General features: G+C 44.4%; 2 protein-coding genes across 6 annotated transcripts; both read right to left on the reverse strand.

Moving 5' to 3' along the window:
* Positions 1–151,609: 151,609 nt before the first annotated feature.
* PLXNA4 (plexin A4) lies at positions 151,610–690,592 on the reverse strand. Of its 2 annotated transcripts, XM_054177999.1 has the most exons (32): positions 690,335–690,592; positions 654,590–655,853; positions 628,977–629,159; positions 422,779–422,910; positions 335,176–335,276; positions 287,005–287,128; positions 283,497–283,650; positions 281,298–281,397; positions 278,901–279,015; positions 260,740–260,940; positions 248,375–248,471; positions 244,585–244,775; positions 237,253–237,404; positions 236,006–236,123; positions 230,048–230,184; positions 227,774–227,941; positions 220,964–221,057; positions 218,004–218,243; positions 217,072–217,218; positions 209,957–210,191; positions 209,465–209,607; positions 204,944–205,212; positions 202,306–202,372; positions 199,832–199,978; positions 191,826–191,985; positions 182,088–182,191; positions 180,093–180,192; positions 176,850–177,040; positions 172,611–172,780; positions 168,604–168,816; positions 154,907–155,057; positions 151,610–154,113 (listed from the first exon to the last, which is right to left on the reverse strand). In XM_054177999.1, the coding sequence occupies exons 2-32, from the start codon at positions 655,766–655,768 to the stop codon at positions 154,018–154,020; spliced, it is 5,679 nt and encodes a 1,892-aa protein (XP_054033974.1). In that variant the 5' UTR covers positions 655,769–655,853; positions 690,335–690,592; the 3' UTR covers positions 151,610–154,017. The 2 variants fall into 2 exon arrangements, with proteins under 2 accessions (XP_054033974.1, XP_054033975.1); XM_054178000.1 differs by lacking the exon at positions 227,774–227,941.
* A 111,524-nt stretch (positions 690,593–802,116) lies between these two features.
* On the reverse strand, positions 802,117–993,051 carry CHCHD3 (coiled-coil-helix-coiled-coil-helix domain containing 3). 4 transcript variants are annotated; one of them, XM_054178807.1, is made up of 9 exons: positions 992,896–993,051; positions 990,935–991,013; positions 958,636–958,720; positions 931,186–931,330; positions 881,496–881,510; positions 878,747–878,830; positions 840,170–840,240; positions 810,127–810,262; positions 802,117–802,843 (listed from the first exon to the last, which is right to left on the reverse strand). In XM_054178807.1, the coding sequence occupies exons 1-9, from the start codon at positions 992,977–992,979 to the stop codon at positions 802,820–802,822; spliced, it is 723 nt and encodes a 240-aa protein (XP_054034782.1). In that variant the 5' UTR covers positions 992,980–993,051; the 3' UTR covers positions 802,117–802,819. The 4 variants fall into 4 exon arrangements, with proteins under 4 accessions (XP_054034782.1, XP_054034781.1, XP_009898541.1 ...); XM_054178806.1 differs by having other exon boundaries at positions 802,117–802,846; XM_009900239.2 differs by lacking the exon at positions 881,496–881,510.
* Between the last annotated feature and the right edge of the window lie 65,456 nt (positions 993,052–1,058,507).

Here is a 1,058,507-nt window from a genome sequence, read left to right on the forward strand (position 1 = left end):
TCATTTCCTTTGGTCCACCTAATACTACTAACTGTTCTCATTTCAAGGCTCTTTCAAAAGCCTCTGAGTATTATAGAACATCAGCGTGAAGAAGAACTTAGATTGGAGGCCTTGGCTAACAAATAGACCACCAGTGTTTTTGTGCTGCAGGGACATAGAGTTGGCAGAAGGCAGAAGTTCTGGTAGTGAACCTTTCCAGTGCAGACATGGCCAAGGATAGTTGAGGGAAACAGTTTCCCAGTGGGGGACATCAAGCTTCTATACATAGCAGAAACTCAAACTGCATAGGAATACAGACCAACAGTGAAGTGAGTTGGCTGTAGGTATCATCTTGGCATGCTGAGCTGTCATCTTCTCCGCAGCCTCATCGTCTCTTCACTGTGGCAGACATTTTTGCAATGCCAAGAGGCTGGTCACAGCAGATACTGCTAGAGGCGTAAAACAAGTTATAACCCCTCTCTGTCCAGCCACATCCAGTTCACAACATCAGAGAGGGGGAAATTTTGCTCCTGTGGGCTTATGGTAGCAAAATGCAGATTGTTGAGGCATGTCAAAAGTGTGTTGTCATCTTCAGCTGCTGTTGCCAAAAAAGCAGCAATCATAGTAAGTAAACTTCCCTCATCCACCTGTGGATGAACTTTTTCTTGCTCATAGAAGAGGTGAGCAAGTGTAATTCCCTGTATTTATGCTTATGTACACCTCTGCTTGGGGAAGAGGACTTAGGATGTCATTCCTTATAAAGACCTCACCACAAAACTCAGATTAATTCCTCTTTGGTGTAGTATCCTCACAGCCTGCAGAATCACAGAATTGTAGGGGTTGGAAGGGAACTCTGAAGATCTTCTAGTCTAACTCTCCCTACTAAAGGAGGTTCACCTAGATCAGGTAGCACAGGATCCTGTCCTATTTGATTTTGAAAGTCTTTAGAGAAGGAGGCTTCATAACCTCAGGGCAGACTGATCCAGTGTTCTGTCACCCTTACAGCAAAGAAATTTTTCCTTATGTTTAGGTGGAACCTCCTGTGCCCTAGTTTGTACCTATCACTGCCCCTTGTCCTATCACTGGGCACCACTGCAAAGAGCCCAGTCTCATTCTCTTGACCTCCACCCTTTTGAAATTGATCAACATTTATAAGATCTCATCTCGGTCTTCTCTTCTCCAGGCTAAACATCCCTGGGTCTCCCAGCCTTTCCTCATCAGAGAGATGCTCCAATTCCCCCATGATCTTTGTCTCTCTTGAATTGGGGAAGTGGCCTCACTAGGGTGAAATAGAGGAGAACCACCTCCCTCAACCTGCTGGTCACACACTTCTTAATGCACCCCAGAATACTTTTGACTTTCTTTTCTACAAGGGCACGTTGCTGGCTCATGGAGAACTTGCCATCAATCAGCATTCCCAGTTTCCTCTCCACAGAACTGCTTTCCAGCAGGTCAACCCCTCACCTGCCCTGGTGTAGTGTGTTATTCCTCCCCTCTACACTTGCCCATGCTGAACTTCAAGAGGTTCTCCTCTGCCCAGCTCTTCAGTATCACAGAGTGAGACAATGTCTACAGAAAAAATGGGACTGCCATAAACCTGGAAAGAAACTTCTTCTCTTAAAATACAGCAGCATATATCTGAACTCGCTCCATTCATTTCAGCCCTTTCCAAATGCCTTTAGTTGAAATGGCAGCTGCTGTCCTTGACAAGTCTCTCTCCCACTGCCAAGCTTCAGCTTTTAGCTGGTGTGACCATAGAAGGTGAGGGTAGAGACAGGGCAGCCTCTTCTTGTTTGCAGGGATGTTTTTTATTTTGTCATCTTGTCTTCAGAAGGAGGTGACTCCCCTGCACACATTACCTGTCCCAGTGATTTGCATCTGTATGTCTTGCCTGGAAGATGTCACTTCAGAGTCTGCTTCTTACTAGGCAGAGGGAGCAGGGAGAGACAGGAGAAAAAGTGAGCTTTACTTATTTAATGTGTGGAAGCAAGGACAGGGATTATAAGGATTTAAGATGCTACAAAAGGTGAATGCGAAATTGACACATGGTTGACTTAGAACAGGAGTTGTCCGAAGAGGATTAGCAATGCAAGGACACCAGCACCACAGGGAAGGAAACTGGATGGCAACAAGCAGATAGCAGATCCAGTGTCTTGCCCAGGAGCTTCAGCCTTGCACAGAAATTGGCCACTTCTAGCAGCTAATGTAGTGAGCCATCAGCATGGGGACAGCATGGATCACATGAATGTAGCAGTGGTTTGCATAGGGGAATTTGCATGGGAACTGAGTATAATGGGTCAGGGTGCAGAGAGAGATGTGCTTTATGTTTAAGACACAAGAAAATAGTGAGCTCTGAATCTCTGTCCCCATGATATACATCAAGAAGCCTAAGAAGTTAGGGGAGCTCTGGGGCAGGAAGAAGCCACAGATGGAGAGGTTCTTTGCAGAGCGCTGGGGCATGGGTTTCTACTCCTTTTTCCCTCTGGATTTTAACCCTTCTTGCTAAGGCTGGGTGATTTGATGTCTTTTTTAGGCCAGACTGAGTGCAAAAGCCAGAATCTCTCTCCCATGGTGGGTCTCACCTATGATAACCACAGAGTTAAAAATAAAGGTTTCCAGCTTCTTTCATAACCAAGTGGCACTTCTAGTTTGTAATGTGTCTCCCTGGGATTCTGTGATCATCAGGATCATGGTTGGTAGGTAAAAGAAACACATCAGAGTGCAAGCCTTATAAAGAGTAGCTGAGGGAACTTGAGTTGTGCAGTCTGGAGAAGAGAAGGTTGCGGGGATACCTTCTTGTTCTCTGCAGCTACCTGAAAGGACGTTGTAGTGCGGTAGAGATCAGTTTCTTTTCTCTCAAGTAAAAAGCGATATAGACAAGAGCAAATGGCCTCAAGTTGTGCCAGGAGAGGTTCAAGTTGCACATTAGGAAAATTTCTTTGGTTTGTCAAGCCCTGGAATAGGCTGCCCAGGGAAGTGATGGACTCATCATTGCTGGAGGCATTTTAAAGCCGTGTAGATGCTGTGCAGAGGGACATGGCCTAATGGTGACTTGGCAGGGTTGGGTTAAAGGTTGGAGTTAACAATCTTAAAAGTCTCTTCCAGCCAAAACAATTCTGATTTGATGACTGGTGGGAAGGTCATCATGAATTGTGCATCTAGAGAGGTAGTTTTTTCTAACTCTTAACCATCTGTATTAACTCTTAACCATTCTGTATTCTGTATCTGCCTGAAAGCCTTGCACACTGATAACACAGTAGACATCCCTGTAGAGCTTTCTACATGCAAATCTGGGTTCTGCTGCACAAGAACAACAAAAAGAAGGAGCAGCATTATCATCCAGTATGCAGTAAACAAGAATCTCCTTATATATTGAGCTGAATTATTTTGTCATGGGTACATTTTTGGGCATAAACTGTCATCTGATTTGAGTAAACATCCAAATGCCTACCCATACATTAATGCTCAAGGTGCTATTGTTTTCTTCACACCATTTCGGAGCTGTCTGTAGATTCAGTCAGGTGTCTGCCTATTGCTGTGCAGTCACTACAGGCCTTTGGGTGGATGAAACATTTAAATCTCTTTTCTTCCATCTCTCTGCATCCTGCCTCCCTCCTTTGACCACACCTTAATAATATACAACATCTTAAGTTAATCCCACTCAGCCACTCCTCTGTTTTTTCACTCTGTAGAAGGTGGGCTGTACTTGGTTCGTTTGAGCTGCCTCTTTTTTTCCTTTTCTTCCCAGAGAGGCTCAGTGGGAGAAAAAAACAGCCTCCAGTTACAGAGTGATTTGAAGGTTAACACAACGACCTTCATCGGGGTCCTAAGAGGGATAATGATCTCTCACTCTAATCAACAATGCAGGCTCTTTTTGGTACTAAAATAGCAACTGTGAAGTAAAGCTGTTTTTTATCCCTTCTGTTTGTTTGTTGTTGTTTTTTTTTCCCTTCTGTTTTTTTTTTTTTTTTTTTTTTTAATTCTCCTTCCTATTCTTTGCCTCTTTCTTAAATCTGTGAACAGAAGCTCAAAAAGCAAGTTGGGAAATAATATGATCTTGAAATGGATGCGAGACGGTCTTCAATTAGACTGTTGATCATGCTCCAATTCAATTAGACAGGAGCTGATGCTAAGTTTGTTATGGAGGTCCTGGGGGGGAAAGGTGCTGACCCTGTTAAGATGATCACTTGTTGGAGTGGTTCCTAAGTGGTTCTAGATATGGATACACACAGAGTGCAGCATGGAGATAATGGGAAAGCTTTCCTTTCTGGTCATGCTCTCACTGCTGCTGCTGGAAGGAGACCCAGTGCAGGAGCCGTCTGGCTCTGTGATATGAAGATACGGCTGATGCTTAATTGCCATTTATCTGTGCATATCATAGATGATCTGCAATGCCAACTGCCAATGGAAAACACAGATAAACTGCCCATAAATGATATATTTATTGATGTTGTGTGTCTATATGATATCATGGAGTTTGTCCCTGTTTACTATAGTGAGGTGGGCTAGATGACCTTTAAAGCTTCCCTTCAACCCAATAAATTCTATGATTCTATCTGTAGTAGTTGAGGTGCAATAGCCATTAAAGTGACACATATACATGCCCACAGAAATACTCAAGGTTATTTCTCCCTCTGATTGCATTGTTAAGGCCACATCTTCAATATTAGGTTCAGTTTTGGGCCCCTTACTTGAAGAAGGACATTGAAATTCTTGATCCTGTCCAAAGAAGAACAACCAAGCTGGTGAAAGGTCTTGAATATAGGTCTTATGAGGAGTGGCTAAGGGAATTGGGATTGTTTAGTCTTCAGAGAAGGAGACTGAGGGGTTATCTCATCACTTTCTACAGCTGCCTGACAGGAGGTTGGAGTGAGGTGGAGTTCAGTCTCTTCTAACATGCAACAAGTGACAGGACTAGAGGAAACGGGTTCAAGTTATGCCAAGAGAGATTCAGGTTATATATTAAGAAAAATCTCTTCAGACAAAGGGTTATCAGGCATTGGAACAGGTTGCTCCGGGAGGTGGTGGAGTCACCATCCCTGGAGGTATTTAAAAGACACATAGTTATGGCACTTAGGGATGTGGTTTACTGGTAGTACCTTAGCAGTAGTGGTGGGATTGTGGGGTCTAGGTGAGCAGTTGGACTGGATGATCTCAAAGATCTATTCCAACCTCAAAAGTTCTATGATTCTATGATTTTATGATTCCATAATTCTATTTTATGATTCCACAGGGCTATGGCATAGTTTTGTCAATCACAGAATCTTGCACAATGGTCTGGGTTTGAAGAAACCTTCAAAGGTCATCAATCCAGCTCCCTTGTCATAAGCAGGGACATTTTCAACTAGATCAGGTTGCTCAAGTTATTTTTATATAATTATAGCTTTTTTTTTCATAATCTACATGGAACAGTTGTGTTGTTTCTTAAAATCAGTAGGCTGCATATGGAGGCTCTACCTAAATGAGCAATAGGTCCTCCAGCTAGTCCTTGTTACACCGTGTCACTTTCAACTGAAAACAGAAAGCACTTACACTGCATCGTATCTTCTCATCCCAATATTCTCAGCAATATCAAGTGACAACTCATTAGAAGCCTGCAAGAGACTTCTTCTGCTCTTTTTATCCCAGCTTCCCTGGTTTGACTGAAAAAAAGGTAAGAAAAGTAAAATGTGGCACTGCTTAGGGCAGATTGCATGCGATGTAGGGACTGGCTTGTTTGTGATTAGAGGAATCATAGAATCAATAAGGTTGGAAAAGACCTCAAAGATCATCAAGTCCAACCTGTCACTCAAGACCTCATGACCACTAAACCATAGGGGAAGAAGACTGTTGTCCGCAATCAAACTTCACAGTCCCCAAAACTGATGTTCTCACAGTCTTAGTTTCAGTGCTGTAATTGCACAACCCACATGCCCAATTCAAATGTAGACAGGGCATGAACCCAATGTCTTGTCCACTTTATAGTTCAGTCTTCTGACCATTCACACTTTCATGACTCCCTGAGACATAGTGCCTGGGAGGCAGTTCCCAAAAGTGTCTTTGCTCCTGGGTCAATAGGTCTGATCGGAGAGGCAGTGCTGAAGCACTGGAGTCTGTCTGATGTACTGTCTGCGTCTTTTATCAAATGTATCTAAAAATTAATTACTTGGGGGGGAAAAGGCACAGCATCCAGAGGGTTAGTTTTCTGCCTGGACAATGTCTGGTCTGGACTGTTGAGATGGAGGATATCCGGATTGAGGTGGTTTCGGTCAGTTTGGCTCCAAGTGTGCGACAGGCCACTTTTCCTGCTGCTGCTGAGTAACTCTAAGCACACTCCTTGATGCTTTCAATAGAAGGTAGTTCCTAGCACATGAGATTATGGTTGATTTTGTGCAGATATGAGCCTCATCATCTCACCCAGTAGACTCCATCTCTCTATGGTTCCCATCCTCAGTCTCCCATCAGGTAATACTTCCTGTTAGGTACAGAGGCACATCTCGGGGCTCAGCTTACCCTTGTGTGAGTGCTGGTCTTTCCACAAGGCTATGAAGTTCATTCCTTGTGCGCACCCCAGCCACTGAAACCTGCTTCCGTATTTTCCTGCTGTTATCGCAGAACATCATTTGGAAATGATGTAGCCTTGATTCCCATTCAAAGACATGGAGGAAAGAACTATGAGGAAATTAGAAGGTAGGATATTCTCAGAACAGATACCCATGGAGTTGTGTTGTGTCACCAAAAAATGACTGGTGACCAGTGGCAAAACAAAACCAAAAACAACTTTAAAAAAGTGAGGCTGGTATGTAGAAGCATTTTTACATCTTCCTACCTTCTGGGGGTAAGAGACAGGGCTCACTTCGCTCAGTCACAAATGACATTTGCATGTTTAATACCACCTATTAGGTTTCTATTTCACAAGTTTCTTAAGCTCAGTTTTGAACCCTATAGGTGTCCAGCAACCACAATATCCTAAGGCAAGGAGTTTCACAGACAAGCTTCATTGTGTGAAGAAGACATTCTATCCAATTATTCTGAATCTACCACATTCTACACTCAGCTAATGCTTCATTCCTTTGCAACTGTGAGCAAACAGACACTGTTTCTCTTTCTCAGTAGTTCACACTCATTAACAGCAATGCAACCAATGTCACAGAATCATAGGATCATAGAATAGTTTGGGTTGGAAGGGATCTTAAAGATCATCTAGTTCCAACACCCCTTCCATGGGCAAGGACTCCTTTCACCAGATCAACACATCACGGTGAATAGGTCTGTAAACCACATACTCCATCACACAGGAAAGTGTGGTTGCTGGGATGGTATAAGCCCAACATGCTTCCCTTAATAAAGGAACTTATATCGAAGAAATGTGGAGAACAGCCTTGTAGGTCTTCTGCAAGAATGAGTCTGTGCAGTTCCAGTGAAGATGGAAGTGTAGTATTGCTTTATACCACTGGAGATGTCTCTTAAGTGTCATGCATATCTGGTGTGGAAGGATGGTTGTGAACCAGGAGATAATGTAGGAGGCAAGGCAGAGCTACCTTTGCTATATATGTGAGCAATTCATGATCACCACCACATGAAGGCTGAGTGATAGATGATGATTTAAAATGTTTAACATTCCTGCTCTGTTGAAGGGCATTTTACATTTGGATAAAAGAAACCATGAATCTCTTCTGGCAAGTGAAGCTTTGCTCTACCATTCTCACACACCCTCCCTCCCTTTTTTATTGATATCTCACCTGGAAAAATGGAAAAAAAAAGGAATAATAATAAAAAAAAAAAACAGATGAAGAACTGTTGATGAATCATAGCAGCTGTGGAAACAGCCCAGATAAGGCACGATTTGCATTTTCATGTGATAATTCTCCTCTCTTGATGCTTTCAAATTACCCTTAGAACCACATTAATTCTGTCACCGCAAACTTCAGAGCAGGGAGAGAGTAACCATGAGAATGGCAATTCAAGTGACAGCTTTCTTGACTTTTCTGGGCCTTGAATGACACCTAGCATACAATGTCCAAGATTTGAGAGGTCACTTTGGTGGGTTTGTAATACATCTTTCGTCCATTCTAGGATATCTTCCTCCTCTACTCTGCCTTGGTGAGGCTGTAGGTGGAATACTGTGTCCAGTTCTGGGCTTCACAGTTCAAGAGATACAGGGAACTTTACGGGAGAGAGTACAGTGGAAGGCTGTACAGATGCTGCAGGAGACTGGAACATCTCTCTGACAAGGAAATGTTGAGATACCTGGGGGTGTTTAGCCTGGAGAAGAGGAGACTGAGAGGAGATCTTCTCAGTGTTTATTGATATCTAAAGGGTATCAAGACAGGGCCAGACTCTTTTCAGTGGTGCCTAGTGATAGGACAAGGGGCAACAGGGGACAAACTGGAACTCAGGAAATTCCACCTAAACATTAGGTAAAACTTTTTTTTCCCTTTTACAGAGCCCAGAGAAATTGTGGAGTCTCCTTCTCTGGAGATATTTCAATCCCACCTGGACATGATCCTGCTTTTAGTGACCCTGCTTTAGTAAGAGGGTTGGACTCGATGATCTCCAGAGGTGTCTTACAACCACACCATGCCAGGATTTTGTGCCTATGGTCTGAAATGAGTCAGTTTTCTCAGCCTAGTCTAGGTTAAGTTCTGGAACATTGTCTTTTCTTGTGGTGTATCAACTGTGATGAGACCTAGAAGAGGACGGTTGCCTTGGAAAAGCAGAGTCATAACAGTCAATAAATTCTGAAGGAAAATCACTATCTCTGCCTCTTGTTATTGGCATGAGGATGCACTTCAGTGTTTTTAAACACCAAGAGTGACAAAAGAGAGAGTGGATTTGCTGCAGGAGCAAGTTGGTTAAATAGCTGTGCACTACTTAATGCTCTGTATGAAAGAAACATGAGTGGCCTGAAGAGAGTGCTGCCTCTGCCGTAGTCTCAGCTGGAGGCTGTCATCACCTCTTACGTATTCTAGCTGCATACCCTTCATCGAGCTGCTTGTGAGCTTGCTCCCTATCGTGCTACAGCCAAAGCAAGCCAGTTTGCTTTAAACAGTTTCAAAAGTACATTTCTGCTAATCCAGTTCATATCAAGTGGAAGTGAGGAAACAGTCACAGGAGCACTTCAGCTGATTGACAGGAGGAGGAAGCATGAGAAAGGTGATAAACAGTTGCAGGTGCAATGGGGAGCAGTAACCACTTCAAGAAACACAGCTGGAGCTAGAAGAGTATCCTGAGGTTTGGTCTCCATTCGGTGTTCTGCAGCTGTAATAACAAGGCTAAAATTAGCCAGGCTTCAACTTGGTGATGGTGGTGGATGAGGTACAGGTTGCCTGAGAGTAGGTTCTGCATATAGATTTGAGATCATTTGATCCAAGTTCTTCAGCAACAATACTGCTACAGTCTGAAAGGAGTCATCATGGGGCGGGGTGGGAGGCAGAAAAAAAATCTTACTGCAGAATCTTTAAGCATTTTGCATGTCTGTAAACCTTGGAGAGGAGATTTGGAAGTCAAAATATTCTGTTTCTGACCTTTACAGGGCAGAGCCAAAAATGTTCACTGGTATTTGGTTTGGCTATTAAGAACAATTTCTTCCCTGAAAGGGTTCTTGAGACCTGGAACAGGCTTCCCAGGGAAGTGATGGAGTCACCAGTCCTAGAGGTATTTAAAATCCATGTAGATGTGGTGCTGAGGGACGTGGTTTAGACTTGGCAGTGTTGGGTTAATGGTTGGACTTGATGATCCTCAAGATTTCTTCCAACCAAAACAATTCTACAATTCCACCCCCTTCCCCCCCCCCTCTAATAACTTACTGTGGATATGCCAGATAAGAGGCTACGTGAAATAACTAACTACAATGAGATAGTCCTTAAATCAGTCTTGACCCTCATTAAAACCATCCCCACCATGGCCATCTTTCTTCTTGAATAATACATTACCCATATGGTTTTACTGATGATTATACAAGCTGGCCAACCTCATCTGTTTTATGTGCTTATCATTCACTATTGATTAAGTGCCTTCTCTATTTCCCTTCAAAGATGAAGGCACATCTCTACATGGTCTGAAACAAGGTAGGATCAAACTCTAGCATAACATTTTCTAAAATACCTTGTCCATGAAATGCAATTCTGCGTGCTGGGGGAATAGGAGGCTTCCCATCAACTTTCATGACAGATAAGTGAAGGTAACACTGGATTCTGACCTCTCTTTTGTATCAGGAGAAAAATGCTCATGGCATCTGAGACTTCTGCTGATAAGAGATGCTGGGCATAGAGAGATGAGAAACAGCTTCAGAAATGGAGTAGATGTTACCTTATTTCAGCATTAGTATCAACCAGAGGTGTTAAAGGAAAATGCTTCTCTTCCAGAGCAACTTCATCTAACATTGATGTGAGAACTTTCTCTATTGACCCTAATGATGTGTTGGAGCAAAAGGTGTCATAGGTCACTTGCAACCTGAATTATTACATGATTCAGTGAAGGAAAAAATGAGAGGGAATTGCTGAGGCACCTTTTAGGCTGGCAATATGAGTATGCTATGGAGATGACAGTAGCTACCCCTAGGGTGGGGAGGGTGAACAAGAAGTCAGTGCCTTGTGGCTAATGTCATGAGGGGCATCTCTCTCTGCCGACATTTGCAGCCCAAGTAGTTTGAATTTTGCTACTGGTTATAAAAGGCCACAGAATGGGCACGAACTTGACATGACAAGGTCTCAAGATGGCTTTTGGTTTGCTATGACCTGAGCTGGGTGCTATTGTGATCAGAAGAGTCCCCTGCACAAGGACTCTGCACAGCCTGCTGAACTCCATGCTGGGGACACCCTGCAAGGGTACTGAGCAGCTCTGCCAGTGGAGAAGGGAGTGGGTGGTGGGGAGAGGGGGGATGAAGATACTCCCCATTGAACCCAAGAGTGAGGAGGAAGAAACCCCAACATGACCCTCACACTCCTGATGGAGAAGAGCTGAGGATCATGACAACTGACAGACCCATGCTAGTGCCGGTTTGCTGGCAGGACTTGTGACCTCATGCTGGAGCAGTGCATTCCTAGATGACTGCACCTCGAGAGAGGTGGGCAGGAGGTGTTTTGGGGATTTATTTTTGTTTCTTATTATCATAAAATCATAGAACATTTTGGATGGAAAAAAACTTTAAGATCATCAAGCCAAACTACCAACTCATCACTGCCAAGTGCACCCCTCAGCACCACATCTGCACAACTTTTAAACCCCTTCATGGGTGGGGATCCCACCACTTCTCTGTACCATGAAGGCTTCAAAACCCCTTTCAATCCTATTTGGATTTGAGTGGTAACAAATTACCTTTCTTTCCCTTCCCCCCCAACCTACTGAGTACGTTTTCCTGTGACCATAATTGCTAAGTGATTTTTCCTTGTTCTTGTCTTGACCCATAAGGGTTTTTATTATTCTATTTTCTCCTCCCTGTCCTAGTAGGGGGAGGAGTGAGTGATTTGCTGTCTGGTGGTGTGTTTCTGGCTGGGGTTAAACCAAGATATTGCATAATTTAGTTTAGACTGTTAGAACACTTATTGACCTAAGAATAATTTTTTTAGCTCATATATAAAGTTGGACTTGATAATCTTCAATTTTCCAACCTTAATGGTTCCATGATTGTAATGGTCTTCCCTTTTCCCCATACCAGGATTTTGACAGTGTCACTAAGTCCTTTTATCATTACTGGCGAGAAATGTGCCTTTCTGGTGTGTGGTGCATCTCATCTTGAGAGAGACATCTTAAAACAGGGCAGACAAATCTCATCCTGCAAGTACTCATCTCTCTCTCCTGATTATACAGCACATCAAGACAGCTGGTTCACAGGGTGATGTTTGCACTCAGATGGGAGAGGTTAGGTGAGATAAATCCCTAGCTGGGTGAATTTTCAATTTGAGTTCAGGAGAGATGTTAAGAACACTCTGGGGAGCCTTCCTGATGGAAGTGTCATTAAATCCAGCATGTTGGAGTGCAGATAGTCTCAATACCTCGCTGTCCTCTTGACCTCGAGTATCATTGAAAATACCTATGTCCACCTTAGGAGCCTCTACTGGTGGCCTATAAATGGCCACCCATTTTTCTAGCAAAGGGAAAGAAGTTCAGCTGATGGCAAACACAGTCTTTGACACAATGCCATGGAAGTGCCTATAAGGATGCTTTTATTAAGGGAGAAGCCACTTTGGGTTGTGGGTTTTTTGTTTGTTTGTTTTTTTTTTTAATTTAGAGGATGTCTGTGGCTTCAGAGCAGAAAGTGAGATATTGTTTTTGACTTCATTCCTGTGCTATTGCACCACATGGGGCAAACCTCTGCACTTGGCTCCACTTCACGAGCCTTCCCCTGGTCAATGAAGTCAGGGAGAGAGGCCATGCATATGATCACAGAATGGTGGAATGCTTTGGGCTGGAAAAGACCTTCAAAAGTCATCTAATCCAACCCCCCTGCAGTGAGCAGGGACATCTTTCATTTGATCAGATTGCTCAGAGTGCTATTCAAAGTGATCTTGAGTGTTTCTAAGCAGGGGCTCCTATCCCCTCTCTGGAAATCTCTAGAGAGCAAAAGAAGGGATCTAAAATAACAGATAATAATGAGGATGGGCATATATCTTATTCTGAGTATTGCAGAGGAGGCTAAGTCTCTTCCCAAGTGAGTGCAGTAATGCAAGAAACTAAACGCTGAGTTTGGTTAATCCATAACTAAGTTATGGGACACCAGAACACCAAAAAGACCGGGAATTTAGGTCTTGAAGGAGAACTTGACTGTGAATGAGAAGAATGGGAATTTCTTTAGGTTGGACAAGTGTAAGGGGCACAACCCATCACTGCTCTATCCAGGGATGATGGAGGTATTTTACAGCTTGGAAAGTCTTCATCCTTAAGACTTCTCATGTTGTCTCTGAAAGCACCTGGAGGATGTAGCTACCAGAAGCAGGTATTGTGTCAGTATCAAGCACTCAGTGAAGTCTTTATCCTGGCAAATTTTACATCCCTGAAATATTCCTGCTAGATGTTATTTTAAAGGGTGAGCAGGGAAAGCAAAGACATTCGCAAATTGATTCCATAGAAAGAAATCCAGCAGAATTAGCAGAAGGGGAAAAGGCAGTTACCATGACAACCATCTTCACCACCAGCAGCAGCAGCACCACTAACTGCAGCGTGTGAAAGTGCAGAGAAAAGGAGTAGTTTGGGGTACACACCTCTGAGTATGTCTGGGGGAGAGGGTGCTTGCCTAGTAAAAAGACCAGAAGAGCTATGAGAGAACAGAGCAGTCTGCCACAGCCAGCTCTGAGCATCTCTTGGGAGGCAAGGTGAGCTGGAGATGGTGGACTTGGTTCTGGAGAGGTATGTGTCCATGGGGCTCAGGAGGGCAGTGAGGATGTGTGCATGTGGCCATGTTGATCTGGCCTGGAAGGTATGAAGATCTTCCCAGGTAGTGCTCCTAAATGTGTGTCACACTGGATGGTCTGGATGCTCATCCTCTCTCACCCCAGAGAGAGTGTCTCAGCATTTGCTGAGATTTACAACTTGATTCAGTTTTGGACCCCACTCTACAAGAACATTGACGTGTTGGAACATGTCCAGAGAAGGGCAATGAAGCTAGTGAGGGGTCTGGAAAACAAGCCTTACAAGGAGAGGCTGGGAGAACTTGGGCTGTTTAGCCTGGAGAAGAGGAGGCTGAAGGGAGACCTTGCGCTCTACAACTACCTGAAAGGAGATTGTAGCTAGGTGGGTGTTGGTCTCTTTTCCCAAGTAAGCAGCAAGCAGGATGAGAGGAAATGGTCTCAAGTTGTGCCAGGGGAGGTTTAGACTGAGTATCCAGAAACATTTCTTTATTGAAAGAGCAGTCAGACATTGGAACTGGCTGCCCAGGGAAGCGGTGGAGTCACTCTCTGGAAGTGTTCAAAAGCCATGTAGATGTGGCACTTTGGGACACGATTTAGTGGGCATGGTGATGTAGGGTTTGCAGTTGTACTTGATGATCTTAAAGATCTTTTCCAGCCTTAACAGTTCTATGATTCTATGAGTCTATGATTCTATGATTCATTCTGCACACAGCACTGTGATCCCAATTAGATGCACTTAGCACTAAAAATGCCCCAACTGCCACCATGGCCAACTGGCCATTCACTGATCACCCCATGAGGATCTGCGGCTGAACTCTTGCCTTCTCTCTGAGGCAACTGCATGGCCTGAGTCTCTTGATCAGCAATATCCTAAGGGATTTTGATCACCATAATTGTGAGGGGTTAATAATTATACAGCAGTACCTGTGGGGCTGAAGTAAATCATTGTCTGTGTATTGTTTGGATGTCATTGTTTTACTGCCACATAAACACATATATTAGAGGGAGGGAGAGCCAGCAGCTGTAAGTAATACACAAAGGTTTGTATAAAAATGAATTATGCAAATATGAGCTCTCTTTTCTTGTGAGTGCAATAATAAAAATGTAAAATAAATCTTAATAACATGTCTCTGACTTCAAATGCTGAGGGGCAAAAGGGGAAGGGGGGAGTGTCAGGGCTGTTGTTATTATTGAATTCAGTGCTGAATCCAACACGCCTAATGTTCTTGGAGAAATTGAAACATCTAATGTCAAATAAGATCTCCATGGTCTAATTCTTCATTCAGAGCCCTGGGGATAATGTATCTGACGTGACAATCCAATAAGCTTTCACATCTTCATCCATTTGTTTTCAGGGAGCCCTCACACCTTTGCTTAAAAAGTAAAAAAATATCTTTAAAAAGTCATTACTTCTTATAGTGTAATACATTTTTGCTGGAGCAACAGGAGTAATTTTAAAAAGGGGAGGGAATAAAAAAAAGGAGACCAGATGATAGATTGTCTGCAGCTTTAATATACAGGATGCAGACTATCATCTATCTATCTATCTACATATCTGTCTGTCTGTCCATCCACTTATCCATCTTCATTATTGTAGTGACTTGTACTCCATTTTGAATGGATGCTGTAGAACCACAGCCTTGCTGGTGAAATTTCACTTTATAGCTTACTGCCCTGCTTCAGCTCTGAGGCTTTGCAGGGAGGCCTGAGACTAAATTTAAAGCTAGATGAGGCAGGCCAGCATCTTCTGCTGTGGACAGTACAATCCCACTATTGAGTCATCGAGAGATGATTGTCCCCTTTCTCTCTATACATTTCTCAATTAGCCAGTGGCATAGTGGGTTCATCCCTTGGATGGAACTATCTAGAAGTGGAAGGGGAACAGCAGCCTGCCATGGGGTAAGAGGAAGGCATCGCTGGAACCAGGATGATCTGAGTTGAATAACATAGAATCATTTAGGCTGGAAAAGACCTTTAATATCACCGAGTCCAACCATTAACCCAGCACTGGCATGTTGCCACTAAACCATGCTTCTCAGCACCACATCTACACAGCTATTGAATATCTCCTGGGATAGTGACTCCACCACTTCCCTGGGAAGCCTCTTCCAGGGCTTGACAACCCTTTCGGGAAGGATTTTTTTTTCCCCAGTAAAATCCAACCTAAATGTCCCCTAATGCAACTTGAGGTAATTTCAACTTTCCCTATCACCTATTATCTGGGAGAAGAGATTAGTCTCCACCTCAATACAACCTCCTTTCAGGGAGTTATAGGGAGCAAGAAGGTCTCCCTCAGCCTCCTATTCTCCAGGTTAAAGAACCCCACTTCCCTCACGCACTCCGCAGAACACTTTTGCTCTATATCCTCCACCAGCTTTCTCGCCCTTCTCTGGAGCTGCTCCAGCACCTCAATGCCCTTCTTGGAGTGAGGGCCTCAAAGCTAAACCCAGTATCCAAGGTGTGACCTCACCAGTGCTGAATGCAAGGGGAAAATCACTTCTCTGTTCCTGCTAGCCATACTATTGCTGATACAACTTAGGATTCCATTGGCTTCCTTGGCCACTGTGCACAAGCTGGCTCACCTTCAGTAGGCTGTTGACCAACATCTCCAGGTCCTTTTCTGCCAGGCAGATTTCCAGCCACTCTTCCCTAAGCCTGGAGCACTGAATGAGGATTTTGTGACCCAGGTAGAAGACTTGGTACATGACCTTGTTGAACTTCATACAACTGGCCTTGGTTCATCAATCCATCATGTCCAGATCCCTGTATAGAGTTTTCCTACACTCAAGAAGATCAATACTTCCACCCAACTTCTGTCTGCAAACTTAATGAGAATGTACTTGATACCTACCAGCACTTCTGGTATTAAGGGGTATACAGCAGGGTCTGGATGAATGGGTCTGTAGCAGCCTCTGATACAAGGGGTATACAGAGAGCTCTGATGCAGGCTTTGCTACAGGGTAGTGGGAAGAAGGATGCTAGTGTAAAGACATCTGGGAACAATAGTCTAGGATCAGCTTGGGGATCAGCTTGGGGATGTCAGACATCTTTGAACGTTCCCAGCTGGGCTTTAGATGCAGAGTATACAGGTAAAAATGGTTTTGAGAAACTTGCAAAAACTCTTTTATACTTTGATGGGGAATTGTATCGTGTTTGGTGGCAGCAGCATCACAGGGTACCACTGGCAGTCTGCAGCCCCAGATGGGTATACATGTTAATGACTGGTAAAAGCAGCAGAGATCTGAACAGGACCTGAGTGTCCCTTAGGGGTGGCATTTGGTGTTGTCCCATGGAGCTGAAATCCAGCCCCCATTCATCTATTTCCTGCCATGAATTTTTACCACTTCTGTTGCTGCAATTTGCATTATTATCTGCCAGGTAGGAGTCAGACTGCAGGGTTCTGTGATGCCTTTATCTGCTTTTCCTGCTAATGGAGAGGATGAGAAATTAGAGGAGGACCTCTCATCTGTCATTATGCTTTAAGGCTTAAGAATATGCTCTGCTATCAGAACTGTCCCACATTAGCACATACACATCAAGGTAAACAGCAGTCGCTAGTTGCCTTTGGCCAACATGCAGATCAGTCTGGTTTTGGCACATTAACAAAGTGTTAATTGTTCTTTTCAGACTCATTTTTCCTGCCAAATGCAGGAGTAATCTTGACACTGCCTCCCATCCTAGGCTTTGGGGCTTAGGTCAGACTCTAAAAGGGCTGTAAAACAATGAACTAGCATTGGGCTTTCATTTTCAAACCCAAAGCTCTTCAGAGCTCCAGGATGCAGAGATGTTGCAGCAAGCTTTGAAACAGAGATGAGGTTTAGTGAGAAGCTTATTAAAAAATGAAGAAGTTGAGGATGTACCCATGGCCTCTGGTCTGAAGAAGATCTAGCCAAGGATTTCAAACAGAAGCTTTGGATATTTGGAAATCAAAGCAAGTTTTTATAAACCTAGGCAGAATGAGACATTTGCAGAAAGGGTGGGGGGAAATTCCAGACTTCCTGAGGAGTTTTGAGGCTCAGTCCAGGGAAAATTGTGTTCATGATCCAGGGTGACAGTATGGTTTAATGTTCAAAGCAGCTCAAGACTGTGGAAATCAAGATTTATTTCTCAAGATTTGGACAGGGTTTCAAACAAGTCCTGAGCATTACATGCTCTGCATAATACACTACATTCATGATCAATCAGGTTTAGAGATAGGTCCTCTATCTTTCATAAGAGTAAATAAGGGAACTGTTACTGTGGAACTTTCCCAAACAAAGATTGATATCTGCCTCCATGGTGAGAACTGGGCAGTGAGGAGCCCTTTGTAAGGCCATGTGGTCTGAAGGTGAAGCTGGGAAGAAGACACAATGTTTCTTCAGTTCCCGGTGATAAAACCAGTGCACAGAGATTCACAGAACCATTTTGTCTGGAAAAGACCTTTAAGAGCATTGAATCCAACTCTTGTCTAAGTCTATATCATCTAATATGCTGGAGCGTTCTCTTATCCATGAGCCACCAACTTGGGTTCCTTAGGCACTGCTACATTATTTGGCCTCTAAATACACATGGGAACGATGGAAGTAAAAAGTAACCAAAGATAAGATGACCGAGACAAAGGAGATGTTGTGTCCTCATCCATTCTCCCAGATAGGAGAGGGTATGCGTCTGTTGTCAACTTGGGTGATGCTTGAGTGAAATGTCTCCTGTTCCATGAGAAGAGCAAGTTGGTTACCCTAAGACATGCTTTGCTGTGAGATTTTGAGGTTTTCTGGTTTTTGGGGTTTTGTGTTTGGGTGGTTGATTGCTGGTTTGGTTTTTTTGTTTTGTTTGCTTTGTTTTGTTTTGTTGTGTTGTTTGTTCATTTGTTTGTTTCCTGGGAGAAAGGGAAATCCCAGCCTCGACTTTCCTACAAAATGTTTATTTTTGAGCAATCTAACAAACACTAGTGTTTTACAGAAGTAAGCACAGTGGTATCACCCAGGTGTCTGTCTCAGCAGAGTTCTTCATATCAAGAGATGCAGGCTTGTTTTGCTAGAGTGGGAAAGGTAAGCATTAGAGCTTTGTCTCCCTACACCCACAACGCCTTGTCAGGTCCCAAGCATGATAAGCACAAACTGAGCCCATCCATAACATATTAATAACTCTTCTTAAGATTATTTATCAAGAAAGTCCAAGCATCTTAGAGTTTTCTCTTTGCACCTCTACTTCTTGTTGCTTCATGTGAGCTGTGTGTTCTGCAGTTGACTGAAAACCTGGAGGAATAGAAGACGACAGCAGGGAAATAGCCAATAGGTTAAAAATAAAGCACAACTTTTCTAGATCAGAATGAAAGGCTACACCTGGACTGTCAAAGAAGGACAAGTAGTTGGCATGGGCACAGCTAGACTGTTATCCTCTTCCATGAGGATAACAAAAATTGATGGGGTTCACCTGAATGGTGGAGGAACTCCCCTGCATTGTTATCCCAAAGAAGCAAAAACCAAACAAGAAGTCTGGCCTCAGAATGAGGTCTCTTGACTTGCATGCTCAGCTTTGCACTTTGCCTGCAACATTTCCTCTGATTTCCTAAGAATATGAGCAATATCAGGAAGACAATGAAGGAGAGCTGGAAGTACTCCTATAGTTCCTGTGGGGCTAAGCATGTTTGTCAGTGCTGACAAAGGGAGCTGAGGTGGTTGAGGAGTGGGACCTCATGCACAACTGCAGGACTGTGGATGCTTAATAGTTATGACTAGAGACCCTTCTGCCACCTTAAGTATACCAGGAAGGAGACTGCTAGAAAAATTGATGAACCAAGAATCTGCATGGCTGAAGGAACCTTAAGGATGTCCTGGGCCTGTTAAAGCAGTTGCTTTCTAATCATATCTGTTTTCCTTTCTCTCATTGCCTTTAGTTTCCTTAATTTGCCTTTTGTTTAAATCTTGAAGTGTGTAACTAAGTTAGTTGTGCACAGATCATGGCTGATTCTAAAACTGCAAAGGAACCTGGATTTTTGTGATGCATTCTTCTACAGACTCTGGTCTTTGTTGTCCCAGAAGACAGTCTACCGACTCATAACATGAGGAAGTGGCCTCAAGTTGCACCATGAGAGGTTTAGGTTGGATATTAGAAAAAAATTTCTTTGCTGAAAGAGTGGTCAGGCATTGGAACAGGCTGCCCAGGGAGGTGGTGGACTCCCTGACCCTGGAAGTGTTCAAAAAAAGGGAGGCATGGCATTTTGGGCCATGGGGGTTTCAGGTTGATGGTTGGACTTTATGATTTTAGGGGTCTTTTCCAACTGAAACAATTCTAGGAATCAATAATTCTATGATTCTTTGTCCCAGGCAACCCTGGCTGGTGCTTGGAAGAAAAAGGAATTTCCCCTCACTGACAACGCACAGAGAGAATGAGAATGAGAGAGAAAGCCAAGATGCAGACTCACTGAAAAAGGAAGTAAGTTTCAGGCCAAGAAAACATTTCAACTTTGCAATGCACATTCATATATATGTATGGACTTCCATCATTTCCACATAATTTAGCAAAACCAAGAGCGAAATCCAGTGGAAAGATTCAAACATGCAAAAGAGCTGTAATTTTCCTCTGAATTGTGACTGAATAGTTATTATTTGCTTAGGAAGACTTTTTTCTTTCTTTTTCTTTTCCTTCTCCTTTAACATCTCATTAATGTTAATGCAACCCTAGCTCGATAAAAATGGGAAGATAGGGCAAGAGCAGTTTAGCAAATTTATTTTGCGAGAGTAATATCTTTGGTCTGTGTAAATGATATTCATTCTGAGAGGACAGCTATGCAAAATGAGCATCTCCGGGTCCCATTAACCCAAAATGAAAGGATCTGGGCAAGGATGATCAATGGGAGATGATGAAGGGTTTTGACTGTTTCTTTCTTCCACAGAGGAGGCTGAAATGCAGCTCCCAATGTAGTGAAACCATCAGATGGGAAAATGAAGCTGGAGAAAGGGAGGGCAATTCTAGGGACCTGGGGGTGCTGGCTGACAGTTGGCTGAACACGAACCAGCAGCGTGATTAGGTGACCAAGAAGGCAAATGCCATCCTGGCCTGTATAAGGAATAGTGTGGCCAGCAGGACCAGGAAAGTGATGCTGCCCCTGTACTTGGCCTTGAATCCTTTGTTCAGTTTTGGGCCCCTCACCACAGGAAAGACACTGAGGTACTGGAGTAGGTTCCAGAGAAGGGCAACAAAGCTGGTGAAGTGTCAAGAGACCAGTTCTTACCAGGAGTGGCTGAGGGAACTGAGGTTGTTTAGCCTGTAGAATAGAAGGCTGATTGTTGTACTGAGGTGGGTGATAGTCTCTTCTAGTCTTTTCACTACTAGTATCAAGTGACAGAACAAGAGGAGATGGCCTCAAGTTCCTCCAGTGGAGGTTTGGATTGAATATTAGGAAAAAATTCTTTACTGAAAGAGTAGTCAGGTGCTGGAATAGGTTGCTCAGGGAAGTGGCAAAGTCACCATCTTTGCAGGTGTCCAAGAAATGTGTGGACATGGCTCTTTGGGACTTGGTTTAACAGCCATGGTGGTTTTAGGTTGATGGTTGGACTTGGTGATCTTAGAGGTCGTTTCCCACTGAAACAATTGAAACAATTCTATGCTTCTGCTGTTGGGGATGCAGGGCAAGAGGAAGTAGAGGGTTCGAGGGGAAGAGTCCTGCTCTTTCCTTCTGTGTTTGGACATTAATTTTTCATGGTACGTGGATGTTTGGTTCACTGTGTCTTAGGGTAAGCTGAGGCATAGCTTTTTCTCTGGTCCCAGGGCATGCAGGAGACTGGATTTCTGAGAATCTTGCTCCCCACCGAATGAGAACCTGCACAAATAGCATTATGATTCCTCTTTGGGTCACATACTTTTCCTTCCTTTTCATGAAACTTCAGTGCTGGGTAAAGACAACCTTGATGTGGATTCAAATGAGACCTGGACCATCTAAACCTGAGCAGTCAGACTTTTCCCCCAAACTGTTAAATAAGAATTGGATGGGGTTGTCAAGGAACTTTCATCTTTACTTTTTTATGGGCTGGCAATCTCTAACTAGCTGACTCCCAGCTGACATCTGGCCTCAGCTCTCCAGTGGATATTTGCTTATCTTTCAGGTTTGAGTGTATCTCAGCTTTTAGAATTCACTTTTCTGTGGTTTCAAGTGGCTCAGGACAGATATTTGTGCACACAGAAAGGTTAGGAGAGCACTGGACGTCCCAAGAGTGATTCATCTGCCACCATCAGCAGGCCTCCTTTCTCCCTCTAGTTACAACCTTGCCTTGATTTACAGCTGTGAAGAACGTTCAAGCTCAGGGCATGGTATTGAACCCACTGAACTTCATATGGTGTAGGCACCTCTGTCTGAATTAGCCTCTCTCTTTATTTTTACAGTCAATGGAAGGGTATGGGTACCCAGAGGTAAAATTTGTCTTCCCAGCATATGAATCGCTGCATAATTAAGGATGCAAAAGACCTTGGGAGGTTTCTATTCCACCACCACCCACCCTACCAAATGCAGTGCCAATCACATCTGGTTCCTTAAGGCTTCACCCAGCCAGGTTCAGAATATGTTCATGGATGTAGAGCCTGCAGAGCCCTTGGGCACCTTCCCCAATTTTATCTGTCACACTTAAGACAAAAAGAACCACTTTTAATGCTGGCTTTGAAGTTGTTAGAACATCAGCCTTTGGCTGTTTGATTTGATGGAGATGTCTGTGCTCTGGAGGTGAGATTTGGTTCAGATTCAGATGGCAAGAGTGTCCACAGTTCAGGTGTCCCCATGTGAGCTGAGTGACTGAGCTGTCACTACCAATGGAGATTTAGCTAATAGTCATTGTAGGTTCACTGATCAAAACAGGTATCCACACTGGAGTGAGGTGGATATTTCCCTGAACTCTCACAATTTGATGTGCCTGAAGATTTTCAACAGACTAGGATGGAACTAGCAGATGTGAAGCAAGACTTTAAGATATTTCTCCTCCTGCTACGGCAAATGGAGGCCAGGTGGGCTATGTCTGAGTTTTTGAAATAATGAAACACCCCTGCTCTTACCCAACTGAATCCCACCCCTGCTGCTTAAGCAGGGATTGGTAGAGTTGTCTGCACAGAAGCAACCTGTGCCCCATGAAGTGACCTGGGGCATAAGAGACATCCATCCATGCAGGGTTGGCTGTTAGTGAACGAGACAAATAAATCATCCATGACCTTCTAGGATAACCTGGTAACTCTGAGACTTGATTGCCAAAACATTGGCAGATAATTTCTTCTCTTTTGTGTATGAGGAACTGAAATTGCCCAGAGGTGCATACAGTAAAATCCCTGTTCCACAGATTCTGTTGCATCCTTGTGACATTGACAGATGGAGGCCCCCCATCTTGCTTTACCTCTCCATTCTTAGTGTCATCCATCAGGACTACAATATCATCTTCCTGTGTCAGAACCACATCCAGTTCTTCCTCTCTACTTCTGAAGCCAGTTACCATTCTCTTTAATAAAAGAAAGGAAAAGGAAAAAAAAAAAAAGAATGAAAGGTAACAATTATCTTTTTCAATCAACATTCATATGAAAGGTCTCTAATAATAATAGCACTTAGCACTCTTGAGCTCCAGAGTGCTTTTCAGACATTAACTAATGAATCAAGGATTCAGGCAGGAAAGGCTTGGAGCTCATCAATCTTGGGTTTTCCAACTGTCATGGGATTCAGGCTACAGTACAGGAGTAGGAGAAAACAGAGATGTCTGTTGAAGTCAGAAGAGCCTTCAACAGTCCTGGGAAATTTGAACCCTGATTTCTGAATCTAGACTGTTTCGAGAGCTTTCCATTTTATTCTGTGGGAAGAAAAAGATCAGTTCCACAAGGGACAGTGTTCATGTGAAAGCTATCAGAGGGCCAGCCTAGAGCATGTCTCTACATACTCATATGGCTGTTTCTCAGACTCTTCTACTACTGCTTATAACTGTGACTGTAATTGTGTGCTATTATGTCATTCAGTTTGGGGTGCATAAAGATGAGTGCAACCAACAGGTTGAGGGAGGTTCTCCACCCATGTTACTCTGCCCTAGTGAGGCCACATCTGGAATATTGTGTCCACTTCCAGGCTCCCCAGTTCAAGAGAGAGAGGGAACTATTGGACACAATTGAGAAGAGGCTATGAAGGTGCTGCAGGAGACCAGAGCATCTCTCTGAAGAGGAAAGGCTGAGAGACCTGGGGCTGTTTAGCTGGGAGAAGGGAGGTCTGAGAGGAGATCTTATCATTGCTAATCAATATCTAAAAGGGGATAGAGGTCAAAAGGATAGGGCTGGATTCTCTTCAGTGGTGCCCAGCAACAAGGCAAGGGCCAGTGGAGACAAACTGGAACACAGGAAGTTCCACCCAAGCATGAAGAAAATCTTTTTGACTTTGAGGGTGCCAGAGCACTGAACCAGGCTGACCAGAGAGGTTGTGGAGTTGCCTTCTCTGGAGACTTTCAAAACCTGGGTGAAATCCTGTGCAACTTTCTCTAGGAGAACTTGCCTTAGAAGAAAGACTGGACTAGCTGATCCCCAGAGATCTCTTCCAACCCACTGCATTCTCTGAATCATTTTCACTCCTGGCCTGATCTTCAGCCTTGCTGAGTGTCACTGTTGAAGCCATGAAGAGAAAGAAAAGGGACCGCTGATCCAACACAGACAGTTAAGTGTTTGGTAGTGAAGTGGTCTCCATCCAGTAAAACAGACCTAACAATTCCAGGACAGAGGCATTGTACAGGGGGAAAATGGGGATGCACAGGAGGATTTGTAATCTGTGTAGACAATGGCTAATATAGAGAGACTTAACTCATCAAGGGACTGCCTTAGTCACTGAAAATGAGGGCTGCAAAGAGTAGAGAGATAAAAAGGCAAGGTCATTTCCACCTAATTAGCTCCTGGCAGATGCATGTCTTTCATCTTTCAGGGGTGGCAGCTCTACCCACTGCCATCACCTCCTAACCAATCTCTACAAACATGCCAGTGCCCCTGAAGACAGTTTCTTTTTCTGAACCATCCTTGCTCTTCTTTAAAACAACTGTTTCTTGCCTTAGCCAACACTGACATGGGTGAGAGATTTTTTTCCCTTTCAAACCTGAGACAACCTTCTCTGGAACATCAGGTCCCAGCTTCACTTATCTCCCTTCTTGTCTCATTTTTAGGAGCACCTCTCTTCAATGATGTTTTCCAAACTTCTGCTTATATTAAAATTCTGTGACAGCAACAGGGATAAAGTAAATTCTTCCACCTTTATGTTCACAATCTTGCTGAGCCTTTGTTTTATCCTTCTGCTTTTATCTCATGGAGAAAGAGAAGCTGGAGACACCAAAAACACTCTTTATGTTTCCATACTTAGGTAGTTATGCCATTTATTGTTCAAGAGAGAAGGAAATAAAGAAAAGGGGAAGGCAGAGAAAGGAAGCAGGGGAAAGAAAAGGAAGTACCACATCTTTAAGTGACTGCTGTAAGAAAGTATTTCCCCATGGATGGATATTTTACAAGCAATAGACCCAAAGTCTAGCCACAAAGTCTGTTCAAGAGGAGGAAGCAGGCAGAAAACCCCATTTTCAACACTTTCATGGTTTTGTATTTCATAGTCAATGGAAAACAATAAAACCAGACCAGGATTGACAAGGTTGCCTTGATTTTTGTGGGGAAATATTGAAGGCATATTGAAGTCTTCATCACAGAGAAGGGGTATTTGGCAGGAAGGTAGACAGGGGGAAAAGAAGAAACAAAGCCCTTTAAAAAGTGAAGGAAAGGAAGAAAAACTCAGTCTCTCAGCTGATGAGGATAAAGCTGAGAAATGATAAACCCTCTAAAACAGCCTTTAGTTCACACCATAATTGGATTTCATGTTTTGGCAGCAAGATGTGATTATTCCATCCTAAATAAAACATTCTTCCTGCGAATGATGACCGTGTAGAATTACCATGGCTAAGGAGTTTAGTGAGAAAGATGCTTTGCTCATCTCCCAAGTTCTTTCACCCCTGGATCTCAAAGCATGTTGCATGTGGCAATTGCAAATACTTCTGATTGGTCTGTACTGCTGTTAGGGAAAATAGGGAACACCACTTACTGACATCCCAAAGCTACTGTAACAGTTCAGAGAGCCCTGTACTCCTAACTGCTGTCCAGTCTTTCCATCGTGACTGTATCACATACCACTGAAATACTGATCTTGCTATCATTGAAGATCAGGTCACCACTCCTGATAACAGATTATCATGAAGAAGGTCTCAGATGGGTTTGGATCTCAGCATTGGTGTTCTTGACTCCAAAATTACCTAAGCACTGTGTAGTTAATGAGAAATCCAACTGTTGTATTAGGGGAACTTGTTTCATTAATATTGAGTATCTTTTATTGAGCTCATTTCTAAGTCTTTTGTGCTTCTATAAGGCACAAAATGGTGGGGGTTGAAATGAACCTCTGGGGATCACCTAGTTTGACACCCCTGCTAAAGCAGGGTCACATAGAGCAGGTTACACAGAATCATTTCCAGATGAGTTTGGAATCTCTGCAGAGAAAAAGACTCTACAACCTTTCTGGGCAGCCTGGTCCTGTGTCACCTTCAAGTTCAAGAAGCTTTTCTTAGGTTCAGGTGGATCTTTCTGTCTTCCAGTTTGCATCCATTGCCCCTTGTCCTGTCACTGGGCACCATTGAAAGGAATCTGATCCCATGCCCTTGCCCCACATTCTTTAGATATTGATTAGCATTGAGATCCCCTCACAGTTTTCTTTTTTCTGGGCTAAACATCCCCAGGTCTCTCAGCCTTTCCTTGTTAAAGAGATGCTCCAGTCCCTCCATCATCTTTGTAGCCTTCCAGTAGGTGTACTCTCTCCAGGTCCTATGAAGGGGTACACAGCCATAGTGTAGAGATTTCCCACTATGACCCAGTGTGCACAAGTCATTTTTTAATGTCACCTGGTTAGTGTCCTTCTGGAATCCACAATTCTGAGCTTGTACTGCAAGGAATTTTGTGCTTGATGCACTGTGGAAGAAATTACTTAAGTAATGTAATAACAGCAATGCAACAATACTGTTGCCATTACCATCAACTTTTCTCTTTTCATGTTTACTTGTTGGCCCATCCCTAACAAATCATCCTGGGATTCTGCTGGATTAACTCCAAATGCTGCCATTCATGGCTATGTGGAAAGATAAGGAAATGCACAGCTTGCTGAACTCAATCATAAACATTATCTCAAATAACAATAACTCAGGGAAATTGGTCAAGACATGACATGGTCAGAGCGATGCTCCAGCACAGTCAGCGTAGAGATTGTTAAACACTGCAATCACCAGAACAAGTCTATTTCTTGGCCAAAATTATGCATTATTTCTACAAAATACACATGGAAATAATTCAAAATGAGGTATAACAGTGGAAAGCCATGATAACATAGCCCTTTGTGAAATACTAATGAGATTAAGGAAGGCAAAACCAGCACTTGAACAGGTACCAGGCTGGACTTGTACATGTCAAGCATATTAGACTCTCTTTATGGTTGACTTCCAGCCCAGATATGAGTATTAAGCTTGCTCAGCCAGAAGAAGAAGGCAGTTTTACAGGCTGGAAAATTGACAAACAGACTGTCCTGTTTGGTGTAGATTCTACCTCAGTGAACAAGCAATGAGTTTTTCCTGTTGAGATTTGGGTCTGTGTTAGTCCTCTGCTCTGTCTCTGCAGTCAAGTCTCCACAGTGTAAACAAGATGGTTGCTCCATTGCTCCTTGTTTGTGCAATACACACCAGCCTTGATCTGGCAGGTCAGTATTCCCCCTTGAAATCCTCTTTTTTCAGCTAATGGCCACTTTTGGATTCACCTTGGGTATTTTATCCTTATCAATACCTAAAGGGTGAGGGGTCAAGAGGACGGGGGCCAGGCTCTTATCAGTGGTGCCCAGCGACAGGACAAGGGGCAATGGGCACAATCTGGAACACAGGAAAGTCTACCTAAACTTAAGGAAAAACTTCTTGACTTTGAGAGTGACAGAGCACTGGAGCAGGCTTCACAGAAAGGTTGTGGGGTTGCCTTCTCTGGAGAGATTACAAACCCACCTGACCATGATCCTAGGCAACTGGCTCTGGGTGATCCTGATAAAGCAGTGGGGTTGAAATAGATGATCCTCAGAGGTCCCTTCCAAACCTGAGCATTTTGTGATTTTGTGCCCTATAGAAACACAAAAGACTAGAAATGAGCTCAATAAAAGATACTTAATATTCATGAAACAGTTCCTCTAATATAGTCTGATTTCTCATTAACTACACAGTGTTTAAGTTATTTTGGAGTCAGAAACACCAACACTGAAATCTGAACACATGTGGGACCTTCTTCATAATAATCTGTTATCAGGAGTGGTGACCAGGTCTTCAATCACATCAAAATCAGGATTTCAGTGATTTCCCAGAGAAGGAGTTGGCAGTTCAGGTCAGAAAGTGATGCATGGAATCATACAATATTTTAGCTAGAAAAGATCTTTAAGACCACCAAGAAAACCAGATATCCCAGCACTGCCAAGTCCATCACTAAATGTTGTCCCTCATCACCATATTTACATGTCTTTTAAATACCCCCAGTGATGATGACTCCATCACTTCCCTGGGCAGCCTGGTCCAGGTCTTTACAACCCAAACATTCTCAGTGAGCAGAGCTACTTTCCCTCAGGACTGAGTTGGGTAAATAAGCCTAGCATCATGGACAGTGAGAGTTACAACAGTTCAAAAGGTTTGCAGCTCTGTTTCTGAACCCAAACAGTCCACCCTGTCGGTGCAGCAGCAGCAACTTAAGAGCAAGATGATAGATAATAGCTTAAAGCTGAAAATGTGGATGTAGAAGGAGAAAATCACCCATGCAGACTATAAATCACTGAGATAAAATGAGGGTAGTATAAAATCTTAACATACATTGTCTAAATGAGAACAACCTACAGAAAAGCTAGAAATAAAAGTTCAGTAATTGAAATTTCAGGAGAACACAAAGAAGCTGACTGTAATTTAACATAGGTCAGCATCCTCTCTCCACTTACAAATCACCCCTGTGACACACATCTTGCAATCTTTACAGGTAGGAGCCTGGCAGTGAGAATCTATGGGGGTGTGAGAGCGAGAAATCTCACCAATTGTTTTTCCTCCCAGCCCTAAGCACTGTTTATAGGATGGATGGGGCAGAGAGTAGAGCTGCTCTTTGGATTTCAATTCCCTGAATTTGAAGTATTGAGCTGCATAAATCAGGTGACTGTTTTGAAGGTCATAGAATCATAGAATGGTTTTGGTTGGAAAAGTCCTTCAAGATCATCAAGTCAAGCCACTGTCTAACTTTACCAAGTCTGGTGCTAAACCATGTTCCTCAGCACCACATCTCTGTGTCTTTTAAACATCTCAAGGGATGAGGATTCAACCGCCTCCCTGGTGAGCCTGACCTGGTGTTTGAGAACCATTACAGTGAGAAAGTTGCTTCTAATGTCTAGTCTAAACCCCCATGGTGCAATTTGAGGCTATTTCCTCTTGTCCTATCACTTATTACCTGGGAGAAGAGACCAACAATCACCTCACTGCCATCTCCTTTCAGATAATTGTAGAAAGCTAGAAGGTCTCCCCTGAGCCTCCTCTTCTCCAGGCTAAACAACCCCAGTTCCCTCAGCCACTCCTGGAAAGAACTGTTCTCCAGACCTTTCACCACCTTTGGTGTCCTTCTCTGGATACACTCCAGGACCTCAATGTCTTTCCTGTACTGGTGGCCTCAAAACTGAACACAGTACTCAAGGTGTGGCCTCACTAATGCTGAGTACAAGGGGACAATCACTACCCTGGTATTTCTTGTCAAACTACTGCTGATTCAAGCCATAATGCTCTTTGCCATCTTGGCTACCCAGGCACACACTGGCTCACCTTCAGCTGGCTGTCAATCAACACCCTCAGGTCTTTCTCAGCTGGGCAGCTTTCCAGACACTCTTCCCCAAGCCAGTATCATTGCACGGAGTTGTTGTGACGGAACCCATCTGTGCATTCACACCTGTAGTACCTGGCAGAAGCTATGTCAGTCTTGGTGCTTATTTGCATGGTTGCTTGAAGGACTGGAAAAGAAAGGAGAATCAGAGTTCCCTTTTTATTGAGTTTGAACAACTTGCCTCAAAAGAGAAACTTCAAGCAAAGATACTCTGGGCAAACTTGAGTCTCAGCCATGCAATTGAAACTCACTTCTGCCTGTTCCTGTCCTGAGCATAGTGAATGCAAAGACTCCTCCTGTCTTCTGAGGTCATCTCAACACAGGTGATGAGGTCATACAGTTTTGTTGCCAGGGACTGAAAGACTGCAAGTCACTCCTATTTTCCTGTGGGAAATAGGTTGCAGCCATCACAAATGGACCTGGAATATCCCATGCAGTTGATCAACCTCACCACAATCTGATTTTCAGGGTGCTTTGGTGCTGACTGTTTTTGATAAGATTTTCTTTGTATAATTTTTAGAACATTAGATGAAGGAATTTTTTTAGGAGACATAAAACGGTTAAGTGAACTGCTTGGCATATTATCTCTTCTGTGCCACAAGAGCTTGGTGGATAGAATAGAATAGAATAGAATAGTATAGAATTAACCAGGTTGGAAAAGACCTTTGAGATCATTGAGTCCAACTTATCATCCAACACTATCTAATCAACTAAACCATGGCACTAAACACCCCATCCAGGCTCTTCCTAAATATCTCCAGCGATGGTGACCCCACCACCTCCCTGGGTAGCCCATTCCAATGTCAAATCACTCTTTCTATGAAGAACTTTTTCCTAACATCCAGCCTAAACCTCCCCTGGTGCAGCTTGAGACTGTGTCCTCTTGTTCTGGTGCTGGTTGCCTGGCAGAAGAGACTAACCCCCACCTGGCTACAGCCTCTCTTCAGGTAGTTGTAGACAGCAATCAATAAGGTTGGAAAAGACCTCAGCAATCATCAAGTCAAACTTACCACCCAACACCTCATGACTAACTAGACCATGGCTTCAAGTGCCACATCCAATCCTTTTTTTGAACACCTCCAGGTCTCGCCCCTGAGCCTCCTCTTCTCCAGGCTAAGCAACCCCAGCTAGCTCAGACTCTCCTCCTAGGGTTTGTGCTCCAAACCCCTCACCAGCTTTGTTGCCCTTCTCTGGACACCTTCCAGCAGCTCAACATCTTTCCTAAGCTGAGGGTCCCAGATCTGGACAGAGGACTCAAGGTGTGGCCTAACCAGTGCTGAGTACAGGGGCAGAATGACCTGCCTGCTCCTGCTGGCCACATTGTTCCTGATACAAGCCAGGATTCCATTGGCCTTCTTGGCCCCCTGAGCACACTACTGGCTCACGTTCAGCCTACTATCGACCAGTATACCCAGGTCCCTCTCTGCCTGGCTGCTCTCCAGAAGGTACAGCTGAGCAGCTGTATGCTTGTGAGAGCTGCATCTGGTACAGGAATCATAGAATCATAGAATGGTTTGTGGTGGACGAGGCGTTTAAGTCTAGTCTAATCTCAAGTCATTTAGTCCAAACTCTCTGCAGGCACCAGGAATATCCTCAACTAGATCAGGCTGCCCAGAGCTCCAAACAACCCAATATAGGGATGGAGCATTTACCATCTCTCTGGGAAGCCTGTGTCAGTGTTTCACTACCCTCAGTGTACCAAATTTCTTCCTTATATGTAGTTTAAGTCTCCCCTCTTTTAGTTTCAAATCCTCACCCCTTGTTCTGTCACAACAGGCAATGTAATAAAGACTATCCTCATCTTTCTTACAGGCCCTCTTTACTCCTTTAAGTAGTGAAATGTCGATAAGCCTCGCTGAAGCATTCTCTTCTCCAGGCTGAACAATGCCAACTCTCTCAGCCTTTCATCATAGCAGAGGTGTTCCACATGGTTGTTCAGGTGCTGCGTGTGCAAGACCAGGTACACTAGTAAGCATTTCTAGAGATGGGAGCCAAAAGGACCAGGAGTGTTTTGTATGGTTGGGGAAAAAAAATCCTTCCTTGCAGTTTCAGCTGATGTTCAGGTTGCAGTTTGAACTAAGTCCTGTTCAGAAGCAAAATAAAGAGTTTGAGACAGACAAATCTGGAAAATTAATCTCAGTCTTTTCAGAGATGTAGGATGAAGATGTAAAACACTCTGTGTCCCCAGCTAGTTTCTTCCCAGTTGCCTGTTCTCACTCTTGGTTTGTCTTCAGGCAGCTGCTGCTTCTGTGAAATAACCATCAGTCCTGAAAGCAATGGTGGCCCTCCAGCTTTTCTGAAGAATGTTCTACAAGCTTGAAATAAGCAGGTTTTGCTCTGGTGAAGTACCACCACCATCTCTTGCTTTGCTTCTTCTCCCTCCTCTCCTTCCTTCCCACAAGTGTCTGAAACCTGTCTCTGACTTGTAGAGTATTTAGCCAGTTTTGATACAAGAAGTCAGAATCATAGAATTACTTCAGATGGAAAAGATCTTTAAGATCTCAAGCTCAACCATCTTGTCAAGAGATCCATAACACCAGCTTCAGAAATGGCCCTGACATTGTTTGCTGCTACTGAGGGTGCTTCTTTCCCTTTCAGATCACTGGACAAGGGCAGGGTAGCTTTGTGTACCTCACTCAAAGTCTTTGCATCTTCCTCCTCTGTCCAGCAAGGTCATTCACAGACATTCTGCAGATTTCCCACATCACCAGCTCTTTATCCTCTGTACTGAGAGGACAGATGATTTGATCAGGAAAGCTATTTTCTTGCAATGTAGATTATAATGGAAATCTGGAGAACAGTCCTGACTCTGAGCCTCCACAGCTTTATCCTCTTAAAAGCACAAGCCAATTAACCTCAGCCTGCAGGGAAAGAGCCCCCCTGTTAGCAGATGGGTCTTGGAAAATGAGACACAGGGGATTTAAAATCAGAAGGCTCTGAAACTCCAGCCCAAGTATGCAGTACTGCCCATGCCTACACAAACCTCTGCAGTGGTGCCACAGTCATGACGTCATGGGGTCATGAACTCAGGATCCAGAGTGGTTATCAAAACCCCTGAGGTTGTGAGGTTCATGCCATGGTCTCTATTGCTCACCCGATGTTGGTCCACTGCCCTCAGGCTGATGTGGGTCTTGAAGGGTCAGTTTTAGGGGCCAGAATTTCTGGGAATAGGGATGCAATTTATGTGGAAGCAGTTCCTGGAGGACTATGTCAAAAGCTCTCTCAACTGGAGATGTTCATGGATGATAAAAAACAGCCCAAGGCCCAGGCTCGATGAAGAAGTCACAGTAATGATGTTCTTATGATGGGAACTGAAGAGCACAAAGACTAATTAGGTCCTAAGGGTTATACCAGGAGGAGACAACTCAGCTTATCCTGAAGCAGCAAAGATGCTTGGTTCATGAAAATAACTACTTCACTCCCATTGTAGGAACTCTGATTAGGAACCTTAATGTTAGATGAATGTTAGCTAAATGTTAGGTGACACTAGATGAGCCAAATCTCAATGTCATTGATACCTGAAAGAAGTATCAATGGATACATATCAAAGGATCATGTCTTTTGAGTGACAGAGACAAGGCTTTTTCCACATCTTTGCTGGTCTTCCCCATCTGAGTGTTCTCTGCTTATCCCACAAAACTCCTCTGACATCTGATGTGCCATGTGCTACCCTGGCACAAACTGTTTCTCTGAGAGCTGGAGAGAAATGCACACAGAGAAAATATCTTCTCATCAAACATCTCTCCCACAGTCATGCTAACTACCTGTCTTTGCAAAAGTCTGTGTTCCTTTAATGACAACAGCTCTTGTTTGAGATGTTACAACATCTCCAGACATTTGACAAGCAGCTGAGTAAATGTCAACACCCTTCTAAAGGAAGTGTGGGATTTAAGTGAATTGTGCAGACTAGGAAATTGCAGTTGATTCTTGGGTGAGACTCATTGCTTCCTAACAGCTGAGCTAATTCCAGTGTTTGAGGCCAGGCAGCAAACACTTACGTACTCATGGAGATGAGGGATGGACACATAAACGTCCCTGCTCCTTCTAAGCCACAACTTACAAAGGTTTTTGATGATGATCTGGGGCTAGAGCAGTGTTCTAGAACACTGGAGAAAGACACTTCTCCTCCTCCACTTTACTCTGGTGAGACCATATCTAGAGTATTGTGCCCAGTTTCACGTTCCCCAGTTCAAGAGACATAGGGAACTACTGGAGAGATTCCAGTACAAAGATGATGAGGTGACTGTAGTATGTCTCTGAGGAGAGAAGGCTGAGAGACCTGGGGGTATTTAGCCAAGAGAGGAGAAGACTAAAGGGATTTTCTCAGTGCTCAGCAATATCTAATACTTAGAGGTCATGAGGATGGGGACAGAGACTTTTCAGTGGTGGCAGTGATAGGACAAATGGCACAAACTAGAACACAGGAGGTTGCACTTGAACTTAAAGAGAAACTTCTTAGAAGGTGACAGAGATGTGGACCAGGCTGCCCAGAGGGACTGTGGTATCTCTTTCTCAGGAGACTTTTAAGACCCACCTGAAACATTCCTGTGCAACCTGATCCAGGCAAACCTGCTTTGTCAATCCCTAACATTCTGTGATTCTATCACAGACTCCGTGAATATCCTTGGATGGTGCATTTAGTGTCTGTTGGTCTTAAACCCTTACCCAGAAATCCCTTGCAAAGGTTTCCTTGGACAGTTCTGATCAGGGACATACTGTACTGAGAGTAGTCCCCAGAGAAGCACACCAAAGAATCGCCTCAGCACAGCCTCAGTGGAAACAAATCTTCCTTGTTGATTGCAGTTTTTTCTTAAAATACATTGTTTCTACTGGCTCCAAATACTCTGTCAGGCCTTTTCTTGTGATCTTCTAGAGCTTTCAACCCACACTGCTGTGGTCATATCTCTATGACCATGTCCTTGCCACTTACATGGAACATGTGGGCTGGGGCTTGTTTTCCTGAAACTTGAAAATCAACACCTTCTTCCAAGATAGACTTCCTCATCCCTTCTTAAGAAGGAAATGATTTTATTATGGAGCAATCCATCTCATCTGGAAATAGATGCATGAAGAAAATGAACAGCTCCTGGACAATACCAGTTCTCTCCTTTAATATCTCCTATGGGCAAATAGCTTTGATAAATCTCTCTTGTTGCACCAAGCACCCTACAGGTAGGTCTTTTCCAATCAAAATAATTCTGTGGTGCTGTAACCCTCCAGTGTTTCCTTGACAGGCCACCTCCTCTATCTCACTAAGGATTATTCATCTGTCATGCCATGCAAAAGGGCCAGGGAGTTTCACTCAGCTCTCCCAGTCCTCCCTCTGGCTTGTGTCATGATAGTACTTACCTTCCTGACAGCCAGGGTGAGAAGTGGTAAGAGAAAAGCTGGTAATTTCCCTCGGTATGTGACCAAATGCTGGAACACCTTGTCCTCAGGCTTCACCAGGATGGTCTTGAGGTGTCAGGAAGGAGATGTGATAGACCACTATGTACAGATGGGAGGTGATGGGGACTGCAGCTGCTGTTGGTGTCACCACCATCAGAAGCAAAACACTGGCATAAGCCTCCAAAACACCAGCACAAGCCTCCATCCACGCACCCTTCCCAGAGTCCCAGACTTACCTATGCAGGGGAAAGGAGTGTCCCAAAACTCCAGATCCTTGCTGTGTTTACTGTGGCCTCCATCCCTGCCTCCAGTTGCTAAGCGATATCTCTGCTCTCCAAAGTCAGTGATACAGACCCTTGGCTACTGCATTTCGCTATTCAATTTGCAATTTAAATTCTCTGACAGGCAGAAGCAACCAAGCTGTTCACTTAAGATTGCAAGAAGTTATATTGAAATCCAGGAAATCGCCAATGCCTCAAGCTCTTCATAAATTTTGCTTTGATAGGAGTAGAGGCAGAGGTGGGAAGAGGGAAGGAGGGAGAGGAGGGAAGGGATAGATGCTTATGTTGGGGAGGAAAAATGGAGCAGGGACAATGGGGAGTGATCACATGGGAAGAGTTTTCCCTGTATTTGTGTTGGCTGTTGCATGCTTTGACATCTAAGACCACCTGGTGCTTCTTATTGGGTTGGTTAAAAGCCCTTCAGTAAACTATTATTTTTTTTTGACTCCTATTCTCCTTTAGTAACATTTCCTGGAGGAAAATTTCCCCATTCGAATCATCTTATCTTTTCCTAAACTCCTACCACAATATGAAGGACTTTGTCCCTCCAGCAAGGCAGGGTGCTCAGATCCCAGATAGCCACTGCCAGTCACCCTCCTGGTCATCCAGAGCCTGTAACCACTGCCAAGGATGTGGTTCAAACCTAAACTGTGCCCACAGAGAGAGTTTTGTGTTTTGTCAAGAGTTATGTGGGTCCTCCTTGCACATGTGGAATTTGTCCTGTGTGGAGAGGAGAGGGGCATCTCTAAATCAGAGAGAAGTATGTATGAAGTATTGGGGATGAATGGCTCCGGAGAACGTTGAGAAAGGACACAGAAAGCTTTGGTGCTGGTGGAGTAGGAGGATGCACAGAGGCAAGAGTCGAGGTGCTGCTAAAAGGGGAGGTTGGTGTCACTCCGAAGTCAGCTCTCAGCTTTCAGTCACATACAGACATTTCTCTGCACAGAAATCCTCTCCATGGGTTTTCAGGCCAGTAGAGGGAACCCTGCACCGCAGTTATCCCAAACCCGGCACTTACAGGGAGCTGGGGACAACAGAGCTTGGGGGGGCACTGAGGGTTTGCAGCCAGCTCCCTGACTGCAGCACGGAAAAGCAGTGTGTTTCATTCTCTTTTTTCACTCCAGACTACCAATGCCAAATCGAAGCAATCTCACCCAGCAAAGGGGAGCAGATCCACACATCTCATCCAGTGGATGAAAAGCAGGACATGAGCTGGAGAAGTATGCTTGCAGCCCAAAGATCTGACTCTGTCCTGGGCTGCATGCCCAGCAATGCAGGCAGCAAGTGGATGGAGGGGATTCTGCCCTTCTGCTCCTCTCTGCTGACCCCACCTGCAGTAAGGGGCAAGCTCTGGAGTCCTCAGCACAGGAGAGAAATGGACCTGTTGGAGTGGGTCCAGAGGAGGCCACAAAAATGATGTAAGGGCTGGAATGACTATGCTGTGAGACCAGGCTGAGAGAGTTGGGGCTGAGAAGAGAAGGCTCCTGGGAGACCTTCTTGTGGTCTTACAGTACATAAAAAAGAGTCTATTAGAAATATGGGGACTGTTTTGACAGGACAGGGGTTTTAAACTAAACAAGGGATATTTAGACTAGATCCAAAGAAGAAAGTTTTTATGATGAAGGTGGTGAAACACTGGCCCAGGTTGCCCAGAGAGGCTGTCAGAGAGGCTCCTTTCCTGGAAACATTCATGGTCATGTTGGACAGGTTTCTCTGAGCAACCTGGTCTAGTTGAAGATATCCTTGGTCATTGCAATTACATTGGACTAGATGACCTTTACAGGTCCCTTCCAACTCTATTCTATGATTCTATGGTCTCTTAAATGCTTTCTAGACATCAGCTTGTCTTTGGTAATTCTAGAGAGTGGTGATGCAGTGGTCAGCACTTGCTCATTATCAGGACTGACAGCCTCCCTGCATTATAGGGAAGATGTGGGACAGAAAGGGTAGGAACCATCCCTAAGGGCAGCAGCAACAGAAAAAGGCAGCTAGAACCTTTTCCTGAGCTGTGAGCCTCTAGCTGAGGAAGTCTAGCACAATGACTCACTGGAAGTAAACAGCAGAGACTTCACATCTCTCTGCAGGGTCAGGAAAATGCCACAGGTGAAAACGTGACCATGTCAGATACTTTCCAAGAGACTGCTATAGGCATTTAATAATTTACATATAATAATGCCCTTTCCCCCTTTGCTGTGTATTTCTCCAACTCCATGCCCTTTATCTGAGGCACAGGACAGAGTCTTAACAAGGAACACTAGAAGAAGAACACAAGAAGATCACAGAAGTTTATCATCAGGACTGTTACCTAGGCAAAGGCCACCAGTTACACTCAGGGGTAGGAAACATCTCTGAAGGGTCTTGATAGAGTTTTGATTTTCACTTTCAGCCTCCCAAAGTGTCTTGTTCTGGGAAACCTTCCCTTACAGTCTCTAGCCAAAGTCCCACAGGATTTGCCCTCTGCCATCTGTGGCTATAAGGGACAACCCTGGAGATGCAGGCTGCTTTACATCCATTGATGTGTAATGTCTCTCAGGAGACAATTGTGGGTCTTGGCTGGGACTAGGTAATATCAGGTTATAGACTGAATCTGATGGGCAGCAAACACAGCTCAGTATCTTGTGCTCTTTGTTTCTAAGAGTACCATGGGGTATCTGCATTTTTCTCTCTTTGAACACTTTGTGTCACTGAGTTACTCCGGTACCCTCAGGGCTGAATTAAATAGAAGACAAAAGAAAACTGAAAACAGCAGGATGGTCAGCAGCATGTCCCTGCAAAGCAAAGGGCCTTCCATTCTTAACTACAATGTTGCAAATATCATAGAAGCTCCAAAAGGTAAAAAAAAAAACCAACACAAAGCAAAAAAAAAACCCAGCAAAACCCAAACACCAAGCAAAACAAACCCAACCAACCAAAAAAAAAAACCCCAAACCAATAAGTGCTCAGCCAAAGGAAGTTAATTTCCTCTTCTAGCATCCTTCTGGGTCCATGACTATCTTGTTTTCAAAATTATGTTCAAAGTGAAGATTTCATGTTGCAGGAAGCGCAGTGAGATGCTGGGTCCAGCTTCTAAGGGTCTTCCCCCACCTTCCCAAATCCCAAAGAGGGAAACTAAGCTTTGCCTTGGTGGTGAGTTCCTACCTGGAGCTGCGGCACCCACATTCTTTCCTCTGTGCTGCTCACTCTTCATAGACTGAAAATGTCAGATAGCTTCAGAACGTGGACATGTTCAAGTTCCTTGCATGACAGCATCTCTTACTCTTGTCCCTCCAGAGCCCTGCAGTCCTGATTTATTTAGAATCTCTTGAGCCGCTCTCCCAGCACATCCTCTCCATGTCTTCTGCGTTTCCTGTCTTCTGTCTGATGGTGACCATGGGATCATTAGCCAGGTGATGCCCTGATGAAAATCATTGGGACATCAGGATGAATCTCCTGTCTGGCTTGGAGAAGGGTTAGGAAAGAGGCTGATGTTCATGCTTCCCCTTCCAGCAAAGTGATCAATAGGAAGAATAACAGCAGTGAATGGAGGCAGGGGTTTGTAGCCAGGTTCAACCACCTTTTGCCTTCAGTGCTTCAACTCTGGCATTATTTTCAGCCCTTAACCATCTTTTCTGGGCTTTATTACTCCTGAGGTCACTGCCAAGAGCAGTGAACATGGTGTACAGATGGCCCCAGGGCCACAGCCCAGACATATGTATGATTGCCTGCCTAGTGCTGGCCAAACCACCAGTTTCAGGTGGAGATCCCTTTGGAGGGTTTTGAACAGATTTTGAAAGTTAGTTGTCCTTGAGTGGGATGTCATTATGTTTCTTAAGTCTTGTCCATGGCATTTATTTCTGATGGACCTTGATGGCCAGGGTTGGCACCAAACACAAGTGAGCTGATGGGCACCTATCTACCTCTTGGAAGGACAGGAGGTTTTGGGTGATGCAACCCACCCTCTATGCTACATTTCTTCTCCATCTTTTTGCTTTTTTAGCACTTCTGGGTAAATTTTCAGCCTGGATTCAGTTGCTGTTCTCAGGTGGCCCAAAGCAAGCAGTCACTAGCTCTGAATGTCATGTCCCACCAGCCATCACAATTAGCTTCTTCCTCTTATGGGCCATCCAAAAGGTTGTTTCACATGTTCAGGTTCAGGGTTGTATCTACAAGAGGAAATTCCTACCCTTACAGACAGAAATGATTGATGAAATCTTTTTCTTTTTTCCCAAGCAGCAGTCTATGTGGTAAGGAGTGGCTGTCATGCCCACCCCTCCTAAACACAACCTTACCCCTCTGCAGGATGCAGCAAGCTGTATTTGAGCCAACACCTGGGAATATGCTTGTGTGGCATCCTCCCAGGCCATCGTGGTTATTGGGATCAACCAGGAGGCTCTAACTCCTTTACACCACCATCATCAGACTCATTCCTCTGCTCCTGCAAAAACAAACAGGACTTTGAGCTGCAGCAAATCGATTCGCTGCACTGTAACAGAATTACAAGCCTGAAATGATTCCTCTCTCTCCCTCTTTCATCTTCTTCCTTCTGTTCCCTGCCTTGCAAAGAGAAGGAACTTTCCTCCTAGTGAAGCCAGAGACGGACAGAAGAGCTGTCACCTGTCTCCAAGGGTAGATGGCTCAGCATCACCGCCTGGCCCTAAAGGACTTCTCCCCTCTGAAGTGGAAGGGAATGTGTGGTAGGTTGAGAGAGGGCTTAGCTCTCTCTCCTCCACAGAGTAAGAAACCACAGCTAACTCAGTCGAAGAGCAAAAGCTATATATTTACAAGCATATATGGAAAGCAGGTTATATATAACACAATATATACAGGTATTTACAATATATACACAGAAATACACAGCAAAGGCAAATAACACAACAAAAATCCCTCCCTCAGGGAGGGATCCCCTCTTTGGAACCCCCTCTCTCCCCCCCTTACCTCCCTTTTTCCCCAAAAAGGGGTTAGAGAGAGAAAGGCAAGTTACTAAGGAAAAGAGTTGTTAGCAAGCTTCAAAAGCCCATGCAGGATTAGTGTTTGCTTATCTGAAGGCCAAGTCCAGCAGTTCGCAGAAGAAGCAGGCAGGGAGAACAGGCTGAAACACCAAACTCCCCCAACTCCCAAACCGAACTGAACTGAGGAAAAAATTTTCCAACCGCTTCACAATCTAAAGCTGAATTTTTGTTTATCAACCAATGAAATTCGTTTAGAATATCAGAATGTTTTGGTTCTAGTACCAAAAACATTAGCCAGTGTGTTCCAGCAGTGTTTGTTCTTAAAGGCACAGCCTCAAACGACCACAGTCCACCCCTTTCTAAACAATTTCATTGGCTGTTCGTACTGTCCATCCAATCCAGAACAATATTTACAGTTCGTAAGTTAAGTTCATCGTCCATTCCGGCTATACTCAGATGTAGATGATTCAGAAGTCCAAGAAAATCCAAAATCAAGAAAATGGAAAACAGTTTGTCTCTCCGCAGACGAAGCGAAGAAAAAGGGAAACAGGGACTCAGGGACTCTCAGTTGACTCAGGGCTCTCAGGGTTCTCAGGGTTCGTGCACCGTAGATTCCTCAGGGACTCTTTCCTTTGGACGCGCTGTAGCTGTACAACATTCTGAAATCAAACTCTCTCAGCTAAAGTTAAATCTCTTTGTGGAATACACTGAATTTCACCATTCTCTTGCATTACCCAATAAGTGTGACCCGGACCTTCTGCTGAAACCACCCCTCGGACAGGTTTAGCCTCTCCTGAGGGCGAAAATACCCAAACAGTTTTACCTAACAGATTCTTTTCCCTAACAACAGGAACTCTATCACCTTCTACTTTCTGTAGCAGATCAGAATGTGCAGGTCCAGCTCGGTTCACTGAACCTCTACTGTTCACCAGCCAGGTTGCTTGTGCTAAATGTTTCTCCCAGTTTTTTAAAGATCCACCTCCCATGGCTTTGAGAGTGGTCTTCAACAAACCGTTGTAGCGTTCAATCTTCCCTGCAGCTGGTGCATAGTAAGGAATATGGAAAATCCACTCAATACCGTGCTCTTTTGCCCAGCTCTTTACAAGGTTGTTCTTGAAGTGAGTTCCGTTGTCTGACTCAATCCTCTCTGGAGTTCCGTGTCTCCACAGGATCTGTCTCTCCAGACCGAGAATGGTGTTGCGTGCAGTTGCATGTGGAACTGCGTAAGTTTCCAGCCATCCAGTGTTTGCCTCTACCATAGTAAGCACGTACTGCTTACCAGAACGAGAACGTGGTAGAGTGATGTAGTCAATCTGCCAAGCTTCACCATACCTGTATTTGGACCATCTGTCACCATACCACAAGGGCTTAATTCTCTTTGCCTGCTTAATAGCAGCACAAATGTCACAGTCATGGATGACTTGTGTGATGGCATCCATGGAAATGTCTATGGATCTGTCACGAGCCCATTGGTATGTTGCATCTCTGCCTTGATGTCCTGACGAATCGTGAGCCCACCGAGCTAAGAATATCTCACCTCGGTGTTTCCAGTCGAGATCAAGTTCAGAGTCCTTGTCTACTTGAGAAACTCTTGCAGCTAGATCTGCCTGATGGTTGTGCTGCTGTTCCTCAGTAGCTTTGCTCTTAGGAATGTGAGCATCAATGTGTCTCACTTTCACTGGAATTCTCTCGATTCGATCAGCAATGTCTTGCCACAGTTCAGCTGCCCAGATGGGTTTTCCTTTCCTCTGCCAGCCATTCTTTTTCCAGTTCTTTAGCCAACCCCATAGAGCATTGGCTACCATCCATGAGTCGGTGTAGAGATAAAGCTTTGGCCATCTCTCACGTTCAGCCACGTCGAGAGCTAGCTGGACAGCTTTTACCTCTGCAAACTGACTGGATTCTCCTTCTCCATCCTTTGCCTCTGCAACTCGGCGTGTTGGACTCCACACGGCAGACTTCCACCTTCGCTTGTTCCCGACGAGACGACAGGAACCGTCTGTGAACAAAGCATATTTCTTTTCATCATCAGAAAGGTCATTGTAAGGAGGAGCTTCCTCAGCACGAGTTACTCTCTCCTCTGGAGGTTTAGCACAGTTGGTATCTTCAGGCCAACTTGAGATCACCTCCACCAGACCAGGTCTTTCAAGATTTCCCATTCGAGCTCTCTGTGTTATCAGGGCCATCCACTTAGACCAGGTGGAATCTGTGGCATGATGTGGTGTGGAACCTTTGCCTTTGAACATCCAATTCAAAACTGGCAATCTGGGAGCTAAGAGAAGTTGTGACTCAGTTCCAATTACTTCAGAAGCTGCTTTCACTCCTTCATAGGCAGCTAGAATCTCTTTCTCTGTTGGAGTGTAATTAGCCTCTGAACCTCTGTAACCTCGACTCCAGAAACCAAGAGGTCGTCCACGTGTCTCACCTGGAGCTTTTTGCCACAAGCACCAGGTTGGACCATTGTCACCTGCAGCCGTGTACAAAATGTTCTTAATGTCTGGACCATCTCGCACAGGTCCCAGACCCACTGCTTGGACTACTTCTTGCTTTATCTGGTCAAAGGCTGCTTGTTGTTCAGGTCCCCAGTGGAAACTGTTCCTCTTTCGAGTCACATCATACAGAGGTTTCACAATCTGACTGTATCCAGGAATGTGTAGTCTCCAAAATCCCACTATCCCCAAGAAACGTAGAGTTTCTTGCTTGTTCGTGGGATTTGCCATGGTAGAGACTCTATTTACCACATCCACTGGAATGTGTCGGCGTCCATCCTGCCACTGCACTCCCAGAAACTGGATCTCTGTGGTAGGACCTTTCACTTTGTCTCTCTTGATGGCAAAACCTGCATTCAGGAGAATGTCCATGATTTTGTTACCTTTCTCGAAGACTTCCTCAGCAGTTTTACCCCAGACGATGATATCATCGATGAACTGGATGTGTTCTGGAGCACCACCTTCCTCCAGAGCATCATGGATTACTGCATGACAGATGCTGGAGCTGTGGATCCAGCCCATTGGCAGTCTGTTGAAAGTGTACTGGATTCCTCTCCAGGTGAAAGCAAACTGAGGCCTGCATTCCTCTGCTATGGGAATAGAGAAGAAGGCATTAGCAATGTCTATGGTAGCATACCATTTGGCCTCTTTGGATTCCAGCTCATACTGGAGTTCCATCATGTCTGGTACTGCTGCACTCATAGGCGGAGTTACTTCATTCAGGGCTCGGTAGTCCACTGTCAGACGCCAGTCTCCATTCGGCTTTCGCACAGGCCACACCGGACTGTTGAAAGGTGAATGAGTTTTGCTGATGACTTTCTGACTCTCCAACTGACGAATCAGATTCTGAATGGGCAACAAAGAGTCACGGTTGGTTCTGTATTGTCTGTGATGCACAGTCCGAGAAGCAACCGGCAACTTAATGTCCTGAATCTTGTGTTGTCCCACAACTGCAGATTCATCAGAAAGCTCAGGTCTAGCAGACAGCTTCAGTTTTTGTCCATCAATTTCTACAGAAGCTACTCCAAAAGCCCATTTGTAACCTTTAGGGTCTTTGAAACGCCCTTCTCTCAGAAAATCAATTCCCAAAATACAAGGTGCATCAGGTCCGGTCACAACTGTATGCTTTTTCCATTGTTTACCAGTTAAGCTTATATTAACCTCCACTTTACTTAACTCTTGAGATCCACCAGTGACTCCCAGAATAGTTATGGACTCCGATCCCTGATAATTTGATGGCAATATGGTGCACTGAGCTCCTGTGTCAACCAAGGCCCTGTACTTCTGAAAGTGTGAAGTGCCAGGCCACTGGATGTACACATCCCAATAGATTCTGTTATCTGTATTACCCCTCTCCTCCCCCTGGCGGGAGGCAGGGCACCCCTAGTTATGGGGAACATGTCCACAGGTGCAACGAGCACACTGTGCAGTGTTAGAACTGGAGCCACTGTTGGAGCTACTAGAGTTGTCCTGGGGAACTGTAGAAGTAACAGCTACCCTTCTGGTATTGCTACCTCGGGTTCTGCCACTTTGCAGTTCTCTCAGTCTCCTGAAAAGATTAGAAGTTGGTTGACCATCCCACCTGTTCATGTTCTCACCAAACTGATCACGCAGGGTAATCCAAATAGTCCTACGTGACTGCCTTGGTGGTCTGTTTTGGTTTGATCTGTTTTGGAATGACCTCCTTGGAGGATGTCTATTCCTCACAGATGAAACCTGTACCCACCTGGAGGAAGAATTGGAATCATCTCTTTGTGCCAATTGGGAGATGGTGTTTTTAAATTCATCCTTCAGCTCTTTCATGCAATTCTCCAGTTTTCCAGACAGAGTTTCAATGGCTGAAACCAAAGAAACACGTGTCATGCTATCATCCAATTGTCTCAATTGATCAGTGAATTGGCCAACCGTAAGAGGAGCTCCACCATAATTTCTTGCTACAATTCTGCTTGCCAGAATGTTTGCATAATTAGAAGGAGCAAGCTTGATGAGCTTTTTAGCAAGACCATTTCCTACAGGAACATCATCAGGATTCAGAGATTCATGTTCACCATAGAGTACCTCTCTAACAGCAAATTCTCTCAGACGCTTGATTCCCTCATCTATGGTAGTCCAGGGCTTAGGATTCCATGGAAGATCATCTCGGGAAGGGTATCTCATGAGAACCGCCATTAGAAGGCGTATCCACAGATTAACCTTACCGAGAGCCTTGCCTAGATGTCTATCTATTCCATTATCCTTTGAGAGAGTTCCTAGCTGGGCTGCTGACTTGTCTCCAACCATTAGAGCTGGAGCACCTGTATCATAGCATCTACCAAGCCAAGCGAGAACTGGCTCCTTATCTGCTCTGAGATAGTCTTTTCTCACATTTCTAAGCTCCTCACGGGGTGAAGAGCAGTCGGTTATGTCATCTTGTTCTTGCTCCTCTGCCTCCTGTTCCTCAACTTGTTGTCCAAACAACCTTTCTGTCACTCTCTCAAGGATCCCTTTAAGCTGAGAGGCACCACCACTAGCTGCTGTCCTACCAAGAAATGCATCTCGATCCTCTGATGATCTCAATAACTCAGCTATATTTTTAAGACAGATTTTCTCTTCCTCCCCAGCAGAAGAACCTTGCTGTGCATCCCCGTCAGCTCCTGAATCAGCTTTAGTCTTACCCTTCCTTGTTGTTAAAACTGCTACTTGCTTTACTGGAGCTGTGTTTGGGTTTCCAGCTGCCTTATTATCAGAAGCTGATAAGCTTTGAGACAGATTAGCTGCTTTGGAGGACGCTTCCGCTCCTGCCATGGAAGAAGGAGGAAATGACTTTGCCTCGTTAATGGTGGCTGCCGGGGACACGGGAGCCGCCATGTTTGGGGCAACTGCAGCCTCTGGCTGCTTGCCAGAATCATCACCATTGCTATTCAGAGCTGCCTTGCCGATTGACTTTTTAGCTTTATCTTTAACTGACACAGATTCTCCATTATCATCCTCACTGGATGTTCCTGAAACAGAGCCAGGGTGGCGTTTTCGTCTCTTAACCCTCCGTTTTATAACAAAACATGCCTTGGACACTTTTTTCTCCCGGTACAGTGCTACCAACAAATACACATTAATTATCATCATCAGCAGGACTACACACATCAAGAAAATCAGCTTTGGATCCCAGCCATCACTTAAAATTACCCTTTCACCGAGCGGAATCTTAAACTCTTTTATCTCAATAGGGAGTGTGCTAGATGTAACATTCCTGTACTTTTTAACATAAAAGAATTCCAGGCACTGATCATACAGAAGCCGAATCTTGTACTTAAACCACAAATATAATTTTTGCATTATATATTTACCTATCTTATCGATAATCATACCCAGGCAATACTTGTAGATCAATACACCAAAGACCGAGAAGAACAGACGCTCAAAAAGCCAAAACACCTTCATGTTTGCTCGTTCGACTTAAGCAAGCAATAAATCAAACTAATTTGTCAGCAAGCCCCGGGTTGGGCAGCCAATAAATGTGGTAGGTTGAGAGAGGGCTTAGCTCTCTCTCCTCCACAGAGTAAGAAACCACAGCTAACTCAGTCGAAGAGCAAAAGCTATATATTTACAAGCATATATGGAAAGCAGGTTATATATAACACAATATATACAGGTATTTACAATATATACACAGAAATACACAGCAAAGGCAAATAACACAACAAAAATCCCTCCCTCAGGGAGGGATCCCCTCTTTGGAACCCCCTCTCTCCCCCCCTTACCTCCCTTTTTCCCCAAAAAGGGGTTAGAGAGAGAAAGGCAAGTTACTAAGGAAAAGAGTTGTTAGCAAGCTTCAAAAGCCCATGCAGGATTAGTGTTTGCTTATCTGAAGGCCAAGTCCAGCAGTTCGCAGAAGAAGCAGGCAGGGAGAACAGGCTGAAACACCAAACTCCCCCAACTCCCAAACCGAACTGAACTGAGGAAAAAATTTTCCAACCGCTTCACAATCTAAAGCTGAATTTTTGTTTATCAACCAATGAAATTCGTTTAGAATATCAGAATGTTTTGGTTCTAGTACCAAAAACATTAGCCAGTGTGTTCCAGCAGTGTTTGTTCTTAAAGGCACAGCCTCAAACGACCACAGAATGAAACATATATTGATGGGAAAGGGTCAGGAGCAGAGTCAACACAATGGCATGGGCAAAGATGGCATGGGGTAGTGGTTGACAGCTGTCTGAACATGAGCCAGCAGTGTGCCCAGGTGGCCAAGAAGGCCAGTGGCATCCTGGCCTGCATCAGAAATAGTGTGGCCAGCAGGAGCAGGGAAGTCATCTTGCCCCTATACTCAGCACTGGTTAGGCCACATCTTTAGTACTGGGACCAGTTCTGGGCCCCTCAGTTTAAGAAGGACATTGAGATACTTGAACGTGTCCAGAGAAGGGCAGTGGGGCTGGTGAGAGGCCTTGAGCACAAGCCTTATGAGGAGGGGCTGAGGGAGCTGGGATTGTTTAGCCTGGAGAAGAGGAGGCTCAAGGGAGACCTTATTGCCCTCTACAGCTACCAGAAAGAAGATTGTAGCCAGGAGGGGGTTGGTCTCTTCTCCCAGGTAACCAGCACCAGAACAAGAGGACACAGTCTCAAACAGTGCCAGGGGAAGTTTAGGCTGGAGGTGAGGAGAAAGTTCTTCACAGAAAGACTAATTGGCCATTGGAATGTGTTGCCCAGGGAAGTGGTGGAGTCGCTGTCCCTGGAGGTGTTCATAAAAGGATTGAACATAGCACTGGAAGCCATGGTTTAGTTGTCATGAGGTGTTAGGTATTAGGTAATAGGTTGGACTTGATGATCTCTGAGGTCTTTTCCAACCATGTAGATTCTATGATTCTATGATACAAGCACTGATCATGTGGAGAAGCAGAAATGGACTTTGCCCCTCAGACTGGCATGGAAGGAATAACACTCTCAATATACCCTGTGATATAGTATCTGCACCTCCTCTGGCAAAACATACTGGCCATCACGGTAGAATAATCATTTCCCTGCTGTGCCTCTGTCCATGTCTTGGCAGGCTGATTAACTCCTGAAAATTCTCTGTACAGTGGTGGCCTTGCTGAAGGTCCTAGAGAAAGGTGTCTTTCCCTCCTGAACACTCACACAGCTGTGGAGCTGTTTAGAAAGCCACCAGCCTCCTACTCAGGGTGCAAGGGAAATAGAGAAAATCTGTGTATCCTCCACTGGACAAAATGTCCTGTGCCCAGAGCATTTTGCATGAAGTCATTGGGGAAGCACAGGAAACTCTCAAACAGACTTCCAGAAATTAGTTTATGGCTCTCATGGAAAAAAAACAAGACAAAACTGGTGTCCAGAATGAAGGCAGAGGAAAAGTGACTGCAGCTTGGACTCTCGGTGACTTTGTAGTTAGCATCTGGTCTAAGGCTGTCATCAAATTGCCTCTCTAATCAGCAGAGAGAAATCAGAGCTGCTTTAGGGTGATTCAAGTCCACTTATCTCAGACACCTCTCTCAGGAGGGCTGAAATATCCCTATCTCCTTCCACAGTGTGAAGATGGGGGTGAGGCCAACAGCTTAGAAGAGAAACTAAACTTGCAGGCAAGATGAGTTTGCAGAAATGCATCTGACCCTGGGAGCTCTGTTCAAGAGTTCTGCAGGCTCTGGAGCAGAATCTGCCACTTTGTTGATCCACTGAACAGCTACACAGATGCTGACCTGGTTCTTTGAGTTCAATCAAGATCACCACTTTGCACCCCTGAAATCTATGGGTTTTAGTGCTGCTACAATTCACCTTTGTCTGCCTCCATAAGACTTCACACCATCAGGGATAGAATCATAGAGTGTTTTGTGTTGGAAGGGACCTTTAAAGGCCATCTAGTCCAATGCCCCTGCAGGGAGCAGGGACATCATCAGGTTGCTTGCTCAGAGTCCTAACACAAAACTTCCAGTCCCCCAGTCCTGCTGTCTATAGCTACAGTGAGGTTTCATCTGAACTTGGTAAGGCAAAGCTGTCCAAAGTAAATGAGAAGCAGACTTGTCCTGCTCTCCATGCCCAAGGGGACACCACACTTAAAGTTCAGCTCCTGCATGCTCATGATAAATGGGATCTACCCAAAATAAATAAATAAACTCGGAGGCACACCAAAGGGGAGCAAAATCCCTTGGTTATTCCTGTATTACTCAGTCATCTCAAGGAGAGAGCAGCTATCTGCCGGCAGCTGGCTGAATCATCAGCTACCTAATGCTGCTTGGAATGAATACAGATGTTTTGGAATTGCCTTGTGTGAGCACCACAATAAAGACAGCTAAAGCAGCTTTGCTATCTCCAGAATGGTAGCTGACAAATTCAATCGACAAAGCGACTCTGAAAGCACTCCTGGCAAGGTATGAAAGGTGAATTAGAGGCACTGCAAGCCCTGCTGCCCGTTGCCTTCACATCTTTTCTTGGGAAAAAGGCTGGCAGTGCCCTGGCCAGCTCGCCTGCTTTGTTCAGTCAACACCACCTAATTCATCACAGCCACTTGCTCTTTTGGTGATTTATTTCATTGCTTTCATTACTTCCAGAGCCTTGATAGCATGTGAGTGTGCCTGTGTAGGGGCAACAGCCCCTCTTTGTCATATCTAACAGCAGGAGTGTGTCACCAGGGGCCTAGACAGGTGAAAGGAGTGTGGAAGAAGTGTTGGGATGGACTGACCACCTGGAACATTGATTTCTGATGTTGGCAGGAGGCAGTGAGCTTAACCTGCAGAACCAGCAATTAAGGATGCGATCACAGGATCACAGGATGTTAGGGGTTGGAAAGGACCTAGGTGATACTGCTTTGGCAGGGGGATGATCTCCAGAGGTCCCTTCCAACCCCTACCATTCTATGATTCTATGATCACTATTGCTTGGCTTTCAACAGCAATTAAGTGTCTCGAAGCATCACTCTCCCATGGGATCCAAATGGAGCTCTGCGCTTAGGGGTGAGAAGTGCCAGTGTAATCATGGCCATGTAGGTATTATACAGACCGTCTTCTGGCTTTGATTGGTCCCTAGGGAAATAGGAGTTGACTGGTGCTCAGTCTGAAGTGCCTGTCGTTTAAGTGGTGGATGGCATTAGCTTGAGTTATAAAATGACGACTACCTTTATTGCCAACTCATGGTCTCCTTACACTTGACAGATTTCCAGCCCAGGTGAGTCTCTGTGCAATGAATATCAGTAACCTGCAAGGAAAGTAACCTGCTTAACTTCTCTTCCTCTTTCCACAGCAGCTACTCTCTCATGCACTCTTTTATGTATATGCTCTTTTTTTTTCTCCACACCACCCCTCTCATCACACTCTCTCCTCTTTTAGTTCCTCAGAGTAGCTGGAATGTGGGGATGGCCTCTTGCTGAAGGACCATGACTCCTCTCATCAGCCTTACATTGCAATCCTGTAGCCAGTGGTGCCAGCAAGACCCATGAGTTGGATTAAACATCTTGTGTGTGTACCCACAAGGTGCAGAAAACAACCAGAACATGGGAGACTGCCCTGGATATCAAGCCCAGAGCTGCTGTGACAATTTGCCAAGATGCAATTTCCTTTATTCCAGTAAATTAAACATAATGGAGGCTGTTGACATGTCTTAGACCAACTTTTGCTAGCAAACTCCCTTGGACTCCAGATCAGGCTGGCTGCAAACACACTGCCTAATGGGAATGGCCAGGGATAAAACATTCTTGACTGAAAGAGCATCTTAGATTTGCACAGAGGATCAGACCCTCTTTGAGCATGGCTGTGAGGTGGAAGGAAGTCTTCAGCTCCATGATCTGCTGCAAAAATACTTGGACTTATGACTTGTGGCATTGTGACAACACCAGAGATGATATGGCTGGCCAAAGATTTGTTACAAGCTGGCACCAAGACATGTTTGTCTCCAGGAAGAGAACAAGCAGGACCTGGGTTCTGTAGAAACAGATGCTTCGGGTGGGAGGGAGACCAAGAATTTGGAACACAGGAGGAGCATTTTGGGTGCTTGTTCTCATCTGTAGCAGAGGAGGAGCATAGCTGCCAAGGGGAAAGTTTGGCAGCAGATGGAAGGGACCTCACAAGGCTGGGAGACAGGGCTTAAGCATTAGGTTGCCTGGCAGTGGGTTATAGGCACAAGAAATTGCTCTGATCTGTTCCATAGGAGCTGGCTCAGAATGAAGTCTCTCTCTGGCCCTTTAAGCTGATGAGAAGATTCAGTCCAGAGATACATCTCCTCTGCACCAAGTTTCACTTGGGATGCCTAAGTGTGGGCCAGATTCAGCCAAATACATAGACCTCCTCCAAGGTGAGGAAGATCGAGAAAAGCCAACATGATGCAATTTGGAGAAGAGACAGGTGTAGTAAGGAAGGAAATCACTCCTTATATCCAAGTTACATTGGCAAGCATCATAGATGACAGTGCCACCCGAGCTGGGCAGCACCTAGACTTTGAGAGCAGGGACCTGTGTTGGTCACTGGTGGGGTGTGGCAGCCGGTTGGCTGGGATGGCTTCACTTGACAGTAGTGGAGTTGATGATGTTTTTGAGATGTCCAGGAAACTCATAAGCTGAACTGACCCATCCCATACATCCTGTCCTAGACAGCATGGACTGATCTCCACAGACCATGCAAGACTCCAGTTGCCACAATGTCCATGCCTTTCCAAGCTCAGTTGTACCCTGTGATTGTGCATTAATTTAGAGCTAATTGCCAGGTAATGAATCCAGTTTTGCTCACTTCATTTTAATCCCCTTATGCTTATCACTGAACACTCATTTGCATCCCATTCTGGATTCTCTTTCAGAGCCTTTGCTCTCACCCCTGCTGCTGCATTTCAAGTTTATGGGAGGCACCAAGGCAAACATTGGTCCTTTTAAAGGAGCATCCCCAAGACATAGACATTGGTTTCCATGCAGATGGGTAGAAAGTATGTTCCAGGCACTTCCAAATCCTTTGATCTTTGGACTGAGAAGAGAACTGAAGCATCTTGAATTATGAGGACTAGTTTGGCACGTGGTTCAAATCTTTGCCTCTTTCACTGACTTTCGACATGTCTCTGAGAAAGTCTGCCCCTTGTATTCCAAGCTGGAGGAAGAGGTCACAGCAGCCTCCTCCTTTGTTGGACTATGTGGCTTGTTAAAGACTGCAGAGGCACTCAGGTCCTCTGAAATTTAGAGCTATTCCCTTAGCTAGACCATCATTCTGGAATGTATGATGTAGGAGGCTGTAGTAAGATTGGAGACAGTGCCTTCTCTCTAAGTATCCAGTGATAGAATGAGAGAAAATGGCCCCAGATTGTGCCAGGAGAGATTTGGGAGATTTATGTTGGATATTAGGGAAAATTTCTTTAGTGACAGAGCGGTCAGACATTGGAACAGATTGTCTAGGGAGGTGGTGGAGTTGTCATCCCTGCAGATAAACAAAAAAAGAGTGTAGACATGGGATTTTGTGATGTGGTTTTGTGGGCATGGTGGTGTTGGGTTGACATTTGAATATGGTGATCTCAGAGGTCTTTTCCAACCTTAATGATTCTATGATGAATCCATGATTCTGTTTAGGATCTGGCATTCTTATAGCTGACTATGTCTCAGGCCATTCCATGATTCTATGAATAATGACTAGAAATATGGTGAAAACCAACCACATGAAACACTCCTTCACTGAGATTTATCAGAGAAAACACCATCTGCATACTCTAAGTATTTCATAATCCTGCAGGATTTGGAGAAAACCTTTTCTGGAGGAAGGAAGGGAAGGAATAAATCTTTCTGTCCATCATAAAGTGCCTGAATTTGAGTTTGTTGGGGTTTTTAAGCCCTTGCCTCCCCACTGCTTTAAATGACAGCAGCTATCCTAGCAAAGCCTGCTCTGCACGGGAAGGAGCAGCAGGATGCCTGGAAGCCGAGGTGGCAAATCATGGCTTTCAAAGAGCACTAATGGGAGCACAGGGGAGAGCTTGTTTGCGTTCAGGTAGAATGAGTTAACTCTGTGGGGTGTATGGCAGCAGCTGCCTCAGGGAGAAGGATGGGGTTGCAAAGTGCCTGATGACTTTGGCAAGGACAGCTTGGGTGGGGAGGAGATGAAGGTGTGCCTCTGCCCCTAGATGTTCATCCAGCTTGGTGCAGAGCCCTGTTTGTTAGCCCCAGGGAGCTGCCATGCCAGGCTTGTGCTTGCTTCCAGTGCAGAGCCTCAAGGGGCATGAGGTAATGAATTCATGTTCTGCAGAATACAGCAGCTCATTTCCAATAGCGGTGAGTGCCTGTCAGCCTCGCAGAAAGGTTCAGCCTGTTTGGAAATGGTGAGATAATCCCCACAGCATCCTAGCACAAAGAGAAAGAAGGGCGGAATTAGACCTTTATGTTTGCTAATGCAGAAGGATGTGGCCTCCAAAAGGTTTTTTTCTTCTTTTGGCTACCCCCTAGCTATGGTGTGAGATCCAATAACTCTGTCTTCCAGCCTGAGTTTAACTCCAGTGAAGGGTAGGCAGGTTAAAGCTCTGTGATGTGACAGATTCTAGTACAGGTTTTGCACATACATGGAGGGGAGGGATCAGGCTGCAAAGGAGAAGCAGACACTTTGAGTGGCAAATAACATGTTCAGAGCTGGAAGGGAAGAAATAAGAATGGGGCAAAGCCTAAGACTGGAAGAATATCCTTCTCTGATCTGACTGCAGCTTCATTCAGATGTATTTGGAGACCATGAGACCTGGTGCTATCTTTACCACTCCCTTAGAGATCATAGAATTGTAGAATACCAGGATGGAAGGGATCTCAGGGATCATCTGGTCCAACCTTTCTTGGCAAAAGCCTGGTATATAGAAGATGGCCCAGCACCCTGTCCAGCCGAATCCTAAAGGTGTCCACTGCTGGGGACTCCACCACCTCCCTGGGGAGATTATTCCAAAGGCTGATTGTTCCTATTGTGAAAAATATTCCTTTTATGTCCATTTGGAATATCCCCAGGAGTAACTTGTACCACACATCCCGTGGGTTTTTGTGTTGACTCCTTGTAGAAAGGGAGTCTCCATCTTCTTTGTAACCACCCTTCAAAAACTGTAACATGGTGAGAAGGTCTATCCTGAGCTTTCTTTTATCCAGGCTGAACAAACCCAGTTCTCTCAGCCTTTACTCATGTTACAACTTCACAGCCCTTGAATCATTGTTATGGCCCTTCTCTGGACCCTCTCCAGTGTGTCTCAAATAACCTGCCTGTTGGAATGTCTGCAATGTCACCAGACACCAATGTTTCAGAAGCAGAATGAAACACAGAATACCCTGCCCAAGATCACTTTGCCACATGGCATGTCAAAGGGCATGCACATCCTGAATCCATGTCAATGCCTCCATTAAGGGTTGCAGAGTTAAATGATTGGTCAAACTTTTGTTGTGGCATGGACAGCAGTACACTGTGCTGGGTTAGGAACTGGCTGGAGGGCTGAGCCCAGAGAGTGGTGGTGAATGGTGCCACATCCAGCTGGCAGGCAGTTACTGGTGGTGTCCCTCAGGGATCAGTACTGATTCCCATGCTCTTTAGTATCTTTGTCAATGATCTGGATGAGGGGATTGAGTCCATCATCAGTAAGCTTGCAGATGACACCAAGCTGGGGGCAGGCATTGATCTATTAGAGGGTAGGAGAGCTCTGCAGAGGGACCTAGACAGGCTGGACAGATGGGCAGAGTCCAATGGCATGAGATTTATCACATCTAAGTACTGGGTCCTACACACTGGCCACAACAACCCCATGCAGTGCTACAGGCTGGGGTCAGAGTGGGTGGAGAGCGGCCAGGCAGAAAGGGACCTGGGGCTACTGGTCGATAGTAGACTGAACATGAGCCAGCAGTGTGCCCAGGTGGCCAAGAAGGCCAATGGCATCCTGGCCTGCATCAGAAATAGTGTGGCCAGCAGGAGCAGGGAGGTCACTGTGCCCCTGTCCTCAACACTGGTTAGGCCACACCTTGAATACTGTGTCCAGGTCTGGGCCCCTCAGTTTAGGAAAGATGCTGACATGCTGAAATGTGTCCAGAGAAGGGCAACAAAGCTGGTGAGGGGTATGGAGCACAAGCCCTATGAGAAGGGCAACAAAGCTGGTGAGGGGTATGGAGCACAAGCTGGGGTTGTTTAGCCTGGAGAAGAGGAGGCTCAGCGGAGACCTTATTGCCCTCTACAGCTACCAGAAAGAAGATTGTAGCCAGGAGGGGGTTGGTCTCTTCTCCCAGGCAACCAGCACCAGAACAAGAGGACACAGTCTCAAGCTGCACCAGGGGAGGTTTAGGCTGGATGTTAGGAAGAAGTTCTTCATAGGAAGAGATATTGGCCATTGGAATGGGCTGCCCAGGGAGGTGGTGGGGTCATCATCACTGGAGGTGTTTAGGAAGAGACTTGATGGGGTGTTTGGTGCCATGGTTTAGTTGATTGGATAGTGTTGGATGATAGGTTGGATTTGATGACCTCAAAGGTCTTTTCCAACCTGGTTAATTCTATTCCATTCTATTCTACTCTACTCTATTCCACTTCTATTCTATTCTATTCATTAAAAAAATCCATACAAGGCTGTTAAACACAAAAGCTCTTTCTCAAAAGTCATAGAATCATAGAATCAACAAGGTTGGAAAAGACCTCAGAGATAGAATAGAATCATCAAGCCCAACCTATCACCCAATACCTCATGACTAAGCCATGGCTTCAAGTGCCACGTCCAATCCCTTTTTGAACACCTCTAGGGATGGTGACTCCACCACCTTACCTGGGCAGCCCATTCCAATGGCCAATAACTCTTTCTATGAAGAATTTCTTCCTAACATCCAGACTCAGTTCTTTTGAATATTGCTGTGTTATGAAATGAGAGGCACAAACAAGGCCAAAATATCAACAGCTAGACTATTTATTACACCAATAAAGTGGATGGATCAGAAGGGGAGAGAGAGAAAATAGAAAGTGAGAGAGAGAAGAGAGACTAGAAAAGGAATTATTTTACCACACCCCTCACCCCCCAAGACAGTTTGAGTCTGTGGATGAAAGGTGCTGCAGGAGATGTTGGGTCTGTAGAGGAAGGGTGCTGCAGTTTTGGCTGTAGAAGAGATGTTGTCCTCTGGGCAGCCTCGTCAGCTCCATGAGTTGCAGCAGGCAGAACTTATGACATGGAGAGAGGGTTCCTCTTGGTCTGATTCTTCCAGGCTCCATGAAGATGTCTCTGTCATTTTTCCCTCTCCTGGTATTCTCTCCATTTTCCTTCAGAGCATCATTGCCCTGGGCTTTTCCTTCTCTCCTGTTTTCCTCCCCAGCAGCATTGTCCTTCTCCTGTATTTTTCTTCAACTGTGTTTTCCTTCTACCGAGCCAGTCATTACTCAAGTCTTTTGATACAGGTTTTAGTGTATGTGTCCAAGTATTGTCCCCCAGGAAATCATCCTTAGATGAGTGTCCAGGTATTTTTCCCCAGGAAATCTTCCTGTGTATTCCTTTGTGTTTGGACAGGGATCTGGAGGAAGGGGGGGGGGGGCTCTGCCTCCTCCTTCTCCATTTACCTGCCCACACACCCAATACACATCAGGGGCCAGGCGGTGAATCCGTTGTCTCACCATCCTCCCTTTCTGGGGTACCTGATGGATGGGGATGATCTTGTCAATGGCAGTGGCCCATTGTTGTCAGGCCAGCTGCAAAAGTGATTTTATCTTTGTTGAGTCACATTAGGAGAGATAAGATTTAGTCTCTCACAGTCTCCAAATTAGTTGCTTAAATAAGCTGAAGTTTGCCCTCCAGAAGTCCAAAGTGAGGGTTCTGTTATTGCTCCTCCCTATTTCCCTGAATATTGAAAACTCCACTATGTCATGGTTCCTGCACCCTAGACAGCCTCCCACAATCACATCTCCCACCAGTCCTTCTCTATTTGAGAACAGCAGGGCCTTACCCCTGGTAGGCTCACTTAACAGCTGCATCAAGAAGCTGTCCTCCATACACTCTAAGTCCATGAGTTGTAGCTCACTGGGGACAGAAAGAGTGTTTTGGAAGGAATAACTCCATGCTTAACATTTCTTTTAGAAAATCTCTTGACACATGCTGGCCACTTTTGGCAGCAGGACACTGTACTGGAGCAATCTTCTGCTTGATCTGCTGTGGCTGTCCTTATCCTCTAACTTTTAACATCTCTGTGATTGCTCCTTCACTAGTGTAAGCAGTGTCTTTTCTGACAATTTCCTTCTACACCCACCTCCTATCCACACAGCAGAGCATGGGATCTGTATGTTTTTCCACCATCTCATGGGACTGTTTGAGGATTTGTGATTGGTATCAGTCCCTAAAAGCAAAATGGGAGCTTTTGGATGGGTCTGTATTTGTGAGGCTTGCATGGAGCAGTGTGTATCTGGCTTAACGTATGATGGAGGTACCAAGGACAGAAGAGCCCAGAGCACATCAATTGTGGTGGTGCTCACTATAACCAGGGCATGGGGTGGAAAAAAGTAACCCATGGCCTGATTGCCATGTTGGTGATTTTTAAGAAGAGAAGATTGGATCTGCTCCTTTAAAACATGACAAGGAGCATGAAGGAAATGAGAAATGCCAATGGGAGCACTTGGAAGGGCTGAGTGGAGGGTTGCAGGAGGCACAGGTGCTCTTCCTTGGTCATGCAATGTTGGGGACTACAGGCCTCCTATGAGAACCCCATTTCTTTCTTCTATAAGCTCATCCACCCTATGAACAAAAGGATTTACACTCAGCGGGCAAGACAGGGCTGCAAATGTTTGTACATTCAGACACACTCACCAACTTCATGTTTCATCTGAATGAAGTGTTGTGTGAAATGACAGTGGACCAAGAAGGACCACTTCTTGGGAGTAAGAGTAACATTAATATCCAGCTACAAATGTGTTCTTACTCAAGGGTAGTGATACACAAGTCACGATGCAACATGTCCTTGTCTTAGTGCAAATGCACCAGGGACTCCTCTAGGCTCTCCTCGGGTTTCTCCTGAACCTTTTTCATAGTTTAGCTCAGTATCACAGTATCACCAAAGTTGGAAGAGACCTCAAAGATCATCAAGTCCAACCTGCCACTCTAACAATTTAAATAATGTGACTGTGCTGGCCATGCTTGTTTGGACCACAATAGTCTGAACAGTGTTCACAAACACTTTAAAGTGAATGTGAAGTTTTCTAGGGTACATTCAAGTTCACAAGACTTTGGACCAGTCTGGTCCACAATGTGGTGTGACTTAGTGACTTAGTGATGTGAGCTCCAGATGTCACTGTTTCTACATGTTCCTGTTTCCATCTCTTCCCATCTTGCACTTATGCTTGCACAACTAGTAGGGTCCACATGGTGGGCAAAAGCAGAGAGGGGGCTAGTTTAGGAAGAAGACACTCAGTAAGTTTGTCGGAAAAAAAGATAGATATTTTAGAGCTGAATCAGTTGACTGCTTCATAGCATGACCCATACACCCTTGAGTCAGTTTACCTAAAAGATAGGACCAGGTAGGGACAACCAACAAAGGGAAGGGATCCCTAGACCTCCTTTCATCTGCAAAGGCTACACATTGTCAATCTACAGCCTAAAAGAAAAAAAACAGAGGAAGGTGGGCATACCCTGAACACTTCGTGCCATGAATGACATGTCACCATTCTCCCATTCCAAATCCCTCCCACACCAAGTCAAATACTTTGGAAAACCACATCAGTGGGCAGTGGGCAGTGGGCGCTGGGCACTGAGCACCAGGATGGCAGGTGCTGGGGTTCCTTGTTACTGGGAGCAGTGATGGGAAGTGATGCGCAAACGATGAGTTGATTTTCACGGTGCTGAAGTCCCCAGGGGGTGTTAATCTGCACCTGGGAAATGTCAGATCCAGTCAGCGAAGCCCTAATGGATTGTTTGCTTTTCTGCAGTGAGGGAGTAGGAAATCTGTATCTCATGTAGGCTTGGTTGAGTCAGAAAAGAAACAGCTATTCCCCTGTGCCATCTGGGACAAGCAGGATGTGGTGATTGCAGGGAGGACTAAGGGCTGTGTTCAGACACTTGCTATTTGGGATGCTCTGCTTCATCTCTCCAAGGAGCCAGAGTCTGTCAGTGACTGGCAACAGGATTTATGAAATGCCTTCTCCTTGCTTGAGCTTAGATGTCCTTGTAGCTGCAAAGATACGTTGTCACAAGCCTGCCCTACTCCCTCTGCCTCCCTGTGAATCTTTCTGAACAACTGAGAATTTAATCACAATGCGTATATAGCTCTGTATACACACTCACATGTATGGATACACAGAGTAGTATGTATAATGGTACAGAGGCAGTAAATACCTTAACAAATATAAAGGGTTTGGGAAGAGTGGTTGGAAAACTGATGGAAGAAAAGGACCTGGGATTTTCAGTTGACAGCCAGCTGAATGTGAGCTAGTGTGACCCAGGTGGCCTGGAAGGCAAACAGCATCCTGGCTTCTATCAGCAATAGTGTGGCCAGTGAGATCACAGAAGTGTTCATTCCCCTGCACTGGTGAGGCTACACCTTGAGTTCAGTTTTTGGCTGCTCACTACAAGAAGGACATTCAGGTGCTGGAGCATGTCCAAAGAAGGGCAATGAAGCTGGTGAAGGGTCTAGAGAACAAGTCTTATGATGTGCAGCTGAGAGAACTGAAATTGTTCAGTCTGGAGAAAAGGAGGCTGAGGGGACACCTTCTTGCTCTCTCTACAGCTACCTGAAAGGATGTCATAGGAAAGTGGGGTTGGTTTCTTCTCCCAGGTAACAAGAAACAAGATGAGAGGAAATGGCCTTAAGTTGCACTGGGAGACATTTAAATGGGATTGAAACCAATGAAAGAGAGGTCAGGCATTGGAACAGGCTGCCTGTGGAAGTGGTAGTGTCCCCATCCCCAGAAGTGTTCAAAACATATGCATGGCACTTTGGGTTTAGTGGTGGTCTTGGTAATGCTGAGTGAATGTTTGGACTTGAGGATCTTGGAGGTCTTTTCGAGAATTAATGATTCCATGATTCTATGGATATATGAAGTCCAAAATTGTTTGTAAATTCACATTGACTCTAATGAGTAATTCAAAGCAAGAGAGAAGAGACAAAAGGGAAATTCATTGGAGGTTTTCAGGAGAAGACTTGATGGGGTGCTTGGTGCCATGGGTTAGTTGTTTGGGTGGTGTTGGATTGGTTGATGGGTTGGACGTGATGATCTTGAAGGTCTCTTCCAACCTGGTTTATTCTATGTATATGTATTCTAAGTTCTTCTCTAGCCATTCTATGTAAATTAAAAAGAAATAAATAAATAGAAATCCCCAAAGTTGTGCTTGGACGATTTCAAGAAGAATGTTTCTGTGGTTTTGAAGTAGAATTTTCATTTAAAAAAATACTCAAACAAGGAAAAGGATCAAAACTAAAAACATGAAAATGGAAGAAAATGATTAATTCAATGTTGACTGAAGCTTTTATCTTCTAATACTCAAAATGCAAACAAAACTGCTTAGTTTCAGGTCAGTGAGTTGCAAACATGATTTCTGCATTTTTTTTTCTATTTCTCTTTTAAAATATTATTCTGGGTCAAAAACAACCTGCTTGTGCTTTCACTTTTTGGGTTCTTTATCATCTCTTATCCAGAGTAAATCTATTTCTTCTGCACCTCCAGAGTTGTCAAAAGAGCTACCTTCCTCTCATTTTTCTCTTATTTCCTGGTATCACCTTGTTCTTTAAGTCCGTCTACACTGCCAGGCTCACAGCCTCTTCTCTATTCAGTTTGACCTGTCACCTCTGCTGGTGTGTATTCAGCCTTGTAGTCCACTTAGCATGATTTTGAACATCACTAGAAGGGTAGCTCATGGACTTTGTGCAGACCTGACACCAGGTCAGCTTGTGCCCTGAGCTGGATGTCCCTGTGATCACAAGTGTTCTATGGACAAGGGCCTCATGCCTGACCTGTCTGAGCTCAGCTCTGGGAACATCTCACGTGGCCAAGAGCTGCTGCACTGGAGGTGCACAATTCTTTGATGCAGTTGAGACTTGCACTACAGAAAGATTTTATGATGTTGAGTGATAAAATGGCAGATGAAGTCCAGTGTCAACATGTATAAAGACATTTGTCTGTCTTTGTGTGAAGAAGGAGGGAAGTCAAGTTAAAGCAGCAGACAATAAAAACCCAGTTCCAATTAGCAATACAACACCACTTGGGAAAGAAGCTTGTGAAATGGCTTTCAAAAGAATGTCCTAGATTCATCACTATGGTACTTAATCTGTTTACCTATATCTTGGGGAAAGTGTACAATTCAAGTAACCTTACCTCAGAAATAACTGAATGAGAATTTCCTAGAGAGGAATGGAGAAGAAGGCAAGAACTTTGAAATTACTTGTATATGACAACATTTTAGAGCATAGACCTTTTAGTTTGGAAGAAACAGATCTGAGGAGAGGTGAAGTAGTTAAAGGGGGGAAAAAAAGTAAAATATATAAAAGTTATCAAAACCAGAGAAACAAGAATTAATGTGTCAAAGGCTATTAATGTTGTTGGGATTCCTAGACATGGGAAATGTAGAAGCTGCCAAAATCAGGGATGCTCTTACCTAGGGAACTGTTGCTCATATTTTACTTCAGCTTTCATTTTTCTCTTCAACATCCTGTGCTTCCCACATACAGGAATGTCTGTATGGGCTGGTCTTATATGTGTCAAAGGGAGCTGAGATTTGATATTAGGAAGAATTTCTTTACTTAAAGTGGGAACTGCTTGCACAAGGTAGTGTTGGAGTCCCCATCCCTGGAGGTATTCAAAAGTTGTGTAGTCATAGTGCTTAGGGATATGGTTTAGTCAATGACCTGTAGCGTTAAGCTGATGGTTGGACTTGATGATCTTTAAAGTCTTTTCCAACCTAGGCAGTTCTGTGATTCTGTGATGGTAGTGTAAAGCAGAAATCAAAGGTGTCATTCAGGCAGTCTTAGTCCAGACTAGCACAGCAGCATGTGCTCTGCATTAGGATATGGGACCAATTTTGGAGCCTTCAAGTGAAGACATTTTGGAGATTGTAGTGAATTAAGCCTTGAGCACAATGTGAAGCTACAAAACAGCATTCCTCATTAGCAAGAAATCCTCAGGGCCATAACAGCTTCCCGATCACACCACACCAATGGTTGGGCATCCTTCTCAACTGTGCTGGGATGAGCCCTGGAGAATGATGCTAATACCACATCTATATAGATCGTATAGGCTTAAACTACCCCACCTAACACTGAGCTGATGATCTCAGACGTGTCACTGTATCCTGGAAAGGCTGTTATATTGCCTTCTGAATTTGGAGCAAAGCACAAGCTGGCTACTGAATGCCTACAGAGGACAACATGTAGGCCAGTCTGGACTTTGTGTACCAAGTGGACCTTAATTTGGAAACATTTAGGCTTAATTTAGATTCATTTTGGTTGAAGTCATAGCTGCATCTCATTGGCAAATGCTCCCTAACACAGAAGCCCTTTATTTTTTTGTGTCTCCTGACCTACTCAGTTAATTCACTCTGAGCCATGGGAGGTGACCTTTGCATACATTTGAACAGGTGAAAAGTCACATCTTCCTGAAAAGGGCCACTTCCTCTTAGCATCATCCTGGTATCATGGCTTTGAGCTTTTGAGCCTCTCAACTTTCACCTGTGAATCAAAATAAGCAAAGAGGAGTTCCTTTTGGAACTTGAAAGCCTCAGTCTTTGCTAACATCAAACATTTCCTCCTCCATCTTCATCAAACCCAGATTACCTCTCCAATCTCTTTGCTGATATTAACTAGCCATTCTTAGCAAAGATGTCATTTACTGGTACTTGAAGGCTTAAAAGCTTATAGAGCTACTTGAATAGGGGAATTTGAGAGGAGAAATTTTTTTGTTAATGAGAATGTTTTTAGCAATTATGATGTTTTTAGTTACATGACATTTTTCATCATAATACCATTGTCTAAAGGACTTACCAAGCAGTCAGCAAAGCAAGTTCAGCAAAGCAAAAAATATCAAATTCCTTGCTTAAAGACATTCCCACCACAAATCCTTTCTAAAGTAATAGTGTTTCCAACTCTTGGAAAGGAAAACACTGTCAGAAAGCTCGCTTCAAAGGGAATCCTTTTGCATGCTTCAGCCAGCCCCATTTATAGAATCATACAACAGTTTGAGTTGGAAGGGACTTTCAAAGGTCATCTAGTCCAATCCTCCTGCAGTGAGTAGTGACATCTTCAACAAGATCAGGTTACTCAGAGCTCTGTCCAACATGACCTTGAATGTTTCCAGGAGTGAAGCCTGTCTACCATCTGTCTGGGCAACCTCAGCCAGTGTTTCACACCCTCGGCATATAAGATTTCTTTCTTAGGTCTAGTTTAAATTGCCTCTCTTTTAGTTTAAAACCATTGCCTGTCACAACAGGCTCTGCTAAAATTCTACCCCCATCTTTCTGAAAGGCCTCTTTAAGTATTGAAAAGCCACAAGAAGGTCTCCCTGGAGCTTTGCATGTCCCTCTGGCATGCCAACTGCTGCACTCAGCTTGGTGTCTTCTGCAAACTTGCTGAGGGTGTACTTGATCCTTCTGTCTATGTCATTGATGAAGATATTAAACAGTTCTGATCCTAATACAGACCCTGAGGGACATCACTTGTCATTGATTTGTCTCCCTGATGACTCACCCCTGGCTCTGGCTCCACAATGGCAGTGGTGGGGGCATCTTCTCATGGTGGGATCTCTTGAGGTAGAGTTGTTACTCCAGCTCAGACATGTACAATGCAAGTCACAAAACACTGAAGGTAAAAAGTGAACAAAACCCTTGCAAAACCTTTCCCCTCTCTGTGAGCTGGTTCTGGTATCTCAACAGGCAGCAAAAAAATGTAGTCATTGCTTTTCCGTTCTCTTGTGCAGTGTCAGTGGCACTTCTCTGAACTGAGGTCCCTTAAGACTGCTGAGAATTTTCACCTCCTCTCTTGAATTCATCTGACTTCCTATTTCAGTGCTTTTCATATTATTTGCTGAAAATTTCTGGAGAGTTGGAACTGATTTCAACAAGAGCTGTCAACAGTTCTTGTTTAATTACAGGAAAGGTGGAGAGGGGAGGTCCTGTGAGAGTTTGGGGTGCAGAGGCTTACCCAAATCTATATGACAGGAAAGAATAAGGGAAACAGGGTGTACTCAACTTGGCATGAAGTTGGGCAATAGTTATCCTGGCATGGAGTGTGTCTAAACACTGTAAAGAAGCAGGCTGTTAAACTGTCAGCATGCATTTCTGTGATCCAGGATGATAGGAAACATTTCCTTACAGCCTAGGTTGTAGGAGAAAGGAGTAAAGCTGAGCAGACTCTCAGAAATCAGAGATTTACTGTCCTTTGTGTTTCTTAAAGTCACTGTGATTGTCTTCAGACCAGTTCTCTCTCAACCTGAGACCCCATCAATAAAGACCAAACCTGAGCCTCTTTCATGCCAGTTCATGCTCTTGGCCATGCCTGAATCCTAGCTCAGAAGGTTGTTCCCTGTGATATGCTAAGGGACCTAGCTTGGGGAATGGCATCCCCAAACAGACTTGGCAATCCTACCTTCTCACCCTGCCACAAAGCCATATCCCTTCCATTGACGTCTAAGCTGCACCTTTTCCTCACCAGGACCTAGACTCTGTGCCTACCACCTCCTCCAGCCCTCATCCATCCCCAAATGCTGTCTCAACGCAGGACTTACACTACTGCATCTGGGAGAATTCATTTAGATGTCTCCGGGGATGGCCTGGGAGCTCCTATATTGGCACAGTTTAGTTGTACCAATACTCCTGCCATCCATCCTGGCTTTTCTAGTCCCTGAGTACCTCTCTTAGGGTGGGTGAGAACATCCCATTTTGCCTTCTCACATCCCTGCAGGTGGAAATATACCATGGTGAAGCTGGAGGAGAAGGCCCTTCCCAGGGAAATTCTGGCAGGCAAAGAACCACAACCCTTAGAACCAAAGCAGATAATGACCATGTCCCCATGGCACATCAGGACACCTCCTACTTCCTTTCCTGCAGACCCTTCAAAAACACACATTCCAGCTACAGAAGTGATGACTTACTGTGATGTGATCTGCCTCCAGGTCCCTCTGTTGTCCCCTGACTGTGTGTAGGGCTTTCAGCATGGATCATTTGAGCCAAGCCACAAGGCACGTCTGCAAAATGCATGAGCATTGACTGCTCTGTCTGTTTAGCCCAGAAGCTCTTTTGGCCTCATTCCTCACTTAGTGCTCATATAGCACCTAGCATAGGCATCATGGCTTGGCATTTGGTGGGGGAGAGCTGCCACACTTCTAATAATTAATAATAATATGGAGCTGAACACATCACCCTAGCAGCGCATCGACTGCAAAAACAGCCACACAGCCAAAACTGAAGATTAAAAGGAGGGGAGGAAATCTGGCAGAGAATTACTTAATGTAGTACATTTGAAACCCAATAATTATTTCTTTTAAAATAGAATTTGCTGAAGCAACTTCTGGCTTTTCATTCTTTTCATTTCCTTTTTTTAATCACTGCATAATAAAGTAATTAGTAATTTGTGTCATTTCTCTAATTTTTTCCTCCATAGTAGATTCAGGAGGGGTGACACGTTTCCACAGAACACTTAAAGTAAAACAAAGAGTGGCAAAAATCAGAGCTGATGTTTGAACCCTATCAAAGTAATTTGTTCATGCTATGCCTCCTCTAAATGCTAATTGCATCACTGCTGGCAATTCATTAGAGAAACCCTGGATGGTGGAGTGGGGCAAACATTCTACCACAAATTCTGCTCACAGCAGTGCCCAAGGAAATCCAGCCACTCCCCCAGGGTAATGTAAACAGATGCATGGCTCCACAGCGATGACTTTTCCTTGTTTGTTCTTTATTTGGATGTACAAGACACAGCAAGGTATCCCTGTTGGCCTAACTGTTAGTGTTTGCAGTCATGGTGCAACTTTCTCTGCATAAGACCATGAAGGAGCGCCTCAGATACCTTCATAGCCTGAGAAGATGACAGATCCCTCTGCTCCTTTCTCCTCACATGCCATAAGGTTGGAGGCTGGCATAGGACTCTTCCAGAGAAGGACAAGACACCCCAAATCAGCTTTGCAACACAGCAGTAAGGCAAGATTCAATCCTGGCTCCTATTCCAAACTGCGCTTCTGGTTTTGTCCAGTGACTCACTCATGCAAAATGCATAAGCAGTGGCTAGAGCAAAGGTGAGCCCTCCAGACCTATTCCTCAACCCAAAATGGATGTGAAAGAGACTCCTGAGTGCTTAGGAACCAAAATAATGCTGACACTCCTTTCTTTCAGCCTGATTTATCTGCAGACCAAGGCTGGAGTCCTTGAATGCTGACAGAGTCAGAAGACATTAACTGAATTAATTTGGCTCCCTCCCTCCAGAAAAGCCCCAGCACATGCACTGTGGTCTTCACAACTTTTAGGTGACTTTTGTCTAGTTCAGGCCTCCCTAAGGCTGCTTACCTTTCCAAGAAGGTAAAACTATGCAGCTGCTCAACCTGCCAAAAAGAGGTATCTTTTGTTCCCACTCAGATCGATTATTATCCTTCCATAATGGTTGTTGTCCTCCCTTCCCTCTCATCCTGGCATGATTTTAGAAGATAGGGCAGTAATATCAACAAGCAGAAAACCCCTGAGAGACAGATTTTTCTCTCCGGCAATCCAGCTTTTCCAAAAATATCTGAGCCAAGAGATCATGGAGAAGCAGTGTCCTGCCATATAAATATTAATGTTGCCTTTAATCTCTCTCAGTTTGGAAGAGCTAAGTGGGAACTTCGATGTCCTCAGGCTGGAGTGTTTCTCATTCCTGTCCCTCTCTGCTTGCGCCCATATTAATACCATTGGCTCCAGGTTGCCCCTGCTGCCAGACACCTTCAGGTCACCTTGCTCATTCCCTGGACTAATTTCTTCAATACTAACACACAGTCACCCCCTAGCTTGCAGTGGGATAGGAGGGGAAGTTAATTTACCATGCTTCAAGACCACAGCTGTTCACAATCAGCAGGTGTTTCTGTTAACTAAAGATCCACAAAGCTGGCCTGTCAAAGAGCTCAAGGAGGGAATCTTATGAAGATAAGGTGGCCCTATTTTGGCTGAAACTGATGAAGCAAGGCTCAAATAACATGAACACCCAACTACAAAACAGATTTTAAGTGCCAGGGCGCCTGAACAATGACCTTTCCTGATTAACAGCAATTTTAATATTAAAGTTGACACCCCTCAATGAGGAAAATGAAATACATGCTAAACATATATGACTATATTACTCAATGTTCCTCCTAAATCAAGCTCAATGTCACCTAGAAGGCAGGGACAACCTGGGCTGGGGTACAAAACCCATGACAGGGATCTTTCATGGTGCTGCCTCTGGCATCAGGGAGAGCCTGTTCCACTGACACTGGTATGAGGGTCACCAAGGGAAGGGTGCAGCATAGGCCAGCACAAACACCACCACTAGCTGCAGTAGTAGCTGAGACCAGGGGAGAAGACAGAGATGGCTGATGGGCTGTTCCTCTTTTCCTCCACTCAAGACAGGGATGCCTTTCTTGGTAAGAATTGTGCCTTCAATATACGGCTGAACTTTTGCTGCATTACTGTTAGAGCTGCTGTGAAGGTTTGCATCTCCAGCCGTGTCAGATGTTATTCAGGATTTATCAATCCTAAGATCCACTCTGCTAACATTCCTGTTGTACTAGAGCTACAGCAAAGGTGTGCATCTCTGACTGTGTTGGATGTTACCCAAGATTTATTACTCCTGAGCTCATCTTGCAGTCAGTGCATTTATCGTTGGCAATCCCAAATTTGTTGTATCTGTCACTTCAGAACAATTAAACTCTTTCATTGTTTTAACTTCTGAGCTGTGTCAGCCTGAGTCCTTATCAAGGCACCAAAAACAGGAGGCAAAAGTAAATTTTGCCAAATAGTTCCAGCGAGTGGGCTCTGAGACAGGCAGACTTTGGGGTCCTTTATCTGAACATGACAGTCCTGAGCAGATAAATGAAGCATTTCTGTTTGGTTTTTTCTCAAAACAACAGAAGTCAGGGCACAAAGAGATTAATTAAGTGTCTTGACCCTTCAGGCCAAGTGTGAACCCAACCTGCTTTCATGACAGAGACCTTCATACAGGGTCACAGGGATCTATCACAGTGTCAAGCACTGTGTAAGGAAATTGTCTCTAGGCATGTGACTATACACTTCCTTCTGTAGATCCTGCAGACTGATGAGTGGTTACATTCTCAAAAAAGAACTTTATCTCCCTTTCCCGTTGATGCTATGCAAAAATCATTCATCTTCACTACTGATAAAACATAAGTCCAAGCTTAAATCCAGTTCTAAAATCCAAACATATGCAGCACTGGATTGCTGGGCAGAGATGGTCGGGCAGGGTCAGGGCTACTTATACCCAAACTGAGTAGCAGATACTCTGAGGTCAGCCCTTTCCTGAACCTCAAGTGTAAACAAAGTGCCAACAGCAGTGAGGACTGAAAGAGGAATGAAGCTAGATAACTCGAGTGAAAGCATCCAGCATCTAGAGCGCGTCCAAAGCATGACAATGAAGCAGGTGAAGGACCTAGAACACAAGTCTTGTAAGGAGAAACTGAGGGAACTGAATTTGTTTAGTCTGGAGAACAGAAAGATCAGGAGAAACCTTCTCGCTCTCTACAACTACTTGAAACAGGCTGGAGCCCGGCAGAGGATCGGTGTCTTCTCCTAAGTAACAAGTGAAAGGACAAGAGGAAACAGCCTCAAGTTGTGCCAAGGGAGGTTTAGATTGGATGTAGGAACAATTTCTTCTCTGAAAGGATTGTAAAGCTCTGGAACAGGCTGCCAAAGGTAGTAGTGGTGGAGTCCCCATCCCTGGAGGAAATTAGAAGATTCATAGATGTGGTATTGAGGGACATGGTTTAGTGGTGAGCTTAGCAGCGCTGGGTTAACTGTTGGACTCTATGATCTTAAAGGTCTCTTCCAGTTTGAACAATTCTGTGATTGTATGATTTTATAATTATATGATCTCTTGCAAACATTCCCAAACTCAAAGGCAAATGCAGAGCAAAAACAGGTAATTTTGTTTTGGAGGGCTGATGGGCAGATGGTGGGCACTTTGTGTAACTAATGAAGGTATCTAACACATCTTTCTATGCTGTATGAACTTGGTGGCAGAAATCTAAAACATTTCAGACAGAATACTTTCTTCCTACTAGCTCTGCTGTCGACAGTTGCCATGGGAACCAGCCCACTCACCAGCCAATCACGTGAATAGATTTGTTTTGTTAGTTGTAGTAATACTAGCATTATTTTTGGTACGAGAGACTGATCATTGCTGCCACTTATGTTCAAATAACCCTTTAGTGTAGTATCTGTGATGGGATGTGTGCCTGTGCCCAGTGCTGCCTGGATAAAGGACTGCTGGCAAATATGACATTGGTCCTCAATGGCTAAGGGAAACCTTTCCTTCATTAGGAGATGATCTATTTACTTCTTGCTGTTAGGTCCTGAATCCCTGTGCTATGAGGGAGGGAAGTGAGCTATAAATTTCAGATTGTCATCCCTGCCACTCTGATACAGAAGCCACAGAAGAGGGAAAACAGGAGTGGTGAGGAGGTGAAAGTGGGAGTGAGTATTGCAATAGCAACAGAGATAATGGGGAGAGTCGGGGGACTGAGGAGGAGAAGATTAATACTGAAGGGAAAAAGTGTGCACTGAAGTGCAGTTTGTCTGTCATGCTGTTTGCAGATCTGGTCATGCATTTTGCAGATCTGCTCATTGGCCATAATAAATTAAACACACCATACATCATATCTGGAAGAGGAGATCCCTTTGCAAGTGACTGTCACAAAGACCCCTTGTTAGCAGAGGAGGACTGGAATAAAAAGGCAAGTTGAAGTAAAGGATGATAAATGAACAGTTTCTCAGAAGCAGAATAAAAGGTTATGCCATGTTGTGCTGTGTGCTTCCTACAGAGAGACAGAGGACAGTGGGTATCTGATCGCTAACTCCGCCGATATGGATGGAGGTCACTTCTGTTCATAAAACATGTTGGTAGTACAGTCTATATGTACAGGAAAATTAGAGAAAGAATGGCATTCGGGATCATTTCACCTTACAGGGAACCATGAACTATTTCATAAGTGGTGCCTCTTCCAAAATGTCCACTGGTCTGCAGCAACACAGCAGGGATGAGAAGTCTGAAATGTATGAATTTTCTGTGCTTTGTAGTCATTGAGAGCTAAGGTGGCAGGCTGGTAATCCATCCTGTGCCTCCCAGATCTTTTTGGAAAAAGTCATAGAATCATTTCTGTTGGAAAAGCCCTTGAAGATCATTGAGTCCAGCCATTAACCCTGTTCTAAGAAGTCCTCCACTAAGCCATATCTGCAAGCACCACATCTACACAGCTTTTAAGCTCATCCAGGGATGGTGACCCAACCACCTCCCTGGGCAGCATGTTCCAATGCCTGACAAACTTTCAGAGATTTTTTTTTTTCTTTTTTCCCCCCCTGATGTCCAGCCTGAGCCTCCCCTGTTGCAGCTTGAGGCCATTCCCTCTTGTTCTATCACTAGTTACTCGATTCCCTAGTTGTGAGGGCCATCTATATATGTGAATGTGGGTAAATGACATTTGTATATGTGGGATGAGATAGAGAGAAAGCAACAGTGAGGTGACATAAACATCTGCATCTCTCCTGTCAGCTAGAAAGTGGGAGACACATACTTATCCCAAAGGTCCAAAGCATGTTAATGTCACAGGTGGAATTTAACTGTCCTTAGTTGTTGCCCATGACTCTTGAGCTCATGCTCAGGCACAACAGCATGATGTGTTGAGATATGGGATATGTTTTCAGGCTTCATCAAACCCATTATGAGCCTCTTATCCTGCAACAATTTTTCCTGTTGTTTGCAAACCATTTTTGGTATCATCAGCATTGCAGACATGAAAAGAACATCACTCAGGAAATGTATCCTACTGCTTTGCCAGTCTTGCCAAGGAGAACTCAAGATCTCTTAAAATACTTTCCAGGGCATTAATCCTTGACAAGGTCACAGATAGATTCCAAATATCCTCTGGGGTTTTTTTTTTGTTTGGTGTTTTGTTTTGTTTGTTTGGTGTTTTGTTTTGTTTGTTTGCTTTGGGATTTTTTAAATGGAAGTAGAATAGTCTGTAGTAGTGATGTACCAACTGAAAAATCCTGATAGCATCAGTGTTATGGGATACATAAGCTGGTGATTTACCCCTGCATTTGTTAGCCATCACAGCATCGTGTTTGTTGTTCTCATGCTTGGTAGAGTTCCCAGTGTTGTCAGACATCCCAGCCAAGGCTGGGGCAGTCTTGCATATATTCTGCCATCCAGAACAACATGGGATGCCCCAGTAGAACCTCATTTCCAGAAAAACCAGCTGGACTTCTGCTCTGCTCCAAGGTAGCAAGCTGTGACTTCAAGGTTAGCAGCTGCACTAAGGGTCTGGGAATTTTTTTTTTTGCCTGTAGCTGTTTATAATCAAAGACTTGAACATCAGCAGCTTGAATCCTGCTCTAGATCATGCATCCTGCAATGAGAACATTCAGTTACTCCTCGTATCAAATTCATATTAGTGCTTCCTAGGGCTTTGCCACAGATACTAATCAATAGCAATACTAACAAATATCTCCTCTGTCTAAGGAGGATACTGTCTTTCTTTTCCTTTTTAAACCCACAAACCAGATTATTAAAGTGTTTATTTTTTGTCTGTAACAGGGGACCTTAATTATACTCACTATTTAATTTGTATCAAGTGGTGTTCCCAGCTACATATCTCCCTTCGTTTGCTCCTACTGAGTGAAAAAGAAACCTCAGTAGGGTCAGCATGGTGTCAAACTATAAAATACAAAATGCTTTGGTTTTCTGGAGGAGCCACTTTTTGAGTTTGATGTCATTGTATTGCTCTCTTTCTACGTCTGTTGTTTGAAGCAGATGATTCCTCTGGTAGGAATTTATTCATAAACAAATGTAAGAACTTCATAGGGAAATGTAGAGAGCTTATGCAGTTCACTATTGAGTAGAAAGTTTTTTAACTAGGTTCCCCCCCCCAAAAAAAAAAAAAGATCAGCTTGGTGGAAGGATGGAGTTCATCTTGGCTAACTGCAGGTATCTACATGTGAACATCATGGAAATGGATGAGAATAAATGGTCTGAGCTTGCACCAGGAGAGGTTTAGATTGGATATTATAGAAAACCTATTCACTGAAAGGGTTATTAAACACTGGGACAGACTCCCCAGGGAGGTGTGTGAATCCTCATTCCTGGAGGTGTTAGAATCCCCATCCCTGGAGGTGTTAAAAAGATGCAGAGATGTGGTGCTGAGGGATATGGGTTTACATCAGATCTGGTAGAGTTAAAGAATGGTTGTTCTCAAGGGACTTAAAAACCTTTTCCGGCCAAAACAATTCTATGATTCTATTCTGTGATCATCATCTGAACCTCATAATCTGACTCTTTTACTTCCAAGGGAGAAAAGCTACTTCAAGGGAAGCATTCATCTGACTTATTCTAGATATCTGCTTTAGAAGATAAGGTCATGCTGAAGCACTTGTATCCTTCCATAGACTATAAGCTAGACCACTAAATCATGAAGAAAAGGCTACATCAAACAGCAGCCAGTGAAGTGAGTACCTATTCCAAGACTAGAAATATCTAACTATCTTGCTTATTAATAACTATCTCACTTGATCACAGGTTCATGCAATGTGACCTTGATCAATCCTGCTGCAAATCACATCATTTGATTAGATGTTGGCTGCCTTCACACTAGATGGACTTCATCTCCAACCTGGCATGATTTTGTTGTTGGAAAGAAATCGGAAAACATTTACAGGAGATAAATTTTTAAATTAAAAAAAAAATAAAAAAAAAGAAAAAAAATAGAAAAAGTGTTTAGGAAGGACTGATGAGTGGATGGCTCTTCTAAGAGTTCATCTAGACAGACAGATAGATGTTGGCGTGTGTCAACACATGAAATGATGAACAGCTGAAATTGTTGCCAATGGAAATGTTCCTGTAAAAGCCATATCTCTTAAGCAGGCTGAAAGGCAAATAATTATCATCCAGTAAGCCTAACTGGAATCTTCTTTAGGACAAGGGTGGAGAAAGCTATAGAAATTTCTTTAATTAATCATGTGGTCCACATTACAATTAAACCAAAAGGAGAAAAATAATTATCTGGGTAACTGCTGGTTAGAGGGTGTTTCTTTTAATGATTTTGCTCCATTCCATTTTTAGTTGTGATCCTCTAGATGAGATGAGCTAGATATGAGGCTTTCCTACATCATTTAAGCTAAAGAGTGCTAGATTGTCTCTGCTTAATGGTGGAAATTACAAGAGTGAGGAGAATATGTATCTACAAAGATGTGTTCCCACATACACACATTTTTTGTTCTCCATCCCCTGCACAGACCATTAAAGCAAAGTGCTCTGAGTCTGAAACAGCAGAGCATTAAAAAGCCATTAATCACTGCTTTGTATTCCTTGCTGCTAGATGTTAATTTCAATTTACCATCACCTATTCAGTTCCCCTTCAGCAGAGTGGCTGGCTCTGTTCCTAAAGGCCAGGACAATGAAAGAAGGGCGAGTAAGCCACCTCAGGCAAAGACGTGAAGGATGGAAGGGCTCCCCCGGGACACCATTCTTCTCCTCCCCCTTTTCTCTGTATTTGCATCAGGAATTAGATTGTCCAGGTGGAATAGCTTTCAAACTCTACTAAAGGAGACAATGACAATCCCCAGCTGTTCTTTAAAAACAGCAATAACAAGGGGAAAAATTTGAAAAGGAAGAAGAAAATTGCTGAGCAATCATGTCTGGCCCATAGGGTAACAATTATCATGGTGTTAATTGGGGAAGATTCAATAACGAGGACGGAAGGAGAAGATAGCCTGGTCTTCTGCAAGCCAGTTTCCAAGTTCTGTGAAAATGACTCCAGCCACTTGTGGGGACAGAGCCTGTGTCAACCACACAGGGAGGCCACCCTTCTAGATTTGCAGATGTGAGAATAGAGATCTTCAGTATGTTGTGCTTTATAGAATCACAACATGACGAACCCACTTGTGGTTAGCTTATCAGGATGCAAAACCGGCCCGTTTCAGTTGCAACAGAACCCCAGTCAGGAATACATGGAGTTGTATGAGAGCTCCTCCCCACAGTGCTGATTCCAACCCAGAGGTAGCACGACCATAAAACATCCATTCTGTGTTTAGGAAGGCTTGAGATTTGCACTGAGAAGTATCCCACTATCCTCCACCACAGAGGATACAAAATGCTTTTAGGCCTTCTGGAATCCCAGAATATATAGTTTTATATATCTATAGATATATGGAGATAGATATAGATGTATAGATATGTATGTATGTATGTATGTATGTATGTATGTATGTATGTATGTAAAATCTATCCAGCAAAATTGGGTGAGGTAGATAGCAGCAGGGTGTGATATTGAGTGTCCTCAGCCTCTTCTACTGTAGATGGATTGGTGGCTTTTATCTCAACAGTGACAGTGCAGTGAACAGGCAGATCACAAAGGAAAAGATGCATATGTTCAGGAGATATGAGCATGTTCATAGAATGATAGAAGCACCCAGGTTGGAAGGGACCTTCAAAAGTCATCTAGTCCAACTCCCCAGCAGTGAGCAGTGACATCTTCAACTAGATCAGGTCATCCAGAATCCTGTTGAGGCTCACATTGAACCTCAACCACCTTTCTGGGCAACCTGCTCCAGTGCTCAACCACCCTCACTGTAAAGAATATTTTTCCCAAGTTCAGAAGGTGCATTTCTTTAGGATGTAAAAAACTGCCCTGTGATCCACCTCTGGCTTCTGCTGAACTGTTTGTGGGAGTAGCCAGTGACATTGACAAAGTATTTGGTCCAAGTGAAGCTATTCTCTTTGGCAGCAATGTATGTCATGTCCCTCAATGTGTTATTTCCAGAGCCTGATGCCAAGGTATGTGTTTTATGATCTGGAGTGTGACAGAAACTTGTCTGAGTGAGCAAGAGCTGTTGGGGCAGCATTGGACACAGTTAGTACATCATGTGCATTATGTCTCTCTGGAGAGCATCCCAGCAGAATTATCCTGTCAGCTTGCCCAGATTTCTGCCTGCAGTGAGCCTCTGGCTCATTCTGGAAGGGTGCCCATGAGCACACGTGTAGGTTGGATGACCAAGAGACCAGACACTTTGAGGAGTGAGGCAGAATCTCCACTTGGCTATGTGCATGCTCTGCTCAAGAGGAAAGAGACGAAGCAGGACTATCTCCAGTGCCTCTTCCCATGAGCAGCTCTTCAGATCCAGCAGATGGGTCCAGCATGGTGCAAAAACAATCAAATATAGCTTTGGCACAGCTCCCTGAGTGATTTCAGACTGTGCCTTCTCTGGACATGTGGTCGAGCTGGAATAACTGTTGGAAAAAGTCAACTCTGAGCCTGCAGAGCCAGAATCTCATTAGGCATGGCAGAGAGGAGCACGGAAAACAAATACATGGCACTAAGATTTCTCTTTAGCAAGGAAGGCATAGATTCTGATCTAGAGGCAAACAGAGTATTTGCAACAGATCTTCCCACCTATCATGCCCTGGTGCTGATAGAAGGTCTCATTAAAGTAATCAGCTGTGGAGATGACACTATTTGTGCTCTCAGCTTAGGCTCTGAATTGGTATCAGGGTCTCTGAAATAGGCAGGCTGGTGAGGGTGCTGCAGAATGCATGAGAAGTAAGAGGGGTCCCCTATTAGCACTGACCTTTGGAGAAATGAAAGTGAAGAGAGCAGAGAAGAAAGAAAAGAAATATCAAGTCCAAGCCAGTGGAATGTCTCTTGCTTCGCCTGGTTTATTTGTTGCTGCCTGCTTCCTTATTTACTATTTATTTACTTGGAGGCGAGGTGACCTTCAAAGCTGCTGCTTGTCACTAGCAGCCTCTTGGTTGCAAGTTGCATGTTAATTTGGGTTTATACACTGAAAGCGAATGTCCTGGGTGTGCTGCAGTGGAATCTGTGGCTCTCATTTTCTGTGCTATTTAGAAGCAGAGGTATGCTTTGGGTAGCAAGTCTGGCTTTACAGGCTTAAGAGCTAAAAGGTTGTAGGGAACATGCTGGCCTGCTGATTCAAAACTCCCTTCATTTTTATTCCACTTCAGCCCACTCATAAAAGGGATGGTATCACTGGCTGCCATAGAATCATAGCAACATTTCAGTTGAAAAAGACCTTTTAGATCATAAAGTTCAGCCACTATTTAAATCAGCCAAGTCTGGTGCTAAACCATGTCTCTCAGCACCACAGATGTGTCTTTTTAACACCTCTGGGGATGGGGATTCAATTGTCTCCTTGAGGGACCTATTCTAGTGTTTGAGGGATGGTTTGCAGGTCCCACAGAAGATGGAGGAATGTTCTCTTCTTCCAGACTCTGGCTTTGCAAGGAACAATCATGTTTCCCACCAACTCAATGCAACAGAGTTTATTTTAATTTTTAATGGTCTGTAACACCAAGCATCTTTCTTCCATCCTTTTCCACCTGTCAAGGAAGTCCTTTCCACCTATCAAGCAGGTCTTCAAGGTGAGTTGACAACTCCAGAGCGGCAAGATCACCACAATGACATCCACAAATACATCCAAACTGTCTGTGGAATAGGATCTACAAAGTGACTATATTCCTAGTGGCATGATGAAAGGAGGGACCTTCCAGAGCAGAAGCCAAAGGAAAATATCAGATGTCTGTGGTATTTGCACCACTGCCAAGATGACAGCAATGATTTGTTGGCAGCCACACAATTCAAGCCAGGACCTTCAAGCCAGGCATCTTGTGGCAAGGTCTGTGGAGTGCCCTGGACATGTCCCCTTTGGGACATTTCTCTGTTTCTTTATTATTCTAAATAAATGCGGTGCTCTGCTTAGTGTCCTAATTAATGCTGCCTGCTCTGAATCAGGGGCTGACTCTGGGCTATTCTGAGCAAATAATAACATTTCCCAGTACTGCTAGACATATGCCATACTTCATCCAGAGATGGAGGTTTTGTTTTGTTTTGTTTTATTATTCCTGGGAGTGAAAACTTATTACCCTGGCACTCACTTGTACAAACAGAAATTTGTACTTCTTTAAAAAGCAGAGGAAAAGAAGGCAGGCAAAAAAATAAATAAATAAAGGCAGGAAACTGGTTGCTAGAAGGGGAGGGGTGTGAATGGTATAAAGTCTTCCATTTTTAAGCTGAAAAATGAATGATGGTGAAAATTATCCCAAACAGTGGAGATTCTTCATTCAAGATACGGGTGTCTCTTTTGTGAATACACAACCTTAACTTGGTGAATCCTATACATAATTTAGGATGAAAAGCCCTTTAGGAGGGACTGTTTCTTTCCCTTGGCAACAGGGTCTGCTTCAAAGACAAGAATAGACAGATGTAGTAAGGGAAGAGGAGCTCCACACTGAACATCACAAAAATGTGTTACCACAGATGAATGGCAACACAGACCCAGGCTGATTTCAACTAAGCTATGATTTCTTACCAAGATCTTGAGAGCCTGCTGCCAATACAGAGAAAGAGGGAATCTCCAGCAGAAAATCAGACTATTTTGGATGTCTCTGCTGACTACAGGACAATCATAGTGACTGGGCTCCCACGAAAGGCATATCATCTCCCTGCCTTAATTTAGGCACAATCCCAAGGAGGAGAGATAGCTCTCTGCAAATAACTGCTTTTCTGGAAAAACAAAAAAAAAAAGAAAAAGGAAAAAAAACCCACAACACCAAACCTCCCCAAAAAACAAACAAATAAAAAACAACAACCAAAACCAACCAAACAAAAAAAGTCTGGAGCAGGATGGGGAGAGCCTGTGCTGAAAACAGCAAGACAGCCAGGCTGGTCCAATGATTTGAAACAAGGTCTTCGAGCAATGTCCTAAATCCATCAGAAGAACTAATGCAATCCTTGGATGCATAAGCTGGGGCATGTTGAGTTAGATGAGGCAAATCATTTTTATTCTGGGTGTGGAGAGACCCAGTTCTGTGCCTGCAAGGGAACATCCAGTGCTTGGAGAGACATCAGAAGAGCACAACAAAAATGACTCAAAAGTCTGGAGGAAAATCTCTGGCCAGGAGACATTTCAAACTCTTACTCTGTCCAGTTCATAAGAATGAAGTCTGAGAGGTTGCCTCTTTATGGAGTAGGGAGAGTTTCAGAAGGAGGAAGGAAGAAAAGCATAACTCCAGTCTGCCTGGAGGAAATAAAGACTAAGGTGAAATAGGGAGAGATTTTTCATGCTGGGAAAAAACCTCCAAGAAAACTGATGGATTTTCATTTCCTTCAGAACAAACTCTCAAAATTAGGTTTTAGTTCAATAGAAGGTGCTGAACCCTCAGTGAGAGCAGGTGGGGAAAAACAAGTGAGTTAGGATACAAAGGTAAGATTTAATACACTTTCAGTCCCTAGTTAATTTTAGTTATGTAAATCTGTGAAATAAAGCTAGGGTTAAGGTCAACAGAAGGATGGTGGAGACCTTGCCAGGTTTTGGAGCAAGATAGACACTATTTGAACATATGGTAAGGCTCCAACACATTGCAAAATTAAATTTTGCGGCCTGCTCTGATAAAACAAGGGATAAAAGGCTCCAGGTATGAAAGGGAATGGGATGGAGCAGTCATAGACACAGAAATACAGGAGATCCTTGGAGACTATGCTGCTACTGCTATCAGGAAGAAGCACAAGAGCTCTCATGGGAACAGCTACACCAATTTCAAGATCTAGCAGTCCCCAAAACTAAGTGAAGGACATGACTATGCAGAGTCTGGCTTGTTCAGTGCAGGTGATGGTCTGATTTTCCCTGCTGCACAAGTTCTCTGCTTCACCTATTCCTGGGGATTGTCCTAGCAGTCAAGAGCTTAATTTTCACCCCTTGCCTTTCCCAGAATTCACAGAATAATAGAATGGTCAGAGTTGAAAGGGATCTCTGTAGACCATCTAGTACAACCCACCTGCTAAAGCAGGGTCACATAGAGCAGTTGAACAAGATCATAATGTCCAGGTGGTTTTGGAATCTCTCCAGAGAAGGAGATTTCACAATCTCTCTGGGCAGCCTGATCCAGTGCTCTGACACCCTCACAGGAAAGATCTTCCTCAGGTACAAATGGAACTTGCTGTGTTTCAGTTTGTGCATATTGCCCCTTGTCCTACTACTGGGCACTACTGAAAAGAGTCTGGCCCCATCCTCTTGCCCCTCTTTAACACTTGCTGAGCATTAAGAAGATCCCCTCTCAGTGTGCTCTTCTCTAGGCTAAACAGCCCCAGGTGTCTCAGCCTTTCCTCCTCACAGAGGTCTTTCAGTCCTCTCAGCCTCCACAGAGCTCTTTCCAGTAGTTCCCTGTCTCTCTCGAACTGGACAGCTCAGAACTGGATGCAGTTCTCCAGATGTGGACTCATTAGGGCAGAGTAGAGGGGAAGAAAATTTCATTCTGTCTTCTGGCCATGCTCTTCTTACCACTGGACTTTGTGGCCACAAGAGCACACAACCCTCAATTCATCTGGAATTTAGCTTTTACCTTGGGCCTTCCTATAGATGCATTTCTACTGACTTTTTTTATCCCAAATCACCAGCTCACCTCTCTTTCTCAGAGATGCAAATTCTTTCCCCACTCCCACCAGCTTGCAAAAATCTTGTCCTCCCTTTACAGCCCTGCCAGGCTCACCTAAGGCCTCATGATCTGCTGTCAGAAATTATGAAGATGTTCCCAATTTCCAGGCCGAGCAGCCAGGATCACATTTGCAATCAGTTTTAATCACAAGTGTAACTGAGTGGATTGCAAGTGATAAGCCCTGTCTGCAGACAGCTGTGATGTAATGAATATGACAGTTCAGAATTGGGTCTGAAGGTTATTTTGGAGGAAGGCAGAGAACCACAAAATTAGACTCAGTGCAGGGGAAAAAGAGAAAGATAAAAAGAGATTCAGTGCTTCAAACTCACATTGCTAAGAGATCCCCTTCCTGCCAGGCAAGACAAGCTTAAATAATCAAAATTAATTTGTGGAGGAAGGCAACCACTCAAAAAGAAATCAAACAGGTGACCACAGCTGGCAGAAAATTCCACAGGATGAGAAGGCAAGAGGGATGAAATGAAATCTCTACCAGCTGTCTCTGCCTCCATGAGCCTGGAGAAATCAAGATGCCCTTTCTCAAAATATTCAGATGCTGAATGCATGAAAAACAACCTTTTGGAAGAAGGGCCAGGAAAAATCACCTGGGAACAAACCTGGTGTCTTCAAATGCAGTTTTCATATGGATCTAGCTGCATACCAGATTCAGACGGTTCTGCAACCCATAAGCATCCTGCATCCTGCATCCTTAGAGAATTATGGAGCAGCAGAAATGCAGCAGAGCAGCATGGGGTAGGTGGTGCCTGCTGGGGAGTTTCCTTCTCATCGCAAGCCTTGGCTCATCCACAGATCCAGTCATCTAACCAGCTGTGCTCCATTGCCTTGCACCAGAGACAATGCTATTCACAAGGCCCTGAATCATGTTATGACAAATGTTCTTTGCTGGAGCAGAGATCAAAGTAACTGAGATTACTGATTTGCAAGAGAAGGAAGGAGAGACATTAGTCCGTCCATCAAGGACCAACCCCAACCTCTGGTTACAGAATCTATTGGCTTAGAAAAAGAAGGAACTTGTTTCATCAAATCAGAAAGTTGTTTGGATTGGAACAGACCTTAAAGAACATCTTGTTTCTTTCCCCTGCCATGGCCAAGAATGTCTTTCTCTAGACCAGGTTGCTCAAAGCCCATCCAGCCTGTTCTGGAACACTTCTAGGAATGGGGCATCCACAGCTTGTTTGGGTAACCTCTTCCAGTGTGTCATCACCATCACAGTGAAGAACTTCTTCTTCCTATCTAATCTAAATCTCCCTTCTTTCAGTTTTAAACCATTACCTTTTGTCCTATCACTATACTCTGTGACAAGAAGTCCTGCCCTATCTTTTCCGTAGGTCTTGTGTAAGTATGGAAACGCCACAATAGGATCTCCCTGGAACCTTCTTGTCTCCAGGCTGAAGAACCTCAACTCTCTTAACCTGTCTTGATAGGAGAGATGTTCCAACCCCTGATCATCTTCATGATGTCAAAAAATCTCACACCATAGATCTGTGATTGCATCATTAGCTAAAGGGGGTTATGTTGGATTTATGCCATTGAAGTGGGAATGCATCCAAACCAAAGGTTTTTACCCCTACATACCCTGCCCTTGCTGGGTCATTTCAGGCCATTGTTCTATCCATCTGAAACTTTCCTCTTGTCACAATGGATCATAGCATCACCCATATCTGCATCCCGTGTCCTGCTGTAGTCCTGGTGTGCTACCTTCTGACCTGTCAGATCAAATCACTGGCTTCTCCTGCCTCCAGCCATTGCTAATATCCAATGAGCCACAAAGGAGCTAAGATCAGCTTGACCTTCATCAATAGGCTGATGTCACATACAGAAGGAAAGATACGATAAAAGGTAAAAGCACCCCTCCTGATTTCCACATCCAGGATCATAAACTATGTTAGAAGTATCTCCTCTTAACAAACATTCAGATACCTCTCTACTGCCCTCAGTCTGCATGCTTTGCACTTGGAGACAAGCATCAATCCACAGAAGAGTGACCTGCATACAAACTCTCTAAGTAAACCCTGAGAGACTTGGGGCTCTTTAGCTTGGAAAAGCAAAGACTGAGAGGGGACCTTCTCAATCCTTATCAATATCAATATCTATCAGGTGAAAGTCACAAGGCCAAGGGGCAGCAGCTACATAGTGGAATACAGGAGGTATTGAACTTGAGAATCTTCTTTACTTTGAGTTTTGGAGCCCAGGAACAGGCTACCCAGAGAGGTTATGGAGTCTCTTTCTCTGGAGACTTTCAAAACCTGCCTGTACACATTCCTGTGCAGCCTGCTCTGCGTGACCCTCCTTTAGGGGTTGGATCTCCAGAGGTCCCTCCCAACCCTTACCATTCTATGATTCTGTCATTCTATTGCCCTATGATTGTGTGCTAAAGCTGTACTCAGTGAAGGTCATTCTGAGTGGAGGAGAGGAGAGAGACAACCAAAAAATTTCACTTAAATCATCTTTTGCTAAAAATATACATAGCTCTTTTTTTGTCCTAAAATGCCAGTAGTCTGTCCACTTGTCCTAGGGAAGTAAATCTGACCAAACTGTTAATGTGAATTAGGTGAACACAAGAAAGTACAAATATTTTCATTCAGAGTTAAAGTATTCTTAGGCTGACATCCTGATCCCTCTGGGAAGAGTTATTTTTCCCACAGATGGTGATGCTATTTGACTAGTCCACCTGTTCGCTCTACCAATCACAGGGTCTCTCTTCCAAATTTCTGTGTCCAGTCCCAGCTTGCATGTTGCTCTCCAGCCAAAGGCTGGGGAATGTTATAAAAAGGAAAGATAGGTCTGATGGATTGTCGTGCAGGACACATAGGTTGAATTTCCACTGAGTGAATGACCTTGAGGTTATTGAATCATCCTGCACCTTCTTGTCCCACGTGTCTAAACATAGCCCCAGCAACCATCTGTTTTGACTTCACATCCAGCCTACATGCTTCTAGGATGCTTTTGGCACAAGCCTGGGTGGTGCAGGCTCACTAGTGCATGTGTTCCCTCACCACCACTGCAGGGTTGAAGATAAGAGGGCTTTCCAGAGTTATGATGACAGTGTCTTGGCTTGAAACTGGCCACTGTGAATATATCTTAACAACTGGCCTCTATCTTAGCCAACACTTTGTGTGAGATAGAGAGAAGGAATGAGCGAGGGAACTTGCAAGACACCAAGACAAAGATCTGTCTACAGTATTCCTAACCCTAACTCAGCTGACTATGAAACTAAAGCTCTGGCATTTCTAGGCATTCAAAAGGCTTCTTTAAGCTATCTTCTGCCTTACCAATGAAAATGTTCAGTTGTGTCCTCAGCAGGCAAGCTTCACACTGATTCTTTTTTTGCTGATGAATGCCAGTGACATATTTCTGAATCTACCTGCCTACATTTCCCTAGACTAGCTCACTAATATCCCTCAAATGAATATTTTGCCCCTAGTATAAAAGAAAAGGAAAAACACTGAAATATCATTTCTCCTACTGCAGAAGGAAAAAATGGGTTTGCATCTTGGTAAACCTGTCCAAAACAAGGATGTTTCCACACTTGTGTCACCAGACTTGTGTCTGGGATCTCTGGACCAAGTCTGTTCTGGTTCAAATCCTTTGTAAAGACATTTCAGTGAGCAGGAACAAGCAGCTGACAAAACATCATCCACTAGATTCTTCTTTGTCTTTTATGGGAAAAATCCGAGCAAATGCCGACATCTTCTTTGCAACAACATAGAAATGTCATGTGAGGTCAGACTGATGGTCTAGCTAGTCTGTCTGCCTCAGTGGCCATATAAGAAGCCTGTTAGGAGTACATACAAGCCTAGCTATTGCCTGTAGTTCATCTCCTTGGCAACCCTCCATCACCCACAGCTGCTGCATGCTTGATTTTAGATACTTTTACCCTGCAAGGCCACAACTCAAATACTGTTTTCAGTTCTGGTTTTCCCACTCCAAGATGGACACTGAGTTGCTAGAGAGTGTCCAAAGAAGGGCAACAAAGCTGGTGAAGAGTCTGGAGAGAGATCTTAAAAGGAGCAGTTGAGCAAACTGGGATTATTAAGTTGGGAGAAGAGAAGGTTGAGAGGAGACCTCATTGCTCTGTACAACTCCCTGAGAGGATGTTGGAGTGAGGTGGGGGTTGGTCTCTTCTCCCTAGTATCAGGTGATAGGATGAGTGGAAATGGCCTGAAATTGTGACAGGTAGGTTTAGACAGGCTATTAAGAAAAAAAATCTTTACTGACAAGGTGGTCAGGCACTGGAACAGGCTGTCAAGAGAGATGGTGTAGTGACCATCCCTGAGGCTAATCAAGAAACATGTGGACAACGGCACTTCAGGACATGATTTAATGGTCATGGTGGTCTTAGATTGATGGCTGGACTCAACAATCTAGAGGTCTTTCCCAACTGAAACAATTCTATGATTCTATACTTATCCTATTTATGAGACTGTCCACCTGGAATGATCCTTCCTGACCACATCTGAAGTCAATGAAGAAATATTATTACTTTTAGGATGTTTAGTTTGGGTTCTTTATTCTGAAACAAACACCTTAGGCCAGATGTACTATGCCCATCCAGTTCACTCTGACTGTGAGAGGAGTGCAGGATAACTAGCTCACATGTAGACAATTATCTTATCAAACTTTGGTGAGATGTCTCATTCCTAGCAGGGCTGAATCTGTTTGCTCCTGCTCATTAACTCATTTATTCTGTAGAGGTGCAAGCTATTGTGTGTATGGAGTGATGATTGTGCTCCTTAATTGGATGCTTCGGTCAAGTGAAGAATGCTAGCTGGGATAAATTAAGAAGTCATAGTTTTCTTGACTAGTTCCATTTCAAGTGTGTTTTGGTGGTTTTTGATTTGGTTTTTTTGTTTGTTTTGTTGGTTTGGGTTTTTTTTTCTTCTGAAATGTCTCTTGTGTTGTGTTTTCTCTGGAGGACTTACAAATCCTCCTCAAACCTGGTCTACATGTGCTGAGACAGCTTCATCCACTGCCAGATTTCAGAAAGGTTCCTCACATCCTGTCATCCTGTACACCCAGCACACAAAACAGTCTCTATCCCTTTCCAAAACTAAGAATATCCATCTGGATTTGGAGAACATAGGTCTGCCATGTCACCCAATAGCATAAGGACTTTAAAAATAAGACCTCAAGGGATCAAAAAGGTCACGGCCTGAGTGTTCACTTTCACGTGAATGTCTGGTCCAGAAGCTGGAGATCAGCAGATGCTTCCTCCTGATGCATAGCCAGACTTTACACATCCACTCAGTGCCTTCAGTGATACGAGCTACTCTGATGTGTGCCTTTGGGTTTCTCCTCTGATCCAGATCACATCCTTTGTGACCCTAGACCCCAGAGACCCAACAAATCCCTTTTCAGACTGATCGTCCACCAGATGCTGGTTCTGAGAACTGTCAAAACCCTTTGGTCTCCACTGATTTCCTGGTAGAACCAAGCCACTAAGTTTTCAAAGTAGTCTGGACTGAAACTGAGGGACAATAATTTCTGTCCTTGTGGGTGGTATTAATATTGCCTTTGACATCTGTAGATGTGAGCTACACTCAGGCAAGAATGGTAATGATGTTATCAGTTTTGGCCATCTTTTAACTCAATTCTCCTGAAAGAGAGATAGCTTCACCAGGAATAAGGAAGTTCTGATATATATAGGGAAGCTGAAGTACAAGGAGCTGCTGTGCCATGGACAAGGTCATAGGGAAAAGGCAGCAGTGTAGATCTCACGTCTTCTCCACTGGGATTCTACATCTCTCACGGTCTCTTGTAGAGTTGAAATCTGACATAGCATTTTTTTGTTCTGTTAAATACTTCTCCTCTCCCGTTTTAAGACAAAAGCAGTGCCAAGTACATAACACAACTGCAAAGCAGTGAGGTTAGATTTGTGGTCATACCTCCAAGAAAATGTCAAATCCTGCAGAACATCACACAGCACTACTATGGTCATTAACATAATGCAAGCACTGATGACATCCATGGTAGATCACACTGTAGGTCTATCTAGCCCTGCAGTATAAGATCAAGCACAGAGTAACTTTGATACTTTTACAACCTCTAAAAGACAGGATCATAAATATTCCTAAGTTCTCTTTGTATTCTCTAGGAATTGCATGCACCCTTTTTCCCACTGAGTTGTTTAAAATTTTTTACATCAAGTAAACTTTTAGCACTATCAGCATCCCTTGACAAGGGGGGATTAACTGCAGATTAAGTGCACATTGTGTGAAGCAGGTTCTTTGTTCTGACCTGCTATCATCTCAAGCACTGCCTTTTGTCCTTTCAAAGAAACAAAAAATTGTTGCTCTCTCTCATCCTCTTTATGCCACTCACAATCTGATAGACCATTATCCTACTCTGCTTCTATCATCTCTTATTCAGATGAAATATTCCTGGAGTACTTAATTGTTCTATGCGTCTGATCAGTCTACTGCCCTTCTACATATCTTTTCCAATTCTGCTGCGCCCTTTCTGGGAGGGGGGACAATAGAGCTGCTCAAAATATTCAAGAAGCAGGCAGACATTGAATTTATCCAAGGGCATAATAATGCTTTCTATTTTGATCTCTATTCCTTTTCTACTAATTGTTAACATTACATTTTCTTTTCCTCACTACCTTTGGGCTCTGAGGTGACATATTCATAGAACTGCCTGTTATAAACACCATCTTACTCCTGAGTAAATAACAGTCTATTCAAAGCTCATCACTGTATGCAAAGCTAGGATTGCGCGCACACACCCCCACCACCACCATGTGTACCACCCTCTGCTTATTTCTACTGAACTTCAGCTGTGATTTTATCATAAAATCATTCAGCAGTGTGATGTCCCCTCTGCAATTCCTCCACATCACCCTTCATCATTGCTACTTTGTATAGCATCATTGGAGGGTATAAGTCACCTCATCACAGCACACCTGAGTTACATCTCCCTGAGGGGAATTTGCCCACCTTTCCATCATGATGGCCACTCTGTTGTTGCTGGCAGTAATGCAAACCCCTGCAGAGAAAACACACTTGTGCTATTTGTTTCTTGAAGTTCTCTGGTACAGGCAGGTAGAAGTGGCACAAGTAATGGCTTAGCCTTTATCTGTGAGTGGTAAGTGCATGTCCTGAATTCAGAGTAAGCTGTTTTGAATGGGCTGTGATTTGGAAGCCCCTGTGTGTGCCTCTGCTTGTGTATCCTTTCATCTCCTCCTTTCCACTGGTGCACATGTGACTTTGTGTGTGGCCTTCCTCTGAACGCATTTCACTCGCCTTTTTTTGATCGCAATAATAACACCGGTGTTAAAAAGAAACCTTCTCTTTTAAATTCCCCAGAGCCAAGAAATGAACTTTGAAATATGAAGGTTAGCAAAGACTTTGGGAACAACTTTGAAAGCAGTTAAGCTGTAAGCGATCGCCTTGTCCTTTAATCAGATGCTTGGCTTTGCAGCTCCAGCCATCTTCACGGATTAACTCCCATGAACTTTCTGAACTGCTTTTATGGAAAAGCACATCAAACATATGACACTGTAAGAAGGAATTCATCAATTAAGCAGAAGCAGAGAAGCTTACTCTCTGCTGAGAAACTCGTCTACTGACACCTTCCCTCTCCCAACCTCCTCCCTTCCACCTTCCTCTAAAATTTGTTTGCTTTGTATTAGATGAAGGAGATTGAAATTTAGGAGTGGGTTCACCCCACACACAGCTTCCCTTCCTACAATTTTTCTTTAGATTTTTTTTTTCCCAAGAGAAATACATTTTTTCTAGTCTGTAATTGTAAGCTCTGCAGCAACCAGTGGTCTCCAGTTATGATAATACTGCTGGTGTGCATTCCCTAGTAAGCATGAATGAATGGGCTGAATCATCTTGCAGTGCCTTCAGTGACGAAGATTTGTCTCACTGTGGTGGAGAGTGTTCTCTCTGCATCTCCAAGAGGAGCTATTTGCAGTAGGTCTACAGAAGTACAACAAAGCTGGTGAAGGGTCTGGAGAGCATGTCTCATGAGGAGTGTCTGAAGGAACTAACATTGCTTAGCCTGAAGAAAGGACTGCAAGGGAGACCTTACTACTTTTCACAACTCCCTGATGGGATGTTATAATGAGAGTATCTTCTCTCAAGTAACTAGAAATAGGATGGCCTCAGGTTGTGCCAGGGAAGGTATAGATTGGACATTAGAAAAAAATTCTTTACTGAAAGAGTGGTCAAGCACTGGAACAGGCTGCCCAGGGAGGTGGTGGAATCACCATCACTGGAGGTGTTTTTAACACATGCTGACATGTCACTTCAGAACATGGTTTAGCAGATGTGTTGGTGTTGGGTTGACAGTGGGACTTGATGATTTTAGACTTCTTTTCCAACTTTAATGATTCCATGATTCTGTTTAGTGTATTAAAATGGTTTTGGTGTTCTATCACCCTAGAGTCACTACAAGCATGGCTTCCAGGCCAAGATGTTACCAGGTGAAGATTTTTACTACGTTACACAGCAAAGTTATATACTCTTTTAGAAAGCATGTGTATAACATCATCCTACAAGGACAACACTGATTAGACATCTCTCAACTAAAGATTGCCAAGTATCTCCTGAAAATCTTAGCATTTGGTGTCAAGAGACAGCTATGAATTCTCATTTGTGGTGACATGCTATGGGCATTATTGAGGAAGCTGGGGGTTCTGAGATGGGAGCAGCCAGCTGGGGTGCATCTCAGCTCTCCACCTCTGTGTGATCATGGGTGAGTTGTGTAGATTTGGATTCAATGTGCAGCTTTAGCCAGTTAAGAGGTGTCTAGTCCAAGCTGGTTTTCTAAGGGCATTCTATTGTCAATGGAGAGAGAGATGAATTTCCAAAAAGAAAATTATCTTCCTGAATTAAGTAAGCAAGTCAGGTAGCATGAAGTGGTCACTGAAGTTGTGAAGGAAGGAACTCATGTGACTTGCCAGTCATCATGCTCCTATGTGTCATCACAAAGCTCTGTACTTATCTACAGCACCCACCAGTGTTCTAAAACTGGATTCACAGTATTTATCTCCTCTTCATGTGTCAATATAAAGAAACAAGGGATGCAATCTCAGATTTCCTTTCAGGCTTCTATTGACTTCAAAAAGGGATGATCTTCCAAGACAGGAAAAGTTGTGAAGTTATAGTATTGCTGCAGATGGCATTTAAGGGAAGTTCTTCCCATCTGTTTGCTCTTGATAGTGTTAAATTCCTGATGTTATAGGTTTTTGTAAAAGGCAAAGCATATTTCCAAGAACAGGAAGCCTGAGCTGTCATATCAACCTTCACAGTCCCGTGGACAATAAGCATGGGGACATCCTACAGAAACTTGATTATGGCCTCTCTGCCTTTCTTTTGCAAGGTGAAGTGACCTCCTCCCAGGATATATTTTTTTTATCTACTTGGACCCCAGGTCACAGCTTTTGTTAACTGGAGTGCTGGAATTTCTCTTGCAGAAATTGCATCATTGCAGCAGTTCTTCCCAAGAATAATCCTTGTAATCTGGACTAGCATAGACTGCATCATCAGACCCTTCTCTTCCCTGTCATATTCACTCCATCATATGCAGTAATTAGAAGACATCCAAATTATTCTGTTTCTTGTCCATGCTAATCACAGAAGGAGACTAATCTAGATGAAATTATGAGATTTTCATCTCCTTCCCACCCTAAAACAATTTCTGGTCTGTTTATCATTGGTTTTACTCATGTTAGCACTGTCATTTTTCTTTAGTGTTTTTTCATCCTCCCTGGTGCTTTTCCCAGGTGTATTTAGAAAAGTGCTTTTATAAATGGAAAAGATCTGTTGGTTTTCAGCTTGTTTCCAGTGGGGTAGGTGTTTGAAGTATGGCTGTGCAAGTCTCAGGTGGTAGGAAGACAGAAGCATGTCAAAGAACAAGTAGCATCAAAGCAAATTCCTCATAGAGAGATCTCTCCTTACTCCAAATACTCTTTTGTTAGTTTCTGTATGAGATCTCTTATTTCTGGGTGTCACAAGAATGGCATTGGTCTAACAACTGCTTCTAGCCATGTATGGCTACTTTCCTACTGTCATCCATGGACCATCTATGCATGATTCAGCCTTTAGGCTGTGGTTTGGGATATAACTCTGGTTTTTCAACTCAACCATTCTCTACTGAATATAACATAGATATGCTGGAACTTAGAGACTCATAGAATGGTTTAAGTTGGAAGGGACCTTTAAACACCGCTTAGTCCAACCCTGCTGCAGTGAGAAAGGACATCTTTAACTGGAGCAGGTTGCTCAGAGATGCAAACAAGCTGACCTGGAATGTTTCCAGGCATGGGATATCTACCACCTTTCTGGGCAACCTGGGCTAGTGTTTTACCACCCTCATTGGGAAAAAAAAAAAATCAAAAAAATCTTTCTTACATCTAGTCTAAACTTCCCCTGTTTTACTTTAAATCTATCATTCCTTGCCCTGTAGCAACAGACCCTGATAAAACAAATGTCTTTCTTATAGTCCTCCTTGGAGCCTTCTCTTCTCCAGCCCCAACCCTCTCAGCCTTTCTTCAGAGCAGCCCTCTGATCATTTCTGTGACTCTCCTCTGGACCGGCTCCAGCAGGCCCTTGGCTGTTGGGTTTTGACTGCCTGCCGAGGATGGAGAATTCACAGCCTCTCAGAGTAACCTGTTCCAGTATTACACAAGGGAAAAAAAAAAAAAAAAAAAAAAAGAAAGAAAGAAAGAAAGGATTGTTATATTATTTGAAACAGATTTTTTTTGTATTTCAATTGGTACCCATCACCACTTGTCTGGTTTTTTGAACACCATTAAGAAAAGTCTGTCTCTGTCTTCTTTACATCCTCCTACCAGGTATTAATACACATGGACAGTATCTCCTTAAGTTAAACCTACTACAGGGTGAACAATTCCATCTCTTTTGTCCTCTCCTCACGTACTACCTTTATGGTACTTTGCTGGGTTCTGTCCAGTATGTCCATGTCTCTTTTCTATTAGGTAGCACAGATTAGAACACTTCAGATCTGACTTCAGCAGGCCTGGGTAAAGAGAAAAGATCACTCCTCTCCACTAGTTGGCAATTCTGTTTCTTCAAAACATCCTTTTGTTTTCAGAACATGAGACCTGAAATCAAACCTGTGTTGTCTGTTTGAGAGCTACAGCACACAGATGAGTGGTTTCAATGCCCAAAACACTTGGTCTTCAGTTAATACATTTCTGTAGTGGGGAATTCTGCTAAAATTAGGGTGACTGCAGCATTTTTAAGGTCTGTCAAGATCACTACTGCTGCAGTAAACGCTGATCTAATGGCTCATGAAGAAATAAAAAGCAGAGGAAAAGGCATATTTTATTTTTGGATGGAGAGCTAAGACCTTTTAGATAGTTCTATTTCCTGACTTTAATGAGCAGGATATCTTGATCCAATCTTTTTCATTTTTTTTTTTTCCCCCCAACTGTAGGATTTTTATTTTAAAGGACAAAACCCTGTAAACATTGCACCCAGCTCTGCTTGAGCCTTCTGGAAAATAACACACCACTTTTGAAGACGATAGTGAAGAGTAACTGGCAGCAGTAAGTTACCCATGAGCCAGCTATGTACCCTCGTGGTCAAGAAGGCCAATGGTGTCCTGGGGTGCATTAAGCCATGGTCTAGTAGTCATGAGGTCTTGGGTGAAAGGTTGGACTTGATAATCTTTGAGGTCTTTTCCAGCCTTATTGATTCTATGATTCTAAGAAGAGTGTGGCCAGCAGGCCAAGGAAGGGTCTCCTCTTCCTCTACTCTGCCCTAGTGAGGCCACACAGAGAGTATTTTGTTTAGTTCCAGGCTCTCCAGGTCAAGTGGGTTGGGTATATCCTAAGAAAGTCCAACTGAAGGCTACAAGGATGATGAAGGGACTGGAACACCACAAGGATGATGAAGGGACTGGAACACCTCTCTTATGAAGATAAGCTGAGAGACCTGGGGTTGTTTAGTCTGGAGCAGGATGAAAGAAGATGTCCTCAATGTTTAGAAATATCTGAAGTGTGGGTGTCAAGAAGAAGGGGCCAGGCTCTTTTCAGTGGTTCTTTGTGTTAGGATGAGGGACAAGAGACACAAACTGGAACACAGGAAGTTCCACCTCAACATGAGGAAAAGCTTTCCTGTGAGGGTGATGAAGCCCTGGAAGAGGCTGTGGAGTCTCCTTCTCTGAAGACTTTCAAAAACTGCCTGGATGCCTGCGTGTGTGGCCTGCCCTAGATGATCTTGTTTTGGCAGGAGGTTGGATTCGATGAGTTCCAGAGGTCCCTTCCAACCCTTACCACTCTATGATTCACTGATTCTATGATAAGAGTGGGACTGTGATTTATATTTGCATGTCACTTTGGAAAACAGAAAGTCGCTGACCACAGCGAGGAGGTTCTGCAGGTTCTGTGCCCCTCCATTGTGTGACCCTGAAAATCTTGTTACTAATGGAAAAGACACAGGGCATCTGTGAAAAAAATAAATAAATCAGCTCTTAATTACACTATTAAAAGTTAGGACAAAACTTATTAGTAGTCCAGTGCACTAATGCTAACACTCACAATCCAAAATAGAATAGAAAAGCAAGGTAAAGGCAAAACCATTATGAAAAATGAAGTCTTTCTCTGGTGGGGCTGCTCACCCTGCCAGCATCCCTCCAGTGCTCTCCAGGCAGCACTGTCCTGCAGCAGAAAGTTGAGAGTTGTCACTACAGTCTTTACCACCCTGAGGTTTTTTCTCTCAGGAGTATAAAGTTCATGGTAGGGTTTCTTTCTCCTCACTCCTCCACTCACACTTGGATCCCTCTGAGAGGTAACTTGATCCCTCCTCCCTATCCCCTGCTCCCTTCTACCTAGTCCCCAATGCCAGCAGCAGAGCTACCCAGAACTCCAGAACCAGGCACACAAAGGGTGGGGTTTACTGAGCAGTGCCTGCCCGGGCAAGCATTCCTTGGTCATGTAAGGTGTCCCCAAAATGAAGCTCAGGCAGGCCAGACCTGAGACCCTTGTCCATTCAGACACATGATCCCAGTGACACTTAGCTCAACGTACGACAAGCCTAGAGACAACCAGAAACCTTCCAGTGTTGGATCAGTGCAGAGTTTATGGTCTTCTGCTAGTGATGACCAGTGTTTTTTCAAACAGGCACCAGAACACGTGTGAACTTGTTGCTGGGATTGTTTTCTCCAAACTGTTCCAAAGTCAGAAATAAAAAAGAAAGAAATGTTTCTTAGTAACTGCTGGGCTCAGAGGCTTGTCATCTTGGTTTCATGGAACATAATTGAAAGCCAGGCTGTTTTTCACTTCATTTTGTGTTGGGGCTCATCCCCTTTGCCACAGCTTCCTACAGCCCTTTTTAATGATGAGAACAAAAGCTTGTTTTCAAAGAACATCTTTTCCTGTGGTTTTGGTTCTGATCCTAAAGAAAGGAGGCACAGAAGAGCACATAGCACATCAGTTTGCCATGTGGTAATGACCTCCTCCTCTCTTCCTCAGTTTAACAATTTCTTAATTCTCCTTTCCCTTTCAGATTTATTATAGAAGATGAATGCTATAGTAGAATCATAGAATGGTAGGGGTTGGAAAGGACCTTTGGAGATCATCCAGTCCAGCCCCCCTGCTAAAGCAGGGGCACCCAGAGCTGGTTGCCCAGGATAACACCCAGTTGGGTTTGGAATCTCTCCAAAGGAGGAGACTCTACAATCTCTCTGGCACCCTCAAAGTAAAGAAGTTTCTCTTTAAGTGAAAGTGAAATCTCCTGTGTTGTAGTTTATACTTGTTGCCTGTAGTCATCTCACTAGCTAACACTGAAGAGAGACCAGCCCTATCCTCATGACATCCATGTTTTTGATACTGATAAATATTGATAAGATCCCCTCTCACTCTCCTCTTCTCCAGACTAAAGTGCCCCAGGTCTCTCAGCCTCAGGATCAGCATTTGCTTTCCTGCTGTAAAGCCAAGAGGGTGCCCTGTAGACCCCACAGATGTCTATAATCATGTATAGCTATCCAACACACAACCTGCATGTATTTATCAGTGGGGACTATAAATCTTCATGGAGGTACAAGCTTCCAGTCCTCATTTCTGAGCTGGTGGATGGTGTAATGCTTTCCCTGCCATCTCTTTTATTTTTCTATTTTTTTTTTTCTTTTTGAGTGTTTTCAAGCACTTTGACTTGTCTAAATAACTGCAAGGCTATTCCTATTTCTAGATGTTTGGAGGTTTTTGTTCTGATCTCACCCCTGACCAAGTTGCAGCTTCCCTCAGCAACACAGCAGGCAAATAGGAAAGTCCAGCTTGTTCTAAATGGCTGGGACAAGCTGAAAACAAAACTTCATAATAAATCATGTTGCCCCCAGTGTGGAATCCTGGGCAAGCCTTCTGTATTTGTCCTGAGAGTGAAATCCACAAATCTGAGTCCACAAATCTTCCTGTGCCTTGCAAATAATCACAGAACTGAGCCTCCCTGCTCAACACATGCTCATGGCATTTGATGGTCTTATAGCTGAAGCTCTCACCTAGCTTCTCCACAACAGCCTATTTACACACGAGGTGGGGAACCCTTCCTGCCTTAACAGGTCATATTTTGACCGGATTAGAAAGGTCTAATTATAGCTTGCTTTACAAGTGCTGCTTAGTTCAGTGACCACAGAAACTGAGAGGCAATCTTTTGCTCCATCTCATCTCTCACTAACAAGCTTTGTTTTGCTCTACTGTTAGGTTTGATGATTTGCCATGGTCATACCAATGCTCTCCTAGCTGAAGCATGGCATACATCAAGACCTGCTGACCAAAAAAATGGGCTGCCTGTGTCTAGTAGCATCAAAGCCAAGGACTTGTTCTTTGTTGGCAACTTCTCAGCCTCCACTGAGTTGAAGCAGCAAGTCAAAGTGATTCAATCATGGAGTCCCTCCAGCCATGCTGCACCAACCATTTGCTCTGAAGTAATGAGAGGGAGAATTACCTGTGCCTGCTGGGGACCTCTGAAAGCCCATCTGAAGAAGAATATAAAGCGATGGTGTTGCTGTTGAGGACACTTGCATACACAGTGAAGAAGTGCTAAAAAGGGGAAAAGAAATGGAGAAAAGAGGACAAAAAGTGGAGAACTGGAGAAAAGGGGAGAAATGGGGATAGAGTGCCACAACTTTTATTTTCAGATAGCCTTCTGCAGAGCCAGTGTTTCTAATTCACGTGCAGAGGTGTTGAGACATCTGGTCTGCACCAGGCCAGGAAGAGCACAGGTGTGCATAGAAAGGGTTATGACACAGTGATGAGACCTTTCTTGAATGATTCATGTCAGCACGGTGGACATCAACTGAGAGGTCAGTGGAGGTTGCAGGGATGAGAAGCAGCCTGTAATGTAAAAATTAGGAGCAAGCAGGTGCTGAGGGATGGGGGTTGTGTGACCTCAGCTCCCTCCCTTAGATCTGAGGAGATTGAACATGACTGCAGCTTGGTGAGGCATTGGTTTAGGAACTAAAAGCACCTATTTTAACACTTCTTTATTCCTCCATGAAGACTTTGAGAAAGTTAGGGTTTTTTTTCGGTTTTCACTTGCAGGGTATTATTTCTGATCTGATCTTGTGTAGCTCTCCCTGACTTATCCTCCTGCTGATAGTGCTGGCTGCCCAATCAAGTGGCCTTTCTTCTCACAAGCTGTATTTGGAGGCTGTATCCCAGACCTTATCATTATCCTACACCAGTGGTCTCCTTATATCCTAGATTTCCCCTTAATTGTGGTAGAGACTCTAGTCAGGTTTGATGTGAATGAATTACAGAATGGTGAGCTTCGTTCCATGATTGATTAACACCTCTCTGACCTTCAGCACTGGAGTAATTGTGAATCACAGACAATCTTGGGGGAAGGATTGGTTGAATTTGGGTTAATTTCTGTCTTACCTCCTCTTTCTTCCTTATTGTGGCAAAGAAAGAAGGGGACAGCAGAGGGGATATTAGTTTTCTCCTCTGACAGAATCCCTGGAAGGTCATGGGAACACAAGATCATGATGAGACTGGCATATTTTTAATTCTCATTACAGCCTCAGTTAATGCTACATTACAATAATTGCTTTAGTTCTGCTATGGTATCTTCAGGTCTCTTCATGTAGCTGTCAGCTCAGTGTGCAGGGAACCAGCACCAGCCAAAAAAAAAAACAACCCACAAAACTAAAAGCAAAGGAGAGGCAACACTGAACTGAAAGCCTGTTAAACTTGTTGTGAGGGTCCAGGACTGGGCCAAATTTTGTCTGACATTGGGAGGTCATTTCCAGTCTTGCTAGAACTGCTGCTCAGATCCTGCTGTGAAAGGACCTCTGTGAGCTGTAGAGAAGGTTTAGATTCTCACACCACAGATTCCCACAAACCCATCTCAGTTCAGAGAAATGTTAGAGTTTTGCACTCTAGAAGGTCTGGCACAATTGAAAGGTGAGTGACATTTTTTCATTTGCTTGCAATGTTTTGTAGCACCTTTTTCCAATGCTTGGGCCACTGTGGGACATTCAGTCTAACAGCCTTCTCTTTTGGGCACTAATCTGGATTTAAGACACCTTTATAATTTCAGTGCAGAATAGACATTCACCTACAAGACAAAGACCATAGAAAAATAAGATTAATCATCCACTTTGAGGTGCTCACCCAGCTCAGCAGCCCTCCTATGAGCTGTTTTCCGTGATTTCAGCCTTGATCCTTTTTGCAGCCACCCCTGGCGTTTTAGCTGCTGTCCTTAACCAAGTGAATCAGCTTCAGCTGTGCTGTCAGGGCTTGCAGTGCCCTGGCCGTCCCCCAGCACCTTAACTCACAGCAAACCAACTTTGCCTCCCAGTGCCTCATGCTCCACTACATCTGCAGCAGCTTCCACACCCCAACCCACAGCTCAGCAGCATCTTGTGCAAACACTCCCTCCTACCACAAGAGAAATACATCAAACTCCCCAGCCTCAAAAATGCTTCCCTGACCACTCACTTCAGAAACCCATAAATACACCAGAGGAAGACCCTTTACAAAGCAGACATTCATCATCTCCCATATGACCACACTGCTGCTGTGGGCAGCAAGTACACTTTGCTTGCAAGTGTACTTTCCTCCTCACATGTGCTGTTCCTTCAAAAGCACAGAATGGTAAGGGTTGGAAGCGACCTCTGGAGATCCTTAAGTCCAAACTCCTTGCTAAAGCAGGATCACCTAGGCCAAGCAACACAGGAATGTGTCCAGACAGGTCTTGAAAGTCTCTAGAGAAGGAAATTCCACAATCTCTCTGGGCAGCCTGGTCCAGGGCTCTGTCACCCTCACAGGAAAGAAGTTTTATCTCATATTGAGGTGGAACTTCCTCTGGGCCAGTTTGTATCTCTTGACTCTTCTCCTATGCCAGGGCACCATTGGAAAGGGACTGATACCTTCTTCTTGACACCCATCCTTGGATATTAGTAACCATTAATAACAGCCTTCCCTTCTTCACACAAATCAGCTCCAGATCTCATAGCCTCTTCTCGTAAGAAGGATGTTTCAGTCCTTTAACGCTCCTCATAGCCCATGCCCACCATGAAGGCATGACCCTTTTTCAAACCCACAGACACAAGCTCTCACACTTTCTCTGTTCCCACAGCTATCCCTTATCCATTACAGTCTCCACAGGATTTTTCAGCTCTACGAAGAATTGTTCAGAATTAGTTAACAAGAAAGAAAATAAAATCTCCTAAGCTGTCAGCAGTCCTCCAGAAAGCCAGCAACAGATCTGAGCACCATTTGGTCTAATTAGTCCAGATATTTCACACAACATATTTCTCAGTTTTCAGTGGAGAAAGGAATTTAAAAAAATATCTCTGAGGAGATCAATAGGAGTACTTTTGTAGAGGGATTTGGTGGCAAAGCTAAAGGGAAATCTGAACAAATGTGCATTTCTATTCCTTCACTGAATCTTTCACAACAGTTGCTTTGTCTTCTCCTTCTACGGGCATGTGCAGGCCTGCAGCGAGTCCAGTCTGAAGCTGGCACAAATCAAAATAGTTCTTCCCTCTATGTATCCTTAATTTTCTCTCCTATGATGAGGTTGAAGATCATTGGTAACTAGCTGGTACCTTCAATCCTTCAAGACGGTGATTCTGTTGGTGACAGTGTGCTGAGATACATAGCAGAGGATCCAGCTGTGTCACAGTCATCTCAACACAGAATTACAGAATCAGAGAATGGCAGAGGTTACAAGGAACCCCCAAAGATCATCTAGTCCAACCCTCCTGCATCCAGACAGGTTTGGAATTTCTCCAGAAAATGAGACTCCACAACCTCCCTGGGCAGCCTGGTCCAGTGCACTGGAACACTCACAGGAAAGAAGTTCTTTCTTATGTTTAAGTGAAATATCCTGTGTTCTAGCTTGTAGCTGTTGTTCTTTGTCCTGTTGCTGGGCACAACTGAAAAGAAACTGGCCCCATGGTCTTGGCACCCACCCTTTAGATACTAATAAACATTGAGAAGATCTCTTCTCAGGCTGCTCTTCTCCAGGCTAAGCAGCCCCAGGTCTCTCAGCCTCTCTTCCTCACAGAGGTGCTCCAGTCTTTGCACCATCTCTGTAGCCTCCAATGGATTTTCTTCAGTGTTTCCCTGTCCCTCATAAAAATAAATAAAACTCTTGCACAATCTCATACCTAGACTCAGTACTCCAGATGTGGCCTGACTAGGGCAAAGTAGATGTGGAGGAGAACCTCCCTTGACTTGCTTGTCACACTCATTTTAATGTACACCAGGATGCCTTTTGCCTTCTTGGTCACAAAAGTGCATTGCTGCCTCGTGGTTAACTTGCTGTCCACCAGGACTCCCAGGTCTTTCTTTGAGGAGCTGGTTTTCAACAGGTTAGCCCCTAAGTTGGTTAAACCCCAACACCTTCAGGTTAACCCCTGACACCTTCATTGTCCTCAGTAGACTACATGAAGAGTAGGGCATCTGAACAAAACTATACAGAGCAAGTGAAATCTGCTTCAACAGACAGGTACTTCTCAATCCACATATGGCATGTCTAGCATTCCTCACAGGCTTGTGGATGTCATTGGTTGAAAGACAGTTTTTGTGAGTGACCACCTCTAACTGACCACAGTGATGGCAGCGTCCCATGGCTTGAAGCAAATTCACAGGCTGGCTGTGTGAGATGTGCAAAAACAAAGGGACTACATTTCCTCTGGTATCTAAAGAAGATGGGTGTTGCCATCAAGTGAGGCATCCAAGACAGAGGCATGGACTCATTGCCTGCAGTACCAGCCTTGTCAGTGATTACTGAAGGAGTCTAGACTGTTATCCAGGGAAGCTATCCAGCAATTATAAAGCAGAATCTACTTCTTAGCTACTTCTCAGCCCTCTTAATCAGAAGAGACGGTCAGTGTGAAAATTTACTGTGATTCATCTCTTCCAGATGGCATCCACTTTTCATCAGTTGAATGACATCTTAAACTTCACTGATGATATTGACTTAACCTCAACTCTCTGCAAAGAGACTCAAGACACCTAGCTCAGGTGTCTGTAGACTTGGACATTAAATATACCTAAGGAAGGGAGAGGAATTTAGCTTTGTAAACAAAGATATTCAGTGGCATTTGCAAAGCTGTAGACAAGGGTGGATACAGAAATATCTGTGTTCATGTTCATGAAGACCTTATCACTAAAGTCAATAAAACCCAGAGCTCACACAATGCTCATATCTGCTATAAACTGGGATAAAGTTCTTATTAGTAGTATTAGGGTTTTGTTGGATTTGGCAGGAGAATGGTCACTCAGATCTTGTGGACATCCATTTTTCACAGACACCAATGCTTAGATGTTTCCATCTGAAGCTGACTTCCACCTTTAAAGTGAGACAAAGCCCACTGGTAGGAGATGCTTATGATTTAGATGTAGAGAGTTAGCTGAGATGAATTTAGAATTTGATGTGCAAGACAAAGCACAGTGAAGGATTAGAGTCCAGTAAACTGCAGATCTCAGGTTGCTTAAGCTTTTATTGTAGGAATTTGATGGATGGTGTGGGAAATAATCCAGACATACGTGAATGTCCAAGGTGTCCTGCTGACAAACATGCTGCCAACTTAAACACCCTAAGGTAGATGACAGTTCTGATGAACTCCCAGCTAAGAAACTCTAAATCATCATGGCCTGTATCAGCAATAGCATGGCCAGCAGAAGTAGGGACGTCATCTTGGTCTTGTACTTGGCACTGGTGAGACCATGTTTCAAATACTGGGTTCATTTTGGGCCTATCACTCCAAGAAGGACATTGAGGTGCTGAAGTGCCCCAGAGAAGGGCAACAAAACTGGTGAAGGGTCTCAAGAACAGGTGTTATGAGGAGTGGTTAGTGGAACTAGGACTAGGGGAGACCTCATTGCTCTCTACAACTCCCTGAAAGAAAGTTGTTGTGATGTGGGGATTGGTCTCTTCTCCCTAGTATCAGGTGATCAGATGAGTGGAAATAGACAGAAATTGCACCAGGGGAGGTTTAGATTGGATATTAGGAAAAATATCTTTACTGAAAGAGTGGTCAGGCACTGGAATAGGTTGCCCAGAGCGATGGGGGAGACACTGTCCCTGGGGTGTTCAAGAAACATGGGGACATGGCACTTCAGGACATGGTTTAATGGTCCCTAATAGTCTTAGGCTGATGGTTGAACTCTAAGATATTAGAGATTTTTTTCCAACTGAAACAATTTTACTATTCTATAAATGTCCCCCCAAAACCAACCTCTGCAGAAAGTCCAAGTAAGATCTATGAACTTCACAGCTCATATTCTCAGGGTTTCAAGAGGATCTGTGTTATACTCCCAAATGGGAGCAAACTTCATCCCGAACAAATGAGTCATGGCATGTACAATGCTAAATCTTTAAATGAAGAATAAAAGAAGATAGGTGAGAGATAAAACTAGCCTGCTCTCACCATCAGTGATACTGCAGGGAATTTTGTGCTTGTGAAGAGGTTAATTTGGATACAGACTATCCACTTGACTCAACCTCCCTGCTCCTCTGAGGTGGATATGATAAACTTTTCCATTTGCTGTCCTCAAGTATGGTATAGCACAGTTAGGGACCAGTAATGGATCTCAGCAGGAAGCAGTTTTGTCCATCTAGTGCTTTGTGGATGACAAATGTCGCCAAAAATATGCCAAAGAAAGGGAATCCCTTCTCACTACAAATGCTTTGTGACCTCCAGTGTTTAGTAACTGTAAGGCAACTTCCTTGGCTCTGGTGGTGAAGACCCCGAGGCTTGTAAGAGGAGAGAGAGAGCAGTAGAAGAGACACCATACTTCTGACTGGTTGTGGGTATCACCAAGAAATACCCACTATTGCACTTTTGCACACTCTATCCTCTGGCAGAAAAAGCCCCTTAACATCTGATGCTTCTGTCCCATAGTAGAGATGGTAACTGACACCTCAGAGAATGAACTGTCTGGGATGCTTTTCTGCATTTCTGCCACACATCCAGCAGCTATAATTCAAAGTATCCAGGGAGACAGTTTTCTGATACAGATGTTTCCTTCCACAGTCATCCAGAACTCTAAAAAATTAAAAACTATTGCATTAGCATAAAGGTCTCTTTACCTTTCCCTTCCCTTCCCTTCCCTTCCCTTCCCTTCCCTTCCCTTCCCTTCCCTTCCCTTCCCTTCCCTTCCCTTCCCTTCCCTTCCCTTCCCTTCCCTTCCCTTCCCTTCCCTTCCCTTCCCTTCCCTTCCCTTCCCTTCCCTTCCCTTCCCTTCCCTTCCCTTCCCTTCCCTTCCCTTCCCTTCCCTTCCCTTCCCTTCCCTTCCCTTCCCTTCCCTTCCCTTCCCTTCCCTTCCCTTCCCTTCCCTTCCCTTCCCTTCCCTTCCCTTCCCTTCCCTTCCCTTCCCTTCCCTTCCCTTCCCTTCCCTTCCCTTCCCTTCCCTTCCCATTTCTTCCTTCATTTTTATTACATTGTGTTAATCTTTTCCTATCCCCTATTCTCTTTTCCCCATCCCTCTTGTGTGTCCCATGAAGCATTCTCCACCAGAGGACATTGACAGTTGGCAGGGCACACCAGCTTTGCTCTCACCCAGGGATTTACCTAGTGTGAGGTATGTCTGCCTCCAGCACAGCTTCCTTGCACCATTGCCCCCTCCTTCCCCAGGGGGAGCAGGACTGAGTGTTTTATGTCCCCTTGTCACCAACAGATTAATGAAAGCTGGAAGGATAGAAGAGGGTCGCAGCATGCTGAACCATGACCAGACCTTACTACCAACCCACCTCTCTGATACAGCAATGATTTCTGGCTCAATCTCTCACCCTGCCAAGATGCACAACAAATGGTGAAGACTGTCAATAAAATCACTTTGTTCATTAAAAAGAAGGATTATCACAGGATGTATCCCTAAAATGGACTCAAGTCCATGGGTTTTTCCCCATGATGGGGTTGTGGTGCTAAGGGGACTGAGTACAGTTTGGGCTTTCCATACCAAATTGTTTAGTCTATCACAGCCTGCCTTTGTTTTGCAGCTCTCCTTGACATAGTCTTGGAAAACATATCTTCATTTGTAGTAAGACAAATGTTATATATTTTTCCTTGCACGACATCTTGTGCCATTTGAGATGTTCTATATTAGCAGCCTGTGAGACTCCTAGACCCTACAGAAATTGTGCTGGGGCTAGGTAGAGACTGGGATGTCTAAAATGGTACTCAGCATCTATTTGTAGAAAACTCTAGGGCTTCTTCCAGGATCAGCAGAGGTGTGACAGTTTTAGGCTATGTCATTAAAATTTGCTACAGATTTTGAGCAGAAAAGTAGAAAAATGTAAATAAATCACTATTGGGGGTGAAAATGATAACTAAAGATAATTCTAAACAACTTCAGTGGAGAAATATCTAGTATAAGACTAGATGTACCAAAACATTCTGGGGGCTTCTCTTCTCTGCTCACTTTGCGTGGGAGAGATTAACCTGCTTCTGCTGACCTGGGCTGCATTATTTTGGTTAAGCCTAACCACTGCTTCATCTCTGCTCCTTTCATCCTTTTGGACAGGGTGTGGGGGGGCAGAGGGACAGTTTCCCTGATCTTCTTGACCCGGGGCAGGTTGTGTTGTTTGTTAATTGTAAATATCTGTACAATATTGTAAACACTGTGTATTTTGCACATATTCCTTGCATTCCATTGTAGAGTGTAGTTTTGCTTGTAAATACAGCTTCCATTTGTTTCCAGCTGAGTTGGTCTGGCAAAGTTAACACTGGCGGGGAATTTCAACCCACCACAAGGGGTCATAGTGGAAGCTCCCCCATGATTTCATTTGCACAACATTTCTTCAAATTTCACAATGCCTGGCAGGAGGGAAATCAGAAAACATACCTGAAAGTCATGACAGTTTTACTCACTGAAAGAGTGTTGCAACCATGTCTCTCTTCAAATTTTTCTGGCAAAGAACAAATGAAAATATGAAGGACCAAGAAGGTCCTCTAGATAACTAAGGTCCTTAGGGGCCAGTCTCTTTCCAATGGTGCCCTGGCACAGGACAAGAGTCAACAGGTAGAAACTGGAATAGAGGAAGTTCCAGCTGAACATTAGGAAAAACTTCTTTCCTGTGAGGGTGACAGAGCCCTGGCCCAGGCTGCCCAGGTTGTGGTGCCTCCTTCTCTGGAGACTTTGAAGCCCCATCTAGACATGATCCTATGTGGCCTGCCCTAGGTGATCCTGCTTCAGCAGGGTGGTTGTACTTGATGATCTCCAGAAGTCTATACAAATCACTATAAACTAAAAGAGTGGAGATTTAGACTAGATATAAGGAAGAATTATATTACAATAAGGGTGGTGAAACACTGTCCCAGGTTGCCCAGGTTTGTATGCAATGTCACATCCCTGGAACCATTCCAGTTCAGGTTGTATGGGGCCTTGAGCAAGCTGATTTATTTGAAGATGTCCCTACTCACTGCAGGAGGCTTTGAACTAGATGACCTTCAGAGGTGCCTTCCAAGCTGAAGCATTCTGTGACGCTGTGATCATATGGGATGAAGTCGCAACACCTGTTCAGGATCCCTAGCCTCAGTTCCGAGGTATTGCCTGCACATCTTCATAGCATTTTTAGACTCAGCCAAACTTCATACAGAAGAAATGATCTGTATAATGACTTGGTGGAAAAGTGGAGAGACAGATGGGAAAACAATTGACATCTTGGAAATTTTTTTTTGGATCAAATGCTGCATGTTTGACCTTCCCTTGGCAATCTGTCGTTTATTACCTCTGTCCCACCTGTTGGCTATCTGGAAACCTGAGAAGGTATTTGGGTGTCTTATAGCTGTAGAGCAGGTGGATTTTGGAAGGCACATTGAGGTGACTGAGATGCTTTCAAGGCCCAGCTAAGCATTCTGGAAGCAGCAGGTCACATGGTCCGAGACTGATTTTTCAGTGGTGAGAGAAAGAGTACAGGGACCAAAGAATGTGAAATTGCAAGAGAAATCAGGTGAGGAAAAGGGAAAAAAAATAAAATAATCATCACAGACTTCCAAAGTGCACATCTCTTAGGAAGGGGTGTGGAAAAGATGATGATGATAATGATAATAATAATAATTAATATTAATAATAAATAATGGAAAGGAAGAAGGAGAGGGAGAGGAAGAGCGTATTTATTGTAAATCCTTCCCTCAGGCAGGAAAAGCTTGGCTGATGCTCTTCTCCCTGTCACATCCTGAGCTCTCCACAAAGAAGGGGAAGATTCCTGGTGACTCAGAGGCTTGCAAAGCACAGCCAAGGTGGCAGATGCAAAAGAGAAGCAGCAAGAGCAAACCAATTTGCTCAGCAGAGCGTCAAAGGCAAATATTCCTTCACCACTCTCATTGATTCCCCACTTTCTCCGGATGTTACTTACCGTCATTTAAATCACTTTATCCTGTTAATCCACAAAAGGCAGGTGAGATCAGGATGGGTTAGCACAGAATTGCAAATGTATTATTGGGATATTTTCTGTGAAGATAAATAGACCCTTAAAGCACCTTAATGTCTAATGCCAGAACGCTGTGCTTAATTAAGCAGCTACAGGGGCCATTTCCAAATGTGGTTTCAGGATTGATTATCTATAACTCTCTCCACAGTCCCTATTAACAGCATCCTATGAATAAGGTGGTTTCCTATAAGTGTCTCATCCAGGAAGATGGGGTGGGTGCATTTACCAAGCATCTTCTTCCTAAAGATCAACCTGAAAATATCAATTAATCAGCAACAAGTGTTGATAAGTGTAGAGAAAGAGGAATACATCTCCTTGAGGGCTCATGCTGGTCAGAGCAGTGGTGAACTTGCAGATTAAAAGTTTGCTGCATTACCCATTAAGACAGGGTGTAATATGCATGCATTGAGCCAGCAATGTGCCCTGGTGGCCAAGAAGGCAAATAATATCCTGGCGTGCATTAAAAAGAGTGTGACTGGTAGGTTGAGAGGTTCCTCAGCCCCCTCTACTCTGCCTTAGTGAGGCCACATTTGTGTCCACTTCTGGGTTCCTCAGCTCAAGAGAGACAAGAAACTACTGGAGAGAGTCCAATGAAGGGCCACAAAGATGATCAGGGGACTGGAACATCACTCTGAGGAGGCTGAGGTTTTTCAGCCTGGATAAGAGGATGCTGAGAGGGAGTCTTATCAATGCTGATAAATAGCTAAAAGGTGGATGTCACAAAGAAGGGGCTAGGTTCGTTTCAGTGACACCCAGTGATAGGGGCAACAGGTACAAAAAAGAGAACACATCTTCCACATTAATTTTTATGGAGCTATTCTTCCATAAAACATGTTTTCTGCCCTTAAATAATGAAGTTTTATGTCCCCACATGTGAAGAAGTATAGTCAGGAACAGAGCTTGTTCTTTGTCTTCCCATCAGTAACTTCTATCTACCTCCTGTTCTGTACACTTTGCAGAACTAGATTTAGAAAAAAAAAATGTGCAAAAGTTTATTCCTACCATAGCAAGAGCATCCAAGAAGAGAACCCAGCAGGCAAGGCATGCAGACACCTGTCTAAAGGACAATGGTAGTCACAGTTATGTAGGGATACGAACAACCAGGGTTTCTGTGGTGTTGCCTGCATTTCCTGTTTGCTCATAAGTGCAGCCAAGCTAGCAGGGTAGCTGAAGTTCTCAGATCTTACAATACAACTTTATCTGCCATTCTTCCCATTCTGTCTCTTCACTCACCTGCATTACATAGTCTGTTGGTGTCGTGTAGCTGCTGAGCAAGGGAGACTGGCTAGCAGGGATACTGTGATGATGAAATTCAGTGCATAAGCTGATGGCTTCATGGCAGAGACAGGCCAGAAGTTTTAGGCTAGACTAGAATGAATTGAATTGAATTGAATTGAATTGAATTGAATTGACCAGGTTGGAAAAGACCTTTGAGATCATCAAGTCAAAACTATCACCCAACACCATCTAATCAACTAAACCATGGCACCAAGCACCCCATCCAGGCTCTTCTTAAACACCTCCAGGAGAAGCTTTAAAGCAATGTGGCATTTGGGCTTCTCTCATGCTCTTCAAGGTCTCACAGGAGAGATCAAACTGGGTAGGTAAAGTGTCTAGGCAAGGGATGGTGGCTTTTCATGCGTGACACCCTGCTACTAGCAAGATGGCCAGAATCTCTAGCAATGATAATAGCACAAATATGTGCAGAGGAAAGCCTCCAGAAATTCAAAAGCAGTTTTACAGGGTGGGCTTGATGATCTTGAAGGTCTCTTTCAGTCAAAACAATTCTGTGATTCTGTAAAAAGCTACATACCATGGTACTCTGGGACACACTTCACTGGCCATGGTGGTGTTAAGTTAATATTGGACTTAATGATCTATGATTCTATGATTCTATGATTCTATGCTCTTCTCTGGAAGAATCAGACTTGTGCACACTTGGGTCACTGCAGCAAAGGCATCATCTCTCAGCTGTAAAATGGTTCCAGCACCCTATCCCGTGCTTTCCTCCTGGTTTTAGAGCAAGGAGGACCAGAGAGTTGCCTAGGAATTAGTTCATGACCTGTCTGGATGCATTCCTGTGTGACCTGCCCTAGGTGATCCTGCTTTGGCAACAGGGTTGGGCTTGATGATCTTCAGAGGTCCCTTCCAACCCCTACCATTCTATGAGTCTACAAGTTTATGTCTTGACTTTGCATATGCTCTGGGGAGGACAGTAAAACAGCAGCACAAACAGAGACACAGAAGAAAGGGAAGTGGAACAACAACAACAAAAAAAAGAAAGAAAAAGAAAAAGGAAAAAAAATGTCAATAATTTAAGAGACAAAGCTTCTGCCATGAAACCCCATCTATTTCAGGTGCCTGCAGCAGGCTTTGGACACCTTGATTAATCATAACTCCCTACATATTATTTCCCTATAAACAAACTACAATGTTACTGATATAAACATCTTTATCTCAACAGCTGCAAAACGCCAGGATTTAATGTGGAATGAACAGAGCTGCACCATATGGTACCACTCCAGGCCTGAGATGTTCTAATCCACAGCATATTGCCTCCCGGAAACAGCGATTACAAGGAAGGCTTCTCTCCCCTTGCCTTTTAATTGCATTTGTTGTCTCCAGTTCACATTGTCTCCTCTTTTTTCCCGACAGCTTAGAATACATCAGTCTCTCAGGGCAGTGCTTGGCTTGTTTTCTTTTTGCTTTTCTTTTTGGGTTGTTTTCTTTTTTGGATTGGTTTCTAGTTGCAAGAGAGAGAGGTCCGACAAGGCACCAAGGAGGATTTGGGTAGGTCTTCATAGGGTTGCAACACCCATCCTAGCTGATCTTATCTCCCACCCTAATAACCCCACAGGCTGACAGATCAGGAAGGGCTTCGTGATTATGTCTACATTAACTAGAATTGCCAGATGGTTTGTGCAGTGAGGACATTTCATCTCTTACTTGCTAATCCCCTTTTCTTTATAGAATTTCCAAATCCCAGAATAGGAGGGGTTGGAAGGGACCTCTGAACCTCCAATTTCCCTGCTAAATCAGGGTCACCCTGAGCAGGTTGCCCAGGATCTCAATGTTTAGGAAGGTTTGGAATTTCTCCACAACCTCTCTGGGCAGACTGTTCCAGTGCTGTTACCCTCATGGGAAAGAAGTTCTTTCTTACATTTAAGTGAAACCTCCTGTGTTCTAGTTTGTAGCTATTGTTGCTTGTTCTGTTACTGGGCATCACCAAAATGACCACAGTCCTATCTTCATGACCTCCACCCTTTAGACATTGATCAGCATTGAGAATAACCCCTTTCAGTCTGCTCTTCTGAAAGCTAAACAGCCCCAGGTCTCTCAAACTTAAGTTGTCAGAGAGACGCCCCAGTCCCTTTATCACCTTCATGGATCTCCATTAGATTCTCTCCATTAGTTCCCTGTCTCTCTTGAAGTGGGTATCCCAGAACTGGACATGATATTCCAATAATAATACTGGCCTCAATAATCTGGGTTTTGGTCTTTCATGGAAGAACATGAGATGGCAATATTAACTTTTGATTTTTCCTGGTTTCTATCTGAAACTAGAGGACCTGAATCAAGTACTCCACTCATGGGGGCAACACTGTGTTTTTTCTATAAGGAGATGTGAAGGTAGATGGAAACACAGACATGTTGGCTAGAAGGCAAGGCCTGAGTAGAAGAGCAGGCTATGATGATTGCATGAGAGCTCAGTTCACCGTTGGCCTCACTAGAGGAGGAATTTTATTGGTTTACTTGTGTCCCTGCCATGGTAGAATTTGTGCCTTGGCTTACTCAGACCTAGCCCTGTGCTGTCTTTCTAGACCTGGTCCCACTAGTAGAATGTGTGGAAGATACAGCAATACTGTTCTCTGGTCTTGGACAGGAATCAGATGATATCATCATCTGGTGTGCAACAAGCAAGGGAAATCCACTGCATCCTTAATTTTCCAGTATCAGGTAAGACAAGGTTAGAATTGTAAGGCAACCCCAACTCTGAAGCGGCACCCAGGGAATACATAACTATTCTGAAGTGACCTAGGCTAAGTGGAAACCAGTCAGTTAGCCACCTTACACACACAGAATTGTCAGGGTTGGAGGGGCCTTAAGGCTCATCTAGTTCCAACTCCCCTGCCCTGGGCAGGGATGCTTTCTACTAGGTCTTTTAAGTTGGTGGAAACCTTTAAGACCATCAAGTCCAACCCTAAACCTAGAACTAGCAAACCCCACTAAACCATGTCCTTTACATTTCTGTCTGCACATTTGTGTTTGCTGTGATTTGGTTCTGTGCAGGGTCCATGTGATCATCCTTTGCAACCAAGGAAGGCAAATTTTTGTAGTTTGGTATATTTTTGGTTTAGCACAACTTTGGTTTATTTGGATACATGATTGTTATTTTCAGCTGCTGGAAAGAAAGAATTTTTACAACCAAGCTATTACAACACCTCCAGGCTCTCTGAAGATTTGAATGCAGTTTCTAGTTCTGTTGCAGAATTCCTGTGAGACCAAAATTCATGCAATTTTTATAAGTTTCAGCTTTTCCCATCTGAAAAAGGAAAATAAACAAGATACTTGTTTTTCTCTGTTCTGTTGCTTTTCATTTGTACCTGTAGTGGTCCCTACTTAATTTTCTGGCAGTTGCATCCCTTTGGGGTGGCTATAACCCCAGATTTAGGTCCCTTTCTCTGACAGTGATAGCCACCTTGCAGACCTTTTTTATATTACAATGTTCTATGCTTCCCACTTCAAGGGAGGTGAAAGAGTCCAATGGAAGGCTACAATGATGATTAGGGGACTGGAGCATCTCTGTGAAGAGGAAAGGCTGAAAGACCCAGGTCTGTTTAGTCTGGAGAAGAGCACACTGATATTTTTCAATCCTAATCAATAGCTAAAGGGCATACAACAGGAACAAACTAGAACCCAGGAAGTTTCACCTAAAAATGAGCAAACACTTCTTCATTTTGAGGGTGGTGCAGCACTGGACAAGGCTGCCCAGAGAGGTTGTGGAGTCTCCTTTTGTCAAGAGATTCAAAACCTGCCTGGATGTGTTCCTGTGAAACCTGCTTTAGGTAAACCTACTTTAACAGAGGCTTGGACATGATCATCTCCAGAGGTCCTATCCAACCCTCACAATTCTGTGATTTTATGATTGTGTGGGATATTCATGATCCCAGGAGGAATGACAGGGAAGTCATGGGGTTAAATTGCAGCAGGGAGAGTAGCCTTGATATTAAGGCATACCTGTTAAGTGTAAAGAGAAATGAAGAGGGTTGTTCTGACCCTTGCCACAATTCTGGTCATCATCCAGAACAGAGCATGCACAGACAAATGGGAAATTCAATTCTGGTCCTGGCAACAGAAGTGACGGTGTGTCAAAGAGGGACAATATGTTTTGAGTTTCAGCAGAGAGCACCTTGTTCATGAAAAAAAAAAGAAAGATATTGCTCCATGCACAAAATTCAAGGAATTGTGAGGAATGGGACTGGGCAAGCATCCACAAACTCATCTATATCCCTCTTGACCTGAGCCAGTGTCTCACCACCCTCATGGTAAAGAACTTCTTCCTAATGGCTAATTTAGATCTCCCCTCCTCTAGCTTGGATCCATTCTCCCTACTCTTACCACTACCCAACAGCCTAAATCATCCCTCACCAGCTTTCTTATAGGACCCATTCAAATACTGGAAGGTCACAGTAAGGTTGCCTCAGAACCTTCTCTTCTCCAAATGGAACAACCCCAATTCTCTCAGCCTGTCCTCATAGAATAGGTGCTCCAGTGTTCTGAACATCTTTATGGCCCTTCTCCAGACATGTTCCAGCACTTCCATACCCTTCTTGTAATAGGAGTTGCAGAAATGGATGCAGTACTCCAGGAAGAGTCTCATGAGAGCAGTGTGGAGGGGGAGAATCCCCTCCCTCAATATGCTGGCTACATTTCTCTTGATGCTATGCTTCTTTTGATGAAGCCCAGGATGTGGTTGACTTTCTGGGCTGCAAGAGCACACTGGTGGCTCATGCTGAGCTTCTCATCCACCAGCACTCCCAAGTCTTTTTCTTCAGGACTGATCTCAAGTCAGTCACTGCCCAGCCTATATCAGTGCTTGGGATCACCCCAACCCAGATGCAGGACCTTTACTGAACCTCATGAGGCTGGCATGAAGTTTATTCAATTTCTTTCTGGATCTCTCTCTGGTGATTATGGGGCATTATACTGTTCCATCTCCCTTACATCCTTGTTCTTAACAAGTGTTAAGTGTAGGGTGTTTCTGTAGGGGCAGAATTTCCCCTGCTGCAACCTAAACCTAGACTTCTCTTTCCCATCCCCAGTTTCCATGAAAATGGTCCACATTGCTGCCATGAAGGTACCTGAGGGCAAACTGATACATGGCCCATTTTGTAAGTCAGAGTCAAATGATGGAAAGGCAGATAATAATACCTTGGGCTAAATAATTAACATTAAAGCACTTCTCTGTTACCCCTTCTACCACATACATTCAGAACTCAATGTTGTATGTTAATTGACCACTTGTCTAAGTGGAAAACCAATGAGATTTATCTTCCCCCCTTTCAGATGTCTAATGAAAGCATCCACAACTCAAATATATGTCCTTCATGGAAAGCAATTGCTGCACAGCTTATATGAGGAGCATGACACAAACATAAAGAACTTGAAAATCACTGGGACCATTTTTCTGGCAAAGAGGCAATGACATCTCATTATCCTCCCGCCTCCAGATGTGGTGCAATGGCATTATCTGTGCTCAGCATGGGAACTGCTTGGGTGGGAGCAGGCTGTAAGTTATGGCAGCTCATAATGTAGTATATAATCTGCATAACCAATAAGAAGTACCAATTTTAGGGCCAGTGGGATGCCTCCAGATCCTGGCCCTACATGATGTGCCTACTCTCCATGGGAGCAGCAGAGACCCAGAAATGGACAAGTAGAGGTCCAACTAGAGAAACACTTGAAGGCTGAAACATGACAGACTTATGACAGTAGCCACATCAAGATTTAAACAAGCCAATTCTGCAGGCTACAGCCAGAAGTTCATGCTGGGATGCAAATAAAACATCACATTTATGGATAAACATTACATCAGATTTGTGGTTCATCTGTACAATGGTGCACTAGCAACATAGTTGGACCCTAGTCTGGCTCTCACAGTAAAAGCCTCCAAGCACTACAGCAGCTAGCATCTTCATCACTGAAGAGGTGAGTCCTGCTTTTCTGTCAATGCTCTTAAAAATATTGGATAAAGAAGCTCTGCTTGACTGAAGTCACCCTACGTCACTTCGGCATTCTCTCTTTCCTCCTCTCTTTTGATCTCATTTACAAAGAGTAATTAAAATCCACTGCCAAAACATGAAATAGCTGGGACAGGATGACATTCTTCCCATTAGCAGCAAGGGGTGAAAGATAGTGAGAGAGGCTGACAGTGCAGATGGGGAACTGCAATGAGTCCAGAGCCCAGTCACAACCTGATGAGTTGCAGCTTGATGTCTCTGGACCATCTGGAGCTGGTCTCCTCCTGCCTTGCTGCAGGAAGCCCAGGGCCAAAAAGGGAAGCAGGGCTCATCTCTGAGAAACAGTTAAATTGATCCAAGGTTGTTTGAAGTGGTACTGACGTGTGGTGAGACCCAGACAACCACAGGGAGTGAAAACAGCCCTCAAAGTATGAATACCAGATAATGATTCCCACTATAGTGCAGAGACTGCTCTGGGTAGGGATGGAAACTAGGGATCACTTGATGAATCTGGAGATATAACTGCTGTGGACAGAATGGCAGCCCCATTACACCATAGCTCTGTGTGCTACCAGGTAAGAGCACAGACCTGAGAGCTCACAAACAGCCACAGCCAATGAGACCACCTTGCCCATATGCTTTGTAACCCTTGTAGTTTGCTGCTTAGCCATCCCAGTCTACTCAGCCTTGGGTAGCTTCCCCAAAATACTTGGCTTGAAAAGGTGCTGAACACACAAACAGCATCTGAATACACAAACAGCATCAACAATCAATTAGGCTGTAGCTCAGCACCAGGAGAAAGGAAGCTGTGTTATGGCTGCTGCTGAGCTGCTTGGGAAACTTCTATTTGTCCATCAGTCCCATTTTAATTACAACCATATGAACACAGAATCACAGCATCATAGAACCATAGAATCATAGAACGGTTTGGGCTGCAAGGCACCTTTAAAGGTCATTTAGTCCAATCCCTTGCAGTGAGCACAGACATCTCCAACTAGATCAGAATAATTAATGATTGATTCTTACAAAGGCCAACCCTTGCCCAGTTACTTGTACTACCCTTGTAAGCAGAAGAAAAAAAGGTTAACTTCTATACACCTTTCACTTCATCCTGCAGCAACGGCCTCAAGAGGAAATCACAAGTGGTGCCTTATGTGCTGGAAAGATGTCCGAGGGTTATTGGTTCAGACATAAGCTCCACTTTGTGGTCAGATGATGTCTAGGGTTAGACAAAATGAATTCCACCTGTAATAACCACGCTGGGCTACATCCAAACTTAGCCGCACTCAACACCAGAGCTGCTGTTCTGCCTATCCAGGCAGGCTGTGGATAATTGTCCAGGACTGTCTTCAAAAAAATTGTGCTTCTCTTTTCTCTCTTCCCAGCAATAGATAAAGTTATATTAAGCATAACACATTTGCACACAAATGTAGGTCCATGTTATGAGCAACAAATCATGTCTTGGCTTAACAAGAGTAAATATGCACACACCTTGTAACTGCTGTCCCTGGGGTATTCACAAATCAACAGCTGCCAGCTACATAGCAGTGTCTGTATTTGACTGGGGGAAAAATCCTGCCTGTGACCCACAAGCAGGGAATTTGTGTTCACCAGCATGAAAATATATTCAATAAAGTTCATCCCCCAATTCACTCGCTTTCGAGCAATGGATTTCACTGTTATTGAGAATATTAACAGCCATAGCAGCCTACAACCTGTTAAACTTTAATTAAAATGGAAAAAGTTGGGTTTTTTTTCATTCTTTGAAATGAATAAACTCTAAGCAGAGAATCCATAGAAGCTATAAATTACACAAAATATTTTGTGTCTCTGTATGTATATTTAATGGAATCATTATTACACCCAATTACCCTACAAAGTGTTTAATATTTCATTAAACAGGTAAACTATTTATACATTTTATGCATAATATAGCATTAATTCAGCATCAGCTTGCTCTGCACACATGCCTTCAGATTTGCTTTAATTTGCATATTCTTGAATGTACACAGTAAGTTTTGCTAATTAATTTTTATCAGGAACCCTATAAAGCAAGGCCTTATCCTCCCGCCTCCAAGGATGATTTGTGCACTTGTCCTTTCCCAGGGAATTATTTAATCAGAGAGAGGACTTTTCCTGAGGAAGTTAATGGGGCTTATAAATTCAAAGCTAAAAGCCTTCCTTATGGCTTGGGTGGCTTAAAAAATGCAAAAGATGTTCTCTGGCCTTGGGCCAGTACTTGGGCCAGTCTTGTTCCACACAGAGCCATAGAAATGCTGAGGTTGGAAGAGACCTTTGATATCGTCTCCATCAATGATTTTGATGAAAGGATGGAGAGTACCCTCAATTGATGATACAAAACCAGGAGGAGTGGCTGACACCCCATCAGGCTGTGCTGCCAATCAGCAAGAATTGGACAGGCTGAAGAGTTGGGAAGAGGTGAACCTCATGAAGTTCAACACAGACAAGCGTAGGGTCCTGCACCTGGGGAACAATAACCCCGTGCACCAGTGCAGGTGAGGGGTTGATCTGCTGGAGGCAGCTCTGTGGAGGAGGACGTGGGAGTGCTAGTGGACAGTAACTTGACTACGAGCCAACAATGTGTCCTACTGGCCAAGGAGCCCAATGCTGGGAGTGCATTAAGAACAGTGTGACTGCAGGCTGGGGGAGTTCTCCGTTCCCTTTACTCTGCCCTAGTGAGGCTGCATTTGGAGTATTGTGTCCAGTTATAGGCTTCCTAGGCAAGGAGAGACAGGGAATTACTGGAGAGAGTCTAACAGAGAGCTACAAAGATCATGGGGCAACTGGACCATCTCTCTCATGAGGAAACACTGAGAGACCTGTGGCTGTTTAGCCTGGAGAAGAGTAGACTGAGAGGGGATCTGATAATTCTGATCAATATGTAAAGGGTGAAGGGCAAGAGGATGGGGCCAAACTCTTTTCAGTGGTGGCCAGGACAAGGGGCAATAGACACAAACTGGAAAACAGGTAGTTCAATTTGAACATAAAGAAAAAGTTATTTCCTTTGAGAGTACCAGAGCCCTGGACCAGCCTGCTCAGAGATGTTGTGAAGTCTCCCTCTGTAGGGAGATTCAAAACCCACCTGGACTTGATCCTGTGCAACCCACTCTAGGTGACCCAGTTTTAGCAGGGGTTTGGACTAGATGATTCCCAGAAGTCCCTTCCACAGATTCACAGATTCATAGATTGCATAAAGTTAAAAATAATCTTCAAAGGTGATCTTGTTCAACCCCCCTGCAGTGAGCAAGGATTCCTCCAAATAGATCAGGCTTCTGGGATTCTGGGATTTAATACAGGGGTGAACATGTGTCCTTGTAAAGAGCTTCCTGTGACTCCTCTGATTGCAAAATTACCATCGCAAAGTCTGGATTTTTATTCTGATGTTGATAAAGCATTAGAAGTAATATCGGGTCAGACTGAGATATAAAAAGAAATCCTCCAGGTTTTTTACTTCTTTGTGTTGCATTTGGAAACTCTCAATGTGATTTCAGACTTTCAAGGCTGAATAGTCAAAAGAAGTTGCACATGTGTTAGCTTGTAGAGGTCAACATTGTAATCCTGTGGCATTTAGCTTCAAAATCATCATAAGTTCTAGGGGGAAAAAAATGCTTTATCCACCAGAAGAGTTCCCATTATCCTTTTCATAACCAGTTATCATACAGTTATGCAATAGCTTTATACTTTAATACAAGCTTTTTATAGTAGCTTCATCCTTAGAATGGAGTGTCATTTAGGTTGGAAGGGACCTTTGAGATCATTGAATCCAAATTCAGCTTCAGCAGACTCAGCTGATATCCTTGTAAACCAGAACAGTGAAGCTTTTGGAAAAGCATTCTCCTGCCTTTAATAGTGCAGTTAATTAATATAATGCACTTTCTGCCTTCCAAAATGTTAATTTTAACTACCCCTCTGAATTTTCCAATGATTCACCAAAGATTAATCATTAAAAGAAGCATTTCTATTTAAAACTGAACATGGCAGTGTTGGTCTAACCTCCCAAACACTACCATTAACTGGTGAACTGGTAAATTGAGCTGAGTCCCAGCATGAACTCTCCTCTTACAGGCAATGGAGTAAAACAAGCACCTGCCCTAATCTTAACTCTGCATCTGGGTGAAAGGAATCATATCCTGTCACAGAATCGTAGAATCACCTTAAAGATCATTTAATTCCAAATCTCCTGCCATGGGCAGGGACATCTCCCACTAGAACAGTTTGCTCTAGGTCCCATCCAACCTGGCCTTGGACAATACCAGGGATGTGGCATCTACAACTTTTCTGGACAACCTGCTCCTGTGTCTCACCACCCTCACAGTGAAAAATTTCTTCCTTATATTTAACCTAAATTGACTCTCTTTCAGTTTTAAACCCTCACCCCTCATCCTGTCACTATAGCACCTGAAAGAGAGTCTCATCCTGTCTGTCCTGTAGGCCTCCTTTAAGTACTAGAAAGCCAGAACCTTCTCTCTCTCAGCCTGTTTTCACAGGGAAGATGCTCCAGCCTTATGATCATCTTCATGGCCCTCCTCTGGACCTCCTCAAGCAGATCTGCATTCATTCAAAATAATCTTGCTCAGGTCTTCAAAGAATTTGTCCTCATTTTTCCTCATTTGTCCTCATTTTTCTCTATCTGAAATGATGAGAGGACCTTTGAGCAATGTAGTAATGTTATGTTGATGGTGGATATGCAACTGAGACATACTAAAGACCTCAGAATAAAAAGGGAAGCAAAAAGCCAATCTGTCCCAACCCCTGATCCAGACAAAGCTGCTTGATGTTCCTTCCATCCTGCTGAGCAGGATCATGCTGTGAAACACCACTGTTTTCATTAAGATCAATCTCTCTATCTTTCAGGCAGTGTGAGGCAGACACCCTGATGCCTGCTTCTCCTCCCCAGCCTACTCTCTCTAAACTTTGGTCTTTTCTATGCTTTCTTATGGACATTTCCCCTTGGGTGATCACTGATGGGAATGTTGTATTGGTGCTTTCTGAGAGCACTATAAGGCACAGCAATGAGTCACCTAGTTTTGGTTGTGGTGAAACTATGGATAGATGATAGTAGAATTGAATTTGGACCAGGAAGCAGGAAGTCAAGGTTATTTCTTTAGATGGCAGTAAGGAGAATGAATCAGTCACAATTACTTAAGGGACCTCAGGGAACAGTTCAAGCATATGTGATGCATGAAGGCAGATCTAATTGGGGTGACTTTTTTGGGGGAAGAGGTTCATAAAAAGTTCCTGTCTCCATGGTGACTGAGCAAATAGGAGTGCACTTGGTCTGGCTGATCACTGGAGTCCTCAATGTGTGATTGCCCCTCTCTCAAATGAAGCCTAATTGGTTGTTTCCAATCTTTTTTCTCATAGGCAGGCATCTGACTCTCCTACAAATGTCACACATGAATGATCTCTTCCATCAAAATGCAAAAAGCTGTGCTTTCAAAACAGATCTGGTCTGCTGAAAGAAATGCAGTGAGGGTAGTCTTGGATATTCAACCCTTTGGTCTCCAAATAAAACTTTATCTCACATGTTTATTGTGCACTAAATGTTGTCCAGATGTGGCGTATTTTCTAGAAATCAATGGACCAGCACATGCAGGGTATGAATCAAGGTAATCATGACCTCACATTGAATCAGTGAACTACATATAGATGTTTTTCATTAGTTAATTGAATTATATCCCCATATGGATCATGACCATGACAGGCTTAGTCTCCATCAATCATCAAGTCAAAACACACTCAGCCACTATCTCCTGTCTTTCCAAACAAATGGAACTGGCTCAATAAAGACAGCGAAAGAACAACTTTGCTTTTGCTTGTGTTTGTCCTACTTTGAGCTACAGCAGAACTAATTCTGGCAGTGATTTGACTCTCAGCTCAGGCTCTTCTCAAGAACTACACTTGCTGAATTTCAGGGCAGGTTTGCACACACACTGGCTGCTTCCAGAAGTGAGAATACTGATGGGCAGAGTCACTGTCAAGAGCTGGGCTGCAGAAAGGCCCTTGCTTAGACTTGCTCCTGTGTGCACCAAGGGCACTGCTAAATCTTGCCTGCCGTGTTAGGGTGCAGTAAGTCAGACATGGCACCTGTGGGGAGGAGCAGACAGGACAGGGAACTTTAAACTGATCAATAATTTCACCTATTTCATCTATGTCATATTCAGTATAAAGATGAAGGATCACAAAAGTCAGGTCTCATGCTCAATGCCTAGTGTCCAAGGAGGACTCTGTCCATTCTGCCTTCTATCTCCTGAATCCAGTTCCAATTTGCTGTTGAGTCCAGTCTGCGACTTCCCCAGTGCATTGGTGGTAATGGAGATATTGCCATCAGGGAGCTGGGTTCAATATTGGGTTCGTATGTATTTGTATTGATTTTATTTTATTATTATTTTCACAAAATCTGGCTTGGTTCTTCCCCAACACATCAGCCTCTCTCCCTTACTCCCTTCCTCTCCCCTTTAGGAAGGCAGAGACCTTCACAGAGCCCTGTGTATCTGGGGGCCAGTCCAGCCCTAACCCTTGACATTATTGTTTTCCAGTTACTTGTGGACTGGAAAACACAGAAAAACATGGAAATACAAAAGATGATAAAATTAGTTCTATTGCAGTCTCTAAAAACAAGACTCTTGGAACTTTTGTGTACTGGAGGAGCAAGAGAGATGCATTGCAGTATTAGCCATAGCTCTTTGCAGACATCAGTGAAGGGGGGCAGTTAATTATTTCTCAAGATTAGCCAATGGATAAAACCATATGGATCTAGAGGACAATGGTTTGTGTGTGGCCAACAATACATCAGTTCCTCTTTTAATTGATAAAATAATTAAGAGCTTGGTTGAAAAGGGCATATTACTCTCTGTGGCCACTGGTGCCTGAAAGCATGAAATTTCAAAATGTTTCCAATAGTTGTTCACTGAAAAGCCAATAATCCATTTTCTGCCTAATTATTTTCAAGAGAGCAATAAAAACGGTATCAGGAATATTTAAAAATGTAAAAAGTGCACTGCATTCAAACAGCTTGAACTTGGGCACTGTACCATCATTTGCAGATGATAATGGAAATGCTAACCTTGGGAGAAACCATTTTGTCTACAAATTAATGACAAATAAGAGGAGTATTAGCTCCAGACTAATTGCTTAGTTCATATACTGCTTGGTACAGCGAAGTGTGCTATATATATAGATATATGTTGTCATTTGGTTCTGCAGGTTACATAACTAAGTGTTAAATCACTTTTCCTCATCTGGCAAAGGGTTTCAGGATGACAGAAGATACTTAATAGCTCTCACTGCAGAATATATGAAAACACTGAGGAATGTCACTATGAAATGGATGGCTGTATAACCTGAGTGGGTCTGAAGATGTTTTCCAGTTATTAGAAATTAACTACTATGGCAGAAGAAGATTGTTCAATTATAATTTTCAGACTCCTGAAGAATGTTAAAGATGGGGATGATACTTTTAGAAACTGAAAGCTAACTGCTTTTTATTTCCTTTTAAAAAAAGTTAAAAGGCTTGGGGTTAGGGTGGTTTTTTTTGGTTGTGGGCTTCTTTTTATTTTATATTTTTTCTTTAATGGCACAGTCATAAAAGTAAAACCCTTTGATCTTATATGAGGATAAATTGATGATAAAAATGAGTTTGGTGAAGAGTAAAGTTGAAACAAAGAATGGTAAATCCTTTGGTCACACTAGTAACTGCCATCAGAAAACACACCATGACAAAGTAGAAAATACCAAAAAAGGATTCTAGGCCTCTGGTGCTTGACTTCACATTTTGATTTCAGCAAGTAGAATGCCATTAATCAAGCATCTATCTTTAAATCACATTACTCTGGAGCTATTTTCAATTCTCAGTACTCTTAGTGTCTTGAAAACTAATGGCATTTATGCTGTTCAGTTGTATCCTAAAGGCAGCACGGAAAGAGTATTTTCAACGTGCAGGAACAAAAAGCCCTGCTGTGGACTTCCAGAATCATAGCTCATAGAATTATTTTGGCTGGAAGAAGCCTCTAAGATCGCTGAGTCCAATCATCAACCCAGCGCCACCATGGCCTTTAAACCATGTGCTGAAGTGCCGTGCCCACACGTTTCTTGAACACCTCCAGAGATGGTGACTCCATCACCTCCCTGGCCATCCTGTTCCCATGCCTGACCACTCTTTCAGGAATTTATTTTTTTTTTTCTAATACCCAATCTAAACCTCTCCTGACACAATTTCAGGCCATTTCTTCTCATTCTATCACCTAGGGACTTGTCATGCCTTGAGCTGGGTGTCCCTGTAATGACAGAAGTTCCATGCCCAAGGGCCTCAGCCCAGACAGCCTGAGCATAGTGCTGGGGACAAACTACATGGCCAAGGGCTGCTGCCCCAGGCGAGTGCTGCCCAGTACACACCAGCCCTTTGTGTGCCTAGGCTGGGTGCTCAGCAGCTCTGCCATCAGTGCTAGGGACCAGGGAAAAGGGAAGAAGTGGTGGAGAGGAGAGGGATAATGATACCCTCTTGAGGATGGCATTCCTGGATACTGTGACTGCTGCACCTTTGCTGGGCTGAGTATAACTTTATATGTTGTGTATTGACATTGTTATCCATTTGTCTGTTTCATTAAATCTGTTTTCATTTCAGCCTCTGGGTCTTCTCTCATTCTTCTGATTCCCCTTCTTTGCTACCAGAGGGGTCCTCAGGTGATAGATCAACTGCTGTAGTTTAGTCTTAGACATGGGCTAAATGTAGATACTGGGCAACATAGGCTAGTTCTTCACCACCCTCATTGTAGAAAGTGTCTTTCTTATATCTAGTCTGAATCTCCCTCTTTTAGTTTAAAACCATCATCCCTTGTCCTGCCAGAACAGCCCCTGCTAAACAGTCCAACACCATCTTTCTTACAGATTCCTTTATGTACTGAAAGGCCACAAGAAGTTCTCCCTGGAGTCTTCTCTTCTCCAGGTTGAATGCCCCCCACCCAACTCTCTCAGCCTGTCCTTACAGCAGAGGGGTTCCAGCCCTCATGCTATTGTGTTGTTCTCTGGGTTAACTCCCAACAAGTCCATGTCTCTCCTGTGCTGAGTACTTCACAGCTAGATCCAGAACTGCAGGTGGCATCCTAGCAAAGCAAGAGAAATCTGACAAGGCTGCAGTGGAAGTTGATCCTTGGTTATGTACAAAGATATCTACTCAGATCAGGGTCTGTCTGCCTCAGACTTAGGAGTGGATTCTCTGCTGTTTAAACAGATGATGGTATTTCTTGTATGGCTGGGCATCATTTGCTCCAGCCTTCATATGGATCACATATATATATCTCACAATAGTCAAGCTCATGTTGATGGAACCAAGTGTCTTCTGCCTGTGCAGCAGCATGTTTCCACAAAACTGTTCAAGATACAGTGTCTGCAGTACTTGCATGTGTGAGCTGAGGACATCAGTATCCCCAATGTGAGACAAAGGTGCTTCAGAAAATGGACAGAGGAAATGTTAGTTTGTGGGAAAGTTTGAACTTTAGTATCCCCAAAGATGGATATGGGCTCCTTGACCTTCTGTCAAGGCACCTCTGAGATGTAAGGATTGTGTGAAAAGCTAGGAAAAAGTTTGTGCTGTTGTTAGATGAGCCATTCAGACTAAAAGAACACTTTCTGTGTTCAGTTTTGGACCACTCATTACAAGAAGGACACTGAGTTGCTGGAGCAAGCCCAGAGAAGGGCAACAAAACTGATGAAGTGTCTGGAGAACAGGTCTGATGAGGAGCAGCTGGGAGAGCTGGGGTTGATTAGCCTGGAGAAGCGGAAGCTGAGGGGAGACCTTCTTGCTCTCTACAACTGCCAGAAAGGTGGTAGTGAGGTGAGGGTTGGTCTCTTCTTCCTGGTATCAAGTGACGGGATGAGAGGAAATGGCCTGAAATTATACCAGGGAAGGTTTAGGTTGGATATCAGGGAAAATGTCAGGTGAGGCATTGGAACAGGCTGCCCAGGGAGGTGCTAGAGTCACCATCCCTGGAAGAGTTAAAAAAAGGTGTAGACATGGCACTTCAGGACCTGGTTTAGTGGACGTGGTGGTGTTGGGTTGACACTTGGACTCTAGGATCTTACCTGTCTTATTCCACAAAAAACCAATTATTCTATGATTTTCACATAGTTTAAATTCTAAGTGAATTCTTTGGGTTTGTGTGTGTGTGTGCTTGTTTTAGTTTGTGATTTTTGTGTTTGTGGGTTTGCCTTTGTTTTTTTATTATTATTATGATTATCTTTGTGGGGGATTTTGTTGTTGTTTTGTTGTTGTTGTTTGGGGCAGGGGTGTTAATATTTTTTTTTACCAGCTATGTTGTCTAGTTTAGATTTAATAAATTAATATTTTATTTATCTCCTTCTGGGGGGTCAGGGTAATTCTAGGATAACATCCCAGCACTTTCCCCTCAGAGACATTGTGATCTTAACATTGGGTATAAACTCCAAAGAGCCCAGAGCCTTAACATAGGCTATAAAATACTTCAAGCAATAATAGGATATGCATCCACTTTCTCTGCATGAATGAGCTGCTACTGCAGAGGTCAGAAGAAGGAGAAATGTCTTCTAATAACCAGCAATAAGCAGGAAAGCTCTGTCATGTTGCATCATAGACAGGAGCACGCCTAAAATGTTAGGGTGCTGAGAAAAGGCTTGACAGAGAGGTATAATAAGACTTTTATTCCTGAGGCAGAAAAGGGCAGTGGGAATGGTGCTGTGGGCTGGACTGGACGATGAATTCAATGACACAGCAAGAGAGAAGCTGACTCAAAGTTAATTGATAGCTGGTTGGTTTGGCATATTTTTCAGCCAGACCCTCTCGTGAAAAAAGGAGGATCCTTTCTCTCATAGACGTTAAATGACTGTGAGATTTGTGGCCTAGGAATTATGAAGTCCTCTCTTTGACTCCCTCTGGCTTTAAGCATTAATCAGATAATTGTCTGGGATGTGAGACAATTCTACCTGCTTCTTCCTCCTAAGCCTCGGAACTAAATCTTAGCTCTGCCTTGGGCTGACTTCACCCAGGCTGTGACTTGCTGCTGTAGACTTTCTGCTTCCTTTATTGTGCACATTTACATGGAAGTAGACAAGAGAGTAAAGCAAAGAAGGATGGTTTTAGGACCACAAGACCAGGTGAGATACCTTGGTCCATTATTATTATAAGAGCTATCCTATAGGGGTTGGACTATATGACCTTTAAAGGTCTCTTCCAACCCAAATCAAGAGATTCTATAAGCTTTAAAACAAAAGCATGGGCCTCCATCTACACAGTTTGGTTTCTTGTCCTATCTGGTCCTTTGATTGCATACTCTGAACTTTTTGGTTCTAGTGGTTAGATTATTTTTCCAATTTTTTAGCACAAATTTATTCACAGGTTCCCTGATCTCTCCTTATGTGTTCATGGTCTCTACTCTCTTATCCTGTCCTTTGTCAGTTGGTTTTATGGCCAGTGAAATCTTCCTGAGTGATAATTTGCTTCAGGAAAATAAATGTGGTGAGTCTTCTCTCCTAAACCAGGATCTGTTGCTCCTCAGTCATCTGATCAATCTTCACTGTGCTTGTTTCAGGGTAAGTTCATTTACAGAGCATGGATGTCCCAAATTGCATACTGCATTTACCTCCTTACCAACATGAGACAAGACTGTGCTGGCCTGCAAAGAAGCTCAATTTCACACCAGCTGTAGAGGAAGAGGCATTTATCAGGGTGTATATGGAAGTGGAAAACAGATAAAAGACACTGGATATTATTCCCAAGAAGACGCATGAGATAGGATCCATCGTTTCTCATACTGCAGTGAAGAATTGCTAGCACAACTTTAGCTCACAGCAGCTCCTTTTATGCATTTTTTTTTCTAATCAGCATTGAAGCAACTGGCAATCATGACATATAACATAGCTTGGAGTTAACAACCCCTTGAGATGAGTGAAGACAGCTGTGCCTCAGAGATGTGTATTCATGCTCTCTGCAGATGCTGCTGTCTATGCTTTCATCAGCTTCAAAACTGCAGGGTTTTTCTGCAACCCCAGTATCTGCCTGAAACCTTACTCACAGTGGTTTAGGTTGGAGGTAACCTTTAAAGGTCATCTAGTCCAACCCCCCTAAAATGAACAGGCACATCTGCAGCTAGAGGAGGTTGCTCAGAGTCCAAAATAACCTCACCTTGAATGGTTCCAGGTATGAAGCATGTATCACCTCTCTGGGAAACCTCTGCCAGTGTTTCACCACTGTGAACATAAAAGATTTCTTCCTTAGATCTAGTCTAAATATTGCTCTTGTGTTTTAAAACCATCACCTCTTACTCTGTCACAGCAAGCCCTGCTAAAACGTCTGTCCCAAACTTTCTTATAGACCCCATTATGTACTGAAAGGCTATGTAAGGTCCCCATGGAGCCTTTGCTTCTATAAGCTGAATAACCCAAACTCTCAGCCTGTCCTCACAGCAGAGGGGTTCCAACCCTCTTATCATTCTTGTGGCCTTCTCTGAACCTGCCCCAGCAGGTCCATGTCTCACCAGTGCTGAGGATTTCAGAGCTGGCCTCAGCACTACAGGTGGGATCTCAGCAGAGTAGAGCACAGGGACAGAATCTTCTCCTTTCACTTGCTGCCCATGCAGCTGAGGTTGCAGACCAGGACACAGCTGGCTTCTGGGCTGTGAGAACACGCTGCCAGCTCGTGTCCAGCTTTTCATCCACCAGTATCTCCAGATCTTTCTCTGCAGGGCTGCTCTCAATCACTTCACCCCTCAGCAGAAATTTTTCTGGATGTGTGCATCTATAGGATAGGAATCTCCCTTTGGGCTAGTCATCACCAGCTGCCTTTATAGCTGGTGGGATCAATGAGGCTCCCTGCTTTATGACCTAAAAGCACTTGCTGTTGACTATAAAGAGGACAAGATGTAGACAAGTGCCCTGGATCTGGCTGAAGACAAGTTGGATGAGGCCTGCTGTTACTTACCTGTCTGAATGAGAGGTAAGAGTGCAAAGAAAAATAGCAACGTCCCCAAAAGGAACCTGTTTTCTGGAGTCTCAGCAAACAGCACCTGTTGGAATCCTTACGCTTCACAGCTGACTTTCTCCATATCTGTTTTATCCTTAGATCTCAGAAATATGTGCACTTGGCATTTCTCACATCACTCAGCCTTGCATGCCCAGTGCAGTGTGTGGAGTAATTTTTCTCATCATTGCAGCTAAGATTTCAGCTCTGACAGTGGGATACACCTTGCTGGATATAATACAAGAAATGAGGAGAATTTTGAATGACTTTTTGTCTGCTGATCAGGGTTTGCATCTCTCTAATGCTACAGAAGTAAGTTCATTGTATGTGAGGAGGAGGAGCTGTAGGATTTTCCACTGAAGGCTCTTGACAGCTATGTCTGAATGCAGCTGGCTGACAAAGGCAAAATGAGATTCAATGGTAGGAAGGAGAAGGTGGAAGGATTTCAAATGAAAACAAGAAACAAACTCGTAATGCTTTTCTTGATGGGATGGTTCACCAGCAAAATGAATCATCTTGGACTGGAAGCAGCTTCTGCCCTTGAGATATTTATAGATAGTGACCTTAAAATCTTTGCCCTGCCTCTTGTACAAGCTCCTGGGCTAAGAGTGAGTGGTCAGATTTCTCTGGAGGTCAGATAGGATAAGATTGGTCCTTCTGGTTTTGGTGCCAAGGCATGTAGGCTTGCAGGGGAGAACTATCATAGAATGGTCTGGGTTGGAAGGGACCTTTTGAAAATCATCTACTCCAATCACTCTGCAATGATAGGTAGACCTTGAACTAAACTGGATTCCCATGAGGCCCTGAGCAACCTGACCTGGAATGTTTCCAGAGATTGGACATCTACCACTTTTCTGGGAAACCTGTGCCTGTGTTTCACTACCCTCAGTGTATCTGGTCTTAATCTCCCTCTTTCAGTTTAAAACCATACCCTTTGTCCTATCACATTGGGCCCTGCTAAAATGTCTGTTTCCATCTTTCTTGTTGGCTCTCTTGTTGGCTCCTTACAGTCTTGAAAGACCACAAGGTCTCCATGGAACCTCCTCTTTTCCAGACTGAACAACCTCAACTCTCTCAGCAGCAGAGGGATCCCTCTGACCTCACAGTAGAGGGATTCCACCCTTCTCATTATTTCTGTGGCCTCCTCTGGCCCTGATGCAACAGGTCTATGTCTCTCCTGTGCTGAGGACTCCAGAGCTTGACCCAGCACTGCAGATGGGGTCTCAGAGCAGAGGGGTAGAATCCCATCCCTTGACCTGTTGCCCGTGCTGCTGAAGATCAGCTTTAGACATGGTTGGATTTGGGGCTGTGAGTGCTTATGTCTTGTTTTTCATTTACCAGAACCCCCAAGTCCTTCTCTTCAGAGCTGCTCTCAGTCCCTTCATCTCCAAGTCTGTGTTGATGCCAGAAATTGCTTCAGCCCAGGTGCATGAGCATCCATGTTCATACACAGGGAAAGCAAGACAGAGGAGCAGTAAGTGGCAAACTGAGAACTTGCTCATCTTACTGTGTCAGTCACTGGCCCTTTCTAGGAAATGGCTTCTCCTACTGCTCGCTTGGTGTATGCTGATCATAATTTCCTATAGGGTGCAGGCTCTGTTCCACTGGAAACGTTCAGCTGTGCTTCCATGTCAGGAGGGACAATGCAAAGAAAGCTCTCTGGTTTTGTGTCAGTGCAGGACTGATGGTGACTTCAATGTTCTGCTGCAAAATAAAATTATGGTCAGGTCCTTTGCTCCCATCCTTGTGTATCTGTCACATCATGTGAAGCATGCTTCACTGACCCATTTTATACACCAGCCACAGGTCCTGTTGCTCTGATAAAACCTCCTTCCTGTTTCTTCTCCAGGAAGCTCCATACTGGGATGGGCAGAAAGGAGAACATCTTTTCCTGACTATCTGATCTACCCACATGAACTCTGCAACAGAGCTGATGTACGATTCAACCATATTGTATCCCATTAAGAATCCTCCCAGAAAATATCCAGAACCTTCCAGAGAGGAGGAAAAGAAATAAAAATCCAGCTGACACAGGCCTGGGAATCTGTGACTGTTATCTGCCTGGTAAAGAGTCCAGACCATGCAGGGATCTATCACTGCCAGAAGGCTCTTGAACATCTGTTGCCACTGCAGCAGCATCACAATGAGGAGGAAAAGATTAATCACACTCTGGACAGTACTGGCTAATGCATCTTCTCCGCCGGCCTGCAGTCTATGACAGAGGTGTCCTGAACTATGTCTTGCAGTGGGCTCAGCAGGGGTACCCAGACAGCTGGGAGGCTCTGGCCTTAAATGGCTTAGATTTCAAGTACCTCTTGGATTAAATGTTGCCAACTTCTCCCTTTGATTTTCCTCTTCCATCCCACCTTCATCGGGAAGGATGGAGCCTAGAATTGGATGCAAACAGACTTTGGAGCTGGTATGATGGCTAGCTTCAGCTGAACAAAGAAATCCTCATGGTCTAAGGGTCTCCTGTGACTTTTGGGAACGGAGAAGTGGGGTATAGGTGTGGAGCTGATGCATATAAAAAGTCTGTTTTGAAAAAGGTGAAAAGAAAAAGCAATTACAGCAACTACAAAACTCTCCCACGGTCGATCAGCCAATATGTGTGTGTTCAGGGGGAAACATTTCTATCCTGCTTTCACCATGCCTTCAGGGGCTGTGACATGGGGAGAGGCTGCCTCTGTGTGCAGTGATGCAAAGGGCTTCTGCTCATAGCAAATTGGGCTGATACTTGTGTCAAGGGTTAGGGCTATGCCAGTCACTTGATGTGACAGATACCCTCTATTAACCCTTCTCCCTTCCCAAAGGCAAGAGGAGGGGAATGAGGGAGAGAGACTTATGGATATAAAAATAAAAATATACCAATTTCAATGAAAATAACAACAGTAGATACAGACTCCTAATATCAATAGATACAATGCAATGACATCACCATCATCACTGATGCTGTGGGCAGGCACTGGGGAAGTCTCAGATCAGACTCGGTAGAAGACAGGAAGTGGTTTCAGGAACTGGATTCAGGAACACACAGATCAGGATCAAAGACAGAATGGACAGAGTCCTCCTTGGATGCTGGCCATTGAAGAAAAGTTGAGGGATCACAAAATTCAAGCCTTTATACTGAAGATGAAATCCATGGGACGGCATACCTTGTTGGACAGTTTAAGGTCACTTGTCCTCTCCACTTCTCCCTGCAGATGCCGTCTCTTCATGCATCTCGACATGGGACACAAGATTTAGCAGTGACATAGTTCTCCACTGGAGCAAGTCTAAACAAGAACCTCTCTTTCCCCCAGCCCTTTGCCAATAACTATTCCCATCAGTGTTCGCACTGCTAGAAGCAGCCACTGACTGTGCAAACCTGCCTTGAACTTCAACAAATGCAGTTCTTGAGAAGAGCTGAGAAGTCACATCACTGATCAGAGTTAATTCTGCTGTATCTCAAACCAGGACACTGTTTCTGTCTCTTCTATGAATTGCAGCTGTTGCTCCAGCATCAGCAAAGGAGGGGAATGAACCAAGTCCAGCTGGCAAGGTGTGTGTGTAGGCAAACTCCATCACTATGCTGCATGGCTGAGAGCTTTAGTGAGCTATATTCATAGAAGGATTTACTGCACATGGCTAATTTTTCCTTATGGTTTACAAGTCTTTCCTGATTCTTCTTTTTTAACAATGGTGCATGCCAGGATTTTATTTGAAGGTACCTAAGGATAGTGGAGAGTCTTCTATGGCTCATGGTAAGTGCAGTGGATGGCTGCTTTATGGACCCTTCTGTTGAATGGCTGGTGGGCAATGGAAGTGATGTTCCATCTAAACACAAGGGAAAACATCTTTCCTTTGGGTTGGACAAACCAGGCTGCCCAGAGGGACTGTGGAGTCTCCTCTGAAAGTAATGAAAAACCACCTGGATGTGATCCTGTGCATGCTGTTCTAGGTAAACCTGCCTTAACAAGGGGATTGGCCTAGTTGATCTCCAGATGTGCCTTCCAACTCCCATCACTCTGTGATGCAGAAGACCTGCAGACCCTGTCCCATTAAAATAATTTTTATACTGGCTCAGAGCAGCTGGATTTCAGTAGACAAGTACTGTGTGGAAAGCAAAAGTAATGCCCATGTTTTCACCTCACACACATATGATGAACTCAGTTCTTGGCATCCCGTAAAGGTGTTTCTGAAGAGGATGCAACTGTAAGGGATCAATCCCAACCTCATGCTAGGAAGGACCAACCTGTCCACGCAAGTGAGGAGCAGCAAACGCATCTGTGAACACGTCAGGGTAAGTGCCAGTAATGATGATTAGATAACCTCTGAGGTGTTGATATGATGGAAGGCAAATTTTTGGAGCTGAGGGCAGGAATAGACTGCTGAAGCAGTACATTTTGGTACCATGTGTTTCACAGCTTCCTCACATTTTTGCTACTTCACAGATTTGTGGCAAAAGTGGGGGTTTATTCAGTTTTGACAAGATCATTTCTCCCTCTGCAAGACAAGCCATTTAAGAAGTAAACACTCTAGAACAGTATTTATTTCAAGGCTGGGGAAGAAGGAAATAAAATAGGGAAGGAAGGAAACTCTTTCTGGCTGTCTTTCTGCAAAGACAAAGCTACAGACAGCAAAGATAACAGTTAGCTAGCCAGTCTTATGTCCTGTTGACGTTCCCTGCTGCCCTCAGAAGTGAATAGGCATCTAGAACCAGTGAGAGATATTGTGGGGTGTTCAGTGGAGGTTAGACACAATAGGTCTGACCTCAGGGAGAAGAGGTATTTCCACATATAGAGTAGGATGGTTTTATTCCAGACCCATGCTTAGTCCATCTTCTTTGATGAACCCAAACAAAGAGCCCACCCAGTTACTTGGCCATTCCACTGCTAGGGGGATGTGGTCATTCACTGAAAAGCTGTGGGTTTTGGATAGGAGCATAACCCCAAGCCACAGTTCTTATGGGGTGCACAGGAGTGATCTCAAAGTCATTGAATCTTGCTTGTGAAATGACTAAAGAGCTGCTGGCAGTTTTGCAGGCAAGCTCCACCACTGAGCATCTTCCTGCTCCCATGAATGACCTCCATCCTCCCTTCATGGAGGAAGAGTGAACTGCAATTAGCATCTGTACCTGCTCACTAAAGCAGCTCAGAGTGAAAGTGAGCATCGTTTCAGACCATTAGCCCTGGCACTGTGCCATGAAGTCCTTCCGCAGTGTGCCTGCCACCATGATGGATGGTGGCAGGTTTCAGAGCTCAGCTTGTTCCTAGCCAGTGACTTATGGTAACTTTCTCTGGGGGCTGAGTGTAAAGGAGGAACAAATAGTGCATGAAGCCTCTGTGGGGAAAAGAGACAACTCTGGGAGGAAACTCCAACACTGCATGAATGAGCGGTGACCTCACCCTGACCACCCATGGACACCAGCTGCAGCGTATCGTGGAGTTGGGAGAACAAAACTAGAGACGGTAGCCAGGAGGAGGATGATTCAGTGGGGCTGGAGATACAGACAGATGCTAGAAATGCCTGGCATAGAGAGAAGCTTTTGGAGATGCTGGGATGAAACAGAGTTAGGAAAATCCTGTGGGTAGGTGGAGGTCTTATCCCCGGGAATGTTCAAGGTCAAACTTGATGGGACCCTGAGAAACCTGATCTAGTTGGAGATGTCCCTGTTCACTGCAGGGGGATTGGACAAAATGACCATCAAGGGTCTCTTCCAACCTGATGCATTCTGTAATTCTATGCCAGGGATAGTGCAGGGCAAGAAATAAAGTGAAACTTATGTATCAATATTGTCTATTGACACAATATAAGGAAATGATGGATCTGACCCATTTTGATCATCACAGGAAGAAGAGGCAGGCAGGTAAATATCACCCTGGCAAAAGTCAGTTGCTGCAGATTGTCAGTACCTTGCTAAGCCAGAATCCCAAATAAATGCACCACACTTTGTGGTGCAGAAGATACTTCAAAGCTAACTGGTGCAAAAGGATCTGGGAGTCTTGGCCAGCAGCCGCCTGAACATGAGCCAGCAGCATGCCCAGGTGGCCAAGAAAGGCCAACAGCATCTTGGCTTGGATCAGCAGTAGTGTGGCCATCAGGACCACAGCAGGGATCATCTCCTTGTACTCTGAACTGGTGAGGCTGCATTTCAAATACTGAGTTCAGTTTTGGGCCCTTCACTCCAAGAAAGACATTGAGAGATTTAGAAACTATGTAGTTGTGGTGCTGAGGGACATAGCTTAGTGCTGGCCTTGGCAGTGCTGGGTTAACAGTTGGACTCAACGATCTTAAAGTTCTTTTCCAACCTAAATAATTCTATGATTTTGTGATTTATGATTCTGTTTACTTCAGGAAGTAGTGACCTTGATGCAGAAAGATCATGTTTGGGGAAGACCTTATCAGGTTATCACCTAGCATAACAGTTGTTATTGGCATTCCATGGCCTTAAGATAGATTTATTGGGTTTCTGTGCTTTTTCCAGTTCAAAGTGCATAATATATATCATGTGCAAGTGTGCTTGAGTGTTCGGGGGGGTCAAGAGCTGTGGAGATAGTTGAGGAGTTTGTGGTGGAGTGAGCCAGTCAAACCTGGGGAAATTCTGGGTATAGGAGCTCTCTTGAATGGACAGTCCTTATCTTCTTCATTTATGAAGAAACTGGAAGTGATTTAATACATGCAATCTGGGGAGAGTTTGGGGAATGCTCCCTCCCTGCATGTGTTCAAGGCCAGGTTGGACAAGTCCTTGAGCAACCTGGTCTAGTGTAAAGTGTGCCTATCTGTGGTGGGGGAACTGGAACTAGGTGATCTTTAAGGTCCCTTCCAACACAAACCATTTTGTGATTCTATGCTATTGTGAATCAAGACCTGGAAATGATCTTGGCAAACACAGAAACATGGAAGTCTGAAATTTATGATGTCAAGCTAAAGTTGACCAGGAAAATCTTATGCTGCTTCTACTCCTCATTAAACAGAGAATGCTTGTGGTGAGATGTACTCACACCATTTGTCAGTCATTTTCCCATCTCTTCCCTGTGAGACACACCGTACATGCAGCTGCAGTACAACAGCATCTTGCCACTCCTCTGTTTCAGCATCCCTGATGGTTGTTGATGATATTCACAGCACTTAGAGGTCCTAATCTGAAGCAGCGCTGCAGGCTGCACAGGATGGTTCCTGACCATATAAGCAGTAATACACCTCTTACACCTCCCTGCTCAAGTATGAAACTACAGAAAGGTGTCATTAATCTGACATTGACAAGAAAACCACTTCTTGTTATTTTCCCCCTTTTTTCCCCCTTCCTTTTGCAAACACTATGTGAGATTTGCCCTTCATTTTCTGTGCGCCACACATTTCCCTAGAGACCAAAAAAGCTGTTACTCCCTTGAAATACTACTAATGCTTCCCTGTGGCACCAGAAATGTGGCAGTTGTCAACTGCTATAAATTACTACCCAATATTTCAGCATCCACTTGATTTCTGTAATTTTATCAATTTTATTCTAGTTTAAGCCCCGTGAGTTATAAAGGCAGCGCCTGTGACGTGCTGTAAATGTGAAAGCACAGGAAACATTTGTGCCCAATTTAAGAGCACAATAAAAGATCAAAAAGAGTTTGCTGCACTGGAAACTCATGAAAGCTGCACAAAAATGAATTTGGGGGGCGGGGGGAAAATTGTAGATGGGGAAATTACATATGCATTATAATTCTGTATATAAACATATATGGGGAGACAACTTGCCGAGGTAAAGAGGGTGCTTTGCAAAGTTGTCAGAGACACTGTGTGTTTATCAAATTGTGAAATACGGCTGTCAGAGGCCTCTTGGCTGCTGAAAATACTCTATAATTTGCCATCTCCAAGCATTAGATGTTAGAGGGAATGGGCTCCATAAACCGCTCAAAGTATACACAATCACAGCATGTGGAGATTGGAAGGGACCTCTGGGGATCATCTAGTCCAATGCTTCTGCTCAAGCAGGGTCAGCCGCAGCAGGCTGCCCAGGATTGCAATGTCCAAATGGGTTTTAAGTCTCTTCAGTGAAGTAGACACCACAGCCTCTCTAGGAAATTTGGCCCTGTGCTTTGTCACTCTCCATGAAAAATGGGTTTTCCTTACGTTTAAGTAGAAGTTCCCATGTTTCAGTTTGTACCCATTGCTTCTTGTCCTGTTACTAATCAGCACTGAAAAGAGCCTGTCCCCTTCCTCTCGATCCCCACCTTTTAGATATTGATAAGCATTGAGAAGAACCCCTCTCAGTCTGCTCTTCTCCAGGCTAAACAGCCACAGGTCTCCCAGCCTTCCATTGAAAGAGAAATGCTCCAGTCCCCTGGAGCATTGGTGGTGTACCTTTTTTTTTCATTCTTTTTGCCGCTGTTTTTTTATTTTGTTGGGTTTGGGGTTTTGTTGTTATGGTTTTTTTTTGTTTGATTGGTGGTTTGTTTTTTTTTTTTTTTTTTTTTTTTTGTTTTGTTTTGTCAACCATATAATGAACAAAGTAATGGCCATGTAGAGGGAGCAGGGAAGAAAGAAGGAATCAGTTTAAGAGACAGGGAAGAGGAGAAAAGTGACATGCCCCAGCATGCTGAGGACTTGAAAGCTTTAGTACAAGGAAGAGTAAGCCCTGGAGCACTACACTAGCATAAATTACTCCCACTTCTCCATTCTTCTCACTTTTCCTAATTTTCTTCCATTTGATCTTGATGTGATACTGCTGAGACTTGTATAATTCCACCCTTGGGCAAGTGGAACAGATGCAAACCTTCTTTTTCCTTCCTTAAGAAACAACCCACTGGCAGTTTTTGATTTGAGTGCTTTTGGACTCATCTGCCTTCCATCATCAGGTCACCTCTGATCTGTGTTTTCCTAGGACGGACCAGGGAGATTGCCTCCAATGAAGCTGGCCTCAGAAGACTAGCCATGACAAGTACAGTGTGTCCACCCTATAACTGTGTGGCCCTAAGTGCCTGCTGCAAGGTGTCATAGAATCACAGAATACTTTTGTTTGGAAGTGACCTTTAAAGGTCATTTGGTACAACCACCCTGCAGTGTACTGGGACATCTTCAACTAGATCAGGTTGCTCAGAGCCCTGTCCAACCTGACCTGGAATGTTCCCAGGGATGGGGTTTCTACAACGTCTCTGTGCAACCCATTCCAGTGTAGGCATCTGCTTTACTCCAGAGGCCACTGTATATGGTGTCTCTATGACATTGATGGCTGTCAAGTTTGGGCTCCATATTCAACCATGTAGACATGGTATCTGAGGCTTAAGGTCCTATCTCAGTAACTTTCTCATATAGCCAAAGAAATACGTGCTGCTGTCTTAGAGCAAAGTAATCCATCAAGGTTGCTTGGACTTGAATTGAGTTTGAAAGGTGCTTCTATGCATTACTGGGCTCATGGCAGCAAGGAAAGGAGCAGAGATGAGGTATTTGGTCCTGTGAGGCTCACACTGCAGATGACGTACAGAGATGTGCATAAGACATTTTTGGGGTGATCTCTTGGAAGAATTAATACACATGGATAAAGGTAGACAACAGGAATTCTTTCCTGGGATCATGCTGTGACTGGGAAAGGACCTATTCCTCCACTAATACTTACAGCTTAGCAGCTTTAGAAAGAGTGCATGAGTATTTTGCATGGCACAAGCTAATCTGAAATCATCACCAAGGAACATTCACATCTCCTTTAAGCCTCTGGAAGAGATTAGCAGGGCCCTCCTCAGCATGTCCTTAACCCCAGTAGTGCTGAGGCCACTATGCAATTAACCAGCATTGTGCCACTGCATCAGATTGCTCTGAAGATAACCAGATGTGATCAGATAAAGGGGCTACAGAATTTGGGCCATGTGTGTCTTATCTCTGAAAGCCTTCACTAGCTTCTCCAGCCCTGAGTTCAAACAGCAGTCACAGGCCTGCAATGCCTCATGCCAAGATGTTTATTAGGCACCATTTGTGGTGATCTAAGCCAGCTAAACTTGTCAGGTGACTGGGAGAGGTCAGCAGTTTGAAGGTGAAGGCACAGTTGTGTCAGCTTCTTCTGATCACAGGACATCTGCTCCTGCTCATTCCTTTGAAGGTATAAAAGCATTCATAGACCATCAGGATCTCAGATGAGGATCACAGCAGCCACCTTTTTTGATAGTTGCATGCTCATTTGACTCAGATTGCATCAAGTATGAGGGCACTGCAGGATAGGGCTGAGTAGGTCCAGGTAGACCATCTGCCATCCATATTTTCATTCCTTGCTACTGAGGCATCAATGCTTGGGCCATGTGCCCCCTGCTCAGGTAGATCAGGGCTAAAAACATTGCCCCTTTAGCTGGCAGTATGAAGAAGGAGAAACATAGCTCATGAGAACTGGCCCCATCACATCAGTTCTTTAATATCTTTTATTATCCCTGACACTTATCCCTAAGATGCATGTATGCTGAAGAGAGCAAACACATCCTAAACTACAGATGCAGCAGGTTGAGGGACATGGTGATCTTTTCCCCAGCCTCCCATACACCTGATATCAACAGCAGTACCAACAATGCAGCACACTTCTGATTGACTATCAAGACAGTTAGGGCTTTTCAGTGGAAGCGTGTTTCACTGAAGACTAAAATGAAGAGCTGTCCAACCCATCAGAGAGTTTAGAGGCATAGGTGGAATCTGAAATCCCATACAAACTTTGAAAACTGTCCACCTCTATCTAGATATATTCAGTCAGCATGGATGTGTTGGTGCTTCTAACATCAACAGGGTCAGATGCAAAAATGGGGAAAGCTGCCTTACCTTGAAACTCTTGGGGGTTAAGAACCAGAAAAGACCAAATGAATACTTATGCCTATGAGGAGAGGCTGAGGGAGCTGGGATTGTTTAGCCTGGAGAAGAGGAGGCTCAGGGGAGACCTTATTGCTCTCTACAACTACCTGAAGGGTGGTTGTAGCCAGGAGGGGGTTGGTCTCTTCTCTCAAGCAACCAGCACCAGAACAAGAGGACACAGTCTCAAGCTGCACCAGGGGACTTTAGGCTCGAGGTGAGGAGAAAGTTCTTCACTGAAAGAGTCGTTCACCATTGGAATGGGCTGCCCAGGGAGGTGGTGGAGTCACCATCCCTGGAGGTGTTCAAGAGGGGATTGGATGTGGCAGTTGGTGCCATGGTTTAGTCATGGGGTCTGTGGTGACAGGTTGGACTTGATGATCTTTGAGGTCTGTTCCAATCTTGGTGATTCTGGGATTTTGTGATTCTGTGTGCACAGGGCATGGCTGCTCCAGGGCACATCTCAGTGTCCTCTATTCCACATGGGTTCCTGTATATTTCACAGGTCTCTTTCATCCCTCTCATGAGTGAAGGTTCAACAAGAAACTTTCAGTCATCTGATGAAAATATCCACCAAGTTTATCTAGACATATCCTTGGTCAATTCAGTAGTTTGGCTGTCCTTAATAGACCTTCTCTTTTCTTTTATCATCCTCTTTTGCAGTTGACCATAGTAATTCAATGAGCAACCCCCTTTCCACCCCCTTCATTCCCTCTCTGAAAGGCAAAGCGATTATTGTTGTGGTTGTTTTTTTTTCTGAAGAGTAATCTAAGCTTTACAGGACCTCTACTGTCAGGCTATTTCAGATATTCCATTGACAACTCCCAGCTAGATTTATCTCCAAGGATATTCAGTGCCTTCTGATAGCATTATCCTTCTGCTAATTGAAATTCTGTCCTAAGGAAGGAAAATGAAAGATTTCCAAAGGGGGTAAGAAATAACAAGGCCAAAAAGAAATAAATAAACTCAAGCAGGTTTCTGAGACAATTCCCCAGGCTAGAAATCTGGAATAATGTTTTGTACCTTTCCTTTACAACGAACCTCCCAAAGGGACAGAATTATCAAACATTACATGGGGTAATCTTAGTCATTAAAGAATTTACACATATATATGAAACACCACAATGCCAGTACCAGGGCACAATCCAGTTGGCAAAGTATTTTTCTGCTGGGATTCACCAAGATATTTGTTGTTTCATTATGATTTGGGTTTTTTTGGGGTTGGTTTCTGTGTTTGTTTGTGGTTTGGGTTTTTTGTTTGTTTGTTTGTTTTTAAGATTGGGATATTTTTTAATCAAAATAGATGTGGTGGGTTGAAGGGCTGATGGGATATGTTTAATCAAAATAGATGTGGTGGGTTGAAGGGCCGATCCTTCCTTGCCTCCCACCAGGGCAGGAAAAAATGAGACTCAGACAAACAGATTGCAGAAGTGGTGGAAAGTTTCAATGGAAAAGCAGCGAGTGTTTTACAGAGAACCACAAGCACAGTGACAAAAGGAGATCCCAAAGCATACCCAGAAGCATCCCAACACTTCCCTTTTTCCCCACCAGAGAGTATGCCCAAAACCCCCAGGGCTCTTTCTTCCCCGCCTCCACCGTTAGGTTAATCTCAGCTGGCCAGATCTGAGATTGCCCTTCCCCCTTCTCCTCCAGGCATTAGGCCTGGCCAGGCCCACAAGGTTGCGATGTCTCCCCCTCCATTACCAGATAGGGAGCATCTCCATAGGAGTGGTGAGGGAAGAAAGAGAGAGTGTAGGACTTTGCAGGTAGATTTATAGGGAGCAGGACATTATGGGATGAAATATGCATCTTGCCGTGTCCACCCACTGGGCTCGAGCCTTGGGACACCGGAGGTGTGTTTTATGTGGCAGCAGCAGGGGGGCACCCAGCCTGAACCACCACAATAGATTTTTCCTTTTATTTTTTTTTTTCCTCATCACGTTTCAGGTTTACTGTATGTGACCGTTTGACACTGTGCCTTTAGGGACAAACAGTGCTGAGACACTGGCTAAATGTTATCGGTACTAGAACCAAAACATTCTGATATTCTAAATGAATTTCATTGGTTGATAGAAAAAAATGCAGCTTTAGATTATAGAGCAGTTGGAATATTTTTTTTTTCCTCAGTGCAGTTTCGTCTGGGAGTTGGGGGAGTGTGGTTTTCAGCCTGTTCTCCCTGCCTGCTTCTTCTGTGAACTGCTGGAGTTGGCCTTCAGATAAGCAAACACTAATCCTGCATGGGCTTTTGAAGCTTACTAACAACTCTTTTCCTTAGTAACTTGCCTTTCTCTCTCTCTAACCCCTTTTTGGGGAAAAAGGGAGGTAGGGGGGGAGAGAGGGGGTTCCAAGGAGGGGATCCCTCCCCGAGGGAGGGATTTTTGTTGTGTTATTTATCTTTGCTGTGTATTTCTGTGTATATATTGTAAATACCTGTATATATTGTGTTATATATAACCTGCTTTCCATATATGCTTGTAAATATATAGCTTTGCTCTTTCGACTGGGCTAGTTGTGGTTTCTTACTCTGTGGAGGAGGGAGAGCTAAGCCCTCTCTCAACCTACCACACTGTATCACTCTCACTGGATTGCTCAAGCTGCTTCTTGCTCCGTCTCACCCATGCCTCTTGCTCCCTGAGTTTTAGTATGTGATTTTTGGAATGTGATTGCAGCAGAGGCGGGCACAGTCTACAGTTTACAGTCTACACACTACTGCAGTCATCTTGATGGCTTGGAATAAAAGTGAAGAAACCTCAAGTGAAGTGCGTGAAGACATTGGAGTTAGTCACAGAGGGCAACTTTCAGAGACAGACAAAAACCCAAAACTCAGGCCAACCAACCAAAGACAAAAAAAATCAACAAAATCCATCCCTCAAGGATTCCATCTGGCTAAGAAAGCAGAAGGTGAGATGAAAAACCTTAGCAGCCTGGTTGGCAAAAGTAGGAGGCAAAATCTTTAGAACTGTATTTAAGAACGAAAAGGTCTTCGATCAGAATACGTCTTTACCTGTTGCTGAAAATCTCCCTTCTCACAGAGCTCAGAAGAATCATCATTCTCATACGCACTGACCAATAACCAGTTTTCCTATTTCTGAACCTCAGAACTATGGCACTGACTTAAACCCCAGGTCTGAAAAGCTGGACGTGAGCCAGCAATGTGCACTTGCAGCCCAGAAAGCAAATGACATCCTGGGCTGCATCAATAGAAGTGTGGCCAGCAGATTGACAGAGGTGATTCTGCCATTCTGCTCTGGTGAGACCTTGCCTGCAATACTGTGTCCAGCTATGGGGCCCTCAACACAAGAAGAATTTGGACCTGCTATAGAGGGTCCAGAGGAGAGGCATAAAAATGATCAGAGGGCTGGAGCATCTCTCCTGCAAAGACAGGCTGGGAGAGTTGGAGTTTTTACTACTACTACTACTACTACTACTAAAAACTAGGTTGGAAGAGACCTTCAAGATCATCATGTCCAACCCATCAACCAATCCAACCCACCTAAACAACTAAACCATGGCACCAAGCACCCCATCAAATCTCCTCCTGAACACCCCTAATGATGGTGACTCCACCACCTCCCCAGGCAGCACATTCCAATGGGCAATCACTCTGTATAGAACTTCTTCCTAACATCCAACCTAAACCTCCCCTGGCGCAGCCTGAGACTGTGTCCTCTTGTTCTGGTACTGCTTGCCTGGGAGAAGAGACCAACATCCGTCTGTCTACAACCTCCCTTCAGGTAGTTGTAGAGAGTAATAAGGCCACCCCTGAGTATCCTCTTCTCCAGGCTAAGCAACCCCCTCCCTCAGCCTCTCCTCATAGGGCTTATGTTCCAAACCCCTCACCAACTTCGTTGCCCTTCTCTGGACTCGTTCCAGCAAGTCAACATCCTTCCTAAACTGAGGGGCCCAGAACTGGACACAGTGCTCGAGGTGTGGCCTAACCGGTGCAGTGTAGAGGGGCAGAATGACCTCCCTGCTCCTTTTCATACTAAGGAAGAGAAAGCTCAGAGAAGACCTTCCAGTACCTGAAGGGGACCTACAAGAAAGCTGGCAAGGGACTGTTTACAAATCCATGTAGCACTAGAAAAAGCAGCAATAGTTTTATTGTAGAAAAGGGTACATTTAGATTGATATTATGAAGAATTTCTTCATTATGAAGGTGATGTAACACTGAAACAGGTTGCCCAGGGAGATGGTGGGGGCCCCATTCATGGAGGGATTCAAGGTCAGGCCTGATGGGTCTCTGAGCAACCTGATCTGGTTGGGGATATCCCTGCTTACTGCAGGGAGGGTAGACTAGATGACCTTTAATGGTCCCTTCCAACTCAATACATTCTATGATTCTGTAACCCTACAAGTGTTTGCATTGGAGTATTTTTGCCTAGTGAAATAATGTGCTAAGACTGTCACACCCTCAGAATTTGCACTGCTTGTGGGGAAAAACCCTTTCCAGTGGTTCTGCAGCTGAAGTCTAAGTCACATGCAGCATGAACTCTTTGGCCTTTCAGCTTTAAACTCACATATTCATTTAAGTTTAAATAACCATGACATATATGCTACTGATTTCACTGTGGTTTGACATCTGTACAACTCCCTCCTGACTTAGAGGGAGTTTGTGATCATTGATACCATAAAATATATGAAGGATAATGAAAATGTCAGAGAAGGCACAGAAATCTCTGAACTGGTGAGACACAGTGCTGTGTCACTTCTCGTGTCTGGATGTGCAGTTCTTTGAGGTTGTGCTTCTTGATCTATCACATTAAATTCCCAAATTCAGCAAGTTCTGGTGGAAGGAGAAGAGGGGATATAAAGTGCTCAAGCCCCTTTTTTTCCCCATATCTATACACACTGACCAGATAGTCTATTAGAAGAGGTGGTGTTCTAGCACATGGTAGTGATCTGTGACCTAGCACATCACCTGAGCTTTAGACCAGGAGGGTTCTAGTCCCGACTCTGTGTCAGACCCTAACTAATCACATCCTTTCTGGAAGATCCAACCTTTGACTCAGATTAAGTTTCCTCTTTCTGAACTTGGGCTGAGAGTGTTTTGTGATGCCTGCCAGGTTTCACGTTCAAGGGGATTCACAGCTGGCTGTTTATTAAGCATTGCAGGCAAGCTTTGCCAAGCATGGGCCACCTCTGAAGTTCAGGCTGCCTAAAATGGCCCATAAACAGGCCAAGGTTGGAATCACTTAGACTTGTCTAACTTGTTATATTGAAATGCTCCAGACTGGCTATGTGTTTTGTAGTCTGAATGTCTGGACGTAAATGCCAGCAAAAATATTAAAGGGGTGTCCTCTCTCCCTCAACCCCTTATCCCCATAACCATCAGAGAATGCAATTAAGGAAACTACCTTGTTTGGTCCAACTTGAAAAAAAACAGAGCAGTCCTTTCATTCAGAGCATTTAACATGAGTTAGATGTTTGCAATATGGCTTTTATTGGAGAATGGTTTGTGGATAAGGAGAAGGGAGAAGCAAACTGAGTGTTGCTCTTACTCTCCAGGACTGGATGTGAATACTTGACTGGTGGATCAGTCTGTAAGACTGCTTTATGTGCCTGTTAAGCAAGAAAGGAAGGAGGAAGGGAATGACAGGAAAGAAGATAGAATGGGTGGGGAAAGGGAGGAGTCCTGGGTGCAGCCTGGAAGCACCATCCTGTGAAATAAGAGATAGAAGAATGGCAGGAAAAAGAATGGATTTACAGCCTGACACCCCCACAGATGGCTCTTTGCATTTGTCCTTTTGCAGACAAACATACCCCGCTTGAATTATGAGGCTATAATTCTATTTGTGGATGGTGGAGGGGAAAAGGCACGAGGTTGCAAGAACTGTTTGGTGGTTTATGATCCTCCCAGAAGCCATTGATGGAATTCCAGCCCTATAACTCACAGCTGCCTTTTCTGGATCTAATTCACTGGAAGTCTCTGATGTGGTAGTTGAGATCAAGTTCAGTGTTGTGTCTTGCCTGTGCTGGGGGCTTAATCAGATTGCCTTTGCTAATCCAAAGCAGGGAAGGTTTATGGGAAGTTTCCCTGGAGAGTGCACTCTGGTTTGGCTTGGGTACTGAGAAAGCAGAGAGCAGACTTAGGTGCCATTAACACAATCAAATCAGTTGCTGCAGCCTTCTTTCTTCTATAGCCATCCATCAGAAAGAAGATGACAAGACCAGAGCCACGGCATGGCCATTGTGGTGACTGGTGTTTTGAAGTCTGCAGGTATTCCATTTGGCTCTTCCTAGAGACATCAACAGGCTGTAAGCTGCCTGCAGCTCTGCTCTGCACTGAGGCTGGTCAGTGACACACAAGTCAGGGACACAAGACCAGGACATGAGATCTAGCTCATGTTCATGCCTGTAGGTCTGCCTCTTAACATTACAAAGAACAGCTCCTGACAGTACCTCAGGGTCTGTACTCTGGGACTCTGGTGTTCCTCCAGGAAAGGGTTAATTAAACTGGACAGGGCAGCACTTTTAGAACCAACTTGATGCTAGGCAGTAGTGTCTGAGGGATAAAAGTGAGATGTCCTGGGATGTATCACTTGCTCCAATGGATAGATTCCTCTCTGGTATCATCTTTCTACTACCCCCTCCCCCCACCCCCCCCCCCCCCCCCCCCAAAAAAAATAAACAAAACCAACAGAATTTCAAACTGCAAATCTAAGGTCAAAACCAACCACAAGTGTTTTTTGGGGATCATTCTTCAATCCCCATGGACAAGCCTGAGGAAGTAAGCATCAAACTCTCACAGTCATAATAAACTGAAGCTTTTAAGAGCTCCTTTTCCATTATTTTAATTACAAACATCTCCTGGCCCAGCAGAGCTTATTCTTAATATGCCTTTCTTTGGTCTAGCTCTGTATACTGGGCTGAATGAAGCAATTTTGTCTAAGAGAATAACACAGAATCACAGAATGGTGGATGTTGGAAGTGATCTCTGGAGATCATCTAGTCCAACACCCCTGTTAAAGCAGGGTCACCTAGAGTAAGTTGCATAGGGTTGCTTTCAAGCAGGTTTGAAATCTCTGCAAAGGAGGGGACTCCACAACCTCTCTGGGCAGCCTATTCCAGTGCTCAAACACCTTCAAAGTAAAGAGGTTTTCCGTAGCATTCAAGTGGACCTTCCAGTGTTCCATTTTTTGCCTGTTGTCCCTTGTCCTATCACTAGCCACCACTGAAAAGAGTCCAAGCAGAGAAGCCAGACTGGATGCAGTTTTATCCATGAAGGTAAAAAATCCCTGCTACATGCTCTCTCCAAACTGTGGCTGGGCATTCTCTAGAAAAGTCTTAGATGATATTGGTCAAAATTGTGCTGGGGAACATGTGACCAGCTAAGCATCACAATTTCACTGTAGTGCTTGATACTTCACCTTGGCCTTCTTTTATTTACCAGCACAGATGCAGCCAGGAAAAACAGAATTCCTGGAGGTGTTATCTGCTTGTTGTGTTCCTACCCACAAAATGTTTGTGTGTCATGAATTGTGACTAACTGGTGAGCCTGTGGTGCAGGAAAAAGGACTGCATCCCATATGGTATACCAAACAAAAACTGGCCTGTGGAGATGTCTTGGCATTGTGGTTTTAGGAGTTATAAGGTCAGTGAGTACATTTCCCGTTAGAATTTATAAGAAGGCAGGAAATTGAAAGCAGAAAAATAATAATAATTAAAAAAATTAAAAAGTTATCCTTTCATTATTTTTTTTTTCTCTTTGGTCATCTTAGCTAAAGGCAAAAGACTAAACTGGTTCCTGCTTTTCTCACAGATGCTTGCTGGGTTGTGGGAACCATAGCACAGAAGTGTTCATTCCTCTCCTACATGTACAGCAGGAGATATTCTCTCTCCTAAAAAAAAATACAGCAAGAAAAGTCAAAGCAGACCCACTGGTGGGATTCATACTACCCGGCTTCAGAAAGGCATGGTGCAACCATCCACAGCTGGGCTAGCTTACTCCATCCTCCCTGAGGGCAGCATGAGGAAACAAGCATTTCCCTTTATCATTCACTGATCTCTTTGAGCCATCTAGGCTGCAGTGAGATGAATCCTGCCCTGAACGGACCCATTTTTCACTGGTGACTCTTCAGGGAGAAAAACCAACCATCATGGAAGAAAACACTCACAGCTGTTCAGATAACTCCTCAGCATGTGGAGAGGTAATTTTGCAGTAATCCTGCTAGGAACATAGAATCATTTTGATTGGAAAAGACCTTAAAGATCATCAAGTCCAACCATTACCTAACTATCAAGTCTGGGGCTAAACCTCAGCATCACACTTCTGCATCTTTTAAATACCTCCAGGGATGAGGATTCAACCACCTCCTGAGGAGCCTGTTCCAGTGCTTGAGAAAACTTTCCAGTGTAAAAGGTCTCTTCTAATATCCAACTTAAACCTCTCCTGGTACAACTTGAGGCCATTTTTTTTCTCATCCTATCACTTATTACTAGGGAGAAGAGACCAACTCCCCACCTTGCCACAACCTTTTTTCAGAAAGGCTCTGTAGAGTAGATGGCTCTGAAGAAAACCTCCTTGATTCCAGAATCACTTTCTTGCCATGTAGTGTGCTGGCACACCTTCATGCAGAAGCTAGCAGGTCTCTGTAGGGCAAGTGGCTCAGAGCTGTGGGCCCCATCACTCTCACCACCTTGGTGAAGATAAAGAACCTGAGGAATTATAGCTGGAAGTAACCTTAAAAATATCTAATCCAACCCCCTTGTCACATACATGGACACCCTCTGCTATAGCAGAGTGTTCCAAGCCTCATCCAGCCTGGTCTTGAACACTTCCAGGGATGGAGCATCTACAACTTCTCTGGGAGCCTGTTTCAGTGCCCCACCACCCTCAGAAAGGGACAGTCTGTCAGTTTGCTTGTACAAGTGATATCCATGAGAGAGCTGATGCTGGAGTTACACCCTGCTGAGCCAGAAAAGTCTCCAGGAAGAGGACTGGTGAGGGGAACAACTTAATATGATGCAGGCAGCTGAACCTGTGAGATGTCAGAAAGCGGGTGAGGGAATCGGGAAATAATAAAGGCAAATTGAATGCTCTCCAAGTTTTTGGAAATAGTCCTTCTCAGCTGACATCTGGGATTGCTTTGGAAAAATGAGCTGCAGACTGGCTCCTAGTTTTGCCCTGAGAGCTGCAGACCAGCTCCTAGTTTTGCCCTGCCCTCACCCCTGCCAGATTTTCGAGGGGCTCTTGGGGAATGCTACCTACACAGACAATGTCACAGAGATGAGACAAATGATCACCATCTCCTTACTAGAGGATCTTGAAAGCAGGGTGGATTGAGATGCAATCTCAATGTTCTTTTCAACAGGCTGAGGAGCCACAGCCTTTCCTCATCAGGGAGATGCTTCTGTCTCATCATCTCTGCAGCCTCTGCTGGACTTTCTCTAGCAGACCTCTGAGTCTCTTGAACTGGGCAGTGCATATATGGATACAATACTCCAGAAGTGGAATCACTAGGGCAGAGGGCAGAGTAGAGGCAAAGGAGAACACCCCTGTACTGGTGCAGGTGGTTATTGCTCCTCAGGCACAGGACCCTGCACTTTCCCTTATTGAACTTCTTGAGGTTCCCCTCCATCCAACTCTGCAGCCTGTCCAGGTGTCACTAAATGGCAGCACAGCCTGATGGGGTGTCAGCTATTCCTCCTATTTTTTTTTCATCTGCAAACATGCTGAAGGTCCACACTATCCATTCTTCTAGGTCACTGATGACATTTTCCTCTTCACTCCTACACTTGCAGCTCTCATTGAACCAATAGGTAAATTCTCCACTAAACTGAATCAAGTCCACACTTGGAATCCCCTTGAAAGCAAAATTTTGAGCTTACAATTGACAACTGGAAGTTACCACAAGTCTATTACCTGTTTGGTTTTGTGTGCTAAGCAATTGCAACTCAATTTAATGCTTGGAAGGGTGGGTTTGTGGCAATAGTTAGTGGTATGTTGTGGCATATCACCAGTGGTGCTGAAGACGAGAGGAAACTGTGGTCCGGACTGTATCACATACAAGGTTTATGGGATCACAGCACAGGTCCCAACTGTACCTTGCTCTATGGAGTCTCACAAACATTAAATATGAATTCATACTTAGCAAAAATAGGCTGCAAAGACCCTAGCTTTTATTACCCCCATAGCTGGCACTGGTGAGGCAGCACTTCTAATCATGGGTTCAGTTTTGGGCCACTCATTCCAAGAAGAACATTGAGGTGCTCGACTATGTCCAGAGAAGGGTAAAAAAGCTGGTAGAAGGTTTAGAAAACATCTTATTGAGGAGCAGCTGAGAGAACTGAGGTTGTTCTGCCTTGAGAATAGGAGTCTAAGGGGAGGCCATCTCACTTTCTACAAATAGGAGACAGGTGATAGTAGCAAGGTGTTTCCCTGGTCTCCCAAGTAACAATTGAGAAAACAACTTCAAGCTGTGCCAGGGGAGGTTTATGTTGGACATTAGGAAAAAAATTCTTCACCAATAGTGTTGTCAGTTCCTGGAAGAGGCTGCCCAGGGAAGGGGTGGAGTCATGATCCCCGGTGGTATTTCAAATTCATGGGGATGTGGTTGCTGAGGGCTATGGTTTAGCTGTGAACTGGCAGTGAGGGGTTAACGGTTGGACTTGATCTGAAAAGTGTGTTCCAATCCAAACCATTCTATGAGTCTATGATCCTGTGTGATTGCAGGCAACTCGTTTCACCTCTTCATGCCTCAGTTTCCTCCCCACCTCTTCCTTTTCCTGCTGGTCTTGCTGAGGTTGGAAGCTGTTATGTCTACAGGGAGAGGCTTTCTCTCTCTGTGCAATGTCTGGCAGAGACTCAGCCTACAACTACAACTGTTAAATCCAACCACTTGATCTGTAAAGAAGCTTTTGTCAGATATTTTGGTTTAGGTTTGAAAAAGAACAAAATCTTTCTTAACTAAATGCCCTAGTAATTCAGAGAAGCTTAAATGTGAAGCATTTATTTGCACAAGAAATTTTGTAGTATCAGTTCCTGCAATTCACCCAGCTTCCTGGAGAGGTCTGATGAGCGATATCACTGCAAGCAACAGACTGCTGTGAGTGACTCACCTGAAGGTGTTGCCAGAATGATGAAAGCCCTTCTGGGAGAGTAGGACTTTTCTTTTGCTGTATCCCAGGAGATGTCTCATTTCCATGGCTGGATGTGGACAGTCTGTTGGTGTATGTATGCTGCTCATCTGCAGGTTCCCAGATACTTGCTAAGTGGTATCAGGCTGAAGCTTACTGTGAAAGCTGCCAAAGTTTACTCTGACTCTATTCCCTTTTAGAAATCCACTTTCTTGCTTCCTTTCTATGGTCTCCATTGAACCAGACTTGCAGAACTGAGCTGAACAAAAGGGTGTTTGCTTTCCACAAGTCTTCTGTTGATGCCATGGTTACCAGATCCTATAAAACCTGCCAGGTCTCTCTTTCTTCAGTAGGTGAGAGAGGCTTACACCTTCAGAGCATGGCAAGAGTTGCACCAGCTCCAGGAATGCAACCCTGGCTTTATTTTCCTCTCTCCCATGTGAAATGGAGGGCAATGGCACAGGACTGGCTGGGAGAAGGGAAACAGTGGGAAATTCCAGGGGCATCCATAGGCAGAGGAGGTTGGTAAGGACCCTGACGCCTTGTCTGGAGATGACAGTAAGGATGAAAGCTTTGTCCCTGATGTGTAGGGAGAGGGAGGATGGAAGTTATGAGGGAATCTGCTGGGGGATGCAGGACCCAAGGAAGAAGCAGGTACAATATCTCCCTGCTGTGAGTAATGCATTATGAAAGATGGTAGTTTCAGCAGGCCCCACCACCATGTCCCCTTTCCCCCTTCAAAGGGATCTGGCTCTGCTTATATGTTTGTTTTTTAAGAGCAGGGTCAGTAAAAACTGCCTTTGAGTATTTTCTTCTCCAATTTGCCTTCAGCTGAGGTGTCTCAGGTCAACTTTCCTGCCCTTTGGAGTACATAACGAGGCTGCTAAACCATGCAAACCTGCATCAAGGCAGTGGAAACCCCACCTGGGCCCAAGCCTGTCATCATTCCCAGGGAATCTGACCTCCTTCATCGCACCTCCTTGTGCCTCAGTTTCTATGACCTCCAGCCTCATGCTTCCCCCTTGCTTGAGTTCTCTCACTCCAGCTCCATGTGGGCACAGGAAGCAGCAATCACAGCCTAGGGCATTTTTATGTCTTTATTTTTATTTTTTTTTAATAAACTTTATTCTATATTACAAATAGTTGTTTGTAATTTTTTTTTTTTTTTTTTTTTTTTTTTTTTGTTTTGTCTTGTTCTGGACTGCAAAATAGGAATGCCTTATATTTACATACACAGGTATACAATTAATTATAACAAAGGTACAGAAGCTTTGCCTTTACCAAGTAACAACGGGATTCCAATTTAAATAGTATAGATTTTATTCTTTTTTTTTCCTTTTATTTTTATTTTTCTTTAAACTAGGATCAATTCAAAAGAAAATCAAACCAACAACAACAACAACCTAAGAAAAAGGATCCCAACCTCCTTTCTAATGCTGTCTTGACATCTCTTTGAGGCTGTTAGTAACACTGTAGTGAAAGGATATGTCTTTACATTGACTTTTGTAGTTAAGGTGGAAGCTTTAGCAAAACAGAGAATGAGACTTCTGGGCTCATGTGTATGTCCAAGACACAGGGTCAGACACTAGGAAGGGCTGTCTTGTGATGGTAAATAATCCAATTGCCTCTCATCTTGGTTCTTTGGGGAAAACACTAGGGGCATTTAGCTAGCACCTAATCTCTTTGCTTCCTTACCCCATTCTGGGCTAGAAAGTGGATTTTCTCCAGGGACTAGAGAAAGACAAGCACAGAAATTTTAAATACGTTTCTCTTAAGATACTTCAGAAATTTAGATAGCTTGGACACGTGCCTCAATTTCTCCAGCTGGCTGCTGTGACTCAGTGTCTCTGACAGTGAATAGCAACCTCTCCGAAAGGGAAATGCTGCCTTCAGAGACAAGGAGCCTCACCAGACCACACCAGCAACAGAAGGGAATGATGAGAGAACCTACATGTCCTCGTTTCTCCCCTGTCTTCCATGCCTAAGTTCACTTTACTCAGCATCCCTGCACACTGTTCTCTGCTGCGAGTGTTTTGGAGGTGATCTGTTTCCACGCAGAAAGAACTTCTTGAGGTAAAACTCTCTACTTTTAGACCAGGTTAACACCAAAAAAAATTAATAACAATGAACAAACAACAACGATGACAACAGAAATCACACACGTGACAGGTTGATCAGACTAAGCAGCTTTATATCCTCGCTGGGGGGTTTTTGGTGGTTTCTTTCCTTTTTCTTTTTTTTTTCCCCAAGTGTAAACCTATTTTTGCTACCTCTTTTTTTTTCTTTTTCATGACATCTTCCTACAAATTAACTCATTGCTGTAAGCCAGTGTCCCCTTGGGTACTTCTCTAATGGTGTAGTGGACTAAACCATCCCAAATAAAACACGGCTGACCAGCTCCAAAGCATTCCCTGTGAGACAACAACATTTCTTTCTTCTTCTGCCTTTTTTTTTTGCCTCTTCTTTTTGCCTTTTTTTTTTTTTTTGCCTTTTTTTTTTTTTTCCTGGAAGAAGGGTCATTGTACAGTGGCAGAGGTAAAGGATAACTGTTTGAATCCGTGGACCAAAGGACACTCCAAGATGGGAATAGCATTGGGCGAAAAGCAAGAAAATTCAGGTTGCGAATGGCCAGGAAGCTGAGGTTCACACTGTGATGCTGAGGTTCGCTCCCTTCATCAGCTGCCTGCCCCACAGCATAGCAAGGTTGGATGGCAAGAGTTAAGACATCCCAAGACCTGTGTGAGGACAACTCTTGCTACTCATCAGATATGCAGAACAAATTGGCTTGGCATTGCTGAGGCTATGTCAATACTTCCCTTCATCTATCGTGATGAGGTATCTGTCAACACAGAAACACAGTGTACTATGATCATATAAATGATCATAGCTCCCTGGTTTGAAGAAAGAGATCCATTCCTGGGTTCCTCTGGTTATCCCAAAAGAAGAAGTTACCAGAGGCTCAGAGGACTTCAACCAGCAACACTAATTTGAGAGTTTTATTTTTATACTGATTTCCTCATTCAAGGGTGAGGGATAGGAAACTTGGCTTCTTGGACGCAACATTTGGTGAGCTACCCAAAATTAACACAAACTTGATGGGGCCATAATACACATTTCTGCATAGTGCCCTCTTTCTGGCTTCAGGGAGAAGAAAGGAACTAAAACAACCTTGTTGGAACTGATGGAGTTCCAGAAAATTGCTTTTCTGGTCACAGTGTCTTCTCATATCAGCAATGGACACTATAGAAAGCAACAGGTCTCAATGGAGTAGCAAACCTCTAACACTCTAGAGCCTGCCTCAGGAGTCTGGGAAGCAGGACCATTTTTCTTCCTGTCTCTCATTCCTTTTACAGTGATAAGAAATATTTTCATACTACCAGATGAATCTACATCATGAGTATATTGTCTAGAGCCTGCTGGGAAGTGCAAGACATGGCTTGTTTTACTGATGTGGGAGAGTATCCTTCATCATCTCCAGCAGCCCAAGCATTTCCTCTTGGTGTGGGATGGACCTTGAACTTAAGGGTGCTTTGCTAAGACACCAATGTATGCCCCACTAAATGAAGCCCTGGGACACAGTCCTTTCAGGTCTCCAGTCTTCCACATAATAGTGTCCCTTTCCAAAGCATATGACTAAAGCCTTGGGGAAGGACAAGTCTATATTGTGTGGTCTGGTTTATTTTTACATGATTTTCCTCTTGGTGCTAGCTCTTCACTGCTTGAGTTGTTACATCACAGGAATATTAAGACATTGTGGAAGGAGTGTGTAGTTTTTGTGTTGGCTGACTCAATGGAGAGACAGGTCACTGGACTCTTAAAACTGCCTTAGTTTTCAATAGCATTATTAAAAGTCATGATGATAATTATGTCATTTACTTGGTCTATTTCCCTTCATGAAAAAACACCTTCCTGTGGGATAATTGCACAAGATCTGGAAACTTTGGTAATCACTTTTCAAGTGGTGGTAGATCTTATTCATGTCATAATTTTCATGGTCTCCAGTGTCAAAGGGGTATGATGAGCCAATTCCAGTGGTAATACTATAGATGAGAAACTGTCATGGCCTTCTTATGTAATGGAGAAAAGCTGGTGTATGATGGGCTGGACTAGAACATTAAAGATCTCTTCCAACCAAAACAATATGATGACTGCTGACAGAAAGAAGAGTAGGAGGAAAAGTGCTGGGAGAGGAAGTTGCCCTTGCATGGCCACATTTCTCCTTTTCAGTAGCTCTCCTGTGTTGTCTGTTCAAGCACTAACAATATCTAACACCTTTTTCCAGACAATGCAAACTTTTCCCATAGCAGTGCTTACTGGAAGGCTTGGTCTGCAGAAGCACATGACGTGATGGATTATGTCTCAGATTACTGTGTCACACTCAAAGGGATGACATGATGTGTTTGCAAAGGGACTGTTCATCTTTTGTTCCTCTAACACAGGGTCAAAGTCCCAGAGTAAATTCTGCAGTGAAGAAACAGTCTTAGCTCTCTCAATAGGACCACAGAGAGTCTTAATGAGTTCCCTTTCCCCATTTCTGATGGTACTTCAAGTATCAGCATTCATTATCTTGCTTGCAGTGTTTGAGAAATACCCATGAAGGCTAACTTATCACCTGACATATTCTGATTTTTAGCAGCCTGTCCATTGACTTCTAGGGACTTTGGCTCTAGTTGTCACTGTTTGGCTTGAAAACCAGTGTGGAATATCACCTCTTAGGGTATTTTTGGTCAAGTGTGGAAACGGAGGTGGGGAAAAGTAAATCAAAGGAAGAAAAAAAGACCGCATCCGTGTTGTAGTAGGGCTTATTCTTCTGCTTGTCTTTGTTTTCAGTTGTATTTTACATGCATTTTAAAAATAGTTAGCTCAACAGGCGAGGCTGGGAAGAAAGATGCCAAGACCTCTCAGACTGGGGGATGCTAGGACAGTGGGTGGAAATGGGAAGGGCACTGAAGGGGACAGAGGAGGAAGCCCACGCATTTACATCACAATTCTGGCACATTTTCCAAGCAAAAAGCAAAACCAGCTCAACCAACAAATAAAGCAAAACAAACAGAAAAAGTAAGGAGGAGATGAAAGAGAAGCAAAATACAGATTTTCTTTCAAATCCTGGGGATGGGAGAAAGAAGAGGGTGGAGAGAAAACATAAATGCCTAAATGGGAACTTGGGAAGGGTTAAGACACCGGTCTCATGACACTTCCCATTTTCCCTAAGTTCTTCATTCTCAGTGTCTCTGAGGTGTTCAAGTTTCTCTTGAAAACTATATATATATATATATACAAAAAAACAGATGAAAAACTCCGTACCAACAAGAAGAAATAAAATATGAACAATGGGAAACAACCACAATGAAACAAAACCACAGCCCTGAAAACATGGAAAAGAAACAGAGTGAGTCTCAAATGTCCCCTGTGGTGTTCCTCTGACTTCAGTAATAGTGCAGGGCTACACCAGTTCACTTTGTTAATATATGTTTTGTTTTTAAACAGCTTCTTCTTCCTTTCATGTGCACGCATGTCCAGGCAGTACAGCCCATCACTCATAACCACTTCCCTCCAAGCCAGCTATTTGTCCTTAGACTCCTACCATCCAGCTGTGAGTACAAGGCATGACAATAGGGTCCGTATTTATCTTTTGTGGCACTTTGTTTGTCAAAACCTTTGGTTTCTTCCTTTTTTTTTTTCCTTTTTTTTTTTTTTCCTTTTTTTTCTTTTTCTTTTTTTTTTTTTTTTTTGAAATGTACTTATAAAAAATATTGTGTTTGTGGTGGTGTTGCAATTTTCTTACTGCTGGCTCTGGTGGGACTTCCACCCCACTTTCACAGCCATAATCGATGGATCTGGAACATGCGCCGACATTACTAAATGGATCAACACAACCAAGGCAGAACCAACCAAACCCAAACCATCTCCAATGCGCAGGCCTCTTAAAAATGCTGAGATGTCCATAAGGTGCATGATGAGTCCATCAGCTCAGCAATCAAACAGAAAGCAAGCCAAAAGGAAAAGGGAACTAACGCACACGCACACACGGATACGCACACGCACACGCACAAAATCATAATCATTAGAATCAAGAGAGAAATGTCTGGGGCTTTAAAACCAAGACGTGTCCCTAAGTTTGCTGTTTCAATATGAATGTTGAGATAATTCTCTCCACAGACACATCCAGTTTGGGACTGCTGTTCTTTAAATGGTTTTAGAAAGGCTTGCCTACATCTGTATCTGCTTGGCTAAACGAAACCCGCTCGCTGACTAACTCCTATTTGCACCACATCCCCCATTAGAGTTGTCATTCTGAAGAGGTTCTGGTTTGCTAGCAAGAGGCATGAACAAAACCAAATGCACTCATTCTGTGACTGATTTACACACCCTGTCTTTACCCCTTCATCCCTCCAGGTGCAAAGTAGATCCAGGCTGTAGCTCTGAGAATGGTGTGAGATGGATGTGGGATGATTCTCTGTGGCATCAAGCCAGTCCTCCACCTTGCTAGTGAGCTCTGTTGGTTTTTGGTGAGATAAATGCAAAACCCATCTCATGCTTCCACGGGGAACAAGATGCAATGTACTGCATACCCTGGGAGGGTCTCCCATTCTGCTGAACCATGGTGTCATCCAGGCTGGCAGCTGTATGAACAACACAGCCAAATGCAGAAGAAACACAGGAACTCACTTCTCTTTGCCTGGCCATGAAACAGGTTGAGATGTCGTTCTGGAGGAGAAGAGCAGAAAAATCATCCACAATTGTTCTGTAGTGACAGTGATCTGTAAAGGGATAAGAAGTGCAAAGAGAGAGCATATAGTTCCCAGGTAGCAATTGTGCCTTCAGAAAGGCCTGTTGGTTCCAGAAATGGAGAATAGCCAAGGCCAGGACTTGGCACCAAAAGGCAGATGAGCTTTAGAGACCTCCAGAAGACATGAAGTTCTGCTGGGGTTATCTAGGTAGAAGCATACTTTGTAGTATTTCATTTGGATTTCCTCCAAGATTTCCTTCCAGAATGTATGGTAACATTTCCTCTCAGGATTGGCTTTGAAGGAAGGTTTTACCACCAGTCCTGTGCACCACCTCGCTTCACGGCAAGCCCTTCGGTATCCTTCTGATATTCAACTGTGAGATAACAATAGCTTTGTTCCAGTTGAGGAAACAAAATGGAAAGAGCAAACAGCTTCTAAAAAAAATACCTCTAGTTGGATTTGGAGGTCAAGCTCCTCGTCAGGAACAAAATGAAACTTCTGGCCCTTGCTTTCCAAGCTGAGGTGGCAACAAGGGAGATGCTGTGCTGTCCATTGCCAGAAGGAACAGAACCATCACTGACGGGATGCCACCAAGCAGAGAAAGCATTTTTGCTGCAGTGCTACAACCAACAGGACACAATGGGAAAGACAGAGGGGGACACAGGTCTCTTTGAAAAATAAGAATAACCATATGAAACACATGGGCAGGGGAGCCTTGGTCTCCTCCTCCCCTCTTGACCCTTCTTCTGCCCCAAGAGAGCAGCTACACTCCTGTTTGCCTGGGCAGATAAAAGCCACCATGGTCCCACTTTGGACAGAGCTGTGGCATTTGTTGAGAGCCTTAGAGTTCCTCTCCCAGTGGATCACTATCAAGAGATAGAGTTGCAATGGCTCTGCAGGAGAGGATCTCAATTTGCTCCTGCCCTCCAAGATCCCTGCAGGCAGGCTGCCTTCCCCTTGGGGAGACTTTTAGTAATACTGAGTTCATTTCCATGTCCACTCCAGAGGCTACAACCCTTGGAGGGTAATTAAAGCAGCATGACAAAAGTTGCCTCCCAATTTCCCATCTGCAGAGTGTGATGTGATGTTGGGGGAGGGTTTGCGGTGTTTACTTTTTGTGTGGAACAGTTTTTCTCGAGGGCAAAGGCAGAGAGGAAGCTGTGAAAAGGAGAGCTCCACCCAAATATCTTGATTCCTCTGCAGTCCTTTTCCTTTTTTTTTTTTTTTTAACCCCCTTGGGCTTTGTCTCTTTGTCCATAGATCTTGAAAGAGAAATAAATGAAAGAGAGAAGAGGGAGGAGCACAGTTCAGGTGACTCTGCTTACAGCCAATCAAAACTTGCACTTGGTAAAGATGATGATCTTGAGTGAGGCACGACTTGGTTTATCCCTCCCAGGGTGTCCCTGGTAGGACAGTTCTCAGCTGTCTATGCTCATGAGGGTTATGACTTGTTCAAGTTTGTAGGCAAGTTTCTGTTTCCCAGCCTGGTCGTCTTGATCAAGGGCTCCAAGAATCTGGAAAAAGGAGAAAGAAAGAAATTATAGGGGCTTTTTTTCTTTTTTTCCCCCAAAAGAATTGAGTCCAGCATCTTATAGAAGCAGCAGAGGGTTAGCTTTCTCTAAGGTAAGTCCCAGACATACAGAGCTGGTCAGCCAGCAGAGAACTAGGCAGACAGTTTAGGGTTGATCTTACTAAATGCAGATGTATAGATGGTAACAAAACAAATGGATTCTTGCAGATCAGTTATTTGGCAGCTTTATTCATCACCTTACCATGCCCCTTAAGATGCCCTAAAGGATCTCACTTAGCCTTCTACAAATAGAACCATGCTGGTCACCTTTAAGTCTTATGTCATGGTTGCTGGACCATTCTTGAGTGCTTCAGAGTATCTGAAATGGCACTGGGCACACATGTTCAAACAAATTTGGCATCATGTAACCCAGACCTCATGGAGGGCTTCCCTGCAGGAACCTAACATCTGACCATCAACTACTGCAAGCCAGATAAATCTGACTGACCAAGAGTAGGAGAGAAACATAGCAGAGATACACATAGAAGAGTTCTGGGGAGAGCAGTGATCTCAGATCTTCACTTTCCAGACCCCAGACCTTGCTTTTCATGCCTTAAATCCATTGTAATGGTTGGACTCAATGAGGTTAAAGGTCTTTCCCAACAGAAATGATCCCGTAATTCTATGATTCTATTCCTTTAGCCAGGATAGGTATCTGTGACACATGCTGAGCCCTGGGAATGGGTGGACTGTCCCATGGCCCTAGAGAACTGCTTTTCCCCCTCCAAGGTTCTTACCTCCTCGCTGTACTTGCCAACGTAGGAGTATATCTCTGAGAGTGCACTCATGGTGTTGAACTCGTTCATATGCATGCGAGACTGCTCAGCCAAGTATGCATTCATGTCCTGGTCACTGATTGCAGGCATTTTGGCAATGTCTGAATAGTACCTGAGAGAGAAAATACAGGATTTTTTTCAGGTGAGACAGTACAGTCAAGAGTTGAAAGTCACAAACAATAAGGAGAAAGAACACACTCAGCACTCCTGGGCTCCTCTGGTACATCAATGCTAACACCTGGTCATCCTCCTCTTTTTCTAAACCTCCTCTGGTGCAGCTTGAGGCCATTTCCTCTTGTCCTGTCACTAGTCCCTTGGGAGAAGAGAGCAATCCCCACCTCTTTACAGCCTCCTTTCAGGTGGTTGTAGAGAGCAATGAAGTCTCCCTGCGCCTCCTCTCCTCCAGATGAGCTCAAGAGAGCTGGGGCTTTAGCCAGGGGGTATGGCTCCCCCAGAACCCTTGCCCATCGGGCTTCATCAGTAGAGCAATGTCTCTTTAAGGAAGTTGCTATTTTCTATGTCCTTCATCCCCTGGGTAAGGCAGGTCTTGGAGGACAAGGTTTGCAGAAGGTAATCAGTCACTGTCACTCGCAGCTGTGCTCTGCTGTCAACTGGTTAATTAGACACCATCATTTACATTTTTAATTTCTGCAATTTGACATTTTGTGCACAAGGAAAGGGAAAAAAAATGTTTAAAAAAAAAAAAAAAAAAAAAAAAAAAAAAAAAAAGGCAAGCCCAGAGCTGCAGCAATCCACAATTTCATAATTAGGAGGCTGTGGGGACAGAGAGCCAAAAGAGCTGACAGGTGTCCTGTAAACAGCATTGAGACACCTGCTGAGAGGGAGGCTGTTTTCCACTGCAGAGAAATTGGACACCGAAGTGCTGTGTGATAAGGATCCTTCAGGCAGACAGGTGGGAAAATACTCTCTGTGACAGAGCAGGACAAGCAGCTGCCTACAAAGTCACCTATGAAATACAGCACATTGCAAGAGAGGGTGTCAAGAGGATGGGGCCAGACTCTTTTCAGTGTCCAGGAACTGGACAAAAGGAAATGAGCACCAACTGGATTACAAGAAGTTCCATGTGAACATAAAGAAAAACTTCTTTCCTGTGAGGGTGTCAGAAGGGCCTAGAGAGGTTCTGGACTCTCCTTCTCTGGACAGATTCCAAAACCCACCTTGATGCATTCCTCTGCAGCCTGCTCTGGGTGAACCTACTTTAGCAGCGAGCTTGGACTGGATGATCCACAGAGGTCCCTTCCAACCCCCTACTATTCTGTGATTCTGCAAAGAGAACTGGGAGAAAACTTCACTGTGCCAGAAGGTTCCAGTTTTGCTCAGTCTGGTTTTGTGACCTGTAGTCCCATCCTGAGTTTTTACAGTGAGTAGTTCTCAGTTGATATCTTAGATTTGCAGGATGAGGGTGATGTAACCCTTGGGAAAGAAAGTTGTAGGAAGCAAAGATCATTCTCCTAGCTCTGTGCAGTCTTCTAGCCTGACTGCTGACAGAGCTATACTCTGGTTAATCATAAAAACTCATGCAAATGTGATTAACTTCACTGTAGCTTCCAATATGCACAACAACATTACTCTCTCTGGAGTCCTATCATCTCTTCTGGGATCAAGACGAGACAAAAGTAATAGTTTAACCCAATCCTGTGGTCTAAGTGTTGCCCACTCCTAGTACTCCAATAATGAGTGGTCTTGATTTACACTCTGACTAATCATCGGTCCTCAAGCAGACCTGAATGGTTGTCTATGAGTAGAGCACGCATCTAGAAATCCTGTGAGGACCTATTCTTCAGAACCACCTCCAGAAGAAGATGGTGAGGAGAATGAATAAATACGCTCCCAGAAAAATTCCAGACAAACTCAAACAGAGCTCAACTTCAGCAACAGGACAAAATCAGCTCTGTGCTACCCAGACTTCCAACAAGGAGAAACATCAGGCATCCATGGCAGTGCTCTTGCACCATTTCAGCTCCTCAGAGCTAAAGCACAGTACTGAGAAACAGTCTTATGACCAGAAAACAAATCTTGGCATCCAAAGAAAGCTACATCCATGTGCAACCAGCACAGTTCATAGATTGATGGGGGGGAAAAAAATAAAGAAGGGAGAAAAAAAAAAAAGCCTGCATTGCAGTGAAATGCATTGATTTATGCTGCCTAAGAAGAGCCCATGGAGAAGAGCCCAGCTCCTCATGAATATTGCATAGGCACCCTCCTGCTGGGTGAAAGGAAAAGTGAAGGGGATTACATCACAGCAACAACAAATGAGGCTGGTGGAGTAGCACAGAAGTACTGCACTATATATGTGCCAGTCTGGCTCTGACAACCAGTTGAAATGTTTCTTTTCCTCTCTGCTTCAGCTACTCATCAAATGGTGACAGGATAGTAGGTGCAGGGCTGGGTGTTCCAAAAAGTGAAACACAGACACACATATGTGCTTGTCCAAGTTTGTCCTGTCTCCCTTTCACCCGGCAGCAATGCTCTTCTGAGTCTGTGACTCACAAGGGTCTGAAAGCTCTCCAGTCCCTTTCCAGCTATTTCCCCAGAAGTATGACACTCCTATGACTCATCTAAAGAACAAAAAGCAACATGCAATGCTCCTCAGAGCAAAGGACGGGATGCAAAAATCTGAGTTTCAGAGCTCGGAGGTCTTTCCAGCCATGACTAACTCTCAAGATGTGATCTCAGTCTTCTGGGTTCACAGACCATTACCCACCACCATAACAAACCGTCCTAGTCTCCCCTGCATTCAATTCCCCAGCCATCACACACCTGAGAAGTCATTTCCCATTAAAACTGAAAACCAAGATATTGTGGAATTGTGTTTCATGGGGAAAATACAAGGAAAAGAAGGGCAGAAAAGCATGTCCCAGTAGTCACCCCTAGCTGCTAGTATGGGAAGAAGAAATGTAATATCATTCCATCAGAACTCTGCCATGGCCAAGCCACTGATTTATACAGAAGTGTTTCTAATGAAGCCATCATTGTGCTATCTACAGAAATGATGAACATCTATATTAAAGCAGCCTAGCAGGGAAATGACAACATCCCTGCTGAGTCTTTATTTACCTTCTATTTGAGCCCACGTCCTCAGAGGTACTTAGGCCTTCTCTGCCATTTGCATACCCCTAATATTTTCAGAACCACTGAAGCTGTCACCAAACCCCAGAGGTCCTTGTATTTTCACAACTAGCGTCTGCAAAGCTGACTGTGTGCTGCTTCCCTTTGCTCCTGCATCTGACAACTCTCACCTACACCATCACAGAATCACAGAATGGCAAGGGTTGGAAGGGACCTCTGGAAGGTCATCTAGACCATGGCTGAATGGTGAGCCAGTGCTGGTGGAGGGAGATGCTTTTTTACCATGCTGCTCCTCTGAGAACACCTGAGCTGAGGGTCATCAGATGTCACCTGGGACATGGACAGATTAATGACTCACACCTCCACATAAGCTGCTTTTTACCAGCAGGAGGCTGGGGACACAAGGCTAGGACAGACTCCTTCTGAATGAGACAGAAAGGTAGGAAAGCAGCAGAACTAGCTTAGCCTACCTCCAAAGGTTCAGAATAGAATACATAGAATACATAGAATAAACCAGGTTGGAAGAGACCTTCAAGATCATCGCGTCCAACCCATCAACCAATCCAACTCCGCCCAAGCAACTAACCCACAGCACCAAGTACCCCGTCAAGTCTTCTCCTAAAAACCTCCAGTGATGGCGACTCCACCACCTCCCCAGGCAGCCCATTCCAATGTGCAATCACTCTTTCTGTATAGAACTTTTTTCTAACATCCAGCCTGTATCTCCCCTGGCGCAGCCTGAGACTGTGTCCTCTTGTTCTGGTACTGCTTGCCTGGGAGAAGAGACCAACATCCGTCTGTCTACAACCTCCCTTCAGGTAGTTGTAGAGAGTAATAAGGTCACCCCTGAGTCTCCTCTTCTCCAGGCTAAGCAACCCCAGCTCCCTCAGCCTCTCCTCGTAGGGCTTATGTTCCAAACCCCTCACCAACTTTGTTGCCCTTCTCTGGACTCGTTCCAGCAAGTCAACATCCTTCCTAAACTGAGGGGCCCAGAACTGGACACAGTACTCGAGGTGCGGCCTAACCAGTGCAGTGTACAGGGGCAGAATGACCTCCCTGCTCCTGCTGGCCACACTGTTCCTGATGCAGGCCAGGATGCCATTGGCCCTCTTAGCTGCCTGGGCACATTGCAGGCTCATGTTCAGTCTACCGTCGACCAGCACCCCCAGGTCCCTCTCAGCCTGACTGCTTTCCAGCCACTCTGACCCCAGCCTGTAGCTCTGCATGGGGTTGCTGTGGCCAATGTGCAGAACCCGGCACTTGGATGTGTTAAATCTCATGCCATTGGACTCTGCCCATCTGCCCAGCCTGTCGAGGTCCCTCTGCAGAGCCTCTCTACCCTCCAGCAGATCAACTCCTGCCCCCAGCTTGGTGTCGTCAGCAAATTTACTGATGATGGACTCGATGCCCTCGTCCAGATCATCAATAAAGATGTTAAAGAGCAAGGGGCCCAGTACTGATCCCTGGGGCACACCACTGGTGACTGGCTGCCAGCTGGATGTGGCACCATTCACTACCACTCTCTGGGCTCGGCCCTCCAGCCAGTTCCTAACCCATCTCAGTGTGCTCCCATCCAAGCCATGGGCTGACAGCTTGGCCAGGAGTTTGCTATGGGGAACGGTGTCAAAGGCCTTGCTGAGGTCCAGGTAGACTACATCCACAGGCCTCCCCACAGGATGGAGTGTTCAGTGGAACATGGTGACTGCTTGGTCAGATGTGCACCACTCACTGGCCTAGTATTGCAAATTTGCTATTCCTTCTGTACTCTGGGTTTGGTTATCTCTGTGGATCTTTTCTAAGTTGCTTCCAGAAGACTCTTAGCTACATATCGAAAGATCTTGCCTTACATGCTTGAGTTTCCCTTGGATCACAAGAAGAGCCTGAATTCTTACCTCAAGGCTGATCAGTCTCTGATGTGGCAAGAAATTTACTCATTAGACTGCAGAAGCAATAAACCCTCTGAGAAATCTGTGTAAATCAATCATTCAGGCACATCAGCAACTCACATTGAGTATGTGAGGTTTATCAGACCACAATATGCAACTTCATAGGTACCTTCAACACAGTAACTCACCATGGCCTGACTTGAGCAGTGAACAGGAGACCTCATGAGATCAACCACTGCCACTGTTGCATTGGGAGGGATGTGCCAGTATATCACAGAATCATACAATGGTAGAGGTTGGAAGGGATCTGTAGAGATTATCTAGTTCAACCCGCCTGATGAGTCAGGGTCACCCACAGCAGGTTGCACAGAGGTTTAAAAATCAGGAGACATTTAAAGAAGGAGATTCCATAGACCTATTTGTGAAAAGCAGCCTGTTCCAGTGCTGTCAGCCCCCACAAAAGATTTTTTTTTTTCCTTTTCCTGTTCTAGTTTATATCTATTGCCTCTTGTCCTATCACTGAGCACCACTGAAAATTGTCTATCCCCACATGCTTGATCCCTATCCTTTAGATATTGATCAGCATTGACAAGATCCTGTCTCAGTTTTCTCCTCTCCACACTAAACAGCAACAGATCACTAGCCACTCCTCGTAAGAGAGATGCTCCAGTTCCCTCAGCATCTTTCTAGCCTCTGTGTACACCACCCAGTAGCTCCTTGTCTAGGCTGGGCTGAGAAGCCCAGAATTGGACACAACACAGCAGGTGTAGCCTCCCTAGGACAGAGTAGAGGGGAGCAGAATCTCCCTTGACCTGCTGGTTACTCTCTCCTTACTGCAGCTTAGGTTACCATTGGATTTATTGGCCACAAGAGCACACTGAAGCAGTGCTCCCTCTTATCTTTGAAATATAATTATTCTTGCCATTTTCACATCCTTCTCTGTCCCTGGCTTCTCTTTCTTTTGTTTTGTTTTCTTAGGAAAAGCAGTACAACAGTGACCCAGGAATACATCTTGTCCTCTGCTTACCCAGGAGTAAATAATAAAATCAAAGAATGATTTGGGTTGGAAAGGACCTTTAACAACCATCCAATCACCCTGCAATAAGCAGGGATATCCCCAAGTAGATCAGGCTGTCAGAGCCCCATGAAGCCTGTCTTTCAATCGGTCCAGGGATGGAACCTTCAGCACATCCCTGGGCAGCCTGTGCCAATGTTCCACCACCATCATAATGAAGAACTTCTTCCTAATGTCCAACCTAAATGTAGCCATCTCTAATTTAAAACTATTACCTCTCATCCTATTGCTAAATGCCCTTGTAAACAGTTCCTCCCCAGTTTTCTTGTAGGCTCCCTTCAGATTTTGGAAGGCTGCTCTAAGGTCTCTTCAGAGTCGTCTCTTTTCCAGGCTAATCAACCCAATTCTGATTTTATAGTAGAGGTCCTCCAGCCTTCTGATTATCTTTGTGGCCCTCCTCTGGAACTGCTCCATCCCTCTTAAGTTCAGGGCCTGAGAGCTGTACACACTAACTGTTCTTGCTTCCATTATCCACCAAGAAGGGCTCCTTAGTGGATCTGTTTCACAAAACCAGTCATGCTGCTGCCCCTCAGCACCTCATTAGCTCATCAAAAGAGAAGAGAAGAGCAATGTTGCCAGTGCTTCCTCTCCAGTCTGAAATTTTCCAGCACTGCAGTGGTTTAGGCAGCTTAGCATGGATCTAATTGCCTTCCAAAAGATCTTTTTGTCATGGCTGTTGTTGTGCTGTGCCTGGGTTGGACTGCACTCATTAATAACAATTTTAGCATATGAAAAGCTTGTAACAAATCCATGTGCTGCAGACAGCAGACACAATTACAGCAATAACATAATTAGGGTTATGCAATAGCTGGCTGGATCTCGACCACTGAAGGAGGAAGAGATATGTGAAAGGGATAAGGGAGGGCTGCTAGAGCAGAGCAGGGCTGAAGGAAAGCTTGGGAACAAGCTAGCAGCTAGATGTTGTATGGGATGAAGTGAAGCAAGGAAAGGGCATGCTGTCAGTTCCTCTGTTGACACAAAACTGCAGTTTCACTTTTATGGGGGATAGCTGAGCTACAAATCCTGTATTTGTGTTGATTAGCTCCACAGAGAAGGACCTGGGAGTGCTGGTGGACAACAAGCTAGCCATGAGCCAGCACTATGTTCTTGTGCCTGAGGCAACCAATGGTCTCCTGCAATGCATTAAGAAGAGTGTGGCCAGCAGGTCAAAGGAGGTTCTCCACATGCTCTGCTCTGCCCTAATGAGGCTTCCTCTGGAGTACTGAGCCCAGTTCTGGGCTCCTCAGCTTAAGAGAGACAAGGAGCTACTGGAGAGAGTCCAGAAAAGGCTACAAAGAGGATGAGGGGACTGAAGCATCTCTCTGAGGAGGATAAGCTCAGAGACTTGGGGCTGTTTATCCTGAAGGAGAGAAAACTGAGAGGAGATCTTATAATTTCTTATCAGTATCTGAAGGGCAGATGTCAAGAACATGGGTCCAGACTGTTTTCAGTGGTGTCCAATAATAGAATAAGGGGCAACAGACACAAGCTAGAACATAGGAAGTTTCACCTAAACATAAGGAAATTTTTCTTTCCTTTGAGGGTGTCAGAGCAGTGGAACAGGCTGCCCAGAGAGTCTGTGGAGTCTCCTTCTCTGGAAAGATTCCAAACCCACCTGGACATGATGTTGTGCAACCTCATCTAGGTGATCCTGCCTTAGCAGGAGGGTTTGACTGCATGATCTTCAGAGGTCCCTTCCAACCCCTACCATGCTGTGATTCTGTGATTCTAAGTTTGCATCTCCTAGTGAGGCCAATGATTTCATTTTGAAAGTACATGGCTTTTTCTGCTGCTTTTAATCTTAGAATAAATGGTAGAGAATGGATGGACAGCACTGAGTCAATGGTTGAAGAATGAATCTGTGCACAGATAGTTTCTCCAGGAGAAGATACCATCCAGCATCATTTCAGTGCACAGCATGTGTGGCTCTAAGGCTGTACCCTCTATATATAGACACAATTTTATCTTGCCTACTGCATGTTGGTGCAATGAGGAGACAGCAGGAGCTTTTTGGGCATTACAATTTCAAAACAACAAAACAACAACAAGCAAACAGTCTTAAGATACACCAAAAGCTCAGCAGAGAGGCAGGGAATGAGATGTACCCCTTGTCCCCAGGGACAGAATGAAACAACATGGGCTTTAATTATAGCCAGGGAGATTTTGGCTGGCCATCAGCGAAAATGCTCTGATGGGAAGGACAAGGAAGCATAGGAATGGATTGCCTGAGGAAAGCAGAGGCTCTGTAGTTGGAGGCCTTTAAGAACGGGGTAGACAAGCATCTGTCAGTAAGGCTTTAGACAGAGCTGATTCTGCCCTGAGACAGGAACTGGTCAGGCTGACCTCCTGAGGCCCTTTCCAGCACTGTTTTTTATTATCTCTACAGACAACATCCCTCTACCTTGACCCTTGGTAGGCTGTATCTTGAGCCTTCTTTCGGTCAGGGAAAGGAGAGAGAGAAAACTGAATTTTTTAAAGCAAAGCCAGGATTTGCACCTGTCATTTGATGCTCTCTTTTAAAGCCCTTGTAGTCACCCCAGTGCTTCTGTTTAAAACCTCAATAACTTACAATGCTAGGATGCATGCAGTTTGTAATCTTGATTATGCTAACTAATCCAGTTTGCCTTGCTTTCTGAAGCTAGCTGCAAAGTGGCCAACAGATATCACAAGCACTGCATGGGAAGCAACCATCTATTGACCACAGAAAGAGATGAGACCACAGATGGCAGGACCTGGATACCAACGGCTTGGTCCGGTGGTGTTTGTACACTTATAAACTACAGATGCTACAATTCTGAATCCCACAGATTAGGTCACTTCAAAGCTCTTTTAGTCCTGAACCTGGAAAGTCCTTTTGCATGGTCTTCATCAGAAGATTCTCAAGGTCTTAAGGACACTTGCAACGTCTCTGTTGACTTTCAGCTTCTTTTTTTGAGGGACTACTTTTAACGCACAGTAAGCAGCCAAAAAGAGATCAGGTCCCTGCAGGGATGAGAAGAAAGCATCAGTTCATCTCCTTGCAGCTCTGCAGGTATTTTGGGCATTAGTGTGCACTGGAAAAACTCTTTAGCTTCCGCTTTTTTGTGCTCTGCCCCTTTTCTGTCTCCCACATCCCTGCCTCTATGCCAGGTTTCAGTAGGGAGACATTGTATTGATTGTGATGCAGGCAATTAAATGGTGTTAATGAAGTTCAAACAAGTGTTATCATAAGCTTGGCAGCGTGGAGAGAAATGAAAGGTCAGCCACAGCCCTTTGTCATCTTTTCAGTGTGGTTTTGAATGCTAATGAGGCAGTCCCAATTAGAACAGGCTCTCCTTTGTATTGCTTGGGGATTGCATCAAATGCTCCCAAGTTCTCCAGCTTTCTAGGCTCAAAGGGGACATTTGAAGTAAACTTGAAAAGATGCAGATCTGAAGCTGCTCTAATGTAAATTCAGCGAAGCCTATGGAGTTTTACTAACAGAAGTCAGATGAGAATCTGGTGTCCTGTTCCCATTCTTACCCTCTTTTTTTCTTTTTTTTTTTTTTTTTTTTTTTTTCTTTTTTTTCTTTTTTTTTTTTTTTTTCAATAGACTCATGCAATGATAATGGAAAAGTCTCCACCTTGTTTCAGAACTACAGTCTGCCCCTTCATGTCTTCAACAAAAGCCAAATAGTCTGTCCCCATTTCTTGGGTTAATTTTTCTGCCTCAGTCAGGCCTCACCTGCTGCAGGAACCCCAAGTGATGGCTGCACCTAGATAGCTCTTAGCCAATCACTTTCACAGTGAAAAGAGCCTCAGGTGTGTGAATTGAATGCTAAACCAGGTTTTCCCCAGAAGTCAGGATTTCTCAGTGGGATTGTTTCAGTAGGAAGAGTCCAGCTCTGCTTCCAATAGTGTTAAAAATTATTGTTGGGATCAGATTCCTAGCTGACTACTATGTGGAGGTAGGCATTGGTCAGGCTAAAATCTGTAGCTATTCCCTTCTCAACATACATTCACCATATAAAGAGGTGGAAAACTAATCCTTGAAGGATGGGAGGAAGGTACTTTCACCCATGCTTGCTTCTTATGCCAAGATCATCCTCTGCTTTGCATTTTCTGAATCCTAAATGCACAATCCACCCTGAGAAACCACCAAAGGGATGGCTTGGAGGAGCCCATCTCAGCCACCATTTCAACAGACCTCTTAGAAGTAAGGAGACTGTGTTTGCTCCTGAGTGCCTTCAAGTTGGCTTACAATCTATCACTGCCTAATTGCCCTCTTAGAGTTTCTTCTTCATCAAAGAAGTTCATTTGATTTCAGGTTCTTCTGATTTACTCAACCTCGTCTTAAACTCCCCAGCTGAAAATCTTTTTATCTTATGATTTGTTCTTTGAAGAAGTCTAGTGGTCTTGAAGGATGCCATCTCCAGCTGATGCTGACTACGGAAATAGTTCCAACCGGTCCTGAAAGCCTTTGGATTTGGATAACTCCCCCAAAGTGCAGTTGCCGACTGGAGAAAAGGAAATCATTAACTCAGGGCAGAACTGGAATTACATTTTATTCATCCTTGATGTTTTCCCTTTGATCTACCATGGCATCCAGGTGCCACTGCCTTGAGTCAGTGGAAAAGACAAACAAAAAATGTTAGCAGGGCAGAAGTTCTAACCACATTCCAAAACCCACAGCTTCCCCTTGCGCTTCAGTGCAAGCTGTCAGACATCAGCGCAGATAACAACCCAACACATGCTGGGCACAGAAATCCAGTGCTGTTCCCTAGCAGCAGGAAGTGTTATGTACCTCTTTTGCAAACCCAGTCGTTTGGGAAAACTTCCAGGGAAATGCATCACTTGTTGCTGCAGACCACTGGGCAACAGGATTTGGATCCAAAAAGTTGAAAATGAAATCAATACTGGCAAAACAAAATGGGCTTTGCAGCCTCCTGTTTATCCAGCTGATGGAAAACAGCTCTGTGGAGAAGGACCCGGGAGTGCTAGTGCACAGCTTCACTGTGAGCCAGCAATGCATTCTTGTGGAAGAAGATCAAAATGAGATCCTAGGATGCAATTAGAAGTGTAGCCTGCAGGTGAAGGGAGGGTTCTCCTCCCCCTCTACTCTGCCCTAGTAAAGCCACATCTGGCATATTGTGTCCAGTTCTGTGCTCTCCAGTTCAAGAAGGACAGGGAGCTGTTGGAGACAGTCCAGTGGAGGCTACAAAGATGTTAATGGGACAGGAGCACCTCTCTGAGGTGGAGAGGCTGAGACCTGGGGCAGTTTAGCCTGGAGAAGAGCAGACTGACACAGGATCTTCTCAATGCTGATCAATATCTAAAGGTTAGACAGCAAGAGAATGGGGCCATACTCTTTTCCACTAATGGGAGTGGAGAGAAACTAGAACACAGAAAGTTTCATTTGAGGTTGCTGGAGCCCTGGAGCAGGCTGCCCAGAGTTGTGGAGTCTTCTCTGGAGAGATTCAAAAGTCATCTGAACACAATCCTGTGCAACCTGATCTAGGTGAACCTGCTTTGGCAGGAGGGTTGGACTAAGTGATCTCTAGAGGTCCCTTCCAATCTCCACCATTTTGTGGTTCTGTGATTCTTTAAAAAAAACCAAAACAGGTGTTGCAGGAGGAAACAGCCTGTTCTCAACCTCTGTGCCACAGTTTGTCTCTCAGATGTGCCATCTCCAAAATAAAAAGCTAACCAGGGTCATATATAAAACATAGTATTTGTCCACAGAAACCAACATCCACTAGATGTAAGATTGCTAAAGGATCACAAGAGCACGACATCTTTGGGTCATTGTTGGTGCAAAGTGCATTTCCAACTGAATCTCCAACATCTCCTACCCCTATCCAAGTCAATCCAGCAAGCATTTCCAAGAGTTTTTAACCACATATAAAAATAATTGTCTGGACAAATCAGGGATGAATGGTATCACTGTTGTAAAAAATGTTATCTCATGCTGACTAGGAGACAGAGCTCTTTGATCAGCTCTGTTCCCCTTCCACAACATGAGAGAAAATCATCTCCACCAAAGGAAACACAATGGTTTACACCATACAGTGCCTATAGTGGCAGCGCTCTCATGCAACCTGCTTGGCATTATCACCAGTTTTAGACAGTGAAAGCATCCAGACAAATCATTGCTCAAAAATGGATGACATTGCCCAGGAATGATCTGTAAAATAAACCCATCTTTGTATTTACAGAGCAGCAATCATTCCCCACCTGTGGAGTTCCCAAACCTGAGCAAGTGTAGCATTTTGAACAACAAAGCACAGATCAAGGTTTATTCAAATAGACAAGCTCCTGCTCAACAAAGACCAAGATGTGCTATTTGCTTGCCCCACAGAAAATCTTAGAGAAGTCCCTACATATGTAGGGACTTTACTGTGTCCAGTTCTGTCCTTTAAGAAGGACATTAAGACTCTAGAACATGTCCAGAGAAGGGCAACGAGGCTGGTGAGAGGCCTCGAACATAATCTCTATGAGGAGAGGCTGAGGGAGCTGGGGTTGTTTAGCCTGGAGAAGAGGAGGCTCAGGGGAGACCCTCTCGCTGTCTACAACTCCCTGAAGGGAGGTTGTAGCCAGGAGGGGGTTGGTCTCTTCTCCCAGGCAACCAGCACCAGAACAAGAGGACACAGTCTCAAGCTGCACCAGGGGAAGTTTAGGCTCGAGGTGAGGAGAAAGTTCTTCACTGAGAGAGTTGTTAGCCATTGGAATGTGCTGCCCAGGGAGGTGGTGCAGTCACCATCCCTGGAGGTGTTCAAGAGGGGATTGGACGTGGCACTTGGTGCCATGGTTTAGTAGTCATGAGGTCTGTGGTGACAGGGTGGACTTGATGATCTTTGAGGTCTCTCCCAAGCTTATTGATTTTATGATTCTATGATATTGCAGACATAGTTACATTGGTAGTATCCCTTGTAGAGTAGCTTTACGAGACACATTCAGTACAGTAGATTGAACAGCAGAGCTACAATTCTTGCAGATGTGGATAAAACACCTGTAAAGACCTCTAACCTTTCAAAGAAACACCTACAGAGCTTCAGTCACCAGTCTGTCAATCTTATGGTATCTAATTCAAAACACAGAAAAGCCTCCAAGGAAAGTTGCTGGACTTGGAAGAGGGATGGGTAGTTGTATAATCCTAGGGGGATCTAGGTGGCATGGGGACTGTCACAATGATGACAACCCTTGCAATTGACTTGTTATTGCTAGCTTAATGCTGAACTTGATGGACTTAAAGGACTCTTCCAGTCAAAACAATTCTATGCTTCTATGATGCTGATAACAACAAACCACTTCTGGTCTGTGTGGAAAGACTTACATGCCCACGTACTTCACAGGGCTCAAACACGTTACCACCCCTTCCTGCCTTCCTCTGTCACTTCTCAACAGTTTCTCCTTCAGAGAAACAATGGCAAACACCTTCAGTTCACACCTCTAATTAAAGTTCCATCTCTTCTGTAAGACACATGGGAACAAAAGACTAATGTGGAGATTTCTACCTAGGCAATAACCAAAGAAAGCCCCAAGACAGCTACTAAAAGCAACACTGATGATGCCTCCTACCTCCATCCATGAATCACGGCCTTCTTGTATCACTTGCTTACGTCACTCCTCTTTCTCGAGTTAAAACTCACCTTTCCACCCAGTTCTTGTAGCTGGGGATGTCCTTGGCATACAGAAGCTTGTTGGAGGGTGAATCTTTGCCCAGACGGTGCTCTGAGGTTGAACAGGAGTCCATGAAAGTCTGAGCCACTACAGAAAGGCAGGCATCTGTGATGCTGTTCTTATGGATGTCGAAGACAAACTGCGGGTTCTTGATCATGTTAACCCAGAACCGTAATGGCAGGCTGCAAGAGGGGTGGGAGAAGTGGAAGATGTCAGTCAGTCAGTGCATGGTTCATAGGCTTTGTTATGTGAGCTTATAATGGTAAATGTTGGATGGGAATCAAAGATCATGGTGTGGATTTAAGGATTCTGGAATAAGCTTTGATAGACAATAAATTTCACTACCTGTAGGCCTCTAGGGACAGCAGTGGACTCAAGTGTGTCTTTTGTCCTTTTTATCCATACAAGCTAAATTTTGTCAGTCTTAAAGGCAATGCCATTTAATTGAAGTTGCACATAAATTAGTGGAAGTACAATGGGGCTGATGAAAATGAGTCCTAACTTCCCTACATTAGGGTACTATGTAAAGTTGACCCTGTTGGCTGCTTCACCAGATGAGGATAAGCACTACACCCTCAAAACTTATGGAGAACATTTGTCATTGGGGAACTTGGCTCTTAGCCTGAACTGCAACCTCTCAGGAAGAGAGGTAGGTAGAGCTTCCAGGCTGAGACTAGGAGTGGTAACAGCATGCACTGTGTGCTTTGGACATCATTTACTGTCATGACCCACAGCTCAAGTGCAAGTCCATATATGATCCCAGCACACTGGGCTTAAAGCAGTTGTTACATGACAGGGAAAACTCTGTTGCCTTAAAGGGGGGAAAAAAAAAAAAAGAAAGGAACTGGGAAACAAGTGCTGTAACCTTTGAAATGAAAATAAATCTGCCCTAACCAAGCAAGTGTTATTCCAATTACAATATAAAGTCCTTATCCCACCTCTCCTCCCCCCGCCCTCCCCTGCCTTTTTTAACACCAGAGCATTCTAGGATTCTATGATTCATTTTTATGAGATGCCCTGAGGTATCTACCTCCAGCTTTTGCCTCAAGCCTTTTTGTCAGGGCAAATGCATTCATATGAGATGTGTCACTGATCACAGAGTCAAACTCTTGTCTCTCTGTCAGGTAGACTGTTAAGGCTACCTTCAGTGTCTGCACCTTCCCAAGAGGAGATTAGTCCTCAGCTTAACAAATTCACCTGATGTTCAGGGTAAACTCCCCAGTTCCTCCATTGCTCCCATTTGCTCGTTACCTTCATGTATTCACAACATCATAATAAATTCAACTCTGGGTCTGACACATTTCAGGTAACAGCAGGCAGTTTATCATGTTCTGACAGAGGGATGACACCACATTTTCCTAAACCATTGTGTGTTCTTCCGAGCCAGCAAGATCACAGAACAAATGTAAAGAAAGCTCCACACAGATGATCCTATCAGCCACATTCAGAAGTGAGAGAAGCTGGCAATGAGACCTGAGGGAGCTGTGGAGGGAGAATATTTTACTCTGGGAATGGAGATTCATCTATTGGGTGATGAGGTGGATGAATTATAGAATAATAAAGGTTGGAAAAGGCCTCTAAGATAATTCTCTGCTCTGCTGAGACCTTGCCTGGAGTACTGTGTTCAGCTCTGGGGCCCTCCACAAAAGAAGGACGTGGACCTGATGGAGAAGGTCCACAGGAGTGCCACAAAAAAGATCAGAGGGCTGGAGCACCTCTCCTACAAAAACAGGATGAGAGAGCTGGGGTTGTTTAACCTGGAGAAGAGAATCATTTCAGTACTTGATGGGAGCCTAGAAGAAAACTGGGGAGGGACATTTTTGAAGGGACAGTGTAGCAATGGTTTTAAATAGAGAAGAGTAGATTTAGATTGGACATTAGGAAGTTCTTCACTATGATGGTTGTGGAACACTGGATCAGTTTGCCAGGGAGGTGGTAGAGGCCCCATACCTGGGGAGATTCAAGGTCAGGCTTGATGGGGCTCTGAGCAATCTGATCTAGTTAGGGGATGTCCCTGATGATTGCAGTGGTGTTGGACTAGATGACCTTTAAATGTCCCTTCCAGCTCAATACATTCTGTGATTCTACGATCATCAGGTTCAACCACCAACTCAGCACCACCACGAAGAACTTCTTCTGCAGGCGTTTGGATGGCAAACACAGCCAGAGTGAGGAGGGTCTGCCAGTGCATGTCTATGTGTCTGGGTGCGAGGAGGGGCTGGCAGCATGATGTCCCTAGCTGGGACTAATGAAGCCCATGATGTGACTTCAAGTAAATTTAATCTGATTGAACAGATTTCTTCAGACTGCCCCTTTTCCCACATACACACTCTGCCTTCCCCCACAATCCTTCCCCCCCCCTTAAATAAACCTCCAGCTCATTTAGTCTGAGTGGCTGCAATCAGCCTTAGATTAGTGCCACAGATAATGTTAATAATATGCTAATGTTTCATTAGTTGAAAGCCTCTTTGGTGCATGGGGTTTCTTTATGTCACTGTGCTGTGATGATCTGCCATCAGCATGGCTGGGAAAAGGGAAAAAATGCATGAGCTGGGAGCCCCATGGCTCTCCTCTGCGGTTCCTTTTATAGTCCCTCTATTTGCACAGGAGAAGAGGAGGGAGCGATTCCCCGGGAGACTCTTTCCAGCAGGGAGACTCAGCAGAGAGGAGCTGCGGAGATCTTTTCTCTCCACTGATCTTGGCTTTTCCCTGCTCTCCCATTACCTGTATGAGGAAGGGATGCTGCCTGGCAGCTGGAGCTGATGTCAGGCTGATGTCATGTGTTCAGCCCTAGTGAGGCCACACCTTGAACCCTGCATCCGGATTTGGGCCCCTCAGTACAAGAAAGACATTGAGGTGCTGGAGCCTGTTCAATGAAGAGCAACCAAGCTGCTGAAGGGCCTGGAACAAAAGTCTTATGGGGAACAGCTGAGGGAACTGGGGTTTTTTAGTCTTCAAAAGAGGAGATTGAGAGGAGACCTCAACACCCTCTACAACTAACTCAAGAAACGTTGGAGTGAAGTGGGTGTCAGTCTATTCTCACATGCAGCAAGGGATGGGACAAGAGGAAACAGCCTCAAGTTCTGCCAAGGAAGGTTCAGGTTGGATATTAGGAAAAAATTCACAGAAAGGGTTATCAGGCCTTGTAACAGGCTGCCCAGAGAGGTGATGGAGTCACCATATTTAAGAGACATGTGGATGTGGTGCTGAGGGAAGTGGTTTAATGGTACTGCTTTAGCAGTAGGTGCAGGATTGTGAACTCTAAGTGAACAGTTGGATGTGATGATATAAAAGCTCTCTTACAACCTTGACGGTTCTATGAGTCTATGACTTTGTCACTTTGAAGGAGATTCACATCCACCTTCACATCCTTTAAATGCTTAGTACTATTTGAGATATTTTCCTGGTCCCAGCCATCTGCCCAGGAGGGTACTAGTCTCCTGTGGACGCTGAAAATCCCCTGCAGATGTCTGTTACACCTTAAGATATCTCAAATGGCACTAGATGCTTATGTGTGAAGGAGGGCTGAACTTGATTTACAGCCAAGTTCCTTCCAGCCATTAACACTCCATGATTCTGTGTGGGCCATCAAATCAGCTCTATTTCCCTGAGACTAGGGTGGAAATTCAAACACCCCTTCTAGATGAAGACAGTGGTGCTGAATCCTACCTAGATAATTCTATGAGCATGGGCACTGCACCATTTTCCCTCATGAGGTCTCTCAGAAATACTGCCACCTCCATACAAAACAGGGCAAACTGGGACTTGTTTTAGCCAAAGAGCTCCATCCTTGAGAGCATCCTTTAGATTCTGGCATCTTCTGACTTCCCCATCTTTGGGAAGACTGAACTTCATGTTCTGAACCTCACACCAGGCTTCTCAGCTTCCACAGTAGCCAGATCCCAAATCACATGGCCCTTTAGTCTCCCTCTAGACCAGGACCTGGTGCTGGACTCTATTGTGGCATCTTACTCACCAATTACTCTTCCAGGTGTGCCGCACATGGGGGTCATGGATGTTGTGTTTGTCAGCCTGCTCATCCAGGAAGTCAAACATGTATTTGATAGCCAAGGGAAGTGCACTGCCACGGTGAGCAGTGCTGAAGATGGTCTCAAAGAGGTCATCTACAAATTTCTGGAGGGTGCCCTGTTGGGAGAAGGAAGGAAAGAAACATGTGAGATACCAAGTGGGAAAATGATATTGAATTTTGGTACCCACTGAGAAAAGATTCTATCTGTGGATCAGGCCCAGAAAGTGTGATTGAAAAGTGAGAGCTATGTCATATCTGTTAAATGTGACATGAGTTGAACCTTTTAATATAGATGCTTTCAATATGAACCCATTGGAGTGGGTCCAGAGGATGCCATAAAAATAATCAGAGAGCTGGAACCCTTCTGCTACGAGGACAGGCTGAGAGAATTGGAGTTGTTCAGCATGAAGAAAAGAATGCTCCTGGGAGACCTTATTGTGGGCTTTTAGTACTTCAAAAGGGCTTATAAGAAATATGGGGGAAATGTTTTTAGCAGGTCCTGTTTGACAGGACAAGGGGTGATGGTTTTAAACTAAAAGAGGGTGATTTACACTGGATCTAAGGAAGACATTTTTACACAGTTTGATGAAACACTAGCACAGATGTCCCAGAGAGTTAGTAGATGCCCCATCCCTGGAAACATTCAAGGCCATGTTGGATGAGTCTCCAAGCAACCTGATCTAAATGAAGATGTTTCTGCTCACTGCAGTAGGGTTGGACTAGATGACTCTGAAAGGTTCCTTCCAGCCCAAATAATTCTACAATTCTAAGCAGTTATCTGCATATTCACAACACCCACTACACCTGGTTAGCAGCCCATAGAAGATGTAATAGATCAAGATGCTACGGGGCCTCTCTGCCACTAGCATTCCCTGACAGGGAGGATGGCTGAGCTGTGGTGGGATACCTTGACCTATCACTTGTATATATGGTGGTGGATAGGTCCTGTTCTGTGTTCACTGAGATTCCTCTTTTCTGCATCCTACCCTCAACTGCTTTAGTGCATGCATGAGACAAAACCTAGCAATTTTCTATGCTGGCTTTCATCCAGGGCCAATTCCTGTGCTGGGAATAGAAGTCAGATGACTGCAGAGCAGAGCAGAAGGTGTCATTGAGACAAATGGGACAAGAGTACCTGGAGAGAGATGGCTGGTTTATATCTGTGAGTAGTGTAATAAATAACACAAACTCCTCCTTAATGCCCAAGAGGCTTCATTTTTTACTACCATTGCCATGCCACTGGGGCAAACCCTAGAAGCAATGCGTGGATTTGTCAGGTACTGCTCTGCAGACCTCAGTAATGTCTCCTTATGAATTCCAGACCCTGTGCTTGGAAAACCACCCTGGACAAGCTGGTGAAAACAGTTTACTTCTATCAAGCATGGAATATTAGAAGAGCTGGAATATTAGAAGATGATCAGCTTAGAGAAGAGGACAACTGAGGAGATGTGATAAAGAGATGAGCTGCAGGTGGTGTTTGAGGGGAAAACCAGGCAAGGCATTCTTTCCTTGAGCCCATATTTGAACCTCTGCTCTACCACCAGTGATTCATATGTGACCAAATCATATGTGTGCTAAAATAACTAAAAAGGATTCAGATCTCTAGAAAATCCTTCTTGATATGCAAACTTTCCTGTTCTGATAAATAAAACCCTCCTCTTTCTCTGAAGACCAGAGAAAGAAATGTCTCCTTACTAGAACCAAAGCACCAGGTTCCACTAGAGTGGCTCAAGTTTATGCAGTGCTAACAAATACTTAATTAGAAAGCTGGTGTCTCTTGCTGATTTAACACTTGATTTCTTCTTTGGGAAACAATAAGAGATACCTTTTGCATGTGTGAACCACTCCAGGGTGAATAAAGCCCTGCAGCACATGTCTGACTCAGAAAGGGCCCCCATGGGGGAATCTTGGTCTGACATGGATGAGATGCCCTCAGGTTCAGTTTCTTGGGGGGGAATTAGTTCTCTACATGCTCACCCACACAAACACAAAGAAAGCTTCTGAGGATTTCAGGAAAGAGACTCTAGGTCTCAGAGGTCAGGGATTTACCAGAACAAAAATCACTGTCAGTTTAACTAAGTATTCCCTGAGATTGTATTACCAGCTCTGTCTCCTCCTTCCCTCCCTCAAATGGTCATAATGAGAAAAGAAAATTGCCCTGCCCAAGAGAGGAAACAATAAACCTTCATCTTTTCTACACTGTCTGTTGCTGTAGTGGTTTTGCAGCTGCTTTCCTGCCATCTTCACAAAAATACCCCTGAGTGTTGAGCTTGTGATCTGTAAGAGAATGCAGTGGTGGGGTAGGGGACACATCCCCAGACAATGTAAATTAGAACTGGTCCAATGCTTGCTGGTTTACACCAGCTGGGGCTCAAGCCCTGGGGAGCCCCATTTTCTTTTTACTTTGTGTGATCCATAAAAGCATCTTGATGCCAGGGAGCTGGGCATGTACCATGGGCTAAAGACAAAGGCACATTATGTTCAAATCCCACTGCAGTGTAGACAGCTTGAGTGAAGCTGCAGGGAGAGTCAGGCAACAGAGGCAAAATGAGTTCTGTAGTACATGTGCAGGTAAAACTCTAAGGTAGGACTTAAGCATGTGAAAGAGACCCATCTGATGGGCAAACTCACATGGAATTTGTAACTACTAATATTCTGACAAGAAATTATAAGTCAGAACCTCAGACAAGGGTGGAAGATTGGGCTGTTTGATCACTGCTTGGTGTAACCCTGATCAGAATGGGATGAAATACCACCATGAACCACAACGCTTGAGCCACAGCTACCATGAAGTTTCCACTTCTGGGATGCATTGAGATAACTGCCATTTTAGAGAGATTTAGGCACAGAGTGCACTGAAGGGGAACAGAACCATGCAGAAAGCTTGTCTCTGGCTATATTGCCTTCCTCACCACCTGCACAAGTTCCTGCTGGGGTGCAAAAGATTTTTTGCAGCCTTGTCATTAATGGCAGATTCTCCAAGTAGGCCACCATCCACAGGGTAGAGGAGCAAATAAATGTAAACTCAGACAACTGCTTTCACCCATATTCCTGTAAAGCCTTTAAAGGTGAGTGGAGGGTAGTCTCAGTCAAAGATGAAAGAAGGTGAAAAGCCTGCGATTTTTTTGTCAAGCCCAGAGTGAGTAAACTGCAGCAAGAACCTGCCATCCCCTTCACAGGGAAGGGACAGCATGGTGGTGAGTGACAGTGAGCGGTTTCTGTGCAGACAGTGGCAATTAAGCCACTTTCTGTAGCTGTCCCAGAGCTAAAGGCCACTGCAGTAAGTTTTAGGCCTGTCAGCTTAAGTGATCTTGTGCAAGTGTCTTCCTCATGGTGCTGCATCCCCAACTACATTAAACATGTACATACTGCCCTGCTATGGAGGTTTTACAGGCAAGCTCCTACATAGGAGGTTTGTTTTCAGCATTTTTGAGAACATGGATTGAACAGATAAGGTCGTCCCAAATTCTTAAGACAGTCTTTGCCCTCTCTGAAGAGACTTGCCATGGGCCAATTAGGATGTGTGAGATGTGTCTGGAGATTCAGTTCAGGATGTGCTTGCTCAGCCTGCACCTATCTTAATCTTCATTTTCTGTTTGGAGACGGTAAGCTTTCCATGTCTCAAAAAGGTGGGCACCTAACTCTTCTTGTTGTCTTGGATATGGACAGCTATTGGCTGCAACATGGTCAGCTTAATCCCCTGCCAAGTCATTAGCATAAGAGTCATTACAGACAGAGGAAAGATGGGGAAGAACAACTTGTTGCACAAAATTTAGAGGTTTGTGGCAGAGAAGCCCATTTCAGACTGTGAGGTGTGACACATTTTAGGAGCCTGATCTGAATATGTTGACTCCCAGGTTCTTCATTTGCTCAATTCCAGTACAAACTACAAGCCAGAAAAAATCACAACCCCAGCACCTAGCCCTGTGCCAATATTCTCCACCAGTCTCATGGTCCTGAGTACTTCACTCCTTGTTGTTCTCCAATGCCCCCTTTCTGACTCTGCTTTACAAATTCAAGCTTCTTCCCTATATACTTAGAGCACTTCTCTTGCTCTACTTTCCTCCTGGTCTTTATCCCCGTTTGGCAACCTTTGAGCATCCTCTCATTTCCCATGGGCAAGTTCTACTGTAGCCTTGAAAAAACCCCACATTTCTCACCATCTTCCTCACCCCCACCACATACCTTGGTGGCAAGTAGTCTTGTCAGGTAGATCTCAGAAACCATCTTGCTGCCCCGGTCACCCTCTTTTTGGTCACCGTGCTCGTGGTTCTTTACCAAGTGCCACATTTTGACTCCACTTTCAAGGTCAGGGGTGATCATGGGTGTGCGGGAGCGGAGGCTGTCTGGGCTCCCCGTGTAACGGATCATGTTTTCTGCAAAGAGAGATTGTAGGATGCAATCACAGAACTAATTGGGTTGAAAAAGACCTTTCACTCAATCGAGACAAACCATTAAGCCAGTACTGCCAAGACCACCACTAAACTATGTCCCTCAGCACCACATCTACACAGATTTTAAATCCCTTCAGGGATGGGGACTCCAGCATGGCCCTGGGCACCCTGTTCCAGGGCATGAGAACCCTTTTGGTGAAGAAACCTTTCCTTACATCCAATTGAAACTTCCCCAGCACAACTAGAGGACACTTCCTTTTATCCTATTGCTTTTTACTAGGGAGAGGAGACCAAATGCCATCTCACTACCACCTCTTTTTGGGGAGTTGCAGAGTGATAAGATCTTCCCTCAGCCTCCTTTTCTCCAGGCTGAACAGCCCTAGGTCCCTCAGCTGCTCCTTACAAGACTTGTTCTCTATACCCTTCACCAACTTCCGTGTGTCAGCCCTAGTACCTCTTGCATTGAGATGAACAGATTTCATCAAGGAAGTATGCTAATGACATGCCACTTAACAGAAGTTTTTCAGCAGAGAGGCAAGAAGACCTCTTCTGTCTGCATTTAGTAGTAGGTACCTCTCCCATTCATTATATGGAGAGAATGCTCATGCAGATACTGATGCGGGACTGAGACAATCCCAGCTGCTGAGTCCTCCTTGAAAAGACATTAGTTTGGATCTCCAAAGTGGGAAGGTCATAGCTCTCAAGAGCTCCACATTTCCATATTAGTATTAAATAAGCTTCAACCAACCTATTCACAACATTAGGCAGCACAGGTATGTCTCCTGGTGGAATTACAATGTGAGATATGGAAGACATAAAAGCCGCTGTAGGGTCCAGGTCTTATTATCAAAGTATTGTCTTATGACTGAGTGATTTGCACAGCAAAGACAAGGGACATCAGCCAAGCCAGATGTGATGTCAATGTCTACACTTAAAATTAAACAAGACTCAAACATGCTCTTTCAGTTGTCCATGGAAAAATCCAACCTGGGATAACCAGGACTGTCAGTGTCAAACAGTTCAAGGCATAGTACCAGCTACCCACGGAATCATAGGATTCTTTTGGTAGGAAAAGACCTCTAAGATCATTGAATCCAGCCACAGACCTAACACCACCATGGCCATTAAACCATGTCTTGAAGTGCCATGTCTATACAGCATGGCTAAATGCAACTTGTTTTACTTGTGTGGATGTCAGCCACACCGTACCACACTGTTTGATGTAATGGCCAGAAAGTAACACATGGGTTTTTTATTCAGCAATGCTGATATAGCTAATGCGACCTCTTGTCTAGCTTCCCATCTCCAGACATAGGAGCTGCCTTCCTTCCCTCCTTTGGCATCAAAACAATCCAATAACTCCTGCTCAACCATTGCTTCAATTCCTGCTCCAAAACCTGTTTTGACAGAAAGTAAACTAGAATCTGTGGTGGTCCCATACAAATCTTCCAGTGGTGCCCAGTGGCAAGACAAGAGGTATTTGGCACAAACTTGAACACAAGAAGAGGAGAAACTTCTTTACTTGCTCTAGATGAACCTGCACTGGTTTGGGGCAGGGGGTGGCAGGGGATCCTGGACTAGATGACATCCAGATGTCTGTTCCAACCCCTACCATTCTGCGTGCTGTCATTCTGTGAAATTCCCTCTCCAAGGACACCTTTAGTCTCTAGATTTTATCACCCTTTGCCTCTGAGTGATGGCACAAGGCATTCCCCTCTCCCTGACCTTCTAGAAATGCTGCAGATAGTCTTTTCCATCCCTAATTAACAGAAGAGTGTTGCACCTTTCTGCAGCAAGATCTGAATCAGCCTCATTAATGCGTTACCAGTCTCTACATATTAATTATCTGATGGAATATCCTTTTTCTCTCTGGATGTTGTTTTCTTAATTGCAATTAACAATCACTTCTGACCCACCACATCTTCTCCTCCCCCTGCCTTCTTCCCCACTCCCTCCTCCTGAAAAATCAAATGGCAAAAGAATTAAAGAAATCCAACAGAAATTAACCTCCCTCAAGTCTTCCTTTCCAAAGGTCACTGTGTCTTTCAGTAATTGCAACAACATGGCAAAGAGGATGAATATTAATGAAGTCTGATGGATTGCTCATGTCCTTGGAGAAAGAGGAAGGGGGCTCCTCTGGACATTAAGCAACTGTGCTTCCCTCAAGCTAAAGGGAGTAAGAAGGATTGGAGATGCTTTCATAAAACAAAATAATAATCATGAATGGATATGACAGCTGCATCCAGGCTGGAGGATGGTTTGCAGCACTTTGGTTGCACATTAGAGATGTTTTGATTTGCCACCTGGCATCACCAGAGTAAGATATGTCCTGGGATACAATTCTTGCACAGAGTAGAAAGGTATGTGATGGTGGGAATAAGACTCAGGAGGTCTCAGGCTCTACAAAAGAACTTCTACATCCAGATCTTTCACAGCTATCTCATTTTGAGTTGTTTCATGAGAAGAGCAGCAAAACCAATATACTACCTTGAGATACACTGATGCAAAACCTCAGTAAATAATTTTTATTGTTTGTCCAGGTGCAAATTCCCTTTGGATGTGGGTGGGAAGGACACACAACACTCACACTGAGACATAACTGTAGGCAAGTTATAACCTATGTAGATTGTGGTTGCTCATCTACACCACAGATTCATCTTCACAGCAGACAATGATCTAAGGACTTTGTCCACCAAGATGACTGAACCCATACAGTGTGCAGAGCTTCTCCCTTGCATCTCCCTGTGCAAACTCTAAAAGTGAGATTCAGTGATCTAAAATGTAGACAGATGATTATATAGGCTTCCCCTTTCATTAATGAATGAGAAGTACTTCCCAAGAGCAACCATCTTGAACCAGATTCCAAAGTGTAACTTGCCTAAAACCTTTCCTCCTGCCATCCCTCCAGCAACCTTACCAACTAGTCATCTGCCTATGGTTTTCTCTGATGGTGCCCAGTGTCTTCTAACCACCATGGCATTCAGGATCTCTTCTTCAGTGCTCTCTCAGTCTATGTTAGTACATGAATCCTTACCATACTTGCTGGCTGACGTCCGTGAGACTGTGGAGTTATTGACTGCATTGTAGGCAGTGACTTGCTTGGAGACTAAAGCTACCACAGATCCATCTGGCACCTGTAGAGAAAAAGGGACATCATCAATAAGCATGTGAAATCTGACTGAGGAGCACATCAAGGACAGTAGAAATTTGAGCAGCAGAAATTGAAGTATAAACCACTGTCACTGTAGGCTAGAATAGAATAGAATAGAATTGAATTGAATTAACCAGGTTGCAAAAGACCTTCAAGATCATCAAGTCTAACCTATCACCCAATACCATATTATCAACTAAAACATGTCACCAAGTGCCTCATCCAGTCTCCTCCTAAACACCTCCAGTGATGGTGACTCCACCACTTCCCTGGGCAGCACATTCCAATAGCCAATCACTCTTTCTATGAAGAATTTCCTCCTAACATCCAGCCTAAACCTCCCCTGGTGCAGCTTGAGACTGCGTCCTCTTGTTCTGTCACAGTTTGCCTGGGAGAAGAGACCAAACCCCACCTGGCTACAACCTCCCTTCAGGTATTTGTAGACAGCAATAAGGTCTGCACTGAGCCTCCTCTTCTCCAGGCTAAACAACCCCAGCTCCCTCAGCCTTTCCTCATAGGACTTGTGCTCCAAACACCTCACCAGCTTTGTTGTCCTTCTCTGGACATGTTCCAGCAATTCAACATCTTTCCTAAACTGAGGGGTCCAGAACTGGACACGGTACTCAAGGTGTGGCCTAACCAGTGCTGAGTACAGGGGCACAATGACTTACCTCCTCCTGCTGGCCACACTATTCCTGATCTAGGGCAGGATGTCATTGGCCTTCTTGGCCACCTGGGCCCACTGCTGGCTCATGTTCAGCCTACAGCAGCTTTGGACCAAAACTTCAGAACTTTGGTGGTTCTTCTGTTAACTGCTAGAAGCCTGCACTTGGGCTATATGGGTCCCATATTACAAATGTTAACAAGTCAGTAGAGCTATATCAGGAATATCTGTGATAAATAAGACATCACAAAAAGAAGATGGATGAAAAAAAAAATCCCTGCTAACAATTTCTATCTCTTGTCTGTGTAATAATAATAATTAGCACCTGAATAGAGTTTTTCATCTTCAAAGCACTGTGGAGGCTAATTAAATAGCCCCTCAGTAATCATGGAAGGCAATAATTGCCTCTTTGTAGTTTTAGCCCCATACTTCAGATGGAGACACTGAGGCAACAGGAATAGCAGTGTCTGCCCCAGCATGCTCCATGTCTGCCCTCAGGATAACCAGGGTTAATGATGTAGAGCCCAGCACCCTGGCAGCTGAGTTCTGTCACAGCTCATCCATGTATCTGGGAGCTCATTGCCTGGAGCAAATTGGAAAAAGCACAGAAAGAAAGAAAGAAAGAAAAATTGGCCAGTTTGTTGATGAAATTAAATAGAAAATATTCCCACTCTCGCTGAAAAAAAACCTTGTTCTGGAGACAGCCAGCAACTCTTCAGTCAATCTGAAGTGAAAAGTTTGGTTTCCTTCTCAAATTATTGCTTGCTGCCTCCTCAGGTCATCTCTTAAATGAGAGAGAGGGGGAAAAAAAAAAAAAAGAATCATGTTATAAAACAGAGATTGCCAAGCTGTGATTGAGGAAATGACAACATTGTCAGCTTTGGATTAAACTTAATGAGGTGCCTTTTCTCCTTTTTTTTTTTTTTGGCAAGGTAGGAAAGGAGTAGGGGGAGCTTTGGAACAAAATTCCTTTTTTTTCTCATTAAATCTATCACTTGTGTAAGATATTTTTGGACATCTTTAGCCCTTTCTTATGAATCTCAAGGTCAGGCACAGATAGATTGTCAACAGAATGGATGTATCCAGGACAGAGGTTCTGTCCAAGTTTTGTTCACTAAGCTGTTGTTTATCTCTCTATCGTAAAAAATAACACTTTACTCTTCTCCTCACTTTCTCGGGTGATCTGCCTTCTACCCATCCTCTCCCACAGTTACCTGATAGTGTGCCAGCGTGTTGAGTCTCTTCCAGTCATTCTCTATCTTGGTTGTGATGTCTTCATCCTGAAGGATCATCCTTGCCCCACTTGCTTGTCGCCACTCTGTAAGGAGAACAGGGATGTTTAACTCTGCTGTGCAAAGTCTCTGAGATAGAGCAGAGCACTGTGTCCATAATGTGGGAAAGGTACATTATGCCCACAATTATGCCCCAGATACTGAAACTTGTCCCAGCCTGTGTGGACACATCCCCCTCCTTTCCTCAGGAGAACAAAGGCCAAGGTGTCAGCCAGGTGGCACAAATAACTCCATGCACCCATCGCATGGGATGCTCGTGCTAATACCAAGTATGGGCATAATTCTAGCTTCATGCTTTCTATAGGCTAAAGCTGGTTGTTTACAAGAGTGCCCATTGGTCAAATCCAGCCTTGAGAAACTTATAAGTATTACCCCAACTTGTAAACAAGTTGCCCTCTTTCTCTTTGCCCTCTCTGCCTTTTCTTGAGCTACCAAGCCCTCTCCCTACGTGCCATAGCCTTTGCTGTTAAGCCATTGCTAGTAAGTCTTCTCCCTCCCACATGCAAGCAAACTAATGACCTCTGCAAGACGAGGGGAAGCCAGCACCTGGGAAAGCCCGTCAAGCCTTAGCCATGAGAGTCTCCAGAAGAGGGACCCTTGCTGAAAGTCTGAGAAGCTACAGCATTGTATTGCCAGCCCCACCAGTCGGAAGAAGAGCCCACCGCGTCTTCAAGAGGACTGGACCCCTGTGGGTAAGATTGCCCAGTTGATGGGGAAGGGAATTAGCTGAGACCGGCAGCCCAAATGTCTGTCTCAGCCTTAAGTAGCAGACTAAGGAGCTGCAGAACTCTGTGTGTCAGCTGTGTGTGTCAGAGGAACTGCCACTTCATGCCCTGTGAAGCCCAGGGAAACCCAGAGCACTGTCAGTGCCTGTGCTCCAAAGCCGGGACCACTCTGTCAGGGTCCCACCTGCTCCTTCCAGCCAAGCAAAGGGGAAGCTGCCACTCCGCACACCTGCACCTCTTCCCTGGAGCTGTCCACGCTGGCCCCGAAGGTCATTGACGTAGGACCACTCTCTGCCGTCCGGAGGGAGCTGCCTGAGTCCTGCAAAGGGAACCTGCCTGCGAGCTAGCCTACATTCTGCCCCGTCTCCACTGCCACGGGAGGGACAAGGCTGCCCGCCAGCCGCTCTGCCGCAGCTTAGCAACTAACCTTGCTACAAACAAAGGACACAGTGCACCTTCCACGTGCTTTCCACTCACTAACACTCAGTTCAAAGCACCCGCGCCTAGCAGCGTAACATTTCCAGTTCAAGCCTCTGACACGTTGTAATACTCTCAGCCTATGGTTAAGCAGCCGCCAACGTCCCGCCGAGTCGCCGCCTGGTGGACAAGCGGCGGAATTGCACCCTTCCTTCCATGAACAGAAAATAATTCTGTAGATATTCTAATTGGGTCCAAATTGTAAATACTAAACCACTTATGGGATGTATTTCACAATCGTGCACTAGAATCTGTATATAAAATAGTGATTCATCAGTTATTAATAGTTTTAATAATTAATAAACTCAATATTTATATAATTCCTGTTTCATATTAATTAATAAGCTCTTCATCATACATAATCCATATGGTCACACATGTGCAGGCTGTAGCCATGGCAGTCATTTCCATCATTCTCTGTCAGATGCCTCCAGCCATGTACAACACACAAATGCACAAATGTCCAGAGAGAAAGAGAAGACAGAGGAACCATGAAAGGATCGAGGAGATAGGTTGGGTAAGTTCAAAAAAATCACAGCCATGTGGCAAATTTGGAGTCAAGCCCTAGGTTATCCAAACTGGTTTCTTTACCCTTGATAAAATGACATTGCTGTCACCAAACAGCTCTTGCACAGGAAATACCCATCCCTTTAAAGAGTGACACCATACAAAGATCAGAACATAGAGCAGCTGCCCACAGAGACAAGAGGTCCAAGGTAGGGCAGAGCAGCACACAATGGTGAGCTCTATACAGATAAATAAAGCAATGACCAGAAAGATGTTGATCCATTGGCAGAGCTGAACAGAGCATGGTTTGATGCTTTAGGACCTTGATTATTCACAGTTCTTGACTTTCTGGCTCTGTTCTTGCTCCAGTGTGGCTTTTTCCAAGACTAACCTTTCCCTGAGTATGTTAGCCATCACCAAGGGACAGGATAAAATAAATTTGTCAGGGAACTTCATTCCTGGCCCTCTTTCCTTTAGTGGTATAGATACAGTATTTATTGATACTTGAGATATGTCTAACTTCTAAGACGTAGCCACAGAGAGGACTCCTCTGGACAGAGCAGTGTCTGGTCCAGCACTGCACCAGATCCTGTACTGGGCTTAATTTATCTCCATTATGCAATGCTTCTTGCTACTCAAATTGAGAAGTGATGGAAAGCAAGAAGCCTTTAGCTTTGAGCACAGTAGAGGCACAACAGGGAGAAGAGTCAGAGATAAAACCACCACCCTGCTCCATGGAGCACATAATCCGTATGAGCCTTCAGTAGCATGTCTGTGGGCAGAAGGGCTCCAGTTTCTGACCACAGCCAGTTCTCTAGCTTCCACTCCAAAATGCTCATTTTTTCTTTTTCCTTCTGGAGGAATGGAGCGCCCTCTCACTTCTCAGGGTACCACCCTTTGCTCAAATGTTGAAGGATGAAGAACTGTCACAGATTTCCCCACAATGGGCTCACAAACTTGGCCATGGCAAAGAATAGAACAGCCAAAAGGAGAGAAGTGTATGGAATCATAAAATTGTTTTGGTTGGAAAAGACCTTTAATATCATCAGGTCCAGCCATAGTAGCACCTGGTGAAAGCTGTAGCTTAACCACAGACAGCCTGGACCATGCAAAGCTTCCTTTTTTGGTTGTCATGTCTCAGTCACAGTGACCAAGTCACATACATTTAGCCAAAGCAGAAAGTCTCTTCTTTTGCAGGAGTTAATTAAAATGAACTCCTGGACATGGAAACATCACCTGCTACCCCTGCTTATTGCTCCTAATACAAAAATGCAAGGACCGTTGCAAATTTCTTTTGGTTTCAGCAGTTTTCTTATCACATAATTAAAATGTCTTGGGAAAGCTGCCCTTGCCTTTATTATTCATTTAAATTAGCAGGAAGAGGTCAGCTACTGTGTTTATTGCTGGCTGTTACTTTGACTGGAGATAGAGAGTAAGCAAAGGTTACGTTGGCTAAGCACAGATCCTGCCCTTCATTTACTCCAGCTCCTTAGATGCTCACTTGCATAGCACCAGACTTGGTCGCTAGATAATGGTTGGAGTCAATGATTTTAAAGTTTTTTTCCAACCAAAATGATTCTGCGACTTCCCCTTTGATGTTCGAGGATGGAGCTCTATGAGCATTCCCACCTGGAATCGGTTTTCAGAAGCTCACCAGTCCCAGACACTGCTTGGAAGAGCACAAAATGCTGAACCTTAGGCTGGGCTGGAAATGGTGCTCCACAGAGTGACAAAGCCAATTCTACTGTCAATGCTCATACCTCTTCTGTGCTTTCCTCTTGGTCTCTTGAGAATGGTATCTCTTTGACCTCCTTCCTTCAGGATTCTGCATGTTCCTATGGTCCTCTTCACTCCATACCCATCTTTGGGGGAAGACACGCTCATATATTGTTTTGGGAGAGATGGACAAGTTCTCAGTGTGGCACTTGGCTCTGATCTGAAGGGCTCTGAAGCCGTCTGAGCATGGCTTTCCTCATCCTGTGCTTTATTTACATTCAAGAGCTGGACAAAGTCCTCAGAGAAGCAGATACTTTCCCTCTGCTTCAGGGAAGCTGAGGACATCAAGGGATGTCTGCTAGAGAAAGAGATGTCCCCTTAAGCCCTTCATGTTCCTTCACAGACACAGGAGATTGGCAACTCTTTCTATTGGTCTTCTTACCTAAAGGGGCTATGGGAGGAAGAGGAAAAAGCCAGTCTGGCTCTGGGTGGTCTGGGCCAGGCAAGTTTTGAAAGTCTCCAGAGAATGAGACTCCATAGCCATGGTTCAGAATGTCTGGCATCAGTTTTGAAGCCCATTTGCCCTGACCAAATACAAACTATTTAGTCATGCATCTGAGCAATGACATGGAATGGACCCCAAGCTGCGGTCCTCCAACGTTTCCTAATGTCTCAAGAGCACTGCACACTCCCCTTCTTCATCAGCACCATCTGAGGTGGTCACACACATGATCTGCAAGAAAATGCAATGGCTAAAGCAAAGGAATGGGAAAGGAGGGTGACAAGGAGGGAAAGGTGACCCTGGCATCCCTATTTACAGCACTATGTGGAAGCTGTTAGCTTTGTCTTCACTGGCAGCACTCTGTCCCCTCTCTCATCAGATCTGCATACTCCTCTGTGAGCCAGCACAAAGGAGAGACATACTCCAATCCAGTCTGTTACACTTCCACCTTCCAGAGAGGAGGAGGCAGAGGGGGAAGGAGGCAAAAAAAAAAATCCCATTATCTTTATCAAGCCTTCCAATCAGAAGCAGTGGTAAATGCAAACTCAGGAGACAGCTGCTGTGAAGCCTTTATATTTCATTCAGCAGATAGTGTATCTTTTTATTGCATGCAGGAATTACTTCTCCTTAAAAAATAAAAAGAAAAAAAAAAAGAAAAAGAAAAAAACAAAACACAAAAAAAACCACCAAAAAACCCCAAATACACACACACACAGACGAAAAACCCAAACAAAAATAAAAACCAAAACCCCCAGCCTTTCTGTTCAACTTGACTGAGAAAAAGGAAATTCCAGGAGCCTTTGACAAAGAGGTGCTTGCCCATGGCAGGGGAAATGGATTAGATGATCTTTAAAGGTGTTTTCCAACTCAAACTATTCTGTGATTCTTTGATTCTTTGAACTGTAGCAGTATCTAGCTAGGGAATGACTCTATGGGGAGATGTGAGATGGTGCACCTTAAACTCTATAGAAAATGTTATATCTCCCTTATGCTTTCTTTCTGATTCAGGTAACTCTGAAGATGCTCATGGAACAAGGGAGAAAACACAGCAGAAAGAATGGTTTTCAGGGGGCAACTGAAATACCCAGGCGGATGGAAGACCTGCCAGTTCACTCTGAGTGCCTTCATTTAAGCTTGCCACCATCAGTTACACCACAGGCACTTCTAGGTCATGATGCACACAGCCCATTTCAGTCAACTCTGCACGCCATATCCTGTGTTTCCCACCCTTCTCCTAAAGCCTTGCAATCTCCCAGGAGGGGCTGTGAGGTGGTTTGTGGCTGACTTCAGACAGCAATGGCACAAGGAACAAATGTATGTGGCTCACCCAGGCTCAATACCTATTCCATGCTCACTTCTGCTCTTGAAGATTAGTCTGAAGAGCCGAGAAGCTGTTTTTACTTTTAAGAGTATTTTTTCACTTCCTGATAATTTCCACATTGAGAGACAGTTTGGCATGCAAATCGGGTGAGGAAAACCTCTGTCTGTATGATGCAGGCAACAGCACAACCAGGTGGGGATCAAACAAAACTGGATGAATGTCTACTGTGTAGACCTCTAGGAAGAGAGGAGAAACTCAGCTTTGCTTCTTGTGGCCAAGAAGGCCAGTGGTCTCTTGAGGTGTATTATGAAGAGTGTGGCCATCGGGTCAAAGTAGATTCTCCTCTGCCTGTACTCCACCCTAGTGAGGCCATATCTGGAATACTGAGTCTAGTTCAGGGCTCTGCAGTTCAAGAGAAACAGAGAACCACTGGAGAGAGTCCAGTGGAGGACTATGAAGAAGATGAGGGGACTGAAGCACCTCTGTGAGGCAGAAAGGCTTAGAGACCTGGGGCTGTTTAGCCTGAAGAAGAGCAGACTAAGAGGGGTTCTTATCAATAGTGATCAATATCTAGAAGGAGAGTGTCAAGAGGAGGGGGTCAAACTCTCTTCAGTAGTGCCCAGTGACAGGACAAGAGGCAACAGGCACAAACTGGAACACAGAAAGTTTCATCTGAACATGAGGAAAAGCTTCCTTTATCTGAGGGTGACAGACTACTGGAATAGGCTGCCCAGAGAGTTTGCAGAGTTTTCCTCTCCGGAGACTTTCAAAACCCAGCTGGATGAGATCCTGTGCAGCCAGCTCTAGGTGACCTTGCTTTAGCAGGGGAGTTGTAGTAGATGATCTCCAGAGATCACTTCCAACCCTCACCATGCTGGGATTCTGTGATTCTGATGTGGAGAAGAGACTATAATGGTTGAGGTAGAACAGTTCTTATCAGAACATGTAGATGGAAGATGCCTGGGAAAGATTTCATCCTGTATATGCAAATGTTCTGCTTTGCTGTGTATACAGCAGAGTTAGACCCAGTTTAAAAGGCCCCAAAACTTGAATTCTCTCTCCCAGTACTGCACTGTTGGCAAGGCAGTGAAAGCTTGCCTGATGTAGTCCACAATGAGACAGCCTGGAGTGCCAGGTAGTCAACCTGGCAGCTTCCATCACCTCAGCAGGCCCTTTCAAAAAGCAAGTGAGAGAAGAGAGAATACCTCAGCAAGAAGCCAAATCCCTGTTTTGTGATCCTTACCTTAATGCTTTCCCAAAGATGGGCTACTTTAGTGATGGGAAGGGCTTAAAAAAAATAATAACAAAAATAGCCACTGTAGAAAGAAGCCTCTACTCAGAGGGCTGCAATTTGGGGTTTGGACTAAAATGTAACCTCAGGGTGTCCGACATAAGTGCTTTCAGCTGACAACCCCCTCCACGAGTTGTCTGGGCAACTGCAAAACATTATGACATTTGCAACACATAGGAGTCACTCTGCCTGTGGCTACCCTGCATTTAACAACTCAAAACAACTCATTAGCTTGTTGCCTTTCTTCCATGTGAGCAAGCTGGCCTTAGCATGGACAGAAAGCCCAGGAAATTGCAATTGTAATAGCAAATGGTGTTGCTGTTTAGAAAACCATCCATTTCAAGGCCAGATTACAGTCATCTGCTCTGATCTTCTGTGTAGCATGGGATGGTGAGGATGATCCAGTTGCCTTTGCAGTTCTGAGCTTTCAGCCTGGGGCAGGTTGATGCTGAGAGCTCTGTGCTGCTTCCCAAAGGACAACAGTAATTTTTGCTCTCCCTGTGCTCCCTTCACTGTTGCTGAAGGATGCTAGGTGCCAGCAAACCTTTTTTTCCTGCAAAAGAGGTTGGGCTGTAGCTGTAGCTGGACGTGCACATTCTTTTGTTCCTGCCTTACTCTGCTCCTTCCACCTCATTAGTTGGTGTGCTAAAGAAGCCTGTGACTATACTGCTGATGACAAGACTTTTCTACTAGATTGGGGGGAGGGGACTGTGTTTTGTTTTGTTTTGTTTTCCCCTTCTTCTCCCTAGTATCAAGTCATAGAATGAGAGGAAATGTCCTCAAGTTGTGTCAGGGGTGGTTTAGATTGGATATCAGGAAAATCTTCTTTACTGAAATAGTGCTCAGACATTGGAATAGGTTGCCCAGGGAGGTGAAGTCAGAATCTCTGGATTGTAGTCATGGCACTTTGGGGCATGGTGGTGTTAGGTCAATGGTTGGACTTGATGATGCTGGAGGTTTTTTCCAACTGAAACAATCCTGGTCAAAAAGCTGTTTATTAAGCAGTCTGGATCAGTATGGGCAGATCTGTCCTCTGGGGGGTGAACATGCTCATGAATACTTTCTGGAACTTGCTGGTCTTCAGCACCATTCAGCTTGTTAATATTTCTTAAAACATTAAGAGTCCTGGATGTAAAACGGTCAGGTTGGGGCCCTGCACACACACACTGCAGTTTCTGCCAGCTGTCAGAACTACAGTAAAATCTGGAGACTTCCATTTATCTCTGATATTTACAACATGCAGGTAAAATTCCAGCCTCCCATTATGGATGCATAAATCATCTCACAGCCAAACTAACTACTTTCTGCTCACATCTAATCTAAGATGTGAACATAATGGGCTCTGTGGCCACCATCCAGCACCAGACAGGTCAAGAGATCTGGCCACTCTGGCCACAATTCTTCCAGTCTGCTGTGCCTTGGCACCCTGCCCAGTCTGCCTTCATGCTCACCCTAGCTCCTTCCATTCCCTGGCTGACTCACAGAAGCTCCAGAACCATCTTGGGTCCTTTCTTGATGATGTATATGCTCTGTTCTTGACTGCTGATGATTTTGGCAGCTTCTTTTCGTTATTCTAACTGTCTTTCACAAGCAGGAATCTTGCTGCAATTTCTGTCAGGAATCTTCTCCTCCCCTAAACCTACACACACACACACACAGAGACACTTAACTTTAATCCCTGACCTCTCATTCCTGCCTCCATTATTGCTGTGAATTGTTTCTTGGCATCAATCCATTCCTCCTCCTTCTGGTTCCTCTTCTACTTTGCTGGGTTTTATAGACTCCATCATTTTCCACTCAAATCTCTTTCACTGGAGGTCACTGAGAGCAAATTCTGACAGATACAGTCACAATGTAGTCCCCAGCTCCCTACCAGCCATCTCAATGATGGTCTGAGACATTTTCCTACACAGAATCATAGAACTGTTTCATTTGGAAAAGATCCCTGAGCCCATGAAGTCCAATTGTAAACACACCACCACCATAGGCATTAGGCCATGCCCAAAACTACCATGTCTACATGTTTTTTGAAAACCTCCAGAGATGGTGATTTCACCACTTCCCTGGGCAGCCTGCTCCAATGCCTGACCATATCCATCTTTCATAGCAGCCTCAAGGTGTTATGTCACATCTGGTTTCAGACATCTGCCATGTAGACGTGGCACTTCAGGACACGGTTTAATGGTCATGGTGTTAGGTCAACAGTTGGGCTAGATGACCAAAACAATTCTATGATTCTATGGACTTCAACTTCAAACATCTCCCTCCTCCCAGCATCTTTGATCCCAATGTTGTGAAGAAATGGGAAGGTAAGAAATGGGAAGGTTGTTTCTTTGTGAAGAAACCCCTGCACTGTTACAGCTCCCAGCATGCCCCAGAGCTCAGCAACACAGCTGCCTAGAAGCACAAGTGAAGCTGGTGCTGCTCTTTCCATCCTCCAAGCATGAAGGAGCAAACCACTGAGGGGGAAAAAAAAAAAAAAGAAAAAAGGATGAATTTCACAACCAGAATTAATCTTTGCTTAAGACCTCTGCAGCAAGGAAACCTCAGAGCAGCAGCTCACAGCCCTGCTGCTGGTGGCAGGCTGCTGGCAAGAAAGGGAAGTGGTCAGGAATGAGATGGATGCAGCCCACTGAATGGAGGATGCTTCATCCCTTTTCCTGTGCCTGTATAACAAGTAGTTAATACTGTTTGGGCTGTGACTAACACATCAAGATCATATATATATATGCATATATAATCCAAACCTCCACTACTCAGAGAAGAGCTGGGACTAAATCTCTGCCTCCCAAACACTGTTGACAACATCAGCCTGGACATTTAGTACTCTTTTTTTCCCAGGGGTCTTTGGTCTTTGACCCCAGTCATGCCATTTCTGTACCCTTGTCCAAGCTGAATTCTTGTCTTTTTAGGTCCTCAGGACCAAAGATTTCATAAACCAGAAGCATATACTTGAGCTAACCAAGTTCTTCTGCCACCTCACCATTGCAGCTGCTCTGCCTTGCACAAGTACCAAGGGTTCAGTCAGTCTGGAGAAGTGGCACCTGCTCCAGCAGTGTCTGGATTGAGCTTGACTCTCTCCCAACTCCCCTCTCCTCCATGCCCAGGGGCATTCACATACCCAAGTCCATATCAGCAGCTTTGGGTCGGTGGGAGCAGGGCACGTTCTTGAAGATGGCATCAAGGATCTTCTCCTTGACCTGTGTGATGGTGTCACAATTCAGGATCTTCACCGGGATCTCGGAACTGTTCATGTTGTCAGGGTTCACACAGCTCAGGACCTGGGAGAGAGGCAATGAGACCCACCACACATTTCACAGCAGCCGTGAGTACCCTATGGCTGCCTTTCTTGAAGGTCCCTTTCTTCTACAAGACAAAGGGACCTAGGGTACAAAAAGAGGAAAACTGTGTATCAAGAGTATTCCCTCCCTCAAGAGAGCACTCAGACCTGGTTTCACACTGCGGGGTTCCATATATCCATGCCTGTGAAATTATTATACCTGTGGGAGAAGCCCCTTAGATCTGACCCTCATCTCCTTGGTGTTCTCATTATACCTAATAACAGAAAGCCCATTAATACCTGCTCAGATTCTGGTGCTTTCAGTAAAAATGACATTCACCCAAGTGGTACCAGTGGTCTTTGTCACACTTTTCATAAAGTCCAATCGGGCCTGACCCTGGTTGGAGCTGAACTGATATCCTAAGGGCTCTCCAGAGTTTTCCTTGGCCTCTGACCTATTTCATCCTCCTTAAAGAGCTGGCAAGGTGACCTGACTCAGTAGTGGCCTCCTTGCATTGTTACATGGCTTTGACTTTCAGCTAAAAGTGCTTTACAGTCTCTCAGCCTTAAGTCTGTCCATTTTCTTCAGTCATAGAACTGACCCACACCCTTCTCAGAAGAACAATCTTAATTTGAAATGCAAAGCTTCTCAGAAAAAGGAAACAGAAAACAACAACAACAACTGCTTTCACATACAGAACAAAGAAGTTTGGCCCAACTAGAGAGGCCTCTTATTTCTTAGGAGGAGAACATAATTTTCTCCAAAGACTCTGCCCAAGATTAAATGCAAAGCAGGTGGGGTGCACATACACACAGATTTTAACAGCCATCTGCCTGCAAACTCTTGGTCATGTGTATGTCGAGGATTTCGCTCTCCTCTGGTTTCAGGAGCATGAAGCCTATAAGCTTTTATAAACTTAATACAACTTTGCACTTGGAAGGAGGTGTTCAGTGATGCTCCTGGCTATATATGGTCATTAAATGTTCCCATACCACTCTGGCAAGTGCAGGCATGTTAGTTTTGGAGCCTTTAACAAATTCTATCTTGACCATAAATTCCCTTATGTAGTACGCAATAGGTCCTGGACTCTCCACCACTTTCCATTTTAACCTACTAGGACAAAGTGAGACCTCAAAGTAGCTCAAAACTGGGTGAAATCCTATCAGCATAATTATGTATTGGCTGAGCAGGTTCCCTTTGGTGCTGTTATGCTCAACTAAGAGGGACTTGTGAAGATACTGCTTACAAAGAGCTCTGTGATCTTCCTGGATGAAAGGGGAGATGTAAATATGAGATATTGATTAGATCATAATGCTATTATTTATATGTCACTTCCAGGAGTATTGAAGAAGCATCAATTCAGATAATAATAACAATAGCTCAGATTTACAGTTCTGTGCCATCTTTCATCTCAAAGGATCACAGAACTATACATAAAAAGAACTGTTGAAATGCAGGTTATTAATTGTCCTCTCTCATTACACATCTGTAGGGAAATGAAGCAGTGATGGCAGGCTTGAACAGCTCTTTTGAGGGTGCTAGTGGGGGTCACACATGTTTCTGCTGTCCAAGATCTCTCTCTGAGCATGCTGAGTTGAAATGACATGATGCCACTCAGAGCAAAACTCTGTCCCATGGGATGGTGCATGATTCTCTTTAAAATAATCTGGGTTACCCTACCAGGCTAACATTTGGCCCAGAAGATCCAATATCTCCTGTTGGTGCTGACTGTTGTCCATCACACTGGTTCCTGACATGTAACAAGGACTGTCATCCAACTAGAAGCTGATGATTTGTCTTATAACTTAGTTGTCTTTGAATTTCACAGGGTGCTGGCAGGAAAATTCTGCCTGAGTGCTCCATGATCATTCATCCCCATGATTACAATAGTCCCTGATTTCATAGAATCATAGAATCAATAAGGTTGGAAAAGACCTCAAAGATCATCAAGTCCAACCTGTCACCCAACACCCCATGACTACTAAACCATGGCACCAAGTGCCATGTCCAATCCCCTCTTGAACACCTCCAGGGATGGTGACTGCACCACCTCCCTGGGCAGCCCATTCCAATGGCTAGCAACTCTCTCAGTGAAGAACTTTCTCCTCACCTCCAGCCTAAACTTTCCCTGGCACAGCTTGAGACTGTGTCCTCTTCTTCTGGTGCTGGTTGCCTGGGAGAAGAGACCAACCCCCTCCTGGCTACAACCTCCCTTCAGGTAGTTGTAGAGGGCAATGAGGTCTCCCCTGAGCATCCTCTTCTCCAGGCTGAACAATCCCAGCTCCCTCAGCCTCTCACCAGCCTCATTGCCCTTCTCTGGACATGTTCCAATGTCTCAATGTCCTTCTTAAATTGAGGGGCCCAGAACTGGACACAGTACTCAAGGTGTGGCTTAACGAGTACTGAATACAGAGGCACGATGACCTCCCTGCTCCTGCTGGCCACACTATTCCTAATACAGGCCAGGATGCCATTGGCATTCTTGGCCACCTGGGCACACTGCTGGCTCATGTTCAGCTGGCTGTCAATCAGTACCCCCAGGTCCCTTTCTGTTTGGCAGCTCCCCAGCCACTCTGACCCCAGCCTGTAGCACTTCATGGGGTTGTTGTGACCAAAGTGCAGCACCCAGCACTTGGACTTGTTGAATGCCATCAAGTTGGACTCTGCCCATCTGTCCAGCCTGGCAAGGTCCCTCTGCAGAGCCCTTCTATCCTCTAACCAATCAACATCTTCTCCCAACTTGGTGTCATCTGCAAATTTACTGATGATGGACTCAATCCTCTCATCCAGATCATCAGTAAAGATATTGAACAGGATGGGGCCCAGCACTGATCCCTGGGGGACACCACTAGTGACTGGCTGCCAGCTGGATGTGGCACCATTCACCACCACTCTCTGGGCTCGGCCCTCCAGCCAGTTCCTAACCCAGCAGAGAGTGCTGCTGTCCAAGCCACAGGCTGGCAGCTTGGCCAGGAGCTTGCTGTGGGGAACGGTGTCAAAGGCCTTGCTGAAGTCCAGGTAGGCTCTTTTCTAGCTCAGCTGGAAAACGAATGGGTAGGGAAGGCAATATTTCGAAGTGCTGTGCAGAAAGAATCCTGCTTTTGGTTGTTTCAAGAATAGATGGGAGTAGCAGGTAGTTCCTGTAAATCCCTAAACTCCAGCATGTTCATTTCAGTGACAGTCAAGAGGCTCCTTTCAACATTATAGGGAATTCAATCATTGCTTACAGAAACCAACACCCCTCCCAGAGTACAGTGGCTTTGATGTACATATCCCAGGCTTCACATAACTCTCACTTGGTGTTTTCCAACTGTTCTCTGGTGAAGGACCAAACACTTCTCCATGCAAAGACATCAGGAGTTTTGCAGGTGCTTCTGTGTATTTCACACATTAAATAGCTGTTCATGGAGGTTGTCATGGGCTCTGTAGAAGTCATTCTTAAACTGCCAACATACTGAACTTCCAACATACTGAAGCTCCTAATCATAATGAGATTTTTGCAACAGAGAGATTCCTAACACTTCTGTGGGAATCCTCCCCAGGCTTCTATAAATTGTCCCTGATATGGCAGGACCAGAAGAAAAACCATACCAAAAAAAAGAAAAGAAAAAAATCTGATTTATCAGTTTAGCAGAGTTCAGGTTGCTCCAGTCTCAGTGGAAGAGTAAGGTTTGCCCTGTGCTTCCACCCAGAGCTGTCCTCTTAATAACCAGCGTAAGGTAGAGAGCTAACATCATTGTTCCTGCAGTGCTGCTCAGCTATGTCAACCCAATCTTTGATGTTAACTGGTAGGGAAGATACCCTTGAGATGGCCTGTGTTGTATTCCTACATGATTAGTTAGCAGGAGGGAAGTTTTGTGATGCTGATTTCCTGAATGTTTTCACTGACACTCCTCCATCAGCCACCACATTTGAGCTTTGTGGAGCAGGGATAGGTGAGGGAGAGTGGAGACAACAATATCACTGAGGGAGTCACTGAGTATTCTGCCACTGAGAAGATACCAGCATTTGGCACCACTGTTCTGTAATGCACTGGGGTCTGTGTCAGCATAGAGTAAGGATGGTGCCAGCTGTGGGGTCAACAGGAAAAGTTATGGGTCTAGGAGCAAGCACAGTGGTAATGTCTGGTCCCCACTCTCCCATTGGCTGTGTACAATCTTGGGGATATCATCTCCCTGGATTTGTGTTTACTGACCTTTATCGACATCCTTGGGCTTTTTTTTTGTCTGCCAGCCCTTCCAACTATGAGCTCTCTCTGAGGGTACACACATATGCAATGCTCAGCACAGCTAAACCCTCATCTCCACTACAGATTACTGGCATTTAAATAATAAAGGGACAGGTTGTGAATACTTGTCACTGCAGTTTGTGTTCCAGGGACAGACATCTTTCCTTCTAGACTTGGTTAAGGAAGATAAAGAGCTACCATATGGTGAGGTTTGGTAGCAACAAGAAAGAGAAAGAAGCACCTCCAAAAAAAAGCCAAATATAGTAGAACCTTTGGATATCCTGATAGTGGCTTCTTCCCTGCCACCAAAGCCCAAAATCTCCTGGAAAGCCTTAAACAAAGGCATAGGAATGGATCTTCGTCCATCTAAATTATGTTGTCAGGAGATATGATCCCATTAGGTTCTCAGAACTGAAGCCACTGAGGTGTGCAGGGACCACACAGAGCATGCCACTGTTCAATATGTACTAGACAGCTCCCACCTACCACCCCTAAGCATTAATTAGCCAATATTCTTGACAGCTTCCAACACACATCAAGGTTTCTGCTCTTCTAACGGAAATGAAGCTGTTGCAGGAGATGGATGGTCTTTCAACTCCCAGTGACAGCAGAGCAGTGCCAGCAGGCAGCAAGGTTTTTGCATCTGGACTCTGTTTTGGTGAATGGTTAAAAAATGGACAGGGGCAAAGGCAGGTGGCAGTCAACAGGGATGAGATCTTCCTGGCTCTCATAAATGGAATGATCTAGCTGGAGTTTTAATAATACTGCAGACCAGAGATGATGAGCAGACTGCTTGTGAAGACATTAACACAGGGTGTTTCTCTGAATTGTACATCTTGTGAGATCATCTACTGCTTAGTTGCAACACATTTATTTGGACAAATCACACTTGTAACTAGCTCAGTTTCTACTCTACTGAAAAATCCCTTGAAAGTACAAAACATGTTCTAAACAGCAAAGACTCCAGGACATTGAGAGTGCTTCCTCGGGGAACTGTAGGACTTTGGCAGACAGGGAATTGGAGCTGTCTAGTTTGGAAGGAAATTAGACTGAAACAATCTAAATTTAGTGAAGGAGTTGTGTAATGTAAAATCAGTAATCCCAGATGTTTGAAGGTGCTCTCCCTTTTTTTTTTTCTCCCTGGAGAAGTCAGTTCCTTTGGATCTGCTTTTCACTCAAATGATATTTGAAACCATGACTTCAAATATTTAGTCATGATTAATGAAGGCTAATGAAGGCAGTTGTCTTCCTCAACCTTGTCTTCCCAGAAAAATGACATTAATCAACGTGCCACGCTGTTGGAACTGTGATTTAACTCAGCCAAGCAATCATCTGCCTCTCAGGAAACATGAACCACTTGATGAATTTTAGCCACAGAACACTGCAAACTCAGAGTGGTGACCAGGCAGGTTCATTTGGTAGAGAGCAGAGGACATTGAGGGAAATCTTCAAGGAAGGTAGAGAGAGGACAAAATAAAGCAGAAAGAGAGAAACAGAAGAACAATCCTATTCAATATTCTGCTGCTTCTTAATCTTCTTCTTCGAAGCTGATCTCTGTAAATCTGTGATTCCTATCGGGATAGATTTGTCTGCTCTTGAGATGTAAGAGGGAGAGCTGATTAACATCAAATGACACAAAGTGAATGGAGGAGAGCTTTGTTCAGGCTGATGTGTAATTACTACCCTTTGCTGGCTGCTTTATATCGAGCCTAAAAGGATCGGAGGGATTTCCTTTGGTGAAAGTGATCACTGTGTGCCTGCATCTTCCTTCCTTTTCCTCACTCTCTCCATGTGAGATCGGACCTCTGAATTGTTAGACAACCATGTGTAATAGAGGAGCAGCATTGATTTCATAGGAAAGTCACATTTTTAATATGTAAAATGAAATTGTGGTCTTATTTAAAAATAAAGCCTACCCCCTCAACAGGCTTGGATTCAACCAAAGCTCAGCTCTAGACTGTTGGTACTCAAGAAAAAGAGGCATTACTAGCACCAGCCCACCTGAGCTAAGTTATAAAGCAGGTCAAAGAACTAACATTGCCTGGGCACAGTTCTCAAAACTAGCTAAAGTTAGGTAAGATGAATGTCCCTCAATTGAAGGTGCAAATAAGACATAGTAGTAAATTCAGAGCATCTTCTGACCATCTGAAAATCTGAGGTTGGGGTTTTCCAAGAACAACAAAAAAGGAAATAAAGAAATTACAAGGATCATTGGAGACTCAGAAAGTGTTCTTCATCTCACAGAGACTTAGGAGCTCAGTGGATTTAGTGTATCCAGGAAAAAGTGGAAGCCAAAAAAACATTAAGGAAAAATATCTAATGCTCTTTAACTAATGCTCTTTAATCAAGTGGGAAAAGGCTTTAATCTCAGAGTAGAAGCTAAAGCTGGACATATGTGAGGTATTTCTTTCACAATTGCACTTTGAAGCAAACAACTCAATAGCAAGGATTAATTTTCTTTCCCTTGAAATCTTTAAATCAAGTTCATTTTTCTTTGCCTTGTGCTTGCTCAAGAGGAATGGCTGCAATAGCTCTAAAGAAGGCCTAATGTGTCCCTCCACTGTGTGCCTCTAATATATTCTTTGATGCTGAAATATTCATTTGAGGAACAGGGTTTTGTTTCTGTTATTTCTGAGGGTGAGGATTATTCTGGAGGAGGTCCTTGCAATATACCATCATAAAAGCTATTTTTGCTGTCACTTGCAGAAGGCCATGGGCTTTACACTGACACAACACCAAAAGGTTTCAGGATGGCTCTGGGCTTTCCATGCCCTGAGCTGGATGTCCTTGTGATCACAAGTGTCTCAGGGTTAAGGACTTGTGGCTGACCTACCTAAAGTCAGTGCTGGGGACAGCCAGCTGCCTGAGGCAGGCACTGCCCCAGCAAACACCAGCCCTTTTTGTGCTCAGTCTTTGCACATAGCAGCTCTGCCACTGGTTTTGGGACCAGGGAGAAGGAAGCAGGTAGTGTGGAGAGCAAGGATGAAGATACTGTTGAAAGGACCCAAACGTAAGGGGAAAGAAATCCCAACATAAACATCACACTCCTGCCAGGGAAGACTTCATGTTGGTGACAACTTGCAGTAACAACCCCACCTTTCTGCCGTAGGAGAACTGTTATCTTTGACTTACAACTCAGAGGGACGTTGGAAGGGTGGGCATCGCTCCAAGGAAAAGAGAAGCTGCTAGGAAGTATTTTAACTAACAGAACAGATTAAATTGCCTGTACCTATTGTCTTCACATTCACACATCTATTGTCTTCACATGAGACAGAGTTCATGCTTATCCTCTAATGCTCCTGGACCTCACCTAATCCTAGCAATGGTAATGCTTGACACTGTCAGCCTACCCTGCAATGAGGGGTAGCTTCCAGTGAACAATCAATGTCTTTGGGATGCTGGAGATGCTCTGGACATAATGGAAGCAACTTGGAAACAGCTTGCAAACATGCTTCAGTGCAAAACCTTGCTGTGCTAGCGGACATGACTAGCCAGTCTTCAGTGGGGTTGTAAGAATAAATTGTCCCAGAGGGTCAGTGTGCCCATTGATGGCTTCCTTTCTCTAAATCCCCTTTTTCTAGAAGAGGGTGGACAGGAAGGTATTGCCAGAGCACTCACCAGTGTCTTGTAGTCAATCTGCTGTCGGATAAGCTTGTCCTCACTCAGGGAGTACCGAGCCTCCCCAGTGATTGAGTCGATTGGGCCCTTCTCCATCTGCTGCTTGATGGCACAGAAAAGGGAGAACAGAGGCTCCCCAGCACACTCCTGCAGATGTGAGAGACAACCATGAAGTAAAACAGGAGGATCCGAGATAAGAACCCAACCCTGCATCTCAATGACTACCACAGCTTGTTGTGACCAACTTCAAGAAATACACATCAGTAGGAATCATTCTATTCCATATAGCCTGGGAATAGAGATGACTGCCCACTTCCACTGAGTGCAATCAGTCTTCTTGAGTGTTCTGCCATGGGACAAAGGTTTGGGTTATCCCTGGTAGTATTTGGGCTAGCAGTAGGAGCTGTTCAAGTGATTGCCACCAGGTCAGAATCTTTGCACTGAAGCAGGTGGTGGGATGGATCCCAGAGCACCTGGAGACAGGTCTGAAAGGGCGATAGGTTGCTGGTGCCTCATTCTCTGTGTTTGAACAGACCCCACAGTCTTCCTGAGAACTCTTTTGCTGAAGGCAAATGGGGACACGCAGGCAGAAGCAGCTCTGTGAGATGTGCCCCTGCCTCTGTGCAGTTGCATTGGTGATGTCAGACATGTGGCCCAATACAGGACAGCAGCAAGCAGCCCACAGACAGGTCAAGCAAAGCACACCTCTCCCTAATTTCTCCTTCCCACCATCCCCACTCAGTGCACTGCTCTTTGCATACTTTTCCTTCTCTCCCCTCTGGACATTCACTGCCATGCTCTCCTCATTCTTCCTTCTGTTGCCTCTCTTCTCATTCACCTCTTCATCCCTCCTGCCCTGTTCCCCACCTTGCCCTTTCCTCTGGCATTGTGCTCCAACTCAGCAAGCCAGGTCCTTTTCCCACAGTGTAAATCCCAGCAAAAACAAGTTAATAATCTGAAGCAAAGTGGCCCCCTTTCTCCATTCCTACACCTGTCTCCCACTTAATTAGCTTATCTGCCAGCAGCATATTGCTGCTCTGTGCCTGTCTCTTGCCCTTATCAGGCCTCTGCTCAGGCTAAGGCAAGAAGACAAGTAGCTGAGTGGGGTGAAAAAAGCCTATTATAAAAGCAGCTCTTTAGAGAGTCACCTCTTATATCCTTTCCTTTCAGCTGAAAGAAGGGATCTGATACTGAAGTCACTGAAATTACCTTCCAGGGACCTTCAAAACTTTCCCCGTGCATTCATCTTTGGACTGGTTGTGCCTAAGGAAGGCTCTAAGGGAATGGGATTGATTTGTAAAGGCTTGAATTGCCAGGCACAGGGTAGCTTTTCAGTCCAAATGGGGCTGTAAGATGTAAGGAGGTTTAACAAGTGCATTGGGAGTGGAGGACAGGTGCAGAGCCCAGCTCCTTCCTAACAGGCTGACTCTGAGTTTGGACTCTTGGCAATTTCCATGCTTGAAGTTCAATGGGGGTCACAGAACCACAGAATGGGGGCGGTTCGAAGAGACCTCTAGAGATTGTCTTGTCCTAACCCTCTGCTAAAGCAGGTCAACTAGATCAGGTTGCCCAGGATCATGTTCAGGTAGGTTTTGAAAGTCTCCATAGAAGGAGACTCCACAATTTATCTGGGCAGCCTGTTTCAGTGCCCTGTGACCCTTACAGGAAAGAAATTTCTCCTTAAATGAAAGTGAAATCACCTGTGTTATAGTGTATAGCTATAGTCCATTATTCTATCACTAGTTCCCTCCTCATGACCTCCAGCCTTTGGATATTGAACGGCATTGAGAAGATCCTCTCTCAGTTTTCTCCAGGCTTAGCAGCCCCAGGTCTCTCAGCCTTTCCTCATCAGAGAGATGCTCCAGTCCCCTCAGTATCTTTGTAGCCTCCGTTGGTCTCTCTACAGTAGTTCTCTGTCTCTTTTGAGCTGGGGAGCCTACAACTCCAAAAGCAGTCTCACTGGGACTGAGCAGAGGGAGAGAAGAACCTCCCTCAACCTGCTGGTCACACTCTTCATAATGCATCCATGGAGGCCACTGTCCTTCTTGGCCACTAGGGATCTGATTACGATGTGTGTAAAGAAGATAAAGATGAAAGAGGCACTGGACCTCAGTACTGCCTCTGAACTGGGATGGGATGAGATATCCAGTCACTCTGCACTGAAAATATGAGTCATCAAGTGCTGGAGATCTGAGTCTGCTAGTAAAAGGAGAACATTTTCAATATAGGTCTCCATCAGGCTTGGAAGTCCTTCACATTTCAGAACTGACCCTTGGATCCCGCTTCTCCAACAAAGTGTTCCTCTTTCTTCTCCTTAGTTAAGAAAACAGCCCCTGTCCCATGAGGCAGTGAGCTCCCTCCAGAGAAAAAAAGTCTTTTCCTTTTCCTTTCTGGAAAATGCTTGCTCCAACTAAACATTCTTAAGAAGAAATTAATTAAAGCAGCTGTTCATCCAGGCATGTTGCTCCCCTTACCTTGAGGAACTTATACAGGAGGAAGGTGAACCAGTTGGTGAGCATCTTCTCAGCCACAGACTCTGTCCTAAAATCAGCCAGGGAGGAAAAGCAAATTGGAAATTAGTTGGTTGTGCTGGGCATATCAAAGGGCTAGTCAAAAGATGGGCTTTACCCCTCTTGCTGCCCAGATCTCTGAGCCCCATGGAAAGTGTGGGATGACACCAGCAGGATTAAGCATGTCCTAGGTACTATGATTTAGTTTTGGTTTTAGGAAACCTGAAGGCAAATCCTTACTGTCATGTTGGTTCTCCTTTAACTAGGGAAGTCCTTACATGGCTTTTTCTCAGTTTCTCCATCAATGAGGAGGAGATGACAAAGTTTGAGGGAATCTTCTCAGAGGAGCTCAGAAAGGATAAATCTATCAATATGAGGAGCTCAGATTTAGGTCATATGACAAGTAGGGTACATAAATACTTAAGACAGACAGATCTAAATCGCCAGAGAACAGTTATCTGGCACTGACTATCTCCTTGGCATTTAGGAGTGATTATACCCCTCAATATGTCAACATGGTGCATACACAGAGCTCATCCATTTGCCCTTGAGCACTCTGTCCTCAATCAAACTAAAAACCATCTTGAGTCTTTAGGGGACCTTCCTACAGTAGGTCCAGCTCAGACCTGTAAATGTGCTGTGGACACCAGAAGCACAGAATAAACCTGGCTCCAGTACACATACTGGCATTGCTCAAGAAGTAAGGAAGTGTCTCTACCTGGGTAAGGAAGTGTCTCTACCTGGATGGATTAAAGTGGGTCTTCCTTGTCACCAAAGCCAAGCAGGAGTTCTCACTTATGACTTCAACTTGCCTTTTATATTTCCTAGCTCTTCAGCATAAAGTTGATCTTTCCTCCTCTGGAGCATGAGATTTGCAAGGGAGAGGGTTTGCATTGCTGGAGCTGTATGCTTGGAACCCATCAATGGCCTTGCCTGAAAGCAGTGCCCTATTACACCAACACAGAGCAAGTGCTGGTTCCTTCCCTAGCTAAATACAGCTGATCTTCAGCCTGTTTTCTATAGGAACTTCTCTGCTCTTGTGGGAAAATCTCACATCAATACCAGGGATGGTGGGGAGAGGAATATTAATAAGAGTGACTAGAGGACTAGACTTAGAAAAGAGATGGAAGAAGGAGAAAGAAGACAAATAGGATGCTTAGGACAAGACAGGAATTAATAGCTAGAGAAGACAAATAGATGGAGAAAGGTAAACAAAAAAGAGAAAATGGTGGGAGGAGAGAGTTAGGAGACTATCCCATTCATCTTCAGAGGAGGAGAACAGAGAGAAAGCCTGGGGACATCAGAAGGGAGGTCACCAGCTGAGCTGTAGGGCTTTAATCACATCAAGGAGCCAACTGACACCAAAGGAAAGCCCAGTGTCTGCCTCTGGCACTGCTATTCTAAATGCCAGGAAATATCTTCTGCTTCCTTTTTTGATGATCCTCCATAGCAGGCTGTGTTCCAGATTAAAAGCCTCCCACTAGGCACCATATACCTCATCCCTGCCCAAGCTATCCATCAAAATCAGCTGAGTACTGTTCAAAGTTGGCTCTGAGCAGTGGCAAAGGTCATTCATCTCCAGAAGACTCCTCCTGTTTTTACTTAGGGTCCTTGAACCAGAAGAGTTGGTTCAGACTGTGAAAGGGAGATGAACATGATCCTAATGGGAGAAGAGGCAGCATTTTCCTAGTCAGGGAAAACACATTAATTATAGAGCAGTAGGCTTCTAATTCAACAGCTCCCACAGAACTGTAGAGTTTAGACCTCAGACCTGGCCAAGAAGTACCAATCCAATCATGTGGCTTATATGAAGCCAGTTCTGTTGTCCTGCTCTTATACTGTCTTCAACAAGTTCCCAGCATCATTACTCAAGGAGAGACAAGGAGATCAATCCTATAGCAGAGCTGAAGAACATGTGTCCACAGTTAACTCGTGAACAAGAATTAAAGCAGGATAGTCCATGCCCCAGACAGGAGACAGCATCAGGGTTGTAATATATTCTACTCTACCTGATACACCCGTAGATCCTACACAAGGAAACTGGCATTTCCAGGTTAAAAGGAAACATAAGCATAAATTAACATCTTAAGCACATAACAAGCCCAAAATAAGGATTATGAAACACAGGCTTTTGCTGCCCTTATGAAGCTTTCTGGAAGATCTACATTAATATCCAGAGGTGGTTTTGTTCTGTGACTTCTAATCATTGACTACTTTCTGGTTAGTGAGAAGATGGAGCAAGATCTGCAGACACACCTGCCAAAATGGTAGGAAATTCAGAGTAGATGCTGAGAGGAAGAGGAAAGTCCTCTAAGAGAAGGCAAACTCTGTCAGGAAGTCATGTATGAGCAGGAAATCATAAAGGGAGAGGGACTCAGTTCATTCAGCCCTATTTTCCTTGCTCAGTCCTCTCCCTGAACAGCTTCATGCCAGCCCTACTAGGTCATGTGAACTGTGGCTGTGCACCATCTTTGTTTCACCACCTGCTATGCAACAAACAAGCAGATTTGCCCCTTTGCTCCAAAGATGACTAGCAATCCTTATGCTGGACAGTGGAGTACAGGCCGCCCACCCAGCCCTCTGCAGCATCAGGCATCCTTACCTCCTGAGCAACAGCTTGGGGTGGTTCTTGCTCTCCAGATTTTTATCTATGAGGTCAGCCAAAAGCTGTTTGAGGACATCAGTAGCATACTCCAGCTTGCTCTGCAGCACCGTCATGATCAGTGAGGCCACATTACCACGGTCCCGCATGGAGAAGCTCCGCTGGGACTCCAGGGTACGGATGAAGGACAGCAGGAAAACCTTGTTGTTGATGAGCTGTGCAAAGAACTTCAGGCCTTTCTCCACCCGTTCCTGCCTATAGCCAGGGACCTGCACAAGAAGAAAGTGAATTTATACCTTTCTCTTTCTACCCACTTTCAGACCTACCCAGGCCATACAACCTTTGCTATCTCTCTGCCATCATCATCCATCCCTGGAAGTATTCGAGGCCAGGCTGGACAGGGATTTGAGCAACCTGGTCTAGTGTCACAGTATCACAGTATCACAAAGGTTGGAAGAGACCTCAAAGATCATCAAGTCCAACCTGTCACCACAGACCCCATGACTAAACCATGGCACCAAGTGCCACGTCCAATCCCCTCTAGAACACCTCCAGGGATGGTGACTGCATCACCTCCCTGGGCAGCCCATTCCAATGGCTAACAACCCTCTCTGTGAAGAACTTTCTCCTCACCTCCAGCCTAAACTTCCCCTGGCACAGCTTGAGACTGTGTCCTCTTCTTCTGGTGCTGTTTGCTTGAGAAAAGAGACCAACTCCCTCCTGGCTACAACCTCCCTTCAGGTAGTTGTAGACAGTAATAAGGTCTTCCCTGAGCCTCCTCTTCTCCAGGCTAAACAATCCCAGCTCCCTCAGCCTTTCTTTGTAGGGCTTGTGCTCAAGGCCTCTCTCCAGCCTCGTTGCCCTTCTCTGGACACGTTCCAGTGTCTCAATGTCCTTCTTAAACTGAGGGGCCCAGAACTGGACACAGTACTCAAGGTGTGGCCTAACCAGTGCAGAGTACAGGGGCACAATGACTTCCCTGCTCCTGCTGGCCACACTATTCCTAATGCAGGCCAGGATGCCATTGGCCTTCTTGGCCACCTGGGCACACTGCTGGCTGGAATGTGTCAACCCAGAACAACACATTACTAAGACACGTAACCAGCCAGATTTGGCACTTCAATCCAAACCAAGCTGGAATGCTTTAAACAACCAAGTAATGCACGACTCCTCTAAGAGTCATCACTTTTTTCATTCTGTAAATTAGAGCTTTTAATTCTTTTTGCATACAGCAAATAAATTACTTAGTAAATTGCCTGAGACAACCAACCAACCACCATCCATCCTGCCAATAATTATTTTTAACTCACTTCTCACTTGCCTGAACATTTAATATTGTCTATCCCCAGGTTATTACGGAGAATTAAAACAAAAACAACAAAAAATAACAAGAGAAGTATTTTGTATGGCATCTGGAAGCAGTTAATTAGCAAATGAACTGGAAATAAGTAAGACTTCTCACTGCAGGGATCTCTGCTGGGGCCTTCTGCAATAAATAGTAACTCCTTCTAGGTGCTACAGAGAAGGGAACAGAATGGGAATTGCCTTCCCTGATATGTTGGTAGCCAAAGATGCTGATGCTGAAATAGCTGTTGAGGCTTTGCAGAGGATTAAGGACAAAAAAGAAAGATGAATGAAAGGAAAGGAAAAGAAGAAGAGATCAAAGGTAGCAGATTGAAAGGCTAGCTCTGTATTTCTCTGTGTATATGTTTGGGACCATTCATGCTCAAACCTGTACAGGGGTCAGATGCTCTCTTGTGGTCAGCCAGCTGAGATTAACGCATATAATGGATTGAATTTGGCTGTGAGGGTGACAAAAGTGCTTGTGTCTATGTATACATGTGGGAGACATATACCTCCCCCCCGCTCATTTGCTGAAGCTGCTGAGCTGCACATTCTGAGGGAAGGTAGCTCAAGGCCATTCTATTTACACCTTAAAGGGAAATATATACAGTAGTCAACATGCAGATCATCCTCCTACTCAATCCGGTAAGTTCTCCTTCTCCTTGATGACAGGAAAGGTTTTTTAATGGATCTCTCTGTCTAAGGACAACAAGGAACTTGGCCTGTCTAGTCTCAAACAACTTGAACCAGAACTGTTGTGACAGGGGTCCTTAGAGAGATGGATGGAGCCCTGTGGAGGCAAATCAGTAGCTGCTTTTCTCTACCTGTGCTCCTGTCAAATGGATGGAAAACATCTGTTTGAGCATGCACTGGACAACAGGACAAATTTTGGTCTACTGTTGCTCCCATTAACTTTCTTGTCCAGTTTTTATTCCCGGTTATTCCCAGTTATTACACTGTTACTGCCACTGAACTCTCCTGAACACTTAACACACAAACACAAGAGAGCTGATACCCTGAAGATGGTCCTGGACCAAAAAAGATATAGAAGGGTGAGTGTATGTATTTGTCAAAGAATCATAGAATTGTTTCAGTTGGAAAAGACCTCTAAGATCATCAGATCCAACTGTCAACCTAAGACCACCATGGTCATTAAACAATGTCCCAAAGTGCCATGTCCACATGTTTCTTGAACACCTCCAAGCACCATAACTCCACCACCTCCCTGGGCACCACCTTTCTTACCACAATTTCAGGCCATTTCCTCCTGTTCTATCACTTGATACTCAGGAGAAGAGATTAACCCTCACTTCAATACAACCTCCTTTCAGGGAGTTGTAGAGAGCAAGAAAGTCTCCACTTAGCCTCCTCTTCTCCAAACTAAACAATCCCAGTTCCTCCAGCTGCTCCTCATAAGATTTGTTCTTCAGACCCTTCACCAGCTTTGTTGCCCTTCTCTGGATGTGCTCTAGTACCTCAATGTCCTTTTTGTAGTGAGGGGCCCAAAACTAAACACTGTATTCATGGTGCAGCCTCACCAGTGCCAAACACAGGGGGTACCATCACTTCCCTACTCCAGCTGGCCACACCATTCATGATACAGGTCAGAATGTTCTTGGACCTCTTGGCCACCTTAGCACACTGCTGGCTCATGTTCAGATAGCTGTCAACCAGCACCCCCAGGTCCTATTTTACCAGGCAACTTTCCAGCCATTCTGCTCCAGTCAAGACTACGACTGAAGACAGCACTGGATCCAAGGATGGTGAAATCTCTCTTTTTTGCTCTCTTCCCAGCCCCTCGCTTTTGTCTTGATTTTCTTCTATCTGTTTTTCCTTTTTGACAGATGTGACCTAGTTTCTTCTAAAGTAGTTAAGGAAAGAACTCCTCTGCAAAAGTGCCTTTATCCATAATGCTTGTTCATAGTTATTAGGAAAGAAAAACAAAACAACCAACAACAAAACAATAAAATGTTTGGTATTTTTCCTCAGGGTCATTGTTGTGACTTTACTGCTGTTTTGGTCCCTCCTGAGCAGGGATAGCCCTCATTGTCTACCAAGTGGGAGGAGGTATTGGACTTTTGTACTGTTCCTAAGAGCCACTGTTGTGACTCTTGCCACTGTTGAGGCCCTGACAAGCAGGGTTAGTTCATTTGAGGGATTAAAAAGATTCACTTCTCTCATTGTCCACCAAGTGGGACAAGACACTCTCCACACTGTTTGATGAATTTTGGTTCTCCTGAAAGGAAGAAGCAAATATGATCAGGCACTCTTATTGTGCAGCCAGCCAAGCCTGTGTCAACTCTTGCTCCTCTTTTCTGCCAACTAACCCCAGTCTTGGCCTCTGACAATCTCACCAGTCCATGTCAAAGCCTTTCTAAAGCTCAGAGCTTGCCAAAGACATTGAAGAAAGCTTAGCTAACAACCTCTCTGGCCTTGTCCATACTGTATCCCCCACTCCTCTTGCCCAGGTATCCTTAGAACAAAGCCTGCCCATCTGTCAAATCCTGAAGCAGTTTCGGACCTCACTTGGAATCTCATCAAACTCATTGTCACTAGTGAGGTAATGCAGGCTGTGTGTAGACCCCAGCAGTGCTGAGCAATGTTTTGCTGTCCTTTCACTGCCGTGGTGTGATGAGCTGGAGTGGAGGAGGCAGATGTGGACAGTGTAAGGGCAGATTGATGCTGCTGTTTTTTTCTGACCTCATTGCAAACCACAGAGGGCAGCAAAGGTGAACCTCCTTCAGTGACTGCAGGTTAATTCTAGAGGTGTTGCCACATGAAAAATAAAAAGGTCCTTGAGAAAGTGGAAGTGTCATACAAAGCTGGAGTGACACAGGCAAGTCTGCTGCTCTGCTACACAAATTTTTTTTTCCCTGGCAGTAACTAATCAACCCAGTCTAAAATCCAAACTCCAGCAGGATGAAGACCAAGGACAAGCTTTATACAGTAGATCTAATGCACACAGATCAATTATTCTCTTCCAAATAGATGGCTAATCAAACAGACTTTAACATCTATGATAGCAACAATCTTCATCCCTTTGCAACCTGGACTTTTAACAAGGTGCTGTTTCATCCCTGGTAGGACACAGCATGGTAAACAACAATGTCCTCACAACCCACAATATCTCTTGCATTGAGGACAGAGAGGGAAGCTTGAGAGGAGTTGATTTCTTACCTCCAGATCCCTCAGGACTGGGTGATCTTCAATGCCAGGGAAAAGCACCCTCATAGTGTAGGTTCGGTAGTCGAGGAAGGGGATCCCAGCTCCATCCAGATCACTTGTCAGCTCGTGAATGTCTGTCTGCAGCTCTGCAAAGGCTGACACAAAACAGGAACCACTCATGTAGTAATGACAGTCCAGAACTTCATCACCATGGTGAGAAAGGCCCACAGACATATATGCATGAGAGTAAGGTATAAGTGAAGATGAAGGTGGGCAAGAACAGCCTTTCCCCAGGGACACATGCCAAGGCTGTCTCTGGACTCTGAGTTAGCAAATGCAGTTAGTTCAGGGTGGACAAACTGAACTCACAGAAAAGAGACAATGTTAGACTAGATCCAGGCTTGAGCCTTACCCACAGGAATTCAACATTTCCTTTTGCTTGTGATATTTGGGCTCAAAGGCTAGATGCAGTGACAGAGTGTCAGTCTTACTTCTTCATCCTACCTTCTTTGCACTCCAGTGCCACCCTGGACTCCAGGTTGTCCATCTGCATCTGCAGGCGCTTGAGGGTGAGGTCACTCTCCCTGGATTTGCGCTTGTATGCTATCAACACGGCCACAATGAAGATGATGAGAAGGCCACCAGCCACTGCAATGCTGACAATAGCTGGCAAGCTGAGAGGGCTGTCTGGAGAGATGTAGACCATCCCTGGGGAGAATTCCATCCCTCCTACACGAGCCTAGAGGGAAAGCAGGACAGAGCTGCATTGAAACTGTTGAAGAAGCAGGAAAACAGAACTCCATCACACCCTGACTAAGGTTGTGTAACCTGATCTAGCTGAAGATGTCCCTGTTCACTGCAGGGGAGGGTGGATTAAATGGCCTTTAAAGTTTCGTAACAACCCAAATCATTCTATGATTCTCTGGTTGGTGACAACCCCTTTCCTCCCCAGCTAAAAAGATTGTGAAATGCTAGAAAAGAAAAAAGAAAAAAAGAAAAGGAAAAAAGAGAGAAGAGAAGAGAAAAGAGAAGAGAAGAGAAGAGAAGAGAAGAGAAGAGAAGAGAAGAGAAGAGAAGAGAAGAGAAGAGAAGAGAAGAGAAGAGAAGAGAAGAGAAGAGAAGAGAAGAGAAGAGAAGAGAACGTTTGAGCAATGGTTAAATAAAGATTGACTAAATCTCAGAGTCAAGTCTTTTCCAAGGAAAACAAAGAGGCATGAAATATTGCTTATTGCTGTCTACAACTACCTGAAGGAAGGTTGTAGTCAGATAGGGGTTGGTCTCTTCTCCCAGGCAACCAGCACCAGAACAAGAGGACACAGTGTCAAACTGTATCAGGGGAGGTTCAGGCTGGATGTTAGGAAGAAGTTCTTCAGAGAAAGAGTGATTTGCCATTGGAATGGGCTGCCCAGGGAGGTGGTGGAGTCACCATCACTGGAGGTGTTTAGGAAGAGACTGGATGAGGCACTTGGTGCCATGGTTTAGTTGATTAGATGGTGCTGGGTGATAGGTTGGACTTGATGATCTCAAAGGTCTTTTCCAACCTGGTTTATTCTATTCTATTCTATCCTATCCTATCCTATCCTATCCTATCCTATCCTATCCTATCCTATCCTATCCTATCCTATCCTATCCTATCCTATCCTTCCATATAGATCCATGGTCTCTTCTCCCTAGTATCAAGTGATAGGACAGGAGGAAATGGCCTCAAGTTGCATCTGGGAAGGTTTAGATTGGATAGTAGGAAACAATTCTTTACTGAAAATGTATTGGAACAGACTGCCCTAGTGGAGTCATCATCCCTGGAAGTGACTAAAAAAATTGTAGACATGGCACTTTAGGATACAGTTTATTGGGCATGGTAGTGTTGGGTTGATGGTTAGACTTGATCTTAGAGGAATTTTCCAACCTTCATGATTCTATGACAGCTCATCATAAAGCTAGGAAGAAGCCATGCAAAAAGCTTGAAGGCTCGTGGCATGGTAGTGAGCCCCATCACTTTACTACAGCTGACCTCTGTCAAGGAGAGGCATATCAGGCCCTGCTGAAAGGAAGAAATGCAGCCAAGATGCCAGGGCTATGTGCCTCTCACTGCAACTGTGACCACTGCAGAATGTAATTGAACCTTTTTCTTGCTCTTTTATGAGGAGCTCTCCCTTACCTTTCCTGCTCCCACAACAGCTAGTAAAAAGCATCCCACATCCCAGCACGGTGACTAAACTTGTCCTTCATTCCACTGGCTCTCAACTAATCAGTCTGTCTGCAGCCTGCCTGCATATACATTAATCCCAGTCCTCCCATGCCTCAGCTCAGGCACCTTCTTGGGTTTCCTCTCCAGGCTGCAGAAGGAAGAAACTGGCCCTAAGAAAGGTTGGAGCCAGCAGAAAAGACAATGAAGTAGAGTCATGAATTAATGAAATTTTCCCAGCTGCTCTCACTCCTCACTACCACAATGAATAACTGACATGAATAACTGTGACCTCACTATCTTCTAGAAATTATTCTGGACCCAGTTACAACAGAATCACAGAATGGCAGGGGATGGAAGGGACTCTGCAACCTCTTTGGGCAGCCTGTCCCAGTGCTCTGGCACCCTCAAAGTAAAGATTTCTTTTCTTATACCCAAGTTAAACCTTCTGTGTTCTAGTTTGTACCTGTTGGCCTTTGTTCAGCCATTGGGCACCACTGGAAAGAGCCCAGCCCCATCCCTTGTCCGTCAGCCTTTAAATATTTATACTCATTGATAAGATGCCCTCTCAGATGGCTCTTCTCTGGGCTAAAGAGCACTTTGCTGCCTGTTTAGCTCTAACACCAGCTGTAGGCTCTTTCTCAGGAAGTCCTGGACAAAGCTGTAACACTTACATCTTGAACAAGACAAAAGTGAATGCTTGGAAACATCTAATTTCCATCACCAACGTCCTGTCATGATGTTTTGGCATGGGTTCTAGAGAGATAACAATGTCCACAATGAGGAATGAAACCAAACCTAAGCTCGCCTGACCAAGTAACAGAGTTTCAAGATGACCCTTCCTGCAGTATGACATTGATGGATCTTCAGTGGCCAAGGAACAACCTACCACTCACACAGGCTGAGGACATAGCAGTAAGTAGTTTCTTCATCTATTTCAAGACACAAGGTCCCTGTCATTTATAAAGCCTGCACAGAGCAGAGGTTTGCTATTGGTACATGGGTGCTCAGCTGAGAATCTGCCAAACTCTTATGCTAATCACAGAATCACAGACTCACTGAGGCTGGAAAAGACCTCTGAGTTCATCAAGTCCAACCTACTCTTAACACCACAACAGGAGGTAAACCATGCCATCAAGTGCCACATCCAATCTTTTCTTAAAGACCGCCAGTGACGGCGACTCCACCACCTCCCTGGGCAGACCATTCCAGTGCCTAATCAAGCATTCTGTGAGGAAGTGCTTCCTAATATCTATGCACTGAAAGCTGTTGCCTTTTACCCTAAGCCTGTATCCTACATCCTCCAGCAAAATTTGCTCATCGGCTTGCACATTTTCCTTCCTGTCCCAGTAGATCATTAACTATATTGAACAATATCTAGAAACAGATACTGACCAATATCTATAGATCAATATCTATACATATCTATATATTTCTCTTTCTTTTATATTTCATGTTCTGTTTCCAACAGCAGCCCTTTTTCTCCAAGCCCCACAGTTTGATGAGTTTATTCCAGGAGTATCAGACTAGAATCAAACAACCCCATCCCAATCCCCAGTGCAGGTCTGTCCTCAAAGCTCACAGAACAGCCTGTCTCCATGGGTGGGATTCCTCTCACCAAACATTTGACACACACATCTGAGTCAGTCAGACATCACAACATGCTTCCAGAGTCAATACAAAGAAAAACCACTTTTTAGGATGTGATTTATGTGAGCTGCTTTTGACACCTGCTTTGACATTGGGATGAGTCATTTCATTCAGACTAAGTTCTCATTTCTCTTCATTAAGAGGATCTAGGCTCCTAGAGGTAGGAGTCCAACAAAGTTAGCCCCATGCACTCCTCTCTAAAAGTGGTTTCAACACTGGGAAGGGTCTCATAGTTCACCAACCAAACTGCCATGATCTGAGGGAATCTGTTGAAGCAAGCCTGAAGAGCCTGTTACAGTGAGGATTTAAAAGAAAAACAAGCAAATATGTGGATACAGCCTTACTTTATTTCTTGGGCCACTGAGCGTTTCTGAAAGAAGCTATTTATGACTTCCAGAAGGCTAAACATGAGCCTTCCATATTCCCAAACAAGTCTGAAGTACCCATGAAGTCCTATTAACCCTAAACTGATCCCAAGCAGCCCTATGGTAAAGCCCAGTTTTCTCCAGCAAATTCTTAGGGGCCACCTGTAGCGGTTCAGGAGTTCCTGTTGTGTAAAACTTGACTGTGGTTGCATCTTTTCTAGCACAATTTGCCCCAGCCCAACCGAATTGTCTACCTTAGGATGAGATGAATTGTGTCCTGAACTTCAGTTGTTATATTTGACCATCTCTCCATTCACTACCTAAGGAGTTCAGTGTGACTTTCCATATGTAAGTGCCTTTATCCTTCAATGGACTCCATTTCCTCACTACAGACCTTTTCCAACACAGTTGTAGAATCATAAAATCTCAGAACCATTTCAGTTGGAAAGGACCTGTAAGACCACTGAATACAACCATCAAACATCACCATGCCCACTAAACCATGTTCCAAAGAGCCATGCCTATGTATTTCTTGAACACCTCCAGGGATGGTGACTCCACCACCTCCCTGGGCAGCCTATTCCAATGCTAGGCCACTCCTCAGGAGAGAAATTTTTCCTGATATGCAAACTAAACCTCCCCTGGCACAACTTGAGGCCATTTCCTCCTGTCCTATCACTTAATACTAGGGAAAACAGGCCATGGATCTTCCTCATGCCTCTTGGCTTTCTTTGAAAAGAGCTTGCCTCTGAGTTTAAGTCACTTTTTTTTAACCATCGCTCAAACCTTTGTGTTATTTTTTGTTTTTTTTTTTTTTTAAACAACTCTGTCATTATATCAATGATAACTGAACTGGATCAAGAAGTGTTGACATCAATATGTGTCATTGTAACTGGTCCTTCCCTTAGAAATAATCTCAGTATTGCAATGCTTGACTCACTCCCGTGGTCCCCTCTCAGATCTAGGCCACCTCACTTTGCAAGAAAGGGTTTGTTCAGCAATTTTGTCAAGGTGACACATTAAATCACTGACAGAAACTGGAGGAGGACCTGGGAGAGCTACCTGTCAATCATCCTGGCCATCAAAGTGACATTCATGTGAAACGTGTGGATAGATTTTGTACCAACCCAAGCAACAGAGATGCCACGCCATGCCATGCTGGAGGAGGCATTTCCCAGCCCTGCTGTCCCCCTGTTAAGTTAAAGATGCAAAGCCCATCCTTGAGCATTGGCCTCCATTGCAGGTGACCTTCCCAGCAGGTTCCCAGCCCAGACACTGTCAAAGACTTGCCTCAGTGTTGGCAGCTGAATGAGAAATCTGTAACTTGCCCCTAAAACTGATGCTCATTAACAGGCTTCAGTGGGATCATCTTCCCATGTTTCCAGCAGCATCTCCTGTTTGATCAGCATCCTCAAAAAGGGATTATTTTTTTCTCTATGGCTTCACTTAATCTGTCCCAGGCTGCAGAAGCAGGGAAGTCTTCCCAATTAGTAAGACCTGACCAGATGTTCATCCTCGCCGATCCCCAGGGGTTGATTATTGCTCACCTGACTTTGAGTTTTCTCTCTCCCCAGGATTGGCTTTGCCCATCTCTGACTAACCATATGTTTAATTATATTCATGAAAATGACAGGGAACATATAACGCCTTGTTCAAAAGCTTTGGTATTCACACAGAGAAAATCTCCCACTTCATTACTGCTCCTCTTGGAGTGTCTTAATGTGCTTTATAATGAATCGAGAGCCACAGTATATTTGCATGGTTGAAAAGGATTATTACTTCTATTTTCCAGATGACAAACTCTGGCACAGAGAAGTTAAGTAGCCAGTATGAGATTTCTCAGCAGCAGTCACAGACAAGACCCAAAATGGTCACCAGAAGCTTCCTGCTTCCTAAAAGTCTCCAGAAAACTCTCGTTTTAAAGAGCCGTGCCAAGTCTCCGTCAACTGCTATTGAAATAAATATGTGACAGATACAGCTTCAGGAGGGCAACAGGGAGGTGGAAAAAAGTTGATCACAAGGAATGAGAAACATTGATCATCCCTATGTCTGATGTCAGCTGTTAGCTTTCATTGTCTTTCCACCCACAGCTCAGATGAGTTTGCTGATGTGCTGTTTATCAACCAACAGCACTGAGGAATGCAAATTACTGAGAGGAAAGCAAAGAAGGAGTGAATAAATCAATGGTGAGAGGAGAAGAAGCTCCCTCTGATGTAATCATTAAATTCATTTTTCACAAGTTCCAGAAAGGATGTGCAGGAGCATACTAAGCTGTCTAGACGTCAAAAACTCAAAGTCCAGTCACGCTATCATCCATATCCTTCAAAAATGCTTTCTCTTACATAAAGGAAAGTTTTAGCCACCAGCATGTTACAAATTGATAAAGACTGTGCTGAATTTAACAAACTGTGACATGTAAGAACCATGTTCCATATGTGAACTCGCATGAGTATACAGGCTGGGAGATGAAGGAATGGAAAGTAGCCCTGAGGAGAAGGACTTGGGGGTGCTGGTGGATGAAAAGCTGGACATGAGGTTGCAATATGTGCTAGCACCCCCAGAAGCCAACTATGTTCTGGGCTGATTTCCAGCAGCATGGACAGCAGCTGGGGGAAGGAGGGGATTCTGCCCCTCTGCTCTGCTGAGCCCCAACCTGCAGTGCTGGGGCCAGCTCTGGAGTCCTCAGCACATGATAGACCTATGTGATCAGAGGAGGCCACAACAATGATCAGAGGACTGGAACCTCTCTGCTTTGAGGACAGACTGAGAGAATTGTGGCTGTCCAGCCTCAAGGAGAAAAGGCCCCAGAGAGACCTTCTAGTGGCCTCTCAGTACTTAAAGGGGCCTGGAAGAAAGATTGGAACAATCCTCTTAGCAGGACCTGTTGTGACAGGGCAAAGGGTGATAGTTTTAAACTAAAACAGACAGATTTAGGCTAGATCAAAGGAAGAAATTTTTTATGATGAGGGTGGTGAAATACTGGCCCAGGTTACCCAGAGAGATGGTAGATGTCCCATCCCTGGAAACATTCCAGATCAGGATGGATGGGGTTCAGAGCAACCTGATCTAGTTGCAGATGTCCTGGATCACTGCAACAGGGCTGGACTAGATGACCTTCAAAGGTCCTTTCCAACCAAAATCATCCTATGATTCTGTACAGAGTATAAAAATAGAGGCAAGCTTCCCTAAAGAGTCTTGATTATGAAAGGTTTCTTACTGTTCATAAAGATGTCCATCTTAATTTTCTAGTTCTCCAAATTACTCTTGATGAGGATATCATGCCAGGAAGACGCCCTGATGTTTATGGGATCTACAGAAGACAAGTGGTGATGCAAACTCCTGGGAGATCCCTGACAGTTCTTCAGTGTGCCCTTCCAACCCACCCATGGAGGAAAGCCTGAGGTTTAAGCACTACTTACCATCACCTTGTGCCTTCCAGTGAGGTTTGGAGATTCACACAGTAGCTGAACATCTGATACGGTCACTGCACAGGGCTTCTCACCTACCAAAACGGTGTAGTTCAGCTTGGCATTCCCTCCTGCCACTGGTGGGATCAGGTTCTTGCCCTAGATAAAAAGGAATATCACCAACACCCACCCCCCAAAAAAAACCAACACATTAGGAAAGAGTTTGCCTTCCACCTCTACTTTACTCTTGTGACACAAGTTGTACACTGAATTTAATATCTGTGGTCTGCCTTTAGCTAACACAGAGAGGAAAAGCCAATGTAGAAAGTCATAGAGAGGACAGCATGGATGGATGGAGACTGCCATCAGTCATAACAGCCTGTTGTGTTCCAGTCTTTCACTGGAATAAAATCAGAAATTTTGCATAAGTCTTGCACAAACAGACTCTTCCAAAACATATTCAGGCCAGTAAACCAGACCTCTTTCCAAATGGGCAAGATGATGTTCTGCAGGCACCATCTTTTCTTCACACCTGTACCACTTACAAGCTCTGATATGGAAATGTTTGACCATAAAGTAGGACCAGTAGGATTCAACCAGGAATGAGAGGAAGAGAACCCAAGCAAGAAGATGACTTGGGTATTTAACTGTCAGCCCTCTTGCAGTGGTAGAAAATGTTCTTTGGTGAACAGCAGTGGGTACAAATTTGGGCTGCACACAGGAGTTTAGGCTTGTTACTTACAAGTATTGGAAGATGCTGATTCGTGTTTGTACATGGTGACTCAGATATGATTAGATATGGTAGGTGCAATTAGTGAAGGAAATTTCTGGGATGCAGTTGGGATTGCAGCAGGATACCACTGTAATTCATGAGGTATTGGCAGACATGGACAGGCAATAAGCAGCATGTGTTTGTCCTTCCTCATCCAATCCTTGGTCCTCACCTTCAGTATGATGGGACTTCCCGGCTTCAGCTCCAGAATCCCTGAGGGATTAAAAACCTCAAAGATTGGGTTTGGGTAGTAGGTGAAGTTGGTTTTGTTGAGTATCAGCAGAGACTGCACATTGTCAAGAATGAAGCCAAACTCTTCTGGACGCTCAGCAAGCTCTGAATGGTGATTTGGGTCGACAGCCAGTGCTGGAGCCTGGCAGGTCATCTCTGTGCTGTTTTGCACCTCACAGTTCTGGAAGAAGAAATCCAACATAAAGAAAGTTTAATGGAAACTGCCCCCAGCCCTCCAGGTGAAAAGGCATCTCCCAGTGAGATGAGACCCCACTTACTGCCAGAGGACAGGGAGGAGCAGACTTCCTTATTATCATGAGACTGGTTGGTGCTCCACTACTTCAAAACATAACCCAAACTCATCACACAATCAAGGCTGGGAAAGGATTAGGAAAGTTTCACTGGGAGTGTGTGGAGCAGTTTGCAACACAATTGACCATTCCATGTCTCTTCCCTGAAGAAGCTCAGCCTCTGGGGCTGACATTGTCAGCACCTTCCCCAACTTAATTTCCTTCTGGAAACAGAAAGTTGAGGGTTGTTTTACTTATTTGTTTGGTTTGTTTTGTTGTTGGTGTTTTGTGGGGGTTTATTTGTTTGTTTGTTTGTTGAGTTGTTTTTTCCTGTGTGTAAAGTGCATGGCCAGTGCATGTTCAGTTGTGCCCAGGATTCCTGTTTGAACATCAGGTTACCTAAAAGGAAGCCCAGAAAGCTGGAACTGTGAAGACAGTGAAGTCAGTCTCATGAGACCCTGGAGTTGTCTTCTAGCCCTGTCAAAGACCTGATGCTTTTATGTTTTAGAGAAATGGATAACAGATTGTGAAAGATACATTGTAAAGAATTCCCATTTTAAACAACTAGTAATTAGATGCCTGATTGTCCATTAAGATGTGAGCCTTCATTTTTCTACATCATGGTTGCTAGCTTGATGCATCCAGCTCTCTCCAGGAACAAGCAGGCTCCTTCGCAGCATAAAACTGATGGGCAGGTCTACAGAAACATCATGAGGTGATGAACAGGCTTCATCATGTACACAACACCATGGTTGTGTCAGGCAAGAGTTGGAGTCTGATGATGAAGCCATGCAGACTTCCAAGTCTGCAGGGCAGCTGGGTAAGCATTGAGTTGTGCTGTACCAGGGAATGGAATGTGTAACCAAAGTATATCACAAAATTAGAATAGAATAGGATAGAATAGGATAGAATAGAATAGAATAGAACACAACACAACACAACACAACAGAGTAGAATAGAACAGAACAGAACAGAACAGACCAGGTTGGAAAAGACCTTCAAGGTCATCAAGTCCAACCTATCACTCAACACCATCTAATCAACTAAACCATAGTACCAAGTGCCCCATCCAGTCTCTTCTCAAACACCTTCAGTGATGGTTACTCCACCACCTCCCTGGGCAGCCCATTCCAATGGCAAATCACTCTTTCTCTGAAGAACTTCTTCCTAACAGCCAGCCTAAACCTCCTCTGGTGGAGCTTGAGACTGTGTCCTCTTCTTCTGGTGCTGGTTGCCTGGGAGAAGAGACCAATCCCCACCTGACTACAACCTCCCTTCAGGTAGACATAGACAGCAATAAGATCTCCTCTGAGCCTCCTCTTCTCCAGGCTGATTATACAAATAATCACTCAGGCCAGGGTTTTCCCACAATTCATCAAGGATTTGAAAACTGTCAATCAAGAGTCGCATCAGGCCTAGAAACTAACCTCAGCAGATATTCTGTGAATCTAGTGAAGTGTGGCCATGTACTATTGGGTTGACAGTTGGACTCGATGATCTTAAAGATCTTTTCCAAGCAAAGCGATTCTGTGATTCCATGACAATTGCTTTGGATTTGGCTTATGAAGAAAGATACTAGTCCATGCCAGAACTTCAATAAACCTCAAATTTAGTTATCTCGACCTGCAAACTTCAGATGCAAATCAATCTACCCTATATCCTTCCATTTTCTTTTTGAATCTACCACAGCTTCACCATTGCTCATGTAGATGGCAGATTACCTAAAGTCCACAAAGTGCTTTGAGAATCTTGGGTGGAAAGCCTGTGCAATAATCTTAAAATCTCTGAAAAGGAGAGTCTGGACTTTCTGCCTCCACCTCAATTATCCCCTCTGCAGCTTCTATTTGTGGAGCCTCTTCTGGGATTCTCTTTCACACTTTGTCCCAGAAAGTGCCCATAAGCAGTCAACACCTTTTCAGATGCTTTTGCAGGGCCCTATCCTCCAACATACTGTAGGTGTCAGCAGGTGCTTCCTGTTCCTGAGTCTCTTAATTAGAGGTGCTAACCCCACACCTTTTACAGTTCTATCAGGGGCTGCTTGGCATCTACTGGCAATTGACTCCTTCAGAGAGAATTGCCCTCCCAATCCTTGGTAGAGCCTTGCTGACCTCTTCAGAATGGTTTCTGATTCTTTGGCAGACACTGAGAGTTGAATTCAGCTGTAAATCTAGAAGGTTAAACCTGGATACACTCTTGTAAGACCCTAAATAGTCCAGGGATTGGACACAGTAATACCAAGAGGATCATCCACAGTCTCTTCTGATTCCAGCATGCTTAACTAATAACTTAATTTGAATCTAATTATGCATAGGCATGGCTAATAAATACTGTAGGTTGTATGTGGGACAAGAAAAAGGACAGATATCCTTGAACCAACAGAATAAACAGGCTTCAGATTTGAATCACCCTTCATGATGCCTCTTTGTGTCCCTTCTTTGGTCCGGTGTCCCTTCAAGGAGAGAGGATAAGGGGATCTTTCTGAAAGTATGTCATCTCATCTTTTCTGGATACAATAGAAAATTTCAACCTCTAGAGGTGTCAGCCAGGTCCTGTCACCCCCTTGGACATGTCCCCTCTTGTGACTGATCCCCAGCTCAGCAGCTATACTCACATTGACGTGTTCCTTTCCACCATGCTTTGCCCGGATCTGAGGGTTTTGGATCAGGTCTAGGTGAGTTCCCCACACTGCAATGGGTGTGTTGCCACTAGAGAAGAAGAAATGAAAGATTTGCACAAACCCAGATAGTAGATATCAGGACTGATTGCACCAGCAGTGGGTGATTCGTATTCCTAAATGTTGATTGCAAAGTGTGTGACCACATTTCACATTCCCACAGGAAGGGAAGGAAAAACAAAACAAAGCAATTTTATTTTCCCTTCCATAAGGGGAGGGGGGAAAGAAGCAAAATCACAGGCTTGCTAAAACTGTCATATCAAACGGCATCTGATTGTCATTGTTAGGATTCAACAGTCACAACTGTCAGTAATGAGTGGGAAATTTAGCAGAGGCTTTCTAGAATGGTCCACATACTGCTCCTCTTCTATATCACTCAACGGAAGAGCCTAAAAAACCCCACCTCATAGCTATTGTTCTGTACAACCAGCTCCTCAGGATTCAGCTCTGTCTTGGTTGCTGCCTGTAGTCCCATTTTACATATTAAGCCTCCTATAAAAAGGTCACCCTAAATAAGATAATATCATCTCCATAAACCCACTTCGGTGCTGCCAAGAAAACAGGTCCTGCAGCATCTAGAAGAAACAGAGCCAGCCTTCAGATGTGGTGTGCATAAAGTATTTGCTCAGTTTTCATTTGGAGACCAAGACAGATAAGCTCTGTCATGTGTGTTAGAGCCAATATTTGACAAAATAGGTATTTCCAGTCATTCTGTCCCTTTGTGCAGGCAAGGGTTGATTTCCTGAGAAAGGTGATTCATCCAAGCCACAACCTTCAATTTGGTAGGTTTTCTTGCTCTTATAACATGTCACAGCCCGGCTCAAGATGGGGAGAAGATGGAGCCCTTCTTAATCCCTTCAATCACTGTCACCAGACGGAAACAGTTTTCAGAAACACCCTTCTTGTCTTTCCCTTGTCTCTTCCAGCTGCAGCCAGCAGTGCTGTTTGTGAGACTTCTGGGAGCGTGAGGAGGAAGGAAACTTCAAAGGAACATTCCCAGGCTTGGGTAGGAGCTGATGCATGGGTTGGCTTTGAATGACATATTGAGGAGAAAGGTTCACTGTAGGACACTTTGGCCGTCCCAAATCAAAACAGCGTTGCTATACCAGAGTGTGTTCTCCCTTTGCAGAGCTGTGGTGGTGGCAAGGGGATGCAAGGGTGAAGATTTATCTGAGAATGCAAAACCCTCAGCTGTCAGGGCTCACACAGCTGGAGGAGAATGAGGAAATGTCATCAAAAGACAGCTCCATCTCTGAGAGTTTCCCAGGGTAAGGAGCGCTCTCATCAGTTTCAGCACCTGCCTCCATAACTGCCCTTGGAAACTATCCAGGCTGCAGTTTGCTTCCTGAAGTAATCTGCTGAGAATGGAAGGCCACATGGAGACTGATGGGAAAGCTCAGAATCCCTTTCCTGCCTCCAGGTAACCCTACCATAATTGAAAGGTGAAACAAGTGCATTATAAATGAAAAAACACCAGGGAATATTCATATTGTAAGGAGGAAGCCTGTGTTGGTCAACAGATCTCCAGTTCTGACCTCTGTTTTCCATGTTTCCCATTTATCTTCCATTATTAAACAGATGGGGCAGGTGGGAATTAATGCAAATATACATCTCTGCTTGGCAGTGCAGCTATGAGGTTTCAGTGAGCTGGCCACAGGCAGCTGAGATTATGCTTGAACTCCTCTCTAGTTACTTCCACACTGATAAACCAAATGGCCAGGACACCAGCTCAAACACTAGCTGGTGGCCATAGATGCTGATAAACTGTTAAGAGTACCTCAGGTGACACCTAGTCATGGTTCAAGGGATAGCAAAGGCCACAGAGCACTCCCAACAAGCAGAATAGTTGAAGCTAAATTGCCTTTGAAGGAGGAAAGACCGTTGATGGTAAGAATGAGGGCTAAGCATGCTGGTTGGCTTCAGGACCAAAGAACAGATCTGGATGAAGTAGTTACTAGTTTAAACACAGATTGATAGAACATTTCACAGATTCATAGATTGTTAGAATGGTTTGGGATGGATCATCTTAATGATCCTTAATGATCATCTAGTTCCAACCCTCCAAACCTGGCCTTGAACATAGCCTAGGTGACCAAGGAGCCTGCAAATTTGAAGTCATGAGCCATGGCCTCTGCCAAAGAGTAATATCTCAACCATACTGTTCAGCAGATGCTCCTGTGACACTTTTGAGAGGTCTCTTGTGGTCTTCTATTCAAGCAATGCCTGCCCAGGCTGATCCATGGTTAGGACAACATTTGACCTTGAGATTTGCAGGGTACATCAAGTTCTTGCTGTCTGAAATCATCAGCTGCAATAGGAAGTTTCTAATGGGAATTTTTATGGAGGAAGAAACCACACCTTGCCATTTCTGTAAGACCCACTTGGATGGTTGAGTTTTCCTGAATTCACACAGGATCTCCTCTGAAGTCATACATCTACCAACAAACCTTGCATTACAGGGAAAATACCCTGTCCCCAGCATGAGGGGGTAGACTAGCTGGCTTCTAAAGTCCCCTCCAACTAAAACATGCTACGATTCTGCAGAAATCAGCTTCACATCACATATTCCTGAAATCAGCCAGGACGAGCTTGCTCACCAGAGACAAGAAAAGAACTCCATAAACCAAGTTGTTCTTCCTCCACTGTCCTGGTTCTTCTGGACTTCTGGCTGTGAGCTTTTGTAACTTATATTATTTATTATTATTCTTACAAATCTCTGCTGATTCGGACTAGAAGGGATTTTATATCTTTCCCCAGATGAAAGTTTTACGTGTTCCAGACGTATCAAATGTACGCACACACAGAGAGATATATGACTGTGTGCATGTACACAGAAATCCTGCTATTTAATCAACCAAGCCTGTGCACACAGCTTGAAACCCACGTGTCAAAAATTCTCTGTTTGGTTTGGAAACCAAGCTTGAAGGGTCAGATCACAGTTATTAGGCACGGCCACAGCTTTTCATCAGAAAAGCCTTTTGCCTAAAAAAGTCAAAGCAATTCTGTTTGCTAAAGACACAAAATCAGTCCCAAACCCTCTCTGGCTTGCAAATCCAGCAAATAAAACTGTCACTTGCCTTTGCATGAACACCACCAGCCATTGTCTCTTGTGTCTGTGGTTAAATGCTGGCTCATGGCCACTTTTTGACCAGGTGGGATCAGAGCCTGGAGACATGCTGCTGCCCAGCAAAATAGCAGAGGTGCCAAGACCATGAGCTTTCTTAATTTAACTCCTTATTGTTCCAACCCCCCTGAGTGTAATTTTCTGTTTGCAGACTCAGATAATTGCTGGACATAACTCAAATCAAAGCCAAAACAAAAGTATTAATGGAGCCTCATGAAATTCTAGTTACCTGCCAGCGCAGTGTGACTCTGGGTTTTGCAGTTTTCTTTGGCTATGGGAGTAAATCAGCAGTAATCTTTTCTTTATTGTCTTGGAAAATGGCACTTGAGAAGGTTTTAAGCTAGGCTGGGTGCATTCATTCACTAATTTTGCAAAGCTGGTTTAGTAGCAATCTATCCCTCAAAACAGCTTAGCCCTACAGCCAGGAGTGATGAATCAGAGAAGCAGAGTGGATTTGCTGTAATGAATCACACCACATAACAAATATACTGAGGAACAGCCTCCTCAGTCTATCTCCAGGTTTACGTGTCCTGACTAACTTATATCTTGCCTGATTCTCAGGACTGGAGTTGGCTGCATTTGGATACAGCTCTGTGTGGAGCCCTTACTCTAATCATGCAATAAAATCACAGAATTGTTTCTGTTGAAAAAGATCATCAGCTCCACCCATTATCTCATTCTATCAAGTCTAGGGCTAAACCATGTCCCTCAGCACCACATCTCTGCACCTCCAGGGATGGGGATGCAACCAGCTCCCTGAAGAGCCTATTCCAATGTTTGAGAACCCTTCCAGTTTCTTCTAATATCCAAATTAAACCTCCTCTGGTGCAACTTGATGCCATTTCCCCATGTCTTATCACTTGTTACTTGAGAGAACAGATCCACCCCCACCTGGATCCAACCTCTTTTTAGCTGTAAAGAGCAAGAAAGCCTCTCCTCAACCTATCTTTCTCCAGCTAAAACAACCTCAGTTCCCTCAGCCAACAATCATAAGACCTGCTCTCTAGACCCCTCACCAGCTCCACTGACCTTCTTTGGACACACTGCAGCATCTCAATGTCTTTCCTGTTGCAAGGTGCCCGAAACTGAACCCAGTACTCAAGGTGTGGCTTCACCAGTGCTGAATACAAGGGGACAATGACTTCCCTGGTCACACTCTTCCTGATACAGGCCAGGATGATGTTTGTCTTCTTGGCCACCTAAACATGTTTGCCTTCATTATGATCTGCTGGGCAGAGTTCTACAACTAACAGTTATAGTGCTTAAATTTGTCCTCAACACCCTGAACCACAGTGGTAATCCTGGATATCGCATCTTCTCTCTCTGCACCTTCCCACAAGGTTATGCACGTTTGGAGTGATTGAAAAGTACACAAGTTGAAGATGTCCCTGCTGACTGCAGGGAGGTTGGACTAGACGGGCTTTAAAGGCTCTTTCAAACCCAAACCATTCTGTGATTCTGAGGAAGAGTGAGTAGGCCTGCTTAAAATTAGGCACTTGCTAAAGCTCAGGTGGATTCTTTCTGATTTCAGATGCACTGAAGAAAGCAAAGGGTAGACATTGTACCTGAATCATGAGACAGAGTCCCAGTCATCCAACCTAGCAGCTGTGTTGGCACCCATTAAATAAGCATCCCTTAATTTCCTTTATGCTGCGATGCTGGGATGGGAGATCCAAGGCAGTAAGCAATGAGATGTAGAGTATCTGCACCCTTGTGTCAGGCAAAGCTTTGTCAATACAGCTGAAGCATCTCCTTGGCTGCTGCTTTGTCTCTGGCTGTCAGCTTTAGCATAGAAAGAGGAAAGAAGGAGGCTGAGGGGAGACCTCATTACTCTCTACATGTCCCTGAAAGCAGGTTGTCGTGAGGTGGACTCTGGTCTCCTCTCCCTAGGATCAGGTAATAGAACTAGAGGACATAGCTTCAAGTTACACCAGGGGAGATTTAGATTGGATACTAGAAAACATTTTCTTTCTTGAAGGAGGAGTCAGGCATTGGAACAGGCTGCCTAAGCCTTCTTAGAATGGAGGAGCATAGAAGTCAAGGAACAAACAGCCTCTGGAGAACTTCTCTCATCTCCCAGCCAGACCTGAGGTGAGGTGGAAGAAGGTCCCTGTGTTGCAGCTTCCCTGGGCATAATAGAGGAATTCGCTCTCCTATTCTGTCAGTACTGCACCTTTTAACTGGCACTGAATTCCCTTCAGTAAGGAAGGGATTGAAGTGATTTCTCATTTCCCTGATAACTTTGACTGCAAATAAAAACCCCAAATGGAAAATCCAGACACTAAAGCTTCGAGCCCAGTGTGTAAAGATTCAATCCAGCTAAATCGGTAAATTCCCTCACGGTAATTAAAGGCACTAATTGATTTGTGAAAACCTCTTCCGGATGGGAGCTGAACTGGGGGGATTTACAAGCCCTGCTCCTAATCCCCAGATACTCCAGTGAGTCCAGTTTGACAGGGAAGCAGAGAGCTGCTGTGGATGAACAAGGGGAGATGAAGATGTCTTATTTTGTATCTTTTCAAGGAAATACCAGTTCATTTAATGACCAGTTTCTCTATTTCTGAGATCACTTCTGCAGGCTTTGGAGAGCATTTGGGTGTTGCTTTGATGTCTTCCACAACCAGAGCACCTGTCAGACACCTTCATGTGAACCTTCTGAATTCACCAAAGCATCATCAATGGGGTGAAGAGAAAAAGGGATGCCTAACGAGGAGGAAGACTGTTTGATAGGGCAAAGATCAGTGCTCCATTTGTGTTTCATCTCAAGAGACAGCCCTGAGGCTTTCAGGTGTGATAGTCAAACAAGCAATGCTTAGTCCTAAGCCAGCAAGTCCACAAAGGCTTTGGGAAAGGTAGAAACTGCTGCTTTCAAACCCAAGATTCACTTCTATAAGCACAGTTATATGCCTGGGTTTAAGTGGCCAGTGACAGGCTCTACTGCCATACAAACCTGTGGCCTCAGCCCAGTGGGACCTGAAACACAGTCACGAAAAGAAGCACTAGGAACTGCAGCTTTTAGGGACAAAGCTGTGTAGCTTATCCAGCCTCAGTGGCCTGTAGTACTATTCAGGCAGGGATAATCTTGATATTGGAGATAAACCCTGGGCTGAGGGCAAAGAGGGACAAAGCTTCAACACTAGACTGAAGCCCTCCTGCACCTATCTTTGCAATTAAAACATGAAGTCCCTAAGGCAAGCTTCTGGAGAGCATTTTCAGCTGGATTTTGCAGCATTAAGCCAGGAAGCTTCACTTTGCTAGTGAAGGCAGGGTACATGATCCTCTAGGTTTGGACTACACAGAGTTTGTCTGAAGAAAGACCTCAGCTCGAACTCATCCCTCACTAGACTCTGTGGAAATTTTGTGCCAGGACAGGCACACATTGTGCATCCAATGTGTTAAATGACTGCACAAAGCACTGCTGGTCATTTGTCTTTCCAGGAGGCAACTCAGTGACATCTCATGGTCTTGGGCTCTAGGAAGTAGCTAGTGAACATATTGTTCAGAAACCACTTGTTTGTGGTTTTTGGTTTTGGTTTTTTTTTTGTATCATGGACCAATTGAACATGCCAGTGCTGCATCAGAAAACCATAGGAGGTGGTAAGTGGTGTCCACATGATGCTTACCTGAAAATGCTCCACTCTGGCTCAATCCTCAGGATGGTTGGATCCTCTACATATTCATACTGCAACTCCTGATGTATCTTGGCCTTGTCCACTCTCACAGAGACCTTCACCTTCTCAAAGCCTTCATCTGAGGCAGTGGTGTTACAGACAATGTGCTTGGTGGATCTCCTGAGAGCAGAAGCAAGTAAATATAAACAAGGTGCTACCATCAGCAAAACAAATGGCACCAAAAAGAACCCAGGTACTTAGTCTTACGTCCTGTGACCTGAAGCTCAACTGCTACATGAATAAGTTGTGAATGGTGCAATACATTTGTCTGAGGAAGGGACATTGCCCTTTCACTAGTTCCAATAAAACCACCAGAGCCACTGTTTCCTAGTTCTCTCAGTGAAAACTGAACTCCAAGGGAAGTCCAAACCAGACCTCTCTCCAGAACTATTTCTGTGTAATTAAATGCTTGTTTCCTTCCTGCCTGCAGACATATGCAGCAGCAGCAGCTCATAAAAAGGGGTGTTTGCACCTCAGCTTTCCCGCCTGGGGTAATAAAATTTACTTTACATGGGGACTGCGAGCTCTGTTTAAGTGCAGTTTGCGGCATGCCTGGGACCTTGGCATGGAAGGTGATAATACAGTGGAAAGCGTTTAATGATTATACTCAAAGAGGATTCTGCATAAACCTTTCCTTTTGGACAAGGCTCAAAACCAGGTCTAACTTTTGCAGTGGCTTTTACCTTCCTTAAAGAGACAAAAATCCAGGCTCCAAAACCCATCAGTCTTCCCAGTCTTGTGATTTGTGATGCAGCCTCATCTTATAGAACCACAGAATTGTTTTGGTTCAAAAAGACCTCTAAGGTCATTGAATCCAGTCATTGACCTAACACCACCATGGCCTTTAAACCATGTCTCAAAGAGCCTTGTCTATGCTTTCTTTTTAAACACCACCATGGATGATGACTCCACCACCTCCCTGGGCAATGTATTCCAAGGCCTGACCATTCTCTCAGTTAAAAAATAGATAAGTAAAAAAAAATAAATCCTAACATCCAATCCAAACTTCCCCTGGTTCAATGCTAGGCCATTTCCTATTTTGCTATCACTTGACACTAGGGAGAAGAGATTGACCCCCACCTCACTAAACCTCCTTTCAGGAAGTTGTAGAGTGCAATGAGGTCTCCTCTCAGCCTCCTCTTCTCCAGACTAAGCAACCCCAGTTCCATCAGTTTTTCCTCTTAAGAACTGTCCTCTAGATTCTTCACCATCTTCATTGCCCTTCTCTGGACACACTCCAGCAACTCACCTCTATACTGTAGAAAGGATAAAGCAGGGTGCATCCTTCCTTTGTAGTCACCTCCACTGACAGCACCCTCCGGATGCTCTCCAAATTCCCCTGACAGACCATGTTCAGTCCCTCCTAAACTACCTAATATCTTCAATCATCATCTCCAAGAAGCTGTGGTTCCCACTTGGCATTTTAAATCATAATCTATGACTTCACCCTCCTGAACTACAGATGTTAAATCACACCACAGTCACGGCAGGCAGCTAAAGAGGATCCCCACAGCCAGGAGAAGGAAGTGAATTGTCCCAAGTCAGCAGTCCCAGGTCTCCTGTGAATGAGCCCAGTTTCTGCCAAGGGCATGCTAGAAAAAATATGCCAAATTCATCTTCAGTCTCTGTCAATACTGGCAGCCAAATGTGTTGCACTGGGTAGTTTTGAGCTGTGGGAGCCCCTGGGAACAGGATTCAGGCTCATTCTCACAGGGATCAGGGAACATTCAGCAGGTAACACTGACATTAAGCCTCTCTGAACTACAATTGAACAGGAGCCAAGCCAGAGCTAAAATGCTGAAAATCTTCCATTTCTTAGCAATACAGGGATAAAAGGGAGGTATTTTAATGCTTAGAACTGATGTTGTCAGATTTTCTTTGTCATCTCTGCTAAAGCAGGGACATGAAAATGAATCTTTTAAATGACATTCTCCCAGAGCAAGTAGAAATGCACAGGACCATGAAGAATTGTAGTAAAATTTGACAAGGAGCCATGGACAAAATCACATCAAATACCAAACAAAACAGTGAAATAAATCCTATTCTCCCACCACAAAACATGAACAGTAAGGTTGTGCACAGTATGGAATGCAAAAGTCCCACTGCTGAGGAGACACAGGCAAAAGAGCACTTGAGGAATAGTGTCTGGGCTGCAGAAGTCACTTGACTATAATTGCTCACATCTTTGAGACTTGGGAATGTTCACCAGGAAGGATTCATCTGTACCTGTAGAAGAGACAGGGTTGTCTCCCAAAGGTCACAATGACATTGCTGCCTGCATTGAGGTTGTTGCCTGTAATTGTCACCTGGGTGCCACCTGACACTGGTCCCCGCTTCGGCTTGAGATCAGAGAGTGTCAGAGTCTGTGAAGGCAAAAGGTCATGTTGAAAACACTGCAGAGAAGCACAGCTATCTTCCCTCTCTCGCCTCCTCAGGGGTTAATCATATGTTAGCTGGAATTATGAAGATGACCAATAGAGGAAAATATGATGACACAGGTCCTACTATAGACATTGAGGAGCCTAGTATGATACCAGTCCTACAACAGACATAGAGGAACCTAGAATTATACCAGTCCTACCATAGACGCTCTGAGACGAGTCTAGACCTAATCCCAGTCTGTTCTCCTCACCCCTGAAAAGTCAAGCTTTTCCTTGTACCTTCTCAGAAATACTTTGTGCTTGCAAAGTCAGTTCCAGGCTTGCAGGAGCTGCAGCCATGTTCTCCACTGCTGGTTTCACACAGCTCAGGTGTCTTTTTGCCATCATGCAACACTAATTCTACAAGATAAACTGGGTCTTGAGCTGGCTGATTGGATGTTTATGAGGGCTCTCCATCTCCAAAATACGGAGATCACAAGCAATGAAAGTGTTTGGGTCTCAAAAAGATTATTCCAAACACATTGATCTGAGGAGAGCAGAGAACTTGCTCTATAGTTCCAGAGAGATGACTAAGAACTTCCCCTGTGCTCACAGGCTTTCTCCTGCAGAAGGAGGAGAGCTGTGGTTCAGCAGAGCATCTGAGACTTGCCACATGACCACTGGACCTGAAATCTTTCCCTTTTTCTTATCAGTCTTGGGTGTTGTGACAGTCTAGTACTCCATGAGTGCCCCACACTGATACAGCAAGGTGGTGCTCATGTTGAGATGTACCCTGGAATAACACTGTGACAAAAGGAGCACTGCCCAGATGAACACTTTTTCCCCTCTTTTCACTGATAAGCCTCTTTGGCAAGCATGACACGGAGATGTGATAATATATCCAAAAAAGGGGCACAATTTAGGGGCTCCAAATCTCAAGCCTCTTTTTCTTATCCTCCTGCTCTCCCTTCTTCCCAAAATCAAGATGAAACACTTGCACTCTGAAGGCACAGATCACCTGTTACCACAATGCAGAGAGGAGACATTCATTTTTCAGGGAGAAATTTGGAGTTACAGTTTATTCTTTCATTTGCATTTTAATAGAAAAACTTTCCATTCAGTCCCAAGTGAAAAGCTACTATATGCATTTAAATGAAGATTATTTTCCCCCCTCTCTTTAAGAATAATGACACAAATGCTTGAAGCTCTCCTCAGCTCCTCTGAACGAGCAGGTACATCATGCAGGCACCTTATTGAGCTTTGGAGACCATTAATCCATGTTTACAAAGCCACCTGACACACACCACAGCTCCCTCTTCCCCCCGCCAAAGCACACTCAGAGCCCTCCCTGTCCCTGTCCCCCTCTGGCTAATCACTTTGAAAAACAACAGCAAGGTTTCCACATTGTTTTTGTTCAAAATGCAGCTGCCACTTGGAGAAAGGGCTGAACATGAAAATCAGACATAGGGTAGATATATCTTTTGTCAGAGTTGGACACTTTTTGTGTTTAGACTTGGCTGGTTTTGACATGACGGTTTGGAAACTGATTTTGTACTTCTCTGGGAACATTCTTGTCCTGGTTTGTGCTAGAGCAGAACTAATTCTGGTTAGTGATTTGACTTCAGGTTCTTCTCAGGAACTGAACTTGCTGAAGTTCAGGGCAGGTTTGCACACACAGTGGCTGCTTCTAGCAAATGACAATGCTGATGTGGAGAGTCACTGCCAAGGGTTGGGCTGCAGAAAGACTCTTGCTTAGGCTTGCTCCTGTGTGCATCAAGGGCACTTAGACATCTAGTGTCCCATGTTGGGGTGCCATAAGTAAGAGATGGCACCTGTGGGGAGAAGCATAGAGGACAGGTGACCCCAAACTGACCAACAAGGTGTTTCATCCCATGGATGTCATCTTCAGTATAAAGCTGAAGGACCACCAGGGTCAAGCCTCTTCTGCAATGGTCGGCGTTTAAGGAAGGCTCTATCCATTCTGCCTTTGATCCTGATCTGTGTGTTCCTGAATCTAATTCCAGAATCCAACTCCTGAATTTGCTTCTGAGCTCAGTCTGGGATTTTCTCAGTGCCTGCCCCCTGCATTAGTCATGATGGTGATGTAATTGTCATCAGGGTAGTTGGGTTTGAAATCAGTTTGTATCTATTTGTATCTATTTCATTTTATTGTCATTTTCATTCAAGCTGGTTTAATTTCCTTTCTAATCCATCAGCCTATTCCCCTTATTTCCTTTCTCTTCCCTTTGGGAAGGGAGAGGGATTAACAGAGAGTGTCTGCTGCTCATTTTGTGGCAGCCCTAACCCCTGTCAGTTCTCTAACAGCTGTTATTGGGCATTATCCCAATGTAGACATTATCCCAAAATGCAGATGCAAAATATGCCTTTCAGTAGGCACTGTTCCTCTATTTCTAGGGTACCACCTAAAGCTCCGTTCGTGAATCCTCTTTAATCTCTTACTGATGCCCACCCTCACCGATGTAAATTACTTCTGACCATGCTGCTGCCGCTGCTGGAAGAGGACCTCCCAAATGGGAGAAAATGTGTTGAGCATGGTCAGTTTGGTGCACACAGCCTGCAATAGCATCTGCTTTACAAACCACAGAGGAACATTTGAGTTAAAGACCCAAAGCCCTTGTCCCACCCCTGGGTAGGTTTTCTGCCTTCTCCTCAGGGGTGGATAAACCAGCCATGCCCTTTTGAGAATCCTTGCAGACCAGAACTACATCAACAAATCTCATTGGCAAAGCATTGCTGTGCCTTGTGCAGGTTTTGTGGCTAAGCTCTCAAAGTTGTGATAAACCATCAATTATTCACCATGGCCTTCATAAATATTGCACAGCATGTTTGCAAGAAACCCCAGCCTCCAGAATACTTATTATTACCTTGCTGCTGAAAGGTGATGGAAATGCAAGGGGCTCCAGTGGATCTCTAGTAGGCAGAAGTGGACAGTGGCAATGAAGGAAAGATGGCAGAACATCTGTAGCTTTCTAGGAGTTTGCCTAATATCCTTTGCTCCCCAACCCTTTACTTTCCTCTGGTACGTCCTCCACACAGGCAGCCCACAGAGAAGCTGCCATCAGACCTATGTTTAAACTGACCTTAGGGTGCATGTCAAGACCTTGGCTGCCACTTTATTCCTCCTGAGGACAAGGGCAGAGCAAGATGTGACTCCTGCACAAATTGTGCACCTGGGTTTACTTTCTACAGGTTCAACAGTAGCAGCAGCAGGGAACAGATGGAAGGGAGACCTGTTGCAAATGCTCTCTCCTGGGACAAGGATATTAGGAGCAGACCCAAAGAGATGCAATCAGAGTCACTGACATTACTTTCACTAGTCACAATATTTTCATTCAAAGCCAGAATAAAGGCAAACATGCTTCAACATCTGAAAGATCTGATTGAAAATCCATGACAATAATCATAGCAACAAAACTAATAACTTAAAAAAAAAGGTGAGAAGAAATTATTTTCATTTAGATCATCATAAATTTAATTTCAGCCTGCAACCCAATGCATTGTTTCCCTTTTGGCTTATTGTACTCTCCAATGTAATTTACAGTTTTGATCACAGATGAGTTTAAAAGTTCTGATGCAAAATATGGAGAAGAACTGGCACCTCTAAACCTGTTTTAAAACACTGAAATTAAATACTTGTTTGAGTTCAAAATAACATCTCTTCCAATTCTTGCAGAAGAGGGGAAGATTAAACTTATTGGCCCAATTTGACCCTGTTCTGCTTCACACCTTTTGAAAAGCTGTTTTCCAGAGGATTTACTGCACATCAGAAAGCAACTTTTATCTACCATGTGATGCCCTTCCTTAGTTTTCAAACATCTTCCTTCCCTTAAAAGCTGCACCCACCACTGCAGGATACCAAAGCACGTTGTGATGCCTGCAATAACATCTCAACGCTCCTGGCAGAAGTATCAGATGAAGCCAAGCTGTGCCAACGAACATATCTCCTGCTATGAAAGCAAGGGACAGGGAGAAGGGTGTGTGGTGGGCAGGCTGGAGAATGTCTGTGTTGTTTTTTTCTCTGTCTAGCACAAAGGTATCTAGGTATTCAGCAGAGAAAACCCTTCATGCTCATGCACGGCTGGGATAGCTGGCAGCTAGAAAGCTGGCAAGCGGTGGGAAAAGCTGTCACAGATGGACACGGATGATCAAAATTGGACAGTAATTCAAGAGTAGCAAAGGTGACGTGTTGAAGTGTAATGTCCTGGAAAGAGCCCTTCTGGCTGCCTAGTGGGGGTTGTCTCTCAAGGCTTTTCTCTGTGCCCACTGCCGTAGCACCTGAGCGACATCAGAAAATACAGAGAACAAAGAAATTTCCCTAGCTTGAGGGGGAAATCTAACATATTTGTATTAATTATCAGCTCCCTTTGCAATAAGAAAATGCTTGGGCATGTGAATCATTTCAGAAGACCCATCCCTTGCAGGAGCTTTTGATGGGAACAAAGAAACCCTCTTATCTCAGACCTTCACAGATCTGCACAGATCAAGGCCAGAAAATGCTTGCATGTCCACAGCAAGGGGTCTCAGAGGAATAAGGAGGTCTTTTGGACGAGGAGTAGCCTCAGAAAGGAGTAAAAAGTAAGTTGAGTGTACAACATGTTTGTCTCTGCTCCTCTCTTCCATGGCACTTTCACCACAACACCAGTAGTAGTGAGGAATTAGTCCCAGAGGCCCTTTGGTGCCTTTAAAAGCTGCTGTCCCAGAGAGACAGCATAGCAAGGCAACTGGCCAGCCTCAGCAAGAAAAATCAGAGGGGTGTGGCTGCTAAGTGCCATCACCACACATTGAGTAGAAGTTGTGTGTGTGATCCCAACACTCGCTAACCCTAAGAGCTTATGAATTCATCTCCAAATTCCGTACGGCTAAGTCCTCTCTCCAAACCACCCACCCTTAAAAGCTAACTGAAGTCCAGACTTAACTGGTGTCTATCATTTCACCATGGAGCAAAACAATTCCCACTTGCAGTGAATCCCAGTCATACTCTACAGCTCACTTTCACCCTGGCTGGTGAACTGGTCCCTCCTGTTCCAGTGCTGCTGGGATGCAATACTGCTTCTCCTGGATACCTCTAAGACCAGCTAATGCAAACATGCCTTGAATTCTACAATCTTGCAGAAACACCTGCCACTGATACAGTGACTGCTTGTGGCCCAGTAAGTGGAAATTTTTCCCCTTGCTAGCAGAAGACACTGGGCAGCTCTGCCACTGGTGTTGGAGAGCAGGGAGGATGGAGCAGGTGATGAGAAAAGACAGGATAAAGATACTCTTTGGGCCATGGAAAAGTGAGGAGGGGAAAAACACAGCCATGAGCATCACACTCCTCCTGATGAATACCTCAGAGCAGTAATAACTGGTGGTAACTCACATGCTTCTTCTGGAGGGCACTGGTATCTTCAGTTGTAGGGCCTGGAGGTTTGCTGGTAGGGTGAACACCACACCCGGGAAAAGTAAGATACTAGGGAAGCTTTTTACTTTTTTAGAGAATTCTTTTATTCCTTTGCCTTTTTTTTTCTTTCCTTATAGCATTTTTAACTATTAATGAGGGTTTTCTGTACTAATTTGGACCATGTCTGCATGTAACTGGACTAATCATTTGGACTATTATTAGAGTGCTAAAACATAAATTAGGTGAGCTATTTTTGCTTATAACGAGTTTGAAAGGAAATGGAAGGAACAGATTGGTGAACTCAGAGCATCAGTGAAGAGCTCAGAGGCTTAATATGGTCAAGGATGATGGATAGATGCAGCAAAAGGAACTGAGGCCCAACAACCACCAGGGTCAAGGAGGAATCTTGCAGAAGCTTACCATAAAGTAGTAGAGCTGTGAAGATCTGGCCATGAACTCTGGCTTGCACTCAGTCACACAAATTTCCACAAATCCAGCATGCTGGCTGGGCTTGGCCTCCCCCATCTCACATACTATCCTGTGGAGAAAATATGAACCAGAAGACAAGTTTAAGGGATGGTTTTGTGCTCTTGGTAAGATGGGACTGGAGCAAACTGCCCACACTGCTGGGGAATGGAGTGTAGATTTAACCTGTCCTCTGCTTTCCAATCATATAATCATACAATATATTGGGTTGGAAAGGACCATTAAAACTCTTTCCATCCAACCCCCCTTCAGTGAACAGGGACATCTCCAACCAGGTCAGGTTGCTCAGAGACCCATCAAGTTTGACCTTGAATGCCTCTAAGGATGGAGCCTCTGCAACCTCTCCAGGCAAGCTGTTCCAGTAGTTCCAGTATTTCACCTCTTTATGTCCAGCCTAAATCTACCCTGCTCCAGTTTCAAACCATTGCCCCTTGTCTCTCTGTTGCTACAAACCCTTCTAAACACTCCCTCCCCACAATCTCTGTAGGTCCCTTTCAGATGCTGAAATGCTGCCATAAAGTCTCCCTGCAGCATTCTGCTGTCCAGGCTGAACAAACCCAACTTGCTCAGCCTGTTTTTGCAGGAGAGGTGCTCCAGCCTTTTGATCATCTTTGAGGCCTTCCTCTGGCCCAGTGCCAGCAGGTCTATGCCCATCTTGTCTTGAGGGCCTCCAGAAGCCAAACTGTGAATGGAGTTATTTTTTAGAGTGGTGGCTTTCGGCTGTTGGCACTTGGTGGGACAAATGCTTAGCAAGTGTAAATGAACAAAGCTTCAATTAGCTTCACCATAGCTGAGCTAAGGTTTGACCCTAGGGGTCTTTCTGTCCTCCAGCCTTGCATGATAGACAGCTTTGCAGATGCAAGGCTTAATGAACACTCCTGAACCTGATAAGCCCCTTCCTGGGACTGCTGACTCTCTGTAATGGAACTGAACATCCTTGTGGCGGCTCTTATATGAAAAACAGAACATAACCTCAGGACGTATACCATGAGGATTCTCTAAATACACAATCCAAACGTGGCAATAAAGGGATTATTATCTCCTGGGCTGTAAGCGAGGAATAGCATCTTCCATTCCTCATTTCCAAGGCTGGGTGGAGTAGACTTCTTAGAAGACCTACAGGAAGCAATGACTGTTATCAGATGTGCTGTAGCCCACTGTCTGCCACACACTCAACTTACTGCTCTGCTGGGATGTACCCTTCCACCAGTGGTTTGCACTCCACTCCAGCCACTTTGACGTGAGATGCAATATCTCTGAACTCCAGCCCCAGATTCTCCCCACGGATGGTCACTTTGGTCCCACCTTCACGAGGACCCGTCACTGGATTAATCTGGATAAACAAACCAAGAAGGACAATAATCAAACTACCTATGTAAAGGCATCAGCATCCTCTCAGGTGAAAGAAGAGGCAGTATCAGGTGTCTTTGTGACCACTAGAGACATTCCTAATTACGAATGCTAGACAACTGAGGAAACAAGCCTGCTCTAGGTAGGTCACTTAGTCCAGCACCTCAAACATCTCACACATGCCCCAACCTTAGAGTATACAAAATTCTATGCCCACAGCTCATTTGTTCTCATCTATGTGCAAAACATCCAGAGCCAAATAGAAGGGTTATTTTAGGTAGAAGCAGAGGTTTCTGGTGGTGTAGCTGAGCTCTGCACTTTATAGACCTGAGCCACAGAAAGGAGAGGGACATGGTGAAAAGAAATGGGAGAAAGGACAAGAAAATGACAGAAATGGCTTCAGCCAGTCACTTTAAATCCTAAACTGCCAGCCCAAAGCACATGCAGTTTTTGATCTGTTCTGAAGGTAGGTATTGGTCATCCATAACAAATTCAGTTGAAAATATTCACCTGAAAACAAAATAACAGCTGAGATACAAGAAAAACAGCATGTCAAAAGAGGTACAGAGTAGGTGGATGGTGACTGAGACAGCAGCTATGTGCCAGAATGTATTTCTGAAAAAGCTCTAGCTGCTCTCATGGGATAGCTAAAGCTGGGAGAAGGGCAGGCATGGGAGCATAGACAGCCTATTTGTGGGCTGGGACATCCTTGAATCCCAGCAGGAAATGAGTGGCTCTCCCAGCCACTGGTGGCATAATGTTTGCATCCCAGTCTGGACATTCACCACACCTCAGAAGGGAAAGGATCACTTTGTCTTGCCCTTCAGTGGCTGTATTGGGTAGCAGCCAAAGCACCACCCAGATTCCAAAGTTCACCTCTTGTTCCCATTGCAGAACTTCACCCTACACCCAGAGTTGGCCATCTCTGTGCAATTATGTCTGATCCATGCAAATGGGTTGTGCACAAAGGAAAGCATTTTGCATCACATCCATCACCAGATGGAAATTAGCATTGAAGTTGTCTCCTCAACATTGAAATGACACAAAAGTCATGGGGCTGGCCCTGGATTATCTCAGTTCTGTCCTTCCAATTATTTGCTGTGCCCAAATGCTTTGCCACACAACTGCTTGGTTGGAATGGGCTTCAAACCTTGCTTTCAAAGGGTATTCCCTGCTGTCCATTCAGGATGCCATGGCTGCCATCTGGCACCATTGGCAATGCTCTCTCTGTAGTAAGGAAGTGGGAATTCCTTGTCTGAGGTCTGTACTAGCTGGGCGATGGCTCTGCCAACTGGGAATCTAGGGCTGGCAGCTAGAGCCTCGTGTAGCAGTTGGACTGGCAGGGAAGGTCAAGGAACTGGCATGAGAAGGCTGCTCTTGATCACTTCCCAGCACCAAGTCTGTCAGCAGGGTTAGACTAATTTCCACCCAGAAGTCAATTTTCAGAAGGTCCATCTTTAATAAAAGAACTGAGATCCTGGCACTTTTATGGGATATTTTATTTGGGGGATATTTTATTTTAGGTCCCATGAACCACCTCCTGAATGAGTGTGTCTGCTCTGACTCTACAGAGAATCCAGGAAGTTTAACAGACAAATAGCACAGATAATCATAAACAAGTACTTTGACCTGTACGGTTGTGGAACATTGACACAAACTTTGCAGCACAAGATTCCTGCAGCAGAGTAGTTTCAGGTCCCCCAAACCAGGCAAATACCTCTTAGAATAGTGAAATCACAGACTCATTTTGGTTGGAAGAGATCTTTCAGACCATCAAGTCCAACTGTTAACACAACATGCTAGGTCACCACTAAACCATGCCCCTCAGCACCACAACTACAAGTCTTTTAAATCCCTCCAGGGATGATGACTACAGCACTTCCCTGGACAGTCTGTTCCAGGGCTTGACAACCCTTTTGGGAAAACAATTTTTCCTAATATCCAACCTAAACCTCCCCTGGTGCAATTTGAGGCCACTTCTTTTTCTGTTGCTTGCTACTTGGGAGAAGAGATGAGCAATAGCACAAGGCTTTTGGCTGGCTTGTGCCAACAAAATCAGAACCATGGCAGGCTCGTTTCTACTCTAAAAGTCAACAAGATACTTAAGTCCTAAAAGGAAAATAGCACAACATTCACAAACCTGACAAGTGAAATGATTATTTGGCTTGGCTGGAGATTTGACCTGTGAAGGGTTTATGTTGAGGAGATTGATAGACAAGTAGAAAATGGATAAAAAGATAAAGAAAGAGAGAGGCATTTGTGGTTATCTTCCAGGAAATGAGAAAGGTATCTTCAAAATTGAGAATGAAAATGAAATTTCTACTCCAGGGGAAACTAATAGTGATTGTCTCAGTTGGAGACTCAACACTGAAAACTTGAGCTATTTTCCAAAAATGGCAATTCCAAAAATATGTTTATTCTGCGTCATTAATAAATACCTATTGAAGCAAAGTTTTCTGCATGAAATACTTATTTTTCTGATGCCAGTTAATCCTCTCCTGATAAAACACTACATGAATGGTGCTGGAAGGCTGGAATACATCTCCATACCAAATGCAATCTAATACGTACTCAAAATGAAAAAGGAAAGCTCAAATAAATTTCCCATAGTTTAGTTTATTTCCTTATGTATTAGGCACACTTTGGAAGAGACCTGAGGTCCCCCCTGGAATATTTTGGGTTTGTTTCATGCTATTAAACTTGCCATAAAATACTTCCCCCCCTGTTCTAGTAAAGCAGGTGTCTAGTAAGGTAGGTCTATGGATAATTAGGGCTCACCTATGCCTGACAGCAGTTGCTAGCATAGGTGCCACATCTCATAGCAGGTCAAAAGATGACAGTTTTATTCCTACAATTAATCTCATTATCCTGAATTAAAAGAGGTGTAATGGTGGCAATGAACATCTTGCTAGAAAAGTTCTTTTCTTTAGTAGTAGACATGAGTTTGAGACAAATGTTACACTGCAGACATCACCAAAAAATCAGATGAAATATCTTCATCCTCCTTCTAAAGCAATGGATTTTTTTTTTGTTGCTATGACTCTGTCCTGGTTCTGGCTAGGAGAGAGTTAATTTTCTTCCTAGTAGTTGGTAGAGTGCTGTGTTTTGGATTTGGGCTGAGAATAATGAGGGTAACACAGGGATGTTTTTGTTATTGCTGAGAGGTGCTTACACAGTGCTGAGACTTTTTCAGCTCTTTACCCCACCAGTGAGCAGACTGAGGGCGCACAAGAAGCTGGGAGGGGGCACAGCTCAGACAGCTGACCCCAACTGACCAAAAGGATGTTCCAAACCATATGGTATCATGCTCAGCATATAAAGATGAGAGAGAAAGAATAAAAGGAGGGATGCTTAGTGATGGCATTTGTCTTGCCAAATTATTGCTACATGAGAGACCCTGACTTTCCTGGAGACAGCTTAACACCTGCCTGTGATGGGAATTGGTGAGCAAATGCTTTGATTTGGTTTTTTTTGTGTTTGCAGCGTTTGCTTCATCTATTAAACAGTTTTTATCTTAATCCATGACTTTTACTCTTCTGACTCCCTCTCCTATCCCACTATGTGGGGACAGTGAGCAAGCAGCTCTGTAGGGCTGAGTTGATGGCTTGGGTTAAACCACAACAGACTGAAGAAACGTCAACAGGAAACTTTCTGGAGTTAAGCCAGCACAACACCTCTGAACCCCTACCTATGAGATTTTTGAGTTGTAAAAGTCAGCTTCAAAACCTACTTTTTTCTTCTTTTTTTTTTTTTTTCTTTTTTTTTACTTTATTTAAAATAGGAAGGTTTGGGTTTCTCCAAGGAGCACATGGGAGATATTTTACCCCCAGCTCATCACACTGACATAGATTTGTACAGAAAGAATGTGTTACTGGGCTGTTTTCACAGAGGGAAAAAAGAAGCCTGTTCCTATAGAACTACAGAATTGTTCTGTTTGGAACATGCCTCTATGATCGTCAAGGCCAACTCTTAACCTAGCAGCACCAAATCCACCACTAAACCATGTCCCTCCCTCTGTTACACATACCTTCAGGTATGTGGACTCCATCACTTTGCTGGACAGTCTGTTCCAGGGCTTGACAATCCTTTTGGGGGAGAAATTGTTCCTCATGTCCAACCTAAACTTCCCCTGGCACAATTTGAGGCTATTTCCTCTTGTCCTATCACTTGTTACTTGAGAGAAGAGACTGACCCCCAAATGACTCCAGCCTCCTTTCAGGGATTTGTAGACAGCAAGAAGGTTTCCCCTCAGCCTCCTTTACTCCTGGCTGAAAAACCCTAGTTCCCTCAATCACTCCTCAAGGTCTATGCTCTAGATCCTTCACCACTGTGTTGGCCTTCTCTGGGCACACTGCAAAAACATGGAATGAGAACTGCCAGTCCTTGCCAGGACAAGGAAACAAACGCTGCCAAGAAGCCTCAGCTTTCTCTTTAAGACCTCTCTTTAAGAGCTTAACACCACATCACAATTTATGCCCTCTACTCATAACAGCCTAATGCTTCAGCTTGTCACTCTTACAGAAGGTTTTGTGGCTCAGTGAGTCTGTAAGTCCTTTAATTTCACTGAGTGGCAATATAAATGCAAGAGCTAGTAAATAAGTAGAGGCTATAGGAAGCTCTGTGCTGGGTATGTGTGTCTGCCTGTGCAAGTGTGAGTACCCATGGTATTTCTCCTCCTTCACCAGCACAGATACTGTCCTGGCTCCTCGCCAGAATATATGTGCTCCAGACCTACCATTAGCTGCAATATATACCCAGTCACTTGAGATTACTTCCATGCTAATGGCTCAGAAAAAGACTTTCCAAGAGCTCCTTATGATTGCACCAGACAGTTGGAATATTTCATGAGTGAATATTGCAATGATCTGTTTGAGCTTTGGGAGCTGTTGGAGGAAATGCCAGCAGAATTAGAAGTACGTTCCCTCTGGAGCTGTAGGGTGGAGAATGAGTGCTTTGCACTTCATAAAGAGATTGGAGATGAAGGGTTGGGCTCAAAGCTTGGGGGGAAAAAAAGGCAGTGGACCTTCAGAACATCATAAAAATGCATGGTTAGGTCCTTGTGTTTTGGACTTCTACATTTTCTGGTCATCCATCATCCTCCCATTACAAAATTCTATAAATCTGTGCAATATTTCTGAATCTTTCTAAGGTCTGAGAATATGAAAAGATTCAGAAAAGGTTCTTCACAGCTCCCCAAAATTTTCAAGGTCTCTAAGCTGAACTTTCAGATGGAGCTACTAATTCTGGCTGTCTGGGTTTGGTTTCACAGATTCAGGTGGTTTGGATGGGCTCAAAATTACCAGCCCAAAATAAATTCATGGTGGAGACCTCCCCCTTGGAAACATTAGAATGAGCCTGGCAGTCCATCAGTTTAAATGAGTGAGTACTTTGGGAACTGATGGGTGGCATGGAGCTGGGTGTAGCACAGTAAGAGGCATTCTTTTCAGTGGCATCTGGGGAAAAAACAGATTCTACCCAGCCTTTTCTTTCAGAAAAATTTCATGCAAGGACACTGGCTTAGGGCTTGACTTTAACAGCCACACTTTTTGATTCTTAACCAAATACAATTGAAAAAAACCTTTCTTGCTGCCTAGGAAAGTGACCCACCTAATTATTCATATTAAACTGCAACTGTGGAGGCTGGATTGTCCTCTTTTGCATTTCCCCTTGTTTTCTTTGTCACCTTATTTGCTGAATATGGCCCTAGACATGCTGGAAGGGTGTTCATGGTAACTAAGGCATGCTCACTGAGAAATGCTTAAAGCAGGAGGCAGTTGGTAAAGATGTACTTGCTATTTTCAAGGTTAAGATCTGTCCTGCTTCCTGTGATCCTGACAATGGTGCCATTATAACACAGGTACCATAAGTCATCAGCCAAAAATCCTTTCAGAGTTCAGGCCTGATTTCATAGAATCATAGAGTGGTTTGGACTGGAAGAGATCTTTAAAGGTCATCTAGTCCAGCCCCCTTGCAGTGAAGAGATACATCTTCAACTAGATCAGGCTGCTCAAAACTCATCCGACCTGACTTGGAATGTTTCCAGAGATGGTGCATCTGTCACCTCTCTGGGCAATCTGGGCCAATGTTTTACTGTTCTTATTGTAGACAATTTCCTCCTTATATCTAGCTTGAATCTCCCTCTTTGAGTTTAAAACCATCCTCCCTTGTGCTATCACAACAGAATCTGCTAAAAAGATTGTCCCCATCTTTGTTACAAGCCCACTTTAAACACTTGCCTGCTCTCCCTCTGTTCCATCTCTCTATCATGTTTCTAGTCTCCTCTGTGCACCTTTCCCCAGCTATTCCTTTTGCCCAGTCAACACAATTATTAGTAAACCTCCTAAACAACATCATTATTCTGCAGGTCCTTCTCTCCAGCCTCACCCTCATTCTCTATTTATCACTTAATAGGACAATTCCAGATTTCCTTTAGTCCAGATTTGATCCTGCCTCCTCCTCAAGTCTTCAAAGAGTGAAGCTGACAGCTATCCCAGGCTTTGTTTGCGCTATGGGGACTTCTTTCACCATTGCAGTGAGCTGGGCAGTCAAGATTGTTACTCTTCTGGAGTCAGTGGATTCTTGCACTATTCTGGCCATTGACTTTGCTCAAGTCATTCTGAAAGAAAGCACAAACTACAGCCTGCCCCCTCCCTTGACTTTCTGCCAGCAAATCTCAAACCACTCTGGGATCACTCAGCATTGTCTTCTCAGCCAGGATGGCCAGAGAGGCTGTTTCATGAGACAGTTTGGCTAGTTTGATTACCCTAAACCCACCCATTTTAGATGCCCCAGAACAGCTTATCTTCAGATGTTTCTCTAGAAGGCCATAGTCTCCTAAAAGATTCATGTCTCACCTTGTGTGGGCAGGTGAGATACTACGAGGTTCCTTAGACTGCACCAGCAGACTGTGTTTGTAAGACTGATTCATGTCCACATTGACTGTGGTGGGAACTCTGACACTCTGCCCACCCCTGTGTCATAGATACCTCAAGTTGTGTGCTACTTTTGAAGACCACCATACCCAAAGGTGCCTGGGGCTATGTTTGACCCAGCAGAGCTCAGCCCCAACCTTCCCCTCACCAATCAAAAAGCACATCAGGAAAATAAATCAAGAAAAGGGTACAAGAGAGAATACTCCAGCTTCTTGTAGACCTGTGACTTACATCTGTGATCTTGGGGTTGGTGCATTTGCCCTTGGTGCTGGACAGCTCCAGCCACTGGCTGTCCTGGGCTGGGCAGTGCTGCTTCAGTGTGCACTGGCTCTGTCCCTCACACCAGCCGCACTCGAAGTCTGGGTCAGCTTTCAGGCAGAGTCCACAGCTGTCCCGCATGGCCCCACACTTGTACAGGTGAACTGGAGGGACAGAACAAAAAAAAGAGGACCTGAGAGATACAGATAGCATGGGAGAGTGGTGGGATGTCAGAGAGTAGAATGAGGACCGAGAGAGGGAAAAGTGTTCTGGGCTGCTCATCCCAGAGGCAGGCAGGACCTCTGCGAGGGGTAAATAAATTGCACTTGTCAGAATTCATCCCTAGTACAAGATGTTTTTGTAAGCTGAAAGGAGAAGGAAGGATGTTGTCCCCAGTAGAGTGATGGGCTGCAAGAAGGAATTTGGGGACTAAAATGCTTGGGCAGTGATTTGGCCTCCATTCTTTTCTTTTTCAGAAACCAAACATCATAGTGTCCCCTACAACCACTCTCAGCATCAGTTCTTCATCCTACAACCATTTTCTAGACTTGGTCTACCACAACTTAAACTTTAGGCCTTTCCTAGTGTGAAACTACCCAGAACTGGATGCTAAGGTGACACCATCCAGGTTTCCATAACAGAAATCCTAAGAGATGATAAATCCACAATGTTCACTATGACGCTGAACCAGCCTTCCCTCCTTCTGCTCCAGAAATTCTGTCTGCTTTGCATTTTGAGGTTATGTGTTGATGCCCCTCTAATAACAGACAGCAATTGATTAATGCTTTAGCTCCACCTTGGGCTGCTGAGTGATTAGAAGCAGTCAAAGCTTTTTCCAAATAAAGCCTTGAGATGTTGCAGTCCTCCTACGAAATAATTTTATTTCATTTGGAAAAGACCTCTAAAATCACTGAGTCTAACTGTTGACCTATCACAACAACAGTCATTAAACCTGAAGTGCCACGTCTACACATTCTTGTAAGATGGGGCATTTTCCCTTTGGGCTTCTGTTCTGCTGTGTCTGTAGGTAACTAAAGTATTTTCTGTGGTTACAGCTATGCACAGTGCCAAAGCTCAAAGCCTTTGGATAAGCGTTCTGAAAAGTTCTGTCTGTCTTCTCATACCTGCACTCCAAAACTCAACAAGTATTGACCAACATCAGCTCAGAAAAAAAAATATTTTTCTAGGTTGAGTGTAAGAAAATTTTGCAAAGTAGCTGTCAATCACTGTGTGCTACAGGAGTCCAGAGATGCAGCCCTTTCCTTAATTTTCTGTTAGATTTCCTCAGCTTTGCTGAGTTCCTCTGCTTGCAGTTCTACCAGTGAATATCTGCAGGCACTTCAGTAGGCTTGGCTTAGTTTAGCTTTTCAGCCCACCAGTCCTAGCCCAAGAGATGCTGGCTATGAAAGTAGTGGCATCTTGTTTGTTTGAAGGCAACATACCCCGGTGCAACTGCCTGGAGAAAGACACTGGGTTGTATCCTGCCTCTGCCCCTCACAGCTCAGTTTTCCAAGGAAGAAGATCTGCTTGTTTGCAGCACTGTGAAAAGCTCTGCCAGGGTTTTATGTTTGTCTGTAGCCACTACGTTTACGCTGGTAAATGAAGCTGTGTCCTCAAGAGAATGTGATATACCTCCCTGTGATATATCCATAAGCACATGCCTAAGCTCTCTTCCTGACCCAAAACATGATATCATCATTTGGGATAGCCACCAGCCAGTGCCACTTCATAATTTTTTTTTAGTCATTGCTTAAAAACTTTTGGGTTGGAATAACACAAGAACTTGTGCTAAAGACTAAGCACCACAAATGTTTCTTGTGTTCACAGGATGGGAGAATCATTTAGGTTGGAAAAAACATTTAAAATCACCACTTCCAACGACTAACCCAGCACTGCCAAGTCCACCACAAAATCGTACCCCTCAGCACCACAGCTACACAGCTTTTTAAACACATGCAGGGATGATGAACTCTACAACATTCCTGGGAAGCCTGTTCCAGAGCTTGACAACCATTCTGGGGAAGAAAGTTTTCAAAATGTCCAACCAAAAGTTCCTTTGGTGCAACTTGAGGCCATTTCCTCTTGTCCTATCACTTGTCACTTGGGAGAAGAGTTCTATCCCTGGTCTGATTTTTGTTACTAGCAAAGAAATACCCAAAGACACAATCATCATAATTATGAGATAGATTTTCTCTCCTCATCAACTGGGAAAGCTCAGTACTGCCCCAAAAGGTTTACACTCTTGGTGTGGACCATGTTGCATCAGAAACACTCAGGCTGTAATGGTAGTAGAAAATTAAGCAGGACTGGGATTAGTGCCCAAACTCCAACCTCCAGCCCACACTGTTTAAGGCCGGCACAGGTCATGGCACTGTTTGAACCCATGAATATTAGCATTGTCCTGGCAATGCCTTGGCACAGCTTGGAGGGCAAAAGAGAGGGCAGACAGCTGGAGCATGGAGAAAGGTTTTCAGTATGAACATGAGCTGTGACATGCTGCTGGATGCCAGGGCTAGACAAGGCTCTCTGGCCTTGCCTGTTGTGTTTACTGAGTGGATTTAACATTCAACACACAAAAAATCCCCAAACCCACCCCCCTCAAAAAAAAGAGAGAGAGAGAAAAGAGGAAACAAAGGTGGAAAATTGGGGTTGGTGGGGGTTGGGGGTTAAGGGGGGCTTGGGGGGGAAGGGTCAGGGAGAAGAGGCAGTTTTTTGCATTCAAACTGCTTATTTCAACCCACTGGCTATTCAGACCAGCAGAGAAAGACATCACAGAAATGGGTGGAGGAGAAGAAGGACAGGAAGGTGTCATGTCATGAGAAAAAGAATTGCCCTCTGTATTGCTTTCCAGGTTCAGTGAGGTGTTGGTGAAAACCTCACCCACTACCCCTCAGTGTGAGGGTGGGTGTGAAATGGTGTGAGGGGTCATGTGAGTTCCTGATGGAGTGAGATGGAATGGGAAAATGTGTAGAAAGTTTCTGAGAAAAGGTAAAATGAGGGAGGGAGAAACTTTTGAGACATGGTGATGTAAGAAGAGTCTGCAGGTCTGAGCTGCAGATGAAAAGGAGGGGTTGCCTGAGTGGAAGACCTCAGGGTGGCTGAGGGTAATGAGGAAAACGTGAATGGACCACCATCTCCAGCAAAAATGCCTGCCCCAGGGTCATGGCTGAAGATGCAATATCCCTCTGTGAGGGGCACATCAGCTCTGTGACACTGGTGGAGTTAAACAGAGCCAGTCTCTGGGCAGGGGGTGGTTTTCTGTCCTTTGCCATTATCATTTCATTTTGTTCCAACTTCGCCCATGGTGAGCTGCAGCTTTTCTCCTCCCCCTCTCCATTCCCCTCCTCATTACTACATTGCCTCTGAGAGAGCAGACAGCGCCTGGACTCCTGGCATGTTAACTTGAAAAGCATCACTGCAGGAGAAATAAAGGGGAGGAAGAAAGCTGGAGAAGGCAAGGCATAAAAACAAGACACAAAAAATGTGGGGAGAAGCGGGAGGTGAAGATGATGAGGGAAGGGAGAAAGCATCACAAGTGGGAGGGATAGCTGTATTTCTCAGGTGTAAAGAGAGAAGTGTTGGGGTTTGAGGTGGGGAGGAACATCAAGCACACACCAAAAAAAAATGGTAATTTGTAGAGTGCAGAGAACAAGTATGCAGCAGGCAGCACGGGGAGATGGTGGTGGCTTTGTTAAGTGTAGGGAGCCATGCAGCCCGTTGCTAAGGTTACAGCTTCCAAGGACAAGTTGAAATAACTCTTTACCTTTGTTCTGTGCTGGGTTGTCAATGTTGAAATTCCCGTTCCACACGACCGTCAGTTCCACTGGCAGGCTGTTAATCTCCATCCCTTCGTATGAATACTAGAAGTGGGAGAGGAAAAAAAAGAGAAAGAAAAGAAAAGAAAAGGAAAAAATAAAATAAAATCCCAAACCCAGATTTAACATGGTGGCCACAGGTGGGGAGGGGATGCAAGGAGGCAAGAAGTGGTGCTACAAGTTGTGAACAAGAGAAATGGAGCTTTCGGCTACCTCCCTAACCACCACTACCTGTCAGAAAGCCACTGGATGCTCTCAAAGTTGTGGTTCCAGTAGAGCAAGTGCCCCCCTCTGTTTGGCACTGGTGAGGCAACACCTTGAACTGTGTTCAGTTTTGGGCCCCTCACTCCAAGAAAGACATTGAGGTGCTGGAATCAGTCCAGAGAAGGGCAACAAAGCTGGTAAAGGGTCTGGAGAACAAATCTTGTGAGGAGTGGCTGAGGGAATTGGAGTTGTTTAGTTTTCAGAAAAGGAAACTGAGGGGTGACCTCATTGTCCTCTAAGGAAGTTGGAGCAAGGGGGGGTGTCAATCTCTTCTCATATGCACAAGTTACAGGACAAGAGGAAATGGCCTCAAGTTGTGCCAGGGAAGGTTGAAGTTGGGTATTAGGGAAAAATTCTTCACAGAAAGGGTCACCAGGTATTGGAACAGTCTGCCAGAAGGGTGGTGTAGTCACTGTTCCTGAAGGTATTTAAAAGTCATGTGAATGTGGTACTGAGAGATGTTGTTTAGTGGGAGTGGGATTGTGATGTCTAGGTGAGCAGTTTGATGTGATGATCTTGAAGGTCTCTTCCAACTTTGAGAGTTCTGTGATTCTATAACCTACAGCCATTAGCCAGTCATTCCATGATTTAAGTGTATTTGCATGTGATGGGGCTTATATTGGAAACCTGCCTCTTGCTGAGCTGTTGAGCACAGCTCTGAAGGACCTTTTGCCAATTCGTGGGTGCACTTCTAAGGTGCACATCATGCATTGTGGGTCTCCCATCTCAACATGGGTAGTGAATACTGAAACAAGGTAATAGGAATAGGGTAGTGAAACACCCAAACAGATTGCTCAAGGGAAGTCAGACTTGGGGTCCTGCACTTGATCTAGTAAAAGATTTCTCTGATGATTGAAGAGGGGTTGGATAAGATGAGCTTTGAGGGTCCCTTCCAATCTGATGCATTCTATGATTCTATGAATAGAACTCTGCTGTGCACTTCATAGATGCTGAGTACATCCATAGATGCCTTGAGCCCTGGAACAGGATGTACAGAGAGACCGAAGTCACCTCTCAGGAGAGTGTCAAAACCAACTTGGACACATTCCTGTGTAACCTTCTTTAAGTGGACCTGCCGTATGAGAGAGGAGGCTGGACTAGATGATCCCCAGAGGTCCCTTCCAATCCCCACCATTCTGGGATTCTGAGCAAATATGTAAGGTTAGGTACGTCAGAGGTATTTTTTAAAACTTGGAAAAACCTGTTGAGTTCTCAGGAAGCAGGGAACAAGCATATCATGGAAATACCTTAAAACCAGGGAAAATCGAGGGTCTGTGTAATTATAGACCTGTCAGCCTAACTTGGCTTCCCAAGAAGAAAGTACATCAAATTATTAAACAATCAATTTATAAGCACCTGCAAGATGATAAGGTGATAAAAATCAGCCACCATAGATTTGTCAAGAACAAATTGTGTCAACCCAATCTAATTTCTTTTTCTGACAGGTTTAATGGCTTTGTGGATAAAGGGGTGGCAGCAGATGTGATTTATCTTGATTTTAGTAGAGCATTTGCTATAATCCTTACAGGAGATTCCCATAAACAAACTCAGGAAATGGGATCTAAAAGAAGCCACCCGCAGATGCATGTACAAGCTGCCAAAAAGAAGTCAAATAATTCAATGTCAGGTTGGGAGGGCATCACAAATGGAGCATTGTTCTGACTGCAGAGTTATTCACTATTTTCACTACTGACTTGGATGACAGACTAATGTTATAATGAATGGCACCAATGCAACAACATCCAAAAGCAGGGTTAAGAATTCAAAACAAACTTGACAAATTGTAGAACGGGGCCAAAATCAACAAAGTGAAATTCAATCCAGGCAAGTACTGAGTGTTCTTCAGGAGGAGAAATCAATGCAAACAAATATGGAAGTGGAGTGACTGGCCAGTGCTGCAGGAAAGTGTCTGGGGACTACTGAAGAGCACAGATTGTGTATCAACAATGCCATATTGCTGCCAAAAAAACCCAACAAAACCTCATTTGGGGATGTAGTAGATAGAGTTTGTTCCATACATAAGCCCCAGAAGGCAGTTGTTTTTCCCTACTCAGAAACAGAAAGGCTTCAGCTGTAGAAGGGGGGATTCAGTTTCCAGCAAGAAGAAGGGCATAGAAATCTTCTGAGAGAGTTGGACAGACCTAAACAAACACTTGTCAGGCACAGCTGAGTACAAAGATCTGATTTTAACAAATGAAATGGAAACTGATCTCTGGAGGGTCTCTCTGCTTAGAGAGCTCTCTGACAGAAACCAGTTCACAGAGGGTTCACCCAGTTGTCCACCTCCATCCACAGCTTCCATCCAATGCTTCACTAAAAGAGAAAAAGATTCATAATGGGAGAGGAGAGGGCTGCTTAAAGGACAGAATAGGAACAAGCCAAAAGGAAGAGACACATTTCATGTCTCCTACTCTTACTGACCACAGTGCACATAAGGATCTACCCTTCTGAGATCAGGAATCTCTGCACTGGGATTTACAAAGGGACTAGCTCCCACTTTTCATAAATCATAGAATGGTTTGGGTTGGAAAAGACCTTAAAGGTCATCTAGTCTATCAAAGGCCTTCCACTAGATCAGGTTGCTCAAAGGCCTGTCCAACCTGGCCTTGAACACTTCCACGTTCTCTAGGCAACCTGTTCCTGTGTCTCAATACCCTCACAGCAAAGAACTTCTTCTTTATATCCAATCTAAATCTACCCTCTATCAGTTTGAAATAATTATCCCTTGTCTTGTCACTACACTCCCAGATAAAGAGTCCATCCTCAACTTTTTTATAGCCCCCCTTTAAGTACTGGAGGGATGCAATAAGGTCTCTCTGCAGTGATCTCCATGCTGAACAGCCCCAGCTCTCCCAGATTGTCCTTATACCAAAGGTGTTTCAGGCCCTTGAACGCCTTTGTGGCCTCCTCTTGACCTGTTCCAGCAGGTCTATGTCTTTCTTGTTTTGAGGACCCCAGATCTGGACACAGCACTGCAGATGGGATCTCACCAGAACAGAGGGGCAGAATCACCTCTCTTCACCTATAGGTCCTGTTTTTCATAATGGAGCCCAGGATGCAATTAGCCTTCTGGGCTACACACACACACTGCTGGCTCATCTTCTGTTTTTCACTTACCAGCACCCACAAATCCTTCTCCATAAGGCTGCTCCAGCCAGTATTTGTGGTTGATACAAAGAAAAAGATGCTTTCCCCACTACAGGGTTAACTATAATTCAGTAAGCTGTCTGATTTGGTTTGGCATATCTTAGAGACCACTAAAGAGTTTCCCATCATTTAGAGTCTCGGAATGTTTTTTCCACAGAGATGCCAAAGCTCTGAGCCTTTTAGATGAAGGTTTTTCTGTATCCATTAATTGACATCTAATTGCAGAGTAAATCATATCTGGTGATTTCTGTCCATTACAGCAGAGTGAGTGCTAGTCGAACGGAAATTTCTCTGTGGACAAACTAAACACAATTAGCCACTAATATTCAAGACCCTGTGATTACAATCTAGTTATAAGGTATTTATGGGTATAAGCTTTGTGGTTACCATGGAAGTAAAGAGCAGCTGCAGGTTAGCAGAGCCTTTCACAATAGATATGAATCCAACAGTCTGGCTCAATATTAGCATTTTTGTGACACCATGTCACTGCCGGCAAGATGTAAGATGACGTGGAGTCACTTGGACTCACAGCATTGGCATTTCACAGCTTTTTGGAGCAAGGATGGGGAAAGTAGTGAGAAGAAGAGCACCTATGAAACACAGAACAATTAACAGAACCATGGAATTATGGGATTGTTTCTTCAGGAAAAGACCCCTAAGATCATTGAGGCCAATCATTCACCTAACATGGGCACTAAACCACGTCCCAAGGTGTAACAGCTACATGTTTTTAGAACACCTCAAGGGACTCCACTACCTCCCTGGGAAGCCTATTCCAATACCTGACCATCCTTTCAATATTTTTTTTTCCCCTAATACCAACTATAAACCTTCCCTGGTGCAATTGTCATTCTTCTCATTCTATCACTTGATACTGGGGAGGAGAGAGAGCAACCCACACCTCACTGCAAACTCCTTTCAGATGGTTATAGAGATCAGTGAAGTCTCGCCTTAGCCTCCTGCTCTCCAGATTAAACAACCCCAGTTCCCTCAGTTGCTCCTCATATGATTTTTCTCTAAACCCTTCACCATCTTTGTTGCTCTTCTCTGCACATGCTTCAGCAACTTAATGTCTTTCTTTCAGCAAGGGGCCCAAAACTGAATTCAGAAATCTTCTGCCACTCCAGAGCTTTGTGAATGCCTGCTTTGCGCAATATTTTGCAAATGCTGATTTGGAATGGGAAAGAGCATTTCTGCAGAGCCACTGATGACCCTGATGACACTGATGTTGAGTTTGCAGGTGCCTGAGAAAGCATTGCTTTCTGTCTCAGCAGAGCTGACTCATGTGTGTGTTGGGATTTAGCTGTTAGAGCCTAGAGAGGGAAGCCAAGGGACAGGCAGCTGGAGTCTCCCAGAGCTTTTCATCCCACTGAAGATCTGAGTGCCAGCAGCAGGAGCCCAGCTGGGATTTCAGATCTTATCTGTCTGCAGCACTGGGGGCAAACACATATTAGACTTGTTAACTCAGCAGACTTGATCCAGAATTGGAAACAAATGTGGGGGGATAAACAGCAGGATCCCCATGGAAGAGCTCCAAGGATGAAGCCAGCTGGGAGCTGGGATGAGTTTACTCCTACTGTAGTGCCCAGTCTGCCACTTGTAGATGTGGTGCTGAGGCACATGATTTAGTGGTAACCTGGCAGTACTGGGTTAATAGTTGGACTTGATAATCTTAAAGGTTTCTTTGTGTCAAAAGAATTCTTTAATACTGTGACTCAGCCATCTCGTGGGCTGCACAGCAGCCAAACAGCCATTTGCAAGGTACCTGTGAGCAAATTCTCTGTCCTTTTCAGACCACAGGAGCTGCTAACTTATTGTGACTCTTCACTCACTGAACTCAATGGGGGTCTTTGAAAAGGATTTGCCCAGCTCTAACAACAAGATGGAAATACATTTCAGAGAAGAGAAAAGGGATGATGTATCAATCTCTAGGACACCAGAGCTTCCTGGATACTACAGGTAAGAGCATCCATGCCATTAGGGCTTGTATGTACACATTGCCTTGCATAACTTTCTGTAGCATAGGCAAAACTGCTCAAAAGATGTAAACCTGACTATTAATATGGCCAAACCTGGATTCTCACCATGGAAATCAAATTAAAGCGGAAAATTACATGCAATTTAGAGGCTCACACTGAGAAAAAGAGGCTGCCCTTCCAGAAAGGCAGACTGACTCTCACCAGGAAATGCTAAAAAGCTGCTAGAAGGGGCTGTTGCAATCTGCAGGAATAGCAGAATGTAGTTTGAACTCCTAAGTACCAGCTTTTTGCCTCTAAAACTCTCTGCCACTATTGATACCCCTGCCACATGGCCTGACCCGATCATATCACTTGGCCACGTTAGTGGATTCACATACTGTACAAAAGCTACTATAAATATGTTGACTGTTTCTCTGATGGAAGTTCACTGTGCTCAGACTGAGAGGACAGCTCCAAAATCAGTGGCCAGTCCTAAAACAGCTATGCAAAAATAAGCTCACTTCATGGAATGATACTGAAATCTGCAAATTCCTGTCTGCTTTGGGGATCCTGTTACTACAGGCACCCTGCATTACAGGAATTCATCTTCACACACCTCTGAAGCCACATAATTTGTGCTAGCTATAGAATCATAGAATGTTTTGGGTTGAAAGAGACATTAAAGATTACATGGGTCCAACCCCTCTGCCATGGGGTCACCAAGGTTGCCACCTTCCACTAAATCAGGTTACTCAAAGCCCAGTTCAACCTGGTCTTGAACACTTCCTGGGATGCAGCGTAGACTCAGAGGATGCTTGGGTTGGAAGAGACCTCCAGAGATCATCAAATCCAAGCCCCCTGAAAAGCAGGATCACCTATGGCAGGTCACACCGGAATGTATCCAGGAGGGTGTTGAAGATCTCTAGAGAAGGAGACTCCATGACCTCTTTGGCAGCCTATTCCAGTGCTCCATCACTCTCAGAGCAAAAAACTTTTTTCATATGTCAAGAATTTCCCATGCTTGAGTTTGCATCCATTGCCCCTTGTCCTTTGCATCCACACCTTTCTGGGGAACTTTCTTGTCCCAATGTTTCGCCACCCTCAAAAGTAGAGAATTTCTCCCTAATATCTAATCTAAACTTACTTCTTTCCATTTCAAACTTATTCAATCACTACACTCCCTGATAACAAGTCTCTCTCCATCTTTCTTATAAGCCTCCTTTAAGTACTGAAAGACTGCTGGAAGGTCTCCCTGTAGTCTTCCCTTATCCAAGCTGAACAACCACACTCTCTCACCCTGTCCTGATATGGAAGGTCCTCCAACACCCTGATCTTTGTGGCCCACCTCTGGACCCACTCAGGCAGGTCCATGTCTTCCTTGCACTGAGGGCCTGGAGCTGATCCATATCCATGTCTGACATCTTGCTGCATCCCATCGGGATGCTGTATCAGAGGGTAAAGCCCTTTGATAGTTTGGCTTGGGCACACTTAGGACAATAAACCAAGAGCAGTTACATGATATTTCCTCTCTGTACCTCAGCCATGTTATTAAACACTGGAAAAGGCTCCCCAGGGTGGTGGTTGTATCACCAACCCTAGAGGTTTTTAAAAGATGCAGAGATGTGATGCTGAGGGATGTGGTTTAGCACCAGACTTGGTAGAGTGAGAGGATGGGTGGAGTTGATGATCTTAAAGGTCTTTTCCAACCAAAATGATTCTATGATCCTGTGTCCAATAGTAGGGAACCACCTGCAAACAGCATCATTCTAGCAACATTTCAGCAGTAGTCTATTTTCCCTGACACCACATTTGTGTACATCTCCAGCCTGCAGATTGACTCCCTGTACCTGGCTCCGTCATCAACTCCTTGTATGATCCTGTGCAAATTACAGAAACTTAGAATCACAGAATTGGTTTTGATTAGAAAAGGCCTCCAAGATCATTGAGTCCAACAATTGATGCAACACCACCATGGTCATTAAAACATCTCCCAAAGTGCCACGTCTACATGGGGTTTTTTGAACACCTATAGGGATGGTGACTCCACCACTTCCCTGGGCAGCCTGTTCCACTGTCTGACCACACTTTCAGTAAAGAATTTTTTCCTAATATCCAACCTAAACCTCCCCTGGTGCAATTTCAGGCTGCTCAATCCCTCTTTGCATAAGTTTTCCAGCCCTAAATTGTAGGTAGAAAACTTAGAATCATAGAGTCATTTTGGTTGAAATAGATCTTTAAAATCCTCATTAATTCAAGAACTTCTTGCCCAAGTCATCACATCTTTTTGAACTCCACTTCCCAAAGCTTGGACTGAATTTTTGTGTCTGGGTATCACCCAGGATAATAAAGCCCACATCACGATTGGGCTTTTTTCTGTGATATTTGAGTGTAGATAAATAATAATCATGCATCACAATAATTGAGGCATGAATTTACAGGCTACAGCCCTGTGTTTGTCTTCCTTTGGCCACCCACAAGTGTGTTTTCCCAAAATTCCTCTTTTTTTTTCCCCCAGGTCTGCTTTTCTGTTCTTTGATTTTATTTTTTGTCACTCTACTGTGTGAGCCAGCCACAGAGTCAAATGCTGCTGAGATCTTTTTGCACCAGTAGAATGATGTGACAAATACATTTACTTTACCTATCCCTAGTTAGGCAGCACTTCCTGCTGGACCACCCCAAGTCTCACAACACACAAACCTGGGATGGACTTGAGACAAATTATCTGAAGAGATTTTGCTGCTCAAAATCAGTGTGTGCTAAGGCCAGGCAAAGGGCAGGGTCACAGCAAGCAAGAATGTTGGCTGAATCATTGAAGCAGTTAATGGCAATGATCCTGGCATGGTAAAGGTGGGTCATCTCTCACCCATCTCCCTCCTCATGCCATATGTTGCTAATATTGGGCTGATTGCAAGTGCTGGGGTTCCCACTGTTTCCCACTGGGGAGGTTGCACTCTGCACTAATAGATCCTGCAATTTCAGCCATTCCTGCTGACATTTTTACTTACTTATTTATATGCCTCCTTACCTCTCTGCCTTTTCATTTCCTCCCATCACTCTGTGCCCAGACTGTCGGCAGAGCTATCATAAGTGCAATAAGGAATGGCAGGTAGGGTCTCTCTGAGTGATAATTGCATGCCTTGGGTGGTGTGATAGAGGACAAAGCCCAGAGCTGAGAGTCTCAAACCACTTGACAAGTACAATAATTGTCCCAGAGCACACTGCCTGCAGTGACTTATTGCTGTTATCAAATGAAATATCTCCAGGAAAGACAGGAGGAGAGACAGACCTGGCTATTGACTAGACCAAGCACCTAGGCACCATCAGTGCTGGCTATGACATTACTGACACACCATCAGATAGGCTGGTCCCACCTGGGTGTCCTTATAGCATCCTTCAAATGAAGTTGGAGACACTTAGAAAAGTGCCTGCTTAAGATGTTTCATGATCCCAGGTGTAAATGTTGAGGGATCAGGCAGTGGAAAACAAGAGCTAAAGCTTTTTCCTGTTCCTAGCCTGTGCAAAAGCAGGAAAAATCCTGTATTCTGCAAGAGCTGAATTTTGAGCTCATTGGTGCCTAGTGTACAAAGGGAGGGGGCTCATCTTGAGGCTTATAAAGGAAAACAAGCCAAGAATGATTGCTTAGTCTAGCATGCATCACCAACAGAAAGATCTGCTGGCAGAATAGCATTCCTTCAGGGACACACCATCACAACACGTCCTCCCACCCTCCTTTGGACCTTCTCCAAGTCTGCAATGCAGGTGCTACATTCAGTGTCTCATCCAGCAGCTCTGCTGAGTAAAAAGCGCTGTTGAAGGGGTGGATTCAATTTGCAAACAAGCTCATACAGCTGGTTCTAAAGCCAGGTGACCCTTGGAGCAGAGTCTCATTGTGTCACAGTGGTTCCCGACTGAATGCAAATTCAGACAGGGAAGGAAATAATCATGATGGAGACATATCTGCAGCACTCCTTCCTTATTGTCCATGTCCTCTGCCACCTGCTCTAACAGAGCTGGGGCTTCTCTGTTCCCTTTTTATATCTGTGTGAATGTTTCTCTTTTGTCTGGCTCTCCCTTCCACATCTCCCTCTCTCAGTATCTGGAAAAATTCAAGCTAACAATGAAATAACATTTCTAAGAAGAACATGAAAAGAAAAACTCAAATAAAAGAGTCAGAGTGCCTTCAAAAGAAAAGGGAAGAAATGAAAAAGAAATAAGGAAAGAGAAAGACAGGGAGAGGGAAGGCAGAAAAAAAATGATAGAAAGTAGTTGAGTTTATTCCAAAATAAGTCTCTTTCTCTGAAGAAAACTCCACCCGAGCCACACCAAACATAGGAACAAGTGTCCTACAGATACTGTGCAGCAGCGTGGTTATGGAGTGCTTTCCCATTAGCCTGAGACTCAACCCTGCCATTCTGCACAGCTCAGAAGTAGCCTTGAGTGTTCTGGTATGAAAATAAACACTAAAATTAACATGATGCTGTCACAGCACTCAGGCATCCCATAAGCAAATGCAGCTCCAGGAATCATTGAAGGCCATATCTTTGGTCCTAGGCACTATCAATTTCTTGCAGTATGCAGAGAATACTAATAATTATCTCTCAAAACCAGGGTCATTTATTGGATACCACAAATTCAGGTGCTGAAAGAGACCCTCCAGGACTACTAAGGCAATCAGTCTTTTCTCTGCTCAGCCCATCAGGTGGCATTGGCTGAATGAAAAGCTGGACATGAGCCAGCGATGTGTGTTCACATCTCAGAAGGTCAGCCATAGGTGGAAAGAGGGGATTCTGTACCTGCGCTCTGCTCAGACCCCACCTGCAGTACTGGGGTCAGCTCTGGAGTCCTCAGCACAGGAGAGAGATGGACCTGTTGGAGCAGGGCCAGAGGTCTGGAAAACCTCTGATACGAAGACAGGCTGAGAGAGTTGGGGTTGTTAAGTCTGGAGAAGAGCAGGCTCCATGGAGACCTCCTAGTGGCCTTCCTGTAGTTAAATCTATGAGAAAGATGGGGACAGACTTTACATCAGGGCCTGTTGTGACAGGACAAGGGGTGACGGTCTCCATGAAGGTGGAAGATTTAGACTAGATCTAAGAAAGAAATGTTTTACACTGAGATGGTGAAACACTGGCCAAGGTTACTCAAAGAGGTGGTAGATGCCCCATCCCTGGAAACATTCAAAGTCAGGCTGTTTAGGGCTCTGAGCAACCTGCTCTAGTTGAAGATGCCCCTGCTCTCTGCAAGATGGTTGGAGTAGATGACCTTGAAAGGTATCTTCCAACCCAAATCATTCTATGATTCTAGGTATGCCAGAGAATTCCTCACTGTAAGAGGTGGCTGCTCCCTTTCCCTACTAAGACTCTGCCCAGGGTTGTGTAATACCCCTTTAACCACAGGTTTTCACTATTGTAAAACAAATAAAATTAAAAAATAGAAACAAACAACCCCTCCCCCCCAGCCCAACAGGGTTTAGAATGTAATCTTTTCATAATTGCTGAAGTCATGAAACCTCAAACCTGCATGCTCACAGGCAAGTTACCAGCAATGACAATCAGAAGGAAGGAGAAGGACAAAGAAATAGGTAGAGAAGTGTCACTGAGAAGATGCTTGCTTGCCACAGATCATAAAAGGTGTGAACTGTCCATAACCTTCAGCACGTTGCTTAATGCAGCAGTAGATGTGGTGATGGATTTTAATGAGTGCTGCCTGGCATGGAGGGGCAGAACTGCAGTGACATGGCTAAAGCCTGTATTTAGCTCTTTGGTTAACAAATCATCCAGTAGTAACAGCAATTAAAATGACTCATCTTGGAGACATGAATCTTATGGAGAAATGTCCAGAGAAGCAGAGAGCACCATTGCACATATGCACAGCTCCTGGAAGATGCCAGTGTTTGCTCCCAAAACTGGCATTGCTGCAGTGACAATGCTGCCGTGACTCACACAGCCTCCATGGGAGGGGAGTTATTTGTCTCTCATTGTAGATGGAAAAGCACAAGTAGGCAGAGACAAAAAGACAAACCAAAGGTCGTGCAGAATCAGTGGCTGGAGAAAGGTTTATAGAATCATAGAATCACTGAATCACAGAATCATAGAATCATTAGGGTTGGAAAAGACCTCTAAGATCATCAAGTCCAACCATCAACCCAACACCACCATGCCCACTAAACCATATCCCAAAGTACCATGTCTACACATTTTTAACACCTCCCTGGGCAGCCTGTTGCAATGCCTGACCACTCTTCCAGTAAAGAAATAATTTACAATATCCAACGTAAACCTCCCCTAGTGCAACCTGAGGCCATTTCTTCTTGTCTTGCTAGTTACTTGAGAGAAGAGACCTACACCCACCTGGCTCCAACCTCCTTTCACACAGTTGCAGAGAGCAAGAAAGTCTCCCCTCACCCTTCTCTTCTCCAGAGTCAACAAATACCAGCATCCTCAGCTCCTCCTCATCAGTCATGTTCTCCAGACCTCTCACCAGCTTCATTTGTCTTGAGCCTTCAGCATCTCACCCATCTCTTGGCCCATTACATTCTGGCATCCATCACACTGTTTTCATGAAGTTTTGTATGTCCCATCACCAAAACCTCACATAGTGAAGTTAATTCACAATGTTGACATCAACACCTTGTCCCTTTGAATGCACACAAAGATGTGTGTCTGTGAGGATATGAGCAGGTTAATCTGGTAATGTCTGGGGGTCATGGCTTAGGTGCTCCAGAAAGGCTAAATACTGGGATCCAAGGGCAGAAGCAACTACTGTGTGGTGACACTTGGACTAGACAACCTTTTAAAGTCCCTTCCAACCCAAAGCATTCTATGGTTGTAAGATACCAGCCAGCCTTTCCTGGACTGTGGGCTGCAACACAACCCCATTTCCCACTGGGACAGTGCTGTAGGCACTCCTGGTCCTCCTTGTCCCCCAAGCATTCAGGGCTTGCTCACCGAAGTGTTCTGGCACTGCACACTGGAGCTGTTGAACCTCAAGGCAGGTACCCTCTGCTCATTGCCCTGGATGTTCAGGATGCACTCATAGCCTCGTTGGCCTGACTGTGGCTGGGGAAGGTTCTTGGCCTTCAGTGTGATCGGCTTAATCACTTCCACTGGCACCAGGATCTTCTCTGCCTGCAGCAGCTGGGGACAGTCCTAGGGAGAGAAAAAAACCAACACGCTAAATCAGCACATGGATTTCCCAGCCTCAGGTAGAGTCCTCTGATGCTTCTCAACCTTCTCACTTCACGGTTCACTTCAATTGATTACAAAGCTTTGGCACCTCCCAGGGCCTCAGCCCATTACAAGGGTATTCAAGGAGCATTGCTGGGAAGGCTCAGATAAACAGGTGAGGGAGGATTTCTTTTACAGACCATCCTTTCCTATCTTTCTTTTTTTGTGCTACAGGCTTTCAACCTTCAGGACCCAAGGAAGTTTCCTCTGGTGCTTTTTTATACCCGCTCTGTTAATCAGGTAGTGGAAAAGCAATCATGTTCCCTTTGGGGACTTAGCCCAATCACAATGCCATGACATGAGATATGAATATATCAAAATTCTGAGCATAATTCCTTGCCTCCTCAACAGCCAACACACCGTTGTACAGAAGGCACAGCTCCAGCTAGCTCCAGCAAGGCATGTTATAAGCTAGAGTCTGGGCTGTTAAAAAGAGAGTTTGTTTTGGCTTAGAAGGGGAACAGAATATTTACCATAGAAGAGAATCGGAAAATCATTAAGCTTGGAAGAGACCTCTAAGGTCGTCATGTTCAACCATCAACCCAGCACCACCATTCCCACAAAACTCTATCTACACATTTTTTAACCACCCCCATGGATGGGGACTCTACCACCTCACCTCCCTGTGCAGCCTGACTACTTTTTCAGTAAAGAAATTTTTCCTAATAGCCAATCTAAACCTCCTCCAACTTGAGGGCATTTTCTCTTGTTCTATCACTTGTTACTTAAGAGAAAAGAACACCTGCTTCACTGCAACCTCCTTTCAGGTAGTTATAGAGAGCTATAAGGTCTCCCCTCAGCCCCTTCTTCTCCAGAAACATCTATTATGGGTGAATCTAGTTCCCAAGAAACAACCACTATGCAACGTGGAGATCCTTCAGTAAGGCTTGCCACCATTTCACCACATTACGATCAGGCAACTGCCAGCTGTCAAATTCCAGTGTTCCAGGCAGCTACCAGCTCTCTAGGAAATGACTGCAGTGTTCACCTGGCTAATCCAAGGCAGTTGGATACAAAAATGGGATCCCTCAAAAAGCCATGACAACAGGCTACAAAATATAAGCATCCCAGATGCACAGACTATGCTGCCTTGATCACTTGTGAATGCCTGGCTGTCCCCTCTTTAAAGACTTTTCAACTCCTAGATGTCAATAGAAAACCTGTCTCCCTTTTTTCCTTTTCTTTTTCTTTTCCTTTCCCTTCTCCAAGAAGTATCTGGCACATTCTGTAGAACACCACAGCAAGTTACAGACAGGTCTAGTTGGTGCAAGCAGAAACAGGGAATTTACATAAGGAGGTGCAAACTTAATCTGTAGGCACAGGCAGGGGATGTCAGGAAGAAAATGACTCATCCAGGGCTGGAAAGTAGGGAAAGGGACTGGAAGGCTTGAAAGCAGAACTTCTGGGTTATGCGAGCCTGGGACTTAGTTAGTGTAGATGGTGGAAACATCTTACTGAAGTAAAGAGCTTAGGAAGATAAAGAAAAGAATTAGATGTAAAATATCTGCAGTTACACCAACCAGGAATAGAACTACAAAAGCCATCCATCACCACGCTGTGAGAGTGAGCTGATGTACGGCCAGGGGCAGGAAGAAAATCCAGTAATCACCCAGCATATCACTGCAGTGAAGTCCAGAAGCCTTCCTCAGTCCCCAAAGAGGATCTGTCTGTCCTAGTGGGGATACCAAGCTGAAAGGCCAGTTGGGGCAACTGACGGCGCATCTGCATTTATAGGCTGGTCCTAATTACTTGACACTTGCTGTTGGACTTTGATTGGCTTTGCTCAGGCTAACACCAGAACCAAGAGAGTCAAACACACAGTGGCTGGAGCTAGATGGAGACAAACTGTCTTGTGTCCATGTGCCCAGGCAAATCTGGCACAAGGCCGATCTTAATAAGTGTTACCAAGGAATGAGGCTTAACACACCACCATGTTAAGCTGGCTGACTGGTGTAAGAATTGAAGGCACTGCATTTCAGTGATAAGCTTCACCACTGTGATTCTCTGCTGTCTTGGGCATTCTGGTGCTGAGCAGTGCTTCAACAAGCAGATGTGAGGATGCTCCAGGAAGCCAAGTGTATGAGCCGTGGAAGTTGCCTTATACCTTATCATGTACAAGACACAGCCAAAGAGGAGTGAAAAGAGGAGTGCTTGAGAAGCTACACTCTGTTCCAACATTCTCTGCTCTTGCTATTGTCCTGTCCCATGACCAAACATCCCCAGGCAGCTGCCAATGCTGAAACACAACGGTCAGTGTCATAGAAGTCATCAAGAAAAAAGGCCAAGGCTTGACAGTCTGGAAAGTCTTCCCAACCTTGAGTCTAAGGAACCCTCCCTGTCAAGGCACACCAGAATTAAGGCTAGTTGTAGGGCTAAGTAGCTACTCAGCATGACAAAGTGAGGCAGGATCTAACCCTGAGTGGTTTAAACTACTAAAACCCAGAGGAAAGGGAAGTGAGGTGGACTAGCCTATATTAAAACAATAGTAAGAGTTTGCAGTTACGATCACACCAGCAGATACCACATCCAAATATCATTTGGGAATATATGGGTTCAACACCCTTCCTCTTCACTTGAGCAGCATATGTTGGGGCCTCTGGATCACCTCATTTTCCTTCTCCTGGCATTAGAAAAGACCTTGGCAACATCATCTCAATTTTTTTTCCCTCCCCAGCTACAGGAGTTGAGAAGGAGATGCATTGGCAGAGTGAATCAGTGGGACAGGAGGATGGGAAAGCCCTATCTGCTGCTGAGCAGCCATTTCCCAAGAGTGGGCATTTTGCTTGATGTCTGTCAAATAGAAAAGCTTCTAAAGGGGGCTGGAGGATGGGGGTTGGAGATAGTCCACTGTTACCTGCAGGCCAATCCCAGCTCTTCAGGCCAGTCTTTCTTCTCTAGATTTATCCTGTCCCCCTCCACCACTGGTGCTGTAACCTTTCCGATAACACTTGTTTCAAGTTCATTAACAAGCAGTGATTGCAGCAGCCCCAAAACAGGATTCGTTTGCATATAAAAAGCTTTGCAGTGCTGTGAGGAAGTTCATTATAGATAATTGAAGAGGCGAGCGCCATAAAGAGGAAATCCTCCCAATGTGGCTTTATCTGATTGACCTAATGTTCTTTCTAATTGAAACGGGGTGGGGGGCGGGGGGAGAAAAGCAATTTCATTGGGTGATGTACTGCATAAAATCTCAGAGCTTGGACTGGGCTCTGTGTTTGGATTCAAACATAGTTCTTATTTTACAGCTTGTGTCAGGCTTTGGTTGCCTGGTCAGGTTTGCATTTTTGAGGGTATAATATCAACCTGCTCAGAGGACCCTGCAGCAGGACCTAAGCAGAAGAGTCCTTAAGTGGGTGTTTGCCAGTGGAGGCAGTTTCTCTCCACACTTCCTCTGCGACGGACATCACCTAGTTTGGCAAAGCACAGTTTTCACATGATGTAGGAGAAATAAAAACATCCACTGCTAACAACTCTACCAAGGAAGAGCACAATCCCATCCCTTTTGTCTTTGGTGTATAGTAAGTTAAGCCTTTCACTGACTCTAAGAAGAGCTGCTTCAGATTCCAGAGGAGCTAAAATCCAGTTTAATCTGTACCAGGGCAACACATTTGAAAGCAGACTCTTGTTGACTCATTTTGTCTATGTACCTTCATTCTGTTCCTTAAATGCTTTCAAATGAGTCAGCCTCTTCAAAATAATATCCTCCACCCTTGCCAATTACTCGTATCAGCAGTGATGCACACCTCAAATCACCAAATTTTGCCAGTTATCAACTCAGAGAGCTTTTGCAGTGAAAAACACTGCATGAAATGGGCTGTACTCATTGGGTCAATGCTAGTTTAATTTTCTTTATTTATAACTCCTCATAGAACGCCTGCAAATGTGCTCTGCTGTAGCTTGCAGAAATAATGAAGTCTCAGAAATATGAGAACCCTCTCTCCTTTTCTCTCACATATATGTAATGACTCTCATCACAGCCATACACGAATGAGTCCCCAGTGAGAGCCATCATGAGAATTCAGCCAAAGAGGGTGATGAAACCTCTCTAAGGCTATGTGGTCTTAGCCCTGAACTAATTACTTTGGTTCCTTTATGGTGTTTCATACATTTATACTTAAGACTTAAAGGAGATTTCACCATGTTTTCCAGTATAAGATGGAAACTGACCAAATTATGTATCATCCTCTCCTAGGGATGAGGCATGTAGGGATCTTTTATAACCTTATGATAGTTCATGGATTTTCTTTTGACTATACTTTGTACAGTTTAATTCTGTTACAGTTTACAGCCAGGATCAGGAATCCAAGCCTCATCAAAGTGTTTTCCATTGTCCAAAAGAACATGGGTCCAATCTACTTTGAATGGCAGACATCCTACATGGGAACAGGTAGAACATCCATGAAGATTTAATACAATGACCTACCCACCTATGAACAATCTCTGCCTTATATTGGTGCACCAGTTCACTAGTCTTCCCTGTGCATCTCTTGTCATCCAGAACATTCAGATCAGGAAATCTTTCCTACTTTTCCTTCATACTGCTCCCTCATGTTCCCTGCTAGCATTGGTTGGATCTCCATTTTCTTCAAAAGGAAACTGAAGTTCATCTATTGCTGACTGCACTGAAGACACTTTTGGCAAGATAAACTCAGTTTTTGTCAATGGATTTTCACCCTTCCTTTCCCAGAAGAGTAGGAGTCATCTCCATTCAGGAGACATAGCCATCGCCACCAATTCTTCTGTTACCCATCTCAAAGCATCCTGTCACCCATCTCTTTGTACCTTATAGAAACCTCTTGCATAGAAGGAACATGACCCAAAAGTGAATCTAAGTGGGGACCATAACTTACTAAAGCCCTTCAGGATACCATAAAAAGTGAGGGAAGGGAGGAGAGGGGAGGGGAGGAGGGGAAAGTAGAGGGAAAAGAGGTAAACACAGTTAAAAGAAAATATATCTTTTTTTCATAATTGATTTCACCTAGACAAAAAGCAGGAAAATAAGCTGCCAGATGAGAGGCAGCAGGGATTGCCTGCAGTAAGTTGCCTGAACTTCTCTCTGGCACCTCAGCATGGTCACCCTAGGTCAAGACTATGACACCACTTGAGCAAAATCAGATGCTTTTTTAGAAGTTATGAAGCCCTGCTGCAAAGAAAGGGCTTCAAGCTCCAGGGCTGACAAGCTGGTTCCCTCCATGAATCACTTTTAAACTCTTGCACAAGCTCCCAGCCCCAGGATAATCTGGAGAAGGAAGCAGCGAGGAGCTCGGCATTCCCGGTGCAGGGGGGGAAGGGGTGAGTTACAGTCCACGATGTGTTTACATTATTACACCACTAATTCTTAGCATCATAAAAATTATATTTCAAATTTACACAAAGAGTGCTGGGCAATGTTATTAAGTTCTAAAGTGGAATCAGGTCAATGCTTTGTAGGCAGGACTCCAAGCTCCATAAATTTGTGGATATACTTGGCCCAAATTTACACTGGCACCAGCAGCAATCAAACCCGCTACAAAAAAGCTCACCCGGTCAAAGAATTTTTTTAATGCACCATATATTTTATCTGCACTCCCTAAGTTTACAATGTTGTTAGGTTGATTGATGGTGTGCTTATTTATTGGCACAGCAAAAGTAATAATACATGAAGAAAAAGCTCCGGACTTTAAAGGCAGCTGATGAAGAGAAAGCAACAGGATTTATGGGAAGTGCAAACATCTGCAGAGACAACAAAGGAATAATTGGGTTCTTGCATTGCTGCCACTTCTAGGGGCTCCTTTCTAGTTAAGAGTCTTCCATGCACTCCAAACAAAATACCAGCTCCCTTTTGTCAGATATAGCAAGTGATTTTGGTGCCTGGGAAAAGGCTGGTCCTCAGACTATGAAAGAGCAAAATGGCCCTCTTTAAGCCCTGTGCACTCTAGTAGCTACCGATTTCAATGGTGGCTTGCACAGATTAGTGTGTAGAACAAGCACTGGAGGAAGGGAGACCCACAGATCAATACGAGATCATAAGCTCAGCTGCCACAGCCTCTTGTGTCTCTGAATTCAGTGTTGTGAAGGTTAGAGAGTGAGGAGTGATGATGATCACCAGAGAGGGGATACTCAAAAAGCGGAGGCTAAATGAAGACAGCTAGCCACCTCTCACATGGCTCACTGCTGAACCCCAATGACTGGGAGCAAAGTGACTTCCTCAAGGCCATATAGGCAGTGATGGGAAATAACCAATATCTGCTGAAAGCTTGATCCCAGCCTAAGACTATCCTGCCTCTGAAGTCAGTCCACACATCACTGTTAATCAACATTAATGATTTTACCCTCCTTTAATTCTTTATTAATAAAGTCTTTCTCAGCTGGTCCATTATCTCACAGGGATCAAGGTCAGGCTGCCATAATTAGCCAAGTATCACATTTATCCTTTTTAATAGAGACACAACATTAGCTTTCTTTCAGCCTTTTCATGCTTTGACACCCTCTCAGAAGGAAAAGTAATGATCTGGAGAGCAGGAGCCTTCTGGTCACTGGATGAAGGGAGTGACTAGTGACAACAGTCATTAGGTACATCTGCTCAGAGATGTGCTGCTGGAGATGTGCTGGCAGTCTCAGCTCTGGTGTTTCCTGAGTAACTGCCCTGAGTAACTGCCTTGAAATAGTAAGAATTATGAACATGTGCATCAAGGAAGGTGGTGTATGTACAAGAGACAAGATAACTCTATAGCTACTTGGACAAAGTCTGTTGTTTGTTAAAGGAAAACCATGCTTAAGTAAGCTTCAGAATAACACATAGAGTAAAACTGGATCAAGCTGTAGAAAACACAGGGCAGTGCATAGGCAGCTTCCCAGGCTGCCCAGGTAAGGGATGGAGTCATCATCCCTACAGGTATTTGAAAGGTGTGTAGATGTGGTGCTGAGGGACATGGTTTAGTGGCGATCTGGCAGTGCTGGGTTAATAGCTGGACTTGATCTTAAAGGTTGCTTCCAACCAAAATGATTCTGTGATTCTATGATAAAACAGTAATTCCTTTATTCTCTAGTTATTACTATATAAATCTTCATCCTTCTACCTAGGCAGCTTTCAGTCCTTCTGTAAGGATTTCTATCTCCTTCCATTGAGAAGGGCAACAAAGAAGTTGAAGAACAAGTCTTACGAGGAGCAGCTGAGGGAACTGGAATTGTTTAGTCTGGAGAAGAGGAGGCTGAGGGAGACCTTCTCACTCTCTGCAACTGCCTAGAAGAACATTATAGCGAGGTGGGAGTTGGTCTCTTCTCCCTAGTATCAAGTATTAGAACAAGAGGAAATGGACTAAAATTGTGCCAGGGGAGGTTTAGATCAAATATTAGAAACAATTTCTTTACTGAAAGGGTGTTCAGGCATTGGAACAGGTAGTTCAGGGAGGTGGTGGTGTCATCATCCCTGGGGATGTTCAAAAATCATGTGGAGATGGCACTTCAGGATGTGATTTAATGTTTTTGGTGGTGTTTGGTCAACAGTTGAATGTGATGATCTTAGAGGTCTTTTCTGACCAAAACAACTCTCTGATTCTATGGTTCTTTCTGAAGTTCACAAGACCTTTCATCTGTATCAAAGCACTGTACATCTATGCATGGCTCTCCAGCAGCCTAAGGATGCTGCAAATTTTTAACATGGTCATTAATACCTCTTACTGCTCAGCCATGTGGGTACTAATGACATCGACCTAGTACTCCTCAACAAAGATATGTTTCTTATACCCTTGTGCCACAAATGGGCTTTGCATACATACAGGACCTTCTCTAACCCAGGCTCACTCAGAAGCCACAGGGAATCTCATTACAACATTCTTACTGATGACCAAAAATCTGTTTCTCCTCTAAAGCTGCCCATTTGTACCAAGTTAGTAGGAACTTGGTATCTTTTAGAGCTCCAGACTTTGGCCCAGATAGGCCAAGAATGACCAACAAGTTCAGAAGTCAGTAGAGGAGAGACAGCAACAGGTAGATGAGAAGTTGCACACACAGTGTATGTTGATGCAAACCTCCTTTGGAAACCAGGACAGAAGCCCAGAAAGTCGTAATACATTGGCTTGCACAGTGGAAAGGTTGGAACCATGATATCGTGGCTCTTGTCATTCTCCCCCTCACTGAGATCCATGACACCATGAGATAATGTCCAAGCCAAAGCAAATGGACTTCTGCCCAAAGACAATGAGGTCTGGGATCAGTGGCCCAGAAATGCCCCGAGAAGGGCAGAAGACACATTCCAGCCTCACTTCTTGTCTGCAGTTTCAACATCCTGAAAATATTTCTTCTTGGCCAGGTCTCAAACGCTCTCATGTCCCAAAGCAGTGAATGAAGTTGATAATACAATGGAGAAAAACAAAAATCTTCCTGCTTCAGGACTAGACCATTACCCTGGACTAAGTCTGAACAGGGAACTGTCTTTCCTCTCTCAAACTGCAGGGTACCAAAGAGATCCTAGCAGTCCTACAGGTGTCCAGGTATCCACAAAACCCCTGTAGCCACCCAAGGCATTACAATGACATTTCACTGAGCTAGGCTATCAAAACAACAGAAGCTCTTACTGGTGATATTTCAAGGATGCTGTGTTGGTGAGGACAGATGAATATTATCCTGTTGCATTTTCAGGTCACTTTGTCCTGTGGGATAAACAAGTTTCCACGACAAAGATGAGCAGCCCAACTGTTATGAGTGACATTTCTAAGGGCTGTGGTAATGGAGTTACATCTCCATTCCGAGAAATCTCCCCAAGTTGTTCCTAGAAATGACGTGAACATGTCCTTCATTAGTCACTTGCATTGTGGCTGAAGAAACTAAGCTCTAACAAAACCATGTATTAAGGTAGGATGGACCTCTCACAGGGAGAAATTTTTTCATCGGGCATCAGTTCCTATTGGAGATCTCAACAAGAGATGTGATGGAACTGCCCTGCACCAGGACATATTTCCTGCAGATCCAGCACTTGCTAAAATGTTCTGTGGAAGTTGAACAAGTTACCAGCCTTTTCCCCTGTGAGCTGGATGACTGTAGGGCAGAAAGGCTCAGAGATACCAAAAGGTATCCCAAAATAAAAAGCCACTTCACACCTAGGCTTTCCATCTTTTTCCTCACCTCAGTGCAAGTCGGTATGACCTGCAAACAACAGCAAATCCTCTGATTTGTTTGTACATGCTCAAAAACTTCTTATGAAGGACCCCCACTGTGAGATCACAGCTCTAGGTACGGAGTGCTGCACAAGCACCTATTCACAAAGTCATTACCCAAATGGGAAGAGGGTGTGAGAGGAACAGGGGCACAGAAAGGTGAATGTGTCCGAGTCAGCTCCCAGCCAGGAATAAAACTCTCATCTGCTGAAATAAAACCTGTCGCCTCATACACTACTTGACAGTGCCTCTGAGCAGTGTTTTCATGCTCTACCAGGACTCCAAGAGCAAGGGGAAAGCTTTCTGCCTGGCCTCCAATTTCTGTGCTTAATTTCCTCTTATTATCTCAAGCATCCTCTCTAAAGAGGTTGTACCCAATACATGATAACATCTCCATTTCTGGGTAAGGGCTTTAATGGTGGATGAGGGAAGAAAAGCCAGAGCCTGAAATGCAAACCAGGAGCCCCATGGCATGACTGGATGCAAACCATCATCTACAGTTTCCTCACAGATTAAGCCTAACTCCCTCTGGACAGGATGCTGTCAAGACTGAACTTTCAGAGAGGCTGTGGAGCCTCTGTCTCTGGAGTCATTAGCTACTTACCTGGACACCATCTTGTGCAACCTGTTCTAGGTGAACTTGCTCTGGTAGGAGAGTTGGACTTCATGATCTCCAGAGGTCACTCTTCCAACCCCTACCATTCTGATTCTGTGCTTGAAAGACTTCTAAGAGCTAAATACATAATAACCACCAAACCCCCATGTTGCTTTAAAAGCAGGTGCCATGAAATGCATGCATCACCATGCCAGATCCCATCTGCATGGGGTGGCTGCTGTTGCCCACAGCAGCTGCCATCTAGAGCTGCTCCTGATCTCCTCTCCTGTGGTCTCTCTGCCTGCTCACATCATTTGAAGACAGCAGGTTGCTTGCAGTTGCCATAGAAACTACAGCTCGCATCCTCCCCTTAATGATAGACAGGTGCCAGGATAAGTGAGTGGAAAATTGACAAGTGGGGAAGGATTTGACACTGGCCTTGCTGTAACTGTCATTAGAGTCCCTGGGAAATGAGGGACACATTAATTGGAGCAGAGATGGGTTTTGTCTCTTTTCTGTGCTGATGCTTCCAGCAGCCACCTCTCTGGCCAGGTTAAAGAAGGCTGGAAACTGGAGCGGGAGAGAAACAGCAGTTGCCACAGCAACAACTGAAGATGCATCACCAGAAGGTGATGCTGCAAGGAAGCAAGGAGTTGACTGTGTTCACTGGGTGGCCCTGCAGGTCATCTGCCCTCTCCCCAGTGCAGCCACCCAAAGAACTGTAAAATCATAGTCAGAGAATTGTTTTGGTTGGAAGAGATCCTGAAGATCATCACATCCATCCATGTTCCAGGGTGAATTTTGGGATGAGGTAGGCACTGTGGCCAATTTCTGTACCTTGCAAAGAGGACAAAGCAGGACATTTTGGGGCCCTGAACAACTGTCTGCTGACATCTGGAGGCAAGTCCCGTCCTGAGCCAAATAGAGATCTGCACTGACAGGGTGGGGAAGGGAGCTCTGAGTTTGCTACAGACAAAGTTCATGATGAGGATATGTGGGCATTGTCACAAGGGAATGGCATGAAATGGCATGGAGTAGAATAGGATAAGAATATTTTCATATTAATCCAACTGCCTGACCACTTCAGGGTTGACTGAAATTTAAAGCATGTTATTAAGGGCACCATCCAAGTGCCTCTTTGATATCTGCCAGTTCAGGCTGAGCTGTCATTCCCACTCCCTGCCTTCTTTATTCCACTCTCTTCTTCCCTGATGGGATGGAGGCCCCATCCCTGGAGATATTGAAGGTCAAGCTTGAGGGGCTCTGAGCAACCTGATCTAATTTGGGATGTCCCTGCTCAGTGCAGAGGGGTTGGGCTAGACCTCCAGAGGTGCCTTCCAACCCAGTGCATTCTAGGATTCCTTCCTTCCCAAAAAAACCCCATTCCCAATAATCCAATTCTGTTACAGTTCTTTCTCCCAAACCCAATCATCTTATATTTAGACTAGATAGAATGAAGAAAACTTTTACAATGAAGGTAATGAAACACTATTCAGGGTTGCCCAGGGGAGTGGGAAATATCCCATCCAGGAACCACTGCGGGTCAGGCTATTTGGGGCTCTGAGCAACTTGCTCTGGTTGAAGTTGCCCCAGCTGACTGCCCAGGGGTTGGACTAGCTGACCTGTGATTCCATGATCTTTAAAGATCCCTTCCAACTCAAACCACTCTATGATTCTTCGTTCAGTGTGAGACACGAGGAAGAGTTGGGCGAAGCTACACTGGGCTCCTCAGCAGCTGCTCTCCAGCATGCTGCTCAGATGGCTTTCTAGCACTTCTGACAAATTAATATTTGCAGCAGTTGTTTCTTTTATGTGGGCTTTACTGGCGTTAGCACGTACAACTCAACATAAAAAGGCTTTGGTGTGAGATCTTTTCTTCTCTTCTCCTTTTAGGAGGCAGATGAAAATCCTTCTAATAAAAAGCTTGTTTGGGGGAGGAAGGAAAACACACGCTCACGCAAATCGGCTGAGCAGGGGAAGATGAAAACGTCCTTCAAGGTAATTAAATGATTATGTATCTTTTAAACCCAGTGGATGACAGATTTGTTATCTAAGCTTGCTTTTGGCTTTTGCCAGTTTTTTTCTCCTTCTCTTTCCTCCACATAAAGCTAAAATCCCTGCAAGGCCTGGAATAAATAGTGTTCATCTTAGAGAATAAGGAACAAAAGATTTAATCCCTTATCCCATCAGCTCAAGGAGGTTACCCCAGCTTCCACATCCTTATACAGATGTCTGCAAAACATTGACATGGAAACTATCCACTGGACCAGAGCAGGTCTGTACAGAATCACAGAATGGTAGAGGCTGGAAGGGACCTCTGAAGATCATTGAGCCCACCCTATCTGTTAAACAAGGATCACCTAGAGTAAATCACATAAGATCACATCCAGACAGGTTTGTAATCTCTCCAGGGAATGAAACTCCATAACCTTCTTGAGCAGTCTGTTCCAGTGCTCTGCTACTCTTAAAGCAAATTTTTTTTCCTTATGTTTATGTGGAACTTTCTGTGTTCCAGTTAGTGTCCATTGCTCCTTGTCCTGTCACTGAACACCATTGAGACAAGTCTGGCTCATCATCCTGACACTTACCCTTTAGATATTGATGAGTATTACGATGACAAGATGGATGATGCAATCAGGTGTATTGGGTAACAGATATCAAGAGAGACAAGTGCTGCTTCTGATGCTTCTATCACACCAGAGACCCTCAAAGGAATTGTTTTATTCCTCTGTGCTTCAGTTTCCTTCTGCTACTTCTTGATTGCTTTACCCAATGGCAGAAGAAAATGACTAAGCAAGATCTTATTTGCCAATTACATCAACCAGCACCAGAACAAGGGGACACAGTCTCAAGCTGCACCAGGGGAGGTTTAGACTCAAAGTGAGGAGAAAGTTCTTCACTGAGTGAGTCATTTGTCATTGGAATGGGCTGCCCAGGGAGGTGGTGGAGTCACCGTCCCTGGAGGTGTTCAAGAGGAGATTGGACGTGGCACTTGGTGCCATGGTCTAGTCGTGAGGTCTGTGGAGACAGGTTGGACTTGATGATCCTTGGGGTCTCTTCCAGCCTTAGCTATACTGTGATATTGTAATTTCACAGTGTGTGAAGTAGTTTGTGGTGCAACATTAGTCCCTCACTACAACCTCAGCTATGGTCAGCAGCAAATGTCAAAAGCAGAGAGGAGATGGTCAAGAAAAAAAACAGAAATTTGGCCTGCTCCCCTCTATCTTTGAGACTAATTCTCTTTGCTTTTGCCACCAGCTTTCTTGGAGAAAAACAATAGCAAACCCAATCCACTCCAGTATTAAAATATTGTCTGTTTTTTGTTTTGTTTTTTTTTTTTCCTCATTCCTTCCCTTCCCGCCCTCAATAACAATAATATCAGCTCCTTTTTCTAAAGCAAGAATTCACTGAGTATATTTGAAGGTAGTGGACTTGGCTTTCCAAAACCTGCCGTAAGGGGAAATTATATGCCAAGGTGAAGTATTTCTGCCACAAATCATCCAGAGACATCATCAACCCTTTCTGATTGAGCTCAGTACCCTAATAATAAATAATCATGCTTTCTAACCATGCTGGAGTTCTTCAACAGGAGCAAAAATGGGATTTCCCAAGGCTCCAAAAGTGGTTGATACAGGTCTATCATAGGCAGAGTTGATTCACCGAGAATCTCACAAGTGACAGGTAAGAAAATCATGGCTTCTTGTTGATAGAGAGGGATGTTCCTTTTCTGTCATTTCTCCATCTCTGGTTTCATTTTGCCTTGTGGAGACAGGACAACCAGTTCTATCTATCCATTTCAAAATTCAAAGCCCTCCCTTGGATGGTAGATCACAGGCCACACATATAGAAACAGCATCTTGCCTTATGGACAGCATGGGTCATGGTCAAAACCTTTCTACTGTCCTGCTGGGTCAGTCTCAGATTCATTCTGCACTCTACACTAACCAAGAACTCACACCACAAGGAAAACAAAACCAAAAAGGTAAAAAAACAAAAAAAGATCCCCTCAGAGAACATGAAGAAGACCTCAAAGAAAGGCAGGTTGAGCCCATGGGAATACAGAAACACATGAGATGTGTTAAGGAAATGATAATCAGAAGTACATGAGACCACAAGCCTCTTTTCAAAGTGCTCCAAGATGTTCCAGGGTGATTGATTGGTACCAACCCAATCAATCCAACTGGCCCAGGGCATCTGGAGAGTGGGAAGCCTCTTCCCACATGATGGCAAGATGTTGTAGAGGCAAAGTGAGAAAAAGATCACCTGGAGGTGGGTGCATCAACATGAGAAGGTGAAAGCCATAGTGAGGGGGAAGGGAGCAGGTTTGACACGCCAGCAATGATGATTACCGAGGGAAGGAGTTTCTGGCAGTGGTCCATATGACAGAGTAACACCAATGTTTGTTTGCTTGGCAGAGTCTCTTGGTATAATCAGACCATATGATCCTGGAAGCTGGCCATGCTAATCTGCTCAGCAGACTCATGGGAGGACTGCAAATGGGATGATCCAACCATTCAACAATGGTAATACAGTTTCTCATCATTTCCTCCTTGACACTTACTGATTCAGCAAGTACTCATACCTGGATGGTAGCATACACTTCCCCTTCCTGATCTGAGGGTTCAACTGCTTGTAGAAGCAGGGATCAGAAGGAGACTTGCAAATGAAGATGAAAAACCAGTAAAAATAGGACCACTCAAGGTGATGGTACATTCTGAACACTGCTGATATTGGGATGGTATTAGGAGGTCTGTATATGGACCTCAGTCTTTCCAATCTTGCAAGTCATGTTATGACATTGACAACTGGGTGGAGGTCTGGATAGAGAGTGAGGAGCCAGGCTTGGCTTCAAGTTACCAAATGGTTTCTATTGTTCAAAGAACCTACTGAATGAATAGGCATGGGTACAGGACAGAAAAGGAAAGAATTAATGGTGAAAGTGAAAAATAGACAGTGGAAATTACAGTGAGCGAGATGAGTCAGTGAAAAGATGGCTTCTCAAGAGAAGCGTGGGAGATCTATGCAGCATTTGCTCAAAGTGCCATTTGACAAAACCTTTCTGGCCACAGAATGAATGTCAAGTTGTGTTTGTCAGAATGCACTTCTGATGCCATCCTCCCCCAGCCCTAGTGTCCTGGAGAGCCACAAACACACAGATGGCAATGAGAAGGACCCTGAACTACAGGACATTTCTCTCATTGCCAGGTAGAAAGCTATCTCCGGAATTCTGGGGTTTTGCAAGGCAGATTCTTGCAGATACTGTCCAGTCATTCCAGTGCTGAGAAGTGTTTATTCTGCACAGCAGGCAGAAAAACCAACTCCTGAGCTGAGCAGCTGACTGCCAAATGTTGTCTCCCATGGGAAGAAGCTTTGTGCCCAGAGATGCTTTTGCTGCAGAAGCCAAGAGGGCTGCGGGTTTCATTAAAAATGACCAATGTGACATGAATGTGTCTCGTGAAGCCTTCACTGCCTTGAAGAGCAACAGGTGTCTTCTGTGGGACTCTCTGCTGGCATGCACAGAGCAGCTTTGCAACATTGAAGAGGGAGAATCTGGACTGAATAGAGAAAGAACCATCTCTACTGACAGACAAAGCCCCCCAGACTGGAGCTGTCTCCTAGTCCGAAGAGAATACCTTTCAGAAACAAAATGAACAAGAGCAGATAAAGTAGCAATAGAGAAGGTATGCTAAAATAGGTAGATCTGCAGAGGACAGTGAGTTCACTGCCTCCTCCCCAGTTCTGCAGATCAAGACTGTGGAGGCCATAAAGACCAGGGTCTATGCCATCCCCAGTCCAGTCCCTAAGGAACTAGGATGACACAGAGCTTCTCATTATCTCATTTCTGATGGGACTAAGTGTCAGAAATACCAGGGATTGTTAGGGGTTGAGGGAGGAGGAGATGCACTGAGAGATGCAGGCACTTCACTTTGGGCAGAGGATTGGAGAAGAGCTGGGAACTGGAAAGGTGAGTCCTGCACTTTGTACATAAGAGACAATAGAAGGAGTCTGCCAGAGGTGATAAATGGTGGTGTCATTGCACAGCAGGGCACTGAGAAGAAGTGTTCTGGGAAATGCCACCTGAGCAAGAGATTGAGGTCCCTGCAGTTTGAGGGCACCGAGACTTGTGCTCAGCAGGGCTGGACAAAGTAAGCAGTAATTAGAGGGTAGAAGTGCTCTCCAGAGGGACCTTGACAGGCTGGACAGATGGGCAGAGTCCAACATGATGGCATTCAACAAGTCCAAGGGCCGGGTGCTGCACTTTGGCCACAAGAACACCATGCAGTGCTACAGGCTGGGACTTGGAGTGGCTGGAGAGCATCCAGACAGAAAGGGACCTAGGGGTACTGATTGACTGCTGGCTGAACATGAGCCAGCAGTGTGCCCAGGTGGCCAAGAAGGCCAATGGCATCCTGGCCTGTATCATACATAGTGTGGCCAGCTGGAGCAGGGAAGCATGTCCAGAGAAGGGCAATGAGGCTGGGGAGAGGTCTGGACCACAAGCTCTATGAGAAGAGGCTGAGGGAGCTGGGGTTGCTTGGCCTGGAGAAGAGGAGGCTCAGGGCAGACCTTATTGCTCTCCACAACTACCTGAAGGGAGGCTGTAGCCAGATGGGGATTGGTCTCTTCTCCCAGGCGATCAGCAAGAGAACAAGAGAACACAGTCTCAAACTGTGCCAGCGGAAGTTTAGGCCTGAGCTGAGGAGAAAGTTTTTCACAGAGAGAGTTATTAGCCATTGGAATGGGCTACCCTGGGAAGTGGTGGAGTCACTATCCCTGGAGGTATTGAAGATGGGATTGGACGTGGCACTTGTTGCCATGGTTTAGTAGTCATGAGGTGTTGGGTGACAGGTTGGACTTGATGATCTTTGAGATCTTTTCCAACCTTATTGATTCTATGATTCTATGATTCTTCCAAGGCTATATGTGAGGGAACAGAGCCTGTCGGGTTGGTATAACCTACCAGAAGGGCTGCCTTCCTTCACCACTTCATCACCAAGCAGAGGATGTTAAGCCTTCCAGCTCCTCAGCAAGTTTTCCAGCAGGTTTGCAGCAAATTCTGAATCCTGGTAGATGAACTGGCAACCTCCCTGCTCATGAATATTTATGGTTTGTCCCAATGCCACAGCAGTTCAGGATGTCTGCTCCAGATCACCTCAACCAGCATGTAAGTGACATCTCAAGCAGCACATAAGGAAGAGGTGGGAGGGAATGGGAAATGCCACAGAAGTGTGAAGACACGTGTGTATCATTTGGTCCAGCAAACTGGCGTGTCTGAGGCATGGGTTGGGGAACACTTGGAGATACCAGACCCGGAAGGCAGCACAGGCAGCAGTGGGGATTTCATCTTCTGAATGCACCACACATTACCAGAACTTTCAGCAGCCACCTCTGTGCCTGGTGGTTCAGCAGATAGCAGATCTCATAATGGGTACTGATCTCTTGGGCCAGGAAGACAACAAAGCATCTCAGGTCATTTACCAGACAGGTCAGGATGCTTTCAGGCCATTTCTCATCAGGAAGTAATTAAGCGGCTTCCTATTTGTATTCTGCTAAGCTCCACTTGTCTGCAAGTGTTTGTCATGAACCAGACAACATTTTCAGCCTAGCAGCCAGCTCTGCATTAAGCCCCTAGGTCCAGCTCAGCTCAGCAACTGGCAATGACATATTCCACAGCCTTGGCTGGAGGCAGTGCGAGGAACTGGCTCTTAGGCATCAGATCCAAAAAGCCACAGAGGTGCTCAAAGCTTGTCTGAAATCAACTGACGCTGTGAACATAGTCCTAAATCCTCCTCAGATCTCAGCAGCCTGGGGCATCTTTTCAGAGACAACCTCTTTCCCTCTGGAGGAGACACTTGCTCAGTGTTTCCCATCCTCCCTTGTATCTGGGAGCTCACAATGACTTTCTGAGGTAGCATACTCCCTGTAGCGTGTAGGAGAAAGAAAACAGCTCCTGGGACATCTGACAGAGCAGAGAGGAGAGGAACTATCTGTAAAGGAATAGGTGAGAGTCTCCTGGAGGGTAAGCAGAAGAGGGATGGGGTGGAACGAGAGGTAGAGGAGGATTCTGGAACGGTTGGTTTGACCGAGGCCAAGAAGTCATCCTGGCCCGGCGCAGCCCACATCAGAAACACATGCCTTGTGCCCCTGCCTACCTCAGGCAGCTTGACTCGTCCCTCCTGGAAGGAGCAGGAGCTGGGGTCGTGAGTGCAGACATGGCGGTACTTGCACCAGTGACACCGATAAGGGCTCTCCACGCATGACAGACACCTGGAGATAGAGAGAAATGGTAGTCACCTGGCCAGCTGGGCCTATCAACCAACAGGACAGACTTTGAGGCTGATAGTGTTTCTCGAAGGGGAACGGAACTCGGCAAATGTTGCTTTTGCCATCACTGGCAGACAGCAAGAAGCTTTGAACTGACCTGACACCATAAGGCTACAGGACAGTGCTGGACTTGCCATGTCCTGAACTGGTTGTCACTGTGATCACAAATCTCTCAGATTAATCAAATAATTTACATTGCCTTCATACTATTGTATCTAGAGTAATAATAATTATCTGCTATATTTTAGTTGTCCTGTTAGAACTTTTAATCAGACTATCGACAAGTTCTCAGATCTATAGATAAGAGGCATTTCTCCTTTTGCCTTAACAAAAACCTGAGTGTAACAAAAAATACCAGCTCAGGAGATGGGTGGAAACTGCTACAGCATTGCTGCCTCCACAAAGAACTGCATCAGTGCCCTGGGAGCTGCAAACATATAAAGAGAAGGTGGTCCAGGGACGTGCTAGTGGGAGAGGTGATGAGGGCAGTCCCTGTGCACCAGCAGTCCCATCTGGCCAATTCTCTCACTCCCACATATGATACAGTGGCAAAAATTAGGAAACACCAAAATCAGAGCACCAAGGGTGAGGTAGGGAATTTTCTTTCCATTGTGTCTCACAGGCTTCTTCGAGTGAGCTCTGCCCAGGGCTAGATGGCTCCTGCAAATAACTGTGTTCTTCTTTTCTATATCTCAACACAGAAGGGAAGACTATTGTAGCAGCTGCTTGGGAAGCGGAGGGCATATTTATGATGTCATCTGCTCAGAGTGTAAGAAAGAGCTATTCCATCCATCTTACAAGGGTTTGCTCTCCTATGCCCCATAGACCCTGTGGAGTAAGAGCTGCAAACACTTCTCCTGGCTGTGTTACAGAACTGACTTAAACCTACATCCCACTTGGGTTTGTTAAAAATTTAATATGATGTCTGCTCACCAACAGCCAAACTGAGCCATAACAAGCTCTCTGCACATAACAAACCCTGATGGTAGCAACTCCTGGTCACTCACACTGCTGGAGATCATCATACAGCTGTAAGTTCTGCATGACCTGGAGGGGATTTGAAGGTAGAAAATTTTCCCGGTCCTTCTGTGCCACTGTTTTTTTTTAATGGGCATGAGTGAAAAAAATTACCTTTAGTAGAGCTTGGCTGAGCCCAAGAGGCTCAGCACACCTACCCTCTGCCCTTGTCTCTGTGAAATCTTGCCCAGCTCCAACCCACTTTCAGCTCTATTGCAGTGAGCTACTCTTCAGATTGGTAACAAGTGCTTGCTCTGATACATCAAATTAAAAATGGATGGTGTATTATAGTTTGTCAAGTAAGAAACCAAAACATGCCATAAATATTTAACACCACCATCTCTCCTGCTCTCCCCCTCCAACCCCCTCCAACACTTGCTTTCTGACACTGTTTGTCAAAGCAGCAGGAACACAGAAATAGGATTTGCCTTTTCTTGTGAATTGCTGAGCCACAGTAATTATCTGCTTTTGGCACTTCTGATGGCTCAGTGGTGGGGAAAGAGCTGCTCATCCTTGTTCAGGGATGGATCATCCTGCTGGAAGAGCATCTTTCTGCAAGAAAGGTGCAGATCTGCTCTGGTGGGGAAGCACTTGAGAAGACCCACGTGCCAGCTAAACCCTATTAGGATGGGGTGCAGGGGAGTAAAAGAGCTTGCAGGATGGAAAGGATGGTCTTGAGGGAATCAGCTGTGTGTTTCCCATCAGCTTACATCATGGAGCAACCAGAAACTCCTGCCATTCCAGATCTGAGGGTCCAAGCCCATACTAACCACCTGGAACAGGCTCCTACTGGTGGAAATAACAACACGGATGAGGGCTGAAAATGTGAATGGATAGGCTGGATTCAGCTATCCACAGAACACTGCTTAATAGGAAGATGACAGGAGCATTTGCTGAGGTCATGACTCACTTTTGACTTAATTCTGTTGCAAACCCCCACTAGTGTGATGCTCCTCTGCATAAGGATATGCCACTCAACTCAATGCCTTCCTGCAAAGGAGGCTTATCATCAGAACAAATGGTCACTATACTACTCTTGGACTTCTCAGGAGAGACCCTACTGCACTGACTATGACACAAGCGACTCTACCCCTGGTCACCTCCATGCATAACCAGCTTCCTGAGGGACACATGCCCCAGGCAGCAGTGGGTTCTGTGGTAGATTCAGGGGTGGAATGGAAAGCAGGTATCAAAAGAACTGAACATACGAGTTGTGGACGCTGCAGTTGTAGAAGACGAAGCTGGTGCTGGCAAAGGTCATGCCCGTTTCCTTGGACTTGAGCTGAAGCTGAACAATGTGATGGTCTCCTGGGGAAAAAAATAGACACATTAGTGTATGATTGGGTTTTTTAGCCTAGTTAATGGTTGTTGGCCATGCCACCAGTCTGAACCTGGGGCTGTCTCAAGTACCTTGGCTAATCTAGCCTCAATAGATGCAGCAAGTGTAATAAAATCTTTCTAGAGGCCAGGTCTCCAATGGGGACATCTCCCACTCTTATGGTACTGAGGTGGTGGAGTGTGTCCTTACCACCAGAAATTGTCATACCCAGGATCAGTCTGGGCTGGATGATGAGAACAAGCCTGGACAATACCTCACTAGTTTAAAAAATATGGTGACTGAAGTTGTCAAATAGGGAAGTTAAGCTCAAAGGATGGATGCAGATGTTTGGGATTAGGAGGTCGTTGAAATGGAGCATGGTCCTTCAGGTTCTTCCTTGCTGCTGGTTCATTTGATGTCCCCAAAAAGAAGGGGCCTGTTAAAGATTTGGTTGCGGGGCCCAGATAATTGTGGCCTGTGCATACCTTGTATGAAGCATAAACACACCTGCTTTCCTAAGATAAAGAAAGATCTAGTTTCTTCTCACCCTCATTATTTGACATCTCTGAATAGGGCCCAATATGCAAGATAACCATGCCTGAAAAAAGGCCACCTCCAGATGCTGCCCCCAAAGACAGGTTTTAACTTCAGAAAGCAGAATGAAGGAATGAGCAAGGAGGACAGATAACATAAAAAAGAGGAAAAGGTAGGGGCTCCCTATCTGCAGCCTGGGAAATGCTGATGAACAGTAAGATTCCCAAGTAAACAGTTCCTCCAGGTTCACTCACTCCATTCACCCCAAAGTCCATTCACCCCTGCCTTTGGCTACAAAGAACGCACCTTAGTGTGAGACACATCCACAAGGCACTGCACTTTCAGCAGGAGCCATCCATTTCCATAGTGGACTCATCTGCAGCAAAGCCTGCCCCTCAGCTCCTACACAGCATCTCCTTATTCCATTTCCCACTGCTCCCATGTTGGGCCGTCAGCTGCCACATCTTAACGGTTGGATTCAATGATCTTAAAGGTCTTTCTCAACCAAAACAATTCTATGATTCTTCCCACAATGCCAAAATCCCTACTCAGAGCCCATCAGCTGTGGGTAATGAGTTGGTGCAGTGATTGCAGTAATTTGGTGAGGAAGGGACCCATGTTTAATTCAAGACTTGAACCTGGCTGGCCCTTTCACCTCTATTATTTTCCTCCTCACCTGAGAGATTCATTAATCAATCAAGCCAAAGCAAACCTGACAACTCATTGCAGTATGTGCCCAAATGCACACTCACCCATCTACAGGTGGACACACAGACAGATGCACATACAAACCACACACTTCACCAAACACATTTAGCTGCCAGGGTTGAGGGGATTTTAGTAAGTCCTTGCAATGAACTGCAGGTGCTCTTGGGAGTACCTAGAAAAGGTGCTGACAAAGGAAAATTAAAAAGGGCAGGAAGTTATGGTGGGGAGGACCACCCTTGGAGACAGGGTTATTTTCTGTGCTGGACAACTTTTGGAGGGGGAGCCAGTAGCAAACCTGGAGGAACTAAGGATAATAAAGCCTGAGGACAGAGACAAGGAACTGAGCATAGACATCTAAATCTGGGAGAAGCAGGATGAAATTATAGATGGAAATGCTCAGGTCTGCAGGACTTTGCAGCTGCTGCATGGATGGGATATGTTGAGACACCATACAGCCTCATTCCCTGGGTTGTACACCACCAGCCTGGGCAAAAGGTGAGTGAACATCCCACATCCATCTCTTGTCTTTGCTAGATATGTGCAACTACCACTCGGTGGCAGTCTGAAAACATAGTCTTACACATAGAAGCACCTCAGTGCAGGTGCTGATCTTGCAGCTCAACGCTCGCACACATGTGCACAGAAACACAAACATTCAGACAACTCATACTATGAAGTGCTGCTGTGCAGCTACACCAGCAAGCAGTGTCCCACCTACTCCCCATGCTCTGCCTATCATGTCCTCACTCTCCCATGAGCCAAACTTTGAGAGAAAGCAGGACACTGAGGTGTAGGGTGAGGAAGGGAGGGAGAAGAAGTGCAGATGGAGGAGCTATGGGATACCCACCATTCTCTGTGATGATCCGGGGCACCTCTTTGGCAGCTGGTGAGATGCATTGTATCTGACTGCCCACCACCAAGCCATCCATCTCTGAAAGGTCCTCAAAGGTGCAATTGACTCCTGCTGACAGCTCAGGAACATTGTAGGTCTCCAAGACGAGCTGCAAGCAAAGATGGAAGGAGGGAGGGAGGGAGGGAGGGAGGGAAGGAGAGAGAGAAAAGGACAAAAGGAAAAAAAAAAAAACAGAAAAGAGAAAATACTAAGCCAAACAACAGAGCTGGGTCAGCAGGAGAGAATTACACTGGAGAGGTTGGACAAAGAACCTCTTGCTAGAGAGAGCATCCTCCTTCAACAGAAAGCAGCAATTCAGGAGAGGGATGCGTGTGCGGAGGGGGAAGAAGATGAGATGCTGATGCCAACACAAGTGGTACGTGGCTATGCAGGGACAACTGCACTGTATCCCAGTGCTGGCTGGGTCAGTGAAGGGGTGGGAGTGCTCACTAACTGTCATGCAAGTGTAAGGTTAGGTAGGGAGTCTTTGGAGCCAGCCATGAAGACCAGTGCTTCGGAGGCCCCCAAGGCACGCGGTTTCTGAGGAAGGTGACCACTACTCACAAGAGGCACTCTGCAGACTACAGAGAAACTGTAGCGCTCCAGTCTAACTCTCTACGGGCTGCTCTCCTAGCATCAGCAGATGGGGGAGTACTCTGTCACCAAGTTCCTGTGTAAGGAGAGTCTAGTTACAGCCTTCAGTCCACCACAAAACAACCGCTGTCTCTAGAGGCACAAGCAAACCTCTCCTGCCCATCCCACCGAAGTAGCAGCTGGCTCTGGGGACATGCCACATTGGGGCTCCATACATAAAAAGTGCTGTGAAGGAGGAATTGCCCATGTTTTTGGAGTTCACAGCACCTGTTGGCATTGCTATGCCATTGCCCAAGGCCATGAAAAAAAGGAATGTCATGGCTGGTTTCCACCATGTTCATTGTCTACAGAAGGACCTTCATGCCACTGTCTCCCTGATGAGTTAAGCACTCAGCTAAGGTCCTCCATCATGGCTTTCCATCACCAGATCATGTGGCACAGAGAGGCATCCCAGTGTACTTCTAGCATCTGCTGATGACCTAGCAGTTACTATAAATTTAGCAGTTTTGTGACCAAACACTAGAGCAAATCACTTGACACAGGCACAGATGCTCTCCATGCTCGCCTCCTCCATCAGCTAGCTGGGGCCCCCTCTGAGGTGACAGCCACTGAAAGGAGTCACAGATGCATGCTGAAGTGTTGTTTCTACCAGCACAAAGCACAGAGGAGGTCAATTCAGGTGACAAAGCAGGAGAGGATAACATGACATAATGCTTCCTGTTCTCCCACACTGTGTTTTCCTCACTTTGAGAAAGCTTGGAGCTATTTCTTCACACTAGGCACCATCAGGGAGAAAGAGTGAGCTGACAGGCCTTAGCCCTGGCTGACATAAAGCCTTTGTGAGAGTCTGTTCATTTTTGCACAATGGGAATGGCAGTGGGGAAGGTGATTTTTTTTAATTTATTTTTTGTCTTGGAGTACGAGGAGTAGGAACAAGCTTTGGTTATTTGGATGGATTTAGCACTCAGGCTAAATCCATTCTCCTAGTTCACTAAAAACCTGCCAGCAATGGAGAAGAGGAAAGCTTTCTGCTTAACAAATCTCTTTCTGGCCATGGATGATGCAGAATGAAGGTGTGCCATGCAGATGATGACACCAGTGGATAGACCAGTAGTGCTTGGTCACAAATGTCATAAGCCAGTGTACACTCTAAGCAGACGAGATGTCCTACATCTCACACACTTGCTCTGGAGCTGTTGCAATGAGGAAAGAGCAGAGTCTTCCCCCACCGAGTGTCTCAGAGATCTCAGAGCAGCAGCCCTGGACTGAAACAGACTCATACAAATTTCCAAGTCTCTCTTAGTGCTCAAAATCTGGCCACATAGACACCATCTCTGCCTCTGTGGGCAAAACATCTTTTCTACAACCCAAGTGAGACTCGGTAGAGATACCATTAGTCATTTGTTCATTGGTGCTCCTTTCCTGGTTTGCCAAGAGACTATCTGTGGTGACTGTGGATGAGCTGGGTGACCAGACTACCTAGAACTGAGCTGAGACTCCTATGTTCATGCAGCTTATTAGGCAACAATCAGATGATGGCAACTTCTGATCTGAGCACCTCTGGGATATACTGGGGCTCCTGGGAGTAACCTAGAGGTAAAGGTCTTTTATTCTGTTATCATTTTCAATCACCCTGAGCCAGCTGGTCCCCCAGGATTCAATCCAACATGAAAGAATTCAATGGCTACTGAAAGAATAAGAAAAAAAGCCTTGAACTCCCAGAAGAACAAAGGACTTAAGATCTCTCAGATCAGCTTTATTTGAAGCCTAGGAAAGTAATGTCACAGCAAAGTTAAGAGGCTGAAACAAAGCAGCAATGATTGGACATTCAGGCTTTGAAAGGCTGATTTCATTATCACTGAAAAGACTTTAGCACTCCACAACCTGACACCTGGAAGATGTCTGGCAGCTGCACCCATTTAGACAATTCAAGGTGCAGGGTCAGTAACCAGCACATCCAGAGATGGAGCTTTTAGGGCCTGGGTTACCAACTTAATTCCAGTTTTAACTAATATGATCCTGGAAACCTGAATGAAATGGGTTCTTTCTGCCACCTTCTCAGAGCATGTTGGGATCTCACCACATAAGGTACTGCTGTCATGAGTCAGGAGAGAAACCACAAGCTGGTTAGATCTTCAACAGAGATTTCTTGCCTCGAGCCCAGGAAATGATCCAGTTCATCTACTGCTCTGCCAGCTTTCACTGTGTGGATTCATTGACTGTTGACTTGGGTAGCTCAAGACCGTAAAGGTTAAACCTTGTAAGAAGGTCACAAGACCTAGCAAGAACCTCAGCAGCCTTAGTTGCCTCTGTGCAGCATCTTGCATCTCTCTGTTATGCATACTTAGCACAGGAGCTGAAGAAAAACAGAGTTCTTGGTGGCTTAAGAAGGAGACATTTCCACTCAAGGTAATGGGAACTTGCAGTTTACTGAAATAACTCATGGTATCCCTCACTTGCCCTTATTCTAGAAGGTAATTTCTAATAATAATAATGTTCCTTGCCTAAAGTCCGTGCCCAGACATAAATAAATTCTTCTCCCAGGGATGTGAACAACTACACTGGGTGCACACAACATTGCAGAGCAGAGTCCCTGCAGACCTGATCTCAGTTACTCACAGCAAGTAGGGAAGCCTCATTCCACACTTCTAGATGGGAAATAACCAAGGCCAAAAATATCCTCCCATGACAAATCTTTCCTTGCGCCAGGAAAAATGCTGGGGAAGATCAAATGGAGTCTGGAGAACCTCTTGCATGAAGCTGCCAGGCCTTCCCACTCATGCTGAATCCAGGTTGCACATACCTGGGTCTGTCAGACTGCATGGGCAGGTTAAACCTGGGGTGGGGGGCAAGCATTAGTGTTCCTCACCAATACGTTGTACTGGGAGACGGAGATGTTGTTGGGATGCACGGTCAGCCGGACACACTGCTTCATCTCCGAGGCGAATCGCCGAGGCTCGCTGGAGCGCTCACACCGCTCCTTCCTCGTGCACCTGTGCAAAGGGGGACACAGAGGGACAGGTTTAACACAAGGACAGGCTGGGAGGGTGAGGATGGTCCCAAGAGGTATTAGAGGAGTCATTATTTTGAGTAGCAAGTAAACAATGTAACTCTGTGACTGCACTAGCTAGAAAACAACACTCATATAGAGATAGAATGGTTTGGCTTGGAAGGGACCTTTAAAGGTCATATAGTCTAGCAGAGACATCTTCAAATAGATCAGGTTGCTCTGAGCCCTGTCTAACCTGACCTGGAATGGTTCCAAGGATGTGGCATCTACAACCTCTCTGGGAATCTTCTGCTAGTGTCTCATGACCCTCACTGTAAAAAATTTCTTCCTTGTATCTAATCTGCATCTCCCTCTTTTTGTTTAAAATTGTCACCTCTTGTCCTGTCACAACAGGTCCTGCTAAGAAGATTGTCCCATGTTTCTTACAGGTCCCCTGTAAGTACTGGGAGGCAACAAAAACCTCTCCCCAGAACCTTCTCTTCTCCAGGCTGAACAATCCCAACCATCTTGGCGTGGCCTCACAGCAGAGGGCTTCCAGCCCTCTCATCATTTTTCTTGCTTCCTCTAGCCCCAGTACAAGTCCACGTCTGTCCTGTGCTGGAGATTCCAGAGCAGGGCCCAGCACTGTAGGTGAGGTCTCACCAGCATGAAGCGGAACAGCATGCCCCCGAGTGCTCTGACTCCAGTGCTAGCAGCCTTGGGATCATGCATCAGGCTGGAGAGTTGCAAGGACACCACAAAAGGAGGAAGGCTGATGGGTGAAGCTCCATCCCTTGGGTAAAATGCACAGCTGTAGGGATGCTCTGTCTCTGTACCCATGTAGCAGGTACAGAGTTATCTTCCCCTGAATAAACTCACAGCCCTGAAAACTATCCTGTCCAAGGGGAGTGAGACAACTCAGGTGAGGATACTCTTAAAGTAGCTGCTCATAGCCCAATCTCTTTGGTCCTGCTGAGAAGACTGTAAATCTCTGGCACTATGGGCTGCTGGTTCCTCTTGGCTGGGACTTAGTATCCCTGCAATCCATTGCAGGTTTTGAATTTCTCCAGAGAAGGAAACTCCATAACCTCTCTGGGTAGCCTGTTCCAGTGCTCTGTCTCCCTCACAGGAAAGAAGTTTTTCCTTATGTTCTTGACAGACTAAGAGGTTTTTGGCATGTGGTTTGAAAGTGTCTGATTAGAGGTGCCCAGGGTTGAATCTTAAAAATCTTGCTGTTCCCAGCTAGTGACAGTTCAGTGGAAGTGGTGGGTGCACAAGCTCAGGAAGCTTACACCACACATTAACTGCCCAGTGCTTCCAGCACTGTCACTGTCTCTCATCTGTCTGGTGTAACCACAAGCCAACAATGTGAATTTCTAGTGGTGCATCCTGTTTCAATCCAGATTTGCATTTACTTAGCATAAAACACATCTGTATTTTACTCCACATGCACTTCCAAGGCACTGCTTCAAGGAAGATGTCTGCCTAGAAATCCACAGGGTTAACACAAAAGGACAGCTTCAACTGCATGCCAATTACCTTTTGCCATTAGGCTAATGTTATGGACTTGCAGAGGGTGTCTTCAATGGATTTTGTTATTAGCAGTGCTATTACCCCCCATTAAAATCAGCTATAAAGACTAAGTGCTGTTGTTAAATTATTCACCCACTCCTAGTCTTAGTTGTGAGAGCACGTGGGGGCTGCTGGAGGGGTTAGCTCCAAGATTAGCCCTCAATGTCCTTGCTCCCTGGAGCAGAGATTGCACCTATAGGAGTGGGGTTTTGCAGATGGGGATACAAAAGCAACCCAAGGTATTGCTGAGCTGGCATGTTACAAAGTTTATGGACTAGCCTCAAAGTTTAAAGCTTGGATTCTCTCTAGTGACTGCCACTAGATATAATCATAGTATCACAAAAAGATTTGGGCTGGAAGGAACCCTCAAAGGTCATCTTGTCCAAACTCCCTGCAGTAAGCAGGGACATCTTCAGCTAGATCAAGTTGCTCAGAGCCCCATCAAGCCTGACCTTGAATATCTTCAGAGATGGGGTCTCCATCACCTCCCTGGGCAACCCATGCCAGTGCTCCACCACCTTTGGAGTAAAGAACACTCACATTTCAAACTCAGATTCGTCCATCTTTCTGGTAGAGGAAAGTTTTTCATTTCCAGTGTCAGGAATCAGATCATGACATCTCTGCCACTTTCAGCATGCTCTCGGTTTGCTTTGCAGATAGGAAAGAGCAAGAGCATCACTGCTGCTCCCTCTCTCTTTTCCCTAGGAACCTTCATCCCATTAAGGCTCCTGCAGCACTGCCACATGCTGGATCAGGAATTTTAAATGTGCAATCTCTGGAGGGTTGGATGGATAGCTGATTAACTACTCCCAAAAGTGTAAGCTCCCTCTCGTGGAACGAAAGCCACAGCAAAATGCTGACCTGAGATTTTGGTAAGCACTTCAGTAAAACAAATAGACACTGCAATCCCAGCAAAACTCTGCAGGGTGTGGAAACTCCTCTCCTGAGGACACCTTGGAAGGAAACCTTTTTGGGCTCAGTGTCAAAGCACAAGCACCCAAATTCATCACAATGTCCTGTTTCCTCCTATTTATTTCTTGCAGCTGCAGCACAACAGAAAATGTCTGGGTTTTCTAAAATTAAATGGGCAGATACCCAGGCTCAGCTCAAGGAAAACAGCACAGCAGGTTGCAAACACATGCAGCACATTTCCACAGAAGGACAACACATGAGTAAGCATCTAGGAATACAGTTTGTGTACTCAGGCAAACCACTGAGCAGGAATTTCATAGAATTATAGAATTGTTTGGGTTCGAAGGGACCTTTAAAGCTCACCTAGTCCATTTCACCTGCAGTTAGCAGGGACATCTTCAACTGGAACAGGTTGCTCAGAGCCCCAAACAACCTGACCTGGAATATTTCCAGGGATGGAGCTTCTACTACCTCCTGGAGCACCCTGGGCCAGTGTTTCACCACCCTCAGTGTAAAAAATGCCTTCCTTAGATCTAGTCTAAATCTTCCCTGTTTTGGTTTCAAACCATCACTCCTTGTCCTGGCACAATAGGCCCTCCTAAAGTCTGTCCCCATCTTTCTTATAGGTCCCCTTTAAGTACAGAAGGCTGCAAGATAGTCTCTCTGGAACTTTCTCTTTTCCAGGCTGAACAACCCAAACTCTTTCTGCCTGTCCTCACCGCAGAGGACTTCCAGCCCTTGCATCATTGCTGTGGTCTCCTTCGAACTCATTTCAACAGGTCTATGTCCCTCTTGTGCTGAGGACTCCAGAGCTGGACACAGTAAAAAAACAGAAAGACAAAGCAAAAGGCACATAACCATTTAAAACATGCAACTCTTCAGACCAAAACCTCACTGTGTATTAGACTGATGCATCTTTCAGGCTTGATATCTGTTGTTGTGGGTTGCCATCCAAATAATGAAATTATGAAAAACTGAATCAAACTAAGCCTGGGTTTAACATAATGTTAAAGTTGCAGTGTCAGGTGCTCAGAAATTAGGTACTGCTAGCCTGAAAGTGGCTTCTGCACTCTTAAATCTGCTCTCTGCACTGACACACTGCAAGCCAGACTTTAATTACAGGATTATTCCTTTTTTTCCCAGGGGTGACCTCAGTTCTGCCACTTCCATGTTTGGTTTTGAGCATCTGAATTTTTACGCAGGAGAAACACCCAAAGCACCCAACACATCCACCAAAGCTTGTTCTCGAGTCTGATGATGGGGGAAGCTCTGTCAAGCTCTGATGAACAAAGGAAAAAAAAAAAAAAAAAAGCTGGGTTCTAGGTCACCAGCAAGGTTCAGGCTCTCAAATCAACATCACAGTCACCTTCCTTGAGCTAGCAGCATAAATCAGCCCAGGTAATTGATGCCAGCTGCTGCATAAATCAAGACTAAAGGGATGGAGTCACCTGCAAGTGTGTTTTCCCATGCAGAAAGGAGTGATGGAGGCTATTCTCTTCCCTGGTTCAAGAGGCATAGGGAAATATTAGAGTGTCCAATAGAGGGCTACAGGATGATTAAGAGGCTGGAATATCTGTCTGATGAGCAAGGGCTGAGAGGACTGGGGCTGTTTAGATTGGAAAAAAAAGAAGATGGAGAGGGGATCTTATTAATGTTTACAAATATCTGAAGGGTGGGTGTCAAGAAGAAGTTGCTAATCTCTTTTCAATGGTGTCCTATCACAGGACAAGACACAATGGATACAAACTGGAACACAGGAAGTTCCACCTCCATAATAGAAAAAAAACACAAAAACTTCTTTACTGTAGGAGTGATGGAGGCCTGGAAGAGGCTACCCAGAGAGGTTGTGGAGTCTCCTCTGGAGATTTTCAAGACCCATATGGATGTGTTCCTGTGTGACCTGCCCTAGGCGATACTGCTTTGCCAGGGAAGTTGGACTAGATGATCTCCAAAGGTCCCTTCCAATTCCTACCTTACTTTGATTCTATGATTCTCCAGAGAGTTTTGACTGTGGTTTCACCCATGTCCTCTTCCTTGACCACTTTATCTACTCTGAGCTGGAACATGAGGAGCATCCTGTGGGTTTATGCACCACACTCCAAACTGTCTGCCCAGCATCTGCAGCTGTGGTCCTTCAGAGATGAAATGTGGTACCTTTTCACAGCAGCAGAAAAAAAAAAGATAACCTGCTCCCTCCAGTCTTCCTCTGCACTGTCAAAAATGTTCTGCCCTCCCCCAAGAGCTGGGAGGAAACAGCAGAGAAAATTGTTTCAGCATGTGCAGAGCAAAGTATTGCCCTCCAGCATCAGGCTCTCAAATCCCTGAATGGTGTTGGCTAAAACACAGAAAGGAACATGAGAAAGCACCCAGCAGCTGCCCACCGGGGACATTGCAGCCCCAAAAAAGTAAGTTCAGCAAATTGTAAATAAAGGCAAATGGCAATTTTAATAAGTAAGTACTTCCAGATACGAGTGCCTGCCTTAGAAAAATAGTCACCTGGAAGGCAGCTGCTTTCACATGGCAGCTGGACTATGAAAGGGATAATCAGAGAATCATAGAACCAGGGAATTGTTTGGGTTGGAGAAGACCTTTAAGATCATCAAGCATAATCGTTAACCCAGCATTCCCAGGTCACCACAAGCCATGTCTCTCCCCACCACATCTACATGTCTTTTAAATCACTTCAGGGATAGAAACTCTACCACTGCCCTGGGCAGCCTGTTCCAGGGCCTGACAACCCTTTTGGTAAAGAAAATTTTCCTAATGTCCAACCTCAACCTTCCCTGGCACAATTTGAGACCATTTCCTATTTTCTCTTGTCCTAGCTCTTGTTTCCTGGGAGAAGACACTAACACCCACCTTACTACAACCTCCTTTCAAGGAGTTGAAGAGGGCAAGGAGGTCTCTCCACAGCCTCCTCTTCTAGAGGGTGAACAACCCTGGTTCCCTCAGCCACTCCTCACAAGACTTGTGCTCTTGACCCTTCCCCAGCTTTGTTGCCCTTCTCTGGACACCGTCCAGCAACTCAAAGTCCTTCTTGGGGTGAGAGGCCCACAACTGTTCTCAATATTTAAGGTGCTGCCTCATCAGTGCCCAGTACAAGGGGACAATCCTTGCCCTAGTCCTGTTGGCCACACTGTTTCTCATCCAGACCAGGATACTGTGTGCCACCCTGGCCACCTGGGCACATGATGGTTCATATTCAGCTGACTGTTGATCAGTGGCTCAGGTCCTTTTCCACCAAGCAACTTTCCAGCCACTCTTTCCCATGTCTGAAGCAGTGCATGGGGTTGTTGTGACCCAAGTGCAGGACTCAGCACTTGATCTTGTTGAACATCATCCCATTAGCCTTGGCCCATTGATCCAGCCTGTGCTAACCCTCTTATAGAGCCTCCCTACCTTCAAGCAGATTGACATACCAGCCCAATATGCAGGTGTCACCTGCAAATGTACTGAGGGTGCACTCAATCCCTTCACCCAGATCACTGATAAAGATTTTAAAGATTGAATCATAGAATTGTAGAATTGTTTTGGTTGGAAAAGACCTCTACAGTCATGAAATATCCCAAACCCACTAACCATTTCTGATGTGGTACTTGGAGACATTGTGTAGTGGCCAAGGCAGTCAATGACTCAATGATCTTAGAGATCTTTTCCAACCAAAACAATTCTATGATCCTATGTGCTTCAAGCCCTTGGAGATGGCTGTTACTTCTGCTGTGTTCTCATCTCATGTGTCTGTTTGTGGCTCATGCAGGAGAAACACCTCGTACTGCCAGCAACTGTTTTGCTTTAATAAAATATCAGCACCTCGAACACGCTGGGTCTGTCAATATGCTGAGATCACTTTCCACTGCCACGCAACCTCATTCAGAGCTATTCATGCTATAATTAGTCAGTGTGTAACTCCCACCCAGTGGTATCACATTACACTTAAGACACCTAAAAGAGCATATTCTTCTCCAGAGCTTATTTGCATGAGATTATGGTGTAGGCACAGCACGTCTCTGTACGTCTTAATAACACCTGCTATTTCATTATCAGCTGCCTCTGGAACAATTGCAAGTGTCCTGCTTTTGTCCAACCCATTAATGCAGGCACTGAGAAGCTGGTCCTACCACTGAACCATGAGGAATGTTATTTCCTCCTCATGTCCTATTAAGAGTAAACACTGCTAATGCTCACCCTCTGTTCACCATGCACTAACCAATTATTTTAATAATGTTAAATTAATACTTCGTGCTTCTATCACATCTCTCATCTGCGGATCTCAAAGGGCTTTGCCTGGAGCTAATTAAACTTCATGACACCTCTGTGAGGTGGAAGCATTACCATGCAGAGACGGCAAAGTGAGGCATAGATGTATGCGTGCCAGAGAGAAAAGCAAAGCCCACATCTCCTGAGGATGAGTCTAAGATCCTAGTTTGGGACTCCAGAGATTATGGTTAAATCCCAGGTCGGCCATCTGGGAGTGCAGCTTGTTGGGGCCACATTCTGCAAACAACATCTGCAGAGGGGTGCTATGCTACCTCTATAATGACATACTAAGGGCTCTTCTGCCTTGCTAAAGCTTGGTCAAACAAAGTCCAGACTCATTACAGAATCAGAATCATAGAATCAACCAGGTTGGAAAAGACCTTCGAGATCAAGCCCAAACTAACACCCAACACCACCTAACCAACTAAACCATGGCACTAAGTGCCTCATCCAGTCTTATTTTAAACACTTTTAGGAACAGTGACTCTACCACCTCCCTGGGCTGTCCATTCCAATGGCAAATCATTCTTTCTGTATAGAATTTCTTCCTAACATCCAGCCTAAACCTTCCCTGGTGCAGCTTGAGACTGTGTCCTCTCGTTCTGTCACTGCATTGCACCACCTCCAGAGTTTTTTCCTTAATGTTCAACATTAGGAGGGTTATTATGAAGCCCAGAAATCTTTGGAGAGGCTGAGCACAGATCCAAGAGCTCCACAACCTGGACAGACCAGGTAAAAGAAGGGTCAAGCAGGGTAGTCCTCCACCTGCAAGCTCTTTATTTTCTCTGTGCAGTGCAGGAAACAGATCATGCTGCTGAAGTCTAATAGAAGGCATGTGCTGTGTGCATTGCTTCACCTGCCTTTAATACTCAGTGATGACACACCTCAACCATACAGTGGAAAATAAAAAGCCCAGAACAAACCCCTGCACACACACACAAAACCCCCCAAAATCAAAACCTTTATATTTCATCCTGGCCTGGTTTTGACTGTATCTTTGTTTGTCCATGTCCAGCATAGTGGGGTCATGCAGCTTGCTGCACCATCACCCTACAGCCTCTTATCCCTGTTCTGTCAGTTTACCCTGATGGGTCACTCTCCTACATCTCCAGAGCACTGCACCTCCCCTTCCTCCCATACTGCAGCTGTGTCTTTGCCATCCAGACCCCAGGTTAATGATGACAAAGTGTCTGTGATCACAACTTCTTCAGGGTATGGAGCTTGCTTCAGGAGGCTGAAGATGCAGGGAAGATCTCTTCTGACTCTCTAGAGGCTCGGGACAGGGAGAAACTGGGGAAAAGACGCTGTTCACAGAGGGAAGGGAGCGAGGGTGTTGTGATGCCAGAGTAAATGCTAACTGAGATCATCCCTCAGGAGAGCAGTTGAGTAGGATAAGTGGATATTTCTCCAAAGTGGATATTTCTCTCCCTGTCCAATTTCTTAATGGTTGAACTCAATGATCTTGTAGGTCTTTCCCAATCTAAATGATTATGTGAGTCTATGATTCTTGTTCATCTCTCCAACACACCACTGCCTAAAATGCCTGACTTTGCTTTGAGTGACTCCTGATTTCTTAGCAGAGGGAAATGAGAGGAAGGTGTTAGTGTTGTCTCTCTGCCCAAGCACGGTGCTCAGAGGTTGGCAGAGCTACAGATGCTCTTAAGATTTGAGCCAGAGGATATCTGCAGCATTGCAGCACCCATTTTTTGTACCAGGATGGAAACACATACTGCACAGAATTCTCTGCAGACCAAGATCTCTAGCCTTCTCCCTGATAACTCTTTAGGAACAAATTATTCCACTATCCCATGAATCACAGGTTGGAAAAGATCTCTAAAACCATGAAGTTCAACCATCAACCCAACACCACCACGGCCACTAAACAATATCCCAGAGTGTATCCCAACATGACATGTCTACACAGTTTTTTAACCCCTCCAGGAATGATGAATCCACCATCACCCTGGGCAGCCTTTTCCAATGCCTGACCACTCTGTCAGTAAAGAATTTTTTTCCTAATATCCAATTTAAACCTCCCCTGCTGCAACCTGAGGCCCTCTCATCCTATTGATAGTTACTTGGGATTTTCCCATGATCTTTTGCCTTACTCGTATTTGCCAGCAAGCCCTTGGTATCACTTGTAATAACAAATTAAATGCATTTAAAAGGCATGGTGAACCTTGTGCCTGGCCTTTCTAGTGGCAATTATTTTATGAGACATTCAAAATGCTGATAAGCTCATGCATCCAGTTGCTCTTCTCACTTGGGCTTGCAAGGTTGGAGATGCTCAGCTGCTACACAGACCCATGCAATAGCCTGGAGCCACAAGGCTTGGAAGAGAAGTAGAAAATTGTTCTGCTAATTCACATCATCAACCAGATCTGGTGGCCTCTGCTGGAAACCAAATCAAATGAGTGAAGTAGACAGACAGAAGCAGATAGTCCAGGGAGGAGAAAGCCAAGGCAAAAGTTTGTTTCTTCTTTTTCTTCTCTCTTTTATTTTAACCTTCCTTTTTTTTTTTTTTTTGATGGTAGGTGTAGACTATGTGGTTGGAAAATCAGCATATAGCTGTAGTGGTGTGAGCCTTAACTGGAGTTTAAGAGCTCAGATGGTAGCAAGAAACTGAGAAAGTCCTCCCCCCACCCCCAGAGAGACTGGAGGTAAATCTACCCAAAAAATAACCTGGAGTCGGTTTGGAAGTAGGAGAAGTAAATTTTTTAACTCTCTCTCTCCCTATATGTACATATCAATAACAGGGGGGATTTACAAGGGTAAGGAATAAGGATGAATAGGAGAATATACAAAACCAAATTTGGATGGCCTTGTATCTCCCTCTGTGTGTGGATTTCAGTCCTTTAGAGAAGCGGGGATGTGGCAGGGAGGAGATCAGGCCTGACCACATGGCAGAACCAGGAGGCCAGCAGTGGCTGTGGGTCCTTTCCAACAGGCGAGGCAGGAGCAAAGGGAAAGAATGTCTGCTATGCCCCCTCCCTTTATAGTCTTGCTGGACAGGAAGGGGGAGCAGAACAGACCAACTTAGACCCGGGGAACCCCTCCTCCTGGGAGGGGGAAGCCAAGTTCACCTGGATCAGGTTTCTTTTGTCCCCTGGGGGAAACAGGGCCCTCGCAACCCTCCCCCTACCCCAGCATGGGGGTATCCCAGCACAGTAGTCCTGACTGCATCTTTCTTGCATGCTTGGAGGCACTTAAGAGTCACGTGGATGCCGTGCTTATAAATATGGTTTAGGCAAGGACTTGCCAGTGTTAGGCTAATGATTGGACTTGATGATAAAGTCTTTTCCAGTCTAGGCAGCTCTGTGATTCTGTGAAAAATGAAAAGATTTTGATTCTGTGTTTTCTTTTTTCTTGTTTTTGTTTGTTTGCTTGCTTGGTTTTGTTTTGTTTTCTTATTTTTTTTTCAGAAACAGACTAAATAAACCTAACTTCTATAATATGACACAAAAAGAAAAGGAAAAAAAAATAATCTGGCATTGGAAAAGTCCTTATCTGTAATTCTGTCAATTAAAAACAATTTTCAAGACAAAAGAGTGGTGATTGGATCTGATCAGACATTGCTAGCTGGAACAGAGGAGCTTTTGTCTACACATGGTAATTAGCACATTATACAATTTTTGCATTCAGGAAAAAAAGAAGTAAAATAACCTTACCATTAAAAAATAATAATATTTCCCAGAAAACAAACAAACAACAAAGAAATCAATCATTTTTTTGAGGTTTTTTTTACTGCTTCTGCATTGGAAGTGCAGAGAAGAGGAGGGACATGAAGCACCTGTATATGATGTCAAAGGTGGAGAGTAAGCAGCATGAGAAACACCTCAATGGTTTAGGTCAGCTCAGCAAACTGAAATGATACCCTTCCACCACCTCCAAACAGGTAATTTGTGGTCATCATTGGTTTGGAAAAGGTTTTGGCATTTCAGCTTTTCTTTCTGACTCTAAACGGTGACATTTCCTGCAAGGGACAAATTCACTCGCCCTTTCACAGAATAATCACAGCCACCTTTTCCTTGCACCTTCACCCCCACAATTTGGGTAAACTTGAGGTGGCAGGTGGGAACCTGTGCATCCACTGTTTACACCAGCCAGGACAGGCCACCCGTGCAGGATGTGACATGGAGCTGTTCATCCTGGAGAAGAGAAGGCTCCACAGAGACCTTCTTGTGGCCTTTAAGTAGTTAAAGCGTCTCATAAGAAAGCTGGGCACAGACTTTTTTTAGCAGGGCTTGTTGTGACAGGGTAAGGGTTTAAACTAAAAAAGGCCTGCCTGCTTATTTCCCCAGCCTGCCTCCTCAGCAAAAATACTGTACAGAGGATAGTCCAAGACTCCTTGTGCCTGCTTTGCCCAAAGTCCTTGCTCAGTGGCCAGAACAGACGTCTACTCAAAGACCAAATGGGTAGGTCAGTGATGCCTTTTGCAAGGTGGTCAGCAGAGGGAGCTCAGGGGAAGAAGCCAAGTGCAATCCCTCCTAAGGACGTTTTCAGCAAGGGCTGGGGACAGGGAATTGGGGAAAGGGACTGCAGGACGCAGAGACATTTGTTTCCAGGAGGCTCGGGAGATGATGGTCTGAATCAGGCTCATTAGTCTAGTTCCTCTTTCAGGATGAAATATGATATGACAGCTTCATTTTTTTATTGGGGAAAAAATTTTGATTTCCCACTTGGAAAGAAGGATGAGACAGGAACAGAGAAAGTAAAGGAATTTGGGGACATGGTAAGAGGTTTGTTTGAGCCAAATCTGACCAATGTGCAAAGCTGGCTTTGCATCTCCTGAGATGGCTTTATCACAAGGGGGGAGCAAGGCTGGCAAAGGAGGGAGCAGCTGAAATTTGCCTTTTCCTCTGCTGGAGCCAAAGCAATTTTCTGTCTGGAGTCAGGAATAGGAAGGAGATTCAGTCCCACTTGCATATAAAGTTTAAGGTCAGTTTTAGCAATGTTTTGACATTTCCAAGTTCCCTCGAGGTCCTAAGAATAGGAATGCCATAAATTCCGAGACGCAGGAATAATTGACCTTAAATTTTATGTGGAGATGTGGCAAATAGCCATCTATCCCTCTCTACTCTTTCTGGCCTCCAGGATGCCTACCATACCTACCAGAGGACAGCTGAAATTTAGTTCTCCTTCCCATCAAGGAGTTAACAAGGAGTTAAATTTTATCCACTGCCAGTGATACTCCATTCAGAAAAGGAGGGCAGGAGATGCTACAGGGAAAGAAGGACCAATCCAAGCTGAAATCAGGAGCAGAATCATTCCTGGAAAAACTGTTCTGGCTGAGAGAGAATAGAAAGCTTACCCAGGAAATGCATATGCATCCAAGAAAGGAGTTGGACCCTTGTTTTCAGTTTTGGCTCTAATCAAAGAGGCTTAAATCCCTGAGAAACCTGCTCTTTGAGTATCAAAGATGAGTGTGGGCAAAGATCATAGAATGGTTGGGGTTGGAAATGACCTTAAAGACCATCTAGTTCCAACTTCCCACCATGGGCACGGACACCTCACACTAGACCATGGTGCTCAAAGCCCCATCCAAGCCTGGTCTTAAAAGGGGGATAGGCCATTGAAGTGGCCTGGGGAAGCCAAAGCAGTGGGGTTTGGTAGTTTTATTTCAGTTTGGTTTGTTTGGTTTTTAACTGGTGGCATTTAATGTCACACAGGTCTGTAGATTCTCTCAGAGAGAAGTGGGAAAGGTGACACAAGAAAGCTGAAATTCAGCCTTTGAAGCAATTTTTCTGGGACCACAAGCCACAAAAATGTTTCAGACTGATGACTAAAGCTCTCCTCCAGTCCTGCTTTATTGAGTGTCCCAGTGGGGAAAGCCCTGGACCAGAAGATGACCAGAAGTCCTCTCCATCCTAAGGCAGAAGTTTAGGGAGGGAAACACCGCCCTGCCAAGGCTGCCTCTTCCCCACATGCCTCATCACCACCAACTCTGTCACTTTGCCAAATAGAGTGAGGATGCTAATTGCTCTGCCTGCTAATCTATTCTAATGCATGGTAATAGAAGCCGAGTTTCTGCCCTGATAAGTCTCCCAGCTAATGCTGCAGAACAGCAGTCCCACCACCCGCCCCTTATCTCTGTCCCCAGGTGGGTTCCTCCCTCTATAGCAGCAATTTAATAAACCCACCCCCGGAGCCCCGCAGGGCGTGGGTGCAAGGGATTTACTCCTCCATGTCCCGCCCTACAAAGCCAAGCACTCCATAAACATCATCCCTCCCCCTTGCTTTGGGGGATTTCATGCCCCTTCTCTTCCTTTCAAACCCCTCCCTAAGTTTCCAGAGCTGCAGATTGTCTTGGCCATGCTAATCATGCCTGGGGGGGGGGGGGGGGGGGGGGGGGGCTGGGTTGGTCCATCAAATGCAACCTGCTCCTCAGCCCCAGCTTGTGAACAAAGGTTCAGAGGTGGCCCAAGGACCACACCAGCTCACGCATGGCTGGGGTGCAGCCAGGGACAAGTGATTTGTGTGTACACATGTGTGTGCCTCTGTGGGCAAATCCCTGATGAGCATTTTGATGGCTCATTCAAGCCTGAGATGAACAGGAGCATTTCACATGCAAATCCCTGGAAACTTGGAGCCTTTGTCCAACAAAGAATTGGAAATTGTTTGTTGGCACAGAGGGAGGGGAGTTTGGAAACGAGGGAGGGGGTCGTGGAAGGTGATGTTGAAATACACTCCTCAGTTGGTACTGCTCAGCATTACAGATAGGCTCTGTCCCTCCCATAACAGCCACCGTGTTCAGAGAGTCCTTAAAAAGCCCAAACAAGCTCTTCAGTATCAGTCAGTGGCTGGAACTGACTGGGATGTAGACTGTCCCAGGTGGATCCCAGCCTTAGGCTGCAGGTGATGGTAGCATTTCAGCCTGGAAAACCCTACTTTGATTGTCTTCATTTTCCAGTGAGACCTGTGCCATGAAGCTAGGCTGCCCTGATGAGCCACAGTTTATTGATTCCCACCAGACAATCCAAGCTCACTAGAAGCAGTGACTAGCTGCAATCACGCTGGAAATCCTGGAAGTCTTTAAGATCAGGTCAGAGAAGGCTTTTTGGGACGTAGTCTAATGGGAGGTGTCCCTGCCCACAGAAGGGGTGGGGGTGGAACTAGATAAACTTTAAGGTGCCTTCCAACTCAAGCCATTCTATGATTCTATGAAATGCACAGGTCCCTGGAAGAAACCTGTTCCCCCCTGCAGGGGCAGTCTGAAAAAAGCCAACACACTTGTTTGACATCTGGGAGGATAGGTATCACCTGCCTTCATCCACCAACCCTTTTCAACCTCCTGCAAGGGTCAAAAGATGCAAGGAGAAGACATCTCTGAAAGCTGCAGGGTGTCTGCTATGCTATCCCTTAAATCACAGCAACACCTTTATTACTGGACTAACCAGGTGCAACAGAAGCCTGGAAGCTAAAGGCAGGAGGAGAATCTCAGAGCACAAAATCACAAGCAGCAGGCAGGACCCAAAGGCATGAACATGAACTGCAGTCAGTCCAGAGCACTGAGGTGGTCCACAAGAAAGAAAGCACACAATTTCTGCCTCTAACAGTCTTTTGCCATCTGCCCATAAAAGACTGAGTTTCAAATCAAGATGGAAAAACCCCTGAAGACTCTGCTGAAGACTGCCTGAGTAATACAAGCTCCTGTCTCTGAGGAGGCAGGGAAATAACTTTCCCAGCACTGAATTCACTTAGAGTCATTTTAAAGAAAATTAAAAAAGAAGAAAGTGAGAGAAAGGGAACAAGGTTGCTAGATAAGGCAAGTAATTAATGAACAAAATTACTTTTCCCAGAGAGCATCCTATCATGGTGCTTCCTATTCATGCTAATAATATTTGTGTCTTCCCCCAAAACCTGGGCAGATAATACCTATGCTTTCCCACGCTCCTACATGCTCTCCTCTGCAAGGGCTGATGCAAATAATTTGTTCAAAGGACCTTTGAACAAAGTTCTTTGTTCGTGGCCTGATTCAGATGCCTTGGAATATCATCCCTGAATTCTTCATGGGAGCTTCTCTTGAATAACTCCAAATATATGTATTTGGTGCTTTTCCTGAATACTGTGGCTGAATCTGCTGGTGAAATTGATGGGCACTGCCCAGGGCCTTCAGAAAGGTATAGTTTGGAGTGTGCTGCTCAGAGATAGGGACTAATCCAAATGAATGGTCCTAGCCATTTCTTTGAGGGTGACAGAGCACTGGAACAGGCTGCCCAGAGAAGTTGTGGAGTCTCCTTCTCTGGACAGATGAGCCTGCTTTAGTGGGGTTGGGGGGTTGGAATAGATATCTCCAGAAGTTCTTTCCAGCTCCCACCAAGCTATGATTCTGTGATTCTGTAATTCATGCATCACTGCTAAGACTACAGTGAGACTTAGAAGTCCTACAAAACAGGTAGTGCCACTTCAGCCTCAGCTCTTAAAGGACGAAGAGGGCAGGAAAACTGCCAACGAGAGCACAGCATCTGTGTTCAAGGAGGCTTGGGAGCCATGGGAAGCACACTGTAAGGGGTCCCCCACTTACACAGACACTGAATCACTGCCAGATTCAGCCAGCATGTAATTTAATTGCTCGTTTGCTGTTAGCATCTGCTGTCCTGACTTGGGGGAGCATAGCAAGAAGGGCAGAAACATTTCCATAGGACAGACTGATTTGGCTTGAACATTGTTTGTCAAAATTCCACACCCAACTCTAGGCACCCCTTGCCCCAAGCAGTTTCACCCAGAAGGGTGCAGGGGACCTCATGGAGTTTCTTAAACCAGGCTTTCCCTTTTGACCTTCATCAATAACTCCTTTTCCACATCACTCTGCAGCTCCTTCCTTTTCCTCCTCCTCTTGCCTGCATACATCCATCCATCTGCCCATGTCCCCTGGCAGCAGAGCCAACAGACAGTGACGTGTGCTGCTGTAACTCTGATATTTGCTTCTGGCAGAGACAATTCTTCCCTCTGGGCCCAAATTTCCCCCATGTTTTCCAACAGTACCATTAGAAGCCTGAAAAACCACAGGATAGCACAGATTTACATCAAAGTCCTAATTACAATGCAGACCAAGAGAGGGAGGTCTCCAGCTGTCCAGTGGTTCTGCTTGGAGAGCAGAGGAGCTCTGTGTGGGGCTTGGCTTTCTTAGTGAGATCTGAAATCACCATGATGGGATTTTGCTGCCTGAAGACAAGCATCCATGCAGTTTTACCAACCTCACCTGGATTGTCTGAAGTCCTCAATTCATCCTTAGGGTATTTGCCTCTTCAGAGCAAGAGAAAAGCATAGGCTGAGCAGGATATACAGCCTTCAACAAGTGAACTTTTCTCAGAGGTCATAAATAAAGGAGGAAATGTGTTAACATGGTAGTTTTCAGCCCCTCACATGACTGATGCACAGAGCGATATTCCCTACTGATGGTCAGAGGTAGAGCTTCACAACTACCTAAGTGAGAATTTCACCTCAACTCCAGCACAAATAACAGTAAAGACCCCAGCTCAAAGTATGCCTCATCTTTTCTTTCACAGATCTGCTCCTTCACACTTTGCACTAGGAAAGGCTATTTGGGAACAGAGGAACAAGAGGAAAAAGAGAGCAGGTAGGATTTTAGTTTTAGTCTCACTGTCCTTCTCTGCCCATGCCTACTCCAGCCAAACAGAGAACAACCTCAGCTGCCCTCTTGCTGAGCCTCTTCTCTCAGCTAAACATTGAGGGGTACATCAGGCAGCCTGAGCACCCTCTGCACTGGTTGCTGATCCATCAAGGAGAGCAAGATAGCTTTCCAGGGAAGTTTGGAGTTGAGCAAGGCTCCAGCCAGAACCAACCCATAAGAACCAAAAGGACCAGACCTTGAGTCCATCCTAGGAATAATCCTTACTTCATCCCTCAGGCAATAGTCTTCTAAAACTTGAGGAGCTCTTTGCCTGATCTCGGATACCCTAGTAGACTTCATGTCACACCACAAAGTACAGCAAAGCACTGCCTGACTTGAAGCCTTGCAAAAGATCTCAGCTGACACTCCAAACTGCAAGGAAAGGCTGTTGGTACATGATGTACGAATTTCCCCTCATCCATGCGTGACTGGAAGGGATGGGTTAAACACTGAAAAATTGCTGTGGTGCTGCGGATGACCTCCAGCGGGCTGGGCTGTCAGATGCACAGCAGTAGAGCCATTTATTATACATTCCAGGTGTCCACCTCCCACACATCTTTTCTTAGTTTCTTTCACTTTAAAAAGCACATAGTTTGTGGAGAAAGCTTGCATGGTGAGCAGGATAGTCACAGGCGAGCAGGATGTGATGGGAGTCACCATGGGAAGATATTATTTCAACTGGCTGTGATAACGCACAGCAAAGCTACAACATGGACTGTAAAGTGATAATGTGGGCCCAGTGTGGGTATGGAATCACAGTAACATGGACTCATTTGGGTTGGAAGGGACCTGAAAGATATCTAGCTCCAACCCCATTGCCATGGGCAGGGAAACCTTCCACCAGGCGAGGGAGACTTCCAGGGATGGGGCATCCACAACTTCTCTGGGCAACCTCTTAGTGTGTCTCACTACCCTCACAGTGAAGAACTTCTTCCTTACATCTAATCTAAATCTACTGGCTTTCAGTTCAGAATCATTACCCCTCCTCCTGTCACTATACTCCCTAATAAAGAGCTCCTCTCCATCTTTCTTAAAGGTCCCTTTTAAGTACTGTAAGGTTTCCCAAAAGCCTTCTCTTCTCCAAGCTAAAAAATCCCAAGTCTTTCAGCTTTTCCTTATAAGAGGAAATCAGAATCAACCTATAATGTCCAATCCAGAAGCCTAGATACAAATTATCCATCTTCTAGGTTGATCATAGAACTCAGCTTTTCAGTTGGATCTGGAAGGAAGACAATAGCTTGGTACTGTGCACTGAGGAAAGACCAAGCAGAAGAAACAAAGATCATGGTGTACTTTGTTTGTGCTCTCAGTTATGTTATAAATTAGGAGGCCTCCTTCAGAGAGCCTGGATGGAGCTAGGTCAATGCTCTGAAGACATGGTGGCATAGAAAGGTCTAGGTTACTTGATTATGTTGTGAAGGTAAAGAGCAGATTTGGTTGTTAAGCCCCACTTAAATGACTCTGGTCCAACCTGCATAGCTTGCTGAGGGAAAGCAGAAGTTGGGACATCAGCACATGGGACAGGCTGTAAACATGCTCAGCCTCACTCCTCCCTGGCCCACTGAGATAGCAAAAGTCCTCAACATTCAGACACAGGTTGGATCCATGCTACCCTTGTGTAGACAGATACCAAGCTCAGGATACCTCTGCTCCTGATAATGAGGATGTATTGATGTCAAAGCAGGCTTGGACTAGCATTTATCTCATACAGTAGATGTGTCCTCAGAAGCATGGCAGAACCAGGACACAAAGGGTGCTTGCTGCAGTTTCTGACCCACCCCTTTACCTTCTGCTGCCATCCCTGCAGCCTGAGGTGTTAAGCATCATTTGAATCTGGTGCAGTGCATGAGGTGAAGGTGTTATTATTCAAGCCACTGGTTCCAATGAGATTATCCAGTCTAATGGAGCAGATTGCATGGACCTCCTCTAAGCCTGAATTTTCACTGTCAGAGAATTCCCAGTCATGTGGAAAATTAGAAGGAGAAGGGAAGAGGGAGTTGTGGAGGGGAGAAGGGAGGAGATGATTAAGCTCTCCAGAAATTAATTCATAACTAGAGAAATGGAAATAATAACTCCCCAAGCCAATGGACAATCCCCAGCAAACACATTTCAATTTGGAAGCCAGCTCTGCTGCTGTTGCATCGTTTGCTTTCTGGCTCATGCTGCTTCATTGATTTAATTTTCCACCCAAGGTGTTGACTTTGTCCTTGGATTGTGGTTCATGCTTTCTCCCTGCCAAGGATCAAACGGTTCAGAGCACCCTTGTAACCCCTGGCCACCCAACCTGAAGAGCCCAGTATTGGGCAGGTCCAGTGGAGAGCACTGGGTGGAAGTGCGGGTAGAGCTAAAGTAATGTACTGGTGAAGAGACAGAAAAGAGAAAAAAGGAATAAAATTAAGGAAGAATTTAACTTTTCAGTCTTCTTTAGTTGTTTGGGTTTGGTTTGGTTTGTTTTTTATTCCCAAGAAGGGATCCCAATACTCAAAAGGTTTAGAAGCTCTTGTGCAAAACACACATGCATGCTTGGTGGATGTCCCAGCCAGCACCAACCTGTTTCACCCTGACAGTACAGAGTCCTTGTCCTTTTGATATACTATGATCTCACACACTGTCCAAGGGCAAGGCAGGACTTGAGCAAAGCCTGTAGGCTATCAAAGCTGCAACATGAGTCAGCAGGGCTCACCTCCCTGGCATTATTTAATATCAGAGCCACATACAGCAGCTTTGTCACCCACTTGCGAGAAATATTATGGAACAGGCTCATAAATGGTGCCTTAGAGCTTGGCTCTAAATGAACCATGCCCTCAGCCATCTGATGCCAGACCTGTTGCCCAACAACTGTAAGAAATGGAATAATAACAATGCAGAACTTTTTGGTCCTAAGATTCCAGGACCATGGGTTCAATTGAGTACCAATTAACAACCAAAGAGCTTGGGACACAGGTCAAATTACAGCAGGGGACAGTCGATCTCCAGCAGTCGAGGGGTTCCTGAGCACAGAGCTCTGCTCAGGTGCTTGGCATGATTTGCAAACACAGAGCTGCCCCAAAATGGCCTTGAAATGGGGCTGTAGAGAGTTAACAATTGTTTACCTGATTCCCCAGTGCAGCTCAGTAAAATGTTACTGCTTCCCAGAGGCACAAAATATAATTTTGCCTTAAAGGTTAATAGTATTCTACTCACTGAGGGAAGAAACGAGCGCTTGAAAAGCTCTTTCATTAGGATCCCAGCCTGCTGCACTTCAGATGGTACCCAGGGCTCTTACCACCAAAGGGAGCTCGCCTCTCCCAACCAAAACCTGCTCTCTCTCTCTCTCTTCCTGCCCGCACAGACAGCATGAATGTTCAAGAAAAGATCATTTCCCAGGGATTTGGAATTTTCTAGCACTGAATTTAAATTAGAGGCACTACCCAAGGCCTTGGGCAAGAGTGAGTCCCTTACTCCTGAAATGCAAGTGATTTCTCCATGACTTGTGTTAATTTATTATGGTTGCTAACAAATGCACCAAAATGGAGAAAAACAAAACACCCAGTCCATGTGACAGGGAGGAAGCTGAGAGTCCTCAGCAAGCAGAAGCTGCCCAGGAAGAACTGATCTTCTTGGTCAGTCTCCCACCCTCTCCAAGCACATCCTCAGCAGAATTTAGGGTACAGTGCCCTCCTGCTGCAGAACACAGGATGCACCCACAGCTGCCAGAAGATGTTTTGATGATGGATCTGTGACCATTGTGTGCTTTAAGCTTTTCCCAGGAGAAGTTGATGCTGGAAAACAAGGTTGCTTATAGTTTATGTTTAAGTATGCCAGGTGCTAAGGTCTATTTGTTTTCTGCAACCACAGTGACTTTAGTTTGCGTCTAGATTGCCTGGTCTGGCACTCTCTAGGGTCCTCCTGGGGTGTGAGTGACACCTCAGTGTTTCATCTGTGAAGTCTGTTTCAAGGAAGGACTCTGTAACTGAATTATATTGCTTTTGCTCATATTCAGTCCTCCCAGGCTGCCTCTGTGTGTGAACTGGGGGCCAACACTCAGATGCTGAGGGAGGGCAAGCTTTTGGTGGGTCTGTCTTCAGACCTTCTTCCAAACACAGACTGGCAGGTTGGCTGTGAGGACTTCAGGCTGACCTACGTGGATTTGAGATTGTGTTTAACTGCCAACATGTGAGTCTGCAGGACTCAAAGGCCTTCTGCTTCAGTCTTGCTCCTGATATCTGCTGCACAGTACCTCCCAAAGCCCTGACCAGGGCTTAGCATCAGACCCAAAAGAGGCTGATGGTTACCTTTTGCCCAGTGGGTAACAATGGACATAAAGGCAGAAGAGTCACTGAAGCCTATATAAACTACAGAGCTCTTCTCTAAGCTCCATCTCTTATAGACTGATGCAGGACACAACACCAGCACAGAATCTCCTGAGCATCCCAGCAGATCCATCACCTCCTCAGGAGATGATGTGAGCCACAAAAGGCAGGAGAAAGCTAATCCATTTGCCATATAAACCAACCAATAATATACAGGACATTTCCTATTAACCATCACACATCCAGAAAATTACTCTGATTTATTCCAATCAGGTTTTACACCGTGCTTTATCCATCAGCACAAAGCTTCACTGCCGGTTAATATCTCGGGGCAAACCATTCTTAATGGAGGCTGCCAAACAGCACAGTGTCAGCATCAGCAGTCCCAAGAATTGATGAAGTAAATGTGGCATTAGGATGGCTGGGGCTTTGCAATCTCTGAATGGAAAGTGCAATCAAATATCTATTAGAACATCCACACAGCAGCCAGCTCACCGGTGACTCTCCTGGTGTTCTGAAAGCATTTTGAATATGATGGGAAGGACTGAAGAGACAGATGTCTTCTCCAGCCAGGATTATTATGTATGAGCAACAATAATGGGAAGGAGAGAGGGAGAGAGAGAGAGGGAAGGATGAATGATAGAAAGAAAGAGAGAGAGAAAGGGAGAGAGAGAGAGAAAGGGAGGGAGAAAGGGAGAGAGAAAGGGAGGAAGGGAAGGAGGGAGGGAGGGAGGGAGGAAGGAAGGGAGGGAGGAAGGAAAGAAGGAAGGAATTATTTGTGCCTCTGTCCCCTACTCTGATGCAGAAATGTCTGTGCAGCAGAGAATAAAGGTATATACAAGCATAATGTATACACAGATATCTCTATCTATCTATCCCTCCATCCACAGACAAAAAACCCTCAACCTCCAGCACTGAAACAAGTCCCCACTGAAGAGGGTGAGCAAGAAAAGTCCCCACAGTGAACTCTGCAGGGTGAGGACCTTAATCCAGAGGAAGGAGATGGTTGAGCTATTCCAACAAGCACTGCTGAAAACACAGGAGCACAGGAGCCCTTCCAACACCACCACCAATGAATACATCCACTATCTTGCCTCATGAAATCAAGAAGTTCATGACAAAATATATCCAGCCCAAAAGTTTTGTCTGTGACAGTGCCAGTAACATGGGCACCTCTCATAAAATCTGAAACTGGGATATATGTCCCAAGCCACTCTCTCTACTCTGTATGTTTTCCAAATATCTCCTACAGGCTGATTTCCAGTTCTCTTTTGCTTGCCTTATTGATGTGTTTCTGCCTCTCCTATTAGGAAGAGTACTCCACAAGCCAATGATTCTCTGTCTGGAATTCCCCTGGAGACAGTCTCAGGTGACAAGTTATTGCCATTTTACTTCCAACAAGCCATTCTGCAGAATCTTTGTCCCACATTGATCTTCCCTCCATTAAACTCTTGTTTTACTTGTTGTTTGTGGATCTAGCTACTTTGGCCATAATGATCATGGAATCATTTTTGTTGGAAGAGACCTTTAAGATCATCAAGCCTGAATAGTAACCCACCACTGCCAGGTCACCACTGAAGCACATCCCTCAGCACCACATCTACACAACTTTAAAGTACGTCCAGTGATGGTCACTCAACCACTGCCCTGGGCAGCCTGTTCCAGGGCTTGATGACCCTGTGGGGAAATAAGCACATCCTAATGTCCAACCTAAAGCTCCTCTGGTACAACTTGAGACTGTTTCTTCTTGTCGTATCACCTGTTACTTAGGAGAACAGATTGACCTTCACTTCACTACAGCCTCCTTTCAGGGAGGTGTAGAGAGCAATAAGGTCTTCTCTGTGCCTCATTTTCTCCAGTCTAAACAACCCCAGATGATTCTCAGAAGACCTTTAGCCAGCTTCATTGTCATTCTGACATGATGACTGCATGCACAGTCTGCTATTAAACAGAGCTTTATTTATACTCATGGGCAAATGGCTAGTAGATGGAGAGTTGTTCTTGTTCATCCCAATGAGTGCCAGTATGGATGAAATGTATGCTAGCATTATATATTATACAAATTACCAGTAGTACTGTAAACTTGACCTTGATCTCCAGTGAATGGCTGTGATAACCCTTAGAAACTCATCCCCCATCATCAGCTTTCTGATTACTTCTTTTCCCTGACTTGATCAGGTTTAATTTTTGTTTTGTTGTTTTCCTTCCAGTAGGAAAAATCCCACACTCCCAGAGCACTCTCAACAGCCAGCATGACAAATACCTTTGACCAAAGCCCTGTATTATTTTATTGGATGTTGGTGAGAAAAACGAGTGGCAAACAGCCCAGAACACTGATTGGAAAACCTGGTTCAGCTTATTAATTTGAACACCTGGCATTGGCTGTCTTGTACAGCAAGGTCCATAATATGGATTCCAAATAATTAGAGGAAGGTCATGGGCAGGTACAGACCTTCTGCCTTCACTGAGGCAGCCAGCTCAGGCACAACGGGTGGGGGATGCTGACCTGAGATAGATGTGGAGGCCTCATTTCTAGTCAATGATTCAATATCTAATTAAAGTATGTGCAGCACCCATGTAGTGATTTGTTGGTGTTGCTCTAAAGAAGCATCAGTTGAACCAGTGCTTTGTGAGGAAACAAATCTCTCTTCCTGCCTAGCAATATCCCACTCTCTGCTCTGCAAACAGTCTCTGAAATACACGTTTTAGTTCTTGTGTTTCTCTAATAACCTTGAAGTGTTCCCTCTGATTTCATGGATACACTGATGTTTAAAGGAAAGAATCAGGCATCTCTGTCCATGGTCTTGCAAAGGAGGAAATGGATGAACTTGGACCAGCCAAACTGGGGAGGTGGTGGAGTCGCCATCACTGGAGGTTTTCAGGAGAAGACTTGATGGGGTGCTTGGTGCCGTGGGTTAGTTGTTTGGGCGGTGTTGGATTGGTTGATGGGTTGGACGCGATGATCTTGAAGGTCTCTTCCAACCTGGTTTATTCTATGTATTCTATGTAACTCTGAGGGCCCTAGTTCCTTCCCTAGGTACAAGAAATATATGCTGCAAAATTCAGAGTAGAAACCAGTACATCAGATGAGTGACAATGACACGGCAATGAGATGGATACATAGAATTATTTAGGCTAGAAAAGATCTTTAAGATTATCAAGCCCCAACCATTAACCTAAGATCATCATGTCACCACTAAACCATGTCCTTCAGCACCATATCCACATGTCCTGTCCCTCTGGGGATGAGAATTCCCTGGGCAGCCTGATTAAAGGGCTTGACAAGCCTTTCAGGGAAGAAATTTTCCAAATGTCTAACCTAAACCTCCTCTGGCATGATTTAAGGCCATTTCCTCTTGTCCTGTCCCTTGTTACTTGGGAGAACAGGCTGCCCTCATCTCACTACAGACTCCTTTCAGGTAATTGTAGGAAGCAATGAGATCTTCCCTGAGCCTCCTTTTCTCCAAGCTAAACAACTCCAGTTCCTTCATAGGACTTGTTCTCTAGACCTTTTACCAGCTTTGTTGCTCTTCTCTGGACACATATATGGACCTGGGAGGAGGCAGAGAAGAGTCAGCAAATTTCAAAGATAGTTAAACACTGTTTTGGAGCAATAATCATGGTGCATCTTGAGAAATATGTTCCATATAGGGAGCTTTTATTGTTACATGGGATGAGGTTGTGCTACCAGTTTCAGTGACTGGGGACTCATGCCCACAGTCAGTGTCTATTCTGCTACCAGGCTGCTATTCTGCTATCAGGCTGTGCTGTTGTGTTTTTTTCTCCCAGCCCTCCTTCAGACACAACTCAATCTCAGTTTGTGTTTACTTTATAGATTTCTTTCCCTAGTTTCACACTCAAATCATTAACAATTATCACATGCAAAGAAAGGGGATCCTCAATATCAAGAAGTCAATGCCCAGAAATAGCTGTGAAAGAGGAGCCTGCAGCAAGTCAGATCCCTCTTTGACACAAGAAATTTCTCTTGTTAGAATAACTCTTATTCTATTCCCAGTCTGTCTGGAGTGGATGCCCACCATCTCAATCAGTGTATCCATCTCAGAGCTCACACATGGCACAGCTCTCACACAACACGGTGCAATGCACTAACATCCACACAATCAGAGAATCACAGAATCATAGAGTGGCTTCAGTTCAAAATGACCTTAAAGATTATTTATTTCCAACTCTCTTGCCATGGGCAGGGACACCTATCACTAGACCAGGTTGCTCAAAGCCTCATCCAGCCTGGTCTTAAACACTTCCGGAGTACCACATTCATGTATTTCTCAAATCTAGTACAAAAGAAGGCTCAGATCCAGACAGATCCATTCAGTAATTCCCTGAAGCCTGCACACAGCTCAGGGACTTCTCCACCTTTCTATCTCTCGTGACCTTGTCACAATGAGTGGCAGGTAAGATTTGGGGCCAGCTAGTGGCTGTGACATTGACACACGTCGCACTAGAATCATTTAGATGAGTGGATAAAGCTGTCATTCAAAATCCATCCTTAAAGCATCAGCCATCCAGAGGAAATCCATAAATCCAACACATGTCCTCCCTGTATGCCTGGAAGAAGTAAAACTTCTGAGTCACTGTTTTTCAGAATGTAGAACCCGAGATCTGCAGAAGAAACATCACTTGCCCATCATACCTCAGTAGCAGTTTTAAACAGAAAGCAGACATTCTGATGCTTGGTCCCCAAGGAAAAGACAGTTTCATAATAGACTCACCATGACAACACCGATACAAACTTCATCAACTGCAATCAAAGGCAAGAAAACAAAGGATGAGAAGGAAGGAGACGGCAAAAATGACTGACTCAAATATGAGCTGAGTACACTTTTTAATGGGCATTTGGACTCCCTGATGTTGCTGCTGAAAGGCTCCAGCAAAGATCTTGGCTTCCATTCCAAGCAGTTACTGAGCTAATCAAACACTATTCAGTCTGGTGCTGGACTGCTGGCCAACAAAAGCTGCAGCTGCTGAGAGGAAGATGGACTTTCTGAGCATGACCCTGGGGTAGCTAAATGGAAGACAAGCCCCTGCTCCAGGCAGCATGGGGCAATTGTCAAACATTGCCTCGCTCCAACGCCATGCCAAACAGCCAAACTAGCCAACCACGTCAACATCATAGCCAAAGCCAAATCTAAGGCAGTTAACTTACACCTGGGCAGGATGAAGAGCAATTTAGCAACTAAATGTCTACAAAGGGCTTCCAGACACATCCTGGCTAGATGGGCATGGCAAAGATACTCATCACACTCTGCATCAACTGTACTGTTTTTACGTGGCCTCATGTTAGTAAGGCCACAGATCACAGGCTTTTTGAGACATTTGCAAAATGATGCTCGAGAGGCACTTCAAAATGCAGAACATGGAAACGGCTGCAACAACTCTGCCCAAATATCCACCCAGCCATTCATTCTGTCTCTGACTCCAAGAGCAGATACTTGAATGGAAAAAAATTATAAAAAGGGATTATAGAGTGAAACTTATCATAGACTCATAGAATGGTTTGGGTGGAAGGGACCTTAAAGATCACCCTATTCCAAACTCTTTTTATGGTCTGGGGCACTACCACTAGATCTGGTTGCTCAAGGCCCCATCCAGTCTAGCCTTGAACACTTCAAGGGAAGAGGCATCCACAACCTCCCTGGGCAATCTGTTCTAGTTTCTCACCGCCCTTACTGTGAAGAATTTCTTCGTAATATCCAGTCTAAATCTACCCTCTCTCAGCTAAAAGCCGTTACCCCACAACCTCTCATTACAAGCCCTTGTGAAAGGTTCCTCCCCAAATTTCTTTCAGGCCCCCATTCAGGTTTTGAAACTTCTTGTTTAAACTTAACAGCTTCCAGCAAACAACAGCCTGGAGCCTGCAGTGATGTCATTGTATGGAGTAGCTCTCAACAGATTTTTTTTTTTCATTAATTTCTGTAATTGCCTTCCAGATAGTTGTGTTTCTGGCTTCCATAACATGCTTCATATTGTTGCCCAGATGAATGATACGTTATATGAAAATGTCCTTTCTTCTGTTTGTTTTAATATTCCACTTGATAATCTCATATAAAGTTCCCTAGATCTTGTATTATGAGAAAAGGTGAATAATCATCCCCTATTCACTTTCCTCATTACACTCATGATTGTCTGGATGTATTATAGCCCTCTCAGTCATCTCTCTTTTAAGATGAAAATTGTCAAGTCATTCAATCTCTCCTTGTATAAAGATGGTTACAAACCCCTGTTCCTGCTTCCCACACTTCCCACTGCCTTCCTGGATTGACAATACTCATTTTAACTCTACATGATCCAAAGTGCCCAGTGTAAGCAGCATGGGGGAGCACCATGGATCACCATGTGATGATACTCTGCTGTGCTCACTTTGTTTCCCAATCATGCCTCACAGTGTATGTATTGTTTCAGGTGTGCAGGCTGACTTCACCACTTTCTTCACCACAGCTGGCCACTGAACACCTTGAGGTACCACTGTATGCTACCTCTGATGGTTAACACTACATACATCAATCCTGAGCTACACTTTAATACCCTACATTGAGGTAGGTATGTTCCTTCCACAACTCCTTACAGACTTAGTTGGTTTTTTTACTTCTGACACCCCTGCCAAACCCTTTATTACCTGTTAGCTTTTCTGCTTCAATCTTTATCTATGTTTAGCTCATTTAGAAACACAGCAAACAGGCATGGTCCCACAAGACCCCCTCTAGTTAATTTCTACCCTCCTCCATTGTAACCTTTTATTCTGGATCTTTATTTCCCATCTTTGAACTAGTCTCTAATCTATCAGAAGACTCTTCTTCCTGTCCCATGACAGCATAGCTGAAATTCCTTGCTATGGGAAAAGTATTAATTCCTCTGTATTAACCACATCATCCATATCACATGGACTCTGATTTATTTAAAGAACAATAATTAACTTGTGACACCCACCCCCTCTTCCCCAAGCATGTTATATGTGGTTTTTTCACTCTATTCTTAATCATGATTCAATCAAACTGACACGTTAAAAAAAGTCAGATTTCTGGATTCTAGTTCTTGGATGCATCAGGAGTCCACCTTAATACAAAACAAAGAGCCAAACCAAACTAACCAACCAAACAAAAAACACATTAAAGAAAACATGGTATGTTTTTCACCTTTCATTCCTGTGCTTTCATAGAACCAGAATCATGGAACTGTGTTGGTTGGAAGAGACCTTCAACATCTTTTAGTCCAATAGTAAACAATGCACTGATGGGTCATCACCAAACCATGCCCCTCAGCACCTCGTCTACATGGCTTTTAAATCCCTCCAGGGATGGTAACTCCACCACTTCGCTGGGCAGCCTCTTGAGGAGCTTGACAACCCTTTCAGTGAAAAAAAAAATTCCTCATGTCCAACCTAAACCTCCTCTGGTGCAATTTGTGGCCATTTCCTCCTGTCCTAGCAGTTGTTATTCAGAAGAAGTGACCGTCACCCACCCTGATTTGAACTTCTTTCAGGGAATTGTAGAGACCAATAAGGTCTCCTCTCAGCCACCTTTTCTTCAGACTAAAAGTCCCCAGTTCCTTCAGCTGCTCCTCACAAGACTTGTGCTCTAGACCCTTCACCAGCCTTGTTGCCCTTCTCTGGACATGCTCTAGCACCTCAATATCCTTCTTGGAGTGAGGGGCCCAAAACTGAACTCAGGATTCAAGGTGCGGCTTCACCAGTGTCCGGTATAGGGTGATGATAACCTCCCTACTCCTGCTGGTCACACTTTTGGTTATCCAAGCCAGAATGCTCTTGGCCTTTTTGGCCACCTGGACACTGCAGGCACATATTTAGGCAGTTATCAACCAGTACCCCCAGATCCTTTTCCACAGGGCAGATTTCCAGCCACTCTTCCCCAAGTCTGTAATGTTTCATGGGGTTGTGGCACAGAACCTGGCACTCAGCCTTGTAAAACCTCATCCCATTGTCCTCAGCTCATCAATCCAGGCTGTCCAGATCCTTCTGCAGAACCTCCCAACCCTCCAGCACATTGATGCACCCACCAAATTTGGTGTTATCTGTGGTGTTATCTAAGGGTGCCCTCCATCACCTCTTCCAGGTCATTGCTAAAGATGTTAAACAAAAATGACCCAAATCCTGAGCACTGGGGAACACCACTAGTGACCAGCTGTCAACTTGATTTAACTCCATTTACCACCACTCTTTTGGCTTGGCCATCCAGTCATATTTTTTTCTCCATCCAAGAGTCCACTCATCCAAGCCATGAGCAGTCAGTTTCTGCAGGATGATGCTGTGGGACATGGTGTCCATTACTAGACTCCAGCTTGACACTACCCACAGCCCATCCCTCATCAGCTATGCAGGTCATCTTGTCAGAGGAGGTCTTGACCTTACATGTTTTTCCAACTAAAACCATTCTATGATTCTGTGATTCTTTGAGATTAGGTTAGTCAAGGAGGATCTGCATTTCATAAACCCATGCTGACTGGGCCTGATCATCTGGTATCAAGACTAGTAATGAAGTCTACAACAGATTCAATAGTGTGGCAATATCATATTAGAGTTCCTTGAGATCTTTCAGTGAACAGCACTTTTATGCTCTCAGAGTATTTTTTTTTACTAAGTCTTTAGTGGCAGACACTTCAGACAGGTTTAGAAAGTAAACTTCTGGGGAACCTTGTAAAATATTAATCATTTTTATGAGGTTAGCAATGTGTTTCCTACATGGGCTGCCTTACCATTGTTCTGCAATTCACATCAGGGAGTTAGTGATCTTACATTATTTTTTTTTTTCCCTTTGAAAACTTCCAGTTCTGAATAATGTGTCTTAAATATTTTTTTCATTTGCTTTTACCACCTGTAAGGTCATTTGTTGTTTTTTTTCCCATAGGTCACATACCTTCACACTAAGCCTCTTATATGATGTCTCTATGTAGTCTCCAGGATACCATGGAGCACCTTACCCTTGTGCCTGATCTTTTTAACAAGCTTCCTCATTTTTATGTTGTTTCTGCTTTGAAATTGTAATTTGTATTTATTTATTTCATTTTGCTTCTACAGGACATTGAATCTGAGGACCATGTGGTCATTCTTACAGAGCAATGCAATGAGAGCTGTTGCCTGCAAGTATATCTGAGGAATTTTTTATCTTTGAGTGAGTTTTAATCTTTGGGTGGGATTTTCTTTGGCTAGGTTTATGGGTATGGGCTCCAAGTGTTGTGACATTTGCTTGGCACATATGAAGCCACTTGAAGTCTCTCATTACCACATTTTCTGCCCTCCCAACCTTTTGGATTTCTCTCAGCATGTCACAGTGACTTTCATCACCTTCAAGTGGTCAATAAACCCATCTTAACACTATCCCCTTCCCTAGGGACACCTTGTCATTTGTGCACAGATTAACCCTATTTTCTTGCTTTTATTTCTACATTTTCCTTAACATAAAATTCCCTTCTTTACCATTTTGGCCTCTTCTATTGTTCCAATGTGATTTGTGTCACAGTAAAGCTTCCTTCTCTCCAGGTTTCTGGCTGTGCCTCCGATTAGCATCTTCATTTAAAGCAGACTAATAGCCTATGAACAGGAGCAAGTATGCATTTAATTTTGTCTGATTGCCTATTTTCATATGCCCTGATTTAAAAGGGCATTTGATAGTTAGGGCATTTTTGCTGGTTTTTACTTGAATTTTATCAAGTTGAAATTCAAACACTTTTCAAGGATAAAGGAATAATATTACTTCATTTTTAGGTAATGAGGTTCAAACTTCAAAACCTTTCTCATCTAATTTTTATTTAACGGGTCTCAGCCAGGTTCCTTCCTGTGTTGACTCCAGTTGTTTCAAAAGGTTTTCTTATTCCTCATAAACTTTTCCTGCTCTGTTTTCTTAACTATGCATTGAAACTCTTTCTCTCTCTGTGCCTGGTTTTGCATTTGCACAAATGCTTCTGTAAAAATCTTGATTTTTAGCCTCTTATCTTCACAGCTTGTGTCCTTCCTTCAGGATTTCCCTCCTACTGTCTCCTTGCATTGCGAGCTGTGGCAACATCCCATTAGTATATTAAACAATAGCAGGAAACATTCTCTGGTCCTGGAGCCAAATGACATGGTCTGGTCACATTCATCCTAATAAAATCTATTAACTTCCCAAACACCTAGTGGAAGCCCTCCCTGACCTATTTAATTCCCAAACATGTCCAGGAATTGTTTGAAGGAGAGATAGTTTGCTCAAGCCAAACTATGTTCTAATGACTTTGAGGCACAATTAGTTGTCTTGCAGTGCCTAACAGCTTTCTCTGGATTTATTTACTAGTACCAAATACATGATATGGACCAGGACCTCAGGATTCCTCCCACTGAATTCTGTCTGGATGCCACATGCAACCTATTATCTCTCTGCTTTGCAGGCAAATCTCTGATCATTCCTCACTGTCCTCAGAAACACAACTACATGTTTACCTGCTGATCAAATCTCCTACCTTTCAGCTTGTTTGTCACCTCTGCCCCTGGAAGACATGTCCTTGGCATGAGGGACTGCATGGATATCATCTAGGGTGAGATCTTACCTATGTGGTCCTTTATCCTTTTTCCACCTGATAACCACAGGGTACAAGGTGTCTGTTTCTCTTAAATTTGTCATAAGGGAGCATCCCTTCCTCTAACCTAATGGAGGGATTCCTCTGCCACATTGCTGTAAGTTTCATTAGTGAATTTCCCTGTCACCTCAAGTCCTTCCACCTTGATTCCAAATACCAACACTTCTCACTAAGGAACATGAGCTGATAATACCATTTACACCTACAAAACATCTGCCCATGGGGCAAAAGCTGATGTTCTGTGCCATGACCCAAAGCCTCACTCTCTTCCTGGAACTTGCCAAAACATTAGGATTGTAATATCGGCAGGAAAATGTGAGGACCACAGGTAGTAGGGGAGGGACTCAGATAGCAGATAGAGGCTCTTCAATTTATATGCCAATCTTTAGGTGTGTGAGCTGAAACATGAGCTCCCTAGACAAGGGATTTATTCACTATGGTCACCCAGAGAACTCATTCACCTGCTCTAACACAAGGGCTCCATTCTGTTGACCACAGAGGATATCCAAGACAGCCACCTGTGGAAACTGACACAAAACCTATGGAGGACTTGGTGAAAGGGAAAAAAAAAGGCCACTAAATGTCTATGTTTTGGCAACTAAATGGAGCTCTGATTCTCTAGATTCCACTGATTCTACTTATAGGTGGGATCTCCTTGGGTTGTGATGGGGTTTCAGCATCCAGCTCATACAAAGATGTATGTTTGCAGCTCAAAATCAGAGTCCTGAGAAGAGCTGAAAAAGGGCTTCAGCTCTCACAGACACAGCACAGAGAGGTGGAAAGGATCATCTGATTCACACAGTACTTCTACAGGCAACCCCTCCTTAGCAACTTATACAGTGACATTATCAAGCTTTATCATAAAACTAGATTTATTTTTAGCACTCACCAAGCTCAGGGGAAGATTACTTCAGACACTCATTCTCCTCCCAGTCAAAAATCTTCTTCTAACTTACACACTAAATTCCCAATTTAAATTCATCCCCTCTTGGGCCAAGACTATCCCCATCTTTAACATCCTTTCTCTTTCATAGGCAACTAATCCCTACATCCACACCAACAGCAATCCTGCCTCTGACCATCTTTGCTTTCTGCATGCAATAGGACTCATGCAGTCTCTTCTTGCCCAATCAGCAATGTTAGCCCTTCTGAAAGCCTGCCCTGGCTCTGTTTTTTGGTTTAGTGTTTTGGGGTTTTTTTGTTTGTTTGTTTGTTTTTGTGAAGATAGGCTGAAAGAGTTGGAGTTGTACAGCCTGGGTAAGAGAAGGCTCCAGGCAGACATTGTTGTGGCCTTTCAGTACTTGGAAAGGCTGATAAGTAACCCTGGACAGACTTTTTAGTATGACCTGTTGTGACAGGACAAGGGGTGACGGTTTTACACTAAAGAGGGAGATTTAGACTAGGTCTGAGGAAGAAATTGTTTACACTGATGGTTATGAAACACTGGCAGAGGTTTCCCAGAGAGGTGGTAGATGCTCCATCCCTGGAAACATTCCAGGTCAGGTTGGACAAGGCTCTGAGTAAGGTGATCTAGTTGAAGACATTCCTGCTAACTGCAAGGGATTTGGAGTACGTGACCTTTAAAAGTCCTTTCCAATCCAAACCACTCTGTGATTCTAAGTCAATACGGGAAGACCCCTCATCCACATCACCACCCCATAGGGACATGTCTGTTTGTCTCTCTACCAACGCAGTTCTACATTCCTGCTCTGGAGTCCCTCCAGGGTTATGCCAATGCAACCCTGAACAGATTTTCTGCTCTGTTTGCATCCACACTGCTGGAGAAAGTGAGCTAACCTTCATGCCAGGTGTCCCAAGGGAATAGCTGCAGGAGTGGCAGGCAGGCCAACAAATTCCCTTGTACTTTCTGAGAGCTGTTTCATCTGCAAATAGCTCTGACATGACAGAGACAAGTTCCTGTTTCAGATATTTAAAGATATGGTCTAACACCGCTTGGCCTTAATTTCGGGCTTCAGCAAGCTATTGATTTCTTGATTCTTTATATTATGTTAATGATGTCATGATCGTATCAGAGCAGCAGTTTACTTCTGTAAAGCTCCAGAGTCTTTAATAGATACTGTTAGTACTAATTTATTTTGCTATAATTCATTCTGCTCATATTTTCCCTCTTTAGGGTGGCTTTGGATTTCTTTTTCATCAACAGTAAATTGCCTAAACATCCAGGCAAAGAGAAAAGTCAAAGCATTTACTTCCCCTATTAGTTTTTAATTTGGGAATGGGAAGAATGTGGAAGGCTGCCTTCATCAACTTGTCCCAAAGCAATATGAGATTAAGTATAACACTCAATAACTGGACTGATGTGTTTCTGAGATACTCAAGAGGCAACTGAATGATATCTTGTCGATTGGCCAGATAAGCTTATGCTATGGGTCTGCTCTCCTCCTTTTCTCACCAACCCTTCCAGATACTCCATCATTTAAAGCTAAGAGAAAATCTTCAAGATCATAGAATTGTAGAATGCATTGGGGGTTGGAAAGGACATCTAATGGTCATCAGTAAGCAGGTACATCCCCAATTAGATCAGATGTTTGTCTTCTGTCTTCAAGAGTAGGAGGGGAACAGCTAGCCAAGACTCATTGTTCTCCTAACAGTGCTATTAAGAATGAAGTCCTACCATGCAGAAAATCACATTGCTATCTTGGTATAGTCACCCAGAGTGACTGTAGAATTCAGATCACAGAATCACAGAATTATAGGGATTGAAAGGGACAGCTGGAGGTCCTTTAGTCCAACTGCCCTGCCAGAGTAGGTTCACCTAAAGTAGGTTGCACAGGACAGTGTCCAGGCAGGTTTTGAAAGCTTGCAGAGATGGAGACTCCACCATCTCTCTAGGCATCCTGTTCCAGTGCTCTACTACCCTCCAAGTAAATAGGTTTCTGCTCATGTTTAGACGGAACTTCCTATGTTTGAGTTTGTGCCCACTACCTCTTTTCCTGTCATGGGGCACCACTGAAAAAAAACCTGCCCCCATCCTCCCGATCCATACCTGAAAATAAACTTTATAAGATAATAGGCTTAAGATGGAGAAATTATTCTACTTTCTGCATTACTTGTACACTCAAAGGTAACTTGGCAGCTTGTTTGCAAGGAGTGGAGAAAAGCTAGGTAGCTGGCCACATCTCAGTGGTGCCTGTGATGGAGATGCGCTACTCTGATAACACCTTATCAGGCCAGGCAAGCTCCAAAAGACAAGGAACAGACAAAACAGGAAAGTGTTATCTGAACTGAAATCCTGCCCCTTTGCCCTGCACTAAATAATCCAGTGCCCATTTGGCAAGGCTGGCTGGCAAACACATCCCTTCCAAGCTTTTGCTGAAGGCAGAACACGTCTGGCTGCCTGTTCCCAGCTCCTGAGATGCCAAGAGAAAGGACAGATCATGGGGGCTCCAGCCTCTCTGCGGCAGTTGAGAAAGTCTGCAGACAAAAGTGTCACCTCTTTGTGGCAAAGGTTTAGGTCTGCAACAAAAGAAGTCCTAGTATCTTGTGGACACCTCATCTCTGAACCTTGAGAGTGAGTCCCAGTTAATATGTGAGGGCCTAAAGAGGCCTAAAGGTCCTTTCATTCGCACCCAGCTGCAGATGAGGCCATGTTTCGAACATCTGAACTATCCTGGACTGCTTTCTATTCCTGCTACCAAGGACTGAGGATCAGAAGGAAGGGGAAAAGGATGCAACTGCAACCAGAGGACAGCCTCTTGCAAAGATTCAGTTCCCAAAGCCCTCAAGAGCCAGTGCCCAGCACTGTCAGGCTTTGCAGTACATCTGCACATCTTGGTGCATATCATGATTGGGTTTTGCAGACTTTCGACCTCCCCAGACCTAGGAATCCATCAGGGATGGAAAAAAAGAAAAGAAACACCCTCTTCCACCCACCCCCCTAAAATGTACATTTAGCATCTGCACCAAGCTAACAAGGAAGAAGCCTTCCAGGCATGGGTGAGCTAGATTGAGACTATTTTCTTTACATGTCTCAATTAAAATGTAGATCTCATTTACTGCCTGGGGCCAGAGGGGCAGGAGGTACTGGGAATGAGATATGGGAAGGAGAAGCAAGACACAGGCACCTTGACTTCATTCCTCACTGTCCTGCCTGCCTTAACCCTTCTGATGCTACCTCTGCTCTAACAGTCAGACAAAGGCATGGGGTGATCTGGGTTCCTTGAGTTAAGCAAGGAAACACACGTCTGCACCTTGCCATGTCTACTAGGGATCTTCTGCTTTAGTTAAATGAACCCCTAGATGAAATTATCATTGTTATGGTTTGTAGCCAGTAATGTCTGGGAATCTGCAGTCTTCAAGTCCAGCTCTCTGCAAGACTTCTGCAAGCCAGTCATCATTGAAAGTGCTTTAAGATTTGGACTTCACATCTGTCTGTGAGGTGAGGAATTGTTACTCCTCTTCTATAAACAAGGGGCTAAACCACAAGGAAATTAAGTATTGCAGTCATTGTATGTTTGATAGAGTTATGCTGTTTTCTTCAATATCTACTAAAATACAATGGCACTTCCAGAGGGCACATGTTCTGAAGAAGTCTCTTTCTACACTGGGTGGTGAGGCAAGAAACCTAGAAGTAGGTGAGATAAATCTTATCCTAATCTGACTTGTCCAAAATAATGCAAAGTATTTATAGCAGCGCAGAGAAATTACTACTGCTCACTCTTGCCTAAGGAAAATTCTGTAACCATTGGATCATTCTGTCATAGAATCATAGAATCAACAAGGTTGGAAAAGACCTCAGAGATCATCAAGTCCAACCTATCACCCAACAGCTCATGACTAACTAAACCATGGCTTCAAGTGCCACGTCCAATCCTTTTTTGAACCCCTCCAGGGATGGTGACTCCGCCACCTCCCTGGGCAGCACATTCCAGTGGCCAATAACTCTTTCTGTGAAGAACTTTCTCCTCACCTCCAGCCTAAACCTCCCCTGGCAAGAGACTGGGTCCTCTTGTTCTGGTGCTGGTTGCCTGGGAGAAGAAACCAACCCCCACCTGTCTACAGCCTCCCTTCAGGTAGTTGTAGACAGCAATAAGGTCTTCCCTGAGTCTCCTCTTCTCCAGGCTAAACAACCCCAGCTCCCTCAGCCTCTCCTCGTAGGGCTTGTGCTCGAAGCCTCTCACCAGCCTCGTTGCCCTTCTCTGGACAGGTTCCAGTGTCTCAATATTCTTCTTAAATTGTCATCCCCATCTGAATATGCCATGGAGTCCAGAATTTCATTGTGGTATTCCAGTATTTATAGGGGGCCTAAAGAACAACGGGACAGTCTTTTTAGCAGGGCCTGTTGTGAGAGCACAAGGGATAATGGCTTTAAACTAAAAGGTTTAGATTAGATAAGAGGAACACATTCTTTATGCTGAGGGTGGTGAAACACCAGCCCAGATTGCCCAGAGAGGTGGTAGATGCCCCATTCCTGGAAATGTTCCAGGTTAGGTTGGGTGGGGCTCTCAGCAATCTCATCCACTTGGAGATGTCTCTGCTGACTGTATGGAGGTTTGTATAGATGAACTTCAAAGTCCATTTCCAACCCAAACCATTCTGTGATTCTATTTGGCTTTGGAATGGGTGGCAAGAAATTATGTTCCCGCCATTCATCCCTCATATAACCATGTCCCTGGCAGATGCTGGCCTGTGTTGGTGAGCCCAGGGGAGACCTGCAGCCTGCTGACCCCCAGGGCTTGCTCTTCACTACTGTGGTAACTGGCACAGTTTGTTAGCAAGACATTTACTTGAATACTGTGTTGCACTTGAGTGAGGGACTTCTATATCTTCACACAAGGCCAGAGACCAGGTTCCTGTAATTCCTGGAGCTAAAACCTCTGCATCTGCCTTGGTAGATGATTCTTGCTGTTGACAGTATGCTATTCAAAAGCTGCTGAAGGACATATCTGAAGCAGAAAAAGATGGAGGACAAGATATTTGAGAAAACAGAACAATGAGTTGCTCAGACCCACTCACTATACAAAAGAAATACATAGATTTCTGGGGACAGGAAGAAGAGATTATTATTGTAGCAAAGCAAGGAGGAACAGATGATCCTTGAGGTCACTTCCAACCTGGTGTTCTATGATTCTATGACCTTCTTCCAAAAAAATAAAGCTCCACAGCAGGATGAGGTAATTAACTTCAACCTCAGAAGTTTCCACGAATTCATACAACCTGCCTCCAGGACCACCATACTGCAAGGAGGGGAGATAAAATCTCCCTAGTACAGAGGCCAATTGAGAAAAGGTCTACCTCTGCTTTTAGGCATGAGTGCAGGGCTGTGTGGGAACAATAGGGAGAATTAGGGGCTGGAGACATGTGCAGGTGGCACATAAGGTTATTTGGTGTCAAGTCTCTTCCTGTGGGAGGGTGCAACAGAAGATTTTGGCATGTATTTTTGGGTAGGAGTGTGTGTGTGCAGATCTATGGAGAAGGTGAGTCTGAATAAAGAAAAACCTTGAAAGTTTGCTGTGCTTTTCTTTAAGAAGAAGAGCTTCCAGATCATCCTTCCCTTCTGAGATGTGCCACAGGTTGAGGGTGGTGAAATGTCACAGAAGAAAGAATGGAAGTGGAAGGCAGACCAACCCTTGCCCTGGGGAGAGCTCATTTGGTGTGCCATTTTCCCTTATTGGCAGATCATGGGCTGTGGAGGCACCAGGGAACATCTGACAGCAAGACGAGAGAGCAATTCCCTTGAAAACAGCCCAGCAACAGAGACAGTTTGCTGTATATCCATATGTCATGGCACTCACTGAGTGGCACAACCCTGCAGGAAACCCTAGACCTGCTTTACTGCAAATTAGGAGCTTGGAGGACTTTTAAAATCCATGTGAGGGAGGACTGAGACTCATCAAGCTGTAAGTCTCAGACCTGGTGTTTGGCCACCCTGAGAACATGTGGGGAGAGGACATCCAAAACTGGAGTTGGGCTCTATTTCACTTCACACATACAGGGGTATAAAGTCACTTGAGATGTCCTCAGATCCCCAACTGCTCTTCGTCTTATCTTCTAGAGGAAAAGTATCTGCTGTGGACTCTGTACCACACTTATGAACTCCAGGTGAACATCTCATATTGCAGTCTCTCTATGTTCTCCATACATCTGTTTAGGCACCTGAAATAAGTACTTATGTTGCCACTCCATTTTTAGGTCTCCTTGCTGTCTTTGTTAACCTCCAGTTTATAACCTAAGTCAGTGGACATCCTACCCCTGTGGCAGCCTCAGTAACTTTGCATCTCAGCTCCAGAGCACATCTGACAAGATCTCGATCAGGGTGGCCATACAACCTTTCCTTGTCCCTGTTCCCTCCCTAGCTGCTACCCTAGATATCTACTGTGGGATATCTGGATATGCTGTCCATCTCTGTGTAGCCTCTCAGAGCAAGGGCTATGCTGGAGTGACAAAGGTGTCCTTTATGTCAGGGAACCATCATACAGAAGGTCCTCTAGAAGACCCCTAGGCATCACCAAGCACCATTACCCCTTTCTCATTACACATTCTGAGACACCTCCCAGCCCATGACAGACCATGTGCTGTTTCACGTCAGAGAAGAAGAAACCCCAGAGATCTTTCTCTGCAAAGGCTGAACTTTCTGCAATGCTAAACCTGAGCTGCTTATATTTCTGTGGTGGAGACAAATCCCAAGTAGGACACCTAACTCACAGGGCTGCATCAGAAGAAAGCTTCTGCTGGAATCCACTGTACAAACTAATTATCTTCCTAGCCCTCCTCACTGCCCTCTAGCAAAATAAGCTAATCAAGGAAGAAGGCTGTTATCAAAACACATTTACCACACGCCTGCATCTTACAGCCCAAGGTGCCCAGTGCTGTCCCCAAGATGCCTCAGGCAGGCACAGCCACCAAGATAACCTGTGAAGGACACAGCTCTGTCCTGCATTGCTAGGTATAGTGGAGCAGTAAAAGTGCTCCCAAAAGGGGCACAATAGCATCTAGGTAATGGAAGAACATCAGTGGTGATGGATGCACAACATGCTGGTGTTAGCCATGGGTCACCTCTCCAGCACTAGCGATCAGATGTTCTACTCAAAGGCACAGGGCTGGTTCAGAGTGGTTTACTCAATGTCATCACCTGTCTGTAGTGAAATGGGATTCCCAGGAGCCTCTGTTTCACTCCAGGTTTTATCACCATCAACAGGCATGGTCCCTGTCCCAAGAATTTCCTCCTCTCTGGACTAAGAGCCCTGATCTCATTTCAAAAGGCCATTGGAGAGCTGTCACATTTGGGGCTATTTTCCTGTGCTCCACAGGAAAGGCAATGCCTAGGTGTGAAATGATGGGTACTTTAGCTATACCTCAGCAGACAGATTAAAGATTACCTGGGCTCAATGCAGAATGGGCCAATGTCACTCTACGGAGCCCCCCTGCTGCGCACTTCCCTCTGTGAGAAGGCTGAAATGCTGTCTCCAGTTTCAATAACTACCTGAGAAGAAGTGGGAATCACTCTGTGCCAAGGCCAATTGTGGGAAGATGACTCCACTTTCCCTTGCTATCAGATAGAAAAGGTTCACAGACCTTGGACAGGGCTGTCTGAGAAACAGCTGTGACCAGGGAGGCGTCAAACCAAGCTTGGAGACAAGACAGCTGGTTTACTCCTACCTTTGCCACAAACAACTGATTGGAGACTTTCAAACCAAATAAAAAGAGTTCAGATTTTGCATAATTACTTTCTCTCCCAGCTCATATGCTTTGCTCCCTATTTTGTGCAAACAGGATCTCTCTGGAGAAATGCCCCCAGTTACCTCAGACGTACAGTGGTATTGAATACAACAGTTGAAATAGGTCTGAGCTTCATCTCTGAAGGGGAAGGTCAGCCTAGCCGGATATAAGTTTCCAAGACAAAAGGTTTTGAGCTAAAAGTTCTTCTTGTGGCTAATTCTCAATGAGATCAGTGAGGGGCCACCAAGAGAGGTGGCAGATGTCCCATCCTTGGAAACATTCAAGGTCAGTTGCTTGGGGACTTTAAGCAACCTGGTCTAGTTAAAGATGTCCCTGCTCACTGCAGAGGGGTTGAACTGGGTGACCTTTGAATGTACTTTCCAACCTAAACCATTCTATTACTGTAAGATTAGGACAACTGTCATGTACCTTTGACATGTAAAGAGTTTGCCAGGTGCACGAAGACACCAGAAGCTGGCCCATGGCAATACAACACTAAGGCAGGAAAGGACAGAAATTATTGCAGAGACATTCTTCATTCCAAGCAAATACAAAACACATGCAAATTGCTTCCTTACAGAAGGGATTTGGGATTGCACCTTGGGCCATAACAACATGGGGAGTACAAAGCAGACACAGCTGTGGTCCTAGTGTCTCACGGTGGAGGCTGAGTGCCCACAGGAACACAAGCCCCTGCACGAATCAGTGAATCACTCTTTTCTCACTATTCATTTGAGCTCACAGTGGCAGAGGATTGGATGGAATATTCCACCCTCTGAAACCAGCTCCATAATCACAAAATCACAGAACTGCCCAGTTTGAAAAAGACCTTTAAGATCATCAAGTCCAACCATAAGCCTAACACTCACCAGTCCTTGACTAAACCATATCCCTAAGCACTGTGACTCTTAAATACCTCCAGGGAATGTGACTCCACCACCTTCCTGAGCAGCCTGTTCCAATGCCTGATAATCCTTTCTGTGAAGAAATTTTTCTTAATATCCAACCTTAACTTCCCTTGGTGCAACTTGAGGCCATTTCCTCTTGCTCTGTCATTTGTAACTTGGTTGAACAGACCTCTGTACAACCTCCTTTGAGGTACTTGTAGAGATCAAGAAGGTCTTCCCTGAGCCTCCTTTTTTTCTCCAGGGTAAACAACCCCAATTCCATCAGCTACTCCCCACAAGACTTGCGCTCAGCAGCTTCATTGCCCTTCTTTGGACACCCTCCAGAACCTCAGCGTCCTTCTTGTAGTGAGAGGCCCAAAACTGAACACAGTATTCAAGGCACAGCCTCACCAGTGTCAAGTGCAGGGGTAGGATCACATCCCTAGCCCTGCTGCTCACACCATTCCTGATACAGGCCAGGATGCATCCCCAGGATACAATTCCCTTCCCCACATAGCACTTGAGATATCCTTCTCCACTTGTGCAAGTGGGAGGAAAAGACTGGGAAGAAAAGGAATGAAGTTAAAGGGGAAAAGAAAGATTAAAAACTCAGCCTGAAAGACAGTCACAGTCTTTCAGATGGCAGAAAGTCAAGCAAGCAAAAGACCCTTCACAAAAGGTCTTATTGCAGCATCTATAGGCAGCTTAGGTTACCTGAGACTCTCTAGTGATTCGGAAGACTTTGACCAAGAAAGTTAAAGCCAGGGACGATCAATGAGGCTCTGCAAGCAGCATCGGATCAGGTTACCTGCTGAGAGGAGACAGCAGGAGCTGCACTTTGTAACTTTCTCTATTTTCTCTTTTTTTTTCCCCTGGCCTGGCAATGAGTCTGAGCATAGAAAACAAACCTCCCTCCCTCATTGACACTAATCCCTCACTCCCTAGAAAACCACTGGTTTAAGTGCTTTTTTTTCCCCTCCTCCATAGCATGTTAAAAATGAGAATTGTAATTTCTAGGTACACAAGTGTTCTGTAACTCTGTGGCAGATGGAAAGAGCTGGAGAGCAGAAGGACAACTTCTTAGATACTGGGGTAGGTGTCTGCTGCCAGAGGCCAGCATAAAACCCTTCTGAACAGGGTCATCCTTTTGTGGGGAAACAAAAAATCATCATATATGGCCTCTCATGTGTCTCATAAACACTCTTTCTATTGCTGCAGCTGTCCAGTTAATCTAGTCCTGAATCACAGAATTGCTTGAGTTGAAAAGGACCTTAGGGATCACCTAGTTCTCATGCCCCTGCAATGTGCAGGACATCTCCACTATAACAGGTTGCTCAAAGCCTCATCCAGTCTGCTTTTAAACAATTCCCAGGATGAGGCATCCAGAAACTTCTCTGGGCAATCCATTCCAGTGTCTCACCACCCTCATATTAAAGAATTTCTTCCTAATGTCTAATCTAAATGCACCCTGCTCTAGTTTAAAAGCATTGCTTCTTGTCCTATTGCTACAGACCCTTTTAAATAGTCCCTCTCCAGCTTCTCTGTAGGCCCTCTTCAGGTAATGAAAGGCTACTGTAAGATCTCCCCAGAGCCTTCTCTTCTCCAGGCTGAACAGAGTAATTGTGCATACCAGAGTTTGGCCATTCTTTGACTAAACAGAAGGATTGGGAAGGTGGCTGGTAATGGTCCATATCTAAGAATCTTCTGTCACTGTTTAATTCACAGGGTGAGGATGCCTAGAGGAGGCCACTGTTTCCTATTCTCAAAGTTAAGGAGTAGGGGGACTTTGGGCATTTGCTCTGCAAATATGATGCAACTAGGGTGCAAAGCCAATAATGCTAGTTTGGGCTACCAGGTGAGGTTTTCAGGTACCAGAAGGACACACAAAGGACAGGAGCAACTCCCCACAGATGAGCAGAGGTGTGCAGAGAGCAAAGCCAAGTAGAGCAGATTCACCTTTAGGAATACTAGGACAATAGTCATGTAGTTTCTCCCAGGTATATGAAGGCACCAAGAACTGATCCATGGCAAGACAATGATAAGGCAGGAAGGATACAGGAGGATACAGAATCACAGAATCAACCAGGTTGGAAGAGACATCCAAGCTCATTGAGTCCAACCTATCACACAACCCCAACTAATCGAGTAGACCATGGCACTAAGTGCCTCATCCAGTCTTCTTAAACACCTCTAGGGACACTGACCCCACCACTTTCCTGGGCAGCCCATTCCAATGGCCAATCACTCTTTCTGTGAAGAACTTCTTTCTAAGATCAAGCCTAAACTTCCCCCTGCACAGCTTGAGACTGCAGAGGTAGCAGAGCCAGTTCCTGGCTCTTCTATCTCCATGGTAGGAGAGACTGGTGATGCTTAAACAAACCCTTTTCCCTCTGCAGCAAATGTTAGTTTCTCCAAACCAAGAGTGTTTCTTGACAGCCTGTTTTGCACAGTCTCTAGAGCTGGTAAAGTCTTCTGAGGGAGAAAGAAATCACAGATGCCCAAATGTTTAATTTTAATGAAAAAAAGAAAAAAAAATAAGTAATGCTTCATTTCAGAATGACTTTTTACTTCAAAGTTTCAAGCAGTTTACTAGTACTTGCAATAAAATCTCAAAAAAAGGAACTCCTTAGGTCTAAATGAATCATTCTCCAATTACTAAATGGTACCAGTTCATTCTAAAATGGCTTTCAAGAACATTTCTTACTAAAAAAATGATTGGTCCACTGCAAGCTAGAAAGAAAAATTTGAAACACCACAAATCCTTCCAGAAAATGGGACTACTTGCCTCTGTGATCGCAGCTCATGACCTGCTGGCCAAGGAAACCCCATAACATTAAGAGCACATCCTAAATGTAGAAGGAGCCTTGTGCCTTGGGGCAGCATCCTTCCTTAGGGACAGGTTGTGAAAATTCAACTATTCATCTCAGAATTAGACAGAGGCTATGTGAGGGTGAAATGAGGCAGCACAGCTAAAATCTAGGGGCTCCAGATAACACAGCAGAGCCTGGGACAGGTTCCTTCTGCACCCCACAAAGTTAGCGTATTTCCCCTATAGTGGATGCGCTATCTCCCTATAGGGTTGCTGCTGCTGTCGGCCCCTAATATCCATTTTGCTGGCAGCTGGGGCATTAAACACAACCCACAAACACTGTACAGTGGTGAAAACCTGTGTGGTCACCATATGCCCATGGATCAGTTCTTGTGCCTGTCTCCTCTGAAGCTGATGCTAGGGTAGGCTGGGATAGCGAGGGCTCATTCAGCTGCTGAAAGGTTTATCCTCCAACTCAAGGGAAAGAGACTCAGCTATCTCTGCCTTTCTACACATGAGGGGGAAAAGAGGTAAAGGAGAGTAAGAATTTGAATATGGATGGAGGAAAAAAGAACTTGCTGGGGGTTGGTCAGTTACTGGATGGCATTTCTGAATGCTGCTGCATCAGACATAGGAAGAAGGTGCAATTAATTTCAGGCTTGAAGAAAACTTTGCACTTCTCTCATCCCCCTCTGCAGCCCCCAGTTTGGGCTGGTGACATTGCTTTGACCTTGCAGCCAGGCACTGTGTTCCTTCATGCCAGCTATTAGCTTTTCATCCTGGTTCCTCCCCACTGCTCCCACCCTGGCCCTTCTCCCTTCCCTGGAGACCTGTGAAGCAACCCAGCGCCACATTTTCAATTTACACCAACTAAATGATTCATCATTGCCTAAAGAGGCTTGAACAGAGCCCAGGAGAGGAGCAAAGCTAGAGCTGGGGAAGTGGGGGGTGGGACAAGATCGGAGCTAAAGATACAGAGATGAAAAGCTCCGGTGACCTGCTCTGTATCGGCTCTCCTCTTCTTGGAGCAGAAGCCAATCAATCCTCCCCTCCTCTTTTCTCCTGCAGCCGTCTGTGGGTCTGTCTCTCAGCAGACTCAAGTTTCTCGGTGTAAGGTTAGGACAGCAGAGCCGTGGAAATTGATTCCTGAACCCTGGCAGACTGCCCTCGGTGCAGACAGCCCAGCTCTGCCGTGACACAATGGATGGAGAGCTGTCCCCAGGCGTCCCCAGACCTCTCATATGGAGGGAGCTGAGGCTGGCTTCGAAATGGGGATTCTGGGGAAAAAGATTTGCATCAGCCCTTCAAGTGTAAACTCCAAAATCAGACAGACAAAAAGGTACATTCTGTATCCCAGTGGTAATTTTCACCTCTCTCCCAGTCTACCGCTGTTCCTCTTGATGGTTTATACTGGAGGGGACAGATGGGTGAACAGCATGACTTTGCCTACAGGCAACCTGGTTACCAGGTCTTGCACAACCCCACTGCCTCCTCGTTTCTTTCCACAAAACAGCTCCCACATCAGCATGGCTGGATTCAGCTGAGCACTGGGAAGCCCTTGGGATTCCTGGCTGGGAGGGAAGAGGGAAGAGTTATACTCACAAGGGGAAATACTTATGGGACATTTCTCTGGAGATCCTCCTGCAGGAGATGCATCCCACTGGAGGCTAAGTCTGTTAATGACTCTTATGGGGTTCTGATGTGCAAAAATTCTCATTAGAGGCTTAGTATTATGGCACTTTTACCCTGAATACGCTGCACAGCCAAACCTTGTTCATGGGATGTAACAGCATCCCACTGAGCAGGGCTCTTGTGACAGGACAAGGGGTGACAGTTTTAAACTAAAAGAGGAGAGATTCAAACTAGACAGATGGAAAACATTTTTTATGTTGAGGGTGGTGAAACACTGGCCAACTGAAACACAAGTTGCCCAGAGAGGTAGTAAATGCCCCATCTTTGGAATAATTCAAGGTCAGGTTCTTTGTGGCTCTGAGCAACTAATATAGTTGAAGATGCCCCTGCTCATTGTAAGGGGATTCAACTAGAACTTTAAAGCCTCTTGCAATGCAAATGATTCTAGGATTCTAGAATTCTGTGATAATTGGCTCCTCTGCTCTCAGGACTACCTAAAAAGATGAAGAAAACGAGACTCAGAGAGGAACATCCAAGGCTACACTGAAAACCACTTCCAAGCTAGCAATGGAAAACAAATTTCATGGCTGCAATGGAAATTAGGTAGAAGGAATAGACCAGAGTGGGATTTGATAACATTTGTCCTCCAGCTGCTCCCAAAAAGTCCACAAGGAATTAACCTCAGTGACCTGGCTGCAAGGTACATAAATAAGAAGTGCCTCATTTTTCCAGATAAGGAAACAGAGGTTAAGTGACCTGAGGGAGGAGGGCATGGGGATCCTGCCATCAACCAGGTCCAGACTGTGAAGACAAACTTCAGGAAGGAGCAAGTCTGTACAAGGGTTTCTTCTGAGTCAATGCTGCCACCCTCACTCATCACCAGCCATAGAATCACAGATGAGTAGAATGGTTTGGGTTGGATGGGACATTAAAGATTATCTAGTTCCATGTCCTCTGCCATGGATAGGGGTACCTCCTACTAGACCATGCTTACCTATCATATTTCCTCCACAATGAGCTGCTGAGAAATCTTCAATTGTCTTTGTCCCTTTTCCTCCTTTTGGGGATTTATTGGTGGATGCATTGATTGCTTGTTGCCACTGACCCTGGGCCTCAGGACAATGAAATATCTAGCATTGCTGTGGTACAATCAACAGCCAAATTCATGCTTTCTTGTACCATTTGCACATAGTCTACACAGTCCCTCCACTGACAGCAAGACATACAATGCTCTGTTGAGCAGACATAGGAAAAGATGAGATGGGAGCTAAGAGCTGCATAATAACTGGAAACATTCCCAGGTCAGCAGGGCCAAAGTTTCATGGGTTCATGCCTATTAGACCATGAAGGTAGGCAGGACTGGTTTACCTAGAACTCCTTGAACTGTTCCAGAGCCTGAGTCAAGTTTTTGGACAAGTTTTGGGATGGATCCTCTCGATCTGATCTGAAACTACATAAAGTGTTGTGGCTTTAAATGAGGGTCTGCGAGATAAAGAGCATCCACAGAAGTTTGGAATATGGTACAGATTTGTTCCCCATTCTTCTGTTCCAGAAAGGCCAGGTAGGAAAGAGGATTGCTTCAATTGGATCATTCTCTCCAACAGGAGAGTTTACAATGCAACAGGAAGAATTCAGAGGTGAACTCAGAAGCAGAAGATAGACATACTGCAATAGCAGGGTCCATCAGAAAAACCTTTCATCACTGCCAAGGACACTATGAGACTTGGAGTGACAGCGCCCTGCAGAGCCACACTCAGCTGGAAATGTTTGGTTAGACATATTCAATGCACTTTCCTGCCACTCCCTCTGCTGAGAGGTTCTTGGCAAATGAGACCACCTTGCCACTCATAGCTAGGAGTTCAGCCAACCTGACACCTCCCTCTCCACAGCTGTGGCAGAGGGGTCTCTGTAGGAAAATCTTGATCACTGGCAGTGAAGGGTGTAGAGCAGAAACTTGAAGATCAATAGCATCATTAAAAAGCCTATGGAAAATAAAGTCAATTAACTAATGTGCCAGCCCTGATGATACCTGGATCCAGTGCTCCTTCAGAGGCTCTGGATAGGCCAGTACTGTAGAATAGTGAAATGGTGAAATGAAGTCCCTTCTTGGCCTGTTAGAAGTCTAAGAATGTGGAGACACGGATAAATTTGCTTATCATTCTGGCCACATAAGCCAGTTGAGCAGTTTGGCTCATTTGAGTTGACTGACACAGGACAAACTCAACCTCAAGGTCAACATTTGCTCACAGTGAACACACAAACCATAAGGTCCCCTTGAAATCTAATGTGTAGTTGACTCCAGGATGATTACAGGGACCTGATTCCTCTCTAAGGGCAATGAAGATCATGTTAAGTCTGAAAGAGGAGGGTTTCAGGTCAGCAGTGCAAAGTTGGAGATGCTCTCACAAGTACCTGAGCTGGGCTTCTAGTCAGAGGCAAACTGCCTTCAGCAACGGAAACAAGAAGGTTATTGTCAGCCAAAGAAGAGCAGCTTGAGGGATTGATAGGTACGTCTCTGCTGCAGTCAGCAGACTATAGGTCAGGTGGTTGAAGAGATTTAACAAGTCTCTACCACCCTTCTCTTCCCTTGTCTTCCAAAAAACCCTTCTCAGTTAAACAAAGTCTCTACCAAGAAGTCCTAGAGACCTTGCTGGAGGTATCTGGGTGACCCATTGGCTCACTTGGCTCAGCCAGGGACTGAGACATCTCTGTACATGTTATCATAGTCATTGAGAGAAGATGGCTGGGGGAAGAGCAGGGCTGAGACGGCGGCAAATGCCAGCGGGTACTTACGTGTTGTGAAGAACACACCATCCACAGTGAGGGTCCCCTGAGCCCAAGCACTCGCTGCAGGTTTCATACTGGCTACACGACTCCACAGGCACTCGCGTGAGCTGCAGGAGAAAAGGGGACAACCTGTCAGGCTTTTTACAGGGCTCTGCAATGCCCATAACGACTTAACAGAGGTGCCAACCTCCCTATCCTCTTCCCCTGGTGTCTGTTGTCCCAGAGGGATATCCTTTCAGAGCTTGGAAAGCTTGGGGTAGACAGAGAAATGTAGATTGCTCCAGTGTTCAGCCTGATGCAGACCCTGTTCAGATCAGCACTCAACTTGGTGCAATCCCTGTTGAGATCGGCATCTCCCATGTGTCCTTCCCCTCTTCCGCATTGTCCTTCACTTCATTGCCAGATGACCTCACTTGCACAGTTTCACTGCCAGATGACCTTGCTTGCACAGTTTTGGTTTTGGATGACCTCATTTGGACAATTTCACAGGGAAACAGTAAATCAGGCAGGCTATGTGCAGACTGTGGTGAAGGGGTACCTTGAGATGTGTGATCTTCTGCAGCAAGTTAATCTCATTGGATCTCAACTTTCTCCTACACTCTCTTTGTGGATCCTGTTCCTTTCTGAGACAGCTGGGGTCTCATGATGCTTTTGTCTCCCTCCTATCACCACCTATATCATCACCAGTCCCAGGAGAACTCCATTCCTCATTGCCCATTCATCTTTCCAAAAGTCAATTGTTCCATTCCCAGAAAGGTTGTTCCCAGCAGGAAAAGGACAACGGCTCCCAGCCTGGGTATTGAATGAGCCTGCTATCACCCTGACTTTACACCTCAGAAGGCATTAGAAGTGGACCTGAAACACCCATCTACTGCCAAAATACTGCATTATGCTACATTTTTCCCCTTTCTTTTTAATTAAAGTATTTCAGTCAGATGTTTCAAAGACAGAAAGGATTGCCAAGCCTGACCTCCTGGTTAACAGACCAGACCTTTTTGATTCCTATCAGGTTTTGTGAGCTCCTTACATCTTTTGAAGCCAAACATACAGTTTGGGTCCAAAGAGCTGATAGTCTCTTTTCCACTGAATAAGCTTCAGAGAGCTTCTATAATATACAGCAAATTGCCAGTGCCTTCACCCCAGCTCATGTCAGCAGGGAGAATTTGCTCCTTCAGATGATGTAGTGTGATATTATCCTGAAGAAACACCACTGGGAACTGCCAGCGATAAACTGCAGAAGAGTTACTCATGACAAATGACAAAGGAATACACCTGGATCCCAAGGACAATTTTTTACTTGGTGCAAAATCCAAGAGTTTCAGCTGGGAAGTGACACATTCAGATTCACTCTGCCTGCATCTGTAAATGAACCAAGAATGGGGTTTGATATGAAAATATATACCCGACAAAATCCCAGCTATTTATGAAGACCTTTTCTGTTTGTATCAAAAATTAGCTTCCTAACGCCTACACAGACACCCCACATGGTAGTTGATAGCCTAGGAGCAAAAGCTGAAAATCTGTATTTTTACTGCTGGCAGGTGGCAGTAGCTTTAGAAAACTTCAGATAGAAATATGATGGCATTTATTTACCATTGCACCATTGCCTGTGTCAAGTCACCCAAAGAAAACAACTGCAGCTACTGAAAGCTTTTAATGAAAAAGGGAGAACATAAAAAAACCAAACCAGCCAAAGCAAAGCAAAACAAAACAAAAAACCCAAACCAAACCAATTCACACCACAAAAACACATTTCTCAAGTTGAATCTATTGCTTTGAGCACAAAAGCATAATCAGGAAGGACCACAAACCAATGACTATGGTAAGATCAAAACAGGGAGCAAGTCAGTCAAACCTCTGTAAGTACTGGAAAGCTTCAAAGGTAAGATAGCTTGGCCATGAATGCAATAGTTGCACCCTCCTTAAGCTTCAGGTCAAGAAGGTATCCACTGTATATCAAATATAAATGGTATACTTCAGGATATCACCTAATTAGCTTTATGTTGAACCCAACAGTCTGGTTTGCATCCAACTTCCAAAAAATCATGCAATTGTTTACAGGAAGACATCACAGGGTGAACTTGACTTCATCAATACTTACAAGATCTGATTGATGCTTATCAATATTAAAATGGTAAGTGTACAGAGAATAGGGTAAGACTCTTTTCAGTGGCACCCAGTGACAGGACAAGGGGCAATGGACACAAACTGGAACCCAGAAGGTTCCACCTGAAGCACAAGGGAAAACTTTCCTGATAGAGTACTGGAAGCACTGGAGCAGACTGCCCAGAGAGGTTGTAGAGTCTCCTTCTCTGGAGAGGTTCCAAAGCACCCTGGACATTGCAATGTGCTCTAGGCAACCCTGCTGTAGCGAGGTGGTTGGACTAGATGAACCTCAGAGGTTCCTTCCAGCCCCCACCATTTCTTATGTCAACCATTCCCACCTGCTATTTTCACCTGAGAAAAAGATATTCTGAATGATTTTTCCATGATCACATCTGTCTTGGCCATGGCTACACAGTGAGCAGAAGAGGCAGATAATTCAATTTTGAAAGGCTGTAAATCTGCCATTTCTCCTTTCAGATGCAACGGATTGCATCACTTCCACCATGCAATTAGAAATCAGTGAACACAGTTGGGGTTGGCTATGCAGTTCCTGTCCAAACTACCCTCAGTTTAACATATGGTGCTGCACAATTTATCCTCATTAGCTGTAGATACTTGTTCTGAAGCTCAGTTTCTGAGCTACTTTATATCTGTCTTCCAGAAGTGAGACTTGGTTAAGAAGTTTAGATCAGAACATTCACTTTTTCAGCATCTAGTGATGTTGGGTTTGAATGTTTTGAGTCAAAATCCACTTGTGACTATGACATATGCACACGAAAGAGGTCCCAGAGGACTAAAATTTTCTATTTCCTTGCAAATTGCTACCAAAAAAAAAAAAAAGTGCAGATAAAAAGCAGTCTCTGAAGGTTTTATTATTATTATTCTTTAATTAGCCATCAAAGTATATCCAAGCTCCTTTCAGAAGCAGAAGGAACCTACTGGGAATCCAGATTTTCATCTTTGTAGAAATGCTTCTTTTTCAGTGTATTTAGAATCCTAGAATCATTAAGGTTGGAAAACATCTCTAAGATCATTAAGTCCAACCTTCAGCACAACACTACCATGCCCATTGAACCATATCCTGAAGTGTTATGTCTACACACTTTTTTTGACACCTCCAAGGAGTAGTGACTTTACCACCTCCCTGGACAGCCTGTTCCCATGCTTTAATTCAGGTTACTCTTTCTCTACAGGACATAGTTTGTATGCTGTGTAATACCACAACTTGCTTGTGTTGCTGTCCCAGAGAGCATGCTATGGAGTATGAATGAGCACATCCTCTTGAGCACATCCGACTAGTGGATGTCCTGTATCACCTTTTACAATGCTATGTGCTTTTCTGCTATATGAAAGCTTTTTATGAGTTCACCTCAAGTAGTTTTACTGCAAGATTAATTAAAACTGTCCCACACTGATAAATGTCTTGGGCTGTAAGTGTCAAACCTTCTAATTAACAAAGAAAGAAATGACAAAAAGACCAAAGAGGCTGTGACTGAAAAGAAAGCCACCTAAGGGTCATCAACTGAAAAGAAAGAGAACATCAAGCAAATAAGGCACATCAAGAGGCCTTATTTTCCTTTGGAACATAAACTGTAATTAATTCAGCTCAGCTTTCCAAGTTGAAAGTTTTGAGGTCTCACCATGCCCCCTGGGAACAGTCAGATTTTTCTGCTGTTCCTGAAATATCTGAGAAAGAAAAGTCCATGCAGGCTTCTAGTTAAAGAGCCTCTCCATTACTCACTGGGATGAAGGGACACAATAACACTGAAAGCTGAAATCTCAGTTGTAAAACAGACTGTGATTACTCCTTCCACCTGTTCTCCATGTTTGGGAAGTTTTACAAACTTTTCAAGGTCACTTCACAAACCTCAGTGAGGCTCCATTTTTTGATTGATGTCTGGCTAAACATGAGCCAGCAGTATGCTCAGGCAGCCAAGAAGGCCAACAGCATCTTGGCTTGGATCAGATATAGTGTGGCCAGGAGGACCAGGGATGTGATTGTACCCCTGTACTCAGCATTGGTGAGGCCACACCTTGAATACTTTCAGTTTCAGGGGCCTCACTACAAGAAGGACATTGAGTTGTTGGAGCATGTGCAGAGAAGAGCAACAAAGCTGGTGAAAGGTCTAGTGAAAAGGTCTTGTGAGGATTGACTGAGGGAATAGGGGTTGTTTAGCCTGGAGAAGCTCAGGGGAGACCTTCTTGCTCTCTACAAAGGAGGGAGGTGAGTGATGGTCTCTTCTCCCTAGTAACAAGTGATAGGACAAGTTTTAAATTAAAATAGGGGAGATTTAAAGTATAGAGAAGAAAGAAAATTTTACAATGAAGGTCATGAGATGCTGTCCCAGGTTGCTCAAAGAGGTGGTAGATGTCCCATTCATGTCCCACATTAGGTTGGATGGGGCTCTGAGCAACCTGACCTAGCTAAAGATGACCCTGGTGACTGGAGGGGGATTAGACATGACCTTTAAAGGTCACTTCCAACCCAAAGCATTCTATAGTTGAAAACTATATTGTTGTTTAAAATATTTAGACTTTGTATCCATTGAAATATTGAAAAAAATGAAGTTAAGGTTCATATAGATCATGTTCACACTCTTGATGGATATCTAGAAGCTGTTATGCCTCCAAGGCTCTGTCCATAGCAGACCAGAGGGACAGATGATCTCTGGTCACCTGTGAGGCAGGCAGCACTACCAGAGCTGCCAGCCCACCATGGTATTTCCAAGATCACTGCTGCTCAGGGAGGGATGTAAAAGACTCAGAAGCTTTGTTTGAACTGGGGAGAACAAAGGGCCAAGACCACTATTTCTCAAGCAGCTTCACCATCTAGACTATTGCCTACTCGCAGCTATTCAGAGTAAGATACAATCCCAGAGCCAGGCTCAGACAAGTGGTAAGTGAATCTGATGTCCTTCTCAAGGGCAGTGAGGAAATGATGAGCAGGTCCAGCTGCCTCAGCTGCAGCAGAATTTGAACAGATATTTCACTTCATCAACACATTCATTCACTGGTCCCCAAAGAAATCATTCATGAGTTTCTGGCTCACAAGGACATCCCAAAAAATCTGGCAAAGTCTGCAAACTGTTCGGTTCAGAGCTCACCTTCTATGTACGACTTCAGGGCTTTTCACACACCACCAGGGCTGTCCTCACCTCTGATCTAGTTTGACTTCCAAACTGCAGCTTCTGCAGCTCCCATCCTCCCTTTTACCCTCTATTTCTAGTATGAATGTGCTGCAGAAAGTCATTTAACACAAAACGATTAAGGTTTTTGGATCTGATAGACAGTAACAGCTAATCCTGTTAGAGATTTGGCTCTTGCTTCTGCCATTATATATTCACAAAAGCTCCTGCTATGTGTTCAATCATAATTTTCTGGATCCCATTTCTGAATTTTTTATTTCAATATACATTACTTTCTTTTTCTTTTTTTCCCCTCTTTAACTGCCAACATTCTGGTCAAAACACGAATCATTGCTCAATCTCTGCTGTTATAATTGGATGTTAATACAGAGGTGGGATTTATTCAGTCTGATGGACTAAGTTAATTTAAAAGTACAAAAAGGCATCTCAAAGTAGCCAATTTCCTTCCCAACGGTCAAAAGATACATTTCCAAAACACTGAACAGTAACTCAGTCAAGCCATGTGGATTCTGCCAATGCTGCTATGTTTCAAGACTCAGCCAGCCCTGAAAACCTGCACAAAGATTAAGAGAGGAGCTTATTTGATTTCAAAGCCTTGAATAGAGTGTTCATGATAATACAGCTTATTAAATAGAGCAAGGCAAACAACACCTAAGAGACCACTGGTAGAACCAGATTCTGCACCTTCAGCAGAGTCAGTGAGGTTGTTCGGTCACCTGCATGGCATCCCAGGATGCCAGCTTTAATTTGGCCTGAATTATGGACAAAGGGACCTTGAATTCCTCTGTCATGTTTGAAAACCAGTGCCTCGTCCACCTGACCTACAAACTCAGCCAAAAGCAGGAACATAGTACAGAAGAGCTCAGGGTGCTGAAGCACGCCTTAGATACGCGGGTAAGAAACAGGACTCTCACATATGTAAAAAGCTGGAAAACTGGTGGGAAAGATGCTCCTGAGAAGATGGAGATGAGGACCTGAGTTTGATTCCAGCCTCACAGTTTAGTGTGATAAATAAATAACTTGCTACTCCCAGTGGAACAGGGAATGTCATTTTTCATCAGACACTTCCAACTCTTCTTCTTCGTTGTAGCCCTCTTCCCAGTAAATCCATGCCTACATACTTGGAAAACCGGATGCTTTAATTAAGGAGAGTTAATTAGAAGCAGCAGTAGCTGTCAAGGACAAATGACACAATAATTAAACTGGGGGTCAATACCTGCTGCATGGCAGGGTGTATTGCCTATCCAAATTTACTTGTTCACAAAGGGCTTCCTATCTACAGTGGTGTGTGTGCTGGTTTTTATCCCTTTGCTGCTCGGAGCTGTCCTTCACTTCTTTGGTGAGAGATGTCTTTACTCTAGTGTTGCTGGGGCAAATTCCCAGCCACAATCACATGCCACTTACACCAACAGAGACAAAGAAATAAGAGATTGAAAGATTTGAGTCTTACAATAACCCCAGAAGCCTTTGGAATAAGGCTGAGAGATATCAGTTCCCATCAGATGCTCTCAGAATGAGAATGAAGTTGGTGGTTCTACAGGAGCACAATTTTCTTTGCACTTCTTGCAGTGCTTCCCTTGGCAGGAGCCTGCTTCATAATTGTCTCAGAAAAGTCAAGTTGCAGACTTTGAGAAAGTTTCATTTCTCATCCATCCAATTGGCAAATTATAGAGTCACAGAATCATTAAGGTTGGAAATGATCTGTAAGATCACTGAGTCTAACTGTCAACCCATGCCCACTAAACCATGTATCAACTGCCACACATTTTTGAACAGCTCCAAGGATAGTGACTCCAAACGCTCCCCCGAGCAGCCTGTTCCGATGCTTGACCACTCTTTCAGTAAAGATATTTTTCCTAATACCTAATCCCCTTGTGTAACTTCAGGCTGTTTCCTCTTGTCATATAATCATCACATCACAGAATCACCCTAGAATCATCCTATCACTAGTTACATGGGAAAAGAGACCAACCTCCTCCTCACTGCAACATCCTTTCAGGTACCTGCAGTTTGTGAGGAACAATTCTGGCGTGAGAAGTGTGCACAGCAAGGGGTTTGCCCTCTTACCAAAGTCTAAGTCTAAGCTAGAAATGTAGGTACTGCTGAAGGGAAGGGCAGGATTTATCTCTTCTCTGTTTTAGATGTCTACCAAGGGATGAGATAAATCACACCCTGGATATCACTGTGTCCAATGAATATAAAGGAGTCTCAACAGACAGATCAGGGAGAGGCATCTACAGTATACACATTGAACACTGTATGAGGTGAATCTCACATCAATGTCATACTTAATTTTCTTTTCTTCCTCTAATCTTGCCACTGCTAACAATGCCCAAACATGCTAAAATCTCCCCTGACCCTAATTGTAGCACCACAATAACCATCCTAATAAAAGATTCGTGAAACACTGAGACAATGGTAGAAGAAATATGCTGTGTTGCATAGCTAGAAAACTGTCCCAGGAACTCCAAAGACCTTGTGTGATGACATGGACTGTGCTTGAATAAGAGCCTTCCACCGTCTGCTCTGTAAATACAGTCCTTGTGCCTTGTTGCATCCAAATTCATCTCTGCTCTATGTTCTGGTTTGATTTACAAAGGAACAGACACTGAGATAAAGAAGTCCTTTTCTTGAAGGCTTGGTGGATTCCCAGGTTCCCCCTTCACAACTACCCAGTCTGTGCCTTGTGCTGTCCCTTCTTCAGTCTACATCATAATGGCTCTTCTCCCAAAAGCATCAATATTCTAGGGGAAGATAGGAGCACACCATCCTGCTGTGAGTATGGTGGCAATCTGGAGATTGAAGAGCACGTGTCCAGAGGTTTCAGTATTCACTAGTTCTCTCCTGGTTTTTCCTTACCAGTAATGCCAAACACTGAAACCCATGAACGTGTTTATATGGCCTGTGTATGAGGCAGGAAATTTGTTAGAAATCCTTGTCCATTGTAGCAATCACAGTTCACCAGCTCAAAAGTGTGGGAGAAGTGATTTTACCCAAGCCTAATGAACCCAACCACCAGAGACACGAAAATTATTAAGGGAGTGGAACAACTTCCTTATGAGGACAGACTTAGGGAGCTGAGGTTCTTCAGCTTGGAGAAGAGGAGCCTGAGGGGTGACCTCATTCATGTTTATAAATACCTAAAGGGTGAGTGCCAAGAGGATGGAGTCAGGCTCTGCTTGGTGATCTCAATGACAAGACAAGGGGCAATGGGTGGAAGTTGAGGCATAGGAAGTTCCATGGAAACAGAAGGAAGAATTATTATTCAAGACCTGCCTGGAGGAGTTCCTGTGTGACTTGGTATAGGTGATCTTGCTCTGGCAGGGGGGTTGGATTAGATGATCTCTCAAGGTCCCTTCCAGCCCCTAACATTCTATGATTCTGTGATCTTACCCAGCCTGCAAACCATCAGCTCTGGCCAACTTTGTCTGCCTGTAGTGTTCAATCTGTTTTCCTACCTGTCAGGTCTAGCTTTACATCCCTCTCTTTCTTGTTTACCACTAAATCTTTATCCCACAGTCAAGTCTTTCAGTATGGAAAGTGTAAAACAAATGAGGTTTGGCAAAATGTTTGTGTTCAAAAGCCTTCAAAATAGAGACCCTCATGTCACAATTAGTGCAGGGCCAGACCAGGATTAATGAGAGCTGGTGTCTGTGTGGTTACTGAAGCACGTCTGCCCAGCAAGGGAAAGATTGTTACTCAGGCTTTATAAAGACTATATATAGATTTAATTGGGAACTGTAATAGAACTTGTGTCACTGCAATGAGCTTTTTCAAAGTCCAGCATCACTTGAAGGCTCCTGGTGGAGGTATGCACAGTTAAAAAACACAGGGTGAAGCTGTTTCTAATGGTGATAGCTACTTTCCAGGTCACCTTGTTCCACCATATTTCCAAAAGTTCTCACCCTGAGTTATCAAGCAGCATCTTCCTGCACCCCAGGAACCTTTTCAGATAGCCTTTTCTGTCTCCTTGTTGATTTAATCTTATCGCTACTACAAATCCTACCTTCATATCCTCATCATTTCCCTGGGTTAAAATGTCATCATCCCATGGACTAGAAGATCTGCCTCTTCTCTGTCCCCACACACCTCAACTCCATCCTGAATTTCCAGGATGCCTGATGACCCACGTGGTTCTTTAAGGACTGATCACGTTGATCTAAGGCCCTTGTGGAGGATTATATGGCCCCCTACAAGAACTGTCAAGCTACAGAAATTGTGGCAGACAGTTTGACAAATGTCTTTTTCTTCAGTTATGATCAGACTTAAAATTCCCCACAGCAGCACTCAAAACCAGTTGTACTCCACATATCCCAATTCTTTGTCTTCAGCCATGGCACCAAGGAAACCGTAAGAACAGAGTAAATATATAGATGTCCCCAGTAGCTTCCCAGCCCTTGACTGTTTTCAGTCAGGGGAACTTCTGAGTCTTACATATCTCTATTCCATAACCCAGACAGACCTTTCTTTCATTTTCCAGTTTGTCCTTGAAATCACATTGAATTTTTGCATCCACAGCATGATTTGGCAGGGAGTTTCACAAATCCAGAGCCCACTTCTTGAAGGAATCACCTCTTTTTGTTTGTTCAGGACTTGATTTTTCAACAGCTTAATTTCATGCCTTGTCATTCTTGTATTTGCAGAGGTAGTAAAGAGCCAATTGCTATCCATCTCCTGCTGTTCATAATGTCACCAATCACTGCCATACACACCCATTCACATCTTTTCAGGATGAGGGGTTCCTGCTCCCCATTTACTGCAGAGGGGGTTTGACTAGATGGCCATTAAACATCCCTTCCAACACAAAACATTTAATGAGTCTATGATTCTGTGGTTTTTCAATCATCTCCCACATGGAAATCACTCCAAAGCTCTGATCATCCAGATTCCCTTTCTGTTTTGACCCGCATTTATTTACCTGTAGCCAAATGTTGGGCTAAAAGAAAGGCTGCTTGGTGGCCTGCATCCTCTCTTTATTACTCTTCTCCATCTTGTCTCCTCCCTGGGCCCTCAGACACTGATCACATACAAAAAACTATTAAGCTACTGCTTTGGCAAAGTTGTCACCTCTCAGCTTGAGGCACATGGTTTAAGACAAGAGGAAAAGGCCTCAAGTTGTGCCAGGGATTTAGGTTGGATATTAGGAAATTAGCATTGGAATAGGCTGCTCAGGGAGATAGTAGACTCACCAACACTGGAAGCATCCAAAACACATGTTGACATTATATCTAGGGACACAGTTTAGTGGGCATGGTGGTCTTGGGTTGATGGTTGGACTTGATTATCTTAGGGATCTTTTTCAAACTTAATATAGATTCATAGAATTGTTTTGGTTCAAAAAGCCCTCTAAGATCATCATAAAATCACAGAATGCATCTTGTTTGAAGGGCTCCTCACAGGTCATCTTGTCCAACTGCCCTGCAGTAGCCAGGACATCTCCTAGCAGATCAGGCAGTTCAGTTTGACTTTGAATGACTCCAGGGATGGGGCCTTCACTGCCTCTCTGGGCAACCTGTTTCATTATTTCACTACCCTCATTGTAAAGAACTTCCTCCTAACATCCAAATTAAATCTACCCTGCTCTAGTTTAAACCCATTGGCCTTCATTCTAGCACTACAAGCTTTTGTAAACAGTCCTTCCCCAGTCCTACCTGTAGGTCCCCTTCAGATACTGAAATGCCACAACAAGGTCCCCTCAGAGCTTTCTCTTCTCCAGGCTGAACAACCCAAATTCTCTCAGCCTGTCCTCATAGGAGAAGTGTTCCAGCCCTCTGATCATCTCTGTGTCCCTTCTCTGGACCCACTCTATCGGGTCCATGTCCTTCTTGTGTTGAGGACTCCATTGTTGGACACAGTACTCCAGGTTTGGTCTCACCAGAGCAGAGTGGCAGAATCACCTCTCCTGATCTGCTGGTTATGCTTCTTTTGAAGCATCTAGTTGATGTTTTTATGATTCCATGATCATGCTTATTATTCAGGATTCCTTCCTTCAGAAAACACATCACCAGGATTAAGCCTATTTTATAGTGGGCTCAGCAAACAGCAGGTAGCTCATAAAGCTGTGAGCACTTGATAGCTTTTAGCAGTGTGAGCATACACTGGTAGTGAGCTTCACACAGCTCCTTGGAGACCACAAAAAGGGCATTTGTTTTGTTTTAAATACTCTCATACATGTCCCTACTTTGACTTCTCTCCTTTTATGGCTGCCTCTTTTCCTTTTATAAGTTATCCCCCACGTAGTGCCAGCAAATCTCAGCTGACAGGAGTTTCACAGCCTGCCACAGGCAGCATCAACTGGAGTGATAGCATCAGCTGAAGAGTTATGAGGTCACGTCGGTTAATCTGCAAACCAAAAACTTCAGATCTGAGGCAGAGAGAGCCATGATAACCTTTGCTTGCAGTAGCTGATCCTGAGCTGAAGCAACATAAACTAACTCAACCTTAGAGGACAAAACTGGGACTTCCCAGGGGTTATTACATATACCTGCCCATCCAGAGCCCTCACCACCAACACCATCACTAAGTGTTTCAGTCAAGGGCTAATCAAGACAAGCAAAAACTTCTTTATTTTGAGGGTGATGGAGCACTGGGGTAGACTGCCCAAAGAGGTAGTGGAGTCTCCTTCTCTGGAGAGATTCAAAACCTGCTTGGACATGATCCTGTGCAACCTGATCTGAGTGAATCTGCTTTAGCAGTAAGGTTGGACAAGATGATCTCCAGAGGCAGCTTCCAACACCTACCATTCTGTGGTTCTGTGAAGATTCAGGGAGAAAACAAGAAGCAGGATCTTCCTGAGCTCTTAAATATATGTCTTAGTTTATTAAAGGAGAGAACAGCAGACAGAACTTACTGCTCAGCTGACATCTGTGAGAGCTCAGTGTGCTCTTGGGTGGTAATTAGAGCTGCCAAAAAGACAACAACCAAGCAGAGATGCAGGCAACTATTTTGGGGCACATCTATTTGCCTTTTGATATCTCTGCTGTTTGTTTCAGAGCGAAATAAGTTGAGCAGAAGTTCCTAGCAAAGCTCAGCTCTCTCCCTGCAGCACTGTAATTCATGGAGGGCTTGAAAAGCAAAATTCCTACTGAGCACAATGAGGGTTGCTCCATCCCAACCCCCAGTGCTCATATTTCAGTGGATTAAGTGCATAATCTAGTGCTGCAAGCACTACACATGTTTTCTCAGCTTTCTCAGACATTTGTCTTGCCATAAAATGAAAGTTCAAGGACATTTAATTCAAGGATCACTAAAGTGCATGGCATTTAAGGTCAGAAGGGACTGTTATATCATCTGTTCTAATCTCCTGTACATCACAGACCACTAAATTTCTCCCATCTACCCTTACATAGAACCAAATAATCTGGTTTCAGCTAAAGCATATTGCCTAGAAAGACCTCCCATTTTGATGTGTAGACACCAAGGAATGAAGAATCCTCCATTTCACAGGCAGTTTGTTCCAGTGGTCAATCATCACATCATAAAACACTTGTATATGCCTTACTTTGTATGAATTCATTGGGATTTGGCTTATAACCACTGATGCTTATCCTATTTTCCTTCTCTAAACTGATGAGCTCACTCATTTCACGCCATGAAGATGTTTAGACATGGAAATTGAGTGATCCCTCAATCTTCCATCTGATAAATCAACAGATTGAGATTCTTTCAATCATACCTTCTCACACTCTAAAAATTAAGTAAAATGTGTGGGTCTTCAGTGCTCCTTTTCCTGTCTCTCAGTGCTCTTTTTTGACAGGAGTCTCCAGAGCTGACCACAAAACATGATGACTACTGCTCCTTCAAGGATGCAGGATGGTTTCAGTATTTCTCTGCTGTGGGCCAGACCAGGAAAAATCCTTTGCAAGGATGTAAAGAAATGACCTGCTCATCCATTTCAGTCACTGCTTTCTAAGACATGTCTCCACTTTCCAGTCTGACATGCATTCCTTCTTGGGAGACCGAGAGATTTGCATTTGTTGTGTTTGAGGGAGCCAAAGTCACCCAACCACTCTATCCTCACCATCATTAATGCTGAGGTAATCATTGCACAGTGAATATTTTATCTGTGAGATTTAATATCAAATTCCTTCTCATTCAAGAAAATTGTCAGTAGCTTTGGGTCCAGTATTGATCCATGGAGAATACTGCTAGGAAAACCCTCAGGCTCTTTGAGAGCTGCCAAGTATTAAGGCATTTCAGAGATGTCTTCCTGCTATTTTTAGCTTTTATTTAATGGGAACAGGCTGCGGTGCAGACTCAACTGTTGTATGGAAGGATAAAGACAGAGCATCCACATGATAAAAATTCATTATTTTCTTAAAGAATAAATAATTTGAATAAATAATTTATTTCCTTAAAGAATGAGAAGTATCTTATTCTTCATCAAAATATGCCACCCAGCTGCCATCTGGCCCAGTTCAGGAGTAAGCATCAGGAGCTCCAGACTTATCCAAGGACTTTACTGCTTATCACCACTCCTTCTAACCATCACAAATCACTAAAACAGGTTTCACTGATGCAACTAAAGAAGAGCAGACTGAGGGGGGATCTTTTCAATATCTAAAGGGCAGGTGTCAAGAAACAGGGCAGACTCTTTTCACTGGTGCCCAGAGATAGGACAAGGGGTAACAGGAACAAACTGGAACACAGGAACCTCCATCTGAACTTAAGGTACAACTATTTATTTACTGTGATGGTGACGGAGCGCTGGACCAGACTGCCCAGAGAGGTTGCAGATTCTCCTTCTCCGGAGACTTTCAAAATCTTCTTGCACAATTGCTCTAGGTGAACTTGCTTTAGCATTGGAGTTGGACTAGATGATCTCCAGATGTCCCTTCCAAGCCCTGCCATTCTGTAATTCTCTAATTCACTGCAAATCTGTGGGGCTGTTAAGAGATGTAGTTCCTGGGGCTGAGACAACCCTCAAAATTGTGATTGCCCTATGGCTACAGACACCACAGAGGTGCAGCAGCATTGATACCTCTGGTTTTGATGACATCCCAAATCATGTACAGGTCATCCTTTCTCTTGACACATGGTAATAACTCTGAATTCTGGCCTTTGTATAATTTCTGAAACTTTCAGAATCACAGAATGGTTTGGGCTGGAAGCGATCTGTAAAGGTCTTCTAGTCCAATCTCCCTTGAAGTGAGCAGGGAGTGAGTAAGGGCTGCTCAAAGCCCTATCCAACCTGACCTGGAATGTTTCCAGGGATGAGGCTTCTACCACCTCTCTGGGTAACCTGAGCCAGTGTTTCACCACCATCCTGCTTGTGCAGAGTGCACAAGGTTCTTCATTTCCCCAATCAGTTTCTCTTTCTCTTGTGTTCCTGTAACTTATTTCACATTTTTCTCCAGCCAAAGAAGAAAGATGAGACTCAAACTGCACCATTTTTTTTTTTATGGAAAGACACACAGAATTCTTGGAGAAAAACACCTGGCATGAGGATCTGTAGAGAAATAGAACTTTTGTCCCTACAGATAACTGATACAAACCTGATTTATGGTCTTCAATACTCCATGGTCTGTCTTTGGTACTGTACGAAACAATGAGATCTAATTTCAGGCTTTGAACTCACAAAAGCTGCTGCTGAACAGGAGTGCTGCCCAGGGGGGCAAGGACCAGGTCTATCTGGGGTGGTGGTGTTGGACGACTGCAAGATGAAAACTGCCAGCTGGCCTGTGCATAAAGAACAGAGACACACGAGACCTCACAAAGCTTTTGCCAGCTCCATCCAGGTGGTTCCCAACCTGGCATCTTGAAAGAGAGAAGGATTAACCTAGCAAGAAATCTTAAAGGAGCCCTCCACCTTGAAGATCAAAGGCATACTGGCTCCATGTCTCTCATTATACCTGCCTCCCTTGTGGGCTTGCCTTACAAAAGACCACAATCTGATTTGGGCTGAGTGATTTGCTCAGGTGAGTTTCACAGTGCACCACACTCCATGTCAAAAGAATAAAGAAAACCAACCACAAAATACCCTTTTGTCCCCAGCCACAAAGAAGAAGGGAGGCTTGTTTGGCACAGAATGCAAGGGGAAAGGCATGAGAGCAAGGATCAGAAAGCCCCTTGCAGAGTCCCATTGAAAAGCAAGCCCTGGGTGCAGCTCAAAGGACTCACTCCTGTCCACCTCCAGCAGTTGAGGCAGTGAAGCTTCCTCAGTCTCAGGGCAGCTACATCATCTCCCTGCAGGACTGGCTCACATGCACGCTACCAGCATTGCCAGTGACACTTGTGCCTCCTGACAGGACCCTACCGACCCTCGTGGAAACTTTTATCCAGGTCTCCATCAGCATCTTAAAAGAAGCCTGTAGCTTCAAGGAGTTTGGAGTCTTGGGAGCATCATCAACTGTGTACAGCAGTTCAAGGGAGGTTCTCCTCTCCCACTCTCTGTTGTAGTGAGGCCATGTCTGGAGTGCTGGGTCCAGCTCTGCACTCTTCAGTTCAAGAGAGACAGGGAACTAGTGTAAAATGTCCAGTGGAGGCTACAAAGATGATGAGGGGACTGGAGAATCTCTGTGAGAGAAAAAGGGTGAGAGTCCTGGGGCTGGTTAGTCTGGAGAAACACAAACTGAGAGGAGATCTTCTCAATGATGATCAATTTCCAAAGGGTGAGGGAAAAGAGGATGGAGCCAGACTCTTTTCAGTGGTGCCCAGTGACAGGACAACATGCAACAGACACAAACCAGAACCCACAAGGTTTTATCTGAACTTGAGGGAAAATTCTTTTGTGTGAGGGTGACAGAGACTTGTGCCACTTCTCTGGAGAGATTCCAAAACTGCCTGGATGTCATGCTGGGCAACCTGCTGTGGGTAACCCTGCTTTGGTTAGATGATTCCCAAAGGTCCCTTCCAACTTCTACCCTCCTGTGATTCTGAGATCCTTTCAGAGCTCAGGGCATCTAACTTTCTAGAAGCAGTAGCAATGTCCTCTTCATCCATCCTTTCTACTCTCCTTTTCTCCAGGCAAAGTACAAGTGCAGAAAAAGGGCCAGCATTCTTCATCTGTGGTCATCAGAGACTTTCAGGAAGGGGACAGGGAACAAAATGCATCAGGAGACTAGATGATCTTAAAGGTCTTTTCCAACCAAACCTTTTCCATGATTCTCTGATTCTGTATGTGGTAGTTTTAGTGTTGGAGGGCAAATTTCAGCCCACCACACTGTGATTAGAAGGTAGTGAGGCCACAGCACTGAAGTGGCTGTCTGAAGGGCAAATACACTAAATACTACTGCCAGAAACACTCTGACTGGCCAAACTGAAGGAAAGCTGAGGTAGCTGAAATCTCCTCTCCTGAAGCCTATGCACTGGACCTAGCCCCCTTTCAGCCACCACAGGCTCATAGCACTCGTATGATCCTCAGAGCAGACCAGAGGTATTGACCACCTGGCATCACGCTCCTCCTCACTCTTGCAGACATGTGTGTATCCAAGCTCCCATGAATGCACACACGCAATCCTGGCAGCCAGCTAAGCGCATTTGCAAGGCCTGGCAGATTTATACTGTGCAGAAAGGGGCTGTGGGGAATGGGTTTTTTATTTATTGGATTCCATTTCACACCAGTGACCTGTAAAATTGTAACAACAGCTTTTCCCAGTCTCTTACCGATCCGTGATATCTGTCTGTCTGTCTCCTACCTACCCGCACACAGGCAGCGTGGCGGCAATAATGTATGTCCTGCAGGAACAATATCACCTCTGCTTCCTGAGGATTATAGCCTGCCTCTTCCAGAAACAGCAGTCCCTGCCCCTGCTTTATTAACCAAACAGCAGGCATTGAGAAAAACCCTCACCAGCACCATCAGGAGAGTGGTTTTCTCAGCATTTATGGGGAGCAGGAAATTAGGAACATATAATCAAACCAGAGGACAGCTGAGGATCAGTTTCAAATTTCAACTAAATAACAGGTGAGTTTCCTTCCAGTTCTCTGGGATTTTACCTGAGGAGAGGTGTACATCTCCTGCTTGAACTTCATGAGTTTTAGTATCACCTCTTCTGGCTCGTGTTTTAGGAAAACACAAGAGCTCATGCCCCTGTTCTTTTGTGCTCTCCAAAGGACAGACAGATTTTATAGGTATATGTCCCAAGGGGCGTGAAGGATAAGTAATATTTTGCACTTATTTTATTTCTTGTTTCAGCCATTGCTCCTGAATCAGCTCCTCCAAAAATTGTTCCTTACATAGAAACAGAAAATCACAGAACCATCTTGATTGGAAAAAACATTTAAGATCATCACGTCCGACCACTAACCCATCACTGCCAGGTCACCACTGAAGTGTGTCCCTCAGCAACACATCTACATGCCTTTTAAATGCAGGGATGATAACTCAATCTCTTTTCTGGGCAGCCTGTTCCAGGGCTTGACAAAACCTTTGGGGAAGAAGTTTTTCCTAATATCCAACTTAAACCTCCCTTAGTGCAACTTGACTTTCCTCTTTTGCTGTCACCTGACACCTGGAATTTCTTGAAACCTAGGAGAAGAGACCAACCCCAAACTCACTCCAATCTCCTTTCAGGCACTTATAGAGAATGAGGTTTCTCTTCAGTCTCCTTTTCTCCAGGCTAAACAGCCCCAGTTTCTCCAGCCTCTCCTCACAAGACTCATACTCTACATCCTTCACCATCTTTGTTGCCCTTCTTTGGACACCCTTGTGTCAAGGGGTTGAAAACTACAATTTACCTTCAGGTAGCTGTAGAAAGCAATACTATCTCCTCTGAGACTCCTTTTCTCCTGACTAGCATGTGAAGTAGTGATGCCCAGCCAGGTAGGAGCACAGTTCAATTTCCTCCCTGGTCAGGGACCCATACCTGCACAAGGTATGTCACCTCTTATTCCCTTCATCTAGCCAAAGCATCTCTGAAAGAGACATAAACACCATCCAGGAGTATTTATTGCTTATGAAGGGAGCCTATATTGAAGGTGAGATGAATCTGGTGCATGCCTGTTATCTGCAGGCACAGCAAGGGTTAGAGCATATCTGCAGCTCACAAGGATGTTGTGAAGCTCCAGGACTAGAGGGATTGCCTGGTGCTAATGGTGGATGTTTAGAAAGGCATGTACTGAATCCCTGGAAATGTTTAGCTCAGATGGTTTGTTTTCCTACAAGATATGCAGGACTGCTGAGCTGAGGCTCAAAGCAAACATCTCCCTGAGGAGTTCTGTGACCTGAGTTATGCAGATCACATTAGACAATCATGCTGGTCTCTTTTGGCCTTCAATTCTATGAATTTATAAGTAGTTGTCAAATAGTTTCAATGGTAATTGTCAGCCAGTGCTGAAAATAGCTTAGCTAGGCATATAGATCTTAAGAGAAAATTTTATCAATTCTTCTTATTATTATTGCTACTACTACTACAGATGGGTTTTGTCTTTCTCAATCAGGATACAGATTTCAGAAGATCCTGACCCAGCAACCAGACCTATAGTGGGACTGTTCCAGTAGTTGTCATAGTTTCAAGACAAGTATGAATTACTACTTCCTGTTTAGCCAGACAAACAGTGGAGTTGAAGTTTACCATCACCCTAAACATGGTTTGGTTTCTGCTGATGTGTGAATGTTTCAGCATTTAGTTTGCTGTGTTACAGTCCTCCTTTCCATGTCTTTTTCCTGAGGTTAACTAACTGAATGATATTTGATTAGACCAGGTAGTAAGACTTCACAAGAGCTCCTGATCCTCTCCTACTGATTTGCCCAAAGATACTGACCCGAAAAGCAGTGATATAAATAAATAAATGAAACAAAGAGGAATGTAAGAAGAAACACATCAGCAAGGCTTTAAAAGTGGACTGATCTTCCAAAACCATGGGTCTGGTCATCATCAACAGAAGAACTCTGTACAATCAAAACCAAGGCACATCTGTTGCCTATTCTGCCCCAAGTGCAGTGTGGTAATAAGAAAGATTCTTCCAGTTATTACACTAATAGGCCTGGAAGGTAATGAGTCAGAGAGTTCCTGTTCTCTTGGTCATTTTAAATGTTATTCCCTATCTTTCCTTCCTTGTTTCTTTTTTCAATATTGCTTTTGCTTTCAATTATTGCAAATGTTGCCATTTTCTGTTACTAATTCCTCACTTAACAAGAATCCTAAACATTCTTAGACAGGCAAATATAACAGGCATAAACCTGAACACAAGAAGTTCTGTCTGAACATAAGGAAAAACTTCTTTCCTATGAGGGTACCGGAGCCCAGAACCAGGCCACCCAGAGATGTTGTGGAGTCTCCTTCTCTGGAGAGATTACAAACCCACCTGAACTTGAACCTGGCCAACCTGCTCTGTGTGACCCTGCTTTATCAGAGGGGTTGGATTCAATGATTTCCAGAGGTCCCTTACAATCCCTACAATGCTGGGATTCTATGATTCTATGACTATGGAAAAGTGTTCTGTATTTAAACGCCCAATAGTAGCATAGAACCATAGAATGATCCTGGGTGTAAAGGGCCTTTAAGACCATCAAGTCCAATCATTCTCTAACTCTATCAATTCTGGTGCTAAACTATGTCCCTCAGCACTACATCTCTGCATCTTTTAAACATCTCCAGAGACAAGGATTCAACCACCTCCCTAGGGAGCCTGTTACAGTGCATGAGAACCCTTTCAGTGAAGAAGCTTCTTCTAATATCCAGGCTAAACCTCCCATGGTACTTGAGGCCATTTCTTCTTGTCTTGTTTCTTGTTATCAGGGAGAAGAGATCAATACCAACTTGGCCCCAACCTCCTTTCAGGGATTTACAGACAGTAAGGTCTTCCTTCAGGCTACACAACCCTGGTTCTCACAGCCACTCCCAAGACTTGTGCTCTAGGCCCTTCAACAAGTTGTTCTATTTTGGACATGTTCCTGCACCTCAATTGTATTCCTGAGATGAGTAACCCAAAACTGAACCCAGTACTCAAGACTATCACTAAGAGTTCCTACTACTTGACCTCTTCTGAATTCCTAACTTTGAAGTGAGAGAATCCCATTAAAATTGATCAAAATTGTTGCATTTTAAATAAGAAATTAGTTTCAATAGTGCCCCTGAAAACCATACCTATTTTCTGCAGAAATCTTCATCCTTTCATAAATTTATCTAAAGAATTAATTTTCCTATGGCAGGCAATAGACCTGATGTCAGTAAAACTCCATTTGAACAGGGTATTTATCCATAGTTTAGCACTAGCTTCTCCATTTTCTTGCCTTTGTTTGTGATTTTCTTTATCTTTCAGAGAATTTGTCAGCAGTTGACGCATGGGTCTTCTTGAAATGGAGACCAATTAGTCAACCGAGAAACTGGCAACCTCCTCCTAATATGACTGCATGACTGTCACAAAATGGCAGCTAAATCAAGATCTATCTAGGTTTTTAAAATATTAACCTTTCTCTTGACACTGCCATTTATCAGAAAGTTTATTCTTTGAATGGTAAGATTGATACAGCAAAAAGCAGAGCTAAAGGCCACCAGCTACACCATCATCACACTGATTGGTAACAAAGGCCCAGGGGTCCTTTTGAGCATAAAGACTCACTAAGAAACCATATTGGCAAAACAATGGAGAGTAAAGAACTATATAGAGGTTCAGTGTGTATAAAATGCTTCTTCAGTTACTTAGGAATTGAAATACTTAATAAAACCTAATATCCACCCCTCTCTGTCTCCTATTTCTGTTATTAAGTTGAGCCAGATGCTTCATGAAAGGTGTGAGATCCTACAAAAGGAGGGCCTTGTGTTAGGTACCTCTCTATTCTCTGATACCTAAAGACTGGTTTTAGGTCCAACAAGGCCAAATGTTAGGTCCTACACTTGGGTCACAGCAACATCCTGAAATACTCCATGCTTGGGGAAGAGTAGCTGAAAAGCTGCCTGGTGGAAAAGACCTGAGGGTGCTGGTCAACACTGGCTGAAGATGAGCCACCATGAGGCCAGGTTTCCAACAGCATCCTGGCTTGGATAAGTAATAGCGCGTGCAGCAAGACTAGGGCAGGGATTGTCCCCTTGTACTGTGCATTGGTGAGGCTGCACCTCAAATATTGGGTTCAGTTTTGGTCCCTTCACTCCAAGAAGGACATTGGGGTGCTGGAATATGTCCAAAGAAGGGCAACCAAGGTGGTGAAGGGTCTAGAGCACAAGACTTGTGAGGAGCAGCTGAGGGAGCTGTTCATCCTAGAGAAAAGGAGGCTCAGAGGAGACCTTGTTCTCTACAACTCCCTGAAAAGGTGTTGTAGTGAGGTAGTGGGCCTGTCTCTTCTCCCAAGTAATAAGTGATTGGACAAGCGGAAATGTCCTCAAGTTGCACCAGGGGAGGTTTTGTTTGGACATTAGGAACAATTTCTTCCCCAGAAGGGTTGTCAAGCCCTGAAACAGGTTGCCATGGCAAGTGGTGAAGTGTCCATCCCTGAAAGGATTTAAAAAACATTTAGATCTTCTGCTGAGGGATATGGTTTAGTGGTGGACTTAGCAGTGCTGCAGTAATGGTTGGACTCAACAATCTTAATGGTCTTTCACAATGCAAATAACTTGTCCTAAACTTCTAGGTCAATTATTTTCTTCAATTAAAAATCACATTAAAACACTAAGCTCCAAAACACTTTATTTTTTCTCTTTTCTACCTTTGCCTGTAGAAACATCTCCAGGGATGCTGTTTAGAATCAATGCTTGAGGGGAAAACCAAACAAACAAATAACAAACACAAAACATCCTTTTCATTGTCCTGGGGAAATCCTCTCCTGCAATGAACTACCAGTGCCCACAGCAAGAACTGAACTGCAGGACAGGTTGGGGTTGGGGTTGGCTGGGAACACGCCAGCAAAAGAAACTTCCACGGGGAGATTCTGGTTCACTGAATTCAATTCATTGAGTGCTGACAGATTGCAATGAGCAGTTATTAGGCTCAGCACATCAGAGAAGGAGTAGAAAACTTCCAATAATCTGCAAGTTTTGCACCTGAACTTAGAAATGCTGACCTGATTTTAGAGAAAAGAAAGAAAAGAAAAAAAGAGAATAATCTTTTCCAAATAAATCTTTACCTATAAAGGAATTAAAGGATCAAGTGTTATGCTCAAAATACGTGTGGTGGCAGTTTAGCTGTGACAGTTGGGGGAGTAGGAGATGAGCAGGAACACAGACCCAAAGCACTGAAGTGCCTGAGAGAGAAGAATCTTCAGTAGATCATCATTTGGATAAGCATATACAGTTGACAAGCATTAACAACCCATTAATGAGCAGAAATCTGGGAGATCTCCCTGCAGTACCAGCTATTTTCTTCCTGCTTGGGAAATCATTGCCTCAGACTACTGAAAGCCAAGACAACTTCTCATCTTCAGTGGCAAAAACATGGAGTGAGGACAATTAATTTTCACACTTCATCAATTCAGGAGACAAGGAGAAGAAAAGATGAGACTGAAAGATGTTTTTCAAAGTGTCCACCAAAGGGAAGGAAATTAAAACAACTTCTACTGGTAGTTAGACAAGCAGTCTCAAGCTTGGTAAACAAATCTGAATTCCCAGAGCATCCTTTAGCTCCTCTGGCTGCCAGCTGTTGATAAGCTCAGGACAAAACCCACAGATAATTTACTGGGAAAGGAATGTGTTTGGAGTGCAACTCCACCTTTAACAACCTTGTTTTATTTTTTATCAGCATTTACTCTTTCTTTGCAAACTCAAATCTCCATGGCAGTGCTTATATTGCATCCCTCCTCATCTGTGGGAGCTCAGGGTAAAGGACACACTAACCACATCCACCCTGTGAACCACTCCCTTTGTAAAGCACCACTCTGACACATCCTGTTGCTGTAAAGTGAGGGCATTGTCCTCATTCAGGGACAGAGTGCATCAGAAAACATGAAGCTAATAAGGTACAGGTGTTACTGGGGCATGAGGCCTATTGGTTTCCATTAGAACTGCCCGACTGTTTCAGGGAGAAAGTTTAATAGCTCATCTACAGGAAGGACCTGGGAAGAACAGGATATATAAACATATGAAAGAAGTGGGTCTATCAAATGGCACTGTGCAGCCTAATAGCTCTGATTTTATCTACAAACAACTCTCAGAAGCTAAAGAAAATCTCTATGCTCACCTCTCCCCAGTTCCCCTGGGGGTTTCCAAGTGTAGAGTAGTACCAAGAGAGAATAAAACACTCTCTGCACAGGTGGTTGGTCAAGGGAATAAAGAGACTGGCAAGGAAAATGAAACAAGAGGTGGGTAGCTTATATGAAATGCAAGGAGCCCATCTCTGTTTCCTGAAGCGTTAAGCCACAAGTTACTGGAAATAGAGATTGTATCCCTGTTTTCTCGCTTCTTCTACATATTCATCACTGACCCTTATTAGAAGATGTTTTCTGGGCTGGAAACACAAAATAATAGAATCATGGAATGGTTTGGGTTGAAAGGGACCTTTAAAAGTCATTTTGTCCACCCTCCCCTGCAGTCAGCAGGGTCAACTTCAATTAGAGCAAGTTACAGTATAGTTGTTAAGTTGTTAAAAACCCCACATAACCTAACCTGGAATATTTCCAGGGATGGGGCATCTTAGCCCCTCTTTGGAAATAATGTGACATTGTGTCCTCACTGTAAAAACTTCTGCCATCTATTCTACATCTTTTCTTTTAGTTTAAAACCGTCACCCCCTGTCCTGTCACAACAGGCCCTGCTAAAAAGTCTGTCCCCATCTTACTTACAGGCCCCCTTTAAGTACTGAGAGGCCACAAGAAAGTCTCCTTGGAACCTTGTCTTCACCAGGTTGAACAACCCCAACTCTCTAAGCCTTTATTCACAGGAGAGGTGTTCCAGACTTCAGACAATTCTGGACCTGGTCCACATCTCAATGCGGCCAGTGCCTCTGGGCCAGGCAAGATGTACCCAGCCCATTATTATGCCACTGAAGAAGAAACAGACCAACAGTAGCATCCTTTCCTGAAGATGTAAATCTCAAGAATGATACAAAAAGGGACGGGAAATGAGGCAAGAGAAGACAGTCATCACTGAAGTTGGATTAGAAGTATTGGAGAAAATTATTCCTTTGTCAAGAAACTTTGCATTGTAGAATCATCTTGATAGGGAAATAAAAACAGGATTGGAGACCTCCATCAGAGAGAGTTCCATCTCAGTGGTGAGATTTTCTATTACATGGCAAGGGGAAGCAATTGCATAGAGAAATTTGTCTATGGAAGATGTGTGTCTGGCAACCCATCAAGGACAGGTTTCTGCCAACAGCACTTGCTTTTCCCCCCATAACACTACACATGAGCTCCCTTGTGCCATAGTTAAGGGTCACTTCACTTTTGGAAGGCCATAATTTACCTATTTCACACTGCATGTACCTAGCAAAGACATAAGAAAACTCAAAAACAGGAAAAAAAAACCAAACCAAAACTAAAAAAACCCAATCCTAAAACACAAAACAGAAAATCCCCACAGTGATAGCTCCAGCTACCTTGAATTTGTTTTTCCAACATGAAGGCTGATTTGAGGAGGTGTTGTTTAATCTTCCTTAGTGGTTAAGCCTAGGCCTCAAGAGGAGGTATTTGCTAGAGAAGCTGTTCTGCTCTTTTCTCTTTTCTTTTCTCTTTCTTTTTTTTTTTTCAGTTAAACTTTAAGGAAAGGCTGAAGATTGCAAATGTGATATTTGGCCAGGAAGGATTCCAGCATGAGGAATCACCACTCTTCCTCTTCATTTTAAAAGACCGGTCTATTTAAGGTTCAAAAGCATATGTTGCTCCCCACTTAAATTCCATCCTTTTTGTTGCCTGGCTGCAAGCAAGAGGATGCCACTTTTCTTCATCTGGCTCAAACCCATCATGTTGCTAGATTGTACATCACGGATTATTCACTAAACCGTGGTTATGTGACAATGTGACATCTCAACAGAACTCCCTGCCAGTACTGTGTGAAAATATTTTCAGCTGATTCCACCGTCAGAGACAGAGTCATTTGCATGTGCAATTGCTACTGTCTTTGAAAACAAAGGGCAAGCAAATACACCTCCATCAACACTGCCTCTTCCTCTGATGTTGCCTGTTACTTGCTGGGGTTCTCTAAATTTGCACCTACCTTCCCAGGTGAAGTGTATTGTCACAGAATTTCACCATAGTGAAGGTTGGAAGGGACTTCCAGAGATCATCTACTCCAACCCCTCTGCCCAAGGAGAGTCACCCAGAACAGCTTGTCCAAGTGGATTTTGAGAGAGGGAGTCTCCTCCAGAGAAGGAGACTCCACAACCTCTCTGGGCAGCCTGGCCCAGGGCTCTGACACTTGAAAGGATTTTTTCCTCACGTTCAGATGGAACCTCCTGTGTTAAATAAAGCCAGACTCTTTTTAGTGGTGCCCAAAGATAGGACAAGAGGTAGCAGGCTTTATCTTCTTAAAGCCTGCCCTTTAGATGCTGAACCACATCAAGATCATCCCCATTCAGGCTGCTTTTCTCCATGCTAAACAGCCCCAGGTCTCTCAGCCTTCTTTCCTCACAGAGATGTTCTGGGCCCATCATCATTACCAACTTCACAGCCTTTACTGGATTCTCTCCAACAGTTCCCTGTCTCTCTTGAACTGGGGAGTGCAGAACTGAAGCCTATACTCTAGATATGGCCTCACTAGAGCAGGGGAAAAGGGCAGGACAACCTTTCCTGACTTGCCAGCCATGCTCTTCTTAATGCAATCCAGGACACCATTGGAGCTTCCTGGCTACAAGAGCACATTGCTGGCTCATGGTGAACTTGTCCACTACAGTTTCAAGATCCTTCACCACAGAGCTGCTTTCCAGTAAGTCAGCCCCTAACCCCTGGTAGTACATAGAGTTTCTCTTCCCAAGGTGTAGATCTGTAGTTCAACACTTGCTGTTAAACTTCATGAGGTTCCCCTCTGTCCACTTCTCCAGCCCATCCAGGTCTCACAGAATGGCCTTTTGGTGTGCGAGCCACTCCTCCCAGTTTAATATCATCAGCAAACTTGCTGTAGGTCCACTCCATCCTTTCATCCAGGAACATGTTCAACAAAACCAGACCCAGTACTGAGCCCTGCCTAGGACCTGCTGAATCAGAAAAAATCCCAGACACTGGTGGCAAGACCCTCACATTCTGAGGTGTGAGAGACATGCTTCTTTGTCCCTTGTGCTTCCTTACTGACAGTAAGGCCCTCAGCACAAAGTCCCACATGCTCTGTTCAAGGCTCCACATGCCTTAATTAAATATCATCTCTCTCTGTGCTTGTACTAGGAGCCGGACTACTACTGTAAGAAGGACTTGTACTATTTCATCCCCATTTCTCACCTCTTCCTCACTGAAAATAAAGTACAGCTGACAAGTGGACATTAATGGTAACAAAAGCCTTCCAAGATATCTATGTAGGCTTGCTGCAGTTACCTGAACTCCACCAGCTTTGGAGGAAACGAGCACAGAACTAAGTGAAGTCTTAAGTAATATCATTTTAGCAGCTCTTGGATGACACAGGAGCACTGCAAAAATGTCAAACCAAACACCATTATTCAAAAATAGGAGCAGGTGATTAGACAAGCAATTATACACCAAGTAGCTTAACATAAATTGTGGGTAAAAATATCAGAAACAATTTTTCAGGATTTAGTGAGAGAGCACCTTGTAAAGTATAATTGGATTAGAGGAGACAGCCGGCATGGATTTACAAGCAGGAGGTCTTTTGCTTAACTAACTTGTTGGAGTTCTTTGAAGCCAGAGTATTACTGCCAAGGTAGGCAAGGGAAATGTAATAGGTGTTATGCACTTAGATTTCCCAAAAGCAGTTGGGGAGGGTTGTAGAGTGAGATTATCAGCTAATGGAAGAAGCTGCACTATAAAAACAGGCTGGCTGAGAAAAATGGCTCAGAAGCAGAAAACAGCCAGCGCGTGGGCTGGCTTGCCATGTTCATTCTCAACCTCAAAAGTGAGTTATTTAAGTGCTTGGCCTGGGGAAGAAGGAGGTGGAGGGGTTCAGGCTTGGAGATCTCTTCTGCTAGGATTTCAGAGAGCTCCCGGCCTTTAGGAATGTGCAATCTCCCACAAGAGCTCAGTTTGTTAGGCTTGAGGATGAAAACAGCCCAGGGAGATCATTTCTCCTCCAGAACGAGTTGCAATTCAAAGCAGCCCAGCTGCATGGGCTCTGTGATCTGCCATCCTCAAGGCTGCTCACAGAAGGAAAACCAAACTTTGCTTCCACTGGCAAGTGAGAAAACTGAGGCACAAGCTGGAACAAGCCACATCTAGCTGGATATGAGTTGGAAGGGTGCACTCACAGCTCAGAAGCCAACCATGACCCGGGCTGAATCCCCACCAGTGTGGGCAGCAGGTGGAGGGAGGGAATTCTGGCACTGGCAGTGCTGGGGCAGGCTCTGGAGTCCTCAGCACAGGAGAGACATGCACATGTTGGAGTGGGGTTAAAGGAGGCCACAAAAATGATAAGAGTGACGGAAGCCCTCAGCTGTAAGGACAGGCTGAGAGAGTTGGGGTTGTTCGGTCTGGAGAAGGCTCTGGGGAGATCTTCTTGTGTCCTTTCAGTACGTAAAGGAGGTCTGTAAGAAAGATGGGGACTATGTTTTCAGAAGGGCCTTTTGTGACAGGACAAAGGGTGATAGTTTGAAAGTAAAAGAGGGGAGACTGAGGCTTCAGAAATTGTTTACACGAGAGTGGTGAAACACTGGCCCAGGTTGCCCACAGAGGAGGTAGTAACCCCATCCCTGGAGTCACTCCAGGTGAGGGCTTTGAGCAACATGGTCTAGTCGAAGACATCTCTGTGACTGCATGGGGTTGGTTTAGGTGAACTTTAGAGGTCCTTTTCAACCCAACTTTTCTGTGATTCTATTGGGCATTGGAATGGGAGGCAAGAAATGATGTTCCATGTCCAGATCTGCCACTCATCTCTCATATAACCATGTCCCTGGCACACCCTGCAGGGCCATTGGGCTACATGACCTTTAAAGGTCCCTTCCAAACCAAACCATTTCATGAGTCTATGATTCTGTGAAAATATGATTGACCTCATTCCTATCAGTGCCAGAAAGAGCACAGATCCCCCAAGGTCAGGCTTTAGCATCTAGCTCCTTTGACCATGGAGAATTTTATACAGAGAGTTTTGTATGTGTGCAGGGTGAGCACCGCCAACCTCAGCAACTCAACACCTAATTTTCTGCAAGGTAAGACTACTATCACAGGGTCCATTGAGGAGTGGACATTTGGAGTGCTAGTAGTGAGCACAGAGGTATCCAGCAGGCAGATGCTGTGTTTTCATCTCCTGATCTGCAGCCAACATTCATTTCTGCAGATCTATATCATCAAAAGCAGGCTAAAGCAAAGACCTGAGCAGGAGAATTAATATCACAGTCCCCAAAACTCTCCCAAGAAACCAGTTGCTCCTATTTCTTTTCCACACTGTGTCTCAGCAGCAAGCAACATTTTCCTCCCAGCTCCAGCTGCTTTTCTTGGCTGCCCTTGGAGCCACCAAGGCTGATAACACTGGTATCCAGGTTCATTGTGATCATGTTGCTGTCCAACAACAGTGACCAGGTCAGGGATCAGCAGCATTTCCAGGCATCATGCAAAGCTTTTGTTGGATATCCTGCAGACCCTGCTCCATCTCACAGACTGCTGGCCACCCATCTCCATAATCTCATACCATCTCTCCTCCATCAGTGCTGTGGCTGTCACTCACCCACACCAATCCTCTTGGCATCACCATTCCCTCATTCCTCCTTCCCAGCCACCCAGAACGCGACCCAAGTTTGTTATGGATCAGTGTATTTACAAAGCTTAAGCAGAAAATCAATTTTAATTACCAAAATCAGATTGCCGTGTCAATAAATCACTGGGGACCCCTCAGAGACACAGACAGAAGGTTGCACCTGGAAGTGGAGGGAGGGAGACATAATGACTCATTTTCCCATTGGGCTCCTCCTTGCTTTCCCTGGACAATATTCATCACCCTCGCTCTCTTTCGTATTATTGAGGGTTTAAAAGGGAGATGAATGGAGCTGGGGACGGTTTTAAACAGTGCTGGTTGAAACTCGATTTACCCTTGACCTCTCAACATGAGCTCTTGTTTTTTTTATATTTAGGAGACTGGTGAGGAAAGGGGCTGGGAAATTTTTCACAGTGTCCCTTTTGTCAGGGTAAATGATTGATCAAATGATTGATCAAATTGCATCCTGGAAAGCTAACTAAAAGGAGACTACACAGAGCATCATTCTTCCTATTGATGGTTATCGCAGAATCATTTTTGTTGGCTAAGACCTTAAAGCCTATTGAGTCCAACTATTCTCTAAATCTACCAAATCTGGTGCTAAATCATGTCCTCAGTACCCTCTGAGTCTTTTAAACACCTCCAGGGATAGGGATTTAACCACATCCACAGGGAGCCTGTTCCGGTGTTTAGGAAGCCTTTCAGTGAAGAAGTTTCTTCTAATATCCAACCTAAACATCCCCTGGTGCAACTTGAGGCCATTTCTTCTTGTCCTACAACTTGTTACTAGGGAGAAAAGACCAATGTTCACCCGGCTCCAACATTCTTTCAGGGAGTTGTAGAGATCCAGAAGGTCTCCCCTCGGCCTCCTTTTCTCCAAGCTAAGCAACCCCAGTCCCCTCAGCTGCTCTTCACAAGACCTGGTCTCCAGACACTTTGCCAGCTTTGTTGCCCTTCTCCGGACCCAATCCAGTGTCTCAATGCCCTTCTTGCAGAGAGGTCACCAAAACTGAACACCATATTCAAGGGGAAAAAGAATAAAGGGGAAGAACTTTGAAGTGATGATATTTTTCTTTCCAAGACCACATTATGAGTGATGGAGCCTGGCTTTACTGGAGATTGCTGAACATCTGCAAGTTGATGGGAAGTGCTGAAATAATTCTTTGTTTTGATTTACCTTACCTATTAAACTGTCTTTATCTCAATCCATGAGCTTCCTCCCTTTTACTTTTCCAATTCTCTCTCTACCCCATCCCAATGAGTGGCTCTGTGGGGCTGAATTGCCAGCTGGGGTTAAACCACAACATCTATAAAGGGACATAGATGGTTGATACCATGACATCAGAGAGAAGAAGAAGTTTCAATTAATAGAGATCCAGGCTGCAGCAAAAAAAAAGAAAACACATGATTCTGAAGACTATCTGAGATAGAAACAAACATTACATTCTGCTCTTGTCAATCCCAGCCCCTTTCACCAGACACTGTTCTACACCACATGGGACACAGGGCTGAGCCTCTTAAGAACTGAACCAAACCCTGGGGATTTATGTAGGTTTGCCCCACCCCAAGAAAAGGCTAACTCATTTAAGTCAGGGGTTTGTCTCTTTTTTTCTGATGCTTAACTGCCAAGGGCTTGTGCTAGCGACTTTTCTGCATCTTCCCTTTATAACTTAGACCAAGTCTTGCAAGGCAAAGTGTAAGAAACAGGTAGCAAATTGTCTTCAGCAAGCTCTCCAAAAGCACCCAGGAACAGACACATGCAGTCTTAGACACCAAAGTTGCTGACCCTTGCTCTCATTCCTTTCTGGTTAATATGTCAAGCAGGATACCTTTGTGAGTAAATGGTAGCCCCCACCTTTGACTGACCATTGGGGAAAGATCCAGAAGAAACATATAGAGCACTTCCAAAAAGAGAGATGAGAGATGACTTTGGGGGAAGCATACAGCCTAGAGACTTCCTCTATCCACCCTCCTCCATCCTGGACCCAGTAGCTGCATCCAGGCCTGAGGAAGAAGTCAGCCAAAATCAGACTCAGATGGAGACAGCAAAGCACTCTCCATTGACAGTGAAGAAAAAGAGCTTCCTTGGCAGTCAACAAAGTTATTTCCTGCAAAGATACTTCTTTTATCTCCCTGATATATCTGAGCGCCCAGATGAATACAAGGAGATGCTGCTAGACACAGGGTCAGCAAGGGATGAACCAAACCTTCCCACTGGAGGTCGTAACAGCTCCTCACTGGAGCTCTGGCAGTTTCTTCTAGTGTTAAATCCTCAGGAGTTATTAGAGGTGATAACTTCCCCCTCACAGACCATCTATTCCTGTTGCTCCTTCCTCTATTCATTCTACATCTATGACACGCAGCTGATCTCTTGGTGATTGCAGTTTCCAGAACCTACATCATTTATACTGTAGCCTGAGAAGGCCAACTTGGTTCTCTGCTGCTGGAGGACAAAAGGAGTTTGACCAGCTGTGTCTCCATTTGGAGCAGGAATCTATGCATACACTCCCTGAGTGAATCATGACCCAGAAGGACAGGGAAAGACTCAATCCTGTGTCAGTAATACCTGTCCTAGTCTGAGCTAGAGCAGAACTAATTCTGCTCAGAAATTTGACTTCTCAGCTCAGGCTCTTCTCAGTTTCTGAAGTTCAGGGCATGTTTGCACACTCAGTGGTTGCTTCTAGCAGTGAGAATACTGATGGAGAGCATCATTGCCAAGGGCTGGGCTGCAGAAAGGCTCTCACTCAGACTTGACCCTGTTCAGACCAAGGGTACTGCTACATCTTGTCTCTTGTTTGGGGTACAGTAAGTCAGAATGGCACTTGTGGGGAGGAGCAGACAAAACACCTGACCCTAATGTGACCAGCAAGGAATTTCATCCCATGGATGTCATCTTCAGGATAAAGCTCAGGGATCATCTGTGCCAAGCCATTAGCATAGTATCTGAGCAGAACTATGTCCAGTCTGTCTTTGTTCCTGATCCCTGTGTGCCTGAATCCAGTTCCAAAATCTAGCCTGAATCTGGTTCCAGTCTGCAGCTGAGTCCAGGACTTTCTCAATGCTTCTCCACATCAACAGTGGTGACAGTGACATCATTGTCATCAGGGAGACTGGGTTCCACAGTTGTTTTTTATCTGTTCCATTTTATTGCCATTATTTTCACTAAAACTGTTTTAGTTTCTTTCCCAACCCATCAATCTCTCTCCCTTATTCCCTTCCTCTTCCCTTTCAGAAGGGAAAGGGTTTCATAGGGAGCCTCTGTCAGTTGTCTGATGGCAAGTCCCGCCCTAAACCTTGTCAGGAGGCAAACTGGAGACAGGACCAACGTGCTTTCTTGGTGTCAGGCAAACTCTGGTAGGACTACTGTTTTTCAAATACAACTATTCTGCCCTTTTTCTGTGGTGGGTGGAAGCAGGACTGCCAGCTGCTGGAAGTCTCTGTACTTTACACCCACCCACAGCCCTGCCATGTCCTCTCACAACACTTTAACTTGATACACACGGAGGATTTTCCTGAGAATTTGCAGTGTTAAAATGTTTGCAAGGGAGGATAATGCTGCTCTTTCACAGATGGTCCCAACTGCCATGGTCTGGTTTCCAGAGGAGTAGAGTGGATTTTTGTGTTCCATGCCCCTCCAAGGGCACTTCTTTCCTGTGCCTACCCTGAAAGTTTCATTGTAGGCATCTGCAGGAGATGGGTAAAAGGTTTGCTAGATTGTTGAAAAGAGCCTTGGACCAGAAATTAGAGCTCTCAAATACTCCTCCCACACAGTCAAGCTTAGGAGTGAGAGCAATTTTCTCTTTCATTTTTCTAATATCCCTAATATGTAGCAAGGGAACAGCAGGCAGGATGATAGGTCTTTTTGCTCTGTGTTTGATGAAAGGAAATGCAGGTGCTCACCTGGGTGGGTAGATTGGGATGTGAAGTCATTTCCCTTGGTTATTTGAATGCCCATCTCTCACTCCACTGAACAAAATGAAGGGAAATAAAATTATCTTTTAGATATTGCTCAGGTAAAAGATCCCAGGAACAGGGAGACAAAGAGGTCATGAAGTTTCCTTCTCTGGAGAGATTCCAAACCCACCTGGACATGTTCCTGCACAACCTGCTCTAGATGAACCTGCTTTAGCAGAGAGTGTGGACTATATGATCTTCAGATGTTTCATCCAACCCCCACCCTTCTGTGACACTGTGTGATTCTATGACACGGCCAAGGAAGGCACATCTAACCATCACTGCACCAAAAAACCCACCACGTGCAGAACCCAGTTATGGCTGGAGTGAAGTTGCGGTGGCATTAGTGATATAGCAGCAGAAGCAGGACTAGCTCACTCTTGGTGTTCAATAGTACATGCTTATATACAGCCAATCATCAAAGAGATTCATTTGTGGCAGACACAAGGCGGTGGTTGTGTACCAAGGAGTTATCTTGAGTATCTCCTTCACATTGTGGACTCAAGGTACCTTCCTGGGATGTAGGACAACTCTGTGCTTCAAATATCCTACTTGTGGCTACATCCACTGGCAACAACCATTGTCTTTTACTCTTGGCTGTCAGAGAGAAACCTTTTGCTCCAGATGGATGAATAATATAGAATATATAGAATATAGAATAAACCAGGTTGGAAGAGAATTCAAGATCACCGCGTCCAACCCATCAACCAATCCAACACCACCCAAACAACTAACCCACGGCACCAAGCACCCCGTAAGCTCCAGGGATAAATGGTGATAATTTTTCCTTGATTTTAAGTGGTAAACTGGTATTTCCACAAAGAGAGTGTGTGTGTTGGGGGGGGGGGGGAATGGAGGAGGGGAAGGTGTTTTGTTTTGTTTAATGCATTTTTGTTTGCCTATTAACAAGAAAAAAAAGAATCTAATTTCCTTCTCTCTTTTTTTTCTTTTACTTTAACAAAATCTCACAGACACGTATTTTTTCCATACCAGATAAATAAGGAAAAAGAGTAAAAACTGACATAAAATCTTAGTCTCACTTTTTGTGCATAAGTGAAATGCTGATAATAAAAGGAAGATGAGTGCATACATGGAAAAGTTTGAATGATGTAAAAAAAGTACAGTTGTGTCTGTGACCAAAGCCACACCTTTGTTGGTGCTTCACAGTGAATGACTTCATAGCCTCCTTTTGGCAGGGGGAGTGGAAGTAGATGATCTTTACGGTCCCTTCCAACTCAAGCCATTCTATGATGTCATCCTTATTCTGGGTCTATTGTAGTGACAGGCCAGTTAATTTTTACTTCTGGCTATGATCAAAGGCATATCTGGGCTACAGATCAGATTTGGCAAAGCAGAGCCTGTCTTCCTAAAAAAAAAATAAATCCCAGAAGCAGTCTGAAAGCCTCATGCACGAGCAGGCTGTCTGACAGCTGATGCTGGTTTTGTGCAGCGAGCTATCCTTTCATTCACTAGAAATGCATCACATTAAGATTTATTAAATTACATTTATTAAATTAAGAAATAAACTTTAAGCAAGCTTCCTTCGTTTGCATAATGGGAGGCTGTGCAGCAGATGGAGAATGGAGACTGTAGGCAGGCAACATAACAGAGAAGCCTGTGTGTTTTGTAGATGAATGTCCTCCTGAACACTCTCCCAGTTGCCTCTGAATGGAAAATAACCACAATTTCCATGTACTAGGTGGTGACAGTGGAGAAAGCAGCAGAGGACAATGAGTAAAACTCCTGGGCTACAGCTGCCTGATATAAACTTATCTATTCATCAAGTTCATCTGGACCCAGCTCATATTTCCAAACAAACCTTTGATGGACTCCTGGAAGAGTGTAACAAATAGGAACAAATGTGATTTTCCAAGGAGGCCAAATGCTGCCCAGATATTCACACGACTCTGCATAAATAAGCTGGCAGAGATTTCCATTCAAATTCAGTTAAGTTAAAGACAACTCCTAGGTCTTCCTTTAAGTAATTGATATGGATTTGTTCTTTTGGATATCTAGACCTTACCCCGTTGCCCAGCTGATCCATATCTCATGATTAAATGACAAAGTCTGGAAGACAAATATAGGTCCACCAAGGAAGGGCAATGAAATGGAGAGCATCTTATGATTCATAATCCTGATCCTGCTAGATTAGTTTCATGCCAGAGAAATTGTGGAGGGTCCAGCCCTGGAAGTGTTCAAAGTAACAGGATGGATGAAGTCTTGAGCAACCTCATCTAGTAGGAGGTGTCCCTGCCCATGGCAAGGAGGACGGAACTAGATAGTATTTAAGGTCCCTTTCAACTCAAACTATTCTATGATTCTATGATTTGTTCTAACACAAACTCACCAAGAACTCCAAGAGTCCTAGGCATTAGTCAATTTATTACATAGTTAAGTGATTCCCTGTTAGCTGCATATCAGTTATTCATCATTGATTATTTTGCAGTTTGCTAATACTATAATGGGTAAATGCTTGGGTTATAAAGGCAATTACACTAAATACCAAGCTACAAGCACTCCAGCAGTTAGCCAGGAACTACCTCATCTGCTTGATGAAAAAAAGAAAACCTAAAGCTACAAAGATCGGGAGGAACTAATCTGCAGTCAGGCCAGGAAGAAAGAGCTTAACTTAGGGAACCGAGTGCACAAATGAATGGAATTGCTCAAAGCCAGCTGGAGAGAAGGGATGGGCCCCTTGGACATGCTACTTAGAAAAGACATCTGGACATCAGCTTCTCCTGGATCCATTTCTGTGCAGCTGAACCCATCCCAAAACTTAAGAGCACCCAGTTTAATGGATTGCTCATGATGAGCCATATGTGGGTTATACAGGGAAGGGGAAGGGAGAAAGAGAGTAAATAGTTCAAGACAGTAATAGCAAGGTCTGAAGACCAGAAGGTCAATGTGGAGGTCACAGGTAGTGAGGTTGAAGGATGTAAATTAACTATGGACCTGACTTTTTTGCATTTCCACCGAGGCTGCTCGCCACACTGGGAAATTGTGCCATGTCTGTTTCACTGACAGTAGGAGGGTTGCATTTTTGATCTTATGGTGTTGTTTTTTCTGTGCTAAGTAAAGCTGAAGACTTTCTTCTCCGATGGGAGAAAGAGAGTTTTGAACTGTCCTCCATCTATTTCTAATTTCCAGAGCTCACTGATTATTAATCAGCCCTTCACTCACAAAAAGCTATTCCTTAGTGATCTCTAGGAGAAACAAATCCAATCTTGCTCATGCGACCCAGATTCCAATATGATTGATTTGACCTCAGCCTAAGCTGACCACAAAGCTAGAATGGAGATCAAATGTGGAGAAGTGGCCAGACCTACATCAGCAAATCATTGGTCAAGTGTAGTCAAGACTGGAGCTGGAACAATTACAGATCCACAGTGTTGACAGGCTGCAAAGAACTTCACCCAACAGTGGTATCTGAGCCAGCAGTGTGCTCAGGTGGCTAAGAATGCAAACAGCATCCAGGCTTGGATCAGCAATAGTGTGGCCAGTAGGAGTAGCGAAATGGTCATGCACCTACTCTTGGAACTGGTAAGACTGAACCTTGAACACAGTTTCAGGACCCCTATTCCAAGAAGAACATTGAGGTGCTGGAGCAGGTCCAGAGAAGGGCACTCAAGATGGTAAAGGGTCTAGAGAACAAGTCCTGTGAGGAGCAGTTGAAGGAACTGGGAATGTTTGGTATGGAGAAGAAGAGGCTGAGGAGAGACCTTCTCCTCTCTACAACCACCTGAAAGGAGGTTGTAATGAGGTGAGTGATGGACTCTTCTCCCCAGTATCAGGTGATAGGACAAGAGGAAATGGCCTCAGGTTCTGGCAAGGGAGATTAGACTGCATACTAGGGAAAAAATCTTTACTGAAAGAGTGGTCAGGCACTGGAACAGTCTTCCCAAGGAGGTGGTGAAGTCATCATCCCTGGAAGTTTTCAAGAAACACATGGATGTGGTACTTTGGAACATGGTTTAATGGCCATGATGGTGGTAGGTTGACAGTTGGGCTTTATGATCTTAGAGGTCTTTTTCAACTAAAGTGATTCTAGGATTCTATGACATGTGTGTGCTACAAAGGGAGACACAGATCTGATACTTGGTGGACAACTGAATTAAAATTCCCAGCTCTGGATCGTGAGTCAGAGCACCCGGTCTGAAGACCTCGCTGTTGCTAACTTCTCAGAGATCAAGCTTCATTAGAGAAAATACCTGACCAGTTACCGCTTGTGTGTTCCTTTGCAGGAGTTATATATAGATCCCTGGTCTAGCTGCATCCTTGTGTTTATTCTCCAAGGCACGTGTTACAGCTAACTCCAAAATGCTGATACACTCTAGGCGTTGGGGAGCAGATGTAAAACTTGAAGACTATTTTGCAAATACTGCTTGCAGAAGTGATTCCAACTCCCATGCTAGGACAAATTCGATCTGCTCTTCTTTCCTCTAGCTTCCATTTATTCCTTCTGCTTAGTTAAGATATAATAAACCAGCAAACCCAAAGAAAAAACGTGTTCTTCCCGACACTAAATCTCAAAACTCCGTATTCATTGGTTTGTCCTCTTGCAATATGTTAGAAATGTGAATTTCATCAGTAGAATTTACACAATATGGGACAGGACAAAACTTCAGCGCTTTAAGTTGTTCGAGTTCAGCGATGTAATGCTTATCCAAAAACAGTGATGAGCCCATCCAATGAGTCCACAGAAGAAGTTAAGTTCTAAGGCTTTGGATTTGCCTGCACAAGAGAATTAACTGAATTTGCACTAAACCATTCATGGGTTTCTGAAATAAACCATACATAGAATCATAGAACTGTTCTGCTTGAAAGAGTCCGTTAAGGTCTTCAAGTACTACCTTTAATCATATATTCCAACTACTGGGATGGAAGGGACCTCAAGGATCATCTAGTCCAAACAATTTTGCTTGTTGACCTGTTTCAGTTTAAAACCTCCCTTTTTTTTTTTCCCCCCACCTAAAACTTTGGATCATCCAACAGCTGATAAACAGATGCAGAAGGTGTGATTAAATAGATATAAAGTGTCCACATAAAATTGTGGGAAGATTAAACAACAGTTTAAACATGTCCCCTGCAATAAATCAGTATAAGTGTCTGGGTGTGTCTAAATTTTAGTGTGGCACCCAGGAGCAACTTTAATTTAATCTGCTAGGAGCAGTCTGAATGTAGTCTACCTCTTACTCTGCTTACTTTTGAGAAAACAATGGAAGACTCAAGTCAGCTCATACCTACTGTTTACAAAGGCCTGAGGTGTTAGGACAAGGAGCAATGGTTTCCAACTAAAGAAGAGCAGATTTAGATTGGATGTTAGGAACAAGTTCTTTACCATGAGGGTAGTGGAACACTGGAACAGTTTGCCCAGGGAGGTAGTTGAGGCCCCATTCCTGGAGAAATTCAAGGTGACTCTCAACAAGGCTCTGGGCAACCTGATCTAGTGGAGGATGTCCCTGCTTACAGCAGAGGGGGCTGGACTGGATGACCTTCGGAGGTCCCTTCCAACCCAGACCATTCTACAGTTCTATGATGCTAGAGCTGCCTGCCACTGTCTCCCTACACAATCAATGGAAAGAAGGAGCTGGAAGCCCAAGTTCACCACTACAGAATATGATTAGATGATTTTCAAATGGGTATCAGGCATCAACAGAAGAAGACAGCTGCCTTATGCTTAAAGGAAAGGACTGGGTAATGGGAAACAACATGATTCTTTGGACAAGTCAGGCATTTCTGGCCATACTGGAAGCACTGGCATGTGCATGCTGTCCCATACTATTAAAATGAAAACCCCAACTCCCAGCATATTTTAATGCATGATTCACCATTTGCCCTGTGATTTATTTTGATGTGTTCCCCTTCAGGCTTATAATCTCTGGATCTGCGTAAAAACACCTCCAAGACAAATTACTTTTTTTTTTTTAAGGCCAATTTTTTAAGGAGAGGCAAGGAATGTGTCATACAACATGAGCTGACATCTGTAAAGCATGGGCTTTCCCAGAATCATAGTATAGAATCAAAGAATGCTTTGTGTTAGAAGGGATCTTTAAAGGTCATCTAGTCTTCCCCCCTGAAGTCAGCAGGGACATCTGCAATGAGATCTGGTTGCTCAGAGCCCCAAAAAACCTGACCTAGACACATTTCCAAGGATGGGGCATCTACAGACTCTCTAGGCAGCCTGGCACAGTGTCTCACCACCCTCACCATAAAGAATTTCTTCCTTAGATCTAGTTTAAGCCTCCCTTCTTTCAGTTTACAGCCATCAGCCCTTGTCCTGTCACAACAGGCTGTGCTTAAAAGCCTGTCCCCATCTTTTCCACAGGCCCCTCGAAGTACTCAAAGGCCACAAGAAGGTCTCAGCGGAGCCTTCTCTTCTCCATGCTGAACAGCCCCAGATCTCTCCACTAGCAGAGATGTGCCTTCTGCTCATTTTTGCGGTCCTCCAAGAACTAAGCTGACGCTAAGGAAGATACATTCTCTGCAGAGAGGGGAAAAGAGCCAGCACGTTCCTTATGCCCAGCCTTACGTGCCCATTCTGTATGTGTGTTGTGCTTATGATGTATATCCATATGTACTGGGCATCTGTTCGTGTGCTTGCCATTAAAGTATGTTATGGATATAGCTTCCTAAGTGTACATGCTGTACGAGTGCGTGAGACACGCGGGATGGGCGTCTGATGTACACGTGTGATGTGTCTCTCCCGTCACGTAATGAAGCACATGGCAAACTTATGTGCAGACAAACAAGTCACACTTTTTATGGCAAGACACATTTCTGCTCAGATGTGTTTGAAGGCAGGATGTTGGTGTGCATCTGTGGACCATATATGCAGGTGTTCACACATCCATCATGAGGCTTGCTTGAAAGTCTCTGGAGACTTTCAAGACCCATCTGGATGCACTCCTGTGCAACCTGTGCTAGATTCTATGGTCCTGCTCTGGCAGGGGTGGGGGTGGACTTGATCTTCAGAAGTCCCTTCCAAACCCTAGTATCCTGTGATCCTGTGAGAGGCAGAGGTGAGGTGTATGCTGCCCTTGTGTTGCTTGGTGAGCTATATCAGTGCTCTGCTTGTGTGGTATCTACATGCATTATGCAGTCCAGTGTGTGCTGCATATTTTGTGGAGCTTATGTGCTATGTATTTGATGAGAATGTGTCCTCTGGAGGTGTTACACAGCATGTGGACCTGGTGCTTAGGGGCACAGTTTAGTGGTGACCTTGCAAGCACTGGGTTGAAGGCTAGAGTAGATGATTTTGAAGGTGTCATCCAAGCAAATCTATTCTGTGATGCTGTGTTGTGCACACATGTCTGTTTGCCATCTAGATAGAGATGTGTGCTCCAGACCACATGAATTTTATAATAATAATGTTCATTATGTATTCTGTATGTGCAGCTGTGTATTATATACTGGGCCACACAGGTTCACAGAATTCACAGAATCATTAAGTTTGGAAAAGACCTCCAAGATGATCAAGTTCAACCATCAACCCACAACCACCATGCCCACTAAACCATGTCCCAAAGTACATGTGTGCAATGTGCTTCATAGAATCATAAAATCATTAAAATCATAGAACCACAGAATGCAATAGGTTGGAAGGGACCTTTAAAAGTCCTCTAGTCCCTGCAGTAAGCAGGGACATTCCCAACTAGATCAGGTTGCTTATTACTCCAGCATCCTGATCTTGAATGTCTTCAGGGTTGGGGTCTCCACCACCACCCCTGGCAACCCATTCCAGCATTCCACCATTCCACCACACTTATAGTAAAGAACTACTTCCTAATGCCCAGGCTAAAACTACCCTTCTGTAGTTTAAAACCATTGCTCCTTGTCCTGCATGCCCTTGCACCCAGTCCCTCCCCAGGTTTCTTGTAGGCCCCCTGGAGGTACTTCAGTTCCCATGCAGTGTCTACCATGGAAGGAAACAGAAGACCTTGATAGGAAAAAGTGCCTTCAAAACTCTGTCTGCTAAGAAATACCCTCTGTCCATGACTACGTCACCAACAGAAGCACAAAGCACGACATTTCCACTGCCTGGAGGGAAAATAGTTTATGTGGCTGCACATTAAGTTTGTCAGACAAGTGAGAGAAAGATCCATCTTGCATCTGATCTCCAGGATGTGGATGGCAAGAGCAGCAGTGTGGAAAGCTCTTCACACATGGAATGTACTGAGCCTTCACTTGCTGTCTTGCTCCTTCCAAAAAATGTTATGAGCAAGGTAGGGAAAAGGAGGACAGGGAAGACAAGGAAGAAATGGGTAACAGAGAAAGCTATGAGAGATGTGAATGTAGTAAGAGCACCTGGGAGGTCACCCTACCCTAGAAATGGAGATTGCCTCATTTCCATCTCATATCTTACCTCCTGAGCATTGTCTTTTCCTAGAATGACTGAAGGATCAGTGTTCTGCTATTAGAAATAAAGAATCATAGAACGGTGTAAAGACCATCTAGTCCAACCCCACCACTAAAGCAGGGTCACCCAGACCAGGCTGGAGGATCACAATGTCCAGGCAGGTTTTGAGTGTCTTCAGAGACAGAGACCCAACGACTTCTCTGCACAGCCTGCTCCAGCATTTTGTCACCCTCACAAGAAAGTTCTTCCTCATGTTCATACAGAACTTCCTGTGTTCCACTGTGTGCCTCGCACCCCTTGTCCTGTCACTGGGCACCACTGAAAAGAGTCTGGCCCTGTTCTCGTGACACTTGCCTTTTAGATATTGAAAAGCTTTAAGAAGATTCCTTCTCAGGCTGCTCTTCTCCAGGCTAAACAGCCCCAGGTCTCTCAGCCTTTCCACCTCAGAGAGATGCTCCAGTCCCCTCACCACCTGTGTGTCCTTTGCTGGCCTCTCTCCAGTAGTTCCCTGTCTCTTTTAAACTGGTGAGCCCGGAGCTGGACACAATACACAAGATGGGGATTCACTAGGGCAGAGTAGAAGGTTAGAAAAACATTCCTTGACCCACTGGCCACACACTTCTTAATGCATCCCAGGAGACCATTGCTGGCTCATGTTTGAGTTGTTCTCCACCAGGACTCCCAGCTACTTACCCTTTTAGCACCCACCACATGGGAACCCACAGACTATGCAGGTCCAGCTCCCATCTCAATGACAATCTCACCAACCAGCTGCATGCCATTTCTTGCTCCTCTATATTCATGTCTTGGTGTATAAAATGTTAACAGAACAGAGCAGCAGGGATTGAATGCCACCTTTTATTAGGTCAACTAAGAATGGAATAAATCAGGCACAGTTTTGGGTCAGACTTGATTAACCTGAGTGTTTCCATTTCTAAAAGCATGCTTGTCTTTCCCAGGAATATTAGCTGGTTATTAGATCTACAACAGGATGATGCTTCAATTAACTCTTTTTCTCTCAACACCTTAGCTGACTTGCTTATGTAGAAAGATTCCCATACACATTCCAGTGGTACACAGACTGGGTTTTGTTGAATTGTCACCTGCATTGTATTTTAGCATGTGCTGGTAGGATGGGCTTGTCCAGTGGCTGCAGAAATAAAACCCTTCCATAGCTGCAGCATCAACAGAATTAAGACCACTGTGGTGTGGCAGATTGGGCAGTTTCAGTGCCACTCTAAGTCTGACGAAAGCTGGCCAAGGCATATGGAACATGCCTCTTTTCTTCTGCTGATGTCACCATTTACCAACTCTTCAGATGTACAGAAAACTGACATACCTCTTTCTTCATCCTATCATGGTGGCATTTGAGGCAAAGTCTCTGGAATCGTGCAATGGTACCAAGATGAAAACAAATCAGTAATGAAGCAGCCTAGAATATGCTGGTTATAATTTTTGGGAGTGATGTGCTTTGGGCTGAGACTGAACTCACAGCTCTGAACCTGTACAAGATGACCCACAGCTGTCCCACAACAGTGTAGTACCTCTCCACTTGAAAGTCACACCATGGAGGGCTGTAGGTAACCCACTGGAAAATGATGAAGTCTGTCAGCAGATGTCTGGAATATTTAAAAGCTACTGGGCAACAGTGGGGGTCTCTTCTGTAGGGTCTCTCCACAGTACATCCCTGTGCTCCAGCAGGATTCCCAGCAGAGGAGAAAAATAGAGGAAGATAGAAAATGATGACTGAAAACTGAAGATTGTTTCATACATGTTGTTTGGTAAACAACAACTAGGAACCTAGGGTGATGAAGTTATGGACGGCACTTCATTCACTAAATATCATCTGATGGTCTTATGGCATCTCACAGTCCATACAATGTAAGTCCATCTTATCATCTTACATCTTAAGGTATGGCATTCACTAAAATAAAATTGTCTTATGACATGCTCCAGTTCATGATTTAAGCCAGTCTTATGGCCCACAAGCACCTCTCCACTCTCTTAGAGAGTGGTGGAGCACCTATGAGATACCAACCCAAAAACTGGGGCCTGGGCTACAGTTAGACACCTAACATCTAGTTCAATGAGAATGATGACCTGTTTAGATGGCTTGCTACCAAGGAATATCAGACTTTGACTCCTTGTAGAATGGATGGAGAGAAGCAGCCAAAGAATCATAGAATCACAGAATCATGGAATGATAGAATGCACTGGGTTGGATGGGACCTCTAGAGGCCATCTAGTACAACACACACAGCCTCCCACACACACCAAGCAGGGACATCCTCAACTAGATCAGGTTGCTCAGAGCACCATCAAGCCTGACCTTGAAAGTCTCCTGGGATGAGGCTTCTACCAGCTTCCCTAGGCAATTTCTTCCAGTGCTTTACAACCCTCATGGTAATGAACTTTGTAATGTTCATGTACTCAACATGTGTATAGTGGATGGTTTGAAGGCCCTCCTTACATTTCTCTGCTGCTTGTAGAGACAGGCAGGGTCTGGCAATGCTGAAAAGCAGCAGGCTGGATTGTTTACTGCCCCCTTGCAGTTATCACAGCTAGTATGTCAAATATGGTTTGGGGCAACACAGGATTTGAGAAATTCCTACAGAGTTTGTTCAAGAAAACCGTCTGCCAGCCTTGGCAGGTCCATCCTGCTGTCCAGCACACAGCAGACTCTCCTCTCAGGGACAGCTGTCCTGCAATGACTTGTGGAAGGCAGAGTTTGTTGGAAAGTGAACCAGGACTGCTCAGCTCAGTGTGAAATCTCTGGCGTTACACAACACAAGTGGCACATTCCCTGCTTCTGAAACAGATGGAGTCAATTCCAGGCCAGCGTCTGCTTTGAAAATACTCTTGAGAACAGTTGCCTGAATCAGGAGAGCTGCAGCTCTGCACTGACTCATCACAGCATCCATTCACTCCATGCCATGACCAAGCACAGTGCACAGAGGATTCCCTTGCCCCCCATCTCCACCAAATCATGGCAGCTTCTCTGGCTGTCAAAGAGCCAAGGCTGTGTGGTGTGTGGGAAAAATGCAGCCCTGGACCTGCACTCTGACTGCTTGAGACTACAAGTGGTTTGCTCCACTATTCCTGGGAAGATAGGGAAATGCTGGATTTGAAAGCTCCTAGCTTTTGTAACTCTTGGCTATGCTCATCACTTTGTGTGCTGCATGAATTCCTCAGCCCTCTGACAATGGAGCATCATTCCTCTAGATGATGCAAAACTTCACTGCAGATCAACCACCCAGTCACATACAAGTCCTTCCAGCTCTCTCCTTCCACCCTTCCTCTGTGAAGAACCAGGACATGGACTAAGGAATCATGAGTCAATGTAGATATGCCCTGGGAAACCCTCCATCACTGAAAGTTACCATTTCTTACCCAAGGACTCCTTTCTCCAGAAATTTAATTATCAATTCCTACCTCAAAATAATAGTTGTAACAATTTGGTGCTGGACCAGGAGTCTGTCCACACACGCCACCACCCAAACATGTGCACACAAACACTCAAATTTCTGTCACCTCCAGACTTCTTTCTGTGCCAATATTCTGATCAAACACATTTCATCCACCATCATTTTCATCTTTCTTCATCTACATCCACCTTTTCCACTATTTCCATGATCATTATGAGATCATTGCAGGCTTTTGTGCCTCCTCACTACCTCTAGTTTCCTCTTCAAAGCCAGTCCTTTCATTTCCAATCCATTGTTGTAGAAGACTTGATGACTTTTGACAAAGAAAAAGGACAAAATTTTATTGCAATTCATCTCATCCCTCTCCAAGATGACCTCTTTTTTCCTCCCTATCCACATGATCTGGCAGAGTTGGCAGGACCAGAGCAGTATTTGATGCTGCAGGTCAGGACTGAACACTGCCTGCTCTCCAGTTTACCTGAAGAGTGCATGAAATTAATACAGTTGTCACAGGAAGAACAAAGTACATCACTACATCAAGGGAACACTGCCAAAATTCAGTTCCTGATAGAAAATCTATTTTTCTGGGAAAAGGAGAACTTACAAATGACCCATCCATCCACACAGATATATCAGGAAACTACTATTCACTCCCAAATAAGACTCTTTGTTGAGCATACAACCACCTGAGACTGCATGGTTGTTTGAAATAATCTTATCAATTAGTACATTTGTAACCCTTCACTACAAGAAGGACATTGAGATGCTGGGTCGTGTCCAGAGAAAAATAATCAAGCTGGTGAAGGGTCTAGAGAACAAGCACTATGAGAAGCAGCTGAAAGAACTGGGGTTGCTTAGCCTGAAGAAAAAGAGGAGGCTGAGGGGAGACCTTCTCACTTTCTACAACTACCTGAAAGGAGATTGCAGCAAAGTGGGGGTTAGTTTCTTCTCCCAAGGAACAAGTGATAGGACAAGATGAAATGGCCTCAAGTTGCACTCGGAGAGGTTTAGGTGGGACATTAGGAACAATTTCTTTCCCAGAAGGGTTGCTAAGCATTGGAACATACTGCCCAGGGTAGTGGTGGAGTCACTATTACTGGAGGGGTTTCAAAGCCATGGAGATCATAGAATCATAGAATCAGTCAGGGTTGGAAGGGACCACAAGCATCATCAAGTTCCAACCCCCCTGCCATGGGCAGGGACACCTCACACTAGATCAGGCTGGCCAGAGCCTCATCCAGCCTGGTCTTAAACACCTCCAGGGATGGGGCCTCAAGCACCTCCCTGGACAACCCATTCCAGGGCTTCACCACTCTCATGGTGAAGAACTTCTTCCTCATGTCTGGTCTGAATCTCCCCACCTCCAGCTTCATTCCATTCTCCCTAGTCCTAGCACTACCTGACATCCTGAGAAGTCCCTCCCCAGCGTTCTTGTAGGCCCCCTTCAGATACTGGAAGGCCACAATAAGGTCACCTCAGAGCCTTCTTTTCTCCAGACTGAACAGCCCCAACTCCTTCAGTCTGTCCTCACAGGAGAGGTGCTCCAGCCCTCTGATCATCCTCGTGGCCCTTCTCTGGATGTGCTCCAGCATGTCCATATCCTGCTTGTAATAGGGGTTCCAGAACTGGATGCAGTACTCCAGGTGGGGTCTCACCAGAGCTGAGTAGAGGGGGAGAATCACCTCCCTTGACCTGCTGGCCACACTTCTCTTGATGCAGCCCAGGATATGAGATGTGGTGCAGAGGTCCATGATTACTAGTGGTGACTTGGCAGTGTTTGGCTAATGGTTGGATCTTAAAGGTAACTTCCAACCAAAAATAATTCTATGGTTCTATAAATATTACACACTTTTGCTTTCTTATCATTATTCATCTCCTGGTGTCACAAAATTACATAATAAAAGTAACCATTTAAAAAAAAATCCTAACAAGAATTTTATTTGGAAGAGCACAGATTATTTAAATCCAGGACTGTTTAATCCAAGGGTGCAACCGGGAGAAAAATGGATCAAAAATTACAGAGCCAAAGTAGTCAGTGGGCACAGTAAATAACACCATAACCACCAAAACCCAGGACAATGTAGCAGCTCTGCAGGATTTAGGAGAAAAGATCATACTGCTTAGCCTGGAGACGGAGAGGCTCAGGGGAGACCTTATTGCTGTCTACAACTACCTTAAGGGAGGTTGTAGACAGGTAGAGGTTGGTCTCTTCTCCCAGGCAACCAGCACCAGAACAAGAGGACACAGTCTCAAGATGCACCAGGGGAGATTTAGGATGGAGATTAGGGAGAAATTCTACACAGAGAGAGTGATTGCCCATTGGAATGGGCTGCCTGGGGAGGTGGAGGAGTCACCATCATTGGAGGTGTTCAGCAGGAGACTTGATGGGGTGCTTGGTGCCATGGTTTAGTTGATTAGGTGGTGCTGGATGATAGGTTTGACGCAATGATGTCAGAGGTCTCTTCCAATCTGGTCTATTCTATTCGATTCTATTCTGAACCTTTTTGTTTGGTTTGGTTTGTTGGGGGTTTTTTATGCTTCTCTGTCTTCCATAAAGGAATTAATCTATCAACTGAGATTAAAAAAAAAGATAATTAAAAAAAAAAATCAAATATTTCTGACATTTTTTTAATCCTTTCCCTGCCCTCCCTTACCAAAATGGTATTAAAACAGAGAATGAGCATAGTTCAAGAGATCTCTAAAGAAAGAAAATTACTTCATTTTAGTCTCCTGCAAGGAAAGGAAAGAAATGAACTATAAGTTAGAGAGTGGAATGACAATAATCCCTTTAGCCAGTAGTTTGCAAGATGAAATATGATAAATTCAAGATGAAAGAAAATATCTTTATAGGGTGTTTGTTCTCCAGTGTGCTTGAAATCTCCAGAAACATATGCTCTTCACCTTCAAACTAGCCAAGAGACTCCTTTAAATCAACTGATTTTGTCCAGTACTTTCTCTTTCCAGGACACAATGAAGATCTTCACTGCTTCCCAGGGAGAGGGAAAAAAAACTAAAATGTAGATTTTCCATGGAGAGAAAAGGGAAAAAATCCCTTTTCACCCAAAGACTGGAGCTAGTGATTTGCATGCTGGAAGCAGAATGAAAGAGTATTGCAAATGAGACAGAGTTTCTGCTCTTGATTTAATCCAAGTTAGCTCTTTTCCATAGTCAGGAGTCCTGAGGGACATGTGTAGCAGCAGCAAAGCAAACGCTGAGCCCACGCAGGCTTGAAATCCATCTAATTAGTCCACCTTTTCAGCCTGCTAATGATGCTCTCCAAGCTGAAGCACAAGCTGGCTTTCCCAGCAGCTAGGCTTTCTGAAGAGACTGTCTCTCTGTCCTTGGCTAGGACAAAGCCTGAACAGCCCACTTAAAGATGTGACAAACTGCTGCTGGACAGATTTGTCTTGGTTACCTAGGTTGAGTCCAGATCCCATTTATCTGCTCCTGCTGCTTGTCAGACCATCATTCCCATTCTCCTTAACTGGAGAGTGTTCCCCTGCCCACCATATAACCACACTAAATGAGGAGTCATGGGTAGAGTGTACCCCATCGAGATAAGGAAAAAGGTGAAACTAATCAGTCAAAGAATTATGGGGCTTGCCCTAGTCAACATGAAGCATCAGCAGCTCTAAGGAGAATGCATCCAGCTGTTCCTGCTTCAGAAATACTTTTACAATGACTTAGTTTCATTACCTTGGAGTTGGACATGCAGCAGCCATGTTCACCTGACATTTTTCTTCTCTATGCTACAAGCATACTCTTACAGGCACAGATACAAACATAGAATCACAGACTGATTTGGTTGATTTGGTTGGAAAAGACCTCTAAAGGTCATCTAGTCCAACCTCTCTGCAGTAAGCAGGGACATCTTCAACTAGATCAAGCTATTCAGTTCCAAAAATCTAACTTGGAATAGTTTCAGGGACAGCGTATCTACCACCTCTCACCACACCTAGTGTAAAACATTCCTCCCTTTTTTAATTTAAAACCATCACACCTTGTCCTCTCACAACAGGCCCTGCTCAAAAGTCTTTCCAATGGGCCTGCTGAAGTACTGAATGGCCACAAGAAGGTCTCCCTGGAGCCTTCCCTTCTCCAGGCTGAACATCCCCAGCTCTCTCAGCCTGTCCTTGAAACCGAAGGCTTCCAGCTTTCATAGTACTGTTGCAGCTGGAAAAGACCTTGAAGATCACCAAGTCCAACCATTAAACTAATATTACATAATCAGCAGCACATTTACATGCCTTTTAAGTATCTCCAGGGATGATGGTTCAACCACTGCTCTGGGCAGCCTGTTCCAGGGCTTGACAACCCTTTTGGTGAATAAATTTTTCCTATTATTCAATCTAGACCCCCCCTGCCACAACTTGAGGCCATTTCCTCTCATTCTGTGATACGTTACTTAGGAGAACAGACCAACTCCCACCTCAGTACAACCTCCATTCAGGGAGTTGTAGAGAGTGAGAAGGTCTCTCAGCCTCCTGTTTTTTAAGACTAACTACTCCCAATTCCCTCAGCCACTCCTCACAGGATGTGTACTCTAGACCCTTTACCAGGTTCACTGCCCTTCTCTGGACACAGTCCAACACCTCAATGTCCTTCTTGGAGTGAAGGGCTCAAAAAAGAATGCAGTAATCAAGGTGCAGCCTTACCCATGACAGGTACAAGGGGACAATTACCTCTCTAGTCCTGCTGGACACACTATTGCTGATCCAAGCCAGGATGCTGGTGGCTTTCTTGGCCACCCAGGCACACACACTGGCTCATCTTTATCCGGCTGTCAACCAATACCCCCAGGTCCTTTGCCACTGGGCATCTCTCCAGGCACTATTCCCCAAGCCAGGAGTACTGCTTGGGATTTAAGAAAAACAGCAAAACCTGTGATTTGCTGATCACCACCAAAATTCCACATGTGAGTTTTACTTTGGGATTTGAAGAACCACAACTGTTTTAGCTCCATTTCTATTCTACCTGTGGAGCCTGGGGATCCAGTTAAAGAGGTGAAGCCATTAACATTACAGACGTTTGAATGCTGTTCTAAGCAATTATATAAGCTCTATCTGCTTGTAGGGAAAGCTTCCTTCTGTCAGAGCTAATATTAATTTTAAATCTCCAACCTTTTCAAATTAATGTGAAACTGTAAGTTTCCACATCCTTTGATTAAACATTCTGCTGTGTAATGACTACTTTATTATTTCCCCCCTCCAAATTACTGATTGTTGTCTTACATTAGAGCCTCATCGGTACTTATTAAATTAACAAGACTGTGAAACACTTAATGAATCAAAACTCATCAAGTGTTTCCAAAGTTAATAACTAATCTAAAGATTACTTTTTTTCCTTTTTTTTTTTTTTTTACACTGTATCTTCATGTGAAATTTATACATTGCCACACAATCACTGAAGTTCAGATGGTCCTAATCTCATGAAAGATTTATTACCAGAGAGCTCGATCATCTATTCAGCATTTGCTGAAGCAACACGTTGCATGTGTGGGGAAGAGAGTCTTTATTTATTATTTAATTTCCATGGCTTATTCCAAATTCTTAGGACTGCTCTATGTGTGTGTCTCTGCAGACTCTCACCAAATAGCAAGTCTACATTGGTAAATTGGGAGTGGAAACTGGGGTGCACAAAGGATGGTATCCTGAGCTGCATCAAAAGAAGTGTGACCAGCGGGATGAGGGAGGTGATTCTTCCCCTCTGCTGTCCTCTCTTGAGACTTTTTGATTACCATATCCAGTTCTGGGCCCCTAACACAAGAATGATACTGAACTGCCAGAGTGGGTTCAGATGAGGCCCACCAAGGTGACCAGAGTGGTGGAGCACCTCCTTTATGGGGACAGGATGAGAGAGTTGGGGTTGTTCAGCCTGAAGTGAAGGCCCTGGGGAGACCTTATAGCAGCTTTCTAGGACCTGAAGAGGGCCTACAAGAGAGGTGGGAAGGGACTTTTTACAAGAGCTTGTAATGACAGTCCCTGCCCATGGGACCCAACATGCTTTTGACACAAGCCCAGTGATGACTCCCAGGCTTGTGAAATGGAATTACATCCCCCCTGCATGAAAGGCTGAGTGCAGGTAGAACTGCGCCGTGTGCTGATGAAGTGAAAGAAGGGTTTGCATGTGCACCCACTTCATTGGTGCATGACATGGAGAGGTTGTCAGTGGAACAGCCAAGGCAATAAAAGATGATCTCCATGGTCTAGGGATAAGGAAAACATGATCGTGTCCAAGGTCTCGTCTCAAGCATGCTATTGACACTGCCCATTGTGATATCTTGGCAACCATGAAGTGTTTTGAGAGCAGCCCTAGAGAAGAACCAACTCAAGTTGAATAGCTTGGTGAGGAGAAAGCAGAGCTTTCTCAGTGGATTCAGAAACTCCAGTAGAGATGTCTCATAGCAAAGCAAAGCAGAGGGAAATGCCCTTCCAGCTCACTTACACCTTCCTCAACAAAGCCAGCATTGCTGCACAAGCCTGGAACAGGGGCTGGATCTTAGGTGGGCAGAGGATGGGGTTACTAAAAGGTGAAAGGGAAGAGGAAATGCAAAAACAAGCAAAAAGAAGAGTCAGAGAGCTGGCAGGATGACCACAGCAGCACCATCTCAGGCTCCAGCTTCCAGCATCACAGCAGACTCAGATGCTCAGCTGCCCATTCAGAGCCTTGTACAACTGGAACAGGATTTATGCTCTGTCCATATAAATTGCAACTCTCTGCCAACAGTGTGATAAATGCACCCTACAAAGCTCCCTTAGGCCCCACTACCCTTTCTCCCTTGCCCTGCACCATCTCTGTTCTTAGCTACCTCGGGGCAGCTGGATTTGTGATTACCTGCTCCAACACCCCATCAATCTTGGGCTCCCTTTTACACATGTAGGGAGAGATATCTTTCAGTAATGACACTGCTGTAAAACATGGAGCCTCGAGTTCAGTCTTGTTCAGAAAGAGCTCACAAGCAGCTAGCAGGGCTGCGATGAGAGACCAATGACCAAGCTGAGAGAAGAAATGCAACCCAGCCATCTGGGGCTGGATGACAAAACCCATCAGGCAGAGATGGGAAAGGGAAAAAAATTCACCGGCAATTTATGCTGCAGCAGCTGAGACCCAAGAGTGGCCTTTTAACTGGATTTTACACCAATTCTCTATGATGCATTGTGAGGAGAAAGACAGGCACAGAAGGACCTTGGCTCAGCCCTGGGGGCAATTGTGGAGGAAAATGCAATTACATCCTGCTGCTGAACTTGCCCTTGCCTTCCCTGGCTGTATTGGCTGTGCTCTCGCCTGGGAAAACTTGTATGCAAAAGAAAGGCACTGGAATAAACAGTGCTGCCACTGCCATCAGTGACCCCATGCCCCTGCTCCCCCGTCCCGGGAAATATTTTCACGCCATCCCAAGCACGGTGTGATTGCAGTCAGGGGAGATGGAGCATGGCCCAACCCTCACTGCCCACTGTAGCTTTCTTTATAGAACCATAGAATCACTAAGGTCAGAAAGGACCCACCACAAACCCAGCATCACCATGCCCACTATACCATGTTCCAAAATGCCATGTCTACAGATTTTTTAACACCTCCAGGGGTGGTGACTCCACCATTTCACTGGGCAGCCTGTTCCAATGCCTGACCACTCCTTCAGTAAAGAAATGTTTCCTGATATCCAATCTACACCTCCCCTGGCACAACTTGAGGCCGTTTGTTCTTTGCCTGTCAATTGATACTAGGGAAAAGAGACGGGCCCCCACTTCACACCAACCTCCTTTCAGGGAATTAGAGAGAGCAATGAGGTCCCCTCTCAGCCTCCTCATCTCCACACTAACAATGCCAGCTCCTTCAGCCACTCCTTATAAGGCATTAATCTCACAGGAAACTCTTGTCTCTTTGGTAAAAACCAGGGACATTCAAAACTGATTTTGCCACAGACTGCACCTCAGGGACATTCAAGACCAGTTTCTCCATAGACAACACTGGATTTCCACCCCTCCACTCCCCACTTCTCCTCCACAGTCTGTCTGTTCTCTGTTGTAATGTGTTGCCTGGCTCAAAAAGGATCTGTAGGAGATGATGTTCATCAAGGTGTTAGAAAATGAGTATCACCTGGCCAGGGTGTCATAAGAGCCCTCAGTGATGCAGGACAACAATAAACAAGGGAAAGATGAATCCCTGATGACAATTCAGCCAGCAAAGCTTCTTCCCATAAGAGAAAGGATTTACCTTAGGACGTGACTGAGACTAAGCTCATCCCAAAGAGCTCACCAAAATTGCAGCACACACTCAGCTTAGGTGGCCATGAAAAATCCCTCTGCCTCTTTTCCCTCTTCATCACAATAGTAATTGTAACTCACCTCATTGCGGGGATGAGCTCTAATTAATTTATGTCACATGAATTAATATTGTCACCTTCTCTAGGTCAGTTACACCTACAGATTCTGAGAATTCACTTGTCTTGAAACACCAAGATCTGGGCAGAAACAGGGACAAACTGGAGCTGAGTTACATCTTAATCAATTCATTTCCATTTGCTTACAGATTTCCAAACAAGAGTAATGCTTTCATGTGTCTGGTGCTGCAACATTTTATCAACCATGCTGCTGGAGATTTTCTTATGGCCATAAATGAAGTGTTGATAGAAAAACAGATGTCCAGACCCCACAGTTGTGTCTGACCCCAGAGATTAGAGCCCTTCAAGCTTAAAGCTATTGTACTGAGGGATGAGGAGGAATTTGGATGTGGAGCTCACCAAAGAGGCAATTTTGAGGCAGAGACCACACAGAGCCCTTCAAAATACCCCAACCTGCCAGCAGTGTCAAGTAGTCCATAAATTATCCCCAAAGCCTTCTGGTTTTAATCAGTCCCACTCCCTGATTGCTCTTAGAACGTGACTCCAGGTCCCAACATGGAGTATTTATCTTGCATTAATTAGATTAGAAAAGCAGGGGTACTCGATACCCTGGCTAATCAAGTCAAGGGATCAATATGGCATGTAGCAGAGCCTTACACTGCCCTCACTCTGCGAGATGACAAGTAATGAATTAGTTCTGGAAAGTGCCCAAAACAACACTTTGTGACCTAACAGAGGGTAAATATGAACCTTCATCAGTTTCTCCACTACAGAAGAAAGAGAAGGTGCCAGCACATATGCACCACTGCTGAAAGGCAGGACTGGTAAGGCTGACTAGTAAAAAAAAACCTTTTGAATTCTTTACTATAAAGTGAAACTCTTAGGTTAACTCTCAAGCCCTTTACTTAATTTCTTTACTATGAGGGTGGTGGGAGACAGGGAGGTGGTGAGGCTCCACCCCTGGCAATATTCAAGGTCAGGCTTGATAGGGCTTTGAGCAACCTGATCTAGTTGTGGATGTCCCTACTTACTGCCAGGGGAATGGACTAAATGACCTCCAAAGATTCCTTCCAACCCAGTGCATTTTATGATTCTAACTCCAAGTCATTGGCTAATATGGAAGGGTATACTGCACTTCAAGAGCATTAATTATAGCAAACCAAGGTGTGAAGTCATTGCACCCTGCTGAATCTGCTCCTGTCATTTCAGCTGGGCTCTGTGTCCTTCACCTGGCTGTCCCACACATGTTGCTGCTGTGAATAAGTCTCTCTTTGGAGGTGACAGCATTTTGTCCCGTCTGCAGTCATAATTGCATGCACTGTGGTCACACTTTGGCACAAGGCACTAGTTTGGGTGGCTTATAAACACCATCTTCAGACAATTACCTAAGCTCAAGTTTAGGTCTTCTCAGTAGGGATTTCCTATGGTCTTTGGTGCTCTGTGGTGTAGTGAGGCCATGAGGCCATGTCACTAGTGTGTTAATTTCTGAGTAGGGGGGAAAAAACCAACCAAACAACCAAGGACAAAAAAAGCCTTAGCAGCATCCATTAGATGAAAGTGCAGACTGCTCTGTTACAGGCCTACTGGTCATTTTGACTCATTGTTTATTATGATAGAGGGTTGAATGGGGGCAGGGGTGAATCCTGGCCTGAAACACAGAATGGTGACCCTGACTTCACATCAGCATTAAACTGGAGATGAGAGTCTGTCTGGTGACACCCTTTGGACTACTCAGGACTTATAAAAACAGTATGCATTGCTGTTTCCAGCCACAAGCTATCCTTTGACCAAGATGAGGAGAGAGAAGCTCCTGAGTTACAAATACAGCTTTGCTGTGAAGGACTGTCCAAGCAACCTTTTAACCTCCTCCCCTTCAGAGCTTTTCTCATTGTTAGAAAACAAATTGTCAAAAAGCCACGTACTGTTGCTAAAGCCATATCTGCCCTCTTGCCTCTGATAATCTGCATCATATTAAACTGTCCTGATAGGTTGAGGGATCCTCCTTCCTTATTTAGGGCAACAATAAGCTGAGGATGGAGATCTGATGCTGTCTTGAGTTTGTGCACATGCCCTCCACTGACAGGTTTCACCAGCCCTTATTAATCCAACATGACCTCCCAGTCCAGACCACTCATTCTAGCCACCAAGCCAATGCCCCTAACCTAATCCAGAGATTACCCTTAGAAGAGAAAATGTGTAAGGGTGAAAACACTGCAACCTACCTTGATAGTGGTGCTGAGGGACATGGTTTAGTGGTGACCTGGCAGTGCTCAGTTAATGATTGGAATTGAGGATCTTAAAGGTCTCTCCTAGCCAAAACAATTCTATGATTCTATGACAGATAAGATGGGCATCCTCACACCAGCAATCCTACCCTCAGTGTCTGGAAGGATGTGCAATTTCTGGGTAATTAGGGTCTTCATAAAATAATACATTTTCTTCTTCTTCTTCTCAGCGTGACATGAACTCTGAAAAAGTGGGCTCCATTAAGGAAAGGCATAAGAGCAAGACAACCAGTATGAGAAGCCACCTCTGTCTTCTCAGCAGCTGTCTCCTTCATCCCCCCAGACTAGAGAGCCATCCCAAGACCTGCAGCAATATCCTGCAGAGGAGAGGTGCTCCCTTCTCCTGCTCTTCTGTCACAGACAGAAGGTGTGCAGTGCTTCTGCAAGACCAGAATCCCACTCCAGTTAATTTTCTCTCTCACTGTGCAGCCTGGAGCAGTTGGAGCCTGCACTGAGATGCAATGATCTCCAGATTTTATTCTTGTGAGTCAGCCTCTGCTCAGCACAAATCTCTGAGCTAATCCCAGCATGAACAGCTGTTTCTGGCAAAATGAGGGACAACAGGCAGACAAAGCTGCTCTGGGTGTTTGTTTCCTTCTTGTTTGGGAACTAAATCTTCCCAGTTAAAGTTTTTGAGGATGTCTATTAAGTTTATTGAGATTGCAGGAGGTCTCAACTACAGCTCACTGTTTCATGCTCAGCTGTTTAGATCAGCGCAGCAAACATTTAACAGTTCAACAGCCTGGTGGGAAGGGAGAGGTGAGGAATGTGATTGCAATTAGCAGAGTGGGGGTTTTTCAGCAGTTATCATTAAACAGTAAATGCTCTGAAACTGGAAACATGGTGAATGCCAGACAAGCAATTGCAAGAGGCACAGTCATTACAGGCTGTGTCCCTGATTGTCTTTTAAGAGGCAGGAGGAGTTGGTATGTACAAATATTGCAACCCCAGGAGCCGGTTTCCCATTTGGGGTCTATGTGAAGTGTGAAGTTCAGATGCAGCTTGATTAATATCTCTTCTCTTCTATACGTGGGAGATGAGATGCTCTTCATTCCCAAGTAACTAGCAATTAGACAAGAGGATATGGTTTAAGTTGTGCCAGGGAAGGTTTAGTTTGGACATTAGGAAAGTCTTATTTACTGAGAGAGTGGTGAGGTGTTGGAACAGGCTGCCCAGGAAGGTGGTGGAGTCACCATCCCTGGAGGTGTTCAAGAAGTGTGTAGATATGGCACTTTAAGACATGGTTTGGTGGTCATGGTAGTCAGTTTATGGTTGGACCTGATAATCTTAAAGATCTTTTCCAGCCTTCGTGATTCTATGTTTCTGTAATCTATGATCACACTCTGAATGCTATTCACTGAAGCCCTAAATCCCACATCTGACCCAGGCAAGGCTAGACCTGAGCCTCAACCTCTCATAGCAATCCTGCCAAGCATGGTTTCCTTGCTAAACAAGGACTTGAGACTGCTTCCATTGGCTTCTATGAGGACAGAATAGGGAAAAAATGAAAAAACTGGATTAACATGATTTGGTGTGAGGAAGGAGCTTTTACTGGAGTTCCTCTACAAACACCATTTCTCTTTACTAAATGGATCATATTAGTATACCAGGGCTACAGAGGAGAAGAAAATCCCACAGATTGCATGTTCAAAGTCTGCCTATGAAAGACTTTGCAAGTCTCTTCTCAACCTACAGCCTTGGGAAGAGGTGCTGAGGAGGTGGAGTGATGTGTCCAAAGGTCACCAGCATGTGCATGCCTAAGGCAGAAACCTCTGGTGCCTTGGTCTCTTCTGCTCTCTACTCCACCCTGTCAAATTCCCCAAAAAGCAGACATTGTGATGAAAGGGATGATGAGAAACTTGCCAGGGTCACTTTATGGTGCAGCCTTCTAACTCACTCTGTTGTTACTTCATCTCTCCTTCCTGGGAGCAGCTGATTTATCTTTATTATCCTTTTCTGTTGTCACTGTCATTAAATTTTGTTGAGCCAAGAGACTCCACTGTGTGCTTTAGTAATTCGATCAGAAAGGCGGAGAAGCAGAGCTGAGGTAATAGGCAGCGTGAAGGAGGTCAGGAGAAGTAGCCATGGCACATTAGGAGAAATACAGATCCAGGCTCACTTGGAAATGGAAATCATACAGAACGTGCCTGAGCAACTGGCAGCAACAATCTAGAGCAGCAGCGACCTGGAGCCCTGTTTGTTCCCCACTTTTTTGTCTCCCTTAGCTCTCAGCTCCTTAAGACCTGATCTTGCAGGGATGTCACATGGCAGACTCCTTTTTCAGGTTTAGTCTGTCTTTACCAGTGCAAACCCACTGCTGGAATTAGCAAGGGAAAAGCTCAGGCATTTTTCTTCCCAACTCCTTGTTTTACACACGACTCAGCATGAATTTGTGGGTTATTTTCTTTCATTTAAGCATCAGCCATTGAACAAGCCCAGTGGCAAAGTAATCATTTATCTCTACTATTTTATTTATATGGCAAGAATCCCCTGCTGAGAAGAGAATCCTACTGTGTGGTACCCTTCTGCAAACAAGTAGTAAAAGACATTTTGGGCAAAGTCTAAATGGACGAGAGTGGCAAAAAAAATGCAGGGAGAAAGGAGCTTCAAGGCATTAGAGATGAAATTCATTGATCTCTCAGAGATCAGAATAACAAAGAGGGAAAAACAGACATTATTAACCTTGGGGGTCAGAAGCAAAAACCTTTTCTTAAAACCTAGGCCAACATCCTGGTTGCTAATGCAACAACAAAATGTATCTGTAATCTATCTCCTGCCCGTGTAAATCAAGCATCCATTCAAATCATCCCGCCGAGGACTATGGGACAATTGCCATGACCAAGTCCCAGCATCAGGTAGGAACTTCACCAGGATGCTGACCGTGCATCAGCCTTATTAGCACTGGTGTGGGCAAAGCTTCATGGAATCTTAGAATCATTTTGGCTAGAAAAGGTCTTTAAGATAGAGTCCAACCATTCTGTAACTCGACCAAGTCTGGTGCTCAGCAATATCCCTCAGCACCACATCTCTATGTCTTTTAAACACATTCAGGGGTGGGGTTTCAACCACCTCCATGGAGAGTCACTTGAGTGCTTGAGAACTCTTTCAGTGAAGGAATTTCTTCTAATATCCAACCTAAACCTCCCCTGGTGCAACTTAAGGCCATTTCTTCTTGTCCTACAACTTGTTACTAGGGAGGAAAGACCATCTATATTTTATAATTCCTGCCTCATTAATTCAGCCCCTATCAAATCACCAACCAAAATGATTCTATCATTCTGTGATATTCCAGACCATAGGACATCATGCTTAGCTTATAAAGCTAAGGGAAGAAGATGGAAGTCTGGGACACTCAGTTTGATGGTGTTTGTCTTCCCAAGACACTGTTAAGTATGAAGAAGCCTGTCTTCCCTAGAAGTAGCTGAACACCCACCTGCTCATGGGAAATGGTGATAGAATTCCTTGTTTTCCTTTGCTTACGTGTGGCTCTGGTTTACTTATTAAACCTTTTATCTCACTCCAGGAGTTTTCTCATTTTTATCCTTCTGATTCTCTCCTCCATCCCACTGGGGGCTGTGTGGTGCTTAGTTGCCAGCTGAGGTTAAACCACAATGCCAGTAGAGTCATGTGTCTTGTGGTTAGACACATGTACATAGAGCATTCCCTACCCCATGTGTTCACAGTAAGAAAAGCTGTAATGTGCTAGTTATAAAAGAACTGAAAACCAGATCATTATGCTCAGCTACCTAAAAAACACATATCTTTACACTATATGCAGATATATATACAAAGAAGACACAGCTCATGTGGAGCAATTTAAATGCCTCTTTAGGATGAAAAGTAAAGCTTCCCAGGAACTCTGATGAACACTGGTGACCAGCCTTATTCTCAGGAGAGGTGACAGAATGCACTGGGTTGGAAGGTACCTTTAAAAATCACCTAGTCCAAGGCCATCTTGTCCAGCCCCACTGCAGAAAGCAGGGACATCCTTAACTAGATCAGGTTGCTCAGAGCCCCATAAAGCCTTCTTTTGAATCTCTCCAGGGATGAGGCCTCCATCTCCTCCCTGGGAAACCTGTTCAAGTGTTCCACTACCCTCATAGTAAAGAATTTCTTCCTAATGTCCAGTCTAAATCAACCCTTCTCTAATGTATAACCATTGCCTGACCTTGAATACATCATGAATCCATCATCTCTGTTGTGTTACAAAGGGATTCTGGACATCTAAACCACAGAGTGAGATCCTTCTTATACACAGGTAGAAAGCATGTAGACATAGGGAAAAAAATGTTTCTTTTATCCTCCTTCTTGCCTTCATGTACACATGCTCTCACATGTGGGCACATGGACACAGAAATACAGAAATAACAAGAAACTAGGTAGAGAAGATGTCTGTCATCCCACATGCTGACTGGGCTAGCTAAAGTCCATCATGCTGCATAGTAAACAGCCATTTCATTGGAATAAATTATTTGTTTTTATGGTTGGGGGAAGAGGGGGGTGGGTGTTTATTATTTTATTTTTTTCCCCTTGAAGTTCATAAAGGCAACAATGAAAAATGACTCCAGAATGTATCCATTCTGCATGCTGGGAGGAACATTGTGCGTCTGCGTAGATCTGGGGCTATAAAGCAGAGCACGCTGTGATCTTATATTTTTATGAACAGACTGCAAGTTTATGTGCACCACAGAAATAAGCAGAAAACTATAAAAATTAAAGGAGCAGTGCAGAAAACCAGGATCTTTGTGGGCACATAAAAAGACAGAGGTATCGTTTGCTTTGGATGTGATAGATGGCTGCCCGCTTTCCAGTTAACTGGGCTGCAGCTGAGCTTTGCCAGATGATCATGTCCATGCCTTCAGGCACTGAGATACCACATCAGACATGGGCCACTGCACTGGACTGCCCCTGTAAATGCATACATGTTACAATGCATGGTGCTGCCATTCAGCGAGACCTGGCCAGGCTGGAGAAGTGGGCAGAGATGAATCTCATGAAATTCATCAAGGGCAAGTGTGGAGTCCAGCATCTGGGAAGGAATAACTCCCTGTGCCAGTACACATCAAGGGCTGATGTGCTAGAAAGCAGCTTTACACAGAAGGACCTGGGAGTGCTGGTGGACAACATTTTCACCATGGGCCAGTGATGTGCCCTCATGGTCATGAGGGGAAATGGTCTCCAAGGGTACATTAAGAAGAGAGTGGCCAGCAGGCCAAGGGAGGTTCTCCCCTTCCTGTGCTCTGCCCTGGTGAGAACATGCCTGGAGCATTGTGTCCAGTTCTGGCCTCCCCAGTTCAAGAGAGATAGGGAACTACTGAAGAGTGCATTGGAGGGACACAAAGAAGACTGGACTATATCCCTTATGAGGAGAGGCTGAGAGATTCAGGGCTCTTCAGCCTGGAGAAGACAGAGAGCAGATTTTATCAAGGCATATATATAAAAATTTGAAGTGTGGAGGTCACAAAGATGAGGATGGGCTCATTTCAATGGTGGCCAGTGATAGGACAAGGAGCAACAGGCACAAGTAACACAGAAAGCTTCACTTGAACTTAAGGAAAATCTTTCTTATTTTGAGAGTGACAGAGCACTGGGACAGGATACCCAGAGAAGTTGTGGAGTTTCCTTTTCTAGAGACTTTCAAAACCCACCTAACATGTTCCTGTGCATCCTGATCCAGGCACGCCTGTGTTAGCAGGGGGCTTGGATTAGATGACTTCCAGAGGTCCCTTCCAACCCTTGCCATTCTATGATTCTACAATTAGGGCAGCCCTGAAACTTCTCCATTCACTCAGCTTCAGTGAGGATCTCTAGATGTTCTTTATTTTTTACTACAGTTTCCTATCTGGCCACATTCCTAATACTGCCCAAGGGCTTCCAGTGTTCCCATGCTGATTTGTAGCAATATCAGCCTGGATAAGCCAAAATTTTCAGTTTTAAAGCTATTTTTCATTTTTTACTGCTCCCTTGCAGTTCTTCATTATTCTGTCCACAGTCTATGCCTAGCCTTTCCATTGTACCTCTACCAAGGGTTGATGGCACCTTTGAGGTTTCAGCTGACTCAAAGTCCATCTTCCACTGTTTCTAAATCTTTAGCACTTGATCTGGGGCTCTGTGTTAAGTTTATCCTCATGCTACAGAGAAGAACAACTTTCTACACTGAAGTATGTCTCCAAGGTTCTACAGATCATCCTCCAACATCTAATGATCTGTGGATGTTGTCCCGTAGTACAGTCAATTCTTTGCAAACCCTTCCCTAATATCAGACATTTTTCTGGCTGTCCTGAAATTCAGCACAAAAGTAGTCACTAGGCTTTTAGATATATCATAGCATGCATCTTCTAGCATGATAATAAAGACATATCTATGGTAGCGAGCACAGACCTATTCTAGGCGAAAAACAGCTGCTGAATTATGTGCAGTCACACTGCCCAGAAGGCTAGAAGAGAATGTATATAGCCCAGGAAATGAATGAAAACTTTTGGAAGTATGTCCTGATCTTGTCTGCAACTCATCCATAAGAACCAAACCAAGGAGCTTCCTCCTCTCAGCTCATTGAGGAGCCATTTCCATAAACTAATTGTATCTCTACGTGCTTGATGCATTCTGTGGAACAGCCCCACAAACGTCCTTGAAGCACTTTGCCACGGATCACTGATTCTTCTAATTCCGCTGGAGTTCTTTGTCAGCACTTCTGCCTCTGGGATCCCCAGTTACATTTTCCACAGAAGTGATGTGGGTTTGGTTTTTTGGAGACTCTGAAGTGAAGGTTGAAATGCTGTAGCTAGATGTAATTACTGGAGGATTAGCTGTACTCATCGTGACACTCCTTGATGTCTGAGCCATGCAACTAACTTCCAGATGGGGCATCTCAGAGTCTGGAATCTGTGCAGCCTCTCATTCAACTCATTTACTAAGTGGTTGAGAGCTCTTGCATTGTCACAATAGAATAAAGTGACAGAATCTCAATGGGTTGATTCCAGGTGTTGCACAGACAGGTCCCTTCTAATATACATACAACACACAGAGATTCATTGGATGAGTTGGAAGCTGGTGGCCTCTGTTCTGCCGAGTGAGGGCAGGAGCTACCACATGATTTGCAGAAGACTGTGCAAGAAACCTTCAGTAGCCAGAACTGTAGTCCATGAACTAAGGGGTGTTGTTTGGTGTCATTTATTATTGCAAGAGGTTAGTTCAGCCCACCTTTCACATCTGACTGAGATGGTCTGGCCAACTTAATGCTGGGGAGAAACTTCACCCTGCCACAGGAGCCAAGACAGGCACAGGTAACTTTTTACCTAACTTGTCTTAGAACATGAGTGACTGAGTAGGTACTCAGACTAAGAGTGGACACACCCCTCCCCCTTCCAATTTCCTCCTTCTTGGAAGATTTGGTTGGTGACAGCTTTAGGCAGCGGTTGAAAATGCTGCCTGCTGCCCTCTTGAGAGGGAAATCACAGTTATTGTGTTGTCCTCCCCTTTCATTGTTAAAAGTTCTTCCTTCTCACAGATCTCCTCAGACAGCTGAGTGCTTGAGGGATTTTCTTGGTGTGTTTGCAGCGTCGATCCAGTAATTTGATAGCTATTGCTCCAACTATCTCAAAGAAAGCCAGTGTAGAATCAAAGAATCATAAAATCATAGAATCATTTTTGTTTGAAGAGGTCTTTAAGATCATCAAGTCCAACTCTTAACTGTCAGGTCATCACTAAACCATGTGCCTTTTGTCTTTTAAGTACCTCCAGGGATAATGCTTCAGCTGGTTCCCTGAGCAGCATGTTCCAGGACTTGACAACACTCTTGGGGAAGAACTTTTCTCCCAATATCCAACCTAAACCTCCCCTGGTACAATCGGAGGTCATTCTCTCTTGTCCTATCACTTGTTACTAAGAAGAAGAGATCAACTGCCACCTCACTATAACCTACTTTCAGATAGTTGTAGAGAGTGAGAAGGTTTCCCTTCAGCCTTCTTTTCTCCAGACTAAATAATCCCAGTTCCCTTAGCTGCTAATCATAAGACTTGTGCTCTAGACCTTTTTCCAGCTTCATTGACCTTCTTTGGACATGCTCCAGCACTTCAGTGTCCCTCTTGGCCACCTGGGCACACACTGGCTCATGTTCAGCTGGCTGTCGACCAGCACCCCCAGGTTTTTTTCCACCAGGCAGTTTGCAGCTACTTTGCCCCCCTGAAGTGGTCATGTGGGCATTGTGACCCAAGTGCAGGACCCAGTACTTGACCTTGTTGAACCTAAGCATTAGAATAGCTTTCCGTATTCCTTGGGCAACTTCCATCATCCGATGGCAACAGCCATCCCTTCTCTTCGTCTCAGTGATGTTACCAGCTTCAAGCACAGGATCCCACCAATCCCAGCTCACTGATACACTTAATTAAAGCAGAATCACTCAATAATTCTGGCGTGCTTTCCTGGGCATCTGGTCACTCACCTCTCATGTGCACAGGCAATTAATTTTTAGGTTGTCAGTACAGAGGAATTGAAAGAAGAATGTTAATTCCAGCTCAGCAGGAGGGAAGAAAGAGGTTTTGCTGGTCTGTGAGTCCACCTGCAGGGTTCTACCCCCCTATATCAAGTGCTTGTGATGCCTAAAGGCATCCCAGAGTGTTGAAAGTTGGAAGGGAGTGAAGGTTTTTGAGATAAAACAGCTCCCCACTCCTACCCAATTTCATTAATATTGTAGATAAATTAATAACCATGTTTCTGCCTGGAAATCTCATCAAAATCAGTGGCCTAGGGTGCTACATCAAAATAAATGCCAGACCCTGCTGCAAGGAGCTATTCAGGGCCCTTGGTGACTTCTGCAGAATCACACAGAGTATGTAAAAAATCTCCACACCAAAACTCCTAATTGATGGGCTAAAGCATTTTCATTATTTTGTCCTCTTCCTCTCAACCTCTTAAAAAAAAAAAAAAGAAAAAGAAAAAAGGAAAAGGAGGGGGGAAGGGGGAGGGTGGGACAGGGGAGCAGTATGGACCATCATTTTCCCCTGGCATTTATTGAAATGTCATTTGAATGAGACCAAACAATGCTTCACGTTCCTCTGGGTAACTAATATGGACAAAAGTCCATAAGAAGAGGAAAATTGCAACTCTGATCAAGTTAATGGATATCAGAGGCACAAAATGCTTTCAAATGCACACAATTATTTTTATCTGCTAATTGAGAAGGTGAAAGCTTCTTTCTAGGAAATATGGTAATAGATATTGATCAGAAAAAAACATATGAAGCTTCTATACCAAATCCTGAGCACGACGCAGGGTTAAGGGATTTTAATTAATGAAAAAGCTTTTTTATGAAATGATGCCACAATTCAAGGAGAATATACACTATGACCTCCAGTTAAGTGGAAACACCTTTTAAACGTGACACAGCTTGCATGAGCATCACTCACTCTCTCTCTCTGCCAGATAAATATTGATCAGAGCTGCTGCCAGACCAGGCAGTTCTATTCTGCCCTGCTTGGGTGGTGAGCATTCATTGCTGAGGTGACCACCACAAAAAAAATCTCAGTCCCAGACATGGATGTCGTTCAGGAATGCCACAGACCTGGGAAGGCATCGACCAGCAGTTTAAGCACCCAGATGGGACAAGATCAGACTTGGGGAGTGAAGATATACAAGGGATCCACAAGAAAGGTCCAAAGACTACATCTCAAAGAGCTCATATCAAGCATCTGGCATTGCTAGACTAATAACAGAAAATGAGGAATGTAAGATCACATGAAGATAGCCAAATAGAAAGGGAGAACACAAGCAGATCTATAGATACAAAGAAGCTGGGGATCCAGTGTGCACACTGGGTATGTTCCCAGCGCACGCATTGCATACGTTCAGGGCAGCTATTTCAAGCTATACCCAGGCTTTGTTCCGTGGGCTGAACATTCATTAGTATTTTTACCAGGGAGGAATTCAAAAGACATGTAGATAGATGTGGCACTTCAGGACATGGTTTAATGGTCATGGTAGCATTGTGTTGATGATCTTGGTGGTCTTTTCCATCTTTAATGATTTTATGACTGACTGTGGTTCTGGAGCATACCTACTATTTTAATCAATAGGATGAGAGGAAATGGGTTTAAATTGTTCTAGGGGATGCTTAGTTTGTACACCAGAGAAAACCTTTTTACTGAGAGAGTGGTGAGGCATTGGGACAGGCTGCCCAGGGAGGTGCTGGTGTAGTCTCCCTGGAGGTGTTCAAGAAGTGTGGAGTTGTGGTGCTTCAGGATATAGTTTAGTGGTCAAGGTAGTTGAGTTATGGTTGGACTTGATGATCTGAAAGGTCTTTTCAACCTTAATGATTCTGAGATTCTAAGAGTTTTGGTCATATAGCCTGAGCCATGGTGAGGTGAAAAGACGAAACAGTAAATGAGGACAGTTGGGAGATTTGTTACAGAACTTCACTCCTGATCTGAATTAATTTAAAACAGGAATGCTGAGGTCACAAGCCCCACAAATCCCGTGCCTTTTAGCCCTGAAAACAATTCCTTCATGTCCAGGCTCCTACAGTTATCAGACACCCAAGCTGCCACTGAAACTAAAGACTTCTACCTCTTCTTGTGCACCTGGACATATTTTCTACCTCCTACAAGCACAAACAGAAATATAAATTAGGTCTTTCTATCACTCACTTTGAAATCTGCCTGGCCTGCCTTGGAAATACAAACAAGATTAATTCCAAACTCAATTAGAAACAAGTGCTTTAATTGCTGAGCATATTATTGCTACACTGTTTACAGGATTATTCTTCTTTAGGAAGCACAGTCAATTTATACTGAGTCCCAAATTGATGGTAAACCAGCAAAAGCTAACATTCAGCAGTGGTTTTTTGCTCTCTGAAAGGTAATATATTTACTTTCACCCCATTGTGATTCTTATGCATCTCAGACCTATACAGGACAGATGCTAAATTGCCCAGACTAGCAGAATTATCATGCCACAGGGGGAGAACAGAGTCTTTAGTACAGGATTTAACTGGTTAGCTTGAGTATAGCAAGGCACCTACACATGTGTCATCTTTTAACAATATATAGCTACAACCCTACCTAAAATCTAACCTGGAGCTTCTTTATCTAGCAGTACAGACCAGACCCACTCAAGACAGCTTGTGATGGAGTGACAAGATTGTCCTGCCATAATCTCCAGCGGGAATCAGAACAACACTTGTCATGCAGACTTGGTGATATGTTTGCATTTATTGTGACATTTCTGCTGCATTTGTCACTGGTGGTACCTTAGCACCTAAGTTTAGGCTGTATGTATTCTGCAGCAGAGTCATGGAAAGCTAAATGGAAAATAATTCCTTTATACTATTGAGTAGCTCAGGGATTACTTTTACTAGGAATTAAGGAATTTGACTAGGAATAGGATCTTTTCTGAAGTATCTCTACAACTCTTGCTCTCTACAGCTACCTGAATGGAGGTTGTAGACAGGTGGGGTTCAGTCTCTTCTCCCAAGTGACAGCCTCAAGTTGCACCAGAGGAGGTTTAGGCTAGATACTAGTAGAAATTCCTTCACTGGAAAGGTTCTCAAACACTGATATCGACTCCCCAAGGGAGAAAGTGAATCCCCATTCCTGAATGCACAGATGTGGTGTTGATGGACATGGTTTAGCACCAGACCTGCCCATGGCAGGAGGGTTGGAACTAAATGATTTTTAAGGTCCTTTTGAATCCAAACCACTCAACAATTCTATGGTCCTATGCTGAAAAAGTGATCGCATTCAGGTTCAGGTACAGGCTCAGATGAGCTGCTGAGTTGAAAAGGGTGCACCAGCAGAAAGTCTCACTTAAGCAGGGAGAAGCAGACATTTAACAACCCTCCAAAGGGAGCACTTCCTTCTAATCTCACGGTTTTATCTTGTTTCTGATACTGTGCAATGAGTTTGGGAGAGACCAGCAGAGTCCAATGGATATTCAGAGAAAAGCAACATTATCCACTGCAACGTCAAGACAAATATTGACTTCTCCACAAAAGGCTTACTCAGACGCCCTCAGAGAGTCAATATTTGGTGGGGAGCATTAAAATTTCACAGGCCTTTGGCCAAGGTGACTTTCTAGAAGCAGGACTGATCTCTTTCACAGTAAACCTGCCCACCAAGCCTGTCTGTGTGGGCAGAGATGGTCTGGCTTTCAGCAACCCCCCGGTCAACTCCTGACTGACAGCAAAGCAACATTCATCTGCCTTTTGCTCTGCTAGAGATGAAAACCCTCCTGCCTGGAGAAGACATCTAACTAACAAGTCCAAGGTCCCAATAAATGCATAGCAAAGGTGTAAAAATATGGTCAAGTCCAGATGCCAGGATGATGAGCACTTCATAAATAGAGCTGGGAGGTGAGAGATTGGGAAGGAGATTTCTGGCATTTTATCCCATGGTCAAAGTGAAAGGGAGATTTCCTGCTCTGTGGGAATTCTCAGTCCCAAAAAGCTTTCAGAAGCTTCTGACTGCATTTCCTGTGCATTATGCAGATGCCTTAAAGTAAATGTAAATTATATTGAGGCTAATTTTAAAGGGCTTTTGGTTGTGAGAAGAAGAGTGCTTGGAGATGACTTCTGACAGTCCAGTGGCCACATATCTTTGTCCTCTTGCCCTCTCACTCCTCACCCTGCCTTCACTCATCCACACATCATGACGTCCTGAGCTCTCATAGACAAGGCCGGCAGGGCTCACTGAGTTAATTACATCAGTGTCATTTGCTCAAGTGACAAATGCATTTCCAACCTTGTTCCTTTTGAGGGAAAGGTGGTTTGTGAAGCATGGCAGTGGTTCAGGACTCCTGGAGGCTATACTCATGTGTCTCATCCCAGTGAAGGCATCGCAGCCCAGTAGTTTGATTTCCTGGTTTTGGTCACTGGGACAGAAAGCACCAGTGCTTAGGTCAAAATTCATACTTTCACTCCATTCTTAGGCTCCCCCTTTCCTGCTTTACTTCCTCAGCTGTCAAAAATGAATAAGATGTCAGGAGACACTCGAGAAGACTGAAAAGGACAGTTCCCCTCCTCTTCACTCAGGCTGTGAATGCAAGGCTAATTTTATTAGCCCAGCCACTCCATTACCTAAATAGCCCCTCACCAGCCTCCCAGTACATTTGCAGATGCATTAGTGTAATGGTACCATGTGCCGCCAAACATATGATGCCTTCCATCCCAGATGTGTCTTCCCGAAGCCTTCTCTTCTCCAGACTGAACCACCCCATCTCTCTCAGCCTGTCCTCACAGCAGAGGCCTTCCTTCCCTCTCCTCACTTTTGTGGCCTCCTCTGGACCTGCACCAACAGCACCACATCTCTCCTTTGTTGAGGACTCCAGAGCTGGACCCAGCGCTGCAGGTGGGGTCTCTGCAGAGTGGAGCAGAGGAGCACAATCCCCTTTCTCAACCTGCTGCTTTGGATGCAGGCCAGGAGGGTGTTGGTCATTTAGGCTATGAGCACACATTGCTGAGTCATGTCCAACCAACATTATTAGTGGGTGTATTGATTTTCAGTTCAAAAGGAACATCTAGAAAGATAAAAAGGGACTGGTTGGTTTGTGTGGCAGCAGGAAGAGCCTACAATATTTGCCTCAAGCATTTTTATCTGTTTAGGTGTGAAAATTAATGAAAAGAAATTATCAAAAGGCAATAAATGTATCTGCAGCTTCCCCCACGAAGGAATGCTGATACACTGTTTACACATCTGATGTTTGTTTTGAGACTCTTCAATCTCCTCAGGATGCTTCAGTGCATATGGTGTTGTCACTCTATTTCTTTTTGCCTTTTAAATTATTGATTCAGGATATAAAAATGTTGCTGAAGCCTACAACTGGTTTGTGGAGGTTCCCTTTGCTGGGAGGAGGTGGTGCACCTCAAGAAAACCAGTCCTGAAGGAACTTTGATGCACAGAGGTGGGTGAGTTTCTGGTACCTAAAAAGCAGCAGGAGGCACTATTGGATTGTGAAGCTCAGGGACCTCCCATTAACATATTCCTTTCCACTGCATTAGAAAATGGAAAGTCATCATGCTGTCATAGCTGCAACAGGTTGTTAGTCTCTGAGGTTGCATCCATGTTATCCAATAAAACAGGTCAAGGACCTTTCTAAAGCCTTGCCGGCAAACACAGCATCTACATCCCAACATTTTCTTACTTTCCCTTTTTTCCCTGAAAAAAGGTGTCTCAACTGCCTCAGGGACCAAGCTTAGCTCAAGAGGTAAAGACATGGAAGTGAACAAAGGCTAGTCTCCTCCTGTGTCCTCATGTTTGAGCAGCACCATGGACAGGTCATGAGAACATCACAGCTAACATTCCCATCCCCTCCTAGACTTCTTACCACAAAGAGTCTTGTCTTTCATCATGTAATATGGTCTGTGGTCTAGCAGTTGTGTAATAGGAGATATTTGGCTCTGGCTGGACTTCATGATCTTAAGATTTTTTCCAACCAGGCAATTCTCTGATTCTATGAAATACAGAAGATCCTTAGGGTCAGACATGTGCTTGGGGTGGTTAATAAGCAGAAGATAGACAGAAATGTATAGGGATGCCCATGCATCCATAGACAGGCTTAAGCAGAGGGTGCTTAACAGCTCAGTGACCCCACTGAGAAGAGCAGATCTGCTCCAGTGGGCTGTGTGGGCTTTCCCCAAAAATGCACCCACTCTTCCCCTCTGCTGTCCCTGTTTGTAAGAGACACACCAGCTCTTAATCAATGTCTCAAATTTTTAATTAGGAGTACAAGCTAAAACCACTAAACCCTTGGCCTGATGGCTTGCAGTGGAATCACAGAATCACAAAACCATTTTGGTTGGAAGACATTTTAAGGTCATCAAGTCCAACTGTTAACCTAGACAAGTCACCACTAAAACATGTCCCTCAGTACCACATCTACATGGCTTTTAAATAACATAATGGATGGCAGACCACAACACCTGCCTGGGCAACCTGTTCCAGGGCTTGACAACTCTTTTGTTGAGGACATGTTTCCTAATGTCCAACCTAAACCTCCCCTGGCACAACTTGGAGCCTTTTGCTCTTGTCCTATCACTTGTTGATTTGGAGAAGAGACCGACTCCCACCCCACTACAACCTCTTTTCAGGTAGTTGTAGAGAGCAAGGTGGTCTTCCCTGACAGTTCCTTTTTCCAGGTTAAATAACCCCAGTTCCCTCATACCACTTGCACACTAGACCCCAATAGCTCCTGTTCTGTGGAGTAACATGGAGACTTACTACCTATCCACAAAAATCACATAAAACTGTGTCTGTACTACTCTTTAAAGTTGTATGTGCACTAGTAAATTTAATGTGCCCTGTACGACTCTCTGATCCTGAAGCCAGTGAGCACAGAATGACAGATGTACACATCATTAAACTCTCTCACCCTGCAAATGGAGCAGCTGCAACCAAACTGCCTCTTAGAAATAGTCACTGGCCATGGTCATCCCTGAACCATGTCCAAGACTGTCTGGGATACAGCTCACTGATCCCATTATGAGGATGTGCTAAGTGTCATCACACCAATTTAATGGATGAGACAATCCTCCTCCAGTGAGTGGTCATGATTTCCAGTACTGGTGCAGATGTAGTCTGAAGTCCACGTGGCTCCCAGTTCACAGGAGTGAGGAAAGCCATGATAAAAAAAAACAAACAACAGCAAATACAAGTGGTCCCTCCTCCCCTCCCAGGCCATTCCTGGTCTCACATCACAGAGTACCATCCTCCAAGATGTGTATATCTGAGGTGCTGCCACCAACCAAGGCAGTAAACTGGCCAGCTTTAAGCACAAACCAAAACAATAAATTCATTTTAAATGGTTGGGTTTTTTTCCCAAATGTCATCAGTCTAGAAGGACAAATGCAAGATCTATGAAGGAATATCACAGATCTATATTGACACGGGAGATATCATCAAACCTTGACCTGAAAAAGAAGATGTTCTCCCCAAAAGGGCCCATATTGCCTCCTTGGTGGGGAACAAACTGATGGATTTTTGGATGAGGGTTACAGAAAGCAGTTTTCTCCTTGCAAGCACATGGCTAAGATGGACTGTGCAGAGATTGGGTGGATTTTTCCAAAGGTCTGAGCTCAATCATGAGAAAGTGCTGAGTACAGGGTTAAGTAATTAGTGATGGATAGCGTGTTCACCAAGTCCATTAGCTGGAAAGAAAAGTAAACCTGCAGCATTCTCAGCTGGAAAGAAAGCAAACCCAGAACGTGCTTCACATTCCTTCCTTGCATTTTCCTGCCTCCTGACAGCATCCCAATGACCTTCTGAGAAGCCCATGCTGCTGCCTGTCAGGGGCTTCCCTCAGCACAGCTTCCTGTCTCATTGGGGACTGGCATTTCCAATCAATTAGACGTGTCACCACTGAATTTCTCCGCTAATTACTGGAGTTTATTATGTCTAAAGCCAGGTTAAATGCTGAATTCCTGGGGTCAAATGGAGTCACACAGCCAATCAGTTCCACATTTTCCATAGCTAAAAGAGACCCCCACAATCAGTCACTGCCAAATGGTTTGTAATGACCAACATGCTAGTTAATGGCCTGAGGTGGAAGTCTCAGGGATAGATAATGCTCTTGGAGAGCAGAGGGGAGGAAAAAAGAGAAGCAGCTAAGAAAAAAGTCCCTTTGAAGGAGATTATAGCTCACACACGTGAAGTCACAACCCTGTCTTGATGTTTTAGTGTGGAAGGAGAATTGTAGAATCACATAGGTTTGCACAGAAGCTCAAGATCAATGAGGCCAACCATTAACCTTACTCTACCAAGTCTACCACACTAATCCATATCTCCAGGTTACATGGCTTTTGAACACATCCAGGGATGGTGACTCAACCACTTCCTTGGGCAGCCCATTCCAGTGTCTGACAGGCCTTTCAGTGAGAAGGTTTCCTTTACACATCCAATAGCTCACAGAGAATCTTTGTTTGCACAAGCCTCTGGGTCTAACCTATTTGCCAAATGTCCTTTGGTTTCAATATTGTCCTCTGAGGCCACAATGAAAGTGAAGGTGCTCATGGTTAGGAACTGATAGGCTGTAAACCATGAGTTGCTCAAAAATGTGCCATGAGCTCTGCTACCTGAGTAACCTGACATAGAATGAGAGGAAATGGCCTCAAATTGTACCGGGGAGGGTTAGATTGGATATTAGGAAAAATTCCTCTACTGAAAGGATGATTGGTCATTGGAAAAGGCTGCCCAGTGGTGGAGTCACCATCCCTAGAGGTCCTCAAAAACCATGTGGATGTGGCACTTTGGTACATGTTTTAATGGCCATAGTGATGTAAGGTTGATGGTTGGACTCAATCTTAGAGGACTTTTACAGTCAAAATAATTCTGTGATTCTGTGTTCCTGTTCACTGCAGAAGAATTGGGCTAGATAACCTTTAAAGGCCCCTTCCACCCAAACTCTTCTATGGTTCTGTGATTTTACTTGCCTTCGTTGTCTAGCAATAGGTGTGGTGGTTGTAAGAGTGTTGAAAGCCAAGGAGAGATTGAGAAGGCTGTTCTGGAAAAACAGAGCACACAGCTCCCATCAGAAGGGAAAGAAAACCATCTCTCCATCTGTTTTGGAGGTGAAGGGTTTTTCAAATCTGTCCTGGATCATTTCAGCATTGCATCCTAATGTGTGAAAGATGTCCTGTCCCTTACCAGCATTTCATTCAGAGATAGCTGTAGCAGAGCATGAAGAACTTCAGTCCAGAAGAAGAACATGTATAGGCTCAAAGTCCTTAGTGTTTGCAGCAGCAGCTGCCTGAAGAGCCTCTCCTAAATGTCACCACTAATTTCAGAAACAATTCTATGGAATGCAGAAATAGGGATCAGGGAATTCCGCCTCTCTTCTTTATCCCATGGCTGACAGATGAGTTTGTATCATGAGAAAGCCAAAAGAGGATCCCTCTAACTGTTGTTCCTAAAAACACTCCATAAAAGATAAAACTACATAGATTTCCCTTCCCAAGTTTAAAGGCTTCAGGATGACCAGTGCTATGGAGGAAAAAGAGACTCTGTGTATGCTCCTGCAGCTGGAGAGTTGATGCAAGGCCCTGACAGCCCACCCTGTCAAATTCTTCATGAGCTCTTGCATGGGTTTGGCTGTTGAAATTGCAGTTTCTCAAACAATGTCCAGGGATGTTTTGGGTTTATTCCCTACACAGTCTGGATGGAGTGATCTTGTTTCAGGAGAGTAAAAGAGCTGAGGCCTACAGGCATATGCCACATTAGAGCATTTGGTCTGAGTGCCAGAGGCTGTTCCCTGCTTTATTGCATTTATTCACATAGCTACTGAGGAAAAATAAAGGATACTTTTTCCTGATGGAGGCTAGGTCAGTACAAAGGTCTGCCTGTCTCCTTTGTGTCAGTGCTCTGTGAATCCAACATGAATTAATCATCCTGGAGTTAATATTCCATCAAAATCCATTCCTGTTGCGATGCTTGGAGGAAACACATGGGTTACCTTTGCTCTTCGGGGCAGAAACTACTGACATGTGAACTTCAAAAATGCTTGGAAGGTTCCTTCTAGGAAGGTTTCACTAATGATGTCATGGGAGCAGGGATCTTGTACAAACACCGCCTTTCATCCTTAAGAAATCCTAAGGGCTTTACAAGTTCATAAATACATCACAAAAGCATCCATGGGTGTAAACTCTCAAAGGAGGGATACAAGAGCAGGTATTTTTTGTAAGAGTTCAGGACTGGAGGAATAGAAGCGAATTTAAGAGAAGGATTTCTAGGGATGTGAAATGTGCCAGGATTAGGAATGAGACAAGGTTTAAGGACCATTATGTCAAAAATTTCAAACCTTAACCTGAGTCAGGCAACGACACATGAGGCATTTGGCAGAGAACCTGAGCTATCAATGTACAACATCCACTGACTGGGCATCCGCTCACTGATCTATCCACACAATGCTCTGCATTGACTTTTCTGTCCGCTAAAATCTTCACAACCACCCCAGAATCTTGGTCTTGATACATTTCTCATATAGACACAACCACAAGTGTTGAGCCTTGACTCTAGAGAATGTCATCACCACTCTAGGTGATCAAGGTGTCCCCTTGGATTGCAATTCCTAACTACACAAGTGGGTATGCAGGTCAAGCCTACAAACAAAAATACAGATATACCTTATTCAACATAGTAAGTGCTCAGTTTGCTGGTTCAAAATACCTTTCTAAAGACAGAAATAAAATAAAATAAAATAAAAAAGGCAAGACCAATGGGCTCACCAGTTCAAGAGAAACAGGTAACTATTGGAGACAGTTCAGTGGAGGCCTCAAAGACATTGAAGGGCCTGGAGCACCTCTGTGAGGAGGAAAGGCCGAGAGACCTGAGGCTGTTGAGCCTGGAGAAGAGCAGCCTGAGAGGGAATCTGATCAATGCTAATCAATATCCTCAGTTTAGGAAGGATGTTGACTTGCTGGAACAAGTCCAGAGAAGAGCAACAAAGTTAGTGAGGGGTTTGGAACATAAGCCCTACGAGGAGAGGCTGAGGGAGCTGGGGTTGCTTAGCCTGGAGAAGAGGAGACTCAGGGGTGACCTTATTACTCTCTACAACTACCTGAAGAGAGGTTGTAGACAGACGGATGTTGGTCTCTTCTCCCAGGTGGCCAGTACCAGAACAAGAGGACACAGTCTCAGGCTGTGCCAGGGGAGGTTCAGGCTAGATGTTAGGAAAAAGTTCTATACAGAAAGAGTGATTGCCCATTGGAATGGGCTGCCTGGGGAGGTGGTGGAGTCGCCATCACTGGAGGTTTTCAGGAGAAGACTTGATGGGGTGCTTGGTGCCATGGGTTAGTTGTTTGGGTGGTGTTGGATTGGTTGATGGGTTGGACGCGATGATCTTGAAGGTCTCTTCCAACCTGGTTTATTCTATGTATTATATGTATTCTATGTAAAGTGGGGGGGGGGGGGGGGATGTCAAGAGGATGTGGACAGACTTTTTTCAGTGGTGCCCAGTGTTAGGACAAGGGGCAGTGAACACAAACTGGAACACAGGAAATTCCATCAGAGCATGACAAAAAACTCCTGTGAAGGTTCCAGAGCCCTAGTGCAGGCTGCCCAAAGAGGTTGTGGAGTCTCTCTCTCCGGAGACTTTGAAAACCTGACTGGATGTGATCCTGATGCATGACCCTGCCATATCAGGTGTGTTGGACTAGATGATCCCCAGAGGTCCCTTCCAACTCCTACCATGATGAGGTTCTGTGATTCCCTAAATCAAGTTTCAAAGAATCCATTGCTTCTTCATCCATCCAGGAAATAAAACAAGAAAATAATTGTCAGAGTAGTTGAGTACACTTGTCTCCAATCACATAATGGAAAATCATAAAAACTGGGGGGAAAAAAAATACAAAACAAACATACAGACCCTGAAAAAATAAACCAAAATGATGATGATGATGATGATGATGATGATAATAATAATAATAATAATAACAACAACAACAACAACAACAACTTCATGGTATGGCTTTAAAGTTGTTGGTTTTTTAATAGGAAAAACAAAACAAAACAAAACAAACCCAAACCATAAAAGTCTGTTTACTTTTCAAGGGCAGGTTATGGAATGCCTTTCATTTTCCTGTTCCTACTACACACATCTATGATGGTAATGACTCTATCAAGTAATATAAAGTGATGAAAGATATTTAGCAGGGACCTAAGGCAGGAAAGACTCAAAGTCATGAGTGTAGAAGACGCAGCAAAATCTGGAACGCTTTAAAATGGTTTCCCCCAATTCTGACAAGGAAATGCATTTTAATCGCCGCTAACAAGGAGCATGCTTGAGAGTTCAGAGGTATCACATGAAAAATAGGAAAGACATTAGAAAAGGATAACTCTGTGCACTGATGGTGTAAGGAAAAGCCCCAATAGGGCAAATACTTGCTTCAAAAGAAAGCAATAAGATATATGAGCCTGCAATGAAAACAACTTTTGAAGCATATTTGAAGTGCAATAATTAAGAGAAAGTTCTCTGACAGCCACCGGGCACCGATCCGGGAAAGCACTCAAGTATGTGTTAGATTTAAAAGCTTAAACTCAAGAGGTATAGAAGTGCCTATACCTCTGAATCAGGGTCTCTGTCTTGCCCAAATTCCCCCTTCCTGGGAGCACTGGTGCCCAGGCTGGGCTGGAGTGGAATACCAAAGCAGGGGGATGATTAACAACTGGTGTTTTCAAGTGAGCTGCAGATGTAAGATCTGTGCGAGGCAGCAGAGAGGAGGAGACCTGGCTGTCAGTGAGATTGGAGGAGACAGATGTTTAATGGGGTCCAGGATTACAGCTCTGCCAGGCTTCACATGTAATCACCAGCTTCTTAGGTTTCCTCTTTCTTCTCCCCTTCTTCTGGGTCTATTACAGGGTCAAGGGCTGGGGGAGGGGAGGATGGAGATTTTCATATTTCCAGCTAAATTCCTTGAGCTGCCCTTAATACTCTGACCTATTCCCATCTTAAAACCACAACCTACCAGTCTGGCAGGACTCAGAGAGACCAGAGTGGATTTCTTGTTTAAAACAAGAGGAATGAGAGATTTAACTCCATGGATCCAACACCTTTTTTCTCCAAACATGGGAACTCTACTGAGCAGTCTGTGTTTGACTCAGAGAGGTCACATCACAGAGGAACAGCACCGCAATCAATAGTGCCAGATGACCTGTACACTGTGTGCTGGGCAGCACTGTGCCCCAGGGGACACGTCTCCATGGCTTCCCACCCGTCACCAGCTCCTGAGGATCAATAGTCCCTGCTGCTCCTCACCAGGGACATGACTCTACAAATGCCTTTCGCATTCATGGACATTGCTTGCTCTTTCCTTCTGTCTTACTTGGGTTTTGTCCTCTGTACAAGGCAGGGGACAGCTATTACTTTGTGAAAGCAGAGCCTTGCGAATTAGGACCAATGTTCCCACTCACAAAGACATGGGGCAGGAGGAAGGAGATCTAGTTAGACTGAATGACCCATCTCAGAGAAGATGTTCCCCCTCTGAGAAGAGGAGACTGAGGAGAGACTATATCCCCCAGGTGGAAGTCTGTCTTTTCTTCCAGATAACAAGCAACAGGATGAGAGGAAACAGTCTGAAGTTGTGCAAGGGGCATTTTAGATTGGGTATTAGGAAAAAATTCTTCACTAGATGAGTGGTCAGGCATTGCAACATGCTGCCCACCCAAATGGTGGAGTCATCATCCCTGGAAGTGTTACAAAAACATGTAAATGTGGCATTTAGGAACATTGCTGTTATGGTAGACCTTCCAGTGTTAGGTTAACAGTTGGATTCAATGATCTTGGAGGTCTTTTCCCGCCTTAATGATTCTGTGATCTCATTCCTCATGTCATGACTTCAGACAGCCCTCACCACGTGGATGCCTTAAGGCAAGGAGTCCAATAGATGAATGAAACCTTCTCCTACAAGAACACACCACCTTCAAAAGCCTCTGTACATCCTTCATCTACTGCACTGCTTCTTTGAGCAGTCTGTGAAGGAAGTATCCTGGCATGAGGGTGACTCTTTGGCAAGCTCAGATATGAATGCTGACATTAGGCATTGATGAAGTTCAAGCCAAATGAAGATACACAGATGGCAGTGTGATAGTTGTAGTTCTACCCTCAGACACTGAAAACATAGAAGAGGACAGAACTATGGAGTTCAGGCACCAGTATGCCACTACTGTATCTGAACACAAGTCTTTCAGTGAGAAAGACTGTATCAGGCACTACAATGTGTTAATATATCTGAATAGACGTAAGTACACCCCAAATGCTGGCCCAGGGGGGATCGGGAGACTCATCTCTGATGCACTACTTTGTCACAGGCATGTGACACGACCAAGGACATGCCATTCAGCCCCCTCTGCTCATCAGCTGTAACATCTCAACAGCAGTTCTCTGACCCAGAGCACAGTTACATGAGTTAATGTCTTGCCAGCAAGCAGGGCCTGTTGTCACAGGACAAGGAGTGATGGTTTTAAACTAAAAGAAGGAGATTTAGACTAGGTGGAAGGAAGAAATCTTTTTAGCTGAGGATGGCGGAACACTGGCCCAGGTTGCCCACAGAAGTGGCAGGTGCCCCATTCCTGGAACCATTCCAGGTCAGGTTGGTTGAGTCTCTGAGCAACCTGCTCTAGATGAAGATGTCCCTGATGACTGCAAAGAGTCATAAAACCAGAGAATCTCAGAATGGTTTTGGTTGGAAGGGACACTTAAAGGTTTTATGACTCTATGATGATACACGGATTCAAAGTACTCAAGCAGTTGTACTGATACTCCTCCCCAGCTGGATCCCAGTGACTGATGCAATGTGCCTGCAGAGAAGTGATTTCTCTGGCATGGGGAAGGTCTGGAAGAGACAGTACAGATTCAGGCATGGGGATAAGCCAAGCATGAAGCCAAGGGATACTGACTTGCATGTTGTATTAGATCTTTTCTCCAGTGAAAGACTGTCAAACTGCTCCCCTCCATCATATGATGTGTTGAGTTGGAAGGAGCCATTAAAGGTCTAGTCTAACCTCCCTGCAGTGAACAGGGACATCTTCAACTGTATCAGGCAGCTCAGAGTCCTGTCCAACTTCACTTTTAATGTTTCCAGGGATGAAGACCTACTACCTCTCTGGGCAACCTGTTCCAGGCTTGGAATTTGTCTAGCTTGGGTTTATCTAGCTTGGGGATAGGATTAAGAAACTTATAACTTAGTGTCATCTATAGAAGGGCCAAAAAGAGGAGGACAACCATTCTCTCCCTGGCTAACACATACAGCAGAGCCCAGATTAGATACCTGGTGGTAGCATATCAACAGTCCTGCTGAACTTTGGGATTCAGCAGAGGTTTCCAGAGTTCCTCATGGTATGCACACCACTCTCAGGTGTCAGGAGGAGGTTTGTGTTTGTGATAGCCTGCAGCAGTAATTGCAGGAAGCTCCAAAATCAGTCCTGATCTTGGAAATATCTTGTGTATCTTCAGGACACACAACATTAAAATGTATGAGGGCTCTGTCAGCATGGTAGGGTACGAGTTTAGGTGTCCAAAATCCTAGACTGTCTCTCAAGCACAACCTTTTTATCCTTTCCAGTGCACTTGGCAGAGTATTTCTTTCAGGGCAAAGTGGGGCATTTGAATATAGCATCAAATTGGCTTCCAAAAGCATTTTCAAAGCATAAAAAGAGCTTAATTCAAGTGTGAAAAGCCCAAGGCTGAGGGACAGTGGGAGACCAAGTTCCAGATGCCTGTGCATCTCATGGGATGGAGACAGCCCCTGGCAGAGTTTCTTCCCTTGCCACAAATGGTTCATCTGGGACACGTCTAAGACCTTGAATTGGTTCCTCACCTGCTCACCTTATCTTTCAGAGGTATTTACATTTCCACTGGAACACACAACCAACCCAACAGGAGGTTCAGGCCCTCCTTTCTCTCTTAATTATCCCACAACTGCTTACTCCTAGGATACTCATGTGCTAGCAGCATTTTAGCTTGAGTTAAAATCAAGTGAAATTGTGAGTTTCTGCAATAATATGCCTTTTGCTGATAAAGAATTATTTCCAAAGCATCAGCAGCACAATGTGCTGCAGTTTTGCCAGTGGGCCAAATCACTTTTATCATCCTTGGCTGAGAAACACAGCCGCTCACACCCTCTATTCCACCCTTAGCAGAGCATCCATGCAGGATTTGCCATCTATGCAGCCATTTCTCAGAGGGCATCTGACCTTATTTAACAGGCCCTTAATTAGGTGAAGCAAATGCAAGGGGGAGCTGAGTTCAGCCTCAGATATTGCTGAAGGTAATGAGTGGTATTTCAGGGGCAGAACAGAACAGTTGAACAGAACAAAAGTTGTGTCCACTGCCAACTGGGATTACACTCATTGCTTGATAGAGGTTGACTGAACTCTAGGAGCTCTGTTTCATGCAGGGCTGTCCAAGAGAAAGGCAGCTAGGCAGTGAAATAGGTAGCTTGGAGTTCACTTTTTTTGAGGATTTAGGAAGAGCATAATATGAGACATCATTGAAAAGACAGTGTGTATTTCGTCTTTTGACTTTGACCCCTTAGAAGCTCTGATGAGCCTAATCTTATCTAGGATGTCACTCTGGTCTAGGAGCAGCCAGTTACCCCAAGGAAGACAGCATACTGTTAACACTTCTGTCCTGGCTTTCAAAATTTGAACAGTGGAGTGCTGTAGAAGATCTGACCATGAACAAAGAGCAGACATGCACAGTCTTTCACACTAGACACAGTTGCCTCTTCTACAAGTTAGAATCATAGAACAGAGTCACAGAATTGTTTTGGTTGGAAAAGACCTTTAAGATCATTGAGTCCAACCATTCTCTAACTCTGCCTAAAGTCTGGTGCCAAACCATACACTTCAGCACCACATCTCTGTCATTTAAACACCTTCAGGAATGGGGATTCAACCATCACCCTGGAACAGAGGAACCTCTTTGGGTGTTTGAAAACCTTTCAATGAAGAAGTTTCTTCTATTGTCTAATCTAAACCTCTCCTGGTGCAATTTGCAGCCATTTCATCTTTTCCTATCACTTGTTACTTAGGAGAAGAGACTGACCTCCACATGCCTCCTACCTCCTTTCAGAGACTTGTAGAGAGTGAGTAGCTCTCCCCTCAGGCTCCTCTTCTCCAGGCTGAACAAACCCAGTTCCCTCACCTGCTCCTCACAAGATCTGTTCTCCAGACCCTTCCCCAGATTTGTTGCACTTTTCTGGACTCACTGCAGTACTTTGATGTCCTTGTAGTGAGGGTTTGTTAACAGTCAATAATCCAAGAACCTACAAGCCAGCAGAGCTGAATAATAGATATCTGCAACAGCAGTGAAAAACATTTACATTTTGTGGGTGTCTCTGCTGCTTTTAAATCCCTGGGTCAAAAAGTCACACTTATTAGACCATCTCAGCTTTCCACTTCTCAAACAAGAGTATTTCTGCCTTTTCTGTTCCTGGACCAGTGACAAAAAACCACAGTCCACACACAACCTGATGGGCTCACAAACAAACAAATGCAAATGAAATGTGGAAAAAAATAGATCTTACATTATTTTTAATACTTGTGATCTTGAGCCAGTGTTTCTGGGGACAGCCTCAAACTGACAATCCCCTGGAAACAGCCACTCTAAACCTAGGATTTGATGAGAACTGAAATCTGGTGCAAAGACCACATTTTAACAAATTAAACTCTAACTAAGTAAAGTTGTTAATAGGCTGCTTTAACTAATTGATATGATAACACAAGCAACAGAATAGATTTTAATGGGTGGTCATAAAATCAGGAGTAAACCAGTCAGTCGCCTCCTCTTCTCTTGCAGCTAATTTGCACACAATAATTCTGCTGCAGATAGTGACTGAGCAGCAAAGGGAAGGAGAATAAATCTCAGGAGACAAATAGGTATAAGCCTTCCCCATTTTAATGAGAAACAGACACAGAAAGGCCAAAAATACTCTGTCAACATGATTTGCAATGCTGTTGCTTAATTTTTACCAAATGTGGTTTCTGCCATGCTTTAGCTGAAGTACATATTTACTTGATATTTCATTGGCAAACTATGAAAGAGCCCCCAAAATACCTTTCTCCTTCTGCTACACATGACCCTGCCAGTCTCCCTGTCGACATACTGTAATGTTTTTTAGGGAAGCCTAGCACAGCACAGATGTGATTTATACTCAGATCATGGATGACTTTCCGCTGATTTACAGGGAAGAAGCACAGTTTTCTCCTGGAGCACAAATCTGCCCACACAGAGAGGGACAGCAGATCTCCTTCCTTCCTTGAGTCAAATGTAGGGCTACCCATCAAGGAGTCTTCCCTAGCCATTAGTAAACCAAAAGTAAGAGGCAGCTCAAAGCTTTGGGAACCTCTTGCTGTTTGCCTTCTAGTTTCTGAGCTTTGAAGTTCATTTCTGCTAGCTCTTCTCTTTGATCCCTCTATACCAAAGAGAAGATCTGAGATTCTTGTGTTGTGGGGTTGCTTCCAGGTGCTGCATCAGCTTTACAAAATACACCTAGCACTGGGAGGGACCCAGCAGTCTAACATGCTGAAACAGAGATATTTAGGGGATGATGGAGGTGACCTTCCAGACCTACTCCAAAGCCACAAGAGGAATGTGAATATCCTGCACCTCTTCTTGGTGCAAATCTTGGGTGCTCACTCATGTCAACAATTAAGCATCAAGAAGACAAGAAGGCATAGTCAGCCAGCTGCATGGTAGGAGCTAGGAAAAAAACAAAGAGAGGAAAAGAATAGGAGTGCCGGGACTAGAGGAGGGGCAGAAAACCAAGTACAAGTCCATAAATGAGAGGACAGGGCCACAAAGGGGATGAGATAGGATGGAGAAGCAGGGATATTGAGGAAAGGGTGGAAGAAGTATCTTAACCCTTGTACACATCTTCAGGGAGCTTGTAGGTTCAGGTTTCTCTTTTGAGAGGGGAAAGAGTTTCAGAGGGAGGGTCACAGGAGGAAGAGGGACCTAAGAAGGCATGTCCCTGTGTTGGGGAGAGCAGAGGAGATGCAAACACACTGCAAGCATCCTGCCCCTGCTCCTCCAGCAGGATTTCCCATCTGCTCCTCAGCCCCTTAGATCAGTTAGGGAGGCAGAGGGCTCCACAGTGTCTGCACACCAGAAAATAAGAAGGAAAAAGAAACAGTCTAAGCCTCCAATATCCTGGTATGCCTGTGACCCCTGGGAACATCTCAATACACGGACAAGTGCCATTCAGACAGAAAAGTGAGGAAATGACACCCTGGAGTACCCCCTCCCCTACCTCCACCAAACAAGCCCCCTGTTTGGTGGGAAATCTATTTGGATTGCACCTCCCTCAAGAGCCTTTGTGAAGGCTGGGGCTAAATGGTGGATCTCCTGATACATCATGACAGATCTCAAGCATGCACCAACCCTTTCCTGCTCTGTCAACTGGGACTTGAAACCAATGTTCACATTTGAAACAGGCATATGCCTGTAAATCTAAAATTATAGAATTGTTTGGGTTGGAAGAGAACTTTAAAAGTCATCTAGCCCAACCCCCTGCAGTGAGCAGGGACACTTGAAGCTAGACCAGATTGCTCAGAGCCCCATCCAACCTCACCTTGACTATTTCCAGGGGCTTCTACCATTTCTTGAGGCAACCTAAGCCAATGTTTCACCACATTCAGCATACAGAATTCTGCCTTAGATCTAGTCTAAATCTGCACTCTTTTAGTTCAAAACCATCATTACTTGTCCTGTTACAACAGGCTCTGCAAAAATTACTGTCTCTATCTTCCCTGAAGGTCCCCTTCTAAGTACTGAAAGGCCACAAGAATGTCTCTCTGGAGCCTCGCCTTCTCCAGGCTGAACAATCCCAACTCTCTCAGCCTGTCTTAACAGCAGAGGGCTTTTGGCCCTCTGGTCATTTTCATTTTCCTCCTCTGGACCCGCTCCAAAATGATGGGACCTTTGTCCTACTGTGTCTCTCAGTTTCAGTGACAAATCTTCCCATTCCCCTTGTTCAATCAGTGTCTCTATAAAATATGTGTTTGTATATAGTAGAGCCCCTCTGATGGTGAAAAACTGTTACATCCTGATCCCCAGACCACCATGTGTCTGACAGCACTGATCACTGTTGCTTGTCACCTCTCCAGCATTCAGAGGAGCTGCAAGGGAAGACCTGTTTCAGCCATGGAAAGAAGGGAAGCTGGATTACCCATTCCCCTTGAATTCCACAGTGTTCAACTCCAGATGAAAACCCCCATGTGCAACCCAGGATCCTTCAGTACACTGAAGAAAGTGCTCCCATGAAGCTGTTTACCTTAGAAGGGCTGGGGGATATAATTTTTTTTGACAGCACAAAAAAGCCTCTTCATCTAGCCAGATTTATAGTGACAGCTCTCCCAAGGTGCTTCAAGTCAATGGGTGCCTTGCTGAGCTGAGTCTAAATGTCTCATTGCAGAACACTTTGAGGCATGGTAAGACCAATATTTGCTAGGACTGCCAGAGTCATGAAAGGAATGGGAAAAACTGGAGAAATTGGCTTTATCAGTGGGGCTTCCAGTGACAAAGCCAAATCCTGGGCTTTGTGAGAGTTTACCCAAGGAGGTGGGGGAGGCATCGTTCCTGGAGGTGTTCAAATAATGTGTAGACATGGCAATTCAGGACATTGTTTAATGGGCATGGTGGTGTCAGGTCAATGGTTGGAGTCGAAGATCTTAGAGATCTTTCCCAACCAAAACAATTCTATGATTCTATGATTGCTGTTGATGACTGGTGAGCAATGGAGACAAGCCTGGCAAAATTACATTGATGGACTACACATCCAACAGACTCACCCAGCTACACCTGCAACAGACACACTCTTATCTTCAGGACACAGCCAGGGTTAAGCTCTGCAGACAGAGAGAGAAGAGACCTCCACCTCCCCCAGGGATAGAACCAGCCCTGATTCTTGCTTGTCCTTGAAAAGGTCAGGTCAAACCATCACCTTTCTGTCCCTTGTCTTCACAGATGTCACAATACCAGGGGACTTACACAGGCAGTGAAAACCTCTGATAAGTCAGATCTTTATCCATTTATGAAAAGAACCACACAACATGGATTACACAATGGATGTGGCACATGCTCCCCAAGGTCAGCCTGCACTCCTCCACACAGTCCAGCAAAGGCAAACCCCTGCTCCCGCTCTCAGCCACTGAGGCTGCACAAATGTCAATTCACTCAAGCACGTGAAGTGTGTTATATCAGGAGCACACAGATAGGGACTGTAATACCATGGCAGCAGTGTTGTCATTCACATTACTTGCTCCATCACAGATAGAATCAGAGATGGGCAAAGGCTTCTGTAGTGTTGAATGTTTCACAGAATTGGATCAGATTTTAAATAGTAACACTCCATGCCCTCTTCACTAAGCTCTCTCATACAGACACCCTTGAGCTTTAAAGACAGGTGGAAGGAGATGACAATATATCACAGGGACTTGGGGCTCCTGAGTTCCCTATGGGGCTCCATCAACAACTTGTCCTTAAAAAGCCTTCAGATTATTCAACCATAAAATGACTCTGCTTATGTTATAATGGTCAGGGAAGTGTGGATAGCCAACATACCAGCAAGAATATGTTCTTGAAAGTTTCTGAAGGAAAAGCATATTGCTTCTTTTGTTCCAGATTTCTTTTTTTAAGGATGGGAGTGAATGCACAATGCTGCACCATCTCCCTTTCCTAGAGAGAATCAAGACATCTCCTAGGTGTTATGAAACGAACCAGCTCAAGGAAGCCAAACATCTTGTCTCTGTAAGTCTGAAGAACTGTACAAAGCCACAGGTGGTTTCTGAGGTGGCCTGTTACTAAATGGGCCTGCACTGAAAGGATATTCTGATCTGAAATCAGTGGGTTGATTATTGGTGTACTGTTGCTCTCTGGGGTTTTGGCCATGCAAGGACCACCATTCTACTCAAAGGAAAAAAAAAAATGATCCACAGAGTAAAAGGATGAGAAGAAGTAACAGTGTCTTGGCCAAAGTCTTGCAGAAGCTCACAAGCATCACCCACCTACAGCTTCTCTCTCCATCCCAGCAGACTGGGACTGTTTTCTCTTCAGCATGGGAAGTCTCATCCCATCCTTGCCCAGCACAGAGCAGATCAGAAATAAGTCCCAGCTCTGTCATCATATCCTTTCCTTGAGTTATTGTCATCTAGCAGCTTCTTTAGTAAAGATGAATGTATAGAGTTCCTCTCTTCCTCACTCTGAATTTTAGATACAAATAGGTTAGGGAGGGGGCTGAAGACGTCACAGGGGCACATAACATTTAAAAAGAAATGGTTCAAGCAGAAGAAATGTCAGTCACATAGTAGAAACTATAATCCCTTCTGTTTTGCATGGGGTGACACACAGCCAGCCTGCCACATCTGAGCTCCTGGACCACAGCAACCCTGCTAAACACCTCTCCCTAAAACCCACATGTATCTCTGCCCTATGGACCAGGAGAAATCTCCTCTTAGCTTAGGAAAAGGCTCATGATTTTGGTGTTAACCACAGCCTGGAAAACAGCCACATGAAGTGGATTCAAGGAGTGTCTATAAAATCATGGCAGGCAAAGAAGAAACAATTATTCATTGCTGCATTTTTAGGCAGGAATTTGGGACTGGTAAAATTGACATGATCATGGATAAGAGGAAGGGACACTGTGGCCAATCTCCATCCTTGAAGCTGCTGACTGTTGACTACTGCTGCAGTGCAGCGCTGTCATATAGAGTAGGAGCATACCACACAACATCTAGGGGGGCTCTTTCCCTAAGGGAACTGGAACATACTGGGAGGAAGTCACGCTGCTCTGGAAATGCTACTAGTTCACATAGGCACCCTCCAGGCAATTCATGAAGGCAGTAAGAAGCATATCAAGTGGGTGTTTTATGTTTGGTGCCACTTACACGATCCAAGGTCAGATGGGTAACACTTAGAATGAATCATTGAACAAGAATGTATGGATGAACGTGTCACACTTGGACTGGTGGCCTCCATGAGTGCCCAATGTAGGGCACCAGCCATCAACCTACCAAAACCCCTTGATGCTTCCTAAAGCTCCTCATCAGTTATGATAATTCAAGTAACCCTACAAGTCCACAAGACTATATACAATGGAATTCCTCATGTAAAAATGGTTCCTCCTCCTCCCACCCCAAGCAGCAAACTTCCTAAGACCAAGCACTCTGCTGACATCAACCAGACTTCCACTTCGAACACCCAGATTGGTCCTTCCTGGCATCTGACTATTGGTATTTTCAATACTAATACAACGGAATGTCACACCAAACTTGGCCTGCACCTTGGCAGGCAGAATCATCCACTCTTGATCACTGTGTCTCCAAGAGGCTCCAGCTTCTCCAAATTCTCCAGCTGAAAACAAATTATTTCATCATCACACATATCTGTGGCAGATGTAGCCAAAGTTTGAATGGGGGTGGAGAGCAACATGGTATGCAGCAGATGCAGTAGCAACTCCTTGACATGTAGCCAGCAGGACAAGTACTGCATAAAGCAATGCTGGGGGGGGTGGGGTGGGGTGTTTTCCTCCCCCTTAGTTCTCTGCCTCTGGACCCCCAAAATATTTCATCAGTGTACAAATGCAACAGTTTCTAAGCATGAAAAAATCAGCAACCAAGCAGTACCAGAATGTCATGTGCAATTCTGAGGTCCACACCTTGATCAAGTTAAAACATGGAATTCTGAGGTACATATGATGAATGATGAAGTTATAAATGTGCAGTTCTGAGATCCACAGCATGATCAAGTTAAAAATGTGCAGTTCTGCAATCCATAACACAACCAAGTTAAAAATGTGCAATTCTGAGGTCCATGGGATGATCAAGGTAAAAGTTTTCAGAGCACCATGAACTGTTGCTGTTTCTTACCTGCTTCTCAGACATGATGTAGAGGTGTTCATGATCCACTGAAAAGGCCATATCTCGTAATATGGGCCCGGTGTCCACCACCTGCACAATCTCATACTCCAGCGTGTTCTTGGTGGTGCCATCCACACGGATCTGCAGAGCAAAAACAAAAGCAGAGAGAGAACATGACCATTTCTCCTGCTTCCATGGAGACTGTAGCATAATCATTGCAAAAATGTATTGTGATCTCAGTCTTTTGGACAACCACCATGGCAAAGTGAACATTTCTCCTGCCTCCTCACTTAAAGGATAAAGCAGGTTCAACAACTTCTGCTGGTCCCATCAACACAAGAAAACTGAGAGAAACAATCCAGATCACACTTGCTTTCATTTGTCACTATCACTGTGTGACTGGACTAATCTACTGAGCTGAAAATGATGGCAGGAAGGGCAGAATTTGTTGTGATGATGAGAAAAAAGATAAAAACCTGTACGAAAGTCTGCAGAGCTGACTGACTCAGATGCTAGACCAACAATATTCTTGTTCTTATTGCTAACGTTCCACAGGGCAATATATTATTGCAGACTGCACAATACAATACAGACTATTTCTCTTGTTATTACATATATCAGGTGTTGAAATCAGTCCTGCACAAATATGATACCTTATGATTCCAGACACATCTCATAATACTCAGGAACATCAATAACTGGAATTACAAGAAAGAACCAGGCACACAGTCCCAGTCAATCTGCAACAGTGACCCAGCCATACAGAAGGAAATGCATGGGGTGCATTGGTAAGACTGTAGCCAACAGGTCAAGGGAGGTTCTTCTCCCCCTTTACTCTGGCCTGGTGAGACCACGTCTGAAGCCCAAGGTCCAGTTCTGGGCTCCCTAGTTCAGGACTGAGAGGGGATCTTATTGTTTATAAATATCTGAAGGGACAGGTGTCAAGAAGGGGCCAGTCTCTTTTCAGTGGTGTCCTGTGATACAACAAGGGGCAATGGATGCAAACTGGAAGACAGGAAGTTCTATCTCAACACCAGGTGGAGTTAGCTGAACAAAAAGCAGCCTTGCCACCCAAAGAAAACAACAAGCTGTGGAGAACTTATGGTATCAAGACCCATTCCCACTGTTCCCTGGCACAGTCCATGAGCTTGTTCCTTCTGTATCAACATTTCAGCCAAAATCCACCCTGAATTTCCTGTATTGGAAAAGCAAAAAAAGGAAAGAGAGAGAATTACAAAGGATTTAAGAAGCCTCTACGAGCTTCTATGAGTGACATATCTTTGTCCTTCCTTAATTTCCCAACATGTTGTATGACAATAAAGAAACGTTGTTCCCCTAGAAAATATAAGGGAAATGAGGCAGAGAGGAGTTAGAGAGGCTCCCTGTGTGGGTGTGGTGCAGAAGGTACGCAGGGATGCTCAGATCCTGCATGCTCTCCATCATCCTCCAGAAAAGAGGGTGCACATGTAGGCATTGGCTGTTGGGCTGGTCAAATGACAGTAGAAGATTTGCAGTTAGTTTGTCATCTTGATGGATCTGGTGATGACAGCAACACACATCGCAACATCAACACACAAAGAGGTCAGAGCCTGAAACTTAACCCCAAGCGTCCTGCATCCCACTGGCTCTGACTGCCTAAGAGGAAAGGGCTTGGTTTTGCCCATGGTCCCTAATGGGTGAATCCAGCTCCTCAGAGTCTTCTTGAAAGTGGACACTGACGTGATTCATCCATGAGGTCAAGGGCAAAGAATCCAGCAGGCTCAGGGAGAGTCATTCCCCTCAGGACAGCCAGGAGAAAGGAAGAAGACACAGAATAGGTGGCCAGTCCAGAAATGCAGGAGTTTCCTTGTTGGGGCTCTACCCAGGGCAGATCAAATGCCCCCACAGCAGGAGATTTTCCTGTTTCCCATGGAGACTTTCCTCCACCAAGTCCCTGCTCTCAGGGAGCTGTGGCTGAGCTTTGTCTCCTGTTTCAGCTCTGTTTCTCCTCCCCATCCCTGTTAGAGGGATGCAGAAGATCCTTTCTTTCTCTGTTGATCATGGTGCTAAACAAACCTTCTGTCTCTGATGCTTTGACTTAGATTTTTCAGCATCATCAGGGTGTCAGGATCCAATGCTGGGTAATTTGGCAGAAGTTAAAGTCCCTTGCTTTTCAGCTTGTGCTCAGATATCAGAGGGGCTGGGTGCGGCTGAGCTTAACTCCTGAGTGATGCTCAATTGGATCTTTAGGGTAACTAACTTATGATTCTGCAGAAACAGAATTAAGACTCAAACGGAGCTAAAGCAGTTTAATGAACAGGCAACAGGTCTCAAGATGGCTGTGGTCCTATCTATAGGGAGTGTGTGCTGAGGGGGGGACAGGAACGGGAATGGGAGCACCGAGCACAGCCAGGCAGGACAGCAGCTGTCCGCGATGCAGCAGCTTTCTGTGGCAGCGAAGGCTCTTGCCCTCTCTGGGGCAGCAACAGCTTGCAGCAAGTTTGTGGTGGGTTGAGAGAGGGCTTAGCTCTCCCTCCTCCACAGAGTAAGAAACCACAACTAGCCCAGTTGAAAGAGCAAGCTATATATTTACAAGCATATATGGAAAGCAGGTTATATATAACACAATATATACAGGTATTTACAATATATACACAGAAATCCACAGCAAAGAGAAATAACACGACAAAAATCCCTCCCCGAGGGAGGGATCCCCTCCTTGGAACCCCCTCTCTCCCCCCCTACCTCCCTTTTTCCCCAAAAAGGGGTTAGAGAGAGAGAAAGGCAAGTTACTAAGGAAAAGAGTTGTTAGTAAGCTTCAAAATCCCGTGCAGGATTAGTTTTTGCTTATCTGAAGGCCAACTCCAGCAGTTCGCAGAAGAAGCAGGCAGGGAGAACAGGCTGAAACCTCCAACTCCCCCAACTCCCCAAACCGAACTGAACTGAGGAAAAAAAAAATTCCAACTGCTTCACAATCTAAAGCTGCATTTTTGTTTATCAACCAATGAAATTCGTTTAGAATATCAGAATGTTTTGGTTCTAGTACTGAAAACATTTAGCCAGTGTTTCAGCACTGTTTGTTCTTAAAGGCACAGCCTCAAACGACCACAAAGTTCTACTAGCAGCTTCTCAACAAACCCCTCCAAGCAGTTCTAACAGCCTGTGGCAGAAGCACTTCTTGGCAGATTCTAACAGGAGGTTCCCCCAGCAGTTTTTCTAGCGGGGTCCTCTGGTCGATTGTTGGTAGCTGGAGCCTCTTGTAAGTGGTTCTCGAGCAGCTGACGCACCATCCACCATGTGGTGATATCTTTTGTAGTTTCACACTACTGCTAAAAATAGCCACCTGCCCTGATTTGGCAGTGGAACGCACGTCCAGTGCAGGCTCCAGGGCTCTAAAGTCTCTGTCTACTCTGTTGTCAGGGAACCTCCCGGGTTGCAAAGTCCCTCAGGCGACCCTATAGGGGGCCAAGGCCAGGCTCCCTGTTTCTCAAACGGTTCTCCCAACAATTTTGACTCCCATCTATAATAATTTCCATTCCCTTACACATGGTCAGATCTGGAGGCCACTAGATATGCAAGCAATTACTACCCCAGGGCTCAGTCACTGCCCTCAGCCTTTGCCAGGCCCCATTAGAGGAGAAAGAGATCAGAGATGGAAGAGGCAGGCTGGAGAAATAGCTGTCTGGAGTTAACAAACCATGCAGACAAGAAGGCACAGCCCCCAGGGATCACCCCTATGCATTTGGTGCAGGTAAAAGATTGCAGAGGTTTCACACCAGGAGAATAGAGATCCTCGGAAGTGATTTAACAGCCATCGCTGGCCTAATTGCCTGCAAAATCATTATTTTGCAGAGGAAGGGGGAGGAACAGGGCTCATTCCACCCCCCATGTGCAAACACATGCACGTGCACTGATGCACACACAGCCCAAGCGCAGAACCCTTCCTCTCTCTAAAGCTGGCAGCTACATAAAAATACAATTAAGAAGGCGGCCAGAGAGTCTGACAGATATTCACTCAAACTGCATAAACCCTGTAAGCCCTGCGCTTGCTGAGAGGTGATTATCAGAGCTTGCAGCCAGAAATCTGGCCCTTTACTCATGTCGTTCCTTAAACTCTGGCTTTCAACCCCAGGCATGCAGCCCAGAGGATCTCCACTTTCCCTGCAAATTCTACTCAGTCCTGAGCATCGAGTAGATGTGATACTTTGGGACATGGTCTAGTGGCCATGAAGATGTTGGGTAGAAGGTTGGACTTGATGATCTTAGTGGTCTTTTCCAACCTTCATGATTCCATGGTTCTATGATCAAGCAACAGAACAGAAATTTCTCTTGGAGATTTATTCCTGGGTTCCAGACACCCACTTGAAACAGGACAATTGGGTTAGCAAAATGAAATCTAATGAGCTTCTGAAGGGAAAATGAGATTCTCATCACAGCCTGCAAGTGTTCAGCACCAAAGTCATGGACACAGAAACAATCTCTGCTCAGAAACCTTCCCAAGCTGCCAATGGCAGGGAATTTGAATAATCGTAAAACCATAGGCTGGAAGAGACCCTCAAAGATCATATTGTCCAACTCCCCTGCAGTGAGCGGGGACATCTCCAACTAGATCAAGCTGCTAAGGGCCCCATCAAGGTTGACCTTGAATGTCTCCATGGGGCCTCCACCACATTTCTGGGCAACGTGTTCCATTATTTCACTACCCTCATTGTAAAGAACTAATGTCTAAAGAACACACCAGCACTTGCTCTGTCCCTGCTTTACTTTGCCAGAATCAGCCACAAACCCCATGTGGAGCTGGGGGGCTGGGATAGTTTTCTTCTGATTGAAGTATGGGGATTGGACGTGGCACTTGGTGCCATGGTCTAGTCATGAGGTCTGTGGTGACAGAGTCCTTGTCAGAGGCCAGCCATTGAAGGAGAGGCTTGACCCAGATGATCCCTCTGCTTGATCCTGAATATGCTGTAGATGGGATGGGACCCCTTCTTGGTCAGTTTAGGGTCACCTGTCCTGCTCACTGCTCCCTGCAAGTACCACTTCTTTCTTCCTACACCCCAACATAGGACACAAGATTTAGAAGTGACCTTGGGCTGCACAGGAGCAATTCTTAAGCAAGAGCCTTTCCGCAGGCCCGCCCTGGGCAGTAACTCTCCCCATCAGGATTATCACTGCTAGAAGCAGCCACTGTCTGTGCAAACCTGCCCTGAAACTGGGAAGAGCCCGAGCTAAGAATTCAAATCACTGAACAGAATTACTTCTGCTCTAGCTCAAATCAGGACACCTGCTCCCATTGCCTACACATCTGTCCTGGACAGGCATGCACTCCTTGGACTCAGCACCTAAAGCTCCCCTGGCCTCCTTTAACCCAACACGCATGTACAGAGCTCCCAAGGACCAATAAGATCTGAGTGCACATTAATCCTGCTTCCTGGAAGGCTCTATTCATTGGGCTTCCTTCTGCAAAGCTGGCTGCTATTAAAACATCAGCATAATGCTTCCCGAAGGTCAACTACCAGGGGAGTTATTCTGGCAGCTGTTTGTTTGTTTGTCTGAACATTATCTAGGTCTGGCTGTTTATTTACATCCATTGAAGTATCAGGCAATAAATATCCTCTCCCAGTAGCAAACAGATGCTTGCACTTGAATGCTCTGGCTAACGCTGACTTCAAAACGATCTCCTTAATGAGCAAACAATGCTATTAATCTTTAAAGACACAGGCCTTGGCCCTCCCTGAGTTCCCACCCAGGCTATGGCTAACCCTACAGGCATCCTGGCAGGCAGCCCATGGATCTGGAAGAAGGTAAAAGACACCTTCCATTATTCGACTGGTACTTTTCAGCTTTATCTGAGTCTCCCCAGCTGCTGTGGGGTCCACAGCAGGGTGTAGCTTGACTACAGTCTCCCAGGCAAACTGGTGGCAGATGCCTCAAACACAGTTTTAAGAGGTAGGTGGGTTTCTAGAGGTTGGGATCACAGGGTTGTCTAAGAAACAGGCACAACAAATCCCTGCAAATCACGGGTATGGACTCAAAAGGGTCAAAGAAGAAGCAGTAGGATTGGAAGACAAAGACAGAATTTGTGCTAGCAAGCTTACGGAATCACAGAAACATTCAGGCTGGAAAAGACCTCAGGATCACCAAGTCCAACCGATAACCCTACTCCACAAGTTTCACCCCTAAACCATATCCCCAAGCATCACATCCAAATGACCTTTAAACACATCCAGGGTTGGTGACTCAACAACCTTCCTGGGCAGGTATTTAGTCCCATTGCTGGAAGATAAACGGTGATCATAGAAAAAAGCAAGTCTCTTTAAGGTGACCAGAGTTCCAGTCTGCCTTCCAGATTGAAGCATCAATCCTGTCCCATGGTCTGAGAGGATCATGTCCCTCAGTTAGCATGTTAATGCTCTGCTAAGCTGATTGGGCATGGTCTCTTTTGGAGACCTTCATTGTGCAGATGAGGAGTCTAGGTGGGAAAGAGGTGGAGTGACTAAGCATGCCAGCAGCAGAGCTGGGAAACCCTCTCCTAAAGTGTGTGTCTACATTAGCAAATAACATAGCATCAAGAGACTTTACAGCAGATGCACTAGATGTGCTCCAGAAGCTTTACTTCAGACCCATCAAAGCCTGATCTCATAGACTGTATCAGTGCTTGGAGCACATTAACTTCATCCAGTTTTGGTTTATACAGGGAAAAAATCAGTTTATACGCTTTAAGACTGTTTTGCTGTATGAATCACAGCAAATTAAGCAAGGACAGCTAATTGTCTGCAAAACTGTCTCTGGATGCACTTTGGAGCACCTTCCTGAATGAGAATTCCTGTTTCCACCTCACTTCTATTTTATTCTTCCTGCAGCTTGTATTGGACACTGGCAGCCAAAGAATGGATCATTTTGACTGTGCCAGTTGAGCTCAGCTGTTTCCTATTCCTCCTGCCCTGAGCATCATTTCTGGCCCATCAGAGTCAAGATGAGACCCTCTCCATTAAATCCTTTTTACAAAACATTTGAAATCCATTCAGAACTCCTGAGAGTGTGGTAAGGAGCAGGATCATGATAGCTGACCAGGCATACAGCAGGAGCAGGCATTGCTTGGATGATAGTCATTAGAAGTAATTAAATGAATAACTAAGTGGAACTTGTGAGCCATGGCTCACTCAGTCAACCCACATCCCTTCCTGGCACTTTGCTTTTGTGCAGTGCCAGCAGCCCCTGGGCTGATGAAGTTAAAGGGAATTCAACATTACAGTCCCCAAAGTTTCTGGCCAGTGCTCCAGCAGCTCTGCTCAAGGCATGCTGGTGGTTTATTTTGGCCATGAAATTGTCCTCGTTCCCAGCAGAGGTGATTAAGTGGCTGCCAGGAAGATCGCAAGGGTGGATTTCAAAGGCAATGTCCTGCAGGTCTCAAAATCATAGAATCACAGAATGCTTTGGGTGGGAAGGGACCTCAAAAGGTCATCTATTCCAGCTCCGCTGCAATCAGCAGAGACATCTTCAACCAGGTCAGGTTGTTCAGGGCCCTGCCCAACCTGACATTGGATATTTCCAGGGATGGGTTATCCTCCACCTCTATGGGCAACCCATTCCTGTGTTTCACTACCCTCATCCATCCCTGCTGCCTCCTCCTAGGTCCACAAGGGAGCAAACAAAGCTGTGGCACTACCTCTGAATGGAGATGCATTTTTGGGTAGAGACAATCTCTATCCTCCTCGTATCCTGAAGCATGCCTTCTTTGTCCTCCTTGCCTCTTCTCTCCCAGTCCTTCTCATTGAAATCACCACCATTATTCCTTCCTATTAGATTAAGGATTTGCAATCTTCATTTCTAGGAGATCCAAGCAGCCCTGGTGCCCAGCACATCAATCGAGGTTGCTCTGAGCCATGCCCAGCCACAGCTTTACGACTGCACAGGGGCCTCTGTTACTTCATTGCTTTTCCAATATAAGATCCTCCCTGTTTTATGAACCTAATGGTCCCCAGCGGAGGCTGGGACTGCTGGCTGCTGTTCTTGGCCTGGCGAGGTGGCAAAGACACAGCAGACAGCCTATGATCTAATATCAGGCCATCAAGATCATCATCTGTGTCTGGGTTTACATTGATTCAGGTTATGGGATGTAGCTCCATTGATCTCAGTAAAGACAGGGAAGGAGCTGGTGACAGTCCACACTCCTCCTATTTCCCTCCATTTTGGCATATGTTTTCCAGCTGAATAATCCATTCTAATTTACCTAAAGCCTATTAACAGGAGATAAATTTTTAATAAAACATGGCATTTCAAGAGCCCCATCTATCTACTGATTCAAAAAGGCTTTAGAAACACTAATTGAAAAAGCAAGTGGTGAGGTATCACTTTCTTGTGTCCAATAGTCAGCAGCCAGCAGCCCTCTCTCTTCTGTTGTACAGATGTTTTAAGGTGCTGCTTGGTATGGACAATGCCAGCCCACCCAAATACAGGTCTCAGAGCACTTTCTGCCATATGCAGAGTATGAGCCTGGAAAGCCAGGTGTTTAGTCTTCTCAGTAGTCATGCTTTCAGTGTTACTGAGATACCAATGTGTCACGATAGCAGCCACTGTCACCAGAGGTGATGTTAGCTGATCTGGAGAGGAGAGTCAGCCCCAGCCTTTTGCTTCCAAGAGAGACTCACACCCTAAATTTATCATAGAATCACAGGATCGGTCAGAAGGGACCTTAAAGGTCATTTAGTCCAACCCTCCTGCAGTCAGAAGGGACACAGCATCATAGAACCAATAAGGTTGGAAAAGACCTCAGAGATCATCAAGTCCAACCTATTACCTAACACCTTATGGCTAACTAAACCATGGCTCTGACATCTTTAACTAGAGCAGGCTGCTCAGAACCCCAGACAATCTCACTTGGATTGGTTCCAGGGATGGGGCATCCACCACTTCTCCAGTCAACCTGGACCAGTGTTTCACCACACTCAGCATAATAAAATATTTTCTTTCCTTAGATCTAGTCTATATCTCCCTCTTCTAGTTTCAAAACATCATCTCCTGTCCTGTCACAACAGGCCCTGCAAAAAGTCTTTCCCCATCCTTCTCATTGATACCTTTAAGTACTGGAAGACCCACCAGAAAGTCTCCCTGGAACTTTTTTTTCTCCAGGCTGAACAACCCCAGCTCTCTCAATGTGCCCTCACAGCAGTGGGGTTCCAGCCCTCATATAATTTCTGGTCTAAATTTTGTGATTAGCAAGCAACCAAGCCTTATTTGCTACAGCACTGCAACAGCCAAGGAGAATGGTTCTTCTCCCCTTCTCCATCCACACAGTTCCCAAGTGGTAAACAGGGTTTTCAAGAAAACAGCTTGCCTAGAATACCACTGGCTAATCCTTATCATCTGCAGGCACTGAGCTGTAATCCTCCCTCTACACACCCTCATCTGGGCTCTGGCAGGAAGCACGGGTGGTTGCACTGGGCAGGAGCATGAGGTCTAATCCCTGCAGAGGAGTCACCCACTGACCTCTCGTGTAATCCAGCCAGGCTGCAAAATTAGGTCAAATAGAGAAGAGCCTGATTGCTGGATAGATCTCCTTTGCAGGGCAAGCATGGCACACTGGGGCAGAGGAGGATTCCTCTTACTTCAGGATCAGGAGAAATATGAGGCAAGATGTTGATGGACATCTGTTTTTGGTTCATGGCAGAGGTTCTTCAGTTCAGTGTATCAAGTGGAATAATCTGGGATCATCATAGAATGCATCGTGCTGGAAGGGACCTTTAAAAGTCATTTAGCACAATGCCCCTGCAGTAAGCAGAGGCATACTCAACTAGATCAGATTGATCATAAAATCATAGAATTGTTTTGATTGGAAAAGACCTTTAAAATCATCAAATATGTTGCAGTGAACCTTCTGTTTCAATCCAAAGGGTCATAGAACCATTTTGGCTGGAAAAGACCTTCAAGATAATCAAGTCCAACTATTAGCTAACTACCAAGTCTGGTGCTAAACCATGTCCCTCAGCACCACATTGATGCATCTTGCACCCTGCAAGCCAGGAGATAAACTCCAAGCTGACGGAAGTCCCCTTATTTTCATAGTCTATGGCATGTAGGCTGTGCCATACTGCTGTGGCTCCCCACCAACAATGATAGCAAGCGATCGTCCTTCCTGCAATGGCTTTATGATCTAAATTGGACATAACCTTTCATTCCAGGCCTGGACAGGACCTGACACGATGGCTTTACAGATGATGATCATGGCACCATAAAAATAATAATTAGAGCTTGAACTGTGGCCAATCGAGCTGTACCTGGACTGCAGGGCCCATCTCAGAGTGAAACAGCTACAGACCTGGAAACAGAAGGAGATGACCTGCTCCTTCTTCTCCCTCACCAGGGAGAGCAGCCAGGTGTATGTAGCTTTCACATTCAGGAGCCAATTGACAGATGACATCATTTTTTGAAAGCATGGTTTACACAGGCTCCCCTGGCGCTCCCTGATTGATAAATTAGACACTCACGAGCCACGTGCTAATCAATGCAAATCATTAGTTTGTAGCAACACAAGGCAAGCTCGGCAGAGCTCATTTTTCAAGGTAATGGCCTGCCAAATGATCAGTGTTCAGCAGCAAGCCCTGCCAGGAGATCTATTAACAGGCTGCTGGCACTCACCTACAGCACAGATCTTTTCTGTCCCGTCCCACCAAGCATGGGGCTGTGCAAGAGCCAGATGCAGAGTCCTAAACCTGCTATGCCTTCCTCTCCGCGAGGTGGCACAGCTCCTGGCCCTTGAGTAGGCTCTGCTGACAGTCACCACCTTGGTCCCCAGACATTTGGAGTGCATATGCTCACACTAGCCATGAATACTTGTTCTCCACATACCACAACCTCTCAACCTAAAATAAAAGCCATTTGAGACAAAAAAAAATATGCTTTGCCCTCTATCAGTGGAAAATGAAGGTGGGCACTCAAAACATTGACCTGCAATGTCCTAGAAACTTCATGCTGACAGCAGTGGCATCTCTAAGACCTAACATTTGCATCAGGCCATTTAGACACTCTATACCCAGATTTTATATCCAAATTTTCGGCTTCAGGTTCTTAAAAGTGCTGTCCACAGGGAGCAAGAAATGGCTCCAGGGAAAGACCTGCCACTGTTGACCTTTCTGCCAGAGCAAGGGCAGAGCAGGAACATGGGATGCCTTTGGCCCTGTGGTGGTTTTAGGCTATGCCTTTAAAATTCAGTTACAAATTTTGAGCAGAAAAGTAGAAAAATATAAACAAATCACTCCTGGGTGTGAAAAGGAAAACAAAAGATTAGTCTAAACAAATTCATTGGGCAAATATCTGGAATAAGATAAGCTGCACCATAGCAATTCTCCCCTTTTCTCTTCTGATCTCTGGCTGTCTTGCTTCACTCAGGAGAGATAACCTGCTTAGTGGCTGGCTTTGGCTAAGTCTAAGTTCTCTGCTCCTTTCTCTTGTCCCTTTTGTACAGGGGGGCAGGGGAGGCAGGGAGGGAGAAGCAGGGAGCTTTCCCTGGTCTCTTGGCCAGGGTGGGGTTTGGTGTTGTTTGCTAATTGTGAATGTCTGTATAATCTTGTAAATACTGTATATTTTGCACATATTCATTGCATTCCATCGTAGAGTGTAGACTTTGCTTGTAAATACAGCTTCATTTGCTTCTAACTGAGTTGGTCTGGCAAAGTTAATGCTGGGGAGGAAATTCAACCCACCACAGCTCCTTCCCCAAAGGAGCCTGTAGAGCCTCTGTGTGTGCTTCCCAAGCTCCACAGGATTTCAGCCCTGCTGAAAACACAGCACAGTCTCTTCATTTGCTTTATCAGGCATACATCCTACCAAAGGTGCTGCGTAGAGCATCTCCAGGTCCTCTGTGGAGAATGAGGATTCTCTGTTTGACATTCTCAGAAGTAAAGCTCAGTGCTCATAGAGATGGTCCTGTTGCTGGATGTTCATATTTATGACCACAGTGGATAATCTAAAGGTCATCCTGTTTTCACTTCACTTGTCTAGCACCCTGCTGGCTACTCTACAGCAATAAAGCCATCTCCTGCTCGTCACTGCACCCTATTGCATGAGCTGAACGGGAATCACCTGGACCTATCAGCTCTGTAAGTTTTTGATACATCATAGAGTTCTGTTAATCTTACCAAGGTTCAAGAGTACATAAAACCACAGGCTGTGGCAGGATCTCCATACACTTTAATTTCTCCCAAACCAGTGGATTTTCATTTACATGGTCAAAATTTTGGGGAGGGGACAAGTAGCTTTAAAATGTTTACCTTGTAACAGCCACCAGTCCTGATGTTCCTTAGACAGAATGTAAACAGATGAGTTTAGTCAGTATGGGTTCTGACTGAGATTAAGGGAACAACAATGCAAAAAAGAAGTGTGAAAATGAAACTTTTTCATGCAAGAGCATGAGTGGCAGCTTGTGAAGTACACAACCCAAAATGCTTCTCTAACTCTGGCAAGCTTTTACAAGGGGTCAAACTTTAGATCAAAACAATTCAGACAAGTAGCAGTATCAGAAAGGCTCAACGCCCTGCATCCTTTTTGTTCAGAATGATAGAACCAGAGAAACATAGAATGCATCAGGTTGGAAGGAAATCCTCAAAGAAATCCTCAAAGGTCATCCTGTCCAGCCCCCCTGTGGTAAGCAGGGATACCTTTAACTGGATCAGGTTGCTCAGGAACCCATCAAGTTTGACCTTGAATGTCTTTGGGGATAGGGCTCCTGCCACTCTTCTGGGCAACCTATTCCAGTATCTCGCTACCCTTGTTATGAAGAATTTCCATCTAATGTCCTCAATGGAATGATCAGAAACAAAGATTTCAACATAGTTGACCTGGAGTAGAAATCCATGCTCAAAATGAACTCAGGTTGCACCAGGGAAGGTTTAGATTGAATATTAGAAGAATGTCCTTCACTGAAAGGGTTCTTAGATGCTGTGACAGGCTGCCCAGGGAGGTGGTTGAATCACCATCCCTGGAAATGTTAAAAAGGCACAGAGATGTGGTGCTGAGGAATGTGTTTTAGAACAAGACTTGGTAGCATTGATAATCTTAAAGATCTTTTCCAACTGATAATGATTCTAAATCTTTACAGGGGATTGCTCAGAAATTGAGACAAAATAATAATGGTGAGTATGAGGACAGATGGACCACAACATGGGATGGATCATGAATATAAGTCCTTTATAAGTGTCTGTTCATGGGACTGAAAAACCAGATTCCTCCCAGGGATGAGCTCATCCTGTCATGCCGGGAACACAGTGACCCAGAGGGCTGGGAGCTCTTTGGCTGGGGGTGCAGAGCAGCACTACAAAGGGCCCTTTGACAGCCACCAGACGGGGTGAGCTTTGAGACACCCACGGATCCTCACAACACTGTGCCACTTGAGAGGATGCCAGCTGCCCTTTGACAATGGGAGGCATGTATGCATATGGAGAGCAGGGCACCCGCATGGACACACGGGCAGGAGAGCAGGTGGCAGCACACAGAGGGGCATGGGCAGCAGAGTACACACCAACACAGCAGCATACTGTGGAGGGTGGAGATGTCCAAGGAGGTAAAAGCAGGCAGAGATACAGATGCACCAGCCACACATGCACTCACATGTACACACATGTGCCAGGGACTGTGGGTGCTCTCACAAATGTGTCATGGGGTCTCAGGCACAAGCGAGAGGCTGTGTGGTAATGTAAAGATGATGACATGTATGGACCAAGTGCAGGGAGTCATAGAATCATAGAATCATTTTGTTAGGAAGAGACCTTTAAGATCACTGAAGTCAACTTTTAACCCAATATTGCCAAGTCACCATTAAACCATGTCCCTCAGCACCACATGTACATGGCTTTTAAGTACATCCAGGGATGGTGACTATGCCACTGCCTTGGGCAGCCTATTCCAGGGCTTGACGACCCTTCCAGTGAAGGTTTTTTTTCCCTAATATCCAACCTAAACTCCCCCTCCTGCAACTTGAAGCCAGGTCCTCTTGTCCTGTCACTTGCTACTTAGGAGAAGAGACAGAGCCACACCTCACTCCTTCTTTCTTTCAGGGAGTTGTAGAGTGAAAAGGATTCCCCTCAGCCTCTTTTTTCCCAGGCTAAATTCCAGTTCCCTCAGCTGCTTCTTACAAGACTTGTGCTCTAGATCCTTCACCAGCTTCATTGCCCTTCTCTGGACATGTACCAGCAACCTAATGTCTTTCTAAGAGTGAGTGGCCTAAAACTGAACACAGTACTTGAGGTGTGGCCTCAGCTATGCTGAGTACAGGGGGAGAACTACTTTCCTACTCCTGATGGTCACACTATTGCTGATACAGGCCAGGATGCTGTCTGCCTTCTTAGCCATCTGAGCACACTGCTGGTTCATCTTCAGCTGGCTGTCTACCACCAAGCAAGTTTCCAGCCACTCTTCCTCAGCCTGGAGTGTTGTATAGGATTGTTGTGACCCAAGCACAGGATCCAGAAAATGACCTTGTTGAACCTCATACAACTGACCTTAACCCATCGATCCAGCCTGTCCAATACTTGAAAGGAGTCCTGAACGAAAGCTAGGAAGGGACTTGTTACAAAGACTTGTAGTAATAGGAAGAGAGAGAATGGATAGAATCTTGAGAAGGGTATATTAAGACTAGACACTCTTTACAGTGAGGGTAGTGAAACACTGAAACAGGTTGCCCAGGGAGGTTGTGGATCCCCCTTCCTGGAGGTGTTCAAGGCCAGGTTGGATGAGGCCTTGAGCAACCTGTTCTAGTGCAAGGTGTCCCTGCCCACGGCAGGGGGTTGGAACAAGATGATCTTTAAGGTCCCTTCTAACCCAAACCATTCTGTGAATCTATGAATCCATCTGTAGAGCCTCCGTACTTCCAAACAGGTTGACACACCCACCTGACTTTGAGTGGCATCTGCAAATTTACTCAATCCCCTTATCAAGATCATTGATAAAGACATTGCTGAGAACAGGTCGCAGTACTGAGCCCTGAGGAACACCGCTCACGGCTATATTCACACCCAGGAGAATCTGGGGTGGGAGAACACACGGCGAGCAAAGGCATCGCTGCAGAAGAACTCGCTCCTGTAGCAGACAATACAGGGAATCTGATCTGAATACAGGCATTTACACACACCTCAGATGGCACAGTGCCCTGTGCAGCTCCAGCCATCAGCGAGGGCAACAAGCTCAATCACAGCCTGTCACATTCAATCACAGAGATAGGCAGACACATCTGCAATTTCCCTTTAGAGCATATCAGAGGCAGACCACAGCTCTTGCTTTGCTGAGGCCTGGCTATTTTTGCCGCTTTTTCTTGCAAAAAAAACCCAAAACCAAAACAAGCAAGAAATCAAAGATTGTATTGCAGAGATTATATTGTTGGTCAAGTAAGATTGTTCTTGCACTGATATTTTTTTCAGGTGCTGGTGGTCAAGACTACAGAGAGTGATGGACTGTGAGACCATAACTGAAAACAGAGAAATCTCAGGGCTGGAGCTTGCTGTTCACTACCTTGCTAAGAGCTGTGGACTTGGGAGGGTGGAGGGAGTGGTATGATACAGTCACAGAATAGTAGGGGCTGGAAGGGACCTCTGCTAAAACCCACTGCTGCTGGAAGGGACTCACTGCTAAAACAGGTTTGCCCAGATCAGGTTGCACATGAACATGTCCAGGCAGGCTTTGAAAGTCTCTTGAGAAGAAGACTCCATGACCTCTCTGGGCAGCCTGCTCCAGCACCCTCACAGCAAAGTTGTTTTTCCTTACGTTTAAGGCAAATCCCCTGTTCTAGTTTGTGCCATTGCCCCTTGTCCTGTCACCACTGAAAGACTCTGGCCTCATCCTCTTGCTGTCCACCCTTTAGCTATTGATGAGCACTGAGAAGATCCCCTCTCAGTCTGGTCTTCTCAAGGCTATAGAGCCATGGGTCTTTCAGCCCTTCCCCATCAGAGAGAAACTCCAGCTCCCTCAGCATCTTCGTGGCCCTCAGCTGCACTATCTTCAGTGGTTCCCTGTCTCTCTTGAACTGGTGTCTTAAGAACAATTCCTGTCAGCAGTGTGAGGACAGGTTATCTCCAAGGCCAGGGGAAAGGAGAACCTGAAACAGAAGCCTTCAAAGGAAATCAGCCAGCCCAGACTCTCTGTCCAGTCTTTTTTTTTGTCAGCTGATATCCCTGGGGCTAAGATTGAGATAATGAGGTCCCACATATCTCTAGGCCTCAGCCCCACTGACAGAGCTGTGTTCTGCAAAGGTTATGGTAATTCAATTTGTGACCCTTTCAGCTCCTGAACTTCTCAATGCCAAGGTGACCTATTAAGAACTTAATAGCAGATAAAAAACATCCCTTGAAGCCTTTCTAACCTTTATAATCTATGTTTATACACAGGAAAATAATGGAAATCCAGGAGTGAATGCTTATCTTCCAGTATTGCCTCAGATAAAAAGGAAGTACCATCTGGGGACAAAGCTCCACATTTGCCCTTTCTCCCCTTTTATGCAAGTAGCCAACAAACTGATCCAACACTGAAACAATGGACAAGGTCTCTTCCATTCACCTCCCATAGATTGATCCTCCACTGAATGCTGCTCTCATCTGCTGATCCACCAACAACCTCTGCTTTTGTCTTTGATGACTAACCAAGGGACATATTTGTCTGCATCCCAGCCTCATCATAGACCACCTTTCTCATCAGCCATTCCCAAATCAGGAGCAGTGGTACCAGGAAGTATCATCTCTTCCATCAGTCAACCTCCATCAAGACCACATGCTTCAGCAACCACCACTGCTCACCTGTGTCTCACTGAAGCCTTCATCTTCCTAAGGATTCCTCTCATCTCCTGTCAGCTGGTCCCTCATAGTGACTTAAAGTCATCTCTCCTGCTTTTTTTTTACTTCCAAGGCCATCAGAAAAGTTGTTGGTCCCACCCAGCATCACTTGGCTGGATTCACCTGTGGTCTCCAGCACTGAGCTGCAAGACATTCCTAGTCACCATCAAAAGGAAAGACAATTACCTCTCCAAACTCCTGTAGAAAAAAACAAACCAAACATAACCCTGCTCTGCTCTTCCTTCTCCATGGCCTCAGTAGCTCCTGAAAGGACCACCACCAATTTCTGCTTGTAGCAGCTCCAATGGACTCTATGCAGCCACTTGGCTTCATGAAGTCTGTCCCATTAAGACCCCCAAAACAACCAGCCACCTGTGCTGAGAGCTACTGCTTACCCTCTCAGGAATACAGCCATGCCACATGAGCAAACATGAGTGGTGGGAGGAAAGCATTAGCAGCCATGATCCTTACTCCACATCAATTAAGAGTGGCCTTGTACCCAGCAGGTCAAAGTAGGTGATTCTGCCCCTCTGTTCTGCTCCAGAGAGACCTCAACTGGAATACCACATCCAGCTCTGGAGGCCTTAGCACAAGAATGACATTACCCTGTTGGAGTAGGTCCAGGGGAGGGCCATAAAAAGAATCTAAAGGCTGGAGCATCTCTGTTGTGAGGACGGGCTGAGAGAGTTGGGGTTGTTAAGCCTGGAGAAGAAAAGGCTCCACGGAGACCTTCTGGTGGCCTTTAAGTACTTCAAAGAGCCTATACAAAAGATGGGGACAGTCAGTTTATCAGACCCTGTTGTGACAGGACAAGGGACAATGGTTTTAAACTAAAAGAGGGGAGATTTAGACTAGGCTTAAGGAAGAATTTTTTTACAGTGAGGGTGATTAAACACTCCCTGTCCTGAAAAGTGGTAGATGTCCCAACCCTGAAAACATTCCAGGTCAGGTTGGACAGGCCTCTGAGCAGCTTGATCTAGTTAAAGAGGTCCCTGCTCCATGTACAAGAATTGGACTAGACAGGTTTTAAAGGTCCCTTCCAATTCAAAACATGCTAAGAGAGTAAAGACAGGGAGGCATAGAGGCTCTCAGCTCTGGGACAGAAGGATGAGCAGCAATATAAAGAGGGGACATGCAATGAGGGAGAATAAAAATGGTCCCAAGCCCTGCTCCCACATGGTGAAAATATGGTCAAAACACGGGCCAAAGTCCAGCGTAATGAATTACGGTGCTGATCACTGGTTATGAAGCAGTGGAGCAGTCCTCTGTCCAAGCACCCCTTTTGCACAGCCTGTGCTGGTCACAACAAATACCCTATGTTCTCCTTCACCCTCTTATTTGGCTCCAGGGTTAGAGCACAGGACTCAGAAAAATCAGAATCTTAAATCTTAGCTGAGCTATGAACTAGCCACATCACTTCAGAGATGTCGTCTACTCTGTCAGAGCATCAGTTTCCACATTTTTCATTGAAACAGTTTTGGACTAGGCGGGGTTTTAGGGGATAGCTTTTGTGGCCACAGGTAACTTTAAATGGAGGTTCCTGAGATATGAAGCATAGACTCAAAAAATACTCCCAAAGCAGCATGCATCATCATGAATTCCTCAGCTCAGAGAGTGACAGAGGAAAAAAAACAGTGCAGTGTATGATCACACACACCAATGGCTCCCAGATTGTTATTAGGGGCACCTCCAGTGAGGGCTGGGGAGAGGAAAAATTGATCAGTGTTGGAAAGCTTCAAATGAAAACTATCCTTAACTCCACTAGCATAAGAACAGCACGTATCTCCAGACCCTTAATCACAGAGGTAACTTGCACATCAATCAGAATTAGCCAAATGTGCATTCAAAGCCCTTGACTGAATTATCTAAAAGTAATTCAAATTAATTTAAAAATAACCCTGCAGTGGGCAGATTTTTAATGCTGGTAAACCACCAGCCAGGAGCATCAGTGCACAAGCAGACAAAAGGTGGAAACAGCAGCTGAGGATGGAAAGGGTTGATTTCCTCTCAGCCAAACACACCCTGATGTCTGCAGTGCATCAGCTTAGATCCATAGAGGCAAAGCTGACCACCCCATGGAGGAAACGGAGCCCTTCACGTGCACTTGAAAGAATTAGGATGTCTGCCGGGAACTGTTCTCAGGAGCTGTAAGGCACAGAGGGCAAGGCGCAAGGCATGATCAGGAGAGAATTAAGAGAGCCAGAGGGATTTAGCAGGCAAGTGCTTGACACATTATTTCACTTAGGCAGATGCAGGGGACTTCTGGGAGAAGAGAAAGGCTGCCTGATTCACTCAGATTGAGGCTCGGCTGCTGAACTGGGAATCAGTTCCTAAATCAAGCAGCTGAGGAGTTTAAGATTCCCCACCCAAGGAGTCAGAACAACTTGCATCAGTCTAACACTACCCTGCAGCATTAAACCAGCCCGAACCCCATGCCTGATAGAAAGGCAAGTGAAATCCAGGGATGTTTAGAAAGTAGAAAGCCTGGAAAAGCTGCCCATAAAGCTGGTTGTGATGGACCACATCTAGAGATGTTTTGACTGAGCCAAGTGATGCACAAGGACTGAAGCACAGCAGAGCTAAGAGGTACTGTACTTCCAGCAGGACCAACCTGCAGGTCTGCAACTAACTTGGTGCCTCGTATCTTCCCCTCAGACACTGCATTTACTGTTGTGAGCACCAGGGCAGCTAATTACTTTTCTTCTAACGTAAGAGGTTGAGATGTCTGAGCTTTAAAAGTAGCAGCCCATAAGTTGTTGAATTCTATCCTCTAAAGGTCTATGTCTTGCTATTTACCTGCACAGCTTGGTACCTACATGCAGCTCAACCTGGCCATATGTCAGTGGAGACCAAAACCAGGTCCTGCCTGAAAACTCCTGAGGACAAAGTTCAGACATTTCAAGACACGGTTTAGTGGGCATGGTGGTGTTGGGTTGATGGCTGGACTTGATGATCTTAGAGCTCTTTTCCAACCATGATTCTGTGATTCCTGAGGTGGTCACCAGAAAACTAGAAACCACACCCCAGACACTACAGCTGCTGCTGCATGCTTGGATAGCAGAAATTCAGGAAAAAAATGAGAACTGCTTCCTAAATATGATCATGGCACTGCCATGTGTCAAGTTTTGGGGTGTTCAAACAGGATCTTTCTCCACTATCTTAGACACGTCAAGCAAGGCAGGGAGCATAGAACAAACCTAGGTGAACCTGATGAGAAGATGGTGGAAAAACAGCCCTCATTTACGTCCCATGGGTCAGAGAGAGACAGCAAGAGTGTGTCACTCACAGGAGACAAGGGATCACTTTCCTCTGGGACCTCAGGGTAACCCGGGCAATGAAACTCAACCCAAAGCCATTTTGCCATAAGGTCATGGTGTGAGACAATGCAAGGTCAGCAGTTCAGTGCTGATACAACAAGTGCCAGCCATGACACAAAAGACTTGGGGATCAGATATACCTGCCAAGTACTGCTTGGGAGAGAGGGCATTGAGATGCATAATTACTCCTCCTTTCATCTGTGCTGCTCTCCTTCTCAGTTCACAGGGCTCTTCTGGCTTTGTCCCTGTACAGGTTGTGTTTGAGCAGGGTCCTGGCCAAGGCACCCATCCATAGCCACACAGGCCAGGCGAATGATGTGGGATAGAAGAGCTTAACTCCCCTTTTCATTGAAGCAATGGCTCAGGCTTCAGCAGAATCATTACTAAGGACAATTAGTTGTTTCTCTGATCACCTCCAGCTTTGCACTGAAGTAAATCAGCGAGGTTACCACACATTTACACACCAATTAGCAGAGACTTCAGAGTAACTAATGTGGATTCATGACTATAAGGAAAGAAACAGGACCTCAAACCACCAAAGCAGGAGCCTGCCTGAAGTCCTGCCAGAGTGGGTTAGTGCTGGTGTTTCATATTCACACATTTTGGGGTGTTATTTAGTGAAATTCCAAGTCAGGGAGATGAAATATGCAAATCAAAGTGTACAGAACACAATCACAAAATCATAGAATAATTTTGCTTGGAAAAGACCTCCAAGACCATTGAGTCCAACCATTATCTAACTTTACCAAGTCCAGTACAAAACTATGTCCCTCAGCACAACTCTGTCTTTGAACCACTTCTAGGGCTGGGGATTCAACCACCTCCCTGAGGAGCCTTTTCCAGTGTTTGAGAATCCTTTAAGTGAAGAAGTTTCTTGTGATATCCACCCTAAACTTCCTCTGGTGCAATCTGAGGCTATTTCCCCTTTTCATACCACCTAGTACTTGGGCAATGAGACCTCAATAACCTCAGGTTTGGAGATCTTCACACTCCCTTGAGAATGCTTCACAGAGCCCTTAGGGAAAACAGATTTACAAGTGCCCAGAGCTCACAGGTTTTCTTCTCTCTCTCCAGACCTCCCTCATAAGACAGAAGGGAAGAAGAAGGAAAAAAAAAAGGGGGGTGGGGGGTGAGAAATTGGCTTTTTAATAATTATTTAACCATGATTAATAGTTACCTAACCAACAGTTACTTAACCATGGACCACTTTCTAGGAATGATGGTGAAAATAAATAGTGGAGCTGAGCAACTATGTCTGCACATCCAACATAAAGGGAGGGGGGAGGAAAAAGGCTTGAAGGCTGAGGGATAAGCTGTCAATTTGTTTTTTGGTCACTTCTAACCCAAAATGCTCCTTTTGACCGAAACTTCTCTATATGTGCAGCAGATGGCGCAGCTGCAGTAGCTGTCCCACGGCCACCCACTGTCCCTATGCCAGCCCAAGGACCATCTGAAAGGGCTCCACTCACTAGTTGGTGATCTCATCCTGCCTTTCTTGCCTGGGTCCTGCAGTGTGTAGCCCCCAGAACTGGATTTTATCTCTCTCAGAGCAGTTTACAGTGACAAAAGCAGGCCACCAGCTGTCCCAAATTGATGGGGGGGCTGGGAGGGAAGAAGACATCCACAAGGGATGCAGGATACACAAGTCCATCATGCAAAGATGGATATGCCATAAAACCCCACATCAGCACCTCCTGGGACACTGGCATGATTCACAGCCTTGAACTCAGCCTCTCCTTGGGATGTTTAGAGCAGGGTGAGACAAAGGACAGGCTACAAAATAGGCCATGGGGAGCAATCCTGAATTGGCTCAGGTGCTTCATTTCCATCTCAGGAAGGAAGAGTCATGCTCCCAGTGAAGGGCTCGCCTCCATATGCAATGCCAGCCTGGGTGATGAAGACCAGTGCACAACCAGCTGCCCCAGGAACCAGAAGCCAACCTCCTCCCACCGCCTGCACCCTTCTGGGCCTGACTACATTCATCGGAGAAGACTGGTGCTTCTCATCACAGTCAAAATGGTTCCCACTGGACTACTATTTCTGTCCAGGAGTGACAGAGGAAGGCAGTGTGAAGCCTTTATTTTTGGGACTCCAGGCTATCTTTGCAGGCTTTGTGGTTTAAGGGGCCATGCCTGCTCCTTTTATGACAATTGACTGCTTCTTCTCTCATCTTCAAAGGCTAAAGCTAAAACTTATTACACTGACAGTTTTGTCCTGGGCCAACAACTCCCTCCCCAGCCCTTTTGTGTTGAGCAGAGCATGATCATGCCTCTTCCTATTTTCCTTCTTTCCCTGCTTTCGTTGTGCTCTTTTCAGGGAGGACTAGATGGTTGCTTGTAAAAGGGAGAAACTTGTATTTGTGCACAGATCTCTGGCAGCTGGGAAAGAAAATGAAGGGGGAAATATTATCCTGTGTGAAAGCATCTTGGCAGCTGCTGGTGAACAAACTCCAAGAAGAGGGACTTGGAGTAGGAAAGAGAAAGAAAGAGTCAAAGAAGTTATTTTAGTGAGGAGGTAGCTGTCTCCTATAGCTTTGTCTGTAGCTGCTTCCCCCACCCATCCTCCAAGCTGGGAGCTCTTCAAAGCTTCTCGCCCTCAGCCCTTGGCCTTGGGAACAGAGCAGACAGCCACAAGCAGGCTGCCAGCCAGCCAGCTGCCACCTTTGTCCTTGTGGTAGCACTAAAAAGCACAGCTGGGAAGTGTCTGGGGGATTTGTTTCCTTTCTTTCTTTCTTTCTTTTCTCTCTCTCTTTTTTTTTTTTCTTCTTTCTTCCTAGAACAGGCACTTTTTTCCTTTTCCTGGAAACACACTTTTCAAACCCAAATTCGCCCAACCCTTCTGCATTTCTTCCCGACAGCCACAGGGTGTCAGCAGCTATATGGAGTGGGTTCCCTATAGGAATCCCAACTCTGTAAGACGTTCCCATGTTTTGGGGTGGATGTCATCCTGTCCTGTCCCTCCATCACAGTTTCCACGGAGCACAAGAAAGCCTTATCCCACAAGGTGCTGCCCAGGGCTCACTCTAAGCACGCAGCAGCCCTGGCACAGGACTTCAGGGATTTAAAGGCAGGGAATGTGAGTTCTTCCTCAGTGGAGAAATGATACAAATTATCTGTGAGGTGGTGATATGTCCTGAAACAGGAAGTCTTTGGGAGACAGATGGAGATCTGGGAGAGCAGAAAAACCCTGAAGTGACAGGGGTGACAATGAGATGGGCTAAGTTTCCAAATTCACAGAGTCTCAGAATGCGTTGGAAGAGACATTTAAAGGTCTAGTCCAACCCCTCTACAGTGATCAGGGACATCTTTAACTAGATCAGGCTGCTCAAAGACCCATCAAGCCTAACCTTGAATTTCTACAGGGATGGGGCCTCCACCACCTCCCTGAGCAACCTGTCCCAGTGTTCCATCACACTCATATTAAAGAACTTCTTCCTGAAGTCCAATTTAAAGCTACCTTTCTCTAGTTTGAAAACATTGCCCCTTGTTCTATTGCTATAAGCCATTGTAAATAATCCCTCCCCAGCATTCTTGTAGGCCCCCTTCAGATACTGTGTTTCTGACAGTCTGAAGCCAAGTCCCAGGAAATATTATAAAGGAGACTTTAGTGGGATAGGGACAGCCGATGCAGACCCAAACCCCACCTTTACAGCCTCATCAATGCATTAATTGGGTGTTCCTGACCAGTAACAAGAAGCTTTGTCATGTCCCACTCATGAGTTAAAAACTGCCCTCCATGTTTCCATCTTCACCTGAGGAGGGAATCAGAAGAGAAAAGCCTCAAGTCCATGGGTGCAGCCAGCCATAACACCTGCTGTCCAAGAGGAACATCAGGAGACACAGGGAGTGAGTCCTGTGCTGATCATAGAATCATAGAACCATCAAGGTTGGAAGAGACCTTTGAGATCATGATGTCCAACTGCTTGCCCTCTTTGCTATCACTCATCCCATCTGAGTGTCCCATCTGTAACATGAAAAGAGTGAAATCTCACTCCCTTGCAAAAGTCAAGCAGCATGGGCATGGAGTTTTGTTGAGGATGCAGTAAGATGGCAGAAACCCTTCAGATCCCACATTTCTTGCAGAAGTGTTCCTATCTGCTCCCTAGATCAAGACAAAACAAGGTGCCACTTCAAGTAAACCATCTCAAAGCTGGATACTTCAGATGCAAAGACTAGGGAGGGGCAAACTAAACCAACCTGAAGACAAATAGATGAAGACTGAGCCCTGCTGAGTCTGGCTCCAGAGACATCTTGCTGTCACCAGTCACCTGCATGCCTTCCAGGCACTCACTAAATGTGGCATTCATCTTGTTTAACATGGCCTTCCCGAAAATTGGACATCTCACCTAATGAGTCAGGCGAGTTCTCCCTCTAGTCAATGGAAAGAGACAGGTTTCACCACAGGGCGATTCTTGCCATCCTAAATAGGTGTCTCAGGCAGATGGAGTGAATTGCTTTTCTGGAGATGCCAGTCTCTCTCCATTATCTATAAATGGCAACTCATTTTGATTTAACACTGATGACTGGCATTAGGTGAGACAAATTTCAGTCTGAGTGACTGTCTGGCATCTCTCACAGATGTGCCATCCACCCTTTCCTCACTGATGTGGCAGAAGGCGTGTGGACAAAAAGGCTTAATTTTGAGGGCAGTGTTTCTTTGCTCAACATGTCATATTACAAGAAGAGGGCTGGAGAACTCTACTTGCATCTCTTTATACCTAGGTATGCTATTCTAGTACATAATTATGAACCAAGTGCTGCAGAGCTAGAAGAGCTGCAGACATAGAGTTTTCAGAAAAGAGACCATTGGGCAGCTTGCAGGTAAGAATTAACAGACCTCACCTGGAGTACTGTCTAGCTCTGGGGCCCTCAGCACAAAAAGGACATAGATCTGATGAACAGGGCCCAAGGGCCATGAAAATGATCCAAGGGCTGGAGCACCTCTCCTACAAAGACAGGCTGGGAGAGTTGGGGTCGTTCACACTGGAGAAGAGAAGACTCCAGGAAGACCTTATAGAAGCTTTCCAATACCTATAGGGTGCTTACAAGAATGCTGTGGAAGGGCTATTTACAAGGGCGTGTAGCACTAGGACAAGGGTCAGTGGTTTTAAACTAGAGAAAGGTAGATTTAGGGACATTAGGAAGAAGTTCTTTACTATGAGGGTGGTAGAACACTAGAACAGGTTGCCCAGGGTAGAGGCCCAATCCCTGGAGACATTCAAGGTCAGGCTTGAATCTACTTGAAGATGTCCCTGATAATAGGAGGGAGGTTGGACTAGATGATCTCTAGAGGTCCCTTCCAACCCAGTGAATTCCATGATTCTGTGATTAGGGCAGAACTGACAGTAGAAAACAAAGGATTTGTCACCACCATCCTTGTTGCATACCTACATGCCTGTCTGAACTGGAGCTTCCCGTGAATTCCCACAGCTGCAGTACAGCAAGATGGCCAATTCACAGGAAAGCAAGAGTGAAAAAAGTCTGCTAACCAACTGGGAGTGGTAGGATTGCTCACAGGCTGCTCAAACCTACATTGAGTGTATGCCTTTAAATGGAGAAGTTGTGTCATACTCCGTACTTTCTGAAATCCTTTCCACCTTGTGGATGAGCAGCTTCTGGTCAGTACTGAGATATCTTATTCACATATGATGAAGGGTGTAGCCAGCCTCCATAGTGGTGGAATTTGGTCTGTGAAATCACAGAAGCTCATCTGTAGCTCACAGGGTTTTGAACCATGATGCAGTCAGTTTTAATATACTTAAACCCATTTTCAGGCCCCCATGATGCTGATTACTGCACTGTAGGATTGGACATAACATGCCAAAAGCAACTGTAAACATGGTTTAGTACAAAAGAACAGTGCTTTCAGCAGGGGAGTTGGACTCCATAATCTCTGGAGGTCCCTTCCAACCTCTAACATTCTCTGATTCTGTGATTCTGATCAACTGTAAAGAAACCTGGAATAACCTGATTATGTTCAAGCTCCTTGCTGTCCTGTCCAAAACCAAGTGCTGCACTGTACTTGGTTAGAAGAGAGCTTTGGCACCACCTCCTAAACAACATTTGGTCTGACCATCATTTCTCACAAGGCTTTGCTTCATCTACACACAAGTTCCTTTCTCAGGGGAGCTCTGTCCAGTTCCTTTTGGAGACTTCTCTCCCCACACTTAGCAATGCACTTCTCACCATTAGCATATACTCAAGAACAGTTTGGATCCTCAATGCAGCACTTATCAATGGGTAAGAGACACCTTTTAGCACCTGATCAGCACTGGTCTCCCATGTCTTTCTGCACCAATACAAAATAATCCAAGCATTGTCTGCATCACTGTCTCATTGAGCTTCTCCCGATGGTGACCATTTCCAACATCACTGGCAGAAGTGGCACATACCTAGCTGTGGGTCACCTCCTGACATCTGCCATGCACATTTCCCGTCCCCTGCAAAAGGCTTTCAAAGCAAACCTCTGCTGGGATGTTTATACAAACGTGTATTTACTGTGTCAACACACATTGGAGAGCAAACACATTAACAGCGAAAGGAAATAGAGTAAGAGCTGAGGCCTCTCAAAAACTTGTTCCACCACAGCTCTTCCCTGAGGTCACAAATTGATGGTAAAAGCCCTCATTCACAAAATCTCACCCCTCCTCTTCCCAGCTTGTGCCAGCCCAGGCAGCCACAGGGACCAAATCTCTCTGGCCAGCAGATGTCTCTGTTTTGGACACATGCCTGAAGACAGAAAGTGGAAGTGTTTTTGTGACAGAAAGCTTCTTGGACATTTTTGGTTCAAAATTAGGAGAAACAGCTAGGATGTAGCAAGGAGTTCAAGGGGTATAGTGGTTCAGGGGACAGTGGCAAGCATAAGAGTGCTGCAATAAACTAATTTCTGGTTCAATCCCTAGTCCCAGTTAACTCCAGTGTTGCTCTGTCTTGACTCCTGTAAAGTTTAACTTCATAGAATCATAGAATGGTTTGGGTTGGAAGGGACCATTAAAGGTCACCTAGTCCAATCCCCCTGCAGTCAGCAGGGACAGGCTGCTCAGAGCCCCAACCAATCTGAACTGGCATGTTTCAAGGGATAGGTTATCTTCCCCTTCTCTGGGCAACTTGGTTCAGTGCTCCATCACTGCCAGTGTCAAAAACTTCTTCCTTAGATCTAGTTTAAAACACATCACTTGTAGTTTAAAATCACCACTCCTTGTCATGTCACAGCATTTCCTGCTAAAAATATTTTCCCCATCTTTCTTCTATTGAAAAGCTGCAAGAAGGTCTTTCCAGAATCTTATCTTCTCTGGGCTGAACAAACCCAGCTTGAAGGCACGCCCCTCATAGGAGTCCAAATCAAACCAGCCCCTGAAGAACTCCAGGCAGAGGCAAGTTCCTACAGGTCAAACCAGTAATTAGTAAATTTCTATTTTTCCCAAACAGGTTGAGAGTTTCTGGAGTTACTCATTCTTGTGATGCTGCAGCCAGGAAGAGCAGCACTGAAGAAGAGGAAAAGATGTTTAAAGAAATCCAATTCCCTCTGAGCTGTCACATACTGGGTCCAGCTGTTTCTTGCATTCACTGCTTCCTCTTGAGTTCAGTGTGCACGAGCACACAGACAAGACAGACAGCGGGAATTATAAAGCTGAAGGCACCTAGCACTTCCCAGCTGTCAGTTCCAGAAAAAAACACCCAACACATCATGATTTCAATGCAGAGACATCTACCACTTAAGTAGAAGCAGAATGCCTGCTACAAGATGTGAAAAGAGCAGTTTAAATATGTCTCAGGGAGGACAGTGATATAAACACTTGCTGGGAAGTCCAGCAGAGGCTTAGATATGGAAAAAAAGATTGAAATAAAATACATCCAAAAACATGGGTAAAGTATAGAATAATACAGCAGTTTATGTTGGAAGGAACCTTTGAAGGTCATCTAGTAGAATTTCCCTGCAGGGACAACTTCTACTACATCACACTGCTCAGAGCAACATTCAATCTGACCTGGAATGTTTCTACACGTAAGACCCTAACCTGGGCCTCTGTTTCACTGTGCTCATAGTAAAACTTCTTGCTTAGATCTAGTCTAAATCTCCCCTCTTTTGGTTTTAACCCATCATTCCTTGTCCTGCCACAACAAGGTCTGCTAATAAATAAGTGTCCATGTTTTATATGGGCCTCTTTAAATACTGAAAGGCTGTAAGAAGGTATCCCTGGAGCCTTCCTTTCTCCAGGCTGAACAGTGGGAAAACTTCATATGAATCCGTGCAAAAAAAGCCACATGAGTGCTTTGCTTGGTCTGTCCCACAGCACTGGTGGCAAAATCATCTGCTAAACTCCATCCCTTGCCAGGAACTGCCTCCAGGACCAATCATCCAAGCTTGTGGTGGTACAGCACATATGGCAACAGGGTTATACCAGGAGCAGGGATCACCCTTTGCAGGAAACCTAATCCAGTGCAGGTCTCTGCAGCACTTCATATTGCACAGCCTCAAAATTGCCACACAAGACTTCCTGGCAGCAGAAAGCCTGTCTCTTGGGAGGGGAACAGCAGGGAAACCTTATAAGAAAAATCAGTGCTGAGTGATGCGATTGACACTTCAAGGGTGTTTGGCACCTTGCCAAGAAAAAAATCTTCATTGACCAAGTGTATGGGAGAATTCCCTGATCCATATCCACTTGTCTGCTTCAAAACCATCCTGCCATGCCTGTCCACCACCTGGCAGGTTTTGGTCGCCAGGGATTCACTCCACAGCATGGACATAGGATGCTGTAGGAAGCTGGTGGTGAGAAGAGTTGAATAGCATCTAGGGATCTGAAGGGTACTCATGGAGCACCTGAGGAGCCTGAACCTGCATAACAAGGCAGGAGGAACTGGGATTGTTTAGAGAATATGGATGGCAAGTAGGATAACCATCTTCAAGTGGAAGAGAAAAAGAAGATAAACCTTTCTTCATGTTTGGTGTGGGTAGTTAGTGGACAACAGTAGGGAGGCTGGCTTTAGATTGTGAAACTTTCTAGTCATAAAGGTAAAGGAACCATGTGACAGCTTACCTGGGGAGCCTGGCAGTTCAATACACAAAGAGGTTGGAGAAGCTTCACCAAGGGAGACACAGGTAGAGCTGATCCTACTTTCAGGTTTGACAAGCTCTCAGGTTTCTCCCAAACCAATTTTCTACTGTTTACTGTAAGCAACCCCCATGCATAGGGGAGGTTATGGCTGGGACTGGCTCTGCAGCTGCTGCTTTTGACAAGAGGAGCCAACCCAACCCTGCTGAGCTGGCAAAGACCCAAAGTCACCTCCCAGAAATGACAAATCCCTGTTCCTCACCCCTGCTGGCTTCATTCAAATAGTGGATACTGTTCAAATTAGCAGCCACCTGCACTGCCAGGGAACCACATCTCTCATGAGGGCATTTACCCACATACTGCACTCCCTTGTACATGATGCTACATCCTGTTGCTCTAGGCATGCACCCTGTTGTTCTTTAGTGCCACAGCCAAACAAAGCATTTTCCAACTGCTGTTCTCCTTGGACACCATGGGACATGTGTCTTAAAGGTCCTTTCCAACCTAAATGATTCTGTGATTCTGTAGTGGCTGTACTTTCCTGTGCACATGGGGTCAAAAATTGGCAATGTTCTAGAGGGATGGAATCATAAAATCACCTGGTTGGAGAAAACCTTAAGATCACCGATGCAACCACAAACCAATATCCAATCTAAACCTCCTCTAGTGCAACTGGAGTCCATTTCCTCTTGTCCTACCACTTCTTACCTGGGAGAAGAGACTAACCCCCACCTCGCTACAACCTCCTTTCATTGTAGAGAACAATGAGGTCTCACCTTAGCCTCCTTTTCCCCAGGCTGAACAACCACAGCTCTCTCAGCTGCTCCCCATAGGACTTATGGTCTAGATCCCTCACCAGCCTCTTTGAGCTTCTCTGGACACACTCCAGCACCTTAATGTCCTTCTCAGCGTGATAGGATGACATGGTGTTGTTTTGTTATGGGTTTGGGCTTGGTGTCACAAGTTTCTGCTTCAGTGTTTTCCATCTGCAGCCTACCTGGCATGATTAATACTACCAGCACACCAAAGGATCTTTGTCTGTTTCAGGGGATGTGAATCAGGTGGAGGATGTGAGGCAAAGAAGACCATTTCTTAGAGTCCATCACACATATCACCACCACGCCCTTTTGCCAGTAAGGACTGGGAGAGCACAAGCCATGAAAAAGGTACCACCACCTATGAAAACAATCTTTTTCAAAGTGTTTTCCCTGCCACCATCTTCTTCTTTTACAGAGACTCTGCAACAACTCCCTGCAAACAGTTCAATGTCTCCTGCTCCCCAAACAATACATGGCAGGCACACAAAAGCCATCCTAGGTTAAGCTGAAGACAGAGTGAATCTGGGTCACACCTCACTTCATATGCTAGATCTAAGGATGATGACTACTTTGGTTAGCCATACAAGAACCTCAATACATCTCCCTCCTGAAACAATTATGCAGAACCACTTCTGGTATCCATCCCCACTACGCCCTTCCCAAACCTCCTTGGTGACGAATTACATTGAGTTGGGTTCATTGTTAATAACTCTACAATTTACCTAACATATTCAGGGCTTGTAGTACAGCTACATTAATATGTTTAATTTATTGTTATATTTCCTTCAGGTTAATGGTTTGAGAGTCTGTCACAGTTTAATCTCTGCAGTTATTATAAAGTGCTTGTTTCTTGTTAAAATGCAAAATGGAGTCAACCAAGGACATTTATGGATGATAAGCCAGCCAGAATAAATCTCTCTCTCAGGTGAAATGAGAGGGCATGGAAAAGGTGATGAGCACCAACCATTTTAAATACTACAGACACAGATGATACATGTCAGAAATGCTCAAATCTTTGTAGTCTATCTTCCTGGGATAGTCAGAAAACCAGAAATGAGACTAGGTTACTCTGAACTCTCATCCTGGAGAAAGCAGGCCTGAACTGCACGGTTTCAAGTAAATAAATATACTCCAAAGCATGGCATGGAGGTCACTTGGCTGTGTCAGAGCACGTCCTACCTCTCTAGGCACTGGTCACAAGCCCTGCAAGGACTTGGAGGACATAGAATGTCCCACATACCATGTGGTCACCAAACACCTCATTGACAATCCAAAGCAGGACACCACAGTAAAAAGAAAGGGAAATGTACCCTGATGCTCAGAGCATCTTCTTGTAGAGGCCCTTTTCCCTTGGCTGGGAGAAGAAAGGAAGGTTTTGTACTCTGCAGCAGTTTCTTTGTGTAGATGAAAGAATCTCATCATTCTGGAAGAATCAGGGAGCATCCCTGGAGGTGTTCAAAGAATGTGCAGACATGGCCCTTTAGGACATGGTTTAGTGGGCACAGTGGTGTTGAGTTATGGTTGAACTTGATGGTGTCTTCCAACCTTAATGATTCTATGATCATTGCCCAGGAAACTCCTCACAGAAGCTCTCTCACGTTGATGACTTCCCTTTGCAGCAGCAGCAGCTCTGCACTGTTGTGTCTCAAGGCAAGCCATGTATAGCCAGATGTCAAGGAGTCAGCCCCATCCATCGCTCCAAAGCAGAACTTGGAGGGCATGGACCTTGTAGGAAGGCAGTGAGTTATACTACAGATGCTTTGCCCAAGGCCATTCAGAGAAGAAAATACAATGATGCATTTCACAGCACTGAGGATCTATCTGCAGATGCAGCAAGAGCTGAAGTTAAATTTCAGCCTGGAGGCACAAGGCTGGTACATTTCTCTGAAAGGCAAGTGGAGGGTGAAGGAGAGCACAGGGGTCAGGATGCTTAATTCATGATAAATTGGCAGGAGACTGAAGCTACCCAGAGGTGGAACAAGAGCCAAAAGGCACTTGCAGCAATACCTGCCACCCTCCTAGAGTGAGACCTGAGCACATGCATATAGAGACACATGTTATAAGCTGGCGAAGGGTCTAGAACACAAGTCTTGTGAGGAGCAGCTGAGGCAACTGTGGTCGTTCAGCCTAGAGAAAGAGAGGCTGAGGGAATATCACCTCACACTACAACTCCCTGAAAGGAGGTTGGAGCAAGGTGTGGGTTGGTCTCTTCTCCCAATTAACAAATAATAGGATGAGAAGAAATGGCATCAAGTTGCACAAGGGCAGGTTTAAGTTGAACATTAGGAAAAAGAATTCTCCAAAAGGGTTGTCAAGCCCTGGAACAGGCTGCCCAGGGAAGAGGTGGAGTACCCATTCCTGGAGGGATTTAAAAGCTGTGCAGATGTGGTGCTGAGGGACATGGTTTAGTAGTGACTTCGCAGTGTTGGGTTAACAGTTGGACTTGATGATATTAAAGGTCGCTTCCAACCAAAATGATTCTGTGGCACTACTCCCTGATTCTATAGAAGCTCTTTCCCAACAATTTCTCCAAAGTGTGCTGATTTATGGGAAACTCAAAGAGAAATTTAATCGAGGATGATTCAGGCAAGATAATCCTTAAACCAGAGTTCAATAGGTAGGACAAGACAGCCTAAGAGTCATGCTGCTCTATATGCCCAAATCCCAGGTTGGATCATGAGATGGAGAAGATCAGCGATCTTGTTTAACTCCTGGTAAATTTAATCCAAAGCAGAATATTGGCTGCAGCATAGTGTGAGCTTAAAGTTAGGTAATAACAGATGTGTTTGGAATCTCCAAATCAGGGCCCCAGATAGGCCAAGGCCTGGAACAGCACGTGTGGCTTAAGCATGCACACATGTCCCACTGCAGTGAGTAATGTTCAGCCACATTGCCAAAGAGGAGCATCTAGCGGCAAGGCTGGAACAGCTTAGTAGAGCTGGGGCATGTTCCTGGCATACAAAAGACATGAATCCAATAGCACAAACTGAGGACATCTTTGGGCCTGGGACAGCAATGGAGTAGGGAAGAAGGTGGTCTGTTGACAGAATCACAGAGGGCAGAACATGTCTTATGAGACTGAGGGAGCTGGGATTGTTTAGCCTGAAGAAGAGGAGGCTGAGATGAGGTCTTACTGATTGCTACAGCTACCTGAAAGCAGGTAGGAGTGAGGTCAGTGTTGGCCTCTTCTCTCAAGTAACCAATGACAGGGCAAGGTAAAGGCCTCAGTTTCTGTCAGGGGAAGTTTAGGTTGGGTATTAGGAAGAATTTCTTTACTGAAAGAATGGTGGGGCAGTGGAACAGGCTGCCCAGGGAAGTGGTGGAGTCACCATCCCCAGAAGTGTTCAAAAACCGAGTAGATATGGTGCTTTGGAATATGGTCTAGTGGTCATGGAGGTGTAGAAGGTTGGACTTAATGGTCTTAGAGATCTTTTCCAACCTCAATGATTCCATGATTGTATGCTTTTATGCCATACCTCAGAACAGATAAAGGTAAGGTACTTCATCATGTCTCTGTAGAATAAGTTTTTTTCAAAGCCTGCCCTACCCGTGCAGCCAGCCACCAATGCCAGCCCTGATCCATCAAAGGTTTGTACAGCTGAAACTTTCAACTTTAAGGACACAAGCATGCAGTACAGAAGCATTACACCCCTGGCAGATGGGTCAAAGAAGCTTCTGTAATGTCCTGTGCCCAGCAAAGTCAAGATTCTTGCTATGTGATGTGTTACAGCCCAAAAGCTCCTACATCAGACACTGAATACTTATGAGTGTAAGACAAGGATCAGCACACCTACAAGACACAGGCTGCAACTTGGTAAAAGGAAATACAAAAATCAAACTTTGGGGTTGGGTGTGTGTGTGCAATATCAGTACTGGATCACTGTGTCACAGTATCACAGTATAACTAAGGTTGGAAGAGACCCCAAGGATCATCAAGTCCAACCTGTCCCAACAGACCTCACAACTAGACCATGGCACCAAGTGCCACGTCCAATCTCCCCTTGAACACCTCCAGGGACGGCGACTCCACCACCTCCCTGGGCAGCCCATTCCAATGACGAATGACTCGCTCAGTGAAGAACTTTCTCCTCACTTCGAGTCTAAACCTCCCCTGGTGCAGCTTGAGACTGTGTCCCCTTGTTCTGGTGCTGGTTGCCTGGAAGAAGAGACCAACCCCTTCCTGGCTACAACCTCCCTTCAGGTAGTTGTAGAGGGCAATGAGGTCACCCCTGACCCTTCTCTTCTCCAGGCTAAACAATCCCAGCTCCCTCAGCCTCTCCTCACAGGGCTTGTACTCAAGGCCTCTCCCCAGCCTTGTTGCCCTTCTCTGGACATGCTCAAGTGTCTCGATGTCCTTTTTAAACTGAGGGGCCCAGAACTGGACACAGGACTCAAGGTGCGGCCTAACCAGTGCAGAGTACAGGGGCACAATGACCTCCCTGCTCCTGCTGACCACACTATTCCTAATACAGGCCAGGATGCCATTGGCCCTCTTGGCCACCTGGGCACACTGCTGGCTCATGTTTAGGCAGGTGTCAATCATCACCCCCAGGTCCCTCTCTGTTTGGGAGCCTGCAGAACACAAGAGACAATCACAGTCAGGGAGCTCCAAGGACCTTTATCTGGTGGTTGTTCCCCAAAAGGCATGCAGTTAGTGGCACACATATGAGCCATAAACTGCTCCTGCTACCACAGCTGTACAAGTTAGAAGGGGCCCCAAGCTGGCAACTCTCCAAAAGATGTCTCCTCCACTCAGACACAAGGAAGATGTGTTGGCATTTAGCTTCACACATCTCAAAATTAGTGTTAACAAAATGCCTTCTCCAGGCTCCCATACGGTGCAGTGGAGATAAACAGCTCTGGAAGGTGTTTTGTCCCACCACCTCTGAGCACCTACTTTTGAACAGGGTGAACCACCTTCTGACTAAAAAAGGAATCCAGAAAACCAACTCAGCTTCCCTCCAGAGCTTTTCATCACTGCTAATGCTTGCTGTGGGAAAGCAAAATATCACAGTATCACTAAGGTTGGAAGAGACCTCAAAGATCATCAAGTCCAACCTGTCACCACAGACCTCATGACTAGACCATGGCACCAAGTGCCACATCCAATCCCCTCTTGAACACCTCCAGGGACAGTGACTCCACCACCTCCCTGGGCAGCACATCCCAATGACAAATGACTCTCTCCATGAAGAACTTTCTCCTCACCTCGAGCCTAAACTTCCCCTGGTGCAGCTTGAGACTGTGTCCTCTTGTTCTGGTCCTGGTTGCCTGGGAGAAGAGACCAACCCCTTCCTGGCTACAACCACCCTTCAGGTAGCTGTAGAGAGCAATGAGGTCACCCCTGAGCCTCCTCTTCTCCAGGCTAAACAATCCCAGCCTGGAAATAATAGATTAATTGCACCTGGGCGACAACATCTACCTATCTCCTTATCCCTGATGGATCAAATCCTGCTGCTGTACAGTTGGTAAGCCTCAAGTTCCTTGCATCACTCATGATTCCCAGTATCAAGTATTATTTTACAGGTGACAGCAAGATTTGCATGAACATGGAACATCTGACCACCGTACTACATCTGGCCCCATTCTAAGTGTGTTTTGTTTCTCCCAGACCTCAGAGAATGTGGTTGTTCTCATAACAGGGATTCAGACAGATTTGTGGATGAGGTCAGAAAGGAGGTACAGCCTTTACAGACCAGCAGTGACTATTAGAAAGATGACAAAGAACCTCAAGTAGATGTGCTCTAGGTTCCTTATCCATACAAGCAATGCAAGCACTCATATTTGTTGAACCTCTAACTCCAAGAACTGAGGCTGTGTCCCACACCAGTGATACAACTTTGCAATATAAACCCATTACTAGATGCAGAAGGGACTCCAGACACCAAGCTGCTTCTCTGGGTATGACTTGTTTCCATTCTTCTTGGCCTCCTCACACCCTCAGGAGGGGGCAAGGGGCTACACTGTCCACCAGGCTGAGAGGATTGGCAGTGAAATGTCATGCCTGCCATTGCCCTTCCAGCTCCAGGGCAGTAAGATACAAAAGCACTGCTGATGATACGTTCTCTCAGGCCCACCAACCAACCAGTGGACACCAGTGCCTTTGCTCTTCCTGCATGGCCAGGTCTGACATCCCTTCACCACCACTGCTCATCTCTGGCATGACAGCAGGACTTACAGCCCTCCCTTTTTATCCCAGTCTTGCTCACAGACACCAAAACTGGGGGAAGTCCTGCCTCAGTTCATCTGGAATGGGACTGGAAAGGCAGCTCTGTCACGTGGCCTTGAAAAGCCAAGGTTGGTTAAGCATCACACTGATGGTAGGAGGACTGGGCACAGAAAGAGGTAAAGATGTGTCTGGGACTGCAGAAGTGAGGTAGTAAGAATGAGAAGGACTGCCTGGGAAAGGAAGCACATGACAATAAGCACCTGCCTTTGCCCTCCTGGCTTGAAGCATCTCCACCCCTTCTCTCCACCCGAACACAGCCTCACTTCCTTTGGATTTTGCTCATTGGGTGCCATCCCTCTGTCTCCAACCATCTAACATCTGCAGTAACTGCAATCCATGTGACATCTGTTCTCATGTCCCACCTGTTCCTTCCCAGTTCCAGTCTTGGCTTCTTCTTGGCTATGGATTGATCAATGATTTGTCATCCAGTTCTAAGAGCTGTACATCAGAGCAGCATCAGGCTAAAAGATTGCTGATGCATCTACACAGCTCTCTGTTGTCTCTGCAATAAGGGAACCAAGATAGAAAACCTCAACAGCTCAAAGCCAGTCCCAGAAGTTGGCTTCACACCTTACTCTCACCTGCTCTTCTTCCCTCACACCTTTGTGCCTTGCTCCTGATCAGCAGGACTTTCTAGTCTTTCAGCTCTGGGTCTCTCTTTCCACTTAATGTCCTCTTGTCTGTTTTTCTGTTTCATTCCTACTTCTCACCACCATGGAAAGGACACACAAGCAGGTTTTCCTCAACTTGTTCCAGCCATATGGACACTGTGCCATTTGGCAGGCTGCAAGAAGGGTTGGCAATGGAGAAGATGCCAGCATGTTAATTTTGGGCAGTAGACATGACATGCATGATTTTCATCCTGAAGTGGTGGGGGACAAAGTGCCAACCTCTATGACTCACCCCACCACCCCAAAGCATGTGGGATGCCTGCATCTTAGGGCATCCTTCTAGAGGGACTGCCCAAGCCCTTGCCCAGCTGGCAGTGGTGAGAGCTGAGTTTCTTCCAAAATGTGGCAATAGGAGCTGCTCCATGAGCATCCAGCCCTCTTCCACGTGTTAATATGCAGCTTTGTTCTGCATCACCTAACTCTCTAATAGCAGCAGAAGTTTATACAGCCACAAATTAATAGTGCAGGAGAGCAATCAGTGCAGAATGAGATACGTCCTAATGTGCTCTCTGGAAGGGGACAGGAAGACAAATGCTGGGGACATTCTGCTTGCCACGGCCTCTCAACCCTGCCAGCTGGGCTGTGCTGCCACCACTAACAAGTTGCTATCCCTTGCCAAGGATAACAGAGCCACTGGCACCCTACCCTGTTTTCAGACGCAGCAGTACTCTGCTCTTGGCTGCCTGAGGAAGGATGTTTTTGCACTTGTCATTTCTCAAGGAGGGAGGAACCTCTCTCCCAGTTGCTTCGGCTCAAATCCAGTCTTGATGTAATCAAATGTGACCTCTATCTGTCTGTGTTTAAGGCTGCCATGGCTGAGCTATCATTGATGTGGTTAGAACTCAGTCATCCATCTCCTCAACTATAAATACCTGCTAATTATCCCAAAGGACCTGCAGTACTTCATAGATGAAGATGCCTGGAGAAAAGGGTACTTCGCCTCTAAGTTTCACTCCACTCCCAAAATGCAGCTGTCTCTTAGTGTGGAACACGTAGAAGATTTTTTAACAGCTTCTGGAAACTTTGACCAGCAGAAAACCCACAGAAATTGCCAAAAAGACAAAGGGCCACCCCCACCCAACCTGCAGCCAGAATGATGTGCTGAGTTAACACAGCCACTTCTGCAGAAACTATGTCCAGGCCAGCACTGCAAGTTCATCCAACATTGCTTCCTGCTTGACATGGCAGAAGCAGTGCAGGAGAAGGAGAAGGAGTCTAGACAGCACCAGCCATTCCTGCCAGGCTGTGCAACGTGAGGTGGAAGAGAGATCAGAGCAGACAGAAAGCCCTTGGAATCGGAGGTTTCTGCAAGCAACTCAAACCACTGACTCTGGTGTCACACAGTGTGATGTTAATTTGACAATTAATGCTCAGGCTGATAATGGCAGGTCCCACCTCCTCCACTGGAGCACCTGCTCCCCCATTCCAATCTTGCACTCCCCAGGAATCCACAATGAGGTGAGACTGCAGCAACCACATCATGCAGTGGCTCCACTTGCACAGCCCTGCATATCTGGAACAGAAATCTTCGACTTTGGGGGAGATGTGGCTTAATACAAGTGCAGTTGCCTCATCTGCAGCATGTGACAGCAGCTTCACCAGCCTGGTTCATTCACAGGCATCACTCTCGGGTGCCAGACACCTCCGCTAAGTAGGATCTACTGAAACATCTTGCCTGGAAAATAATTGTCGCCACTGCCTCCTCCTCCCCCTCCCACAGCTGCCAGGAGAGCTTTTAAGGACCTTGTGGGAGGGGAAGCACCTCTCAAGCAGGGAACCTTTTGGCACCCTCCTTGTGCACAGAGGGAGAAGCACAACGTGGGAGTCATCACCCTCAACCACATCCAGTGGGAGGATGATTTGTTTGTTTGTTTTGTTTCGGCTTGGTTTGTGGTGGGGTTTTTTGTTCGGTTGGTTGGGGTTATTTTGCTTGTTGGCTGGTGGTTTGGGTTTGGCTTTGTTTTGTTGGAAGAGAGGAGAGATTGCATCACAGTAAATAAGTCACTTCACACTTTTCCTTTGCAGTTATAAAAGGACCAAAGGATTGCAGCTATCATAGAATCATTTTTGGTTGGAAAAGACCTGCAAGATCACCAAGTCAGATGATTAACCCTACTCTACCAAGCGCACCACTAAGCCATACCTCCAAGCACCACATGTCATTTAGAACACATCCAGGGATGGGCAGCCTGTTCTAATGCCTGACAACACTTTCAGTGAAAACATTCATAATGTCCAGCCTAAACCTTCCCTGGTGCAGCTTGAGCTATCCTTCAGGCAGAGCAAAGCTGCAGCCCTGCCAAAGATCGGCTTAGCCATCAAGCTTGACAAAGTGTAAGGACCTTCTCCTAAGGGTGCAACACACCTGTCAAGGGTGTGGATGGAAATTGGGGGCTGGGCTTTTTGTTCATAACAGTGTCAGTTTGCAAAGGTATCTCCACCTTTCCTGTGCCTTAATACAACTTAAAGCTCAGACTATAGCTCAAGCCATCTCCTTGAGACACAGGACCCTATGGCATCCTGGGGCCATAGGGAGGTAAAGGTGGTGAAAGGAAGATTGGTTCATGATGACGTGGTTGAGATTCCAGCAAAAGGCCTGGTCTATTCTATTCTATTCCTAAGCTCAGAGACTTCAGCCTTCACTCACAGGGCTCCAACACTGTCCCAAGGCTTGAGGAAACTCTGAATAGGTCTGTAGATTAATGGTCAGGCTAGAGCCCAGATATGACACCACATTCTCCCTGGCCTTGCAGTTGCAGAGACAGTGATAGAGAGAACTGAAACCTGATGATCCAGTGGAAGGACGAGTAAGATTTTCCTGCCAGCAACATTAGGCCAGCAGACCACTGACAGTAAACTCTACTCCAGTGATACTGGACAAAAGTCTTTCCAGAGAAGAGGAACAGTCCTGTCCACATCCTCTTTCCAACCTGTTGCTATAGTAGGTCCCACAGGGCATCGAATGAGCTTTGCTCTTCTCTGTCAGCCACTTCCATGAAGCTTGTTTAAGGGTCAAAGGCCCTGGCTAATAAAGTAAATCAGGAAAATATTGCACTGACAAAACCATCTCCTCTCCATGCCTTCCTACCAGTTCAACCTCTGTTTCTTTGCAGGTAGCTTAATTAGCTTCATTAGCAGTACAAAGAAAAAATCTAATGTCTTTGTGGGTTTTGTGAGTGATAGTTATTTGCCTCAGTGGGTGTTTGTAGGTTAAGGTATGGCAGAAGGAGGTGCTACTGGTCCTCTTCAAATTTACCAAGACCTAAGTGACTTTGCTTAGGAGTATTCCAAGGATTTGCCCTGGGTAGTCTGATCATAGAATCGTTGAATGCATTTGTTTGGAAGAGCCTTTCAAAGATCATATTGTCCAACCCCTCTACAGTAAGCAGAAACATCTTTAACTGGATCAGGTTGCTCAGGGGCCCATCAAGACTTTGAATGTCTCCAGGGATGGGTCCTCCACCACATCTCTGGGAACCTGTTCCAGTACTTTACTACCCTCACTGTGAAGAACTTCCTCCTTATGTCTAACCCAAATCTAACCTGCTCTAGTTTAAAGCTATTGTCCCCTGTCCTATCACTACAAGCCCTTGTAAACAGTCCCTCCCCAGCTTTCTTGTAGGTCCCCTTCAGATATTGAAATGCAGCTATAAAGTCTCCCTGGAACTTTCTCTTCTGCAGACTGAACAACCCCTTTGATCTCTGGTCAAGGAACAAAGGTAGCAGATCCTCAAGTCCAAGAGCAAGCCAGGAAGTCAGTGAGTTGATTTGCAGCCAGTGAAGGAGGTGAATACCTGCTCATGGTTGTGGTGTCTGCCCCAGCCACATCTGGGAGATATCCACAGAGGATGCAGCAAGGAAAGCTGTCTCTTGTTCTCCAATGTGATGCTCGTAAAAGCTCACAGCAGTCACAGCACTGCAATGCTGGATGATATCCAATGGAAAAGCTGCATCAGCATGGCTGCAGGGCACATGGCATCAAGTGTTCCTGTCAGGTTCCCATGACTGTATCAGGGTTTCTCATTAAGTGGCACAAAAAGGAAAACACATACGAAGATGCACTGGGAGAATAAATCTTATTCCCACCCTGGCCCAAGAATTTCACTGCTATATGCAGACACAGGAGCATTTATTCTTGTAGGTAGAAACCAACTGCTGCTCACAAGTGCAAACTCCGTAAACTGAAGAGTACAGATTTACAGCTCACACATCAAGAATGAGGTATGTTAAGAAGAGTGGGACCAACAGGTCAAAGGAGGTTTTCTTTCCCCTTATTCTGCCCTAGTGAGTATTTGGTACAGCTCTGGGCTCCCCAGCTCAAGAGAGATAGGGAACTACTGGCTAGAGTCCAGCAAAGAGGTCTAAAGATGCTGAGGGGATAGAAGCATCACTGTGAGGAGGAAAGGCTGAGAGACCTGGGGCTGTTTAACCTGGAGAAGAGAAGACTGAGAGGGGATCTTATCTATGATTATCAGTATCTAAAGGGTGGGTGCAAAGCAGATGGGACCAGAGTACAGGGGGCTGATCACTGCTCTAGTCCTGCTGACTATGCTGGTTAGCTGTACAGTAGAGCACCTTGGTGGTAAAAGGTACAGAGCTGCTTCACCTCTCCTTGATGCTGCAGTATCTTAATTGCAGCCTCTTCACTGTGGATGTGCACCAGTGCAAAAGAGCCTTTCATGCCCGGTTCCTTCTCAAGCCATCCTCATCTGATCCATACACGTGGTCTAACAGGGTTCACAACACAAATAAAGCAAGTCACTGAGTAGCCATTCCCTGGAAGTCATCATCCAGAGCCTTCATGTTATTTGAACAGAAATCTCCCCATGTCACAGAGCACCTCTGGAGACCAACTAGCCCAACATCTTGCCCACAGCAGGGTCAACTAGAGCAGGTTGCTCAGGACACTTGCAATCAGGTTTAATCTCAAACCATGGAGAATCCACAAATGCTCAGGTCAACCCATCTGGCATTCTCTCAGACTTACACTAAAGAAGTTTTGCAGCAGGAAAGTTTTCTCTCTGCTAGGAAGGCTTAGACACAGGGGTCAGATGGGGTGAGCCAAGGTGATGATAGATGTACAGATCTAATCAAGAGGAGCCAGAGCAATTGACCAAATGTAAATGCTCTGGCAAGTTCCCAAATGAGGCAACATTGACTGAAAAGACAATTAACCCCAAACTCAGTTACAGATGGGGAACTATAAATGTTACAAGTACATATTCTATAAAAGTTTATAGTGAACATCATTAAACTGCTCCAGCCCTTTCCAGTGTGACAAGACCCTAAACACCCAAAGTAGCAAGGGAGATGGCCTAGCAAAATAGAGAGGTCATAGACTTTGGCAAGATGGGAAGAAAGAAGTCGTTATTGTTGGGATGTTGTCTTTTATTCTGTGCAGTTAACATGATGAAACACCTTTTAGCACTTAGTGCAGATGCAGTTTAACACCTCCAACACGGTATTAGTAGGTCAGAATAGACCCCAGGAGGGAGCAGTGTTTGTGGGCACATGTGCCTCCCTGCAGAGAAAGTGCTGGGAGAGGGCTTGGGCAGCAAATGACATCTCCATTTAAGAAGAAATTCATGGCATTTGTTTCACACTCTTAATCCTTTTGTTTCTGTGCCATCCTGAGGGCTCAAGCTGGAGGTCTGAAGATGTATTTCTACACCAGCATCCTCCCTTTGTCCCCATGTGCTGCCACACCACAGTGCACATGAGGTGAATTCCTACAATTCAAAACCCAACCAGAAGAATCAACACCAGGCACTGGATCACCCTTTGCTCAGGGCCATTAGATTGAAGGCACAGTAAAATTCCTGCAAAATACAGAGTGAACCTATAGGCAAGTGAGGAAAGGCAGCAATTATGGTCTCCATCTCCCTTCCTGCTTGCCTGCCCCTTGCCAAGGGGCACGTCTGTCCTGTGACTGTACATCTGTGTGTACATCTGTCACACAAGCCTCGGTCCCTCCTCACCATGTGTCCCCAGACATGCGTCTCACACATCACACTGCCCCTGACTGGAGGAGTCTGCTTCAACAGTCTTTGAAGTTCATTGCCACACAGCATTTATCACCATTAAGGGGACGCTGCATGGTGGAAGAAATAAGGGGGTGTACTTGTGCCTTGCAGGCATGAGCACTGTGTTGCCAGCCCTCCTGCCTCATAAATCTGCTCAGAGGGATGTTGCTGGTTTTCTTGTTTGAGGGCAGCTGCTCAGTAGGATCTGTGCTGTACAGAGGCATGGGAACACAGGAGCTTTGCCACACTGTCAAGCAATATGTGGGGAAATGGCCTCAAGTTGCACCAGGGGAGGTTTAGGTTGGGTATGAAGAATAGTCTCTTCCCCCAAAGGGTTCCTAGGCTCCCCAGGGCAGTGGCAGAGTCACTGTCCCTGGTGGGATTTAAAAGCCATATAGATGTGGTGCTGAGGGGCATGGTTTAGCAGTCATGCTGCATTGGACTGGATGATCTTAAAGCTCTGTTCTAACCAAAGTGATTCTTTGAAATCAAACAACCTGGTCACTCAAGGGCCACAGATTTTATTTAGCATCCTGCCATAGAGATAACCCAAAAAATTCCTGCAGCACCACACAGCATCCTGGCTCCAGTGAAAGAGAGAGGAGACACAGCAGACAGAGACAATGCCAAGAAACATACTCCAGGCTTCCAGCTCTCTCGTATGGCCAGCAGCCCAGAAGATGCTTTAGACCCTCTCTGGAAGCTGGATGAGGAGTCATTAAAGCACAAATGAAACTCTGACAGTCTGCCACCTCCCTTCATTATGCGCAAAATGCTCCCGCAGGCTGCTGACAGGTCTGGTGATACACAGCATGAACTCCGTGTCAAGCGAGCAGCTCAGTCCCTGCATCAGCAACCTGGCTGGGATGCTCTGGAAACCACCTCTGCAGCTGGGGAGGGGACCCACAGGGCAAAATTCACTGGCATTGGTACAAGAGATGATAGAAAACCACCCAGGGACCACTGTGTGCAACAGACCATGGATAAATGCATGGCCACTCTGGTATCCAGGTTGAACTCTGCTCTCGGCAATGTCAGTGAACTCAGGGCTGTTCTTCAGGCCCATAATAATTGTTATGCTTTAGGGTGATTATACTAACCCTTAAGAGCCCCAAGAAAAGCCTGGACCCCACCATACTGGGTGTTATCCCAACATCAAACTGGAAGACAGACCCTCTTCCCAGCAGCACCCAGTTCAGCCCAGCTATCCTGTCAGGCAGTGCTCTGCTGTCTGCTCCCAACTTATCTAAGAACAAGGTGAAACCCACTATGTTCATGGTTTCCTTGAAGAACCTCTTGGCTCACTGTCCTTCACAACTGACTGAGCCACTAAACAGACAAAATTTTGCAATAAGTTAACTTTCTCATAGTAGCAGAGGTGTTCTCATGGCATTGTCCACCTCTTTTGCCAGAAGAGGCAAGAGACTTCTTTCTCTAAAGCCTCCAGCTGACCTGTGAACTACCCACAAGACCCACCAGACCACATCTATCCTCAGCAGCAGTCTCTGCTCAGTGACTTTGCTATTTGAGCACGCCCCACACAATTTTCATTTCCATATGTCAGGCCACTGCTTAAAGGGTCTGCAAGCATTTAAGAGCGTGGTGCACCACATTTGGCTCTCAGATCTGAAAGTGGCACTGATCGTAAATGTGGGGCTGTCAACGTGATGTGGGCAACATCTGCTAAATCCAGCCCTTCACCCAGCCACTCTCCAAAGTGCTCTTCCAACTGCATAATAAAGTGTGTGGAAGGACAAACAGGATTTTTTACATTTTGAAGCCTGTCTGTATCTATGGCTTTGATCTCAACTGCTGGGTCAAATTAAAAGAAATCCAGAAAGCGGCCAACGTAAAGGTCAAGATTTACTTCTAACTACTTACAGAACAGACTGACATATGGTAAAGGAACAGGAAGCATGTATATGCTGGAGTTTTGTGCTTGCATGCATACAAAATGTTAGTAATATTAAGGGCATTAAATGTGGCTTGTTAACCGTTATGTCCTGCAGCCATATACTGGTGTTGGTTGTTGGGTTTCTTAGTTTATGCACAGGTCTTTGCAACAAGCTCGGAACAACCAACTGTTGCTGAGGGAACTTTTGAACTTCTGTGAAAGCAAAATATGCTAAATTGCCAGAAAAAAGAGGAAAACAAATGTAGGATGCTTTGTGACATCCACAATATGGGAAGCTTCACTTCTTTGGACTTCCCAAGGAGAAGAAAGGAATAACTGAAATGTTTTCTAGTTTAAAGATGATGAGCCCAGTAATAGATCAAGGCTTGAAGTCTAACTGAGGGCCTCCAATAACCACTTGTTTCAGAGAGCCTGTAAAACAGAGTCAACTTCAGATGTCAAAAAAAGAAAAATTATGCTGGGGCCACCCCTGTATGGTCACTAACAAAGGCAGGTAGAGAAAAATCCCAGCATAAAGCTAGGAAAGCCCCCAAGCCCCTCTTGCACCACTAAGCAAAGCTGTGATGCTTGTCTGTAGCCTGGAGAAGCTTTTGTGAGCTGCTTTCAAAAGATTTCAATAACTTCACCGTTTGCCTATTTCACGGGGCAGAGAAAAAACACTCTTAGGCTGAGAAGAAAAGCCCCACGCAACATCATCCTGGGAGGCTGTCTGCTTCCCCACGTGGCCTCCCCGACCTCCCACCTCCAAGCCCCACTTTGCAAACAAACCCATCCCTTCTGAGTTCCCAACAGCTGCTCCCAGTCTGCCCAGCTCCCAGATGGCACCAGTCTCCCCAGCCTCGTGCGCAGCCCCCGGCATCTTGCCAGCTTCCAACAGTATCGGCATGCCCAGCACTCCACTTTGACGTGTCACTGCTGGGGTCCTGCTAGCTCAAAGAGGGGGAGGAGGAGGATGGCTCAGCATCTGATTGCTCATGGATTTGCTGTATTGTTTGTTCTTTCGGGAGTTAAACTAGATGAGCCTTTCAACCCAAGGCATGCTGTAATTCTATGATTTTATAATTCCATGCTTCTGTGATTCCATGAATCTATGATTTTAGGATTCTAGAATCATTGTGATGCTCTCCAAGCTGGAGTTTGGAAGAAAAATCTTTCCTTTCCCCCCACCCCCAACCAAGAAGGGGAGTAAGCACTGAACCCTTCAAAGCAGCTGCATACCTCCTATCCAGTTCATAAACATATTTGATCCCACACTACACTGCTCGCTTTCATCTCCCACTGAATTCAGTGCAGGCTTCCAGGCTCGTGAGAAGAGGGGTCCCAGATGAGAAAACAATTTGACAGATGCTTGCAAAGGATTAAGAGTTTCCAGTCTCTCAGAGAGGTGCCTGCACTGATGGCAACACGATCAGAGAGAGAAACTCTATTCAGACTAAATCAAAAAACTACCTCCAGTAAGTGGATTATGTGCACATTATCATCCCACCAGAGCCTCCCTCTACCAACTCTCCTGGAGGGGTGGTGGGCAATATTATAATAATCTCTGTACTTGGTGCAGCAGCAGCATTGCAGCAAGATTAATGAACCTGCTGACTGGCAAGGAAAACTTTGGGGAACAATTTACTCTACTGCTTCTTTCAACACCCCTGCTGTGGCTGGAGGATGAAGAATAGGTCTTGATTCAATAAAAATGTAGGGTCATGCATTAGTATTTCCTATGCAAAAGAATAGAAGCTAGAGAGGCTGAGAACTTGCTCAGGAGCACTTAACTTGAGTATTTAATTTCCCTCCCTTTTCTGAGTGCAGTAAGCCTGTCACACATACATACATGAGGGTTCAGAGGAGGCCACGAAAACCATCACAGGGCTGGAAGCCCTCTACTGTGAGGACAGGCTGAAAGAGTTGGGGATGTTCAGTCTGGAGAAGGTAAGGCTTCAGGGAGACCTTCTTGTGGCCTTTCAGTGCTTAAAGGAAGCTGTGAGAAAGATGTAGACAGACTTTTTAGCAGGGCCTGTTGGGACAGGACAAAGTGTGATGGTTTCAAACTGGAGGACAGACTTAGACTAGATGTGAGGAAGAAATTTTTCAGAGCATGAGTGGTGACACACTGTCCCAGGCTGCCCAAAGAGGTGGTAAAAGATCCAACCCTGGAAACATTCCAGTTCAGGTTGTTCAGAGCTCTGAACAACCCAACCTAGTTGAAGATCTCCCTGTTCAGTGCATGGGGGTTGGGGTAAATGACCTTTAAAGGTCCCTTCCAATCCAAACCATTCTACGATTCTATGAATGCCATTGCCGTTCCCAGGCTCAAACATCTTGGTTTCAAGCCAAGCAAAACATCTCTTGTTGTTCTTAATTTCAGTCAAGATTAATCCACACCACTTGTTTCCTCCACCTTTCTTACTGAAATGAAAGATTTGTGAAGATAAATAGGTCAGGTTAAAGAAAAAACTCAAACTATTCAGCTGACCTGAAACAAAATGTGTTATTTTCCCCCTCTTGACACTGCTCTTTTATTATTTATCATCAAAAGCAATGTCAGGCCCATGCTGATATTATTTGGTAATGCTTCTGTTGGTTGCTTTGTTGCAGTGAATTCTGAACAGAAGTTTGGTTTCCAGAGGAATGATTCAGAAATTTCATTACAAAAGTCAAAACCAAAAAGATTTTTTCAAATTCCTACCTATATCTTGCTTGTAGATTGCTTTCATACAAAAAAAACCCCACCAAAATACCTGCATTTGATACAAGTTTTTCCATTGGGATCGCTCTCCATTTTTTGATGACTAAAATAACAAGGCCTACAGCAACCCTCTGTGAACCAAGGCAGGATCTCCTGATCCTACTCTGCAATGGGTTGGATGAGTTGGATGTTCTGTGCGCTGCTGCACAGCTGATCTCTACACATGTCTGGGAGGTGCACAGGGTTTCTGGGTGGATGGAAGCCAGACCAAAGATGCCCTGAAGTGGTTCTGTTCACTCCCACAGGAAAGAAAACCACAACAGATTTATATAGAGGGAAGGAAGGAAAAAAAAACACAAACCTAAACCCAAAACCACGTATTAAAACCTCAAACCTCCAAAACCACCCAGACAAGTTTTTGAGGTAGGAAAATCATAGAATAATAGAAGGGACCTTTAAGGGTCGTCTAGTCTGGCTCCTATACAGTTAGCAGGGACATCTTCAACTAGATCAGGTTGGATGGGGCTCTGAGAAATGACTTTATATGCTTTCAGGGATGGAGCATCCACCACCTCTCTGGGCAACCTAGGCCAATATGAATTTCACCACCCTCAGTGTAAAAAAAAAACAATTCTTCCTTTTTTCTAGTCTAAATCTCCCTTCTTTCAGTTTTAAACCATCACCCCACTGTCCTATTGCAACAGGCCCTGCTAAAATGTTTGCCTCCATCTTTCTCACAGGATTCCTTTAAGTACTGAAAGGCCACCAGAAGGTCTCCCTGGAGCCTTCTGTTCCCCCCGCAACTCTCCCAGTCTCGCCTCACAGCAGAGGACTTTCAGCCCTCACATCATTTTTGTGGCTACCTCTGGACCAGCTCCAACAGGTCCATTTCTCTCCTGTGCTGAGGATTCCAGAGTTGGACTCAGAACTGCAGGTGGGACCTCAGCAGAGTGGAAGCAGGGGAGGAATCCTCTCCCGCTACCTGATGCCCACACTCCTAGCTTCTGGGCTGCAAGAACGTGTTACCAGCTCATGTCCAGCTTTACATCCACCTTTGAAAATATGTGCCCAGAAACCAAGATGCATCACAGCCCTAACCTGGAGGCATCTTTCTTAATTCATGATGGCAAATTCATGTGTGCAGCAATTGTGACATCTCATGCTGTTAGCCACCAGCTGACACATGGCAGGAGGAGAGCTGGTGTTTCAGAAGGTGGCACTATTTTCACTGAACCATCACCATCTGCTCTTTCTTGGATCTGTTGTGCTTAACCATGTACTATCTAAGCCCTCACCACATAACTCAATCTGATGCCAAGAGCAAGGTCATTATTGGACATTGTTCTTAAGTTTTGTTTTGAACACTGTTATTTGCTTGAGGTGGGATGAGCTATGAAGGACAAATAGTGTTCACACTGGAGAATGAATGATACCAGGACACTGTTACCTAATTATAAGCATCTTGAGCAGATGCAAGTGAAGCTAATCAAACACTGCTTCATAAGTGCTATCATGAGCCTCCTAATTATTGTTACTCAATTCCCGGGTGCACAGACAACATGGCTCCTCCTTCACATGAGGCATCATACAAAAGCAAAACAAAACCCAGAGTTCCTATCCAAACCCACTTATGGCTCTGGTTATCTGCTTCAAGCTACATGGTGTCACCACTGCCTTCCACACATGACCCTAGATGTGGTCATGTGGCCATACTGAGCCAGAACATCCCTGTCTAGAGTGTATAAGCTCATCAATCACAGTGGCAAAGCACCTGGGAATCCTTTCCAATATCAGGATGACATCAAGGCAAGGTGTTAATAAAGTGTCACTAGCTTCTCCACCCACAGCCCCACATGGCTTTTTGGTTGTGACGTCAAAAGCAGACGGTTATGTCATCAGGAGGGAGGTAAGCTGCAGAGCAGACGGGTACTTCAGATACAAAGATCCTTTTCATGCAAATTGTCCCCAATGACAATTTAGAAGTAAAAAAGCATATATAGTGAACTAGAGAAACCATCTCATGTATGAGCAGTATGGTCCCTAAATAGAATATTTCCCATTTTCCCATGAAGCATAAGGAGGTTCTTAAGCTCCAAAAGTATTCGTTAACTCCTGGAGGCTCTAGTCTTACAATTCCATTGCACCATGGTGTCTATCCTAATACACCACACACTGTCTGAGTTTATTTCTGGAAAGCAAATCATTATGCACCTGTTTACACACAAAACATAGCACAGACTTCTTTCATTTTAAGAAAGTTTCATGAGGGAATTGCTGGAGAAAGTCCAACAGAGGTGACAAAGATGCTGAGGGGACTGGAGCATCTCTGTGGAGGAAAAGCTGAGAGACTTGGAGCTGTTTAGCCTGGAGAAGAGAAGACTGAGAGGGAATGATCCAGAGTCCCTTTTCAATACCTATGATTCTGCATGTTTCTGTGATTCCAAGCGTCTCCAGTGGATTCAAAGCAAGCACACACAGAATCACAGAATCAACCACTACACAGCAGTGTAACTAGTGATACTTCAGATGGGTACGTTATAGTTTTAAAGAGTAGAACCAGACACATTTCCTCCTATAGAAGAACTGTGTAGAAACGTATAGACAGGAAGGTCCAGTGGATACATAGAAACACAGCAATGCTGTTGTTGTAAGAAGCCTTTAGGATCATCAAGTCCAACCATCAACCCAGCACTGCCAAGTCTACCACTAAACCATGTTCCCCAGCACACATCCACATGCCTTTTAAGCAGCTGCAGGGACAGTGACTGCACCGCTTCCCTGGGCAGACTGATCTAGAGCCTGACAACCCTTCAGTGAAGAAATTTTCCATGACATCTTACCTAAACCTCCCCTGGTGCAACTCGAGGCCATTTCATCTTGTCTTGTCACTCGGGAGAAGAGACCAACACCTACCTCATTACAACTTCCTTTCAGGGAGCTGTAGAGAGCAGGAAGGTCTCTCCGCAGTATCCTCTTGTGCAAGCTAAACCCCATTGTCACTGTTACAGAGGCGACATACACACACTTGTGGTAGTGAGCAGAGTACAGAGCACACTTACATTGCTGTATGTTTGTTACACCAGTGTGGATAGTTCTAATTGTTTAATAAGTTGTCTTTAAGATTCTTATTGGTTACTGGTACATTGCTACATGTGGTGGTTTGAAAGGAAAGGCTCTGCTTTCCCTCCCCCACTGAGAAAGAGACCACGGCTAAACCCAGTCGGAGAAATGAGATTATATTTTACAAGGAAACAGATTATATGTAACACAACAAATACAGGTATTTTACAATATATACAGGAATATACAGCAAATGAACTCAACCAGAAATCAGACCCCCCACAGAGGGGGCTTCCCCCTGTGCCCCCTTCAACCCCCTACCTCCCTTCTCCCCCAAAAGAGGTAGAAGAAGAGACGAGGACAGTTAACAGGGCAGGAAAGGAATAAAGGCCTTGCACAGGGAGTTAGTATCTTATCTTTTGGCAAGAAGCCCAGAAGCAGATCCAGCCGAGAGGGACAGCGAAGGAAGGAAGACTGAGAGAAAGTTCCCAACTCCCCTGGGTCCAATCTGACCTCCCACAATCCTACCAATGAAATTCGTTTAGAAAACCAAAATATTTTACAAACATTTAGCCAGTGTGCCCCTTCCTTAAAGGCACAGCGTCAAACGGCCACACTACAGTTCTTGGCTGAACTAGCCCAAGTTTCTTCTCCTGAGGTTCTTCTACCTCAAACAAATTACACAATAGTCTGTCACAAGCAGCCACAAGTTATTTATATTTTCAGCTCAGGGACTTTCCAGACATTCAAGGGCACACAGCAATCTGTTCAAGGTCAATCTCTTCTTGGCCCATCAAGGGGTCCACAGATTCCTGACAGTTCCCCACACCCCACTCCTTAAGCTGCTCTTTAGATTCTCCTGGCCCTTCACCAGATTCAGTGCCCTTCTCTGGACCTGCTCCAGCACCTCAATGTCTTTCTTGAAGTAAAGGGCCACAAAACTCAACTCAGTATTCAAGGTGTGGCCTCACCAGTGCTTAGTACAGGGGGACTATCACTTTCCCACTTCTACTGGCCACACACTGCTGACCCAAGCCAGGATGCTGATGGCCCTTTAGACACCTGGGCGCAGTCTCATCTTCAGCTGGCTGTCAACAAACATCCCCAGGTCCTTTTCTGCCAGGCAGTTTCCAGCCACACTTCCTCAAGTCCAGAGCATTTATGGGTTTCTTGTGACCCAAGCATATCACCCAGAGCCTGGCCTTGGCCCATCTATCCAGCCTGTTTAGGTCCCTCTGCAGAGCCTCCCTACCTCCACACAGATCAACACTCCCACCCAATTTAATGTTGTCTGCAAACTACCTGAGGGTGCTTTGACCCCCTCATCTAGACACTGGTGAAGATACAAAAGCAAACTGGCCACAGTACTGAGCCCTGGGAACATGACTGATGACTAGCCACCAAGTGGATTTAATTCCATTCACCATCACTCTTTGGGCCTGGCCATCCTGCCGGTTTTCTAACCAGTAAAGTGACCGCCCATCCAAGTCATCAGCAGTTTCTGCAGGAGAATGCTGTGGAAGACACAGGGAGAATTCCTCCTGCATTCCAATTTCACACCCAGTTCAGAGCAGTGTTAAGCAAATGGAGAACCAAGCACATATCAGAGAATATCAAGATTGCTATAAATTAACAATTACAGAAAATTACTTAATCCACTGAAGAAATACATCTAATGCTGGAGTGACACACAACAGCAACTGAAAGTTTATTCAGCCACTGAAATTCTCACAGGTGTTCCCAGGGTGCCTAAATGTGCACAGTGAAAGCAAGTATGCAAACAAAGTTACATCTTTGTACCAAGCCCACTAGAACCACAGAAACACCATCAAAGATAGAAACAGAAGCACTCTGTCATAGAGAGACAGAGAACTGCTGGAGATAGTCCAACAGAAACTATAAAGATGATGAAGGGACTGGAGCATCTCTCTGATGAAGAGAGGCAAAGAGACCTGGGGCTGTTTAGCCTGGAGAAGAGTAGACTGAGAGGGGATCTTTTCACTGGTGATCAATATCAGGAAAATGGGGCCAGACTTTTTAGTGGTGCCCAGTGACAGGGCAAGGGGCAATGGGTACAAACTAGGACACAGGAAGTTTTATTTGAGTATAAGGAAAAAAATTCTTTACTTTGAGGGTTATGTAGCAGTGCAAAAGACTGCCCAAAGAGGTTGTGGAGTCTCCTTCTCTGTAGACACTCAAAACCCACCTGGATGTCATCCTGTGCAGCCTGCTTTAGGTGACCCTGCTTTAGCAGGGGGATTGTATTAGGTGACCTCCAGAGATGACTTCCAACCTCCACCATTGTGTGATTCTGTGATATGTCCAGGTCAAGACAAACAGGCATATTTAGACATGTATCCAATAAATGACATGTTTCAGACACAATCCTGCATGCCCAGGGAAGATGTGAATAATGGATGTGAGATACCTTTCTCTTGAACTAGAGCAGGTCCCAAATGCTTGGTCCTTCTCCAGCTTGAAGATACAAAGAGGCAAGGCTTGGGAGAAGGCAGTTGTAGGGCCGTCAGAGGCATGCACGTGCAGCAGATGAAACAGAGGAGCTGCTATTTGATATGCACTGGAGTGTGGCCTTCCCAATGGACCTCAGGCAGTCTTGCTTTCTGGAGGTGGTGGTAATTGAAAAGCAAGAATGGGACAGCCTCCCTCTCTCCAAAGAGCCCTGCTAGACCATAAATCATCCCAACAATGATAAATACAGGCATTTACTTTGGGCAAGGAGCTCCAACCCTCACTGGTACATTTGCTGTGAAAACTGAAGCAATTTTCTTACCCAGTCCAACCACTGCTGATGCTTTTTGGCTTCTTCACCCACTGTCCCTTCACTCTCCCTCTCCAACACTGTATGTGATGCACAGTAAGGGATGTTGCAATCCTCCTCCTGCCCAGGGCATCATGTCATCTGCTGTGCTGAACCAGTTTCCCCTGGGACCTGGAAACTACCATCTGAATAGGGTCTGGAGATAATGAACTCTCAACTACGAGTAAATAAATAGCATCCTGCCCATATGCCCAGCTGCATCCAGGAGCCTGATGACAGCTCACTGACAAGGGCAACAATGTTTTTTGATTCTTTGCCTTCAAGGTATGGTACTGCCCAGCTCAAAACAGTGGGGAGTCAAGGCTGGAAGCACGAGGAAGCACCCCATCTTCAGGGACCCTTTTATTCCCCTGGACATGGAATTGCTGCCCACATGGCAGTCTGCACACCTGCTTCTGCCAGCAGCAACAACTAGGATGAAAGGACAGGAATATGTAGGATGTGAGATGGATAACACTGTGGCTGTCAGGTGATGCTGAGATTTTGGATGCTTTGCTGGCTGAATCACTCGAGCTTCTCAATGCAGAGCTAAGATCAGCCTTAGGTAAATCCGCACTTGCAAAGAGCCTGAGCAATACCAAATGTTACTAGCCCAAATCACCACTTATTTCTTTCCCTTCTGATTCTTTCAGTGCCTCCTTCCACTGCTATCTCTCTGCCAAGGCAGCCAAACCGATAGCATGTGAGGTTATGGTCAGCAATAGCACAGGTGCATCCTACACAGATGTTGTCGTCTAAGGTAGCTAGTCAAGAGGTTAATGTAAGTTCAGCGAAGCTTGTCACCCCAGATGAACTCACACACAGGCATATAAACACAGGCAGAGGCCTGCCCATTGATTTAAGATATTCTCAAAGGAAGGGGTGAAGCCACCTCCCAGCCCCTGCTGAGAACTTGGTGTCTGCTACCACCTTCCACACTTTGGACTCACAGTGGCATAGAATCATTTTGGTTGCAAAAGACCCTTAAGATCTTTGAGTCCAACCTTCAACCTAACGCCACCATGGCCATTAAGCCATGCCATGTCTATGTGCATTTTTAACATCTCCAGGTATGATGACCCCACCACCTCCTTGGGCAGCCTGTTGCAATGCCTGACCACTCAGCAAAGAAGGTGTTTCTAACATCCAATCTAAACCTCCCCTGGCATAGACAGCCATCTACTGAAAATAAAACCACCAACACTTGCTGCCTTCCAATATGTAGCAGATTAGCATCCAGTTGTCCTGAAGCACAAACAGACTGAGAAGAGAGGTGCCTGGAAAAGACATCAAGGATGCAACCTTCGCACTGAGGCAGGTCAAAGCAATGAGTCAATCAGCCTGGGTAGACCTCCAGGGCACATAGCTTGTGGAGTCCCTGAACATGTATGCTAGCTACCAGTTCATGTAGAGGTCTCTGCTGCTGTCCCTCATCACTGTAGCTAAATTCCGCTGCTCACAGCAATAATCACACCTTCAAATGTGAATATGCCTGAAGCTATTTCAAGGGCTCACTATTCAAAAGAAAACGCTAGTAGTAGGGACTTAATCTTGAAAACCCAGCAGATTGCTGGCACTTTGGATGATGGATTTTAGTGCAGGACATCAGGACTAGACAAACAGTTTGGTTCATGGTTGAAACGTCCTTAAAACTAAAGGACAGGAGATATCTTGGGTTCTGATTTGAACCTAGTCAATATCAAAACCAACAGAGATCTATGACTGACGAGGTTGTTCTGATAGGAGACCCTGAAAGACTGTATAAAATATGAATGTTTAGATTTCTACACTTCTCTACACTCCATTTTTCATTCTTTCTGAGATTTGACCATCCCTTTAACAAGAAATGATCTTAACATATTTAAACACAGTCACATTTTGATCTTGGGGAGAAAGACCAGAGCTGTTACCAATTTGCTTCCACCCCACTGAGCTTTAGACAGTTACTGCTGTGCTGAGATGGGAACTGCGTCGTCTTAGTCTTCCCATCTAGTCAACAGAAAAAACAGACAGACGCCTTCATGGAGCCATTCAAACTGAATTACCTTCTGGAGTCTGCAACCACAGAGGAACTGGTGCATTGACTTAACTGATTATTTTTAAGCCATTTCTAGCAGCTGGACAAAGGTGCAAAATTTCTTCTCCATGGGATCCACCTTTAGAGTTTCTTGTACCTTCTAAAGTGAAAAATTGTTTGCTGCTTTTGAACAGGTCAAGTAGGCTCAGAGAGGTCATCTAGGGGAGCCCTCGCCAGCATCCGAGTATCACTAATCATACAGCGGCACCTCTGTGCTGGCCAACTTTGAAAGCGCTGCTGCGACATTTTACCTGGCAGATTAACCATAGTGTCACATTTAAAACAAAATCTACTGAAGTGCCCACTCAGCAGTCTGATGGCAAACAGTGCACTGAGAGCATGCTGAGACAGAGAGGACACACATATTCTGTGACCAGCAGGTTGAAAGAGGTTTCCCTTCTGCTCTGCCCTAGGAAGGCCACAACTGGAGTACTGGGTCCAGTTCTGGGCTCCACAGTTGCAGAGAGACAGGGAACTATTGGAGTGTCCAGTGGAGGCTGCAAAGACTCTGAGATGACTGGAGTATCTCTGTGAGGAGGAAAGGCTGGGAGACCTGGGGCTGTTTAGCCTGGAGCAGAGAAAACAGAGAAGATCCTTTCAATATTGATCAATATCTAAAGGGCAGGAATCAAGAGGATGTGATAGGACAATGGGCACAACCTGAAAGTCGGGTTGTTCCACCTAAACATCACAGGAAAATCTTTCCTGTGAGGTTGGCAGACCCTGCTATAGTAGGAAGATTGGACTAGATGGTCTCCAAAAAGTCCTTTCCAACCTCTGCCATTCTATGATTCTGTGATTCTCCTCACCATTCAAAGATGTGATCTCTCCATAAATTAACCCTAGAAGTGTAGAACTAAATAACACCTGAAAAATCTTTATCTGAATGATGATTTTTTCCCCTCCTATTCAAGATTCTTTAACAACACTTCAAGTGCATTGCCTTTGTCTGCAGCCATGCCCATCTCATGTCTGGCATCAACTACCAGATCTTATTAGCAAGAATTCCTTTGCACTTATTTTAAAGATGAATCAGAGACGCTTCACACAAAGCAAACTTCACCTGCATGTCTACAAAAAGCCATCCCTACAGAAATCTGATCCTGAGTGTTTCTTTTATCCAGTTGTTAATGGATGCTTAGCATATAAGAATCCATATCTGAATTTTGAATATAATCACCTTTTCTGTGTGCTTTTAATATAAAAGATACTGACTAGAAGTAATTCAGAGACATTATTCAGCAATGGCTTGGAACCACAAAGGAGCTTGGTACAGATTTAATGCTGGTTGATAGTCTGCAAGCCACACTGGTTCTGCTCCCCACTTCTTCTGGAGAACTTCTGACATACTAGCTAAGCTGGGCTAGCCTGTACCACCAGGATACCTTCAGAGAGGTAAAATAACTCCATATAAAATAGAGAAAACTAGCCCAGGTGATCCATCAAACACAGCTATCACCCTGGGAACTGAGAACCTGGTTTATTTATTAATGCATTTGTAGGACCTCCTATCTTCAAGCTTTAATCACTGAAAGCAGAAATTCACACATTGAAGATGGTCTCAAAATACAGCTTAGGAAGCCAGCAACGCTCATACAGGGACAAACACGCTGCAAGATGATGTATTTATTTACTCATCATCTGTGATTAGGATATACCCATGTTCTCCCTTACGGCTTGCTCCCCACCTCAGTGCAAGATTTACCTAGTTTTACACCCAGAGAGGGATCTCTTATTCCAGTACCTGGTTCACTGACCGCTTTGAAGTGTCACAGTACACTGGCTACAGTGGTTTTGAGCAGGTGTTGCTTCACTATTGCTTAATAAGAATGCATTTTTTGTACCTGTGCTCTGTGACTTGATGCCTCAAATCTGAAGTGTTTTCTGGGCTTTTTGTGAGCTTTTTGCTTTCAGACAAAGACCAAGTTTTTGTCCAGCCTCCTAGCAGTTTCTTTTGAAACTCTCTACTGTAGCAGGTGAAAAAAGTTAGAAACTCAGCAAATTATTGCCCTGGTTTAAGCTAGAACAGAATTAATTCTGTTCAGTGATTTGACTTTTCAGCTCCAGCTCTTCTCTGGAACTGCACTTTCTGAAGGGTCAGTTTCTGTCAGGGCAGATTTGCAAAGACAGGGGCTGCTTCTAGTGGCCATGCTGATGGGTTGAGTTACTGCCAAGGGCTGAGCTGCAGGTAGGCTCTTGCTTAGACTTGGCCCTGTGCACACCTAGGTGACTGTTAAATTGTTTGTCTTATGTTACAGTGCAGTAAGTAGGAAATGTCACCTGTGGGGAGGAGCAGGCAGGACAGGAGACACTAAAATGACCAAGTAGATGCTCCACTCTGTATAGAATCACAGAACTATTTATCATAGTATCACAGTATCCTGGAAAAGACCCTTAAAATCCCACCTGTGTATGAGTCCAGTCTGGGACTTCCCTTGTGCCTGCCCACATCATCACTGAAGACAATGATGTAATTGCTATCAGGGGGCTGGGTTCCACATTGATTATGTATCTATTTGTACAAATTTCTTTTTTTTTTCTTTTTATTTCCATTCCAACTGGTTTAGTTTCTCTCCCAGCCCATCAGTCTCTCTGCCCTACTCCCATTTTCCTCCCTTTGGGAAGGCAGAGGGGTTCATAGAAAGCCTCTGTCACTCATCTAGTGACCAGCCCAGCCCTAACCCTTGACAGCTCTGCAAGGATAACGAATGGGAAATAAAAGTAAGGGAGACTGCTTCCAGTCTCAGCACCTGCTTTTTTGTGAGAGTTAGAGATCAGAGAAAACAAACCCAAGAGGGTGGTTTTATGATCACAGGAATAGAGGGTAAGGATAGGGAAGATGAGAGTCAGGAGACCCCCCTCCTTCACCTCCCACAGGGCATCCCCTCACTGGCCACTCATCTGATCTGGAAAATGTTCCTGGTTTAAAGCAGAAGAAAAGGATTTTGTAATGATGCTGTGGCAGAGCAAAGGACCTATATGGAGAGAGAGAGAGAGAAAGAAAGAATGAGAATGGGGGGGGGGGGGGGGGAAAAAAAGAGCAGCATCAAAGAGAGGAGGGAAGAATAAAAGCCCTCCTTTACTGATCCACAGCTGAGCTGAGCAAAGCTTACACAAGATAAATAATGCTGACATTACAAAGCTATGGTTAATTCATTTTTCTACTTGTCACCACTTTGGATAATTGGCCTACACAATAAATGTGGGGGAAAGAGGTTGGCTTTTTTGCCTTTTTTTTTTTTTCTTTCTGAGAGGTACAACTAGGATTAGATGATGTGCTGTACCACTGATAAAAATAAAGAGGATGATCCAAACCCCTCCAACTTTAATCTGGAAGGGTCACCAATGAACAGTGGGAGTGAGGGAAGATGAAGTGAGACCTGGTTGTCTCTATGACAACTAAACCATCACTAGAGCAAGGATTGACCTGCAGGCTTCAAGCAAGCTTGGCTTTGTCCAAGGCACTGTGTGTGCTTGTCCACTCTCCTGATTTCAGGGAGATTTTCACAGTACATTATAAATCTCCAGCTTCTAGATTCATGTGATTAATTTGGAAAGCAAATTTGTGTAAAAAGAAGTTCTGAGTCCTCAGGAGGGGAAGGAAACATCTGAAAACATGACTTCATACTTCAAAACAGGGAGATCCAGTCTTGAAACAGTCATCCATTTTATATATCCTACCAAACATAGAAAACACTGACTGGGAGGTTTCAGAATACAAGGACAAACCAAGGGAAGGGAAGGGAAGCTAGAAATCAGACACAGAAAAGCCATCAGCCAATAAAAAAAAAAAAAAAAAGTTGAAATTTAGAGTAATTTTTAAAACTGCTGATTTTTGATGCTTGAGTCATGATTTCAGAACCTCAAGTGTTTCACAGCAGATGACTCTAGATAGCCCCTGGTCTTTCAGTGCTGCTTTATCATTCCATGAAGGCTTTACAGAGGCAACCATCGCTTCACGTATCATCCCTCCCATCACCCAGAAAATTGTCTCTAGGTTACAAAAAAAAAAAAAAAGAAGGAATAAAAAACCTGTCCAGACAACAATTTTTCTCTCTGATCACAATAAAAGCACCTTTTCTTTAAAAGGAATTATCTTCTACCTGAGAGATTACTTTGCCAGCAAATGTTATTTGCTAAGCACACCATTCCCCTCATTTTATAAAAGTCAGTTAAATACAAAGTCTACGAGGAAACTCGTCGTTATCAGGCAGCATTACACCTAAAATCTTCCTGAGGCTCATCTGGAAGTTAGGAATTTGTTAAATGTCTAATTAAATCCAAATCCCAATTAGATCCAAAGGCCCCCTAAATCACAGAATCACAGCATGGTGGGGGTTGGAAGGGATGTGTCCAACCCCCTGCTAAAGCAGGGTCACCAAGAGGAGGCTGCACAGGATCGAGTCCAGGTTAGGTTCAGAAACTCACCAGAGAGGGAGACTCCGCAACCTCTTTGGGCAGCTCGCTGCAGTGTTCCCTCACCCTCGTCAGGGGTGACAATGCATGAGCATTTCTACATTTAATTTCTAATTAAATATTAACAGGCCCAAATGGCAACAGGTCCAGGCAACCTTCCCAGGCTGCTTAGGGTGATCAGATCCCCACACCTCAGCCTTAGCCCCAGACCTGCTTTACCAGCCAATGTCTATTACCAAACGCCCCAGGAGAAGACCACAAGACAGTGTCTGGTTTTAAAGGCGATTTCCAGATGCCAATGAATAAACTTAGTCACCCATTGGCCATGGGCTCTGGGAAATCTTTGTCAACCTTCTCTAGTCTAGGAAGAGTTGCCTTGCACTGAAGGAGAGCAAACAACAGAAGGATTTTTATTTTTTTTTTTTTTCATTTCAAAATCCACTTAGAGAAGAATTGGATTTAACTGAGAGCAGAAGTATGCAATGAGTGGTTTAGGAGCTGAGATAATCTGAGGGGAGTTTCATGTCGCCATAGGCCAGTCAAGATAAGGCTCAACGTGCAACCAGCCAGGGTGGATTCAACTCAAACACACATTTCTGGAAAGCATGGGCAGCAAAAGAGATGTATCATAGAACTGTTAAGGTTGGAAGAGACCATCAAGTCCAACTGCTTGCCTAGTGCTCACAATCCCACTACTACTGCTAAGCTGCTACCACTAAACCACATCCCTCAGTACCACATCCACATGACTTTTAAATACCGCCAGGGATGATGACTCCACCACCTCCCTGGGCAGTCTGATAATCCTTTCTGTGAAGAAATTTTTCCTAATGTCTAATGTGAACCTCCCTTGGCACAACTTGAGTGACTTTCCCCAAGGAAGGTAACCCTAAAGCCCATACCAGGAACACAGCAGTGCAGGAAAGTGCAGACATACAAACACATTTACATGAGTTGTGGTGCTCCACAAAGCTTTAGCAGCATAAGGATGAAAATAAACTTTTCCACAGTGTATCACTTTGGAAATAAAGCCATTTCTCTCCTGCTTCTCCCCTATTTCTGTCTTACTTCTATAAGCCAGAGCCATTTAAGAAACTTTAGAAACCTCTTAGAAAGTTTGTAAAGCAATTTATTGGGACAAGTATCCTTGTCCTCTATGAAACCAGATGACTGAGTCACCCTGGGCTTAAATGCACAGAGCATAGAAGGAACCATAAAAACCTTGAAAATAACCCTGAACAGCTTCTCTATGAGTGGGAAAAAAAAAATCACTATTTTATATCTAGCATTTAAGTGCTTCTGAGATTAGAAATAAATATGACAGGTCCTAATGCAGCCCCAGTCCCTAGGATAAGAGAACTGCCATTTCACCACCTCCTTGTGTCCCTGGATGTCAAGACCTTTCTAAGCCTCAAAAATTTTGGAAACTTGCCTGTCTTGAGCTATGGGAAGGATTAGCACAAGAATTGGAACTGCAGTCTTGGGGGCAGAGAAGAGAATTGAAACCATAGACTTGGGGGTATAGAAGGAAAGTGCTACCTTTGGTAGATTAATTTCATTTCTCATTGTAGTTGGATGCTGAGGATGCACAAAAGTTTGGGGTGTCAAAATGAATTCAGCAAGATGGATAAGAAAGGGTCATCTGAGCATTCAATGGGCATAAGTGGTGCTACAATTAAAGACCATGTGCTCCTTAAGCTTGGTTCTGCCATCAACAGGAAAGAGCATTTGGCTTTGGAGTGAAAACGATGCCAACAGCATGCCCTCCACCATCTCAGAACCTCTTTCTCACTAACCCAGATTTTTCCTTCCTTACTGCCTGCCAGCTTCCCCTCCCCCACAATCCCAAAGGCCCAATTTCAGGCATCCATCCCCCACCCCTTTCCCTTCTGCCCCTGTCCCTGAAGGATGGATGAGCTTGCCAGAGCAATCTGGCCCTCACTGGAGAAACTGCTGAAAGCCAGCAGCCAGAGTGAGCAAAGCAATCGATTGGACACGGGACATTACGGATCTGCGAGCGCGGACAGGGTGAGAAAGTGGCAGCTTTGTGAAGCTGAGCACACGTGAGGATTACGGCATTAACAAAGCTCCTTTAACCCATCAGCCTGCCCTTAGGTAGATGAGGGACTGGGCCGGGCTGGGGAATGAAGAGGATAAAGAAGTGGCAGCATGAAGTCGCCTTTCCCCCCTTACAAAGGAGCAGCACGAATAAGAAATCCTGGAGACAGAAACTGCCTCCTGGGACCCAAAAGTCTCAGCATAGGCTCGTCAGGGCTCTGGGCCAAATTTGCTGCCAGCGTAAATCCATTTGATGCCAAGAGAGTAACCCAAGGATGAATTGGACCCAGTGGGAACGGTTTATTGCCGCCAGTTCAGGCAAGAGAGCGCTGTGCCAGCTGGGGTGTCAGACTGAGTGATTCTAAAGGACTTAGGCACCAAAATCTATTAGATACTCCAAAAAGATGTGCCTTCTCTGATTTTAAGGTCATACAGAATCACAGGGGTTGGAATGGACCTCTGGGGATCATTTAGTCCAACCCTCCTGCTAACACAGGTACACCTAGATCAGGGTGCACAGAGTCACGTCTAGGTGGCTTTTGAGAGTCTCCAGAGAAGTTCAGATCAGTCTTTCTTTTCTTTTTCTTTTTTTTTTTTTTTTTTTTAATTTAAAGGCAGCTTTGAGGATCTCTGTTTACTACTGTGCTTAATCAAAAAATAACAGTAACAACTTGCACATACAAAGGGCCTTTTATGTTTCTGCTGAGGCTTTTATCTCAACATGCTTTAGTATGTGCTATATCAAAATCACTCTGCCTACCACCAAAATTCAGTCAGCTCTGGACTGCAGAGCAGCAGCTGTTTAAGAGTGTGTGCAGGAAAGCTGAGCAGCAGTTCAGAAGAGCCAATGAAGGGGAGCAGTGTACATGGCTGATGCTGACAGCCCACCTTTCAAGTCAGGGCTCTGCTACCTCAGAGCAGAAAGGTAGAGCAAATAGTTTAGCAGAAAGAAGCATATCCGAGTATTTAGCATCTTGGAAAAATATTCTCATGACCATAGGCTCTTCTCCCAGACTTTGAAAGGATTTCTCTACCCAGCTGGTCCTGGAGACCCTGGATGTTTCCCATCTCAAGCCTTGCTCATAGCCACCAGTATCAGAACTCCCCCCATGGCCATGTGCTATCTGCACAAGTCATGTCTTGGAGAAGATCAGATCCTCCCCCTTCAGAACAGCCCCAGGCTGACCATTGCCTAAGTATTGTGGTCTTTATACCCTGACACCATCACTCAAAGAATGAAAGTCACACCAAGCTTGCCACAGTTCAAGGAGTATCTGAAGGACACTTTTAGTCATATGGTTTAGTTTCAGGTAGTCCTGGGGAAGCAGGAATGTGGGCTTGATGATCCTTATGGCCCCTTCCAACTTGCAATAACCTATAATTCTATGAAGTATTAGTGCTGGAGGAGCAGGAGATGGTGGTCTAGCGAGACTAAAGAACTTAGCAATTTTTATAGTTATCCTAGTAGAGGAAGTTCAGAGAACAATTTATGGGACAAAAAAACCATTGTTTGAGAGATATTTTTGGAAACATCCTAAATTTATGGAAAAGAATGAAGTATTCCAAGGATCGGAAGAGGACACCATGGGCTGCTCACTGGCTTTGTAATGCTGGAACAGAGTGGGGGCACAGAGAGGTTTAGTGACGGAAATCCTGAAAGAGGATGGGGACAGGGGAAGCACAAAGCTGGAGCCATGGACAGAGAGCAGTCATGAGGCAGCCATGTGTGAGCAATATGAGGCTACAGCTTTCAGGGACCATGAAGAGAAGATGGTGGTGTAATTGAGGGACAGGGAGTAAGAGCAGGGAAAGCAAGTGTTAGGTATGTGGATAGATAGTAAGGGCTGTGTTTCTCATGCTGTCAGTGGAAAGCATCTGCAAAAAGTTGGTTTGTATCTGTGACCATAGGAGAAGATCATATCCTGCACTGGGACTGAGACATGGCAAAGGTGATGCTTTTGTCTACAGTGACTAACGAGCATCAGGCACAGAAAACCTGTCAGGGAAACAAGGCCCTTTGCAGGCTGTCGTTCACTGCTTTGCAGTACAGAGCCCAACCTGGGATATCTTTAGAGACATTTCCCACAACCAGCAAATGGAAAAGAGGCAACCTGCTGTGGTGAACCATCTTCTGTCCGTGCTTTGGAGAAAACCTTTTCGTTCCTGAAAAAAGGGAGCAAGCATGTGGAGTCCTGTTAGAAAATAAAAAGGGGCCAGTTCCCTTATATTAAGCCTGTTACTAGGCTCAGAATCAAATTAAACCACAGGGCTTTTCACTAGCAAAGTGCTATTTTAAGGCTTATTAGACTATATTAGGATTGGCATAAATTTCCACTGACATAATATAGGCCTTTAATTGGATTTAAGGGCGAGAAGGCTGCATTAAACTAAAATCAGTCCTTCCACAGAGAAATTGGGTATTCTCCTCACAACTCCTTTGCTTTCCCTTGGCGTGAATCCCAAGCAGCCAAGCAGGCTGGGTAACCCATTCCAATCCAGATGCAATTGCTTATAACCTCCTATATCACTCTGATAAGCAAGCTGGCTGCCAAAAATGTAACGCACTCACCGCTGCCTGTTAGCCAAAGCCTTGCTGCCATGGCCAGAGCTCTGGTTCACTTGCAGCTCAGGCTAAAATGGCATTTTCTTGGACAGAATCTGTCTGCTAGACTTCATATGAAGTGTTTGCCTGTGAAAGGTTACAATAACAAAATCTCAAAGCCAAGACCTTAACATAGACTCCAAAGAGCTGAGAGCATCAGAGCCACAGGCAATAATGAAAACATAACCCTGTTGGTCCTCCTGTGCTGGAAATGTGAGTCAGGAGGCACTCCTATGACCTGGGATTTTTCATGTGTCCTCTGATTAGATATGGGAGGCTCTCAGGAGCTTGGAAGTCAGAGGCTCTCAGCTCTCTCCTTGGCACAATCACGTGCAATCCTTCCTTCCTCCAAGAAATTCAGACAAGCCCTGAGATGTGCACAGACAGGTCTTGCACTCATGTCATGAGATGCTGTGAAACATCACCTTGATAGTTAGGTAATGGTCTTAAAGCATTTTTTTTCAAACCAGAACAACTTTTTGATTCTGGAACACTTCTACTATGTAGAAAGTCATTCAGCCTAGAGAAGGAAAGGCTCCAGGGAGACCTTCTTGTGGCCTTTTAGTACTTAAACTGAAAGAGAATAAATCTAGACTAGATCTAAGAAAGAATTTGTTTACACTGAAGATGGTCAAATCTTGACCCAGGATGCCCAGAGAGGTGGTGGAAGTCTCATCCCCAGAACACACCAGTCCAAGCTGGACAGGACTCTGAGCAACCTGATCTAGTTGCAGATATCCCTGCCTACTGCGGGAGGTTGGACTAGATGATCTTTAAAGGTCCCTTTGACCCAAACTATTCTGTGATTTTATGATGCTGTTTTTTACATTCGTCACTCCCTGAGTCACTCTCCACTGAAGAATCTGAGCTGTTAGAAGAACAGATAATATTTCTTGTGTGTGTGTCTTTCTCCAATACTGCTCACCCCATGTGAGGTAGAGAAGCTTGAGAAGTAAAAAATAAAACTCACTTAAACACTGAATGGGACACACTGCATTTTGGGATTAATAAAGGCAGAGATTGAGTGATCATTCATTGTGCACCATAAGACATGTTTCTTATTTGGCACCTAATGGGCCACAACTGGCTTTCAGTAATAAGGCTCTATCAAAAAGCTTCTGAGCTATTCTGAAGCCCCAGAGACACAGAAAAACCCTTTCACCATGCAAAATACTGCTTAGTACATTGCTGCTTGATGTTATGAGCTTGCCTTGAGACAACTTTGTCATTCAAATACAATCCTTTTCTTACAACTTCACATCTGGCTCTGTCATGATTGAAGGGTCTCATAATCTAACTGTTACAATTGGAAAGCAGTTTAAGTTTAAGTTGAGCCAAGCTTATAATGTTTTGTGATGATGCTTCAGGGTCCATTATTCCAAGGTCATAGAGATACTAGATAAACTTCAGAGTATTTTCTCTCCCACCCCACAGCTTCTTTTGGGGGATGTTATCAAACTTTCCCTTCTGAATATACCCAGTTCCATAGCCACCAGACACCCACAGTCATCATTAGTGGAATATTAAGAAAAGGAAGGGGTTTGGAACTATAGTCTCCAAAGAAATTTCAAAGGGTGCTCCCAGGTGAGGATTAAGATCTTTGAAAATTGGATTTTAGCAGACATTCTGGTACAGCACTTTCCACAGGCAGGTGCACATGTCCATGTGTGGAGTGCGTGTGGTGAGATTTGATATGTCCCAGCTCTGTAGCTTCAACCCATTAGCTGCCCAAACATTTAGCTGCCCAAAATAGTGCTATTTTTCATCCAATGAAGCAAACTTTAGTCCTTTCCTGATAGTTTTGGGATTACTTCAAGATGTATCTAAGAAGCTCAGACAGGCCAAATGGAATTGATGGATTCAGGGTGGTAACATACCTCAGCAACGCTTTGTGGCTTCCAAGCAGCCACAAGCCTTCTGCTGTTGCTTTGCTGCCACATCCCTTGCAAGTGACCCCAATGGACACTGTATTTGTGCAGTCCTGGCTCTCTGGCCCTCACTCAGCCTGATTTGAAGCCGAATAAAAGACTTTGATTACACTTAGATCTCAATTTTCATTATTGGCTTTAACCATACCCACTATAAATACCCAAGTGACTTCATCAAGCAGCCCCTGAGGGAGCATAGCCATGGAAAAGAAAAAGGTGGGACCCCTAAAGTGCTGCTGAATGTCATGAGTAAGGATGGCTTTGCTGCCTGAGAGTCACCATAAAGACATGAGACCTAAAGGTCTCTTTGAGCAAGTCCTTCATATTCATTTACCTTGCCAACCACCAGCACAGCAAACTTCGTAATACAGGTATCATGGAAACCATGACCTTTCTTTGAGGAGTTATTTCTCATTGGTTGTAGGCATCTCTTCTTCCTTGATTTTGGACTGGGAAAACCCTGTTTGGAAGGTGTAGGAGTTTTTGGTGACATCTCATCTGCAGATCAGCCATAGATAGGCTAACAAATGGACCTGAAATGCTTTAAAGAAGTTTCTGCAATAAGTGCGCTCTGACATAGGGCATTTTAGAAACACACCATCAAAAAAGGGTTGCTCTGCCTCTGCTCTCAGCCCCAGATGCTGCCACACCCATTCAATCTAGTAGAAGTTCTTTACTGAAAGAGTGGTCAGGCACTGGAACAGGCTTCCCTGGAGGCATTAAAAACTGTGTAGTCATGGCACTTGGAGAAATGGTTTAGTGGGCATGGTGGTGTTTGGTTGATGAGGTTTGACTTGATGATCTTAGAGGTCTGTTCCAACCACAACAATTGTATGGAACAAGTGATTGAAACAAGAACAGAGAGCACAAAACTCAAAGCAAGCAGAAGCTGGCTGCTTGGGACTTTCCTGTACTAAACACTCCACATGATTCTGCACTTTGTGGCTCCAGATGGGACCCAAATACTGATGGATCAGGGAAAATGCTGACCTCGTGATATTTCCAAAGTAGCCGAAGTCAGGGAAATTCTAAACAGAAGATGGATTTTCCAGCTGTAGGGAAACTAGGTCAAACATTGGAACTTTTGGATGCTTAGCTGCACTAAACTTCCTCCAGTGGTCTGCTGCTGTGTACAACTAGTTATTCACAGTTGTTCTAGGGCTGGGTTCCAGTCCTGCCAGAAAGATAAACCAAGAGGAGGAAGACAATTTTCCAGGCCTTCTACATGGATGGCTGTTGAGATGTCATAGTAATACATTTCTCTTCCTCTCTGTCCTTGGATATGACCTCAAAACCTATCTCGAGACCTTTCTCAAGACTGTTTTGCAGTAGCTGACTTCTGCCTCAGCAAGAAAACACAGGCTGAACATTTAGACACGTTTGTGCTAGTCTGTGGGTAGATCTCTCCTGGGACATAGGAGAAGTCCCGTTGCTTGAGGCATTTAGAGTTAGACTGGCCAAAGCTCCTGGGAGTCTCCACGGGGAGACAATCTCGCCCCCGCCTCTGGAGAACAGAACAGATCTAATAAGCCTTCTCTGTGTCTGATTTCTCTGATCCTCTGATTAAAGTATGTTCATATCATTTGCATTTGAATTTGCTTTTATCCACACGCCCCCCCTCTCCCCCATGACAATTCAGGAGATGATGTGTTTATGTAACTGTAAACTAGGTTTAGAGCAGTTTAATTAGTAATATTAATAACACCACCTAAGCCTAACGACACCAATTATAACATAGTAAATATTTCTTATTGGATTACAAGTAGCAATATTGAAAGATGAACTTTCATGCTCGGTCAAACTTTCTAAACATATTATTTAAAAAGACAGATAAGGGGGTTTGCTTTGCACATGTGCATGGCTCTTATAATCTCAAAAAAAAAAAAAAAAAGAAAAGAAAGGATAATTATGGCATCTAAATATTTGCAGATGGGAAACACTGTCCCATTTGACATATCAGCACCTCTCCTCTCCCAGCTTTTGCTTCTACGCACGGTAGAGTGGATTGCCCAGTTGCACCAAGTGAAAAACCACATTTTGCTGCCCCACACAGGTGTTTATGAGCTGCTGCGATGCACAGAAGAGAAAGTCTCAGAGTTCTGGGGAAGGTCTGGGTTACAAACATCTGCTTATGATGTGCTGTATTCTTTGAGGGAAGAGTAGATGAAGAGGAGACAGTCAGGAAAGACCCCTTGGGATATCTAGGAGAGGTCTTTCATAAGACTTCCACTTTGGCCCCAAGGCATCTTTTGAAGGTGGCAGATGGAAACAGTTAAGACAACTGAGAGCTGTTTAAAATCCAATCAAAGGCAGCCCCATCTCTCCCCCTACCATCTAGGATTATCCTTGGCAGTGTCTTGCCTCTCAGGGTTGCACAGGTCATGCTCGGCATTTTCTGAGCCTGGTGAATTTGTCACAATTCTCATTCCTATGCCTGATTGATCAACACACTACACATTACCTTTGCTTGGGTACTGGCAATAATAAAACTTAGTCTCTTGGATAAGTTTCTGTTTACATCTTAATACCTTTATCAGTCCTGTATGAGGGCACCAATGACACCCTCAAGAAGCTTGCAGATGACACTGAGTTGGGTAGGAGTGTTGATCTATTTGAGGGTAGGAAGGCTCTACAGAGAGATCTGAACAGGCTGGATCCATGGGCCAAGGCCAATGAGATGAGATTTATCAAGGCCAAGAGCTGGGTCCTGCACTTGTGTCACAACGACCCCATGAACAACCCAAGCTTGGGGCAGAGTGGCTGGAAAGTTGCTCAGCAGAAGACGACCCAAGGGTGCTGGCTGATACAGGGCCTAGTGTGTGCCCAGGTGGCCAAGGCAGCCAACAGCATCTTGGCTTGGAACAGCAATAGTGTGGCCAAGTAGGACCAGGGCTGTGACTGTCCCCTGTCCTTAGTGCTGGTAAGGGTGCACCTCAAATACCAGGTTCGGTTTTGGTCCCTCACTCCAAGAAGGACATTTTGGTGCTGGAGCATAACCAGAGAAGAGCAATAAAGCTGGTGAAAGGTCTGGCAAACAGGTCCCCTGAGAAGTTACTGATGGAACTGGGGTTGTTTAGCATGGAGGAAAGGAGACTCAGTCAAGACATTCTGGCTCCCTGCAACTCCCTGAAAGGAGGTTATAGTGAGGTGGGGACCAATATGTTCTCCAAAATAACAAGCAACAGAACAAAATGAAATGGCCTCAAGTTGCACCGGGAAAGGTTTAGATTGGCCTTGAAGAAGAATTTCCTCCATGAAAGGAAGGAACAGGCTGCCCAGGGAGGCGCTGGAATCCCCATCTCTGGAAAGATTTAAAAGCCATGTAGATGTGGTGCTGAGTGACATGATTTAGTGGTGATCTGGCAGTGCTGGGTTAACAGTTGGTCCCTTCTAATATAAATGTATGATTCTATGACAAGATCCTTATTCTATGAAGCAATATAGTAGAAGCAGATTTGCTGTATGATGACAATCTTCTCTTCCTAAACACGGATTTACTAGCACTGCTTACAAAAGCAAACAACAACTTCAGTTTCCATCATGGAGATAGTGTTCAATCCCAGTCAAGAAGTCATCCAGAATATCATCTTCCTCCTATTGCTTTGGTCTTTTTCCCGTCACTTCTCTTCCCCAGGAGCTTTCAAATCTACTCTTCCTGCGTCAGTCAACACTTCACATTACACCTGGTTAAGAACAGCAGCAGACCTCACTTACTCTTTTGTTATGGGAACAGGGAGTATTTCAACAATACTTCAACAAAACTGTCCCCCAGGAGGAGTGGAGTCCTACATGAGGTCTATTGCCAATGTAGTTATTAGAGCATTAGAGCACTAGGGAACCAACAGCTTACAGGCCTGGCTGGAAACCATGTTTTCAGGTCTCTCTTTAAGATGAGGTATTATACATCACCCTCAGGAAGTGCCACTGATCACAGAGCCAGCTGAGGTTAGTGCTGTACAAAAGATGTCACTTTTTAGAAGTCTAAAGAAAAAATGAGAATGGAAATCCCAATCTTAATATCACCACTATGAAAGCCAGCAGGTCCTGCAAAGAAACCAAGAGATGAGCAGACCTGCCAGGTAAGACTTCTTATGAGTCCGCTCTATACCTGCTATTTTTTTCTCTCTGATTACTGGATTTTTGATCTTGTTAGCACAAAGGCATGCAATGAGGAAAGAACATGAGGAGCAAAAGGGTCTGTGGAGGAGGAAGAAGGGCGTAAGGCAGGAGAGGGAGGAAATATCTCTATCCACAGCCTCACCACATGAATTACAAGATGGGGCAACTCATCATAAATAACCCAAAGCTCCTGGGAATAGTGACCTAATCAAGATGTATAATTGCATGCCTTATCTAAATGAAAGCATCATTTCAGAAATGATAATGTGTATCACCATGGATTCAATTGCTATAGAGTTCAGTACTGAAGGGTAATTATAATGTTTAACAAATATATTCCCCTTGGGGGCCTGCAGTTAAAGATACCATGTCCCAATTTCCCCTCGTGATGCGCATCTACCATCAAATTCTGAAGGTTTCCTCTTCCTTACGGAAATTCCCATTGATTTCCCCTCTACTCTGCCCTAGAGATGCCATACCTGGAGCACTACTGGAGAGAGTCAATGGAAGCTACAAAGATGATGAGGGTACTGGAGCATCTCTGAGGAGGAAAGGCTGAGAGATCTGGAGCTGTTTAGCCTGGAGAAGACTGAGAGGGGATCTTCTCAATGTTCATCAATACCTAAAGGGTGAGAATCAAAAGGATGGGGCTAGACTCTTTTCAATGGTGTCAGAGCCCTGGAGCAGGCTTCCCAAAGAAGTAGTGGAGTCTCCTTCTCTGGAGTGATTCCAAACCTACCTCATTGTTACCCTGTGAACCCTTGTCTAGGTGAGCCTGTTTGAGCAAGGGGATAGATCTAAATGATCTTTACAAGTCCCTTCTAACCCTGCCATTCTCTCATGTTGTGATTTTGTGATTTTCCAGAAATTGTTTTCTCTTGTCCTTTCCAGAGCAGTCTTTAGGAACACAAGGTGCTGAAATTACAGAGAATAAAAACTTACCTAAGAAATGAACAAAGGGAAAAAGCAAGTCTGAAGAGAGAAGGAAAAAAAAAAAAATCAGTCTACCTCCTTGCTTGCTCACTGCCAACATGCACAACAAGCCTCACAGAGACACGACAAACTTGCATTAGAGACTGTGACCAGACTCCTACCACCCTAAAAAGAAGGATGTTCTGCCCTCTAACAGAACCTGCTGCCTGGATATTTGATATGATTCCTCAAAATCCTTTTTGTTAATTTTCTCCTCTTCCCTCTACTCATAGCCATCTGGATAATGCCTGGCCCTTAGAAGAGAAAACTCACGTCAGATAGCTCCAGGTTGTTACCATGCATAATTGATACGCTACACTCAGCATGAAGGAAAATCTAACACAAACAGGTACCTTTCCTATATTTATGCAAAAGAGGGGCATGACAGAAGCAGAAGGATAAAACTGCTTCAGAAAAGGAGATACTAAGCAAACTAGTAGTTTTCAGCTTGGAGAAGAGACAAATGATGAGGTGCCTATAAAATCACAGATCAGAGAAAGAGAAGAGAAATGACTGTTCCCTTCCCAGCACACAGGAGCAAGTGATTGGGCAGCAGCAGGCTGAAGACAAAAGATGGGAAGTACTTTTTGATCCAGTGTTTAATTAAAGTAGAGAACTGGTTGGGGCAGGATGTCAGGCAGGCCAAAAAATATGTTTCAAGTATAAAAGCAAATTGACTTGAAGGAAGATAGGACTATTAAGGGCTATTAACTACTGTTCAGGATATAACCTTCACCTCAGGAAGTCCCTACACCACTGTCTACTGGAAGTTCAAAGGATATTCAGGACAAGGATTACTCAGCACATGCTATTTTCCTCGTGCATCTCCGGCTTCAGGGACCATTGTAGGCGGTGCAGTTCATGAGCATCATCTCCTCAATAGCAACATGCTTTGGCCTTTTCAAAACAAGGTTCAGTTGCTAAGAAAGGTGCAGAGTGATGGAACAAAGTGCTTGAGAAGAGCACACCGAGCTTGATGTTCACACAGGGGCACAAGCAAGACAGATTACTCCATGGCATATCTTAAAATATGGCAGTATCTTGTTGCCAGCAGGTCAAGAGAGGGATTCTGTCCCTCAGCTCCACTCTGCTGAGAATCCACCTGCAGTGCTACGTCTGTGCTGTGAGGTCTGTAGACCTCAGCACAGAAAAGACATGGAGCTCTTGGAGTGGGGACAAAGTCACAAAAAGAATGTGAGGGCTGGAATCCTCTGCTGTGAGAAACACCTGATAGACTTGGAGTTGTTCAGCCTGGAAAAGAGAATGCTCTAGGGAGACCTTATTATGGCCTTCCATTATTTAAAGAGGCTCTGTAAGAAAGATGAGGACAATCTTTTTGTCAGGGCCTCTTGTGACAGGACAAGGAATGATGGAGGGGAGATTAAGACTAGCTCTAAGGAAGATAAAATTTTTACACTAAGGGTGATGAAACACTGGCACAGGTTGTTCGGAGAGATGGTAGAAATTTTGAAGATCAGGTTGGACAGGCATCTGAGCAACTTGATCTAGCTGAAGATTCTCTTGCTGAGTGCCAGGGAGGTTGAACTACATGACCTTTAAAAGCCTCTTCCAACACAAATCATCGTATGATTCTATGGAAATACCCTGCACACGCTGTCCCATTGAGCCCACTATGCCCTCAATGAAGTAGCCAAGCCCTTCTCATGTCCAGAGAAGGGCAATGAGGCTGGTGAGAGGCCTTGAGCACAAGCCCTACAAGGAGAGGCTGAGGGAGCTGGGGTTGCTTAGCCTGAAGAAGAGAAGGCTCAGAGGAGATCTTATTGCTGTCTACAACTACCTGAAGGAAAGTTGTAGCCAGGAGGGGGTTGTTCTCTTCTCTCAGGCAATCAGCACCAGAACAAGAGGACACAGTCTCAAACTGCACCAGGGAAGTTTAGGTTCGAGGTGAGGCAAAAGTTCTTCACAGAGAGAGTTGTTAGCCATTGGAATAGGCTGCCTAGGGAGGTGGTGGAGTCACCGTCCCTGGAAGTGTTCAAGAGGGGTTTGGATGTGGCATTTGGTGCCATGGTTTAGTAGTCATGAGGTGTTGGGTGACAGATTGGACTTGATGATCTTTGAGGTCTTTTCCAACTTTATTGATTCTATGAAGTATGTAATATTGCAGCAGCGTCCTGGTTATGCCATGCTGAGAGTTGGCTTGTCATGGCATGGGTGAGATTGGATCACCACTGCCACAGGCAGTGATAAACCCATGGGAAATGAATATATTTTATTAATTTCCTTTTTTTTTTTTTTTTTAAGGTCATGTGTGATAGATGAATTCAGCAAGAAAGACAATCTAGTTTAGAGACAGATCTGTCAGCTGCAAAATAGCTGAGCCTGCTTTGGCTTATTAGCTGGGAAAACGAAATTGAGCCAGCACTGTGTTTCGAGAGTCTTTTTTTAAACCCACATTAATAAAAAATAAAAAACAGAGACAGAGAAACAGAGAGGGAGAGAGTGAGAAGGGGACTTGGTTAGATGAATAATTTTTGTGTATCCTCCAACACCCTGATTAAAGCTGTGGAGCCTAAATCAAAGATACCAAGAGCAACCTTAAAAAGAAGACTGAAAACAATTTTGTGTGCTGCCTTCCCCCCACTCCCCGCCTGTGTTTCATTATATATAAAGTTTTATTTTGTCCTCTTTTGATCTTTAAAAGTAAAGAGGCAAGAGGGAGGTAGGAAAAAAGAAAAAGCCACCAAAAACAATATAAAATAAAATAAAACTGACACCAATCTTGTTTGCTTTCCTTCTCCTCGCCTGCATTGATAACTCAATTGGATCAGAAGTGAAGCGCCAGCAGAAATGAACTCGGCACAGCCACCAAATGAAAACCAAATGCTGGATTGCAAAAGCAATATTTCCAATAACACAAAATTACTGGGCTGACTTTCCTCCCTTCCCCCAGCACATCGCAGCCAGCCTGTTGTGGCGACCAGTGCAAACTTTATCTGCTTACATAGGGTACTGGGATGCTCTGTTTCTCAGCATCCTTGAAGCTGCGTTTGTTTATTGGCGAGAGACCAGCATCTGCTGCGGGAAGCCAAAGCAGTTTATACAGAATATAAAGCTGCCATCACAGGCTGCCTAGTGTCCTAGGGAGGCCACATCTGGAGTACTGTGCATAGTTCTGGGCTCCCCAGTTCAAGGGAGACAGGGAACTTACTGGAGAGAGTCCAACAGAGGCTGTAAAGAAGTTGAGGGCACTGAAGCATCTTCCTGAGGAATAAAAGCTGAGAGACCTGGGACTGTTGAGCCTAGAAAAGAGTTGCCTGAGTGGGCATCTTCTCAGTGACGATCAATAGCTAAAGGATGTGGTGCAAGAGGATGGGGCCAGAACCTTTTCCAATGGTGCCCAGTGACAGAACAATGGGAAACTGGTACAAACTGGAATGTAGGAAGTTCTACCTAAACATAAGCAAAAAATTCTTTCCCATGAGAGTGCTGGAGCACTGGAACAGGCTGCCCAGAGATGTTGTGGAGTTTCCTTCTCTTGTGAGGTTCAAAAGCCATTTGGACATTGTAATCTTGTGAAAGCTGGTCTAGGCGACTCTGCTTTAACCAAAGTGTTGTACTAGATGATTCCCAGAGGTGCCTTCTAAACACTGCCATTCTGTGATTCTGTGAAGAAGTACAGGTGCACAAGCCCACCTGAACTCCCAGCTATGCTGCCTCACATGTTGGGCACCTCTCTCCACACATGTTTATATTCACAAAGTACAGATGGTGACACTCAGTTTCCTGTATTAAAACCCAGAAACCAAGGGGTGTGCTGTATAACCAGGGGAATTTTGAAAGTGAAACAACCCTAACACTAAAAATAATCACAGGGAAGAATTCTTCATTCTCTGCTCCCCATAGTGCCCAGTAATGGGTGTCACACTAGATCTCCATGTGCCTTCACAAAACCAAGGTGTCCAACCAATAACAAATAACAGACTCATTCCAATTAGTCTGCCAATTGTTATGGGCTCTCTGATGTACTAGCAAGGCTGTGCTGAGACAAGAATCACTGATGAGACACGCAGGAGTATGAAGTTGATCCTTCACCTTTACCCCATCTTCCTCCTGCTTGCAGAGTTCCCTTCCCAAGATATGTGGTAACTTAGTTGTGTCTCCCAGCCATTCAGCATTCCTAGTTCTAAAGACACATGGCCCATAAGTATGTCTCACTTAAATCTAAACTTTGAATGACAAACTGAGTGCTAAATTGTAAATGGGAGGACTTTCTTAGACTCTCAAATACCTGCTTATCCAGGGAGCTGTGTAAACATGCACTGTGAGTCAATGGCTTCCTCAGCTGGGTTTCCTGTTTCAGGAAGATGAGTAACCACAAAAGCAAAGATAAACACACGATAGGAGTTTGTATTTCCCCAAACACGGACATCTTCCATCAATGACCACTGCATTGACAGAGTGAACAGAGTGAACAAAGAGTGGCCCAGTGCTGAAGGCTATTCACAATCTTTCACATCACCTACCCAGACACATATCCTCCAGCGACACAACCCCTTCATGATCCACCAGTGCTCACCAGCAGTATCACAAGATGATGACATGTTTGTCTTCACATGATCTAAGACATGAAATAGCAGCCACCAGTTCCACATAAACAATAAGATAATGTCCTTCAGTTGTTTGTATTTTTTTAATTCTGTGTGTGATCCAGCACATACAGGGTTAATACAGAATTAGAGAATGGTTTGGGTTGAAAAGGACCTTCAAAGGTCATCTAGTCCAATCCCCCTGTAATGAGCAGGGAATCTGCAACTGCATCAGAGCCCCAGACAACCTGCTCTGGAACAGTTCCAGTGATGGAGCACCTACCATCTCTCTGGGCAACCTGTGCCATTGCTTCACCATCAATTTTCAGCCTTATCCTACCCAAGACCTACCTCACATTGCTGATAGGAGACCCAAACCCTGCACAAGACAATACTGGGTGTCACTGGGGTCCACATACTCCTCAAACATGTAAATGGAAGGACAGCAGTGATTACAGTTTGAATTATGATGCTCCTAGACGGCTCTGGGTTCACGTACAGCCTGGGCAATACGTCTGTGTGTGGGCTGTGAATTGTTTGTACATGCGTATGCAGAGGGAGGGACATCAGTGGGAGGAATTCATTAGCATTTTGTCTGTTACATATTTATGTTCCAAAACACGTGGAACAAAGAGAGGATACATTGGGGAGCCCTGATTTGCAAAAAGCCCTCTGACATTCGCAGCTGTTCAGTATGCTGGTGACCAAAACCAGCCAAACACCCATTGCTTAGGACATACCAGGGCAAACAGTGAGAAAATCTCCACCTGCCTTTCTTTGAACCTTTCTGCAGCTCATCAGCTATCTGTTGCTGCCCCATAAGGTGTTTTTGCCACTGCTTTCAATGCACCTTTGCTGCAATTCGATTCTCTGGTTTCTCGTCCTACCCAAAGTGGGCATGGAGAGCAGACCAAAGAATGATAGAATAATTTTGGTTGGAAAAGACTTTGGGTACAACCATTAACCCAGCACTGCCAAGACCATCACTAAACCATGTCTCTCAGCACCACATCTACACGTCTTTTAAACTCCCCTGGACAGCCTGTTCCAGGGCTTGACAACCCTTTCAGAGAAGAAATTTTCCTAATGCCCACCCTAAACCTCTCCTGGCACAACTTGAGACTGTTTCCTCTTGTCCTGTCACTTGGGAGGAGAGGCCAACTCCCCCTTTGCTACAACCTTCTTTGTGGTAGTTGCAGAGATTGAGGTGGTCTCCCCTCTCATCCTCCTTTTCTCCAGGCTAAAGCCCACTTCCCTCATCTGCTTGTGCTCTAGGCTCTTCACCATGTTTGTTGCCCCTCTGGACACACTCCAGCAACTCAATGTCCTTCTCAGAGTGAGAGGCTGAAGACTGAACCCAGTCTTCAAGATGTGTCCTCATCAGTGCCCAGTACAGGGGGACAACCCCTGTCCTAGTTCTGCTGGCCACACTATTGACTCCCTTCCTCCATACAGCTCCCGCTGATGTGCAGAGGAGTGATCTGCTGTCTCATCCCTGGACATCTCTGAGCAGCCTATTTCTTTCCAACATGTCCTCAGGATGCCACATTTTGAAGAGGACCCAGACAAACTCCATAGGGAAAGGGATGTAATCACACCAGAAGTCAGCTTTCATGTCTAGCAACAAAAGTTTGTCACCAACCACTTATGTTTTCTTAGGGACAGAAGGGAAATGAGATAATAGCCCAGGAGGCTCATAGAATCATTTCAGTTGAAAAAGACCTTTAAGATCTTCCAGTCCAACTGCTGACCTAATACCAACATGGCCAGTAAACCATGTGCCAAAGTGCCATGTCTATATATTTCTTTTATTACCTTCAGGGATGGTGGCTCCACCATTTTAAGGGCAACAAGGCTGGTGAGAGGCCTTGAGCACAAGCCCTATGAGGAGAGGCTGAGGGAGCTGGGATTGTTTAGCCTGGAGAAGAGAAGGTTCAGAGGCGACCTCATTGCCCTCTACAACTACCTGAAGGGTGGTTGTAGCCAGGTGGGGGTTGGTCTCTTCTCCCAGGCAACCAGCACCAGAACAAGGGGACACAGTCTCAAGTTGTGTCAGGGGAGGTTTAGACTCGAGGTGAGGAAAAAGTTCTTCACTGAGCGAGTCATTCGTCATTGGAATGGGCTGCCCAGGGAGGTGGTGGAGTCGCCGTCCCTGGAGGTGTTCAAGGGGAGATTGGACGTGGCGCTTGGTGCTATGATCTAGTTGTGAGGTCTGTTGGAACAGGTTGGACTTGATGATCCTTGGGGTCTCTTCCAACCTTAGTTACTGTGATACTGTGATACTGTGATTTTCCTGGGCAGAACCAGTACATGGAAGGTGTGCCAGAACAGATCCTTTAAAAGCATGGCAGTATATTCTCCCTACCTTCTCATCTCTGTTTTGTCAGAAAGGTCATTAGAAGGGAAAAGGAAATGACCTTACAAACAAATAAAGTCTTATGGACTTTGCAAGGGAGCACTGAGGTCTCTGCAGGACCTCTAACAGAAGAAGAGGCAACTGTCTCATTAGTTTCAGTTGTATGTTTGTTTTTCTGACCACTGCTGCTCCTTTCAGCTCTCATCTTCCCCTCAGGCAAAAATCAGTTGCTCAGGCTGTATTAAGCTTTTCACTAAGCCTCCTCTTTGATTACAATTCCCAGCAAACCACCAGGGTGCAAGAAACATAATTAAATACCTTACTTGCTCTGTAAACAGGCAATCCCTAGAGAAGGCAACCCATGACTCCCCAGATGGGCTACCCAAAAAAAGCTTCTCCAACTTCAAGGTGAGACTGGCAAAGCCACAAAAGGTTGTGTTTCTATCCCTGAGACATTATCTCAATAGGTCATGCAAAATGCCAGTAGTGGAGTAACCCAGAGAGGGATTAAGTGATAAATGACTTGAACTGATAAAGAATAATAACTGTGCAAAGTGTAGAGCCAATGCACATTCCCTGCCCTAAATGAGTCACTGAACACAAAGCTCATCAAAAGCGTTTAGTTTTCAGACAGTTCCTTCAGAATGCCAAATCTAACACCTAATCTCTTCACGACAACACCCTAGGAATGGCCTGAGAAGAAGCATAGATGTCATCCATACTAAAAAAAACACCTTTCTCACTGGAAGAAATAAATAATACTATTTATTAGCAAATCCTCTTACAGCTTTCACCTATCTGGAACCCTGTTTGGGAATGCCAGGAGGTTCTTCAAGTCATTCCCCAGAGAGCCTTCACACAGCTCCTTCTAACATACAGATCTCAGGAGTATAATTAAAGCAACAGACTCAGGGCAGAGTGACGCTTAGATCAGAGCACCTATGGGAAGTGCTGGAGGGATGTTCTCTAGGGAAGGGTAAAGAGAGTCTCCAAAGACTGAGGTGATCAAGTACATGATTTTCAGTGAATTTTCATGACTTCTATAGTTATTCAAGTGAATGAGATAAAAGTAGTGGGTAAAAATACAAGACAGAATAAACCCTCAGGGTTCAGGAAGGAAGTTCACCAGGGAAATTCATATCATGCTATTGTGAAGAGGAATTATGGAAGGTTTTAATTTCTATCTACAACTTTCATCAGTGTCAGTACCGGAGTGGATTTGTCTCTCTTTCTATTATGTTCTACCACACAATCAGTTAATGAAAATCTGAAGTCAAATGAAAGCAGCTTTCTGAGAAGAGCCAAGGCTATCAGAGGTCTCTTGACCTTCCAACAACTGTCTGCAAGAAATCATAGAACAGTTTTGGTTGCAAAAGACCTGTAAGATCATCACATCCAACCATTGCCTAACTCTACCTATTCTGGTACCAATCCATGTCCCTCAGCACCACATCTTTGAGTCTTTCAAACACCTTCAGGGATGGGGATTCAATCACCTTCCTGCAGAGCCTGTGCAAGTGTTTAAGAACCCTCATAGCAAAGAAGTTTCTTCTAATATCCAGTCTAAACCTCCTCTGTTGTGACTTGATGTTGATGTGCCTCAAGATGTGCAGTTTGGCCAGGGCAGAACAAGACACTAGCTGTAAACATGAATGTCTGACTGTATAAAGCTATGAAAGAATGAAGCTTTAGCTCTCACCATGAAAAGAATGTCCCCCATAGCTCCTACCAGCAAAGTGTCTATTGTGCTTTCAGAGCAAAGCAGCTAAGTGGCAATGGTGTGCCTGGTTGACCATGAAGCCAGGCACCCACTGGCTCCTTCAAAACCTGCCAAATTCATACCCATATTTTCATATCCATATTTTCAAACCCATATTTTCATACCCATATTTTCATCTCCAAAGATGAAAATATGAAAGGAGAAGGAATTCAGACACAGCACACAAGATCACTCATTGCTCCTGAAGTACAAACCTACTTTGCCCTCCCACATGGCATCTGTCCCTGGAGATGTTAAAAAAACATGTAGACGTGACACTCTGGGACATGGTTTAATGGCAATGGTGGTGTTAGGTTGACAGTTGGACTCTGTGATCTTAGAGATATTTTCCAACTGAAACAATTCTATGACTCTTCCCTCTTGTAAAGTGAATTGTGTGGCCCTTGAGGTGCTTGAGATGCAGATGGGAATCTTTCACAGAATCACCAAGGTTAGAAGAGACCTCAAAGATCAAGTTCAACCCATCACCACAGATCTCATGACTAAACCATGGCACCAAGTGCCACATCCAATCCCCTCTTGAACACCTCCAGGGATAGTGGTGACTCATGTCATTGCGCCAAGTCAAAAGTCCATGGGGGCTTCATTTGACAATAAAATACTTTGAGTTTGCTATTAGTTGTGTTGCCTTTTTAGCTATGACATTAGCTAACTGACATCCATATGGAAGTGGGGGAGGGGGAAGCCACAGTAGCATAAAGGAAAAGAAATGAGAGAAATGGAAACTTTCATGTGAGATAAGAACCTCATAACACTGTTATTATATCCCTCTGCAGTCAGGCGGTCTCCTGGTTTTAATAAAATCTCATTTTCCTTAAATTTTCCCATGTGGCCAGCGTATTATATGTGGAGTTTAATGTAGCAGGATATGATCTAAACTTAGACTCAGGTGGTCTGGACCCTCTGGAGCAGACGGAGTGGATTGTCAAGCCCTGAATGGGGGGAATATAAACAGCAATAGAAAAAGCATCCTTTTTTTTTTTTAACCCTTTTTTTCTTTTCCAAGATCTGAAAAGACCTTGCAATATTCAATTAATGATCCAGGCAGCCAGCCCAAATCAAAGAGACATCCATGAAGCCATGAAGGGGCAGGGGGGTGAGTGAGGGAATATAATCAACACTCCCTTTTCTTTGTGGGAAGTTACAAAGAAATGAAAATTAAACGACAACAGAAGTCAAGATTTGGCAAACTATTAATTTGTGTGGTTTGGTTGAGGGTTTTTTTAATGATTTTTTAAAATTTATTTCTTTTGCAAGGGCATCTAGTTTTGTAAATTACTCCAGCTCTATTCCCTGCAGAACTCCTTAAGGTTTTCATTAGGATAGGGATATCACGTTCATTAGGATCACTGCTCCTGATGAATTCATTTTTGTTGTCACATACAATTCCATAAGTGGGTTTCACTTCTAGTTCCAAGGGTGATCCTCTGTCACACAACATCAGTCACCACATCTTTAAGAAACAAATACTCCTGCAACAGCTCCACTGAAGATCAGTTGGGCTTTTAGGGTCTTTTTTTTTTGGCTTGCATGTTTTTTAGTGACCGAGGTACACAATTAAATTGCAGGTTCCTAAAGCAGATCATCAAAAGGCATTTCCAGAGCTGATGCAGGACTGAAGCAAATTCTTTATCCTGGTCTTAAAGCTTAGTCCAGCCATCTTCTTATTTTACTTGCAACATTTCCTACCCTGTGCCATTTCTCCATGCATCTCCAGAAGGTATAGGCAGGTTGTTGCTGCAGAAGGGAGAAGCTAAACAAGACATAATGGATCTGTGGTACCCTGCTGTGCATTGATTTAACAATTTCTGTCCACAGCTGCAGGCTTCTAAATATAGGATCTCACAGTCAGAGATGACCAGGATTAACTGGCAGGACTTCCTGGATCTGTATTGACCGGTCATGACAGTCAATGTCAAAATAGCCTCCTTCGCTCCTACAGGTCAAAAGTGATGGCTACATGGAAAAAGAGCCCACCCAGAGCCCTAGCTGTACGCTGAGGGAGGTTAGTCATTTGGATCAGGTTGATGAATATGGACACAAAAGAATTCCCAACCGGTGGGGTTAGGTGTAAGGGAAGGTGAGAAATTCTGAACACCCACCTGTGCCCCAACTACTCTGATCATAAGGAATCTGAGAAACCTGAAGCAACTTCAACCTCTTCTATAAAACCAGCAAGACCCTGTCCTGTGTGTGAAGGTCAGGAGGTCAAGGCAGAGAAGTGCCAGGGTGTTTGGCAGAGAACTCCGAAGGGAACTGGAAGGGACCTCCAGAGATCATCTAGTTCAACCCCACTGCCAAACCAGTATAACATAGGGCAGGCCACACAGGAACACATCCAGGCAGGTTTTGAAAGTTTTCAGAGAACAAGACTCCACAACCTCTCTGGGCAGCCTGCTCCAGTGCATCATCACCCTCACTGTAAAGAAGTTGCTCTTCAAGTTGAGATGGAACCTCCTGTGCTCCAGCTTGCACCCTTTGTTCCTCATCCTATCACTGGGCACCACCAAAAAGAGACCATCACCTTCATGCTTTTGTGCTTTCAGTGTTACTTTGCAACAAGGTGTGGAGGCTTGTAGAGGGAGCAGGTCTCCACTGGAAACACAAGGGAAGTTTTTGCTGGTATCTTCTCCAGTAGCAAGGGCTGAGGGAGCTGGGGTTGCTTAGCCTGGAGAAGAGGAGACTCAGGGGTGACCTTATTACTCTCTACAACTACCTGAAGGGAGGTTGTAGACAGACAGATGTTGGTCTCTTCTCCCAGGCAAGCAGTACCAGAACAAGAGGACACAGTCTCAGGCTGCGCCAGGGGAGGTTCAGGCTGGATGTTAGAAAAAAGTTCTATACAGAAAGAGTGATTGCACATTGGAATGGGCTGCCTGGGGAGGTGGTGGAGTCGCCATCACTGGAGGTTTTTAGGAGAAGACTTGACAGGGTGCTTGGTGCTGTGGGTTAGTTGCTTGGGCGGTGTTGGATTGGTGATGGGTTGGACGCGATGATCTTGAAGGTCTCTTCCAACCTGGTTTATTCTATGTATTCTATGTAGCAAGGCCAACATGATAGCTCCCTAACTCCAGCTGCTTGCTCCTGGAGCCTCCTGCTTGTCCCAAAGAAAACCATCACATTCATCAGGGTGCACTACATGCAACTGACAGAAGATGAATACAGGTGGTACAGAAAGCAACAGATTTGAACACTTGACTAAAGCCTTAACAAGCCACTGTGTCTGCTACCTGTCTCTCTGTTTTGAAGATACCAAGTGGGTAATGGAGAAAAAATGGAAGGGCTATCTTATGTCACACATAGGGGACAACGGTCTCAAGAGAGAAAGCTCAGTGCATTCATCCTGGTCCTTGCAGAGCTACAATAATTGCTGAAATAATTACTCTGATTTGAGCTACTTTACACCCACATTATCTTTCTGTAAGCAGTCCTGGTCAGCAACAGACAGGACCTTTGGAAGCACATCAAAAGTTGTGGATATTTTAAAACAGAGCTGGGAATTGCACCTCATTCTCCTAAACTGCAGCCCAAAGCATTAACCAGGGGCTCATCCTCTTCTATTAAAACAGTGGAAACATTTCCTCCCTGAGGACTTGCCTTTTGGAAAAAGGCACTCCCTTTGAATTCACACTCTGATACATGCTGGAGAAACTTTTATATGACAACAACTAAGCAAAACCCTTAAAGATAACTCTTTTCTATTCCCCTGATTCAAAACAAAACAACCACAAACACACACCAACAAAACCCACCTCTTATCAGAAAAAGGACAAACTTAAAATCCCCTTTTTTCCATTTCCTATATCAATAGACACAATAGGGTATCCCAAGGCCAAAGCATTGCCCATCAACCTGCTGAAACAACTTATTCAAGCTTTCCTTGGGTTTCAAAATACATCTGGAAAGAAGAAAGTCTTGTTGAATGAACCTTTCAAGCCGTGTCAAGTGAAAAGAGGCTTTGTAACTGAAGGGGCGTTGAGCGAGATGCAACTTATCAAGACTCAGAATTGCATTGGTTAGATCCAAGGCCCAGGAGGCAGTTGCCTTCCAGATACAATGCTCCAAGGGTTTTGATCAATCTCAGATAACGCTGAACCCCAAGAGGGAAAATTAGTGAAAACTGGTCAACTGATCTCCCAGTCATGGAACAGCACAAGAGCTAATCTCCTTTAATCTAATTCAATGGACTCTACTTAACATCCCCTGCCCTTTCATTCTTCATACGGGAATAGCAAAGGATGAAATCAACTCCTTTCCACTCTCTGACGCTGCAGCAGGTCATGCAGACCTTACATCACACACCCCCCTTCTCTCCCACCCACAAAGCAAAGAGCCACCCCGAGATGCTATTCTTCCACTGCCGTCTAAGATTTCTTCCCGTGGATTCATGCTGGCCACCTGGTAAAGAGGAATCTCACCTCTTGTACCCCTCCTCTTGCACCCCACACTTCGACGTTTCCAGGAGCTAATTATCTCTCTCGATTTGAGCAGGAAAAGTAGAATAAAGCCTAGAGCAGTGTTTGCTTACTGAGTGACTCGTCCTGCCTGCCTGCTTGCCCTTCATCAAACATGAAAGTCAACAAAACCTCTCTTTCCTCTTTCATTAATTTTGAAAGAACTCTTTCTGCTTTCTATTTTTTTTTTTCTTTCTTCATTTCTTCCTCTCTTCCCCAGGGATTCTCAGAGGGAAATAGGAGAGTTTTGTTATAGAGATCACTACACAAACCCTGTGAGTTTGATGGTCCACAGCCTTCCTCATTGCCATTTGACCCCTTATAAAATTATTATAAAAGTCTTCCATGTGATGCCAATCATCTAGCAACTCCCCCCATGACAGAGTATGAGCAGAGTCTGCATAGAGACCTCAAATTCAGCAATCATACAAGCATTAAATAGGAAAATACCTCCAAGATGGAGTCCAACCATTAATATAACACTGCTAAGTCTACCACTAATCCATGTCCCTAAGCAGCACATCTACACATTTTTTGATCACTTCCAGGGAAATACACCAGTTCCTGGGAAGAACAACAAGATAAATTTCACTTCCAGAGACTAGGAACACACAACTCACCTTAAAACTGAGGGTGAGGACATAACCTGGACAAAGTAATCTTTGAAGAACACTGTAATGAACCATAAAAGATAGGAAAGTTGCTAACAACCAGGCTGCGAGATCACAAGTTTTGCATTGGCATTTTACCTATCTGCAGTGCTGGAACTGAATTACTTTCTGGACCTTGTTCTTCAGGGATGGTAAGATGAGGATGACTGATTTTAGCTTTTTCTGATAGACCTGAGCTTCGATATGAGTTTTCCAAGCACGTAGAAGAACATTCTAGAATGAGCTGGTTGGAAGAGACCTTTAAGATCATTAAACCCCACTATTAACTCAACACTACCAAGTCACCACTAAACCATGTCCCTCAGCACCATACCTAAATGCTTTTCAAATCCCTCTGGGGATAATGACCCCTCTGGATGTGCTCCTGTGTGACCTGTACTACATTATATAGTCCTGATCTGGCAGGGGGGTTGGACTCAAAGATCTCCAGAGGTCCCTTCCAACTCCTAACATCCTGTGATCCTGTGACTCCACCAGTTTTGTGGGCAGCCTTTTCCAGGTTTGGCAACACTTGCTGTGAAGAATTTTTTCCTAATATCCAGCCTAAAGCCCTCCTGGTACAACCTGAGGCCATTTCTTCTTGTCTGTTTTACTTGGTACTTGGGAGAAGAGTCAAAGCCTCACTACAACCTTGTTTTCAGATAGTGTCAGAGAGATCTCCCCTCAGCCGCCTTTACTCCAGGCTAAACAATTCCAGTTCCCCCAGCTGCTCCTCACAACATTTGTTCTCAGGACCCTTTGCCAGCTTTGTTGCCTTTCTCTGGACTTGCTCCAGCACCTGAATGCCTATCTGAAGTGAGGGGCCCAAAAATGAACACAGTGTTCAAGATATGGCTTTACCAGTGCTGAATAAAGCAGGGACAACCACTTCTCAGGTGCTATTGGTCCCACTATTTCTGATAGAAACCAGAATGCTGTTGGCATCCAAATTTAGATGAAAACCAAACCAAACCAAACCAAACCAGCTTGGGAGACTCTATAAAGTCATGGCTTGTGTTAAAATCATGTCAAAGTAGGTTTACAGCTTTAAAATGAGATAATATTTTTACTGCACAAAAAGCCCTCATTAGGAGAGCTTTGCTACTTAAGAATTACACTCCTGCTTATTACAGCTTCATGTTTCTTTATTAAACATGATTTCTTCTTTTACAACCCTCTTTCATGACATATCAGCGGAGCAGCTCTCCCTACACACACACTTCTTCCATTGCCCCTTTGTTTCTGTGGCTCTTTCTCTGATTTATTGGTTATACACAGCAACAGTCACTATTTTTTTGTCTTATTTTGCCTTCTTTTTTTTAATAGATATATATTGCTGAGTCCTACAGACACAAACAGCAGGCATTTTGAAGCTGGCCTAAGCTCCACATGCTGAGTGGGCCAACAAAGATTTAATTTGAAGGCTCTTAGAATCAATGCTAGCCTTTGACTTGTCCTTATTTTATCCTTGTTGATAGTTGATGTCTCTTGTCAAAACTCCTGGAAGGAGTCTGCTGTGATTTGCTGTACAGGCTATGGAGACTTTAATGAGCAGACTTGTTCTTATATGTGAGATCACCTTCAAAATCCATTACCTAGTCATACTAGAGAGTCCTTGGAAATCTTCCATGCAGAGAAGCAGACAAACACCTCCCGTTGCACTGTTTTCATTTACCATCGGACTTATCCTTCCTCTAATTGCCCAGTTTGCAGCCCTCAGCTCTCATGATCTGTTCTACCAGTCCAGGGCTTGCTCCCCACCACAGCAGCAGCTCTGCACAGTTTGGGGACAATCAGACTCCTGCATCCTTCACGTTCCGAAGACAAGCAGCTGCACTAGTGTTTGTATTGCTAGTAGCTTTTACAGGAATATTTCAAAGAGCTTCCCAAGCTGACAGTGAGCTGTTATCCTCATTGCTGTACCCAGGAGAGGAATCAAAGGGTGAGATTTGCCCCAGGAAATATCCTGAGTTACACAAGCCACAAAAGCCCATTCCCAGTTCCTGGTCTAGCAACCACATCATTATCCACATGAGTTCCTGTGAAGCCAGAGGACTTACAGCCTCCCTTCAAAGACCTCACTAAACTCATTCCCAATTCCTCCTTTATTCAGATTGAACATCTCAACCTCCGATAAAAGCCCAGGATGAGACTGCATCTTTATCACCCTATTTTGGTCTGCACCTCTGAGCTAACTGAGAAACCACATCCTTTCTGCTGGCTGTTGCCCTGTTTCAACTGAACCATAAAAGCTATCACACCATCCCTGTCCACAAGCCATCCTGCTTTGTTGAATGGGTGCGTTTCATGTCATTTACCTTCTGCTTAATCGTTCTCATGCACACATTAATGGTTCTCCTACATGAGCAGGATACTAATCTGAGCTCAGATAACCTCTCTATCCTACTTTACATGCTGGTTCATGCTTTGCCTTATTTTAACTGGAGCTGTTTTTAATTCCAGTTAGGAAATTGATTATTCACACTTTTATTTGCCTTCTTTAGGAAGAAAGCACAAGGAGCACGAGAGGAATTGTAAGTGCCTGGGTTAAGTCCAGGAATGGAAATCTTGCTTGTCGATGTGTGTACGCGTATGTGTTGTACACACGAACGGATAGGCAGTGAAACGTCCTCATTGTGCTCCTGATCAATATTTGGGATGCTTTTAGCAGTAAAGATGCTGAGGCCAGGTCATGGGGGCACAGAGGACATAAGTCTCTGGCTGGCAGAAGGTCTGAATGCAGACAACAGGCAATCAAAGGAAAAAGTATTAGCCCAGCACTAAAGCCTTGACAAAGTCAAGATCTGCCTTGTTTCTCTGTGCAAAGCCTGGGCACATCTAAGGGGCTCTCAAATTTAGGACAGCAGCTTGACTTGGGACTACAGAGACAGAGGAGAAAAGGAAGTGGAGAAATGCACCAGGTGGGTCAGTGGAAATGGTCCCCTAGCCTTTGGTCGCTAGCAGGAACACGTGAGACTGGATTGCTCTCGGTTCTTGCTGGTGGCCTGCCTATGAGCAAGTAGGTATGCTGGTCCCAAAACGCTCACCGATCCCATCTTGCCTCTTAGCTATGTCTAGCAAAACTAAACACAGACTCCAGTGTGCGTCACTCTGCTCCCTCAAGAGGCAATGGAGAAATGGGCCATTCCTGGACACCACCCACCTGAGCTCTTCTAGGTACCAACATGGGATAAGATGTGTTTCTCTTCAGACATTCCTCAACATGGGCATGTTGGAGTGGGTCCCGAGGAATCTACAACAATGTGAGAGCTAGAATCTCTGCTGTGAAGACAGGCTGAGAGAGTTGAGGTTGTTCAAACTCCAGGCAGACCTTATTGGGACCTTTCAGTACTTAGAGGAGCCTCTAAGAAAGATCGGGACAGACTTCTTAGTGAGGCCTGTTGTGACAGGACAAGGAGTGATGGTTTTAAACTAAACGATGGATTTAGACTATTTAGACTAAATTTGAGGAAGAAACTTTTTATGATGAGGGCTGGCCCAGGTTGCCCATAGATTTGGTAGAAGCCCCATCCCTCAAAACATTCCAAGTGAGGTTGTTTGGGGCTCTGAGCAACCAGATCTAATTGAAGACAGTCTTGGCTTTCCCTTACACACTTAATTCCACTAAGGTCAAATCAAGTAGTCATGTTGGTTATATGATGCAGACAAACTTCAGAACATCACCCATGAGTTAAGAAGACATGTGAAACAGGAACTTCCCTTTCCTTTTTACCTACTTAAGATTCAGAGCCAGACCCTTTCCTCACTGTAAAGGTTTTCAAACACTGGAACAGGCTCCCCATGGAGCTTGTTGAATCCCCATCTCTGGAGGTGTTGAAAAGACACAGAGATGTGGTGCTGAGGGACATGATTCAGCACCAGAGTTGGTAGAGTTAGATAATGGTTGGATTCAATGATCTTAAAAGATTTCCCACTGAAACGACTCTGTGATTCTATTTGGAGTAGTTAGAAGCCAACACAAAGCATTAGCTCAGTATCCAGCAATTTAATCTCTGGCCAGACATGCTCCAATGAAGTAACAACAGCAGCGGAGGCCAGATGCATTCAAGATAGGCTGTGTGGCTCTGTGCATCATACAGTGAACCAGCACACCAAGCCTGGCAGAGGCAGGTAGCATCTTTATCTCAATCTGGTTTCTACTTTTCCAGTTGAATGCATCGAGAAACTGCATTATCAGTTGTAAAAGGTTTGGTGCTGCTGAACTGGAACTGTTTCTAATATGATCAACCATTAGGAACCAGGCTTTGCTTATGATTTCTCAGGCATCTTCAGGTCTCTATTAAGCAAGAGAAGACTACAACTGGCAAAACTGGAAGCTGTGGGGATTTGATTGCTTGCAGCAGAGCTCCTGAAGTGACCACACAGCCAGGTGAGACCAATCCTTCCCTGCACATTTACACCAAGTTTTAAGATTCAGTCCTAGTGATCAGACTTATTATTTGTGAGTCTTCAGAGAAGGAGACTCCACAACAGCTCTGAGCAGCCTGCTCCAGAGCTCTGGCATCCTCACAGTAAAAAGTTTTCCTTCATATTCAGATGAAACTTCCTATGTTCCAGTTTGTGCCCATTGCCCTTTGTTCTGTCCATGGACACCACCAAAAAGAGACTTGCTCCATCCTCCTGACCTCCACCATTTAGATATTGATCAGCATTGATAAGATCCCCTCTTAGGCTGCTCTTCTCCATGCTAAACAACCCCAGGTCTCTGAGTCTTTCCTCCTCACAGAGACGCTTCAGTCCTCTCAGCATCTTTGTAGCACTCCCCTGGACTCACTCCAGTAGTTTCCTGTCTCTCTTAGACTGGGCAGCCCAGAACTGGACACAGTACTCCAGATGTGGGTTCAGTAGGGCAGAGTAGAGGAGGAGGAGAACACTCAACCTGCTAGTTATAACCAGTTTGTTAGATGCAGGCTAGCAGCTCTAGAATCAGAATTGTTTTCTCCAAAGGGATGTAGTTTAGAAACACCAAAGCCAGCTGCAATTTCCTTCCCTTCCCAGACTGCAGGATTAAGTCTGTAAAAAACACCTTCCCTATAATTTTCCCCAAAGTAGCATATTTTAGATACTCTCTGCATACTACTATCCTCTCTAAAGAACATCTGCTCTGGTAAACATCAGTTATAAGTTCTCCTCCTGGAAGATTCTATTGAGCATCAGTTACAAGTTCTCCTCCTGGAAGCATCTATAAATAAAATACGCTGAGGGGTGAGCGAAACCTCATTAGATTTGGCAAGCCAGAGGACTAATCTTTGCCCAGGACCAGGCAGGGGAGGAAAAGAGAAGAAACAGAAGGCAAGGCCCCAAAACTAAGACCATGTGTGGAGTCAATCAAGAAGAGGAGCTCCAGGGGCACAGCCCTATGGCAAGGCACACGGATTCAAATGCTGAGGATTTGATGAAGTGCCAAACATAAAGAAACCTGGTAGGGGTCCACAGACAGTTGAAGGGTGTAGGGAAGGATTTTAGCAATGTGATAACTAGAAAAAGGAACCACAAGCAAGTTTATTCCTGTTATTTGATCACCAAATAGATTCAGGAAGCAGAACTTTATGCATCCTTTATACAAAAGCTGGATTTCATGAAAGAGATAAGAGCTGCATCATCAACTTCTCCTCCGAAATGAAACCCAAACATTGCCTGAATGCACAAGCCAACAGCAGAAGCAATAACATTGCTGGAAAGAACTCTGTAATTGCAACTCCATAAACCCTAATCTTTGTTTTAGAAATAACACCTGCTCTCCAAGTGACTTTACTCTCTGTGGTACCACCTCTAGAAACTCCCTGCAACACCACAAGCCAGCTTTAGGAGCTTGTATAAAACGTTCAAGCACACCCGCTTAGTGAAAACGCATTAACTAAATGGAGCTGCAGGCTTCACTCCCCTTTGCTAGACGATGATTCCTGCCTCCAGCTCCACTCCTCATAATTTATTTTCCCTTTTTAAGTGCTGATATGCACTCTCTTACACACACAAAAAGAAAGGAAAAAAAAGTCTTTCTGATTACCCCAGCAGAGACAAGGCTGCAGAGCTGCTTGCTGCTCTGCATGGGAACCTTTAGTTCTCTTTTCTCTGATGCAGATTTCTTTTTTATCTCCTTTGGGTGTTTTCATTTTTGGTTGGGTTGTTTTCATGCTGGTTTTCTTTTGGAAAACACAGACATCCTTATTATCCTCTCCATCAAGAAACCTCACAGCTGCCAGAGTGAGGAAAAAAAAAATTAGTTGCCCCAAAGAGCCTATTGAAAGCTAGGAGGCAAACTGGGGAAAAGATGGGGATGGAGCAAGTGACCCATAGGAAGTGGGTCATATGGAGTTTGTGCCACTCTGTGGTTCAGGGCCAAATGAAATGAGAGTTTGTGAAAGGTATTGGCTCAATGGTCTGGAATGCAAAGCTTTACCTGCTCGTGATTCACCTGCCTGAGTCCACCATGGAAATGTAACAGCCTTTTTTAATCATGAACCTGATAAATTGATGGCCTCTGTGTGAATGGTTGGGCTTGAAGGTCTTAAATCACAGAATGGCAGTGGTTGGAAGGCACCTCTAGAGATCATCTAGTCCCACCACTCTGCTAATGCAGATTTGACTAGATCAGGTTGCACAGAAATGTGTCCAAGTGGGTTTTGAAAGTCTCCAGAGAAAGACACTTCACAACCTTTCTGGGCAGCCTGGTCCAGTGCTCCATCACACTCAAAGAAAAAAAAGTTTCTCCTTAAGTTCAAATGAAACATCATGTATTCTAGTTTGTACCTGTTGCTCTTTGTCCTATCACTGGCCACCAGTGATAAGAGCCCACCCCCATGCTCATGACCTCCACCCTTTAGATATTTTTATGATCTCTTCAAAGTCTGCTCTTTTCCAAGCTAAAGGTCTTTTTCCATAAAAATGTTTCTATAATTCTATCAGTTTGCAGTGTAAAGGCACACAACCCTGCTCAACCCCCTCCCTTCTTGCCAGAGCTGCCTGTGGGAACCACCAACCTCTCCTCATCCAGGTGCTGAACCCTTCACCGAGAAGACTTAGGTCTAAGTGCTGAATTCTTTTCTCACCATTTTCCTCTCTGGGGTCTGCCAACAAACTTCTTATCAACCACAAGGCTTAAAATTGCATGTTTGAAACCCCCCTGCAGATAGCACTGGGGGAAATAGGAGACTTTAATAGGACTCACATGGCCAATATGAAAGACGAGTGAAAGGCACTACAGGAGAAGGAGGGAGTGATAGGTGGATGCTGGCCTTCACAGGAGGAGAGGATGTTTTCCAGGATCAAAATAAAACTCACCCAAATGTTGCTGCAAGAAAATTACTCTGCACATTGCCTAGAACCTCCTGGAGTAGCAGGAGTTTCCCACTGACTTCAAAGGGTTGTAGACAAAGCCCACAAAGAAGTTTTCACTTCCCTGTGCTGACAGACAACTGAAATTTGTAAGAATTGAAGCTAATCTTTTCTGGTTTTGTTTTTTTTTTCTCTTATATGATGTAGTCCTTAGGAGAGGCACCAGGATAATGGGCTTGAAAGGAACTTTGCAGTTTATCCACAGAACCTGTAAAGCAGAGTAGAGGTGAGTCTAGAGCCACTACCAGGATCCAGGCTTAAGATTTGGGCTAAGTCTGGACTCCCTCTCTCCCCTGACTTATTTTATACTTGACTTTGGGTACCATCAGTAATGCAGAAGTACAGAGTCAAAGTCAACAACTGAAAATGAGATGTGAGACAGGCACAGGAAGCCTTTCCCCTCCTGAGGAGGGAGTAACAACTTTGGCAGACCTCATATCCACATATACCACAGCACCATCCATTAAATCTATATACCAATGTGAGCCAGGGTAGGTCCTATGAATCATAGAATGCTATTTTAGGTTGGAAAAGACCCTCCAGATTCATCAAGTCTAACTATTAACCTAACTACCAAGCCTACAACTTAATCATGTTCTGTGAAACAAAAACATCCAACTCTCTAGTCCAAGGGCAGAGGATTTCTTGCCCTGATATACCGGATGAAGTCCGACAGCACAATGTGGTGCCCATGGGATTACACCACCAACCCAAACATCTCAACTAGAGCTTTCTTCTCCTCCCACAGAGCTGACAGAACTGATGTGGCTTTTCTTTTCTCCATACCCAGTGTTCCTTTCCCAGCTCTATCTGTGAGACTTTTGTTCCTCCCAACAAAGGGAAATGCTCTGTTCCCTAGCCAGGGAGCTCCCTTACCGCCTGAGTCCTGATGAAAGGAGAGACACTCGAAACCATCTCGGATGGCTCGTGCCCTGTTTCTAATTAGCACATCATCTGCTTGCTTCTAAAAACAGCCGCCTGCATGTGTGCCTGGAAGGAGAGGCGCTTGCAACAGCACCTCACTCTCAAAGCAGCCTGGAGTCAGGCCGGCGGGGCCACCTGGCCATGCACCAGAGGATGTGCCATGGTTTTTGAGCAAGCAAGCAGTTTGGAACCCTGGCCTAACCCAAGTAGAGAAATTCAGATTATGGGGAATTCAGTAACACAAAAGATTTGTTTTTTCAAAGGCAAACCTAAGGAGAAGCAGTTGAACTGGCAGTCACAGAATAAGCAATGTTCCCTTGTGGCCAAGAAGGCCAATAGTATCCTGAGGTGCATCAAATCTGTCCAGCAGGTCTAGGGAGGTTCTTTTTCCCCTCTATTCTGCCCTAGTGAGACCACACCTGGAATACTGTGTCCAGTTTTGGACTCTCCCATTCAAGACAGACAAGGATCTGCTGGAGAACCAGGATGATTAAAGGACTAGAGTATCTGCCCTACAAAGGCAGACTGGGCCCCTCAGTTTAGGAAGGATGTTGACTTGCTGGAACGAGTCCAGAGAAGAGCAACAAAGTTGGTGAGGGGTTTGGAACATAAGCCCTACGAGGAGAGGCTGAGGGAGCTGGGGTTGCTTAGCCTGGAGAAGAGGAGACTGAGGGGTGACCTTATTACTCTCTACAACTACCTGAAGGGAGGTTGTAGACAGACGGATGTTGGTCTCTTCTCCCAGGCAAGCAGTACCAGAACAAGAGGACACAGTCTCAGGCTGCGCCAGGGGAGATACAGGCTGGATGTTAGAAAAAAGTTCTATACAGAAAGAGTGATTGCACATTGGAATGGGCTGCCTGGGGAGGTGGTGGAGTCACCATCACTGGAGGTTTTTAGGAGAAGACTTGACGGGGTACTTGGTGCTGTGGGTTAGTTGCTTGGGCGGAGTTGGATTGGTTGATGGGTTGGACGCGATGATCTTGAAGGTCTCTTCCAACCTGGTTTATTCTATGTATTCTATGAGAGACCTGGGCTGTTTAGTCTTGAGAAAACTGAGAGCGGATCTGATGAATGTCTATGAATATCTGAGGGGTGGGTGTCAAGTGGATGGGGCCAATCTCTTCTTGTTGTGTGCAGTAATATGACATGGAACAATGGATACAAATTTAAACATGGAAGGTTTCACCTCAACATGAAGAGAAATTTCTTTACTGTAAGGGCGATGAACAGGCTGCACAGGGTGATTGTGGAGTCTCCTTCTCTGGAGACTTTCAAAACTTGCCTGGATGCATTCCTGTGCAGACTACTCTAGGTGATCCTGCTTTTGGCAGGGGGTTTGGACTTGATGATCTCTGAAGGTACCTTCCATCACTCTAATGGTCTATGATTCTGTAATCACAGAATGATAAGGGTTGAAAGGGACATCTAGAAATCATCTAGTCTGACCCCCTAGCCAAAGCAGGGCCACCCAGTGCAGGATTGTATCTAGGTGGGTTTGGAATCTCTCCAGAGAAGGAGACTCCACAGCCTCTCTGGGCAGCCTGGTCCGGTGCTCTGTCTCCCTCACAGGAAATAAGTTTTTTCCTTATGTTTAGGCAGAAGACAGTCTCCTTGCCCTCTCCACCCTGAGAGCTCTTCAGACCATCAACTCGTCTTTATTTTCTCTCCACACTTCAAGTCTCATGCTGCTATGCCCAAATTGTTTCTGGATACTCCAAATTAGTACCAAAACAGCTCATAAGAGAGATCCTATGTACAAAAATAAACTGGAATGAGACTTTGAGGTGTGGAGCTAACTCTCTAGGTGCAGGTTCTCTCCTAATTTTGATTCATTCCTTGCCTGCACAGTGATGCTCTGAACCCTCCCTATCTTCCTTTCCTTTCCTTCACTCTCTCTTTCTTTCTTTCTATATCCCTTTCACATATTTTCAAGTTTTTCTTTTGTTTGTAGGGTTTCTTGCTTGTTTGGTTGGGGGTTTGTTTTAGTTTTTTTAAAGTTTTGGATTCATTAGGCAGCAGGGCAGGAGTTTAGCCACTGAGAAACTTTCTGCAATGTACAGTCTCAGGAAAAGGATATGTGTGGGAGAGAGGTAATTACTGTTCTCCTTATCTGTCTTTAGCTCCAAAATTAATCCACTGAGAGCACTGAATTAACTTAAGATCAGAGAGATCTGAGGATTGTTTCTGGCAGTTTGTCCCAGTGATGCTGGACCTGGTGCCAGTCTTTGGACAACAGCCAGTATGGACTGCAAGCCAAAGACAGGACTGCAGACGTGGCAGGTCCTGCAGGAACAGAGAACCAGTCTGTGCAAGGGAGGCACATCAGAAATTAGTGAAGACTGACCATCCTAACCACCTTCCCAGATCAGAAGGAAGCCAGCAGTCAGTGATGCTGCATGTTAAAGATCTGTCCTTAACTCCCTCATAATAAGAGAGAAAAGGGCAATTAGAAAAACACTAGTAGGGAGGGCAGAGTCAAGTCCAGGTCAGCAAGGAAGCATGTAGAACCAAGAAGAGGATGAGAGGAGGGTATTCCCTCCAGCCCAGTTCCTGAGCTTTAATTCTGCAACAGCAGTGAAGCAAAAGAGATTTAACTTTCTTTTTTTGTTGTGGTTGTTTTGTTTCGTACTGTGAAACAACCACCATGCCCAGTAAAAATCTCTAAAATCTCAGTGTCTCTGTCTGGAGTGAAGCAGGATAGGGACTCCAGACTGGAAAATACAAAACAAAACAAAACAAAAACACAAAGGATCAAAAAAAGGACAGAGGGTGTATGGTGATGTTCAAGGCAACAAAGCTGGTAAAAAGTCTTCTGAGGAGCAGCTGAGGGAACTGGGGTTGTTAAGCCCAGATAAAAGGAGGCTCAGGTGAGACCTTCTTGCTTTCTTCAACTACCTGAAAGGAGATTGGAGCCAGGGAGGGATGGTCTCTTCTCTTGAGTAACAAATGACAGGATGAGAGGAAACAACCTCAAGTTGCACCAGGAGAGATTTAGGTTAGAATTAAGAAAAAAGTATGTCCCAAATGGGTTCTCAAGACCTGGAACAGGCTGCCCAGGGCAGTGGTGGAGTAACCATCCCTGAACATATTTAAAAGACGTATGGATATGGTGTTGAGATCCGTGGTTTACTGGTGAACTTGGCAGTGACAAGTTAACACTTGGGCTTAATGATATTTAAGGTCTTTCCAACCTAAATAATTCCATGTTTTCTCTCCAAAGCCTGGGTCTTTCCTAAGCTAAAGAATTAGAGATGGGAACCACAAAGCTATATCTATATTACATTTTCAGGCATAGTCTTGATTTAATGATTAAATCAGTCCTAGACTTCAGAGACATCAGGAAAACAGTAGTTCTGCTCCAGCCTGGACACAGCAGACAGAAAGGGCAGGTTTTGGGCTTAGACAAGGCTCTACATTTTGCTCATGACTTCTCCAAATATCACATGAGTCTAAATCACAGTTCAGCTTGTAACACAAGATGCATAATCCTGATCCATTCTGGTCCAGGCTTCATACTTCCCACTCAGCAGCATTCAGATTTGTTTAGTCTGTCCTTTTTAAAATGTCCTTTCTCCCTCATGGGATGCTCCACATACCCAGAGAGGTTGGCTGGGCAGATTCAAGACATACTAGTTGGCTCTGCCAGCTTGCCCACATGACATGACCATGGCACTCTCGAGAAGTATCAGGGCTTTACAAGCAATGGGATTTCCTTTTTGAGTACGGCTTGTCAAAGACCAAGATGTTATTTCTCTGAAGCTTTGCCCAACCAATCTCTAACTTGCTGTAAACCCCTGGAGGTATTCAGCTAAACATGGTCCAGATGGCACTGGAAGACACAAGACATCAACAAGTCACATCCAGGCTAAGACAATGATGTCTGTACAGAGGCTGTCCAAGTAAAATCAGACCTGACTGGAAAACTGAGCTTTCACTCCCCAAAATACTGCCTCTGCTTCTACAAAATTGTTTCTAAAGCAACCCATTACCCTGCTTTTCCTTTCACAGTTTCTTCACAGCTCCATCTCATCCAGAAGCTGGGCCATCTGAGCACATGAGAAAGACTTTGGATGTGAAATCTGGCTCAGTGGAGACCCAAAAGTCTCAGAGGCAAACTGGGCACACTTGGATCACAAACAAATATCTCAAAGGCTTGTGTGTCACCAGAGAAGAGCTGTGTCTGAAACACCTAACCTTCTGAGGTTTGCACATGGCTCAAAACCACATCACAGCTCCTCTCCTTAAATCTGTGTTAAAAATTTCTCCCCTATAAATTACATTTTCTGCTCTCCCTGTTTACAATTCATCTGGCAGTACCAGCTTGGAAAGGTTCAGTCCCTACAAAAGGATGTCACAGCTCTTTTCAAACATTCATGTGCATCCCTTAAGAAAAAGGGATACAGTAAACACACTCCCTTATATATCAGGAGCATTAATGCAGAGCAAACTCCAGTAACTGACCTTCATATAATGACAGAATCATTAAGGGTGGAAAAGACCTTTAAGACAGAGTCCAACTATCAACCCAAAACCACTACAGTCACTAAACCATGTCCCCAAGTGCCACACCTACACATTTTTGAACACCTCCAGGGATGGTGACTCCACCACCTCCCTGGGTAGTCTGTCCCAATGCCTGACCACTCACTCAGTATTTTTCTTTTTTTTCTTTTTTTTTTTTTTCTAATACCCAATTTAAACCTCCCCTGGTGTAACTTGAGGCTATTTTCCCTCATCCTATTGCTAGTTACTTGAGAGAAGAGACCAACCCTCACCTCACTACAACCTCTTTTCAGGCATTTGTAGAGAGCAAGGCCTCCCCTTCTCCACACTAAACCCAGTTCCCTCAGCCAATCCTCATCAGACATTCTCCACACCCTTCACCAGCTTCTTTGCCCTTCTCTGGACACACTTCAGCAACTCTGTGTCTTACTAAGAGACCATGGTAACTTGTAACACACAACCTTCACCTCTCAGCTCCTGATTTAGATGCTAAACAACTCTGTCTCCATGTGACAGTATAGTAGGCACTGACTGAAAACCCCCTGGCATGAAATGCCCTCACATCACCTCCAAGCACTGCTGACATCCCTCAGTCTGCTTCAGGCTGGAAAGAATCTGCTGTATCAGTTTGCAGCTATTAGCCATCAGGAGAACTGGGAGTCACCTTCTAAATGCCTTGCTCCAAGCATCCCCATCCCCTGCTCTGAATGTAAACACAGTCCACAGTCAGAGCTTGGTTTCCACAACTATATCCACTACATTATTTATATTCTTGGTCCTCTCTGCATACAGAAAATCAGTAACTTAGACCTTGCAGCAGTAACTGTCCCTACAATTCTCAGAGTGATCTAAACCTGAGTTCTCAGTAGCAAAAATAGGGAAATACCACCAAGTGTTCACATCTGAGCCCTGCAAGGTCTGCAACCTCAGTTCCCCCAGCTCTAACAAGAGCGATTGCTCACCACCTGGGGATTGTGAACCAAGGGATTTGGAAAGGCTTATGCATGGAAAGGAGATTAACATGGACTTGAGCCGTCTGGCTGGAAAACGTGGGAGGCATGATAGTGGTATTCACAGCAAAGAACTGTCCAGTCCAGACAGGACAGTCGGTGCCTTTATTTAGCTTTCTGTGTAGAAAGTGGGAAGAAACATTTTACATGTACTTTCTTTTTATTTAGTCTTTTGGAGTCTTTTTGCATCTCTCTCTCTTTTTTATTTTTTTTTTCTCAGATGTATCACAAGAGGATGGCAATTTCTACAGAGAGGGTAGGGCTGCAGACAGTGGGAAGGAAGGTGGTTAGGGTCCTTATTTAGCTGGGGAGAAAACAGTTCAGAGGGATTACCTGTTCCCTAAGCCAGGTGAATAGAAGATGCTGCATGGTTAGTGCCCCACAGATATAGGTTAAGCTACCCCCTTGTGACAGGCTCCCTGTGTGACCTTGAACATGTTGCTTAGAGGTTCATCTCAGAGCTGCTTAGGGGGTTTAAGATAATTTCTGTCAAAGTAACAGGAAGGGTTTGCTTAGGAGTTTTTGTTTGGTTGGTTTATGGTTTTTGTTTGTTTGGTTGTTGCTGTTGCTTTTCCCATTTCTCTTAAATGTGTTAGGTAGCTTTGACTATTTCAACCATAACCTCACTGGGCTGAAGATGCAGCCATCCAATAGACGTATGTGGGGCAGTAATTAATGAACTCCAAGCTCTTTCAGTCTGTTGCAACAGGAAAAGGGATGATGGTCTTAAACTAAAAGAAGGGAGAGTTACACTAACGAGAAGGAAGGAAAATTTTACACTGAGTGGTGAAACACTGACCCAGGATGCCCAGATGCCACATCCCTGGAAATACTCCAGGTCAGGTTGTTTGGGGTGCTGAGCAACCTGCTCCAGCTGCAGATGTCCCTGATGACTGCAGTAGGGCTGACCTACATGACTTTTAAAGGTCCCTTCCAACCCAAACCATTCTACGATTCTCTTTTGACTAAATACATGGTCCCCATCTTGTAATTTCTCTGTCTGACCAGATTAGCTGGTCCTTCAGAGTGCATCTTGGGTAAAAATGAACATGAGCTTTGGTGGCTGAAAAAAACCCAAACACAAACCAAAAAAACAAACCAAAAACATCTGTAGGAGTGCTGCATCCTGCAGCAAAAAAACAAAAATCTTTTGTGATAAGACTCCAAACTGGGCAAACAGGAATGAGGTGTGAACACACAAGCAGTGAGTCCTTTCACATGCATTCACAACAATCATCCTGATTTGCAGCACAGAGACCTCAAATCACCTGGAAGTGGACAGACTTTCCAGTTCTCCTAGGTCCTCTCATGGGGCTAGGGATAAACTAGCTATGAGACCTCTTCCAGGCTCTTCTAAAGGGAGACTAAGGGGAGACCCGATTGCTCTCTACAACTACATGAAAGGAGGTTGTAGAGAGGTTGGTGTTGGCCTCTTCTCACAAATTACAACTGATGGGACAAGAGAAAATGGCATCAACTGCTAGGGGAGGTTTGGTTGGAGATGAGGAATAATTTCTGTACCAAAAGGGTTACACCAAAGACTGGAACAGGATGCCCAGGTTGAATTGCCATCCCTGGATGTATTTAAAAGCTGTCTAGATGTGGTCCTCAAGGATATGGTGTAATAGTGGCTCTGATACAAGTAGATAATGGTTGGACTTGGTAATCTTAACGTTCTTTTCTCACTGTAGTGATTTCGTGAGTGCAGGGAGGAATAGAAACCATGGAATCAGCCAAGATGTATATTTAATTCTTGTCTCTTAATATTCATGTCTATTCTGGGCCCAAATCAAACCACAGGATTTTATGATACTTGGGTGTGAATTACTATCTGGTATGAAGATAAACTAAAACAGAGCTGTAGGAGATCTCATCAGATAAAATTCTGTCTTACCACTGATCACCCCAAATGCGACATTTTTGCCCCCTAGCTACAGGAACAAGGTGATCATAGACTTTGTTTCAGCAATATAAGAGCAGAATTTAGATCTCCTATTGCATTGTAAATACTAACTTTGCTCTCCCATTAGAAGAATGTTCTTGAAGAAGCAACACACTATGTGAACCTTACTATGTGACCTGCCCATGGAATGCTATGTTCTCAAGTTCAGGTATTGTTAATATCCTCCATCAGTAGAGGAAAGCACAGCAGCTGATCTTGTGAAATTGACTAAAAAACAAACAAATACCCAAAAAAACCCCACCACCACCAAAAAACAGCCCACCCTCAACACACACAAAACCCCAAAACAACAACAAATCAAACCAATCAGCCAACCCAAAAAAACCCTTCCAGTTACGACTTCAGTGTCAAGGAAACAGGGAGAGGGAGAATAGACTAGACTAGACTAGACCAGGTTGGAAAAGACCTTTGGGATGAAGTCCAATCTATCATTCACCACCATCTAATCAACTAAACCATGGCACCAAGTGCCTCATGCAGTCTCTTCCTAAACACCTCCAGTGATGGTGATTCCATCACCTCCCTGGGCAGCCCATTCCAATGGTCAATCACTCTTGCTATGAAGAGCTTCTTCCTAACATCCAGTCTGAACCTCCCCTGGCACAGCTAGAGACTGTGTCCTCTTGTTCTGGTGCTGGTTGCCTGGGAGAAGAGATGTGAAACACCTCAATCTTTTGGTGAAGGTAGATGAATTTCACCCTGTTTCTTCTAAGTTCCGCAAATTTAGCAATATGAAAACACAAGGACAGAAATGAATGAAGCGAGCTCTCAGAATCAGTATTTAACACCTCTGGTGTTTGGAGTTTTGACATATTTTGGAAGCTGTAATTCACTTTCGAAGACCACTAGAAAACCAAGAAGAACAGAAACAATGAGATTGGTCTGCACTGTGATGTGAAGCAAGTTTGAGAATGGCACGAAACAAGGTAAGCCATGAAGTTTGCATGTTGTCATGCTGCCCTCATGTTTTTAGCTCAAGGATACTTAGGCTTTGAACTTAAGGAAAAATTTGTTTTCTTTGAGGGTGCCAGAGCCCTGGAACAGGCTTATCAGAGAGGCTGTGGATTCTCCTTCTCTGGAGACTTTCAAAACCCATCCAGAAAGAATCCTTTGCAACCTGCTGTACATACACCTGCTTAGCAGGGTGATTGAACCAGATGATCTTCAGAGGTCACTTCCAACCCCTATCATTGTATGATTCTACCACACAAGTACTACTAGTACTTCACAACTCCTTGTGACATCCATCAGGAAGCCCTTCTAGAAGGGGTCACAAGCTCCCTGCATTGTGGCATGCTGTTACCATATGGAGGTACATACTTCATCTAGCTGCAGGAGAGACAGAAATGGAGTCCATGTGAAGCTATTAAGAGTGCTCTTTTCCTGCAAACTTCACTTTGACTGCTAACACCTATGTATCCCACATTTTCAGTGGGGATGGTGGGCAGTTCTGAACTCAAGAATGAGCTGATAATATAGACAGCATCCTCTTAGAGACAGAATAAGGAGGAGAGAGGGGTGAACCATCCTGAAAAAAAGAATCGCCAACCTCCACTGCCTTTGACAGCACCCAGGATTTCCTTTATGCTGAATCCAGCACATCATCCCCATCATCTTCTATAAGACCTCACTAGTGCTCCTAATTTTGGCAGCTGTCATCTACAGGAGTTACGTGATCTGGAGTTAATGCAATTAGCTGTGACTTCGAAGGCACACAGCAGCTTCTCATCATTCTCAGAAGTGCCTTAGACAACTTGGGGACAGCAGCCAAGCTCAAAATGACTGCCAGGAGTGTCATGTGTTGTTCCAGAGCTGAGATAGTGTCTGCAACAGGAATGGAGCCTTGAACAGATTGGGGGAAGGATGTGGGAGGGAGTGAAGAATCATAGAACAGACAATGAATTTAGACAAAGAGGGATCAACATCTGAGAAGGGATGGCCACACATTACAGGGTCAGCATGCAAAGGGAAGTGAAGGAAAGGGGAAGGATGGTGAGGATGGGAGAATACAAGACACAGTATATAGGGGAGGGAAGGACGCAAAATAATTGAGTGGATTAACTGGGGGGATTGAACACTGAGAAGGGGAAAACCAGTGCATTGACACTGGGAAGTTTGGTTTAGTTTGTAGTAATTGCTAAGGCCAGTGCCCAAGATTTCCTCAATCTCCTCTCCACAGTATCAGCACTGGTATGTCAAAGGAGACATTTTCAGCCAGGTGCTCATCTTTGGATACAGGACATGCCCTTCATGGTCTGTTAACACCCTCCCATCAATACAATTGAACCTTTGCCCAGTAGGTACCACCCAGAACCTCTTTCATCCAGCAAATCTGAACATTGCTGCTAGTATCCACAATACTCAATACTGAATCACTAACTGAGGAGAAGCTTTTCAAATGCTGTCACTGATGGGCTATGATTAAGCATGGCTTGGCAAAAAGGTGAGAGGGTAAAGGTGCTATCAAAGGCAGAAAAGAGAGGCTGGCTTACAAGAGATCAAGCAAATAAGTCAAGAAATAGTCTCTGTTGGCCCATAAAGCTGCTCCTCTTCATATAGTTTGGTCTTTTATTAGTCCTGGTGTATTGTAAAAAGTTACAATCACTACTCCCAAAGATCAGATCTCCTGCTAGAGGTTCTAGAGGGCATGGCCCATTCTCTTCTTTCATGCTATTTCCAGTGAGGTGCTGTTTGTGAGAGACATCTTTACCAAGGAGATCCCAAGGCTCATGGTGGAGGAAACAGTGTCCCACATGGACAATGCTGATAAGTTTATGGATTTTCATGTGTTCTCCATGGTAAGTTTGTGGGCTTGGGCAGGAGAAGTATTTAGGCACAGTGACACAAGCAGGAGCTGTTCTGGATGGCAAGATCACAAAAACCTTTGTGATATTACAAGTCACTGCGGCATTTCTTTGGATGTCCAACACTCATCCCAGAAGTGACATTATCTCTCAAGATATGTGTTCTAGATTCCTGTTTCAACCAGAAACTGCGTGTATATCTCTCCTTAGCATCCCACAGTGCTCAATGTGGCTATGAGTTACAGAATCAAAGAATGCTTTAGGTTGTAAGGGACCCTTAGAGGTCATCTGTAGTCCAAACCCTTTGCGGTGAGCAAGGACATATTCAACTACATCAGGTTGCTCAGATACCCATCCAACTTGATCTTTAACTTTTCCAAGGATGAGACCACTACCACTTCTGCAGGCAACCTGGACCAGTGTTTCAGCACCCTCATCATAAAAATTTCATCCTCAGATTTAGTCTAAATCTCCCTCTTTTAGTTTAAAACCATCAACCCTTGTCCTGTCACAACAGGCCCTGAAAAAAAAATACAGTCCTCATCCTTCCTATGAGTACTGAGAAGCTATAAGTTATCTCTGGAGCTCTTTCCTCTCCAGGCTGAACAACCCCAACACTCTCAGCCTGGCCTCACAGCAGAGGGCTTCTAGCCCTCACACTGCTGTGGCTTGCTCTGGTCCTGCTCCAACAGGTCCCTGTCTCTCCTGTGCTGAGCACTCCAGAGCTGGGCTCAGTACTGCAGTTGGGGTGTCAGCAAAGTGGAGCACCTCCCTCCACCTGATGCCCACACCCTTGGGGATGCAGCTGAGGACATGGCTGGCTTCTGGGTTGTGAACACACATTGCCAACTCCTGTCCAGCTTTTCATCCATGCCATACAATTTATTCACACAACCTGTGCCCGCACGCAGGTCTGACTTACTGTGCCTGCCATGGGCAGCCACCATGTGCATACGCTGTGGACATCTGGGTTTCTTGGCCATACAACAGCCCTTGATGGGAAGTCTGTGCTTGCCGACAGCTAGTGTATGGCTCCTGCAAAGTAGACACAGTCAGAGTTTTTCATCCTGGAGAAGCCTGCCAGAATCCAAGAGCCACAGCTAAATGCAGGACTGCCTCCAGCTCTCTGCAGGAAAGAACATGCTTTTTTTATGTTCCCTGGATTTGGAAGTTCTATGCAGAAGTTTTAAACTATCTCTACCCTGAGATAGAAGTTGGCTGTTAGAGTTTGCAGCTTGACAGCCCATTGAACTCTGCACAGAGAAGACCCCTTATGTTGTTTTGGGCTCCACAATAAGATACACATGAATTCTCTTGTGTTTGTGGTCAAGAATATAACATTCACACAAAGGACAAACATAGTCTGAAAAGAGATGATAACCCAACAAGCAGATCCTGTTTCCTACAGCTTAGAAAGGAGATGCGCTTGAGCACAGAGCGGTCTGTGGGCAGTGTTACAGCCCCACTACCTGGACCTTATTCAAAGAGTGGTCAAGCATTGGAACAGGCTGCCCAGGGAGATGGTGGAGTCACCAACCCTGAAGGCAACTGAAAAACATGTAGACATGGCACTTTGGGACATGGTTTAGTGAGCTTGTTTGTGTTAGGTTGATGGTTGGAAGTGATGGTCTTACAGGTCTTTTCCAACCTTAGTGATTCTATGACTCTATGATACTCCACCTTAAAATGTCCCTGATTTCACAAAACAAAAAAAAACCCCAGCCTGGAGGCCCACACCTTCTAGAACAATTAATGTCTTAACGTGAGTAGCTCCTTCAAGGATAGAGGACCTGTGGGAGGAGATTGATGTAATTATAAATCAATCCAGCATTGTGCTAAGACCTCATAAACATGAACTCCTCCAACGTCCCATCTTCTCCACCTCTGCCAGTCCACACACCTCATTTCATGCCATGGTAACCAAGAGCAGATGTCGAGACATTATTGCAAACGGATGCCAAGCTAATGGATGTGTCGAGTTTGGGGCAATCAGGCACCGAAAGATAAGCAGGTGTCATCATTGCATCACCTATGACACCATCCATCATGCTGTCAGGCTGAGACAGGTTGCCTCCAGATGGCATCTAATCCACGAGCTCAGGATGCTGGGCCAACAAAAGGGGTTGAGTTAACATGCACCACAGTGGTGCCAGCCATGTGAATTGAAAAAGAGCTGCTAGGGGTGGGAGGGAAAGGTATCTTTCTGTGGGTTGTGAGAGCAGTCTGCCTCTCTTCCTGCAATGGCTTGAGGAGACAGCCTGGATGAAAGTGAAAGGAGAGACAGATGGCCACTTGAGATGTTCTGGAGAAACATGTGGTTCACTGATGGTACAGAACTTCCTCTCCCAGAGCAGCCCAGGTAATAAAAACTGCACAAATGCTATGTGCAGTGCAAGAGACTGGGAAGTTAACCATTAGACAGGAGGAAGCTCAGAAAGAAAAAGAATGCTTGAGAGCAAACATGTTTTTTCCCCTGAGTGGCATGTTGCATCTTGCTGGAAGAAGATGACAGCTCTGATCCAATCTTGCTCTGCATAAGGGAGATAATGAGGCTGGGACATTTTGGTGAGTGGTACCTATCCTGGTATAAAAAACATGGGAAGGAACACAAAAATTTAAGCTAATTTTACCAGAATACCCTGGGTGAGGAGGTTATTAATCCCTATTTTCTCATTAACTTCTATCTTAGGTGAACACTTCTCCCTGATCTAAAGTAATCTAAAAGGATGAGTCACTTCTTCCCATCCACAGCTGTCAGGAGCACTTCTGGGCTGTTACCCCATTTCAGGGAGAGCTGTTTTCCTCTGTGGGTGTAGCAGTGCCTGACAGAATCATAGAATCACTAAGGTTGGAAAAGACCTCTAAAATCATGAAGTCCAACTGTCAAACCAATAACTCCATGCCCCCTAAACTATGTCACAAAGTGTTATGTCTACACGTTTTGAAATCTCCAGGGATGAGGACTCCAACACCTCCCTGGGCAACCTGTTCCAATGCCTGACCACTCTTTCAGTAAAGATTTTTTCCCTAATATCCAATCTAAACATCCACTGGCATGGATGATAAGGATATTTCCTCTCATCTTATTGCTTGTTACCTGGGAGAAGAGCCTGACCCCCACCTCACTCCAACCTTCTTTCAGGTAGTTGTAGAGAGTGAGAAGGTCTCTGCTGAGCCTCCTTTCCTCCAGATTAAACAATCCCAATTGCCTCAGCTGCTCCTCACAAGACTTGTGCTCCAGACCCTTCACCAACTTTGTTGCCACATTCCAGCACGCAATGTCGTTCTTGTAGTGAAGGACCCATATTACAGTGCATTCTACAGTAGGAGGCTAAAAGCTGCAAAATGCTTTATGCCACAGGAGGAATGAGAGAAGGGCATTGCAAACAGCAGCTCCTTGCATCAGCTGATTAATTTGTCAGGTAGTAATTCATTAGGTCTTAATACATGGGGTGGTTTGAAAGCAATGGGAACTTGGTGGCACACGATGTACACGTTCAGTGACAGGCCAGCAACATGGTGCTCTGGAGACAGCCACAGATTTGTTATGTTAATACCCTCGTCTCCTTCTGTGATTATCAAAAGGCAGGTTCTGTCACACAGCACACCAAAATTACAGCTGAGGATGGATGGATGTGACTGGTGCTTATTGCTCAGGCACTATGGGGAAGGCACTCAAAAGAATGCTGTGAAATTAAGACACACACAAAAAAAGAAAATTATTTTATCATTTTCCTTCTGATTTATGAAATCTCTTCCCATTGGAATTCTCTGGACCAGATTCTTCCTTCAAGAATACACTGGAGTAATACCATGGGTTTTTACAGAGTGCCTCCAGCCCAGGATGGATTAAAGATAGTGGGAATCTCACCTTCCCTCTTAAACATAGGCTGCCCTCAAAAGCTGCAAACCCCAGGGAACAGGGCAGCATGGGAGTGCTTCTGAGCCTCCAGGCAGAGCCTAGAGTCCTAGACATGGGTTTAGGAAGAGCTGCTTTAATTTTCGACCTCCTAATTGGACTAATTGAGCATCTGCAATTTGCTGGAGTTAACCCTCCCCTTGCACATCACAAGAGGCCAAAGCCTTGCTGCTGATTTGGTTTTCCAGGGTGCCCATGCCCACATTTTCCACAACAAAGGGGAGATAGAAACTGTTGTTGCTCCTGGACCTCTCAGGGTCTCCCTTTGATTCTTTTATTTCCTACCAGCATCAGCACTTGTGATATTAATGATCTAGACAACAGGTCATTAAAAACCATTCAGGAGTGGGACTGCAGCTATATAAGAAAGGATTAAAGCCCCATCACTGTTAACTGTGAATATTTACCCTGCCCAATTAAAAGGATTTTTGCCTAATAGCAGGAATACCGCTTCTCTAACACCCCTCCGGCAGACAGGCTGTGGAATAATTTTGCCACCCTCCCCAAATAAAGCTGAAGACATTTCTGACAAAGAAGCTGGTTTTCTGCATCTGAGGTGCCCACTCCAAAACATAAAAGTGATGCTTTTCACAGGCTACAGGCTGAGGATGCTTATTGAGATATTTCAGCTAAGGGGGACTTGCTGGCTATGGCAAGGGGGACCTCCACTCTCAGTATCCTTTCAGTTTCTTTTAATGCTAATTGGATTAAAATTTCAGTGGGTTGGAGGTGTATTTTTGTACGTGCAAGATAAAGATGCATAAATACAAGTGCTGTTGATGAGAGAGTAAATGGAAAAGGAAGAGGATGAAGAGACTACAGTGGCAGAAAGACCAGTTATATCCACATCATCTTCCTTGGGCTTGAGGAAAGCAAGATCCCTTTGATCAGAGCTGTGAACCTGATTTTACTCCAAAGTCTGGAATGATGGGAAATCCCTTTTCTATGTCAAGAAGCACAAAGAGAAACCAGCAATGAGCTGTGAAGCAGCCAAAAGAGGAGTTTGGCAAAACTAATACTATTCAAGCAGCTCCATTTCTCATGCCCTCACTACCTATGGGGAAAACTAGAGGTGGACGAGAAAAGGCTATAAAACCCACACTCTCCAGTTCGCCCTCAGCACAGCCTCCACCAAAGCTGCCCCCAATTTACAGCATCTTCTAGTATTGCCAGTCCAAGAGGTCAATAATCACCGATCTCCCTCGGGGAGATGGTGCACAAGAAAAATAGATTCCATCTCATTGTCACGGCCTTTGCTTTTCTGGCCCACAAAAGGACCCTGCTTCACTTAATTGGACCCCCATCTGACCTCCAAGCCAACCTTCACCTGCAGAGCTTAGTGCAACCTGCCCTCTCCAAATTAATTCCCTGGCTGTGGGGATCCCAAAATCTGCTCCCAGCTCATGTATTGCTCTGTTGATCTTTGAGCAGCCAAACCATCTTGCCCAGCCATTAAAAGAGATCACTTCTCCCTATGCTCTCCAGTTACTGGCTGTAATCTCCTTGAATGAAAAGCACAATGAAAAAATACAATATTTTTTTGGCTCCTTTCCCCACCAGAGATGAATTTAAGGAAGGTAAATAATTGACAGGAAAGAGGCTTTTGAAAAGCAGGTACCCATCTGTTTGTGGATTTCTAGCAAATGCATCACCAGGCTCTCTACAGTGAACTAGATCCCCACACAGAAAGAGTCTGGAGGGGAAAAAAAGGAAAAAGAAAAAAAAAAGTGGGGGAAAAAAAGGGAGGAAAAAAAAAGGCAAGCAGCTACTTATTATAAAAATTTAATTGGCTTTAAAGAGTGACTGTCATGCTGTCTGACACTTTAAAGTGTTCTGTACAGTAGGAGACGTAAAACATGAATCACTGCACTTGTTTTTCATCATCTTCCCTGCCACATTTGCTAATTATTTAATCTCCCATGTCAGAAGCGGGACTTTTGCTCCTTTTTCTGCTCATTTTTTTTCCTTCTGATTGTCTCCTGCTCTAGAATACGACACAGTGCAGCTTGGGTTCAGATGGCATAGATCTGGAGGTGCCAAACAATCACAGAACAGTTTTGATTGTAAAAGGCCTTTAAGATTATCCAAATGTTAACTCAGCAGTGCCAAGTCACCACTAAATTTCACATCCCTCAGCACCACATTTACAAGTCTCTTAAATCCCTCCAGGGATGGTGATCCCTCCACTTCCCTGGGCAGCCTGATCTACAGCTTGAGAACCTCTTCAGGGTAGAAGGCTTTCCTAATGTGCAGTCTAAACCTTCCCTGACACAACTTGAGACCTTTTCATCATGCGAGGTAGTGATTCAGAATGGGGTTAAACATACAAAAGGGTTAGAGACCATGCATGGCAACTCAACATAACAGCCTCAATACAACTGGTTGAATAAATTCCTCATCTTAATGGCAGCTAAGGGTATAGGCATCGGGTTCCCTGTCTGCTCTAATCCTACTCCCATACGCACCTCCTGCTAGCCATGATGGATATGGTCAGAGCCTCTCTTTACCTTGTCTCTTCAAGCCTAGTTCATTTCTAGGTTCACAGATAAAAATACTTGCAAGGTCATGTTCTCAAGAGACAAAGAGGGCTAGGGGCTAATTGTGGAACAACTCTGAAGCACCAGAGATCTGCTGCACTGCTGAGACAGAGCAGCCACTCCTCTCCATTCAGAGAAAGGAGGTTCTCCCTATAAAACAGGAGGAGGAACATCTTCCCACGGAACTTTCTACTGCCTTCATCACCATGCAAAGACTGATACAGTCTTCAGCCCTATGACAGTGTCTTCCCTATGGACAGAAAACATGTGAAAATCCTGCACTGACTAGAAATGTTTAGAAGATTTCAGAAAGAAAAACTAGAACCTTTCTGGCCTGCAAAATTGATACAGATGTCCTAAAAATAATACAAGATATCATTAGGGAAAGGTCAGGGAGCTGAGAGAAAAGCCTAAGAAGACATGAGGTTGCTCAGAGACCAGTCAAACCTGATTCCAAGCGTGGGGCACCTACCAGCTCTCTGGGCAACTTCTCCCCACCCTCAGCATAAAACATTTCTTCCTTAGGTGTCCAAACCTCCCTTGCTTAATCTAAAACCATCGCTCTTGTCCTGTCACAACAGGCTCTGCTAAAAAGTCTGTTCTCTTTCTTATACGCCCCCTTCAAGTAGTGAAAGGCAACAAGAAGGTCTTCCTGGATCTTCCTTCTCTTCTTCAGGCTGAACAACCTCAACTCCCTTAGCCTATCCTCACAAGCAAGAGGGTTCCAGCCGTCACATCATTGTTACAGCCTCCTCTGGACCCACTCCTCCAGAGCCAGACCCAACACTGAATGTGAGGTGTCAGCAGAGCAGAGGGGCAGAATCACCTCACTTGACCTGCTGGCCACAATAATAACAGAAATAAATGAGTGAAGAACCATAGGAAGGCCTCATCCACCTTCTCACACTTCAGAGCAGGACCTCTACAGCCCACTTTCCAGCTGGCCTGGAAAACTAGGCTTTCTCCTCTCTCTCTCTCTAGCAATCACCTCCCAGGAGCTGGCATCCCGGGAGGATGATCCCCTTGCCAGCCTACATGCCCACGCTGTGATTTATCTGTTGGCAGCAGATCTATGTGGCACAGAGGCTTTTGATGAATGCATCACCCTCCTGGAGAGATGCATTTTGGAAGGGGACAAGAAAGCATCCCCTGGGATGCTCACCTGTGGTTTGGGGCTGTTGAATGGTGCATCTGGTTGCAGATCCCTGAAAGCTGCCAGAGTTTTCAAGCAATTGGAGTTGGGAGCAGGGATGAGGGGATGAAGAAGAGTCTCAGATGTTTGTGGAGAATAAATAATAATACCACTAATAAGGCTGCATAATTTTATGGCACTTGCTTCCCCATCTTCAAAGGGCATCCCACAGCTTTTGGCAAGCCCTTGTGAAGCAGAAGCCAGTCACCAGCCTGATGCCAGCTCAGGATTTAGCATTAGCAGGATTTAAGGTGACTGTTGATATCATTAACATGAACGTTAGAACACAAATGCCGGCTGCCAGGGAGAAAATGAGCCTGGGGACTGCTCTCCAGGAGAAAGAGACCTGTGTAAGGAGCAGCTCTAATTCTGGGTGCTTTGAAGGCAGAGGAAAGGATTTGCTCCCTGGGCTGGCACTGCTTCAAGTAATCACCAAGCACCTCACAACAAAAGTGACCCAAGCAAACTACTCAGCTTCATAGACTCAAAGAATTGTTTAGGCTGGAATAGACCTTTAAGACCATTGAGTCTAACCCTTAGTCCTAGTACTGCCAGGTCACCCTAACCCATATCCATCAGCACCACATATACACAGCTTTTAAACCCCTCAAGGGATGGAAACTCCAGCACTGCCCTGGGCAGCTTGTTCTAGGGCTTGACTATGCTTTGGGGGAAGAAATTATTCCTAATGTCCAACCTAAACCTTCTCTGGCACAGCTTGAAGACATTTCCTTTTGTCCTATTACTTGTTTCTTGGGAGAAAAGACCAACCCCCACCTGGCTCCAACCTCCTTTTCGGTAGGCTAAACAACCCCACTTCTTTCAGCCACTCCTTATCAGATTTGTTCCCCAGGCTCTTTACCAACTTTGTTGTCTTTCTCTGGAAGTGCTTCAGCACCTCAATATCTGTCTTGTAGTGAGAGGCCAAAAACTGAACCTAGTATTCAAGGTGCAGCCTCAGCTGTGCCAAGTACATGCCAGATGGAGGAAAAGCATTGCCTGTTCCCTGCTCCCCAGTGTGTGACAAAAGCTTTGTTGCCCCAAACCAACTCCTTGTACTTCCCCTTTAGACATCAAAGGATGCAGCACAGCTCTTACCTAGGTGAGAGCTTCGTACTCTACATCAGGAAACTCCTAGTTATCTCTTCCCACTGAACTGAACTTCCCCAGTTTCTCCATCATCCTCTCCATGGACTGCAGCCAGAAGCACTGTGGATGACCCTTCTCTGCTGCAGGGTCAAGAAACCCGCCACACATTGGACCTTTGCAAAGTGATCTCTTCCACCACAGCCCTAAGGCGTGTTCAGCTTGACACTCAAAGGCATCTGAAGAAGGACTTTCTGCACCCGTAAAGCCTCTCCAGGTATCAAAGCCCTCCCCAGACACCTCCCGCACTGTGAAAACAACGTGCAAAGCATTATCAGAGAGGAGCTGCTGGGGCAACTTCCTGACCCATACAGGCAATCAGCTTATGATATGAGGGATGGGATCATGCTGGCTGAGCAGGCACAGCTGCTAATGTTATTCTTGTTCATCAGAATACTTAATCCGACTCCTTTTTTTTTTTTTTTTGTAATAAAAATAAATCCTGGATGACTATTTGCCTGAGGCTTTAGTTAGAGCAGCTAATGGGGAGCTCACGTGAATAGAACCCTCCGTATGGAGGAGTGAGCAGCATCAACGCAGTTGAACTTGCATAGGGAGAGCAGGAGGAGCTCAAATGTGTGAGGAAAAACCCATGCAAAATGCTCTGCTGTGAATGCACACGGGTGTGAAACCTCTGGATGAAGGTGTGGGAGAAAGCCTGATATATCCACGTGCAAACCAGTGGAGGGGAAGGTCAGGAATTGCTACAACCCTTGGAGAAATCCCAAACAAACATCTGTGCCACAAACCCTGGGGAGGAATGCAGCAGGTTGGAATCAGATGGGAGCAGAGCCTTAAAGAGCGAGTTGCTGAGCAAGAGCAGAGCCACAGCACTCCTCTCCTACGAGCATGGCTTATGGCTGTGGGTCACTCCATGCAAAGCCAGGCTTCTCTGCCAACCCTAAGCCCTGCCACAGTACAGAGAAAATGTGTGATGTCTTCCTCCCCCAGACATACAAACATGCCACATCTTGGCACATAGCACCAAGCCTCATTCAGGAGACAGCAAAGAGCATGTGCAGCCCTGTGCTGGTGCCAGGAGACAAGTGCTGGCATCATCTCACTCATCAAACACACATCCTGGCACACACTGAGATCCCTACGCCTTCCCAGCATTGCAGGGCGGCATGGACCAACACATCTTCTGCACTCCTCCCACAGCCGCCAGCTAAAAAGACCATGGAGAGCCTTGAATAGGAATTAAAACTTCAACCAGATGATGGGGAGACCTTGGGAAGAGGATCTGTCTGTTCTCCCAAGTAATAAGGGAAAACGAGCTCAGGTTGCACCAGAGGAGGTTTAGGTTGGGCATTAGAAACAATTTCTTCACCAAAAAAAGTTGTCAAGCCCTTGAACAGGCTGCCCAGGGCAGTGGTGGAGTCCCCATCCCTAGAGGGATATCAAAGCTGTGTATATGTGGTGCTGAGGGACACAGTTCAGAGGTAACTTGGCAGTAGTGGGTTAATGGTTGGACTCAAAGATCTGAAAGGTCTTTTCCAATCAAAACTGTTCTCTGATTCTGTGATTCTACGAATGCCAGAGGGGTGTAACCAACCGTGAGCAGGAGGCATTACCATGCAATCATTTTTTGTAGCCTTTTTATTTAGTTTTATTTACAGCCCCCAGTTCTCCTCTCTGTGCAGCCAGAGCACGTCACACCTTTGCTCTGGGCACAGCATCCCTCTGAGCCAAGTTCTGAGCCTGTCCATCAGAGCCACACAAGTCCTGCAGCCAACAAGTTTCTAAGACACGCATGGTATTACAAAGGAAAGAAAAGAAACGCTGGAAGATTAGAGACTGAGCTGAAACTAATTGTTCAATAAGCCATGAACAATGTAACATTCGTGTGGTTTGCTTCTCTTTCATCTGTGGGAAGGAAAAGTAAACAGTATGGGGAGAAGGCCAAGAGTTGCCAAGAGCTAGAATGGGGTTAGAGGCAGGGGGCATGGGAGGAGAATCAGCATCTGAACCAGGATGGGGCTACCGTGCTCTCTCTAGTCCTGTAACAACACTGCCTGCTCTCAGGAGTGAGCTGCTCCACCAAGGCTGGCAGTGCTTTGGTTAAAGAGGGTTTGATTCAGCTTAGAGTAAATCAACAGCATGATTCCCAGGCCAACAACATCAGAGCCTAGTCCACAAAGCAGATGAGAAATAAGACCTTACATCCAAGGCTATTATTCTGGGAACAGCAGCGTCTCATTCAGATTAGATTAATTGACAGGAATAGAAAAGAGTATGTTGATAACTCTGGACATACAGAACATTTTTATTCATGCTGGAAAGAAGCCCAGACGTAATAGACTTGCACAGACACCTCCCCATCTCTTCCCCCTCCTCACTGCAGCAAGCACCATCAGCAATTTCTTTCCTGATCCTTAATAAACTGAGAGTAGGACAGGATCTGGGGCACCCAGTGAGACAGTGTCCCAGCAGCCTGGGCATCAGGCAGATTGCTGGTCTCCACCCAATTGCAAAAATTAACCATCTACCATATGGGTCCCAGAAAGTCTCCTGCAGAGCCCACTCCTCTCTCCACCCCCCACCCTCCCCAAGAAGGATAATCCCCTTATTGTTATTTAGAGCCACAGAGATGGGTCTGATCCACAACCCCAAAATCCCTGTGTCTGGAAAGACCTGAGGAAGAGATTAGAGATCCACCTCCCATGAAGGGGAAGAACGGAATAGTCAGATCCAAACTGCCCTGAAAAATCTGTGAGCATCTGAAATTTGGATCCAGACCCAAATTTCTCAGATGCAGCCCGGCTCCATCAGTACGTTGTGTGCCCATACAATGGGTTTGCTGCAACCTAGCAACTAACAGCTGACTGCCTCCGTGAGCTCAAAGCTTAAGGAAGAAAAAAAAGAGGATCAACTTCAAAACAAGGACAACTACCGAACAAATACCAAAGAATTCAGACACATGTAACTTGGATATAAGGAGGAAATGTTTTGCAACAAGGCTGATGATCACCCTTTCAAGGAAGAAATTTTTCCTGACATCCAACCTAAACCTTCACTGTTGCCATCCAGGCCACTTCCTCTTGTCTTATCACCTGTTACCTGGGAGAAGAGACCAGCCCCCACCTCATTTCAGGTAGTTGTCGAGAGGTCTCTCCTCAGCCTTCTCTTCTCCAGGCTGAATATCTATATAATAGGGTAATAGTTTCAAACTGGAAACTCAGTTTAGATTACTCACAAGGTAGAGACTCTTGACTACAAAGGTGGTGAGACATTCAACAGGCTGCCTAGGGAAAGCTGTAGAGGTTCCAAACCTGGAAGTGTTCAAAGCCAGGGTGGAGGGGGCCTTGAGCAATCTGGGCTAGGAGATGTCCTTTGCCCATGGTGGGGAGCTTGGAACTAGATGATCTTTAAGGTTCCTTCCAACACAATCCATTCTATGACTCCATGGTTCTATACTCCAAAATCAGTGTACCATCAGACCTAGAGTGAACTGAAATCCAGTGAAAACATCCTTTCTGTCTTCCAATCTAGAAATAATCAGTCCATCAAGTGTCCCAAAGCAGCCAGGAATAGCTGAAAGGGAGCTGAGATTTTAGGGCTGTGGGGCCTTTGGGGAATAACGCAGCCATTTGGAAGTGGGATGCCAATTTGCTGCCATAAGCTGTACTTTGTCACAGAATAACTGGCTGGAAAAGACCTTGAAGATCATCAAGTGCTATTATTACCTAACTCTACCAGGGCCTCTACTACATCCTATTCAGCACCCAAACCTATTCAGTGCCCATACATATTCTAAAGAACACAATTCTTGCTGAATTTGAATTTCCACCTTTGTCCAACATTTCTGAGATGCCACACAGATGAGGCAAACCCATCTCTTCTGGCTTCCCAGATACCACGCTCTATCCCCAAACCCTTCCATGAATCAGCAGGGAACCTTATTGACGAGCTTGTTGTGGCAGCAGAATTAACTGCTGGGGCGATTTTACCAGAGCAACACGTCAATCCCATTTTCTACTATTAGGCATCTGTGTGTTATGTTCATTGATCCTGGGCACTAAATTTCCTCCGGGGTTAACAATACTTTCAACACACCGACAAAAATCCATGGAAGCTTAAAGAATACTCAAGTGCAAGATTCCCAGAGGTCCCTAGAGCCTGTGTTTTCTTCAGTTTACACAGGCACATCAATATATCTCCTTAATTTCATTTCATTATTCCTCCTGTATCGTGTGTGTATTCTTCCTAGATTGACTGGAGGGAGATTATTTTTTTTTTTATGACAGACAAGAAGACACAGTGCCCCACTCATTAGGTGTACCTTGTGTTTTGTGAGCTTGATGGTCAGTCTTCAGAACTGGAGTGAAAATACTCCTTTTGTTTCAATGGGAATAAAATGTATTAAGGTCTCTTGTGGATGCGACGTGTGATTCCAAAGGGATCCTGTTATAAAAGTCCATTTAATGTCCTATTACAAAGTGAGATCCAGTGAATATCCCCATTAGCCAAGCAAAGATGGACAGAGATTTTAATATGCAAAATCAACAGTGAATAGGTTAAGTGGACTCTAAATGAACAATCCTAGGTAGCCAGAATCTTAGGATCACTTTGGTTGGATGAGACATTCAATATTATGAAGTCTAACAGTTAACCCAGCACTGCCAGGTCATCATTAAACCATGTCCCTCAGAACCTTTTAAATAATTCCAGGGATGTTGTTAACTTCATCATTTCCCTGCACAATCTGTTCCAGAGCTTGACAACACTTTTGCAGAAAAAGCTGCTCCTCACATCCCATCTAAACCTCCCCCGGTGCAACTTGAGCCTGCTTCCTCTTGTTACTTGGGAGAACAGCCTAATCCTCACCTCACTCTAACCTCCTTTTCTGGAGTTGAGAGCAAGAAGGTCTTCCTTCAGCCTCCTTTTTACACCAATCCATCAAATATCCTGGCTGGCACACCAGATGGGTGATTGATGGATGGGTCACCAGAGGACAAATGGGCATGGACTGTAATGGCACATGTCCTGGCTTTAACTCCTTAACAATTCCCGACAAAAGTGGACTTGAACACCAAATTAGGCTCACAAGAAGAGGCTGGGGGAAAAAGGAAAGAAACAGATAAAGGAGTGAAGATGCTTTCTGAGAAATGGACACCATCCTGATCATAATCCTGATGTCTTAAAGCCTAGCTCTAGGTCCTCTTTCATCTACCAACATTCTGTAGAGATGTTTTCACCAAATCCCAGAATGGTGGGGGTTGGAAGGAACCTCTGGGGATCATCTAGTCCTCTGAAGTAGGGTTACCCAGAGCAGGTTGCGCAGGACTGCAATGTCCAGGCATGTTTGGAATCCCTCCAGAGGAGACTCTACAACCTCTCTGGACAGCCTGCTCCAGTGCTCCAAAACATGTAGTGAACAGCATATCAGTGGTGAGGGTCAAATTTTGGTAGCACAGTGTTACATTAAATCCAGAAGAGGGTCTTTTACTTCAACAAAGTTACACCAGAAGTTAGAAAATCAAACTGTAGCCCATCAGAGCTCCCATTTACCTTCTGTGCAGAATGCAATTTTCTTACATCTGTTCTAACTAATGAGCAGACAGAAAGGGTGAGACACTGAAGGCAGAAAAAACAGAAACAGTAACTAAATGGTGGCTAATGGACAGCTGATTGAGTAGAAGGACAGATGCAGAGAGAGATGAATAGAATAGATAAACAGGCATCAGACCCCAATCTCCCAGCAATTACAGTCTGCTCTGGAAATCCTAATCTTCTGCAGTGCTGCTCTCCAATAATTCCAGTTAAATTAGTTATTATCCCTCATTTGTGTTTGTTCCTGGAATGATTTTGGTGGCATGGATCAAAAGAGACACCACGGGCTTTAATGTGGCACGTGCTTTTAAAGAGTCAAAGCATTAGGAAGTGCTCCCCACACTAATGCATACCCGTCTCGTGCCAGAAAGTGCATCTTTAACTTCCAATTAGTGCATCTCAGGATCCGTCCAAACAATCCAGCCACATCTCTCCTCACAAGCACAAACAGATGAGGTTCCTCAGGGATTTGGAACTAGCTCGACACCTATAAAAAGCTGCAGCGCTATCACAATTAATAAAGCATGAGCAGGCACTAAGCAACACTGGATCCAGTTCCATAACTACAACCCAGTTGTTTGTACTTCATTTTCCCTTTACCACCTCATTCACTAAAAGAAAAAATCCCTTCTAAACTGTACTTGGAAAAAAAAAATCTCATTACATCTTTAATTTAAAACTCTGTGATTAGGATATTTTATGGACTGATTGCTTGCCAAACGGTATGGTTTAAATCAAAGCTGTTCCAGAGCTCTGCATGAGCCATAAAGGGAGATACAGCATGTGAGCCTTTTTTCCCCTCTTTTTGGGAGACAGTCTATGGTTCAGATATTGTGCTCTGAATGACCAGGAAAGCAGGGGATAAGGAAGTGATAGTGAGATGGATAAATAAGAAAGGGTCTGACAGGATGAGGGGCTTAAATCTTTGGCTAGAGGAGTTTCTCTAGCAGACTTGCAGATAAATGGTGACCAGCATGTGCAAAGAAATCAGCACTTATTTACACATAGAAATGATGTAAAGCAAACAGAAATGTGTGGGGGCATTCACCAGCACCAGCTGGTGGTCGTGGATGCATAAATGGGAATGAGGCCCATCATTACATCACGTGCCACAGCCGGGACAACTGAAGCATAAGGAGATGGTGCTGGGATGTCTTCCTCACCAAACTACAGGACTGCAGGACCAAGAGAGGTACCTGTAGCAAAAGGATCCCCACACAACAAAGGGGAACACCAGCAGCCTTGAGATCACAAGGAAGAACCATTTCATCCACAAGAACGGCAACCTCCTTTCCACCTACATACCCCCACAACCATATTAAGCAGTAATAGGGGTGATGTCTTTCAATCCCAAAACTCAAAGAACAACACAGCTTTATGGATGGAAGGGCATCAACTGCAACAGAGGGTGATTTGGGGACAGAAGATAGGTTTGTCAGCTTTGAGGATGTGGCTAAAACACTAGTGCCACTTGAACTGGAGAAGACCACATACAGCAACGTGACCAGAGATCTGGTTAAGTGAGCTGGCAGGGCTAACTACACACTTTCTTCTTATTTCAAAGCTTAATTTAGGAAAACTAATTTTATTCAGGTCCAAGACCACAGCAAGAAGGTCTAACTAGAAAACTGAAGCCAAACACCCTACAGTTCCCATCTTCTCCGGATTTGAGATCAGACCAGACAGACCTGGAGGAACCACTAGGCCTTCAAATGTCCTCATGCAAGCACAGCTTGGATTCCTGGATCTATTTTAGGGTTGCCACTTTACAGACACAAAACCCAAAACCTAATATTGAACAAACAGCCACTTCACATCCAGAATATGTCCACACGGAGCTTGGTAGTTCCAGCAAACCCAGAAGCCCCCATGGAATTGGCCAGGCTATCAGAAACTTCTCAGGGGACAGCCATAATCTGCTTTCTGACATGCAGAAGGCCTATAAACAAATGATTACACTTCTGTGCCTGCGTTTCCCTAATTTGCAAAACACTGATAATGATCATTCCTAATTGAAAATTTCCCATCAAGTATTATTAGGATGGGGAGCAGGGATTTTGAATGAATCACTTGCAAAAGGAAAAAAAAAAAAAGAAAGAAAAAAAAAGTCCAATTTCCCCCTTATATCTCATTTGTGAGAGGAAAACAAGTGCAAACAAACAAAACAAAACAAACAAACCATCCTAAGTCTTTGGATAACAGGATGAAATTTTCCACAGAAAATACCTGCTGCTTTCTGGATAATTCAATGATTGCCCAGGTTTCATGAAGCTTCTGAGGCTTCTTTTACTGCTCCTTTGAATAATTACAGATGCTTTAATGAGAGGCTCAGCAAAGCAAGCTTTATTTTAAATGTCCACACAACAGACCTCTGGCCAAGCCTAAGTCTCAGACAGCAATGTAGAGGGGGTAACTCCATTCACTAATGAGAGTGACATCCAGAGGAACAAACTGTGCAAGAATAGCCAAACTCCATGGGTTTTGCATCCAGTCCCATCAGGTTTTTAAACAGCAGTTGCTGGCAGGGAGAAGGAAAGGTCTACACCCTTCTATCACTGTGTACTCATGAGGACTGGATGGTTATATCTATAGACAAGCAGATCACAGAATTATTTCAGTTTGAAAGACCTTTTAGATCATTAAAGCCAACTGCCAACCCAACACCACCATGGCTATTAAACCTTGTCCCAGAGTGCAACATCTACAAGTTTCTTGAACACCTGCAGGGATGGTGACTCCACCACTTCCCCGGGCAGACTGTTCCAATGCCTGACCGCTCCGTCAGTAAAGACGTTTTTTCTAATATCCAATCCAAACCTCCCTGGAGGTTTAGATCACAGTTTATTCCCTTGCCCCCTGTATTTGGTCATATCCACACTCCTACTACCAGAGGGGCTGCTGGGGATGAACTCCAGCCCAAGCTACCGCAAATTTTGTCCTAAAGCTGGGAATTAAACTCTGCAGACAGCTGTAGGCCGGAATTTGTGCCTGGTGGACTCTCTGTCCCTGATGTAGCCTGGAAAGCCAAGCCAGGCTGGTGGCCATTACGTTTATCCAGACATCGGCATGGATAGGAGACCTCCTCAAACCATCAGCAACCTGCAGTTTGGAGGTTGGTGCACTTAAGCTGTGCTGAGTAGAAGGGTCTGACCTCTAAAAAAGTCTTAACAATGCAGGTATAAACAGCAGCTACATCCCAGGCGCAGGGTTGCAAAACAATCATTACAGAAGACAATGATAATCGTATTATTTGAAAATAAACACTGGGCTCTCCGAGCTGGGGAAAAACATAAATAAATAAATAAGCTGCTTATCAGAAATCACTTTATGCTTTAACTCCAGGACTTGAAATCTCATCTAAAGAGCACATTGTCATTCTTGCAGCTGAAGTGCAAGCCAATTTCTCTTTAATAGAATAAGGTCTTCCTTGGAGGAGATTGTATGCTGCTGATAATTATCTGATGACATGTTGAGGTTTAGCAGATGGATTAATTTTGGCTTTCATTATGTTATTAGTGCCACTGGAGGGGTGTGTGGCTGCATCCTTTTCGGTATTAGCTAAAGAGCTTGTAGTATACTTTACAGTGGCAACTGCTGGGCTCAAAACAAGCCTTCACAGGCTTTTCAGGAAAAGGTGCCTGCAGAACACTCTGGATCATATCCTGTCATGCCAGTCATAGAGACCAAACTCAGCCTGTTCACTGAAGACAAAGGATGCTCCAGGTGTCCAGATTCCAGCCTGAGTCTCAAAAGACCGTGCAGCAAACATAGAAACCAATGTGATACCAGCTGAATACAATGAGTTGCAATGTCCTTGAAGGTTTCCTCCCACCTGCAGCACTGGGAGCAGGGCAGCTTTCTGCCCTCTGCCACACTTGTTGCCAAACAGCTCAGACCTCTTGATCTTCAGGAGCAATTTTCTGTGCACTCTGTTGCAGTTTGTACATACAGCAAATCAAATGACTCTCTCCACCATATAGAGTGCATGCTTGTTTTAAAGATACTTCCCAATCTTTCCGCCCCAGAGCAGTTATTATACACAGGCACATGCAACTAGGGAACCAAAAGGCTGCTGCTCTCAGAATATTAAGCAAATAAATTGGTTGCCCTCTAACATACATTTTTTTTCCCCTTCCCCTCCCAGGATGACCTATGCTGCTGAAAAGCTAACCCAGCTTTCTACAGACTGGGAAAAAAAGAGTATGTGGAGTTCCATAGGACTCAGCCACTGAGCTCAGCTCAGAAAAGCAGCAAGGTTGGAAAACAGAATGAAGTGACTCTAAAGAATGATATTGACTGATTATTGTGTGGGATGTCTGGAAGAAACTTAAGTGGTCTCTACAGAAAATAGGCTGAGAATAGCATCTTTACACTCCAAAACACTCTCCCAGGGGAGGAAAGAGGGGAAACTCCATTACCCTCAGCAGTAACAGTCAAGGTTGCATGAAAAATCCTTGCAGTGAAGAAGTTGCTTGGCTTTGACTTCCATTACCATTCCCTACAAGCCTTGTCTTGCTGTGATAGTACCACAGGGAATCACAGAACCCCAGAATTGTGGGGACCTCTGAGAATCCAACCCTGCTGCTAATGCAGGTACACCTAGATCAGGTTGCATAGAAACTACATAGAGTTCCAAGATTGCTGCCACTCTGAGGGGTAGGGACAAGGGGGAGAGACAAAGTTGGCTTTGGTTTGATCTTATGCCCTTTTAATACCAGCCTGCTCTAACACAACGACCAGAGGCATGTTGCTGGCACTCTACTCACAGAATCATGGAAATCACACTTTGAGTCAGAAGGGACCTTTAAAGATCCAACTTCCCTGCAGTCAGCAGGGACATCTTCTGCTAGATCAGGTTGCTTAGGGTCCCAACCAACCTGTCCTGGGATATTTCCAGGCATGGGGCATGTACCACCTTTCTGTGCAACCTGTGCAATGAGGAACAGCTCATTGCTTGCACAAAAAGGTCGATCTTGGGTAGCTGTGGCAAAAAAGATACATGTTTTTAACTTACCTATATCATAGAGCTGGATGGAGCAAGGCAGACAAAAACAGTGGGCTTGCAGAGAAAATTTTAGAGGTAAGGTTGTGTTTGGTTTTGCTGATGGTAGAAGCTCTTGATACAGCAGCTCCTTACCTGATTCACCTGGAAGTCCCCAGGAGCTCAGCTGGATCTCACTGGGCCTGCTCTCCAGCCTTTCTTAGCACATGGAAGCTGGTAGGTGTTTAAGCCTTGCTCTTGAAAAAAAATGACAGGTCCTGGGGCCCAGGCATGCCTTGAGAAATGGTTCTCATTTTTGTGAGTGCAGTGGGTTCAGCCAAGGTCAATGGTAGTGATGCCAAGGGAAAGACACTGGAAAATATAACAAAGTTCCCCATCGCTCACTACTCTCCTTCACCAGCAGGCTGTAGGTATGCTGGAGAAAGCCAAGCAGATCCAGGTGAGCGGACAGGCTCTGAGAGACAGAGCTGCTAGGGCAGCCAAGTGTTGGGCTGGGGGGACTTAGCCTGCTCTTTAGCCAAGGCTATACCCCCCTCAAGTGCACACGCTGCCAATGATACCAATATAACAAATCACAACACACCTCCAAGCCCTGCTCATTTCACCCAACCACCTGTGAGTCACCACACAACCATTATAGATTCCACAAAACATATTCACATGAATACACCAACAATATAGTGCAGCCTGTACCCTCTGCTTGTACTGGGCAGAGATGCTCTGCCTGTGCATTCATCTACACATACACTTAGATAGGGTGAACATCCCTTGAGTTTTGAACCCCCTAAAACAAGCAACTCTTTGAAGCAAGGTAAGAAACCTGTGTCATTCCCTAAAACAGACCCCTCAGTGTCCTGGATGGCAAAACACTCAAGCAAGTCACCTATCTCAGGAACCATCAGGACAAATTTGTGGAACCAGGACTAACTCAAACATTTTTTCATCACAGAGTCTACTTATTTTAATGAAACACACCCCATCCCCCCTAAAAGGTTCTCCTGCCATTGTGTGCTTTTACGTTAATAACAGAGATGAAGTTGATGAGCATGACGACCAAAGGGTAAAGTTAATTGGATTAGCCAGATTTGTTCATTTGCTGCCACAAAGAACCTAACAACAGTGGACTCCTAGCTGCAGAGAGCTCCTCCCCACACTACAGCACCTTGGCTCCTTGGTCTTCTCTAGTTTCTGGTTAAAGAACGTCTTGGCAAGGTGCAGCACTGGGCAAGGCTGTCTGCTCACCTGCAGTAGGATGTCCTGGCAGCCTGACCCGAAATGCTAATGGGAAAGAGCAAAATAGGAACAGGGATTGTTGCCAGGAGAAGCATGACAAAAAACAGCCTTGGAAAGCTGATCCCATATTGAAAATTAACCTTAATTCTGTGAGCAAGTAATTCAGGCTCTACATTTGCTTTGAATTCTTTATACAATCCATTGGCAGCCATAAGAGTGACCATTGCTATTATGCTGCAGTCAGGTTGGGTTTTTAACTGTTGGACCCTGACTCAGTGCAAAGATTTCCCTTTTTCATCTCTGATCTTTGTATCAGGATTTAGAGCTAGAATCACAGAATTGCCTTAGTTGGAAGAGAGCTTTAAGATCATCAAGAACAATCATTAACCCAGCACTTTCATGTCACCACTAAACCATGTCCCTCAGCACCACATCTACAATTAGATCTCTTACTTGTGCTTGGCTCTGCATCAAGAAAAAAAAATAATCTCAATTTTTAAGGCTGCTAGAGTCACATCTTTATATCAGAAGGCGTGACTTCAGTGCTGAAGGTGCTCTGCTCCTCTAAGATGGTCATTATATCCACCTCCAGCACTAATTCAAACCATGTGTGTGGGTTGGCTTGCACATGTGCAGGCAACATTGATTGTACTTTATAGGAGCTATATATCAAACTTTAGTCTCCAACCTCCTCTCATTTTCCTAATAAGTTACCACTTTGCACTCAAGGAGTAGAGCAGGACTTTTGCAAAGAATATACAGGGCTTTGACATGAAAACCCAGCAGCACAAGAAGACAGCCAGTCCATCCTTTACTATCCAAAATTTCCCCACAAGGAGAATACCCTCTTATTAACACTAACCCTTCAGTGACATTTTACCTGGCTGCATAAACCTCCTGCCACATTTCTGGCAAGCTCCTGTCACCCTTTCTCATCATCAGCTCTTCTCTGATGATATAATTCAGGCAAAGAAGTGCTGGGTCCTGGCCAGGTAGTCTTGGCACTCAGTGCCTGGCAGAGACATGGGCTGTGCTGTCTGCTGCCTTTCCCGACTCCAGCCTCACCACAAATGGAAATAAAAAGCAATCCAGCTTCTGCCTGCACATGAAAACCCAACAGACACATCTCTGCTGTGCCGGCATAGAAGGTTGTGTTGTACAGCTTTGTGTCACTGTTTAAAGGTTGGCACATTTGGTCCCAGTAGGAGCTGCAATTAAGAAGCATGGCTCTCTTATTCTTCATCTGGAACCCTTCTGCTGTGAGGACACGCTGAGAGAGTTGGGGTTGTTCTGAAGAGGAGAAGGCTCCAAAAAGACCTTATTGGGGCTTTTCAACACTTAAAGGGGCCTGTAACAAAAATAGGGACACACTATTTAGCAAGGCCCTTTGTGACATGACAAGGGGTGATGGGTTTAAACCAAAGAGGGGAAAATAAAACTAGATCTAATGAAGCTATTATTTACACTGGGGGTGGTGAAATATTGTCCCAGGTTGCCCAGAGAGGTGACAGATGCCCCATCCCTAGAAACATTCCAGATCAAGTTGGATGTGGCTCTGGGTGATCTGATCTAGTTGAAGACATCCCTGCTCACTGCAGGAGAATTGGACTAGATGATATTTAAAGATCCATTCTAAGCCAAACCATTCTATCATTCCATCTCATTTCACTGAGGTGAAAACCCAGCCATTAAACCCCAGCTCTGGAGAAATTAATGGTGAAACTCCAACCATGATCAAGCAAAACATCCCCTAAGATGCCAAGGAACAGAAGGAAGAGTGAGTAGACTCCAGGTCCAGCCATCCATCTCTCTAGATAGTTCTTTGATCTGCTGTCAGCATAACATCTGAGTGTTTGCAGCACACCACCATTCACCCCGAAGCTGAATGAAAACCCTTTCATGGTGTGTGCATGCTGCCTTGCACCACCAGCACTCACCGTCACCTACAGTGCCTACAAATGAAAGTGAGAGATCTCTTGTCCCTTGCGCTGTCAATGCCCATAGGGAGAGAGATTTGCTGAGGGCTGCCTGGGTACAGATTTGCAATCTCAGATGAATAATGGTTTGGTTTATTGGAAATTCACTTTTCGTTTTGCTTCAATTAAGTGGCCAGCAAAATCAATCACACACCTTCTGCAAAAACTAAATCTTCCAGAGGGAAAATATTTAGCATGTCCCAGGCCACCTGCTTTAGCTCCCTCATCCCTCTAGCTCTCTGGAACTGTTTTACAATGAAGAGGTAAAAAAAAAAAAAAAAAAAAAAAAAAAAAAAAGAAAGAAAGAAAAAAAAGGCACCACTTAAACTGGAACTTCACAGAATGATAGGTGTTGGAAGGGACCTCTGAAGATCATAGAATCATGGAATTGTTAGGGTCGGAAAGGAGCTCAAGTATCATCAAGTTCAAATCCCCCTGCCATGGGCAGGGACACCTCACACTAGATCAGGTTGCTCAGAGCCACAGGATCATCTAATCCAACCTCCCTGGCAGAGCAGGTTCACCTAAAGCAAGCTGCGGAGCACAGTATCCAGTCAGGTTTTGAATGACTCCAGAGATGCAGACTCCACCACCTCCCTGGGCAGCCTGTTCCAGTGCTCTGCCAATGTCAAAGTAAAGAAGTTCCTCTTCGTGTTTAGGAGGAGTTTCCTATGTTCAAGTTTGTGCCTGTTATCTCTTGGCCTGTCCCTGGGCACCACTGCAAAAAAGACTGGCCCAAAAGCCAGAGAATAATATCTTATTCAGTTTATAAAAAGTAGCCATGAGAGAGCTCAGTACAGAACCATCTGATGGACTGTAGCAGACAAAACCAGATGATTATAAGCATACATCCAAGTGTCACTGAGATTGTACAGCTGAGAATGAGCCCTTCTGCACAAAGTTGCTTTATTTAGTTATGTTTAACACTCCCTGAGACATTTAGTCTAGGTACAAATCTCCTCAGGCCAGAAGATGGTTAAAATTAAAACTTTGCTGTTTAATTCTGTAAGACTCCTCCGTATGGCCCCAGCAGGAATCTGCCATCAGGGAAGTGAAGCAGAGACACAACAGCTTGGGCAGACATGAAGTAAACTGAGTTTGTCTCAAGGATCAGGTCATGGTAAAGTCTCATCTCATTATGCATCACTGAGCCTAGCTCACAGTGTAGTGCCCAGGGATGGACAGGTTGCCTTTGGTGATACCCACATCAGTGTTAGTGAGGATTTACATGTCTGTGCTGCCTTTTCATCCCAACAAAGCATAGGGATTCAGTTCCCATGGCACTTGCAGCTCTCATTTTCTGATTACTGAGACATGGCAAGACCATCACCAGACCAAGTTAAGTGGGGATGATGCAGTTGCATCCTCATGTACACCCAGATTTTTTTTAAAGGAGGATGAATGGAGGCCTGACTTTCCTCTTCAGCCCCTGTCTAGCTATCCTTGCTCACATAGGCACAGAATAAACAAAGTTGGAAAATACCTCTAAGATCATCAAGTCCTATGATAAACCCAGCATCACCCTGCCAACTAAACCATGTCCCTAGGTGCTATGTCTACATGTTTCTTGAACACTTCCAGGCATGGTGACTCTATCACCTCCCTGGGCAGCCTGTTCCAATGACTGACCACTCCTTCAGTAAAGAAATTCTTCCTAATATCTAACCTAATCATCCCCTGGTGTAACTTGAGGCTTTCCTCTTACACTTGTCCTGTCTTGCCTATTACTTGGGAGAAGAGACCAATCCCCAATTCACTAAAGCCTCCTTTCAGGTAGCTGCAGATCTTGTGCTAAATGAGGCTTTCCAGGCACAGCAGTGGCATTGCAAGGTGAAAGCAAGAGCAAATTAGCAGAAGCAGGATCCCTCCTATGATCTCCAGGGTCATATCATGATGGAGGGATCGTCTCTGTCAAATCCTCCAAAAAGTGTTTTCAAGAACAGGCATTTTGGTGAGGGAAACCTATCCTAGCAGCTACATAACAGCCTCTAATCCAATACAACAGAGAGAAAATGGAAACATCTGGGTGAGACTAATGTGGACAAAGCAGAAGCCTTGCAAAATAGCTGTCTGAGGAAACACCATGTGCAAACAGCATTCAGTTGTCCCAGTAACCAATTCACAGGAGATCCCAGTGAAAACACAGGCCATCTCACAGGCAAAGACAGGCCAAGTCCTACAAGAAATCCTCTGTTCAGCACTTGACCCTAAATATCAGAGGGAAGTTTTCCCTCATTTTCAGTTGGCCATGCCATCACCGTACTAAACTGCTCACAAGGAGCTGGGGAGCACTGGCTGACCTGGGACACCCACTACATGCAATGGTTTCTCCTGTTTCTTCCAGCTAACCTGTTCTTAGGATGGAGGACAAAAATGGCAAGTGAGAAAGATCAGAGCCTTTGGAGAAACCAACAGCCACCACCAGACAACACGCAAGCAGCAAAGCTGCTTGTACATGAGAGGACAGACAGAGAATAAATGAATCAAAAAATCTATGAGAAGATGCTTGAGGGCAGGAGCATAAGTTTAAAATGCTGTTCGGTGATCAAAAAGAGATTTCAAGCAGGCAAAAATCAGCTGCACAGTATCAGACACAGCTGAAATGTCTTGTTACATTCAGCAAAACAATGGAGCCCAGTCCTACCAGAGCTGCTGACCAAAGGATGCAGACTTCTGCAGCCACAAGTTCCCATGTGATCTAAGTGACCCTCTTCTTGCTTACTTTATCTTAAGTTTAATGCCACATTTCCATCTCTTCTCATCCACAGCAGAACACTCTTATGGTGATTCCTTGCTTCATATGCCAGTGTGCAAAAACCATATCCTCAGTCACCATCACGTAACACCCCTGCATCCATTTTCCCGATGCAAATAAAACCTTTTTTCTCTCTGAAGCTGCACTGTTCATCCAGCATTCCTTAACCCTGCCTGCCTTCCCAGCCTGCTCATGCAACCTTCAGTACAACCTGGGAAACAGAGATGGTTCTGTGTCTCCTTTTAAATCATTAAAACAGTCTTGAGCCACTAGCATTAATATGTCAGGCATAATTATGATGACAACCATTGGGCTAGATCATCAAGAAATGAAAGCCCAAAAGTCACTCATAGAATCCCGCCCCAAAATAGTCAACTGACTCTGAGAGCATCTATCACATCATGGCAAATTTTACACACAGAGTTTTGCTTTCTGTGTGCAGATGTTGCAAATGCCTGCTCTAAAACTGCTGCTAATTCACCTGCCAGCTGCTCTCCACACATAGTGAGGTCCATCCATCATTATGTGCAACTATTACAGGAGCAGGGAGGTCATTCTGCCCCTGTACTCAGCACTGGTTAGGCCACACCTGGAGTACCGTGTCCAGTTCTGGGCCCCTCAGTTTAGGAAAGATGTTGACATGTCGGAATGTGTCCAGAGAAGGGCACCAAAGCTGGTGAGGGGTTTGGAGCACAAGCCCTGTGAGGAGAGGCTGAGGGAGCTGGGGCTGCTTAGCCTGGAGAAGAGGAGGTTCAGGGGAGACCTTATTGCTGTCTACAACTACCTGAAGAGAGGTTGTAGCCAGGTGGGGCTTAGTCTCTTCTCCCAGGCAACCAGCACCAGAACAAGAAGCACAGTCTCAAGCTGCACCAGGGGAGGTTTAGGCTGGATGTTAGGAGAAAGTTCTTCACTGAGCGAGTCATTCATCATTGGAATGGGCTGCCCAGGGAGGTGGTGGAGTCACCATCACTGGAGGTGTTAGGAAGAGACTGGATGGGGCACTTGGTGCCATGGTTTAGTTGATTAGGTGGTGTTGGGTGATTGGTTGGACTCGATCTCAAAGGTCTTTTCCAACCTGGTTAATTCTATTCTATTACTGCAAACTTCCCCACCACAACGATTTAGACCCTGTGGAATCCCATGCAAGTTTCCGTGAAGTAAGTCTTAGAGCAGAACTGGCATTATTAGGAATCAGTGAACACTTGGACTATATTCAACTGTGCAGACGTTGCTTTTGCTTTCACTCTTGCCACCTCTCCTGGTCTACCTTGCAACTTTGTCCTAACTGTTGTCTGCTCAGACATGGATATTAAAGTGTATGAACAGAGAAAAGGGGTCATTTAGTGAAAACAGTCTAAATTTCCTAAAATAACATCAGTCCTTATTTACATGAAGACAATCCCAGGTTCTCCCAAAGAGTTTTCCACAGCTGCACTTAAAACCCTTCACATAGTCTTTGTATCTCTCCACTTAATACTCCTCCATACACAACTGCTGGAGCACTAAAGACTGTGATGAGTAAGTGTTTTTTAGTCTCTGCTCCACTGGCAGCTTCTATAACAACACTGTAAGGTGACAAGGAAAGATAAATTCATCACTAGAGTTGTTCAAAAACCATGTAGACATGGTGTTTCCAGAAACGGTTTAGAGAGCATGGTGGTGTTGGGTTGAAGGTTGGACTTGATGGTCTGGGAGGTCTTTCCCAACTTCAGTGATTCTGTGATCCACAGATGTTATAGGGAAAAGTTTTGAGTATGAGATTCCTAATGAGAAGATAGTTAGGGTACATAAATCCAAGAACTTTGAAAATATCTGCTGAACAGTTAATGCCACTCAAGCTGCTTTGAAAGGCCTAGCTGGATTTGGCCAGGATGTTGAGGTTCACAACCTCCATCTGCAAAATTAATGCTGTGGGATCCTTAACTTCAGCTAAGCACAGTGCTTCCAGCAAAACCAAATAAATCCCTTGCATGACTCCAATAAAGCAATTCCAATGGGCAGAAAGACTTTAGAGATTTATCTGGTTTCAGGACAAGGTCATCTCTTCATGCAAAAATCAGCAACTTTCTTGCAAATCTCATTTAAGTGGCAAGAGATTAACAATTCATTTCAATTCTTTATGGATCTTCATTCATTTGCTCCCTGCAGACAGAGGTTCCACCAGGCATGTCCAGTTCTGTGTTTTTATCAATGGTTATTGATGTTTTTCAATTACTTCTGTGACACTCTTTGAAATACATTTGTGTGTGGAAGGCTATCAATATAATCCCATCCCAGCACTTTCCAGGCTGGCATCCTCTTATTGCTGAGCTGGGCTGTCATTTCTGCAGTATGTACAGCAGCTCTTTGCTGCTTGGTCAACACATGCTTGTTGCCAGAATGATTCCAGACCTCTCCACAGATACAATTCATACATATTTGGAGCAGATATCGCCATAAAAGAGTATCCCCACACAGTGACAGTTTCTCTAAACCACAGAATCCTTTTTCTTGGAAAAGACTTTAACATCATCAAGTCCAACCATCATTCAATTCTACCAAGTCTGGTGATGAACCATGTCCTTCAGCACCACATCCCTGCATCTTTTAAATCTCCAGGGATTACGATTCAAGAACCTCTCTGTGGAGCCTATTCCAATGTTTGAGAACCCTTTTGGTGAAGAAATTTCTTCTAATATCCAACCTAAACCTCCCCTGGTATAACCTGAGACAATTTCGCTACATCCTATCACTTGTTACTTTGAAGAAACAACCAACCCCTGCCTGGCTGCAACCTCCTTTCAGGGAATTGTAGAGCAAAAGGAGGTCTCCCCTTGGTCTCCTTTACTCCAGAAATGCCTTTAGAATCACCATACTAGTGTCCTTGAATTAGGACACTTCCAAGAATATTCCTAGGTATGGTTATTCCTCCTTAACCCTTCCCCTCAAAATTTTTGTTTCTTCCCCACTCTTCATTGTTTATTCTTTTTACAGCTTTCTGAGATTGAAATTGCATTTTCTTTCAGCAACTGCACTACAGTACTAAAATCTCCTAGCATCTCTGTGCTTCTTGCTGCCAACTGTTATCCCTTACTGGAATTTATACAGAGCACATTAAATAATTAAAGACCATGCTGGATGAAGACCTTGCCTTGAAAGCGATGTTCCCACAGTCCATGCCTCCCAGCTTCCAAGCAGCCCAGTAGTCTAGCCAAAGTGATCACTTGTTCCATCACACTTTCTGCACACCAAGAAATAACAAATGAAACCAGACCTTGGCACTTTCCATTTTGCCTTGTTTCTCTGGGAAGAAACTCAAAATCTGCTGTAACTGCTCTACAAGATATCCACACAAAACCCTGGATCCTATGCACAACCCTTGAAAAACGCAGAGCACTTCATCCAAAGAACCAAATGTCCTCATGGAAAATACACAGCAAGCACAAACCCACAACTCTACCACAAAATGAATGAAAACAGATCACAAACTGAATTGATGGGAAGAACATTTTTCACAGAAAAGAATCCTTCTCTGATTTTTTCATTCCTGACCTTCACCATAAATCTAAGAAACATCCTCAAAAACAGTCTGAGGAACAAAATCCCAGGTTCTACTGAAATTAAATGTTATAGACTACACAGAACCATTGGTTTAATGGCCATCTACAGCTATGCAGATGGCATCTCCCTACTTAAAACATTCTCTCTCTCTCCCACTATGGCTACAGACCTGCCTCCTCCACTATTTCTACCACCCTTCTCAGCTTTTCAGATGCTAATTGCTTTTCTCACTAAATTGAAAGCTTAATTAGATTAAACAAAGAACAATAATTGCATCTAACTAGTATTTAACTAGGATTTCACTGTTTCTTTTGAGATCTCACCAAGAGATTTCTACACAAAGCTAGGTGCCCATTTCTTCTCAGTTCTATCTGTTGATCCAATAGAAGATATTTTACTACTTCTTGCAGAACCAACACACTCACATCCTTCCACCAGTCTGGATACAGCATCACCACAGCTAAATCCACTTCACAGAACAGTAAGGGTTGGAAGGGACCTCTGAATATCATAGAGCCCAAATCCCCTGCCAAGGCAGGTTTATCTAAAGAAGATCCCATAGGAACACATTCAAGTAGGTTTTTAATATCATTTAGAAGATTATATATATATATATTTTAATTGTACCATGATCTCTGTTTTCATATTGGTTTATGTACAGTGAAATTGGACACAACTAAATCATAAATTAGCCACTATTTTCCAGTACTTGTCACTGATGGACACCAAAAATGAGATTTATTTAGCAATATCAGTGAATTAATGCTATTCTCCAATAAACTAAACACCAGCACTTGGGGTAGAAGGGTTGGCAGTGAATCAGCCAAATCCTGAAGGCCAGGACAGTCATGTACCTGAGCAGACTAGTCTACCTTACCTCCATATTTAATGCCTGGATGCAGTAGATATCTCATACATTCATGTAGTGGAGATGCATGCTGGCTGCAGCAGTTTTCTTAGCTAAGCCACAGCAGCCCTATCCTTGTCAAAGCCTGGCAGGGTCCATCAGAGGCTAGAAGCTACTTTCTGATTCAGAGCCAATCACATCCCTCTTTGCTGCTGTCGCAAATTGTAATTGTTAATAAAGACATCAGATCTTTCCTTCCAGAGACCTGTTTAAAAGAGTCAGGGAACTACTGGAGAGAGTCTAATACAAGCTACAAAGATGCTGAGGGGCCTGAAGCATCTCTGTAAGGAAGAAAGGCTGAGAGATCTGGGGCTGTTGAGCCTGGAGAAGAGCAGCCTGAGAGGAGATCTCAGTGATGATCAAAATCTAGAGGGTGGGATGCAAGAGGATGGGGACAAACTCTTTTCATTGGCACCCAGTGAAAGGACAAGGGGCAATGGGGAAAAAAAAGTTTCACCTAAACTTCTGTCCTGTGAGGGTGTCAGACCACTAGAACAGGCTGCCCAAAGAAGTTGTGAAGTTCCCTTCTCTGGGGAGATTCCAAACCCACCTGGATATTGAGAACCTGTGGAACCTGCTGTGGGTGACCCTGTTTCAGCTGGGGCAGCAGGTTGGACTAAATGATCTCCAGAGATCCCTTTCCAATCCCCACCATGCCAGGATTCTGTGATTTCTGTTTTCCCATCACACTTCTGCATGCTTAGGACCATCCTGACCTTGACAAGAGCCCATCCAGAGAGGGATAGATACGTTTAGGATGCTTCTTTAAGCAGTCTTTGGGGATTAAAGGTGGCGTACAAAATAATGCAGTATAGCAGCAAGACAGCAGTACTTTTGCCAACAAACATAAAGGCATAGGAGGCTTTTTCTTTGGAGAAAGAGACAGCTGTACTTCTGTGTTTGGGTCTGCTGCACCCTGTGCATCATCCTCCTGCCAGTAGCTCTAGAAATGGGACACGATGAAGAAGCTGCTGTCTGCCAGAAGGGTTTGCTGAGAGTATGAGTGAAGGGAGATGGAAGTATTATTTATGCAAGCTGAAACAGGAGCTGAAGAGGTTTAAAACCTCTGGATAATCAAAATTAGATTAAATTCTTGGTGATTCAAAGAAAATTGTAATTATAATGAAATGCTCCACAGTAAAAGCATTGTCTTACAGGGCTCTTTTATCTTGAAAGAAGCCCAAGTCACAAGTGGTGTGTGGTTTTCTCCAGGATGGGATGCACTCAAAGCATGATAAACCTTGCACATAAACTAGATGATTAAAATTTTTTGAGCTAGAGAAAGGGGAATCAGGAAACAGAACAAGCAGAGAGAAACTGCAGTTGACCTGGGACATTCAGGCTTATCCTTCCCTGTTCTCAGTACTTACAGATCAAACCACCAGGTAGCTCCACAGTATCTTAAGAAAAAATATTAGAGTAAAACAGAAATCATTGCAAGTAGACAAAAGTAGTGCATCCAGTTCTGGGCTAACCAGTTCAAGAGAAAGACAGAATCTGTGGAGAAAGTACAGCAAAGGGCTACAAAGATGGTGAGGGGACTGGAGCACCACTGATGAGGAAAGGCTGAGAAACCTCGGGCTGTTTAGCCTGGAGAAGAACAGCCTCAGAGGGGATTACACCAACACCGATTCATACCTGAAAGGCAGGGATCAAGAGAATGAAACCAGACTCTTTTCACTGGTGTCCAGCAACAGGATAAGGGGAAAGAGGCACAAACTGGAACAGAGTAAGTTCCACCTAAATACAAGGGAAAAAAAAGTTCCTTCCTTTAAGGGTATCAGAGCACTGGGACAGGCTTCCCAGAGAAGTTGCGGTGTCTCCTTCTAAGAGGAGATTCTAAAACCCTCCCTGGACATAATTCTGTTCTAGATAAACCTCCGTTAGCAGTGGAGTTGGACTAGCTAATCTCCAGAGGATCCTACCAAGCCCTGCCTGAGATTCTATGATTCTGTGACAGTATATCCTGCCCACAGGGCAATGTACCTTGACTGACAAATTTAACTCTTGCTAACTCTAGAGGTTTTTTTTAGAATCATCCAATTATTTAGGTTGAAAGGGACCTTTAAGATCATGAAGTCCAACTGTTAACCCAGCACATCCAAGTCACCACTAAACCATATCACTCAGCACCACATCTACATGCCTTTTAAACACCTTCAGGGACAGTGACGCTACCACTTCCCTGGGCAGCCTTTATGAGGAAGATAGTCAGACAGATATCTGACTTTAATCAGCTATGAGAACACACAGGGAAAACAGTGACTCTCACACTAAATCCTCCTTTTTCAGCCCAGTCCTCTGAAAGAGGTATTAAAAAGATGTAAATACAATGAATGTCCATCACAGTCAATCTTTGTCCTCTTATCCAGAGTAGAGTAAGGTGGCCACAATGCAATAATCACAGATTCACAGAATCCTTTTGGAGAAGACCTTAAAGATGAAGTCCAACTCTAACTCAAAAAAGGATAGGTTGACATAGGACATTCAGAATCATGAATAATTCCCTCAGCAAAACTCTCATCCTTTCTTTCTCTACTTGTTTTGCACTGTTACATCTCAACAGCTTCTTGTTCAACCAAGTTCTCACACTGGCCCAGGAGACATCTGCTGTTCCAGGACAGATCAATGTAGTGGGAGACCTTTGGTGTGCCTTCATTGAAACAGGTCTCAGCAAAGCCATTTGAGAAGCCTCTGCACTGGTTTCCTCCAGGGGACAAATCAGACTCGCCACTTCTCCCTTCTGCGGTCTGAAACAGACAGTGCTTGTTTACAAAGTTCCTGCAGTTTCACTTAATTTAGAGCAGGCTCTTCTGGTGAGTGTCACCAGTTCCACTTGGTTGGCTTTGATGAGCACAATGTGACTGCTGGGAACTGAGACAACCCTTTCAGAGCACTGCTTCTCCATGTCTTTCTCTCCCTAAAGCATCTTTTGGGTGGAAGGAGGAGAGAGAAGCAAATGCTGTCAGATCAAACAGTGCACAGTCATTTGCTAACCAGCTTCAGGAATGGGTCACTGCCTAGGGCCTGAGTGACCAGAGGCATTCAAGCCCTTACTTGGCAACAAATAGCTTCAAGAAAAAAGGTTTTCTTCTTCAGACAAGTCAGTGATAACTACAAGTCAGATGCTTCCAGAGACAGCAATAGTCCCTGACCCTAGGACGGTTAAAATAAAATAAAGGAAGAGAAAAAGAAGAAAAGTTTCATCTTCATTTTTCAAAGATGGTTTAAACCAAGCAAGGCACAGAAAATAAAAAGACTTTCCCTTAAATCCCACACACTTGGTAACCAACATTCAAATGGAAACCCCATCCCTACTCGATGCCTCGTCGTTCATTGTTCCACATCTCTTTATACACTCTTCATAGTGTCACTGCTGTGCTAAACATTTGATGCGCTGGTACCAGCAAGGTCAGTGGCTCCAAATCACACATCTCACATGTTCTTTACACTTGTTCTTGAAGAGGAAAGGCAAGAAACTCAGCTAAAAGCAAGGATGCAAATGTTAGATTCAACACACAGTGATCACCAACAACTTGCTTGCCTCTGTCTTCTCTGGCTACCTGACGTGTGCCACAGCCACATCTTGCCCATACAAACATGTATTGTTGTTCCTTTGAGACACTACTATGCTCTGCAATCCCATGGGTCTCATCTGGCCAACCAGATGGACCCACCCAGCTGGCCAGACCTTTGACTTGCTGCTTAGATTAGACCAGTACACAGGTAACCAGTGTGAACAACAGGTCATGCTACCCGCCTAAGACAAAGTAGTATCTGGGCTTTGTAGCAGCTCTCAACCCATCCTTCCTTTCAATCAATCAATCCTTCTCCGACACAGTAGCTCAGACATATACTCATCATTCAATCATGTTTGGTCTCCTGGTCTGAAATAGAGGAAATCTCAGAGGTTTGCAAGAGTGGATAGTTTGGAACTGCTTGATGTAAGGCAACTTAAGAACAGGTCTCCATGAGAACAGCAGCTCATGAAAGCAGTGGTGTGGAAAGGAAGAATGCTGGCAGGAGGTATCAGCGGCCCCCTGAAGATCTAGGGAGCGTTAATGAACAGAGGAAATATGTCAAAAGCCAAAGTGGAAAAGCAGCAGAGCCCACAGCTGTAGGCTGGGGACCTATTCTGTTTTGAAAAGCTGTCCACCCCCACTGGTTTGATTAAGAAGCATTAATTAGCCAAGTGGAAAGCTCCAGTGAACATACTGATCAAGGTTTGACCACTATCTACAGAAGAACAAAAACTGATATGAACATTCTGGGAAAAAGAAGACACCACTGGAAACCAGCACAGCCCTGCCCTGTGGAACTTGTCTGGCTCCCTCTCCCCAAGTCTTTGTGTCACAAAATACTTAAGAAAACAGTCTCCCTTCCTTCCCTCCAGCAGACTGCTTTTCCTCTTAATTCACAATGACTGTAATTGTATTATTTCCATAACAACAGACTGTGAGTTCAGAGAGCTGCAGATGATGGGTTGGAAAAGGGAATCAGTCAGGAGGATGGTCTGAACCTCTGCATGTTTCTTGTGTGATGAATGGGATTTCTCAAGACAAGCAACACCTAAAACTAGCCCACAAAATGGAGCTACATCAATATTCTTCAATCACACTCAACAAACACCTAAGGAAACAATGGGACAATGTGCAGCCTTTCTGTAGCTGATGACAGGGCTAAATAAAGAGGTGGACTCTGCCATCTATGAAAGCTGTTGTTTATTCAGCCCTTTCTGGATGCATCAAATGTGAAGCATATGCTTAGATTTGGGTCACAGTGAAGTCCATTCTCTTCATGTGAAAGGTGGAGCAAATCAGCATCTCCCCAGAAAGAAACAAAGAACCACTTTCTCTAGAGCAGCAGAACAGGATTTGTGCTGTGAACAGGTGGGAAGAGCATACAGCCTCTGAGCAGGAATGTCCACCTCAACTCTTAATAGATGGGAAAGCATCGATGCTCTTTATGGCAATGTTAAGTGATAGCAGAGGATGTCACCTTTCAAAGCAAAAGCTCCCTCAGTTTTCTTCCACTATTCATTTTGTTCCTTTCTATTCAAGGTTTTCAAACCACTTTACATTACCAGTGGAGAAGAGGGAAGAAGAAATGCTGGGAAAAGCAATCACCAACCCTTAGAAGATGCAAGGAGCATTAACAAACAGCAGAGAACATGCCAAAAGCTCAACTAAGAAGCATCAAAGTACACAGCCAGAGGGAGTCCAGCTATTCTCTTCTGAAAAGCCGTCCACCTCCACTGGAGAGAGCAGAAACAGTTGTCACTGCCTTCAGGAGCAAAGACACAGGAAGTGCCAAGGGCTATGTCCTGGCTTGTCTGCAGTCGCACAGGACAGACACATGCAGGAGCAGACTGTTGCTGCTTCCCCTTAATACTTAACATAGACACTAAGGGCAAATAGGTTGGGTGGAGCAGTGTGACTGACAAGGTGTCACTAAATCAAGTGTGGATATGACCCTAAAAAACAGTGGCCATGGCAGCAAACATTCCTAGCTCTAAGGTATAACAGAATCGTTAAGATTGGAAAAGACCTCCAAGTGACTCCAACGGAGAGCCACGAGGATGATTAGAGGACTTGAGCATCTCCCCTATGAAGAGAGACTGAGACACTTAGGGCTGTTTAGTCTTGAGGGATGGGTGTCAAGCGGAGGGGACCAATCTCTTTTCATTGGTGCACAGTAATAAGACAAGGAACAATGGATACAATCTTGAACATAGACGGTTTCACCTCAACATGAGGAGAAACTTCTTTACAGTAAGGGTGATGAAGCACTGGAACCAGCTGCCCAGGGATGTTGTGGAGCCTCCTTCTCTGGAGACTTTCAAAACCTCCCTGGAAGAACTCCTGTGCAGACTACCATAGGTGATCCTGCTTTTGGCAGGGGAGTTGAACTTCATCTCTGGAGGTCCCTTCCAACTTCTAACATTCTGTGATTATCAAATCCAGCTGATAACCTAACACTGCGACGTCTACCACTAAACCATGTCCCTCAACATTACATCTACAAGTTTCATGATGCCAGTATCCATGTTGCAAGGACCAGACTCATAGGGCACCTTAGGACTTCAACCAAGGTGGCTCCTCATGATGTTAGCCAGAGGGACAGCCGTGGCTTGCTCATGAGCAAGTTAGTAGTCATAGGTTAATAGCTGGACCTGATAATCTTATGGGTCTTTTCCAACCTAAATGATTCTATGATTCATGCAACAGGCTGCAGCTGTGCCTAACACTCATGCAGAAGCAGAATTAGCTCGTTTTTAATTGTACTGCATTCCCAGTCAGAGTTTTCCCCAGCAAATACCAGCTAGACACAATTAGCTTGAAAAGAAAAATATCTCTAAGGCTCATCCGGTCAGAGAGATGACTGGCTATTTTGTGGCTTTCATTTAGGGACTGGGTAAGGGGGAGGGGGTGAGGGGTGTTTTTAAAAGCTAATTAGATAGCTTTCTCAAGCAGCCATTAAAATCTGCTAATTATCTCATAGTTTCAGTAAGAAGAAGAAAAATCTTTCCCTCCGGATTATTCTAATGCTGGTGAAAAGTATTCAAAGCCAACAAGTGGCCACTTTCAAAACCTGGAAAATAAACCCTAGGACCTAACCTTTCAGTAGGACACTCACTGCATCATTTCTGCCTTGCAAATGGTTATAAACCGTCAGAGCTAAGTGGGCTTCCCAATGAGCTATGCCCAAACCAGATGCTTTTAAACCTTGAAGTGATGAAGGCTATAAGGTTTACTGGTTTTGTGTCAGGATTTAGCATGGGTCTGAAAGAGCAGATGAATGAAAAAGTTCTATACAGAAAGAGTGATTGCACATTGGAATGGGCTGCCTGGGGAGGTGGTGGAGTCGCCATCACTGGAGGTTTTTAGGAGAAGACTTGACAGGGTGCTTGGTGCTGTGGGTTAGTTGCTTGGGCGGTGTTGGATTGGTTGATGGGTTGGACGCGATGATCTTGAAGGTCTCTTCCAGCCTGGTTTATTCTATGTATTCTATGTATTCTATGAACAGTCATTGTGACGCACCTTGGCAGCACCTACACTAGCACCAGCAGCAGCTGCTGGAAATGTGACTAACAAAGCCATTGGAGCTGTGTTTCTGTGATACAGGAGATGCTCAGCTGCATGGTTTGATTCAAGGGTTAATGTTGTCCAAGCAAGATCCAAGAAGGTGGATGCCCTGCACGCCTACTTTAGCAGGCAGCACTTGGCCACAGACAGCTTGACAACAGTTTTGAATAATCTATCATTTTGTGCTAGCATTTGGCATGTGAAAGCACAGCTAGGTGAGGATTCTTCCAATATCATCATGTTGAGAGCAGCCTCCTCATGCCAATGCTACGTGTTGCTAAACACATACATGACTTAATCCTAGTTTGTGGATGGTGTAGAGAAAAACCTCTCCTTTAGCATCTCACTTTCTACTATCTCCTCTCATGTAGCGCTCCTTGTAGTACTGACCTGTGCAGACTTGTCAAAGCCAGCTAAATTCAGGCTCCTTGAATATATTGGTGCAGAAGATACCTCTGAGCCTTCACTTTAAATCAAATTAGTCATTCAATACATCCTCATCACATGAAGGATTTCCCTTGTGAACTCTGCTGTTTATAAAAGTCCACATCTTACTGCTCAAGGCACTTCTGTGAGACAAGGCAACAGCTAAGCATCAGGAATGTCAGGCCAGCTTTTGCAGAACAGCCTGGATTTTGGATCATCAGGAGGTATTTAAATAAAACATGGATGTGGTGCTTAGGAACATGATTTAGCAGTGGTGGTGGGATTGCAAGATCTAGGCAAGCAGTCAGACTTGATCTAGCCCAAATGGACCATGATGCCCAGAGAAGTGGTAGAGCCTCCTCTCAAGGGATTCTAAACCCTCCTGGATGCGATCCTGAACAATCTGCTCTGGGTGACCCTGCTTTAGCAGGGGAGCTGGACTAGATGATCTCCAGAGGTCCATTCCAAGCCCCACCACGCTGGGATTCTCTTGGCTTATCTTTTTTTTTACTTTGTCTTTAAGAGACTCCTAAGAAGGATCAGAGAGGCTCCCAGTACTGTTGGAAGAGTACAAGCTGTGACACGCTGGGGACTCCAATTGGAGGTAAACCCTAGTGGGTGAGGTGAGAGGACAAAGTTAAGCAGCATGGACTAACTTCTTATTGGAGCTTTGCAAAAACCTTCCAGCCTCAGCAGTTCAATGGCTGGTTCTATGGCTGTGCTTCCCCAAAAATGCTGTGAGATCAACTTTTTGGTTCTGGAGAAAAAGACATGGAAAGTGGCATCACTGAGTGAGCATAAGGTTGGCTCAAGGCTGCTTATCCACACTCTACCCCATGTGAATGAGGTGACAAACTGGTTATTGCTTTACCTCACTAGTTTATACCTACAGACAGCTCTGCATGCTTATTTTAATGGTTGCAAAGTCTCAACGATGTGGTAAGGAGAGATATGGAAGGGAGTCACTACTGGCTGAGGAATCCCCATACAGATTTGCAGAATGGAGCTGAGAGCAACCTATGAGACTGGAGCCACAGAAGCAAAGCACAAAGTATTTGGCAGGTGGTTAGAATCTTTCACAAGGACAAACCATGCCAGCAAAGCTTATTCATCACGAGAAAAATAGCATATTGACTTGGAGTCCCCAAAGAGAAAGGCATTAAAATAAGCAAACAAATAAAAACATTGCTCCTGAAAAAAAAATAAATATCACAATGCCTTAGGATTTGTACAGTGTAAAATGAGTTGCAAATCCCCAGACAGCTAGGGAATTCAGGTAAATAGAACAAAGGCAAAGGTTCCACTTAGCAACCTGGGGAGAAGAGAAGAGCTGGAATTGCTCAACTCTGAAGCATAAGTAGACACTGATCTTTCTCACAACTGAGGAATGATTCTCCCCATATCCTCCACAGACAGTTTGCTGCACTGAAGCAAAGAAGGAACTCATTAACACCTTTTTGCAACACCCATGAGTTCCTGGGGATTGCCCATTTGACAGCTCAGGAAACTCGAGGAGATCATGACAAAAGAAGGTATCGTTGTTGGCCAGGGACCACCTGAGCAGCAGAACAAGAATGATATACCCTCACAGATAATGAATTGAGACAAAATGGAAGAGTGAGGGTACCTCTGGGAGCAGCAAAGCAACCCCAAAGCCAATCCCAGAGAAGACTTCCAAATCAAAGCACAAAAAAGCTTGGAGCAATCACTGAGTGGACTGCCTGGGGCAAAAGACAGAACAGGTCAATGCTGTATGAGACCATGGCTGCTTACTTGGCCTTCTGTCCTTCAAGCTCCCCAGTAGAACAGCAATGCTGCAGGAGAGGCTCCAGGCTGCCCTCAAGCAGTCTAACCAATAGCCCTATGGTCATCTCCCATGACCCATTTAAAGATGTCCCTGCTCACTGCAGGGGGCTTGGACAAAATGACCTTCAAGTGTCCTTCCAACCCAATGCATTCTGCAATTCTGTGATCTCCAAACTGGCATTTGGGGATGTTATTCAGAGTGTTCCAGCCCCAGGCTTGAAATGACCCATCTGTCTGTCTGCAGGCATGGAATCACAGAATTGTTTAAGCCGGAAAAGACACTTAAGATCATTGAGTTCAGCCCTTAACACAGCACTGTCAAGTCCACCACTAAACCAAGTCACTAAATACCAAGTCTACATGTCTTTTAAATATCTCTAAGGATGGGGACTCCACCACTGCCCTGGGCAGCCTGTTCCAGGGCTTGACAACACCTAACTTCCAACCTAAACCTCCCCTGGTGCAACTTGAGGTAATTAACTCATGTCCTATTCTTGTTCATTGGGAGAAGTGACCAACCCCCACCTCTCTCCAACTTCCTCTCAAGCAGTTGTAGAGGGCAATAAGATCTCACCTCAGCTTCCTTTTCTCAGGGCTAAACAACTTTCAGTTCCCTCAGCTGTGCTCTAGAGTCTTTCAGCAGCTTCACAGATGATCTTTGGACATACTCCAGCACCTCAATGTCAGTCAACATGCAATGGTCTTCAGAACAGACCAGGAGCAGAAACCAGTTTTGACACCTCTGCATTCTGCAGGGGGAAGCAAGGTCTGCAGAGCAAGACACCGAGGGATGGGTTCTCTGGAGGAGCTGTAACAACCCAGGGGGGAGGATGGAAAAAGAAGACATACCATTAGAATCCTCTGAGGGTGCCTGAATGTGAGTGAGAATACTGGATTCCTTTTAAATTATTTTATTCAAGGCTGAACCCAAAGTGTTAATTCAACCACCTTCATTAATGTCTGCAACCAACTCAGCACACTTCTGAAATGTGAATGACCCAGAAGAGTTCTTCTAGGTCCATGAACTTCCTAAAACAAGCCAGTAAAAGGAGGAAGAGAGAGAGAGCTTGTTGAATTTTCTCTGTTTTTTTTTAAGTACTCAATCAACCTGCAGGCTGAGAAAACAATAAAAAAATATAGACTCCATTAAGCTACTTAGAAGAAAAATCACTGCCTCTGGATTGTTGAAGCCTGCCAATTTTCTGCCAGTCGCACTGTATTTGTTCTAGTCTGAGAAAGAAAGGAGGAGAAGGGGGGGTAGGAGGGGAGAGGAAGAAAAAAAGACTAGTAACATAAGGAAAATAACTATGTGAATCACACTGAAATAACATGAGCTGCTCGGCTTGTATTTCCCAGCAGCTACTGCTTGCAGAATGTTCTGCAGAAGAGAGAACAACTTAATGAAAATATGCAATGAAAGTAAAGCAAATCTGCACCTCACACCCTTCCAAATAAATGAATAAATAAATGATTTTGGGAAATGGAGGAAGACTAATTTGTGCCTGGAAGTAGTGTTTGCAGATGGGAAAGGAACTGAGGTTTCCTCCCCATTCACAGAATTAGCATGGTGGGGATTGGAAGGGACCTCTGTAGATCATCTAGTCCAACACCCCTGCTAAAGCAGGGTCACCCAGGAAGGGTTGCCCAAGATTGCCTTCAAGTGGGTTTGGAATCTCTCCAGAGAATGAGACTCCACAACCTCTCTAGGCAGCCTGCTCCAGGACTCCAGCACCCTCACAGCAAAGAGTTTTTTCCATAGGATTAAGTGGAATATCCTATGTTCCAGTTTGTTCCCATTGCCCTTTGTCCTATCACTGAGCACCATTGAAGTGAGTCTGGCCTCATCCTTTTGACCCTCATCTTTTAGATATAGATGAGTATTGAGAAGATTTCCCTCTCAGTCTTCTCTTCTCTGGGCTGAACAGCCCCATGTGTCTTAGCCTTTCCTCCTCAGAGAGAAGCTCCAGTCCCTGCACCATCTTTGTAGCCCTTTGCTGGATGTTTTCCAGTAGCACCCTGCCTCTTGAACTGGGGACCCCAGAATTGGGCCCAGGACCTCTGGCAGAGTAGAGGAGAAAGAGAACCTCCCTCAACCTGCTGGCCACACTCTCCTTAATGTACCTGTTCCTTCCATTACCATGCTAGGTGAGGATTCTTCCAATGTCATCATGCTGAGAGCAGCCTCCTCATGCCAATGCTACGTGTTGCTAAACACATACATGACTTAATCCTAGTTTGTGGATGGTGTAGGGAAAAACCTCTCCTTTAGCATCTCACTTTCTACTAGAGCATCCAAAAATGGTTTTCTTTGAGAACAGTCTTCTGCAAAAGAGTGTTAAGTGGTCTTCCCTGAGTGTTTGAGACAGGACCTTCTGATGATGTCTAAAGCACCACAAACATGCCACTCCCCAGAGAACTACCACCCAAACCAAGAGGCAGCAATCTGTCTAAAGATAATCCAGAGAACTGTGACAAGATTGATCAAGGTCAAAGCAACAATTTGCTCATGGAGAGGGATTAGCAAGAGCTCCAAGACTGTACATTTCAGAGAAGAGATGAATGTGAAATGCTGATAAAAGTATATTAGAAAATGGTAGATGGATCTTTTGTTCTTTCTGCATCATAGCACAAGAAAAAGGACAATCCCATAAGCAAAATACAATTTAAAAAATAAGTTGTCATAAGGAACTGCTTTCCCCTTGGTGCTGTATCATCATGGGATCTTTTGGTGCAAAGAACCTACAGAACCAAAGGAAGAAGTTGATCTGTTCATGCAGCCTACAACAGCAACCACTGCTAGAGGAATAGCCTGCATTGTGTTTGTCATCACTGAGCAAATCCATGATACATCCAGAGGACAGCAAAAGGTGCTTCTTCAGCCACTGACAAAACTGAGTTGCACTCTTCAGCTTGATGCAAAAAAAAAATAATAAAGCTTTGCCCAGATCCACAGCAGCTGCTCATGGTGGCTGTGCGTCTGCTACAGGGGCACACAGGGAGGTATCTGTCTGATGGCCATTCCCTCACCCTCAGCACCACCAGAGCTGCAGAGCTTACAGGAGATAAGGCTAGAGAAGGCAGTGCCAGGGGCCACATCCAACCTGCAAATCACCTGTCAAACCATTCCCCAACACCTGGTATAGCTCTCAGATGGGACCAGATCATAGCCTGTATATGATGCAGCATTTCCCAAACCTTCTGCTGCCTCTTGGTGTGTTCCCAGCACAGAAAGACATAGACCTGTTAGGGCCAAAAGAGGCCATCACAATGATTTGAGGCCTAGAACACCTCTGCTATGAGGACAGACAGAGTTGGGGATGTTCAGCCTGGAGAAAACTAGAATAGGAATAGAATAGGAATAGAATAGGAATAGAATAGACCAGACCAGACCAGGTTGGAAGTGACCTTCAAGATCATTGCGTCCAACCTATCAACCGATCCAACACCACCTAAACAACTAACCCATGGCACCAAGCACCCCAATCAAGTCTCCTCCTGAACACCCCCAATGATGGTGACTCCACCAATTTATTGTAGCCTTTCAGTATTTGAAAGGGCTGATAAGAAAGCTGAGGACAGAATTTTCAGTAGAGCCTATTGTGACAGGACATGGGGTGAAAGAAGGGTTAGACTACAGAGAAGGAATAAATGTTTTACAATGATTGTGGTAAAACACTGGACTAGGTTGCTCAGAGAAGTGCTAGATACCCCATTTCTGGAAATGATGCATGTCAGGTTGTTTGGGGTTCTAAGATGCTCCTACTGACTGCAGTGGGGCTGGCCTAGGTGACCTTCAAAGCTCCTTTCCACCCTAAAATATCCTGTAAATCTAAAAAAGGAGACTATCTCCCACTGTGAGCCAGTGGGGACAGTGACTGCTGGAATTACGTGCCAGAGAGCAAGCAATGAGCTGTACAGTGCTGCAACAGGGCAAGGTTTGCATCCATGGATGGAGATAGCTGTACACTGAAGAGAAGAGACAGCTACCATTAATGTCTATCTTCTGGCTGATGCAATGAGAGCTGAGTTTTTGGGTTCCCACACAAACACCTTCATTATACTGAATAATTACAGCCCTCCATAGAAAAGGACAGTGGTAGACAGGTTCAAAACACCTGGGCTACACAAAGCCACTCCAAGATGTTTCCCTCTACCTCTATCCAGATAGATTGGGTTTGACATTTGGAAACCATTTCAGGGACCTATTCCTCCTGGAACATGTTATCAGAGGGGTCCATGGCTTTGCCTATCCTTCTAGCCCTCAGCCCCTTTTTACCTCCAGGTATGAACTAGATGATTTCTACCAGAAACCAGAAGGAACCAGGGACAGAGGTAGGTAGCTAGATTTCTGTCTTTCATCTCTCTTCTTCCACTGTTTTTCAATTTTTCCTTCTGGCTACTCTCATCTACTCCTTCCCAGGGGTGGCTGGAGATCACCACAGTTCAAAACCCTCAAATCCCTCTGTAAGCCAGAGGTGAACCAGCTTGCCTACAGCCTCCAGCTCCTTCCAGCCCCATCTCCCTGACCTTACTCAGCCCACAGCAGTAAGGGAGCCTCTGGTCCAATACTGAGGGCAAGCCCCAGGCAGCATTTCTCTTCTCCATCCTAGAGAGCCAGGCATGGAAGCCAGAAAGATTGGCCAACTGGGATGGTACTGGCAGCATCAGCCTGCAAGCATGCAGAGAAGTCAGTGGTGAAGGATAAACAGCAGAACAGCACTGGGTTTAGAGGAGTTGAGAACAGCTCTGATAAATTCTTCCTCCTTCCATTGGCCCTGCTTGGTCGGTGACTCATGAAGCTCCCAGCTGACAGTGCTGTCAGGACACGAGGCCCCATATTGAGGTTAAGCACCCGGAGACTGGGATAAGGAAAGCAAGTCAGTTCTCCAGCCTCCAGGGGCAACTCAAAGCCTTCTCTAGTGCCTGGTGCTGATCCCACATGGATGAAAAGGGTCTCCTTTCTGCAGAGGTGTCTTCTGTCCTGGAAAGTAGTCCTGCTCATCACTGTGGTCTGGAAGCACCACTCTGTAGGATGCCATGCCACCCCATAAAGATCTAATCTCTTCCCCTGCTATGAGGAACTGATGCTCAGACTTTATGCCTCCAAGATGAGAGCTTGTTTTGGCCTTCTCTAGACAAAAATAATAGCAGCAGTTGTATGCTCCCCTCTTCCCACTGTGCTGGCATGAGAGGACTGTCAATGAAAGCAGAGTAGAGGGTTATTAGCCCAGGTCCCTGCTGGATCCCCAGATACCTCCATGATGTACAGCACTGCAAATACGCCTCGTCCACACAGGGAGAATGTAGTGGATGAAAAGCGACAGATATTTACAGGGAAAATGAGAGTCAAGAAGCTTCTGAGGAGCTGCACCCTGCAATTCACCTAAAACCAGTTTACAAATAGGAAGAAATCTCATTGCAACGTCTCACCCCCATGCCCCTCTTTCGGTCCTGTGCAGTCACCACCAAATGCAGAAGGCAAATATCCCCCCTTTTTTCATTTGTCCCCCTTGAAAACATCTCAGTGCCAGGGGGAGAAGACCACAGTGTCTCCTGGTGATGGGCAAAGCCCCCCCATGAGGGTTCCACCTGCGTCACTGGAGTAGTGGAGAAGTGGAAAACAGCAAAGCTCTCAGGGAGGAGAGGTGTGCAGGGATGGGGGAAGGCTTGAGATTTCTTGAATGCCATACACATCATACATACATGAGCTTGAATGAGACATTCTCTGCCACTACCTCCCAACCTGGCAGTGGTTCAGATGTCCCCTTGATTGGGATCCTGGCATCAAAGTCTCCACTGTGGATTTATATATTTATTCCCCCCTCCCCCCCTTTTTCCTTCCCTTCTCTTTCTCTCTCCCTTTCTGGAAAGTGTTGTACTATGCTGGCAGCCTGCCACACTCATGTCTGCCTCCCACTTCATCCCTGTCTGCCATTGTTTCCAATCAGTTTAGGAAACAGCGTTGAGAACAATTAGAAAAGATAACAAGGAAGAATTACATAATTACAGGCCACCACATCCAAAGCATTTTCAAAGGCTGAGCTCTGCCTGAGGGAGGGAGAGGGGCTTAATCACACTCTGTCTTTGCCTTAACTTGACTGTCTTACCATCATGAGACACCTGGAGAGAGGTCCCTGCTGCTGCTGGACTCTACAAGCCATCACAAGAAAGGGTTTCACACCCACACCCCCAAAAAAATTAGTTGTCCTGGGCTTGGGAGAGAGGAATATCTTCCCATATATTATCTGGTGGGGGGGGGCGGGGAGAGGCAGTGTTCAGACTCAGCCCTACCCAGCTGTCTCCTTGGAGCACATCTGAGCAGCAAATTTTGCCAGTGGCAAGAAGCAAGATGCTCAAGGAATTAATCTGTTCTCCAGGTCCCCACTGAGGCTTATGCAATAGTCCCCAGCTCAGCGAGGCCCTGATGTACCAGCAGAATGATACCACAGAATGGTGGGGGTTGGAAGAGACCTCTGAAGACCATCTAGTCCAATCCCCCTGCTAAAGCAGGGTCACCTGGAGCAGGTTACATAGGAATGTGCCCAGCCAGGTTTTGAATGTCTCCAGAGAAAAGAGACTCCACCACCTCTCTGGGCAGAGATCATAAAACTGAAAAGAAGTGAAGACACTGAGAGTGGCTCCATGCCCTGGAAAAAAAGCTGTCTACAGTATGTCCCCACTTCCACCAAATTCCTTCTCCTTCTGACCAGATCTCCTGCAAGAAGCTGCAATTCTGTTTGTGTGCATGCATCTGTAGCTATGGGATGAGCAACTCTCTACCTTTTCTCTCTCTGTGAGCTCCCCTCTACCCCTCCCATCAAAGTCCTTCACCTACATGGAGCAGGCCACTTGTTATTCCAGTGTTTTTCCACACTGTCTGCACAGTGCTGCTGTGACACTGAAGTCTAGGTTTCTCCAGGTGGCTCAGAGGCAAAGCCAGCAAAGCCAGTGCTGAATGGCTGCTCTTTGCATTGCTAAACACCTGCCTAATTTCACCTATCCAATTCCCTTCTCCCCCCCCATACAACAGGTTCACCACCTGCCACCTCTTGCATTAGAGCTACCAGAGAATATAATGCTAGAAAAGGAGACATTTACCCAGGAGGCCACTGTCTTGACTGCTTTTCTTTGGAGGATTTCAAAGCAATTCTGCTGTCATCATCCTCAGGTGGCTGGAGGCAGGGACTGCTATGTGAACAGATATTTGATCTGGCTTCAGAGAAGCTCTGAGCTCACTGCATCTTCCTTGTCATACATGCTGGGGTTGATTTGCTGCTCAGACATTATTTCTGGGAGCAGAGAAGCATCCTCGAATTTAAGAATCTGCTTATTTGGCCGTAAGCAACTCTTAACAAACATCAGAGTAATTAAAAATCTCCCAAAAGCATGAGATCTGGGACATGCCTTTGATATTTGCTCTGACTAGGAATGCTCTCTCATCCTGACTCAGTGTGTCACAGATGTTAACTGCGAATTCCCCTTCATTCTTTAACCTCCTGAGCTCAGCAAATCCACCATTACCATGTCCTTCCTGATCTAGGTGTAATTCAGGGCTTTTGAAATTAAACCCCTTTCATGACATCTTTTGATTGAGACATTCCTGCAGAAGGACTCTAGGGCTTCTCCGTTCCCTTTTAAGATGCAATGAAAGTGATAGACTGTCCCAGCTTTGTAGGAGGACTTGAAGTTTGAAAATCAGGAATGGGAAACAACACTCAACAGGACATACAGGTACCCATACAACCTTGGAACAGGAGCAAAAGGCTTGGTGCGGCAGCTTTTTGGCTGTTCTTTCACCAGTCTGGTTGATGGCCTCCTGTGGTCCCCACTTGGCAGGTCTTACAGGTGAAGCTCTAACATATCCTTGTATGGAAATATCTATTGTATCAGCTTGACACGGTGCTGGACCATTTCATTAGAACTTCACTATTACCTAGAAAGGTTGGACCAGATGATCCTTGAGGTCCCTTTCATGTCAGGCTAGCTTGGGTTTCAGAGAAGACCTAAACAACAGCTCAGTCTGGACACCTTTGAAATTACGCCATTAACCAGCTTGTTTTGCTATATTCCTACCCAGAAACAAAGTAGGAATCAGAAGAAGGCGTAAGGGAAGGAGCAGGGGATCAATTTTTGTCTCTCAGAAGCAGTCCTTATAGTACTCACTTCATTTCACACTGTTCAAAAGGTGGCTTCCCATCATCGCCACCTTTACCAAACATAGCATAGTGACAGAGGCAGTCACTGGATAAATAGAGCCATAAAATAGCTTTGTTTGGAAGACCTCTAAGATGAAGTTCACCATTTAACCATGTCCCTCAGTATCACATATATAAGGCTTTTAAATCCCTCCAGAGATGAGCAACTCTACCACTTTGTTGGGCATCCTGTTCCAGGGTTTAACAACTCTTCTGTGGAAAAATTTTTTCCTAACGTCCAACCTAAAGCTCTCCTGACACAACTTGAGGCCATCTCCTCTTTCCCTATTGCTTTTTATGTGGGAGAAGAGATTGACCCCCACCTTGCCCCAACCTCCTTTCAGGTAGTTATAGAGCAAGATCTCCCCTCAGCCTCCTTTTCTCAAGGCTAAACAATTACAGTTCCCTCAGCTGCTCATCATAAGACTTGTTCTCTAGACTCTTCACCAGCTTCATTGCCCATCTTTGTACATGCTCCAGCACCTCAATGCCCTTCTTGTATTGAGAGTGAATGCCCTTTTGTTGGGCCTCCCTGGTGCAGAGCCCTTCACATGCACATCCCAGTCAGGTGTCTTTGGGAGGAAGATTTCCCTGGGATATTCTCCATTGCTCCCTTTAGTGACCAGTATCCTGCAACATTGCGTCCTTCAAAGTGCCATCCAGACCCAACTCTGTTAGGATCCCTAGAAGCTCTGCTCTATTGCTTGACCGTTCAGGAGTAGCTCCCACTTGAACAGCCCTCCTTGAACTGAGAAGTTAATTTTAGTGCCTTCCTGCTCACAAGGACCCATCTGCACAGCATCACTCCAGGAGAGCAGATCAACAACACAACAGCAAAAAGAAAAGAACTGAGGGGGGAGAGAAAGGAAAAATATTTTCAAAACCTGGACACATCAAGAGACTGTTTCCATGGCAACCTCTCATTCCTCCAGCTCAAGCCTGTTTTAATCAGCAGCAGCATTTGCCAATAAAGTCTGCTGGGGTCTACACTTCCTTCCTGTGTATCTGTTCTGGGATGGATGAGGCCATGCATCCCCAAGGGCAGGGGACACCTTTGGGAGATGATGGTGATTATAGTTTTCCACAGGGCTCCTGTAGCTGGAGCCAAGGTGCTGCGATACCCACCCAATGTCCTGGAATGGGTGCAAGACACTGCTCTGGGCACACACCCGTCTGCAACCACCCTTACCCTTGCTTCCCCTTCTAGAAAACCTCAGTCCAAGCAGCTTCACAATTTCTTCAACCTGCCATCAGCAAGCCCTCAGTGGCCTGCAAAGCTGCCCCAAAAGTTGTGAGCCAGCAGTGCTGCTTGTAGACATCAAACCACAGTGGAAGTAGCAGCAGTGGGGAAGGTCTGTGGTTGGTACTCTGTGATGTGTCAATGGGATTGTGTGGAGCTGGTGCACAGAGGAGCTCCACCCTCAACACTGGAAGCAGGGAATCTTGTTATAAAGAAAGAAAAAAAAAGAGGGAGGGGAGGGGGAGAAAAAAAAAAAGGTTATTTCCACTGGTCTTGTTCAAGTACACTTTGTTCTTTGTCACCTGGAGCCTGCAAGGTGCCAAACTGCAAGACAACGTCTCATGACAGTTTTCATGTTGCTTGTTATGTTGTTACTTCTAAGGAGTCCAAGAAGACAATGTTTAAATTCAGTTCTGGTTCAACTCCAGAACAGCAGGTCTGGTTTGGAGGGCTTAAATCAGCTTCCAATTGAAGTTCACCTCAGGTGCCCTGAGATTTCAAGAGTACAGATTTAAACAGTCTAACTCAAGCAGTCAAAACTACATGATGCCCTCAGTCTCAAGTATGAAAAATCTCTATTAAAAAAAATAAAATATCCAGAAATAAAAAAAAAATCAAGCATAAAACGTCCCAGATCTTTGCCAGAAGTCTTCATGCTTGCTGTCCTCTATCACTTTGGGGTCTGGATTAAAACTGGACAGAGGTTTTTGACTTATTGACATCAATCACCAACAGGAAAGTGTTACCCACAGGAAAAAGAAAATCTTCTCAACAGGATTCTGTATAAGATGTTAAAATTGAAGTGGTTGACATTTTATTTTTGAAGACACTTTTAGTTGATTTTATTACAAACCTTAGAAAATAGGAAAGCAAGAGAGTATTTCATTAAGTTTCAAATATTTAGCTGGGACCTGTGTTAAAGGAGGACATTCTTTGGTTGCTCTTTTTAAATGCCTTTATTTCAACAGAAAACTGAAAGAAAATATTTTTAGGTCAACTAAAACATTTTTCAGTGTGTTTTTGCTTTCAGCTAGTGAACCTAAAAATCAATTATTTGTACATGTTTAGCCCTGATCCATGACTAGGACTCCTTCAGCAATTCAAACAAACACAATTTGACAGTAATCTCACTTTGTTTGGGTTTGCTTTCTGCAGATGTTCTAATGGAGCAGTTTGCTTTCACAGATTGACCAGTTTAGCATCAGGGAATTTTGTAGGCATAAACATGGAGCAATTTTCAGGGACTGTCTCTGGAGAGTGAATTTTGAACATAATTACTCATCCTGCTTCTAGGTAGTACCTATGACACATCACACAAACAAATGATCTGTCACATCAGACCACCACAGCCCACGTTTCATGGGTATGCAGTGAAGTAAGTGTCTAAGAGAGCTCAAAGCTTTTCCCAACAGGAATCAATCAGTGGAGCTGGGTGGTGGGCTTACAATGATGGGGGTTATTTCACAGAATCCTAGCACAATAGGTGTTGGAAAGGACATCTGGGAATCATTTAGTCCAACCCCCCAATCAAGCACAGTCACCTACAGCAGGCTGCCCAGGATAGAGTCCAGGAGGGTTTTGTAAGTCTCCTGAGCAGACTCCACAACCTCTCTGGGCACCCTCACAGGAAAGTTTTCCTTGTGCTCAGGGGAAACCTCCTGGGTTCCAGTTTATGCCTCCTGCCTCTTGTATTATCTGTCTCTGGAAAACACTGAGAACAGTCTGGCCTCAACCTCTCCCCTTTAGATGTTGATTGGCATTGATAAGATCCACTCCTCAGTCTGCATTTCTCCAGGCTAAACAGCCCCAGGTCTCCCAGACTTTCCCCCTCAGAGAGAAGCTGCAGTTTCCTCATGATCTTTGTCATCCTTTCCTGGACTATCCCCAGTAGCTCCCTGTCTCTCTTGACCTGTGGGGACCCAGAACCATGCCCAGGACTCCAGATGGGCCTCACTAAGACAAAGTAGATGGGGAGAATCTTGCAGGAGATCAGACCCTCAATGCACAACAAACCATGAAGCTCCCTGCCTCAGGGCATGCTAGATGCTCAAGGTCTGCGTGACTTCACAGAGCATGCATGCAGATTTGGGGAAGAAAAATCCACTACAGGAATTAAATACAGTAGCAGGCAGCATATAAACCATCACAGCAGCTCCTCATGAACATCTCTTCCCCAGTGGCAAACTGTCCCTGATGTTTCCATGCACCTTCACTTCAACTTCTGCTCACTGTAAATATTTCACACAGCTTGTTCTCTCCAGAGACACCCCCTCCCCAACGTTGCCTTGGCTCACCACTGTGCATCTGAACACCAGCCAAGGTTAACATATTTGAGTGAAATGTCAGGGCTTAGCCCTTCCTTCCTTCACTGGCACCCTCCAGAGTGTAGATTCATGCTCCACAAGCCACAGGGTGTTGCCTGTATTTGTTTTTTCTTGCAGGGAGCTATTCCCATTTAATGCTTTGCCTGACAGCTGCTGTGATTAATAGATGATGTGCCAAAAGCCACATACTATTATTATTATTATGGCAACATTTAGAGGTCACAACCAAGAGCAGAGTCTCATTGTGCCACTGTTGGAAATGGTCCCTGACCGAGCAAGCCTCCAAAGTGGGAATGGAGGGAAAAAATGTACAAAAAAATCTAAGTCTTATGAGATTTTTCCACAGTACCATTTACAAGGTAAGCAATGGAAGAAAAGAATTCTGTCCCACAATACCTTGACATGCAATGTGTTAGACCATGCTGTCCACCAGCTGGGGATTAACCTTCTATGATTCATGTACAGTCATTCTAGCATTGCCCAGGGTACATGCATGGGTACAAGGTTTATGGGTCAGTGGGTTAGATTACACCTGTAAATGTTAAAAAGCCATGCCTTCAGGATAGACTTCCTATCCCATACTGGAGAGCTCAGCCTCTCCTGTTAGCATACATGTGACAAGAGAACAAACTGACCTATTGTCTAAAAAGATGACCCTTCAGAAACTCAAGAGTGTACTCTGAATTTCTTCATTTCATTCACCTTCTGAAGATCCATCTCTTCCAGACCGGTCAATGCAGAAGCTGTTTTGATCCCAAGTGCTGTCATAATATGATTCATTCATGACAAATGAGTTTCTGCCCTCTCAACCTTGAATCTCTACTGGCAAGGGATGGACAGGAGCAGCTCTGCTACCTCCTACTCTTTCTCACCATACTCTGCTCTTCCCACCACATGATGGCCAAGATGTAGCTCTTGATCTTAGCTTTGTGCTATCCAATTGGAGTTCTGAGTTCTCCTGTCCTCTCAGCATTATCTCATCTACTCCCAAGAGCAAACAGCTTTTTTCTTCATGTGCAAGATGGAAGCACAGTCAGATCCAGAGCAAAATCTCTAACCCAGTGTTATTTCCAATCCCACACAAAGGGAAAAACAGTTGAAAAGAGTGAGAAGGAGAAGGCTTTCTGAAACTAGGTATTGATGCAGCACATGAATGACTGGTAGGGTGCTACTGACTGGTACTCCTTTCTATACCCAACAGGAATAAATCCTCCACTATCACACAGCACTGAGACCTCAGGATGGTTTATTATTAAGTAGGAGCTTCAAAATAGGATAAATCAGTAAATAACAGCAAGCACCACTACAGAAAAGCTGCCTTGGATCCTGGTGGGATATTACATTTATCTGCGCCTGTCAAACCACGTAAGCTTCACTTCACATAGGAAATTACATTGTGATACACAACGGCCGACTCTGGAAAGAAAGTTGTTCCCCAATAAAACCCAATTGGCCTTCTTTTTGTAGCTCTGTCTTTGAACTAACCAGCCTGAAACTGCCTAAAAAAGGTCTGACATGCAATTTAAACTATGGTGAAGGATAATAATTTCACTTAAAGAGGAGAGATCGTCAACTGAATCAGAAAATAGTCACACCTCTGGAAAGCAAGTTTTGTATTATAACACTCCTGGGAGGATGAAATAAACAATTCTTCCTTATATACCTAAAAAAAAAAAAAAAGCCCAAACATAAAAGAACAGAAAAAACCCCCACAAACCAACAAGAAATCCACCATGACTTCCTGCAATGCTACTGCATGGAATCAATCAAATATCTGCCATATGGACAGGTATTAACTGTCCCTTGTTTGTGCAAAGGGCTATCAAATAAAAGCTGGGTCTGGGAAGTACTTCAGAGTTATTGGCTTTTCCACGCTCATGAAAAAGTCATCATGTTTATCTCCCTAGAGGGAAGAAGAAAACAAAACAAAAGGCAAACAAACAAACAAAACCTCTTCTTCAAAAATCATAAAAAAAAACCCCACACCACAACAACCCACAACTGACAGCTTGGAGGCAAGAGCCACGTGGCATGCTCAGGGTGAGCCGAGCATAAATCCATCCCCAGCACAACTCTAGCTAGAAACAGCCTGTGGAAATCCTTTTCCTTTCTTACAGATACAGCTAAATAGCATTGAAAGAAAATGAAAACCAACAGCAGAGATGGTTTTATCAAACCTCCACAAAAGTTGAACTGCTCCTAGGATCTCTTTTTTTCCCCCCCTTCTGAGCAATTGAGCAGTGACAGAAGGGATGTTTTCTCCTCTGCACACCACCCATAATTCCATTGTGGGATTTGATGTTTCATAAGGAAGCTTCAAGCCCCATGAATAAAAGAACTTCTTGAAAGATTATTCACCTGCCATGTAACCTAGACAGGAGGGAGCTGACAGCTCACAGTGGGTTTGTGATAGACCAGCTTTTATACCTCAAAGTCTAGATTCATAGAAACATTTTGGTTGGAAAAGACCTTTAAGACTGAGTCCAACCATTATCTCAGTCTACCAAGGCCAGTGCTGAATGATGTCCCTCAGGACCACATCTCCGCAGGAATGCAGGTTCAACCACCTCCCTGGGGATCCTGTCCCTGAATTAGAGAGCCCTTTTCAGTGAAAAAGATTCTCCTAATATCAAACCTAAACCTGCCCTGATGAAACTTGAGACCATTTCCTCTCACTCTATCACTTATCACTAAGAAGAGGCCAACTTCCCACCTCACTCCAACCTCCCTTCAAGCAGAAACATCAGTAATGAATTTTCACCAAGTGCTGACAGAAAAGATGGTATCTTCAGTTCTTTCTTCTCATGTCCTCCTCAGATCTTGAGTAGTAACTACAGCCTCCACTGTCCCATTCTCCCCTGACTAATCTCTTTCTGCTTTCTCTCCTTTCACATTCTCCCTTTAAACTAGATTTGAAGGGGGAAGGGGCTGAAACCAGTCCCCCCAGACAGGAGTCGGAGGGTGGTAAGCTGGAGTCAGGGGTGAAACCAGCAGCCCAGCTGAAGTGCATATACACTAATGCATGCAGTGTGGGTAACAAATAAGAGGAGCTGGAAGCCTTGTTACAGCAGGAAAGTTATGATGTAGTTGCCCTCACAGAAACGTGGTGGGATGACTCACATGACTGCAGCACTGTAATTGATGGCTACAGTCTCTTCAGGAGAGACAGGTGAGGGAGAAGGGGTGGAGAGGTGGCCCTGTACATTAGGGAGGCTCTAGATGCCATGGAACTAGAGATAAAGGATGATCAGGTTGAGTGCCTGTGGGAAAGAATTAGAGGGAAGGTCAACATGACAGACATCCTGGTTGGAGTCTGTTATAGACCACCCAACCAGGATGAAGAGATTGATGAGTTATTTTATAGGCAGGTAAAGGCTGTCTCAAGATCACCAGACCTTGTTCTTATGGGAGACTTTAACCTGCCAGGTATCTGCTGGGAACTTAACACAGCAGAGAGGAGGCAGTCTAGAAGGTTCTTAAGAGTGTATGGTGGATAGTTTCTTATCCCAGCTGTTGTGTGAGACTACCAGGGGCAAGGCTTTGCTTGACCTTGTTTTTACCAATAGAGAAAGACTAGTGGGAGATGTGGTGTTTGGAGGCTGCCTGGGGTCCAGTGACCATGAGATAATTGAGTTTTCAATATGCAGTCAAGCTGAGAGGGGCAGCAACAAAACTTCCACTCTGGACTTCCAGAGGGTAGACTTACGTTATTCAAGGATCTAACTCAGAAGGTGCCTTGGGAAACAGCCCTTAAAAACAAAGGGGTCCAGGAGGGCTGGACCTGCTTCAAGGATGAATTCTTGAGGGCACAGGAACAGGCTGTACCAATGTGCTGGAAGATGAGCCGCCAGGGTAGGCAGCCAGCCTGGATGGGCAATGAACTTCTGGGTGAATTAAGGGAAAAAAAGAGGAGATGTTGTCCTTTTTGGCTGTGCTGTCCTCTGAGCAGCCTCTTCAGCTCCATGAGTTGTAGCAGGCAGAACGTAGGACATGGAGAGAGGGTTCCTCATGGTCTGCTTCTTCCAGGCTACATGGTGATGTCTCCCCTCATATTCTCTTTTTTTTTTTCTCCAGAGCAGAATTGCCCAGGTCTTTTCCTTCTCTCGTGTTTTCCTTCACCTGAGCCAGCAGTTGCTCAGATCTTTTATACAGTTTTTAGGTATGAGTCCAGGTGGTGAATATGCATATTTCAGAGAGTATTGATGGCAGTGGCCTCTGCCCATTATTTCCAGGGCAGCTGCAGTCCAGTGAGCAATCTTTATCTATGCACCTTCCAGAGAGTCATTATCCAGTGGCTTCTGCCCAGCACACATCAGCTATTGTCTGGGCAAGCAGCAAAGGTGATTCTATCTTTGTTGAGTCACACCAAAAGAGACAAGATTTAGTCTCTCACAATCCTCTCAAGGAAAATCAAGGCAAAACCCAAAGACTGGGTTAATTAATAATTAAGATACTTGTAGAAGATGCTTTATCAAAAGCAGACCTGGGACTGCATTTGGCACAAGGAAGCACTTCATCCCTAACATACCAAAATAGCAACACCCTGGACTAGTCAACTGATGGTCACCTTTGGGATCATCTAGTCTAACCTCCCCACTCAAGCAGGATCACCCAAAGCAGGTTGCAAAGGTCATGTCCATTTGTCTTGAACCTGATATCTGCTAGTTCCATGAGGAAATTCCTAGTTCTTACACTGGCAAAGGCAACAAACAAGTTATCTCCACTCACTTTCCATAGAAATGGCTCTCCTTAGCCCCTAAGAGAGTCCATCAAAAATCAAATCGTGCTAGAAGCTGGATTTCTCACCAGAGAAAGAATCATACAATGGTTTGGGTTGGAAAGGACCTCAAAGATCATCTAGTTCCAACCCCCCTGTCATGGGCAAGGATACCTTCCACTAGACCAGGTTGCTCAAAGCCCTGCCCAACCTGGCCTTGAACACCTCCAAGGATGGGCCATCCACAACCTCCCTGCATAACCTGTTCCCATGTCTCACCACAGTCACTGTAAAGAATTTCTTCCTAACAGAGGAATAATGATGGGACTGTCTATAAGGAGACCCATCCCAGTTTTTAGATTGGTACAAAGGCTGAATGGATTAAAGACGCACTTCTGTTCTTGATGTTGCAACCCTTCCACAAAAACAACTGCTTCCTTACCAAAATCTCTTTTCCCCTAACAAAAATTTACATCATTCATTGCCAGGCTCTCTCAGGACTTTATGGATGACAGATCCATCTCAGCTATACCAGAACACATTCAAATCTCAAGAGCAAACCCTAGATTCTGGTCCCCCCTTCTCCTCAGCAGCACAGATACCTTGTCTGTCTCCCTCTCGCTTCTGCACATCTTTTATGCGCATTTTCATGAGGAGCATTTTGCAAGCGATCTGTTGATTCATTGTATTAGAATTGCAAACAAATGGTATCATTTTCCCTGCACGCTCTTCTTGCAGAATCCAGCATTGATTTCCCTGCATTGTCGAGCTACTTGACTGACACTTCTGGTTGATTTGAACCCTTGAAGATTTCTCACTGAAACCACTCCTGCTCATCAGTTCTTCTGCTAGGACTCAAGAGCTTGCAGGAGGCTCAGGCACCTGGATTAGTTTACGCAGTCCCCACATTTCCCTGTCCTATATGTGATTTATAATGCTTTGCCCTGAAATCACAGTGTGACAGCCCCAAGTGGGGAGCAAGGGTCCACATTCAAATCTATCATGGTTCTACTGACTGCAGTGTCTGCTGTGTGTCAGATGGGCACATGCATTTTTATCCCATCCAGACATTCAAAGGGCCCTTGATGCTCTGGGCAGTCAATGTACTATTTAATCTTTCAAGTGCTGAGATTCTTTTTCTTGGGTGTTGTTTTATGTGTGTGTGTGTGGTTTGGTGTTTTTTTAATAGACAAATGAGAATTTGCCATGACTGTTTGGTGTGGTGGTTTTAGACACAACAGCAATCTCAGCTCCCTCGGCTGCTCTTCGTCAGACATGTTCCCCAGACCCCTCTGGACTTGCTCCAGTACTCAATGTCTCTCTTCTATGGCAGCACCCATGGCCATATGAGCTCTCTACCAGTGCAGGATCAAGGCATTTGGTGGGGAAAAAGGTCTTTGGATGTCAAGCAGAAAGCAATCTCTTCAAGACAAGTGAAGTGAAATTAGGAAGTTCTTTACTATGAAGGTGGTGAGACACTGGAAAGGGTTGCCCAGAGAAATTGTGGAGGCCTCATCCCTAGAAATGCTCAAGACCAGACTGCATGAGGCTTTGAGCACCCTGACCTACTGGGTGGCTATCCACAGTTGGAGGCCAGGCAGATCCTCTCTTGCCTACCATCGGGGCAGAAAAATGAGACTCACACAGATGGATTGCAGAAGTGATAGAAAATTTTAATGGAAAAGCAGTAAAGTGTTTTACAGAAGCTACAAGCATAGTGACAAACCCTAAGCATATGGAGTCCCTTACAGCATACCCAGAAGCCTCCCAGCATTTCCCTTTCTCCCATCCTGAGGGTACACCCAAAACCCCCAGGGCTCTTTCTTCTCCCACCCTCCACTGCTAGGCTAGTCTCAGGGTGGCCATGTCTGAGACTGCCTCCCAACTTCTCCTCCTGGCATTAGGCCTAGGCAGGCCTAAGAGGCCTTGTACTCCCCCACCATTATCAGATAGGGAAGCATCTCTCATGGGAGTAGGGAGAGAAGAAAGAGGAAGAGTGAGACCTTGCTGATAGATTTATAGGGAGCAGGACATTGTGGGTACGAAATACACAGCTTCCTGTGTCCACTGGGCTGGACACTCAGGGCACAGGAGGTGTAACTGGTGTGGCAGCAACAGGAGGCACACAGCCTAAACTGCCACAGTGTCCCTGCCCATGGCAGGGGAGTTGGACCTAGATTCCCTTTAAAGTCCCTTCCAATTCAAGCCATTCTATAATTCTATGATTTTGGACCTTTAAAACCAAAATTGCATGTGCCCTGGAAAGCATACTGTTCTCCCTTTGGTGACTGCATAACTGAGCCTTCATTTAGCTGGACTCAAAGTAGTTGTGCAGTGACCTGAGGGTATCTCACAGCAGAAATGAGAGCCCAACTTTGCTCTTCTGCTTCCCACACAGACCTTTGAAAGCCTGGCCGGGCACCATTAATAATGATATCTCCTGAGTGTTTCTCTCCTCTTACTGGCTGATTGATTTTATTGCTGTGGCAGAGAATGGCAAGTATGAAGTGCTCTGTGTACCAAAATGATATTTGTGTAACTCAGATTGTAAATACTTGCTGACACGCTGACGTTGGTGTTCATGTAAGAATGTTAAGAGGCTATTAATTTCATTATTGCTTGATCAGCAGCGAGCAGCACTACTCTTCTCCCTCTGCAGCCCAGCTGCTTGGCTGGCAAGATGTCCTCCAGAAAGGAGGCTGCGAACACAGGACAATGTTGCTGATGCCAAAGGCTGGTGCATGGTGGGGCACAACCCTGCACAACATCTGTGCACATCTGGAGCCTAGACAGAATAGCTGCCTTTATGAGTCTTAAATGAATAGAGTGTCTGGAAGATCTCACTGGTGTCCCAGACTTGAACTGAATCTATGTGAATAAAATGCCTTCAGCCCTTTCTTTGTTGCTCAGATGAGCATCAGAAGTCATCTTTGTTTTGTTTTTCTTGCCTTCTTTCATGTCTGTCTTCTCATCCTTAGAAAACTCCGCTACAAATCTGAGAAACTATTTCTCAGCACCAGAATAACTCAACCTTTCCCTCTACCCTTAAAAGTCATACACATCCAGGACAGAAAAGACCCTGTTTCACCCCTTCTTCAATGCAACTATCAAAATTTATGAGAATGTCTAAACCTGTGGGGATTTATGGACACCGATGTCTTCATTGCTTATTTTATCCAGTCTAATTTTTCATATACACTCTGCCAGAGTTCATCACAGGTCAGATCCAGAATGCCTCAGACTCCAAGAATTTAGAGCAGGAGGGGAGAAAAAGACTTGTAAAGTCATCTAAGTCTGACCCTCTTTTACTGCAAGAAGAAAGAGGTTCCCTTGGGGAGGCCAGGGAGAAGGAACTCAGAGAGACAGCTCTTGTAATGGGAAAACTGTTAGCCCAATGAGTTGAAAAAGTGACAGACTGATAAGAAGCAGCCTGAGTATGAGGAATAACTTCCTGACAGCAAGATCTGTCAGGCTGTAGGAGAGAGGACCAGAATTCAAGCCACTTATATCAGAACAAAACATACTTGGAAGCAAACCTACAGTGACCAGGAGACTAAACCAGCTACAACCTCTTCACAGTAAGCCTCTTCCATAGCTAATAATTCATGGGGAGATATCAGGAGACACAATGAATGTCCAAAGAGAAATGCAGTTGACTTACCCAACTTCACTGAATGAGTGTACAACTGCTACAGTTTACATATACCCTCAGAAAGGAACTGGTGTGGCTGAACTGAGTTGATCAGAAATATTTGTAAAATGGCTAGAATACAAATTCCTGGCCAGTCCTGGCCAGCAGCAGCAAAGCAGGATTCACCACTATACAAGTTCTTATAGACAGAAATGTTGCAGCACTTCAGATTGCAGGTCTTCTGATCTCTGTTGATCCCAGGAAGGCAGTGAGCATTATCCAGTGATATGAAAAAAATTAAGCACCAGTCTTTAGCAGTAGAAAGCCTCTACCTGACCCCTTCCCACAGCTTTCGTCTAGGATATTACGTGTCAACACAGCTAATTAGCTGTTCATCACCACAACTGTTCATCAAGTGACAGAACAAGAAGAAACAGCCTCAAGTTGTGCCAGAGAAGAGGTAGAATGAATATTAGGAAAAATTTCTTCACCAAAAGTCATTAGGCACTGGAACAGGCTGCCCAGGGAAGAGGTGGAGTCACCATCCCTGAAGGTATTTAAAAAGACCTTCAGGATGTGATGCTTAGGGACATGGTTTAGCAGCAGTGGTGGGATTGCAAGCTCTAGGCAAGCAGTTGGACACAAATATCTCAAAGGTTTCTTCCACTCTCAACAGTTCTATTACTCTATGATCATTGGTCAAGCATTGGAGTAAGCTGCCCAGGCAGGCGGAGTCACCATCCTTGGAGGTCTGGAGATTCTGGGTCATCAGATCCAGAAAAACTGAGTGCACCTACCTTTGGAGATTCAAGTACTCATGTACACCACAGCTCCTGAATCAAGGCTTACATTCATTCACTGGCTCTGCTTCTGACTCACTGTCTGTCCTTGAGAAAGTCATTTAATCTCTCTGTGCCTCTAGATCTGCATAAAAATAACTATTATAGCTAACACTTTATGGGGGAAAGACTGCTACTGTATGGAACACCATTTTTAAATGCCCTTTTCAAATCTTTCATTAGGAAACAAAAATTCTCCAGGGGGGCAGAACTTCAGGAACTTACTAAAGCCTTTCCTCACTTCTCAGTGCATTTGACCAACTCTCAGTGCATACTGCATTTAGATCAGAATTTGAGCCTACGGATTGTTCATGAAATCTCCTAACATATTCCAGTGGCAGCTAGAAGTTCTGATGATGAATTGTATCTAATTAGTTATTTTGTCATTTGCAAAGATAGCTGGATAATAAATCAGTTCTCTTGCTAGAAAAACTTTTGACTTGGCATCTCCCCTCCTTAATCAACTTTTGGAGCCATTCATCAGGTTTTCACCCACAAATCCTTTTTTTCAAACGATCATCAAGCAAATGACATTTTTCAGGTCAAAACAAAGCTGGAGCTTGGACAGTTATTTTCTTATTTAAGGGGGAAAAAAAAAATCTCCTTGTTACTGTCAGCCAAAAAAAAAAAAATTCTAAAAATTCAGCTTGAAGTTTATCTTCTGTAAAATAAACACTAATACAATCTTTCACTGTATGCCCAGCCCTCCAGACAGAAAGCAAAGGCAGGGGGTTGTTGACAGCACTATTTTCAAGAGAAGCTTTCCTCTCTCTGTCTCAAGTTACAATCCCTAGGGAAGACAGTAAGAATAAAAGGGGAGTTTCTGAACCTTCTTCATAGAATAGAATCATAGAATTGTTCAGCTTGGGAGAGACCTTTGAGGTCATCAAGTTCAACCACTCGCCTAGAGCTCACAATCCTGCCACTATCGCTAAGCTGCTACCACTAAACCACGTCCCTCAGTGCCACATCCACATGTCTTTCAAACACCTGCAGGGATGGTGACTCTACCACCTCCCTGGGCAGCCTGTTCCAATGCCTGAGAACCCTTTTTGTAAAAAAACCAAACTTCCCATCTTGAACCTCCCTGGCACAACTTGAGCCCATTTCCTCTTGTCCTGTTACTTATTGCATGTAAGAAGAGACTGACTTCCAACTCACTCCAGCCTCATTTGAGGTAGCTGTAGAGGATGAGGTCTCCCTTCAGCCTCTTCTGAATGCTAAGCAACCCCAGTTCCCTCAGCTGTTTCTCCTGACTTCTGTGCAAGGCCATTCACCAGCTTAGTTGCCCTTCTTTGGAGACTCTTCAGCACCTCACCGTCCTTCTTGTAGTGAGGGGCCCAAAACCAAACACAGTATTCCTGGTCTGGCTTCACCAATGCCAAGTAGGGAGGGCAATCCTACTGGCAACACTATTCCTGATGCAAGCCAGGATTTCACTGGTCTTCTTGGCTTTATACCAGCATCCGTCCTCAGCTGGCTCTGCATGGTCCCTCCAAGAGGCAAAATATTTAACGTGCAAATGCAGAGTGCAGACAACACAAAGAAAGAGACTGATCTGTTCTGAAGGCTCCACTCTGTCCTACTATAGTGTTTTTTTCCTATCTTATGTTACAAATTATTGAGCAGATCTTTAGCTGCCATTCATTTCAACTACAGAGACAGGTCTTTTCTGCATGAAGCCACTACAGCTCAGTGTTACTCACTTATTACCCACATTGTTCATATTAAAAACTTACTCAGATCTGAGAAAGTACAGAATAGAATCATAGTATTATTTAGGTTGGAAGACACCTTCTAGTCCATCAAGCCCAACCATTTACCCAGCACAGCCAGATCACAACTAAACTATGTCCCTCAGCATCACATCGACGTGGCTTTTAAATCCCTCCAGGGATGGTGACTCCACCATTTGTCAGGGTGGTCTTTTCCAGGGCTTAACCTTTTTGGTGAAGAAATTTTTTCTGATGCCCAACATAAACCTCCCCTGGTGGAACCTGAGGCCATTTCCTCTTATCCTAGCACATCATATGTTTCTCACACAAACAATAAAAGAGAAAGCTGCATTTCACTTGACTGTTTTGGAAGTTGCATGTGACAGTGGTGGTGGTTGCTGGTGTTTAACAGGCAAAATATTTGTTGCTGTTACAGAACATAATAAAAGGGTTTTGTGGTTTGTGTTTGGGGTTTTATTTTGGAGGTGGTGGGTTTTGTGTTTTTATTTTGTTTCCATGACTTATTCCTCCAGATTTATTTACAATCAAAATACTGATGTAACAGCTTTCTGACCATAGCTTGTATTTCCTTTACTGAGTTTCCAGAAGGGTCTTTTCTACTGAAGCAATGAAGGGTTTCTGAAAGTCTGCCCTTGCCTCCAAGCAAGCACCTGCATAGTGCAGCTGGTTAAAGGCCCATCCCTGTGCCCTACACTGCTAAGGTCATCAAGTTCACCAGGCCTTTTAGAAGCTCAGCTTTGTCAGGATCTAGGAGACTCACTGCAGTGCTGGATAAAAGGACCTCCATCACCTGATGGCAAGATGATACTCCACCTTCAACCCAATATCACAGATTGCATTGGGTTGGAAGGGATCTTTAAAGGTCATCTAGCCCAAGTCCCCTGATATAAGCAGGGACATCCCCAACTAAATCAGATTGCACAGAGCCCTGTGAAGCCTGACCTTGAATACCTCCAAAGATGGGGCATTTATCACTTCCCTGGGCAACCTGTTCCAGTGTTCCACCACCCTCATAGTGAAGTACTGCCTCCTAATATTCAGTTTATATCTATCCTTCTCCAGTTTAAAACCATCGCCCCTGTTGCTTAACGGGACTTTAACTGTCCTGCTTAATACCAGACAGAGGTGAGGTCAGAGTGAGCACAACGGAATGCAGCACTGATGTCCAGAGAGTTCAGAGTGTACTGATGAATCCTAAAGGCCTGATAGAGAGGGAAATTTAAGGCCAGGGTTATATTCAGTTATTACATGAGATCTGCAGGCTACTGCACATCTATACAATAGCCCCCTGAATATTACAGATTTAGAAGTGACCATGTCACTTTACAGAGACTTCTGTGGAGGAGACCGAAACCCTGCACAGGCAGAGGCAATAAGATCGAAGCAAGCCTGCCTTGTTCTCCAAGTTCAAAATGAGTTCTGGAGTCATTCATATGCACTTAAAGTCTGGCATCTTAATATGCCTGAAGGTTTTACTATCTTCTGAGATTTCCACTTGAATTACAGCAGCAGAGGGAAAAGACTGCATGAGTCATAGTCTGGAGCTCTATCCTCCTCTCATCCTGCTGTATTGCACACAGATAGCCTGATGAGAGGTTGTGCATCAGAGAGCACAAGGCAGCTGTGATTTGAAACGTGTCTGACAATCAGTACCAGCAACCCAACAATGGCAGCAGTGGCAGCAAAATTCAGATACATCTCATACACAAGCCTAGCCCTGTTTTCTGCTTTCTTGTCCTGGGAGCATTCCTGAGTTGTCATAGAATCATGTCTGTTGAAAAAGACCTTTGAGATCATTGTGTCCAACCATTACTCAAGTCTAGAGCTAAACCATGTCCCTCAGGCACCTCATTTCTGCACCTTTTGAATACCTGCAGGGATAGGAATTCACCCCCAAGAGGGGCCTCTTCCAGTGTTTGAGAACCCTTTCAGTGAAGAAGTTTCTTCTAAAGTTCAACCTAAACCTTCCTTATTGCAACTTGAGGCCATTTCCTCTCATCCTATCACTTGGTACTGGGTAAAAGAGATGCCCGAACCTCCTTTCATGGAGTTGCAGAGAGCAAGGGAGTCTCCCCTGTGTCCCCATTTCTCCAGCCAAAACAATGTCAGTTCCCTCAGCTGCTCCTCACAAGACTTGTTCTCCAGACCCTTCACTGATTTTGTTACTCAACTCTGGACCTGCTCCAACACATCCATGACTTTCTTGTGAGAGCACCAAAACTGAACACAGTACTCAAGATGTGACCTCACCAGTTCTGAGTACACAGGGAACAGACAAGAGGACAGTGCAATTCACTATTTCCAAGGAAGAGGAGCTACCAATGGTTCCTCTATGTGAAAGGCAGGAATATGGAGTAATGTAGGAACAGGTGCAATCTTACAGAATCATAGAACACTTGAGGTTGGGAAAGACCTTTGAGATCATGAAGTCCAACTGACTTCCTAGATCTCACAATCCTACCGATACTGCTAAGATGTTACCACTAAACCATATCCCTAAGCACCATGTCCACTCATCTTTTAAATACCTCTAGGGATAGTGGTTCCACAACCTCCCAGGCATCTTGTTCCAAGGCCTGAGAACTATTTATGTGAAGAAAGTTTTCCTAACATCCAACCACATCCTCCCTTGGCAGAAGTTGAGGGCATTTCATCTTGCCCTGTCACTTGTTGCATGTGAGGAGACTGACCCCCTCCTTGTTCCAACCTCCTTTGAGGTAGCTGTCAAGGTCAGAGGTCTCCCCTCAGCTTCCTCTTCTGAAGACCAAACCACCCCAGTCTTGGGTGGTCCTGAATCCCATAGAAATGTTCCATGGACTCCCTTACTCCTCCTCCAGAGCTTCAGCTATGAGGTCATCAGCTGTTGAAAAGAAATACTCTGCTTGGTCAGCAAAGATTTCCACCCCAGGAAGCACTCAGGCGTCATCTTTATAATGGGAATTTTGGTCAGGAGATGGAGAGCAGAGAGAAAGCAAGGAGTTGACACTTCTACATGCACCACATTCTAATTGGAGTCAGGAGATGCAACAGTTGGAGAGCAGCAAGTTATTTTCTGCATGACTAGGCCCATCAAAATACGTTTCAACTCAGATACAAGGAAGGAAGAGGATAGAGCCCAGGAACAGCTCCCTGCTAGGTCATTTCTAGGAAATATGGAATGCCAGCAGTTGCCACCATAAGCTGGGCTCAGCAAGGTACTCCATGCTCTTTACCCTGGAGATAGCATGGAGCTAAGAGGGTTAATAGAGAACCTCAACCAGCCACAAGGGAAGTGCATTTAAGGCAAAATAGTTTGGAAATCATTTTTACAGGTAGCTTTGCCCATGAGATAATGTGATCTGTCAGCTGACATTTGGTGGACTTTGACTTAGCAAGCACATTTACCCAGTTTCTGAGGGTGCCAGGAATAAAGGTTCACACTTGCACAGCCAGGAAAGTCCCCCAAGGCCCAGAAAATTCAACCTCAAAGTACAAAACCAGACTAGTTCCCTCACTATGTCTGGAAAGCTGAAGATGCATGTTCCAGCTGGTTGAATAGTATGAGCTCAAACCCTAGCATGGAAAAAGCTCTTGCTGATAATGGGAACAGAGAAGACTGCTAGAGACTCAGTGTGGACATAGAAGACAAAGAAGAGAGAGAAGACCTCTTACTGTAATGATCACCGTGTTCCTCTTGTGAGTGGAGAGTACTATCAGATCACTTTCTGTGTGCCCTAAGCATGCCCATTCCCGTTAAACAGAGAAATTAAGAATATCTTCACCCTGTAAGAGTCAGAACCCTGCCCAAAGCTGTGGCCAGCACAGCAGCACTGTCTGTGCTGAAGGGCAGGAAGCAAGAGGGAACAAGGACAAAAAGCTAAAATTATCAAGAGGCTGAATTTATTCCTGTAAGAAAGTAAAGAAAAAGCATTTCTTTGGTCACATAGCTAGCTGGAAAGACAAAGAAAATTTGGAGCTGTCACTCAAGGGCACATACAAGAGATGAGCTTTACTGGTGACTGCAGAGATATATACGCCTTTGCATACCCATGAAGGATCGCTGCACTATGATGCCCCAAATATGTGATTCGACTTTGATTCAGGAACATCACATCTCATGCTAAAAGATCATTGCCACTGAACAGGCACTCGAGTCTGAGTGCCCCTCCCTGCTCCCACTTCCCAGGAGATGCCCACCATGGGCCAAGAGACACTAGATGCACCAGTACCCAGCTAGAAACAAACTCCATCCCTAGCAGAGTGGACACAGAGATGTTTCCTGTTTGCAGATCTTTATAAGTCTCCCTTTTTCATAAACAAATGAAGAGGTCCCTGCAAGTGAATTAATTTTAAATGCTGGCCTTGGGATGGATTGCCAAAGTAAGCCAGCAGTGCAAGCACAGGACACACAGGAGCACTGCTCTCACTTGCTGCTCACCTATGTTTTCAAACAATGACACATGCATTGAAAAGTGTGGACAGCAGGTTGAGGGAGGTTACCCTTCCACTCTGCCCTAGTGAGGCCAAATCTGGAGTACTGGGTCCCAACCTGGGCACTCCAGTTCAAAAGGGTCAGGGAACTGAGGACTGGAGAGTCCAACAGAGGGCCACAAAGATGCTGAGGGGAGTGAAGCATCTGTTACGATGCGAGGCTGTGGCTTTTCAGCTTCCAGAAGAGAAGGCCTGATCAATGTGCAGAGGTCGCGAGGATGGGGTTGGATTCTTTACAGTGATGCCCAGACAAGAGGCAACGGTTGCAAAATACAAGACAGAAAGTTTCACTTGAACTGCAGGAGAAACTTCTTTCCTGCAAGGGTTTTGGTGTACTGAAACAGGCTAGCCAGAGCCATTGTGGAGTCTCCTCAGAGACTTTCAAAACCTATCTGGTGGTATTCCTATGCAACTGGATCTATTCATACTTGTGTAAACAGGAACACTGGATTAGATGAGCTCCAGAGGTACCTTCCAAACTGCACAATTCTGTGAGTTTGTAAGGGTGGGAGTGAAGGACCACAACTCAAGGGTCTCCCTGATGGGATGCTCAGGAGCTCCTACAACACTGCCTCCCACCTGGATGATAATGGGGGCTTTGAGCAAGGTAAGTCCAGGAGGTTCTTTGGATGGAAAAGGTCCCTTAAGACTGTGTTAAGGTATTACTTATAACATTGAGATAAGACCAGCCACAAGAGTCAGAAGGACGTTGTTGTTGTCTGAAGAGACATCTGACCATCCCATCAACCCAGGCAGGTGGTGAGATGATGAACCAAGTGTGAGCTTGTCCTGCTGAACTCTCTGTGATTGAAGTCTCAGCCAGAGTTGCCCCAACTCTATCCTCCATCTGACCCTTGATGGAACAAAATTACGTTCAAGCAACTAGTTCAACCAGTAGCCCCTGAAACACTATGTCAAATCTTCTCTTATCCCATTGCCCTGTCTTGAAGCAAAGCATCTTCCCTGTCTCACATCAATGTGACACCTCAGAGGGCTTGGAGTGGGATCACATTCCACGAGCAGAGAGCGCCAAGCAGCAAACAAAGCTGTTCCCACGTCTGCTCTGCTCTTCCCAGCAGGTAGGTGTGAGAAGCCCAGCCATGCACGAGGAGATCTGCAGACACAAACGTGTCAGGCCATGCTTTATTTCCTCGGGAGCCAGCACAGTTGGTGGGGAGGAGTTCGGAGGGAAAAAAAAAAAAAATAGAGAGAAATCCCAAACACCATAGCAGAGATAACTGAGATGTGAGCAGTGGTGCAGAAAGCACAATGGAAACAGGTGAGGAAGAGAAATCCATACCCCTCCTCCCACAAACACTCTCCTGAAAAATGGTGGTTTCCTCCCTCACCACAGCCTGCAAACCACCTCTCTCCCAGCATGGGCAAAACTCCCCACTGCTGTCCGCTCTGGCACCAATTACAAAGGAACCAGGATTTTACCCATTCAGTTAAAATAAACACAACAGCTATATGCAGCCCAGACACACATCCAAAATAAACTCCTCGACTGTGAAGGTGTGGGCACTTCAGGAGCCAAATCCCTCACTTGGAGTTGGGCTTTCCGTCCCACAAGTTCGGGCTATGCCACCCGTTGGTTTGGGATCACCTTTCCTCTCCAGTTAACCCTTGGCACAGCTATCAGCTCCTCCACAAGCTCAACCCTGTCCCCATTCGCAGGCTCCATCCCTGGAAGTATTTGTCGAAGACCTGTTCTGAATTTTCCTACACCAAGCAGCTGTTCAGCTCCAGCCCTCTGTGGGCTATCAAATTTTCTTCAAACAAGAGTCTAAAATAAATAAAACTGAAGCAATTGTCTCTCTCAAGTTTTACAGTAAGATTTTGGAATATTAAATCCATTCAAGGCTTGTCTCCCATCTCCAAAAGCAATCAGAGCTGGGGTTTTATGGCACGAGGAGCTGGGTAAGTGCAGATTGATTTTCCCTCCAGTGCATCCCAAGCCTAGGCAATAAGCTTGGGAAAAATCTTGGCAGACACATAACACTCAAGCACAACAGTAAGGAAGATGGGAATGGATGATGCAACCTTACAAATCAAAGCTCAAAGTACCAGTAGAGCTGGTTGAGGTGGGATCAGAGGCTAACAGTGTGTCACACCTTATAAAAAGGGGCCTGTAGTTCTACTGCACTTACTAGGAATTTAATCCCACATCAAAAACACTGGTACAACTACTGTGATTTGATCTTTCATTACACAATTGCCACTAATTCCTATCATCTAGTTCCAAACCCCCTGGGCAGGGACACTTTGCACTAGACCAGGTTGTTTAAGGCTATGCCCAACCTTCAGGGAGGGGCAATCCACAACCTCCTTAGGCAACCTGTTCCAGGGTCTTACCACACTCACTGTAAAGAATTTCTTCCTTATATCCAGTCTCTTCCAGCTTCAAGCCATTCCCTCTCATCCTATCACAACAAACTCTTCTAAAAAGTCCCTCCCCAGTTTTCTTATAGGCTCCCTTCAGGTACTGAAAATCCACTATGAGTCTCCCTATAGCCTTCTCTTCTCCAGGGCTGAACAGCCCCAACCCTCATTACCCATTCCCCATAGGGAAAGTGCTCCAGTTCCCTGATCATCTTCATGACCCTCCTCTGGACCAGCTCCAAAAGTTCAATGTCCTTTTGTTACAGGCACCATAACTGGATACAGTACTCCAGGTGGGGGTCTCACAAGAGCAGATTAGAGGAAGAGAATCACATCAGTCATCCTACTGGTCACACTTCTTTTGATGCAGCCCAGGATACAGTTGGCTTTCTGGGCTGCAAGTGCACACTGCTAGTTCATGTTGAGTTTTTCCATCAACTGACAAACCCAGGTCCTTCTCCTCAAGACTGCTGTCAAGCCACTCCTCTCCAAGCCCACATTTGTGCTTGGGATTAGTAACAAGGCTCTTTCCCCGGTCCTTGCACCCTCACTGTGCTCAATACTGCTGCTACCAGGAAGCAGATTTATTTACTACATCCAGTTTATGATGTGTTTATTCCTGTCTGTGCCATGACCTTTCCGGATGGAAAATTAGCAGTTATTAGAGACAGCTAAAATAAAACAAGATAAAAGAAAATAGAACTGCCATAACATAATTAAACTGTAATTATTGTTATTGAAATATGACCTAAAAGAGATTCCATCTGTGTAAAGCCCTTCCTTTAAATACACAGATATATATGATACTTAAAAGTAAATACAGACAGATCTCTTCCTCTGTAGGTGTAATTATAGAGCTACATCATTCACACACAGCCACACTCTGTGTGCATCCCACAATGCAGTTACTGTAGGTGGTATGCACAGGAGAAGAAATTGATAAACTCTAAACCATGATCATCACTTAGAATAATCAGTTGGACCTAATGATCTTAAAGGTCTCTTCCAATCAGAATGATTCTATTTGACTCCTCACAGAATGGTAGGGGTTGAAAGGGAATTCCAGAAATCATTTAGTCCAACTTCCCTGCTAAAGGAGATGTGACTAGATCAGGCTGCACAGGAACATGTCCAGGAGGGTTTTGGAAGTCTCCAAAGATGACTTCACAACCTCTCTGAGCAGCCTGTCCCAGTGCTCTGGCATCCTCACAGGAAAGAAGCTTTTCTTTAAGCACAAGTGAAACTTCCTGTGTTCTGGTTTATACCCATTATCCCCTGTCCTGTCATTGGCTACCAATGAAAAGAGCCCAGCCCCCTTCTCATGACCTCCACTCTTTAGCTACTGATCAGCACTGAGGAGATCCCCTCTCAGTCTTCTCTTTTCCAGTCTGAACAGCTCCAGGTCTCAGCATCTCCTTGTGAGAGACATGCTCCAGTCCCCTCAGCACCTTCATGGCTCTCCATTGAACTCGCTTGCCTAGTTCCCTGTCTCTCAAACTAGGGAGCCCAGAATTGGACCCACTACTCCAGGGCAGAGTGCAGGTGAAGAATCTCCCTTGATCTGCTCCCCACACTCTTCTTAATTCACCCCATGAGAACATTTGCCTTCTTGGCCACAAGGGCAGATTGGTGGTTTATGACAAACTTGTTCACCAGCACACCCAGGTCCTTCTCCTGATACCTCAACTATCATTTCAATTCAAATGTATCTCTTGATATTTTGTCTACTAAGCACTCAAATCCAAGTTTCTTATTAGTTTCCCCTCCTGGACAGCAAGGTCTCAGCAATGGGCTCAGCGATCTTAAAAGTCCAAGAGACATTTACTGCTTGTCAATTAATAGCCAAGCAGAACTGGCTGCGCTTGAAATAATAAACAAAACTATTGTGAATTCCTCTGAGCAGTGGCTGAGTGCTAAATTACTGAGTCAGCTTCTCCACAAGGCAGAACAGAATGTAAAGCAGCCACCAGAAAAGCACTTAAAAACCCAAACAAAACTAAACCCCCAAAAAACAACTGTTGCCTTCAGAACAAAAGCAGAGGAAGCAGCAGCAGGAGCATGTGTTGTAGCATCTCTGCTAACAAATCCCTTCATCAAGAGATTTGCACGGACACAAGGTGAGCAAGTGTCTCTATCAGATATTTCTGGTGGAAGCACGCACAGGCAAGACACTTAATGCCCAGCTTCTGCTGCTCTGTAGGAAGTGACCACCAAAGAGGTAATTTTTAAGTGCCACTAGTGGTGTCCTGCTTCAGGAGCATCAGTTTTTGCACATCACCCCAAGGCTGGAGTCACTTCCCATTGCAGCAAAGCCTGTGAACTTTGGGGCTGCTGTTTGTAGACGCCCATCTAAGGTTGTGTTACTCTGCAGAACCTTGTAAAAAGGGGCTTTTGATGATCCTAGTCTTACCAACTTTGTGTAGAGAGATGCAATGTTCTCTGTTCACTGGCTTGGGGTGACTGGCTCTCCTAACACAGAGCAGGAAAGTCCCGTTGGCACAACTTCTAGGATTTCATTTCTGTGCTCCAGAGAGAATCATAGTTTTGTTTGGAAGAGACCTTTGGGATCATCAAGTTCAACTGTTAATCCAGCACTATTAGGTCAACACTAAACTGTGTCATGGAATCATAGAATCAATAAGGTTGGAAAAGACCTCAGAGATCATCCAGTCCAACCTATTATCTAATACCTAACACCTTATGACTAACTAAACCACGGCTTACAAGTACCACATTCAATCCTTTTTTGAACACCCCCAGGGACAGTGACTCCACCACATCCCTGGGCAGCACATTCCAATGGCCAATTACTCTTTCTATGAAGAAGTCCCTCAGTATCACACATCTACACAGCTTTGAAATCCCTCCAGGGCTGGGGACTCATTCATGCAGTAGGAAGGAGTGTGGTCACCTTCACTGTTTTTACTGCTCCAAGACACAGTGGAGTTGGTGTTCAGACTAGAAAGGAAAGAGTCACAAACTTGTGTGTTGAGGCTTTGCTAATTTCCTACTTTTTATCCTGTCAACAATCCTGGGAGATGTCCTCTCATGTCAGCACTGTAAGGAGGAGATAAAACAAATTACATATCAGACACTGAGAGCAGAGAAAAGTGTGGCTATCCATCAGCACAGAGATAGCCTTGAGATCAAGAAAACTTGGTCTTCAGAAATCAGAAAACTCAAATACATGAGGAGAAGAGCAGAGAAGTTCTCAGAGAGGAATGTGGCTCCTCAGTTGAGGAATTCCTCCACAAAGATGATTTTAGAAAGAGCAAAGAGGGAAATTTTGTCTCAATCTTGCAGATTTCTTCAGAAACAGAAATAGTCACAGGGCCATGCACACTGGTTAGTTCAGGCAGTAGGCTGAGATGACCACATTATCCACTCTGGCCTTTAAAGATTTATCTGTCTTGTAATGGGAAAACCAGACTCCAGGAGGAATGTTGATGAGCCACGAAAGTCTATTACTAATTTTCAGGGTTGAGGATGCTGTGTTTGAGGCAAGAGATCAAACACAAGTGTCTAGAGAGCAAGGCTTATGAAAAGTGGCTGACAGAACTGGGATTGCTTAGTCTGGATAAGAGGAGGCTGAAGAGAAACTTCATTGTTCTCTACAACTCCCTGAAAGGGAGCAAGGTGGGAGTTGATCTCTTTTCCCAAGTAACCAGTGCTGAGGAAATGGCTTCAAGCTGTGCCATGGGAGGTTCAGGTTGGATATTAAAAGTTTGGGTTTGTTTTGTTTGTTTGTTTTCCTGAAAGAGTAGTCAGACATTGGAACAGGCTGCCCAGGGAGGTGGTGGAGTCACCATCTCTGGAGACATTAAAAAAACACATGTAGACACAACACCCTGTGACATGGTTTAATGAACTTGATGGTGTTGGGTTGATGATTGGACTTGATCTTGGAGCTCATTTCCAACTTTAACAATTCTGTGATTCTAGACATTGGACTGTTAGGACGGTCCACTGAAACAATCACAGGTGAGATCAAAGAGATTTGTAGTCCACTTATTTGAAGCCAGCCATGAATATAGAAACACAGGATCAGTGAAGACTCATGAAGATGTGAAAGGTCCAATTCTAAACCAACAAGGCATCTAAGGAGAGTATAAAATACCACTGTATAGACACTCAACTGGCTGGTTGAGCATCAGCCTGCTTTCTCTGCCTGTGTGTGCTCCAAGCACAACTTTCCTCCTAACTTATTCATGATGTTCTGGCAGCCTTGCCAAGTTCACCCCAACTCAGCTCATGCAAAAAACAAAAGCTTGGAGCATTACAAAGGGCATTTCACCAGTGGTGTGGAGAGAGAAAGGAGTTCACAGCAGTAGTGCTGCTCTTCCAGGGAGTAATACAGCTCCAGGAGGGGCAGAGAGGGAAGGTTATGAACTCAGGCCAGCTTGTAGCTGCCTCTTCTGGGAAGTCAGGGCCTCCCACCAGGATGCAGAGTCAGCTACAAGCAGAAGCAGAGCCACTGTGGGGAGCTGTTTTCAATTGAGATTCAATAAGCACAGAAAGGGGTTGTGTAATCAAGCTGCAGCCTTTCTACGCCTCCATTACCCCAGCACACCACTCTACACATGCACACTCAGGCTGGAAAGAAATAAATGTGCTCTCAGCAGCCTCCCATGCAAGAAAAAAAAAAAATCATCTGTTGTTGCTTATTAATCTGGCCACTGGCCTCTGATGATTGCCAGTGCTGCTAAAGCGTGAGAGAGGAGTTTGCATGGAATCACAGAATCATTTTGGTTGGAAGAGACTTTTAAGATCATGAAGCTCAACTGTTAGCCCACCACTAAACCACATCCCTCAGCACCATGTCTACTTGTCTTTTAAATCCCTCCAGGGATGGGGACTCCACTGCCCTGGGCAGCCTGTTCCAGTGCATCCTTTTGATGAGAAGATATTCATGTAGCTGTAGGGAGCATGGACACCTTCACCATTCTTACTGCTCCAGGACACAGTGGAGCTGGTGTTCAGACTGAAAAGCAAAGAGTCACAGAGAGCTGTGCATTGAGGCTTTGCTAATTTCCTACTTTTTATCCTGTCAACAACTCTGGGAGATGTCCTCACATGTCAGCACTCTAAGGAGGAGATAAAACAAATGCGATAATGCCAGATGCTGCTGATAAGGAATAGGAAAGCAGCAGGTAGGACTGCTTGCTCCTCCCTAGGGAGGATAAGTGAGATAAAATTGCCAGCTCAGAGCAACCTGCTACCTTCACCATGAGGACCCTGTTTCCATATAGCTAAGATCCTCCTCCTATCTTACCACTTATTTGCAGCACTCCAAAAAGTTCTGCTGGATTTTCAAGAGGACAACACAGTGCTCACACAAGAGGCCCTCCCTACTCCTGCCCACACAGGAGATTTTTTATATTATTAACAATATTTATTTTTTTTTTAGCTAAACACAAAAGGAGTAAAGGTACAAAGTTGCCTTGGAGATTACTGTCCTTAGTCCTTACAAAGATCATTCTACAGCATATATTTCACACCCTTACTGCATTTCATTCACCACAGGCTCTTCCCTGAGGGGAAATGAGAGTGAGGAAAGTGCACCATGGCCAGAGGCAGCAACAGCTCAGGGTCATCACCCCACCTCAGTCTCCAATCTAGCCCTGAGGCAGCCTCTGATATAGCAAAGGGGAATGGGGAAGGGAGCAGGTGATGGTAACCCAACACTGGCTCCAGCTGCCCAGTTGCAGGCAGGAGATCAGCAAGCTGTTATAAATAACAATCAGTGGCTCTCATGTAAAGCTGATGGAACACACATTGGTCTGGGAGCAAGGGATAGATTCAGGGACTGAGATGTGGTTCAGGACAAAGTCCAATAGTCATAGAATCCAAAGTTCAACAGTTAGTCACAGAATCATTTAATCATTTCAGTTGGGAAAGACTTTTAAGATCAAGTCCAACCAACATCGTAACACCACCACATGCGCTACACCATGTTCCAAAGTGCCATGTCCACATATTTCTTTAACTCCTCCACCACCTCTATTAGGCAGCCCATTCCAATGCTTGACCACTCCAATGTTAGTCCAACACTCAGAAGAGATATCTTCAACTAGATGAGGTTGTTCAGAGTCCCATTCAATCTGATCTTGATGAATCCTAATCTTATTCAAATCATTCTAACTCTTGGCCAGGCTGCTGGGAATTATCATCCTCAAATCTTTGTTTTTTTTCAGAGAAGGTGCCACAATCTTAACCTGTCTCCACAAACTATTTAACTCCTTTGCATCTCCAGCCAACATAACAGACACGTTTCACAGAATGGTAGGGATTGGAAGGGACCTTCAGAGATCATGTAGTCTAACTCCCCTGACAAAGCAGAATCACCTAGGGCGCGCTGCACAAGAATGCACTGAGTTTTGAAATTCTCCAGAGAAAGAGACTCCACAATCTATCTGGGCAGCCTATTCTAGTGCCCTGGCACCTTCACCATTTCCTGGCTTTGATGAGGAGCTGAGAGATTCAAGAAGAGCACTCTTGAAACATGGAACTAAAGTCACAGCAACCTGCCTGCAGCAGAGGCTGACAAACTCTGACCAACCTTAAAGATCACGGAAAGGTGTGAATTTTGCAGCTTCCAACTTCTTGTCTGCCTTCTGCCTGCTAAACCAGCTCTGCTGAGCATATTCCTAACATGCCAGCAAGGTTCAGCACAGCTGCCACTTAAAATAAGTCTCTTAAAAATACCCCATACTCACGCCAACAATAATTCAACATGCCAACAATAACTTTCTGCCATGCCACGATAACTCTGTATTTATAGCTCTGATTTCTTCATCCACATATTGCCCCCAGCAGCAGACCCATGAACACCCCGTCCCCATAAAGAGGGATTTTGCTATTTTAACAGGCTGTGGTAAAACCCATTTCTGGAGCACGTTCCAACCACAGAACCACAGATCAACGTCAGCATGGGCAGTGCAGGATTTCTCCCCCACAACCCCCTGCTCCTCACTATGAATGACAAGGCAAAAATCTCCTGAGGGTTGACACAAAGCTACAAACACTTCCATTTGAGCTATAATTGAAAATCAATAGGATTGGTAGTTTGAATGCTCTTGTGCTTCAAAGCAAAGGTCTAGGAGTCCAAACCAGGAGTGATTCCCTCTCCTGGTCTTGATCTGAAACAGAGATGCTTTGAATTTTCTGAGCTTGTGATGCCAATTAATATATTCACTTAGGATACAATCCTGACCCACTTCAGATGTCAACTTTATGATGAAGTGGATCAGCTTGTAGCTGTGTCTATTTCTCTGTATGACACTCTGGGCTTGAGAAGCTGTAGCTGAAATGTGAATGTCTTATTAAGCAATTTGCATCCAAATATGCAAATATTATAATGCTACCCACATCATTCATGTCACACAAAATATGTTGGTAATATATCTGAAAATAAATCATAATGAAAGCTATTTCCATGATCATAAAATCATAGAATTGTTTTGCTTGGAAAAGATCTCTAAGATCATTGAGTCCAGCGGTCAACCTAAAAGCACCATGGCCATTAAACCATGACCCAAATGCCATGTCCACACATTTCTTGAATGCCTCCAGGGATGGTGATTCCACCATCTCCCTGGGCAACCTATTCCAGTGAAAGGCTTTCTTTGTCCCTTTTTCCTTTTCCTTACAGAATTTTGCCTAATGCAAACAGATAGCTGAGGTTGTTCAACCAGAAGAGAAGATTCTAGGAAGGTCTCATGGAAGTATTTCAAGATATAAAAGGGGGCCTATAAGAAAGATGGAGGAATAGTTTCACCAAGTCCCATTGTGAAAGGACAATGTGCAATGGTTTCCCCCTAACAGAATAAATTTAGATTGGAGTCAAGGCAAAAAAGTGTATATAAGGAAGGTGGTGAGACAGTGGAACAGGTTGCCCAGAGGAGCTGTTAATGCCCCAATGCTGAAAACATTCAAGATCAGGTTGGATGGAGTCCTGAACAACCTGATCTAGCATGAGACATCCCTGCCCATGGCAAGGGTGTTTGACTAGATGAAGTTTAAAGGTTCCTTCCAACCTAAACCACTCTGTGATCCTACTCTAAAATACAGATAATCCATTCTTGGGTTGCAATTCACTAGAGCTCAAAAAGTGCTGAGGCACGTAGGTACATAGGATGCACTCACAGAGAGCAAGGGATTATTAACCATGCTGAAGTGAGAGGCAGTGAGGGATGCTAAGGGTCCTTATTTTTAATTAGAGGATTTTTTTTTAAAGGAGCATCAAGAAAACCTGCATCAGCAAGCCTTGCTCCACTTGACTAATGCCAAGAAGCAGCAGTACCAGGACATCCAAACTGAGCTCAGCATCCAAGTGTGCAAGATGCTGTGCAAGACACACAGTCCAAGCATCCAAAAACTGCATGCTGTGGGGATGAGGCTGGGCACTCTTCCTTTCCAAAATACATCCCAGTGCCAGCTCCATGTACCTCTAGCTTCACCAACTGACAGAGGTCATCTCAACCACTAATAAGCACATTGCAACCTCTCAGCTTTCTCCCTCCACTCTTTTCCTTCCCAGGTCTCATTGTTAAAATGAAAGTTCCAGCAAGGGGCATCATGGAGAGCTGTTCGAAGCATGTACCGTAGTGCTCAGAGCATCAGGGACATCCATTGCATTGGAGCCCAAAATAATGGACCATTCTATGTTAGCCAGTGTCTGTCCTATGCCACCTAGGCACCCCAGGAATGGCACTCCCTATGTACATAATGGACAGGTCCTGGAAAGGAGAGATTCATTTCACTACAGGGGTGAAAGATGGTAACAAAGGTCAGGGGAAAGAAGGTGGACTTACAGTATCATTAAGAGTGGAAAAGACCTCCAATATCATAAAGACCAACCATTAACCCAACACCACTATGCCCACTAAGTCATATCAAACTATCACGTTTTTTGGACAGCTCCAGAGATGGCAAATTCACCATATCCCTGGGCAGCCCTTTCCAATGCCCAACCATTTTTTCAGTAAACAAATTGTTCCTAATATCCTGTGTAAACCTTCCCTGGTCCAATTTGAGGCCATTTCTTTGATCAAGATCTAACACAATAGGAAATAATAAAGATGTCACAGAAGCACAAAATGCTAGGGGCTGGAAGGGACCTCGAAAGATCACCTAGAGTTGATCACACAGGAACACACTCAGGCAGATTTTTAATATCTCCAGAGAAGAAAATATTCAATCTTCCTTTTCAGCTGCAGGCAATAGATCCATGCCCTGCTCCACAACCCCTCATCAACAAGAAGGGAATCTTAATGAAACCATTGCTCCAACACGAGTAGAGTTACATGAGGTTAGGAGAACTTGCTGCAGTATGACACGTTGCCCCTCTGCCAGGGGGACTGCTGCACTGGTAAAAGCACTTTAATAACAGCAGTGATAACATCTTATTTCTTTATTAGAGTCCAAGAAGCGCAGCTCCTGTAGCAATCAAGATGTGCTCTGTGCTGCCTGAGCTGGCTCACATCTGGCCTTCAGCAGGTGTAAGTTCTCTTTCTCCTCTACTCTGTCCTGGTAAGGCTACGCCTGAAGTCCTGGGTCCAGCTCTGGACTCCCCAGTTCAAGAGGGGAAAATGGAACAACTTGGAGAGAGTCCAACAGAGTGAGTCAAAGATTCCGAGGGGACTGGAGTATCTCTCTTATGATGGGGGGCTAAGACCTGGGACTGTTTAACATGAAGAAGAGCAGACAGAGGGGGTATTCTCAATGCTTATCAATATCTAAAAGGTGGAGGTCACGAGGATGGAAAGTGGGCTCTTGTCAGTCATGTTCAGCAATAGGACAAAGGGCAATGGTACAAACTAGAACACAGAAGGATTAACTTGAACTTAAGGAGAAGCTTCTTTCTTGTGAGGGTCATTACAGAGCACTGGAAGAGGCTGCCCACAGAGGCTGTGGAGTCTCCTTCTTTGGAGACTTTCAAAACCCACGTGGATGTAAACTCATACAACCCAATTTGGGTGAATCTGTGTTAGCAGGGGTGTTGGACTTTATAATGTCCAGAGATCCTTCCCAAATCCTGCTATTTTATGATTCTGGTTGCCGAGCCTTTCCAAATGAGGTTCCTGGTTCCTATCAGATCCAAGTGTCCACAAATCCAGGGTGGTGACACAAACTTCGTGCTCCCAGTCACAGGCAGCCCGAGTGAAAAGTCTCATTTTGCACAGCCTCGTTCACAGCACGGCTCGGAGGTGCCATTAAGAACCCAATCAATGTGACGTCATGGGTGTAATTGAATTACATGTATGCTCAGCAGACCCTTTCCGCTTGGCATCCCCATTGGCTAATGCTGAATTGTGATGGATCATACACAGAGATCTATGACACACGCATGAATAACCCAAGCATGCATTTTTAATGATGCAATCCTGATAACTTTCCCCTCCTAACAAAACCAAAATGAATTAAACACAAGTAGCTGTCAGTGGCATTAAAATAAAGAAAAAGCCCTCATCATTTAAACAGCAACATGAAATGTTCACCCAAGTTGCAGGGTGACTGGGACCATTTGTTGTAATGATACCAATTAAAATATCTATCCATTTAATGTTTCCAGTGTTTAAAAAAAACAAAACAGGCTGGGTGACATTAATGGTAGTAGGAAAAAAAGTGATTATAATAGATGGCACAGAGTGAATAGGACTAAAATGAATGGGGTAATTCAGATGAATTTTCTGACAATGGCTGGACAATTCCCCAGAAGAGCACAGCCCCAGATACAGGATTGAGCTTGCAAGAGACATTCATTAAAACAAAATAGGACAAAGCCTGCAAATCCAACAGTCAGAAATTATACGTCAGGCAGAGCCCCCTGGACTTCAGGAGTCTTCTTTGAGACACTGCACATGCCAGATGAATGGCTGATATACAGTGGCTTTTCTTTAGGGTAGAAGTGATGCAAAGACTTCTTGAGGTAACCTCCATATCTGTATTTCCTGATTTATCAGATCATGAGGAAGAGGAAATCATTTGCAGGGCTGGGGCTTTCATGCTGGATTTGAATTCTTCATCCCTACTAACCTCTTACAGATACAGCACAAGAGTTATCTTGGACAAGAAGGAAAAAAAGCATTGAAATTTGTGTGTCCACATCTACTCTTCTTTTGCATTGTACCTTGTCAATATATCAATATCAGTTGCCTAACACATCTTCATAAGCCCTGTCCAGGGTTGCAGCTTCAAATATCTGGGGTAACCCCAACCTGATTTCTAAATCCCTTGGGGGGGTGTGGGGGAGAGCAAACAAAACACCCAACCAAAACCCCCAAAACCTTCCCATTTTTAAAAGTAAGTCCTTGGGGACTTCTAAAGAATTGAAGTCAAAAGAAGAAAAATTTGTTCTTCCTCTGAGGATCATCAGTTTCTGCTATTTTCAGTGAAAATCAGACATTTTTGTCTTGTTGCAGATTTGGTATAAAGCACAATGTCACAGACCCTGTTCCTAATTGCAGACAGGCTGGACACAGTGGCAAAGGATAAAGCTACTAGAGATAGCATTATGTTTCATAACAAGCTCATTAGCTCTAACATCACATCCCATATTCTTCAAAAAAAAACCCCAAACAACCACAAAAAAACACAAACAAACCAACCACCACACACACATGAAAAACAAAAACGCAACACCTGTCCCAGAGCCTCTCTCAGTGTTTATACCAAGCATGCTTAAGCTTCAAATCTCTTGGAAGATCTGTGGAGAGGAAGTCAATACCCCTCATAACTGATGAGCTCTTGGTCTTCCAAGCAGGTGGCTAGCCCCTTCCTTGCCTTTCTACAACAACTTGGCACACTGAGCACTGTCAGCAGATTTGAGGATGGTGGGACACATATACAATCATACCAGGGCTAAAACAGAGTTCAGGGTGGAAACAGGGTGAAAGAAAAGCCCTTCTTGCAAAGTGCAGCAAGACAACTTGTTAAGGTAATCACACCTCAAATACTAGGTCCAGTTTTGCACCTCTCACTCCAAGAAGGGCATTGAGGTGCTGGAGTGTGTCCAGAGAAAGGCAAGGAAAGCTGGTGAAAGTTCTGGAGAACAGGTCTTATGAAGAGCAAGTGAGGGAACTGGGATTATTTTATCTGGGGGAAAAGGAGGTTGAAGGGAGACCACCTTGCTCTCTACAAGGACCTGAAGGAAGACTGGAGCCAGGTGGTGGTCAGTCTCTTCTCCCGAGTAACTAATGACTGGATGACAGGAAGTGGCCTCAAGTTGCATCAGAGGAGGCTTAGATTGGATATTAGGAGAAACTTCTTTACCAAGAAAGTGTTCAGGCATTGAAATACACTGCCCAGGGAGGAACACCCCAGAGGTGTTCAACAAACATGAAGACATGGCACTTTGAGAAATGGTTTAGCTAGCATAGTGGTGTTCGGTTGATGGTTGCTCTTGATCTTAAAAGGTCTTTTCCAAACTTAATGATTCTATGATTGTGTCACCCTATGGACCTTGCCCTCTATGTGAAGTTGTGACACCAGACAGCTGACAAGTTCAGACTTCCACCATGATGTCTTGCATGGAGTCACACATGCCCACAGCATGTCTGCACTGGCAGGTCATTTCACAGCTCTTGTCTTAAGCATTTGATTTGTCTGCATGAAAAACAACAAGGAGCTATATCCAGGAGTGGTTTTGAACTCTGTGTACCCAGGGACATCCTGGCTAGGCATTGATTTGGAGCACTTAAAATTAAATATCTACCTTTTTTTTCAGATAAATCTGCTTTAAGCACCCAAGCTCTCTGCTTGAATAGTTTTGCTCTTTCGGCAACTCAGGGACAGTACCACTTCCATAGCTGTCAGCAGAGCTGGAAGGATAAATACATTATTGATTTTATCTGTTGGGCAGCCAACAGCTGGAGAATCTCTGAATGGCACGTTAAGCAGCATCCACAACACCCAGCAGAGATGATCACAGTCTTGGTTGGTTGGACTTCACTTTCCTTTTGAAAACAGCTGGGATTTAAGGAACTGGTATTCATCAGCGAGGACTGGGAGAAGACACCTGAAAAAGCTGGATTTGTAAGGATGTTCACACTAAAATGACAGATTCTGATACAATAAAACCTGTGCCCAAAGTCACATCTCAGCTTTCATCTTGGTGGGTTTTCACAGCAGACAGCAGGTTTGTGAGAGAGTAGAAGCACTCTCCCTTGAAGGGCTCACTCATGAGCAGAGCTGTGAACTGTTCTTTACAGACAAATCATCCTGTGCATGCCTGCATCCCCTTAGAAGAGCATTACAGACTTACAGTGGAAGATTTCAAGCTAAATGTTTTGGATTTCAGATGTTTTCTTTCCCCTTTTCCTTTATGCTTTACACAGATTTCTCTGTCATATGCAAATGTTAAACCACGGCATAATTTAGAGATGGGTTTGTTTACCTTAAAGAGAGTCAATTCATCTTTCTTGTATAAAAAAAGAAGAAGAAAAAGACTGCTTCAACTTTGTTAAGTATCACAAAATAAAATCACTTCATAAAAGCTGCTCAGAGATGGCACATCGCTGGGAGATATTTAAAATGCAGGCAGTGGGTTTTTTAACTGTTCCTGAGAAACACTCCTGCTGAACAGAATGAGGGCCAGGAGGTTAAAACACAGCCATCATAACCTTTATTGCTTCATTTTTGTGAAGCCATTAACCACAGGAGGACCACAGATGTGCCACAGCTCCAGCAGCTGGAGTGAAATTCAATCCCTACATCAGAACCTAATTTATGATCAACCTGTTGGGAGGGGGCAGGGAGGCCAAAGCATGACATTCCTGTGTTCTGCATGGCAGGGAAATCAGAGATGCTCAAGGGTCTAAGGAAAGTTGTATCTTGAAAGAGTTCAGCCAAAGCCCTTGAATAAACACACAAGCAGGACTTCCATCAGTGGGGTCTTGCAATTGGGAATTCCACAGCTGAACCCCAATAACATCCAGCTTTCAGAGAATCATAAAATTCATGACAGTCAGAAAAGACCTCCACCAAGATCAAGTCCAATTGTCAACCCAACACCAACAAGTCTATTAAACTATGTCCCAAAGTGCCATGTCTACATATTGGTTTTGAATGATCAGGGCCCGACCCTCACCTCACTACAACCTCCATTCAGGCAATGAAGCCTCCCCTCAGCCTCAGTCTTCTACAGACTAAGCAATCCCAGTTCTCTCAGTTGCTCCTCATAAAACTTGTTCTCTAGACCCTTCACCAGCTTCATTGCACTTCTCTCTGAACTATCAGTTCAGCTGCCTGCAAAACCTCAAGATGAAATCAAAGTGCCATTGTGGTTGGTGCAGAACAAGCTCATTGAAGTGACAGTCCATTCCCTCAAGAACTCAGACCATGTATACAAGAGTGTAGGAGGCATGTAGAGAGGAAAGCATTTTGCCTGAGGTCATGCTGGAATCTACAACAGAGCCAGGAATAGTTCAAGGGATCCCACTCTGCCATATCATTTTTTTTCCTAATTGCTCCTCATGCCCTTACTCATTCTCCAGATCACCTCCAACCTAGTATGGCCTTTTCCATCAACTACCTGCTCCACTTTATTCAGATCCTTCTAAGGAACTTGCACTTTTCCATACTTTCCCCTTTCAGTTTCTGCCTGCTCCACTTACTTGCACCCTTCTAATTGCATGTTCCTGGGTGTAAGGACCTCCTGCAACAGAAGTCATACACCTAAATACTTTTGAAAGTATCTTGATTACATATTTGTGTGCCTAAATACTTTCTCTTTAATTCATCCCATCCTATCAACTGGAGTCTCCAAATCAGAGGGAAGTATGCTGGACATTTGAAAATCCATTGTTGAAGTGTGCATCATCACCTCAAGCATCATGTTGTGCTGGTGCATTGCGATTTCCTGCTCACATGTAGCAGATTTCACCAGGATGACATCAGAGCCAGCCCCAGGATCGCTGCAGCTGTCAGATGTGTGATCCCAATGAGAGACCAGCCTGCTCATCCACTCATAACTCTGAATTTGCTGGCAGTGCCCCAGGTCACTGCAGATGCCATAAATTCTGCAGGCTCCCTTTCTCTTTTAAATGAGCCAAAAGTTCTTTTTCCTAAGCTTTTAGCAGTTTGAGGAGCATTTTTAACCACATAAAAAAGAATCAATCTCTAAAGAGTGCACACATACTGGGTCTGTTGGCAGCCCCTCTGTCTCCTTGCCCAGTGTCCCCACTCTCAAGCCATCTTCTGCATCTTCTCTGCAAATTTGGTGTATGGGCAGCTAACTAGGCAGGTGAGAGCATGTGAACTTCAGAGGACTTTGGATTAAGTGACCTGCATTAGCATGAAGAAAACAGAACACTAACAAGAACCAAAAGAAATAGCCCCATTTCATAGAATGCACTGGGTTGGAAAGGACCTCTAGAGAAGGTCATCCAGTCCAACACCTCAGCAGCAAAGCAGCGACATAAAATCATTTCAGCAGGAAAAGACCTCCAAGATCATTGAGCCCAATCACCAACCCAACACCATCATAGCCATTAAACCCTATCCCACCTAGATCAGGTTGCTCAGAGCCCCATCAAGGCTGCCCCTGAATGTCCCCAGGGATGGGACCTCCACCACCTTCCTGGGCACACAGAGGTGCTATCTGAGCATGTTAATCAAATTGCAGCTCAAAAGTAATGCATCAGATAACCCTGCACTGAGCTTTTTTATGATCATAATGTTGGAGCACCTCACAACCACTAATTGTTCACAGGACCCCTGACAAAGCAGGGAAAGACCATTACTGTCACTTACAGAGAGGAAATGGAGATAGGAGTGTTTACATCTGAACAAGTTGCCCTCAGCTGCCTTTATTGTTAATGGGGAGAAAAAGACATTTTAAGGACACAATTCACCTGATCTGAAACAGGCAATTTAAGTCTCCTGCTAGATGTCTCCTAAAAGGTATGATTTCTGTCACTGGACTGGAGGAAGAGTTGACAATTCCTCCTGTAGATGGATATATCCACATTTAATGAGATGAATCCCAGTCCCCCAAAGGGTAGGTCCATACAAATCAGTAGCACAGCAGGAAGCTGAAGTCAGATTTGTGTCTTAGTCTGATACTCAGATCAAACCGTAGATGGACATCCAAGATAAATAGGACCAAAGGGCCAGCCAGTAGTAAAACTGTGGAGATTGAATGAAGCTACTTAGGCAAGTAATAAAGGAGATGGAATAGAAAAACTTGAAATACCCTGAGGGCAAGGTCAAAGGACAGCTAGCCAAGGTAGCTGTTGGAGAGAGCTAACAAGACAGCAGAATAAATGGGGTTACAAACTGTCTACAAGATGCAGTAGATATGAGGAAGATCCAAGAGCAACATACACTGCCTATCCCAACCAAACCTTGCCAAGACCCCATCTTCAGCCAGTGTTCAAGGAGGAACTCAGTACTTTCCCAAACAACTTCTCTACCAACTTCCCTGTCCTCCTTTCACAACATGAAACACAGTGAGAGTGGACAGATGAGTCCAATATCACCCAGAGAGCTGGTGGCACAGAGGGAACATAGCTGAGCACTTAAATCCCACGGCATCATTCTAGAATGAAACACTGAAATTGGGAATTTGGAAGTTTCACCTGAAAATAAGGAAAAGCTTGTTTCCTGTGAGGGTAAGAGAACACTGGACCAGGCTTCCAGAATGGCTGTGGGGCTACCTTCCCTGGAGACTTTCAAAACCCATCTGGACGACCCTGCTTTAGGAGTAGGATTAGACTAGATGATTTCCAGTGCCTACCATTCTATAATTCTGTGACACCAACTCCAAGCTTTATAGGTCTCAAAAGAAAGAAATTAAATTAAAACCACAGAAGTAGGTTTGGAAAATGGGTGACAGAGCTGATCTGTGCCTCCTGGAAAAAGGAACTGCATGGAGGCCATCCGCATGTGTTTTCATCAAGAGGAGGAAAGCAAACAAATAATAGCTGGGCTCTTTGCAGGCAATTAGGGAATGGTTAATGAAATCACCTGCCACCAACAGAATTGACAAAACAGAAAGCAAATCACATCAGAGTCTGCCAGAGCATCCCTGGCATGGACCAGGGACCTGATGGCTGGTATATATTTAGTGCCAGTGATATCATCTTTCCTAGCAGGGCTTGCTTTCTGCAGTGAGAAGGACAGCACTTCCATGACAATGTCAGTGTGAGCTTGAAAAGGAAAGCAGCTGAGACTTTCCCTTACAGGGAAGAAAGCAGCATATTGGTAGCCTGGGCTACATCACAGGACAGGAAGCATGAAGGGGATGTAAATTATGATCAAGAAAAAAAAAAACAACAATCACCACACAAACAAAACAAAAAACCCCAACACCAAACAAACAAACCAACCCACACCAATAAAAAGCCCCCCCATGATATCCATGCTGGTATCTTAAGCACTATTGGACTCATTACTTGGTCCACTCAACAAAGTAATGAGTAACACGAAAGGAAAAGGCCTCAACTTGCACCAAGGGAAGTTTAGTTTAGATATTAGGAAGAATTTCTTCACTGAAAGGCTTATCAGGCATTGGAAGAGGGTGACTAGGGAGGTAGAATTCCCATCCCTGGAGCTATTTAAGAGTCATGTAAATGTAGTGCTTAGAGATGTGGTTAATCAAGGACTTCTCAGTGTTGGATTAACAACTGGATTCAATGATCTTTAATGTTTTCCAAATTAGATAATTTTGTAATAGCATAATGTGTCTGTGGTAATTCAGGTCCTGTTGACTGATGCCTCACCAAAACCTGGGACTGCTCAGAGCTTTTTGGGATGGTAGCGCTCAGATCCTCCCTAAAGACAAACCCTTTCCAGCACAGCCTATAACATCATGCATCTGAACATACATGCAAATCCAGTTCCATCATCTTTTTAAGGTAACAAAGCTGGTGAGGGGTCTAGAGAACAAGTCTTATGAGGAGCAGCTGAGGGAACTGGGATTGGTTAGTCCTGAGGCTGAGGAGACTGAGGAGAGACTTTCTAGCTTGCTACAACTCCCTGAAAGGAGGTTAGAGCAAGATGGGCAGTGATCTCTTCTCCCAAGCATCAGGTGATAAAACAAGAAGAAATGCCCTGGAATTGTGCTAAAGTGAGGTGCATTTTGGATATTAGGAAAAATTTCCTTCCTGAAAGAATGGCAAGGTAATGGAACAGGATGGTTGAACTCTGATCTTAGAAGTCTTTTCCAACGGAAACAGTTATAGGAGTCTATGATTATGCAACAGGTCTTTATTCTCTTGCCCCCTGATCACTGGTTTGCAGCACCACCAGTCACCTAATCAAGTCAGCCCCAAAAATGAGACTGGCTTAAAAATCATGGATTAACAACCAACGCTCATCTTTTAAGTTGCTGTTATATTTACTGACAATTAATACCAGGATGCATTTGGGATTGTTAGAAGTTAGGTATTAGATTTCCCTAGCCCAATCAGCCCTCATCTCTCAAAATAGGAATCTCTCAGTGATGCAGCCCAAAGCCATATTACATCTCTAAATGAACAGATGTAATACACCAGGGCAGGCCCACACTACTCACCATCTTTAAAAACAAAAAAAGGGAATATCTTTTCTTTTCCCACTATATTATGATAATTTATTTCACTCCCATGGCTCCCAGGTGAGTTCAATTCTCCAGCTTCCAAGCAGACAAAAAAATGCTAACCCAGCAGAAGAAATTGAACAAAGAACCTAAATGCAGCAGTCTTGGAAGTTCTTGCACCTCTCCATATATCTCCTGCTAAGACAGACATGAAAGCAAAACAGAGAGAGAGAAATTTGGCAATTTTTTTTCCCCCTCCATGAATAGCAAATTAACTAAAAAAATCAGAATTTAGGTGGGATTTGGGGAATTAATTTACATCATCACAAGGGGGAGAAAGGGGCTTGAAAGCATCAAAAGATTTAGACTCTCACAGTAGAAATGTAAAAAGCAAGCTAATTGACACACACACACAAAAAAAAAAAGGAGGGGGGGAGGTGAGGAGGTCAAATAACTGTAAGTGGTTGTTTCATAGACCATAAAACTTCCAGAGCTTTGAAGGCAGGTTTGTTTTGTTGAGAAAGCAGGAGGAGGAGCAATCATTTTTCATTTGGCACAGGTCTGGGTTTGGTTCTTTTTTATTCTTCATTTAAGCTTTCATGTTAGAAAACAACAAACAAGTTATTCTCATTGTAAGAGAGACATTAAAAACTCAAACTTAAGAGGATACCAAGGTCCTATCGCTTACCAACACAGAGATGCTCTCTGAAGGGCAGGAAAATGCATTAGCATGCATGACACATGCTTATTGCTCAGGTTAGCTCCATCATTGATATTTTCCCTTAGACCCCAAGGAGAAAACTGATTGTGTGTGAAATCCAAGAGAAACCCACAGAAACTCTTATGCAGTGGGGAAAAGATCAAAGTGCCTATAGTTTTCAACACTACATCCACCCCAGCATGTATCACAAGTTAAATTCCAATCACAACCCAGCCTTAATCAACCATGTGACAAAATGAGGCAAACACAGGGAGGTTTGCAGTGCTGGTGGCTGTGTTTAATTAGATTTCATCAGAATAGGTCTGAAAAACTAATATGACAAGGTCTCTTCTAGTTTCAGTGATAACCTTTTCCTTGACATCACTGGAATTTATTACCAGCTTCAGTTCAAAAAATTAAAGTTGCAAGAAGTCAAAAAGAAAGATGACTCCAGACCAGAGCCAAGAACATCCCAGCAGGGTGGGGAAACCAACACGGCTGGCAGCAGAAACAGCGGTTTGCATCTCCAGGATGCCACAGATACAAGTGTTCTGGAGTCCTTCGCCAACATACCACATCGGCGAGAAGAAAATAACCATCAGCAAAGCTTCCAAAACCCACCCAATTCCCTTAGGGGTTCACATTTTGTTATCCAAAGTGACCCAGCCCAGTGAATCCTAAGCAGAACATTTTCAGCACAACAGAGCGCAACCAAAGCTGAAACCCACAGATGACGGGCTCACAACTTTCCTTCTCTTGGCACCTTCAGGGTCCTAACCCATCTTCCATTAGATCCTGGGAGCTCTCAATTTGTTTCCAACACATGTTTCTACCAAGGGGAGACATTGACACATACTTGTTACAGGCAGAATTCTTACCCTTTCCATGGAACATGTCCCACAGAAAATCACTCCTGGTATCTCCATCAATACAGTCCTGCTGCTTCTAATCAAGCATGGATACCAACCCAAGTAGCACATTATTTCCTGTTGGGGTCTCACACAGAAATACCACTCCAACTCAACCCTTTTCAGGAGATGAATAATCATCCTTGGGGTCATAGCTGGAGTAAGACTGGTAAGTATGAAGAAAGTCAAGCAATGGGAGTCAAGATAATTAAAAAAAGACATTATTGACATTAACCTAAATTTGATATCATCAGGTTACAGTCAAGTCTGGAGAGTTAGCTGCTATCACAGCTAGCAAGATGCATTCAGGTCACCATGGGCCCAGCAACCAAGAAAGACCTTGATGAAACCAAGCTTTGATTAACTGTCCTGGTCCAGCCTTCAGCCTATATTTGTACTCCTCGCCCAGCAATGACTTCTAAATTCAGAAAGGGCCAGGAATCTGCCAGACCAGGCTGCTGATAGGGTTCTGGAGGGAAAAACCCCACAAAACAACACCAAGACAAGCGTCAGACCAAGCAGGAACAGATCCCTGCGTAGTAACACAAGTCTTCACTCCCACAGACACCATATGGGTTGGGGCCTACAAAACCCAGTACAACTTATTCATGCTTCCCACTGAGTTTCACACAAGTCCAACAACCAGCAATTCATCATAGCTTGATTACTCTTCAAGACAGGCTGCCACCAAGACAAAATGAGGGAGAGACTGTGAAGCATAATGAGCCAAAGTCATTAAACCAAAATGAAAGAAATGTGAGAGGAAGAGATCAAGTTAAAGAGGAATGGGAGTGGGAGGGGGTTTTATTGCTCTTTGCCTTCTCTCAGTTTCACAAACACCACCAGCAGCATCCACAAGTGGTGGATACGCAGATAACAACTTTCTAACAGGGGTTTTGGAAACACCATGCTGATGCTGTGGGGCTGCTTGGGTGCGAGAGATGGAGAGAGGTTCTTGAGATTAGCTCAAGCCCAAGGAGCCTCACACTGATGAAGAGAGGCATATTCCTTTTTACCTTTCCATTGAGCTCTTGTTCATACTTTTTGGATACCAGTTGAGGGAAAGACTTTTTTAACAGTCAAGGGCCCCTTATGCAATCTGTGATGGCTTCCCCAACACCAATAGGAAAACTAATTACACTAATTCCCTATGCTGCTACAAACCCATCCTGGCTTTGCCAGGTCAGGGGTCAGGCATCTAATCACCCCTACAGAAATCACAGAATGGTAGGGATTGGAAGGAATGTCTGGAGAACACCTAGTCCAACTCCTGGCTAACACAGGTATGTCTAGGTGAGGTTGCACAGGATTGTGTCCAGGTGGGGTTCAAATCTCTCCAGAGAAGACAACTCCACAACCTTTCTGGGCAATCAGGTCCAGAACTCTCACTCTCAAAGTAAATAAGGGTTTGGGTTTTTTTCCTCAAGTTCACCTCCTGTGTTCCAGTTTGTGCCCACTGACCCTTGTTCCATCACTGGGCACCACTGGAAAGAGTCTGGTCCTACCTTCTTGACCCCCACCCTCTAGATATTTATAAGCATTGAGAAGATTCCCTCTCAGCCTTCTCTACTCCAGGCTCAACAGCCCAAAGTCTCTCAGCCTTTCTTCATCAGAAAGATGCTCTAGTTCCATCAGTATCTTAAACTCCATTGGGCTCTCTCCAGTAGTTCCTTTTATCTCTTGAATTCAAGAGCTCATAAATAGACATAATACTCCAGTTGTGGTCTCATCAGGACAGAGTATGGCCAGCTACAAGTCATAAACTAAAGCAAAGTCTCTCCCAGCTTAAATATCAATGGTAAAATCAAGAAAATTACATTTAAAGTAAATATTTCCCTACATTTCCTCAGGGATATCCACAGGTTATTTCAAATTAAAGGGTTCCAAGAGGTGGGGTGGGACAACTATTTAGGGCAAATTGCTCTCACAGGGCATTAGCCAGAGAACAAATCCTTAAAGTCATGGGTTTAAACTTTTTGTATGCACATTTCAAAATTCTTCTTCCACAGCTAGTCTATTTTCAGCCATTCTGACCCTACTCTGGTGCCTCTTCACAGCAGCTACTTCAGCACATGGGAGATGAGCTAAAAGGCGTCAGTCCAGTCTGTGGCAAATAGATTCAGCAGACAGTCCAGCTGAGACCCTCACCAAAGCCTTGGACAACATAATAAGCAAACAGTGGGAACAAGCATGTTTCACGCAGCACATATCCTATGTGCTTCTCATCTAGGCACAACAGGATCCTGGAGGGGTTCTGAGAGAGTGAGAAAGTGAAGCTTGACCTTGTCATCATGGTTTATATATTCACCAGCACTCAGGAAGAAAGAGAGAGATCTGGGGTTGTTCAGTCTGGAGAAGAGAAGGCTCCAGGGAGAATTGTGGCCTTTCAATACTTGAAGGGGCCTGTAAGAAAGCTGGGGACAGACTTTTTAGCAAGGCTTGTCGTGACAGGACAAGGGGTGATAGTTTGAAACTAAAAGGGAGATTCAGACTAGATCCAAGGTTGTTTGGAGCTCTGAGTATCCTGATGTATTTGAATATACCCCTGCTACCTGCAAGGGTGTTGGTCCAGATGATCTTTAAAAATCCCTTCCAACTCAAAGCGTTCTATGATTCCATAATTCAGTTACCATCCTTCTTAAAGACAGGAGCTGTTAAATTGTGAAGTCTAAAACAACAATCTATGACTGAACCAGAGATCAGTCATGGGGCCAAAGGGAGAAAGCAGAGATGAGAGAGATCACAAAGGTGATTTTGGGCACAGATAGGACTGCAGGATGGTGAGTGGAATAGAGTGGAGGATGGCGAAAGGAAGAGATGGATGCTCAGTGCATTATCAGGGGCTTGCTGTTCTTTCAACTGGCTCTCTGATAACATATGGAGCTTAATCAAATATGCAAATGATGTCCTATCTAGAGACAAGGGAAATAGAGAAATAAACCCAGAGACCATGCATGAAAACAAGCTGATAAAATGAGGGAGTGAGTAGAAGGTTTCCTCTTTTTGATAAAATTATTTCAAAAGATTGAATTAAAGCAAAACTAATTAGGAGAACCGCACTTAAGCTGACTTCCTGTAAGGAAGGTCAGCAGGCAAGAGGCATGCAAATCAAAGGCAGATGCATGAGGCACTTCAAGGGCTCCCTGAAAAGTCATTATCCCAGTCAAAAGGGAAGGGGATAGAGTGGAGGAAGGAATGACAAGAGCCATTTTGGCTGGGCATCCATCCGGGCATTAGAGATAGTTATTTAACTCTCTTTTTCACTCTGGAGAGCAAAAGTAGCAAGCAAATGCCAAAGATGATCACCTAACGTCCTATCTAGACTGCTTCTCAGGGAACATGACAACAATAAAAAGCAGATGGGCCAAGAGGATAAGGGGACACACCTGCTTTTCTTTGTATCCCACCCCTGTATGGTTTCCATCAACACCACAGCCATGCCAGGTATTGTAGCTTGAATACTGCACATCTTGCAGAGACCTACTGGCACCATGCAGAAAAATCACCCGCTGTGACAAGTGACAATCAGCATTACTGCAAACTGTCCATGGAGAGGCTGCAGGGCCCATGGATTTCCTCAACAGCAGGGCATTGTTATCTGTCCCTTTGTGTCTTCTTTTGTCACTGACATACCCCTGCCGTCACAGCATGCATCTTCAGTCCACTGTGGGGATATCCATCTCAGCTGCTTAGGGACTAGAAACCTGTCAAATTCAACCTACAGCTTCTTAAAAGAAGGGTTTGGAGAGATGATGGTGCAACCTGCTGCCTTCCCTGCTGCAGTGGGTCCAGTGGAGTCTGCTATTTCTCTGGAGTCAGCGATAAACACACATCATCATTTAACCCCAACAGGCAACTGAGACCCACACACAGTTGCTTGTTCACTCTGCCCTGGTGGGATGAGTTAAAGACAGTTTAATAAGGGAAAAAAAAAATAATAAAAAAATCAGGACATGCAAGCAAAGCACAATGAGGAATTAATTCACTGCTTCCCGTCATCGTCAGGTCCTCAGCCATCCCTAGGACAGCCAGGTTCCATCACATAATGGTGACTTGGGAAGACAAATGTCATAACATTTCCTTCTTTCCTCATCTTTGTATACTGAGCCTGTTGTCATGTGCTCTGGAATATCCTTTTGGTCAGCTACTATAGAATCATAGCATGCTTTGGGTTGGAAAGGACCTTAATCATCTAGTTCTCCCTCTTGCCATAGGCAGGGACACCTTCCACTGGACCAGGTTGGTCAAGGCCGTGTCCAACTGGGCCTTCAAGACCTCCAGTGTAAGGGGCATCCACAACATCCCTAGGCAACCTGTTTCAGTGTCTCACCACCCTCACTGTTAAGAACTTCTTCCTTATATCCAGTTTAAATCTCCCCTCTTCCAGCTTAAATCCATTCCCCCTCATTCTATCACTACAAGTGCATGTAACAAGTCCCTCCACAACTTTCTTGTGGGTCCTTTTCAGATACTGAAAGGCCACTATTAGGTCTCCCCAGAACATTCTCCTCTGCAGTCTGAGAAGATGCTTCTCCAAGCTATCCAGTCCCAACATCTTGTGCACCTCCAGGCTACTCACTGGTGGGGTGATTTGAAGAGCAAGAGAGCTCTTGCTTCTGTGTAAGTGCTACTCAGCAGTAAAAAAAACACTGTTATCAACACTGTTTCCAGCACAAACACAAAACTTAGCTCCATCCCAGCTACTGGGAAGAAAATAAACTCTACCCCAGCCCGAAATAGCACAGCATGGTAGAGCAGCACTGATGCAGAATGCATGGCAGCAGACAGCAAGCACCTCAGGACTTTGAAGTACAGATTGCATCTGGAGGGATTGGATGGTCATTTGCAAATCTCATTGCACAGTCACAAGATGCCATCTCTGACAAGTCTCAGAGGCACTGTTACAGCAGAACCTCCAAAAATAGAGTGGAACTCACTGCATGTATGCAAGGCACCCAGCAAAAGCACAGCTCAGCCAAAGCCTGTACCTCCAGCAGATTGCTGAGTAGTCAGAAAGCAGAGAAGGGGACGTGAGGGAGAGACACAGAAAATTAATTGCTCTCTAAAAAAAAAATTTAAAAAGCCACCACCCAGGCTCAATCTCTTGCTGGGAACAGCAACTTTCTAGCAGGGAAAAAGGGAATTTTCCTACTGCAGTCAAATACTGCAACAAGCTAACTGCAGTGTGCGGTGGTGGCAAGCTGTAGCTGCAAGTTCCCAAGCCATGGAGATGAGGGGTGAAAGAGGTGAAGCACCAGCCTGAAGTGAAAGAGCAATTGGTGGATGTCCAAAACAAGTGTCAGCTGCACCAGGTCAGCAGCAGAATCTAGATACAGGTTCCCTGATGTAGTTTAGAGCTCGAGTTTGGCAGCAAAGAACGGATCATGGGCTAACCTGGCTGGAAGGAATCTCAGAAGGTTTCCAGTCCAACTTGTTGGTCAAAGCAGGGTCAGCTATGAGATAAGACCACTTTGTTTTGTGCATTCAGGCCTTGAAAAAAGGTTTTTCCTTAGATCCAGTTAGAAGTGCTCTTACATCAACATATGCCTGCTGTCTCATACCCTCCCACCACTCATTAATGTGAAAAACCTGTCTCTGTCTTCTCAACAGCCTCCTTGTAGACATGGGAATGCTGCTGCGAGGTCCCTCCAAGTTTTCCCTTCCCCAGAGAAAATGAACTCTCATCTCTCATTCCCACCACTCAGGGCAGGTTGATCAACAGGAGGTACTTGCTCTGGTCAATCAATGTTTTTCTTTTGTACTGAGGGTCTAAGTACAGGGAGAGTATCTAAATGTGGTCTAGCAATTAAGTTCAAGATCATCACCTTCCCCTCAGTCTACTAGTAATTTGTATAATTGAACATGCTGTTGGCCACTTATGCTGTGGAAGCACACTGATGGCTCATGTGCAACTTGCCATCTACCAAGATCCCCAAGTCCTTTTCAGAAGAGCTGCTCCCAAATCCATTCTGTAGCCTGAATGGTTGCAAGAGGTCACACTTTTCTAGTTGCAGGACCTCACACCTTTTAAATGAATTCCTGTCAATATCATTGCTCCATCCTGTCTAGGTCCTTTTGGATGGCCACTCTGCTGTTCATCTAGATACACCCAACTAACTGCCACTCTGAGATGAACAAAGGCATTGGGGAATCTGCTTCCCACTCAGTTAGACCTCTCACTCCTAGAAGTTGAAGTGCAGCAGAAAGGTCCCCACCAACCAGAAGGCCTCAGAGCAACAGGGGAAGAGAAACAGCGCAGCAGCCTGCAACCAGGATGTACAAGTCCTGCATCATTGATTTCACCCACGGAGAGAGTATCTGATCACCCAACACTTAAGTCATGTTGAAGCAGCCATGACCAAGTGCAAAGGGGTGTCATTGCCCAACATCCACACAGACTCCCATCACCACATCCTTCAGGGCTGCCTGATAGTACACCAAATAGGAGTATCAAGTGCCAGGTACACCACAGCTACCAAAAATCACAGATTCCTAAAAGCCAGAAATGGACAGAAAACTGAACTACTCTTTAGACATCCAAGTAGACAACAACCTCTCAAAGAGGAACTGTGTATTAGTGTAGGACACAGACAGCTGCAGCCTGCCAAGACGTCAAACACTGAGGGGAACCAGCATCGCTTCATCACGAGCAAGTGAAGCACTTGGACTCCTGCTGATTTAGGAAGCTGTGAGGAAAGGCCAGGGTGAACAAGCCCCTCTTGCAGAAACCAACTTCCCAGCAGGAGCCAGCCCCTCTATGGCATGTTTTCACAGAACAGTCAAGTCCACTTGCCAAGCAGTTGGGGAAATAAAACTGGAAAAATTTTAAAATGTAAACTCCCTGACTCTTTCAGAGCATCAGAGGGAAGGAGAAGGAATCAGAGTTTCCCTGCTGATATTCTCACAGAGCTGTCAGCAGTAAAATGTCCTCTAAAGAATATCAAAACCAAGCAGGTTTTCTTGTTTCATGCACGTTCAGAAGCCCCCAAGTCTGGAGAAACAGTGAGCATCTGTGTCTTTGCCTGCAGTTATCACAAGACTGCAAACCTGTGCATGGCAAACCCAGGGTTTTCCTGAGCTCCAGCTCCTTGGATGGAAGGTGAGGTGTTGGAGCAGAAAAGGAAAATACTCCTCTCCATGTGGGTACATCATGTTATCAGCAACTTACCCAGAGCTCTCTTGCCTGTGTTTCCACCCATCTCTTGCACCCTTTTATTCAAAGGTTTTTGTATGAAAGACTCCATTTTGTTCCTCTGTTACCCACTCATGGCATTTGAGAGCTATCCAGCTTTGTGGAAGGACCTGATACGTTGCCAGTACCACCAGAATTCAGCTGCTTTCTCCTGACAAATGGGATCTCACCCCCTATGTGAGGCGGCAAGGACTGTAGCAAGAGGATCCATCATAGCAATCAATGATAACAGAACTGTAGGTTTGGATGTCCTTCAGGGTTACCCTGTAGGTTTATCCTACTGAAGGAGTCCTCATCATAGAATCAGAGAATCGTTTTGGTTGGAAATGGTCCTTTACAATTATCCAGTCCAGTCATTATCTAACTCAAAAAGTCTGGTGCTAAACTATGTCCCTCAGCACCACATCAAAGTCTTTTAAACACCTCCAGGGATAGGGATTCAATCACCTCCATGAGAAGCCTGTTTCAGTGTTTGAGAACCCTTTCAGTAAAGAAGTTTCTTCCAATAATCAATCTAAACCTCTGGTACAATCTGGAGGCATTTCATCTCATCCTATCACCTGTTACTAGAGAGGTGAGACCAACATCCACCTTGCTACAATCTCCTTTCATGTATTTGTAGAGAGTAAAAAGGTCTCCCCTCAGCCTCCTTTTCTCCAGACTAATCAACCCTAGTTCCCTCAGCCACTCCTCGTAAGACCTATTCTCCAGACCCATCAGCTTTGTTGCCCTTCTCTAAACCCACTCCAGCACTTCAATGCCTTCCTTGTAGTGAAAGCCCCAAAACTGAAGACAGTACTCAAGATTATGAACCTCCCATAAACCAGGGTGAATCCTCTCCAAGCCACAAACTGACTGCTTCAATAGCCACCAGTGGTTCCCACTTCCTTTTCAAGGCAAGTGGGTTGTGAACAGTACTGTAGCATGCATCCAGAAGAGCTTTCAGCTGGCTGATGGGACAGAGTATCCACAGCTGCATGGCCAGAAACCAGCAAGATCTCAGACCTGAATGTACTTTCCAATCCAATTATCTGCCTGAGAAAGCCAGCTCCCCTTAGCACCATTGTAAGGTAGGCCAAAATGAGAATTGCAAATCCAAGCTCAGAGATCAAAAACACTCCCTTATGGTGTCTGGATCCAAAGAAATCAGTTTCCTCAAGGGTTCAGGGTAATCCAGAGCGAGGTTCATGAAACTGGTCAATATTGAGACTTTTCTGCTGAGTAGAAGTGATGCCTGATGGGCAGTGCTGGCCAGAGCTGAGCGATCCGAATGAAAACCTCCATCCCCAGTGGCAGTCCAAACCTAAAAAGCCCTTCAAAGACCTCAAACCGATGGGATTTTATGAAAAATGAAATACAGGACAGAGCAAGAGAACTGAGTTTAAAGCCAAATTTCTATCTCTGCAAGGAATTTAATATTGAGTGAAATATTTTGATGGAATGAAAAAAAAAAATTCTTCCTTGTGGGGAGATTTCAAATGAACACAAACTGCTACAACTTCATTTTCAAACAAACATTTCTAAATGGAAAAGAGGTGTTTGGTGTTGGTGGGGTTTTTTGGTGGTTAAAAGTGTGATTCCTCAGGCTGTTACCAGGTTGACATTTGTAAACTCAAATTGCCCTTTACACCAGCATTGACACACAGAATAATAGTTATATTTCTTTGACTGGAAACTATCTGCGCAAGAGCAATGACCCATAAATTAAATGCCTAGGGAAGGAAGCACAAAGAATACAGAACCCTGCTGTGCTCCCTTAGTGATGACAGGTATTAGTGTCACATAATTTGACTGGACACACTAGAAAAAAAATAATCCAGCAGCATACAGAACCGTGCAAAGCATCTCCATGGGTATATTTCCATCTCTCTCATGTCACCAAACTCAAGAGCAAAGCGTGTAATGAGTGTGCAAAGGAAACCAGTGGATTTCAGCACCTGGATGTTTTACTGCAAAATGGTTTGTAGAAAGCATACTCAATAACTCCTATTCCTAGACTGATCAGAGACTGATTTGGGTTGAAAAGACTACTAAAGATCATCTAGTCCAACATCCCTGTAGTGAAAGGGGACATCTCCAACTAGGTCAGGTTGCTCAGAGCCCTAAACAACCTGATCTGCAGTGGGTCCAGAGACATCTACTACCTCTCTGAGAATGCAGGGTCACTGTTTCACCACCCTCAGCGTAATAAAATTCTTCCTTTCATCTCATCTAAATCTCCCTCAGTTTAAAATCATCACCCCTCATCCTGCCACAGTATTACCTGATCAATTCACTCTCCAGCTTTCCCACAGACTCCCCCACCTTAGGTTTTGTATGGCTACAAGAAGATCCCCTGGAGTCCTCTCCAGACTGAACAATGCCAACTCTCTCAGCCTATCCTCACAGCAGAGGGTTGAATCCTGATGGTTTATTGTGCTGTTTGTAGAGAAACAAACCAGACCTTTGCTAAACTCCAGCAAGGCTTTCATATCTCCTGAAAACAATCACTAAAAAGTCACAGGGTGACAACTGACTTCCAGCCACAGGTTGTGTTCAAAGTACTTCTCATGATATGTAGGAGGTCATTCTGTAATGAAGGCACAGGGGAAGACCATGGGCTGCCCAGCCAGAAGGTAATTACAGATATTGGAATCTGACCAAAGAACTGCAAGGCAAAATATTTCTTATTTTAAATTAACACAGAATCTTAAGTGACCACAAGTGATCAGGAACTGGTTTTCCATCTTATCTGATATGTCTAGTTTAGCTGTTTGATGTAGTCATAGGATCATAGAACTATTTTGGTTGGGAAAGACCTTTAAGACCTTCAAGTCCAACCAGACCCGGTGATCTTTAAGGTTTCTTCCAACCCAGCCCATTCTAGAATACCAAGTCTGGTGCTAAACCATGTCCCTTAGCATCCACATCCACTCCATCCCCAAGACACCACCAGCACCTATCGGGCCTTTAACCCAAGGACAGTGGTTTCTGTACTTGAGATTTGGACAGGGTCATTTTCTTTTTGCCTAGCTCTGCGTTTTTCTCCTTTTTCAATCGCCGTTCTGCTGGGCCAGGCTGTGCTGCGGGCAAACCGGCGTTTCTGCAGCACATTATTCAGTGCCTCCCTGTTGGTTTGCACATATAGCTGTGTGAATGAGTGAGGGTTGCAAAATGCATTTTGCCCGAGGCAGTGAAAGAGCTGGGGCTAACCTTGTCATTCTGTTTCAGTCACTCTTTTCCTACCCTCTCTCTGTCTTGGCTTTTCCTTTTCTTTCTCTCTTTGTTGTCTTGGTTACTCGGGCAGATTCCCGATACGCTGCTAGTTCTCATTTTAATGATATAGTCCTGTAATGCACAATATTTTATTTCAGTTGTGTGTGCCACTGGATAAATTCCTTTGACATATGTGACATTTGTGTATCAACTAACAGATATTGCTCTGTGACTGTGGGTACTTTGCGCAGTATTCACGGATTGAATACATCAAAACCTGATACACAGTCTGCCACTTCTGGATAAAAATACACACAGAGAAAAAGACTTAAACTGCAGAAAAAAAAAATAAATAAGGAAAGTTTTTCCCAAAGTGCCTTGTAATTAGAACTGAGGAATCATTTTGGTTGGAAGAGCTCTTTCAGATCATCAAGTCCAACCATTAATCCAGCACTGCCAAGTCACCACTAAACCACATCCCTCATCACCACATCTATACATCTTGTAAATCCCTCCAGGGATAAGGACTCCAACACTTCCCTGGGCAGCCTGTTCCAGGGCTTGTCAACCCTTCCAGTGAAGAATTTGTTCCTAATATCCAACCTAAACCTCCCCTGATGTAACTTGAGGCCAAGTTATTCTCAGCAAGTCTTCCAGAAACTAAGTAGATTCTGTTACCTTGAAGATAATCTCATGACTCTTCTCTTCATGCTATCTAAAGTATTTCAGTGTGCCTTGACCAAGCAGTTGCACCGCACCAGGAAGGAAAAAACAGCACACACCATGCATGGGAAGACCCAGCATGCAATTAAAAAGGCAGGTCCTGGCTTTGTTCACTGGTACATGGAGTTTCATCTCCTATAAAGCTTATTCCAAATTATCCATGGGCTTTTTTTTCCACTTAAATCAAACTTCATGCTAATGTAATGGATTATGCTGGTGTTGCAATACCAGTGAAGTACTTCCCATTCTTCCTCTTCAAAAGCAACTGATTGATGAACCAAGGTGCAAAACAGCTTCAAAGGGCCCATGATGTCTTGGCAGGGGACAAGGACCATCAGGTGAAAATCCTGCGTGCCAAACTGGCCTTGTGTGGCACTCAAAAGGGAAAACAAGCTGGTGTCCTGAGTTCATATACCCTCAGGAGCCCTGAAAGTCAGCAGAGTATGGAGGAGAGTAGATTGTAGAAGTCATACCAGGGATGGGACTGAACCTTCAGGAACTGAAGGTTTCCAGGAGCCTGGATCAAGTGGTCCATAACAACTGCATGTGCTCAGGGGAGCCCCATTCTTCATTCTCCCTCTCCAGTGAAGACTTATTGAACCAAGGAAGATCTCAGCCTGGATTTACAGCTCTGCTCTGACACACAGACCCAAAGCAGGAATTACCACCGGCAGAATATTCAGCACATTAGGAAAAAGGGAATGAAAGGAAGCTTTCTCAAATTACATCAGCCCATTCAGCTCCCCTCTTCTCATTCTTTACCCTATAAGGCTTTCCCTGCTCTCAACCACACTCCACAGAGGACTAAAAGCTTTCTGTATTTTCCCCTTATTAAAAGGAATTAGATCTTGAATTCTGCAATGTGACCTGCAAAGGAAAAGCCAAAGCCAGACCTGTGGCTGAGTTTGTTTCTCTTGAAGCCCAAAAAATAATAATAAAAAGAGGCACACACTTGTACATGCAGGGAAGCAGCATTCTGAACTGTTTAGGTCTTTTGAATATTTACCACTCAGATCTCAACTACCCCATTCTCCCCGCCTCCAAAAGAGACTGGCTGAAGAACTGAACAGTTTATTATGATACCACAGGGAAGCAAAACCTAATTAGTCAGGGGAGGAGATTATTTTTATTATGACTGTTTAAAAAAATAATCTGGCTTTTTCTCCACATGTTTGAGTAGATTGTTTAAAAAAAAACCAAACACCTAAACATTCTCTTTTCCAAAGCAGCAGCAGCAGCCTTTCCTCTGTCAAACAAAAGCCAGAGACATTTTCCAGTGGACAGGATCCTGTTCCCTTAGCAGACCTCAATAACATCTGAATTTACAACCCTAATTAAGTGAAAATACAGGTAGAGGAACAAAACTAGAGATTTCAGACCTTTCTTAAGCATCTACGAGCAAAAAAAAAATCCCTTCCTTCCCCCATCTACTCTGCCTACCTTATACACAAGCCATGACAGATCAGCACCTTCGTCCTCTCCCCAAACTGGAAGTTTTCATTTGCAAAAGGAATTCAGTGAGATCAACACCCAGACCCCCAAGGCTCTGCCCAGTCTCCCTTCCCAGCATCTCACCCATCTCCATTATTACAGCAAAGCCACAGGCTCCTTGCACACATAATATTTTGCAACACTCTTGGGCTGAACATTCAGAGAAGCACTGTCAGATTGGCAAGTGGGGGTTGAAATAGAGGTGATGCCCATCATTAGCATGAGGTGGTCGCTTCTAATACCTCTTCCTGTTTTGAGAAAACCACAGGTAGATGATTCCCAGCTTCCACCTCTTAAGCCTCTCTACTATTACCTTAGATGGCAAACTTCAGAGCTACAGCCATGCAGCGGGCATACTTGCAGTGAGAATGTATAGCAAGGAACATAAACACGCTCTATATTGTATTTGGGTTTTCGCAGCATCAGTCATAAACAATGATCATTATCAGTCAAGACAGAGCCTTCTTTTGATGGAAACTCTCTTCTTTCAGTAGGAGCACCCTGACCTAAACAAGCAACCTCTAATCCCATGTTGGGCTCGTGGTGAAATCACAGTCTAGTCACGTTGCTCTGAAGAAAGATCTCCAGAAGATGAATCCTGTTTCATAACAAACTTCAACGACAATCATTTTCTCCCCAGCATGCACAGATGCCCTGTGATCAGCTGTGTGGTCTGAACACAGGAAAAAAAAAAAAGGCAGTTGGATATAAACTGCATCAAGTCTGTCTGTGGCTGGGGCAGTAGTCTGACTTCAGAAACACTCATCTGCTGATGAACAATGTGGATTAAGGGTTTTATCTTTTCTCACATCATCTCAAGATTGAAACAAAGCTTTCTGCCAACTAAACATTTTCTATCCTGAAAATAGGTGATGCACCATGAGGTAAGGACCATGCTCAAACAATGCAACACAGTAAATCTCCATAAGAACATGAAAACCTGAATTAGAGGAACAGATTAAGTCTTACCTTCTTGAGCTTCCCACTCTTAGTGCCCACAAAAGCCAGGGAGTGATTCTTGTAGACGTAAGCAATCACAGATGTCATTCTGTCTCCATCCTCAGTGAAAATAGGGAGCCCTCGCACCATGGATGATACTCCCAAGGGGGCATTCATATCCAGGCCACAAAAATTGTCATCAATTGTTAACAACTGCAAACACAAAAGAAGAATGTTAAGAAGATGAGGCCATTTGGGAAGAATCCACCCATCCAGGGACCCCATTGCATAACATGCCCATAATTCATGTGGGCTAACAAATCGATGACGAAGGCAGGACTGGAGAAATAGAGGTGGAAAGAATTTGTCCCAAGTTGCATAATGAGTTAGAGCCAGGAGGAGAACTGGAAACTTCTCTTGAATGACAACCCAGCAGAATATATTACATTTGGCCTTTTTCCTACTGCTTTACCAGTGAGTTTTACCAGTCAGGACCCAGCAATCAAAGGCAAAGTCTGCTGAAAATGTTTTAAGTATCCAGGTCTGTCAAAAATGTGTGCATATTATTCTCATGAGATCCAGAATAAGAACCACTAAATCTGCACTAGCAAATAAAACAGACCCTGGCTCAACCTCTGTCCCTGAGACCCAACAATAGGACTCATATCCATGAGAACTAGATAATCACGCCTCTCCTACCCCCAAATCCTGTAGCACCATTTACGTTATGTTTTAGGAGACTGTAATTTCCAAGACATGTCCAAGCATTGTCTGGCAGGGAGATAGTCAGCCCAGACCAAATCTGCATTTGGTATCAGGCTAAGGATTAAACACTACAGAGGGTGACTGCACACATTCCCCATTCCTGTCCTAGGCACATCATGTCTAGTTATCACAGAATGGTGGGGCTTGAAAGAGACCTCTGGAGAGGTCCAACCCCCATGCTAAAGCAGGGCCACCTTCAGCAGGCTGCACAGGAATGTGTCCAAGAGGGTTTAGAATCTCTCCAGAGAGGGAGATTCCACCACCTCTCTGGGCAGCCTACAGGGCTCTCGGCACCCTCAAGGGAAAAAGCTCATAGAAGGTGAGGCTTACACAGGTTGCCAGTATGAAGCGCTCCACAGAATAAGTCAAAGATGAAGCCCGAAATATCAGAGTAGACAAGTGCCAAATCATTTAAACTTTATTAATCTCACTGAGAGCACTCACAGATTTTAAGTTAGGCATCCACCTGCTGGACTAAGGCCTAAAAAGGCAATAATTAATTGTACAAGAACGTCATCCAGTTTTCAGATAACTGTAATTAAGGACCATGACCATTTATTTTTTCCCCCTGAGCTCACATCTTCCTGGAAGCATGGCTAGAGCATGTGCTGGTCCGTACTTAAGTTCACCAGCAGTAAAATCCTGATAGTGGATTCATTATATTCTCACCCAGCAACTACAGGGAATAATTACAGATGGTTGTACTGAATAGCAGAATAATGCATCCTAAATATATTTATAAACACATCAAACCTAGGAGGAAGTCAAATAGCCATTAGTAAAGGACAGCTAGCCTGAGCTCTGGCCTACAAGAGTCATTAATGTTTGTGGATTGCCCTTTTGGGGCTAACACACCAGCTCAAAGTGCAGTTACAGATCAGATCAACAGCCTCCATAACCAGCAGACAGGATGTGGCTAGTTTATGATGCCAGCACAAAGTCCAAGATAAATCTGCATCCCACAGCAAAGGCTAAATTCATCTGAGGTCTGGTACCACCAAGCTAGCAACCACACTTCAGAAGGACAGAACCCCCCTGCTAAAAGCATGACTTGCAAAAGCTGAGGGTTTCTGTGGATTATGAGGACACACCAGGCTTCATTACATAGGTCAGGATGGAAAAGCTGCAGTGTAATCACTCAGAAAGTACAAATGCATTTTGAAGGAGCAATGCTACTCAGATTTTTCTGCAAGACATGAGATGTTGTCAGAGATAAGCTAATGAAAGGAGCAGGGTGGTGTTCTGATGCAGTGTAACAAGTCTTCTGTTAATGACTTCACCTCCCTACATCACCTGGAGTGGGATCCATCTCACTTAGCTTTAGCCTTTGTCAGTAGCTTGCACTGGTCACCTAAACCAGCTCCATAATGAACAGACAGGAGGTATGTCAGAGAATAAGCCATGCAGTCAAACTTGTAATGCACCTTCCAACAGAGGCAACGAAAGGACTCCACATGATTCACTCATCCTAAGCATGTAACATTAAGATGCATCATTCAGCTCTTGAAAACAGGCCCAGTTTGACCAGAAACTCTTAAGCTCTCTCAGATTAATGTTTTCTACGTATCAAGGCCATAATAAAACTGTGTATGAGTCTCAGTCAAACTTATGTCCTGCCAGGGTGAGACAATAATCATCTCAGGTTAAAAACCAATAAATTCCCCAGCCTTCTACAAAAGGTAGAAAGAAGATCATGGGAAGGACGTCCTGCTTTGTTATGGTTTAGAGGAAAACTAGAAACAGGTAACAGCTTTCTTCACCACCAAGATTAAAAACTTCACAGTGCCAGCAGACATCTTACCTGGAATGCAGCATACGAACCTCCATCTCAAACAGCAGGCAATTACTCCAACAATCAGTGAAACCATAATAGTCAAGCAGAAGTGGCACAGTCCAAGGCATCCTCCTCAGTGCAGTACAGCCTCCCACACGCTCTCCTGCCAAAACCAGCTACTCCATCTGAAGCACTTGGAGACCAGAAAGGATCCATAGAATCACCTAGTATGCCTTCCTGTATGACTCAGGACCTCAAATCTCACGCAGGAGCTGCCACTGTTGTTTGGCAAGGAAATACAAGCCACTTATGTCTGCTTCCCAGGCAGGTCTGAGTCTGCATGGTTGAAAGGACACAGCACTAAGTCCTCTGCAGCCTAGTCTATCAAGAAACAGGATGTGCTATCTACAGTCTGTGGTCACTACACACACACACCAAAACTCTCACAGCCAGAAGCTCTCCTATTCCTGCCAGACCCTCAGATATAGGCCCAGCAATCACAACACCAATCACAAGAACCTGTGGCTAAACTGCAAAACAGCTCCAACCTGTTGAGGCTTAATTAATCCAGTTGTCACAGGTTAGCTCCTACATCAAAATGGGCCTAGCTCCAGCTGAACTCAAAGCTACCCCTAATGGGGCTGATGTCATGGTTTTCCCTCATACAGACACAAAACTAAATTTAAAGCCATTTATTTCATCTTATTTCCCTTAGGTTATTTACAGAAGGACACATCCTTAAAAGAAGGACTTGCAAGAAAGATGGAACAGACTTTTAGTAGGGTCTGTAGTAAAAGGACAAGAGATAATGGTTTTAAACTAAAAGAAAGAAAATTTAGACTATATAGAAAAAAGGGTGCTGAGACACTGGCCCAGAGACATGGTAGATTCCTGGTCCCTGGAAACATCCCAGGTCAGATTGTTTGGGGCTCTGAGCTACCTGATGTAGTTGAAGATATTCCTGCTCACTGCAGGAATGTTGGACTTTATAGTGACCCTTAAATGTGTCTTCCAACCTGAACCATTCTATGATCCAAGCATCAGAGTGAAATGAGCACTTTCTCTTATATGATGCTGTTCAGATGAGATCTAGGACCATCACAGCACACCCTGTCCTCTGGGACACTCAATGTGTGGTAAGAGGGCAGATAAAGCCACAATCTTCACTTGCATGCTGTTGCATGGCTGCCAGAGAAGCAGTCACCGAGTTGTCATTTGCAATGTGGACAGCCATCCCCCAAGGCTAGGAACAAGGCCAGCAAGCCACACACCACCTGAAAACTATTTCCATTTAACATATTTGGGTTATTACTAAAAAGAAAAAAAAAAAGCCAGCAAGCAAAACCCTACAAATAAACATTACCCAGCTTCTGTGCAGCTGTGGCTGTCAGCTGCACACGCGCCTTTGGAAAGACACAGAGAGATACAGTCATCCTCTTCAGCACATAAGGAAGTTTGGATTTATGATGAAAGGGTCAGAGTTGCAAGCACAGGTTTATTTTCAATTCCAGACACTCCTAGCAGCAATATAAAGTAGCCACGTTAAACTCTCTGGAGCTTCTCTGCTTGGCAATTTCACGTTAACGACTTTCCAGAATGAAAGCGAAGGTGAGGACATGAATTCACTCTGCTCGCAACACTGCTGCTGCCACACCGGCTGGGATATCAAGGAGGAGCAAGGGGAAGATCTAACAAGAGGATCACCAATTCTAAAAAATCTAGTTTAAACTCAAAAATTCACAGCATGCCTAGCTTTCAATGCTTCCAGGTTGAAACCTTCACAACTTCTCTGGGCAACCTGTTCCAGTGCCTCACCACCCTCCTGCAGAATTTCTTCCTCATGTCTAATCCAAATTGAACTTCTCCCAGTTTGAAGCCATTGCTCCTTGTCCTGCCACAACAGGCCCTGATAAAAAGTCTGTCCCCATTTTTCTTACAGGTCTTCTTTAAGTCCTGAAAGGCCACCAGAAGGTCTCCCTGGAGCCTTCTCTTCTCCAGGCTTAACAACCTAATCCTAACTCTCTCAGCCTGTCCTCACAGCAGAGGGCTTCCAGCCCTCAGATCACCACAACAGGTTCCCACCTGCAAAGAGAGAATATTGCTCACCAACCCTCTGCCCCAGGAAAGCTGTTAACCACAGGTTTATAAGGAGATCTACAGAAATAAAATATCTTAATCTGAGAATGATTGGCAGCTTCCAGGGGGTAAATGCCCTCTCATGGCTCACCAGCTGCCTCTCCATCTTGGGCTTGATGTGTAGGGGGGAGCCAGGTAGTGACAGGCTGTGGTCTGCTCTGACACCACGGCCAAGTGTGACATTCACCAGTGAAATAGAAAGGATGTGCAAAAGAATGGGCCTGATTTGCGAAGGATTCTGGCAGGCCTTTGCATTCTCCGGGATTAAGCCTATCAAATAAATAATCAGCGTGTCCAAGACCTCCTGGAGAGGATGGGTTTGCAAGGCTGGTGCTAGCTCAGTCCCTCAAGGATTTGGTGAACCCCCCAAAAACTCCCAAACTCAGCAGAAGGGTTAAAGCTTAAATTACAAGACCTCCTTTCCTGTCCTCATCTGATTGCCCAGCCAAAGAGAGTGTTTTGGCACTGCACAAATGGCTGATGCATCAGATATTGGGAGACCAGTGCAAACAGTGCTCATAATAAACACCTGCTTTAGCTCTTTGCCTCTGAAATAGTCCCTGATAATCAAATCCAACCTAATCCATATTTTGGGAAAAGCTTCTCTAAAGGATTAGTCATCCCTGGCTCCTCCTTGTTTTCACCCTAGTGAAATCTTCTATCCCAATCAAAACAACAGAGCCGTTTTTCCAGAGAACTCATCAAGCTGTCACCACCTGGTTATCCTGCATCAACCCGGGTCAGCAGGGGGTGGGGGGGCTCATGCTAAGGTTCAAATAACTGCCTTGGAGTAAATAAAGGCAAAATGATGCCAAACAGCTGATGAACTGGGTTTATTAGATTGGACTGGAGCAAAAGGAAAATGGGAAGGAAAAGCAGTGGGGAAAATACATTTTGAAGAGAAAGGATATCACCATTTCCCTGGCTTCAGCTCTCAGAGTTGTCGCAGGAGCAGTTCCAAGTTTCTCGGCACTGGTGTACATACTGTGAGGAGCAGTGTCGGTGGAGCAGGGATGTGCCACACATCACAGAATCACAGAAACATTCAGGTTGGAAAAGACCCTTAGGATCACCAAGTCCAACCCAGAACCTTACTCTACAACATTCAGCCCTAAACCGTATCCCCAAGCACCACATCCAAACGACCTTTGAACGCATCCAGGGTTGGTGACTCAACCACCTCCCTGGGCAGCACAATCCAATCCCTGACTACTCTTTCTGAGAATTTTTTTTTCCTGATGTCCAGTCTAAACCTACCCAGTCACAGCTTGAGGCCATTCTCTCTTGTTCTATCACCTGTGAGAAAAGACCAGCACTAGCCTCTCCACAGCATCCTTTCAGGTAGTTGTAGGCAGCAATGAGGTCTTCCCTCAGCCTTCTTGTTTCCAGACTAAACAGCCCCAGATCCCTCAGTTGCTCCACATAAGATTTATTCTCCATGCCCTTCGCCAGGGCCCTCCTCTGCACTGGCTCCAGCACCTCCACATCTCTCCCGTATTGGGGTGCCCAAAACTGGACACAATACTCAAGGTGTGGCCTCACCAGAGCTGAGTACAAGGGGACGATCACCTCCATACTCCTGCTGGACACAGCATTTCTGATACAAGTCAGGATGCCATTGGCTTTCTTGGCCACCTGGGCAGACTGCTTGCTCATATTTGATTGCCCACCAGTTAGAACCCCCAGGTCCTTCTCTGGGCCACAAGCCACACAAACCTGGGCCATGCCACATGGCTTCTCTCCGGAACGCAGGCAGTGACGGGAACAGAGGCGGTGAGGGGCTTTGTGGAGCAGGCAGAGTGGAGCAGAGCGGCGTCAGGAGCGGAGTATGGCTTTCTCTGGCCCCCTGCTCCCTTGTGCTCTCCAGAAGCCTCCCATTGTCCCCTCACCCACAAGGTGGGAGGCTTGGGGAGGGTGGCTCCCCCAGAGCTGTGCAGTGCACCGTGTGCTCAACTGCCTTTCAGTGGCACTGTTTGAGATGACAAAAACACTCGGGGGGTCCCACATAGGCTCCAAACCAATTCCACAGACTCACTGGGGTTAAAGCCTGTCCCAACAGCCAAGTCTTGCCTTCGATTTATAGTTAATACCTAACAGCCCTGTCTTCACATGGTGGCAGGTACTTGGCTTCTCATTGCTGTTATCTTAGGCTTGGCTGCACCAGCTGATGGAGAGAATGCTTACATCAGGTCTGTCAGCGCTGCCAGCAGGACCAGGGAGCCAACAGCAAGAAGAAATCAACAGTAATATGTGTCTGAGTCTTTGCAAGGAAATATCCAAGGTCTGTTCCATCACCTGACTGCAAGATCTTCTTTGCTTCCTGACAGCAAGGACTGGGTGAGAGTGAGGGTGGGTGCATGTCCTACTTAATGAGATACTTAAAACTTCAGAGATATGTAAGCCCTAAGAAAATCCACCATCAGGAACTGGACACAGTTACAGAATGGTGGGGCTGCAGGAAACCTCCAGAGAACATCTAATCCAACACCCCTGAAAATACAGACACTAGATCAGGTTGCACAGGAACTTGTCCAAGTAGATTTTGAGTCTCCAGAGAATGAGACTTGACAACCTCTCTGGGCAGCCTGATCCAGTACTCCAGTACCCTCAAAGGAAAGATTTTTTTCCTTGAGTTCAAGTGAAAACTCCTGTGTTCCAGTTTACCTATCACTGGGTACCACTAAGAAAAGCCCAGCCCCATCCTCATGACCTCCACCCTTTAGAAGTTTATATTCATTTATAAAATCACTTCAGTCCAGTCTTTTCCAGTCTAAACAGCCCCAGCTCTCTCAGTCTTTCCTTATAAGGTAGCTGTTCCACTCCTCTCATCATCTTAGTAGCTCTCCACTAGATTCTCTCTGGTTATTCCTTGTCTTTCTTGAACTGAAGAGCCTGGAACTGGACACTATTCCCAATGGGGCATCACCAGGGCAGAGTAGAGGGGGAAGGAAAACCTCCTTTAACCTGCTGGTTACACTCTTTTTAATGCATCCCAGCAGAGCCAAGCTGTCAGCCACTTTTTCATCTGCAATTCAAAGCCACAGTGAAATTTTGTGGATGAAAAGATGAGAACCTTGGGTCACCAACCAAAGATAGCAGAGATCACCAACCAACCCTCTCTTCAGTGGTGAGCCTGCAGCCTGATGTTATACAAAAATATCCAGTGGCATTTCCTCAGGGTGCTCTGTGATATAATGGAGAGTCAGGGTTTGGAAATACATTCTAATTGCACACTGCTTTTCACTCATGCAACCACAGCAGTGGCTACCACACAATTAGATGTCACCATATGCAAATGATAGTGCAGTTACAGTAACTTGACCAGTTACAGGGAAATAGAACCAATTATGCTAAGAGCTTTTCATTCAAACATAATTCAGGAATGGAAGAATTCGCAGAATTGTAGAATGCATCGGGTTGGAGGAAACCCTTGAAGATCATCATATCCAACCTCCCTGCAGTATGTAGGGATATGTCCATCTAGATCAGGTTGCTCAGGGCCCCATCAAGTTACACCTTGAATGTCTCCAGAGATGCAGCCTCTGCCACTTCTCTGGGCAAGCTGTTCTAGTGTTCCACCACTCTCATTGTAAAGAACTTCTTCCTGATGTCCAACCTAAATCTAGCTTTTAACCACTGACCCTCATCCTATCACTACAAGCCCTTCTAAACAGTCCTTCCCCAGCTTTCTTGTAGCTCCACTTCAGCTATTGGATGCTGCTACAAGGTGTCCCTGAAGCCTTCACTTCTCCAGGCTGAACAACCCCAACTCTCTCAGCCTGTTTTTCTGCAGTAGAGGTGCTCCAGCCCTGTGATAATCTTTGTGGCACTCCTGTGGGGGAGGGCCTTTCTGTATTAAGGACCCACATCCTTTCTGTGTTAAGGACTCAAGAGCTGGACACAGTACTCCAGGTGAGGTCTCACCAGAGCAGAGCAGAGTGGCAGAATCACCTCTCTTGACCTCCTGGCCATGTGAAGAGTGGGGGCAAAGTTACTCAGATTGTCTAAAACCGGTACAGATATTTGAGTCTGTAGTTAAAGCATCGGTTGAAGGACCGGTGTGAGGTTTCCCAGGGGCTGAAGAATCTTAATGTAATGCAGACTTTGTATATGTGCATTTATGTTCCTGCTGTACTGTGAGCATAAGACTTCCCAACAGTCTATACCATGTACCTCCAAGTCGTAAAATTTGCAATTTCCTGAAGAGGAGGCTGCTTTTCTTACAGAGACCAGCAGCTCTCGTTAGTCTCCAGGACTTCTGCTCAAGAGAGCTGGGTGATTACTAATAAGAACGAAGTGTTGTGATAAACTTAGCATCCTCTAAGTTCTGACTTTCTGAATGATTAGTGTGCCCAAAGATGTTTATGATGTAGGTTAGTGGACCCCTAAAACTTTTCTAAACCCCAATATTATAAACTTTAAGCAATACTAGCTCTGAGTTTTTATTTATTATTTCCTGATGCAGACCCTGGAGATTCAGACTATGGCTTTCTAGTGACCAGCAACTGCAAATGGTTTTCTTCAAGGCTTGTTCTCAGGCTCTTGTTTCCACTTTGGCTGTGCATGTTGCCTTACTACTGGGACTGGTCAGAAGCAGGTGGAGGGAGGGGATTCTGCCACTTTGCTCTGCTCAGCTGAGATCCCACCTGCAGTGTTGAGTCCAGCTCTGGAGTCCTCTGCACAGGAGAGGCCTGGACCTGTTGGAGCAAGGGCAAAGTAGGACACAAAAATGAACAGAGAGATTGAACACTTCTACAAAGACAGGCTGAGAGAGTTGTGGTTGTTCAGCCTGGAGAGAAGAAGGCTCTGAGGAGAATTTATTGCAACCTTCCAATACTTACAGGGGAATCTCCCAGAAGAGGGAGATTCACACTAGATCTAAGGAAGTGTGTGAAACCCTTGCCCAGGTTGCCCAGAGAGATAGTAAATGCCCCATCACTGGAAACATTCCAGATTGGGCTGAACAGGGCTGTGAGCAACCTGAACTAGTTGAATATATCCCTGATGAATGCAGAGGTGTTTGACTGGATGATCTTGACAGGTCTCTTCCAAACTAAACCATTCTATGATTCTCTGATTGTATGGTTCTGACATTCTATGATTCTACCATTACAAGTGACGATGTAATTAAGGATCCAGTCTGAAACACCAGGTCAATGAATCCATGTCCCTGGCAGATGGTGTACTGATACCAGCTTCATCATATCCCTCAGCTCCTATATCAACTTCACCTCCAAGTGTCTGCCAGGAGAAACAGTCACGCTATGTCAACATAAATGAGGCTAGGTGCAGAACAAACTGGAGATATTTTTCAGTGGGATATTTACACTTTCTGGGCTTGGTTATTGTAACTGAAGTGATATTTCAAGTGTCTTCATTAGAGCCTGAGATAGGCAAGGAAGAGGGACAGTTCCTCTACTAGCAATGCAACATATCAGAGTGAGATAGTACAAACACTCCCATTTATGGAGGTCTTCACATCACACATCCTAAACACCATCAGTGTCAACCAAATCTCCCTTTTGCATATGACATTTCCATCCCCTCAAAATAAATTTCTGATGTTACAATTCCAAACCTCAGCCTTAGCACAGCAAACCTCGGGGTGAAAATCAGGTCCCCAAGGAATGTGGTCACTGAATCCCAGCATGGTGGGTTTTGGAAGATCATCTAGAGCAAAAGCCCTGCTGAAGCAGGGTAACTCAGAGAAGGTTGCACAGGATCAGGTCCAGGTAGGTTTTGAAAGTCTCCAGAGAAGAGGACTCCACCGCTTCTCTGGGCAACCTGTTCTACGGCTCCAGCATGCTCAAGGGAAAGAAATTTCTTCTCATGTTCAGATGAAACTTCCTGTGTTCTATTGCCCCCTTGTCTTATCACTGAGCAACACTAAAGAGTCTGGCCCCATCCTCTTGACACTTACGCTTTAGAAACTGATGAGCATCAAGACGATCCCCTTCTCAGTCTGCTCTTCTCCAGGATAAACAGCCCCAGGTCTCTCAGTCTTTCCTCATCAGAGAGATTCTCCTATCTCCTCATTATCTTCATAGCCTCTGCTGGACTCTCTCCAGTACTTCCCTGTCCCTCTTGAACTGGGGAGCCCAGAATTGGACACAATATTCTGTATGTGGCCTCACTAAAGAAGAGTAGAGGAAGAGGAGGACCTTCCTTGACCTACTGGCCACTGTCATCCTCTCACAGGTGACAAATATAACTACAAAAAAAGTAGGATGGATGAGACCTAAAGAGCAGCAAGTGTGACTGTAAAAGGAAGCTGTATTCTGCAATCCTGTCAACTTTCTCTTGCTGACTCCAAAGCTGGAGTATGGTATGGATGAGGCACTGAAGGATAAAGAGAGGAATATAATCTCTGTGGCTCCCAGCTTGGTGCTTTCCAAGAGCTTTGTAAAATTCACTTAAAAATTTTCACACACCCAAAAAAAAGATACTACTGAGCACAGAGATGCTGCCTTCGAAACCACCATGGTCTGTTGGGTAAATAAGCATTTAGGGATTTTTCAAAAGTGAACTATTGATCGAATAAGCTGCCAGAGCTCTCCTGTAAGGACATATTCCAGCAGCAAAGCTGTGTGATGCAGCAGAAACACAGTAGCACTGGCTTCCCCTACTGCTGCTGGGATGGGGAGTGAGAATCCCAGAGAGAGAAAATCTTGAGTAAAAAGATTATTTTCTGTGCAGGCAGAGAGAGAGGAGAAGTGCTCACCAGCTGCTGCATTTTATCCTAAAGGATGTTGCATTTCCATGATTGGCCAAAGGCTGTCTACATAAATTCCTGGAAACATCAACTGCAGTGATGAACGAGGTGTGAGGCTGGCGCTCTATCCTCTGTCAGCTGTACCCTGTAAGCTTGAACATCCTTGCTGTAACATTGGTTTATCTCAGGCATGTCCATCCACAGAGACACCTAACAAAAGGACATTCCCTTCATCAAGTTACAGACTCTCATTTCCATCTTTGGCACTTGAACACAACAACCACTGCTCTGCAGGGCTCTCCTAAGGTGTCCATAACAACATCACTGCTGCCTGTTGCATGCAAAGTTGAAGGCTCCTTCTCTTGCTCGCCTTTCCTCCCTTTCAAAGGCAACATGCCCGTCCCATTACCTCCCAATACTTGCTGGCAGCAGAATGGTTAAACAAGCACTTCCGGAGCCTTTCTGGCAGCTGCCAAGCCTCCCTTATTCCTATTCCGGTGATGCACAGCAGCACCTTGCCGGATAGAGTCCAGCTGCCTCCCCTACACCAGCACCACCACAGCTTCTCCACTGAATCACAATTACTGTAATTATTATTTTGTTACACAGACAAAATTATCCTTTGGGCTGTGAAGTGCTGCACTCACCAACACAGCTCTGTAAACCAAACAACAAGGCTGCTTTGCATGCAAGCAACACCTTTGCCTGGAGATCCCAAGAGCTGCTTAAAAGCATTAATTAAACCTCACTGTGGCCCTGCTAAGGTAGGCTAAGTGTTATACTGAAGGACATGTATGTGCTATTGCTCTTCAGCACAGGGAAATGGATAGAGCTTGGCTGGGTACTAGAGGCCCAGATCTTGCTCACCAAATAGGCAAGTGTAGAGACCTGCAGCTGGTGAGGAATAACCCCCTGCACCAGTACAGTTGAGGGGTTGACCTGCTGGAAAAAAACTCTGCAGAGAAGGATCTGGGAGTGCTAGTGGATGAGTTCACAAAAAGCCAGCAATGTGCCCTCATGGCCAAGAAGGCAAATGGTCTTCTGGGGTGCATTAAGAGTGTGGCCAGTAAGTATGTCAGGAGAGAATCATTCCCCTCTACTCTGCCCCGATGAGACTGCACCTGTAGTAGTGTCCTGTTCTGGGCTCAAGAGGGCTCAAGTTCAAGAGGGGCAGGGAAGTACTGGGGAGAGTCCAACAGAGGCTACAAAGATGTTGATGGGATTGGAGTATCTCTCTGATGAAGAGAGGCTGAGAGAAGCTGTTTACCATGGAGAAAAGCAGAATGCGAGGGGATCTTATAGATGCATATAAACATCTGAAGTGTGGATGTTGTGAGGATGAGGCTAGACTCTTTTCAGCGGTGCCCAGTGAAAGGACAAGGAGCAACAGGTACAAACTGGAAGGCAGGAGGTTTCACTTGAACTTAAGTAAAATCTTCTTTCCTGTGAAGGTGCTGGAGCCCTGGAGCAGGCTGCCCAGAGAGGTTGTGGTGTCTGCTTCTCTGGAGATGTTCAAAATCTGCCTGAATGCAATCTGGTGCAATCTGCTTTGTGTGACCCTGCTTTAGCAGGAGGTGTTGGCCTAGATGATCTCCAGTGGTCCCTCCCAACCCCCAGCCTTCTGTGATTCTATAAGTAATGGTGATGTGTACATCTGTATCAGGGAGAGCACCTGCACCAGGGAGAACACCTGCATCATGGAGAACAGCATCTGTATCAGATGTCCTATCATCTCACAGAAAATGAATTTAAAGAAGCCTAGCTATGAATTTAAACAACAAACTAAAGCACTCAAGCCCTGAAAAGAAAAATCTCCCACTTATTGCCTCTATCTGTGCAGATCTCAGCTCTTGAGGAATTCAGAGCACTTGTGTCAGCCGTGTATAAATTTGTTGAAGCCATTAAGCTCAAACTCCTCCTGCATTTGAAAGCAGGATTGGGCAAACAGAAGGCTGCAGCCAGTCCTCAGAAGCAGGGACACCAGTACAATCACAGCCTTGTGTATCTTGGCATGGGATTCCAACCAATGGCCCCAACCCATTGATAAGTGCTGGGTCATTCCCTCATTAGGAGGAGCACATTTTTATTATTCCCTTCTGCACTCTCCCTCACTCTGCCTCTCCCACTCTCTAAATATGCCTGGCTAATATCTCTTGTTTACAGGATAAATCAGCTGAACAAATCCTATTATATTTTGGAACACGGACAGAGACAGGGTAATGACATTGAAACAGGCAAAATACGATGTTCCTACTGATCTAATGTTACCCACATGCTCTGTCAGCTATGCCAGCTCCAATACTGCATGGAGAGGTCTCTCTGTATTTCTGTGGTGCTACTGTTTAGCTGCACGTGTACAGAAACATAGAATTGTTTAGGTTGGAAAAGACCTCTAAGATCATCAAGTACAACCATCATCCTAAGACCACTGTGGCCATTAAACCATGTCCTGAAGTGCCATGTCCACACATTTCTTGAACACCTCCAGGGATGGTGACTCCACACCTCCCTGGGCAGTCTGTTCCATGCCTGACAACTCTTTCAGCAAAGAAATTTTTCCTGATATCCAACCTAAAACTTCCCTGGCACAACTTCAGGCCATTTCCTCTCATTCTGTCAACTGATACTAAGGAGAAGAGACCAACCCCCACTTCACTACAGCCTCCTTTGAGACAGTTTTAGAGAGCAATGAGGAGTCGAACCATTAACTTCACAGTGCCAGGTCACCACTAAACTATGTTCCTCAGCACCATACCCACACAGCTTTTAAATCCCTCCAGGGATCATAGAATCATAGAATCTCCTGGTTGGAAAAGACCTTAAGATCATCGAGTACAACTATAATCTAACATCTCCCAGTACACAGCTATTAGACCAGGTTCCTTAGCTCCTCATCCAAACATCTTTTAAACCCTCCAGGGATGATGACTCCACCACTTCCCTGGAAAGCTTATTCCAGGGCTTGACAACCCTTCTGATGACAAATATCTGAGTGTCTTTCCTCTGTTTCAAATGCTTCTGTAAATATTTTAAATATTAGAATCTGTATCATAAGGCAGAAAGCATTGGGGCTGCAATATTTATTAGATCCTGAACTGAAGCAACTAGCTGATGGTGGCACAGGGAGTATATTAGGTCCTGTATATTGTGGAGTTATCTGCAGGATAGAGATGCAACAAGGGTCTGCATTTCAGCAAGCCATGTTCATCCACTTAAGGACATTTCTCCATGCAACGAAGCAGCACTGAAGAGAAGGACAGCTTGGAGTAGAAGTGTGCAGGACATGCAGGTCCCCAGCTCCATCCTGAACCTGGTCATATCTACCCAGCCATATTCCCAAAACTGGGGTCATATTACCCAAAGACTGTGCCAGCACTAATAAAATGCCTCTCAAGCAAATTACAGCAAACATCACATGCTAGCACAGACATGGAGATGCCAGGCTGGAGTGCCAGGGCAAAGATGACCTTCGAGGTTGCCTTTCAACCCAATGCATTCTATGATTCATTCTACAATTCTGTGGAATCTGGGCAAATGCCATCTAGACATCGCTCTGTAGGTCCAATAGCCCTTTCCCCCTCCATCTTACAATCACAGAATGGCTTAGGTTGGAGGGAACCTTTCAAGATCATCTAGTCCAACTCCCCCTAGAGTGAGCAAGGACATCTTAAACTAGAACAGGTTGCTTAGAACCAACACCATCCAGTTTTTAGGAGGGACACTTCCAACAGCTGTATTATCCTACCTGGCATAAGAGAGACTCACATTTCCATGGAATTTGGACAAATAGGGAAATATGCTTGTTTCAGGAAAAAAAAACAACAAACTCTTCTATTATGTGTGTTGGAGTATAAAACAAACAGCTATGTGCATCATATGGGATCATTCCCAGAGGCTAATCAGGCTTCACTGGTTCTTGAAGTGCTAAGCCCTTGTACTGTTTTTCCACTGTAACAGCTACACTTCTAGCAACAGAGAGAAAAGGGTCCATGGAGCATTTAGCTCAGAAAGTGATGCTGAACCCAGCATACCCTCGAACCCCCTCCTCAACAAGATGGCTATTGTACCAACTCCCATGCTTAGCTGCCCCAAGCCTGGAGGTGCTTTAAATAGTATCAGACTCATGATAGGAACTGGAGTCACTTTGCTTATGAGTTGGATTTTGCTTGCTGCTTGAGGGGGAAAAAACCCAACTGTTGCACAAGCATTTCCATTGGCCTCCAAGGCGACCTACTGGTGAGGCAATACGAGGTCAGGTTTGCAAAAGCAGTTATCTCCCAGCATGGAAGAGAATGCAGGGAGATTATATGGAGCCCTCCAAAAAATGCAAGGCTGAACCACAAGTGACTGCAGAGCTCAACCACAGAAGAAAACAGCCTGGCTTGCTGGCAGGGGAAACAGCAAAGATCAGTTCCCAGAAACAAATCTAGTTGTCCATGTGGCAAAAAAGCACAGACAAATGACACAAGCAGTGAAGGAGAAGCTGGCACCTTGCTCACCTGCTGAAGCAGCTACTGGAGGACCACTAAGCCCTGGGTCTGATGCTGAGATGCTGAGCTGCTCAGGCAGAGCCGATACAGTCTAGGGATGATGGACTGATGTTGGGGGAGGGAGCTGTGCCTGAAATATCTCAGACACAACAGCGACTCAACAGCCTTGGGCCCTGCTCTGTCCTCAATGAACATTTTGTGTGAGTGGGGTCAATCAGATGATGAGGAGCAGGGAGAGAACTGTAGGAGTCTGGCACCCAGCCACTTAAAGGCATAAGCTTTCTTCTGGCTTTATGCTTGGGTTTGAGAAGAAGGTTTCCAGGCACAGTTTTTAGTTGTTCTCCCCCAGGACAAACAATGAGGATTTTGGAAGGAGAGGTGGCATGTTGGGGGTGCAATGAGAATGTAATTACTTACCTTCAGCATTATTTCTGCATGCACACTGACCTGGAATTATCCTTCCAAGGACAGGTGTCTAACACCGAGGAACATACTTAATACCTCAAACACAATCATCCTCCCCATGCAATCAGGCTCTGGCTTACAACCCTTAAGTGCAAGCTTCTGTTGATGGAGATGCTTAAGAGTTTTTGTTTTTCTCTCCCCTAGGGTGTCCAAAGCCACATTTTTTTTTTCCTGCCTGGAGTGCAGAGCACTTTGCTGAGGCAGAGAAGTGTCTGTATCCCTGCTGGTTGAAAGCAGAGAGGTGGCACATGGGAGGAAGGACCATCATGGAAGAAAAAGTGAAGGTGAACCCACACAGTGTCTGAGAAACTCATCTAAATGAGCTCTCACCAGGTTAACAGACATGACCACCTGAGTAAGCAGTGGGTTTTTGAGCACATCCAGAGGACCAGCATGTTGCCAGCAGATATACCCAGGCTGAACTAAGAGCCCATGCAGATGCTGGAGAAATCCTGTAATGCTCACCCAGCACTGCTTAGCCAGAGACACGTACATCAATGGAAAAGCCAGGAGCATCTTGTTCCTGCAACCCCATTAGACCCCAACTGTCATGTCCCTACTATGAACTCTAGGCTTGTTAATTGATTAATTAGTGCTAATTAGCTAAGGAGCCAGCTGATTGCCTCACAGAGGAAGAGGTGGGGAGACTTCTCTAATTTCAGTTACAAAGGGGGCAGGACCTTGACTAAAGTAGTGGAGCTTTAAACTCAGCTGATCTCCATTAGCTTGAGGAGTCCAGACTCAGACATCACTGATGATAATCATGAGAAATACCAGCTGTGTTGCAGGAGAGAGGTCCCTGCTCTACTTCCACCTAAACTACTTCATGCAGCAAGCTAATATGACATTTCTCTCAGACAAAGTGCTTTTCATCCTGGAGCAGGGAAGATGATGGTCAGACCTTCTGGAAATGGAGAAATGAGGAGTGGGAAGGCACATGGGGGAGATTTGAAAATCCTAGAGAAACCCGAAGACAAAACCCTAGCCATATTGCCTCGCTAGTTAAGTCCTCCATGCACTCCAGCTCCCAGCATCAGCAAGAGGACGCTTGTCACCTCTTATCAGAGTTGCTGGGCTCAGCAAGTCCCTCCACAACACGCTCCACACACGCTCCCATCCAACACAAACTTATGTGACCAATTATACAAATACAGATCTGGCAGCAACAAGCCTGTTTGCTCCGTCTCTGAGTCTCCAGTGAGCATTCCCAGAGAGACATTCCCATATTTCTGAGGCTACTGCCTCTGCACAGACTGCACTGTGTCTTTTTTTTTTTTTTTATCTGCTCTTATTTGCATCTTCAGAGGAAGAAGAAAGCACTGTTAAACATTGACCAAGAAATGACCTCAACTGACCATGAGCCCTTTGGATTAGAAACATGAGCCTGTATGGACGAAAAGCTGGATGTGAGCCAGCAATGTGCCCAGAAGCCAATTGTATCCTGGGCTGCATCCAACGCAGCATGGGCAGCAGGTGGAAGGAGAGGATTCTGTCCCTCTGCTCTGCTGAGCCCCCACCTGCAGTGCTAGGTCCAGCTCTGGAGCCTCAGCACAGTTAAAACATGGACCTGCTGGACCGGGGCCAAAGGAGGCCACAGCAATGATCCAAGGGCTTGAATCCCTCTGCTGTGGGGATGGGCTGAGAGAGTTGGGGTTGTTCAGCCTGGCAAAGAGAATGCTCCAGGGAGACCATATCACAGCCTTTCAGTACTTAAAAGAGACTATAAGACAGATGGGGACAGACTTTTGAGTAGAGCCTATTGTGAAAGGACAAGGGCTGATGGTTTGAAATTTAAAGAGGGAAGATTTAGATTAGATTTTTATTATGATGAAGATGGTGAGATCCTGGCCCAGGTTTCACAGAGAAGTGGTAGTTGCAACACCCCTGAAAACACTGAAGGTCAGGCTGTCTGAGGCAACCTGATCACTGCAGGGTGGTTGGACTAGATGACCTTTAAATGTCCCTTGTAATGCAACACATTCTATGACTGTGATAATTTGGAGTACAGATAGGTGCACAGAACTCTTGTGCATGGTCTATCCAGAGGAGATGAACAAAATGACCTACTGTGCATTGACCCTCTCAGAGGTTTACTTAGGATAGTCTGACTGGCACACAGTGACACTATGAGGTCTAATGAAACCAATACCTCATACTTGTGACTGAGTCACTCCCCTGGGAAAGAGGCAGGCTCGTGTACCAGCCAACCCAGCCAGGAGAAATGAGCCAGGGCTGTGTCTGCAAAACGTTAGAGCAGTAGTATCATTCAGACCTCATCCCAGGCATTCCTCTTCCCAAGGGCTAAGCAACAGTTGGTGTTTCATTTCACCCCAACTTTTCGCTTTTTAGGGAAAATAGAATAATAGAATAATTAAGATTGGAAAAGATCTCTAAGATCAATAAGTCAAATCATCAACCCTATACAACTCACCCCACTAAACCATGTCCAAGGCCCTGTGTCTACCAAAATTTTTAACACATCCAGGTGTTCAAAACACTCCACCTCCTCCCCGGGCAGTCTGTTTCAATGCCTGGCCACTCTTTCAGCGAAGACGTTGGTCCTGATATCCAATCCAAACGCCCTGTGGTGTACCTTGAAACCATTTCCTCTCATCCTATCACTGGTTACTTGGGAGAACAGACCAACATCCACCTCACTACAACCTCTTTGAGGTACTTGTAGAGAGCAATGTCTCCCCTCAGCCTTCTGTTCTCCAGGATAAACAATCCCAGCTCTCTCAGCCACTTCTCTTAAGACATGTTCTCCAAACAATGGAGATGACAGAGATTGCAATTCCTGCTTTGCATTTTAGGAAGTGATTTCTTTCCTTGAAATGCTCCTGTCCTTCTTTCTAAATCACCATTTTCTGTTTCTCTCATGCTAGAGAGGAACTCAGTAGGAAGAATGATATCTCCTCTTCCTGCAACAGTTGGGAACACTGGGCACAGGACTAAGATCCAGGATGCCCTGAGCTTCAGCTGAGCTGCAAGTTATGTTTTACAGCACCTTAGCCAACCCTCCTGTAAAACAGGGGTGATGCTGATCCCCATCTTGGTGTCTCAGGGGTGCTCTGTTGGACCCAGTTCCTACTTACTCCAGTGATGATAAATGCAACTCCTGGGAGAATGAGGGAAATCATGAAATAGGCTGTTTATAGGGAAATTCTGACCACTTCATCACCAATAGCGGCTTTGCCTGGAATCACATTGATTGTCTCATACCATATACAAAACCCTTCTACCACCAGAGCTAGAAATGTCCCTTCCTAACCCAGTGGCATGGAGAAGAAGAGAGCCCATGGGCCAAGCAGCATTCATCCTGGTGCTCCTGCAGCCAAAACAGAAGGCCTGTCCCATCAGCTGGTGCCCAAACATGCATGTCAGCCATCCATGGAAGGACTAATCAGCAATATGCCCCCCCACAACCTCCTTCTGTGCACAGGTAAAACCCATGAGTAAAACAGTGCTTACTCAGTGGGTGTCAAGCATCTAGGATGGGCTGGGGGGAAGCAGGGAAAGCAGGAGGGAGCAGGAGAGCAGAGTCCATTTAAGAAACAGATGTGTGGAGGAGATGCCAGACTCTCAGGTATCTACAAAGATGTTTTGGGGAATTGCTGACTGAGGTTTGCTTTGAAACATCAGAAGCACAGGAAGCATTTAGAGCCAAGTCACTTGTCAGACAATGACTTGGGTCCCAAACCTTTCCTGCCCTCTCCTAGCAATGTGTTGGAAAAATACTGCCCAGCTCTTTACACAAGGACTTTTGTTGGCTGGTCAGCTTCAAAGAAACATTTCTTTTCTCCCCCAAGTGACAGCACTGCCATGAAAAACAGGAAGAGCTTGAATACAGTAATTTGAACAGTCAAGCTCCATTTCCTGCCAAAAGGAAAAGAAAATACCAGCAAAAGGCAGGAGCTAGGCAATAGTTGGGGACAGACACTTTGATTATCTTGAACAGATATTTGCACAGTGTATCCGACAAAAGCTACAGTGATGGAGGTGACACCTTTTCATTTCAAGGACTGGAGTCTGTTAGGCTGTCTGGTGATGCTGTGTAGCAGATCACGTTGATGAGGAGACAAGGATCTCCTAGGACAGCAGCCCTGGGTTGCAACCAGTTCCTAAGCTGACAGCCAGGATTGCATGGCAATGGCAACAACACATCATATCTGGGACTTCATTGAAAGACAAAGCTTCAGCAAGGATCTTCATTCCTCTCACATCTTCCCAGAGGGCCATGGCACTCTCACTCTGTTTTGGGGTCAGTTTCCAATACCCAGCTCTTTTTCATCCATGCTTGTGTGTCCCACACAGCAGTACACCTGCTTGTTCCCCAAGGTAGAAGCAAGGGCTCCCCTGTCTTCTTGGAACACAAGAAGTTCCATCTGAACATGAGGAAATTTTTTTTCCTTTGAGAGTGATGGAACATTAAAATAGGCTACCCTGAGAAGTTGTAGAGTCTCCTTCTCTGGAGACTTTCAACACCCATCTGAAGATTCTCCTGTGCCAACTGCTTTAAGCAGGGGTGTTGGACTAGATGATCTCTAGAAGTGCCACCCAACAACCACCATTCTATGACTCTGTGATTTTGTGAGATTACATCCATAGCCTTCTTGGTCCAACATGAAGACTGATTTCTGTTTTAAGCTTATTTTCTCCCTCAAGAAAAACCCTTCCTTCTGCCCACACCCTACATGTCCATACAGCCTCACTGCCTCTGCTCCATACGTTGATGAACCAGGCTGCATCACAGATGTGGTCATGTTTTGGTGACACATAATGCTTTTGCTGGGTGGCCAAAGAGGATGAAGGTGATCTCTATGGCTATATAAGTAGGAATGGCTTCTGTATCATGGAAGGAGATTTAGGTTAAACGTGAGGAAAAGCTTCCTAGCAGCAAAGACAGATCATGTAGGGAGAGAGAGGAATCTGAATTGCTGGAGGTTAGGAATAGGTGAGACAAACATCTGTCAGAACTGTTATAAGCAGTGCAGAAGGGCAAATCAGATGACCTCATAAGATATTTTTTTTTCTCAGTCTCATTTTTTGATGAGTATATGAATTCCTAAGCATCTGGGGTCAAGAGTGGTGTTTAAATGTAAGCTATTATCTTTTATTTGCAGAGAGGAAAACCAGAGAGGTATTACCTGGAACTGTTCATCACCTGAGTGAACATCGCCAATTTGCAAATCAACTGCCCAGACATAAAAGTCCATCATTTTGCCCTGATTTATGCTGAGGATTAATAGGAGGACATGTATAACACAGGAACAAGGGAGGAATTAACATTAAGGACCCTCATTTATCTCTGGACTTTTATATTTCCCACTCCAGAAATTCTTCTCTCACACTGCTAACATCTGCAACATAAGAAGCACAGTCTCATGACACAGTGGTTTCGCTGTCCTTTGCCATCACGTTGGATTTGAAAACCAGACTAGGGCAAGTCTCCAGGATATCTACCTCTACAAGACATCTGGAGACTGAATGCCTCATTCAACATATTGACCATGAGATACAGTGCATCCAGCCAAGCTTTCTGCCAGGTCATAGAATCATTGAGGTTGGAAAAGACCTCCAAGATCATCAAGTCTAACCATCAGGCCATGCCTGACCTCAGCTTTCCCATCTCCAAAGCTGCCTGGCCATAGAAACCACAAACTCTAAACTGTACTACTCAATCCAAGTGCTCCATTCCTCACATCCCTGTTGTGTGTGGGTATTGCAGGTTAGGAGAGCTGTTCTGGGAATGGTCCCCAAGAGACTTCTCTTGCTCTAAAGTGGCCTTGAACAAGCATTGCACCAAGGTGGAAGCAGAAGCATCCTAACCTTTGGGTCCTCTTTGAGTCAGTTACTGCCCTATTAGAAAAATATGTGTTACCAAAGCCAGACCTGCACACACACCAAGATGTGAGGACAGTGCAGTGAGCCCAGCTCCATAATTTCTGGTCTTACTATTAATACCAGAAAGAAAGGTTGGAATATGTCTTCTGAAAGGGTTGGAACAGTCTGCCTAGGAAGGTGATTGACCACTATCCCTGAACATGATTTAAAAGCCATCTAAATGTGATGCTTGGGAATATGGTTTAGTGGTAGACATGGTAGAATAGGGTTAATGGTCAGGCTCAATGATCTTGAAAGCCCTTTCCAACTTAAATGATTCTATAATTCTATGATTCTAACAGCATTGCTCTGCAATGCTCTGCGAGGCTTCCCCACAGCTCATCTTTATCCACCGGCTCAGTGCCAGGCACATCAGCTTTATCTGTTCACATGCAGGATTTAGGCTGCTGAAGGCAGGGCAGCAGAGCTGAAGTTCAGGTCCAGCCTCAGTCACAGGCAGATTAAGCCCCTGTTTGCACCAGCAGAGAAATATTTGACATCCACACAAAACCAGGGGAAGTCTCACTGGTGGGTTTGTAATTGTTTTTAGAGCTGCTTCAAATACATGTGTTAAGAGGCAGAGCAGCAGTGCTGGTGGATGGCTGGCAAGCAGGATATCAGCAAAGAAGATGAGGCTCTCACACACATATATCCAGACTCCAAACTATTTTCCAAGCTTAGCAGCTGGATTCTTCAAGCCTTCCAGCAGCCAAGTCACTAATGCCTCTTCCCTCGGGCAGCACAGCTGATCTCAGGCATGGCTTGCCAACAGCTCTAAGTAGACTCATTTAAGGAGGACAGCCCACTTAGTTACACTTTTCAAACTCCAGTTTTTAATTTGAGGCTCTCCAGGCTCTTTCTGCATCTAGAAAGGATTGGTATCTGTAATTCACAGTGAAGAAAGGCAGTCACAAATGTGGTCTAACAGTTTTTCACAGAATCATAGAATGCTTTAAGTTGGAAGGTTTCAAGGTCATCTAGGAAAAACCCTTGCAACAAGCAGGGACATCTTCAACTAGCACAGGCTTCTCAGAGCCTCAGACAACCTTCTGAAATGTCTCCAGTGATGGTGCATCTACCATCCTTCTCGGAAACCTGGGCCAGTGTTTCACCACCCTCATTGTAAAAAATTTCTTCCTTAGGTCTAGTCTAAATCTCCCACTTTTAGTTTCAAACCATCACCCCTTGCCCTGTCACAAAGACCCTGCTAAAAAGTCTGTCCCTGTCTTTCCTGTAGCCCCCTTTAAGTATTCCAGGATGTTATAAGGTCTCTCTGGAGCCTTCTTTTCTCCATGCTGAACAACCCCGACTCCCCTAGCCTGTCCTCACAGCAGTGGGCTTCCAGCCCTCCCATCATTGTTGAGGCCTCCTCTGTCCCTGCTCCAACACATCCATGTCTCTGCTGTGCTGAGGACTCCAGAGCTGGCCCCAGCACTGCAGCTGGGGTCTCAGCAGAGTAAAGCAGAGGGGCAGAGTCCCCTCCCTCCACCTTCTGCCCATGCTGCTGGGGATCAGCCCAGGACATGGTTGGCTCTGGGCTGTGAGCACACAGTGCCAGCTCATAGTCAGCCCCTCGTCCACCAGTGCCCGCAGTTCTTTCTCCACGGGGCTGCTCTCAATTACTCCATTCCTCAGCCTGGATTGATACTGAGAGCTGCCCTGACCGAGGTGCATGCAGGATCTTTGACTTGGCCTTGTTTTCCTCATGAGGGTCACATAAGCTTGTTTGGGTCACAGTTTATCCCACTGTGTCACTCAGTCCCTAACTCTTTGTCCTCTCTCTAACCTTTCTCCAATCGTGTCCCTCCATACGCAGTCTGAAATATGGCTTCTTGGTCTAGGACTCACTCCAAGAAAACCGCTGGCCTTTCGCTTGCTCTCTAAAGCCACAAAAGCCAAGTGGCTGACAGGTTTCAAACCTCCTGGTTTGAGAAGTCCAGTATTTCAGAATTTAACATGGATTGCAAGAACAGATTTGCAGATGCATAGTAAGGCTTAACAGCACAGGAAAGAAACTCCAGTGGGAAGCTCTCAGCTTAAATCCAAAGGCAACTCTTTGAATGTGCAGAGACCTTGAGGCTAAAGGAAATCAAAGTTAGGTTTGAGCACAGCCTTTCTCCCTGTGCCACAGAAAACTGCAGGTCTAGGCAGAAGGTCTAGGGAGCTCCACAGGGAACTTTGCAGATGTAGGTAGAAGGCCTAGGCAGAAAGTTTAGGGAGCTCCACAGAGAGCTTTGCAGGTCCAGGCAGAGGAGATCCAAACTAAAATGAAGGACTTGCCCCTGTCACATGTTTGGTGTGAGAGTATGAGAGCAGAGTAAAGTCAGGCAATGTTGTTGAGGGCAGTGGTGTAAGGGGGAACTAGGACAGAGTAAGGCAGAACCAGTCTCCCTGCAATGAAATTTCCATTTGCATCCTCTTGGTCTGTCCTTGTCCTGCAAAGGAACAACATCAGGGATCCCCCATCCACAGAGGTTTGAGTACAAAGGAAAGCTGGAGCAATCCCATATCCCAAACCCTGACTGCCTTGAGATTATGGAGTAGGAGAGGACTCTGGTGTGTCTCTGTACTCCCTTTGCTCAGACTTGAACTTGCCTCTCACTTGAAAGAGCTAATTAAGGGAGGAAATCAAAGCCCAGAGAAGCAGCTATTACAGCAGCCTGAGTGCAGGGCTGGCTGTAAGGCTGATTTCTGTTTGTGGTATCAAAGCTGGTGGGGCTGATATACATTTCTGCAATGACACTTGAGTGAACCAACAGAATAAACTAGACAGTTTCTGAAGACCATTTGTAGGTCAGGTGGACCAGCCTCTTCCCCAGTCCTGCCCTTAAATCTCACCACATTTAATCCTTGATCTGCAGCCAAGGTCTTAATTTTTCAGTGCAGATGCAACTCAGAGCTGACTGGAAACTGGAAGATGAAGGACTTTGATGGTTAATGATCAGTGCTTCTCAGCCCTAGAAGAAATGAAGCTCCAGCTTCACAAAGCTCCCTGAACAAATCCTGCTTCAACACCAGCCCAGGGAAATAAAATTACACCAGTGCAAGCTATTGATGTTATCTAAGTCCTGCTTTGGTTTAGGTTTGAGCCAAAACTAAAAGGAAATGTGATTTCACCCCTAATGGATTCCACAGTGAAGTAACTACAACATGTGAATTCCTCCTAAAGATTTCAAGGCACCTTGACTTAGTTTATCACCAAACAGCATGTCTGGGGAGGTCAGAAAGCAATACCTTCCTCAGCTCATCCATGAGCAAGCTGAGGTAGCAACAGGCTAAATGAAGTGGTGTGATAAGCTGGAGACAGAGACAGGACTGGGATGAGGCAGTCTCAGGTCCTTTTAAGAAGAATTGTTGAAGCATGTTCTAAGACCTGTGAGCACATGGTTAAGGTTGGGTTCTTAGGGACTTCACTTACCGCGCTGCTACAGGGAATGTCCTTGACTTTGAGCCAGGCCAGATCTAAGGTCCCCTCTCCCCTGTAGCAGGACTGCAGTCTGTCCTTGATGCGATCGTTGATCTTTTTCAGGACAAAAATACAAAGAGCAGACTCATCCAAGGACTTCATCTTCCTTTTCTGCCCCTTGGAGAAGACGGTGAAGAGGATATCATCCTCAGGACCAACACCCAAGGACCTTGCCAAGATAGCTCCAGCCTTAGACAAGTAGGCTGCCTGCAGCAACCGATATTCCACCCCATTCTTCTCACAGCCAATGGGCACCTCAACGTAGGAGTTAAAGGCTGTATCCTCCTTACAAAGCCGGACCAGCTTGGAGGTATAAACCTGCTCCTTCGTGGTGGAACCAGGTGGTGAGATCATCTCAGGCTGCAGAGTCAGGAAATAAACGAAGTTACCGCTGCTGAAGCCATAGATGTAGTAGATATCAAAGTCAGGGATGATGGTAAAGGTGTCTGAGGGGATCTTGATCATAGAAGCTACAAACTCATCATGAAAGACATATGCAAACATCCCATCTGCCTCAGAGTTCTTGGTGAGCTTTCTGCTGGAAATAGTGGGGAAATACTCAGGTTTGCCATCCACAGCAGTGGCAATGAACAACTTGTCATCCATGTTGCTGTAAGAAACAATGACTCCAAAAACAGAGCCACTCTCATTCACCCCAGAGAGATAATGCTCCTTCTTGTGGAAGGGCTCTCCCAGCTTGAAGAGGTCATCAAGCCTCAAAAGCTTGCAAATGCCCTGGTAAAGACTCCCACAGGCTATCAATCGATTCTCCTTGTAGTCTATGAGGAGCATTTTGTTTATGTTGTTAGTGGGTGTCAAAGGTTCATTGCAGGTTTGGACTATCCTGGGAGGATAACACTTGGGATTATCTTCATCAGGACCAGTCTGGTGAGTCACCAGGACCTTCAGGTCACTGGACAGTTTGTAGATCCTGTTGACAGCGCCCAAGTAAATGTGCCCAGTTCTTTCATCAACCACCAAGTGGTTGAAGTTTCCCTCTGCTTGGTCTCCAGTGAAAGTGATGAAGGGCCTCTTTGGACGGAGTGGCTGCTGCCTACTAAGAGGCGACACTGTGGTGGATAGCAGGAGGTGAGAAACCAGCCAAGTCCATTTCCACATGGCCAGTGACATGGTTAGAAAGGTTTGTATTCCCAAGGGAATGAGGATTAAAAGCTGCAAGCGTCTTCAAAATACCAATTCCCTGGCAGATTTTGTCCTACAATCAAAGAGAGAAGAAAACAAAAAGTACATTACTATGGAGTATTCCTTCCTCCTCCCTCCTTCACAACCATGCCATCATCAGAGTGTATTTAATTGCTAATCCTCTCTCTCTTGTCTCTGGGCTCTCTACTTAAAACCAGCACAAAGGGAGCCCTCCTGAAAGAAAAGATGCTGGTAGAAAGAGCAGAATTCATATAACTGAATAATAAACCAAAACCCTTTCACTCCCCATTCCATGTATGTGTCCCATGGTGCAACATAAAAATCCCTTGGAAGCCGCAGCAGAGCAGAAGGCTAATGGTAGAAACATCAAGCAGCATTGTTGCCTGCAGTGCCCAGTTGACCCAATCGTGTGTTTGCTATCTAAGGAGACAGGACTGGAGAAGGATTATTATCCTGCTCTTCTGGATAAGTGGCTGAAGCCTAGAGAAGGTCAGGAACCTGCCTACAGAGACAGGGACAGATGGAAGCTGAGCTCTTTTGCAAGCCTTGAAGTTTGTTGGGAAGAAACCAGCTCTGGTCTGACATTAACATCCTTTCTGGGAGACCTCAGTTCAGAATGGGCCTGTTTGAACAGGCTCTCTGTGGCTTCCAGATCAAAGCTGCCTCATGCCAGTCCAGCTTGGAGTACAGATGTAGGAGTTACAGTGTGCCAGCTTCCACAGCCACATCTACAAAGGGCATGCAGCCAAGCATGGAGCAAACTGAGCACCAGGTCTCCTCCCTCCCCTGGGCTCTCATCACCAGATTGTTTTCATGGTTGTGTAGTGGCTGGAGAGCAATGTTGAGAAGAGTGATACAGTTCATCTGGACATCTCAGACAACTGAGGAGTAAGGAGATGTCTAAATAAAAGGACCATGAAATAGGAAAACAAACAACCCAGGGACCAGCCTGGTGACTTTCTATGGAGAGGGAAGAAAGCTTCCTTGCACAGTTCCTCAGTCCATCTCACAGGTTTTAACCAGGGTAGTGAGAGCAGTGTGAGGTTCAAACAGCTTTTGTAATTTGGTAAGTACATCAACAAGCTCCATTCTCATGCCATGGAAAAACATCTAACCTATTCAACATACAAATCTAGTCCCTGTTTCTTCACTTTTTCATGGCTGTTTCTGTGCCAAGAAAAAATTTGGCCCTTTCTAGCCCTACTGTGCAGGTGGGAGATGGAGTCCCTCTACCTCAGGTCTCACAAGTCACAGTCCTTGATGAGTGCTGATTGCACAACCTTTGTTACTGGTTATCAGACTGAGGCACACAAGTCCTTTCTCCCTCCATCCCTCCTGAACACCCAGATCACAGAGTGATGAGTGTTGGAAGGGACCTCAGGAGATCATTTAGAGATCCTTTAGGAGATCATCCTACACTCCCTGCTAAAGCAGGATCATCTAGAGTGGGTTGCACAAGATCAAATCTAGGTGGGTTTTGAAAGCCTCCAGAGAAGTAGTCTCCACATCTCTGGGCAGCCTGCTCCAGGGCTCTTAGCACCCTCACAAGAAAGTTTTCCCTCATGTTCATATAGAATTTCCAGTGTTCCAGTTTGTGACCATTGCCTCTTGTATTATCACTGGAAACCACTGAAGAGTCTGGCCCCATCCTCAAGACATCCACCCTTTAGATATTGATCAGCATTGAGAAGATCCCCTCCCAGGCTGCTCTTCTCCAGGCTAAACAGCCCCAGGTCTCTCAGCCTCAGAGATGCTCCAGTCCCCCCAACATCTTTGTAACCTCTGTTAGACTTTCTCCAGTAATTCCTTGTTTCTCTTGAACTGAGGAGCCCAGAACTGGACACAATACTCCAGATGTGGCTTCACTAGGGCAGAGTAAAGGTGGAGGAGAATCTCCCTCAACCTGCTGACCATATTCTTCTTAATGCACCCCAGGATACCACTGGCCTTCTTGGCCATAAGGTTATGTTGCTGGCTCACAGCAAACTTGTTTACCATGACTCCCAGAGTGACTTTGCTGATATCAGGGGTGGAAGGTGATGACAGCCAGCCTGCACAAGTAGGAGGTGAGAAAAAAATCACGGTTCACAGATGCCAACAGGAAGGAAGATGTGGCAGTGACACAGGTCTTGATTCACAGCTTCTTTAAATCTGCTAACACCAATGGAACTGAACAATTCGATAGAACTACAGAGTGGTTTGATTTTCAAGTTACCTTTAAGTTCAGCTATTCCAACTCCCCTGCAGTAAGCAGGGCCATCTTTAACTAGATCAGGTTGCTTATTGCCCCGTCAAGCCTGACCCTGAATGTCTCCAGGGATAGGGCCTCTACTCCCGCCCTGGGCAACCTGTTCCAGTATTCCACCACACTTATTGTAAAGAACTTCAAGAAATAAGAAGAATAAATCCTATTTTCTTTTGACCTGTGGACTAATTAGATCTGCTAGTAAAAAAGGCAAGACTGAGCTTGTAGAACACCCACCACTTCTATGCCACTCCAAATATTTCAAAACTCTCACAGTAGCCAGAATTTCAAAGCTGTTGTATCAGCACCTTCACCTCCCAATGCCCTCCCTCCTGCAGCAGCCACAGATGATGGGTAGCTGACGGACAAAGGTCATTTCACATTTACTTTAGGCATGTTTACCCTGTTCTGCTTTGCCTTTCTGGTCAAGCAAATATTTAATAAAATCAAGCTTATAGTGCAGAGTTGGCAGGGCTATCTTAGGAGGAGAAGATTCGCTCTGCAGGGATACGCAGGCTGGTCACGTAGGCTTTTAATAACCTTTATTATGATAGATAGAGCAGCCATGAGATGAGCACTCCCCACACAACCATTCCTCTTTTGAAAGAGGCCATCCTTGAGAGAGCAGGAGAGGGAAGCTGTCACTGATTGAGTCCTGTGTTAGGAAACATCACATGGTTTTTAAGGCCAGGCTGCATGTGGCTCTGGGTAACCTATCTAGTGGAAAGTGTCCCTGCCCACTGCAGGGGGTTAGAACTAGATGATCCTTGAGGTCCCTTCGAACCAACAATTCTGTGATTCTGTGACCCTGAACACTGCCTCACATCACTTATGAGTTATGAGCCATATTTCTAACTGACACTGCTTTGACTGGGCACTAGATGGATCTAGGAAGAAATTATTCCAATACTTTTTAGTATTTGTTTTGCCCCTACATTTTACTAGCTATATTTTACCCCTAAATCTTTCTTCTCTTAGCCCTGCAGAGTCAGCACATCTGCAGGAGAGGGAAATGAGAACTGCTGTGACCCAGAGAATGAAGAGGTAACAAATGGCCCCACTTCTGCAACAGGAGCCATCTGCTCAAAGGTCATCACAACACCCAAGAGCAGAGCTGCAACCACAGGAGGAAATCTGCACATTAAAATAAGTGGCCAACACAGCACTAGAACATATGCTCTACATGTGACATCTTTGAGGTCCAAGCATATGGGATTCATGACTGTCTTTGAGGTGGGAATGTCACTGGCAGAGGAAAGGGATGGTGTGGGGGGACCTTCCTCCAGGTAAAGACAGCAAATTTGATCTGGAAACCAGAAAGACCTCAGTGAGAGACTTCCAGGAAGGCTGGTTGAGCAGCCTTTTCTGCAGCAGAAAGAGATGCTTCAAAAATAGTGAACCTCATGGGGGAAGACTTTCACCTGCAGAGAAAAGAGGCTCCACAGTCTGACAGCACTGATAGCCACCAAGCAAGCACAGAAGCAGCCTTCTGAGACAAAGCAGGGAGAGCAGGAGCCTGGGGCTATCTTGACATCTTCCACCAGCCATCTGAGTGACCCTAGGAGCAGAATTTTCTCTCTGCCCTGCTGGCACTCACTGCTTCTCTCCCATCTGCTCATGTTGTTTGCCCTGCACCCTCTGTCCTGGAGTCTCAATCAGTACTTGAGCCCCTAAAGGCCATAAATTATAATTTGGCTTAATTGATAAATAGCAGCAGAGGGGAAAGAGGGCTGGTTGTGTAGCTTGCAGAATAGAGTAGTGTTTGTACTACCCCTTAGAAGATGCATCAAGGAGAAGGGGGTTGTGGATGTCTTATTACCCATCTCTGACCAGCAGAAACCACAGCAGCGGAGAAGAAAAACAATGCAGGGCAGTTGACATTCCCAGTCTCTCAGGCTGCTTGGTCTACAAAAGTAATTATAAGTAAAAAGCAAATAAACTAAAGGCTACAGTTAGCAGGAGGGGAGATCTGGGCTTAGGATCTGAGCTGGGTATTTCCAAATTAAACCCAAACCACCTTTCCACAATGACCAGGTTCCCTTGCCTTTTCCCCGCAGAGACGTGGCCAGCATGATGCCATGACTCATCATGTAGGGCTCCCATATGAGACCAGACTGTCCCACTTCTACGTGGCTCCTGCCACAACAGGCTCTTCACTAGTGTGTTCAAGGTCCCTACGAAGGTCACACAGCCACTACAGCTCCAAGGATCTTTGAGGGAAGGACCTTCAAATCATAGAATAATAGAATTGTTTTGCTTGGAAAAGACCTCTAAGATCACAGGGGAGACCTCATTGCTCTCTACAACTACCTGAAGGGTGGTAGCCAGGAAGGGGTTGGTCTCTTCTCCCAGGCAACCAGCACCAGAACAAGAGAACACAGTCTCAAGCTGCACCAGGGGAAGTTTAGGCTCGAGGTGAGGAGAAAGATCTTCACTGAGAGAATCGTTTGCCATTGGAATGGGCTGCCCAGGGAGGTGATGGAGTCACCATCCCTGGAGGTGTTCAAGAGGGGATTGGACGTGGCACTTGGTGCCATGGTCTAGTCATGAGGTCTGTGGTGACAGGTTGGACTCGATGATCTTTGAGGTCTCTTCCAACCTTGGTGATACTGTGATCATTGAGTTCAGCCTTCATTAAACTATGTGCTGAAAGGCCCTGTCCACATGTTTCTTGAACACGCCCATGGTGACTCCACAGTGACTCCATCATCTCCCCAGGCAACCTATTCCAATGGTAGAAAGCCATTCTTCTTTCTGACGCCTCTCTGTTCTGCCCTTCACAGGAGGTAGTGGTACTGAGGAGAAAGGTCATAACAATACAAAGCTTCTCCTCAAGCCTGGAGCTCCTGGTTGAGCCTCTTCATCACACCACAGAATAGAGAGAGAAAAAAAAGCCAAGACACTGCCTACCTCCTTCTCTGAGCAGGGTTGTGCTGGGGTGCTGCACAAGCTTCATGTCATGTAGCAAAACCTAAGCAAGATATCATTCTTTTTTTATCAGAACTGGAGCTACAATAGGTTGAACCCAATCTGGACAAGAAATTGAAGCAGAGGAAGTGTTTTCACAAATACCTTTGTTTCAGAGAGGTTTTCATCCATGATCAGAAAAAGGTCTCAGAGTCAGCTCCCACGTAAGGTCTCACACTACCCTCTTGCCTGTGGAACTAACCTCTCAACTATATGGCCTGCAGATAACACTTTCTCCATAAGACCACTTGAGTTGGCACAGTTTGGTTTCCTGCTGAAGGACAGTAGGTTATGATGCCTCTCTATGGTGTGGTTACTTTTTTTACTGTTATTGACCATTTCCAGGAAAAGTTAGAGACCACTGGAGCTGGAGGATGCAACTTGGCTCTTCTCAGGGCTCTCAAGGAGACTCTACAACATGCAACCCAGATGGGGTCCTGAACAAGAAAAGTTTGGATAAGTTTAAAAAAAAAAATCTAAGCAGAAGATACTTTCCTAAGTGCTTTTAACTCAGCTGGTGGTTGTTATTAGATGGAAGAGAAAAAAGAATGGTGAATACATACTCGAAATACAGCAGATTTCAAGGAGACAGAGTCAAGAAGCATGTGCTGTGGTTGAGAGTACAGGGAGAGGGGAAAGAGAGAGTTTTGACTGACAATCTCACAAAAGCCATGGCCATGTCCCTGTACCACAGACTGGCACAAATCCACCCCAGTGCAATGACAGCTCCTGAAAGGAACGTGTCACTGGGTGGACATGGGAGACAACAACATCTACCCATTTGGCTCACACACACACAACCCTCTTGCCATCAAAGGTTGCAGACACATTGTCAGGTCCTCTCCCACAAACGCACGTTGGCAGCAAGTACACTGAAAGGTCAGCAGCAAGAGGAGCCATGCATGACAGCCTAGCTGCTAAGAGCCATGGAAGCAAACCCAGCCAACCATTAACCCATCCCCAGCAAGTACGTCAACAAAAGTACTTGTTGAAATCTAGAAGAGGACCAAAATGTGCCAATAACAGCATTGGGAAGGAGAAGAAAACCCACTACCTTCTCCTGCAGAGTGGGTCTGACCCAGACCCAGACCCAGGGTCTTGGTGGCTGGTGGGATGAGCTCAGCGAGTTCTCCATCAGGCAGCACCTGTCTAGAATGAAACCAATGCACCCAGGGCTCCTGGGCAGTGACAGTGGCATGGGCTGGGTGGTTAATGAAGCTCAGCATTAATCAAGCAGCACGTTCCTCTGTTTACTGCTGCTCCACTCAGGCAGGGCTATTCATTTCCCAGGATATGGGAAGCCAGGCACAAATGCTGATGAGGCAGATGCTGGGTGACAGAGCCAGCACACAGCGATTCAACACCAAGTGCAGCTACACAATCCCTTTAATCTCAGCTAAAGATGTTTTTTTTCCCCTAGCTTCCTTTAATAAACCCTGATTACTGTGGATAGAAGCTTTTCTTTAGGAGTCTACACAGTGAGGAGAAAAAAAATCATATAGAAACATTGTCAACAGCTCTCCCAACAAAGACCATCTCCTAACTTCAGCTAAATCCTTTCTCCCTAAGCTTCCAACCTGTTCACACCAATGGAAGCTGAAGGCAAGTACCTGTCTACATACATGCCAGACCATCTTTTCTTTGGAGCTCGAGGCAATGAACAGATCTTGGCTCAAGCTGTGGCTTGTCCCAAATAAAGAAATTACTTTCAGGAGTGCTTCATTTGCAAGGCATTTAAGTGAAGTCAGGGCAACATGGCCTTCCCTCTTCACACAGATGATTCTATTTTGGCACTAAGATGGTGCCTATCACCTTGTTACCAGTGTGCTCAGATGGCCAAGAAGGCCAACAGCATCCTGGCTTGGATCACCAAGAGTGTGACCAGCAGGACCAGGGCAGGGATTGTGCCCCGGTATGCAGCACTGGTAAGGCTGCACTTCAAATACTGGTTTCAGTTTTGGGCCACTCACTACAAGAAGGACATTTTGGTGCTTGAGTGCATCCAGGGAAGGTCAACAAAGCTGGTGAAAGGTCTAGAGAAGAAGTGCTATGAAAGGCAGCTGAGGAAACTGGGGGTGTTTAGTCTGGATAAAGGAAAGGCTGAGACAGACCTTCTCAATCTCCTAAACTTCCTGAAAAGAGCTTGGAGCAAAGTGGGTGCTGTTCTTGTCTTCTAACTAGCAATAGCACATATGGCCACAAGTTGCACCAGGGGAGGTTTACTCTGGATATTAGAAAAAATTCTTTACAGAAAGAGTGGTCAGGCAGTGGAACAGGCTGCTCAGGGAGGTGGTGGAGTCACCATCCTTGGAGGTGTTTAAAAAAAAATGTAGCTATGGTACTCTAGGACATGGTTTAGTGAGCATGCTGGGTTTGGGTTGACAGTGAGACTCAACAATCTTAGAGGTCTTTTCTGACCTTAATGAGTCTCTGATCTTCCAGAAGCGTATTAAGAGATGGGATTAACACTTGTTATGAGTAGGACTTTCTTCCTTTTTGCCCAATTCCCCTGTGTGATCAAATTGCATGTGGATGGTGTCTCTGCCTACAATTCAAACCTGGTTTCCTGTCAGCAAAAGCAGGTCAGAGCTGTGCTCCTCTGTGCTTGGGAGGGAGAGCAGACAAGTTTGTAATGGTTTCTCAGTCCCTCCAGGAATTTGCTGCACAGAGGCTCAAAGGAAAGAACACAAATATTCAGTGTCACAGAAAGAAGAATGGAGTTTTGAGGTCATGGAAATAACCTACAAATCCAGAGACCGGAGTTAAACTCTCTTTTTTGGAGCAGACTCACTGATGAATTCCATGACCAAGTGCCACCCTCCATGACTCAGGTAACAGCATTTCCAAGTCTCCTGGAAGTATTCTGAGGATAAATCTATTAAAATTATTCCTTATCACAGCAACTGGGGAAATGTAAATCCCCAGACAAGCAAACTATTTCAGCAAGAGCACACAAAGTCATTGATTTTAGGTAAACCATGTCACAAAAGTGCCTAACTTTGTTGACCCTACCTTGAGAAACCTGTCTGTGAGACCATATAGGTCCAAAGACCTGAGAAAAGTGAAACATTGCCAAAAGCCAGAGTGTCAGGTTGGCTTCTATTTCATTTTCATCCCCATCAAAGCCATTGTACACTTCTGCAACTTTATTCTCCTCACAACAAAGTGTTTCACAGAATCATTTTTGTTGGAAAGCACCTTTAAGTGTTGAGCCATTAACCCATCACTGTCAGGTCACCACTAAACCGTGTCCCTCAGCACCACATCTTACTTGGCTTCTCCAGGGATGAGGACTCCGTCACTGCCCTGGGCAGCCTTTTTTAATCCTTGATTTCACTGAAGTGCAACTCTCATGGGGTTGACAGTGCCAAAGTGGGCAAGAAATTAAAAGCCACTTCACAGGTAAAGAGACCCTGCTCAGCTCTAAACACAAGGAAGAATAAACACAACCTCTGCCCTTAAAGGAATGATGAAAATTGAAAAGAACAGGAACTGGGTTTCATCTCAGTAGGTCTCCTCAGCTTGTATATCAATTACAATATTTTAGGACAGCCCTGAGGAAAATAGCATTTCCTTCCTCAGATAGCAAGCTTATGCTCACAGATTCCCTTCAAGGCTTCATGGGCTCTAAAGAGTACCCAAATGAAGTCTTTACATTTTCTAAACCTGGTTCAGATGGGAGTCCTAAATCATCACTTTGATCCTCAAACAGCCAGGAAAGGGCTCTGACCCCAGCTTTCCCCATGAGTCATCAAGCAGCTATTTTCTGGCTGAGGCTGTAGAGCACAGTTTATGTTGCACTGCGTGCCAGTGGGTGGATGTTTCCCCCTGCTTTCCAAACTTGGGAAGATCTGTGAGACATGGGTCCTCTCTCTCGGGCTGAAGCCTCGTAATTTGCACTGTATAAATCCACAAAGAGACAAATCTCAGAAGACAGAGACCATACCTCAGCTGTCTTCTAAAAGCCTGGCAGAGACAGTAACTCCAGATTCACAGTGAGTTTGTGATCATTGCCTATTTCACTCTCAAGACCTACATGAGATGCCAACAAAGATAAAATGTGAGACTTGAAGAATCAAAGCCTTTAGATCAAGCCTAGTTATTGGAACTCTGAGATCTATATTTTAAGGTGGGAAAATAGCTTGCAAAGAAGCCAGGAGAGAATATCCCATCTTCAAAGTATGATATTTTGTTACATATTCAAAAGGCAGATGGAGCAGAATAGCCTGAGAGACACAGGGTAAAGGCGACAGGATTTGGAAAATCAGAGATGATACCAGGATGAGGTATGGAAAAGGATGAGTTTTGGAAATCCTGCTTCAGAGGGGTGTAGAGCTGGTGGGTTTGCTGCACAGGATCAGCCTATCTGCTAACTAGATGAGCTTCAGTTACCAGTAACTGGTGCTTTATGGTTCAGAGAGCACGAGAATTTAAACCTCCTGAGGTTCAACAAGGCCACGTGCAAGGTCCAGCACCTGGGTCAGAGCAATACTCAATACAGGCTGGAGGATGATGTGATAGACAGCAGCCATGTGGAGAAGGACTTGGGGATGATGATGGGTGAAGAGCTGGACATGAGCTTACAACATGCTCTCACAGCTCAGCCCCAACTGTGTCCTGGGTTGATCCCCAGTAGTGTGGGCAGCAAGTGGAGAGAGGGGATTTTGCCCTTCTTTGCTCTGCTGAGACTGCATGTGCAGTGCTGGGGCCAGCTCCAGAGTCCTCAGGACAGGGGAGACAGAGACCTGTTGGAGTGGGTTCAGAGGAGGCCACAAAAATGAGGTGAGTGCTGGAAGCCCTCTGTCATGAGGACAGGCTGAGAGAGTTGGGGTTATTCACACTGGAGAAGATTCCAGGGAGACCTTCTTGTGGCCTTTCAGTACTTAAAAGAGGCCTACGAAAAAAAGATGGGGACAGACTTTTGAGCAGGGTCTGTTGTGACAGAACAAGGGGTGATGGATTTAAACTAAAAGAGGAATGACTCAGGCTAGAACTAAAGAAGAAATTTTTGCAGTGAGGGTGGTGAGACACTGGCCCAGGTTGCCCAGAGAGGTGGTAGATGCCCCATCCCTGGAAATGTTCCAGATCAGGTTGGACTGGGCTCTGAGCAACCTGATCTAGTTAAAGATGTCCCTGCTTACTGCAGAGGTGTTGGACTAGACGACCTTTAAAGGTCCCTTCCAACCCAAACCATTCTTTATGAGGAGTGTACAACTGGCCAGCCCAATGTGATTAATGCAAGCACAGCTGTGTACTTACAGGGAACCAGGATCTTCAAGAGTAAGGACCATCAACCCTGGAGCTACATCAAACCTTACAGTCAGAAACAGACTGAGCACACAGCAGGAGTAGGAACATAAGGAAAATGCTCTTAACAAAACCATATCACTAGGAAGAAAGACACAGACAGAGATGTGATGACTTGACTTCAGTGATGCAGGGTTTGCAGCAGAGGCAAGAATGAAGTGTCTCTTTTTGCTTTATTCAGCATAAAACTTCTTCTTTCATTTATGGAAGGTATCCAACGTGCTCTGGAGCAGCAACCACTAGCCATGGATGGGGCCAGCAAAAAGACCTGACACAGCAAATCATTCGTTTTCAGCTTCCCACATGAGTGGATAAAGAGAGCAGATAAGCAAGTAGAGTCCCATAAAATAGGGAAGGCTGGACCATATCCTATCATAGCCAGATCTTGAGTCCAACACACTCATTATCACTAGCAGAAACGAGTAGTGCTGACTGGTATTTGCTCTCCCAAACCTAAAAGAAAGCTTCAGCTTACTGCAGCCATCACTATTTTTATAGTGGCAACTATATTATGGGGGGAAAAAAAAGAAAGAGAGAAACAAAACAAGAATAAAAGAAAAGCTAGATATCTCCTTGTTTTATCTTCTCTGCAACTGCTAATTCTGGCCAAATGCCTAAGTATTTCTAGGGGGGTCTTTATGCACCCATGATCCTCCTGGGCAGACATTTATTTTAGAACTCTGCCTTTTACATAACAGCTTTTCCAGCAACTGGCCTCTGTCTTTCAGCCCTTGAGCAGGTCAGATGAGGGACAGGATTTTTCCATGATTCTGTAGCACCTGGGGCAATTAGGTCCCAATATGGTTAGTTCATAACTTGCACATGTTAGCTGAACTAATCTTTTCTAGTGACTCCATAGGCTTGAAAATAGATCTTTAGGAGATGTCAGAGGGCTGACAAGTCCATAAATCTGCCCCAAAGTTCACTAGCCCCAAATTCCACAGATCTTCTGCAGATATAAGATTGCTACAGAGGACAATCTCTTCTTTATAATAAAACCTGCATTAAAATTTGTTCTAACTCTTAATCATTCTGGCATAAAAATACTTTTTGTCAAGTTCAAAACAAAGCAGGGCTCAATACAGCTGCTATGTTCAGAAGGAGATTCCCCCTGAGAACAAAACACCCAAGATCAGACCAAACAAGAGTGTCCTCTTCAGAGGACTTTTATGTAACCATAGAGTTGTTTCAGCTGAAAAAGTCCTTTAAGATATCAAGTCTGACCATTATCTAACTGTACTAAATCTGGTGCTAAAACATCATAGAATCACAGAACACATAGAGCTGGAAGGGACCCTTGAAGGTCATCTTGCCCAGCCTGCAGCGATCAGGGACATCTCCAACTAGATCAGGTTGCTTAGTGCCCCATCAAGTTTGACCTTGAATGTCTCCTGGGATGGGGCCTCCACCACATCCCTGGACAACCTGTAAAACTTGTAAACCTGCAACCTGTAAACCATGTTCCTCAGCACCACATCTGTGCATCTTCCAAACACCTCCAGAGTGCTTTGCCTAAAATCTACTCTCCCCACTTGACTTGGATTTTTTTAACAGCCTGAAGGGCAGTTGAAATGTCACCCCATCCAAAAGGCAAATGAAGTGACAGGACTCTGACAGAGAGCCCCACACTCGCACTAGCAGGGACATCCAGCTGAGACACAATTTCAAGCCCAGCAGCAGCAAGGGAGATTGACTCGACTCATTCTGCAGATAGCTGTAATGAGGTGGTGTGGACACAGCCCAGATAAGCAGCAGCTTTGTGAGCATTGCAGGGAGGGGAAAAATGAAAAAAGAAAAAAAGGCAGTTTGACAGAGAATTGTAGAATCACAGAATGGTTTGTGTTGGAAGGGACCTTTAAAGGTCATCTAGTTCAACCACCCTGGCAGGGAGTGGGGACATGTTCATTTAGATCAGATTGCTCAGAGACATGTCCGGCATGACCTAGAATGTTTCCAGGGATGGGGCATCTACCACCTCTCTGGGCAACCTGGGCTAGGGTCTCACTACCCACATGATAAAAGATTTCTCCCTCATATCCAGTCTATATATCCCTCTTTTACTTTAAACATGTCACCCCTGCTAAAACTCTAGCCCCAGCTTTCTTACAGACCCCCTTTAAGTACTGAAAGGCCACAATAAGGTCTCCTCAAAGCCTTCTCTTCTCCAGGCTGAACAATCCCAAATCACTCAGCCTGTCCTCACAGCAGAGGGCTTCCAGTCCTCTCTATCCCACCACAATCCCATGATGCTCCATCTTGCAGGGAGTGCGGGACGAGAACAAAAACAGGTGCTGAGAACCAGCAGCAAAGCTCAGCCACCCCTTCCAATAAAATAATTGGATAAACTATTATTAATTGACTATTAGTTTTCTCTTCCAGTGACTTTGCATCTGCAGGGCAGAGGACAAGCCTCATTGCTGCCAACACATACAAAGGCCAAGGAGAAGTTATTCTTAAAGCCCTGCTAGCGTGTTGCTTCAAGTCTTCTGAGGAGCAGCTGAGGGAACTCGGGTTGTTCAGCCTGGAGAAAAGGGGGCTGAGGCCTTCTTGATATCTACAGGAGGTTGTCACTACAGGAGGTTGGAGCAAGGTGGGCATTGATCTCTTCTCCCAAGTAACAAGTGATAGGACAAGAGGAAATGGCCTCAAGGTGCACCAGGGGATATTTAGATTGGATATTAGGAACAATGTCTTTACTGCAAGAGTGATCAGGCATTGGAACAGGCTGCCCAGGGAGGTGCTGGAGTCCCCATCCCTGGAAGGATTTAAAAGTCATGTAGATATGGTGCTGAGGGACATGGTTTAGTGGTGATCTGGCAGTGCTGGGTAAACAGATAGAGTTGATGATGTCTTCTAATCAAAATGATTCTATGATTCTATTCTGGGATAGCTAGCTCCAAATCACACTTGACAGCCTCAATATATTGCTGAGCTAGACAGAACACTAGGATCAGATACTGACAAGAGACAGAATTGTGTTAATAGAGGTAAAATGATAATGACATATTCTGTTTGTTAACAGCAAGATTAGAAGCAAACTGATGTTGTAGACACACAGAGAGGCTGCATTTTCAGGGAGATACACAAATCTGTCCTGTACAGCAAACAGACATGTTCATTATTGCACAAAATGATGCAATTCCCGTGCTTGTGGTGCTGGGCAGTGTGTGCATGCATAGTTACAGCCAGCATTAGCAGCAACACCTATGGCTCAGGTTGTCTGACATGTTCTGTACCAAGACTCAGTGTTAAGGTCCTCATTACTTTGACAGGCTTGAACAACTCAGGGGACAATTTCCTCAGCTCAGTGTCTGCCTCGGGCTAACATCGCCATAGAAAGTTGCATTCAGAACAGTTTGGGCAATTCTGAGAACTAAATTAGGAGAAAAGTTTCTTGCATGTTACTGATTTAATTTTATTTTTTTTCCCCTGTGCTTGACCTTGGTTATATTCATCTCACTATCTCAGTGAAAATCCTCCATAGTTTGGAGTAGGTAGTAATAGTTGGGAGAGTCTTCTTGTTCTGTCATGAGATCTTCTGACCATGCTTGGAAGTGTCTAAATCCAACCAAGTTATAGCATCTAATAATGTGTACATTGCAAGTAAAGATTCCCACAGCTCCCAGGATGGATCAACCAGTGCTTGGGCAATCACCAAAGGAGGACTAAAACATGCTCAACATCAGGGATAAAGGGACTAAGTAGATTTTCCCCATGTTTCTTGGTTGGATGCTCTCGTGGTGCAAAGCACTGCTGCTGGGAACTCATCTGTGCTCCCTGATGGACTTTTGCTGCAGCTCAGCTTAATTAAGTCAGTCTGAAAGTGAAAGAGGAGGATCATTTGACACAAGGAAAGGAAAGCTGGCAAGTGGGGGAGGGGGAGAAAATTGGGTAGAGACAATTTAAGGAAAGGGATGTGAGCAGAGACTGGGAAATATGGGCAAATTGCAGATTTGCAAGTTCTGTAATCACTGAAACATCCTCTCCTCATGAATGGGGCATTGATCCCACAACCTTTTGAGTCTCCTAATTCCCCCAAGATGGGTTTCCTACAGCTGCTGACAAATCTGGAGGTCAAATCAGTTACATAAGGTTAAAATTCTAGGGAGACATTTCCATATTTCTTGCTCAAGAGCTTAGAAAATGCAAATCAAAACAAAATGGAAAGGAAAAGAAGGGGGAAAAAGAGCAGGTAGTTGCTGAACTGTTTCAGACTTATGCTGCATCTTCAAGAGATCTTCCTAAGAATGGACAATACTACCCCCTTCCAATTCCTCCTCAATACCAACATGTAAAGTCAAGCCTGGAGTGAGCTACCAAATTATGAGACTTACTAGAATCAGGAGTAGTAGCTCCTGACTTTTTACAGACTATTCTTACAATTCTTTAAACCCACAGGAATGACATGGGAGGATGGGGTGACACAGTCACTGATGACACAAAGCTGCTTTGCCATACCTCATACCAGTACACCACACCTTGTCTTGAAGGGCCTTTCCAGCTTCCCCTAGTAAGCCAGCAGCACTAATCAAGATTTTCCTACACACCTCTACCACTAGGAGTTTCAGTCTAGAAGCAGCTCAGGGAAAGAGAGGTCCAAGGTGGTGAAGACTTGGCCAAGGTCACACAGAGGCTAAGGAACACAGCCCATGCACCCTACCAGCACTTGACTGGCATCAGCAGAATAGGTGCATTATACATTTGAGTGTCATTGTTAAAGCTACTTTAAATATCTCAGTGGTCACCCCGTCCAGCTGTGTGTCTGCATGGATGCATCCAGGGTGTCCTGGAAGCATGCAGCACAGAGTCCTGATGCTGGTACCCAGCCAGCAGAGCCAAGGGGAGGAGGTATGTGCTCCAACTATGCCTCTGCTAGAGCTTTCTGCAATTTAAGTCGTTCACCTGGGGAGGAATAGCCCCCTGCACCACTACAGGTGAGGGCTTGACCTCCTGGAAACAGCAGAGAAGTACCTGGGAGTGCTGGTAGACAATACGTTCACCATGAGCCAGCAATGTGTCTTCATGGCCACAAAGGCCAACGTTCTGGGGTGCATTCAGAAGAGTGACCAGCAAGTCAGGGGAGGTTCTCCTCTCCCTCTGCGCTGCCCTGGTGAGACCACATCTGGAGTATTGTGTCCAGTTCTGGGCTCTCCAGTTCAAGAGGGACAGGGAACTCCTTGAGAGTCCAGCAGAGAGCCACAAAGATGCTGAGGGCACTGGAACATCTCTGTGAGGAGGAAAGGCTGAGAGACCTGAGACTGTTTAGCCTGGAGAAGAGCAGCCTGGGAAGGGATCTTCTCAATGCTGATCAAAATCTAAAGGGTGGAGGTCATGATGATGGGGCTGGGCTCTTTTCAGTGATTCCCAGTGATAAGAAAAGGGGTGACAGGTACAAACTGGAACACAAGAGGCTTCACTTGAACAAAAGGACAAAATTCTTTCCTGTAAGAGTGCTGGAGCCCTGGAGCAGGCTGCCCAGAGAGGTTGTGGAGTCTTCTCTGGAGAGATTCCAAGCATGCCCAGACATGTGTTCCTGTGCAACCTCATCTAGATGCACCTGCTTTATCAGCGCATTGGACTAGACAATCTCCAGAAGCCCTTTCCAACCCCCACCGTTCTGTCACTCTGTGATTCTCCACACTGACAAACCTCAAGAGGAGACACTGTCAGGCTGCTGTCAGCAAAGCACACCTGCACAAGTCAAAAGCTCTCTCTCCTTCTATAAACATCTTCCCTGATCCAGACATTCAGACATGGATGGAAGCTGGAGGTGCTTTGCACTTTGCAGGATCTGATCCTTTATTTGCACAAACGCCTGTTGAGTGCTATCAACAAACCAACAAATCACTGTAGAGCAGCCACAAGGAGGGTGATGCAATTGTTTTAGCCATTTGCACAGCCTCATAATTGCAGATCCATCATCACAAAGCATTAGCTGTGTTAGGATAGGTTTTACAGAGACAACCCAGCACTAGAAACAAGCATATGAGCCCATTCTGTCTGCAGAAGATAGTTTATGATTTTGCAATAGCCAGTGATTTCAGATCCTACCCAGAAGAGAGTTACTTGTTTGCTACAAGTCAAGAGAGTCAGCTACAAGCAGAATGTCACCCCAAAGTCTAATTTAATGCAGATCCAAAACACCATCTGCTTTATTCATCTCTGCTCACGCAGTCTAAGGGCATCTGTGTCTGAGATGAGGGGTATTTTTAATGTGGGGCCATAGGAAGGTCATCTCTGTTCATAAAACCCTGCTCATTAGAAATGGGGGCCTTGATGACACAGGTTGTAAGACCTGAAGAAACACTACAAAACAGATGCCCAGCTGCTGAAAGATCCACAGAGGTTTGTTTTCCACGTGCATTCCAGGAATCCCCCACAAAGCTGCACCGCAGAGGGCAAGCCTGCCCTCATTTTCCCACTGCCTCCATCTCTCCACTCATCCTGCTCTCCTAAACAGGACTTGTTGCTCTCTTCCCACACCTCTCAGAAACCCAAAGCTGCACTTCAAAAAGTGCATAAGTCTCAAAACCTGGAAAAAACTTGTAAGCCTGTGCCCATGCACCCCCGCCCTTTGTCAATGTGGTCACAGCTGTTTTAACACAAGGTAGGAGCACATCATGATCTAGTGGAACATGTCCCTGCTCACTGCGTGAAAGTTGGATTACATGATCTTTAAGGTCCTTTCCAGACCAAGCCCTTCTATGATTTTATGATCTCCAGCCCCTAGGGGCCTTGGGTGAGGGGCTGAGGTAGGCAGTGCCTTGTCCTGGCTCCTGCATGGCTGGGACATACAGCCTGGGGGAAGCTTGGGTGGCTGCAGTTGGGTTTTAATGGCACAAGATATGCATTCAGACAGAAGGCCAGGCTGAAGTTTGCCCTCATTTCAAAAGTTAAAGCCTATAGACTTTTGCTTTGACTAGTGGAAAAAGGCAGGGGAAGAGAGGAAGGAAAACAAAGTTTGGGTTGGTTTGGGGAGTATTGGGCTGAACGCAGCATTAGTTTGTGTTGAGTTTATCGGGACAGACCTGGGAAGTGCATCCAGGCACCACTTCTGGGCTTATTTAGAACGACAGAATCATAGAATCCTTTTGGTAGGAAAAGACCTTTAATACCACTGCCCTGAGGAGCCTGTTCCAGGGCTTGACAACCTTTTCAGGGAAGAAATTTTTCCTATTGTCCAACCTAAGCCTCCCCTGGTACAACTTGAAGCCATTTCCTCTCATCCTGTTGTTTTAACCTAGTAATCATATTGACTTGGCCCTTAGGGATGTGGTTTAGTGGTAGGAGCTTAGCAGTAGTGGTGGGATCTTGATCTTGATCTTGAGTGGTTGATCTTGATCTCAAGGGTCTCTTCCAACCTCAACAGTTCTACAATTCTATAAAAATAAAAGTATTGTACAAAGTAGAGACACAGACTTCTCCAAGAGAAGCCCACCTAGCAACTCCCTTTGCCAGACTGACCTTTGCTAGGTCAGTTCCAGCAAAGACACTCGGAAACTGTAGGACTTGCTCCGTGGACCAAACAACGCTGCAGCAATGCCATGGCTAAACACTGTGGGCACAACACCAGCCTGTCCTGTGTCTCTGCAGTGAATAAGAAATCCCCATCAGCTGCCAGAAGAAGAAAAGCCACAGCTCACAGAAGAGAGCCCACAGCTCCCAGCTGGAGTCCTGCCAGATGCCAGAACACCAGGATAAAAATCACAGCATCAAGCACAGGTGTAAAAATGTTATCATAGTTCAATGGGTTATTAATAGCAAGATATTTCTCCTCTGTGGCCATCTGCATCCCATACACCCCCACAAATCCGGTGCTTTCCTCTTCCAGCTACAACACACTCTCTCATTCAGGGCAGATAATTCCTTTTATTTATATCTTTGTCTTCAAATCATGCATGAAGGTAGCACTCAACAGGCGGTTTCTCTGCTAGGGTCCATATAGACTAACATTGTGCCAAGCACCATGAACCCAGAACAGAGGTTTTTCTACCAAGGTGCCAGGAATAATACAAATAAACTCTTCTTCTCTCCCTGGCTTGATATCTACAGCTCCCACACATCACTACTAGCAGGGCTTTAAAACTAAAACAGGCTGGATCTACGTGGCATGAATTTATTCTGGAAATTTATTTCTTCTTGCTGAAAGCTCTGTGTTTGCTTGATCTTCCTGCCTTCCAAGTCCTACAAGTGCCACATGTTGCACAGCTGGATTCCTGACAGAGGAAGAAAACAGAAGGGAAGAAAGAACAGATTTTATATATATATACACACACAAATGTAATGGCCAAGGATTTCAAGTCACCTGTAAACTTCAGCAAAGTAGCTTCAGAAATCTCCAAGTGACTTATGTGCAGGGAACACAGAGCTCTTGAGCTTCCAGAAGTCTGCTCTCCCTGGGCAGAAGAAGAAGTAATAGGAAATGAGAGACTCTGAAGGACTTGTTGCTCTGAAGATGCTCAAGACTGGCTCTTGCAGGAAAGGATTTGCAGGGGAAAAAAAAAAAAGTATCAGGGAAGGCTGGAGATAAGACAGTCATGAGGGAGAAAGACAGACTGGTGTGGCAGGAATGGAAATGCTGACTACTTTTAATTCTCTAACCTGCTAGGCTGTGATTTCTACAATAATAATGTGTTTGTCTAGCTCCAGGAGAATTTGTTCACCCTCAGCAGCCCTAACAAGAATATCATAGAATCATTAAGGTTGCAAAAGACCTCTAAGATCATCAAGTCTAAGCATAAACCAAACATCACTATGCCCACTCTACCATGTCCCAAAGTGCCATGTCTATGCATTTTTTGAAAACCTCCAAGGACGGTGACTCCACCACCTCCCTGAGCAGCCTGTTCCAATACTTGACCACTCTCTCAGTCAAGATTTTTTTCTCCCCAATATCCAACCTAAACCTCCCATAACACAACTTGAGGCCATTTCCTCAGTCCTGTCTCTTGACACATAGAAGACATAGACCCTTCACTAGCTTAGTTGCCCTTCTCTGGATATGCTCCATCACCACAAGGTCCTTCTTGTAGTGAGTGGTCCAAAACTGAACCCAGATCTGAAGCTGTGGCCTCACCATGTGTTGAGTACAAGGGAACGATAACTTCTCAGTGCTCATCAGTGCTGTGCACTCACCAGTGCTGAGTATAAGGGAAAAAGCACTTCCCTACTCCTGCTGGTCACACTATTCCTGATCAAGGCCAGGATGCTGTTGGCCTTCTTGGCCACATGGGCATACACACTGGCCCATCTTTATCTGGCTGTCAACCTATACCTCCAGGTCCTTTTCCACTGGGCAGCTTTCTACCCACTCTGCCCCAAGCCTGAAGCTTTCATGGGTTTGTTGTGACCAAGTGCAAATCCCTGGGCTTCAGCACAGCTAATGGTCTCACACAGACATGGGCACCAGCATTCCTTTCTAGCAAGCCAAGGGGAAGACAGCCTGTTCATCTTGAGCAGCGTTTTAACAAGCCACACCAAAGGAGAAAATGAAGCAAATATTATTTCCTGTGAAGTATTGCACTTCCTAACAGGAGAGGGAAAAAAATATCAAAACCAAAGCAAAGTAGAGATTGAGTTCATAAATACAGGAGAAGGTCAGCTTCCTCCTCACCAATAACTCGGTCCCGCAGGACTCAAGCATGGTATTTGATATAGCACAGATATTTGATTCCTTCCTCTGCGTGGGAAGACTAACACACACGCCTCCTTCACCCCTCTGTCCACCTTCCCCACTGTGTAACAGTATCACCATGGGCCAGTTTAGGTCCCTTCTGCTGACCACTCTGCTTCAGCAAACACAAACAGGTTTAAAACTTGCTCCCTTTTAACACTGAGCTGAAGAAGAGATTTTTCTGTTTCTGTGTTTGAGAGTAAGCAATTGCTGCAGAACCCTCTGCCTTAGCCCAGCAACAGCGAGACCTTGGATGGGGCTAATTGTGGGTTGTGAATCAAGTCACCCACTGGCAGAGAGCAGTGGAGAAGAGACAGGCGAGCAGCAACCTGCACCTGGAGACTTTTTTGCTTGTTATAAAATAAAGCAAATCCTGCTGCCTGTGTTACCAGGGAAGGAGATGTAAGAGAGGAGAAGAGACAACCATCAAGTGAAACCTCTGAATGCAAGGGGATGTGTTTTTCTTTTCCAACTCACTATTGCATGAATAAGGAACATGGTCTTGAAGCACCACAGGGTAACTTCTGCACATCCTTGTGTAGTTATGGAGAAGACTCAAAATTATTGCACACATACACACACGTACTCAGAAGGAAGAGAGGCACAGCAGCAAAGCAGCTTGTTTGGACAGGCTGTTGCTGGGGTGAAATGTGGCTCAACACACCCCATGCATCGACCAGTGACAGCTACAGATGTCTGCAGGAATGTGAGAGCATGAATGACCAAGAACTGAGAAAGCAGATTGTCACTGAGTCACAATCTGCTTGGGATCTCCTCCAGGCTTGTGGCACCTTGTGCTGCCCTACTTGAGTGCTCCTGGACAAGCTCCAGCCAAGTCACTTGAAGAGAAGAGAAGTGGTGCACAACCTTCATCCTCTGCCCCTGACAGTCTCTCAACCTTTTTCTTCCCTTCCCTGCCCTCCCTATAAGCTAGAAAAAAAACCCACTCTTCCCACCAGCACCTTCACTGAAAGGTTCTCAAACACTGTAACAGGCTCCCCAGGGAGGTGGTTGAATCCCCATCTCTGGAAGTGTTTTAAAAATGCAGATGCGGTACTGAGGGACATGGTTTATGTCCAGACTTGGTAGAGTTAGATGATGGTTGAACTCAGTGACCTTAAAGGTCTTTTCCAAATGAAACAATTCTGTGATTCTATGATTCTATGAATAAGGAACATTGGAGGAAAACAGAGAACTGAGCTTGCCCTAAATCCCTTCTAAGTTTAACTCTGCAGCAAACCTGCTTTTTCTTCTCCATCCTGGACTTGCAAGCCTTTCCACCACACTGAACCATCAGCCAACTTGACAACAATCTGTGACAAGTGCAGGATTAACAGGCTGACCAGAGAATTTATGGATGCTCCATCCCTAGTAGTATCAGGTTAGATGGGGATTTAAGCAACATGGTCTAGTGGAAAGTGTCCCAGCCCATGGCAGAGGGGTTGGAACTCAATGATCTTTAAGATCCCTTCCATCCCAAACTATCCTCCGATTCTATGATTTTTATAACTATGTGTATTTTGCATTTGTGTGTAGAAATGTGCATAGAAATGTGTGGGTTTGTGTGCACAGATGAAACACACACAGGTGTTGGTTGGACTGCGATCTTAGAGGTCTTTTCCAACCAAAACAATTCCATAATGTTATGATTCTATGATACATATATATGGGAAAGAGGGACCACAACATCAACTACAAAATGAGAGCTGGACACGTGCTAACAGCACAGTGCAATCCAATTTGTTTCTTGCACGTAGAACAATCAAGACTTCTCCAAAAACGAATGCAAAAAGGGCCCAAACAGCTGGGGAAAGGGTGATGCATGTGAGAAATTGCCTTTTCTCTGGCTCATGAGTAACAGAGTGTATGTGTGTGTGTATGAGCTGCAGATGAGTCAAAGTCTGAGGGCCGACTTGTGTCAGCCATTGACTGTGCCAATGACAGCAGCTCCTGACAGCCTTTAATAACACCACTTCCAGAGTCTGGAGTGGGCAAAGAGGGGAGGTGAAAGCTTCTCTTGCAGGCTGGTGCACAAACCATCCAGCGTCCTTGCCAAAATGTGTTACAGCCACCTGCTGATGGCTCCATAGTTGCAGCCCACACTGTAGCAAAGCATAGCAGAGAGAAAGCAACCTTGGGTACACAGGAGTAAAGTGGATTATCACAGCCAGGAGGATATGGGGACATGCTGGAGTCAGGTAGGGGTGGATTAGGTGATGGCTCAAAGGGGTCTCTGCATCCTTGTTCTTTACTATGTTCAGTTGCAGGCTCCCCAGTTCAAGGACAGGGAACTGCTTGAGAACACAAAAGGGTTACAAAGATGATGAGGGGGCTATGAAGCGAGGGCTTTTTAGCCTGGAGAAGCCCGAGGAGGGATCTTATCAATGCTTATAAATACTTAAAGGGTGAGTGTCAGGAGGATGGGGCCAGCCTTTTTTCAGTGGAGCCCAGTGACAAGAGCAACAGGCACAAACTTGAACAGAGGAAATTCCACCTGAACATGAGGAAAAAGTTCTTTGCTGTGAGAGTGCTGGAGCCCTGGAGCAGGTGGCCCAGAGAGGTTGTGGAATCTCCATCTCTGGAGAGATTCCAGATCTGCTTGAACATTGTGATCCTGGGTGTCCTGCTCTGGGTAACTGTGCTTTATCAGGGGAGTTAGACTAGATGATCTCCAGAGGTCCCTTCCAACTCCTATCATTCTGTGATTCTGTGACTCATTTCTACCACATTTCCTAGTGAAACACAAGGTATCTCCATGGGTTAACACTGCAAACATCCAGGTTGACACTGAGAAGAGACAAGGATTTATCTCAGCTTCCACACAGAATGTATAAAACAGAGAAATATGCTCAGACAAGCAGGTCACAGTGAGAAGACATGAGCCCTGCTGCCTTCCTGTACTGTGGCTCCTAAGTGTAGAGGCAGGGAAATGAGTTTCCATCAGGTCTCACAGATGCTGGAAAACTCAGACTTGTAAAGATGCTAAAAATCCTTGGCTTAGTCCAGATTTGGAAAGCTTTGGTAAGAGCTTCACAGCACATCATGTTCTGATTGTTTACTTCTCCAAGATAAGGAGAGACCTACTTCACATATGGCCTCCTGGAGAGGCGGAAAAATCAGGCATGTAAAACAAGAAGGAAATGGAAATTGACTTGATAGCTCCTTCCCTTTCCTAATAGGTAATACTTACCTAATTATGCCTGCTTGCCATTTCCTTTCTCTGCTTTCTTTGAGATACTCTGCAGAGGGAAAATTGCCCTAAAAGTTGTTACTTTGGCTTAGAGGTATCCCTTTGAGCTGTTTGTCTTGTTAAGGCAAGCAAGAGCAGCAACTCCATCATAAGGGAAGGAAAGAATCCCTCCTGAGTGGCTTTAGCATCCAGCCTCTGCTGCACATAGCTCACCTCTCTTGCCTCCCTTCTCCATCCCTTGGTCAGGCAGAGGGGTGCAGCTCCAAGGATGCTCATGCCTCATGCCCTTGCTTGACCAAGCTGAGTGGCTCCTGGTCTCTTGGAACCACCACAGAGGCAAGGCAGAGAAAGCCAGAAGCTGGGAAGATGCTCTGAATCCAGCAGCCAAAATCATAAATTCAGAGAATGGCTTGAGTTGGAAGGGACCTTAAAGATCATGTAATTCTAAACCCCCTGCCACGGGCAGGGACCAGCTTGCTAAAGGCCTCATCCAGCCTGGCCTTGGGATGAGGCACCCACAACTTCTCTGGGCAGCCCATTCCAGTGTCTCATCATCCTCAGAGTAAAGAATTACTTTGCTCTCAGCAGGGATTTGGAAAGAATTCTGAGACTTGATGGTCTCATGGCTGGTGGTTTCCAAGGGGGTGCTCATCAGTCCCAAGTCCATGCCATAGCTTGGATGACTTCTCTCCTTGAGGGTCCATTCCAAGCCAATGCATTCAGTTATTCTGTGTGATTCTATGATTCTGCCTCACAACCCCATACCCAAGCAGCTGTCTGCAGCTCAGGGTCAAGAAAAAGGGATGGTAGAAGCAAAGCACACCCACTCCATCAACATGAGTGACCTGACCAAAACATAGCAAGCTTTGCTTTTCCACAGCCAGCTTCCCTCTTTTAGGTTCCATTCAGTACTGTGCTTCATTGTACCAGAAACAGGGGAGAGATTGGCACATGGGGGGCATGCAGGAGCATCGCCCACCACAGCAAGGTGCTCCTAACCACCAATACAACAGAGACAGGCTGGATGTGACCCTACACTGACGACAAAATGCTGCACTTGAGCCATGGGTTGCAGGGGGTTCTGGCACATTGAAGGGGGAGAAATCAGCCCTCTAGGCCCCCACAGTGGATTCCCCACCCCATCCACTCCTCCACTTCCAACCTACAAATCCTTGGAACCCCCCCCAAGCCCTGCTCCTGCACCTCAGGTGTTTTTTCCTCTTCTCCACAGGGAACATAGCTTCCAAGAACGAAAATATAAAGCCCAAAGGAATTGACTTCAAGCGATGAAACAGGCTCTGCAAAGGAAGGTGTTTTATTCCTGCTCGAGGAGGTGCTTTAAAAGCCTCCTTTTGTTTCCTCAAAGGCTGGAAAGCATATTTCCCAGTCCTAGCCTGGCAGGCTGAGGAAGGTGAAGACCAGGAGGAATTCAGAAAACTTCAAGGGCTGCACTCTGCAAGCAACAGCAGAGATTTCCTCACACCCACATCCAGCATCCTGCACTGGTCCAGCCATTCCTGCATCCCTCTATACCCCACAGAGACTCATCCTCTCAGGGGAGCATCTACAGTCACTGCATGGAAAGCCCAGCCCAACACCTGCAGCAATTCTGCAGGGCATGCAAGGAGGGGGTGAGACATCCCCCTCTGAGTTATTATTCTGTGGGTGATTTTTTGTTTTGTTTTGTTGGTTTTTTCTCCATTAGGCATTTTCCAGGGAATCCTTTAGAGCTCTGAAGGGGAGAAGGAAAAAATGAACAGCTAAACCCTGCTGCAAGAAATGCCAAGCCCTCCACCTCCACCCTATATTACACTTGCAACAGCCAGAGAAGGATAGCAGCCCCATAAAGCAGCACCATTCCTCCCACTCCCATTGCCTCCAGACATCCCTCCCTCCTTCCAAACATTCACCTCCTGGCCTCACTAAGCCACCCCTCTGCAGCAGCTGCAGCGTCCTCAGGGCTGGCAGGCTGTGAAGGACAGCAGAGTGGAGGGAGGTTTCCTTGCACAGCCACCTCTGCTGTGCTGCCAGCTTCGAGGGGAAGCCAGGAACCCGCTGGCTTTTGGCAGGGGACCCAGGCATCTGGCTTTGCATCCCTGCTGTACCTTCCAGCTGTGCATTCCCAAATCCAATGGATATTTAAACGGGCTCTTTGCAGGATCCCCTGGTACAACTTCCAGACAGAACATTGTTCAGCATTTTGTCTATGTAAGATATCTATTCAGATCCCCCAAATGCATTGCTGAGGGGTAAGAGGAGCTTTCAAAACAGGCTTTCTACTAACTACAGCAGCTAGAAAGTGATTGTTAGGGGCAGGCAGAGTGATACTTCTTGCTCTGCTTGGCATCTTGCAGGCTGTAGACATCCCTGGAGGGACCTCCCCTACCCATCCTGGCCAGGTGCCCAACTCCACGTGGGGCTCCCATCAGCCCAGGATGGGAGTACTGGAGGAGCTTCCCTGCCTCCCAGTGCATAGAGATGGGTTTGCAAGAGGGGGAGGGGGATGGACTTCAGCAAACAACAAGGAGCAGAGCATGCAGAGATAAGAGAAGGTATTTACCAGGCAATCACTACAAGGTCCTGTGAATATAGTATTTGTGATGGATGAATAGACATATTATTACAGAACTTAATGCAAACCCTTTGCACCAAATGGTGACATGCGATTACCAGTTTGGAAATAACTAAGCTCATTATAATGAAACGCTTCACTCAAATCCCCCTCCAAAGGATGGATCTGACGAAAGAAGGAACCTGGGATGGGAGCATACTGGGGGGATTTGTTTAACCAGATCAACCCGCTGGGCCAGCACAGCATGGTTGCTTGCCTCTAGCCTGGCTGAAGCCTGGATTGCTGGGAAGTGTAACCCATCAGTCTGGGTGCACAGGGTGGGCAGTAGCCCACACCCAGCATTGGGCTCTTTTTGGCACGACCCTGTGGTTTAAGACATGAAAAGAAGCACCTTTCAATAATAAATAATAATGCTAACTATCTGTTTCTATAGCAACTCATCACCATAGCAGCTAAGCACAGGAGGAAAACTCAGAGCTCATCCTGCCGTCTTCAGGGCGAGGAACCAAGTGCCCTCCTGGAGGTGACTTCAGAAGTGACAAAGTTATCTCCCCAGGATTTCCCTGCTTTCCCCAGGGTAGCTCATTGGGATGGGGCTGGATGCTCTGAAGAAGTGGATCCTAGGGTCCAAGGGGTGATGGGGGTGTGCAGCCCCAAAAGCACCAGGCACTGAGGTCATTGCAACTCTTCAAATGAGTCCTGAGGGTTCCATAACAGCTGGAAGGAAAGGGGATAGTGGCTGGGGAAAACCCTCCCAACCAGTCAGGAGGACAGCATGAAGCAGAGAGTACAAAGGACAAAACACAACCAAAAAGAGGAAATGCCCCAAATTAGCTGTGCAAATTCACAACACAACCTCCAATCACATACATATCTTAGGGCACCAGCTTACAAAGCTCCATGTGTTGCTCTGCTTTTAGCAAGAACCAGTAATTTGCACCACAACCCTGACAAATAAAAGGAGTTTCCACAAACAGCCCAGAAACTCACTTTTTAAAGCTAGCAAGTCAAGCAGACATCCATCCTAATTTTGGTGTGGAGTTAGGGTGGGGTTTTTGCTCTAAAATGCCTATTAAATAAAAATTCCAGCCTTGAAGTAGCTCCATAACTGGTGTGGTGGCGTTCCCAGCTCATCAAGCCCTTTCTTCCAATGCAGAACAGCCTCCTGTTCCTCATCACCTTTGAAAGTCCCTTCCCAGCCAGCAGAAGGTGACACTTGCCAGGGATGGGACAGGGGCGATTTGTTAGTATTAGCTCCATACATGATGCTCTTTCTCAGGCTGGTGAGTGACTTCCCAACCAAAACCTCCTTGGTTTTATTATCTCACTTACAAATAGTGAGTCAGGTACAAACTTGAGCATAGGAAATTCCATCCAAGCACAAAGTGGAACTTCTTTACTTTGAGGGTACTGGAACATGCTGTCCAGAAAGTTGGTGGAATCTCTTTCTCTTGAGTCATTCAAAACCTGCCTGGACACCATCCTATGCAACTGGCCCTAGGTGAACCTCCTTTTGTAAGGGGGTTAGACTTGATGATCCCCAGAGGTCCCTTCCAACCCCTACTATTCTGTGATTCTGTGAGTCATTTGTAAAAAATTACTATTAGGTGATGGCTAAAAGGACAGGCCCTCCTACAGGGCCATCTCTGTTTGATAGATGGGGAAAGAAGAAGCCAAGGGACTGGATCAGGGCCATGGGGCAGCTATCTGGCAAACCAAGGTCTTCTTTTGGCAGCCCAGAATATGTTTCCCTAAAGTAAAATAAAGCTGTGTTGCACACTGAGCACTTGCTATTCTATCAACAGGCAACTGTAACAGGATACACTTCCTTAGTCGCTAAATGAGTTTTCTTTCCAGCACTACCTTATAGACAAATCCCCTGTCTCTCTCACACACAAAAAAAAAAAAGGAAGAACAAAACCACCAACAAATAAATCCCTTTATCACAACCAGATATGCTCTAACCAAGTCACAGCCACACACGTGTGGCAAGTCAGCAAGCCTTTGCCCAACTTCCCAGCAAGATCATTTTCCCTTCAGGGTGGGCAAGAAAGGCAAAAAGGAAAGAAAATAAAAGAACATTTAACAGAAGAAATGAAGTGGCAATTTCCCAGTTCAGCTGGGGATCAATATGTGGACTCCTTGTGGTTTCTGTTTCAAAGGGGCTGAGCTCTCGCCGCTGAAGCCCAGACTGACACACACCAGAGCTTGACTTATGAGCACTTCATCTCGGCAAGATATTTTTCATTTAAATCTTGCTGCAGCTGAGTACGAAGCCATCCAGGCTTTGATTTACTGCTAATTTGTCACTCCCATTCCTAGAACTCTAAACTCAAGTAACCAACCAGTTTAATGCCAAGACGCTTACCAACAAGGCCCTTCAGCAACAAGCATCATGAGGCAAGTGCACGTTCTTCACATCACAAGAAACAAAGAGTGTATAAATATTAACCATGAATGTCTGGTTTTGGAGGTCTCCAAACCCAGCATCACTTCAGTTTCATAGAATCATAGTATTGTTTTGGTTGGAAAAGACCTTTTAGATCATCAAGTCCAACCATTATCTACCCAGTCTGGTACTAAACCACAATACCACATCTCTGCATCTTTTAAACACCTCCAGGGATGAGGATTCAACTACCTCCCTGGGAAGCCTGTTCCAGTGCTTGATAACCCTTTCAGAGAGGAAGTTTACTCTAATGTCCAACCTAAACCGCCCCTGGCTCAGCTTTAGACTAGGACCAACCTCCACCTTGCTACAACCTCCTTTCAGGGAGTTGAAGAGAGTGATAAAGTCTCCCCTCAGCATCCTTTTCTCCAGACTAAACAACCCCAGTTCCCTCAGCTGCTCTTCACAAGACTTGCTCTTCAGACCCTTCACCAGCATCATTGCCCTTCTCTCAACATGCTCCAGCACCTCAGTGTTTTTCATAGAATCATAGAATGGTTTATGCTGGAAGGGACCATTAAAGGTCCTCTAGTCCACTCTCACTGCAGTAAGCAGCAGCATCTTCAGCTAGGTCAGGGTGCTCAGAGCCATTGTAGTGAGGGCCCCAAACCTGAACCCAGTGTTCATAGTGTGGCCACACCAGTGCTGAGCACAGGGGGACAATCACTTCTTTGGTTCTGCTTGTCACAGGGAGAAAATAGTATGATTTAAAAAATCTTCTGCCACCTTGACTTTTCCTCCCTCAAGTAGAGTTTTATGCTCAAGCAGGAATAACAAGTGGGTTGAGGTGGCTCATTTTGCAAACATTTACATGCCTTTGGTGCAATGTTGGCTACAAGGGTTCGCCCGGCATCAAGATTTATTCCTGCAGCCCTTACACAAGCTCACAGGAGGGGGAAGTGTGAGTATATATCATGCAAACGCCCATAATGGAAAACCTATCCCATATTATCTGCATTAGATCCACACATTCGTCCTGTCAGAAGGACAAGGCGAACTCAAGTGCCAGCCAGCTCCTGAAAATTTATTGCCCCAGCAGAACATTTGTGTATGGGTAATAGAAATGGAAAGAAACACAGAGATGAGGCATGAAATGAAAGCCACAAGAAATAGCAAGACAAGGTCTCCCTTTTGGGTCACCGGTGCAAACCCATCCATGTTTAGTAGCATTTTTGTTAATTCCTGTGCAAAAGAAGCCTGTGAATGGGCACAAACTTGAACATCGGAAGTTCCATCTAAACATGAGGAGGAATATCTTTACTTTGAGGGTGGTAGAGCACTGGATCAGTCTGCCCAGACAGGTGGTGGAGTCTCCTTCTCTGGAGAGATTCCAAACCCATCTGAACACAATCCTGAGCAACCTGCTCTGGGTGACCCTGCTTTAGCTGACAGATTGGACTAGATGATCTCCAGAGGTCCCTTTGAACATGCATCATTCTGTGATTCTGTGAATCTCAGCCTCTCAACTTTTGGGTCTGGGTGTCTGTTTCACACCATGCAGTTTCTGAAAAATACTGGAGTATTCTTGGCAGCAAAACCTGGAGTGAAAGCAAGTCACAGAGTATGAAAACAACCTCTCCCTTTCTAGTGAAATCCTCTCCCTACCCCCTACCCCCCCAGTAATGACAAAGCCACCTGCTAGTAGCCAGCTTAGTGGGGATGGAAGTTAGAATCAATCACTGCTCCTGCTCTGAACTTCAGGCTCCCTTCCTGCTCTGATAATTTGGTATCTTCTCTAAACATTAGTTATTGAAATGGAAGCAGTTGGGGTCATTATACTTCAGCAAAGATTTGGCTTCCCCCAGGGTCCCAGGAAACATATTTTTAAGAGCTTGTGTCCCCAGCAAGGCTCATGTTAGTTTGAGCACTGAGTTATACAGACTAGCAGTATCTAAAACGAAATGACCACTGGGTTTCAAAACCCAAAGCAGCCCACTCAAAACCTTCAGAGCATCTGTAAGGGTTCACAGAGTGATTTGGTTTTCCATGGGGAAGGGTTGCAGGACATAAGCTACACCACACTGGCAGCCATTGTAGGGGATACAGGACACAGGCTTGGCAGCTCTTACCTGGGTAGCTGCTCAGCACCTTATGGGATGCAACTAAACAAGGACAAGGCAAACTTAGAGCACGTGCACCAACAAAGAACAAAGAAAAACAAAGAGTTCCAGTAGGATGAGTTATAAATAAATAAATAGGAATGGCAGCTCCCAAAAATGACCATGCAGACTCTTGGTATCACAACACATCTCATTTTTGCAGTGATCTCTCCATTCCCAAAAGTGACTAAAAGCATTTCGTACTCAATTTGAATGATACAAGAACCAAGGCTCATGAGAGCCCATCTGCCCTCTGGCCAATGTACTGACCCAAGATGACATTTTTTTTTTCATTCAAGAGCATTCATTTGTCATTTTCACTGGGAAAAAAAAATAAAAATCTTGGAAGTGTCCTATTCTGGCTGAAGACTGCTGTTGGCTGTTGAAGCACAGGCTCAAAGGAGAGGACCACTCACAGCTCCATTCTACAAGTACCACCTGGTGTTCAGCATGGATTTCATGGGAGTGAAGACTCCCATCAATAAATGTGGACTGAGCCTTTTGCCTTTCCGTGCCTCAGTTTCCCAAGCTGTACAAAGGGAACGATAGTATTTTCTCACTGGTCTGGAATACTTCAGAGTCTGAGTGAAAAACAACTGGGGAACTCCTTTATTTCTGTATTTTTCTGCTGCAGGCACCTTAAGAGCTCAAACCCAAGGGATATAAAGTGCTTTTCACCCGAAGACAGTCATGCAGGGAAACATGCTTATCATTGATACCCTGCAGTAAGTCAGGGGGTTGCCCAGACTCTCTGCACAGACGGGAAGTCTCATTGCCTTAGGCGCCTGGAGTGGTTTGAGTCCATTAACCACATCTTGCAAGCAAGAAGGAAGGAGCGAGAAAGAGCCCTCTGAAGCCTTTTGTCACACTGGTGAGGACCAGAAAGGGCTTTTTATTTGAGTATCAAGCAATTTGAGGGCTTGACTGTGGGAAACGGTCATAATCCAAAATGCATCTCTACTTGAGGAGAGGGATTCATGGACCAGACTTTTGAGTCCCAGCATCAAAAAGGGGTGCAAAGAGATGACAGCAGATTTCAGCCTTAGCTATGTGAGACCTCCCTTTAGGGGAGTATGGTGAATAATAAATCAAGAAGAGCCTAGTGATTCCCAGGGCAACATGCCATTTTGTGGAAAACACCTGTAGGCAATGCCAAGCCACACACTTCGGCACTGCTAACTTCAAAACTCAAAAGCCATACCTCTAACACCCTTCCTATGTAGGATGTCAATGCAAAGCTGAGATCCTACCACATGCCACATCATTCTCAGCTTCTCAGAGTTCCCTTCTAAACTATAAATGAATTCTTACACGCTGTTAACCCTGAGCACACCTGAGTATCGTAGGTGCTCGTAAGGCTCTTCAGCATGGAGCACGAGAGCGCGCAAATCAAACCCCATCACTCTGGAAGGAGATCAGTTTTATCGCAACCATGTAACATCGAGGAAATTGGGAGAGAGAGACAAAGAAATTCAGTAAAAGGAAAAAGATGCCACACAAAAGGGACTTCAGCATCTCTCCTCCCCACCTCACTCTGCAAAAACAGGAGTCAACATAAAATCAGTTCCAGCAACCCACTGCCCCCCAGGATCTGGCTGCCAAATACGGTTCCTGCCTTCCCAGCAGCAGATCTCAGCCACTCTCGTGCCTGTGCTGAGCCCTTTGCTTTGCCACAACTCTAGCCTGTCTTGTACCAGGCTCACCACAGGTACAGAGAAGGATGCTAGCAGATGAACACATGAGGAAAGGCTCGACTATTCCCTTTCCCTGTGGAGGTCAGCACCTCTCCTAGGGTTTGCAATAGCACACATCCCTCCACTAGCTGGGTGCTGGCTTGCACACTGCACAGAATTTAACACCAGCCTTCAGCGCCTACAAGGCAGTTACCACCATCAAGGAAAAGCTTCCCAACAGCACTGTGACTGATCATCAGCCTGTATTTTAAAACACCCATCTTGGACATAAACAACACTTAGATCATGTTGCTGTCATTTATTTTGTGTCTTATTGAAATCGCCTAGTGCCACGCATGTAAGATGGGACAGAAAGGAAAAGCCTTGGACTGGTCCTTTTAGGAAGGAGACACCCCCGTGGAGGATGGGTCTAGGCAGAGGAGGGGAGAAAATCCCAGCCTTTCATGAAGGGGCTGGGGCTGCATGTTTAAACCTGGCTGCACACGAAATGCAGACACACATCTGTTGCACTGCTTGAATCCCAGCTCTAGTGAAGGGTCCCACACACAAACAAACAAACACACATTTCCCCAGGCAATAAAAGCACAAACAAAACGCTGCTCACATCCCCTAGACCTGAAGACAGTGTCTTAGCCATCGGGGAGAAAGCACCTAATCTCACACTGGGAGGCACACGTTGTAATTAAAATCACAGACAGCAAAGGCAAAGCAGCCCCGTGCTCCGCTGGTCCTACCCGCTTGCAGATTTAACAGGCGTCTATAAACAAGACCCAGTTGAAGCAGAGGACAGATAAAGAAAATAAGTTCCTACCCTTTATGCCTTCCAAAACATTTGTGTAGGGCTGGTGCATGTTCACAAGTCCCTAAGAAGGCTGTGAGCAGTGGCATTGACTGTAAAAATCCCCTGACACCGTTATTGTTCCCCTGGAATAAGAGCATCCCCGCAATAGCACTGGTCCAAACCTCCCCTCTCTGCTCACCCCCGCTTCCTGGAAAGCTTCAGACCCCCTTAGCTTCTCCCAAAATCTCACCCACCCAGGCATCGCATCCAAGTGACAGAGGGAAGCCATGAAAAATCAGGTGCGCTTGCAGCAACCTCTTTGGCAGAGCAGCAAGGCTGGGAAGCAAAGCAGAGCAGACGCGGGGTGGAAGTTTTTACGGGAAAGGAAGGCGGCCACACGCTTCCCACCTGGTCCTTTCCAGGAAGGCGAGTTCTGCAGGTCCTATGCCCATCCTTTTCCAAGTATACCGGGAGCAGATGGGGCCCCAGGAGGAGGTTTTCCTCTGGGCTGGGTATGGAGCAGCCACATGCAACCACTACAAACCCAAACAGCTCTTAGCCCTGCTGGGGCTGAGCAAGTGGGTTTGTTTATCTGGGAGGAACTCATCTGCTGCCGGAGTATCGTATTTCCACCAAAACCATGTGTGGCTTGGTGGTTCCATCACTTCTCCCTGTCTGCATAATTTAAGGGCATATGTCTGATAAACGAAGAGCATCAATAGGCAGGTTTCGGTTGCAGCACATACATGCACGGAGAGAAGGAGGGAGGTTTGTGAGCGCTGACTCCGCAGCCGGGATTTTGGGCACTCAAACTCTCCGGCACCTTGCAAAACGGGAAAAGACAACGAGGTCCACGCCTCCCCTCCTAGGTGTTCCCCGCAGGGGATGGCCCTTGTTCCCATTCACAGTCACCCCAGGGATGCTGATCGTCCCCGGGAAAACGGCTCTGCCCCTAGCCCCGTCCAGCTGCAACCTCATCGGGAGCAGGAAAAGTTTGCAAATACCTCCAGTCCTTCGCCCGGGGAAGGGTTTGGAGCATCGAGGGAGTTAAAATACTCCCGGAGGGGAGGAAAATCCGCAGCCGGGGATGGCTGGGGGTGACTGGGGACGGGCTGCGACGCTGGAGCCGCTACCTCCGGGGAGAAAAGTTGAGCCTTGTGCATGCGGGAAAAGGCGACCGGGCACCCGGGGAGCGAGGGACATACACCGGGAACCGCATCCCTTTCACGCTGGAGATGTCGAGGAGGTGGGAATACCGGGGGTCCCCGCTGAGAATCCCCCCACAACACTCTCCCCAGCCGGCCCGGGAGGGGCGGAGGGGCCGTGCCCGGCCACCCTCGGCTCAGCCCGTTCCATGACTCTCTCCACACGACCCTGGGGCTCAGAGAAGCGAAGAGAAGGGGTAAACATTTCCCAGCTTCCCTTCTCTTCCATCGGCTCCTGCCAGGTGTGTAGGGCAGGTACCGCTGCATGCCCACCGACCCTCCCGGCGCATCGTCTGGGGCACCCTCCCTCCGCCCGGGCGGGGCAGGATGGAGTGGGGGGTGGCTCCTTACCTGGGATGGTTCCTTGCTTGCTTTTGGGTGGGTTTCGGCAGATAAATATATATATAAATAGTATAATTTTTTTTCTCCTCTCCTTTCCCCCCACTTCAGTCTTCAGAGCAGGCGCCGCATTGACACTGCAGATGGTCTCTGTGTGTGTGTGTGCGTGTGTGTGTGTCTCTCTCTCCAATCCCAAATACTCCACGGAGGCGGAACACGGAGCCCCTCTTCTCTCTGCACTGGGCAAACCGTGTCTGGCTCGCCCAGAGCGCTGGGGATGGGGGGGGGGGGGGGGGGGGGGGGGAGGGAGGGGGGAAGAAGGAAAGAGTGGGGGGGAAGAAACGCAGCTCCAGTTTTCATTCCCCCCCCCCAAATCACCCCTTTTCTCCCTCCCTCCTTCCTTCCCTCCCTCCCTCCCTCCCTCCCCTAGCCCTTCCCCCCCTCCCGCTTCTAAATCAGCAAGGAAGGGAGGGGAAGGGGGGGAAACACAGGCAGCCGAGCTGGCAGGAGGGATGCAGGCAGGGGATGCTCTATGGGGCCATGCCCGGCTCCGCTCCCCGGCTCCCGGCTCTGCGCCGCTGCCTGGCCGCCGGGGAGGGCTCGCACTGCGGCTGTCTCGCCAGCCCTTCCTCCCCAGCCCTCCTCCTCCTCTCCAATGGTGGCTGCGGAGCGGGGCTTTGACACCCAGGCTTTTGCAAATGCGAGACACACGCACACCCCTTTTCTTTCTCTTCCTCCTTCTCCTCTCCCCCGCCTCCCCACCCGAAAAAAAAAAAGGGAAAAAGAAAGGAAAAAAGGAGGGGGGGGGGGGGGAAAGCCAGAGAGGTGTGGAAGTGCGGTGGCAAGGTGGGCGCAGGGATGGATAATAATAATTTTAGAAATAAGAATTACAATATAAATCCCTTTAATCCCTTTATGCTCTTCTTCTCTTTCATTTTTTGTTTCTTAATTATCTTTGTGGGGCTGTTTTTTCAGAGAGAGTGGCCAGTTGCTCCTTCTTTCGCCAGCCCACCCACCTCTGGGAAAAGGAAGAAAGCTGAGGGACGCAGGTTATTTCTTGAGGGGGACCCCCCAGCTACTTTTCACTGTCTCAAAGTTTGCAAGGGGATAGGAAACGGGATAGCGATGGAAACGGGAACGGAGCCGCCGCCTCCGAGCGCTCCCCGGGGCTCCGAGCGCAGCCGCCGCGGCTCTCCCACGGCTGCAACTCCGGCTGACTAGATTTCTCTCCTCCGGGTGCCTTCCCCTTTCCTACTCACTACTGACACCTAGGATCTCTCCAGCCTGATTGGGCTAATTGGGAAATGTCGCTGCCTTCACCACCACCACACCCCGCCACCACCCCCCCCCCACCCCCCCCCCCCCCAAAAAAAAACCCAAGAAAAAGAAAAAAGAAAAAAGCAACTACAAACCCTCAAGGACTCAAACGCGTCTCGTTGGCTCCCCCCATCACCTCCCCAGAAAAGCTCTTCCCGGCCTCCCCTTTCCAGAGTATGTCCTGCCACTCTCCTCTGGCTAGGACAAAACGAGGAGGGGAACTGATCAGAGTGAGCGTGAGGCGGCTCAGAGGAAGATCAATCTCTCAGCTTGGGTGAGCAGTAATCCTAGAGAGCAGCTGCAAGCTGCTCTGCCTCTCCAGGTCTTCATTTAATTTCTGGCAGCTGCAGGAACAAGAGTATTTTTTTAGAGCTATTAGTGCTTACTGCTGGAGTTTGGTGTTCGGATGGCTGCGGCCTGGCTGGCCAGCTTGCACCATGGAGCAGAACCCATCTGCAAGTTCATTGCCCACCATGCAGAGACCTGAACTCCTCTCTACAGAGAATATCTGTGCTCTCCCAGAGAAGAAAGCATGGCAGGCAGCAGATGGTGGGAAGGAGAGAGGCATTCTCAGGGTATTGGTGGAGGCATGTAGCAAGAGGGCTGTCTCCCAATAGGCATGGGGGAGCCCTGACACCTCGAGGATGGGAACCTCAAAGAGGTCTGTAGAAGAAAGACTGTGAAGAGGAAGCAAGTGGGGAGGTGTCCTCTGCTTTCAGGGGTGATGCCCATGCTCACATCAGGGCAGGGAAGGAAAAGGTAGGTAGGTAGATAGACAGAATCTTAGGAGGGATTCTGCAGCATCCCCTCTACTCCATACAAGATAAAGGCATCCAGCAAGGATGTTGGAGGTGGCTGGTAAAGGGGGTCCCACCACTCACCCCAGGATCAGAAGCAGGGCTTGCCTCTCAGGAGGTACACCATAACAGCAACCAAGCACAGCAGGACTCCCCCCTCCTCCCCTCAGCCTCTACCATTCATAGAAAATCGAGCTTAATCCCAGTCTTGTATTTTTAATTATCTTAAACTTATGCCACTCACAAAAAAACCCAAACCCAAAAACCCACCAATCAAAACACCCCCCAAAAAAATGACCAACCAACCATGGGGGGGTGGGGGCTGTCTATTTGCATCCTGTGAGGTACTTATTTTTAAACAAGATCATGTTTTCCTTAAAACAAGTTTTATCTCCCTGGCACGTGCCTCTGTGTGTGTGTGTGTTTTGCCTGAGCTCTGGTTTACATTTCCTGATGGATGGATGTGGATTCAGAACTCTTTTTTTCCCTTTTTCTTGTTTTTTTTTTAAGGTGGTGCATAAAATGTATTTATTATTCTTTATCTCTTGCCTCTTGCGAGGAGTCATTTGTTTTCATTCAGAGAAATGAATACTATGTGAAGCCTGAAGAGTAATAACACAGTGAAATGACAACGGAAGAGCGAGACAGGAATCTGAGAGATACAATGGCAGGTTAGTAACCTCTAAAGATCACCGCTGTTGTGAGCAGTACTGTATTATTTAATGTCCAGTCTGGCTTGCAGCTCCATTTAATAAAACATATGAAAATCTCTGGGAAACTCAGTCTTGCATTTAAAATCAGGGTTGTTCTGCTAAAGAGGGATAATCTGGATGTGCCGAGATTACTTCCCCCTATCTGGTGGGGAGGAAGAAATTAATAGGCATCCTTTCTGCTTCTTAAGACAATGGCATGAGTCAATATATGCCTGTGCTGTTTGGGTTCATGAAGGAGTGAGTGACAAATGAGACTTTATTTATAGGCCTTTTCATGAACTAGGCAGTGGGGGTGGAAAAGGGTTAGGGCTGGAAAACCCAAATGACCTCCTCTGACCTGTGAATAGCTGTAGTGAAAGGGCCTAAGGACAAGGCAGACTCAGGCTCACCCTGTTGTCATCAAGTGGATATTTTGCCTCTGGCCACAGTGACAGCAGAAATCGTGATTTCCTCCAGAGCGGCATTGGGCACCTCCACCACCCTGCCTCTGAGGACTCATCACCTAACAGGACCAAGCTGCGATTAACATCATCTGGGAAGAGACAAAGCCATGTTTTCTCCACCCCAAAGACACACTATGCTTGATTTCCATTCTCACTGCCCCAAAAAGACTCCTTTTGGTCCCCAAAGGTGGTAGAAATCCATCCCTGGATATTTGTTTAGGAAGTTCTAGATACTGATGCCACAGCCACAGATCGCTGACGCTTTTTCTCTGATGACAAGTGGGACAATATCCTTTATTTTGTACCTTTTTATCCCATCTATACCCAAGAATCACTTCCAACAACACCCAAAGAACAGAATTTACCACTTTTATCCTAGGATGTACATCTTGCTTTAGCATTTAGTTGCCTCTGGTGACAAAACAGAGGAGCCAATAAATAAAATGGGGGGGTAAATGAAAGAAAAAACGGATTTGTAAGAAGTTGGGGGTGGGGGGTTGCTTTCTTCTCCCTCCCATTTCACATGTTTGTTAAATCAAGACGGTCTTTAATCTGCTAAAAGCCGGAGCTGCTTGTTTCAGCTCCGGGCTTGTGCCGAGCTAAAAACCTACATCGCAGCGCCACCTGCAGCGACCGCGCTTGCTGACAGCCCTGGAAATACCTGAAGTGGGTGAAACCGAACGAAAAAAAGCCCGGAAACGGAGGTACTAGCTTATGAGCTTGTTGCCCCATGTCTCTTTTTCACCCCTTTCCACCTTCTAGTCTTTCAGGTGCTGGAAGCTTAAACAACTTAAAATTAAGGGTTTGGAAAAACAAGTCTTACAAGAAGCAGCTGAGGGAAACAGAGAGAAAAAGGTTGAGGGGAGGCCTTCTAGCTCTCTACAGTTCCCTGAGAGAAGGTTAGAAAAAGGTGGGGGTTGGTCTTTTCTCACATGTAACAACTGATAAGTCAAGAGGGAACAGCCTCAAGTTATGGCAGGGGAGGTTTAGGTTGAAGATTAGGAACATTTGCTTTCACAAAAGGTTGTCAAGCTCTGGAATAGGCTGCCTAGGGAAGAGGTGAAGTCACCATACCTGAAGGGATGTGGTGCTGAGAGACATGGTTTAGTGGTAACCTGGCAGTGCTGGGTTGTTGGACTTGATGATCTGAAAGGTTTCTTCCAACCAAAATGATTCTATGATTCTAACTTGCCCCTCTCTGCTGACACAGGGAAGAAAATTTGCCTCTCCTGGATGGCTGTCACCATCCCTGCTGCTGACAAAGGATGTCTTTATCGTGCTGTTGGAGGGTGGAAAAAAATCACCATGAACTGTTTTCAAGCTGGTCCAGGGCTCTGCTTTGTCTTTCCTGACACATCAGAAGAGATGGGATGAGCTCTGCCTGTAAGGTTAGCTTTCATTCAGGGTGCTGACTGATGGGGTTGTCACATTACCAGCTTTTTGGCAGTTTTATCAGCTTCAGGAATGGTTGTGGTGATAGAAAATGAGACAAAAGTGTTATGAGGAAATCTGCAAGAAAAAGTTTGCAAGGAAAAGTAGAATTGTGCCCCTTGGCCACTGCTTTCTCCTTTGATGGGAGTGTCTTTGCAACCAATTTTTAATGATTAATGGAGAAATAGCCCTTGAGAAAATTCTCATTAATGCTTTGTCCTGAAAATCTTTGGAGTCTCAAGGGTTTGCACCCTATTTTATGTGGGAAATCTGGACTGTCCCAGAATGGAGCGGAGCTGTGGTAAGGTGCCCTTTTTCCTCTGCCACTGATTTCCTGCACAGCTTCTGGCAGCAACCTTAACTTCCCTGTCACTTCTTGCACATGAACTTTTAAAAATCAGATTTCTTAGTAGGACACTTACTATTTAACATTTGCATCAGTTGTCTAATGTCTCTCCCATCCCCTAGCCCTTTTAGGAGCTACAATGCAGAGGTGAGGCTCGACTTCATGTTTCACCACCGCTTTGCTTCGCTTCGCTTCGCTTCGCTTCGCTTCGCTTCATGTTTCCTGAGGGAAGCAAAGTCTTCTTTCACATTGTTCCAGGGAATGAATACTAAAACTGGCACGAGCCACAGACCTGCAGGGTCTAATTGTCCAGTCCCTTGACTTTGTTGTCCAGGCTTCTTCCCATCGCTATATACTGCAGTCCCTGTTAGCATCCAGATGCAAACACCAGGTCACCAACCCTGGTTGAGTTAGAGAAAAATTTCTAGTTATTCAGCCCAAATTTCCCCTCTGTTGTAATTTCAATGCCTTTGCCTCTTTTCCCATCCCCTCTTCCCTGTCTCCCTGCCAGCACTACCACTGGTCAGAGAGAATCTCTTCTTCCAAGCAGACCCAGGGATAAAAGAGATGCTTGTTCCACAGTCCCTGTCCACCTGAAGGGGATTTATGATGTACTCAGGCCCACAGTATCATCTGCACATCTTCCCAACCCATCCTCCCTCTCCCTGTTCCAGCCTCCCTCCTCCAACTCAGGAGCCATCCCTTTGCTCACCCTCAGCTCTCACCGTGGAAACTCCCCAGTGAACAATTTTTCTCCTTCTCCCTTCAAATATTTGCACACCATTATCACTGCCAGTCACACCCAGGCTGTCATTTGTCCAAACAAAACAGAAGGAGGACGGCCACAGAAGTGGGGCAGATGGACAGAGGCAGGGTGAAATGAGAGCCAGGGGAGCAGTAAGGCCATAATGATAAGGAGAATATAAAACACAGGCTGGGGCTGTCGAATTAAATGAGGGGACTGCTGAGAAGGGCTACTTCAAACCACAGGAGAGGAGTGAAAAGGGATAATATGGAAGCAGGCAGGTGGAGTGATAAGATACAACTAGAAAAAGTCAGACAAATTCACTGTTTTTTTTCATTTTGGAGGACAATGCAAGTGGAAAGAATAATCGATCCCTGATGGGGAGGGCTGGAGAGCGCCAGTGGGGAGATAAGGAGCAAAGAGGTTTTGGAGATGGAAGAATGAGATGGAGAAATGGGTAAAGAGACAGAAGAAAGCAGGACAGGGACATGCAGGAAGAGATGGAGGCTGTCTGAAAGGAGACAGGAGGAAACTAGATGCCAACACTTGATGTCTGCACGTGACACCAAAAGGGGCTGCTGCTGTGTTCATCTAAGGAGAAAAAATTCTCAAATCAGAAGATAGCAAAAGGAAAATAAAACAGCCGAAGGAGGGGAAGGGCCTAGTCCAAAGATTAGAGCTTTGAGTTGGGATTTGAGAGCCTGGCTCAGGCTCATTGCTGTGATGCAGCTCCTGGGTGATGCTCTTGCAGGTACCAAAAATGAAGGAGAGAGGATAGAAGCTGAGCTGTTCCCACAGGGATTTCCCCAGGAAGACCCAGAACTGCCCAGACTTTGCAATTGGCAATAAGTGTATCTGTGTGTTTAGGGAATTTCCCCTCCCTTGGATAGCTGGAAAAAGAATACACTTTATATACTTCACAGCCTACTCTCAGCTAATTCATGATGTCAGCCGTAGCTACTTCTGAATTGGAGGTATTTATAAAGCCACTTTCCTATGTAGCTTTGGCATTTTCCTCACTTGGAGAGCATCTACCCAGCCACCCACTGCCATAAAACTTTTAGGATCAACATCATCTTGCTGCCTATCAAATGTGGCTGAAACTATCCCAAATCAGTGGTGGGCACCAGTAGGTAGTACGATGGGAAGAGGTTTGTTTTGTTAGAATACCAGGCTAAAGGAAAGAAAGATTTAAAAAAAAAAAAAAAAAAGGAAAAAGAAAAAAAGAGAGAGAGAAAAAGAAAAAGAAGGAAACTAAGCCAAACATTTATGATATTTTTCTTTTCCTGCAACTCAAGATTTTTAAGCCAATTTCATGGAAATAGGAAGGAGGGGGGGAAAGGGAAGGCTAGCCCATATTTTTTAGCATGTGAGGTTGGCAGCACAAGGAGTTACCCATTTACCGAACGTGGGAGACAGAGAGGGGGAGAAGCATAAGCTCATCCAGGGATGCTGCGGAAACCCCAGTGAAGAATAGCTATTCTTATATGTTAGCTTCATCACCATGGTATCAGAAAGGAAGAGCATAAGGAGAAATGACAGAAAATGGGGGGGGGAGTAGAGCAGGGTGGCTGGAGAAAGAGAAACAGGAAGGGGAAATTTAAGCTCTTTCCCCAAAGAACAGTATCACCTGATAAATAGTTGATACATGGTCATGCCAGTACCCCAGGCTTACAGACAGAATGATGCTGCTGGGTTCTTCATGCAGCACCCCTTAAAGTACTCCCATATTCGCAAGAACATCTCCAATCCTTAAGGCTGAAGTGGAGTTCATTCAGCCAGCCCTTCCTAAAAGCTCCTAAAATTATATACACATACATATATAGAATCATAGAATTCAGCCTTTGACCATAAACACAGGATGCTTGCAGTCGCCACTCACATAAGCAAAATGTGGGGCAAGAGGCTTCTCCTCTACAGGGGAACAACCTTTTACTTTCTATGTTACTCCCACAGATGTTCTCATCACCTGTATTTATTTCATTTCTGTATCATAGAATCATTTAGGTTGGAACAGACCTTTAAGATCATGGAGTCCAATCATTAACCCAATACTGCCAAGTCCACCACTAAACCATGTTCCTCAGCACCATCTGGTGCACCACCATGCTGAGGTCTTCACCCTGCTGCTTTCTCTGCTTTCCAAGTTTATGGGAAGATGTCCTTCATTCAGGTATATCATGACTGATCTTTCTTACTCTCCTCATTGTTTTGGTTACCTTCCACCGTACTCCCAAAACATCCCATGCTCCTTTCACGAGTCTGTCTATCCCCAATTCCCCCCCCCACCTACTTCCTGCCCATTTCTCTTTCCACTCAATGTTCTTCAGTTCTTCCACTGGTGTCCCAGATCATCCCATGATACTTTTGAGATTGTCCATTCCAAATTCCTTCCCACCTACTTCTTTCCCATTTGTCTCTCCACCCAGAGCTCTCCAGCTACAGAGACTATCTTGCATTGTGAAGTTGCTCAGCACTTCAAGGCTTTTAAATAGAACAACTCAATATTATCTCTTTAAACCTGAGTCCTTTTGTGCAGCTCCTGGTACCAATGTCTTCATTGGGACCCTTAAATTAAACAGCTCCTGTCTCTTTCTTAGAAGCCATTTGACTTCTCACCCAAGCAACCTGGCAGCATCATCCCTCCCCACTCCCCTTCCACCTCCTAACACTATTTTTGTGCAAATCCCCACTGAAGAAATAAAAGCTGCTGGAGGTGTTAACTAGCCATGTGTTGTAACCCTTTGTAATCTGGGGAGCCCCACTCAAATGTAGAGAGATAATGTTAATGGAGTGATGCATTTTATCTGATCTTGCACTGTCTCTGAATGATAAACATGGAGGCAAAGCTCAAGCATTTAATCAAAAATAAACCACCTCAACATGCTGTGTATTTTTTTTTTTTGTCCTCCCAAAGAAGCAAAGCTTGGTCCTGTCACAGTGTGTTATTTTGCCAGCATTATCTCTGTTATTTCTAAATAATTCCATTTAGTGCTGGTGATGGGTAGGAGGGCTGAGATACAAAATCAAATTAATTAGAGTGACCCAACAAACTTGTGTTTGCACTGCGAGATTCAACATGGCAGCAAATCTAGCTGAGAACAAATTGCATTCAAATTAATTTAAGGAAAATAATTTGGGGCATATCAGGTTTATTTAGGATCAATTTTAATAAGCTAAAATAAAGTGGAGGTAGTGGGTGATACCATCAGCCAGTCAAAAGCCAGCTTTGATAGAGGTTTCCACAGCTGAATGACAGTTACTTGCGAAGCCATTATTGGAAAAGCTGCTTTTTGGAATGGCTTGGACAATTGAAAGAGCACCTCAATTACAGCTGCTGGAAATATTAGTAATGAATAAATTATCCAGTAGGGTTGACCCTCCCTTCCTTCACATCATTTCCAAATAATTAAATCCCTTGCCACGGTTTGAGACATTGTATTAAATTCACCTGCGTCGAAAGGGATGAGCCCTGCATCCTGCATTTGCCTGGTGCAAAGGGCAGTGTTGCATGTTCTGATAGACCAACCGTGAGATTTTGGGGGAGTTTCCAAAGTAGGGTTATGTTTTAGAAGCCTTTCCTTCCTGGTTGTTCTCATACAGGCTAGATATGCTGTAACATAGCAGGACCAGCAGGATATGTAAGTCTTCATGCCCAGAGAAGATGCATTCATGTTTGGCCATCTCCTGTCTGTATTCCAGAACATCAGGAATACATGATTCAAAAGACACATCCAAAGCAGTGTGGACAGCAGGTCAAGGGAGGAGATTCTGCCCCACTACTCCATTCTGTTGAGACCCCACCTGCAATGCTGGAGCCAGCTCTAGAGTCCTCAGCACAGGATAGACATAGACCTATTGGAGTGAGATCAGAAGAGGCCATAATGATCCAAGGGCTGGAACCCCTCTACCATGAGGACAGGCTGAGAGAGTTGGGGTTGTTCAGCCTGGTGAAAAGAAGGCTCCAGGGAGACCTTAACACAGTCTTTGAGTACTTAAAAGAGACTATAATAAAGATAGGGACAGACTTTTGAGCAGGGCCTATTGTGACAAGAGAAAGCATAATGATTTTAAAATAAGAGAGGGAGATTTAGATTAGATCCAAGAAATAAACTTTTTACAAGGAGAGTGATGAAACACTGGCCCAGGTTGCCCAGAGAAGTAGTAGATGCCCCTGGAAACCTTCCAGATCAGGTTGGACAGGGATCTGAGCAATATGATCTAGTTGAAGGTGTCCATTCTCACTGCAGGAGGGTTGTAGTAGACCTTTAAAGGTCTTGTCCAATCCAAATCATTCCATGTTGCTACAATTCTAAATCATCAGAAGTTAAACAGCATCAGATCAGCCTTAGTTGAAAGAGGTGAAGGCATGGGGAGCATCAGGTATATTTCTTATTGAATATGGACCTGTCCTGGATGCTCTGCATCCATGCTTTTCTTCAGACGAGAGTCAGCTATTCTTGCTGAGACTGGAAGCACTTCAGTACAGGAGCTTACTCCTTCATCACAGCAGAGTGAATTAAATGAGGTTCTTCTCTAGGGTAAGTTTGGACTACAAAGGATGAGATTGTTTACAGTGAAGGTAGCAAGATGCTGGCCCAGGTTGCCCAGAGAGGTGGTAGAAGCCCCATCCCTGGAAACATTGAAGGTCAGGTTGGATGTAGCTCTGAGGATCCTGGTCCGGTTGAAGACATCCCTGCTGACAGCAGGGGAGTTGGCCTAGATGATTTTTAAAGGACCTCTCCAACCTGAAGCATTATGTGATTCTGTGATTCTATGCCTGTGAGCAGAATCACCCACCCCCACAGAAACCTCAGCTGTACTTTCACCCACCACAGGAGGAACAAAATAGACTGGGATAAAGCCACACACAACTAAAATTAGATTTTAATCTGTTTATAGTTTCCCTCATGCTGCACTGGCTGCACCAGGACATCCAAAGAAACACAATTTCCTCCAGGACACAAGTCCCTCAGGGGATGTTCTGCCAGCACATTTTTATTATCCTGATTTTAGTGTCACTTTCACTCCGTCCCTATTATCCTTTGCCTCATAGGAGATCATCATCTGATGGCCAATATTTGGTGATACCTGCCTCTTACCACTAGAGCCGAATGAGCATGTGATTGCAAATGGTAGATGCCAAGCCATAAGAAATTATAGATATTTAAAGGCTTCTCAGTGAATTATGTCTCTTTAATCAAGGGCTTTTAACATTTAATTAAAAAGCTACAGGAGCTGTCCTTCTTTCTGAGACATCCATCTATGGTTGGGGGAATTAGACAACATGAAACTCAATAAATACCACACATCCTGGGATTTCAGCCCTCACTAGAGCAGAGGCAGAGAGGGTGGGCACCAAGAGAAATAAAATACCCCTTTTCTTATAATTTTAAGCTCCTGCAGTAATTTAAGATGATAAATTAACCCCTGTTATTTTCAAGGAGCTTTGGAAACCATGAAAGATTCATCAGAGCATCTTGCAGAGGAAACCTATCTTGCAACAGAAAGAAGAGTCAAACGGAGAAGATGGTGACCAAGGCCAAGATTGTCCTACTCTCCATCCCTCCTGATTCCTTTTGATGTTCTCCTGACAAGTGGAAGATTGTTTTTCAAATCCCTGCTGTAGCTGTGAGAGGAGAGAATTTGCATTCAGGCCACTTAAAAGATGGTAATCCCTGTCATGCAGCTCAAGCAGCACCCTTCTGCAGATATCCCTCAGCTGAATGTCAGGGACTGTCATGCCTTGGAAAAAAAATGTCTAAATCATGGCCAACAAGGCCAAGAGCATCCTGCCTTGGATCAGCAATAGTGTGACCAACAGGACCAGGGCAGTGATTGTTCCCTTCTACAAGGCACTTCTGAGGCCACACCTCAGATAATGGGTTCAGTTTTGGTCCATTCATTACAAGAAGGACATTAAGATGCTGGAGTGTGCCCAAAGAAGAGCAATGAGCTGGTGAAGGGTCTAGAGAACAAGGCTTGAGAGAAGCAGCTGTGGGAAATGCAGTTGTTGAGCTTGAAGAAAAGGCAGTTGAGGGGAGACCTTCTCACTCTCTACAACTACCTGAAAGGAGACTGGAGCCAGGTGGGGTTCAGTCTCTTTTCCCACATAGCAGGTGATAGGACAAGAGGAAACAGACTCAAGGTTCACTAGGGAAGGCTTAGGTTGGACATTAGGAGCAATCCATTCACCAAAAGGGTTGTCCAGCCCTGGAACAGGATGCCCAGGGCAGTGGTGGAGTCCCCATCCCTGGAGAGATTTGGAAGTTGTGTAGAATAGAACAGAATAGAATAGAATAGAATAGAATAGAATAGAACAGAACAGGTTGGAAGAGACCTTCAAGATCATCACGTCCAATCTACAATCCAACACCACCTAATCAACTAAACCATGCAACCAAGCACCCTATCAAGTCTCCTCCTGAGCACCTCTAGTGATGGTGACTCCACCACCTCCTCGGGCAGCCTATTCCAATGGGCAATCTGTCTGTGTAAGGAATGTGGTTTAGTGGTGAGTTGGAATTGCTGGGTTAACAGTTGGACTTGATGACCTTACAGGTCTTTTCCAACCTAAACAATTCTATGATTGTATTATTTTAATATTCCCCAAAAGGCTGCTGAGCATCAAAGGAGGCTCTGAGGTGAGTATCTTAAATAAAAACATCTTCAGTTAAATGAGATGAATCCTACCCTGTGACTGATGCAGCAGAAGAAAAATTACTCTGAGAGCTTCTTGCTGGGACACTTTGTACATTGTTCCTGCTCAGTGAACATTTTATGATTTCTAAAGAGCAGAAATCAATGAAGGAAAAAATGAAGAATCTCTACCCCCACACCAATGTCCCCATGGCTGGGCAGTCTATGAACTTGTGTCACCTACAGTCACAGGCTTAAAAAGTCCTTCTACTGTTGCCAAAACAGCCCAGGAAGAAATTGCATTAATTTTCCTGGCAATTTTATGATATGCCTGAAATAAAAACAACTGCCAATTTAATCTCATTTGTATGCTGCATGGTGGAGATGGATCAGGAAGGCTCAATTTTGCACCAAAAGGCTGTTGACCTTGAGATGTGAGATCTCCACTTGCACTGTTTCTCTTCTTGAATCTGGACATAGTTTTGGAGATGTTTGCATTAAGGGCTGTGTCTCATTATGTGAGTGCTGCTGGTGGGACAGAGCTGTGATCTTGGCTGTGGCCTCTGCAGCTCTTCCAGCATAAATAATAATTTCCATCCCATCTATTCTTTTATTTGCCACTGATCTATATTAAACAGTTGGTGATTACTACATTTATGGGTGATTATTGCACTTAGGCGGTATTAAATCTGAATGTTTATTTATCTTTATGTGGTCTCTGTGTACATGTTTGCCTGGCTTTTAACTTCATGTATCACAGAGTTCCTTAATTACAAAATCAATAAATTTGTAAAAGTTTTGACTGTTGCATAGATAGAAACCCACACAACGGCCATGTCTATGCAACAATGATTCTTATCTCAAGCTTGTAGCAGCACATAAAGCTCAGCTACAGCAATCAACAGACTTTTTTGGTTTGTTTTGGGGTGTTTTGTGGTTGGCTTTTTGTGTGCTAGTGGCAATTAATTCTTTGTTAGCTTGGCTCATTCTCTGTTTCTCATCAAAGCTTTCCCTCTGCAAGCTGTTCTCGGGCAGACTCACACTGTGCTGGAGGCCTGTTGACTTCAGTGAAAGTCATGATTAGTGAAAGTCATAGAAACATAGAATCATAGAATCAGTAAAGTTGGAAAAGACTTCCAAGATCATCAAGTCCAACCATCAACTGAACACCACCATGCTCACTGAACCATTTCCCCAAGTGCCATGTCTTTTGAACACCTCCAGGGGTGGTGACTCCACCACTTCCCTGGGCAGCCCACTCCTTCAGTAATGAAATCTTTCTTGCTATCCAATCTAACCTTCCCCTGCTGCAATTTGGAGCCACCTTCTCCCATCCTATTGCTAGTCATTTGAGAGAAGGGACCAACCCCACCTCACCATACCCTACTGTCAGACAGTCCCACAGACGTACCCTGCCCTGTGAATGAATTAGATCAAGTTGAACGTCAAAACGCTCTCTCCATCACTCTGCAGATGAAGCACACTTGTTTGATGAAGGTTTTGCTTTCATTACTGCTTCACCATAGCTGTGTCTCCATTTCCCCCATAGGGTTGTAGTAATATGGGAGCATGTTAAAATCAACATTTCATAAAATCATAGAATCAGTGAGGTTGGAAAAGACCTCAGAGATCATCCAGTCCAACCTATCATGCAACACCTCATGACTACCAAACCATGGCTTCAAGTGCCATGTGCAATCCCCTCTTGAACACCTCCAGGGACGGTGACTCCACCACCTCCCTGGGCAGCACATTCCAGTGGCCAATCACTCTTTCTGGGAAGAATTTTCTCCTTACCTCGAGCCTAAACTGGTCAGGCAGGATCTGTCTTTCCTGAATCCATGCTGACTGGGCCTGATCCCTTGGCCATCCTGTACGTGCTGTGTGATTGCACTCAAGATGACCTGTTCCATAATCTTGCCTGGCACTGAGGTCAGGCTGACAGGTCTGTAATTCCCTGGCTCATCCAACCGGCCCTTCTTGTGGATGGGCATCACATTGGCCAGCTTCCAGTCATCTGGGACCTCTCCAGTGAGCCAGGACTGTTGAAAAATGATGGAGAGTGGCTTGGCCAGCTCATCTGCCAGCTCTCTCAGCACCCTAGGATGGATCCCATCCAGTCCCATGGACCTGTGGGGATCCAAGCGGCTAAGGAGGTCTCTAAGTACTTCCTCCTGGATCACAGGGGAACTATACTGCTCCCTGCCTCCATCTGCCAGATCAGGAGGCCAGCTGTCCAGAAGACAACCTATCTTGCTATTAAAAATTGAGGCAAAGAAGGTGTTAAGTACCTCTGCCTTTTCCTCATCTTTTGCTACCACATTTCCATCTGTGTCCACTAAAGAGTGGAGGTTGTCCCTGCCCCTACTCTTGCTATTAAGATATTTATAGAAGGACTTTTTGTTTCACAGCAGAGGCCAGCCTAAGCTCTAAATGGGCTTTTGCCTCCCTAATTTTTTTCCTACATGACCTAGCAACATCCTTAAACATTCCATGGGTTACCTCACCTTTCTTCCAAAGATGACACACCCTCTTTTTTTCCCCTTAGTTCCTTTAGAAGCTCATTGCTACATCATAGTTTTCCTGATCAACCAAGACTTCCAGTTCCTCTTGTTTGTTACCCACACTGCATGCATTGGTGTACATGCACTTCAGCTGGGCTGCTGATTTCTCAACTAACTATAGTTTATGTCCCTCTCTCTCCTCTCCAGAGAGACTGGTTTTACCACCCACCCCCTTCAAACCTAGTTTAAAGCCCTCCCAGTACCAAAAGTCCCGCAGCTCCTCCAGGCAATTAAAACCTGTGAACTGATAAATACATCAGGAGATGCCTACTGCCTGGCCCTTATTGCTGCCTGCCGTTGATGAGGAGCTGCAAACCTCCCATAGAGGCAGGAGCTGCAGTAACTCAGGTAAACACCAGCTAATCAACCACCAGCATTAAAGAAGCATAGTCAGGTGATGACCCCAATTTCTTTTATTCCAGGCTATATTTCTCAAGCAGCAGCTCAAACCATCTCTTACACTTTCTTTCTTTGCCACTTACATCTAATTAGGATCTGTGCTCACAAGGAGCAGAAGTGTCTGTAATTAAACCAAACCTCAGTGCTGTGAGTGAGATGTTGGGAAAAGATCACTTAGATGGCTGAGTGTGGGAATTTTTAGCATGCTGGAGGCCAGGGATTCGGTAGGAAGTGATCACCAGGTCTCTCTCACCATGGACAAAAGGCTGGTACGAGTCCTAGAAATGCAAGTCAATAGGAACACATGCTCTTTTCCAAAGTGTTGCCCAAGGGATGGGTCTGGAGTCAGGTCCCAGAGTTGCTATTGATTGTTACGGCCAGAATTTCTTTGGTATCTCATGTGTGGGCTTAATCAAACTGCCAGACAGCACCAAGCTCAGCATCTTTAGCTTTGCAAACCAATTTAACCTCTGTTTTTCAGGGGGGAACTGAGGGAGAAGAGGAAAGCAACATATGCATACAACATTAACTCTCCCTAAAAATGTGGTATTTACCCCAGTGTAAATGTACTCCATGTCAGTAGAGCAGAGTAGTTAGTAATTACAGTATGATGTTTTGGAATGTGCACATCTCAGAGTAGCCTGGAGTACTGATTGCTTTTTAAAAATCTCATCTTTAGCACACTAGTTCCCCTCATACAAAATACCATAGAATCACAAAATTATTTTGATTGAAAAACACCTTGAAGATTGCTGAGTCCAACCATCAACCCAACACCCACTACCCTCACTGAACCATGTCCTAAAGTGCCATGTCTATGCATCTTTTTAATGACTCCAGGAATGGTGACTCCACCATCTCCCTGGGCAGCCTGTTCCAATTCCTGACCAACACAAACATGTTAAATCTCTTGCAGACTTCGGCTGGTGATTCAAAAAATTGTTTTAAAAGTAAAGAGGGAGGGGATTCTGCCCCCCTGCTCCCCTCTGCTGAGACCCCACCTGCACTGCTGGGGCCAGCTCTGGAGTCCTCAGCATGGAAGAGACACGGAACTGTTGGAGCAAGTCCAGAGAAGGCCATAAAAAAATTTTCAAGGGCTGGAAGCCCTCTGCTATGAGGACAGTCTGAGACAGCTGGGGTTGTTCAGCTCAGAGGAGAGAAGGCTTCAGGGGAACTTATTGTGGCCTTGCAGTACTTAAAGAAAGGCTGTGAGAAAGATGGGGACAGACTTTTTAGCAGGGCCTTCTGTGGCAGGACAAGGGCTGATGGTTTCAAACTAAAAGAGGGAGATTTAGACTGGATTTAAGGAGGAATGCTTTTCACAGTAAGGGTGGTGAGACCCTAGACCAGGTTGCCCAGAGAAGTAGTAGATGCCCTGTTCCCAGAAGTATTCAAAGTTAGATTGAATGGTGCTCTGAGCAGCTTGATCCAGTTGATGATGTCCCTGCTGACTGCATGGGTGTTGGACTAGCTAATCTTTAAAGGTCCCTTCCAACCTAAACCATCCTGTGATTATATGATTCTAATTTAGCCAAAATGTATTCAGTATCAGTAGGCAGCCCTCACTCTATCCAGTCTCAACCTGAAGCTACCTTTTTCATGTTAAATCAGGAACAGCAAGGGGTTATAATAGCTACACTTGGGTAAGATGAAAATGGGAGAGAAAGAGTCCCAGATCCAATTGTAATGCTAAGGGAAACACAGGAGCATAATTGATGTCCAAAAGCAGCCTGTGGATGTAAGTCCCTGCTTAGAGCCCAGGCCTGCAAGTCAGGTGTCGCTGGGTCTCTGTGGCCCTGCGTGGCCAGAAACTTAATATTACAACTGGCTGGATAGCCTCAACGGGTTGTAATTTTGTTACAACATTAAAGCACACCAGTGGTGGAGGTATCCCAGGGACTGTGTAATTTGAAAAAGACACATTCCAGCAATGCCTTTTTTTCCCCTTGGAAAGAAAAGCTGATCTTAATGGTTTCAATTATTTTCAATCACTGCCCTAGGACGATGCCGAGTTTCAAATATGGGCAGGAAATTATTTCAAAGGCAACATTAAATGTATGTTTACAGACTAAAATATGTATAAATGCAGACCTCAAGAAATGGACTGTAAAGAATTGCATGAAGCTAATTCCACCAAGGGAGGGAAAAAGTCCACAAGTTCACTCACATGGTCTGTAAGGTTAATGCAGTCCTTCACTGGGAATATTTTCTTTTCAAACTAGAGCAGGGTAGATTTAGGTTGGACATCAGGAGGAAGTGCTTTACAATGAGGGTGGTAAAATATTGGAAGAGGACTGCCCAGAGAGGTGATAGAGACCCCCAGCTCTGAAGACATTCAACACCAGATGTGATGGCACGCTGAGTAATGTGATATAGTTACAGAATGCTCACTGCAGAGGGGTTGGACAAGATGACCTTCAAGGCTGCCTTCCAATCTGATGCATTCTCCGATTCTCTGATTCCACCCAAAGAACTCTTGTCCAACTATTTTTCTGAAGTAAATTGCACATCTGTTAGATACCAGATTAAAAGCTTGCCTGCATGTAGCTTGCTTTCCTTCATTCAAAGAAGAAATGCGGACTCCTGAACATGACACTAGAATTCAGGACCTCCCATATCCTTCATACTGGAAGAAGTCAGAAGCTACAAGTTTGCTGGGTGATATTGGAAAAGGCACTTCCAGCTCCAGCCTGCCTTCCTTCTGGAAGGAAATGGTTCACATAACTCAACCCACACTATTTTAAGAAGTCAATCCAGGAAGACATTTGAGGTTTTGATAGTTTTCCAAAAGCAAAGCAGGATTTTTACTTTTTTTCCCCCTCAGTCTGGAAGACATCTCCTGGGACAGCAACAGGCCTTCTAAGCCAGCTCATGAACTAGTCACGCTTTATGCACTTTCAGATGACTTCCTTGCAAGTCTTGAGGCTGCAGACACATTGTCAAAAAAGCTGTATTATCTGCAACCCACAAGTCTGCCTGAGCCCCTCACACCCTGGTGCAGCAGACTCACACCGCAGAAATTTACCCGTGCTGGGGAAAGAGAGACCAGCAGGTGGAGGGTGGGGATTCTGCCCCTCTGTTCTGCCCTGCTGAGACTGGTGGAGCCAGCTCTGGAGTCCTTAGCAGAGGAGAAGCATGGACCCATTGGAGCAGGGACAGAGAATGCCACAAAAATGGTCCAAGCTATGAGGACAGCCTATGAGAGTTGTTCAGCCCATAGGAGAGAACGCTTCAGGGAGATGTTCTTGAGGCCTTTCAGTACTTAAAGGAAGGTTGTGAGAAAGATAGGGACAGACTTTTTAGCAGTGACTGTTGTGACAGGACAAGGGGTGATGGTTTTAAACTAAAATTAGCTTTAGTCTATAGCTAAGGATGACATTTTCTAAATGAGATTGTTGAGACACTGGTCCAGGTTGCCCAGAGAGGTGGTAGATGCCCCATCCCTGCAAACATTATATGTCAGGTTGTTTGGCGCTCTGAGCAACCTGGTCTAGTTGCAGACATCCCTGCTGACTGCAGGGAGGTTGGACTAAAGGACCTTTAATGGTCTGCTCCAATCCTAACCATTCTGTGATTCTATCTACACACACTGCAGGGCTCGTACCACCAGCCAGCCACACAGTAAAAGCCCCTTATCTCCTGCTGGGGAGCTCCACTGCTCTGTCTGTCCTTGGAGAGATGCTGCTGACAGATTGGCCAAATTAACAGATTTTTGTGATAAGGTTTCTGCCCTGTGGAGATCACATGAACCGTAACAGCGTGACTTGGAGAAGCAGGGGATCCTGATCCTTTAAAGTCAAAGCTACTCTAGAACTAAAATCTATGACAAACAACAGGCAGCTATTTTAGATACTCATCTCAGTGGTTAATACTCATAATTCCCTTTCAAATGCCAGTCAAAATGTTTACTGGACTTAACCATGACAGAAAAATGTTGATGGGACATTTAGCAGAATTTCTCTGTGGTCATTCAGTTGGCCTTAAATATAGGGGTCATTATCCTTAAGAGAGCTTCACAGGGATAAATCAGCCACAATGACACTGAGTAATCACACTGGTTCCTAGAATCCTAGGAGACTCAGAGGGCCACAGAAAAAAGATGGGTTTGTAGTTAAAACACTGGTTTATATCAACTGGAAGAGCAATTCCTGCCACATCTTCTGCAGTCACTCTGCAGATCAAAATGGAAGAGGGTAGATTTAGGTTAGATTTTAGGAAGAAATTCTTCATCATGAGGGTGATGAGACACTGCAATAGGTTGCTCAGAGAGGTTGTGGATGCTTGGACTGGATGATCTCCAGAGGTGCCTTCCAACCCCTACCATTTGGTGATTCTGTGATTCAGTGGGTGTCTATAGGAGTGTTTAGTGACCATGTCGTATCTACCCACCTCTCCAAAGGGTTTACTATTTCTCCAACATGTTTGTATCCCTGTAACACAATGTTCTCCAAGCATTTCTGCCCAGCAGGAGCAAAAAAACCTGGAGCATGATTAAAAAAAAAAAAAGAGAGAGAAAGGGAAAGGGAGAGAATGATGCCTGGCCCAGTTTCATCCATCTAATTTTATGTGTCATCAGTTTGGATGTGTAAATCTGAGCGAGTTGTCTAGACGTCTTTTATAGTCAATGGAGAGAAAAGAAGAACTTCCCTGGTGCAATTCAGCCCATCTGGGAGAGATGAATTATGCTCTGGAAGGAACCATCTCTCTTTCCCAACTGTAAAGCAAAGTCACAGTGATAAAGCAGGTCAGACATAACCACCTACCTCTCAGCAAGCTGCAGTTAGCTGAGAAAAGACCCACTCAAAATAAACCACAACCAACCACCAGCTTCCCTAAACAGCTCTTAAGGTGTAATAATAAAAGCAGCAAGGGCAGGACTGGGCATGAGCAGACAGTGTGCACTTGCAGCCCAGAAGGCCAATTGCATCCTAGGCTGCATCAAATGATGAGACCTCACCTTGGAGTGCTGTGCACAGGTCTGGAGCCCTCAATATAGGAAGGACGTGGACCTGAAGGAGCAGGTCCAGAGAAGGGCCATGAAAATGATCAGGGGGCTGCAGCGTCTCTGCTACAGTGACATGCTGAGGGAGGTGCAGTTGTTCAGCCTGGAGAAGAGGAGGATCCAGGGAGAACTAATAGTGGAACAGGTTGCCCAGGGAGGTGGTTGGAGATATTCAAAGTGAGGCTCAGCAGGGCTCTGGGCAAGCTCATCTAGTTGAGGATGTCCATGCTCACAGCAGAGGGGGTTGGACTAGACAACCTTCTGCCCAGACCATTCTATGATTCTATAACTGCATCTTGACAGCATGACCTTTCCACCAACCTCAAAACAGCACAAGGTCCTGACCATGGTGGAGTTATCTGACCTGGGAAAAGACCTGCTGTAAACCATGGGTTTGATCATAGAATCATTACAATTGGAAAGGATCACTGAGATTATCAAGACCAACCATCAACCCAATAGCACCATGCCCATTAAACCATGTCCCAAAGTGCCATGTCCACACATTTTTTGAACACCTCCAGGGTCGGTGATTCCACCACCTCTATGAGCAGCCTGTTCCAATGCCTGAGCACATTTTCAGTAAGGAAATGTTTCCTAATATGCAACCTAAATCACCCCTGGTGCAACTTGAGGCCATTTCCTCTTGTCCTGTCTCTTGTTCCCTAGGAGTGAGCCTCACCTTACTACAATCTCCTTTCAGGGAGTTGTAGAGAGCAAGAAGGTCTCCCCTCAACCTGCTGTTCTCCAAGCTAAACAATGCCAGTTCCCTGGTCCTCACAAGACTTGTGCTCTAGACCCTTCACCAGCTTCCTTGCCCTTCTCTGGCCGTGTTTCAGCACCTCAATGTCCTTCTTGGTGTGAGGGGCCAAAACTGAACATAGGATTTGAGGTGTGGCCTCACTAGTGCTGAGTAGAGGGGGATGATCCCTTCCTTTCTCCTGCTGGCCAGACTACTGCTAATCCAAGCCAGGATGCTGTTGGCCTTCTTGGCCACCTGGGCACATGCTGGTTTGTATTCAGCCAGCTGTCATCCAGCACCCCCAGGTCCTTTTCTGCTGGGCAGTTTTCCAGCCAGTGTGTTAATCATAGAATCATAGAATCAGTCAAGGTTGGAAGGGACCACAAGGATCATCTAGTTCCAACCCCACTGCCATGGGCAGGGACACCTCACGCTAGATCAGGCTGGCCAGAGCCACCCTATGCAGGAATTAGGGACCAGAATCTGAGGCTGCAGACCTATGCTCAGGTTTTGCTTCTGCAATGGCAGAGGAGCTGGACAGTATAAAAGAGGCTGCAAATCATTCCAGGGTGGTATGCTGTGCTGTGACAGGAACAGCATTTGACTTCTAGAGATGCAAGGGCAGACCATTGAATTACAAAGGGACTGGAATATTGCTGCAGATTTTCCTAACAAAAGAGGCTCCACCTTTTCCTCCTTCCCAAACAGGGGGAAAATCTCTGAGAATATTTGCTCTGCTCCCTTGGAGGCTCCACCAGCACGTACACACACACTAGACACACAGTCACTCCCCACGTTTGCTTTTCAGATTTGCCTATTGACATCCCCCACTTCCTCCCTCCCTCCTCCTCTCCATCTCCTGCTTTTCTCTTCCCCTACTCTGTGGAGGCACCCCTGTGACTTTCTGTATAACATTCACCATCTCTAGGAGACCTGGGGCTGCTTTGAAAAATAATAATAAAAAATAGTATTATTTTTCTAAATAGAAAACCAAAACAACCCCCACAAAACACAGACACCCCAACAACACAGGGAAAGGGAGCAGTGGAAAAAAGAGAAAGAGGAGAATGCATGTCAGCTCCAACCCGCTGCCGTGCTGGCATGCACACGGGTTGCCTTTTGCTCGCCGCACATCAATGCCTCTTCTCCTCCGAAGTTATTTCCCCTGGAGTGAACCTATCGAAGATTTTCAGCCTCTCTGGAGAGAGCAGTTCCAGATAAGGCTGGATTTCCTTGTCAATTTTTGCCTACCAGGCTCTGGCAGCATTTTCTACCTGACACTCTGATCTTGACGCACATGTACAGAAGCATCCTCTGTGTGTGTGTGTGTTTCTGGAACTCTTTCCTCCTGCTTTAGAAGCGATGCAGCTGCCTTTAGACTGCAGAGAGGAAGGGAAAACCCAGTACCGCTTGGCATCTGCGTAGCACCCTCATCTGTGATTCCTGTAGTGTCTTGCCCTCCTTGTAATTACAGTAATTAATATAATTATACTAATAATAATGATTATTCTTTAGGGCGTGCCAGATCTTTCCTAATACAGCTCCTTCCCTGGAAATTCTAGGGCTGTAGTTGTAAAAGAAGTCACTGTAGGGTTTCCAAATAAATGCTCCCAATAAAATCCTGCTGCTACAACAGCCAGGAATTCAGAATTATTCATCCCTTCTCCTCTTTTTGCTGTGACAACGGTGCTGGAAGGACCAGCCACTCCAACAGCACGTCTCTGATAGGTCTGCTTTAGATAGGGCTACTTTCAGATAGATTCTACTTTAGGCTGAAAGAGCTGGGGCTGTTCAGCCTGGAGAAAAGACGATTCTGGGCAGATGCATTTCAATACCTGGAGGAGACGTACAAAAAAGCTGGGGAAGGACTGTTTAGAAAGGCTTGTAGTGATAGGACAAGGGGGGAATGGTTTTAAACTAGAGCAGGGTAGATTTAGACTGGATATTTGGAGGAACTTCTCCACAGTGAAATACTGGAACAGGTTGCGCAGAGATGTGGTTGAGGCCTTATCTCTGGAGACATTCAAGGTCAGACTTGATGGAGCCCCAGGCAACCTGATCTAACCCCTGCTCACTGCAGGGTGGTTGGGCAAGATGTCTTTTGAGAGTCCTTTCCAACAGTGTGCTTCCATGATCTGTCTTTCTGGTCATTTGTGATGCATTTTTTTTGGCTGGAGGGGAGGGATTGGTGAAATCTAATGGTACTGACAACCCACCTAGATGGTTTGTTTGGTCAGCCTTGGTTAGTGAAGGTGCTAAGGCAATGGTTGTGAGAGGAGAGACTGTGCAATCCCTAAATCACCATTCCAAGAAGCCAGGTAACTACAAGGCTCTACCTCAAGGGCCCAGAGCTCATTAGCCTCAGCAATAATAGAAGCAGTTTATGGGTGCCGTAACTCTCACTGCACTGAGGAGTGGGCACATCACAGAGTGGTGAGATGCAAGGCACAGCTGCTTGACTGTAGCTTCAGCCCTGACCAGGAATTTTCCAAAGATCCATCACAGCTGATGCCCCCAGCACAAAACTGGTCCCCCAAAACACAGAACCATACATGCCAGCTGGTTATTTCTTTCTATTTTCTGTTTCTCCCATGGGATCTGTCCCACATAGAATCAGATGAAAAAGACCTCTAAGTTCATCAAGTCCAACCATCAACATAACACCACCAAGGTCAGCAAACCGTGGCCCAAAGTGCCACATCTACACAGGTTTTGAACACCCCCAGGCACGGTGACTCCACCACCTCCCTGGGCAGCCTGTTCCAATGTCTGACCACTCTTTCAGGAAAGAAACTGTTCCTAATTTACAAACTACATCTCCCTTGACACAACTTGAAGTCATTTCCTCTTGTTCTCCCACTTGATACAAGGGAGAGGAGACTGACCCCTACCTCACAACAACTTCCTTTCAGGAAGCTGCAGAGGACAATGAAGTCTCCCCTCAGCTTCCCAGTATGACATCAGACCCAGCTCCAAGGTGGATTGGGATCACCAGCTCATCTCCCACACCAAGCAGGAGGACAGCATCAAGAAGTCATTCTGTTGTGTCACCTAATTTCCTCCTTTGGCAATGCTATCCTCAACACATGCATGAATGGTAGAAAGCACTGCTCTGGAGAAGCAGGAAGAAGGCAAAGGATAACTGCAAGCATGGGTGCTACACTTATTGACGCCTCATAGCCATTCAAACTGGACCTCAGGGTTCAGCTTCTTTCAGTTGGTGCTGATGTCCCAGCTGCAGTGAAAGTATTCTAGTTACCTCATGCCTAACCTTGCAAACACACACACTTCTATAATCATAGAATTTTGGTTGGAAAAGACCATTAAGATCATCAAGTTACAACTATTGATCCACCACCGCCAAGTCCACCACTAAACCATGTCCTTCAGCACCACATCTACACAGCTTTGAAATTCCTTCAGGGACTGGGACTACCACTGCCCTAAGCAGCCTGTTTCAGGCTTTGACAACACTTTTGGGGAAGAAATTGTTCCTCATAGCCAACCCAAACCTCCCCTGATGCAACTTGCCCTGTCTCTTGTTACTTGGGAAATGAGACGGACCCCCACCTCACTCCAACCTCCTCTCAGATAGTTGTACAGAGTGAGAAGTTCTCCCCTCACCCACCTTTTCTCCAGACTAAAGAAGCCCAGTTCCCTCAGTTGTTTCTCATGAGACTTGTTCTTTAGACCATTCACCAGCTTTGTTGTCCTTCTTTGGACACACTCCAGCATCTCAATGTCCTTCTTGATGTGAGGAGATAGTGACTGTAATAATACCTATCACAATCCCATGGGTGTATGGGTCACCACCACAAGGTTTGCCTATAGAGGCTGCTGGTGTGCAAACAGCAAGAAGACCATGGCGGCAGAAGACTCAAACTGCATGGTGTCCATGTGGGCTCTTTCAGACATTGGGGGACATACAGACAAAAAAATGATTCCTGAAGACCTCCATGCTGAAACCAAGAGCTCTCTGTGAAGCTCAGCAGCACAATATAGCCCTTCAATAGCAAATCCAGCCCTGGAGAGGACAGTTTTAATTACAAACTTTGCTCAAGGGCTCACCTGTGTTATTCCAGCCCTGTAAATACAGATTGGAGGCCTGAGCTTCTGGCTAGCTCATGCTGTTCCCCCTCTGGGAGTTTCAGCATTTGTCAGTTCCAGGAAGATCCAATAACATTTTAAAGGCAGGATGTGAAATTGGATTATGTGGGACTCAGCCTTTGAGCAGAAAAGAGGTAACTCTCCTTAAAGGCCAACAGCAATCTTTCCTTTTTCCTTGCCTGGGACCTTCACTGAACCTTGAATGGTGAAGCACAGTTATTCCATTTCACCTTGCAGCTGGCTTGCTATAATTGATTATATTTGTCAGCTTACTTTTTTTTTCTTTTCTTTCTTTCCTTTTAAATGCCATGAGTGGATTCATGATGCACGTATGTGTAAACCAGAGTCACTGCCCCGCAGCAATAATTCCCTGTTATTCTCTTTTGTGCTCACAATGAGAGAGATGCATCCAAATAGGACAGAAAAACACTGCTTTAGAAACCTGAAGTAGGTGTAATCCAGCCATCCATCATGTCTCTGCACTAATCTGCCTAAAGTCAATGGGCACAGAAAGGGAAGATGCAGGCAACAATAACAGTATCATGGTAACGGTGAGAGAGATGCTGGAGTGGATCTGTCTGCTCTGAGAGTGTAGGGAGGGATGTGCAACCTCACCCACAGCTTCCCCAGACTGTGTCCTGGGTAAGCATTAATCAGACACAAAAGGGCAGGTGTCACGTCAGAATAATTCTGCTATTATTGTTGTTTTTTACGTGTAATGATCTAGTTTTTCAGTCAGGTCAGAGCTTCGGTCTTTTCCTTTAAAGCCTGAAATAGCTGAAGGTGTTCCTGGCTAAGAGCATGTTCTGCAGCCCCATTATCAGCTCTGGTCAGGGTTAGCACTTTATCGTCTATGTTCCCAACAGGCTGAGCAAATGGGAGGTCACCATGCCACTGGAAATGCCTTGGAGCCAAGGGCCCACATCAGAGATGGGAGCTGTGAAGCATCCTTCTCTACCAGTAACCTCAGGAGATATTCCCCGCCTGGGCACAGCCCTCATCCTGGCAATGATTAACATGATGGTATGAAGTGAAATGTGGGCAAGATTAGAAGGAAAAATTCTCTCTAACAGTTTCAGCTTTGCAAAACCTGCAGTTTCTGCCCAAACATCATTTCAAAGGGAAGCCTGCAACAAACCAGCTCCTTGCTGTGCTTTGAGACCTATTCTTTGTGTCATCACAAGTGCAATCACTCATATGGTCTCCTCCTGCCCTGGGATGTGTCTGATGATGGAAGAGGGTGTTGAGCGAAGGGGTGTAACTCAGACTTCCTGCAAAGGGCCCTACTTGATGTGAACACAGAAAATTAACCATCTAGGGGTTTCCTCACATGGGAGAAGAGTATGAGAGACACAATTCAATCTCCTTAGCAGGTTGTTGAACTCCTCTAGTCTTCTAGTTGTCTAGGAGGTGTCAGTTGATGAAAAACTCAACATGAGCTGGCTATGCGCACTTGTAGCACAGAAGGCCAGCCATGTCCTGAGATGCATAGAAGAAGTGTGACCAGCAGGACAGTGAGGTGATTCTCCCCTGCTACTCTGTCTCCTGAGACCCCACCTAGAGTACTGCATCCAGTTCTAGTGCCCCAGCACAAGAAAGACTTCAATCTGCTGGAGCGAGTCCAGAGGAGAGCCAAGAAAATGATCAGAGGGCTGGAGCACCTGCCTAATGGGAACAGGCTGGGAGAGTTAGGACTGTTCAGCCTAGAGAAGAGAAGACTCTGGGGAGACCTTATAGTGGCCTTCAGTACCTGAAGGGGCCCTACAAGGAAGTTCAGGAGGGACTTTTTACAAGGGCTTGTAGTGATAGGTAAAGGGGGAATTCATCGAAGCTGGAAGAGGGGAGATTCAGACTGGATATTAGAAAAAAATTATTTACAATTAGAGTAGTGGAACACTGGGTTGCCACACAGGTTGCCCAGGGAGGTTGTGGATGTCACCTCCCTGGAGGTGTTCAAGGCCAGGTTAGATAAAGCCTTGAACGATCTGGTCTAGTGAAAGGTGTCCCTGCCCATGGCAGAGGAGTTGGAGCTAGGTGATCTGCAAGGTCCCTTCCAACCCAAAGCATTCTATAACTCAGATGCCCAGGAAGGAAGAATCTGCAGTAGAAACTGACAAGATGCAGAGTAATCACCCAGGGAATAGGGTCTTTAGAAGTACTTCCAATTAAAAAAACCCAATATAAAACAAGAAAAGAGACAAACCAAGAAAAAAAAATACCCAGACAAGCACACCCCCACACCCCCAAAAAATACAACCAACAAAACACAGACACAAACAAACTAAAAACACAAAACAAAACAGAAGCACTTTGGGGCTGCATCTCTCTCTCTCTTCCCATCTTGGTCACATGATAGAGGTTGCACTCTTACAAGAGGTTGCAAAGACAAGAGACAAGCAGAGATAGCAAAGCAAAACCACACAAGAATGTTGCACTGCAGCTTCTTTCTGAGGTTTTGCAGGAACTGCAGAGATGTGACAGCAGAATGCAGCAACTGGAGCTCAAGAGCTGCCAGTACAGTGATGGGGGAGTGTGAACAGGGACACAGGAAGAGAAGCTGTTAATGCAGGGTAGATGCTGAAGTAGCTTTAATCCATTTGGCAAATTGGTGCCTGATGCTGCATAAAGCTGTGCACTAAGACATAAAGCTGGTGCTTGGCTGAAGTTTGGCAGGGTGTGATTTGTGGTTGCTGCTATACAGCCTGCAGTAGCAAAAGAGAGAAATCCTGATGCATTCAAGAAAAAGAAATTCTGGTGCATTCAAGAGAGCAATGCTGGTAGATTCCTGCCTCTGCACCAAAGAGACGTTTTGAAGGGTGCTCATTCTGCATCTGAATGCAGAGGTGGGTCCCATACTATTCTCTCGGTTGAGTTGCTGGAACCTGTCCAGAGAAGGGCAACACAACTGGTGAGGGCCCTATGAGGAGAGGCTGAGGGAGCTGAGGTTGCTTAGCCTGGAGAAGAGGAGGCTGAGAGGAGACCTTATAGCTCTCTACAAGTACCTGAAGGGAGGTTGTAGCCAGGTGGGGGTTGGTCTCTTCTCCCAGGCAACCTGTGACAGAACAAGAGGACACAGTCTCAAGCTGCACCAGGGGAGGTTTAGGCTGGATGTTAGGAAGAAGTTCTTCACAGAAAAAGTGATTGGCCATTGGAATGGTCTGCCCAGGGTGGTGGTGGATTCACAATCACTGGAGGTGTTTAAGAAGAGACTGGATGAGGCACTTGGTGCCATGGTTTAGTTGATTAGATGGTGTTGGGTGATGGGTTGGACCTGATGATCTCAAAGGTCTTTTCCAACCTGGTTAATTCTATTCTATTCTATTCTATTCTATTCTATTCTATTCTATTCTACTCTCACAACCAGTCTCTCCAGATAGTACATTCCACTCTAAAGGCTTGGCTTGCTGGCAGATCATCACACTCACTGGTTCATGGATGGGACTGAACCCAAATCCATTCTCTGGTTTGATACCCAGCTCTGCCTCTGCTATTAAACCTAAATAAAAAGCAAGTTCAGAGGCTGCAAGAGCTGCCAGGCCATTGCAGCTTTATTTAGCTGTATAGCAGGTGCATTTTGGGAAGCTGTTTTTGTAGTCTTCCCACACACATGCATGCCCACAGAGTGCCTCTGAGGTTAACCCATCCCTACAGGACAAGGAGTGTAAGGAGCATTTTTTACCCCCTCTATTAGCCAGCAGAATATCTACTGCAGGGAGTCTTTGTGATGGAGGCCTGTAGTTCATGGAATCTCTAATAGTGGATTTGTGACCAGTCACCAGCCTCAGATGGAATATGAAAGCACCCGTACTCCTGGATGAGTGGATGGATAGGTGGATGGATAGCAACAAGTGATAGGATGAGAGGAAACGGCTGCAAGTTGCACCAAGGGAGGTTTAGGTTGGATATTAGAAGAAATTTACTCACTGAAAGGGCTCTCAAACAGTGGAATAGGCTCCCCAGAGAGGTGGTTGAATCCCCATCCCTGAAGGTGTTTCCAAGACACAGAGATGTGATGCAGAAGGACATTGTTTAGCACCAAACTTGGTAAAGTTAAATAACGATTTGACTCAAAGATCTTAAAGGTCTTTTCCAACCAAAACATTTCTATGATTCTATGGATGGCTGAATGGATGGAGATGTTACACACAACTCAACATTGCCTAAATCCCAGAATTATCATGAAAAGCTTTTGTCCAGCAAGAGTCCCACAGCAGATGTCTGGGGAAAAGACCTCTGTATTTAAGAGGCATTCAGAATTTTTGTTTTTCTTTCAGGATTTTGGCCAATAGCTTCTTGAACCTGTGTAAATGTCCTGGTGAAAAGGCAGCCAGCAGATTAACTCACCATCTGAAGGATGTCCTTTGGTTTGTTTTCAGCTTGCTTTCTGCAAAGTGCTGTCTGCCTGGCAGACTTGATGCCTCCTTGCTCTTGTGTCAAAAGAGATGGTGAATGAGCCTGGTCTCTTCCATTCCTCAGCAGCACTTATGGTTTTACAGATGTCTGCTTCATCCACTCTCAGCCATCTCTTCTTTAAAGCAGCCACATTGCTCTATTGGGATCTCATTTCTGGCTTGAAGCCACAAACTGAGCAAGTTTTGAAATAAGAGAAATAAGAGAATCTATCTTTAGACTGTCCATGCTCCTGGCCTGCTACAGCCCACCCTTGCATTCAAGAGCAACTTTCTTTGCAGTCCTCTAGAAACCATTTAAATCCAGATTCAATTCTCCTAACTCTGTTGAATTTGAAGTGTTTTACAAGTCAAAGCTCAATACCTGGGAAGAGTGGCTGGAAACCTGCATGGTGGAAAAGGACCTGGGGGTGCTGGCTCACAGTCAACTGAACATAAGCTAGTGTGTGCCCAGGTGGCCATGAAGGCCAACAGCATTCTAGCTTGGATCAGCAATAATGTGGCCAGCAGGAATACGGAAGTTATTTTGCCCCTGTACTTGGCACTGGTGAGGCCACACCTCAAGTACTGGGTTCAGTTTGGGGCCTCTGTAGGTTATTCTGTGCAACCTGCTCTAGGTGAACCTGCTCTGGCAGGAGGGTTGCACTTGCTAATCTCCAGAGGTCCCTTCCAAACACACAGAATGTTAGGAATTGGAATGGACCTCCAGAGGTGTTCTGTGCTCTCTAATCCAAAGTTTCTGTTGTTTCAGCAAACTTTGGACCAACCCATTTCATCCACAGGAGAAAACTGTTGCATTTCTGAGCTGTAACAAGAACACTAGCAAGAAAAGAAAAAAAAAGGAAAAAATGCAGAAGGAGAGTTAATAGAAGGATCTGCTGTGTGAGGCTTGAAAACAACAAATACACCCATGAAGTAAATGGGGACAAATATTGAGACTGCGGATGGTGTCTGCAAAAAATGGCAGCCACTGGCCAGTGTTCTCTCTCTCATTATTCCTCATTTGTGGAACAAAATCAGATATTATCTCCAGGGATGTTTTCAGATGTAAATAGATGGCTAGGCATGTTCCGATGATTTTTGCCATCCCTAGTGTTTATGTTTCATATCATTTCATGGGCACACTTCAATCAGATTGCATCAAAACTCCTGGCCAGATCAGGGATGTTTTGACTGAAATGAAGATTAAACGTATACTCAAGACAATTTACAGCCCTACAAAACTAGATCTAGAAGGAAGCTGAACAATTTGTCTGGCACTTTCAGAGCCTCAGGGGTAGGAAGTTCTGTGCAGATTTATATTTTTTATCTCTATAGTCTTACAACTGCTCACTAATGAGAACAATTCCTCACATCCTTGGTGTATGTAGGACACAAGCATTGCAGTTCCTCAACCACGGGGCTAGACATGAGCATGTTTACATCTGTGCACACCGAGAGTAACTGATGGAGCAATCACAGTCTGCATCAGACCCACAGCTTCAGATTGGCAGAGTCACCTACCACTTGTGTCCTCCTCTTTGTCATCCAGGCTGTTTGCACTAGACTTGAATCTTAGAAAGAAATTCTTTACAGTGAGGGTGGTGAGACACTGGAACACGTTGCCCAGGGAGGCTGTGGATGCCCCCTCCCTGGAGGTGTTCAAGGCCAGGCTGGATGAGGTCTTGAGCAACCTGGTTTAGAGGGAGGTGTAGGTGTCCCTGCCCATGGTAGGTGGGTTGGAACTAGGTGATCTTCAAGGTCACTTCCAACCCAAACCATGCCATGAATCTGTGAATCTATGAACCCCCAAATGTAGCCAAGCTTTGAATAACCTGAGCTCTCAGTTCCAGATTTTTAGGCTATCTGTATGCTTTCAACATTCAAGGAATAGCATTTTTTTTTTTCTTCTGCCTCTGAATTACAGAAGGTGTCAGAACTTCAGGAAAGACAGAGGAGCATTAGTGTGGAATTTGATGGGTATCACCACCATTATTGTCCTACTCAGAGGTTTCTAGAAATAATCAGTGGTTGGGGGCTTTGTGCCAGCAGGATGATTCACAACGGGTCACCATGTGAGCTGGGTACTTTGAGAACAGCAGGAACACACTGTCATAGAATCACAATGGCTTGAATTGGAAGAGACCTTAAAGATCATATAGTCCCAGCCTCCCTGCCAGAGACACCTTCCACTAGACCAGGTTGCTCAAAGAGAGAGATAAGAAGTCTACAATTTCTCTAGGCAACTCGTTTCAGTGTTGCACCACCCTGTCTACTTGCTTTCCTTTGTCCATTCATCTTCAGGTGAGGTTTCAATGTTCATTTTTTGATTGGCTCTAAGAGATTCTCTGGGAAATTCCTTTTTTTTTTCTCACAGTCCTCACAAGCTGATGGCTGGATGAGGGAAAACCTCATGATTTTTCTATGGATTGCATGTCTCAGTGCAGAAGTGTAAGCTATTTTGCTTACTGTTGAGTCTGGTGGTACAGTGAAAAGGCAAGATGAAGAGTCATGCTGCCAAAGGAGAATCATCTTCTTAATTTGCTGTAAGTGTGCAATCCATGCACAGTGCCATGGGAAAACTTGGGGACTATAATAGCTCCTCCACAAGATCAGTTGGAACTATCCTCAGCATATAAGTGAGGAAACCACATCTAAAGAGGGTGTCTCAATGAGCTGCATGTCTTCCCTATGACTAACTTTAATTAGCTTTTTCTTTTATTGTTTTCTTTTCTCCTGTTGATTCACATCTCACAGCACTTTGCTGTTCCTAACTCCCTGTCCTCAGCTGATGAGAACTGGGGTTGTGCATCTGTCTCTCACGGCTGTTGCATGAAGTGAGTCCCCTATGTTGCATACGGATGAGACTTGGCTCTCACCCATGCAGCAGCCAGACTTAGATCTGCAGGAATCACAGCTCGCCAGGTGTAAAAGTAGGAAGAAAATAAAAATAAACAAAACAACAAGCTTGCAGTTTGGAGAGAGCTGGTGCAAGACACCAGTGATGCTCTGCCAGCATTCGTGATTTTACTGCCAGTCTCACAATGTCTAGAGGTGTCTTGATCAGTGGAAGGATTGTATGATAAAAAGCAAACGCTGTGTGGTTGTCACTAAGGAGCAAAGCTAGGACATGTGAAAGCAGAGGGCTGTAGAAGGACCACAGATGTCACTGCTTTTCAAATCCTGAACTGTTGGGTTTTTTCTGCAGTTAGGATCAGCAATGATGAGATTAAGGACTGGATTGCACCTGTGTGCTCCAAAGTTTCTTGCAACACTGTTTGATCCCTGAAGATTATCCCTACATCTTCTTCAAACTCTTCCTATTTAAACATCTCCCTTACAAAGTGAGCTTTCAACCCTGCATTTGAGAAAAGCATTAAGCTGTTTTGTCAGAGGAGAGGCATGTTTCAGAAAAGGGGCTCTTTCTGCAGCGTGTGCCTCAGACCTCTCCAACTTCTATTTATGCTACTTTTGAGCAGAAGGATAGCTTCCTTTTATCTGTCCAATGGATTTCTGTTGCTGTGATCATTTCTCCCCTGAGAAACATGTCTGTGCTCTTTCCACCACCACAGAAACACAAAGACCCCTTTTCTTTTTGTCAAGAGCCAATGTCGAGAATTTCCTGCTCTCTCACTTAGGGGTAGTGACTGACCTGGAAAGAACATCTCAACCTGAATATTAGTTTCCCCAAATGAAATATCATTTAGCCTCATCTTTGCAGTGCCAGTAACACGGATGGTCTCCAACCACTGCAATTGCTTTGCAGTAGATTGAAATGAGAAGGAGCAGCTTTGCTGATTTGTGGTTTAGAAGAATGTACAACGTATGTGTCCCCAACCGATATTAAAGATGACAGATTGGAATCTGAGCTGCCAAAGATGTGCACTGCAGATGATAAATTGCCCTCCAACTTTGAGAAGGGCTGGATCATGGCTCAAAGTGCAAGGGAAGGCGCACAGTGAAAGCCAAGGGACCCACACGTAGTCTCCACAATTAGTGGATCCATCCCATATCTGTAGAGTGCTTTCCATTTCCATACGTATATAAGTGAATTAGTGTGCTTGGGGCTGATAGCCCCATTAGATAGCCTGCTTTCCTTTAATGGTTTGATAAAAGGAAGGTGACAAGAAGATAGATAGAGATAATACTCCAGGCTTCTTGCAGTAGAACCATTATCATTAACAGCATTAATTAGCCTATAATACACTGTACAGAAACACCAGACACAACCAGTCTAAAGGGAAGTAGCCCAACAATTGTCAGTAACATGATAGCTTAGTATTAGCATAGACTGATCATTGAATATCTTTATCTTCCAAACCTGGCCTTTCAAAAAGGGAAGAATTCCCAAGGCTGCCTTGCAGGCAGCATCTCCAGACAAGTCATTAAAAAGACATGATGATGGAAGTCACAACCACAAGGTTAGTAATGGACTCCAGAAACTTTTGCTATCAAGTCAGCCTATGCAGGACTAGTCTAGTCTTACCCTTTGCAGACTATTCACACTTGAAGGCATGTTCAGGTGGACTGAATTGTGTCTAAAGATTTTTTTTCTTGGGTCCCTCACTGCAAGAAGGATATTAAGGTGCTGGAATCTATCCAAAGAAGGGCAATGAAGCTGGTGAAGGATCTAGAGTGTAAGTCTTCTGAGGAGCAGCTGAGGGAACTTGGGTTGTTCAGCCTGGAGTAAGGGATGCTGAGGGGAGACTTTCTCACTCTCTGAAACTCCCTGATAGGAGGTTGTAGTGACGTGGTCTCTTCTCCCAAGGAACAAGTGTTAGAACAAGAGGAAATTGCCTCAAGTTGTGCCAGGGGAGGTTTAGCTTGGACATGAGGAACAATTTCATCCCCAAAAAGGATGTCAAGCCCCAGAAAAGGGTGCCCAGGAGAGTGGTGGAGTTATCGTTCTTGGAGGTATTTAAAAGCCATGTAGATATGGTGCTGAGAGACATGATTTAATGGTGACATGATAGTGTTGTGTTAATGGTTGGACTTGATGATCTTAAAAGTCTCTTCCAATCAGAATGATTCTATGATTCTAAATCTGACCATAATTGCCTGGCAGTGTGTTTGGAGAGCAACCCAAGAGAGCTCTAATGATGAAAAGTGCAGAAAAGAATCCTGAGTTTGCCTATAGTGAGGTAGCACATAGAGAGATACAGATAGAATATGAGTATAGCCCTAGACTGGGGAGTTTCAACCTAAATTCAACATTACTGTGCTGCAGTCTGGATGTGCAGAGATGATCAATTACACTAAGGGAAAATCAAGTATTTTACCATTACCCCTCACTAACAGCTAGCCAAAAACCCCAAGGCTCCTACTAAGAAGACAAATTATCTTTGAAATCAGTATTATTTTAAGGTGTTTATCTTTCCTTGCAGGGAATGTATCAAGCCACAGAATCACAGAAATGCAGTTGAGACCCTTGGACCAAAGCTGGATCAAGGACATCTAAAATTACAGAATCATTTTGGTTAGAAAAGAACACTAAGTTCATCAAGTTCAGCTGTCAATCTAAGACCACCATGATCATTAAGCCATGTCCCAAAGTGCAATGTTTACATGTTTTTAAATGCCTCCAAGGACAATGACTCCACTATCTCCCTGGGCAGCCTGTTCCAATGCTTGACCCCTCTTTCAGTAAAGAAATTCTTCCTAATATCCAATCTAAACCTCCCCTGACATAACCTCTCATCCCATCACTTGATACTAGGGACAAGAGACCAACACCCACCTCACTACCACCTTATTTGTAGACCATGGTCAGAAGTTTTGTGAAAACCCCTAATCAAGGAGATTTTACAGCCTTCCTTGTTAAGCTATATTAGCACTTTGTGGTGAAAAGAACTTCTAGTCTGCCCTAGTATCCAAACCAAATCTTCTTTGCTGAGAATTAAGCTCACCTCTTCTTATTTTTCTCTGATAGGACTAGAAGAATTGCTCTCATTGCTTTTTCAAGTATCTTTAGTCTCTTGGAAGACTATAATTTTATTTCCTCTTGGCTTCTCTTTTCTTGGCTAAGGAAATACAATTCAACCCATTCTGCTGATTACAAAAGTAATCAAACTACCAGAAAGGGTTCCCTTGCTCTGAGCACAAACCATCTCTCAGTAAGGAGCCCTGAGACTGTCTTTCATCAGTCTTTTCTGCATGCTGCTGCTTCAGGCTGTGTGATGCTTTTACCCACCAGCACTGAAAGGAATACCAAGTTTTAACCTAACTGCTCTGTCTCAGCAGCCTGAGGCATGTGAACTGTGGAAATTCTTCTTGGGTTCTGGGTAGGTCCTCAGGGGTTAGGTTGATATCGGAGCTGATTTATATTGCCTGAAACCTGAGGTTATACCAAACTCTGAACCAGCCACAGCTTTGTGACAACCTTCACAGGGACCTCCCAAGGATTTTAAACTCAGAAATTCCCAGTTTTATTTGAATAAAAACTCCAATTGATTTCTCAGCTAAAGGATGGGAAGAAAGCAACATCTGCAGTAGGATGTTTCAGCCCAGATGCTAACCATAGCAGAAGCTTCTTCTCTGGAGGGAAACCTAAGTATTGCTCACTTTGGATACCCAACCTTCAGATGCCCTACATCTGATCAGGCAAGTATCTCTGTGCTCTAGCTTTCTTTTCCTTTTTCATAACCACCTTCAGTCCAAACAGAAGAAATTTAGTTATTTATTTAGTGATAGAGGCAAAGTTTATGCTCCTGATTCCTTGTGTTGCAGAACTTTTATATCTACAAATATTTCTTAGGTGGATACTTCGACCAAACAGTTGCTTCAGGAACTTATTCTGTACAGGGTCTTAGGCAGATTCCAAGCCCTGACACACTGCCAGTCCATGCAGCACCCAAACTCTTAAACACCACACACCCATGTCTACAAACAGGTACCTGCTGTCACCAATAACAATCTGCATGGGATCAAGAGAAATACACTCATTAAGAGCCTCCAGTAAAAATGAGGGACAAGTGAGGCCAGGGTCCTGCAGTGTCCTGGTACAGGCACCCTTCACCTAGATCTTTGCAGCTACATTTTCCAGCTCTTCTGCTTCCATACTGTCCTTCCAAAAGGGAACAGCCCTGGAAATGGCAGGGGAAAGATGTGGTTATCAGAACCCCTGCTTTTGCCTAGGAGTAGAGTCTGTTGAGGAGTTGAAAGAGGTGCATTAAAGCCCCTTTGTAGAAATGGCAAATCTAGATCACAGAGCCACTGAATCACAGAATGGTCCACGTTTGAAGGGTCTTGTAGAGAGCATCTAGTCCAACCTGCCTGATCAAGCAAAGTCACCCACAGCAGGTTGTCCAAGACTGTAATGTCCAGGTAGGTTTGGAATCTCTCCAGAGAAGGAGAATCCACAGCCTCTCTGGGCAGCCTGCTCCAGGGCTCCATCACCCTCAAAGGAAATAATATTTTCCTTACGTTTAGATGGAATTCCCTGTGCTCCAATCCATGTCCATTGCCCCTTCTTCTATCACTGGGCACCACTGAGACTAGACCTCTCCTTTTGCCCCCTTTTAGCTACAAATCACAGAGATGCTCCAGTCCCCTCAGCATCTTTGTAGCCTCTGTTAGACTCTCTCCAGTAGTTTCCTGACTCTCTCGAACTAGGGAGCCCAGAACTGGACCTAGTACTCCAGCTGTGGCATCACAAAGTGCCTTGGCACCTAAACTGGAGCTTTCTCACCTTAGGTCTCCAGAAAACCAATGTAAAGAGATAGCACTGATAGCTAAGCTAGACACCAGCAGCAAGCAGTTGTTTATGGCCCATAGCTTACCCAGGGACAGTTTTGTGACAAAATGGTGCACTCCCACCTGGCACTGAAAGCAACCTGGAGTCTATCCCATCTATGTTCAAGAAGCATCTATGGAGGCTTTCCCAGTTGAACAAATCCTCACTGACTATCTTCAGAGCAAAGGAACAGAAGTAGGCACTCACAGCATGAGGTTCATCTGCCCAAGCATGGATGTCTCCTTTAGGATGAGATGATTAAGACAAGAGGAAATGGCCTCAGGTGGCATCAGGGGAGGTTTAAGTCAGATATGAGAAGAAACTTCTTCACCAAAAGGCTTCTCAAACACTGGTACACCACGGAGTTGGCTGAATCCCCATCTCTGGAGGGGTTTAAAAGATGCAGAGATGTAGTGCCGAGGGACATGTTTAGCACAAGAGTTGGTAAAATTAGGTAATGGCTGGAGTTAATGATCATAAAGGTCTTTTTCAACCAGAATGTTTCTATGATTAATGTCCAAATGGCTCTCAATGGTACATGAAGGGAGCAGGGCAAGAGAAGTTCAGTGTGGCGGTGAGGTGAATCTCACTTTGGACCTCACCTCTTGCAGTGATGCGACATTGACACTCAGGAGAACGGTTTTTGCTGGTCATCTAGTAACTGCTTTAGTCAACTACAAAAAGAAATGCTGTCCATTCTGCTTGGGCTGGGCTTGGGAGGAGAGGAAAAGAGGAAAGAAATTTTCCTTGGGGGATGAGAAACATGAAAAATGGAACAGAGCAGACAGCAGAGAGACTGACAGCTGGAGCCTGCTGGATCTATTGCTATTGACTGTAAGCTTGGTTAAGGTGGCAGTTATCAGCTATAGTATCATCCCACCTAAAAGTAAAAAGGAAATGTCAATACTGAGATGTTAAAGGCACAAAAAGAAAAGCAGAGCAGAGATAGAATGTGAAATAATGGGACTACAATGATTAAGACAGACAGACAGACAGTGATGGTGCTGCAGCGACTCTTGGCAGTGCTGGGAATGAAAGTCTGCATTTCATTGTGAGAAAATATAAAGAGATGTGCTGCCTGCAGGCTCTGGTAGACTGTGAGACAGATTCCCTGAATTCTCTGAAGGAACTGCTTAGAGAAAATTCCCAAATCAGGAGGTTATCCCTTTTGCTTCCAAAAGATACCTGAATATAGTACCTACACCTCCAGTCTGAGAGCAAAGGGGTGGATCCACATGTCTCCATATGTATTAGAAGGTCTGAAATGGCTTGAGGCCAGTGATATCTCAAGAAGAAAAAAATACACAAACCAAACAACAAAATAACCTCAGTTCTTGCTGCTTCAAACTTGCTTCCCCATTGCTGAAGGTGAAATCAGTGTAGATGCATCAGCAGGGGTCAGATTAGCACACAGTATTGTTATAAATAACAAGAAAGTGGCTGTCTTCTTGCATTGTGCTCAGAACCAGGGCTTATTTCCCTAGAGGTCCACGTGTCCCAGTTTATTTATGATCTCTAATGGCACCATCCCAAATGATGGCTTCTCCACAGATGGGCCTATTTCCCTGAAGGGGACTGTCCCATGAGTGCAGCTCTTCAGCAGCACCATTTGGTATCCAGCAGATGTGCCATTGTCCGTGGACATCTTGGAAGAGCACCTTGCTTTGGCATGAGGCTCATTTTTTACCCTCCTGAAGAAATACCTGGCATGCACAGATCTTGAGGATGTTTTTGAAGAGCATGAAGAAATTCTATTTCTTGAAAATCATTTCCATGCAATGGAAAGTTTTGAGGTTACAGCTCCACAGGGATTTCCTGTACTTAAGGTCAGCATCCCAGATCCATGGATCTCTTCTCCTACCCCTGTGGCAGTGGACTGGTTTGTGTGCCTTGGTAATGGGATAATTTTTTATCTCTTTTTCTGCTATAAAGTCATCTTAGGAAACCTGTATATCAATATCCATCTTCTTCCCTCATTCACAATGTGGGCCAGGAGAGCTGCTAGAGGGACCACACTGAAAACTGAAACATCTAAGCAAAAGGAAACATTCTTGATGTGGGTGATTGGTTGTTGTTTGGGTTGGGGGGGGGGGGGGGGGGGGGTGGATGGGAGTTTGGGTATTTAAGGGTTATTTTCAACTAAAAATATTCAGCAGATTTTCTTCCCTAATTGATTTCATCCCAATCTCGATTTTTAATCCCTACTTGAAAAATCAGTCTTGTGAAGGAGCAATACCTGCCCTTACCTCCTAAGATGGAGGCAGCTGCTCTCCCTTATTCTTTTACTCCCAGACCAGACCCTGAAGTCCCAGATAAGTTATAAAAATTGATGGTGACAGCAAGAAAAAGCAATTTGCTCTGACTATGCAATATTCTCCTCCAGAACCTGTGAGCAATCCCTGTGGTGCTGGTGATGAGGTGACACGGAGTCCTTGGGAAAACATCCCTTCCATCCTTGTCCTGTTGAGAAAGCACCCACATCATCACAGGCACCCAGAGAGAGCCTTGGCTAGGTCTGGCTCATACTGTTCTTTTAAGACGCATGAGAGGGAGAAATGAGGAGAAAGTTTGTTTGTAGTGGTGGTCAGAAGCAAGGCCAGGAGGAGCACATATATATGCAAGACTGTTCATAGTCATCTGAGGGTTTACCTCAGTTGCCTCCTAAATAATGTCAAAAGGCATCAGGGTGACAGAAGGTAGCTGCAGCCATCTCCTTCCTTCCCCTTGCAGGCCAAACTCTGAGGTTTTTTTCTTGACCAGTTTTCAAGGCTATTTCAGGTCCTAAAGTCAACCCTTCCTGCAACCTCCACCTCTTTTCTGTTCATTTTTTACCATTCTCAGAAAGAAATGTGACAGCTGGGTTTCCTCTGCAGAGCAGAGGGGATCAGTGATTGCACTTACAGCTCTCAAATTAGTGATGTGCAAGGACTCTAGATAATAGTAGTCTCTGTCCATAGAATGAAGATATCTTGTGTTGTCCTGCCTCTGGCTACCTTGTGAAAGACAGAAAACTATAGAATCATAGAATCACAGTATGTTTTGGGTTGAAAGGGACCTTTAGAGGTCATCTAGTACAACCCTCCTGCAGTGAGCTGGGACATCTTCAACTAAAGCAGGTTGCTCGGAACCCCAAACAACATGACCTGGACTGTTTCCAGGGATGAGGCATCTACCTCCTTTCTGAGAAACCTGGCCCAGCATTATCACCAACTTCACTGTAAAAAGTTCCTTCCTTATATCTAGTCTAAATATTCCTATTTTTGTATAAAATCATCAGTCATTGTCCTGCCACAAAAGGCCCTGCTAAAAGGTCTGACTCCAGCTTTCTTATAGGCCCCATTAGGTACTGAAGGTCTGCTTCAAGAAGGTCTCTTCTCCACACTGAGCAAACCCAGCCCTCTCAGCCTGCTTCCAGCCCTCTCATTTTTTCTGTGGCCTACTCTGGCCCTGCTCCAACAAGTCCATGTCTCTGCTGTGCTGAGGACTCCAGAGCTGGCCACAGCACTGCAGATGGGGTCTCAGAAGAGAAGAGCAGAGGTGCAGAGCACCTTCCCTCCACCTGCTGCCCATGGTGCTGAGGATCAGCCCAGGACAGGTTGGCTGTGAGCACACAGTGCTGGCTCATGTCCAGCTTTTCACCCACTGCCACCCCAAGTCCTTCTCCACAGGGCTTCATTCCCAAGCCTGTATTGATACTGGACCTTGCCCTTGCCACTGAAAGTCTGTTTTAATCGGGGCGTATTTCCTCAGCTGGTATAAAGCAGTATAACTTGATAACTTCTTAAAGGCCAGAGTGGATGACAATAGCCACAGGATGATTTCCCACAAAGCTTGATGGAATCTGATTGAAATAAGCACAATTCATTGCAAGTCTTTAGCAAAACAAGCACACATCTTGGCATTTAAATTTCCCCACCATCAGCTCTACTTTTTTTGTACAGGCAGTGCTGTATTTATTTCCCCAGCATCATTCCCTGCTTGTTTTACAGGAGCAGGACTTGACATACAGGACGTCAGGCACATAACTTGCAGAGTGCTTCAAGTCAGCAAAAGAGTTAAGAATCACAGCTTGGCACTGTGCAAATAAACACATCTGTCCTCTGGCTGTGTGGAAAAGTGCAGGCGTGGGATTTAAGGGGTGGTGGAGAGTTGGAGGTAGGGAGAAAATCAGAAGAAAGGAGCTGAGAACAGTGCCTGCTCAATGGATGTATTTGAGTGGGAGTCAGTGAAAGGCTGGTTTCTGGTAGCTGCATCACACATTCACATTCATCACTCTAAACCAGTTTGAGTTTCTTCTACTCACTACCAAGAGAACTAATTCCTGAAGGAAAACAGGCTGTAAACAGCCCCCAGCACAGCAATACCATGCCTGCAAGACACACTGTGGCCAAGTTCAGATTCAACCACCCCCTGGGGGAAACTGTTCCAGTGCCTCTTCCAATATGCAATCTAAAACTTAATTGGCACAACTTGAGACCATTCCTTCTCACCCTATCATTTGTTGCCAGGCAGAAGATACTGATCCCCATCTCTGTATAAAGTCCTTTCAGGGAGTTGTAGAGAGTGAGCACATCGCACCTGAGCCTCCTTTTCTCCAGGCTAAACACCACAGTTCCCTCAGCTGCTCCTTACAAGTCTGTTCTCCAGACCCTTCACCAGCTTCATTGCTGGTGCATTTCAATGCCCTTCTTGGAGTGAGGGGCTCAAAACTGAACCCAGTACTCAAGGTGTTGCCTCACCAGTGCTGAGTACAGGGCAGAAGGGGAAAAGAGAGTCTGTCCTCACATGTCCTCGAGGAGTTCTGAGCCACACCTGTGCAAGTAGCCTGTCATGACATGACAAGGAGTGGGGCAGCTTTGGCTGTCACCTCTCCCAGCAGGACTCACAGATCTCAGGGAGAAATGGGCTGGAGCTCAGCTGGTAGAGCCTCGGTTTAGTTACAGCATCAACGATGACCCTGTGGCCTTTGTGAAAAAGTGTGCTCAGCCCTTGGGCTGGAAAGGTTGGACACCTCTGGCTGATTTATCCAGAGGCACTGACATAGACAAGCAAGGTCCCAGCCTGGGGAAGTTTGTGGAAGATGGATAACACAGCACAGATATTAATGGGCCATAAGGGAAAGCAGAAGAAAATGCGAGCAAGCTACTGGTACCTGACAGTTGCCTTCCAAATATAATTACCCCTTGTCTGGCTGATGGAGGGATTTGAACCTGGTGCTTCTTAGACTAGAAGCACAAATGTCTGGGGGCTGAACAAAAAAGTGAGGACATCGCTGCACTGCTGACCCATCCCTTCTGCTAACGACGGGGTTCCAACCTCGAGTCTCCAGCCAGACATGCACAATTAACAACTCTCACACAGGAGAGCATCTCCATATTAACCCATTATCATTGTCTGCCCTCAGACAAGCCCAAGAGCAACTGAGAGTTCCCCCAGTATAGCAGCCACCTCCTCAATAGCTGAACATGTTTAGCCACCATTGGCACAGTCCCTTGTTTGCTGTGGTACTTCAATCCATAGATGCTAAGGGTGGGTTTCCATCCCACCAGCCACATTCAGACTGATCACCTGGAGCTACCTTAAGACAAATAACAACAAGAAAGTGCAACTCATCTTAAAATACAGATGGTAAACATCAGTCAACCTGAACCCTGGAAAAGATTGTCCTTCTCCATTGACTAGAAAAGGAAAGAAGGCTGATAGCTCTGATGCAGTATCTGTATCATTTCACCGTAAGATCCTAAAAAGTGCCCTTGGAGTCATGTCTCATAGAAAGGGAGTCCTAGGCCACAACATCTCACCAAAAAAAAAAATTAAAAAAAATAGAGGTAGCAAGATGATGATATGATGATCAGTACAGCAGAAGGTACCAGTAGTGCTGAAGGAGAAGCCCACTACCAATTGCAATGTGAAGTCTCCACCCAGGTGGAGAAAAAAGAGTGAGAATTTATTACTCAGCTAGGGAGGACAAAATAATCCATCGCATCTTCTGGCTTTGACCTTGATTGATGAAAGGGTTCTCCTGTCAAAAGTAACTAGAGAATTTGGGGTTCTTCCTTTTCACAGAGCCAGTTTCATGTACCTTAAAGGGGATGGAACTTCAAGAAGCAAAAGCTTAACTTACTGGATGTCAAATCCCTCTGAAATATTTCCTAGAGATCACCTAAATATTAGTCCTGCAAATTTGATTTCCAGTCTCTGCACTCCAGCCTATACTTGATTCTTCCATATCCTTGATTCTTCCATCATCAAGGTCAGGTTGGACAGAGCTCTGAGCAACCTGGTCTAGTTAAAGATGTCACTGCTCACTGCAAGGGGATTGCACTAGATGATCTTTAAAGGTTTCTTCTAATCCAAACCATTCTGTGATTCTATGATTCTAAAGAGACTTACTGCAGTGGTGGATGGAGGGAGCGCTACTGACCCAGTTCATTGCAGGTGCAAAGGGAGGAGGGCAAAGGGGCCACAGTAGAGCCAAGAAGAGTGAGATGAGAAAGCTCTGCAGAGAAACTGCTTGTAGAAAATGGGCTGTCATTGTCTCTGCCGCCCCTTTCCCTCTGCAGAGCCAATACTGCAGTTCTCATTTCCAGGCAGCAAGCTGGAGAGGTTTCCTTCCCTGTCTGCAGATGCCAAAGGTGCCTGAGAAGAGACAGAAACTTTCAGAGCTGTTCATCATGAAATGCACCACTTTCGGGGGGGGGGGGGGCTGGAGTAGTGCTTTTCTGAGCCCTGAGTAGGCTTTCTACACCATGTCACACAGCATCCTGTTAGGAGTGGGACAGTCACAGCCTTCGCTGTCAGATGGTGGATCTCTCCCTCTCTCCCTGTCTCTGTGCCTTTGGTGCAATGCAGTATTTTCTTCTCTAACTGCTTCACTCACTGGAGCCCTGAGAGCACAGGAGAAACCAACGGGGTTGCTTTGCAAAGCCTCCCTGGAGGCAGCTACTGTTACACCTTCAGTGGTTGAACAGGAGCATGAAGAAGACCTTTTATGTCCCAGTCTGTCCACTCTTAGCAAAGTGAAGACTGGGAAAGGACCACCAGCAAAAATGTCAGTAGGGCAGCTCAGTTTCTGTGGAGTTTATGTTCAGAGCCCCAGCTGGCAACTCAGAAAATATCTCCAGATGTTTCTTCTTGTGCCAGTTGATGTGGAGAAGGATTAGAGAAGACACTGGTAGTACACAGCTTGCCTTATCTAGAATGGGGGAAAAACATCTACTTAGATTTATTTTTTTTTCTGGCTAGTGACAAGGAAAGGATCATATGCACAGCTTAATGGCTAGCTCCTTTAAGATGGATTGGTCATGTTCACAATGCAGAGCACTAGATACATAGCTTGTTCATGACCCTAAGACATAGTAATTATGTTTGGGTGAATTTTAGTCTCAGAAATGCTTGAAATGTGAAAGCTTCGCCCCCCCCCCCCCAAAAAAAAAGGGGGTCCAGGCTTTGTCCTAAAGGCACAAGGGGATTTGCACACAACAGCTATGAAATGGGATATGAGCTAATAGACATGAGCTGTGAGCAGTGTGGGAAGCAGTGAGCAGCAGCTACCCAAGGAGATAAGCTGACAGTACAGATGATAGAACAACAGAATCATTCAAGTTGGAAAAGACCTTCACCGAGCCCAGTGTTAACCCAGCACTGCAAAGTTCACCCTTCAACCACATCATTAAGCACCACATCTACACATGGTAGCATCTTTAGTAGAGGCTGTAACTCCAAAATGCTTGAGTAACCTTGGGGGAGGAAGAATATGTATGGTTGTTACAACTACTTCTGGCAGAGACACAACTCTTCTGTGCCTCACATGTGCACAGAAATTAGGAAAACATCATAAACTGTGCTGTGGTTTCCTTCCTTTATGTAGGAACAAAGCAGGAGCCAACTGTCAGGTCCTGCACTTGAGTCAAAACAATCCCATTAAATGCTTCAGGCTTGGAGCAGAGTGGCTGGAAAGCTGCCTGATGGAAAAAGACCTGCAGGTGTTGGTCAATAGCTGGCTGAAGATGAGCCAGCCTGTGCCATGTAGTCAAGAAAGCCAACAGCATCCTGGCTTGGGTCAGCAACAGTGTGGCAAGCAGGACCAGGGCAGGGACTGTCCCTCTGTACTGGGCACTGTTGAGATTGCACCTCAAATACTGAGTTTGGTTTAGAGTCTCTTGCTATAAGAAGGACATTTTGGTGATGGGATGTGTCCAGAGAATGTCAATAAAACTGGTGAATGGTCTTAGGGAACAAGTCTCGTGAGCTGAGGGAACTGTGGTTGTTTAGTCTGGAGAGAAGGCGGCTCAGGGGCCAGCTAAACATGTAACGGTTAGAATCATATAGCTCTGCTGTCTTTTTGCTTTTTGCTTGTTAGCCAGTTGTGTAACAGCTTTCCCCCTCCCCCGCTTTTGGCTAATAGATCAAGCAGGAATGGAGATATAGATATAGCTATAGATATAAAAATATCACAGTATCACCAAGGTTGAAAGAGACCTTGAAGATCATCAAGTCCAACCTGTCACCACAGACCTCATGACTAGACCATGGCACCAAGTGCCACATCCAATCCCTTCTTGGACCCCTCCAGGGATGGTGACTTCACCACCTCCCTGGGCAGCCCATTCCAATGGCGAATGACTCTCTCTGTGAAGAACTTTCTCCTCACCTTGAGCCTAAACTTCCCCTGGCGCAGCTTGAGACTGTGTCCTCTTGTTCTGGTGCTGGTTGCTTGAGAGAAGAGACCAACTCCCTCCTGGCTACAACCACCCTTCAGGCAGTTGTAGAGAGCAATGAGGTCTCCCTTTTTTATGAACTGAATAACCAAAGGTAAAACTTTATTGTAATATGGATGTAAACAATGAACACCAATGAACAGTGAATAGGAACTGTGGAAGCAACTTTTTTACAACAATTACTGAAATAACAGGAAAGGCCAGTAACCAAAATAAGGATAACAGCAAGAATTGAGACACCTAACAATGAAGAAGCTAACATTTTGAGTTGCTTCCAATCAACCACCACCTCAACATCTCTGCGCAAAGGGGTGTGACAAACACCACACACTCTCCCCCTGGAAGTGAAGAAACCACAGACAAGGAAATAATCTCTTTTGAATCAACCATGCAGGGTAGAAGAGACTTCAGGGCCATAATCATACCAACCTCATCGGCTGCTGTGAAGGGTGAATGAGTGCTCATCTAGGCCACTCCTCTCTGGTGGGTGGCAATGGTCTAACAACCTAATGGTGAGACAACATTGCAGCATTATAGCCAGGTTAGTATATTTTCCCTGTTGTCTAGCTATGGTACTATAGAGATGAAACATCACCGTTAGTGAACTTGTCAGTGTCTTGGAAAGCTCTGGAAACATGTCTGGGATGGTCTCATTCTTGCTGGAGCCGGCCATCTCCTGCCGCTTGAATGATAGGCAGGTATATAACACCTCACGATCCAGGTCAGAGAACGCGCACACGTAATTCCATCCCACAGAAAACACTAGCAAGGAGCACGGGAGATTGCGCACGCGCAACACCAGCCCTGCGCAGGGGCCCAGCCATGATGGTGTGACGCCTGTCGGAATCCAGGCCATAACTAGCAAAAGAGGCTTCCAGAAGACTTCTCAATACAACTCTTCTGGTATGTCTAATATCGGGTGATGGGGTGGGAAAACTGATTGACATAAAATGGAGTATCTAACATGTTATTGTTTATTTGCCTTTGTTTAAGTATGAAACCATATCTGCCAAGCAAGAAGGGGGCGTGGAAATTGGCACTCCCATTGTGCATGCTGATCCTGGCTCCAGCACACTGTAACAGCAGACGATAGCATGAAGGCAGTAGTTATTCACTTTGCCACTGTTAACATGGAGTATGCAGATGCACTTATTGCTCTTTTCTATCTAACTGTAGCTTTGTTGTATTTTATTGGAGCTGTTTTGGAAATTGACCTTTTTTGTCCTGATTTATCTTCTCATTTATATTCATGTTTATGTTCCCCGTGTAACAAACCATCCCCTGATCCTTGTGACTCTGACGTTTCTTCTTCTGATGTCGCCCCTGAACCTCAGTATGAAACCCTAGTTTAAAAATGTTATTGTTGCCCACAGTTAAAAAAAAAAATAAATTGTTGAAAATTGTTATAATGTCGTTAAAATGGAAGTTGTTTGAATTGTTACATGAGTTATATTGTGTATGTACATTATGTTAAAGTGCAAAAATGGAAATAAGTGATATTGTTTAATACACAAATCCCCTTACCACTCTTCCCCTCTTCCTTCCTTCCTTCCTTCCTTCCTTCCTTCTTTCCTTCCTTCCTTCCTTCCTTCCTTCCTTCCTTCCTTCCTTCCTTCCTTCCTTCCTTCCTTCCTTCCTTCCTTCCTTCCTTCCTTCCTTCCTTCCTTCCTTCCTTCCTTCCTTCCTCCCTCCCTCCCTCCCTCCCTCCCTCCCTCCCTCCCTCCCTCCTTTCCTTCCTCCCTCCCTCCCTCCCTCCCTCCCCTTTAACCTTGATGGGTGATGTTAGGCCACAGCGTGGCTGTCAGACTGAGGTGTTTAGAAAAACAAGAATGTCCCAACACCACCAACCTATCACAGCTTTAATCTGAAACCCTTGTTTTGAACTAAGTTCCAAGAACTGCGAGAGTTCTTGGCATCCTGTTTTTGTAGACCCTTGTTTATGTACCTTCCCCAAAATGAAGCCAGACCACTGGCAGAACAGGAAAGGCAAATCCTGGGGATGCAGGATGAGCATGTGGATGCTGTCCTGCTAGCCTTGGAAAAGCAACATGCCTAGGCTTTAAGTGACAGCATAGCTTGCAAAGACCGAGCGAGCTTTACACCTACCACGCACCTAGATAGATGTGATGGGTACACAAAACCACAGCTGGAAACGTATCTGTATTCTGCCAACCACAAGTGGAAAACACCTTTGTTGTTTACTTCAAAGGAGGACTATAAAGGGATCCTGTGTGACTTCAGGTTTGGGACGTCCACCCACCTACTCTGTCAAGAGGACTTCTGGAACGCCAATCCCTTTCAGAACCGCCATGGAGGTACTTCTTTCTCCAGCCTCTTTCCTCTTTTTCTCCCCTTTTTCTTTCTCTCTCTCTCTCTCTTCCCCTTACCCTTGTGTGTGTAAGTTGTACAAGTGCAATAAAAGCTGACACATGCATTTGACACCATTTGTGTCTTAATTCTGAGACTGAGAAATCTGGGCCCCATCACATCTGGACATTTTCCCAGATCGAGACAGTCACGAGGAACAATTTCTTCCCCAAAAGGGTTGTCAAGCCCTGGAACAGGTTTCCAGGAGAAGTAATGAGATTCCCCATCCCAAGAGGAATTTATAAGCCATGTGAGTATCATGATGAGCAACAGGGTTTAGTGGTGGACTTGGCTGCGCTGGGTTAATGGTTGGGCTTGATGATCTTAGGTGTCTTCCATGAAGGCAGGCAGGAATGCAGGAAAGAAGTCAAGCAGGAAGGCAGGCAGGAAGCAAGGAAGGGAGGAGGGAAGAGAGGAAGGGAGGGAGGCAGAGCTGTTTCTCTCCTCCTTGCTTCTGTCCACTCTAATGAGACACAGGCAGAGTTTCTCCTTCCCCAGCAGGCATGCAGCTTGTTTGAAGCAATTTGGAAGCAACTGAATGAAAGGAATAAACAAGTGGATATTGCAGTTTATGGACAGCTGACAGAAACCCACAGGCAGTGATTAAAGGCCCACAGTCCCTTTTATGCCCACAGTAGAGAAAATTACTTCAATTTGTACCGGTTTAGCTCCAAACAGGAGGCAAAGTTGTAGTGGGCTGGATTGTCATTTATGTCACTTTTTAATATTCATCTGGAGGAACACTAAAACAGAACAGATTTTTTTATTTTAATTTAAATAAACTATCAGTTGACCCCAAACAAATTTCTCTTGCTTTGGTCCTCTCCTTCCAGCGGAGATGCAAAGAAATACAGATGGGGAAACAGAAAATTCTCAATTGCAACATGCCTATTCTTTGTCCACACCTTCATTTGCCCTACACATAGTTTTCAATGCAGCTGTTTGCCCAGCTGGCCCCTTGTTAGTAGAATCTATGGTAGTTCCATATCTGCTTCCTCATTTGTTTTTCAACCTTGCCTGGCTGAACAAATGCAGCTCCAAAGTGGAGATGAGATGAGTATATCATAAAAGAGCTTAATTAACTTTAGCTTCATCACTGCCTCTGCTGCTGATTTTCTGACTAATGTTGGAATAGAATAGAATAGAATAGAATAGAATAGAATAGAATAGAATAGAATAGAATAGAATAGAATAGAATAGAATAGAATAGAATTCAATTGAATTCACCAGGTTGGAAGAGACCTTTGAGATCATCAAGTCACCATCATCATCCAACACTAATCAACTAAACCATGGCACCAAACACCCCATCCAGTCTCCTCCTAAACACCCCCAGTGATGGTGACTCCACCACCTCACTGGGCAGCACATTCCAATGGCCAGCCTCTCTTTCTATGAAGAACTTCTTCCTAACATCTAGCCTAAACCTCCCCTGGCACAGCTTGAGACTGTGTCCTCTTGTTCTGGTGCTGGTTGCCTGGGAGAAGAGACCAGCCCCCACCTGGCTACAACCTCCCTTCAGGTAGTTGTAGACAGCCATAAGGTTTCCCCTGAGCCTCCTCTTCTCTAGGCTAAGCGAGGCCCCAACTCCCTCAGCCTCTCCTCACAGGGCTGTGCTCCAAACCCCTCACCAGTTTTGTTGCCCTTCTCTGGACACCTTCCAGCAGCTCAACATCTTTCCTAAACTGAGGGATCCCGAACTGGACACAGGACTCAAGGTGTGGCCTAACCAGTGCTGAGTACAGGGGCAGAATAACTTCCCTGCTCCTGCTGACCACACTGTTCCTCATACAGGCCAGGATGCCATTTGCCTTCTTGGCCACCTGGGCACACTGCTGGCTCACATTCAGCCTACTATCAACCAATACCCCCAGGTCCCTTTCTGCCTAGCTGCTCTCCAGCCACTCTGGAGAAATCTGCACTTTCTTCCAACATGAAACTGGTTTGCAGCTGAGGTGAACACCAGATAGATTCATCCCCAGCTTTGAATAATCATAGAACAGCTGAGGTTGAAAAAGACCTTTGGGATCATCAAGTCCAACCTCTTGCTTCGAACTCACAACCTTACCACTGCTGCTAAGAATTAATGGTCTAAACAGAAAAACAAAGAAAAAAACATAGATTCACCCAAAGTCACCCAAAATGCCAGTGGTTGAGGTAGGCTTGAGATGCCCCCACTCACTGGGCAGTGGCCTTACCTCTAGGCTTCAAATTAAATACTTCAATTTTTGTATTTTTAAACTACTTTCTCTCATTAGTGTTACTCTCAAGATTTTGATTTGTGTATTTATCAATAAGAAAAGGTACAATAAGATTTGAAATGTACTTGTCAACCTACATCTCTTACAGTTGTGTTTTCCAGCCTCCTGGGACAATGGCTACCATGGCATCCAAATCTGAATCCGCCCCATCAAGCCTCCTCCTTTGTTAACTGATGGAAACTTGACATTCTTCAAGTCTTTCAGAGAAATTGCAAACAGAAGGAAAAGAAAAAAGAAAAAACAAGAAACAGAAAGCCACACACACATTAGAGCATCAGCTGCTGAAGCCATGTCAGAATTTTAATGGATAGAAGGAGAAAAAAACAACACCTAGATGATGAGTTTTCTTGGTGCTGATGGTAACTCTCATTCTGGTCCTACCTGTTCTGTGTCTTGCAGTGTTTGTGCTGTTGATATGTCATTGTGACTTTTTAGTGCTTGAATGTTGCAAATACAAGAATATGGAGAAGAGAAGACTAGTGGGAAATATTGTTGGTCTCTACAGCTACCTGAAAGGATATTGTATTGAGGCCGGTGTGGGTCCCTTCTCCCAAGTAAATAGCAATAGGAAGAGAGGAAATGGGTTTAAGCTGTACCAGGGGAGGTGTAGGTTGGGTATTTCATGACTCATGACTGAAAGCACAATCAGGGTGCCTGGGGAGGCAGTGGAGCTGCCATCCCTGGACGTGTTCAGAAGTGTGTAGATCATATAATGTAAGATATGAAAAGATGTGGTGACTCAGGATGTAGTTTTGTGGTCATGGTAGTTGGTTTACAGGCAGACTCGGTAATCTTAAAAGTCTTTTCCAACCTTTCTGATTCTATGATTCTGTATGACACCAGGTTAGATGGGTAGAACTTTCCATGGCAGTAGTGACATGTATTTTCCAGAGATAAAGGCAGAGCTCCACATACACAATTCATGATATACAAGATTGAGGTCAGTTCAAAATGTTCCAAGACATTCACAATGTTTATGATTGGACTGAATGATCATAAGGTCTTTTCCAACCAGGCAGTTCCAGAATTCTATGATCCTATGATTCCATGATCCTATGATTCAAAATGGAGGTCAGTTCTCTTCCAGTTTCATTCATTTCTTATACATAATCCCAAGCAACTCAATTCTTCACTGTAACCTCTTCAAAGCTTTACATATTCCCATACTTTACAGGTAGAGATGTCTCTCACTAGGCTTTCCAGCAGTTTCCATCTCAAATGGCCTTTGATTCAAACTGGGTCCACAACTTGCTATTGTAATGTAGAGAAGAGCAACAATATGTGAGAGGAGATCTTATCAATATGTAAGGGGTGAATGTTAAAAAGATGAGATCAGACTCTTTGCAACGATGTCCAGCAACGGGACAACAGGCACAAGCTGGAACCCAGGAAGTTCCATCTGAACATGAGAGAAAACTTCTTTCCTGACAAGGTGACAGAGCATTGGAACAGGCTGCCCAGAGAGGCTGTGGAGTCTCCTCTGGAGTAACTCCAAACCTACCTAGGCATTGTGATCCTGTGCAACCCGCTCTGGGTGACCCTGCTCTAGCATGGGGGCTGGACTGGATGATCTCCACAGGTGCCTTCCAACCCTCACTGTTCTGTGATTCTGTGATTCTGTGACCTGCACAGAATAAAGGTGGAAAAGTACTGCATAAGAACGCAGCAAGCAACACCAACCAACAAAAGACCATAACCTGTGGGGTTAAAGTAGACTTTTTCATATGAAAAGACCCGGAAAAAAGAAACAATAGTACACAAGACCTCCAAAACTGGTGGATACTCAAGTCACTTGTGTTACAGGTGGATGGAAGAAGGGTAAAAGATAATGCCTAGATAATTGGAATAAGCACAGAGAAGTAAAAAGGCTTTAGGATCTGATGTGGGATGGTGTAAGTCCTTGAAGATACCTAGGTACAGAGACTTTACAATACTTCAGTGGAGTTACTTCATTTCTGCTGTTACACATGTGTGTAGAGCATGACAGAAGATCAGTGGAGAAGATGAGTGGATAAAGAACCTCTTGCTACTCATCAGTAGCTCAGAACATACAGATGTCAGCCACAGTTCCACTCTAGCTATTTTTTCAACCTGAGCACTTGCTAACTGCTAGAACTGAACTAGCTCCAGCATTATTTTATCTCATGCTCCTGTAAAAGATGTTGAGACTTTATAAAAACCCCCAACACTTGGAAATGGTGCATTTCTCAGGTTTTGTTGCAATTGATTTCTAATGAAAAATGTGCATTTTCAGACAACCCTCACTTTTGTGGGGTTTTTGTTTTGGTTTTGTCTGGTTGGGTTTTGCTTGTTTGTTTTTTCTTCCCCCAAATAGTTACAGCAACAGAAACCAAGAAAGAAATCCAAGAACCTCCTATGGAAAAAGCTCTGAGTCTCCTAACTAAGCACCAAGTAAGAAGACTGGATTACCCCAAATGCCCAACCTGCAGGAGCCCCCATTTGTAACTACAGCCAGCTGACTGTAAGTAGGGACTTACTTCCTGGTTTTAAGCAGGGACTCAATCAAAACTCTCTAGAGTTCTTACAGTTGGTCCTCACCTTGGGATGTGAGATCATAGAACTGTAGAACTGTTTTGATTGGAAATACCTCCAAGATCATCAAGTCCAACCATAAACCTGTTGTTGTGGTCTGATTTTGGGTGGTCTGGGTAGGATTTCCATCACAGAGGAATGAGTGAAATTCTTTACAAAGTAACCCCAATCTTGGAATCATAGAATCCTTTAGGTTGGAAAAAACCACATAGATCACTGGGTCCACCCATAAACCTAACTCTACCAAGTTCACAACTAAACCATGTCCCTAAGTGCCACATCTCTATGTCTTTTAAATCCCTCCATGGGTGGTGACTCTACTATATCCCTGGGCAGCCTCTTCCAATCCTGTGCCATGGGCCAGAGGAGCCAAATACTGTCACCAAACTGCTGCAAACACCAGTCTTGCCAACTGCAGAGAGTTGGGAGCCACTTTCCCACCTCTTCTCTCCTCACCAACAGTTTGGAGCTCAGCCATAGCCCTGGAAGAGGGCCCAGATATTTATGTTCCTGGACCCTGGCTCACAGCAGCCACTGTTTGGTTTTGAAAACAACTGCTGATTAAACAGAAATCCCCTGCTGAACAAACAAAAAGAATCTTTTCTTCCCCATTTTTGCCCAACCAGTTCTGTTCCTGGGCTGGAACAGGACTGTTTGCTGGACAAATCTTTCCTCAGCAAATTGCAGCACCAGATGCATTGCATTGACTCACACCTGTTTTGATGTTCCCAGGAACTCAGTGCCTGCACAAGCCAGAAAAGAGTTTGGATGATGAAGGAAAAGGCTTTTCTCACATGTTTAAATTAAAACTCAGTAAAATTGAAAGGTAAAATTCCAAGTAACTTTCGGAGCTCTCTCTCTACCCTGCAGGGTTTGATTTCGGTTCCTAACACCTCTGTTTGCAAAAGAGGCTTCACTGGTGACAGCCATTCCAGTCTAAAATAGCTGTCTTACACTTCAAAACACTCTCAGTTTCCCCAAGACAGAGCAGTGATGTGACAACTCTGAAGCACTCCAACAATCTGCCACCCTGGCACCATTTCAATACAGACCTGCTCAAGCAGGTCCAGAGGAGGCCACAAACATGATCAGAGAACTGGAACTCCTCTGCTGTAAGTTGGGGCTGTTATCCTGGAGAAGAGAATGCTCCAGGGAGACCTTATAGTGGCCTTTCAGTACTTAAAGCTGTCCTACAGGGAAGATGGGGAGGAATTCTTTAGCAGAGAGTATACTGACAGGATGAGGAGTAAGGGTTTCAAACTGAAAGAGGGGAGATTTTGATTAAATATAAGGAAGAAAGGCTTTACTGTGAGGGTGTTGGAGAACTGGAACAGATTCCTTAGAGAAGTTGTGGAAGCTTCATCCCTGGAAGTGTTCAAGGTCAGGCTGGATGAGGCTTTGAGCACTTGGAAGGTGTCCCTGCCCATGGCAGGGGATTTGAACCTGATGATTTTTAAAGTCCTTTCCAACCCAAGCCATTCTGTGATTCTGTGAAGTAGAAATAAAAATTAGCAAAAAAAAAATAATCACTTCCTGAATCAACTTCCATTGTCTCCATACCTCTGGAGTATCCCCTTTATGTCTGCAGCACATCAGACTACATGGACCATGTTCCTCCTACCGCAATCACTTGTGCTTGACTGTGCATTAAAATTGTACTATTCCATTTCTTAGACAAGCTGTTGACAGGAGAACACATCACTCTTTCTGGGAAGAGCTTTACTAGATTTTCCAGAGAGGCTTTGCAAAGGAAGCTGAATTTTAGGACAACTCAATATGCTGTGCAATGATGGGTATCTGCAGATACCTAGGGAGGAATTATACAAATCTGGGCAATTATAGAATAATCCATTCCCTAACTTATCCATTCAGGATCTGTTCTTCTTTTCATCATGGCTGCATCTCTTCAATGGGATGGCACACATGGTGGGTAGCTTCAAGGTGGGCATATGTTCAAATAGCTTGTTCTAACTCTGATTCACATCAGCCAAGAAAGTCTAGAGGAGATTGATGACATTGGCTTAATGAAATTAAGTGTCTTTGGAAGAAGTGAAAATTACTCAAATAGAGTGAGTATCTTGGGCAGGGCCCATTATTTAGGAAGCTCAATCATCTGTAGACACCGCTTTTGAACTAAGGCAACCCAGAGGAGGTTCAATAAGGCCAAATGCTGGGCTCTACACTTTGGCCACAACTCCTGGCAGCATGACCAGCATGGGAAGGAGGGGCTAGAAAGCTGCTCAGCAGAGAGGGACCCGGGGATGGCGATCAGTAACCACTTGAACATGATTCAGCATATGCCCAGGTGGCCAAGAATGTCAATGGCATCCTGGCTTGGATCAGGAACAGTAAGGCCAGCAGGACCAGGGCATGTACTAGGCACTGGAGAAGTCACATCTTGAACGCTGAGTTCAATTTTGGATTCCTCACTCCAAGAATGACATGGAGGTGCCAAAGGAGGACGGGCAACAAAGCTGGTGAAGGGTCTAGAGCACAATTCTGAGGAGCAGTTGAGGGAACTGAGGTTGTTTAGCCTGGAAAAAAGGGGAGACCTTGCTTTCTACAAGTAACAGAAATGGGGCTGCAGTGGAGGAGGTGGGGAGGGTGGGCAGTCTGTTCAGCCAAGTGACAAGCAATAGGACAACAGGAAATGGCTTCAAATAGTACCAGAGGAGGCTGAGGTTGGTTATTAGGAAAAAATTCCTTACTGAAAGAGTGGCCAGGCATTGGAAGAGGCTGCCCAGGGCAGTGGTAGAGTCCCCATCCCTGGAGGTATTTAAAAGCCATGTAGAAGCAGTGCTTAGGGACATGGTTTAGTCAAGGACTTGTCAGTGTTGGGTTGATGATTGGACTCAATGATCTTAAAGGTCTATTCCAATCTAGGCAATTTTGTGACTGTGCAAGCCGATGTCACCCTCAGTCAGATGACTACTGAACTGCTGCGCCAGCATTTTTCACGGCTGTTTTAAACACCATCAAGGCAGCATCAAACTGCCTTTTACATCCACACCCAAATGGCTATGGAATGGAGCCCAGACTGGAACGCTAAATTGGATCCTATCAAATCAGCATCAGATCACACAGGCTAAGCGGTAATGAACGGCTCTTAACGACGGAGTTCATCATTATCAAGTAATGACAAAAGATACATAACCATTGAGGGCTCCAACAGTGCAACCAGCCGCCACCCATCACCTACACCCTCTGCTCTGTCTGTCGCCTGCTGATTTTTAACTATTAGGGCGAAGCTTTTTTTTCTGGGGAGTGTTTTTTCTCCCTTTAACTGACAAAGGGTTTCAGGGCTCATTCAGGATAAATTATTCAGTCTAAACAGAGACGCAATAAATCTCAAACGGCAAACAATAGATGATTCTCCCTTCAGACACACAGAGCCTACAAAACTAATCTCCTGCTGGGCAATAGTATGTCTCTCTACAGATGCTGATGGCAGAATTTACAAGGGTGGCATTTGTTTCCCTATGTGCATTTATATTTAGATCGCCACAGGGCCTCCCCGTCCCACAGAGGCACAAGGCAACCCATCACTGCGTGTGTGAACTGGTCACCATGGGAGAGAGAGACTGGGAAATGGCTCACCAGCTCTTGGTTTGGGAAAAACTCAGTCATGCCAACTTTCACCTATTACCAAATAGGTATATATTTGGTGGTGAAACACTGGGCACAAGTTGCCCAGAGAGGTGGTAGATGCCTCATCATTGGAAGTATTTCAGGTCAAGCTTTTTAGGGTTCTGAGCAATTATAAAATCATTTGGGTCAGAAGGAACCTCAAAGATCATCTAGTTCCAACCCCTCTACTACCCTTTACCATGGGTAGGGACACCTTCCACTAGACCAGGTTGCTCAAGGCACTCAGCCAACCTGGCCTGGAATACCTCCAAGGAGGGGGCATCCACAGCCTTCCTGGGAAACCTGTTTCAGTGTCTCACCACCCTCACTGTAAAGAATTTCTCCCTAATATCCAGACTAAATTTCTCCTTTTCCAGCCTAAAGCCATGGGCTATCATCCTATCACTACAAGCCCTTGTATAAAGTCCCTTCCGGGCTTTCTTGTAAGCCCCCTCCAGGTACTGTAATTAGTACTGTAGTTGAAGCTGTGCCTTCTCACTGCAAGGTGGCTGGACTGGATGACCTTTAAAAGTCCCTTCAACCAAAATCATTGTATGATTCCATAATTATGTGACTCTATTTTGCTTGTAAAATATGGACACTTAGAAGTGGAAGAAAGGATAGAGGAGCTTGTGTAAGGGAATTGGGATGAGCAGGCCCATGCTGAGATTTAAGCCTCTCCCATAGCTAGACTTGTACTTCTCTTTTTGGAAAGCATGGTCTTGGCATGAAATCTCTACTGTTTAATGTCATTTTACCCACTCTGAACACAGCAGACCCAGATGGAAGAAGGTGAAGCCTCAGACCCACCTACAGCACTCAGATCTCTGCCCCATCACCCAAGCTGGTTCCTTCTTTTTTGCTCCACCAGAACACAAGGCACAGACTGAGTGTGCAGCATCTGGAGTGTGGTTGATGCTCCTTAAGGAAAAGAACCATCTGGAAACACAGAAAATCCCCACTATGGTTTTAGTGCCAGAAACCAGCTGAAATAACACTGTGGCTAGCACAAGCTTCGGCCACACGAATGGAAATAGCTGTTGGTGGCTGCTCTGTAAGCCACATTTCCCCTGGTTGAGGACTTGGCCTTCTGTGTTTAAATCTTTCATCACATTGCACACCCACTCCTTCCTGCCATCTGCCAGGCGCGCCATGCCCTGGGCCAAGTCTGGTGTTGGCTGCTTCTCCCCACGCAAAGCCTCCCCAGTCCAGATATGCCCAAGTGCTTCTGCACATTCCAACTGCTCTTCTCAACCCAGAAAGAAGCCAAGTTGGGAGCTCTGCTGTCATTTCCCCTACCCCCACATCAGCTGTAGCAGGAGTGAGCAACTGCTTTGGCTCCTCTTTACCTTGCAGGGCCATCTGGACAACCTCAGACCTCGTGCTAAGGGGAAATGGAGGCGAGCCAACGGCACCTTCATGATGTCACCCAGGAAGCAAGTTACAGCCTGGAAGCAGGAGGTTTATGCACATTCATGAACTACTCAGGGCTTCCTTGAGCTCCTTTATGGCTTTGGAGCCCTCTGGGAATGGCATGGACTCCTAATGGATGCTGCATTAGCTAATCCAGTGATTCAATTACTTCTAAATACTCTCTGGTGGCAGGGGTTAGTCTTCCTGATCACTTACTGGAAACAGTTCCTCTTCCAGGAGGAGGGGAGAAGAGCTTCCATTACAAGAAGCATCCCTGTCTCTTTCCTTTGCATTGTCCTTCCACAGGTAATGCTCAGCCTCCAAGGGCACAGATGGAGGCAGAAAGACCTGAGATGCAATAGCCCTCTCCCCAGTGGGCCAGACACAATCTCCATCTGGCTCCACTACCATAAGAGCTGTAAGATGAAGGTAGGTATACCAGCCAGCACAGTGATGCCCCAGAGGGCACTGACCTCTCTCCATCTAGTACAGGGTGAAGTCAGAGGTGTTCAGTCCTGATGGTGCTCAGCTCTGTAATCTTGTTGGTCTAGGACCAGCATCCACATGATATCAGGTGCTGCCCATTCATTTGCTACACAGACATTCTTCAGATGGACAGCACTGTGTTTAGTTTTGGGCCCCTCACTACATGAAGGACATTCAGGTGCTAGTGTGTCTAAAGAAGGGCAACAAAGCTGCTGAAGGGTCTAGAGCACAAGTCTTGTGGGGAGCAGCTGAGGGGAACATGGATTGTTTAGCCTGGAGAAAAGGAGGCTCAGGTGAGACCTGCTCACTCTCCACAACTCCCTGAAAGTGACCGAGTACTGCAGGCGAGGTTTCAGCAGAGTGGAGCAGAGGGGCAGAATCACTACATATTTTACTGCCCAAATTCATATTGTAGATTTCATGGGACATTTCTTCTTCTCCTACCCTGAGCTCTGCCTCTGCAGGTGTACACACTTCAATGGGGCATTTCAGAAAGTCATTGGTTTAGTCATATACATTGATATGTAGGCATGGCACTGTGGGACATGGTGGTGAGTTGATAGTTGGGCTTGATGGTCTTAGAGGTCTTTTCTGACCTCTGTGATTCTATATCGCCTCTATGTCATACAGCAATCTATGCTCCTTTAGCCAGTGCTTTGCTGTATGGACAGAACTTCACAAGGCTAAGAGCAGCATTAGTCTTGGTTCTTGAAAGCACAGATGAGATGAAAGACAAATTCAGCACACACAGAGGAATAAGCTCATACCAGAGAAGAGCAGGTTTGATCCTGTAATGAAGGAGGGTTATATCCAGCTTCATCTGGTGGATATACACACAGAAAGTACTGCTCCCCTCTGGAGAGTAATCAGACAGACCATGGGAGGGTCTGTTGGTAGTGTCAAGTGGGCTTTACATAATAACACACTTATTTTAGAGACAGAAAAATGAGGTAAGATTTGCACAGAATGAAAGTACACTTCCTTTTGATTTGTCAAGGATGAGCCATCAAAGAAGACCCACTTTTGGCTTTACATTTACATTAGGGCTGCTATATTCACTTTTGACTGGGAAAGTGCTGAAGTATATACAAAAGAGATTGTCTGCACAGCCTTAAAGGGAAAGGCAGAATCTAACAGGCTTCTACCAAAGCAGTCATATGGCCAGAAACCAAAAGACAGAGAATCACGCATTGGTTCATAGCCTTAAAGAGCAAAAAGAGGTCAGCACTGGTGAGGGCACACCTTGAATACTGGGTTCAGTTTTGGACTCCCTCACTGAAAAAGGTGCTGGATCTTGTTCAGAGAAGAGCACTGAAGCTGGTGAAGGGTCTGGAGAACAGGTCTTATGAGGAGCAGCAGAGGGAACTGAGGCTATCCAGTCTGGGGAAAAGACTGCTGAGGGGATATCTTCTCACTCTCTACAGCTACCTGAAAGGAGGTTGGAGCCAGGTGGAGGTCAGCCTCTTCTCCCACGCAGCAAGCAAGAGGTCAAGAGTAAACAGCCTCAAGTTGTGACAGGGGAGGTTTAGGTTGGACATTAGGAATATTTTCTCCCCCAAAAGTGTTGTTAAGCCCTGGAACAGGCTGCCTGGAGAGGTTATAGAGTCTTATTCTCTGGATAGTTTCCAAACCCACCTGGACATCCCTGTAGATGGCAATCCCTTATATGTGGAGCTCAGGGACAGGGTTAGTGGTGGCTTAGCAGTACTTTGTTAATGATTGGATTTGATCATCCTAAAGGTCTCTTCCAAAGCAATTCTATGATTTGAGCTTTTCTCCACTTCTCACATTGCAACTATTTACAGCTCCCAGCCAAACCTACAGAGCTTTGTCCCAGAAGAGCAGCACTCTGTTCCTGCTGTACTTTGTCCAAAGCTGTAAGCTCACATAACACTCAGATGAGCTCTGCAATATGTTTCATGAATTGTGCAAGACCCAGAGCAGGTATTAAAAGGCATTTGAGGTATTTACTGGAGGTATTTAATACTAGAAGTATTTAAAAGACAGGTAGATGGTTTAGTGGTGGACTTTGCAGTGCTGGGTTTGCAGTTGGACCCGACGATCTTCCAGCCAAAATGATTCTGTGATTTGGTGTGATTCTGTGTGATGATGTATGTATTTACCCAAATACATATGAACTATCTTCAAATAATTAACTCCCTACTGAGGAGAAGAGTCAGTGTTTGCAACACGCTGTTGCAGATCATGCAGTCAAGTGATGTGGAACTACATTAATTACAGTTTCACTCCATGCTTGTCCCAGGCTTTGGCTCTTGGGAGGAATTGCTATTTACAAATGGTTTAACACTCTGCTGCTGCTGCATTCCCAGATCTGAGGGGCAGGAAAAGTGCTGGTCACAAGCAGTACAGCTCACTGCTGCTGTAAGAAAAGGACAGTGATGACCCTTTGAGGGTCCTTAATTCAGGCTTTCAGTACTCAAAGGGGCCTGTAAGAAAGATGAGGACAATACCTTTATCCAGGACTGCTGTGGCAGAATGAGGGCTGGTGGTTTTAAACTAGAAGAAATTTTCTGCAATAAGGTTGGTGAGACACTGGCCCAGGTTGGCCAGAGATGTGGCAGATGCACCATTCCTGGCACCAGGTTGGACAGGGCTCTGAGTCACCTGATCTAATGGAAGATGTCCCTGCTGACTGCAGTGTGTTTGGACTAGATGAACTTTAAAGTTCCCTTCCAACCAAAAGCGTTCTGTGATGATTTGACAGTGGCATCCCCAGGAGCAATGATCAAGCAATTCAAATCCTTGCTAATCTTTTCATCCAAATGGCACAGGACTGAAGTGCAAGAATGTGCCTTTTAGAGCTGGTCCAGTATTCTCAGAAATCTCAAGCTTAGATACTAGACTCAGGTTTCAAGAGTGAGGATAACATGCAACTGGGGGTCATTTTCTCTTGTCCTATCACTTGTTACTTGGGAGAAGAGACAAAAACCCTCATCTAGCTCCACCCTGCTTTCAGGGATTTATAGAAGGTGAGAAGGTCTCTCCTCAGCCTCAACCCTCAGCCACTTCTCTTAATATTTGTGCTCTAGACCCTTCACCAGCTTTGTTGCCTTTCTTTGGACATGATTCACAGAATCACAGAATCCTAGAATCCTAGAATCAGAATCCTAGAATCATAGAGTTGGGTTGGAAAGGACCCATAACATGGATATGGCCTTCATTTCAGGAAATTCACTACCCTCATTCCACAGCTAAAAAAGTACTTCTCAACCCTCCAAACTAAACCTTCAGGCATTTAGGAAGATCCACAGCCACAGCATGTGACAAGAGAACCAAGGGCATTTCCTAGTACTACTTGAGCACCCCATTGGTGGCAGTGATGGAGTTAATGTAGCTCCCATTTACATGTTGAGCAGGCAGCTTGCCAGAGGCTTGAAGTCTGGTAAATAAGCAGGCACATCTCGGCTCACTGGGAACAGATTGCTAACTCTGTTCAGCTCGGGGTGAGACGCACTGCTGAGCCGCTGTCATTAGCAGAGAGGAGTCAGTGGTCATGACTGCATGTCACTGTCACAGCCAGAGATGCACAGGACGGGGGACCCGGTAAGAAGAAATGGGTTTGGTTCTTGACCAAGACTTGCAGTCTTTGCTCCACCAGCACACCTCGTTCTCCATCTTGGTGTAACCTGCTGTTCAGTGGGTGTTTCATGTTCCTCCCTTGGCAACCAGCTTACCATCAGGCAGGACTGCTGCAGCTATAATTATGTCCTGAAAGTTCCCTAAATCAGGCCCAAGTCCTTTCCTTTGGGACAATCCCAATGCAAGGGCCACCATGTTTTTTAGTATTGCTGCTGGAATCCTGCAGAGCCCTGATGGGAAATGGGACAAAGAGATCACAAGCATTGTCATCCTGGCTGACACACTACAGCAGAGACAACGTACTGGAAGCTGCAGCTTGAGCTCCAGCAAAACCAGTTTAGTTGACTTATAGAACACCAACAAGTCTATCAGAAATATGGGGACAATCTTTTTAACAGGGCCTGTTGTGGCAGGAAAAGGGGTGATGGTTTGAAACTAAAAGAGGGGAGATTTAGACTAGACCTAAGGCAAAAATGTTTACAGTGAGGGTGATGAAACACTGGAAGGTTTATATATAAAACCTGTATGTATATATGCCTCCTATAGATCTCCCTACACCTTCTTTTCTTACAAGGTGAAACAGATTGCCCAGAAAGGTGGTAGATGACCCATCCCTGGAAACATTCAAGGTGAGTTTGATTGGGGCTCTGAGCGACCTGATCAGTTTAAGATGTCCCTTGTCATTGCAGGGGGGTTGGATTAGATGACATTTAAAAATCTCTTCCAACCCAAAACATTCTGTGATTCTATAGTTCTGTGATTCTAACTGAAATGTGGAGGTAAGGTGGTCACACCAACCGTCTGTTCTCCAGGGAACCACTCAAAGGGCCATGGCTGCTATCAGACATGCAGCTCAGCACCTCTGTCTACCCAGAGGGCATCTTCTCTAGACAATGGACAAGGCTGACAAGGGAATTGGCTTCTCCAGTATTCTATCTAGGACCAAACAATCACAAGGCTTCAGCTAATGGAGCCACATCATCAAACCCCTTCTGAAACCTGCCAAATCAGAAAATCCAGCTGCCTGGAAGTCCTGTGTGCACCACAAGGGCAAATTCTGGAACATGATCCATTTAGAGAAAAAAAAAAAAAAAAGAAGAAACAATTCCACATCTCATCCTGTGCTGTTCCCTCAAGCTGGAGCTTGGACACAGAATTATGGATCCATTAACTGGGCTAAAGCAAAAATCCATCAGAAGTCACTGGTATAGGGCACATTGGAGCAGTTTCAGCTCATTCCAGCAGAAGCTGGGGGTTGGAAATCCATCTGCTCCAGCCAGCTTGTCGCAATGCCATGCTTGCATTTTATTTGTGTGTCCTCAGTGCAGTTATGGGAATCTACATGGGGACTTCTCTCCATCCCCCTGTTTGCTCTCAGCATGCAGTGAATTCAAAGTTTCACTTCCCAACATCACAGGGTGTTAGAGGGGAATTGGTTGCAGCCTCATGAAATGAGCTGGAACATTTGCAGAGCCCCAGCAAGGCAGGCAGGCTCATTTTTTCTCAGTTGATAAAAAGCCTGAAGAGTATTTTTTATTAAATCCATTGACGAGAACCCCAGGACCAGTGGCAGAAGGGGACAAGGGGTTGTTATGGATAAAAATTCTCTCTTAAAGCATACAGAAATTTTAGAAAGTCACAGTGAGTGATGAAAATCATCAGTTTCTAAAAATGAAATGACCACAGTGCTGTAACAAACCAGTTCTTAAAGATACGCACTAAAACCCCATGAGGAGATGGAAGCCAGACTATGTAACGACACAGCTTCATCACAGCCCATAGAGCAACTGGCAAACAAGCCTTCCTATAGCTCAAACCACAGAGCTTCTGGGGCAGAAAGGTTGGGGATTTCATCTCTTCCAAGCTGTGAGCAGCTATGGTGCATGGCAGAGAAACCACTGCAATGAAAGCTTCCTGGGGAAGGCTCTGTTTCCTATCACAGAATGGTGGGCATTGGAAGGGACCTCTGGATATCATCTAGTCCAACCCTCCTGCTAAAGCAGGGTCATCTGCAGCAGGATACCCTCAAAGCAAAGTTTTTCCTCATGGGCAGAGAGAACTTCCAATGTTCCAGTTTATACCAACTGCCCCCTGTCCTATCGCTGGGCACCACTGAAAAGAGTCTGGCACCATCCTCTTGACCCCTGCCTTTTAGATATGGATCACACTGAGAAGATGTCCTCTCAAGTCTTCTCTTTTCCAAGCTAAACAGACCCAGGTCTCACACTGTCTACTTGGTTTGTGTTTAAATCATGCAATGAAAAACCGCAACATGGGAGCACGTATTTTTGCTAGCAGACAGACGTTGCTTGCTTCCTGAACCCAAAGCAGACCTCACCAGACTTATATTCAACTTCCAACTATCAAGCAGGTGCTTGTGAGAAACATCTCTGTGATGCCAGGGCTTTGAAGCCCTGTCCTATACCTTACTCTAAACCCACTCTAATCCATATGCCTTGCTTGGCATTCTTCTCCTCCTTAGTCTCTGGTCCCTGACCAGAGATCCAGCTGTGCCTGCTGCTTCCCCACACCCTTTCACCAACATGGTGCCTGATATCAAATTCTTCCCATCTTTACTCCTTGATTTTGGTGCATGCTATCTTCACAGTTTCCATCCAGCTCTAACTATAGCCCTACTTACCCTTTGAGTATCAACACTCAAGATCTGGGAACCTCCAAGACTATCTTGTTTGGAGGAGAGCTACCTTGGCTTCCAATAACCTACATCACGACAGAAAGAAACCGTATTTAACATGTCCAAGTGCCGGGTGCTGCACTTTGGCCACAACAGCCCCATGCAGCGCTACAGGCTGGGGACAGGATGGCTGGAGAGCAGCCAGGCAGAAAGGGACCTGGGGGTAGTGGTTGACAGCTTGTTGAACATGAGCCAGCAGTGTGCCCAGGTGGCCAAGAAGGCCAATGGCATCCTGGCCTGCATCAGAAATAGTGTGGCCAGCAGGAGCAGGGAAGTCATTCTACCCCTGTACTCAGCACTGATTAAGCCACACCTTAAGTACTGTGTCCAGATCTGGGCCCCTCAGTTTAAGAAGGTCATTGAGATACTTGAACGTGTCCAGAGAAGGGCAGCAAGGCTGGGGAGAGGCCTTGAGCACAAACCCGATGAGGAGAGGCTGAGGGAGCTGGGGGTGTTTAGCCTGGAGAGGAGGAAGCTCAGGGGAGATCTTATTGCTGTCTACAACTCCCTGAAAGGAGGTTGTAGCCAGGTGGGGGTTGGTCTCTTCTCCCAGGCAACCAGTGACAGAAGGAGAGGACACAGTCTCAAGCTGTGCCAGGGGAAGTTTAGGCTGGAGGTGAGGAGAAAGTTCTTCCCAGAAAGAGTAATTGGCCACTGGAATGTGCTGCCCAGGGATGTGGTGGAGTCACCATCCCTGGAGGTATTAAAAAATGATTGGATGTGGCACTTGAAGCCATGGTTTAGTTAATCATGAGGCATTCGGTGTTAGGTAATAGGTTTGACTTGATGATCTCTGAGGTCTTTTCTAACCTTGTTGATTCTATGATTCTATGATTCTATTCTGTCATTTTATGATTCACCACCATGACAAATTTCTGTGGCAGATGCTCAGTGATAGTTAGACAGAAATAATCTCACTCTCAGACCAGTAGTGGCCCTCCCTCTCAATTCAGGTGGAGAAAGAGTCTGAAGAGAGGAATATTTCTCCTTTTCATGTGCTGCTTCTTCCATGCTACAAAGTGTTGTTCCCACCCTTGTATGGCCTGTGCAAAGTGGGAACATGCAGCACATCTACCTTTCCCTTGGAAGCAGACTCCCAAGGAATAAGTGATACCATTTTCTGCAAGTGAACTTTAAAGAGGAGGAAGCCTTTGTTTCTTAGATCCTTTTAGGTGCTGATCAATAATGAAGCTTCAAACCTCCACAAATATGCCTTTCCCTGCAGTCAAACTAAGACTTGAGGCTGCTCCTTCTGATGATGGGCAGCCTTTCTTCCAGCCCTGCTTCACCACCCCTCCCAGAGGGTCTGCCATCAGAGGAGGACCCAGGGTGTGCGCATTCAATATTCAAGCCAGCAAACAGCTACTACAGCTACAGAGCCAATTAGTGAGAAGGGATAGCTGACATGGGAGCAGTGACCAATCTGACTTCCCAGGGTGGGTGAGCAGAGAGGGTGACATCTTAGTGACATAGGGCAACCCATCTCAATCCCAGCTGCATGTCCATCTCATCCATAATGCAACTGGGCTGCTCACTGCGTTTCCCTGTTGCTTTCAACAGTGGATGGAGGGGAAAATCACTGATCATTAGCAACAACAGACAGAAAGATCCCAAGGGCAAACTTTAGATTGTATTCATGAAATCCACTCTCCTCTCAGGCAGTCTGTGCCCCCGTGGCAGGTCTGCTTCACCGAGAATCTTTTATAATACAGTTTTTATTTCAGTGGTGCCTAAAATCAAGGCCACCTTATGACAGACACAACACAATTAAGCAGATAATCTCTACTCTGTAGAGTTTAAAATTTAACTAGTCAAGACAATGTGTAAAGGGAACAAGAGGCACAGGAAGCTGAGATGACTTTCCAAAATCATATTGAAAATGGCTGAGGACATCACCCTGGTCTCCTGCCTGGCAGGATTAATGCAGCACAGTGGGACAGTCCCAGAGAATCACAGAACAGTGGGAGCTGGAGAGGATCTCCAGGTTCATCTAGTCCAACCTCCCAATAAAGGAGAAGCAGCAGGTTATCCAGGATCACAGCCAGGTGGATTTTGAAAGTCTCCAGAGAAGAAGACTTTACCATGTCTCTGGGCAGCCTGGTACAGTGCTCCATTACCATCAAAGTCACAAAGTTTTTCCTTATATTTAGGTGGAACTTCTTGTGTTCCAGTTTGTGCCACTGGCCCTTGTCTATCACTGGGCACCAATAAGAAGAGCCTAGCCCTACCTTCTTGATAATGTCCTTTAGACATTAATCAGCATTGAGAAGATCCCCATTCATTCTTCTCAGTTCTCGTGCCATTAGTAATAAGCTTAAATACCCCAAGTGCTGGAGTGTCCACCATTTCTCTTGGAAATTGTCCTGCACCTTGATCATCAGGATCTGATACCTCTGGTATTTAGCTGGAAGTGGTACACTCTCACAGTCATAATCCAGCTGAATGCACAACATAGATTTCTCTTTCTCATGGGTTTTTACACACTTCAGAGATCTTTATTCTCTTAAGATGGGCTCCTGCCTGTCATGACCCAGTGAAACTCCACATTTGCTCCCTGATGATCTTGCTGCTCTTTCTTGAGCTCACTCTGGTTTATCAAAGTCATGCAGGTTAACACCATGCCAGATAACCAATACTGGCACTGCAGTCCTTTGGAGGTGGCTGCATGCAAGAAAATTACTTCTAGCTGAAGATCACTGCAGAGAAAGGATGTTGAACTGGATGGAAGGGTTTGGACTAAACAACCTTTAAAGGTCCCTTCCTACCCAAAACACTCTATGATGATCCTGTGATGACTAGTGCTTTCCACCCACAGCATGCTCACCACTTTACTGGTTTCTGACCTGCAATGAAAATGCCTTGGAGATGTATGACAAGATGGCACCAGAATGTCACACACCTAGCTCAAGCATCAGCAAAATTGAGTCAATTTAAAGCAAGAGATTAGCCTGACAACTTATTCTCACCAAATAAAGTGAGATCAGCAGCATCTCTCTTTGGGATACAGACAATCACACAGCCTGGATTTAAAGGGGTTAAAACAATACCTCTGACCTCATTTGTGACACATAAACAGAAATCATAATGCCTAACAACATGAATAGTTGTGGCCAAAGATAATGACATTGCTAGATAGAAGTTCATGGTTAAAATAACCCTCCATGGCTGAAGCATCCACTGATCATAGAATCACAAAATGCATTTGGTTGGAAGGAACCTTTAGGAGTCATCTAGTCCAACACTCCTGCATTAGCAGGAACATCTTCAACTAGATCAGGTTGCTCAGAGCCTCATCAACCCTGACCTGGAATGTCTTCAGGGATGGGGCCTCCACCACCTCCCTGGACAACCTGTTACAGTGTTCCACCATCCTCCCAGTAAAGAACTTCTTAGTAATGTCACAGAATCACAGAATCTAAATCTACCCTTCTCTGGTTTAAAACCATTGCCCCTTGTCCTATTACTACATAAAGAAGAGAAGACTCTTTGGCCAGCAAGAGAAGAGACTTTCCATAGACTCATAGGATTGTTTAGATTGGAAAAGACCCTTAAAATCATCAAGTCCAACCATTAACCCAGCACTGTGCAGCATGGTCCACCTAAATAAACAGAAATTAGTGTGGACACCATTTTTTTCGTTGTTGTTTCCTTGGTTTGCTTTTGGGTTTGGGGGTTGTTGGGCTTTTTTTGGTTGGCTGGGTTTTGTTTGGGTTTTGTTTTGTTTTGGGGGGAGGTATTGTTTTGTATCTGGTCTTGTAGAATGATGGTTGCACTCTATGATCTTGGAGGTCTTTTCCAGCCTAAATTCTACGATTCCATGGTTCTCTGATGCTATGGTTTGGAGCCATGTATGTCCTGCAGGGCTGGAAAATAAAATCAGGCAACGATCTTCATTTGGGCTGGTACCTCTGTAATGGTTTTTATTAATGATCAAGGGGGATTTTTATTAATGAACAGGGGGGATCATTGAGTTTGATGGAGATAATGGCAGTGGTTAGAACTCAGAAGGATTTTGTAGGCTGATCTTAATAGAGAAGGTGAACAGGCCCACAAGTAGAAAATGAAATTTAATGTGTCTAAGTATGAACTGATGCATTTTAAATGTTGCTGAATTAGTAACACAAAGGAATAAGCTCTAAACATAACCAACAGAATCAATATTCACCAGCATTACACAATGATGTAATAATCTCTCAGGGTCAGGTGTCCTCAGGAGGTCAGTAGAGAAGCAGGTGAGGGCAGGAGCAGGCTCAGATCAGGACCCATAAGGTAGTTAGAAGGGGACTCACTTTCTTCCATTTCTTCTGCTGCCAAGCATCATTCTCAGCTGCTATTTAAATCTGTCAGGCAACTGGGGCTGCTCACACCCTGTTTTCTGATCTTTATTACTTTGCCAAAGTGTAATTGGCCCAGCTGATGCTTCCTAAGTGGGTGTCTGCTGCAGGCTGCTTAGTTAGATAGTTGTGGGTTATTTGCCAGAGGAGGTGGAAGCAGGGAGGAGGGAAGGAATCTCAGGTTTCAAGGAGAGCAACCCAGACCAAGTCAAAATGCATCAAACAAACCATTAAAAAAGATTCTTACAGATTTCTGTGGGGAGCAGCTTTGGAACAGGGATTTGACATCATGTGCTGTGTTTGCCTGGGATGGAGATAATTTTCTTTGCTTCTTGGATTCAGTACAGGATTTGGTATCAAAAGAATGCTGATAATCACAGAATCCCAGCATGGTGAGGGTTGGAAGAGACCTTTGGACATCATCTAGTACACCCCCACCGCTACAGGAGGGTCATGCAGAGCAGGTTGCCCAAGATCACATCCAGCATCTCTCCAGAGAAATAGACTCCATAGCTTGAGACTATTTCATTTGGAATGAACTTACAAGGATCTTTAATCCAACAGCCTGATCGCTTCAGGAGAGGTCAGGGCAGGAAAGGAGAAAGGAAAGAGGAAAGGAAAGGGGAAAGGAAAGGGGAAAGAAAAAGAGAAAGGAAAGGAGAAAAGAAAGGCAAGGAGAAAGGAAAAGAATGGAAAGGAAGGGAGAAAGAAAAAGAAAGGGGAAAGGAATAGTTATTTGTAACTGAGACAAAAGAACATTGGAGTTTTAAAATCATAGGTAGGAAACACCAAAATGGCCAGTGTACATGCTTTAATTCAACCCCCTTGTATATGTAGTCATTATATTATAATATTAATTACATGGTTGCTTGGCTTTTATCTCCAGAACTTGGCTCACAATGTGCTTATTGAGTCAGGCAGAAGGTTTCTCCCTGTTCTTCAGGGGATAACCCCATCCCTTATGTTTTCTGCAAGGGATGCAAGCTCTGCTCCGAAGGCACTGCTATAAGTTTCCAATTTTTTTTCTCTTCTGATCCCCCATGCCAGAAGCTTCACCAGCATGAATGAATTTACTTTCCAAACAGTCTCCTGAGATGGAGCTGCAGTGTGATCCTCACAGTAAATGCTAGGAGCAGAGATAAAAAACATATAACCATTATGACTGCTTCATTTGAGCGTACTGTGACCCATTTTTGCCAGAAGGCTGAACTTTTTTAGAGCTTTCTTTGTTAGATCTCTATGGTGCCTTTCATTTTAGTTGCAGTTTTAGCTATTCAATAATTTTACAAAGTAGACTCCTTGGTTTCAATGAATGGTCAACAAAGAAGATTTTAGTCTAAATTACTTTCTGTGTACGTGTGACCAAGGGACTTTTGTGGCAGAGTGAGGGCTGAAATAGGGCTGGCTGCAACAATTCTCTTTTTGAAAGAGAAGAAATGAATAATCAAGATCTCATTTTAAAAATAATGTAATGAATCTGAGATCTCCTGCAATGGATGAGGAGGCTAAATGAAGTAGAATTGTGCTTAGGTTGTATTTCTGGAATGAATTTAGGCCAAGCTTTAATCCCTACTCTGAAGCGTGCAGAATAGAACTCTTCTAAATTAATTCCAAGTTTTAGCAAAAGATAAATAACTGAAATACTCACAAGGTAAGAGGCAGCCTAATGGACTTAAAAGTAAGGAGAAACATTCCTTTGAGGGTGACAGAGGACTGGAACAGGCTGCCCAGAGAGGTAGCAGAATCTCCTTCTCTGGAGACTTTCAAAACTCACCTGGACATGTTCCTGTGCAACCTGCTCTAGGTGACCCTGCTTTAGCAGGGGAATTGTACTAGTTGGTCTCCAGATCCCCACCATTCCGAGATTCTATGTGAATCTCCTGGGTTTTTTCATCTTCAAATGGATGCCCAGATCTAGCTATCTATCACATAAGAGCCTATCCTAATCATCATACACCTTCACGTTTCATCAAGCTTTTCCATCAGGACAGTATTTTGGGACAAAATTTCAGACCAGTTTGACATTTCTACCAGCTCTAAATCTTGTCATCAGCTTTTCTCTTTTTCAGTATTTTGTCCACTTCATCCCTTCCACCTGGTGCCACTGGATCCCTGTTCAGTGGGCCCCCTGCTACAAGCCACAGCCAATTAAATCTGCTCTGCAGTAGAGACAACACAATCCATTTAAGAAAATGGTCTCTGCATGACAATTCTGCTTCCCTTAACAAGTCCAGGACACCGACCATTTTGTAAAGTCTTAGGTGAAAATACAACACGGTCAACAGAAACAGTATACAAACACACAATAACTTGGGCTGGAAGGAATCTCTGGGAGTCTCTGGTCTGGCTCCTCATTCAAAGCAAGGTTAACTCCAAAGTTAGATCCAGCTTTGAATTTAGATGAGGTGTCTCAAAGAAATCTCCTGGAGCCGTGGGTTTAGCAGAGTAGTCCAGGGATATTCCTTGGAAAGGCTCACCAACTGTGGGCAGACACTCTTCTCCATGGGCTCTGCTGCCTTTCCCCAGGAGGTTCCAAATTCCAAGTATGCCCTGTTGCAACAGAGCCATAAATTGTCTTGTCCACACCTCATCTGTAAGACATGCATGTCTCCATCCACTGCTCTACTTGAAAAACATCACAGCTTTATGAACTGTTACCAAGCCTGCCGTCCTTTGCAGGTGGGATAACTGCAAACAACATTTCCTGCTCTGTAGGAAGGACTTCACAGACTCTGTCTAAAACACAACCACTTAATTGCATTCATTAGTATGTTCAAGTTAATGCAATGCTGAAGAAACAAGTACAGAGCATGTAGCCAGCCAGATGTATGAGAAAGGTGATCTGCCAGGGCATAGGAGCATCTCATGAGAGGCAACCTAGATGATAGCCTCCTGTCCCCTCCTGTTGTGCAATTAGAGCCTTTATCCTAATGCATGTACCCACGTGGGCACTGGTGACCAACATGCTGCCCTTTCCTAACTTTCAAGAGCTCATCTTTGTAGCCTTAATGTCCTTTTAATGTAGAATTTCTGATGTGATTATTTATTTCCATGACCGTGCAGCCTAGAGGGGCTCACTTACAAGGGTTGCGTGAGAGGACTGTGATTACTCAGGCTTTGCAGAAGATGATTAAAGCAGCGTGACTAAAGTGTTTAAAGTGATCTGTCCTAAAAGAGGGTAATGAGTGAAGTGCCCTCTTCCTGCAGCTGCTGTCTGTATTCAGAGACAGATTTGTTAACTGCAGTGACAAAAGTAGCTTCTTTCTTCTCCTTCTCATCTTCTTGGCATTGATCAAATACAGCATGCGTTGGGTTTTACTCCTTCCAGTTGCCCACTCAAATTGTTGACTCATTTCCAGGCAAGCTACACATTCACCAGCCTCTTTGACAGTAGTGAGGTGGGAGACAGGTCCCCAGTGGCACAATGTGAAGGCAGTGTATTTTACAGAGCTGTCAAGAAGTTCTTCATTTGGGCTGCTGAGCATTTATTACTAGCAGTGTGTTGTAAGACAGAGAGGACCCAACTTGGGTCTTGGACTTCAAGATGAGTTGGCAAGACTGATAGAGAAAAAAACCACCACAACAACCCAACAAAAAGAACCCTTCTTTTCAGCATGGAGCTTGCCAAGCAAGATAAATGGTGGACCTTCACAATCTGATTATCACAGCCATTTTGCAGGCTTGATACCATCTGTAGTCCATGGGCCATGATGAAATTAAACTGGCTGATCTGAGGGTTGAAGAGCTGAAGGATGAAAAAGAAGGGTGTAAAAGAGGAAGATGAAGGAATTTTCTTTCATTGCTTGGTTTATACAAATGCAGCCTGAATGTTCATTCTGTGTGGCAAGGTTTGAGAGAGACAATGAGGGGGCAAATCCCACAGCAACAGGAAATCTTAATGTGGGGAAGAACAGTCTGATTGCAAATATTTTCTGGATTGTATGTACTTTTAGTAAGCAAATGGGATTTACTATCTGATCTGAAATGAGAAAGGAAGAAGGAGAGGAGAGGAGGAGGAGAGGAAGAAGAGAGGAGAGGAGGAGGTGGAGAGGAGGAGCAGAGGAGAGGAGAGGAGAGGGATTTTAAACCTGTCTGGACACAATCCTGGGCAACTTGATGTGGGTGACCTTGCTTTAGCAGGGGGGTTGGACTAGATGATGTCCAGAGGTCCCTTCCAACCCCTACCATTCAGTGATTCTATGATTTTGTAATTCCAGTCCATGCAGCCAAAGTTTGATTTTTCTGGAAGTGACAAGCTCCACTAGGTTCAGTGGACTTGGTTTGCACTGATGTCAGTGAGATCAGAGGTTGGTCTCAGTGACACAGAGCCGGCAGAGTAGTCCTCAAATTGTCCCTAACACTGTGGGCATCTGGTTTGCTTCTGGCTCTGTCTAACTTCCACCTTAGTAGTGCCAGCTCTGCAAAAAATAGAAACAGCAGGAGACTGGTGGTGAGGTGTGTTGGGTTGGAAAGTCTTTCATGAAGGGAGATGGGTTTTTGTCATCTCATCTTTGAAGAGGTAGTGCAGCAGTCAGGAATTGGAGCTCAGCTTGCATCAGCTTTTACAAATGGAGAGATGTGTAGAGTTATAAATGGAGGGAGCTTTTAATCTCCAAGCAAGCTACAAATCGAAGGTGAACCCTCATTAACTCGGACACTTTGTGTGTTAAAAATGAGAAGCATTTCACTTAATGAGAAGCTCTTAATAGGTGTTGTTTTTTTGTTAAATTATCATATTAACCAGCAGATAATTAACAAGCATTTTCTTAATGTGGTGCTCTACTGATAAAATCTCATTGTCTATAAATCATCAAGCCACTACCCAGGAAAAAAAAAAATTAAAAAAGGAGGAAAAATGGCTTTTTAATCATGCTGGGCATTGTGGGCAAAAAGTAGATGACAATTTCAATTGTTGGGGAACTAGGAGGAAAAGATAAGGATCTCAAATCAGTCGAGGGTATGCATGGGGTGCCTTAAGGTAAATCAGGCACTTAGGGATGGGTTTTAAAACACTTTAGAGTACTTACAGGCATTGATATGTCATTATGGAAATGGCTTCCTTGGAGGCATGATGTGGCAGAAGTTTAAGAGCAAATGCCAGATCCAAGTGGTACTTCAGAGGAGATGTGGGGGTTTCCTCTAAGGAAAAAGACCCAACCAACTAAACAAATAAACAAATGTGGAAAGTGACTCAAGATTAAAGCTTAAAGGCACTTTTTCTGAAAGTAGCATGGTCTCAATCACAGAATGATAGGGGTTGGAAGGGACCTCTGGAGATCATAGAATCATAGCATGGTTTGGGGTGGAAGAGACCTTAAAGATCATCTAGTTCCGACCTCCTACCACCCCACTCAAGGCCTTGTCTAACCTGGCCTTGAACACCTCTGGAGGGGTGGGAGCATTCACAGCCTCTCTGGGCAACCTGTTCTAACGTCTTATCGCACCCACTGTAAAGAATTTCTGTAAAGATTATCTAGTCCACCTGCCCTGCTCACCTAGACCAGGTTGCATAGGACAGAATCCAGGAGGGTTTTGAATGACTCCAGAGATGGAGAATTCACCATCTGTCTGGGCAACCTGATCCAGTGCTCTGCCAGCTTCAAGGTAAAGAAGTTTCAAATCCTTATGTTTAGATGGAACTTCCTATGCTCAAATTTGTGTCAGTTACCTCTTGTCCTGTCACTTGGCTCCATTGAAAAAAAAGACTGGCTCCATCCTCCTGACACCCACTGTTTATGTATTTATAAGCATTTGGTAGGATTCCCCCCTCAGTCTTCTCTTCTCCAGACTAAAAAGCCTCAAGTTCATTTGCCTTTCTTCATAAGAGAGATGTTCTAGTCCCCTAATCATCTTCTTAGGTACTTGTTGGACTCTCTCCCTGTCCTTCTTGAACTGGGGAATCCAGAACTGGACACAATACTCCAGATGAGGCCTCACCAGGGCAGAGAAGAGGGGGAAGAGAACCTCCCTCGACCTGCTGCCCACACTCATCTTGATGCACCCCAGGATACTGTTGGCCTTCTTGGCCATAAGGGCACATTGCTGGCTCATGGTCATCCTTTTGTCCACCAGGTCACCAGGCCTTTCCCACAGAACTGCTGTTCATCAGGTCAGCCTCTCACTTGTACAGACACCCACGTTCCTGACCTTTCACTGTCAGTAAGATGACTGCTCCAGCAGCACCGTCATGGTGTGTTGGTTCACGGTGAGCTGAAAGCAGAGAGATGCTCATCCAGCTGTCACTGGATGTCTTGGACAGCCAAAGGGTGGGGAGCTCCCATAGCACCACACACTACCACACAGCATCTTCCATCTATGGCCAGCACTGATCATTGCACATCACACCAGAAGATATTGCAAGGTGGCCATCCAGTAAACCCAGTGCTGGCAAGATGGGCTGAAATCAGTGTAGTTAGAAATTACCTCATATCATTTTTTACATGACCATGCTCCAGTGTTCTGCAGCTCAGCACTGCATTTATTTTGGGTTCTACTAACTTCTAATCCATGTAGTCAACAAAGTAGTATCCAAGAGTTTTCCACATTAATTCTTGCCAGAGTGCCTACATCCCTTGCTCAAAGTGACCTAAGGAAAACCTCATTCTCTACAGCTCCCTGAAAGGAGGTTGGAGCAAGGTGGGTGCTGGTCTTTTCTCCCAAGTGACAAGTAATAGGACAAGAGGAGATGGCCTTAGGTTGTGCCAGGTTTAGGTTGGACATTAGGAAAAATTCCTTCACCAAAAAGGTTGTTGACCCTGGACCAGGCTGGCCTGGGAAATGGTGGAATCCCCACCCCTGGAAGGATTTTAAAACTGTGTAGATGTGGTACTGAGGGACATAGTTTAGTGGTGGACTTGGCACTGCTGGGTTTATGGTTGAACTTGATGATCTTAAAGGTCTTTTCCAACCTAAACAATTCCATGTTTCTGTAAGAAAATGGTGACTAAACCAAAAGCAGATCTGCAGTTTCCCAAGCCCTGTTCCTCCCAGCCCCACAGTCTATTTATCAAGACAATCAGTGGTACAGTATCTACAAATGGCATGCCTCTCAGTTCTAGCTACACAAGCCAGAGTTCCTGAAAACAAACACTCTCACCTTTGCTGGGGCATTTGATAGAGCACTTCACAAATGCCCCCATTCCCAAGCATCTCCATCCAAGTGCATCCTCCCAACTGTTTCCTGTCATTTCAACCAGGAACAATCCCTAGTTTGGTATCATTCTTGCAGACACTCCTAGTGCCAGCCCAGAGCTCAACAGTATCTTGCTCTTTCTGCTGAACAGCCATGCAGTCACTGGCTGCAATTTCTGAGATGTTCTGGAGGCTTCTCAGATGTATCCCTTAAACTACCAAATTGATTTCAGCCTGTTCTCATCATTTCACAGCTCATATCATCTTTGCCCACTCTGTCTGCAGGGGAATTTGGGCAAAGGAGGATTTTGCATCGAGGAGAGGTGGTAGAGGATGAGCTGAGATCATTACAAGGTTCCTCTAAGAGCTCCCTGCCCATGTTTCCTCAACACCTGGAAATTGTGCTTGCTTGGAATGACAAGCAACCATTTTCTTCTTGGCATCCAGCCACTCTGACCACTTGCTGCTGGGGCCGGGGGCTCTGTGCCATCTGGATCACAGACAGCAAACAAAGAACAAAACCACACAAACTTGCTCAGAAGCAGAGAGGAGGAAAAAGGCAAAACAGAAAACTTTCAAGTCCAAACTGTTCCAGGGGTCTGAGTGTAGGATATGAATCCTAGTTGATAATCCATATCTATGCAGAAGAACCCAGCTGCCCTCATGAATACTCATGAGGCTGTGGGCATGGAAACAGACCTTAGATCTTTTTCTTCTCGTGGAAAGTCATTGACAGCTTGAAGAAAAGGAAACTCCTTTCTGATGGTCCACGGTGTCAAAGCTATGATGCACGCATTGCTCAGCAGCCCATCTGGCAAACAAGCATGAACCTCTGCCTCCAAGAACCCAGAAAATTAGCTTAGATATATCAGCATCCATCATGTGTTTATGTCCTTAAGATATATAACTCACCCTAACATGGTCAGAAAGGGGCATGATAAATATCCTGATGTTTCAGCTACTTTCCATCCTTCTACAGTTCATGCATGTAGGGGAGAGGCAGAGTCCCAAATGCAGCAAACCCCAGATAGCATCTAACAATTCATTGGGAACTGCATTCTAAGAGAGAAATGAGGGAATCATAGAATCCTTTCAGTTGAAAAAGACCTTTAAGATCATCAATCCAACCATTCTTTAACTGTACCATGTCTGCTGATAAACCATGTCCCTTAGCAACACATCTCTGTGTCTCTTAAATATCTCCAGGGATGGGGATTCACCTGCATCACTGGGGAGCCCATTCCAGACTTTGATAACCTTTCCAGTGAAGAAGTTTTTTCTAATATCCAATCTGAACATCACCTGGTGCAACTTGAGGCCAAGTCCTCTCACCCTACATGCTGAAGAATGCTCAGGCAGAGGAGCCTGGATAGAAACTGATGAAGCAGAACTTGGGTCCTTCAGTCTGGAGACGTGAGAAGCAGGAGGCTGGTTTTATCACAGGACTTTAGCCTGAGGAGATTAGCAGGGGATACCTCTCCTCTGGTTTGTCTTGTGCCCCAGCCCTGGTACCACCATGCCTGAGACCAGTATTGAGTGAGTGCGTGCTGCTCTGCCTCTTCCCAACTCCCATGGAATACAGAGAAGATGTGGAGACACTGTGAGGGGAGAATGTATGAGAGCAAAAAATAATGGGAGAAGCAGGAAAACAGAGCAACCACCATGATGGCATGTGCTGGGAGGGCATCAGGCCCCAAGCACAGGGTGTGTATTTGTAACATGTGCTTGGCACTTACTTTTATATCCAGCAACATGAGGACTTGTTAGAAGAAACTAAAGACCACCAGGAGCCTTCTTCCAGAACTCAAACAGTGGAAAGTTTTCTGTTAATGCTCCTTGCCAGCTCCTCTCCTTTTCTACATCTCTAAGTTATGGCCAGCATCTCAACAGGAATTACCTTGGGCTGCTGCTGAACCAGATCTGACCTCTGCTGTAATTGGTTTGGGGACACAATGGCTGACAGTAGAATCCTGGTTGATCAGTGTATGCCTTACACCATGGCCCACTTCTCCTTCCAGCCAGCAATGTGAGGAGGGTGGTTTCAGGCTGTTAGAGCAAATTTACTCCAGGATTTATGGGAAGGGAAAATCCATTTGGAATTTAAAACTGCTATTAGCTCCTTTCAGTGTGCATTTGTCTGCATGTATATTATATATATGTATACAATATAAACCCTTATGAAAAATAAAACACAATAAAAGGGAGAAGGGGGAGGGGTGTTTGCATGCCTTGCAGGCACAAAGTGCTGGGAATGTGCAGACAGCTTTGTAATTACCATAACATTTCCAGTGTGTTTGGCCACCAAAGCTCTGAATTGAATTGCTTAGCATCCCTCACTCTCCCTGCCACTCTTCCTTGCATAACGAAGCTCAGCAGCACCATGTGAAGTTTCAAAAGGAACATTTTTTGTGAATGAGATGATCAGCACCAACTAAATTGACCACAAGTCACTCCATGTAATCCCTGCATCTCCAGACAGGGAACAAAGTCATGGCCAGATAATCCCCTTGGGTCATGTCACGAAGCATGTCACACAGGCCCTGTGGCAGGAGATGAGGCTGGAAGAGCAGATGTATGTCTGTGCTCTTACATCAACCAAGATCTTGTTATGCATAATACCAGGTAATGAAATCCAGGAGCAAGGCTGTGCAGGCATTTGGTACAGTTGGGTCCCTGTACTGATGGTACAGAGGTGACACCATTTACCAGCAATGCAGAAACCCTGCTGCCCTGAGCACCAGAGCCATGTGTCCTTGTAGATGGAACAACAAGGACAGTATCTCACCCACAAGATTGCCATATAATCATAGTATACTGTTAGTTGTTTGGGTGGTGTTGGATTGGTCGATGGGTTGGACGCGATGATCTTGAAGGTCTCTTCCAACCTGGTTTATTCTGTGTATTCTATTCTATGTATTCTATGTAAACAGTTTGGGACCTTTAAAGGTGATCTAGTCCAACCTTCCTGCAGTCAACAGGGACATCTGCAAGTAGAGAAGGCTGCTCAGAGCCCCATCTAATCTGACCTGGGATGTTTATAGGGATGGGGCCTATACCACCTCTCTGGGCACTGTGGGACACTGTTTCATCACCTTCAGCACAAAATATTCCTTCCTGGTATTTAGTATAAATCTGTCTCTTTTAGCTTAAAACCATCACCCCTTTTTCTGTCACAACAGGCCCTGATAAAAAGTCTGTTTCTTCTAGGTTTCTTCTAGGCCCCTTGAAGTATTGAAAGGCTACAAGAAGGTCTGTCCAAAACCTTATCTTCCAGACTGAACAACATCAACTCCTTTTGCCATATTCTCCATCACTTGAGAAAAGATTTTAACCACAACTTTTCATCCTAGGGGTTGAAATCACTTCCCAGCCTATAAATGGTGTCAGGCTGCCACAGTGAGAATTGCAGGACCAGGGGGAAAGGAAAGACAAGGCTGGTGAGGCTGTAGCCTTATGCTTAGAGTACCCAAGGGGAGGAAAATGAGCTGTATGAAGATCTGGACTGCTCCTGTTCTCCAGGCTGAACAACCCCAATTCTGTCACCCACTCCTTGTTCTCCAGATCATTTATCAACTTAACTGTCCTTGTCCAGACCCTCTGCAGCAACTTAACATCCTTTGAGTGAAAGCCCCAAAACTGAGCTCAGAATTTGAGGTGCAGCCTCACCAGTTCTGGGTGTGCTCTGCTGGGATGCACTTGCACCTCAATTAAATAGGCAAAAAGTTCTGTTCCCCTTTCTCCAAAACTCAACCCAGGAAATAGAGGCTGTTGCTGTTCCACTACAGCAAAAGCAATCCAGGCAAACATCTTTGGAGAACCCTGCTCCATCCAGATGAAAGAATCTCTCTCAGACTGCTATCCTCACATCCATCTGCACTTATCCCTGCCCCACGTCTCTCCAAAGGGAGCCATCACTCTCTTCAAAACACTCTCCTGCAGTCAGCGGTGATAGGCAATGTAATAATACCTTTTATTGGGTCAATACATCAGCTGGAAAACAGAAGCTATTCCTTTCTTCAGATGATGGCCAAAGAGTGACCTATGTGAGCATGCAGGACAGTATATTATGGCTGTTAGGATGGCCCCATAGGCAGATGGTATATTTACCTCTCTTGGTTTGTCTTTTGGTGCTTTATTGCATTTCCTGCTTGGTAAGCAGCCTTAATAAAACATCTTTCTGAAGGGCTCTCTGCTGCACAGTAAATATCCTCCCCCATCGACCAATGTAGATAGGGATACATCCATCACAGCATGTCCCTTGGGATGCCGGGGTGCATCATTCAAGGTTAGGGACTGGATAGGCAGGTGACAGCAGAAGGATTGCAATGCTGCTTAATGCTGCAGAGCATTAAGGAGAGCCTGATCAGTAGGTTGAAGGATGTTCTCCTTCCCCTCTACCCTGACCAAGTGAGGCCATGTTTGGAGTATTGGGTCCAGTTCTGGGCTCCCAAGTTGACGAGAGGAAAGAAACTACTGGAGAGAGTTTTGAGAGGCCAAAGCCCTCTTAGAACTAAAATTGCCAATGGAAGTAAAGGAGAACAAGAAGGGTGTGACTTCAAATATATCAGTAGTAAAAGGAAGAATAGGGAAAGTGTGGGCCCACTGCTGAATGAGGTGGCAACCCTGATAACTGAGGATGAGGAAGGAGGAGTTGCTAAATACCTTCTTTGCTTCAGTCTTTACTCCTAAGACCAGCCCCTGTGAACTCCAGACCGTGGATGAAGAAGAGAAAGCCTGGAGAAGGGAAGACTGTCCTCTAGTCAACGAAGACTGGGTTAGGGATCAGTTACACAAATTGAATATACACAGGTCAATGGGCCTGATGAGATGCACCCAAGAGTGTTGAGAGAGCTGCCTGATGTTGTTGCTCTACCACTCTCCATCATTTTTACAAAATCGTGGCAAGCAGGAGAGGTGCCTGAGGACTGGAGGAAAGCCAATGTCACTCCAATCTCCAAAAAGGGCAAGAAAGAGGTTCCAGGAAACTATAGGCCAGTCAGCCTCAACTCCATCCCTGGAAAAATGGGAACAGCTCATTCTGGCGGTCATATCACAGTATCACAGTATAACCAAGGTTGGAAGAGACCCCAAGGATCATCAAGTCCAACCTGTCCCAACAGACCTCACAACTAGACCATGGCACCAAGTCCCATGTCCAATCTCCCCTTGAACACCTCCAGGGACGGCGACTCCACCACCTCCCTGGGCAGCACATTCCAATGACGAATGACGAATTCTAATGATGAATATCTAGGCACTTGGAAGAGAAGGTTATCAGGAGTAGTCAGCATGGATTTACCAAGAGTAAATCATGCTTGACTAATCTGATAACATTCTATAATGTTGCAACTGAATGGGCAGATGCAGGGACACCAGTGGATGTAGTCTACCTTGACCTTAGTAATGCTTCTGACACTGTCTCCCATGAGATCCTTGTGAGCAAGCTCAGGAAGTGTGGGATAGAAGAACAGACAGTGAGATGGATTAGGATCTGGTTAATAAATAGAGTCCAAAGAGTAGTGATCAACAGTACCAAGTCCAGCTGGAGATCTCTAACTACAGGAGTCCCCTGGGGAACAGTTCTGGGTCCAGTCCCATTCAACATCTTTATCAATGACATTGATGAGGGGACAGAGTGTCTGCTCAGCAAGTTTGCTGACGATACCAAACTGGGAGGCTTGGCTGATACAGTTGAAGGCTGTGCAGCCTTTCAGTGGGGCTTGGACAGACTGGAGAGCTGGGCAAAGAGGAACCTAATGAGGTTCAAAAAGGATAAGTTAAGAGTACTGCACCTGGGAAGGAATAATAAACTGCACCAGTAGAGGGTAGGAGGTGATCTGCTAGAGAGCAGCCCCATGGAGAAGGACCTGGTAGTCCTGGTGGACAACAAGTTATCCATGGCACAGCAATGTGCCCTTGTGGCCAAGAAGGCCAATGGTATCCTGGGGTGCGTTAAGAAGAGCGTGTCCAGCAGATTAAGTGAGGTTCTCCTCCCCCTCTACTCTGCCCTGGTGAGGCCCCACCTGGAATATTGCATCCAGTTCTGGGCTCCCCATTTCAAGAGGCACAGGGATCTACTGAAGAGTGTCCAGTGGAGGGCTACAAAAGACTGGAGCACATGCCTTTTATTCTGTAGAGAAGACTGAGAGGGGATCTAATAAATGTATATAAATATATGAGGGCTGGGTGTCAAGAAGGAAGGGACAGCCTCCTTTCACTTGTGCCCTGTGATAGGACAAGAGGCAATGCATGTAAACTACAGCACAGAAAGTTCCACTTCAAAATTAGGAAGAACTTCTTTACTGTAACGGTCACAGAGCACTGGAACAGGATCAACCAAGAGGTTGCAGAGTCTCCTTCTCTGGAGACCTTCAAGACATGCCTGGATGTATTCCTGTGTGACCTGCACTAGATTCTATGGTCCTGCTCTGGCAGGGGGGTTGGACTCAAAGATCTCCAGAGGTCCCTTCCAACTCCTAACATCCTGTGATCCTGTGAGAGAGTCCAACAGGGCTATAAAGATACGGAGGGGTCTGGAGCATGTCCATGAGGAGGAAAGGCTGAGAGACTTGGGGCTGTTTAGCGCAGAGAAGAACAGGCTGAGAGGGGATCTTCTCAATGCTGACCTAAAGAGTGCTTTAGCATGAGGCATGGACTAGATGATCTACCAAGATCCCTTCCAAACCCCGCCATGCTGGGATTCTGTGATTCTACTAGGAATTAAGCCCTCCATTGTTTGACAAAGAAACAAACAGAACAAGAGAATACAGCAGTCCTCCAAAGATGGGGAAGGTTTCATCTCTCATCCTCAGCAGGGTTTCTTTAAGCAGCCTGGAGGAAAACAGGCGTCCTTGTAATCAGCCATCTGGGTGGCTTGGGATAAAGAGCTGTAACACAGCATAATGCCTTGAGCTTTCCTGCCAGTAGACATCAAGATCTAACTGTGGAAGAGTACCACACATGCAAGGACTTGGGAATCTTCCCATTAAAAGAAGGGTCAGACTCAGGGTGTAATAATCTCTGTGGATAAGGTTTGAAGGTGGCTTGTTTGCTTTGTGCTGCTCAGAAACCATAGAAATCATCTTTTCTAGGTGGAAAGACGAAGGGTGGCACCAGCTTGGTGGGTGCAGAAGCTGCCTGGTGTGAGTCCAGCATGGGACCGCTCAGTGCCAGACCAGGTGACAAGGTGTTTCCTTGCATGGAAAGAGTTTCAGCAGTGATAAAGCTTTGACAACAAGATTTTATTTCTGCTTGTGCTTCCCAGCTTTGCTAATAGCTCTCAGATTAACTCTTTGGTGTCTTACAGGAAGCAAAGAGAGGAACCCAAAAGATTAGTCTATTGCTCCATTATTAACACATTAAAATGTCAATACTGGCCTGCAGTGCCAGATGGGAGTGTGGAAGCTTTCGTGTAAGGAAGCTGCAACCATAAGCAATGATGACCTTTTAATTGGTCCATTATAAGGTCGGAGCTTGGCCACCACATTGGGAGAGTTCACTAAGCAGTTAATCCATTTAGCAGAGCCGGATATTTGGAGAGGATATAAGTGGTATGGTTGTTGTACAAGCTGCATTTGAGAGTCATTAAAGGGTTGCTTTTTGCAGGAAGAGTTGTGTTTTAACAGCATTAGCTCCCGGCTCCACCAGGCAAGCCCTTGTGAATTAGCCTTCACTGAAGCTGCAGCTATAGATTTCATCTTATAGTTTCCTACAGATAATAAATGACAGCTCTCAGACATCCTAGAAGAGGGCTTCTAATGGCAACTGGCATGTGGGAGCAGACAATACATCCAGACTTGGGAATGAATTAAACCAGAGCTCTCTGTAGATGGCTTGTCTCCAGCTGGATGGAGGACAAGAGGCTGTGCACTACGGAGTCATAGAATCGTTTTGGTTGGAAGAGACCTTTAAGATCATCAAGTCCAACTGTTAACCCAGCACTGCCACCACTCAACACAGGCTGCGCTTCATAATTTGGCTCCTTGCACAGTGCCCAATGACAGGCATGGTTTGCAAGTGGACATCCAACATATGCTTCCACCTGCAGCTGTTGTGAATAGTGTAACTGGCTCCTCGGCCAACTGGCCCATGCTCCTCCATCACTATTGTCTGTGAACAAGATGAGCTTGGCACTCTGCTGGTGCCAAAGCTGCAAAAGGCTTGTCCCAAGGAGGGATGTGTCACTGTTTGGTTACAGGAACCCCTGATCAGACAGTACCTGCCAAATTCTGTCTTCTAACAACACGGGGTTCACAGGCTCATGCAGGATGAGACAATGACCAATTCAGAAGGAGCTCAAAAAGCCATGCTGTTGAGAGAAGTCCCTCAGTGCATGTCTGTAAATCTGGCCTCCAAGAACCCCACAAGGCCCTTTATGGAGATAGCATGCCAAGAAGGTGAAAACATAGTGTGAAGGTTAGCAAAAAAGTGCTTCACCCATGCACAAGCTAACTAAAGAGATGTTACAGAGAGAGAATGTGAGTTAAACTTTAAAGTCAACAGAGTTGATTGTGCTTCCTTCCCCCATTTACCCTCCATACCTTTACCTCTGGTGGATCTACACTGGGCTTCTGTCTCCTTCATCTTCCAGCCTAAAATCTAAAACCTTCCTTGGCTAGCAGGACAATTCTTTGCATATCCTCAAAGACAAAGACCTCAAATCATTATGGAAGGGTGAGGACAGATGATAGTGTGGGAGTTAAAGGTAGCAAGGACAGTTAGACCACAAGGTTCTTCCATGTGACTGCAATATGGTAAAGTCTTCTCCTGAAAATGGTGGGGATCATGGTGTAGAGATCTTTAGGGATGAAAGTTTTGGTTGTGGGAAGAGATCTTTAGGGATGAAAGTTCTGGTTGTGGGAAGAGATCTTTAGGGATGAAAGTTCTGGTTGTCGGAAGCCCACCTTAGAATCATAGAATGCATTGACTTGGAAGGGACCCTCAAAGGTCACCTTGTCCAACCCCCCTGCAGTAAGCAGGGACACCTCTAACTAGATCAGGTTGCTTAGAGCCCCATCAAGTTTGACCTTGAATGTCTCCAGGAATGGGGCCTCCACTATGTCTCTGAAGAAGTATTTCACTTTTCCAATATTTCACTACCCTCATTGTAAAGAACTTAAACACCTTGTAAAATTGTAAGCAACTTGGCAGGTGGTGCAAGATTACACCAGGAGATAGGGTTGGAAAGGAGACTTCTGCTCTTTGCCCCAAAGCAGCTAATCATCACATTGCCAAGACCTTCTGCCCTGGACATCATCTGTATGGTGAAACCAACTTTTATTCTCTGCAGCAGCCCAGATTAGTGCCTTGTAAACAGAAGCATCTTTGTGCCCAAGCACTGACCTTTGACTTGGTTCCTGATCTCAGCAGATTTGATGTGTCCAGCTATTTGTCTTGCTGCTTGCTGGGAGGAAGAATAGGAGAGGGGAGGTGGCACGCGACTGGGAGATGAATGGAGCAGGGCTCTATTCTTGGCTCTGTCTCAGACTTCCGCCCAGACCTTCTGCAAAGTGACTTTGTCTGTTCAAAGGTTTCACAGGGTCATAGCCTACTGTGATGGATATCCACTGGAAGTGCTCATAGCAAGAGGATCAAAAAGTGGAGGATGCAGCCTGGCTGGAGCCTGTATTGCTGTGCTTGGCCTAAAATAAATTTCTGAGCTTTCCAGAATCTCGGAGGGACATAGACTGGGAGCAAATGAAAGGAGCTCTTTGGGGTTGCTTAGCCTGGACAAAAGTAGGCTTAAGAGACACATTCTTGCTCTCTACAATTACGTGAAAGGAGGTTGGAGTGAGGTGAGTGTTGGTCTCTTCTCCCAAGGAGCAAGTGATAAGACAAGAGGGAAGTTGTGAAAAGAGAGCTTTAGGTTGGACATCAGGAAGAATTTCTTCCTTGAAAGGGTTGATCAAGCCCTGAAATAGGCTGCCCAGGGAAGTGGTGGAGTGCCCATCCCTGTCAAGGATTTAAAAGCCATGTAAATGTGGTGCTTAGGGACAGAGTTTAATGGCAACTTAGCAGTGTTTGGTTAATGGTTGGACTTCATGATCTTAAAGGTATCTTCCAGCCAAAACAGTTCCATGGTTTTATGAACAATGCAGTTTCACTGCCATACAGTCTTCATCATCACATCACAGCTTTCCACAGCACTGCCTTCTCCTCCTCACAGATTAAATCCATACTCCACATCTGTACTTTCCTACTCATCTCTGGGGACACCGGTCTTACTGATATCTCTTTATTTGTTGCTCCTGTGTACCTCAATTCAGCCAACATCATTGCCAATCTCCTGTTCACCTCTCACCCTCCAGCTGGTCTCCTTTTTTCCCTGCCTGTTTTCCTCTCATGTCATCTAAGGATTAAGAACCAATTTAGTCCATTTCCAAAGAGATACCGATTCCCACATCCTCTCCAGCTCCTGCCCTCTCCATATCTTGGCTATTTCAGAGTCTTCAATTCTTCCACTTGTCCCAGTCTCTACAGGAACCTTCTCATACAGAAAGTCAAGGTACTACTTCACCATCACATTCAGTGTTTCCAGTGCTACTTACCATGTCTCCTGGAACAGGAACAAGTTAAATAATACATACAAGATGCAAGTAAGGGAAGGAATCCTATACTTTTAGAAGAAAAAGCTGGCATAACTGTGATGGAAAGCTCAGTCGACTCACACTAGAGTAGGGCAGAATGGGAACATTTCTAGTCCCTAGAACCATGAAAATACTGAACTCTCCAGTTCTTGAATCATGAGAAATGCCCCCATTCTGGGTTGGATTTCTCACAATGAGCATTAGGTAATATGCTGGTATGCAACCTCCACCCAAGAGTTCTTGTGTGGGCCATGAAGCAACACACAAGTAGTATCACCCCAGATACCAGCTCCAAGCCTACTACCCAAAGAGATGTAGTAGTCCTTGCCGCAATGTTTCTCACCTTCACAGACATGGAAAAATGCTTTGTCAGCATACTATCAATGAACAGCTTGCAAATCATCTCATAAATACTTGCAAACTGATTCAAGTGGCAAGAATGTAAACCTAAAGTTTTCCCATTCAGAGAGGAACACTCCTCCGCTGTCATGGAGGATTCTCAAGTAACTTCTGGGGTATCTACCACTGTAGGTTTCTGTGATGAACAGTTGGAGGCCTTTCATGAGCACCGGGTCAACAAATCCCTCAAATCATTAGGGTAAGAAAGGGTGAAAATGATTGCAAAGTGCTATGAAAAAAGGAAAGAAGGCTCAAAGAAGAACACTGGGAACCTCTTTTGGCATCTTTATCAAAATTGCATATTGCAGAGCCATGGTTACTAGGTTTGCTCTTGGCACACCTTCAAGGTCCTAAAGAAACTCTAGAAAACCCACCTCAAACACAAAGGATACAGATGCCACCATGAACAAACTAAAACATATAAATGCACAGATGGGAAAGAAATTGAAAGCCAGGAAGGGAAAACAAACCCAAACTCTTTCAAACCTAAAGTAAAAACAGAAGATCCAAGATGTTGGCAGTTCTCAAGCTTCAGACTGCTAATCTAGAGAGACAGACTCCAGGTCCACAGACCACCTTCTCTGGTAGTCTGGTGTCGTATTCAAAATCTTATTGTGGGCAAAAGTGAATCAGAACAAACTCAGGGAGGTAGAAGTGTATTTAATATTAATATTAATATGAAATGTGTGATGCTTACCATGCCTTCTGGGTCCGACGGTCAAAGACACCAGTCACCTCTATCAGAAAGGTAGAGTTGTTATTGTGAGACATCACCATCCAAGGAGGTCCTGTAGGAAGGGGAGGGATATTAATCCAAATCCTAATGCAGAAGACCAAAAAAAGTTATCAACTTGCATCTTGAAAAAGATGCTGTATTTAGTACATCCAGACAACCAACCACAGAGACCCGATGGATCCTGTCAGTCTGTCCTGGCACTAGAAGGACCCTCCTGGGCATTGCCATTAGAGCAGGAAGTCTTATGTTGCAGTTTACTGTGGTTATTGTTTTCCTGCCTTTAAGAAACCAAGGCTTCACCATCAGTTCCATAACTCCCTGTTTGCTGAGACAACCACCCACAATTGCATTGCAGCTCATTTAGTGGCAGACAGAACGAGGGAGGCCCAAGCTGGTCACACTCCCAGCCTGGATGCGTTCTTCCCTAGGCTGGAGTAGGCCTCGGATGATCTGACTCTATTCTCAAGCCCGCAAAGGTCAAGGCCCAAATTATTAGAACTAATTTAAAGATCCAGATAAATGATTAATTTGACCAACAAAGGACTAATTGGTTTCAGGACTAATTAAGTACATATCCTTGGCTTTGCTTAATCAGTGAAATTTCCAATGGCATTAAAATGTCTACGCATACAAATCCCTGGACATTTAAAGCAAATAGTTAAAATCAACTTAGATCCAATTATTATATAAATCACTAATGACCTGGGTAAATTGGAAGCTCTTTGGCTGAGCCTCTAGGGAAGGATAAACCTGATAAAAATGAACATGCCACCTGGATTAATGCACAGGCTCAGGGGACTTGGTAGCAAATAGTCCAATAGGGCTTCTTCGGTGACATTGTTATTCATTGCTAAACACCAATAATTCAAAACAAACAGTTTTCACAGGAAGGTCTTGATGAAACTTCCAGCAGGAACTTTCCTATCTCTGTGCTCAGTATCCAAAGCTAGATTCACTCAAGAATAGCCGATTATCCATCGCTGGGCACACTCCTGATGAATAATTGAACTGCAGGGCAATTAGTTTTGTCTGGTCTTGTCTCCCCTCATCTGCTTTTTGTCTTGCTCATGGTAAGAGCCTAATATTCCATAAATAAAAAGAGAGGGAAAAAAGGAGGTGATTGAAGACTTTGTTTTCAGTCTAATGAAAAAGAAGTTGGAGTTGTTTGCTACATGCCCCCAAGACAATCAGATCTGGTTTTCTGAATTAATCAGTTAAATGAAAATGGTCGTGGACAAACAGAAGTTATCTTCCTTCAGCTGCCAGTTGAGCTACTTGAGCTGAGATCTACAAATCTGAGGAAAGACCACAAAAGCATTATGATGACTGACTGCAACGCCCGGGCCTGAAGAGTGCTGGTGAATGGAGTTAAATCCAGAGGGCAGCTGGTCACAAGCGATGTTCCCCAGGCCTCTTCTGTTCAATATCTTTATCAATGATCTTGAGGAGGAGATAGAGTGCACCCTCAGGAAGTTTGCAGACAGCACCAAGTTGGGTGGCAGCGTTGATCTGCTTGAGGGTAGGGAGGCTCTGCAGAGGGACTTGGACAGGCTGCATCGCTGGGCTGAGCTCAGCTGTGTGGAGATCAACAAGGCCTACTGCCAGATGGTGCTGCTAGGCCGCAAAACCCCGTGCAACGCTACAGGCTTGGGGCAGCAGCTGGAAAGCTGTTCGGTGGGGACCTGGGGATACTGATTGATGAGTGGCTGAACAGGAGCCAGCTTGTGCCCAGGAGGCTAAAAAGGCCAACAGCATCCTAGCCTGGATAAGGAATGGTGTGGCCAGCAGGACCAGAGAGGTGAACACCCCTCTGTAGTCTGCACTGGTGAGGCCTCACCTCAAGTACTGGGCTCAGTTTTGGGCTCCTCAGTCTAAGGACATTGATGGGCTGAAGCATGCCAGAGAATGGCAACAAAGCTGGTGAAGGGTCTGGGGCACAAGTCCTGTGAGGAGCAGATGAGGGTACCAGGGCTGGTAAGTCTGAAGAAAAGGAGGCTGTGGGGAGACCATTTTGCTGTCTACAACTCCCTGAGAGGAGGCTGGAATGAGGTGGGTGTTGGTCTCTTTTCCCAAGCAACAAGTGACAGAACAAAAGGGAACTGTCTCAAGCAGCACCAGGAGAAGTCTATGCTGGACATTAGGGGGAAAAATATCACCAAAAGGGTTGTCAGGCATTGGAACAGATGTTGAACCAAAATGATTCTATGATTCCATGAAGCCACCAAATGGACATTACATTTGATAGCAAACACAGAGAAAACATGAGTAATAGTAACAGTTTTTCACCCACACTCATTTTTAGGTGCAGGCTACAGGTAATTCCCAGACCATATCTCCACTACCCACCTAGGCTATATCATCTTTATTTTGCCAGTCCAAATCCCAACTTTTTTCTCCATTCACGGGAATCTCGTGCTTGGAAAAAGTAATTAAATATGTGAACAATACATGCTCCCAAAAGGATTGGTTGGACACGAGATCTGTTTTTTAAAGGAAGGTGCACACTCAGGCCACACAGGACAACATCTGGTTGACCAAAGAACCCTTGTGAGACCTGCATGAAGGACATGAAAGAAAGTCATACCTTCCTCCCTGCCTCCTACAAAAATTTTGTGTTTCTTGGCTTTGATATGTGCCCAGGAAATCTCTGTGGACTTTAAAAAAGTCGGTGCCCAGGCAAGAAATAAATCACTTTGTTGTTGCAGCCTGTTTCTTCCTGTTTCATAGAATCATAGAGTGGTTTGGATTGGAACAGACCTATAATGGTCATCTAGTCCACCCCCACTTCAATCAACAGGGACATCTTCAACTAGATCAGGTTGCTCAGAGCCCCAAACAACCTGACCTGGAATGTTTGTTTGCTTTTAAAGAAAGAAAAAAAAAAGGTTTCATAAAAAGACAAAGCAGAAAATAAAGGAAATGCACATTCCTCCTCCCTCACTCTCTTCTCAGGAGCCCTCAAAAACTCTAAAATATGGACTAAGCCTCAGCAGCTTGTCATCTTTCCTTTTCTCCTGTATCATTAGGAGGATCATTAGAGGTCAGAGTACAGTCCTTGTGGGGATAAAACAGCTCACAAAAATGTAAGCCTGTGGCTAAATAAAACTCTGAGTCACTCAAACCCTTGTTGCTGAACCTGCCCTGCAGCATTGAAGTATTGTAGGTGTAGGGATGCAGCAGACATCAGAATGGACTTAGAGGTTCATGGGAGAGGAGGAGGAGAGGCTGAACTCCAGGGCAGTGGTGGAAATAAACTTTTGTCTCTCCACTGGTTTTGCTGCTTTTCCAATCCTGCCTGGGTAAAGGAAATTTGCCCAGTGGAAAAGGGTCTGGGGTGCTGGTTGACAACTAGCTCAGGATGTCCCTCAGCTTGTGCCCAGGTGGTCAAAAAGGCCAACAGCATCCTGCCTTGTATCAAATAGCGTGGCCAGCAGGAGTAGGGAAAGATTGTTCCCCTGGACTCAGCACTGTTGAGTCCACACCTGAAATACTGGGTTCAGTTTTGGGCTCCTCACTCCAAGAAGGACATTGATGTGCTGGAGTGTGTTCAGAGAAGGGCAACCAAGCTGGTGAAGGGTCTAGAACACAAGTCTCTTCCATCCAAAACAATTCTGTGATTCTAAGGAAACTTAAAGAAAATTCTAGCATGTCAACTCTTCACAAACAAAATATTCAACCTCATTTTATATTCATTTATGACCATGAGCTCACTGCCCAATGCCACATACAGGCAGCATGCACTGAACTTGCCCACTCAGATATGCATCACATTAGGCAACACAGGGCCATTTAAAGTCAGGCTAAGCCCCGTCCACTCAGTTTGGCCTTGGGTCTGAATTTCAAAGCTAAGTATCTTTACATTTTTGCAACCATCACTTCATCTGCACTCAGCCACAGAGGGATACGCAAGTTCTACACTTCAGGGTGGAAAACCACATCCTTCCTCACATGACATGGCATATTTGGCCTGGAGAATTTTCTTTTCTCTGGGGAATCAAGTATTCATCTGTAGCTGGTTTATGAGATAAAAATAGGTCAGGTCTTGTTTCCCCCCAAGGGTTTTGAGATTTTTTTATTTTTTTTTTCTCCTTCTGCTGGAAAAACCCTCCCTGGTATCCCAGCAAGCTGAACCTGGGATTTCCTCCCAGGTACCAAAGGGTAAGCATCTATCTGCACACTTGCCTGTGGCTACCAGTTTAGCCACGCTCTTTGTCTCCAGAATTGCATCACTTGGGATGGAAAAGCTGGAATGTGCTGTGCTGGCTGCCATCCATCCAGCAAACCCCAACACTTCCAGGGGAGCATCCACAAACTCACTGGAGCTTCACCAATCAGTGGGATGTGGAGCCACTGCCATCTCCTCTGTGGAGTGTAAATGTTGTCAAACAAGGATCTGACTGTTGCTAAGCTACACCGAGCTGATCTGTGTGATGTGCGACTGTGCAAGCTCAGGTCCTTAATCAGTGGGGTGAGGGAAGGGGGTTGTCTCCAAGCAGGAGAGCCCCAGCACACGATGCTTAAAGCACAATCAAGGTTGAAAGGCTGGCTGCTGGATCAGGATGCTGGGGCTTCAAAACCAGTATTACCCTGGGGAGGGGTGGCATGAGAAAGCAGACAAAGGTGCTTGAAGATGTGTCTTTTAAGATGATGAGAGCTTTAAAGAGTTTACAAAATCAAATGGTGTTATGTAACTCCAAACCCCTCTAAAGCTTCAAACACATCCCTTGAAATGAAAAAAAGAAGGAAAAGACAAAAGGAAAATTTTAATTTGGAAAGCCCCTCAGCCATCGAAGTATTTCACCATAAAAACCCCCACCAAACCCCCAAAGAATAAACAAACAAAACCAACAAGCCAAACAATAAAATCCTAATATACCACACTTCAACCACAGCAAATAAAACCACAGCTTGAGCAGCTTGAGATCATTGAGTCCAACCATTCTCTAACCCTACCAAGTCTGCTGCTAAACCAAGTCCCTCAGCACCACATCTCTGCATCTCTTAAACACCTTCAGGGGATTCAACCACCTCCAGTCTCTGCAAACCCTTTCAGTGATGAAGTTTCTTCTAATACCCAATTTAAATCTCCCCTTGTGTCATTTAAGGCTATTTCATGAATCAAGGTAGACAGCTTCACCCTGAGAGGGTATCCCATCACCTAAGTGCCCAATGCAAGTTGTTTTCCTGGAAACTGGTGTAAAGTTACATAAAGCCACACCATTTTGAGGTAGGTACTTTCAAGACCAGGCTTGGACTAGCTTGTGAGCAAGGATGAGGTGTTGCATTGTCCTGACTGAGGAAGGTTTACCACCCTCCAAAGAAGGGGTTTTGGAGGTGTTTCTCATGTTGCAGGCTTTTACAAGAAGTGTCTTCTGTCTCCAGAGCAACACTGCTGTATTAATAGACATCACACAGAACCTCAGTGTGTCATCATGGGGGAAGGAGAACCAGCTTCCCCGGATCACTGAGCTCCTGGCTCTTCTGTGGTCACCAGCAACAGTGGGAGAAATTAGGGCTTCTGGCTGGAGCCAGAGTGAAAAGCACCAGCAAGAAGTCTTCAGGGTATTGTACAGAGATGAGTGATGGTATTTGAGTAGCACTTACTCTGTTTGATGAGAACTGGTGCCATGTGGTGGAGCGATGTCCAAGCACATGCAAACATACTCCAATGTGATTACATCAAGATTTGGTTTTCAGTATAATTTTTCAGCACAACAGCTTTGAGCTGGAGTGGGGTCAAGTCTCTTGCTTCTGCCCAACTGCTATGGGACCATTCACAGCTGCTATAAAGAGTACCCAGGGGAGCTTTGTCTATAGCATTCCTGTGTCAGGCACCACTTCTTGTAGTAAAAACTACTAGGGACTGTTGTAAAATGTGTTAGGGTTGGAACATTTTCCACCTCTGCTCTGCTCTGATGAGACCCCACCTAGAGTACTGCATCCAGCTATGAGGCCCCTGACAGAAAAAGGACATGGACATGTTGGAGAAAAGGGCTATGAAGATGATCTGAGGGTTGGAATACCTCTGCTGTTAGGGCAGGCTAGGAGAGCTGGTTTTCACAAACTATTGCTTGTTACTTGGGAGAAGAGACCAATATTCACCTCATTCCAACCTCCTCTAAGGGAGTTGTAGAGATCAAGAAGGTCTCCCCTAAGTCTCCTTTACTCCAGACTGAAGACCCCCATTCCCTCAGCCTCTCCTCAGAAGACTTGCACTCTAGACCTTTCACCAGAATGTTCCCTGGACTTCAGTTCTGGCAAAGTTGGTCACAGCGAGAAGGAAATGGGGCGTTTCTGTCTGATCACACTTGGACAACCACAGACTCCAAACAGAATCATAGAATGGTTTGGGTTGGAAGGGACTTCTACAGGTCATCTAGTCCAATCCCTTCCTGCAGTAAGCAGGGACATCCTCAACTAGATCAGCTTGCCCAGAGCCCTGAATGTCACCTTGAATGTCACCCGGGATGGTGCCCCAAGCACCTCCTGGGGCAACCTGTTCCAGTGCTCCACCAGCCTCATGATAAAGAACTCCTTTATAGATGGAGATTGAGAGCATGTACCAAACCTGCCCATGTGTAACCTTATGTCATCCCTTTCTTTCCAGCTCTGATGGGGTATGGAAGAGACTTATAGTAACCATAGGACAAGGGGGCACAGGCACCAACTAGAACACTGGAAGCTCCACCTAGACGTAAGGAAAAACTTACTTCCTTTGAGGATGCCAGACCACTGGAACAGGCTGCCCAGAGAGGTTGTGAAGTTTCCTTCTTTGAAGACATTCCAAACTCACCTGGACTTTGCAATCCCATGCAACCTGCTCTGAGTGACTCTGCTTTAGCAGGTTCACCCTCAGCAGATTACTCAGGATCACAAAGTCCAGGTGGGTTTGGTATCTCTCCAGAGGAAGAGACTTCACAGCCTCTCTGGAGAGCCCATGCAAGTGTCACCCTCCTTCTCCTCCTCTACTGCTGGGTGGGGAACTCATTGATTCACCTTCAACTCCCAGTGACCTCAGGGACCTGGACCAGTAGCAATTAAGTGGGATCAAAGTGAGTGTCAATTGTTCCTTTCAGCAGGATGGCAGGTGTCAGGGAAAGCATCTGCAAATAGAAACAGAAGGATGGACTGTCTCCCAGTCACTCATCTGTCCATCCATCCAGGGTGCTCTGACACCCATTGATTAATACTTAGTGCTCCTACAAGAGGTTACAAGGCACTGTGCAAACAGTAACTGAGTAAACCCCCTGCCAGGCTGTGAGAAAGGGGAGACTTGTCATCTCCAAAGGGCAGGTTGGTAACAGAGGCTGGGAGCGTTCAGAGCCCTAGGATAGAGGAGGAGGCAAGCTGGTTTGAGATGAAGGCAACAAGTTGTGAGTCCTGTCCTGACAATACTTGTTCATAACCATGGAGCAGCTACATTAACTTCCTTTCCCCTGCAAACCAAAGGGATAAATCAAGACCTTGCCTTAAAAAGAGGTAAGGACAGAAACAGAGTCTCCATCAGGGGCAGCAGCTCTTCTTCTGGATTTCTTCTCCAAGACCACAGAGAACCATGTCCTGATGGGAGACTATCTGTCTGTGCTGAGAACAATTCAATCAACTCCTTTTACGTCTGACTCATGACAAGATCTGGGGGATTACTGATGTGAAATGGGCTCATCAAAGACACTGGTAGGAGTAGATGACCTTTAAAGGTCCCTTCCAACCCAAAACATTCTACCATTCTATGATTCTAAACTCTTGGACATAGGGAGCATGTTTTGTGCCAGACCATGTGGTGCTAACTACAAAGGCATGACCAGAGACACTTCAATGATCATAAATAATTCCCCTTTAATGGGCAAAATTAGAGTCTGTACAGTGGGCAAACATCTGTCAGGAAGGGGTGAAGCAGAGTTCATCCAGTCCCTGGGTAGGAAAGCATGAGACATCCCTTCTGGACCTGTCTGGAAGCACACAGGGCCTTCATCCATAAAGCCCAAAGTGCTTCCTGTGATGGCTTCTGAAGATTGTCCCTCATCAGCCTCCATGGCCAAGGGGTCTCCATGTCCAGGCAGGACTGACAAGTTAATGCCTGACAGCTCTGGCTGCAAACAAAAACTGTTTTGTTATTTTACCAGACTGCTTGAAAATGCAGCAGGCAATGAAATATGTAAGATGGGGTTTGACTCCAGGTCATCCTCAACCAAATATGCACCCAAAGCACCATGTCTCTCCACCATAACTAAACTCATCTGCTTGGTCCCTCTTCACCAGCACAGAGTCAGTCAGTAAGAAGAATGTAGAGTCTTGGTGGATAAGTTCTCCATGGGACAGCAATGTGCCCTTATGGCCAGGAAAGCCAATGGTATTCTGGGGTGTGTTAAGAAGAGTGTGGCCAGCAAATTGAGGGAGGTTCTCCTCCCACTCCACTCTGCCCTCGTGAGTCTGCATACAGAATATTGTGTCCAGTTCTGGGCTCCGCAGTTCAAGAGGGACAGGGATATACTAGAGAGTGTCCAACAGAGGCTATGAGCATGACGAAGGGACTGGAACATCTGTCTGATGAGGAAAGACTAAGAGACCTGGGGCTGTTTAGTTTGGAGAAGACTGAGAGGGAGTCTTACTAATGTTTATAAATATCTGCAGGGTGGGTGTCAAGAAGAAGGGGCCAGGCTCTTTTCAGGGGTGTCCTGTGATAGAACCAGGAGCAACAGATGCAAGCTGCAACATAGGAAGTTCCACCTCCACACAAGGAAAAATGTCTCTACAGTGAGGGTGATGGAGCACTGGACAGGCTACCCTGAGAGATGGTGGAGTCTCCTTCTCTAGAGATTCTCAAGACCCATCTGGATGCATTTCTGTGTGACCTGCCCCAGATGATCCTGCTCTGGCAGGCAGGTTGGACTCTATCTCTGGAAGTCTCTTCCAACTCCTACCACTCTATGATTCTAGGATTATCGAAGACCCCAATTACATTCCTCTGTATCTTTAAGTCTTAAATCCTTTTCACCCCTCCAAGATACTTAGGAAATGACTAGAAGAAATGTTTCCCTTTTTTAAAATAGGAGTACAAACAAGAATTTGGCACTGGGGAGATCCCAGAAGCTGGGAACAGATGTGTCTTTAGGTCAATCCAAACCTTGTTGTCATTCACCACTGCGACCCACCACCACCCTGACAGGAGAAGACAAGGAGCAGACATACAAAGCTGCATCTGTTATAGCAAACTAGACAAGGTCAGGGCACAGGATCACTCCAATACACAATTAGACATACTTTTAAGCTACTGACAGGCTATCAGTCACAGTCAGACCATGATGAGCAGCTTCCCAGATACTGAACAGACCTTGGAAGGTCTACACATGCCAGAAGGCCTTTTCCAGAACACAGACTGGGTTTGGTCACCCTCTTTTGGAGAACAAGAAAATTTAAGCATGGAAACATGGACTGTGCCATGCTGTATCTCAGGGCTGGTGAATGACCTCTGCTCTGTGCTTCTTGTGACAATGACACAGCCAAAAACCCCTAGGCTCTTCTGCAACCTCTCCTTTGTAAACCACAGAATCATGGAATGGTAGGGGTTGTAAGTGACCAACTCCCCTGCTAGAACAGAGTCACCTGGAGCAGGTTGCTCAAAATCAGAATGTCCAGGTGGGTTTGGATCTCTGCAGAGAAGGAGACTCCACAGCCTCTCTGGGCTGCTTCCTTCTGTGCTCCACCACTGTCACAGTAAAGAAGTTCCTCCTCATATTTAGACGGAACTTCCTGTGTTCCAGTGTATGCCCATTGCTCCTATTCGTCTCACTCGGCACCACTGAACAGAGTCTGGTCCCATCCTCCTGTCCACCTTTTAGATATTGATAAGCACTGAGAAGATCCCAATGTCTGTAGATTTTGCTTCACACTGGGACATCTCCAAGGATGGAGGTCATCCAAGTCCATTTGTAGCAAACAGAGAAGGGCCACATAGGGTTGAAGGAGGAGTGTTGCCTTCTGTACGGACACCAGGCCTTCAGGCTATGCACCACAAGTTCTAGCAGCTGACAAGAGTGTGGTCCCTTAAATGCTCACCTACTGCTCTGAACAGAGATCAGCTGGTGGCTGCACAACTCCTGGCTGAGGGCAAAGCTTTGCTCACCTTCAGGACACTTTTGGAAGAGCTGTAACAAATGCCTCCCTGCACACAGTGCCTGATGTCTTGTTACATACCATTTGCAGTGTCTCCAAGAGTTAGGAAGATAAAGGAGGCCCCTTCATGGACTGGAGTAGCAGAGGGCATTGCTGCTGTGATGGCACACGAGATGTGGATACAGGTGCTGGTGAAAGGAAAACGCACCGTGGAAGAGGTCAGTGCGGCACCATGGCCATGGCTGGCCACCATTCCCCATGTCACCAAACATCCTGCTGGACCAAAAGGACTTGGTGATACAACATGCATCCTTCTACCTGCCTCTGACAGTCACCTCCTTGTCCATCTGCTGAACTCAGGAAGTCCCTGAGAGCTGTGTTGGCCTGCAGGATATGCTCAACACACAAAGGCATGCAAAGGAGCAACAGGAAGAGGAGCAATCCAGGAAAGTGGTAGAGTCACCATCCTTGGAGGTATTTAAAACAGATATGGATGTGGAGAAACATGGTTTAGTGTTAGTGGCTTAGCAGTAGTGGTGGTATTGTGAGCTCTAGTTGAGCAGTTGGACTTAATGATCTCAAAAGTCTCTTCCAATTTCAACAGTTTTATGGTTCTGTGGTACTATGAATGCTCTGAATGACCCTGCTTTAGCAGGGGGTTGGACTAGATGGCCTCCAGAGATCTCTCCCAACCCCCAGTAAGCTGTGATTCTGTGATGCTGTGAGTGGAGAGAAAGCAAGGGGCCCCATGTACCCATGGCAGTGGAGTGGAGGAGATCATGAGCCAAGATGATTGTGACTGTAAGCAGGGGAGAAAATGGCCTGAGGGGAACAAGCCGATACTTGTGCAGCAGCAAGCAGGCACGCAGGGAACTTCGTTGTAATGCTTTCTGGGGAAGCAGGATGCCACAGGACATCTCTGGGATGCTGTCTGGCAGCTCATGCAGTGGGCTGGATGCATCAGCTGTGATGACAGGGCATGTGTGTGTAGGTGCTGTGGGGATACCCTGGCTCTCATATTTCTTCCTGCTATCTGAGCTGGCCAGACTGGGAAAAGAGTGTGCTGAGAGATTTTTAATGTGCTGCCTGTTGTCATGGAAACCTCTTTCCCCAAATCCCTGCTGCCCAAGGATGTGCACTCCAGGAGACCACAAGCCCCTAAAAAGGTCATGGGGCATGAGCAGAAGAGAAGGAGAGGTCCTAGCACTCAGAGGTCTTCAAGCAGGACAGGACTGGACTCTGCACATTTCAGCCATGGGGAATTGCAAGCCAATACCTGTGTTTGTCTTAGTGCTATGCAGAAAGGCTTGGGCAGCCAGAGGTGAAGGATGGATCTGTTGAAGAGGGCACAAAGAGGGCGACAAAGATGAGCAGAGGGTTGGAACACTTCTCCTGTGAGGACAGGATGAGGGAATCAGGTCTGTTCAGCCTGGAGAAGGCTCCAAGAAAACCTTGTATCTGCCTTCCAGTACTTGAAGGGGGCCTATAAGAAAGATGGGGAGAGACTTTTACAAGGGCTTGTGGTGACAGGACAAGTGGGAATGGATTGAAACTAGAGCAGGGCAGATTTAGACTGGACGTTAGAAAGATATTCTCTACTATCAGGGTGGCAAGACACTGGAATGGATTGCTCAGAGAAGTTGTGGATGCCTCATCCCTGGAAGTGCTCAAGACCAGGCTGGATGAGGCTTTGAGCAAACTGGTCTAGTTGGGAGGTGTCCCTATCCATGGCAGGGGGATTTGAACTAGATATTAAGGTCTCTTCCAAGTCAAGCCATTTTATGATTCCATGTTGCCAGCCACTAAAAGACCAGAGGAAAATTCCCTTTAGTCATCTACTCTGGAGTTACCCATCATGGGAGGACTACTGAAGACAAACATCCAGGAGACCTGCTGGTGCAGATCAGCCAGCCCAGGGGTAAAGGCAAGGCAAGGGGTGCAGACAAAATATCCCACTTAGCATTGTGTCACGTTTATCTGTATCAGCTGTCTTAGTGCACCTATCATGGTGCCCTTCTGAGGACAGGCTGGTCTCTACTGCCCACTCTGTGATCAAGCCAGCACTGGTCTGGGCACAGAAAAAAGTCAACCCCCAAAGGGTGTTCAGAGGGAGAAGTGCTCATCTCCAAGGAATTGTTTGGGTTGGAAAAGACTTCTACAGACATCAAGTCAAATCGTCATCCTAGCACCACCATGGCCATTAAACGATGTCCCAAAGTGCCATGTCCACACATTTCTTGAATACCTTCAGGGATGGTGACTCTACCATCTCCCTGGGCAGCCTGTTCCATGCCTGACCACTCTTTCAGTACAGATTTTTTTTCCTAATATCCAACCTAAATCTCCCCTAGCACAATTTCGTGCCATTTCCTCTCATTCTATCACCTGACACTTGAGAGAAGAGACCAACCCCCACCTCACTGAAATCTGCTTTCAGGTAGTTGTAGAGAGAAAAAGGTTTCCCCTCAGCCTCATCTTCTCCAGATTAAACATTCCAGATCCCAGGTTCACAGTCTCCCTCTTCTCCACCACCTCAACCAGCTGAGATAAATCTTTGCAAGACCAGGTCTGCAGAGAAAGTAGCTTTGGGGGTTACCTCTTGGAGATGCTGGAGCAATTCTTGGAGGTGGCACAACCCACCCTAAACCGTGCACATAGGTTTAGATTGACGCTCAGCAGCCCTGATGGTAAACTGAGCTGACACATGAGTAGGATTCACATTTTCTAGATGTTCAGCTGCCTTTTCAGCATGTTTCAGGGTTGGGCTTTTTCTGTTTGTTGTGTTCGGCACGGTATTTATTGTGTGTTTGCTGCTGTGTTTTACCACACTGCAAGAAATATGTAAACAGCAAATGATCAAAGCAACGTATCTCTTCCATGGAAATGCAGGCAAGCCCGATGGAGTTAATTAATGAAGATGTTTAGCAAGACAAGGGTTTAGCTCACATGCAAACAGGTTGTTCCCAGAAGCATCAATCTAATCCAATAAACAGCTTGTGGGGGTGTAAGAAATGCTGCTTTGTATAAGAAAGACATTGAGGTGCTAGAATGTTTTCAGACAAGAGAAAGGAAGGTGGTGAAGGGTCTGGAGAACAGGTCTTGTGAGGAGCAGGGGATTGTTTAGTCTGGAGAAAAGGAGGTTGAGGGGAGACCTCATTGGTCTCTACAACTACCTGAAAGGAGGTTGGAGTGAGGTAGGTGATGGTCTCTTCTCTCAAGTAACAAGTGATAGGACAAGAGGGAATAACTTCAGGTTGCACCAGGGGAGGTTTAGGTTGGATATGAGGAAAATTTCTTCATTGAAAGAACAGTCAGACATTGGAACAGGATGCCCAGGGAGTGGTGCAGTCACCATCTCTGGAGATGTTAAAAAAATGTGTGAACATGGCACTTTGAGATATGGCTTAGTGGGCATGGTGGTGTTGGGTTGATGGTTGGACTTGATCATCTTAGAGGTCTTTTCCAACCTTAATGACTCTAGGATCCTAAGATTCTATGATCCTTACTTTCCATTATGAGTTGAGCAAAACTTTCCTTGATGATGTTTAGTCATGGCGAGAGGTTTTCAATTAACAGCACCAAAAGGTAATTCTCTGCCTGGACTGGACTGGAAACTTCCTCTTCTGCATGTCTTGAACCTGCTGCTTAAGGCACAAGAGTAGACAAGCAGCCAAAAGCAAATCCAATGCTCAGCTTCTTTCTTGAGGCTGCCAAGGGAGCTAAGTATGGCCAGTAGTAACAACGTGGACATCACTGCACACCAGACTGCACCCAGCCAAGAATCCTCTTCTCCACCAGATGATAACTCAAGATGTTATGTCAGATTTTATTTTTATTCTACAAGATATTACCAGACATAAACTGTTATAAACTGTTATAATGTCCTAAGTGAAAACCCCTTCAATCACTCTGCACAGGGTTCCACCCTATAACTCAGATTTACTGCCCAGCTTCATGCCAGAAATGACCAATTATCTGGCTCAGGTTGCAGCACTCTGCAAAGCCTGTGTGAACCCAAAAGAAGGGCCCAGAGAAGGGCACCAAAACCGGTGAAGGGTCTGGAGAACAGGTCTTGTGAAGAGCATCTGAGGGAACTGGGGCTGTTTAGCCTGGTGAAAAGGAGGCTGAGGGGAGACCTTCTTGATCTCTGTAACTCCCTGAAAGGAGGTTGGAGCCAGGAGGAAGTTGGTCTCTTGTCCGAAGTAACAAGTGACAGGATGAAAGCAAACAGCCTTAAGTTGCACCAGGGGTAGTTTAGGTTTGATATTAGAAGAAACTTCTTCACTGAAAGGGTTCTCAAACACTGGAACAGGCTCCCCAGAGAGGTGGTTGAATCCCCATCCCTGAAGATGTTTAAAAGATGCAGAGATGTGGTCCTGAGGGACATGGTTTAGTATCAGACTTGGTGGTAGTTAGATGATGGCTGGACAAAATGATCTTAAATGTCTTTTCCAACTGAAACAATTCCATGATTCCATGAAAATGGCATGAGATTTGCCTGCATTTTCCTCACACTTCCCTCGGCTAGGAAAGGTCAAAGTTGTTTTAAAACCCACTTATATCCTGCCTGTGCTGCAGAGCAGACATCTCCCCAGCTTCCTCAAGCTGCAGCAAGCTTTCAAACCCAATGGATCAATAATAGCTTTTTAAAATTACCATCCAGAAATGAAAGGCTTGGCATTGCTCATCCACTTAGGTACTTGTAACTACAGCAAATTAACAGGAAACAGAAGTTGCTCCCAAATGAAGACACGTCTCTGAGATGTTGGAGCTTGAAATGCTCCTTTCTGACGTAAATTTGTATTAAGTAGCAGCGATACTTTGTGTTTCTTTCTTTAGTGTTTTGCTTGCAGCTGGCTTCTTCCCAAATCTATTTTAACCAGAGATTTCCTAGAGCTGGGGACAAAGCTGCTCTCAGTCACATTTCTGTTTATGCTTCTTGTGGATGCTGATGTTCATAGAAACATGGAATGGTTTGAGTTGGAAAGGATCTTTAAGGGTCATTGCGTTCCACAGAGGTCAGTACTGAGCCCAGTCTTGTTCCAAATCAGTGAGCTGGACAAAGGGACAGTGGACCCTCAGCCAGTTTGCTGATGATACCAAACTGGGAGGAGTGACTGATTGCCATTCAGTTCAACATTAGAAGACACTTCTTCACTGAAAGGGTTTTCAAACACTGGTACAGGGTCCCCAGGGAGGTGGTTCAATCCCCACCCCTGCAGGGGTTTAAAAGATACAGAGATATGGTGCTGAGGGACATGGTTTAGAACCAGCCTTGGTAAAGTGAAATAATGGTTGGACTCAATGATCTTAAAGGTCTTTCCCAAGCAAAATGATTCTATGATTCTTTGAATATTAACATACATACATACACACATAACACTGGACTTGATCACAAATAGCACAAAAGATACACCCATAAGTAGAGTAAGTTAAAGTCTGAGTTTTGCATAAACCATGTCCTTAAGATCTCATCCAGACATCTTTTAAACACCTTCAGGAATGGTGACTCCAACACTTTCCTGAGCAGCCTATTCTAGTTCCTGTTGACCCTTTTGGTGAAGAATTTTTTTTTAATATCCAGCCTAAACCTTCCCTGGTGCAATGTAAGGCCATGAACATGAGGAACATTTTAGTATCCCAGCTGGACATCAGAGAGCCAAACTGTGGGTCTCCATATTCCTAGGATGGGACCACAAAAAAATGAATTTTGATTTTACCACTTTCTCTGTCACTGAGTTCCTGAGCAAAGAGTAGGGCATGAAAGGAAAGTAGGTTAGAATATTTCACTGCCCCTGGTTCGCTCTTTCCTACTGAGCATTCACAGCTTGAATATTGAGTAACCTTAACTTCAAAATCCACCTGGAGGTGATGGATTGCTGCTGTTTTCAGGATGAAGTTTTAAGCAAACAATGACTTTTCTCTGAAGACTTTTTCCCCACCAGAAAGTGGGGAACTGCCCCCACATCCTTTGAATTGTTTTTCTGAACAATGTTGTCTTCTGCAGACTATCTGGGACCTTTAAAGCTGGGTCATGAATCGCTCTCATTACTGGGCGGGGGGGCGGGGAAATGCCCAGAGCTATGTTGCTGTATTTTTTTTTCTGTTGTTCCATGGGCCTAGTCTATGTTCAGGGGAATTAATCACCACTTTTAAAGAGGATCAGAGCTGCAATTATTAACCTCTGAGCAGAAACCCAATTTAAAAATGAAGGCGCCCACTTAGAGCCTGCCTCAGAGTCCAGAGCCTTCTCCTTCCTCCTTCTCTCCTGCAGCAGGATGGAAATGAACCTCCCCAGAGACAACTAAGATGGACCTGAGCAAAATGAATGGCTCTCTAATCCTGTAAATTAAGTGGTGAGTAACTTCTGCCTGGGGGAAGGGACTGCTTAAGTACCCAGAGGCAGAGTCAAGAGGTGAAATGCAGAAGAGCATGGAGGGCCTGAGGATGTCTCCATGGGTATAATATTGGTTTGGTGTTTCTGCTGCTTGTTGGAATTAGATGATCTTTATGGTCCCTTGCAACCCAAACCACTCTGTGATTCTATGATTTTTACCAGGCTGGGGAAACAGAATCACAGAATCATAAATTCACAGAATTATAGAATGGTTTGTGTTGCAAGGGACATTTAAAAGTCATCCTGTTGAACCCCTAGTAGGAGGGGACATGGTTTAGTGGTAGACTTGGCAGTGATGAGCTAAAGGTTGGACTGAATGATCTTAAAGGTCTCTTCCAACCACAATGATTTTGTGATTCAGTAGTTGAAATGTAGGGGCACAAAAAAGCTGAATGATTCACCTAGTGATGCTCAAAATAGAAACCACATACCCTGATGCCTTGGTGACCCCCATGGAGCACTTGGCATCCTTTGCATGGACCAAAATGGCTGTCATTATCTGGCTCTTTTTATTTCGACTCTGCAGATACGAGGTTGAACAATAAGCAGAAGCACTGCTGCCAAAGAATTATTTTGGTTGGAAGAGACTTTTAAGATCATTCAGTCCAACCATTTACCTGGCACTGCAGGGTCAGCACTAAACCATGTCCCTTAGCACCACAGTTACTTTTAAATCCCTCTAGGGCTTTTAAATCCCTGTAGGGATGGAGATTCCACCACTGCCCTCAGCAGCCTGTTTCAGTGCTTGACAACATTTTTGGGGCAGGAATTGTTCCTCATGGCCAAACTAAACCTGCCCTGGTGAAACCCGATGGCATTTTCTCTTATCCTATCACTTGGCAGAAGAGATTAACCCTCATCTGTCTCCAATCTCCTTTCAGGGAGTTGTAGAGTTGTCTAGATAAATGTTTTCTGAAGGACAGACAGAGAGCTGTTTCAACTGGTCAGTTCTACTCCTGAGGAAGCAAGAGTGAGACCATCTTCTGGATTCCTTGCTTTGGGACCCACCATCTCAGTTTGTGCATGGGCTGCCCTTGGGCCTGGAGGAACATCAAATCTAGCTGGACAGCATAAGGAAAATGACAAGAAAGATCACAAGCTCCAAAAGGCTGACTCCAGATAGCAGGAGATGCAAAGTCACCAAGGTTTGATATACATGGCTTTACTATGCTGTTTTGTTTCTTTTTAATAGCAGACCAAGCTGCAGCAGCAGCAATCAGCTTCATTCCAAACCCCAAAAAGTGCCACCGTGTCAGCTGAAAAAGCTTCCTTTTAAAGGAAACAAAACCCAGCAAACAGCAAGGCAAGGACTGATAGTGATTCATAAGGAGGGCTGCTTGACAGGCTCCCTAGTGGGTTCACTCTCCATTCAAGGAAAACCCTGATGAGCACTTGAGCAAATGATTTTTGCTGGGCTCGGTGGCACAAAAGCAGAGCTCTCATGTCGATGGGCAGGTCCTAGACCGTGTGCTGCATACCCTAACATTAGCAGCAGCCACACATTACCACTTCTTGAGAGCTCCAAGTGGCTTCACAACCATCCCTTGTTTTACTGGAGGCTATTTAATATTCTCTTGCTGTTGACTCCTGCCTCTCCCCTTGCCTCCTCCCTTTTGCAGCTTTCCCCTAAACCCACAAGTGCAAACAACACTGGCATGTGTTTGCTGCACCGCTGCCTCACTGCCTACAAGATAGCAAACTGGGACAAAAGGACAGGAGTTGGGCGATTTTCTTCCTGTTTGCTGCTAAACAAAGAAGCCTGGAGACAGGCTGTGAGAATCAGGGTTGTTCAGCCTGGAGAAAGTTCTGGGGAAACCTTATAGTGACCTTCCAGTACCTGAAGGAGGCTATAAGAAAGCTGGCGAGGGACTTCTTACGAGGGCTTGTAGTGATAGGATGAGAGGGAATGAATTGAAGCTGAAAGAGGGGAGATTTAGACTGGAGATTAGGAAGAAATTCTTTACAGTGAGGGTCATCAGCCACTGGAACAGGTTGCCCAGGGAAGTTGTGGGTGTCCCCTCCTTGAAGGTGTTCAAGGCCAGGCTGGACAAAGCCTTGAGCAACCTGGTCTAGGTGTCCCTGACCATGGCAGGCGGTCTGGAACTAGATGATCTTTAAGGTCCCTTCCAAACCAAACCATTCTCTGATTCTGATTTTCCTGCTAAGTCAGCAGCAACAGGATCAACTTCCAATATGTAAAACCACAGATACAGATGTGCTCTGTGCATCTGGTCTTAACAGTCATATAACTGTTGGGGTTGGAAAACACCTTGAAGATTATCCAGTCCAACCATTAACCCAGCACTGTCAGGTCACCACCAAACCATGGTCCTTCAGCACCACATCTACATGGATTTATAAACTCTCCAGGGACGGTGACCCCACCACTTCCATGGGCAGCATGTTCCAGGGTTTGACAACCCCTTTTGGTGAAGAAATTGTTCCTAATGTCCAACCTAGCTCTCCCCTGGTGCAATGTGAGGGGTAACTGTGCTCCTGGAGCTGTATCTGGATCCTGCTCACAGACTCTCACTGCAAAATTAATTTTGTCAGACAAGAGCAGATATTTTAATTTTTCCCCCTGATTCCAGCAGCAGGAATCATGAGCAAAACCAAGTCACCTCTGCAAACACCTGCTTTACAAACCACCAGGCTCAGCTTTTCAGAGGCAGCTAGGGTGGAATATAGATTTCTCGCTTGCTGGCTTTTTAAGAGTCAGATTAGAAACCATCTGAGCTGACACTGACCTTTTCAAAACAGCCCAAGTGTTAATAATATTAAAATGGAGGCGGGGGATTCCTCCCTATGCAACATAAGAAACAGGGGAGAGATCCAGTAAATTCTGATGGGCAGTCTAGCAAAACCAGTTCCTGTTCATTAAGGGGTCTCCAGGACCTCATGTCCTTGCCCTCACTATACTCCCAATTACTAAACCCTTTCAGAACTAAACAGCACTGCAGATGGGCTCTGTGGCACATTTTCAGTGTCATTGGAAGTTGGATCAGAAGTTTTTGGGCACAAGACCTCTGACAAGCTGACCTTTTAGTGTTACTTTTTGGTCAAATTATCCCAGGATGGAGAAGGGTTAACTTGATGGGAGGGATGCTGCAGCACTGCAATTCCAGGTGCTCCCTCCAGCACAATGGCTGAGTGTTCTCTTCCCAGCAGTTACTGGCTTGAGAGAGAATCAAACTAATTACCTTAGTAATTACCAAACTAATTACCTCTCTAATTACCAAGCATCTTTTTTCACACAGAGCTGACAGTCTTGTGGAGGTGCCCTGGCTCAGTGCCCCACACTCTCTGGGAACCTACCTGGCTCTTTCAACAATGACTCCAAGTCCCAGGTCCTCCTCACACCATATTCAGGATGTCTCCCTCTTCCTCAGGGATGGGTAAAGGCTGATCACCTTGGCTGGTGAACCTAATTTTGCATTGCAGTGACAGTTTCACTGCCAGGCAGACTTTGGAAGGGCACGGTACCTTTGCTGCATGTAGGGTTTCTCTGGTGGGAATATCTTCAGAGCAGCGCTGTGGGATCACCACCACACTGCTGATCAAATAGAGACACGCTTGCCTCCAGGCCCTGTTTGATAATGCTCCCTCTGATGAGAACAGCAGCTGAGAGCAAACAGGAAGGTGACCTGAGATGACAGACATTCTTCTCCAACACAGAGCTGAAAACAGCAGGGTGTTCACCCAGCAAAACCCAACACGAGCATTGCTGTCAACTTACCTCACTTCTCAAGTCTACTCCCTTTACATTTTCAAGACCTCTACTTGGATCTTGCTGTGGGCTTGTGGGATCGAAGACTACCTTGTGCATGCCCTCTCTAGCTCTCTCCTTCCAGAGTCTCCTCTCTTTTGTCTTCAGCCAACTTCCAAAGAATGGTTCCAACATAAACCTCTGCAAATTAAGACCAGCTCACAAGATTCACGTCTGCAACCTGATCTAGTGGAAGGTGTTCTTGCCCATGGCAGGGGGTTTGGAGCTGGATGATCTTCATGGTCCCTTCCAATCCCAACTGTTCTATGGTTCTATAAATATTAAAGCTAATTCCAAGTACCTGCTGAAAACTGCAATGCAGGGACATCCCAACAGGTGAAAAAGCCAAACCTAGCTCTGTGAGGTAATGTGATCTGTCACACACAATTCCTGAGGAAAGGAACTCTAGTGTCTGAAAGAGTCTAACACTGCTAAATTACATGAGAATAGGAGAGCAGAGATTATTTTGACACCTTTGAGAGACCTGTGATTTGTTCCACAGGCACTGAGCAAAGAACAATGAAATGCTTTGATTCAGCTGGTACAAAACAGCTTTTCCATTTAAAACCCCAGGTGAAACAGCCCTTTGGTAACAGCTGATCAGAGCTTGTGAATGACCAACAAGAATATCTGAAATTGTTCTCCATGGGCAGAGTGTCATGCTGTCATCTGTCAATCCAGAGGGTATCACCCCTATCATTCCTCCTGAGATCAGGGTCCATTAAGCTGAGTTCAAACTCTCAGTTCATCAATCCTGGAGAGATCTGGTTATTTCTGAGAAGGCAGGAGAAATCCCCATGTCTAACAAACAGTGAAAAATGACAAACTTGAAAGACAAGCTTGAACTGCAACTACAAGGTAAGTCTTGGCTGGAAGAACATTATGCATATCAGATTAGATGCAGCATTTTCCCTCTGTCCTCCCAGTACCACAAACGGTAAGGTGAGGATCACAGAATCCTAGTATGGTGGGGTTGGAGGGGGCCTCTGGAGATCATCCAGTCCAACCCCCCTGCTACAGCAGTGTCACCCAGAACAGGTGCCCAGGATCACAATGTCCAGGTGGATCTTAAATCTCTTCAGAGAAAGACTCCACAGCCTCTCTGAGCAGCCTGCTCCAGGGCTCCAGCACCCTCATAACAAGTTTCTTGTCATGTTTAGATGGAACCTTTTGGGTTTCAGTTTGTGCTTGTTGCTCCATCATGTCCCTGGGCACCACTGAAAAGAGTCTGGCCCCATCCTCTTACCCCCTGTCCTTTACATATTGATCAGCATTAATGAGATCAATGTTTAGAAAGACACACAAGTCCTCTTGCTTGTGCTTCTTCAGATCTTACAAACACTGCTGGTTTTCTTTTTAAAATATCATTAGTGCAGTTTCAGAGCAAAAGATGGCAAACCTGGTTTTGACCTACTACTTCCTTTAGCAGAGATGTCCATCACTACCTCTCAACTCTGTTTTCCAAGGAGTAGTGTCCTTCTTGATATCCAAGAGGGGAGAATGAAGTCTAAGCCTGATGAAAAGAGTAAGAGGCAGGTACACAGGAGAGGTGGCACAGGCAGAAGTTGAGGCAAACGGAAGCTCACTCTTCAACTGCTGCACTACTTTAAAGCTGAAAGATGTCCAGAATGTGGACAGTTTTAAAGTTTACACCCTCTTTGTCACAACAAGCATCTCTCAAGCTGAAGCAGCACGTTAGAGATGCCACTGCTTATGATACAGATGTTTAAAGAACACAACCTCTCAAATGAAGCCTGAAACATAGCTGAACAAAGCAAGCAAGACTGAGTCCCATTGCTCAAGGCTGTCAGGATGGGAAACCAAGAAACATTTGGCAATAACAGAGACCTTCCTTCCCGACACAGCTCCTCTTCTGATTTTACAGAATCATCTGGCTTGAAAAACATCTGCTTTTCCTCTGTGCTGCATTCTGCTGCCAATTCTAAGTCTGGCAAGGACAGATCTGCCAGCTTCTTGGCTCTCTGTTACAAAAGAGAACGTTATAAAGGAGAATTTGTGAGTTAGCTGCTTTGTAAACACTCCAGCAAGTCACCATGTAAACATGTCACTGCTGTCCCTATGATTTCTCTCAAGCAGTTTACCTGGCACCTGACACTGAACTCCAGGATCTTCCTCTCCTACTGCTATTACGGTTGCTTCATGTGTAACAAAAGACCAGCTCCTTTTGCTAGCATTAAAAAAAAAAAAGAACCTCCTTAATTAAACAGTACTCACAAAGCATCTTGATAATTAGAATAGGAGAGTCACTGGCAATATTTGAATACAAATGAGATCCACAGGTGCACTTGCAGTCTTAGGGTGGGATGCAGTTAAAAAGCAACCAATTAGAGAAGCAGGTAAATAAAAAGCCGAAGGCTCCAGGCACACTGCTCATTTGACACTTAGTATTACTATTGGCTACAAAACCTCTTCTAAGATCACTTGGTAAGAGGAATGTGGCAGCTGTTGTCTGAGCAAAAATGATTAAATGGATGCAGTTTTGGGCACTCTGTGGCTTTTCATTCACAAGTACTTTCCAAGAAAGGGAATGCTGGTGGGACATGAACCACGGCGCAGGATTACATGGAATACTTTAAAGTTGCTGTGATGGAAAGCAGCTACAGAATCAAAGAATCACTTTGGTTGGAAAAAGACCTTTAAGATCATTAAGACCAAACACCATTCAACTCCACCCAGGCCAGTGACAAACCATATTCCTCAGCACCACAACTCTGTCCTTTAAGTACTTCCAAGAACGGTGATTCAACCACCTCCCTAGGGAGCATGTTCCAGTGTTTGAGAATACCCTCAGTGAAGAAGTTTCCTGTAATACCCAACCTTAACCTCCTCTGGTGCAACTTGAAACCATGACCCCCTTATGAGACACCACACCCAAGTATAAATGCATATGCATCCAGAAAAAGAGGACTTAACACCACACAAGTTGGTAGAAGCAAGGTCAGGAGTGGTGGTCTCACCTGACTTGTAGTTTAAATCATAGACTATCCTGAGCTGGAAGGCACCCATGAGGATCATTGAGTTCAGCACCTCAAAGGCACCAAGAAACCTAGAAGTTAAACCAGTTCTATGTAAGTTCCTGAAAACAAGGTTGGTTATGCATAAAAATCTATGCTTGAAAGATTCTGCAACAACATGTGCTGGGAAAACCATGACTGACGCAGCAGAGGGAACACCATCTGCCTCCACGCCCTGGAAAGAGAGACAGACTGAAGCATCAGTCTTGTTCATAAAATATATTTATTGTTGGTACAGAGAGAGGCATTTTCATCATTATTTGATAGAGGAGTGAGGAGCACAACAGAATCATTTCAGGTAAATAAAGGCCATGTTACATCTGAAGTATTGCATCATTAACATCATTCCAGCAGAAGGCCTGGAGAGAGACTTACATTAAGTTACATCATTTGTGAAATAAGTTAGAGCACAATTTAGTTTGTCATTATACATGGCAAGAGAAACTTTAATATGAGCAAGGAGTACAGCACGGTAAGGAGCAGCGGCTGGCTTGCTCACAAAGTCCCACCACGTCCCAGCACACCAAGTGTTACATACCCGTGCCTCTGACAGTGGGAAGCTTTTTTGAGGAGATTCTACAATGAAATAGCAGCGCTTGAAGGATATTCCCCCTTTCTAAGGTCAGTGAAAGGTTCTTTTCTTTTCCTTCCTTCAATCACCAATAAGTGGATTTTACTAAGACTGAACAGGATCTTCGGCTGCGTGATTTCTGATGGAATTGGATACAGGTCTCGGTTTTTCAAATGGTCACACTGATTGAGCTGTGATGGCTGCTGCTCTTGAAATGGTTCTTCCAGTTCTTCTCTTTATTGGCTTGCCCTGTAAATGGGCTGTGATATCACTCTTGGGAAAAAAAATGCTCTTCTGCTGAAATTAGAGTTGATGGTCTTGTGCTTGATTTGGACAATGCCTTTATCCTCCTCTCCCAAGCATGCTCTGCTATGGAAGCGGTCAGGGGGAAGGGAAGGGAAGAGAAAGGGAGAAAACACATTTTTCAGTAACTCAAGAGTTATCCCAGAGACTCCCTGAAGTTTGGCTACAATTTCTTCTGAGGGTTTGCAGGTCTTTTACATTAAAATATAGCAAAAGAAACACTGTCAGCACACACACCATCAGAGAGACAAGCCTCAGAGGCAGAATGAGGCTATCTGAGGATTCAACAAGCTAGCCATTTGGAGGCCTGGAGAATTGCAGTGAGATTCATCCATGCTAATGCTATCATGGCTCTAGTGCTGTGGCTATTAAAGAAATTAAAATGTCTGACCTTACAATAAGGTGAATCCTGTTCCCAGCAATTACATACTCAAGGATATATATCTTGAAGTCCTACCACACTAACTAGCTCCCCTTCCTACGTCCTTCCTGTGTTCTGAGTCATAATCAAAATCTCAATAGTCTGAATGTGTTGCACTGACCTTGCACTACCCAGGGAAGTGCTGGAGTCACCATCCCCGGAGGGATTTAAAAGATGTGTAGACACACATTACTGGTGGACTTGGCTGTGCTGGGTTAGTGGCTGGATTAGGTGATCTGAAAGGTCTTTCTCAACCTAAACAATTCTATGAATTTATGATTAGTGCACAGCCAGGCCACCAAAAGCCAAAAGCATAGCTGTGACAACTAGTCCAAGAGTTATTCCTCCCACCATACCAGAAAGCTGTACCACCAAGGTCTTGACACTTTTGAGAGGTCCTGGCCTCTTCCATGAAAATTCAGACTTGCAAGGACAGTATGTAGGGTCTACTAAGATCTTCCTACTGCCATAATCTAGAGATAAAGGGTCTGCAGAGATAAGCACATATATGAATACTAATTGTCTAGATCAGCAAGGGGAAGAGAGTGCAATCTAACAGGACACTGACAAGCTAGGCAGTAAAAGCATGTTCACTGGAGGACTACAAGGGTGACAAAGGCAATCTACTGCTTTTGCCTACAGAATCCAGAAAACAAGGAAGACAGTAATTAGGACTATCCTTTTAAGAAGTGGTAGGAAGTGATTTGTTAAGTTTTAGGGCTTATGTCAGGAGCAATCCCAAATGTTAACTCTGAAATCTTACAGGAGGTCTATAAACCAGATAACTTCACTGAGACACTTCATCAAGAGGGTTGTCAAGCCCTGAAACAGGCTGCCCAGGGAAGTGGTGGAGACCCCATCCCTGAAGGAATCTAAAAGCTGTGGAGATGTGGTATTGAGGGACATGGTTTAATGGTGACCTGGCAATGATGTGTTAGCAGCTGGACTTTATGACACAAAGGTCTCTTCCAAGCCAAACAATTTTATAATTATAGCAATCAAATCAAGAGGTTCCAAATAGATAAGAAAAAATATTTCTCTTCAAGGATAATTACACAGAGGGACAGAGATACAAAGAGGTTGTGGCATCTTCAGCCTTAGAGGTTGTCAAAGATCCAGCTGGACAAAGCACTGAACAACCTCATCTGTCCTCACTGTTAATCCTGCTGTGAGCAGGAGGTTGGACATCCCAAAGGATGGAAAGAGGTTGTGGCATCTTCAGCCTTGGAGGCTGTGATCCTAAAGAGCTGATTCAAGTATTTGAGCAGCAGCATCTGCCCACACAGAGCACATTTTCTTAAGAATCTGAACTGTGTTGTCAGCTAGGGATTGGGAAAATTAAAGGGAATGAAAGGTCTGTTGTCATGTCCTTAACCAAATTTTCATGGTATTACCAAAAAGTAACTTAAACCATTCAACTAGATCAAGCAGTGTTTCTGCAAGACTTAAGAGGTGTACTAAGGAGCAGGACAGACTGCAGCTAGATAAAGTCCTTGTGATCACGAATGTTCTCCAGAATCCACAGCACAGCACACATTGACAAACCAAAAAGATTGGGTTTTATGCTCCCTTAGGTGCTACTACTAACAAAAATAAGGGAAATTTTTATTAGTTACCAAAATCTTCAGTCTCAGTTTGACAGCATCCCTGCAGAGATTTCTATAACCTGATGAAGGCTTCCTCTACCTGGAAGATTCTTTCTGCAGTGGTATTACTGAAACTTGCTTGAAGCCATTGCTGGGCTGAAGATTAACTTTACATAAATTTGACACTGCCTAGGTTAAGGCAGGAAATTCCCAAAAGATCTGAGAAAAAATTGTGTTACTTTTATTTAGTATCCTAAGGAAAGAAATTGCAGATATTTGTTCATCACATGCATATTTCTGCCCATGAAATTTCATCTTCAGACAACTGGGAGTGTCCCAGGTCTTGGGTTTTTCTACTTCTTTTGTAATGTTCTTTACTGACTGAAGCCATTTAATATCACCTAGAAATTTACTTCATATCTTCACATTTTTTTTGCTTGCATTTTTTGCTTGTTTGTTTGTTTGTTTTCATTGAACCAATATAGGTATGAAGAGAACCTGCTCTGACTTTTCATACCAAGCTCCTTTCAAACAAGGTAGTACTAAATGGTGGCCACAATGGAAAATGCTTTTTATAGAGTTTCAGTTCAGTGTTTCCAGCTGCACTAATTCTACATATTTTTCTACTAGATTGAAAGATGGTATCTAGTAAAAAGAGTGGAGGATGAACCTAAAATAATGTTCTCTTCCAACTAGGATGACTGATTAAGGGCCACTGGATCCTACAAATTGGAATAATGGTTACAAGACTGAAGAGGCTGAAGGATAAAACAGAATCATAGATTGGTTTGGGCTGGAAAAGACCTGTAAGGGTCATCTGGTCCAACCCCACTCTGCAGTCAGCAGAGGCATCTTCAAATAGAGCAGGTTGCTCAGAGCCCCAACCAACCTGACATGGAATGTTTCCAAGGATGGGTTGCATCCACCACCTCTCTGGGCAAACTGGGTCAGGGTCTCCTTACCTTCAGTGTAGAAAAATTCTTCCTTTGACCTAGTCTGGATCTTGCTTCTTGTAGTTTCAAACCATCACCCCTTGTCCTGTCACAACAGGCCCTCATCAAAAGTCTGTCTCCAGCTTTATTGTAGGTATCTTTAAGAACTGAAAGGCCACAATATCCTCCTGAAGCCTTCTCTTCCCCAGGCTGAACAACCCAACTCTCTCAGCATGTCCTCACAGCAGAGGGTATCAGCCCAGGACATGTCTGGGTCTGGGTTGTGAGCGCCCATTGCCAGTTTGTGTCCTGCTGTTCACTCACACTCCCAAGTCTTTCTTCACAGGGCTGCTCTCAATATTTTGCAGCCAGACTGTCAGACAACTGCAGCTGTTGGTATCATACTTTCAAATCTCATGTACCTCCAGAGACTTGCATCTTTCTGAAATTCAGTGTGGTCTAATAGGAACCTATTGTGCAGACTTTATTAAGCTACAGACTAGTTGTGTTTCCATATAGGAATTAGGTCCCTTGTAGCTCAGGGGTAAACAAACACACAGAAGAAAAAAAAAAAGAAAAGAAAGGGAAAAAGAAGGGTATTTCAACAACCACCTTGTCCATGTGAGTGGATGTAATACAGAAAATGTGACTAAAATGCCACTAGATGGTCTGCTGTAGTGCAGTGACTGGCTGGCATTACTTCAGCAGGAGGAACACAAAATGCCACAGACAACCTTAATATCTTTCCCTTAATGGATCCATTTAGTGATTTTTTCCCCTCTCTGTTACCATTATAATAAAATGCAAACATTAATAATATTGTTTAATTTATCTCACTGGCTTCTCATGACTTTGGGCAAAGATTTGAAGTGAAGATACAAGAATGTGTCAAACTCCTCTGAATTAACGACTCTCTGGGCTTTTCTAACAAGGGGGAGAAAAGGACAGATAGAGACATGAGATTACAGACAGGAGGAGAAATAAGGAGCACACAGAAGAGAGGGTGAGATAATTATAAGCAAGATAGGAAAGAAAGAGGAGTCAATAAATTCAATTTATGAAAAGCACAAAGTGTGCTCAGCCTGAGCACAAGTGCCCAGACTCCTCGCCAGGAAATCGGATTAGTTAACTTATTTGGTTTTCAATATCTTGCTCTATTCCCTCTAGCAAAATTTCTTCTTTGTTTGTTTCTTGTAGCTAGTGTCAGTTAACTTCTTCATTTCTGAACCTCCTATTTATCCCACTCTTCTGCCTTCCAACCAAGCACACGTAGCAGGTAATTTTTGAAGTATTTTATAGCAATTATTTCCAAGGAACTGTTTCTTTTCCCTGGACTTCTGGGCAATCAGTGAGTAAAAATAATTGCAATTACAGCTGCAACACATGGAAGATGAGATATAGAGGACTGATGTTCATTGTTCCTGCCTGCAAATATTTCCATCATAAAAGGCTCCTCTTTCTCTCTTATCATAAGAGAGAAACCTCTCTGAATTCTCATCTTGAAGCATTTGTGAAAGAGAGTAGGAAACATTTAGGAAACACTTTTAACTACTTGACAGGCTTGGGTGAAGATCTTCAATGAAAAAAAAAAGGTGTTTAAAAGGGTGTTTAAACCTAATGCTCAGATTTATGCAATTTTCTTTTCTTACAGCTGCTGAACATGAATTAATTCATCCTCATCATAGTCTTCTGAACAAATTCCTATCAGATACAAACTTTGGTAATAGCTGAAACATCTTTAAGTAATTAATATAACTTTTTTAACTTAGCTTAGAAAATAATACATCATAAATACATTAAGTGTTCCAGGTGATGCAAGCCATGGTGAAAATCTAATCCACTACAGAAAAATGTCAATATTATTCCTTGGCCTTTCTTCTAAAATACCTCAAACCCACTCATAGTGCAGGACCTTCAGCCTGGATTTTGGAATGTAACAATCACACTAAAGGAAAACTCAGAAAAAATACAGAATACAGAATTACAGAATACAGAATTAACCAGGTTGGAAAAGACCTTTGAGATCATCAAGTCCAACCTATCACCCAACACCATCTAATCAACTAAACCATGGCACTAAATAAATATAGACACCAATTATTGTTTGTCATAGCAGACATTAGCTGAAAACCCTGCATTTCAATTTAAAGGAAATAAAATTACAGTTCAAAAGGTCATGGGGACCTGTACAACTGAAGGAAGAAAGGGATGTGTCCACCTGTGGGAAGTCCAACACAGGGAGACATGGACCTCCTGGAGTGGATCCAGAGGAGGGCTACAAAGATGATCAGAGGGCTGGAACCCCTCTCCTGTGAAGACAGGCTGAAAGAATTGGGGCTGTTCAGCCTGGAGAAGGCTCCAGGGAGACCTTGTAGCTACATTTCAATATCTGAAGGGGACCTACAGGAAGGTTGGGGAAGGACTATTTAGAAGAGCTTGTGGTGATAGGGTGAGAGGCAATAGTTTGAAACTGGAGCAGGGTATATTTAGGTTGGACATAAGGAGGAAGTTCTTCATAATGAGAGTGGTGAAATAGTGGAATGGATTGTCCAGAGATGTGGTTGAGACCCTATCCCTGGTGATATTCAAGATCAGACTTGATGTGGCCCTGAGCAGCCTGATCTAGTTGGATGTGTCCCTGCTCACTGCAAGGGGGTTGGATAAGATGACCTTTGAGGGTCCCTTCCAACCCAATGAAATCTATGAATCTGTGATGGGCATAAACTTGAACATAGGAAGTTCCATCTAAGCATGAGAATAAATGTCTTTACTTTGTGGCTCTGGAGTAGGCTGCCCAGAGAGGTGGTGGAGCCTCCATCTTTGGAGGCTTTCTAGGCCCATCTGGATGTGCTCCTATGTGATCTGCTGTAGGTGATTCTGCTCTAGTAGGAGGTTTGGACTTGATGATCTTCAGAGGTCCCTTCCAAACCCTACCACTCTGTGATTCTGTGAAAAATTTCTAGCTGAATTCATAGCAGCTTCTGTGCTCAAAGAAGGAACGTGGACAAAGCTGGTTGTACTTTCTATGCCTGGGTGTCTGAGCAAGACTCAGCCACCTCTCAAAAATTAATAAATGATCTCTCCAAAATTAATAAAGCTTTATGGAAGACAGCCTCAGGCTAGGGCATCAGGAAAAATTTTGATGAGCAGGAAGATCTGGTGGGCTGTAGGGTTTTCAAGGAAATGAAGGAGCCCAAGGGCTTGGTGCATGACAAGCGGGCAGGAGGACATATGATGGAGCGTATGTCAAAGGAGGTGATTTTGAAAGGGACAGGATGATCTCACTGACATTTATTTTTCATCACATGAATCCTCTTTAAAGTTTTCACTGATGATGCCAACACTTAATATCATAAAGTGATTTTAGAGCTGCCCAGACAGTCAGACAATTGTTTTTGTCCTGTAGTGTTCAGAGAACAACGACGCTACAGCCATTAGATGAATTTGTCTTCTAGCACTGCCAACCCAGCCAGGCTGCCTGTGCACAGAGGAGCAAGCTGACTACAGCATGGACTTCTGGGAGTGGGGCAAGGGAAGCCACAAAAATGATCCAAGGGCTGGAACCCCTCTGTTGTGATGACAGGCTGGAGGAGTTGGGGTTCAGCCTGGATATGAGAAGGCTCCAGGAATACCTTCTTGCAGCCTTTCAGCACTTACAGGGACCTCTAAGGAAGCTGGGAATAGGCTTTTGATGAGGGCCTGTTGTGACAGGACAAGGAGCAATGATCTTAAACTAAAAGAGGGGAGATCCACATTAGGTCAAAGGAAGATGGTACTGAGACCCTGGCTCAGGTTGCCCAGAGAGGCAGCAGATGTTCCATTCTTGGAACCATTCCAGGTCAGGTTGTCTGGGGGTCTGAGCAATCTATTTTAGCTGCAGATGTCACTTGCTGACTGCAGGGGGTTTGGAATAGACGAACCTTAAAGGTCCCTTCTAACTCAAACCACCAAATCACTATGGTTGCGAAAGGCCTTCAAGATCATCAAGTCCAACCATTATCTAATGGTCCAACAGTCTACCAGGGCCACTACTACCCCTTATCCTTGAGTACCACATCTAGATGACTTTTTACTCCATCCAGGGATGAATTCAGCCACTTCCCTGGGCAGCCTGTTCCAGTTTTTGATAACCCTTTTGGTACAGAAATTTTTCCTAATGTCCAACCTAAACCACCCCTGGTGTAACTTGATGCCATTTACTCTTGTCCAAAGACCTGAGACTTGTGAGAAGAGATCAACACTCACTTCTCTGCAACCTCCCTGCAGATAGTTGTAGAGAGTGAAAAGTCTCCCCTCAGCCTCCTTCAGACTACACAACGCCAGCTCTCTCACCTGCTCCTCGTAAGACTTGTTCTCAATACCCTTCATGATTCCATGATTATTTGAGTGCCACTATTTCTAACTCACCTGTTTGGCATGATTGACACAGTGCAGGTACTGGCTGGCCAGGGCAGAGCAGCTGAGAGTCTCCTGAGCGTGTTGTTGATAACACTGTAGAATTTTATCCTGCAGATCAGCACAGATTGGGTGAGACTCATATCGCCTGGGGAAAGAGAAAAGAACCTCTTGGTTTCCTTCTCAAAATAATTCCAAGAAAGATGTAACTCTTTTATAACCATTATCATTCTTAAAGAAGTGAAGGAACACACTTTGAATTTCTACAGAAAGGCTGTTTCTAGAGTTAGCTGGGTTATAAAGAGGGGTAATGTGAGATGCAAATGTGAGCTGCAGAAGTTTGGCTATTAGAACCACAATGTCCTCCTGATCCAGTACTCAGTTTCCAGCTGGCAGAGAAAACAAACTTCATATGAGCACACACCTCTACCTGAAGATCTCAGCAATGATAAAATACATCTGATCTCACCTATGCCACAAACAGTCACAGAACCACGGGAACGCTTCTTTGCTGCTATCCGTAGGACCATGTAATCTTGCTACTTAGTAAATATTGCTCCTGCATAGAAGGAAAATCACCCTCTCAGCTGACCTCCAGGATATCAAAAGCAACTACCATCAGCAAATTACACAACCTACTTTTGCTGATCTGATGAGAGCCTCTATTTTCAGTGCATCCTCCTTTCCATCACCTCAATTCTAATCCTCGCACCAGATGTGCAAGTTATTTAGGACTTTTGGTCTGTTTTCTCTACTGTCTGGACTCATTGCTCTTGCCATCTTTTAGACTGATGCAATGCATTGTTTGTTTTTTTTTTTGCCTTCAACAGAAGCTAAAGGAAGGGAAGCTTCTGTAGTCCTTCCTTCAAAAGCCAATCTCGTTTGGGTAAAAATCTTAATTTCTAAAATGCTACCCATGCTGATAAGGCCACAGAATTAAAATGGGAATATAATGCTTGCGTATTTCAAAAGAAAAGGGGTTGGTGAAGTTTTTCAGAGACAAAACATCCATGGAAATGTTAAGGTAACTGGACATTTACTTTTTAAGTCCTTTTTAAGATAGGCATTTCTAGCAAACAATCAAACCACAGTGAAACTGCTTTCTCACCTAAGATAAAATATTTTAAAGGCAGAGGAAAAACACATGACAATTTGAGATGCGTTCCAGCTCATGTGCCTTGAAATCAGCCATTTGCTTTATGTGTGCAAGCTGTATACTTAGCATATAGAATCACAGAACTGTTTTGCTTGGAAGAGACCTTTTTAAGATCATGAAATCAAACCATTAAATTTAATACTGCCAAATAGCTACTAAACCATGTCCTTCAGTACCACATCTACATGGCTTTTCAATTCCTGCAGGGATGGGGACTCCACTAGCCCTGGTCAGCTTGTTCTGGGCCTTGACAACCCTTTTGGGGAAGAAATTTTTTACAATGTCCAACTCAAACATCCCCTGGTGCAACTTGAGGCCATTTTCTCTTGTACTGTTGCTTGTTCCTTGGGAGAAGAGACCAACCCCCACCAGGCTCTAACCTGCTTTTAGGGACTTGAAAGCAAGAACATCTCTCTCTAAGCTTCTTTTCTCCAGGCTAAACCCCAGTTCCCTCAGCTTCTCCTCACAAGATTTGTGCTCTAGACCCTTCACCAGTTTTGTTGCCCTTCTTAGGACATCTTCCCATCTGTCCAAGAAGAAATGCCTCAAGGTGGCTCCTCTAACAATCTATTCCAGACCACATTAGTTTTAGTTCAGTAAGGCTGGAAAAAACCTTAAGACTCATCAGCCACAGTATCCTCAGATGAATGTTCTGTTCTGTCTTGTTTTGCTGCTCAGCCAAGGCAAAGCTCTGTTTTACTCAAGTATGGAAGTGAAACGTGAAGCACAACACTGCTCCTTAGGGGAACTGACTTCTTGGCAGCCACTCAAGAAAGAGAGTGTGAAGTCACCTTGATTTTACAGTATGTACCTATATAAAACATCCGCCTCACTCTCTTCATTCATTACTGTACATCTGTGAAACACCCAAACCACAATTAAAACACAGTCCCAGGTGCTTACACACTTTATGATCAGGAAGTTCGAACTTCTGTAGTCTTACAGAGGAGGATTTTCCTTTAATCCCCCCTCTGCTGATGTAAGCAAGCACATCAAAAGCCTGCTAGGCATCAGCATGTATGACCACGAGCTGCTGCACAGTGACTGACTATGGTAAGGTCTGTATGATGATGGAGGATGAGAGGAAGTACCATGTGCTTCTTTATAACCCTAAGACTGATGATTTTATAGAATCATAGAATGGTAGGGGTTGGAAGGGACCTTTGAAGATCCTGGAGTTCCATCCCCCTGCCAAAGCAGGATCACTGAGGGCAGATCACACAGGAATGCATCCCGATGGGTCTTGAAACTCCCTAGAGAAGAAGACTCCACAAACTCTCTGGGCAGCCTAGGCCAGGGCTCCAGCACCCGTACAGTATAGAAGTTTTTCATTATGCTGAGGTGGAACTTCCTGTGTTCCAGTTTGTATCCATTGCCCCTCATCCTATCACAGTGCATCACTGAAAAGAGACTGGCCCCTTCTTGACACCCACCCTTCAGATATCCATAAACAATAAGATCTCCCCTCAGGCATCTCTTCTCCAGACTAAACAGCCCCAGGCTCTCAGCCTTTCTTTTTCTTTTAAAGAGCTTCTTCTTTCCTAGTAACCTTCATTTTGGTGGAAGCCTGCATAGGAAACTTGTCTCTCTGCTCTGCCATGAGAGGGTTGAGTGCTTTCTTCAAATTAAAAACAATAAAGGGAGAAAATGTAGATATGCTGCACAATCAAAGCCTGGTGACCCCCATGAAGCACAGCTAAACAAAGAGGCTTCATTCAGAAGTTGAGAGACCTGCTGCTTAGAAGCCTTTAGGGAGAACCTGAAGAGTGACTGATGAAGTGGAACAGCTCAAACATCACCCTGTAGAGCAGACATGGAATTAAAACTGTAAACTGTTGCTTGACTCTTTTTAACTCGTGTGCATTATCTGGTTTTTAATTGGGTTTTTTTGCACCATCAAGGCAAGGAAGAACTCTTTTGGTTAAAACATGTCAGCACCCACCTCTGCCTTGTTTCTACTGAAAGAAGTGTCAGAAACTGTCAGGATTTTGTGACATTGTGATGTTTTCTTTATCAGTTGTGCATTTACTTTCTGCTTGCTCTAGTAAATGTTTTATTAATGGGACAAAAATAAATAAATAAATCCCAACATAAAAAAAAAAATCCAAACCTCCTCTCCCTCTACAACTCCCTGAAAGGAGGCTTTAGTGAAGTGAGTGTTGATCTCTTCTCCCGTGGAACAAGTGACAGAACAATAGGAAATGGCCTCAGGTTGCACCTCAGAAGGGTTAAATTGCACATTAGGAAGAATTTCTTCCCCCAAAGGGTTGTCAATGCCTGGAACAGTGAATTGAGGTAGTCCCAATCCCTGCAGGGATTGGAAAGCCATGTACATGTAGTGTTGAGGGACATAGTTTATTGATGGGCTTTACAGTACTGGGTTAACAGTTGGACTTGATGATCTGAAAGGTCTCTTTCAACAGAAACAATTCCATGGTTCTATGACACATTGTCTCCTGCCCCACAGTTGCTTATTTTCATGCCATGACTTTTCACTGCTAATTTTTCAAGCCATGCTCTCAGCCCACTATTTGTTCTTCCAGACACCGCAGATCCAATGCAGGTCAATGTGAATGGGGCCAATTCCTTCAAGTCAACAAAGTCCATTTTCATGGATTAATCTGTTGAAGGAGCACACCATCTCCATATTGATCAGCTGTGCTTGTTACACCATCCTAATGCACTATTTGCACCTTGGGGAAAACATTAAATGAGATTACTGCCGAACATTAGCTGGCCATAAACCACATGCTGCAGGATCTCCCACTCGGGAGAGAAGGTTGCATCATGCATTATGGGAACCCCACCAAAGGGTTTGAGATTGATTTCTGTTTGGTGATGGATGATAGGACTCTTGGATGGTCAGAAACAGTCAGCAGCAAGAAAGGTCCTCCAAAAAGAAATGAAATCTCTCCCTAACAAGAAACTTCTCTAGGATTCCTATAAATAAGGGTCATTCTACAGAAGCATTTAAAGATTTGTGGTGCTTGAATGAATCACAGAATGGTTTGGGTTGGAAGGGACCTTTAAAGGCCATCTAGTCCAGCTTCCCTGCAGTGAGCAGGACTCAACAAAAAGCTGAATGTAAAGCTTGTAAGAAAAGGTAAATATTGTCAAATCAGTAATTACATGGCATGTGTAGTAAAAATGTGGAGACTTTAAACACCTGAATGGATAAAGTAACCTGGACTGCTCTCAGACCCGACCCTGCCTTGTGCAGAAGGTTCCTTCCCTGAACTATCTCATGTCCTGAGAGGTACTTGTATTTTAGGAGTCATGTCAAGGAAGGTGTCCCATTAGTTTATTTCTTTTTAATCACTTGGGAATTTCACAACTAAACTGAAGGAAAAATACACAACACAGGATCTGTCCTGCTTTGAGCTAGAATGGAAGTAATTCTGGCCAGTGATTTGACTTCTCAGCACTGCACTGCACTTGCTGAAGTTCAGGGCAGGTTTGCATGCACAGTGGCTGCTTCTAGCAATGACAATGCTGATGGGGAGTCACTGCCAAGGGGTGGGATCCAGAAAGGCTCCTGCTTAGACTTGCTTCTGTGCACACCAAGGGCACTGCTAAATGTTGTGTCCCACACTGGGGTGCAATAAGTCAGAGATGGCACCTGTGGGGTAACCCTAAACTGACCAACAAGGGATTCCATCCCATGGGCATCATCAGGATAAAGCCTTTCCTGCAATGGCTGGTATATGAGCAGGACTCTGTCCATTCTGCATTCAATCTCCACCAGTGTGTTCCTGAGTCCATTTCCAGAATTCAGCTCCTGAACCTGGTTTCACTCTGCTGCCAAGTCCAGTCTGGGACTTCCCCGATGCCTGCTCCCACCATCAGTGGTGATGGTGATGTCATTGTCATCAGGGGTTGGGTTTGCTATTGGTTTGCATCTATTTATATTGATTTCATTTACTGTTATTATTTTTACTAAAGCTGGTTTAGTTCCTTTCCCAACCCATCAGTCTCTCTCCCTTACTCCCTTTCTCTCCCCTTTGGAAAGGCAGAGGGGTTTGCAGAGAGTTTCTGCCGCTTATCTAGTGGCCAGCCCAGCCCTATCCTTTGATATGAGTGAACCAGGACTGCCAGGTAACCTGGACAGACCTCTGTCTCCATTCAGTGCAACTCAGTAACTCCTTTACAGAATCAACACATACAAAACCTCCAATGCCTTTCTTGGCTAAATCCAATAGGAGCCACAGTCTGACCTGCACCATGCAGCACATGACACACTAGTAACGATGTGTTTGTATTAAGTTTACAATTACTTGATCTTTCACTTTCCCAGCTGTTCCACAAGCACCTTGCATGCCAGCAGAATATTTCTCTGTGCTAGGGTAAATCTCTGAGGGAGCCATGCACCCACTGCTTCCATCAGGCTGATGCACCACAATCTCATCAAAGTAATAGGATGGAAGACACAAAAGAAAATGAGAGAGAGGCTTAAAAAAATTTGAAATATTCTATGCTAAAGCATGAAGAGGAAATTTAATGAAGGTAACTTTGTATTCATCTAGCCTCTCTCAAAGAGCATAGCTTATTGTACTCCTGGGGGCACTGAGAAAGGAGCCCCTTCATGGCATTCAAACAAAATGTCTACTAAAGAGGAAATTCGCAATCACCACGGTAAGCTTTGCAGGTTTTGTGATAAAACTGACATTCTGACTGAAGGAATCTGAATCGCTGATGAGTTTCCAGCTGTGCAGGTATCTGGCAGAAACCCACCAGATCAGGACTTCAGGCAATTGTCATAAAATATGGGGGGGGGGGGGGGGGGGGAGGAATAGCAACAAAAAAACCATCACGTAGTACAAAACCCAGTGTCTTCAGATGGCCACAAGTATCCAGGGCCTAATTTTATTCCTCATTAAGATGCTGACACCTATCAAAGCATCTGGTTTTATTTGTGTGACCCCTGGCATCTCAGGCTACCTCTGTACCTCTAAATATAACAGACAGTAGATGATCCCCTGGGCCCAAGGCCAAGCATTATGATTCAGCACAAGCTGTGCCTCTTCATCTTGCCTTCCCATCCAAACCAGAATCTCAGCACATCCACATCCAAACACCAAACTGGGAGTGGCCCCCGGCATGTGCTGATGCCCTGGCCATGTCTGGTGCTGTCCAGGAAAGTGTTAGCTGCAAAACAAACCCCTGTTGGACTAGATGAACTGTAAAGGTCACTTGCAACATGAACCATTCTATGATTCTATGATAAATGATTGCATTACCAATTAGATCCAATGCACCAGCACAGAAGAGTGCTGGAGATGATGTTCTGACCTGTTTTATTTAATTCTACTGATGTAGCACAAAAGCCACACTGTGACCAGACCCCAAGTGAGCTAGGTAACGTGCAAAGAGATACAAAGAAAAAAGGAGAGTGTTTCTTTTCTCAACATTCTTGTAACGCACACAAAAATAAGGTACAACAAACTGAGCAGCCTGGTCTAGTGAAGATGTCCCTGCCCGTGGCAGAGGGGGTTGAAATTAGTTGATCTTTAAGGTACCTTCCAACCCAAACTATTCTGTGAAAACAAAAGGAAACGGAGGCAATCCATATCCTCGTTGCAGGCAGCCCTAAATTTAGCAACAGAAGGGCAATGAAGCAGGTGATGTGGCTGGAGAACGGTTCTTATGAGGAGTGGCTGTGAGAACTGGGGTTGCTTAGCCTGGAGAAAAGGAGGCTGAAGGGAGACCTTCTTACTCTCTACAATTCCTGAATCAAGGTTAGAGAAAGGTGAGGGTCATTCCCTTCTCCCTAGTAATAAATGACAGGAAAAGAGGAAATGGCCTCAAGTTGCACCAGGGAGGTTTAGGTTGGATATTAGAAGAAACTTCTTCACTGAAAAGGTTCTTAAACATTGGAAGAGGCTTACAAGACAGGTGGTTGAAACCCCATACCTGGAGGGGTTTAAAAGACACAGAGATGTGGTGCTGAGGGACATGGTTTAGCACCAGACTTGGTACAGTTAGAGAATGGTTGGACTTGATTGTCTTAAAGGTCTTTCCCAACCAAAACGATTCCATGTTTCTGTTAAAGCCTTATTGTCATCAAGTGCTTTATGAACAACCAAGAGGATTTTTAGAGGCATCTGTGTGAAGTTACACAATTAAAGTTGTCTATGTCTAGGAGAAAATCCTTCTAAGGAACTGTGAAACTTGGTGCTTGTTTGGACACTGGAGGAGTGAGTGGGTCAAAGAGAAAGTAAACAGGGAACTGGAAACCACAAGGAAGCAGAAATAGGATCTGCGGGGCTTCAAAAGAGAAGACGTGTGACTTACACAGGCAAACACTGATGGGGAAGGCAGTGGCAGGATGAAAGGAGATGATGTGAATCTGGGGTAGGATATTATCTGCAGCACTGCTTTCAACAGACATCATTAGGGCACGATTTCACTTCTCATGTCCAGAGGGAAAAAAAAGCAAGTAAAAACCCCCACAACAGAATTTTGCACACACACCCCCCAGCCCCCCCGCCGCCATCATCGTAACTGGTATCCTGAGTAGCGATGGATTTAGCTGTGCAGACAGACAAGGCCATGCTTTGAGACACTGCATAAAGAATCAGCACGAGTGGAATGTAAACCTAGCTGAGAAGACCTAGAGAAGGTCAGCTCAAAGCTGAGGTGTGACAAGCCTGAAGCAGCAGCAAGACAGTGGTGCTTTCCATAGTGACATGAGGAGGTGGTGGTGAGGGGGTTGGCTTTCCAACAGTCGCTTCCAACAGCATCTCTGCTGGGTGGATCTGCAGAACTTGTCTGTGGTATAGAAAAGTTGCAGAGAGGATAAGAAGGGGAAAAAAGACAAAAGGGCATATGGTAATGAAGGTCCTTACTGCCGCTCCACTATTTTTAGTTTTGAAATTAATTTACTCTTGATATTAAATTATTTTAAAAGATTGTCTTCACACATTAAGTAGGTGATGACTTGAAAGTGCATTATGAAACATGTAAAACACAAACCAAATGGTTATGTTCTTCTGAAAATCATTTGGAAGTTAATTCCACAGATCTGATTTCTCAATACCTACAACTGATGTACGAAGCAGTCCAGAATCAAACTGTGCCCACACAGAGCCCTCAAAATTACCGTGTGGGAAGTGCTGCCAGCAAAAGATCAAGGACTGCTGAGTTGATTCTTGCTTTTATTTACACTTGACTACATGGTGTGAGTTTTCCACAAGGTGTAAAAGAAAGAATTTGCCTAACAAATCTATGATGAAATGGTGGAAAAGAACCACAAGTCGTTTCTGCTCTACAACTGAAAATGCTAAATGTGTGCATTGACACTAAATAAATGACTTCTCCAAATCTCAGCATACAACTTACTCTATCTACTGATGGTGCTACTTGCTATCAAGTCCAGTGTCAATATTCAAAGAATCATAGAATCATTTTGGTTGGAAAAAACTTTAAGATCCATTATATCGCTCTATCAAGTCTGGTGCTAAACTATGTCCCGCAGCACCACATCTCTGTGCCTTTTAAACACCTCCCAGGATGAGGATTCAAGAACCTCCCCTGGGCAGCCTGTTTCAGCATTCGAGAACCCTTTCAGTGAAGAAACTTCTTCTAATGTCCAACCTAAACCTACCCATATCACTTGTTACCAGGGAGACAAGACCAACCCCCAACCTAACTCCAACCTCATTTCAGGGAGCAGTAGAGAGCCAGAAGGTCTCTCTTCATCACCCTTTTCTCTGGGTGAAACAAATCCAGTTCTCTCAGCTGCTCCTCATAGCACTTGTTCTCCAGATCCTTCACCAGCTTCATTGCCCTTCCCTAGAACCACTCTAGGACCTCAATGTCCTTCTTGCAGTGAGTTCTATTTCTACTTTTTTTTTTTCTTTTTCATTTTTTTCACCTAAAATCCTACCACTGACAAAACCACAGCCAATGTTTGTCATCCTCTCATTTATTTCATCTCTCACACAGCCTTCTTAAAAGGAAATAAAAATCTACTCGAACCATTCTGACCTTTGAAATTTAGGGATGGAGGAAGAAAGACACATTCCAGCATACTCACAGACACGCTGCTTGAAGACAGACATTTAATTATACCTACACTAAGTCAACTTCAGTAAGTGGACAAAAACCTGGTTAAGAACAAAGACTGGCAAGTAGGACTATTGACCCTTTTAGATGCTCTGTTTTCACCTGCTCAAACACTTGGTCTGTTGGTAGGATACTGGTTCAGCTTCCAGCACAAGTGAACTGGAAACTACAGCTTGCACTGTAACAACTTACTCAATTGCATGCAGGGAGGAAAGATCATCTCTGAGATGAAGAGAGAGAATTTACGATCCCAAAGCTGGCAAAGCACATAAAAATGAGCAGAACTTCAAGCACTGCGTAATTCCTTATTTGCATGTGCCAAGTTATGCACATTCTTAAACCCTTTGTTGGGCATAGACATACAACAGGAGGACATAAGGATGAGGTTCAGAAAAAGATTTCCTGAATCCTAATGGGATGGTGTGATGAAGAAGGCATTACTTTATTAATATGAAATATGAATTATATCGATATTAAATTTATTATTTTAAAAACACCAATAATTGGAGAATCACTATTTTGTATACAGATTCTAGTGCGCGATTGTGAAATACATCCCATAAGTGGTTTAGTATTTACAATCTGGACCCAATTAGAGTATCTACAGAATTATTTTCTATTCATGGAAGGAAGGGTGCAATTCCACCGCTTGTCCACCAGGCGGCGACTCATCGGGACGCTGGCAGCTGCTTAACTATATACAGAGAGTATTACAACGTGTCAGAGGCTTGAACTGGAAATGTTATGCTGCTAGGCGCGGGTGCTTTGAACTGAGTGCTAGTGGAAAGCACGTGGAAGGTGCACTGTGTCCTTTGTTTGTAGCGAAGTTAGTTGCCAGGCTGCGGGAGAACGGCTGGCAGGCAGCCTTGTCCCTCCCATGGCAGCAGAGAGGGGGCAGAATGTAGGCTAGCTCGTAGGCAGGCTCCCTTTGCAGGACTCAGGCAGCTCCCTCCGGAGGGCAGAGACTGGTCCTGGGGGGTCGGCCCAGCAGGACCGGTAGGGCTGGTCCCTGGACGGGGTTGGCCCTCACAGCAACAACCTTCGGGGCCGGTGAGGACAGCCCCAAGGAAGAGTCGCAGCTGCGCAGAGTGGCAGCTTCCTCTGCTTGGCTGGAAGGAGTGGGCGGGACCCTCAGGAAAGGAGGAGGATACGTCCACACATGCTGAGGAAAGTTTTAATATTGGGGCATAATTCTGGGCATATAGTGCCTTCACCACAGATGGATGCTAGTTGCCACGCTGAGTCTTCAGACTCTTAGGATGATACATTAGGATGAGATCTAGAGATTAGGATGAGTCTACAGAAAGGCAAGCAAACAAGGGATGGATCTAGGAAATCATCAATGACATATGGAAGAGAAGCAGCCAGTAAGGTTTTCTAGCAGCAGAGTTGCAATGAAAACTAATTCCAGCCTTTTCCAAAAAATGAGGAGTGGCTGAAGGAACTAGAGTTGTTCAGTCTGGAGAAAAGGAGGCTGAACGGAGACCTTCTCACTCTTTGCAGCTCCCTGAATAAAAGGAGGTTGGAGCCAGGTGGGGGCTGGTCTCTTCTCCATAGTTACAAGTGATAAGACAAGAAGAAATGGCTTCCAGTTGCACCAGGGGAGGTTTAGGCTGGATGTTAGAAGAAACTTCTTCACTGTAATGGTTCTCAAACACTGGAACAGGCTGCCCGGGGAAGTCTTTAAAAGATGCAAAGATGTGGCGCTGAGTGACTTGGTTTAGCACCACCCTTGGTAAAGTAATGGTTGGACTCAATTGTCTTAACCAAAATGATTCTGTGATTCTAACACAGAAAGAAAAAGTGGTCCTCACTGTTAGTGGGTACTGGGGTTATTATAAGCACATTTGGGTTCAAAAGGTAATTTTGCAGTAATGTAAGAGAAGTCCATCAGGAGATTCTTTACAGCAAGGGTGGTGAGACACTGGAACAGGTTGCCCAGAGAAGTGATGGAGGCTCCCACTCTGGAAGTCTTCAAAGCTAGGTTAGATGGGGCCTTCAGCAACCTGGTCTAGTGGAAGGTGTCCCTGCCTGTGGTGGGGAGGGGTTGGAACTAGGTGATCTTTAAAGTCCCTTCTGATCCAAACGATTCTATGATGATTATAAGCAAATCCACACTATTTAACCCAGGAAAACCCCACTCCATTCCTTGTACGAAGGTAAAATGGTATCAATGCACATATCCCCTATATACCCACTCCCAAACATTGCCCAACAAGCTATGGGAACTTCTGAGCTGACCTGCTACAAAAAGGTTGATGAGCAAGTCATGAAATGAATACAAGATTTCTGGCAACCCTGACAAAGTTAAGATTCAATACTTCTATTTAATACTATTCATTTATAAAATCCCCCTCCCTGAAAAACAAAAAAAACCCAAACCCAACAAAACAACCAAAACCCAAAAACCCAGAACAACCCCCCCTTAAAATACAAATTACACCAAGATATTATCACTCAAATGTACCTTACACACAGCTGGTCCTCGCAGCTGTCAACGAAACCACATGTTGGAATTACCCAAATTTAAGATGCATAGTACTGCTTTTTTTTCAGCTTAAGGAACAGTTTTAATTGAATACCAGGATGATAAAATAAAGTTTCATGGTTAATAATGATAAAATTCTAGCCTTCTAACAGGGGCATGCATGCTCTGACTGCTGTGTCCAGTTGTGGGCTCCCCAGTTCAAGAGGGACAGAGAGTGTCCAATGGAGGATGATTGAAAGAATTGAGTATTTGTCTGATGAGGAAAGGCTGAGAGACCTGGGGCTGTTTAGTTTGGAGAAGAGAAGCCTGGGAGGAGATCTTATTAATGTTTACAAATATCTGAAGGGTGGATGTGAAGAAGAAGGAGGCAGTCTCAATATTATGAGTGGTGCCTTGTGATAGGATGAGGAACACAGGAAGTTTCACCTCAACATGCTGAAAAACTTCTTTATTGTAAGGCAGTGTTGAGCCCCAGAAGAGGCTGCTCTCTTCCAGGGGGTTGTGGAGTCTCCTTCCCTGGAGACATTGAAGCCCCATCTCAATGTGTTCCTGTGTGACCTGCCCTAGGTGATCCTGCTTTGGTGAGGGGGTTTGGGCTTGATCTCTGGAGGTCCCTTCCAACCCCTGCCATTCTATAACATGGCAACTACAATCTTCACTCAGAAACTCTGTTAGAAGCAGTTTTATCTGCATGGAACATATCCCATCCATGCAGCATACCTATATCCTTATAGATTTGAAAAACAGCTGGGCATGAGCCTGCACTGTGCGCTCACAGCCCAGACCCAGTATGTGCTGCGCTGATCCCCAGCAGTGGGGGCAGCAAGTGGAGGGAAGGGATTCTGCCCCTCTGCTGTGCTTTGGTGAGACCCCACCCACAGTGCTGGGGACAGCTCTGGAGTCCTCAGCACAGGAGAGATGTGGACCAGTTGGAGTGGGACCAGAGGAAGCTACAGCAATGATGGGAGGGCTGGAAGCCCTCTGCTTTGTAGGGCCAGGCTGAGAGAGCTGGGATTGTTCAGCCAGGAGAAGAGAAGCCTCCGTGGAGACCTTCTGGTGGCATTTAAGTGCTTAAAGAGGCTGATAAGAAAGCTGGGGACAGACTTTTTATCAGGGGCTGTTGTGATAGGACAAGAGGTGATGGTTTTAAAGCAAAACAGTGGGGATTTTTCACAAGGAGAGTGGTGAAACACTTGCACAGATTGACCAGAGAGGTGGTAGAAGCCTGGCAACATTCCAAGTAAGGTTGTTGTGGTTCTGGGCAGTCTGATCCACTTGAAGATGTCCCTGATGACTGCAGGGAGGTTGGACTTGATGATTCTTAAAGATCCCTTCCAACCCCAGGTATTCTGTGATTCCATATATAATTAAAGAAATTCTTGGTCTTACAGTGATCAAACCCAGCTTCTAAGTTTGGCAAGTTAAGAGACACTGAACTATCGCCTCAGATATACATAAATCAATTCCACCACTCAGCAGAACAAAACTCAAACTAATCCCAACCACAAGAGATAAATCTGCTCATTCTAAACTGAGCAAACCCCTCCAGTTTCACACATATGTGATCAGCATATCAATGCTTACCTGATAATGTAAATTCAGATCACAAATTATTTTCAGAGCATGCATGTGGCACCACTTCAGCTCCGTCTCATTACTCTGCCCCCAAAATGATTTAATGAAGACTGGCAAGATTCCACTCACTCAGCCGTTTATGAACAAAGAAGTCAAAGATCACCATGGCAAACAACACTCGTGGTGCCAGTTCTAACTATCAGGACTTATGGGGGGCTTTTGTACACTACTGAAATTTAGGCTGCAGCATTCAGCAAGGGAATCACCACTCTCTTCATGTGTAACTAGAGCTCAGGAGGTAGATCTAGTCTATGGGAACTTTAAGTGATGCTTTGGCCAGATTGCAACCTCTGCTGCTCCAGGACCAGCATTATATACTACATAAAACACACTATGTAAAACACAATATGGTACTATTTTTCACAGAGAAAAAAAAATATTTTGCAACAGTTTGAAACCTGCTTCTATATGAAGCTGGCAAAAACCCACAAACCTGTAATTTTATCCACTTCAATGACTATTTTATCCATTTTGATTTTACTCCTGTCCTTCCGTTAAACTTCTCACAGTAATGTTGCATCACTGCGGCACAAAAGCATTACAGGCAAAAAGACACATGCACACAAAATAGAGACAACAAAAATAATAAGCACACACACACACAAAATACAGAAACACAAAAATAACAGACAGACCTAAACAAAGTTCAAAACCATAGAAGCAGCACAAATCCAATACACAACAGCGTACCAATGTTGTAGATTTACCACCACTACTTATTTCCCAAGAGCCATACAAGTCACTTCAGGCTTTGTAAACACCTGAGTAACATGATCATCCCCAAAATCGTGGTAATAAAACCTTCACAGCACCTTATACTACACTAAAAAAACCACTTTTCCTTTTATATAGGTGCTATATAATGTGTTTTAATAAGGGAACACATTTCTCACCCATAACAAAGGTCAACTGCTGCACTCAATGTGAAGCACCACAAGATACTAACTCATGGCACATTATTATCCAAATGTTACTCTCTAGGGCAATATATGTTCACCTATTTTCTCCAGTCATAAGAGGCCCAAAGGCCTGTTACTGACCAGAAAAAAATGAGGAAAAGTACAGTATGGAAAAAGCAATCAACGGGTGAACACTTCAAGCTTCCCTGCTCCTGTGGGTGATAATTACCTGAGGGAACTGAAGGTTGCAATCTTAAAAGCTAGCAGAATAAATGCCCATTTCGCATTTGGGCATGAAGTTTTTTAACAAAGAAGGCTTGGATTTACTCTAACAAGCTACAAACACAACATGTACTTTCCCAGGTGTTGCACCAGGCTGTGGTGACCCACTCTGTGCATAAAACATAATCAGTTGGGCTGCAACAACAATAAGGTGTTAGCCAATACACACAAAGAGGAATAATCACCCTGGGAACATGCTGATAACAAGTGGGTGCTGGACCTTGCTGTAATATGTCTGAGTTTTAATGTGCTTCTACAAGGTGTTAGAGAAATATTAAACCATAATGTCCTCAACATCCCTCGTAGTATCCCACTAGAGAAAATGAAGTTTTCTCCATGAACAAATCATGAGCTGTGAAGCCAAGCAGGCACCTTCCCCCCCACTATTTTATTTTTCCCCATTATTTTTTAACTGCTTCATAATTTTCCACTGCCTGTTGGTGGATGTTTCCCAAGACAGTTCTAAGACATGATGGCACCTGGAAAGCAGTTTAAAACCAGAAGATATTGCAGGGAAACATTACCACAAATTCACAAAGACCATAGAATCACACAGTATTTGGGGTTGAAAGGGACCTTAAAAGTCATCTAGTCATGGCCAGGGATACCTTCCACTAGACCAGGATGCTCAAAGTTTCATCTAACCTGACCTTGAACACTTCCAGGGAGGTGGCGTCTACTGTCTCTCTGGGCAGCCTGTTTCAGTGTTTCACCACCCTCACAATAATGAATGTCTTCAAAATACCTAATCAAAATCTTCCCTCTTTCAGCCTGAAACCATCACTCCTTGTCCTATCACTACACTCCCTAAAAAAGAGTCTGTCCCCTTTTTTTCCTGTAGGCCCTCTTTAAGTACTGAATGGCCACTGCAGTATCTCCCTGGAGCCTTCTCTTCTCCAGGCTGAACAACCCCAACTCTCTGTCTGTCTCCACAGCAAGATCATCTTTGTGGCCCTCCTCTTGCCCCACTCCACCAGGTCCATGTCTCTTCTGTGCTGAGAACTCCAGAGCTGGCTCCAGCACTGCAGGTGGGATCTCCCTCCACCTGCTGCCAGAGATGCAGCCCAGGACACAGTTGGCTTCTGGGCTGCAAGGTCACATTGTGGTCCAAGATCTTACAAAGGTCTCTCCTTACACAACTGCTGTGTGTTGGCAGCAGAAGACACTGGGTTATTTAAGAAACTTCAGTTTGATCCAAGAAATGACGCCTTGTGTTTCAGAACTTTCCCAGCTATGATTTTTAAGTTGCTATTTTTCTGCCAAGTTCTTCAGGTAGTTCAGTAGGGGAATGCTTTTAAGTAGCTCAAGTTTGACAAACTTTAGATCAACCACTACCATTTCTCCCAGTTAGGTCATGGCCCTTGATTTCAGCTGGTTCTCACTAAAGTTTTACTGCTAATTGTTGCTAACTGAAGAATCCAACTTGCTCCTGCTGAAGCACATCTCCTTTCAAAGGATGGTACTAGGCTAAGAGAAAGAAATTAATTCTTCTTGCCATCCACAGATGAAAACTGGTGATCTTTGCCACCATGCTGGGATTTTTGGGTTTGTTTTCAAGGGGTCCAAATATAACACAGTCTGAAACAATGCTTACAGGAGAACAGCAATAATATAGGGCAAAATAATTTCCACGGTGACAGAAACTGTAACAGAAACAGCATTTTTTTTTCTAAAGACCTTTTCTCCATCTCCTCCCAGCACCACTTCAGCAAGCAAGGTGAAATTTCTGTGACCTCTTTCATTTTATAGCACAAGCAAAAAAAGCTCTCCTTTGGGGGTACTGCCTGCATAAACCAGCAGGATTTTTTCCCGCTCATTCCACTATGGGGGAAATGCGAGTCCACTTTAAAGCTAACACGGTGGCGAGTGCACGCACCCTCCTAAAGGTTCACAGAGATGAGAGAGACAATAATGAACATAATTAGAGTTAGTTATTGTTTGCTCTACTTAGGGCCTTATTTTATAATGGTCCTGCCAGCAGAGCTATTTTATGTGATGTCTTTTTCATGCAGCAACCTTTTCATAAATCAAAGCAAAAGCAATACAAGGCAGTTTCTCCTGCAGCCTGTTTGACAATAAAAGTTAACACTGAACCCTGGCTGTTATCAATCTTCATAAATGTGTCCATGATACAGCAAGTCTGCTCCATATTACGCCAAGCCTGATACTAATGCATGCACAGGAGCAACCCAGTGGCTTAATGGATCTCCTAAATGGCTTGAAACTGGGACCTGTGTTAAGTGGCAAGGGAAATTTTGAAGGAATAACTGCTTTCCTCATTTCTTTCAATGCACAATAAAATGATTACACTTTACAGTGGGTCTAGCTTGAGAAAGGTAAATTGAACTACAATAGCAATTTTCACAAGCAAAAATAAAGAGCCCAAGAAAATGTGTCTGATATTTGAGGACCTGTAGTAAGAAGCACAAGTTATCAATATTTCAGTAATTCCTTTTAGCAGAGATCCGTGTGACTAAAGGTCTTCATATTTGAGCACTGCATTAAAAATCTAACAGAAGTAACAAACATCACAGGATCACAGCATGGTAGGGGCTGGATGGGACCATTGAGGATTATCTAGACCAACCCCTGCGGCAAAGCAGGGTCATCCACAGGCAAAGTTTAGGTTGGATATTGGGAAAAATTTCTTTCCTGCAAGAGTGGCAAGGCACTGGAACAGGCTGCCCAGGGAGGTGGTGAAGTCACTTTTCCTGGAAGTGTTCAAGAAACGTGTGGACGTAGCACCTCATGACATGGTTTCATGGCCACAGTGATCTTAGCTTGACAGTTGGACTCAATGACCTTAGAGGACATTTTCAATTGAAACAATTCTATGATTTTATGTAATGGATTAGAAGGGAAGGGCTGATGGCCTGAATTAGTAGAGATCTGGATTCATCTGAAAGTGAATTTATCTCTAAAAAACTTGTTTCCAAACTCTACACTAATTCCCTGTTTTTACTGAGAGGGTTAAAATGTATTTTTGGCCAAATTACTGAGTGGACTCAAAGCAGGGGAAAAACAATCTATGTGATGGAAGAAAAGAGACTGCATTTCATCAGTTCATGCGAGAGCAAGATTTCACTAAGAGTAAAGGAGGGTAGACAGAAAGGTAGTCTCTTGCACACAGATCTATAAAGCCTGTCTCACAGAACCTTTCGATCCTGATCTTCTTTAGCTTCCAGTAATGCACACGGCACAGCGCAGCACCAGCAGTGGAATATTATCCATCTTAGCACACCCTTGACAGGGGAGTCCATCTTTATAAAGTTTATAGCCACAGACGTGGCACTCGAGTGGTCTCCTTGAAGGTACACTTATTAGTTTTAGCTCTTTTGTTCAGCTCCTTTTCCCAGGTTTCAGTATGTGCTGCTGGTAGGAGCAACAAAGCAAGCCAAAATATCACTGCTTAAGGTGGAAACCAGAGGTTTTGGGACCACTATAACCTCTGACCTGTAAATGTGACCCAAATCAATCTGGTCAACAAAAATTATCTCCTGTATTAGGAAGAATGGTATATAAAGTTTGTTTAATAACTGGTAGTAATTAACCACTTAATTTTAGACTCAGATTGGGCACATATTAACCCCTGACCTTAGTCAATTCCCCTAACCTTAAGAGACAACTGCACTTATGTCACACCTATACAGGTCTATGTCACATGTGTACAAGTCCCTTAATTGATTTTATTATGGTATCACACAGATGGACTAATTTAAGTTAATTTTACAGTAGGCAGGCAAATTATTAGACATTATAATATATAAAAAACCATAATTCCTAAGCAGGCCCAGAAAGGCTTCTCCAGGAACCAACTTCCATGAAGCACACATGTTGCCAACTGCCTGCTGCATGGTTTTGTTTTACTCAGCAAAAAATTTAAGAGTTAATAAGTGCAACGTGGCACAATTTTAAGTATTTGGTTGGAGCCTGCTAGCAGCACGGAATGACAGCAAAGCTCCTTTATAAAAACAGAGGAGTGACATGATAATCCCACGTCACTTCCCAGGTACCACCTTCCAGGTGTCAGCAATGGTGGCAGACCCTTCTCCAGATGTTGCCAGCTACAGCTCTACTCTGCCAATATCTGCAAGATGCTGAGCCATAAACATGAGGGGTCCAAAATAAAACAAATGTAATCTGGTTCTGTTGCCAGCAGCATTTCTGGTGTTTGGATATTTTGAGAATCACAGAACAGTGGGGGTTGGAAGAGACCTCAGGAGGCCATCTATTCCAACCCCCCCACTAAAGCAGGGTCACCCACAGCAGGTTGCCCAGGATCACAATGACCAGGTGGGTTTCAAATCTCTGCAGGGAAGACTCCACAACTTCTCTGGGCAGCCTGTTCCAGGGCTTCAACACCCTCACAGTAAAGAAGTTTTTCCTTACATTTAGGTGGAACATCCTGTGTTATGGTTGGTGCCCGCTGCCTCTTCTCCTATCACTGGGCACCAGTGAGAATAGTCTAGACCTGTCCTCTTGATCTTCACCCTTTAGCACTGAGAAGATCCTCCCTCACTCTCCTTTTCTCCAAGCTAAACAACCCAGGTCTCTTAGTCTTTCCTCCTCACAGAGATGCTTCAGTTATCTCAGCATCTTTGTAGCCTTCATTGGACTGTCCCCACTCTCTTCTGGGGAGCCCAGAACTGGACACAATACTCTGTATGTGGCCTCACTATGGCATAGTAGAAGGGGAGGAGAACCTCCCATCCCCTCTGCTGGTCACACTCTTAATGCACCTCTTGGCCGTGAGGGCACATGGTTAACTTATCCACCAGCACTCCCAGGTCCTTCTCTGCAGAGCTGCTTCCCAGCAGGTCAACTCCTCACCTGCACTGGTACACAAAATGTGGACTTTGTTTTTAAAATGGTAATGAAACAGCAACAAGCTGGAAGATAAAATTGTAATTAGAAGCACAGATGTGCTCAGAGAAAGAGCAACCAGACTGTACCTGTTCTCTCCAAGCCTAATATCTTACCTACTTCCCACAGTAGATAAAAATTAATATTTTTAATGCCATTTAGCCTTTTTACATAATTTTACCTTTTAGCTACAGAATAAGGTAGGTGCAGTGTACTTGCCAGGTGCCATAATTTTCCAACATAGTCATAATTTTTACTGCCAGATATTAAAAAGTTTTACTTTTGAATTAATTTCCTGTAAAGTAAGAGGCAACACGACATCTCAGCTACTTCAGAAGACATCTTAATACTACTTTTACAAACCTTATTTTCTGAGTCTGACATCACTTTGCCACAAAGCATATGATTTGATATTACTTCCCAAATATCTGATATTATTTCCCCAAATATTTAATGAATACTTTGGCTTTACAACTCTGATTTCACTTAGATAAAGTCTAAGCAGAGTGGTCTATTTTTTTCCTCCTGATTCAGCTCAAGACTACTAGAAAGCAGGGAAAAAAGATAGGGAAGAACTGGTTAATTACAAGTAGCAGCAAATGAGCTGTAAATGGAGGTGTGAGGAATGTAAATCAGTGCTGCCTGGTGCAGCACCAGCAGCATCTGTGCATGCAGCTTCCAAAGTAATGAGATAGTGCTGATGTCCTGGCATCCTGCTTTGATCACTTCATCTTCTTCAAGAGCTCTGATGGGAAAACAAAGGTCGGTGGCACTGACCTCCCCTTCCCACAGCTTGCACAGTAAAAATATTAGCAGCTGATCAAGGATTGCTGCCTCTCCACCCTGTGTCACGGATGGTTACATAGTTGGGGGCCTTAATAAACAGACAGCACAAGCTCCTGCAACATGAAGTGTCATGTTCTAACATGTAGAGCTAATTGGTGATTCATTCTTCACCCTGTGACCAGAAACAGACGTAGGCTTCTTAAAAAAAACCACACCACTAACTCTGCAAAACAGAGAGAGAGGTTTGCTGCTGTGTGCTCTGAAGTGGGGGCTGTGAGATCTCCTACAGATGGCATGAACTCACAAACCCCATCCTTCCAAAAGGTATTTGTAAATCTCAGCAACAGCAGATTACAAAATACAGAACAAATTAATAACAAAAAGAAGAGACTGTGGGGTTTAACTTTCCTTGGTTTAATGCTGTAATTGGGAAATCATTTAGGCCCATTTATACCAAATCCCAACAAAGGATGCTTAACGTATTAAAACAAGAGGCTTTAGCCCTTGAAAGGGAACAGGCAGACAGCTGTACTGCTCCACAGCCTGACACGCCAACCACCTCAGGAAGGGTCAGTCCTTGCTGGTTGTGACTGGCTCATGGAACTGCAGCCAGAAGCAAGAACTGACCTTAATGAGAGCATCTGTCAACTTCCAGGGGACAAAACTAGGGAAGATGACAATTTAGCTGTTGGCCACTGATGCATGAAGGAAGAGTTTCCCTCACTTGCTTTCATAAGGCAGACTATAAAATCACTTTGTAAACAAATACAGAGAATCTGTCACACAATCCCAGCATGGTGGGGGTTGGAAGGGACCTCCAACCTCTCTGCTAAAGCAGGGTCACCCACAGCACATTGCCCAGGATCACAATGTGCAGGTGAGTTTGGAATCTCTCCAGGAGACTCTACAATATCTGTGGGCAGCCTGTTCCAGGACTGTGTAACCCTGACAGAAAAGAGTTTTTTTCTTGTGTTCATACAGAACATCCTCTGTTCCAGTTTGTGCCTGTTGCCCCTTGTCCTATTGCTGGGCACCACTGAAAAGTCTGGCCTCAATCCTCTTGACTCCCACCCTTTAGCTATTGATCAGCATTAGAAGATCCCCTCTCAGGCTGCTCTTCTCCAGGGTAAAGGGCCCCAGGTGTCTTAGCCTTTCCTCCTTGCCAAGATGTGCCAGTCCTCTCAGCAACTTTGTAACCCTCTGTGGGACTCTGTGCAGTAGTTCCCTGTCTCTCTTGAACTGGGGAGTCCAGAACTGGACCTAATAATCCTGATGTAGTCTCAAAGTAGAACAAAAGGAGAACCTCCCTTAACTTGCTGGCCATATTCTTCTTAATGCAACCTAGGAGACCACTTGCCTTCTTGGCAACAAGAGCACATTGCTGGCTCACGGTGAACTTACTGCCCTCTAGAATTCCCAGGTCCTTCTCTAGACAGCTGCTTTTCAGCAGGCCATCCCCTAAGCTGTACTGGTGAAGTGGGTTATTCCTACCCAGGTGCAGGACTCTGCATTTGTCCTTGTTGAAATTCATGAGGTTCCCCTATGGTGGAGTGAAACACGAGCATGTACTTTTCCCTCTGAAGACAGCAACCAGACTCACCCAAAGAGGAAAAGGATGTTCAGATAAAGAGGCAACAGGCCACTGTTGTTATCATACAATAACAAAATTCTGCAGTAACTATCCTACTAGACCTATTCCAGAAAACCTTTTGTTATTGTAAGTACTAATTCATATCAAATAAAAAATTCCTAGTCATGACTTTGTGCTTTACTAAAATTAAATTTAAGATTGCTTTCTCCATTCCAGACTGTAAAGGATCTGCATGAAAAACCAGTGATAGCCTGAGGGGAGCTTTAATGAATGTAGCCATGATTTCTAGAGAGGAAACAAATGGGAAAGAAGGATTATGGCAAACATGGAAAGAGCTTGCTTTGCCCTCTTAATTAATGTGTCATCTAAATTTTGAATAATGGATTTTAAAGGTACTATAAAGCTCACAAAACACAGTCAATGCTTCAAACCTATCTCCTGCCCAAAGAAGTACATTTAAAGCTCCCATTACAGCTCAAATATTTCAATGGAAACACACATCCCCATGCAAACAGGCCTGAACAGAAAAACACACAGATCCTCTGCCAGCATCCCCTGCTCCCACTTCACTCAGAACAAATCTGCATCTAGCTGAAAAGTGCACAATTAATATTTCATCCCTCTCTGTTGAGGACTCTCATTCCTAATGGACCGTATTGATCAAAGGAAGAAAGTTAAGTATCTCTCTTGCTGTAGGGAAAACTAAAGTTGTCATTTATGAAGTGGTTGTCATTTCATAGGTAAATGGTGCTAAACAAAGGGTTTATAGAATGCTAATATTCTAATAGCTTCTTGTACATGTTTAGAGGTTGCAGAGCGACTGAGATGGGTAACTACTGACCACCAAAGTCCCTTCATCAAGCCAATCTGCCAAAGCAATGGGCCACTGTCTGAAAGGCAGAAATAAGTCATTCTTTCTGCCTTGCTTCAATTCAAAGCACAAGGCATGCATGGTGCAAAGGTTTTCACCAGCTGAGGGAATGCTGTGTCAAAGCAAAATCACATACACAAAGCAGTAGCAGAAAGTCAAACATGTTGCTTGAATGAGCAGTGCCACGGCAGCCCTCAAGGAAGTCTATCAGGACCAAGTACTCGTTGAAAGGAGTGAGCAAAAAACCCAGATTCTGTTTTACTCCTTTTGCATTCAAAAGGAACAGGACTGTGGATGTAGAAGATAAGTAACGGAGATCAAAAAGATTTGTTGCCCCTTTATCAATTTCTCTTCCTACCTGGAGCAGTTCTATGCATTCTGAATGGGGACTGGCTTAAACCGAAGAGGGGTGACAGCACCACATCCACTCTGCAAAGCACCATTTACACTTTGCTTGTTACCTGTAAAGCTGTTATATATCAGACAACAGCACAGATTAAATCAATGTAGGCAGCTCTCACAGCTCTGCCACCCCGTGTACAGTGTCAGCACAACTGTTCCTGCAGCTGCACAGCGGAGCAGCCTTGGGGGACAAAAAGGCTGAGTGGAAGAGTAGAAAGAAAGAGAAATAAGACTCTTTGAATAGCCCTGGCGCTATGAAAAACTCCATGGTTTAAGCTGCATTGATGGGATTTAACATTGTGCTCTCCTTCCTGCATAAATTATAACCATACCAGTCCTAAGCATCTGTGGTATTTTGTGGGCAACTCAGGATCACTGTCCTCAGGCATAACACACAGGGGGAAAAAAGTCAAGAATACTACAGCACCAGTCTTGTCGGAACAAAAAGTACTGAAATCATAGAATGGGGGGGTTGGAAGGGACCTCAGGAAATGAAGCATTGAGCGCAACCCCTCTGTCAAAGCAGGATCCCCTAGAGCAGGTCACACAGAAAGGCATCCATAATAGTTTCATGACAAAGCACAACATAAACATGCTGTATTTTTACGAGAAAATATTCATTTAGGATGTTCCTATTTTGAGCCTGTCATTTTTGACTGAGCAAAGGGAGCTCAGCTAGAAGGTGGCAATCCTGCAGGCTCTGTCCAAGGATTTCTAAAGAGCTTTCTACTTTCTGTTGCTTGAAAAATACTACCTAGTATTTAATAGATAAACTATAATCTGTACTTAGATAAACTATTATCTGTACTTCGAACTGTAGGTGTTAAAGCACCTAATGCCAGCTCAGTTAGCAACTAGAAAACGTTAAGTTTGTCATCAGTGGATCTGCACAAGCAAACAAAAGAAGGCAGTAACTATTTGCCTGGATACACAGAATCATAGAATGGTTTGGGTCAGTAGGCACCTTAAAGATCATCTAGTTCCAAACTTCCTGCTATGGGCAGGGACACCTCCTACTAGAACAGGTTTTTCTAGGCCCCATCCAACCTGACTTTGAACAATTCCAGGGCTGGAGCCTCCATCACTTCTCTGAGCAACCTGTTTGAGTGCCTCAGCACCCTCACAGTGAAGAATTTCCACTTAATGTCTAATCTAAATCAAGCTTCCAGTTTGAAGCCATTACCCCTTCTTCTGTCACCACACATTACAAGAGCTCCCTTCAAATGCTGGAAGTCTGCTACAAGGTCCCCCGTGGAGCCTTCTCTTCTCCAAGCTGAACAACCCCAACTCTCTCAGCTTGTCTTCACAGAAGAGATTTTCCAGGTAATCACCTTCATGGCCTCCTCTGGACCTGCTCTAACAGTTCCATATCCTTGTGTTGGGAGCTCCGGAGCTGGACGCACTACTCCAGGCAAGGTCTCATGAAAACAGTGTTTCTGTGTTACACCACTGTGTGAGTATAACGTGATAGTACTGAAGATATCTCTGCATTAAGGAACTATCAACATTCCTAATTTACAAGACAGTGCAGGAAGAGTCCCTTGAAAGTCACCATATGTGCCCAACATCAGAAGGGTAATGAGAACAGTAAAATAAACCCACTGCTCTAGGAGAACCTGCTCTGGCAGGGCGGGTTGGACTAGATGATCTCCAAAGGTCCCTTCCAACCCCTACCATCCTGCAATTCTGTGACTTCCCTGCTCTCAATCCAATGTTGTCACTAAAAAGCTTATTTTCTCTCTATGCTGTCTTTTTTTTTCTTTTAATGTGCAGAAAATTGGCATCACTGCTTTATGAGACAGTTGTATTTGGAGATTGAAATGTCACTGGTACTCACTCAATGTGGCTTCATTACAAACTGCCTTTCCCAGTTCAAAAGAACATGAGCTCAAAGACAAGTGAGAGGAAGCACTCTTTATGTTTCCCAGTATTTACAAATAAGCACCAAACAGAACTGAGCTTGAAACTTCATGTTCAGCAAACATTAATACACCATGCTGTACAATATAGAAGTAACCAATTAAAGGAAGACATGATATTGACATTTCATAATTTATTCCCTTCACTCTACCCTGAATCAACCCCCCTGCTGAATGAATCTTCAGGGCTGTAATAGCCTGCTTCCTGGCTATCACAGAGCCCTCACTTCCATCAATGATCAGAGCACTGGAGATGTATTGATTTAGTTTGTAAAACTGTTTCTAAAACATTACCAATGTGTGAAGATTGTACCGTGTGAAGCAGCAGATCCCAAACCTTTCTGTGTGTAATTGAACAAGCTCCTCTAATTCCCAGAGGCACACCTCCTGATGGGAAGGTTCATGAGCAAAAGTCTCACAGTGAGGAAATCAAATCCATAACTCAGAATAAAGACCCAAGCTCCTAGATGATGCAAACATGTTAGTGCTGGATATTCTCATCCATGAGTCACAGACTCACAGAATGATAAGAGTTGGAAGTGACCTCTGGAGATCATTTAGTCACACACCCTTGCCAGAGCAGGATCACCTAGAACAGGTTGCACAAGATGGTGTTTGGAATGAGTCTTTCAACATAGAAATTCTGCACTGCAACACTCTGGAGCACCACTCTGGTGAGGAAAGGCTGAGGGACCTGAGGCTGTATAGCCTGGGGAAAAGCAGCCTCAGAGGGGATCTTCTCGATGCTGATCGATAGCTAAAAGGAAGGGTTCAAGAGGATTGGGACCAGAATCTTCTCAGTGGTGTCCAGATACAAGAAGATGAGAAATGGATACAAACTGGAACAAGGTAGTTCCTCTTAATCATAAGGAAAAAATTCTTTGCTGTGAGGGTGCTGGAGCTCTGGACCAGGCTTCCCATAGAGGTTGTGTAGTCTCCTTCTCTGGAGCAATTCCAAACCCCTCTGGATGTTGTGATCCTGCATGACCCTGCTTTAGTGGTGCAGCGGTTGGACTAGTTGATCTCCAATGTACCTTCCAACCCCCACCATTCTGAGGCTCTGTGACACACAAGATCCAGACTTTGGCTTTGTTGCAGACACAGGAGTTTGGAAGTGACATTGAAGTGACACATTGAGATGCTGGGGAAAACCTCACACTTGCTTTGCTTTACACAGACACCACCAAAATGAACAGCTGATCCCCAAGGAGGACCTGAATTCTCCAGCAGCCTGGTTGGATGAAGACTATGTTTTGGCCAAGGAACCAGCAGCAAACAGCTTCATGTTTTCTACAAGAGAGCAGTGGAGCAGGAAGGGAACAACAAAATATCTTGGAAAAAGCACTACTGTGCATCCATGAAGTCTGTTATGTACAAAAAGGACTCAAAATCCACAGAAGATAAAGTAAAAACATTTATTTTAGGTCAAATTTGCCCTATCTACTTATTTTGTTCCTAAATAAATAATCAAGATGTTACTTGGCTCTAGACACCACCAGGGAATAAAATGTCACCACTACAGCTGCCAAATCTCCCGCTACCAGCCCTTTAAATTAGGGGGGAAAAACCCACAATGAAAATGTAGAATTTGATTAGTTAAAGTTCAAATCTTTGCCCAAAGCCCAGCTCTTCCTGTAACATTTCATTCTTTTGTTCTTGTGTAAACTTCTCATTATAACAGAGACATCTTCATAATATAATAATTCTGGCTGTAATGTAACTGTGGGTAACATAACTCCTCCATTAGAAAAGGCAGCATGCTCTAGTAATGTTGTTTTAATGTGATTTGTGTACTGCAGGAACTGACTGAACCTGGTCATTTAGGATTTGATCAATGTGAATTAGTGTCTTAAAGAGATGAACCATTTGATAAATTCAGAATTTGATCAATGTGAATCAGGACCTCGCCGAGATAAAACATTTATCATGAACATTTGGAATATGGGTTTAATCCAGGCAGTGCTGGAGAAGGCAATAAACAGCCATCAAGAAGGACTGCAGACAAAGTACAGAAGATCTGCCAGTTCTCTGATACAAGTCTATGTGGGATATTTCATTTTTTCCCCCCCTTAATGGGGTGAATTATCCTGATGAAGCACAGGCTCTAAATGGAGGAAGAAAAAGGAAAATCCAGGAAATATGGAAGTAATTATCTACTTCTCCTTGCTCTTGGAAGAGGGAGCTGAAAAAGTTGAAGCAATTCAGGTTATAGTATCACAGTATCACCAAGGTTGGAAGAGACCTCAAAGATCATCGAGTCCAACCTGTCACCACAGACCTCACAACTAGACCATGGCACCAAGTGCCACGTCCAATCTCCTCTTGAACACCTCCAGGGATGGTGACTCCACCACCGCCCTGGGCAGCCCATCCCAATGACGAATCACTCTCTCTGTGAAGAACTTTCTCCTCACCTCGAGCCTAAACTTCCCCTGGTGCAGCTTGAGACTGTGTCCCCCCGTTACCTTGTTACCTCAATAAAACCTAGTAACTAACATACTTAAATTAAAGTGAGACTATTTTGTAATAGTACCACAATTAGATCGATTAATCTTGCACATAGAACCTGAAATCACACTGACATGCAGCATATTGATTTATGCATTAACAAAATTTAGCAGCTCAACCTTATTTAAGTCTTTTTTTTTTTTTTTTTACAGCCAATTAAACAAGCTCATTGCTTGAAACCCTGTCCTCAATCCTCACATGCAATTAAACTGAACATGAGAAGTGCCTCATGACACCAAAAGAGTCTTTGGGTTTCACTAAATCATTCATAATTTATCCAGCACGATCCATACAAAAGGCAGTGATAAAATAACATCTGCAGAATTTACACCTTCAATAAAAAAGACATGGCATTTAAAAGGATTTCAGATAAGGAAAACTTCTAAATATAAAGGAATATTGATATTTTCTATACTTGATCAACTCCATCACAATTTATGAGCATACTTCAGGTACCTTTTTCTTTTCAGTTTCTTAAGGCAATGGACCCAAACTGGATCCTCTGATCAAAAACTCCAGAGCATTATTCAGGAAATTTGGCTTGAAGTGTACAGGAAGCACAGCAGGGCAGGGTTGTAACTGGATGATCTTTAGAGTTCTTTCCAACCCAAACCATTCCATGATTCTATGATGGCATTACAATATATTTAAAACATTAGTCTCTAAAAAATGAAGAGAAGACCAGTCTCCTCAAGTGTTGGGAATCCCTCTCAAAGGAAATACTTTTTTTTGATTATGCAGACCGAGAAACATAAAATGGGTTGAGTTGGAAAGGACCTAAAAGACCATCTAGTTCCAACCCCTCTACCATCAGCAGGGGGAAACCTCCCACTAAATGAGGTTGCTCAAGGCCTCACCCATGCTGGTCCTAGGCACTTCCAGGGATGAGGCATCCACAACATCTCTGGGCAACCTGTTCCAGTGTCTCACCATACTCATATTGAAGAACTCCTTCCTAATGTCCAATCTAAATATACCCTTGCTCCAGTTTACAACCATTGCCCCTTGTCCTATCAGTACAAGCCCTCATAAAAAGTCCCTCTCTTCAGGTACTGGAAGGCAAATATAAAGGCTTCCCTTCAAAATGCTCTTCTTAAAGTTCTTAAATGTTGCCTCTTAGATCATAGAATCAATAAGGTTGGAAAAGACCTCAAAGACCATCAAGTCCAGCCCGTCACCCAAGACCTCATGACTACTAAACCATGGCACTAAGTGCCAAGTCCAATCCCCTCTTGAACATCTCCAGGGACAGTGACTCCACCACCTCCCTGGGCAGCCCATTCCAACAGCTAACAACTCTCTTTGTGAAGGGCTTTCTCCTCACCTTGAGCCTAAACCTCCCCTGGCACAGTTGACTTGCTAAGTACTGGCCCTGGCTCTATCTACCAGCTTCATTTGTGCAAAAGAGGAACCCAAAAATGTTTGATTTACTTTGGAAATCACATACATATCAGGAGGAAAAAACCCAAACCTGAAGCCATTTTCCACCTCTAGCCACAATAACCATATAGAGCTATCAACTTACGCTTCAAATCACAACTAAAGCTTCCTTTGGAATAATCAAAGTGACATTAGCTACTAATTAGATTCCAAACCCTTCAAATAGCCACTAACAGAGGAAGGAGAGATACCCCCTTGATGGAATTTCATGACTGATGATTTAAAAAAACAATGAAAAACACCATTTCAGGCTTCCCAAATGTCATGGAAAACACTCCATATTGCGCTTAAACCAGACCTTAAGTCAATGGTCACTTTGTCCCTCTTGTTCAAGGGACAGATGAATTCGCTCCTCACCATACTCTGCACCACTGACCAGTACAAATACTTCACACAGACACTAGAGAATATTTAAGAATTTGTACTAAGAGATAAAATAATTCTTATCTCACAGTTAAGAACTTTATTTATCAGCAAATCAGAAAGACCTTTTCTCTTCATGCTCATCAAAACCCAAAACCTAGAAGAGAATCCCTCCACAGACCCAAAATCCATCACAGAATAATGAATTTTCTCCAGCATTTCTTGGTTACTGCTGAGATGAAAATGTTCTAAAAAGTTCTCTCTGTATCTTTCATAAATGAAACCTTCTACCTAATGGATGAACCAGCAGCAAGGGAAGAGTCCAAGGCTAAGGGTCAGAACCACTTTGATCCATCAATTTACTATATCTTCATTTAACCTTCCTCAGTACTAATAAAAATTATTTCAATTGACCTTCACTGTTCAGGGCAACGTGAAGTTGCTAATTTAAATCCTTTCACGTCACGCACACAGGACGAAGGCTATTGTAATGCAAAGCTGAAACTACATTTTTGGTTCTCCAGTAGAGAAAAAATGTTAGGGAATGTATTTTTAGGCTATTTCATGAATCTTATCAAATGTAAATTAATTAGTATATTACTAACTGCGCATCTAATTTCCATGCACCTTATGGTTATGCTTCCAAATCCTTCCAAATTCTCTCATTTCTATAATCAGCACAGACTGATAGGATCTGTGAGGGGGGGAAGGGGAATTGCTGTGCATTTTAACGTGGGTAAGAACTCACCTAGCTGCCAGGCTCAAGAATAAGAGTGAAAAAGACTTACTTGAACCGAGATGACACTTCATCAGCAGCTTTTTTGTATTCCTCTGTGGTAACTTTGTAGAACTGGGCACTCTGAAAAGTTGAAAAAAAAAATACAGATTTTGTATAACATCACTTATATGCATGCTAATAGCACAGAATTACACATTAGGTTTGGGTTGGAAGGGACCTGTGAAGGCCATTTAGTGCAACCACTTCACAGTGAGCAGGAACACCCTCAAGTGGATCAGGTTGCTCAGAGCCCCATCCAATCTGACTTGGAATGTTTCCAGGGATTGGGTATCTACCACCACTGGGCTGGTGTTTCATCACCCTCATCATAAATGGTGTTAAGAGAATGTGGCTGAGGGAACCGGGATTGTTTAGTCTGGAGAAGAGAAGGCTGAAGGAAGACCTCATTCCTCTCTATGACTACCTGAAAGGAGATTAGAGTGAGGTAGGCCTTGGTCTCTTCTCCCCAGCATCAGGTGATAGAACACGAGGAAATGGCCTCAGATTGTGCGAGAAGAGGTTTATGTTTGACATTAGGAAAAAAAAAAATCTTTCCTGAAAGAGTGGTCAGGCACTGGAACAGGCTGCCCAGGGAGATGGTGGAGTCACCATCCCTGGAGATGTTCAAGAATGGCCATGGTGGTGTTAGGTTGATGGTCGGCCTCACTGACCTTAGAGGTCGTTTCCAACTGAAACAATTGTATGATTTTAATGTGGATATTTTATCAATTTAAGTTGCTCCAAAATCCCCCAGACCCTAACCCTCAAATCAAGTATTCTGCAAAGTTTCTGAGAGTTTTTGGGGTGTTTTTTAAGTGTGCCCCCCTGGTTTTGGAAGGTTATGCAAAAGAGATGGCTCATGGAGATGAAACTGTAAAGAGACAAAGGGCATTTAGCATCAGCTGCTGCTGGAACCTTTGAAGCTTCTCCATTAGGAAAAAAATATCAAAATATTGAATCTTTCTCTGTACATCCCTGTTTGTATTACTTACACATCAATCCTCATCCAGTGTGCAGGTGATACTCAACTCAAACTACCACACTGCACAGTAAATTAACTATGGCTGGACTTCCTTTTTGTTCTTTGCCTTGATAATGCCTCTGATAGAGTTGTTTGAATATTCCAAACTTCCTGGATGCTTCAATCACAGAACCTCAGCATGGTGGGGGTTGAAAGGGACCTCCGGAGATCACCTAGTCCAACCTGCCTGCTAAAGCAGGGTCACTCAGAGCATTCACAGAATCACAGAACTGTTGAGGTCGAAAGAGACCTTTGAGATCATCAAGGTTGCCCAGGACCATGTCCAAGTGCATTTGGAATCTCTCTAGAGAAGGAGACTCCACAACCACTCTGGGTAGCTGGCTCCAGGGCTTCAGCACCCTCAGAGAAAAAGGTTTCCCTCATGTTCAAATGGAACTTCCTGTGTTCCAATTTGTGCCCAAATCATTTGCTAATTTTAATTATTAAAACCAGGCAGCTTCCCAACATATTCTCCACTCCCCTAACCCCAGGAATGACTTTTGCTCAGTTTCACCAAATCACTAATTGCTAAAATGCAGGCGAGACAAGACTGAATCATCAAGCAACAGAACTTTGCAATAGTTGGTAAAGTTTCTCAGTGGGACGCAGTGGGATGTTCAAAGAGAAATCACTATAATGTTGTAATGCTTCATGTCTAGATAATATACAGTTGGTATTTTTCAAGAGGACTTTATATCCTTAGCACAGTTGGACATAAGATGCAATAACCAAGGCACCTGGCTTCACAGTTGGAGGAATAAAGAAAAGTTAAAGCAGTTCAAAAGTTCCCTAAAACCATTTTTCTCTGAATAGTGGGAAAAACAGGTCGTGGAGATGTATAAAGGTTTTGTTGGCACTTGCAAGAACTCTTCTGTAGCGTCAAAGCTCTTGAATCATCCAGCATCACAGGGAGTACCGTTAACATGGCAACAAAACTCTTGCACTCACACACTGCATGATGACATAAAAACTATTCTGAATCCTTACTTTCACAACCTACCTGCTTATACTATGGTTTAGTTATTCATGCCATGGCACTATTTCACGTCTTGGAAACATCAGATGTACTTGGATTGTACAATGCAGCCCATGGAAAGTGTCATTCCACAGAAAGCATCCCTACATTGAAAGCATCGTTCCAATTCCATTCTGGGTAAACACTTTTATTTATTTAAGATACTGAGGTATGAAAAGGCAATATGCCTAAATCAGAATCACAGAATCAGTTTAGTTGGAAAAGACCTTTAAGATCATCAAGTCCAACTATTACTTAATTCTATCAAGTTTGGTGCTAAACCATGTGCCTCAGCACCACATCTCTGTGTCTTTTAAACACCTCCAAGTATAGGGATTCTACCACCTCCCTAGGGAGCCTGTTCCAGTGTTTGAGAATCCTTCCAGTGAAGAAGTTTCTTCTAACATCCAATGTAAACCTCCCCTGGTGCAACTTGAGGCTGCTTCCTCTCATCCTATTACTTTCTACTGTTACATTATTAGGGGAAAATAAATTCTAAACTCCTGAGAAATGGAGAGATCACTTTTGTAAAAGCTGAAGATGACACAGTCTCCATGATCACTGGGTTAGTAAAGATATCCTGGGCAGCATTCAGGAAAAGAGGAAACGGCCTGAAGTTGTGGTATGGGAAGTTCTGGTTGGATAATAGCATAAAATTCTTCCGAGAAAGGGTTGTCAGGACCTGGAACAGGCTGTCCAGAGATGTGGTGGAGTCGCCATCCTTGGAAGGACTTGAAAGACATGTGGATGTAATACTTAGGGACATGGTTTAGTGATAGTGACTTAGCAGTAGTGGTGGGATTTCAAGCTCTAGGGGACTTGCAATCTCCAAGGTCTCTTCCAACCTCAACAGTTCTGTAATTCCATGATTTATCTGTAGCAAACAACATTATGAGGAATGCAGGTATGATAGCCCACTGCAGCAAAAACACTCGATGGAAATGCCAAAAGAGGCAGAGCTATCAAGAAAAATAAAAGAAGAAACATTTTTCCTTCCCATTGGAGAATCTCATGAGCTTCTTCATTGTGAATCATAATCTTACAATGTAAAGAAATCACTCAAAAAACCCCCAAACACAACAAACAAACACCTCCAGACCCAGGGGAAATTGTATTGCAAGTCTCATATTTTACCACAAATTATAACAAATTGTGCAACATCCACTGCAGTCAAAGGTCAGGTACAGATCACAAAGAGCATGGTGGTCTACTGCAGTCCTGCTTCTGAGATTCAGACCTAATCATTCCTTTGTCCTAGAATCAAGGTTTCCACACATGTGACTTGGGGGTCATTTATTTTTTCATAAATCATTGTTGGCCGGTAAGAAAACGAAAATGAAATCCTCCTCACCCCAGTGACCCCCTTGCATTTAGCAATCTCAGCTGCCCAATGACAGCCACATCCAGGTTGCTTGGCCATAGATGAAATCAATAGGTATGCGATTAGACAGCAGAGTGACTGCGGTGGGAGCGTGGACAGGTCACCGCTGGAGATGATGAATAGCTCTCTATCATCCGACAGTCCCCAACCACACTAACATTTACTATAATCTTATTTGGGCTGCCATTTATCTTTCTTTTGCCTGATCAATAAAGATGAACACAACAGTTGTAAGGATCGATTGCAATTTTTTATCATTTTCAAGCATGAAGGAGCATTTCTGACACAAAAACAGTACTCTGAGTCGACTTGTTTCTACTTTTTAATTGCGGTTCAAGTGACCAACTGAGCTGCTAGATATGCCAAGAAGTTTTAATCCCACTATCAAGAAATCATTTGTTACCTCAGATAAAGTGTGCTGTGTTTCTTGGATCGGATCTTTCTTTGAAATTCACTCAGGTTCTCCTTTTGAGATACACTCTCTATAATCCTGAGATGGAGTTTCAGGTTAGAAGTCCTCCCTAATCCCCAAGATAAGAATGAAGCGGTTGTTTCTCCAAACACAGGGTAAAAATGATGCTGTCACATAGCCCTGTTAACATAAGTAATTTCCTCAGTCCCTAGGAGAAAGTCTAACTGAAGCTGAGAGGTGAGCCAGCCTAGGGTGGCAAACCTTTGGCAGGGCTTGTTGAGACAGGGCAAGCGGTGATGCCTTTAAACTGAAAGAGGAAGATTTAGATTAGAAAGAAGGTAGAAACATTTTACCTTGAAGATGGTAAAACCCTGTCCCAGGCTGCTCAGAGAGGTGGCAGATGCCCCATCCCTGGAACAATTCCAGGTCAGGTTCTTTCGGGGCTCTGAGCAATCTGCTCTGGTTGAAGATGGTCCTGCAGACTGCACCAGAAGGCTGGTTGAAAGTGTCTCTGCTGGCTGCAGGGGGGTTGGACTAGATGACCACGAAAGGCCCCTTCCAACTTTCTCTGATTCCAGATAAATGCATGGATGAATTCATGTTGCATATATAGTCCCCACGTTCAACACAAAGGGGAAGGAAAAAAGCTACAGTACCATTCTCAGGTAAGTAGCAGTGGCAGATTATCAGAAATCAGCTCTGCTACAGGCCTGTGAAACTTCCCCAGTTCCAGCAGATACTCCAAATCCAGCAATTTTCTCCTCAAAGTGTGCATGAATGAGGCAGACAGAGTGAAGGGAACAGAAATGCAGTATCACCTTGCCATGCTGCATCAAACACCACTGACGTGAACATACAAAGCTCAGCTATGTCCATTACATTCCAGATATCTACACCCTCTATGTAATATTCTTAAGATTCTTTTACTAAATAAGATACTAAAATGGCAGAAAATACCACAGCCAAGTTCTCTTATCTCTTTGGTTTAGGTCTTGGGCACATGCATTATAAAATGGTCTTCACTTCCAGAGCTACACAACATCTTTCTCTCTTTCAAGTCTTCTGTGTTGCTGTCTAACCAAAAGATAATTTTCTGTAGATCTTTACAGACCCTTTTATTGCAAAAAGCATGAAAGTGCAGGAAGTGTGTTATGAAAGACCTTACAAAATTCCAAGAAAGAACAGAAGTGTCAGGGCTGTGGCAATTAAATATCATCCCAGATTATGCAGAAGATGCTCTTTCTGTACGTATTACGGAGTTCTTGCATGATATGGGCATGTTTCTTGACTTCGATACCAAGAGAAAGCAGCAAATTTGGCTCTTGATGACTAAATCAAGTATCTAGTCTAAACTCATCCCTGAGCTGTGCTCCAGAACCAGAGAGGTTGCTGGCTAGCAGATCCAACTTACCTCACAGAGTATTCAGAATTACATGAATGACTCTGTTGCTGCCAACTCAGTGGTGCCCTGAATAACAAAATCAAAATAGGTGATTGACTTCAAAGTGGCTAAAGCTGGAGGAAATTGACCCACTTCTGTACATGCTCCTTAGCTGCCATCTCCTCAACTGCCTACACGGACCAGACCAAATACTCATCCAGCTCAGGACTCTGGCAAATATTAACTACACATGTGTAGGATAAAGAGCAGAACACGCAGGTGGTTCATGCTGACCCATCCTCCAGCACATACAATGATTACAACCTGGTCCCAAACTGCCACGACTGCCAGAAGGGATGAACCCAGCTGTTCCAGATTTGAACAGCTCAGTAGTCATAACCTAAAAGTGAGAGTTCAATTTTCCAACACACAAAATGCCAGCAACAGCTAAAGGTTCCAAGACGTCATGCCTTACCTACCTCTTGCTGAGCACAAAAGGTTCTTGTGATCATTAGCCACAAACCATTCTCCACGCATAAAGAACATTAGCCTTAACTAACAGCCTTTCCTGTGAGGTTGCTGGAGCACTGTAATGGGCTGCCCAGAGAGGTTGTGAAGTCTCCTCTAGAGAAATTCAAAATCCACTGGGACACTGTGATGCTGGGCAACCTTCTCTGGGTGACCCAGGGAGGTAAGGGTGAATGATCTCCAGAGGTCACTTCCAACCTCAACCATTCTGTGACTCGGTGAATCTCAATTGTGCTCTTGAACTGGAGCAAGACAAGTTTACACACGTTCTCCCTGGAATGACAAAACCCAGAAAGCATCCAAACTGCCAAATTTTAGCTTCTTTACAGAAAACTCTTAAAATGTAGTTGCTAAATTGTATATTCAATATTTTAAATATGATAAATACAAATATTTGTAATTATTAATAAATGTTATAGGTAACCTTGTGTTAGTTTCCACACAGACAGTAAGCCATTCAGAAGAGTTTTGTTTTCAAACCTGCAAAAACTCAGTGTTTTATCAAGTGACTAATTTCACACATGACTTGAATCTAATTGACCTGAATAGGATCACCACATACGAAGTTACTTCCTTGAGTGTCTATGGCCCAAAGATACCACATAGGTTGCACCAAAATTGAGTGACAAGTAGTATTTTTCAAAAAGAAAGATGAAGGTTAATTGTTCTTGAGGAAGAAGTGCCTTTAAAGATCTACCTTCAAAGAAGGCAACAAAGAGGAGCACATGCTGGCATTGCAGAGAGGACTTGGATTTTAATTTAAAGAAAGAAGTGTTAAAGAAAAGAGGACTCGAATTTTAATTTTGAACCTAATTAATTTCCCTGACAAATACAGGGAGGTATAATCAGTATAAATAATGCTCTAATTCAGGTACATAAAAATGATATCTGAACATTCCCAGAAGTATTTTCATCATGTCTGCCCCTGTAATAATCTTCCCTGAACAAAAGCAAGAGCAGGAGGTTCTCAAAGAACATATTCTGGAGGAATAGGAGAAGAATTATTTAGCTAGACAGCTCTGATTTCAAAGGTCTATGTAAGAAAATAAATTCCTCCAGAACCTGAAGAAGGTCAGATATTTTGTCTGTATGTGGGACCTCAAAGCAGAAAGTGCATTTTTACTCTCTGCTGAAAAATCTTCAGGTTTTGAGCCAGAGAAAGTTCTGAAAGATCTTGTGTCATCCAAGCTGGTAAAAGGTTATCAAAAGAAGCAGGAGAACTTGAGAGCCCTCATTTAATTTCACTAAGGATACATCACCTACAATGCACTACTTTGTTACAAATGTGCTGAAGCTGGTTTTGCTGCAGAGACATAGCACGACTTCTTTTCAGCATTGACATTTATCTTTTAAGCCCCAAATTCAATATGAGAGTAACATTCATGCAACCTATTTAAGCTTTTAAAATTTAATTTAATTTAATAGTTATGCAGTTAACAGTTTATCTGACAAAGAAAAAAAGACATCTGACTTCCATACAAAAGAGACAAATCTGGCCTTTGCTTCGAGTTAGTGCTGTGAAAGACAAAACTGAGCACAGCTTGACTTCAGAGCAGCTCAGCGCCTGCTCCACCCAGCAAAGGAACGAAGAGCTGGGGCTGTTTGGCACCTCTGAGAATCAGGAGAGAATTTTTTTAATTTAAAGACCTTTTTCTTCCTTGTCATCCTGCCCCACAGAAGGACTCAAAGCATCAGCAGGCAAAGACGATCGTGTTTCCTGAATGGCAAATTGGAAAGTTTTCTTTACCTCTATTTAATCTGTTCCTGCTGAAGTTAAACTTTCTTTTATCCCTTAATTGAACTTCTGGCCATTTTCTCTCAGTATCTTTTGCAAACCTATTTGCAGATAAGAAGCATTTTGGTTTATTCATTCTGTTGACACACAGCTTTAAAAGAGACAATTTCCAAAGCAGAAGGTAGGAAGAGCCCATAGAGTCATTTAACAGTTTTGAATTTAGTCTCAAGATTACAGTGTCCCCATTTTGTTCTGATAGGAACAAAGTCTGGCACAGCCACTGCTGTCCAAAGACCCATCACAGCACTTCTGCAAAGGAAACTCATGCAGGAGTGTGTTCTGAGTACAAACGGGACCATGGAAGGTGCTTCATCACCAGACCATACACCTTGGAATCAAGGCTTAGGGCTGGGCTGGCCACTGAACAGGTGACAGATGCTCTCTATGAATGCCTCTGCCTTCCTAAAGGGAAGAGGAAGGGAACAAGACTAATGGGTTGGGAGAGAAACTAACCCAGTTTTAGGGAAAATAATAACAATAAAACTAAACAGACACAAGATACAAACCAATATGGAATCCAATCCCCCTGATGACAATGATGTCAGTATCACCACCGATGCTGTGGACAGCATCAGTGGGCCCCTCATTTCTGGGGCCCTCAATTTAAGAAGGATATTGAGACCCTTGAACGTGTCCAGAGAAGGGCAATGAGGCTGGGGAGAGGCCTCGAGCACAAGCCCTATGAGGAGAGGCTGAGGGAGCTGGGGTTGTTTAGCCTGGAGAAGAGGAGGCTCAGGGGAGACCTTATTGCTCTCTACAACTACCTGAAGGGTGGTTGTAGCCAGGAGGGATTTGGTCTCTTCTCCCAGGCAACCAGCACCAGAACAAGAGGACACAGTCTCAAGCTGCACCAGGGGAAGCTTAGGCTCAAGGTGAGGAGAAAGATCTTCACAGAGAGAGTTGTTAGCCATTGGAATGGGCTGTCCAGGGAGGTGGTGGAGTCACCATCCCTGGAGGTGTTCAAGAGGGGATTGGATGTGGCATTTGGTGCCATTGGTCTAGTAGTCATGAAGTCTTGGGTGACAGGTTGGAATTGTTTATCTTTGAGGTCTTTTCCAACCTTGTGGATTCTATGATTCTATGACAGGCACAAGGGAATCCCAAACTGGACTTGGTGACAGACTGAAAGCACATTCTGGAGCTGGATTCAGGAACACACAGATTGGGATTGAATGCAGACTAGTCATCCTTGGACACTGGCCATTGAAGAAGAGGCCTGACACTGATGATCTCTCAGCTTTACACTGAAGATGATGTCCATGGCATGGAATCCCTTGTTGGACAACATAGGGGCATCTGCCCTCTCTACTCCTCCTCACAGGTGCCACTTCCGACTTGCTTCATCCCAACATGGGACACAAGAAGTAGCAGTAACCTTGATATACAGAAGGGCAAGTCTAAGCAAGAGCCTTTCTGCAGCCCAGCCCTTGGCAGTGACTCTGCCCATCAGGACTGTCACTGCTAGAAGCAGACATTGTCTGTGCAAATCTGCCCTGGACTTTAGCAAGCGCAGGTCCTGAGCTGAGAAATCAAATTACTGACCAGAATTAGTTCTGCTCTACCTCAAACCAGGACACATGGTTATGCAGACTCTGAAGTAGACCATGAGGATTATAAAGAAAAAAAAGCAAGATTAACACTACTAAAACATTCAGTCATGCTCAATCTGTGAAGCTGCCACTAAGAGGAAGAAATGAGCAAAAAGAGGAGTTGGGGAAGAGTAAGTATTAAAAAGACAGCAGGACTACCTAATGCATGCATCATGGTTGCAAATGATACTAACTTATGGCTTTATAAATATATGAATGTTTTTATGGCATCTTTATTTCAATTAGAAACCTCTATTTGTCTCCAAATTGATTTGAAGGAGCTACAGAGAATCAAGCTTGTAACGTCACACAGATTCTCGAGTTATCTCTGCATCTTTATTGTACCCCAAATGTTATTAAAATGATAGATGAATGAAGTAATTTCTTCTGAAATGTCATCAGATCAGGCAGTGGCTTGAATCGTTAGAGAAGTTCTTTTTAATACAAATTATGACTTTTTTCATTGGGTCCAGCTGCACTATTCAGGCAATTGTAGTTTTACTCCAGAGATCACAGAATCATAGAATTGTTTTGATTGGAACAGACCTCTAAGATCAAGTCCAGCCACTGACCTAATAACCACCACAGCCCAAAGTGCTATGTCCACATGTTTCTTGAACTCCTCCAGGGATGGTCCTTCTTGGAGCAAAGACCCAAACCTGAACCCAGTACCGAAGGTATGGCCTCACCAGAGTAGAGGGGCATGATCACTTCCTTACTCCTGCTGTCCATGCTATTCCTGATGCAGTCCAGGATGCTGGTGGCCTTCTTGGCCACCTGAGAACACTGCTGGCTCATCACTCATCTAGGACTAATCCTACAGAGAACATCTGGACAGTAAGGAAGACAAAGCTAAATTTTGGTATCTGCTCTTTACTCTCAAGCCTTTATGAAACCTCATCTCCTCATTAGGTCCTGCAAGAAACTGGCTCTGGACCAGAGTGTCCCTTTGACATGACTTGACCTTTAGGGACTGAAGGGAGGATTTTGGACACCTGTGCCATGACAAAAGGATAAAAAAGCAAGCAGGTATCCAAAACAGTGAAGAAGCTAGAGAAAGAGGCAGTGCTGTAAGGAACTCAAAGGGAACAAAGGAGAAACATCTGTTGCACTGTACCAAATGTTCTGTGAGAAGACAATTCACTTCCAACATTACTTGTTTGATTTCACAACGTTTGTTGAAGGGTTCAAGGTGTGGAAAAGTATTTAACTCAGATATCAGCAGAAAATGGGGAAAAGAGAATTTTTTTGACCTTTTCTATTGCATTTCCCATTCTGTTTTCCAGGCACCACTAATACCGTCACCTGCAACTTACAATGTCTCTAAAGTTTCTCCCAAGATCTGCTTCACTTCACTTTGCTGCCCTAGTAGAACATTGATCTCTAATTTGTTAACACTCAGAGCTGCCAAAGAAAATGAAAACCTTTGTGGAAAGGACAAATCTATTCAAAGTTCTTACAGCTATTCAGCCAAGCATCTAATCTGCATGTAATTGTAATTGAATCTTTAATACAAATGTTCTCAGTCTCGGGATGCACATGGAAATGCACAACCATATTTACATCTCCTACTGATGACAAGATGCCTCATCACAATGATTCCTATTTACAATTTCCTTTTCAGTCTCACTCCTTTCACTGTTATAAATCACATTCTCCCTAGGGTATCAATGGGAATTAGTTCTCCATGTCCTAAAGCACTTTTCCCCTGAAAGTGGCATTTGAAGATGTCAAGTTGCCAAGTGCTGTCTTACAGGCATTTAGGAATGAGTATTACTGCTGCTGCCAGGTGTGATGGCCAAGAAAGTTTGCTGATGGTGAGAGAAGTGGCTGGCACCCTCTCAGGCTCTGCTGCCCTTCACTGTGACCTGGGCAGGCTGGAGAGTTGGGCAGAGGTGAACCACATGAAGTTCAACAAGGGCAATTGTAGGGTCCTGCACCTGAGGAGGAATAACTCCTGCACTGGTACAGGTGAGGGGTTGGCCTGCTGGAAAGCAGCTCTATGGTAAAGGAACTGGGAGTGGTGGGGAACAACAAATTCACTATCAGCCAGTGACATGCTATCATGCTCAAGAAGGTCAGTTGTCTCCTGGGGTGCATTAAGAAGGCTGTGGCCAGCATCTCCTTCCCCTCTACTCTGACCTATTGAGGCCACATCTGTAGCACTGAGTCCTGACCACTGAGCACTCTGAGCTCTCCAGTTCCAGAGAGACAAGGAACTGCTGGAAAGAGCCCAGCAAATGGCTACAGAGATGCTGAGGGAACTGGAGTGTCTCTCTGAGGAGGAAAGGATGAAAGACCTGGGGCTGTTTGGCCTCAAGAAGAACAGCTTGAGAGGGGATATTCTCAGTGCTAATACCTAAAGGGCAAGGAGAAGAGGATGGGGCAGAATCTTTTCAGTGATGCCCAACAGCAGGACAAAGGGCAACAGCTAAAAACTAAAGCACAGATGGTTCCATTTAAACAAAGAACTTCTTTCTTGTGAAGGTGCAGGAGCACTGGTCCAGGCTGCCCAGACAGGTTGTGGATTCTGCTCTGGAGAGATTTCAAACCTGCCTGGACAACAACCCTGAGCAACTTGCTCTGGGTGCCCCTGCTTTAAGGAGAGAAGTGAGAGTAGATGATCCCGAAAGGTCCCTTACAATTGTTCTGTGGTTCTGTGAAGGTAAGTGAAAAAGTTTCTTTTCCTAATGACATCAGGTACAGACAGCAGCATTAGGAATAGCACATTCCTCATGGATTTAAAATTACCATTGTTTGTTGCCTTTATGGAATTAATTCTTAAGTATACATTCAATGGACCACTTTTGCACAGAGAACTACATCAGCTTGGAGGCCAACTAGGATCTGCATGAGCCTTGGATGCCCAGTTTTGGGGTTAAACAACAACAGTGGATTACAGGGATACCTCAATATTTGATTTGAATACACACAGATATATTTATCTGGCTACTAAAACTATCTACACATATTTTGCTGCAGCAGCAGAAAGCTTAGTTTAAGTCTTCTGTTACATTTGTGTATAGTTGCAGCTCATCTGCTGCAGGAATAACTTTCACAAAGTCCAGTGGTGGTAGAGACTCAAAGGAAAATAATTTGAGCTTACTCACAAATCTTCTGTTGAAACACCTTCTATGGATTACAGCAGCCATCATTTTAAGATCATGCTGCTCATCCTCTGCAGTCAAAGGAGAGGGAACATCTTTCTAAACACCACTTGTTTCAAACGCTTTCAGATCAGCTCTCAGAGACAGATAACCCATGAAAGCAGTCATAAGAATGACTTCTGGGAATTATGGGTCAGTCTGTTTGGATCATGCCTTACTTGGAGGCCAGCTACATGAAGAGTTCCTCAGGATTCCATTCCACAGCCATCCCTGTTAAGGATCTTTACCAAGCATGCAGGTGATGGCAAAATGTGGGGACACGTTCTACAAGGAGAAGCCAAGGGAACATGACTTGTTTAGTCCAGAGGATAGCTTTAATAGCACTAAGAGGTGATCAACGTGGAGAGAGGTTCATTACTGATGTGCTGTTGGAGAACAAGAAACAATGGTTGTAAATATCCTTCTTTAGAGAAGAATGTGTGACATTTAGAACATATTAAATTTATTCCCCCAAAGGGTTGTCAAACTCTGGAAAAGGCTGCTTAGGGAAGTTGTGGAGCCCCCATCTCTGGAGGGGTTTAGAAGCCATGTAGATGTAGTGCTGAGAGATATGGTTTAGTGGTGACCTGGCAGCATCAGGTTAATAGTTGGACTTGATGACCTTATAGGTCTCTTCCAATCCAAATGATTCTATGATTCTATCAGTCAGGTCAATAGAGGTTCCAAATAGATGTAAGGAAAAACATTTCTCTCCAAGGATAATTACACAGAAGCACAGAGATGCAAAGAGGTTGTAGCATCTTCAGCCTTGGAGGTTCTCAAAGATCTGACTGGACAAAGCATTGAACAACCTCCTTCGTCCTCAGTGTTGATCCTGCTTTGAGCAGGAGGTTGGGCCTCCCAAGGCCTTTTCTATTCCAAGCAAGTCTATGAATATGTATGCTGACAGTTAGTCATATATCTGATATCAGCATGAGAATCTATTTTGGCTTGTCGATGTGCAATCTGCTCTGCAGCTGTATGTGAAATTCATCTTGTGGCAGGAGCCCAACATAAAGAATCACAGATTAGCTACATTTTCTTTCAAATAAATGGAAAGTAGCTGGGTTTAGCTTTGTTTATTAGATCTACCACCATCACTGCTCAGTCAGATTGGCTGCCTAAGGGCATAATGAGTACAAGATTACCATTTTTTGAAAAGCACAATGCTGCCACAAATAACACTTAGGCGCCAATCCTCCAGAGATCACAAATAAAGTTCTTGAAAGACATTCTAAAATATTCTGTCTCTCTCAATCCAACAGCCCTGGCAAGAGCATCGTCTCACAGGCTTCTTCCTATCTCTCTATCATAGATATAAAAAGTTTTGTCTTTGTTTTTCTGGACTGATATCAGGTTGTGGTAACTTTCCTCAGGTAACTGTCTCAGCACAGTGAATGGTGATACAGACTCACAGAACGGTGAATGTTGGATTGGATCTCTGGAGATCATCTAGTCCTACCCCTCTGCTAAAGCAGGGTCACCCACAGCAGGTTGCCCAGGATCACAATGTTCAGGTGGGTTTGGAAGCTCTCCACAGACAGCCTGCTCAAGAACTCCATCACCCTCACAGGAATAAGTTTCTCCTAGTGTTCAGATAGAAACTCCTGTGTTCCCATTTGGGCCCACTGCCCCTTGTCCTATTACCAGGCACCACTGAGAAAAGAGTCTAGCCACATGCCCTTGCCCCACACCCTTCAGATATTGATAAGCATTGAGGAGATTCCCTCTTGGTCTTCTCTTCTTCAGGCTGAACAGCCTCAGGTGTCTCAGTCTTTTCTCCTCACAAAGCTACTCCAGGCCCCTCAGCATCTTTGTAGCTACCACTAGACTCTCTCCAGTAGTTCCCTGTCTTGAAGAGGGGGGCCCAGAACTGGCTGCAACTGGATGTGGTCTCACGAGGGCAGAGTACAGGGGGAGGATATTACACTGTGTCTGAAGAACAAGTGTGATCAACCCTACCAATTTCCTCATATTGCGGGATTACGAGCTGCAGTCTCCACACAGGAAAGGCTTAGTATTCAGGACCATTTTAACATTTGCATTTGGCCAGACCACCAGACTTTTGGGGATACTGCTGGCACAAACAATCTTAGTGTAGGTATCTGTTTAAATCACTGCCAGGTGAAAAGATTCTGATCATTTTAGGATCAGTGGGTGAGTAAAGAGGTGAATATCTAGAGATCATCCTTTCCATGGACAAAGTTCACGATTCATGTCAAACCACCTATGTAACAGCATGGCAAGAAGTTTTTCAGATGCCAGGTATCAACCGATCGATTGATGATGCTGTACAACAAAATGTAAAATGGAAGAAATCTAAGTATCAATAAAAGGTTTTGGTGACTCCCTTCAATATATGAAGGGGACCTATATGAAGGCTGGGGAGGGACTGTTTAGAAGGTCTTGTAGTGATAGGATGAGGGGCAATGGTTTGAAACTGGAGCAGTATAGAGTTAGGATGGACATGAGGAGAATGTTCACAATGAGAGTGGTGAATTACTGGAGCAGGTTGCCCAGGGATGAGTTTGAGACCCCATCCCTGGAGACATTCGATGTCAAACTCGATGGGGCCCTGAGCAACTTGATATAGTTGGAGGTGTTCGTGCTTACTGCAGAGGGGTTGGAAAAGATGACCTTCGAGGGTCCCTTCCAGCCCAATGAAATCTGCAATTCTGAAGTGACTAAAGTACTTGAAGGATGGTCTTCTGCAGCCACTTTGAACACAGATTATGAGCAGTGAGGAAATACCAAGACCAGCACAAGAAGAATGCTAAAGATACAAAAAATTGCTTGGTGAAAAACATTGGATCTATTTGTTTGGATGACTGATAAGCACCTGAATCCAAGAAAACTACAGTTTACACTCAGTCTAGATTGAGAACTCTTCTCATATTTAGTGAAGGAAGAAACAAAATGAGCTCTGTGCATGTTTAAATCAACCTAATGTGAGGATTTTTCAACGCTCTTACAACAGCACATCCCAGCAGACCCATTCCATTTGGAAAAAGCCTTCTGAAAGCAGTGCAGCCAAAACTAAGGCAGGTGGCCTTCTCACTCAACAACATGCTACAGAAAAAAAAAAATCCAGGACTGCTAAAAAAGAAATGGATTAAATGTCTCAGCATGCCCCAGTGTAATCATTAGCACCAAATACATTGCTGTGGAAATTAAAACGTGGTTCTAGTGCTCTCAAGTAACGAGGCAGCATGCCACCAAATTCCTACAGCTGGATGAGAGGCTAGGCCAAAATAATTCAAATGCAGACCTCTGAAAACATTCATAATTTGTAACTATGTTTTTTGACCTCTAGAGATGATTCCTGCTATTTACTGGGCTTCTTTTTCCAGGTTCTGTTTATTCCTACTATTCATTTCAATTATCCCTCCCACAGGGCTCAGTGAATCTTTCAAGCTGGAGCTGTTGTGCCTTTCAACCATCCAGCAGGTATTTAGTGCATGTTCTGACCTACATATGTATGTTCTTCCACTGCTGTCTTGAGTTTTCCTTCCAATTTTAAATGATCACTTGTGCTGAATACCTGTATTTCTACAGATATCCACAGACAATCACAGACACCTCTTCCTCATTAGTCTGAATGCATCCCTGGTTGTATTTAAAAGCCATCTAGATGTGGTGCTCCAGAATATGGTATAGTAGTGACTCTGGTACAGTTAGGTAATGGTTGGACTTGATGATCTTAGAGGTCTTTTCCAACCACGGCGATTCTGTGTGGTTCTGTGTGTGTGATTTATAGCTGCCTCTTGAGAAGTCTCTGTGCCACACACAATAGTCCTCCCATGCTATGTCCTCATCTTTCTTATGAAAAAGCCTTACTGGAAGGCCACAAGAAGGTCTCCCTGTACCTTTCTCTTCTCCAGACTGAACAACCCCAATTCTCTCAGGCTGTCCTCACAGCAGAGGGGTTCATGACCTCTGATAACTTTTATGGTCCAGTTTCCACTTCAAGCTAAGTTAGAGAAAACACATCAGTGCCATACCAACCAGCCAAGGAGGACACAAAGACAGTGTAATTTAGACCAACTTCTATGATGCAAATACTCTTGTTATACACTTGCTTCAAGCCAACAGAACAGCAAAGTAACACAGAATGACTGAGAGAAGAGTTACACACAGCAGTTCTTTTCAAAAGACCTCAAAACCCAACCACAATCCTTTAGAATTCTGCTTCATTCCTTACAGCAAGACATCTAAGTAGATAAATTATCCCTCTATATTGATTAACAGAACTGCCTAATAAATATATGAAAGCACTTACAAGGTTTGGTTTTTACATTTTTTTCTACATAACATGTTGTATCTGCCACTTTACTCTGATCTGGGAAGATCTCACCTGGAATACTGTGTACAACTCTGAAGGACATGGATCTGATGGAGTGGGTCCAGAGGAGGGCCATGAAAATGATCTGGGGGTTGGAACACCTCTCCTATGAGGACAGGGTGAGGGAGCTGGGGTTGTTCAGCCTGGAGAAGAGAAGGCCCTAGGAAGACCTAATAGAGGCCTTCCAGTACCTGAAGAGGGCTTACAAGAAGGCTGGAAAGGGACTGTAGTGATGGAATGAGGGGGTGTGACTTTAAATTAGAGAGGAGCAGATTTACATTGTATGTTAGGAACAAATTCTTTACCATAAGGGTGGTGGAACACTGGAACAGGTTGCCCAGGGAGGTAGTTGAGGCCCCATCCCTGGAGATATTGAAGGTCAGGTTCAACAAGGCTTTGAGCAACCTGATCTAGGTGAGGATGTCCCTGCTCACTGCAGGGGGTTTGGACTCAATGACCTTTGGAGGTCCCTTCCAACCCAAAACATTCTCTGATTATATGATAATGCCAACTCATAGGATAATTTAGGAGGCATCTTCAGAAATCACCTATTCCTTGCCCTTGCTCAAATCAGGTCTAACTAGAGTGAGTTGCTTAGGACCTTATCCAGCTGAGTCTTCAACAACTCCAAGGATGATTCCTCCTTTGTATTTAATCTGAGTCCCATGGATCATGTCACTAGAAACTGTACTTACAGTACTTGCACACAAGCTATTTACTCCATCTCTACATTCACACTATTTCTTAAAGCCTGGACAAGAAGGGAAGTAAAATAGTGCCAGTAAACTCAGAGCCACATGAAAAGAGTGTCATGTGTTGGAAAAGTTGCCTTAATTACATCAACCAGTCAAAAAGACATTGTATGTCTCCTCAAATACTGTCAATAAATCTTTGTTCTGTTAACCCCTGGTAAAACTCCCACTCCAGAAATATTCTACCCATTGTATGGCACAAACACACAGAACATTTTACACTCCAGTTTCCAATATAAAAGCTCAGATTTTTGAGTTTTATATGAAGTCTTTCCAATTTGACAAGTATCCGAAATCATCTCTTGTCAGTTCGTGGCAATGATTCAAAGAAAAAAAATGAATTAATTGAAGTTTTCTGAATTCAAAAGGGTCATTTTCTGCTTTGGAGAAAGCATTTAAACAACTAACCTTCGTATTTCCTAACAGAAGCAAATCCAAACTCTACTGCTATCCAACCATTCAACACAGCAATATTTTGTTTTGCTCAGTCAAAAGCCTACTGCTCAGCCACGAGAGATCCTCAAGTGTTCGGCATTCTGCACATGATTTTAAACATATAATTAAAGAAAGTTTCAAAAAATTCAGTGACAGGAGGAGCAGTAAATGCTGAAGAAAGAAGGAAGATCATGAAAGCTGTTTGAAATGTGCAATGAATAGATTATGGTCTGTATTCATTTCAAGGGGTGTGTTCTGCTGGCAATGAGTTATTTAGGAGTGTCGAGTCTAAAAAATACAGTGTGTGCTTGTTCACTGGTATTAAAGGGGACAAGATAGTGAAGATATCACCAGGTTTTCCTATGAACACCCCAAACAGTTTCCACTACAGGGAACTGTGTCAAGGTGACTTGGGTAAGGACAGACAGAGCTGCTAAGCATCTGACATACAAGACAGGAACAGCATCCACTGAAAAAGGGGCTCCTGATTTAAGAGCAGCTCTTCTCTTGCCCAAAGCATCTTTTCACAGAACCATAAAATGACAGGAGTTGGAAAAGACCTCTGAAGATCACTGAGTTCAAACCTCCTGCATAAGCAGGATCACCTAGGGCAGGATATACGGAAATGTGTCCGGACAGGTCTTGAAAGTCTCCAGATGAAACTCCACAACCTCTCTGAGCAGCCTGCTCCAGGGCTCCGTCACTTCACAGTAAAGAAGATTTTCTTATGTTGAAGTAGAACTTCCTGTGTTCCAGTTTGTATCCATTACCCTTTGTCCTATCACAGGACACCACTGCAAAGAGACTGGCACCTTCTTCTTGACACCCACCTTTAGATATTTATAAACATCAGTAAGATTCTTCAGTCTTCCCAGGACTAAGTAGCCTCAGGTCTCTCAGCCTTTCCTCATCCGTAAGACAGGTGTTCCAGTCCCTTCATCATCCTCATAGCTTCTGTTGGACACTGTCTAGTATATTCCTGTCCCTCTTGAACCAGGGAGCCCAGGAGTGGACACAATACAGACAATTTGAGCAAGTTGTGTTCACTGCCAGCATCGCCTGCTTGAATACAAAGCTCGTACAACCAAAACCCAGTGGGAGGTGGGGATAAGAAAGCATGAAAATCTGCCTATTACTGCTGTAATCACAAAATCCAAGCATACATCCAGCCCCAAACTCTACTGCAAATCCCACAAAGTCAGATTTGCTGAAAAAATGTCTTTCAGTGCAACGTAGAATGGTCTTTAATATGTGGGTTTGGCTGGTTCAATGCAGTAAGCAATGACACACGTGCAGTGCTCTAACCACCTGATAGGAAAACTAACAATTTACTAGCTTTGAATAGGAAATTTCTTCAAAAAATGAAACTCTCATTCATGCTTTAAAAACCAGTTCAAGAAGTTAAGCAAGAAATGAATCTATAGTAACTGAAAATTATGCCTTCATACTCACATTTCTAGACATTTTGCAGAATAAAATGGTTAATACATAAGATTGCACATTTTAACCCATTTGCAAGTCTAGACAGCAAATTGTGTGGTATCACCTCCTCTAGATTTAATCAGAGAACAACTGAAGTCCCATCCCTGGAAACACTACAGGATGTTTGGGACTCTGAACAACCTGTTCTAGTGGAAGATATCCCTGTTCATTGCAGGAGGGCTAGACTGGGTGACCTTTAAAGCTCCCATTCAAACCAAACCATTCTGAGGGTGTGAAATTTTGATGATTACATTGTTCTTTCCTTCCTTGGAGAAACTGAGGCAACAACAACAAAAGGTAACAAATTTCCTAAAGTAGGAAACAAATTTCCTAAAGTATGAAACAGAAGCAGGATAATCAGATTTTGCAACTACTTTGAAACTGGTTTTGAAACTACTCTGCTGTAGTGAGGGCACATCTGGAGTACTGGGTCCAGTTCTGGGGATTCTAGGTCAAGAAAGACAGGGAACGAAGAAGAGAGACCAGCAGAGGCTACAAAGATGCTGAGGGGACTGAAGCAACCCTGTGAGGAGGCAAGGCAACAGAGGCACTTTACAAATCATGGGTCCAAACAAAGCATTTGTACCTGCAGAACGCAGTAATTACAGTTTATAACATGTTAACCACTGCCAAGCCCTGCTATGCTTCTACTGTAGAAGCCTGCAGGCTAGCGGGGATTAACTACTGAAATCAGTGGCAAGCTTGGCATGAAGAGAGATTTGAGCTGGCTGGCAGTAACAATTAGCTGTAATGCTTTTAAAAATGCATACAGTATCAAACAGCAAAAAACCATTCTGTGTTATTGTCACAGTCTTTTGGGAACAAGGAAAATCTTCTTTAGGCTTTATGTTTGATAAATATATAACTTAAAGAAGCAGGGGGAAAAAAAATCTTTTTATGGATTACAGGGTTAGAAGACATGCAAAACATTAAACTGTTATTAAGGTAAGACACAGTGAAAAATTCCAATTCTTTTCTGAGAATTAGACATATGTTTGAACTCCTCTGCTACGGTTCATTTGAATTTGCTTCCTAATTACTGCAGCTCTGTTTTTGTGTTTGAATGTGCATAAATACATATTCCTGTGTGATTATGGCCCACAGTAATGCAAACAGTTAAACTGTCTGACATGGGGAAAAATAAAGATTTCAAAAGTGGCAGGAGAGTATCTCCTCATTTCAAACACATGATTATCTTTCCATATTTCAAAAGGAAAGGCCTTTTGAGGCAGAGAAATATGCATGTGAATAGAAACATATTGAAAAGCCTCAGCTTTCAGGTATAATGCTTTTCAGTTTAGAAAGGCAGAAGATGGGGGAACTTTCAATTCTCTCTGACACGCTTAAAAAGAGCTGAACATGCCACCAGCCTGGCATTATCATTTCCAGCCCCTCACCCAGTTACGGATGGTTCACTACCCCTTTTGCTAAGCTGTGGCGATATCCCAATTAAAAATGACAAGAGCAACAACGAGCTCCTTTGCGGCTGAGCTGGACCTATTTCATACTGAGTGCTTAGCAGACACAAAACCCATCAACAGCCTGAAACCCAACACATGAGAGAAGAAACCTTCACCTTGGAAATATTGGTGGAAAAATGACATGTTATGCTTCTAGGAAGGATTTCACAAATACAGAATCTCAATGCCGTCTGTTTCATCCCTGTGGAGGGAATGGGGAGTCGGGGATTTTAAAGGAATCTGCGTAATGCCCAAGACAAATTGGTTTTGCTCTCCACAAAGCAAAAATGTGGCTGATAAGAAGTTGTCACTTGGTTTGTCACTCAGGCCATTATTTCAATTTTTTATTTTTTTTTTTTTCTCTTCTCCACTTTTCCCCAGTTTTCTTCCCACAAACCTCCCTGGCCATCTTGAATTTCAGTTCCTTCTCCAGCTAATAATTTATATGAAGATTCCCAAAATATTGAATTCTCCACACAGAATAAAATTTTACTTAATGTATCACTTCTGCAGCAAAACCAGGAGAAAGCTGAGACCTGTGCAACAATTAATGGTATGGGGGGAAAAAAAAAAGGAATATTTGTCTTTGACTTAAAATGTGATAAAATACTGAGATGTTGGTTCAACACTCACTGTTGCTGGACTCTCCCCGAGGTTAAGAGTATGACCACTAGAGACAACAGCTCCTAGGCAGGATTCTTGCACAAGAGCAAAAGTAAGATAACGTGGAGACTGGAGCATCCCTCTAACAAAGAAAGGCTGAGAGACCTGGAGTTGTTTAGCCAGGAGAAGGGCAGACTGAGAGGGGACTTTCTCGATGCTCATCAATAGCTAAAGGGTAGGGGGCAAGAGGATGGAGCCAGACTCTTTTCAGTGGTGCCCAGCAACAGGAAAAGAGGCAACAGGCACAAAGTGGAACAGAGGAAGTATCATCTTAAAATGAGGAAATCTTTCCTGTGAGGGTGCTGGAGCACTGGAGCAGGCGGCCCAGAGCGGCTGTGGAGCCTCCTTCTCTGGAGACTTTCAAAACCTGCCTGGATGTGTTCCTATGTGACCTGCACTAGGTGATCCTGCTTTGGCAGAGGAGTTGGACTCGATAGTATCTAAAGGTCCCTTCCAACCCCTACCGTTCTATGATTCTCTGTGCTGAAACAGAGCCAAAGATTAAACCCACTGTCCCTTCTCCCTGTATGCACACACACTCAAACGGGAAAGCATCAAAACCTCGCATGGAAAAGGCTGTGTCAGAATCACCACTTATCACAGTATCACCAAGGTTGGAAGAGACCTCAAACATCATCAAGTCCAACCTGTCACCACAGACCTCACGACTAGACCATGGCACCAAGTGCCACGTCCAATCCCCTCCAGGGATGGTGACTCCACCACCTCCCTGGGCAGCACATTCCAATGATGAACGACTCTCTCAGTGAAGAACTACCTCCTCACCTCGAGCCTAAACTTCCCCTGGTGCAGCTTGAGACTGTGTCCTCTTGTTCTGGTGCTGGTTGCCTGGGAGAAGAGACCAGCTCCCTCCTGGCTGCAACCTCCCTTCAGGTAGTTCTAGAGAGCAATGAGGTCTCCCCTGAGCCTCCTCTTCTCCAGGCTAAGCAACCCCAGCTCCCTCAGCCACTCCTCGTAGGGCTTGTGCTCAAGGCCTCTCACCAGCCTTGTTGCCCTTCTCTGGACACGTTCAAGTGTCTCAATGTCCTTCTTAAACTGAGGGGCCCAGAACTGGACACAGTACTCAAGGTGTGGCCTAACCAGTGCAGAGTACAGGGGCACAATGACTTCCCTGCTCCTGCTGGCCACAGTATTCTTGATGCAGGCCACTTATCATTCATCAAACCCAGAACAGACTCAAAACCCATCAGCTGCCAGATGTAAGCGGCTGGCCTCCAGCTTGGCTGGGCTGCACAGAGCCTTCTCTCCCATCGAAGGCCAAGTTGTTAAGAAATTGTTTGTCGACTTAGATTGGATTGATCATTTATTTCCTAAATTCCTTTTCCCATCATTTACTCATTATACGCCTCCTCCTGATGTAAGAGGACATTTATTAGCTTCTGCATTTATTGTGCTGGTAAATAGAAACATTCTGGAGCAGTTCCTGGGGATTCTCTCATTTATCTATTGGGTACAGGACTGTAGTATTTTTAGGGGCAGAAAGAATTAAAATATCACTCAGATTGGCAGCAGTGAAAATGAAGCTGGTATGTGCCTGGGAAGGTTATTTCAGCCTCTAGGTTTAAAAGGCTATTTACAAGAAAAGAAGCATGGAAACATTTCACATAAATATTATTGCTTTATAAAGTGAAAAATTACTAACTACTGCTTAGGCAGAGAAGGTTTTCACAGAATCATAGAATTGTTGAGGTTGGAAAAAACCTTTAAGGTCATCAAGTCACACTTGTTAATCCATCACTGCCAAGTCCACCTCTAAACTATGCTCCTCAGCAGCACATCTGCATGGCTTTGAAATCTCTCCAAGGATGGTGATTCCACCACCTCCCTGGGCAGTCTGTTCCAGGACTTAATCACCCATTCATTGATGACATTATTCCTGATGTCCAACCTAAACCTCCCCTGGTGCAATTTCAAACGGTTTCCCTTCATCCTGTTGTTTGTTCACCTGGTTCCAACCTCCTTCCAGGTAGTTGTAGAGAGCAATGAGGCCTCCCTTCAGTCTCCTTTTCTCCAGACTAAACAACCGCAGTTCCCTCAGCTGCTCCTCACAAGACCTATTCTCCAGACCCTTCACCAGCTTCATTGCCCTTCTTTGGACATATTCTGGTACTTCTATGTCCTTCTAGTAGTGAGGGGCTCATATCTGAGGTGTGACCTCATCAGTACTGAGCAATCCCTGCCCTGGTCCTTCTAGCCACAGTATTGTAGATCCAGGCCAGGATGTCAGTGGCCTTCTTGACCACCTGGGCACAGGCTGGCTCATCTTCAGATGGCTGTTGACCAACACTCCCAGGCCCTTTTCCACTGGGTAACCTTCCAGACACTCTTCCCCAAGCCTGAAGCATTTATTGTGACACAAGTGCAGGACCCAGCACTTGGCCTTGTTGAACTCCATCCCACTGGATTTAGCCCATTGATCCAGCCAGGCTGGATCCCTCTGCAGAGCCTTCCTACTCTCAAGCATATCCAACGCAGCCACTTGATTTGTCATTGTTTTAAAGAGAAAGAGCACTCAGAGAAAGTTTTAATGCACAAAATCCTAGTTAAACAAGTATCAATAACAAGTACACTAAAATCAGGTACTTCATGGTTTTAAATGCAATTACACAAAGGACAGAGAAGAGAAAACAAGTGAAAACAGAGACTGGTCTGTGTTCCACATTTTCACATCCAACGCTCTGCCCAAAAGTAAAATCACTGTGCAGTTTAAAATGTATGAAGATACTAAAATTACAAATATATTTAGGGAAAATATTTCCATCAAGATCCCTAGGAAAATGGAAGAGACGGAAGGATTATTCCTGTGGAATGATTCAGAATGTCATCTAATCAGTAAAATCAGATGACAGGAAAGAGGAAATGGCCTCAAATTGTACCAAGGGAGGTTTAGGTTCAATATTAGGAAAAAGTTCTGCAGTGAAAGAGTGGTCAGACATTAGAACAGGGACATGGTGGAGCCCTCCCTCCTGGAGGTGTTCAAAAAACATGGGGACATGGCACTTTGGGACATGGTTTAATGGACATGGTGGCAGGGTAATGGTTGGACTCGATAATCTTACGAGGTCTTTTCTAACCAAAACAATTCTATGATCCTATTATTCTAAAGACTCTCAAAAGGTATCATAAACATTCAATATTTGACTTCTCAGGTGGTTAAATTGAGAGTTGCAGTATTTTCTTAGTATGCTACCTCAATAAAGAAGTCCCACCAAACTATCTCACTAAGTGTTGATTTAAACATAGCGTTAACTTAGTCCAGTATTTGTTCCCAAACTTCAGGTTCTGTAAAAGAAAGAAAGGGTGGGAGGAGGGAACAGAGATGGGTGAAATGAAAGCTGCTTATTCATTAACTACCCATATGTTGAAACATTATGCCATACCCTATGAAATGCAATAAGCATTGCCTTTTAACATTCAAATGACAAATTTCTGAGCTTTGTTCCATTTTTCTTGCTAAAAAAAAAAAGAACTAAAAATAAAAGTCTCTCACGTCACTTTTCCTTGCTCCTCAAGAAGGGCAAGGGGAAAAGAGCAGCTGAAAGTAAAAAGCAAAAGAGATGCATGATCACTAAAGGTGGCTTAGGCACTGCTGACATGTTTACATTTAATTGCATGGAGCCACTGATTTGTATTCTTAAGAGGCAGCAGTGCGGGATAACGACCTGCTTGGGTTAATTAGCATCCAGCACCTGCTTTCGCAGGACACTCATCCCAGCAGACAGAAGCTTTTGGCCCCACACTGCAGATGCAGGTAGGTCATGCTGGCTATGATTTCCAGTCCTTCCATCAGACATGGCAGAGAATAGCAGAAAAAAGTGTTTTCCAGCTCTCCTGACAACGTGATTTCAAAGTCAGGAATGAAGGAGAGTGAAAGAGCTGCCCAACACATTGCTCTCTGACTACTTTACTATTCAATATTGCCTCAAGTTCACGGAATGTTTTAGGTTGGAAGGGACCTTTAAAAGTCATCTAGACCAGCCATCCTGCAGTCTGCAGGAACATCTGCAACTAGAGTAGGTTGCTCAGAGCCCATCAGAACCTGACCTGGAATGTTTCCAGGGATAGGACTTCTACCACCTCTCTGGGCATCCTGGGTCAGTGTTTCATCACCCTCAGTGTTCTTCATTCTCTCTAGTCTGCATCTCCCCTCTTTCGGTTTCAAACCATCAGCTCTTGTGCTGCCACAACAGGCCCTGCTACGAAGTCTGTCCTCATCTTTCTCATAATGCCCTTTAAGTCCTGAAACGCTGTAAGAAGGTCTGTCTGGAGCCTTCTCTTCTCCAGGCTGAACACCATCAACTCTCTCAGCCTGGCCTCACAGCAGAGGGCTTCTAGCCCTCCCATCATTGCTGTGGCCTCCTCCAGATTCACATCTCTCCTGCGCTAAGGACACCAGAACTGGACTCCAGGTGCAATTTCAGCAGAGCAGAGGGGCAGAATCACCTCCCTGAAACTGCTGGCCGCACACATCCTTCACTCCATCAAAGTTTACCCTCATCTGTGGTTTTTATTTGTAGGAAGAACGTGTGTGTGTTTGTGTGTGCTCAGACTTCACAAGCACCAAGATTCAAGTGACTTTATCACAAACTGAAACACACTCAAGAGAAAAAATAATGATTAGAGATGACCAGTTATCATGGGACTGTAAATAAATTCCTATTCTTAAAGTACAGTAGGAGGTGAGTACATGCTGAGATCCAGAGCAGTGATAATTGTATAACTGAAGGAAAGGTAAGGAAAAAAACCATACAATTCAAGCAGTGAGGACTTAAAAGCTGCAGGGACAGAAACGGGTTTTTGAAATAAATCATCTTCACAAAGCTACATGATAGCTGGATAAACACAAAGCATTACATAAATAGCCAATTCCTGAAAAATATTATTTTCTTGTTTCTTGGGTCAGCAAATGCTGTATTCACTAACAAAATCATAGAATCATAGAATCTAACAGTTTGTATTTTAGGGGTTTTGAACATCCTCATTTCCAGTCAAAGTCTTTTCCACTTCTCCAAGTGTACCTCTGTGTAACACAGTGTGATGACACCTCCAAAAAAATATCTTCCTCCACACCTGAGGAAATGTCACTGCCAAAATTCTGTAGAAAATGACACTGAGACATCCTATAGGCAAAGAAACAGACTTCAGGATGAGATTAAACCAGCATTTTAGGCTAAAAAAAAACCCCATAATGAAATATAGCAGAAAGAGCAGAGGGAAAATATCAGTCAGTTCTGGCCAATGATGAAAAAAAAACAAAACAGTAGCAAACCAGAAGCTACTCTCTCAAATAAAGTTGTAGAAACAAGGAATGGGTAACAGAGACAAATTAATGGAGATAAAGGAAAAAACTGCTTTATAAACCTGCATTATAAAAAGCATCACAGATTTGAAAAGTCTTGAAAGATGACATAAACACATCCTTGCTGCAGGACACTATTAGTCTGCATCCAGTATAGCATTACCACAGAATAACAGAATGCCAGGGGCTGGAAGGAACCTCAAAAGATCTAGTCCACCCCCCCTGCCAGAGCAGGGCCATCTATAACAGATCACACAGGAATGCATCCAGATGTGTCTTGAATTTCTCCAGAGAGGAAGACTCCATAACCCTCCTGGGCAGCCTGTTCCAGTGTTCTGTCACCCTCACAGTGAAAAGATTTTTCCTCATGCTTACATGGAACTCAACTCAACTTCCACCCATTGCCCCTTGTCCTGTCATTGGGCACCACAGAGCAGAGCCTGGCTCCATCCTCTTAGCATTCACCCTTCACATATTTATAAACATGAATGAGGTCACCCCTCAGTCTCCTCTTCTCCACGCTAAAGAGACCCAGCTCCCTCAGTTTCTCCCCATAAGAAAGATGTTCCACTCCCCTAACCATCTTTGTGACTCTGTGCTGGACTCTTTCAAGCAGTTTCCTGTCCAATGTCTTATTATCCCCAGGTCTTCTGCAGATTTACAGAACCCTAGCAGAGATGGGGTTGGAAGAGGCCTCTAGAGATCATCCAGTCCAACCACTGCCAGATCAGGGTCACTCAGAGTAGGTTGCCCAGGATCACATTGTCCAGTTGGGCTTGGAATCTCTCTAGAGAAGATGACTCCACAACTTCTCTGGGCAGCCTGCTCCAGTATTCTGTCATCCTCCTCCTCCTCTACTGCTGGTTGGGGAACTCATTACTGATTCACCATCAACTCCTAGTGACCTCAAGTTTCTGGACCAGTAGCAATTAAGTGGCATCAAAGACAGTGTCAATTGTTCCTTTCAGCAGGATCGCAGGTGTCAGGGAGGGCATCTGCAAATAAAGAATTAGGAAGACCCCCTCTCAGTCTGCTCTTCTCCAGGCTAAACAGCCCCATGACTCTCAGCCTTTCCTGCTCAGAGAGGTACTTCAGTCCCCTTATTGTCTTTTCATCCTTTTGATGGACTCTCTCCAGTAGTTCCCCTCTCATGGACTGGGGAGCTAGAACTGGACAAGTACTCCAGATGTGGCCTCAGGTAGGGGCAGAGTAGACAGGGAGGAGAATCTCCCTTAACCTGCTGACCATAATGCACTCCAAGATACCACTGCCCTTCCTGGCCATGAGCACACATTACTGGCTCATGTTGAGCTTCTTGTCCACCAGCACTCCCAAGCCCTTCTCTGCAGAGCTGCTTTCCAGCAGGTCAAGCCCTCACCTGTACTGCTGCAGGAGGTTATTCCTCCCCACGTGCAGCACCTTACACATGTTGATCTTCATGATGTTCTTCATTCTTCCAAAAGAAAGCCATGGAATTTTCTACAGTTTGCTCTAAACTAAAATGACAAGTCCTCACTGAACAGCCCAAACCACAGTTTTACACTAACTGGATAAATAACAATGGATGCAAGCAATCTCTATGAAACTAGTGGCTCCATCTTAAGCGTTATCAAACATTTTACTGCACGGGGGTGGGGGGAAGCCTGAACGATGAGTTATCACATTTTTTCTTGCTCCCCATTTATATAAAGACACACATACAGAATGGAAAAATAATTTACAAACAAACATATAGAGAAACATCAATACCCTGTGTTCAGTGTGGAACAACTCCTGATTTTGTTATTAAGCAGCATTTCAGCATTGCTATTGATTGGATACGTGATAGTGAAAGATGAGACTGAAACAGGTATTTTTGATGGGAAAATGTCTCAGAAGAGAACACCCTGCATATCTGGTGGGCATAGGAAAAAAACATATGGGTGAGGTGTGTGTCTAATAACCACCATCTTAGCTACTTATTCATAAATGGTAAATAAAAGATACTAAGTAGAAAAAAAAAATCAAGGCTTAAAACCAGTTGTTCAGGATAATGGTTGTGGCTTAGTGAGATAGGGAGGCAGTGCATTAATGCAGCACTCCAGTCAGAAGGCTGCAGCTCAGCCTGTCAATCAGGTTGAGGTTTCAGATATTGTAATTGGTAGCAAGTTTCCTAATCTCAACCTGCCAGGCAAGAAGCGTTCAACAAAAGCTCTATCCCCCCAATATAATGAAATTTGAAGAGAGAAAATTTCTAATATTGGCAACTTGAAGCAAGATCACAGGTTGGGTTGACAGCTTTATTATGCTAAACTGACAAAAACATTACATCCTGGTCAGTACTAAAAAGGGGGGCAGGGGGGAGGTTCATGAGCAGTATGGAAATACAAAACACCGAGAAACTCTGATGAACTCCTACTTTTTATCTCATTGGTGCAGCAGAGGAGCACAGACATGGAAAACTCTCCTGGCCCAAGTGCAAAATGAGAAATTAATGGATCTTGATTTTAGACTCAGGTCTCCTGCTGCACTGATTTGGAGGAAACTGCAAGAACCTGCTGTCGCAGCTGAATACCCATTTAAAAAAGACACCAATAACTTCAGAGAAATAATACAATTCATTACCACTGATATGATAGAATTCATCAAATGGAAGCAGTAATGTATTTTATTGCTTCTATCTGAGAAGTGTTTGGAAACAGAGTTAATGTATTGATATACTGGGGGGTGTGTGTGTATATATATATATATATATATATATATATATATATATAATATGAGGAGGGAGAGAGGGAGAAGCAGCAAATCAGTCATACAGATGGAAACAAGGGAAAAACCCAGCACTGAGAGTATCTCATGAAAACAGAAAGGGGGTAGGAATGGTGGAGTTGTTTTTCTTTATACTATGGGAAGGCTGAGAGACCTAGGGCTGTTTAGCCTGGAGAAGAGCAGACTGAGAGGGGAATTTTTAAATGCTCAGCAAGAGCTGATGGGCAGGGTTCAAGAGCATGGGGTCAGACTCTTCTCAGTGGTGCCCAGTGATAGGACAAGGGACAACTGACACAAACTGGAACCCAGGAGGTTCCATCTTAACTTGAGAGAAAAAACTCTTTGCTGCCTTTAGTGGAATTATGTGTGTCCAACACAGAAAGCAGACACTGCACTTAATCAAGAAGTAGAACTTAGCATGTCTGTTAGCTCTGTAGAGTCATTGAGACATTTTGGTTGGAAAAGACCTTTAACATGATCCAGTCCAACAGTTACCTCTGTGTGAGAAGTAATTCCATTTCTCCACAAGAACAATGACAAAAGGTTCTCTGAGCCTTCCCCATGTCTCCTCTAAGTGCTCAGGCCACAGTACTATCAGCCAAACCCACTTCCTACTTTACTGGATCCCAGTCTTAAAACCACAGTACCTACATCCCTGCTATTTGCTTCTGAAAGATATGAAAGAATGTAGCACAAATGTGCAGAGAGTAAACATGTTTACTTTAGTGAATGCAAACTCCTAAACACAAGAGGTGAGAGCAGAATCATCTTCTGGTTATGAAATTCTTGTTGATGGAGTCATGCAGGATCAAAGAAAGTAAACAGACTGATAATGTAAAACAAACAGAAACAAAAAATCTTTTAAATTGCTAAAATATGTCATAGGGAATAAAAATGCCTGGAGTTATTATAGTGCTTTATAACGGCCCCCTCTGTCTCTACATCTTGCAATCTACAGTTGAGAAAAAAACCCCCACAGCAAACAAATTCTGATTATTTAGTTGTTGAGAGATTTGCAAAGGTAAACAAGACTCTGAAGCATCTGAACAAATGTGGAACTCGTCTTGTTTGCATCCTAGCACTTATGTTCATTACAAACACCTACAAACAGCCAACACTTGGCTGGGAAGCTGAACTGGGCCTCAACTCCCTTTCTAAGTACTGGGCCTATCACTGTAAAGTGCCTCGGCCCATTCTAAGCCTTCAATAGAAAAAAAAAAAAAAAGGAAAAGATCATTCAATTATCATTTCCCCACACAATTGGTATAAGCATTTCCTACCAACAGGATTAGGAGGAACGCAAGATCCCAGAATAAAGCTGCTCAGCAGTAAGGATGGCAGTTTAGTGCCCAGTAAATTTGATTTCCCTGAAAATCCTGACACATCATAATAGCAAAATCCTATTTACTGTAGCAAGCAGGATGGATAATACTATTTAACACCTGGTATAGTATGTGCCATCAGCTCAAAGCTTTGCGTTCTATGTGCTCATCTTACCTTAAGGTTAATGCTCCTTGACAGCCTACGTGGAAAGCAGAATCCCCAAATTAAGTGCCGAACTCACAGTTTGCAAATCCTTCCTCAAAATTTCAGTCATGAGAAAAAAAAAAGAAGGATGCAGATAAGAGGATCACATTTCCAGAACTTATGTCTATATTCTCAGGCTCTGTTCCATCAGTAAGCCCTGTGTGGTGTAGAAGTCTTGCTGCACAAAGGCCACTAATGTCAGCAAAGAAATGAAAAAAAAGAAATGAGAGAACCAGCACGGAAGAGCTATCAGGGCAGTAACTTATTGGCTGTTGAACTAACACAGTGCTGAAACCTCCAAAGGTAGCAGAATAATTTGATTGTGCCTTATGCAGTGTGCATGTTCCCATGCTCACTACTCAAATACTTAAAGTCTTTGGCTTTTAAGTACTTAACAAGGCCTGTAAGAAACCTGGGGACAGATTTTTTAACAGGGCCTGTTGCGACAGGACAAGGGGTGATGGTTTGAAACTAAAAGAGATTCAGACTAGAACTAAGCAAGGTGTCGTCTTTACACTGAAGGTGGTGAGGCACTGGCCCAGGTTGCCCAGAGAGGTGGTAGATGTAAACAGCAAAATGAGTGAGCTGATTCTTTGCCCTCTGCTCTGTTCTCATGAGACCTCACCTTGAGTTCTGTGTCCAGTTCTGGTGCCCCCAACACAAGAAGGACATCAAACTGTTGGTCCAGAGGAAGCCAAGAAGATGATTAGTGGGCTGGCACATATTTCCTATGGGGACGGGCTGAGAAAGCTGTGGCTGTTCAGCTTGGAAAAGAAAAGGCTCTGAGGAGACCTTATAGCAGCCTTCCAGTACCTGAAAGGGCCTACAAGAAAGCTGTGGAGGGACTTTTTACTAGTGCTTGTAGTAATGCAGTGAGGGGGAATAGATGTAAGCTGGAAGAGGGGAGATTTAAGCTGGATATTGGAAAGAAATTTTTAACAGTGAGGGTGGTTTGACACTGAAAGAGGTTGCCCAGGAACCATTCTATGACTCCCTGATACCTGGAACCACTCTAGGCTCTGAGCAACATGTTCTACTTGAAGATGTCCATGCTGACTGCAGAAGGGTTTCACTAGATGACCTTTAAAGATGCCTTCCAACCCAAACCATCCTGTGAGTCTAAGAATCTATTTCTAGGAAACTCCCGAGCACTGAAACATGGCTCAAGTGAGAAAGATCCTGATTAATATGGGGATACACATCCTGCTCATTCATACTGATAAACTAAGTAGTTGTGTCACACAGCAGTATATTAAAATTAATTTCCTTCTGCTCCTATGACTAGGGGCATGATTCTCCTAATGATGCGTAATAGCATTAGGAAGCAGTGTAACATGAAAATAGTTGGAGGTGCTGAAGAAAATGTGAACTAGGGAGAGTTGCATCCTTCTGAAAGCAACAGAAGCATGAACAGACACTTCTCGTGAGTGCCTGCATGATACCAAAATTATAAGCAGAAGATTGAGAGGATCTACTGATGCTTCCTTCATACCAAATATATTCTAAAGCGAAGGGAGTGGATATTGAGGTGGATTGAGAACTGGATGAATGAAGGGCCTTGGAAGGTTGTGATCAGAGTCTAGTTGGAGGCTTGTAGATTGCCGTGTTCCCCGGGGATCAGGGTAGAGTCTTCAACAGACTCATCAATGATGTGGATGAAGGGACGAAGTGGACCCTCAGCAAGTTTGCTGATGATACAAAACTGGGAGGAGTGGTTGACACCCTGTCAGGCTGTGATCCCATTTAGTGAGACCTGGACAGGCTGGAAAGTTGGGTGGAGGGGAACTTCATGAAGTTCCACAAGGGCAATTGTAAGATATTGCAGGTGGGGAGGAATAACCCTCTGCACCAGTACAGGTGAGGGGTTGACCTGCTGGAAAGCAGCTTTGCGGAGAAGGACCTCGAAGTCCTGGTGGACAAAAAGTTAACCATGAGCAGGCAATGTGCCCTCGTGGCCAAGGCGGCAAATGATACCGTGGAGTGCATTTGGTCTCCTGGGATGTATTAAGAAGAGTGTGATCGTTAGGTTAAGGGAAGTTCTCCTCCCCCTCTACTCTGCCATAGTGAGGCCACACCTGGACTAGCATCTAGCTCTGGGCTCCCCAGTTCAAGAGAACAAGGAACTACTGGATAGAGTCCAACCGAAGGCTACAAAGCTGCTGAGCATTCATGAGGAAAGGCTGAGCAATCTGGGGCTGTTTATTCCAGAGAAGAGAAGGGACCTTTGCAGCACTTATGATTCTAAAGAGCAGGGCTCAGTTATACGCAGCAACAGGACCAAGGCCAAAAGGTACAACTTGGAACATGGGACATTTCACTGAAATATAAGGAAGAACTTCTTTTCTGTGAGGGTGCCAGAGTTCTGGAGTTGGCTTCCCAGAGATGTTGTAGAGTCTGCTTCTCTGAAGAGATTCCACAGCCACCTGAACACTGTGCTCCTGGGCAACCTGCTCTAGGATGACCCTGCTTTAACAGAGTGGTTGGACTGGAATATCTCTAGAGGTCCCTTCCAACTCTTACCATTCTGTGAAAACCCACTGGGTGAAGAAACAAGATGGTGTCAGCTGCCCTGTACACAAAATGAATGCAGCTATTGACGTTGACTGGAACCTAGACATCACAGTGACATTAGAGATGTTAAGATGATTATGAAGTCCTTAGCCACTAGGGCTTGGAATTGACACTGAAACCAGTGACAGTACAGAAGGATAATGGATGTAGAGGAGCTGAACACGAGTAAGACAGGACGGATGTGCATGTGGGTACACACAAGACAACATTGGAAAAAAGGGCCATAGGATTGTTCTTCCAGCTAGCAAGCTGTTCACCCTGAGCTGAAAATTTTTCTTTTGGGCTTGTTTAGTCTGGAAAAGAGAAGGCTAAGTGGAGATCTTACTGCTCTCTACAGCTACCTGAAAGGAGTTTGTAGTGAGGCTGGTGTTGGTCTCTTCTCCAAAGTAACTAGTGATGGGATGAGAGGAAATGGGTTTAAGCTGTGTCAGAGAAGATTTAGGTTGGATATTAGGGAAAGAGAAAAGAAAGGAAAGAAAGGAAAGAAAGGAAAGAAAGGAAAGAAAGGAAAGAAAGGAAAGAAAGGAAAGAAAGGAAAGAAAGGAAAGAAAGGAAAGAAAGGAAAGAAAGGAAAGAAAGGAAAGAAAGGAAAGAAAGGAAAGAAAGGAAAGAAAAGAAAGGAAAGAAAGGAAAGAAAGGAAAGAAAGGAAAGAAAGGAAAGAAAGGAAAGAAAGGAAAGAAAGGAAAGAAAGGAAAGAAAAGAAAAGAAAGAAAAGAAAAGAAAGAAAAGAAAAGAAAGAAAAGAAAAGAAAGAAAAGAAAAGAAAGAAAAGAAAAGAAAGAAAAGAAAAGAAAGAAAAGAAAAGAAAGAAAAGAAAAGAAAGAAAAGAAAAGAAAGAAAAGAAAAGAAAGAAAAGAAAAGAAAGAAAAGAAAAGAAAGAAAAGAAAAGAAAGAAAAGAAAAGAAAGAAAAGAAAAGAAAGAAAAGAAAAGAAAGAAAATAAAAGAAAGAAAAGAAAGAGTGGTCAGGCATTGGAACAGGCTGCCCAGGGAAGTGGTGAAGCTACCACCCCTGGTGGCATTCAAGAAGTGTGTAGATGTGGTGCTTCAGGATACAGTTTAGAGGTCACAGCAGTTGGGTTACGGTTGGCCTCGATGATCTTAATGGCCTTTTCCAACCTCAATGGTTCTGTGATTCTATTAAGAAATACCAGTAATGCTACTCCACATATGCCAGTGATTTGAATACTGCTACTTCAAGGTTTTTTGCTGTAGTCAAGAAGCACCTTTAGCCTGTAAGCAGACAATGAAATACACTGACAAATTTCTCCTCAGGCTTAATGTGCGAACTCTTAAATAACAGCTTTTCAACCTAGTCAGATATACAGTAGGAGAAGGTTATTCTTTAACTCCATTGTTAAACAATCTCATTTTGCTTTGCTGCTGTGGAGCAGGTAATAACTCAGAGCTTATGTGCTATCTGTGACCTAAAAATGCTGGAAGCTGGTAGGGGAATCGCTGGGGTTTTTGGAAACTATGAAAAGGTTTTTAGCACATAAACCAAATTTATGAACAGATATTAGCCTGGAGAATAGAATTGTTTATGTTTTAGTACCACAGCTGTCACTGGTGCACAGTTATTTCGTCCTGTACTAATCCCCTGAAAAGGTTGAGCATCTTCACTCAGTCATTGAAATATTTTATAATTGACAGACTTCATCTGGTGCTTGAATATGTGTAATAATTTTCTCCATAAGGAGCACACTGTGCTGACACTAATCTGTTCTGTTGTCATCTCCCTTTATTATCAATCTCTGCGTTGTTTTTCCAGCATCATTGAAGAACACAAATACGAAGCTTCTAATTGAAAAAGCTAAGTAATCAAAAAGCCAATTAATCATACAGATGAGCTCTGACACTTGGTGATGCAACAGACAGCAATACCACAGATGCATAACTGAAGGATTTTTAAAGTGTGCTTATTTGATGTAAGGATGATCTGAGAATGTAATTAGCATTCTTTGTCACAGGTGACAGATTCATATTGCACATTTCTTCATGCTGACATTACTTCTCTGAGCTCCATTTACTCTGCTCCCACCTTACTTCCCATTCTGATGCTTGGTCTGCTGAACAGCCCTTAACTATGTGTACCTTCCACCAAAACCGGGACGAGTTTAGGAACAGAAGCAGCCTGTTACTGTACTCTGTAACTTCCAAAACGTTAAGCCTTTCCTTTTCTTACAAAGCTCTATTTCCATCCCAATGCTTAAGAAACTCCAACACAAAATCTCACAAATGACCTTAATAAAGGCAGTGGACACTGGGCTCCACAAAGCCAGGATTGAAGGAGACATGACCTCTCTGCTTTTGCAGGTTTTCATTCTGTAATCTACACATCTCCGAAGAAGTTCAAAGGCAGGTTTGGAGCACAGAGTTCACCTCTTTTTTTGTGCAGAAGAGATATGCACGTGTACTTTGGAAACAATCTGGATGACCACTGGGCACAGCAAAGGTTGCTTCGCTTACCAATAAGAAGTCAGAATGAAAAGACTTAGTGTTCTGAGAGTTCCACTTTGAAAACAGAGCAATCACCCATGACATGAGTCGGTCCTGGAGACTTCGAAGTCCAAGTAATGCAAGAGATTCCAGAGATCGTTTATTTCACAGCACTTGGGGGATTACACTTCAGGGAGTATTCCAACATAGCCATTTAGAGTTCACGATTACATTTGTACACCTCAATGATGTGTTCACACACCTGTTAAAATGCAATTCCATTTTGGAATTCTTCACTTAACAGGAGCAAGTGAAGGCAGCGTATCACAAACCTAATTTAACTTTAAAAGTATCTAAGAATAAAACCTAATTCACTGCATTGCACCTTAAAAAAAGGTAAAGGAAAAGCTTTTGACTGCAGAATCATGGTGTATCACACACCCTTCACCATAAATTAAACAGCACTACTCGCACCAGAATGAGAAAATGGAAGGCTGATAACTAAGAGCAGAGGTTTCTCAGCACAGGAAAGACATTGACCTGTTGGAGTGGTTCTAGAAGAGATCACAAAAATGGTTCAAAACCTGGAGTATTTGCTGTGACGACAGGCTGAGGAGTGAATTGCAGTTGCTCAGCCTGGAGAAGAAAAGGCTCCAAGCAAACCTTGTGGCCTTTCAATATTTAAAGGGGCAGAAAGATGGGGACAGACATTTTTAGCCGGAAAAAAAATTGCCCAGAGAGGTGGTAGAAGTCCCATCCCTGGAAACATTCCACATCAGGTTGGATGGGGCTCTGAGCAACCTGATCTAGTAGCAGATCATAGAATCACAGAATTAGCAGGTCAAGGACTATCTGGTTACAAGCCCCATGCCATGAGCAGGGACACTTTCCACTAGATCAGGCTGCCCAGAGCCACAAACAGCCTGGCCTTAAAAACTTCCAGGCTTCCACCACCTCTTTGGGCAACCTATTCCAGTGTCTCACCACACTTTTGGTGAAAAAATTCCTCCTAACATCCAATCTAAATCTACCCTCCTCTAGCTTGGATCCATACCCCTAGTGCTATCATGACCTTTCACTTACAGTGGGCAGTTCCTTCTTCCAGCCCCTGCCATTCTCTTCTGTGATTTCAGGAGTGTGGCTGGAGCCCTTGCCAGTGAAGACTGAGGTAAAGAAGTCGTTGAGAACCTCGGCCTTCTCCACATCACTTGTCATCAGCTCTCCTGTTTTCTTTCTGAAGGGGCCACACCCTCTTTAGTCTTCCTTTTGCCATAAATGTACTTATAGATGTCCCTGCTCAGTGCAGAAGGATTGGACTAGATGACTTTAAAGGTGCCTTCCAACCCAAACCTTTCTGTGATTCCATAATATGTACAACCATTCCATAAGAAGCCAGTTTGGATGAGATGTTGCATGCATTTTTTCCTCTAACACCAGCCAGCTATTTGAGGGTAAGAAAGATACTTGCAGTGGGGAAGGAGTGAGCAAAGGATCTTCATTTTTAACTGTTTAAATAATGCACCATTTTGGAATCGTTAAACTAATTTGCCTTCATCCTTTCAAACTACTTTTCATTGCCAAGAACATGACTTCATTAATGTCATCTTCAAAACAGGCAGGACAAAACACTGAGACAGTATCTGATATACTCTCTATTTAAAATATTCATTAAGACCAATTATACACACTGATAATTCATGCAACATGCTCTTCTTCCTAATCCATAAAAACAAGGGCTTTTCTTCTATCCTGCTAAGATGCATAAATGAATATGTATCTTGGTAATATCATTTGCAAAACTACCTAAGAGAAAAAAAAATATCCAAATTAATCAACAATAGGTAGGCTCAGAAAGTAGGAAGAGGGGGAAAGGAGGCAAATGTATTCAAGCTGAAGATTACAACCAAGCTGGGATCTAGAAAATGTTGACAGCAGTGATTATTTGAAATTAACATCCTAGAAAATAATACCCTACAAAGACTTAGAATGTTAGCAGCAATATGTTAAAACATTCTAAGTGTGTCACACAGCTTACCAAGCTGTTCTGTACAGCTTAGTTTCAAGTCTTCTGTGAAAAAAAAAAAAGACACAGAAGTGCTTTTTGAACATGGCATAAACAACTTGCAATTAACACTAAACTCTCCATGTGCTGGTGGCTTTTGGAGGAACCACCATCTCCACTCAAGCAGAGCATCTGTAGACCACAAAGAAAGCAGAAATTCAGCATATCTGCACACTTGACATGCAATTTTAAGACTACTTGGGGACACTCATTCATTTACACCGGTTCTTCATTGGTGTTTGTATGAAAGTAACCTCATCTGGATCGCTTCTCGATGTGTAATTACCATGACAAATGAAATCTCATTGCAAATGTACGATCTCAGTACAGAAAATAATATCTTCAACATGAAAGCCTCCATTCTTGTCAATATTAAGGCAGACTCAGTAGCAGTTAATACAAAGAACCCCAAACCCTCTGGCCATAGTTGTAATCTTTATATCCTTAGAAAAGCCATTTTGCTTAACAGTAAACCATAACGGAACAGAAAACTCTTCATTCCAAGGGAAAGAAGGCTTACCCTTTCTTCCAGTCGAGCCAGCTGCTCTTTGTAGTAAGCATCATGCTTCTTCAGTTCTCTGTCTTTCTCTTCCAGCTGCCTGGCCTAAAAAAAGAAATAGAAAGATAAAACTGGATCAAGAAAGAGCCTCTCTTGCAAAGCAAAAGATGGACTATAAATTGTACCAGTGAGGAATCTACAGCGATTGCGAGCTGCAGTCCATTCGGTTTTGCCAAGGAGTACATTAATAAGATGATGATTGCTGCACTGAAAATGTAAAGAGATTGTCTATTGTACTGTGTCTTCATCCTTCCCTCCTCAACAGCTGTGCTATAGTTTGTCCAAACCTATTTGGAAACATCTCAAAGACAGAACCAAGCACACCATACTGAGATGATTTGTTTTTCTTTGTAGACCACTTCTGAACTTCAGGAAACTTGCTAGATCTACTGAAAAAAAAAGCGTATGGGGAGCCTGAATACTTGACAATATTTGTTCACTGTTATTAAGTGGACATTATAGCAGCCTTCCAGTACTTGAAGGAGGGCTTCCAGGATAAGTGGAGAGGGATTTTTTACAAAGGCATGTAATGACAGGATGAGGGCTAACGGCTTCAAACTAGAAGCAGCCTGATTCAGGTTAGTCATTAGGAAGAAGTTTTCTCCTGTGAAGCTGGTGAGACCCTGGAACAGGATGCCCAGAGAAGTTGTGTGGGCTCCAAGCCTGAACACGCTAAAAGCCAGGTTGGATGGAACCTTGAGCAATCTGGTGCAGCAGAAGGTGTGCCTGCCCATGGCAGTGGGGTGCGAATCAGACGATCTTAAGGTCCTTTCCAACCCAAACCGTTCTGTGATTCTATGATTAATATGACCTGAGAAAAGCTGAACTTGCTTCCATGTATTTGCAGGCAGTGGTCAAAAGAATTCTTATTGAAGTAGCCTTTTTTTCTGTAAACCCCCATTGAGGAAAGCAGTTAGCATGTGCTTAATTATAAACACATGAATGTTTGGAAAGAACTAAAAGTGTATATATTTACAAAAGTAAATCTAAAATGTACATCTAAAACTCTGTTCTCCCTTTTAATTAATAATTAACTCCTCTGGCAACTGCTAGATGAGTTTAAGTTGTAGGATTATTCCCATGTCCAGTAACTAATAATACAGGATAATTTTGATCATTAGATCGGGTATTAGAAGAAACTTCTTCACTGAAAAGGTTCTCAAACACTGGAACAAGCTCCCCAGGAAAATGGTTCAATCCCCATCCCTGGAGGTTTTTGAAAGATGCTGAGATGCGGTGCTGAGGGACACGTTTTAACACCAGACTTGGTAGAATTAGATAGTGGTTGAAAGTCAATGATCTTAAAGGTCTTTTCCAAACAAAATGATTCTATGACCTAAGTATTCACTTCAGAGACACTGCTTCCAGTGCTACTGAGCAAGGTGACATTTTTTTGTCTTCTTGTCTGCATGAGTACCAATATCTGCTATTAAAGTGACTCATTAAGAACTATAAATGACATTAAAAGAGCACACATGCACACAGAATACATACAAAGTGCTAAGTCCTCCAGAGGAAATACAAGACAAACGATTTTTAACAAGCTGTGGAGGATTTAATGCCTAAATTATCAGCCCAAATTCATTCCAGGCTCATAATGGTTTAATAATAAAATATCTCTAGTGACTAGTAATTAACTAGCAATGGTCATTACTACAATTGCCTATTCAACATTAGTCATTTATTTCTAATATATTACTTCCACCCAGGTACTTGATACAACAAACCCAGATGCAAAAAGTTCCTGTGTTAGCAACATCATGCAAAATGGGCAAACTGCTGCACTCCCATCACTAAAAGTGTTATTTCCAGGTCATGCTGATTGAAGCACCTCAGAAAACTTACCACGTATTGTGCTAGACTTGTACAAATATAGGACTGAAATCTTTGCCAAGATTCACTTTTATTTCTTTGTCAAATAACCAAATAATAAAAATCATAAAATGATTTGGGTTGGACGGGATCTTAAAGATCATCTAGTTCCAAGCCCCCTGTAAGGACACCTCTTACTAGACCAGGTTGCCCAAGGCCTTGTCCAAGCTAGCTTTGAACACTTGCAGGCTTGAAGCCTCCAAAACTTCTCTGGGTAACCAGTTTCAGTGCTTCAGCAACCTCATAGTGAAGAATTTCTTCCTAACGTCTAATCTAGATCAGGCTGCCTCTAGTTTGAAGCCATCACCCCCTGTCCTGTCACTTCATGCCTTTGTAAAAAAGTCCCTCTCCAGCTCTCTTGTAGGCACCTTCAAATGCTGGCAGGCTGCAATATGGTCTCCCCACAGTCTTCTCTTCTCCAGATTGAACAACCAACTCCCTCGGCTTGGCCTCACAGCAAAGGACTTTCAGCCCTCAGATCATTTCCACAACCCTCCTCTGAACCCACTCCAACAGATTCATGTCCTTCTTGTGCTAGAGACTCCAGAGCTGGCCCCAGTACTGCAGGTGGGGTCTCAGCAGAGTGGAGCAGAGGGGTAGAATCCCTTCACTCCACTTGCTGCCCATACTACTGGAGATCAGCCCAGGACATGGTTGGTTCTGGGCTGTGAGTGAACATTGTCAGCTCATGTCCAGCTTTTCACCCACCAGCACACCCACATCCTTCCCCTCAGCACTGCTCTCTCCATCCAGCCTGGATTTGTGCTTGGGATTGCCCCGACCAATCACAAAGTAAAAACTTCAGATTTTGGGTTGTTCCTTACTTCATATTCCTTACCTTTTTTTCTATATCCTGAAGCATGTAACAAAAGAAATCAAGAAATCAAATTAAATTTATTCTATAATGGTGAATACAAAGGATGCCAAAATAAAATGCATGTCAGACACATGTAATCTGCAATTTCACCAAAAGTACCCCTGCTTGTCCAAAAACAACCTCTGCAGTATAGTGCCATGGAGAACACCACAGCTCTGTCCAACACCACTTATATCAGCTTTGTTCACTAATTACAGGTTTTCCCAAAGCTGATTACACAAAATATTGTACAGCCCACCAGTCAGGCTTTGCATTGATCATGACTTTCATTTTTCTGGATAATCCCTGTATGATCTCCCAAACCTGGTGGTTACAGGAACAGCTGAAAATTCTTTGCAGGTGGTGCTACCAAAAAGCATCCTCTCCCAAATATCTAATAGAATGAAAACTTCAGTTCCTTCTATTCAATAGTGTTCCACACCATCCTATTGATGACCTGAAACCAAGGAGCAAAACTGACTTTGGAAGCTAACAAGAAAATAAAACCCATGAAAAAGCATCATGACTTAATCATTCACCCCATTACTGACAAGTCATAAGGGCAAAAATTTTCAGGGTGCAAAGCTACAACTGGCCAAGGGCACGCTAGTGGTGGAGGAGATGAAACTCATCCTCATTAAGAAAAGCATCTTTCTTTTGAGCATGCTGGAGTGCTGGAACAGCCTGTCCAGAGAGGCTGTGAAGTGTCTTTCTCTGTATCATTTCAAAACCCACCCGGACGCAATCCTGAATAACCTACTCTAGGTGAAGCTGCTTTAGCGGGGCAGTTGGACTGGATGATCTCGACAACCCTTTCAGCCCCCACCATTCTATGATTCTCCTCTGTCTCCAGCTGAGTCTAAATTATTTTCATCTGGTTTTGATTCGTATTTGGACACAAGAGGAAATTTTTCACAGTAAGAACAATCAGCCACTGGAATAAAGTCCCCAGGGAAGTGGTGGAGTCCCCAGCATCAGACACTTTGAAGATCCATAGGCAAGATACTCAGCCATTTTGTCTAGAGAAAGCTTTTGCCATGAAAGGTTGGATGAGATGATCTTTGAGGTCCCTTCCAACTGGGGATTCTATGATTCTGATCACTAAATGTATAGACATGAAAGTCAGTAAAATCAGGGGAATGCAAGTAACATTTGTTCCAAGAAAGTCAATCTGAACAGAAGGTTTTGCCCTGGAAAGTTTGTTAGATTTTTGGGTTGATTTTTTGGGGTTGGTTCTCTGCCACTAAAGATTATCAGTGATCAAAAGAGCTGGAATTTACTGCACTACACTAAAAGGCATGGGGCCCAAGAAGCAAATTATAGTCATGCTTCTTATCATAGAATTGTTTTGGTTGGAAAAGACCTTGAAGATCATCCATCCCAACCGTCATCTAACGCTATCCAAGTCTGGTGATAAACCATATCCCTCAGCACCACCCTTATTGCCGTGACCCTATCAGAGTTTTTATATCACTGATAAAGTAGAAATATTGCTATAAGATACTAAATTTTGCCAAGTGAGGTTGGACCAGATGATCTTTGAGGTCTCTCCCAACCTGGTATTCTATGATTCTAAATAACAAATGTATCCACAGATTTGGTTCTCTATATCATGGAACTGGTAGACCAGTAAGAAGCTCAGTCCCTGGCATTTGTCCAGTGAGGCAGACACAGCAAAGTTTAGAAAAAAACAATGAGAAAATAGGAAAAAAAAAAATTATCACAGGAGACAATATAAATATGCCAACAGAAGAGAATTCACTGCAGAAATAAAACCCTGGAAGGTAAGATGATATTTATGGGGCTGCAACAACATGATCCCAGTGAATATCAAACAGTCGTAACAAAATAATTCACAGTAGCCATGTATTCAATTAGCTGAATGCTGCACTTTAGCTGTAAATGAGATACCTGGAAGAGGTTCATTGCTTCTTCACAAAGTAAAAAATGAAGAAAGCATTTCCTTGGGTGTTATTTAAGAAACAGCTTCAGAAGGACGCTTTTGAGAGGCAGCCCATCTTCCCAAGACTACTCAAAATACAGCTTCAAAAATAGATCACTAGTATCAAATACATGTTCTTCACATCTACAAGGAAAACAGGCCAAGATTCAAAAGGACAACTTGGGTTTCGTTTTCAAAATCAGCCCTGATATGAGCCCGAGAGGGGATCTTGTCAATACTGATCAATATCTAAAGAACAGGGTGCAAGAGGATGTGGCCAGACTCTTTTCAGTGGTGCTCAGTGACAGGACAAGGGACAATGGGCACAAACTGGAACCCAAGAAGTTCCTCCTAAATATAAGGAAAAATTTCTTTGCTGTGAGGTTGCTGCAGTCCTGAAACAGGCTGCCCAGAGAGGTTGTGGAGTTTCCTCCTCTGGAGAGATTCCAAACCTCTGTAAATATAATAATATGATTGTGGGGAATCTGCTCTGAATGACTGCTTTAGCAGAGTGGTTGGACAACATGATTTCCAGATCACTTCCAACCCCTGCCATGCTGGGATTCTACGGTTCTGTTTTAAAAGGTGACAGTTGTGAGTCTGTACCTGAGTGACATGAGTGACAGGGCGCTTCAGAAATGTTCACCCAGCAAGCCTCAGGTTGCAGAACAAACGGAACATCTCCAGCAGCAGCAGCATAATGGTGAGAGGTCACTGAGATTTACTCTGTTGTGGTACTGGTGTATCTCATTCATCCTGACCTGCCAGCAGTGCTCCTGTGAGGTATTTGTTCCTCTGGAGCTGCCAGAGGCCAGCCCTCTGCCACCGATTTCTTTTGCTTATTAATCCATTAACCTTCTCTTCAAAGTTCACAGGGCCCACATGAAGACCTATAGATATTTCCCCTGAAGAAAGCCTTCATCACTGTAGCTAGCATTTCATTTGGCAAATCCCATTAGTCTTGTACACCTGTTGTGACAGGATGCTCTAGAAGCCCATCCCCCAGACCAAATATCTGGTCTCACTCATTGCCATGAATGTGACTTGGAAGCCCCACCCTTTGCCTGTCCACTTACCCTGTTCTTGGGTGGGTGATGATGAAATGACCATGAAGCAGCTTGGCAAGACTTTCAGATGGTTGATGATGATTTATAAATTTAGTGTAAAATTGGACTCTTATCTTGAAGCAGATAATTATTCTCTGCCAGAAAAATGCAAACTGAAGCCATCTCAGCAGTGTTCTGCTGTGAGCTTGGTGGATGTTAGTGAATTTGGAGCTCAGAGTATGCACCAAGGGGCAGCTGTAAACCAGGGACTGCCAGCTGCTTCAAGAGCTGATTCAGAAATCTGCCTACAAACTTCTCCTGAACTACCCGATAACGGTTTATCCCCTGCAGCTCCTTAAAGAATAGCAATTAGAAGCAGCAGGCACCTTGAACCTTGCTATACCCAGCTATCTTGAGCCTTCTATTCTTGAAAGACAATTATTGAACAAACCTTCTCAGTCAGCTGCTTCTTTGTTCTATTTTGCCTTACAAAAGACAAAGTTTATGTGTATCAGTTGTATCCCCAGTAGCAAAGGCTTGGCTTGGGCTGTGACAAAAGAAGTCTGACCAGCAGGAAAAGTAAGGTGATTCTGTCCCTCTACTCAGCTCTCCTGAGACTCCACCCAGAGTATTGTGTCCAGTTCTGGGGTACCTTGTTCTTTAGATATTGATCAGAATTGATAAGATCCCCTCTCAGGCTGCTCTTTTCCAGGTGCAACAGCCCAAGGTCTCTCAGCACAGAGATGCTCCACTCATCTCAGCATCTCTGTAGAGCCCTCAAACACTACACAATTATGCTAAAGAATTATTCAGCATTTGATGTCCACTATACTGCTCTGATCAGACCCTTTTACAGTGGATTACATTCTCTCACCACATACAGCCCCATGTAGTCTCATCTGCACGTTGGTATCAGATGAAAAAGGTTCATTACTTGCTTGTATGAAGGTCAGCAAAACCATGATCTTTGTTCACTCATAGAATCTTTAATTCAGTGGGATGCTGCCTCCACTCATGCTGGAGGATGCGGGAGTTGGGGCTGTTCAACATCGAGAAGAGAGGCTCTGGATAGGCCTTCCAGTACCTGAAGGGAGCCTACAGGAAAGCTGGGGAGGGACTTTTTACAAGGGTTTGTAGCAATAGGGTAGGAGGGGATGGTTTTTATCTGTAAGAGGGTATATTAGACTGCGTATTAGGAATAAATTCTTGATAATGAGAATGGTGAGACACTGGAACAGGTTGCCCATGTAGGCTGTAGATACCCCCTCCCTTGAGCAACCTGGTCTAGTGGAAGGTGTCCCTGCCCATGGCAGGGGGGGCTGGAACGAGATGATCTTCAAGGTCCCTTCCAACCTAAACCATTCTGTCAAACTCTAACCTTGTGTGGTCACATTTGCATGTTGGTATCAGATAAAAAAGGTTCATTACTTGTTTATATTAAGGTCAGCAAAATCATGATCTTTGTTCACTGATAAAGTGTCCCACTGAAAATGTGTCTCAGTCTCCACTCATGTTGGATTGAATGAGTTTTAAATTTTCATTTTGTATTTCAACATATACTCAACACTCTGAGCAGGCAACATGAGTAACTTATGGATATTCTTAGGAACACATACTTCTCCATTTCCCCAAAAATAATTTCATTTTGAAGCTATCAATACTCACAAAATCCTTCCTAACCAGAAAAAATGATCCAGACACATCACTAAAAAAACCACTGTGTTAATTTCCACTTGTAAAGGTAGAGTTATGAATTAGAAACAGCAGCAACAATAATGCATCATAAAACAGTCTTTGACAATTGTAATTAAAACAAGCTTTTGTAATTACCAGTGAATGTGCTACAGTACATTTTCTAAGAATAATGAAGTCCTAAAAGAATGAGTGGTGAAGAACAAAAAAGATCACAATGAGAGGAGGCTAATGGAGAAAAGTATAAAATTGAATTTATGAACAAGTTAGGATCTGCTTTACACAGAAAATGTGACATTAAGAGTCATTTACTACATCTAGTTAGAGACCAAAGAAGTAAAAAATATACAAAGCAAGCAATCAACACCCCCCCCCATGTCAAACAAAAAGAGTGACAGATTCCAGCTTCTAGTGTAAGCTACAGGAACATGGAGCTGAAATCCAGAGAAGCATTGCTGACCCCCAAGACAGAAGTTTGTTGATGTTCTTGTCCCAACAGGAAGAGTTTCTATTATAGCATTAGAAGGAAAAAGCTGAACAAGGAAAATGTGGCACACCTGCTAAAGAAGCTGGCTGATTTAGGGGGTAGTAGATACACAGAGCTGCGGTAGTCTGAAGAACCACAGGAGGTCATGTAGTTCCTGACAGAGACAGTCAACTAAGAAGCCAGATTGTTAGCTCAAGACCATATCCAGCTGGGTATTGAAAACCTTCAAGCATGGAGACTGAACAACCTTCACTGTGCCTCTGTCATCAGCAAAGTCTCATCCCTCTGTGTAGGATAGGGTTCATGGAGAAGCAGTACGGGCAGTAGAACGAATTTTTGTTGGAAAACACCTTTAAAACCATTGAGTCCAACCACCAACCCAACACTACCATGGCCATTAGGAAAAGTTCTTCACTATCAGAAGAGGAAGAGGTTGCCCAGGGAAGTGGTGGAGGCTTGGTGGACTTCTGAGCAACCTGATCTAGTTTGGGATGTTCCTGCTTACTTCAGTGGGGTTGGACTAGATGACCTCTACAAGTCTCTTTCAACCCAGTTGTAATGGTTTGGAATTTACCACCACATTAACAAAAGCTTGGCTCACTCAGTCAGAAGCAAATGGAAGCTGTATTTACAAGCAATAACTACACTCTGCAATGGAATGCAATGAATATGCACAAATATACAGTATTTACAATATTATACAGGTATTTACAATCAGAAAACAGCAAGGAAACCCCCCTGAACCCCTTTCCAGGATCCCAAAAAGGAGTGGGAGAACCGCTCTGCTCTCCCCTAATCTCCCACCCCCACCCCCCCCCCCCCCCCCCCCCCCGCCCCTGTTTAATTAGAAGGAAAAGAGAAAGGAAGTTAGGAGCACTGTTAGCTCAAAGCATCTTTAGTCCTTAGTGTTCTTATCTCAAGGTCGTTAGATAAGATGCTTTCCAGTGAAGCAGCCCCAGCAGCCAAAGGGAAAAGAATGAAGTGGGATGTGTGATGCTAGGGGTACATCTCACACATCTGCCCAATGAAATTTGTTTAGAATAATCTTTTCTTTTCCTTTTTACACCCAACTGTGAATTGCTTATACTTCTCTTCTGCTTGAACTCTGCAGCTAACTTTTAAAGGCATAGCCTAAAACTGCCACACCAGTGCATTCTATGATTAAACCATGTTCTGAAGTGTCATGTCTACAGGTTTTTTTGAACACCCCCAGGGATGGAGACTCCACCACCTCCCTGTGCAGCCTGCTCCAATGCTTGACAACCCTTCTGGGAAAGAAATTTTTGCCCTGCAGCAACCTCTTGAGGCCATTTTCTCTTGTCCTGTTACATGTTGCTTAGAAGACACCAACACCCACCTAGATCAAATCTCCATTCAGGGAGTTGTAGAAAACTATAAAGTCTTCCCTGAGCCTCCTTTTTCTCCAGGTTAAACAACCCTAGTTCCCTCAGACACTCTTCACAAGACTTGTTCTCCAGACCCTTCTCCAGCTTTGTTGTTCTTTCCTGGACATGATCCACCACTACATTGTCCTTCTTGGAGTGAGAGGCCTAAAACTGAACTTAGTATTCAAGCTGTGGCTTCACCAGTGCTGAGATAAGTAGGTAAGTGCTGCGTCATTTAATCACTTGAGAGGCCTCCAGGTTCCTTCAGTCTGATCTCTTTTACCATCCCATTCTCAAAACAAGGGGCAGAAAGATCAGAGTTGGACCAAGCTTCTACAAATTGAGCAACGTGAGTTGTAAGAAAAGCTGCACTTGTCAACAAACTCTGCTCCTTGCTGGGTGAACCATCTGGCTTGTTCTGTTCAAAATCAACCAATTCTGAAGACTTCATTTTCTTCAAAACAATCCCAACACATTCAAAACTAACCTATTCATCAGCATCATGCAGAAAAACCTCATGTTTACATCCAGTCATAGTTCAAAAGAGAAAAAAAAAGGATGCTAAACAAATCTGTGTTACATACCTGGATGTCAACAGGAATAAAAGGCAGGTGTGACTTCTTTCTGAAGCCCCTCTACATGCTTTTCATTTAACTAACTGTCCAAGAAGATCAAACATTTTGAAGACTATCTGTACTGCTGCCAGGTATTTGGAGCAATTCAAATAATGTCTATAACCATTTCTGCCAGCTTCTGATGTCTCAGTCTTATGTCAAATGTGTGCAGTTTTCCACTAATCTTAAAGAAGCAAAAACTGCTCCATATGAGCCAAAGTGAATTTCTCACAAGAAAAATGGTGCAAAAGAACCATTATCCTGTAAAATACAGGAAAAACAACTGCCAGTGACTAGGTTTAGAACTAAATTCTACTTCCAGCACTGTTGCTATACCACTGTAGTACTGCATTGTAAATATTTGCATCCTTCTTACTGTGTTCAGAAATTACGTGATGGTAATTTTACAGAAGCATTTTGACATTTGTGGATCAAATTACAACCAAAAAAAATAAAGAATGGGTGATTGCTGAGCACCACAAGCCAATATTTGGCACAGTTTCAATCAGTACATCATGTGCCGGGTTCTGCACATTGGCCACAGCAACCCCATGCAGAGCTACAGGCTGGGGTCAGAGTGGCTGGAGAGCAGTCAGGCTGAGAGGGACCTGGGGGTGCTGGTCGACGGTAGACTGAACATGAGCCTGCAATGTGCCCAGGCAGCGAAGAGGGCCAATGGCATTCTGGCCTGCATCAGGAACAGTGTGGCCAGCAGGAGCAGGGAGGTCATTCTGCCCCTGTACACTGCACTGGTTAGGCCGCACCTCGAGTCCTGTGTCCAGTTCTGGGCCCCTCAGTTTAGGAAGGAGGTTGACTTGCTGGAACGACTCCAGAGAAGAGCAACAAAGTTGGTGAGGGGTTTGGAACATAAGCCCTACGAGGAGAGGCTGAGGGAGCTGGGGTTGCTTAGCCTAGAGAAGAGGAGACTCAGGGGTGACCTTATTACTCTCTACAACTACCTGAAGGGAGGTTGTAGACAGACGGATGTTGGTCTCTTCTCCCAGGCAAGCAGTACCAGAACAAGAGGACACAGTCTCAGGCTGCGCCAGGGGAGGTTCAGGCTGGATGTTAGAAAAAAGTTCTATACAGAAAGAGTGATTGCACATTGGAATGGGCTGCCTGGGGAGGTGGTGGAGTCGCCATCACTGGAGGTTTTTAGGAGGAGGCTTGATGGGGTGCTTGGTGCCGTGGGTTAGTTGTTTGGGTGGTGTTGGATTGGTTGATGGGTTGGACACGATGATCTTGAAGGTCTCTTCCAACCTGGTTTATTCTATGTATTCTATGTATTCTAAAACAAAGATTAAAAAACGGGAACCACACTTCAAGGAAGCGTTCTCACCACAGATCACCACTCAAGTGCCAAAAGAAATAGTAAAATGCTGGCATGTCAATTACAGAATCCCAGCACAGTGGGACTTTGAAGGTACCTCTGGGGATCATCCAGTCCAACCTCCTCATAAAGCAGATCCACCAAGAACACGTTGTCTAGAATCATGTCCAGGCAGGTGTGGAACCTCTTCAAAGAAGGAGACTCCATGGTCTCTCTGGGCAGCCTGCTCCAGGGCTCCAGCACCCTCAAAGTAAAGAATATTTTCCTCACATTCACAGGAAACATCTTGAGTTCCAGTTTGTGCCAGTCACCACTTGTCCTATCTCTGGGTACCACTGAAAAGAGTCTGGCCTCATCCTTTTGATCCCCTGCCCTATAGATAATGACCGGCATTGAGAGGATCTCCTCTCAGTTTTCTCCAGAATGAATAACCCAGTCCCCTCAGCACATTTGTAGACCCTGCTAGACTCTTTCCAATAGTTCCCTGCCTCTCTGGAACTGGAGAGCCCAGAACTGGATCCAAAACTCCATGCGACCTTACCAGGGCAAAGTAGATGGGGGAGAAGAACCTCCCTCAACCTGCCGGCCACACTCTTCTTCATGCACCCCAGAAGACCATTTGTCTTCTTGGCCATAAAGGTACATTGCTAGTGCATGATGAGCCTGCTGTTTACCAGCACTCCTAGGTACTTCGCAGAGCTGCTTTCCAGCAGGTCAACCTTTAACCTGTACTGGTGCAGGGGGTTACTTCCCAGGCACAGGACCCTACCTACACTTGTCCTTGTTGAAATTCCTGGGATTCACCCCTGACCAACTGTGCAGGTCTCAATTACTGGTAGCACAGCCTGATGGGGTGTCAGCCATTCCTTCTAATTCTGTATGATCAGCAAATTTGCTGAGGGTCCAACTTCATCCAGGTTATTGATGAGTCAGTGTGTTGAACAAAACTGGATCCAGTACTGACCTCTGGGGAGCACCGCAAGCTACAGGCCTCCAACTAGGCTGCCTGGCTGAACAATACCTAAGCTCTCGTCTGGCCAGTTATTTAATTCCAACATTTTTTAAAGCCACAACTTATTTCTTTTGCTGTGTAAACGAAAGATTCAGAGACTGGAGGTAAGCAGTGAAATAATACTTACAGATGCTGCACTTATATAAGCAACAAAACCTCAACATGTCATTGAAGGCCACTTCAAAGTCAATCTCATCTGAAATCCAACTGAAAATTTATTGCGTCCTCTGTTTGTTAGAGGTCCGACAGCATCAGGGACATCACATTCTCCAGTGTTATTTTCCATCTGTGAATATCCTATTTCTTGTATCAAATGATCAAAACTATAAATGAATTGATATCATTTCCTTCCAACAGAACCTGCATTATTGGAACTGGCTGCTCAATCTCTTATCCCGGGAAGCAATTTCCACTAAAAGCAAAAAATGATGATGCCCACGTAGGTAAATCCACTTTGGAATACAAAATAAGAGCAGAGTTATTTCTTCTCAGCTATTCAAGATATTGATTTCTGCTTAAGACTCAAAAGTGAATCACTCGTAACTACATCAAGTGTTTCTCAATTTGAAAGATACAATACAAGCAGTACCTTCTCTTTTGGATATTGGCAAAGCCATCACAAAAAAAGTATTTTTTAAGACAATGGGGCACCAATATTTTGGATTTGAGATTGGATCTTGCTAACCTGAACTACTTTCTCCTTTCCTGGAAAGATTCTATATCCACCTGGATGTGATTCTGGAGCAGGTCTAGAGTTGGGCCACAAAGATGATCAAAGGGCTGGAGCATCTCTCCTATAAGGACAGGCTGGGAAAGATGGGGTCATTTAGCCTGGAGAAGAGAAGGTTCTGGGAAGACCATTTCAATATCTGAAGGGGACCTACCTACAGGAAGGCTGAGGAGGGACTGTTCACAAGGGCTTGTAGCAATACAATGAAGGGCAATGCCTTTAAGCTGGAGCAGGGTAGATTTAGGTTAGCCATTAGGAGGAAATTCTTTACAATAAGAGTGGTGAAATACTGGAACAGGTTGCCCAGGGATGTGATTGAAACCCCGTCCCTGGAGACATTCAACATCAAATTTGATGGAGCCCTGGGCAACCTGATCTAGTTGGAGATATCCCTGCTTGTCGCAGCAGGCTCGAACACGGCAACTTCCAAAGGTCCCCTCCAAACTGATGCACTCTGTGAGTGCACCTTCAGAAGTCTGCAGACAACACTAAATTGGGTGTAAGTGTTGGTATGTTTTGAGGGTAAGGAGGCTCTGCGAAGAGTTCTGGACAGGCTGGATCAATGGGCCAAGGTCAATTGTATGACGTTTAACAAATCCAAGGGCCAGGTCCTGCACTTGAGTCACAACCACCCCATAAACGATCCAGGTTTGAGGCAAAGCAGCTGGAAACTGTCCAGTGGAAAAGCACCAGAACAGAATGGCGAAGAGGCTGGCTGACAGCTAACTGAACTAGATTCAGTAGTGTGGTCAGGTGGACAAGAAGGCCACCAGTATCCTGGCTTGGATCAACAATAGTGTGGCCAGCAGAAGCAGGGAAGTGCTTGTGCACCTCTATTTGGCACTGGTGAGGCCACACCTTGAATATTGGGTTCAGTTTTATGCCCCTCACTGCAAGAAGGACATTGAGGTGCTGGACTGTGTCCAGAGAAGGGTAACAAAGCTGGAGAACGGCCTGGAGAACAGGTCTGGTGAGGAACAGCTGAAGGAACTGTGATTCTTTAGTCTGGGAGGTTGAGAGGAGAGCTCATTCCTCTATACAACTCCCTGAAAGGAAGCTGGAGTGAGATTGGTCTCTTCTCCCTAGTATAAAGTGATAGAACAAGAGGAAATGGCCTCAAATTGCACCAGGGGAGGTTTAGATTGGGTATCAGGAAAAACTTCTTTACTGCAGGCATTGAAACAGGCTTCCCAGGGAGGGAGTGGAATCCTCATCCCTGAAAGTGGTCCGAAAAATGTGTGGACATGGCACTTTGGGACATGGTTTAATGGCCACGGTGGTGTTAGGTTGGACTTGATGATCTCAGAGGTCTTTTCCAACCAAAAGAATTCTATGGTTCTACGATCCTATGAAAATCAGAAAGCAAAGCCTTGGGAAAGCAGAAGGAAATGGCAGGAAGAGAGGAGACAGCAAGATTTACTGCTCTTTGTATTTTAATGACCTAATTACAATGCTGCTCTTTCAGGATTTACTTTAAAGTTTCAGCAACTTGCTCTGAAATAAACCCACAAGTTAATTACTGCCTTCAGTAAAGTCCCTCTGAAAGGAGTGGGGATTGATTTATGTATTGATTATTGGTGAGCATCTTCCTTTTGTATAATCCTATAACACGTGTCATTGAATTTCTGTGTCCAACTTCCCTTCATTGCACTTTTCTTTCTCTCCTCATTTGATTGCCGAGTCTCCAGGGCAGAGCCTGAAACTCACTACGCATCTGTGCAATGTTTAACATAATTATACTTCAAGCTCTGCTGGCATTTGTATTATTCTAACAACAATAAATAATATTCTCAGCACAGAAGTTACATCAAAATCTATAAAATTGATGGGAAAAAGCAAACTGAATACAAGACCAGCACAGAGACAAACATTTGATGTTTGTGAAGACCATGCTAGACAAACACAGGAAAACAAAAGGTTTTTTAAATGTCCTGCCCAGTTCAGAGAATCCCAGAATCCCAGCATGATGGGGGTTAGAAGCAACCTCTGGAGATCATCTAGTCCAACTCCCCCCACTAAAGCAGGGTCACTCACAACAGGTTGCCCAGGATCACAATGTCCAGGAGGGCTTGGCATCTCTCCAGAGGAGGAAATTCCACAACCTCTCTCTCTCTGGGCAGCCTGCTTCAGGTCTCCAGCATGCTCAAAGTCAAGAAGACTCTTCTGATAGGACCTCCTGGGTTTCAATTTCTGCCTGTTGTCACTTGTTCTGCTACTGGGCACTACTGAAAAGAGTCTCTGCCCTTTAGGTCTTGCCAAGCATCAAGAAGATCCCCTCTCAGGCTGCTCTTCCCCAGGCTAAACAACCCCACATCTCTCAGTTTTATCTCCTCAGAGATACTCCAGTCCCATCAGCATCTTTGCAGCCCTCACTGGACTCTCTCCCTGTAGTTCCTTGTCTCCCTTGAGCTGGGAAGCCCAGAAGTGGACCTACTACTCCAGTTGTGGCCTCATGGGGCAGAGTTCAGGTGGCAAGCATTGGAATGCACTGGGAATTTTGGACTGAGCAACTAAAAACCCCCAATCTTACAGGTGGCAATTATTAATTGGAAGCAAAAAATGCATTTAAGAGAGGGCCTGACAATAACATTTCTGTTCCTTATTCTGACTTGTCATGGGAATTTGTTGACAGAACAATAGCAATTCTCTAACACAGCAGGGCAGACTAGCTATTACGAAAACACGGTTCTGCATTTTACTACAAAGGAATAAAACAGTTAACTAATGGGATATTCAAACATAATTCAACAATGCCTTACACAAAGAAAAATGAAAAGCAAATAATCATCATAAAAACCAGTGAAATGTTCAAAGATTTAATAAAAATTACCACAGAGAAATGGCCAAAAAGTTCCACCCAGAGATTAGGGGGTCAATGTTCCATGTTTCAGTTTACAATTTATTTTAATTCAGTCACACAGAAAAAGGGATAAACTGAGATAATTGCAACTCAAGATCATCTTGATTCATGAAGCTATTTAAGGTAAAAGAATCTGGCAGCCTGAAGACAGGCAGGGATCCAGTGAATGGAAAATGATACAGCTAGGAAGCAAAAACCTCCACCAGTCATGGCAAGTATTTTTCTTCTGATTGTAAACCCCAGAGAAAGACTTTATATTCCTGCAGGCAAGTCAATAAGAACTTGCCCTTATTGTAACAACAGCCAAATAAAACCAGAAAGAGATTTATGGAGAGAAAGAAAAACAGCAGACAGCACCACACTGAGACCGACAGAGACTAAATAAACTTCCAGATCCTACCAGAGCTCTGTTCACTCAGAAAAGCTTCTGAGAAGCTGGAGTTACACGAAGACCAAAACCATCAGAAGGACTTTGTGTGTGTGTAGAGGGGTACATGATAGAGGTATATAAAATAATTAAATGTTCAGGGAAGGTAAGGCAGGCTCTCTTATTTACTCCTTCTCATAATACAGGACTGAGGAGATACTCAGTGAACAGTGAAATTGAAAAGCAACAAATTTGGAACCAATTAAATGCATAATTAACCTGCAGAATTCATTGCCACAAGTTATCAGTGAAGCCAATCGCTTAGCAAAATCCTAGAAGCGGAGATGTTTGTATTAACTCTGAAAACATACCCAGCTGGATCTGTAAGGTTGCAAAGACACTGAATTCCTTTCAAGACTGTAAATCTCATCATTCTGACAATTAAAGCTACTGAATTAGAAGAGACTAGGAGGAAATTCCTACCCTTCTTGTACGACCTGTACATCACAAAGGGCCTCCAGAGAACTACTTGCTTTCTTGTGGTGTATGACCAAAAAATGAGTTAGAAATTGCAGCCACTTTCAGTCAGCTGCTCTGATGCTATATTTACATAACCAAGAAAGAAAGAAAAAAAACCCTAAATAAGCTTTGCCAATTTTTTTCTTTCACAATCGAGATGACAATTTCTACAGGGATTACACAGATCCACTCAGAAAGCTTCAAGAAGTGTTCTTGCAAAACTGCCTCTCATTTGTGTGCTGGTTAGAGCTAAATAGTGGAAGGAACTGTTGTTAAATTCAACTTGAGGCATAAACCAACCCAAGACCTCTGTCTGATCATCGGGGAAGTAAATTTAAATACTGCTTAGACAGAAACCAGAATTCCAAACTGGTTCAAATGACTCGTACAGAAACACAGACTGCAGAGTTGCTCTGCTCAGCAAATTCCCTACCATTAGCCTTATTGTTCTTAGGACAGAGAAATCCATGAAGCAAAAAGCATAATATCCCAGCCTGAAGAAGAGAAAAGAGCTGAGAAGCACACTGAAGACAAGGAGAGTGAATCCATGTTCTGAGTTTACCACAGTAAACGAATAGGGAGGGCTCTTCTGTCCTCTCCCTTCTCATATCTGCTTCTTGTCTTCTTCTCTTCAACTTCCCAAAAAACCAGAAAATCAGCAAAATTTTCAGAGCTACAACTTACACTCTGCTTTGACACTCCAGGGACTTAAGTATCAACAGTGAATATAAATTGGAAGCATAAATTCAATCGAAATAGTAAGAAGTCAATAGCTTGAAAAACAAATTTTGCCACTCGAGGGGCTGGGTAGAAATAGGTATGAACCCCAGAACCCCAGTGAGGGATGGAATGGAGCTCTAGAGATCACCTAGTCCAACTAAAGCAGGCTTACACACAGCAGGCTGTGCAGCATCACAACATCCAGGTGGGTTTGCGATCTCTCCAGAGAAGGAGAGTCCACAGTCTCTCTGTGAAGCCTGATCCAGCGCTCCATCACCCCCAAAGAAGTTTTCCCTCACATTTAGGTAGAACTTCCTGTGTTCTAGCAAGAACACAAGAATGTCTCACTACAATCCTTCACCAGAGAAATCATCCCTTGTCATGATGGTTTCTGTTTTTGTTTCCTGTTGCATCACAAACAGAACAGCTCAGCCTTGAACACGGATTGGGATTCGGCTGTGTTCAGCACCACACAAACGCAATATGGACAATTAGCAGAAGTGAGAACATCTGCAGATTTAATGTGATGCATATACAAGAGAGCAGGAGCTAAGGAAAAAGATCACAGACCACAATTAACAGCCAATAAGCCATATGTCAAGAATTTTTCCTTTCTTAGAGAATGTGAGTGGTAGAAATGAGCTAAACTTGTATTAACTGTTACTCTAACTTAATGTCATAGAATGGTTTGGGTTGGAAGGGACCTCATCAAGTTCTCACATTCCTGTCTGGACAGGGACACCTTGCACTAAACCAGGCTGCTCAAAGCCCAGTGTAACCTCATCATCTACCAGTGATGTAAATGTTATCAGTCATCAGGACTACTCTGATATTCACTACATTTTGTTTGTTTACAGTTTTAAACAGAAGAGATTTAAGGCTCCAATGCAAACAGCTTCCAAGGGCATGACAGAATCATAGAATCAGAGTGCCGTTTTGGTTGGAAAAGACCTATAAGATCATCAAGTCCAGTCATTAACCCAGCCCTGCCAAGTCACCATGTCCTTCTTGGAGTGAGAGGCCCAAAACTGAACCCACTATCTGAGATGCAGCCCCATCAGTGCCAAGTACAGGGGGACAATGCCTATTAATGAAGTTCAACACAACACCCTTACTGCATCTCAAGCAAAATCACTCTCAAATGGAGTAAGCACAAGTGGGAGTTGTGCTCTCAGTTCAACTGTTTGATTTATTTACTTTTCCTTTTTCAGGGCATCAGTGATGTTTCCATGGGTCTGAGGGCTGCCTATGAAACACTTGGAGAATCTATTGCCCATACATTTCACAGAGGAACAGCATTTTTTAACATGACCATTTTATGTTGTGGGTGAGAAAGTCTGCAGCTGAAAGCTTTGAAGAGAAGAGGTTTCACCCCAATCAATAGAATGCTTCAGGAAAACATCAGGTGCCAACCTCTTTTATAATAATGGCAACACCCCCCAGCCCTCCTGCATTTTGGGAGTTGTTAAACCATGTTGGTTTTACACAATCTTTTGTGTACTGCCCAACATTTTGAGTGCTGGAAAGTAAAACTCTTCTCTCAATTTGTGGAGCAGGGATTTAATGTTTTTTACAGCATCCTTAAAGCCTGCTTGTCATGCAACAGAGACTGCTCTAGCCCACAGTGAGAATCAGGGCTTAATTTCCTAAACGTGGACAGAAGTAATGTCACTAGAATTTGCATGAAATTGAGCATAGTAAAGAATGGTTTAAATTAGATTAAGTTCAAAATGGTAGAGTAACAACTTTTCTCTGTCCTTAAAGGGGAAGGGGGAGGGGAAAAAAAGGGTTCTGCAGAACAAAACATGGCTGATCATAAACGGGCAAAATAGATCTAATAAAATGTTTATTCATCTCTCACAGTGCACTGCTGGGGAAGTTTTGGGTTATTAAAAGGATGCTCTGGTGAGACCTCACCTGGAGTACTGTGTTCATCTCTGGGAATGACATGGACCTGCTGGAGCAGGGTCAGAGAAAGGCCACAAAGATGACCAGAGGGCTGGAGCACCTCTCCTGTGAAGACAGGCAGAGATAGTTGGGACTATTAAGCCTGGAGAAGGCTTCAGAAAATTCCTATCACTGCATTTCTCTATGTGAAGAGTACTTACAGGAAGGCAGGGGGAAGGACTTTTTAGTAGAGCTTGCAGTGATAAGATGAGGGGCACTGGTTTGAAACGGAAGCCAGGCAGATTTAGGCTGGACATTAGGAAGTTCTTTACAATGAGAATGCTGAAAGACTGGAACAGATTGCCCAGAGAGGTGGATGAGGACCCATCCCTGGAAATACTCAAGGTAAAACCTGATGTAGTTGGAGATATCCCTGCTCACTGCAGTGGGGTTGGACAAGATGACCTTCCAGGATCCCTTCCAACCTGATGCATTCTGTCATCCTGTAAACAAGATAGGGGCTCTGCAACAAAACCAGACGAAAGCCTGAACTAGGGACTGAAGGACTTTCCCCCATGTTGAACTGCCTTCAGTCTAGTGTCAAATACAGAATTCATGGTGATAAGCTCAAGGTAGATTGACTGGAAGACCACCTTCAAAAGCCAATCCACAGCTACAAATCCACTGGCAAATTTAGTGGGACCACGACTAGCCCTAGATTCTTCTGGAGGGATGTCATTTTTTCTTTTCTTTAAGACACAGGGAATATCAAAGCTGGGGGGCAGCTCTGGAGTTCTCAGCACAAGACAGATACAGACCCATTGGAGCAGGGATAGAGGAGGCCACAGCAATGATGGCAGGGCTAGAAGCCCTTTGCTGTTGAAGCCAGCCTGAGAGAATTGTGGCTGTTCAGCCTGGAGAAGAGAAGGCTCCAGGGAGACCTTCTTGTGGCCTTTCAGCACTTAGAGTAAGCCTAGTAGAAATAGGAGGAGGAACTCTTAGAGCACAGTGATAAGATAAGGAGTAATGGTTTTACACTGAAGGAAGATGACTTAGATTAGATGCAAGGAAGAAATTCTTCACTCTGAGGGTGGTAAGGTCCTTGAAAAGATTGTCCAGAGAAGTTTCAGATGCCCCCTCCGTGGAAGTGTTCTGCGATACGTTGGATGGGGCTTTTTGCAACCTGCTTTAGTAGAAAGTGTCCATTCCCCTGGCAATGGGGTTGGAACTAAATGATCTTTAAGGTTTCTTCCAATCCAAACCATTCTATGTTTATTAAGGGCAAACAGAAAAAAAAAATAAAATAAAATCCTGCAAGAAAATGTGGAGGGCTGATATTATCCTCCTCCAAAGGCTACAGAAGATCTGAAAGTTTCAGCGTATGGCTAGGAAATTGGGTAAAAAGATAGAAGACATATTTCTCCCAAAGAAAGTCAGAGACCAGCACCCAACTACTGCTGGCCATCACTGCTGTGGGAACTGAAACTCATGCTAGAGATAAGGAAGACTATTCCCTATCAATTTTCATAGGGATACAAAACAAGCCCTGCCCTATCAGGTACCACACAAGAAAGAGGAAAAAGTTGTGCAGTATGCTGGGATCTGGGAAGCTGACTTAGCTTGGCTAGATTCTGATCTTCAAATATAAGGATGGCAAGTGGAAAAAAGCAGAATATTGTTTAATAATCATTTGCAAATGATAACCCAGGTGGTGAACTGGACAAGGAGGTGGGCCAGAAGACCACCTCTTCCTAATGTTTCACCAACAACTGACCCTCTCAAGAATGGTATGTAGAACTTTTAAGTCTGCACAAGCTCTAAAATCAAGACTCATCATTTGTCATCAAGGAATTTTAGCAAAAAAAGAGCAAATCAAGCAGAGAAGATGGTAGTGCTAGAAGAAAAGTTTCAGCTGAGGGTAGCTGACAGCACTGGATGAGACTGGACACTGTCAAAGGACAGCGGTATCAAAATAGCAAAGTATGGTTGGAGAAGTTGATGTATTAAAAGTACATTTCTGAATTGCAAGTGGAGGAGGGGCCTCTTGGGAATCTTCTTGTTTTCTCATGGATTTTTTTTTTTTTATTTTAGAAGAAGATATTAATGGATTTTCTTAAATTAAGATACACCCACAGCATGAAGAAGTGAAAGATACAATCACGCTGCTATTTTCCTCACGATGTGTGAAGTAAAATTATTCCTAATGTTTCCAGAGCTTGGAAAAAAAATTACATGAAATGTTCAGAAATTCATAATTACTCTTGTAAGCAATTCAGAGATTGCCTTGGTATTAAAAAAAACTCTGGATAAAAAGGAATAAAAAACATCTAAGAGACTGAGATAAATGGAATAGGTTAATAATTTGTATTATCTTCTCACTGAGGTTTATACAGTTATAAAACCATAATGGCAAAGAAATTTAGATTTAAAAAGAGAAATTATGTCTACAACCTTACCCACTGTTCAAAATATTACAATTTAGAAAAATTAATGAGCTGCTTATTAACAATATCATATCAGAAACACACCAGAGAGTGAGGCTCCCCTTTTATTTTTAATCTGTTCCCACTATGAGTACTCCTGGTTTCCTGCAGCACCCTTTACAATAACATTCTATAGCAGTGAGTTGTCATTTCTGCCCTAGGGAGACCACAGATGGAGTGCTGGGTCCAGTTCTGGGCTTCCCAGATCAAGAGAGTCAAGGAGCTACTAGAGAGCGTCCAACAAGGTGGTATAAAGGTGCTAAGGAGACTGAAGGAAAAGCTGAGAGACCTGAGGCTGTTTAGCCCGGAGAAGAGCAGCCTGAGAGGAAATATTCTCAGTGCGGATCAATAGCTAAAGGATAGTGGCCAAGAGGATGGAGCCAGATTCTTTTCAGTGGTGCCCAGTGACAAGGGGCAATGGGCACAAACTGAAACACAGAAAGTTCCACCTAAACATAAGGAAAAACTTCTTTTCTATGAGAGTGCTGGACCAGGCTGCACAGAAAGGTTGTAGAGCCTCCTTCTCTGGAGACTTTCAAAACCCATCTGAACATTCAAGGCCAGGCTTTGTGGAACTCTGAACAACATGCTAGCTGACACAGTCCCTGATTCCTGGAGATGGACTAGCTAACCTTTAGAAGTCCCTTACAACCCAGTGCATTCTGTGATTCTCTGATATTGTGATCCCATGCAACCTCCTCTGGGTGATCCTGCTACAGGAATTGGAGGCTAGACTAGATGATCCACAGAGGTCCCTTCCAACCCCTACCATGCTGGGATTCTATGGATTAATGAAACTGATCATCACAAAACCTGGCTCCATTCTCACCCCTACTTTGTAAAATGCTAATCTATTTATAAGCCCACAAAAAAAAACCAATCTACATGCCTACTTCCTACATTTGGAACAGGAGACCTTAAAGATAGCTTCAGACTGTGGCTTATGAAGCAAAGTTGAAGGTATTTTCCTCTCAGAAATCAGTGGTGGTAGACCCAAAACTCTTTAAACACATCAGGAACAAGGAAAATTTTGTCAAAGGACTCAGTTACAAACAGTTCTTATTAAATAGTTTTGAGTGATTCTTGGTAGCATAGCTTTAAACAAATGGCAAATATTATTTTACACCATGGGTAATATTTTTATTTATTAATAAAAAAAAGGCAAAGAACTCAGCATGCAGGAATAATCAGCAACCTAACTGCCACCTTCTTTGAGAGAGATCTAAGACAGGAACAAATTAACTTAATCTTATTATTTTAAAGTCCAGAACTGAAAGGAGCTGCTGAACACTTGTGGTGAACCTGTGTCACTTTGATCTTCATTGTAACAGAAAAAAGCAAAATGACATGATCAGCTGAAAATGATTTATACTAGATCAAAGCAGGGCACAGATTCCACTGATAGAATGTGTTTAGGAGAGTCAGAGAGTGAAAAATAAACATTACAATTTTACAGACTACTTTTCCTATCGTGGATTCTTCCCTCAAATGCCAGCTCCTGCTTCACAAAAATTTCTTTTAATCACTACAAGTATGGAAACTACAGTACAAAGAAGGATGGACATTACCAGTTGCACCTAACAGGACATTCTGTAGCTGACTCAAATGCAACTGTGACTAAACAAGTAAATCCAACTAGAAACAAGTATGAATTTCTATGCTGCAAAATTAAAAACTGGAAGGCTCAGTTTCCATTTTCCACATTGTGAAGCAGCAAGATTCTCAGCAAGTCTGCAGGCAACACCAAGTTGGGTGGAAATGTTGGTCTGCTTGATGGTAGGCAGCCTCAGCAGAGAGATCAGGACAGACTGGATCCACTGGCCAAGGCAAATGGAATGAGGCAAAACAAGACCAAGTGCTGGGTCCTGCATTTGAGTCACATCATCCCCATGACCACTACAGGCTTGGGGAATAGTGGATGGAAACTGCCCAGGAGAAAAGGATCTGGGAGTGCTGGCTGACTACTGCCTGAACCTGAGTCAGTGAGTGCAGAGGTAGCCAAGGCGGCCAACAGCATCATGGTCTGTATTAGCAGTAGTGTGACCAGCAGGGCCAGGGAAATGATTATGTCCCTATACTCAGCACTGATGAGGCCACATCTTGAATCATGCCTTCAGTTTTGGGCCCCTCATTACAAGAAGAACAAAGAAGGGTAATGAAGCTGGTGAAGGATCTAGAGAACAAGCCTTGTGAGAAGTGGCTGAGGGAACTAGGGTTGTTTAGCCTGAAAAGAAGGCTCTACAACTACATTAAATGAGGTTGTAGTCAAGTTGGAGTCAGTGTCTTCTCTCAGGTTACATACAATAGGATGAGAGGAATAAGTTCTGCCAGGGGAGGTTTAGGTCAGACATGAGGAAAAATGTCTTCACTGAAAGAGTGGTAAAGTCCTGGAACAGGCTGCCCAGGAAAGTGGTGGAATTGCCAAAAACCATGCAGATGAGGTGCCAGGGAACATGGATCACTGGTTCACTTGGCAGTGTTCACAGTTGGACTTTATGATCTTCATGGTCTTGTCCAACCTTTATGATTCCATCAACACAAAGCAACACTCTTAAATATAATCAAGACAATGTGGCACACATTAAAATTATAGTATGTTGAGAATTTGATCTTGGGGACCATTCCAGAGTTTGTACTTCCAGAATCCATTTTCACTCGGTGTGTGCTCCAAGTGCTATCTTAGTGATTATGTTAAGACTTCCACCATAAGCCAGTAATAATTCAAAGCACAGCATTTTTTTGTGGGCTTTTCTTTTTCAGAACCAAGCTTTTAACTGGTTTAATCTTCTTAAAAGTATTGCTAAGAATAGATTTTGAAAAAAGCAAGCAACCTGCTCCAGATGAGCCTGTTTTTAGCAGGGGTGGGTGGACTAGATGACCTCCAAAGGTCCCTTCCAACCTCAGCTTTTCAGTAAATCCCAAAAAGTAGTTTTGCCTTTCTTTCTGAGTATCTACTAATGATAGCTGTCAGTCCTACCACTCACATTTTATCCATTTCTGGCAGATTTGAAGTTGTCAGGATTGACACTGCTTGAACTATTTACCCTTTGGAAATACCAGCACAACTTTGGGTGCAGTCACTGGTAGCTACCAAACTACCAGTTTCTGTTGAAGGGCAATTTATCAGCTGCTTCTCTAACAGGAGAGAGTTTCGAAATGCAGATGTACTACAAACTGCAGATAATTTAATTCTTGATATCTGCACATAGAATGGGTTGGGTTGGAAGAGGCCTTTAAAGGTCATCTAGTCCACACCCCCTGCCGTCAGCAGGGAATACTGCAACTAGATCAGAGCCCACAAGAACCTGACCTGCAACAGTTCCAGGGATGGGGCATCTACCCACATCTTTGGGAAACCTGGGCCAGTGTCTCACCACCCTCACTGTAAAAAAATGTCTTCCTTCTCTCCCGTCAAAATCTCCCACTTTTAGTTTCAAATCAATGCCCCTCATCCCACCACAACAGGCCCTGCTAAAAAGACTGTCCCGAGCTTTCTTGCAAAACACTTTCAGTACTAAAAGGTTCCAATGAGGCCTCCCTGAAGCCTTCTCTTCTCCACATATGAAAAAAAAATATAATCCTGTTCAATGATGTTGCAAAGTCTTTGCAGAAGGTTCTGGCAACATTTAGGAGCAGGCTGAAAGCATCAAGCTGTGCTAAAAACCCTGAACCTCAAGTTCATGGCTCATTTGTTGAGAAACAAAATAATTGGCAATATGAGGTTATCTGCTTCAGCAGCCATCCCTGGAAAAGTCTCTGTTTAAGAACTACCCACTCTGAGCATTCAAGAGGCTGAGGCACTTCAATCACCATCTGGTTCTCCACCCCCACCAAAATGCCAGGTAAGCATCTGGGTTGAGTCCTACAAGTCTAACAGAAACCCAAAGTACCAAGTGCAACCCAAGCATAATGAGATATGAACTGCACTCAAGGCTGTTATCTTCAACTCTGCTCTGGCAGAGGGATGCAACTCAGCCTCCATTCCAACCCCTACCACTCTGTGATTCTGTTAAGTTGCTGTCACTGTTTTTATTACACCTAACTTGAATTTCCAATGGAAAAGGAAGTATTTTAAGTAACAGCTGCTAAAATATCTCTATTTGTAAACATTTGTAACTATATACTGTTTGCATTTTCAATATTATCACATACTCCAGCTTTAAAATAATTTCCCCCACCCAAGCAGAAAAAAGAAACAAACATAACCAAACCAATAAACCCCAAACCCAGCTATTAGAAGTGAAAAGACAGAACATTCTCTGTTTCCTTTCTCAAATACTTGGTAAGAATTACATAGGAAATCAGAGGGAAAAGTAGCCATGAGATGGTAACCTGGAAAAGGTAGAAAATACTTTTTTTTTTAATTAGTATTCAGTATTCAGTATCACTAAGGTTGGAAGAGACCTCAAAGATCATCGAGTCCAACCTGTCACCACAGACCTCATGACTAGAGTAGGGAGGACACTAGTGCCCACTGCAGGCTTGAACTCACGACCTTCCCCATTAAAGGTCTTATGTGCTACCAACTGACAAGTTCAAAATTCATCCATCAACATGTTCCATGAACTTTACCTCATAAAGACTAAAAGAATTGTGTCTTTTGAGTTTGGAAGATAGAAGACTAAGGCAGGATCTCATCAATGCTTATCAATATTTAAAGGGTGGGTGACAGGAGGATGGGGGCCTTTCTTTTGTTAGTGGTGCCCTGTGACAGGACAAGGAGTAATGGACACATTTGACATAAGAAGTTCCTCCTAAACATGAGGAGGAACTTCTTTAAGATAAAGGTGATAGAGCACTACTCTACTGCCCAGAGAGATGGTGGAGTCTGTCTCTGCAGACATTCAAAATCTGCCTGGAAACATTCCTGTGTGACCTTCTTTAGGTGAACCTGCCATGGCAGGGGAGGTTGGACTTGATCTCCAGAGGTCCCTTCCAACTATTACCATCCTGTGATTTTTCACTAACCTTCTGCTCTTGAAAACTATATTGTTTTCCCCCTCTGAATCTAGATGTGTATTTGTATATTACTTTTTATATAAAATGCTGATTTTGATTGCATTTTCAATATTTGACTCATTTGCGGAGATTTCAGCTGGAAAACAAAATTATATCCATGCAAATTCATCCACATGTAGACATGTATGTTAGCAGATATTTCAAACCCAAACCTCACACTTTGTATCCTCAGCATTATTCCACAAACTCATGTTTATTCACACCTAGCAGTAAGTCCGTGGCCTAAACTTGTTTGAGAAATCTCATTCTCCTCATTAGTGTCTGGACAAGGAGCAACAAACTGGAACACAGGAGGCAGCATTAGGAAAAAATTTTTTTCCTTTCATAGTGACAAAGCTCTGGAGTAGCCTGCGCAGAGAGGTTATGAAGTCGTCTTCTCTGCAGATATTCCATAACCACCTGGATGCATTCCTCTGCAACTTATTTAGGCAAACCTGCTGTAGCAGAAGTGCTGATCTCCAAAGGTCCCTTCTAAACTCCACCATTCTGTGATTCTTTAAGTAAATGAAGTTTTGTTTCACTACACTGCTAGAGATGGAAAGGAGAAATACTTTTTTCCCTGTAACTGCCACTAGTACCAATCTTTTGTGTACTACTTTGTACTTTACCAGTGCTCAGAACACAGGTGTCAGATTTTTGTAAAAAGAGAAAACAAAACAGGGGGGGATAAAAAAAAAAAAAATCAACAAACAAAAAACCCCACCAAACATACAAAAAACCCAAACCAAGAATAAACTCCAAATAAAGGCAATGTTCAAAACCACTGCACAAAATGACAGAACACATTGATAAAACCTCTACTTTTTCATGTTCTGTGTTAATGGTCATTTATCTCAGTACATTACCAAATGTGAGGATATCTTTGTGAAGGGTGTTACTTGATGAAGAAATGCACCTCTGAGAGATAATAAGGAGGATTTTAGAGCTATGCCTCAATAAAAAAAAACCAATAAATTATAGAATCAGAGAATTGTTTGGGTTGGAAAATACCTTTAGATCATTGAGTACAACCACTAACCCATCACTGCCAGGTCACCACTAAACCATGTCCCTCAGCACCACATCTACAGGGCTTTTCAATCCCTCCAGGAGTGGTGACATTCTTGGAGAGGTAAGGAAGGGAGCATTCACTCCTCTGTAACTCCCTGAAATAAAATTTTAATGAGGTGGAGGTCAGTCTCTTCTCCCTAGTATCAGGTGATAGAATGAGAGGAAATGGCCTCAAGGTGAACCAGTGGAGGTTTAGGTTGGATATTAGGAACAATTTATTTACTGAAACAGTGGTCAGGCACTGGAAGAGGCTGCCCAGAGGTGATGGAGTCACCATCCCTGGAGATGTTCAAAAAGCACATAGACATGGCACTTCAGGACATGGTTTAATGGTTATGGTGGTACTGGGCTGATGATTTGACATATGATCTTAAGTGTCTTTTCCAACCAAAACAATTCTATGGGTGCCTACCCCATCACCTCTCCTTTTTGGCCTATCTCTTCTAAAGAGTTTGCAGCCATTGATTGCAGCACTCCAGCTCTACAGGACATCCTACCACATTTCCATGATGGCCACTAGACAACAGTTTTCATGATAAACAACAGCTTCTGGCTCCTCCTGTTTGTTCTCCGTGAATTAAGTGTCGATGCACTTCAGCTGGTCTTATGGTACCACCACCTTCCTGCAGGAAGGATTCTTAATTCCTAACCTGTTTGTTGTCAGATGTTCCCATGGTTACTAACCCATCAATACGATGGCAAACTGAAGGACCTTGCTAGCACACTGTACCTCAAATACTTGTGTGCCACCCTTAGGCTTATCACTAGCAACAACTTCTCTATACTAGCAACCAAACACTTGGGCGTGCAGCCTCAAAACTACCTCCTGGTTTCAGAAACTGCTTTCATCCAGCACAACATAATTCCCCCAGTGAAAAAGAAATCTGTATTTTCCCCCTCAGTGTACTTGGGTATTGCATCAACGATGACAAATTGAGAAGCTCAAATATAGACACTCATATGCTATGGCACACCACACGAAACCGTATTCATACACTGCAAAACAAGACTCCTACTGAGCGAGTAGGTGTTGTGAGAAAAGAAACCCATTTCCTACTACACATGGAGTCACGACAACCACCAGCTGAAGCTTTGAAGAACACAAAAATAAAGAAAAAAAGAAAGCTTTAAAATTAGCAATAATTTCCAAGAAAGTTGTTTTCTGTTCAGAAACACAAATTGTCTCCAATTTTCCTCTAAACCTTTGCTCGCTCAGAGAGATTTCCAAGAAAAACAGGCGTGCCATCAACCAACTGCAATTCTCCTCTAGCATCTGCTGCTCACCAAGAAAGGGAAAGAAACCTCCTGCTGCCATACCTGGACTGCCCCCATTGAATGCCACAGCAGCTTGTGTAGCTAAGGAGAGATCAGAAGCACATCAGCTGTGCGGTCACTTCTACTACAGCAGCCTGATTGGCCAGCAGGCAAGCAGGCATCATGAGGTCATCCAGCATGTAAAGACCAGTACTTGTAAGGCAGGACTGACATGTCCTAGTAAGGCTGTGAGACAAGCAACGGCCATCACTTCTAGTCTTTACCAAAGAATCTGGCATCTCCAGGATGAGCAAAAGAGGGAAAAGTCACTGATACATGAGAACAAGGAAGGAACTACAAAGAACCAAATCAGTCTACTCAAAACCTAAATCTTATTACACACATAAAAAGCTTCTACAAGGCTACTAAACTACCAGCAGAAAAAATATTCTGACACAACCTCAGCTCACTGCCAGAAGCAGCCCCACTTCCTACTGCATTTGAGGGATCCCCTCAGCTGTGAGGGCAGGCAGAGAGAGTTGCAGTTGTTCAGCCTCCATAAGAGAAAGCTCCAAGGATGCCTTCTCATGGCCTTTCAGTGCTTAAAGGGGCCAAGGAGAAAGCAAGAACCAGACTCCTGAGCATGGCTTGTTATGGACAGGACAAGGGGTGGTGGGTTTAAACTAAAAGCGAGGAAATTTAGACTACATATAGGAAGACAACTTTTACACTGAGGGTGGAGTGACACTGTCCCTGGTTGCCCAGAGAGGTAGTAGATGCCCCTGAAACCATTCCATGTCAGGTTAGACAGGGCTCTGAGCAACTTGATCTAGTTGAAGGTGTCTCTTCTCACTGTGGGGATATTAGACTAGATGACCTTTAGAAGTCCCTTCCAATCAAAATCATGCTATGATTAACATTAATAATATATATGTACCATCACGTGCAGGTCTACTTCCACTTTCTCAAACTCAAGAATTCGTTGGTTACTCAAGGGCTCTGCTCACAAAGTGCTTCTACACAAATCTGGTCCCAGATAAATACTGACCACTTAACCAGATCAGACATAACACAAAAACCAGCTACCCAGTGCAGTGTTATGTTCAGAAGCGATAGGCTTGCAATTACTATCTCCAGACAGAGTTCAGTCCCTGACTACAAGTCATTAAAGCTCCACACAGAATTGCAGACCATAATGGATGTTAATTCAACATGCTCTGCTCCGAAAGCAATACTTGCCTTGCCTGTCTATTCATCTGCTGCTTCATTTTAGGCTGATCTTATACTGCTCTTCCACTTTCCTCTTCTGTCTAGCACTACACCATCTTGCAACACTAAATTTCAACAATACCAGTACTGTATTTTTCTCATTTAACAGCAACATTTCACACAGTAGATCTTCACACCATAAATTGCTACTGTGTTCTACCACAGGATGGGGGGTGGGGGATATAAATAATAAAATATATTTCTGTGAATAGTGTGAGATAATGTACTTAATTATATATTTAACTTGCAAAAGCCCTTTGAGAGCTCCCAAGATAGAATTCATTCTATGGAAACTCTCTTTATTAATGAAGTACTTATACCAATTACTTTGAACTTCTATAGACAGTGCCTTATTTCAAACTATTTTAATCAATCCTCACAAAATCTCTTGGCAACAGCGTAGGGGAAGTACAGAGGCAAGGGAGTCGTGGGCTTTCAGTGAAGTTACCAATTCTTTCTGTTTATTATTCATCCTTACCATGCTTTTTAATTAGTCAAACAAAATAAAACCGATGTGGTTTGCCAGCCTCACAATTCTCCTTTATTAAAAAAGTGATTACATGCAGTAAGCTGCAGTTAATATCGGAAAGGCTCATGGACTTTTCCAGTCCATACTGCTCACAAAGTAACTAATCATTCAGAGACTTAAATTAATTTGGGTCAAATGAGACTCGACATCATCTTCCAGGTGCAGCTGCTCCCACTGAAAAGGTTACTGATCCCACTGACATGCCCATGGAGCTGTTCATATGAATCTAGCAGGGAGGGAATGATTTAAGCTCACACCATTCATTTAAACTATTTCAGCAAACGGACTCTGCCCAGAGCAAATTAGGGAAGTGTTCGCATGAATTGCTACTGGGCCATCTGGTGAACACAGTCACATCTAGCAAAAGGAAAAGATGAGGAGCTGCTGAAGCTTTTAACTTTCTCCACTAATATTAACGGATCTAGGAGGTGCTCACCACAGAGACCAGTCTGTCCAGGCAGTAAACGGTAGTGATGAGAGATCTACTGACTTCTTACCTCACTAAATCCTCCTCTGGATGAGGGTCAGTCTCTCCTCCCTAGTATCAGGTGATAGGACCAGAGGAAATGGCCTGAAATTGTACTAAGGGAGGTTTAGGTTGGATATTCAGAAAAATTTCTGTACTGAAAGAGTGGTCAGGCTGCCCAGGGAGGTAGTGAAGCCACCATCTCTGGAGGTGTTCAAGAAATGTGTGGGCATGGCACTTTGGCACATGGTTTGATGGCCATGGTAGTTGACAGGCTCAATGATCATTGAGGTCTTGTCCAACTAAAATGATTCCAGGCTTTTCAAATCTCTACCTGGATGCATTCCTGTGCAACCTGATCTAGGCAAAACTGCTTTAGCAGGAGGGTTGGTCTAGATGACCTCCAGAGGTCCCTTAAAACCCCCACCATGCTGGGACTCTCTGACTTCTCATTTCAGCTTCAGTCCTGTGACGGTCTGGCTGCCAATTGAAATAATTAGCATTGGTGTGTGATTTATATTCTACAGGGCTCCCATTCCAACACCTCACCACCCTCACAAGGAAAAATTTTGTCCTAATGTGTAACCTAAATCCTGATTCTTTAAGTTTGAAGCCAATACCCTTCATCCTATCACCACATGCCGGTCCTCCTATCACTACATGTTATATATGTGCTTGAAGATCACACACTCCCAGTTCCTTCCAAGCTGCCAGTTTATGTTAGGCTAAACACAGCGTGGTGGGCATTATTGAGAAAAACTGGGATTGCCCAGGTATAGCTGCAGTTACTGCTGTTCCTTGTTTGGGGGCTCAGAGATGTAGTGAAATCACTGGCATCCGTTGAGCAGGTAATTAAACCATAAATCCCAGACCCGTGATTTCCAGCTTTTGGAAAGCAATAATCTTCAGAACTCCCAGCTCCAGTTAAACGATTCCCATCCAGGATCACGGGCATCATTTGTGTTCTCATTCATTCCCTCTCTGTACCAGTGCCTTTATCCAAATGAGACACGACTGGCTTCTACTTTCCTGAATACCCACCATAAAAAGTCCATCTCTCAGCAGATCTGTATCCATTCCTTAACCATGATATGGGTGTAAAACTTGAGCATTTCTGTTTATTCCTTCTGAGCGAGACTTCCATTAGCATACAAAAACATCCCAGTTGAAGTCACATAAAACTTGAACGACTGGACGATTGTTTTCTTCACATTTTTTAAAGCAAAGACTGCATTATCTAAATTTCATGATTCCCCTAAGTGCCTTGAAAATTACCAGCAATCTAGACCATGATTCACTTTCATGCAGACTCTGACTGCATGCCATTTTTTTTTCTCCCCCCATCTCAATTATGTCTTAATATTATGGGGGCTGAAATGCATTAAATAAATCATATTTCATAGTGAAGCAATAATACTTACATGCATTTGAGAAGAAATTGTCCTGCATTATAAATGTATTTATAATGTCATTACCTTATTTTCCACATTGACTGAGATATTAGGCAGCACTGACTGCTCCGAGCTACGGATTGAAGCTTTTAGGAAACCTTATGTTTATTCTGCTGCTGGTAATTAGCTGTTTTAGTTAATATAATACAACATTTACAAACAGCAATTTATCCAATATATACACTCGCTCCTGTAATTAGTGAAACATTGTTATTGATTAAGATTTAATATGGTGGCTGCTGTTCCTGCAATGTACTACAGAAAGGGAATGATCGCTAATTTGTCAGAGGACAGTTCCTAGTCAAAGAAAACTCTTGGCAGAGATCCATCAATTTCATTCTCTACAAACTATTTTCTGCAATATTTGACCCAATCTTCAAAGTAGAAATGTTTTAAAGGAGCAAGTGATAACAACAAGATAGTCATATACCCCTTCCAATTCTGGTATCCCAATCATAAGGGCAGAGAACTGTTGGAGCGAGTCCAGAGGATTGCCGCAAAGACAACCCAAGGGCTGGAGCCCCTCTGCTATAGCAATAGGTTGAGAGACCTAGGGTTGTTCAGCCTGGAGAAGAGAAAGATCCTGGGGGGACCTTTTAGCTGCCTTCTAATACCTGAAGTGATCCTACAGGAAAGCTGGAAAGAACCTTTTTGTAAGGGTGTCTAGCAACAGGACAATGGGGAATGGTTTGAAGCTGAAAGAAAGTAGACTGATCTTACAAAGTTCTTCAGTACAAGGGTGGTGAGACATTGGAACAGCTTGCCCAGAGAGGTTTTTGATGCCCCCTCCCTGGAGATGTATAAAGCCAGATTGGACAAAGCCTTGAGTAACCAAATATAGTTGAGAAGCATCCCTGTCCACAACAGGGAGGTTGGAGTATATAATTTCTAAGGTCCCTTTCCAACCTAAGCCATTCTAGGTTTCTCCCTCTTGACAGAAACAACTACTTGATTTTCTTTTCTTGCTAAACAACCTTAAGGTGATATTTATATTACTGAGACCCACTCCTCCCATTTAAAAATCTTTTGAACACACACACAAAAATCAATACTATCCTTTTAAATTCATCTTTAAATACACCAAAATGCTACTAAGCATTGTTCTGTCCACAGCATCAGTGAAATATGAGGCATTGTATTTTGTGTAGAATAGAACAGAATAAGCCAGGTTGGACCAACCCCCATCTGGCTATAACCTCCCTTCAGGTAGTTGTAGAGAGCACTAAGGTCTCCCCTGAGCCTCCTCTTCTCCACGTTAAGCACCTCTAGCACCCTCAGCCTCTCCTCACAGGGCTGTGCTCCAAACCCCTCACCAGCTTTGTTGCCTTTCTCTGGACACATTCCAGCAACCCAACATCTTTCCTAAACTGCGGGGCTCAGGAGGCGACACAAGAAATACGAAACATTTGTTCTGAACATATTTGGGTTCACTGCAGAAAAAATAATTAATATCCTAACATTTTTCCTTCTCAGGATGAACTTACACTGTCAGAACCTGCCAACCTGGACAGGCTGGAGAGTCAGGAAGAGGAGAACCTCATGAAGTTCAACAAGGACAAGCATAGAATCTTGCACCTGGGGAGGAATAACCCCCTGAATCGGTACAGGTAAGAAGCTGCTAGAAAGCAGTTCTGCAAAGAAGGAACTGGGAGTGGTGGATAACAAGCTGCCCCTGAGCCAGCAACGTGGCTTTATGGCCTTTCTTAAAGGCACAGCCTCAAACAGTCACAAGAAGGCAAATGGTCACCTGGGGTGCATGAAGAAGAATGTGGCCAGCAGGTGAAGGGAGGTGTTCTTCCCCTTCTGCTCTGCCCTAGTGAGGCTACAGCTGGAGGACAGGGTCTCATTTTGTCCCCAGTTCAAGAGAGCCCAAGGGAGGGCTACAAAGGTCATGAAAGAACTGGAGCATATCTGTGATGAGGGAAGACTGAGACCTAGGACTGTTCAGCCTGGAGAAGAGCAGACTAGGAGGGATCTTCTCAGTGCTGATAAATAGCTAAAAAGCAAGTATCCAGAGGGTGGGGGCAGACTCTGAACTGGAATTTCTACCACCAGCCCTCTCTGGATTCATGCTTGAAGCTAGCAGCTTCATAGGAGAGGTGCTCCAGCTCCTCTGATCATCTTTGTGGCCCTCTAGAACAACTACAGCAGGTCCATGTTCCCCTTCTTGAGGGTCCCACAGCTGGACACAGTACACCATGTGAGGTCTCACAAGAGCAGAGCAACAGAATCACCTCTCTCCATCTGTGGGCCATGCTTCTTTTGATGCAGCCCAGGATGCAACAGCCTTCCAAGCCAAAGCATTCTAAGATGCTTTTAATATTACATGAGATGTTTACACACTTTTTGGTAATGAGAGGGGGGAAAAAACCAATTTATTTCTGATAAATATGAAAGTGTTTATATATATAGATATTACAGTAAATAAAGTGAAAAAAAGAGACTTTTAAAGTGTGTTCTTGTACTTTAACTCAGTTAAACAGAAACAGTGACATGGGAAATACTGGAGAAGCAGGGTTTCTGTTACAGAGTCAGTCAGGAAAACCATTATATTCATTAAAATGCTCCTAAAATGATTAGTTTATCATCTTTGCTACAGAACAGAGCAAGCTGAGCATACATTATTTATGATGTGTAACAGTTTAATGGAATATAAAATAGCTTTTTTCTACTCACTAGTAGCACAAGGTCTGATTTTTTTGTTAGCAGCTCCACACTCAAGGTACTCAACCCATTTAAAATTACAACAGACAATGATTTCTTAAATTGTTCTCTACAAACTCTAAGTTCAAGGAATTACTTACATCACCTATTTTATTTAAAGTGATTCAGAGAACTGTTGAGCTGCAGGAAATTCAATAAATCACAGAACTTGCTGTCACTTCCTCCAGAAATTGAGGAAAATCCCTTCATCAAACCTCCACGTGGCCCAGCATGGTATCACCAACATCACCACGGTGAGAAGATGCACTAAGATCAACTTTCATCTCCTGCTAATGGATACAATCACTCCATAATCTTGTAGAACATGGTGGAAATTTGGGGAACATGTGAATGAGTAGAAATCTGTGACTGCCCAAAGAACCAAAGAAATTTTAACAGCAAAAAGTTCAAAACTAAAAGCCAGGACCATAAAACATACAAAAAGGAAAAAAGTAAATCAGTATAAGACCACAAACTCCCAGTTCTTTGCAAATGACTTTAAAGAATCTGCCTATTCCAACATAGAACCATAAAACGGTTTGTGTTGGAAGGGACCTTTGAAGCTGATGGCATCCTGGGTTGCATTAAGAAAAGTGTGGCCAGCAGGTATCCTAAAAACACCTATTTTTCTTCAGTTATAAAACAGTCCTAGAGTTAAGAGCTCTGGCACAGCTGATTACACTCTCAACTGGCTGAAAGTTTAGGCTGAGAAAATGTGTCTGCTTGCACATATGGAAGCTGTACACCTATACTTCGGGTACAAGCTTACAGCAAGACAACTCACTACACAGTAGAACACTGAAATACTGAGCTTTCAAGGAAGCACAGACTGCAGATTTATTTGTTCTCTGAATAATTAACCATCACACATTTAAAATAATCCTGAAGTGACAGTAAAATTTACTTTGTGAAGAAATGTGACTGAACACTTCTATTCTTCTTCCATTGTATTGACCAGACTTGCACTGAAAGCTACTGGGAGAAGCAGCAGTTATCTCTTCACTGTAACACCATCCACACAAAAGCCTTGTGTTATCTTCTGCACCAAATAACATCACTTCCCATTCATAGGCTGGAGCACCTCTTCTACAAAGACAGGCCAAGAAACTTGGGATTGTTCAGCCCAGAGAAAGAAGGCTCCAGGGAGCCCTTACAGCAGCCTTCCAGTACCTGAAAGGGACCAACAGGAAAGCTGGAGAAAACCCTTATAAAAGGGTTTGTGGTGATGGCAGCAGTGGTTTCAAACCAGAGCCAGGTAGATTTAGATTGGACATTAGGAAGAAGTTCTTTACTTTGAGGGTGGTGAGACACTAGAACAGGTTGCCCAGAGAAGTTATGGATGCCTCATCCCTGGATGAGGCTTTAAGCAACCTGGTCTAGTGTGAGGTGTCCCTGCCCATGGTAGGCAGCCTGGAACTGGAAGATCTAAAAAGGTGTCTTCCAACTCAAGCCATTCTATGTTTTTTCTCAAGGTACACCATGACAGAAGAGAAATAAGAGTCAAGATGCTACATACTTCAACTCTTCTGAGGGCCAAATACATTTCATGCACATAAAGAGAGAAAACCCTCCACTAGCAATAAATAAAATCTCTTTTTGATATCTAAGAAGTTTGAGCATTCACATGACTTCCAAGAAAAGTGATATCTGCCAGGAGAGCAGGACTCATCACATCAGTTTCAGGGTACCTCCTCCTTCTACCTCCAATAAAATCAAATTAAACATTGCTGCATTGCTGTATTAATTATGCTTCATTTGGGGGGGGGGGGGGGGGGAGGAACAACAACAAAACAAACAGACAGCATTTAAAACATCTGTTCAAAATAAATGACTCCTTTCTTTTCCTTAACATCAAATCTGTTCATATACAAATCTAGAATTAATTATTAAGACACGTCACACCACAAGAGAAGATGACAGGCACTGTTCTTCTGCTCTACACTTGCAGGTAGCACATTCAAAGGATGATTCTCTCAAGTTCAGTATCTTCTCCCAACATCATTACATTCAAAAGAAGGAATTACAGATTTTTTTTTCCCTTGTGTTTCAAACAGGCAGATAAAAGTGAGACAGAAAATTAAAATATTACATGAGTTACTACAAAGTAAAACAAAGATCCAACTGACCTACTTATCTGTTTCTTAGAAGATCCCCCATTACCAAGGCAGAAACAACACCCACTCATTATCCTTCCTTCCAATATCTCTCTTCCCTACCTTCAAAAGCATTAAAACAAAGTCTCATAGATATTCTACAGAAGTATTTCTTCTCTTGCTCCAGAAACAACATGAACATTAAGCCATTGCTTCAAGTCTGCTGTCATGAGTGGAATACTTTGTAGCCCTTCAGTGGCCTGACATGCCAGAAAAGACTTGGCCACTACTGCTGCATACATTAACACTCTTCCTCCTAAGATTTCAGGACAGTTTTTCTAGCTCTAAAGACAAGAACCATCCAGTAAACCACTGCAGAAAGCTGCTCTCTGGGTTATTCACAGGCTTAACTGGGAGTCCTCATGAACAAGTTTCCCATAAGCAAGCAACTTCCTATTGTGGACAAGACAGCCTATGGTGCATTAAGAAAAGTGTGGCCAGCATCTCAAAGGAAGGTCTCCTCCTTCTCTACTCTGCCCTAGGTTAGGCCACCTGGAGTAATGGGTCAAATACTGGGTGCAGCTCTGGGCAGTTCAGTTCAAGAGGGACAAGAAATTGCTGAAGAGAGTCCAGAGGAGTCCACAAAGACACTGAGAGGACTGGAGCATCTCTGTGAGGAGAAAAGGCTGCGTGAGAGCCCTGGGGCTCTTTAGCCTGAAGAAGTGCAGGCTAAGAGGGCCTCTTCTCGATATCAGTAGCTAATGGGCAGAGGTCAAGAGAAGGGGGCCAATCTCTTTTCAGGGGTGCTCAACACTGCAAAGGTGCAAGAGGCACAAGCTGGAACCCAGGACGTTCTATCTAAACACAAAGAAAAACCTTCTTCACTTTTATGGTGCCAGAAAACTGGCGCAGGCTTCCCAGAGAGGTTGTGGAGTCTCCTCTGCAGAGATTCCAAACCTTCCTGGACATTATGACCAGCTGTGGATGACCCCGCTTTAGCAGTGGGAGGGACTAGATGGTGCCCAGAACTCTCTCCTAAACCCCACCATTCCATGATTCAGTAATATGGAAGAAGTTTGTCAACGCTCATGTTAGGAAAGCCATGACAAAATACTATGATAATGCTTCTTCATTTCTCCTTGGTTACTGTGGCCTATACTTGTAATTTAGTTGTGAGCTTGGAAGATGCCCCAGTCTGTTAGCACGCTGAGACACTGCATTGTCTTTTTCACAGATAGCTGGATTCAACTCACGCTTGTAAATACATACATAAAATTTCATTACTTCTCATTTTCCTAATTATCATGCATATAAACAGTGGGGATCATGACACGATGATAAGTTAAGTGGCTTATGATTTTGCTTCAGAGAAAGCAACTCTTGCTGTTCCCCCTTTTACCCCCTTGGGCTATGCAGGAGTAATAAATGAGCAAGTCCAGTGTACTTTATGATAGACAGTTAATGGGGCTGTGCCTGAGCCAACAGGCTTGTTTCTGCAGCAGCTGTCACAGCTCAGTCATTAGCATACCTTTAACAGTTGTATTTCAAAATAATTTCTACCAGGGCATTTAGCATAGAAAAGCATGGAACAAGCTAGGATACTGAAAAGGCGTTCTAGGTGTAGGGGGATATGTTTGGTCCAGTGCAGTGTTGGAGTGTGTTTGCAGGAAGAATGTGAGAGTGACTTGAAAATTAGTAAACTAATTTTGGAAGTAAGTACAAGTTAACTTTCAAAGTTCATCTGTGACCACATCTGCCTTCAATCATGGAATGGTAGTGGTTGGAAGGGACCTCTGGAGATCACCTATTCCAACTCCCCTGGCGTGATAACCCACAGCAGAGTGCACAAGCACATGTCCTGGTAGGTTAGAATCTGTCCAGAGAAGGAGACTCTACAACCTCTCTGGAAAGACTGCTCCAGCGCTCCAGCACTCTGAAGTTTTTCTTCGTGTTTAGATGGAACCTCCTGGGTTCCAGTTTGTGCCTCCTGTCCATTGTACTCATGCTGGCACCACTACAAAGAGTCTGCCCCCATCCTCCACCCTTTAGATATTGAGAAGATGCCCTCTGTCTTCTCATTCCTATGAAATTTTTAAAACATCAGTTCAGATGGATGAAACTAGTTTCTGCTTTAAAAAAAAAAAATCAATATACAAGAAATAGGAAAAGAAAAAAAGGCTTTGTAGGCTACACACTGAAATCAGAAAGTTCTGAACTGGAAGGTACCACCTGAAAAGAAAAGAGCTTGCCTTCCATTCTCTGCATGACTTGTATGAATTGAAGTTTAATTTTTTTTCTTGGAGCAACACAGCCCCAGATGTCAGATTCTCCAAATACACAGCCTCAGAGCAAGAGAGATGAGCACACACAATTGCAGATACAAAGGCTATCACCACTGCATTTCTTGGAAGGAGCCTTTATTTCCAGGTACAGGCTCCACTGCACTTTGCAGAATGGAGGTGACACACCATGTTATTGAGAACAGTGAAATTAAACAGCCCTCAGAGGATTGCACTATCATGGGAAACATTTTTACTACCAAAATCAAGTGGTACATTAACATGCCCAATTTACTAACCTTTATATTTCAAACTTTGCCCTCCTTTAAAAACAGGAAGCAGACCAGTTTCTTTTCCAAGTACACCTACCACAGAATACATCATGTGAGATGATAGTACTGAAAAAATTCTAAATATCTACATAAAAAACCCAAACCCACAGAGATAGTTAGGACTTCCCATTTCCTTCCCTCACACTTTCTGAAATGCCTGTTAACTTCATTTGCCTACAGCTGATGTAAATACAACACCTTCTCCATCTCAACAGTTTCCAAGGGACCTTGATATGAAGAGACACAGAAAATTCAAAATTATATAAAATATTGAGAATATTTAACATGTATCACTCCTCTCCCTTCCAAATATACTATACCCTATCATTATGCCTTTTCTGCAATTCAGGCTATGATCTAGAGAGCTGGGCAGCAGAGAACCTCATTAGAATACATACACTAAACCAGGTTGGAAGACACCTTCAAGATCATCGCGTCCAACCCATCAACCAATCCAACACCACCCAAACAACTAACCCATGGCACCAAGCACCCCATCAAGTCTCCTCCTGAAAACCTTCAATCAATAAGGGCAAGTGTAGGGTCCTGCATCCCAGAAAGAATAACCCCCTGCACCAGCACAGGTAAGGGTTGACCTGGTTGCAAAAGACCTCTAAGATCAAATCCAGCCATCAATCTCACACCACCATGGCCATCAAACCATGTCCCAAAGTGCTATGTCCACACATTTCTTAAACACATCCAGGGATGGTGACTCCACCACCTCCCTGGATAACTTCCATGAATGCCTGACAACTCTTTCGGGAAAGAAATTTTTCCTAATATTCAACCCAAACCTCCACTGGCACAACTTCAAGCCAATTCTTCTCATTCTATCACCTCCTATGAGAGAGAAAAGGCCAGCCCCCACCTCACTATGACCTCCTTTTCAGGAAGTTGTGGAGAGCAATGAGGTCTCTCCCCAGCCTCCTCTTCTCCATACCGAAGAATCCCGCTTCCCTCAGCCACTCACTGTAAGACTTGTTCTCCAGCTCTAAGACCTTTCACCAGCTTTGTTTGCTGGAACTTAAATCATTTCTTCCTGGAGAAGATTGTCACAAAGATTTGTCTTTGTAGGTGCTTTGTTAACCAAATGTGGTAACCAAGACCTGACAGACAAGGAGGGGCAACAGAACTTTTCAATTGTATAAACTGCATTTAAACTTTGTGGGAGCAGGAGGAAATGCATGCAACAATATTTCACAGTCATCATTTTGTTTTGTGGAGACAGTGAAGTTTTACTGCTTTAATAACTCATAGCAGAAACAGAAGTCACCCAACTTTACATCCATAAATAAAGAATGTCAATGTGCACGAAGAACAGAAAACTTATTAAAAGACCTAAAATACAAATCTCGGGCGTCAGCTAGGTCTGGGTTTTGGCTAAAGATAAATATACCATCATTGCTGATAATGTAGATGGTTCTCTAGCCTTAGCAACATGACAGTCTAAGTTGTTTTTCACTTGTTTGAAGTTATTAAACAGGGCTTTCCTAGGTTGTATTTTCCTTTCTCCTCATACAAGCAGCACCAGACTTAAACTTTCAGTAATATATAAGGAAAATTACTTCATAAACATAGTCCTGATAGTACTAAGGCTGGAAGATCAATTCCATGCCTTACAGTGCTCAAGGTAGAGTTAAAACTAGGGTATGGGGTCCAGTCCCTAATTTAGGGTACCACAAAATAAGCATTCAATGGAAAAAAATAAAATAAAGGGATTTGTCATTATAGTGAAGAAGACATTCTAAATAGGAAAGGGATATACAATTTGGTGAATGCAAAAGGACTTCAAGTTGTAGATCACAGATGAAAACAAAGAAACAACATCTCTCCCAGTGGGGGGGGGAGGGGGAACAAACCAACCAACCAACCCCACACCCAAAAAAACCAACAATAACAAAAGAAAACCCAACCCTCCTTTTCTATTATTTAAGGATTTCCAGGATGTAAGTACATCTCTCCCTTTCTTAAGCAGGTTCCATCAACAAAACTCAGGATCCTGATTCTCAACTGCTCTCTAAAAAGGGGAGAAACCCCAAAATAGGGGGAGATATGGAAAAATAAAAGGACATCCACAAAATAAACCTATCAAATACAGCCATGGGGAACATTTTATTTACCACTCTTCCATCTTACCGCTACTCACCTCAAATTCTCCCCCCCCTCTTTTTTTTTTAGCTCAATACTTCTAAAGGAGTACAACCCTTATCTCAGAACTTGTTTGTAACAGAACAGGCAGAGTCCTGATCATAGCCAATGCTGCACCAGCACACAGTGATAGATAAACTGACAACAAGAGGACAACTAATCAATACAGTGACTTTTTTATCAATAGTGTCATTTTTAATATACAGGTGGCTAGATCACTTTCAAACTGTCCTCTTTGAATGGCTTGGTCTCCTCTTTTTTTTTCAGCTGCATGTTCCTAAACAAAATATCCATGTTACACAGAGAAGCTACAGATATCATGAAATAAGGATTTTCATTAATTATTCAGGTGGTCGTTAGTAAAGCAAATCGCTCTTAATTTCCATCCCATCTGACTCCTAAACAACATTTCTGCTCATAGGTCTTCTAACTGACCCCAAAGGAAGATAAGTAGAGTACTCTAAAAGAGAGATGAGAATATTTGCCTAGCCAAAGCTAACCTAACCTGAGAGTAAACAAATATTAAATCCAAGTCAGAACAAGAGTTTCAAGACGCAGCAAATGGTTTTGTTGAAACAGAGGAGCCTGTCTGTATTAAGACTTCTGTCAGATGAACACGTTGTAATCCATTGCATGGATTTGTCTCATGTCATGTTCGAGGACAAGTCTTGACAACTCTCGTGAGTTAGCTTTTGTTGTGTCATGCAAGTGGTAGGGGTACACGTTCCCAAGGCCCAGAAGTAATCGAAAGGAGTCTGGATAGGAATATTTATATACAAGCATTGTGCTGAAAGCTTCAGGAGAATGGGATTTAAAACAGTTCTCTTTGTGATATCTGGAGGGCAGAAACAAGACTTCTCTCTGGAAGATGGGAAAGAAGGAAAAAGGATTAATATGCTTACTTTTTGCCCGGCTGTGACAAGGAATGATGATATTCATTTGGAAAAATAGCATGGCAATTTTGTTAGCCATTCAATAAAGAGGGAGTAGCAAGAACAAATTGGTTAATGAATGAGGGAGGAGAGAAGAGAGTATTATGCAGTGAATCTATAAAAATGAACTCAATTTGAATTCAACCAAAAGAACAAATTGATGGAGCAGCAGGCTTTGTAAAGCACTAGATCTTCATCTGGATGCCAAGATAACACAGTGATTAATTTTGCTTCTGTCAAATATCTTGGGGTTTGCTATATAAGAATTAAAAAAGCAGCCCGTTTTTAAATGCTGTTTGACTCTCTAAAATTTGTTCTCTTTGAACATACTCAAAAAGAAATGCTCAGTGTATGTACTTCACTTGCCTTCAACATTTTCTATTTTTACTGCTTTTCCTATCTTACAGAGGAAAAAAACAAAACATTAACCATTATGTATAATTTCAAATGATGCCAAGTGAAAAAAAAAAAGAGGGAGAAAATGATTCATAAACTCAGAACAGTTTGTGTTGGAAGGGACCTCCAAAGGTCATCTAGTCCAACCCAGTCTACAGTAAGCAGGGGCATCCTCAACTAGATCGGGTGGCCCAGAGCCCTGTTAGCTCCAGGGATGGATACTCAACTACCTCCCTTGGCAACCTGTTCCAGTGTTCCACTACCCTCCTGGTGAAGAACTTGTTTCTAACATCCAAGCCAGATCTACTTGAGTTTGAAACCACTGCCCCTCATCCTATCACTACAGGCCTTTGTAAATAGTCTCTCTCCATCCTTCTTGAAGGCCCCCTTCAGGTCCTGGACAGTCTCCCTGCAGCCTTCTCTTCTTCAGGCTCAAGAACCCAAGCTCCCTCAGCCTCTTTTTTCCACTTAGAAATAGTTTAAACATCACAATGAAAGTTTTAAAGGGACAGAAAAAAAATACAGGCAAGCACCTTCTTACCTCAGGCACTTAATGGCAGTTTCAGAGATGAAATAAAGCATTTGCATAACAGTTCACGTGACAGATCACACTGGGATTACAACCTCCAGCACGAAGAGCACAATCAACCCCAGGCTGTTTTAAATTATTTTTACTGTTTTACTATATCAAGGGGAGAAAAGATTGTTCAGTCTTTATTAATAAAGTAATTTTCGAGGTGCAAATGGGTATTTTACCATTTCTTCAGGACACATATATTTGTCCAGAGAGGGAAACCATTCCTGATACACAATTTTCTGGCAGGAAGTCCCATTTCTTGCATTGTTGGAAAGAAAAACAAATTATCAGTTTCTATTTGAACAGCAACAGCTTCTTATTCCTACAGTAGAGTTCCACATCATCTGTTAAACATCCCAGAAGACAGAAAGCCAGATTCCTATCCCAAACATATCTCCCCTGCAGCAGAACTGTCAGAAAGTAAAGGAGTGAGTATCAGGAGGGAAGCAACATGTGTCAGGAGAGACATAAAGCACATCCATGATACTATGTTTATTCAAACTTAGTTAGACACCTGTAGTGCAATGGAGTTTGATAGTTTCAAAATGCAAATGACTTTTTCATTATATCTCCATTCTTTCCCTAAAAGATAACTAAACCTCTCTCCCTCAAAACAAAAAACAAACACAAAGATGATACAATCACAGATTGGTCTGGGTTGAGAGGGACCTCTGGAGATCATCTACTCCAAACATCCTGCTAAAGGAGGGTCTCCCACAGCAGATTGTACAGGAACAAAGATAAGTAAGAAGGAGACTCCACAATATCTCTGGGCAGCACATTCCAGTGCTCCAGCAACCCCACCAGAAAGCAGCTTTTCCTTACGTATAGGTGGATCTTCTTGCATTCCAGTTTGTGCCCACTGCCTCTTGTCCTGTTGATGGGCACCACTGAAAGGCTAGCCCCAGTTCTCTCGGCCTTGCCTTCTCAGAGATGCTCCAGTACCCTCAGCATCTTCATAGACCTCCACCGGACTCTCTCCAGTAGTTCCCTGTCTGGCTTGAACTGGGAAGACCAGAACTGGATACAAGGACTGCAGATGTGGCCTCACTAGGACAGCATAGAGAAGAACCACCTCCCTTGATCTGCTGGCAACACTTAATGCGCCCCAGGAGACCACTGCCCTTCTTGTTCACAAGAACACACTGGTAGTTCACGATTAACTTGATCTTAAGACGGATCACACACAATGTTGAAAAACAACTTCCTCCTCCACTCTTGTCTTCCACCCTGTCTTCTATAACAGAAACAAAACAGGTGAAGTTCACCCACATCAGAAAAGTACTAGAGAAAAAAAATACTATTTCATTGGATCCCAGCATGGCGAGGGTTGAAAGGGACCTCTGGGAATCATCTAGTCCAACCCTTCTGTTAAAGCAAGGCCACCCAGAGCAGGCTGCACAGGATCACATCCAAGTGGGTATCTGCTGCACCAAAGCCCTAAGAACAGCAAAGCATGGCAAAAAAAGAACCATGTACTGAATCAACCAAAACAAAAACCACACCACACACAACACAGGAGAGATGAAACAACCATCACTGGATTTTGTACCTTGTGGTTTTCAAACCTTAAATCTAGTTTTCATATTTGAGCCTTTCATGTTTTCACTATCATAAATTCTGAGATACAGCCACCAGTCACACCCTACTTTTTAGAACCAGCTTGGTCCTACCTACAGTAAGCAATCATTTTTTGCCTCAGGCTGCGTAGTTTACCTCAAATTATTTCAGAATCATCTTTAAAGATGCGTTTTTCTATTAAAATGATGAATGAGCTAAATGAGGTATGTAATAAGTAGTGCAGGTTTGTAAACAGACTTCTTTCCTCTTGAGAACTAATGCCTTAACTCATTTAATAATTCTTCCCCCTGGTATTTTCTAGTGAAGTCAGCCTTAAAATATGGTTAGCACAGGACTCTCTGAAGAGAGCAGGAAGGGTCAGAACTTCATCTGCTTATGGAAAATAGGGGACCTCCTCCTGACAGTTAATGAATTGAGGACAGGAAAAAAAGAAAATGCAGCACTAAAGAGAAGGTCATTGCATAGCACACGGATGGGGTGATTTGGACCAGGCACCCAAGGATGATGGGAAAAAGGTCTAAAGAGTTCAGACACTGAAGAGTGAAAGGCTCTGTTCTAACAACCTGTATTCAATTATGACCATAGATCACGTTCACTGCTAACAACTCAACACACTTTGGCTCCTATCTATTGAGGAATGTGTTTTGTCTATTGATTCAGGGACCAGAAAAGGGAAAGCAGAATTATACACCTCAAAGATGATCTTGCTAGGGTAAAATAAAATATCCAATACTCTGATTCTCACATTCGTTCAAGGTGTAAAAAGTGCTCTCTAATATAAGGATACTTCTACCAAATTGATTTTTTTTTCAACACGGAATTCATTAATAGAGCTTCTTTGGTAGAAAATAATTTACAAAACAAACAAAAAACCCCACACAACAGCAGCAACTGATTTAATTTTCTAACAGGTGCCTCAATGAGAGCCTGGAACAACACATGGGGAAATTCATCTAATTGTATTAGCATGGATACAGATTTCTAATGATAGCAAGAATCCAATTTTAATGTTATGGTTACAGCACATGAATAGAACAATATTTCTGTGCCTCTTCAAAGGAAAATGAGACTTTGATGTCACTGGCAGCTCAATGAAACCATTTTCTACTGTATAGGGTCCTAATGACAGCTCGTTTCAGTCCAGACAGTGAAGCAAATATGTTAACAGTAAGCTCCAGGTCATTATAAAGAGATGGAAATACAACAGGTCCTCTGCACTTTCGATAACTATTGATTTTCTTACTCCATATTCACTATGTCTCACCCTGACTCACATAATGACTCAAGTGATGGAACATGAATAAACTATTTATGGCCAAGCTACCACATTTAAAGGCACTCAACAAAACTATGCCCAATTCAACAACCCACAATTTTTAGATGTGCAGAAAAAAAAAAATCTTCAATAATACATACTGCAAAAGAGGAGAGGTCTGCTGTCTTGGAGGAAAACCTAATGTAAGTCTTGGAGTGGTCGGAAGTATGGGCATTCAACTGAACCACTCTTGCTACACCAGTACTACAACTTTTTATGGCTGAAGTGAAATAAAAGACTTTATTATGAAGTCACAGAATCCCAGCATGGTAGGAGCTGGAAGGAATCTTTACTGACCTGGTCCAACCCCTCTGCTAAAGCAGGGTTACCCAGAGCAGGTTGCATGGGATCAGGTCCAGGCGCATTTTGACTCTCCCCAGAGAAAATGACTCTCCAGAGAGTAAGACTGCTCTGCACTCCCTGTTCCGGTGCTCCAGCACCCTCAAAGTCCTCCTTCAAAAGTGAAGGGCAGAACAAAATACCATATACATATGGGTATGGAAGGAAAAAAATGTATCTTTTCTTTTTAAATCAGCTGCAGTACTACAGGCAGTTCTAAAGTGTAAGACTTCAAGCACACCGTGCACTTTATCCTTTGATGAAAACACTCCAGAGATACTCTGCAAATATCATGTCTGAAGACTAAGTAAAGCTAAAGGTACAAAACACTCTCCTTGATGGCAAGGCCAGCTCAAGAAGATTTTGTTTTCTTCTCCCAACAATTTCCTCTCCATACAGAGTCCACGATTTCCTCACTAGAGCTATTTTTGTAGTCAAGCTATAAAAGCAAATTGTGGGCACATCTGCATTTGAAAAAGGCCTCGAAGATGGATTTGTGATGCATTTGCTGCAGTCCACAATATCTGCATTGACAATAGAGTAAAGGAGGCAAACTGTAGTGCAGAAATGGAAATGATTAGGGAAAAGAGGTAAATTCTTCACCAGCAAAGCATCCCTTACAACTAACGGACATACACCTGACCCTGCCAAATAAGCTACTTTGGATCAGTTGCCAGACAGGAGATGAAAAAAAACAGAATGAATTTCTCCCAAGTCATCTCATCTCAGCACCAAATATCAGCCCCACCACAATGGAGATAGAAGGATCCCACAGCCAGAGGTGGGTGAGAAGCCAGATGAGACACAAACCTCACCAGCTCTTCAGCACACTGAGTCTCATTGGCATTGCTTTTTAAAGGCTAGACCCAAAATCTGCAAGATAGGCTATGTCTGAAATGCTCCTCAAAGTCACCTGAAGACGTCACTGAAAGACCCAACAGCATCTATGTTTATTTCTCCTGAATTAAGCATCATCAGTTGATCAAATCCTCACACTGACTCCACAAGGGATTTCTAGGACCTTGGTCAGGGTCTGGAAATTCCATCCTAAATTGTAATTTCTACCTTGGCACAAACATCACAACTGCCAGTTTGTAAACCTCTGCATCTCACTCAGAATTGTTTTTGAAGAAGTTGACATCCCATCAGCCACCTTCCAAGTCCACTTGTACTAAGGGAGCTTTCCTTAAGAGCTTACACAGCACATAAGCAGTTCAGCTATCATCAGCTCAGCTATCAACTCCCAGTCTCTTACAGACCTTTTACAAATACCACCCAGGCTTGAAGAGATGCTCTTGGTAAAACTATTTCCTTTAGTGTTTTCCACTGAAACTTAAGATCTACAACGTTCTTTGAGCAGAACCTCACCAAAGAAAAGTTTTGACAGAGAAACTTTCAGAAGTGACTCCACTCTGAAGACACACATCAAAAAGTAATTCAGGGTGTTTTGCTGCCATGGCCTCATCACTTCCGTGCTGCTCATCCTCCGGGGTCTGCTCCTGGGTCTACATCCTCATTCCACAGTACGTGGGTATGAGCGTGCATACATAGGAAGGATGTTGACTTGCTGGAACGAGTCCAGAGAAGAGCAACAAAGTTGGTGAGGGGTTTGGAACATAAGCCCTATGAGGAGAGGCTGAGGGAGCTGGGGTTGCTTAGCCTGGAGAAGAGGAGACTCAGGGGTGACCTTATTACTCTCTACAACTACCTGAAGGGAGGTTGTAGACAGATGGATGTTGGTCTCTTCTCCCAGGCGGCCAGTACCAGAACAAGAGGACACAGTCTCAGGCTGTGCCAGGGGAGGTTCAGGCTAGATGTTAGGAAAAAGTTCTATACAGAAAGAGTGATTGCCCATTGGAATGGGCTGCCTGGGGAGGTGGTGGAGTCGCCATCACTGGAGGTTTTCAGGAGAAGACTTGATGGGGTGCTTGGTGCCGTGGGTTAGTTGTTTGGGTGGTGTTGGATTGGTTGATGGGTTGGACGCGATGATCTTGAAGGTCTCTTCCAATCTGGTTTATTCTATGTATTCTATTCTATGTACATACATGTGTGTGAGCTCTTAGACCTTTAGTTACTTGTTCTTTAAAATACTTTTTGTCATTATTCACTGAGAGGGTGGTGAGACATCAGAACAGGCTGTCCAGGAAGTTGTGGATATCCCATCCTTGAATGGTTTCAAGGCCAGGTTGGATGGGGCTTTGAGCAACCTGGTCTAGTGAAAAGTGTCCCTGTCTGTGGCAGTGGGGGTGGAACCAGATGATGTTTAAAGGTTCCTTCCAACCAAAACCATTCCATGGTTCTATGATTCCATACTTTAGGGGGTTTGGAGAAAGATGGGATTTTGTGAGCTTGATGTTTCCACATCCAGCCTAAAAACTGTCACAATGCTCCACATTCTGCTCAGTTTAAAAGCTTGCAACAGATTCTTTTACTAAAGATGTTCTCCTCCAACTTTCCTTGCTGTCCAAGCTCTGGTGGATTTTAGGTGTGTTGAGAACTAACATTTCACTCTGAGACAAATACTGTCTTCCTGTAGTTCTCATCACCTCCAAAGCTTTTACTCATTTACCTGTTCAGTTTACTTCCATTTTCTCCACATTTTTGCATTGTATGAAGAGTTAATGCTAACTCTGAGTGTAAACACTTAAACTGACACTATAAGCAGCAGCTGGTGTTAAAATTGTTGAAGAATGGGAAATACTACTTCAATCCAACAATTTTGTCTGTTTATGAAAACTGAATTAGCAGCCTTTATAAAGAAAAAAAAATCATCCTTTCTAACCATCATTTCTTTTCCTGGGCACTACTTCAACAATTTAGCAGCAGCAAAGGAATTAGTTTACTAGATAAAGCTGCTGACATTTCAGAAACACTCTTTTTTTTTTCCCCTCCAGAAAGAGACTGTCAGATCAAATCCAAGCTACATAAAATACAAACCTACTGTAGCAGTTTACTAGAACATAGAATTACTCATTCTACCTGACAAATGGTACACAAAGATATACAACCCGGTGTTACACAGCTCATAAATTCAGCTTGAATACATAAAACATAATCAGAAGCAATGAAGACAAGGGAATAAAAATTGACCAGTTACAGGAAAATAAAGGAGGTAACTTACAGAAGGACTTGCAAGGAAGGTGAGCATCACTCAATGGTTTAATTTTCAGACCATTTTTAAGGAAACAAACACACAAATCTTATTTACCACTTCGCTATCCCACAGTACACTTCAAAAAATGAACAAACCATAGCAGAAATGTCAAATTTGCAGTGGAAATAGCAAATGTGAGCAGCAATTTTCACTAAAAAAAGCCCTCATGATCTTTTAAAATTTCACAGGTTAAAACAGTAAGATGATCAAAACCAAATCACTAGCATAACTCAGGTAAATTGCTGCTCCTTTGATGTGCAAAATCCATGCCCTGATGCGCCTATGTTTCCACAAAAGTTTTAGTCAGCCATAAAATTCCAGACAGCATTGTCATCACCATGGATAGGCAGCAAGTCATGCTGTCCTCCACAAGGGGACATCCCATAGGATTCTGAAGTATTTTCTTCATTTCATTAGCACCACTCATATTTCTTCCAACTGAACATGCAACACCAGCCATCTTGAGATATCACTCCCCACGTTGAAAAGGTTCAAAGTTAGCTAACAGCAATTCACAACCACTCCACATAGGCAGTGCTAGCTTAAATATTCTGAAGTAAATACAAATTTAACAATAAAATTGGTATAATGGCTAAATAAACTGGTTTGATTTCCTTAAGAAATCTCTCACGCACTTGGCTGATGAGAAAGGCACGTGCTTCTCCAAAGCACAGCGCTAACTACAGCAGTAAGCAAAAGATGTAATACCCCTAGTCATTATGCAAATAATATTCCCCATTAGAAATCTTTAACTCCTCATTAGGCTCTCACATCTCCTGCAAAATCCAAGAATTTAGAACATAAGCATAAGCCTAAACTTTGGCCACAATTCCTCTCATCTTTTGAAATGACAATACACTAACCATTTTTTTAGCCATACTGCCATTATTCTTCAACAATGACATACCACAGAAAAAGCATTTAGAAATGTCTAAAAAAGATACTAGTACTCAGGTGTGCTTAGGAGAAATTGGTTTGGTTCTAAATTGTGATTTGGGAAAATAAGGTGGGCAGAAGAGTTTTACTTCCAGCAGAGATAGAGCTGTTGCTTATTGGGGTGAATAGTTCAAATCTTTGAGGTTTATTGGTTGGTAACTGAGTGATTTTGTTTCAGACACAGAGGGCTAAGTATCTATATAGTTACTGACATAGGTAATCCCACTTGTTTTCATAAGGATGCTCACAAATATCTTCAAATTTGTTGGTTTGGGTTTTTTTTCCCTTGCAAATATCAATTTCTTTACTGCTTATACTCAACCCATGTAAATGTGGTGTAGCCGTGACTTGGCAGTGCTGGCTTAACAGTTGGATTTAATCTTGGAGATCTTTTCCAACCTTAATGTTTTTTCTGATTCTAGATAACAAGTGAGCAGTTCCTGGAAAAACACTTATTTTCTACAACATCTTAACCTGAAATAAATAATCAAGCTTAGTACATAAACCTAGACCACCATATTACTATTGTACCCTCTGAAAAAAGACATTTAATACTACACACACAAAGATATCTGAAGCCTTCACAGCCTTCTTATCAGCTACTCTTAAGGCAAACATTTGACAAGAAAGAAATCCACAATGACATGGTATTAAGTAATATTAAAGAACAAACAAAGAAGATACCTGCTTTCCCCTTCTACCAATAGTTTGAGACAAGTCTGCAGACATCTGTTTGAAAAACCTGAGATTTTAGAACAGTTCCTGAACTTACAAATCGCTGTGCCTTCTGACGTTCCTCTTCCGTCGCGGCTCTCTCGCGAAGGATGGCTCGAGTCAAATGCTCGTTTGAAGAAATCCTCTCTCGTTCCAGAAGTTTGCCAAACTCATCACGCACATACATCTGTTCTTGTTTCAACCTACAGAAGGTGGAGAAAATTTAGATTGAAGGTGTGTTTTCCAAAAGGGACACAGAATCATAGACCTGTCAAGGTTGGAAGAGTCCTTCGAGATCATCAGGTCCAACCACTTGCCTAGAGATCAATCCTACCACGACCACTAAACCACGCCTCTCAGCACATCCACACATCTTTTAAACACCTCCAAGGATGGTTACTCCGCCACCTCCCTGGGCAGCCTGCTCCAATGCTTGATAACCCTTTATGTGAATAGATTTGTCCTGATACCCAACCTGGCACAACATAGAATAGCATAGAATAGAATAAACCAGGTTGGAAGAGACCTTCAAGATCATCACATCCAACCTATCATCCAACACCACCTAATCAACTTAGCCATGCAACCAAGCACCCTATCAAACCTCCTCCTGAACACCTCCAGTGATGGTGACTCCACCACCTCCTCAGCCAGCCCATTCCAATGGCCAATCACTCTCTCTGTGTAGAACTTTTTGAACCCATTTCCTCTTGTCCTGTTACTTGTTGCATGGAAGAAGAAACCAGAAGGCCCAATCCCTTTCAAAGCAGTCACTGTAATACACCGTTATTTGCTTGTTAAGGCATCTAAATACAAATAGTCACAAAGAATTTCAGAACTTTCTTTCAGATTGAAGAGTCCAAATCACTATATCCAAAAGTTACAAGCCTCAGTATCACTATCCATTAAATCATACACAATACCATTAATTCCAGAGCTTTGTGAAAACACATTTCTTACACACACAGCTCTAAATCTCTTTGCTGGTTTTGCTCTGCTTTTAAGGACCCCTTTTTCCACAAAAACCCAATTTCCTGCTAAAGGCTCCATTCTTTTCTGCTTCCCTACCTCTGGACACACCATAAAGCCAAATACTGCATCTATTTACCAAGCTATAAAATGATTCAACAACCATAATAAACCTTTCCCAGCTATTTGAGAGAGTAAAATGAAAATAGCCATGAACTTGTTGCAACAGAGTTAATAAAGGCAACTCCAGCCCCAGAAAATTCTCAACATTTTTATGTCACAAACCACAAATATATTGAAGTCTTCCCTATAAGTACTTGATGCAAGCACACCACATCTCATTTCCATGAAAATACATGGATACGAGTTGTTTAGCTAATAAAATTTGTCTGTTGCATGCATGTTATGACACCAAACCCAGAGTCAGCATCAGGGAACTCAGAATAGTAATGGCACTATGAAACATAGGGTTTCAAATACATTTTTGAAAGAGTGATGGAGAGGAAGCTTAAGTATTCTCAGTGCATTTATACACTGTCAAGGGAGCTTCAGAGAACAAATCATAATGAGTAGGGTCACTTTGTAAAAGGTACTAGCATTACAGTACATTAGATTCTTCCCCTGGGAAAATATTTAAGTGAGGTGGGGAGGGGGAAAAAAGACAATTACAAGATGTATTACTCCTGTGCTCAGACACAACCTTCTGAAACACAGCAACCAACTGGGAATCTTTATAAAAAGTTTATTAAGCAGCATCTTCAATTACCCTAGCAAAAAAAGTCAGATTATGCAGACATGGACCAAATTCCATTAAGTGATTTCCCAAGGTCCCCTAAATTATTCTGGCAGCATTGATATAACAAATCCTTCACACAATCAATGGTGCAGTCAAAACACTCTGGTTGTCTTTTGCATTGGAGAAATAACATTTTGTCTAAAAAGAAAAAAAAAAGTGTCAAAATAGAAGCTTCAGCAGCTTTTTCTTGTGAGAGACAGCAGAGAAGGCACTTGGTGCTTCCTGAAACTGAAGTAAGCTCCTTCTTCATCCTTTCTGGATTTTGTTTCCCACAAAGTGGTTTAGCCCTAAAAATGTCTCTTTACACACCTAGCAGAGTAATCAAGGTGTATAGAATCAGCCAATAACTGAGAAAGGCTGCCAAAAGCTCCCACGTACTAAATTCTCCTCAATTAAAAGAACACTTAGATGTTTACATGCAATCCTTGGCAAATTACTCCTGTAGCTGACAAACTCAGTTAAGTCGTCTCAAGTCTTGCCTTTGGAATTATCAATGTCTGCAACATCTCAGCCTCTCTTGCAAAAAGAATAAAGTCCCTTTTCCTAACACTTAAAAATAATGGGCTCCTAATGTCAAGCTAAACCCTTTGATAGCTCAACCTGACTGCTGCTAAATCCAGCTTCCCTGCTAAGTACACTACAGAGGGATGGGATGTTCTTTTCTACTTCTGCCAAAACTCATGCGTGTCCTCTGCTGCAAAATTGCTCCAAGACCCAGAATCTCCTCCACATTCCTGAGTCATCTGACTCCTCGCCTTTTAGTGCGTCCTTACAAAGCTTTTCATCAGAAGCTCTGGCATCCCACACAATAACACAGCCTTGGGTATGACCACACCAGTGACAGAAGAATGGCTGCACAATGCTGGTTTGACACAGAGAACTCTGGGCAACACTTGCTATTTTAAACTTTACCCAGCCTATTAAAATAGGTCCAGGAATGTCACCTTGGATCCATTCTGGTTCTGAAAATTTTCTCAGCCATACTGGATCCTACCACAGCAAGAAAAATGTGAGGATAAGACATTGTCAAGATTTGAACCAGGTTCAGGCGCAGAACTGCAGGACTGGATTCAGGAACACATGGTACAGAATCAAATGAAGCATGGACAGAGTCTTTGAAACACCAGCCACTGAATAAGAAGTTTAACCCTAGTGATCCCTCAGCTTTATCCTGAAGATGACATCCATGGGATGGAATTCCTAATTGGTCAGTTTAGGGTCACCTGTCCTGTCTGCTCCTCCCTACAGGTGCCATCTCTTACATACTACACCTGAACATAGGTATAACAGTGGCTTTAGTATGAACAGGAGCAAGTTTAAGCAAGAGCATTGCTGCAGCACAGCCCTCAGCAGTGACATTGCCCTGCATCAGCATTCTCTGCTAGGAGCAGCCACTGTTTGCGCAAACCTGCCCTGAACTTCAGCAAGTGTAGTTCCTGAGAAGAGCCTGAGCTGAGAAGTCAAATCACTGACTAGAATTAGTTCTGTTCCAGCTAAAACCAGGACAGATATCCTAAATTAGCACCTATAAAATCCCTGCCAAAGTTGCATAACCCTACACCTGATCCTACATGTTCCTGATTTTTAAGTACACCAAGGGATAAAAATCCCAGAAAAGAGGTTGTGTCATCCTTTGTCAGCAATCGTGTCTCACTGTTGCTGGCAAACTGATCCCCTGAGAATCTTCCATTCCAATAGACTAAAGGATAGAAAAGCAGGAAAGAGTGCATCACTTCTGACTCCTACCATTAGTATTAGTGCAGTAACATGTTGAAAACTTATGATATCTGCCCACATCATTTTCCCATATGTAATGAGAAAATCCCAGCATGGTGGGAGATGGAAAAGACTTAGAGTCATCTACTTCAATCCCCTGCTGAAGCAGGGTCACCCACAGCACGCTGCCCAGGATCACAGAATCATAGAATTACTAGGGTTGGAAGAGACCTCAAGGATCTTGTAGTTCCAACCCCCCTGCCATGAGCAGGGACACCTCACACTAGATCAGGTTGCCCAGAGCCACATGCAGCCTGGCCTTAAAAACCTCCAGGGATGGGGCTTCCACCACCTCCCTGAGTAACCTGTTCCATTGCCTCACCAACCTCATGGGGAAGAACTTCTTCCTAACAGCCAATCTGAATCTACCCATTTCTATTTTTGTTCCATTCCCCCTAGTGCTATCACTACCTGACACCCTAAGAAGTCCCTTACCAGCTGTTCTGTAGGCCTCATTCAGATACTGGAAGGCCACAATAAGGTTTCCTCAGAGCCTTCCCTTCTCCAGACTGAATAGCCCCAACTCCCTCAGTCTGTCCTCACAGGAGAGGTGCTCCAGCCTCTGATCATCCTCATGGTCCAGGTGGGTTTGGAATCTCTCCAGAAAAGGAGACCCCCATAACTTTTCTAGGCATCCTGCTCTGAGGCTCTACCACCCATATAGCAAAGAACATCTTCCTCCTGTTCAGATGGAACCTCCTGGGTTCCCATTTATGCATGTAGCTCCTTGTCCTATTACCAGGGACCACTGGAAAGAGTCTGGCCTCATTCTTTCGCACCTTTATGTCTTGCTGAGCATTGCCAAGATCCCCTCTCAGGCTGCTCTTCTCCAGGCTCAACAGGCCCAGGTAACTCAGCCTTTCCTCCTCACAGAAACACTCCAGTTTCCTCAGCATCTTTGTATGTTTCGCTGTACTCTGTCCAGCATATTCCTTGTGCCTCTGGAACTGAACCCTCCACATATAAAATGACATCACTAACCAGTTAAGTGATGAGTTCTTTCCCTATATATGAAGGCAAAAAGTTCAGGTCTTTATCTACTATAATCCTCACTCATGTGATCAGGTTCAGATCTCAACATAACTACAGGGGGAAAAAAACAACAAAACAAACAAAACCAAACCAACCAACCAAAAACAAAAACAACCACCAACCAACTACTTAACTTCCTGAAGCATCCACTGAACCTTTTCATTTCAGGCAACTTTTATTCACCATAAAAAATTTCTAAATAAGAATCAACTGATTGAAATTCACCAGAGTTTTAACAAAATGCGTAGGATTTTCAAGCAATTTCCATTTATTTGAGTTACATAATTGGGTGGCTTGTAAGAGCTTAATGAAACAAACACAAAGGCAGATACGTGCTGCTGGCAAACATTTGCTTACATCAACTTACAGTAGTTCTCTTTCTTGACATTACAATTTCGATTCACTGGCATTCAGCGGGGATGGCTGCTGAATAAAGGCAAACACCAGCTAAATCTACAGTAATAAATTAGATTATCATCTAGCCAAAGTACAAAATAAAAATAGGTAGGTGCAATTTACAGGGAGTCAAAGATTGCAGTTTAGGATCCCGGATTCATAGACTTGTTTCAGGTGGAAAAGACCTCAAAGATCAAGTTGAACCTAACACCACTGTGACCATTCATCCATGTCCCAAAGTGCCATGTCACAGAATCACCAAGGTTGGAAGAGACCTCAAAGATCATCGAGTCCAACCTGTCACCCAACACCTCATGACTACTAAACCATGGCACCAAGCACCACGTCCAATCCCCTCCTGAACACCTCCAGGGATGGTGACTGCACCACCTCCCTAGGCAGCCCATTCCAATGATGAATGACTCTCTCAGTGAAGAACTTTCTCCTCACCATGTCCACATGTTTATGTTTCTTGTACAGCTCCAGTGATGGTAATGTCACCACCTCCCTGGGCAGCCTGTTCAGTGCTTTGCTCCTTTTTGTCTGTAGAGACATTTTTCCCAATACCCAACCTAAACCTGCCCTGGCACAAAATTTGAGACTATTATCTCCTCTCATCCTATCACCTGATACTAGGGAGAAGAGACCACCCCCCCATCCCACTGCAACCTCCTCTCAGGGAGTTGTAGAGAGCAATGAGGTCTCCCCTCAACTTGTTCTTCTCCAGACAATACAATCCCAGTTCCCTCAGCTACTCCTCACCAGACCTATTCTCTAGACCCTTCACCAGCTTCATTGACCTTCTACACACGCTCCAGCACCTCAGTGTCTCTCTTGTAGCAAGGGGCCCAAAAACAAACCCAGTATTTGAAGTGCAACCTCACCAGCGCCACACACAGGGACACAATCACTTCCCTACTCCTGCTGGATTCTTCCTGTCCTGGGAGTACTCTGAGAATTCCATATGAAGACAGCACTTAAAGTAACATTTTTAATTACAATAAAGGCTCAAAGTAACAGCTCTTAGTTTAAGCACAAAGCTCCCATTGACAAGAAACATTATACATCACAGTGATCATTTAGAAAGAACAGAAGAGTGGGTTTTCTTGAAAGGTGCTGAGACAGCATGGAAGGCTGCTGGCTACACGATTTTCTCCACAGTTAATAGGTTGACTAAAATACTCCTAAATAATTATGAAATACTGTCTCAAGAAGTGTGCAGCTATTTAGTTAGAGCAGTGATTTAATGGAACACAGTAGGCAATGCCACCACTTTTCCATGGTGCTACTGGAAAACACACAAAAAGCATGAACAATATGAATGCCTCACAGTACTTCACACACTGAACTCTTGAAGAGCATACAATCATACCCAGACAACAACAATTCTGCCTTTCTACAGCACTGTCTTTTAGGACTTCAACACTGAGCCAATGCTACAAAAAAATTAATGCATTTGTCCACTTCGGTTTTTAATATCTCCACAAGTAGTCTTCACAACCTCTTAGGGCAAGACAATCCTTCACAGTGATGCCAGGACCACAGTTACAGCATTTTTCTTGTGTTTAGATAGAATTTTTTGTGTTCCAGTTTGTCTATCATCTCTTGTCCTAAACCCTAGATCTCCCTTCTTGCAATTCTTGAAAGCACAAACAACATTTGCTTTACTGTGGTCTTCAGGAACAGGGAACTTCCAAGGACAGTGATTCCACCACATCTCTAGGCAGCCTGTTCCAGGGCTTAAACACTCTCAGTGAAGAAATTCTTTCTAAATGCCCAATCTAAACCTCCCTGACAACTTGGGCCCATTTCCTTTCATCCCACTGCTCCTTACTTCAAAGGGCCTGACCTTCATTTGGCTCCAAACTCCTTTCAGAGAATCACAGGATCACAAGATGTTAGGGGTTGGAAGGGACCTCCAGATATCACCCAGTCTAACCCCTCCAGAGATCATCTAGTTGTAAAGAGTATGGTGTCCCCTCAGCCTCCTTTTCTCCAGGCTAAACAACCCCAGTTCCCTCAGATGCTCCTCACCAGATCTCCAGCTTCACTAGTTTTGTTGCCATTCTTCGGATATGTTCCAGCAGCTCAATCTCTTTCTTCTGGTGGAAGGGAGCATTTCCATCTAGGTACAGATCTACCCACTGATAGGTAACTGACAGTAGTTAAGTGCTTACACTAAGTAAAGCAATAGCAAAAATAACTGTTACCTTGAATTTTGCTACTTGCATGAACACAAAGCCCACATCCTGATGACAGGAAACTGTTTGCATAGCTTCCTGAAATGTTTCTTTGATCCATCTAGCACATAAAACAATTTTTAGTTTGTTCAGTAGTACTTCAACCTTCTTTTATCTTGGAAGCATAAGAACATCCTTGTAGTCAATGACTGACATAACCTACTGGACACACACCTAACTACAATCCTTCAAACCAACCTACATGGATCATCTCCCATCCTTCTGGGAATCTGGTTTCAGTAGAGCACAAAGGTATCAATATTAAAATCCATGAATACCTAGGGAATGTCACGGGGTGGGTGTTTTTGGTGCTAAAATTCTAACACTCATTTGTTATATATGTTTCAATAAAAGCATGCTTCCCAAGTAGAAAAGTGGGTCACCTCCTGAATATATATGTTTTAAATATAGACAATATTTGAACATTAAAATATTGAGGGGAAAAATGTTTTTGTCAGAAGAAAAGAAGTTGCACTGGACACACCTTTGCATTGATAACCCTCAGTACTGCAAACATTCTGCTCATCTCAAAACAGAAGTTAAAAATGGTCTGCTTGAGGTTCTCATTGCCTCTAAATACTGGATTTAGGAGCTTAACTATTGGGAAAAAAAATAATTTCCTTTGTAAATGAATACTGTGACAGCTATGAAGTTTACTGATTTGAATGAAATGCTTGAATCCAGATTCATCCTGGAGAAAATGTCTAAATTTGAGCAGCCCCTTGGAGTCACTCAGAGCACAATGCCATTGCATGCAGTACAATCACTGAACACAAACAGCAAACCTAAATAGATGAAGTTTGGATTTTCTCTTCAAAAAAAACAAAGACACTGAGGGAGGAAAAATAATAATCCTGGAGGCAATAAGGATGATCAAGCAACTGGATCAACTCTTATGACAAAAGACTGAGATGCCTGGGGCTGTTCAGTCTGGAGAAGAAAAGGCTGAGGGGGGACCTCATCAATGCCTACAAATATCTGAAGGGTGGCTGTCAGGAGGGTGAAGCCAGTCCCTTTTCACTGACAGCCAGTGATAGGATGAGGGACAAATGGATTCAAACTCACTCATGGGAGTGAGTGTTACTGTAATGTTGCTGGAGCCCTGGAGCAGGCTGCCCCAAAGTGCTGTGGAGTCTCCTTCCCTAGAGATCTTCAAAAGTTGCCTGGATACATTCCTCTGACCCACCCTAAGCAGTCCTGCTTCGCAGGGGGCTGGACTCAATCTACAGAGGTCCCTTCCAACTGCTAGCATTGTATGATTCCATGAAACTGCAGGAGGCCAGGTCAATCCTGATGCACTAACATCCAAATTATCAACCTCAGAACAGAGGCATAACAGTCTGGATATTTTTATTATATTATAATATTTAGGTTCCACAATAAGACAAATTTTGGACCATTTTATTCCTGACATCATTTTTATCAAAACAGTGTTTGCAGTGCATTTCACCTAGACAAGATTCTGTTAAAACTGAACACAACCCCTACCACATGACAATCCAGGAGCAGCCTCACACCAGCAGACAGATGAAAAGAATTCTGAAGGGTGCTCTCAGATACACTAACCAATTTTTGGTTAGATCTAGATGTTTTGTGGTGTGGGCAGAAGGGACAAAGACAAAAATCAAAGCAAGTTATCCACATGATCAAAACATCTGTCCTAACCATCTCCCAATGCAGACAGTCAGACCAAAGCCAAGGGAGGATATCTGATTTCAGCAGAATAACCTTTTCACTTCTGCATTCTGCTTTTTCATTCATGTCTGTTTCCTCTAAAAATCAGTGAATGTGGTGGGGTTTGATATCATACAGCTTTGAACTAGCTACAAACACAGGGCATGCAAGATTCAGTAGAATAACATGAATGCATCAAACATTTCAGAGCTGTATCATTTCAGAACTTACAGGGTGGGGGACAGGAGGATAGGGTCAGACTCTTTTCAGTGGTCTCCAAAAACAGGACACGAAGCACTAACTGGAACTCAAAATGTTCCATCTGAACATAAGGAAAGTCTTTGCTGGGAGGGTGCTGGAGCCAGCTGCCAGAGAGGTTGTGGAGTCTCCCTCTCTGGAAAGATTCCAAACCTCCCTGAATATTGTGGTTGTAGGGAGTCTGCTGTGGGTGATTCTTCTTCAGCACAAGTGTTGGAGAAGATGATATGCAGAGGTCACTTCCAATCCCCACTATTCTGTGATCTATGACAGCCTGAAATGCTCACTCCATAACCAAAGAAAACCTCTTTCAATACAGCCATGGAAGCTCCTAAAGTAATTCAGTTATGACCTTTCCCTAAGCTAGCCCAGACTTGAACAAGGCGTTTCAGGACATGTTTTAATGGCCACAGCTGAGTGTTGGAAGTGATGCTCTTAGAGGTCTTTTCCAACCTAAACACTTCTGTGATTCTATGAAAAATAACCAAAATATGTCAGTGAAGCTGTATCATCAACTGTCACTGAGCTAGCAGGCATCAAGGGAGAGCCGCCAGCCAGCACACAACTATCTCATCAAATATGATTTGACCATCACATGCACCATGGAGGAAAAAAACACAAAACCAAACCGAAAGAACCCATAACCAACTAAATCAATTGCCCAGTTCATCTTGGCCATTTACTACAGGAGACAGTTGAGTACATTTATCTAAAATAATGTATACAAAGAAAAAACAGATTGAAAACTTAGGCATTAAAAACAAAACCCTCTGTAAATTTTACTTTCTGAATATATCACTTTAAAGTCCTTATTTATATACAAATTACACTAGTTTTAACTGTTACAAAAATAATGAAAAAGCAGTAACAAAAGATAATTCCTCAGTTAACTTATGATTACAATTAATAACTGACAAGTATCATATCAGGTCCAACACAATCAGTCAAAAAATTCCACTTCACAATTATTGAAGAGTTAGAATTGAAGAAACAAACATTTCAACCTCTCTGATAGGACAAGTGCTCTGTTTTCTGTATCTCTTTTAAGAGACGCAAACAGAGATATGATAAAACTTTGCTGTGCTGGGAAAAAGATTGTAGAAGTCAATCTGAAAATGATGGAAATTAATTCAAAAGAAGAAAATTGTTCATTTTGCCATGTGAACTTTGGACAAGGAGCTGTAATCTAGCCCAGCATGAACCATGTCAGCCACACTAATAAGATGAATAATTTAATTCCCGATCTGGAGGAATTCACCACATTGTTTACTTCAAAATAGCCATTTTCTGCCATTCCTGAAAAGCACCTGCAGATGTTGAAGATGATCATTAAGGAAAAGGCACCATTTAATTGACACACAGAAGCAACACACTGAGAAATGTTAAAAACAACAACTATTAGTTTCGTGCTTTAATGGCCACTGAACGCTTGATTCTAAATTAATCAGGAAACGCTAGGAAATCCAAAATTGGTAAACACCACGCTATTAGAGCAAATACAGCCATGTATCATTGCCAGCCCTTACTTCTGGATATTGAAAATTTATTAGGCTATCACAGAGAGAACATTTTCTTTTTGTTATTTTTTCAGGGAAATGATTACTTGCCAGCTGTTGTATCTTTATTACAGTCTCCAAGCTACACAATCTGATGAATCTGTGCTGATCCAAGATAAACTCATTCAAGCCCAAAGCATGAACTGTGTCATTTTTCATTACCTACAGCCAACCAAAATCAAAATATTTCCTGTTCCAAAGTTAGCTATCAGGAAAATCATCCTTTCCTCCAGAAAAAAACATTTCTAAAGAAATGTTAGCCTTTGAAGTTGGAAATAATGCTTAAATATGAACTCTGTGTAGTAAGGCATAAACCTAAAATATTTTAGTATTCAACAGAATATATCTGCATAATTTCTGACAATGAGAGTTGGTTCTTTTTAGTAAAGGTGGTTTTGCCAACTTCCTTCATCTTTCACGATCTCTAAATGCTTCCATTTATATATCACACAGAATTCCAGCATGGTGGGGGTTGGAAGGGACCTCTGAAGAGCATTTAGTCCAATTTCCATGGTAAAACAGGGTCACTCAGAGCAGGCTGCGCAGGATCATGCCCACATGGGTTTTGAAAGTCTCCAGTGGAGACCCCACAGTCCCTCTGAGCAGCCTGTTCCAGTGCTCCAGCACGCTCACAGGAAACTTTTCCTTCATGTTCAGATGGAAGCTCCTGGGTTCCACTTTGTGCTCATTGCCCCTTTTCCTGTCAATGAACACCATTGAAAAGAGTCTGGCTCCACCCTCTTAACCCTCTTGTCCTTTAGATATTCATCGCATTGAAAAGACTTCCTCTTAGTCCACTTCTCTCCAGGCAGGACAGTCTTGGGTCTCTCAGCCTTTTATCCTCACAGAAATGCTCCAGCTCCCTCAGCATTTTTATAGCCTCCACTGAACTGTATCCAGTAGTCCTCTTTTGAGCTGGGGAGCCCAGAACTGGACACAGGACTACAGATGTGACCTCACCAGGGCAGAGTAGAGGGGAAGGAGAACCTCCCTCCACTTGCTGGATGCACTCATCTCAACGCACTCCAGAAGACCATTGCCCTTCTTATCCAAAAGAGCACATTGCTGGCTCATAGTGAATCTGTTGCCCACCACCACAGTCCTTCCCCACAGATGGGAGGGGACACACCTTCAACTCAAAAAGCCTCCACTGACTCAAGATAGAAGGACAATATGTTTACAGTGGAAACTATTCATCAGGTTTTTTCCCTTAGTTTGACACAAGCAAGTCTGTTAATGCTTTCTGACAGACTTTCATAACATCCAAAAATGTTTTGAACAATGCAGTTTAGGCCATGATCCAATATTAATGAATGAATAATGTTTCTGAGTACAGAGTTTCAATATTTAATGAGTGCATGTTGAATGTGCCATAGAAGGCTGTGGTTGAAAATCACTGTAGCTGACAAGGGAGTTGAAAAGAAGCAAGAGACATCAGGAAAAAAACTTGAAGTTGAATTGAGGACTGAGAAGTGTGAAATGAATATTTCTCCTACTCAGTTTCTTGCAAATTATTATTCATCTGACTGCAAAGTCAAATATATTATCTAACATTCACCTACCTCTGCAAAATGTAGTTAAGGATTGAGATACAGAAACAAGTTATTCAGATGTCTTTTCCTTCACAAAAGTTTCAGGAAGACAACACAAAAAAGTTCTTCTCAACGAAAGTTACTTTTGACAACAATTTACCCATTAAAATGTTATTCTCTCTTCACACAAGGTTTTGGGTCCTACAGGTGAAGGGGGCTGTTCCTAATATTACTTCGATGTAGGGCCTGTCACTTCAGGACTGACACTCAGGTACTGGACCATGTCCAAAGAGTCATTGAAGGGTCCAGAGCACAAGTCTTGTGAAAAGCAGCTAAGGAAGAAAAGAAGGATGAAGGAAAACTTTCTTGCTCTCTACAACTACCTGAAAGGAGTAGTTGGTCTCTTCTCCCAAGTAAAAACAAGAGAAGAAGAAACAGCTTGAAGTTGTGCCAAGGGAGATTTAGTTTGAACATTAGGAACAATTTCCTCCCCAAAAAGTTTATCAAGTCCTGGAACAGGCTGTGCAGGGCAGTGGTGGAATTCCCATCTCTGGAAAGATTTAAAAGACAAAGATGCGCATCACACTCAAATGTGACTACATGGATACAGACAGCTCTCCACTTCTTCACAGACAGCAGCATGCACAGTCAAAATTGACAAATTCTCTACAACTGACAAAGAGCTCTCATGATCATTAGGTATGTGGGAGGAGAGAAGATAACAGAAGTCACCAATATGCTGGGAATCCCTCTCCCATCAAATGCAAGTAACAATTTGTCCTGTATATCTAGAGGATGCTGAAGAGAAAGCCCTCCAAATCTATGCCAATGTTCTCCAGACCTAGTGATGTAGCTTCCCGTCTTACATCATAAACAAAGTGCAGCCAAGCACTGGACAGGCCAACTGAAATCATCCCAGCTGATTTTCCACAGCTGAAAAAGCCAGGTAACTTCTGACAGCTCCGAAAGAAGTTAAAATACATGAGGAGGAGAAGAGAGATGCCAAGTTACACACTCAGGATATGGGTTCTGAAGGTTTTTCTATCCTATAATGTGAGCCAGCAGCATCTCTGACTTGCAGATTAATGGAATGAAAGCAAATATAAATGTTTCATGTGAGGGGTTCTTGGCTTACCTCAAACTGCACACAATCAAGAGTGGGATTTTCCTATAATCTTAGAGTATAAAATGGTTATTCTCTTATGCTTGCAACTCATATTATTAAATTTAATGAGAAACCCACTATTTTACCTAAAATTCATACAATGGTTTAGGTTGGAAGGGACCTTGAAAGGTCATCTAGTCCAACACTCCCTGCAGTGACCAGAGACATTGTGGTGGTTTTAGGCTATGCCTTTAAAATGTAGTTACAGAAAAGTAGAAAAATATAAATAAAGCACTATTGAGTGTCAAGAGGAAAACAAAAGAGTATTCTAAATAAATTCATTGGGTAAATATCTGGAATAAAACAGGCTATACCATAACAATTCTCCCCTTTTCTCTTCTGATCTTGGCTGTTTTTGCTTTGCTCACAAAAGATAATCTGCATGCTTCGGCTGGCTTGGCTAAGTCTAACCCACTGCTTCTCTCTCCGCTCCTTTCTCTCTTGGGACAGGGAGGTGGTAGGAGGGCAGTGGAACAGCTTCCCTGGTCTCTTGACCAGGGGGGTTTCGTGTTGTTTGCTAATTGTAAATATCTGTATAATATTGTAAATACTGTATCTTCTGTATAGATTCATTGCATTCCATTGTAGAGTGCAGTTTTTGCTTGTAAATACAGCTTCATTTGCTTCTAACTGAGTTGGTCTGGCAAAGTTAATGTTGGGGGGGGAGGGAACTTCTACCCACCACAGACATCTTCACCTGGATCAGGTTGCTCAGAGTCCCATTCAACTTAACCTGGAATGGTTCTACCACCTCTTGGGGCAACCTGGGACAGTCTCACCACCCTCAGTATCAAGAATTTCTTACTTCTACCTAGTCTAAATCTCCTCTAGCAGTTTAAAACCATCACCCCTGTCCTGTCACAACAGGCTCTGCTACAAAGTCTCTCTCCATCTTTCTTACAGACCCTCTTTAAATACTTGACAACCACAAAAAGGTTTCCACAGAGCCTTCCCTTCTCCATGCTGAACCACCCCAACTTTCTCAGCCTGTCTTCATAGCAGAGATTCCAGCCCTCAATCATTATTGTGGCCTCTTTTAGACCCACTACTTCCTCCCGGTGACCTGCTCCTCCTTAATGCTGCCCATACATGGTTACAATCAGCACTTCATTCATTACAAATATGAGAGAAAGCAGAAGTGACAGCAACTCCAAAATAGACCCCTACGCAGCAAGCAATTTTCCCCACAGTGTTAACTCCTCCATCCAATAGGTTCCATTTCATGCTTGCCTTTGGTCCGTCACAAAGTATCTTACAATTCTTAAATTAGTCTGGACATGTCCAGTAGCAATAACAAGGAGGGCAAGACATTACATGCTTAGGCTGAAATTTGTTACAAAACCCAAAAAATCCGCAGAATTTAATGCAAATTGTCTTGGTTAAGACTTTGTTCCACTTCATCATTTCTCTCCATTCTCAAATACCTCCTAATTCAAATATTTTACTTCCAAATCACCTACAATGAGTTCAAATAGCAACAGCCAGTTGATGTCACTCTTTCCAGTCTCCACACTGCATCTGTCAACTGGGAAAAAAAAAAAAAAATATCTTTGCTAACAGCCACATTATTTTCTGTGCCAGCCCTTGATCAAAACATCAAAGCTGACAATTTCCAACCCTGTAATTACACACAGCTCTTCGATTTATCAACAATATTTCAGGGACAGATCACAGAATCAGAATTGTTTTGGTTGGAAAAGATCTTTAAGGTCACCGAGTCCAACAGTAAGACCTGTTCTCCAGAGCCTTTGCCACCTTCCCAGTGTAGACAGAGCTCATTCACAAGGTGCTAATGGGCTAGTTAGCATATACAGAAGGGTGCTAGTGCTGCTCTCCACCACAAAGCAAGAGACAGGTGCTGAATCAGAAAAAGAAATTTTTACTCCAGAAAAAGGGGGATCTTCTCAATGCTGATCAATAGCTAATGGACAAGAAACAAGAGCACGATGCTAAACTCTTTTCAGTGGTGCCCATCCACACTGAAATACAGATACTGAATGTTTTCAGTCTAATGGCTTCTCATACCCTAGAAAAGATCATAGAGTCATTTAAGCTGCAAACAACCTTTAAAATCATCAAGTGCAACCATTAACCCAGCACTACCATGTCCCTCAGCATCACACCTACTCAGTGGTGCTTGATGGCTAAGTTGACCTTAAGATACTCGGGTTGTGGAGGATTTTAGCAGGGGGCATTGGGGGGGAGGGAGGATGAGTAATAGGAGGAAGGAAAGGCTGTTTGAGGGGATTTTGTAATTACACTTGATACAGCCACTGTTTTTAAAGTATGTGCATATAGATCAGTATTATATAAAGTCAGACTAGACCAACAAATCTCTACCTCTATGCCAGAGGCATACAGAGAACCAAAGCCAGAATAGTAAAACTGCTTTACATAATTTGTGTATGTATTTAGCTAAGATTTTTTTCCCCCCAATATCTACATAACTCCACTTGAAATTACTTTCAAACTTAATATCACTCCTCTTGGGATCTGCAAAGGCAGTCATGAAATTATGACAACATTAATTATCCGTTAAAATAAAGTGACAGTCACAATTTTTTTTATTATTACAATTTAAGTGTTTCTCCTCTATGCCTACTCGTCTGCTACTTTTCAAAATGAATGAGCTCAGCAGTTTGAAAGCAAAGGTTTGTTTAAAATTGCCAGGGGGGAAGAGTTTACCTCCTCCCTACTGGAATCAAACTATGAAGCAGTATTATTTTCGCTGATGCTCTCTCCATATAAACTCAACTGGCTTCAAGTCATTTTTCTATCTCTCCTAGAAATAAACTTATCAAGATGAAGCTTGGTATATGAGTTGTCAGTTGAGATGCCAAGTTCCAAAACCAAAGTGAAAAACAATCCCTTGAAAATTGGGGGTTATAAAGGTAGGAGTGAATTATAGCACACTGCTTTCTCCCATTTCCACTTCCTGTCACCAAGATTCATCTCTGTATATACTGAGAACTAGACAATGGTATTAATGGGGTCAGACCAGTAACTGAATGTTTGAAGAGTAACTCTACTATTGCCAAATATTGTTTCTCCTTCCCAGAAGAGTATACAGTTATAAAACCTGGCTTCTAAGGTAGCCTGGTATTTCCAAACCCTCTACTCCACAAGCAGCACAGGTGCAAACTGGGTTGTCTTGCCTAGACTGTGTTTTTCCCAAGAAAGGCTGGACCAGATGATCCTCAAGGTCCTTCTAACCAGTTGTGTAATTCAAATGTTTTTGGTCCCATGTCATTTTGCAGTTAGGAGTATGCACTAAGCTTTCAGGCCTTTAAAAAGTCTGGAATTCAAGGTGACTGAGGCTTCCCTAATAGAGTTATCTGTTCAAACAAGCATCAGTTGGAAAAGCCCACCTGATGACAGTAACAGTTTTATAGGTTAACCTCTGCCTGAACCCAGAATGTCTTCATACTTAATCTTGACTTCTTCCATTGCCCATAGAAGTCTTAACCCAGTCTGACCCTCCTCATTCCTTTCCCTGCGACAGCACAGTATTATTCCATAGTTCTCTAAACCTCAGTAATATTGTAGGTGGGGAAGAAAAATATTCACTTTTAAATCTTGTGCTGTGTTTGAGATCAGATGAAGACAACTTCTGCTATGAGAGAGGGAAAAACAACAATGAAAGGGCAGGTCTAGAAAAGGGGAATAAGTACAAGTCAACCTGTAGAAGCAATGCCAAAATTTGTTGATGTCTTAATGCCAGGTTCCCCAAGCCTGAAGCTGAAGTGGTCTTTTGAACACTCCAAGGAAGTAATTTTCCTTTTTTATATATTTATAAATTCAGTTAGACCCAAATATGAGTATTTTGATACACAAATAGCCCTTATCATTGCCTGGTACTGATTTACACTCCAGAAACACTTCTTACTCTCTACAATCTTACCCAATTACTATTTTAAGTCCTCTCTCTACCATTTTTTCATTTTCAGATATGGAAAGAGACTCCTGCACACCTATGTGCAGCATTCCGAGAGGGGAGGTGCTCATCAGATGTCACATTAACTTTCATTCAAGTATGTATTTAATTTATGACTTATCTTCCAAAGGCCTGTTTATCACTAAAACATGTCCCCTTTTTTCCTCTCCTACTTCAACAGCCAGGGTTCCTTCTGACATACATACTGGGATACTAGAAAAAGGTTAAGCTTCCCAGTGCTTGTTTGAGAAAAGTCAGACTGGATAAAGGTGCATGAACAAAGGAAACCATTATCCATAGGTTACATAAGCCTGCCAGCACTCACAAAGCTTCATCTCAATAACAACAGAAGCCCAAGCATGGTAGATGTAGAGGACCTCTGGGGATCATCTAGTATAACTTCCATGCCAAAGCAGAACCATCCAGAGTAGGCTGCCCAGGATCACATCCTTGCAGATTTGGAACCTCTGCAAAGAAGGAGACTCCAGATCATCTCCAGGCAACCCAGTCCAGTGCTCCAGTGTCCCTATAGGAACGTTCTACCTCATGTTCAGACAAAATTTCCCATGTTCTGGTTTGTGCCCAGTGCCCCTTATTCTGTTGCTGGATGTCACTGGGAAAAAGTCTGACCCCATCCTCTTGATCACTGCCCTTTAGATACTGATCAGCACTGAGAAGATGCCCTATGAGGCTGCTCCTCTCCAGGCTGAACAGCCCCAGGTTTCCCAGCCTTTCCTCCTCAGAGATGCTCCAATCCTCTCAGCATCTTCACAGCCCTCCACTAGTCTCTCTCCAGTACATCCCCTTTCCCTTGAACTGAGGGGCCCAGAACAGGATCCAGGACTCCAGCTATGGCCTCACTAGGACAAACCAGAGGAGGAGAAGAGCATTCCTCAACCTGCTGGCCACACTCTTGTTAATGGACCCCAGAAGACTGTTGTCCTTCTTGGCCACAAGGGCACATAGCTGACTCAATGAACATGTCCAGCAGCACTCCCAGGTCCTTCTCTGCAGAGCTGCTTTCCAGCAGGTCAACCCCTTACCTGTAGTGGTGGCAAGGGGTTACTCCTTTCCAGGTGCAAAACTCTGTATTTGCCCTTGATGAACTTCACAAGGTTCCCCTCTCTGCCCAACCCTTCAGTATGTCCAGGTCTCAGTGGCAGCACAGACTGATGGAGTGTCAGCCACTCCTCCACATGTACCACCAGCAAACTTGCTGAGGGTCCACTCCAGCCTTCCTTCCAGGTCATTGAAGAAGATATTAAAATAAACCTTCCATTCCACAGCATTTAACTCCACACACACTAAACTACAACATTTCCATCTAAAAGCACTTTCTCCCAATTATATTTTCAAACACTCCTCGAAGCTTTCTGTGCAGTATATACCTCATGGAGCATTTTCAGAGCAAGGCTCACCAAGGCAAGCTTTGGGCTAGCTCTGTTGTCCCAACTCTTGCATTCCTAAACACGATTCTCAGTTGGTTAGTATCTTCAGCTGTCTTTAACAGGATGGTCACTCATGCCAGAAGATATTAAACTCTTGATCTATTGGAACTCAAAATAATTATCACCACTTTTACTGCTTCCAAGTACTTCCATCTTTCCATCCTAGTGTCAGGAGTAGAGAAGATATTTTTGTGACTGTTTTCACACTTAAGCTAATCAGTCTTAAGAAATCCCTGTGGCAGAAGCCTAGTGCAAGAAAAAGCCAGCCTCCCCAATTCAACATAAGCAATTACCTGGGAAAAATACAATAATTTAGATATAAATCTACTTTTAAAAAAAGAAGTTTTCACCAGATTTAGTGCACTCACTACCAATATGAACTGAAGCTACATTAATATGCTCTCTATAAATTTACCTTGGTAAATTACAGGATGAATATTGTAAGTAAATCAATCTTTCTTTTTTCCTTATGTTCTCCAGAGCTATGCCAGTAAACTAGAATAAACATGTTATTAAAACCAAAATCAATAGTAAGCTTTAAAATATAGAGCAGCACAGAAAGGTCAAGCCCTGCTATTGATTTTAATATAACATTTTTGGTGTGTAGTTTCCCAAAGGGTTCTTCTCCAATCTTGTTCTTTATTCTTCTTTCACTACACATTTTCACTGGCAAATTTTGTTGTTCTCCTCTGCAAAAGCTGACTACTCCAAGTTTACTAAGAGCTTGTCATAGATGCAATGTACTGCTGAGACATGACAAAACAAGGTGGGGGGGAAGCACTCAGACACATCAGAGTATCAATTAAACCCTGAAGTGAATTGCAGTTATACAGGGACCCTACTCCAAGCACAGCAACAACAAAAACATAATGAAGCTAATGGCTGCAATCTAATAACCTACCACTGCGAGCCACCTTCGTGCACCAGTGTCTACACGGCTTTAAAAGCTGATTTAGAGTTGAAAAAGATTCTATTTTAACAGATGAGGATGTTCAGAAACACAGAGGTTGCAATAAGTTTTCCAGCTAATGACAGATAAAATGCCACACCATATGGAGCCCAGCTAGCCAAGCAGAACAGACTCCAGCAATTCATTACCAGGGAATGTTTGAAAAATCTATCATCTGCATTACTCAAGAAAAGCATTTTTCACAGGGTTTTCCAGATAAAAGTTAAAGTCCTCAGAGGAGACAAAACAGACAAAAGAAAGCAAAAGCCAAGAGTTATCAAAAGCCATGACAGAACTACACAATGGTTTGGCTGGAAGAGACCTTTAAAGGTCATGTCATCCAACCTCCCTGCCATGGGTCAGGGTCATCTTCAACTACATCAGGTTGCTCAGAGCTCCATGCAACCCAGCCTTGAATACTTCCAGTGGTGGGGAATCTGCCACCTCTCCAGGCAGCGCATCTCACCACCTTGTCATAAGGCATTTCTTCCTCATGTTCAAGCTAAACCTTCTCTCTCTGTTTAGACCTGTGTTCCTTGCCTTATCTCTGCAGGCCCTGGTGAAAAAAAAAAAAAAGTCTCTCCATCTTTCTCATAAGCTGCTTTTATATTTTAAAAAGCCACAGTAAGGTCTCCCCAGAGCCTTCCCTTCTCCAGGCTGAAAAGTCCCAACTCCAGCATCCTGTTCCCACAAGGGAGGTGGCTCCAACCCTCTGATTATCTTTGTGGCCACCTTCTGGGCCTGTCCCAAAAGCTCAGTGTCCTTCTGCTGGGAGCACCAGAACTGGACACAGTACTCCACGTGGGAGTCTCGAGAGCAGAGTAGAAAGGGAGAATCGCCTTGCTTGTCCTGCTGGTCACACTTCCAATGCAGAGCAGGACATGGTTGGCCTTCTGGGCTGCAAGTGCACACTGCCAGCTCAAGGGAACATCATGCAGAGCATTCTGCAAAAACACCTCATCCCACATAGAATAAATATTTGCCATATGCCAACTCCTATAAAACTAGAAACTAGGAAACATTGCCAAGAACATAGACTCAAAAGCCACAAATACAATTAGCCTGAGATAAATGATAAACAAACCAAGACTGAAATTTCCCCAATTTTCAAGGGGACAAAAACAAGCTAAGTAATCCTTCATGAATGTTCATTTTCTAGGGGAAATCACATCCTTCACCTGCCTCTAAGTATGGTCTTCTATCTATTTTAGAGAAGGACTCTCAGTCTGATGAGGTTGTGAGCAGCTGAAGTTTTCTCTTTATGCTGATAAAATAAACTTTTGCTATCTCAAGGTATCTGTGCCTTTAATAATGTAAACCCTTATAAGCAAAATGTTCCTTGAGCACCATCCATACAGTATCAGACTAACAAACAGTTTTATATTCCAAAACAAAGTCAGCATCTATAGCAGATAAACTTCTAATTAGTATAGACATTAAAGATGGGAGAGGTAAAATCACTTAATTCTTCATGTCTGTTCTCCAGAATCATAGTATCAACAGTTTTTACTCATCAGCTTCTTGGGAAATTAGGAAAAAAGCCACATATTTGGTGAGGTTATCAAGAATAAGCAGAGAAAAGAAAACAATCAAGCTATTCCCACAGACTTAGATTCGGGCACACAGGTCAACAGGGACAGCACAACAGTTCCAGTATCATGTTCTGACAGACTCAAGGTTCCTGGACTTTCAGGACTAAAAGATCATAGCTCTGACATTAATTGCTCACATCTGCTAATGGAATTGCTGAAAACTCTGTTGTAATCCAATACAAGTCAATTTATCAAAATTGAAATGTTTCCTCTTTAAGTATTTTAAATGTTCAAAAAGCTAAGTGAGAAACAATGGTTGGGCTGAGTAAAGGGAGTAACCCTGAATCAGCTTTGGCTCTTGAGCAGACTTTATGGTCAGTTTAATTTTATTAGGCAACACAAGAGGGAGTTAATACATTGCTTTTTTCAACAGCTAATTGGAGAGCATTAGAGTGCCTATACCAGTCAGGTTGTATGAGTTTGTTGGTCTTTGGTCTATCTCCAACACTAGTCAGAAGACACAAAAGCGAATAAGAGACAAGTGATCATCTTTCCTTTATGTACAAGTCTGCTCATTTCTGAAAGAACAAACTTGGCTTCCTTCTAAGATGATGGGGAAAAAAAAACCAAACAAAACCAAAAACAAACCACACTTCTATACACAGTGACTGTATTCATAGAATCGTTTGGGTTGGAAAGAACCTTACAGATCATCTAGTTCCACCCCCTCTGCCATGGACAGGGACGCCTCCCACTAGACCAGGTTGCTCAAGGCCCCATCCAACCTACTTTTGAATACTTCCAGGGCTGAGTCTCCATAACTGGGCAGAGTCTCCACTCTGGGCAGCCTACCCAAGTAAGTACATTCCCAGTGGACAATCAGCTGAAAGGCAGCTTTTTTGAAGTACTTCCAGTTATGTTTCTCCATTATTTGTACTACAACAATGAGATGAGGCATCATCCTGACTCAGGGAAGTCTAACATGGTGGAATTCTTCCATAACGTCCATCAAGACTAAAAGCCACACATTCTCATGACTGTAGCTAGTAACCTTCAGCTCAGCTTAAAATGATTCTACAACCTCTATAAGGACTTCCTTTGAGAAGTAAATCCTGCAAAGATTCAGCATTACCTGTGGGGAACTTTAAATTCCCAAGGTTCTTTCTACTTTTCAAACCACTTGGGAGACTGAAGCACCTTCCTTATGAGGACAGTTATTTCTGTTCAGCCTGGAGGAGAGAAATCTCTCGGAGAGGCCTTGCAGCAGTCTTCCAGTACCTGAAAGGGGCTACCACAAAGCTGGGTATGGACCTTTTACATGGGTTTGTAGTGATAGCAGGAGGGTGAACAGACTGAAGCTTGAGGGGGGCTGATCTAGACTGGAGATTAGGAAGAAATTCTTTACAGTGAGGGTGTTGAGACACTGAAACAGGTTGCCCAAGGAGTTGCAGATGCCCTATGCCATTCCAAAGGTATTCAAGGCCACGTTTGACAGGGCCTTGAGCATGCCTGACCACTATTTCAAGAAAGAATTTTTGCTTAATGTCCTACCTAAACCTCTCATGGCACAATTTCAGGTCATTCCTTCTTGTACTGTCACCTGATACTAAAGAGAAGAGACCAACCCCACCTCACTCCAACCTCCTTTCATGGAGCTGTACAGCGCAACTCTTTAAAAGCCACCTGTGTATTTCATGTATTGTGAGTGCAGCAACTGCATTAAAATACAATTTGAAGAGTCATCCTTTAGCTCTAATCCCAGAAGTCAGCACAGATCTTAACTTTATATAAGAGTAGTCCATCTGTACTATGTGCATGTGAGTAATTATGTAGCAAGTTAAAATTAAAACTTCCTTCCTGAAATGAGTGAAATACATTCTGCAATCAGAGCCAAACGCAGTCATGCACTGCACAGAGGAATGTGCTATTAGATTCTGAAATCAGACACAAGCAGTTGCAAGTTTCAGGTATTTATACACTTAAATGTTGTTTCACTTAGGGGGAAAAAAATAATGGTTTTGAGAAAGGAAATGTACACATACAAAATACACCATACACCGTAAAAAAAAATCATTAAATGAACGTAAAACCAAAAGAGCTTTAATTCTGTCACCATCAGCATGTCTCTTAAACATGAAAGTAGTGGGCTATCAAATTAAATAAGCAATAGATCAGAAGTGAAAGGTCAAATAGCTTTCAATACTAGAGTACTAGTTAAATTCACTAATGGCAGGCTAATAAACCTAACACATTTTTCCCAAACAAAACACACAGAAAAGTGTATGTCCAGCACTTTTGAATTAGTTTTCCTAGCTAAAAGTTGCAAACCTGACATTCAGGGGGTCAGGCCTTATTATCCTCATTTTCCTGTCCAAGAGTCTGCTTGAGGTGTTGAGAGAAGCAGCAACCAAAGCTCTTCCTGTGGCTGTTCAATCACACAAGGCACCATCAGGCTTCATACCAAGAGGCCCTGGACAGCCCAAGTGCATTTGTATGGTACATCCCTCCACTGATAAAATCTGCACTACACTGCATTCTGCCTCATGCAACTGTTGATATATTCATAAAATAATAGAACAGTGTGTGTTGAAAGAGACCTTAAAGATCATCTAGTTCCAACCCCTCCTGGAACTGGCAGGGACACTTTCCACTAGATGAGGTTGCTCAAGACCTCATCCAACACCACCAGAGAGGAAGTATTCAAACGTCCTTGGGCAACTTGTGCCAATGTCTCGCCACCTTCACTGTAAAGAATTTCTTCCTAATATCCAGTCTAAATCTGCCCTCTACAAGCTTCAATCCATTCTCCTTCATCCCATCACAACAAGCCCTTATAAGAAGTCCCTCCCTGGCTTTCTTGTAGGCCCCCTTCAGGTACTGGATGGCCACTATAAAAAAATAGATATGCTGAAGCTGAATAATACAAATTACATCAGAAGGGTAGTGTTCACCTCATGCTCAGGAGAACATGATCTGGAGGAGAACAGCTCCACATTTACTACAGCACTTCTTGAATGTCTTTTTTAAAACACTAGCCTCAACCAGCCTACAAAGGCTTTAACTAAAAGCTATGTAAACACCTGAGTCTTTTAAAGTTCTTTCATGCAAAAAGGAAAGAGTCTTTATGCTCTGGCTAAAATATAGTTTGAATTACACATACTATGTAAAAAGTATAATAAAAACCCCTCTTTGTTTATTACAAATAAGAAAAATTAGAAGAGGATTAACACTGCTAACAAAACCTGATATTTGTCTTGTTTTTTGGTTTGGTTTTTTTTTCAATTTGTTTGATATATTACATTTCAAAAGGAAATGTCTTCAATCTAATTTTAAGACAGCAAAAAGATGTACATTCAAAAGATCTTGTAAAACATCCTCCACACTAATCCTTAGACAAATAAAGGAAAGCTTCCAGCATTGTTCCCTGCTAAGTCAAGTATAGGACAAGCCAATCTGAAACCCACACTTCCCAAACCAATGCACAACTCATGAAAAATGAATTGTGGAATACTTTCAGGCATGTTACTGAACACTGTCAAATAACAAAATACTGAAATCTGAAAACAAACCTTTTCGTATTGTCATCATGTTTCATAGAACTGTACAATCATTTAGGCTGGAAAAGACCTTACCATCAAGCCCAATCCTTAACCCAACATTAACAAGTCTGCTGCTAAACGATCACAGTATCACAGTATGACTAAGGTTGGAAGAGACCTCGAGGATCATTAAGTCCAACCTGTCACCACAGACCTCATGACTAGACCATGGCACCAAGTGCCACGTCCAATCTCCTCTTGAACACCTCCAGGGACAGTGACTCCACCACCTCCCTGGGAAGCACATTCCAATGACAAATGACTCACTCAGTGAAGAGCTTTCTCCTCACCTCGAGCCTAAACTTCCCCTGGTGCAGCTTGAGACTGTGTCCTCTTGTTCTGGTGCTGGTTGCCTAGGAGAAGAGACCAACCCCTTCCTGGCTACAACCACCTTTCAGGTAGTTGTAGAGGGCAATGAGGTCACCCCTGATCCTCCTCTTCTCCAGGCTAAACAATCCCAGCTCCCTCAGCCTCTCCTCATAGGGCTTGTGCTCAAGGCCTCTCACCAGCCTTGTTGCCCTTCTCTGATGTCCCTCAGCACCACATCTACACATCTTTTAAATCCTTCCGGGGATGGGGACTCCACCAAAGGCTTTGGGCAGCCTGTTACAGTGCCTTACAACCCTCTCAGTGAATTTTTTTTTTCCCCCCTCATGTCCAATATAAAAACCCCCGGCACAGCCCTGGGTGGAACTCTTGAGCGATCAACATGAAGCTCAAATGCAACAGAAGCTTCCCTGTCAAAGCCCAGTTGTACAGAGGAGGTTTCACGTGAACATATTGATTTCCATTATTGCCCATTCAAACAAAAAAGCTTGATTTGTTTGCCTGGGACATTCATGAAGCCCTATTTAATTATACACTCCATCAAACTAACTCAATTAAATAATAATATAATGATGTGTAAGAAACAACTGAGATATATGCAGACAGTTTAAGTAGTACTAATTGCATTCTAATTTTTTAATCTACCATAATGAGCCTTTTTCCCATTCTCAGAATGGAGGACAATGTGTGGGCTAACATTTCTCTTCAGTGTGTCATATTAGCTATGTAGGGGGGGGAAAATAAAAAATCACTGAAAGTATGACTGTAGACAAAAGTCAACGGAGTTCAAATTCCATTTCAAATTCAAACTAGAATTTTTTCACTCAGCAGTAACTCCTCAGAGCCACAAGAACACCGAGGAGTACAGTTTTAAAATGCTGCATCCAAAGTCTCCTGCTGCAGTCTGCAGGACTCTGCCCACTTTTTCAGAATAAAACTGCCAATTACTCTAAGTACAGAATCATTTAGGCTGGAAAGGACCTTTAAGATGGTCAAGGTCAACTGTTAACCTAGCACTGCCAGGTCACCACTAAACCACATCCAGCATCACATCTATGTGGCTTTTAAGTAATTGCAGGTGTGGTGACTCCACCATTTTCCTGGCCAGCCTGTTCCAGGGATTGGCAAGCCTTTCAGGAAACAAACTGTTCCTCATCTACCTCTCCTGGGTACAATTTGAAGCAATTTCCTCTTGTCCTATCACTTGTTCCATGGGAGAAAAGACCAACTCCCACATGGCTCCAACCTCCTTTCAAGAAATTATAGAGAGGAAGGTGGTCTCCCCTCATCCTCCTTTCCTCCAATCTGAACAACTCTAGTTCTCTTAAGTCATACCTACAACTTGTTCTCCAGACCCTTCACCAACTTCTTGGCCACCTTTGGCACACACTAGCTTAGCTCATACTTAGCTGGCTGTCAACCAACATCCTCAAGTCTCTCTCTACTGTGCACCTTTCCAGATACTTTTCCAGCCACTCTGCCCCAAATCTGGAGCACTCCTGGGGTTGTTGATACCCACATGCAGGACCCAGTACAATTGGCCTCAGACCATTGATCCATCCTGTCCAGGTCCCTCTGAAGTGCCTCCCTATGTTCAAGCAGATCGACACTGCCACTCAACTTGCTATTATCTGTAAACTTACTAAGGGTGCCCCTGGTCCCCTCATTCAGATCACTGACAGATCTGACCCTGGTACTGAACCCTGGGGGAACCCCATTTTGGCCCAGTCTGTATAATAGAGTAACATTTCAATATACAGGAATGACATCGAAAGTGTTTCCTATTCAAACTGCTTTATTCCAGTAATTTATCACTTGAAAGCATTCTGCTGTACTAGTAAAGCAGTTCAAATCATATTGGACCTCACAGAAATACCTAGAAATAAGAAATAACAAGAAGTACTATTTCTACTGCTGTTAAAATTTACCTTTGATGAAATTGAGGGGTAAAAAGTAACTCACCTCTGCACTGCTCTCAAGCTATTTGCATCTCTACATCACAAAATGATTATTTGGACTCAAGAGAAATCAAAATGATTGAGCTTAAAGACTAAAAAAAACAAACAAGCAAAAAACCACCAGGCTCATGAGGTCAAAAGGGATTTAGGTCAACATTTTCTATCAGGTCTTACAAGGACATTTCAGTCCATTTATTGTTTTAACATGCATTTAGTATCAAAATTTGCTTTATTGCCCAAAGGTCTTATCTTACCTCCCATTTTATCTTAGAGCACAAAATATAACTGTGTATAGAAAGTGGATAAGTAACACCAATAAAAGCATTAAGTACATGTTTGCTTTAAATATTGTTACTAACAGACCAACCTTCTCTTTTGAGCTTCAGAGTCTCTCCTGGCTCGCTCTAATGCCAGCTCTTCAGCTATTCTTTTCTTTAGCTCTTCATCATTAACTACAATTAAAAGAAAATTAAATGAAATGTTAAGGGAAAACACCATATTCCTAATTACAGATACAGCTGCATAACAGCACTTCATGTTATTTATATTCTGTTTTCTATAAAGCAGTTGGAGTCCTTCCTTGTGCTATAACCACCTTTCAAATTTTAGCATACAACACAAGTGCCTTTACAAATTACTCTTATTAAAACAACTTGGAAATGAATTCTTTCTAAAAGTAAAACACATACAGTATGTGTTGAATTAAACAATTGCCTTTATGAAGTAAGATCAGGGGAAGGGATTGAGATCTAAATAGGGAAGACATGAAATGCTGATTTTATTTGGATGGAACCAAGGGAAACATCTTCCTCTGTGACAAATTCAGCATTTTCAGATGTACATTTTACCTAACAAAGTATTTCCAATATCCTGCATACCCATAATTCTAGTTTTATTTTACCAAAAAGTGTCCCCTCCAGTCCTGCCAGTTTTGCTTAAACAAGCAGATATGAAAACATTTTCACTTAAATCATGTCAGGTAAATTAATTGAAAGTCTGGTGAAGTAGAGAAAAAAAAACAGGGAAGCAACTTAAAAGTGTACGAATAAACTTTTCCAGGCAAAGGCAGAAAAAGTATGAGACCCACTAATCCCATGAGCTTGAACAACAGCTCTAAGGCTACCAAAATCCATGCAATTAGGTTTTGAAACACAAAACAGGTCCATTCCCAAATCCCTTTGATATTCCAGGGCTCAGTTGTGCATGCTACTACTCTGATACCATTCAATATTAACTATCTCTGCATCTACAGGCAGCTGCCTACTTCTGAACAATCTGACCCACAGAGATCAGAAATGGTTTGCTATTTCCTTCAGTAGAAGATGTGCCAATATTACACTTTTAAAGACTTCCAGAAGCAGCCAAACTGAAAAGGCTGTTTCATCCTCCAAAAAAAACAACCAAGATAAACAACCTCACTTAGAGATGATTTTGCAAGTACCTCTATCCAAATACAGCTTGATACATGGAGTAGGAATTTACAAACCAAACTAACAAAAAACCACCACACACAAAACACAACAACACAAAGCCAAACAACACAACCTAACAGTTGAAGGTGTCCCTGCTCACTACAGAGGACTACATGACCTGCAAAGACCTCTTCCAACCTGAAGCAACCTATCATTCTAGGGCCTACTGCCACAGCATACAAGGGTGATGGCGTCAAACTAAAAAGAGAGACTCAAACTAAATACTTTTTTAAAATGATTTTTTAGAGTGAGGGTGATGAGACACTGGATCTGGCTGCCCAAAGGTGGTAGATGCCCCTTTCCTGGCACCATTCCAAGAGTGGCTGGAGAGCAGCCAGGCAGAGAGGGACCTGGGGGTACTGGTTGACAGTAGGCTGAACATGAGCCTGCAGTGTGCCCAGGCAGCCAAGAAGGCCAATGGCATCCTGGCCTGCATCAAGAACAGTGTGGCCAGCAGGAGCAGGGAGGTCAATTCTGCCCCTGCACACTGCACTGGTTAGGCCACACCTTGAGTACTGCATCCAGTTCTGGGTCCCTCAGTTTAGGAAGAATATTGACTTGCTGGAATGTGTCCAGAGGAGGGCAACAAGGTTGGTGAGGGGATTGGAACACAAGCCCTATGGGGAGAGGCTGAGGGAGCTGGGGTTGCTTACCCTGGACAGGAGGCGGCTCAGGGGTGACCTTATTGCATTCCACAACTACCTGAAGGGAGGTTGTAGCCAGGAGAAGGTTGGTCTCTTCTTCCAGGCAACCAGCACCAGAACAAGAGGACACAGTCTCAAGCTGTGCCAGGGGAGGTTTAGGCTGGATGTTAGGAAGAAATTGTACACAGAGAGAGTGATTGCCCATTGGAATGGGCTGCCCGGGGAGGTGGTGGAGTCACCATCATTGGAGGTGTTTAGGAAGAGACTTGAAAGGGTGCTTGGTTGCATGGTTTAGTTGATTAGGTAGTGTTGGATGATAGGTTGGATGTGATAATCTTGAAGGTCTCTTCCAACCTGGTCTATTCTATTCTACGCTGTGAGCAACCTCATCTACTTGAAGATGTCCCGGCCTCATCTAGTTGAAGATGTCCTGGCTGACTAAAATGGGGTTGGACTAGATGACCTTTAAAGGTCCTTCCCAAGCCCAAACTATTTTGTGATTCTAAACTAGCCACAGCAATATTTTCCATTTGGGAAAATGTAGCAGCTTGACAACCTAAAATTATATCAACTTCAGCAGAACAGCTGTTAACTTTGCATAAAATGTTGATTCATAGCAATCAATAAGAGTAAGTTTACCTAGAGGAGAAGAAAATGACAACAAAGGTGCAGCAATCGAAAGGGATCCAAAAAAAAAAAAATCAGATAGTTCCATGCAGGGTTATTCCAATATAAATCTTAATCTAGATCTGCCTGTCTGAAATAAAACTGCACCTACACCAGCTGAACTGTACCTCTAACTCTGCAGCACTCTTGTTCCAGTACACCCATATGGGTAATTCCCTTATTTCCATGAAGCATCTGGCTCAAATCCCACTAACCAAAGAGGTCTAAACTCATTCCAAAATACTTATTGCTTAAGCATAATATGCATGTTCAGTTCTAGAAGGGGATACAACTCCCTTCAACTGCCTTAAGATGTAGCAAACCACTTGCTTAGGTAATTTTCTTGGGTTTTGTTTTGGGTTTTTCGGGGGGTTGGGGGTTTATTTGACAAATAAAGGTAAAATGTCTTAGAAGGTGAATAGTGCTTAGAACACAAAACTGAGACAGCACCCAGTTCTAGTACCACCTTTTTGGAAGGCGTTACTTAGCTATATTAGGCAGCAACCAGAGTATTAAAGAAACAGATGCCCACAGAAAAGCCAGTGACGAACAGCCATGTATCTTAGTGACTTTGTCTCCAGGAGTCTGGTTTCTCTGCTGTCCTGGCCTTTGCTAAAGCAGAGTTAATTTTGGTCAGCAGCCCATCTGAAGTTCATGTACATTAATGCACACAGCCTGGGTAACAAACAAGAGGAGCTGGGTGCTGAGAGAGCTGACAGATGAACTGGCCAAGCCACTCTCCATCACTTTTCAACAGTCCTGGCTCACTGGAGAGGTCCTAGATGAGTGGAAGCTGGCCAATGTGATGCCCATCCACATGAAGGGCCAGTTGGATGAGCCAGGGAATTACAGATCTGTGAGCCTGACCTCAGTGCCAGGCAAGATTATGGAACAGGTCATCTTGAGTGCAATCACACAGCACATACAGGACGTCCAAGGGATCAGGCCCAGCCAGCATGGATTCAGGAAGCAGAGGGTTTCATATACAGAGTCTGTCACTTGTCCAGTGGCCAGACCAACCCTAACCCTTAGCATCTCCACATTATCTCCAACATCATTAGTCCCCATTCTCATAATTCACAGCCCAGTCCACAATTCTTCTCATCCTGAAGCAGGCATTTAAACCAGCAAACTTTATGAATAAACGAAGTAGCAGCTTCCTTAGGAGCCTTGGCCAACTAATTCAGTTATAAGCATCTTAAGTAAGGTGGAATTAATCAATATACACCCTGCCTGACGCAACAACTGCTTGGATGACTGAAACAGTTATGTGGATAAATGATGCTTGTGAATGGCAAGCGAGACCTCAGCCTAAAATTATATTAATGCAGATGAAAATGTACAGGCAAACACAAGTCTAGTACCACATTATTCTCACAAACCCCCAATGAAAAGGGAAAACCCTTCATTTGGACAATCATCTTATTTACACTACTTCAGCATTTCCTCCTCTGAGGCTATTTAGGGATACTTAGAGATGATACTGAGTTAACGGCATACTCTGTCTCCAAATTAAGCTCAGCTACTCAATGAGTACTGAGAAGGGGGAAAAAAAAGAATAAAAAATCTTAACCAACTCTCAGGCAATGGCAAGGATCCTGTTTCTGTACTGCAGCATGCATTAGCCTCTCCATAAGAACCACAAGCCAAAAAAAGAACAATTCAGGTTCTGCGTTTGCACACTCAAAACCACGTAATCACAGAATGTTTGGGGGTTGGAAGGGACCTTGACAGATCATCTAGTCCAATCCCCCTGCCAGAGCAGGATCACCTAGATTAAGTCACACAGAAATGCATCCAGGCAGGTTTTGAATGTCTCCAAAGAACAAGAATCCACCACCTCTCTGAACAGCCTGTTCTGTCAGCCTCACAGTGAAGAAGTTTTTCCTTATGATTGAAATGATTAAGCTGCCATAAAGGCCAAGAATTTATTTCTTATCACAGCAACCTTATCAACTAAATAAACAGAAAACCCATAACCAAACTGTTACTGCACTTCTCGACACAGATCCCTCAGTATTTCACAGCCTTTTAGACCCGCACCCAAGAATACACACAACGTGGCCTAAGTGCATTGTTCACCAGCATCTACGCCATGAAATTTATTGTTCTGGTGTGCAAAAATGAGTACAAGAACTCCAACAGACCATAGAATGTTTAAGTCATAATGAGAAAAGATTAAGGTATGAGCCAATAAAGACATTTGACCTTAAGAATCAATTAGGTTACCCATCGATCAGCCAAATACTAATAGGGAATTAAAGTGGAGCCATAGATCATTCAATATAATATTGTAAGATGTAATTAGGTAGCTCCCAAATGGGAACTTTATGATGCTTCAGTAGAAAAATGGCAGTTCTACATGTAGGAGGGATTTGTTCCAGGGGAAGAGAGGGAATTTAATTTATTATCAGAGGATTTTACAAAGGAACTGTTTCTAGCCAATATGGCTGGATTCTGTGTTCTGAAAGGTCTTCTCCAGGTACTACGACTCTAAAAGCAACAACATTTCTCTCTGAGCAGACAATGAGGCATTACAAACAGAGCGAGGCATTAAACTGTTGAAGAATTAGAAACTGGTGGGTGCAAGACTGATGAACTAATCACAAGCTGGAAGCAATAAGCATATGGCAGTTGCCAAAAAGTACATAGAGGGAATGGATGGTGGTGGAAATGGCTGAGTATTTTAAAGTTCTTCAGGATACTGAAATCAGTGTCAACTTCCAAGTAAGTACATCCCAGAGCAGACAAATGTGGACAATTTTCACTTAAGTGCATTTACAGAGGCCACACTTGCATCCCAGCACTTTCCTATGCTCCTACAAGAGTGTAAAATAGGTTCAGCTCCACTACTTCTCACACCTGAATGTGCTAATGCACCGCTTACCTCACAGGACAATTTTGATAGATAGTCAGTAATGAGAACTGGAATCAAAAAGCCAGAGTGCTACAGCCAGAAAAAGTCTGCTGTGTCCTCTTAGCATGTGAAGCGGGATGCTGATAGCTGTCTGATAAGCAGTATTCTCCTCTGGATAATGGCACTGGAAGACCACCAGCAGCAGTGCCAATGGGCTCATTACCACGCTCAGATTTAGCAGCAGGTTGCAGAGTGTTTAGAAGAGTGACCAGACTCTAAGCACAGACAGAATAACACAACATGCTAAAAGCCACAGAGCTCTTCCTTGCATCTGAGCAAACCAAGCAGTGACTGTTAAAGCACAAAGACATTTTGCCATTTTGATGGCCTCCTCATCTTACTTGTCTAACTATTCTTTTGGATCAGTTTGAAACATATGGTCATTTATGTCTAATGTGACAGTACAAATGCCTGAGACTTTTTTGCCTCTTTCTGCAGATTCTAACTTTCTAGGGAGTATGGATAAGACAATTAGAATCATTTTCACTTCCTGCAAGCACACAAAGATACATACTATCTAGAAACAGTTTGTTTAACCTCTAATAATAGATTTCTTTTTAAATGCAATGTACTTTGTTCAGTTACTTTCCCTGCCTGTATTTGGTTTGGCTGAGCTGGAGTTAATTCTCCACACAGCATCTTTCTAGTGCTGTGTTTTGCAGCAGTAGTTGATAACACAGCAGTGTTGGCTACTGTTGAGTGAGTATCCAGAATGTGTCTCTTCAACATTTCCCTGCCCCAAGAGTACGCTGAAGGGTGGACAAGATCTTGGGAGGGGACACGGCTGAGCCAACTGATCCAGACTGGCCAAAGGGGTATTCCATGCCATGTGACATCAGCTCAGATATAAGAAGGAAGTGAAAGAAGGAAGTGAGGGGATTCATCCACATTGTCTATCCTCCTAAGGAAGCACCAAGCTTAGAGAGCCCTGTTTCCCAAGAGCAATCATCGTCCTGCTGATGGGAAGTAGAGACCAACATCTCTCTCCCTCTGCTTTCACTTCCTGTGCAGTCTATTGCCTTTGCTTACTATTGTTATTAAATTTGCTTCTACCTTATTACTGGCTTTTGTTATATTTTTCCTCTCTCCCCTGTCCCTTTAAGAAGGGGAGTGATAGAGCAGCTTTGGCAGGCATCTGGCCCCTAGGCCACGGCCAAAATAGCTCACTGCCCTATCCACACAAAAAGGTAAATTCAGTTTCTTTAAACACTTAAAACAAACCTCCAGGAGTACAGAAAAGGACAAGACAGTCAAAGATCATGGAATCGTAGAATGCTTTGGGGTGGGAGAGACCTTTAAAAGTCATCTTCGTCCACCCCCACTGTGGTTGGACATCCCAAACTAGATCAGGTTGCTCAGGGCCCATCAAGCCTGCCTTGAGTGTCTCCAGAGATGGGGCCTCCACCATCTCATTGAGAAACCTATTACCGTGTTTCACCATCCTCAAAGAAATTCTTCCTGTTCAAATCTACCCTTCTCTAGTTAAAAACTATTGCCTCCTCTCCTATTGATACATGCCTTCAGTCCCTCTCCAGCTTTCTTATAATCCACTTCATACCACTACAAGATCTCCCCTGTGTGAAAAGCTACTTGATTAACCCTTGTAACTGATCCTCTACTTATGCTTAGAAGCCCACAAAAAAACCCACATGAACTCAAATTAACAAGAATGTCTATCTGGGTATTTTTCCCAGGGTCCTAAACTCTTTGAGGGTACGAAGCCTCTAGTGAGGGACAGGCTGTATCAGCAAGCAGAAGCCAATTGCAAGAGGTTCAAACAAGGCCAAGTGACAGGTCATGCACTTCAGCCAGAGCAACCCAACAAACATTCCAGACCTGGAATGAGAAGAGTGGCTGTAAAGCTGCCTGGCATAAAAAGGACTTGCAACTGCTGATCCACATCTGGTTAAAAGTGAGTCAAGTGCATGGGTGTGCCCAAGTGGCCAAGAAAGACAACAGCATCCTGGCTCTGATGAGGACACAGGAGCTACATACAAAACATTGCTTACACACTTCACAAGAGTTACTAAGGATTCAAACACACAGTATGCACTTCCTCTTGGAACTTCAAAGGTCACCCAATACAAGCAAGGGCAAGACTTTCAACAACATCAGTGCTTGAGAAGCTATTAGCAATTTTATCTCCTTGGTCTACTACCCGTCGGTGCACAAGGGTATATGCAATGCAGCTACTTTAGTCATTTTTCTCCACCTGCTCTGTCCTCGCTAGTCACAAGACCTCTTCCTCACTCTAAAGCAGTTCCTTCACAGGAAAAGCATTCAAGTGTGACACTAAAACTGCAGCAAGAAGGCAGCACCTGAAGTAGAAAGTAGACACCTGCAGCCTAAAAAGATTAGCCTGAGAAATCAGGAATTAAGTATGGACAAATTAATCAAACAGCCTCTGGCCTGCAGAGCTGGAGATCTGCCCATTAGTCTTCATTTTCAAAACAATCATTAATGGAAACATTTATTATCAGGCACCCTAACTAAATGCTCTTTAAAGAGCACGTGCATTGAGTTATTAAAGACTCCCTTTGAATTGATACAATCCAAAGACTTTTAGAGAATACTTAACTAAGTAATACCCCGAGAATGAATTTGCCCAAAGTCAAGGAAAACAATCCGACTTCTCCAGTGAACAGGAAATCTTTCAGGAAACTGTTTAAAGGCCAGAAGAGTATCAGAATTATTAACACTGGAGAAGACCTCCAAAATAACACCTAACTATTAAACCAGCATTTCCAGGTCGTCACTAAACCGTGCCTCTCAGCAGCACATATACCCTTCTTTTGAAAGCTTCCAGGGACAATGACCCCACTACTGCCCTGAGCAGCCTGTTCCAGTGCCTGACCACTCTTTCAGTGAAGAAATTTTTCCTAATACTCAATCTAAAACTCCCCCACTGCAACTTGAGGCCATTTGTTCCACCCATTTGCTTGTTATGTAGATGAGACGAGAAAGATCTCTCCTCAGCCTCCTTTTCTCTAGGCTAAACAACCCCGGTTCCCTCATCCACACCTCACAAGGCATGTTCACCACAAGATCTGTTCACCAGCTTCTCTGGACACACTCCAGCACCTCAGTGTCTTCCTTAGAGTGAGCCCAAAATTGTTCTCAGTATTCAAAGTGTGGCCTCACCAGCTACTAGAAGTGAGAGAAATTAAGAAGAGAAAAACCATTGAAAGATGACAACTTTATGTGCTTTACAAAGCAGAGATGAAGAACAGATTTTCAAGCAATGCACCAACCACTGCCTGAAACAGGAGGACTTCTTTCCTATCTGGAAAAATGTTCACTATTACTGCAGATTTTCTTGCATTCACTTCTGTAGCATCTGGTATTGACAACAGAGCATCAGGCCATTCCAGTCATCATTCTGATCCAACAAGGCAGCTCTCATGTCCCAATGCACATTAAATATGAACATTAACCACTTGGGAAAATATACCTTAGGGCCATCTTCTAGCCCATCATCTGTCTCAGTAGCTGGCAGGGCAACTGTGACTTCATAGACATGGAAGTTAATGAAGACATCACTAGGAAAATTCCTAACTGCACATTAAGAGTCATAAATATTGACTTAGAAAGCACACGTCAGCAGCCTGGCACCTTCGCATCATAAAGCTGTGGGCTCCTAAACACATGATGGGTCTTCCACTATTAAAACACCTTCCCCACCCTCTACTCCAATGTGAGATGCATAACACATGTTACAATGCTCTAACAACCTCAATTCACTCTACTTAATGGATGGTCCAAATTGCAGTGTTTATACCTAAATTCTATCCATCACACAAAACACATCAACAGCAACCACTTCAGCTGAACAGCAGAGAAAAGACAAAGTATCAACTCCATTGGTCTTAATTCACAGAGAGTAGCCAACTTTAAGTGACAGGTACTGGAGTAGCATACAGTAATTTGCACTAGAGCAGGAAAAAATAAGTATGTACATTATTTCTTACTCAACAGCAAAAAAAAATAATACTGGCACCATTCCTGACATGCTCAAGTTTGTCTCAAACAGGTAAAAAAGGAAGCAAAGTTTGCGTTACCCTTGAAATAGGTTACTTGGGGTCCAGGTTAAAGTGCACCGGTAAATCAGTGTAAGTCCATCTACCCCTACCTTTGCTACGTGCTGTCTGTGCATACATAGAAGCTTCAGTTCACCAGAACTGTCAATCAGGTAACTTCAGAGCATAAAATTCACAGGTAGAGTTACATATCTCAGTTTGCTTTGGATATCAGTTGCACTACAGGAAATCTTACTCAAGACTCCTAAAAATGTTTAAGAAAGCCATAAAAGTATTTATTGCACACTACAGAAAATACTAAGATTCCAAGTTCTGAAGTCAAACTGATTTCATTATTGATTAAGCATGGTGGGGTAGAAGGGACTTCTGAAGATGATCTAGCTTAAAATCCCTGCTAAGGCACAGTCACCCAGACCAGGTTGCACAGGACCATGATGTGCAGGCAGGTTTGGAATCTCTCCAGAGAAGGAGGCTCCACAACCTCCCTAGGTGGTCTCCAGGGCTATGCTACCCTCACAGGAAAGAAGTTCTTCATCAAGTTCAGACGGAACTTCCTGTGTTCTATTTCATGCTCACTACCCCTTGTCCTGTCTCTGGGCACCACTGTAAGGAGTCTGGCCCCATCCTCTTGACCCTTATCCTTTAGATATTGATCAGCATTAAGAAGGTTCACTCTCAGGCTGCTCTTCTCCAGGCTAAACAGCCACAGGTCTCTCAGACTTTCCTCACAGGAGAGATGTTCCAGTCCCTTTAGCCTCCACTGGACTATTTCTACTAGTTCCTTTTCTCTAACTGGGGAGCCCAGAATTGGACATCAATTCTAGCTATGCCATCACTAGATCAGACTAGGGGAGGTGGAAAATCTCCCTCAGCCTGAGGGCCACACACTTTTTAATGCACACCAGAACACTGAACTCCCTGGCCACAAGTGCACACTGCTGGCTCACAATGAAATTGTTGTCCATCAAAACTCCCAGGTCCTTCTCAGGAGCTGCTTTCCAGCAGACTCAAATTTAATTACCACCAAACTGCAACTCTTCCATCTGAAATCAGAATTAGCAGCACTTCCTACAACCACAGATTCTGTACAAACTCAAAGCACGCCTCCAAGGACAGAAATTTGAATTAATTGTTAAACATTGGTAATGTGCAACAACACTTAAACAAGCTCATAGGGTAATTAAATACAAAAACAATGCAATTAAGTGTGCATAATTTAAAAATAGTTAGTAATTTCCCTTTCCCAAAGGCACTTTCGCATACATTACATCATCTAATTTACAATGTAAATGTGGCTATCGATCAATTTACACTAATTGAAATTGGAACCAAGACAGTATGTGATCGAGAAAGCAAAGTGTGTTCTCTTGGAACATCCTCTTTTTAGTGGACAGAGCTCTCCTCACAGGCTGAATGTTGAGGAGACTTGTCCCTGATGATCCTTCAAGCTTTATCCTGAAGATCATGTCCATGGGATGGAATCCTTTGTTGGTCAGGTCACCTGTCCTGTCTGCTCCTCCTCAAAGGTGCCATCTCTTATTTACTGCACCCCAGCATGAGACAAAAGATGTAGTGATGTCCTTGGTGCGCACAGGAGCAAGTCTGAGCAAGAGCCTTTCTGCAGCCCAGTCCTTGGCAATGACTCGTCCCATCAGTGTTGTCACTGCTAGAAGCAGCCCCCGTCTGTGCAAACCTGCCCTCAACTTTGGCAAGTGCACTTCACAAGAAGAGCCTGAAGTGAGAAGTCAAATCACTGACCAGAATTAGCTCTGCTCTAGTTCAAACCCAGATAAATCCACAGAATACACATGAAATTAAAATTACAAAATCCTGAGGGTAAAACTTAGAATGAGACCAATGCATAACAGAAAAATTACACTAGACTAGAATAGACTAGAATTAACCAGGTTGGAAGAGACCTTTAAGATCATGAAGTCCAACCTATCATCTGACACTATCTGATCAACTAAACCATGGCACCAAGCACCCCATCCTGTCTCTTTCTAAACAGTTCCAGTGATGGTGACTCCACCACCTCCCTGGGCAGGCCATACCAATAGCAAATAACCCTATGAAGAACTTCTTCCTAACATCCAGCCTAAACCTCCCCTGGCACAGCTTGAGACTGGGTTCTCTTGTTCTGGTGCTGGTTGCCTGGGAGAAAAGATCAACCCCCACCTGGCTACAACCTCCCTTCAGGTAGTTGTAGACAGCAAGAAGGTCTCCCCGGAGCCTCCTCTTCTCCAGGCTAAGCAGCCCCAGCTCCCTCAGCCTCTCCTCATAGAATGGGCCACAAGAGAATAGTGTGGTAGGAATCAAGAAGCACAGACACAAGCAAAGCTCTGCAAGACAAGACCATTCTGTTGCATCTTGCAGAGCCAGTCCTTGCAGTCAAACATGGCTCAATAGTAAGTGTGTGAGCTCTTCCATGTCAAAATCACTATGCAATAATCAGTCTGGTTTTCAGATCACCCAGGAAACACATCAAGTACTTTCCTGTTCATACTAAGCTCAGACTGCCTGTCCTGAAGACAGGCAGGGAATGACAACAGTCATGGTGACACAAGAGACAGAGGTTTGTGTCTCAAATGCAAGATTGTCTATTTGTCTCACTCTTCTGTCAAGACTTGATGTTTATTCAGAAAAAACGTTACAGGAATTTCAGCACAGTACAGAGCACACTCAAAAATCTGTCAAGAATTTCCTTACATAAACTAGGAATTCATTACCAAAAAAAAGACAAACACTTGACAGAAGGAACATCCCCTGTTGGAGGACTTAAGTTAGATCTAACAGGTAACAGACGCATGGTGGCATGAAAGAGATGAAGATATATAGGCAATGTATCTTAAAATGTGCTAACTAATAAAACAAGCCATTCATCAGCAATAAGTGGATTGAGTTAAGAAGCCAGTTAACATTAACTGTATATAATTTTTATTTTCTCTAGGACTTCCAAGCTTTGCCAGCTCCAGCACTATGTGGAGTTTCATTGCAACTTTTATCTTTCTCAATGCTCTTAGAGGAATTGTCAATCGTTTCAGTCAAGCCTTCTTCCCTGTACTCAGGGCTTGTAAGGTTGTACCTCAAACCTGGGGTTCATTTTTGGGTCCCCTCAGTGCAAGAAGGGCATTGAGATGCTGGATAATGTCCACAGAAGGGCAATGAAGCTGCTGAAGGGTCAGGAGAACAGGTCTTATGAAGAGCAGCTGAGAGAACTGGGGTTCTTTAGCCTGGAGAAGAGGAGGCTGAGAGGAGATCTCATTGCTCTCTACAACTACCTGAAAAGGAGACTGGAGTGAGGGAAAGGTTGGTCTCTTCTCCATAGTAACCACTGGCAATAAGAGAAAGTGGCCTCAAGTTGTACCAGGGGAGATTTAGGTTGGGTATTAGGAACAATTTCCTCCCATAAATGGCTGTCAAACACTGGTACAAGCTCCCCAGGGAGATGGTTGAATTCCCATTCCTGGAGGGGTTTCAAAGATGCAGAGATGTGGTGCTGCAGGACAGGGCTTAGTATCAGACTTGGTAGACTTAAATAACAGTTGGACTTCATGGTTTGAAAGGTCTTTTCCAACCAACAAGATTCTGTGATCTGCTCCACTCCATGATTCTCATGTCTATAATGAAGTATATATATGAAGTTAAATCAGCAGCTATTTCACCATAAGTAATTTTTTCTGTCTTCTTCATTTTAAATAACTATTAATAATAAACAGAAGGATCACACAGCTCTACAAGCCTATCACTGGCGAAATACCCTTAGTTGAGAAACTTGTCATTTCAGCTGTCTGTTTTAGCAATCTCTACACCATACACACTGTAAGGCTAGGTAAGTGTAAAGTAAAACATCCCTTTAGTTTTACATTTAGAAGTCACCACTAATTGTAATGAATTACTAACTGCCATTGCGCAGGCCAGCACTTCTACACAGGATTCTCCATACTGTCTGGGCTATATAAATAGCCCATATTGATTTTCAGTCCATCTGCTACTATCATCTTTAAAGAAGGCTCTCCAGATGTGATTGCACACTATCAGCAGAACTAAAGAGTCAGTTTTACCCAATTACAGCTCTGGATTGCAGCCACTTCGGCCAGGAGTAAGAGTCACATCACTCTGAATCAGAAAGCTCTCTGTGGAAGACTTCATACACCTTTCCATTGGTAGGAACACAGGCTCAGAGTAGCTCTAGGCACTGAATTTCCTTGTTAAATGTCCACATGCCAATTGTTAGTGAGACAGGGGGTCCTACTTTCATGTAAATGGGGTTTCAAGCATAGTGAAGAGGCCTCATACACCAAAATGTGAAGATTCCTACTAAGCGGTTGAACTGGATGAGCTGGCATGAGTAAGTAATGCAATAAAGAATAATTTTCTGATCTTATGCATGCCATACAAATGCCTGTCCACACATAAGGAACAACCTCCCTCTCTTGTTTCTTTTACACAAATAACGTTTGCAAAAAATGTATTTCTATTCCCTTAACTTTACAGTCTGCATGGAAACTTGGTGTTCCGTATACACTTACATACTGGTAACTCCAAAAGATCTTAATACACCTTATGATAGAGCCTGTCCTATCATATAATCACAGAACCATTTTGGTTGGAAGAGACCTTTAAGATCATCTCGTTCACCTGTTAGCCCACCTCTGCCAGGTCACCACTAAACCATGTCCCTCACCACCACATCTGCACATCTTTTAAAATCCTCCAGAGATAGGGACTCTGCCATTTCACAGCAAACCAAGCTGCACAATAAATCAGCAGAAAGAGGGAAAAGGCAAATCAGTAAAAGGATCACAAAAGAGTGGTAGTTGCTGGAGGATACAGCATCATGTTGCTTCATCAGCCTTCTGACACTCAAGCCTTTCACCAATGCTTACACTATTTCCAAAACCAGCTGCATACTCATAGCTCCAAATGCCAACCAAAATCCTCTCTGCCTTCAGAAGTTTAAAACTACAGTGTTCTCTTTCCCATGAGCAACTAGATTAAGGGTAACCTGGCTTCTTAGAGAACAGTCCTGAGAAAAAGGACTTTAGGAGCATAAGACAGCATATCTGCTCATACCCCAGATGCCAAATGTATCCACAATTATTCCCAGCAGTGTGGGCAGCTGGTTGAGGAAAGGGATTCAGCCCCTCTGCTCTGCTGAGACCCCACCTGCAGTGCTGGGTTCAGCTCTGGAGTCCTCAGCACAAGGACATGGAAGAATTAGACCAGGTCCACAAAGATGTCCAGTTACAATTCATTTGCAAGTTGTGAAAATAACCTGCAAATAATTCTCCTTGAGAAATCAACCTCTCTGACTAATTCAGGTAACACTGATTAATAACTTTCAAAGTTGTTCTTGGAAAGAGAGAAGATAAAACCAAATTCTGTAGGGTGCCAGAATACAATGATGTGAATAAACAAGCAGTGAAAGTGTGTCTTTAACAGCTAAAGGTTAATGGAGGAAAGAAAGGAGGAAAAAAAAAAGGTTTCACCCAAAGATAAGATTCATCAATACATCTGCTGATCCCATTAACTAGATTTCTCAGTGGCTGGAGTTGCATGGAAAGATCAATCAAGGCATCAAACCTCTACACTAGATTTAAAGCAATTTAACAACTTGGCACTAAGTTTTCAAGTGACTAAAAATTTTCCAACAGAAGCTGAATACTCTGAAAATTTAAAAAAAGGTTGAAGCATCTCCAAATCACATTGGAAATTTATTTATCAATGACATGGTCACCGGAATTCCACACAGGCTGAAAGCAATCACAGTATCACCAAGGCACTTCACCTAAAAGGCACCAGAAGCGATACCAGGAGTGAACCTTTAACAGCTGTTGTGTTGTGATCAAGTATCTCCTGCTTATTCAAGGTCTGAAAACAGGCTGATCCATGGATGTTTTGTATCAGTACAGGAAAACAGTTACTCCAGAATGTGTGGGTTTTTCAGCTCAGATACAAACTACAGCACATTCATTCTTATCACTGCTGATTCAAGAAGGACACAAGGAAAAGAATTTAAATAGCATTTGTAACAAGGTCCAGTAAGTGAGAATCACTGACTTAACTTTTTTAAGTCTGGAGGATAACATTTCCAGTTCTCTACATTCCAGACAGCAGTACATTCATTTTAGAGATTAATCTGGAAGTCAAGCTGTAGTAGGAAAATGAAAGAAGACTTATTTCATGTACCATTAATGGTGGAGCATAAGAAGCCAGCTTGGAAATAGCCACTGTTCACATTTCAAATACATGCACAATAAAAGTACCAAGGGCACTTGCACAGGAGGAAGGATGCATTTCCTTCGAAGAAGGTGGAAGGGGCTTAAAGTGCCTTCTTCCAACTTCAGCAAAACCAGCTTGCTTTCACTGTTCACAGACAGCTACAGTACTCTCCGCTTTGACACAGGGATTATGCAAGTATTTTCAGCCCTGTGTTTAGTCGTGTATTACTGCTTGTACCTGACTGGAACCAATATGATACTAGGATGTTTTATCACTATTTTCAATATTTAGAAGTTAGATAAAAAAGCCAAATTCTCCCAACAACAATTACCTCACACAAACTTCTTTAATAACAGTTAATGAGATTTGCTAACAAAACATTTTCTGGCTGCTCTCTAAACTGGTGTCAACTGATGACTTCACCACCACAGTCAGCTTTCCAGAGTTCTAAGATGTCAGCAGTCAGAAAGTAAGATATGGCAGAAGGATGCAGTGAGTAGAAGTGCTTCCAAAAACAAGCAGATGCGACTCACAGAACAATAGGTGTTGGAAGGGATCTCTGAAGATCTATAGTCCAACCTTCCCAGTAGAGCAGGTTCACCAAAAGCAAGTTGCACAGGAAAGCATCCATGTGGGTTTTCATTGACTCCAGAGGTGGATGCTCCACCACCTCTCTGGGCAGCCTGGTCTAGTGCTTTATCACCCTCAAAGTAAAGAAGTTCTTCCTCATGATTAGATAGAACATCTTATGTTCAAGTTTGGGCCCATTAGCTCTTGTCCTATCACTGGGCACCACTGAAAAAAGACTAATGGGAGGTGTCCTTGCCCACAGCAGAGTGGTTCAATCTCAATGATCATTAAGGTCCCTTTCAACCCAAACCATTCTATAATTTAATAAAAGGTGCAGAAAAATAAAGCAGCTGTTTTAACAGGCAACAACTAAAATACTAAGGAGAAAGTAAGCTGACTGTAAGCAGAGATGCTGCCTGTCATTTCAGAAATACATTAATTCATTTTTTGAATAAAGCATTCACTCCTCTCCTCTGCAAACTATAGGGGAGATTGAAAGCAGCCCATGTGTTACAGAAACACAGAATTAACCAGGTTGGAAGAGACCTGCTAGATCATCAAGTCCAACCAATCACCTAATCCTAACTAATCAACTAGAGCATGGCATTAAGTGCCTCATACAGTCTTTTCTTAAACACCTCCAAGGACATCGACCCCACCACTTCCGTGGGCAGCCCATTCCAATGGGCAATCACTCTTTCTGTGAAGAATGCCCTTCTAAGATCAAGCCTAAACTTCCCCCTCCACAACTTGAGACTGTCCCCTCTTGTTCAGCAATCTCAACAGACAGACACAGAAACACACTGGGCCTCAGTTAAATGTAGCAATAGAATGTCACCTGCTGCTTCTCAGAAACTCAATTTCTGTAAGTTTCTGATTAGCAGTAAGTCACTCTTGTATACAGCTCCAGAGGTTAAGGAGAAACACACAAGATAGGATGAACCACAGTATCTCACCCCTAGCCCAAATGACTGCCTTAGCTTCAACACTTACTTTTCAGATGATTAGCATTAGGTGAAATCAAACACAGTTAATGAAGCAAAAAATGAGAATCAGATAAACTGGCTTCATGAAACATTGTCAGAGGCACACAAATCACCTTGCAAGAGAAAGGAAGAAAATGTCTTTCCTCTGTGTTGAAATTTAGAGTTCAAAAACCACATAGTAATATCTGCAAACTGCAATTATCAGCTCCATGCTCCCCAAAACATTACTAGCACATCTCAACATAAGATCACTGAAAATTGAGGAGTTCACTACACATGCAAAACCGTCTACAAAAAAGGAATTGCAGCAGTAGCTGCACACAGTTCCCCTGAGGCAGGAGAAAAGGCATCTCTAAGTGTTTACCTCCTGTTTAAGTGAAAAACAACTTATACAAAGCTTTCAGGAAGCAGCACCAGACAATATACTTAACCTGCCTGGTCTGACAAGTGGAAGAGTTTTAGTAACACCTTGCTGCAGCCTGAAGATGAAAGAGTAAAATAAAGCTTTTCTTATCATCTTAAGACAATAAACTCCACATATAAAGCATTCTTTAATATCATACTGAAGATTCTCTAACCAGTGAATTATAAAATCACGAAGTGTTTTGCGTTGGAAGAAACCTATAAAGGTCATTAGTTCAAACTCTCACTGTCAGCAGGGACATCTGCAACTAGATGAAGTTGCTCAGAGCCCCAGACAACCTGACCCGGAATGATTCCAGGGATAGGGCATCAACCACTTCTATGAGCAAGTGTCTGGGTCAGCATCTCACCACCCTCAGTGTGAAAAAAAAAGAAATAATTTTAAAAATTGTCTTCTTGTATCCAGTTTGTATCTCTTTTAGTTTAAAACCATCACCCCTTGTCCTGATCACAACAGACCCTGCTAAAAATTCTGTCCCTTCTTAGAGACCCCTTTAAGGACTGAAAGGCCACAGGAAGGTTTCCCCAGAGCCTTCCATTATCCAGACTGAACAACCCCAACTCTCTCAGCCTGACCTCACAGCAGAGGTGCTCTAGCCCTTGCATCTTTTTTGGGCTCTGGCCCAGCACTAGTAGGTCCATGTGTCTCCTTTGCCGAGGGCTCCAGAGCTGAACCCAGCACTGCATGTGATGTCTAACCAGAAGAGAGCAAAGGGGCAGAATCCACCCTGACCTGCCAACCACACTGTCTTCAATAAATTGAGAGAGACGCAAAGGCATTTACCATTAAACCCACAAGGTCTCTTTGGCCTGAACAATGATCTCTTACTGGTTCATAAGAGGATTCATGTAGAAATATTGGGATACATTCCCTCATTTCATTGTCTTGGTCATTACGTTCAGTAAAGAGGTTATTTGAGTAAGAATAGTTTACTGTAAAACCAGAGAGGATAGTGTATAGTAGATAAACAATTCCCTTGCATAGTGGTATCAAGACCAAGGTGAAAGCAAACACTTCTAATTTAGTCATTGGGTTTCTTTCATTAATTTTATCAATATTTTTCATTTTATCCTTCAAGATACCAAAATCAAACTGCTCCAAATGTCTCCTGTCCTAACAAGCCTTTTAATTACATATCCTTTTATCTTAGCCAGCTATCTGGTCTTTTTGACCTATAATCCCCAGAAGGTCTCTGAAGGACAATGGAGAAAGAACTGGGGTTTATTCTGATGCCCAGACAAAGCACAGACTGGAAGACAAAGGCTGACATTTCAGAGGAAATGTTAGAGTGATGCCTAATATGGGCAACTTTCAGCACATATAAACCAAGAAGTTGAGCACCTGTGATCTCTCATTTCTGAAAGAACAAAGACAGGAGATTACCAATAAGGTCTGTAACAAATGTGTCCTAAAGAGGCACTTCTCCCACAAGATGATTTCCAATGAATAATGTAACCAAAATAAAGAAAAAAATAAATTAAAAAAGAAGACTAATTTAAGAAATTAACACCAAAATCCCCTCAAACCCACAAAACTCCAACCCATGCTGCCTTCCCAGGAGTCTACCTCATGATAAACTTCAACTGCATTGTCAGAAATTCAGCCCATGGTTTGGCTTTGGCTGGCTCTGCTCCAAGGTCTAAAACTTTGCCAGGATATAGTAACAAATAACTCCATGCTCTGAACTAGTAAAAGGCAACAGCATCAATTCCATCCACAAATGCAGAACCATTTACTGCTAAAAACTAATTCATCCACACTGCTTCAGAAAGGGCCCCATGAACTCTGCACAAGCTGTTTGAGACAGTTACCCTGGCTTTCCTAATTAAGCTCAGTGCAGCACTAGAAATTAATATAAATCATACAGCAGCAGCCGCCAACAGTTGACTTTCAACATAATCTTCTACTAGTTAGCAGAAAATAGCCTGGAGAAGAAGAGACTCAGGGGTGGCCTTATTACTCTCTACAACTACCTGAAGGGAGGTTGTAGACAGACGGATGTTGGTCTCTTCTCCCAGGCAGCCAGTACCAGAACAAGAGGACACAGTCTCAGGCTGTGCCAGGGGAGGTTCAGGCTAGATGTTAGGAAAAAGTTCTATACAGAAAGAGTGATTGCCCATTGGAATGGGCTGCCTGGGGAGGTGGTGGAGTCGCCATCACTGGACGTTTTCAGGAGGAGACTTGATGGGGTGCTTGGTGCCGTGGGTTAGTTGTTTGGGTGGTGTTTGATTGGTTGATGGGTTGGATGCGGTGATCTTGAAGGTCTCTTCCAACCTGGTTTATTCTATGTATTCTATTCTATGCTTCAGCATGCACAAATCTTGTGCTTCAGTATCAGAAAACAGCTGGTTCTAACAACTCACAAGCCACTTTCAAGAGTTGGGCAGAGGGGAAATAATGAAGCTCAACAAGTGCAAGGGTAGGGTCCTGCACCTCAGCTGGAATAACCTCCTGCACCAGTACAGATTAGGAGTTGACTTGCTGGAACAGCTCCACAGGGAAGCATCAGAGAATGCTGGTACACAATAAGCTCACCATGTGCCCTCATGGCCAAGAAGGTCAAGGGTCCTTGGGGTGCATTCGGTGCATGCAGGCTGAAGGAGGTTCTCTTCCCACTCTATTCTGCCCTAGTGAGGCCACATCTGAAAACCTCTGTCCAGTTCTGGCCTCTCCAGTTCAAGACAGACAAATGACTTCTAGAGAGTGAGGCAGAGGCTACAAGGTCTGGAGCATCTCTGTGAGGAGGAAAGGCTGAAAGACCTGAGACTGTTTAGCCTTAGAGACCAGCAGACAGAGGGGATCTTCTCAATGCTCATCAATATCCAAAGGATAGAAGTCAAGAGGATAGGGCCAGATGCTTCAGTGGTGCCCTGTAATAGGACAAGGGGCAACCGGCACAAACTGAAACCCAGTGAGGTTCTGTCTGAACAGGAAGAAAATCATCTTTCCTGTGAGGGTAACAGAGCACTGAACAAGTCTGTCCAGAGAGGCAGTGGAATCTCTTTCTCTGGAGACATTTCACACCCACCTGCTATGGGTCCCTCTTTAGCAGCAGGCATTACTTGTGCAGAAGTAATTACTTTTGATATGCTTGTTACAGTAGCTATGGCAAAAAATGCTTTGTGTACCACTCAACTGTCCTGAAAGATTCAGAGCAAATGTCTGCACTCAGTTAACTCTGAGCACACACACCTTTAAGCAGATAAATCCACATGAGACCAAAGAGCACACAGTATGTGGTACATAAGAATTACCTGTTCCCACAGGAATTTCATCAAGATTGAGAGTACCATGGTCTCCATACATCACTTCTCACAGCAAACTCATTCTAACACTTAATTCCCTCATCCATGGTATTCCAAGACTTAGGGTTCCATAGAAGGTAATCTCTGGATAGGTACCTCATAAGAGGTGCCCACAGACAAACGTGCCCACAGACACCTGCCAAATGCTGCTCTACTTCACTATCCTTTGAGAGGGTTCCAAGCTGAGATGCTGACTTGTCCCCCACCACTAAAGCAGGGGCACCTGTATTGTAGCATCCCCCTAACCATGTCAGAATTGGCTCATTCTTTCCTCTAATATAATCCTTTTTTACATGCCTAATCTCCTGTCTGGGTGCATTAGCTGACTATATGTCATCCTCATCTTCTTGTAGCTGCTGTCCCCATGATCCTGCTGATATTTTCTGTAGGTCCTCTAAGTTCAGAAGCACCTCCATCAGCTCCTGACCTACCAGAACTCATATCCTGTCCTGCATCTCCACTATCCACCGATGGCCTCAGTAATTCAGCTGTATCTCTAAGGCAGACTTTGTCACCATAGTCAGAAGGATCCTTTTTAACAGAAGGTCCCTGATCAGCAGAGGGATCTTGATGTTCCTCTGCATCTGCCTTGCACCTGCCCCTTTTATCCAAAGCTGCAATTTAACTGGAGCTGCGTTTAAATTTACAGCAGACTTTGCAGACGTAGAAGGGCTTTGCACAAAACCAGCATCAGCGTCTGGACTTTGAGGCCTAGTGGCTTCCTGCCTAAGGGCTGCCAGTGAAGCCATGGCCACCATCTCAACTGCTGGCACTGCCGCTGTGGCCACCATCTTAGGTATGGGCGCTACCTCAGCGGGTTACATCTGCCCCCTGCGGGCTGAACGCCAGACCTACAGCCATTTTCACTCAGAGCCGCTTTCCCTGCCCACTTCCAGCTGTTTGCCCTATTTCTGTGTCCCATCAGTAGACCTCCAACGTCTCCTTCTGCTACATCTACAAAGATAACACCTGTTTGCTTCACGTCTCTCTCAATACAGTGCTATTAACAGGCACACATTTACTATCACTGAAAGCAAAATCACACATAGCAAATAAATCATTTTGGGGTCCCAGCTGCTTACATAACTCTAACAGGAACACTAAACTCGTATCTCTGCAGGAACAGTTACAGTCACATTATCATATTTTTTCCACCCAAAGAAATCCCATGCAGCGGTCACACAGCATTTTCAGCTTGTATTTAAACCAAAGAAATATCCGATATGCCAAATAGCTACCTAGATTATTCATCATGGCTGATACACACCGCCTGTACAGTATCACAGAGCAGAATATAGCAGATGCCACAAAACCCAAAACAGCTGCATTGTGTTTCCTTAATCTGAGCAGGAATTAATCGCCCCACGTTGAATAGGCGCCAATTTTTTTTTCATGTGGTGGGTTGAAATTTTCTCCCCAGCATTAACTTTGCCAGACCAACTCAGTTAGAAGCAAATGGAACCTGTATTTACAAGCAAAGCTACACTCTACAATGGAATTCAGTAAATATGTACAAAAGATGCAGTATTTACAATATTATACAGATTTACGATTAGCAAACAACACAAAAATCCCCCTGGCCAGAGACCAGGGAAGCTGTTCCACTGCCCCACCCCCACCTCCCCGTCCCAAGAGAGAAAAGGAGCAGAGAGAAAGCAATGGGTTAGATTTAACTAAACAATGCAGCCAAGCCAAGGTGAGCTGGAAAAAAAAAAAGGGCAGGTTAATCTCTGCTGAGTGCAGCAAGCAGAGAAGTGACCAGAAAAGAGAAAGAATTGTTTTGCTACAGCCCGTTTTATAGCAGATATCCCTCCAATGGATTTGTTTGGATAAACCTTAGTTTTCCCTTTTACACCCAATAGTGATTTATTTATATTTTTCTACTTTTCTGCTCAAAATCTGTAATTGAATTTTAAAGGCATAGCCTAAAACCACCACACCACTGAAAGAAATTTTGCCTATCTGCAAAAAGCCTCACAGAGAAAAGCATTACTAAGAGGAAAAACTAACAGCAGCTGACTGTCTTCACAATGAATCTTTTCAGCTTAAGACCTGGGAATAGGACAGAACCTGACACCAAGGTGCTCTTCCTTCAAGACCAGTTATGAGAATCCCTGAACAGATCAAATGTCCCCTCAATATTTGACAATATTCATGTGATACACAGGCTCTCTCCCTGATCCTCATGTAGGGGGGAAAAACATCTAACAATTCCTAAAAGCTCTTGCAGAACCCTTGCAACCTTCAGAATACTTATTTAGTTCCTTTTACAACATTGAGAAAAAATAGCAATACCAGGAGCAGGAGGAGAGGTAGAATCAATTACTGCAGTTCCAGACTTGAACACCTCCCACACATGGACCACTTCTTTTTCATACTAAGTTGAACATAAACATTTCATTTCAATGAAAGAAAGACAGATTTCATATTCATTACTGTCATTCCAGTTGCACAATCAAATCAGAACTCTAGGTTAACATTGACACAGACACATCACTTCTTGGAGCATAATTAAGAGTGTTTCACGTGGAAATTACCACTATACTGAGATACACATAAGATATTTCAGGGGGCTGGTTAGGGTGCCTTGTAGTTGTTACTACCAATTTACCTGTAAAAGTTCTGTTTAATTCTACTTTGCAAGAGCTTGAGGGTTGTACAAAACACTTCTTGTGCAGTGTTTCTGGATGGCTTAGGTCACTGGACACAATTTATTACAGGGACACACATGTTCAGACATGAGACCATTAGAAAAGGTTATTTGTCACATCCGATTAAAAGCTTAAAAACATGACAATTGTATGAGAACTTCCAACACCTTTTGCCATTTGTTCCTGTTCCAGCTTTGTACACTTGATGTCTGATATGCCACAGGATGTCTCTACCCTCAAAATGCAATTTGAGTGGGCAGCCCAAGGGTGCAGTCGTGATATCTCCGAGAATTGAACAATCAAAACCAACTTTTGAATTGGATGCATGTTGGGAATACAGTACCATGGAGTGCCTCAGGAACATCCAGGCTGCAAAGTTTGATTTCCATGAGCAACATGAGCATTCCTAAAGTTCTAGATATTTCTCATACAATTATTTACCTTCTCCATATTCAACAATCCCAGTCTTCAAACATTAAATTAAGGCTTTTAGCCATCTTCAACATTCTCACCACATATACTCAACCCTACACCATCTTCCTGATGAGATTCATACTGCACTTTGAGGACATGGAGTGAATTAAGCACTTTCAGCGCCCTGAACTCCAAATTACTATGAACTAAAAGAAGAAAAAAAACCTAGACGACCCACACAAAACAGATGTAGAATCTGAATTATTTGCTCAATTTTCCTCCTAATTTCAGCACCATTTTACAAGGACACTTCAAACTATTCAGAGAACACCTTGCATGCCACACAGTGAGAACTTTAATTTATGCAACACTTGATTCATCTCCCATTCTTAATTCCACCTTCCCTATGCTCCTGCAATCCAGTGACACGAATGTCAGGCACAACTAAAGATCTGCTGTTACAGTGACAGCATTAAAAGCTCGGCATCTTTAGCAGACTGGCGAGTTACAAGTCGTTTCACCTTTTGATAATAAAATGCTTCCATGAAAAGTGAACCTTCAACCCAAAGAATATCAATATACATCACTGAAAGTAAAGTTACCTTCAAGAAACTCAGGGACAACAAGTGACGATACAGGAAGTGACAAGAGAGCACTGCAGCATCACAGATGTAAGTACACTCAAGTTTAGATCACAAGTCAAAAAATATATACCCAGAGCAGACTGTTGCCTGAGTGTCAGAAGCTTCTGATGAAGCTGCTCTTCCTCTATAAAACCATGTATTACACCATATATCTGCCTCCCTCATCAAGAGCAGTAGGATGAACCTTACTCAACCCAAGTGACAAACTCCTTGGAACATATTCTTGCCATGACAGCTATGCTAGAGGCTTCCAAGATTTTCAGACCAAAAGGCCATTACAACTCATCGGTATTTCTCACAAATACCTCTATTGCCATTGGAAATACTTTTTTTAATTTCTCCCTCCCAAAAAGGTCAACAGGAAATCAAAATCACCAAGAGTCTAGAGAACAAGTTTTCTGAGGAGCAGCTGAGGGAACTGGAATTCTCCAGCCTGGAGGAAAGGAAGCTGAGGGGAGGCCTTGTGGCTGCCTGCAAGTGAAAGGAGGATGAAGCAAAGCGGAGGTTGGTCTCTTCTCCCAAGGAATAAGCAATAGGACAAGAGGAAATGTCTTCAAGTTGTGCCAGGGAAGGTTAACGTTAGACATCACGAAAAAGAATTCCCCAAATGGATTGTCAGGTCCTGGAACAGGCTGTCCAGGACAGTGCTGGAATCCCCATCCTTGGGGGACATTAAAATCTCTGTAGATGTGATGGTGAGGGACATGGTTTAATGGTAATCTGGCAATGCTGGATTGGCACTTGGACTTGACTTAAAAGTATCTTCCAACCAAAATGATTCCATGAAAACCAAACCTAAAATTGATGTGCAAGATGCAAATCATGGCCTTCCAGGTTACCAGTGATGAACAAACAAGTTCAGTTGGTTGATGGGGATTCCTACTTATTTTCACAGGGGTTTTCAGGACTAGCTAAGTTTAAAAACTTCTAAAGAGTACCCAGAGCTGTACCTGGGAGGGCAAAACAAGCACTAGCAAACCAAGCCTCCATGGTTGCTGCTAGGAAAAGGAAGAAAGGTTCTTTCAGCCACGAATGTGGGTTTGCAAACTGCCTGAAATTTTCAGGCTTCTCACAGAAAAGTGAAGAGCAGGGAATTAACCTGGACATTCACAAAACTCTGGGGGATTCCTTTTCTGGAAATAACGGAAATTCTACAAAATAAAACTGTGGAAGCTCCAGTTAACTTCATTGTTCAGTTTATGCAGGCAAAAAATGTTATTGCAACAAAAATGTACCAGAAAGCAATTAATATCTGAAAGGGCACAGAACTAAGAGGGCTTATTTACAGGTAATTCTTGCTGAACTGGCACACACATAGCCAAACTGTGAACTTCCATACTCATAAGTAGTGAAAATACCAAACAATTCAAAGTCACAAGGCATTCTGCAGAGCCTCCCACAGCATTTATCATAGGATACTCCAGTTTTACTCCTTCCATGCACCATCTATCTGCAATTAGTTGTACCATCAGCAGGTGCTGGAATTATTCAAATCTAGTCTTCCTAAAAGCCAGATGTGCTGGGTTACACCACCCAGCAGGGGGGAGGGTTCTGAGAGCCCTGCTTCCTCCAGGGGACAAAAGAAATCTGATCCAGGTGGATATGGTTTCTCCCTCCTGGGAGGAGGAATCCCCCAGGGTCTAAGTTGGTCTGTTCTGCTCCCCCTTCTTGTCCAGCAAGGCTATAAGGGGGGGGGGGGGGGGGCGCATGGGAGCCATAGTCTTTCTTTGCTCCTGCCTCGCCTGTTGGAAAGGACCCACAGCCACTGCTGGCCTCCTGGTTCTGCCATGTGGTCAGGCCTGATCTTCTTCCTGCCGCATCCACGCTTCTCTAAAGGACTGAAATCCACACACAGAGGGAGATACAAGGCCATCCAAATTTGGTTTTGTATATTCTCCTATTCATCCTTATTCCTCACCCTTGTAAATCCCAGGCAACCAGCACCAGAACAAGGGGACACAGTCTCAAGCTGTGCCAGGGGAGGTTTAGACTCAAGGTGAGGAGAAAGTTCTTCACTGAGCGAGTCATTCGTCATTGGAATGGGCTGCCCAGGGAGGTGGTGGAGTCACCGTCCCTGGAGGTGTTCAAGGGGAGATTGGACGTGGCACTTGGTGCCATGGTCTAGTCGTGAGGTCTGTGGTGACAGGTTGGACTTGATGATCCTTGGGGTCTCTTCCAACCTTAGTTATACTGTGATCCCCTGTTATTGATTTTGGTTTTTTTTTTTTTTTTTTTTAAATCACTTCTTCCAAACCAACTCCAGATTATTTTTTGGTAGATTAAACTCCAGTTAAGGCTTAAACCACCACACCAGACAAGAAACAAGGACAATGACTCTGGGGTACACATTTTCAGCCACATTCTCCTGCACATTGCGGCACATGGTGGTTCTTTCCCTCCTTATAAGGAATACAACAGCTCTGTTGCACTTACCAAACCTATTTTCATACCCTGCCATCAAAACACAAGATTACAGAATCATTCCAGTTCAAAGAGGTCTCCAGAAGTTTTGTCAAACTCTCTGCTCAAAGCAGCCTTGAGATCAGATTTCTGAAGGGTTTGTTCACTCGCATCTTGAGAGCCTACAAGGATGGAGACTGCACAGCCTCACTAGGAAAGCTCTTCCCATGTCTGACTTGTCTTATCATGACAAAAGTTTTCCTTATTGCCACTCCAAACCTCTCCTGCTTCAATATGCGCACCTGCCCTCATCATCATGAAGTATCTGTGCCAGTTTCTCAATAGGCAACATACATATGGGAAGGCTGCTATTTGGCTTCCTCAAAATCCTCACTACTTGACCTTGAAAAAGACAAGTTTTCTCAGCCTTTCCCCCAAGGGAAGACACTCCTGACCTTTGCTGAATTTGTTCCAGCTCCTTTTCAGCAGTTTGTCCCCAGACAGACAAGACCTACCCTGCACTGCCCCAAGTGGTTACTCCTTTCCTAGTGCAGGACTTGGCATTTGTCCTTTTTGAATTTCATGAGGTTCATGTTGGCTCACTCCTCCAGCCAGTCTAAGTCCTCTGGAAGTACAAGGCCTCCCAATAGATCTATTACTTTTCCTGAGCACTGGAATAGACTGTTCTTGCACTAGGAAGAGTTTGTCCTTAAGGATCTCACAACCTTTCTGAGCTTATCAGTCATATCTGCCTCTCACAGGATCCCACCAACTAGCTCTCTTCATAAGATAGTTGACTAATTACATGCATGCCAATGGAGATGTGACACATGTGCCTTCTGATAGACTAGATAACTTTGCTGTATAACATAGTAAATGTATTTGCCTGCTTACATCTTGTCCTGAAAGCTTTGCTCGGGGTGAATAGAACTGTATTACAACAACCAAACACTACTAAGTCCACTATGAAACCATATCCCTCAGTGCCACATCAAAACAGTTTATAACTCCCTTCAGAGATTGGAGTCCACTAAGCAACCTGTTCCAGGGCTTGACAACCCTTACAGAAAGGAAATTTTTCCTTATGTCCAATCTAAACCTCCTCTGGCACAGCCTGAGGCTGTTCTCTCTCATCCTGTCACTTGCTGCCTGGAAGAAAAGGCAGACCTCCACCGCACATCTCCAGCTAGCTCCTCAGATACTCATTCCTGTATACCTCAGCAGTATTTACTGAGCCAAGACACTTTGGACCACTGAAACTCCACCAGAAGAGTGACACCAACACAGAGCACACAATTGGAAGGCATCATTCCATACAAATGAACAAAGCTAAGAATTTTTCTTCCTCCACTGGGAACATGCAAGGTCTAACCTCATTTCTAAGGAGGCCTTCACAGTGTTCATTTGAACACACACACACCCCACCCTACGCAATACGTAGTACTTCATGACAGGGCTCCTTTACAGATTTCTCTACATGAAGACAGTAACAATAACAACTAATACAGTTTTTAAAAAAAAACAAAAAGAGAAACCCTGTATCATCAGTACAATGTTTCTTCAAAGAGATGCAGAGACTCTTGGTAACTTAAGGATTTGTTTCCTCCCCTCCTGTGATTATTAGCTTTTTAGCTATGTACTAAGGTAAAACAAATTAAACCTTTCCCTCTGTCTGCTACAACTGAAGCTGTAGGTATGACACACTCAGTGAATACTTTTTTTTTTTGGGGTCTTACTGTCTGCCTAAATTACTTTTCATCAATATTGCTTTAGGAATTACAGACATACTTTAAAGATTTTATACTTGTTAAATATTTTAGTATATTTAATATTGCTCAGAAGTCAGAAAATGATCCAAGCAAGCCAGGATGCTTTAAGACGTACTATTTAGATGTCAGATTTCATTGCAAGTGTATGTAATTTCATTTTCCAACCCCAAACTGCAGTCAATAAATTCATCATATATTGGCAAGCAACAAGATACATATTCCTTCTTGTAATCTAATTCATTATTCCTCCACCAAAAGCTCTCAAAGACTGCATTTAAAGAAAAAAAAAAAAAAAAGGGGCTGCTTTTAATAGCTCTAATGTTTCTCCCTCCAGACATCTTTATTGTCATAGAAAACTGTTATCTGTCTAGAATATAAAGAAATAAATGCAGGCTAACAAACTGTCCCAGCTGGCAATCCAAAAGCCAGAGTCAGCCTCCAAACACCCCCATTCTTGGAAAACTCTAGTTTTTCTGATGTAATGGATCACTCACAAGTAGGTGTCACCAGATTGAGGAACAGAAGAGGAGGAACTTCCTGGAGAGGTCTTATTCTCAGTGCAAGAGACGAAGTAACCAAGCCCCAGCACTGAAGGAAAATCCCCAGTTTTAGGACACAGCCCCTGAAGCCATCAGAGATTAGTTCAATATTAAACTATCTGGCTTCAAAGCAAGGGCCCTTCTTGTAATGGAAACTCATCAGCCAAATGGCAACCCGATGAATTAGATGTAGCTACAAATAAACAGGTTTCCTACAGCAAATAAATTCAGTATTTTAGAATTCTTCATTACAAAGAAAAAAAAAACATCAACAATGGCTGGTCTGGTAACATGTACTGAAGGATAATTTCATCTTAAATGCAAATCATTTTGGCATTATACTTTTCTGGGGAAATAAAAGCACTTAACCAAAACCACCAATTCTTAACACCAAAATAGCTGTCAGATTTCCCAGGTTTGCTAAAGGTCAAGCAATTCATTAACCTTTTCAACAAATAAAAATAAAGCAATAAAAACAAGTACTATTTTGAACACAAAGAGAAACAAAATTAAGGATAAAGATATGGCCATGCAGAATTAACACCAAACTCCTGCAAGACCACAGTCTTCATCTCCAGTTACCACATCCACCCCATAAAAATACCCTGAGATGATTATCTGCAAGACTGCTTCTACAACTCAGGTTTTAGCATGAAAAGGGAACAAGCATCACTGTGAAAGTAGGTAGGATCTACAAGTGTTCATATAAATTTTTCTACCTTGAATAATTACTTTGCCACAATAAAATACATGCATATGGGAAGGCTACTATTTAAATGGAGAAAAAGAGATACATGGAATTTCACAATCAGGGGGGTTAGCAGGGTATCTGCAGATCTACTCCAAAATCCTTACCAAAAGGAGGGCCATCCACAGCAAGTTGCACAGGATTGTGTCCAGGCAGGTTTGGAATCTCTCAGAAGAGACTCCACAACCCATCTGGGCAGCCTGCTCCAGGGCTCTGGCCCCCTCACAGGAAAAGTTTTGCCTCATGTTCAGAAGGAACTTCCTGGATTCCAGTTTGTGCCCACTGCCCCCTGTCCCATCACTGGGCACCACTGAAAGGAGCTGGGCTCTATCCTTGTGACCTCCAGCCTTTAGATATTGATCAACCTTGATAAGACCCCCACTTACACTGCGAGTTCTCTAGGCTAAAAAAGCCCCAGGTCTCTCAGCCTTTCCTTCTCACAGATATTCTCCAGTTCCCTCACCATCTTTGGAGCCTCCGTTGAACTCTCTCCAGTAGCTCCTTGTCTGTTGAACTGGGGAGCAGTGAATTGGACACAATACTCTGGCAGCACCCTCTAGTAGATCAGAGTAAAGGGGAAGAACCCTTGCCCTGCTGTGCACATTCTTAACATGGCCCAGGACACCATCGACTTTCTTGGCCATGAGCGCACATTGCTTTCTTATGGTGAACTTGTCCACAAGCATTCCCACCAGCTACAGAGCTGCATTGCAGCAGGTCAATGTCTCACCTGTACTGGTGCGGGGGGGTTTTCCTCCCCCACATGCAAGACCCTAAACTTGTCCTTGTTGAACTTCTTGAGATTCCGTTCCACCCAACTCTCCAGCCTGCCCAAGTCTGGCTGAAGGCAGCACAGCCCAATGAGGTGTCAGCCACTCCTACCAGTTCTGTACCACGAGCAAATCTGCTGAGGCTTCACTCTTATCCCTTCATCCAGGACACTAATGAATGATGTTAACAAGACTGGACCCAGTCCTGACCCCTGGGGAACACCACGAGATACAGTCCTCAGACACTGATGACAACCCTCTATGCTCTGTCATTCAGCCAGTTCTCCTCCACCCCACTGTCCATCCATCTAACCCACACTTCCTGAACTTCCCTAGGAGGATATCACAGAGACAATGTCTAAAGCCTTGATGAAGTCGAGGTAGCCAACATCCATTGATAAGATACCTTACTGGAACCTTACAAATTTCACTTATTCCACCAGTAAACCACATGCTTCAGTCTCTTCCTTTTTATTTTCACTCCAGCAGCCACATCAGGTTCCCCATGATAAGAGTTTCATACCAGAGCACAAGCTGCTTGGCACAGAGTCTGTCTGAAGCACTGAAACAGGCCTTGCTGATACAATACAACAAGCTAAGAAAACCACCATTCTGAAACACAGACCTGTGTAAACTGAGATTAATTTCCACTATCCCATGTGTAACTATATTTGAGCAGAGACTCACTATACTGCAGTTCAGTCTTAGCTAAGAACTTAAGAATTTTCACTTCAAAACTTAACACATTCTGAAATAATATTTGTTTTTAAAGTCTTTAACAATGGGTAATACCATAGAAAACCACATCTAATGAATACATACATAGAATACACCAGGTTGGAAGAGACCTTCAAGATCATCACGTCCAACCCATCAACCAATCCAACACCACCCAAACAACTAACCCATGGCACCAAGCACCCCATCAAGTCTTCTCCTGAAAACCTCCAGTGATGGTGACTCCACCACCTCCCCAGGCAGCCCATTCCAATGTGCAATCACTCTCTCTGTATAGAACTTCTTCCTAACATCCAGCCTGAACCTCCCCTGGCACAGCCTGAGACTGTGTCCTCTTGTCCCGGTACTGGCCGCCTGGGAGAAGAGACCAACATCCGTCTGTCTACAACCTCCCTTCCAGTAGTTGTAGAGTGTAATAAGGTCACCCCTGAGCCTCCTCTTCTCCAGGCTAAGCAACCCCAGCTCCCTCAGCCTCTCCTCATAGGGCTTATGTTCCAAACCCCTCACCAACTTTGTTGTTCTTCTCTGGACTCGTTGCAGTGTTTTACACTTCAATTTTACTCAGAAGCAAAGAGTAATTCAACTCCTCTGAAAGTCTACAAACTACTTCCTTTTTCAAAAGGAGAGGAGAAAGAAGTTGTTATCAAGAATTAACATCTACAAAATGGCAATGAGCTCATTACAACACTCTGAGAGGCACATCTCATTTTCTTCCTCACAGGAAAACCAGAAAAAGCATGAGCATACCTGTGCCAGATGCTGATCGGTGCTGTGATCTTCCACTGGCTGAAGGCTCCTTCATACGATCAATGACGCTGTCAGACAGCTGAAAAATAACCCCCCATCCAGAGTCAGACTGAGCAGAATCACAGAACCATTTTAATTGGAAGAGACCTTTAAGATCGTCAAGTTAACCCAGCACTGACAGGTCACCACTAAACCATATCACTCAGCACCACATCCACACAGCTTTAAAACCCCTCCAGGAATGGGGACTCCACCACTGCCATGAGCAGCCTGTTTAAGAGCTTGATAACCTTTCCATGAAGAAATTGTTCCTAATGTCCAACCTAAACCTCCCCTGGCATATCTTCTCCTTTACACTCTTCTCTCTTTCCCCACAAAATGAAGCAAAACTGCTTTTAAAAAGAACACAGAGCCCCAATTCTAGCAGCTGCTAGAATTCTATCCACAACAGAAAATAAGCTTCTTATTTCCCCTTGTGGAGTGAGCATTCATCTCCTAGTACTATTAGGCTGAACAAGATTATTTTGCCTCTCACCGCACACAAGAAACTGATACAGCAAATAAAAGGATACAGGAACACTGAAGGAGATAAGACCCTTTGACACATTCCTTGTAATTAATCAGCCTTTTTGCCTTCATCAATTATCCCCATTTTGGGATATTCAATGAACTAATATTATTTACTGAACCTACATTTTCCTAGTACCCACAGTATCATTTAGTTTTTATTCCCAATATTTTAAGATCCAGGATACTTGAGAGAAATTCTAATAGTCCTTCCCAGTATTTAAGAGTGAAAATGAACTCTGCTGAGAACACTTCTATTACTGTCACCTACTTGCCTGAGATCATTAAATGACCAGAACTGAAAAAACTTAAGCATGCCTATAGAAGAACCAGGTGCTATCATGGTTCATTTCACAACACTCCTCCCTATGAGGAGTAATAAAAAATAAAAGATAGTTATTATCCTTCCTGATATGAACTGTGACATCTTCCCCTGTAACACTTCCAAGCTACAAGATTTAAATCATCTTGTGTCACAAATTAGCTTACAATGTATCACAGAATGGCACAGGTAGCATCTCCACTGGGAAGCATCCAGTCCAGCTCCCCTGTTAAAGCAGGGTCAGCTACAGCAGCTCACATAGGAAGGTGTCCAGGTGGGTTTGGAATATCTCCAGAGAAGGAGACTCCAGAACTTCTCTGGGCATCCTGCTCCAAGGCACCAGCACCCTTGGAGGAAAGTTATCCCTCACGTTCAGATGGAATTTCCTGTACTCCAGTTTGTGCCTGTTGTCCCTTTTACTGTCACTGGGCACCACTGTAAAGTCAAGCCACATCCCCTTGCTCCCTGCCCTTTAAATATTGATAAACATTGATAAGATCCACTCTCAGTCTGTATTACAGGCAACCGCATGTCATAAATAGGGAAAAAATAGGAATGCTTCTGCAGGTATACAGGAAGTTGAATAGATCACATGAAACAAAGTAGAATACGGAAAAGAGAGGAGCTCTCTGATATAAAGGTCAGGAGAAAACAAACTCTGCTAATTACACACCTCTTCTACTACTCTTTTATCATCCGATTCTAGTAACCGGGCTAGGGGCAAGGCTCCCCTAAGAAGCCCCCTAGTCACGGCGTGCTCCCTGCTATCCCATCCATCGCCAGACTACACCTTGGCAACTCGGCTCTCACCAGTCCCCTAAAATACCCATCTGAAAAAGCGGAGCGAGACAAGGAAACGGGTGGAAGGTCACACCGGCAGTGGGGATAAAACTACAAGGCATGAAAGGACAGAGCTGCAGGGACAGAAACCAGCAACGGTGAGGCACAGAAAGACGAGAGAAGGCCCAGAGCGGAGGGGGCTGTACTCGGGGCAGCGGGGGGCAAGCCGGGCCCCGAGAATCCCGGTGGGGACCCGTTGAGAACCCCAAGCCCAGAGAAGGCCTGCGCTCACCCTCACTCCCTTCACCACCGTGATGTTTTCATTCTCATCCGCCTCGAAGGTGACCCTCCGGGTGCTGCTCCCGCCGCCGCCCATATTTGCCCGGCGCACAGCAGGCCGCGGCCAGGGACAGCCCCAAGGAGACTCGCTGTCCCCACTGCCAGTACGCCCCGCAACAACGTCACCCTTTATTGGTCCGCCGCTCACTCTATCCCGCCCCCCAGCTGTAGAACCTTGATCACTATTGGCTTGTGGGCCGTAGCCATAGAAACCGCGCGCACCTGCTGAGAAGCCCCGAGATACCCGGAAAGGGAGCGGAAACTTTTTGGGTTTCAACTTCAGCGGTGCGCAGACTACAAGTCCCATGTTGCTTAGCGCCAGGAGGCGGGAAGGGCGGTGTGCCCGTGCAGTGCCCGCTCGGTAGTGAAGCTCTCTCCATCCCCCGGGCGTGAACGCGGGAGCTGTCGCCCCTCAAAGCCTGTGGGGCACGGCTCTGCATTCTCTGCTGCAACTTTGCATGTCCCTCTGGGACTAACGAAGGGGTGTGCTTCTGCCACGCTAGTGGCGTGTGGGGCAAGTGCCTCAGGCTGCTGCTGGGGCTCAGGGCCTCAGATGATGCCTCGTCCCATTTCCCACACCATAGCAGCATAAAATTGCTATTAGCATAGCCCCTTTGGGCATGTAATTTTCTTTCCCAGAGATGAATAATGTTAACAATGCATAATACATTTTATTTTCAGCCTACAATATAAATTGCATCTGGATCTGGCTGTTCTGTAAATGAACCCACCCCATGTAGATCCCATGGTCTGTCTTGATGGCTGGAATTAAACGCATCTATCTTATAAGGAGCATCTCTGTCAAAAGAAAAGGCTGCGAGACCTAGATCTGTTTAACATGGAGAAAAGCACCCTGAGAGGAGATCTCAGTGCTGGTATCAACATCTTTATCAATGATACTGATGACAGGACAGATTATCCTCTCGGCAGGTTTGCTGAGGATACCAAACTGGGAAGCTTGGCTGATGTGGCCATTCAGCAAGACTTAGACAGACTGGAAAACTGGGCAAAGAGGAACCTAATGAGGTTCAACAAAGATAAGTGCAGAGTTCTGCACCTGGGAAGGAATAATAAACTGCACCAGTAGAGGGTAGGAGGTGATCTGCTAGAGAGCAGCCCCATAGAGAAAGACCTGGGAGTCCTGATGGACAAGAAGTTATCCATGGCACAGCAATGTGCCCTTGTGGCCAAGCAGGCCAATGGTATCCTGGGGTGCATTAAGAAGAGTGTGTCCAGCAGATTGAGGGAGGTTCTTGTTCCCCTCTACTCTGCCCTAGTGAGGCCCCACCTGGAATATTGCATCCACTTTTGGGCTCCCCATTTCAAGAGGGACAAGGATCTACTTGAGAGAGTCCAACAGAGGGCTACAAGGATATGAAGGGACTAGAGCATATGCCTTATGAAGAAAGGCTGAGAGACCTGGGGCTTTTTAGTCTGGAGGGTTGACGACTGAGAAGGATCTATTAAACATATAAAATATGAGGGCTGCGTGTCAAGAAGGAGAGGACAGCCTCTTCTCACTTGTGCCGTGACAGGACAAGGGGCAATGGATGCAAACTACAGCACAGGAAGTTCCACCTCCACATGAGGAAGAAATTCTTTACTGTAAAGGCCACAGAGTAGTGGGACAGATGGAAGTCGTGGAATGTCCTCTGAAGACTTTCAAGACCCGCCTAGGATGTGTTCCTATGTGACCTACATTAGATTCTGTGGTCCTCCTCTGGCAGGGGGGTTGGTCTCGACGATCTCTAGAGGTCCCTTCCAACCCCTAACATCCTGTGATCCTGTGATATCTCAAAGGTAAGACTCAAGAGTATGGGGACAGACTCTTCAGTGGTGCCCACAAAGAGGATAAGGGGCAGTGGGCACAAACTGGAATCCAGGAAAGTCCATCTGAACATGAGGAAAAGCTTCTTTGCTGTGAGGGTGCTGGAGGTCTGGCCCAGGCTGCCCAGAGAGATTGTGGAGTCTCCTCTGGAGATATTCCAGACTTGCCTGTACATGATCCTGGCTAGCCTGTTCTGGGTGACCCTACTTCAACTGGGGGGTTGGACTATTATGTGATTATGTGAACCACTGAAATTCATACTGGGAAGACAAATATTATCCACATATAAGCCAACTTGTATTCTCAGTTTTATATGCCTTGGAAATATCTTTTCCATTTAGAGAGCATCTGAAAACATTTTGGAATGTCTGCTATATCTTGTACAAAAGGGTTTTCAAATTATTTCATCAGAGGCACACATAACAAAGCCTGTGGTTTCCTGAGTGGTTTCAGTATATGTCAACAACCTACTACTGATTTTAGATCACAGAATTACTTCTCTAGACACACACAAGGTGTCTCTGGTACAGAAGACACACAAATGTTGGTGTTCAGACTTTGTAGATCAGTCTATGAGAGCATTACAAAGAATTCTGAGAAGGAAAACAAAAATGTAATTATAGTCAATAATACCAGAAAAAGTATTGCATTCTGGATGCCAGTGGCATAGGATACATCTTTCAATTTCTGTAGACTACGTATGAGGCAAGAATTACCTTTACAAATCATATGAATACATGTTGCTTTCTCTCTCCCACCATCTGGCCTCTTCACTTGTTCTACCCAGCGATGCCCCAGTCTTCTGATGGACATCTTAACACTGACAACATACAACTAACAATAACCATGGTATTTGGAAACCTTTCTTTTTACTTTTTGCTCCTTGCAAGTCCTTCATCTGCTTGGCTTGAAGAAAGACAGCCTATTTGTACTGAAGTGCAACCAAAGCCTTCCGTTCCCTGTAGCAAGAAATTTGTCCCAAAGTGTTTACAGAATGATCACAACAGATTATTGCAGCCTGTGTCAACTGACACATTTCATTTCTCCAAGTCGATGCGAACATCGTGTTGGTTGCATCCACAGACCTGCTCACACATCATGGCTATGTTTTCAACCCATTTTTATTTGTGTGTAAAGTGTCTATCAGACAACGTTTCAGCAGTACCTGCCTTCCTTGGGGCTTAAGATATTACTGAAGCATTGGCTGGCAGCCACTTTACTACCAAATAAAAATTGCTTGAAAATATATCAAGGACATATGAGCCATTCTCCTGAGGTGGGTGACGTGATGTTTATGCCTGTTTTTATCGATGTGAAACCCATTTCACTGAGGGGGTACTACTGTGAATTCCACACCCCGGTGACTGTATGATTTTAAGGGAATAAATAGACTCTACATCTATCTGTCTTGATAGGGTATGAGCACCAACAAAATGAGGGTACTGAATTTTTTTCTGCACCGGGCATGTTTTTAGGGGATCAAATTTTGTTTATGTGGTTAATGACTGCCAAGGGTTAGGGTTGGGCCAGGCTCTTAGACAAGTGACAGATGCTCTTTATGAACCCCACTGCCTTCCCAAAGGGAAGAGAAAGGAAATAAGGGAAAGATGCTGATGAGTTGAGAAAGAAACTAAACCATCTTTTGTGAAAATGCTAACAATAAAATTAAATAGATATGAATCTGTATTCAGATCAGCTCTCCTGATGGCAGTAACATCGCTGTCACCACCAATGCTGGGGACAGAATTAGTTCTGCTCTAGCTCAAACGAAGACAGTGATGTAACTCTGGTGGGAAAAAAAGTGTTTTGGATCATTCTGCTGTGTCTGTAAGGTTCACTCACTGTAAGAAAGAGTAAGACTGAGGTACCTCCGAATTTATGGTTCCCCTATAATAGGTGGAAATGAAAGACTGTGTGCTGCATGCCAGAGCTATCTATATGTCAGAAGCTTTTCTCTGTGGATGGTCAAACCTATTGGAGAGCTCTTTCAAGGGCGTTGCTAGATGGGGAAGTTAAAAATATAGAAATTGATGTTTGAAAAGGCTGCAGCAAATTTGAAATCTAAAAATCCTTAACAGTCAGCAGACAAACTACTGTCTAGTTCACAACTCTCACAAGCAAATTGCAAAGAGAAAAATCTGTTGTATGTGTATAGGTTCAAACAATTTCTGTGTTCACATAAATAATACACTTACTTTAAGGCTATCAGCTTGCTACAGTGGTGGCTTCTATGTGGCATAGAAACTGAGTGAAAACTAACTAGTGCAGGAAGCGGTTGTGATCAAAACATCAGAATAGAGCTCAGCAGAGAATAATTTGTTAGTATTCAATGCAAGAAGGACATTGAAGTGCCGGAGTGTGTCCAAAGAAGGGCAACAAAGCTGGTGAAGGATCTAGGGAACAAGTCTGGTCAGGAGCAGTTGAGGAAACTGGGTTTCTTTAGCCTGAATAAAATGAGACTTAGGGGAGACCTTCTAGCTCTCTGCAACTCTCTGAGAGGATACTGGAGCCAAGTTAGGATTGGTCTTTTCTCTCAAATAACAAGTGATAGTGCAAGAGCCTCAGGTTGCACCAGGGGAGGTTTAGGTCGAACATTAGGAACAATTTCTTCCTTGACAGGGGTGTCAAGCTCTGGAACAGGCTGCCCAGGGAAGTGGTGGAGTCACCATTTCTGGATATGTGGTGTTGAGGGATGTGGTTTAGCAGTGACCTGGCTTTGCTGAGTTAACGCCTCAAAGGTAGAGATGATGTAGTGACATGTCCAAGGTCATTCAGTGCCAAAGCAGGGGACATGATGTTCTGTATCAGCTCTCTTCTATGGATACTATAGAGTACATCTCTACCAAGAGAAAAGATAACACAAGAGCAGAATAACAAATAAAAATGTAGTGATCAATACAAACCTATTAACTGCTTCTGATTCTTGTTTGATCTGAACCTGTTTCTGACTTGTGTAAGCAGAAAATCCATCTCAAACTGGTAAACTTCAGGTATTTCATTGTGTATCTGTAAAACAAGCAATACCTCACCAGGTTGAAAACGTTCATTTCTTGTGCTTTCCCACATACTCCCTGTTTTTTTCTGGCCAGACTATAAATGCATTATCCTTTGTTAAAAAACAAAGCTCTTGTCCAGTCTCATTTGTCCTTGACTGGACATTATTCCTTTGGGGTAGAAATACTTTTCATACCACTTAATAGACAAATTATTTGCTATGAAGTGTAGCCAAAGAGTGGTGAAGGACACCACACAAAAAAATAAATCTTCATGAGTTCAGGAACAGGTTACTATTAAATTTCTTGACTCCAGGCTTCAAAAATGCCATGAAAACACTTGATAGGTGAGGTGACATATAAAGGCTCATTGCACACCTGCTGTGAGGTTTTATTCTGCAGAGGATCATCTTGTTCAGTCAGAGCCACGGTGAGCATGTTGTACTGTATGACTTTCCCTGGTTATCCCTTGATGGTCATCTGCTCCATAGATATGTTCAGCATGGAAGGACTTTGATAGTACCTAGGTTCCTCCTTATCAGCAATGATCATTATAGCAAAGTCTGCAAGTTCTCAAAATGGAAATGGCCCTTTTCTATTGGATGCAGCAGTGCCTTTGGCCATGAGATGATGTTTCATGAGTATATAACTTTAAGAATTTTTTTACATTGGAGATGACCTTTGAGACCAAGTCCAACAATTAACCCTGCTCTACCAGGTCCACCACTAAGTCATATCCCCAAGCACCATATTTACATGGTTTTTAAACACCTCTGGTGATGGTGACTCAACCACCTTCCTGGGCAGCCTGTTTCAGTGTTTCTTCTCCCACTCCAGGGGCAGCACATCCTCGTCTATGTCTCCTACAAGTGCCAAAGATCTTAAGGTACATCCACAACAATGTGGACTGCACCTACACAGAGACAGCCTGGCACAGCCTGGATTTGCTCCTTCTCCTGATGTCTGACCAGTGGCTCATGAAAATGGTCAGGTCTTCATTACATTCCTGGTGTTCCTCAGTATTGGGTCCAGTCTTGTTAACATCTTCATCAACATCCTAGATGAAGGGATGGAGTGGACCCTGAGCAAGTTTGCTGATGTTACAAAGCTGGGATGACAGGCTGACTCCCTGTCACACTGTGCTGCCATTCAGTGAGACTGGGACAGGCTGGAGGGTTGTGAAAGAAGAACCTCATGAATTTCAACAAGGGCAATTGCAGGGTCCTGCATCTGGGGAGTAGTAACACCCTGCATCAGTAGAGGGCTATGAAGATGCTGAGGAGACTGGAGCATCTCTGATGAGGAAAGGCTGAGAGATCTGGGGCTGTTTAGCCTGGAGAAGGGCAACCTGAGAGGGGATCTTCTCAATGCTGATCAATATCTAAAGGGTGGAGGGCAGGAGGATGGAGACAGACTTTTCAGTACTGCCCCATGACAGGACAAGGTGCAGTGGGCACAAACCAGAACACATGAAAAAAAAAATTTCCTGTGAGGGTGCTGGAGCTCTGGAACTGTCTGCCCAGAGATTTTGTGAAGTCTCTTTCTCTGGAGACTTTACAAAGCTGCCTGAACGTGTTCCTGGGCAACCTGCTGTGGGTGACCCTACTTTAGCAGGGATGTTGGACTAGATGATTCCCAGATGTCCCTTCCAACCCCCACTGTGTCAAATTCTGCTTCTCCTAATGCTTTTGGCACAAGCTTCAGTACCTGTTTTAACTCTGGGCAAATTAAACTAAGCCATCTCATATTTCTCCAAATGAGCCTGGCCTGGTTATATAAAGGGCAAAAAATATTCATTTTCAATCCCAATTCACCTCCTGCAGAGGCTGAAGGTTCATGGCTCAGCTCAGAATCAATGCTTCCGTCATTACTTCAGTCTTCAGAGTCAGTGTTCTATTCTCCTTAGTTCAAGACAAAAGCCTGAATTTTACCACATAGTCAGCAACACCTTATCAGGAACAGCTACCAACTGATATCACAAGGAGAGTCACATCTGTATGGTTTGGCTTCCTGAGTCATCAAGGTTAACAGCCTTATCAATAAATAATAATGAATTAATCTCCTATTTCTGGGGAAAAAAATAATTATTAGTAGTAGTAGTCTTTATTACTCTCATTATTGGCTATTCAGAGGGATCTAGACAGGCTGGATCCATGGACTGAGGTCACTGGAACAAATTTAAACAAGGCCAAACACTGGATCCTGTGTTTGGGTCACAACAACCCCAGGAATGCTCCAGGCTTGGGGCAGAGTGGCTGGAGACAGCCTGATGAAAAATGAACTGGAGCTGTTGTAGAGCAGCAGGCTGAAGATGAGCCACTGTGTGTCCAGGTTGCCAAGAAGGCCAACAGCAATAATGGGGCCAGCAGGACCAGGGCAATGATTGTCCCCCTGTACCCAGCACTAGTGAGACTGCACCTCAAATAGAGTGTTCAGCTTGGGGCCCATTTCAATGTAACCTTCTTTCCCTGTACTCAGGGCTAGTAATGTAATATCTTGAATACTGGATTCTGTTTTGGGTCCCTCTCTCCAAGACAGACGTTGAGGTGCTGGGTCATGTCCAGAGAAAGGCAACAGAGCTGGTGAAGGGTCTAGAGCACAAGTCTTGTGAGGAACAGCTGAGGGAACTGGCATTGTTTAGCCTAGAGAAGAGGAAGCTCAGAGGAGACAGTCTTGCTCTCTACAATTACCTGAAATGAGATTGTAGAGAAGTGGGGGTTGGTCTCTTCTCCCAAGTCATGAGCGATAGGACAAGATCCTCAAGTTCTATCAGAGGAGGTTTAGGTTGAACATTAGGAACAATTTCTTCCCTGAAAGGGATGTCAAGCCCTGGAACAGGCTGCCCAAGACAGTAGTTGAATTGCCATCCCTGGAGATGTTTAAAAGACATGTAGATGTGGTACTGAGGAACGTGGTGTAGCAGCTGACTTGTTAGTGCTGTATTAATGGGTGGATATGATGATCTTAAAGGTTTTTTTGAGCCTTACCTATTATGTGATTCTACTCTGTGATTCTACTCTGCACTACACATTGGTTCCTGACTACATAATCACCCTAGAGAGCCCTGTACTTTCCAAGGGAAACAGCCTGTTTTCCACACCCTGCAGCACACCCTGAGGGAGGTGCAGCAAATCTTATTAAGCTCATGTGTATCATGGAGTTCAGGACCCTCAGATTTACCTGTGGACCTCAAAGTGTCATGTATTAATGCTATGTCCTATTAATATGTGATTATTTATGTTGATATATTTTTATCTGGCTGACGTGGTTCACATCAGTAGCAAGTGAGCTGCAGAGTTTGTAGCCAGCCTGACTGTCATCTCCAAGACCATTTGATTCATGGTCTCATTTCCTGGTTTTCCTCCCACTGCTCACAGCCCTTTGTCCCCCCGCCTTTTCTATGGTCCATTTATTAAATGTAGAGTTAGAAAGACAATTAGAATTTACTCAGGTCTGTAATGTCAGAATACTAAATCTTTGCAACAATAAAAAATTATGTCCCAAACCTGTCTTATCCAGGGTGTCCCTTCAGCTGAGGAATTCCACCTTCTTTAGTGGTTACAATCATGGAATTGTTTCAGTTGGAAGTCTTCTAAGTTCATTTAGCCTGGCCATCGTTGGAAGGTAGCACCTGAATTTGATCAGTTCCCAGCAATGATGGTGTGGATACAGCTGGAATTCCTGAGCACTGCAATTCCAGCAAAAGGGCACAGCAAAAGTGTTTTTGTGGCATTTTGTGGATACTGATGTGTGAAGCTGAAAAGGTCAGAAAGGACAAGTGTAGAGTCCTGCATCTGGATGAGAATAACGCCAGGCACCAACACAGAATAGGGGTCATCCTGCTGCAAAGTAGCCCCAAGGAGAAAGAGCATTGGAGGTCTGGGAAGCTGCCAGATGAGGAAAAGCTGAGAGAACTGGGTTTGCTCAGCTTAGAGAAAAGCAGGCTCAGGGGAAACCTCGCCATGTTCTAGGGTTCAAAGAGTGACTCTGAAGATAGAGACTCCTTTTCTACAAGGATTCATGTGGAAAAGGTGAGGAGTGATAGGTACAAGTTACTCCTGGGGAGGTTCCAACTGGACACAAGAGGAACAATTGTTACAGTGAGAATAGTCAGTTGTTGGAATAATCTCCCATGGGAAGTGGTGGAGTCCCAACTCAGGATACTGAAAATTCAGCTAGACAGGTGCTGCACCATCCTGTCTAAACTGGGCTTTTGCCAAGAAAGGTTGGACCAGATGATCCTTGAGGTCCCTTCCAACCTGGGATTCCATGATTCTGTGAATACTGTTAAGAATTTAGGCTTGGTTTTCAAAGGTGCCAGATGTGTGACAAACACATCCCCTGACCTGGGCCCCTTAGGAATTTATGAGATTAGAAAAAAAAAGCAGGAGCAGGGAACAAAAGAGGAAGCTCAAAATATCTTTCAGCTTTCCCTCACTCTCTAGAACACCACAGGTGTACTACTAAGGTAACCCAGCCTTCCCCCACATCAGGACTTGTTCCCTTAAAAAAAAGAGGAGGATAATTGTTATTGGTGATTCCCTCCTGAGGGGAGCAGAGGGCCCCATATGTCAGCCGGATCCTTCCCACAGGAAATCTGCTGCCTCCCTGGGGCCTGGGTCAGAGATGTTACCAGAAGGCTGCTGAGTCTGGTACAGCCCTCTGACAACTATCCCTTGATAGTTATGCAGTTAGGGAGCGATGAGGTTGCAACCAGAGGTCCCAAGGAAATCAAAAAGGATTTCAAGACTTTGGGAGAACTGGTTGAGGGGTCAGGGGCACAGGTAATTTTTTCATTGCAGGAAGGAATACTGAAAGGAGCAAGTCAGCAGCTGCAGTTATCAAGTGGCTCAGAGGCTGGTGCTAACAAAAGAATTTGGGATCTTTCGATCTTGGGGAACTTTCTATGGCACCAGGTCAGCTAGCAACAGATGTACATCCATCCAGAGGGGGAGAAAGATCTCTGCATGAGAATGGCCTATCCCCCAAAGGGAAAAAGGTTCTAGGAAGGGAGTTGGCAGGTCTCATTGACAGGGCTTTAAACTAGATTTGAAGGGGAAGGGGCTGAAACCAGTTCCCCCCAGACAGGAGTCTGAGGGTGGTAAGCTGGAGACGGGGATGAAACCAGCAGCCCATCTGAAGTGCATATACACTAATGCATGCAGTGTGGGTAACAAACAAGAGGAGCTGGAAGCCTTGTTACAGCAGGAAAGTTATGATGTAATTGCCTTCACAGAAACGTGGTGGGATGACTCACATGACTGCAGCACTGTAATTGATGGCTACAGTCTCTTCAGGAGAGACAGGTGAGGGAGAAGGGATGGAGGGGTGTCCCTGTACATCAGGGAGGCTCTAGATGCCATGGAACTAGAGATAAAGGATGATCAGGTTGAGTGCCTGTGGGTGAGAACTAGAGGGGAGGACAGCAAGGCTGACATCCTGGTTGGAGTCTGTTATAGACCACTCAACCAGGGTGAAGAAGTTGATTAATTATTCTATAGGCAGCTAGAGGCTGTCTCAAGACTACCAGACCTTGTTCTTATGGGCGACTTTAACCTGCCTGATATCTGCTGGGAACTTAACACAGCAGAGAGGAGGCAGTCTAAAAGGTTCTTAGAGTGTATGGAGGATAGTTTCTTATCCCAGCTGTTGTGTGAGCCTACCAGGGGTAAGGCTTTGCTTGACCTTCTTTTTACAGAGAAGGGCTGGTAGGAGATGTGGTGGTTGGAGGCTGTCTGGGGTCCAGTGACCATGAGATAATTGAGTTTTCAATGTGCAGTCAAGCTGAGAGGGGCAGCAACAAAACCTCCACTCTGGACTTCCGGAGGACAGACTTAGGTTACTCAAGGAACTGACTGAGAAGGTACCTTGGGAAACAGCCCTTAAAAACAATGGAGTCCAGGAAGGTTGGACCTGCTTCAAGGAAGAATTCTTGAGGGCACAGGAACAGGTTGTGCCAATGTGCTGGAAGATGAGCTGCTGGGGTAGGCAGACAGCCTGGATGAGCAATGAACTTCTGGGTCAATTAAGGGAAAAAAAGAGGGTGTATCATCTTTGGAAGGAAGGTGAGGTAACCCATGTGTGGTGGTGAGAGAAAGTTCAGTTCTCCCTCCCCCACAAAGGAACCACGGCTAACTCAGTCGGAGAAGCAGAGATGAATTAGCTATATTTACAAGCAGGATGAGATGCAGTGATTATATACACAATATACAGTAGTTACAATATATTCAGGAATACACAAGCAAAGAAGGTAATACAGGACAAAACTCCTCCAGCCAGAGGAGGGTTCCCCCCCGCCCCATACCCCCTCTCTCCCCCTACCTCCCTTTTTTCCCAAAAAGGGTTAGAGAGAGAGAAAAGGTAATTATTAAGGAGGAAAATTCTGTTAGCTCAAAGCACATGCAAGAATTATTGTTATTCAGGGTTAACAGGTCCCGCAGCTGTTGCTCAGAAGCAGACAGAAGCAGACAGGCAGAACTGAACAGAACTGACTGAGACTCAAGCTGAACTAAAACTTGAAGTTGTGTTTTACCTATCTACCAATGAAATTTGTTTAGAACATCTGAATGTTTTCGAAACGTTCAGCCAGAGTGTTCCAGCCACTGTCCCTTTCTTAAAGGCACAGCCTAAAATGGTCACACCATGGAATGTTTGAGGATGTAGGTCATGCAGGAAAAAAATTAGGGAGACAAAAGCCCATTTAGAGCTTAGACTGGCCTCTGCTGTGAAGGACAACAAAAAAATCCTTCTATAAATAGATTAATAGCAAGAGGAAGGGCAAGGACAACCTCCACTCCTTGGTGGACACAGAGGGGAACATAGTAACAAAAGATGAGGAAAAGGCAGAGGTACTTAACACCTACTTTACCTCAAATTTTAATATCAGGGCAAGTTGTCTTCTGGACGGCTGGCCTCCTGATCTGGCAGATGGAAGCAGGGAGCAGTATAGTTCCCCTGTGATCCAAGAGGAAGTAGTTAAAGACCTCCTTTGCCACTTGGATCCCCACAAGTCCATGAGATTGGATGGGATCCATCCTAGGGTGCTGAGAGCACTGGCAGATGAGCTGGCCAAGCCACTTTCCATCACTTTTCAACAGTCCTGGCTCACTGGAGAGGTCCTAGATGACTGGAAGCTGGCCAGTGTGGTGCCCATCCACAAGAAGGGCCGGTTGGATGAGCCAGGGAATTCCAGACCTATCAGCCCGACCTCAGTGCCAGGCAAGATTATGGAGCAGGTCATCTTGAGTGCAATCACACAGCACTTACAGGATGGCCAAAGAATCAGGCCCAGCCAGCATGGGTTTAGGAAGGGCAGGTCCTGCCTGACCAACCTGATCTCCTATGATCAGGTGACCCGCCTGGTGGATGTGGGGCAGGCTGTGGATGTAGTCTACCTGGACCTCAGCAAGGCCTTTGACACCGTCCCCCACAGCAAACTCCTGGCCAAGCTGTCAGCCCATGGCTTGGACAGCAACACTCTGTGCTGGGTTAGGAACTGGCTGGAGGGCCGAGCCCAGAGAGTGGTGGTGAATGGTGCCACATCCAGCTGGCAGCCAGGCACTAGTGGTGTGCCCCAGGGATCAGTGTTGGGCCCCATCCTGTTCAATATCTTTACTGATGATCTGGCTAAGGGGATTGAGTCCATCATCAGTAAATTTGCAGATGACACCAAGCTGGGGGCAGGTGTTGATCTGTTAGAGGGTAGAAGAGCTCTGCAGAGGAACCTTGACAGGCTGGACAGATGGGCAGAGTCCAAGGCCATGAGATTTAACAAATCTAAGAGCCAGGTTCTACACATTGGCCACAACAACCCCATGCAGGGCTACAGGCTGGGGTCAGAGTGGCTGGAGAGTGGCCAGGCAGAAAGGGACCTGGGGGTACTGGTTGATAGTAGGCTGAACATGAGCCAGCAGTGTGCCCAGGTGGCCAAGAAGGCCAATGGCATCCTGGCCTGCATCAGCAACAGTGTGACCAGCAGTAGCAGGGGAGTCATTGTGCCCCTGTACTCAGCACTGATTAGGCCGCACCTTGAGTCCTGTGTCCAGTTCTGGGCCCCTCAGTTTGGGAAAGATGTTGAGTTGCTGAAACGTGTCCAGAGAAGGGCAACCAAGCTTGTGAGGAGTTTGGAGCACAAGTCCTGAGAGGAGAGGCTGAGGGAGCTGGGGTTGCTTAGCCTGGAGAAGAGGAGGCTCAGGGGAGACCTTCTTGCTGTCTACAAATACCTGAAGAGAGGTTGTAGCCAGGTGGGGGTTGGTCTCTTCTCCTAGGCAACCAGCACCAGAACAAGAGGACACAGTCTCAAGCTGCACCAGGGGTTTGGCCATTGGAATGGGCTGCCCAGGGAGGTGGTGGAGTCACCATCACTGAAGGTGTTTAGGATGGGAGTGAATGGGGTGCTTGGTGCCATGGTTTAGCTGATTAGCTAGTGTTGGATGATATGTTGGACTCGATGATCAAAAAGTTCTTTTCCAACCTGGTTAATTCTATTCTATTCAAACACCCTGGGGGAGCAGAATCAATTTGTCATTTGCAGATTGATTGATAGAACATTTGTTATGGGGGAACATCTGCAGTGTAGCTGGGTGTATGGTAGAGGGAGCTGAACTCACACTTGGACAGTGCAGTTGTTAGCCTGTGGTTTGCTTTCCGGCTGCAATCTGGATTCATTCTTTGTACTGTGGTTGGTCAGATAACTTCTGAGGGTTTCTATACCTAGGTTATAGTCTCAATTTTTATAGTCCATGGAAATATCTTTTTCCAATTGGAGAGCATCTGAGAGCATTTTTAACTGTCTGGTGTATCTTGTGAACATGGGCTTTTCAGATTATTTCAAGGCACAGCACAGGGCAGAGCCTCTCCTTGCTTCAATTTCTATAACCCTGTGGAAAACAAAGTATAGAAATTTAGCTTTGTGTGGTTTTAACAAATTAAGACAGTTTTGGTAACAAAGAAGGAAGCTTTTCATTCCCACTTGTTTTTTTCCCAGAATTTGTCTCTTTAATACCCAGAAAGGTCTAAGGCACTTTAAAAATGAATTGATTAGTAGAGATTTACAACAGAGTGTCAGACAGATTGTCCTGGATGCCAGAAAGAGATCACTGGATTCAGGTGATCATCCAAGACAGGGGGTTGGCTGTCAGAGGTGGTCTCCTGTGCCCGGCTTCATTGCAGTTGCCTCCATAAATACAGGAATGGCAGGGACTGCAGCACATAGCTGGGCTCCAGCTGCTTCAGCACAAAAGCAAAAGGATTTAGTATTTAACATCAATGTCAGCAGAAATGTTTCATGACCTTCAACAGGCCTCTGCCCCCTGTGGAGTTATTCATCAGAAAACTTGGCTGGGCTGTAGCATCATCTTGGACACATTGAAGTGCCTCCTGCAGAGAGCATCAAGGACTCGGGGACTTAGCATTGATAGTCTCTCTGGCCTCGCTCCACTGGTGCCTGAGTCACAAGGGCTGGGAGCTGCATTTTCAGAGGCAAGTTTTTGATCATTCTCTATCTTTTCTGCTCTGTCTGAAGAGAGAGAGAGAGAGAGGTTTGAAGTAATCTCAGTTAATATTCACTTCTTCAACTGCATCATTAAAAACCTCCCTCCTTCCTTCCATCAACTTTTTTGGGAACTGCAATGTACAATACTCTTCCAGAAAACTATTATCTGATATTTCTGTTTATTTCTTGTGCTTCCACAGGACCTAGGACAACCAGGTATGATCTGCACAATGGTCAGAGTGGGAAACAGCAGTTTGATTATGATAAGCTTCACAGAAACATGCAGGAGTCTAAACCTGGAGGAATAGGTGGTCTGTGGAGACCTGGAAACTGCTTCTCTTGACAGCTATGTGGCTACAAGCCAAGTGACATGTAGGAGGAGCTCAGCCATGGCCTGGGACACAAGTGAGGAAGAAGAGAGAGGAAAGATTAAAACAGAATCAAAATGGCCACTTTCTTCTTCACTGCACCTTTTATTAAATCAGAGAATGGAATGGTTTGGGGTGGGAGGGATTATAGCCAGATATGGCGACGACGGAGGTTCTTGGAATCAATACGGCTGACCAATATGATCGGGTATTGATCCTTTATTGTTCCAGTATTGCAGGCCTGTGGCTCAGGCCTATGGTGAAAGCATGGTGCAGTAAAGCATGGAAGGAGAGGAGACAGGACAGGCAGGAAAAGAAAGAAGTGCGTAGCAAGGAAACTGCTACAATTTATATAACCTTGGTATGCCTTGTTGGCATGGACTCATTGGTCCTCTATGAGTGACCACACATCAGCATTATTGTAGATTATTGGTCCAACTATGGATGACACACGAGGTTTGTTGATGCAGGTGCATGTCCTGTTGTCCCGAGATAACTCACTGTGTTTCTAGCTACCAGCGTCTTGTTTTAGTTACAGTGCTGCAGGCACAGCACTGTTGTGGCGTACTGGTAGCTGGCTCTGCACTTTTGCTGAGCATGGCCTACCACCATCTCAGGCTCTTAGGCCTGAACTGCCAGATTGCTCACACCACTCATAACTGGTGTTCCCACAAGGGATGTTAAATATTATGAGATCTTGGAAAACACTAGGCTCCAAGAAGACCTTGTAGTGGTCTTCCAGTAACTGAAGGGGGCCTACAAGAGAGCTGAGGAGGGACTATTTACTAGGGCTTGTAGTGATAGGATGAAGGACAGTGGGCTTAGACGAGAACAGATTTAGATCAGACATTGGGAAGAAGGTCATTACCAGGAGGGTGGTGAGACACTAGAATCAGTTGCCCAGAGAAGTTGTGGATGCCTCCTCCCTGGAAGTGGTCGGAGTCAAGCTGGATGAATCTTTGAGTAACCTGTTTTAGGGGAAGATGTCCCTGCCCATGGTAAAGGGATTTGAACTAGATAATCTTTAAGGTCACAGTATCACAGTATCACTAAGGTTGGAAGAGACCTTAGGTTGGAAGAGATCATCGAGTCCAACCTGTCACCACAAACCTCATGACTAGACCATGGCACCAAGTGCCATGTCCAATCCCCTCTTGAACACCTCCAGGGACCGTGACTCCACCACCTCCCTGGGCAGCCCATTCCAATGATGAATGAGTCTCTCCATGAAGAACTTTCTCCTCACCTCGAGCCTAAACTTCCCCTGGCACAGCTTGAGACTGTGACCCCTTGCTCTGGTGCTGGTTGCTAGAGAGAAGAGACCAACCCCTTCCTGGCTACAACCACCTTTCAGGTAGCTGTAGAGAGTCCCTCCAAGTCAAGTTATTCTATGACTCTATCATCATCTATTTTCAACCCCCCTGCTATCAGTGGGACACTTTCCAGTAGACAAGGTCACTCGAAGCCCCATCCAACCTAGCCTTGAATACTCCCAGAGAGGGGGCATCCACAGCTTCTCCAAGCACCCTGTTCCAGTCCCTCACCACCCTCTGGGTGAAGAATGTCTTCTTAATACCTATTCTAAATACATCCTCTTTCAGTTTGAAACTGTTCTCATCCTATTACCATGCTCTCTGATGAAGAGTGCCTCTGTCACTTTCCCGTAGGCTCCCTTTAAGTCCTGGAAGGCTGCTGTTCCTGGAAAGACCTATCAAGACCATAGTTCTTTAATTGAAATGTGCCTGTATTACTTTTATCTCACTCTAGTAGCTTTAAACAAGACATAGTGGGTGGGAATCAATGAGGGAAAGTCCTCTATTTGCCCTCTAGGGTGTTCCATTTGCACTGTTTGCTTTTCCAGCAGTAAATTTTCTGAGAAGCTATCAGCCAAGTTCCTAAAGTGCCATAATAATTAAACAGGAGATTAAACAATTCAGGAGAAGAGCCACTAATTTAAGGAGGTGAATTTATCTCTGAATAGAGCATGAGTGACACGAGTAATGTCATTCTGCCCTCAAAATGTAGAAGTATTCTAGAGGTAGATGAGGTGCAGATAAGAGCCCAGGAAATGATTCCATGGCTCAAATAAAGCTTGACAGTGAGTCAGAGAGTTCAGTGTTTCTTCTCCTGACAAAAAAGATGAGTGATGAGTTATTTGATTACAGTGCTTAAGCACTTGTACAAAGAGAAAATATTGGAGTTTTCAATCTAAGAGGGTTGGACTCTGTGATCTTAAAGGTCTTTTCCAACCAAAACAATTGGTTCCATCACCATCCCTGGGTATATTTAAAAGTCATCTAGACACAGTGCTCAAGGATGCAGTGTAGTAGTGGCCCTGGTTAAGTTAGATAATGGTTGGACTTAATCATCTTAAAGGTCTTCTCCAACCATAAGGATTCTGTGATTCTGTGGTACCATGTTCATACAGATGTTTGATCCCCCTAGGGGAATGCTTTTGTTTCTGAGGTACCATACACCCAGGTGGTCTCAGGTTGGTGGGGGTGGGGTCTCCAGATTCTCCTGAGAGTCATTCTGTTAAATTTGCTGTTTTCCTTCCTGGAAGATAGCATGCAGTCATCTGCTTGCATGTGCAACAGAGACTGTTGCAGAGTCATTTAGTATTTGCCAGTATGGACAAGGATGGTTGAGTCCTCTGTGAAACAGCAGATTGATTAATTATACATGACCCAAGCAGATTATTTACTCAGTGAGAGACTAACAGAGGCTCTTTTGTCTTGTTTTGAGTCTTGCTTGCTAATCTGTTTGATTTGGCAGTTTGTAAATAAGTGGTTAATAAAATTTGGAAATATTAAACCTGAGTGGTGAGTAAAGGGCAGCCAATGCTCACATAAAAGGGCAGTGAAAGAGCAAGGTTTATTGTTGGTTTTATTTAATCGATTGAAATCAGGAATAGACAACAAAGCAGGGAGAGAGAAACAAAGATGCTGCCCAAAATGTGTGCTGTGTTTTGAAAAAGCTTTGATTTACATGGAGAAATACATCCATAAAACATATTTAGTTTAAATGTCCTCTTGCTCATTGCTTGCAAAGACATATGAAAAGTTAATCTGCATTATCTCTATTTTAGAGAGAGGAAAAGTGAGGCACAGAGCAGAAAGGTGTCTTGCTCAGGACTGCACCACACACTCATGGCAAAGCTAAGGTCCTCAGCGTCTACACTGTGGGGAGAAGCACTCTGTGGAGCTTCACAGAATCTTTGGTTGGAAAGGACCTTTATGATCACCAAATCCAATCATTATCTAACTCTTCAAAATCTGGTACTAAACCATGTCCCTCAGCACCACTTCTCTGTGTCTTTTAAACACCTCCAGGCATGGGGATTCGACCACCCCCTTGCAGAGCCTGCTTCAGTGTTTGGAAACCCTTTCAGTGAAGATGCTTCTTCTGATCTCCAACCTAAACCTCCTTTGGTGCAAATTTAGGCCATTTTCTCTTGTTCTATCTCATTACTAGAGAGAAGAGACCAACACCCACCTGGCTCCAATCTCCTTTCAGGTAGCTGTAGAGAGCACCTCCACATAGTCTAATGCACACCCTCATCGTGTCCTGACTCCATGCTTTTAAGTTCTGTTGTGTGCTCCATGAGGTTTCCTACTCTAAAGAAGGCCACAACTGGAGGCCCATAGCAGAGCTCATCTGCCTTACAGTGAAGACATGGTTGGCAAGCAGGCTCTTAAGCCTGTGTTCCATAGTTTGAACCTTGCCTTTTGTCCTGGTTTTGCTGAGATAGAATCCCAGGCTATCCAGAACCTATTGATATGGTGTGGGGCATTTTCCCATATTAATAAAAAAGTTATTGATGTTTTTATGAACATCATATTTGCCATATTAATTTACTCATAAATTCATAACCATAACACAGATCAGCCAGGACAGCTGACTTGAGTCTGCTCACAGGTGTATCCCAGACCATGAGCATCACACTCGATATAAAAGGAATTTGTTAAGAAGCAAGGAGAATCTTGGGCTCTGGACTCCTAAAGACTTCTTTCCCATTTAGTGTGACTGCCATTCAGGTACCAGGTTAAGTGTAGCTTGGTACACTTTATATTGGCATTGGTAGTAGTTTGGCTGTTTTATTAAACCTCTTTGCATTTTAACCCACAAGTCTTCTTTCCTGATCCCTGTTCTCTGCTGGGAAAGGGGTCACTGGGTTATAAAGTAACTGCTGTAGTTTAGTCCTGGATACAGGCTAAACCTAGACATGCTCCTTCCACTATGAATAAGGATCCTGGGGCTGAAATGAAGTAGCACAGCCTGTGGTGGTTCTCCTGTCAATTCACTTGTTTTCTAGCAAAAACAAATGCAAAGTTTTTATTCAAATGCAGTTGCATAAAAGAAGGATGTTGCATAGTTGAGCTCTCAGAAGTTGAGAGATGTTGGCAAGCTCCCAGATCATTTGCTGTGCGTATGCATGATGGTAGAATGTTAATTACATGGTCCTGTAGTGTTGTGTTCTGCAGGACACCTACTTTCCGTGCAGGGGATAATGGTGTTCGGTTAATGAGCAGCTATGTGACGGCTTGTTTTCACATTGTGCGTCCATGTGCGGCCCCGTGCTTTATGTTCTGCATGCTATTCAAGCCCAGCTCTCAAGGCAGTTATTAATGCTCTCAAGGACTTTTCCATGGCAACAATCAATCTGGCATTCCCTAATTTTCAAGGGCTTTACTTTGCAACATTAACAGTGTTTTCTGTTAAAAAAGATGTCTCCTGTGCCCTATAATTTAATGCAGGGGTTTAGTCATGTCTGGAAACCTTAAATTTATCTATCTCCTTTGATTTGCCTCTGTACCAGGTACTGGTAAGGCTGCACCTTGAAGACTGTGCTCAGTTTTGGGCCCCTCACTCTAAGAAGGATGATGGGGTGATGGAGCATGTCCAGAAAAAGACAACAAAGCTGGTGAAGGGCCTGGAGAACAGGTCTTGTGGAGAGCAGCTAGGGGAACTGGGGTTGTTTAGTCATGAGAAGAGGCGACTGAGAGAAGGCCTCATTGCTCTCTACAATTACATGAAAGAAGGTTGTAGTGAGGTGGGGGTTGGTCTCTTGTCCTTGGTATCAAGAGATGGAATTGGAGGAAATGGCCTCAAGTTGCACCAGGAGAGATTTAGGTTGGATATTAGGAAAAATTTCTTTCCTGAAAAAGTGGTCAGGCATTGGAACAGGCTGCCCAGGGAGGTGATAGAGTCACTGTCTGTGGAGGTGCTCAAAAAACACGTAGATGTGGTACTGAGGCACGTGGTTTAATGGCCATGGTGGTGTTAGATCAACAGCCGGCCCTGATGATCCTGGTGATCTTTTCCAACCAAAACAATTCCACGAGTCTATGATTCTGTGCTTTCAAAGGTTCTTGCTGTGCTAGTAGCAGGAGACTTCTCGCTTGATGCGATGTGGTTGCCTGTCATAACTTGGAACGTTTTCATCCTATATTTCACTTCAGGTTTAGTAAATAAATGATTATACATTAAAGAAATGCAGTAGCTGACAAGAGTATTGGCTGCTTCTTCTGCAGTGTCAAAGAGACACCAGGAGGTCCATACAGAAGTGAATGGGAACAGTAAGAAGCAATTGTCTTTCCAACCATGAAGTCTGTGCCCAGCAGTGTGCCCTCAGCAAGAGTCCTGGAGGTACTCCACAGCCAGCCAGTATGTAAATTTGGTTTCTGTTTTCAGTGCTTAGAGGTAGCCATCAACAGATGGTGTTTTGAAACACTCGTAATTTTGTCTAATAGAGTTATTGTTGCCAACTGTCCTCCAAGTAGTGATTAGATATATTATTATTAATAAATAATACCTAATAATGATACAAACACTTCAAACCCTGTGGTCCTTAGTCTTCAGCAACTCCCACACTCTTCAATACTTTGTACTCATATCATTGGATGACAAAGTATTTTACTGCACTGATCCAAGTCCTCCTTCCTAATCTGCATTACCCATCTCTATTTTGTTTAATACTGATCCTATTGGCATCCCCCAGATGAGCTCTCACCAGTGGGAATTCCATATGGCCATTGGAAACAGAATTTGCTCATGCAGGACTCGGCTATAGAAACTTTAATCAAAACTTCCAATGAATACCCAGAGCAGCCAAAAACTCTGGCTGACTTCATGCACTCATATCCAGATGGTCCCTTCAAATTCCAAAGAATTCAAGTGCTCATGTGATAGTAAAAGTGAAATCCCAGTATTTAGGGTTATTGAGGTGACCTTCTGGACATGGCTGGACAGCAAGGCAATGATTTCTACCTGAGACAATGTGCAAAGTATAAAGCAAATTGCTAACAACAACAGAAGTTCTTTGTAGTATTGACTGTTTGGAAACAGTACAGAGTACACTGGGAAAGCAGCAGAAGGTGGGAGAGAATCCAACTTAAGGCAGATCTTCAAAAAACGAAGGATAACCCTGGAAGTCACCATTCTGTAAAAGCAATGCCTACATTTGGCAAAATTAAGGGGAAGGATAAAAATCTGAGGAGGAATGGCTTACACCCTGTCAGGCTGTGCTGCCAGTCAGAAAGACCTGGACAGGCTGGAGAGCTGGGCAGAGAGGAACCTCATGAATTTCAACAAGGGCAAGTGTGGAATCCTGCACCCAGGGTGGAATGATCCCCTGCACCACTACAGGTAAAGGGTTAACTTGCTGGAAAGCAGTTCTGCAGAGAAGGACTTGGGAGTGCTGGTGGACAGGAAGCTGCCCACATGGCCAGGTAGGCCAGCGGTGTCCTGGGCTGCATTAAGAAGAGTGGCCAGGAGTTGGAGTGAGCTTTTCCTTTCCCCCTTCTCTGCCCTGGTGAGACTGCATCTGAAGTTTTGTGTCCTGTTCTGGGCTCCCCAGTTCAAAAGGGGCAAAGAACTGCTGGAGAGAGTCCAGCAGAGGCTACAAAGATGCTGAGGGGACTGGAACATCTCTCTTGTGAGGAGAGGCAGAAAGATCTGGGGCTGTTTGTCCTGGAGAAGAGCAGGCTGATAGATATCCTCTTAAGAGTGGGGAGTAAGAGAATGGAGCTATACTCTTTTCAATGGTGCTCAATGACAGCACATTGGATAACAGGCACAAAATGGAATACAGGACATTCCATCTAAACACAAGGAAAAACTTCTCTGCTTTGAGGATGCTGGAGCACTGGACCAGAGAGGTTGTGGAGTCTCCTTCTCAGGTGACTTTCAAGACCTTTCTGGATATGTTCCTGTGTAAGCTGATGTAGGTGACCTTGGAGGGAATCAGGGTACAGCCAAATGAGGTGGAGACACACAACACCAGATTGAAAGTTGCAGAACAAGAGTACAATGAAGCAAATCCAATTTCAGGACTGCATTTTACATTATTCCAAGTGGAGCAACTGAGCTAAAGAAAGGTGCAAACAAACCCCAAGTTTGTGAAGCTGCACATGGCACAGCCACAATGAAAGCAGTGTAATTTTAACTCAGTCCTACGAGTTACAGATTACAGATGGTTTGGGTTGGAAGGGACCTTTAAAGATAATCTAGATCCAAGCCCCCTTCCATGGGCAGGGACACTTTCCACTGGACCAGGTTGCTCAAGGCCCTGTCCAACCTGGCCTTTAGCATATGCCATATTTTTAGGCACATTTCTAGTCCTTGCTATTAAATTGCTGGAGTACTCATAGTGACCAGGTGGGATCTGCTGCCTTTTTCTTTAGTAGTGCTTCTACTTCTATTCAGGCTTTGATCACATGGACCTTTTTCACTGACAGTTTTGCCAGAGAGAGGATTGATGACTGAAAAACTTGGCCCAAAACTTCAGAGCAGAAATGGCAGTAAACATTAGTCACTGTAGCAAACTAATTTGTTTTCCATATGGCATTTTCAATGGAGTGTGGAAGATGCACAAGTGAAATAATAATTACAAATGAGGAATACTTAAAAAAAAAAATGTGTTTTTCTCCCCATGCATCACTTAAAAGGATTTCTAATTAAGTCAACACTCGATTATACTAGAAATGACATTGGCAGCCAAATTATAGTTTGTGGGGTTTTTGTGCCCAGGGAAAGATTGTTCCCAAGGGCAGTAAAATTCCTGCATCTGTTCAGCCTGGGGTGCTGCTGAGCTGGAAGAGAGGTGAGAGAGGTGTTTCATTCCCTTTGGAAAGTCAGGCAGTGAACATTTTCCTACTAATATTGGTTGCCTGTAGTAAAAAACTTTGCTCAGCAAGATGAGGGTCTGATATTACTGATTAAGCCAAGTCAAAGACAGATGCTTTAATATACCCTTGAATCTGCACTTGGAACTAAAAGCCAGCTCAGAGATTAAAATTGTGCTCCAAAGCAGAATGGAAGAAAGTAGGCTAGACTAGACTAGACTAGTCTAGACTAGACTAGACTACAATAGAATAGAATAGAATTAACCAGGTTGGAAGAGACCTTTGAGATCATCAAGTCCAATCTATCATCTAACACTATCAACTAAACCATGGCACCAAGTGCCCCATCCAGTCTCTTCCTAAACACCTCCAGTGATGGTGACTCCACCACCTCCCTGGGCAGCCCATTCCAATGGCTAATCACTCTTTCTGTGAAGAACTTCTTCCTAACATCCAGCCTAAACCTCCCCTGGTGCAGCTTGAGACTGTGTCCTCTTGTTCTGGTGCTGGCTGTCTGGGAGAAGAGACCAAGCCCCACCTGGCTACAACCTCCCTTCAGGTAGCTGTAGAGAGTCCCTCCAACTCAATAAGCAATAAGGTCTCCTCTGAGCCTCTTCTTCTCCAAGCTAAGCAACCCCAGCTCCCTCAGCCTCTCCAAGTAGCTTCATGAGAACTCATCTCTGAGAAAACAAAACCCAAGAATATATTTTTCTCTCTCCAAACTATTGTTAGGGGAAGAAACATATGATTTGGGTTCAACTACTTGATCTTTAAAGGTCCTTTCCTACTGAAAACATTCTCTCATGCTATAAATAAAAAGGAGCCAGTAATTTCTTAGCCCAATTAGTATTGGGACCATCTAATATTAAAAAATTACTAATTAAGCTTTTTTAACTCTCATCTATAATTCAATTTCATTTTTATACCAAAAAACAACCCAACCCAAAACCAACCAAACAAATAACCCTTCCTAGACTCTCCTCCTTGTCTCTGGTGTGATGCTCACCCTGTCAGAAGCCTTGAATCTCAAGAGCTGACAGGTTTAGTCTCTTCCAGCCACAACCAGGGAGAAGGTTACAAGTTACCATCTCCCTTCCCTGGCAGAATAGTGATACCCATGATGAGTATTCATCCTCCTCACTCTTGGGCCCACTTGTAGGTATTTTCATCCTCCTTATCCCCACTGCCTGGTTCCCAGCACCAGTGGCAGGGCTGACTGGCACCCAGCCCTGGCACCTTTGCTGGGTAGTGCCTTACTGGGGCACAAAATGAAGTCTCCCCAGTGCTGAGCTTAGGCAGGTCAGGCATGAGGCCCTTGTCTACTGGACACTTGAAATCACAGGGGGACCCAGCTCAGGGCATGGCTATCTCAGAGACATCCTGAGACCTTGCAGTGCTGGGTGAGCACAAAGCCCATGGCCTTCCACTAATGATGGTCAAAATCATATATAGCAGGTTACAAGTTCAGACCAGGCTTGGAGCAGTGAGAAGTTTGGGTCTGGAGAGGAAGTTTTAAAACACAAAATGTAAAGTCTGAGAAAGATCTGGGATCTGGATTAGATCCCATTTAATTTCTCAGTCCAGTCTTGTAAAAACATTTTTCTGCAGTGAGTTATGCAGAGATTTTCTCCATGTAAATGGGGGGAAGTATAAGACCAGTTTGTTCAGACACTCCTGTAACCAAGGTATTTGACAATTTCTACTCAAACATTCACTTTGTATCTCCCAAAGCATTCTGAGGACTGTCCCCCTTCCTGATATTACCACCAGTGTATCCCAAGGACCTTGTGGAAGTGCTGCATCCACAAAGAACCAATCCTGTCGAAAAATTTAGCTCCCCTGACTGTGTTTTGGTTGGCAGGACAAATGCTGATTGTGCTTTTCTTTCTTTCATGCATCTTGGATTGTGTCTATTCAGATCTTCATGCAAATTTTGATTGCAGTTCTTATCTTTTAATGGTTGTCTTGCATATGCATAGAGCAGCCATGACAGAGCCCTGCTCTGAATGCAGAACCTTCTGATGGCAGCAGAATGGGGCTGAATTAATTAAATGACCCTTACCGAAAGACAGTTAGAACCTGAAGCATCAGCTCCTGGGAGGGAAATGTCCACTTGAATCATGTTTGCCATCCAGGGACCTCAAATTACTTTAAGGGTAAGATTTTTCAAGAGAGCCTGCAGAGAAGAGAATTATTCTTTCCCTCACTCAAATCCTTTTGGAAAGTTCTCAAACCAAATGTATTTTGTTTTCCCAGAGTAGCCATAGGCCACATTTTGATACAACTGAATACAGAAGAACATTTTCTTGTTGCATGTGTCTGCTCAGTAGGAGGTATCACTGGAAGAGGTGGCCAAATCTTTCCAAGATTTCCTGGTTTTATTTATGTATTTGTTCCTCTGCCTGCATAGGATCAGTTTACACTACCTGTAGGCAATGATTGATGCAAGAAGAACACTAAGGAAGTATGATACTGCCTTACCCTTGAAATGCTCTTTCACCCTGCTGCAATTGACTATAAAGGGCTACTTGGAGGTGCTAGTTTGGTATGTAAACTGGCACATCAAACCCAGAGCCAAGGCTGATCTCCCAAAAGTGCACCTCTGAATTAGTGTTTCGTATCTGAATTGCGGAGAGCCACCAAAATGGTACCTTAGACAGGGCTCAGAGCCAGGTGAAGTCTGTAGCTTTCCATGATGACCTCTTCTCAGGGTGCAGGTGAAAATAGCCTTAAGTCTCATCTGGTTTGCTAAAGAGCATCACAAAGTGGCTCCTTTTGATGATTCACATAATAGTGCTAATCTGATTTCAGAGGTTTAGGTATTCCTAGAACCACAGAATGTCTGGGCTTGGAAGGAACCTCTGAGGATCGCAGGATCACAGGATGTTAGGGGTTGGAAGGGATCTCTGGAGATCTTCCAGACCAACACCCCTTGCCAGAGCAGGACCGTAGAATCTAGTACAGCCACAAAGGAACACATCCAGATGGGTCTTGAAAGTCTCTGGAGAAGGAAATTCCACAATCTCTCTGGGGAGCCTGTTCCAGTGCTCTGTGAACCTTACAGTAAAGAATTTCTTCCTCATGTTGAGGTGGAACTTCCTGTGCTATTGTTTATATCCACTGCCCCTTGTCCTATCACAGGGCACAAGTGAGAAGAGGCTGTCCCTTCCTTCTTGACTCCCAGCCCTCATATATTTATATATATTTATTAGATCCCCTCTCAGTCTTCTCCTCTACAGACTAAAAAGCCCCAGGTCTCTCAGCCTTTCTTCATAAGGCTCCAGTCCCTTAATCATCCTTGTAGCCCTCTTTTGGACTCTCTCAAGTAGATCCCTGTCCCTTGGACACATTCCTCTTAATGCACCCCAGGATACCATTGGCCTTCTTGGCCACAAGGGCACATTGCTGTCCCATGGATAACTTGTCCACCAGGACACCCAGGTCCTTCTCCATGCAGCTGCTCTCCAGCAGGTCTCCTCCTAACCTGTACTGGTGCAGTTTATCATTCCATCCCAGGTGCAGGACTCTGCACTTATCTTTGTTGAACCTCATTAGGTTCCTCTTTGCCCAGTTTTCCAGTCTGTCCAAGGCTGAATGGCCACACAGCCTTCAGGTGTATCAGCCAAGCCTCCCAGTTTGGTATCCTCAGCAAACCTGCCGAGAAGATACTCTGTCCTGTCGTCAGTATCAGAGCAGGTTGCACAGAATCACATCCAGGCAGGTTTTGAATGACTCCAGAGAACAGGACTCTACAACCTCTCTGGCCAGCCTGTTCCATCACTCCACTTCACCTCAAAGTGAAGATCATCATGTTTAGATGGAATTTCCTATGTTCAAGAATGAGGCAATTAGCCCACATCAGAATAAATAACGGGGATCAGAAAAATCCTTGCCCTCAGGACCCCAGCAGAATAAAGTATAATAAAGTTAATTCACCTTCAAATCTTCAACACAGAAAAAGGCTCCCATCAGATTTAAAACATGCTATAAGAGGCTTCATTGCTATCGTTGTTCAGTTTTGGGCCTCTCATTCCAATGACATCACAGGGCTGAAGAGCATGCAGAGAAAGGCAGCGAAGCTGGTGAAGGGTTAGAGCACAAGTCTTGTGAGGAGTAGCTGAGGCAGCTGGGGTTGTTTAGTGTGGAGAAGGGAGGTTGAGGGGAGACCTTCTGGCTCTCTGCAACTCTCTGAAGGGAGGTTGGAGCCAGGTAGGGAGCGCTTTCTTCTCCCTAATGACATGCAATGGGATGAGATTAAATGTTCTCAAGTTGTGTTGGGAAGGCTTAGGTGGGACATTAGGAACAATTTCTTTACTGAAAGAGTGGTCAAGTCCTAGAAAGGCTGCCAGGGCAGTGGTGGAGTCCCTGTCCCAGGAGTTGTTCAAAAAATGTGTAAACATGGTGCTTTTGGATGTGGTTTAGCAGTGAGCCAGCAGTGCTGTGTTAACAATGGGGTTTGAGGATCTTAGAGGTCTCTTCCAACCCAAATAATTCTGTGATTCTATAACTGTGCACTTGAAGTCCTTAAAGAACTTTGCCAATCCTGTTAAGACTGTCCACATCCTGGAATGTTAATTAATTTAAATAACCCAGACAGCAGTATGGAAATAGAGAAGTCATGACATTTGAAGTGATCTCTGTCAGCTGCTAATGACTCTGCCAAAATACTCCTTTGGGCTTGAAATTTTTCTGAGTGTTTTCTTCAGATGAGGAGTAACATGCTGGGGTTGGAGAAAGATGCCATCACATGATTTTGAGGTGCACATGGAAGGACCCACCTATGAAACATTGTCACATTCAAGCTAACAAATCAACTGTTTAACTCCTTGCTTCAACAGTTCTCAACAATGATGTAGCACGGGAAGGGAAGGAGTTTATGTCACATAAGGAGCTGCAGGGAGGGGGTGGATTTGAGATGGAGATTATTTGAGCTGGAATCCAGCCAGGTCACTGGGGTTAGCCTCCTTGCTGTCACAAAATGCTGTGGGATCTTTAATGGATGTAAGTGTTGAGGAGCTTGTCTTTCACATCTCATCTGATGGCAGGAGAGCAGGGAATTAGTTTACTCCCTGGAACACTGGGCTGCTGTACCACAAGTGTCACAAAAGATATTTCTGCGCAGGCAGATGTCGGCTGCCAGTGGGAAGCTGAGAAATGCCAGTTTTAATTAAAAGCTTTATTTTCAAATACAATCCAGAGATTATAAGCACTAAGAAGGACTTCTCCACTGGGAGGCTTCAATGTGCGGCCCTGAGCAAAACACCAGTAATTGAAAGACAAGGTCTAATTCCCCTTCTCCCAGCTGGGTCTAACCACGAGGCAGGGACATCAATCCAGCCCTTGAAGGAGGGCTGGCAGCATCTCAGATTTGTCATTGCCTGTGTTGTCAGAGGGAAGGAAGCCAAAGCAAAGATTTTAGATCTTCCTTTTCTCTAAAGTTGGCTTATGAACTAAAAACAAAAGAGAGGGGCAAAGCTGTTAGAGGAGAAGGCTGGTGGGTACCTTTCTGACACATCTTGGTTGCCTGCACAGGTTCCCGTTATAAAATAACACTTACACCAACTTTTAAGTACCCCAGGATGGTTGTGAGCCCAGGAAGGCTTCTCTGGATTCAGATTGCTGTTGTGGTGAAGGCATAGCTGAAAACGGGACAACACCAGAGATGAGCACTCTGTGCTGACTTGGATGGATAGTCTCCAGGGCTTTCATTGGCCACTTCTAAAGAATACTGCTTTTAAACAGAAAATCAGCTCCCATCAACATCTCCATCTGTTCCACAAATCAGCCCCCTGTCTTGAGAGACATTTTGTGGTGCCTGCACATCAGCTTCTAATTTCTTGATGGATCAGAATCACAGAACCATAGAACTGTTTCATTTAGAAAAGACCTTTAAGATCATTGAGTCTAACCATTATATCACTCTACCAAGTCTGGTGCTAAACCATGTCCCTCAGCACCACATCTCTGTTACTTTTAAACACCTTCAGGGACAGGGATTCAACCACCTCCCTGGGCAGCCTCTTCAAGTGCTTGAGAACCCTTTCAGTGAAGATTTCTTCTAATGTCCAATTCAAACCTCCCTTGGTGCAATTTAAGGACATTTCCTGTTGTCCTGTCACTTGTTACTAGGGAAGAGATTGGCACTCACCTTGCTCAACCTCCTTTCGTTTCTCCTCACACTTAAAGAGAGTAAAAATAATGACAATAATAATCAATTACCTCTGTTTGGGCTGTAATGTGATTCCTACTGTCAGTTATGATGGCAGAATCATAGAATGGGTTGGTTTGGAAGGGACCTTTAAAGGTCTTCTAGTCCAAGCCCTCTGCAGTCATCAGGGACATCTTCAACTAGATCAGGTTGTGCACAGCCCAGCTCCAACCAGACCTGGAACCTAGGCCAATGTTTCATCACCCTCAGAGTAAAAAAAATCCTCATCATATCCTCTTATCCAGGACAAGTGTACCAGCAATGACCAAATAAGTTTTCTTTGCAGTTCAGTACCAATCCAGGCAACACCAGGTAATCAAAAAATTTCAGTTACCACCATGTGACCTCTCATTTTCATGCCTCAAGTCAGAGCAAAATGATGCTCACATTTGGTGTGTCCACCAGGTAGAAATTGAGCTTTCCCCATCCTTTTAATGGCAGCTGATGTGTCTTAGACAATCTTGCAATCTTGTAGTAGTAGTTCCCTTTCTGTCTTGGACTGGACACAGTAGTGCAGACACTTTATTTTGGCCAGAACATCAGGGATGTCAAAGGTTAAAAGCATGAACTGCATGACTTCTGTAATACTTCAGAATCCTTGGATGAGGCTGTATGAGGGTTGGATATGGCATGGATTTCTGGGCACACACCTCCCCAGGTGGTGCTGCAGCACAGAAGGTGCATAGGACCCTTTCCCCTAAGGCTGCTTTCTCAGTTTAGAATGGTGTGAATTTGGGAAAACTAATTTTGGGCAGATCTGCAGGACATACCCCAGCGTGTCATCTGCTTTTCAGCCTTCTTCTCCTCCTTGCCAGACTTTTTCCCTTGCCTCTCTGAAGCCCCACTGCTGTTGCAGTCCATCCAGTTGTGTACATACATTTAAATGTAATAAGATAGATTACAAGAATTGATTTTCCCCAGGGTCAGGTCGATAAGACTGTGTAAGCAGAGAATATGCAATGGTTCCGAGAGAGCTGGCTGGAGGAGATTAATTAATGATATGCAATATGAAAATATCCAAACAAGCCCAGGTCTTCTCAGCTCACCTGAGCTGTTAGCTGAATCCCTGGTTGCATTGAACAGCTCACTGCCAAGCCAACAATGCACAAATTTCTCTAGGAATAGTCACAGCAGTGCCAGAGCTTTTGAAGATCCAAAGGTTGCTATGCCCTTACTCTTTCAAGGAGAAATCACAGTGTGAAGTAAATAAACTTTTGAACAGCACAGCACTGACCTACCTAATCTGTATTGCAATCTAACAGGGGAAAAATAAAGAACCTGCTGCAAATTCTTGCCCCCTTTTTATGTCCTAGAGATATTTGGCTTTTGGAAACAACAGGGAGAAAAATATTTTAAAAATAAAATAAAATGCTGCTTTCTGGAAGCATTGGGAAAATGTATTGGAACATCTGTATGAACTAATATGTTTTTATTGAAGTGGTCTGTTGGTTACAAGTGGATTAGGAGATGTGAGTCTTGTACTCCCTTCCCAGCAATAGGAGACACAGGATTTACAGCTAGAATCTAGAGAAGGGAGAAGAGGAAGGTGGGACACAGGTTGGATATTAGGAAGAATTTCTTCACTGAAAGAGTTGTCAGGCATTGAAACAGGCTGTTCAGGGAGGTGGCAGAGTCACCATTCCTACAGGTGTTCAAAAAACAAATAGAAGTGGCAGTCTGGGACATGGTTTAGTGGTCATGGAGGTATTAGGTAGAATGTTGTACTTCATGATCGTGGAGGTCTTATCCAACTTTAATGATTCTATGATTCTAAAGCTGGATGCTGCATACCTGAATCTTTGTGAAGGCACTAAGGCCATGAGTACTGTTGGGTTTGTGAGTCTGACCCAGATCTTCTATTCGTAGATGCAATGGAACAGCTTAAATAAATGGTCTCCAGAAATCACTTACAGCCCCTGTTGTTCTGTGATTCTATTGTTGAGCTCTCCAAAATAGTAAGAGTAGACTGATTCTGTCATAAAATCATAGCATCATAGAAAGTTCAGCGTTGGAAAGGACCTTTAAAGGTCATCCAGTCCAACCCCCCTGCAGTCAGCAGGGACATCTGTAGCTAGAGCAAGTTGCTCAGAGCCCCAAACAAACTGACCTGGAATGGTTCCAGGCATGAGGGCTTCTACCACCTCTCTGGGCAACCTGTGCCAATGTTTCATGACAATGTTTACCTTTAGGGTAAAATATTTCTGCCTTAGATCCAGTCTGAACCTCCCTTTTTCAGTTTAAAACCATCACCACTTTGTCCCGTCACAACAGACCCTGTAATGACCAAAAGCTGAGGGTGGTTGTATTGGGGATCCCACCTAGGTTCTACAAGCTCAACTCCCAGCAATGTATTTTTTTTTTAACTCTCTTTACAACTTACTCCAAAAATGCTAATCTCAATGGAAAAAAAGGAAAAAATGAAGAAATTAACAAAATCTGATTTTTTTTTTCTGTTTACATTTTAGCCAGCCCTCTCACAAAGGTTTTCATTTTGCTTTGAAGGGCCCATTCTGTATTCTCCTATCTGATGTAGCTTATTATTATTTCTTGTCTTTTTCTTCCTCAGCTAAAATAGTTGTTTCAAAAGTTTTTGAAATATTTCCCGTAAGAGAAGAAGATGTGGCACTTTTTTAAAGAGCAAAACATTCTCCAAGAAGACATTGCTAATGGTTGAAATGCTTTGCTCAACCCAACTCTGACACGTTGTGCACTCACCCCAGTTTCAGTATCAGTTCAGATTTCATGGGATCACAGAATCATTTTGGTACAAAGAGACCTCTAAGATCATCTAATATAACCATTAACCCAGCACTGCCAGGTCACCACTAAACCATGTTCCTCAGCACCGCATTTATGTGGCTTTTAAATCTCTCCAGGGATGGGGTCTCCACCACTGCCTTGGGCAGCCTGTTTCAGGGCATGACAACCCTTTTGGGGGAGAAATCGTTCCTCATGTCCAACCTAAACCTCCCCTGGTGACACGTGAGGCCACCTCCTCTTCTCCTATCACATTGGACTAGATGACCTCCAAAGGTCCCTTCCAACTCAAACCCTTCTGTGACAGGGTTTAGCAGCATGCATCGTGGTGGGCTGGACACAAGTGAACCACAGCTCTAATTGTGGGATTTCATCCTGGCTGTGATTCCAGAAGCTTGTTTGCCAAACAGTAAGATTTTCCTACCAGGTTTCTTGACCTTTTCATTACAGTTATTTATGGGGCAGTAAAGTGCAGCATCTTTTAACCTCTGAAATGAGCCCTGCTGGGTTGATGGTTGGTATTTTAAGGGAACTTTATTCTGCTTCAAGTTTATTAGCACTGAATGTAACGCTGTCAACATCTGACATTTGCAGAGTGTGCTCAACCTCTTTGAGTCCCAGAACATTTTGCAAATGAGTGAGCCAGATGCTCAGATGTTGGTAGTTTTCATACCTTTACTAATACCATCAGAGACATCCTAATTTACACCAAATGTCTGTAAGTGGCAAAATATCCTTCAGAACAAAAAAATAGAAATCACCCAGAGAAAACAAACTTTTGGACACTTGGCTGCTTCTCTGTGGTTTTGCATAGTCTCAAGGAGAGCTGGGAGTGTCCAGACCTTGACTTTGCATGGTCTCCAGTAGAACTGTAGATGCCCAGATCTTGCTTGTTTCTTCCAGTGTTGTAATTTTGCCTAACAAATTTATTACTATTCCTTCTCCCTTGACCTCCTTAGATACTCACAGCAGCTCAACACATATAAGATATATATCTGAAACCTGTCGGCAGAAGGTTTATGCTCTAGGAATGGAAGGTGCTGTAGCATCAGAGTGTTTGTCCATGCTTGGTGACTGGTTCAAACCAAGAAATAAACATTCTCACACTCTGGGAATTGTTGGATATGAAGCTGCAGTGCAGCTTGCTGTCCTGAGACCATAAAACATCTTAATCTTGTTTCCAACCCTATGCAATACAGTTTTGGAGAGAGCTTAAATAGTCAGATCGTCTTCAGCTTTGGGAAGACTGTTGACTGCTCTGAGGTGGGGTCTGCCATTATATTTGCTGCCTGGGGAAAGTAACACCAGCTCCATAACCAGAAAAAGTACAAAAGGAGAACCACTGAGGTCCATCACTGTCCATTTCCCTTCATGAATCCTGCCTGTGAAAGGGCTCCCACCTTCCAACTCCTGGTTTACACTCTGTCTTCTAGAGAAAAGTTAGGCCACCTGTAAACTGTGATCAAGTCATCATCTTGTGACACTTCATTATACACCAAAGTGCTTAACTTTGCACACAGACACATCTTCATTTGGACTGACCATCCTTACTGTGGTTGTACTACCAAGTCTTCTTTGTGAGGTTCTTCTGGTTTGAGCTAGAGCAGAACTAAGTCTGGTCAGTGATTTGATTCCTCAGTTTAGGCTCTTCTCAGGAACTGCAGTTGCTTCTAGAGCTGACAGTGCTGATTGGGAGTGTCACTGCCAGGGGCTGGGCTGCAGAAAGCCTCTTGATTAGATGTGCTGCTGTGCACACCAAGGGCACTACTACATCTTGTGTCCCATGTTAGGGTACAGTAACTAAGAGATGGCACCTGTGGGAAGGAGTGGATAGAGCAGGTGACCCTAAACTGACCAACAAAGCATCCATACTATGAATGTCATCTTCAGGATTGAGATGAGGGATCACCAGGGTCAAGTCTCTTCTTCAGTGGTCAGTGTCCAAGGAGGACTCTGTTCTGCCTTCAGTCCCCAGTGCCTGCCCCAGCATGAGCAGTGACAGTGATGCCATTGCCATCAGGGGTTGAGTTTGATATTGGTTTGTATCTATTTGCATCTATTTAATTTATTGTTATTATTTCCATTCCAGATGGTTTAGTTTCTCTCCCAACCCATCAGTCTCCCTTCCTTATTCCCTTTCTATTCCCTTTGGGAAGGCAGAGGGATTCATAGAGAGCTTCTGTCACTTATTTAGTGGCCAGCCCAGCCCTAACCCTTGACACAAGCTATCTTCATCTCCACATCCAACTAGACAACCTCATTTTATCTAATTCATTATACCACTTTTATTCTGGAGATCTTAACTGCTTGGTTGCTACTGAGAGTTAGAGCTATGTGCATGTCTGGTGCACCTGCTGGTTTGCTGACTGTCTCAAGCATGTCCATGTAGGGTATACCTGCTGTGCTGGCCTAATGACAACAGGATTCCACTGACACTTCTGATCCATTCCAGCTGTTCTTGGCATGCCTCCAAGAACATGACAACTCTGATGGGTAGACATGTTAGAAAATTTGGACCAGAAAAAGGGCAGAAACACAGAATAAAATGCTTGGAAGGCAGATTGGATGGGTCACATCGCTCTTACTGAAATGACTCACTTGTGGAAGCAGCAAATACAGTTCTGGGAACAGCATGGTCCAGGTGGAATTAAGTATGAAACACCTCCTACACTCTGAGATAACTGACTGGGTCTGGATTGAGTGCATGTAGGAGCTGCTGCTGCTTTCTGCCAGAAGACACTAGAAATTATTACTACTATTTGTCACTCTTCTCATTGTAAATCAAGTTACTGAGTTGTTTGAACAAGAGAGATGCGCCTTGCCCAAAATAGATGCACTTGGGACACTTACAATGAAATCAGTCATCCATTACAGCTCTTCCTTGGCTGAGAATATCAAGCAGAAACAGGAAATTAAGTGCATTGTAACCTACTCTTCAGCCTTTGACCTCCGCAGAAGTCAAGCAGCACCTCAGCATGTTTGGAAGGTCTGGGCAATATGGGACGTGCAGATCATGATGCTTATGAGTGGTTAGTCACTCAGCATTGGTTAAGTATCTCAATATACCTTGCTCCAGGATTAGCTTGTGCCTTGTCATCAGTGCTGCAATAGCAGGTTTTGGGGATTGATGAAAGGAAGATAGAGGGTGGCATATTGATTTAGGAAAGGTGGGAAGGTAATTTAGCTGTCGGGACAAATAAGGGAGGGGTGGATATTTTTTTTTTCAGCATAAACTAGAATAGGGGGGAAAAGGGGAAGTCAAACACAATCTTCAGTTTAATCAGCCAGAATGCAAGAAGAAGAATGGTGTTATTAAGTGTATTAGTTAACAGAGGCAATAAAATGAGTTTAGAGGAAAGTGAGTCCTCTGGGAAGCTTGCTCTGGATTCTACACTTCTGAAGTGCCCCAGTGGAAATTCAAATTAAGTTGTAAACAACTGTAGAGGAGTGAAAGGTGAGAATGGATGATGCAATAAACATGGCCCTGACTATGAAATGAGGTCTAACAAGTCTTATGAGGAGTGGCTGAGGGAACTGGTTTGTTTAGTCCAGAGAAGCAGAGGCTAAGGGGAAACCTCACTGCTCTCTACAACTCACTGAAAGGAGGTTCGAGTGAGGTGGGGGTTGGTCTCTACTCCCCTAGTACCAGGTGATAGGACAAGAGGAAATAGCCTAAAATTGTGACAGGCAAGATTTATGTTGGCTATTAGGAAGAATTTCTTTCCTGAAAGAGTGTTCAGGCATTGGAACAGGTGGTGGACTCACCATCCCTGCAGTTGTTCAAGAAACATGGATATGGTACTTTGGGACATGGTTTAATGTCCTTGGTGACATTAGGTCCATGGTTGGACTCAGTGTGGATTGGTGATCTTTCCAACCAAAATGGTTCTGTGCTTCTATGAGGTCTGCCAAAGCAGAGAAATAAGTTACCTCATCTCCGGTGAAATAATATGCAAATTGAGACCTCAAACAGATGGTGAAGATGTAAGTCAAAAGATTTAGACTGGAGAAGACAGATTCTTGCAATCCATTGCTGTACAGGATAGTTTCAAACCTGCCTTAGACCAAAATTACAAGTTGATGGGTAAAAGAAATCTGGAGCAGGATTCCAAAACACAGGAGAAAGTGGGAGGAAGAAAGGGATATCTGTGGAGAGAGATAAACTCAGGAAGTGCACAGTGGTGGCAGTGACACCAAGTCATAGAAGTCTCGATGATCTTTGAGGTCTCTTCCAGCCTTGGTGATTCTGTGAAAAGCTGTCTCCACCTAGAGTGATCTTGAAAATGGAATTGAAGCAGCCAAGGGAGAAGAAAATGTTTGCGGAGCAAACTAGAGAAATCCAGAGAAGCTGAAGCTAATTTTAAGATTTGAAAGTGAAGTTCATTAAAGTTAGTTTAAACCAATACAGGAAGTACTTCAGAAGGAGCAGGTCCCATTTGCACACATCCTGTTTGAAAAATAGCAGAAGCCACACTTACACACAGGTGAGATTTTAGACCTAACTGATCTCAGATTTATCCCAAACCAAGGTCCCTTTTACACTAAGCTGATTGTAGCAACATCAACTTGCTGGCAGCTATGGATCTTTCTGAGTCACTCCATACTTAAACCAGTGCCCAAACTTCATTTAGAGAGCCCAAATTATCATACAGTGTGCCCAGACAGAAAAATTATCTGTCTTCTAATGCTTCAAAAAGACACAGTGTTGTGAGAGACTGGGAGAAGGAACATCACCAAGGCCTTCAGAAGCGAGGTATGGATTTAATGTGTGTGGGAGAGCAGGGTTTAGTGAGGGCTTCTTGGACAACAATCATAGACTCATAGACTGGTTTGGATTGAAAGGGACACTAGTTCAACCCCCACTGCCATGGGTAGGGACACCTCCTACTAGACCAGGTTGCTCAAGGTCCCATCCAACCTGGCTTTGAACACTTCCAGATTGAAGACTCCAGTTCTCTGGGCAACCTGTTCCAGTGCTTCTCTAGCCTCATGGGGAAGAATTTCTTCCTAATGCCTAATCTAAATCAAGCTTTTTCTACTTTGAAGCCACCACCCCTTGTCCTGTTGCTACATGAATGATCAAGGTGCTTTTGCCAAGGTGCTTTCCAGACCTTGGGAGAACCTAGATCAGTGGTCAGCAGCTCTTTTCCCTAGCAACCTGCAGGAGCAGATGGCTCGAGATGTAAGCCTAGACTATGCAACTGCTCCACATAGATAACTGGCAAGGTCCCTTCCCTCCTCAGCCAGGATTTTCCTTGTTTGTTTCAGTAAGGCATCAATAGATCAGCCAATGTGGACAACATTCATTTTACCTTGTCCCTTCCACTAGCACACTAATAGTAGCTTGCAGGTAGAGAAGTGCTACTTGATGGCTTACAGGTGGAACAGTCTGGGCTGGCCAGGATGGAGATGCAAAAAGAAGAGCTTGACACCCAGAAATCCCATGATACATTCCTCAATTAAAGCCTAAGTGTCAGCAGTCAGCACTGTGAACATGCAGTGTACCCAGCACTGCTGTACATTCCTGGTCTATATCAGGACTACTGTGGCCAGCAGGACCAGGGAAGTGATTGTCCCTCAGTACTTGGCACTGTTGAGGGCACATATTGAGTGCTGGATTCAATTTTGGGGCCCTCATGACAAGTACACTGAGGTACTGGAGTGTGTCTAAAGAAGGGCAATGAAGATGGTAAAGGGTCTGGAGAAAAAGTCTTGTGAAGAACAGCTGAGGGAATTGGGGTTGTTTAGTCTGGAGAAAAGGAGACTGAGGGGAAACCTCCTTGCCCTCTACAACTCCATGAAAGAAGGCTGAGCGAGGTGGGGCAAGGTGGGGGGTGGTTTCTTGTATCTACTAACAAGTGATAAGACAGGAGGAAATCATCTCAAGTTGCATCAGGGAAGATTTAGGTTAGATATCAGAAGAAACTTCTTCACTGAAAGGGTTCTCAAACTCTGAAATAGGTTCCCCAGGGAGGTGGTTGAATCCCCTTCCTGTAGGTGTTTAAAAGCCATAAAGATGTGGTGCTGAGGGGTATGTTTTAGCACTAGACTTAGTAGAGTTAGAGAATGGTTGGATTCAGTGATCTTAAAGGTCTTTCCCAATTGAAATGACTCTGTGATTCAATGAGCAAAGCAAGGGGCTAAATTGCTCTGATTTAGATGAAATCACAAGTATATCTGGCTAAAAAATACATGATTATAACTGCTCCTCTGTGTGTCTTTCCATGTTCATTGGGAAGAAGTATGGCAGATCATAAACCACAGCAACATCCCCCAAGCCCAGAGGGTTTAATGAAGAATTAAGGAGGTTGTAAGTGCGTAGCTGAAATAATAGGGAGGAAATTGAATTATTCCACCCATATTAAATGCAGATATTCTTGAGCATTTCTGCCAAAACGACTTTGCTAACCTAGGGTGTGAAATACAGTCTGTTTTCACATGGGTGCACTAAACAAAGACGCCGGCTACAGTACAACAGCTTTGAGGAGAATGGGAAGGCATCAGGATGAAAAAGCACTCCCGACGTATGCTTCCATCAGCTCCAAATTGTCTTGCAGCTGTTTCGAGCTCCATTAGATGAAAGACTGGGTAATTTATAGAAGACATTTTTAACAAGTTGATTGTTGGTATATATCTGCTGGATTGATTGGCTGGGGAGACAGATCTTTATTTTTGTAATAGTAATAACATCCTTTGCAGATTACTGCTCAGTTCAGCTAAGGGTGCTAGCCAGCGACTACCCATTCATATTATGCTATTATTTCTTAATTATCAGCCTAATTGTAGAGAGGAGCCCAGCGTACATGAGATCAACTGGGCTGGACAGAAAAACACAGAAGCTAGAGGTCTGGCTCTTTCTCTTTTGATATGCTGACAGCTGTGACTGAGATCAGGGGGATTTAAAGACTTGAGCTTGTGCTTTGTTATTTTTTTTTTTCATGTTTGCTAATCCTCTGTGGGCTACAGAGATACTTCCCCCTGATGTCAGTGGGAGGTTGGTTACAGATGAGACTGACTTTGGTAGCATACCTGGTTTTGCTTCTAAATGATCACAGAATTGCAAAACTGCAAACTAGTAGAAATTGGAAGGGACCTCTGGAGATCATCCAGTCCAACCCTCTTGCTTAAGTAGGGTCACACAGGTTTCCCAGGATGGCAATGTCCAGATGGGTTTGGAATCTTTCCAAAGATCTACAACCCCTCTGGGCAGCCTCAGAGGAAAAGAGTTTTTCCTTATATTGAGATAGAACCTCTTGGGTTCTAGTTTGTGTCCGTTGCCCTTTGTCCTGTCACTGGACACCACTGAAAAGTCTGGCCCCATCTTCTTGCCCCCCACCCTTTAGCTCTTGCTGAGCATTGATCTGACCCCATCTCAGGCTGCTCTTCTCCAGGCTAAACAGCCCCAGGTCTCATCAGCCTTTCTTTCTCACAGAGATGCTCCTGGCCCCTCAGCATCTTTTTAACCTCCACTGGAGTCTCTCCAGTAGCTCCCTGCTTCCCTTGAACTGGGGAGCCCAGAACTGGAATGAGGACTCCAGGTGTAGCCTCGGTAGGGCAGAGTAGAGGAGGCAGAGAAACTCCCTTGATCTGCTGGTTATACTCTTCTTAATGCACCAAGTGACACAGAAGGTGATCATCCTGAAAAAGAATGAGCTTCCTATTCACATGTTGTCAGTCTTTGATAAGCACATGGGGATGTTCACAGGTGACCAGACCAATGGGCTGTGCAATTCCTGATTCTGTCTTCAAGGGCAGCCAGTGCCACTTGACTCCCAGGTGGCTCAGCAGTGACCTGGGAGGAGTTCCTGGACTCTGAGAGGTAGGATGTGGTTCATACCTTGAGGCTTGAAGAGATACTGTCTTCTCTGAGCTCTTGTGGTAAAAGAGCATTTATTGCAACTGCCCATTTTAACCTCACAAAATAGTACCCACTGTTTTGGAGTATCTCTCTATAGTTTGGCTGCTTCAAATCTCTAAGCCTCAGCAACATCCTGCGGCCATGACATCTGCAGACTAACTAAGAAATCTTTGCTAAAATACCTTTTTACCTCAACTTGGAATTTGTCCCTCTGCTTTTATGGAATGGGACACAGTTGGAAGTTTCTCTCTACTTCATATATTCTTTTTGTTGTTGTTGTTTTCTTCATATTCCCATCATTATTAAAAAGCCTGTAAGTCTGAGGTACAGTCTTCTGCATTCTCAGTCTCTTAAGAGGACAGGTCACTCAGTAGAATAAGTAAAAAGCTCAAGACTTCACCAAATACCAGGCTGAATTCCTGTGGGTTTTGCTCTTCAAACTCTGGTCCTTAGTAGCTGAAATTCTTCCCACAGTTTCAAAAGCTAGATCTCAGGAATTGTATTCATAGCATCATAGAATGTTTTGGTTGGACAAGACCTCTAAACTCATCAAATCCAACCTTCAATCTACCACCACCATGGCCGTTAAACCGTGTCCTGAAGTGCATGCATTTTTTGAACACCTTCAGGGATGGTGACTCCACCACCTCCATGGGCAGCCTGTTCCAATGCCTGACTGTTGTTTCAGACAATAAAATTTTCCTAATACTGAACTGAAACCTCCCCTGGCACAATTTCAGGCCATTTCCTCTTGTAGAAAAGAGACCAACCACCACTTCTCACCAGCCTCCTTACATGGAGTTGTAGAGAGCAATAAGGTCTGCCCTCAGCCTCCTCTTCTCCAGACTAAATGACCCCTCAAGTTTCACCAGGGAAGGTTTAGGTTAGACATGAAGGAAACTTTCTTTCCTGAAAGGGTTGTCAAGCCCTGGAAGAGGCTGCCCAGGGCAGTGGTGGACTCACCATCCCTGCAAGGACTTAAAAGCTGTGTAGAGGTGGCACTGAGTGACATGGCTTAGTGGTGACCCAGCAGAGCTGGGTTAATTGTTGGATTTAATGATCTTAAAAGTCTCTTCCAACCAAAATGATTCTATGTTTCTATGAAAACAGAGGTTACTCATTCTGCACGTGCTCAGAGGAGCGAGTTAATAGTAGATGTATGGCACTTAAAAATACTAGTCATGTTGCAAGTAATTTACACCATACAAGTCATTTACCTTTGTTGCTCTTTCTGGGAAGGGCTTATCTGTGCCTCTTCATGTCACACCCAAGTTTCTCCCAGTGTCATGCACACTTCATTCTCTTTCATCCTTTCCTCAAGGGGTGACTGCTACATGTGGGGAAGGGTTTTTTACAGAGGTTATTATTAACCTTTAGATTGTCTGGGAATACTTCGAAGCAGGATCAGAGGCTTGGTCTGGGGTGTTTATAAGCATGTACTCTGTATGCATTAAAAAGAATCATGGCCACATGGCTTAAATTCCACCAAGCCCAGCAGGCTTACGGTGACATCAATGGCTTCAATGCATTCATGGGCAAGCTCTCCTGGAGTCTATCAGTGCAGATCAAAACAGGTTCCATTCATCTGGTAATCCATGGCTTGTAAGTGATACTGAAATCCAATTTATTAAGAACACATTTGTTTTTCAAGCACACCAGCTTCCTGATTAATTTCTAGCACCGTGGGTTATTTAATGCTGTAGGTTCCATTGTCATCTTTGATTTTCCACCCAGCGCTTGATTGATGGAAGCTATTGTGAGGCTGTTCTTGGAGCACGCTGTTCTTGGAGCACATTATTCTTGTCAAAAAACAATGTGCATCTCATTGATGAAAAGTCAGTGTGCCTTTTATAGATGGCAAAATCATCATGCAAGCTTTGGGACCATGTGCTGAGCATATGCACAAATGACTGAAGGAGAGGGAAATTACGCCAGGAAAGTTTCATATTGCAGAGGAGTCACCGTGCCAGTTGAACAGTTACGTTCAGCTGGTGGAACATACCCCAGCAAGCCATGGCTCAGATGGTGATCACTGTTAGATGCTCTTTTTAGCTTCATGCTCCTGATAGATGTTACAAAATCAAGTGTCTTGTAGCCAGAGTGCAAATCAATTTTAAATTAGCCTTTTGTTTGGAGGGCACTTGGGATTTGTTTGGGCTTTGATAGCTGCCCCCAGCAATGGCTTTGGCAAGCACAGGTGGGAAGAATCTGCTGGTCTCCTAGATTTTTGTGAGGAGAGGCTGAAACTTGGGGTTGTTTAGTCTAGAGAAGAGCAACCTGGGAGGGAATCTTCTCAATACTAATTGATAGCTAAAGGGCAGGTGTCAAGATGATGGGGCCAGGCTGATTGCAGTGGTGCCCAGCAACAGGAAAGGGGGCACAAACTGAAGCAAAGGAGGTTCTATCCGAACATGAGGATGAATTTTTTCACTTTGATGGTGCTAGAACCCTGGAGGAGGCTTCCTAGAGAGGTTGTGGAGTCACCTTCTCTGGACAGAATCCAACCTGCCTGAACGTTGGGATCCTGAGCAATCTACTGTGGATGACCCTGTGTCCTGATTTAGTTGGGACAGAATCCCAGGCCACCCATACTAATGCGCTGCTAGCAGTTTCAGGTCAGCCAGGGCAGCTAACTGGAGCTGGCCCACAGGTGTATCCCAAACCATAAGCATCACAGTATAAAAGAAGAAGTTTGCTGCATAGAAAGGAGATTGTTAATAGAATATTCTGGTTGGGCTCTTTCTCACTCTGCTCTTTTTCTGTCTGTTCTTGAGGACTGCTTTTCTGGATCTTGTGACTGCTGAACCCTTGCTGAGTATAACTTTTTATACCTTGTGTTGATATTTGATACTAATTTGGCTATTTCATAAAATCCATTTACATTTGAGCCTGTGGGTCTAGTCCCCTTTTCCTGATTTTCCTTCCATGCTGGGGAGGGGTCATCAGATGATAGAGCAACTGATACAACTTAACCCCAGACATCCTACGCTAGGAGGGGAGTTGGACTAGATGATGCCCAGAGGTCCCCTCTAACGTCCACCATTCTGTGATCATCTTTCTGACATGTGTAAGATTGCACCTCAACCAAAACATCTTCCTGTGCCTCTTGGAGAGACAAATTCCCCTCCACGTGCCCTCGCTTCTGCTCTGAGGTGTTGCAAGTGAAGGGAGTGCAAATTGCAGCTTGTGGGAGCAGTGAGATCTTTGAGCATGAAAACCACAACTGACAGTGTGTCTCTGCTTCTGTCAATGTAACCTCGCAACCTCATGGGCTGTGACACTGATTTAACTCATCAGGCTGCAGATATAAAGGTCAGACAAGTTGGAAGTGGAGCTGCAGTCAGAGGAAGAGGTTTTTCACATACAGCATAGTGATGGTAGAAGAATGCTGATTCTCCTCCGCTTTTGTGAGACCCCACTGTGTCCAGTGGGTGGTGCCCCCCAACACCAGAAGGATGTGGAACTATTGAAGTGAGTCCACAGAAGGCCATTAAGATGATCAGAGGGCTGGACCAAGTCCGGTATGGGGGCAGGCAGTGAGAGTTGGGTCTGTTCAGCCTGGAGAAGAAAAGGCTCTAGGGAAACCCTCCAGTACCTGAAGAGGGCCTACGATAAAGCAGTGGAGGGACTTTTTAAAGCAGCTTGTAGTGATAGGGGCAATGGATTGAAGCTGGGAGAGGGGAGATTTAGGTTGGATATTAAGAAGAAATTCTTTACAGTGAGAGTAGTGAGATACTGCAACAGGTTGCCCAGGGTGGTTGTGGATGCCAAGTTGGATGAGCAACCTGGTCTAGTGGAAGTGTCCCTGCCCATGGCAGAGGCATTTGAACTATATCATCGTCAAGGTCCTTCCCAATCCAAACCATTCTAAGATTCTGGATCACCCCTTTTTCCACAGCTGCTTTAAGCTTTGACATCAAGTTGTATAAATCTCCTTCTGAAGACTGTGATTTTCCCAGTGCTGGTGGAAGAAGAACATTAATTACCTGAAATTGTCTCTGCTCCACTGAGGCACACTATTTGCCTACAGCACAGCTGATCTTCCAGTATAAAAGTGATTCCAGCAGGCTTCTTCCTTTCCTCTTTACCCACACTCCTTAAAAAAAATCTCCCTCACACCCCTCAGCATAAACCCCCTAAACTTTTAGATTAATCAAGATATAAATTGCACTCCTGGGAGAGGAACGTTTCTGTCTCTCAAAAGAAAAATCCACCCCTTGCTACCATGGCTTCAACAGGCATGCAGTGAATGAAGACCCAACAGATTGTCTTCTTTTAAACCAGGACACAGCAATGCATCAAACATGCAAATCTGGTCTGGTGCTGCAGCTCCCCCCCAAGGATATTATCCCAAGGGAGCTGAGCAGCTGCCTACCAGAGCCTTTGATAGCTTCAGCACAGAGAATCTATTAATCATACACACACTGAACCCTGGATTAATTGAGCTTCAGAGCTCTGCAGGGATATTCCAATACTGTTCTAAACAAGAGAGGAATCACCAGCTGCAGTAATAGGGTGTGATTTGGGTCAGCTTTGGAGATAAGCAAAGTGTGATCTCTGCAAGGTGTCACTTCCTGCTGGATGACCATCTTACTGAGAAGCTGTTAGTATCATAGAATCATTTTGGTTGGAAAAGACCTTTAAGATCATGAAGTCCAACCATTCTCTAATTCTACCAAGCCTGGTGCTAAGCTCTGTCCCTCAGCACCACATCTCTATATCTTTGAAACACCTCCAGGGATGGGGATTTAACCACCTCCCTGGGGAGCTTGTTCCTGTGTTTGAGAATCCTTTCCATGTGGAAGTTTCTTCTAATATCATCACCCATTGGTGTGAGCATGCTGACTGCACTTCCGTCCTTAACCCTGCAACGGAACGAGGTGGAGAATGCCCTCTCCTTCCAGTGGTGGAATCACAAAATCCTTTTGTTTGGAAGAGATCTAAGATCATTAAGTCCAGTCATTACCCCAGCGCTGCTGAGTCACCACTTGTGCCCAGTACAGGGTGACAATTGCTGCCTTTGTCCTGCTGGCCACACTATTGCTAATCCGAGACAGGATGTTGGTGGTCTTCTTGGTCACCTGGGCACACACTGGCTCATCTTTGGTCAGCTGTTGACCAGCACCCCCAGGTTCTTTCCTGCCAGACAGTTTCCAGTCACTCTGCCACATGCTTGGTGTGTTCATGGGGCTCTTGTGAGTCAAGTGGAGGTCCTGACACTTGCTCTTTTTGAAGATCATCCCACTGACCTTGTATCACTTATCCAACCTGTCCAGATCCCTCTGCAGACCCTTCTCACCCTCAAGCAAATCAACACTCCCACCCAACTTGGCATCATCTGCAAACTTCCTGAGGGTGTCCTTGGTCCCCTTACCCAGATCAGTGATATTAAAGAGAACTGGCGTTGGAGAACATCTTCCATTCCTATGTCTTCTTCTGAGATCCCTAAGCTTTTTACATGTTTTCTCATCCAAGGCACCTTTAGGAGTGCCTTAGTCACCTAGAACAAATATACCAACACACCTGCAGTATGCCTATCCAGGTACAGTTCAGGTGCAGCACTTGTATCTAGAGGTAGTAGAGAGTTTTCACTCTCAGTGGCTGGTCTACTTGAGTATCTCAGTCTAACCCGTATATTTATACTTAGCCTTTGTATTATTGCCTAAACTTTACACACCAGCAAAAGAGAAGAAATCACACAATGTTTAGGATTAGAGCAGACCTCTGGAAGTCATCTGGTCCAACCCCAGTATCTGAAGTAAAGAGGTATTGTTGGAAATATTTGGCTGAGTAGATGACCACATCCCTGTGTTCTTAATCACACTGATGTGGAAGCCTCTAACACATAGCACTTCATTTTATAGCAAGTGGCTTCTTAACAATGAGTTACGAAAACTAAATGGAGACTATTCTCAATATCCTCAAGAAGTGTCCCTATTTTCTTATGCCTCAGAATCCTTGCCCTCTGTCTTTTGAACTAGCTGCCTAGGGAAGTGGTAGGGTCACCATCCCTGGAGGTGTTCAAAAAACATGCAGACATGGCAATTCAGGATGTGGTTTGGTGGGCATGGTGGTGTTGAGTTGGAGGTTGGACTTGATAATCTTAGAGGTCTTTTCCAACCTTAATGATTCTATAATTCTTTTTCTTCCCACAAATACCCTCATCTAGTATGTGTGTCCCATCATATGGCTTCTCACATGTCCCCTTGCTCTCTTACTGTATTCAAGTGGTGGAAGATGGGAAGGCGGGAAAAATGTGACTTGGGATGTGAGAGAAGGATGTATGAGTAAGAGAGACTTGTAGTACTGTCTGGAAGTGCTTTTTCTCAAAGCTGGAAAGAAGGATGGTGGACTAGAGCTCCCTCCTTGCAGGAATTGTGCTCCATCTGAGCACTGAGAGCTGTTCAGCTGATAAGAGGGGCAAGCCAGAATGATGAGATAAAATGGATGATAGCACTTGTTGGGGTTTGGTTTGAGCAAGAGGAGACATGAGTCCCAGGAACACCTGTGCAAGCCAGGCTTTGAAGGATTTTCTGTTATTATTATAGCAATGGAGTAGGAGTTATGGAAAAGTTCTGATGCTTGGTATGTTTGAGTCAAGCTGACCCTGAGAAGGAAGGCAAACAAGATAAGGAGTAGGTGAAGATCTGGGAAAAAGAGCAATTAGGAAATTCCACAGAGTAGTGAAAACAATGATGTAACCTTTTAGATAGTAGCCAATAGCATGTGTTAAATTAGAATAGAATTAACTATGTATAAGATAAGACTATAAGTAATGAAGTGTGGAACAATAAAGTTGGATGATTACTATCACTCATATTGAGTGCTGTCGTCCCTGTCTCCGTTCTCGTCAAGCACTGTCATCCTGACATCCTCAGATATGACTCTCAAGAGTGGTTAGGAATTGGAATAGCCCATCCGGGGAAGCAGTGGAGTCACCATCCCTGGAAGTGTTAAAGAAAATGTAGACATGGCACCGGGGGCATGGTTTAGTGGCCATGGTGGCGTTTAGTTGATGATTGGATTTGATGATCTTACAGGTCTTTTCCAAGTGAAACAATTCTATGATTCTGTAGTAATCGGTGCTCACAGCATGCTTCAGGGCTGAAGGAGTAACTTTGAAGGTGCAGAACTTGAGGAGATGCTGAGAACCTCATAGCACAAAAGAAAAAATATTTTTACGAGCCTGTGTGGGGTCCTTTAGCCTTGGATTCTTCCTTGACAGGACAGAGGAGGCTGGCATCTTTCTGTAAAAGCTTTTTGACTTTCCAGTGCATCCCTTTTAGTTCATCAATAAAAACCTATTTATTTGATCATCTGAATTTCCCCCGAAATCCTGATTTCCCCAGAGCATCTTGCTGAGAGTCCAAAAGTAAAATGAAAGGGGAAAAAAAAATATTGAAAAAAATCAAGGAGAAAGCACTAGTTCTCTTTAATGAGTTCATTTGCTGGGGTTCAACTCACAGATTTGCTATTAATGTTAAATTAGCTGGTTAAATTAGCTAATTATCTAAAATGTGTATGCTACTCTCCATGTGGGACAACTGGCAAAGAAGGGCTACTCAGCTAAACTGGTGAAGAAAGTCATTTTTAGACCAAATGGGTTAGAAATACTGGAAACATTCCAATCATTTGGAGGGTGGTCTCTGCCTTTTCATCCATCAGGAGGCGACGTGAGTTTGAGTGAGCTGGATTTATGTGCTGTGTGTAGTAACAGAAAGCATCTATTGCATCTGTATCGATATATAATAATTTATTAATCCAGCATGTGCTAAGAGGGGCAGCAAAGGTGGTAAAGGGTCTAGAGCACAAGTCTTATGAGAAATGGCTGAGGGATGTGAGGTTGTTGAGTCTGGAGAAAATGGGGCTCAGGGGAGATTTTCTTGCTCTCTACAACCACCTGAAAGGAGGTTGGGGTCAGGTGGGGGTTGGTCTCTTCTCCCAAAGAACAAGAGACAGCACATGAGAAAGCAGCCTCAGGTTGTGTCAGCAGTGGTTTAGCTTGGACATGAGGGAAAATTTCTTCCCTGAAAAGGTTTTAAAGCCCTGGCACAGGCTGCCCAGGGAAGTGGTGGAGTCTTGATCCTGGAGGGCTTTAAAAACTGCATAGATGTAGTGCTGAGGGACATGGTTTAGTGGTGAACTCAGCAGCGCTGGGTTAACCATTGTACTTGATGATCTTTTTCTGTAGAACCATAGAACTGTTGAGTGTGGATAAGACTTTTGAGATAATTAAGTCCAACCACTTTTTCAACCAAAATGATTCTGTGATTCTATGATTCTGTATTTTTACATTTTTAATGTGCATAGCTACCAATGGTGTCTATGTTTGCACTTAGTCTGTGCATGTAAGCAATGGGAAAGTCCCTCTTAGTTTGGTGTCATCAGGCACTCAGGAATTCTGGATTCTCTTCTTGGCTCTGCCACTACCCTGAGACATGAAATCGGGAAAGTCATTGTGGTGTTTTCTGCTTCTGCTGCCCCAGGAGCATTTTCCATTTAGATTATCAGCTGTCCAGGGCCAGGAATGTGTCTCCATTTAGGGGACACCAGCACAACATGGTACAATGACACAAAAATGCTGAAAGCTAGAAGCCAGCCCAAGGAGAGCTGCATCAGCTCAGCAGGGACAACTTAACTAGCTCTGCAGAGCTAGAGTGTTCAGAGCTAAGTTAGATTTACCCATCTGCATGATGCCATTTAGTTAGCTATCTTCTGCAGCAGCTGGGGTATCTATATCTTACCCAACCAGCAGTATATTCTGGGCACCCACATACTTCATTAATGTGTGCAGATCTTGAGTGGTTCACTTGAAGCTCACATCTTCAAAAACTGTGAACTGACATGAATACACTTCTGCCATGAACAGTTTGCTAGAGGTTAACAGTTGTGAAGCCCATCTACAAGAAGGGCCTGAAGGAGGATCTGGGGCCTAAGCCTATCAGCCAGACCTTGGAGCCAGGGAAAGTTATGGAGTAGATTATCTTGAGTGCCATCACACACAGGACAACCAGGCAATCCAGCCCAGTCAGCATAGGTTTATGAAAGGAAGGTCCTGCTTAATGAACCTGATCTCCTTTTATCACAAGGTGACCTGCTTAATGGATGAGGGGAAAGCTGTGGATGTCATCTACCTTGCCTTCAGTAAAGTTTTTGACACTGTCTCTCACAGCATCCTCCTGGAGAAACTCATGGCTTGGATGGGCATACACTTTGCTTGGTAAAACTGGCTGGCTGTCTGGGCCAAAACAGTGGTGGTGAATGGAGTTAAATCCATTTGGCAGCTGGTTGCAAGTGGTGTTCCCCAGAGCTCAGTACTAGGGCCTGTTGGATATGGTTTAGTGGTGACCTAGTAGTGCTAGGTTAATGGTTGAATCTGACCTTAGATGTCTCTTCCAACTGATATAAGTCTATGATTCTATGAATATGATGGATATAGGGGAAATTGTTCTCCAAAAACTGAAACAATTTGCTCTGAAGTGGGAAAAGAGTACAGATAGAGGATGAGAAAGGGCTTTTAGCTTCAAGAAGTGTAGACAAATGCAACTTACAGAATCAGATTGGAGAAGACCTTTAAGATCATCAATCCAACTGTCAAACTGATACCACTATAACCATTAAAACATGTCCTCAAGTGCCTTGTCCACACCTTTCTTGAACACCTCTAGGGATGGTGACTCTACCACCTCTCTGGGCAGCCTGTTCCAATGCTTGACCACTCTTTCAGTGAAAACATTTTCCCTAATGTCCAACCTAAACCTCCCCTGGGGCAGCTTGAGGCCATTTCCTCTTGCCCTATCACTTGTAACTGGGGAGAAGAGACTGATCCCCACGACACTACAACCTCTTTTCAGGGCATTGTAGAGAGCAAGTTGATGTAATTCTTGGAGTTAACAGGCTGGTGAGAATGACTCACTGTATTCCTCTGTGTCTTTTGCATTCAGCATGATACAGAACTTTCATTGTATGACATTTGTTGACATTTTAGCATAAATTTACACTTTTTCAAGCTTGCAAAAGGCAGGAAATCTCACTACAAACCGATATCGATACACCGTTGTGCCACCTTGCTCAAGGATGCAAATTCACTTTCTCCTTCTTGCTGTGCCCTGTTGAGCAAACAGATGTCATGGCCTTTGAAGATGAAACTGGCAGGTGTCTAATTGACCTGAATAAATTTCCAGCATATACCAGAATGAGTCAATAGAAGGTCTTAGAATCTCCCACCAAATTTGAATCAACACTAATGAGATGAACAAGTGAATGCAGAGATGAGTTATTTGATGAAGAAAATGCTGGGAAGATCTGTGTCTAGAACCACAGGTCATTAATTCAAATGCAATTTTATCTTCCTGGAGCTCCAGAGAACTTTGGTGACAGTGTGGCAGGCAAGAGGTTGAAGCAGAACCATTTTAGAAGTAGTCCAGGAGGACCCCATTCTGGCAAAGAACATGGACAATTTCTCTCTTGATAGAGAGATAGGGCATAGATCTGTCTTGGAGTTTCATCAAAGATCTCCTTAGTGTTCACAAATATCTGAAGGGTGGGTATCCAAAAAGAAGGTGCCAGTCTCTTTTCAGTGATGTCCTGTGATAGCAGGAAGGGTAATGGGTACAAAGTAAAGTACAGAAGTTCCACCTGAACACGAGGAAAAACTTATTTCCTAGGTGGTGGCAGTTTGGGCTTGGGTGCCTCCTGCTGCTGCCATACAGGGTGCACCTCTGGTGCCCTGGGTGTCCAGCCCAGTGGGTGGACACAGGAACCTGTGTATTTCATACCCATCATGTCCTGCTCCCTATAAATCCATCTGCAGGGTCTCACACTTCCTCTTTCTTCCCTCACCGCTCCTGTGGGAGATGCTCCCTATCTGGTAATGGAAGGAGAGTTATCTCGAGGCCTCTTGGGCCTGGCTAGGACTAATGCCAGAAGGAGAAGGGGGAAGGGCAATCTAAGATCTGGCCAGCTGAGATTAGCCTAACAGTGGAGGGGGGGAAGAAAGAGCCCTGGAGGTTTTGGGTATACCCTCAGGTAGGGAGAAGGGGAGTGCTTGGAGGTTTCTGGGTATGCTGTGAGGGACTCTGTATGCTTTGGGATCTCTTTTGTCACTGTGCTTGTAGTTTCTGTAAAACACTCACTGCTTTCCCATTTAAACTTTCCATCACTTCTGCAATCCATTTGTGTGAGTCTCATTTTTCTGCCCTGGTGGGAGGCAGGGGAGGATCTGCCTTCAAACTCCCACAAAGGGTGATGGAGCCTTGGAACAGGCTGGCCAGGGAGGTGGTGGAGTCTCCTCCTCTGGATGTGTTCCTCTGTGACCTGCCCTAGGTGATTCTGCTTTGGCACAGGGGTTAGACTTGATCTTCAGAGATCCCTTCCAAACCCTACTATTCATTGATCTGATCCAGAAAGCCAGGCTTGGGGAAGAGTGGCTGAAACACTTCCCCACAGAAAAGGACCTGGGCGTGTTGGTCAACAGCTGGCTGAAGATGAGCCAGCATTTGGTCAGTTGTCCAAGAAGCCAAATATCATCCTGGCTTGGATTAGGAATAGTGTGGTCAGCAGTAGTAGGGAAGTGATCGTGCCCCTGTACTCAGCACTGGTGAGGCCACACCTTGGCTTAGTGGTAGACTTGGTAGAGTAGAATTAATGGTTGGACCTGATGATCTTGAAGGTCTTTTCCAGCCTAAATGATTCTGCTGGGAAATTTTGCATCAGCTTTTGACCACAAAGCCTACGAGCTGCCACATGAGTTGGATGCGCCTTTGGGAAATCAATGTTTTTTTGTCATAGCTTCCAAAGCAGGAAATAAAATTGGGTGACTGACAGAAATCTGCCAGGTTTGAAGAGAGAAGCCAGGAGCTGGGAACAGGTACAGCATATCAGTGTGTGTGTTTTCTGTGTCCTGCATTATTGCTGCATTAGATGTGTCAGTCCGGCACCGTAACTCCAGATGCAGAGAGACGGCACATTCAGATTTAGCAAAGCCCATTCCATTTACAAAGGCTCAGGAGAGATGTCCCAGCAAGACAGTGATGTAATAACTACAAGAAAATGTATTTTCACCAAGATAGGCCCTTAGCTAAACTGGATGCACCAGGGGATCTCTCTGCAGAAAGCCTCAGTTATTACTTTCTTAAAATCCTTATTACATTTCCAGCTCTATAAACCCAGGGTAATTACTGGCTTCAATTACCTCTTGGCGCCAACTCGATTAATGTCCTTTATGCCAATTGCTTTCTGAACTGTTGGAGAGAAAAAATGATCTGGGTCAACTCTATAAATGGCCTTTTTGGTGTCTTGTTAGCTGAAAAGTAGGGGCTTGTCTTTGTGGGGAAGGGTCAGCACTTGATTGCTCTGAAGAGGTGTAATGGATGGACCAGCAGGAGCCTGACTTTTGATATCAAGGTCCAAATTTTAGCCACACACAGTGGATCTGCCATATGAAGTGGTTGGTTCTCTCTCTTTCCCGTGCTCTAAACCCCTGGGATCTAGGCTAGAGAGATGGCACTAAGTGGGAGGATCAATGGTTGTCTATACAGGCTTTAATAATTAAAGTTATTGAGCCATTATGTCTTGGATCAACAAACAGGGCTAACAGGTCAGTCTCCCTGGCCTTGCAGATTGATTCTTCTACAGACGATATTAGGGTCATAGGGCTTGACTGACCTGCTCTCCCAGCTCTTGGTATAAACAACTACTGACTGGGACCATCTGGTCATGACTTGGTTCAGACCATTCATTATTCTCAACAGGAAAATACTTTTTTCTCTAGCAGTAGTGAGCAGTGTGCCAGGGCTGAGCTTTCTTCTCCAAGTAGCAGGACCTTGAGCCATGGAATGAGACAGTATACAGGTTTTGCTGCTGGTGGAGTTGTCCACTACCTATTTCTGTCTTCTGGCCCAAGTCATTCTGGTTCTTTTGTGCTGTGAATAGCTGGGAAAATTCTCTAGAAAACTTGATCACTCTCTTTTTTCCTGCTTTGGCATCCAACATTCATACTGAGCCAAACAGGAATTTCTTGAGCTGTTCTAGAAAGGGAGGGAAAGAAGGTGGGAGAAGACCACAGCCACTTGACCAGTGTTGAAGATGCTCCTGCATGACACAAACTACTCTGAAATTTCACTCTGCAACTTGGCCTCCTGCCCTATGAAGCCTGTTTCCCAGCCCTGCTGGCAATTGATCAGTCTTTTGAGGAAAGGATAAGCCAAGCTCCTAAAAAAAGCAAAGCCATAGGTCTCCTGGAGGACTGCTGGCTCCTTCCCTCAACACAGCTGAGAGTGATCCGTAGATCACTTCCAGAATCCAGGTTGACTTTTCCTTCACATGGCATTCTTCCTTGTAAAGTCAGCCAAGCCAGTATCTTACCATTCTGATCCAGGCTTTTTTGAGGACCCCGCTCTTCTCCAAAGGTTTCCACACTGATGTCTGCTTGCTGCAGCTCTGGGGCCCTGCACAGGCCAGTCTGTCCTCTTTAGTGTGGACACACATGGATGCCTCCGGCTGAAGACCCTGCTGGTTCCTGCCAATTGATTTTTGGAGTCACTTGGGTCAATGCTTATCAATATCTAAAGGGTGGGTATCAGGAGGATGCAGCCGGTATGTTTTCAGTGGTGCCCAGCAACAGGACAAGGGGCAGTGGGCACAAACTGGAAGGCAGAAGGTTCTGCCTAAACATAAGGAAAATCTTTCCTGTGAGGGTGCCAGAACCCTGGAGCAAGGCTGCCCAGAGAGGTTGTGGAGTCTCCTTCTCTGGAGAGATTCCAAACGTGCCTGGCTGTGATCCCAGGCAACCTGCTTTAGGTGACCCTACTATAGCAGGGGTGGTTGGACCTCTGGATCTTCAGCCTGCTATACTGGGACTCTGTGAAGATCTTCAAAGAACCAAGCTGCCAAGCCCCTGCTTTAACCAACAGAGCCAATCATCAGGAGCACTAATTGGAGGGACACTATATGCTGAACATTCCAGCATTTCTGCTGTGTCTTGGTCAGGGCTGGCCGCTGGCATCACATTGTGGATGCTGCCCTACTCTCTGTCTCCCCAGATAGCTATTTAAAGCTCTTATAGGCATATCGGCATGGTCTACAGCCACTCTTTGATTGCAGCATAAATGTTTCCATTATAATACAAGCCTTGGAGACATATCCCAAAAATCTGTCTCCTCCTCCTGCCTGTTTCCATGTGGCAGGAAGGTTAGCACAAAAAATGCTTTGCAGTCTCTGGGGGTTAATGTTGCTTTGTAATGCCAAATCCAGCTATGAGCTGCCAAAGGTCATCTTTGCGTAAAGGATTTTCAAGCAGAGACAATCTGAAACTCGCTCCTTGCAGCACAGTGAAACAATCCCCAGCAGAACACTGTTCCATGCTTGGGATTCACTGTATGATAATTTCACCTCTCTGTGTTTTGATAGTTGAGTCTTGGTGTTCAACTCCAGCCCTCTCATGCACTGGCAATGTTCTCATTCCTTTGTCAGGCCCCCAGTGCCACTTCCCTAGTCAAGAAGCTTTTTCGTCATTTTCTTGACTTTTTTCCTAATTTGTTTTCTCAGACTCAGAATGTGATGAGGGTTGAAAGGGACCTCAGTGGATCATCAAGTCCAACGCCTCTGCTAAAGCAGGGTCACCCAGAGTAGGCTGCCCAGGATCACAATATCCAGATGGGTTTGGAATCTCTCCAGACAAGGAGACTCTACCACCTCTCTGAGCAGCCTGCTCCAGGGCTCCAGCACCCTCAAAGTAAAATAAATTTTCCTCATGTTCAGATGGAACCTGCTGGGTTCCAGTTCGTGCCCCTTATCCTGTTGCTGGGCACCACTGAAAAGAGTCTGGGTCCATTGTTTTGACCCCCACCCATCAGATATTGATAAGATCCCCTCTCAGTGTTCTCTTCTCCAGGCTAAATAGCTTCAGGTCTCTCACCCTTTCTTCCTCCAAGACATGCTCCAGTCCAGTCAGCACCTTCATAGCCTCTGCTGGACTCTGTCCAGTAGTTCCCCTGTCCCTCTTGAACTGGGGATCCCAGAACTGGACCCAGCATTCCAGATGTGGCCTCACTAGGGCAGAGTAGAGGAGAAGGAGAACCCCTTTTGACCTGATTTGCTGGTCACCCTCTTCATAATGCACCCAAAGATACCATTGGCATTCTTGGCCACAAGGGCACATTTATGGCTTATGGTGAACTTCTCATCCAGGAAAAGCTCAGGTGAATAACAAGGCATATTCATGACCTTTTCCTGACGTTCTTTAATATTGCAGATGGCATTAGTCCATTCTTGAACCCAACATCTGCTACTGCTGTGTGCAGCCCAAATAGACAATTGGAACTAGATGATGTTTAAGGTCCCTTCCAACCCAAACCATTTTATGATGCTATGAAAACACCTTTCCTGCTCCTGAGCCTTTATAGCCTTCAGTGTGGGGTTGAATGTTCCCCAAGTGGTAAGGGATTCGAAGCACTGCTCAAGGCAGGGCAGGGTTGAGTGATCTAACCCCAGTTCTACCACTGGAGGCCACTTCTTGGATGCAGAGGGAAATACAGTGACTAAGGATGAGGAGGAGGCTGAGGTACTCAATGCCTACTTTGTCTTGGTCTTTAGCAGTGGATCCAGCAGTTCCCTGGACACCCAGCCTCATGAACTAGGAGTCAGGGAATGGAATCAGAATGAGGTCATCACAATAAATGAGGAAGTGGTCACTGACCTGCTATGCTGCTTAGATGCACACAAGTCTATGGGGCTGGATGGGCTACACCCAAGGGTGCTGAGGGAGTTAGCAGATGTGCTGGCTAACTGGGGAGGTCCCACTGGACTGGAGAGTAGCAAATGTAATTAATTTTCCCAGCAAGTGTGGTCAGGCATTGGAATGTGCTGCCCAGGGAGGTCATTGAGTCACCAACCCTGGATGTGTTTAAAGGTCATTTAGATGTGGTGCTTGAGAATATGGTTTAGGAGTGAACTTTGTAGAGTAGGGTTCTGGGTTGGACTTGGTGATCCTGAGGGTCTTTTCCAACCTGAATGTTTCTGTGATTCTGTGATTCTTTCTTTGACACGGGTTCAGACAGTGAGCAGACATATAGGTGTGCATTTGATGGTTAAAGGGTAGTAACATCAGGGGGTTTTATGTGGGAGGTAGAATATTGCTTCATTCTAGGTAAGAACAAGAGCAGTGAGGAGCTCTGCTCAGGTGAAGATGCTTTTAAGTTGCAAAATGAAAATATATGACTGAAGTTACTGGTGGCACTTACAGAGCCTGCAGGGATCCTGAAGTAGAGTATTTTGCTGCATCCTAAGGTCCATCATCATCCTTCAAATCGCACAAGGAGACCCTATCAAGGAGAGAGGAAGACCTATTTGATCACAGGTTTCAGGTGTGTGTCAGATTCCCTGCTCCTCTCCTGCTACTCTGAGCTGAGCATCTGAGATCAGCATGGAAACAGAAAGAGTTTCCAAACAAAGAGAAGAAACGAAACAAAACGAAACCAAATGAAACCAAACCAAACCAAAACCTGTGGATTTTGTTTTCATTCTGCAGCATGTGGATTTATATTTAAAGTTCTGCTGTGTATAGATGCTCATAGACATTCTAGCCCCTTCCTGGAGGTGTTCAAGGCCAGGCTGGACAGGGCCTTGAGCAAACTGATCTAGTAGAAGGTGTCCGTGCCCATGGCAGGAGGGTTGGAACTAGATAATGTTTATATCCCCTTCCAGTCCAAACCACTCCATGATTCCCCCATGGCAGCAGGGGATCATTGTCTGTGTAAGGACTGAAGACAAAGATCTAGTGAGGAATGTGTCCATCCCATGGCTTTTCCTGCCATCTCACCCCAGTGGCTTCTGGACCCACTGAACTAAAATTACTTCATACAAATGGTTTTGTCCCCAAAAAGCAGCAGCAGCTTTCCAAAGCTTCCAGCGTTTACTGAGCTTGTAATGTCTGCAGCCAGGTGCTGAGATGTTTGTGGCCCAAGGCCATGCACTTATTGCTTTTTCCCTTGGAAAAAATGACAGTGAGAGTGTATTCTATCTTCCTTGGTTCTTTTTTACCTCCTTGAGAAAAGCACACAACAAAGGCTGCTCACTCTTCTGAGCTGTTCAACTCTTTTCTTACCATCTGCCCCAATCCATGGTCTGTGGTTTGCTTGTGTAATCCCCTGTGGGTCCATGTGCATGGTTGTGGTGGGGCCAGTCTACTCTCTAGAATGGCCTCTCACAGTGACCCATAGGGCCAGCTTGCTTCTTATGAGAATTCCTAACAGAAGGCTCCAGAGAGATCTTATCGTTGCTTTTCAGTACTTACAGTACTTACAGTACTTACTAGAAGAAAGATGAGGGCAATCTTCTTTAGCTGGTCCTGTTCTGACAGGACAAAGGGTTTAAGCTAAAAGAGACTAGAGAAAGGGAAGAAATTTTTTATACTGAGGGTAGTGAAGCACTGTCCCAGGTTGCCCAGAGAGGTGGTAAATGCCCCATCCCTGGAACCATTCCAGGTCAAGTTGGACAGGACTCTGAAAAACCTGATCTAGTAGTCCCTGCTGACTGCAGGGGGATTGGACTAGATGATCATTAAAGGTCCTTTCCAACCCAAACCATACTATGACTCTACAAGAACACAAATCTAGCAGGAATATTTGTTGTCATCACATGTCTAGGTCCTGGACATGTGGATAAAGCTCAGAGAGATTCACAGCCAGGTTTGTCAAGTCACATGCACTAACCATGAGATATGAAGAGTTTCCCTCCTGCATCTTGTTCCTCCAACGCCAGGTCTATATATCATGCAGTTGTAGCATGAACCTCCATTTTTTCTGTGAACATCTAGGATACCAGAAAGAGGTTTTGCATGTTGGGGAAGTAGCATCCATAACATGAAGGCCCTGTAATGGGTCGGCTATTAATTTAGCTTCCAATGTTCTTCACATTGGAACCTCAGCTTACACAGTAGCAGGCACAGGAACAGAAGGACCTGGATAAGAGGTCTGGGGATCTTCTGGCATAGTAAGGTCAAACAGATGAGGGCTTTGGCAAGAAAAATTACAACAGGACACATGGAACACAATTTAAAGAAGAACAAACTTCTGTTGAAACAGGTTACGATGGGACTGGACGTGTAGCCCTTCAGCAGGTCTTTCTGAGTGGTAGGTTTCTGTAGGAGTCAGTGCATGAAGTTCCCTGGTCAAAGTTCTACAAAAAGTTAGACAAAGCCATCACAGTGTTCACCTCTCACCTTAAGAGCAAGGAAACCAATGTAGATTCCACAACTTAAATTTCATCCTTCACTGAGGTGTATTTTATTATCCTGCTTAATTACACTACATAAATCTCCACTCTACTAAGGTGAAAATGTGGCCTCTGCCCTGATGAGTTTATAATTTCAATAAATTAGAGGCATGAGTTTGAGAAGGAAAAGGATTTTACACAGAAACCAGCAGAGCAATGATTGGAAGATTTAAGTTGTGTTGTGATGGTTTTAAGACTATTGGTGGTGGTTAGTGGAAGGGATTGATGAAATGTAATGATGAAGAGAGGACATGATGGAAAGGCAGGAGATGAACTGGGGGTAGCGAAGGGCTGATGAAAGATGCAAAAGAAGCAGCTGAATGGTCATCAGCACTTAGTGGTCATCTTCTGCACTTGTAGTGAGAGATATCTATTAGCTTGTGACAGTTGTGGTGACCTGATTTTTCACCAGATCCCTGGAGCTGGGTACTCCTTGAAATGTTTTCCTTCTGGAAACACACAAAATCACAGGGGGGAAAAAAACACTGTTTTGTAAGGCTTGCCTTTCCTGATGGGAGGTTGTTAAAAACCAACCCCAGTCACACCAATGCCTTCTTTTAAAGTAGAGTGGATAAGACCTTTTTAATGACTTTCATTGCCTCACGTTTCATTTTTCAGATGTGCAGGTGATTGCACCTCATTTTCTTGCTGAGCATTTCAAATTACCTCACCAAACTTTAAAATGGGATTGCAAAATCTCTGCTGCACTGTTTGGGAATTACATAGAATCATAGAATCATTTTGCTTGGATTTTAAGGTCATCAAGTCTGACTATTAACCCAGCACTACCAAGTCCACCACTAGACTATGTCTCTCAGTGCCACATCTTCACGGCTTTTCGGTATGGGGATTCCACAACTGCCCTGGGTAGCCTGTTCCAGGTTTTGGCAACTTTCTTGAGGGAAAAAAATGTTATGTCCAATCCTCACTGCAACTTGAGGCTGTTTCCTCTTGTCTTATTGCTTATAACTTGGGAGAAGAGATCAAAGTCAACCTGGTTCCAATGTCCTTTCAGGGATTTGTAGAGAGTGAGAAGGTCTCCTCTCAGCGTCCTTTTCTCCAGGCTAAGCAATCCCAGTTCCTTCAGCTGCTCACAAGATTTATGCACCAGACCATTCACCAGTTCAGCTGCCCTTCTCTGGACCTCCAGCACCTCAATGTCCTGCCTGGAGTGAGGCACTCAAAACTGAACCCAGTATTTGTGGCGCAGCCTCACTAGTGCTGAGTTCAGGGTTACAATCTATTTCCTATGCTGATCCAGGCCACAACGCTGGTGGCCTTCTTGGCCACCTGGGCACATGCTGGCTCATCTTCAGCCAGCTGTCAACCAACACCCTCAGGTCCTTTTCTGTCAGGCAGCTTTCCAGGCACTCTGGCCAAAGCTTGGCACATTGCATGGGGTTCTTGTGTCCCAAGTGTGCCTTGATACCTTGTTGAACCTCATCCCATTGGCCTTAGTCCATCAATCCAGCCCGTTCAGATTCCTCTGTAACATAGATCTTTCAGTGTAATCTAGTCACACCACCATCTCTAGGAACATTTTGGCTGCAGTGGCGGTTTAAGTTCCTGCAATGTCATAAAGCCAATCTCCATCCTTCTTGTGTTTCAAAGTCTACCTCAACACCACTTCATAAGGTTATGATGAACTGACTCTACCCCACTGACGTCTCTTTTGATGGCAAGATCATTGATGAAATGGTACAAAATTGTGGTCACCTTCCATCCTATCATGTCTGTCTCAAACTCTGCACTAGTGGTGGTGGAGCTGTGGGGTTCATCTGCAAGTATCTGTCTTGCTGATTTTGTCCTTCTTGCTGACAATAACAGAAAATATTAAAGCCATCAATCTTCAGCTTTCTTCAGTGCCCACATAACACTGCAGTGTAATAAAGTTGATTTAAGTCTATTCCTGTAGATTTGGTTCTTCAGTTGGCTCTTTATCACAGCGCCTGCAGCTCTCTGATCATCCTCACTCTCTGACTCCCCACAAACGCTTCAGGACACCAAATATTTGGGAGTTTCCATCATTTGCCATCTCCCAGACTGGTTACTGTCAAACAGTTTCTAGTGTGAACTTTGAGGCTGCTTGATGGTTATGTCCAGAGATTTCAGCTTTGTCTATCCTGAGAGTGAGGCCAGTGACCACATCTTCAGGGCTTATCTTGCTCATCCACCTGGAATAATTCCAAAGTGTGGAGTGATAATGTTTCTGGAAGAGGGGGAAATCAACCTTTCTCTATCATGTAAGCTGTGGTGCTGAGTTTGGGCACATCATACAGTTCTAGGCCAGGGCATGGGGAGGGACAGCAAAAGCAGTCAGATGGTAACACCAGAGGAGCTGTCTGGAACAAACAGTGCCCAAACACATAGCAGCAACACCTGACAGATACAGCATGGTTAGTGTTGTGCACTTTGGAAGCATGCTGCTGCTCTGGTGTTGTGGTCTGTCAAGGGTTAGGGCTGGGCTGGCCACTAGACAAGTGACAGATTCTCCCTGAACCCCTCTGCCTACCCAAAGGAAAGAGAAAAGGATAAGGGGAGAGACTGATGAGTTGGGAAAGAAACTAAACCAGCTTTTCTGAAAATAAGAACAGTGAAATTAAGTAGCTACAGACAGACACAAAACCAAAATGGATCTCAGCCCACTGATGGCAATGATGTAACCATCACCACCATGCTGGGCAGGCACTGGGGAAGTCCTAGACTGGACTCAGCAGGGAGGAAGAAACAGATTCAGGAGCTGGGCTCAGGAACTAGATTCAGGAATTTATGGATTGGAATTGAAGGGAGAACAAAGTCCTCCTCAGACACCAGCCATTACAAAAGAGGCTTGACCCTGGTGATTCTTCAGCTTTATCCTGAAGATGAAATCCATGGGATAGGACTCCTTGTTGATCAGTTTAGGGTCAGCTGTCCTCTCTGCTCCTCCTCACAGGTGCTGTCCCTGAAGTAATGAACACCAGCATGGGACACAAGATGTAGCAGTGCCTTTGGTCTGCACAGGAGCCTGTCCAAGCAAGAGCCTTTCTGCAGCCCAGCCTTTGACTCTCCCGATCAGTGTTGTAGAAGCAGCCACTGTGTGCAAACCTGCCCTGAACTTCAGCAAGTGCAGTTCTGAGAAGAGCCTGAGCTGAGAAGTCAAATCACTGGCCAGTTACTTCTGCTCTAAGCTCAAACCAGGACAGGGCACTGCACTGCTAAAAGCCTGCAAAGATATTCACTAAAGAAACACCACCAAATGAAACTTTTTCTCACTGATGTTTTGTCTCAGTGAAGGAGGACAAGAAGGTGCTGGTCAAACATTGGAGAGACTCAGATTTCTAATAGGGTGCACTAAGGCACCTCTGACCCTGTCATGTCCTTCAATATGGCTATCCTTCAAATGCATGGAACTGTCGACTGAGGATGGATCATTACAGTTTCTTCTCCTTCTTGGCAACAAAACTTTGTGAGTTAAGTGAGGTTTGTTGTTGTGGGCTTACTTTTAAGTATCACTGGGTCACAGCTTCTCCTGTAAAATGGGGGTTATGATGTCTGCCAGTGACATCTTTACTAGAACTACCACAACTATCATATTATCCTTCTCTTACGTTGCCACATAGTGAATCAAACTTGAGGCCAGAAGGACTGTTCAGCTGCTGAAACTTCTCCAAGTGAGGCTTTGAGACTGGATGTCTGATGTCTCATTCCAGAAGGATTGATACCACTGCTGCTTTTCTTGAAAACACAGGAGTGTTGCTGGTAGTGGGAGTTTTACTTACTTTGGTTCAAGTTCTTGTTGTTTCTCTTGCCTGAAGCTGCTGGTTACAAAAACCAGAAACTATCCAAAGCTGTAGTCAGTAGGGTGAAATACTTCTGTGAGCAGTGGAATTTATGAAGTCTTATATCCGATGTATCTCATGCTTGGCTATCTATGGTTTAATAAAGTAGAACTCTGATCTAAGGGTTTTTCCTGGGCTTAAGGCATCCATTCCCACCCCCTCCCATCAGGATTAATTGGAATAGACAAGCTAGTCAATTCCACCTCCATCTTGGTGCCAGCAGGACTGTGAAACTTTCTTCTCTATTCACCCACCTCTTTTCCTCCAAACTGAAGGAACTTACTAGCTCAGATGTCACTTGAGTGTTAGGCAAGTGTTGATGCCCAACAAAGTCAGTACAGGAAGACTGATGGTCAGCTAGATGCAGGGAACTAAATGAAGCTGGGGTAAAATGAGAATCTTGCAGATAGGATCTAAGAACTCCATACAGAAGGGCTGGGGGGAAAGCGTAAGTAAGCAAGAGAGAGTCATGGTGTGAGTGTTGTTTCTTACATCTTTTGCAGGTTTTTCATTGCTCCAAATTAAATTAAGGCTTAAAGATTTTAATTTCAGACAGCCAACATAGGCAGCCTATATCCATTCACCTGATCAAAATGAGGAGAGACAGGCTGAGGATTTGGAAAATAACTGAGGACAACTGGATGCTGGACATCAAATGGAAAATTGTCTTAGCCATAAGATGGAAGACACCACTGGTCAGTCACACTTAGGCTTCATAAGTCCAAGGTTTGGTGCATGTGTAATAATGCCGAATAAAAACCCAACTGTATTCCTCTTCTGGATATTGTCACTGCCATAAATATCTCTGTTTGAACACAGCCCTCATGTAAAAGTACATGAGGCCAATTAACAAAACAAGCCATGATAAAAGATTATCAATGCTTATCAATATCTAAAGGGTGGGTGTCAGGAGGATGGCACCAGACTCTTTTCAGTGGTGCCCAGTGATAGGACAAGAGCAATGGGTACAAACTGGAATGCAGGAGGTTACATCTGAACTAGAGGAAAAAATTCATTCCTGTGAAAGGTGCCTGAGCCCTGCAGCAGGCTACCCAGAGAGGTGGTCAAGCCACCATCCCTGAAGATATTTAAAAAACATGTAGATGTGATGCTTCTGGACATGTTTAGTTGTGCTGTTTTAGCAGTAGTCACAGGATTGTGAACTCCAGGCAAGCAGTTGGATGTGATGATCTCAAAGGTCTCTTTCAACCCCGAGAATTCTATGATTCTGTGAGAAGTTGTGGAGTCTCCTCTGGAGAAATTCCAAACCCATCTGGATACAATCCTGGACAACCTGCTCTGGGTGACCTGCCTTTAGCAGGGGCAGTGCACTAGATGATTTCCACAGGTCCTTCCCAACCCCCACCATGCTGGGAGTCTTTGATTCTGTGACTTTTATTCTGTTGTTATTCAGGCAGATTGGTAAAACCTAATAAAGCTTCATAACAAAACTGGAATATAAATCTATTACAAGAAGCGGAGGCCTAGGAGCTGATTCTCTGACCATGGACTCTTTTCAGAATAATACAGCTGGTGTCAGAGTGGCAGACTCTGTAAGGAGAGGTGATGTATTTAATTGAACTGACTGCTATATGCCAACTGAGTTATGCTGGCTTTATTCATGCAAAATTTCTCCTGCAGTCCTAGACGGAAGCTGTGGCCTTCACTCTGCTCCCACTTACACTGATGCAAGTCAAAGGCAATTTCATTATAAGGAATATAAATGTGTTACAGATGAGGCAATTACACCTGTAAGATACCAGTGTGAGCTGAACCCTTTTCTCTGACATTTCTCCTAATGTTTGAAATGAAATAACAAAGTCAAATGTGGTATTTTTTGAAATGCTAAACCTGAGGATGAGAGACCCATGTGTACAGAAGCACCAAGCTCTGGTACATCTGTTAGGTTTAGGAATTCACAAGTAAAATTCAGAAGATAAATATTCTAGAGTTATGGATGTTGTCTGCCAGGACTTCTCTAAGGCCTTGGACACAGTCCTTCCCCCCCCCGGCCCCAGCATTCTTCTCTCTAAATTGGAGAGATATGGATTTGATGGGTGGGCTGTTCAGTGGATAACAAAGTGTTTGGACTGGTCCCATCCAGAGGGTAGTGGTCAACAACTCAGTGTCCAGATGGACAAGAGGGGCAAGTGGTGTCCCTCAGGGGTCCATAACGGGATTAGCACTGTTCAGTATCTGTCATCCAGGACATAGTGGGATCAAGTACATCCTCAGCAAGGCTGCAGATGACACCAAGCTGAGTGTTGTGGCTGACATATCTAAGTATGGGATGCCATCCAGAGAGACCTAGACAAGCTTGAGAAGTGGACCTGTGTGAACCTCATGAGGTTCAATAAAATCAAGTGCAAGATCCTGCTCCTGGGTTGGAGCAATCCCTAGTATCAATACATATGAAGGATGAAAGGATGGAGAGTAGTCTTGCAGAGAAGGACTTGGGGGGTCTGATGGGTGAAAAGCTGGACAGGAGCTGGTACTCACACCCCAGAACCAACCTGTCCTGGACTGATAACCAGAAGTGTGGGCAGCAGGTGGAGGGAAGGGATTCTTCCACTCTGTTCCACTCTACAGAGTATTTTCCGAACTGAAGGTCTGTTTCCCACACCTTTCTAGTTTGGGGGAGATCCTTTACTGAGCTCATCTTGTAAGTTGTGATAGTGATTAATTTGCCATCAAGAAAATTTTGTGGTCAGTTTGGACTTTGGTTTGAATATTCAAGGAACCACCCAGTTTACTAGATTTACCTCATAGTACTAAAACCCTATGTGAAACACATGTGAGAATGAAAAGTAAATTTCTGACCACAGATTTCCAATCCATCAGTTTTTAGGGCAAGATCTTTTCTTCCCAGTTGTCTGGAGAGAATGCTATTCTTGTAACCCTTCATCCTCACTGTGTCATATATTATGAATGAAGAAAGACCTCATTGTTCATGTGCTGCATCAGCCTGCACTAAACTGATTTTTTTTCTTCTTTTGTTTAAAGAAAAAAGGAATTCACACTTACAGCTCTGCTTGGGTTGTGAGTAAAGGGAAAGGGCTTATAAATGAAACAAGCCAGTGGTTTAGCAATTAGAGCCAAGGTTTGAAAGTCAGCAAGGTTACAGTTCTGGGGGTGATTTGCTGTGGTTTGTCCTGACGAAGTTCCTCCTAAATGAGGTGATTATTGTAGCTGTCAGGAATGAAAAGGTAGGACACATTGATTTCATCTCTGCTGCAATCTCCAGGATGTGCCGGTACAGAGCAGTCAATATGAATTGCCAATTAACAAAAACACAATATTGGCAAGCTGGCAGTTTGAGAAAAAACTCCCTCCAGCCAGTGCATAGAACTCCTGCCATTAAAAGCATCATCCTCCAGCAAAGGCATTAGCAAACCAGCCCCAAAAATAAACGAAGATGAGCTTTTTTTGGCATAGTTCAGTGGCAAATTGTAGAGCTGAGAGCCTGTCTGCACAGGAGAAATGGAGCAGAACAGCTATAGAGGAAAACACTCTGAGTGCACACCCTATAAAAAACACTTCACTTTGGAGTAATTATTCTGTTCTGTATAACACATTGGTTATTGAGGATTAAAGTATCTTTTATTTCAGAATTAAAGTGCCTGTGCTCTTATTCTGCTAATGATAATAGATACAGCCATCGATTACAACAGATTCTCCCACAAAGCTACTGCAGAAATCTTCCCCTTGTAAATAAGCCCTAGGACTACCAGGCTTCAATTACCTTATATTTCAACTACAGTTCATGTAAATGGATACTTACCTACAGTTTCTAGTAATTTTCATGCAATTAAAATCGTTAAGGTACAGCTTTGGACTGAA

The sequence above is a fragment of the Dryobates pubescens genome, chromosome Z, assembly GCF_014839835.1.
Source record: "Dryobates pubescens isolate bDryPub1 chromosome Z, bDryPub1.pri, whole genome shotgun sequence".
Lineage (NCBI taxonomy): Eukaryota > Metazoa > Chordata > Aves > Piciformes > Picidae > Dryobates > Dryobates pubescens.

What these genes read in the sequence shown, in the direction of transcription:
- CHCHD3 (XM_054178806.1), bottom strand. Translation starts at nt 992,979, where the DNA reads ATGGGCGGCGGCGGGAGCAGCACCCGGAGGGTCACCTTCGAGGCGGAT. An exon ending in CCGATCAGCATCTGGCACAG is followed by an intron (nt 958,721 to 990,934) that starts GTATGCTCATGC and finishes TTTTAATTGTAG; the next exon opens with TTAATGATGAAGAGCTAAAG. An exon ending in TGGCTCGACTGGAAGAAAGG is followed by an intron (nt 840,241 to 878,746) that starts GTAAGCCTTCTT and finishes TCAACTTTTCAG; the next exon opens with AGTGCCCAGTTCTACAAAGT.
- PLXNA4 (XM_054177999.1), bottom strand. Translation starts at nt 655,768, where the DNA reads ATGTCACTGGCCATGTGGAAATGGACTTGGCTGGTTTCTCACCTCCTG. An exon ending in CAACCCAGCACAGAACAAAG is followed by an intron (nt 244,776 to 248,374) that starts GTAAAGAGTTAT and finishes CTGTCCCTCCAG; the next exon opens with TTCACCTGTACAAGTGTGGG. An exon ending in GGGTACATCCCAGCAGAGCA is followed by an intron (nt 236,124 to 237,252) that starts GTAAGTTGAGTG and finishes TTTTCTCCACAG; the next exon opens with GATAGTATGTGAGATGGGGG.